The sequence below is a fragment of the Calonectris borealis genome, chromosome 2 (genome assembly GCF_964195595.1).
Source record: "Calonectris borealis chromosome 2, bCalBor7.hap1.2, whole genome shotgun sequence".
Lineage (NCBI taxonomy): Eukaryota > Metazoa > Chordata > Aves > Procellariiformes > Procellariidae > Calonectris > Calonectris borealis.
The window spans coordinates 125,938,133-127,091,565 of NC_134313.1; the positions used below are offsets into that span (position 1 = coordinate 125,938,133).

A 1,153,433-nucleotide genomic window follows, 5' to 3' on the forward strand; every position below is an offset into this window, starting at 1 on the left:
TGCGCTTTGGATGTTCAGAGAGCCCATGAGAGTGCTGGGTGCTACTAGAAAGCTTTTGGGTGGAAGGAATATATCTTACCTGGATATCCTCAGTGGAGGGGTAACTTGGTCACCAAAAGTTAACATGGAAGTTGAAATAAACCCCAATTCGGTTCACAGATTTGTCCCAGACAGGCTTATTAACAAAAGCTCACGTCCTGCCTTTTTGAGTAGTAAAGCTTCTCTGTTAGGGTCCAAATGCAGCTTAATCAGGATTTCCTGGACAACTAAAATATATAAAACTAGGCTAAGCTGGTCATTTCTTTCCATTTCCTTGTTCATAGTTCCCAGTTCCCTATTTGCAGATGGCAGTTTATTACTTACTTCTAGATTGAAACTGTGAATATTTAACCTCAGCCTGACTGAGGTAAGAAAGAGCCCCCTTCGAAGAGCCGCAGATTAAAGCTGTAAATAATTAACTCCAGCCTGACAGGGTAAGGAAGGGTCAGCTAATTTCAGTTTGCTACTCAGAAAGGCAAAATGTTGAAGCACTGAATATTGTGTTTTCTTTCTGAGCCTTAAAAAGAGATACCCAGAACACAAACAAGCTAGTACCTCTTGTATCTCAGGGCCTCCTAGTGAAGACAAACTAAGTGCTTCTTGCTGCATTTTTAGATACAGCTTTTTAAAATAGTCCATAAAAACTTTTAGTACTAATGATCTCTCTTTAGTATTCCAACCATTTCTCAGCTTGCAGTATCATATTTCTGTCAAAATCCCATGCGAACTACAGTGTTACATGAAGAACACTTTCAAGCTTCCACAAAACTTGCATTGTTACTGAAAACTGTCATTTCACTGTACGCAACATACACTTTTAACCCAAAATCATTCTACCCACAGCCAAGAACTGCTGATGTGCCCGGTAAAGCCATTATTTTGATTAGTTTATTAGCTCCAGTGTTGCTTTGTTTAAGCATCCCACAAGCTACTTCCCAGATCCCAAACGGGTCAGATTCTACTGACTCAGAATTAAATAAGGCCTAGACAGCTGCACTAACACAACGTAATGTTCATGCCTATATAAACTGCCCTATGTGGCTTAGGGTGAAGGCATCTCACCTTACTTTAGCTGTCTAAAAGTTAGCCTCAGAGTGAAGTTCCAGGAGATGGCTGAGACAACCTGGCACCTCTCCTGCCATCTAAAGGAGCCGTCTCACTTGTCTGTAGTGGGTTAGTCCCAGATCAGGTTCAAGGACCAAAGGATGGAGGACAAAGACTGGATGAACAGAACTGCCATTACGGTGGCAGCAAGCTATTAGGTCACCTACATTCCCTTAGTCATCAAAGGATGAAGACGAATCTAGGTATTTTAAAAACCTCTAGACACAGGAGCTGATGACAGAGACCATAGTTAGCCCAGACATCTACTTTTTAGGTATCTGATGTTAGATGACATGAATCCTAAAGGAAATGTTCTTTGAATTGTATACATCATATAATGTAAGCTACAAGATGCTTTACTGACTGGCAATCACAGGCCAGTGATTTTTGTTTGGAATGAAACAAGGCAATCGGGTACATCGTACACTGATATTGCCTTGACAAAACTATTAATGACATAACTGGAATAAGTAGTTTGACCAAAATAAAAACATTGATGACTCTGAATAAGTTTTGTCATAACTACTTTCAAAAGAAAAATGGGAAATCTGCTTTGAAAAGTAGCACATCCTATTTTGATGTTTTTGGTATGATACAGATGGGCTTTTGTTTTGAAGCAGCCAATTAGTTTTGAAATTTTTTTGTTCTCTCCATGTTACATATAAAAACAAAACATGGGAGCAACATACAACACTTTGATTTCACTGCAGTGAAGGAAGAGGTGTATTTTCAGGGAAATTTTGGCATTTCAGTTCAAATCAAAGTCAAATTTTGTAACCCTGTATTATTTGCAACCCAAAACTTCTGTTCCCTGCAGCGCTCTGTTCACAAAGCTGACATTTGTCTGCTAATTTTCAAATTGAGGGTGCTTAGCATGAAGTATTGGTCTTTCAGCGTCCTTGATAAAAGCTCTGCCTGTTTTGTGCATCGATCGCTGAAGAACACATAGTCCTCTTTGGAGTAGTGTTAAACTATCGTGCCTTGTATGACTGCTTGCATCATATTTCTCTCTTAATTTAGGTTATCATAGAGCACAGAATTACAGCTACTATTAAATGCAGTTTTCTTCTTTTGCATAATCACTGGTTTCAACTTGTTACTAATAATTTGCATCATTAGGAGAACACAGGCAGCCTCAAGCAAGGACATTTACAAAAGGTTACATTCATTGCAAAACGTTTTGAAAGTCTCATAAAAAGTGTTCGGACTTAACACAGCATTATGCTTATCTCACAGATATAATCAAATTAAAACATCGGTTGCATGTAATCATCCGTCAGAAGGAGGCGATCAGCTTGTTATCAACTCCTGCATATATCAGAGGCAACAAGAATAATGTTATCTTCAAGATTTATCTTAGTAATGCTTTCTGTACAAATCTCCCGAATGACACTTAGCAAAATAAAGTTTTGAAATATTATTCAAATTAGCACTAGACTCTCAGGGCACTGCTGTTCACATCATCTCTGACTTTTATCTATAATGCAAATCAACCATTTTTAAGCTTCACTGAATTGGCTTGTTCTGTGTTTACTGTGTATGTATAAATACCCCCATAGTGAAAGCAGAAGTATGTTAGTGTCAGAAGAGATATCGTTCCCTCAGGAAGCACCATTAATCTCACTACACAACCTTTTACATGAAGAATTCCATTCTATTTTTCCAAAATCAAAGGACATTTGGAGAATTTTATGCTGTTTTCTTCAGTTTCTTGTACTTCTCACAATGGGTATCTGACCTGGGGAAAAACCTTGCACATTCATAAGCATGTTCCATCTTTTGTCTTAACTCTTTTACATTTACAAAGAACTAGTAAAACTAAGTCTAGATGAAGTGGCATTTTTAAAAGACGTGGAACCGAATTATTACAGATATACTTGGGAGATAATTTATGTTGCTCAAAAATATGCTTACTCGTGGAACCTGTCTCCATTACCACATAATTTGTGGTATTTCTTATCATCAAAGCTTGTTATTTTAGGCTCTTCATTAGAAAGAATTTGAACATTGGATGCCAAGCCTCAGAAAATCTCTGAAGCTATCAAAGAACCTAAGTAGCATAACACAGAGGCCCTTCTGTTTCATTTTTTCCCACTGGAACAAAAGGGAGTTGTGAATCTATGATAAAGTATATCCCTAAATCTAATCCGAAAGAATCTTCAGCCGCAAAGCCCCAGAACCGAGGAAAGTATCCTCCCACCCCACCAAGCAGAAGATCATGTCTGTGTTAGTCAGGAATGCAGTACATTGATGATGTTAAACTGACTCATTTGACCAGGATCTTTAAGCAAATTTATTTGCGATAGCACAGCTGTTCCTCTCGGGAAGGAAATGCATGATTCCATAATTTTTATCTGCAAGGCAACTTTATGATCTGTGGTCACAGGAGGTGGCTACTGTGCTCTGACCTCTAAGGTCAGAAGCAAGCAGTACAGGAGGATCCAGAATGCCTTGGGAGTTGGATATTGTTCCAACAGAGCTGACCCTGGAACAAATGGGCTAACTATGGCTTGCAAATAACTCAGATAATATAATTCCCTTTTGCTATTTTCCTTTTCTGTGACTGAGACCATCACCAAGCAAGCCTATGAGCCCCGTTTTCAGGTTGTGCACACACGGTCTCCCACATGTTCCAGCTGGTATGACATCTCCCCAGTTGGAAGATGCTCTCCATGCAATCCTACCAGCCCTGAATGTTGGGCAGGCATTTCCCTTCACAACTCAGGCCAGACTAGCCGGGCTACCATCAATAGTTTCAATTCTTGGCTGGAGCTGTCTAATACTGGGCAGTGAAAATTACGTAGTGCTCACCTGAAGCTCTCAATAGGTGTGAAGGATACCAACTCCATCTGGTAGATTGGGTCAAACCTTGGGGACATTAAAGACGTCTGCAAGGATCAGGGAGAGGTGGTTAATCCATCGCCTCAGTGATATTCAAGGCTCTTTGCATCACTATAACAATATAGGGGCTATTAGAGAAAGCTTTAGTGCAATTTACACCCATTTTATTACTCTTTTACAAGATTAAAATGTTACAAATAGTCCTTAAGGTAACCGGGAATTAGATGCTTTGCAGTTACTAGAAGATGCATGATTGACTCCACTGTCTATGGAGACATAACACTATGCATCTTCTGTCAATTTGGCATTTCTGGAGTGTCAATTCCCCAGGTTCTACGTCCAGATATTGACTGCAGTGAGGGAACAAATGAGCATTGCTGGTTTAAAGTCAGTCTTCCCTTCTATACAAAGGTGCATAACATTTCTTGCTCATCTTTGCCCTGTCTGTAAGAACACTTTTGTGTCTCTGGTGACCTATGGCTGGAGAAAGTGATTTGGTAATTCTCCTGCCTACTACAAATCAAGGTGCAATTGAGACTGATGAGGCATGAGAGTGTGAGCGAATATTTGTTGTCTCTTCACATGCTTTGAAGTATAGATAAGGACACATCTTGTCCCGTGCTACCACAGTTTGATCTCTGAATCATGCAGCAGTTGGAGCCCTCCTGTCCTGAGGGACCGCTGCCCATCTAATATAAAAACTGCTTAGAAATTGAGGAGTTTGTAGGTTTTATGGTGAGGTAAACAAGACAGCCAGGCAATGGGAAAAGTGTAGTGATGCTCATTAGTGAGTGAGGAGATCCTGTTTAAGTCAGACTGAATTTTCTGAAGAGCTTTTATAGTACTTGCTATCTGATGCATGTATTTGCTTGCCGTAAATATTAGGCTGGTTTTCATCTCTACCTTTCTCTGATGATTTTTTACTGTGATTTAAAAATAAGAAAAGATTGAAAAATCAACTTCAGTAATCTCCATCACAAACAAAAAGTAATTTACAGCTATCCGCATGACGTTACTCTTGTAGGATTTCAATGTTTTTCCTTTAAAGGGCATGCTGTTCTGAATTGGCATGTCTGTCTTTTCTTCATTTTGTTGCCTTTTTTTTGCCTCCTTTCCTTGGGTTCCTTTCCCTTATTTCCCTTATTTCTCCTATTCTCTAATATATCTTTCTTTCTTTTCTTTCAGTTTATTTGTTCTGAGTGTTTTAATCTCTCTCCATTGACTTTTCCTCTGGGTGTCGATTACAGACTGCTATTTTAAAAATAAATAATTTTTTTAACATCTTTGCAATTACTGTTTTTTCAAACTATGGTACTGTTAGACTTAACAAGCTGCTGCTTCAAAAATGTGTCTGCTTGTGTGTTTGTGTGTGCACATTAACATTTCATTCAGAAGAAATTCCTGACTATTAGTTTCACAACTAGAAACAACCACACTGAGTTAATTTATCAGTAGTGAAACTTCTGGGTCTCATATAGTGTCTTTTAGTCAAAGCCCAGAATAAAGGGCATTGTGAAATGGGAGTGGCATAATATACTTCACGGCTCTTTTATTTGCCCTGTTAACCACAATGAAGAGTCCCAGCCCATGTTGGTCTCCATTCCATTACAGCCCTCAACAATTTCTTCTAGTTATTCTCAGATGTGTTGATAAGCCCTGGAAAAAGTCGTGGCACTGTGGTCCGCTTTTTCTACCAGTTTCTTTTTCCTTACTTAGCTGCAGTGGGCAATAGAATATAAAAGGTAAACGTGATTTTTAGCACTGGATAGCATTTAATACTGCAATTAAAATTTGCTGGTGCCACGGTCACATAATCATTGACAAGAGGCTTTTCATCACTGCCTTTCTGCACCACAAACATTGAGTAAGTGCTGTCTTGGACTCTTTAAGAACTTGGATATCTAGCTGCTGCTTATAGATTAGTTTTGATGTTGTTCATCCTCTTGGGTGTCGGTGAGAACAATAAGAATCTGGCAAAGAACGAATTTACACAGACAGCTCAAATATTGTTCCTTTCCTTCCCTATACCAAGCCAGGCATGGCTGTCAGCCCAATCATTTAGTACACAGGCTCCAAAAGTCTTCAGTCACGCAGAACATCCCCTGAAAGTCACAATTCCTTCCACGTGTCATGACAAATGGGGCCAGCTGCTGTCGCATTGCATGATACAGCTGGAGCATGGAGCCAAGCTCCGCAGCCTTCCTGTTTTCTGCTTGCTGTCCACCCACCTCATGGCAGAGGAAGCCATGCCTTTGAAGGGGCTTCACTGGCAACCAGAAGGCAGGCAGCTCATGGAGGTGATGAAGGGAGCAAGGTACCATTTTGACTGTTCTACATAGACACGTAGACCTTCATCTCACTGAACTGCGGTCGAGTAGCCATAAGTGTAACTGTCTTATAATCTTCCACCGGAGACAACGGCTGGAGGTAACCAGTAGAAAGACCTGGGTATTTTTTTCCCCCGCTATTTTTTTCAAAAAACTATTTTTTTGCATCGGAATAAAACACTCAGGCTACAAATTATCACAGTTGCACCATGCATGTCGACAGCCTGCATCTCTCTCCAGGGAGCCATATGAGCTTTCTAAGAATCAGATAAAACCCAGTGATTCTCACAGACTGAGACACACACTACTCCCTGTGAAGTGCTTGAAGATCCTCAGCTGGAATGCATGGTGAAGAAAGAGACCCCTGGGAAGCACAGGTAAGTTTCTTTTCTCATGAGTGATCACTATGACCTAACAAAAATAGTCCCTTTCCTTACAGGACTGAGCAGATTTTTAGACAAGGATGTATATCTATTCTTATTTCTGTTGCAGACTGTTGTGTGTGGCACATGAAGGGACAAGATGGGGGGTAACTCGTACCTCTGTGGGCATGTTTTCTCATGTGTGACATGGAAGTAATAATTACTACCCCACAGTGTGGATGAGACTTATATATTAGGGTATATAAGGCATACTTTACTTCCCAGGTGGAAAGCACCATAAATGATACATGTACTTCATAACTCTCGTACGTTTTCTTCTACATGGCCTTTCAGGTGCAAACATCATTCTCTTTGCAGTATTCACGTTGATGACTCTTAAGAAGACATCTGCAGCACCAAATGTGATTCATCTGGGACATGCTAACATCACCACTTACTGCTTGTAACTCGGTCATAGACCGGCGACGTGAGCTTCCAAGTGTGAAAGAAGTGGTGACAACTGAGAACTAGCAGGTGCCGATAGAGTGTGTAAGCCAATATGCAATAAGCAGGAACCAGCTTGAACTTTGGTTTCAAAGCCTAACGCATATTTTGCAAAGGCTGCATTTGCAGCCTTAGACGAATTAGAGGTTGTTTTGCAGCAGCCACAGAATAACCTTCGCTATTGTGCTACAAAGGATGCACACCACTTTCAGCTTTTGCAAACCAGTTTACCACAGAGACTTCCTTGTGGGCTTACCCCTGCCGTGTTGATTCTATTGTACACAGGCAGCTAGGCTGCTCAGAGTACACAGCTGGTGGGGGGCTTTCTGCCTCCTTTTACAGCAGGCAGCCATTTCTGGCCTTCATCTACACCATTTTAGGAGATGGGCCCCAAGTTGTAAAGTCTGAATCTGGCTCCAAACACAATTTTCTTCGGCATTCACAGGAGATCTCATCCTAGGTTTGGGCTTGCTCCATTCAGATCAATGGCCAGCTGCAAAGGTTGTCTTCCAACCAAAACTTCCTCAAAGCTTTGGGGTCTGGGGTTGTAGTTCTGGTTTAGCTCCATTTCTAGATATTTTTGAAAACTCCATGTGTAGAAAATTTAAGGCCAGACCTTTGTTACATTGAAGTCAGTAAAGTCTTGCTTTCTTGACACTGATTTAGAAAAGGGATTTAGGTCATATAGGTAAGACCAATGCCAAATGGAATTTTCAGGAATTTTCCTACATGCCTAACATTTTGTTGCCAATCAGACACCTTAGGTCTGTAGATATGTCCATTTTGTGACCATATTTTATTTCATTAGACACATGGCCTTCTCTATTTAGTATTAACTCAACAAACATGTCCAAAAAAAAGTCCTTGTTTGGTTTGACCTTGTACATTTTAGTAGTTGCTTCTGGGGTGGTAGGTTGTTTCCTCTAACAGATTTATCAATGAGATAGCATAACAGATGAGAGTGGACCACCAAGCCATTCTAAGGCATTCTCTGCCACTGCGTAAAGCCAAAGTCTGACCCAAGCAGGTGAGAGCTGAGGGTGCGCTGAATGGCTCAGAACAACATTGTACGCAGAGCACAGCACTACCCAGGCTCTCACAGGAGTTTTTAGAACAGTTTTTGCTCTTAGCTCTATGATGGAAAGGGTTTTGGAAAACATCTTGCTCTAGGAAAAAGAGTCTTTCTGAAGCGTATGTTATTAATTATCTTTGTTTGTTTGTTTGTAACAAAATTAAAATTGAATGGGTTGTGCTCACTGAGCAGCACAGAAACAGCAGTTGGCTTGGAATGAAATGAGCTCAACTTGAACATGCTCAGCTTCAGATACATGTTAAGCAATTTCCTGATAAAAGCATGATAAAGATTATTTGTATAAACAGTCTCTTCTCCAGCTGTGTAGAAAGAAACACTATCAGTAGCAGGGGGTGGCTGTGGTCACTGTTAAGCAGTCTCGGTGACCTCTGATGACTAACCTAGCACTCCTCCACAATGCCGTACGGTGCTCCTGGGCTGTTGTCAGCCTCTGAAACACACCAGCAGTTTCTGCTCAGAGTCTGTGTGAAACTTGATTGTGTTGGATGAAGGAAATCTTCATATATCTGAGTTTCATTTCAGAGGCCCGATAGTGACAGCTGGTTTTTAAGTGCTTAGAAAAGCAGGAAGAGCAAAAAGACTCTATCAGACTTCAGAGATCAGAGCAGAGCCCTGGGAAAATCTGCAGTTGCAGCAGCACCTGTCACGTCAAGCTACTATGCATGTAGGTTAGGCTGTGTAAGAAAGAAAAGAGGAAGAAATTCATGTGGTTACTTATGGTCACTTCTCAGCTCTGTTACTGCTCTTACCACCTGAGTATAGGCAAGAGATTTAAGATTTAAACACATAAAAAAAAGGTTCTGCAAGGAACAAGTTACTGAATGTCCATGTCACTGGACAATAAGACACTTGGAATACTTTCATGTTTATGAAAGGGGCAGGGAGCATTTCTGAAGGGGTCAGTCTCACAATACAACAGCACTGTGAGGCTCATATAACTACGTGGGATGCTTTCCAGCAATTGGGAAGTGGGCAGAGAAGTACCTGGATAAAGTGAAGTCCATTTTTACCAAGGTCATGTTTTTAATTCTTTCCACATATTGGCTTTTCTATAAGGAGAAGTTTCCTAGCACTGTGAAATGCTTGAGGCTTTTATCCAGAAAACAGCTTAATTACGGTACATGCACAAGTCCTTAAATAAGGGAAGAATTGAGTTCCGTAAGAAACCATGATGGTGAATTGTTCCCTCAAGAGAAACAGCCTTCCAGAGCCATCAGGACAGCTCTGTGGGCAACCTCTGCAGAACCATCCCCATCAACCACAGGGTGGAGGGAGAGGTGAGCCCCTTCCAGCCAGTGAAGCTTGTCCTTCAGTTGTACATTGCCTTTTCTAGGAGAGTTAGTGTCTACATCTTCTACCGCAAAAAGACTGTTCAAGCTGATGGCAATACTTCAGTACAGGTATGCATACAATTAATGGAAAAATCTTTCCCTCCTTTAAAATTGAAAGAAAAAAAAGCAGATTTTAAAGTTCTGTGAGCTGCTGGATATTTGGGAACAAGATGATATTTAGCTTATTTTCTCTTTCACAAACCACACCTTGTCCTGCCTTTTACATCGTATGTCTTTTCTTTCCTGTACCGTACCTTCCAAATGTGCTTTAAAACTCTTAGTATGGATCATTTCTTTCAGTAAAGTAAGTTCAGGCAAAATAATCTGCAATAGAATTGTTTTAATTAGGGGGAGAGTTGTTGGAGAGACTGCCAAGGGAAACGAGAGAAAAAGTCCCACCCCTTTTTAACTGGGTGGAAAGATGTTCTTGGAGAGTTATGTGCTGAGAATTCATTTGTAGCATAATGTCTTGGCACGGTACAATATTTTGTTTGATTGCTGTGGCAGCAGACTTACCTACAATGGTTTCACAGAGAGTTTAAAGCCAGGAAAGCAATTTTTACTGGTGAGAACTAGAAAGAAATGGCTCACCAGTGACAATAAGCAGTTCTTCAAGGACTACCAGTTCACACACGCAGATTAGCAGAATTAGTAAGAGTTTTTGCAACAGTGCCATCTGGCCTTCCTTTGGAGGAGAAGAGTGCTGTACACGTATGACTTGTTCAGATGGAGCACTGCACAAATGCATTGTTTAAAACTGACTGATATTTGTAATGAGGTTAGCGTTCAAGCTCAAGCACTTTTGCAGCTTGGTTAGCACAGTTAATTCCACAGGTGACGAGGTCTCCCTCTGAGCTGTGGCAAAGAATAAAATATGGGCAGTCAAATTCAAAGGTGTCCAGCCTTCTTCCTTGAACAAACCATGCCTTTCTTAGAGGGTCTTGAATTGTAATCAGAACCGAATAGATCAAATCAGTGTCTTAAGAGAGAGATCTGTGGATTTGTTTATCTTTGCTAATGTCAATCTACATTGGACAATCAGGATTCAGCGTGACTCTTTCTGGAAAGGGTGAAGACATTAGTGCTCCTTTAGTTCAACTAGCAAGGTGCTGCTTTTAATACTAAAGCAAAATACTAAACCTTTTCCCAGGGACTGTAATTATTTTACTGTTCTTTACTCTGGGTGATTTTATAATTTCTAATGTCAGTGATCCTAAAGTACTGAAATCTTACCGGGTAGCAAGAATTCTCATGCTGGGAGCGTCAGCAATTCATATTGCTCAGCTGATCAGGAATGTTGTTTTCCTTCAGTGCAAGTTACAGCCATCGGATCCATGCATTCATTTGCTGTGACATCCCTGAGAAATGACTCCTCTGTGTTGCTGTTCCACAAAGGAAGGAAAACAGGGAAGCAGCAAATATAGCAGGTTACCCTGATCTGAGGAAGTTGCAGAAGAAACATTCTTTATGATTTTCCTAAGAGGATCTGTTGGATCAACCAGCTTAGTCCCATATTCCCCCAGAGTTCCCCTTATCCATGGCATTAGAAAGGACTGAGATTTGGTGAAGAATTTTTAGGAAATTTAATATAAAGAAATACATATTTTGTATGCTTTGAAAGGGAATGGCATTTCATTCCCTAAGCATCTTCCATTAAAATATTTTTAAAATATTTAGAATTTTCTCAAACTTTTATTTTTCTGTTTTTACTGCCACTCCTCTCCCCCCTGCACACCCCATTTTGCCCCTAAAATGATGGAATGGAGGAATACTCAGAAAAACACTAAAATTTAATCTCAGGCTGCCCTGAAGAATCTTCTCCAGATTTGAATACAAAAAGAATATGATTTATGAAATAATGCAACTTTCTTGTTAAAGAAAACATCGAACTGATTTTTTCATTAACTTTTTAGGTTTTAGAAGCACCGGCAATAACAACGGTGACTGTTATTACTATCCTGCCATAAAGAACACAGCAGCTTTTGTAGCAGGGTTCAAAAGATTAATCGGAACAGCTGGAGATGGAAAGAATGACATAGGTAACTGTAAACAACTTGCCACATTAGCTTGTTTTCTTAAGTTATTTTTCTTGTTGATGTTTTCCACATCCAATAAAAGTGATTGTATGTAAATGAAAAGGTATGGCCAGTGGTTGGATATGAAGAGCTTACAAAACATTGGAACTGCTATATATTCCCACCTACAGAGACTGAAGAACTGTGGCATTTCCTTGTTCTCATCAGAGCTTTCTCATCAATTATTAGTGTTCACTGTTACAAAGACATACAAATGAGATCAGGACATTGGTGCTAGCTATTGTACAAAAATAAATGTAAGTACAATGAAAGTACAGCTATCATCCCAAAGGGTTATAGTCTTACAAGGCTGGATGAATGGTGAGGGACAGAATGAGGTGTCCATGGTCATACATTAGCTGTATTGTAACAATGTCCAAGGTCTCTACAGAAGGATGGTGATGGGGGATAGTCTTCTGTGCTAAGCAAAATACAAAACTAAAATGAAATATTTGACACTGTTAGATAGCTTGTTGTTATAGATTAATTCAGCGTGGGAAGTCATCTTCACAAGTAGGAGAGGGCCACCTAGAATAAGACTGAGAAGTCTCCATTAATAACCCTCATCTGGAGAAAATACCAGAAAAAATCATACATAACCAATGACCAGAAGCTTAAAAGAGATGCCTTTGAAATTAGATACTTTCTTTTAAAAATTGTCAGGATGACCGATCATTGGACAAACTGTTGCAGGCACTGGTGGATTCTGTATTTCTTGATGTCTTCAGATTGAGAAGATAGAAGTTGCAACTAAACACAAGTTATTGGAGTAAGTTAAAATAAAAAAATGTGTGTTAGACTAAATCAACTAATAGTCCTTTATGGCCATAAATTCCAGGAATCTCTGAAAGAGTGTGACATGGGCAGCAGTTCTATCTGTCTAGCTCCAGCTGCTGCTTCTCACTGGCTGTGGGCTCAGGGCAGAGCACTTCTCTAATCCATGGCTACTAGGAAAGTGAAGTTATTTAGCTTTCTTGTTTTGGACTAATCTTTCCTCCTCTCTGAGCTTCTCTGCCATTTGTACCAGGCTCTTTTTACTTGTATAAATTTGGATTTCTTGTAGAAATCCCTCCATGTATGACAGAAAGGAAAAGGCATGGCTTCAGCCTCATGGGGTCTGCCTTGGGACAAACAACTCCAGTCTGGCAGGGATGTAGAAATTTATGCTGAGGTATTTCTATGAATTTTATTAATTAACCTCATACCAAGTGCCTTGTCTAAACTCTCTGGGCTGCCTATTCTCCCCAGCAATAATCCCTATCGATGGGAAGAAGGCTCTTCCCATGAATGGCTCCCACAAGTAATGTCTGTGCCTGTCTGCCTACCTACCCATTTTTCTTCAACAATGGCAGTTTGGAATAATTACTCCTTTTTTCTCTTGCAGCTGTGACATACATGAAACAGAGCAAATCATTCACTTAATCATAGAATAGCCCAGATTGAAAGGGACCTCAAAAGATCATCTGGCCCAACCTTTAAATTTAAATTTAAATTGCTACGGTGGGTGTCCACTGTGGTAGCATGGAAATGCAGTTGGCAATTGTCATCTGATTGTATAAATCACTGAAGGCACAGCACCAAAAGACAGGCCCTACTCCCAAAACATTGACAGTCATACATAAATACCTGTTTTCTACAAGACTTTACTTGGTTTACTTTGTGAACTAATTACATGCATCAGATGTTGAGTTTAGGCTGTGAGGTTGTCCCAAAGCATAGCAAGGCTTGGTTTTGCCAATGTATGTCCCTTAGCCAGAAACGAATGCAGCCAGAATGGTGATCCAAAGGGAAACTGGGGGAGAGCTTTACAGACACACAACTGCTCTCTTGCTATACAACCAAGGCTACAACCCCTGACTGATGTGAAGGAGCTTTTAATCCTCCTCTCCATAGAAATCTGTGTTAGCCACAAATTTACAGCTGGCTTTCTGTTGTATGAATTCCGGTCAGGACTATTGCTTAGTTTAATTCAAAGCAGCTCCGTTTCCCAACTGGTGCTTCACAACTTAGGCTCAAGCACATCTCCAAAATCTGAGTCTGGTCTATACAGACAGGTAAAACTTTTGGCCACGGGCCTTATAGGTCTACAAGATATTCCACAATGAAAAAGGATGGAGGCAAGCCAGTTTGCCCATGAATTTTCCTTGTGATGGGAATACTGACTCAAAAGTGATTTATACTTGGAAGACCAAAAGCATTTTTGCTATGCAATTTACATACTCTTGCATGCATTTTGAAGTCTTGGCCTCAGTGCAGTAACAGTCTGTGTATGCACACTTCCATCTAAGCCTTCTGCGTCAACCCTTACTGTCCTGCTTTTCCAAAGAAAAATGTGTATTTTGGTGGAATATTCCTTTCAGTTTAGTTTACTTTTATTCACATTCTTTACTACCGTATGAAAACCACCCTCTCTACAGTGGTTTGACCTGTACTCACTTGGATTTAGTCACTTGTCAAAATAACCCTAAATATTAAATTATTTCACTGTTTTAGAAGCAATCTCTAAATAGTGCCTCCTTCCACCTTCCTGTGTTTTCATTCTAAATGAAACAATTGCTTTTACTTGACTAATTCCAACATTTTTGTTATCACATCAGAAACACAATATCTTAACAACTTCAAATCGAGTTTGAAGCAGCAGAGAACATCTCAGTATTTAAGCATTTTGAAATAAATTGTATTCCACAGATAGCCAAGTGAATAAACCACATTAACTGACTTTTGCCCTCAGGAGGTCTCACTCACGGAATTTAGAATTCAAATTCTTTTAAAACTCACAGTACTTGAAAACCTTTATGGCCTCCCTTGAAATAAAAGTTACAGAATCTGGAAAGAGCCTGAAGGTGAAAAAATGAGCTACTAAGACTTAAATCCTAAACAGAACAAGGTACTATCTGAGTACCTTCCAGAGGACATCAAAAGCAATAGTGATGTCCTTGGTTGCCTGGATGGGATTCATTGCATAGGCTCTGTGGGATCAACATTCATTAAGTGCTTTCTGGTGGGAGAAGGCTGGGAGAAAGGAGGAAGGGATTATGGAATAAAAACAGCTGTTGAATTGTGTCATATAAGTCTGCCCCCTTCCCTGCCCAATCACATAGGGAAAACTGCAATATTTCATGAAGATGACCAAAATCCAGCAGCAGGATTACCTTGGCGAGAAGTGCAGACATAGCAAAGCAAAACCAGATTCATATTCTGAGTAGTTCTCACACATTTTTTCCCAAACCTCCTGATGTAAAGCACATCAGAGGTATGCAGCTGTCCCTGACATTTCTTCAGTTGCTTTGAAAATGATGGCCAAGGCTGTAAACAGGTACTGAGAGAAAGTGGAAGCCTGCTGAGGGACTTGAGTTCAGACATACTGTGCTAAAAGCACCTTACACCATGGAAAGAGTCAGCAGTCACCTTCTGGATCCATTCACAGGTTTCGGATTCCACTCCCATTACAGGAGTTCAGGCTGGAGGTGACAACTGCATGAATCACTGGGGCGAGATGCCCATCTACAAGGAAATGACAGAGTTTCCTAGTGCGCTGAAGGTGAGAGAAAGCATTTCTGGAAATTGCTGCAAATTTGATCATCCAAGTCTAGCGAGGAGTAAGCCATAACTTTGATGAATAAGGACTGTATATCTTTGAGGAAGGGTGGTGACAATGTTTTGGCCAGCTCTTCAAAGTGTTTCCCCTTTCAGCCAGACACACTTCGGTCTTGCTTGGATTCAGCCTGAGCTGGCTGTTCTTCATCTAGATAGTTACTAGAAGGCATTTTGACATGGTAGAAGTGATAGTGGTTGCATTGCTCGACAGTGCGTGTACGGGAAGATAAGACGAGGTAAGCTTGTGTGGACACACTTTGCAGTAACTGTGAGGTATGAAGGCAGAATTCCCTTCTGGGTATTTCACTAACACCCTAGCAAAATCTACAGCTATGCCATGTACTCTGAACACTTAGCAAAAGGGGCCAACCCTCATCTCCTGGTAGGAGCTCACATGCAAGGCAGAGCTGAACCAGAGGAGTTGGGCTAATGGGGATTAATTGGCAGAGCCTCCTAGTGGAGACCTTCTGTATAACTCTTCATGACACAAAATACATCAGAAGACACCCTTTTCTTTGGCATAACTATGCCTACCCTGTGTTGTTGGTAGGTTTTTAACAGACTGTGCTGGCTAAGAGAAATTTTTTCCCACATTTCTGTCCTGTATGAATATGCGTGCAAAACGCTGCAGTACAAGCTTGCCTTTCAGAAGGGCTGAACATCTCAAATAAATGACCAGATTTTCAAAAGCCCTAGCACCCATGCAGGAACAAGAAAGAAGCTTTCCAAACTGAATAAAACAAAACCCACTTTGGCTCCCATGAGAGCAAGAGGAATCTTGGACAGTCTGTGACTGAAATGGCCCAAAGGAACTGGGGTCCAAGAATCTGTCCCTGCATGGGGCTGCTAAGTCCTTCCAGAATACATCCTTCATTGCTGCGGCCCCATACTTAGGTATGACAAAATCACCACTAGATGCATTTAGCTATTTATATGATATTGATGAAATCAGTGGATTCTCAGATTGTAAATCTGAGACTGCCACCTGCTCAGTGTTCCTGCTTTCTGAGTGCTTGTGTGCTGTTCTTTGATTCTGCCTAACATACACTCTTGTTGCCATTGAGGTCAAGAGGAGTTTATTGTTACAGGTGGCCACAGGGATTGTACCTACAGAAGATGGTAAGTTGAGCTGCTTCATAATGAATCAAAGAAGTAAAAGCAAGGTTCAAGAACAACAAAATATATGCTGGTCAGTATTTCTCTGTATTATACTATTGCTGAGAGGATGTATGTGAAATACATATAACAGCATTCAAGAGTGCTAAATAAACTCTTCTTTTGCTTTAGCTGAAGATTTGCAAACTGGAAATAGTGTCCCTTTTGTCTGAGGAAAAATGCTTAGGTTGCAATTGTTCAAGAAAATCTGCACAAACGCAAACTATTCCCAAAGACAGAGAGCAAGTCCCTGAAAAATTTGCCCCTAAAATCACTATCCTGATTGCACTTGCCTATTACTTTATTTTCTCTTCCTGCAGTTCATCCATATTCTTCAAACTTGCAGTCCCAGGATAATCAGCGTTTGCTGCTCAAGAAACTGCTCATTCCACAGTGCACGTAAACAGTATCCTCTGTGAGACTTAGGAGTATACCGAAAAAGGCAAGCTGTATGTTCAGTTGTTTGGTGGGCTGAAAGTTAGTCAATGGCTCCAGTTTTGGACGTTTCCTTTCTGTCTCTGTTTCACAACACAGCCTGGAATTACTGGATTCAAACGAGTATCCATACTTTACGGGTTCTTAAAGAACAATTTAATACTTAAAGCTGAGACATCCAAACCCTTGACAAAGTGCTCTATTTTTATTTATGGATAGATTTTTTTTTCAAATATCAGATAATATAAATTGGAAACCAGAACTATACCATATCAGTAATTTATTTTACTTGGTGTTTAAGACATACGTAGGCAAGAAAGGGAGAGAGATGGGGGGTTTGGACAGATGATGGGGACTTTAAAATGTCTGTTACATTTCCAGAATTCCTTTCCTGGTAAGACTTTGAAATCTCACAGCTGTTGCCCTTTTGCTTGTATGATTATTTCTCCAGCTGTGTGGAAATGCTGCAAAACCATTTTGTGACCTATCATAGAAAATATTTTGTCTCAATCATCAATGACATAGAAGTTCCTGCTGAATGGTATTGCCTAACTCTGGTGTTAGAGTGGATACAAAAATATTGTTGATTCTTAATTATTGTATTTGGAACTGAGACATTTAGGATGCTTTTTCCCAGCAAAGTTGCATTCTTTATCTTTTTAAGAGTTTTGAACCTGGTTCCTCCTATGTCCTCTATGCTCTAAAGCACTAGTTAAGGAAAGGTTTAAAAGGCAGTTGCGGGGAGTTGTTCTCCTTCAGTGGAGACTGATTTCTGGCCCTGTACTATGTGCAGGGATAAAACCCCTGCAAATCAGAAAGACTTTAGGGTGGCTACCCAAGTACCTGAGAAAATGAAAATGGAGGAGAGGGAAAAGTGATCTAGGAGAGGCAGGAAAACTCTGGGAAAGTACTACAGAGAAGTGATTCCAGTTGGTTTGTAAATGCTTCCCCTGATGGTCCTGGGTTCTTTTGTAAAATGTCTCAGGTATCAAACCCCACAAAGAGACGCAGTTCAGGCATTCCTCAGACAGGGCTGGCTGACTGCTGGCCACCTGGCAAAGTGGGGAGATGCTCAGTGATGGCAAGTGGCTGCTGAGCTGCCAAGTAAGGCCAGTGGTATGCAGCATGGCGGGGCACAGAGGCAGGCTCACTTCAGCTCCCCATGTTGCCGTGAGAGGACACCAGAAGTCTTGCTAACTCTGTTTTTGTTTAAATATTTCCTTTTTTCTTTTTTTTGCTTAAACACTTCTTTCTTCATAACCAGTAGGCTGTTGTTAAAAAAAAAATTCTACTTTCTCATGCTTGCTCTGTGTTAGCACAAGTTAAAAGAGCCCAGCTCCCAGACTCTGTAGCACAAATGTGTATCATAGGCCTTGACAATGCTTGACAAAACAGTGATTAATCCTTCAGAATTACACAAAAAAAGGAAAAAAAAAATAGAAACCTAGAAAGAAGCCTGACTACTTGTCTCCACAGCCAAGTGTTTGTTTTCTACTGTCTTGTGATACTGCCCCACAAGATCAGGCTATGACCTAAAAATGCTGCTTCTCTTCATAGTCAGTCTTCAGGGCATAAGTTAATGGTTGGAGAGATCAAGAGGGAATCCTGTCACACACACAAGTACAAGAACAACACTATATACCTGGCTAAGTGCATGGCAATGTTCATTATCTTAACTTATATCTCAAAATGTTGGTTGTGTCCGAAGGCAGGAAACCAGGCTAAAATTGATGAATTTTTTGGACAGGAAATTAGGCAAAACTACTGCTGGTAACAACTGCCCACAGATTTCCCAGCATGCCTTTACAAAGATATGGAGGAGAAGATACAAAATTTGGCAAAGGAAATGATTTTGAGACAGATGCTTTCCCACCTTGCTTAAGGCTGTCTTTGAAAAGCACCATTCAACTCTCTCACAGAAATGGTGTTGACTGGTTTTGCTTCCCATAAGAAAGGGGTCCCAAGAGTCACTTCTTTTGACTCCTTCCAGTAATACTTGCACATATAAGAAAATCCCAGGGTGACAGAGTCCAGACCGACAAGGCACATTCTATGGTTACATTGTATTAATTTCTTAGAAAAACATCACATTTTCTGTAATTTGTTTCATAATCTGGCATTTAAGGTCAACTACTTACCCTGAAAAGAAAAGAAAAAGGGCAGCCAAATTCATGGATGAATTATACTGAATTCATTGGAGTTTCTCAAGATACTCGTGGGTGCAGAATTAGGCTGTTGCCACTGTTTTCAAAGACCTATTTGTCTGAAGTAGTGCTGTGCTTCACAGTTACTCTAGAGGTTCTGTATGGAGTTAGGGTCCAGGACACTAAAAGAGGTATCAGAATCTGAGCTGGTGGTACTCTTGTTCAGTCTTTCAGACTTGCATCCAAAACTCCTGACTGGGCTGCATTTTCACTGGAACTCACATGGGAAGAGTAAAGAGAAACAGTGTTATCAGAGACTAGGAAGTGAAAATCACAAACTGGGAAATGAGGATTTAGTGCTAGAAGTGGGAGAGAATTCTGAATGCATTTTCTTCTGTCAAGCCTCCTATGAAAAAGTATGGTGAGGTAAGCCAGGATGTGGATTCAAGTATGGGTGATAATTTGCCTCTCTTTTTTCAATATCCCAATGGTAAATGTGGTTTATCAAGGGATAAACCTTGATGTGGCACAGTGACTTACTCATCTTTCTATAACTCTTAAGTATCGGAAGTTCATACTGTGCAAAAAATTCACAAGCGGAACAACAGCTGGAGCTTCCCAGGAAGCCTACGTGCCAGCGAGGAGCCATTTGACAGGCTAGCGTGTGCCTGCAGGCTGTGTATTTGTCACTGAGAGAGCAAGTTGCTTTGCCAGAGAAGAGGAAGAGGGGCTAAAAGGAAGCAATTCAGTTACCTAAACACAGTCAACAAGTTCAGTTTAGATGCCCTAGAGTATCTAAGACATCCTCATATGACACAGGCCCTATGAGAGATTTCAAGACAGACAACTGAAGGCCTTAGGGAATACCCTAAGGCATTGAAACATCTCTGGACACCTATGTTCAGATGAGTCAATCCCACCCTCACAGTCAAATGAAGCAGTGGAAGGGATCTGGTGAGCAGAGACACATCTGAGATGGAAGGACAAGCCCTATGGAAGACAGCCAGAGTATACCCACAACAGTCTCTGCTAGAAAACCCACAGGATTAAACAGCTTATTATAGGAAAGGAAAGAGAAGATAACAGTGGAGAAGATGAAGAGGGGAAAAAAGAGAACAACAACTTTGTCAGAATATGGACAATCTAGCAAAGGGCAAAAACAGGCACTAGAGAAATGTGTCCTGGAAAGAGGATATGAAGGGTGAGGAGCAAAGAGAGAGGGTGGATTTAAGTCGGAGAAACATGTACAATCCACCAAGTTCAAAATAGATGAAGTAATACACCCTGCTCCATAAAACTGGTTTCAAGTACTTTCTAAACAATTTCCCTTGAAAATGATAAATCACTACTTTCTACAGCGATGCAGAGTATGCTCTCTTAAAACTTTTCCTAATTCTTCCACAAGGTTTCAGAAACCCTCAATTTCTCTTTATTACTTCCATACCACAACTAACATGTTCCCAGACAACGAAATTAAAAGGACATGAACCTGACAGTTTTTAGCATAAAGGAAGAAACCACACAAGAGGGAAATGGGAAAAAAAAATTACAGGATTTTTATTTTTTTCCCTGAACAATACAGTGGGCAAAATTCTCCCAGGAGTTCTCTCTCTGAAGTAAGGACAATTGCAGTGCTGTAATTAGGACAGAAAGATTACCAGTTGCTTCTAATTACATTTTGATTTCTACTATTTTTTATGGTTTATTTTCCTTTGAAAGCTATTATTCACTGGAATGAGCCTGAACAGCTGTGAGCCTTTGTTGGTGATGTGGGTTAGGAAATACTATCATTTGAACTGATTAAGTGTGCACATTCCACTTGTCTTTATCTCATTAAATTGTAACACAGAATAGACTGTACACACGGGAAAACACACAGATCACACACGTACTTGTAGGAGACTAGCACTTGATGACTAGAGACACCAGGCTGGCTTAGCGGTCACCTGGGATTAATTCCCACATTGCACAATACATATCAGTTTCGTAGACCTCATAAACCTGGGATTAAGATTTCAACCCTATATTAAGGTACATGACATATTTTCAGCTGTTTTAAAAATGAAAGAGAGAGAGAGCAAAGAAAATTTTCTTAGGAGAAAATGTGGAGCACAAATTACAAAAACCTCCTTATCTAGGCAATATGCTATTTTGCCCAATGCTCTATGTCAGGAGGTAGCAACCTGTCTGAAACGGCTGTATCAGGATGTAATTTTCTTCCCCCAAAACAGAGATTAAAACTTGCCTAGTAAAAATAAACCAAAGCCCAAGACATGTTGCACCTCCACAAGAGAAAGTTTTACTGATGGCATCTCAATTCTTTATGAGACAATGGTTTCCAGCTCAATTTAGATTTAAACAGAAGGAGGAAGGTGTTGTCTTTTACAGATCTCTTTTACGATGTTGCTCTTAGCTCTAGACCACATAGCATGAAAAAATGCCTATGTGCCATTTTTGGCTTTCCTGCCTTTCTTGCTGATCTCTGTTGTGGACTATCGCAGCTTGTAGATCTATTCTTGGTAAATGCAATGACTCAGAATAAAGTTTTATTATGCACTGTATGTTTCCTACATGAATAACAGAAAAAGACGGACTCCTGATACACTCTGTATCCCCAACGCCATGCCTATGCTCGGTTTGCTGAAGCAATAGGGACTAGTCAAATATGAACAATCTTTAAAGCCTTTGCAAATGCCAAGGCTGTTTTGCCTCAGGCCAAAATTATAAAAACATTCCCTTAATGAAAAAAGAAATACTTTAAAAGCCTGATTGAGTGCCACATATATGGAGGTCAGGTTATTCTCCCGTGAACTGCGCTAAAAAGCTCAAAGCCTCCTTCAGTAATGCCCAGCCTGCCTCTCTTAGCCTGGGTCAGTTGCCACGGCATCTGCACAGCTCTTTAAAAAGAACCAAAAGACAGTGTAAGCTACATCTGAGTCAGCTCAGTGCCTGACCTAACAAGAATATTGCTGCCTAAAACTGGGCACTCCTGGTTGCTTTTACATGAAGCATACTAGTTTAAGCCAGATGATAACAGTACCAAGGCAAGATGGTACATATAAAAGTTATGAGCAATAAAATGATTCATTTAGCTACTGGACTTGTCAAAGAATTAGAAGGTGCCTCTGTGTCATAACACCAGGTGTCAGCGAAGCTGGCAACCAAAGACAAAATACTACACCAACGCTCAAATTAGCACCTATTACCCAGAGTAAAAGGACTCCACAGCTTTTTTTTATTGGGCAAGGGTTAAAACTTCAGTTTTGTATTTGCTCTGATGTTTCCAAAAATACACAGATAGGAAGCATAGGTTTGCCAGGAAGGAAGGAGGTGACAGAGACTGTGGTCACACGATTAGTGCTGATGTGGCACATTTACCTTCGGTCAAGTGATGGAGAGATGCCTGTTCAGGAGAGGACCATGTTCACCTCCAAAGGGATGTCTGGGGTTTCTTTTTATTAGCTGTTCTTTTCTCAGCATGTGTGGGATCTCACTCAATGCCCAGGCTTATTATAGATTTTGTAAGGGCAGGAAAAACAGCACAAGAAACAGAGGCCAACAGTTTTGTTTCTCAAGCCTCTGATCAGCCCCTGTCAAACTCATTTTCCTGCCAATAACAGCAAAAGAGTGTAGTGCTTGAGTGTGTAATAGTGGGAGCCAGAATTCATAAGCACATGGAGAAAATCCTCCTAAACTTTCAGGAACTACTAAAGATTTTGAACACCACTGTATACTGCCATGCAAAAAACTGGACTACTCCTATTTTAGTGCAACATACTATCTCTTCCTAAAGCAATCACTGTTAAACCTTCTTTGCTGTACATGAAAAAAGAAGGGGAGTTTTGTCTGGTAAATTGTCATTTTTTTACAGTATCATGGGTGTTTTTTTTTTAATCTACCTGAACAAACGTCTATTTCTTCAGTCATTTATAACTACTGTGAAAATAATAGAAAGTGTATGTGGTTACTACATGGAAGTAATAGGGAGTGTCTCTGGGTCCTTTGCCCATGCTCCAGACTCCAGTTTAAAAAAACAGGGACTGGCCATATCCTGCTGCTAATTCTGCTTCTGTTACCATGTGGGTCTAGAGAGCTAGAGTGACTGCATCTGATAAGGAACTCTCTTTTGCCCCCCAAGCCCTCAAAACCACAGAAAACGCTCCTAGCCTTACAGCCAGGGCTCAAGAAGGAAAAATATCTCAGATGCAATCTAACAGGTTCATAACCTAGGATGAAGACACTCACATTATGTGTGCCAAACACTGCCCATTTGGCCCTGCGACACGCAAGCCGCCTGCACGCCTGCTAATGGAAAGAGCACACAGGCAGACGCATGCAGGTTCCTTTGGAACATTCTGCCCACTGGAAGAGCAGAAATCTGCCTTTCACATGAAGTCATTTTGCCAGTGTTTTGAATAGTATTTTCCGCATGTTTTTTCTATGAGATCAGCAGTCATGCCCTACTGTTCCACATTATCAGCCTTTTTTTTCCACCCTGTGTTTTACATTAGCAAATCAGCCAGCTCTGAGATCATATTACGTAAGTTTCTTGTTTTCTTTTTTCAATTTCTGTGTTTCTCTAATTAATAGGAAGTGGCTCTCCATTATGGCCTAGAGATGATAAATGGCTTCCTTTCCTCATTTGTGCGCGGCTCAGCTACGAGCCCATTGTTCCTTGAGCCGCTCTTTCCCAGTGCTGCCAGCCCCAGGGCTGCTGTGCTTCGCAGAGCGAGAACCACTCCAGGGACAGGGCAACCATGTCACGAATGTGTTTGGCCCTCACCAGCCGGAGGCCCCTGCGACAAAGAACTGTTTGCATAATGTAAATGCATTTACTGCACGCGATAAACTTTGACCTGTAATTTTGGCTCTGACTGGAAGCTAGGCCCTCCTGTAAGTAGGAGTCGTCTCACCTAACATTAACCTACTGAAAGACAGTTGTCTGAGCTATTGAGCTGGTTACTGAGGCTTCCTCTGTAATCAGTGTGAAGGAGTATTTAACCCATACGAAGTGGATGACTTTTCTCAGGAGGTGCCTACTTGCCACTGGCTATAGAATGAACTGAGGCTGCTACTAAATTAAACATCTACTTTCCAGATGACTGAAACGATATGGTATGAATTCCATCTTACATGGTTTGCTGCACCAGCTGAAGCCTGATCTGTGTGCACAAATCTCTTCCTTACACTGTAGCCTAAGACATTCAATGCTACTTCCATGTTCGATTTTGAAGCTGTTGTACAACTTTCCTTTTCTTCTCTCTCTCTCTCTTGTTAGTGGAACTGGTAAATAATTTGCAGCAAATCACATACTTCAATGAAATAAAAATTCTGGGAAAAAATCTGTGAGCACCTTCCAATTTTCCTCCAATCCATATGCTTTTCAAAGTTCAGTGACTGCATCATTTGCAGGCAGTTGGGTAAGGATATTCAATACTTAAAATTCAAAGACTGTGGGTTAGTCTGGTTTGGATACATTGACCACAGAGTATTTTTCTTGTTCTGTGGCAGAATAACAACTAGCGGTTATTTGCAGTAACTCATTTGACTCTGCTCAGCACTGGTTTAAAAGCATGGCGATGGTCTGTTACAATGACTCACTTGCCTGGCAATGATTTTGAGCTGAGATGGAGTTATGTAAGCTGCTGAAACATGATTGCTTGGGATTATCTTGTCTAAAAATTAGGTTTCATGAGTTGAAAATTTATTTTCTGCAGGTGAACCCTAATATGCACTTAAAATTCATAGTTTCTAAGAATGCTATTAGTGAATATATTTGCTACAATATTCCTGAAAAAAAGTATGTAAAGCAGAAGGATATGTTGGAAATATATTCACTACTTTTGTTCAGCAAATTAGAAGCTGAGAATTAACAGTGAACTAATAAGAGGTTTTACAAAACAAAAGGAAATGTTGGATTGTTATTGCCTTATAATAATTAAATTTCTTTTCAAAGAAAATGTGGACAATTGTTTGGCTGTCTCTGGTATTTAAGATGTTATGAGGGAATGGTAATTTCAAGCCTAGCAATTCTTGCTTGCATCTAGAAATCTGAAGATAATTTCAGATTTTGGCTTGGGAAACAAATTCTTGGGCCCTGCAGTTATTTTTAAAACAAGGCTGGAATAGTTAGAACTAGATGGTGTCATGGAACAGAACACAATTGTAACAACTGTTAAAATGAGATGCCTTATTGACAAAGCTCAGGAGACAACAGCCTGTAAGAAAATAGTCTACATTGCACACGTGATCTTCTCTTAGTGTCTTCACTGAGAATCCTTTCCTGAGAGTCCTGGCCACAGCACCCTTCCAAATAATCTGGAATCTCTTTTGCCTTCCTAGCCTTGTCCTCATGTCTTGCTAGAAAGTGAGCTGCCTTCCAATAGGCAGGTCTAATGCACTACTTCTTTCTTGTCCTTCCTAAGTTTAAATTTTGTTATTCCATATTTCTGTCCTGCGTGGGCTGGGATTTCCAAGTCTGTGTTCATTGCAATCGAACAGACTACTCAGCCAGCTGATATTCTCTATCCCACATATTAATTGGTCACAAAATCCAAAGGTTAGAACTCTGGACATATTTTAGTTAGTGAGGTGAGTAAAGGAAATGGGATGTGTCAGAACTGATACTTGGGTCTCTGGCAGCTGAATGCTATGGCAGCACATGCTGATGAGAGGTACTAGACAGAGGATCTGTTCCACAGAGGTGTGCTGGTAAGCTGATTTAGAAGCCATGCCTAGACATAGCTCCAAACAAATAGGGATCTGAAAGCTGGCTCCAACTCAGCAATCTGGTGACCATTCAGCTAGGCTTAGAAAACATTTTGTTCTAAAGCTTTTAGTGATTTCTATTTTCTACAGGAAAATGTCCACTGAATTATTATTATGCACCTTGCACTAAACAGAGGAAGAGATGTGGTTTGAACAGTTGATTTAATACTGAATCTTTGTTGGTAATTTGGCAGTGCTACTGATAAACTCCCACAAATTTCAGAAGTGATTGTTCAAAGAGGATGACAGGCATTTGCATGCTTGGGAAAAAAAAAAACAACACACTGATTGTTCAGCACATTCCTCCCTGTTTTCCTTGTCAGGTTCTCTGCAGGAAGCATGTTGTAACCACACTCACAGAAATTCCATTTTGGTTGCAAGACCTTTGCCCACTCTAGAGAAAACTACACTAGCATTGGAGTAAAGTTACATCCAGAACCGTAAGGGAAGTAAAATATTCAGGAATATTCCTCTTTCAAAAACTATCTGTAAGAATGGCAGTCCCCTAAGGTTTGGACCTTCTTCCAAAATTTCTGTTGCAGTTGCCAAAGCTCCATCTCCAAGGCCCTGTCTGACTGATGCAAATCCGTGAGATCACATGTATTTAAAGATTTTCCTTCAGAAAAACTACACCATTAATGCACCCTCCTGAACAGGAGCACATACTAGCTAAAAGAAACTTCTTCAAAAGTAGTAGTTTTCAGGAAACCCCAGAAGTGAGAGATAAGTTGTTTGAAAATATATGCCTCGTCCAAATTATTAGGGAACCAAAAATTCCTTATTCCCTTGAGCAGGAATCTCCATCAGCCTGACCACTGGTCGGATGCAGCAGGTCCACCTTCTGGTTGAGGAATCCAGAGATTTACAGGATTAATAAAGTAATTCTGAGGCTAGGTCACTAGCCTTTATCTGGCCTACTTTGGTAATGACTAGAAAGAATTATCATCACTGAAAGTGATTGTGTTCACATTGATGTCCATGGTGGGTTTATGCAACTTGAATGGAATAAGTTTTTTTTTTATATGGAAAATAGTGATGGTCTTACTTCATTATCTGGAGAAGTCAGACAGCTCCAACATAAAGAAATCACATCAGACAAGACATATGATCATAGGTCAGAGCGGAAAAGCCCGAACGTATATGATCTGTGGCAAGACAAATAGTATTCACTAGGCTTGTCAGTCTAATATCCTTCACAAGTGTAGAAAAAGTCAAAATAGAAAGGAAAAGGAGGCCGAGAAAATTTCCATCCTTACTATTGTAAACCATGCACAACACTTGGAAATGCTTAGGATTCCAATAACAACTCAGAATATAGCTTTTTTTATGAGCAGTACTAGTACTAGTATTCTTCACTCTTATTGTTAATCTGAGCAACATAGCCTGGCAAATACCGCAAACATTTCTGGAGATACTCACTTAAATTTTGCTTCACCCAGACTTAAAGCATTTATATTTACTTTCTTGGGTTACTTTCTTCCCTGGGGACAGAGACAGCATCAGAGTGAATGCCACCCTCTGAGGATATTAAATGATTGACAACTAGGTTTTGTCTACAAAGCAAGAGAAAAGGACACTTAGCTAATGCAGCTATGATGCCCCAGTAATACGCAAGTATCTATGTGTACCACTGAGAAGTGGTTTTGTAAGTCAAACACCAAAACTGGGAATTGAATAACTGATTCCCCTGGATCTGTTGCACGTTTTCTTTTTTTCATGTTTCTTTGATTCATTCTTTAAAACAGTTATTACACAATGTAATATAAAACAATTTATGAAGGATTTATTAGAAAAAAATTACTGTAGACTCTCCCCCACAACAACAGTATTTAAGTATCTTATCTGGGCTGGGCTGAGTGATGATTCGTGCTTTGTTTTGGGCAGTTAGTTTTTCTTCTAAAGCCTGCTGAAAACTTTCGTTTGCTGCAATGCTCATAACTGCACAGTCTAATAAGAGCAGGGCTGCTCAGACCTACCATGCCACCCTGTACTGTTTGGTTGTGTCCTCCTGCTCTCCTGCTCATCCACCCCTTCCACCTGGACAAGGAGGTGTCTGATGCTGGGCTGCCTATGTTTGTGTTGTGTTCGCCCAGTGCCTGGTCCCACAGCATCCCTGTCCATACGTGTACACCTAGGCTCTCTAACCTATATAACATACAATAATAAAAACAAGCCCCCGCTTCTACTTACACATAAAAGGCAAAGAAAAGTAATGGAAATAGTCACCTATAAAAAATTCACAACAGGAGAGCTTTAAAGGTAGTTTTGAAGACAGGCGGAGTCACAACTCTCTAGAGAAGCCTAGCCCCTAGAGAAGAGCCTGCCTCTAGCTTGGGCCAAGGTGAATTTTGGGTGGGAAACATGACAGGCTCAGTGAAACGGGAAGGTTGGCAGTTACAATGCCAAGGGATAGTCCTTGCCAGTCCACACATTTTATAGCCAGGCCAGCTGGATTTGATGGCAGCCTACTCCAGCAACCTGAAAATTCCGTGCCAGACAATTTCAATAGAGAATGAAGATTTTTACAAAATGAAACAGAAGAAAGTTACCACCAGAAGAAAATTCTGCAATATTTACCACACGATATTGTCATTTGCAGTTTACGGAGTACTACAGGTTTCTGCACCTATGCCAACTTGCAGAAGTTACACATGAGAAAGGTGAAGCTATTGGTAGTTCACTATATAGCAGGTGGGGCAAGTGGGTAAGGGGGTGAGTAAAGGGGTGAGTAAGGAGGCAGTATGGAGTTGTGTCAATGCATAGTAACAGCTCAAGTGAAATAACTGGCAGTATGGATACTTACACAGTCACTTCAATGGTCAAAGGTTCTGAAGTGGTTGGAGTAGGTCACATCTGAAACTTTTGCGTTAGCCTGTCTACACACCCAGGAGAATGCAAGTGCTTTGGTTTGACCCAGGTCTTTATCTTTATAACCAAGGGCTAGAATTGGATTTGAGATGAAAACCCTTATTTTGGAAACCGGTTTTGTGCCATAGAGCACTCTCCAGAACCTGTGCCAAGGCTGCATGAGTGCAGGTCACCTGCAGCTGCAGCTCTGGTATTAGACTACTAAGTACTCGTTTAACACAAACATGCTGTGACCATGTCTTTGAACAGGGCTTATTTCAGCATAGCATTAAAGTTAAAATTTCAAAACAGCATATCCCTCAGTTAATGTTTCCTTTAGCCTTTGATGTCTGTTTACTGTTCCTCATACCTGCTCCTATTTTAGGTCAGAGAGCATTTGTATGTATCTGAGAGTATACATATCTAAGAGACTATTTCTGCATGGATAATACAGAGGGTAATTTTAGGTCTAGAACACATACTGAGGAGCGGACAGGCTGCCAGAAGGATTATAAAACCAGTCGTGTTTTTTTCAAATCTAAAGGACAGGTTTCAATTAAGCAAAGTTAGGTTCAACTGTAACAGAAATCAGTGCCAGGTAGACAAGGCTTCTCCAATCCCTCTCCTGCCTCACCCACCCTTCCCATTTTGTTCTTTTGGCCAGCTATGAAATGAACATTTGTTCTGAACTTGCAGAAACCCTTGCAGCATGACAGTCTATGGTAAGGAGTTCTAAGGTAAAGGGTTTCTATATAGCTGAAAGACTAGATCGGTGCAAGAGGCATGTCAGAGGCTGGCCCATTGCCAGGAAGATAACCTACCAGTTGGTATTCTGGAGCTCACTTGCATTAAACAGACAGGAAGATGCTGTATATTTTACCATTGTAAAGGCTCTGACTCTGTGCCAAAGTAAGCTCCTGAAATGGATGCACAGCGCAGCATCTAAAAAACTGCACTGTCCCAACAGTGGTAAAAGGAAAACACTTTTTTCCCTGTTGCTATGTACTTTGGCAGATATCCCATCCAAAGAATTGTGCTCAAAGTACTCTGGAAACACCTGCCAGGACACTACTTGGGAATGTTGTTTAAACAAGCATACCTGCCAACTTTCCAGCACTGTTGACTTTGCAGTACCAAAACGCGTCCTATTTTAAAACAGACTTGATGGATAACAGGAACTGGGCCATAAGAACGAAGCACAGAATGTGCTTAAAAACTTGCTTGTGATTTTTGAAGCTGCTCAAAGTAACTCTCTAATGTACAGACATCTCAGTATGTAGCAGTACACGTGGTTGGACTCGAGACAGGAACACATACGTAATAACGGTATGTGTTGATGTTGTGAGAGGAAGGATATGTTTTTCCTACAGCAATTTAGTCTAAAAGGGCTTCCACATTATTTTATGCTGATAAGACATCTTTTTAAGTGTGTGTGTACAATATTTTTAGTAAAGCTATAAAAATTTGCAGGGGAAAGCTTTCACATACAGTGTTTGTTCTTGGGAGAGGTCACGGAGAAGCAGAGGTAAAGGCATAACCACCTGCCAGATTTGTCCACTAAAGGGAAAGAAGGTGAAGAAAGATAGAGAAAAATGTCCTTTTTACATGCACAGACTTAGCATGCACAAATACACCAGCAGAGCCAGAGTTACCAGGCAATGATGAAAATATAGTCTGCTTCATTAACATCAGTCAATGCACAACACATGCCAGATCTTCTAAAGGGGAAACTGAATTTCCTGCCATCCCCACAATGCACGTACTTCTTCTATTCCCCCATACAGTGTGTTTATTTCCAGACGTGGGTAGCTCACTACCCATTTACTTAAATGTCATCTGGTCCCCTTGAGGATTTCAGAGGTTTGTTCGCACCTTTGTTCTTGACCCACTCCTAACATGTCCTTGTGCTGGTGCACTTGAATCCCACAGCAATTTTCTAGCTGTGAAGATCTGTGAGGTTCTCCCACCCCCCTCCACTAGTTCTAGTAACGGCCTCACTCCACGTATTTAATCTCTCCAGGAAACTTGAGCAAACACGGAAAATGGCTCTCTAAAGGATCCTCTCAGGCATAGGGAGGAGGCTCAGACTCCCTGAATCAATCATTCACACTATACAAGTCCAGTCATGCAATAACTTCAAGAAAAGCTGCATTAGAGTTCTGCTGACCCATGGATGTGCCAAAATGCTCAAATCCAAAGTTGCAGTTAACCCCAAGAACATGCAGCCATTTAGTGAATGTCCATCAAGATGGCACATGGCAAGTTCTCTCAAGCTGTTTTACTTTCCCCCTAAGTGTTTCACACTGACCCACAGTAGTAAGGAATACATCTGCCACTTGTAATGCAGTATTTTGTGAATTTTAAAACTCTACTCTAACCAGCTAAAATCCAGAAGTTGGCTGAAATGCTCTTTATGTCCGGATAAAAAGAAATTGTCTGCTGTGTCAGCACAAGTATATAACGCCATCCTGAAATATTTACAGCCTTTTTGGGCTGCTTTTCTCCAGCTGAAGCCAAAAGAGTTTTGCCCGAAGACTACTGACTTTGTAGGTTTATCTACATCCAGCTTCTCTTAAATGTCAATAGAAAGACTCTTGTTGACTTCAGTAGGAGCTGGATCAAACCCAAAGTCATAATTCATGAGAGAAAAGGCTCACAAACTTTAGCTGCAGTTATTCCTGCACTAATCAAATACTGTTTTGGGTAACATTTATTGCTGTGCCATCGGAACAGAGAGTCTCAGCTGTTATTCGAAAATGTAGAAAACATTCACAAATATTAGACATCTTTTCTTCACGTAAGGTGCTATGGCTCTATCGCTTCATCTTCCTTGTTGCACAGGCACAGATATCGCTAACGATTAGAGCAGGGTGAGTATTGTACAACCAACTCAATGGACAACACTGAAATGCAGAGCTCTAAGTTTGGCTTGAGGACATTTGGCATTTCTTTTTGCAAGCATCCATCTTTCACGTGCAGTATATTGTCAAGGAAATATCCCCAAGAAAGCAGCAGACCCATGAAAATGTAAAAACCTCCCAAATCCTTAATCAACCACTGAAATCCATAGATGTGCAGCAGGGACAAGTAAAGCCAACAGAATGCCTATGTTTAGGTTATTTTTTTTATTCTATGTAGTGGAATTGACTTAGCTTTAAATCTGTTTTCCTCTTCCTAATGTGGCATATGTGATTCCCTTCACTGCCATCACAATCTTGCCCTAGATAGCTCAGTACATCTTCTCCCATAGTGGTTTTTTGTTTGTTTGTTTACTTTTCTACAGGAACACTACAGCATTTGCTCTGTTTTCTGGCTTCTGCTTCATCAGATTTTCTTTTCTTCTTTTGAACAATATAGAAACCAAAAACACAATTGTGTTTCTTAAAAATATTTTTAGGAGGAGTAGTGCTCTAAGTAAGGTATTTATTTTTAAAAGCCTCTATGGTATTTTAAAATATTTAGTTTAGTGCACAGAAAATATATGCAGTACTTTGATATTCCTGCAAGGTTCAGATCTCTGACTTCATGGGAGGAAATTTTGTTTTAGTTATTATGAGCTCTTTTATCCATTGTCTAATTCTTGTTTCCTGTATTTTTAAGTATAGGAGATTGAAGAATTAAGTGGATTAAAATTAGAAAAATATTATTTTAAAAAGCTAAACATAATATCTGAGGTGAACTGTCCTACACTTAAAATTCTTAAGCATGAGGTTTTTGCAGCACTCTGACACTGAAATGCTTTCTATTATAAGATATTGTGCTTACAAACTCTGAAAGATGCTTGAGATACTTGGCTCAGATTTGTCTTCTATGTGTAATGAAACCATTTAGGCATGATAACAGATACTAAATTACTTCAGCAAATATGACTGAGAGGTGGAGGCTGTATTCAGTGCTGTTTGTGATGAAGATCAGAAACGCACCATTCATACTGTGCCTATCAAGAACGCAAACAGCTATTATGTTTCTCATATTAAATTTTGCATTTAAAATTCTCTTATCTATGTCTGGACCCACAGTGTAGCAGTCGTATACAAAGCCCTTCTTCCTTTGAAATGGGGCCATTTTTTTTTCCCAGGAGGAACAGTATTTTGCAAGCAGTCATTGAAGGCAGTTGTAATCTGTCTTGATAATTTAGTCAGGAAAACTTTCATCTTTCACATAACAGCACACTGAATTTTCTGAGGGGTCTTGAAGAAGCAGGAGTTTGGGAACTAAAGACATCTAACCAAAAAGCCTCTCTAACCTTACCAGAGGTTTGGTGAGACCAGTTTAAGAATTATGAAAGGTTCCTCCACTTTATTTCTGGGGTGACAGTTTTGCTCCATCACAAATGCTTTTCTTTTCCTTTCCTCTTCTTTCTCTCTCTACCTTTAATAGTTGAGATGGAGCTACTAAAGATCCAGTCACTTTATTCAAGCAGCAGTTAGACCCCAGTGTTCCTTTCAGAATTGACTGTACTTGACTTCAGCCGTAAACCCTAAGTCTGAAATACTGGCTGAGCTTGGCAACTTAAAAACCCTAATAATAGGAAAAAACAGATTCAGCTAGGAACTACAGAGCAAATTGCTGGAACTTCACCAAAAAATAATGTCAGAGCTGTCCGTGCTGTGCAGCTGTCACTGCAAGAGACTGTAGAGCCCTTTGGGGTAAATGGGTCAGAGCAGGGTTGTTGCCAGTTTAGCGAGAACTGATAGCTCTACGACAACTTGCTCAGCATGGCAAGAAGGAAAGAATACAGAAAGTAGCGTGAGGAAGTGTGACGTATTGCTGATGCACAGGCTTTTCTAATCCTAAAACAAAAACCTGTTGGGATTGCTCCAATGTACACTACTGGTTGGTGTGTAATGTTCACCCTACATCATTTGAGAAATCTTTGAAGAACAGGAAAAATCTGCACTGGACTTCATATCTCCATGGCAAAGAATTAAGATGAGTGGGAGTAAGAACCGGCTACCTTGGTCTTATGCCATCTGAGGACTTCTGGATATTATACACCATTTTGGCTGGACCGCTTGAGCCAATTCCAGCCCCTTCAGTAGTAAAAAAGAAAAAGAGCAGTGGAAAAGAAACTGTTAGTGGTTTTCACTAAATTATTAGAAATAATAATAATGAAAAAATGGTTTGTTATATAGCCCGTAGAAATACAGTGATAAACAGCAGGGAACCAACCATTCACACACAGCAAAAGTAACTCTCTCCTACACTATTACTGACACAGTGTTTTTCTACTGAGGCCAAGAAGCAAAGGAGCAAAGCATCAGGCCCAAACTCGAATGTACACCTAAGGAGCATTCTGGGCCTAGAGCAGTATCCCCAGCCAGCCAAATCAGGTGAGAGGAGCATAACACGTCAAGGGACCAGCTCTCACCCCCCACATGTACTGCGCTCCTCCCCATCACCTGCCTCTGCTACTGGCTGTGCTCAAGGCAGGGTGGCTGTGGCATCTCTAAACGGCAGGAGGAGAAAGGGAAGGAGGGAGAGGGAGAAGGGGATCGTGCGGCAGCACCAGCAGCAGATGCCTTGTGGGTCCAGGACTCCCTGGATGGCATCCAGACAGGGCACTCCTGTCTCCCTGCCTGTGCTACCGCTCTGATTGTGGCGTGTAGCGCAGGTGACATTTTGGTGACTCCTTACACGCCTGACAGTATTAGAGAGTTTTGCTGAAGTCACAACAGTTTGTTCTTCTCTTGAAAAGTGCTAATCAGGTTCTTTTCCAGCAACTAGCTCCAACAACGTTGGCAATCACCTTTTCATTTATGGCCACTAACCTGCTTTCTTAAAGTATGTTTTATTTAGCAACCTGCTGTTTTGTAATGGCATCTGTTCCACTCTGATACAGGTGCAGATGCAAAATTTAACAGTTTTATTTATTCACAAATTTTACATCTTTAGTGTTTCCTCTATTTGCTGCACTCTGACAGGCAACATTATCATAGTTTACTGGGCATAAAATACCAGTCTTGAAACAATTCTGCCTTTTTTTTAATGAAGATACTAACGAATGTGGAAAATGTCTCAAGTTAATTGGTTCTTCTCAGAGGGACTGGAATGGGAAAAGGAAATGACAAGGGAAATAGGTATAAAAATAAACCATTCTTGTGCTCTAAATTTCCTGATCTCCCGGAATTTTTCATAAGCTGAAGTAAAGGAAAAACCTCCCAGCTGGTGCATTTATGCATTTTAGACGCATATGAATAGGAATATTTATGCTTTAAAATACCGACATAATTTTAAAACACCATTTTCTAATTGCAGCTGATATATACTTCATGTGTTTCTTGGCGGCTTCATTTGGAAAAGACACAGGGACCTCAAGAAGTGTAGGATTTCATTAGAAAAAAAAGCAGAGACTGTTGTATATGTTGAGGAGCTTGCCAGGGCTATGGGAAATCAGAGGAACAGATAGGCCAGCCTCCTTCCCCCAAGCTCCACCTCTATGAACTAAAACCAGGAACTTTTGCTGCCTGGGACAGGACTACTTTATTGAAGAAAGCCGTATGTGCCTAGGTAAAAAAGAACAGTATGTGCTTAGGCTAAGCCAATTGCCCAAACCCATTTTCCATAAACAAGGCTCTGCTACGGAGACATAACTCTGTTTAATCCTGTCTGGATGACTTCATTTGCTAAGCACTCCAGAGCTTGCCATAGACCATGTGATTCACCCAGCTCCATTCACTCTGGAAAGTGGCTCTCCCTTTGACTCTGAAGCAGCAAAAAAGGTTATTTATCAAAGCAGTAGAAGAAGTACTTCTCCCACTGGATCATGAATACCCTAAAAGGTGTATCTCTCTTCCAGGACAAGTCTTTCCAAACCATTATATTTCATTGATTTTTATTCTTTTCCCTCTGTTTTAAAATAACCTCAAAACCACTTCCAACATGGATTCACAGTTATTTAGTGATTCCAGCTACTGGATACTGTAGTGAAGAGTTTCATTCTGAATATAAAAGAAATCCACATTTTGATTTCTTATCAAAGTTATATTTTAGGTGCATATTACACAACTGCTTCATGCAGCAAATAATTTTTAATTAACTTTTATGCATGTCTTTTTTTTTTCTTTGCCCCTTTTCTGCACCCCCTTACTCACAATAAAATCTTTTTTCTCTTCCTTAAAAAAATTATTTAAGCGCTTTTGGAGTGAATGTAATGCTTGCTGGCTTGGAGCAGAACTACAGACCAAAGGCCTTTTTCTGTAGCAAACGTCGAGTTCTTGGCAGCACTGCAGCAAGTTTTCCCAATACTATTCCTCAAGCTCTCTTGGAGCGCAGCGGGTTGGGGATGAAGCTAGGAAGCAGTGCTTCTCCATCCTACCTCCCCAGGTGTCTGCTCTTAGCTCCCCCACTACACGTCCAGTGGCAAAGCAGAACAAGCTGGATTTTGAGTGCCTTTATGCCTTATGTCCTAACACTCTGTGAGCAGGCTCTAGCGTGCAGACATCTCAGCTGAGAGGTCAGGACTGACTCCAGGACAGTGCAGGTTTTGGCCTTGAAGGTGAAGCTTTCAAAGCTGCCAAGGAATAAATGGTGCCACACAGGTGTCTCGGGCTGAGCTTCTTTCCACCATGTCCTTGAGCTAGAAAAGCAGGCCAGGGAATAACAATCCCTTGAGTCTAGTTAAAAGATCCCAGCTTGTAGTGTGGGAAATGCCTCAGTGCTATTCCATCGTGAATAGTGGTTCGCTGCACTGAACAATCTGTGTAGAATCTGTTTCTTAAAATACAAAATGGACGTGCTGATTGTAAATCATGGATCTGTTTCTATTTTATTTTTACTGAACTAAAAGTTCGGCTACATGATTATGAATAGGAACTGGGCAAATTGCTAGAATTATTCAAAAGTGGGCTCCAGCAGTAATCAGAGGGCAGTGACTATTAATGTGAAAAGAAATCTGACCTGGAACATAACTGATGTGAAACTCGGCAAAACCTTCAAAGTCTGAATTTTTCATATCTTTGCTGTACAACAGAATGCAGTGCAGGGGGCCCAGAGCTGGAACAGAATAAGGTAGCTCAGAAATATCCACCATGGTGCTGCACCAGGTATTGCTTTGACTGCATTTTGCTAATATAAATTCATTCATGTTCACAGTTTACACCAAGACCCCTAGAGCAAGTTTTCTGTTAGTCCTAATCCAATGTCAGGTTCTTTTAACAGATCAGGAAACCAAAACAGATACCATGCCTTAAATCTGGAAAAACCTGTGATGTCTTCCAAACAGGAGATCCTAAAACCTAGACTGAAACTATTTGTTACACTCACACTTGGACCACAAATTCCTGGAACTGAAAAACATTTTCCAATTAATATTTTGTCATAAGTAATACATTATCCTTAAAAATTTTAGTTTCAGTATTTTTTTGACAAAAGAAAAAAAAAAGAAAAGAAAATCAGTGGAAGATTTCAAACCACCTTCTGGAGCTGACTAGAGTGTGTGGATCTGGGGGCCAAGTTCCCTCAGGAAGGGACGAAGATGGAGAGCAAATACAGGCATTGACTATTAGAAATAAGTGAACACAAACAAGGCCCAGCATGTAAGTTGCTTTGCAAAATACCAAGATATGGTCAGCCAGTGCTAAGAAGGTCTTGTAACATAATGTATATTCATGTTAGATATTGAGAGGGGGAGGGGGGCAATTTTCTTATGAGGTGCAGTATACTGTAGCTTACTCAAAAGTTTTGTTGTTTCTCCTGTTAGCTTTGTATTAATACGGCTGTCAGAATGGTTTTAGGTTTTTTATGATCCCAACTATTGTAAGCTTTGTTGGTTTTGTTTGTTTGTTTGTTTATTGCTACCCAATTGAGCTGATCCCAAATTCTGGGACAGTCTCTCTCGCAGAGAGATCAGTATCTCATTTCTGCATTGCCTCCTTTTGTAGACTTGGCTTTTATTCCATTTGCTAATCTCACTGAGATTGCCTGTAAATCATTCCCATCGGGGCTGTTTTTCTAGTTTTCTTCTTTTGTTTTGCTGGCTGCCTTCCTCTAAGGAACAATTCCTGCAGCCAGGCCAAAGAGCTTCTTCAAAAGGGACTTATTTAAATGCCTCTAAAAACTGAAAGGAAGATGACAAAATATTCAAACTTGAAACTGTCTTAGTCAACATAGAAATAAGGAAAGGGAATGAGAGGGGGAGGTGCCTTAGGAACTAAGCAGCACCACCACAGGGTCCTACTCAGTCTCACAGCCCACCAGCCCTGCTGCCCTTGTACAGGTTGGCATGCAAGGAAGTACTTAGTTATTCAGCTACCACCTCTCCCTTGGTGTCACAATAGTTAACATCTTTCACTGATGACAACGCAGTCATCAGTACCTTCAGATAGCATATATAGTCTAGTAACTCCATAAAGCACCATGCTCTCACACACATTAGAATTACACGCATATACATATATGTATGCATATGTATACATGTACTGCATATATTTCTTTTGATGACAAATGCTGTGATCAAAATTACTAGAAAAGGCTACAGTTTGGAAAGAAAAATGTTACATACTAAAATGTGAATTACGTACTAAATCTATCTCCTGCCACATGAGGATTCGGAAGAGTTCCCCACGCCCAGTGTCACAGGCTGAGTGTATTCTGTGTGGAAAGATGTTTTTTAATCAGGTTCGGCAGGTGACAAAAACCCAATAAAATCTGTTTGTCTTTTTCACGCCTCAAAAATGAAATATGTTAAAAAAAAATTAGTAACAGATGGAAAAATAAAAGACCAGATTTCTGAAGCTAATAAAAAATAGTTACGATTCCCAGTTAACCCTGCATTTCAGTGGCAAAAAGTATCAGACTTGCCTAGGCATTTTGAAACTCCTAACCAAAAATACTATAAACAAAATATGGGCTACAATCAAGTCATCATCACAAAATGGGTATTAGGAAGAGAGGAGAGAGAAACAGGGCCTTTGTTGTTCAGATGAAGTGTTTAATTATAATGCGCATGAGTCAATCCCACTCCTCACTGGATACTGAGACAGGGACTCTCTGACCATGATAAACTGTTCTTCAGAACAACTTAATTAGGGCTAATAGGCTGGACTTTGAAGGGCTTGCAGGAAAAAAACTCTAATGGTTTGTCCCCCAATTAACACTCCCAAATATGTCGTCCAAAATCCAAATTTTAATAACTTGGTCTACTTTATAGATTAGCTCTTTCCTCCCATTCAGCTTGTCTTACTGCTTGAATAAGAAAAAGAAAGCAAAAGTCACTTTTTGGGCTAATGATATGTCTTTAGGGCAAAGAGGGAAAAAGAAAGACCTGCATCTTGATTAAAATTTACTTGTCACTGGCGTTTTCTCTCTGCAAGTCTCTTGTGAGTCTATCATGTATCAGCCCAGTTAAAATATCACGCTATACATCTCGCTCCTTGCTGCTGCCATGACATTTTGTTTTTAGGAAGAATAATGTCAACCCATGTCAGCTGGGTTTGCTTGGTAATTTCTTTTTTCCTTTTTGGTCTGTGTCTCTCTCACTTTCCCAGTGTCTTGCTGATGGAAACTCTTGTACTTTTGCCTTTTCCCCTAGTATTTCCTGTAAGTCTCTTTTTTTAATGACAGTTGATGTTGCAAAATAAATGAGAAAAGGATATACTGTAAATACCACATTTCGGTTAAAATCATGTGCCTGGGAAGAGCTAAGACCATTTCATATGAAAAGTGAAACTGTCCCATTCCCAGAGCTGGACTGAACATTGATGAGACACAGAGCTCTTGGCAATTGCTGGGGTAAGATGAGGTGCGGTCCCTAGACATTTTCCTAGATAACTAGAACGGACAGCATTGTAAGTCAGAGACCCCTCCTCCATCCTTACCTCTCCAGCTTGCTTCCTTCATCTAAAACTAATCTGTATTGCCCACAGCATGGGGCTTTTATCAAGGAGATTGAGCAGAGACAGGGTGGGGATCCTGTTACGGCAGGGTGTGGTTTTTCTGTAGTTGAAAAGACTCATCCCTCCATTGTATTGACAGGAAAAGAAAATCAATCTTTTGAGCATGTCCTCATCCTAACCCAGTTGCTGCACATACAGATAAGAATGAAGTCCAAACTCCCCACCTCCCCTAGGCTTCATCTAATTGACTGCAAAGCTGTAGATCTGCCATCTACTCTAACACCGAGATATTACTTGCAGTTTGGAAAGAGAATCCTCAAGGAAGCAAAATCTTTATAGAATCATGGACAAATTTGGATCAAAGTATTACAGGAGATTTTAAAACAGGCATCTGAAATAGGTAATAGTAGAAATCTGTTTAGATCCTAGGCACTACTGAAGGCCAATAAGTTAAAAAAACCAAATCAAAACCCCACAGTACGTTTTATTCTAACTCTAAACAATCCTAATTAGGAATACGGAAAGCCATACCATCTCTAAAGCTGCTCCTCTCTCTCAGTTTTGTCACAGGACTCATGCCCAGACCTTTCCGTTCCTGACTTTTGCTCGGCTTCCTGCTATAGAGGTAGAGGAAGAGACTCGAGAGCCGCACAGCGAGGCGGGGGGGAAGGAGCATGCACCGGGGCTAAGCTGCAAGGGGGCATTAAAGCTGCAGTCCAGGTTCATCCTCTGGCGAAGGGAGATGCTGAATGAATAAACTGGATGTACAAGAGTTTTGGGGGAGTCAAGCACTCCCCCCAGTCCCAGCCCCCAAGAATATTTTTCAATTTTTTAGTGCTAACCATAATTGACAAACTGATCCCAGTTTGCCCCCGGACTACACCTCCAAAGGTCCTTTCTCCAGCTCCACCAGACTTCCTCCTCCTCACGTGTCACCCCAGATGACCCAAGGGGAGGCATCACATTCTCTGTGCCAGTTGGGGCAAGGAGGTGCGGAGGAATCCTCCGCAGGCGATAGGGCTTTTTGTGCGGGCTCCACCGAAGGGTGGGTGCACACCAAGAGACCCGCGTGGCTCGGCAGCCACAGCGCCAGGGCTGCGTCCCACAGCACTCAGGTTTGAAAAGGCGGCTGGTGATTTCTGGACTCCCGTGTGGCTTGCCCCACAGAAAACCTTCTCTGTCAAGGGGGCCCAAACTGCACAGACTTAGAGAGAAACAGAAACCTGATAAATATGGAAAGAGCAGTATGATTCTCACTCTGCAGAAGCTGTAAGAATACAGTTCTCCCGGCCTGTCATACAGCCACCACAGCACAGGGGTTAACAGAGCTCCTTGCTGACAAATTTTCCTGTCTTTAGGCTTGTTATTTCAGGGCACTAGAAATGGTTTCAATGCTAAAAATAAGTTTGAAAGCGTTCTTAGCTTATTCTTAATACTTAAAAAAGTTATTTGAGCACTTTTTTTTTTTTTAAACAGACGAGGAAACCAAAGGGAGTGATACAGTTCAGGTATTTTTCTCAAAATGGTGGAAGAATTATGGGGAAAGCTCTTATGAACTATATAACCGTAGATGCATCAACACAGCTATGGAATAAAGCAGATAGATATGACCATTTTGACAGAATATTTTGAAAAAAGAAGTTGTTATCATGATTTTTCTCCCTCCCCCCCTTTTTTTTTTAAAGAAATTAAAATGATGTCTTTTTTGTATGCCCCCCTCCTTTTCCCTTTCCAAAATGAATTATTTTGACTAAAATATGCTTCTGCCATGAAAAAAATTCCTTTGGTCAAAAAGACATTTTTGCTTTTGTTGAAAAAATGTTTCACAAACACCCACAGAATAGCTCCAGTCAAGAATTTGGTTTCACTCTTACAGTTAATGCTACCGCATTATTTCCCCTCACATGTAGTGAGTACAACCATTAACAGCGTGGTTATAGCATACAGAAAATATAGTTTCATACTGTTTCATAGAGCAGCATTCCTTACCAGAACTTCATTACCCGGAATATTAAAAATTAAGGCACGATAAGGTAGAAACAGCCAGGTAAATGCTACAGAGCTGGAGAACAAAGCTGGGAGGACTTTTTTTCCTGAGGCACTGTGCAGATGGAGGACAGGCAACGTGCTTGGCAGAAATGAAGTGGTCGCATTTTTTAAAGTGTAGGAGGAAGCTTAAGCGAAGGTACACGGCCAAAAGGGGGATGAGAAGATGGAGGGAGTTGTCCTGGGGAACAAACACGCCTGAAAGCTTTTAGCAGCACTGCCTGACTTGCAAACTCAGCAGCCCACTGTATAGCCCATCTATACTGCATTTAATAGCACTGGTGTATATGTTAGTGACAGCCCCTGGAATACAACTCTTTTTCTGCTCTGCTATCATGTTAAGCCACCGGATGGACATGTTTGCATAAAAACATTAAAATACAGCATTGAAAACATGCAGTATTTACCAGGAACTGTCAGCTCTATATCTCCTACAGCCATTTTGCTTCCTCACGTATACATATATTTACATCATTTTCAAAATGCATATTATTAAGCTGACTGTTATGGCTCCTCTGGAGTGGTTACCATCTATTATGTAAACATATCACTGCTACAATTTATAACACTCCTGTTATTTACCCAATAGAACGTGTAACTGTTCCAAGTGAGCCATTACCGTCTGCCACATAAAGTAAATCCATCTTCAGCTGCTTTTGCAAGCATGAGTTATAACGACACTTAACATTTCAATAGTGCCATACACGTTGGAAGATCTCAGTGCGCCTTATAAACATTAATGAATGAATTTAGATTTAAAAGCAGTCCCATGTGGCAAGAATTAGAGCTAAGCCAGTAATTCACAACCAGGTCCCGATTCAGGAAGAGGCTTAATCATGGGCACCGGTTTCAACGTGGCTGCTTATGTGTCGGAAGCTTCACGTGTGCCCAAGTTCCCAGGTGACTACGAATCTGCGAGGTCCACAGCATTCATTTTTCATCTCTTTCTGTTTGCAGAACACGATCAGCTTACAATCTTAACACAGGAGGTCTCTCTGCAAACCAGTCTTAATTCTGTAAGACATTTGGTTTGAATTTCATGCACACGCACACACACCCCCAACCACACAGTGAGTTCATTCTTTTCAGGTTCCTTGTATTTTGTGCTAACTCTTCCCAGAAGAGCGTTTCGCCCGTTAGTCACCCCACTGCACGGTGTTCTTAGAAGCGCTGGGGGGAGGCAGACGGTAAAGTCAAGCAGAGCTTTCCCCAGCTGGGCAGCAAGGACACAGCTTTGCAGTTGGACATTCCTGTTTGCTGGAGGTTTGGAGTCTTGAAAGCTGGTAACAGAGAGAGGAGCTGCAGGTGTCCAGGCCAGAATGTTAAAAACCCACACGTGCCCACTGGAGGACATTGCGAGGACAGGGACATGGTAGGGAATAGTAAACAAAAATCACCTCTGATTAGTGATTTTTTTTTTCATTTGGAATTCAAGCTTTTGTGTTTCTTAGATATGCCATGACCAAACGGTATTGCCCTGAACTTATTTTCTTATGACAGCTCATCCGGGAATAAGGGAAATGGAAATGAAATTTCATATTTATTTCATTAGGAACATAAATACAAAAAGTCAAATTGTCCTCTGGATTACACTGGCTGCTGAAACACTAAAAGCAATGGAGTTACAGTAGCACAAATAAGAAGAAAATAATATATTTTTATTTGATTTAAGGAAAAAGTCCAAAACTCTTGATAAAATGTCTTAATAAATACAGTCTCTATAATAAATAGTGGTAAATTCATTTAAAGGGGCTCATAAGAGACATCAGTTTTTCAAGGATACTGTTGGTGTCTGCTCCTGTAGCTGTGAGCTGAGGTAGTACGACCTATGCATGATAGCATTTCTCCATGAGAGAAGGCATACTGACGTGAGTCAAGCCTTTGCACTTTAAGAAAGGGGAGAAGTATTTAAGCTCTAAAAACTATCCAGGTTGCTAGTGATGCGTTATACTGGATTATATTTTGTTCTGGCAAACTGTTTCTAATCTGCATCAAAAGCACGTAAATGTTCTCTAGAGCTGTATACGCTGCGCAACCATTCTAAGTAGCAGACACTGTACAAGCCTGCTTTTGATCACAAAATTTCGAACTGAAACTCTGGTACCAAAAGTGTTTTCAGGAGCAAATTCCTACAGAATTTGGTGCACAGATATCAGATGATTTACTGCGTTTCCAAAGGTGCCAGACCACTGAAAGTCTCCATGAACAACATTTCAGGTTCATATGCATATATACGTGCCTTCTCAGATGGTACGTGGAAGCCAGGTCGCACGTATACCGTGCATCAAGTAAACACTGGTTGGAGAATTGACAGATGTGCTAAAACAGCGTGTCTTGCAACAGCTTGAAATTCTGCGGGCTGGCAAACCAGCTGCAGGGGAAAGCAACGCGTAGCAGGAAAACAACTCACAGGAAGGTTACAGTTAACCTCCTCCCCCCACTTTATCATATCCTCTTCTGTTATTTACTGCTGCTTATAGCTTCCCATTCACCCTGCAAAGATATGGGAAAATGCAAATGGAAAATTGGTGGAAGTCACTCCCTCAGCACTTAATGAACTTGGTTCTTGTCTGGCAGCTGATCGACCTTCCTGCACCTCCATTTAAATCCATGGAGCTTAGTTTTGATTAACACTTGTGTAACTAAGGTGAACATCATTTCCATAGTCTCTCACACCTGATATTTAATTTTCTGCAGTGACAGAGCAGAGATTTCCGTGTAAGTAGCACTCCCTGCATTAAAAGCTGAATTCTGGGCTCCATGAAGTTGACGACAAAGTGGTCGCTGCTTCTGATTTTTTTCTGGTTTTTCAAGGATATCTAAGCAATTTAAAATGGACAAGACAATTGCACAGTCTTACAGTACAGAGAGACACTGACGTGACAGATGAAGATGAATGATACCCTCATAAAAATAGAGAACTTTGAATATCCCTTCTTCTGTAGATTTAATTTAAGTCAGATCCTTCAATATTGTATGGATGTGGTTTATATTAAAGAGTTTGAGAACAATCCCTAAGCAGTGAATTGAACACTTTATCATTCAAAAACGTAATACAAAAGTGAGTTAAAAAATACAGGATATGAAAGACCTGGGAAAAAAATTAATGGTCATGCTCTCATAGCTCTTAATGACAAATGATGTCTCACATGTAGATTGAAAATCGCTTGCCTTTTGCTTATGATGAGTTTTTCCATTTTAGATTACTAAAATAGAAAAAGAGGACTTGAAATATTTCTAATTACAGGGAAATTTCAACTGGAAAATATATCTCATTTCTTTATATGCCTCTTATTGGTTTTCTGAGAGATACATAAAGTGCCAATTTGAAATCCAGCAGATGTGGATGGATTCCAACTCCCTCCAGATAGCAGAGGTTTGTGTGCAGCTGGGCCCTGTGTATTGGCAAACATGGTTATTTGAAACATAAATGTATCGTCCTTTGTACTGTCTCTTTGAGTACAGCAAAAGACATGAGAAAGGTTTACATTTGATCTTTCAGCATGAAAGGTACTGTGGGACGCGGCGAAGGAGCCTCCCCCATCTGCACAGGTTGTGGGAATGACCCTATTCCAGCTCCTCTCTCAGCTCCCACTGTAATGGCACTCCTCTAAAATGGGAACAAAAGGTGGGAATGCTAAAACTGTATTTTCTTTCTCACGACCCATTAACAAAACATACTTTAGAGAGGTTTCAATTTACAGTGGGAGCCAGGCAGACCTAAGAGCACAAAAATACAGGAAAATCAAAGAGGTGGTTTAAAATCTCTTTCTCTTTCCCCAGTCTCTACACTAACCACAGCAACTGAAATCAAAGAACTGCCAGCAAAGATTTTGAAGTTAGAAATTCTGAACTTTTTCATTAGCTTTCTTTGAGCAGTAGTTTAATCAGTCCACTTCCAAGGGTCCCTTCCCAATTAGTTTTTTCTATGTTTCTACAATGATTACGTAACAACAGATCTACCAGTGAAAAGAATCAAGTGACATCAGCTTTTTGGAGCTTTTAATGCGTCTTCTATTTAGGAAACTAACTTCATGCATTTCAGGGAGTAAAGTTCAAATGAGAAGACGCATATCAGAATAACTTTCAAAGGACCAGCTTCCAGAAAACTGACCTCCTCTTACATGTGTTCCCATAATAGCGAAGAGATTTACAGAGTCTATTCTCCTTCCTTTTGCAATCGTAAAACTTCAAACTTAACGCTAAGGCATCCCTGAGTGGTGCCTTCCCATTTCATTCTTTCCCAAATGCTTTTCAGGCCACACAGCAGTTTAACGGCTTCTTTTAGCCACGTAGTTTTGCAGCCTTGATTCCCAGCACTATTCCCCTCTTCAGAAACAGATCCTGTTTCTGGATCAGAAATTTCAAGGGCATGTCACATACACTGATGATATCTCATTGTGCTTTCCACACCTATTTTGGGCACCATCAGATTTGCCTCTTGACTACACGTAATTGGCTTTTGATATCCTCCTGAAAAGACTATGGTTGGCATTATTTCCATCCAAATTCAGGGATTTAAGTGAGGGCCCAGAATTAGGAGCATATTCACCACCTGTATTCAGTGAATGGCCTTCTGGAAGTCCTTAACCACCTTCGCAGACAGAGGCATGCAGAACCTTAGTTAGGTGCAAAGTGTCAGGCAGAGAGAGAAGCTGCAAGTTTAGACTTGATTATCAATTTGAAGAAAATGCAATAGAGCTAGTAATTCCAGTGCAACTAGGTTTATTTGCATGTTTCATGGGATCAGAGCACTTGAAATTTAACAAGACTACTATTGAACATGTCTGGGGATAACATTTTTCTTCCATTTCTGTTGCTGCACAACTACTGGGTGTAACAAACATTAGTGTTTATTTACCAGAATTTGGATGTCTTATTCCTACTAATCATACTTTGCCAGTACAAGGTGCAACTGTTTGTATTGAACCGTGCACACATTAGCCTACTGGTCTTGCTCACTTAAGCACACTACTGAATTTTTCTGCCAAGACATTGGCTTTATCAGTATATATTAAATCCATGTGGATTGGTTGCCTGTAGTCTTGGCTTGAAATCATAGGTAGAGCTTCTACCAGCTCTATCTCTTTTCACATCAAATCCATTAGAGCGAATAGAGTGGCATGAGGTAATCACTGAAGATGAGATTTGGCCCAAAACTGATAAATGGTCCAATCATTCTATCGAGCTGCATAGTATTTTTACATGACAGTTTTCTTTTTGGCTGAATGGAGATGACTGTAAAGCGAAGTGGCTTCCTGGCAAAATCTAAAGCAAAGGCCAAAGTCGAATGACTTCATATTTGTAGAATTGGCTCCAGGTAAATTTATTCTTAAAAGCGCCAATTTAATTATTGCAGTTACAGCCTTTTCTAAGGAAAAGAGAAATACAAAGGTAGAGTAGAATAACCAATGAGAAATGGCACCTTTATTTTGGGGAAAAACATCTGTTTCAAAATACCCAGATTAAGGTTTACCCAGAAATTACTTCTGTGGGTTTTGAGGCTCCTAGAAAGTGGTTAGATGCCTGTGAGATGCCGAGTAGGCTCTACTATCAGTACTGAAATGAGTCACTCCCCAGTTCTCATAAAGGCTGAAGGAAAGGGTCCTTTGATGGGATCTGTAAGACTGCATTTTTCTCCGATAAAGGTTGTTACTGCGTATTGACTAGTAACATTTTTGCGGAGACCTGTGGCTAGGTAGCAATGTGATCCGCATTGGAGACAGCAACCCCATACAGGGACTCATACAGGGGGTCTCCACACAGTCTGAAGAGCCGCTGCTCCCCAGCTCGCTTTAGGATCAGGCTACACCATGGTAAATATTTCTGGGAACTTAAAGATGCCCCTCAAAGTGGACTGATCTGGTCATATTTCCCTGGCCTTGAAAAGGAAGTTTATCTCATATAATTTTCTTTATAAACTAGAACTGTCAATAAGGGCCTGATTCTGCAAAATACAAGCCTCCCTGTGCCCCACTGGTTCTGTCAGCATGGAGAACGCTCAGGGTCTTCTAGGCTTTAAATCAAATAGAAATTGCTCCAGCCATATTGCCTTTGCCACTAGGATCCCCAGGATTAAACTCTCCAAACCTCCTTGTGGAACAACAATCCTCACTTTCCCCTCTTTATCCAAGTTACCACAGACACAGGATTGTATAGCCACTGAGCCTGGCTCTGCTTTACAGCATGTCTCCTAGAATGCCACTTTGGCTGTATAAGGTGTTGATTACTGCACCTCTAGGGCCCTTTGCAATATAGGGATAAATGCTTTGCATTTTATTTCTGCCAAATGTAGAGAACTCTTTACAGATTGTACAAGGTCACTGCAGCTTTTTTTTTTTTTTTTGCTTTTTAAAAAAAAAAAAGATAGTAAGAGAGGCATCATCCTGCAGGGATCCTGCCAACTGGTTCTATATCCACCTTTTTTCCTTTAGTGCTTCTAAGAAAAACAGATCAATTAATAGGAAGGAGGGATGGGGAAAAATCTAGGGTTTCACTTTGGGAAATGGGGCTCATCTCACCTAACTTCAACTACCTTGAAGAAAGGCAATCCAAAACAGTCACACAGGACTATTCATCCTCTCTTAAGAGAGGTGGGTTGAATTACTCTCAGGAGCTGCCTGCCTCTGTTCCTCTGTCTCCAGACAGAATTGAAATAATTCATGTAGATTAAGGGGCAAGCCTTAAAATGGCTGAAGTTAAGACGTAATTAATATGACCCGTGTATTGAATCCCACTTCTTGCATGAGAGAAAACATGTAAATTCCAGTGAGTAAATGACAGGCTCTATTTTCCTTTTAATGCAGGATACAGTTTCAAACAGCTTTTTATACCCACTGTTTCTAATCGGGGATTTAAATGATGAATTCTTGCTGCTTTGCTTGCCTAATAGATTTTGCTCTTATTTACAAACTGAAAAGTCTCATGCTCGGTCCTAATATTCTGTAAACATAAAGGCATTATTATGGATATGAATAGACACCAGAGAACCAGCCTTCAGGCTAGAAGGAAAATGAAGCTCTGCAGGGCTGAGGGAATGTGGCCTGGCAACTGAAAGAAGGCAAAAGAGAAGAAGGCAATCTTAAAGATGCCTGCTGATAAATAGTTTTGTGACCCTGTTAAGTGATCATATTCACTCTGAAGTCAGATTTGTGCAAGTACAAATCTAGGAAAAATGCCAAACAAAATTATTTCTATTTGGGGAACTGTTTCTCATGCAGAATAGTAAAAATTTAAAGTACCCCTCCCCAGCTTTCTATTTTCTATTTCTCTAGCATTTTTACAGAAAGCATTACAATACAATAGTAGTGGTGTTTTTGTAGCCATGATGGCTGAGCAGCATCAGTTAGCGTGAGCCTGCCTGCTGTTTCTCCCTCAGACGAGAAGAAAGGTTTGCATGCGTGAAGACTTGCCTGTGTTTTCCAAGTGTTTCAGCTGGTCTAATGCAAACTATGGCCTCTCCCTTCAAGCTTGTAATTGCCTCAAAGAGAACATGCAGACACCTTTAGTGTCAGAGGTTACTGAACAAGACCAGGATCAATGCTTCCCTGCAACAAAGGCCTAGCAAGAATTGAATGCATGTTTCTATCTAGCAAGCAAAAAGGCAGGAGCAGTGCTGGGGGAACACAACGGCAAGCACGGAATGTGAAGAGGACTTGGGAATAACACCCGACACCTGCAGCCTCACTAGCAGGCAGATATTCAGCTCTCTGCAAAAATTACTCATACTAATTTGAAAGTGTAGAGGAAAAGCTTTGGCAGAGGAAAAAGGCAGGTCTCCTTCCATGGAACCAAAAGGCTGTTCTTTAGAAAACAGCATATTCGATGTCATTTTAATCTCACCAGGATCAGTTCCTAAGATCGAAGATGACAGATCAACATCCTCCTGCTAACAAGAGCTATTGAAGAGCTATAGCGTCACTGATAAATAGATAATTTCACATTTGTTAAAAAGCTCTAATTATTCCAAGTCATTTATGGAAGGAAAAGGTGACAACAGAATGTTGGGGAGGGGGTGGCAGAGATGACATTTCAAAAATGCTCTGCTTTTTCCCAAAATTCTTTCCTGTAATTTCTGAGAGCGATGCTATTTCTTAATAGAAGTAACAGTTGAAAAATCCCCATGCGAGAACAGCACAACATGTGGGCAAGATTTGGCAGTACAGATGACTGCACCCAAAACTCACACCTCTTATGATTTGCAGGCAAGTCAGCATCCCTACATTCATTACAGCTAGAGTTTATTGTGATTTTGGCTGTCAAGGCATTAGCACTCTGCTGTTCCCGGATAAAAATAAAATGACATCACAGAAAACAGACACTTCAGATTGCCTCCAGCTATTCTACCCACTCCCACTGTTCCTAAGGCTGTAATGCTGTGGCCTCTAGCAAGGATATTCCTGAGAACATCACATTAAAAGTTGACATTTCTTCTCTGTAGGAAATTCTAGACTTTTTTCTTCCTTCTTTGGAATAAAAAAAAAATAGAAATTTCAAGAGTTTCCAATGAAAGTTAAAAGTTTCCAAATATTTTGTTTTCAAATAGCTAAAATGACTGATTTTCCAAAAATGTTGAAGGAACTGAAACTGGAGACCATGACAAACTCTTGCTTAATGCCCAGCTCCTAGGGTAACAACAGAGAGTCAGAAACGGCAAAGCCCCAAGGGTCCATGCGGGAGGCAGCAGACTGGGAGTACAGGAATCAGCGTTCCAGCTCACTGGCAAAGGTGTCCGGAGTAGGGTTTTCACACAGAGCAGGCTTTTTAGTCGGCTTATTTAAGTCCTGCTTTCCATATGGGCCACCATCAAAAAACAGAAAACAACATCTCAACCTTTCTTTCTCCCAAATATGGAAGGAAGACCGTTCTGGGCAGAATGAAATGTTGGAGTTTGAGAATTTGTGGTGGTTTTTGGGTTTTTTTAAGCTTTAGATTTAGGTCGATTTAAGAAAGAAATGTGTTGACTCTCTTTTTCACTCAAAGTATCTGTAAATTACTTGTATGGATATAAATACATATTTTTTCAGCAAAAAAAAAGTTTGTATCTGGAAAATTTCAACAGTGTCTACGTGTAAGCCCTGAGAGAGGCCCCCAGCATGAGCTCTCAGCTGCACAACAGTGGGCCAAACTCCAAGTGGACCAAAGGCTCCTTGGGCTTCTGGCCTCCAAATGCCTGTGAGAGTTCCTGGCAGCTATAAAAACCCATAGAAGTCCCATGGCGCTGAAGAAGTGACTGTTGCTGGGGTCTACAACCTCCTGCCAGGCAAACAAGTGCGAAATGATTAAAACCACCTTACGGTTCACTGTCAGTTTGCTAAAACTGACGGAGTTCCACAAATCATTCCAGATGTGATGAGTCACCATTTTCTGACAAAAAAATTGGTTTGACTGGAGAACATCCAACCCATTCTATTCTTGGGATGGCTAGAAATTCCGTCATACTAGACTTCCTCTTGTTCTTTGACCTATGATAAAACACGTCCACAGCTAATGGAGCCCAGAGCAGCACGCTTCAGTTGGTTGGGCCTCCAAATGCATTTCCCACGAGTATCTCATTTCAAGGACTACCACTAGTTTCAAGCTAAAAGCACCTTCAGCACTGCCACGCAAATGTGCTGTCCCTTTCACTGCGACTGCCAGAAGTCTTTGCCCTCAGAAACAGAGTTAAAGAGCAGAGATAACAGAAAGACCAATTTATATTAAGAGAATTCATCCAAGTGCAGTTTACTTATCAGAATGACTGGTTTTTTTAAACATTCCTAAGTTTGTTCTGCAATTGAATTTTGGCAGATGGGGAGGCATGTATCAGAGTCTTACAGTAAACTGGAAGAAAGTTAACGATCCCCTGAAAATCAGGTATGTCCCGAAATGTGAGTTTGACTAGCCTAGCTACAAGCAACACTGTTTTCTACCCTTGTTAGTAAGGTACCTACCCTCATGTGACTTGCTAAGTGCTGCGCTTATCTGTCCATCCAGTTCCCAATAATATGGTCAAGCAAACATGGCCGAGTGATGGTAGTCTCAACGACATTAAGTTCCTAGCAGTTCCGTGAAGGCTGGGTAGAGTCAGGCTATCAATGCCTCCCGTAAGGGAAAAAGGTGCAGTGTTTATTAGATACAAGAAAGTCTGCGATACCAAAAGCCCCTCTAAATGACCCCACTGTTGGTAAGGTTTGAGCAAGACCTTGTATCTTAGGCTGTGAAGTCAATCACCAAAGAAATTCGTAGGAAAGTAAGTTTCCTTCCCTTTGATGCTTACAGAAAAACTGGATATTTCTAATGGAAGAAAGCAAGATGATGTTATTAGGAGTTTTAATTTTTTTCCCAACTTCTAGTCATTCATTGCTGCTTCGTTAGTACAAGGATTAATGCAATTAGGAGTTTGCCAGTTTGGGATAGTTACAGACTTGGAGTCAATCTGGCTGTGATAGTCTGTGTGAGACAAGGTGAAAACAGCTCGCACAGACGAAAGCTTTGCTATCTTTTAACAACTCTATCACTCAGCCTAACAAGATACCTAACACCTCCATACAGAGAATGCTTCATCAGTCATTACACTGGCATAGCTTGCAGTGATTTTGAAGAAAGCTTTGTAAAAACAATAGATGGCAGAATAACTGTAGGATTTTGCGTGGACGGCAATATCATCACCGGTGTTGACTCTGGCTTTAGTAAAAAAAAATTATATTAAAAATGAACATTTTGTCATTTTTTGAAAGACCGTTAGCACAAAGTCCCCTCCATATTTTAGATGAAGTGATGGACATACTCATACATTGCACAAAGGAGAAATAGGGAAACGTGGAACCTCCTGCAGCAAGCGAGAAGAGGCCCAGAGCAGATATTGAAAAGACTATTATGATTTAAATAATTTTATCTAATTTGGAGAGCAGAATGTTTGAATTGCTAAATGTTAAGAAAGAAAGCAAACCATTCCAAGATCCTTAAGTGAATTATTGACACACAGTGTAAAATCTGCAAGGACTCAGCAGCAGCGTAAATTTGCATTTCCGTAGTCATCCCTGCTGAGATGATCTCAGATGAAACAGTGGGAACCACACATGTAATTTAGTGCAGGAACTATTCAAGCCTGCTCTGGTGAAATGTATAGTATATTCAATTACTTTTATGCATCCTTATTTGCCAAATGCTGATGTTCCTTAAAAAAAAATTCTAACAAATTTAGCTTCATTCCTGTCAGGAAATTAGTACGAAATGACAACCGGCTTTTTTTAAGAAGTGTTGTCTTGACTCTTCTGATGTGTTTAGCTGGATGATGCAGTGCAGCTGATGTTGTTAGGGCCAAAGCAAAGAGAAAAAAGTAACAAAATGGGGACTCTGACCTTATGCTCTTGTTTAAATCCATCCTTGTTTAGCAGAACATTTAAACACCTGCCTTGCTGACTCAAGGGCCAGTGGGTGTTCACTGCATGTCTAGTACTTGCTTACACAACTTTCTTTTATAATGTCCAAGTGTCTCTGAATTATTCACTTCATAACACGCTTGATAGTGAAATATTCATTCTGTCACTGGCGAACTGAAGTACGTTTCCCCTTCTTGTGGTTGCCACCTATGGGTGGGCCCATTGCCTTGGCCAAGGGGTCCAGAGTAGCTCATATTGTCACTGTTTTTGCCTAGCCACACCCAGCATCAGCCAGTGAATTCCACACTGCACACCACTTAATGCAAACCCTGGCTCCACAACTGTCCCGTACACCTCCATTTTTCCTCTGTCAAAGGCATTTCTAGCCCATGGCTTATGCCATGCACAATACCTATCTGCCCTGTGCTCGACATGGCAGTTTCCCTCCTTGGACCTTAATATAGATCACATTTAGTTTCAATGCTGTTTTTAAACTCCTCTAGATGAAGCCACTCCACATCCCTGTAGGTGACCAATATCACAGTCATGAACTCTCATATCTCATGTGGCATAGCTTGAGGAACATTGATATAAAGATCCCATCTCTCCTCCAGGTCCCTTGTGGTCCCTGTTTTGGGTTGAGACATATTAAAAACCTTTTAAAGGTTCTCTAAGGATTAATCTCTCTATGTGATTGCAGGAAGTCATGTGCCGATATGACGCTTTCTGGAATGCCAGTGGATGACCAGACTGGTTGGAGGACCAATACCAGAGGACCCTCCTGCCCAGAGGATCTTTGTTCAAACCCTATGTAGCTGCTAATTTTGTCCAGAGACGGAGTTATTCCACTCCAGGTGAAATCTCAGGATTGGTCTAGCAAGCAGACGGTGCACACAGTCAGGGAAACAAGATGCTGAAACATAGCCAGGAGTCAATCACACTAGTAAGCGCAGTGGAATAAAAGCAGATCAAGCAGTTGGTACTGAGAATCCTGTGCAAGTCACTTGGCATGTTTTACTTCAGGCTTGAGTTAGCCTTATTCTCCAGACTGAATGTTCCCACATTTCAAGATGGCTTTCTCTAGGTAAGGTGTCCCACAAGCCCAGGTAGGCTTGGTAAGTCTGCACAAGCCAGACACCACCAGAAAAGACCTAAACATTGCAGCATTTACTGCCTTTTGTTTGCATATCGCAATAAAGGATTTGTGGCAGGTCACCAGATATAGGTCCATGGCAAAGCTGCTCATCAAATTCAAATTTCAGTCTAACCACTGGATTATCCTTTCACCTGGAGAAGGGGGCTTAAAGTTTTATCAGTGTGTAGATGGCAAATGGAACAAGTGGTTATCTACACACAGAGCAAAGGTAGAAAATATGGTTAGCAATGACATTTTAAGCCTTTCTGTGAAATGATCCATTACTAAATATATCTTTTCTTTTACATACCATATCTGATTATGATCAAAATGTCATTTTTAATTGTATTTTCTATCCTTGACTCTGTAACATTTAGAAAAAACTCCAACTCTTTTCCCCTGAAAAAAGAGAGACTGTACTCTTCCGAGGCACATAACAAAAAATGAATTATTTACAGCTCCAGGAGAGAGATTTCTTTTTAGTTAGTAGCATAATTAGTGAATCCTTAGCGTCTGTTTTTACAAGTGGTTAATAATTTGTAAATTCTTAGAAAACTGATTTTTACATGATGATTTGAATGGCAGCCATGTAAACCTGAGCAAAAATGAGCTGTTTTACAAGACAGGCAGAAAGGCAGGAGAAAACATATACAAACTTTGCCATTACTTCATTTAGGATTTGGTACATATGGTCCCACGTGGAGTTTAGTACACAAAAAAAAGCTGTTTAAGATACTACTTTTACCAATGCACATGTGAACCACAGAAAGCGTGAACAGGAAGAGATGATATGCTGTGCAGCAGACAGTGTGAACAGAAGGTGAATTCCAGAAAAACCTTTTAAAGGAAATGTGTCACTTTCTGCCATTCAAGTATGTTTATTTTGACTCTAGGAAATTTATAGCTGATGTAATTTTATCAGATTTTTTTTTTTTAAGCAACCTGAAAACCAGAATCCCTAATTTTAGCATTAATTTTACTGTAACCAAACAGAATTACACACAAAGAGTAGAATATTTTTATCTTCTGATGTAAGGACAGAAGCTGCAGCTGCTTCAAAGGCACTAAAGCTTTCGCATCTCTAATCAAGGGCAATGGTGTAAGAGAGTAAGAACTCAAAAAGTGAAGCAACGATCAGCTGCTACTTATACGAGAAAGGGATTCTGTTGTGTTCATCTGCATTTTGGACTTCTTGATTAAGAAAATTTTAGGGCAGACTCCTGGCCTCCTTGAAGCCATGGCACAGCTGCCTGGACCCATCCTGTATCAGAACTGCCAGCACAGTACAGTCTGGTAGCATCAGATTATACGTTAGGGAGTAAAAGCAGGGAAGGGAACTACGGTCATGACTTGTGCTCCTAAATACATCAGAAGTTAGGAACTTTTGCAAATATCCTTCATAATAATTTATAATGTGCAAAGCAATCAAATAATTTCCTTTAGCACTGAGACTGATTTGAGAGGGAATCGGCAATCTTGTAAAGCTTTTTATATTGAGAGGTGTGATTTTGTTTGGATTGCTGAAAAAGCCTGACTGAAAGAAGCACTAAGGTTACTGACACTGTCTTCCCTCCTTTGCCAGTGGCAGGAAGTCTGGGGCAATGAAGCATTTCAAATTTAAAATATTAACCTTTTTGTGAAGAGAGAATATGTCAAGACATTAGGGAGAAAGCAGTTTGTACAACAGCAAAAGTAGTCTTTGAGGCAGAGGAGTGACTATTATATATCGGAAGTCAACCATTTCAAGACACACAACTACCTCCTCGAAGCGCAGAGTGGCTGTCTTTGTTTTATGCCATCCTAAATGTCTGAAGAACAAGCACAGCAAAGCTAGCATGGCCTGCAACAAAGAACCGGAGGAAAAAAGGTTTGCAGGAAAGAGAGGAAGCAGCAAATTGACAAAGATCTGATAGTTTAGACTCCTAAGGCTTGAGGATGTGTTGAATTACCAATTTTTTCTAATTTACCAGACATGGACAGGTGTTTGACCCTCCAAGTCAGCAGGAGCTTTGCTATTCTCTTCCAGAGGATAAGGAACTCAGAACCTCATCACATTAATTCTTCTGGTTCTTTAGATACAAACTTCTGTTTTGATGTCTTTGCATTGCATTTCTAGGCAAATTTTGTTTCAAGTCCAGACAGTACTGTCAAGGTAGTGCAAAACCAATATTGCTACACTAAGGTTACATATTTTTAAAATTTCTAGTTAGAGCTAACAGCCGAACCTACCAATTCCAAACATGACACAAAACAAAACAGCTTTTATTTGTATTATTATTGTTAACGGTGGCTCGGGAATGCGGAGAGATGGGCACCTATAATTTTAAGTGGTGTCAAATATTATTAAGGAAATACTAATGTTTGCTGCTTTGCACCTTATTTTGAAAAAAAGACTTTTTTCCTCTGTCCTTTTACCAGCTAAAAGGTTCATTGGTAAAATTACCATTTATGTGACCATAAAATCAGAATCAGGATCCAATTCATAAATTCCTTTGAGGTAGGTAGGTATTTCTTCCATTACACAGAAAAGGTAATGAGTTGTGTAAGCTGAGCGATTTTCCCTTAAAGGCACATCATCAGAACTGGAGAATTCTTGTATTTCATTTTGTTCATTTCTCTACCATGTTGTATTTCAAACTGGAATTCTTTGAGCATTTACACTAGGTCACGTGTGGACAATATGACAATTTGAGGGTGAAGTTTTTTTTCCTTTCTTGATTTTTTTCCTGTCTCAATTCATGAATTGAGCTTTTATAGCTTTCTAATAAGAAGACCAAGCAATTGCTTGATGGCTACAAAAAAAATACAAATGAAGATATCAACATCAATTGAAATTGAATTTTCTCAAGTTATCTTGTCTTCAGTGTGTTAATTTTCTTTAGAAATATATGTGCAGGTGCCTTCTTCCTTCCCCTCCCCATCTCAGTCTATTCTTGTCCTTTCAGATTTTTGAACTTTATGTGACAGGGAGAGAAAAGAACACAGGGATGCTTAAGGTCATCTTCATAATTTTGTACTTCGACAACATCTCCACCTACTTTCTCCTTGTCTCCTCTACAGAACTGACTGAGAACAACTCACTTGGTTATGACCAACATGAACAGACATGTCATAGAATCATAGAATGGTTTGGGTTGGAAGGGACCTTAAAGATCATCTAGTTCCAACTCCCCCTGCCATGGGCAGGGACACCTTCCACTAGACCAGGTTGCTCAAAGCCCTGTCCAACCTGGCCTTATTCAGGTCACACTGACTGTCTGTGGTGAAAGCCAGTTTTCTTCCCTAGCGCATCACTGAGCCCACCTTATCTCGCTACTGACTGCAGAGCTGAGGTAACTACACAGTTTTCGTAAATCAAAGTGAATAATCAGTTCCTCAGCGCTAAATAGGTATTTTCTATTGAAATATAGACTTGCTAGGTTCTTCCAGCTAACCTTACCATCTCAACATCATCAAATGAAACTTTCTGAAGCTGGTCTATATTCATTTCAACACTCTCATTCATTTCCCCCATTCTAGTAATAAGAGCATCTAAAAAGCTTTTCCCTTATAAACTAGCCACTAACTGGAGACTGCTCTTTGCCCTAAGGTGTCTTTGTATTCCCTTGGAGACATGAATGCAGCTTTGGGTGCCTGGCCATTCACTTGTCTCTTCCATCTGAAAAACACATCTGTTCCAAGACCTCTTTTTAAGATATTTCTGCCCTTTGCTGGCCATCTTATTCCATTTGGAAATGGAGGAGTGTGGTAAATAACTTTTACATCAGTAAATTGCGCTTTGGATACTCCACAGCTGACTTCGAGTTTTATTTTCTTAATGCTTACAAAGTTTTCTCTCTGGAAGCTAGAGCCTATTTGAGCATGTTAAGCACTTGGTTATTTCCACTGACAAGATCAATTTGGTACCAAATTAGAAACTGTCTAACCTTCAGATAGTTTGAACAAAATGAGTGTTAAAGAGACAGAGCCTGTATTTGTTGAACTCAAAGTGAAAAAATTTCTAAACTCCAAGTAACATTCCTGAGCTCACTTGTACTCAGATTACCATCAAACATTACAGGTCAGATTTTGAACTTGTTCAACAATGTAAGAGAATTTCAGTAGCCTCTTAGAGAATTTTCCATAATGCAAGATTATGCTAAACTTGTATGTGAAACCTGAAGCTGCTCCCTTAGAAGACTAGCACAGGAGTGAGGCCAAAGAAGCTGTAGAACTTCAACCATTCTGGGTCTCAGGGTTGTTTCTAAACACCAAGTGAAAAATAGCAGAAGTTACTGTCCCCAGTGGGCTGCTCTAACTGCCAGTGCTGGTAACATTATCATTCATCTAGGCAAGGAACTTGGTGTGTTCCAAGTCAGAACATCATAAAAAAACAAAAGCAAAGACAAAAAGTGAATTTTTAATTAACCAGGAATGTTTGCAAATGGGGGAAGGGGGAATCTGCTTTTTGTGGAGCATGGCTCTTTTTCTTAAAAAGTTTTCTTAAAATATTTCTTCTTTTAGATAATGAACTCTCCCCTCCTTTTTTCAAGAATATTCTGGACAAGAAACTCCAATATTTTTGTGCTCAAGTCAACATTTATAAAAAAAGGAATTTTGACCAGCTGTACATACAAGTATAGCTCTGTTCCCAGGAGGTCAAGTGTGATAAGCATCTTACAGTGATTTTTAGCCAGCGCACATCCTGTATCTTTCAGCAAAATCAAGCAAGCACAACTCGTTTTCATTTATATGATTTGACTGAATGTTTCTGGAGCAATGCTGTAAGAATGTGCCCACATCCTCAAGAGCCTGGGTTTTAACATAGTCTGATTTCTGAGGAGGTATGGCTGAGAGGGATGTAAACTGCACCACTGTTCTTGCTGAGGGATTTCTGCAAAGTAGCAGAAATCTCATGCATTCTGACTTCACCCTGAGTTATTCTTCAGGAAGGGGCCCGTTCAGAGGTGCTGAGAATCCTCAGTTCCTCTGAAAGTTAGTGAGCTAGTGAGTTTTTTGCACATCGCTACGGGATGCTAACGTTTTGAATGTGCTTCAAACCATACCTATCTCAGCTGACCGTGTTTTCTGCTCTAATTTGGGATTTGGCCAGCACACAACATTCACATCAGTCCTATCTTGACATCAACAGTTACTTACATTTCTTCATTATTCCACTTTTACCAGCTGGCCTATTATATTATAACATGTCACAAGGGACTGTATCACTTACATGAGGTTATACTACATCTGTGAGCATAATGTAAAACTGGGGTTGGAAGAATGGAGTTTTCTCACCACTGTGGGTAAGCAAAATGGCAGCTTTACAAGAATGGGTGCTAAACAGTAAATTAGAAACCTAGGGATCTCCTGATTTATGAATTACTGTTACATGAATGAGTTATGTTACCACAAACATATACCAAGCAAATATGCAGTTAAACTGCTTGAGCAAATCAGGGACTCTCTTCGCTTATCTATCCAGAGGCAGCCGGGAAGCTTAGGCTTAATGTTTGAAGTTGAAAAAAAAATAATCCTTAAAAGTACTTAAAATACTTTATTGTGTAAACTGCAGTGAAGAGAAGTCTACTTCTAAATGACAGCATCCTGATGGGGTTGGGGAAAAAGCGCTCAACTTCTCTATTGACTTCCTATCACTGAAGAGGCTGTCAAATTCTCCAGGTAGATGAATCCTGAGGCAGGATAAAATGACTGTTCCAAAATGTTTCCCTTAAACCATATGGTGGCATATGACAAAAGAAAGACTTCAACAAATCTGAGTTAATTGATACCAGCTGGGAGTTTGCTCCAAAAATCACTGTTTTCCTTCTATTTTACAAATCATGAAGCGAAGGTGTATTTCATGCAGTAAGACTTTTATGTCCATGGATATTATGAAACAATATACATTTGGTGAGAGAAACCAACACCTGCATCTTCTATGTCCATGCGTGCAGAAGAAAATGGTACAACACATAGGACTGTACTGTGGCATTTAGTCTGCTACTATTCAACTACTGCTGTGAAGAGAGCTTTTGAGAAACTAAAACAATAATGTTATTATTGTCACCAAACAATACCGCTCAAAGAATCAGTGCTATATATAAACTCCTAAGAATGTTTTCATCAGGTTGGGAAGCCAAGTCTTTGTGAGGCTGAAAAGAAGTTTTAGTAACTGAACAAGTGTCCATTCTGCTCTGCATTCCCCAAGGGTTAGAAAAATGGCAGAAGGCTACATAGTTTATGGCATATCAGCATTTTTTTCATATGCAGAACTAGAAAAATGAAAATATATCTTTGTTTTATATGGATTTTCTTTAGCCCTCAGACTACTGAGCTATTCTTCAAATGCTTTTCACTAACAAAGACCTAACATTTACCAGAGGATCGGGCAAATTCCTCAGGCATTAGAAGCATGGTTGATTAAAAAAGCCTGCATTTAGTAATTAAAACAGTGCAACTAATCCACAACTTGAAATATTTTGGAAGCATATCATAGGGTGAATAACGCAGCTGTCAAGTAAAGAGGAGCTTTTCTCATAAAGGATCACTTCACAATACGAGCATCTCCAGATCCCCTCCAGCTATAGTGCACTTTTGCATAGTTGGAGATTTTTAATATTTCTTAATAGCCAATATAAATCACAAAATTTCATAACAGTGCAAGATTTCCTAGGGTTGGTTTAACACTTACAGAGAGCAGCAATTTGCTGTATTATCCAGCTAACACTTACATGCAAGTGGTTTTGATTCAAGCAATGTGATTAAGATGGGTTTTATATATTGCTGGTCATCCTTTTGTAAAAGCTTTGCCATTCCTTATACTAAGTGGCTTAAAACTTCAGATTATGTAATTAGTCATGACAGACACATCAGGAAGACTGTGTAACCCCCAAACTGATATGAAACAAGCCTCAAGGAACCAAACACTGTGAACTTAATAGTGGGAAGGCCCCCTTTCCTTTTCTGTCATCTTGCTGATGGACATGGTCTGCTCTCCTCACATCTATACTGCTTTATCAGAATATGCAAGTCTCAGAGAACATTTGTGGCAGCCTCAGTAAGAGCACCTGCTATTTTTCAAGCCTGAATGAAGTCAAGGTATTTTTCTTATGTAGATTTTCAGTCAAGAAAGTAATAAGGGAATGTTATTCACAACATTTTTTTCCCCAAATTTCTGTTACTTCAGTCAATAAATATGTTAATCTCTCTCAGTTATGTTCCTCTCTATCAGTTATGGAGGAAAAAAGCTCGTTTGCTATAGAGGAAAATAACGAGGATACTTATTCTGTGTCAGGCATTTCAGAAACCATGACTGGGGCCACAGTCACCAGGAAAGCCACTTTGCTTGTGGATCGCATCAACCATAGCTGTGTCCCTTCATACTCATTCACTCACTCTTCACCACAGGTAGCCAAACTTGCCACATTGGAGGTATTGAAACCTGAGGAGCAGACATTATTCCCAACTGCCCCAAAAGGGGAATCACAAGCGAAGGGAGTTCCTGGGTGTAACACTGATGTCTGCGACAGAGATTGCTCAGCAGTACCCTATTAAGCTACCAGCAGGTACTACTTTGCCAGTTCTTCTCTTCAAGTTGCATCAATGTTCATAGACCCTCAATCACAAGAGGAAAAGGACAAGAGGGTCTTAAGGCTCACATGGAATTCAGTCCAAGAGATAGATAACGCGTAACTAGGTAACTCGTCCAGGCCTGGCTGGGAGGAGAAAAAATGACTCAGTTGTGAACTGGAAAAAGGTAACAATGCATTTTGGGGGGATTTTACTTCCAGTATCTTTAGGCATTAAGACTAAAGAAAGAAAAATATGGGAGATTTCATTTCTGTTCTCTCTGTACGATGCATATTTATGTAATATACTACAAGTGACAGGTAGTATCTGCTAGCACTTTCCTATTTAAACTAATCGCACTGAAACTGATCCATGTAAATTATACAGCCTCTTAACAAAGGGTGCATTACTGCTTACCTTTACCTCCTACAAAAACACCTCTGCAGATATTCTCAAATCACACAAGAATACAAATGCACGTAATCAAATTGGATCACACTAAGATGATTATTCCTGCATTGATTAAAAGGCACTGCTAAATCCCTTCAACATTCCTACAACCCTCCAAAAGAGGTGAACACAGTTTCTCTGAGAAATTTTCCCTGCACTCCCAGTTGTCTTCTTGTACTCAAGATTACAAAATCGGAAATGTAAAATACAGACCTGATGGGATATGGACTATAACACAGTGGTTATTTCTAAAGGAATAATACAGATGAACCACCAGGCTCTTAATTGCTATTAAATTTAACCTGGAGTTTTAAGAATAAAAAAAAACAACAAACCTTTTCCTCAAGATTACTTTTAGCCCATTCAAAGCCTTATCTCTGTCACAGTATCACAAGAGAAACACAAATTGCATTGCAATATGTCAGTAGAAAGGTAAGCATGGGAGGTCCTCGCTAGTATCATACAGTGGAAAACCTTAACTGGTATTTATAACTGCAGTAGAAGAAGATTGTTCATCCTGGATATTACAGAGTACAAAATGAACATTTCTTTTCTCAGCATATAGTGAATTGTGCCTTTGCCTGTTTCTGCATATATTATGTTGATGACATTAGATGAGAAATCCTTGTTTCAGAAAAAAGTATGAATACATAGACACATCTGAGAGACAATCTCAAGAAGTTGGTGGTTGTGGGTCATCTTTGTGTACGTTCTCTCACAGTCAAACTGCATTATGATGTGCCTGCTTTCACTTCACTACGGAGGCTACACAGCTGAACACTGACCTCCACATTTCCTTTTCCTCAAAAGGGGTGGCATGGGAGAAAGCTCTGTTGGCTTTCACCCAGGAAAGGACTGCTTACCTCCAGGCAAACAGTTGGCTGGCTGGCCAGGGTCAGAGGTTGACTCTTTGTCCTTGGTGACTTGATTCAGGGCTCGGCTATTACACAGCCCTTATATTCTCTCCCTTATCTTTTAACGATACTTGTTTCGGAAGCTGGGACTGAATCCTCCACATATATGAAGTCACAGTAAGCTTTGTTTTTGGCTTTGGTGGGAGCAGTATCCTGTGTGAGCACACTGTGAGCTCTATCTCCCTTTAACTTGCAACGTGTCAACACATTTTTGCAGCTCTATAGAAAGTACTGTAATCTTAAAACAGATGCTTGTTGTAGATAAGCAGGGAATGGCATACTCTGTACTGATTCTAAATCAAAACAGTGCTATCTCTGCGAGCTATTAAAAACACTTCGGTCTTCTTCACCAGCCAGCAGCAGTGTAAGGGATACTCTGCTTCTAGCTTGGAAAACCATCAGCCGTTTGTTTCCTAGAGCCAATATTACCTGCAGTTCTCTTATAATAGTGTTCGCAATACACAAGAAGGAGGAATGGAAAACTGAGACTTCTCCAAAGATTTCTACTGTGTGCTCATTTTAATCCCTGGGAACCATCAAATAAAGAGAGGATTTTATATTTCACTCTGATTCCCTACTTGCTTTGTTTTTAAATCAGAAAAGAGTCACTACCCCTTCACTCTGTGTTCAAATCTAGTGACAGCTTTCAATGCATTATTTTAATTAGGCTTCCAAATTTGTTCATAAGCTGTCCAGGTCACAAGGAGAATTAAAAACAAACACTGGTAATGTATTTCTGCATTACTTCTACAGGCAGCTATATTTGACTTGTATCCAGAAGCAAAGCTAGCAGGATCCACATGACTGGAAAGAGCATCAGTGAAGTTTGACATTGTTTAAGCTTCTGGAAGCTCTGCTCTGAACTCTGCAGTGCTCTGTTACTTTGGGATTTGTATGAGAGATACAGGCTTAGTAACTCTCAAACAACACACAGGTATTAGAAATGAAATGTTCACCACTAAACTGCATAAATTATTTACGCAGTGACAATAGTTGTGTTTTCAATACACATAATAGATTCCTCATGCCTATATACTCCTGAAGACCATACATTAATAATACCTCATCTACAATTTTCATGATTACCAGTAATTTTGCCCTCATTCTAAAATTTGCCCCCCTACTCCCCCACACCCCCCAAGTCAAGTTTGAAAGCAAGGGCTAACATATAATTTCCCCTAAGCTTGTGGTTATGTAGGAAAGAGAATTTTATAATTATTACAATATTCTGTGCCTTCCAGGAATTCAAAGACAGGCAGTTTTTCAGCACTTATGAGACAAACAGAAAACCCACATTCCTTCCTCAGTTTTCGCCATCTCACAGCAAAAACATGACAAAAAAAGACAGATACATCATGATTCAATGGGTATATCAGTCAGAGCTAAATGCATAGAACCCGAGTTTACTAGTGATTAGTTCCCAGCAACCTATCCTGACATTCTAATTTTAGCTCACCAGCAGCTCAGGGACAGAGAAGAGCCAGCCAGAAATACAAACAACACACACACTTTGATCCCTTCCTGGATTTTCTGTGGAAGTACAAGTGCAATGGCTTTTTCAAATTTGCTGACTTGTTAAAGTATTTAAAAAATGTTTGATCAAAAAATACCATTTACTACAACGTAGATCAAGAATTTGGCAAGGCTGCTATCACCCATGGGAGCAGGCCAAGTGAGTTTGTGGACCTTAACTATGAATTTTCAAACTTTCAAGTGTTCGATGGCTTGTGAATTTAATCTTAACTCTGAATTCCCTGGGCTTTAAAAATCCACGTATAAATACCTTTCTGCTAACTACAACATTCTTGTAGGAGTCTTACCCTGTAATTTACTACCGTTCACACAGAAGCCAAACTGCTTTCACTTAAAAAGCAGTTTGTTAAGGCATATGCCATTTCTGGTACCTTCTGCTTTAGTGCTTTGCTCTCCTTTTATGCACACTGAAGATTTTTACACAACAGTGACTATCAATACCTTTAATCCCAGTGACGCTACAGGCAGAGAAATAAGATTCTTCCTCCTGCTCACCCAGGCAGTTCTGTAGGGTGGCGGATCCGACGTGCAGAGACCTTGCACCAGCTGCTGCAAATTTTCTGTGGACCAATTAACAGAACACTTCACTGTACAGAGCTGTCGATCTAAATCTTTTCACAAGTGCTACAATAAACTTCTGAAAATGACTATCCAAGCTAAGCTATTATAATGCCAAATATAATATGAAGTCCTGGAAATGTTAGTAGAGTAGCAGACTATGGTTCAGACACTGGCTAGGGGCTCTGAGGTGGGACTGAAGGGCAATTATTTGCCTTTTTTGTTCTCTCCATTCATCAGATGCTATTGACCTAAATACAGAAGAAACTGAACACACAACTGTACTCCACTGGAAATTACAACCATGATTTTTCTTTTCTTTTTTTTTTTTTTTTTTAGTTTACAATCAATCTGCATATCATAACCAGCAAACAAGTTGTACTACATTTGTTAATCACCTTAAAATTAATTTTGTTATTCAAGTTGCCATGATAACCCTGTATGTAACCAGGGCAAAGCCCATTCCTTGAGGAGATACATGAAAAATTTTTTTCATGTTTTCAAGCCTGCAAAGTAAGTGGTGAATGCTTGCATTTCCAAACCATATACAGATACAGTCTGTACAGTCTTTTCTGTGGTATTAACTGTGAAACAGTAACCACAACATTCAACTTAAAAAAAAAAAAATTCAAAGTGTATTCAGCCTCATCATTCCATTACAGTGAAGCATTCCTGCATTGACTTATCATTTGACTGCATGACTTCTCATTTCCTACAATGGTATTTCCTTTTGAGATGAAATAATATTGCTATTATTTTCTCAATGTAACCTAGAGATCCATTTTACATATTTACATTGAAACAACTCTAGTCTTTAAGTTCCCTTGTTAATGAACACTCAGGATCACCAAGTTCAACTAAACCATTCTCTGCATTTCTGTAATATTATCTACAAAGTAGTCTTTGTGAAGAACTTGGAAACATCTTTTTTGTGAATAATGAATTTATCAAAGAAAAATAACGACAAGGCAACTGTAAGTATTCTACCAGTCACAAAGTTTGGCAAATACTTTTAATTAAAAACCTGCAGAAGTGTCAAGAATATTTAAAAGTTTCATTTAAAACATTTAGTTAAAATATTAGAGGAAAAAAGCAAAGTAGAAGGGCTAAAAAGTGATTAAGAAACATCAAGAACACTTAAAGACTTGAAGACCTACCCTATAAGCATGGGAATATAAGAATGCATCCTGAGGAAAAGTCCATAAAAGGAAGTAGTAGTCAGAGTGTTACTTAAATACAATTGTTAAGTATAAAATAAATACCATTGTTAAATATCAAATTATTTAAATAAATTGTGATTTTTTTTAAAGTAAAAATTTGGATCTGATAACTCACAGCTGTTAAGAAATACATAGTGCAATTTGTTCTGCTGGATTACCAGAAATATTTGGTTATTCATCTTCTAAAAATGGTTTCTATTTTTTATTATTTTAGTGTGAGACAACAGAAATGACTAAGCATCACTGGAGCTGGAGAAGCTACAGGATTTTCATGTTTTATTAAACAAAGATTCATAAGAAATAACACAGATTTGGAAATTCAGAGAAGGGAATTAGAAATATAAGGTTAATAACTTTTAACTTTAGTGCTATCAGGAAGAAATAAAAATTTAATTTTCATAAAGCTACATGTTGCCTTTCAATTTTGAGATCTCATTCATCTTTTAATCTTCCCAATCTTGGAAAAAATAGTATAACAGCAAGAATAGAAACAGAACATTCTGAGCAGCAGAGGGTTTGAGAGTCATACTTTTTCAGTATATTCAGTTGCAACCGGAGTATCTTAAACGGAGATTAGCCTTTAGCAGCCAATACACCAACTGTTCCTGGGACACTCAGGGCCTGATGGTCTGATCATGCATTTAGATGTGTACTAACTTACAAGGGCCACTAAGAGTTTCACATCTGCAATAAGAAATTTCTTAAAAAATGACTCTTGCCCTTTCTACTTTCATGTTAGGTGGCATAACAATGGAAAGAATGAAATGAAAAAGGTATCTTGTAGGGCAGAAATCTATTGGGAGATAGCTGCATATATTACATCTCTCAGCAGGCAGCCAAATCATTAAGTCTGCACAGAGCTCTTTGCTGCTGGAAAGAAATTGGTGCAGAGAAATCTATCCTGTTTGCATTTTGACTCAATTCTTAGTATAAGTGAAAGTAGCCTAACGATTTGCCTGGGCTCTTGTTTCCCTGCAAGATAGCAAGTCCTCCCGTGATAGCACCTTCTGGGGCGACAGGGTGAAAGTGCTGTGGATTGTTTCGGACAGGGGCTATCCTTCAGTCAAGGCAGGTCTCAATATTGCAACAGAGCTGTGCAAGGCAGCCTAAAGAACCAGCAAACTGGGCTAAAACTTGCTCCTCTGATGCTGTGTGTTGTTGAGCAGACATGCTCAGCAACAGGAAGGAGGAAACACTATCCAGAAATAGAGGGAAAATGGCCATATACACAGAATCACCTCACCACCTGTAAACAGTCATCAAAGCTATCATTCTGCCAATATACCAAGGTAGTTAAACATGTGGGCTGCTGCTGCCTCTGGAAGCTGCTGAGAAAGGCAAAACAGGGCTTCTCTTTGCAGTAGCTGTACACAGGGTAAGTAAAGTTTAATATCAAGAACTCCAACCGACTTTCCCACAGTGCCATTATCTGCAGACTGGTTTGGAGGTGCAGCTGGATGGAGCAAGAACCTTGAACAAGAAGCAAGTACGGCTGTGGACAAGGTAGACTCCAGTCTAGAGGTCTTCTACCCTTTTCCCCCAATAGTGGCAGAAAATAGCAGCAGGCATAATTATTGCTAAGGAATCTGAATTATTTTGAGTTCACTAAGTTTCACTTCCTTGGGCTCAGTATGTTGACAAATGTCAGCAACAGTATTTAAAAAGAGATGGCAGATACAGCAAGAGTGTCAGATTACACAGAAGCAGTTAATGTTCAGTCCCAGAAAGTTTCCTTCCTCCACACCAAATTAAAGCAATGAGATTGAAAATTAATGTAAATTCATTTTCCTTATTTTAAACGAACAAATAAATCCTCACTGACCTGTGAAATGCAAAGCATAGCAGGCAAAAGTCTGGTTTAAGCACTACTATGCAATTAAAAATGAATACATAAGTCTCCCATAGATGACCACAGAAAACATGCTCTCCCAACTTTGCAATGTGCCTGGCTATATGAACAGTGACTTAAGTGCTAGCAATCATTTTCACATGCTGCTAATTAGTTTCAATTTGTATTAAAAGCAAAGCATGCACTGTGAGAACAGCTGACTTTAGAAGCATTGTTCAGGAGGAAGCACTGACTGTCTATGATATCTGAAGGGTGCAGACAGTGTGTTTTCTAGTAGGTGCTTCATATAAGAATCAACAGGTGAACAATGAAGGTACTAAGCTAATCCTAAGGCCCAAGCATTTGGGTCAAGAAGCAAGTTCTCTCTTCAAACTCTACTCATAAAAGTCCTGCAACTTACTCATATCCTAGAGCTGTTGGTGACTCAAAATCAACTTCTTCTGAATGACTGGCTCTGTGTAATATCAAAGCAGAGGTTCTAACAGTCTCAAGAATAAATAAACTAGCACTTTCACTTCTGTGAAAGTTTGAGTGCTTTGTGCCTGTTGCCAGAACTCCGTGCTGTGTAGATAAGCTTGGTTGATATGACCCTTCCTGATTTCTGTCCATGTCACGTAGCAGAGTAGCATTATTTTAACAGAAAAAAGAAAGGAAAAGGTAGGTATTCTCTGAACTATCCTTTTAGTTTTGATCACTATTATGTTTTTTTTTCTATCAAAACCTAGAATCTCTACAACCAGCCATGAAAGGCCTACTTCGAGAAATCCTATTTCCTCTAACTTCACTACTCATCCTGCTTAGTGACTTGAGGACACTTTCTGTGTAAATGCAGAAATGGTAACCCATGTGAGGATTTTACACCCTTGCTTTCAGACAGGATTCTAACCCATCCCCCTGCAGCTAAGCAAACCAATTGAGGAAAAATTGTGCAGACCTATAGGATCTCCCAAGGTTGTAGAAAACTTCACATGGCTTTTCCAGCTGACTTTGTAGTTGATTTATAGGCTGTCACCAAATCAGCGGTGTGTCAGAAGCTGACACAAAATGTCTTCTGCAAGCTTTGATTCCTTATTCATTATAATGTTTTCTTCATTTATATTCTATTGAACCAAACAACCCAGGATTTCCTCTCCCTTTGTTGGATAGCTTCCTGCCCCTGCAGCTGCCTTCTGTGATGTCAAAACATGAGAGCTAAGTGTTGCCTGAGGATTACGTTGCCCAAGTCCACCAAAATAAATCAGATTTGAGTGTTTAATCCTTGTAACACCTCTGAATATCTGAGTTTAAACAGCAAAACCTCCTGTAATGAGGCAACTCCTCCCCTTCCCCAGACAACTTCTTGACCAGTAAAGATTCGGTATGACTTGCCTTGAATCTTACACATTGCAATATGCTGAAAATTTCCTGTTATCTCTTCTCCTTTACTGTAGCAGAAAAAGACTTTTACTATATCAAAGTCCTATATGAGCAGGTTTCACTGTAGCTATAATTACATATCATTCTTGCCTTCCCATCTGAGCTAAATCAATTCTTCTGGTGGCAGAGTCTGTACTCTGACTCTGTATTTGAATAAAGCATCAGTTGTATTGAATGTGCTGGAATTGGCAGATGGTTGGTCAGTCATTCAGTTTGATATTAATTGCTTCTTTGAGATCCCTTCCAGAGAACTGAGGACAAAATGCATAGTGTCTTATTACATTAAGAAAAAAATCACATCTGAAATTACTTGATGGAAGATTCATCTGCCTGGCAGAGAATGCACTTTCTCCTTAAGAGTTAAAAAATGACTAAAAAATTCCATGATTTAAAGATTATCTTGTTTCCTTCCAGTGAGTAAAAAAAATCAGACATAATTTTGTTTGGAGGAAAAAATAATTTTTTTATTACTATTTGAACAATAGTTGTAACTGATGAACAGAGGGTGGGTTTTTTTTGCAGGAAGAAGGTCATGTAGTTTTTTCATTATTATTATTATTGTTTTTTAAATTCTTCACCACTCATTTAGGAACATGTTCAGCTGTGTTCATGTGTGCCTTGTAATGGCTCATGTTGAAGACTATAGCAGCAAGCAGTGGCAGGATCAGGTAAAATCAGGAATATTTAGCACTTGTTTTTAATGACTGGACATCTAGAACATGAACTAAACATCTGGGATGAGAGCTATAGGTCTACTCTTCATGTATTATGGTGGGTCCACTGCTGGAGCCAAATAATTTTCTTCAGGTATAGAAGGTACTCCCCGGAACTATCCGACATACTTGTAATTATATTCATACTTCACATCAAAAGCAATTTTTTCCTCAGTATATTAAATGTGTCTAGCAACTGAAAATCATTATGTATGATTTAATCTCAAATTCATTACTTCATGGATATGTAAAATGTATGTCGCATCATTTATTCATTGGCCATTAGAAATATATAAAATAGCTGTAAGCTTTTTAAAATTGTGGCACCCTTTCTTCTGATAGTTATGTATTGCTATTTCCATCATAGCAATTACAGCAGGTGCCAAATGGCACCTATTTCTTTTTGATAAATAATATCTTATGCAGTATTTAAGTAAGTAGTGTGTCTGTTCACCCTAAATATTTTTTAAGAAGAGATAATCAGTTAAAACTGGAGGCTAGCTGCTTCTGCCACTGTAACATTGTACTAGATAAGCGAGCTAAACGCCTTGTTTCAAAGGTAAGTCTCTCTCACATCAATGGACACAAAATTTCTGTGCCATTCTTATGTTCTCCCTTCTGCACTTTTCCCTGAGTCCTCTCCACAGTAATATTTTCTTTTTCCATAAGCACAGTGGACACTTCAGTTTTGTCCTCCTCCTATCCTACTTTTGAAGACACAGTGGATAATGTCTGGACCTCATGCTCAGACACTGAAAATCATGCATGTTTTAACATCTGCAGCCTATTTACAAGCAACTTGGAGGTACAACAGTAACACACCTGGTGCTTCTAATTTGAGTAAAATCCTCCATGGAGTCTCGGGGCTAGATCCTGAGCTAGCAAGAATCACATTAGCTCCATTAATTTTAAATGGACAATGTAAATTTACCCCAGTCAAGTCTTTGACTTCAGAAAGTCACAAGGCCTCTTGGCACCTCACGTGCTTCATCTGGAAAGATGGATAAACTTGGGACCAGATTTAAAAAAGAAGAGATTTTGCCTCTAAGCTGAGCTTTCTTAGGTAAACAATAAAAACAGCTTAGTTGTATATTACCGCATTTTGCTCTACAACTGCAAAAATACGCATTAACCAGATATTATTGACATTGGCTAAGGCTCTTCACTTAATATTTTACTGTAGTAAATATTAAGTCCACATGGAAGAACCACCGGAACAGCACTGACAGCAACTTGGATACCGTGGGCTCACCGGCTCACGGCTCACACGGCTGGCGGGAGACGGGCCAGTCGGGTTCAGAGCAGAGCAGGCGTCTTGGGCCCTGTCTGAATGCTGCGACCTTGAGCTACCTCTGCCCTGGTGGATATCACCATCACTGGTCCTCTTTCCTCTCATCTGCTCACCCCCAAATTAATTTTGCCTACAGCTGTTTTATCAGAAGAAAGCAGCTGATGCAAAAGAATTCAATGATAGTCTTCAAAGCACTAAAACAAAGGCAGCAATATCAGCCATCCTTGCAGCTGGCTTTTAAAAGTCGGCTGGGCACAGCCATCATTACTATGCTTGTAGACAGAGTGTGCAAGCTGAAAAACTTGTGATGACATCTTCAAATAAATCCTATGTCATTGCGATGTGATATTGCATCAAGTCTCTTTGGGAAAGGTAGTTTTGCTACTCTATGTGTAGTAGCTGTCTGTAAAAGGTGTCATACTTTTCCCATTCAGATCTACAGATAACAGAGCCGTTCTTGTTATGCTTTTGACAATGGCTTCAGTGTGTCTCCTGCTACCTCAGTACACTGACTCCAATAACAAGCCAGGTGCCAAAGGCAAAGGGGCTTTAAGAATGCGAATCTTTATAACAAAGGTCAGGAAGATGTTCCCCAATTAACGGGGATACACCGGAGCGATGCTCAAGAGTGCTGCTCAGACATCAAGCAGCCATACCACATATTTAGAGGAGGAAAAACAAGGTGTGACCTAAGATGCTGAAATGCATTAGGTAATGCGGTGAGCTTCTCAAGGGGGCTAATTAGCCTGGGCTTAGCGCTGGGCTGATGCAGCTCTGCTGCTTCCATTTCTGAAGCTAGTGTCTGCTCGGAGCCGAGTTGTGTTATGTGTACAGACCAAGTCATTCAGGGTAGCCAGGTATCTCTAACACAGCACTTTATTCCATGGTATACAAGCCCAGAAAGCTGCACTGAAGCTGACAGACACTCAAGTGGGAATAGTAGGACACAATCACAAAATTCTGCCTGAAGCTATTAAAAAAGGAAAAACTATCATATCAGCTAACCTGTTAATCACGTGGGTAAGATGGCAAATGCAAAACTATGGCGGAGTTAAGAGGAAGGATTCTTTTCTTTGCCAGCTTACCTGTCCCATGCTTTCCGCAAAATCAAGCCAACAAATGAACAAGAACATATTGTCAGAGAGAAGATCTGCAAGGAATATTCCTAAAACAGAAGAAAGCACATTCAGCCACAGCAGCAAAAGAGGAGGTTGACACACTCAGCAGAATTTCTGAGTTTATGAATAAAGACGACAACTGAGTGAGAACAGAGCCAAAACTCAGAGTAAAAACTACATAGCAATATTCACACCTCTAACGAAGCCAGGGAATTTCTGGCTCTGCATCTTTTGTGCTTTAAATATGACATTTTTGGCATTTTGCCTCTTTGTGTGTGTGTGTGTCTTTGTAGTGAAAAGAAATCCCACCTTGAAAGAATGTTTCATTTTGCTTTTTCCAATGAAATACCCTGCTAACAAACTCTGAGGTCAGGGCCACCTGAGCATCAGAGAGTTGGGCTCAAAGATAAGCAAAAATAAAATTAGACCAGCGTGAATTTTAGCTCCCTGAACAGTGTCCTGCCATGCACACAAGTTATCCTTTTCATTATTTAGGTCTCCAATTCAGTTTTGGGCATGCTGGACTCCTATATATTTGTTTCTGGAGGGACTTTGGAGCTAAACCATAACTGAAGTCTAAGTCATTTCTTACCAGCCCCATACATTCGTTAGATAGGAAAATGCTAAAATAATGTGAAAAATTACTCCATCAATTCCTGCTGCCTTACAAAATATCTTGGCAGCCCAATTTTATTTTCTTTAGACCATCTTGCAACAAGTTTGCTGGAAACGTCATGTTTGGACAGATTTACTGTTAAAATTTTTTCTAGTACAACACTTGCAACAATTTTAGCTTTTAATAAAGTACGGATGGAAAAAAGTTACACACAAATGTTTGTAAATGGTTACAAGTGGAGTTGCTCAGGGGCCCGTCCTGGGTCTGGAGAAGGAGACAGATTTACCCTCATCAAGTTTGCAATGACCTGAAATGGAGGGGAATGGGCAGGGTTGCCATTCAGAAGGACCTAGACAGGAAAAATGAGCTGACAAGAAACTCATGAAATTCAGCCAGGACAAATGCCCTGACCTGTGTCTGGGACAGACTAACACCCAACAGGAAACAGACTGGGACTGCCTGGCTGGGGAGCAGCCCTGCGGAGAAGGGCCTGGGGGTCCTGGGGGACAGCTGGGTGAGCCCAAGCCAGCAGGGCCCTGGCAGCGATGAAGGCTAACAACGCCCTGGGCTGTGTAAGCAGGAGCACAGCCAAGAGACGGAGGGAAGCAGTTTTTCCTTTTTGCTTAGCATTTGCTTGACCATATCTGGGATACTGGGTTCAGTTCTGGGCCCCCTGGTTCATGAAGGTTGTCAATAAACTGCAGTGTGTTCAGCAGAGAGCTCCCGAGGCAGCCAAGGCGGCAGCACTTGCCCTGTGAGGAGAGGCTGAAGGAGTGGGGCTGGCTCAACCTGGAGAAGGGGACCTGCTGCCCCCAGTACCTACAGAGGTTATTGAAAGCAAAGAGTCAGGCTCTTTGCTGAGGTGAATAGTGGCAGAATGAGAGACTGTGATCATAAATCGGAATGATTTTTCCTGGATGCAATGAAAGTAACTTTACTACGAGGATAATTAAGCAGTAGAGAGGGGCAGACCTGGCGGGACAAAGCCCTGAGCAACCTGGGTCTGTCAATACAGGGCTCTTGTTGGTTGCAATGTATTCTCTTCCTCTAGTGCTATTGCTTGTCCTACTACCTCAGCTGCTCCAGCTGCGCATTAATTCTTTTGGAGGGGATGTAGCTGATGAAATACGTTAGTTTAAAACAGAATTTGTAAGTAGCAAGAACAAAAAAAGCAAGTTTGGAGAGGAGGCATAAAAACTATGCTACAGTGCTGAGGCAGCAGAAAATAACTCCTGTATGCCTATCCGGTTAACAACTGAAATGATTTGTACTCTGTGATTAGATTAATGGACATCAACTTTGATGCATGTTGGGCATTTCATCTTTTAAAATGAATTTTCATGAGAGAATGTGTTTGCCTCTATATCAGCACTCTATATTCATCAGTGCTGATGATTTTGCTCATTTCTTTCAAAGGGCTTTCTTCTTTATAGACAATCCTCCCATTGACAAGTGAAGAGGAATTTGACCCACATCCTTTAGTTTGGTACTGACATCTAAACCACTGGCGTGGAGTAGGCTGTAGTAATTTCTGCTTTAGGAAGAGGTCATGAAGTTACAAATATACATGCCTCCCTACCACTGCATATCACTAAAGACTATTACCCAGATACCTTCTGGATCCTCTAAGGAGATTAGGTTTGAATGTTAAAGGAGAAGGAGGCACTGAAAGCATTTGGAAACTCGTGAATTACAGAGTGGTCAGAATGGAAAGGTAGAGATCTTGCTGTGGCAATGAAGAAGCTTTCACATTATCAGTTTAAAATTCTATTTCTTCTGCAGTCCACACCTGGAAAATGCCAGTATATATGCTTGATATTCTAAAAAAATATTGGTGTGCCATACTATCCCGTAACAGTCCATTTCATCCACTGATTTTATAGATGCTTTCCCTTTGGAACTTTAAGGCTGAACTGCTGAACTGCCAGCTCACGAGGACCTTCTCTCTCCTTAAGCTGAAGATAGCTTGGGGATTTCCCCACCTCGCGGTGCAGTGGGCGTAGGCTCCTGGGCTGCAAGTGGGATGTATGGTGTCCATAGTGAACTGCAGAGCTGTCATTGCAGCACACACTGCTGAGGAGAATTTCCTGTCTGAGTCAGCCAGAACTCTCCCCGGGGCTTTTCCTGCGGTACGGCTCCTCAGCAAGCTCAGACCTCAGAGTCGCAGCTGGGCCCTATCGGATGCTATTCTTATCACTGGTGTAGGCTAGGAGGTACGGCAGCAATATGCAAATGGAAAATCCTTGTGGTAGCTACCAATACTTTCCAGACTAAAACTTGAACCACTAACATTCAAAACATAAAGGACTGATTTCAGTCTCTGAGTAGCTCAGTTAACTTCTAGGGAATTGTATCAACCTACCCAGAGAGAAGTTTTCCCCTAATCTTGAAAGCAGTTAACACAAACAGCCACACAGAAGCTGTGTAGGTCATTGATTTTTTAGTTTATTTTGCATGTAGACTAACTTCATCTACTGAATTTAATGAGTGTTGATTCAATTTTACGGACTATTATTTCTTCAGTGGCCCCAAATCACATAAAAATCTCATAAGGAAAGAGTTCTTTGATTCTCAGTGGTAAAAATTAGCTGTATCTTCATTCTCCACCTGCTTTTCTTTTTGTTAGGATCATGTACTTTGTTGTGGTTTTGTCAAAAAAGTGAAATACAATTTGATAGTTATGATTTAAGTAATAAAGAGCTTGTGGGTTTGGATGTAGTAACCAGGACTGTCTGTAAAAAGTAGAGGTTTGTGGAAAGTTATTTAGTATATTCAGTGAGGCTAGGCATTCCAGTTCTCATAGTTATTTAGACTAACTTGGAAAATTCAAGCCTTGTTTTCCTAATTGGAGTTTCATTTTTTGGTCTAAAATGTACATAAGAAGTGGTCTGGGCTGTTGGCGGCTGTTGGCTACCAGTCTCTGCACTCTCCAAACTCTCAGATAGCAAAATATTTTTTTCTCAATTATGTTGAAATTAAACAACATTCTGAAACACTTGCACTTTTGCAAGTGTTGATTGTAAGGCAGAGAATCATAGAATCATAGAATCACACAGGTTGGAAAAGACCTCTAAGATCATCGTGTCCAACCGTCAACCCAACACACCATGCCCACTACACCATGTCCCTAAGGGCCTCATCTACACGTCTTTTAAATACCTCCAGGGATGGTGACTCCACCACTTCCCTGGGCAGCCTGTTCCAAGGCCTGATCACTCTTTCAGTAAAGAAATTTCTCCTAATGTCCAATCTAAACCTCCCTTGGGGCAACTTGAGGCCATTTCCTCTTGTCCTATCGCTAGTTACTTGGGAGAAGAGACCAGCACCCACCTTGCTACAACCTCCTTTCAGGTAGTTGTAGAGCGCGATGAGGTCTCCCCTCAGCCTCCTCTTCTCCAGGCTAAACAACCCCAGTTCCCTCAGCCGCTCCTCATAAGACTTGTGCTCCAGACCCTTCACCAGCTTCGTTGCCCTCCTCTGGACACGCTCCAGCACCTCCATGTCCTTCTTGTAGTGAGGGGCCCAAAGCTGAACACAGTATTCGAGGTGCGGCCTCACCAGTGCCAAGTACAGGGGCACGATCACCTCCTTACTCCTGCTGGCCACACTATTTCTGATACAGGTCAGGATACCGTTGGCCTTCTTGGCCATCTGGGCACACTGCCGGCTCATGTTCAGCCGGCTGTCAACCAGCACACCCCACTTTTCCTCTGGGCAGCTTTCCAGCCACTCTTCCCCAAGCCTGTAGCGTTGCCTGGGGTTGTTGTGGCCAAAGTGCAGGACCCGGCACTTGGCCTTATTGAACCTCATACAGTTGGCCTCGGCCCATCGATCCAGCCTGTCCAGGTCCCTCTGCAGAGCCTTCCTACCCTCCAGCAGATCAACACTCCCGCCCAGCTTGGTGTCATCTGCGAACAGGTAAACCTGAGAAGATCTGAGTGTTCTTCCTCAGACAGCTCTGTAATGAAGAACATAAAGTCTCTCTAGTTACTTTTCCCATTGAAAGAGAGCTGTAGAAGATAAGGCATGGATGCTCAGTTATGAAATTTGGGAGACTAAGTAAAAGGCAGGAATATGGTGTGGAAGGTAGGCATTGAATAGCCTTATGGCATGGTATGCTTTAAGTAAACAAACACTTCTGAAAGAAACCCAACCACCTTTGTGTGGTATAAAATTTCCTTTGTAATGTGGCTAGAACGTTTATGCTAAATTCAAATCAATAAAAGATGAACTCCAGCACAGAACCACTGAAATGAGCCCTGCCTCTGCTTAGTAAAAGCAATGCTGATATTTGAGAAACTGAAAAATCTTTTCTTCTCAGAGAGTTTCCAGTGCTCTACTGTTTGCTGCAAACAAGGTAGAGCAATATAGCTATACGGGATGCTGCTTGCAAATTGAAGAACCCATAAAACCTTTGTTCTTTTTTGTGCCTGAAAGTATTCCCAGAGATATAACACTGTTATGCTCTACATTTGATCCTGTCTTTATGCTATGCTATGACACTGCTCATGACATTAGTGAGACCTACTTTGCAAAAAACTTAACAGAGAAGTTGAGTTTCAATTGTGGCCCAAGTAATTAAGAAAAATGTTTTTCTCTTGCACAGAAAAGAAAACAAAATAACAAAGCTGAGCATTCCTGAGGTTATGTTAAGATGCATTTGTTTCTGTCTGTCTCTGCCTGTGGTAAGGTAACAGAACCTGTGTTTTTTGACTGTCTTGGTACTGCAACCGCTTGTGTTAGTCACCTTGCTAAACAGTGGAGGTGGACTTTCAGATATTGTGGTGATCAGCATGCTACATAGAAACACCTTATCTGCAACCATGTTATCCTAATATCTATGCCCAAGCACTGGTAGAAACAACAAGGCATTTCATATTGCTAACAGCAAGAAAGATCTGGTCTGTAAGTACCATGCAAAGTAAATCATGGTCAGAGTTCTGACACTTTAGAAAAATAAGCTGTTTTAATAATCTGTTCCTTTTCTCTGGAGTTAGGTTGTACCATTCTTGCCTTTGTTGGAGTCAAAGAAAAAGAAATATATACTATTTCCTCACTAGCTGTGAAGTATTTGCAATAAATGACAGTTTTGCTGAAAGACAATAAATAACAATTTTAAGATTTCTCCAAATACAAAAATTAAAACAGTTCTGGCCTTTACTTCTTTTCCTGAAACACTCTGCATTCCACAAATTTAACATCTACCCTCCATTTTATTGCTGATGGGAATTACGTCTTCTTTTTCTGTGAGCCATCCATCTCCTCTTTGGGTGGGCTGGCATAGGTGGCTGACCATATAAATAGACCTATCCTCAGGTAGGTCCCCAGCTAGCGTAAAAGTAATTTATGCAGCCTGTTTGTTTCCTTCTTTGGGTTTGCTAAGGAACAAGGTAAGTTATAAAAATAACTGGATGAAGTAGGTTTGAGTTTTCCTTTGAATACAAATGAAAGTTATTATTTGCACAGCATTGGTTCTTAAAGTCTGTTAAAAAGCTGAGTCATCTGATTAAGGACAAAATTCTGGTGAGGAAGATTAATTGTTTTTCAATGAATCCCCCATACTCAGTGGGACCTGTGTTCATTACAGATGGGGTGCTTGACTGTACAATCATTACCACATCAGTGGAATCACTTAAAGATACATGGGCTGAGGACTGACTGAAGAATTGGACTGGTATTTATTCTCATCCTCAGGTAGGGCCTGATTCTGGTTTACAGGAGCAGCATGACTTTTCTGATTGACCTGAGGAGGAGCAGGATGGAGCCCTAAATTGACAGTGTGATTAATATTAACATCACAGTGATGCTCCAGTCTGTTCCATTAAAATGGATCCTGAAATTATAGCTATAGAGCTGCTGCTCCTCACTTCGTCTATGTGCCTGTACAGGTATCCTGAAGATTCAGTAGCTGAAGAAAGTAGAAGCTAAAGGCCGCTAGGTCTTCTGCTGGTATACGCCATCGCAGCTTCACGGAAGGGCAACGGAGTTTCAGCAATTCACACCAGCTGAAGCTCTGCAGATGAAACATTTCTTGCAACCTGGAAGGAAAGGCGGAGCACATAGGCCACAGAGCAGCCTCAGAATCTTTCAGTTACTTTTTCTTTTGTACCTAGGGAATGTGCAGGTACTAATGGGAAAGCAGGAATGAAGCGAAAAACAGAAACCGAATCATGATGATTGTGCTGAAGGAAGAGTGAGCTGTGAAAAATTGAGTCATAATGAAATAACAAATAGGGCACAGCTGGGGTGGGGGGAAGCCCATCATGTTTGGTGCCTCAGTAAGGTTAATTAATAGGTGACAAATGTGAAACAGGATGCAAAAAGCAACACGTGGCAAATACCAATGGGGTAACCAAGGCCATTTAGTGCATTTCCTATCAAAATTCAAACACATGCAAAAGTAGAACTGCAACAATCCATTACAGAGCACATAGTTGTGGCTTATAAATTCTGTTTTATACCTACTGGAAATTACCAAAGTACTTTTTGCACAGAAGAAACTTGAAAGGTCTGTGACTCTGAATATTTTACTCAGCTTGAAAACACTCCGAAACCCGTTAGCTGAAGGGGAGGTGCAAGTTTCACATTGCTCCAAACCTCACTCACTGAGCTTTAGGACTGTGAGCTATTTTCTCACAGAGGCGAGCATCACTTCTGTAGAGAGACCCAGAGAATTTAATTGCCATCCACTCTTTGTTAAGATCTACAGTAACATCATCTGTTGGGGTTGCCCAGGATTATTGTGTGCCCTGCTTCCTTAGCTATCTTTCATATTTGCAAGCAGCTATGGTGCTTGGGAACCCTCTGCAAATGTATGCGTGAGTGTGTACTTGTGTGTGTTTGTCAATACGTTTGGCACAGACAGAATGCATCTGGTTCAAAGAAACTACAGGGTATCTACTCTGACAGCATTCCAGTACTAGTAATGACATTCAACTGAGGCAGACATATCTATGGAACAATCATGCATTTGTCTGGTCTTTTGAATCAGAGATGCTAACTTGAATTGGAAAGGGCAAGGCCCTTTCAGAGCACTCATGAAGCAGTTAGGAGTAGGAGATCCAGGAGGCTAAGTTTTTTTCCATCTTGTTCTTTGGAGCCTAAATATGCAAGAATGGAGCACAGCTGGAGGGAGGCTTTGCTCATGCCTAAGCCTCTGACCTCAAAATGGAGAGCTTGGAGTCAGCTAAGTCTCCCTGACAACAGAGAGGGGGAAAAATGGAATTGGCAGTCCACATTATTCGCTTTTTGGATTACAATTTCATTCTCAAATGGGGAATAAATTGAAACAACAAACAGTGATAAACAAGTGATCTCTTGTCCACTACAAAAAACATATATATATATATATATATATATATATCTCCAAAGAACAGAGAGACAAAGTCTGCTTGCCCCTGGGGGCATGGCAGGCAGCCATTGGGTGTGCCAGGGCAGGAAACAGCACTTATCCTGTGGCATTTTGGGGTCCTCTTTGAGCCAGGAAATGCCATCATGACCTGCAGCAGATAAGATAAAGAGCTCTAAAGAGGGCTGCAGAGTCTTTAAGAGAAATCAGTTGTTCAAATAACTGCTTATATTCTGTGTATTTAGAGAAACTCGTACCATTTTCCCCACTCAGTTCTTACATGCCAGTGACATTGCCGACATTTCCTCAGAGCCCTCTCAAGACACATCTACTTTGTGTTGTGGGGAAAAAAAAGGAACGCTTGGAAACGTGAAGAAACCATGATCAAAACACAAGCCCTCTCCACCTCCTCTAGTGCAGTTTCACTTCCTGGTAAAATGAAGAGTTAAAGTGAAAGGAAATGGAGTATGACATCAGACCTGAGGCCAAGTCCTTAATTTGTTTTTTTGCTGAGGCTGAACTCAAGGAAGTCAACTGGATGCTTGCCTGAGTAAGTACTGAGCAGAAATTAAAGAAGGGCTTGAAGACTGGGTCTTTGATGATTAGGTCAATGCCTTCCGTGTAATCCCAAGTGCTCAAAAGAGAAAAAAAGAAAACTGTACCCCTTAGCATTTCCCATTGCCGGCTCAGGCAGGAGGACTTGAGTCAGGATGGAATCAGGATTCTACAACAGAACTGATAAAACCCCACCAAAATGGGAACACGACTGGGGCTGGGCAGTTGCAGCCAGGTGACTGAGAAAGATAAATAAAACCATTTACAGTTTTGACGGATTACCCTCTCTTCAAAATCACTGTGAAGCAAAAGGCTGTATGCATACATCTCCTCTACAATGCTGAGCACACCACAGGGTTCCAAATCAGACTGTAGATACATTCTGCAAAGCAATTGCCCAAGGATGTAATCCAAATGCCTATACCATCTACTTCAGTGAATTCTTTGCCTGATTCAGTGAAGTCCAAGACTGGGTTTGCAAAGCCTTCATTGAAACTATTGCACATTATGCAAGCTATGCAATTACAATAAAACAAATGACTGCTTTTACCTACAGGTATGGAACCTTTACAAAGCAGATTGGTTCTACTAACACATAATATCATGCCAAAAGTTCCCCCAAAGAAGTAATCAAAAAGAGAATGATAATGCTCAAAAAATAAGTAACCCTGCTGAGTCTCCACAGGACTGAGGAGAGCATTTTTCTTGGATCCAAATGTTATGGCCAAATTTTGTATTGAGTCATCACCCAGACAGTCTTATTGACTCTAATGGAATTGTACCAATCCCAATCAACCCTAATTGTCCAACATCCTTCCCTTGACTCCTAATTCCTTCCCTTCCAGTCCTTTTCTTCCCACCTCATCAAGCATGCCTTGAGCTAATTCAATGGCAGGAGTACAAATGCAACACTGCAGAACTGACCAGTTTTATGCATTCATAGCCATAGGAGCCAGAGACAGTCAGTAATCCTGGAATCAACTGATTAGACTGCACATAAAGCTGAATTTAATTCCATTGTTTTGCTGCCTGCAGCAGTAGTTGGGAAAGGAAAGCTATTAGTAACCCCCTTCTGTGTTGCTCTCACTGTAAATAAGTGTTTTTAGTGGATTACCCGAGGATGTAGATTTCATATTTTAAAACTTCCTTATTGCTGTATAAACTATGAGTGTAAATTAAGCTGTAAGAGGTAACGGATATATAACCAAGAGTGCTCAGGGTGTAAGTTCTGTTTCAAAGGCCTTGATTAAAGACTCAGATTATAACATCAGTGAGCAGATTTATATTTATTCTGTCAGGTTGATCTGAAACAAACAAGATCTTTCTAAACAAGACAGCAACTTAAGCAGATTAAATCAGCTATCCTTGCTTCGTACAAATACGCAAACCGTTCTGCTTCACCCCATTTTCTCCCATGCACATCACTTGTTAAATGTAGAAAAAAAATGTTCAGTTGCTTAGGGTTAAACTCATAAGGAACAGAAAGTGCTGAGGTAGGTACTCAATGGTTTGGCTGGCTCCAATCAGGCAGCTGGAGCGCATCCTCGTTGCAGGCTGTGTAAGGAACTGCTGTGTGACTCCACTTAGCGTGAAGGGGAATCACAGCCGCACCTCCAGGTGCTGAGAGACTTTGCGTGCTGAGTGTGTCTGTCACGGAGCCGTTCTCACCTCGAGGAAGATCGGCGCCAAGTGCACTGGAATGCCTTTGCGCACCATCGGCTGACGCAGGTGAGCAAGTTGGCAGCCAAGTGGGTCCAGCCTGGGAAGTCTGCCAGCAGGAGAAGGAGGAGGCAGAGAACAGCCTGTCTCTGATAGCTGTAACTAAAGATGATGTTCCTACAGGGCTTGTAAAGGATGGCTGGCATATCACAGGGAGCTTCTAAAAGAAAGTGAAACTTTAGTCTTACGATGTTTTAAAAAAATGCTATTTATTATGCAGCTGTTTGTGTTTGAAAAAGGCAGAGTCCTCTGCAGACATTTCTGCGTTCCCCTGCTCCCCTCATGAGCATTTAAAAAACATCATCTTTTTGTTCACATAAAAATTGCCCACCAATTCTTTCGTGCCATGCTCCTAGGAGATGGCTTCGTGAATCATCTTCTCAGTGACAGTCTGCTTCTACCACATGTAGCATATATATGTACCTGGAAAAGGACATCCATCTAGAACATATGACCTCCCTTGTTGGCTGGCTGATTGGACATGAAGTCTACACCGCATAAGGCAGACAGACAGAAAGGTTTTAGGAACAGCAAAACTCACAGAGGCAAAAAAAGTATGCCCATTTGCCTTCTTGCTGTTCATGGGTTGCCAGCAATGAGGTGATAGTGTTCATACACTTACCCTTTATGTACCCAGCCATGTCATGGTTATCCAGCTTTCAAACCTGGGCCATACTGTGACTTGATGTAGAATTTAGTGTCTTTTTACAGGAAAGCAGTGTGTGTATATACGTGCACGTATGTGCAAAGCAGGACTCTGCACTGTATGGCATAATGCTCATGATTCATTTGAGAGCCATGCGAGCTCTAAGTAGTGCATTTCGCCTTAGCACAAGTACGTTCAGCTTGGGCCACATTTCATGCTAGGTTAGAATAAGAAAAAACATCTGGTGCAAACGCTTTGGGTTTAAAAGTTCAAAAGCCACTTTCTGAGACTACTCCCCCTTGCCTGTATGCAATTTGATGGCAGATATATTTGCTGTTTGCACCTATATATTCATTACCAAAGTGAGAAGAGCAGGCTGAAAGGCATATTAATACAGAAAGCGCAAAAGTATTTCTTACAAGAAAAGTGGTCTTAGGCAAGGGGAAGAAATAGATGTCTCCCAGCTCAAGCCAGGAACATGGATATAGACCAAAATATAAATGTAGCTTCTCATATCAGATTCACTACAAGTTGGACATTTATTGTGTACAAGTGAACATAATTCTGAGAAACTCTCCTAGAGACACCTTTGTAACAATGAAATTTCAAGTGCAAACAGAAAAAAAGATTTGAAAGAGGATCTTCCACCTTTTGCCACTTATCAAATTAGTTGTAATTAATTATACAATTTCAAGTGTTAAATTACTGCATATTGGGTGGCGTCTGACAGCCTCATGCAAGGAAAGCAAACGATAGTCAAGATACAATAAAACAGTACGTTAGAAACCCTTTAAAATAGTCTGTTGTTATATCTCGCTCTTTTCTGAAGCTGCCAGATGAACCACTGTAGAGTCTGCCATGACGTTACGGCAGCCCTTTTTAACCACAGTGCATATCAGCTGGGGCTCAGCAGCTCAGCCAGCTGCAAAGCCCAGAGCAGGCTGAAGTAGAGCAGGGACAAGGGTCTGGCATAGCCTGTCTGCTCCCATCTGAACACCTCATAGATAAGCAAGCGACCATTTGTGGGCCACAGTAGCTGAGCTGCCAACTTCCATAATCCTTGAGTGATAATGTGGGCTCTCAGAGAGGCAGGCAGGAGTCAAAGTACTTAGTAAAATGCTGCAATAAGATTGTGAGAGTTTAATCAGGAAGTCTGAAGCTATAGATTTTACCCCAAGAGCATATGAAAATCTCACCCAGGAGCACAGCACATAAGAGTGTCAGGTTCCCTTAAAAAAACAACCAACAACAACAACAACAACAAAAAGACAAAAACAAATCCCAGTTTATATTGAAAGAAGCAATTTTGTTTTAAAAAGCCTCCCCCAGCTATTTCAACCCTCCCTTTGGTTTCAACTGTTATTCAAATCTCAAAAGTTCTGCATCAGCCCCTTCATTTTGTGGAACCAAATTTTTGTTCTGCAGAGAAAATGGAATGTAGATTCAATAAAAAAACAGAAACTCAGTGAAGAGCAAAAAATAGTTTACGTATTTCAAAAGGACATGACCCTTTCAAAAAAAAAAAGGTATTCAATTGGAAGCGTGCAACTGATAAAGAAATCCTATAATATTTTGACTTGGAAGCATTCAAACTGTTGAACAATAACATAGCAGGGCTGAAGAAAAAATCAAAGTTCATTGGCCAAATTCTGCTCTCAGAAAGGAACAGCTAAGATCAGAATCTCTCCCAATTGCTATCTGTTCTTCTGTTTTATAATTAAATCTTGCAATCTTTCCTCAGACAAAATCATCCTCTGGGATTGCTGGCATTTTTGTGTGACTTCAAAACTTGGCCCTCAGTGTTCTCAGGAGGAAAATCTTTAAGACGTAAAAGAATACAGCTGAATTGCAAAGAAGAACGGGCCAGAAGTGGCACGACCTCATCCCCTAGCAACAGAAATCAATAACAACAAAGATAACATAATTACACCACAGAAAGGATCCAGAGGGCAGATTATGTCAAGTATTATGTTGTTAAGAAAGAATGGCATGTGAAAGAGACAGCATGTTTTAAACATGGAAGAAAATACAGAAAATGTGGAAGGTAGATAGGGAAAAGTAAAATACGAACACAGAATAAATTAGCCTGCAGACTCTTAAAAGGGAAAGAAGATTATTCCTGTTCCTGCTTTCACTGTTTTATTTATTCAGTACACAGAATTAGATTCCCAGGGGAGCAGAGGAAGGCATTTTATTTCACAAGAAGCATCATGGCACAGGGAAAATAGATAACCCTATGATGACAGCCTTGTTCTGGAGCTCTGGAGACCCAGCTCGTTTCCTGCTTAGGTACAGATGGTCCATACTTCTTAAGCAAATCGTGGGCTTTCTGTGCCTCGGTCTTCCATCTGGAAAAGAGTACCAATAGAAGTATAAGGATTCAGATCTGAGATGGACCAGATACTGCTGTAGCCTGGGAATTACACGGAATTACCTACAACAGAAAGATTCCTGTCTGCATTGGCAGGGGACATATGTTTGCCTCTCAAACAACACACTCCTCTTTTGCTATTCAGATTGCTCATATGCTTAGAAAAGGCAGGACGCTGTGGTGGGGCAGTCATCCATTTCTCTGCAATATTCGAAGTTCCTGCATCACACACCTGCCAGCACAAAGGTTATTTAGGAATGTGTTCACAGATACAACTCTCTGCTAATGCTTTCCTATGGCTTTGAAGTGCTGACATGGGGTGATTTTTCAAGGAAGATCTCATTTTAAGCAAAGCTGACCAGTACCAATAAAAACTTACATGCCTATTGCTTGACATAAGGCAGTAATGTCTTGCTGTCAGATCACCTGATCCCCCTCCCACACTTCTGCCTATTTCTTCCCTACAGCCACTCAAGTTTACTGTCACAGCACTTTTTGTCTCTCTGCTACACAGAGCAGTAAGAAGCAGATTCCGTCACTCCAGGTTTTCCTATGTATTACATGATTGAAACCACCACCAAATCATCCGGTTATTTCATTAACGGTCTTCAGACACCTTTACTTGTTCCTAGCCAGCAAAGCCTACTGCATCTCACTTTCTCACCCATCGACCACAGCAGAGGTGGCTCAGCCACCGGGACCATCCACCTGCAAGCCCCAGGCTCCCAGCCGTGTGAACATAGCTTTCTACCAGGGCCCTAGCAGGTTCTGATTAACGTCACCCTGCCCTTTTCAGCCACATGCCAGGTATTTGCTGAAATTAAACTACTTAAATTAGCAGAAAACCCAAACAAATTAACAACAGCAAAAGGAACACTGGAGATTAATACTGCTCTCTCATTATAATTTCTACGTACTGATAGGTGGGCTAAGCTACAGCTCAGTGAACTCGGTTTCCAAGTATTCAGGGAACTCAAAACCAGGATCGGGGTGAGATGTTTGTAGTGACAAATTTTTGGGGGTGAAGGTGTACACTGAAAGTATGATTTTCACTTATTTTTTTCTGGCATTTGTGAAAGCACCTTCTGAACCACAAATACATGCTCAAGAACAGTCTTAGCAGTTCAGCCAATAATAATGGAAAACCCCAAATTAGAAAGACACAGAGAGAGAGAGAGAAAAAGAGTGTATTAGGATGTACATGAGGTGTAACTGAGTAGTTAAACACTCTTTATTGTACCTGTTTTCATTATACTTGATCACTTGGTGTTGTCAGTATTTCTACCTTGACATCAAATTTTAAATTGATGGGGTTCAAATGTCACACACGAGGGACACACAAGTGGAGATATACCTGAACACAGAGACTACATCTCTAGTGGTAAATGAAGCAGTGCCAGGAACAGTCCTGGACACTGTGTCTCAGTCATCAACATTATTAAACTGGTATAATGTTTCCAGGCACAGTTTTGGCCCAAGGCTGACAGCCCATCTTGAAAACAAGTCCTGGGCCCAGTTCAGAAGTTGACACTGGCCAGGGGTCATTCCCAGTGGCAATTTGGATGCAGCCACCCTGATTTGGAGGGTCAGAAAGCTTAACAGTATGGACAGTTAAACTGTGCCATTTGGCTTCAAAGCCAATCCTGGGCGCATTTAATTTACTTGTATGTAAATTAATAATCTGTGACTGCTTATGCCTTCTTACCATGGGAACCAAACCCCAAACATGTTACTATTCTCAAAGCCTTATCCTAATTCTTTTGATTTTGAGCTAATTCTGAGAGAGCATTGCTTCTTGCCTCCAATCTATGCAGACTCCTATGGCATTTTTTGAACCTTTGCAGGCGAGAGCCACAACTGGGCACCCATCCAGGCCTGCTTTGCTGTGGTACCCATCTTCACATCTCTTTTATGAATAGCAGGAGCTGATAACACACCAATTATGGTCATTATTCCTGTCATAAGATGTAAAACTCAGCACAGATGGTATCTTATTCAACCTTAACATGATGCAAACAAAAGAACTATTTTAACACGCTGTATAAAATCAGGGGACTTTCCACACTCTTTCCCAGGAGTGCTTGAGTGCTGATGATTTAGCTGTCTTGGCACCTACCCTAGACCCACCAGCCAAACTAGAGTATTTTTCCTTCAGAACAATACGTTTTGCAGATATTACTAAATCCTGGTTTTTCCCCAGCTTCATATGGAACTATGTTAATCACCGCTCAGTGGATGGGAGAATCAGTGCAGTGGATGCAGTTTCATAAGCCCTTCTCAAAGCCTGCAAAGTCAGTCTCCTGTAATACTGGCTGTTACAGTTCCCCCATTTGAGCTGCTGTTTAACTGGACAGCTTTCCCTTTGTGGTACCCTGCTCATCTTTTCTAAATCCTAAAAAGGTTTATCTAAGACTAGTCGAGTCACTGATGGTGTCTCCATATGACAAAAATGAGCCAGACGCTTCAACCAGGGTTCCCTGTTCGTTAATTTGAAGCAAGGTCATTACTTGCATTTATTAGCAGTTTTTGAGATAACAAATGCTTTTGAGGGGTGAAGTTAAAAAAATCGGGCTGAGTTGAGTTAATACATTTTTTTCTGTCTGGTAATCTTGCAATCTGCAGGGACATTGAGATTACTTGTATTAGTTCAATTTACTGGTGTGTATTCACATGAAGTAAGATTTTCCACATGAAGTAAGAATATTTTGATTTCTTTGTGGCAAGTACTGTGTTTTCAAAAAGATCAGATGTTATTGCAATTTAACAAAGAAGAACATAGAAGTACATGGTAAACAGGTAGAAAATACAGCCAGTTGAAACAATGCATAGATTCTGTCCCAGTAATAAAGAATATACATAGAGAATCTTGTCAGTGGTAACATTCATGATTATTATCTGTTGTGTATAATATTGGCATTCCTTAAGGATATTGTAGTTATTTCATAGGTTGTTAAATGGTACGTGGCATCTGCCCGGAGAAAAATTAAATTGTGATTGGTCTAGTTGGAGCTGTGGAGAAGAACAGAAAATCTTCTCTATTTTATAATTCAAACTTAGAACATTTAGCTGTTTGTCAGTGATAATGACTCTGAGTCTGTGAATGTCAGCTGCTAAAAATGATTGATTCGATATTTTTGTTTACAACTCATTACAAAAAACAAATTTCATTAATTTTTTGGTCAACTTTTTTGGAAGGACTGCATACTTAGGTAAGCCATATATTTAATTGCCTCTAAAAAAAATTCCTGCTTTAACTCAGAATCATTTAAAAATGAACCACTTCAGTACTGAATATATGTTTATATAAATGAGCATATTATTAGTCTTGATCCAATAAATCACACATTTCAATAGCTACAGGAAATGGCACCAGCATTTGATGGATCAAATAACACACACAAACTGAACGTAAGTTATTGAAAAATTCCTCTCTAATTGGTGGAAATATTTGTCTACTTCCCCACCCCCAGGTTCCTTCATAGCTGGTACATAAGAAGTCATGTTGTTGCTATTCTTGTTTCTGAATTCCAATAACATGTTCAAGATCACATACATTTATAAAGAAATTAAGTAACTTATGATCTAGTTTGGATATAGATAACAATATTTGTGTGATGATGTGTGAGGTAGAAATGTGATAGCTTTAAGAGGTATGACTGAAAGAATGCTAAAAAATGTTTAATTATTTGAGGTACAGTAAAAAAAGAAAGGGTTCATGTCATGAGCTGACTGGAGAAGTGTTTAAGGAGAAGAACGCACTGTCAAAATCAGTGATTATAATGGTAATATTCAAGTATTTGCTGTTTTTCCTCTTGCTGGAATCTGAAGTCCAATATAAAATCTCAAGTTTCATGTTTTTTGTTTGGTTGGTTTTTTTTTTCTTTTTTTAAATTGCGAAACCATAAGAACAATGAGCTAATAAAAACCTAAAAATAATATAAATTTATCCAAAAGGTTCTGAGGGCTGAAGGCAACACACTGCTTCCCAAACTTTGTTTAAAAAAAAGAACAAACACCCTTGCAATCTTTTAGCAAATCTTATTGTTACAAGTGCTTGACCAGATTCTTCTAGAATGTGGCCGGACAATACTCCAGGGGGAAGTTACAAGGTGCTTGTATACAGCTAAAAGAAGAAGGGAGAAGCTATAAGAGAGAAATCACAAAGAGCTTAAAACAAAAAGTACCTTTAGGCTGATGTGGAAGATGAGAAGTGAAACCTTACTAGGAACCTGAAGTTAATAAGTATGTGATCTTGGAAGAGAAAAACACTGTACATTGAGGGATATAGAAATAGCATGATAATACTGCTGATTTTATTTCAAATGAGGCCTTGACTTGCTATAACTGATAACGCTGCAAGTGGTGCCAAGGGGTGATCTGATGGCCTTCCTGAGTATGTTTCCTAAAGAGCCATCAGAGCAAGGAGCTGTGAGGGAAAACCTCCTGCAATGCCATCCACCTCTGCTGCACGAGGCCCTGCAGAAAGCAAGAAGAGTCATGCAACACCGTAGCTAAATTTGCCCTCGGCATCTGTTTCTCAGCAGATCACTCCTAAGCCCAAGGTAATGCAGGGGAGTAAAGGCACTGGTATTCAAAGTGAAGGGCCTGCCCTTGACCCTGCTGACCCATCTCTGCTCCAAGATGGAGATTATTTCTTAAATGACACAAGAATATACGTATAATTTGTTACAACTGCTTCTTCCTCACTGGGAAGCCAAATAGAAAAGGCTTGCCCGGTTTTTATCCACTGGCAGAATGGGGCTGTTGAAAGAACAGTTCTTCCTTGCCCCTTAAAATATAAAGGATGTGATTCTTCTGTCTGCAAACGAATAGCAGAAATAACTGCTGAAGTTAGTGAAGCTCAACAGTAAGGAAAATGAGAACCACATCCTAAACGCCAGCACAGTCCCTCTAGATTTTTAGTACTGCTTGGCACTTCGACAACACTTTTTATCTGAGGAACTCAAAAGACAAGCAGTTCTTCATTCAACGTTGTAATACCCCTCTGAGGTTGATAAAATGCCCAGCTAAAGGAACTTGAGTACAGAAAGGTTAAATAATTTACTGACAATCACACACAGTCAGTAGCAGAAACCAAAGGCCCAAATGCCCAGACCCGTGCTGCAAATGTAACAAGCAATAAGCAAATTCTGGCCATTGTCAGTAGATTTGTGTATCTATTCTTTAATGGAATGCATCGACTATGCATCCTTTGGGGCTTAAATGCTCAGTAAATCAAACTGAGCTAAGGCTTGTTTTAAATAGATGTAGATTTCTACAACAAATAACAGCATTCACTCAGAGAAGTGGGTCATAACTCATGGACAGGCTCTTGTTTTGGAAAAAATAATCAGCAAAACGCAGGAAGAATTTTTACAGTGTTGTCTAGTAACAGTTATCACTCCCATACCATATTACATTTAATAGTGAAGTCCCTGCTGAAACTGCAATACTGCAAATCCTTAAAATGCTTCTTTGTGGAAGATAGGAATTATTACATTTAGTTTCCACACAAAGAAACTGATGGCCATTTGGAAACTGGAAAAGAACAGGATTCAGTTCAAACCAGTTTAAATTTTGAATGCTTCAAGTCATGATGTTAGAACGAAAACAGAACTAAAATGCTACCCCATTTGAGAATCTGTCATACAGGACTTTCACAAAAACTTGACGTAAAATCTGGACGTGCAGTTCAGGACTTTGGGAATTCTAGACCAATATGTGACCCACATTAAATTCTGTTTAGTAGCATTTTCATAATTAGTGAACTTTCAGCAATTAGAGAAAAAACATCAGCATTCATATGAATAGTTAAGTCAGCAATAATTTACAATTATGGAACATCTTCAGGGTTTTTTGTAACTAATATGTATTATAGGAATGTGCTTATTAAATTTGCAAGTGGCATGGAGCTAGGAAGAATTGTGAGTACCTTGGAGGACAGGATTAGAATTCAAAATGATCCTGCCAAATTGGAGAAATGACATAAAAAAATACGATGTAACTCTAAGAATAAATTTGAGGACCTACAGTTAGGTAAGAATAATTAACTGCATACCTGTATAATTGTCATAGGAAGGGCAGCTCATTAGATGGGGATTCTTTAGAAATGATTTGGGGTCTATATTGGCTCAGAAGCCATGTTAACAGTGTAATGCTGTTTAGAAGAAAAAAGGTAAATATGATACTGGGATACATATATAAACCAGTTTTCAAGATATAGGAAGCCATCCTCCAGTTTCCTTCAGCTGATGCTATGTAAGTGCTGAATGAAGTGCTATCCCTGTGTCCAAATTTGAACTCAAGAACCATGAACAATGAGAGGGGGAAAAAGGACACAGATTTTGGAAATACAATCTTGAAGGAAAGATTGAATGAACTGTGGTGGGGTGAGGGGAATTGATAAGTTTTCAAATATACAGAAGGTGGCTACTGCTGCAAAAAAAGAAAAATCCATTCCCAATGACTAGTACAGCCTAAAGTGCAGTAAGAAAGATTCAGGATGGGCACTGGGAGGAGCTTTCTAGCCTTGTGGAAAGAAAGTAAAACACTGCAGTTAGTTGCAGGAAGCTCTACAATCTCCCCATCAGTGGTGAGACATATATCTATCAGGAATAACACTGGCACAAGAAGATGGCTAGATGATTTCCATAGGACTCTCTGATTCTATTCTGCTGAAATAAGTTACATTCCTTTAATATTTCACAAAAATATCTGCAGTATTCATTTTTCCTGATGTAGTGTTAAAACTGTGCTTGATTGCATCGCTTGATCTAACTCTCCACTCAGGCAAAGATGGGGAGGATCTACCTGGACCAAATGACTCTATCAGATGCCCAATCCACAAGTCACTTCTCAACTACCACAGTGCCAAGAGGCTAAGGGAATCTGAAGCAGACATTTCTCTCGGAAGGGCTGTAAGTTTCAGTTGTGGATGTTACAATCGAAAACAGTGAGAATGATTTTGAACTTGATCAAGATGACACTTAGTTTTGCTTGAAGCTAACTAGGGTGGTAAAGAGAAAATGATAACCTAGAGCCATCTCGTGCGCAAGTAGATTCAAACACAGTAAGTTGTGTTGACAGAAACACCAAAATGCAGAGTCAAAGAGTGTTTTAACAGTTAAATCATGCCTGGCTTTGATCATGTATATGGTGCATCCAAAACATATTGATTGGAAAGAGCTGGGTGGACATACATGGTGCACCCAGGCCTATATTCCTTCAAAATTATTTTTGCTTTTCTGCTTCTTACAACTTAAGCTGACAAAAGTCTTAACACCAAAGGTTTAAACTAAGGTGAGATTTTAAAATCATCTTCCCGCTATTCTTCTTCTTGATAGCTTAAAAATATCTATATTGGCCCTGACGAAGTAGGCATGCATTAGCTAATCCTGACACCAATCACCTAGAATTATAAAAGCTTATTGGAAAGACATCCTCAACTGCAAACAAGCAACACCTTTTTTAAGGTTCTAATTGTACTTACTACTTCAGAATGGTTTCTTATTTTTGTACACGTCCACCTGTATGGACCAGAGAGAGGAGAGAAAGCGGAAAAAGAGAATAGGGGAGAGGAAGAAGAGGGGAGGGAAGGGGTGAAGAACATTCCTAATCCCAGTACCTCATCTTTGCTTTCAGGAGACTTTGCGTTTAGCGTCGCAGACCTAAGAGGTACCAATAAGCTTAAATCATACTGGAAAAAATGCTGTTCCATAATTGTATTTGCTCTGAATTCAGTAAATTTATATCACTGTTAATGACTGAAGAATTTGGCCTCTGAAGTTTTAGATGCTTACTTAAATTTTCTCCCATTAAAGCACTTGAAACAAAAACATATTTTTATTAAACTTTGTGTCATTAAAGAACAGAAGACCTCCCCCTGCATTCTTCAAAGAATTCCCGGGTTAATTGCTTGATAAAATTATATTTATTGTAGCCCAAGGGTTTCTAGAATTAAGCACCTAATAGGTGCTTAACAGTAAAACACATAGAAGCTTGTATGTATGCTGAATTAACCAAGGCCAGAGTGTATATGTCTTCCATTGTGCAAAACTGAATGCGTAGTTAAATTAAGAACAATAGGTATTCATAAATCAGCATGAGTGCCCATGAGAAACAAGTCTTCTAATTAAATAAGAGAATCAGTGTTCCTTGTTCCGGGAATTGTTTTTTGGTATTGAGGTAGAATATACTGATAGTTAGTAGAGAGACATTTTTTGTTAGAAGAATTATTGGGTTTATTTGTCAAAAACAATTCCCTTCCTACACATTATTAAAGTTAATTTACAAAAATAACTGATTTGGAGGAAAATCGCATACTTTTTAAAAAGAAACTTTAAAGTGCTCTTATAGAAAAATAAATCTTTGTGATCAGAATAAAACAAAATTTAAAGTAGTATTTGTGTGGAAACCGCTGTGGTATTTCATTTTGTTTTGTTTTTAAGCTAAAAGAAAAAAAAACAAAGAAAACGCAAACCCAACAAAAAAACAAGGCAGACATTAGTATCTTTCCTAGGAGAGAAAATTCTGCAGTGATTTCAAAAAAGAGTTGGATGATTTCTTGTCTCAACAATGCTTCAGAATTTGAGTGGAAACTATTCGAAGTATTCATTATTCAGTGAGTAAATGTGGCTTTAGGGTGGCTTCATAATTTTCTGATCCTGATGCTTGATGCCTATAGCCTCACAAGTGCAGTGAGTTACACGTTTTCCCATCATCTCATCAAGAGGAGACAGAAAGCAGCGCATTAATGTTTTCTAACTTGGGTCCTGCAAACCCAACTTCTATCCATTATAATGCCTTGCAGCTCTTAAAGTACGAAGAAAAGCCTGAGTATCTTATACTTGGTAATAAAGTCAAGAACATGTACATTTCAAATGATGGGGACATTAAACATCACATTTGCTTTAACCTCTTCAAAAATAAAGCAGAAAAATTCTGAAGAAACTTTCAGAAATTTGTCTACAAGTCTGCTGTTAAAAAAAGTCAGCAGTTATAGAAACAATTTCTAGCATGCCAGATTGGCTAATTAAATCACATTAATCACTAGGGAAGTAACTACATGTTTCCTGTACAAAGTGTAAGTATTTAGATCACCAGTCTAGGAATCAGATTCTGTTCTCACAGTTAATCTGGATTCCCTTTTAGTCTCTTATGTAGACACACTTATACAGACTTGAGTTGGCTTTGAAATTCTATCTTCAGTTTTACTCAAATTGCCTGCACAATAGTTAATATATGTAAATTCTAGTTAATTTTCCTTTATGTCCCTTGACGTACAACTTCAAAGCAGGGAAATCCCACAAAGACCTCACTTTGGATGTGGCTAAAACTCAATTTTGAGATTGTCCTCTACAGTATTTCCACATTAATGAGTATTAAGCTGCCAGGGCACCTTGCTTGCCTAACCACACAAGAAAGTACACCACACAAACTGAAATATATAATGTATCTACATGACACATTTGAAACTTTTTATCTTCGTAAAGATGACTTGAATATATTTTGTCATGAGTAGTATTTTAGGGTATAAAGGCACCTTTTTGCTATAAATGCTTTTTTAATAGACTTAATGGCTTTTGGATTAGTATTTTTCCACCCAAAGTGAGCCAGCTTCTAGACATATATTTTGTTCCTGCGAATTATAGCCCAAAAGATGACATTTGCTTAATATTTTCCTTGAGATTCCTCAATGGAAGAAAGAGTTAGTACTTGAATAGTCTGGGTTGAAAGTCCTCACACAAAGAAAAAAGTTAGGTTTTGAACACTCTGGGTTCAAGCTGTTGTCTTCTACTGAAGCCTTATCTGCCCCATTAGACACATTGCATCCCTGGGTTTTGTACCTTGTTAGTGTTCTTCAACTCCAGTGTCAGTAACTTGGAAATGAGGTAACTGGCTTTGTATCAACTCTCTCTGTCGTTTAACTCTGGTCAAACTAGAAGTATGACGGGATTTCTAAAGCAAACTATCTTCTATTGCCACCACAAGTCAATGGGCTAAGACACTTTTGAAAGTCTTATCCTAGGACTTCAGATCATGAGTCCTGCTGGAGCCCAGTTAGTGTAACAGTGGAGGGAAAGCTTTTAAAGTATTCCCCTGCTCCAGTCAGAGCTCTTGGAGCTGAAAATTTGTCTCTGTTACCAGGTTATTTGCATCATTCTGTGGCAGCTTCTAGAAGATTCAGTAATTTTAGTCATTCGTCAATGTGCTTTGTGGATTTGTGTCCACCAGAACTATCGTTACTGGCATTTTGTATCTTTTAACATGAGGCAGGCTTTTCCCACAAGGCTCCTTTTAAGAGACCACTGCAGAAAAACTACTAGGTCTCCAAGTGCTTGTATAGCTCTGCCTTCAAATTTGTTGTGGGTCACTGTTCACTTTATTCCACGCAAAAATAATAACTAAGGAAATGTTCCTGATACTTTTTTATTCCTAGTTTTGGGTGACTTTGGTGACACATCAAAAAGACAGAACCCAGAAGCACAAGGAGATAAAAGCACAGTAGTATTAGGTTCAATTCTGTAGTGTTGAGAAACTTTTATGAAGGCTGTTTGTCCAGGACATTGTGTTCCCTTTGAGCTTCCAGAAACCCAGAACAGTCACAGACCACACAGCAGTGACCATCAAGGGCATTCTTGCCTTTTAAAATTTTTGCTATTCAGCCCTATGAACTACATTATTTTAATGGCCATTGTAAGGCTGTGTTTTTTCTCTGCCTGCAGCATTTTCTATGGAGTAAACTCATAGCCCATGTGTGAGAATGTATGGAACAATTCATATAGAATTTTGCCATCATGTCACAGAGGACACACATTGTCACTGCCATTGTACCCAACTCCAAACACAGGATGCTCGTCTCCTGAGCATGCAGCAGCAACTAACAACATTTTACAAGACAGAAGAAAGTAATCCAAAGAAACTGAATTTAACATGAGGAAAAAAAAGCAACAAAAACCCACCCAACCAAGCATAGCTAAACTGAAACCCATTAAAAAGAAAAGATTAGGATGACATGACTATTTTTTCCCCCCATTGTTAAATGTAAACTAAGCTAATGGTCAAAAAGTCGTGGAGGATGAGGGAGGGAAGTTGTGGATGATTGCTGCATTCTTTATTACGTCCCCTCTCCATCCTGGCGAGCTGGAACATCAGTGCAGTTCTCATGCCAGCTTCCAAGTAAACAACACGCACTTCCTGGCTATCTCTAATCTGGGCAGCAATGTGTGTGAAGGGAGAGTGCTGAGTGATCTGTGGTTCTGACCAGGTATCCTGTTTTGACAAGGGTGTTTGTCCTTTACCCAAGATATTGCAGAAGTTATTCTTGACGTTTCTGTGCTATGTTTTTTTTGGGAAAGGCCTAATTAGGTCTTTTGGGAAAGATTTAATTTGGATTACTGAGAAGTTTAGAGGGCCAGAGGTAACAATTAAAAAACAACAAAAAAGAAGCTGCACTGATAAAATGGTTTTTGCATTCAACATTTTAAATTACTGTTAATTAAAAGATACTCTATTTCCTCTAATTAATATTTACACTATATATTACTTGACAGCCTGTGGTTCAAAAGCAAGTTTTAAATTTGCTTCTAAAATTTTTTGAGGAGCTAATGGAATTGTTTTAGCAGCTAGCTTACCTTTCTATTCAATAAGTAGAGCTGCTCAGAAATTATTTTCAGCAAAAGACTTCTACTTTGGAAAATGCCCATTAAGTAAACCTCCTGACCAATGTAAGTAATGCTTCTAGTGAAGCTTTGCTGGCAACAGCAAAATTCTGAAACAAATTTAAAAATGCACAATGTGCAGATTGGTGTAATTAATTATCTGGTGCTTGGATGAGATGTGGTTCGAGGTCCATGTTTTAAAGAAGGACCTGCTGTCTCCCAAGCGAGTAGTCTATTCTGTGGGCTAAAGAGAAATCTTTAATTTGACCCACTGAGTCCTTAGCTATACTGAGCTGAAGAGTGCCCACAAGAGAGTTTTAAAAGTGGCTGAACACTAGAGATTAGTGATTAGATTACCCAGTTGACATGTAGAAGATCTAGGTTGCTCTTCCTCTTCTGTCTAACGTAGAGCAAAGACTTGAATGTGCGGTTCCCGTATCCCACCTGGTTGCCATAGCCATCTAGATATTGGCTTATTCCATAGGGAAAAAAAAATCCTCACTCTGGTCTTAGTGAGAAATATTCATAAAATAGCACTTTTGTCTCCCAGCCAGCTTTAGTAAAATGCTTTATAATATAGATGAGGAAAAGAAAATAATAAAGTTTACATCATCTCTATTGTTTAAATGGTCTAGTCGTTCACACACTGAAGACTTGTTGTATTTTATCCCTCTATGATCCCTTTGCACTTTGGACTAATCTAACAGCTGATTTCATTGGAACCCAGTTCACTGAATAAGATGGATATAAGCATCCCAGTTGTGGCCCCAGCCCTAAACCAAAGAATGTCAAGGTAGGCTCGTCACTGACTTCCATAGGAGAGGAATGGAGGCCTGTATTGCCCCCAAAACAAATCACTTGTCATTTATGAACCTAAATTATCTGACTTAAATCTAACATAGTTATAGATTTTACTCACGATAAATAGCACTGGCATCATGTCAGAGAAAGAGGGACCAAAAGGTGTCAGGTTTACTTGCGTTAGAGGCATTTGAAGGATTTAGACAAGCTCTGGGCTGAGTGGATATTTAGGAAGCTAACAATTCTGACTATCTACTGTGTCCAGTAGTCATAGAATTTAATCCTTCTCCACCTAGCTTTCTCTATTTACTACATTTGCGGACAAAAAGTATTAATTCAAAATGGCTATCAGTTAGCTACAGAACCTGTTCAAAATGTTCAACATTCAGAAAAAGTTAATTCCTCAAAACAAACATGTCAAAACCAGCTAAAAATCTCTAAGAATTCCCATGATGTTATCTTAAAGAAAAACCAACTTGTATTTTCTTTTTTCTTTTGAAGATGAATTTTACCTCTGAATCCTTTGGAATTGTCAAACCTTTCTACTGCAGCCAAGGGAAGGAAAACTGGAGCCACATGTTCTCCTTAAAATCCATCTGATTGCACAGGGGTGACCTGGGGATGACTTTGCCCATTATTTTATCATTCTAGAGTTTTGCCAGATAACTCCCCTTGCATCCACAATCCTACAAATCCAAAGATCTGTGAAAATTATGGAAATGTTAGGGATCTGCTCTTAGATCCTACATTTCTAACTTAAATTTTTAATTTTTTTTGAGAATCCAATATCCATGCACCTATTTTCTATCTGTTTGTTTCCATATTTGAATAGAGGCAATCCAGAGACACAAATACTCATTACACAATAAGAAACAGGACATTTCATGGAGGAATATGCAGTAAATATAGGGACTGACAGTGATCTTATATATTGTTGGGAACTCAGCGAGTCAATGAACTTAGAGCACTAATTTTCTTTTTATTTAAGGCAAAATTCCAGTTCCCTGAGATGTTGTAATGGACAGTGATTCCAGGAGCCCTTCTGAGCACAATGCTCAAATAAGGACCACTGGAGGTAACTAGTTAAAAGGATTTACTTTGAAATTATCTGGTATGAACTGAATATATTAGAAATAATGAATCATTACAAGCTGATGCCTTAGAATGCTAAATCCTCATTTTAGTTAAATATACTGGAGCTGCACAGGAATGATCTTGGAGGGTAATGAAAAGCAAAATAATGACAGATTAACCAGTTCACTAACTTCACTGATTAAAATCTTTCTCCATAATGAGCAAGCCAAATTAAATGGAGGCATGAGGTAAAAATATAAAACATACTTTTCTGTTGAAGTTTTAAGTACTTCAGTAAATTTTGTGAACAGATTTCGGATCCAAAGACTAGAAATGTAACCTGAGGTCTCTCTCATACATTTCACTTAGGATATGATGATGTTCCAGTGATAAAGGCTAAATGAGTTCAACAAGTAAGACTCACAGTACGGAATTTCTCAAACTGTGACTAGAAGTCAAGACTTACAGTTAAACCCATGGCTGAAGCAAATCAATACAGAAATAGAGGGATTTTAATCAGGTAAAGCTTCCATCAGTTAACTTCACAGTGTTCTGGAAACAGTAACTTGCAAACACAGAAAGCAAAAAGTCCAGCCTTGGTACTGCCCTAAGTATTTTTTTATTTTTAATTTCTGTTTAACATACACAAATGCAGCTAATTAGCTCATTTGGAAGCACCATTAACATCCCAGTTCCCACCAGAGAAAGATATGTTTTCCAAGAAAATGCAAAGTAATCCAAGAATTGTTTGGAAAAGTCTGAGGCCCCAAACTGCCATGTTCTCTTATTGCTCATATGGTTTGCCTGCCTGCACAATCCATCTGGTAAGATTTGTAAAACTAGTGACCCCAGTGCATTCTTTATTATTCCACAGCCCCAAACCAACTTTTTATTTATACTGCTGTCAGTCTGAATAAAAACAGTGGGTAACATCCTGACATTTCTTAAGTCAAGGACAAATCTCCCACTTACTTCACTGAGATGGGGAGTTCTCTCTAAATTCAGTGGAGTTACTCCAACCCACTCAATGCTATCGGCTCAATGTCTAGTCTTTTATATCCTGGATTTACAGCATAAATAAGGCAACAATTAGAGATGCAAAACAAGTTTCAGTATCAATCTTGGAAGTAGAACATGTCACCCTAGGAAAATAGAAATGTGAATCCCAAATGATTTAAGCAGAGCTGCCAAAGGGAATATCTAGTATTTCACTAATGGAAAAAGTGTTTGTTAGATCATAGGCATAATTGGAAAAGTACAACAACACTTGAAGCCATATGACTGATTTATATACAGCATAACTTCAAATATGTTCAACTGTTATTTCCTTTTTAAGGTCTTTAGCAGGAAAGCATTGGTCATTTTTTCCAGGGGTCTCTTAAATAGTGACAGATATGTGGAGATACTTTTCTACATACTCTGTTTTTGAAAATTGTTTTGCCACCGTCTTTTGTTAAACATGAAAGTCTGGAAAAATGACACACATTTCTATTTTCCTTTACCTGTTTTAGTTGTAGTAATTATCTGGAACTATTTTAGGACTCCGAGTCAATAGAGAGCAAGTTATTTTAGAAAGGGAACTAAAGCAACCCAGTGCCTCTTTGTTAGCAAAACTGAAAAGTCTGCCTATATCAAGTCTAGCCAAAAAGAATACTAGTTCCTGCCTGTTACGAGGGCTCCAGCTTTACATGACTTGCAAAAGAGTAGCACATCCTTAATTTTCACTATCTAGGAAGACTTACGGTTGGACTCGATGATCTTAAAGGTCTATTCCAACCTAAATTATTCTATGATTCTATAAGATTTTGTTCTTTAGAAAGATTGCTTTAGGCTATTATCTAAAGGGCCAGTTTCTGATCCTGAGACATTCACAAAGAATTTTTGGATTTTTAGATGATTATTTGGACTGCTTGCACGCAAGATGGAGTAAGATTTCTTCCAGCCTTCAGCTTTCTATTGATCTACCCTGCACAGGCAGTGTAGTTGTGTTTGCCTCCTATACCATGCAGTATATGGGCAGGAGAGGCAGGAAACCTCACTAGCTGACTATCATAATTGACGTGGTCTGGAGTCTCCATTACGGTTAACTGCTATTACAGACCAACCCGGAACAAATCCGAATCAAGAAACATAGACAGAAGTGGGTATTTCTGAGACACGGTGCAATTCAGAGCCCCTTTTGCTCAGAACTGACCTTAAAGGCTACAATCTGATCCTCTTTTTCAGTTTGTTGAAGAAATCCATAAAGTCACATATGTTATAAGGAAACACGTTTTTTCCGCATTCTCGCAAACAAAAATAGATTAGAAACTAAAATCCTACTTCTAATAAAGAAACAAATATTAGAGGTGAGTGAACCATGATTTTGGCTAGGCCTTTTGGCATAAAGGTATATGACTGAAATGCACCGTGAAAGGCAGTAGTAATTAGTAGGAAAAAGAAGAGGTAAACATGTCTTTTAACTGTAAATCAAAGTATACATCACCTTCAAGATCTTAATTAAATTTCTCAGCAGGAATTAGCTCAAAAAAGAAAGAAACCTCAATTCACCTAAGACGACTTCTTCCATAACACAGAACCTGGTGGTCATAAACTACTAAAGGTAATTTGGAGAGGAAACACAATATGAGCTTTACAGGTAGATTAGCAAGAAACTAAAAATCCTCAAGTGCAGATAAAACAAAGCCTATCTCCACCTCCCTCTTTACAGCAACAGATAAATCTGTTTCATGGTTTTAATGAAAAAAACCTTAAATTTCTCTCCATCGTTTTAAGCTTCCTGTTATATTCTTAATGGTTTTAGTCTTTACTCATTTCTCTTATGCACTGGAGTCTTCCTTTTCTCCTGCATAGTTTCCTTTCTTTATGAAGCTTGGTGCACCACAGGTTTTATTTATATGCCCAGCCTGCACTCCCACAGAGCTTGGTATGTATTTTTGTCATCTACTGGATGGTATATGTGAAAACCGTTCATGTGCCCTCTAGTGACTGAAACTCACCGTAAATTTATGGGTCACTACAGGAACCGTGGGTAATTGATGGACCCAGTAATAGCAATAATATGGATGTGATGTGTTGTGGCCATCAAACTTTCCCATTTTAACTTTTGATTTCCCTGTTGTTGTGACCAACACTGGAACATCTCACAAGCAACATACTGCCTGCAAGCTGTAGGGTAAGAACCATCGACCTGATGCGGAGTAGAAGATAGATGCTACGATGTCAGGAAACCACATATATTTATTAGTTGGTCCATCCTAGGACTAACTAAGAGCTGCAAGAAATAAAAAATAATGATAACCTATAAATAGTTTATTGCATTCTTCATGAAGTAATTTCTGCTACTTTCATTATTGTATTTAAGAAAATAATGGTAGAAAAGTAATGTAGTAGTAGTAATGATAGGCAAAGTTTCCATTTGACTACTCAGTCTAGAAAATGGATTGTAAAAATTATGCTTTTTGAATCAGTTCAGATTTTGAACACTTGAATTATGTAACTAAGCCACAGGCTAACAACTTATTCACAGAAATGTACTATTTATTTATCAGTTTATAGGTTTATTAATCTAGAAGCTTAGCCATTGGCAATGGAGAACCATATAATACAATATCTGTAAGTATTAAGCCAACAGAGATTGATAAAATGAATACAAATTTTAAGCAGTAAAGTATGAAGAATAGAAGTGTAAGTTTAGTTTTAAATCTCAACAATTGAAGAGAATAAAAAAATGGCAATAATACATGGAAATACATTTTTCATTTTAGGTCATAAGTAGCCTTTCTAGTCTAAACAATCAGTCAAATAAGGGCAACAAGCTACATCACGGGGACTTTTTGGCTCACTAGAAGATATCCTGGTATGTGGGTTGGTATAATAAAAGCAATCTGATCCAGGAATGAATTATCTATTGAATATACAGGTCTTAGGGAAACAGCAAAAGATACTCAACCTGCCCATGCCAGCATGGGCAAACCAATTTTTTCTCTCCTACCTAAAGGAGGTGTATCACTCCTTTACATACTATTGTTCGAAAGAAAAAGGCATAGTGCACTGAATCAGCCAAGAAAACCATACTTATTTATGGTGCTCTGGCAGTTATTTTATACCAGGCTAAGTTTGATTATGTTTAGATATAGGTTTAGACATTAAAGCCAACTCAAATTCTGTGAAGCTTGAAGAGTGGAAAAAGTAACAAAAATTCAATGAACGGCAATTCTGGGGTTTTGGAGGCCCTGGTATTTTCACAGACTGACACTTCTAATAAGGCACAGTGCTTTAATCAAAGTATCCCACTCTGCAAATTCTTGTTGAAGCGGGATAGTTGGTGAGTAATTCGTGAGGCAGAACAATCACTTTTACAAGGTGTTTTGCAAAACATCTGCCTTCTTTACATACTTCAGTTTTCATGAGTTATAACAATAAATACCCATCCTTGTGTGGATGTCCTTGAAAATTTCTTTACTGTATGCTTCAGTAAACCCAGAAAGCTCAGCAAAAAAATGCAAACAGCCACAGCTGCATGATTAAAATTATAGTGGACAAAAAGTTTCAATGTGTGTTAGGAGAAAATTAGTCTGTTCAAAGCCAATACACAACATGAAAACAGATCCTCTCCAGGTGTGACTGTTCTCCGGCTTACTGCTAGTGCTCTGAAGTGCTGTTACTTCCCCTCCTTTTACCTCAAACTTTTTCAACCTGAAAACCATTCATCATATAACATTTTAATCCATATTGTCCTTTTTTGTTCCCCATCCTATTTCTCCCTTGTCAGCATTCCCCTTAAAACATTACCTGCAATATTATTTTCTTGGTATTCTCATTTTCCTTTTCTTGTCTTCCTTTCTCACAGTATGTAAGACAAAATGTTATATTGCAGTCCTCTTATAGAACGAACATTCCTGAAAATAAATCAAACTCAAATTTAAGGTTGAAGAATAAACTCTAAAAACACACAAAACTTCCATTGGTGTTCAAGGGTCTCTGCCTTTCAAAAAAAGCCTGCAAGAGTGGGCTTTAATAGGGATGTTTTATTGTTGTTACAATGCAGCAGGATTTTTTACTGTGGTTTTATTTTTCAAGTTTGCCTTAGAGAAACTCTCTAAAATGCTTTCTATCCCTCTTGAAGGTCTCAAAAACAATCTTTCAGCACTACCAATTTCCCTTTAGCAGCAGGACAAGTTTGCCTGCCAGCAAGCCAGTTCTTTGACAGTATGAAGAGCTTCTCATCAGTAAATGCAACATCTTCAACGCTGCCTTTCAGTCTCTGCAGTAATAACATAGCCCTACCATTGACTTGAAAATAATTAGCCAGCAGTACCATCAGTATTTTCTTCATTGCCAGCACAGCTCCTCAAAGCAGTAATTCGTCTCTCTTCAGGAGCATCAAGCTCTTCAATTGAATAATGATGGACTTGAGCAAATACCGGTCTCAGCAGCAAGATGCCTACTGTGGAAATGTGTAATCCAGTTTTCTTATGTAGTAATCTAGTGTTTTTAGAACTACAATCAAACCCTCCATAAAAGTGATATAATTGTGTGCAATTAAAGCAAAGTAGCTGAGATCTAAGCTTCTGAGGCCAGTGTTTTCCTTTCAACACACACTTCAAATCAGTCAGCAATTCCCAAACTTCCCCCATGTTACTACCAGGTTTACACATCCCAAATTCAGTGACCAGTTTGCTCTTTCAGCATTGAGAGTACAGCAGGCAACACTGTCCCATTTGTATCAGTACGGCAATCTTCTAACTGAGCCTCTCTGACCTAGACTTCGGTCTTCTGAACAACCCATCCAATCCCCTGCACACATGAAAGTCCTGAAGCATGTCTTGTGTCCCCCGTCCAGCACTTTGATTTATACTGCTTCAGAAATTCACAAAAAAAAAGCGCTGGTTCAAATGCAGGCTCTGGAAATATTTAGCTTTCATTCTCAGCAGTTGTTTTTTTTCCTGTGCACACACTATTTTTGCACATGGCATAGGTCTGATGCTGTGTGGACTTTAGTACTTTCGCAGGACTAAACAAGGTGCTGTCCAGCTTCCTCCAAACCTGCAGCAATACTCCAACAATTTAGGAATTACTGGTAAGAAATAAACCCCATTCATTAAAGCCAAGCCTGATCTGATAGAAAAATGACGGTGAAAAGCAACATCTGGAAGGGAACATCCCAGCGGCTGACCTCTTGGAGAACAGGGATTAATCCCTTGTTTCTCCAACACATTACCAGAATAATAGTGCTTCTAACAGCATTGATTCATGAACAGCATTGTTTTAGTTTGAGACAGCTACTGAGGCTACCACACTCTGTTCACTCCTCCTTACGGTGCTACATCAAAGCAGAAACTCTTGTGCGCTGATTTGCCTTAAGATGCTGTGTGGGGAACTGACGTTGCCTCGGGAATTAATTCACGAGTTGCGTTGCCATCCATTTAGGATTGGCTACTCTGTTAGCTATTCCAAACTATGCCCTCAAGAATACCTAGATAAGAAATTCCCTGTTGCATGGTGTGTGAGTAATTGCTCTTGTACTTTTGCAGTTTACGTTGTACACTGGCCCTCGCCTAATATGAAGCAGTGAGGAAAAATCTACATACTAAGAAAGGTTAACTGAAACTGTAGAGCAGTCCTTTCCTCAATCTGTCCTTGATTTCTGTCCAAGCATACAAATCCTGAAACAAAATTAAAACTTAAAAAAGCTTCTAAATGATTCTTAAACATACTAAAAATGGAGCGACTCTTTAATTCACAAACAGCTCAGAAGTTTAGAACTATGCACACTTGCTGCAAGCAAAACAGAAAATAAACAGACAAGAGTGTCATAACAACAGGAAAATATGATGAAAATGCCTCCAACCACCACAAGCTAAACATTTTGATACCATTCATTCCACCCACAACTCAGTAAAATCAATGTTAAACAAATACAGAAATGGCAGATTCACTTGGCCTGAAGTCATTTGACGATTCTGAAGTGAGTGAAGTGAGTTGTGCAGGAAAGTGCGTGGAACTCTACATTCACAAAATGCAAGTTGGCATTCATTTTCTTGCAGTAGTGACTAATGAGAATGCAGGTGGGGGATAGTCTGGGAAATATTAACAGAAAGAAAAAGTAAGGCATTGCTAAAAATATCGCAGGCTCCAATTCCAAGCCTATTATTTTATGGCAGATTACATAGCTAACATTATTAAGATTCAGACTAGGTAAAAAAAGGCAGACAAACTACAGGAAAAGCCCAGCTGCACAGAACACATAACCCATCTTTCTCATTTGCTCAATAACTCAAAGATTACTTTCCGCTTGAGCAAGCTGCTGTTTGTTCCCTTACATGCTCGCTGCCTTCCATTAACATTTTATACTAATTGCTATTTAACTTGAGGTTTTCCTTTTAAGAAATCAGAACTGGAAGCTAAGGTTTCCGAAATAAATTTGTGTCAGCTTATCTGCAGAACACTCCATTCTTCAGCAGTAAAACCATAAGCTACCATTTTGTTTGCTTATACGACTAAAGGAGCGAAGGTTTTCCTATTCTATTTAACTGAGCCTTCTATTCCTTAATTATTATCAAAACAATCTTGCTCATAACAAGTTCTTCTAACTGTTTTATACTGACTTCAGAAAATATACATAGATAATGAGAAATAATTATCTACTAACAGCCACTCTTTGATGAGCAAATGTTTATAGCCGTTACAATTTATATAACTGATACATGACTTTTGTGTCTTTGAATACCTGACCAGTTTACATCTCAACAGCCTTATAGTCTTTCTTTTTGCTACTTTTGCTACTTTTTCAGTGTGTTTGCACTACACTACACTATTTTGGTTTTCTGTGCAACTATTCAGTTTTGCCATAACTGGCACTTAATTGCATTATTTATAAATGTGTGGTAAAACAATCAAGACTATGTCGAAACCTTACATGACAGCTACAAGTCAGTTTACATGATGTTGGTGCAGATTAGGCACAATGTAGAGTTTTATTCTATCGTTCCTTACCTAAACAAAATTTGGGTTAAAGGGAGTAGAAGCTTTGCCAGTAAGATTTACACTCACATTCTGTCTCAATTCTGTGCATTAAATTCTATTCAGAGAAAACCAGCTTTTCACAGCTTAGACAGTAGAAATTAGAGAAAGAATTAAGAGATCAATGGAAAACAGATTCATTAGCCTGAAAAAATGGGAGTATTCTAGACAAAATTAGAGTATCTGAGAAGCATGAAGAATTAATCCCCCAACACACTTTCACAGAGGTATTTGGAGCACAGTGGGAAAATAAAGCAAAGCTGCAGCAAGATGTTAAGTCTAGAAGGCACTGGAGAATAGGAAAAACTAAACCATTAATATCTTTACCATGAAGACAACACAGCAGAACATTTAAACTATTCAATTTCAGATAGCCATCTTACTATTTTTTTGGTAAAACAGGGTAAAACAAAGCAAAATAACCAGAAAGAAAGCAGTAAAATTTCACTTTAACCACCTCACAAATTCCATGGAATATTCTGCAGATGTTCATTTTGCACAGACAAATCAAAGCTAATCCTCTACTGAAAGAGTAAGGTGATCATTTCTCAGATAAGGTGACTAGTTCTCAGTTGTAGGGTGTACTGCACTCATACTTTTCTGACTCACATTAAGGTGGACCCCAGAAAAGCTTATTAAATGGTTGCACTAGTGAATGACTCACTTATTCATCACTGTAAACCCTGATGCTAATCAGGAGAATAAACACGAAAGTTCTGTAAAATGCCCTGAAGTTGCAGTTAGTCAGAAGAAGGTGAAAACAAAATCTTGACAGCTTTTCCCTGGAACAGTGCTGAGGTTATCATCGGTGATGCATCACCAGCTCTTTTAAAGCTATGACTGCAGAGAAAGTGCAGTAGCCAGACTGACTTGCTACATAAAATGACAAGCAATCAAGGAGAGGCACTGAAACTGCAATGTGCTGTGCTGCATTTGCATACACTAACCAGAACAGGGACCAGCGACTTAATAATAACTGTTGGCAACAAGGAATTCCAGCTATTTCTCAGCCAACACATAATTTTTAACACTGATCACTATCCTAGAAAGTGAATTTGTTCCTCCAAAAGCAGAGTGCTTTCAGTTCCTATTAAAGAAAATTTTAAAGGCAAAACACCTGAACCCCAGCAACCTTTGTGGCCTCAGCATCTGCCTGTGGAGAATTAGCACTGCTAGTTATCATTCAAGGATAGAACTTCACTATGTATCAAGCATAAGACAAACACAGAAAAGATGGTCTCTGTCTAAACCAGCTTGCAATCCAGACTGAAAAAATTGAAATGGGAGCCAGGCATGCTAAACAGCAGGGTATCCAAGAAAACAGACGACAGGCTGAGATACTGAAAGGATTTGAGTCACACGTTCTGAAAGTCACACATGAAATCATTGGGCAAAAGTCCTATCTCCTACTTAACTGCTGTAAACATATATATCAAGTTACCTAGAACAAATAAGGGACACAGTAGCACGTAAGTAAAAAATCTGCACCATCTCATGCTTAGATGCCTGCCCCTTCAGAGTATATACCAAACTCATGCTTGAGTACCAAGACACTTATAAATGACCATCAGTCAGAATGATAACCTAGTGGCATCAAGATGCAAGGGAGCTTTCTAGAGAGAGCCAGCAGGAAACACTAAACCTAGGGTCTATCTGAAATCGTGCATCTCTTTGAGGCTTAAAGCCTTGAACCAGAGCTCAGGCAGATGCCTGAACTCCCTCAGGATTAAATCCTCTCCTGAGAGTAGATGCTTACATTTTTTTTCAAGCAGGTGAGCCAGGCTCACTTTTGAGGATGCAGCTGCTGAAAGAGATAAATAGCATCAGCTCTCTTATTTCAAATGGTAGCCTCAATTATAGCACTTACACAAAACTTTTGGGTTCCTAGAAAAGCACCTAACCAAAGTGTGTGTGAGATAGGAGGGCATACTTCACCCTTTCAGTGGCTACTGTGTCCCTGTGCAGAGTTTTATATCAATCCCAGGGCCAGGAGAGAAGCATAGGGGTCTGACAGGTGGCTGTCCTGCCTCCCAAGGCTGTATGTATGTTTGAACTGTGGGGAAAGGAAGTCCTAGAGGACGAGTCCACTGCCCACGCTCATCTGAATCCCCTAGCCATGGACACATAACCTCACACCCCGCCTTGTGCAGCTCAGTGATTCTTTTAAGGGTATTCATGTTTCAGATTGATCTACAACCACTATCATCCCTTTCCTTTCCTTTGGGAATAGCTCGTAGTTTCCTCTCCTTAAAAAAAAAAAAAAAGAAAAAAGAGATATGGAAACCAACAAAGATTCTTAAACGGTAAATTAGCATTTTCTGCTAGTTGAATTGTTGAACTGTTCCTTAGCTGCTCTGGCCCTAATGCTGATTAATGTCAATAGGACCTCCTGTGAAAACACAAAGGGGACCCAAGGCCACTACTTTGTGCTTGGAATTGTAGGGTTCCAGTTCCCTGAGATTCCTTCCTGCTGCAGGAAACAGCGTGGCTGTCTCAGTAGAAAGGTCTGAGTCAGCGTTGAATCACTGCCCAAAATTATGTGAGGGGGCAGGAGCATGCGTGTGGTTTTTGCTTTGCCTTTTTTTATGATGGTGTCTTTTGAATATAGGCATAAAATTAAGACCACAACCATTTTAAAGATCAGACACCCCAAGGCGCTTTTCACACAATTACCCATGATGGTTGCATTCCTAAGGCCATTTCAACCAGATAGAATATCCTGCCTTCCGTATAGTGTTGCCTAACAGCTAAAAAGCTCCATATCCTACTGGGGAGATAACATATTTCAACAGTGGATAGGAACAGCAGGAGAGGAAGGGTGACCGTGTGCTTCTGTATTAGTCAGAGGCTTGAAAGATCTAGATTTGAGTTCTGAAGTGAGAATACCAAACTTCTTTGGTGAAGTTGGATCAGTTGCTTAGATACACATTCAAAGGAGGTGTTTCATGCCTAAACATCAGCCACATCAAAACCGTAATCCTTAAAACCATGATCTCCATCAGGCCCATCTGCCAGGCTTCCTGTAAAGGCTAATTCTCAGAAGACCCCAAATACATACACACTGCAGAGGACACTGATTTTGATGCTGCCTGTGGAGCAGGCAGCAGAGAATTTTGGTTCTTTAGTTAATGGCTACAATAAACGAGGCAAGACAAAGTTCCAAGTGCCAGGTCTTGCTTCAAAGTCAGCGCAGGTACTTCATCCAATAGCTGTTTTATGTAAAACACAAACCCTCTCCAAAGCAGTAACTTAAACCCAGTCCTTTTCTTTTCCCTGATAAATGTCCAAAAAAATACACTAAGTATCATGTTCCCCCGCACTGGGCCAGTGAATCTGCAACAAATTCCCATTAAGTGGAACAGCTTCAACAAAAGGGAGGGGAGTGTGGCCAATAGCCATAGAGAGTGCTCACTTTTGGAAGATGTGGGTGTCTTCACCAGTCGGTGAAGACAAGAATCAACTGCTATCTCCTCCATCTTGGATCAGTGTTCTAGCCACTGAGATTGTCCTACCGCAAGAGTTGCCTTCCTACACTTGAATGAAAACAATGACTTGCTTTCTTTTTTGGCAGATATGTTGCAGGCAAGCTACCTTAAAAAGAAGGTATCGGGGGCTGCAATTCCTAGGGAGGGAGTATTTTTTCTTTGTAGAGTTGTATGGATGGAGAGGGTGGCATTTAGGATTTAACACAGTAGTGCTTTGCATTGTGCTATTAGACCAAACACGCAACTCCCTGTTGACCATTCTGGTGCCTAAATCTCTCTTGAGGCATCCAGTCTTCCCCAGGCAGTGTTTACTGAGTGCAAGAAGGAATCTAAACACCAGTTTGTAGCTCTCAGCCTGCCTTGTGCTGGAGGAAGAAACACAATGGGTTGTGCTTTGCCCAAGGCCTGTGGCAAAACCATGACTGAATTCATAGTTTGTGAAATGCTCAAGGGCTCTTTCAGGACAAAGCATTATATAAAACACAAGATACAGTTGGACTGATTTCCACACCAGAAAGGAAGCAAACTTTCTCCTATCGATGCCACTGGCAAAATTCTTTCTTGTCAGCAACAGCAGGAGGAGGTTCCAGAAAACGAGAAAGCCAGTATGAGATAGTGAGGAATACCACTCTAAGCAGCTTTGCACTGTGATTTATTACATTATTTGTACTTGACATTAAAGCTCTTTCCTGTTTTGTAGCCCATGATCTAGAGAGCTGAGGGTGTGCATTCACTGCCCTGAGCCATACATTGTCTCCACTTCTTAGTGATGCTTTTTAATTGGGTGCACCACCCTGCTGAATCCACTGGCACAGGAAGACCAGGTGCAAATAATTGAAACCCTAGAAATAGTAGGGAGTGAAACAGAAGACAGTTGCCTCAAATTTTGCAGTGGTCAAATCCAAGATCCTTTTAAAAGTGAAGAAGATAGCTCATTTATCAGTCTCATCTCTTTCAGACTTGTATGTCACATCCTTTTTTAAAATAGAGTTTCTCCTAATGCAAACAGACTGATCAAATTAGCAGTGATTAGTAAGGGGGCCCTGGACATCGCTTTGCATGCCCAGAACATAAATCACTGTATCATTCTACACGAAATGTATCCAAAGCTTTTGTATATAAGGAATCTCTAAAGCTGTAATTTCAACAGTGGTCTGTGCATTGAACTAAAAATGGCCTGGACAAGCTGTGCTGCTATCAGCTCTTCCCCCCTAGCAGTGGTATAAAAAAAGTAGGAAGCAATATTGCCAAGGCAGAAATTACTTTCTGAATCCGCTAAAAAACTAAGAGTCACTGACAGTGATACTAGGTGCTATTAAAAAGCTGGAACATACACTGAATTAGGAATTGAAAGAATGACAATGATGATTTAAATCTGAATGTGTGAAATTCCTGAGAGATCCCTAAATGATATCCTCAAATCTTAATGACTTTATGCGTTAGTACAGATAATAAAAGTTACTGTAAACTATAAATATGCACCTGTCTGCAACAAATTATTCTTGTTCTATTGTACTCTTGTACTATTCTATAAAATAACTTTAACTGTTCAGGAAAGCAGAGAGATTTCAAAACTTCAGAGAAACAAGAAGGCCCTAAATAAAATAATCCCAGAATAAAAATTCATGCAAATTCACTAACTTCAAAAGTGAGTGCATCTAGCAAAACACTAAAGCAGCTTATTAATATAAAGATCTATTTTTGACAAAATTCCTTTTTCTACCTAGGCTGAACATAGACTGTAACTCCCCAACGCCAACTGAACCTAAGAGGTTCCATGAATAAATGATGAGATCTGCAGCAGGGCAGTGCAAAGCCAAAGGCTCAGACCTATTGAGTCAAGTTTTGGACTGATGCGAGTTCTCACACAGATTAACTACAAAGCCCTGAAAGCATTCATAAGGCCCATAATAACCAAGGAGGCGCTACTCTAAAAAGAAAAAAAAAAATCCAGAGGAAAGAGAACCAAAACAGCTAAAAAAGATCTGAGTGAGTCTTGCCCATCAGTCAGAAACTAGATGAAATGTTTAGGTTTTGCGTAGGCTTTCTCAGGACAATTTCACCCTAATAGAAGGCGTTTTTCCTGTTAACACACAGCAGTATGTGTTTTGCCACAGGATAGGCTAAGCTGTGTTTTTTAAAAGCTCAGCATGTGTATTCTGGGTTTGCAATGTTTGTATGTCGAACTGAAGAAGACAGGAAAAAGCATATTAAGAGTTGGAGGGATATGTTCTTCTCCTCTCTCCAATCCAGTGTTCTTGCAGGATTCTAACTACACTTTATTTTTTGTTTGTTTTTTAACTTTGTACTTCTGAATTAGGACATTTTATTCATTTATGCAGATATGTAGAACAGAGGTCGGACACATGACTTGTAGGTGTTACTTAGGAAAAGTCTGACCCTTCTCATGGCATTTTATGTATTTACTCATTTTTTTACTCTCACTATCACTTTGTTTTGCTTAAAGATAGGCAGAGGCGCTATTTCCCACCCACTCTTGGCTCTACTTGCCTGTCCCTTTAAGTTGCAGTTTTCTCTTTTAATAAGCTCTGAAGTCATTTGTTGTGAAAGCAGTTTTGCCCACTCTGCAAAATAGGAGTTGTTGGTTTATTCGTTCCACCTAATTCACAAAGTGGTTTTGGCATTATTAAGTGCTTACAGCTATAAATCACTATTTCTGTAACAATTTTAAGTAAAGGCTCTTACTTTATACATCACAGGATGGGTAGACAACACCATCTACATTTTGTGCAGGGTCTGTTGCTTTGAAAGACACCAGGGTTGGATGCCGTGGCCCAGAACTGAGGGGGAGCTGGCTGGAGAGGCAGCAAGGCAAAAGTACCAATAAGTTATAACATCTGAACGTATCCTTTCATGACCATGGATCATCACTGTCTACACTATTCAAAGCAGCATGCCAAGGAGTCACTTAAACTAGCCCTCCAAAATCTGACCAACCCAAGCAATGTATATTGTGCCATGCAGATAGGCCCCTTTGAGTCCCTGGGTTAAAAATAGCTTCAGGAAAAACGCATCAAGGAAACTTTATTTCCCAGAGGAGAATTCCCATGTCTCCTTCTCCCTCCATCCTGAAATGAGCCACTGTAGTGGACTGTAGTTGCTACTGTAGCTGCATTACCATGTGGTCTTATCTGAGATTGTTTCCAAGCACTTCATTAAGATGTTAAACAGAAGCCAACAATCACAAGAATTGTGATGTGGATGTATGGAATACAACATGCATTCTAACCTTTAAAAAAGCTGTCGTTTGCTTCTGGAAAGCATTTAGTTCCCTGTGAATTATCAGAAACCTAACATTTATAGAGAACTGAGAATTTCTTCCCCGAAGCTGGTATTACAGTTCCAATTATCACAGATCACCATGCCATCTGTGAGCAATCATCTGTGTTGCGCTTCCTCTTTAAAACGCAGACAACATGCTAAGTCCAGCCTCAGCTCTTTCCTGAGGTTTGGATGCATGAACAAAGATATTCACAAATAAGACAAAGTTCAGCCCAAGCCTTCTCCTCCAACTTGGCTAAATCAAGAGTTGCTGCTTCAAAATTGCCCATTCTGTACTCTAAATTCTCCCTGCTTTTCTGTCTCTACTTCAGAAACCCCTTAAATCTTCATAAGAGCAGTAGTACTCTTTGGATGGTACTTCTCTCTTTTTATGAACCATATAAAAGTTTGTTCCTCTAGGGGAATGGATGCTGCAAAGCTAGAGTGATTTCTGCCCCTTTTTCCCGGACAGACTATTAACTTCTCTGTCCTTGTATGTTACCAAGTTTGTTCTTACACCACCTCATTAGTGAGAATAGTAACCCTGGGGACCAGAGTGACATCGTAGATTTGAAAAAAAAAAAGAGTATTTTACTTTTCTGTAGCAGTTGAACTACATCTTTGAAAAGGTTAAAAGTGGCTGTCAGTACATGGTCAGTGCTATCCAGGTTCTATTTTATGTAGTGTAACAAAAAAAGCACCACATCATTACGTAAGAAAGGTCTTAAAGTCTTTGACTGTTTCTTCAATGCAGCCAATCATTTTTTCCATATTTTTAATTGTTCAGAGGACTGATTATTTATTAAAGCAAGGACCAGCAGAGCTGGAAACAACTATAATATGTGATATCTACTTGTATTTCTAGAGCACCTGCACTAAATGGAGGTCCTCAAAAGATTACCAAATTTATCAGATCTGAATGTTCTGAACAGTTCAGATAAGCATTGGAAACGTATATATGTTTCTGAATTAGCATCAAAAGTTCACTCAAATACACATTTTCTGAAATTTTGCACTCCCATAATCCCTGGGAGCTGTGTTAGTACTCACTTATTTTTAACCACCAACAGCAGTACTAGCATCAGTAGACATTGTTGCCAAATGGAAGCATTCTCCTCAGGGACATTTGAGTCCTAAATGGAATTAGAAAACCTCAAAATGGAGCTGATTTATACTGGTGCAGCACTGAGAGGTAACTGATGTTCACCCCTGTTCTTGCTGCTCTATGGAGAAATTTTAATTTTAATCTTTGTAGTCTTCAGTCTACCACCAACCTCATTTAAGAAGAACAAACGCATAGCGTACAAACCAGGATGATCTTATTATGGCAGTGCTACTGTGGTCTTTGCAATGACCCTAGCTGCCAATGCAGTATTTCTAGAATGATCTCAAAAAATCTCCTGAGGGTTTTCAAATAAAATATTAGAAACACTTCTCTCCCCATTACTTATCCAGCTGTAATACTACCAGATTTCTTCATTACTTTTCTAGATCCGTACCGTATTTCTACCACTAGTGCCTACTAGAGATTAACTCTAAAGCTTAGAGTTAAGAGAATGATGAATGATTCAGGCCTCCCCGTCAAAGACAGACACTTTCCACAGACAAGGGAGAAGCAGTTACAATAACTAAATTAAGCAGATAGTGGGTGGTCTGCTTGTAATCCCACAAGCCTTGTTTAATTCAAATACATATAAGATAGCACTTCTGCTATTCACAGTAATTGTCAAAAAATTCTATTCACTGTTCAGCTATAAAGTAAGACAAAATATCTGCCTCAAGACACATAAAGGCTAATTCTTACTGCTTCAATAACACTCTAATTGAGAGACTTACAAACTCCCTTAGAAAAATATTATTACTTCAACTGTGATGATGGAGTCTCCCATAGAGCCAATGTGTGAAGTTTCAGTTTTTGGAGCGCCTTTGGTGAGAAATTAGTGTGACTTTAACTACAAAGTGATGGCTACAGATGTCCTAGTGTAACTTCTTGTGCTCACTGTACCAGCACTCCTCTAAATCCCTCAGTGTTGCGTAGTGTCCATCTAATTTTGCTCACAGGATTTGATAGTGCCAACCCAAACCATTCTATGATGCTACGAAACATCATAACAAAAGATAAGCTGTGAGTGTGACATTGTTAATGAATAGTGAAAATAAAACACACTTAAAAGATGTGACTGGCCGAAAGACACATAGGAGACTGGTATAAAAAAAACAGCAGTAGAGCCTAGTCATGCTTCCTCACAAACTCTACCACCCCCAACAACTCATGTAATGGTGAAGTATGAAGGGTGAAATGAAAGGCACAATATATTTCTTGCAAACACTTACTCTCTCACACACCCCCTTATGAACTGCCACTTCAATCCCACATTAGTTGTTCCAGCATCCTCTACCCGTGTTTCTAAGTCAAGCACTTGCACTCTCACTTCTCAACTTTTACACAGGATAGTTTCAGCTCTGTATGAAAACTATCCTCAAATCTCTCTACACTTTGCCTTTCAGTATTTCTTCTAGTTGTCTCATGAAAAAGAGATCTCATCGGAGATTTGGAAAGTAATGAGTTAATAGTTTTGGGAACTATTTAGATAAATACTGAAAAAAGTAAAATAAGACCAATTCATTTACTATATCAATTCCATCAAACAAGACTTATAAATTTCACGCTGACTGTTGAGTTTCTAACATGAGTCTTTGATTGCAGAAGCTGAGGTGCTTTGTTCTACTTCCTAAACAAACTTTCCCCCTCCCCTCTGATATTTATAATTCCCATATAGTCTTATAATTTCTGTAACACCAGCCTATTTTTTCAAGGGTTTCGTATTTAGCCTTAGGCAACAACCATGCCAGATTCCACAATAATATTGTCAGTGGTTTCTTCTTTGCAATTCCCAGTGTGATTTCACTTGTTGGTACTTGGAGTTGCACAACTCCCTTTTAAGCTGTGCATGACATTTTTCAGTACGTCTTTAGTGCTTCCTCAGAAACTTAGATGCTGCATTTTCACTTAAGTTTAATAGTTTAAAACAACTCCTGCCAAGAATGACTTCAGACACCGTGATGCCAAGAGGCAATTCTGCCAATCAGCATCAGTGCTAAGTGACGAGAAAGCTGCATTCATGGACAGGGGTTTGAAGAACCCTGAGGTGCTCCCTTACAAAAATTGACAGACTGGACATTAAAAATAATAATAAAGCAAACAAACAAAACTACAGCATGGCTATGAAATGAGGCTGCTCAGAAGTCAGGAAATGAAAAAGCAAGCAGGGTCTACGAGCTTTTTCTGTGTGCAAAGTGTACAGAGCTCACTCTAGGACAGGTACAGAAGGGCCCGGTTTGCACACTGAAGTGCAATGGTGTGTTGGAAGCTAGGTATGGTTGTGAAAGCATTTTACTCAGCACCAGTGTTTGTGTTCATCACGGGGACTGCACACCTGTGCTGCCGTAACTGAGCAAAGCACTTATGCAAGTGAAGAAAACCCCTCTCTCTCTCCAAGTCTCCTAACAGCCAAGTGTTCTTCTTCAGCAACCAGTAGTCTAACAAGGTCAAGAGAGCTGAGCCAATATATAGCCAACTAGTAACATTTAGAAGGTAATTCTACCACTTGCTCTCAATTACCCTGTGTGCCACATGCATACAGCTATACTCCTGCCTGCTTACCCCCATTCTTTAATCCAGTGTCTCCCGATTTTGAGCCTTGATCCTAGGCTTCTTGGTTCTTGACAAAACCTTCTCTTGACTTCTGAGCTTGCCTGGCCCAGACCTAATCATGGGTGTGCACTTCCCAATCCACAATACGGATACTGCATAGTATACATTTATATTACACAGGTAAAGAACTCAGATATTAACTTCTTCCAGGAAAAGCAGCAATTTCTTAGCTCTCAAGGCCAGCAGTGCACCATACAAAGGAATTGTGGTGTATAGTACCACTACATGTAAGATCCCTGGGAAAATAAGAAATATTGAAGGGCCCGACTTCCAGGACTCATGTCAGGATGGGCACTTTCAGGCATACTCAGGAACCAGGCTCATTGTACACGATTTGGGTTTGGCGAGGCGAGGCATGCAGTACAGGCTATCCTAAAAGTTCACCAGGTTAGTACTGGGCACCCACCTGTATAGAGCCTCTCTCATGTAAGAGAGAGGCTGCTCCGTAGTGTACCTGAGCTGGCTGGGCCATGCAGAGGCTGAAGGCTAGCACGAGCCATGCCTGGGCTTTCTATGCCCATAGCACCTCTTGTTGGCAGTCTGAGCTATGTATGAATGCCTGTACATCCCACCAGCCCTTTCATCAGATGATGTTGGGCTCCCTTAGGAAGGCCTTTGGCCATACTGTCTGCCTGAGGTTGCTTTTATGACATTTCTAAGGGGGCAAATTGAGTGCATCCAGCTACATGATACACAAGCTCAGGATGAAGATATGGGTGTTGTAAGACAGTTTTCGCTGGAATTCCCTGATGCCACCTTAGCCATCACCTGAGCGAAAACTTAGTATAGACAAAGCTATTGCCCTTGCATGAAACATCATTTCCCTGTGTCCCTTTGAGAGCTGTGTAGAGCTGATGGCATCTTAAAGAGGATTGTGGCATCAATGTCAAAATGCATATTAAACTTAACCTTACTTAGGAGATCTCAAAACAGTCAAATATTTCACAGTATCTAGGAAAAAAAACAAAGCCTTCTATGAACTAATTTTCCTGGCAGTTTTTTTTCCTGTCATTCTTTTACACTTTTTATCCTGATCATCACCAATGCTTTTATTAATTTCATCCAGTGTGAAGCAATTTAAAATAAGTTCACAACAACAAACACCTAAACAAAAAAAATTTTTGTGTAATTCATTTTTAAAAGCTGCACAATAAAAATAAAGCTTTCAAATAGGCTCATATGGAGTATTACTCTACTGGAAGCATAATGTCACAGAAACAATTTCCAATTTCACTCTTTCTGTGCTATGCAGCAATTTTCCACATTTAGTTTTATCACCCATGTCTTATTGTATTGCCAACATCTGTAAAAGAATTCCCTTTACCTGCCAACATAAAAAAACCAAAACAGAGCAAAACACAGACAGAAAGTGTGTTTCTTTGGAGTTTTATTTATTTATTCCAATTTACTTTTGCCCATTCAACCAATAAATTATGGATACGGATACATAACATTTCAAGCTCAACTTTTGACATGGACGAAGAGAGATACTTTAGTCCACGTCTTTCACTCTGGAAATAAATACATGAGTATTTTTAAAGTCTCATGTCAACTTCAGATTGTGTTAGAAGGAGATTTTTTGCCTTGCTATTTTATGTTTGAGTTTATAATGCTCCTTCTTCAAAGGGAGCCGAATCTTTTTGCTTAGTTCTATATATAGACTCAGCCATATGCGAAGGGCTCCCCTTGTGTGAGCTGTGGAGGGGGTGTAGGTTGCCTTGTTTATAGCATCATGCATTTACAATCCAAATCCCCTGGATCTTCTGATTTTGAGAGAGAAAGAGGTGCATATAAATCACATGAAACACTGTGGGACTAAATTATAGCTGAAGCTTTTTATCCGTGGTTATATCCCACTCTTCCCACTTCATGCAAAGATATGGTTACATCCTTCATACTGTTATCTGCTGCAGACTCTCCATGGTTTCTATCACGGAGAATATGGGATACAACAGTTTAGTTATTTTCCCGTGTAGTCTATTCAAAGGTACTTTTGGTCCAGTTGTGTACCAGTAATTGTTGCTTTGCAAGACAACAGCTTTGAAGAACTTCTCAGAAAAATTAATAACAATTTACTTAAAGCTCTGATGTTTTGTCAGGCTTTGGTAGTAATCAAAGTTCCATTTTAATCAAATAATGATACCAAAAGAACCAAAGAAAACTCTTATGCAGTGTCTTGAAAATGGTCATTAGACACAAGCTAATTAGTCTTGTTTTGAAAAGGACTGGTGGGCTAACAAGCAAAAGCAACAGTTCAAAAAGGGGAGGATTTTCTAAGTAGAAAGAAAACACACTAATGTACGCAACAAATAATAAAAAAGCTAATTATTATCATGAGTAAACATTGATCAAGGCAATCTCTCAGATTACTAGAGCCAGTGTAGTGTGAGAGAGCAAACAAAGAAGTGAACTTTCACCATATAAACTGAAATCTTGGAGGGGAGCAGTGTTGATGCACACAAGTTAACAAGGGCGACTTGACAGCTGATCCACATGACATAAGGGAAACCTAGCAGACTTTCATAAAACATTTTTTAAAAGCAAATAACCACACTTTCTTAATCAAAAGACTATTAACTGCGTGCTAAATTATCAAAATTAATTATCATCTGGCAAACACATCTACATGCCTCCTCTGTTTATGCGCAGAAGCCTATAATTCTTTGAATTACACAGAGCAGATACTTCCTGGTCTAATGTTATCAAATATTCCTAGCCCTCTCACGGATTTTTTTTCTAAGCTGTTATTAAAATGGGCTTTCTTAAACCATGCTCACCACTCTTATTTCTGTAGTATCTGTAGAGAAGAAAGATGACGATGACTGTGCATTGCAGCAACAAATTTACCTTCTGAATATAGCGTTTGTGGTTTATGAGCAAGTTATACTTTCAGTGGGGGGGACAAACCATCTTTGTGGAAAGGAGACATTTTTGCAGGTAAGACGTCATGGATGCTGAGATATGTAACTATGTCTAAAAAAGAAAGCGACGTCCTCCCTCCTTGAGGTAGAGAAAAACTTAAACGTCCACACGGAATACCTACCAGCTAGGATAAAACATTAGAGCTAGCATGCAGAGATATGCAATCATACTTTATGCCACCCCTTGAACAATAATTAGATTCAAATGATAATATTCAAACCAAATATTTCTTGGCTGGCTTCCTTCACTCCTTTCTCCTATGTGCTTTTTGGAGCAATGAATTAGAAACAAATCTGACTCACATGGAATTTGAATAGGAGGACTTTAAAATAAAATGACAGTGTGGGAATGGTAATTACTTTGCTAATAGTTATTAATCTAATTGTGCCTCTTCCCAAGACAATGAAATAAGAGGATTTGGTGTCCTCTTTGAATCACAGACAAATTTCCAATCCATCCAGTAGGACTAAAACATGAAGAACACAGAAGCCCAAAATCTCCATTTTTACTTAAAGGGGTCAAAATTGTCACCATGTATCTTACACTTATTAAATTTGACAACAAAAAAGCTATTGATATGAAGTGAAATGGTACAAGTGCAGCTGTACTTATGTACCAAAAATAATCATATAGCTATTTTTCTTTCCTCCCCACCTTTCCATTTCAGCCCTACTGTTTACTGTGATCTAATAAGAAAGGACAGTTAATGTTCTTGGCAGTAGGAGACACATCTGGATAGTAATAGATTCCTAGGGAGGAGCGATTCCCAGCTCCATCATCCCCTCACAGAATCTGTGAGGAAGCCAGTGCCCTACAAACTAGGGCAGTATATTATCTTCCCTTGTGCTTTGCTAAACAGGGAAAAGGAATATTTTAAGTAAGCCCAAAATGTCCTGAACTGGGAAAACAACACCATAAACTTACTGTCTGGTATAATTCTGTGTGACCTGCTAGAAGAATGGAGAGAAGAAAAGAGAGAGTTTGATCTCAGTGGAGCGATGACAGAAATAAATTTGGCGAACTATGTTCACAATAATGTAACAAGAAATTAGTCTCACCAAAAAACCCAAACCAAAACCTAAAAAACTGTTGCAACAGCGCTTTTTAAGTTTCTAAGAAAAATGACAGTATGCCTGGAAAGAACAACCCCTAGTTTCTGCTAAACGGTAACCAATAAAGAAATCTCTATTGATATCAGCAGATGAAAAGTTCTCAGAACAAAACTATCCTATTTCCAACTTTGCCAAATACTAGCATAAGTTTATTTTCCAATGGAGCACATCCAAGACAAGGCAATTTTCCTAGGAAAAATGATATTCTACTAACTTACGTCAAACAAGGAAAAATAACAAGCAAGTTCCTGAACCTTAAATACCAGGTCATAAAACTCAAAGGAGGAGAATACTTTCCTGAAAACCAGAAGAAACTGTGGCAGGCTTTCTAGACTCTTTTTGCAGTAGGAGCTTGTGTGTTCAAGGCATGTTTGTACAATATGGGAAAGAAGCAAGAACAAGCAAAGTGATTCCAGGGAAACCATTGTAGAAAATGTCTGCCTTCTTCATAGTTCAACAAGGGCCACTGTGCTTTAGGAAAGCTGTGACAGGGAGCTGCAGCAGTGTATCTTATGAAAAAAACTTTACATACCTGAGCATTCAGAAGTGTACTCTGCATGCTTTTCTGCATACTAATTCCTTACAGTTTACAGTTCAGGACTGAAGAAACTTCAGTATCTTATCCCAGCACATTTCAGTGCAGTATGTAAACACAAGCGATGTGTTTTAATTGGCAGTCATCAGTGACCTGTGCTATGACAGTACAGGATGCAGCTGGACGTGTCACGAATACAGAGCAACAAGTTCAACACACATGCCATTGTGCAGAGACCGCATGCCCAAACACAGAAATTTAAAATAGCCCTTGGATGTTTTGAAACCAAGCAGAGAAAAATCTGGTCTTCACTTACATGAGTGACCTGAATTAGTGGAGAATGAATAGAGTATGCTTTTCCCTCTACTCCCATCCCAGGGAATCATCAAAAAGGATTCCAGCTTGAGACTCCCTGAGTGCCAGGAAAGGGTTCTGACCTGGAAGTTAGCGTTGGAGGTCTGTCAGGCTCCTAATTTTGTCTCCAATGCCATGAATTAGCATTAGCAAATGCATGCTAGCCTACTATTTGTTGTGGAAGAGGGAGATTATTTTATTTTCCATGCTCCCTTTAGCAAGCCTGCATTGCACCATTCCACCACTCCCACACCTTCAAGCAGCAAAGAACTGCAAGCTTATAAAAATGCTTCTAAGTGTTTGTTTCCCTTTAACCATATCCACCTCCTGTGATTAATATCAATCTGCCAGGATAATTTTCCTGTAAGTACATTATTTTCAATACTAAAATAAAAATTAACTCTTAACTCAAAGCACAGACTGCTCTGTATAGGTCTACATATTTATGCATCTATGTTCAAAAACCATACTCCTGCTACTGAAAAGCATTCATGCTTTCATTATACTTAATTTACCATTCTTTACAAATGAAAGCGAAGAAAGAATGTGTGTAGTTATTTGCTTCTTCTTTATGATATATGAAGTACTGTGTTTACTGCTATTTTTGAAATAAAAGAGTTTTCTTCATTTTTTTGGTAGTGGTTTTACTTGGCAATTCTCAAGAAGGCAGGAAAACTAACTGGAAAACAAGAAATGTGGTTCTACTTGAATTAAGATAGTAAAATACAAACATGTTTTTGTACAAAATATTGGTTTTTTGCTGAGGTTTTTGTTTTCCACTTTTTAAATAAAAACATGAAGAAAATAAAGGCAATTATTTTCTTGATGAGCTAATGCTTACAAATTTTCTCTTTTATTATCAAAGCAGCCAGACTATTTCAGAAGGAATAACAAATTTAAGGTTGTTTCCATTAAAATACTTCTTTTTTTCCTGAACTAATTCAATGAAATTTTCAAAATTTGACTGAACAAGGCCATGGGCAACCTGAAGTTAGACCTGCTTTGAGCAAGACTTTGGACTCTGCAATCTTCAGAGGTCACTTACAACCCAAATTTTACTATAAGTCTAAATAGCACAGCTATTTCTGTTTCATTCTCTACCCAAATTAATTGGTTAAAAATATCCAATCAGGCCAGGTTCAGAGTAAGGCTGAAATAGCTACTTACTCCCAATATCAGTACAACTATAATAACCTCCATATGATGCTGTATCTCATGCTGTGGTCATATCCTTGTTTTCTTTCCTGCCTCACCTTTACGTTTTAAATTAACACCTATTTAATTCAAATTCCTGGCAAGTCCTGGAAGAAAAGCTTTCTTTGTGAAATATTAATTATTCATTTCTTCTCAACTAAAGACTGAAAATTGATCAATGTAAGTTTTTTGGTTCTTTCAACAAATTATGACTACCAACTACATTAACAACAACAATAGCTATTATTGATTACATTTATAAGATAACTATCTGTTTCCACATTCTGTATTGATTTATTGGGCTGAGACCTTTCTTCCTAATTTTGAAGTATCTAAGCTGTAGGAAACACTAGCATCCTAAAACTAGGAACATAGATATAACTCAAAGATAATTAAAGTACTACATTTTTGACTTACCGATCTGGCAACTAGCACGTGCTCATGCTTTTACTGGCATAAAATGGATATGTGCCAACATAGCTTGCTTTTTTTTTTTTATAAACACAGCTGTTTGCAATGAATCAGTTCTTATAATTTCCCAATTGACCCATAACGAAGGAGAGCAGCCAGCTTTAAAGCACCAGTTGTTAATATTCTTTCTTAATCTAGGTTTGTGAGGCTACCTTTGCAATAAGTGTATTTTGTGAATGTGAAACTGGAAATGCATGTGTGCGTACATACATATGTATGTGTATTCTTTCTATGGAGAAAAAGAAAAATAAAATGTCATTGGAAGCGGCTGGCAAATACATGAAAATTACCAGATGAACCACCTCAAAGAGTGAGGTCCTGTCTTGGTCACACAGCAGTCCAGTCAGTGGTATGATGAACATGTCATTAGGTTACGCTGTCCACACCATAGTCTGGATATAATTCAGATCCTAGCGATTTAAAAGTTTTTTGAAAGTTACATTCAATAATTACGCTGCTCAAAAACTTTTCAATTTATTTCCCAGTGAAGACAGCCAGGAAACTCCTGATGCTACCAGAATGGATAGCAGCAAGATTATGATGTTTGGAAGAAAAATTGCTTGGATAGTTCATAGCTATTTGACATCATATCTATATCTTCCTGACACCATGATCATAATCATGGGAACTGAAAGTCTGAGTACGAGAAAAGAGGAATACGCAAGATTAGTCTCAATTCTACCTTTCTCAGTTGGTTTAGTACAGACCATTGATATGTGGGCAGTAGTGTTCTGCTACTGTCAGATTGCTACTCGGACAGGTTTTTCTGCCTTGAGAAGTGAAGCTACTTCTGCTATATTTAACAGATAAAGCCAAAGATTGATACTCCTGAATAGATTAAGCAACAGTAACAATACAACATTTTCTGAAGAACATCGATATTTTTCCTGTGATTAAAAAAAGCTTTTCTAAGGCCATCTATAGACAAGTGTTATGTAATATATGTCACAGATTATAACAGCTTAAATAGACACCTAAGTTTATGAAATAGATACGCAGACACTACATTCTGTTTGAAGTACTAAAAAAAGGTACATCAGTCAAAAGACACACGTATGTGGTATGATCTTCATAGTAAAGCTAGAACACAAAGGAGTTGTCCAGTCTTTGCCTGATCTTTTGCCTGTGGTTTCCTTTTGATGATGACTGATCATATGTCCTAAAGAACTCATTTAAAGAAACTCCATGAATCACATGCAGCAAGTTGTAAATATTGCTGCTTTGAAGCAGCCAGAATTCCCCCGAGATTCTCTCTTCTGACAAAGTTTGGATACCTGTCAATCACTTGCCTTGGTGTTTAATGATACGAAGACGAGACAAGTGAAAGAGCTACGCGGAAAAAAGATATGCAATAAAAAGCTATCAGACTTGATCCACACTACAGGTGCAGATCACAGCGTGTAATGAATCTGTATTACAGACGGTTAATAATGTACTTTGTCCATTCTATTCAGGTAACTTTGTGGTGGAAGCAAGGACAACTAGATTTGAACTGAGCATCCAAAGAGCTCTTTTGAAAGTTTAAGTAAGAAGAGTTGATAATACCAAGAATTAAGTGCAGTACATACTCAAAGAAAAGTAATAGATTTTTAACTGCCCCAAAAATGGAAATATATTGGTAGCATTAGAGGTGCTTTAAACAGGAGTGATACTGTGGGGGTCTGAATATAGTTGGCTAATAAGCATTTTTAATATACAGGACATAGCATATTTTTGTTCAGCTCTGTGAGAATCTGGTAATGTGTTTTCCAAGGAAGGGTGATACGCCTCCAGTGGGAAGCAGTACTCTATAACAAAAAGGATTTACTGACAACACCGGTTTTGCCTCTATCTGCATGAATTGGGACATAATACTGAAACACAGCCCTGCAAAGAAAACCTATAAGTCAGGGCCCAGCATTCTTATGACACAACAAGCCCTGAAGGTGGCAAAAATATCCGAGACACTTTACACATAGAAACTAATCCGTGTTGGGTTGTGGGAATTTCTCTACGGAAAAAATGTTTTGTTCAGGGGCTCTCAAGTAAGTGAAGATGGGAAAGATCCTTTATTTGGTGTCACTTTCACAGGTGGATTGGAACAGAAAGGAAGACGTAAGAGGCACAGGCAGGTCCCTTCTCTCAAAATCATGTTGACAAAACTCAGTGGTGAGAAATTACTTTATTAACTTCACATATTTTAAGTCAAAGGTAATTTTGGCAACTGCCCATTAACAGGTGACCTGCGCTGTAACTCAGAAAAAAAAAAAAAAGGAAAAAAAAAAGAAAAAAAAAAGGAAAGTACATTTCAATGTTTCCTTTCTGACAGTATAATCCACATGAGCTATGCAAAATTCCCTCTACAACCTCAGCTATTTTCCAGGGGGCCAAGAAGGCCAGTAGCCTAGAGGTAAAAAGAGATTTTTAACAGGCAATAATATCTCATTATCTCAATGCTACAATAATGCACAGTGTGATGGGAAATAACATATTTTTTCATGTGAAAATGTAACCATGCACACCATCTTCATTCAAGGAGTTATTTGGGGAGAGACAGGTAGAAGGGATCACAGTCATAAAACAGTTATACAAAACGATAGATGTCTCCATAGATATTTGTTTACATTAGATTTGATTTCTGATATTTTAACATGGACTAACAGAAAGACTGGAGTTGGAGAGGGGAAGAAAAGATAGATAGAAAATGATGAGTGGAACTTATCCTTTATCCTGAAGGGGAATTCTGTAAAAAAGGCATATCATATTAAGAAAAGCCATTATTCCCAAATCAACAGGAATCAATTAGCTGTGGATGATATGGTTGGTTTGATCATCAGCTGCTGTATCTGCATTATTGTACATGTTTTTTCACAGCATGATTTAGTTTAGCAAAAAAGACACGACCGAAGGCAGTCTGAGTTTTATGACCTCGGAAGTACAAGGGTGAGACCTAAATTTCAGAAGGACCACCTTTCTATGAGCTGTGGAAGAACATAAGCTCAGAAGACTGGCATGACCAGAGAGACCATAAACTACTCATTTCAGTCCTGCAAGACTCGACTCAACTTCCCGTTCTGAACAGATAAATAGGTGACTGCATGAAATGATAATTTAGTTCAGCTCTCAGCAGTCACACAGTGACAAAAACAGTGGAATTCACATTTAGTATTATTTTATATAAGCCATATCGTGGGCATTTAAAGGGAATGAGTCTTTTCCATGGTGATTTGATCTACCTGACACATTCTGTGGCTTGAGAAACTGCAGGTTGCTCCTGTCAGTATGTGAGGTTTCAAGTCCTGCTTTCAAGAGCATTTCCATTGCTGGCACTCACAATCTTGCTCCAAGGGTTTCTGTAGCTCTAGGTACGCTGGCGCAGCTATGCTCTCAGAGGCTCCCGCTGGACACACGGCACTTGCTGACAAAGAGTTTTGCTGCCTGCAAAGCTATGCCACCTCTTACATGACAAACTAAGCCACCAAAAAAACTCCTCTGTAACCATAGGTGCATCCATGACTTTTCCTGCCGTTGGAGATACATGATTTTTCCCCGGTACTGGCTAAGGATACAATGCCAGAATAACTTTACTTTATGCTACCCCTTCTGAAAACTGTCCCTGTCTCCTCCACAAGCTAGTGCAATTGTTGGAAGAAGAGAGCAGGAACAACAGGCTTCTATCTTTTCTTGATCAGTTAGAGGACTTTGTCTTGCTGCGAGCATTCAATAGACTTTTATACATTACCAAAGTCAACAAACTCTCTTACATTTCTACCAGAAAGAGATGGATGCAAAGAGTAAGTCTGAAAAATTGTATGAAGCTGAATCAGATTAAAATGTTTAAGACCCGACTTCACATGTAGTATCCTGAATCTGTGTTATCCCAATACTGATCTGAAGCCTTACTCTTCCCATTTAGTGGTAGATCTTGGTGAGAATTTTTATCAGACTGGATATTACAATAATGACATGTTGGACAAGGACAGGGTTATGAAGCAGTCTTTGGGGTGGGTTATTATTGCAGTGGGAATAAGGAGTAGCAGAATTTCATTAGGGTTGACTTTAAAGTACTATGTTGTGTATCACATGCAGTGATTTGTGAGACAAACCCACATGTGAAAAACTACAGCTCTACCAAACAAGTACTTTTCTAATTCTAGTAATAATTCAAACCATATCACCAAATGTTCCAGTCCATTCTGATCTAGTTCTGTCAGACATTCCTAAGCCATACTGTAAAAAAAAAACCCAAAACCAACAAAAAACACAAAACAAAAACCCCCAAACCCCACCAAGAAACGTGAAGGTAATCACTTTGCAAGCCTTATTTATTTTGTTATAAAGTAAGGCTTTTGGAAAGCTTTCAAGACAATGCTTATTCTTGAATAAATGCCATTACAAACTTCACAAACATATAGGATAGGCAAACCAATTTCTGAAGAGAGAATGAACAAGCATCCAGCTTGAACAAACCACAGTGCCCCACTGCCCCACTCATATCCCTTGCTCCACACAAAAGCCGGAAAACAAATTTCTTCTGGATAAAATGAGTGCTGACTGATTGCCTTTTTTTAAAAAAAATTGCCACCTTGATGAAACCTGCCCATTTGCTCTACCCCTATGTGCAACCAAGATGATTGCTTTTCTGAAACACTTTGAAATTCCACTTACTGCCAGGGTAACTGAGTGTTTTATCTACTAGGCTTGAATCCCCCTGGCCTTGACATTATTCAAATACTGCTGATACAATGGTCTCCACATACAGCTGCTTCTGCTAACACATACCAGGAAGAATTTTATTGTGACAGCTTATGAAAAAATTTACATAATCAAAGGAAATGTGGTAACACTTTATTTTAAGTGTCCAGTAACTAGTACTTCATCACAGCACAACACCTACAGGAAGTGCATATGACATCCACATGGGTACTAAATGAATCCATTAGGATTAGTGGTATTAAAATGAATACCAGATGCATTAACAAGGGACTGTGTAAAACAAAGTGCTGCACAAATGTTTGCATCCCAATCCCAGCTTTCAAATAACATCAGCATATTACCCTAAAATCATTACTTTGCTATTCTAGTTCCTTTCCTAGGGAGCTCTAATGATAGTTCTTGCCCTACAGTGAATTCATATTGCATCTGGCACAGGAAATTTGGCATTTCAATTTACATAACTGTTTTCAATTGCACAAATTTGCTCTTCCCTAATTCTCAGCGTACTTTGGACAACAGTTTTCAATGCTTGACTGAGAAAGAGCAAAACTCTGAGCCAAACAACTTTTCTTCCCCTCCCTCCTCTTCTATCAGTAGGTTCTTGTGCCTTTTCAAATGAAGATAAAGGAAGGTTAAATGTCAGATTTCAAAGAACAGAAGTTGTCCATCATTTTGCCTAGTTCAATTCAGATAGCTGGGACTGACTGACAGAGACTAGATCATGTATTACAAGTGAGAACTGCGGTCTGGGTGAAAATCCAGACACCAAAAAGTATGACATTTCCCAAGAAATACCGTTCTCCTTTATGTCAGATCAAAAGAGACAAAGATAAATGATAGTATTTCTATGAGACCAAACAAAATCAGTACAGCTTTATTATTAACTAAGTTTCAGCTGCAACTATGGAAGGCAGATATATGTCTCTAGAATATGTCCAACTCCAGGCTGTACACTGCTGCATAAACTATGAGTGAACAGTGATAATACACCACACATAATCTGTGTGAAATATCAGTGTGGGATTTAGAATGAAGACAACAAGGGACAAGAGGTACAGGTGGACTGGAGAGGAGGGAATGCGACACATAGAAATAAATCAAATCAAGTTCTAAGAAGGTGCAGACCCTCTAGCTTAGTCTAGTGGTAAGTAAAGTCCTCAGAGTGAGTGCTTGTAAATTGAGGGAAATGCCATTATAGTGTGACCCAGGTTTTCAACTCACACACTGAAGCTATTTACATTTCTTGAGAGAGAAACAAAAAGCTGATATGGGGAAATTGTAGAAAACTACAGCTGTGGACAAGGAGAGGCAGGCTGAGCCTAGTGAATTTTGTTGCCAGTGTCTCTGCCATTAGGAGCAACAGTGATAAAATTATCTCTCTGCTTGCCATTGCCATCCCATGGTTTGCATGTACGTTGCTCAATTTTCTAACATTGGCTGCTGCAATATATTCGATGCCTGTCATTACCTGCCTGTAAGACACCTAGTTTTTGTAGCAGTGCATTCTCCATGACCGAGTCTGGCGTCTGAGATGTGAAAAAGAGAAAACTCTGCTTCCGAACAGGGCATGTCCTGGGTAAAGGAAGCCAGCACTATCTTCATCCAGTACAGAGGAATCTACTAATAGGAAAGATAAAGCCATAAAGAATGGTCTCTCCTAGCAGTTCCTGATAAGATATGTAGTTCTCCTTGCTGAGGCAACAACATCGAATTGATAAGCAACAGAGCTCAAGGGAATAAAGTTTGCCAGAACTACACTGTCTCAAGTGGAGCTATGTCCAGTGCCTCCTGGCCTTTTTGAAAATAGCAATGGCAGCCACAGGGTGGGCTGGGGACACAGAGACAGCAGAAATTTCCAAGTGGAGGGGAGAGAGGAGGAGCTGAGCTCAGTGAAGTGAAACACAATGCCAAATTTCTCAAGTACATCTTAGCCACAGAAAAGACAGGAACCACTGGTCTATGCAAATCCCTTCTGTCATGCTGAAACCTTCTTGGCAGCCTGGCCCTTCCTTTTTTTTTCCTGCTTGCATTAACTGCTGCCACCATTCCACCCACTACAGCTGTTCAGCCATCTCCTGCTGCCCACTGACTAGTGTGTCCCAGTTCCTTCCTTCTCCTGGCCTTTGTTGCTACTTCCCACCGCCCAGAAGGAAAATATGCCAATCTTGGGATCAGCAGGTTTGGGAAGAAGTTAAAAGAGCAGATTTGACTTCTCAGCCATACAATCTCTGTGACAGAATTAGATAGAAAGCCACAGAAACACAAACTGCAACTGTATGTAGCATAATTATGGCTTTCACAGATTCTACTGCTTGATTTTTTCCCTGCTTATTTACAAATTCTCTGCACAGAATAAATGACCACTTCCGTCTGGAAGGCCAACCAAAGTAGACAGTTTTAAGAGATCTTGAGACAGTAATTTTGAAGAAAAAAATACATTGTTTTATTTAAGCAGCCTCCAAAAGGTGGAATGTTATAAACACATACAGGTTTCTCAATGAATATTGAATAATTGAATGTAGAGAGTGCATTCTGGAACACATACATAGATGCATGTGTGTGCAGTGCTGTGGACTTACTGTACTCTTTTAAAGTAAGTACAAGTTCCAGTTTACATCAGAGGGGTCTTTCAATTATGATGCGAGAGCAAAATATTCCACCATTAAAGCAAAATACCACAGAGTGTGAAGGAATTGAAGCTATATTAGTTGTTTTATCCCTGTAGTTAAAAAAAAGAAAAATATATCCAAACCCCAGAGTCTGTGTTGAGTCTACTAATGTCACTGCCAATAAGAGTTAAAATTGCAGTTCCTATGTTTGTCTTCTTTGGATACATTTCAGACTACTTTTACGATATGTGCTCTGACAGGGAGGTCTAAAAGAGAGCTGCCAAACTCCTCTTCCCCTAGACTCAGAAAACTACAAATAATCACCTCTTTCTTACCCCTCCCACTTTTTTGATATTATTGAAGCAAAAATAAACTAACTAAGCCAATTTTTAGAAAGAAAGGAATAGGACAGAAAAACTGAAGCAGCTTAAGTGTTAGCATTTTCATAACTACTAACAAAAAATTAAAACCAATGAACACTTAAAATGGCTGCAACAGCTTAAGGTGTGGTTCTATAACTGAAATTCAGTTCCAAAGCCTTCTGTAACTTCAATGAAGTCAATAGGATTTGGATTAATTTTATGCACTACATTTACAAAACATATGAACAATCACACTACTGTCTACTGTTCAAAAGATTTTTTACAATTTTAGCTTAAAGAAGCTTTGAGCTTGTAAACCTGGAAAAATGTGATTTACAATATTTCATTAGTTTATAGATGCTTTAGCTCTTTGGGATTATGCATCTCCATGTCACTTCATATTTAGTAAACACAATTCTATACTTGATCAAATCCTGATTCAGAAATGGGACAGGGAGAATCCGCTTTGAAATACTCAGAATCCCCCCAAATTATCATTTCAGAAAGAGAGCTTGATGAAGTAACCTATATTTATACCAATATTTTGGGGTAGAAAGAGATAAGATTAAACAATCCATAATTTTGTATGCTAAAAAGCTTGTATATTTTAATTACTTACATAATGTGGTCATGAAAGTCATAGTCTGCCTTTAGACGTGAATTTAAATAGTTCATGTTAACTTCAAAGTAAGCTGTGTGCAGGCACTCACAGGCAGAATTGCAAGGGGGAATGGTCCGTTTTCCTTTTTATGTCCTCTGAAGAGCAGGTACAAATCACAAAAAAACCCCTTTTGAGTCTTTACATGAGTCTCATTCTCGGATCTAAAAGCTGAATGTCAAGGAGAGTATTTCACAAATCTCTATTGCATTGCCTGTTGCTTCCTCTGTAGAAAACAGCTGCTAATAGTTAATCCATTTTGGTGTTACCATGCTGTCTTTTCTGCAGCTGTCACAAGGGCAGCATTTTCAAGATGTTTAAATAAATTGTTGGTTTTAGTAGGAAAACCAGGGTATAGTTTGAAGGGCACTAAACAAGTACCAAGTCAGTGAGAGACTATTTTCTAGTCCAGAGCCTAAACCAGACACTATCAAATACTGTTGGTTTCTGGTTTTGTAATACTGAATAATTATGGCTCAAATTCTTCCAAATGGAAACAACATCAAACATTTAATTCTGCCTTTAGAAGGTTTCGATACTGCGTAGCAAAACCATTGCATTGTGTACACCTCACTGGAGCCTCATAAAAAGAAATGTTAAAGAAACAGAAAGAAATTCCACATTGCTCTCTAAGGTTATCCATTTTGCTTCTCATTTATCGTTCTGTCATTCTAGCTATTATTAGTTTCTCACTTCTTACATAAGCATTGTCTTCTCTACTTCCCACCTTACACAGGTTATTGTAACAAAGTGTTGGCTGACTGTTGGAGATTTCCAAAATTGACCCTAAACAGATATCAATGCATGACTCTTGAAAAACTTTTCAGCAGGCACATTCAAATGATCTTGGTGAAACAAAGGGGAAATTTTGACTAACCTTACCCAGAATGAACTGAAGTGCTTTAGTGAAAGACAAAAAATAACCTTTTACTGGAGAAGAATGGCACCCTGAAGGTCTGTGCAAGTGGGAGCTCTAGTTATAATCTACATTCTTTTCAAGCTGATCATTTCATTAAAGGGGTGCAAAAAAAGAAGGTGTTATTCTAAACAGGAGCAAAACCACCAGCCAGCTGGGGCACTGCTTGTTCTGCCATACCAGTGCTAACATTTTAGGATGCCCAATCTAAGCTATATTGAAGACAATCTGAAGTTTGAGAGAGCTCCTTGCAGAAAAGAGAGCTCTTCCACGGAAGACTTAGTGTAAGGGAGAGTTTCCTTAAAGCTCTGTTCACTTTTTGTGCTTGATTATTCCTCCAGAACTTCTCTTCCCCTAAAAGATAAATGACAGTCTTCTGCTCTAATCTGTGGTGGCTGTCATTGACCCAGCTAGAGTCTGCTATATTAACCAGCTCTCACAGTCATGCCTGACTGGGAGCATCATCCCACTGAAGCATTCAACACAACAGGAGCTGCTTCATTGCCCACTTCCTCATCATTCACCATCTATTGATTGCAGCTCCTGGACTTCTACACGTTTCTATGGACAGGGCGTCAAGAACAGGAGAAGACAGATATGAACATGACCAAGGAAGGATATGACGGTCAACCCCAAGTTTTGATCTGGAGCCAACTGCATCAACAGAGACAATGCCTTCAGTGGCAGCCTACTGATTTCAATATATTTAGTATTAGCAAATTTCATAAGCTTTTTATATTAAGCAGGCTAAATTGCTACAATAGTTCTTCCTGACATACTGTCAGTGGCTCAGCACAATGCTAGAACTTGGAGCAGCAAAAAGAACGACACAAAACTCAAGTCCCAACTGTTTTGCAAAAGGAAGATGGAAGATCTTTAGAAATTCTATCTCCCAGACTCCCTCCCAATCCCAATAGAGAATAAACCTCTTTTCCACACAAGATTATACTTACATGCCAAAATGATTCAAAACAAAAATCTTATGTCATCTCTTGAGTTGTAAAAATGATATAGCTGCCAGTAGATGAAAGAATTAAAGCAAAATGAACAAAATTATTAGCAGCAGAAAGACACTCATGTACTAGCAGAACACACCCTCATGGTCAGTAATACCGAAGTTCTAGCAGTAAAACTGCCTGGACTATAGCGATGCATCTACCAGTAGTGAATCACTGTCTAGATAGCCATTTACACTCTCAGCACAATGATCTCTTGTTTTTCCAGTCTACACCATCTTCAGCTTTCACTTCCCAAGAAATTTCAAGTGCATGGAAAAAGGGATGTAATAGCTCACCTTAGGGCAACACCAATAGTCATCAGATATCCAACAGATCAAAGTGATTTTGGCTCATTACCTTAGACACCTTCTTGATTACAGAGAGGGCTTGACTTCTCAACCTGTGCTGTTTACAACTAGTTCTAGAGGCTCATACTGGGCAACAAATAACAACAAAATCTGTGTATCAGGATTAACCTTATAATTACTTGCTGACTGATTTTATCCTGGGCAAGGAGAAGCAATGATGGAGAATTCTATTTAAGATTTGCCCGTTGTTCTTATTAAGTTCTACATTTTAAAGGATTGTCTATGTTTTTTCCAACAGTAAACCTTGATACTTACTTATTTATTTACGTTAATCCTGGGATGCTCCAGTTTACTAAAAATAGATAGGAACTCTTTCAGTTCTTTACATATTTCAGTTCTTTTTTAAATGTTAAAAAGCTTCTCTGCCATTTTCTAATTCTTTTTACCATAAACAGTCATGTTCAAATATTGAATATTCTTTTGAGATTTTTTTGTCACTTGTGGTTTTCTACTCCAGCTTGTGAGCAGTTTTGCAGATGGTATTTATTTCGAAGCTTAAGTGAGGTGATCTTTTATATTATTACTGTTCATGCTTGTTCATAACTGGCTTTCTTTCAACAAAATACAGTATTTGTGTGCTCTGTTCCACTAGTACATAATGTGCAAGAATTTTTCTTCATAAGAGTCAGGAATCCTGGCCAACTTCAATCTCTCTATATAAACATTTGTCTGCACTGTTCTGTTGTTTATCCCACTCAAAGAGAGATGAGGTGCAACTGGGGAGAGGGGCGGGGGGAAGAATGTAAATAGCAGCATAGACTATTGCATATATGTTAATTAATCAAAATAGACAGGAGTGGGTCGTAGAGAGGGTGATGGTCAAGTGAGCACTTCTCATAGAGACATTGAAAAACCTATCTATTCAAAGGACATAGCTTAGTCTAACAAATGACATCAGTGTTGTTCTTTTAAGTAAATCAGCAATTAAAAACTCAGTGAATCTATTGGTAAACACAAAGTCAGCACTAGAGATTCAACTGTATCCAAATTCAGAACAAACCCAGAAAAAACAACACTCTGACTATAAGTGTGGTCAACCTTAAACCACAGTACTCTACCTTGAATTCCTTAGCCTTGGGGTTTGTCTTTTATCAATATGAAACACACGTTAAGGAATACAATGCCCCTAAATTATTTGTCTTTTCTACACAGCACCAACTACTAGATGTGAGAATGGCGAGGAAAATGGCTTTGTTTCGCTTTCTGTAAGCAGTCACACAGCTATTTTACCTTTGAGAGCCAGAATTTCCTAAGTGTGATATCTTTGCATGAAACAGTTTGCAAGCCTAGCAGAACTAGAGTGAGAAATGCTTGTGTTTTGTCTCAACCCAGAGTAAGGTATGGTGGGGAACCAATAGAGAAGAAGAGGTGGGGCTCTAAAGATACCTGTCCAGGTCTGTGGTGTTTTCTACAGAGAAAGCAACAGGGAATGCAATAGAGATTTGTGAAATACTCTCCTTGACATTCAGCTTTTAGTGGCTGTTGATTGCTGTGGAGATGTGAATGTCATGTGGGAACTCCTAGGAGTACAGAACCTGCAAGACTTCTTTGTTGTCACTACAGTGGCCATTCAATGGGGTGTGCCCCTACTTTCCATAAGTCATCCCCGTAAACACAGTGCAAAATGAGCTGGGCACTGAGTGCTTGGGTAAGGGACACTGAATGCACAAGGACGTGATAAATATTTTAGGTTTCTACTCCTTCTGGCTCCAACCTCAGAACATTAGTAAAGTCAACATACCCAGAGACATCACTGATCTTTTTTTTTGTTCAGGACTAGGCTTCAATTCTCAAGAGACACTGAGCATGTGGAAGTGCTGTAAAACCTCTCTGCAGATCTGAACACAGAGAAGTTTAACCAAATCTTATCTATAGCCATTCTTCCACTTAATATGTCTCTATTCTTTCAGTTGGAGGAGATATTTTCTATAAGCACTTCATGTTGTAAACCACCATTGTGCTCTACCCCATACGTAGAAAGTAGGCAAACCATGCTGGAAGTCCTCGAGTGAAAGGTAAGACATCAAATACCTGACAAAGTACTATTATTCAATAGGAACGATCAACATGCCAAGAAGTACTGCATACTAAATTCTCAATTTAACAGGCATTTCAGAAGCAACTGGAGAAAAAAGGTCTCTTGGGGAAACCAATCCATTAACCTCGCACAACACAGCAAAAGCTGTCTCAATTTTTAATCCCTAACTTTCAAGAAATGTGGCGATATGAAAGCAGTAAATGATTGTGTTAGAGCTAAAACTAAACAAATCTCAATGGAGTTCAAGATGTTGCAATTTCCACTTCCTATTAGCCTGGCTGGCGAGGAGGATGCATCTGCCTGCAGTACAGTCTGACAATCACAGCCATTTTGCTGTGGTTTAAATGAACTTCTTTAAAATTTTTTTTTCTGTTTTTGATACACTAGCAGCATGCCTATGGTCCCATGTTCTATTTGAAATAAAGGAGAGAATTTCCACCCCTTTTGACTTTTTGAATCTCATTCAGAATCTAAGTCATTTATTTTTATTCATACTCCTGAACCTCTGTAGGTTTTCTTATGCAGACTTGCTTACATCACTTCCCTGTCATCAAAGCATAATTTACATAGCATCTGCACCCATCCGCCTTTGTTTTGTCCTGAGACTGCATTGGTATATGACAAGCATAAAAATAAAGCTCCAGTTAAAGTTCCAGTTTCTTGGTTGGTGAGTTACATCAACACAGATTCTTTGAGATACCATGGAAATAAGTGCCAATAGATCCTAGGAAGCATAGTGAAGTATAACATTGCGTGCCATGCATGCATCAGTTCAGTGCACTTGCAATGATGGCAGAAAATGTAAGAGCATGCTATTAAATTTTTAGATTTTTTTTTTTTTTTAAATTAATTTAAATTTTTTTAGAAGAATCAGGAGATTTTGTTTTGGATTTTTACATTTCAAGGTCATTTATTGCATGTCTTGTCAGGTACTTGATGTCTCGCATTTCATCATCTTGATCGTGACTCTCCCATAGCTAGCAGCCCCCCTCGTCACAGAGTCATACTGTGAAGGGAACTGTCGAACTTGATTACACCCAAGAGACAGGATGCAATTCATGATATTATGAACATCATTGTTGATGTCAATAGAAAGAGTCACTGCTAAGATAAAGCTGGCAGATGGAAGCCAGACAATTCAGAAATTGGAAAATACTACAGTTGGCTGCCAGTGTGAATTACTTTCAGGTGGTCAGGTTCATCCCTAATTAAGATGGCACCCTCAGCATGCACTCCTAATGAGCCCTCAGCAAAGGCATAATGAGTGCTAATTCTCAGCTTGCATAGTTACATTTCTCAAAGTGGGTTGGTTACTATGCAACAAGTGAGGCATATCAAGTATCTTGCATTTGCGACATGAAGTGGGAGTCAGATGAGATTAAAAATTTGATTAGTTCATTTGTGTGTGCCTGTTTTAAAATAGTATTGGAGAAAAAAAAGAAGGAAAGTTCACAATTTATCCTATCAGTGAGCTGGGGAAGTTTTGTTGGTTTTGTGGAGAAGTTTATCTTAATAGCATTTGAATAGGCATACACAGTACACATGATACACAAAGCTTCCTTTAAGTCTTTAGATTACTGAAAAGTAGATCTCAAAGCCTAGAGGAAAAATGGACTTCCAGCATGGTTGCCTTGTAGTTAAGTGAGCTTTATAACAAAGCTTTAATAAGGAAAGTTGGCAAGGTAGTATAAAAGTTAGGTCTTTTGTAGGGATGCATGGTCAAGAGATTTATAGGGCTAGCAGGAAGAAGACCTGGCCATTCCTGGCTGTACCATAGAATTGTTCCATCGACTTCAGAAAAGCTATTTTTTCTACTGCAAAGAGAACCAACTAAGTAAAAATACACGTGCAGTCTCAGTTACTGTTCTCCATCTATAACACCAATATAGATTCCTTATCTCATGGGCATTTTATGACAGCTGTTGTTTACAACATCCTTGAGCAAACTAGCCTTCAAAGGTGTTAGTTAACGTGATATGGTTAATTGCAGACAGTTCTAAGGCACAAATGGTTGTCCAGAACTTATTTTACATATTACTTTCAAAACAAAGAGCCATTTTGACTTCAAAACCTATTTGAGACCTGTAGATGCTACTGTATATGAATAAAGAATGAAATTAATATTTTTAAACTCTGTGGGTAAGAAGAGCAATAGAAAGTTTACTTTCCCTGACAGTATCATAGTAAGTTACATAATGATAGACATATCTAGTTTATCTTATCACATAACAGAGGTGGCTAAGTAGCACCAAGCAACAAGTCTTTTAAATGTGGTGTCCTCCAAAATGTTTGTTCATAAGGCAATAATGAATTTTAACAGACATCTAGATTACAATCTACTCAAATCAACTTATTTGGGAGTATCTGGATTATAGGTATAGTAAAAGATTTGCATGGCCTTCATGCTATATATAAGCTTGCTTACATTGCTTGCTGTGGTCATAACCTTGCTTACGTTGCATTTTGTTAAAAAGGTTTGCCTGCTTCTGGTTATGACTCATTAATATTTTCTTATAGGTACCAATACTTTGAGCATTTGGGAAAAGACAACTCAGTTTAGTGAAAAACATGAAGTACCAGATGTTCAGCTAATGTGAATCAATGTTGAAGAAAACCAGTCTGGCAAGGGAAGTTTTGTTACTGTGTTCAGGTTGGTAGGTGTAAAGGTACAGAGCTCGGCATAATGGGGCGTCAAATTCCATGGCAACATAAGCTGAAAATAAACTGGTTGATTTACAAGAAAAGGTTCCTCAAGAAGCTGCCAATGTAAGATATCAATGCCACAGAGTTCCTGGCATTCACACTATTCTGACCTAACACAGATATGCTGAATACTGATTTAAGAAACTCTCATACCCTCTTTTGCCATAGACCAGTCTGACATAACTATTTCATCCTCATCCCCCCCTATGCAACTGCATTTTCATCTTCCTTTACATTCTTTTTCCTCAGTGCTAGGCATTGCCAGATACTAGCACACACTCTTCCAGGAATTTATACAATTTTTAGAGCTGCTTGGGAATTTTCTGTGGTTTTTTTTTTTTCTTATTTATTAGGAAATATTACAAAAACTAAACAGGTCATGGGAAAGTCAATTTTGTAATGGAAGATCAAGTTTCATGTGTGTTACACAGTTGCAAAATTATCATCTTGATTTGATATTTTCAAAAAATACCAGTTTATTTCCTTGGTCAAAAAGACTCTTAGTTTTGAAATTATGTTAATGTATGCTTCAACTAAAGATTTAGTAAAAATACTGCAGGGGGAGGTTGGCTTGACAGGAGTGGGTAAGTGTTGCAGCACCAAAGAAAACCTTCCTATGATTACCAGAAAGTACTGTGACAGTGCTATGCAGACATTGTTCAGTTTACAATAAAAGCATCAGACAGGAAAAACAATGCAAAATGATTAGAAAAGTTTTGTACGGACACTGAGCCAAGAACTCAGATTCTTGTGATACTCCAACTAGAAATGGAAGGCATCTTAGAGGCTTCTTATCATATCCCAAAGGCCAATTTGCTTAACTAGGCCTGAGAAGCTTTTCCCACCCTGCTCCTAAGAGCTGTCAATGGATGGCAGTTCTCCAGGGTCCCTAGTGATTCCCTTCCAGTCTTCAAATGTCTCCAGCTCTACAGACATAGCTACCAGTAGAACCCCTTTAGCTTTACCAGACTTTGACCTTAAAAATTAGCCTCAGAAACACAGACAAAGACATGTCAGATGTTTTCTGAATCTATATGCAAACTTTGCATGGTCTGTAAGGTCTTAGAGCCACACAATAGCTGCCAGAACAGGCCATGCATTGTTTTAGCACAATTTATAAAACTAACTAGGCCAAATGGATTTTATTTGTTGTTGCTAGTAACAAACTTCCTTCTGGTGAATGACACTAATGAAAACGTCAATGGGATAAGATGGCACAAGGCCATGCTCTTCTATTACAACCAACTATTTCACAGAGGGCTTATTGCCCTAACCAAGTCATAAAGACTGCTTGTTAGGACTACTGGTTTTCCCCTTGATGAAAGCCCTCCTTTGCCTGCCCCTGGCAAAGATAGTTCTAAGCACAGACAAAATAAGTAACTATCTAAGCAACAGGCAGGTAGCCTGCTACACAGTGAGGCTAGAGAAGGGTTGAAAGGACTGCTTGGGTACAGAAGCAGCACCATGGAAAAAGCCTTGTCCCCTGCATTGCCTAGACAGGATCACAAAAAGCAGAAATAAAGCTGTTGCTTTTGCCAAAGGATTTTAGGATAAGTGGGGTAGCAGTTACTGCAGGGAGATGATATCCCACCTCAGCAGCAGCAACTGTCACTTGTGAGCCCTCTTACTTCATTTCCCTAACAACAGCTGCAACAACAAACCTAGTTTTTTCCAACCTGTATCTCAAGTTCATCCTATTCTGTGTCCCTGGCTATGACTGGAAGGACTTTGCCCTTTAAGGCAACAAAATTCAATTTTGCCTACGCCACTGAAAGGCTCTGAGAAAGACCTGCTTTGGGAATAAAGGAAAAACAGTGTCAGGGTAAATAACATTAGCCAATCTCATTTTTCTATCAGTTTCAACTAAACTTAAAAACCAAGTTGTAATAACAACACTTCTTCACAAGCAACTAAGTTATTGAATCCCATCTCATAAAATTAAAATTATGTAAATAATTAGAAGTATTTATCTAAGAAAGCTGTATAGTTTTGAATGTTAGAAATGTTGCTGAACTTTATCACGTAGGTTCCAAAGATTAGTATGTTTCTCCATGGACAGGGTTCTAGTCCAAGGTAGATCTGAATTTCACTGAATGACTAAGGATGATGCAGAAGAACCTCCAGCATTCTTGAAATTCCAAAATTTATAATAGAAAATTTTTATTAGCATCCCCCACATTGCTTTCTCCCAGCTGCATGTTATAAAACCAATTTGTGATTCACATAATTGTAATCTCAGTTATTCATAACAATTAACGGCTTCATTAAAAGGTTATTTACTGTTGGAATGCTAGGATTTATTACCAGTCAATAATATATTTATTTATAAGTAGAGAGGGGCAAAGACATAGGGGATTTCAGTTTTAGAAACTACATGGTCATTCTTACCTTCTTTTTTGCCATCTCAGATCCCAAGCTATTCAGGAATAGATGAAAATCAAAAAGTTCTACTGGTTTCAGTTTTTCCTTATTGATCTATAGTAGTCTTCCCCTTTTAAAAATGTTTTTTTCTACCTTTAGGACTACAATTGTGACAAAAACTAAAGTTCTAGCCCTTGCATCATAATAATGCAAGTTAGAGGATTCAAGGTATCGGTGCTGCAGAAATGTATATACAAAGAATGGCGTGAGGTTTTTAAGTGCATATGGCAAATGCTCTCATCAATATTTCATTAGTTCCAGACTAGGAGAAACCAAGCAAGAGATGACTCCAATACATGATAGAAATATTAATTGCACACAGGATCTAGTGTCTCACTACAACTCCTCAGTTTATATCAAATTAATTGGACCAGCTATTCACCTCATAAGGCTCAAAAGGGTTAAATCAGCTGTTAAACTTCCCTACTGAGGATCATAACCGTCCTTCTCATACCTCTACAGAACTGCTTGTTTGAGAGAGAACAAATGCAAGCTCAGGCACTAAGAGACTAAGAGCTCTTACCAATTAGCATCACTTAAACAGGATCAAGCATTGTCTCAAGCAGAATCAACAACCCAATCAGTCCTGAGCAGCAGAACACGGAGAGCAACAACCCTCTGTGCCTCCAAATCTCTGGTCCTGTGACAAACACAGTTTAACTGTGGGGAGGAGCAAAAGAACTATCCAACTGTGTCCTTAAAGCAAAGCAGACTGGTAGTGTGGTACTGGCCAGGCTGGGAGAGTGTACAATGCCCAGAATATGACAACTACATGCTGCTCTGCATTTCACTGCAGGAAAACATCCGGGGATATTTACTTCCACATAACCCTAAACAGTTTGAAACTTAATTTATGCACCTATATAAAAGAATCATCTGGAAACTGTGCCACCACTCCAACATGTTCACCTTGCAGCAGCCCTGATAGCAGTGAAGTTTCAACTGTAGCTTCTCTGCCAGATGAGCAAACTTTCAAAGCCTCAAAAGTTCTTGTTGTAATAGGAGAGATCAAAGGCCTTGTGGCAGGTGTTTCGGCAGCTGTTCCTGTCCAATTTCTGCCCAAACAATTCACAGCTGGCTATGAAAGGGCCTGCAGAAGTAGCTCTGAGAGCTACTCAGAGTTAAGGGAAGTCTTAGTTTCTCTGACTCAGGCACTTGGTTTGTTATGGAGGAAGTAGATTATTATTACATGACATTTTCTATGTAATAGCACAAGGGAGAACTTTTCTGCTCAGCACCTGGTTAGCTAAGGACTTACTTAGACTGAACAGCTGTGCGGAATCGTTCTGAAAGGTATCCTTCTTTCTGGCCAAAATGCATCGGAACACTTACCTCACAGGGAATGGAGCTAGGTGCAAAAGTAGGGAAGAGAGGGAAAGGGCCAAATCCTTTACATGGTGCAGGACATTAAAGCGCAGTTGCAATCAAGAGAGATCCACTGACCTCCTGATGTTACTGTAATGGGGTGCTATAGCAATAAGTAAACATATGCTGAGTACCAAATTTTGCCTGCTGCTTGCTAGTGTCTCTCAGCAAATTGGAAATTGTCCAGAAAACAGCCACACGGAATGGAAAAGAAACCATACAATGGAAGAATGAAACTCAGCTTTTCAGAACAAAGGGATTTATTTGTCCGTGGTTTATACTACATGGGCAAAAAAATTCTCATTATGAAGATTCACAAAATACAAAATCCAATTGAAGCCAGACAATTTGTGTTGGAAATTCTGCACACATTTTAGTGCTGACAATAACTAACAAATCCTTATTTAACAATGAGGTGAATTCTCCATTGTCTGACATCTTTAAATAAAGTTGAAAGGTCGTTTAAGTTATGTGCTCCAGCTTCAAGAAAAGCTTTGGGATGGTGGAAAGCATTGGGCTAAACTGCCTCAGGATGTGTAAATGGATGCACTGCTCACTTCCCATCTTGGAAAACTGTTTATACTGTCATAAGAAAACCACGCAATTGGAGGATATGCGCAGTGCATACCTGCTGTCACAACCATCCTTGGGAGACTTAAAGAGTGTCCCTATTCGCTGTGGCTGGCATAACAACATTGTGTTGAAGTAACTGAGTATTACCCCAATGCACAACAGACTCAATGGTGAGTACACACCGATGTGATTAACATCCAACTTTGTGCTACAGCTATAAAAAACTCTATTATGGAAACAATTTTAGTAGTTAAATATTTGCTTATATTTCCATTTCAAAAAAAAACTCACAAAAAACAGAGGATTTTTCCTAACAGGATAGAATTTTCTTGGAAAAAATGGGGTGCTGATCTAACATTGCTTTCCTATTTAAAAAGTTTCATTTTGGCATTAACTTTGAAATATTTATATTAAAACCTGAAATACTGATTTGAAACGAAATATTAAATTATTTCATTCCCAGCAATGTCAGCACCATTGAAAGTGCTAGGTAGAGATTTTCCAAAATGAAGTGTCATTGAAAGCTTTGACAGAAGGTTCTGATTTGACAAAGTTGCTTTTTCCAAGCAGGAGACAAAAAAGTGTTAGAAAAATTATTAACTCTGCTTTGAGACCTCTGGAGTCAAGTAGTGGTGTATAGTCTTTGAATGCAACTGAGGAAATTAAATACAGTCTACACACTTTAAAAGGTAACATTTTTAAAAGTGCATTTTTTTCCTGTAACTTTTATTTAAGCAAATTTAGTACACCTGCAAAGAGTCAAGAGGACCATCCTAGAAGCTGACCTCCTTTCGCTAGAGAACAGTTTGAAAGCAAGAAAAAGCAGAGTTTGCTTCCCTCCCCCCCCCCCGCCTGATTTTGAGCAAATCAACCCTCACCTGGGTAAACCATCCGCAGTTATGAAAAGACAGCTCAGTGTCCACCCCCTTTCAACTTCTTGGCCTGCTTTCTGAGACACACAGTCAGTTTTTCATTTCCTTCAAATGTAGAATGTTAAGTGGGTACTAATTCAGGCATTTTAGAGCAAACAAGACAAGTCAGCAAAAAAAGTAGTGGAACCAACAGCAAAGAGAGGTTTGCTGACCCAAACAATCCTAAATTGAGGAATGACTGTAAGGGAGCCACCAAAATCCTGCAGATGAACGCTAGGGTCAGGGATATGGATTCTATCCCAAATAGCACAATTTCCTAACCATGCTACCGTAGCATTCCACTTAACCTCTGTGACTGAAGTAATTTAACCACTTTTATAATACTGAGACCTACAGATTAAAGTAACTTTACATGCTATGCATTATTAATGAAAAATATCAGACACTAGCCTGAGGTTTGCGTGACTTCATGCAGTAGTTTTACTCGTGGGTTGCAAGGCACCTACACTGCAACTAACCAACCAACCCCAGGCAAACAATTTCAGGGAATTTCTTCTTTGTCAAAGTGTTTAAGAATGTTGCTCTCTTAATGGGTTAAAAAAGAAACTATGACACATGAAAGGATAACTATGATATCTACTTCACACAATGTAGAAAAATTACCTTTGGATTTAAGCCATGTGTCTGGAATTTATATAAGGGTATATATAAATATATAAGTTCCTGGCACATTTGTGTATTCGGAAGAGCTCAGAGGGTTTTATAGTTTTATGCATATACAGCACAGACTCTTTGAGGGGTTATTGTGTGCTTTGTAAACAAGATAAATAACCACCCTTGAATTGCTTTGTGAACCATAAACAAACATATAATTCAAATATTTCAAAAGCTAAAATACACTACATGAAATAGAGCCTGGAATATGTTCTTTCACAGGCACATGCTGATTTTCCAGAAAAATAAGGGGGACTGTAGCCTCTGCTCCCACTTTCCTAGTTACCATTGCTGGGTGTGGCATGAAGTCCATGGCAAATAACAGTGTTAAAAAAGAAAAAAAAAAGATAGAAAAGGAAAAGAAAAAAAGAAAAAAAAAAAAAAAGAAAAAGAAAACCAGCCCATTCCTGCTCTATTTTCTTCTTCCAGCTTCACCATTATAACCAGTCCTTCTCATAAAGTAGCACAGACTTCCTCCTTTTTGGATACAGAGATACATGATTGAAATAGGTCCATACTACTAACCATACCCTCATATTGAAGGTAAGACCAGAGGCAATTAGTTGAATGTAAAAGCTGAACTCCCATCTCCTTCTCCCAGTAGCTAGTGAAAGTGAGTTTACCTCTTTCATCCTTCTGTATTGCTCCAGCTGTTTGGCCATCTTATCCCCAACAAACTATTCAATGAATACTTCAGAAGCCTTTTCCCCACCACCTCCCTCAAATCAATTCACCCTGTGCTTTAAATTAATGCTGCTGAATTGGTTTCACAGTTGAACAGTAACGTCAGGAGTAAACATGGCTAAGTTATGAGGGCTGAGGCTGTTCAGCCTGTGGCTCTTCTGATCTTGGCCAACAAGTCATTACACCAATACCATCTCCCATTGGGCTGGAAAGAAGACAAATCCACGTAGTTTTGTACCAGTTACATGAGCTCAAGCATCTTCAGCATCCTGGATCTTTAAATGCATGGCTTCACAGGGTCAGGAGACTCATTACAAAATTATAAAAACCTCCGAGATCCTTGGAGGAATGATCAATAGCTATGACAGTGCCATTATTATTATGAATGTATTGCAGTTTGGCAGTGTTTTGCCTAGTAGAAGTGAGGGAGAAGAGAGTCATCTAACAGGCAACTATATTATGACCTAAGGCATAGCATGAGTTACCCAACTGTCAAATTTGAAGAAGTGCTGGCTACCTGCATCTCATGCTGAAGTCATCTCCCGGGACTTGGCTCCATTTGTAAGGAGTATGGGACTTGCAGGGTTAAGCAACAAGAACAGGGTCAAATGAGGCTGAAACAGCGAGATTAGAGTGTGCAGAGAAATGTAGAGCACGGCGGATCTGTACAGACAGCTGTAACAGTCCTTTTTCTTCTATAAACTCTGCTTAGGGCCTGCTTTGTTACAGCTCCCAAGGAGTATGTATTTACACAGCTACTATAGCTGGCACTAGCTGCCACAAAGCGAAAGAGGTTTTTTTTGTAACCAAGATATTTTGTCTCAGTCTATACAAAAGAAACATGATGATGCATAAAACAGATACTTGACATTAGCCACATCAAATCCAAAGATGAAATATTGCCAGATTTAAACCTCCGTCTTACAACTGGATCTGCCTGGCCAAAAAGGCCCCTTGCAGTATCCAACTGTAGTATCAGAGGTTTCCTTTGAAACCAACCCCTCCTCACCCCACCCCCCCACCCCCCCGCCCCCAGGACATCTGCTATCAATATTAGAAAACATGGTTTCACACTAGTCTGTCTTATTTACATGAGTTTACCTATGTGAAAGCAACCATTTAACTCTCAAGCTCAATCCCCCTGGAGTTTTATCCCAAGGGAATTGTTCCCAGACTAATCCAGCTTTGCTTCCCACCTCCCTCCAGTAAGCTAAAGGAGTTCTAGCTGATTTCACTACTCAAATAGAAGAGTAGGGGGAGAGATGAAGGCAGGGCAGTGGCTTCAGTCTCCATAAAACTGTTGCCAGTGTTCTGTAAGTGAACTACCTTGATTCCTCCAGACAAGATCATCAAGCAGCAGACTGATGGGTAAAAGATATGATGAGTTCTGTGATGGCTTGCCTCTCTTCTGCAGAGATCTTGGTGCAGCAGAAGGCTTCACTGAACCCCTTGCCACCACCCATGCTGAAACAGGAGCATGTGGTGAGTACAGTCGCATAGTCAACTCTTAACAGCATTCACGTCCATTCACACTGTCGTACTGAATCTCATCTTCTTCATATCCTTGTTCTTTACTTAATAGACAGGCCTTTATGTGATAATGTGTTATTATCAAACACTCTTGCCTGTGTGATAAAGTCTTTGGTTCAGTTCTGAAAGTCAGGATCAAGCAGTTTCCCAAGGTGATCATTATACCTCTGAGAGCCTAGAAAAACTTGTCATTTTACCAGGTCTACCAATACTGTTCCTGTCCTAAACTGAGGTATCATGCCTCTCCCTACAAGAAAATCTTCCTTGGGCATTTATTTTTTGCCTTATACTCAATACTTTAAAGTCATCCAAAGTCAGCATCTGCTGCTGCTATAGTAACTGCAGCAGCAAGGATGGGGGCAGCATTACAAGCTTCCACTTTACTGCATCTGGATTTTAAAATATCATGCACAATTATTAACTGCCTCCCCTGGCCATTTCCTTCATTTATTTTGCTCAGGCAAGCAGGCCTTGCAAACCTGAGGTTGAGTAGCCTCAGCAGCACCAAATGGTCAATGATTTATTAAGTCAAGCTGTAGGTGCAGTAATGCTCACCAGGTGGCTAATAAACAGGCTTTGTGAAATAAAACTAAGAAAAAAAAGAAAGAAAAAGAGTGGTCTTTTCTTGGGACAGTTTCAAAAACTTTAAATATGCACCAGAGCAGGCACACACTTGTTTTTTTTCTTTTTTTTTTTAAACAGTTTGACATGTGCTTTGAATGCTAAACAGACATAAACTTGGCATTTTCTAAGTCAGTATAATTCCACAGTGAAGGAGGGGGAATATATTAATGTAGAAATAGTCTCCCTTCTGTGTGGAACAGCATTTAAATCTCATAGTGAAATGGTCTTATATAATGAATTGCAAGTATAATCCAAAGGCCGAAGAGGGCTTTGATCATGCTTCAATGTGCTTCCCAAGCTGCGGTGACACAAGGTAACTGTGAGGCTGAATAATGTTGCAGCCAATACGCTGGGAGAAGTTGAAACAAAGATATGCCTTTTTTTTTCTTTGCTAAAGACAGCAGAAGCTGCCACAAGAACATGTTCCAAAAACTGTAAAACTGTGGAATAGGAGTAAAGATAAGAAAGTGTGCTCCAGAGTGAACAAAATACATATTTCAACAATAAGAAAATGGCCTTTTCAGACAGGTCATCTATCTTGGGCATATAAAAAGCTTACACAAAGTAAGCTTGATAGTTTGGAAAGACTATGGTGGATCCCAAATATTTAAATTTTGATGCTCAAAAAATTTTTATATGGAACTTAAATTTTTCCAGAACAACAAAATATTAAATCTTGCATTAACCTTTTGTTCATGTTTCTCAGCAGCTCTAAACTTGGGGGGGAAAAAAATCTTTAACTAAAAAGTACATTGATTAAAGGAATAGTAAAATAAATAAAAGGGAAAGGTAATAAAGAAGAGAGAACATACTGACAGTAAGACAATAATAGACATTAAAAACTGATAGAAATTTTGATTCCAGAAATATATCTGATTACATTGTTTCAATAAAGGAATAAGAGAATTTGTTTTTACAAATATCACTTTTTCTTTTCTTTCATCCTTCTTATTTTAGTAGTACCTTGCATTGTCACTAATGTTAGCTGGTAAAGATGTTGGCATGGATCAGCTCTTGATGAGCCATTTGAGAACAGACAGCACCCTCTTTAGATGGCATCTAGTTTTACAGACCTCTCTTTGTCCATAGGCCAGACTCTATGGCACACTGTGAACCTCAAGAGAACATTCGTATAAATAACAGGAAGAGAGGCCGTTTCAGTGTATTCAGCCACAGCTGAATTTCCATTACCAACTGCCCATCCATTTTTTATGTTACTTGCTAATCAGCACGGAGAGAAGACATAAAGACTGTCCTGTGATCATCTATGTGTTACACATTATATGACCTGCGCAAGGCGTTTCCACAGATTGGGACCCAGCAGTACTACAGCATTTCAAAGTAACATGAGCAGAAAGCGTGTTTGATTACAATCAGAGAAAGGTCTCTTACTGAATCTACAAATAGGTCACTGAATTTGCCAATCTATGAAATAGGCAAGCTCTATTTTAGAAAATTTAAACATTTGGGATCCACCATAGTCTTGCTAGGCCCCACATACATCATTACACCCCAATATACTTTTATTACCTCTTTAGCACAAAAGGTCCTGCTTTCCTTCTCCTACCACCGGGATTACTTCACTGAACTTCCTCAGGTTGTATAGTTCCTTAACAGGGAGCAAAACCTGAGCTCAAAGATAAACAAAATCTTTGGCCTATAGTCTAAGGCTCTAGTCCAGGAACATGTGGTTAGGACTACCCATGTTCAGGAAAATACTTAAGTATGTGCTGAAGCCAGACTGATCTCAATTAGATTTAAATACATTTAAAATGCCCTCCTGAATGGAAGCAAGAGGAACTCCAAGTAAGCATATCACTCAACCTGCTGGGAGACCTACACACTTCAGAGAGGACTCACAGATGTGCTGGGATCAACTCACTCGATGATCCTTCTGTGAAAAAAAATCTTAATGCAAGTAGTGTTAAAACAATATCTTATATTTTGCCATCAGCTTTTCTTCTGTCTTAAGTAATAACACTGATGCCATATTAGTCACTGTAATTATATTACTTACGAAACGTGACAGATGAACACATTTGTAGTAGGAGCAGGTCTTTAGCAAGGATTTGTGGAGATAGTGAATCTGTGCGTATGCCCAGGGTATAAACTCAGAGAGTTTAATAATGTGAGATATGCTTTTATTTATTTATAAATAAAATGTATATATAAATTTATGTATATATAAGATGTGTGTATATATGTATATATATAAATAAAAACACTGTCCGCACCAGAATAACTTTCCTACCTGGCCTCCACTGTCAGTTGTCAGAGGAATGACATCTCTCACTGATGTGCCAAGCAATGATCCCCTCCCCACCTCCCAATTTCAAATAAGGAATATTATCAAGTAACTTGTTTACCTTTTCAAATTTATGATGCACAGTAAACCAGTGCTGCCTTCTGCCCCTACTAGTCAAATTTCACAGAAATGGGTTGTCACAGCTGACAGAATTTCTTTTGAGAAATGGCCTCTTTTCTACTGAAACACCCAAATTACCAGTCCCAGTGGAGACCATAGCATCACCCTGGAGATGCAAGACCATCAGGATAAATAACCAGACAGAAGGACACTCATCTTAATTCTTAGGCAGTGCTCTGTCATCTTCTGAAACTTCCTAGTCCTGGGAGATTTAAAGTACTAACTAGATAAACTATAAAAGATGGCAAGGAATGATCTACAGTGACTTGCGCATCTTTTTCTAACCATAAATAACTTTATATTTCATTTCTGGCAGCATGACAAAGCAAGGAGGTAATGAGCCATTATGGAAAACCCATCTGTTGCTCATAAGGAGAAAGGCTTTGTGCTGGTAGATTTATAGAGGAAAATTTTCCATGCAAGTCCCGTTATTGTTAATGAGAATTGCACATCTAATTGCCCGTGCTGAAAGTGTACCCCATTATGTTCCTTCACTGTCTAGATAGCTAGTGTGGGCTTCAGCAACAAGAAAAAAATATTATGAAAAGAAAACTCAGTGTTCAAGTGACAGTGACATTCAGATGATGGGGGAAAGGAACATGAAACAGAACAGGGGAGGCTGGGAGAAGAAGAATGAGAAAGTACTAGTCAAAATTTCTGATAATACAACAAAACCACTAAAAGATTATTTTTGACATGCAAGTAGAGAAGCTCTTTAATACCACAAAACAAACCAGGGAAGTGTAGTACACTTGGTCTACTTCAAAAACCATGTGTTTTTACTCCTCTTGCCAAGTTTTGCGTATTAACCCTCAGATTCCCAGACAGAATGCCAACCTTGTATTGTTTTACTACATCACTCTTGAAAACTGCTCTAGAGAGGGTGCCCCGGGCAAAAGCATCCTGTCTACACCTACTCAACAGGGTTTTCAGGCTTCTCCAAAGCACTGGAGACTGCCTTTGGGTTTAGAACACCCTGGCAATGCCTTTATCTTTCCTTTTCCTTATGATTTATTTAGCTCATGCACACACACTGGACCCCACCTACCAGTTCTGTACCAGTTCGCCCAGCCCCAGCATCCCACGGCAACTGGAATGGGACAAGAGACCAGGGGAGAAGGAGCCTGGGCCAGTGGTTCCATCCAGACCTTTGGACTATAAGCCTTCTCCACTTTTCTTCCATGCCTGTCTCTGCCTGAACTTGCCAGTGCCACAGGGCAAAACGCTCAACCCCAGAGGCTTGGCCCTGCAGGCACCTGAATGAGCAACTCCTCTCCCCAGCTCCAAGACTCTCAGCCTTGGAGACACTGACATACCCTGTGGTTTCCTCCAACCATTTCTCTGGTATGGGATCTGGGGCCCAAAGGATCTATTCATTGAGGCAGCCAAGAAGCCTGATCTGGTATTACGAGAGTTCACCAACGCCAGGAAACATGAAACAGGCGGAAAGAGAAGCATAAGGAAGCAACGATAACAGGTTCCTTCTTGGTTTCATATTTGTGGGAAGGACTGGTAAGCACCATGGGAAAAGGAAACACATGGGAGCGATAGCTCTACCCCAATGAAGTGAATTAAAAAAACCAACCCCAAACCAGACAATATTTCTTTCACCAAGTACCACAAACCTAGTCCTAGTGACAGTGAAATAATGTTACTGTTACTCAGAACAAAATAACTTTACCCTTCTCATTTAAAGAAGAGTGTTCAAGGAACAGGCCCTGTAGCCATACTGAAACAACAGCAATACGTTACCTTAGTGACACCCAGATATAAAGACTTTATGCAAGACAAGGCAGCTTTAAGAGAAGCTTCTCCGGCTATAGCCCCCCAAAGATGCCTCTCCTCTTCCAAACTAAGTCTCTGTGTCAAAAACACTGGGCCTTAAACAACCACTACTAAATTTATCTTTCCAAAATATAGCTACAAAGGAGAATCCACCACTTAAAGGAAAACAGAGCATTGTAACTGTTCCCAAAGTTTTCTCCATTAATACGGTAAAGCTGATGACGCCCCAGGTATGTTCTGGGTATGCTTCTGATGGCTTGATGACCATCAGAAAATTTATCCTGCTGCAAGTACACGATGTGGATACAATTGAAGTTATCACTGAACTTAGCAAAGCAGATGTCTAAGTAACAAAAGCAACACGACAAATCTGACAATGCACACATTTTGAGGCACTGTTGTTCAACAGCCTTTCCTACTGGGAGGCCTCAAATACTGTACAAACATGCCTTCGCTTTGCATCAGCTCAGTGAGGTAGAGATGACATTCTATATGCTATCCCTGAAACATAGTCACATCTGGAATACACAAAATAGTCTGTGAAGAAATCCAACTGAATCCGCTGAATCTAACTGAAATTACAGAAGGACTGTAAATAATCAGAATATAGTCAAGCGTTTGGGCAGATGACTGTGTTTGACATGAAGTACCCTGTGGGTCTTTAGTTACCATTAGTTGCAACGTTATCTATATTAATTTCCTCACCAGGAACAGTTTAAGAAATAGTGGGCTCTCTAAAATAATTTCTTACTGATTCAGTGCTACTTTAGGTGGGGGATTGCAACATCATCTTTAAACATTCTCTGTCCAAGTACTAGTTCAGACTACTCCTTTGGGAGCTGGTGATAATAGTTTAGTATGGCATGCTACAACCAGTGATTTTTAGAAGGACTAGTGGCTCTTAACTGGATGAAGAGCTTACAGAATCACCAGCGGAGAAGGACTCTACATTGTTGTAAGGATTCTCCAGTTAAAGGATCATACTCCTTGTTAGCTTGTGAAGACCATATGTGCAAGCTGCGCTTTGTGAGACAGTTTTGAAAGAAATGCTATAAAGAATGAAGAGAGAGTTATTTTAGTTTTATGTCTCAGCCTGTACCTATGTATGTATACATGCAAGCATGCACAAGCCCTGAATTTATGAAAGTTGGATTTTGTCTCAGAGATCTTTCGCTGGGATATGGTTTAAAAATGAAGATAAATGCTCAGGGAAGGTCAGGACAGCATAAAGAGAGACAAAAGAAAAGTTAGACAATCAAAACCAATGCACTACAATTTAACAGAAACCACCTCACAACAATAAAAGCAGGAAAGGACACCATGTCTCCAAAGCACACGTATAATGTGACTTTAAAGAACAAAATTCCTCCAAGAGAAAAGGATAGGAATAAAAGGCCCAGGCTGAGCTGTGATGTGGTACATCTCCATGTCAGCAGATTTCAAATGGCACCAGAAGGAGATCTGGCACACACTTCACATAGCATCCTGCAGAGCTCCCGCGGACAGAGAGGGAGTACACCTTTTCCTAAAGGCATTAAGCGTGCCTTTACTTTGCTGCTGTGGAGAAAAACCGGATGGGAAAAACATATGTTTAGGTAACAATCTAGCTGCAGGGTAAGACCATGACTGGAAAGGGCAATCCTTACACTTCAGCTGGCCAGGGTGCAAAGCTCTGTGAAATTTCCCTTTCCTTCCTGAGTCTGTATTTCTGTCTAATGTCTCCCCGCTGCCTGGGCCTACAAAAGACAGCAGGAAGAAGCACTCTGCCTGCAAAAATTCAGATTTGGATGTACACATAGTACATCCATAGCACATCCATTTCCCTACTTATTTAGGCTTATGCCACATCTAAATTTATATGCCAGAACACCTATATGGCTCAGCAAATTCTTTTGAATAAATACAATTATAGGAACACAAAAGGACAGATCACTCCCTTTAAGAACTGCCTTAAGATTCCTTCTAGTATAGCCGTAATGCCCGTAGCAGGATTTGCTGTTGCAGTTCTACCAGCGTAACTACCAGCAAACCCCTGCAAATTAGACAAGACCTTATTGCACTCACAGAAGGCCTAAAATTGTTTTTCTCGGAAGACCTTCTCTCTTCCATTGCACATCTCTCTCACTAGGTTCAATTGCTGTCTCTCTGGGGACCTGCGGTGTGTACAGGTTTTTTTTTTGATCTCTACAGGCCTTGAAAGCAGCATGATCAAATGGATGACTGAGGAGACTTGACAGGTACGCAGCTGTGTGCTGCAGCTCCGCTGCCCCCTGACTTCCGAGCTCATCTGTCTCGCTTGTCTCACAGCACACAGACAGGAGGGAACAGGAGATTAAAGCCACATTACACGTTACTGAATTACACAGGAAAGAAAGCAGATATCAGCGGAGGGTAGAGATAATGCTCCCAAGTAATAAAGTAGACAACAAATTCTCTGAGTCCCTTTTCTCTGATTGAAAGGAAGCCTCCATTTCATTCTCCTCTGGATCTGCTTGGGTATTCTTGTTCAGGTTTTAGCAATTTTAGGTTCTTTAAGGCCAAACAGATTAGTTCCCTATTAAAAAACATAATAGCTAATAATCCTTCCAGAAATGACATGGTTATCTGTTTACAAATATTATAAACAACCATCTGAAAAAGATTTTTTTCCCTGAAGAGCTGCTTAAGCTAGATCTGTGCTGAAGAACACTGTAAGCTAAAGAGATTTCTCCTGGATTTAAACTGACTTACTCAATACCAGACACAATTTAACCATATCAGCATAAGCTCACTACAGGCTGGCTTACCCTACAGTGGAGCATCCATGCAGGCCTATTATAACTGCCAAATATTCAAAACCAGTTTTCCTGGAACAATTTTGAGAAGACGCTGTAGCTCTTCGGCTGCCTGAGGGAAGGCAATAAAGAATTGCACATACCTCACCAGGAAATTTATATGAAGTTAATATTCAAGACAGTTTAAAGCCTATGTCTGGGGCTCCAGAGTTCTTCTGTATGTCATATTTTGGCTTCCATTTCTGAAGGCTGTCCCTGCAGGGTTTAACGTTGCTTTGGACTTAGGAAAGCTAGACTGTATAATTGAATGTACAAAGGAGAAGATGGACAGGAATCTGTACCTTGAGAGTGATTCTAAAAGATACAGACTTCCTGAGGAAACAGAGGGATTAACAAGACTAATTCTTTTATTGATATGGTTGAGTGCAGCAGGTATGTTCTGGGTTGCATAGCACAGTTGTGCCTGCACAGGCAGCTGGAGGACTGTACGCACAGCGTTGCCTCGCATACCTAGCTAGCTGTAATGTTCACAGACTCCACAGACTGGATCAGTGTAACAAACAGGTGGGCATCCTTGAGGGTCGCTTTAGAATAGGCAGACTAGTGGTTCCAAAAGCCTTCTGTATACCTTCTCTCATGCTATCAGGAGCAGATTACTAGTTTCTTCCATACCTTTGATGCCTAGTGGAAATACACCCACATCTGGCAGGCCAGCTCATAAAAACACACTTACTGTATTTACAGCAACACCTTCAGCAGGTTGCACTTGTCTCTTTTCAAAAACAAAAGAAAAAAACCACAAAACCTGTATGTCTCCTTTTGAAAATGCATAATGAAAAGGCCCCCCATTTTAATTTCATTTTGTGGATGGCATGGCTGTGATCATAAGCTGATAGTCAGACTACTGGAAGTGTATAACACGCACAGTGGCAAGAACGGTGTGCTCAAACCAACATTCCTGGTGAAAATCTGGAAAAATAATTGATTTATAAAGTACTTTATCTCACTTTACCCAATGAAAATGAGGGGGAAAGGATATCTTTACACAACCAAATTTGAATTAGTCTTTTGATTTAAAACCCATCTACTGCAAAACATTAGAAAATACCTCATAACGCAGTTGATTATCATTTGATAGCATAAAACTCAAATTCATCAGCCAAGAAACAGATCCATAGAAAAAGCACAAAATAATTTGGACCTGACTGCACAAGTCGGGTTATTGCACTGCATACTTCAGTAACGGTGGATACATCCCCCAATATGCACTCTTTTTCTATTCATTGATTTGACTAAGCATTCTGCAGGCCAGAACCAGCCAGCATACATTATACTGGTTAATATGTCATACAATTGTATTTATCAGCTTGAAAGAAACTTCTTCATTAGACCTTTCTGCTTTTGATATCCTAAGATTTTAATTAAGCAGTGTCACAACAGGGTGTGCATTAACAGACCATTGGCACATGCCTTTGGAGCACTGTGAAGCACTGGACCAGAGACCAATTACCTTCTACCACCCAAGCAGTACAACAGAAGCCCATTAATGCACACCCTGGTGTGGCCTGTTTCAATTAAAGTATATTTGTAAAACGACGAAAGGACGGGCAGTGTTGAACCACTGAGAAAATCAGATGTTTTTAGGCTAGGAGCCCACTGATTATTCAAACTTTTAAAAATGTACACACTGAAATTCAGTAAACAAATTGCCCAGCTTACTTTGTTACACTGCATAGTAAGAAATGGGGCTATTAAGAGTTCAGAATGTTATTTCCATCTGAACGTAGAGAATGCAAGGAGGAAGCTGTGGTGTCAGCACTTCTGTGTCTCCATTCCCCCAAAGGAGGCTCAGTTTCAAGAATTTGGCAGGGACAACATTGAGGAGAAATAGGCTCTACTCACCCCATGACAGGGTTTATCCATGAGAGGAATGGATAGAGTCCATCCAATTACATAGCACAGTTAAATTCACTAGGAACTTAATATCCTTCCTGGGTTTTTTTGCTTTTACTACAAAACCAATTTTCTACTTCCATAAAAATTACATGCATGACTTAAGTAAAAGGCATATACACACTTGGCAAAATATATTTTAACTAAATATAACTAAATATCCCATGTACATCAGGCAAGTCTTGTTTCCTCACTGGCTTTCATTTCCCTCTTCTCTCCCCACTCCTTCTCCATCTATTCATTTATGGCAGAGACTGTTTAAGGTAAGCATGGTCCCTTCTGAGACGCTCATACAGCCCCAGATAGAATGCCTCCCACTTTTAATGGGGTGCTTTCAGCTACTCTAACGCAAGTCACAGATACATAAATATAAAACATAAACCTGTGGCCAACTAGCGGAGTATAGTTGCATGTTACAGGAGAAGAGCATAAAGCTGTATTTTTTGACCACTTCTCTCTAACTCAAGTGAGCAACGTCAACGAAGGCCATAACAATATGAGTTGCAGAAAGCACAAAATAAGGTGGTAAAAGTTCTTTGCTATGAGTCTCATTCAATGCCCATAGAAATCAACTTATCCTAATAGTTTAGGATCAAGCACTTTATAACTATGGTGAAACCATTGCCAAAACACAGGGCTGAATGAATCTGGCAGGAACATTAAACGTGCTGAGCCATATCCTACCTTACTACCTACCTACCAGGGTAGGCTGAGTGATGATGGACTGGATGATAGTCTATAAATATTTGGCAACTAGAAGCATCAGAAAAAGAACTAGTTAAGTAGTAAAAGGAGGTTATAGCTAGTAAACAACTAGGAATGAAGCTAAACAAAGTGATGTTCTGGCTGAGTGTGAGACAACGTTTTTAAAGAGAACAACTGTGAAGAAGTTCCCTGTAGGAAATTGTGGTTTTACTAGCCAGGGCATTGAAACTAGTCAAAACTCCAAGAAGTAATGTTCTATAGGGGGAAGCTGGCATTCATAGGAGGATGAAATGGATGGCACAGAGTTGCTTTTCCTTCTTCGTTTTCCTATGTTTCTAAATGACTCATCAGCCCAGACACGTAATGAAGTGAAGTCATATACATCAGCTACCTTCTCCCAAGTCTCAAAGGTATAGCTCAATAAATCTGCAGTACAGCTAGTTAGTTACACAGACGGCATTATAGCCTCTAGAGATTTTAACTACATTATTGCATGTAGCAATTGGATTTGCCTCCGTATTCCAGGATCTACCTGAGCCGAATTTGAAATGAAAAATGAGCAATGTGATGAAGACACATGGCAAAATGATGAGATATTGTCCCTCCTATTTTGTTTTCTTTCCTCAGGGTATGATCTAATAACTCTAAAAGCATATGTCATCTCGTGTCTAATACTCTTCTTTCTCTCTTGCTGTAATAATGGATTTTGCCAGTTCTAATTAAAAAAAAAATGTGATGTCTTCTAATCTTGAGTCACTATTTAAGTACTAAGAGAACACAAGTTTTTCTTCTGCAGTTACCTGTTGAGCTGAATGCTGTGCATACTCTCAATTCTGTATTAACAAACTCCCAATGCAGACAATATGCTGCCAGAGCGATGGACATCATCGAAATATTGACAATTAGATACCGACTTCTAATCAAAACTGCAAACATCAAATGAATTTCAAGCACATTTGAGCTGATGGCCCTGTTTCTCCAGCTACTAATTCTCCTGGCCTCTTATCTGTGTTTATGGAAATCTATTCTGGGATTGACAGACTCAATCTCCTTCCCATCTTTCACTTTCCTTCAAAGGAAAGATCAATCTTTCAATACCAATCATAAGATAGTCAGAGAAGATTGGTAAAGAAGCATCTCAACCTTTCACTAGAAGCAGTAAGACAAATTTCTTCTATTTTTTCCTCTACCACATTAAACAGGATGTCTTGCAGGACTTTCAGGATCACTTAAGAATCAAGTTCTATTCTTTCGTCTCTTTTCCAGATGAAATGATCCCATCATCTGCAATTTCTCTTTAGATAAGTATTCTATCAAATTATTCATCAAATAAAGTGTGTATATATATAAAAAGTATAAAGGTAATATATAAATACACTGAATACACCTATGTATATAAAGAGATATAAAGGCTGTATCAATAAAAATAGATATGTATACCAAATATGTATATTATTAAATGTATTAAATGTGATTCCTAATTCAATTTCTTTTTAAGAAAGAAGTCAAGAACAGCATATTCCAGTTATGGCAAACATATTTCTGAGGAAACACAATAACCCATTTCATTCTAGCTTTCTTAGAAGCTCTGGACACTGGTATCTACTGACAAAGTATTAGTGTGAGTTTGACTCTGACTAATATCTAGATAAAAAAAGGTGTAGAGCATTAAAAATTCAACTCAGAATAATATATAGTGGAGTTTAATATTTATGTTGTATATTTTCTATTTTGTTTATAATACATTGTTGTTATGGATAAGATGTAAAACTGTACAATTCTTATTCAAGGTTAGTAATATCTTACCCCTTATCTACCTTCAAAGAATCTTCGAGTAAATTTTTTTGCTCTCATAATAGCTTTCTATTCAGAATGAATCAAGGTATTAGCATCTGGCTTGCAGTAAACATATCTGATGATTGAACACTGCATATACAACTTTCCATGAAGATTCAGTTGAACATTTGAGGATAACTACTTCAATTCATATTGTTCTGTTTGCTTTCTGCAAAGTTTCATATGATTGAGAGTTGTTACCATAGGGAAAGCAAGTAAAATATTCCGCAAAAGAGAACTAAGTGTGCTTTCCATAAGCATTTGTGTGCATAACGCAAAGAAAAGATAATAAAATTTGCATCAAGTCATATCATGTTTAAAATACTACAATTATTTTAGAGATGGGGAGACTGTTGGAGTGATTCTATTTCCTAAAACTTTCAAAATTAGACAAGAGAAATAAAGTATAAGTTAATCACATAAATGGCCTTTTCCAATATGACCTAGGTTAACCCCTTAAATCTCTCCTAACAAAAGTCAGTTGCTAACAGCCAAAATGAATAGGTGTTAATCTTTGTTGTTAATAATCGTTTTTCAAGACAATGCAAGATAAAAGTTGAATTAGTTCTTCATGGTTCAAAGACTACCTGGTAGAAGTTAATAACACATAAAGTGATCTAACGGCCTTCCTGGCAGAAAGAGGGCATAAGGACTTTATTAGTATAAGGGTATTACTTTACTAGCCCTATAGAAGAAAATTATTCTTCTATTAGGAATGTCTTTTCTCACCTGCTAATAATTGATTACTTGCTTTAAGTCAGCAGGTTACTGCTGCACTGCAGCCACATGAAGTTGAAGCCATTATGCCAACAAATACGGGAAGTTTTTTAAGTTCAAATATTACCTGTTGTTAAAAGTTTATTTAAAGTATAAGGAAAAATAAAGAGTTCCTCTATTATTTTCCATGTATTGTGTTGACAGCATTGTTACAGCTCATGAAAATTTTGTAGGTTTCAACTACTAGCTCATGATTTTATTTTGTCCTGACTCTTCACTGGTTTTTTGCACATTCTACTAAAAAGGCAGGGAGCGCTAGATTTCCATGTGTGTTTTTAAACAGCAGCTCATGGGGCTGATCACTAGTTGGATTGATTTATGTTTTAATTTTATGGATGATATCACACAATTATCTCCAGATGGAATAATCAGGATGAAGCATTGCCAAAGAACATTAGACACTGAAGAACTCAGCCAATGCAATCCATTCAGTACTGTAATTATTTTTGTTTTGGCTTCAGACATTTGTACAGAGGCACAAACTCATTCTGGTAGGGCCTTGTTCAGTATCTATTTAAGGCTTCCATAGATGACATGAGACACTGGCTCAACACCCTTCAACCTTCCATTCCCTCCACACTTTCACCTATGGAATATCTCAGAGATCTCTTCATTGTATTTCCTTTCTCTTCTCCTTCTCTCTTTTAGCCTCAACCCCTGCTCTACCCCCACCCCCTTTTTTTTTTCCTTCCCAGCACTTTGCAGCTGCTATTTGGACCCATCATTTGTGGTTTATTAAGCACAGACAAATGAAATCAAAGTTGTTCAGCCTGGGTAAACCAGAAAAATATTAATTCCTATAACAATCTATATAGTACTGACTTGTATTCATTTATTGGATGAGCGAATGATAACACAACTGATCACTTCATGTTTCTTGGTGTTGAACTCAACCAAATATTTTTTCCTAGATTAAATACGACAAGTCAAAGGGATAGACAAATTTCTCTTTTTTTTCCTGGGAAAACAAACACACGCTGTCTTGCTGAACAAGCTCTGTTTTACTGAGCATCCAACATTTCAAGGCATACAATTAGTTTTCTAGGAGTGGATTTTCAAAAGGACCTGCCTCAGGTAAGAGAACAGACCCCATTCCAAACCCTCAAGCTATACTTAGAAACTTAAATAAAACCAAAAAATTGATTTTGAAATGTAAGTATACGCTTCAGGTTGTGACTGTTTTGGCTATAGTGCCTACTGCAGAACCCAAACAAGCACCATGGAGGAACACAGCAGATGGTCCTCTTAGGACATGTCTACATGGCTAAATGCACTGCCATAGAACTAATCAGCTAACTCGGGAATTGGAAGCAGTGTCATGACACCAGTGCAGCTTGCTGAAAAATAGACATAATTACTGTGCATTCAGAGCTGTACCAGTGTATTTATAATGCTTTCAGGACACACGTGTTTCATCATGGAGCTATAATTCTTCTTGTAGACCCACCTGGAAGTAAATCAAATATTTTCTACAAATAAATCTGACCTGCCAATAGATCTGAATGAGTTACTTTCTCTTCATCATTTCCTCATACTATGTTAAGTATGTTTGTTTATTATTACATATTTATATCTGGCTGAACGAGGCATGACAATCTATACAGGGTAATAATGTATAGAGTTCTACTTGCTTTTGTTCTGGAGTCAATGAGTGAATTTTTCAGGCTTCAAGAGCCTGAGCCAAAATTCCTGAGTTTCACAGCTTTCTACTAGGTTTTGGATCAGCTGCATAGGTTGAACTGACATTTATTCTTAGTTGAATAGCATGTTCTCTTTCTTCCTACAAATATAAACATATAAAGGTTTTGGGGCAGGGCAGCATGTTTGCTTATTTCAACTGATTTCTGAAAATGCAAATGGAATACTGCTTTGATGGTCTTGTGTCATGTCTTTAATATCATTTCATTAACCTCCATTGTAGATTTCTCTTCACTTTTTCTGAGAGATTCTTTGCAGAATATCATTGATCTAAATATAATTAGGAAGCATTAGGAAAACAAACAAACAGACAAACATTTGAGAGAAGCCACTATGTTCTTCTCACTAAGCGTTCAAAAAATTCAGATAGCTGTAATGATCATTTCCTTACAAAATTCCTAAGATGTTCTGTCAATAATCATACAAAAAATGCCACTTGCCCCTCATTTCATAGAAAAGTATTTTACACTTTATGGTTTTTAGCCATAACCTAAGAACCTAGGATATGAGTTTACAGCTTATGAGCTACTCCATGATAAGTGCCCCTCTGTATGATACAGTAAACAGGAGGCAATCTGTGGTGGCTTATCCTTTAACACAACAGCAGTAAGCTATCTCAGAGGGTAGAAGTATCCTCTAAAGCAGTTGTCACAGATTAGCTAATGCTGTGTAAATTCCTTGAGCTCGCACTAAACAAGCAAGAGGTAATGCAGCCTCTTGGTAACTTGCTCTATTTCACCATACCACTTGGGTGACTGGTCAATCCCTACAAGTAACTTGGCAGGATAAATCCCATTTAAAAGCCCACTGTGTCCCATTGCAACACACACACATAGCATAAAAAAAAGAAAACAGAAAGCTGGCATCTGAAGCACAGAGACACCATAGGCTAAATTGTGATACCTTTTTCACCAGAAACTTCACGCTGAGTTCAAAAAGTTCTTGCTGAGTAAGGTGCTTGCTCTAGCCACAATACAAGCAGACATGCTGACAAGACGGCGAATGAATTTATTGGACGCATATTTAACTTGAGCTAATAAATCTTCTTGGAACCTCCTGCGTGGTATAGAGATGTTCAGGTGGCACTTCATAAGCCTGGCTGGCTCTAAACTGCCTCTGTGCAGTCCCAGTCCTTGTGGGAAATAGGAATGTAGTGCTGAAGCTTCCTGATGACTCCGCAAAACGAGCCTGAGTCTTTAGGGCTATTGGTTTGTGTTCTGCAGACACAGTGCGGCTAAACTGCTCACAGACCCAAGCTGGCTGGGAAGGCAGTACAGCTGTCTCTTTCTGGCATTGGGCCTAAACTAATAAGTCTGGGCGGCCCAACGCTAGCTTGGCAAGGGGAAAGCTCAAGTATCTCTGCTGCCACGGTATGATTAAACCTCAAACTGGTTAAAGCACCCACAGATAACTGAGTGTTGATCGCACATAAGTTCAAAATCACACAGAAAACATGTGGTAGAGCCAAGGGCTATATCTATGCCTCTTGCATCTTAATCCTGTGTCTACAAGAAACAGTGTACAAGACTGTTTCCCGTTACCACAAAGAGGTATATTTTCAGCAGCGTGCCAGTAGATAAAAGGTTGCTTCTCAACCCAGATTTGTTAGTGTATGATAAAAATCATAATTAACAGAAGACATCTATGACTGTGCCTAGATTGTTAAATAAAAAAAAATATACGCAACCAAAAAAATTAAAATTAGAAATAAAATAGAAAGAGCCAGGGACTATTCCTTACACCTGATAAGTGGAGCACAGCCACCCTGCTTATATGTAGTCCCCCTGTGGCAAACTGCTTATGTGCGAACTGCATAGTATTTCTTCCCAAGTCCCCTCCAGTGCCTCCATGGCCCTAAGACATAATTACCAGTTAGTGGTTTTATTTCAGACTCTTCCGACTGACCGATGTGATTACTGACTGTGCTGTAAGCTATCAGAGTTTGTGGCATGAAGCAAAAGTTGTGTGTTGCATGAGCACATTATGAGGATGCTTGAAGGGGTAAAGTCTGCTGGGATCATGTTGACAGATCGTATCGGAAAACACAACCAGACCTATGGCAGCCTTACCCACTGAGCTTTCCGGGGGCAGTCCCTTGAGTGTGCTCTCTCACAGAGTTGTAGCCATGCAGTGACTTAGAGAGCCAAATTGTGTGGCCCTCGGGGTGGGGAGGGGTGCAGGGAGGGCACTAATAATGACAATCCAGGATCCAGGGCTTGGGCATTGTCCCCTTTTATTGAACAGTGTACATGCACCTTGATGTTCCGAAACTCAATTGGTTTCAAAAAGAGATATTTATATTTAGAAGTTATTTATGTATTCTGGGAGTGATGATGGACAGAACTTGTGCATACTGTCTACTCAGTACATATTTCTTTGCCATGTAAATAAAATAGCCTTTCATTGAAAAGCTTGCTAAAGTTGATTTCATTTTTCATCCCAGGAGTGTGCTTAGTGTTAAGAGAACTGTGCTAGGAAGAGACTATAACTATTTCTTTCTCCCTGCCCCCTCCCCCAGTTATTAAAACAAAATACAACATTGATGGTGAGGAAAATAACTTGAGGGGAAAAAAAAACCCCACAACAATCAAAACATGTATGTGAACTTTGCTGGAAAAAGGAAATATATCCACCACTGTATTGTGATAACAGACCCCAATGTATTTGTTTAACACACACAATGAGTTTGTACAGTACAACGACTGAAAATGAGAGAAGTCACCTTTGCTTCCTCTTAATTATTATCAAAGATTGTGCAATGAGTTTGAAAAATTCCATTACTGGCTTGTGACTTTATTATTTGGAGCAAAAAGAAACCGTGCTAATAAAGATAACAAAGGCCAAGGAAATGCAAAAGCATTCAGCATGCATGGGTAGCAGAAGAGAAATCAAAATGCAGCACCAACTTACAACATCCTGCCTGACCTCTCGGTGAAAGTCAGTGGCATTCTCCTCTGCATTCATGGACCTTCATTTCAGAGGAACACAACTATAGAAGGAATGCATGGGTAGTCAAAATAACATTAGGAACACAACTATAGAAGGAATGCATGTATGGTAAAAGTAAGATTACAATAAACTCAGCTAGCCCCCTTTGATTCCCCGATGAGAGCAGAACTAGCTACATTGATATATTCTAAGAAATTTGAGCTCCATCTTGTGCTGCGTTTGATGGACCATATTCTTAAGCACTAATGAAATGCTAAAACCAGTGGTACAAATAGCTGCAGCAAAAAGGTAGGGTAGACATGTCCAGTACTTGGGGGGGGCAGAGGGTACTGGTAATGGCTAAAATGGTTTCATCACCAGTAGTCTGCTCCATTACCCAAAGCAATGTGTCGCTTTTCCTACTCTATGGAGTCACGATGTAAACAATAGCTTGTGGATTATGCTAGTTCATAAAAACCAGCATGAATCTTTCGTATTCTACCTCCTCTGGTGTTATTTAGGGTTTTCAGTACCAACTTCAGACAACATGACTAAATAAAATTCATTCTGGAAAAGCACTTTGAAGTGTTCCTGGAACTCAAATATGCAACAGACCCAATGGTGCAGCCATGTAGCTACTATTGAAGGACTTACAGACCAACACAGCTAGCCTATTGGCAGCCTGCAGCTCTCTAACTGATCACTCTCAAGCCCTTAAAATAAGGCATTGCATTGTAACACTTTGCTAAATCTGGGTCCCAGAAAACAAAATATCATGAACTAGGGCAGAAACCTCATGGGTTATCTCAACCACTGGTTACAAGCTCAGATAAACTCATCTCCTGTTTTTGAGGTTGATAGTTAACTAAGATCTTCATATACATCCTATTCTTTATGCAGATCTCCTTATCAGTTTGGAAGATGTTTAAATTCCTCACATGCTTTAAATGACCATAGTATTCTTTGCATGGAATTGGCAATTATTAGAAGTCCAGTGAAACATGCTTATGAAAGAAATGTAATTTAAAAAAACTCACCAAAGACAATCTTTGATCAAGGATGAGACGTGGGCTAAAATACATAAGCTGGTCTAGAGCAAAAGAGAAGCTGGGGAATTGTAATAGGTAATAAATATATTCTGAAGCCAGAACATGGCATCACTTCTTCTAGTGCACTGTATGTAGTGCTGGTGAAATTTGTCTGGTGCACTCTGTTCGGTTTTGGGCATAACAAATTGGAGAAGGGCAGAAAATATCAACAAGAATGTTATGAGTGCTACAAAGCTAACCAGTGAAAAAAGCAGATTGATTTGGTGAAGAACTCTTCTCTGGAAAGAAGAGAATAAGAGGATGTATAGCTGAAAATACACATTACAACAGTCTTCCAGTATACAAAAGGGAAAAAAATCAAATGCTACTGTGGGTAGCCAAAGAAAAATTCTGAGCTGCTGAGTGCAATCAAGAATTAGATAGCTCCAAGTAGGGCTGCTAGGGATACTCGTCTTGCATCAGGGCAGAGGAATTTCTCATACGCACTTTCTGAAGTCCCTCCTAACCCTATACTCCTAAACTTACATCAAAAATTATTTGTACATTGACAAAGAAGGTTTTTGATACAGTGCTCATATAAATACGCTCAAAGCTGAACAGCCCTACACTGACTCTCTTCAGTGCCTTTTAGATGTTTGTGCTAGGACTCCACGGGAGTTTAGGCACACAAACGCTTCCATGCTTCAAATTATATGTTTACCAGAAAGCATGAATCTTGATCTAACTATGGTGTTTATAAAAATTGTGTTTCTGGTTTGCATTTCTGTTTTGCTTATCCTGGTAACAGCATATAAGGTACAGCATTACACTTCTGGCAGGTGGTGGGAGTTTGGTGCACTAGCAAGGATTTTGACACTCCAGCGCAAACACCAGCAAAGGTCAAAACCTGGTTTAATAAAATACATTGTTTAAGGAAGCAATGCCTCATTTTTTAATGACTTCTACTATTATTTTTTTTTTAAAGACAGGTTGCCCAATTCCTGTACATTAGGGTTACTCCTAAAAAACCTGCTAATGAGATATCCATGTGTCATAAGGCACATGCATAAACCAGTCTGCCATCATTGATGTGTGACTGGCCTCACTACTTGCTCCAATTCTAGGAAATCTCCCACTGAATAGTGAAATGAAAAGGTAGCCAAAGGGAGACGTGAAAGTGGCATTTGCGATGCACTTTAGCTTGTCTTGAGCTTTATGGACACTAAGTCATTCTTTGATGTGTAGGTATGAACTGCGTAACACAAACATGATCTCCTAGAAAATAACCTCCAATATCTATCTTTTGTAAAGCTCAATTCCAGATCGCCTTTTCACCTAGGGCTAAACCAAATCTGCATGGTCTGCACTGACTTAATCTCTGTCACCCAGCTAGGAAAGGCAGTCTTTTGACTTGCTAGTTGAAGGAATGAGAAATATCCTCTTCCTATGGCCCTCAGCTTGGCTAATTATTGAAGGGAAAGGCACCAGAAGGGGAAGGTGGAACATGAAATCTTCTGTCATAGGGTTTTTAATTAATTTACACCCCCTTCTTAAATTAAACAATTCCATCACTAATGCCAGCTTTGAGATTGCAGTAAAATACTTTGTGGGGCCCAAAGTCGGTAAGTACTTCAAAAAAAAAAAAAAAAGCCCTCAGAATAAAGAGTCTCGTGAACAGAACAATAAACTACTGTCAACTGCTGCACGGCAAGCCCTGTGGTAGTTGTTTGTTGTGAGGAGAAGTTATTTCATCTAAGAAATTAATCTCTCCTTAAAGGCAAGCCTCACTTCCAGTAAAGATAGAGGCAAAATCTGAAACAGATTCACCACAGCTAGAATTTTACACCCACCTGTTGGGAACATAAAGTCTGGCCAGCTCTGCACTGGCACTGCCCCAATTACTGTCGTAGCACAAAATATATAGTCCTCTACCCTAGTTCACCCTGACGATGAATGCAGAATAGGAAATGCTTGCAAGGGTAATTTAATCTATCTGGTCTGTGTAAGGCTCTCTTGATAATCTTGGATGCCATGCCATGTCTGAATAAATGAGAAGTATGCCTCTGTTTTTTTAATTGAAACTGATTTCGTTGCACAGACTTCCATTACCAGGCCATTCCCCTGAGATTCTGCTCAATCCAGGTGATGACAGCATTGCCAGTGTTGAAGTTTATTTCTGTGCAATCTTGCATAACATTGCCCTGTTGGGAAAGAGCCCCCACAAGGGCTTGAAAAAGTAACCAGTATGGATAAAGAAAGCAAGCAGGCTTCAAAATCTGAATTCTGACTGCCTACTGCCAGCCAGTCTGAAACACTGCCCGATTGTCCAGGGTAGCCTGCAATCATGTGGGAATATAAAGCTACACTTGTAATCTAGACAAGCGAATTGGCTGCTATTTCCCACACAATGATACGGATTTAGCTGGAATGCTCTCCACTGCAAACACAACTGAGGTAGAAACCTTTAACGCTATTAGCCAACAGCCTGGATTTTGGTTTTTTTTTTTCTCCTTTTAAATGGACAAGTACCAAAAGACTGAACTGAAAATGCAGACATTTAAAATTGGGCACGTGCCTATTAATATTCAAAGTACATCCATCTGAACCTCAATTTGAAAGGGATGACCAATAATTAGTTCCTCTCTGCAGAACCTAAGATATGGTAGTCCCTGTTCTGATCACCTACTTAAAATGCTAGCTAAGTTTCTCTTATCTCCCATCACACTTTTTGCAACAGGTCTTCCTCCAACCTAGATAAATACAACCTTGCCCTACCCTTACCCTTTCAAAGATCATTTTCTTAGCTCATCTTTCTGTTCATCTCATGTTCCATATCTTCTTTAATTCCTCCCCTGGTTTTCTTACTCCACTGAATCCAATCCAAGCTGCTTCTCTTCATTTTTTACACGCATCACAGCGTAACTTCAACCTATCTGTCACTCACAGTGGAAATGCTTTTACCTCACTGTCCATACCTGTCATCCTTGCCTTCATTTGCATTTGGTATTGGTTATCTAAGATGCAACACTAAATAAATTGGTGCAGAAACTAGATTTTAGCATCTGGAAGTATGAGATTTTATTCCATAACAAAAACTATCAGGCACTACAGTGATATAAATTATAAGAGATAGCACTGATCTAACACACTAAAACAATCTCCAATAGTCTTCTATTGGCCACTGAGTTTAATTTGTTAGTTACTAAATAAATAGGATTGAGCTTACTTAAGTCAATAATATATTTAATATTTATCATTTTCAGCCACTCCAGTTCTTCTCAGCTAACCTCACTGTTGGTATTTATATAGTCATTATCAGTGTAGCACTGAAAGCGATGTGTTACATCAGTTATTGATTATACTTAAGATTCAATCTTCATTTGCAACTTTAAGGACTGCCATCATATTCTTTAATGATTTACATTTTTGAAGAATGAGATCTTGTAGCTAAGATTCTTACTGTGTCACTGGGAGGCTCAGTTATTCTTTGTCTCTTTTGGAAGAAGCACCCAGAAGATTTGGGCCCTTTGAAACTCTCCTGCTCCCCATGCTTCCCTCTGTCCATATGTTTGTGTATAAATACATCTATATATATATATAACTTGTCCTCCAGAATCTGAATCTGGATAGTCGTGAGTGGAACATGCCTGAAATGTGGTTTTGCAGAAGTCTTCTGAGAGATACAAAGTTTAGCATGCTATTATCAACTGAATTACATTTAATAGATCTAGATCGTATTCTTCTTTGGATATTTATTTCAAATTTCTACAATTGCAGAGACTGTTTACAGACTAGTAAATTGACAGAACACCTAATATTTAGTCTAAATCATTCCCACAAAATACTTCTTTAACCTGTATTCAAAAACATATTCCCCCTAGCCTGTCACAGTGCACACTGACTTTAAAGTTAGCATTTTCCCATTGGAAAAGAAATCACTCTCACAGAAACCTAAGCCTACCACTTCTTGTCTCATCTGTCACTGAGATGGAAAGCAAAGCACACTCCTTCCTTCCTTTCTACAGCACCTCCTTATATATCTGAAGGCTGCTACACTGAATCCTCCCACTCTTCTGATCAACCAGCCTTAATCTTTCCAGATCACTTATCCTATGTGTCCAATCACTATCTCAAGACTGCTGATTTCACCATATCCCTTCGCAACATGTGTGTTTGCCTGTATAACATAGTAACTGCTGTGGGAAACTTGACATGAATCCACATAAATCTGACAGGCGTTTAGATCCCCATTGTCTTGTTTTAAAGTTTGTAGGACTCTTCATATTGCCCTCAGCGGGGGCCATATCAGATCCCACTCATGGCAGCACATGTGTTCAGCTTGCCTTTCAGGTATTCTGAAAGATATAGAAAAGTCAAGATTCTTCTCTAAAAAAGGATCACATGCATTCTGTAATTCTCTTTAGAGCTGACATAACCCATGAGGACAAAGCAGTAACCTTGGTCACGCACTGGCTTTGCTCTTTATGTTACACCAACATTCCTTTTCTTTCTGCGTAGTGTTTCAGAAGTACTGCAGTTCTTCCATCAGTGAGGCTCAGAGCAAGTCACCAACCCACAAATCAAACCTTCTGAGGGATCTGGTTAGCAGTTGGTCCAGCAGTACATATACAAACTCTTTTGTTGATGGAAAACCTAGTTTAAAGAACCCATGTATTTTCTGAATCATGAAGTCAAGAAAATTACTTATTACAATTGTAATCTACCAATGAGGCTTAACATCTAGCAGTACAGTATTTCCTGTGGTTGAAAGTGAAAAATAATTTAAGAAAAAGCTAACTTGACTTATTTTAAAGAGTTTGAACAGATTGAAATACCAGTGGTTTGTGATTTTTTTTTTCCCCTGCTTCATAAGAAAATATGTGAAAGCCAGAAAGACCACCAAAGATCAGACATGGGCAGGATATCTAAAAAGAGAAAAGTGGAACTCAGCTTTAACCTTGATCATATACATAAAAATCAAACTCATCCCTTTAACGGTACAGAGGCCAATTAAAAAAAAAAAAAAAAAAGAAATTCTCAAATACCAAACTTAATGAAAGAGTCATTTAATAGTGACCATGAACGAAAACTGAAGCTAAACAGTTTGCAGGCATCATTTGATGAGTTACATGAATGAACATCTTAGAATATGAACCTTATGGTTTTAAAAGTTTTTATCCAACTCTGTAGTAGAAGGATTTAATTAGGATTTAAATCAGCAAAAAACTGCAATGATCAATGAAGCTGACAGCATCTAAAGAGGACCTTTTCTTAGCTTGAAAGGTGTTTATAAACACAGCACTAGTTAATTTATTTTACTCTCTATATATATTTCATTATCCTAACATTGTCTTTCACCTGCAGGAATTCATCACACACTGCATGCTGCAAAATGAGTTACACAAGCTGCATCTTAGACAGGAAAATTATCTCGTTTCAACTGGAGTGCAAGATCAAAATAGACGGAAAGACTATAAATTACTTGGAAAATAGTTCTGACTGCTACTTCACTGGTCAAGGTGCATCATTCATGCATTTTCTTTAGGACCACTTCTATGCAGCATTTTACTACGTGGCACCCATTAGAAACTGATTCTAGCCAATGTTGAGTCTAGTCCAGCATCAAACTTAAGTATATCTTCATGATTTAAGGCGCAAGGTGCTGCAGCCATGATTACAGTTTAGGAAGCCAGCTGGCCACAGTTATTACTCACAGAAGCCAACACAAACCACAATGCTAGCTTGTTATGACAAAATAGGCATCAAAAGAATGGGTTGTAAGCATACAAAACATCTAAAACATACCTTTCTCTGGAGTAGATGATGCTGTAGGCAGTCAGCTCATTCCCCAAACTGGGCTGCATGACCAGGATGTGATTAGGATGGACAGGGAAGGCACAGATTTATCATGTTTTCAAAGTGGCTTTGATTGGAGAAGAATTCTGTCAATCCTCAGACACAGAAACACACTTTTGCCCAGAGGGGGATTTCAGAAAGTTCAGTGGTAGAAACAACTGCTCTTTCTTTTAACGGGTATTTATGCTGAGTAAAAGGTATACATGCTGCCCCACAGACACTTGAAATCCTTTCATAATTAGACCAAGGGAAGTCTCCATAATAAAGACAGACAAAACAGTTTTAGTAGTTTGGGGAGGCAGGCTGGGGGAATTATTAGCTTATTTGGATAATATTCATCACATACACACATATATACATACAGAGGAAAGAATGCTGCAGTGATCCCTTTTGACAAATACAAAGCAAACCATTCTGATTTCTTCAGACCTCATTTGCAATAGGATGTAGTGCCGTTATCGCCCTTCTGATATGTGCATTCATAGCCAAGACACTGAAAGACAATAGAATCAAGGTCAACTTCCACCCATGCCAGCCTGGGATAGAGCCTCACTCGGAGGCCTCTACTGACCAAACTGTGCTGAAATGAATCCCTTCCAACCTTCTCGGCAGAGACTGTTAAACTTCACGTATGTGCTCAGACGTGTGTTGAAACAATGACTCCTATCTCACCCTCAAACAGGAGGGTGCCATCACAAGCTATCTGTAGACATCCACTCTTTTTCTATCCTGATGAAGATGTGACGAGTGATCTCTCTAAGAGAAGACGCCCACCGTCTGTGTACAATCTTTTTGCAGTGGCAGCCCAACTCCTTACTCCTAGTAACACAGGCATCAGAAGCAATGATGATCAGAATTCTAGTTCAGAAGCTAGCTGTGGTATACTTGCTTTTATATTTAAGACTCATCGTCTACCATATTTTCTTAAAATTAATTCCAGCAAGGTTTCAGCTAGCCATTCTCCACTCTTCATTGCTATTTACCTTCTGAAGTACTGCAGGAAAGAAGGAACTTTTCTGCTCCAAAATATCTATGGAATTTAGGTCAGAATAGCATTATACTACAAATGCTATTAAATTACAGAAGGCTTACTTTCTCCACCTAGTGGCTAAAATACAAAGCTAATATTCGGTACTATACAAGTGCCCTAAGGAAAAAAAGCAAAATAAAAAATAAAACAATTTTTTAAAAAAGATAAAAGACAAATCCCCTGTTTCCCTAACACGTTGGGGGCTTCATTTTATCTGAAAAACTGACCAGGTTTTCCTCTTCCCTCACACTCAATAAAAGAGATTTTGCCTTTTCAGGCAAATCAAGGGACGTGGATTTTGCCCTCAATGAAAGCTGCTAAGCTAAGATCCCTGGAGGTTCAAATCATCTGTTTTCTCCTGGAAGAGGCACAGTGCAAACAAATCAGCTCACTATTATAACACTGAGACCTGCCCAGATGCATGCTGAGCAATATGAGAGGAAGAAATGCAAAGTACTATTGTTCTTACATTTGTGCTTTTAAACTCACTGTAGGTAAGTTTTCCGACTGCCATAAAGTAGAGCAGCCCAAAGCTTATTATCAGGTTGGCAAGAGCTCCCTCAGCCCAAAAGAGCAGGCTGGAGGTTATGAAGTCATAGGAAGGCCCCAGCCACGTTGTTTCTCTGTTATGTCCTGGAGATTTACAGCAATAGGAGCAAGCTCTACAGCTGCACTCAGTGAATACCTCCATCAGGATTGCCCTTCGTCTGGGTGACCCTCCTGCTCATATGGGCTTTGTAGGAACATTATATGCTTGATCCGAATTGGTTGTTTCATGATTGTAGACAAAGTTTACTGTGCATGCAATTATTTTCCAAGGCCAAATGAAATGGATATAAGCAAACAAGAATGCTGATGGGTCCCTGTCTAGAATGTAAAGCAATCAGGAAAAGTAACCAAGTCGCTCCCTGCAAAATTGGTCTTACTAACCTGCCTTTCCTTCCCCAACTCTAAGTAGCAATGAATACCAGTATCACCTGCTGGGGACAGCTTACAGAAAACAAACTCTGGAAGTTAAAATACAGATGGAACACAAACCCATTTGTGGTTCCCCATTCGGTCATTTCCTCCGAGGCACAAAAGGGAAACAGTCCCTTCTCCTACTACCTTAAGGTAGGATGTCACCTAAATCTGGGTACCTCAAGCTGGACTTCCAAATGCAGTGCAGTCTCCCAAGGCTCTCTTTGTAATCAAAGGAGATAAACAGGTGCCCCCAAAGACTGAGTTATCTGACCTTTCTCAGATGGTCCAGAATGAGCTGCACTGGCTTTTGTAAGGTCCATCTCCCTAGGAAGACTAGGTCAGAATCAAACCATCTCTAATGTGGAGTGCTAAAGTAGAGTGGATGATTTGTACCCTAGCATACTAGAACTGGAATTTTTAAATGCTACATGCTTTTTAACCTAAAGAGCCACTAGCCTCTTAGAGTGAGCAAGGCTCAGAGCGAGTGTTTTATTTTCAAGATCAAGAGTCCAGTCAGCATTTTTTTTTTTACTATTTCAGAAAAGGAGGGGGAGACAGGGAGGGAGTGGAAATTTTTCTATTCATATTTCCCCCTCCATCAGCTAATCATCTTTTCAGACGACACCAAGTTGGCCGGGAGATGACACCAGACATTTGCAGACGACACCAAGCTGGGCGGGAGTGTTGATCTTCTCGAGGGTAGGAAGGCTCTGCAGAGGGACCTGGACAGGCTGGATCGATGGGCCAAGGCCAACTGTATGAGGTTCAACAAGGCCAAGTGCCGGGTCCTGCACTTGGGCCACAACAACCCCAGGCAACGCTACAGGCTTGGGGAAGAGTGGCTGGAAAGCTGCCTGGAGGAAAAGGACCTGGGGGTGCTGGTTGACAGCCGGCTGAACATGAGCCGGCAGTGTGCTCAGGTGGCCAAGAAGGCAAATGGCATCCTGGCCTGTATTAGGAATAGTGTGGCCAGCAGGAGTAGGGAGGTGATCGTGCCCCTGTACTCGGCACTGGTGAGGCCGCACCTCGAATCCTGTGTTCAGTTTTGGGCCCCTCACTACAAGAAGGACATGGAGGTGCTGGAGCGTGTCCAGAGGAGGGCAACGAAGCTGGTGAAGGGCCTGGAGCACAAGCCTTATGAGGAGCGGCTGAGGAAACTGGGGTTGTTTAGTCTGGAGAAGAGGAGGCTGAGGGGAGACCTCATCGCGCTCTACAACTACCTGAAAGGAGGTTGTAGCGAGGTGGGTGTTGGTCTTTTCTGCCAAGTAACTAGCGATAGGACAAGAAGAAATGGCCTCAAGTTGCGCCAAGGGAGGTTTAGATTGGACATTAGGAGAAATTTCTTTACTGAAAGAGTGATCAGGCCTTGGAACAGGCTGCCCAGGGAAGTGGTGGAGTCACCATCCCTGGAAGTATTTAAAAGATGTGTAGATGAGGCCCTTAGGGACATGGTTTAGTGGACATGGTGTGTTGGGTTGACGGTTGGACACGATGATCTTAGAGGTCTTTTCCAACCTTAATGATTCTATGATTCTATGATCTAATCTAATCAGCTCTAAGTTTCATAAAATTGAGACAGGCAAGAGACTGAGGAAGAGCTGAGATAAGTTTTTCCACTTTCTAATGGCCCAGTCCAATGAATTCTGAGGCATCGTAGAAGTAGTCTGGCTCAGCAGCTATCCACTCCTTACTGGCACAAGCAGATTTGGATGGAGATCACAAACCCCTCACCCACTGTGTCATAAGGGGCATGGCTCTGGAAAAAGCATCTCCATCATCACTCTAGTCACGAGAAAGAAAAAACTTCCTTCGCTCTTAATACCCAATAAACCCAGTCCCATCCAAATGTATATGTTCACGCTTATTCTAAAAACCCAGGAAATTCAACGTGCTTATGTTTACAAAGAAGAGAACCAGAAGAGAGTCTCAAATTCTCCACGCAGAATGAACTTTGCAAAATAGCTGCAATTATTAAAAATATGTTTTCAGTTCTGGAGAATGTGTAAGGTTGGTTTGAGTTAAATGGAATTTATGTTTGCCCTTACAATTCAGCATACGGTTAAGTGCTTTCCTGAATAGAGATTGATTTAAACCTGTATTTAAATGTTTTGCAGGTCTAGATCATCTGTACATCAATGACAGTCATAAACAGAACCTAACAGAACCATTTTTATTTCAGGATTTTCAACATTATAGGAAAGTTACAAAACAAAATGTAAAAAAACCCACAACACAACATATGGGGAAAATAGGCATTATTTTGGTAGTTTCTAAAGCTATTGGGGGTGGTGGGAAAAAGGGCTTCCTGTTGTAACATTTATACTGAGGACATCCAGTTTATATACCACTGTCTTCATCAATGGGTCATCTGTCCCTTAAGGCATGAAACACTGAACTATACCATACTTAGGAAAAGATTATAATCTATATTACATAAGATGAATCTGAGATAGATCTTTTGTTAATTGGCAATGTCCTTTCAGAGTTACAATACCAAGTCTCTCTGAATGTCAGAGGAAGGTCCTTCCTTAACAATATATTTTAAGAAGAAACATTACTGACCTACTTCCACTCTTCTCTTCAAGCAGTGAAAAGTATTGAACAGACACTTGCACTGTTATGAAACGTTGCAACCGTTTGATGCAACTTAGGAAGCACCATCACCCAATGGCTTAGCGTCTAGCTTAGAATAAACAGACTTTTCTGTGTTTCTAATGTTAGTAATGCTAATTAGTAATGTATATCACTATAGTAGTGTATGATATAGTAGTACACATTAGTAATATGCCTTCTGCACTCAGAGACTGTGTGGCTTAGAAAACAAGTAACCTACTTCTAATACATTCAAAAAGGCCCAGGACTTCTGCCTCTACATCTTGCACTTTCCACCTGTGAACAAGCTTAATACTTCGAGCTAGTTGTTGCATGAACTTCATTCACCATCTTTTTTGTTTTGGATTTCAGTATGTTTTCATGCCAAATTGAAGTAAGAACAACATATCCTGCATGTTTCCATAAACCAGTACAGGGTCACAACATCCTCTTCAGCTCAAACAGGTTAAGTTATTACTTCAGGTCTTACCTGAGTGATACCCGCTGGGCAGTGCGGCACCAAGCCACAGAGCCCTGAACTAGAACAAAAGACCCAGTGAACTTAGACGGCACAGCACACTACCATGCAAATCCATCGGCTTGCTGATGTTTGGCGCAGAGATAACAGGAATAATCTGGCTGTGTTTGTGCAGCACTATACCAAGGTTAATCCACCTTTTCTTTTCACAAAGCTGATAAACAAGCACTATTGCAATTTAATAAAGGAAAATGGTATAGATAAACACCTGCTATACAGAAGCGGCCAAAGTACGTTACATCAGAATCTTTGCTACAAAAAAGCCAAAAATCTCTATTGACATAGTATGTTTTAAAAGTAACTAAAAAAGTTCTCAAGCACTGCGTTACTGACAGTACTTTTCTACAGCGTGGGTAAGATTACTGCTAAACATGATAAAATTGCTAGTCATACTGCCTTTCTCTCTAAAAATCTAGCTTAGCATCTGCCTCTTCAGTGAAGGATAACACCAACCCAACAATGTATAATAGCTGACACTGCTAGGTTTAATTTCCTTTTCTATGCTATCAAGACCCACGGTGGAAATCCTGAAGCAGCTCTTTTGTTAAATCCCTTACTAGCAATCTCCAATTTAAGTTCCCTCTATCTGACCAAAGGGACAGAAACACAGATCAATACTACAGAGAGATAGAGCAGGACAACTCTTTCAAGAAATTCATAGCATTGCAGAAAGAATTTGCAATTACATTTCAAGCAGGACCTAGGAATACCTGTGGCTACATCTGCTTTGTGAATTGTCTTAATGGCATCATCTCAGCACAAAATGGATTCTTTTGCCTATCACTCAGAACACTTGTGTTTTGGGCCAAGTCTACTTTCTTAAATCTTGGGCCGGTTCTGTCCCCACAAAAAGACACCCCAAATATAAATGAGGGCATTCACATTTTCATCCAAGAAACTACCCGAATATTTGGAATCTAATACAGGTTAACAGAAGTCTCACAGACGGGCTGCAAGAATGGAGCTGTATGCATTTCCCACTCAGACACAGGCTATTTTGGCTCACTAGCCAAGCAAGATTTACTGCTATCCTAAAGGTGAGATGGGAGGGCAGTACAACTCATCACTGATTCAGTAAAAACTAATGTTAGTGTTGCAAACATGAGAGGTTTTTGCCTTTATTTTTTGAAGATGTTACTAATACTCTCCGAGTTACTTAAAGGAGAAGAGGTGTTTTTGTTTCATTTTGCTTTTTTGCAAAATTGCTTAATATCCTACTTAGATAAGCAAGTTATACGTGTGTATATACACTACAGCCAGCAGTCAAAGGGGATCACGCATTCATATCCCACATTTCCACCAGGAAAGACAGTATGTTGGTGTTATAAATGACAGCTATTTGCACTGCTTAGTCTTCAGACTGGCAAAAGTTATTAATAGTCAGCATGCACCAGAACTTTTTTTTCCTGTGCTCTTCTGCAGTGCTTAGGGGACTGAAATAACGAAGCTGTTGGCAACATCTTTTTAAAAGGTAATTGCAGGTAAAATACAAGCAGAAATGAGAAATAAGAAAAACGCCACGGCTATAATCAGTGAATTTCTTGGGCAAGGGGAGAAGAAAAGGGAGAAAAGGCTCACCATCACAGGCTCTGATCCTCACTGGCTCTGCTCCTTCCCACACTGTCCCAAGCTATTTCACTCTGCTGAAGCAATTTCACATTGAAGTGATTGAGAATTTCAGAGGCCGATTCCCAATCACCACACACCTTGTATTTCTGCTGCAGTGCAATTTCATTGCACAATGTTTTACTTCAATTGTCTGCTTGAGCAGGCAATTAAAACATAGTACCACATTAAGCTTATACTCCACCATCTACTAGAAGGAAATCCAGAAGATGGAAGATCCACTTCAAATCAGAGCTGCTGCAAACAAGAAAGAATTTGCAAAAGCAGGACCTTGAGACAGAAAAGAATCAGTTTATCCAAACCTGTTTTTATCCCAAAAATATGTATTTCAGCTTTCTGAACCTTCACGAGATTCTGATTTAGACTGGTACTTAAGGCTGAAGCCATACTTCAGTTTAGATATGATCTTACAAAGCCATACTTCAGTTTAGATATGATCTTACAAGTCCATTTCAGATTGCCTCACTATACATATGACTTGAAGTTAGACATATTTTAAGTGCATCAATGCACTGTGTCTTAATGCAGTCCAGACAGATCATCTCCACCACATCCCAGTGGCAACTGGGGTAGTTTGAACCAGTAACTTTTTACCTATAGAAGCTATTTATCCTTCAACTCCTGCCTAGCATGATGCAACTTGTAATTTCCAGATAAATCTCAGGAGACAGACTGATAGATGAAAGAAAAAGAGAAGCCTGCAGCTACGCAGCCTGTGATACATGCCTAGCTCTCATCTACAAACTGCTCCTAAGAGCGGCTTAGAGTCATAATAGGCACTGATCTGATGGAGTGCCTTGCTGGTTGTGGGTAGGTTTTTTTGTTGGTTTTTGTTTGGTTGGTTTTAAATCATATACCCACAGAGTTAGGCTAGCTGTAATTGACTGGTGTTGTAATCAACACCGTAACATGCTTTTTGATGAGTATCACTCATTCCTCACACTTCAGTCTGACATGCTGATGCTTTTTCAGCTTGCTTCAGTGTTCACATTTTATACTTCAGGCATAGCACTGAAGCATCTCTCAAGATCTGCTTTCATGGCCCTGACACACTCCAAGGTTACTTCAAATTCCATGAGTTCCCTCCCCGTCTCCTTCCTCCCCCAGTAGATACCCAACACCTAAATTTCAAGTGTGCATAGGTTATGCCTAAGTGGCAGCCAAAGTATATTGTGGGTGCTCAACAGTCCTGCTCACCAGCGAATCTGTTGAGGGAGCAGAGAAGCATCTATTACACTCCTGTCCAACCCCTGCACTCAGGAAAGTCCAGGACACGCTCCCGTGTCTTACACTATAAACATAGTCTCAGTTACCCAAAATTAAAAGGATGTGCCAGATTCGTGACAGGTATTCCATGCTGCTTCTCTGGTATTAACTGGGTTGCTGAAACAATGACAGTAGCTTTAAGTTAAAATTTCAGATGTGGAGAGACCTGCCTCCTCCCTCGACCTGAGAGCAGTGCTGCAGCCAGTTCCCCAATGCCCCCATCTTCCCGCGCTCCTCCCACAGCAATGGCACAAGCAAGTGCGATTCGAGTACCTCCGCCTCGGAGCGATACCTTGTCCCCTCTCCTCTCAGTAGCTTCATTGTACCACTCTCTTGAAAAATCTCACTTTTCTACTAAGACAAATACATCTAGGAATACACCATGCACTTGCAGGAGCTGCTTCCTTACACTCTGGTGTAAGCAAACATTTTCAGTTTGTAAAAGAAAAAAACCAAAACCAACAACCAATCCCCCCCAGTCAAAAACCACCTCAAAACACCAAAGAAAACAAACACCAAAACCCACACACAACTAGCCCCCAAGAAAAAAAAAAAACAACCCACACACAAGAAGAGTGATTGAAAATAAATAATCTGGGTGGTTTGTTGTTTGGGTTTTTTTGTTTTGTTTTGGGTTTTTTTTTGTTGTTTTTTTAAAACTAAGGGGATTTTTACATTTTTCTATTGTTTTCTGCCTGTTTGGATTTTTTAGGTAAACAAGGTATTTCTGTTGTTTAACAGACCACAGCTAATAATTTCTGAACCTGTTGGTTAACTTTACCAAATTTGAGAGCTAGGTAGAGGTCTCAAAGTAACAGTATATTTTTTTACACACTTTTTTTGCCATTAAAGGGGCAGAAGGGAATTCCATTCAGGAAGATGGACCCCACCGATGAAGCACCAAAAGGCTAGTTAGCATAGACAGGCTTGCCATTTGGCACCCATCTGCCAGGCAGCCAGTGAGACCACGTGTAGCTCTGACCCAGCCATAGTATGATGGACTTCCAGATCTGAAGGGCTTGAGTGGGGATAGATTAGAGAGGTTTTACAAGGGGATAATAAGAGTACAACTGGGGAAACAGGAAGACATGCAAGTACCGCAACAGCAGGCTGATGGGGAGGTAGGGAAGTGAAGAGGATGCAAGATCCAAATCCGTAGGAACTCAGGCTTCATTAACTCAGCCGCAACTGATTTATTGTTCTCAGTGTTCCTGTTCAGAATTACAAAAGACAGCTTCATTTATTCTTCCCGGTTTGCTCATTATTTCTACGGGAAAGACTCTAATAAAAGTAAGTACACCACCAACAAATTGAGCTTTTCACAATCGCACACACACAAACCTAACATCCCTCTTCCATATTCTTCTATACAGTACCCTCAGAAACGCACACCGTGAAGAAGGGATGGGCAGAGAGCTAATGCTTATTACTTCACACTGGTCTGTGAAAATGAAATGTCTATATATCCTTCCAAATTCTGATGCAACAGTCTTGTATGGTTGCACCCATAAGAAAAAAAAGATGGCTGAAAATTAATCTTAGTGGGACATGTGCTAGATATTGGTTAAGAGGATGAATTTGTTAATGTGTTCCTCTTCCTTAATATCTCTAAAGTAGGCAGGCAATTGTGCACCATTTATTTTGTATAAAAATTGATTTTATACTAAAATGACAGTCCTATAAAAATATTGCTGCATCCTTGGGATTCAAAGACAGTCATATATCATAATTTCATCTCAGAATACATTCTGACCACGTTTTACCATGTGTTTTATTTCTAGGAAGCATATCCTATTGAATATGTTGACACTGCAATGCAATGCATGTATATTAAGTAAACACAGGGAATTATTTATCCTTAGACATGGGTGTACAGCTTCCACTCACTTCAGTGATTACACAAGGGCAGGCCAGAACCCCTGTTTTCAGTGTAGGTTCAAATGAAGCATTAAAAGTCTACAAGCAGGAAAGCAGATAGAAAATAACACTGCTCTGTCTGAAACAGAAAGGAAAGGCTAGGCTATACTTTTACTATATGTGTTTAGTTGTCAGTTCATTCATTAAGAAACAGTAAAGTATAACCATGCAACTACTAGTTTAGCTAATTACAGGCCAAGAATCTCAACTAATGATCTGGCATACTTTCGCTATTGTTAATGAAATGATGGTAGTTTATACCAGTTGAAGGTATGATTTCTGTTATCATGGAGTAATTATTGGCCTTGCCCTATACACTTATGGAAAAATTAATTCTCAGTTATTTCTGAGAAAGTTACATTCCAACTTGTGTCTTTTAGATCTTCAGAGAAAATTCTAAAGAATCAGTTGACAATTCAGAAGTTTCCTTCATTTGATTTTAAGTTTTTGGTTAAAAATTGGGTTGGCTTTTCTGCCAGGCTTCTGTAATGCATCAGGGAGTCACACACTGGGTTGAAATACACGGCTTTAATATTATTTCATTTCCTCATTGGAGAAAATACCATGAAAAAAAGACAAAACGACACCAGAAATGGTTGCCTCAGATACTGAAACATGTAAATACAAATCCAGTATTTTACATTTTACAGTTAGTTAACCCACTACCTCCATTTTGACTTTACCTGAAACTAAATCACCTACTGCATACCCATGTTTTAACATGTTCACCTGCCAAAACAAGCTTTCTGGTCATTAAGCCCTCCCCTGAAACTGCAATAAACAAAACAAAAAAAACCCCTGAACCAAAAAAAAAAGAAAGTAAAATCTTGTAGCATTGGCTGTCTGTGTTGAATTACATATCCAGGAGAAGAGTTTTATTTCCATAGGTTTATTTGCTTTGGTAATTGATGTCTCTTCCTCTTGTGTTTTAAAAGCTGGCTTTAACAAAACGACAACTTAAAAGCTCTCCTTATTCACAGCTTGAGGTTGAAATGGAATCAAGCCAGAGCTGGAATGGCTTTCCAAATTAGCAAGAGAACCTACTGTTGAAGTAGACTATTACCCTGCGTGTGTTTGTGCGTACAGCCTTATTTCCTCATACCCACAACTGGGCTAGCTATCATTTACTCACCTCGCCAAGCTGCCTCCTTCCTGTTCTTCTTCTCAAAGCATTTAGTTAAAACAAAAGAAAAATCAACATAAAGTCTTCGGTGCTTGAAAGCGCTATGCCACTTCAAATGGCCAAGCGGCATCTCATCATTTAGGAAATAACAATGAAAGAGTCTTGAAGCGTTCAAGGAAAACACAGTGGGCTACATTTTCAAAGGGGCTGTGCAGAAGCTCTGAACGTCTCTTGTCTAGCAAGTACTTACACGGTGTGAGCAGTTGCACACAAAAGGCCAGGGCTGCAATCACACCAAGGAAACATACAGTGCAAATTACATAGATCAGCCAGCTTGCAGGTCTGCTAAGGAAGCTCTTAATACGTATGCAAAGTCAAAGCGTTTTTTATTGAATGCACCTGATACCATACATTTTGGGGAGACCAACAGATGAAACCACTTTAGAAAAGAGAACTCTAAGTCACAGAAAGGCACAGAAACATAACAAGAAGTCCCTCAAAGAGTTAACAACAGAGACAGAATATATCCTGCCTGTTCTAAATTTCCTACCCTTGCACAGAAGAATCCTGAATTTTAACGGAGATTAACAGAAATTATCTAGTTATTGGGCTGACTTGCTTACAGGTATTAGCATTCACAAAGCAGCCTAGCATGCAAAGATGATGAGCAGTGATTTCGCAGATGTCTCTTGATCATTTTCTCCACGACTTTAGTTGGCACCAAAATCCGCACGCATCGTCAGTAAATGTGCTCCTTACAGAGACACTCCAGAGCTCAGGAACAATGAAGAAGGGCAAGAAGAACTGCAAAGTTACTCTGCAGCTCCTGGGAAATGAAGGGAAAATATCACACACTATCAACTGCGTATGTCTATGGGCTGCAGTCATGGCACAATTGCGCCTTGCAACCCGAGAGCGCCGTGCTGACAAAGTTTAAAATAAAAGAAGCTAAAAGTAGGAATTTCATAACAAAGTAAAGGGCACGTTCAGAGCCTAAAAACACCAGTAAATTTGCAGCAACAGCAAACACGAGACCACATGCCAAGAATACTAAAGAAACTGCTGACTATGATAACGAACTACCTTTGAGGAATTACAGCCTAATTCCACCTTGCCAGATGAGTCAGACACACGTTATCTCCCAAAGCAGCAGTTGTTACTTACAGTTTCCTTTCGCAGCTGCCTTGCTGCACTGCTTGGACTTGAACGATGACCCTAGGATGGAGCACCACACAGCCAAGCTGTCCTGGGGCAGCATCCAGGACCAGGTAAAGGGAATCACATATAACCTCATGTGCCTGGCGGCTCTCCTCATCAGCTGCAAGCACTTCTAATTAGCCCTCTGGAAAAGGCAGATGTAGCTAGGACTGACTCAGCTTTTCCTGCCATATGCACTAATCCCCAAAACCTGGGTAAAATTCAGCCCAGCCCTGGTGATTACCTTCTTCCAGCAAAACGAGAGGCCATCAGAAGCTGCCCTAACAGCAAGAGGTAGCTGCCCATTTCTGCACAGCCCTGCAGGGTGGAGCTGCCCGCCCTTCCCCACCTCCCTGCCCACAGCAGTGTTCACGCACAGCAGGGACTCACTACGAGGGACAGCATGCTTGTCTGCCATTTACTGTGTACACTAAGCATTTCACTGAAAGACAGAAATGGAGGCAGCTCCTGGGCTGGGGATTGCCTAGAACCTTCTGGAAAGGGCAGGGAGCGGGGCCACGGCTGAGTATGCTGGGTGCTGCTGCTGAGCGCGCACGGTGCCGTGCCCGGCAGTCGTGCTGCCAGAGAAGGTCTCAAGTGCTGGCCATTATTTTTTTCAAGCTGAGCTCATGGGGCTGCTCAGGTGACAGCCATTGCCCGGGAAAGGTGATGATGGGAGTCCATGAGCAGCCAGCGAGGCCGGCTGTTACCGACAGCATGGCATAGCTTGCAGGGCATCCAGGAGTTAGGTTTGATAGTAAATCCCAAAGTCAGGTGAATGTTATTGTGCGTATGATACCGCAGTGGGTGTTTTTCATAATTTATAGGTGGCTTTTTCAGAGGTTAATCTTGCTTCCTAACAACCCAGCTTTCCTTTCTGTAAATTATTGCAAATGACACAATTTCAAAAGATGCATAGAAGAGACATAAGCCCAGGGCTTTGGTTTTTTTTCACCCCTAAATTAAAATTTTAAAAGTTGGTTCATAAAATCTCCCCTTTTAAAGCGGTTCCCTGCTTGAAACTGATTCTCTCAGCAAAGGATCTACCTTGGGATCTACCTTGGGCCGAGACAGGGGAGCTGCTGCAGATCAATGCAGAAACAGCAAGGACCGGAGCTGCTCCTGCCCCAGCAAACTAACCTTGGCGAGGAGAGAAGGCAATGGTGTTTATGTTGTGAAAGGCCAAGGCTACTGAAACTGTGATGGAAAAGAGATGTAGGCCCCTCTGGCCCACAAGGATCACGCAGTACGAAGTGGTGCCACTCACAACTGCAGCAGTTAACCAGACATGTGCACGCAGATCATGGGTGGCACGGACTGCCTGTGCTGGTCCTTCTGCTCAGACACATGGTCTTCAGTCACTCTGATGTGAAAATGATGACTTGTAGCAACACCAAACTTTCCCTGTCTCTCCAGACTTTCTGTTCCAACTTCTATGCAGCACTCCAATGGGCTCTCTAAGTACAGTCCCCTTCTATACGTCCCAGTCGCGTGACCGATACAATCCGACTCTCCAAAATACTTTCCTGATGGGACTTAGTGGAGTGAGAAAGATGGATTGGCAAAGGAGTATTAGGCATTAATCTTAATGGCCAGGAAAACCTGGAATTTATATTTTAAAAGAGGAGTGTGGCTTAATATGCTGTAATATTATATTTGGTATGTTGTAATATTTTATAATATGGAAATTAATCAAAACAATTCTTTGGAGGTGTCGTGGTTTAACCCCAGCCAGCAAAAATAAACTCCACGCAGCCGCTCGATCACACCCCCCCCCGGTGGGATGGGGGAGAGAATCGGGAGGGCACAAGTAGGAAAGCTCCCGGGTTGAGATAAAAACAGTTTAATAATTGAAATAAAACTAAGTAGAACAGTGATAATAACAATGAGAACAACAACAATAACAGAATACACAAAGCAGGCAATGCACAACGCAACCGCTCACCGACCGCGTGTCACGAACGGGGGGCGAGCACCCCCACACACCTGGTTTTTTTACTGAGCATGATGTCACATGGTATAGAATACCCCATTGGCCAGCTGGGTCCACCACCCCGGCTGTGCTTCCCCCTCCCGGTGCAAGCATCACCCAGCAACAGCCAAAGCATCAATGGGCCATCAACGCTCCTTTCACACCGAACCCAAAACACAGCACACCCCCCAAGCTACTGGGAAGAAAGTTAACCCTGTCCCAGCTGGAACCAGGACAGGAGGGAAAGCTTCAGATCTACTATACAGTAGGGGGGAGGGAAGGCCACCTTCCTGGCGTTTTTTTTTTCAGGTATTCTATCATTCAATAGAATCAATCTTCTCTTGAAATAAAAGATATGTGCCAGTGCGATGTAGTACTGCTTTCAGGGGACCTATTTTGACAGCAGAGTGCTAGCTGGCATGAGTAAGCCCACCTGGCACGTTTTATCTGCCTGAAAGAACCTGCTATGTTTTGGGTGCTCCATCACCATACCAACAATTTTAATATTCATAGCTTGCTAGCCTTTGTTCCCTAACCTAAGTGTCTCCCCCATTTCTTCTGTTTATCTCCTCATTCTGTTTTCCAGCCTTTTCCCCTTGCACCTCCCTCCTTTTGTTCTTATTCATATATCGCAGCCCTTGAATCACACCCCTGTTGCCAGACAGTTTGTCCTCTGCGGTGCTGAACGGGCACTTCAGAAGGCAGCGTGTCTCCTCTCAGGAAGCCACTGCTTATTTCACACACGGAGAGGAGCATCAATTCAGCACAGCGGGAGAAATTACAGAACACAGCCTGGAGGGGAGGTCGATGAGACAGAACACTGTTCTGGAGCATTCTGGCTTCATTTAACCTCTTAATAAAAGTAGGTTAGAGTATCCTGATATTAAGGACCATGTGAAAGGGGAAATAAAAAAGAAAGAAAAGCATAGAGGGGGGGAAGAGGAGGAGTAGGGAGTCCTCATCTAGGAAACATGTCCTTGCAGGTCATGCACGTAGAAATCCTTCCTGATGTATGGTATATAAGATGGTATTATCATGCTCTGCTCAGCAGTTTGCAAGTGTGCATTTTTTTGTCAGAGAGTGGTAGGTCTAAGCAGTCACATCTCTCGCTGTGCTGCTTCTGCATATGGGCGGGGGGGGGGGCAGACTTCAGGGGAGAGGGTAGAAAAACCAATGTCACTTACAAGTCATATAGACAAATCTAGAAAACCATCTGTGCTGCATCCTTCCAAAAAAAAAAAAAAAAGTTGGGATTTTTTTCCCTAAAAAAAGAAGTGTCTGAAGGTCCAAAGTACTTTGCAAACATGATCAATTATGCTTTCAAATGGGTGCTGAGAAAAGACCCTTATTCCCATTTTTCTACATGGGGAAACTGAGGAAACTTTCCCAAAAGTTAGTTTGAGACAGAGCTCTGGACTGGCCAGGCACAGGTGAAGGGATGGGGACATTACTGCCAAAGCGAAATGTAAAATTGTTAATAGAAAACTCCCAGAGAACCGTGAGGAGACTACGGCTTTAATTTCATCACACTTACTTGTGTAGACTGATAGTGAGGGAAAAAAATAGACCAGAAAGCCAACACAGTTTTTACCTCTGAGTTATGATGGATAGCTGTGATCCAATAACAACATTTGAGTGGGATTTCATAACACATTATTTCTGTTTTAATCAGGCACTATAAAGCAGCAACAGGACTTATATACTTCACAGCCACTTTGTATTATTGAACGCTCACAGTAGGCTAAAAGAACACTTACAGCTCATCAAATTAAGCAAAAATGTACAAATTAAGTACCATCAAGCCCACAAGCCAATGCATTTACAGGGAGTGAAGAAGGAGAAACAGAAGAGGATTAAAGGATGAGGCATTAAAATGTATTTTACAGCACATGCTTTTAAGAAATGACATTCATGACTGAAGAAAACAATTAACAAGCATCTCCATCCCTTGTACCTATTTCCACAACTCTCCCTGGTCAACTATCTATCTTTGCCAGTCATTGATTATTGCAGTATTTCCAAAGAGCGTGATTTATTGTCTCCCACACATGTTGCAGCTTATATAGCATGCCTGCCATGTGAGGCAGGCTCAACCTGGAGCTTAACAACCGGATACCAAGCTCAGGATCTCACACCCAGAGCCCGTTTTGCAGGGTACCGTGTGGAGCAGAGACACTGGTAAGTTATGAGCCAAAATTGCGGCCTTCTGAATGCAGAGCAGCTTTCCTGTCACATAAAAGCCTTGTCCAGGTTTAATGGTTTAATGTTTCTTCTCCCTCTGTCTAGGCTGCCATTGAGGGTACCTAAATGGAGACTCTCGGCTTGCTTTTTGGCATTATGAGTTTGCCAGTAACTCAATCACCATTCGCTTCCTTTGCTGCTGGTTCCTGGACACCCATCGTAAATCAGGTTTTTTCCTGGGGGCTCCGGCGCAAGTTCTCAATGCACTCAGGATTGCTTAGGCTCCCAGCTGAGAGAGGCCGAAGATGTCTTCAGCAGGAACTGGAGGCAGCAGGTACCTGTCCGTATCGGAAAGGGTTGGAAATCAATGCTTTAAAGCTGAGGGTGAGAAAAGGGCAGTTTCACTGTTGTGACACCTAATCAGGAGGGAGGGAAGGAACAGCTGGATACGGACAGATGAAGAAAAAATACAACAAACACTATTTATTTCTTCCATGTACACTACCTAAGACTGTATCATTTCTGTTGTGCCTCTTATTGTTGTGACAGATTACAGGAATTGCCACAAAGTAGTGATAATGGCACAAGCTAAGATAGCTCTTTAAAGCATGGAGGGAAAAACATTAGGAATTACGAAAATGTCAGAAATAATTAAAATAGCTTGGAAACGAATCACAGACCAAAAAAGACTTTATGGATCTGATAAACTGTTTGCAAAGGATAGTCATATAACTTTAATCTACATTGCAGCATGAAACAGCACCTTTTGAGCAAGGACTTTATAGTAACAAATATGGTTGTCCTCAAAAATATGAATATTATTTCACATGTCTATGAAAGCAAGACCTCAGCCATTAAGCAGTCAGCTGACAAGTCCCACAGAAGACTCTTCAGATCAAGGAGAGGTTTTATTTCTAAAGCAAACTGAAACAACTGAGAATTAAGAAAAAAAATGGGAACACTAAGTAACAATCAAATTTGTCAAGTGTGTTTTAAATCTATAACCACAATATAATGAATGTTTTATGAGTGTTATTTGCCAATTTCTTTTAAAACAATTTTTCTGTGTGCATTATTCATTTCTGCTCATCTTTCAGATCTCTATAGTATTCTTACAGTGAAGGCGTTTGATCAAACTATTGAAGAGTCATATTAAGATAAAGAACCAGTTAGGATAGAAAAAGCATTCCCTTTACATTTCCTACTAAAGCATTGGGTAGACAGCCCATATTGCAATGTGGAACGATTGGATTGAAAAGATTTCAAATTTGGATTCCAGGGAATAATCCTTCAATGACTGAACTGAATTTAAGAAGGACCATGCAGCAGGTTTAGAAGAAAGTGGCTACTTTCTTGTGCTAGAAAGTAAAATTTCATCATACGCATTGTCTCTTTAATCATCTTTATTTTAAATAGTACAGAGTGCCGGTACCATGAATGTGTCAAACATAGAAGCGCTATTTCTAGCGTGGTCTCAATGCAAGATGATGGTTGGTCTTTCTCCTCCTTCTGTGGTAGGATAAGAGACAAGTGAAGTTGGTGAGGTTTGTAGGTGTCTAGCACTCGTACGTTTGCACCAACAAACACATGCCTATGCTTATGTTTATATGCACATACATTTAACAAATATATATACACACACACATATAGATCGTGGCTATGGATTACAGTCTGTGGTGCCATCTGGTGGAAAGAAGTCAGCAGCAGCTCTACTGGTATGTTAAAAAATACAAGCGCAGGTATCCTTAAAATAAGGAAGGAATAAACAAAACCCCAAAAGAACGAAGGTCTGGTCCATATGATTTATAGAAGCTGCAGTGTTCATCAAAAAACAATCCGTTCCAGTCTGTCTCAAAACCTAAAGCTTCTTACCTTGACTGTCCCAGACTGTCACACTCATTGATATGGATCAGCAGTCATTGATGAGCTTTTAAAACCACAAAAAGCTTAAATGGATTGTGGAAAAATGTAAAGACTCCCTGACATTTCTAACTGTCTCCATCCCTGATTCTGTCTGAGGTAGATGGGTTGGAGTGTTGCAGATTTACCGGAACAGCAAACATCTTCAATGTCTTCAACGTCTGCATCTCACAGTGAACCTTTTTACAGTGAGCGAATATTTACATGAATACAAGCTCAATTATTTTGTTCTGATGCCCTGTCAGCTTCATCTGACATGAGTTGTCTCCATTTCTCTGAGTAGATGGAGTTCTTGGGATAGAAACGGGCTTCTAGAAATAATAAGCAATCATTTATTTTAAAGGAAGTAATGTTTGCCATATAGGCAGAGGAAGGCAGTCTTCATTTTATTTGAAGAATTTGGGCTGGCTTTCTCAAAATTCCCTTTAGTTTTTGAAGAAAAAAAAGTATAAATGGACTAGTTACTTTCTAGGAGAAAGCTTTTATCTTCAAGGACAGCACTCACATCAGAACAGACCAAGGCCTGAGGGAGCCTGCCCAGTAAGAGTAAGGTCTAATTCTTCACCAGGTTATGCAAAATTCGATCATTTGGGAATATTCTTTTATACAGAGTTATTATATACTTGTAACTGTGTATTTACAGTTCTATTGAGGACTAAGGATCAGGCATAACATTGTTAAGGCTTCCATGGCAGAAATAACAGCAGCAAAATCAGTGTGTTGTAGAGAAACAAAAAAAAGCTGAAATGTCCATCACTAAGAGTGGCGACGTTATATCTTGTTCATATTCTTTTAAAGATAGCTTGACCTATTTCAGCCTTCTTATTTTCAGATGAAAATCCTGAAATGAGTCGGTTAATCAAATGACGATCTGGGACGTTTCAAAAAAGGCTGGAAAGTTTGTCAAAGTGTGTCACGAAGAAAATACTCTGGAAAGCAGGGACTGTAAGTACATCAGTGAACAAGCACAAATACATGTCCATATACCTGCTGATAATGAGCTTCTGCAGCTGAGGCAAATGTGCCACCTACACTTCTTCCTTCCTTTTCTTTCCCCAGGCTCTCTTTACCCGTTGCCGATTCAGGGGTTGTCTGTCACATCCCCCCTTCCTTCTCAGGCCCTCACAAGGCTCCATCCACCCCCCTGACAGCCATCAACCCTCCCCATAAAGCAGATGGAAAGGCAGTGGGGAAGAAAGGTGATATGACTAAACAATAATCCCATCCCTGCTGAGATAACATCCTAATCCAATGGCAGTTTTTCTTGATAAAGAGGGAGCAAAATCTTGGATAAGATTTTAGGACTTGAGTTGTGGTTAAACCATCTTTATAGCTGGCAAATTGAATTTATTGCTTGCCCTCCAAAACGTAGCATTGTCAAAATGTGTTCTCAAAGCTTAATCAAAACAAAAGAAAAAAAATGAGTTAAAACATATGACTTCTGTTTCTGCCATTGCCTTATTTCTGCAATCCTTGCTTTTTGCTCTTGTGTTCCTTTGTTTCTCGTTGCTTATATTACAATGTCTGAATCACAGGCTTCTCCTTGTATCCAGTGAACTCAGCAGAATAATTCTTATTGACTTTACTGGGTATAGGATTGGATTTACTGTCCATTGCTCTAATCTGTGAGATTACTTTCCCCCTGCTATTTCTTTCCTTTCTGTAAATAAATGATGAATATAGGGAAGTTGTTCTTATTGGCTAATGTAGTTGCTGGAAGAATGGAAGCTAAACAAAAGCAATGGCTATTTTGGGGAACAATTTTTGTACATTTTTAACAAAATCTTTGTCCATAGTTTTGACTGACTAGGAGTTGTTCAAAAACAAACTTTAATTTACTACAGAAATGAAAACCTTTTCCAATAGTTTGCCCTTTCTGCCTTCCTGTAACCGAGATTCTTCCCCCATCATTAAAATCCATTGGGAGAAAATTATCTATTTTCTCCCAGTTTTTCTAACCAAGCTCCTTGTGTGCAAGCCCAGAAATAATTACTGAGAGTGGGGGGATTCATTTGTAGGACAGTTCAGCAACTTCAGTGGTGAATGCCTGGAAGACCCGGTGATGTGCATTGTTACTATGATTAATGACTCTTATTATTGATGCAGAACCATAAATTTATACAGGATCTGTCAAGAATAAATAAGAGAGCAGTGTGTTCTGCTATGAAGCGTTACAGCAGGAAAATAGCAAAGATTTATAAAAAGCAAATCTTAACAGGTAAACAACCACACTACAAAACTGTGAACATGCTCATGCTCCCTTTGTAGTTCTTGGGAATGCTGTCTTTTCTCTATGATGGGAGGGGGACTGGGCTCTTAGTGGCTATAAGAAAACCAGAGCATAAAATAGAATTGGAATTTAACAAGGGAGCTGATTCCTTTCCTCATAAAACCTTGAAAAAGTCATTTGAAGACAATTTGTTTATGAACACTCACCTGAACTGATGTCTGACTGGAGAAGCTGAGAGTAAATGGGAAGGTGTCACGATTTTGGGGAGCTGGGAAGGGGGTTGCTTTTTTAGCCTCAGTGATTTCTTTGCATGTTCACAAAGGAGCATTATCACCTGCAGTTGCAGTGCGCTCTTTTCTCTGGGGTGCTGCCGCACATCCTCACTCAACAATAAACTCTGCTCATAGGTAGTGGCACAAACTTGGAGTGTGGAAAGCAGGGGCTGGTAGTGTCTGGTAATCTGGAAAGTACTTGGGCAATCAACGGCAAAGAATATACACTTTGGGATTTGGTAGTATCTGCCTTGCAAGCCCTATCTGCCTAGGGCTAACAAAGGGGAACCACTGTGATTTCGCCTGGGGCCTCAAGGACAGCCAGGGAGATATAGCAGAAAAATCCTTCAGGAATTTGGGGATTCCATATTAAAAAATATGCTTATCCTGCGGGTCAGGCTGACTTATCTTTCAGCGGTTTTTGGTTGTAAAAATGGAGGAATGTCATCTGATTTTGTGCATAATGGAATGTATGTCCAAAGTGATTATAATGTTGCAAAATATAATACGGAAAAAGTAAGACCAAAACTCTCGAGGGAACCTCCAAACCCTGTAACTGAATGTAGAAGTGAAATCTAATATCATGAAAGAGTACAAAATAAGAAAAAACCAAAACCCAAACCAAGTCACATATGGATGTTGTATTAGCCAACAGGGAGAGAAGGAATAGGATCAGAAATGTTTCAAAGCTGAGGCAGGAGGGGATATACGGTAGCATTTATTCCTCAGTACCTCAAAATCACAAGATTACCTTACACACCCACATGCATCACACTTCTTCTGAAGTCACCTCTGTCTTTCCTGTGTCCTCGCACCGTACCCAAAGGCATAATCTAGGCTCTTCCATGTGTGATTCTTCTGGGCTGCTCTTTACTTGTTCCCTCTGTGGTTGAATTCTGTAAGGTTTCCCATTACGTGTAGCGTTCAGCTGGCACCTCTCACACGTTGCTTCTGGCTTCATTCTTAACACACCTCATAGGTATTTCCATTGCTTTTTCTGAGTCTTAATTACTGAAAATGTGCCTGGGCAGTATCAACTGACACTAAAATGATTTCCTCTTTAATGTCAATTGAAAAATGAGTTCCGTTTCTTGCTCCAAACATCACTTTCATGTCAGTTATTTCATGAGCCCAGGAGAGTTTTACTAGAGCAGCCAGCTGCCATGGGTGGAATCGTGCCTTGTTGGACCAAGCTCTGCTAACACACACTCAGCTGTTACTGGCGTCCTGTGTTTTGAGTGCTCAATAGCTATAGGAGCACCAGGTATTTTGAATAGATCTGCATTTGGTGGGAAGTGGAGACAGTGCTGCAGGGGCTACTGTGCAGACAGGAGTAATGAAGTCTATTGCAAGGAAAGGAGGTTCAGAGGCTTCTTAAGTAAAGCTGTGGGAGAGGACCGAGAAGTTTTTTTGTTGCTCATTACGGTGAAAAGATTCCCCAGCCTAGGTCTTTTTCTGACCTCTGCACAGAGATCATTTTTCCTGCCTAGAGGCTTGAATTCACATAGGTTTTATTCTCCATAGACCACGTCTCTCTGCTGTGTCTGTTGCACCAAATGGCACCTGCAGCCATTAAAAATGAGGGCAACAAAAGCCCAAGTTCACATTGGCATGCAGCGAGGCAGATTAAATGTACAGGCACGTTTTACACATATGCCTTGCTACAAAGCAGTTTTTATTACCGAAAGTGTTGTGGGAAGAAAGAAACAGGTTGTCGGCTGTGCAGTTTGCTTTTTCATTCGAGTTCTGAGGATGGGTTATGGTTTAAAGAAGATTGAAGATAATGCTACATAGAGTCCCTATTGCATAAAATTATCATGGGTCTGTTTATAGACATGTGCATACATTAATATCCACAGCACACTGCCTTTCTTAAATGGCATTTTATAAATGGGCAAAGCAAGCAGAACTTTGCAGAGGACCGAAAGCAGCCATCTGGTCAGTACATTAGTCTACACACAAACTTATCACACAAGTGTGAATCTTAAAGAGTGTATAATTCTTTTTTTCTTCTTCTTTTTTAATTTAGGAAGTAAGCCAGGGTGCAGTTCTACCTTACCTCCACAGTAATTCAATTTATGGTTTCGTTTTGCTTTTTTTTTTTTTTAAAAAGATTTATTATTTTAAATTAAGTTACCTCTATGTCATCTTTCTTGGAAAAGAAAATCAGAAACCTAAAATATGAATGATACCAAGGAAGTCAGGAGAAACAAGTCTGAAATAGTCAGGGCTAGAGCACTCTCTCTCTCTGCATTTCTACTGATGTCTATAGCGGGGTGTAGCTGTGCTGATGAGATGTCTGGTTGTGTGTGCTGGGGCAGGGGCAGGCAGCGAGTAGCTGGCCGAGGAAAGGGACTGGGGCTTTATTTTGTAAATCATTTATTTTGGATCATTGTAGATATCACTACTGGGAAAAGTAATCCTGCTATAAAATTTGTCATCCCACATTTCTGAGCCCTTGTTACTGATAAAGTGAATGCTTGTCTGTGCCCCGTTGAGGAGGAGACAATTTTCTGGGCCAGGTGTTGATGCCCTGCTACCTGGCATTCAAGTTGCCGTGTTCCCTCGCAGCCTGCGTGCACCTCAGCCAGCCATTCTGCTTCAGTCCTTTCCCTTTTATCGGTGCGCAGAATTAATCAAAATTATTTGCTAATTCATTCACCGGGACAGGTCATGCTCGGTCTACCTCAACCTTCCTAAACTGTGGCTGCCTCCAAGGAGAGGCAAAACGGAGCAGAGCCTCACTAGCCTGCAAAGTCTCTTCCGAGTTAGGGAGGTTCATTTCCTGCCTCTTCTTTTTGGGAAGTTTGCCTGGTTTTGCCCCTTTTTGTCCAATTAGCTACAGCCTTTAATACTCCTACTCAGCAGATGAACTGCTTCTCTCAGGTAAACAGTCTACATTACCCCAGTGAGCTTTGATGCTCAAATCCCTATTTTTTTATGAGAATTCTTTCCAAGCCTAATAAAAAATAATATGCTTTGGGAAGAAATAACCAAAGAAGTCCCAGCAGAGAATCCAGTGTGGTTATAGCTTGGCGCTCATGCCTAGGTACTTTTTGAAGGTTTCTCCTCGGTGCTGTGTAGGCAAGTAATGGAAATCACCTCAAAAATCTCACACTCTGCATGCCAGACAGGATGCGACCTGTGGATGGGACAGATAAATGAGCTGGACGTGGATTGGGAGGAGAAAGAAGTTATAATACAATAAACTAGAATTTAGCTGAAGAGCAAAGGTTTTTGCTTTCGCAATTCCCTGATCCTGGGTCACCGCAGCTGTAGGAAGTTTCTGACACCTTTTTTTTTTTTGGTGGAGAGGGGATAGGGAGAACTTGTTCTCTTGCACTTTTTGTCTGGAGGAGCTGGCTACGAGAGCTGAAACATGTTACAGTAATAAACATATTTCATGCAGCCAGGACTGGCAAATGGAAGGACTATTGCCGCAGCCCAGGGAAGTCCTTGATGTGGAAGGAAACTTTCTTTGTCCAGGGGCCTCTCACGCCTCCGTGCGGGGGCAGGTTCCTCACTAGGAGCACAGACACTGTTGCCAGTATGCAGTGAGCACCGAAAGGGTCGTGGACAAAGGGAAAGCAAGGAGAAAATGTGATTTGCAGAAAATGCCTCCAACGCAACCCCTGCCCCCAATGCAAAAGTAAGACAAAAGAAGGGACAGTCTATGGCTAGCTCACTGCACAAGTCCTTAAAGAAAAAAGGTTCCCATCTAGGTTATGTTTAGGTGAGGCCCTCTTCTACAAAGACAATTCAGCTGTCTTGTGTAGTAGAAACAACCCTGCCATGAGCATCCTATCTCAGTCATCGCTACAGACAACATTCATCACTGCTCAGAGCAAGCTCAAAGCTTTAGCAGCATTTAAAGGTCAGTCAGGCATCCAATATGAGTTTTTTTGGATTGAAGAAATATCTCATTCAAGCCATATGGGTCTGCACAGGGGTGAATCATACACCTCAGGATGATTTTGGTGGCAGCATTTTCACCAACTGAAACTACTGGGTAACTATATTTTTCTAAACAGCAGTAGATGTTTCTTCTGAGCATGTTTTCTTCTGGAAAAAAAAGAATTGGATATTCTCCAAAAACTGTCATCTGCAAACAGCTGTTTACATCCCAAAGCCCTCACAGTACAATCAACATGTGAAAAGGGAAATGGCTTTTGGAAAGCAGTCCTCGAACTCTGTGCTATAGCCAGCTATTGGGATGAAAAGTAACCAGTAACGCTGAAGCCCACTGTACTCAGCTGTGTCTGAGGATCTAGCAGAAATATGAATCACTTAATGGATTAAGCGGATCATTTTTCCTTCACCTCATAAGCCTAGCAGGACATGTCTTTTTTTTGTGTTTGCACAATACCCAGTGGAGACTGGGGCCTCTGTGTGTTACTCTAACAAATATTTATTTGCTCATTTGGAAGCATGCACAGGACATAATACCGAAGAGACACAGTTGAGAAACAGGGAAGAGACACTGCAAAAATAGAACCTTTTTTTTTTTTTTAAAATAGTGGTAACTTTTTGGGTCTCTCGAAGACTCACCTCTACAGTAAGAAAGCCAGACTGTTGGGGTGGTTGTTAAGAAGACAACTGTTCACTGCTGGAGCTTGCAGCACAAGCTGAGAAAGGAAGCATTGGATCAGATCTCCACTTCTCCTGATGGCTTACTCAGTTCTGTTCACTGTGCAGTGGACGTTAGGGCTCAGCTGAGCGTTCGAGTGGCTATGAACAGGAAGACACGTGTGTGTTTAGCCATGCCAATGGCCGCACACTGCACCTGAGAACGCACATACACAATTTTAATTCTGTTGGCTGGCTGTGCATGCCTCCCAAGCAAGAGAAGGAGAGAGTGAGGGAAGTTTCAAAGAACTCTGATTTCTCTATTGCTTTACCTTCCTCAAACAAACAACTTCTTCCTTGCTTTTCTCCGGCTAATGACTGCTGTGTCTTGGTACCAGCTGATGAGATCTGTCTACTCATCTGCTTCTGCCTCCTCCTCTGTACTAAAAAGGGATTCAATGGTGGCTGAGCACCTCCTTCGTGTGTCACCAAGATTAGCTAGAAAATAATCAGATCATGTGTGGAAAGCTCAGAAGAGCCTGAATTCCACTACAGAGTTTTTCATATGACATGGGCACTGGGGAGAAGTTGCTCTACCTGAGGAAGAGAGCATCCTAGGGGGCTGCCGTGTGGTGTAGCACAACTGTTAATAAGGAGGAAACATTAAGTGAAAAACGTGGGATTAGATCCCACAGGAATGATGTTCAAGGAGTTTACACAATTTTCAGTTGGCCATGTATCAACGGCTGAATTCCACACAAGATAGGGAATATATTGTCTGGTAACAAATGGTGAAATAAGTCAAATAATAGGTGTAAATCATGCTTTCTATCTTTTTCTCAGACACTTCTATTTTTTAGCAGTATTTCAGTGCAGCAGAGCTTAAGGCCTCAGCTAGCCACACTATAAATCCAAGCCTTTTCAACTTTCAAAAATAGCTACAACTAGATCAACTTTCAATTCTTCCATTTAAAGTGGTGCCCATATCCACTAGATTATTTAGTTAGCATTTATGTCCCTCCAGATAAGTTCAGTGATGTACCAGTGCAAAGCAAGCTGATAAAAGGGAGCATGCCTGTGGCAGAGGTATATATGTACAAATTTTTAAAGGAAGGAAGTGGTTTGGTCACAGCATCTTTCCCCCAGAGTGGATTTCTTCAGGAACATCGTAACATCGGTAAACAAACCGTGCTGACCATGTCTGTGTTTCTCTGCACTGACAGGCTCTGGGAGGGCTCAAGTGGAGAGCTGTGCGTCTCCTGCCTGCTTCCCATCGACAGGACTGTCTTGCGTGCAGCAGTGGGCTGTTGCAGGCTGCCTGGCTGGATGTGCCGGGCAGCACGCTCCCCGCCAGGCAGGCGTAATGTTTGCCTGGCAAAGTCACCCCCTGTTGCGTGCAGCCTCAGGACCGCTTCTGCCAGCCATTAGTTATCGCTGTGGCTTGTGCTCTGCTGAGTCAAATGGAGACTTTTGCATAGGGTACAGTCTCCTCCTGAAGACTGACAACAGTGGGGCAAGGAGCCAAGGCACAGAGAAGGGCTACAGCAAGTTTACCAACAGTCAGGCAGCCACTTAGGTTTGTATCTTGGTTTGTTTGCCACTTTCAGTAACTTCTGCTGCAGTCCTGGCTGCTCCTGAACCTTTGCTTCTGTGTTTGCTGATCGTTATCAGCACATTGAGACCTTGCTCTCTATTTGCAATCTCTGCTCACCCAAAATAATACCAATGAATGAAATATATTTAAACTTGTTAGGTGTGGAATTATCCTCAGTTTATTCTACAGCAGCTGTTGTTTTGGGTTCCCCCCCCCCCGCCTGAAATCTTGGGGAGTGATAATCAGAGCATATGGCTTTCTCCACATGGAAGTCACGGACTTCCATTCCAGATGCAGATGACCAGTAAATACAACCATCTCCCTCTGGTAGCAACATACATCACACATTACAAAGGCCTATTTGTCCTTGTTATTTTAATTCTATAGTATAGACAGGGGACTTAGTGTTAAATACAATCATATCATTCACCAATTAACTTTTTTTTGGACACTGACGGTGGGACCAGGAGGATGAGAGGAGAAAGACTTCTTACCTGCACTTCTGTGGAAGATGATGCAAGACTCGCTTACCCTGGTTCCGTGTGCACACAGCCAGCCAACTGACAGACAACAAAACCAAAAGCGCCAACACCACAGTTGTTAGTAGAATTCGAAGTGGAATGATCTGGAAATGGAGCAATCCTGGAAGTGGCAAAGATGAACCTGAATGCCGGAGCATCAGCTATAAACTACCTTGGCACCACCTGTGTTGGTGGGACAAAGTGTCCCACTTTCTGCTGCGCTCCCCAGGCTCCTCAGCTACCACTCGGAGTGCCAGGCAGGCTGTAGCTTCAGCCTCCTGCCTTCCTCCTTCTCTCACCATCTTCACGACGAGCAGCAGTGGACATTTCAGCATTGGTGCAGCTGAAAAACGCCCTCTCACCCGCTTCCTCCTCCCATCCCTCCAACTTCTAAAGATTTCTTTGGGCTTTCCTGATTAGGCTGAAGGGAGTGAGAAGCTCGCCCGTGGATATTTCATTGGGCAGAAAGAATGAAAAGGAAAGTGTGCAGGCAATCCCACAAAACATGTTTAGCGCTGAAGGAGACAGCCACGTTCCTGGTAGGTAAAAAAGAGCACTCAGCGATTTCCAACCTGTGAATAAAGCTCCTGGGCTGGAGAGGAGAGTCACTGGACGCCTCCAGCCCACCCTCGCCTTCATCACAGAAACGGCCCTCGTGGGAAGAAATGCACGTGGCAACATGAGAGTCACTGACTGAAGCAGCCATGGGGAGGTGCGCCAAACAGCTTTCTCGTTCCCCATGAGATGTGGCCGAGGAGGCAATTTACTTTCCAGTTCCCATTCAGGATGAAGTATGGCTTGCACTACCACTGCCTAGGCTGTACTTATTCTGTAAATAAAGTTTTTCTGTCTTCCATGTGGCAACTTTTGCCCTGAAGTCACTCTTTAAAATAAGCCTCAAAACCAGAGGCAATGTTCTTCTAGCAGGTGAGCACAGCTGAGCGCCTGGACAGCAGATACCTGTTAGTATTAAACACTCAGCCTTGGTGTGAGGAAAACTTTCTCCTGTATTTCACCTCCTAACACATGGGTGGTTGTGCTGCTGACAGGGCAAGAGAGCCGTCCTGTCTCTCCGACTCTTTCCTTCCATTTGGTGAAGACGCGGAGGAGGCAGACTTTGCTGCAAAGCCTTTCCGCTCCCTCTGTGCTCAGCACAAGAGCCACAGCCTCGGGAAGCCTCTGCAGAAAGGTGCCATAAGAACACAGAGTCACCCAGCTCTTTTCTTTCTTTATTTTTTTATTGAAAGCTTCATCAAAGAAAACAGAAGTTTAAACCTAACATCCACTGTTCTACAGAAAGCCCCAGGACTGGGAAAATGGCAGCTATTAGGATTGTGGTACAAATGGAAAACATCAAAAAAAAAAATCATAGCAGTACAGATCTTTCAAAGACATTCTGAGACATCAGCACACAGATGCCCATATAAATAAGATTCATAATTTAATGTATCACAGAGGTTCTGTATTCTACATTTTGGCTACAGTGAGGTCTGTAAAGGCTTTAAAGAACCTCTGTCCCATTTATGTGATGCGTGTTTTCTTGATAGGAAGTTCATCTGCTTTCAAAGCTGCTTTGATTTTTCTTACAGACAGAATCTGTTCATTCTCCTTTAAAAAGGAAAACAATTAAAAATTCCTATATGAACTCTGTACGCTTCCTGGTTTTACATAAAATTGTTTTGCCTCCAAAAGATAGTAGAATTTTCTTCCACTCTGGGATACAGCATATTTAATAATACTTTAGTTACATAAACATCATGTTCTCTTCTCTAGGCTGTATTTTTGGGCTTTTAAAAATATAACTGACTGTTATATTTTTCCAATCATTTCCAATAATTCATAAAATTATTATCCAAGAGAAAGACACTTAAAGGCAGAAAATTAATGTTGGGCAGATATTCTCTTAAGGACAACAGATCCAGATCTTGGAAGGTGCTTACACCTTGCAGGCTTTGGTCCTACAAGGAAAAACGGATTTGTGAACCTGTCAAAGGCTGACATTTTTCACTTCATTACACATTTTTCTTAAGGTGAAAGAACTCAGCTGTCACTGTTGGGGAATTAACAACTGAACTGAACAACTGAAATGAACACAAGAACTTTTCTCATCATGGAAAGCTAAATCAACACCGGGAGTTTTTTTTTTTTACAACTTTTCTCTCATAATTTTCTGTTTAATTTTAACAAAGAGCATGTTAATAAAGGGGAGAAGAAAGGGTCTGCCTGCTTTGAGGCACAAAGGTGAATAGATCTCTGGGGTACATACAGCGCTCTAGCCTATTTGGGTGACAGGAGCAATATAGAAAAAGTTGGTGCTCTTTTTGAGGGGAAAATAACTCTCCTTACACTGCATCTTTGCTGCTTGCTGAGATTCTAGAAATTCTAGAAAAAAACTGAGGGAGAGGAGAAGTCTTCTGCTCACTCAGCCCTCCTTCTGAGAAAGTGTGCGTGCATGATTGTGTGTATGCGTATTAGAAATGAAAGGAATCATCGTTACTAGAGTCAATTGTCATTAAACAGAAAGACTAATACACCAAATGTCAGCGTTTTTGTTGTTTTCTGTTTTGCATTTCCATCACACCGAGACTGTTTTCTTAGTTCACGTGGGCTACTGAGAAAGACCAGGAAAATCCCTTACCCCAGGGCCCTTCTTTTATATCTGGACCAATTTCATGTTAAATAAAGTTTTGAAAGGAAATGTTGACCATGTGTGTATCAAACATTGCTATCTTCAACTACCACATTTGGTCTCATCACTAGAAATGGATTGATTCATTACTTTAAGCACATTATCACTCTTTAGCATGACTCTTGCTATAGGTGGAGTTCAGCGAGTCTGTCTAAACCTGTTTTGCTCATGTCAACCTCAGCATTTAAATGAAGTGGCATGGGGAGCACCATCAAGCTTAAAATCATGAAGCATGGCAATTTGTTAAACACGTAATATCAGTCTCATCCTTCAGTACCATAAACAACATAATATAGATCCAAATACTATGACATATTAAAAATAAACTTTATTACAATGCAGGCTTCCTCAAATTTGCTGAGTTTTGGTATACATACATACATAAATAATACCCTTCGTTTGATTTTTACTTGAGTAAAAATCCATTCAAATGCTTCAGCCCATTGCCCGTTGAAACTTTAAGCCCTCACTTCTCTAACCACCAGCCTTTATCTTCCAAGCTGGGCACGCATCCGTAGCAGAAGATGATACAATGTGATGCAATTGCTCTCAAATACGCCTCATTCTGCATTAGGGTGGATTTCTTCACCAACACGACCAAAGCAGTCTCTTGGTAAACAGAACTATACAAGTAAGCACAAGCTAAGGACATTTCAAGAGTCTCTTTCACTGAAGGCAATAAGAGGACATTCACAATTCGAGGCCTGACTGTCACAGGTGCAAAGTGCTTACAAAACCAGCAGTAGAGCCAGATAGGAAGAAGAGTCCCTCAGCAATCTCACCGGGAACAGTGAGACTTTTCAGTGCCCTGATCTACACTCGGGTCAGCACCTGCAAATATCATACTCTCTTCAGTTGCACTCTATCCATTTTTTTTTCCTCAATGCTAAGCGACGAGCCCAGGTATTCAGAATTTTCTAGCCATAATTCATATTTTTCTGACACCCCTTCTGTATTTACCTTTCAAGGTGAAAACAAAAATACCAAACCTGAACATCCAGATTTGACTATTTACAAGAATTCAGGTGTGATGGAAAGTACATACGCAGTTCAGCTTATGGATTTGATGTTACTTCTAGACCTCTGGGCCAGGCACCGTTGCCTTAGACTTCTAGAGTTGTTTCTGCAACCTTTCAGGAACCCTCCTGATATTTAAAGCTAAATTGGTAAGACAGACATAGGTACTGACTTTACAAGTTCAGGTCTTCAAAAAAGAAAAAAAAAAAAGAAAACAGAAACTCAAACAGATAATAATAATAAATCTTCCAAAAAATCTTATTAGCCAGAACATAAAGTAAACCAGTTTTAGATATCAGAGGCCACCAAGTATTCCTGTCCTATGACAACACCCATGCAGCGTGTTGCTCTTCCACTGTTCTCTTTTATCTCATCTTTAACTTTTACAAATAAGTTACCACTTTCTGAGCATCTTGTATGTTCCAAACAAGTTTTTTTTCTTACCTTATGATCTATGACTGTTTATACTCAAGGCTCGCATTGTTTGTAATTCACAGACTTTCAAGTACCAGTTCACTGGTTTTTTGGGGGATCAGTAAGATGATCAATTGTATTTAAGGGATCCATTTTCTTTCCTCTTCTTCTTCCTCTACTTCTTTGCTTTGTTTCTTTTGATTTCAAACACTATTAAACATTATAGCATGGAAAAAAAAGGGAACAATTCTAATACAGAATGCACTTGAAACACTTGAAAGTGACAGGCATCGTGATATCATGTTGCCTGTCTGGCTTAATAAAAAACACTGAGATTGTTTAACTTTGCTGAAAAAAATAAGAAAAATGTTTCTGAATGTATAAATAAAGCAGCAGAGTTCTGAATAGAAACAAGAAGGTACCTCAGCATATTCATCAGCCACATGGTAGCTACCTTGTAGCCTCATTGTTGATAGTAAATGAGACTTTTTGTGTGTCACATTAGAACTAACACAGAAACAAATGTGTTTATTTCATATTTAACTGACTTGTGCCTCGGGTTATCTCTATTTGTACAAAGAATTCAGAGAGAGACAGAAAGAGAGTACGTGTAGAAAGGAAGAAAATAAGGCTAGATCGATTTTTTTCCCTCATATGCCCTCCAAAGAAAGAGGGAACCTTTATCCAAGGACAAAATTCAAGTGCCACTCTCAAAAAGCAACAAGTAATGAGACAGCGTGTGAAACAGAAAGAGATGGTTTTTTTCTGAATTGAAAACGTTGTGGATGTTGTTGTTCTTTTACTTTGGCATCATCTGGTTTTCAGAAGTGTCGAATAACAACAACTACTCTGGAGAAAGCAGAAGTTTTGCCACTTCTGAAAATCAGACCCTCTTCCTATGGTGAAGAACCACGTGAACTCCCATTTTTCTCTTTTCTATGTTGCATATCTAGCAGCCATTTACTTGGGAACTCCCCCCCCCGCCCCCCACTATGTTAAAAAATACGATCTTGTTTTATCAATTTAAAAAAATAATCGTGTTCTTTTCCCCAAAAAAGTCAGGTTAGGGAAACACAGATCTCTTTTTAGAATTGGGCAGCTGAATCGGATTGATCCAACATATATGTTTTAATTTCATTATTTTTATTGGATACCCTGTCTCTAATGCACCACAATAAATGTGATGAAGCTTTCCCTCTCTTCTGGATGGAGGAAAGTTCAAAAACGTTTGATTTGATTTTTACATATAGATATATGTGTATGTATGTATATATTTAAATGCTGCTTCCCTTCTGCCTCCTTATGGAAAAAAATAATCTTTTGACTTGCTTCTCACGTTTTTTGTTTGTTTGTTTGGAAAAAAGTAAGGGCCATAATCAAGATTTCTCTATGGAAAATAAGTGTCATTTCTAAAACAGGTTTCAGTGGATTCAATTTAGTTCGTGTCTTTTTTTGCCTAATCATACTAATCAGTGATTGTCAGCCAACATATTAAGACAACAGAAATCACAGCAGAGAAGAATAATTTTTAACTTCCTGCCTGCATGACAATACTAAGTCATTTTCAACATTTCTGCGCATATGGGAGAGCTAAAATGAGAACAAAGATCAAGTTTGCTTTCTCTTGCATCTAACCAGCAATTCAAACGCATCACTGAAAAACAAATGCAGAATTAAGGTGGCTATGCATGCTGGACGATGACAAAGACTGAGGTGAAGAAATGAATCTGCGGTATGTCGGAATTCAGAAGGAAGACTGTTGTTTCAGTAGAAATACCAAAGATCAGGCAATTTAACAGAAAAACTCATCAAAATTAAAGCCCACCTGGACAGATTAGTTGGTAACCCACTCCCCCTTGCTTTGGGATGTTCTCCAAAGCACACCATCAACAAGCTTCTAATACCAACTATTCTGAAATTTCCACTATACACATATGCAGTATGTAAAACACCAGTGGAAGATAGTTTAAACAAACAAGAAAGTAAGAACTGGTCCGGCCATGTAGGTCAAATAAAGATAAAAAAAGAAAAAAACCTCTATCTTCTGGACTGCGTTAGGGTGTCACTTCATCTTTGGTATAAAATAGGCCATCCATAGGCTGCATTTGTTCACAACTAGGAAAGACTACAGAAATTGTCAACAATTTCTTCTATCTATTGCTTTTTTTGCACTTTTTTGACCATAAGCTCCTATCTACTTAAGTTTTTTTTTAATGCTCTTAAGCTAGGTTTTTGCAATGTGACAAGCAAAGCAGACTAAAAACTTCTTAAAGCTCATAAAAAAGACTGCAGATAAAAAGCACTAATGCTTTTGCTAGCGATCACGCTTTGTAAATAAAAAAATCTGCATTCTGCAAGAAAAAAACCCTGCATTCTCTATAATGCAGCAAGTTTTTTTCTCAATTCAATAACTTTACTGTAAAATGCTTTAGCCTTCTAGAATTTTTTCTGTCAACACTTAAGACAAAGTTCATAAAAGTCCCAGCATTTTTCCAATCCTTTCAGTTGCCACAGTTCCTTTATCATCAACTTTTCTTCAAAAGAAGAAAATCATTTTCTTTTAAACTGTACAGTTTATTTTTTGTTCACCCCAAAAACTCAGTCTATTAAACTTCTGCACCAGCACCGGTGTGAGCAGTTTCAATTCATTCTCGGGTTTTCTAACAAGACGTTGACAGCTTGCCTTGAGAGCCTTTGACGTCCTTAAAATTAAGGCAATTAAGATTCAAGATAAACCTTACCTAAACATTTCTTTAAAAAAAACAGAAAACAAAAAACCAAAAAACACTCTAGATTGAAAACAAGAAAAAAATAAAATGAGAGAAAAAGAGTAGCTTAATTTTTGAGGAAGACAATTGGTTTTCATCTCAACTTGCTCCCTCTTGACATCATCAGTTTTTCTGTTAAAAAAAAAATAATCTAGCTACACCTCCAGGTAAATTCTGAATTCAAATGTTCGTCCAGATGAAATGTCAACCCAGCATTTTTCCTCTGGGTTTTTTCTTTATTTAAAAAGAAAAAATTATAGCAAAAATAAAATTGTCAGACTACATGACGGAACCATTTGCACAGCACATAAAAACACTGTTTTGTTTTCGTTGGGAAAGGTAGGAAAAAAAAAGCATTCATTTGACGCCTGTGCAAACTGGAAGCCAACTTCTTGTTCAGCGAAGTTTCTCCATTCAAGGCAAAGATTTCAGACCGACATTCTTCAGTCCTGTTTATTGTCTGTAAAAACAATTGAATTAAAGTGGTCATTAAGTCAAAACAACTTTGAAATAGGCTCCTCTCCTTTTTTTCCACCCAATTCCCTTTAAAAGTTATCCAAGCTAAACTAACTTTGCAGCTGTTTAAATATGATACCACCGCTAAGCTGAAAATAGTCAGGCAGAAATAGGGAACTCCTGCTTTGGGGACGTTAACACATCCTAAGCAGATGAATTTACTCTTGTTAATGCCATGCTTAATGGGCAGTCTAACTACACTGAAATTAGATGAATGCGTGGCTTAACACTATGTAAATATTTCAAGAGTAATGCAATAAGAGAGTGAATATTTTCATAATAATAAGTGGCACTGTTTATTTTGGATACTAATAATAAAATGAAGGATAAAATTACAATAAAAGGATACAACCAATTTGCTAAAAAGAACACATTTTCTGATGGCAAGAACAGTTAAGACTGTGGAGCAGTCTCCTTAATGAGCTGGTTATGGCTAACTTAGTAGAAATATTAAAGATAATATTAATTAGAAAAATACAATTTTTGATCATATAGTGTCAAATCTTTCTAAATTTAGGACAGAGAATAAGCTAAACTATCAACAATTTTCTTACGGAAGATAACTCTCGTTTTGTGTTTTTGAGGTTTCATGTCATTTAAAGATATGCCACATCAAACTTATCTTAGCAAGACTATATGAGATCTTTAGGGAAACGTAGAACCTACATACAAACGCTGTTTCATGTCTAGGGGTATCAGTAATGGTTAGCTATTGCTTCTCCTACAGTCCTCAAAACTTGCGTGGAAAAAATCCTTTTCCAACCGAAGTTCAACACAAGAAAATCCAGCACCTTTCCTTTTGCAAGCATTAACGCATTTGCCTTGCTTAGTTTTAAATTAATTTTAATATTAGGAGTTAAATTGTGAAGAATGTCGATGACATAACATTTGCCACAGAACTATTTCTCTGGGATGGTAAACATAAAACTAACTTCAATTTTAAATATTAAATTTATGAAAGGACTTTTTTATCGCATGAAACCTGAAAATTAGTATTTTGAATGATTTATGTGGAAAGCAAGAATTAATTATTTTCTTAGGGTTTTATATGCATAACTTCTGGTAGGAGTACTCAAGTTGGATGCTCACCTCCTGAGGTTTTACTGCCCTTCTGGGTCGAGTGGCCACCGTATGTGTGAAAGACCAATTCCACTGAAGGGTGACAGCACATACTCTCTAATCTAACCTGGCATTGAGTTTGCCCACAAAAGGCTCCAGAAAAATGTAATTCTTTCCACATTTAAAATCAGAATACATGGTCCCGCAGAGTTTTGCTTAGAGGTAAGAGAGTACACTTTTCAGGGGGAAGGATCTCAATTTATCTCCACTTCATAGATTTCACACTTTGATGAGCAAAGATTTACAAGGAAAAAGGGAGTATGGGTCTAAAAGAAGGTGATTTCCTCACAAAGTCAAGTCCTCTGCTCAGAAACCAAGGGCTGTTTCTCCTATATTTCTACACAACAGGTAGCCAGGTTTTTGACATGAATTTATCATTTCTGAACATCTATGGGTGGGATCCTCAAGTACAGCAGCCAGCATATTAAACAAAAGAACGTGTATGCTGATTAAAAAAGTAGAACTTAAATTTTAAGTCTCGTGGTTTATTTTTACTTACAAAGAGAGTACAGAGTCCTTATACCACCCAGTTCATTCTGAGTACATTGCCTCTCCTTCGTTGCCTGCAATTTCGTGATTGTTGCAAAGAAAATAAATATAATGAAATACACTGTTATAACTTTTCTCCTGACTGATCAGCTCCTATGAAATAATTTTATAGTGTCTGCTTTTTTCTTTGCCTATATCTGACAAAATCATTGTTCAGTCATGTTAATTACTTCCTCTCATCTCGCTTTGAAAACAGCTGTTGTACATTGGGCATGATGCTTGCTATTAATAAATGTGCACTTTGAAGACCAGATTAATAAAATTATATTTTAATTGCAGAGTAACTTCATTTGGTTTTATATTAAAGGTTACTGAAATATTCTGGCAGAAGTTTTTTTTTTAAGACAGAGATTGTGTATATTTTGGTTTATTTCTGCAGCTTCCCACACTTTGCATTTCTGCCCGCAACTGGCAGATATAAATAGAGGGCACATTTCAGAAAAGACTATTGAAATAATCATAATAAAAAATCTGTAGTGGATCTGCCTGTGTGATTAAAAAAGAAAGAAATCCCTCTGAATATAAATGCCAGTGCCATTAGAAGTGTATCCATCATTGCAACAAGGCAGTAGCTGACAATGAAAGATGAGGGATCTCATTCTCAGAGAAGGTAGGAATTCACCACACTGGCAAGAAACACAGCACCCATTTCAAGAAAGAATTGCAATGTAGTTTCCTCCTATGTGGGAAAAATGCCAGAATCCGCTGCTCACAGGTACCTTATGAGGGCTTCTGAACCTAAGACCTTCTGCTTTGAGACTTAAGTGAAAGGGAACTGGAACACGGGAACTGTCAGATCCAAACTCCTACAGAACACAGTCACCAAAGCAAGCCAACAGGACAGTACAGCCACATATATTTCTCTCTTCGCCCATTATATTCTATAAATATTTTGCCATCATTTATTTACAGATACTAGAGAGACTGATGGCTAGAAGGGATACACATGCATAGACTGTGTCTCCGATTGGGTACATCAACAAAGAGCTTGCGATCAACTGCTTTTCTAATACGCACATATAGACAAATACGGGCATGACATAAGAAATATTGAGGTCTTATGTTTTATGGCGGTCAAAAAGGGACATTGTGTGATCTGAAACCATTTGTTACTCACATGTTAGACAAATAAATGCATCTTCCACTTCCAGAGGTCAAAAATGAAGTAAAGCAATTGACAGATTGGTAGAATTCTAATCTTTCCTATACCAGCTCATATCTTATGCCTCTGTAAGTACTATGTCATGATGCATTGACTGACATATCTAACATATTTCTTGTCTGACTATTTGTCTACTTCCTTCCCCAAGATAAAAAAAGCGTAATTCTCTTTTCACACTGATGCTAGTGTTCAATACACATGTATTAATCAAGGACTGGGTTTGGGCTCCTTCCTAGAATCTGTCCAACATTGATCGGTCCCGGTGAGTACCCTGTTGCTAAGTAACCTTTCCTTCGTGAGGACCAGTTTTATTGCAGCAAAGAGAAGGAGTGTTTGAGGATTATTCTGAACATGAAGGGACTCTTTAGGAGTTCTAGATCCAGCTGTCAGTGTATAAATTTTGAATTTTCCAAAGTATTCCATGGGAAGCAAACAAAGGGAGCAGAGGACAGGAGAAAGACAGAGCAGTGCTTCTCCCCATCCCTTTCTTATCCCTTCTTCGTCCATTGCCAATTCCTGCCCCCTCAGTGTCTGCATGGCACCAGTTTTGCACTATCACAAATACCAACTTGGGACAATGTATACTGCTTCACTAGCTACACTTTCAGAAAGAAGCCTTTACAGGTGTACCGTGCCAATATTTTCACCACTGCAAAATTTAAGCCCTCTTTTTAACCTCTGACGCCAGATGCTGCTTTAGCTCAGCGTGATGGTTGTTAAGGCCATTGTTGAGATCCTTCTGAGCCCAGAAAAGCAGCAGACAGTTAGAGAGCATATCATTGCAGACAGGAACTCAAGGACATTTTGCCAAGGTGAGGCCATCAGCCAAAACCTTTTGCTGATTACACTGCTATATATCCAGAATTCATCTGAACTTAACGAAGCTACTCAGAATTTATATTGCTGAAATGGGGAGCAGAATTTGGCCCACTATAATCACGAAACAAAACCTTCTGGTTACAAAGTGTATGCCTACTTACTTAGACTGTTGGTAAGAATATGCAGGCGCGTGTTCACTGGATGTTTCCACTGTCATCTGTTGCTGTTGACCACTGGCTTCCTGTGATGAAGACGCTACTGTCTGTGGAGAAGTATCAGCAACAACACCCTAGGGAATCAAATGAGAACACGAAAAACTTACTAATTTTACTCACTGCAGTGAATTACATAAAAGAGCTCAGCACCAGCTCACCACTCCTGTATTTCTCTAGAGGTCGAGAGAGTTTGAGATAGCAGAACCACATGCTAACACAACAAACTCCATCAGTTTTAGAGAGCTAATCCAGCTTCCTTAGCGTACCAGCCTCTGTAGTACTTCGCTCTCACAGGCTGCAGTGGAAAATGCCTCCACCTTCGAGGGCAGTTCCCCGCCCGCTCAAAGCCAGAGGCAAAACGTCTGACTTCAGTGGAGTCTGGATTTTACCTCTTGTCTTTTTTACAACATATGTAAGGCTCTTCCAATTTTCATCTACTTACCCCAACTTCACAGTGAGTTCACATTTATTTTTGTTTGATTTGCAATGCGATAAAAGCTGAATATAGGCCCACCGCTCTCTGCTTTACTACACATCCAACAGAATTTTAGCGGCCTTAGAAAAATACTGCACTCCTCTACACACTGCTTTTATGCACGTTCCCTTAAAAAATAAATTTACTTCACACTAAAGACTTTTATCAGTTAAATCAAAGCTCCAATGAAGTTTTGTGTTATTTATACATTTGCAAAAAATAGATAAGTAAACACACAAAAGATGATATGTATGAATTTAACATTATGCACTATTTCTTATCCTATTTAGACAGTCTGAATAATATTATTTTCAAGTATTTTTGTGCACTTTCAAAGTAAGCTATATTTTCTTTCCTTTACTCTTATGCTTGGTGTGTTGGTCACATGAATAACACTAGCAGGTCTCTTCGGGGAACATGCTTTATTACTGTATTGCACACAACAGAGCCAGAAGAGGGAGCACAAAGCACTTGCTTTGTTTTTATTTGAGTCTGGTGTAAACAACAGGTAGATTATTTTAAATTATCTGTTAAAAATATCAGTTTCATTTTTCAGAAATTCTTCTTACAGACTGTCAGTATTATCTTTTTCTGTCTATTTCCTTGTCTTTATCCTTCTCCTTTTGTCCATCTCATCTTGAGATTGTAAGCTCTCTGGGGCAGAGACTGTATATTTTGGTCTCTGCTTGTGGAGCATTCAGCATAGTAGGTCCTGGTTCATGATGCTACATGAATACAGATAAACATTAACAATAATTGTCACTGGATCAGAGCAAGACAGGCTATATATCCAGATAATATTTTTATTATTATAGTAGATAATTATGACATCACGTTACTTTAACAGGCATGAATGTACCAGTGGGTGATGGGGAGGAGGGCTCAGGAAGGATTAACTTAATTCCTCATTCGCACTGGTCAGCACAGTATGCAGCCAGTACTGCTGTATGAGCCACTCTCCATCCCACCCTCTCCTTTTAATTTGGATTTGTATCTGCCCAGTTTAATACCTAAGAATGGCAATTGAAAAGAGGCACCCATGGCCCGTTTGTAAACAAACAAGGTTTAGGGCAAAATTATCCTGAGGCAAAAAAGACTAAAACATGTCCAGCTCAGTATGACAGAACAGTAGCAGCCTTCTGTGTGGGACCTCATTTGGGAATCTCAGTAATTGCAAAAACCGGGAGAAACCAGGATGAGTCCACTTGACTGCTGGTGGAGCCATGCCAACAATACCACTAACTCAGCATCCTCAAAGCACAGAGTAGTAATAGCACAAACTCCAAAGTCCACACAGTCGAAGACAGAAGTACAGAGACCCTGGCACTCCTTGCATTACCCCAGAGTAGGGGAGAAGTTATTAATAAAAGAGGGTAGCACCGAAGAGAAGCACACAGGGAAGAGGATGCCAAGGCTCCCTCCTCTCGCTGTGCTCAGTGGCTCTTATGAAACTTCACAAAAGTGGAGGCCAAGCTGACGCTCTCCCGGCAGCTTGTGGTCTACAAGGTTGAGTAAATACTTACTCATTAGACTGTCATCAGCATGACTCAGCCCCAAGGAGGGAGGGAGCGAATCCTTCCTCAAGGATGAAAAGCACTCAGTCAGTGCAGCATCCTCCAGGTCTGTATATACAAGAGGAAGGTTTCCATTGCTCAATCACTTTTTCTGGTTGCTAAATGTTTCAGCAATTACCTATACTTGCTAAGGACCGCATCAAACCCTCTTGCAATCTTCTCTTCTTGAAATCTCTTTTGGGTTCGTGGTCTGCCTGCTGGGTTTGTTTTCCTGTCTCTTCCCATCTCCCTCCCAAGTACATGGGGAAAAAATAGTCATAATCACTGATGTTTTATTCCATGTCCTGCTGTACAACAAAACAAATGCAAAACAAGAGCCCTTGCAAATAATTAAAAAAAAAGGGGGGGAGAAAAAAGAAGGAAAAAGAAAGAAAGAAAAGAAAAAGAGAAAGAAACGTGCAGTCCTAATTTTAAAAGCTGGAAGCTTCCAGCCACCATTCCATAAAGTAACTTTAGGCCCCTTTTAAACAACAGGTGGAAGGAGGCGTAATAGGTAAGAGTTCGGCTACCCCTTCACTCTACTTTCATGGATGGAGATACACTTACTTCAATAGGGACAGCTGTTGGAGGCACAGGAGTATACTGGGGAATGTAGGTCCCTTGCATAGGTGCAGCAGCAGTCATGTACTAGAACAAATCAAAGGCAAATGAACATTAGAAAACCACAATGAAGACGCATAAAACCATATTAGAAGCATGACACTCTTTCAATTTGCTGTTCAGAGTTTGTTGGTTAGTGTATAGCCTATTATTTCTTTAAACTAAGGATTTTAGGCAATGGTAGGAATTACCTAGCTATTAAAAATCATAATCTTGAACTTCAAAGGCAGGTCATATTTGAATATAGGCAATAGCAAGCATCTTGCTGATAGATTCAGATTGTTCACATGGCTTCTAAAATTGAGAGACTCCTATTTGTACTTACGAAAAAACCAGCAGAGACATGATAGCAGTATATATATAGTGGTTACAGATACAAAACCAGTCTAAACAATCTTTTGGAATCTTATTGATCTTATCTAATGATGCCTACAAAAACTGAAGCATGAAATTTGACAGGTTTATTCCAGTCTATATTTAACCCTATCAATAACAGCAGTTGAGTTTACAGGGATACAAAGCTGCAGGGAGGTGCAATCTGAGACAGGAAAAATAAAGGAAAGGAAGATATATCTGGGGGCTTCTCCTTTTGTACACAGAATCCCTAGCTAAATTCTTATGGCTTATTCTTAATATCCAGGGATGTTTTCTATGCATTTTGAAACTTCTGCAAATTATTATTATTATAGCAACGCTTTGTATTAACTTCCCTAAAATACCGTCTCTCCCAAGCACTACAAGACAATCTTTTTTAAAATTCATGAGTGCATGTGAATTTTGCCATTGGTATAGCACTAATCTTTTTATATACAGCACTTCTTCAAAAGCTCTTGAACTGAATGCAACAGACATTGTTCAAATCTTCAAATAAACTATCAATATTAAGTTGTCAGATCTATATGTACTTTTCTGTCTACAATCCAGTCCCAACTGCATGTCTTCACTGACAAGAATCTCAGAATGTGTCCAATCCCACAACTGACTGTATGACACTTCCACTACATGTTATCTATCAAGACACACTGAAGATCTGAATCAGCCCAAAATGTATTTGATGAATTTTAAAATGAGTTAAATATAGCTCTGCTTCCTGGCAGAGCTAGGAAGTGCTTGCAAGATTTTATTCCGCTGTTTATAGTAAAATTTACATTTAAAGCACCCTCTCACCTCAATTCTAAACTAACTGGATGGTTTGATATGCCTGTCACAAACACGCATTATGAAATTGCATAGTGGGGTGCAGACTCTGCAGCAATGCCGGAGAAAGGCCTTAGGGAATGAGAACAGCATATTTATGAATCCCACAGCTAAATTCTGAAGTCTTCATTCAAGTAAAAGAAAAAAAATTACTTCAATTAAATTGTTTTCTATAGAAAAAAAAATCAGTGAGGAATATTGGTGGCATAGAATGTATACTTGCAATATGAGTAACATACTGTATTGAAAGCCATTACAATATTGTTGCTAAAATTCAATGTTTTCCTTAACTTGAGCAAAGAGATGGGAGTGTCCCCAGTGTCTCTCTGCCTGTATCAGGCCATGATTTTCTGCAGCTCCTTTTCCTTGTTCTTCAGAAAAAGAATTGAATTCAATAGTTTTTTTATGAATGCTAACCCACCAAAGACACCAGGCCAACTACCCCTATTGTACTCAGTACAGTTGGGCTATTCTCCTGCCTTACAGATTAGGAGCTAATGAGAATGTTACAGTAGGGTGTTCCAAAGCTGCTTCCGCTTCATTCATTCTGCTTTGTAATGTTGCCGTCACATGTTGGGACGACATCTGCTGTGTAGCATTGTTCTAAATGTGTCAATATTTAACATTAACCTGAAGCACTCATTCTTACAGTTCTGCAAAGAGCTACAAGGGTTTTAAGTACCTTCGCAGGCTAGCTTCACTCAGACAAAAATACACAGCTTTTAATTAAAACTATTAATTTAAAGATTAAAGTGGCCTCATTCAACTTGGACTTCCTCAGAGTTCTTCCCTGAACCCAGCAGAAGATCAACGCTCAGATTTTTATAAGATGCAGTTGTCTGCCATTCCCTTACCTTACACACAAACACATATGAGTTTTAACACACTGATATCAAATTATTCAATTATTCAATAATTCATACCACTCCACTTCTTGCAAAATCCCTTGGCATTGAGTTCTGTAGCACAGCAATTGAAACTGTCTGGGAATTAACTGGTGTCTTTGCTGTCACTGCAAGCACTGCTCTCGGTAGTCATGCAGTTTCTTACCTCTATTGTTATTGTTTTCCTCTTGAGGCAGATCCTGATCTTACTTGCCAGACTACTTCACGTTGCTTCCTTCACTGCTACACAATCTCTAGGGGAAACTGTTCTGTTGACTTGAGAGTCACTAGTGGCCCTGGCCAACCCCTGCTTGCCCTGGTCTTTCCAGACACTCACACTCTCCATACTCTCCCAGTTTAATTTTTTTGCATTAATTTTAACTGACTTCAGCCAAACAGTCGGTGATTTACAGTGATGGAGACCAAAGCTGCCTAGTTACTTGCCAGAATCCCTGAAGAACAGTAGGAATGTGACTTCTCCCCTGTATATAACATATTCTGCTTGTCTAAATGTCCACTGTAATGGTAGCTCAACCTTTTGGTTAAATCATTTAGAGCTCTACAATTAAAACAAATGATGTGGGCCAAATTAGTTCCACCAACGGCACATGACAATGAAGTCACAGTTTTTGTGGCAAAGAATTTGGTCCCAGTAAAAGTTAGCCAAGGCTCAATCCTACAGAGTACTGCTGCTTAACAACTGGCCCTTGACTACACAGCAGCAGACTGGTCTGTATTACAGGTACACACATTGTGCCCTTCAGTGGAATATCCAAACATATTTAATGTATGTATCATTATGAATGCAAAGAATCCCTCACCATTTCAGAAAAGAGTAACTGGGTCAATAATTGAACATGTTATCGGGGCTTGGAACTGATTCTCAGTCTCCAGACTTTCGTAGAATCATAGAATCATTAAGGTTGGAAAAGACCTCTAAGATCATCGAGTCCAACTGTCAACCCAACACCACCATGCCCACTACACCATGTCCCTAAGCGCCTCATCTACACGTCTTTTAAATACTTCCAGGGATGGTGACTCAACCACTTCCCTGGGCAGCCTGTTCCAAGGCCTGATCACTCTTTCAGTAAAGAAATTTTCCCTAATGCCCAATCTAAAGCTCCCCTGGCGCAACTTGAGGCCATTTCCTCTTGTCCTATTGCTAGTTACTTGGGAGAAGAGACCAACACCCACCTCGCTACAACCTCCTTTCAGGTAGTTGTAGAGCGCGATGAGGTCTCCCCTCAACCTCCTCTTCTCCAGACTAAACAACCCCAGTTCCCTCAGCCGCTTCTCATAAGACTTGTGCTCCAGGCCCTTCACCAGCTTCGTTGCCCTTCTCTGGACACGCTCCAGCACCTCAATGTCCTTCTTGTAGTGAGGGGCCCAAAACTGAAGACAGTATTCGAGATGCGGCATTCTTTCACTTAAGGATCCATTGAGGCTTCGGTAAAAAACCTTACAAAACTATAAAGGACAACTCAGGCTTAATTCTCAGAGATACACAATTGGTCTTAAGTATCTAAAGTCCCCTCAGATGCACAGGGAGTCCCAGCTAAGACCACATGAATTCAGGAGTGTCTGCCCTACTGGATCTGTTTTCTCCATGGGAAGCCTAGTGCTGAGAAGCTGCTTTAGTTTTGTTTACTAACAGTATAATGAAAAAGGAGGACAGATTAATTTTTGTCATAACTGACATGAGCTCAACCAAGTTCACATGTATTTCTTTCCTTTATGAACTACATAATCTTAATTCTCTGATCTCACAGGATAAATACATTAAAGATTACACAGTGCTAAGGCACAATGTCAGTGTCAATACTTACATCAATGGCTTTGGATAATGCAAGAGTTGAATTTCTTGTCATGAATATTCAGAGTTAATTGTTAGCAGAAACCTTCCAGAACATTGCTTTTCAGTAGCTTCCATACCCAGCACACACTGAGCCCACTAGAGTCTGTGTCTCTCCCTGGGTCCCCCTGCCACTTTACCCAGCTATTTTGTAAAACAATGTGCTCTGGATGGGTTGGAGCGAGAGCTGCCCACACTGGGAGGTGGAAAAGAGCTTCAGAAAGAATTGTGATATTTAGAAGAAAAGTTATAAATTATATCTACCCTGCTTAGGACCACCCAGGATGAAGATCCTGCTCTAAGGACATCCCTTAGCTGAGGGACTCTGTAGTGATGCGGTTCCATGGGGACCACAGGTCCTGCAGATGCACATAGTTTGCATGTGGCTTCCCATCTACCTCAAGAAACTAATGTAACTTGAAAGTAGACAGATGGCAAGCAAAGACGACATCTATGTCAGAAGACCATCACCGAGACTTATTTTCTCCATGAACCACACTCACTAAAGTTCTTTATCCACATGTACATGTGAAAGAGAGACAGCATGACTCACATGCTCAGCTTAGCAGTACCCAGCTAATTCCACTAAATATTAGTATTGTAAGCACTGAAATGAGAGAATCTGAAAAATCCAAATCGATTCTTTCTTTGTCATATGATTCCATCAGGATTAAAGAATCTTGAACTGTAATGTGATCGGTCATTCAACAAAGTATGTGCAAGGCAGAAGAAAACACTGTTCATTCTTGACAACTGTACAGGCTTTGTGGGTCTAAAAGTAGAAGCTGCCTATTTCTGACAGTAAAATGAATAGTGACTCTACTAGCCAGATGATGGATCTGCAGAGTATAAGGGAGCTTTTTTGGCACTCTGATCCTTTAAAAGCTGATAATTTCTACTACGGAAAGAAAAAAGAGACACTGCTGGTGGCACCATGCTCTTCATTTGTTAGTAAACTATTATTTTCTTCATACAGTATACAGAATGCATGTTCTCAGCACTGAGGATGTGCAGTATTATAATATAACGCATGCTTTACAGTGCCTGACTGCTTCATTCAGACTGCACTTACCAGGGCACCAAGTTAGCCTATATGCTACCTTAACAATTCTGCTCACACCTTGTCCAAAGGAATTTTTGTTTTTACCTTTTTGATGCTGCTTAAGTATGTGAAAAAATATATAGCTAGAAAATGAGAGAGTAGTAGTATACACTTACACCTCTACTCTCCTTTCAGATATCACCCTCCATGACTACAAAGAGTTAAATTAAAGGAGGTAACAAATGAATGAGGAGGTGGGTTGAGGAGACAAAATGAAACTGTGAGAAGGATCATGTTTAATTCAGAGCAACATCAGTTCTTACAGATCTGTTAACAGTGAGGTATCCCAGCCTGGCTCCAGCGAGACTCCTGTTGAGCCTGCGGCAGACACTAAACCCATCAAGGTGGCAGGTATCGGGAAGGAAAAGACAAGAAGGCAGCAGCTGCCTGCACCAGGCAGAGTGAGGGAGCACGTTGCAGTGGGATAACACGTTTCACCCATCAAAGGTGGAGCTGAGTGACCCGCAGGGAATTTGCAGGAGCTTTTACATCGAGACTATGGCACAGGTAATGTCCATTTATTCATTTGCCCTAGTAAACCTCTGGCCTGCCTTTCTTGCACCCAGCTTAATGCAGAGTCAGGCAAGTGCCTAACAGCTGAGATACAGAGCAAGCACCTCTTACACAGGCTATTAGCTACTGAATTTCAACTGAGACAGTGTCTGAAAGAGTAAGTGCCTCTTGCAAGACCCAACAATCTCATTTACATCACCAGAAGGCTTTGGCTATACACTTTGTTTAAATTCTGAAGGTCATCATTAACAGAAAGTATAAGAAACCACCCTAAAGTATAGTTCTATTTATAGGCCTAGTTGCCTATAAAATAACACAGCTGTGATTAGAAGGTGACTACTGTATATACGTTAACTTGGCTGCTATGAGCACTGAGAGATTTTACAGTGACAACAGTTGATAACCTGATCAATGCTGAATAAGTTTCCTGGTATGAAGAAAATCGGAAGGAATTTACAAAATGAGACATTAACATCTAAGTTTGCAGTAGATTTGGAAACCTTGGACAACACTTAACTCAGAATTAGTAGGCTTACTAAGGACAAGGGGCAATGAGCAAGGAATAAATGTTAAAGAAGAGGTCTTTTATAAAATCAATGTGCAAATGCTGCTTTATGGTGTTCTGCTTTGTTTTTATATAAATGTATATCTGTAGCAAGAATCAAAGATCGCTTTCCTTATTTCATCAACCTCCATGCTCCTGAGAAGGCACAGAGCCTTTTCAGTCAAGGTGAGAGCCAAATTGCAGAATCCTTGTACCAGCGTATGCTGGTAAGCATTTACACCACAGCAGCCTGCTGAAGGCTTAAATGGGATGTCTTATGTGAGTAAATGCTAACCCATGTGTCTTAAATGAGCAAGGATTCCAGACTCTGGTCTTCAGTGACTATTTGTGGTTTCATATCACTGCATGAGCTATAGCACAGTGATAATGACTTAGCTTTTTAGGATTCTCAGAATTAATGCCAGGGTTTGTTTGTGTTTTTTTAAAACCATCTGAGAAGTCTAGACACTGCATCACTAACAGAATTATGTGAAAACATTTGCATTGCTGGAAAACTGAAGGAAATGAGACTGTTGGCTGGATTTATTTTTATCATCTTTTTTTTTTTCCATGAAGGAAACCTGCCTTCCCACTTTCAAATCTCTTCCCCTGCAAAGAGCAAAAATTGCATCTCTCCTCGACCATTGTGAAGTGGTTATAACTTTAATGAAATATAGAATAAAACTGCTGCTTTTTTGTCCTTGGTTCCACCTTCTCATTTGAAAATACCCTGTTCTCCAATAGAAAAGAACATTGTCTTGCTGTGTCCTCTTATCCCATAGTCTGGCATGGACATGTAGGAACTCAGGAAGAGAAAAGGCCCATCTAGTTCATCAGCACCAGTGGCAGTTCAATGAAATACAATATCCAGTCACCACAGTTTTTACTTTAAACTTCAAATATCTTTTGCTACCCAGAAGCATTCTCATTTTCCAGCTCAATCCTGTAATTATTCAATGGCTGTTACTAATCTTAGTTTTTCCCAATTAAAGAATGTGAGAATAAAAGATATGGAGTTTTTGCATATATTACAATATTTTTGCTAATAATGATCAGCCTGGCCTAAAATATAATAATATACTGCTATTTTACCACACAATTACCATAGCCCTATCAAAAATAGCACTGTCATTCAACAGAATCCCACCACTGGGCCACTGCACTCATTGTTCAGGCAGAGAATAGAAATCTTTACAAGATTTAACCTTCCTTCCCTGCTGCTCAGTAATACAAACGTATTTAGGAACACTGGCTATCACTTCCCTTTCAACCTTCCCAATGAGATGTTACCTAATTCTCTGAGCAAGTTAAATGAAGGTAGAGAGAATAATAACTTCAAGAACTATATTTACAAACTAATCCCCTTTTCTCTTCAGGAGGTCTAAGCATCTTTCACAAATCTCTACCTTTAGAAATCAGAGAAATACGAAGGTATAGAAGAAACAGTGCAGATGAGCTAAACCCCCCACAGCTAACAGGTTTTTTCTTTATTTCAGAAATTCAGGCCTGCTACTAAAGCAGAGCGATCAGGACTAATCAGTTAAAGACTATTTAGAGTAAACAAATGTGAGAACAGTCAGATCACCACGTACAGCTGTGCACCACACTCTCACTAGCATACAAAATCCCATGTTTGTAAAAACTGTAGTAAATGCAAACAGCACTCCAGGAACGTCTCTAGAAACAGATAAATAAAAAACTGGCTCATTTTTTTTAACCACTTTTTAGCGTCTAAAGGCTGGCATTACAAAAGAACTTGGTGAAAGTCTCAAATCGCTTTCAGATATCTCACTGATGTCTGAAAAGGGCGAAAATGGAGGAAAACCCAACAGGATGTGAAAATTTTATCTTTCATTAAAGGCAAGTGAAACTTCTTATAGGAATACTTCTTTATAACAAGTTGTTCATATTATGTTTATCAGTTTATACACAGCTATGGAACTCGACCTCAGGGTGCCAATGATCCTTGTAGTCCATGTCAGTGTACCTAGGCCCATGATATTTTCAATCTTGTCTTCCTTATGACAAAGCCTCCACTGTAGGCAGGGATCCATGGAGGCTGTACAGAAACGTAGACTGGTTCTCCATGTATGACTACATGTATGAATAGTCTCAAGATGTGAAAATTATAATTCTAATAATACCATGGGTCTGATGGATACATTTGCAAGAGAGCAAGACGACTACTATGCTTAAAACAGAGACCAAGACTCTGGTGTTTTGTTTTACTTTCAATTCTTAATTCTTCAGTTCTTATCCATTTCTCTACAAAAGGGGTATTTTTTATTTTTTCTAATACCCTCTATGTACCTGTTCTGCGAATGTACATTATGAGATCTCTGGGGCAAGTTTTTGAGCCTGGGTTAGTGCATGATTTATTACAGACTGTCCCGTCTGCAGCACCCTATATAAAACCAGGGTATAGTAACTATATCATAACAAAAGAGTATACTGCATCAGTCTTGGTCAGCCAGGGTCGGTAATCACCGACATTCTGTCACATTTATATTCTTCTTTCAGATCCTGTACCCTGAAAAATAAAGAGATGATGCAGCAGAATTATAACTGCTTCTTCTGACACAAAAATTCCCTATGCACCCCCTCAATTGGAAATTCTCAGGAATTTCCATCTGAATACAGTTCTTTCAATTAGTCCCTGATGAATGGCTGGCTGCTAGTAAGATGAAGGAAGACTGATCTGTACTTTTTAATATTTTCAACATAAGTGAATAAATAAATGTGTCAGTGAAACTCTCAACACATGAGCACATTAAGCTATTATTAATAACATATCCATTTATATGAACAAGTAATTGCTTTCTAGAGGTAAACATGTCTTCTAGAGGCTATTAAATCTCCATGAATTTGAAGAGTCTAAAGAGAAGCAGACTACTGTGTGCAAATGTCTATACTGTATGGATGAAGTTGTTGTTAAAACAACAGGAGAACCGCTTAGACTTGTTAAATAACAGTTGCTCATCAATCACATATACCTTCCATTTGCTCTTTCAGACCAGACATAAGAGTGGACAGCTCATGGGCCAACTGTCCAAGAATGAAGCAGATGAAAGCAAGGACAATTACAAGCTACAAAAAAAAAAAAAAAGCACAGTAGAAACACACAAAAAGTCACCTGAATATTAGTATTTCTAATTATCCTAGAAACAGGAGGAATTTCATCACCTCCTGCATGAAAATGCAGTCATGCCTGACAGATGTAAGGCAGTAAGATAATAGCATTACACTGCCAAAGTACACCTTGGACATTCTTAAGAGCAGCTGAAGCACGGTATTGCTCAGTCCTTTGTCTCTAAAAGATCCCTAGAATCCAAAATATTTGGTAAACTGTAATGAAGGATATCACTTGCTTTAAAAAAAAAAAAAAAAAAAAAAGAAAAGAGAAAAGAAAAAAGAAAAGAAAAAATAAAATAAAATAAAATAAAAGAAAAAAGAAAAGAAAAGAAAAGAAAAGAAAAGAAAAGAGAAAAGAAAAGAAAAGAAAAGAAAAGAAAAGAAAAGAAAAGAAAAGAAAAGAAAAGAAAAGAAAAGAAAAGAAAAGAAAAGAAAAGAAAAGAAAAGAAAAGAGAAGAGACCATCTCAAAACTTCTTAAAAAACAGCTGTCCAAAAGTACCTTGAATCCAGAGATGGAGGACAACTTGCCAATTCAGTGAGCACAAACTACCTTGCAGACATCGCCTGTTGTTCCTGTTGGGGCTTTCACTGGAAGCTAACAGTGGCATTAGGGATGCCTTAAAAGCTGGCCTTCCTGTATTGATGGTGAACATGCAAATCCAGGCTTAGGCAGGGGGAAATGCATACCCTCTGGGAAATGCTGGGCCATTATGCCTAAGGATGCAAGGAAAATCAGCCTGCTTGTCAGGCGTGTGTGGCCAAATGTCCTGCAAAACACGCACGCGGGCCTTCAGACTGCTCAACACAGAGTTGGGGTGGTTGAGTTGGGAGTTTGCAAGCCCCGGGAGCTCCACTTCTATCTGGATCTTGGGTGAAGCTCTGGGACGTCCTTGCCTCTTCCTGCACACCTGGGAACCAGCAGTCCCTGTTCAGTCTTCGAGTCGGTGCCCTGCTTTTTTTCCAGGACAATCCCACCAAGTTGCCTGCCCAAAGCAACATTCCTGGGGTTTTCTGACTTGGCTCCCAGGTCTAATCTGGTCCTCAGTAAGCAAACCTGTAAGCCGACTCATCAGGAGATCTGGAAGCCTGCCCAAAGCATCAGACATGGTGGGGCTGCTCTGGAACACGAAATCCTGGGAGCGTTTTGCAGCTGCTGCCTGAAAGCTGACGTGGAGCAGGACAGCAACTGAGAGGGATGTTTAAACCAGTTGGCAGCTGTCAAGATCTTGCGGACTATATTTTCTCTTGGAAACACCATGAGACATTGTTTCCGAAAATTAATTTTTGTTTGGAATTTCTGGCTCATGGGAGAATCTTTCTGTTTTGTTTTGAGTTTTTAAAAGATGAATCAGAAAGAAACCAAATTTCATAAGACGAATTTCCCACAAACTGGAAACCATGGGTGTTGCTCAGCCAGCTCTTCTTCTATCTGTAACTTGGGAAAAAGCATCAGCCATGTTCATATTGGGAAAGGGTGGGGATAATAGAGACTACTAACCTTTAATGGCTGGTGGTAACCTCAATACATTTAAAGTACTATGTTTTAAAATAATGCAGTACAATATATTGCTTCTCATACGAAGTGGTCTGTTAGAATCTTTAAATTTATTTACATGATCATTAGCTTTGCTTACACGGCAGGGCTCTGGAAGGTGGCAATAGTAAACGTTTTTGTGAGGGTTTCCTTTTTCCTGCTTTCCGCAAACTCTTGAAATTCTTATGGGAGAAAGGTCCCCTTAAAATTAATGTCAATGCCCTACTGAGAGAGTGTGACTGAGTAAGAATATTACAGAGTCTGCCCCTAAATATGTTAATTATCAGCTGTGGGAGGATCTCTGAGACACATCAGACCGCATCAGTTCCAGGGCTGCATAACCAAAGGAGGAACCTTGCCTTTTAGCAGGGTGCTGGCTAAGTGGACTGAACTATATTGCCATGTCATGAGCTTGTCTACCATGTGAAGAGTTGCTTACAGTGTTGAAGTCCTAAACTTACTTTGTGGTAAAAATTTCTCAGAACCTCTCCCCAGTTTGTCATCCAAATGACAAGGAGAGGAGGGAGGGGAAGAGGAAAGATACCAAAAAGTAAAAAAAAAACAGCAAAAGAACAAAACAGAAAATGAAAAAAGGAAAAAAAATGCCTAATACTTCAAAAAACTAGTCATCCCTCCTTGCCTTAAGCCTTCCTGTTTTGTCATCTTATCACTAATTACACCCCTAAACTGCCCTAAGGAGGTCCCTTTAGAACGTCTCCCATTTTTTACTACTGCAGGTTTTTCAGACCATTTCATTGTACTATTTTCTTTACCTTGTACTGGGATGCTCTATTTTGTTGGGAAAGTGTGATCAGCACAGCTGATGAACCATAAGTGAAGCAGCCAAGAATGCTAGCTTAATGCTTCAGCTCTGAATCTCACTTTGTACAGGTGAGCAACTTATGACCTAGGAAACCTGAGGTGTATTTAAAAAAAAAAAAAAAGTGCAAGCACCCATTTGCCATAAGACATTATTTAATATATCTTTATGGGTGTGCTTAGTACTTATTTTCCCAGGAATCACATTAGCAATGCTTGAAGGGGCCAGTAAAACAGGTATGTTTTAGTGCTGGTGGAATAGCAGCATTCCAAGGCTGTTCTTTGTATTCCTTCAGTGCTAGCTTTCCAAAGGAGGCAGAGTCACCTCATATACATTCAAATTATATACAATTACCAATCAGTATGGATTTGTGCTTTAACACCCTCTTACAGTTTTGCACAGCATAAGCACAAATACTGGTGTATGAATTTCAATATTTTTTAGGGCTAATAAAGTCCAGGCCAAGTGAAAAGCAATTTATTTCAGTGGGGAAAAAAACCCTCTTAATCAGTCTTGTCCTCACTCTCAGTGTACCGATTGTAAATTGTTTTAGACAGGGCTAAAATAAGCATAGCAACAGTCTCAGGTAAACGCTTGATAGACGTGTATGCCATAATGGTTATTCCTGTTACATTTTTTCAGGTTAGCACATTCTGTGAAAAATTAAAAGCAAGGCAAAACATAACAAAATCTTCCCAACTTCCTCCCCTCTCTCTAATTCTGATAGGCAATGGAATATGAGGAGGATAATCCATGAAGGGAATCCACATTGGGGAAGACATTAATACATGTACAAACACCCATATTTTCTCCTTATGAATGCTCTTTATATGACAGAGCTGTCCAAACAGCACTTAAGGAGCCACAGCAAAATGCTTGACAGACAGGTGTGATAAGTTATGGCTCAAAACATTTGCTTGCCAGACAGAAGGGTGACTACTTTTTTTTTTCTTCCCCACCCCCGAAAATCCTTTAAGGTAAACTCACTCCATGCCTGCTGGCACGCAGCCATTTTTCTATAAGCTCATATTACAATGCTGTATTTCTAATGGATTGGGTATGGTGCTTTTCCATTTTGCTAATGAGAAAAGCTAAAGGCCATTACTTGTTCTGATTAAGATCCCGAGGGAAGAAATGTGATGTGTATATTACCAGGCCATACGTAAAGGAAGTATGTGGCATTTCTAATCAATCAGATGAAGGGTAGACAGAAAAAGTCTTATCCTGTGACTGCAGAGGAAGAAGATATAGGGGGGGAAGAAACCATAGAAAGTGTCTTTAAAAGGTGACTTACGGGAATCAGTTATAATGATATTAGTATGATCAATGACTACAGCTACTATCTGGGAAGGATGTAATTACCAAAATGAAAACTTTCGAATGGGAAGCCTGAGCAAGGGCAGAGGTACTGTCATATTTCTTGGAGCACTGTCAGCTCTCATCCAGGCAATGTATTACCGTGTCCCTCACAAGCATTGCCGTACCACCAGGTTGAGCTGTGCTTCCCCGGGGTGGGAGCAGACTGAGGGAGTGAGGGTTGTGAAACTTTGCATCCAGCTTAAAAAGGTGGGTAAGTCTTGGCCCAAAGGCGAATTCAAGATAAGGAGAGGCAAGGCTGGGAAAAGGAAAAGAGAAAAGTGCCAGTCATGACTGGCTTTAAGGAAAGTTTTGCAGTGGTGCACATCTAAAAACTGTTTCAACCAAAAGAAAGGAAATTATGTAGACCAGAGAGCTATTCATCGTAAAGGAGATCAAACAAAAAAATGTACTAAGAGATGCACTGCTGAATCTGCAGAAGGATACTCTGGAATATCGACTAAGATGTTTCAATATGCAATTTCTACATGTTTAATCCTGATTGCATAGAATTATACCTGGTTGAAATACAAAGTTTAGAGACATTTTTTCACTCCTTTTTAAATGGCTGCATAGTTACAGCTTGAAAATGCTACAAGATACATACTTCAAATGGCAAATGAAAAGAATAGAGCTTGGAGATGGGTGTTCTAAGAAAGGACAAGATCTTCTGAATGTGTCATAACGCACAGTCAGAGCTGTAGACATATTTTTAATAATATATTAATTTCACAGAATATTATAAATCACTGCTGAGCATTAAAACTGTCAAAAATTCTAGCATACTACATCCTCTCAAATGGAATTCCACGTGACAGATTAATGAAATATTACTGTCAATGACGGCAAAACTATAATAAGTGATAAGGCCAGCAGGAGAGACAGTCTCTTGCACCCTCCCAAATCTGTATTAGGGCATCTGGCTTTCCTCTATGGGACACCATTGCTTCTTTACAGATACTTGGGAATGCTTCAGATAGATCCACCCGAGAATATAAGAAAAGGCTGTAACACTTTCCCCCATCTGCTTCAAAAGAATAGTCACAAGAAACACTGGGACTGTGAATTTGGAAAACATCTTCAATCCTTCCTTTCACCAGAAGACAATGCTGAGAGAATATATTCTCTTAAAGGTCATTGGTGACAAGGCATGGATGCCACATACAGTGTTTGGAAAAAGCATAAGAATCACAGTTGAGAAAGCCCATCTACAGCTATCAAACTGAAATTCAATCATCTTTAGCTTTCCTTAAAGGCGCATATTTAAAAAAATTCTACACAGGCCCTAACAGGAGTTTTCAATGAACTTTTCTGATCCCTCTGCTCCACTCATGCGAAAAGGAACACATGCTGCACAAGTGCACCTCAGCCTGTACGGGCAAGTAAGCAGGACGGGGGAAAAGCCTGGCCTCTTCTAAACGCCGCAGCCCAGTCAGAGAATTGTTCTTCTCAGGAGGATCTTGCAGAGTATCTATTTCTAGGCCAGGCTGTCCTTCCTGGTTCTTTGATGCACTTCTGGCTTTGGCACACAGACTGACTGGAAAGCTCAGATATCTTCATTTTGCACTGGCGCTCACAGATCTGCAAAATGTTCCCTTTCTGCTTTCCTTTTACACTCACAAAAAAAAGATTAAGTGCTGTGCAAATATTTGCAATGGAGAAAGTCCTAACTGCACGACAGATTTTCTTCTCCAAGAATATGACAGAGATGTCAAAGTGGCCATTTTTCCATCAAATAAATTTATATCAACACCTTTAAAACCATAGGATTTGCATGATTCACCTTAGAAAGAAGGATCACTGCTGACATACGAGTGTTATACTGAACTCCCAAGCCTCATTCCTAAAACACAAATTAGCAGAGTTAACATTTAGAAAGTGTAAATCTGGCTATTCCTGAAGCTGAACAACGGCATTTGCAGGTTCCTCTCAGTTAGTGGCTGATGTCAGGGACGATGAATTTAATCTTAGGACGGGAAGGTGTGGGGGGGTGGTCTGCCAGCCTGTCCAGCCGTAATATCCCCTAATAGCCTTGAAGGAATTGTAACTGGGAACTGAAACAGCATCTGCTTAACTGTCATCCTAGCCCCAGGACTGGAACTTTTTGCTTGTTGTGAAGGATCATGAGAAAGACTACACAGAGCGTGAAGATGAAAACAGAGTGAGATTAAAACCATTAAATACAACCACCAAGAAACAGCTGTCCATACTGCTAGTGAACTCAAGGAAATATAAATGCCAAAATGTATTTGACACTCATGATGTATTTTGGCATGGGAATTTAGAACATTGAGTTGACTGCAAACTTCTAGTTTACAATATTTTTCATTATTATTAGAGAGGACAAATTATTACAGGTTATTCGGTGAGAAGCAAATACGTTTCAATGCTAGGCACACTGAAGAGGTAAGGAGTAAAGCCAAATCTAACCAGAACCGGTAAAATCTACTCTTTTCTTAATGGGAAGAAGGGGCCAATTAGTTCAGCTGCCATGACCGGAACAGTTTACGGCAGTACATCTTGCCGAGAGTCTGGGCTTTACCTCAAATGTCCTGCTTGCATTAGTGGTACAGCTGAGCCGTCCTTGGGTTTGGAACAGGAGCTGCTGTCCATGCTATAAGAAAGACTACACTGTATGGAGTTAATTTTCCTCAAAGGAAATCGAAGGTCTTGCATTAATTTGCTTATTTATTTAAGTGGCGGTATAAGGTTTAATTAATATTTTAAAAATACTTCGAGAATATAAGATGCAGTATAGGTGCTGCTGATGTTATTTGTCGGTTGTTTTCTACCCCAGGATGTCTCTCAAAAGACTGGAGTCCTGTTGTGTTTGGGAGAAATGGTAAATGCTGTAGATTCCCTCCTGTATCACTTCTACTTCAGAAAAAAAAGAAAAGTTTGGCAGAAATCTGCATGATATGTGCAGATGGAGTTAAAATGTTTCCACAGAAATTCCACAGCTACATAAACTGAACTGCCTACAAAAGAAGTGCTTCCAACTAACAGTAAGTGCTGCATTTTCTTAGTTTGCAATGGGCCTAACTCTGCCTGCAAAGATCTCTATGGAATAATTACAGGCCAGAGACACTAATCCTTTACATTTCTGTGCCAGACTTGTAATTGCCATCATACATTATCATTCCTTGGAACACATATCCAATAGTGTATGCATTAAAGTAAAAATCCTAATATTAAAAATAAACTCAAGATGATGTCGTGATGATTAAGCCGTATTTTTCTCTTTTCAAACACAAGAAAATCTAATGCTGCTCATGACATTTGTATGAAAATTAATGAAAAGGAAAAGTGGATTTATAAGCCTTGAAATGTATCATTCTTTTCTTTGCCGTCTGTTGCAGGTTAATTACTTTAAATTTTTCCATCAGTCATTTTCTGATTTCCAACTCCATTATATTCAGTTTTAAACAAAGGATAGAAATTTCGGGAAGGTCAGTGGTCTTCTACTCTCAATAGTTCAGGCACAAGCTATACAAATATAATAAAGAAAACTCCTTATTCAACCAGTCCATACACAGAATGGAATTTTTTTCTACTATTTCCCTATGTCCCATAACACATCAAGGAAATTTGAAGTTGTTGCTACTTGTATTATTTTCTACTTACTAATAAACTTTGTGTAATACAATTAATCTTCTAGAAAGTGTAAATGTAAAAAGATATCCTTTTTCTTACACCAAAGTAGAAAGCCTCAATTAAAATAAAACACAATTAATCAAATTATGGCCACATTGATGAAGCAGCCATTTATTACCAGAAAACTAAAGTTTCTGAGAAAAGTCCCTTCAGGAAATCAGCCTTACTAATAGCTAGTTAGGAGCACCTGCATGTTAAAAGAAAGGCAGGAAAATAGTTTTTGCTAGAAAATTACCTTTGGCTACTAAAATTTTGAGCACCAGTTTGGACTCTGTGGATAGACCAGGCAAGATCATCCATGGGAATACCATCATAGCCAAATACTCACTTTACCTTGTTATTATATTTTGTCACTCTGATTAGCACTGTCAAAAATGGTCATTGAGAAAAGAACAAATAGAACCCATTTTTTAGCCCAGTGCAGGTGTTTTAGGTGGGAAGGATCGGCAGCAGAGCAGAATCAGGGTAAATAGTATGGGACGAAGGGAGTAGTCAGGTGCCTTAGTAGTTGGAAAAAAAAAGTCAGTTTGGAAATTACGACATCTTTGGTCTATGCTGCAAACCCTGCATACAATAGTGGTTGACAGGCCAGAGAACACAAACAGCATGAAGTTTTTTGCATCAGCGAAATCAGTTTGTGTCATAGAAATATTATACTGATTTGAGGGAAACCCCCACAAGAGAAACACCCTCAGCATAGGAAAACAGGGACTTGAGGCTGGCGAATGTACAATAATTTGGACATCTAGATACTATACTCTTAAGAAACTGGCTGTTGCTATATTACCACTACTAAAATTAAAAAGGCAAAATTAGAAGCATAGAGGTGTGCCTATCACATTCAAAAGCCATAATGAATCCCAAAAGATAGAGCAGTCCTCCACGGGACTGGAAAAGGATGTGCCTCTTTGAGATACAATTGCTCCCCGCACCCATTCCGATGTGGTGCAGCTCTCATCTGCCACACAGTAGAAATCTGCCGTGTTCAACAGTTCATTTACCTTGCTAGAAAAACAACTCAATTCAGCAAACTCCCAAATTCACTCGATGCAGCTGCTCTCAACCCCCTTGTTACAGTTTAATGAAATGTGCTGACTGAGCTGTTTCATAGTAAATATTAGTTACAGCAGAACTCTCCTCCCAAATTGAGTCTTTTAGGAGGAAGAGGATTCTACAGCGCCGTAGCACTGACACAGAATTGCCCATAACTCACAAATAATAAAATACCATCTGAGGGCACAGAGGTTATTGCCATCAGCAGCTCCCTATGGAATTGTAAATCATTTGAACAAAGCTTACCCTTTTTTGAGAACTTCAGGCTGAAATCACTGTATATACAGGATACCAGTGTCTTACACAGTGTATGAAGACTATACCTTTAGCTCCTTCATTTAACCTTGCTTCACAAGTGAGTGAACGCTGAACAGGCTGCTCTTTCCAGATGAAAATAAGAAAGATACTGAAAAAGCACTGGCAATTTGTCTTAGAGGAAGTTTAAACCTTTGGTCTACCAGCTTGCCAACCATCTGATAAGCCATGTGGATTAACTGTGAAATGCACGGTGCACTGAAGTTCAGTGGGATACACTATGAGAAAAGGCAGTGAAACTCAATGGAATACTATTTTTGTGAGCATCTGCAGGTCCAGGCCTTTGCCCAACACACAGGTTATGTTATTTCCATCACTGTGATTAAAACATGAAAAATACGGAACATCCTTCAAATTAAATTCAATTTCAACGACATTGTATGTGTGTTCAATAATGCAGCAACGTGTCACCTTCAGAAACACTGCAGCATCTATAATCTAGTGTTTCTGTGAAGTCCCAGTGCCCCTGGAAGTGAAGTTTTCCCTATGAGAAAACACTGGGAATGTAACTCAAAGGTTGCCGCTCAGAGCAGAAATGTTTTGCTTAACAAAATGTACCCATCCCATAGAAAAATAAAAAAGGCAAAAGCAAGCAGCATACTTACTAATCCACACAACACATGTTGAAATGAGTCAATCTTAACTCTTGGCTCCAAATGTTTTTTTCTAAGTGAACACTGTCACTTGCATGCCATGGTCACTTGCAACGTATTTTTACTCTTTGACTGTGTAAACTTCAGACATTGAAAATAATACATTATTTTGATGTACAGCTCTTGTCTGAGTCTTGGTACATCATACTCAGTAAACATTTTTAAAAGTTTTTATAATTTCCTGAATTCTCAGTAGTTAAATGAATAGAAAATAAAAATTAAATTATTATTACTTGTTTTGAACGGAAATAACAATGTTTCTTTGCAATGAAAAACAGAGATTGGAGATGAAAAAAGGCTAGCTAGTATAGCTCTTAATATATTAGCAATTTCTGCAAGATATTCAAGTTATGCTTTTCCTATTTTACTTTCAGCTCCTTATTTATATTGTTAGCACCATTAACACCATCTCCTCCTTTCCATGGATGCCCTTCACATACCTACATTGTATTATAAGCTACTGTTGTCTATCACCTTCATGCCCTTTTCTTTCAGTTAAAGTTTACGACATCTGTGATTGAAGTTGATACAATTGAAGTACCTCATCTTAGACAGAACTGATATTGTGTGAAGGACTGCAACAGTGCTTAGCAGAAACTAGTCATTCTTCCATATAATTTATCATGTTCTTTTCCGTTGAGGATACAGCCCCTTCAAGGATTTCGGGACTTCTTGCTGTGCTTACACACACTTGTAGCGTGTGGAGACGTGACCAGAGGACTGTTTCCCAGCTCTTGGCAGAGAAGAGCTGTGGAAGCACCACCTCTGGGAGACACTTCTTGCTTTTCACATGATCACAGTTTAGCAAAAAACCCTCACCTCTCTAAGATCCTCAAACTTGTCTTGGATTACAGAGGCCCCACAGAGTTTGTCTGCACCACTGGTAATTCGGATTCATTACTTCTCTGGAAAGCCATATTCATCGTTTCTGTCAGAATCACCTGAGTCTACTTTAAACACAGGCAGGACAATAAAAACAAGTTTTGTTCTAATAAAGCAGAGATACAAACTTGATTACAAAATTGAAAACACATTTACAAAAGAGAAACACATCAAGAAAATACAGATGACAGACCTGACATTTAGAGTACTTTTGTTTTCCTCCTTTTATTGAGTTTGTCAGTTGCAGGTGTGGCAGGATGTTTCAAACCTAGAATTATTTTCAGGTCTTTTTAACCTGTTATTTGTTCCTCTTTTCTACTTCCCTGTCTGTTAAATAAAGAGCTTCTTTCAGCTAAATCTTATCCAAATCATTAAAACCAACCAAATGAAACTAAACCAACCTTCTCTCCCCAAAACCTGCCCTGTTATTTGTGGCATCAGCACAATTTCACATGAACATGTGTGAACATGTATTTCTTTTCCTCTTAACATTCAATGTTTTTAGGGGAATGATCTACTAGTAGCTAGGAAAATGAGTTCACAATCTTGGTTCATCTCTAGCAGACATATGAACAAAAATTTCTGGGAGTATGACTAAAGGTAAGCCTTTTTGGGGAGGATATGCTGCAGACCACTCGCTATATGCCAGACACTGTAAGTTTTATGGCTTTCGGTTTCTATTCACTATTGCAAAGTAAAAAAGTTCATTTTATACGCAGTGCATGGCTATCACTAAATAACAAATGCTTTGGAAGAGGTGGCTTTGAACTACATTCCCACTGTCCTTCAAAGTATCACCAGGTAGCACTTCTAGAAATCACAAAATAGAGCTGCAGCAGCCATATGTAAGAAAATACTGGAGAAACAAGCCTCTAAATATTCTAGTTCACAGATATGTGAAGTCAGCTGCCAATTAATTATATAAATGACCATTTGTCTGTTGCTGAAAATGAAGTTATATTCGTTATGGCTCTTTTGGCTGATACTTTTTGCTTTGCTGATCCATCACTGTTGCTTTGTGTTGATTTAACTTTTTATCACCACAATCAGGGAGTTTGAGCCCTTCTCTGAAAGGGAATCTGGGCTAATGTCGCTTTGAGTCAGTAGCTGATACCTCAAAGAGAGGCAAGGAGTCCTCAACAAAAGCACTTCTTCATTTGTGGAAGCATCATGTGAAGATAAAATTTAACACAGAATAAAAGCTACTGACACGCTGGGCTCATATGAAGGGCTGCTTGAACCGAAAATGGAATTCCCTCCATCTGTGTTTATTCTCCTTTTACATTCCCCTTCTCTGCCTATGGCATGCAGTGGCTTTGAAGGTAGGCACGCTTGCACATAAAGGCAAACAGTAAGCCACTATCAACAAATGGTAGGAAAGTGAAGCTGAGTTCAGAAGAGAAGGGGGAACACTACAGAAATGGGATTTTATAAACTCTATTCATTCAAAAATACCATTTAACCACAGCTATGGTCACGCATAGACTGCGGAACCCATGCTGAGACAGCTGATTAGAAAGAGCCTCCTCTACACGAGGGCTGATCAACCTAATTCTCACAAGAGTCAGTGGAACTTGAAGATGGTCCAAAAAGGAAAAAGATCACATCTTTCCTTGTTCACCCTGCCAGGTGTTCGGCCTATATACTGTCAAATTAAGCATTTTTCCACCCTGCTGTTGCATGTGCAAATGTTTCTAGAAACGTTGAATCTATTTTTTTAAGATTGCTAACCTATTTGTCTCAATAATATTTAGTGGCAGCAAATTCTGCAAATTGATTAAACGCTTCATCAAAAAGTTATTTGTCCTTGTTGACTGCTTGGAACCTGGTGCTTTTCAGTTGCACTGAGTGCCCCTTTTTTATCTCAAATTATGTATCAGGCAAACTGGAGCTGCCTTTCAAGAGGCTGTTTGGGAAGGAAGGTGCAGGAGGAGTTTTGGTTTTTTATAAATCTCGAGAGAGCTTATGCTGTTGTTCTCCTTTCCAACCAGAATAATTTCTCCTTAAATGGATTTCCTGCCCCAGACAGCTCTATATTGTTAATCATTTGCATTTGCCCTGGACCTTGGCTGAGTAAATGGACAAGGATGATCTTAGTTTCAGCCTGAATTAAGCTAATTTCATTTGCAATGGGTTCAGTCCTACATTTTCCAACAAACAGTAACTGAAACCGTCAGTCAATAAATAAAATAAAAGAGCTTCAAGATTAACACCCGATAATGTGAAAGGCACAAGACTGCAAAGAAACTTTGCTCCTGTAACTCTCCAGGGACCTTGCGACATACAATTAGAATAACATAGAGTGCTTTTTGTAACAAGGATCTGAACATCAGGGGAATGCGATGATGTTTCAGCTCCATGTAGCTGTAGTATGTGCAAATAGAATTGCAGATTAAACAGGAAAAAAACAACCCTATCTAACAAAGCAGTTATTCTGCTGAGGCCTTTAGGTGACACTTTAAACCACTGGTGACCATGGAGTATCCAAAGGAAATAAAAGATAAAAAACTTATAACAAGCTTGTTGTTGCATTGAAGGGTTCTGGAGATATCATCAAGCTCCGCTGGCAACAAAAAGAACTAACAAAGTGAAAGATAAGACTGATGTATCCACATAACAAGCCTGTTATTCCATTGAGAGATTTCTGGTGATGCTATAAACCAGGAAAACTGAGTTAGGGTGGTTTGCAGTTTCAACAGAATCCCACATTACGTCAATATAGTTCTTCCACCTGACTGCATTTTTAATCCGGAGGTATCCAGAACAATTGAACAATTTTTTTAGGGGTTTTTTTTGTTTGTTTAAAAAGTCCAATGGAGAGCTTATTTTGTAAGTCGCCTATTACGTTTCTAAATTATCAACCGAAAGCTGAGTGAACCGTCTGCAAGCGTGAAGAACAATTAAGCACCACAGTTGAGCTAGCAGCTTTAGTAAAAAACCTGGCTTCTACTCACTCTCCCATTGGTGTGGGCCTCAAAGGTTTAAGATGAAACAAGCTTTCGGTAAGGCAGTTCCAAAACAGAGGGGAAAAAAGCTGGAATTACCGCTCTGCCAACAAGGACTAACAAAGGCTGCCTCAATCTGTTGGATGAAACTGGAACCCAAGCAGTATCTGAAATGGATGCTAACAGCAGGGAGGGGAAAGAAACCCGGACCAAAAAAGTGCAGAGCAGAAAACTTCCTTCAGGAATGAGCAGCACAAGAGAAAGAATAGAGGAGATCTTTCCACTGATCCACTGAGTTGGATTATTGCTGCTGACGGCCAAATGCGGAAGAGCCGCAGTAAAAGGGAGGCGAGAAACAGGGACTGAAAGCAGTGATCAGAGTGCTCAGTTTTTATATTTCTGAAGGTTTTTGTATTATATCCACTCAGGCCATCAATCACAACTTTATTAAGCCACGAAACAGATGTCAGATCAATGGCTGTATCGGAAACATTTTGAATGACAGGCTGATGATGGAACAATTCCAGCCTCCATACATTATTAAACACATACTAATGCTACTCTTTCAATGCTACCCATACAGCCTCACTCACTCTGTTCTCCCTTTATGGTACCTTTTTAATAGCAGACCTAATTGTAGATGAACATTACATAAGAAAAGCAAGACTTACTGTAATAAATAATAATAAACTAGTAAACAAAAGAAAAATTTCAAGGTTAAAACCGATTGTCTGTCTTCATGTTATGCCTCCTGGCATTAAAATTTTGTTTTAATACAATTGCAGGAGCTGAGGCTGGATTGTCAGCCTTAATCAGAATATTCAGAGTCATTGCTTTTTTGCTGTAATATTGACATAATTTAAGCTTAGGTTTTCTTTACATATTTGCCCACAGCCAGCCCACCCACGTAAATGCTTTCTGCTCTTTTTGAGTGAAGAGGTATGTATGAAAAACATATATAAATAAGGCAGAAATCATCCCGCTGGCAGATTCTCTGCTTAACTCCAGATTTCAGGCAGATTTGAGGAGGTGATCAGAGCAGCACTGTTGCCTCTCAATTCATCAGTACTGTAAACTGTATTTTCACTGGCAGAAATCAACTTGATTTTCACAAAGGCAGAAAGGAACTATGCTCTTGGTGGATGAAGCACAAAGCACAGTAACTGGGAAATTCTCTCACAGCACATGAACACGGGGTTGAGTTGCCACAAACTACAGACCATTACCTCCTCTCTTCCCCCGGTTCCCTATACCATCCTTTGGGCTGGAATATTTGCTGCAGCTGTGTGTTTTCGTGAGGTGGGCAGTGAGATCAAGTAAAGATGGATTTGCAGCTTTTCACTTGGCCTGGCATCTTGATAGCCTTAGTGCATCCTCCTGATTAGAGGAGTGCTTAGTGTAGCAGAGATGTCTGATTTTGTGCCGACAATTCAAAAATAGATAAGAAATAAAAATGTTTAAAAAGAACATAAAATAAAATTAAATATGCATTCTTTGGGGGTTTTGTAGAGAAAGAAAACTTCTTGTTCCTATTCATGGCAAATGGTTTCCTAAACAAAATTATTTTGCTTTTTGGGGCCAGTAACTGAAGGCTTCCCCCAGTACAGGGGAAAGCAGTTGGCTGTGAGTGGGTGGAGCTGTAGGAAAACTGCTCTGTGTTGGTTGCTGAATTGGATGCTCCCAGCAACAAGTGAGCAGCCCCACCAGCATTTAGCCAGAAATGCCCCCTGTGGCCTGGTGACTAAATAATCAAGTGCAGGGAGGGATGGAGGCAGCTGCCCCCTGAATTCCCATGGGGTTTAATGTGTGCTTCAAGGCTGAGAGATCAAAACTCAAATTCAATTTTTGGTGTCGAGGCAGGAATTGGCAGAAGCCGCTCTTACTCAGGAAACCCACCTCTCTGAAGGGCTGAAGAGTGAAGGGTCCCCCTCTGGAACTGCTCTAGCCTGGACAGAGTATTTTAATCTTTTAGAAAGTATCAAAAGGCAGAGTAATTCCCACAAGATATGAGGCATGCAAAGGCCTTTATGCTATTTCTCTAGCTTGCTCGCTAGAGAACAGATTTTCTGTTGAACCAATATTTTAGAAACCCAGCATTCATCCTGAATCGGGCAAGTTTGGAAGTAGGTTTGAAGTCAACTCTCACTTAAGTGACCACAGAGGTCTGTTTTGGCTGAAAAATATGTTATGTTAATTAGCAAAATGGTGTATCTAAGGAAGTGAATGTATGAAAGCCTTTTAATAAAAACTGCTTTGTATACTGCAAGCTTTTAAATTAAATTGGGATAGAGTTACAGCCAAGACTGAGCAGAATTGTTTGTGACTTTTTGGCTTGTTTGCCTAAAAAAATCTGGCTGGTTTCTTGAAAGATAGCTGGTGGCTCTTTATGGCACCCTGTTGCACAGTTTTCAGGAAAAAATTAAAAAATATGTTCATAACAGGAATGTATAGTTTATGTCTTACATCTCCCATAAAACTTAGTCCTGCTGAGGTACTCACAGTAGCATGTTTTGGACTTGGTTCAATTCGTCACGGTTTTATACTCTCAATGCTCCTCTCTCTGGACTGAAATTCAGACTTCAGAATAAACGAAGTAAAAATATCTCTAAATAAATCATCTCACTAAATAGGTTGTCCATTTTCCCCACATTTTTTTCTGTAACGGAACATGTTAGGAAGATTCAATTTCAAGTGAGGACGGATACATCTAATAAAACTGCTACTGGCAGCCCAAATCCTAAAGTTCTCCCTTTAATTCCCGATGACCTCCATGATTATCCTGCTTGCATGAGGACATTAACTGAATATGGTGCTGATGGTGTTTTTACCAAAGAGAAATCCTGTATGCGATAAAATACTGTCATTTGAGATTTATGAAAAGCCTATGGATATTGTAACACCCATCAATCATTTACTCTTTCTTGCTCTTTAAGTTTTCTGTAAATGAGTTAGGAGTTTTAAAGATAGTAAACATAAACTTATATGGTATACCTCTGAATGTATTTCAAGAAGTTATCAGGGAATGCTTTGACTTTGAAAAATAAGACTGTGTAAAGAGCTAGGAAAAGGAAGGAAAGTTTTTCTTTACTTTCAGTTGAAGTAAAATAAATTCAGGATCTTATTATCACCCACTAGGTCACCCACTGCCTTTCAGACTCCTTCTCCTGCCTCCCCAAATGGATTTGTTACTATGGATTTGTTACTATAAGCACTGTAATAGTGGTCTCAAGTCAGAAGAGAACATTAGCTGGGAATTTTCTAGTTTGCATTAAGATTGCGAGAAAATGAGCACAGAAGACAATGTCTGTAAGTGTCACGGAAATGAAAATGACAGACAGAAGGAAAAATTCATAGGAGCTGCCCAGCAGCACAACCAGAATCCATTTTCCATTTCCTTGTCTTAATTTTTAAACACACTTTTGAATCACGGTAATTACACATGCAGAAACTCTCACTAGTCCCAGTATTTCCTTCAGTTTCATCTCTTCTGAGGGGAAAAATGCTGTTATTAACTTTGAGATATAATTCCTACTTCTTTTGGTTGTTGAATGAACCATTTAAAATAACAGGAATAAACAATGAACCATCATATTCAAGTTTCCTCAGAAATAAATACAGAAGTCTCAGATCTCAACAGAGTTTTTTTTTTAAAAGGGGGAAAAGATGCTAGAATTAGAATTAAATTCAACAGATAAGAAAAAAAGAGAGGAAGAGAATAGTGGAGGAAGAGGAAGAGAAGACCCAATACCGTGAGTTAAATAGCTTTGTAAGGATTCAACTTTATTCAGTACCTTATTCAATTAAAAAAAAAAAACCAAACAAAAAACAAAGTTGGAAAACTGTTCCTATAGATTAGTATCAGGTAGTACAGTGGTGAAATAGAAATTAAAAATTGTAAATGCAAAATAGATCTTTCATGTAATTATTACGTAAAGCATGTGTGTGCTAAAGACATATAAGTGTAATGTTTACTTGCATTTCCATAAAAATATACATGTACATGCAGTGTGCACACATTCACATATCAAAACACCATATATTGTGTGTAAGCTGTTGTATTTTAGGAACATTTCAGAGAGTTTTAATAATTTTTATTAACAGTATTTTTTGCCTTTCTCTGACTCTGGGAGAGTTAATTGAGTCTGACTTACACAGCTTAAAGAGAAAATAATTGAAATATGCATGTTTAAATATAATACACTGGAAACACAGCTGACCTTGACCCAAAATCACATTTCTGAGCCTGGAGCAAACTATGTATGGCTGGCTGCTATGGGTTAGAAGTGAGTACTGGATCCTACCACGAAGCCAGAACTCCCATTTCCCAGTGGTATAAAACTTTCTAGATTGACAAGCAAACAATTTTGATTAAAAACCAAATTGATAGAGGAGTACTTCCATATTTACATGAGAATTAGTACAGATAATTCCTGCTAAGTACAGAGCAGGTTTTGTTGACCTACTGTTTTACTACTTGTACTTCTTTGTCAGTTCTGTTGTATAATACCTAATGCTGACTGTATGAAGGTTTTAGAAACATATCTGTAGATACATATTTGCGTGACGTAGCAATATGAGGATATTGTTTGTGTAGTATGTCATGTTGTTTGTGTTGTGTACATCATGTTTGGGTCATGATGAAAGGCACTTTGATATGTTTGCCCGGACAGGGCCAGACATCTCTGAACATGGAGAAAAAACAAAAGTAAACCACGGCAATATTAAACTGCAAAAAGGTGAAGCACTGAAAACCCAAAAGTAATAAATTACCTTGAGAAACTCAGCAAGCAATAAATGTTTTGCAATGTAGAAAGTAAATAGTATAACCTATGATCTTACCGTTCCTGTTGTGCCCAAGGAAAGGTGGTTCATCTGTTGGGTCAGAGGGCCCATCATGCTTGCTGGCTGCATTGACATAGTGTGGTCCATTGTTGGTGTTATCACAGCACCCTACAAACATACATAATTTACACTTCAGCATTTCACTTTAAAAAAAAAAAAGAAACATTCTCTAAATGAGTGAACCTGACTGAAAACTTGACATGAATTTTAAAAGAGACTAATATTTCTGTCAGAGGAAGTATGTTTTGTTCCTATTGACAATCAAGCTACACACATATATTATTTGTACTACTAATGAGGCCATATTATGTCAGTTCCAATTAAGTGTCATTTTTTACTTCATGTGACAAACAGATGCATATATTCTTTCTATGATGAATGCTACTGTATATTGCAAAATACCTGTCATTTCTATTTTTCCATATCCTGTATAGAATAATCTTACAGACAGAACACGTCCCCCATTTTCTCTGATTTCTAAAACCTTCAGTCTCTGAGATTTTCAACCTATAACGGTAATTATCTTGGATTTTTCCAGTCTCAATTAAGAACCCTTACTCATGACATTTTATAGCTGATTAAGTAAGACTAGCTATTGACAGCGAGTTTGGTAGTGACACCCCTTTAAAACACATACACAGCATTTAAAAAGCATTTTTCTTCTCTGCATGAAAAACAAAGACATTAATAACAAACAGCATATGAACTAAAGCAAGGACAAGGCTTTGAACAAAAATGAAACAAAAGACATGCCAGAGGAGCTTTGGAGAAAGCTTCTTTGCCATTCATATTCCTTGGTTTTTTGCTCTCCCATTCCCCAAGGTCCCATGTTGGTAACCTCATGCCTTAGTGAAGTGTTGATTCTCTTCAGTTCTACGGTGTAAAATGCTACTTCCTGTGTTGGTCAGAGAAAGTCAGTCAGAAACAGGGTGGTCTGCTCTTTCTCTTGCAGATAGTTAAATAAGGAGGTATTTCCAGCTATTTCTTCACATGAAATCATAGCTCTACTTTGTGAATATGTATGTTTGTGTGCACACATTATAAATTTGCACAAATAATCACATCACATCTGCTACAAAGTGTGGAAAATGTGGATGAATGTATTTGTTTAAAAAAAAGGAAAACTGACATTTTTTCCATCGAGATTACTGAAAAAATCCACCTATAAACAGGAATTTAAAATAAACTAGTTCCAAAAACCACAGCACACCTGTTCTTAAGTGTCTGTCTCACATTTATGCAGAGCTATGTGACTGCATTGTCAAGAATCTGATTAGACGCAAAAGATTTCAAATTTTCAGTCACAAGTAAAAAATAAACAAAAATAAAAAATGTGGGGAAGCACCAATTCAATTTTTTCTCACCTTCCAGCAATATTTTGTCTATGCACATCCTATCTGAGAAGCTGCAATTCTGCAGTCTCTGCGAACTCATTACTTGCATGCAATGGTGAAGAGGAGGTAGGCTTAGCTGGGTCAGTCGTTTTTGTAATACCCTCAGCATACGAAATACATACACGCTTGTTTTATGTCACATAGTGGATTACGTTTCTTGCACTGACAAGAGTCCCTAGAGAAATCTGGCAAATTACAGAAACTAGCCTCCACAGAATATCTGTCATGATTCCAAATAAATGCTTATAAAACAAGCTGATCAGTGTGCAAGTATGAAACCTGCAACACTTGCAAACACTTTTGCCTCTTTCTTGGCTATATTAATTTGCACTGGTTTACATAGATTAACCCATTGATTAACTCATTCTAATGAACTACCACAGTGCTGACCTTCTCCTTGTTGGCACGGGTCCTTACAAATCAAGATAGTCTTTCACCACAAAATTTCTTTCAGATTTCTTTCAGCACAGTAGAGTTAATATTTTATTCAAAAAGCCCTTCTTTCTTCCTTACATGACATTCTTCTTTCATGCTGCTCCTCTCTTTTTGCTGAAAAAAAATCTACCCTTTTGCTGAAAGAGTCTGAAAGCAAATCTGCGGGGCATACACTCATTCAGCCCAGTCGGCAGTCCCTGCATAGTAGACTCAGCGCAAGAGTCTGAAGTAGCACCATGCCCAAGGAAAATGATGTTCTTGCTGTATGTTCAAAATCAGTTGCCTGGGATACCAGGGCTGCTCCTGTAGAGCAACACACATCCAGACGAGGTCTTGGGGTTTGGACATCCACCTGCACTTTTTGGTTATGGTAAGAAATCATAAGCTTTATGCTTAGAACGATCTATGCCATAAACCAGCATTTTTACTGTACCAAACCATAAACACTCAAACCAAATCTGTCAACTGATAAACAGCTCTCAGTTCCCTCTACAAGCAGTCTTCTCCTTTGGCTTAGAGATGGACAATTGCCTCAGGGCTTTCCATGACAGACAAGGTGAGCTCCCACTTGTGATGTGTGATGGGATAAGCAGAAAGTCACACCCGCACCACAGCTTCATGTAGCCTCACATTGCCGGCAGTAGTGGCTGCAATTAATTTAGGATGTCCCAAAGCCTTAAAATACCTAGCTTTCTTTGCAAAGAAGTTTATTGCAAAGGTATAGTTGGAGGAACTTGCTGTGATTACAGATGTGACAGACTGATAGCTATTCCTGTGTATAAATTCAGAAACCTGGAAATGAAGAAAGGGCAGTGGTGAAGCAAGTCTTATAATTTAGTGTAGCAAACACCAGTGCCAGACACACAGTGGAAAAATCTGATAGCAAGTGTCTTTCAGTAAATAAGTAAGCAAGACAGGTTTTGCAAATAAACTATTTAAAAAAATATGGACTTGAGAGAAAATATATCAAGGACAAAAAAATTGCTCAGAGACAGTAAATATATTATTTTTAAATAGAAAATACATATATTCTAGTCCCTAAATATATACCATTTAATACGTTAGGAAAAGAAGTTGGGAAAACAAATCAAGTATTTGCAGCTTTCCTAAGACAGCTTAACGTGTTTGAAGCTGACAGTTACCTAGAGCAGAGAATTACATGCATTTGCCAGACCATTAATTCATCAGAGTTTGCAGAATCCTCTTGTGATCACGTAGAGAAAAAATTATACTTAATTAAGGAAATGTCGTGTGGTTGTTAGGGCGACACCCAGCCTCCAGACCATAATGTGTTTCATAATACATGCTGTCAAGTCCATTCGTATTCAACTTATTTAGCTGTAGAAGACAACAATGTCTTGCATCAGATGTTGCCATCATTTAAAAGTAATTTGATTCTTTTCAGCCTGTGATGGGTATTTGCCGATAAACACCCACTTGGCGACTGGCAAAGGCTACAGCAAACATATTTTTCATCTTCATCTGTTTGAATGTCTGATTTTACTGAGTTTGTAAACTGTATAGAGAGACATCTTAGCATGCCATAATACTACTGAAGGTCCAGCTTAGTCGAAAAAACCTGTAGAAGAAACTATGATGAGGTTTTTGCCACTCTCTTTGTCAAAACAAGTAGTTGGCCAGCCAATTATTTAGGTCTGCCCTGTTGCCTCAGTATGATTAATTTTTTTATAATTCCTGCAAGAAACGGATTACTATAATGACTTTTAAATTTGGCAAGATATTCTTGGCATATGACTTATCATATGATTCTGTCGATGCTATAGTGGCTTTAAAAAAAATTAACAGGGCAAATGGTACAGAAGAAAATGCACGATTTTTGCAACACTCAACAAACCCAAGATAAGATCATTGACATACAGACTTTAATTCCTTTTCACTTTATTTGAAAGACCTTGCTGTTTTAAAATGCTCTAAGGTCTATGGACATACCTTTCGTATAAGAAAGTGAATAAATTTATTTCAGAATATTTTCTAGTCTACCACTTGCAAAGAAAGAAGCCTTTATCCACTACAAACACTGTACACTCCCTGTATGACAACAAACTGAAATCACAGGAACGACACTAAATACAGCCTGTTAATTATATTAAGTAAACTATCTTTACGTACTTGCCAATACCAAAAGGCATCGGCAGAAATAAAGTTTATGTTAGTGCAATGACACATGCCACCTTATGTGCCCTGAAGAGTGGGAAAGTGACATCAGAAATAAAAGGTTTATTAAGGGGCTTTAGGAACAGAGAGTTCACTAGTTGAGAGATGCACTTGGGGGCCGATGGGAGGAAGGATTAGTTCCAGTTTTCTAGAATAATGAACTGTATTAAAGGCTTCTGTTTCATTCCAGTGTTCTTATACTGATATTGGACTTAAGGCACAAATACCAGCTGAATAAATAGTTTTTAAAGCTTACAGTAAGCATCTGCTTATTTTACAGTTTACTTTTTCTTTATTTAGGAAGTTTTAACTAGTTAAGCATACTTACAAATTCTACTTTGTAAATACTGGCTGATGTAAATTCAATAAACATTACAGCAGCAAACTTACTTTTCAAATTTGTCTACAGACACATGGTGCAGTCATATAAGCACCAGGTCATTCCATCTGAAAAGTTATTACCATACTACCAAGTCTTTATGTTATCGAGAACATGTTGTTTCTTGAGGTTTTATTAAACTGAGTGAAAGGATGACTTTCCTTATACTTATCAGACCAGACGTGTCTATCAAGAATTAATATGAGAAAGCCCAACATGCATACCTTTTTGCAGATGAATGTACTCTCTCTGCATACTGAATAAATGACGACCATATTTCTACTGGTTTACTGTTCTGTCTAGATTGACTTGTCTCATCTCTGCCTCTTACAGGCAGCAGAAAAAACAGGGTCCCCTTGTCAGAGCAATGAGCCTGTTGAAGTGCTCTGAACTGGCTGTTAAATGGCCAACCTTTCATGACTATAGTAGGAAGACTAAAGGTGGCTGTCAAATCCTCTCTGCCCTTTGTCAGCAACTTTGCTGGGGATACTTGTTGATATTCCGTAAAAACCGATTATATTTCAAAATCAAAGAAAACCTATTTTCCCTTTCTCAATGAAAAGTTACCAATTGCCTTGGCATTTACTAGCTGATCAGAGATTAAATCATGATTTGAGTATGTTGAGGAAGATCAGCAAACATCAGCTAATAATGTATATTCTGCAAATCTTAGGATTTAGTTTCATTTCATTACATTGTTGAATTTAAGAGCTTGCTAAAAATGGGGAAAAGCAAGCAGGAAGCCCAAACCCTACACTAAAGCCGCTTTAACTTTGGAATGGGCAAACCCTGATACAGACCTTCACCAACTCTGAGTCCTGTTTCTGTGGCAAGTACTAAACAACCACCTCATATAATAATATTTCTAATTTTGGGCATAAATTCAAATTCTTATCTGACATCACTTTCATATCTTAGTTGAATCTCCTTGGAGCAATGGACACATTTGCTTTCCCTTTCTCATTTTTTTTCTGTATGCTTGTAAACTTCTTTCCTCAGCTGAAAGTATATGTCATTGGTCCAAGAGAGTTACTACCCAGAAGTAACTGGTCTTGAAGGATTAAGAATCCAAATATAGTGTGGTAAATAAAGAGCAAAGGTGACCCTTGTGTATGCACCACCTTTCCTACAACAACAGCCAAGGTTTTTGATGGTTTCTTTCCCATTGTCCTTCTTGTCTTTAACTATATATCCTGTCTCCCAGTTTAAAATACAGCTTTTGATAATATACAGATACTAGCCTACACGTAGAAATGCAGATTAAAAGGATATAGAAATGGGAACATCAAGAGATAAAAAACCCACAATTGATGCAATAGAAAGAGTTTTATATCAGTAACTGTGTGCACAAATAAAGCAATACCTGCAACTATATTGGTACTGGTTAATAAATGTATTACATCAGGGACTACCACTGTGATATTATGTCAGTAGTTCATGCTCCGAGCAGAGTTGAAGAAACAGTAAGTTTCACAGCATACCACTGTCTGTTAACCTAAAAGGACTTAAAAAAATGAAAGAGAGAGCATTTCTGCTGCAAACAAAAAGTTGCCCATGTCACTCAATGCCTAAAGTGACTTTTGCATGGTGACTTAAATCTTTCCACCCAAAATAAGATCTCAAGAGAAAGGCTATTGAGCAAAAGGACAGTATTTATGAAGGGAAAATACACCTGAATTACTACAGGGACTCTGCAGCAGAGTTTGAGAGCTCCGTGCTGTATCTTTGCCTTCACTGTCTACACATGCAGGCTGGGCCACAAGCCCATTTGCTCTCTCCGGACTCTGAGAGAAACAGTAGTTTTCATACCCTTCTCCAACTTGCCCCAGGAATAAAATAAAATTACTGGTATTATATGCCTGAATAAATGGGAGTAGTTTTGCTAGGGCCTGCTAACAGGAAGGAGCCCGCTGCAGTTAGGAAATGATCTGTCACAGTGGGGCATTCGTTCCAGCAAGTGCTGGAGCAGGCAGAGAGGCCATAGACAGCTCTTGCTCCCTCTTCTGACATATTCTAGAGGGGAACAAGAAATCACATTTCTTTTGTTTTCTTCCTACCCTTCAGTTTATCAGTGCACTTGGCTGTATGCCGGCTTTATATATCCAATCCACAAAACGGTGCTTTTGCTCTGTCAAGAACAGCCATCACTAACAAACGCATCCTCACAACGCTCACATAAGGCTTAGCATCCCCAGAAGACAAAGAGGAAACGCAGAGGTTGTGATTTGCCTGGAACATAACCACTGGAATATACAGAACAAATCTTCTCCTGCCCTTCCCACTATCAGATTTCACAAAAAATATCCAAAGGTCTTTTCATTCCATGTCAAAATAAGCACAGATTTCAAAACCTCGCACTATTAGTGAAAACAAATCTTTATTTCCTGCACAGAACTCTTGATCTATACCTAATTAGTATGTGACACACATTGAAGTGTTGTGCTTGGCAATTCCATTCTGTTTATGTTCTTACAGATATTTTCTGATGTGGACTAATTCCTTCATCACTGTCTCCCAGTAGCTGATGTGCCATCCTAATAAATGCGAATCAGGAGTCTCTTTCCTGTAGAATAGTTTTTCTTAGCATTAGAATGGAGTTTCATCTATTAAAGCTAAATCCAAATAATATTTCCTCTCCAAACAGTTCTGCTGTGTTCCCTCCCTTCATGCCTATAACCAGGCATGAAAATTTACTTGATGGCACATTCTAGTTCTAAAAAGGTGCAAAATGGAAATTATTAAACAGCACAATTAAAATATGACTCAGCACCAGCGTTTGGCCTAAATTTTCACTTCCCTGCCTTACTGCGTTCAAATGAAACTTTCAAAAAAGGATGCCATATTTGCATTTGCAAGTCTGTTTTTACATATATATATACACATACATACACAGTTATAACTGCATATGGGAAGACAAATTATGTTGTAATTTCTATTACACTCACTCAGGCCACACTATTTTTTCAGCATGCGGATATTTTTTTTTATGTTTGAAACTCTCAGGCCAGGATTTATTATGAATAAAGTAACTAAAAGCAACAGTGACAGGTTTTAAAACTTCTTATTTATGCGCAACATTTAATAAACATTGAGTAAGAGCTTCTGTTACTAACTGAGAACACTTACTTTATTTTCCTCAGGGAAACATGCTCAAAATACAAGAAAAATGCCTAAGACTTGCCTTCAGAGCTTGTGCTTGGATGTAGAGGAGCAAGAGCAGGTTGGTGGCATGAGAGCATGTATGGCGTGTTCAATGTGGTAGGACCTTGGCTTTCCCTGTGTCTTCTGGGCAAGGTGAGGCAGCCCTGCCTGTCTGTGTGTCTCCATGAAGTCATGACAACAGACATTTGATCAGACCAAATATCTGAGACACTGCGCTGTTGATTCCTGCTCTTCTGGCAAGATTTAGTACATAGGTCATTTGCCAGGCACGGAGAGTGGCTAACTGGCTTTGGGGAGGAAATGTCTGTGACATTTCTTCTACGTGCACTTCTAGCCTCGACACTACGACGGCCAGTGACAGGACAGCAGCTGTGATCTGTAACAGATGTGCTGTGTTTCATTTCCTGCCCGAAACCAGGAGGGACTCGCGCTGTGCGAGCTGCAATCTAGCGGCTGTGCTGGAAGAAAAGATTCCCTCATCAGGAGGACAAACACTGACACTGGAAGACATCAGAAATGCTGAGGAACTGGCTACCAACAAGAGAAAAAAAAACAGAAAAGCAGGCGGGTAATATAACCCTATATATCCACCAGAGGCAAGATGACAAAATGACATCCTACGTAACTGCAGCCAGAGGAGAATGGTATGGCTGTGCATGGTGTTAGCTCCACAGCGCTTAAAGGACCTAACCACAACCAGTCTTAGATGGAAATATCTGAAATATCTTCAGCTTTCAGAAAACTGCGATGGTATCACTGAATGAAGCACCAAGGAGACATACTGAGGTGCCAGGGTGGCAGACAGCAGAGTGCTCCTCTGTGAGATCCCTAATCCTTGAGAGGACAACAGGAAGAATGGTCAAGGGATGGGTAGATAACAGGATGTCTCCCTGCAACTCCAAGATCAGACAGGCTCTTGCAAGCCAGAATTTACTAGTGATGGTCAATAAAAGTGAGAATCATAGAATCATAGAATCATACAGGTTGGAAAAGACCTCTAAGATCATCGTGTCCAACCGTCAACCCAACACACCATGTCCACTAAACCATGTCCCTAAGAATGCTTCACACAGTTGCTCGTGGACTGCATGGTGGCCCTTGCAATGTCAAGCCAAAGGTAACTCTTGAGCATCAGAGCTAACTCCTAGGCTAGGCCTAAATCTAAGCTGCACCCTCAGAGCCGTGCTGATGCAGGGGCTGCCACGTAATCCAGGTATCCAGCTGGATGGGGCAGGGAGAGAGCCACCTTGAAATGCTGAGCCTGATGTTGCTGCATCACTCTCAAATTCAGCTACAAACCCAATGTCCATCCTCCATGAGAGCACACTGTGGCAGCAGTCATCTGCTGCCTATGTCTAAACTCCTTTTTGTGCAGCTCCTGCACAAAGGAAGATTAAAGGTATGGAGGGTGAGAAAATTGTCCTTTCCCTCCCCATCCCATTTTCCCAATTTAAAAGTTCTAGAAGGCTGATGAGGGGCAGTAATATCCACATAATCTCCTCAGGAATCCTTCTTATCCTACCTATTAGGAAAGATAGATAGCAGAAGATGCTAGAAATGAAACTCTGAGTGGGTAAGGATGTTTTTCTAAAGATATGCTTCCATTCAATAATAGATTTTAGATCTGAAGTTGATAGATGGGGGAAATCCTGTACTAAGCCACAGTTCATGTTATGCATCAATTCGGTTCTAGATCACAATGGTTCATTCTGATCTTGAAGTCTAGAAATGTCTCCTTATTAGAGAGGACAAATACAGAAATCTGTGTCTCTGTCATTTTCTGTTAGATTTGTAATCCGTTATGTTAAACAAACCCTTTCTCACACAGTAACGGAAAGAAAACTATTCCAGCTCTGCCTTTCCTCTCATTTAAAACCACAAGTTTTCACAGCCTAAATGCCCTGCCCCAGATCCCAAATTGCATTTCATTTTCTGGACTCATAACTCCTCAGGGGAGGCTATGGGTGAAATCCACTCCGTTCTGTACTGGATTTGTCCTTTGACTGATTAAAGTTGGCTACCTAGCAGTGCCAGCTTGGTGACAGACCTCAAAACCAAGACTGAGGCACAGATTTTCAATAGTGCCTTCTTACCTCATATTCCGTCGTTAAAAGTAATGTAAGCCTATGCCTCACTCATGCTTTTATGAATTTTAACTATGGTTTTTCTGACTCTAATCAGACCAATTGCTGCTTGGACTCGACTCTGTACAAGCCAAACTGCCACCAACACGTGGCTTTTGCTGCCTGGACAACTCCACCATCCTTGGATGATGCCCTCAGTAACACCTGTGCAGTTTTCCATTGTTTTGGACAACTGATAATATAGACACAATCTGGAGAACCTGCAGCTGCAAAAATGTCCTTACGTAAAAATTCTATCCCTGATACACGAGACCACAAGAAGCCAGTAAAGCCAACAGCAGCAAGCACACAGAGCATGTGCTTCAAAGGTAACCACATTTAAATCAGTGAAGGGACAACTGATGAAAATGGAATCAAATTCAAGCCCACAGTTTTGTGTCAATAGTCAGAAAATAGGAGTCTATAGAGGGTGAACACATTTTATAGCTAAAAATGCGGTATTTTAAGTTCTCATTTACTTTAAGGTACTTCCAGTGAAACCAGCCTGTGTATTACAATAAATGCTTGACATTTATAAGTCTTCCTTCTACCAAAGACCTCTAAGTGCTTTACAGACTGTGTGATATATAGACGATTCAGGAGCTGGTGTGTCATCAGGCTTCTGGGATGTGTCTGGATCTACATCTGAACTTTCCCAAGTCCACGAGCGTTCAGACTGGGGGTACAACCTGGGTCATCACCATTGCAGGCCCGAAGAGAACAGGTGGTTTTGATCACACATTCCAGTCCAAATTAATCAAGAAAAGGAAATGTTTTACCTCTTGATTCACGCTAAGCAGATTTGAAGTAAACAGTAGAAAATGGCTAGCTTTGTCTACTTTGCTCCACACTTTACTGTCTTTTAAAGGAAGATGAAAATATTGAGGAAAAGCACTTTAAAACTGAACCTTGTGTGTCATTGTGCAAGTGGTCCAGCTAGTCTAAAAAGTAGACGTAAGAAGTTCAAAAAGGTGTAGATTTTGGCTACTATTAAGCTAAAAAGAAGAAAAATTGAATAACTGATCTGGCAAGGTTTACTTACTTTCTTTTTAATATATATATACTGATTAAGAATATATCTGTACTGACTAAATTGATATATTTTCCCTTTTTTTGTCCAGATAAAGTCACTCTTGGGCTGAGGTCTTCCTTGTAAAGTTTCAGCCTGGAGCACATTTTTTCAGCTGAGTTATTATCCTTAAAATATGAGTTCATACTGGAAATGCTGGCAGCCCTCTTAACTATTGTATAGCAGTGAGCACAGCTGTAACATGTTAAATATGTTGAAAGTACATGGTGGGAACAGAGTGGCTCAGAGGACTGGTAATAGAATAGGGAGTCTCAATGCTGGGTCACCAGGTTCGGTCATTGCTGGGACTGAAAGTCATTATCAAGCTACAGCTGTTCAGTTATGTCCAGGCATCAGCTACCCACAGAGAAACTCTCCATCACAAAAATACATTACTGCAACTGGTGATGTCCAACAGCCTTCCCAAGGATTGCAAAAGGTGGGAGGATACATCCTCACAGCTGCATCTCCGCAGGATATCTCTAAGATGAAGAGCACTGGTGGCACAGAGGGGAGAGGCTTGCACGGTCACTGCCCCCCATGTTGCCCGGTCTACAGAGGGTGTTCATCCCCAGCCTATCACTATTGTGTCTTTTCAGGGCACTCTATTTTATCAGAAAGTTGTAAACCACCAAAGACAGATCCCGAAAGAGTCCACTTCCCACTTTAGTGAATGGACCACATCCATCCCACCATGCTACCAGTTTCAGAGGAATTCTGGTGACGCTTGTTAAATGAAGGCAGAAAGCAGATGACAAAGTACTTTTTCAGCTCCCCAGTTACAGGAATGCCTAGAATGACCAAATCTTTTATTATTACCTCTCTCTACGTTGATAGATGGCAACCTCTTGCTATTTGCATCAAATTATAATCCATTTCAACCTACCCCAAAATAGTAGTCAATTTTTGCATAAGCAGATGAATGCAGAGAGTTCTGCGTTTCTCAGAATCAGGCTGCCTGCTCGAGTGCAGCCTTTTGTCATAAACCAATGTAGCCAAAAAAGTAGCCAAAGCAACATGGCCAAATCAAGTTCAAGTTTGCTGCTTCAGTTTTCTAATGTGAATAGATTTATTGGAATAAATTAGGTAAGTCTCTCTGGTTCACATTTATCCATACACGCTGCAGTAATCTCTATAACAAGCTTTGATTTATTACAGCTTTTTGGGGCACCACCATTTCCTACCAGTCACTGTGTACAAGCCCATGTGAATGCACAGCAGTCAGATCCTGACATATAACAAAGATGTTCTTTACTCCTTTATGGCTTTGTGTCCTCCACGCACAGTCTGATTTGCAGAATTTTAGGTTGAAGTCAAAGATGTTTCTCTAGGCTGAATATCTTTCAGCTATTTGAATATTGTAGAGGAGCTCAGTTTTCTCTGGAAAAAATCTTCATGTCTGTTTTATTTTCTCTGGCATTTAGAAATCAAACTACCATTGCAGTCAACACTAATTTCAGAGGTCCTAAGGACGAGCCAAAAAAGAGCAGCTCAAGAATTGTCAAGCTCTTTTTCTAAACCCTACATGTACACTTACCCAACAGAAATTAGCCTTTCAGGCTACAAGACAGCTGACTAGGAACTGCCTACTACCAAATACTGCTGTGAAAATGTCTCAGACAACGTAGAGCACCTTCTATTCCAGAGAAGAATAAGCTGGTGGCCCACTACTGTGGTAAATGTACCAGAGTGAGTCTTTGACGCAAACTGGATGATCAGCCTTCTGGGAAGCACAGTTTGGGCAGCTGAGTCTGCCAGGAGTTCAGGGAGATGTCTTTTACGTGAAGGTAAGAAGATCTCTATGCTGTGGAGGAATAAATCATAGTATAAGCTAGAGAAAAAAAGGCCAGCTGGATGGTATACACATATTGCTGAGATGAACAGTAAATTATTTGGAAAAAATACTTTGAGGGAGAATAAAACATCCTGTGAATTCAGGTCACACTTGGCACATAATTGTGACCAAAAGAATGAAAAAATTGGAGCTGTCAAAATGCAATGTTTCCACCATATTTCAGAATGACATGTCATTTCAGAATTTATCTGAATTTGAAGGGAAAAAAAGCTTAAAATTAGTTCAATAACCCAGAAATGAAAACAGTAAGTTTATAGATATTTTGCCTTTGTTCTTCTTCTCACCCTCTCCCCACTCCCTAAGTTCTCTCCTGGAGTGGAGTCAAACAACATTTTCACAACTTTTTCCATGTCACTACCCTCTCCCTCTGCACATTTTCACTTCAAGACAAGTTTTAGAGTTATTATTTGATTCTGCCCACAAAGCCAGATTTTATTATTCACAGAGTACTATATATGTAATAGTCTTGTCAGTCCTAGCCAGAGGCAAAGGGTAGCCTCAGAGGAAAAGGAAACAAGAAACATCCAAAGGAAGATAAATAGGAACGAGATGATAGGCAAATGGGAAATACTCCCATCTTTTCTTGAGAGCTGTGTGGATAGAAAAAAGAGCGCTCTAATTAATTCCAGAGTGACGGGGACTCGAGGGCTGGACTCTGTGCACTGCATGCTTGTGAATCTTCATTCCATGTGAACCCCCTTCCTCCAAAAACCAAACAAACCCTTGTTTTGTCTTTGACATCAAAAGACACAACATAACTAGCAGCAGATGTTCCGATAAACTCCAGTAGAGACCAACCTCTTGGCAGCCATATTTCTGTTCTGCAGTGGCTTTTCCAGGCGCACAGAAAATCCATTTGTGGGACTGAAAAGTACATGAAATGGTTTTCTGGTAGTATTTCTTGTGGTATTTTCTGGTACTATTTCTACTGTCGAGGAACTGCAGTACCATGAAAGACCCTGTTTTGTGGTGTTTCAGCCCGGTATCACTGCAAATGATTATAAATGCTGGGAAGAAATGTAGAAATGCACAAGCTTGAAGCATAAAATGAGGAACTAGATGAGGACAAATTTTTAGCAGGAGCTGTTTGCAATTTCAATGGTTAAAACCTCCATAATCTAACAATCACAGTAACATACAAATCTTAGTTTAGTGAATTTGAAAAATTTGGCCTGAAGTCCTGGCCCCACTGAAATCAATTAGAGTTTTGTCACTGACTTGAATGCTACCAGGATTTCACATTGTTTTACTCCTCAGAGACAGATACCAAACTGTACATTACTATGCACGTATCCAATAGATTTTTATACCACAGACAGATTGTCATTAATTAATTATCCCAAGCAGAGACGATTTTCCTCTTGTTTTCAGATTCAGACTGTAATTCACTGATTTTTTTTTCAACAACCCAATTTTAAATTTTGTGTTATTTTTGTTTTCTGCAGTACTTCCCATACAGGCAGCCTATGGCTGCCTGCAGACTTGTTTAATCAAGAAACAAAATCTTATTTTATGGCAAGACAGTCATCTTGTCTAGAAGCTGAAGTAATTAATAAAGATAAGGACAACCAACCTGGGAACAGGAAAGTGGCAAGTCTAATAACAACTTCCAGTATGAAGCCATCTAATAAATACTTGTTATGCGCACTGAGAACAATCCTTAGGCTGAAATGTTGCCATAAATTATTCATATGAAAGTTTTGGACAGTAAACAAATTTATGAAGATAATGATCTCTTTGCAATTCATGAACAAAAGTTGGGGGAGGGGTCAATCCCCAGAATAAATTGCAACGTATAAATCCACCAGCTGTAGGCATAAAGTACTGATGTAGAGATTCGCTGCAGAAATTGTAAAATAATCCCTGTGCGTTTTCTCTTTCCAGAAAGACAGCTTTGAAGAGCAACTGCAGAGCCAAATAATTTAGCATAAACTCATTTGCTGTTCTTGACCAGAGCACTAATCACAAGTTAGGAATCAAAGCCTTTGGACTACAATGGGTGAATCAAATCAGAACTGTGCACAGCATTAGCCCTGGTCTGCTTAAAACTAACAGCAAGCAAGCGTGAAACCTTTGTCAATACAGACCGCGAGGGGTTGTTGCAAGTTTGGGAAACATTGATGTACATTTTTGTTTGATGTACCAAACTGCTTTTCCTCAATTGAGGATCCATACTGAGTGACTAGGTGGTTTAAAAAGCTGAATGAATTTCACAATGGCAAAGTTTACTTCCAGTACATTTATTTAATGGCTCAGGCAACTGATGAAAGGGAAATAAAAATCTGATGAGGAGAAAAAAAATTAGACTAGAATCTAGACTCCCCCAGGACAATTTCTTGTGCTTTGTATCTTCTGTACTGACAGACAACATATTTGCTTTCTAGCTAATTACCAACAAGACTAAAATTTTACATCTTTGATGTGTATGAGATCAAAGAATATTAGGAAATAAAAGTAAGATTAACATAATTGTCTTGTAATAAACTATGAGAATGTATACAATCAGACACCCTGCTCATCAGGAAAGCATAAACTAGAATCAATTGAACTAAACAAGAATCTTGTCTAACTTTACTTCCTCAGCAGCTTCTCACCTCTCCTGACACCCACCACTGGATCACAGACGCAAAGCCAGGAGAGATGCCCTCTCCCAATGGCCCATCTGACACCCTGAGGCCCACGGGAGCTCCTGTTTCAGTTGTTGAGCCTTTAAAAAACATGTAGCTGCCTTGGGCAGACACAGCAGGCCATCACCAGGGAAAGAACTAAAGGATCTCCAGGTCCAAAATCACATATCCCTACTACTTACTCGATCTAAAGGATTAGCTTCTATTTATTTCTTTTACTACTGTTGTCTACTTTATGTGCACACACAGACTGGGCACCAACCCTCTTTGGGAACATGCTTTGGCAGTGCAGCCTTTTCCTATTATGCATATAGGATACGGTTCTCATCTATCAAATCTGTGTGCTAGTTAGTATGCTCACTTTAGAAAAAAAGGAAGAGAGGAACTGGTGCTTTGGTATATACCTGCATCTAATTCATCCTTACCATGGCTAAAATACTGTGTTAGGAGTATTGCATTTTCTTTAAACTGTCTACAAGAACAATAGTGCCCTGTAATAACCGATAAACACCTGGCTTTGATTGATCTGTCTTCAGCCTTTATACACACAGTGTGTTTGTTTACTCCAGAAATAGCTGGCATTCCTACTTCCTCATCAGCTCAACTGCGAGAAAAAAATCAAAGGCAGCCAAAAGTAGCTGCCTCGTAAGAGTAAAATGGGGTGGGAACGTTTGGATCGCTTCTGCTCATTAAGGTGATGTGAAAGGTCTACTTCTGGCTAGGAGCTGTGAGCTGCTCCTCAGAGCAAAACCATTTTGAAGGTTTTATTTGTCATCAGGTGGCAGTGACAATGAAAAACGTCTACTGCACTTCAAGACAGCTGGTAATAAAGCAGTGCGGGGAACGATTGACAGAATAACAGTTACTGTACCAGTGTAGCTTCTAAGTTTTTACAGCCACTCAGCTGGAATTATACCATCGTATTAAAAGTGGTTTAGGGTATACAAAACATTTGGTACAGAAGGGCTCTCTCCCTCCCCATTGCCGTATCAGGAATTAGAGTAACAAAATTTGGGAAAAGCAGGTCTTTTGCTTGATTGAATTTAGATATTTTTACTGTGTAGTTTTGCTTTAGTTCACACAAGGGCAAGCCTGAAAATGTTTCCTTGCTGACAACTGCCTCATTCAGCACCCTTGCAAGCAGCTCCCAACAAATCGCAGTCTTCAAAGGCACATTGTTTTTGTTTGTTCTCGTCGTAACAGATGTTTTGTATCATGTACTTCAACGAACTAATTCATCTGCAGAGGACCGCCTACTCTGGCTGGTGTGCATCCAGCTGTGGAAATAGCTCAAGTGTCATCTGTGGCCACTTTCATTCCATTCTTCTGATCTCACAGGATCTCAGTGACCGCATCCAAGCTCATAAAAAATAAACAGACCTGAGAACATCCTTTTAAAAAATTTCCAGCGGAGGAGTAATGCTACTCCAGGCAGGAAGCCTTTCTGGAAAGAATGTAACTGATGCTGAAAGAAGATTCACTCAGCTCTGGAAGTCTCCTCCAAAACATGCTGCTTTTATCATATGAACTACCCAGTCAATATTAGGAGGCACTGGCGCAGTGTCATGTGTGATTTTGATGGAGCTGAGAGCTTCTGACTAACTCAGTGCCATATCAATTAGCCCGAGCACCAGGCAATCAATCACCAGTTCTTCTCTAAATGTACTGAGCTTCCATTAGAAGCTGCAAATACCGTGAGGCTAGTTCATCTCAACACACTGAGCACTTTTATATACTGTGGGTCTACTGTAATATATTTCTGAAGTAGAAACAAAATCAATCTGAATTGCTCTGGAGTGGAAGCATATCCCATTAATAGCTGTGCACCAAGATTAAAATGTATTAGTGGATAAAAAATAGTCTGCGTCTGTAAGAAGTCAATTACTGCTTTCTTAAAAGTGACCAAATAAAATATCCAATACTAATAAAGAATAGACTTTCTGAAAATGCCTTTAAAATCAGCTGGGATCACTTCATCACAAGTCAAAACATGCCTGGGATGGTGCAACCATTCCTTGATTAGCTTCCTTAGAAGAAGGAGCAACAAGTTGCCTTCTGAATTTGTTGAGAAGTCGACCGCAGTTTCCCACAGGAAATAAGTAGTTCCTGATAAGATGCTGATCATACACTTCAATATCAGATCCACTGGGTTTGCTAATTACTTTCAAACCACTTAGTCAAGTCACCCATTAAGAGGAAATGATTCAATTGCAGATCCACTGAACTGAGAAACTAGGTGACCAAAACTCCTTGTGGAGCTTGAATTATCCACCTGTGTAAGAGGACTCACAATATGTCAAACCAAGTAGTTAATTTCGGTTTTGAGAAGCAACTATGGCTGTATTTAATTAGACAGCTTGGCAGGATTTTTAATATTGTACAACACCAATTATTGGAACATTTCAGAAGCCTTTGAAAACCTTCAGGAAAATTAGAGCCTTATATCAATCATCAGAACTGATTCATCACTTTTAGAAAGTTGCATTCCAAGTCCCTTAACTCTGCAGAGAAAATTTTAAAACGCGCTGGCAACTGCCCTATATTTTAGAGATGATGATTCATCTTTTCACTTCTGATCAGGTGTATTTGCTATAAACTTACTATTTGGGCATACCTACGGGTCAGCTGCTTCAAGGTCGAAGCAGATCACTGCAGAAGGCCTGAACAGTTCGCTGCAGCTCATGACATTTACTGTAGTTCCTAAGTCGGAGGTCAGCAAAATGGACTCACTCACAGCGAAGCTAAAAAATTTCACATTAGTGTGCACTGACTTCACAGCAACTAATTAACTGATGATACCTAGGTAAAAATGGGTGCCTGACAGAAGACTCTTTTGGGATTTTAAGTCTTCGTCTGCCACACATTCTAACCTTCTGCTGATTCTGCTGTTGCTTGGCTTGGGCTTCCACTTTGGAGCATGTCATAATGATAGATAGCGTTCTCTGAAACAGAGAAAACACTTCTCAGAGGGAAACCACCACATTTGAGCAAAACTATTGTCCTTTAGCACATATAACATACAAAAGCAATGCCTGTGACACGGCTATGACTTATACTGAATATTGGAATTATTAACTTCAGAGAGCTCAGTCACTTGTATTTATCCACAAGAATTTTACCAGCACAAAAGAGTTAACATAGCCTTTTCTTCTGTTGGAAGAAGAATAAATACAGCATAATACTCGGTTACATATTGTCCCAGCTTGGCCAAGAAGATGAAAGGAAAGAGCAAAACACAGTCTCATACTTCACTTGACACAACAGCGCTCACGGCATGCTCCTACTTACTCCTTTACTTGTCTGTTGAACAAAATGGTGAAAAAAGGCTCAAAGCGGATTTGAATACATTGCATATTGGGGAGGCAAGCAGATATCATCACAAACAGATCATGGCTAATCACCATGGCCCACACTCTGAAAGCCGTGACCTGTATCACTGATTTTAATCTGGAAGACAGATTTGAATGGCATGTAAAACTCCAGGAAGAATGACAAACAAACGCAACTGAACAGCCAGTCCCCATGCGAGGAAGTTCTCTTAGATCATGGTACTCAAAACTCCTCAAGCTCTATTCCAAAATCTTTACAATGAGCTCACCCGGCTTATAGCACAAACACCTCCAATTTTTTTTTCTGAATGGATGGCAGTTACATATATTGATCTATTTATATTATCCCTGTGGAAACATCTGTGGTTACTATCCACTGAAGTACAAAGCCCAGAATCTCAAAGATGTGCACATCACCTATGCAGTCCCAGCAAAAGGTTTCTCAGTGTTATAGCCAAAACTGAACTTTGTCACTCAAGGATAAATGGTCTGGCTTTGCTACCTTGGAAAGTGGAGGCAAAACAAAGGAAAGGGCAAAACTAGTATGGAGGTCCTGGGAGCTACTCCAGGAAAGTCACACCTGCCTTTACCATGAACACTGGCATGGATTGAAGGTAGGTTTGCTGTTGTGAGCCCGAATCTGAGCACTGAGCCCAAACTCTCTCTTGGCAGCAGCAATAGTACCAAGACTACCTTTCAAAGACCATTTTCCCCCCATCAACCTCCCTAAGCAACTGCCCAAAATTGGCTCTATAGTCACCTCCTGTTAAAACCAATGTGCCTAAGGTGTTGAACACCTGTGAAGATTTAGGCTGAAATGCTATCAAATTGGATATCAAGTAGAGGTTGAAGACGTGAACTGGGTGTTACTGTCTGTAGAAGGCAGCATGAAACCAGGGGAATTGCACAGGTCTTTCCCTTCAAATTCTTGTTATTCCCGTGCTGTTCCTGGGGGAAAATGTGGCCTGTCACAGCTTTAGCTGTCATGATGAGTGGCTTTGCTTGCTGAACTTGGAGTGGGAGTTAGCGAGGGAGCTAATACAGCTTTGCTACTTCCACAGACACGAATCAGGGAGAAAGTGCGCTGCATCTGTCTGTCTATCAGATCAGACTGCTCCTGACAAATGTCCACCCCCTCCTCTCCCTGAAGTAAGACCTGTTACAAGCACCAGAAAACGCTCATTGCATCAAACACCTCATTCCCATTTAAAATAAGTACACCTAGAGCAATCCTCTCATTTCCAGAAATGACATGGCCTGCCAGCAGGAAGAAATGTCGGTGGCGGAGTGCATGCAACCATGCTTTCCCCAAAACACTGCTGGTGCTCCTGGCCCACGGGAACCCGGGGTCAGCCAGGAGGAGTTGCGGCAGTGTGGACGGACCAGCTTTACAACGGCAGGTCTCTCCCCCTACCTGCCAATGGAAAATATTCCTCTAGCCTCAACCCCGTCAGATGTGGGACATCTGTGAATGTGACGCCCACCCTCTTGGCTAGAGGCAGGCGACAGACTAGTAATTTCCAAAGCTGCAAGCAGGAGTTTTTTATTGATCGCGCTAAAGAGGAAGGCTATCAAGCTGGGAGCTGACACAGACTCACATCCTGTGTGGATTGGGCAAAGAGGGGGTGCGTAATGATTTACAGATTGCTGTACTGGAAAAGTACAAAGGCTGTTTGAAAGCAGGCTGTTTGCTGTGTGAATCATATGCAACCCTCTTGTCCCACCATGGAGATCAGTAGCAGGGTGTCAACCCTGTGACCCTCAGCTTGGAGCTGAAGAAATCATCCAAGTTATCCTGGACCGAGCCCCGGGTGAGGACTCTGCACGTGTCTTTTCTCTGTGAGTTATACAGCTTTTTAGGAGGCAAAAGTAGACATCTGATAAGAGGAACCCAATTGTCTTCCTGCTTTGGGATGTGTGTGTGGTTTGCGGCGCGTAGAGAAAAGGTAACTTCCACTTGATTGCTCACTCTGAAAAGCACAGTGGTGAAGGGCTACCCCTGGGATTTGGGATGGATGTTAGAGAGGGGGTCTCCTGGGCAACATGGCCTGCAGCAACATTACAAAATCTCCCAGGTAGCTTATTTAAAAGGCATGGATTGGGAAGGCTGTTCAGCAGACATCCTTTAACTAGGTACACTCAAGGCTGTACTCAGTAATAAGAAATAACAAATTGCATTTAAACCACGGTTAGAAGAAGTGAAATTTCAACCCCTAATTTCCACCTTCCTTTTAACAATAGGCCATTTGATAAGAAAACCTACCCTGATGGAAGTGCATCTCTCTTTGGCAGGTAGTCCAAAGAATAACCATTCAGTGGTTTCACTAAATAACAACTCGGCACTTCTTCAAAATTCTTCAGATTCTGTTGATCTATCACTGTGTTACACAACTCATTCTTCATCAATCCACTATGAAACAGTCAAAGAATGTTCAGTGTTTATACTATTATATTTCACTATTTGTTTTTCCAATCATGTAAGAAAGAGGCTGAAACCATGCTTTCAACAATGTTGCAGATACCACTGATTCATAACAAGAAGCTTTTTGGCACACACTGTTGAATGCATGGACTTAAGATGGATTTATTCCTAATTTACACCAGTTTGAGAGGAAAACAAGGCCACAGGACTACAACCTGAAAACTGTAATTAAGCAATCACTCCACTTCAGTGGGACTGAAATCAGTTTAGGAAAGATACATACGATTTGATCTAGACTTGCCTCTGTACTGCAAAGCTTAGGTCAATATTACATTCTTTATAAAGACATTTAAACTGAAAAAAAGCATTTTACCTAATAGAGTAAAAAATGAATGGCAAATACTGTTAGAAATGACTACATTCAATAATAAGCAGCTATTACTTATAATATCTTGGACGTTTCTAACTTGCAGGATGCCAAATCACAGTGTACATTTATACATGGATATAAAAAACTGTTAGCACTGTCTCTGCAAAAATAATTTAAATATAATTATGTTATTAAGATGCTTCAGCAGTTACAGTTGAGGAGGTGTTAATTAGTCAGCCACTTACTCTGACACCTCAATAAGTATTTCAGGAATGAACACAGAAGGGAAAAAAAAGACAAAAAAAGCTACATCTAGAGGCTAGAAGTAAGATTCACTAAAAGTCTATCATCTAAGACTTTGCAAATGTTATTCAAACACCTAACAAAAGGTTTCTCACATAGATAAATGAAAAACAAGGACAGAACCCAGAGCTGGGCTCCCCATGCAGGGAGGATGGAGTATACATTAAAGGTACTTCAGAAGTAGCCCCAACAGGATAAGGACACTGCCTCAATTTCCCACGAGCCATCAGACAGCAGAGGCAGCTTTCTGAGAATGAGAGTTTGGGCAGAGGAATTAATACAGTCAAAGGAGATGAAAAACCCAGAGAAGTCACTGAACTCAAGGAGCGGGTGCAAGTGAAATGAGAAACCAGGACTGGATCATCTCTACTGCAGAGCAATGCAAGAGCTGGCACACGTAAGCAATGGTCCAGTGGCCAGGATTAAAGGATATTAATGAAGATAAAACATAGATAAACCAAGGACTGAGCTACCTAACCTCATTTTTAAAATAAAACGACCTATTTTCTGGACGAAGGACATGCAGCAGATCTAAGTCTCTGAAGGTCAATAAAGTATTTCAGGCAGTGCTACACCAAAAATTACTAAACTTTGGAGATGATAAAGAATTAACTAAAGAGGAAATGACAACAGGTTGTGCTAAAAGACAAGCTATACTGCTTCAGTTGGAGGGTCACTAAAATCTCCATAAGGATTGTTCTCATCCAATATTTTTAATAATGTCCTTGAATAATAAGATTTGGGGAAATTACGAAGTTGTGAGGCACATTCAGTAAAGTGGCAGATTGAACTACCATACAGGAACGACTAGATTAAACAGAGCAAGGTGCAAATTCATGAAGACAATTAGGCTAATATGCGGTTTCCTTTATAACATAGGAGAATTTGCTGGAAACCTGGACAAAGGAGAAAACTTAGGTATAGCAGTGAATTACAGGATGACTGCATTACTAAGGTCATGTGCACAAGGGAAAAAAGATGTTATTTTACAATGCAGCAAAGTACTCCCAGAGAAGAGAAGGAAGTATAAATGCTATTGTACAAAAGGTTGGAATACTGTGAGCACCGGCTGTCCCAGAAAAATGAATTCAAAGTGGAACAGATCCAAAGAAAGGTCATTGTTGCAGCCAGAGGTACAAAATCCCTAAGTTACTGCAAATGCATAGTGATGTTGACATAGTTAGCCTAGAAAATGAAGATGCAAGTAAGATTTTTGTCTATAAATTAATGTGGTGGTCATCCAGAAGGGAGAAGAGTTACTGAAGGTAGGGGAGAATGTTTGACCATGAACAGGTGGATGTAAAATGAAGAGGAGTACCTTTAGGTTGGAAATTAAAAATGCAGCGCTAAGGAACACCTCAGAGCAAAGGTGTTCTGAAACAAGCCTCCTGATAGGATTATCAAGAGGCAAAAAATCAAACTATTTAATCAGGTTTTGGAAGGGATTATATAGCATGGTTCCTGGATACAGCAGGAATCCTGAGTCTTATAAACTGGTCATTAAGTCCTTAGAGTACATGATTATAATTTTTATGCAACTCCTGCACTAGATAAATCATGATGTAATCGTAAGTAATATATACATTAGCTAGTTTCCCCTACTTATGTAAATTGGTCCTTGAATACACTTGCATAACATAATGGTAATTTCTGGAAGTGCTTTTGTTCTACGGATTAGGAATGTGCCAGAGTCTCCTTCATCAACTTATTGCTGCAAGCGTGATTCTCTTCTCATTCTCACTGTTTCACCTATGCAATTCAATTTTCTTAGGCGAAGTTAACTCTTGATTTATTCTGGTAAAAATCAGATCCAGTATTTCCCTTTGTAGCTAGGACAGGCTTATTTTAATATTTAACAGGAAAACCCTAAACGTTAATAGTATTATTGTGAGGCCGTGTTTAGAGGCATCAGTCAAGATAGGCCCTTGTTCCACCAGACTTTTCACAAACATCTAGTAAAAGCTATTTAGTGGTATGACAGTTTTATAATCTAAATAGATGGGATTAAAAAAAAGACAAATGAGAAACTGAGGCTGAGAAGAAAGACGTTTTCTCCAAGGTCACGCAACAGATCAATGGCAGAAAAAAAATATATCTGTCACTAAGTGCTCTAAGCCTATATGCATCCTTTGAAACCAATGTGAGGAAAGGCAGGCTCAGGTCAAAAAAGGAGCTCCAGCAAGGACGAAAATAGCTATACATTACATTTATGGCTGAACAAGTATGCATGATTTCCATTTGGAATTTGCTTCCAATAACAGTTGAATCCTCTGGGACAAAAGCTCATATGAATATCATATTTTAAAAAACAGTAATACAATAATTAACTTTGCAGTTTACACCTTGATTCTTACATAAACCGCTTCCTACTCAGTTATATATAAAGGGACATCTTGTCAACAGTCTAAAACTTGACTTGATCCTTCACTAGCAGGAATTCACATTTACAACTTTGACACGTTATGCCAGTCTTTATAATTCTTATTTTGGAGTCATCATAGTTACAGTGCTGCCCTGGCATTACTCTCATCATATAACACAGCTGTTCCTCGGTAATGCTCTTCTGGGTTCACAGGGCTCTTCCCTTCTCCAAAGCTGCCCAGTGCCTCACCTGTAATGGAAACGTTGATTTCTGCAGTGCAGGGATGGGGTTTGGGAAGCCAAAAGGAGATCCAGGTCCCTTTCTGCTGGAGAACTCTCCTGCAGCAACATCCTCTATCCTTACTGCACTACGGAAACGAGAACCACATCTCCATCATGAGAAAGGGACCCAACACTGTGTCAGCAGGCACCCACAGTAGATCATTCCCAGCCTTGTCACCAACTAGTGTCACCAACTTATTCAAAGCTTTTTGCTGCCTGTGGCAGATGGAAATTGTTGCCTTTCCTTTCTACCCTCACAGAACTTGCACGTTCGGTAATTGCACTATATGACCATCTGTGTCGCAAGCGGACTTGTGTCCCGCTTACTACACACATACTGTCTGATTTGCTTAAGCACTGCAGAGGTTAGATAATATTAACATCAACTGCAAGACAATGAACATTACCAGGCAAAAAATATGAGATGGTCTATGATGGAGGATAAATTTGAGAGGGCCGTAATATACATGTATCACATGCCTCTCTAGTTCACAGCACACATATGCATGCATAACCATAATGCAATACACATGGTAAAATATTTGATGGTGAGCTAAACTGAGAAATCATCTGACAAATTTATATCACATGCTTACCTAATTCACCACTCTGCTGAGCCCATTACTTTCTGCACACTCATTAATCTAACTCTTGGCCTATAATTAATACCATGTGCTTACGCAGTCCTTCGCTCTCTCCTGATACTATCACATTCTGCCTACTTATTAATCTACCACCTGGACAATAACTAACTTGACCAGTACTAAACAAATGAGGGCATTTTTGCTCCAAATGGCAAACACAATATATGAACCTTACAGTTTGCGTTCAGGTTTTTGATTTGGTGTAAACTTAAAACTTGACGTAAATGCAAATCTACATGCAACCAGAGACGTTACATATATTATATGAAATAAATAAAGTATTAGTGATTTTCAGTCTTAGTTGATGTACGTGAAGTTGGAAAAGTTAAAACAGACTGCAGGCTTTGTACAAAATTAGAGATTGATTTTTTTTAAAATGCACTACATTGTTCCACAGAAGGTACTCTAATGCCTATTGATTAATAACTATCTCTTAAAAAAATAGCCCCTTTTGATAAAACCTACTGCTTTTAACAGCTGTTGTGTTAAGATTTTTCTTGACAATGAAGGCTGATGGTTAAGGTTGCATCTTTTCCGTTAAAAAGAAATCAGTATTCCATAACCTCAACCAGAATTTCCTGGCTTCAAAATCTCTGGGGTACCTTTCAAATTTAGTGTCAGCTGCCTTCTTTTCCAAATATCTTTTCCATTTACATTTATAGATTTGTTTGAAATATATATATACCTTTTTTCCACTAATGTAAATGTCTTTAAAAAATCTTAGACTGCAGGTTTATCCATTTAGTAGTCACACTATCTGTAGAGTATTTGAAAGAAGAGAAAATTTTACTAGAACTCTTAAGCCTTTTTAGGATAAAACAGCAAAGCACAAGTTCCTCAAATGCAAGGGCTTGCCTACTGGAAATGCTTGTGGTTCTCCCGTCCATGTTTTCTAAGTGAATCCATATGTGGTGTGTCTTGCTGCCATCACAAAAAATGTCCAGTTTCACTAGGGGGCTCTAGCAGAGTGTCAAAAGGGGTTGGAAATCTAACTTGGATATATATTTTTCTGCCATTCATATTAATTCGTATTAATTTCTACAACAGCAGCACAAATGACTGCAGCGATACTTTGATATGATTCCAGAAGAGCTGTATAAGCAAACGTACAAACCCCTGCACTTGAGTACGAGATGTAACCTGGGTGAATCGTTTACACCTATTTCCTTTTAGAGGCGTGAGTTGGTTGAGCTTGGGCACTGCTTTTCTGACCTGGGTACTCTCCTCAACACCACAGCACCCGGCATTGAAGAGGGTCAGTCTGAAATTACCCACTTAGTAGCACTGAGCAACTGCTACATACAGCGGGTGCTGGGTGGGAGGCAGGCAGATATGACCTCATGCGAGCCTGCCTGTCCCAAAGGAACATTGCCAATTACTGTCTTGATTATCGGAGTTATAGAATTGGCAGTCCTTGATTTTCTGCCTCAGGAAACACTGGAATTAAAATTGTTCAGCAGAACTTTGGCATTGGTATTTGGTTAGTTATTTCAACCTCTAAACTCTTCAGCCTTAAAAGTTCAAGTAAGTTCATGTTCAAAGGATCTCTTAAAAATACACAGCTAAAAGTTAAAAGACTAGCTGGAGATTCCAATTTCTAAGGATTATTTCCTGTTTACTTTTCATACCAGCTAGCCGAACTCTCACATTTCATCTTGGAGGCAGGACTCAACTGTCTGCAGAGGACATACTTTGCTCCCTTACACTCAAACAGGCAAATGCAAGATGGACTGCCAGCTCTATTTGCTAAAAAGGTAGGGCAACAACCGGGAGTTAGAGAAAGCTGTCTCGGGAGAGGGACACTGAATGCAGCACAAGGAACTTCTTTGTTCAAGAGCGTAGGAATCAAAACACTGAAACTGCTGTGGTATTTTGGGTATTATCCAAAACAACAGAGTCGCTAGTGAGAAAAGGAAAACTGATATATTTCAGTTGGACAGTTTGTACTTTTTATGCTACATTCATGCACAACAATCAAAAGGCAAGAATCTGGAGTCCTTACTCAGCCTCGCTTCTCACCAAAGCAGGGGTTTTACACTGCTTATGAAATAAGAAACGTTTTTGTTGTTGCTTTTAAAGACAGACAGATTACATTCAGCCATGGGCCAGAGGAAGGAAGACAGAAAAAAATAAGGGCGTTTGTTAAGACATTGACCTTTCTAAAAGGGCTGTAAGGGCTTGAGAAATGTCCAGAAGATAAGTTCTCCCAAATGCACTTTATCATTATCAATAGTAGGTTTTTCCATATGCTGCTCTGCTTGCACCCTTCATGCTGCCACTGGCATATTCCTTCTGCAGCTATTATGCAGAAAACTATTCCAGACTGACAAGAACATCTATCTGTGCATACACAGTGATTACTTATGGTCACACAGTTTTACTTGCAAATAAAACAGGGTAAGTGTAAAACCAGTGTGCACATACAGTATTAGGGTAGAGCATTTCTGTTGGTTCACTAAAAAAATTTGCCTTCAGAGAGGAAGAGTGCATGTATTATTTGTAGTAAAGATTTGAACCAAAAAAGTTTTACACAAATGTCATCGTTAATAAAAATGAAGATTATCTGTATGTGAATTGTCTTTAAACAACATGTTTTTCAAAGTTCTCCCTGAACCATCAGACAGCCTTCGGGGACTACAGGAAAAACACACTAATATGGCAAATGTTATAAATCCCCAGAATAACTCTTATCCCATTTATGTTTTGATTCTGTCATCGCTATCCATCTACCCTTATCCTGAGGCAGTAATGAAATACAAGATTTGTTTCAAGTAGGGATGAGTGAGCACTGTACTTCGAAAGCTATAGTTAACTAAACAGAGCCCAGACTGCCATCAGTGCATTAAACGTTATGCCAATATGAGTCCAACCCCACTCTGCCATAACTCTTCTGGAGCTTGTCTTCCTTTACAGCTAGCGATAGGGACCAGGGCATGTGGCAAAGCAACAAAACTGGCAAATTTGAGGCATTCTTAGTTGGACACAGTGCAGTCAATATGGTCAAAAAGTGGTGAAGGCTCCATTTACAAAGGGTACATTTTTCAAAAGTGTCCGAGTCACACATGAGCCTCAAGGTAAATTTTTCATCATGTTCACATGATTTGGGAATCCTGTTTTCCAAAACCTTGAATGTTGTGCAAGCACAAAGATGAGGGAGGTTTTCACATGTGACCCTACTATGCCAGCAGAAGAATATTTTTAATACTATTTATTCTGAAATAGCAATGGTACCTCAACCTATTTGATATTAATTTTTCATGGCTCTTAGTATAAGGCTAGCAAAAATCACTGATAACAAAAAATAAAAACCCTTTTAAAATTGTATTTGCAGTTGCTCATTGGCATCAACCTACGATATCAAGGTTAAAAGTTACAGGGAAAATCATGAGTAAATTATGATATACTTGCAGAGTCCTTGACTGCCCATCTGACTTTCTCCCATTAGGAAAAAAAAATTTCTGACTGTTTTTTCTCATAGAATGTCATTTTGGCTTTTAAGGAGATCACAAAAGTAAGAAAGCAAACAAGGCTGGGGAATGGAAAGCAATATATGCAAATACTTTCCAGTTAATATATATGTTATGGCTATCTGTTAGGGTCAGAGGTTTATCTGGTTGTAGTTAAAAAGCTGCGGAAGGAGTTGGAGATACAATCTTTTACTATAGTGGGTTTTTTTTTTAATCCACCAAGTAAATGGATACAGAATGCACATATGCACACATTGGGAAAATGTGGCTGAAATCGATATATGAAAGGAAATAAAGGAGCAACATCTCTGGCAGGCCAACCTACTGCAGGGGATACCACTGAAGAAAGAGCAGACAGGCAGAGCAGAGGCAGGCAGACACGGGGTGGTAGCGCCACGGCACAGCTCTTCCCTCCTGTCGGTAAGCTTGCCAGCCTGGGAGAAAACTGTCCTGTCTGTGCGCAGCACGCTGAATGAAAAACCTCCTTTGTCTCCTCTACAGCACGGTCCTGCCTATTCTTCTGTCATGAGGGACACTACATGGTGTTAAATTATACATAAATATCAAGTAGGACTTTCTGTCGGAAATGAAAAGCTAATCATCCAGTAACATGATTTAGTGGATACTTACAATCAAAACAAAGAAACAACCACCAGCGTTTGAGCAATTCAAACTGTGCTTTCTGTAAGAGTTCATCTCTACTCACAAAGAGTAATAGAGGCTTAACAAAATGTTCTCCTTCCTGAGGCAAGGGGAATGTAATATTTATCTGCACTAGTTTCCAGTGGGACATCACGCACCACTATCAATCACCTCATAAAATATTATGAGGTAAAGTGGTGGCAATTCAGATAATAACATGGCAAACTAAGTTACAAGAAGAAACAAAAAGCTAACCAAATTAGAAAGTTCCCAGTTTCATCAGCGCACAGGGTTACCAAAACTCACGTCTTAAATTCTGCCAACTTTATCCTAATCTTTTCTGCATTCTTTTTAAGCTATGGAGGTGCCTAGAATAGAGTCTATAGTTAGCATGAAACTACAGCAAACTTACAATGGACATAGACTCTTTATTTTCTTTCAAAACAGGCCATTAATTCTGATGCCTCTTGAGTCCTCTGTGTAGTAATTCTCTGACAACTTTTCAGACATTTCTAATAAAGAATTCATCTCTGAATGAAAGCTGGGGAATGGTAGTTCTGCCTTTTTGCTTTTATACTTCTTCAGCACTAAATGCCTCATGTCCATTTATTTAAGAACATAATCTTGGGAAACACACGGGAAAAATCTTTCAGTGAAGAGACTGGAATTGCTACAGACAACACATGGAGGTAACCCACAATGGCAATGACACTGGAACTGAAACGTTACACCACTTATCCACTGTCCCTCTGCTTTTCCTTCTGCAAGCACACTGCTTTTCATTGACACAACTCTCATATTGACATAACTCAGCATATTGAGGGTGTCACTCACTATAAAAGTTATTTTTCTCTTCACAGCCCTTTACCAAAGGGTAAATACATCCAATCACCACAACACCAAAATACTCACTGCTTTTAGTATTGCAGGAAAATGCTTTGCTAAATATTCTCAAACACACGTATACACAAAAACTGGGATTGGTAAAATGCTTAGGTTCTCCTTTTAGAAAGGGAGTCTTTCTGCAAGGATCAGAGATCCTTTGGCTTCCACAAGTCTGACAACTCATCATACACACACATCTAAGATTTCTTGTGGTCTGCAATTAAATCCAAATATTAGAAGAGAGGACTGATTTTAACTGTAAGTTTGTTCAATACAGCTCGTCTCCCTACAAGGAACACGGCAGTAGCTTTCCTCCACTGAGATGGGAACTTCCACCAGGGTCTGGACAGAGGAGCGGCACCACAGTGGTGGGAATTGGGCTTCCAGGAGACAGTCTGTCCCACACTATGGTCATTGCCTAGTGAGAAAAAACTGAAGAACTTGTCTCCAAAGAGTTGAGGAATGTGGAAGGGGGCTTCAAATTGGGATGAGAGTCCTGTGCTACTAAACGGGTATGTAGCGTAATTATATCCACGTTGTTGTATAGCTAACTCCCACCAGAGTTTACTCTAGTATGAAGTAAAAAAATTTGAACAGAAATGTGAATAACAAACAATCCTAAGCTATACACCTTCATTTTAATTTTACCTTCCTCATATAAATCAATGTATTGATCCTTATGTGGAGCACACATACGAATTTTTGATTAATGACACCATTAAGTGGATCCATACCTGAGAAACTGATCAAAAGTAGGAAACAAAACTAAAGCAATCTGTACGTGGTGGGATTCAGTACATTGTCTCCTTCTGGTATATCAGTAATATTTAGGCAATGTGCATCAAAACTCTTCTGTGAGGTAAACAAAAAATCACCTGCACTGCTCCTACTGAATGTTGGTAGAAGTGTAATGCAACTTTAAGTAATAGTTACAAATTGATGAAAGATGACAATTTACTCAGGGAAAAAAAAAGAGTTGACTGGTCAAATCATAAAGCAGATTCAGATTTGGCAGAGACTTTGTAAGACAGCTGTGCTTTACCCTTTTCCAGTACTTGAAATGCATTACTGAGGCATTGAGGATCCTTTAAAGTATATACAACTACAAAGGACTTTTTGATGGATAAGCATATAAGGGAGGGGTAACATGTGTCGATCCTGGCAATTCAAAGTATGCAGGAATGCAGTTATCTTGCAGTCCCTGAAGCAAAGCTTCAGAAGCAACACTTTAGAGCTTGTTATTCTCTTATAATCAATGCAATTAGATAACATATCACCCATCCTCCCCTTTTCACTAAATCAAATGGTGCTCCTTAAAGAAGCAGAATCTTTACAGCAGAGGGCTCTTGTCAAAGGGAGCAGCTGGCTGCTCTTACATGACCTAGGACTTTAATGTGGCTGACAAGCAGCGGAGGCTACAGTGTGAGCACTTTTAGCTGGATATAAGCAAGTATCCACTTACTGTTGGTTGCATAACGTATGGCGGATGAGGCATCCATGAAGTACTCTGGACCTGCATATCAAATACTTTTAATTAGCACAGAAGAGTTTAAAACAGAGCTCAAAGATTTACTTGAAAATATTCTCTCTATTACAACTACAGAGCTAATTTTGGCAAAAGATTTAAGTCATGTAACTCAACACAAAAATCATTTATGCTTCATAAAGTTCTTGACAAAGGAAAAAGCTTTCAAATTTCACTTGGTAATGTTTTCTACCAAAGTCAGAAGTCTGAGCACCATGATTGCACTGTTTCTATGATCCACACCATTTTATCTCATAAAGCAGTCTTCAATATTCCATGTTGTCCTATTTTTTCATTTGTATTGTTTGCTTTCATCCATCAATATAATCATGAACATGTCATCCAACCAACACAAAATTATAGCTGTGCTACAGCCATCAGTGGGCAACTCATGAGCTATCCCCAAGCTCAGAGAGATGGGCATGCGGCATCTCAGACTGAGCATGAGCAGGGATGACCAGGAGAAAATGACAAGGTTCCGATTCTCCAGATGCCCTGTGATTTTGTTCATGAAGCAAGTGGTGAGAATTAATTGTATAATTGTGTGCCTCAACACTTGCTGAAGTTTATCAAAGTAGATTTTTTGTTGAAAAGCAAGTTCAGTGAAACATCTTTAGAACCAAAACCAGCACACACACATGCAAACACACTTCTACTGCAAAATTTTCTATTGTGACTCCCCACTAGTTAAAATACGTTAGAGCTGCCACAGCTTGCTGCTGTTCATTGCTCCCACTCTTGCACCCTTGCAGTTCCTCCTCTGTGCCAGGGCAAATGCCTTTGGGCTTACACTGCAAACTATCTACAGAGAATTATATGGGTTAAAAAAAATAAAAATCAATGTTTTTGGTGCAAATGCATCAAATCATGCAAATGCATCAAACCATGAACCGATGCAATGGTTCAAGTCAGGATGGGAGAAGGGAGCAGTGGTGAACTGTGGAGCAGTGATGGGAGTAAGTGGCTGGGTGGCCTGAATTCAGGGGCCTGAATAAGAGGGAGGAGGTAAGACTCTTAAGCCAGCTTTGCTACTGAGCAAAGTGCATGTGAGCTGCACTTGTATGTCTCTGGCACTGACATTTCTTTGGTGTTGCCATTTACTGAAATTTACCAAATTTATCTCACCAAAACAACTTTTGTTTGGCAAGTGTTACATATCCATCTAAAATTAAATAACACAAAAGTCAAAGAAAATTACAAGAATTATTTATCTTTGAAGATCAAGTTTAAAACACAGTAAGTGTAAAAACAACCTCCCAGAATTACCTGTAAGCAGTAGCATACCATCTCAAAAAAAAAACCAAACCAACAAACCAACCCTAACATTACGAACAACCCACCATGCAGCTTTACAAGTTTGGGTAGCTTATCTCAGGTAGGGCTCAGGACTGGAAGAGCACTGATGCTTATAGGACAGAAATACCTGAAATGGGAAAATGTATAGCCAATGACCAGCTTCAGAGTGAAGTGATATGTTCCCAGAGAATGGCTAATAATAAAACTATGCAACCTGGTTTTGACTTCCATCTCAGAAAGCCAGAGCATGGCAATAATTTCCCAGTGGAGATCTGCGAGGGATATGCTGAAAAGAGAGATTCTGAACGACAAAACGTGTGGGAGACTAAAGAAGGATATGAGGACAGTTATCCTTAAGTAACTTGCTTTGTCAGGGATTATTGGATAAAAATGAGCGCTTTTAAAGGATGCTGTTACTGGAGCAAATACAGCTGAGGTCAAAAGGTCAAAATACGATGCAGTCAACACAAATTATAAAAAAAATGTATTTAAAAAAACCTTTTGGCTAATGAAGGGGAGCCAAAATGACAAAACATTTCAATAGGAATGATAAGCTTCTGCTGTTGTCAACTGGAAATGAAGCAAAATGCTGTTTACTAGAGAAGCTGACTGAAATAAGAAAAAATTACAGTGGCTTTCATTGCTGGTGTAAAGAATGCAGGAAGCACTTCAAACCCTACACCAAATGATACCTGAATACTACTAGAAAGCCTTTTGTTTAAAGTGTGACTCAAGAGCACAAGCACTCACACAATTTTCTGTGGTATACAGAAAATCATCCACATCCAAAACATAATTAACTGGGAAACATAGACAAGCGCAAATCTGACGTACCTGATATGTAGAGACAGGGGAAGCAGCAATGAATGGCGTGATTGATGTCTGTGGAATCATGCGGTTTGTTGGAATACTGTACGGTGAGGAATAAAATCTGCAAACAAAGAACAAAAGCGAGATTTTTTGCATCTTTCGACTGCTAGGCTCTGACTAACTAATTCACTGCCTCCTGGGCAAAGACAAAAAGAGTCTACACAGGTAATTATGTCCATCTATTTCCAAAACCACAATAAAGAAGATGTGATGGCTCCACTGAACAGATTTTGAAAATGGAAAGGAGGAGGAATATTTACACAAAGCATATTTTTTTCACTTCAGCTAGCACAAATATAGAACTTCACGATACGAGAAGTAATTATCTGAAATGCAAAGACAGCTGATTTTCCAGAGTGCTAGCTAGTGAAAGGAAATTTTTTACGCGATATCAAAGACAATATTACTGATTTCATTTTTACATGTGGTACTGTTTTCTTTTCAGATCTTAATGCTTCAGTGGTGAGAATAACACATTCCATATACATGCCTGAATTATTTTATTAAGGGATGGCTACAAAAACTCTGGCTGAAATTTTCATATTCATCTAGGCAGAGAGCAAAAAACCCACCTTCTGGTGAAATGTATCAGGAATTATGAGTCTAAATGCCCCAGGCAGCACTGAAAATCTCAGATTTAGTTGGTTTTAATTCCACTGTTGCATGCTATGAACAAAAGTTGCACTATATCTTGCTTGATGGTAATAAATGTTATATTTCTTCTCCTTCCCTGTGGGTTAATGATTATTGATAAAATTATCAGTTGGAAAATATCACTACTGGTGGATTGTACACACTTAATATGTGTGTACTTGTAAAGATTTTTGCATTTGACCTTTTTTCAGTTTTAACTGTAAGCCAGAAAAATAAAATTGCTTAAAAAAAAGAAGGTTTGTGGTCTTACAACTGTCAAAATGCTGATATTTTGGACTCCGAGAGTGAGAAATACTCCTGTGCAGTGTTTTCTTGTCCTATTTAAACGCCATGCAGATCCCTTTCATATAGTGTGCACCGATCTTAGGAGTAACAGAAGATTTTGCACATATGCTCTCTCTGTAACAGTGAAGTGGATTACACTCCCTGTCTTTTTATGTTTTTTTTCTCCCCACGCTGAGGCAATCAACAGTAGCTTTCCATGAGAGCCATGCAACAAAAAAATCATTACTGGTGTTTAAGCAAGTGCTCTATTTCCTGATCGCCCTGGCATCCTGGATTTAGTACTAATCAGTCTAGTTCAGACTGGATGCATTCATGCTGGATGCAGGCTCAAATAACCACCGACTTCATCCAACCAATAGCCTCGGAAAAACAGGCTGCCGTCTTTGAAGGTTGGGCGGAAACATTCAAAGTTAGGAGGGGAGAGGGAGACAGAGAAGCAATCATTTGTTCTCTCTATTCCAAATAAGATTTTAAAATGCCAAAAGCAGCAGGTGGCGTCTGAGTGATTTTTTGCTTAATAGAAATATATTGCTATTTTAGGAACATTTATCTGCCCCTACAATGCTCGCACAGAGACTATTTTAAAACTGTGACTTTGCCCAATTTTATATATATCCTATTATGAGAACTTAGAGGCATTTTTATCCCACTGCTTATACCAAACATTAAGCTCATACAACATTGGGGGGGAAAAGGATTTTTACAGCACTAGTCGGGTTCATCTATGGCATTAGCATGATGCATATGTTATCTAAGACCTGCTAAAGGGTCTTCTCGTAGACCAAGGTTAACCAGAAACCACTTTGGCTATGCTGTTGCTAAGTGAATGAACTAAGAAATGCTGTGTGCGGCAAATGAAAACAGTCAATGGCAGACTGGTAGAATTCACTCTATAGGTAAAATATATAATAGAAATACATACAAACCTTTTGAACTGAAGGACAGTATAAAAACAAAACTCTTTTGGGAAAGCAACGTATTTTTGTTCATTCTGTTCTCATTCTGTCCATCAGCCTGGCACTGATGCTGCACTCAAACTCATACTATGTATGAACTGCTCAAAGACGAGTGCAGGGGACAAACAACTTTCCATTTGGAAGTAATGCTGACTCTTTGGAATAAACTCTCCAATAAATGCCAGCAAATGCTACCAAATTTACAGAAAACGTGTGCTAAGCCAAGAACTTGACAGACAGCTAACCACTTAAGTTTCAGCTTAGAGATGCAGTTATCTGAATAGTACATAAGCTTGTAGAATACACACTCTGGTAATGTGAAAAATACAATCCTTCCAACACCTCTGCCAATACCATTTATCTGTTGCAGTTTGGAATGCTCTCAAATAAGCATCAAATAAAACATACTATCAGGACACTCAGCTATATTGTACAAATGGATGCACCAGAGCGTCAAAGGAGAAGGGAAGGAAATCTGACGCAGCAAATGACAATGTGAGAAAATCCAGTTCAAATATTTCAATTTTAATAATAATACTAAATCAAGTTTAACAATCTGAGTCACTGTGACAGGGTGTAGGTCAAACATTTTGCAATCAGGAATCCCTTACATCCAGAGACAAAGGTTTGTCTTCCTGCCACAGCATCCCTTGCACTCAAAGGGATCAAAAAAAAGAAGTTGGATATTGCCTGAGGGAATTCAACAGAGCAAGAACGAACAAGTATATTCTGAAGGCCTCTCTGCCACGTGTGAAGTACAGTGGTGTGGTGAGGACAGGGGTGTCCCTGCTGGGGACAGGCTCAAGTGGAGCCTCCCTGAGGCACGGGGTGCTCAACCTGCCAGAGCGCTACAGCCATGTACCACCCTGGCAGGGCCCGCTCACAAAAAGGGCTCAACATGCTCTCACCCATGGGACACAGAGGCATCTCCCCAAATTCCCTTTACATACAAATAGGCTAATGTCCTAATATGTAATTGGGATAAGTGACATGCTGGGGACCTAAAAAAAAGACAGGAGGAGCAAAAATGCAGGAGTGGCCCGCTCTGGTGTAAATGCTACAGCATCCCAACAAGATCTGCAGCTGCTGACCTCGCCGTATTCGATCTCAGGCTTTCCTTTTTTTTTTTTCTTTAGGCTCAGGGAGAAGTGAAATGAGGTGGAAGATGCATGTTGTAAGCAAGTCCAAGGGAATACAGAATTCTCAGTCATCAGAATATGTACCTCGGAAAGAGGAGTGGAAAGAGATATTAATTATACTGGCTTTGACTCATTTTAGATAAGATTGTTCAATTATGCCCCCAAGTTTCCTGGCATTAAAATGTACAGTATCTGGTATGGTACTTTGAGAGCTGTAGGCTTTGTGGTAGTTGACCTGTGGGCCCTAAGGAGAGCTCTCCAAAAGGTTCAGCTGCATTTTCCGCAAATGCAGTTTGGATCCTTATATTAGCCCATGCAGTTTTTTGTAGGCGTGAGTCAGTGTCCCTACTCCTCAGCTGCAATTGCAATGCTAGAAGCAAAAGTGTAGAAAGGCAGGTGGCAGGGACGAGGCAAAACAGACATTGCCCTTGTATTAAAAATAGACCTTTTCAGCATGCCCAGATTCCATAAGCACAGGGAAAACTCATCACTAGGAGGCAAAAAGATGTTCCTGGATGTTCATGGAGAGGGGTTTATAAAAGGCTCAAAAGAAAGTGTTTTTAAGAGATGTTAAGAAGAACCATGTTCCCAGTACATCATCAGGCACACACAGGCAATGCTTTAAGAACAGTTTCTGTTGCTTAACAGACAAAGCACATACTCCCTTCATACATCAACCCTCCCTCTGCCTTTGGGGACTGCATTATCTGTAGCGTCTGGTCGCTATTTCCCTGCCAAAAAATAGAAAAAAAAATCCATATGGTTCCCATCCTATGGGGGAATGTGCAAGCTTCCACACAGAATCTGCACAAGAGCAAGACCCTATTTGCACTGCAATAAACACCATTTGCTCATGCCTCATGCCTGCAGGCAGTACTGAAAAAGTTAGATTCATAAATAGTATCCTGGGGCTCACATAATGTAAGAGTATTACCAAGCGTTATCAAGGCAGCAATTTTCTGTTGCAATAAGCCACAGAGTCAGATGTTTGAGATGAAAAAGACCTATCTGAATATTGAGCCCATTGGCCAGCAAATGCGCAGTATAGTCCCCCAGATATCAGATATTAAACTGATACAGTACATCGCAATCTTAGTCAAATGGCCAGGAGGACTCAAGCCTCAGGAACATTTTAAATGAGCATCCTTACAGTGCAAGAACAAGAGCTCTATTTTGTTCTTTGTATGAGTGCATTAAACCACTAAAACAATATTAATACCACAAATTGAAAAATCAATAGCATATTACAACAGGCACACTACTCCCCAAAATAAAACCTGAGTACCTTTGTAAATGCAATTCAGAAAAGGCTGATTATAAAAAAAAAAAGGCACCGAGAGATTGGCAGGGGAAAAGAGCTTATCTACTGAAGTGTGTGGTTACCACGTCTTCAGTAGCTCATACTGCAATGCTATGGTACGCTATGGGCCGGATTCTCCACTCCATTATACCAGTTTTATGCTGATGTAACTCCACTGGATGCTTAAACAGAGTTACATGGGCATAAAAACAATATAATGAAATGGAGAATCAAGCTTTACAGCGTAATAGACTCAGAAGAAAATTATCTATTCCTTTGTGAGGAGAAAATCTTAGCTATTTTTAGTGAAAGCCTCTCACACTCTTTTGTTTTATTCCTGCTATAGATTTTCAAGGCAAATACGCAGTTATACAGCAATAATAGTACTACACCATGAGCAATGAGAACCCACCTTTTCATCTGGACAACATACAAGAGTCCAGATTCTTCCCCGAGGTTTGGTTATGCCCCAATCCAAAACCTAATATAATCCACGCCTCTTAAGGAATTGCCAATTTTAAATACCATCCCGTGACACCTGCAGAGACACGTCTCTCTAGTAGGCTTCCATCCTCCATATAATCCTGCATGGACTTAGCAACTTACATGCATCAAAATGCATCTATCAACCCTATAACGGACTCTAACAGACGTCAGCATGTGCAGTCAATCTTTAAGTTTTATTGGTAATTCATACCTCACCTGAATCTTTACCTTGGCTCGGGTATCTTTACATTTCCCATCTCCAGCTTCAGTTCACTAAGCTCCATGCTGGTGGGCACCCAAAGGACTGAGCGACTCATGCTTATCACAGCACATCAACAAGTCCTGAGCTGTGTGCAGGGTCAACACCCGCTTAACCTGACTGCACCGAACAGGCCTGCTACAAGGAAGCGGTCTTTGTTTTACAGACCTTTGGTAACATTGCTCCATGCAAACCTTAGCTGCTTGGTCCACCTTACTGTAAAGTATTATGCAGATTTTACCCACAGGGTGGGTATGGGCACACCATCAACACAAGGGCGCTGCAAGCAGCAGCTTTGTGCTCGCTTCCAGACTGTCCTCACTGTGAGGAAGAGCAATGCTTTTGCCTAACGCCTCTTCACTGACAATTAAGTTAACCTGTTTTACTTCATAGTGCTTAAGAGCCTTTAACTCTCCTTCACCGTGGCCACACACCTGCTCTGATACCCATGTGTTGTGTCTGTGAGGAACAAATCGCATTTGCACATTTTACAAGCAAAGCATCGAGGCGCTCCCAGACTTAGCTAAAATAAAACCCATGAGCTAGATTTTCATTGTACTTGCAAGTAAAAAGGGTTACGAAAAATAGTAAAAATTTATAACTACAGGATATATAGAGACTATTAAATGAATGCCTGGGGAGCTAAAAAGAAACTGTGTAACCAAAGGGTCCTGGTGATCCTCAGAGGACAGCATTTTAAAGATGCAACCAAAGGATGGAACAGCAGTTGTGTAACTTTTGGTGGACAAATCGATTTTTCTGCATAGTAAGAGCTTCTCCTCATGATACTGCATACAATCAAGGTCTCACCACAAGAGCATTTTGAATGAGATGGTTTTGTCCTGATGAAATTGAAAATATTTTCACACTCTAGAAAGAAGAGATATGTCAAAGCGGTAATTAATTGTCACTCTTGGAGAGATATCCAGTGCTGTAGTTTATTTCATGCTATACAAATAAAAGAACATTTAAAAAACTGCAGAGCTGGAATTCTCCATTGGGTATTATTTCTTTTCCCAATGATCAGTGACAGCGTGTTCAAACAATTGAGTGACCAAACCATCTGAGCAGCCTGAACACATGAGTAACACGGGTACTCTCTGATACAAATTATGTCTGATTCTGAGATAACTTTCATAATTTCAAAAAAAATTATTCTTGAAGTAAAACGATATTAATCTCAAAGGATCATTCAAATTACAGTTTCCAAAACATTCACACAACTGACATGCAGGAATTCCTTTGAAATAAAAGCCAGTTGTCCGGATGAAACACTGGTGGATTATGAACTAGTGATGGTTTTATTTATAGCCTATAAAGTGTTACCAACTGAAAAGTATGACGATGGGGGAGAAACACTCATTTGGGAGGTCAGAACAGGGAAATAGAACCAGAGGATTCTGAAATCACAACTATGCAAAAACACTCTTTTTTTCTGAGTTGCTCTGGTTTGGCTGCTTCCTTCACAACGTGAGAATATCACAGTCGTACAAAGCTACTGCTTGTAAAGGGCAATTAAGCAAAATATACTGTTATCATTGATTTTTTTTTTTTTAAAACTACTGGGAATGTCAGATTTTTCCTAAATGCTTCAACTAGCTGTCATGGTTTAACCCCAGCCGGCAACTAAGCACCATACAGTCGCTCGCTCACTCAACCCCAGTGGGATGGGGAAGAGAATTGGAAGAGTAAAAATGAGAAAACTCGTGGGTTGAGATAAAGACAGTTTAATAGGGAAAGCAAAAGCCACGTGTGCAAGCAAAGCAAAACAAGGAATTCATTCACTGCTTTCGGCAGGCAGGTGTTCAGCCATCTCCAGGAAAGCAGGGCTCCATCACGCGTAACGGTTACTTGGGAATACAAAATGCCATCACTCCGAACGTCCCCCCCTTTCTTCTTCTTCTCCCAGCTTTATATGCTGAGCATGATGCCATATGGTATGGAATGTCCCTTTGGTCAGTTGGGGTCAGCTGTCCCAGCTGTGTCCCCCCCCCCAACTTCTTGTGCACCCCCAGCCTGCTCGCTGGTGGGGTGGTGTGAGAGGCAGAAAAGGCCTTGACTCTGTGTAAGCACTGGTCAGCAATAACTAAAACGTCCCTGTGTTATCAACACCGTTTTCAGCACTATGCAAAACATAGCCCCATACTAGCTACTGTGAAGAAAATTAACTCTATCCCAGCCAAAACCAGCACACTAGCAGTGCCTTAACAAATATTTAACAAATAAACCCATTATCACCTATATCAATACATTCTCCCCTTCAGCTGGAGAATGCAGATGGGAATATGCATGGAATTTTATAATCATATCAAACATCTCTCTGATCAAAGAGTGACTGTCAAAGAGTTCAGGGCCGAATTTCCTGCTTCTCTTCAAATTGTTGTTAACCTCTCTGAAAGGATAGCTAGATTTCAAGGCTCTGTTTTTCCAGCTCATGAAGTAATTGGAAATGTATTCATGCAGGTAAATAATACGATGATGTAACTTCTCTGCTAAATTTGAAAGAAAGTTACAATTCTTCGGGTCGGCAAACCATAGTTGAGAAATGAAGAAGAGTGTTACTCAGAATTTTACCCCTAAATCCTATCTGCTTACACACTAATTTAAGGCTTTCTCCCTATTTGGCATTTCTATTCAGACAATGCTATGGAAGCCAGCCAGCCTGTATAGAGAACCCCACATGAAGTAACAGCTCTATTATCCAAAATATGCTGGAATCTTCAATGATTATTTTAACAAAAGCAAAGTCAGTAAAGGGAAACTTTACTGGTTTCCATTTCATGACAGAGAGAGCTTAAAAAAACATTCACTAGCATTTGCCAAATAGAGATGGAAACTATTAGGAAAAACAACTTCCCATTCAAATGGATATTACAAACAAGAGGGCATAAAAACAAAAGGGAAACTAAAAGAAGAACTTGACAATATAGCATTACATGCTTCAGACAAAATATGACTGAGTGAATTTGCTTCTGAATAAGTTTCACCACAGAAAGAGAAAACAGAAGATGGCATTCAAAATAATTTTTAAAAGGGCATAAGAAAACATGCATTCCTTACCCATTCTGTATAGCAGCTGTTGGATCGTAAGTCAAAGCCATGCCAGCCTGCACATAGTTAGGGAAGAAAAACAGATTTTTACTATTACTGCAGAAAAAAAAGAGACAAAAAAAAAAAAAAGACGTGAAACATATTCTAAGCCAATATGAATAAAAACTGAATGCAACATAGATGGAAATCTAAATTCTCCAGGGAACCTCAGATGGCCCAGAGCAGCATGGACAGATTGGCTACCTCCCCTGCCTGAGAGATCCCTGAGAAACAGATCTGATCATTATGTTGGTTGTCATTTCTCCATACCATTTAGGCCAAATGGTGTTTTTGTTGCACCACTAGCATTTAATAACTCCACTGAGATCAAGGCATTTACATCCGATTGCATGCTATAACAAGAGAGGGCCAAATCCTGCTGTTGCCTGTGAGACAGGTAGTTGGTAAATATTGTAAAGCCAACTTCATGAGAGCTTCTCCGGACAGAGTCTCATCTTTCCTACAAAGGCCGCACCCTGCATGACCCCGGTCTACCATTTCCCTGGGCTGTCACTCATGCTTACAGTTAATTCATTACCATGAGACAAGAAACAAAAAGCGGGCTGTGAAGCAGAAAAGACCAACTCCCCCCCCCCCCCCAAAAAAAAAAAAAAGGTGCTTGAGCTTTTAAACAGGGCTTTTAAAATACTTCAGAGGTCTGGATAGCAAAAGACTTTGTTAATGGGCTACACAGACCCTTTCAACTGCTGTTCACCACCAAGCAGATGGTGACCTGTGCGAAAGGATTTGGCAGTGTCAGAACAGCATCCAGTTAACAACCATCGCCGCTGCCACCATTCGCAGACATGTCCACAGGTATCACAGGAAAGGCAGGGAGAGAGCAGGGCTGGAAACTGAATTTCCCGCTCCACCTTATACTCCAACACGGCAGTCGGAGCCATGTGGGAAGGACCAGCTTTTTCCCCAGCATCCACTTTAAGACATGGGACTGATAATCTCTCCTCCCACACACTGCATTTGCTTTGACTTTTTGTCTTCCTTATTACTTTTTGTCCTCCCTTCATGAAATACTTTCCAGTGCAAGACACTACCAGGAGACGGGAAGACAATTCCCTTTGTACAAGGCTAGGAGGAGAGAGGAGAGGAGAGGGCCCCCATTACTCAGGGTGCTCCTCTCACTTTGGGAGCAGCTGAAAAATGGCCATGGCACCCTCCCACCCCAACGCACTGTATTTCTCTCCGCTTGTCATACAGACCACATGCTCGCTGCCTGAGACAGGAGACAGAAGCATTTGCTTCAAGGGCAGGTGCTTTACTAACTGTGCAGCAGGGTCCACGCTCCTGGTGGGAGCTTTTAATGCCCCTGGACCCATCTACCAAAGTACTTTTGAATAATGGCATCTGCCCCCTTCCAGATGGCTGCTCAGACAGGTCAGGAAAGCGTTTGGGCTTGGCTGGCTCCCATGCAGGCAGGTGAGCAGCCAGGGTAAAAGCTCTGGTGACGAGCGGGCAGAGAGCGGGCAGCACTCCTGGAAGAGCCAGGTTAGCCCGGCAGCTGCACACTGGTCTAAGAGGAGATGGTCCAAGTTTCGAGAGGCCAAAAATAATTTCTGATCTGAAAGGGTAGGCTTCACACTACCTTATGTAGCCAAAAAAAAAAAATTCATGTCATGATTAAATTTGTATATTTTTCTCATTATTCTTTTAAACAGACATTAGGGCAAATGCTTTGCTTATGGAAAATGCTGTTGTTTTAATAAAATATGTACCACCTCCCAAGCAGAGGATAATTCAGAGACTAAGGCCAAGAACACATGGCTATTTTTTTAAAATGCATTCATTTCATACAAAGAAAAATAAAAATGGCTATTTCTGCAAGTTTAAAATGTCAAAGAATCAAATGTAGGGTGACCCCAGCCACTGTCAATTTTGATGTAAAAAATAAATTAGCTTAGAAAAACATACGGGATGATCTATTTAACTTGTTTTTATATTCTTATGTCTTTTACACTCTCAGCATATTATATTGTTTGGTAAGGTTGCATTAATTACTAACGGAAATGTCTACAGATCATCCCAAAAAAGAGCCAATAAAACTTTAATATCATAAATATTTTTTGTCTGCAATACATTTTAGCCAAAAAATCCTCTCTTATTTTCCTTTCTCTTTTCAACACTTGTAAAATTTGTTATTGCTCTCTTTTTATATTCCCGCGCTGGTAAAGACAACTTAAATAGTATGTACAAGTCCTAGAGGGACAGAAAAATTAGTTCTAACAATTTTTTAAAAAACTTAAAAATAACTTAAGATATTCTCTATAAATCAAGGTGTTGACATTTTAACATCTCATCACACATCTACTCAAGACTAAGAAAAAAAACCCTTATAATCCCTTGAGAAAGGAGAAATCCAAGCTTTCTAAATAAGGGAGTTTCTAGATTTAACGGTCCTTAGAGCTGCCTGGATGAGAGCCCACTATATACCACAGCTCGCATTAGTGTGACCTGGGGACAAAGTGGCAACAAGGGAGGGAGGGCTTTTATTTTAGTTTCTCTGACATAAATAAGTATGAGGGTGCAGAAAGGATAAATTGCAGCAGCTCCTTCACTGGAGCCCTAACAACGCGCAGTGTCCAGACAAGACCTGCAAACACACGTTTACGCCGCTTTCAGTTGATATTAGAGCACGCGGTCGTGCACAGACCCTCAGCTTGCCCTCCGACCCCATCACGCCCCAGGCCTGCGTGTGGATGCATGCAGACAAACTGCACGCACTCCGTTCTCCATATATTAGCATCGCGTCCATTACATATTATTGGTACTAGGAATAAGGGACACAGCTGTGGGCCTGGCGAGTACAAGATATGAAAGGCTAGACACTCATCTCCTCATCCATGCTCCATATCCATACTGCACGGTGACAGATTACCAGAATCTGTTCAAGTACTGCAGCAGTGACCACTATAAAGATCACTATCACGGTTGCCAGGAAATGAAAGTTTCACATTAGACAAATACGACACAGCATGTGGCAATACGTGCATATGGTACACCACCTACAGTTTGCCGAGTAATATTGCTAATATCCCCCATTGCTGAATAGCTTTAAACAGCTGCTATTTCAAATAGCTGCTAACAGAGGACTATTTACTTCTTTCTCATCAAGTTGTGTAATTCCTCCCTACAAAATTATGCTGGCTGGAAGCCCAGGAGAGGCAACAGTTAGCCTGGACCAGTGAAAGATTTATGGTCTGAAGCATCCTCATTCATCAGGAATAAAAACTGATGAGCAATAATAACTTACTGGAAAATTGTCTGCACTTTCCTCCATAGCACACAAACAGGAATTCCAAAAATACCAAATACAGAATATTAGGGTTGGCCTCAGACTTCCACATGATAGAAGTCCAGCTTATTCTGTCAAAAACAGTACTGAATATAGTTGTCACCGTGCTTAATACGGTATTAACTATACCAGGGCACTGGCGGATGCCTCTATAGCAGTCCTCAATTGTGCTGAAGAGTATTTTCTTCCAGGTCTTTTCATCCACTGTTTTGCTCATGTTTCAGTGGAAGGACAGGGTCTTATTCCTTCTTCTGATAGTGACACTTCTTGATGAAATGCCACCTGAGAGAGTAGCACTGAAAATCCTGCACTTCAACATTTCAACATGCAATTCCTTAAAGCAATCAAAAAAACAAGGATATCTGCTATCAGTCCCACACATAATAATAAATAAAGACCATTCTCAATGATTACTAGACTGGTGTGTTCAGAATGTCACAAGTGACACAGAAACAAAACCAGCTCGTTCAAAATACTGATTTTTTAAAAAAGACTATTTAAACCATGTGTGTTTACTTACTGCTTATTTTTACCAAAGTGTCTGAACTTAAGACAAAGGAATGAAGATTTTTGCTATTTTGTTGCTGCAGTTTTCTAACTATTGACATAGGTGAACAAAGAGATTCTAGTAACAAGAGACCAGTCTGCACCTTTCTTTAAATTTAAGCTCTTTCCTTCAAAAAAGTGCAGGAAATATCAGAAAGCCTCTGGAAGACAAGGGTTCCCCCAGGAAGTTTGAAGGCCTTTGTTCAACATTTTACTGAGAAAAATTTTCCATGGGCAAAGACAAGGTGTTCTGTTTCTGTTTTTTTCCCTCTCTTTGTTATGATTTGAACATAAATGAGCACATTTGCCTCATTAAAAAGACTCTTAGACCATCACATTTGCATTGCTTATGTAAATTGGATTTGTAAATCTCTCAAAGAACTTATTAAGTTGTGGAGTCATTATTAAAAAAAAGATGACATATTCAATATCGTGTGAAATAAGGTGGCTTTTTTTATTTCTCTTCCAAATCTCTCTGAACTCTCACAAGAACAACCTTTTTCAGCCCAGTATCTGTCTTTCAGCAAACAGAAGTATCTACAAATGACCAAATTTTAGGTTGCATGATATCTTCTTTGCTGCCGGGAAGTAGCTTCCACAAACAGCCTCACCAACATATCATCACATACGTGCAGTGTACGCATCTTTCCCTCACTGTGTGCAAAAATTCACCATAATATTGACCTACTACAGAGATGTCCTACGCCTCTTCCTCAGAGGTGAATTTTCCACATATCTCCTCGAACCTGCTCTAGCCAGCCTACGTCTAGTGCTGGAGCACCTGCACAAAGCAAGGCTGCTGTCACCACAGCATTTCTTATTGTGCAGGAGGCCACAGTCCCACTGGAAAAAAATTGTAAAAGCCTACAAACTAAAAAGACGTGAAATCCACTGATGTGGTGGGTTTTCCAAGCAGGAGGCTCCCTGGGTTTCTCCTCCTCAAGATGAGATTTGGAAAAATAAGGTTGTACCCTAGGACTCAAGGGACTTCTGTCGTGAACCAATGTGGGAGTTAGACCAGAAGATAAGTCTCTCTTCCCCCTCTCCTCTGACTCATTCCCTCATCCTTACATGATGGAGGACTGCTGTCCCAGGGGAACGGGTGTACTCTTGGCTACTATAGTGGAAACAATTGAAATTTCAACACTGAAATTCCTGTACTTGTTTTGTTACCACCACTGATACCTGCCAGGCATCACAGCACAAGGATCTCTTGTGCCCTGACAGCAGATACTCTGACTGAAACACTTTGAAGAAGGAAGAGAGAGGAGGGGGAAGAAACCAACAACCCAAATGAAATTGGTTTAGAATACTGATTTAATAACATAAGCTCAGTCAGCAGTAAAGTTAACTTGGCAGAGTTCCTTCCTTTGATTATTTAAACAGTTCTGTCAGAAATATTCCACATTATTAGAAATATTTCTGAATTTAATTCCGAATAAAAAACACCTTTCTTTTTTAGAGAAGGAGAAATCTAGAATGTAAATGTGACCCCTCTTAAATATATAGATGCTTATGAAAGAAATGGAGCATTTCCCAATGATGTGTACTCCTTAAGCAGCTGCAAGTTCTGAGAAAAGTGGTTGTGGAGACAAAAATATATCATATTGAGGTCAAACTTGGGAAGTGATTCATGAACCTCAGAAGGTCACAGGTTGAGCTGATAAACACAATGACAAGCTCAGATATCCAAATGAATGACAAGAAACCCTTTTTGTCCTACAGAACTGGACTGGAAGTGTGATCTACACGGCTTGCGTTCTTGGTGTTGAGTCACGTTGTTCCCACTTCAATTTATCTGATGAGTCAAAAGATAAGTGCTGAAGCTTACAAAAGTTAAAAAGAAAAAAAGAGGCTAATATCCTCCTCATAGAGACATATATAATACAATATAATTATTCTGTTTCCACAGCCAACTCATATGTTTAACCTTGCCATCTTCAGGTCTACGGACCATCTGCTTTTGGATATCTGGCACACCCATTTTGCCATCAGTCTGATCCACTGTTAAATCAGCTGTGGATTACCGTCACATCTGCACACTAGATGTGTGTGTTACAGTGAGTTGGGAAGACTTCCAGGGACGGCTTGCAGCACTACTGAAAATGACAGCCCACCAAATATCTGCTGGGGATACAGCAGAGTGCAGAAAAAAGATATGTCCTTTTCCCCTGTCTCCAACATCTGTTTATTCTGTGTAAGAAAACACTGTCATAGCAGCAGAATTTGGAGGAAAACCCAACTGCAAGAAAATCTCTGGGGCAAATGGCATGGCGTTTTTCACCAGAGAAGGAAATCCAAAGCCAAAATGAAAACTAAGAAAACTAATCTCAGAGAGCCCTGATTCTACTTGAACCAAACCATGGCCCTTATTATGAATAAAAACGGTCCCTTTTAAAATCCTGATTTCAGGGACAGCGATTTCACATAGGTAATTATTTTTAAATATTTCTATGTGCTTTAGAAGCTCAAAATCCAACCATTTAAACTAGTCTTTGGTATTTGTGCCACTTAGGCACCTTTTCAAAATGTTGCCCACAATGACAGTGTCTTGTGTCATGCAGAATTTTTAACTCATTGCTCTGTTATTTGCCAGTTACCTTTTGCTCTTTTACTTTCTCCCCCTGGGTAGGCTTCTCTTCAGGTTCAATTCCTCTCTTTGCTAAACTAAGCTTTTGCTGAAAATAAGCACACAAAATACTGACCAATGTCTAACTTACACGCACGCTAAATATATAATAAGTGTCTTTGCGCGTGGCTTGCATATGAGGGTACTACTGCATATCTGACAGGCCTGGAAATCGTCTCCCACAGAAAAGGAGGTATAAAATACATCAGCCCTAGACACTGAGGATTATGGAACATAACTAAGTAGTACCTATCTCCTTTGAAGCATAAAAAGAAATCTATGTCTGAGTTATAAATGGGCCTGGCACAGATCTACTAATCATTTCTAAATGCCTGCTGCTGGTAAATAAGGGACGACTGGCACCAGGATCAACTGCTTCAGCCCTTCGCTGGTACTGACTTTACAAAAAAATCAGGAAGTCTCTCAAATTACCTATTGTATGTTTTTCTCTCTAAATTACTGTTTGCATTAGACAAAATTGCAACGAGTAGCAGATAAAAAGAGAAACTGTTAACAAAAGCAACATTCCCAAACTACTAGGTCATCTTATTTTTTTAAGAAAGAATTAAAAACATGTTTAATTCTTCAGACATTTCACCAACTGATCTTGAAAGAAAACAAAGGAGAAAGGGGGAAAGGAAGAAGTGAGAGAAGGGGAGGAAATGGAGGTTAACCCCTTGGCTATTGAGAAACAAAAATGTAACGCAGATTACAGAAGCAAGAAAGTAATCAATAGAAGAATTATTGGTGGAAATTATTAAATATCATTATAGACATCAGACCAAATTCAATGACAAGGGGGTCGCATTCACAATGGTACATGTCGCCGTTGTGATATATGCACCAATACTGTAATGGTGATATTCTCTTGCAAGAAAGACAACACAAATATTTAAATGGTCTAAATTTTACAGAAACTTGCAAATGAAGTATCAAAGGTTTCAAAATATTGTGACTGTAAAAAAAAACGTAATCAGTTTGTGCTGACCAGATATAGAAAGGCTACCATTTCTAGAGCTGTTCTTTCTAGAAGAATGTAAACAATAATAAACTTTGGTCTGATGCAAAGCATTTCATTTGTTTTCAGTTGATGTGAGATTTCTCCCTTTCTATCAGATAAATTTCAGATAAACTCTCTCTTAAATACACATATCAGAAGATTTTATTTCTGAATAACCAAAACAAAGTTTCAGTAAATCTGCAATAAAAGGTTATGTTGTAAAATTTAAGTTGCAGTTTTTAATCCAATATGATCTCAATTTGTAACTACTCTTGATTCCCCAGATGATGGAGGAGTTCATTCAGCTAATGAACATTTTTTTTGAGAAATGTCACTCACCTCTAGACTTGTCAATTGCAATTTAGAGGTAAATTAAATCAAATATTTTACAGCCAGAATTTGAATATGATTACCCTCTATCACCATCTCAATACAATCTTGTCAGGGAAAATTTCAAAACAGAATGCTGAATTAAACCGGTGTGACTCAGAAAAAAACTATCCTGAAATAAAAAAAAATAAACCAATAACTCAGTTATTAGGTCAGAATTTCACTGCAAATATTTCCAACATTTGCAGGTTTCACTGTACATTTATTGCACCTGTATGTTAGATGCCTAATTTGACAGCCTTTTACAAAGCCATCAGTGATCCTTAGTCCAGAACTGGTCAGCCATTTCAAATCCTCAGTCAAATGCCTCAGTAAATCTGCTGAGTATTTCCTGAGGCTTCAAACAAGAGTGGAAGGGTAAGGACTAGAAAGTGCTATTCAAGGTCAGGCATTCTTCCCTGGTTACAACTGGCCAAGTAACCACGTACCAAAAAAAACACCTGAAAAGCCCTAGAGAAATTCAGTGTATTCCTAAAGAGTTGACTTTAAAAGGTAAGCCAATTAAACAGCCAACTAACGTATTTCTATATGGTTATGAAGCAATCTAGAAAAATGTATGATAGGAATAAGATTTTCTATTACATTCTGCAGCATGGCCTGAAAACTTTACCAAAAAAAGTAATCCTCTCTTATAAAATTCCCCAGAAGCTCTCCATAAAAGAGAGCAAAACCTCTGAGAACAGCATGGCCAGAGAGGTAAAACCCACTCCTCCCCACTAAATCTCCTGCCGTTTCTCCCCTGCCGCAGAGTACTGGGCACAGCTGCCTCTCTCTGCTTCGCAAACTCAAATTTGAGGCCAGTGACAGAACTGTTGGTGCCATTTCTCTGGGCTCTGTCCTTCCAAGCAATAATCCTCATGCATGCTCAGTGTTAATGCTGGTTAAACCTCAGAAGTTTTAGAAATGCCCTTCACATAAGTATTCAAGAATGCAAAGGCTTATCCGAACAATAGCCAAATACATCTTGGTCTAGATACCGCAGGATTTGGCCAGGGTGGAAATACTGAGGGAGTAATCTCTTGGACACTATTTCAATGCTTTTCTTTGGGGAAGAAACCAAGAAAAAGCAGAGTTCAGGGAATATTTCCAGATCCCATTTGTAATCAGAACTATAACACTTGTCATATATCAATTATTTCTCACTACTCACTGCCTGTTCTTTTTTAAAGAAATTAAAGTTGACAGAAATAATTGTAGGAAGGTTACCCAAGTGCTGCTACACAGAGAACAACTGGATGGTACATCGTGGTTCGAGAAAGATCATTAAAGGACAAAGAGTTAGAAAAACCTTATTGCATATCAAATATAAGACTAATTACACAGAAGGATTTTACATTGGAAATAAGAAAATTAACAACGGTGGGGAAGAAATCCAATAAATGAGTGACCCTAAAAGAGACGATGCATTCTTGTCTTTGATGCTTTGAGTAGTAAATATCCAGTGTGCAGCAAGGTATTAACCAGATGTTAGTAAACAGCAAAAATCTAAGAAAATCTAAGAAAACAGAGCACATTCCTAGCCTGAAATATTTCTGAGTTTGTATCTTTACAATCTTTCCACACTTGTAGATTATACTATGATAACACCTCTGTAGTTGACTGCGAACAAGAATAAGGAATGATGTCTCCCAGCACTGAAAACTAGTTTTTAAATGTTGATACTATAAATGCACCAACCACACCCTGCCTCTAGGTCACAGGGATATCACTGTGCTTAATATGAGCCACTCCACTGGCAGCAAATGAACTAAGTACGATGTAATAAGCTGATGACCTGAGGCCATAGGCATAATGGTGGCTTGTTGGCTTTAACTTTGTATTTCTTGTTTATTGATTTGAACTGAAGGAAGTATAGAACAGTGGAGATAATAGCTATGATGGCATTTACTATTTAAACAGGGATTTAGAGGTCTTTAAAATATGGATTGTTGACCTTATTGAGGGTTTATTATTATCTCCTATACATAGACTTTTGTTTTTCAAGCTCTGTATATGATGACCTGAGTCTACCGCTTCAAGTACTTCTTGGGCACTTGTTCCTCAGTAGATCCTTAACATGACAAACCATACTGGCTCTTAAGAAGACGTCTCCATTTTTTGAGACATACGATATAAGAGACTGCAATGAACCTTTGGAGACTTCTGCAATCTCTTGTAGAAAATGTGGCTGCCACACTGGCACTTTCAGCCCGCAAAGCTAAAAATATTTTGGAGTACTGCTGTTGGAACAGTGTACAATAACCACCTTGCTGGAGGGAGAAATTTCTATGCTTTCAAGAGGCCTTTCTGTTTGTTTTAGGAGCCTACCAATTGTGCTACAGTATATATGTCATAAGGTAATGGTCCGAAAAGTATCAGCTAGCAAAATCAAGTAGTTACAAAAAAGCAGAAACCCTCTAGAAACACGTAACTTAGAAATACCAAATAGTTTTCTTGTTTATTTGCTTTGTAAAATTGAAGTAAATATAGCAAAACCCACCAAAAAAAAAAAACCCCAAAACCCAAAAAGAAAAGAAAACCCACCAACTTGTATTCTAGTGGGTCACAATTGAGCCACATACTTTTTTTTCCCTTGAAGTCTAAATCATAAACACAAAGTATAGGTGTTTAGGATAGAAATACTTGTAAGTCCTTCAGCCTTCATAGCTATAATCATGCATAAGAAGGTTCTATGACCAGATCTACTTCATTTATTCAAGTGTCTTTATCCTATAATAACATTCAAGAAGAGTAAACAAGCTCTTGAAGAGTCACATAAATTCCTTTCTTATTTCACCCACATTTGGAGTCACTTCATGTACAATTACACAGAAAGGAAACTCCAGTAACTATTTGCAGCAGAGCAGAAAGCAACCGTTAGATTTTTTTTTTTTGTTAACTTTGTACACATGATGGAGCTGAGGCTACTGTAAACTGTTTTGTCTTGGACAGAATGAAGAGCCCAGGTCAGATAAGCTTTTGGAAAGTTTTTACATGGACCATACATTTGGATGTCCAAGTGCATCTCTCCCTTTTGTAACAACTCATCCATCCCCTGATGATGTTTTAGCACCAGGAACTACATGGAGGAAATAACATTGGTGGGTTGCTTAAGTGTAAATTGATTTGGGGTTTATGAAAGGTACACCATGGGTGCTGATGGCACACCAGTTAGAGAATACTGGGCTCAGGTCCGGCTGCAGACAGAGCGCTCGCAGTGGGACAAGGCTGTGCACAGTTCCACACCAAGCTCTGAAATGCTCTTTTCCTGTAACTTTACACTCCACACATTATTATAAGCCTCCCTCTCCCCCCTGCTTATACACCTTTTTCTGTGTGAAACTATTGTATTTTGTGTGCAATCTGATTTCTTCGTAGCCGTGAAAGGTACACCTCCAGGTCTGCAGCTGACTTCTGCCGAACCCCAGGAAAATAATTGCCGTGTGGCACTTACCTCTCCTTCTCTGGGCCACGGCCTTCCATTCTGTGTGTATTTGCTTTGATTCTGGCGCTTCTTTTGCCCTCCATCAGCAAATTTGCACAGCAAAGGCTCAGTGGGGGCTGTGAAGACAAGAAACCCAGTCTATATTAGCATCCCCCCCAAAGAAAGTGATTATACCAGCAACAGTAGTGCTTTGTAATACTGATCTTTTGAAGTAAAATCTTGCCTTCTGCAGATATTTTTTGCCTCTTTTAGCCTTGACTCCACTGGCAGCTGTTCTTACCAACTAAGCTTCAAAAAATATATACTGGCAGCCCTTAAAAGAATTTAGCAAATATTGTTGAAAAAATAATCAGCCTACGCAGAATGTTAAGTTGCTGTAGTGGAATAGTAGAGTCAGGCATTAGTTCCAGCTAAGTTAGACACGTATTCATGACCAGCATTAGTGCAAGGATAAACACTGCTTTACTAAAGCAGCTTTCTGTTTTTATTGTAAAAACTTTGCAAGAATCTGTTTAAGGAATAAGTGTTCTCACTATTTCTGTGTTTCTCAGCACCCAATCCTTTAAAAATCTGAGTAAACATAACAAAATAGAGACTTTTGCCAAGCACAGTCCAATTAGCTTTCTTTTCCTCTTAACTCCTCTTTTAGGCAAGTTGGCAGCTGAGAAACCCCCCTTCCTCTCCAACTGAGATCTGGTGTGTGCGAATACAATAGTCAGGGGGGCCGGAGCCCCGGGAAGAAAGGCTATTCACAGAGCTGCACACCCCAAAAGGCAGCTCACAATAGGGCCCCCTAGTGAAGACATTACCACACATCAAATGGGTACAACAGGAAGGGAACTTTGTGTCTTGGGATCTTTTCCCATCCACCCAGCTTTTAACAGCCTCCTGAACCATTTTCAGCCAAAACTGTAATTAGCTTGCCAGCGGGAGCTTGCCTTTGCTGCCTCCTTCTTAAAAGAGGGGCCAAATTCTACCCACTTCCTTAGGTGTATGTCAAGACTGTCCTTTATTGCCTACATCAACAGATAAGTAAACCAATATTGGCTTGGTTGAAAGAAATATAAAAATGATGTGTCACATCTGAATTTTTTCAGGAATTTTTGGGTTCCCAAGCATGAAAAGTAGAGGCTCCAGTTAATTAAGCAGGGGTTTTGATGGAAAAAGGCAAGAAACCTGTTTTTTTCTCCTCGTTTCCTGTTTCTGGGAAGCTAGAAATGTTGAAAGAATAGAAGTGCAGGGACATGAAGGAAATGTTGCGGTAAGGGGGTTAGTCAAGTTGCTGACTTATTTATTTGTAATAAAAATAGTAATTTGGTTAGAGGATGAGGTAAGTTCATATAATATTAGAACAAGCTCACCTCTCCCAACCTCTTAGTTACAGCCAGCTCAAAATGGGTCAGAAAGCGTAGATTAAAACTGTGACCACTTCAAAACTGCAACCAAGGAGCAATGCACATAAAGAATCTCACATCGAAAACACAATTTCTTATTGGGACAGCATCACTTTGGCTACTTCTGAAGCTTTAACAGCTTTGTTTTTTCATTACCATTTTACCAGGCTAGTAATTTCCAAGGTCACTAGAAACTGAACTGCAGGGAGGAATCCATTATTGGCAGAAAGCTCGACTGCGTGACCCCAGAGGTCCTTCCCCACCTCTGACTTCGATTATTGTATCAGATTTTGGTAGAAGCAATGCTCAGCCAACCATTTTAAATTTAAAATAATGAAGGTTTAAAAGCATCCACGTGGCTGTGGAAATTATTTCGGCAGATGGAGAGATTTTACAGGGCTGATTGCCCTGCACTTTCACCAGTTTTACTCCACAGCGCGATGCTGCATGATTTCAGAGCGGTTACTTACAATTCACTTTGATGTGACTGTGAGGGAGGAGCAGGTGCTAAGCCAGCATTAGAGAAAGACTTATTAAACATCACATCTGAAGCTTCAAAAGCTTTTTGTTTTAAGCACTGAACAACTATCAAGCAACATACAATATCATTAGGAGGAGCATGTAAAAACAATCTGCACATTGGATATTTACACATGCCATGATCATCTGCTAATGTACACATGTGGTATTAGCCCATATACTATGATGTGGTTGAGCAAGCTAGGAAGTCGTATGGTTTACTACATATCCTCTCTATATATTAGCCAACCACAAATAGGAAGCTGTTGCTTTTCTGGACTTCCCAATATCCAGCGTTACCATCTGACAACTTCTTATTTGTTAACTTGGGGTTTCCTAAAGTTGACTGAGATTGAACAGAACTGCCAAACAACCTTACCCCGCCCCATCCAGAAAAAAAGTGAAAAACATTGTACAGACTTTTCAGGAGGTAGGGAAGAAGATGGAAAAAGACAACGGTACCATGCCCTTCACAGGCAAGTTTCTGCACAGGAGGTTATATTCCTCTACAGCAAACTGAGAGGAATTCTGGAGAAAAAGTCGATCTGTGTCATAATCATTAACATAAGTGAAAAGATCAAAAGAAAATGTTTTGACAGGAAGACAGAGTCCAGATAAGATGGTTTTGGGTTGTTTGGGGTTTTTTTTGAAAAACACAGGCACGTAGCATATAACATCCAGCAAGACTGAAAATCATCTTACTAGCTCTGAAGTGGTGTAGGTCTTAATGGTTTACACCTGGAAACAACTATGGTAACCAACCTCAAAATATAAAGAAATCAAATTAATAATCTTTCTTCTTTCAGGACATAAGGTAGAGTGTAACAGAGTCTTAGGAGTTCAAACATGTTGCTATAAGTAAACAGAAGAACTCAAATCTCTGGTTTACTTCAGCCCTCTTGAAATCCCATGTAAGAAAGATTCTCTAGGCTTTGCAAGATCAGATGCACACAAATATTTGACATTAGTACCATCATTCTTACTAATCAAATACATAACAACAGAAGACACCGGAAAGAGCATATCCTATTCCACTACATCAGCAAAACTATTTCTAAGTAAAATTGGTTTTTAATGGTTTCATGAAATGTCAGAAGTGCTTTAAAAATAATAAATTTACTTCAGACAAGAAAAAAATCACAATTAGGTACTACGGTTATCAATTCAAAAAGAACATATTTAGGAACTATTCAAACAATATCAACATTACATGCATAATATCAAAGGATTGCAGCAGAAGTGGGATGTTTTACCCCCAAATACTTCAAAAGGGGAGGAAGGAAAAAGGGGAATCTTTTAAACTTTTTCTGCTTTTGCTCTAGAATCATAGAATCATAGAATCATTAAGGTTGGAAAAGACCTTTAAGATCATCAAGTCCAACCGTCAACCCAACACCACCATGCCCACTAAACCATGTCCCTAAGCGCCTCATCTACACGTCTTTTAAATACTTCCAGGGATGGGGACTCCACCACTCCCCTGGGCAGCCTGTTCCAAGGCCTGATCACTCTTTCAGTAAAGAAATTTCTCCTAATGTCCAATCTAAACCTCCCTTGGGACAACTTGAGGCCATTTCCTCTCATCCTATCGCTAGTTACTTGGGAGAAGAGACCAACACCCACCTCACTACAGCCTCCTTTCAGGTAGTTGTAGAGCGCGATGAGGTCTCCCCTCAGCCTCCTCTTCTCCAGACTAAACAACCCCAGTTCCCTCAGCCGCTCCTCATAAGACTTGTGCTCCAGGCCCTTCACCAGCTTCGTTGCCCTTCTCTGGACACACTCCAGCACCCCAATGTCCTTCTTGTAGTGAGGGGCCCAAAACTGAACACAGGATTCAAGGTGCGGCCTCACCAGTGCAGGGGCACGATCACCTCCCTACTCCTGCTGGCCACACTATTTCTGATACAGGCCAGGATGCCGTTGGCCTTCTTGGCCACCTGGGCACACTGCCGGCTCATGTTCAGCCGGCTGTCAATCAGCACCCCCAAGTCCTTTTCCTCCGGGCAGCTTTCCAGCCACTCTTCCCCAAGCCTGTAGCGTTGCCTGGGGTTGTTGTGGCCGAAGTGCAGGACCTGGCACTTGGCCTTGTTGAACCTCATACAGTTGGCCTCAACCCATCGATCCAGCCTGTCCAGGTCCCTCTGCAGAGCCTTCCTACCTTCGAGCAGATCAACATGCCCGCCCAGCTTGGTGTCATCTGCAAACTTACTGAGGGAGCACTCGATCCCCTCATCCAGATCGTTGATAAAGATATTGAACAAGACCGGCCCCAGTACTGAGCCCTGGGGAACACCGCTCGTGACCGGCCGCCAACTGGATTTAACTCTGTTCACCACAACTCTCTGGGCTCGGCCGTCCAGCCAGTTTTTTACCCAGCGAAGAGTACACCTGTCTAAGCCGTGAGCCGCCAGCTTCTCTCTTCCATTCCAGACACTCTTCAATTTATGGACTGAATTTTTACTTTTCTGCTTTTCCTCTGTATGAACGCATTGACTGAAAATAAATGCCTGTGTCCCTGTCTCTTCTCTCACCTTTTGCACCTCTTTTTATATGGTTCTTAACATCCTCAAAGTTTTGAGCATGTGTGGTATTTTGAAGCATATCTGGAAAATCTACTGTTGGTATTTTCCTGTCAGAAAAGTGAGAATTGATTCACTTGAGACAAATTTCAGGCTATTCTATCCTGATAAATTCTTCAAGATAGAAGGCACTGCTCTTTCTTTGACTTCTACCTGACAGTAACAAATACAAATATCAAGAATAAATAACAGCTTTAACCTGAACAAGGTTCATTAAGCCATAACCCATTTTTCAAAGAGAAGATTTAAATGCTTGCTGTAGTTCCCATCCAAAGCCTGCTCTAGCTAATAAGACATAAATAGCCCTGAACTTGGCTTTCAGTCCTGAGAAGGAAGCGGGATCAAATTGATAGTGTTTCTAAACAGCATTTGCCAAGATACTCAGGGCTGCTTTAGGAGAGGGCAGTACTTGCTAGTGTTCAAATTCTGTTCCCATGGAAGTCAATGGCTAAAGCCCTATCTCTCTTCAATCAGGCCCTGAATTTACTCTAAGAGTTCAGTGGCAGTGAAAGAGAGAGACTGGTTTTATGTCAATCAAGCCTGTCGATATTGTTGGAGTTCCCTTAGGAGATCAGCTTCTCATGCTCCGCTACTTTAGATGGACAGACTGTGCAGACAGACAGCAGTGAACTGCCAAAAGGCTGTTATATCACCAAAAGCAACACTGGTATTTAAAATAGGACAAAACCTTTAGATGGAAGGAGATGGGGATAACAGTGCCACCTTCTCGAATCTGGCAGCCTCTTAGAAATGTTCCGTCTCAGGAAAGCAACTTCAATTAAATTGGAGAATTCGACAAAAAAAGCAAACTTCTAACTAGTTCTGAATACGTAATTTCCTTACTCTTTCATTCATCGGAAGGCTGATACACTTGAGCTTCTACATATGCAAAAATGTATATATTCATGAGCATGTGCTTCATAAATGAAGATGAAAGCTGTCATTTGCATTCAGTGAATCTTTTTCATTATTTCAGGTGCTTGGAAACTTTTTCTGTCTTAAGACTTACTGAGAAAAGCTTGTCCTCCACAACTTCCAATTCAGTCATATAGCATCGTCTGTCCAGCAATGGCAAGAATGACATATATAAAAAAGTAGTAACAAGAACACATTTATGTATTTTAACTGCTTTCACTATGAGTATTTTTGAAGACAGAATTTTTTTTCAGCATGTCAGGAAGAGCTTAATCTCTGCTTCTAATCTTGTGCAAAAATGAAAGTAACATTTCCAGTAGACAGCCTAGCAACAAGTGCATTGTGAACATTCATGTGGATCTTTAAACACCTTCATTTTGTTAATGTGAAGAAAAATGATGAGAAAGTCATTGGTATATCAATGAATGGTCAGTGCACAGTCAATGATCTTTTTCAAAGTATGTTTTTATGAGAAAGTTGGATTAATTTATTTTTCAGCCTTGGCAAATCCTCCTCCACAATAAAAAAGGAGCAGAGCAATAATTGAGTTCACAATTACACAAAGCATCCAAACTGATCAAGCTTTGATAACTATTCTTCTTCTTAACTCCCTTCCAAATTTGAAGTATTTTGGTAACATTTTCATGTCCAAGTCACATAGAATATCTGATTGAAACATCCATGCAAGAACCAATCCCTTTGTCTGCCACAGATCAATCATTTTTAGTCTTTAAGAAAAACTTCATCCTACAGTAACATCAAAGCCACTTTGTAAGCAGACCTGTTTACTCATACAGTATTTCAGAGGGAGACATGAGAGACACAAGAGCTCTAGAAGCAAAGCAGGACAGAGCAAGTTAAGGTTCTGATTCTATACCTGGGCTCAGATGGATGTACCCAGCAGGACTACAGTCTTTACGAAACCTGCAGAGTTTATGTACAAAATGGATTTTGCTGTTGTAAGCTTTAAAATTGTGAAAGTTGCAGGACTCCATCAATAGAGCGACTCTCTGCTCTAGTGAGCCCACTGGCTTCTAGGAAAGTTCTGTCACGCAGTACTTATTCATCCCAAAGTCATAAATAAACAAACCCCAAACTTCAAGGAAGATTAGAAAACACAACCATAGCCATTCTGCTCTTGGAAAATGAGGATGAAGAATTACAGAAGGTGGTACGTGACATGAAAGGATAAAAGGACATGTAAGGGCAACGCACTAGCTGAGTAAGGAAACCATAAGTAATGAAGCAAATAAACACACCATCCTGTCCCACATGGAGTGCTTGACTTGTTAAAGGACAGAGTTGATAGTTTTGTGGAGTAATAGATTTTGTCCCAGAAGTCCACGATACTGGATGTGATGTCACAGGACAGACCCTAACATATATACATAGAAGTATAATGAAAGCGCACTATTACATGTTCAAATGATTCCTTGCTGCTCAGTGTTTTTGCAAGTGCCAGTGCTTTTACACAGGTCAAGCAATATACAGCATATTTGTCCAGTAGGTTTACAGTTAAATTTAACTACATGATATTCAGTGGACTTGTACAGCTGATTATGAAAGCAAAACAATGAGTTAACATTGCATTTTAGTTTCTACAACATACCACTTTCACAATATAATTATAGAAATTGGGGAAACAGCTTTACAGAAAACAGAAAATTACCCCAAAGCAACAATTAAAAAGCAAACATCTGTTTGGCTAGCAAGAAAAAAAAAAGTGATTTACTTTTGATAAACTGTATTATAGCTTAAGTAATTATCTCTAGTTCACGTCTTTGTCTTAAGAAATGGGAAGCAATCCTTTCATCTTTTTGTATAGTAATTATTTCTAAAAAGCAAGAATATATTAGAAAAGGAAAATAAATCCCAGAGGAGACACAGTGTGTCAAGCATAAAGTTAGTGTTTCTGTTCTGTGAAACAGAAATTACTTAAAGCAGGTAGAACAGCTAACTGTATCCATACGTTGGAGAAACAGCATGCCAACTGTGAAGTGTGGTCCAGATCTTGTTGCTATCAATGCAAACACTCCAGCTATTACATAGAAAAGTTATACTTATTCATATCGTTGCAGAAGCCCCCATAAAGACTTGTTAGAGTGGATCAGAAGCTAGACTCTCCTTCTATGAGAAACTGCAAAATTCATTTTACAGTTTGCTTTTGTTTAAAAAAAACTATTTTCGTTTTTAAATTTTCAACAGAAGAGCAGATTGAGAGCGCCTGATTCAGGCCTATTAAAATGTTACATTCCAATGTTGCTGATAAGGAGAAACTGTGATAACAGACAGCATTAACTCAATACATTATTTTATGGAGATAACATATAGAAACAGATGCTTCAATATGGAATTGAAACTTAAATAAAATCAATCAAAATGGCAAAGCTGAAATGCAGTATTAAAACAGTGCTGAAATGCTGTAAAGTGATGACATTTTTTTATTTTAACAAACTCAATTTCTCCACCAACTCCAGCTCTGGTCTCCATAGGAGAGCATGAATGGATGAGGAGCAAATCCTGAACAGAATTAAGGAGTTAATTAATTAACTTTATTAACTAATAACTAATTAAATAATACACTACACTTTAATGTTGGATTCTGCTTTTATCTTACACCAAAGGCCTGAATCAGAGCTCACAGAAGTTAGAGAGAGATTCTCAGTGAATCCAAAGCCACTCTACTGAAGCCAAATTTAAAATTTGAGGTAACTGCGAGCAAGACCAGAGTCAGGCCCATGATTTTTGCCAGAGAAAGCAGCTTCCTCAAACTTGATGACACAGCAAAGTTCTGCCCCATTAGAGGTCCCTGGTGTAAAGCTGAAGAATATCAGCTGTAGTTCATCCTTTGTGCCCCGTGCTATGACAGCTCTTCACAACCTTAAACTACTGGATGAAAAGCAAGTGGGGTCTTTGACAAGTGATTTGTTCTGCAGATTTTAAATTTCTCCAAGAGCCTTTACAACAAAAGAGGAGGTCCTTTTATCGAATGACTGTGCAATCAAACAACTAAGTATGTGCATCAGTTTGCAGAAATAATTTCATGCATCTGTGCTTAGACCTGTATTTTCCATGACTTTCAGACGGGACCCAAAACCAACTGAAATTTCGGGCACATTGTTTTAATGTGCCAATTCTAATTGCAAACCATAGAATTTGGCTGGGTTAATGCCTCCTGCAAAAACTACTTTGATAGACTCCCTTGGATTCCTGCCTCACTGGAAGAGCGGTGTACCAAAAAATTGAAACAGTATCATATTTTGAAGAGGAGTATTGGTTACAAGTCATTCAAAGCACTTCACATATTATCTGCGAGATAGATAATAAATAAATACTGAAACAAGCAGATATACAATGTTATTTTGTTAAATAAGCAAAGCCCCACGCTTCCTCAATCAGCACCATTAAAAAGTGAATGCTTAAGAAACCAACACACCTTTCCATGCTTGAAGAATTTTTGTGTGGAACTTAGATGCCCCAGCTCCCCTGTATTCCTCTCATGCCAGAATAACTAAGCAAAAAGAAAGAAGAGCCTACATAGTCTTTCTGGAAACTATGCAAGTTATTAGTAGAATAAAGATATGATAATGCAATTGTCCCCTATCAAGAGTTTGTCCCTGTTGACAATAATTGACAAGTGTGAACAGTTTTCAAAGAACAACAAAAAATACATATTTTTATGGGTTTTTATAGAATTTGCAAATGCTAATTACTATCTGGGATTCTGACTTCTATGATTTAGTAAAAAAAAAAAAAAAGGTTGCTTTTACCATTTTTATGCCATTGGCTTCTTGTAGAATTACTGCTGCAGAGGCTTATTATACTACACGTTTGGGCAGGAGTTGATTCCTTCAAGTGAAATGAAAAAAATGCCAAACTTAAAAAAATATTCCTAAAAGCGTTTTAAAACATTTTGCTGTTTTTCTCTGTGAGTTCCTAGACTATGACTTGCCACACAGGCACATGCTTCTGCCATGTGTGACAAGGAACTAGGAGGAATCAGGTGAATAATTTCCCACCCAAGAGCCCAAGATCCAGTGAAGTTGATGAGAACACTTTCAATACCTTCAATGGGTTTTAGCACAGGCTTCTAGCCTGTGACTTGAAGTAAATGTGACAGCAGGAGTCTCTCTTACGAACTTTGTTTTATCTCCCAGAATTTTTCTTTCAGTGCCACCACTCAGAAATTACAGGTGCTAGTGTTTTATTGGGTCTTTAAACTGAAAGCTGCAATCCCATCATATTAGTAACAACATGTATAGAAAGTCAAGACAACTGCTCGCTGTCATCAGGAACCAGTTTTCAGCAAAAAACTACCGAGTGAGGATTTGGTGTCTCACTGTGTTGCCTCTCATCCCAGATAAGCATTAAAGCTGAAAGTTCCTATGTTGCAGCAGTGAACTAGAGGACAAGTCTGAGCTGGATCATGGTTTTAAACAAGTAGCACCCTGACTTCAATGCATTTACTTCATACTGCTGTACCACTTGAATGCTCCTGTACCAACGTACGCCAGCTGAGCGTGTGGTCCCAGGACTCCAATCTGCAGGTAGAAGTCGACCGAAAAACCCTCATCCTCTAAACGGGAATCCAAACCCACTCTTTAAATTCCCTCTGAGACTGCCCTATGAGCTTTTAGGAGGACTGTATTTCATATACCTTTTTGCCCCCTCCTATAATCTCAGAAGTTATTTTGTTTGGATGAAAATGGAGATCTTGTATTTCTTACTGTTCAATTATTAAGGAACAGCAACAGAGTCAGCTTCATCTGAAAGGCTCAGCGATTTTTAAATGATCTCATGTACCGTAATTTATAATGGAAAATCAGGTACAAATAGTGTGAGATGCTTTCTAGTTCCCGTCTAATGGAAATAAAATGAATCCCTAGTAATGGGTGACCCTACTTGCTTCTGTGGTCACCCATTTTACTTTTTAGTGTTCTCTTTAGTAGTCTCAGGAGAAAAAAGCAAATGCAAAGCTTTTATCCAAAGCTGCTTCTCAAAACAATAGCTCTGTGCTTCTGCTATAAAATCTATTTTTACTATTCTCATAAACTAATGTTATTGATCACAGAGACTTTGCTATTATCCCACTAAGAAAAACTTACTTGTACTGACAGTCCAGAGACAAAATGTTTGGAATTTATGCAGCACAAAGAATTAATTCTGGCTCTGCTAATACAAGGTTATTTCATGTAGCTGTTTAAGTATTTCTTTATTATTTAGTATTGAATTTATTTATTTTAAATTTAACTTCATTAAATTATTTATTACTTTTTATTTAGTACTTATTTAGGTAAACCAGACCATTACCATCACATCATTCCTAGCAGTGTGACACTGCTAGAACTAACACTACGGAGAAAAGAAAATTCTTTTCAAACATATGTTTTCACTATGAACAAGGAAACCTAGCCAAATGTCTTATGTCAATACAATGATTTCTTTCCACCAGCGTAATGATAATTGCTGTACACAGACATTTATTTTTGACTAATTAAGGTTCAGCCTTGGCATTTGCTGCTCACACTCCAACATATGTATACCATTAATGTCCAAAAGAGCTTATGCAATCCAGTGTTAAACTGCATGAGGAAAAGATGCTTCAGTGATGACCATTAGCTTATTTAATTCAGACATACATGTTTAAATACTACATTTTGTTTACTGATTATGGGGAAAGACACATCTGTTGTGTCTTTGTGAGTGGTCACTGCAATAAAAAAGTGGCCATATACATAATGCTAACATTATTTGCAGCTCTACTCATAGCCTGTTAAAAAGTAGCAGTAGAAAATTCTTACAATAGGAAAAAAGATTTGGTTTGCGTAATGATGCCCTGTGCATGGTCAAAGCAGTAACATGACCTTCTTGATATCAGAGCTGAAACAGCATATTCCTAGAAGCACTGATAAGTGTGGAAGCATGAAATATTCCTGTGTAAATGAAAAAATAAACCCAATTTTTAACGAGCTATCAATCTGTTCAACAGTTTAAAAATATTCAGAAATCTTCAGGTATTTTTTTCTCAGACTGCCTAATGAAAATCCTTTTATTTAAATCAGTTCTAATTAACACACATTCCAACAACGACTACTGGGTGCAGCAGCAAAAACTCCAATCACTTATAATCTAAAACATAGCTGAGCAATATAATTTTGCCACTACTGCGAGAAAGAAGGAAAAGCTAAAGGGAAAATTCTTTTTATTGTTATTGCCCTTCTTTCATTTTATTCTTCTGCATTCACTGGAAGACATAATGTGTGTGCCCTAAAATGAGGGAGTTTGCTAGAAGCTAACACACCGCATCGCCAGCTTCCTCACTTAAATGCAGGAACACCTTTAAAAAGTGGATTTGACCCTGACTCTGTCAGAACCATGGCCAGATATAGGTTACACAGCAGAAAGCATTTACGAGATGGTGACTGACTGATTCTTAAAGGCAGGAGTTCATTTCGCTGTGGTAGAGAATACCCAAATCACGCTAAACACCTTGGACAGGATAATTACTGTGTACCACAAAACCTCACTGCGTGCTCTACCATCTTCTCCGGTAAACAGGCCCAAAGGGAGGGAGGGAATACTTCGTAAACAACATGTAAGTAAGGACACCGATACCCCTTCCCTTTTTCTCCCCGGCAGAAGGGGCAAGCAGCAGCTCAGAAGATGGACCGCCGACTGTGCAGTGTCACAGGACATCCCCCTCAGCTCCAATTCGGTGCATCAGCTGCTCCTCACAGCAACTTCCAAGCCCCGAGTCTGCAAGACAGGCTTTTCTGGGTGCTACTGAACTGAACATCACTGCTCCCCTCTCCAAGTGCCTGCAGGTAAGAAGCAAATGTGGCACTGGCATGTATGTGCCAGGAAAGGAAGAAAGGGCCTTGGAAAAAAAATTGCTCAGTGACTCCATTTCCTTGAAGGGCAAGAAGGCAACAAACTCTTGAAGCATACCACCACCTGGAGCTCCTGCCAGGACATGGAGGCTTTGCACCAGCTTAAAGTAAGTCTCTGCCTTCAAGGCACAATTGTACCTGTGATTTCCATGACAGAAAACTGCACAGTGGTTTCACCGGGAATTTTCCAGTATGTCACCTATTTATGACAATACTTTATCCAAGGGAAAGACAAAAAAGTGAAATTATAATCTTTTCCCAAGGCAATGGAAGATCTTACTCATACTTCTTAGCTGTTTTCAAAATGTGTTGATGATAGCAACACTAAATCTAATATGCTATGACATAAGGAAAATTCTAACCCTTGCAGCTTAAAAATCCTTTATTACCATCTGAGACAATATCCTAGAATATTAAATAGATAACACTAAACCCTTCTGAAATTTTCAAGTGCAGAGCTCTCAGCTGAGGGTAGAGAAGGAAGCAAATTTGCATATTAGAGACGAAGTGATAGCCTAATCTTCTTTAACTCTGTTGTAATACACATCTCAGAGGTTGTATGAAGGTCACGCTAGACCTTGCTTTGCCATGGGTCCAAAACTTACAAAAGGAATATAATTTCAATGCTAAGCTTGGAAAAGTAAAAATCAATCCTGTATTCTTTTAGTTAAAAATACTGGAATAAGAACAGGAGCGAGCCAAGCACAACAAGGAAGAATAGGAGAAAAAGAAAAAAAACTGCTATAGAAATAGGCGAAAAAAACCACCTTAAGAAAATGAAGGGAAAACCAGGAAGAGTAGGGAGAGGAACACTTCTGAATTGCCCTTAAAAATGTTCTAGCTTCACACAAGAGCAAATGCAACTCAGGTCCTTATCCATTTTTGGATTACAACAGAGGCCTTCACAAGTACAAAGATTGCAGCAACAAAACTCTATAACTGAAAAAGCAAATGAATGGGCTAAATGTCACTGCCTATAGCAAACAGAATGACAGAAGTTTATAAAAATTGTGGTTTTATCTGAAAACAGAGACTGAAGACCTGTTCTGTTGCACTATGAGGAAGCCACTAAGACTGTAGATGGTCTCAGAGTAATTGTATGGCATCAAAACATGAATGAAACTAAGGAGACTGTGGAGTCTCCTCTACATAAAAATACCAAGGCTCTGTAAACAAAGTTGGTGTAAAAGCTTATCTCAAAACTCTACAGATGATCCAACACCTATGTGCCATGGGAGATAAAATTAGAGATGACTACACGAAAGATGAAAAAGCAAGGATCTCTCTTCCAGGTAAATCACGTTATGAGAAACAGTAACAGGCTCTGACACCAAAATCCAACCATTCTTTAAGGTTTTGTCCCCATTTGGGTGGGATCCTTCCTTGGTTTGCAGGCACGTGGACGCAGCCACGCTGACATGATGAGTCTGCGTGCAACTCTATTCAAAGCATGATTACAACCAAACAGCAGTATCAGAGTGTGGCCTGACAAAAGCTGTCTCCAGCTGATGTGAAGCAGCAATTTTCTTCAGAGCAAATGATTTCATGAATCAGCCAGCAGGGAGTGACAACATTCTGCTGCCAGTGACTAAGTGTATGACCTCTGGGTTGCAATTTCCACCAGCTTAATAAGAGTCCATTGCAAATGTGATCATATTTTTCACTCTGCTGTTAACAAAGATGCTAATCTGGTTCTCAGTTTCCTTTCTTTTTTTTTTCCTTTTTGCCAGCTTTATTGCTTACAGTGTAGTATTTCCCTGGAGACGGAGAACAAAGTCTACTCCATGTTGCTAATAAAACTTGAAGACAACACAGTAGAGTAAGAATTAAAGGGCAACAACTTTTCTACTTAGAGGAATCTGGCAGGCCTAGCAGAGACCTCACGGCTTTCTCCTCACACTATGAGAAGGCCAGCTCAGGACTGAGCTTTGCAACCTGGTGAGAGACAAACAGACTGAAATGAGAGGGAAAAAACCTTTTCTAGAACATTGTCTGGTACAGATCCAGAGAGGGAAGAAAAATCCCACAGTCCTGAGGATGGTCGGAAGAGGAACAATGAAGTTTAAATGAAGGGTAAGGTAAAGACTGAGTAACAAAAGCATGAATACTACTTAAATTTTTAAATGTTCTCCAAATACTTCAGCTAGGATCTGCACACAAATAAAATCTCCAGATAATGAACCACAACACACTGATGTCAGTATTAATGCTACACGATTAACACAACAGAATACTGTACTGCCTTATGAGACTTGATTATAACTCTAAAACACGTTAGAAAGTGGTTTATTTATAGCTTTAATAGCAATGTTGAGGAGGGGAATAACGGCAACCTAGATTTTATTCAGATTCAGGATTCTAGCTGATTGTTGGTCCTAAAAGGAGCCACAACAAATGGTTAAAAATGCTGCCATTTGTTATTCCTATGCAGTCCAGTTCCACTTCTTGGGCTATTACCAGTGGGGAGGACAGAGCCTCAGGCTCTAAAACGTAGCTCTGAATTGAGAAGGAAGAACTTCTAATATTGGAGATAAGATAACTAGTGATACTAAGACTCCATGCCAAGGGTGGAGGAAGCCTTATTGAATAGGCCAGCATGGACTTGCTGGTGGAGCCAGAGATGAAAAATGTAAGATTCTTTGACTCCACCTCTGCCTGAGGTGGCCAGAGAACTGGACTACTTGGACATTTGCCATATAATTAATGTGCATCTATCAAATTGTGCATTCAGGGGGACAGAGTCATATGAGATTTCCTGGAAACTTACTGGTCGGTATGTGCACTGGGTTTTTAACTAGCCTGGACAGAATATATTTCCTGGACAGAAATACAAGCACATGTGACATCAGGTGCAATCACGGTGATCCAGGGCTCAGCCCAGCCTGTTCGCATCAGGCTGCTTTTGCCCCTGGATAAGCAAAGATGAAAGTGCATTTGTGCAAAAGCTCTTGCCTGAGGGTGCTTTTGTGCAAAATCAGAATAATATTGCACATTTGTACCAGGAAGACTTGCCTTACAATACTAGAAGAAAAACATAGTTATTTGAAATGGTCAGCTTGGACCAACCTCGCTTTAATTATCAGTTTTCACTATGTTTACATAACATATAAAATGACAGAGTTATTCCAGGTTTAATCCCATATCTCTTACTCCTGCTTTGTAATTCCATTGTAGGAGAGTCTTCTCATACTAACTGAACTATTCATGTTTACTTTATGCAACATGTACTAGTGTTGCAGGATTAGAGTAGGAGCATGCTTATGTAGTTCTCAAGCTGTGTCATGCCATGCTCCTCCAAGCTAACTTCTGCTGCTACTTTTTGTATACTTAATAAGGTTTTTTTTTACGGTGCTTATCACAGACTTTGTTTGCAAACACCTCACAAGCACTAATGAATACATTCTCCCAGTAGGTAGTGAAGTATTTTCTTTGTTTCACAAAGAGATGAGCTGCAGCACAGGGATAATGCAAGTTGCCCAGTGTCACACAGTCACTGAGTACAGATCTCCTGAGTTCTGCTGCAGTATTTATTCACAAGATAACCCTCCTCAAAGAGCTCTGCCTAGGTGCCCTATTTTCTCAGCCTCATTTCCCACTTCACTCTATTTGAGGGAAGATCTCTTTCACCAATCCAAGTTTGCAATGCCACCATCAACTCACTAAAATGCTTCATCAGAAGACAGTTCAATCTACAGTGCCCATGAAAATTGAGCTTGTAATGATAACAAGGATTGAATGCCATTATAGGTGTACACATATACCTTCCTCTGCATGTGTTTGTGCCTCTGCACATAACATATATGCATACACATATCTATATATGTGCATGTTACCAGGTATCTGTGGAAAGTTATCAAATACGTAATATCAGAACAGTCAAAGTGCAGCTATCTAAAGCTTCAAACAAACCTGTATTATTTACTGTAATATTTAGCTATTCCAAGCACACTCCTATATCCCTAGAGGGCAATGTCATCTAATAGGTTGTGCTCACATCCCTGTCATCTTCATATAAAGCCAAAGATGATGCTATTGCAAAGACAGACAGAAATAAGTCTGTACTTAATAAAATCTAGTTTAGCTAAATATAGACTTGTCCCTGTTTACTTTCAAGAAGTTTTGCAGCCTGATTTCAAGACAGCAAAGTACAGTTGATTATCCAAAATTTACCTACCTTTGCAAACCTCTGAGATTTTCCTACCATGTCTTTATGTCGAACAGTCTTAGGCACAAGTAAAGAGGCAGTTCAAGACACCAAGGCCTTAGAGACTAGCATGCACAAATCTGAATGCCTGTACAGAGAAACTTGCAGGGAAAACAGAACAGTCATTTTCTTCCCTGCATTTATTGCCTCGCTGCTTCGCAGCCAATATTCTTTTCTTGTAAAGCCCAGTTTCCTGTTGGCAAGGCCCACGTCCATCCCCAGGTCTCACTCCACATTTACTCTCAATGTTGTTCAGCTTGCATACTACGGCTCCGACAACTCTGGTGAACTTGATTTCAACGGTTTCCTCTCCTCCGTGTGAGAAGTGAAAGCCCTCACTTCAACAACAATGTGAACAGAACCTCTGAACAGAAAATGGTATTTGGGGAGTGAAGTTTTCCAGCAAAGCCGCTGACAGTGCGACCACGATGGAAACTGTGACTGTTCAACATCTCTTAAAATCAGAACAATGCCATGTAATTGCTTTATTGATGGAATTAGCAGCCCAGATTTAGCCCCTGAAATATAAAAATGTAGGCTTCTGTTCTTTGCTTCCTGTTTGTTTTAAATGATTGATAATTATTTCACAAATGTCTTCCCCTGACATTTGATTTGCTAGATAATACATAAACATACAGTTTCTAATGGGTTTTCCGGCCTTTTAACTTAATTTCTTTTCTCATTACTTTTCATTTCATTTCCAATTCTGATATAAAATCTATTTTCCAGAAATTTTTTGCGTGATCTGAAACTCCCTCACTTTAATAATGTACAGAATGGTATTTTAAAACAACAACAAAGCCAAGATCAATGATAGCAGAGAAGCAAAATCAACCCATATTTTTAACTTTTCTCTTTCATGTTGAACTGCTTCACACACACGCTCTCCAAGATGGTTCCAAAATTATGTTGGAAACTAATAATTATTTTGTGTATGTGAAACTTAAAAAAAAATCTGCCACATGAAAACAGTTGAGTGAGGACAAAACAAGACAGTTCAGCCTAAGAATACATGTATTTTTCTGTCAAATACTGGCTGGCATTGTTACTCTATTGCAAGGATTTATTAGCTAATTAATGATTAGCCAGATCATGGAGATAATCATTAAGAAATGAAAACTACATCCTTGACATTTTTATAACACAGAGAGATGAAATAATGGCTAGAACTTGAGGGACATATATAAGCGTGCATAAAACAGCGAAAAAAATCTGAATGTTAAGGGAAGAGAAGTAGTGAGTAAGTATTCCAGTACTCTCACTAGCTTCAGTGGCAGTGACTTACAAAGTTCAGTAATTTATTTTCCATAACAGCATTTACACTCTTTGGAACAAAACAGGTTGTAATAGCAATTGTTCTGAGTGTACCTTTGGGTTTGTATTCATTTACTCAAATTTCCTCTGCATGAAGAATTAAACTGCTTTTTTTGGTCTTCCTCAGCCAGTATAAATCTGTTTAAGTCAGTGGGACCATGTGATTATTGGTCTTATGGCACTCCATGTCCATCCGCCACTCCATTCATAAATGCATGAAAATGCAGGTCAGCTTTCTAAAGAAAACTACTTAAAAGTTTAAAGGATCATTGCCCTTTTTTTTTCTTTGACAGAATCCTACACGACTAGGAGTAGACATAATTTTTTTTTCCAGTGAAGATTCTCAATATGCCATCTGTATATCATCATTCTTTACACAAAGGCCCACCAAGATTTCCTAGCACTACATTAAACAAATTAAGCACGTTTTTGTATTGCTACATTATTCAAAGCATTGCTCCCATGCTCTAAGACTCAGAACAGAAGACGACTTCTGAAAGAGAAGTCTAAAGAGAACACATCCAGTCTACTATTCAACCTATTTTTTCCGTTCTGAAGTCTCTTTTTTTTGAAGGTGTGGCTGTGGGTAGAAAGGATAACGCAATAATGATCTTCAAGCAACAATACCTGTATTGTAAAATCGCAATTTATTCAGATGTCCTTTCCAGTGTAGCCTAAAGAAATAACCTGACGTGCTAACAGACAGGTTTCTATTTAAACAAAAAAAGAAAAAAGAGAAGTCCTTAAGAAATAGCTTCTAAAAAACATGTTTTTGACTTTCCTCCTTGAATTTCCCTGACAAAAGTAATGAGTGAGGTGACAGGAAATCTGATATTAATTCTGCAAGTTCTAACTAGATATGCAGGAGATCTAAGCGCAAGGAATAGAGCTGGAATGCAGAGCAAATAGGCAATTATTCCGAGCAGAAGAATTCTGTGCCTGATGATGACTTGCCTGTTTACGTTCTCCGGTGTCGGTTCTACAGAGAGTGTAATCTTCTATGTTGATGCCCATATTCAATCTTAATGCCTGATATTGAGTGATGGGAAGCTGTAGGGAATCTTGCAAAATTTGTCATTAATGGGTTTAACTCAATTGGCATGTCTGCCCGTGATATTTCATAAACACATAACCTATGCTGCGTGATCGGAATAATTACTTAGAACCACGCAGAGCACCCATCTCAACATGGCACTTTTTGTTCTACGACTTTTGCCACCTTCTGCTTTACCTTTAGCCACTCATCTTTTAAAAAGAATAAATGTTGGTAAGAGGATATGCAATGATTTCCCCCCTTTTGCATGCACTCACACGCTCTCACACAGTTCCTGCCTATGCGATCTGAGGTTCTGAAGGAATCCAGCTCTCAAAAATCAAATTTTTGCCACATGCTGGGATGGCTACAGCTCTCCTTCTCTACTGTCTGTGTGGACCATTCTGTACTGATGCAAGGTATACTCAGAAAAAGAAAACTCCCATCAGAACGAAAACGAAAGATATTGCATGAAAATTTTTTGAGAAAAAAAAGAAAATCCTGCTGCAAATGTGCTTTTCAAATAGCTTAAAATTTATCCAGCTGTTTTTTTCCATTATTAACCTTCTGCCTCTTGGTCCTCTCTTTTCCAAATCCAACATCTGCTACCTTTGTTAGCATATGACGTGCAGGAGATTTATTTGTCCATAAGGCCTCCCCGTACATAATGCAATTGCTATGGCTTCTGACCTATCTGAAAACTATCGTTCACAGTGGACTGCATTCATTTATATGAATAGACTTTCATGACAAGGATCTTAATGACCCACCAGTAGAAACACTCCGATATTTGCCTCTCTTGCATTATTGTAATAAACAAAATCAGGAAAATAACATAGGGTCTACCCTAGGGGAGGGTGTTCCAATTTACTGTGCCAGGCGTCTAACAGATGATTCCGGCATAGTGACACTATGCATGGCTCCTTCCTCTAAACCTACCTTCTGTTTTTCTGCACTCTTCCCAGTCACTTCAAAATTAAGGAAGCATACTGAATAAAATATATGTTCAGAGGTACAGGACTATGACACGATGCAAAGTGTTCCCATTCAGTCTATACAAGAGAGTCCCATGGTTTTATTCAGTTTGCTAATAGCAATCGTGCTGTAAAATCACTACAATGCAATCTTCATTTCCAATCCCATCACAACATGTGGCTAAAAATTATTTTCTGAAAGCTGGATCTCATCAGATCTTCATATCAGAGTTTATGTGGCTTTTCTGGAGATCAATATGAACATGCGAACATTGTCCCCAGGAACTAAATAAGGCAAGGTCAACAAGCAAGAAGCCAGCAGAGCTGAACAAGGAAAATCATACGATTTCAGTTTTAAGATCAGATTGACAATGGGTTGTGTTTGTTTTTAATAGTCATGCCTAGTTAATTCCTTTCAATTAGTAATTGTTGAAACTTTAGTTTGAATTTAAAAAAATCATATTACAAAGTAATTTAACAATGGTTATTACCACTTAAGTCTTTCAGACGTGCAATTATGCAAATCCACCAAGCACAATTCTGACTATATTTTCTTTACTTGGTTGAAATCACTGTTAGAAGAATTAATTTACATAATGGCATCTGCTACTCCTCTTACAATTTGTATTTCAAAAATAAAGTGTGTGTAAGGTAACTTGTACAACAGTTTCACTATTCCTCATTTAAAATAGTTGCCATTTCAATTTTTTCCTCCTTGTTTAGTGAGGATGCAAATGCAGGACTGAGAAGCAGCAAGGAATCAAGAATTTAGTTTAGGATATTTGCCACTGCTGGTCTCATTTCCAAAGCACGTGCTCTCTGAAATGCGCATATTTCATTTTAGATATAGCTGGAACATATATGCAGAGCTAGATACAATAAAAGTTCCCATTTTTGGAGTACCATGAAAATGTGTATGTTTTCAAAACTCAAAGCATAAAACCAAAAATTAAAATATTCAGCTCAATACTCTCTGCTGACTCCCTCCTCCAGTTCTCCTGAGTGGGGTATTTGAAGATTCTGGGCTCTTCAGTACTTTATCACATGGCAAGTTAACAAAATGGTCCTTCATCCTTACAACCCTGTGCTCTAGCGCATTTCATATCAGCTCTCACTTGGTAATCTCCTTCTGATCCAATTTCCTACCAATCCAGTTTTCCCTATTGCACTGAATGACTCCATATTTGGTGACATCTTATTTTCCATTACACTTATTTCTGAACTACCTAATTGGTTGACTTGAGTCTAACAGCACTCAATAAATCAAAAGCAAAAATCTTTACTAAAAATAGCTTCATGTTTCAATAACCCTATGATTCCACTTACAGAATAACGCAAAGAAACCCCCTCCCCCCAAAAAAACCCTAAAGGCATAAATGGACCATTTTATTCTTATAATACTGTGGCGTACAGGGCTGAACATCCTATCATCACCCTCTCCATTACTATGGGTTTGAATTACTGGAACGCAAGGGAGTCTACTGTATTAGGTTCCCTACAAGCAACGAACAAAGCGTTTACTACTGAAGTACAAAACAAGAAACAACAGAAACATAAGACAATATCTGGCACTGTTCTTTATGCATAAATAATGTAATTCATGTCAATTTTCCAGTAGTGTCATCGCAGATAGAGTTTTAAAGATGGACCAGGAGAACTGTGATGGGGACTTACAGATGCTTCTGCACTCCAGATACATACAACACAGAAAAAGAAAAAGATTGCACATTTTACAGTAGAGATGGACCAAGAAAAAGGTGCTACAGCTCAAATGAAAGCTAGTTCAAACTCACGTTCAGGACCATTGAAATATCTGAGGTTTCACTGCTTGGTCATAATGCAGGAACTCTTTGCGATTTTCATTCAGGAGAGAAATGCTATGAAATCGTATCATTTTGGACAGGAAAATAAATACCTGTCCAAATAGGACGGAATAAAATAAAATACTGCACTTTTGTCTGGTTCCAAGTTTTCTGTTTGTTTTCAAATTTTCTGTCCTTGTTCTCAGTTTTCTTTGTTATTTCAACTTGAAAGTTTCCTTCTCAATTTTAAATGGGAAAAAATCAGCACTTCTTTTAGAGGTTGTCAACTCTTTCTGAGTTCTGTAACGTGTGCCCTTGTCTAGAGATATCGAACTTTTCTCCAACTTCTCCTGCTTTGAGTGACAAAATGAAAATTAGATCAAAGCAGCTGAAGTTCAGCATTGCTGTTGTTGACACTTTCTTTGCAAGTCCTTTTTCTCACCATTTTCACCTAAGATATTTCATTTAGTTATTCTCAGTGTTTTCGTTAAAACACTCATTTTTACATATCTGACATATATTGTGCTTTAGAGTTTCTTGGATATGAAAACACTGAAATTGTGTTTTAACCCCATTATGAAACAAAAACCTTAAGTTATAAAACATTTCACAGAATGGTGTTTCCATTTTTTGGCACTTTGGAACTAATTCTAACATTAAACTTGAATAAAGAACTGTCTGCCATTCCCCGTGTTTCTCTGGATACAACAAAAGCAAAGTATTGCACACATGGTCAGGGACTTAAATCCTACGTCCATATATCCTAACACCACCACACATCTGTATAGTAAGAATCACAGAAATAAGAAAAGACTCAGTAGGTGATTATTCAATTATTACTAGAAGTAGAAGTGGTGGTAGCAGTGCGTGCGTACTTGCCGTGGAAAATACCGAGATAATATCTATGCCACAAAGAGTACGCAATCTAAATTAGGGAGACAATATAATGAGAAATGCATACAGCCTTTGAATAGCACATTTGCACATAAATGAATTGAAAATAACACATATTCCATATAAACATTTCTTGCTCTTTTTTTGTTAACTCCTCTAAATTAGACACATCTTACCACACTGCAGGATGACTGCTAAATTTGCAAAGACATTAACACCAAGAAATTCTACCTGGGTGTTTATTTCTGCTTGTAGCATGCATTTGGGAACTGTGAGAGAATGGTGAGGCTGGGCTAGATCCAGATTTCTATGAAGCCCATCCACTTAATGTATTGTTTTATTTGTTAGTAGTTCAAAAATCAGTTTCTTTAAAAATTAGGCTGCTACCTGCTTGTCTTTTGCATTTTAAGCCATGCTGCTAAATACTTTTTTGGTTTTCTACTTGAATGAAGAAAACTTCCATATGTAATAATAATCCTGGATATTCCTTACTGTTTACTCTACCTTCTGTAAGTGTGCTAACCCAGTACTTATTGATTTGATACTGGTAACAGGCACTACCTACAAGGAGTCACAATGCCTGGTGAATCAATCACTATTACCATAGCACTACATTACAACTCGGTCCAAGGTTTTTTCGTTCACTGCACAAAGTAAATACTGTTTATTGCTGAAAAACTACCAACCTCAAGCCAAGCATGCTGTGTTATCGCATATTTTATTATAACTTGTGATACTAGACCATGCTCAGCGTGTTCATCTGCACACTGGCTTTCTGAGGGAGGAAACGGGGGAGTCTCATCTGTCTGCCAAAATGAACTGTAAGAGAGAGTCATTACAGCTAAGCCCATGATAAAAGATGCCATGCCATTAGCAGTTCAAGCAATTTCTCATATTCTACTGCATTCAGTATTTAGCCTTAACATTGAACAAGTTACTTTTCTCTCTCACTGACAGGTTAGCACCTTTCCAAAGCACTTTTTAAGAGACCTGTCAAAACCAGAGCTGTTCCCCTTGCTCTGTGCAATCAGAACCAAATTTTTGTTGAAGAGAAACACTCTTAGACCACCAGCCCAATACTTACTGGAGGTACAATCAATGAGTTAATTTTCTATGAAGTAGAGTGCATGGGGGAGGCTTCTCAGGATGATTTCTCTAAGCACACCTAATGCTACAGAGATGATGGCTATCTGCTTCTGCTGGAGTCTGCCTAAGTAAAACAAACAAAGCAGGTTTCACATGGGACAACTGTTATATTTTGCACCTAGTAATATCATGTTTCCTATAAAGATTATATACACACTCACTGGGTGAAAACCCAGGGTAGGTGTCCTCTCTCCAGCGGCAGGGAAAATGCAGCAGAAGGAACTGAGCATACACGGAGCAAATGGTGGAACCACACCAAGAATGAAGATGCCCTTTGACATCAGCTCTATGGTTACTAAGCAAGATCCCCTCATGGTACTGAACTTCTATTTTTGTGGAGGATTTATTTCACCTTAAAACAGATATGGGCATTATAGACCTCTACATGCAATCTGGTCCTCCTGAGATTCCTCTATAATCAGTTGAGAAATAAAAGAGCAGATTTATGACTTCAGACATATAACCGACTTCAGGACAAGATGAAACATGAATTGAAAATGCCTATTTCGTTCTGTGACTGTGAGAGCAGACCAGGTGATGTAGTGGGATGTAAGCTTCTACATTCAGCTTCTGGTGACTAAATTCAGTCTCTTGAGCCTGAAGATTAGAATTGCTACTCATAGAGGTGCTTACCAAAATGGAGTGAGATTTGATCTTTTCTAATCTTTTTGTGCAAAATAAAAAATGGAATCTAATTATAAAGAGTTTGATAAGTGTCTTTTTGATATTTGACAGTGTCTCTCTCTTTTTGACTTGCCTGTGGAAACTGTCCTCACCATATGGATGGGCGAAAGACAAAAATAATGACAGAAATCACCATTGCCCAATTTTCTCTGCCTACAAAAGACATTCACATTTGATCCACATCCTGGGCCCAGTTCTTATCTTCTTCAGAATAGTCAGTCCCTTACTTCTCTTAACCATTCACTTATTCTTATATCACATCAGTCCAGCACTGCAGATGCTTTCATTAAAAATGCTGAGAAACAGAGATGACTGTTGGTCTGGCCTGGAATTTGGAAAGAAACTCAATTTAAAACCAAAATGAATTTAAATGTCTCTGGATATGGCACTGCTGAAAGAAGCATTGCTGAAGCTCTCAATTTATTCCACCAAGAACTTTCAGGTTAATATATATTGATGTACTTTTGGTAGCTCTGCAATGCAAGTTTGATTTGTTTCTCCTAGAAGCAGTTTACTTTTAAATTCTAAAGCTGTAGGCATCTGAAGATTGCTTAGGTTGACTTCATCATGGCAAACCAACGTATACAGGGATTAAAAGAAGCCAACAGTCTACATACAGTCTATTTAGAGAGGTACTCACTTGATAGCATTAAGGTGACATAAAAAAGAAAACCAAAAAAGCCCTTTTAAAACTTCCAAACAGATTTTTAGACCCAGAAGGCCTGATCCTGGTGTCTAACCAATGCAACCAATTACCTTCGGCATAAGAGGTGAGAGAGGAACAAAAGTGAAGAAACCTGTTTGAAAGCTGTTTGAAAGCTGTCTTCACATGCTCCTGATGCATTCACAAGCCTATTCTGACCCTTCTTTGAATGAAAGGAGATGCTGGAGAGGAGATTGCAGCAAAAATTTCAGCTTCAGTGGGCAAAGGTTGTGAGCCAACAGCTCACCTCCATGGAGGACAGGGTTTTTTTCCCTATTTCCACGAAATTTGAACTAGGGGAGACAGTAGCGCCCATTGGGACTCTTCTGCCACGATGGGGATCTCTGGCATCCAGCTGTCAGAAGAGATGAGGGGAAAGTGTGACTGTGAGAGTGGAAGGAGATGCTTAACCACTACAACCACTGGTAACTATCACTGTATGCAGAACAACCAGCCAAGGAGCGCTCCTCGGGGAAAGGGGTAAGCTGGCTTTTTTGAAGTTTGACTTGGGACGCCTTTTTACAATGATGTAAGAGGAGTAGTCTACCTTCGCTGTCAACAAGGGAACTTCAAGTCCACTTATCTTATCCTGGGTTTCCTTATCTTCATGCAGCTGCCTTTCACAACACTGGCCACTGATCTCATGGTAGTTCACACATTTATGCACAACAGACAGCAAGGTGTTAATAGGGAAAAGTGGCAGGTTTCCAAGTGGTCTATTTTTGTTTCTGCAATCTTTTTTTTTGCTGGAAAAGCTAAAAATCCTATTAAAACAATTTGGCTGGCTTTCACTCTCTTTACTAATCAGACTGGCTAGCAAGTGACTTCTTGGTAGCTGAGAAATACCTGTCTTCCAGACTTTACTAGTAACACCAATTAACACAGCAGGAAATATAAATATTTCTACCGTGCAAGTGATCATTGCAAGGCAACCACACTCTGTTGATCAGGGTGAATAATGACTCCCAATACCTGTGCAAGTTTCCACTCTCCAGCACTGGAAAAGAGAATAGGAGAAATGTATTTTTAACCTTTTTCAAGAATGAACAGCTACATTCTTAATAATAAAAAAAATATGCCCAAACTGTATTTGTCAGAATGTGAAAATGCATGTGAGATGTAATGTCTATTAGCTTCTATTTAGCGTCTTCCTCACACCAGGGAATTTTATAATAAGAAGCAGCTGAGGAGAAATCAATGTTGGCCTCCATGGATGTTCTGTATTCATAGGGATGGCTCCTCTGATTGATTTGTTGGCAACATGAGATAAAAACAATTTAAATTAAAAAAAAGAGCCTAATGAGAGCTAAAGTCTGTATGAGAGAAGAGTGGGAGACTAACACCAAAACAAGGAGAAGATCCCTAACAGCTCCTCTGACCTTGCTTTATTAACTTTTTGTGTACATGGACAAGGACAATGGAAGAAGAATGGCTTCTCTCCTAAATTTGACCCCTCCAAGGTAAAACAATCAGGTCAAAACACCTCAGGCACGGCAGAGTATGAGAGGAACTCTTCGGCTGAAATAATAGCAGAGCACCATTTATTCTTCTCCAGTTTACAAACTAGACAGCCCCATTCTTATTTCTTTATGCTTATAATAATATCTCCCTACTTGCACTGCTGCAAAGCTAATCCTCCAAGCTTCCAGGCAACACTATTGGGACAATGTAAGAATACACTGGCTGCAGGCCAATCCAGCACCTGATACGCCCTTCAGAATATAGTCCCCCTAGAAAAGAAATGCTTCTCATAACTATTAGAACACATACAGAATGCCCCTTTCCTCCTCCACATCGAATTTCATACACTGTACTATACACACGTATGCTTCATAGCCACAGATACCTATCTCACCAACTGTTAAACAGGGAGCCTATACCTGAAGGAAGCAGGGGGAAACCTGAAGCATTCACAGAGGCATAGATGAAGCTTGAAAATGGTATGAAACATAAATTTCACTGTACATAAATTCAGCTCAGTGCCACTCTCCATGTAAAAAACTAACTACATGTTCTTGGTGGGCAATCTTCTGATGCATATTTTCTTTCCAATCGGTGCTGCGCATCTCTTATCTGCACCACAGGTCTCTGCTGTATATCCTGACGGTGCCTAGTGCACAGAAAATCCTGTTGAGATCAATGAAACTTCTATAGAAGGGGCAGGGAATGAGCAACATAGATCTCTGGGGTAGATGAGTCTTAAAAATCAAGTTAAAGGAAGGTGAGTTTGCCTTGTGTGACTGGTTGAAGATTTATTTCAGGCTTTATACAATTCACTGTAAGCCAAAGACAGTTCTGGGGTTTTACTTGCTGTCGTTGCTTTTTAAAGGAACACTGAATTAATTGTATTTAGAGGCAGATCATGCAGCTTTGCACATTGTCCAACAAAGAGCAAGAACTATTGTCTTCCAGCACAGATACAGAGTCAGCATATAGATGCACTGAGGTGTAAAAATTCCAAATTGAGTGGGAGTCTCAAGCCTAATGTATAGCTGTGCACTTAGTCTGAAGTGTTTTTGGCAGAAAAGAATCAAGACATAACACTTAGGCTTAACAGCAGAGTACTTACTCTTGTCTTTTGTCTCCTGGTGGTGGTTAAGTGGCAGGTTATAATGCAAAGTGCTTTCATCCATGCAGGATTACGCCTCTCTCTTCCTCACAATTTCCATTTGTGTGCTCTCCAGGATCAAGTATATTTTCCCAATACATGACAGAATTATCAGGGAAACTGAGCTCTCATAAGGGTTCATACCTTATCATCACTGAGCCCATCCTAGTATTTCATACAGACTTCCCTGGATCACAGCTGCTATAAAACACAGAAAACTCTGAAGGACACCAAGATTAGGCCATCGACTGCCAACACCACCAGAACACAGAGTAGAAAGTTTGCTTTAAAGATTATCTGTTTATGTGATTCACTTTGTCTCAAAGCTTTGTAGTTAGATAAATGCTTTTTTCCTTCATCTGGGTTAGTACATGCCAGTGTAACATCACAGTCTCTGCAGCTCATCCCCTGTAACTCACCACTATAATCAAAATGTTAACATGAATGACCCAGAAAGCAATCACTCAGCATCGACACAAAACTACCTCTGTCAGGCCACATGGGTTTACAAGGTACAAAAGAGCTTTTTGCTGTGAAGGACAGATATTCCAGCAAATACACTCTGCTAAACATCCACCTACAAAAGTTAAAGCTCTTCATCACGCAGTTCTGATCATACGAGTATTCCCAAACTAAAAAATAATATGCTTTTGTATTTTATGCTCTGCAGCATGCTTCCACATACTGTTAGTCCATTCCACTGGAATGTACATCCACTCAGCTCTATTTTTTTCTTCATTTTATGATTTAGCGCACCCCTTACATTTTTAAGTTAATAATTTTTTTTTTTTTTAAAGTAATCTTCTCCCTCCAGAATGAGGAATCACCGCCTGTTTTGTTCCTTTGATGAAGTATGCCAGCTGCCACCCACTGCAGGCCCTTCGCTGTTACCAGTTCAGTTTCACCACAGGGCACCAGTTTGCAACTGTTTCAGCAGTCCACTAAATCCTAAGAGTAATCGCGTGTTACTGCCAAACTGCTGAAACACAGAAAACATATCAACCAAACAATGCAAATAAATTTGTACAGGTACTTTCAAGAACATGTTTAGCAGAGCGTAAAAGCTATAACTCTATCCCATCCAGGTTACTAGCGCAGTAACCAGCACTTTGTCATTTGAGCATACAATGCATGGAAACGAGGAAACCTGGAAGCCGCAGCAGGGGATGGCAGGGGCCACTTCCTCATGTCACGGTCTGGAGTATTAGGAAATATTTCAGGAAAAATTACAAGCTTCAAGTCCTTTGTCAGTCATTTGCATAGCAAGACGCATCATTGTACGCAGAGCAGCGACAGCTTTCCTCACTCATGGATGCCCACCTTGGCTGATGTATGCCCACGAGCTGTTATGGAGGATACAAGAGGTGGTTGTATCTCCCATAAGTGTGAACTTCCCATCCTGCACAGAGAGTGCGGAGTCATTAGTCTTAATGATTCAGTCAACTCACCTGAGGATACATCTGGTCATGACTGCTAGGCAAACCTTGGGAGTTCAATTCCCAACTTTGGCAGAGCAATTTATTTACATATAGATGATGAAAATTCAGCTCAAAAATGTAATACAAAACAATAAATCATATATCCAGATATAGCTGTCTGCCACGAATAAAAACCACCCCAATAAAAATCAGTGAAATACATTTTAAACAAAAAGCATAGGACCCAACCACTTACACTAAAATCAGTTCTCCCTAATCCCAAGATTTATACTCTATTTTGAGGGCCAGTCAGTAGAGATTAGGAGGATTACAAACATTTGTTCTGGTCTCAAAATTAAGGCCCAGGTTTAGAAACCTGGAGATCTGGGTTCTGTTTCTGTCTAGGCCTCAGGGAGTCATGTTGGGAGGTTTTCACACTGACTGCACAGCAACTTTCTTTGCAATTCAGTGGGCAAAATATAGGGGCTTCAGTTCCCCATGCATTTCACAGAGAGAGCAGGAGTCTTTGGAAGGCCAAGTCAACTCATCTGAGCAGGACGCTGAGTACAAAGGGTATCAAGCACTCCTACCCATCACCTCACTGTATCTATGCCTCAATCTCTTTACTGGGGAAACTGGGGTATTTTCCTCATATAGAGGAACTGAAGGAAGCTAAAATAATTGGTATTTGGAAAACATTACCTTAAATACTGCTGACAGAAACCAGATTTCTTAATCTGTTGAGAGGGTCTGACAGAGAAAAGAAGATAGCATCCCTGTACTCGTCATAAACATGAACAACTTTGTATCCTCAGGCACGAGGAAAGAAAGGGGCAGCTGCAGTCGTTGTTTGCCACTCCGTGGCACCATCGGCCACTGAACTCTCTCAAGCCCTGGACCCAGTAATGGCCAGGTTTTCATACAGTTCCACCCCAAAAAATCGCCTAAATGAAGATTAGGTTTTTAGAAGTGCTCTGTCCCTTCTAACACCCTTCTAACACCAACACTTAAATGTTGACATTTAAGACTGTACACTTCAAGAATCTGAAATATGGATATTTATGTTTGGGCTCAGATGAAACTTGAACTCTGAACAAAACATGCCCCAAATCTTTAGTGAGCATCAAGGCAGCTCAAGCCATTAAAATCCACTCGCCATTGATCACCTAGAAGAAGAAGAAATCCTTTGAAGTAATGTAAAATTTTCAACTTAAAGACTGACTTCTTTTGTGCCAGCTTTGTAGATATCTAAAACATAATTTCTTTACATAGTATGAACAAGATCTTCAGGGATTTAGTGAGAGAAGCATGTGTGCGTTTTGTTTTACTCTCTCTGCCAACCTTCCCCTCTAAACACATAACCAGGTCTAAAGGATGATTAAATAGGTAATGGAATGAGGCATAATGTGACATCTTACTGAAAGATAAGAGGGCAAATACAAGTATTTAAACCTTTTTTCTAGCTTGTGATAGATAAAGCAAGCACCATTATGTAGAATAGACTTCATGTTACTTTAAATATCCTGTACATCTCCCATAAAGCTTTTGTGTAAAATTCTTCCCTGCGTATATAGAAATGAATCATATCACATTATAGCTGGCTATGCATTCTTCCCTGAGCACACTATGTTTTAAATTGCAAAATCCATTTTTATTTTCTTTTTCATTTGTCACCTCACCACTGGAAGGAAGGTTTCCTGGAGCGTATTCCATTGCATGTCTGACAATATCAAGTCTGCCTTTGATACATTAGTATAAAAAATTGAGGATAAATGATTACATTTACATGAGGTCAATGAACAAGTACAGGAGACAGAAAGCCTACGCGATTCATTGTATCTTCTGCTACAAACCTCTGAGACTTCTTGATGAGAATACAGATATAATAAATAAGCAGTTAGCAGGGAAATAACTCATTTTTTAGTACTCTGATAATTTTCAGATAATTTCATGAATATTTGGATAAATAAACCTGATATGAATATGTCGTCTTTGTTATCTGCCATCTCACAATACAGCAACATGCTGCACAGCGTTAGCCTCTCCTTGTCCTTACTGTAAGTCAGCCACTTGGAAATGAGGCACTGATGGATTTTCTCTCTGAGGCATTCTCCTCTCTAATTCTGAATTACTACCTCGTCCCAATCAATGTATACATTCACAACATGCTAATGCAATAAACCTTTAAAACTGGTGCAAGCATAGTATAATGCTTTATGTCACACGTGTGCTTGAAAAGAAGAGGAAAAAAGAAGAAAATCCTTGTAAAACACATATAAAGCAGAAAGGTTGAGCATCCTCTGCAGGGCTAAAACACTCTTCAGGATACTAAGGGAGAATCTGTAAATATTTAACATTGCTACAAGCAGAGGATTAACAGAGTAGAGCTCTTTGATCAATACTTGCAGCATCATGTATTATTTCCAACAGGCATGAACAGCAAAATGCTATTTATCGACTAAAGTATGCTACACATCATTGAAGTTTAATACATGGGGACATGAAATTTTCTCTTGATCAGGAGTAAGCCACTGACCTGACTGTAGCCTAATCAACCATTTCTTGCACTGCAGTAGCACTTGATGGTTCCCAGCCTCATTTTTGTGGGAGCTTTCCAAATCATAGACAAATCCAGTCTCTGACATCAAAAGGTTAAAGTATTAGATAATTTAAGATTAAATTAAACAAAGGTGGTGCATCAGAACAAATGGAAGCATGAGTAGTGAGAGGGTAAAAAGCACAAAATCACTTGGGTTCATAGACTAATTAGGTGTTCAATTATAGTAGTTCTGAAAAAGAAACATTTTTGTTTTATTTTTCTAGCTTATGAAAATAATAAGAAAGAGTTTTGGTAGCTTTTGTCCCAATTTCTTTTTATGCAGTGCCATGCAGGCTGAAAAGGAACAGCAAAGGGGAACATGGCAGCCAGACAGAAGTTAGTGCTTGTTGCAGCAAACCAGAAACCACCCGATCAGACCTATGGCCAGTCTGCCCCAGACAATGCTCTGTATCCGATACATAAAAAGAAAGTTCAAGAAAGCAAACTGTAGACATCTGTGAAATAAACGGCCTGTAAGAAAACATTATTTGCCTTGTCATTCTGAGTCTCTTAAGATATATTGCAGGATTCTCACTCATTAATCTTACTGGAATACGTATGAAATTACCTGGCACTACTTGGGAAAAATCAACCTGTGAACCTAACTCTGCTCTTTTAAACTTCACATTCTTTCAGTAGCTGAAATGCCTTGAAACAAATGGTATGGTGTCCACCCTTCATGCAAAACCCTGCTGCATATTTGACTGTAAAGGAAAAGCACAAACAAGGAATTTCACATCAGTCATTCCTACCGCTAAGACCTTTTGAAGGTAAATTGTTGCAGTCCACTGTCCTTAAAGTCTGCTCCCCATCTCCACCTTTTCTGTTGTTGTAACATGCAATGTTCGTTGTATTTACATAAAAGCTTGGACTAGATAATACACCAGATAAAACCCCATAATAATACAAGTGCATTACTATAAAGCCCAGCAACATACACCCGTACAGGGGCAACACAGACCACACATTCAGATGTGAATCTCTTTTTCTCTCAACGTTGAACATGGATGAATTAATCCCATGACAGTCTGCCCCTGAAAATTGTGCTTATCTGCTACTGAAGAGACCAAACACTCACTGAAGTGCGAGGGGAGGACTTCCAGTGCACGCGAGCTCAGCTGCCTCCAGACCCACAACCTCCCAGGGCTGAGCTCATCTCCCATAGTTCACAACCTATATTCAACAGTGCTGCACACTGCTGAATTCAAACCTATGCTGCTTATTTGGAGCTAGGTAATCTGAATAAAAGGAAATAACTTTTGCTCAGAAGGGAACCCTCTCAATTTTCTCTTCACAGCTGCATTTTCTGTTACTCAATTTCAAGGAAGCCAAAGTGACTGAACGCACCTGACCTAATCTTTTTAAAGGGCTCATATATGGCTTTCAATCTCTTCCTCGCTGACTGACGTTATTATCATAACCAGGAAGCAAAGAGGAGCTTCCCATGTAAACTCTGAATAAACTTTTCCAGAAAGTGTATTTAAACTCCTGTTTCTAAGAAGGAAAAAGGTTAGTCAAGTAGACAATTGTTATGTATTTCACTTTTTAATTTCATTTATCATATACTTCTCATGAGGTTTCTAAACGATACATGTCAAAAGCTAAATGTGGAAGTCCAAAGAAACCACGTAGACACAACCATATACCACCTTACATAAAATGTCATTTATTCCTCAAGAATGATTCTTGAAGATAATTCCTTAAATTACCATTTCATATTTTTTTCTTTTCAAATATGGACCTCCTTTTCCTCTCAAAGCATTTTGAGTTTTCTTCTGCAGTTATAAGCTTTTCTTATGATTCATCAAGAGTTATGATAACACTTTATGATTGCTTTTAACAATCACACATAATCTTAAACATCCATGAGGGATTTCAGAGAACAAATTTCAGCAGTCACTGAAATAACAAGTCACCAACTTTAAAATGTTGCCACCTCAAGCTACCAGACTGACTTGTTTTCTACAGCTAGTTTAAGAAATACGAACAACTCCACAATGCTAAAATAAATGAAACCAAAGCAAACATTGCATTCATTGAAAGTATTGATAGAGGAAAAGAAACCACAAACTGAATAAAATCTGAAAATCAAAACCCTTTCCAGCACTGCAGCCAGCCCACAAGAACTCTTTAGGGCATCTGAGCAAATGATGGATATTCTCTTGGCCGATAACAGGACTGATGCACAGAAGACATTGTGTATAGAAATTATGTGAAGTGAGTAAAAGAGGACGAAGAGAAGAGGATGTATGCACTTAAAGAGGAACAAAGACATCAAGAGTAAGAGAAAATATCCTGGAGGAAATTTCTAATGGCACTAAAGAGATGACTCATACTTAGAGAGACTCAGAGAGACAGATGACAGCGTATGCTGAGGTAGGTGGCTGAAGGCAGACCACAGGTATACATTCAATACATAAAAAACTAAAAAGAGAAACAGTCATGTTAATGAATCTCCTTGCCATAAAACCCTTTCCCACCTTTTATCCTTTTTAATGCAAACTGTATACATAAATGTGTGTACGGAATTTTAATGAGATGTACACTTTAAATGTATTAAAATGAATTATGCAGGAAAGCAGCAGGAGAGCAACAGATGTACAGATTCAAGGGTGACATGCTTAGTTTCACTTGATGAATGTTTGTTTTGTTGTTTTGAAAAATTAATGTAATGAAATATTTAAAGTGAACAAGAAACTTTAAAATTGACTTGGGGGATGGATTACTTCCTTACAAGGACAGGGTTTTATTAAAGAAAATATGCTGCTGGCATCTGAATCAGGACTCTATGAACAACCATTATATTACTCTAAACATTTTAGGAATGTCTTACAGACAGTGTGTTTCCGAACCATGGTACGACACCTCTTATGGCCTATGAGGCCAGCGAACAAAGTCTTCACAGCAAACTTACAGGACGATGTTTCTAATTAAAAAGGTGGTGATATGATTATCTTCAAAAACTTCTGACGGCTGACAGAAGACTAATGCTGTTCTTTGGTCTAAAAAAATTATGGACCACTGCTTTTACCTATACCAAATAGAGACAGTAATAATTCTAGAAACACCTTTAACATTTAACCACCTTCCTTCCAGGTACGTAACCAAATGAAGGAATTAGAAAATTATGAGAATTCCTCCATCTCGTATTTCTGTTCTTAAAAGTGTCTATTTTCTTATCTAGAGCATGCTTTTCTGAGGCTTCTTTTAAGCAGAGGAACTTTGGGTGGTCTTCACCTTTGAAAACTACCTTCAGGTATTTAAATTTAGGCATCTAAACCGAAAGGACATCTGAAAACCAAACAAGAGATTCTCTGCCTAGGCTCTTCAGCTTTCATTGGCAAGAGCTATGAGGGAGTCAGATACATATGCTTGATTCCCCACTGCAGCCTGTACAGCATATAGAGAAAAAGCAAGTACTAAGCCTCCGATTCTCCAGCCCGAGGTCAAATCCCAGAATTATAAATAAGAGGGAGGCTGTAATGCCCAATGGAAAGTGATTGTGAACGAAGCAACAAACAGGAATTATTAACCTTGCTCACAGCGCCTCAGGGAATCAGAAAATTTTTATTATTTTCAAAGAGCAAGAATGTTCTTGAGAATATCCAGCCTCTCCTCCATGAGAAAATTGTTCATGAAGCAAGTAAAGAAGAAAAGAGGGGGTTATGATGACATAACTTGCATGCCGAGCCTTTGAAATGATAGCCTCGTGAGAAAGAACATGAATCAGAAGGATTCTTTGATTTTTCCTTTTTTTTTTTAAAAAAAAAACAACCACAACACAAAACCCTCACATTGTCCAGTACTATGCTCTTTACCATTTAGAATGGCTGGTAGCCAAGAAATGCAAACTAACCACGTATGAATGATACAGCTGCAAGGTTGTTCTGCAAAAACAAAAGAACTTTTTGTGGCCTCATAATTTTCCCTGACTCTAATCCATCTATGAACAGATCACTACCGATAACAGCAGCAGCAATGAAAAACCTTCTGGGTAAAAACTTCTAAATTGCATAATATGTGGAAACTGTATTATTTTTATAACAATTTAACCTCAAGCCTTATCTGTGTATCTGATAGACAGCCTCCCTCACCCCAATATCTTGATCCCCTATATACAGGATCCACAAGCAGAACACATTTTCATGGTGGACTTTACCAAAGTATATTTTAGTTTCATGAAAATTCAATTAAACGACAGAGTGCAATTATCTGTTTACTGGCAAACAGGCAGTCCACATTAGTTCAGCTCTGCTTTGCTGAACTGTGTTCAACTGCTCAAAGCATTCAAATGTTTCATTATGAGATTTCATCAGACACCCCTGGCTCCAGCACCATGGCACAGAAAATGGGATGCACAATGCCCACTGCTCTCCATATTTTGGCTGCTGCTTTTTAAAAGCTATCCCTGTTCTCTACAGAAACTGTTTGCAAGTATATCAAAGGTTAGGATAGCTTCATGTATATATGGTTTGCATTATCCACATCTTATCTAGGCTGCTCCCTCCCTCCATTTTTTAGCATAGAAAATTGAAAATTAACTGTAGTGGCTTTGCTTTTGCCTCACTTCAGTCATAATGCCTAAAAAATCAATAGCGATGGTGTTTTATATTATATTAACCACATGCAGCCTTACATCCCGGTGTAACTTCCCACCAGCACACATGAAGCCACCCTGTCCCTGCACGGCTGAGCTGGCATCCACACGTCGATGGCACAAGACACATCTGATTGAATTGCCATTTAAACCTGAAACTCCTGATGGAGCCAGAAAGCGCCTTGATCCTGGGAAATGTTTCAAGTGAGCTGTCCCTCTTCCCGATGCAGACAGATCTCAGATCTGAAATGTCATGCACAATTACCCTAGAGTCCTTGACTCTGAATCTCCAAATAACTCCCAGCATTATGCAGGCTCTCCTCTTCCCTCAACAACTTTCAGGACTTGATTTTAGTGAAGTACAAGATTCACCCTTCAGAAGTATTGGCTAAAAATGAGAGCCATGACTTAAGACAGAAAAAAAATACAACATTTATTCTTACAAATGAAGCAGCAGAATGCAAACTATTAGGAAACAAATAGCAAGAATCCTTCACTACGCAGGCAATATAAAGATTTCCAGACTACTTTTTATTCAATCCATGTTTGAGACCTCTCTAATTAGGACAAAACCTCCCTCTTCATGATGGTGGAGCACAAAGACACCGGTATTGGGAATCAGATTTGTACTGTGATTCAGTATTACAATGGTGTATTACAATTGCTGTATCATGCTTGTGTTGTGATTTCCGCATACTGCTATATCACTCTTCTAAATCAAAATCCCATGTAACATCAAATATCTTCAAATACGTAAATTTGGTATTAAAACAGTAAACCCTCCTGCTGCCTCAGACATGTTGGATAGCCTGTAGGTCAGGACTGGCAGACGCCAAGTCTCCTTGGCGCTACGGGGGTGAGGAGGTCACTGAGTTGTGGGCCAGCAGCAGGGATCTATGCTTCTACGGGGCCCAGGAAGTAAGGCAGTGAGGTGGCTCGTGATATCAAAAGGCTGCTTTGATGGCCACACACATGGGCCACCATCCCAATGGCCATCGGAGCAGTCTTCTGATGCTCCATGTTTCCAAGGAGATCTGAAGCAAGCAGGATCCAGACAAGCAGAGGCTGCTGTCCTTCGGGTGGCGTGCCGAAGAGGCACTTCACTGAGTCATGGACTGGATCATTTGGCTTGGCAGGGAAAGGCAACAGATTAAGAAGAGAGACATCTGAGACGACAGCTTTGGCACAGGAGTCATCACCAGTGCTTGTGTACATGATGATGGGTTGGAGTCCACGGAGCAAAGTGACATAGTTGAACCCATGGAGGTGCACCCATCGGCATCCCCTATAGGCATATGTTCTCACCCTTACTGTGCTGAGGCAAGAGGGCTCATCATTCATGTGATGTCACTGTGCAACACCCGTGATCGCTAGTGCTGGGTTTGAGATGGGGATAGAAAATCACTGGTCAACACCTCCTCCTTGGAAGAGGGCTCAGAGAAGATGGGCCCAGGTGAGGTATGTGCTCATGAAGCTCAGGAAAAAACATAGGGGGTGACCACAGCCTTGTAAAGAAAGCTGAACTAAGCTCAACACGAAGGGCACCGTAAAGTGGCCTTTGTTTTAGATAAACAGCACTATCAGTTGAGTGGATCACCTGTTTGTGTAAACTTCCCTGAGTTAATCCAAAAGGTGTGAATGTCCTCCTGAGCTGGCCAGACCAGCATGAAGGAAGTGTCTACAAGCCTCAGGCCCACATAAAGTATAAAAACTGGACAACTAATACAACAAACTTGGAAAAGAGCAATAGGTTTGAGCTGATTTCAAGCCATGTATTCCTTTAAAGCGACTGGGGATGCTCAGCGTCATGATGGTGAAGCATATAGAGATCAGCCCTAAGAATCACGTTTCTAGTGTGATTCCACTGTATATAACAATTGCTATATCATGCTTGTGCTGTAGTTTCAGCATATTGCTGTATTGCTCTTCTAAACCACAATTCCACATAATGTCAAATATCTTTAAATAAGTAAATCTGGTGTTAAAACTCTTCTCGTGTGAAATATCTGAAGGAACCTGGTCAGGGAGTATTGGACTCTGACAATAAGAGAGTCTCAGGAAGAAAAGTTTTTTCTGTGGGTTGTTAAAATTATACTACTAACAATCCAGCACACAGAGACTCCAAACTCGCCCCTTTTTATTTTTATACAATGAAAAAAACAATAATCATAACAAAGAATATAAATAGAGTAGATTAGAATCTGCTCTCAACCAAGCAGTAGCAGCCATGGGAAAGCAGAGATGATGCCGTTAAGTGCCTATTCCCCAACATCCTCTTCCTGTGAGCTCACAAGCCCAAAGACATTCTCAGAACTGTCATCGCACTGCGCATGGAAATGAGCAACCAATTTTAAGGCAAATAGGAAAAAAAAAAAAAGTATTAGAAAAAAAAGGAGGGGAAGTCTTTTAACCAGGAAATTAAAACCAGGATGTAACAAAAGCCTTAAGCATGTTTCTAATTTTGGCAAAGGAGGAGATTCAGCGTCTTAAAGACTGTCTTTTTTTCTAGGACTAGGCAACAAGCAGTGAAAAAATTTCAACACCCAGAAAAAAGAATGAAATTGAAGACAAAATAGCAAAAGAAAAATCTATCAGGATGTCAAATGCAAGGGAATGTGCTGAGAACTGGCTGTTTTTAAGACTGACGCAACTTTTAAAAGCTAGTACGGAAGAGGAGGAACTGTTTTGAGTTGATAGATGCTTTAGAGTTCTTAACAAGAGAAAACAGGAAATACCTAAGGAATTGTTATTTTGGTTTTGGCAGATATTAGGGACAGACCTTTAAAGTGCCACAAGAGCAAAAGGATATCCTCTTTGAAAGGAACACGAGTCCTTTTCTAAGAGCTAAGCTCAATTGCAGAAGCCCATAAAAACGAACTGATGCGTGTGAATGTTAACATTCATGGCTCAATTCCTTATCCAGATCAGCTGAGATCTAATTCCAAGAGACAGGTATTTCAGCACAGAAGCACATGCCAACAAATTAAAAGCAGTATCCAGATGGAAGATGCAGGCAGCAATGGTCTCAAAAATGGGCACACAATGGTAAAGTATCAGGAAACTTAATTCCTTAAAAAGGATTACCTAGGAAAACAAATTTATAATCTCTAAAACCAAAATAAAACCCATCAAAACCATCAAAACAAACGCAATCTGACTTTAAGAAGAGTTAATGAGCTTGAACTAAGATGTAGGATTAAAAGCTAGATTTCTTTAAGATCCACTAGTGAAAAAGTATATGGAAAAGCTATGCATTAATCTTAGCACTCCAAACTTCTTACATGATATCAAGCAAATCTTCCCTTCTTTGGTCTCACCTTCCCTGCCATAAAGAATGGCCAAAGATTCCTCGGCATACTACCCTGTGAGTTAATTCATTTGTGGGATGCTCAAGTATTAGGGACATTGAATGGAATGGAAATAAATATGCATATTGAACAAACAAAAATGTCCAAAGCATTCACAGTATAAAAAGAGCAGAACTGTTTTTTAATATAACTGGACGTCAATATGCATCTATAAATTTGGTGATTCAGAGGAGTTCTTAGCTTGTTCAAACAATTCAGATAATTTGATTTTGATCTATCCAAAATTATTAACTTTCATTTGTCTTTAAGAAAAAAATCCAAACACATCCTTCAAAACCTCAGCAGATGTTAGAAAATGACCTTTGCTCTCTCACCCAGCTGCTCTTTTACTCTTTAAATAGAAGGTTCAGACTTGGGAGACCACTGCTGTTCAGGACAAAAATCAAGCATGTTCTTAAAATTTGAGTAAGGGTTATTTAAGTATGTGCTAAGAAACCTTTCGCAATCAAGGTCATCAATGACACTTCAGGGGGAAAAAACCCCCAAACATATATATATTTATACACACACACACACACGATCCTATGAGAATCAGCTTTGATGAAAAATGGGCTTGCCAACAATTCTGCCATGACAGGTGAGACCACAACTCAAATTTTCCCAGGCTGTATCTTCATCTACAAAAATCAACAATGAAAGGCATATTCAGTCAGCATCTTTCACACGTATCAGAGCTCAAAAAGCCCAAGCAAAACAGACAAAGCAAGACAAGTAGCTGTCATACGGATTTAGCTCTAATGATACAAACTTGTTATCAAACGAGGTTATCAGACAACAGAAGGTTTCTCCTGTCTAATCTGTCACAGCGTAAAACGTTAAACAATTCTGACTCTGCATTGAGAAAAGGACAGCAACGGATAGGCTCTAGGTCCAAGCCATTGGCACCCAGTCTGCCCACCACAAGTGAAGGAATCTGTGCCACGTCATCGGCCGACAAGACCCTTCCTTCAGGAGCGGATAAGTGACAAGATGCAGACGGTGCCTGATCGAGCGCTGCAGGCGCAGGACATGTAGATGCAGGACTGTACAAAAAGTTCAGTGCAGCTGAGGCTGCTCAAAACCCATGGAGGAAATTTTTGAAATGCTGGCATAAAAGAGACGGTGACAGCAAGGCAACACTAGCTGCAGGGAAGACACACTGCACTAAGCCTGCTGGGAACAGGAAAGAGTGATGGACAACCATTTTATTAATCAAGATACTCTCTCCAAGGTGCTCAGTAACAAGGAAGTGAGATGCAGTCAGTTGTTCTTCGAGTGGTTGCTTGTGCAGGTTAAGCTTGTTCTTACCAAGAAAGTAGCAGGTTAAGAAACACTAAAAAAGTAATGAAATGAGGATTAAAACAAAGAGCAAACCTATGGTATTTCTAACAGCTGCAGCTCTCTCACAGAAAGCATGCACTGTGAAGTTGCCACCTAACAAAGATCTGTCTGCTCATGGGTCTGGTGGAAGGATTGACATCCTAACTAACCTGGCGTCATCTCTTCACCTGACTGATCTTTCTCTGCCACATCCCCTTTAGATGGTGTACATAAACCGTCAATAGACCCATAGCTGGAATCTGTCAGCTGTGTTAGATAACGGAGTTATTCTGATTTCTTAACTAGTGTTTGTAAGTTCTGACAGGCACATTTAATTTTATTAAATGCACTTGTGCTGGCTAAAGCTGTTCACAATGCCTCCTTAGGGCTCTATTACTGGCTTCAGACTGAGACTGGACTGCTTGGGATTCATTGTGTTCCTGGAAAAAGGGCTAGATTACAATGGTAATTTTGCACAGCAGTTACCGCTAGTCTCTGCCTGTATTGCTCTTCCCCTGCAGAAGGTTAGAAACATGAAAATAAACAGAATTAAGTTTGTGTTTGTTATTAGAAGATGTGCAGCAATCAGGCGGAAAGGTTTTCATGTTCACTGCTAGGTACAGGATCTGATGCATGAGAAATGGTAATGAGATAACAAATTAGCCATTGATTCAGACCTGCCAGTGGTGACTGAAAACCATTATGTGGTGACTGCTCTTTTTTGGGGGTCTGTTTGAAGTATGTTGGTGGTCCTCATGTATTTGCTAGGAGAAAAACATCTGCTGAACAAAAACCACTATCAAAATCAATATAATTAGCATCTTTTTGAAACTCTCGGCTTAAAGGAAGGGTGGATCTTTTTCCTGATCCTGAGCTGATCTTTCTTGTGTGACAAATAGAAGCTTTTAGCTTCCAAGTTGTTTTGCTGGATAAAGAAACAGTTTTATTTTCCAGGTCTGACAGTCTGGCTCCCCCTATTAATTTTCATATGCTTGGTTATATTAATGTTGATTAACGGTCGCTAGTTTCAATTAAGCTTAAAAGACTTCAATACCTACGTATCCATGCAATTTAATGGGACTGATGTACCTCTTTTACCCAAAATACTTAAAAAAATGCCAATGATGTTAAATTAGGAACAGGTACTGGAGGAGTAGTATGGAAGCCACTTACAAAATAAGCCTCCTGTACATCACTACTCTGACGTCCAGAAATAACTGGCATCAAAGATCACACAAAATCGTCAGAACAGACGAATGCTCAGTCAATCCTCTCATTACGTACATTTTTAGGGGTGCTGAACAGTTTTTACTTTTCCAAAGTCAGCAAACAAGCAACATTTTGGAAAAAAAAGCTTTAAAATTAAACTTAGACACGCTCCAATATCTTTAATATTTTCCATCTTGAACTATTACTGTCCCATCTACATCTTTTATCTGCTTAGCACTGAAATTAAATCCCACTTTGGATGAAATGCCTAGTACACAATGCTAAAACCAGCGACCTGGGTCATGAGATGCACAAAAGGACTGTATTTGGTTGAAACTACAGGCAAGCAAAACATATACTTACATAATTGAAAAACTGCCTACCAACACCTCAATCGCAAAAAATTGCCTTTAGGATTTTTAATGACTATTCTTTCTTACATGTCGTGGTTTAACCTGGCAGGCAGCCAAATACCACGCAGCCGCTCACTCACTCCCCCCACCCCCAGCGGGACGAGGAGAGAATCGGAAGGGTAAGAGTGAGAAAAACTCGTGGGTTGAGATAAAGACAGTTTAATAGAACAGGGGAAAAAAGGGAAAATAATAATGATAATGATAAAATATACAAAACCAGTGATGCACAATGCAATTGCTCACCACCCGCGCTGACCGATAACCAAGTAGAGATCAGTACTTCCTGGATCACGCCTACCCTTCATATACTGAGCATGACGTCACATGGTATGGAATACCCCATTAGCCAGCTGGGCTGGCTGTCCTGATTATGTTCCCTCCCATCTTGTGTACACAGCTCAGTCAGTAGGTACGGGAGCTGTCCTTGGACTAGGAGGGCACTTAGCAACAACTGAAAACATCGGTGTGTTATCAACATTCTCCTCATACTAAATCCAAAACACAGCATTAGGAAGAAATTTAACCCTATCCCAGCCGAAACCAGGACATTACATTATACGTGGTATGCTGAAGCACAGATAACTCTCATGGAAAGGGAAAAACTGCTCAACCTAAACTTGCATCCACCACACAGCAACGCCTGTTGGAATCACAGCCTCCTAAGGCAAAAGCAAGTTTCTTGGTGCTGCTGCTCACACGCAGGGAGAATACTCTCTGCTTTTAGAGAATCCAGCTCACTTTTCCCTGGTTTCTATTAGTCACCCTTGGGGCTAGTCTGAAAAAGATAAATTAGAGATGAAAATAACCAATGACATCAAGTCCTGCATCAGTGAAAGACAGACTCTCACAATATATTTACTCCTACGCTACCAGGCTTCTTCTGAAAATCCCAAATGCTGAAGCTTTCATTACACTGTAATGTAAAACTCAGCTGATGGAGAATTTCTTGAAGGAGAGTGCTTTGGAGGGCAGGTGATCACTCGTGGTGCTATTATAGTGGGTGAGCTTGGAAGGAGAAATCCAGATAAGAATACAGTTAGTAGGCTGCTGGGTCATATTTTCTTAATTTGAATACATACTTCAAAACTTTATAGTGACAGTTCTGAACTACAAAACTTTACACTTGATCACAAAGTTATGGTATTTACTAAAGGGGGAGGAGAGAAAAGGAGAGGAAGGGGAAGGGGAGGGGAAGAGGGGAAGAGCAGAAAGGAAGAAAGGAAGAAAGGAAATGAAAAGGAAAAGGGAGAAAGGAAAAGGGAAAAGGAGGAAAGGAAAGGGAAAGGGAAAGGGAAAGGGAAAGGGAAAGGCAAAGGCAAAGGCAAAGGCAAAGGCAAAGGCAAAGGCAAAGGCAAAGGCAAAGGGAAAGGGAAGGGAAAAGCTAGAAGAAAAAAAGGCTCAGAATCAGTGAATTTACAGTGTAGTCAGTAATCTAATTGAGGAAGATGCTGATTGTATTCAGTAATGTAATACTGTAACTGAAGAGCCACCCATGACAACAGGAACATTTTTTTGTTAGGGTTTTTTTGTGGTTAAAATTTGCATTTTTTGAAATGGAAAGTCTTATGTGAAGTAAGGCTTGTAAAACTTGGCCTTTGAAAAGTATTTTCTCATACCATATCTGTGCAATCAAAAAGTTAAATTACTCCTTTCCCCCTCCTCTCTCATTTTAGGTTTCTTTTTCTTTGCTGAAGAGCAGCAATGCTGGAAATACTATATACTCAAGGATTATATACAGGGTGGTAGGGGAAATGCTACATATAAAATGCTGTTTTAATGAGCTTTAACAAAACGAATAAATGTAGAATCAGACATCCAGCACCTTTCCCTCCCTCTTGATGTCTCTTACATTGTAGAAGGTAAATTGCAGACACATCATAGACACTAAGGCACTCCTAGTAAAATGTAGGCTGCTTTGCCCCTCTTTCAAGTTCCTGTGATTGAACTTGGGAAAAAACTTTCTATGATCTTGTGATCAAATGGTGCCATTCAAACAAGAAAGACTAATAGAAATGGCCAAGAAATGGGGCTTTTACAGCTGCTAAGGACTGCTGACCAGCATAATGACATTGTTGTTGTGACCAAAAAAAAAAATCAAATAAAATGTTAGCCTCCTGCTTTCCTAGTGCTTTCAGGCTGAATTGCTTTTCTCTGTTGTGCAGTACCATTTGAGGAGGAAAAGGAGGAGAGAGAGACTTCAATTACGCAAGAGGCTCCTGGTATTCAAAACACATGGAAACTGCTGTTGTGATACTGCTCATCTTATTTTGTCTGGATGAATCACAAAGGGAAAGATCTTCACACGCTACTTCAGACACTTCATGCCACTTCACGCTCTCAACGGGGGAGCCCCACAGAAGAGTCCTCAAAGCTCCTCTGGTGGCAGGGAAAGGTTTACTTTTGGTGGGAGGGAGGGAGGGGAGCAAAAGTGGCAGAAAGGCAAGACCAGGGAGGGAGGACAGGCCCCATATACTCCTTTCTCGTTACATGTGCCTTCCCTCTCTCTTTACACTCCCTTTCTCACTACACAGTCCTCCCTAAAGTCCTCCCTCACCAGCACCAAATTTCTTCAAAACACTTAAGGACACACCAAGCACCTGCAGGCTGACTTCTCTTCACAAAAGCACTCAGAAGTTCGGATACATATCCTCTCTTCCAAGCCACCTAATTCTTCACAAGCTCTGCCAGTAAAAATGCATTTGGAGAAAGCCCTCCATACCAGACCTGATGGGGCAAACCCACCTGAGAGCCTCCGTAAGGCTGTCTGCCGCCCAAGCGTGCTCCAAGGCAGCAGCCACCATGTCCTCGTTGAGCCCTGCAGGCAGCACAGACCAGGTGCACGTCACCTGGACGCTTACTGATTTACAGTGGCATTCCAAAACGTGTGAAAAATCAATGCTCCAATTTTATTGGGATATCTGAGAAGGCCAATCCCAGAGGCCTCCACTTCTGGCCGAAATATGCATGTCCAAAGGAGTGTGTCAAAAAATATCTATTTGTATATTGTTAAGCTTCAATAAAACTTTTGTGTTCAGGTTGGCTGGAATTTACGGGGCAAAGGTTCAGACTGAAACTTCTGACTTAAACTTCTCTATACTTCGAATTTAAAAATGTTTAATGTGAAATCAAGTGGAAAAGTGTGAGGGAGGGAGGAAGGAGGAGGAAAGAAAGATTTTTTCTATGAAAGGGCTGAAAGGGAAATAATTCCCCTCGGATTAAAAAAAAAAAAAGATTATGTAAACCACTTGCTGGATATCATCGAGCATAACACACTATGAGCTTAAGCGGTTAGTCTGTGCTCAGCTAGATTGATACCCTTGCTCAAGTTAGCTTGTTAAATGAGCTTTAAACTAGCTGGCTCAGGTGTGACAACACTATACTGCAGCAGTAGGGCCTGCAAAGCAGATGTACTCCATCATTTAAAGTGTCCTGAAGGGACTAATAAAGTAACGCAGGAGAGGAAGAAACAGGAGGAATTGTGCCATTGCTGGCCACTGTTGATGCAAAAGCAGAATTCCTCCCTGAAATCTGAATCATGTACAAATGACTTTACAATGTTCCACATTGTTTCATGCTCTGATTTGCATGTTTTTATTTGTTTGTTTTGCTATGCTTTAAATTGCCAGCCCTTTAGACCTAAACAATCTGAAATTCAAGCTGTGAATCTTTCTGGCTCATAAATTTTGCCTGCCATAACACCTGCGCAACTCGTCTGTCTCGTCTTGGATTTTACAAGTGCATCCAAGGAACAGCACTGTCCCTGGACCAGAAACTTGTCGACACTTCTCCTGCTGATGTATGAGGCACCACAGAATTCAGTGCACACGCTCTCAGCTGTGCTGGTTATGCAGCAGTAACATATAGAAGAGACTTTTTTGTTCATAAGCAAATATATCTGCCTTTGCATATAAAGGGAATGGATTTGCTGAATTAGAAGATTTACATAGTCACTCTTCAAAGCAAAAATGCACTTTGAGTTAAAAGAAAAAATGTATATATTAAAATTAGTTTAGATAAACTGTGACACAGTTCATTACCACTAGATATTACGAATGAGAAAGGAATGCAATTCTCCATTTATGCTGCAGACTTCTGGAAATCTTAGGAAAGATATGACAGGTGATACTGCGACAGAAAGAAACAAGGAATGATCTTTTCTCATTTATATGCCATACTGTTTTCTAACTTCAATCTTATAAACCAAGTGAAAGATCTTAATTCAAACTGCAGTAATGCTATTTTATACATCATGACCTGAATTACTGCAATACCACAAACAAACTGATCTTATGTGTTTTTTATTACTTCCAGTTACAAAGTAATAAAAAAATCTGTGAAAGAATTTCTCATTAATTATAATACCAGATTACAAAAGTCAGGATTTCATAATATGGTTATTTAAAATACAAAAACATACGGTTCTTTTCCTAAGAACTTACCGCGCAGTACAAGCTCAAATAAAATAAACATAAATATTTAGCACATCAGATCTTTGAGACCATCCCCATCAATATCTTTATATATTTCTGGAAAAGTAGGCCTTAGACAATGTCAGCACTCTGTCTTCTCTCACACAAATTCCCTGAAGAGCCCAAACTACGTGACTTAGCAGTGATACACACCTCCTAATATCTGAAATACAAATTAACCCAACTCACGTTCCTCCAAGAAATAAGTGCGTATCGGGGTTTACTGGGTAAACATCTCATTCTGTATCCTGCTAGTTAAAGGGAGTCTTTGTTTGAGCTAAATGGAAATGAGTAGACAGGGAACTTTTTATTTTTCTATAAAGTATCCCTTATCTTTAAAGAATATACAATCTTCAGATTCCAAGAAATCTAGGAAATTTGGAATGGATCTTTGCAGCAAGAAATGGAATGTGTGCTATGAAACTAGAAGCATCTTCACAAATGTCAGCACAGCAAGTACAACTGAAGGTTACATAAACATAATTCTGGAGGAAAAAAAAAAAAGGAGCTAAAGATGGAGAAACCTGTATTGTTCAGTGATCAAAAATGACACACTTCACATTTGAAATTTTCAAGAATGCCATGAAGCAACACAAGTATTGTCTGACTTTTAAAGGCTGTCTTTGAAAGGAAGGAGACAGTCCAAGACATGCTTGATTTCAGTTGAAATCACAACCTATTGGAGATCTATGGCTGAAGAGTCGGCACAGGCTGGATTAACTACAAGCAATACTTGGCCAAGTACCAGAAGGAGGGCAAAGCCAGGAGCCTCTGCTGGTGGTGTGCGACAGCCATGGCTGTAAAAGGGAGAGCAGAACATACAGCACTGAGGAGGTTGGCCACAGCACAGAAACCTGCATGAGCCACAAAACAAAGCCACGGCGACCTAACCAGGGAACTGCTTTCGAAGCAAAAGGTTTTGTATTTTCTACTAATTCAGTACCCATGCTGTAGTTTCTTGGTTAGAAAGTCCATCTTTATGGCCTTCTCCTGCAAAGTCTATGTGATCTTAACCATTTTGTGATGTCTGAAAAATGAAACTCTATTTCCTTAGGGACACTCTCTTCTGACAGCTGCATGTACCACTGAGGCACCCCTTAACATCCAACAAGACCCAGGCAACAGGTCCACAGAGCCCATTCTGCACTGAGCAGTTTTGTCAGAGAGACCTGCGCTGAGGATTGCTGCCTGCACGTTGCTGAGGATGTGGGAAGCACCTGGGGTCCAAAGCAGGAGGAGTTACAGTGGCCTCATGGTCATCACCAGGACACAGGCAGGACAATAACAGAAGATTTTAACTGTCTGTCAAAGATGAAGATTGGGAACTGACAGAAGTTAGAAGGATGCTAAGAGGGTTCGAGATGTAAAAAAAATTTCTGCTAACAATGAGCGGAGCACATGCATTCGTGGAGCACAGAAAGCGAAAGATAACAACAATTCCATAAAAAAAATGACAGCCAGGAATTGGAAACAGGATAAAGAAATAGAAAATCTGTTAAACAGTTATTTTTTACAAAGGTCTTTACATGGATCGTATTTTCTGATACAGTAGGGAAGGGTTTATATACTGCAGTCAGCAGATAACAATGAAAATATTTACAAAACTGAATTCTTAGAAGGCAGACAATATAAAAGATGCAGATAACATTAACACCATATATGTTAAAGGAACTGAGGATACAAGTGAGGGAATTTGGGTTTTTTGAATAAAGATAATTTCTGAGGATAACAATATGTAAAAGAAAAACCCCTTTTTAAACTAGCTCCACTGAGTATTACCAGTACCAAACCTAGCAGAATGCCCTTTATTCTGTTTAAGTTCTCTGTAGCACTCAACAAATGTTTTAAGCTAACTACAAACCAATACCTAGTTTCTACCTTTGGCTGCTGTTTTGTCTTGTTTAAAATGTCAAATACATATATAGAGAGAGTGAAATAGAAAGACATGGATATTTATAGTAATGTATTACTTACCTTGATAAAGAGAGGTAAACTCCCCAAGAATATAGTTTTGGAAGAGTTTTTCAGTGTTTTATGCTTATAAATAGAGACAATGAAATAAAAAGATAAACAACCAAACTAAGAGAAAGGGGCTAAAAAGTTATCAAACAAAACATTTTAAGTTCATTCATTCAGAAAAACAATTTACAGCATCACTAATGACAAACAAGATATCATTTGTTCATCCACCAAGAGAAAAACAGTGTAAAATGTTGCTACTATCCATTGCACAGTTAACCCTCAACTGGAATACTATTTTCTCATGACCATTTTAGCCACAATCTCCTAGAAAACATGTTGCTTTAAATACATTATTCCATGTTCTAAGTCTACTTCCCTGAAGCAAAGATTAAGTATTTGAATTTACTCTCCATGGTTGGAGAACCTAAGAGATGACCTAAGAGAAATATTAACTAAGGAGAGAGGCAGAAAATATCCATTCATTCGGGTGAAATGAGTCTGTAAAAATGCAGTGGTTGGGCCCTTTTCAAGAGAAAAATGCATGGCCAATAATGATTAAGATATGAGGTATTTGCAAATACATCTGTATTGTTGCAGATAATTTCTTTCTATTTAAGAGTTTCTGCTCTAATAAAAGTCAGTCCCAAAATGCCACAGTCACTTGTTACTTGTGGGGTTCTTAACCTACACAAGAATAGTACTTCCCCCTTCTTTCTTTTTGTCAGGTATTTGTAACCTGGCATTAAAATTAGCAATAAAAGCCACACAGAGCTACTACAAAAGAGGAAGATTCTTGACTGTGCATTGTAGCATTCATGTGTCTCACTTTCTTGAAATTTTCCCTGAGATAGAAATTGGCCCAATGTCCTCTGACAACCAAAAGTATTTACAAAGCAAACGAAATTTAGGAAGTACTATAATGACTAGAAAATGCTATGAGGGAGCATAATGGACATAATAGCAGAGGATAATTACCGCAATTGAGGCATGTTCCTGTGAAATTCTAGAGAGAAAAGTAAGAACTCGTTAAGTCTTTGCATTTATTCAAAAAGAGAAAATGAAGGTTTTAAAGACATCCAGGGATACTGGGAGCTGAACAAAAACTCTTGTACCCTAAGCTTGCCCATCCAGAGAGAAATCAATTTGTTACTGACAGAAAAGCTAGGAATTTTTACTTGAATTCAGTGATTGCGAAATGTGATAGATTAGAAGGATTATACAAAAAGTCCCCTATTCACCAAGAAAAAGAGATGCAGCACTGAAAGACTGAGGGTGAGCTACCTTCATCATTAATAGTGTCCTTCACATCTTGATGGAGACGTACAGCGCTATAGTCTGATACATTCATTTGCTGACTTCTCTTTCAGGCAATACCGGACCTATACAATTAGTTTCACGTGGGGTGCGCTCTCTATAGGAAGAAAATACACCAGTAGGCCCTGGTCTATTTATCTCAGAAAAGCAGTGCTGATAAAGGGAAAACAAAAACAAACACAAAAACCCACTAAAAAAAAAATCACTCAAAGCTACTCAGAATATTTATGAAGTTCACATGGAATCTGCCAAGCACTGAGAGTTTGCAGATTTCTGGAGACAACTGTACTTTGTCAGTCGGGAAGAAATGCAAAGATATTAACTAATTATTTATGGGACAACCAATTATTTTGTACTGCATATCTAAGACTGAACATCATGAAATGCTTATTAGTTGAGCAAGCAGGACAGTGGAGCAATTCCCTTTGGAATGGAACAAAGCCAAGGAGTTGGACAGAGAACCACCCTTAACGAGAATAATTCACTAACATAGACACAGTACTGCTCACATCTGACCAGCAAAATGTTTCAAGTGCCAGAAAACAACCTTTACATTGTCACTGGGTTGAAGCAGAGTGGTCTGGAGCTGCAAGTGCTCAGCTCTACAGTTTTTAAAACAACAGACAGTAGTTGAAGTTAGAAAGTCAAACAAGGAATGATATATTTTTGCCTTGGGAACATACAGAATACAGAGCCTCCAGAGTGCCCTGCGTGCTCTCCTTTCCTTGCAGACACAACACTGCTTTACCCTTTCCTGCTGTATTGTTGGCCTGGGTCAGCTTAGATGTGTGACTCCTGGCTGGGCTCAAACATCCAGGTACACAACAGTGACTCTCCTGTAATTTCTATCTTATTTCCAACAAAAAAAATACATCCAATTAAATTTACATCTCATTTGGGAAAGAGCTCTGTATTCAAAATGAATGTTTGAGATACCTCTTTGGGAGGATATAACTCCATGGTTTATTCATTGTGAAAGACAGAGCCATGGTGCCCAGTCTTTCTGATAGGCTGTTCAGCATCACGTGAAAGCTACCTACTCCAGTCCTTCTTCCATCATGACTTGGTAACCAGGCACAACCGCCCCTACAATACGTGAACATTTTATCCTACAGACATACACACACATACATCCATCCCACTGTGTCACCAGGATCACGTCTCAGGGAACACAACTGGGGAAGACAGCATGGATGGAAGCTAGCTGACAAAACGGTTTGTCTGGTCCATAATCCCACTGCCTCAGGAACCAGGATAGTACAAAATGGCCTGCAGTCAGGCTGATTTCTTTCCTGATGGGCCTCATGCAACCTTCTATTAGCTGGCAAGCCTGAACTAGAATATCAGAGCTTGGGTGAGAGGAGATGTGGACAAAAATGTAAAACCCTCCCAGTTCATTGCTACGCCTGAAAGAAATCCAGCTGAAAATCCTAAATCAATTTAATTTAACCCTAAAAGGATTGATTAATTTTCTCTCACAGTAGGATCACGTCTTTGAGTAGTAGAGGTTAATAACAGGTAGTGTTGCATACTTCCACTAATGTTGTCCGGTTGCTCATTTTTTAACTGAAATCCATAAAGAGGTCACAGCAATAACTATAGATGATTTTCTTTCTATGCCAATTACTGAGATGCTGGGAAGATAATTTTCAGACTCTGATTGTGATTTTCCAAGTATGCTAGGAGACTTGATTTTCCTTTCTTCTCCATGCAGGAAGATAAGCAACTGCCAGGAGGAGGATAAAGCAAGATGCTTCTATCTTTGCTGAGAGGCTTAAATACAGGTTCATAGCACAGATGTATAAACTGAGTAGAAGCTCTAACAGGAAACTACATCAAGAAGAAGAAGCTAGGACTGAGTGTTTTTTGCACTGGATCAAAGGTAAATGAATATGAGTGGCCAGTATCGCTTGAATCGACCCAACTGCTCAAGTTATCCTGTTTGTCCTCTGGCTTCTTAAGAAGAAGAGGAATGAATATGAAAAATCTTTTAAATATGGATTGAAGAGTGCCCTACTCTAATAATGAGGCATAAATATTCTCTTTTATGTGGATCAAATACCCTATGGTAATTTCTAATTATCTGTGTTGGGAGCTACAAAATCTGTCCTCCAAAAATGGAGGACAAAATGGGATCTTACAGATATCTAGTGTATAGTTGAGTGAGTTCAATTACTGCTTCAGTGGCTTTGCCCCAAGCTGCATTATGTTTTATCTGCATCTGAATGGTACTCAGGTAAATGAAAACTCTTAAAACAGTCACTTCCCAGCTCATCCTTGCAACTAAATGCCATCTGATCACAACAATCATGAGAGAAACATAGTAGACAATTTTCCTACATGGACACCTTCTTCAGGAAACTAAGAGCTGATTCATGTCCTTTAATTGAGAAAGCAGCAAAAGTTATAACCATTAAAATCCAATTTCAGTGGCTCTCTCGGAACAAAAGTAAGTAATCATGCTATCTTATCAAGACTGCTATTTTGATGTCCCATATTGTTCATGTTGAATACCCAGTATATTCCTGACTAATTTAAAAATTTAAAAAAAAAAAAAGAAAAGAAAACTATTTTCAACTTCTAGCTTTCATTCTTTACCATGTAGCCTTTTTGTCTCAAGCAGGCACTGTAAGAACATTCTGCTTTATTTCTGGCTCAAATGATGTGTCCTCTCTGACACAACCGGGAATGTGACTATGGAGTACACACGGTTATAATGAAGAAGCTGCACTCACTGATTCCTTGCTATTCACACTCTTTCCATTGGGTGTTGCTATGATATTAAACAGATTACTACTGGGGATGAATGTATGCATACAGAAAGGCATGCCAGAGGTTTAAGGTCTCTGTCTATGTTGCTTTGCCCATTGTTCTACGCAGCCCGAGTCTGTTGTACTTCAAAAAGTTGGTGTTGTACTTCATTAGTTGGTGTTAAGAAAAATTGTCAATGACTACTTCTGAAAAAGAAATCCATAAAATGGAGTCTTCCAGCTTGTACTAAAAGTTTTATACTCTTTCATGAAGGTGATCTGACTAAAATTTATATGTACATTGTAGCATTCAATTACTGTACACAGTAGCTGTGCAGATGGCTCTCTTTTAATTAGAGTATTTAGTGCATCTTCTGCATAAAGAACCAGGCAATGAATAAGGAGGAATTTAATGAAAGGAACTAAAAAAGGAAATAGTTTAATGGAAGTTAAAAAGAAAAAAAAAGAGAATAACTTAGAATGCAATTCTTGCAAGGATTTCCTGCTCATTGAAGGTAGCTCTTTAGACAATCTGAGGGAGAAATCTTTGCAGATATGTGGCCTTGGGGAGGTCTTGTCAAGCACTAAGAATCAGGCAACTGATCACTAAACTTTGCACAGCTGATGACCACATAGATGACAGCTGAAGATTTCAAAAGCAAGATACTGGCTGGAACTGGGCTTCCGATGTGGCACGGACACACCTCTGAATGTATTCTATGGGTATCGTCAGAAAATGGCAGGATTACATTAAGTTACGGCAAGTACAAATAGTATAAAATCACTTCATATTTGAAACAGCCTCAGTAACACTAACTAGTAACACTATCTAGTAACTGTAAAGAATACAAAGCTATTACAACCTGAAATCCTGGCTATTTTTTAACCTATAATGCAGTTGCTGATCTAGTTCTATTCCTAGGTTGTTAGAAAAGCACCAGCATTTACTTATGTGGCCTTTGCTCTAATTGGAAAAAAATCACACACAATATATGCATTAAAAAGGAAAAAACGCAGTAAGACAACATGATTTTTATATATACTTACATTTAGTACTGTCAAACATAAATGCTTGAATAATACTAACTTAGGCAAGGAAGAAGTTGTTATGGATCATAAATGATAGGCTTCAACCAGGAAAGCTGTACGCCCTCTTAGCAGGGCCAGTAATACAAGCCCCTCTCAACAGAAATTCCAGCACTTCTGTATTCTAAACTCTTCAGTGAATTTTAAATCTCATAATTATCGCTAGACTTACCTGGTAGACCGGGTGGGGTTTTCAGATATTTGCCATTAAAATGTTGAATTACTACTTCACATTTTTCAGTAGACTCCATTCTGGAAAAGAGAAGAGGGTGGGATGGGGGAAGAGGCAATACGTGTTACTAGACTGTTATGAAAGTGCTCAGTCAGCAAAAACAAAAAGCAAAAGGAGAAAAAAAGGACAAGCACAGATGCTGACTGAAATCTTCAAAGCTGTTCTTGCTGATTTCTGCGGAGAAACTGGTTGAGCTTATTACAGTACGGTGTGGCTTGCAAGGAGGACCTGCCACCCTCAAAGCCTGCAGCTGCGCTACCGGCTGTGTGCGAGCTGCAGCAATGTCAATGAACAGTCTCCTTTTGGCTCTGGGGATCACCCTGAACAAGGACATTCTTTATACTCTCATGTGCTGCTTGGAAAGGCAAAGTACGTGTTTCTAGATTCCTTGTGCACCCAAAATAACTTCAAATGGCATGAAAAAAAAAACAGGATTTGAAGAACCCAGAGGATTAAGCAACAATTATTAAGGATTACAACGTTAAAAAAATAACCCGCAAAGACAGATTGTATAGTAAAACCAAAGACAATGCATATATGCCTATTACAACACAAAGCCAAATTTTGGGTAAAGACAGTAATTTACATGTAATACTGGTAGGTGAAATGCCTTACTGTTCATCTCATATGACTCAAGATAACTTCAAGCATTGAGACATTAAAGCATTAACAGTGAACTGGTACATATATTACTGAAGGAACTGTAAAGAATACAAAGCTACTAGTCAAATCCCAAACCATGTTTATAACACATTGGGGAATTCGCCATTCTTTCAGGTCTTGTAAATCGACTGCACACTAGTCCAGAGAACAGTTGACTTTGCTACAGGGTGGGTATAGAATCTTTGAAGAGAGGAAAGAGAGAAATGGAAAGCTAATAAACAAGCAAAAAGAAAAATCATACTGCTTCTGTTTTTCTTGTGTTTAAAAACTATGTTCAATGCTCCTTCAATACACCAGTGCTTACCTCCAGGTGCTCTCCGCAAAATAACTCCACTGACACAAATATTGCTTACTTCTCACCAGTCTAGATCTTTTTAGAATGAATTTATCTACCACCCTTCCTGTCACATGGTTTTGAGAAAGAGTAACATGCATTCTGTGTGGCTCACATAGAGTTTAGAGCAGCAGTTTGTCTCCTGGGGTACAAGTTTGCCAGAGTTTAAAGAACCACTCCACCATCACCAAAATAAAAAAGAAAAAAAAAAAAAATCCTGATTGCCTGATTAATTCTCTGTGCAAGTCAAAGTCTTTTGTCAGTTTGTTTCAGGTGGAATCATTAAAAATTGTTCCTTCCAGATTGTATCACTGTATATGATGTGTGCTGGGCCACTTCTACAAGCACAAAGACAGCAACTTAGATTGTTCACTTTGGCTTCATTCAGATTTAACTAAGTGAATGTCTGCACTGAGCCTTTAGAGACTCTTGTCCCTGAAAGAATAAATGCAATAAAAGTCTGTTTTCTGTAGCTGCAGGCGCTTAGTGTCAAACCATGTTATGTTGCACCACACAGCAGTGACAATTTCATTTTAATACACGGGGTACATTTTAACAAGCCAAAGCAGTCCCTGCAAAGAATGCAATATATAAGCTGCCAAGTGAAAGAGACTCAGTGCACTTCATGCATTTTATGTGGGAAGAGAATAAAAGTGAAACCCACAGTGTTCTGGGATAAAAAGGCCATCATTCGAATAGCACTCTAAAAAAGAATGTGCACATTCTCTTCTCAAGTTTCACAATTAACGGCTCTCAAATGCCATTGCTAGCTATCTGTAATCTGGCACACGCTTCGCTTGAAACCGACACTGGCATTATCGACTCAGTTTGAAAAGGCAGCACAATAGTCAGAGCCTTCTATACACGTTCCCTTCAGATGCGTTGCTGAGTAACAACTGCATCCATCCCTCGCCTCCCCTACCTGAGTCCCCGCGTGTTTTCTGCAACGTGTGCCTCTGGGGTCGACCTTCCTCCCGGCCCCGCCGAGGCAGCCGCTAACTCATCAGGCCTGCATCTATCCCAGGGCCACCTCAGTAGGAATTATAATTTTCACTTGTCCGCAACACCTGTTTTTTGAGAAATAACCCTTTCAAATTGTGTTCTTCAGGCTGGTTAGCTCACTGACTGACTGGGAATTAGGGGTCCAGAGCAACCAGATATATTACTAAAATTGTCTGACACTTGCCATCACAAGACCCCGGTTTTAGTTTAGTTAAAACTCTGATCAACATCAACCACTTAGGTGGCAATTCCTATGGCGGGCGCCTACCCAGAAGTTCAACCTATCTGCAGACATCGATTCAGACATTCCTCTTTCTGTACTTACTTGTTTTAGCCACAAAGACTAGCCATATCTGGGAAGAGGCCCAATAAAAATATGCTTTTCTTAGGTCCACACCAGTAAATTCTACCTACTTTTTCTTCAAAAAGCTGTGGCACTCTTCTATTGTAGAACGTGTTTGGAAACTTGAGAGAGAGAGGCAAAATATGCATTTTGTCATGAATTTATTCTTCTCGTCTGAGATAGAAATGTTTCAAAACGTTGATTGAGACTGGTATTTAATAAAAATGTCATTAACAGGAATGTTACATGTTAAAACTTAGCCTCCAGGGGACAGGTTTTCTACAAAAAAATGTCATCGGAGCACAAGTAAACTTGGGGGAAGAGCACTCTTAAATCCATTTTTTTAGTGTTGGGGTTTTTTTCATAATTGATAGAATAAAATGTGGCAAATGATAATATTATGGAGAAAAGATAAAGATCTTAGATGCTTCAAAACATTCTATTGAAAGATACAGATATTCAAATCTTCTGCTGGAAAGGGGAGAACATCAGCTTCATATGGTAATAGAGATTTGTTTCTGATCAGATGCTTCACAAAGTATCGTTTTCAAATTCCCTTCAACAGTATGTTTTTGGTGCTGATTCTAAGAGGATCTTAGATAATAATTAATGTTTAAATGCAATTTGGAGATAACTATAAAGTTATATTTGTATTATTTTGAATCAGGAAATGCACTGCAGAAAAAATGTTATCAAAGTCGTAGGCCAGATTCTTAGGATATTTTTAAAAGTACAGTATCAGAAATAGTGTGGCCAGCAGGACTAGGGATGTGATCGTCCCCCTGTACTTGGCACTGGTGAGGCCACACCTTGAATATGGTGTTCAGTTTTGGGCCCCTCACTACATTGAGGTGCTGGAGCATTTCCAAAGAAGAGCAACGAAGCTGGTAAAGGGTCTAGAGCACAGGTCTTATGAGGATGGCTGAGGGAGCTGGGGTTGCTTAGCCTGGAGAAGAGGAGGCTGAGGGGAGACCTTATCACTCTCTACAACTACCTGAGAGGAGGTTGTAGCGAGGTGGGTGTCAATCTCTTCTCCCAAGTAACTCTTCTCCCAAGCGATAGGACAAGACGAAATGGCCAGGGGAGGTTTAGCTTGGAGATTAGGAAAAATTTATTCACCGAAAGGGTTGTCAAGCACTGGAACAGGCTGCCCAGGGAAGTGGTTGAGTCACCATCCCTGGAGGTATTTAAAAGACGTGCAGATGTGGTGCTTAGGGACATGGTTTAGTGGTGGACTTGGCAGTGGTAGGTTAACGGTTGGACTTGAAGATCTTAAAGGTCTTTTCCAACCTAAACGATTCTATGATTCTATGTTTCTAGATAATGATCTAAAACAAAGAAACTAACAAAACTATGAGAATTTATTTTCACCTGTATCTATTATCTCCAGGTTCTGGAAACTAACTTGTAAAGTTCCCAAATACAATATGAGTAACCAGATTGTCTATATTCCATCCAATTGGAAAGGAAGGGAATTAAAAAAAATCTGAAAAGGAATACTGTTTTCGTGGTTTTTTTTCTAGCCATAGTTTGCATATTTAAGATATTTCAATATGATTGGTAAAAGAACAAAAAAATTGGGGGTGCTTAAGCAAGTATCACAACCAAGTAATTTGATGTTTTTATCTTGCTATTAAATATTTATTTTAGATCATTTTAAAAAAGTATATTACTCTCTCTACAGACCATAGTGGCTCCAAAGTAGTCATTATGTGTTGCTATAAGTAATAGAGAACATTTACCATCAAAAAAAAAAAGGAAAAGGAATTTTTTTTAAAATTAAAGCTCTTACACATGCTCATTATAAAGATTGATGCAGTGTCAAGAAAAAAGTTAATAAAATTTATATACATGAAATAACATGATGATTACATAATTATTACATGAGAAATATTCAGTACCATGTAATTACCAGTTAGTGGTAAAATGTGGGTTTGGTTTACGTATACCCTATAGTCACTTTGCTTAATAATAATAATGTAAATGAGAATCAGGACTATGTATTTTTCATATCCAGAGTAAATATTTAAAGATTAAATTGTTACTACCACATTTATGTTATGATCAGCATATGAATATTGTTGTTTTCTTATATTTATAAGAGCAGGAATAATAAATCTTGGGGGGCAATGTTTCTTTACTATTTAAGGCATTTTGCAAAGATGGAAGTAGGTAGGTAGTAGCAATATTATACAGCGGAGGAGTCCAAAGAACTGAGGCCATAGTTAGAATATACACAGGAGTTGTGACAGGAACCAGATAAATTTGAAAGAGAAATTAGGCAGAAACATTTAACTGCAAGGAAGATGATCCACTAGCACACATTAGATAGAAAAGAGGTGGCTTTTTTTTTTCTGGTTGATGTCTTCAAATCATTTCTGAAAGTTGTATTTTAGTAAAAGACAAGTATTATCTCAATATTAGGTAACTGGGAGTACTTCAACTGCCTGTGATATAAAAGAGGTCAGGGAAAATGATCTTCAGGTCTTAAATACTCTAAAGCTACAATATAGGTTTGATTAGTATGAGGTTTCTTAGCACCTCCTTATGTTCTACTCTTCATCCTTCTATGGCAACATGTTCACTAATTTGGTTAATTTATTTTGCTAATTTAATTCCAGGCATTCTAAGACCCTGATATGGCTGCAACCTGTGATTTTCTTCTCTCTTGTAACTGACTTAGGTATCTTATGTCCCCAACTTTTCAGCTGGTAAGAGATTGCTTCAAGATGTTTGTGCTTTTTGGTTTGAATCCATTTTATGCTGTTCCCTTTGTCATTTACAGCCCAGGAAGCGATATTAATTTTGACAAGTTCTCCTCATGGCTCATAAATTATATCTTTTCCCAACATGTCTTGCCTGTATATTCTTCATGTTTGCATGAACAGCAAGAGGTTGTTTACTATCTCAGATGAATACATAAAATCTGCAGAAACCACTCCGGTAAGGACAGGATAGGCTCCTCTTCTCTGGGAATATGGTCCATACTACACCTTGCAGCACGACCCATTATGCCAAGGTGATTGTTTTGAGCTGCCTGAGTGAGTATCTCTGCATAGAGCTACAGTGCTCTCCGTAGAGGAACCTCTTTGTTTCAGAAGAAATCCAATATAACTAAATAACACCTATGTTACCCTGAAAAACCCTGAAAGATGCACAGCTTCCTTTGAGGAAAAGAACATACACATTAAAGGCTTGGCGCTCTTCTTTTGCTTCAGTGGAAACTGGAGCACATCCATGTCTACTGAAATCCATGCAAAACTTCTATAAATAGAATAATGATCCTGTGGGGGCTCAAAATCTTGTTTCCCATTTTCTATTGCTCCCTTTCAGTTGCTGAAACAGTTGAATACTGTTTCCAAAGACCAAATTTAAGATATATAAAACACGGACAAGCAGGAGATAAGTTTCATAAAAAACACGTGCAGGCAGAGAAAAGCATCCCATTGAAAGGCCTTCCAGAAAAACAAGGTAGAGAAAAGACAAGGATGAAGCCCAAACTCCCAACAACAAAATGGCTAAATGCCCCACTACAGACCCCCCAGCTCTGTCACAAAGGGATGGAAGTATCTCCTTGCTGTATCCTTTTGCTCTGAGATGATAGAGACAGCTAATTGAGAATCTCTTGACTTTGGTCGTTTGCTGGGAACAGCATCATAACATTTTTTTATGACAGTTTGTGTTGGACAAATTTTCTCATGTTACTGGAAAAGAATAGTATGAACACACAGTCATTTCCACCTAGACCCAGGCTGATTTATGCTACTGTCTTCACAGTCTCAGGTTAAGTATTATACTGGTGCCCGCCAGCAGTGCAATACTTGACTGTCTGACTGTCAGCATTTCCATCATAAATTTCTGTTTTCAGAGGCTTATGACTTCGTTGTAAAATGTCGCTTGGGGGGTGAATCTTGCAAGGTCGTTTTAAGTTACAAGACAGCAAACAAAATTAAAAAGTTAGTGGTTTCTAACTCTTTCTTTGCACTTTATCATTTAAAAGGACCTATAAATGCTTGCTCCGCTGTTCAGCTGAGTGTGGTACACGTATGTATGGTATTATTAATATTACTATCTCTATAGGGAGGATACTTAAATAATACTTGAATGGTATTTTACTGTGGGGTTATAAAATGCAATTTTTATTTCATTGATTCAGTGGCACCAATAAGTGCCTCCCCAAGGTATATCCCAATGCTTCCTTGTCCCCTTTTCCATATCCCAAGGAGTTCTTCAATTAAACTCACAGTACCTCAGGCTTCAATTATGAAAATTGCTCAGCCAAATTATCTGATGGCTCCTAACTTTCCTTGTTCCTCCCTCTTCACCTTTAAGGACTTCATATACATTTTCATGTTATGGAGTCCCACTGATGTTTGTCCCAGGATCCTGCCCCACCTGTCCCTCTCTGGAATCTGCTTCTCCCTGAAAGCGCAGCTCCGTGCCTGGCAATTTGCTTAGGGATGTACCGAGTCTACCAAAATTTGGTCCAGGTTGCAAGGCCAGGTGGAAATGTGAGGGTCTCGGAGATACATTCTCCCACAGACCTCCCCACCACCCTGCAGTGATGCTGTGAGCCCCTTCCAGGGAGGCCTTTCAATGGAAATTTATCACCACAGGCATTGGAATATTTTACAGATATCACACAAAGTCTTTGGGACGTGTTTGGGATTTCCAGTTTCATCTGAAATATCCAATTATAAAGCGATTTCCTGTGTAAGATGTAGGATGTGACAGATCATTCTTCCAACTGAAAGTAGGAATGATCCTCATAATATCTAAGCTTGCACTACCGTCCCAGATGATGGATTTGTTCAAGCGAAATTTATAGCACCTTTTCAACTGCCTTCAATTAAACCCCTGAGTAAGGAAGAACAAAGCATTTCCCCTCTACGCAAATGCATCCTTAAACTTCCTGGCTGTTCGCTATTCCCTGGTGCTGCTGACACTTCTCTGCTTCCAAAGTAGCATCATCACTGATCCTCAGAAATCTCCCTCTAAATATTCCCCCTTGCATTTAGCAAAACAGCACCGCTGCTTTGGCTCCACTTTGATTGTGTTACTTCTTTATCTTCTCCCACCTTAACATCTGGAACGCACCCTTTATAGGTCTGTGGAAAGTCAGGTCTTCCAGCACATAGAGTTACCTCTTCATGTGACAACACATCTTCAGGATGAAGTTAAATATTTCCTCCCCTCAAAGACCTTCTCACTTACTCTGATCTGCTTTTTACTCTCACCGACAACATTGGTAATGTCCTGTTAGCAAAACTCAAATCATAAGAGATCAGCTTTAAAATTATATCTCGAAAAAAGTCTTCAAATCCAGTTTCTGTGGCTTTTTTCCCTCTGTTTTTTTTTTTGAGGATGAAGGACTATGCTTTTGTTCTAAGCTCTGAGGAATCCACTTACACTTTTTACATGAAAGATCAGTTTGCTGAAGCCATTAGATGACTCTCAGCAACAGGGATTTAAGAGAAACACCTACAATTTTAAGTCTTGTGATGAAATCCTGTGTGAGGGCAACACTGCATCATTCTCTCTTTCGACGTGCAATCTTACGACAGACTGAACTCAAAGCTTCTGATCTGCACTGCCTCCTTTTTCCAATTCCTTACTTCTGGTAAATATTTCTTCCCCCTCCTCCTCCTCCTAATTTCTCTCTCTGCTGTACGATAGGCTGTGTTTAGTCCCAGCTTCTGCTTGCTGGTGTCAGCAGAAACCCACTCTGCCAAACGACAACAGCAACACGAGCCCCGCAGAACGCCAGCTCCCACAGGGAGCCTGGAGCCAGGTAGCACCAGCTTTGAAGTACAAAGCACGGGCAAGGGGCAAGGCAGAGGCGGGTGTCCAGAGGTTACGGCAATTCCCTTTTAACTGGATGGACTTCTGTAGAGCCACAGTCGGAGTCTAAAGCTTCCCTTCTCTGGCCCCTTGCTCGTAACTCTCCTCCCCAAAATCTCCCCTGGGGCATACCTAGGCACAGTTGGGTTCAAGCCACAGTGAAATGCTCTGGAAAGTTTTGGGAAAATCTGTTCAGTTGCTTTTGAGGGACGCAAAAGAGAGGAAATACTTTCACAGCTTAAAAAAGAGAGCTAGCTTTGTAAGTGCATACTTTAAAAGAGACTGAACTCTAATGTGGCCAGACATTACCCAGTTAATTTTGATCCAAGAACATTTGAAGTTACCTGGGTTATAAATAATTAAGTAGCCACCTGCAGTACTGAGAAAGTGCTAATCATATCCATTTAGGAGAAAAATCTGACAATAGCTGTCTACCGTAAGTCTTTACTTCCGATTGCTTTTCGAATATACTTATTTTGAGATTGATATTCACATAATTGGGCAGAGTCAAAAAGTGATTTTTAATCATCATAGCGCTTCATTAATAACTTTTAAACATCAAATTTCAAAATTGCTGGATGCTGCATCATTTTAGAGTATGCGAAGTAAACTTTTTCTCCCATGTTTCTGTCACTCGGTTAAGAGCTATACTAAACAGCATGGGGCATTTCTACAAGCAGGCAAAACATATTGTGATAAAAGGCCCCAGGTCAGAAAGTATACTAGCCAGGACCACCACACGGGTTGCTGATGTGACCTTCTGAAATCTTATCTGGACAGAAATACAGCTGCCATCCCCTAGTTGGACCGTATTTATACCCATTCGGCATGTGCTCATGCTGTATGTAAACTAGAACAAAACCTTCATGAGTACAAGTAAAGCTAAACAAATTCATCTATTTGGATTGGTATGCAGGAAAAAGATACCAAATAGCACTTTATTACAAAACGAAGGTCAGGTGGTCATGTAATTAAAGCTTCTATTGGTAATTCTGCAAAGACAAGAGTCAGAATTCAACTACGGTTCTAAATTTCTGGATTAACTCTGGCCTCATTCAATTCAATGGGAGATCTGCTGTATACTTTGATGGAGCAAAGGTTTTACCCCTCTGTCATTTGCAAGGTAAATTACACAACCTTCATGTTAGATCACTAAAGGTTTTTTGAAATATGTTACATAATTAAATACACTTCCACAAACAAAGTCAATTTTTTAAAATGCGAGTTTATCTGTGAGTTACACTAATCTATATTTAGTGAGCTAGAAAAATTCATGTTATTATCTGCAAGAATGCGTAAGGAACAGTGTGTCATCTTTCAGCATAAATGTTTTGCCTTTTTCCATTTGAATTCAGACAATGTTATCTTAACATTCTTCGCGCATGATGATCTTTCACATCAAGGATAAAGGTAACACTACAATGTCACTTATCTTGCAAGCTGCCTTTTTATCATACAGTACCCCATTTCACTCAGTGGTGTTATGACACTAAGAGAACTGCCATGATATACCAAGATATGGTGTATTTCAAAGAAATTCACAAGATTCGTCATCTTGCCTCCTCTACAAAGCACAATGTTATGAATATTCTGTAGAAACAATGATTGGGACTTTTTTTTCCTTTTCTTTTGAAGCAGAAGACTGATTTACAGCACAATTGCAAATTTCTCTTCTTATTCGCCTTTCAATACCTTTCTATATATAGCTCTCTATTCATTGGCTTTTCAAAAGAAAACTATTTGATTTAAGAATGTTTCAAGCTGAAGAGAATCTATGTAAATATTCCCTGAGAGTAAACATGGAAACTTGTCTATCTGTACTGACAATGAACTACATGGTAATAATATGTTGCCCATTCTGTCTAAAATATCTGACTACTCCGACAGGGCTTGTTATATGCAAATATTTCTTCTTGAGCTCTTCTCACAGGCTTGAGTTCCCTGCAGCTTTCAAGGAAGCCACATTTCTTTAGTTATAGTTCCTCCCCTTTACTCTTCCAACTGCTAAATTTACTTTTTCCTGTTGCAAAATCTTTGCTAAACATTTAAATGGTTTCTTCACTGAGTGTGTGCTTTTGGCTGCAGGACATTTATTATTATCCAAGCTTGATACTGCATGGATAGCTCACTACTCCTAGCAATTTTTATTTACATATACACACATACAATGAACTACTTTTTAAAGCAATGAAATGAAAATCCTTCTGCATTGGTATTCTTCAGCTTGGTGGAAAGAACAGACACACAATCTGATAAAGGTGCTGCTCGGCATTTTCCGTAGCTTCAGAGTTACAGAACAGACAGCATTTGCAAAGGGCAAAAGCCAAAAAACGTGCACGAATCAAAAAAGAGTAAAGGTTTCACCTGGCAAAGCCGACTCCTCTGCTGACTCCATTAGCATCTCTTAATATTCTGGTGGAAATGACATGTCCAAAGGGTTTCAGCATATTCTCCAGTTCCTGCTCATCCATGGAAACGGGTAAATTTGAGATGTATAGATTTGTGGGATCTTGCTCTTGTTGCTATGACAAAATAAGAGAAATATCCTCAGTTAGGCTTAGCACAATAGAATAGCTTATGGCTCATACAATGAGGGCTACTCAAAATAGGACCAAGCCAAGAATTTATAGCTGCATTAGAAGCAAAGCTGGGCAATCTGTTCACAACGACAACGTATTTGCCAAATTTCTGCAAACTCTCATGCATGTGCTTAATTCTGTGCGTGACTGCTTTTACTGAACTCAGTGACACTACTCATTTATAGAAAATTACTCTCATGCACAAGTGTTCTCGGGTTTGTGTCCTAATTTAGCAAACAGATTGTGAAGAAAACATGATTTCCACAAATGTGCTCACTGTTAACATAAAGAAAGAAAGAAAACTCAACACATGTTTTAAGCAGATGTGCTTTCCAGGCTGCAGACTTCCCAGTCAACCTGTTCATCTTGAGCAAGGTTGGTTGAAAACACAGAACACTTTCCATAGTATCTTTTCTTCATTTTCCCCATCAGAAATGTCTCGGTTGATAATGTGCAACAGAGCTAATTGAGTGGGGGGAGTTCTGCAGTTCAATCTAAGGTCATGGTGAGATAGGTCACGTTTATTCTCAGAATGAATTAAAGTATCTTATAAAATAAAGCTTACAGTATGAATAATTGAGAAAACAAATTTGAAGACAGCTTTCTCGTTCTACTTCGGATTTTTAGGCTAAACTTTCCATTTTGGCAACCATTCAAATTTCTATTCTAGCTTGCCGAACTGCCGCAAAGAAACATGAAAGAGGCATAGATGCCGTATGTAAAATAAGTGTATTAAAGCAATAGATAAAAATGTTGTCTACAGACAACCAGGTCTTGATTACATTAAATCAATTTAGTTAAGCCCTTGCAAATTTTCATGGCTCTGGTTCCATTTTCATTGATACGAGCTTTACATAATATCTGATCAGTACAAGCCTGATTGGGATCAGGCATGACTACATAATTTTAGCTAATGCTTAATAACCAAAAATATAAGATACAATCTTTATGCTGTGCAGTAAGCCAGACAATACCTTACCTGACAAAGTCTTCTGAGACAGATTTTTGGATTCTTTTTCATTACACATTTTAATGGGCAGAATTAATTTGTACTTGTTCAACAGAAAGATTTATATGACAACAGTATTATCTTTTTTTGCTGTGAGGTGTCCTAAAACCAGATTAATAATCTTGCAGCAGCACACAGTCCTGCAGCCATCTGCCCTGGTTTAACTAAACTAGTTTCAAATTACATGCCATTAAAATCAGTGCAGATGTGTCTTTTCAAACACAAAGAATCACATATCTTATTTCTAGAAGATGTATGAAGACAGGGCAGAACCAAGATGTCTGCTCTATCACTGCCTTGCACATTCAAGGCCTTGAAAATGGAAGCAGAAATTGTTTCAAGCTGTGATTCATACACCCTGTCTTTACAGGGACAAGAATGACTAAACAAAGTCTAGCATAGCTAAATACCAGAATCAGAAGCCAAAGGAAGTTTTCAGCTTCCCTTATCCCAGGCTCAAGGGAAATGTTAGCCCTTTTGGATGAGAAGAAAAGCTGCAAATGGATACCCCAAAGGGTCCGAAATCAGGAGGCGTGTAATACTGTTTTACTGCGGAATTTGGATTCTGACCCAAGAGCTATGAACTCCTGCCTTTGGACATACTGCTTAATGCCCGCTGCATTCTAGCTTTGCATCTCCAGACTCATGACCCCATGAAACAACACACTACCACGCAGGTTGAATTCCCATTATTTTACAAAACAGAAATAAAAGAAGCAAGTAGGCACATTTTCAAGCTGCTGTCCATAAAAATATATCCAGTTATTACCACGCCTTATAGTAAGGGGCAGAAGAGAGGAAAACCATATACACATGAACAGTGAACTTACTGCAAATTGAACTGAAGTTACAAATCCCAAATCTAGAAAAACATTCTTTCCCTTCCCAGTCATCTTTCCCTGCAGTCATCTTCCTTTCTCTCACTTTAATTTACATTCATACAGATCCGAAAGCTAGCTCCTCTCCAATAACCAAAAGATACTAGTGAGGGGTCAGAATCGGTACAGTATTGACAATGCGAGGAAAATCATGCAAACAGTCCTGGAGGGGAGGTAGGTAAGAAAAGAGAGTAATATGAGCTTCAGATCACACTTTTAGCTTTGGGAAAAACAAACAAACAAAAACCTGAAACATTTTCTTTCTCCTTTATTTTTTGCCACATTTTTCTCCTTTTCTGTGTGAAAACTATTTAAGCTTTATTGCTTGTTACTTTTTTTCCCCCCACACAGGCCACAGAAAAAAAAGGAAAGATATAGGGGATTAGGAAGGATCTTCATTGTTACTAAGTACTTTGAAAAAGTGAGCGATGGAGGCAGTTAAAGCAGAGGCATTTTAGAAGCAAATCAAAGCAGAATGGTTTGCAATTCCAATAGGCACAGTTCTTCAGAAATAATCACATCGTTATGCAAACTTCTACCCATTGATTGGTTAAGGACTTTGATTAATCAACCAGTCGGTGCTCAAGAACTGACATCCCTTGTCAATATTTAGAAAAAAACCTAACAGTCTTATGCAGATGAGATCCCCATAGCCAAAGGACAGACTCATATGAAAATAGCAGTTATGCATCAGTAACTGCACAACAGCCTTTGCTTTCACTGAAGCAATTCAGTCCCGCAGAATATTAAAATGGGAACTTTTCTTTTGACTACTCAGTTTCCAAGCTGAGGCAAAAAAATAAAATAAGTAAGAACCACCACCAGTGTGTCTCACTTCTGGAGTAGGAACACATAAGCCTTTTAACTGTGTTAAAGATTAAATGCCGTTGTTTTAAATATCCGTGGAAAGTTTAGCTATACTCTGAGGATGAATGAAAGACTAGCAGGCCATAGTCACTCTCTCACAAGGGTTTACCAAGACTATCTTTTATCAACATGATAAACAAGAGCTGCAAGCAAGGAGAGACAGATGAGGCCACTCATGATACCTCCACAACGCAACAGTGTTTTCTAAGAAAGGAAAAAAATTCCATGTTATTCTTCCTTACTATACAAATATAACATTTAGAGAAATACCCTTCTCCGTTACAGAGAAATATCATGCCACAGAAGCCGTATCTCACACCACAAACTGAAGAAATGCCTTCCCAGCGACAAAGCCTGGAGCCCAGCAGGCTTTACAGGAGGGGTGTGGAGCAGGGCTGCCCTGCCACCGCGCAGCCAGACCCCATGGCCACCTGCCCTCACAAACCCCCGTTTCTCAGGCTCGGCCCCCGTTCCCAGCCTCTGGCACCAGGGTTCCCCATGATTTTTTTCAGTTGTGCAGAGATCCCCTCTGCAGTATGGAGGTGCTGACACATGCTCCTCGTTTGGCCCGAGCCTTTTCATCCCAGATTCCCCAAGCTCCTGGATGACGTACTCGCCTCCCTAGCCCCAGTGTAACTGCCGAGCTTTTCGGTTTGAAAGGCAGGCGTCCTACTGTTCAAAATGTGCCTATTTGTTCACAAGATGAGCCTGACCAGAACCACTAGTCCAAGCACCCCACAAACTACGAGCCTTTCATAATCCCAACTAGTTGAGAGTCAGGTGTCTGCCTTCGGTGAAGGATCCACATCCCAAGGCTCCAGGAATGGTGGCGACTGGATCCACACAGCGTGGCCCAGGCCCTCTCTGGTTCATTTAATTCTTTCTACGGCTTTTCACTAGGTGTTAAAAAATGCTACTTACCACCCTGGGATGCTAAAATCCCATTTATTATTGTGCCCGGTCCCAAACTGACCAGTCATCAGTGAGAGAGCTGAAAGTTATTCCTGTGATACTCACGGTCGCTTCAGGACTGCGTCTTCCTCTTATGTCCCCAATATTTCGGACAGAAGGGCAGCAGAAAGCCACGCACTCCCCTCAAACACCTCCAACAGCACCGCGCCTCGGATGCCCCGCAGCTGCCGACTTAGAGCCACCTCAGCGGGGTCACCAGCCAAGCCGAGCCCCCGCTGCCACCGGGGCTTTGTGGTCCCGGTTCCGCTTTCCCCCTCCAGACCACACCAGAGACACCAGGCTTGTCCCGCACTGCAGGGGAATGACACGCCTGTTGACGCAGTCTTCCCAAGGCACAGCGGCCTCTCAGGTTTAATTCCCCACGTGTGAGAAGGGCCCCGCGAGGAGACCAGGGCCGGCCGCTGCCCCCGGGGCTCGGAGGAGGAGGGGGCTGCCAGCAGCGGCGCAGGGCTAGCTGCAGTGCGGCGGCATGGCTTTCCCAGACCCTGTGTCCCAAACGCAGCTAATTAACGGGTACAAGACCAGGCCAAGTTGCTGCTTCTTGAAGGGAAGGCAGCTGTGGAGCCTGCTGTGTGTGCCAGCTGCAAAAGCATCATGCTGAAGGCATGCAAACTTGCAAGCAGTCTCAAGGCACCGTCAAAAGCCTGCTCCTGACCGTCCTTGCTGAAGTTCATTTTACCCAAGATCTCCCATTTGACAGCCCAAGGAAGGTCACATTTTCCAAGTACAGCTTGCACTCGCACTGCAGCCCCAGAGAAACAGGGGTGAACTCATCCAGTCAGCCCCAGCCCTCTGAAATCCTGACACAGCCTCACACCCTAGACTGAGCTCATTCTGGGGTCCTGGTGCGTGCCAGTCTGCGTGGGCACACTGAGGGCCACAGAATGGGCCAACAGCAAAAAAAAGAAATTAAGCTAATCGAAGCTCCTCTCCAGACGAGTGCAGGGCTTTTTGCAACTCTCTTTGCTCCCACCCCAGCCTGTTTCACCATCATTGCAGCCCAAATACCTCAGTTGCTCTGGCCTGTGGGCTCCAGGGGCATTAGCTGCATGCATATGTTGTAGTTAGGCCATTCTGGCTGTGGGGGTGTACACGACAGACACTCCCAAACTGGCCAAAACCACTAGCTAGGAGGGTTTAAAATTGCAAATACTGCAAACTAACAGTAGGTCAAAACAAGTTTTTTATTAGCTCAGAGCATTTCCAGCATTCAGCAGCAGGCGTCCTGCTGCAAGGCTCTGAGAGTTCAGCAGTCAGGAGCAGTTGTACTGGGGAAAGAGCCAGAAATTTTGTCACTGCCTTTTAGCAAGAACTGGGCCAGTCACTCGGCTCCCAAGGCCTGTGCCAAGGAGGCAGAAGTAGTTTATAATGCAGAGGATTTGAAACGCACTACACCAACAGCATTTGAAACGGATAAAACCCAGCGGAGGGCGTGCTGCAACTCAAAGTTTGCTGTTTGCTTGGCTGGACCCTCCCAGCCACTCCCGAAAGAAAGGACAACGCTCAGATGGGATTTTCCCTCCCATCTTGAGATAATCTTTGGAAGCAATGCATGAAAAGCTGAAAGAACAATTCCTGCTGGTGCGGGAAGAGGCTGAGCCTCTTTACGTAGTACATTTAGTAATGCATTCTTTAAAGACACATGTGTAGGGAGGGGCGGGCAGTTTTTGGCTATGTTATTTTTTCCCAAAAGGAACTCAAACCTCCTGTAATCTCAGTAGGGCTGGAAACTGAGTGTGTTTGGTCTATTTGGGAACCCTATGTACCAATTCTTTTTATTCAACCTAAATTATTTCTCCTTAGAGCAGCTTGCTCTAGGAAGCTAAGCGCTGATTATTAGTTCAAACAATTCCTTTATCCATCTTCCAAAGTTATTCTGGGAATATAACTTCGTATGTGGATCGATATCTGATTCTGAACTCCTCTTTTTAAAGATATAATCAATATTTATATTAATATGCTTTTCTTGTCTTTAATAACTTGAGACTTCATCATATTAACATTGACACAGGTCAATATCACAACTCACCTTTAGAAGCATGGTCTGGTCTTTCTGAATATTTTAGACCCAGGTTCAAATCACCCTCAATTAGTATTTTCCCAAAACTAGTTCATCTCTGCCTAATGCCCACTAGCCAGGTCTTCAGGCTATGTAACTTCTTCCCTCCTTTAAAGATCTGAGCTGAACTTCTGTCTCTCCTTAACATAAAAACAGTTATGCTCTTTATGGAAAAAGCCATTTATGTGCAACCATTTATATGAAACCAGATCATTTATATGAAAACATTTGTATGCCATTTCATAAATTTTCCAGTGTTTGCTCAGTATTTTGAAAACTGTAGTTGTATGGTAGCATCAGTCTGATCTTCAGTTTATTAGATTATTTCTAAACTGGATTTTATACAAGCCACTGAGCTTAAATGAAATTTAGAGAAAGCATGTAATACTTTCTCTCAGTAGATTCACATTCAATATCTTTTCTTGTTGTTTTATTATTTAATATTTACTTTTTTAATACTGCAGATCATGAGAACTTTCCAGGACATCTGAAATAGACATTCATTTGAAAGCTGATTTGATATGCATTCGATTGGATTCACACACCAAAAATCTGAATTAAAGGATTTTTTTTCCACAGTTTTCTGTTGTTTCCCCATTTATTCCTGCTGCTTTTTCACGTTAGAGTTAACGTGGCATATTTTTGCGCATATGTAAAAGACACCTGGTTTTCAAACAGAGTAAGCTACGGAATTTATAATTCAGGTGTTTAACTACAGATCTAATACCTAACGTCTGCAAGTAACATTTGGAGAGGTTCTCTCTTTGCTGACCTATCCAAGCATGGCAGGATGCTCCTAACTTAGCACAGTTAGATAGGATGAATATGAGCTGGTGGTGTGAAAGTTAAAAGAAAGTCACCCCGAACTCCACCACCTCCCGGTATCAGAGAAGTGGTGGCAGGAAACCCTTTTCCTCCTTCTCAGGGAGGGGTTGTGTGCAGTGGTTGGGGACTGGGATCTTGCCCGTGTACGTCCGCGTGGCGCCTGCAAATCAATGAAGATACACTGATTTGAATTAAGTGACAATAGCCCTGTTTTCAAAGATTTTTCACATTATGGTTTCTTTTATAAAAAGAAGGAAAAACAAACTTACAAACCCACATGAAACACTTACTATAGCAATGGTCCAGACCATATAGCTTTTCAGAATTGCTAACGACATATTTTGAGCCATCATTGCAGTAACAGGAGGTGAACAGAATGAATCAAGTGCAGCTGCCAGGGGTCCCTTTGACTTTTTACTGGCTTATTTGCTTCCCTTTGTGTGGGCACATTTTTAACAATGTAGACAGCTAAATCAATGGCCAGTTAACTATTGATCCCCGGCTGGTTTCACTCTCTCGTTGAGCAGCACACCAAAAGGCTTACAAGAAAGCCTGAACTTTACATGGATTTTATTATTGCACTAAATACCGATAATCCAACAGATACAGTGGAAGGAAACTGGTAAAAGAGATGCTGGCCACCTTGTCAAGAGTCCTTCCAAAGCTCTTTGCAGCAGGCACTGCCAGAAACACAGGCTATCTCCTCAACCAAGACTGTGTCTAAACACTGAAGGTTTCATACGGAAAGTACTGCAGAGCAGAAGACATTGGGATATTCAAAGAAGCTTAGTTTGTCTTAGGTACCTTCAAAAGAATCTGTGTGTTGTTTGATGGCCTTTCAAAGACGCTAATACGTCAAGATTCAACATCCTGAGATGTTAAATCTCTCTTTCACCCTGACACCTCTACTTCACAGTAGACACTGTACTTTTTCAGACTGAGTGCTGACTACATATTTCATAAATTATCTTTCTTCCGTACCCAACCCTACCCGACTTTTATACTACAACAGTTCGGAATTTATTAGCAACATGGTTTTTCCACAGCGCTGCAGGAGATTCAGCCTCAGCATAATTATGCAAGTGTTGTACAGCAATAATTAAGCCCAATCCATCAAACATTATAAATATATCTAAAACTAAACCTGCAGCATGGATTTTCTCTATAAGCTTGATTGTCAACAAGTCATGTCAAAAGCCTGTTAACGACGACAAGGACACTTTCTGAAAAGACACAGTGGTTCTGCACATAAAAACAGAAAACACTTATAAGTACTGTTTTGAAGAAAAGCATTTTACCAATTATTTTCAAAAGTAATTTATTGTTATTTGCATAAGTAAATTTAAGCACTTCTGAGCTTTAAAATGACCCAACAAAAGAACGCCTGCCATTAGAAATCCTTTTCCTGGGATCATCTAATCAGAAAAGAGAGATGTGACTCAGGCACCCAGCCTTAGTCTGCCATCACTGAAACACTCTTTACAGTTACTTCTTAAACAAGACAAAATTTTGTCAAAAAATTGCAAACAAGCTAATTCCTAAAAACCATGACCTATGAAGAGAAAAAGAACAAAAGTATTGTAGGAAATTATTTGTCACAAATACTTGTATCAGCTCCACAATGAAGTATTATTTATAAGTACTGTTTTAATTAAAACCATGAACTTTAAAAAGAGTTCACAGTTTACATACGCCCAGGATTTCTTCTCACTGTGCAAACTATCAGAGTGCTGTGCCGTGCTGTGTAAGCTGGACTCAGCTTTCTTTTAATTAAGTTTGTTCATGGACAGCACAGCATTTGCTAAAGCTAAATATTGCTGGAACCGAATTGTTATTCATCTGTCCAGCGCACAGCTGCTGCAAAACCTTCCATCATGCATTTCATCTGCCAATGGTGATTTGATTTGCCCTTCGTCTTGTGTGGCAAATATGGACTTGAGTTTCTATGGGCGCTGCCTTCAGAGCATTGTAAAAGATACATGGTACCTCCTTTTACTTCCACAAAATACGATCCTAAACAGAACTATCACAGAGTGATATAAACACCTATTTTTCATACTTCTGCCATTACAAAGCGAGATTTTTAGAACTTCTTACTTCTTCGTCTTCCTAGAAACAAAATTCCACAGTTTCCAACTTGCACAGTGCACTGCAGCCAAAAAGGCAGCTCAACCTCTCCAAAAATCACTGTGTCACTCTAGATTTGAAGGTGTTCAGTTGCCTCCATATTCTCTTTCATGCTGTTTCAACGACTGCTTTGCTATTTATATTGCTGTTAAGTAAGAATCAATTAATCACCTCAGATTACCTGAAGCCTGTCTATAAAAATTTCTGAAAATGCTACATAATCTCCTAGCCATGAATCCTAAACTGGAAACTCACTGATGACCTCTGGAAGCAAAAGGCTGATTTGCCAAAAGAGCTGCAATCCAAGTCGAACACCTTACCTATTTATTTTGATTTGTCACCAACTGTGTCCTAGTGAACTTAAGACACAGTGTCTTATTGCACGTTAGACAATATTGCATCGAGTATGTTTATTTGCTTTATACTATACTGGGTTAATGACATGCTGATTGATGTGTATTTTCCAGGATTTTCTTACTGATATCTAGACAGGAGTCAAGTCCTTTGCCCCTGCACAGAGCCAATGAATCTTGCTATTTAACTCCTACTATTCACATTCTCACTGCATTGTGTTTTACATGTCCCACAGAAAGGCTGCATTTGTACGTGTGCGTGTATATACTTACACAAACAGAGAAAGAAGAGGTCACAAAAGAGATTATTTGCTTTAGAGAGGACATAGCATGAAATCCGGCCACAGAATAAACTTTCCATTATCAATAATGGAGGAAGAAAACTAATCTAAGCTAAAATGCTGTACGCACTAAATCAATAAAATTAAATTAACAGCTTAACTTAAAGAGCTCTTATAAAAAGATCTTAGAAATACGCACAAAAACCACCCCGTTATCATGAATTCTTGTGATTATTTGGCATTTTGAAAAACACGATACACACAAATAGTAAGTATTTAGTAACACTGCTTACTTCAGTTCTTTAAAAAAGATCTGCAGTGTCAGTGACACTAATTAGTTGAAATGCAATTTTTCTTAATATGTAAAATGTTCAGTGCAAAAATGTCCAATTGTAATAATATCTAAAAAAGAAGATTACAATTATTTTTGCTCTACTTAAAATCATAATACTCCCAAACACCTAACATAAACACAAAGAGTTTCAAGATGGAACTCAGACAATATAACACTCTTTCAACAATTCTACAGTTCTCCTTTGCATAAGCTGAAATCTGGAAAGTTATGATAACAGATCCTGAAAAGGTGGATTTCTGTACGAAGCAATGGAGATTCTAGAGTAAATGGTTAAAATTATTACAGAATTTCTAGATCGTGCTTTTTTAGTCTACATTTGTCAAGGTGGCAACTCTCAAGCCATGGTCTGGTGACTCCTGGAGCTGACTGGGCTGTGCTACTTTCTTACCTCAAAGTTTCAAGCAGAATATCTCTGTTCTCATGATAGTAACACTGGACCAACAGGATTACAAATGGTAGTGGAAATAAATTATTTTCTCCTTAATCTATCTCAGGATACAAAAATACCACTCACTCAGTACAGACAGAATCTGGCATTGTAAAGGACAAACTTGGGTTCCTCAAACTGTAGATTTAAAGCATTTAGATCACCCTATGGACTAACCCCTCCTATGTACTTTGTGCAGACTGTGCCAGGTGTTAGAGCAGAGGTTGCAGGTTGCTCCTCAAGCTCAGAAAAGGAAGCAATGGGACTTTCTAAATGACAAGAGTGTGGCAAAGCGGAGGGCTTGGCTGTCTGATCCTCCAGTGGCCATAGGATGTCACAATGAAGCAGCAGAGGCAGAAGTTACAGATGTTTTCATGCACCTGTAACCCATACTTGGCCAGGGTGGCTTTAGGACTTCCTGTCCACTATTTCTAGCAGCTGTTCTCCCTAAGGACAGAGTATTTGCTCTGTCATGGCTTGATCCTTCTCTAACTGAATTCTACAGAAAAATTTTCATTGGCCTCATTTGGCAGCATCAGGATCTGTGCTTGGAAAATGTTTTCAAAACTATATTCACATTAATAAAGATGCAAAAAACCAAATGGATGCGTCTTTTCTGATGATGATCATGCATTTATTGTTTGCCTTTAATATTTCCTTTCAAAGCTGCCAGCAAAATGAAGACTACATAGATTTGAAATGCTACATATGCACACGGGGTTAAATTATTATCAATACTGCATCTATCTGTAGATCAATAGGAACTTAGGCGTTTCTCTTCAGAAGCTTCTCTAGGTTGGGGCTAAGTCAGAAAACCCAGACTTCTTCATGTAAAATTCAAAGCCTTAGCATTTAACTGTCTACACTTGCACTGGAAAAGACTGTAGCTATTAACGGTAGTAAATTATCAGCACTGGGAAAGTATTAGAAGCTTTAAGAGGACTTTTTGGGACAGTATAATGCTTTTTAATATTTGACCTATTGACCCAAAGGCGAATTCAAGCAGCACACAGATCCCATGTGATTGCTTGTGAAGAAAACCGAACACTTTCTTTTGTCATGTTTTACATTACTTCCTATAAACCATAAATGAAGTCAGAATTTTCTTGTCTAGGAATTCCTGTTGGGATAAAGGTTGAGGTCTGCTTAGCCTGAGTCCATACAAACTGCTAGAGAACAGTTATTCATCTTGATGCACATGCCAGAAATGGAAACCTACTAGTCCTTGAGGATGCATCAATTTTCAGAGAGTCTGGATTCTTTTAACTACTACAGAAACTTAAGAAAAAATCTACATAGATACTGCTTAAGGAAAACAAAATCCACCATAAAACACAGCCTTGACAGTTTTATTTTGAGAAATCTGTATTTAACACAGACAAAAATACCATTCCCATTTAAGATCAGGCACAACTCACAAAACATACACTGCAGAAATACTTACACTTTTCCTAAATGCATCAGATATAAAAAGGCAACCAAGTCATGTTTCAAATGTGACAAGTGATGGTTATCGCTCAGAAGCACGACAGACACAGCAATACCACATTTTCCCTGTGTGTGGAATTCCCGGTGCTGAGTCAGCAAGTCCCAGTGGAGGGTTAGCAAAAAGGCCTTGAAATACTCAATTTCCACCCTCACTAAATATTATTAGTAAGTGAAGAAACTGAAACTTTGTTTTATTTAAAAAACAGGATATTAAAATAGAACAAAAAGGCAGGGTTAAATTGCTGTGATTATAACTGCTGAACCCCCTTGCACAGAGCAGCTGAGCTGTCTGTGCTGTCCTCAGTGCCCGTCAGAGCAACTCGTGCTCTGTGTGATGAGATTGCCCCGGTAAATGAAGTTGAGATCAGGAGCCAATGGTAGGAAAGCAAGGAAAAAAAGTTAATAATGGGGCTAAAATCCCGCCTCTTTGCCAAATCAAGCAGGCACGGTCTCATGCTCTCCAGGCTGCAGTCTCAGCAGCGCTCGCACTGTGTCATGGTTTAACCCCAGCCGGCAACTAAGCCCCACGCAGCCGCTCGCTCACTCCCTCCCAGTGGGATGGGGGACAGAAGCAGAAGAGTAAAAGTGAGAAGACTTGTGGGTTGAGATAAAGACAGTTTAATAGGGAAAGCAAAAGCCACATGCACAAGCAAAGCAAAACAAGGAATTCATTCACTACTTCCCATCGGCAGGCAGATGTTCAGCCATCTCCAGGAAAGCAGGGCTCCATCACGCGTAACGGTTACTTGGGAAGACAAACACCATCACTCCGAATGTCCTCCCCTTCCTCCTTCTTCCCCCAGCTTTATAGGCTGAGCATGATGCCATATGGTATGGAATATCCCTTTGGTCAGTTGGGGTCAGCTGTCCCAGCTGTGTCCCCCCCCCAACTTCTTGTGCACCCCTAGCCTGCTCGCTGGTGGGGTGGTGTGAGAAGCAGAAAAGGCCTTGGCTCTATGTAAGCACTGCTCAGCAGTAATGAAAACATCCCTGTGTTATCAACAGTTTCCAGCACAAATGCAAAACATAGCCCCATACTAGCTACTGTGAAGAAAATTAACTCTACCCCAGCCAAAACCAGCACACTCTGTCCCACCACGTTTTTACCGACAGAGAAGTCCACTGCCCCACAGCTGCAGTCAATGTCAAAAAGCAGAGCCCAGACAGCAGGTAGCCTGCAGGGAGGACTGGGAGGTGTGTCACCACCTCCCTTCCTGCTCTGGCCTCAGCTAACCTGGGGAGCAGCAGAGGCTACAACTAATGAATGAGAAAAGCACAGCAATGACATGAGATGAGTGTGGTGGGTTGACTCTGGCTGGACACCAGGTGCTCACCAAAGCTGCTCTATCACTCCCCCTCCTCAGCTGGACAGGGGGAGAAAAATACGACGAAAGGCTCGTGGGTCGAGATAAGGACAGGGAGATCACTCAGCAATTACTGTCATGGGCAAAACAGACTCAACTCGGGGAAATTAGTTTAATTTGTTGCCAATCAAATCAGAGTAGAGTAATGAGAAATAAAACCAAATCTTAAAACACTTTCCCCCCACCCCTCCCTTCTTCCCGGGCTCAACTTCACTCCCAAATTCTCTACCTCTTCCCCCCGAGTGGCGCAGGGGGACGAGGAATGGGGGTTGTGGTCAGTTCATCACACGTCTCTGCCGCTCCTTCCCCCTTACACTCTTCCCCTGCTCCAGCATTTGGTTCCTCCCACGGGAGACAGTCCTCCATTAACTTCTCCAACATCAGTCCTTCCCACGGGCTGCAGTTCTTCCCAAACTGCTCCAGCATGGGTCCCTTCCACGGGGTGCAGTCCTTCAGGAACAGACTGCTCCAGCATGGGTCCCCCACAGGGTCACAAGTCCTGCCAGCAAACCTGCTCCAGCGTGGGCTCCTCTCTTTCCATAGGTCCACAGGTCCTGCCAGGAGCGTGATCCAGCGCGGGCTTCCCACGGGGTCACAGCCTCCTTCGGGCACATCCACCTGCTCCGGCGTGGGGTCCTCCACGGGCTGCAAGTGGATATCTGCTCCACTGTTAACCTCCATGGGCTGCAGGGGGACAGCCTGCCTCACCATGGTCTTCACCACGGGCTGCAGGGGAATCTCTGCTCCAGGAATCGCCTGGAGCACCTCCTCCCCCTCCTTCTTCACTGACCTTGGTGTCTGCAGGGCTGTTTCTCTCACATATTCTCAGTCCTCTCCTCCAGCTGCTGTTGCACAGCAGTTTTTTCCCCTTCTTAAATATGTTATCATTACAGAGGCGCTACCACCGTCGCTGATGGGCTCAGTTTTGGTCAGCGGTCGGTCCGTCTTGGAGCTGGCTGGTATTGGCTCTATCGGACATGGGGAAACATCTAACAGCTTCTCACAGAAGCCACCCCTGTAGCTCCCCCCTCCCCCGCTACCAAAACCTTGCCAGACAAACCCAGTACAGTGAGGGAAATCAATAACCCATGGCGGCCACTGGACAAGCAGCAGAAGAGGAGACACCACATCAGTCTCCAGATGGACAAGATAGGGAAGAGGGGCCAGGCATCTGTCATTCCTCACAGCCCTTTTGGGAGAGGGAGGCAAGCAAAGTGTCAAAGCTTCCATTCCCTGACACAAAAAACCCAGCACCACTGGGGAAGAAAGCATTATTTAAGGGTATATTATGCTTTGTATGGACAGAAAATCGGGAGGTGAGTGACCCAATGCACCAGCTAGAGGTTTAGGGAAGGCCAGAGGAGAGTAGTAGACACTTCTACATCTGTACAACGTTGGGGGGATAATCAAGGATAGAGAGGGCAGTTAGAGAAACATGGTTCTTCTCTTGCCAGTTGATGAAAGCAGAGATGAGAAGGAATTTTATTGTGCTTTGCCATCCACAAAGAACATAGCCTCTCCACAAGATGTGGTGCAGCAAACCAGAAAGGAGTCTATGAAGTCTCTTACTTCCCAAAACCAGGGAAAGCATGAGTTCTTCATGAGAGTTTTCTTACAAACCTTTCATTAGTTCCTTCTGCCTTTCATATCAGCTAGAAGAGTGCAGTTTTCTGAGCAGTGAATGCTGACTCAAGTTTTTCAAGCCAATGAATGTTTCCAGTTGCATATTCACATAGAAAAGACAAAGTCAACAATTTTCTGCAGAAGGAAGCAGAAAACCACTCAGAAATTAGAATAGGTTTAGCAAGGTGGACAATGTGGCCAATGCTATCCACCTACTAAGGATCAAGAGAGCTATAAAGCAAATTTTGTTGAGCCTTGAGGAGCCATAACCTGGTCCTACTGTGGAGAGAAAAAAGAATTTCCCTCTGCTCACAAAACTGATGTGCAAGGGCACACGTGCTGTTCTTGTGGCAGAAATGAAGAGCTTTGAGAAGGCCAATAAGCAAAGATGTCTGGCATTTGAAATGAAATAATGGACGCAGTTGTCTGCAGTCAGCTGGTGAGATGCAGCAGAACCGGGGTGGCCAGACAGGAGCTCTACAGCACAGGGCTGTTCACAGGACAGCGAGGACAAGCTCAGAGGCGTTGCTGCGTGAAGGGTGCCTACCTGCAAAAGCTCAGTGTTCAGCTCCTTTCTAACCAAGAGACCAGGAGGCAAACTGTACAGGAATGGCACAAGACGATACAAGAAACAATATAACAGAGATTGAAAGATACTACAAGTTGAAATTCAAGACAGAGCACAATGCTTGAACCCAAGTACATGTGACCAGTCCCTGTGAGGAGGAGGAAAGGAAGAAGGAAATGTTCCTTCTGTTTCCAGAAATCCGGACTTGGTTGCCCTGCCTAGCACACAACTGGCTGTGACTGCCTGCGTGTCAATGATTTGCTGTGTTGTACTAAAGTGGCCTGTGAGAAAATGCACTAGCATTCCAATATTGAACTCTCCGTGGCTTGTGCATATCTGTTCTTCTTACGTCTATACAGATTTTCAGCTGTGGCTGATGTATATATGTGCATGCGTGTGCCCGTGTGTGTGTACCTGCATGGGAATGATGTGTTTAGGTACGTAAGTACAGCTCTGTATTATATATGTAACAACAAATCACATTATACACATAAAAGTGCATTCCAGTTTAAGCATGCTTTCAATTTTGCAGATCTGGGTAAACAGATGTCTATGTGTAAAGATATACAAGACTATACCCAGACTTCCAATAAAGGAGGCACATTTGCAATTACGCATACATGTGTGTGAGTGACTGTATATACAAAGGAGGTATCCCCATACATAGCCACTTAATGTGCTTAGCTGGTGGTATGCTCATGTGTGATTAAATATATCTGCATGTAATCACATTTTACATTTATTTGTATATGTGTATAAACCGTTCATATAAACAGTGATGGCCATATCAATCCAACAAATGAAGGATGTTATTATACTCTTTCTCACTTATAAATCATAAGCAACTCTAAGAACTTACTGCAGTAATAAAACTGTGAGGCATGACACAAAGGCATTCCTTGAGTCCCAGACTGGAAAGGAATTACAAAGAAGGCATTTTGGATGTAGTGGATGGTTGGGAATTAAAGGCAAAATAGAATCTGCAAGCAGGGTGTAGAAGGAGTGGTGTGGGTTTCCTCCTAGGACGCTGAAAGCTGGACCCGGCTCTTGTGTTGGTCCTTAAATGATCTGAGTCATTTTGCTCTGGCTTTAGGATCTTTTTTATAACTAAAAAGACAGCGCTAAAGAAAGGAACTCGAACTACTGAACACTTTAGGCTTCTGGCTTACCTCTCCCAGGTGCTGTATTTGCAACTTGTTTTCAAACCAGTTCTAGTGAAAAGAAAAGCTGAACATCTTAAACCCTCAGCTATCTAATATTGCACCACTAGGGCAAAGCATTAAAATGAGAGCGAGCCACTTTATCATGTAAATTAGGAGTGTTTTATCAGAGGCACACTCCTTATGCCAGTGCTTATCCTTGCTGATACTGATATCAGCAGTTGATGACATAAGCAGAAAATCACCCAATACTTGGGAAACAACTTCAACCATTTTCTGAGGAGGTAAAATGCCATTGTTCCTAAAGGAGGTAGGACTGAAAGGTACCATGTACAACGCCTTTAAGTGGATGCCTATGAAATTCCAGAGTTTGCTTGTGAAGTTCCCATCATGACTGTAGCAATTCCTGGTGGCTCATGGTAAAACACATACAGCTGTGGACGTGTGTGCATTTTTCACAAGCCATGTAAACGCTTTAAACCTAAGGGACCAAACCTGATAGTTTACAGTCCTAGAAATGTGTGCTCAGCTCAACTTTGCTCAACAGACCAAGTTAATGTTATAAGTATTCTTTGGGCACAAACCCCCCAAAAAACCCAAAAAACCCCCCTATGTTCTAAATATGGAAGCCGGTCGTATCTATACAAAATCCCTTAAAAACTCTCAGGTTCCCCAAGAGAAAAATAAATATACACTGGATCCCACTGAGTAATGTCTCAGCCTGATGTTGACTCAGTTGTGGATCTGCAGATCAGTGACTCTCACAGATGGACGCACATCCAGCAGCCTCAGGATGGGATTTGACATTGAGAGGCTTCCCAGCCTTACCCCGCCAGGGAGGGGATAAGTCTGCCTCTGCCGAGAAAAGCATCAACAGCCTCTGCAGCTTGTTTGCTTTTTAAGGGAAATAGTTTCAAGTTACGTGACCCTATTTTTATAGCTCAATCAACTTAACCTGCTAGGCTGCCTTTCACAGGTTTTTGACATATTACACTGTTTCGAAAGATCAAGCAATTCCCAGAGAAAGTGAAAAGTTAAGGAGTAGAGCCATTTGCATTTACTCTGCTATTAATTTTAAGATTTAAAATAATAATATTTAAAGAGTTCAAAATAGTGAAGTGTGGGGAGAATATTTTCTGAACCAAATCAGAAGGTCATGCAGTGAAATAGGAAGAAAAAAACAAATATACAACCAGCCTCTGTCACTTGAGATACATGTAGAAAATTGTATTGCACTGTCCCAATATAAGTAAAAAATTTCCCCACTTTTCAATTCTGCTAAACCTGCCACCCATTCTATAAGCTCCAAAATTAACATGAAGAAAAAGAAATACTATTCAGAGACAAAGCACACTTGAAACCAAGGCCCTGACTACTTTGGGACAATTAAAGCGCAGCCTGGGTATATTAATCACAGTCTTCTGGCCTGATTCCAAGTTGGGCAATTACAATCTGCCTACCTCAAATTCTCCCCAGAGTTTAAAACGCAAGAGTTATTTGTGATTTCCTTCCTATAAAAAGTGTTGTTTAGTGCAGCCAGTAAAGACTGGTTTCATTCAAGTGATGGGTGAATGACCCACATTGACTATAGAAAATGTGTAAAAGCACTTTGGGATCCTTCAGGAAGAAAGACACTTATTACATGGTCATTTTACAGTGCTTTTATTATTCTAAGAGGAAGTACTCCTATCTAGATGTTTCTTCACATGCTTCTTAGTAACCGAGTAGTTCAGAGTTTGGACTTGTTTTTCTAAAAATTAAATTAGCTTAGGTTATTTTTTCTGTAAATTTAAGATGATAGATTTGAAATGCAAGCACTGTATCACAAAGACAGTTTAGGAAAACATACACAACTACTTCTACTTTGAAAACTATTCAGATAATTTTTTGAGCCAAAAAAGATTAATGCTTTATTATGGGGCTCATTAATCAAAAATTGTGTGTGCATGTTTTTTAGAGGACCAATTCCACCGTTCAAGTCAATTAGGTCCTCTAAAGCTATTACATCGGGAAGGAGACGCAATATTACCAAGACTTCCTGCAATATTGTTGAGACTTCCCCGAGTGTATTTAGAGTATAAAATAAATGCTATTATTCAGGAGATACTGAATTGCTAAGCTTCTTAAATTTGTACAATTGGGAACTTGAAGTACATTAAAATGCTGAAACTCATTAAGAGCCCTTTTCACAGCTGCAAAATCGTTGGCATTCACAGCACCGTGCAGAACAATAAAACACTCCCCACACCTTTGAACAGGGCGACTTCCGTTCCTCCAGCTCCGCTTTAATGAATCACTGAGGCAGAACTGGTATCTAACCTCTCTGTCAACCTCCTCCATTGAAAGGGAGAAACAAAAAGCCACAACAACGCTAATATTCTGAACAGAAAAGCAAAATGTATGAGCATACTGTACTAACCCTCCCCCAACACAAAACCCTCAGCTATCACTGCTACTTTGTTAGAATATAATTCAATTTTCTCCATCAACACCAAACAAAACACCTTCAGAAGCAGAAAACAATCCACGTTTTTCTCCCAAGCCACCCACCAAACTATGCCTAAGTAGACTTTGTTTCCTTGGGTGTCATTTTTCTGGACCTAAAGCACAGGACTCAGCATTTTGGTGGGTGTTTTCGCTGATGCTAGTTGCATACACTCAGTTCGCATGCTGAAAATGTCCTCCTGGCCTGTTCATCAAGGGGCTGGATTCTGTGTCTGCAAAGTGACACCATAACAAACAGCCTGAGTCCCGAGCAAACCTGTGGATGCCCCATACGTGTTTCCTACACATGCTCCAGCAGACGCATGGTGCTGGTCCTGACAGTCAGAAGACAGCACCTTTCCAAGATTCAGCAAAATTACATCTTTCTCTGACTCCATCAGGATAACCAGCGCTCAGCCCTTCTCAGCTAGAAGCCAGCCACTTTGCATACCGAGCGATTGCCAACGGCACCTAAAAACAATCCTTCCCTTTGATCTGGTAACAGCATGTTCTGCTCCTCCTCAGTCAGGAGGGTCACAACTGCGCCTCTAGTATCTACAGGTCTCACCAACCCCAGGGCAAAGAAGTCCAAGTCTTATCAACGCTAGTGTGCATCTGTCTGATTTCTCCAGCTGAAGGATTTGTTTCTAAGTAAATTTCCACTGGGCCACCTACCACGCTTCCATTGGTATTTGAAAAACAGAAGAAAAAAATCCAGTAACTGACCAAAAATTGTGAGTAAGAACTAGGGGAATAGCGACTACTCTAGAGATTTCACAAGATTCATCATCATAAGCTTGGTGCTGGACAAAACTGAAAGAAACAGCCTTGGGACTATTATTTAGCTTGTTAAATTCTAGTGCAAGCTCTATCTGTTTATTCCAAACTATTCCCCAAAGCAATGAGTGGATTGTCTCCCCGAGAGGGGGAAATTGTTCCCTTTCCTCCTCCAAACATTTTTGAGAGGAATGGAGGAAAGTGTAATGCCAAACTGGTGAAGAAGATTATGTATTTCAGAAGTGGGTTTGAAAGATTCAAAAACAGATATTCACATTAAAGATTACAGAATTAATTATGGAAAAAAAGGGGGTGGAGTTCTGCGTGGGTGTTCCCGTCTACATCAAACAAACTCAAAGAAAGCAACTTTATGAGGGAAGATTAGAGTATGACAAAAACAAGGCATGTGGTTAAAGCAAAAGATGCTTTGATAGTGTACAAACTGAGGTAGTTTTGTTACAGGCAACGAAAAATGTAGCTTCCAGAGCCTAGCTGAAGAGTACTACTCAAGCCCTATGGTTCTTGACAAAACACAATATGATTGCTCTTGAAATCCAACTATTTTGGCACCCGGTTCTGACTCCATATTTTCAGTTGGGAATACCCAACCCATGCCAAGTGAGAAGAGCAGGAAAACCCGCCGGCTGATCGACACAGGAGCGCACACACGTGCACGCCCACACCCCCCCACCGTGATCCCATTCCTCAGCTGCTTCCCAGCCCCAGAGAGAGGCTCGGGAGCAGCCACCGCTGGTGCGTGGCCATCGGCAGCACAGGCAAAGGAGGCGCCTGCCTCTGTGTCAAACACTGCAAGCGACACAGCAGTGGCAAATCCCAACTTTTCCCCTGAAAACAGGCCCAGTGAGAAAAGGGCTGTACCAGTTTCGGCTGGCCAGTTGTTTAGGGTTTGGAACTGATTGATACTCACATAGAGACAACAAAAAGAAGAAGGAAGGGAGCCCTCTAAGCTTTTCAGCACGTAACTTTGTTAGAGGATTTTGCCATCTGATCAGGAAAACAGTCCCCGGAAGAAAAAGAAACATTTTTAACAGCATTTCATCCTCTAAGTGTTTTGGGTTTCCTTCCCGAAACCATCTTACTCCTTCTACCAGATCATTTCATTACAACAAACCAGGGTGCCCAAGCTGACAGCTTTAAGATATAAATAAGAGGGGATGCGACAAGAGGTTTTCAGGGAAGGGATCACTGTTGAATTCATCCCCCTTGCTGAATCCAACAGAGCTCAACACCTTCCACCTTCAAGTCATGCTGCAAAAGCTCTCTTTTACAAACAAATCGGGGCTTTCCTCATCCTATAATTTAAAGTGAGTGAACTTCTGCCATCTTGCGTTTTGTGAACATTTTGAATTGAATGATAACTTTCTAACACAATCTTAAAAACAATCCGAATTTATTTAACCTAAGCTTTTGTTCTCTTGGAAAATAACACAACAGTGCTTATGTGCAAGCAGTGCAACTAAGCATCTCTCTTTCTGTGTGATCGAGTACACATCCAGAGGTATGGTAATCTTATTTATTCTAGAGAATGGGTCAGTATTTTCACACAATAAGTACCCTTCTGAAGAGAAGATTTGGCTTGTGGAGATTTTCTCAGGATCCTTTTAAAAATACAAATTAAAATTTTCTATTTTGCACCCCATTGCATTAAAAATTATATCAATGCAGTTGAATAATACTGGGCATTTGGAGCTGAAGGCACATGGTTGCATTTAAAGCTACTTGCTAATGGCTGAACTGAACATGGAGGCACAGATGTGTGCTCAAATATCTGCATGCCCACACCATGGAGGTTCGGATGGGTATTATGCACCTGGCTTTGTATATCCCAGTCTGGCTCTTCAAGGAAAGGGAAAAAGAGACTTCCCTGATTTTAAACACAGTGCCTTCAGGCATAAAATATTTTCTATTTTTCAAACTGACTTTTAAGAACAGTTTGAATTATTCACTTTATTCATTAATTATGCTTTGGCCATTAATGTGGACTGTGCTTTCCGAAAAGAAAAAAGAAAACCTGAATATTTTACAGGTGTTGTGCAGACTGTGCAGACTGTGGAAAGAAAAGCATTTACTAAAGTTTAAGGCTCACAAAAGAAATATGAATATTTCTGTGCAGTATTTGGGGTATCTGGCTAAACTGAATACTAGTGTAGGAGAACAAGCCCCTCTGGCCATACAGGGGATGACAGCCCTTTTGCCTTCCCTCGTTGCACTGGGACACAGTGGCAGAAAGGAGAGTTGGGAGTAGGTACCTCATCACATATAGTTTCCCTCCAGCATATGCGAGAGACATTTAAGAGCTGTTTTAGCTTAAGCTTTTGTCATAAGGGAACTCAATTATCCTAATCCAAAACTGCTCTGCATTAGCACCTGCACCTGGTGCAAAGAGGACTGTGTGGATTGCAGACCCCAGCCAGAGGATTGTGTCCAATTTTGAAAGCTGCTTCTTTGCACTGCCTATGCTTAACCTTTTAGAGATGTAAATGAGAGAAAGGAGTTGTTCTAAACGACTGGACTAAATTTAACTTTGCTATCTAAGTCAGCCCAAGAATTTTTGGCTAAGAGTTTGAGTTATGTTTGCTTTCACTCCTAAGCTTTCACTCCCAGCTTGATCCTAGAAGCCGCTTGTAGCACCTGAAAGTGGTACCGTCCCTTCAGATCTCATCCTCAGACAGGTCTCAACCCTGCAATCCCCTGTGGTTTTGAGCATCTGGCCTTTCCTTGCCAGATGACGTTAAAAGGATAAGTGCAAAGCTCAGGGTGGGGCAGATGAACAGCTCATTTTCACGAGCAACCCCTGATGTGCAGATATGGCCTGAAAAGTATATGCAACACCAGAATCTGTATTTCTAAAACAGACAGCGAGCAGAAAACAAAAAAGCAAAAGAACCCAACAAAAAAAAGAAAAAGTGAATGTATAAATGGATTTCCATTTCAGTTGTTTCAAGTATATAAATCAGTAATGTCTTAATCAGCTGGCCATTTTGCTGATCTAACTTACACTAGCTATTTGAAAACCTCTACTGCCAACAGGACCAAAATTAAGCTGTAAAGGAATACATTTCCTAATCTTTTGCTCCAAATACTGTATGCATAAGTAAATCTAGAAATGAAAGACTTTTTATATTTTTGATACAAAGTAGCTAAGCTTTGGTCCAACTTCACTGAAGCAGTTTGTCAATTACACAAATTTGAACGGACAATAAAAACCAAACGAAGAGTAAATATTAACTTGGCCGAGCAGGTTCAACACCAAATTATGCTGAATGGGATGGGTTATGTACAAGCTGAAGCACAATACTTGTTTGTCAATCCCAGGATGAAAGGCTATAGAAACAATAAAAGAGTGCACATCACTAATCTCATAAGCTCCTAAAGGATACCTAAAAGTAAGGAACATTCTTAACCAACATTGGGAAAGAATGTACCAAACGCTGCTTTGAAAATACAGTCCTCTGTTTTTGGGTTTGGGTTTTGGCTCTTTTACGCTTGTTCCCACTGTATTATAAAGAAACATTAATTTCTTTTTTTTGTCCATTTTTTAACACTGTCACTTCTAGTTATACTTGGGCTACTGGACTCCCATGTTCACATGGTTTTAAACAAATTCTTTAGTTCGCCAACACAAAGAGGACCAAACTTAGTTGAAATCTTCTTATGAAAACATTTTCAAAGCTAGGAAAGATTTCTGTTCCTAGCAAGCTGAACAGAATTCGTAAATTAGAGTTTAAGCATAGTTTAAACCCTCTGAGAACCACTACAAGACCACTTTCTTTCTGAAGATACATAAATAGTTAATAGAGGAGTTAACGGTAAATGATGCTTAAAATGCGGATCTTAATTCATGAACTTTATGAGAACAATAAAATACAGTGATGGGCTTTTCTAATGGCTTCCACAGTTCAGCCATCATCTCTTAATGGGTAGGACCTCAGGCTTTACAGGAAGCGTAAAAAGCCAGCATTTGCCATCCTGGGTGAGGCTGCTGGTCCACCTAACCTGGAGATTGCATCCCCTTAGTATCAGTTTTGTCATCGCAATGCAAGAGCAACAGCAACTTTTACTAATATAATAGTGGAGTTTACTCATATATAAGGGAAAATGAAAACATGAGAGTCATCACTGCTTAGGTAGTACATACAAAAGAGCCTAAATTAACTTACATTTCAGACCAAAAGTTTCTTCAGAACTGCTCTTTGTTTGCCATTAAAATGGAAGGCTGGCTTAGGAACCTCCAAGGCCATACATACATCGTGACACTGGGTCCTGCCTGGCCCCTGTCTTGCCCAGCATGGCAGCGGCAGTGATTTAGGAAATCCACCGTCCCCCTCTTTGGAGACCCCAGGACAACACCATGGCTTCTGCCACATGGAGGAATGGCAAAATGTTTTCAGCAAAGTGTGTCTTTTAAGTTGACATCATCCTTCCAGAACATGTCAAATACAGCCACTAAAACTGCAACCTACATATGGTCTAGATTAAAACCAACAAACAAACAAACCAGCCCTTAAATTATGAGGCCTTCCAGAAGCAAGGAGCCAAAACTACAATAATTGCTTTATACTGTACTGCAGGGACCGACAGTGGAGCCGGCCGCGAGCGCAGCGCTGCAGCATATCCAGCACCACTCAGAAAAGAGATGCCTCGCCGTTTTCCTGCGAGCAGGATGGCATAACACCCGCTCCCAGCGCAAAAGGGCTGCTGGGCTGCTCTGCCCCACGCTGCGCCCCAGCTGGCAGACCCCCCGGAGAACGTTTGCACCAACAAAGAAGAGAAAAACATAACACAAACCACAGAAAAACCCTCCGTGTAACTGTGTGCAACAGGCTTCGGACCTCAGCCCCGAGGAGCAAAGAGCTCCAGGATGGTTTGGTATTAATGACAAAAATGAAGAAATTAAATTTGTGCAGCTTCCTACATTTAGTAAAGGAAATTATGCATTTCCCACAAAGCCTAATGCCAGCTCCACAGGGATTATATTACTATTTATTGTTTTGTTTGCTCAAATAAAACACCTGTTGAGGTCAGCTATTCGAAGAATTTTTAATATACCAGCCTTACACTATGGAGAGTAAGAAATGTTTATAGAGGCACTCCTGGTAAGATCGTTGGCTTTTTTTCCCCCCAGGTAGGTGCATAATGATTTAATAACAGAAACAGCATGCCCACAAACCTCTGAACCTCAGATTTAAATAAAAACTAATATATCTGAAATCTGGGTATCAGTCTCCACAGCTCCTTCAGCTTTCCCTGTTATGAAAGGAGGCGTAACCCTAGGATACGGCATCCTTCTTTTATAAAGTCCCGTCTTAGAGTGTCAGGAGTCAAGGAATTAAAAACAAAAGCGGCATAAATCGCTGTCAATCATGAAAGTCTTTGATCTGCTCTTTGCTTCAGAAGGCATTATGCCTCCTAAATGGAGGGATCAATCACCGTACGCCGGACCTGCTGCTAGGCCCTCTCGCGCCGCGCCGCCCGCGCGGAGGGCAGCTCATCACGGCGCGTTCCAGCTCGCCTTTCAGACAAACCATCGGGCAAAAACATGCCAGCAGGAAAACAAAACGACACGACACAAACCCCTTCGTGCAGCTACACGACATGACTACTTCGTGGTTCTGGCATTTTTTTTAGGCTTTTCTATTAAATGCCAGCTCGCTTCGGCTCGTCTTTCCCGATCCGGAACGTCCTCACCAGGCGTTGCACCATCACCATTCCTCACTCGCAAACAGGATTATTGTTTTTTTAGAAAAAGGAAAAAATGTTTATGTTTTCACTCATTCATAACCATACAAAATATTACATTGGCCTGCCTTAACTTGTTTGCTGTTTTTTTACAGTGACTAAACAGGTTGCGTAAGTAAAGGGACAGAAATTTATTTACCTCTTCCTCAACTGCAAACCTCCCAAAATGCACCACATTTGTCTCACTAAGAAGAACGTACAGTTAAAAGAAAAGAAAAAAAAAAAATGAAAAAAGTGATGAACTTTCTCACCGAAAGGTGTGCCAGTTATTTTGGTATAACAGGTGCGTATGCTGACTTAGAAAGCCACGGCTCAACCCAGACGTCCCTGCTGTCCTGCGGGGACGGAAACTACAGGAAGGCTCCAGAGGAAAGCAACCGCAATGCTCCGTACCTGCGCAGCAGGAGATGCAATGTGCTCCAAGTAAATACTTGGATTTAAGGGAATTAAGGGCAGGATTAGGCCCTTAATTACAATGCTGGCTACTGATAGAGTTGCACGGATTTGGTGAAAAAAAAATGGATTGTAATGAAAGCAAATGGGATCAACTGCTGGCCAAGAGACAGTATGAACAGAATACCTGTTTAATAGGGGTGTACTTGGCCTGTTACAAGAGTTAAATAGTTTTTCATCCTAATTCAAACAGGTTTGTCACTTTAAGGCTGCTATTCCTCACGTGTCTCCCAAAGCTGAATTCTGTTGCCCTTCCTCAGTTTGAAGAGTACTCTTTTCCATAAACATTCCCTTTAATTTCAGACTATGGCAATCATGGGCACAATCTGGTCTTTATAAACAGGGAGTTGAAGAAAAAACAAATGTCAAACAGAGATAAAAGTAGCATTGTACTTTTAATTATCAAAATATATTTTATTTCATTTAAAGGAACAGATTCGCTGGTCTTTTCCAGCTGCCTTGCATCATCACAGCAATGCAAAGCATTGCAAATCCAGTTCAGTCAAATGGTTACAGTGAGTTAGCAGCTGCTTTACATCACTGGAGCAGCATAAAGCAGCAAGCATTTGAACCTAACCCATAGTCTTTTAAGGCACTTTTCTTTACCAAACAAAAGTTTTTCTTCTCCATCAGTGACTGCTGCTTAACTGAGACAGCACAGCCATCTAGCTAAGAGGAATAAAAGATACCAGAAAAAATCTCTGCAAACAATTTTGAGGTACAATTTTCTCCCTTTACTCTCCTTTGGATAGCAAGAACATTTCAGTCTCATCAGTGTCACTGATGGCAGAAAACTGTTTAAACTAATATGCCTCATTTTCAAAGCTGATTTTAGACAGTTCCCAATACAATGCTTCAACACAAGTTAAAAGGGCAGATTCACTGTTACTTAGGGCTCGGAACACAGAGAAATCAATACACAGAGATAAAGACACATAAGCATTTTCAGCAGATATGAAATAGGAAGAAAAATACCGCTCTCAAAACCCTCCTGCTTAGCTGATGCAATGTAAGTGGAAGTGTGGTATCGTCCACAAGGTGACTGCAATGCTTCTTTCACTCGCTTTCAGTCTCATGTCCGTTCAAGGCTCTCTCTGTTCATGCATTGCACTGCAGCACGATTAGCTGAGCAATTAACTATGCCCTACGTTGTTCTTTTTTCACCTAATTATTGCTTCATTTCTCAATTGGATGGAGCAATTGCTAAGCTCTTAGGAACCACAACTACTAATTTCCCAGATTTTTTTTCCAGTGGAAGACAACCTGCAGCTCAGAGCGAGCATTTTATTCTACCTGAATGCCAGAGAGAATGGGGGAATAGCTCCATGGGAATGGCCTCCCTCATCAACATGTGCTCCACTCCACGAGTGCACGCACACACACGTGCTTGTTCACTTTCAGTTGTCTTCTTTTACCCTATCACGTTTGGAAGATGACTAGAAAAACAAAAGTAGACTTCATTCCCATCTCCTATCAGTAAACAGTGTCTGTTTTATCCTAGTTCCTAGGGAAATGAGGCAAACATGCTGTTTGTCTGTGTTCATCATTTCTTAACATGATGGCAGTGAAAGCTAAGGTTTTCAAAGATAAACTAGAGTTCTACATGTCTTTTGCCATGAAGGGAGATGAGAGACCAAGCAAGTTCCCCCAGCTGTAAGAAAAAAACTAGTATGCGTTCACATTTTGTTAGACAGCAGAGTATCCACATAGGAGAAATGCCTTATAAATGCCTTCATCGTGAAAAAGATTCACTCAGATCTTGTGAGCTTCTGAAACATCCCCATCAATCAACTTTCCAACAGAAATCTGCAGGAAACTAAGCTTTGTTAGTTCTGGTGCTCAGGGAATGATGTGTTAACAATACCGTTGCAGCTAACTGTGCAGCATCCTTTCTTGGCTCCACTCTCTGATACGCCTGCACCATGGGTGGCTGGGTTACAGGAACATTCAGGTTGCCGGAGTTACCTCTGTATTTGCATCCCCATTGATCTGCACTGCCACTGCAAAGTGCTGAACTTCATTTACACACAGGGCTTCTGTATGTGAAATTGTTCGTTCTTGCATCCCTCCCTCCCATCGACTGCGGCATGTCTTAGGTGAGGTTGGGCTCGGCCCTCTAGCCTGGCTAATGCGTCACTCCTGATGGATGTCCCAGAAGCGCTGTACCGGGTTCCCCGTCCAGAAAGCAAATATGGAAACTTGAACGCAGACAATACTTTCTCCAAATGACAATTACTTGTGTGCCTTCTTGCAAGCCATTTCAACTCAATTACTCCAGTGAGCAGTAACATTTAATTTTACAGCCTGGGAGCACAGTGATTCTGTAATTTAAACATTCCTGGCAATTTCAATCATACTACGGTTTTCATGCAATTTTCTGTTCCTGACATCCAGTGGCAGAAACCGCAGAATTGATGCCACTTCCCACAGTTGCATACACTCACGAGCGTGCTGTCACAACAACCTGGCAGCCTGGTGCCTGTGCCACCGGGTCCTGGGCACGTCCATAGCTCAGTACTACCATCCAGCCGGATAAAAATGACACCAGACGACGGGGAAGAAGGCAGAGCCCTCACTAACACACCTGCTGCTACTTCAGGAAGCCAACAGCAGTAACAACAGCAATTCACCCTCCAAACGTTCCATTTTCTGGATTCCTTATAACACAGGAACACTAGCGCATTACATCCCAGAGATTTCAAACGCAGCCCACCACACCGGACCGCCCGCCTCGTTTCCTACTGCTGGCTTTACCCACCATGAATTTGCAGTAGGGACAAGCACTCTCTCTTCTCCCCCTGCACTGCAAGGAGGGGCTCAGCGTGGTGGGGCAATGTGGGGATTCAGCAGGTGACAACGCAGCTGTGCAGCTCTCACAGTTGCATCTGCTCTGTATTTCTGAAGGATGTCTGAAGCTTATGTCTCTAAGAAATTAAGACCCTGTCTTTGGAGACGAGCGGAGCTGCTGTCACTCATAGATCAGAAATCTGTGCACTCACAGTGAATGTGCATACCTTATCACCAGGAAAAAATAATAACTAAAAAAAAAAAAAGACATCCCCATTTTAGGTTTGACCTCAGGGAAAAAGCATAGCTTTTAGACCTGTCTTTCCCTTTTCTACGATTAAAAAAAAAAAAGAAAGGAAAAGTCAATTTAATTTAAAACTTCATTTTGAATACCAGTCATAAACATTTCTCATGACTTCGCAGTATCCAGTTTGGACTGTCTGGACTCCTGGTTTACCAGTACTGACACTTTCTATTTCCGTGCTTGAGCAAGGCAGGGGTGAGTGACAGACATGGACAGTGCCCATTCAATGTAGGCACCAGTCAGAAAATGAAGAGTTCATTTTCCTCCTTTCCCTGCCAAAACAAACAGGAATGAGATGCCTACCATGGTGAAACAGGGGGTAGCTGAACGTGCCAGTGGCAGCGCTACCATTTTGCACAGGCGCTCTTGCATTCCTGTAGCTGCAGGTCCCCTTGCCACCTCGCCAGCATGCAGCAAGGCGAGCTGGAAGAGAAGCAAAGGATGGCTGCCTGGCCACTGAGCACAGAAAAGTGCGGGGATGGCTCAGCACCAGGCACAATCCTCCTCCCTACACCTAGACTAGACAGGGGGTAACATTCCCCAGTCTTCCTTGCCTTCCCTCCTTCCTCCACCCAATTCTTTTCTCCCAGAGGACAAGCATTTATCACTAGGAAGGTCACTTTAGAGATGCAGAGTTTCTCTCTGACTGTGACTATCTCAGCTGAAGTTGAAGTTAGCACACACAGATAATGCTGGGTGTGAGGCAGAGCCCTGCAGACGAGCTTCTATCCAAATCCCCAGTGCTGTAATTAAATTAATTGCTATGTCCAATGAAAGAGCTTTATTTTCACAGGAATTCAGGCAAGGCCAGAATGCATCTTTCCTTCACAAAGGCTACGTAACAAACTCTAATGGCATGGGATTTTTCTTTTGTCATTTTTATTAGTTATTAATTTTGAGAAAAACACCTCAAATGTTTTCTGCAAGTATGTTCAAATATGTTATGCTGTGAAAAATGTGCTATCTGAAGCTGAAAACAATTATAGACTATGTATAAAAATGCACTACAGCAAGTCACTTCTTCCAAGAAAAAAAAATAGTCTACTCCAAATGAATATGCTTCCTATGAAGCAGTAGTTTTACCTAAAGAAAATTTTTGTCACTGGAGCAAGTATTTAGTCTTGAAAGACAACTATTCTTTGAGCTGTTGATGCAAAAATTAATAATACAAATTAAACCTAAAGAAAATTGCAAGCAAAAAAAGAGATCCAGTGCATGACATCAATGACATTAACACTACTTTTTCTACCCACGCCTTATGAACTTATCCTCCTGTGTGGATTCCAACAGTTTTTATCCAGGAATTTTTTGGAGAGAAAACTATGCCCCTACTATGCACATACTTGGTAAACTCAGTTTAGGAACATAATACTCTATATGTTCTTTACAAACAGTTGACATGTCCACATGTAAATCCCAACACAAAAAATGCTGGATTTATTGTCTTGCACAAATCATCTGGGTGACACGTTCATGGCTCAATGCTTTGGATCTACTGTGCATTGCAACACAACGTAGCATGCATGAGCAGTGACTCCAACCACACCGCACAACATCTGCACACTGTGGACATGGCTACAGCCCACGGACTTGCCCCAGGGATCCCTAAGACAGTTGGCAGTGAAAGTGGAGTTGAGTTGAGTTTAACAAAGGTCCCATATACTGCCCAAATAAAAGCCTTGAAAATCTCCCCAGAGAATTCCATTTGGAAAAGAAAGACATTAATGGGAAAAAATGGGTTACACTCCTTTTATGAAACTCTCCTCCGTACCTTGGTTATCGAGGGTTGACCATTGCACGAGCAGGAGGACTGCTTGGGTGGTTACCTGCTTCCCAGGGAGGCACGGGAGCTGTCTGCAATGTGCCAATTCCAAAAAAGTAAACTCAAAACATCTGGAGGAGCCTTTCTTTTCTTTCTTCCCAAAGAAAAAACGAGTTAAATGCTTAAGAGCCCTGGGAGAGTTGCTGTTCCACTACACATAAAACATCCACTCCCCTCAGTGTTTGAATCGGCTGCTTGATAGAGCTATGTGGAAATCGGGGGGCTGGGGGACCTGTTGAGTAAAAAGGATGAAAGTACATTTTTCCCTAAGGCTGTAGTTTCAGTCCAGCTCCAGAGAGCCAGCGCTGTTGCTGCCAGACACCATTTCAGTCATTCCCACGAAATGATGGATGGCCTCAACCCATTCCCTAATGAAGATTTCATCAGGAAGGTCGCCACTGCAATTAGCTTCTTTTTTAGGGCAGCCTTAAAGGATAGGCTAAAGAGGGAAAAAAAAAAACCCTCACCCTACTTCCCCATGCACCGAAGTGTGGGCAATTTTGTGAGGCTGGAGTTTAAGACAAGAAGTAGGCAAGAGTCCGAACTCTGGCGTCACAAGTTGTACCTGTTTTGGGGGGAGAGTACAGCCATGGCTGCTTAGATCTCCCTCTGCCTCCTCACACCACCATCACCTACGGGGACAAACCCAGGGCCCCCCAAATCTCACACCATCTCTATACACTTCTTAAAAATGAGGTGCTAAATGGCAGCAAGAACTTCTTTGAGAGGTTCCTCTATTGCGTTTACTAGTGTCTCCTTTGTTTAAAGGAAAGGAAAAGAAGAGAGGCCTCTTCTACAGGCTAACATACCTCATTTTTCCCCCCTCCCAGCAAGAAAGGCAATCTTTAGTGTAGTACTCAATGAAGACTAATAAAAGGCAGTGGCGGAGGAACCAAACCACGGATGTGGAATAGTGGCACTTAAGCTTCCCAATATAATGCTGTGAATTCAGGAGGCCAGCTAGTTATAATGACAAGGAATTTCTATTAAATTTTATAGCATCATAGCGGTCAACAGGAAATGTTTCATCGCATATTCTTGCAAGAGTTGCTGCTGAGTGCTCCACCAAAACCTCTCTCAGGTCCCTCTTCTTTTCTCCAGTGTGTTTAAAACAAACTCGGCCATGCTTTACATTTTATTTGAGAGAGAGAGAGTTAAGAACAGAGGAAGGCTATAGCCTTGTATACAAACTTACACATTATGCCAACCTGTAAACTCATTATAAAACAGAAAAATAAAATAAATGCCCTTTTTTTGGGTCTTTTTTTATGAAAACGGCTACACTAATTGGAAGTGCAAATAAAGACAGACTAGTAAAATTAGAATTGAGAGTGTTCATCTAAACAAGAAAATAGAAATTATTCATGCCTAGTAGCATGAAGGATGTATTTAAGAAATAACATCACAGAGCACATTACTGTATTTGCTGCAGTGTGCAATGTTTTTGTTCTCTACATTGACCTGGTGCTCCATTTTGACTTAAGGAAAAAAAGATCCCTCTTACTCAGTGCTTTTGGCCATAAAATATGCTTTACATGTAGAATGCATAAAACGTTTACATAAACCTCTGAATATTTTAGAATAGATCTGTCTCATTGATTCACAATCCTGCAGCCGTTGTTCACTAAACTTATACTTCCTTTTTTGACACAGTCAAATACCCCCATTCTCAGATGGAAGATGACATTCAAGTAAATCAATTTCATTACAAGTTAAACTATTCTGGCTGATTGCTTTCAATAAACAGAGTATGCACTGTCGTCTTCTCTGTCTCCTACAGATCTAACACTTGCTTTAGATGTTGTTTACTCCTATTCATGATCTTCCAATAAAGGCATATACCACTCCACCTCCTCACTCCAATTCTGGTTACGGCACTTAGGGCATGGAAAGTATGACAGGCACACATCAGAAATAACGTGATATGGATATATGAATTATATTTTTATGGCCTGTTAAACCAATATTTATCTAATTCACCACCACCACCACCAAATTGGCCACCACAGCTGAGGTCTGTCAATGACAGTTTGACCCATCACCCAGCTCTGATGTGCCTTCATCTAACAACTCCCTCTCTCCAAAAATCTTTTCAAGACTGTAGACATTCTTGAGCATCATCACAACAGTGTTCCCGACTACACTGTATTATTACTGGTGGTTACAGCTGCCTCCTCCAAATCTCCTGACGGGACAGCAGACAAAAACCCCAGAATTGCTCAGAAAGGAAGCGAGGACCCTGCTGTTGCCCAAGAAAATATAGCAAAGTACAAAATTGGAGTTGTAATTTGAATGGTTACCAGCCAAATTTCTAGCGTGTCTGTGGCTGGTTGGGTTCCAAAAGAATGAATGAGGGTTCAGAACATTTCTAATATTATCTGAAATGGGCAATGCAGACCTACTTCATATAAAAAGGATATAGCATAATGAAACACAATATTATTTTAGCTGATGAAAACAGAAAAGAGCAATTCTTACCTTAAACCATTTCTTGTATTATCCAGATAAAACAAGGACAGACCAAAACCTCAGCAAAATAAATACAACCAGCCATCTAAAAATTAATGTTTATTCTTTTAGCCATATTCTTTTTATCTCAAGTACTATAGTCACCTTTATCCATCTTTTGGGGAGGAATAGGAGACTAACTGTTCACCAGCGTTATGCTACTTTTTCAGTCATCGGCTACAATGTTAAAAAAGCTAAGTGCTAGTAGTCATCTCCTCTATAACAATGTTTTATAGGAGGATTTTCCCGTCTAAGATTAAAGACAGAATAATGCAAGTAGACATGGTACATTTTTCTGAAGAAAAGAGCACTGTCTCCCTTAAAGTAGAATAAAGCCCTAATCCTTCCACAAAGCCAGCAGCTGAGTGAGAGTGGCACCAGGCTGCCCTCATCGTCTTCTGAGAAGCCACGTAAACAACTTCTCTCAGAGCTTAAACAACATCGTTCCTTTTAACGTACTTCCAAAAAAATGCACCTGCCTTAAATTTGCCCATTCGTAAGTGGGCACAAACTGGTCATCCCACCATCAGCAGACTAGCTGAACAATTTATTTGTAATACTCCTCCAGGTGCAAATATGAAGTTGAAAAATGAGCAACATCATAGTTGAGGAAGGTGTGATTTTTAGAGTGCTCAGACCTGTAGAGTCCAATGCGCTGTCTTTACCCAGCTTCCACCGTTGTTAGCAGGGGGGAAATGCTACAAAGAATATTGATAGTCACTGCTTCCATGGCTCAAAGCCTAATGAAACATTATCGCTTCACTTCAATTCCCATAGCTATTGGTTATGAAGAAGCACTGTTTCAAACAACAGCAATATTGATAATGCTAGACTTCATAATGGTGGTGCACACGTGACGACTTCAGGGCACTGTATCTGAAAGTGCCTGATGCACTGTAGGCGCTACCATTAATGATCATAATTTCAAGTTCAATATGAAAACTTCAGGGAAAACAAACGTGTCCTCAAGATAATTACATTCAAATGCAAAACGTGATTTTACTTGATGCACATTTTGAAACAGACTGCTGGACTGCAGACTGTATTTGCTAGTATTAGCAGCCCTCTTTTGCACGCTAGTGATATACTTTCCCCTTACTCCATCACCTGCCATGGGTAAGTCAAATGCTACACTCCGTCAGATGTTTCAGGGTTAATGCAGATCGATTAGGTGAGGTTCTACAGCCAGTTTTGTGCAAAAAGCTATTGGTTGCACCAATACCTTTGAATCCTATGGATGCCCATTACTTTTAGAAAGACCTCATATGAAGAGAGGTAGCTGCTCACAAACATACACATTTTTCCACACAGCCTTTGTGGAAGGCTCCTTCTCATTTAGTGTTCCTCTCGCATTCAGAGCACATGTGAGGTTGTAGACTTTAGCATCATAAATAGAGGGTGCCTCTTTTAGGCACGTGTTAGTGTTTCCAACAATCATATTATCTGTTTTGTTATTACTCACTGGTTTCCTATGTGGATAAGCTTTCCTTGTTAAAAAGTGTCCACCAAAAGGAAAGCAGAGAACAATTAAAGACGTTTTAAAGTTTTACAGAAAATTGTTTCTCCTCAGCAATAATGTTAGGATTTAAAAGTCTAAAGTCATTCAGAGATAAAACTAAATCTTAGATCATTGAGAAGTTGGGTGTTTCTCTTCTCATTTTACAGAAATAAAATTCCCCTCCTAGCTACCAAAAGGCATATTATTATACTGTTTAGAGAAATATCCTACCGTACTTTCACAGTGCTTACTCCTCTTCACTAAGCATCTGCTAACAGCCACTCTGATGAGCCACTGCATTTGGCCAGGTTCAGCGCAACTGCTCTTACTTTGTAGTGGACTACAGCCCAGTTCAAAATTATAACTTCCATCCTTTTTGAAGTGAAAATGAGATCACAGCAGAGACTGCCCTCTCCTTTTCAGACCCCAAAGTGATGTGTGCTTTATGCTGTTCGGAAGTTTCAAATATGAAAAACAAATCCCAGGAGAGATGAACTAGAGGAATATGCAGGTCAAAATGTCCAAAATTCATCTTGTACACAAGATGGTATACTCAATACTTTATTTTTGTACATTTATTTTCCCTTATATATAAATGCAACTTCAGAAGTAGCTGTCATATTCTGCAGTCAGACATATAGAGAGACATGTATAGACACAATATTCCCTTCATTGGTAGCTGGTATTATACTCTGAAGTATACTCATATAAATGATACTTGAGTAAATAATTCTGGTTGCTGTTCTCTTCCTGTTTATATTAATCCAAATTTTTACCTAAATGCTATTTTATTCTTGCTTATCAAATCCCTTTGTCAAATAAGAAACTGGAAATGGCTGTCTTAACTAGCCCCATAATATTATAAATGCAATGTGACTAAACTCTAATAAAAGAAAAGGAACAAATTGTAAAAGATGACAAACTGGCATCGCTTTGTAGCTCACTTGGGCGTTGTGAGGAACAGGTCCAACCTCGGCAAGCGCCGCTTAGTTTCAGCACATTGTAAAGCTATCTCATGTTGGGACTTGGGGAGAAATTGAAGCTTCCATTCAATCCAATAGGCCATGTTAGAAATTTATCCTGGCTGGTCTTCATTAAACTTGTAAAACATGACTGCTAGAGTGCAGTGCGTAACACCCTCTAATAACACAGTTTAAACACCAGTCAACACAATAGAAGAGGTAGAGAAACGTGACAGAAGTATTAAAGCTAAGTCAGCCCTGAAATGTCTGGAGTTATTTAAACATCTATCCAAATCTCTTTGGACTTGGAATCAAGAAGAGAAGTCTACTGTGAACATAGAAATGTTTTTTTCCAATACCTGTTTGCAGTCAGGCTTCAAATACCAAGAGAAAAGACGAAGAATATCAAGGAAAAAAATATATTGTTTGAATAAAAAGAACCATGTTTTTTCCTTTTTACCTCTCACTGGCTGAAATCACTCTGTCACCCCACAGAATACTTATTTTCAATGAAATGCTTCACTTCAAAGAATTCCTTCATTATCTTAAAAAGGAAATATGAAGCAAGTATTCTCCCAGGGAAAGTAAACAGTAATCTAACTTGCTGCTGAATTTGCGAGTGTGGGTTGGGGGAGAGAGCATTCAGTAAACACCAAAACCAGCCCTAAATAAATGAAAACAAAATTTAAAAAAAAAAAAAAGCATAAATTACAAATCCAGTGATAAGGCAAATTGGTTTTGAAAGAAAAGAAACTTTTCTCCTTACTGTTTTCAGGACAATTTTCTCTTAAAAACACTGTATCTATTATTTGCCTCCGAGCATTTTAAAAGTGTATGTGTGGGCTTTTTCTCTAGCTAGATTACTAGCTTACGGCATTATGAACAGAAAGCTAGGTGATACTAAGGGGGTTTAGTTTCAGAGAGGTGTGTCTAGTCAAACTTTCAAGTTTTGCAGGAAAAAGCATGCTTGCCTTCAATGTTTTTAATCTTGGGAGAGTTGTCCCCTTTCAGTGCTGTTGACTTCATGGAATTTATCTAATTTCAAACTTCAATATTAATAAAATTCAGTGGAGATATCTGAAAGGAGGCTTATTGAACTTATCTCGAGCCATATTGATGGATAGGAGAGTAATGTCCAACACGTAAATAAACGTACAGAGCATTTGTAAGGATCTGAAAGAATCCCATCCAAAAGAAGATTGTTTCAGTAAGTCTTTTTCTATCTTTCTTGCTTAAGTACTACAGGCAATAAAATTATTTCCACAATGTTTCTTCATAAAGTAAGTGTTCAAGTGAATCAGTACTTGTAAACAAGCTCTACTGAGGATTCATGCTGCCAATTTAAGATAAACTATTTTGTATATTCAACTCCATTTCTCTAGTAAAATTTCCCTAATGAAATGTAGTAAAACTCACAAACCATCAGATCAACACACACCAGCAAAATTAAACCCCTGAGAATATTCACTGCTTTATTTTTATTAGTACTGCTTTAAATATACAAAATGTATGGGTCATAAAATTATGCTTAGGGCAACATTTTCTCATAAGTTCATTTGTGCATGTTTTTAAATAGATTTAAAAACTAAATAATTTCAATCTCAACCTTAACGCAGAGACAACCAGCAGAAGTAGTGATGGGGGCAAATCTTAATAACCCCCTCCTCAAATTGTTAACTTTAGGGTATTTTAGGGCTAAAGAATGCCCCAGGCAGCAAAAGGAATGTATTTAAATGCCTGAAGCAGTTTATATAACGCTTCAAATTTCTAGAGCAGCCCCCACATTCCCTTCCTTACAAACACAAGATAAAATTACTTGGAATTTCCTTATATTATTACTGAATATAGGACAAACAATAACACTGTCAAGAGTCAGACAAGGTGACCTGTGATTATTTTTCATGGAAAGATTAGAGGACAATATAAAATCTGACCAGCCGGTTAGAAAAATGGGTTTCCACATAGTTTACACACATTCCCCTCGGCATACAATTTATCATGTCATTACCCTGGTCACAAAATCCAAGAGGAAAAGTTCACGTCTTTACTTTCTTGTAAGAGATGCTCTGGCACGCCGACCGGCTCTCAGCATACCCAGAGAGAGCAAACCACTATCGGCAGCACCCAGACTCGGACCCGCAGACTTATACGCTGCATGTCTCACGGAGGTATCGATCGGCATCGCTGCAGCCCTATGCACAGAATAAGCGATGGAAAGCCACAATGTGATTTGAAGGGGAAGATTTTTTTTTTTCTCTCAAGCAAGCCAAGACAGCCTGCAATATGATGTGGATAGCTTCAGGAGATAAAAGATGCATTATCTGCAATCACTGGGAAAAGGGTGTCCTCGTGTTCACCCCAAGAATCAAAAGATGCTAGACCCCTGCCGAGTTGCAGAGGACAGCCTCGCAATCCCTCACGAGTTTTTTGCCAGGTCTGAACGTAAAAGCAAGGCTGAGGAAGAGGTGGATGGAGGCAGCAGGTTGTGCAGGGAGCCTGGCAGGCACTGAGGGAAGACAAGCTGCTGCTAGCAGGATCTGCAGGCGATGTGACATCTCATATTTATCCACAAGAGCTTGGAAGCATCAGGGACGATATTCAGTGCAAGCTACGCAGCTCCACAAAGTGGGCTCTGAATTGAGCTGCAGCCTGCCCAACTTTCAGGTTAGCATGAGATAGGCAGGTACTGAAGCCTTCTGGTGAGGTAGAGACATCATGAGAAGGCGTCAATGTATTGTCGCAGGACTGTGTGTGCCATCAGGAGAGGATGCAGAAGCTGGAAGAAAAGCTCTATACACAGCCACCTCAAGCACACGAAAAAGCTTTTCCTTCTTTCTTTCCTTCCTCCCTCCCTTCTCTCTTTCTCCTTCTTCCTTTCCCCCTCTCTCTCCCTCTCTCGCTCTTTCTTTCATGACTGTGTCCTCTAGGAACAGATATTTTCGCTTTCTTTTACCCTTTGCTTGCAGGCAGGAGCAGAAGCTTCCACAAACAGAAAGTCCCGATGCCAGTGACTCCTGGGTATAGACAGTGCAACTGCCCAGTACTGTGAAGGATTCCCTGTGTGAAGAAGTCAGTTGTGAATACCTAACTGTCTCTTGACCTTCTAAAAAATGTTGCCACCATGCAAAGTGGCTGGAGAATCCCGAGAGCAGAAGACTGCCTGGCTGGAGCCTTTCTTGGTGTTGAGACAGACATGTATCACCCACGGACAACACCAGTCGAAAGCCCTATTGGCAGCATGGCCGAGGAATCCTGGGAAGGAGCAACAGGTCAGGGGCTTGGATCCAGCAGTTATCACCAGGAGAAGCTTGGAGCAAACCCCAGACTGCTCCTTTGATCTTGAGTCAGATCCGGGTGCGGAGTTTTATCCTTCCACGTTACAGAGTTTTGCATCCAAGAAAAGTCTGCCTTGGCTCTCCCTCACAACAGGTCCTAAACGTAATTTCACAGAAAATTATTCTTGAGGACACTCTGAAAGTGTTCATCTGATTATCCCCACAGGCCCTACGGAGAAGATTGTTTTTCTAAGGAAAGGAATGAAATCCAGTGCACATCACATAGTACACTGCTTTAAGACAGACAAATGGACCTGAGATGCACAGCTTACGTAGCTTCTCTTTGGTTTCTTTTTTGGTTCAGACATCCCATGCCAGAAAATGATGGTAAGATAAGAATCCAAACTGATCGGCCGCACAAAAACCACTTTATTTGACTACACAATGAGGTAGGAAGAAATTTTTGGCTAAGAGTTTAAAAAAACTTCTTGGGGAAACCAGTCAAGTCACAGAGCAGATAGCAAGAAGGAACAACACCGGGGAGGTGCAGAATATGATAACCTTTCTCTAGAAAGTTGTCAATGTTCAAAAGTGACAGGACACAAACCTACAAGTGAACACATACAGAGACTGCCTCAGAAACACTGTGTGATGTTATAGCTGGTTGAAAAACATTTTTAACAAAATAAGACTTTCAAATGCAGGGGGGAATATAATATCCAACAAATCACCTAAATGCTTTGCATAACAGATTCTGAATAGAATATTATTTAAATATTAAGACTTATAATTGATGAAATTGCTATTATAAAATATTATGTTAGCAATAATATTTCCTGAAACCTCCTCCTTGCATTATACTGCTCTTTATTCTAATTTCAGGCAGCCTTTCTAACATGAAATGCCAACATGGTACACATCAATGGCCTCGAGGGTATAATTAACACTTGTTATTTACATTTATTTTTTAAAATAATTAACTAGGAGCATGTCTAATGAATGGTAATGGGGCTTAAATTGAGACACAATATGTCAACTACCTTGCCATTTAGAAGCGAACGCCCATGCAGCTCGGGGCTGATCAAAAGGACTGGGCTGAAGCGAGAGCCCTGCGGATAGCACTGCTGAAGGCGTTCGCCTGCCTCTGCCAGGATGAAGTCAATGGCACAACATGCATTGGCTGTCTGTCGGTTACTTTCGAGAACCCGATTTTCACATACATCGAGTATCAATGAGTTAAGGCACCGGTTTGTTTTTTGTAGGCTTCAAAGATTAAATGGAGGCTTACCCATACGTCAAGCTAAACCCGCTGTGGTCCTTTGTTACGACGCTCTCTCTGCTTTCCACTACTCAAAGGTATGTCCTCAGTTGACACAGTTTATAGGACATGGCATAAGCAGCTACTCACGCCAGAATAAGCTTCTGACTCAGAAAGAAGCTATGCATAAAGAAAATCCTCACACAGTGATGTACTTTCAAAATGCATGACCTCATTCTTCCCCAGTCAGGCTCTCAAAGGGAAACAGACCCAAACAAAACATTTTGTGGAGTGAAACATGAAACCAGTGTCTGCTAGTTCACTTTCAAGAGTGAAAAGCAAATTGCAAATGTGTAATCGATGTAACAACGTTTCTGTCCACTTAGTAACGGAGTAAATCCATTTTCCCAGCATCCTGAAAGATTTTGCCATCACAGTACACTTGGGGTAAAAGCAAAGAATTGACTTATAAACACGTAGGCATTCAAACCTGATCACTGACTGGGGGTGCTGGTACTAATCATGTCCATGACTTAAAATAAAAAATACGTGATTTGCAATGTTTCTCTAACAGGCTCATATAATCAGTTTGACTCTTATAGGTTTAGGCAAACTCCCTAGTTTTTCATGTATGGTTGCAAATGTATTTTCATAAATGATTAGCAGCTGTTTATGAGAAATACAGATATTCCATAGGATGCACAAAAAATCTCAATAGGAAGAAAAACAGGGGCTCCTTGTATCAAGAGCAGAACACCTACCACGTATCAAATGATTATATGAATGAAGCTCCAGGTTGTAAATACAGTAAGAGAAGGAAGCAGAAGGAACGTGATATTTTTCAAACACAGCACCCATAAGCAGAAGAGTACAGTTACATGTGTATATCACTAATTATCTTCCTCCCCCTGCCTTTAACTTCTTCCTCTAGATCTGTCCATTTTCAGGCTATTTTTTTTTCCCCTTCAAACTCCTTCTTGTCCCCCCTGGCCTATTATCGTGGGCTGTTCTACTAATATTTCACGCAACCTACTTAACTTAGACAAGTCTTGCACATACTGATACTCATGAGTTGGTAGTAAAGGCTGCAATACCTAACAAAGCTCACTTGACATCAGCACAACTACTTCATATAAATCTATGATGACAAATTAAAGAAATGCAAGATGAGGATTAAAGATTTATTTATCTAGATCCATATTATGCTGTATGCTATATACAGGGATACAGTAGAAACCACCCCAAGTAATGGGGCAGAAAACCATGAGTGGGTTCCTTAACACAGCTAAAGCAAAACTGCAGCCCATACAGTTATCGCTTCAGACTATAGCAAGTCTGCTCCTTTGGCCTGAATGTCTATTCATCTTGCTATAAACATAAATGTGCATATATGTGCATTAGCTCAAAGTAAAAACAGAAGAGAAACAATGCTCCTATTTCAATCCTAAGTGTTTCAAGTTCCAAAACAGCCAAATATTTTTGAATAATTGTATAAGCAAGGGCAGTTGCTCTAACTAAAAGAATGATTGTTTTAACTACCACGTATGATACACAAAAAAAGGAAGTGTATCACAAACACATATATACAAACGGGTGCATTTCTATACTGGAAGTAGGAAAACAGCAACCATAATGCATATGCTAAGAGAAACTAGAAGGTGGTATTCTAGACAGAAAATGTACTGTACCTGTAATATCTGTCAGTGTGAATAATTTCTTGGCTGCTGGCTAGAATATATTCTGCAGTTCATTTTGTTTTATCACATTATTCACACTTTTTTCTGGAACAAGCAGTTCTCTTCTTATAAGACTACAGTCTAGTGGAACAAATGAGCTCAAGCCTATGATTGATTCTCTAACATAGTTGAGATGCTATAGCTTTATTCACTTTTTTTTAAAACGGCTTTATTCATTTACTATCTCCAGCGTGACTCCAGAGTCTCAGCTGCTGAGAAACTGCATTGTGAAAGGTTCCCTCTGCGCTCAAGGAGGTGGCGGTGGGGTTTTTTTTAATAGTAAATTCCATGATAAGGAGGAGGAGAAGTGCCCGATAGACAGACTGTCTCTGCTCACCAGTTCAAAAAGTGCACTCCCAGAAATATTTTCTACAAGCTTATCAGTCTAAACATTCCTCTTCAGCTCTGTTTCCCCGATGAAATGCTGTGCGAGTCTATTTGGATCAAGGCAGAAACTCCCTGTTTTATTTCCTGCCGGGGAACTGGCAGGGATGGAAAACCAGCAGCGTCCTGACCGGGGCCCCTTAAGAAGCTAAAGCCATGCTATGGATGAGAAGGTTTCGCACAACACTGTGAAAGAGATAACTGTTCTGTTATAGCATCACCAGAAAAAAAACTTTTTTTTCAAAGCCTGTATCTTTCTATTTACCTCTATAATAACCGATGAAAATAAAGGTATCTGGGGGATACACAACTCACACAGAAGTCACCACATTCTCTTCTTGCATGACGCTCATGCTAAGAGTAGAATGACCAGGACTACCATGGAGTCCTGTTTCTCTGGACTTGCCTTCTTTTTCTGGTGGAAGTTTTGTCTAGGGAGAAAAAAAAATAAAAGGCCATTTGTCCAAGATTTTCCTCGATGTCTCAAACCCACAACACATGGGCTGAATGGCTTATACACAGATATTTCTGCTCAGGAAATCCCATGAAGAAGTATGGGACAGATTTATTCATTCTCATTTTCAAAACCAAGCATTTAGAATAATCCTGGACAAATAACTGCATTCCTGAAACCTCCTAGTAAAGCAGAGATTTCCAAAAGGCCACCAGGAATAAAAAAAATTGTATCATCTGCTAGTTTTACAACTCAAACAAGCAGTAAAAAGATTAAAGGAAAATGTGGCTGTTCTTCAGGTCTAGGTACAATCTAAAGGTGACCTAAGCTGCTTTTCTTTATGATGAAGGAAAGCAGGTAAACTGAGTTGGGCTCCATCAACTGGAAACAATGTCAACATACAGCCAGTTCTACAATATAAATGTTAAGATCTGTGTGGGTGAAATGCAATGGCAAATAAAACTGGTTTTAGAATAAATTGTGACAATAACGTTACACATGTGGGATGATAATATCCACTGATATCTCATACTATAAAGTTTTTGCTCTTATTTGTTCAAAAGAATTTGTTCTTTTAAATGCAAGAACTTTACATTGCATAGTAACCACAGTTTATAAAAATGTAAGTTTCTAAAAGGGAGACAAGAAGTAAAAACATGCATGAATTTAACTCAAATTTCATGTTACAAAATGACCTTTTTAAGTTCCACTTAAAAAAAATAGAAAAGCAGCTGCATAATTTATACCGCCACAATCTTTAAAAGGCTCAGAAGGTTGGATAAGGAACAAAATTCAAATATTTGGAACTCAACCACTGGATTTTGGACTCCTTCCTTTTCCAAAGTCTTAACTTTATCAGCAACTCTTCTGTTGTGCAAATGAAATTATAACCAGGTAACTGAACAAGCAACAGATGCCTTAAATTAAAAGCGCTCTGTGAAGGGAACAACTGTGTAAAAGCAACACGCAAACCAAAAATGACCAGGAGCAGAAGCAAGCTAAGTAAGCTTATGAGCTCAAGGATCTCAAGAGGAAAAAGTTTTCATTCTCCAAAAGCTCTACCCTCCTACTTTTCCAACGTGCAGGACACCAGTTATGAAGGGAGCAGGACTTCCCAGGGACTGCAGGGGCAGAGAGACAGATGAAGCCACAGCTGGTTCTTGCTTCTGCTCACAGAAAGGCTCCTTCCGTTTAGAAAATGTCTCATCGCGTCAGGTAGTAATCCTCTTGTGGGGACAGACTGAGCCCACCTCTGCTATAAAACTAATACTCCCTACGTGCTACAGGAGTGAAAAAAAAAGAAGAAATAGTAAACATCGCCTTCCTCTCTCTGAAGGACACAGGGGTGAGAATCACTGACTGCACACAATTCCCTTTAAACTCGACTTGTAAACGAACAGCAAATCCTTTCCCCTGCAGTAAGGGAACAGTCTTGCAGCAGTGCACCCTGCCCCTGGTGTTGCACACTTATCTGCCATTTTGGGTTATTACAGTTGGTATGATTCACCTCAGGTTTGTACTAAACATGAAGCTTTTTTCTTTCTGCCCATTTTTTAAACCACTAATGTTATTTTCGGCTTAGGGGAGAACCTGTAACTCTCCTGGGCTAGCTAGAAGCCATTCACAATTTGGCAATTTGTGGTTCACATGTTTTCTTTCTTTTGCTTCTTTTGACATCCCTGTCAGCAGTTTCAGAAGAAAGGGAGTTCACAGCTACTGAACTACCCGGTACCCTCTCACCCCTAGTTGAGGGCCATCCTGCCTGCTGCAAAGCAGCGCGCCGCTGCAGTAGCATCTTCGTTCTCTGCCTGTAAAAGAGGCTGAGCATTTGGCACTCAGCTGAATGTTTAATTCAACTACAACTAATCGGAAAGAAACGTGCGCTTGATCTCAGCCTCCTCCTCACAAGCAGGGACTTCTCATCTCTCCTCCTACCCCTTCAGCGCTGTAATTTAGAGCACAATTCTGGGTCTGTTATACACTACTTGGAAGTTATCATTGCTCCAGCTATTCATGGCTCATAAAGTATTGTTCTGTCAATTGCATTGTACGGCTCTTTGTGTGGAAGTGATGGATGAAATGGGATACATATTACTTAATGATTAGACTTCTGCAAAACATGTTCAAACAGATATGCCAGGCTTGATGATACCTTATTATCATCAATGAAACAGAGACAGCATAACGGTGCCATGTATGTATTTCTCGGCAGTAAATGCAAGTGAAATGTTTCTGTTTCAAACCCCGACAGCTCCTTAGTCTCAGTTATTTCAGTTCAGCTAAAGATGACATGCTAAAATGAGGGCATTTATTACTAAGTGGCATTAAGAAGGGGGATATTTAACCTACCATTGCAATGCTCACAGCAATGCGAGGAGAAATCATCTAATGTGTGCTGGCAGTAATTTATGACATTGGAAAAAATGCTATCATCTTTTTTTCTACCGTCTGTGGTCTGGCTTTGCAAACTGCAAGCCCTGAGGAGCAAGTTTGATATAATACGGCTAATGAGAATAAGTGAGCACACTGCAATATTCTTAAAGGGTTACACTGCTGAGTCTTTGACTCTTTATACTTTTTAATTTCCTTGTACAAACAGTGCAGTGAAAACGGCAAAATCCATTTGGCTGGTCTGTGCTACAAATTAAATCCTTGATTAAATTTTGGCAATTACTTCTCCGGGTCTTTTTCATTTAAACATTTTTAATTCATTTGAATAAGCTTCTTAATCATGATTCTGGCAATCCATTGTATAGCAAGACAAACTCTAATAAATACTATAATGCATCAATAGACAAACAGAAAGATGGATGGATGCTGAAAAGGAAGGGTTCTGTCTTCTTTTTTTATTTTGGTAAGTGTTGCCTATATCCATCTTCCATGAAAGTTGAATTCCAGTCTTCTGTGATGTTGAAATTTATCTCATTATGTGTCAACATTTCCCTTTGTGATGTCAAAAGCTAATAAAGACTCCAGGTAGGGTTTCCAACCCTCTTAATAAGAGGGTGGAAGAAAGATTAAATCATCCTTAATGCACAAATCAATACTATAGTCAACCAAAGGGTACAAATTAAGAGGGAAATGTGAAGGGCTGTCACTCTTCTAGCAGGAAAGATGCTAGATGGACGTTTTCAGTGAAGGTGCTTGAATTTAGCTACTCAGCCTTTACTGCACAGCGTTGTATTACCTATTGAAAAAGTATCCCACAACTTGAGCTATTCTCTGGAGGTTTTGGTTTCTTTTTTCCATCTGTGAAGACAGACATGAGACAGCAGGCGGCAAAATACCTCCTTAGTCAGAGAGGAAGGTCCAGAGCCCTCTGAGCGTGGAGAGCAGCACCGTACCATTTTCTGTGCAAAAAGGATGTGGGGAAAAGCAGTGGCAACTAGATGAGCAGAAAGGGGCAGGAGAGGATAGAAATGAAAATAAAACCTTGAGGACAAACAAAACTGAGTGGAACTAATTAAATGTTAACCATTTATTTTAAATTATTGTCCTACCAGTTTACTGCTGGTATAATGTGTAGAAAATATTGATAAATATAGAGGCTAAAAAATTCACACAATGTTTATCAGTGGCTCTAGAAAAGAAAGAGTTAAAATCTTACTGTAAGGCCAGCTCTCTGTCGGACATGAAATATGCTAATATATAACCTGCAGCATCCCTACTCCTGTAACCTCTGGAAATGCTTAATCTCACCAAAAGAGAAAAGACAACCTCTGTGATCCTGAGAGGATAAACAAAGGGATTGCAGATGCCCTGGTTTTTCCCCCTCCCCTTTAAGCCAGAAAACACCTGTAGATGGATTTGCTTCTTTTTCCCACTGTATTCCAGAGGCCTGGCTTTATGTAGTTCGGAAAGGAGAAAAATGTAAAAGCCGTGCATTTATTTAGGTGCACTTAAGTGCAATTTCACCTACACCTTACATTGTGAGCTCAGTCTGAGGTAAAGCGGCAAGGCAGCCAGATAAATAAAAGATTGAGAAAAGAATCCATAGATTATATTAAGATCTAAAAGAGGAGAGATGCTAACTCTCAGCAAGCTGTAGTAATGTTGTATCTGTCTCGTCTCCAAAGAAAAGGAGGCTGAGTCTTGGGAATGTAAGTTGAAAGGTGAAGGTTCTGAATACTGGTTAGTTAGCATGCGGGGGATATAAAGAGTGGGTAAGCTCACCTGTTTGGTATAAAGCAGCAGCAGATAATGATATATTACCCAAATGAGAAGTCTGTCAATGCCATATACCTGTGCTTATGCTCCATTTCACCAATACATAGACCCATTTTAAACTTCAAATGTTGGGCCACACAATTCTGTCTACAAGTTAACAAAATTGTGGTTTTCTTTTTAAAGCCTCTTCTCATGTCAGAATTTCATTCTCTAGAGTGTTCTTATCAAACACGTGTTATGATCCTGAATGAAAACATAGTGCCTGAATAATACCACAATGAAGAGAGGAAAAAAAATCCCAAATGAAGCACAAGAGAGGAAAATCCTTCCCAAGATAAAAACCTTCAGTATATCACAAGAAATCATATTAGAGCACAGGTGACAAACACTCCAGATCCATCACCAGCAAAGAAAAATAAGCTACCATGATCTATTTATACAAGTATAGTGATAGAAAAGGAACAAGGAAAGAAGAATTCACAAGGAAATTACAAGCTCTGGACTTCTAATTTTGTAGATCATTACCATTTTCTCTACAGATGTTGGCACAGAGAGGCTTCAAAAGCCATCTTTAACCCTGAATTCTCTTCTTGCATAAATGAGGGACTATGAGCCTCCTGATTCTGGATTCGATATAATCGGAAAATTAAGTTTGGCACAAGTGAAAGTAAAATGTCATGTATAAATGCTGGTGTGCCAAATGTTGGGCCTCATATGTAAGTTGAGATGATTGAAAGGGTAGGACCCAGAAGTCAAAGATAATACCTTCAGGATCAATATTCTATTGCAAATAGATTTTATTTCTGTAGAATCACTTTAATTTCATAAAGACTGGTAGAAGATGCAAAGACTTTCTCACCATGATTAGAAACTAAGGCCCAAATTATACTTTTTGATGCACAGGGGTGTCTCTAAATGAAGCGTGGTAGTGTAAGGGCGACGTGCAGCTCACCATCTTCTAGAAGTAACCAGATGGTGACAACAATGGCAACAACTCAAATTCTACTCACAGCTGGGCTCTTCACAGGTGCCTATCATTTGCTGGTAAGACACTTCTATTTTCTACACAGTCTGAACATTACCTCAGTTTTGGTGTGAAGGAAAAGGTCCTCTGTTTAGAAAGCAATGGGAAATATAACTACTGGCTGGTTAACTGGTGCATCAATAAATTTTTGACATCAATTATTATGTATTACAAGCTTGGCCGCAGGAGGGATGTATGACTTTCATAAGCAAAGGCTGGAGAAAGATGACACTACGTTCAGACAATGCCCCCTCTCAACTAGCCATCACCTGGCAAGCTTTTTTCACTGCTCAATTTGTTTTTTTTGTTATTTGAAAATAAAATCTTCCTATAAGCTTCAACTGAAGCACATCACAGCCTGCCAAATTCATCTGCATATAGCCTTAGGCTGAAACATCTTTTAAAACTCAGTTTCTATGAAGCCGGAGAAGGACAATTCCTACGCCTGTGTTGTACCCACTCCTTCCCTACCCTACCCTGCCCAGCTGGCACCTCCTGCCCAGCCGGAGGGGCACCTTCAGGATCCGGCGCTGGCAGAGAGACACCCTTTGTTAATAAATGCTGGGGGCAGGCTGCAGCCCGGCGCTCGTCAGGACATTACCATGCAAGCCAGCATGTTACTCTTCTCTATTCAGTCCCTAAAGGAATCGTGTTTGACAGAAGTGAACAGCTGCTGTGTATTTAGAGATGTGAATGTATTGCATTATTTAATGAATTGTGTCATTTTAATATAATTATTACTAAAAGTCTGAACGTAAGCCTATTTTTATTTATGCTTAGAATTTTTACCCACTAAGCATTTTCAACTCTGTTTGCAGCCAAAAGTGCTTTCTTTCCTTTCCAGATAGTACCAGGACTGTAGCTGCACTGCTTGCGCTTGAGCCAGCTCCCCTGCATGCCACTAATATTGCTACCTTGTATACAGTATTTCTGGGCTTTTAACAAATTACATCCACGCAAGGATTCCTGTTCCTCCTCCTTTTTTTGTAAAACTCTTTTATTACCCCAGTGCCTCCACCTACATATTCTCTTTTACTTAATACCATGACAGTAATATCTATGCCAAAAAGTCTTGCACATGAATTATTCCCTCAAGTGCAAAGCGAGTACCTCACGTGGAGGAAAGGATGAATTTCAACAAGCCACTTGATGCTACCAATATCTTAACACACTTGCAGCCTAAGAGGCACCACTGCAGTTCAGCAGCTCTCGCTGTCCAGCCCTCGGCAGAGCTCGGCTCCCACCACGTACAAGGACATGACAAGGCAGTTTTGATCCCGGTGCTCGCCTTCCCTTCTGAACAGCACCACTAATAAACTCGTGGGGTTTTCAGAACAAGAGGGAATAAAAAGGGAACACAGGTCATAACGCTTTGCTTCCTTATTACTGGAATCCAGAGCGTGACTCGACTCTGCCTACTTGCCACTTGAAATTACAGCGAGGTAAAAAGCTTTTAGAAGCGGCGCTGTGCCTCTAGCAAGGGACGGATACAGAACGACCGGTTGCAAGGCTCTGGTGACCACATGCATTTGCAGGCATCTCATTTTTTGCACTTATGCAATAACCTCATTTTTGAAAGTCATCTGGAATCCTTCTCTGGGGCCGGGACCCTGGGCCTGACACATGTTCTTTTTGGAAGGTGTTTCTGGTTTCCCAACTGTTCTTCTGCATTGCTCCAGGGCTTACAGACACTCTAGCGCTGGACACAGCCTCACGCCTCATCCACATACCTTTATATTGCTACATTACTGGGTGGATACTGAATTACTCATCACCATGGGTCACTGAAATATTCACCTATTACCTCATTTGCAGTAGATATTCCTGTGGATGCCAGCCAAGTTAATGCTGAATATGTTTTTCACTTGTAGCATTAGACAGAAGATGCCCTTCTTTTTTCTAAAATATCTATTGCTATCAGAAGGAAAATATATCTCTATGTATCTTTCCATACATGCCGCACACCTCTAACATCTGAAATCAATCAAAGACAGGAATGTTGCTAGCCTGCCTTATAAAATGCTTAAAGGTAAAATGCGCATACACCAAACTACCCACCCTCTGTTTTTTTTTTAAGATACCAAGTAGGTATTTAAAATAGTCAGACTGAATGACCTGCTAGCATATAAAATCCAATTCAATCTTAAACAGCATAGAGAAGATGACTACAGAAGGGCAGTGCCCTGTTTCTCTCTAAAGAAGTAGAGAACGTCATATGAAACTATTGGGCAACAGGTCTAAAACAATTACACAGAATTTAATTAAACTGTGGAACTCACTGCCACAGGACATGTTACATGTGTGCATTCACAAATTGATAAGTATGGAAAAAGGATCCAACCTATGTGGAGCAACCCAACCCAGGGACCTCGTTATGTGTATGTCTGTATTTGCATACCGTACCCTTACACACCACAGAAGAAAGACAGAAGCACATTGAAAGCCTCTCGCATCAGTGCACCCAGGCATGATGCTCTTTAATCTGTCCCTTATTACTAGTTTTCATTCGCAAATTGAAAGGGGGAGCTGTGGGCAGGAGGGATGTAGCTTGTTCCTCCCAAAGGGGTGCTTAAAATCCAACCCCCTTTCTGAGCAGCCATGAGTGCAGAAGGCAGCAGAAAAATCCTGACAGGCACTCTAATGAAAACGCAGTCTGTCGTTGTCCCTGTGATGCAGAAAAATTCAAAGAAAAAGAAGCAGCAGCCAGAGGGGCTTCACGAGGGACTACTATGAGGGTTTAAAGAAAGCGGGTGTACTGGAAATAGAGAGGATCCACACAAGACCACAGAGAATCAGTTAAGAGTTACAGGGAAAGTAAGAGTAACAGAAAAGCAAGGGGAGTTCACATTAGCCAAAGGGATTAAGAGGAGTAAGAAAGGCTTTTACAAATACTTCATGTCAGGCAGAAAAAAAGATGCAAGAGGTTCGCTAATAAATGAAGGCTGGGACAAAGAAAATGCAGTGACTCTAAAATGACTAAATCGGCTTTTAACAAGGGACATAAATAAGAGAAAGTTGGATAATAAAAGGAATGACGGGAGAAAAGGCAAGTAGAGGAAAGCCTGGAAAGCCTGACTGCCGGGGTGTGGGTGCCGGGGCTGGGGGTGCAGAGGCGCAGGAAGCACGGGGCAGCAGAGGGGCCTCTGCAGCAGGTGCCCTGCGGGCCCTGTCCCCGCCTGCGCGGGGCGGAGGGGACGGCACGGCCCAGCAAGGGCTCCCGGCTGGCGTTACGAGGCACAGCGTGTGCCTGTGGCTGGGCCATCTCCTTCTGCTGGCTGGTGAGGAGGGGGTGCAACAGCCTTCCTCCTCCTTCTGCTCCTCCTCCTCCTCACCTACCTCGGAGCCCAAGGGAAGGATGGGGAGCTCCTCCTGGGATCTTGCAGAAATAACTGACTGCATGAAGTTCAAGACAGGAGCATGTGAAGCCAATAGTTCATATCTTTGACCCTGAACCATGTTGTGAGGCCATGGGGCAGAGGACGAAGTGGGGATTCCCTGCCTGTAATTGCAACGTACATACAGGCACTTCACATACGCTGTCTCCCTGTCAAGATATGCTGGTCCCAACATCGTGGTGCACAGACCAGACCTGCTGTGATACATCTTACGGCAACTCCATCAAGAGTTTCAAATTTAACCTGCCGATCAAGCTCAGGACTTTTTCCAAGGAAACACAAAACCTCAGTGGATCGCAGAGAAAGGGTAGCGAAACTCCTCCGGTAGGCTTGGCCCCTCAGCGACCACTGGTGGACACCTATGGAGGTAGGTGATGCATAAGGGCCACCAGCTCATGTAGTGGCTTCCAGATCAAAGATAATCTCATCACAGAACATCTACAAAACAGGTAGCAACAGACCAAGATCACCCATAGGTTTTAAACTGCCCTTCAAGCTTGACCCTGAAAAATGCCTCTCTGGAAAGGATCAGACTATCAGCATTGAAGAATGCTACAAATATGATGGAAACGTATGGGCTACTTGGTTGCTGTATGCCCTTTACCATCTCTAAAACTAGGCCAAAATGGAAGCAATAGAGTAAGATGTCAGTGCCTGAAGAACCACACAGCAATTTCTGAGAAACCTTGAGAAACTTTCTTCCAGAGGTTAAGATATTAAATAATTTAAATACATTTATGGAAGTTTTCATGATAATCATCTGACCCAACAAACTAAACATTTGTTAAATATAAACTCTGTATTGTTGGACTCTCCAGCTCGGCTATATTAATTTTTCTCTGGGGATATTTTGCTCCTGGGTGTAGCCCAGACCCAGGCAGAGGAACAAGCCTGCAGTTCCCAGCCCTCTCACCCCCCTATGGCCCGTGTCTGTAAGACGGTTTGAACGGCAGCTGAGTAAAGCAATGCTCTACAGAGAGCAGCTCCCACCAAACACACGGCTGTTAACGCAAAGTCACCCAAAGGCTGTTACCCCAAGCAGTAAGCCTTGGCTTTGCCTGCAGGGGTGGTGGGATGATGCCTGCAGCCATTGGCCTCTCTCACATGGCCTCCGTCCCTCTGTGCGACCACTGCCTGCTTCTCCTTCCTTGTCAAAAAAAGGGTCTTTCAACAGTTTACTTATATTCTGCATGGAGGCTCCGGGCACAGGCAAGAAGGGTTGCTGAGCCCCACGGGGGGCACGCCCTGCTCTCAGCAGGTATGTCCCCAGGGAAGCCAAGCCTACCTCCTCCACTGCTACATTTACTGCTGCACTGCTGCATGGTTTCCTCCTAATGGTCTTCTTCAGCTCCATAACAGCAGACATGCTAAGACAATTTATGCTGGTAAATGAAAGCTCACATAACAAATGTACCAAAGAGTAGAGATACTTCGCTTGTTCCCAGTCAATTCTACTTTCAAATGCACCCGGTCTCTTTAAAATGCTGATCAGAGATGATTAACTCTGAGTACTTCCTTTCATTTTGTCCAGCTTTCTCTTGGTTTTCCCTATCACACCCCAGGCAAACCCACTGAATCTGTACAAGACTTCTACTCAGTTTAATAAATTAAAGAAGAAGCAAGAATGGATGGAGCCCTACTACAATTTGTGCCAAACCAAAAGTAGTCAGAGCTGAGCTATCATGTTGTTGGAAAATAAGCAAACCCAGCCATTTACACTGAATCATTCTCCATATATCAGTCTCTCGACAAAAGCATCTGAAACTGCTTCTCCTGTTCCAGATAAGACATAAATTAAATTCACTTTAAAGGAGAGTGAATATTTAAGTGCGGGATGGATTAAAACCTTGAAATCTGGTTTCAAGTACAAATGAGATTGTTCTAAGTAATATCCCAGTGTACGTGGAACAATATGTGTCAAAGACTCCAGAAATTTCAAGGCATTAAGACACAAGAGAAGCAAAATGCTGCTAAAGCACTGACCCAGATTAATTATTCCACTGGAAACCCAGAAGCAGTCAACATTACTCTAAGAATGGACACAACGAAATATGTCAGAGAAATAAGAAGTTACCTCAAAGGCTATCCATTATTCTTTGTTAATACCCCTAGCCTTCCCCTAGGTTTTTTGATGAGCTAATGACACAGGCTGCTGGGGGAAAAGAATCTGCCGCAGAGAGAGAATTGGGTAAAGCCAGAAATCACATCTCATGCGGGAGTCAGAAAATCAAAACCTTTTTTAGATATTTAAACAGACTAATTTATGCACTAACTTTGCTTTTCAGAATAAATTTGCTGCTGAGGCCCCAAGGATGCCTCTCACTGAACTAGAATATTATGAAACAGGAACGAATGCTTTGCTTTCTCAAAATCCCAAACAACTCTAAGAAGAAAAGCTGAAGCTTATTTACAAGCATCACTTGTGCACCCTCAGCCATGAGTAACAGATTTCCATTAACACTCTGAAAAAGAGCATTTGATTTTTACAGACAAGCTACAGGCTGTACTTAACTTTGAATGCAGTCAGTGACCAAGCTAGATTCTTCAGTGATTAATTTTTATGTGAACCACAATTATTATGAGAACGTCTGTGCTGTTTTCTTCATTTTCTGATTTTTCACTTTCATGTATTTATGTCAGAGACTTCAACAAAACAGATTTATAAACAGGGACTTGCATTATTACCCTTGACTCTTTCATCTTCTGAAATAATCTAACATCTAGTGTAAACTTGGACAAAACCAATATGATATACACAGTTTATCTGTTCACAATAAAATTACACAGAATAGAAATGACTTAAAGATTATTTCATCTTTTCTTATCTTTCATGTAAATTGAATTTTGCTACTGTGAGCCTTTTCTACCCACACAGGGGGGAAAAACAACTACTTTTTATGGCATAATGAACACTTAGATAGCTGCAGAGAGAGGCATTCAATTGCATTTACATTTGGCAATTATTTAATGTCACCTATTAATATCCAGCTACTGTCTCCGGCACTCCTACCTTGCAAGGTGGCTGAGCATGCTAAACGTGCTAAAAAGGAATTTCCTCCTCATTTCCATCTTTGTTATACTTAACCATGGCTCCCACTGTCCCTGTGCACCTTCCCCAGCAGGAAGGCAGCCCACCTTCAAGCGCTCCCTCCGTACGGCCAGCCTGCTGCCGGCACACCGCAGCAGATGCACTGCTCGGCTCTCAGCGCTGCTCCTCTTTTCTGCTCGCACATTACAGTGCCTTATTCGTTCTGGATTTTTCTATAATCTGCTCGCACATTACAGTGCCTTATTCTTTCTGTTTTTTTCTATAATCACCACCCTATTGTTGCTTGGGCAGTTGAGTTCCTTGTCTGCCTTGGGGGAAAAAAAATAAATCATAGATTTGAACGCCCCAGGTTGTGATCTTGTCTTGTCTTTCCATCTAAGCAGAGTTGGACGATGCAAGTACAATGTTGAGACTCGGAGAGCCAAGTTCACACCATGCCACTGATGTTCCAAAGATAATTTTCTGAGAATCAGGCATCTGTCTAAGCTGATCTCATGGCTAAATTCCAGTTTTCATAGTTCGGCTCCCTGCACATCTTACGTCTGAGTACTGTTTTCCACCTGCCTAAAGCACTGAGTGGTACTGCTGTGCCTTGAAAACCTTGTGGTGTACCTGTACAAAGATGGATGCATGTCACCAATGCAGAGATTCATGTAAAACTGTGCACAGAGTGATCTGCAGCATTAGAGGAAGCTCGTAGTATACTTTCAGAGCTTTGCCATATTATTGACCCTTTTCTCTCACTTAATCAGCCTTTACAGTTTTAGCTTCTTAACACACCTTCCTTCACCAAATCCACAAGTTGATGAGCCCTCATCAGCCCTCAGGAGCCCTCATCTCCCCTTAAAATGAACATACATGGAGTCAGATCAGCTGGTGATTAATCCCGCTATGGTTCTAAAGGGTCCAAATGTTGCCAACAGCATAAAGTCAGGAATTACTTGAAATCAGTGGTTAATCTTGTAACGACCTCAGCAGGACTGTGATTTCATCGGTACAAGACAGCTCACACAGAAAGCTTGCTACCACGTGGATCTACTTTGGAGCCCCAGGGTGTTACAGAGGTTGGCAGACAGAGCAAAGATGGGCAAAAATTCTCTCAGCCACATTTGCAGATAGACTCCCAGGTATGCTGCAAATAAGTCCCAAACGCCAGAAAGAAAAACAGCTTTCTTCCCGGTGTCATTTCATTGCTGATGGCTGTCAAGATCTTTCAACTCTTCTCCATTATCTGTTCTAAGTTAGGTCATTTGCTCTACAAAGACACTGCTAGCAGAATAGATGCAGCATTAGCGGCATCTTCTTTTAGCTACAAATAACTATTCTAATGCTATCTACTGCAGTCACATCTGGTTTAGTCAGACGTTTTCAACCCATTCTGCCTGGGTGGGAATTTATTTAGACACACAGGTCTGGAAAAAGAATTTAAAATCCAACCACAAAAATGACACACTGTTAGTTCCGCATTCACAATTTACATACTTTTTGGTATCTTAAATAATATTCAGAAGAGTAGTTGCTCAAATTCATTGCCAGAGACCTTATTTTCATTCTCTGCATTCTGGCTAATCCCTGTCTTTGCCCAGCATCAAAGCAATCGATATCAAGAAGCAGCTGATACCAAATGGTTCTTTTTCCAGGCTCCAACTTGCTCCACAACTTCCTCACCTGGACATTTTGAGCCTGTCTGGGCCTCACTCATTTCCTTCTTTCTCTTTACTTTCCACTCATATTCTCCTTTCCATTTTTTCTACGCACACCTCTACAGTATCCTGTTCTTCGCTAGGCACTATCATCCCCTCTGTCTTCCAATCCACCCCATGTCACAGACAACACAACCAAGGCAGAAGAAGAGAGCAGGCTTTTAATTTCAGAGTTAGTAAACCACACGTGGCAGGTAGCGGAACTGATAATAAAACCAGATTCATTATTTAAAAGCCTGAATTACTATAGAGTCCAGTGAATCAAGCTGATGCATGTGTCAACCCCAGACAATGTTTCAGTCCAGATCTCGGAATGGCTTCTGGGTGCCCTGTTTGATAAATCCCTTCTTACTGCTGGATATTGTAAAAAGCAGTGTGTGAGAGAAGCATCCAAAATTTTAACACTTTCCCAAATCTTTGTAAAACTTCTCCAGATCTTTTTGGAAAAAGATTGGAGAAATGCTGAGAAGAGACTACTTCACAAAAGTTTTCTGATACTCTAGTTTGAAGAGAGTGGGTCAGCAGCCTGCCCAGATGTAATTCTGAAGCGTTGCAGATAGGAAGATCATACAGAGCGCGTGAAACAATCTCACAGAAAAGTAAAAATGCTGAAGAAGTCACTGTGCCAGTGCAAGGGCTCTGTACCATCAGCACTGAGCCCATTCTTTCTGAACGGCATTAATTCGCAGCCATGGAAAGACAGCAAGGTTTCCAGGGATGTAGGGAAAATCTGAGATGCAGTTTGAAATGCAAAGATTTCGAGAGAGGTATGGCCAGCACTACAAAGTCTCTGTACTTGTTTTTGGGGGGGAGGGAGTTTTGCTCCTTTTGTTTCCAGTCCCAGACAAAACAAGGAAGGAAGAAAAGTTCTCAAAGATTTTCAAATTTGGGTTTTAAATAAATGTCCCACTGTCTTGCGAGAACCAGTCTTTTGTGGAACCAGCGTCCCTCCCTCATACGGGAGAAAAAAAGGAAGGTTTTAGATCTTGACTAATAAAATGAATCTATGACCAGAGCTACTCCTTCTCACAAAACTGCTACACAAAGACATCATTTTGTGTTGCTGATATCTGACCAAAGGCAAAGAGGCTGAGCAATGTGCCTTCATGTCAGGAAAAATAATGCAATGCTTAGATTGTGCCAAGAGTGTGGTAGCCCATTGGGGCCGAAGGGGAGGAAAAGCAAACAATAAGCCTTTAGTTTCTCACTCCACAGCGCTACTCCAAGGCTGAACATCCCAAACCCATTTCAAGTGCTGCCTTCAGAGCCAAAGTCTTCCTTCTGCATGGCTGAAGCAGCTCTGGCTTCCCTTGCTCAGGGCTAAATAAAACATAAAATAAAATAAACCAAACCAAAATAAAATTTAAAAAGAAAAAAAATTAAATTAAAATAAAACTGTAAATCACAGGTTACCCTTCTTCCTCTGAATCACTAGGCATTGCTATTAAATCAATCAGGCGGGGGTTTTGCCCAAGCATCTTACAGCCTGAGGCTCATCCTTGCCAGCAGTTACATTCTGGGATGCCCCCACAGATGTTAAGAAGGCTTTGCAAATTGTTAGCCCAATATTCCTCTTCTAAAACTCACAGCCAGAGTGCTACTGAGGTACTACTGATGAAAAAAACAACACCCAAATGACCCAAAGAGAACAGAACTCAGAAACACCGCTCTACCACCATGTTTCTGAGCCTTCTTGCAGATTAAGCTTTGAAAAAACTAACCTGTTCCTTTAACTTTTTTAATTAAAAAATGAATTAAAATGAATTAAAACTATTTTTGAAATTAACCTGTTTACCTCTTAACTAAACAACTACCTTGAGACAAAGGGTTTGAAACACACGTAAAAATGAATATTAAACTCTTAGTATAAAAATACCTCCTGTGGATTCAATTTTGCTTTTAGACTCCTCGTGGGAAAATTATTTTCAACACAGGTGCAGATAACAGTAGGCTTAGATAAAAAACTGGTTTTCAATAGTTCAGGGCTGGATTAAGGGCTAGTAATTCCTCTATAAAGCCACAACAGTAAAGATAGCCTGGATGGGCCCTGAAAGCATACATATGCACCTTATAAATCTTGTGCAAGATTAGATATTGCTCCTAAAGGTGTTAAGAACCTGACAAAACCCTCACAGCTATAGTGAACACAGCCAAGAAAGGCAACTAAAACTTGCAGTTTCAGGCACCTTTTCCTCCCACAAGAGGCTGAATTGTCTGAGAGAAATTCAGAACATACCATTAGCCCAAGACTTTCCAAAAAAGCACTCTGGGCCAGTTTTTTATGGAATTTCCACACTTAGGAGCTAGGAATCTATCTGCTTTTTTAAATCTCCCTACAAGCCTATTTGAATCTTTAGTTATCTAAAATAAATTTTAAATTCTGGCCAATAGTGTCCCGGTTGCTCCCACCTAGCCTCCATAACTTAATCAGCCAACTCATCACTTTGAAAGCAAGAGCAATTAAATCCTTGTATTAGAACTGGGTCCCATTAGATCTCCTCCAGCAGAACATCTTCTTAAATGAGATCTGCAGGAAAAAGACATCTGCTGGAAGAACTGGGCTGTAAATTACTATTTGAATGCTGATGGCATTTGGAAAAAAAAAAAAAAGAACTAAAAGCATTTAAATTTCTATACCTAGAGAGGTGTGCTTTTTAATTAGATGGGAGAGTTGACAAAGCTTGGAATAAAAACATTTTCATGTGCTGTGCCTGCAAATACAGATCTCTCTCTTCCGTTGTAAGAAAACTATCATTTGGATGCAACTGTGTGCTAACTCTATTTATGGTGTAGTTTAACACATTCCACTAATGTGTTCCAAGAGACGGCTCCCTGGGAAAAGTCGGCATCCATGCAAGCAATGAAAAAATTTGTCTGTGGAAGGCACGCCTTGCAGTGCAGTGGGAGCAGACGACGTGTTTGTACGTACTGCTCCTTCGTGTCTGTTTCCAGATAGCCCTGCATTCTCTGAAGGCAATTAAATATCTCCAAAAGGAGCACAACCCTAGGTCTCCACATATTAAACCAATTTGTCCTGAAGGAGGCTGTGCTAATGACGGCAGCAAAAAAAAGTCTCACTCTTTGCCTAGTCTGACTTTGGAAATAAATCTGTGGCAAAGGAAACATTTGTACCTGATCCAAGTAAATTGTTACTGAATGAGTTTGACAGATTGATAACACTTTCTCTGATGCAGTAATAAAAATTTTCAAACAGAAATCAAGATGCCTCCTTTCTGTTTTAAACAAGGATGCTGAGAGGTCCAGTATATTCAATTCAATACTCCAGACATATATTCAATTAAAAACAGCTGGGTAACAAATATTTGTATTTTTTGTCAAGTGCTACAATTAAAGAATGTTGTGGAAGGGCACCTTTTACCTCTGTACGCTGTAGCGAGCACAGAGATGCCCAGTAACGAGCCTGCATGTGAAAATGGTGGCAGGAAGAGGTACAGAAATGTCTTCCAGAGGTCTCCCACCTGCCAGCCTGGCACAAGGCTGAAGCACAGTTATTCACTGTCCTTTACGGGGCAGAAGACGGATTTCAAGTGCTGGATAAGCAACACAGATGAGTTCGAGGAGAAACCAAGATTAAGGAGATGGCTTGAGGGAGCATTATTATGCAGACTGGATCTCTACCCATTTGGCAGACTGTCTGATCAGAGACGAGGGGAACCACTTGCTCCCCGGAATCTATTTAGGGTTGCAAGGGCACCACCTTTCTTGTGATAAGCAGAGAGAGATCAAAGCAGATCTCTGAGGCTGCCCGGTGCAAGATGCCAGATGAACAGAAAAGCCTCTTACGGGCCTCCTAACCCCAGATCTTCCTTCCTTTTTTTTCTTTTTTTTTTTTTTTTTTTTGATTCACAGATGCCCAAAGACCTCTGACATTTTAGCAACCTGCTGGGGACTGCCAGATGAGTAAACGGTAGAAGAGTCACAGTAACAACCTACACCTTCCTCTCTTGCCTGGATTCACCAGGTAACGCCAGGAGTTTCATACGCCCTGGGAGCTCAAAGAGCAGCACGGGTGACTGATTGTCTTGTGAAATAAGGATGATTAAGTCAGATCAGAGTCATTGTTTGCCTTTATGACCCAGGTCTAGTCTTCTATCACATTTACAACACTTAATCCTTAATAGGAAATGCTCCATTTATTTTGACCGCTGATGTATTCAGGACAGTCTCAAGGGTCAACACCGTTTCCATCTTTCTTCCTCATCCAAGCTACATTATTATTACTGTCCCATGGGAAAATCAGGCTTCAGCTTATCACATCAGTTTCTTGCAACCTGATGAAGGAGCTCCCTGTGAGGAAAGCGAGCAGGGGGGAGAGCCGGAGCTCCTTCCAGCAAGGGCCTGAACCCTTCCCCACCTTAAGCATGTCTGCCAAAAGGGTGTGACATGAGCTTTGGTTGCTAGTTCACAGAGACTCGCCAGAAACATTTGGCTAACAATCAATACCATTTCCCCAAAAATACAGACTGTGTGATATTGTCACTCCACCTCAGATTGTATTAACAGTGGTATTTACGTAATATAGCTAACCTGAATCATTGGTATTAATAATTCTGTTAGTATTATTTAAATGTTTAGCATATTTGAATGATTCATATATAAAGAATATATTGCATTTAAGGAAAAAAAAAATACTTATTTCGGCCCTCCATATCTGTTCACTTGTTATTCACAGAAGATCAACAGATAGACATTTTTACATCATGGCATTTTTACTGAGGTCTGTTCATTTGTCAAGTTTTGACGTCAAGGATTTCGTGTCTCAGAGAGATTCAGGTTCTTTAAACTGACTTCCCAACTTCTTTTACAGAGTTTTTGACCAGGATAAAATATTTTGCCTCACAAACACATCGTGACAGCTTTGCACTCCACGTATTTTACGCATTTAAAGTAATGCAACAGTAGACAACCAATGGAAAACTGACAGACTAAAATATATAGGCTTATAAAAGAGGACTGCATAGACAGGTACATTTAGCAAAGTCATTTTCTACCAGCCTGCGAGTATCGAATATCTAAATTCTTAGCTCTTTATTCATTCACCTTTGGAAGGTTTAGTTGCCAATTCATTTTCTCAATCTCCCAACTTCATAAATTTTCATTATTTGCATTTTAATACGAGCACGACCTTCATTCTAGATTCAGAATGGGTTAAGATAGGACAATAACAAAAGAAAAAAGGATGTTTATAGGTGGAAGAAGTAGAGTGAAATGAACAGAAGGAAAAATGTTGATCACAGATATGGAAAACTTAGAATCACCAGGGAGAAAGCTATTTGTTAAAAATTGGAAAAGAAGAAGGGAGAAAAAGCAAAAATAAATGGAGTAATAGTTAACAAAACCTTATTATGAAACAGGAAGGAAAGAAAATGAAGTCCTTTTAAAAGAATGAAAAATAATACAAGTATCAGAGGAAACCGTAGGCAGGGGACAGCCTGAAGACGAGGCTGAGATGTCAAGATGGGGAACATGGAGCACAGAGGAAGCGCAGCCTTAAAAGGTCATTCTTTCCATCCATTGCATAAGTTTGACTTTGCCACATATTTCCAATACTCACAGCATTTTCTGTGGTATATGCTGACCTTTTAGGTTTGTCTACTGTAGTATTTTCTTTTACTTCAATATTTTTCTTTAAACATTTTGAATCGATGATTTACTGTCCTGTTAGGTAGAGCTCTAGTAAAAATAAACCCACATACAGAACAAAAAGAAAAACCAGGAAAAATAACCCTTCAGAACATTTCCAGCTTTGGCTCTGGGTATGGGCGTAAGACCTCCTCCTCAGAGCTAACCTCCGAGGCTTACTGGGGTAGCTTCAATGTTGTGTTGAATAGCTGCCTGGAATAAACACCTTTATATGCAGTATCTCTTAGGACTTAAGGGTTGACGTAGCAAAGGTGTAAGCCTGTGACTGGTGTGGCACCTGAGTATTACCTGGGAGCCAAAAGACTTGGGTTATAATGCCAAGCTCTGACATAATGGCCTCAACCAAGTGATTTAAATTCTTTGGGCCTCTTTCTCCTCCTCTGATCTTATAAATACTGTAAAGACCGCAAACACTTTTGTCTCTCAACGCTACCTGCTCACGCTGTACCACTTTAGGTACACACAGACAACCAAATAGCGGTCCACTGCTGATCTTGAAGAAGAAGGGAAAGTGAACATTGTCACACAGAGCAGTACTATTGGTAGCATTGGTATTTATGGTCTGGCAGTAGGATTGAGCAAGTCTGACGAAAACAAAACTAATAAATGAGGCTGGAATTCGTGGTCTGGTTAAATAGAAATGCTGTAGTTCCAACCCAAAGTGTTTCCACTTGATGGGGGAAAACAGATTGAAAGACTATAGCAACTACATGGATTAAATCAGTCAGGAATGTGACCACAGATTATTAATATGAAAAAGCAATGCGAAACAAACAAGTTAAAAATTGGATAAAAATGGAAGGCCCTATATATTACACCAAGATTTGAAACGATAACCCCATCATCATTTTCCAGAGTTCAAAGTCCACAGTTATTTCCTTGTACAGCAAGGCAGACTGATAATTCCCTTACGTCAGTTAAGGTCTTTTTTTCCCTTTACTCTTTCCACAAAGCCCTTCTTGTCACTGGGAAATTCCTTAGACAGCAGCAGGCCCTCTTGTTAAGAATGAACAAGACACAAAGCTCAACTTCTGCAAAGCACTGCTCATTCAGCAGATATTAATTTGAACACTGAAATCAAAGTGTCTGCTGACAAACAGCTCAACATCACTGGAGAAATGTAAGACGCAAGGTATAAAGCAGTGAAAGGACCTTCAGATTTGTACATACCTATGCATTGTTGCTGCACTGTTGAGCAATTTTAAAATTGATGCTCTGAGTCTCAACATTTCACTCATTAACCACAATTTAAATAACCAGTTAAAATGGACCTCAAAAGACAAGGAAGCCTTTCACTTCTGTCTCTCCTGGAGCTGAAGGTTGAGGATTCTTTTTTCTACTTAATGAGGTTGGTTCCACAGGCCCCTATCTGCAGATTGAGGTAATTTTACTTACAAAAGTTCTTTTAAGAAAAAAAGTCAAGCAAAGCATGTGTATCTTATTTATCCACGTAGGGAATACTGAAAACAAAGCACAAATCTCTGAAAGCAATAACAAGTCCTGCTTCTTTAATATGCTGGTTTCACAGTCTCGAAAAGTCAATCACATAAGTAAATTGTGCACATAGGTGCATATCCAAGAGTAGGAATTTAATTTATTTGTACTTTGTTAAAGAATAACAATAAAAGAGGGTTCCTGAAGAAGTTCAGAAGGGGAATCTCACTAATATTTCTAAAGATTACAGATGACTTGTGACCAGGAAAAAATAAACTAGAAAGGGAGGATCTGAGGCTCCTGAATATGAAATAACGTTTACAAGAACCATATTTGCATATTAAATACATTGCTATTCATGGCTAGGCACTATAAAAATATAAATACTTTGGGCATATTAACGATTGCTTACGTGATTCTGCAAGATCCCGGTACGTAATGCTAGCACCTTCAGTTCTTAGAGGTGCTGTGTAACTACTGTTTCCATGAAGTTAAAATTAAAAAAGGAAGCTTTTACATACTTCGTTTTCAATCTTTGCAAATGCATTTTTGAAGATCAGCTCAGATCTGGTACTCATTTGCAAGTGAAATGCCAAACTTGGCAGGAATTTTAGCTTGATTCATCTAGCAGGGTCATTTCTTCCCATTCTCCTTTTTGGCGCGTAATGCCTCCTTGTTGACTTCTATTTAGCCACTAGTGTTTCAAAGGAGACTTTGGTATCTCTTTTTAAGGAATTATTGTTATTTTTAATTGGAGCCATTTGCCCTTTTGAAAAAATCCGCATCACTGATGCCAGCTCCTCTGTTTCTGACCTCTACCACCTCCCTGTCAAACTGAAATGGAAAACAACCAGTTCTTCCATTTAAATCAGCTCCTGCTGTCAGTGACAACACCCAGAGTTACACAAGTAACAAGAAAGCTGAAAAAATGCACGACCAGCCTGTATGGACTGCTGCTGCAAAAACTGTCTTCACTCAGTTCAACCTCTTTAATCCGAACAAGGTGAGAAAGATGAAAGGAATTCAAATAAAGCAGAAATCAAATTGAACTGCAACATCTGGATCCAAAGCGTTCTTCTTATGTCACTGTTGGAGGGAGATACAGGGAGTTTCAGGACTGAGCTGAGACCCAATTTAAAGCATACTGCATGGGAAAACCACCAAAATTCAACTATTTTACTAATCGGGCCTTTTCTAGAGATAGGAGGAAATCCCATTCCTGGCTTTCCAGGCAGAGCTGATGTTCTGGTGTGGCTTGAGAACGAGCAGCCTTGCAGGCAGGCCAGGTGCATTAGTGCTCTTCCATTAAGCAAGGCTTAGGGAAGGGATCTGACTGTGCATTTTTCTTTTCTTTCTTTTTTTCTTTTTCTAATTGAAATCTATTTCTTTCTGCTTTATTTATGGGTATCTTGTGCATGTACTGTGATGCTGTCCAGAGGCAAACCATGGCAGTCCCACAGGGAATTAACAAAGCCACAAGGTGCTCGGTGATATCTAAACTTTCAGGGAGTTCAAACCCTCTTCTGTCACAGGGAAAGCTGAGAAGCAAGCACTTAAATATCTTCTGGCAGCACCCAAGAATCCTCTTTCAAATACCAAGTGTAGGAAAGGCACACACTTAGAACATGTCTTTCTTCTTCTAACGAAATAAGAGTAAGACATATCTTGCCCACTTAGGAGAACAGTGGGTTGGACCGCAGAAATAAATAAATATATGACAGCACCAGGTCTGCTGCCCTAGCAAAAAATGATGAAACATTCAGGGATCAGCACTTTTCCCCCCAACTACTTACAATCCAAAGTAGATATTTCAGGCTGGCAAGTTATACCTCTGAGGACAGAGTTATGAAATAATTTCTCCCCCGGCTTGACAATAAAACGTGGGGGGGGAGAAATGACAGGCAGGATAAATGTGCCTGTCACACAACTAGCAAATAGTAGAATCAAGCCTTAAGCACTGTTAAATAAAAAACAACAAAAGCAGAAAACCCAAACCTCTGAACTTTTGTCACAAACTAAATGAATTTCTCTCCCTGAATAATCCCTCCAACCCACCTTCTATACAATAGATATATCATGTTGTTTGACACCTGGCCTGAAGATAACTTGACAATCTTTGGCTAAACACTATGGTTTGGGTTTTTTTTTATTCATTATGCCCCTTAGTTTACCATATTGTGGGCATTAGGGAGAAGAAAAAAAGGATGGAGGAAGGACAATTTTTGACGGTATTATCAATGGCAAAGGACAACACCCCTTTTCCTCCATCCTGGGACTTCTCCTCCACCTTGGGACACCCAAAATTAAAAAGCGTCTTTCGTAGTTAATGTCTGATGGTGAACTGAGAAATTATCAACAGAGGGTTACCTCATAGAGCGAAACCAAATCTGAACAGAAACACATTAGCATAATTTAGAAAAAACAACCCGACAACAAACAAAACCAATGACATGATGTTCCTCTTATGTCTACCATGGGCTACACTGGGCTAAGAGCTCATCCCTAAAAGCTCTGCATGTGCAGTTGCTAATGCATGGGAAATGTGATTAACTGACTGAGAAAGGCCTAGAATTACTCCCATTCTGACTAGATTACTGGATAATTAGATTGGTGGCACTCTTCCCTTACTGGGCTGTCAGATTAAATCCTGCTGGTTTTCTTCAGATAACTGTCATGTTCCACAATAACAAACAGGGACTGACACCAAATGCTTTTCATGTTCAAAGGATGTAAATGCCTCTTCTACCTCCACTGGACCAATAAAAAAAATGCCCAGTGCACTTACTATTTCATTGAAAATGTCATTAAATTTGATTAAAACTTACCTAGTTGATAAACCTGGTCAGAAACATTTAATTTCACTTGATAAATGGGAATCACAAGGCTTTGAATACTCATCTGGCCGATTACTTAATGGAAGGGCAAAATTGAATTATGCTTTAAAGGGGGTAAGAAGGAACATTTCAAAGTTCTGCTTACCAAGAAACAAGTCTCTCATTCACATGTTTCTTCTGGGGGTCTGTTCAGTCCAAGAAAGGAGCTGGCAGGTATGTTTGGATCTTCCACATTTGCTTAATGTGAGAAGTGAAAGCTTTTCATATTCCTGAATTCCCATAACTGGTACTGCACCACATATTGTTAAAAGAGTAACAGGTAGATTTATGGTATTGGGTTGCTCTATTTTCTCCTTGAAGTGCCTGTCATTAACTCTGTTATCTGACCAGACTGGAAAGTTGAACTATGAGTTCCCAAAATACACAAATAATGTTACTATTGTGAAACCTGTACATTTGCATCTCATGAGTTTGGCTAAAAACCAAAACCAAACCAAGCCCAAACCAGGACGTGAACTGAAACTTCTTGAGTTTAAATATATGTGAAGAAGTATAAAATCCAAAATGGACTACTTTGATTCTGTGAGTTCTTACGATGACATACTTTCAATTTTTACTCAGCAACAACACGGGTTAGAAATGTACTGCCCTTTTTTCTCTTTACATAAAAGCTGAGATTTTCGCACCGAGGCTTTTCAACAAATGTCTGTAAAACACAAGATTTGTGCTAAGATTGCAAGGGCGGGCAACAATCGCTTTGTTAATTTACTGTAGTGCAAACAAAATAATATATTTGTTTATTATTTACTTACTCAGTTAAAAATATTATAATATTAAGAACTGAGTAAATTCTTAAACCTAAGATAAAACGAGTAAAACACCAGACATCTACTTAAGAGGATCAGTAAGTTCGGTGTTTCTTCCTGAAGTGATCACTGGATGGAAAAAGTCTTCTGAAAGTTAGCAACGGGTACAAACCAAACCTGAGTCAAAATCTTGATTCGGCTGAAAATAGCGGCGAGTCTCCCACTGTCCTTAACAGCAGAGAGGAACGGTCCTTGGTGGCCCTTACACAGTGGGGCTTTGCTGCCCCATTGCAACCCAGTCCCAACAGCAAAGCAGCCACCCCACTGAGGCACCCACTAGCTATCACAGCACCGCCGGGCTTTTTCCTGAGGATTTCAAGGAGGCCGCTGTTTGGAATAAGGCACAAAAGTTGACGTTTTAGACACTTCAGTATTTTTCCTTCTCACTTTGAATTATGCAGTATTGCTCTATTTGGAGTGTTTCCACAGCTAATACAGGTAAAGTTTTCTGTACATCTGGTCTCACTGGCAAATTTATGCAACGTGATGAAAAATATACCTTTTGAAGTTTGTACAAGAAAGAGAAGATCGAAGCCAAAGAAAAGGTGGAACATCTCTGATAACGCATGTCAGAATATCAAAAACATTTGAAGCTGTAAGCTATATCCGCATTTCTTTTTTTTTTTGTCTTCTAATGACTTTTTAATTTATTAATTTATTTTAAACTGTAAAAGTAGTTTACACTTGTATGAGATTATTTTCCGATGAAATGGGGAAGGGATAGAGTTATAAACAACAATGGTAAAGAAGTAGAGAGCAGATAAGCAGCTAAAACAGTGAACTATAAATGTACAGAGCAAAAGCTAATGTTAAGAAACAAATCACTGTTACATAGCTTGTATTTACAATAGTAATGTATATTTATCATATCTGATATGAATAATAGTTCCAAGGACTCGCAGCAATAGTTAGAATAACAAACTTAATCAAGTTAACAGTATGGAGATATTTATCTAGAGAATTCTTTTTTTTTTCACCCACAGGTTCTGTTTTTTATAAAACTAGATAAGAATCATTTGTCTTTTTCACTTATGGCTGAATCAGAACCACCTTGGAAGGAAAATAAACTGGCTGATTTACAGTGCCCAGCAACATCAAACAGCAAGTTTGGATAAGAAGTGAGTGACACTTTACCTAACGAAAACAGCAGAGGGATTATAACAGATTTCTTGAATTAGAATTTGACCAAAACGTTCAAATTAACTCTTTCCAATCTCGCAGAATGGGATGGACAGTAAGTATTTTGAGATCCTTTCTATCAAGGTGCAATAAAAGGGAACATATACTCAGATATTTGTATTAACTCTATTTGTGAATACATGCTAACTTGCTATCTTTATGTTATGAGTCAACCAGAAAGCAGATTAGCAACATTGCACCTTGAAGAGACCTTGCCATTTACATATGTCTTTTGAATGCTACAGAAAACTAAGTTCCCACCGAAAACTCAAGTTCCTAACAATTAGGGCCTATGTGCACATAAGAGAGAACTGGTGTAAAACCTCAGATCTCCGTTCACTTCAATGGAGCCAGGCTGATTTGTATCCATCGAGGGCATGATTTATCACATACCCTCACCCATTCTGATCCCAGAGCTATGACATTTCTTACAAAACTATGTATAAGAAAATTGCTGATGGGCCAGAGCCTTGGGTTGATAATTTTGGGCTACTGGGTATAAACGTGTTCTGATCACTACTCAGTGGGGTGGGATTAAAATCTATATAGAAGGGAGTTTGGAGTCATCTTTTAAAAAACGATTCTTCGTCTGAGGAAAGGAAGGAAAAACGTCTTTGACTACTTGACAGAAGCAAAATGGCATTTGTTTAAGGTTGCTCAGGGAATTGGAAAGGCAGAAAATGACCTGTGAGAGATGGATTAATATAAAGTTAATGCCGACATAAGTACAAATACATTATTCACCTGTCTATGCTGTTCATCTGATGGATAGATACATGTGCATGCAGTCAAGCACTCATAAAACCTTGACTAAAATTTGAAATACACTGCTTTTCCTTAATTGCAATGTAACTCTTCCCCCTTTGAGGCTGCTTTGATAATGCCATTTGAAGGAAAACTTTCCTGGCAGTGGCAGCAGGGAAAGTCCACTTCCCTGGGATTTCATCCTCGGGCTCGTTCAGGAGCACGTGTGTTTGTGCTCACTGCCATGGAGGTCTTCTCTGATGTGGACACCTGTCCAACATGAGCTGAATGGAAACCACCGACACCTTTCACAGTGCCTAACAACTATCAGATGTTAATACATTTTGGCTAATAACGAGTGGGATTATGATTAAAGCCAGTCTAGTAGGAGTAGGAGGGGTTTAATCCTGTTCTTACGTGCGCTGGGCAGTAAGCCCTCTTCAATTTGAAAGGCTATCATCCAGTCCCTTCATGAGAACTGAACGCACTAAACCAATAATGTGAATAGTATCCACCACTTCACGTACTTTGGGTGGCCTTATTTTAACAAAAGGTTATTCATGCTGTTACATTATGAGGATCCCTAAAACCTGATTAGCAGCAATGAAGCAGATCCAGTGGCAGTAATAAACTCTAGTTTAAATTAGAAACAGCTACATTTTGCACATTCACATGCATACACACGATCTGTTCGCTGATAACCCAAAATGACCAATTTGTTAAAGTTTACGTAACTTAAAGAGGAAAAATAATAATAAACAACCTCTACATCTAGAGCAATAAATCCTTTATTCATCCTACAGCTGAGTTGTTCCTCTGATCATTAAGGAAAAACTAATTAAAACAGGGCTTCATACACCTTTGCAGAAAATTGCATCCCAGGGTGAGACGTGGTAGAGCCAAAATAGGCTTGCATTTATTTGCAGTGTGTGGTCCCTACTGTGAAAAAACACACAACTTACAAGAGTCACTCACATTTTAAATATTTCCAGCTTGAATGTTCACTGCAAAACATCATTGCTAAGTTTGTATTCAAATGGCACTGTGTAGCAAAAGTTCTCTTTAAACACGAAAGGAATGCTTTTTGTTTTACAGCTAAACACCCCTCTCCCCTTATTCCACTGAGAAAAACGCTACATACTGCAAACCCAAATCAAGTCAAGTTTGCTTTCCTTTACGAAAACTTCTATTTCAACATCACAACTGCTATTAACTTCAAAGCAAGCTGACAGTTCTCCAGTTATTAAGTTAAAAGACGGCCAACTTTCAGCTGGAGTCATTGCAAATTAATTCTGCCTTACAAGGCCACATTAGGTCATTTCCTGAACTGATGGTAATAAATAGCCCTTTCCGTAATGTAAGAACAAATGAGTATAGTGAGGCTGTCCCGATGTGAAAAAAAGGAGGACTGGGCTAGGCTGGGCTCAGGGAAATGGTGTAGGGCAGCCTGACCCAGCTACACTCCAGACCCGCTTCCATCGCAACTCTACCTGCTGCTTGAATCTGCATCTCAATGTACAATGAGCTTAGGCACATGCCCAAGCTGGAGTGCCGCAGTAGGTATGATCTGCAGTACCTCTCTTACAGCCCCCTTTACTTTCTCATTTTACATTTTGTCCTGTGCACTTGCCAGCTACAGGACAGAGCTGGCAGACTGGAATCAAAACGGGCTGAGATCGGCAGGTTTTCTCTTACAAGCTTGATCTCTACCACGTCCGGGGCATTTATTTATTAATGGAAGTATAGAAAGAAACAGAGTTGGCAGGAACATGCTGTGTAAACAAACATTGAACGACTGACATTTTTGCTTCTTGCTGAGTAATTTGCCACAGTCATGTGAAAACGCTATTAACAGAGCCTAAAAATCCAGGATTTTCTCTTCCTACTAAACCATTCTAGTAGTGACCTCCAGGCAAAACATTTCCTCAAGCAGTGGGAAAAATCCTGCCTAAACCTTGCATGGGCTCAGGCTTGTGCAACCCTTTCTTTCTGCATGCAGAGACGGCAGTGAAGAGGCCACAACACCCAGGTATGAGGCCAACCTCTAATGCATGATGAGTATTATCCCGTGTCTGTCACCACCTGCTGTCTCCCACCTGAATCTCTTCAACTACTTGGGGCAAGGGTTGCTCTTTTCTTTTGATTGGTGCAGGACCTAGTGGAGTCATGGGCCTGACTCTAACACCAATAATAAAGTCTCCATGGTGTCATGTTAAGGTCACGATCAAATGACATAAGACGGTGCAGAGCCAGTTTTTCTGAAAACAGGAGCAAAATGTATGGGAGTTTTGCCATTACCTTCAGTGAAGCCACCGCTTAACCCAGAAGGTCCACAGCTTGTATTGCAAGCTGAAGAGCAAGAAGCCTGCGCTGGGTCTGCAACACCTGCCTCTCATTACGGGAACAGAGATTTCCCCTCTCTAGCACTTCTGCTTTTTATCTATTGAAACCTCCATATCTGCACTCTACACTGGTTAAGTGAATTTCAGTGAAGAAGGCACAGATTAATTCTCATTATTACCGTTATTATCATTATCACTGAGTTAGTACAGAAAAAGAAAAACCCCAAAAACTCAGACTCCCTGACCACCAAATGAGCTGATGTTTAATTATAAACAAAATGGGCTTGATGGTAGCTTTTTGCACAGTCTCAGACAATCAAAGCTACTGATAAACAACAGGCATTGTTTATGATGGGAATAAACTATTTTTTGCTTTGTATGAAAGAAGGAAGCCTGAGAGCCAGGAGTGCAACAGGGTATCTTCGTGGACTAAGTAGTCTTACAGCACACAGAATATTAGTAAGAAAACCTATACAGAGATGGCTACGCAGCCCATTGTATTGTCTCTTTGAGGGAGTGATGCGAATGCAGGTCAGTGAGAATAGCTGGCGGATTATCCTGCCTTTGCCCAAACCAGAAAAGAACATTAAAGCGTAGGGCACAATCTGACAGCACAAGGTCCCACAGGGACTCCGGGTTTCTCCAGCAGGACGCGGGAGCTCTGGGTTCAAGGCCTTACATCCCTGATACCTAGCAGGCTATAGCTTTAGTCTCTTGCACTGCCCCAATGATTATTCAATTATTCATACAAGATGGGAAAGGTCTGGGTGAGAGAGAATGAGAGAGGCTTCTTTCAAGACAGCCACTAATGTGATGGGGGGGCAATCACCTGGCATTTAAGAGACCCTCCTTAGAGCCCCTGCTTCAAATTAGACTGACACAGGACTGAAGCCAAGCCACCAAAACCTAAATGAGTTCTTTAAGCTCTGAATTATTAACTGTTCTGAAGAAGAGAGATTCTTTCACTATTAAAATTCATTTTGGAAGCTCTAGGGTTTTTTGTCTAAATACATTTCTACAGCTTTTTTTTTCGGTAAGGTCAAAAAAACCTCACCACCGTATTTATCTACCATTGTAAGTGGCAAAGCAGAGTGAGGTTAGGTGGCCCAGTGAGATCCATGATGAAGGGTCCTACACAGAAATAAGAGAGATGTAAAACAAGTTTTTAAAGTCCAGGAGGAAGAAGGTAGAAATATTGAAAACTGATAAACAGCCTACATAAATTGAAGTTTGATTGATTCCGCATTCAGAAAATTGCAGTTGGAAGGACTTCACAAGCAGTGAATTGAAGTATTAGAATGTTTAGGGTCTTGATAAATAGAATTTCTTCATGAAAAATAAATTCACCTAACATATTTCAACAAAGAATACAGCAACTAGTCAGGTGATACTGTAGATTAATATATACGATCAGGATAAAGATAATTTGTTCACACAACACATTGCAAAATAAATCAAGCAGGCTGAGTATCTTCTGTTACTCTGAAGTCAGAGATAATTGCTAATACATTGGCATATGTTATTTATCATAATACTCATATCTTTCATCTCAGAAAGTAGTCACTCATTGTCCTTTGCAAGCATTTAGTCATTTCCATTGCTTTGGGATCTTAATATTCTGGTTGTCACATAAAATGCATTATGGCTACTACACAAATCCTTTGCAATCACAGTCAAATTTTCTGAAAACGGAAAGAAAACCAGCAATATAACCAAGTGAACCTTGAGAAGCTCAAAGTCCCAAGGGAGCTGTACAGTGCAGACAATTAGTTTATGCTTACCGGTAATGTTTTGCAGGCAAACACAGGGGAATCAAACCAAAAAAATCCCCTTACAAACAAGGAGAATGGATAAGAACTCTGAAAGGGGCAAACCACAAAGCATAGGAAGAAAATAAAAAAACATAAAAAATATTTGAGATCATCAAAACTTGCCTGTGTTCCACCTCTGTAAGGTCTCTGCCTTTACTTCTACCTATCGATACATATCCTGCACTGCCGTTTTGAAAACAACACAAAACAAAGCAGGTTTATTTGGAATAGCATCTTTCATTATTTATTTACTTATAAACCACAAACTGCTATGCAATGCATTTGCTGTGATTGGAAAAAAAATACTTTTTATTGCAGTCTGAGTCATTTCCTATTTTCTTCCATTACCAAATAATAATTTAACACAGTAAACAAATATACACTCATTAAAGTTTCTTAGCAGACCAAAGCTTTGAGTCATTGTTCTGGCAAAATTTTCTTCTCTGAAAGCTCTTAGAAGTGCTTCGTGAGAGATCTTACACAGGTAATGAACATAGCACATGAGGATAAATAACATATCTTCTGTGTTTCAGCACACAGGCTGCAGAAGAGCTGTACATTCATTAGGCTATGATCGTTTTACAGTCCTCCTTTGGCAGCTCTCCGGCTGGCAATCACTAACCTCGTCACAGGCCAAGCCCGGATCGACGCTACGAAAAAAACCTGCTAATTAGCACGCAGCTCTGGGAGGCAAAGTCTTGGTCCATGGTGGGCACAGAGACACTGGGGAATAATGCTGTGAATAGCACACGTAACATGGGCAGCGATGACCGTAAAATCACATTAAATGATTCAAAGGTACCTCCTGATTGCCTTGATTTAGCTTAACACAAGCCAGGGTTCAAACCAGCCATCTCCAGATACAAGGGGGAGAGCAACCAGCTTTGAGGGGCCTGTTTCTCGTCTCCAGCGCAAGCACAAGTTTGCACGAGCACGTGCTGAAAGTGTAGAGATTGAGAAGGAGAACAGCAGTTAAAAACAACTGGTAGGAAGGGGAGAGGAAGCAGGAAGCCATTTTCAGGTGCTGTCCAAGACGACACATGTCAGAGACCACAGAGAATCCGGAGGAATTTGGCCTTCTCCTAAAACTTAAAGGAGAAGGCAAGTTCATGCACTTTCTGTTTAGATCTGTGCTTTGTTCAGTGTTTTGGTACTCAGGGAATATTACTTGGGTTTAAGCAAGGTTTTTGCCATTTATGACGGTCACCGTTCACGGTGCTCCCAGAGGGCAGAGAGCTGCACGTGCTGAGTCCAAACTAGACCTGCTGAGATAATCACCAACACGTGTTCCTGCTCGGGGTATTAAAACCCAAATATGGAAAAATTGCACAACCCTGTCCCAAGACAGCCAGTAACCAGGAGGCTGAAGGCTGAAACGGATACCGGGAAAACCGGGAAGCAACAAATGTCAACCTGTGGCACAGACTATTGAAAATCCTGATTTTAAAATTAGAGAACAAATCCTCTTGTCCTAAATACCTGTATGAACTTTCAGGTAAGGATAGGAAGATAGTGCCTACATATCCATGCAAATGAGGCTGCAGCAGACGTTGGGTGAGAGAGGCAAACATGGCCCAGCCCGTGGCGCCTGAAGCTAGTATCCCTGGCCCAGGAGGACAGGCTACAGGGTTACACTGGTAGAAATAGCTGGAGTTGCACCTAAAAAGCCCTCGGGAGCAGAGCTGGGAAGCCAGGTGGTCCCGGCAGCATGGCTCTGTACCATTGGCAGCAGCTTGCAGGAGAGCCACCGAGGACGTCCCCTACAATTTGCAGCAAAAGCATTAAAAAAAAAAAAAAAAAAAGAAAACAAACAAAACAGGACAGACAGTCAGGCACAATCCTGTTTTTCCATATGGTTCTAGTGAAGGATTTTGAAGCCACAATACGCTGCCACGAAGCAGAGCTGCTGTCCTACGGGCAGCCCCACTGGAGGCACATCTCCTTCCGCATGGTGGCTCGGGAAAGGGAGGTGCAGCTGTCCCAGCTCCTGCAGGGCACTGCAGCCCCGGGGGAAGCAAGAGATAAGAAACCACAGCAACACGTGCCCACCATGGGCTCCCTCAGCACTGCTGGAGGAGGACTAGCACCCACTGGCCTTCCCGCGACGCCCTTTGTCCTCTACCATCCGACATGTTTTCCGAAAGAGGAACCGAGAGCCTCCCTCTGAGCTATCTACCTCAAATAAATAAGGTATTAATACTAAGGCAGATACTGATCTTCTACAACTCTGATTTATTTCAGGTTTCTTGCTGCAGGGTTAACACATCTAGTAGGCTGAAAACGCACACACGCACCGGCACTGTCATTGTCATGTACAGTGAAACCGGTGGTGCTGAGGAGGTTTGGAAGCTCTCAGTTTTTTTCCATTAAGCATCTGGGACTGGTTAGTTCTCAAATCAGCCAGAAATTTAGCAGAGGGCACCCTTTCTTCTCCCCCTCAACGATTCGCAAAACGTTTCTTTTCCAAACCATAATCAAAATTTGTTCAGCAGGTATTTTAGCATCTAAAAGAGGCTGGGGAGGAAGGAACAAGCTGAGAGAGATAAGGAGGTACAGGAGAAAAAACTGGAGTTGAAAGGGAGGAGGAGGAGGAGGTTCAGACTGGTTTTGCACATTTCAAAATATTTTACATTCTAAGATAGGACTGCGAAGCTCCAGATGACACGGAGGTCTACAGCAATACTCTCCGCCACGGTAATCTACTGATATTAAATACCAGGGGAAGAACACCTGTAGCAGCCAACCATTATAAAACAAGCAAATATCTGTGTTTTTTTTTCCCCCGATTTTTTAAAATCTGGAGGACTCAGGAATTGCCAATCTTCTTCTGTCAGAAGTGGCTCCAGAGACTTCTGAGCTCTGTTTTGAAGTCCTCCTTGTTACTTTATCATCTTTTCCACTTCTTCAGCCTCCTGTCTCCCCATTTAATTATAGAGGTGTCAATGAGGTTGATTAGAGCACAGTTTTTGGGAGCCAGGGGACTGCCATGATAGCAAATCTAAGGAGAGACAGCCCAGATGAGAATCTCTTATAAATAGCTACAATTTGCAAAAGAATTTTAGTCTACTTAAGAAAGGAGGCCAGAGGAAAAAGGCATCTTAACTCTGCTTACTTCTCTGCCACTGACCAGCTCTGGCACTGCGCAGGGCACCTAACTACACTTCATGATCTAGCCTTTGAGTACCTGGACATACCCGTCTTTACAAAACTCCCCAAATCCTTAAAATGTAAGGTACAAAACCATTACAGCAATCCTCTAGTAAATGTACATTAAATCCACCTGTGTGCCTGAGTCCAGGAGCCTGCAACCCTACTCAACATGAGCACTTAGCACCTTAGCTCAGACTGTACCACCACGCTTTGAACTCTGTGGGTCCTCAGCCCAGACCCTATTCTATGAGATGCGGTGGCAGACACTATAATAAGGAAAAAAACATTATCTCCATGATAATATTAGTCACGCATAAATCACTGAGGTGACACTTTACAAGGAATTCAAAATGTAGGTTACATTTTGTCTTTTCCATGCTTTTAGATAACTGTTATTCCAGACAGTACATGCCACGGTATTCTAAGGATATATTGAGGAGGAGTTTTGTTCCAATGGGCCATCACGCATCAAGGGCTCACGTAATTAAAAAACAGAGTCTGTATTGTAATGAACAGATAACGATAGAGGAAAAAGGCAATCCAGTATTTCCTTTTAACCTTATAGAACAATCTACTTGCTCTATTAAGCTCTTTTTCCTATAATGGCTGTATGAAGTTATTTACAACATAAATTAAGGCAATTACTAGCCTTGATTCTCACTTACCCACTGTGCAATTATTCCCATAGCTTAATCTACTCTCACTTGTTTCCTTCGCCTTTTCCAAGAGGTGCAAAGTAGCCCCAGTATAAACAGGCACAAAGCTCACTGAGGTTGCATCTACATTTGCATTTTAGTGTGAACCAGGAATGTGTCTTTGACGCAAATTTCCTAATTATTCCCACTCGCCATGGGCTGGTTCACATCGCAGAATGGTTGTGGAGCACAGGAACTTAGATTAAATTTACCCAGAAGTTCCATCCAGGACTACACTTGAGGTATTTCCACCACTACCAGGCATGCAGACCTCAGGACCTGACGAGAACTAGCGTGAAATAAAACCCCACTGAAATGCACAGTGTGGATGTCAGCTCCGCAGCACTATGTCCCCGCCCAGATTTGCTCCCATTAGTCCATACTGCTTCTTACTGTAGACATAACCTGAATGCTGGACTTGGGCAAAACCCTACAGTTCTCAGCTAAGCTCAGCAAACATTGCCCAGCTGAAAAAAACAGACCCATTTTTCTCTCTGTTAATGAATTTAACAGGATTATGCTGATCTAAAGATGAAGCAAGTGAATGAGCTCAGAAATCATTTTGGTCCCCTTGCCTCAACTCCAGCATCGTTCTTAGCAGCAATGTCCAAGAAGGTAACACACAACACTTTCCAGCCCTCACTGAGTCTAATTAAGGATAGAAAGGTCGACTGCTCACTACTGCCCAGGTCTGGACAGAAACATTAAATGTTTTGGAGCATCAGTTTAAGAAAACAGCACACTGATCCGGTTGCTAAAAATTCCTTCATGATTTCTGTGGGAGTACTAGGGCTACTTCCAGAGAAAACTTACTTAAGTATTTATACTCTTCTGGTAGTGTGAAATTGGATGGGTTAATAATTTCTTTTTATTTTTTTTTAAAAAAAAAAAAAGGAACAACCAAATCTGGTTTTATTAATGAGGACATAACAGTTTTCACAATGAACATGTCCCAAAAAGTACCAAAACCATGAAAAAAAAACATTACTGTACGTCCCACTTTGAAACAGAACTTAATAGTAATGTGGTCCTAGTGATCATTAACCAAGATCTCCTTCCTTCATGGTCATGGCAAACAAGCGTGTTGCCAAGAGTAATGAAAAACACACTTACTGGACATAAAGTAGACTTAGTATGTCCTGAACTGGTTTGTAGGACATTTAGTAGCACCTGAATTTTAAAAGACAGCTTAAATTGGTAAGAGAAATAAAACATCTGTATGTAACCTTTTATAAAGATAGTAAGCAAACACCTGTAAAGTTTGCCCACATATTTGCTGTCTACAAGACACAAAGCATCATCATACCCTCCTGGAAAAAAACCTTTTTGACAGGGCTTTTTCTTGTCCAAGACTGTACAAGAACAACATAAAACACAGACCACAGAATAAAATTAAATTCTTAGAAGAAACCTCAAACTATCAAATCATCCCTCTGTCTGTATAGGAAGCGGCTTGTTTAAAGATGGCAGGAGCATATCTTGTCTAATTTGCCAGTTCCACGCCATAATTACATTAATGTTGTGTGTTTCCTGGCAGTTTTACTATAAAGGATTTGCACCTATTCAACATCCTCTTTTGCTTTTGATCTTTGTTCTCTCCCCCAACTCCTCCACAACTCTATTTGCCTTCATAGAATGGAATGAAAAATTTTCAAAAGTATATCCAAGAAAACATTTTCATTGCGGTAAATTACAGAAAAAAAAATACTAGTAAAGCACTGTTCCAGCAAAAAATTCAGGGTTTTGTTTTTTTTTTTTTCCTCTGGAAAGGCTGAGCACAAAGCAGGTGCACTGGGGAAAAACACATCTGCTGGCTTTGCACAATGGAACGGAAAGTCCACTTTGTTTTATTACCATTTCAAGCTGCTTACAAACTTCAGTGTGGAAGGGAAAAAAAAAAAGAATGAACAAAATCCAGATTTTTCTTGTATATTCTTTAGGAAATTCCCTTGTTAAAGCAGAGCAGTAGAGGTTTCTCTTCCCTCTCCTCCCTTTTGAAAGGACTGTTGTGATCTTGAAACATAATCTGGGAAGAAGCATCTGGTCTTCACTTTTTAATTACATTACCATCTCAAAGGCTTTCCTGGAGGTAGACATACCTACAAGGTCTTACTGTCAAAACTATAGGAGTTACAGGGCTGCCGTATAAATGGATCAACTGTAATGGTGGATTTGGGACCAGTCTAAATAAATAAGATCATGCCACATAAAACTTCCTCTTCAGAAGTAGGGACTGCATACAAGCAGATTGCCGAGAGAAGCATGGCTTGGGGCAGGGCAGGGCAACCTCCGGGGGCAAGACAGGGCCAGGGACAGAAGGAGCATCCAAACTGGGCAGCCGGATTATCCCAGCTGCCTGCCTCTGGCCGCTGCCCAAACCTTTTCACACAGGGAGCGAGAGTAGTCCCTTTTAAACGGCAAAAGCAATGCCCTCCCTGACCGCTTGTGTTTATCGCCAAATGAAGACAGAGGGGAGAGCAGCACAGCGGCGGCGGCAGCGGGGCCGGGAGCCAGGCGGCCGCGCAGGTGGGCTGCAGCAGCTTGCCTTGCGGCTGGTACTTGCTTCCTGAGCCTCCCCCATCCCAGGTGCTGACACTCTGGAGACCACGCGGGGGGAGCAGGAGAGCTGCCAAGTACAAGGTGTTATCCCGGACACTAAAATGCCTTGCTACAGCTCTGAAGCACGCAGTAATGTAGATATGAGAGGATAAGGAATTCACAATTTGTTCGGGCTGCGATCCAGCAAAAAGCACTTAAGCAGGTGTATTACCAGCAGAGCCACCAGCTCCATCACACACAGGAAGCTAACGTCCAGCTTCCCAACAGCAGGATCCACACCACGCCGAGGGAGCAGGGGGATCACTTTGAGAAAAGCCCTTTTTCCTTCTATCCATTTCCAAATTTCATGTCAATCTGGCCCCTAGAGTGCAATGGAAACAGTACTGAGTAACAACTGGAGAGAAGCACTTCTCTCTTTCTCTTCACCACTATTTATGCTGTGGTAACTGAAGCCAAGAATAGTGCTGCTCTGTGCCATGTTCTGCACAGACAGAAAGTAAAAAGTGTCCGAAAGCAAAAATTATCAAATGTGAAAAAAAGCTAGAAGGAGTAACAAAGATGGTGAGAAGAAATGAGTTCACTAGTGTCACGCAGCAGACCAGCAGCTATCCACGCTATCCCAAATTTGAGTCCAGTAGGCTATGTCACCTCTTAACCTAAGGGGTTGGTACTATCCACTGTGTCATCCATGCCCCAGCAGCCCAGAAGGACCAAAATCTGAAGTAGCAGACGTAGATATTGTTTCTGTACTCAACACTACCTTCCATGCTTCAAAGTATTTCTGAGGCAACATATCCTATGCCAGAGCCCTGAATCCTGGCAAGCATTTTACCATTTAACATTATTTAGTAAAAAAATGGTTAGAGAGTCCTCTGTCTTTCTAGAGCTCTGTATATATATGTATACATATATGTACGTATTTAGATATTAAATCTAAATAATATGTATTGACAAGGCAAAGTAGTTTTCCCCCATTCTTTCCTTTACCCTTACATGAACCTAATGAGATTCTGCAAGGAGGTCATGTCTCAAAGTACTATCAGTAACGGAGTGGTAAATAAATAAGTGTTTCATCAGCACCCCTTTTAAAGACCTTTGCTCACAGTGTCTCTTGCTGGTAAGGTCAACCTGACATAAACCAGTTCTCAGCAGGCATCTCCTGGCTTTCAAAGAAGAAATAGAACTTAAGCTCTGCAGATGATAAAGTACCTTGTGTCAAAACCAGTGCCTTGTGACTTTGGCCTCGCAGTTAAACCTCAAAGGTCTGTTCTGAAGTGATGTAATTCACAAATTATCTTTGTTCATTACTGCTTTTAAAACTTCATAGTGTTGAATAGAGAATATCCTCTAGATTAACAGAAAATCGTGGCAGGCCAGAAAAATACATACAGGTAACAAAATGATAGCAGGAATTACTTTTAAATTTTCATTATCCTTCTTTACTACAGATAATTAGCAAGATGGAAACAGTTGATGCAGTTCTAAGTAGCCTAAGGCACGATAAACAAAAAAGTAGTTCTATCTCCCACTTTGATTAGCAAACCAAAACAAACCCCAGCTCAGTTGTTTGGTGTTCCCAGGTGGCAAGGAATGGGTATGGCTTTTCTTGTCCAGAAGTGTGCTGACCCTGAGCTTGACTCAGCCACCTGCAGGTTTTCCTAGCTTTTACATCTTGTGTTGGCTGTCATTAGTTTATACAGCCTTTCAGTCAGATACACAAGACCCTTCAGTCCCGAGCTAGCTCCACAGTCCATTTTAAAAGTCATTTTCTAAGAAGCAGCAGCTCTCATCACATAATACCCTTGCAATGTGATCCTGCCAATATTCATATTCAGTTGCTTGACCTATAGTGGCAAAATACTTCATGAGCCTACTGCTGCTCATCCAGTAGACTTGGATTTGGCAGTGATGGATACAGCTGGCAGGCAGTGCTGTTGGCCTAGTCCAGCCATAAAAGAAGGCCAGTTGGGGTGTGTATGTGGTTTCTTCACTACACTGATTAATTTCAGCAGCTTAGATGATATGTGATATTTATGGATTAGAGGCAAAAATGGGAAACATTTACTTACATTTTAAAACCGCCAAGCCTTAAATATGGGATGAGAAAACACAGAAGGAATCCTAGCTCAGAGGGCAACTTGCTTTTGAAACCGCCGCAGCCAGAGAAAGATGTGTGTTTGGACAAGGCTTATTCTTATGTACTTGAGGAGTGATCAAGAGTAGAGCCCTGTCACACTCCTTCCAAAAAGCTTACGAAGAAGCAGTCGAGAAGCCAAATCGCTTCATTCCCTCTCCTGGTCCCCTTCAGAAACCCTGCCGCACACCGGTGACATGCTTGATGGGAGGATGTCAGGGAGACAGAGGAGCTAGTCTGGCCCCAAAGGTAGGATCATACACATATTACCTGTCTTACTAACCATTTACTTAGAGAAAGACCCCAAAAAAATTCACAAAAAAGGCCTGGGGCTGAGGTCTCCTGAACATTTCTGGGAATAAACTCTCCAGAAATAAAGGGTCCTGTATACTTCAGAGTGAAGAAATGTTAAGAAAGATAAGGAAAGAATCCTGGATATTCTGGGTGTTTCAGAAGCGCAGAGCATTGGAAGCAGGGTATTACACTGCAGGAAGTTTGGTGCATCGGTTCTGTAATATCCTTCGGATTTCCATGAAGGAAAATCCTGTGAATAGAAACATAAACATTCACAAAGGCACACAAAACATACAACTGAGAGCGAGATACAAATAGGCTAGCAATGCTGTAGTTAGGCCAGCACCAGGAACAGTGGCATATGCCTTTTTGTTACCATAACATAAAAACATATGTACAATACTTACATCCTGTGACAGGGAGCCTAAGCCCTGCAAGCTTTATCCTGGGGTAAGAAAACCAGTAGAGAATTTCTAATCTGAATGTAGTCTAAACAGGCACAGAATTTGGGATAAGCAGTAAAGAGGGCTAGTTATCTGCTAGCTGCATAACTTTTTTGGAGGGGGATGTTAGGTTACAGTACGAATGAGGGCAGCGGCTCAGAGCTACTACACCTCCTTGCCATGGCATGATCCAGACACCAGCAGCTCATTTCCACGCTGCAGTGCTGGGCCTCCGATCCCTCGTCCAACAATCAACGGCGCTCCAAATGGAAACAGAGTTATGGGAATTTGTTTCATTAGCCTTCTGCGCAAACGTTTACACATTTCCTTCGCACTCCTTTAATCTTAAAAAAGGAGCTACTGATTCTAAAGGTCGTTGGCATCTCTCCCTCCTGCACTGGCCCATCCAGCACAAGATGAGTTACCAATACCTTTATATTTCCTTCCAAAACAGTCTCTGGTTTCTGAAAAGAAAGGAAAATGAAAGAGAAGGGATTCTTCCCTAAAGTCTCCGTGGATATTTGTTTTCTCTGGATGACTGTTTTCCTACATTTCAGCAAACGGCCTGGCTGCGTGACCCTCCCCCTCGGCACCTGGGAAGCACATTGTCAACTCTGGAAGTGTTTATTCTCTGTAGATTAAACAGCATTTGCTGGACGGTGATCACAGAAAGTTGTAAAAACAGATGGACAATGATCTGTCCAGACTTCCAGAGCTCACCATGAGAAGGCTACTTACATAAAAACATTTTGCTGAAGGATCAAAGGATTTTCTTTCCCTCCCTCTATACTCAGTTACATGAGGTCTGTTATATAAACATGGGAACACAAAACAACCATCTTAAATAATGCCAAAACTCTGACTTTTGAAACTAATATTCGAAGCTAGGCTATTAGAATTAATGGATTGGTTTAAAAAAAAAAACACACAAAACCAAACCAATCCTATGCATGATTCTTTTCCCATTTCACCTGCATCTCAAAGTGTTTTTCTTTTTTTTTCAGATATACCATCACTCCTCGGTTTCAATGGAAATAGAAAAACTATTTATTCTCACTAGAGCTCCAGATCAACTGATTTAAAAGTTGACATCAGTGTGCTCTCTCATGCATCAACATAACCAAACAACGTGCTATTTAAAAAGCATACAGGCTTTCATCTAGGAATAAGAAATAAAGAGCATTTTTCTAGGCGCTGAGCTCGACCCTGAGCTGTGCCTCTGACAAAGTCTCGAGGTCAAGCTAAATGACAAGACGAACGTGAATTCCTAGGGTAACGCTGCTCCAAAAGGCTAATATGATGAAGGGGAGATACAGGATGGGTAAGGACAATGCTGTCTCCGCCTTTGGCTCTGGTGCTCGCAATACAGGAACTGTGAGGTCCCAATTCTCGCTTCCACACTAAGAAGGACTTGGAAAAACTAGAGTGGTTGCAGGGAAAAAGCGAGAAGAATGATGAAAGGATCAAAGCATTTGCTTCATAGTGTGAGATGCAAGATGATCAATTTATTTAAGTCATCAAAGAGATGGTTTAGAGGTGACTTGATCTCAGCCTATGAGTAGCCATATGGGAAACAGAAATTTAATAGAGGGCTTTCCAATCTAGGAAAAAATTATTGAGATCAAACAGATAGAACCTGAAGTTTGTTCATGTTATAAAATCATTCGCTCACTCTCTGCCACTGATCCCGATTCTATAACCATCTGGTCCTTCTTCACATACTTCATCTTGTAAACTAACCAGAAAACTAACCAAAGAACACACATGAACTGAAAAACCACCAGTGATCTGAGCTGTATGCAAATAGTATTTTCCAAGCTCTGATTTCCCTTCCATCCCATGTTCATGTTTTTCTGCTATGTTTCTATTAACATTATTTAGAATATTAACTCCTCTGTCAACAAACATTGCCTTTATACTTGTCTTCATGCAATCAGATTTCTATGCTACATAGGAACTAAAGATACCAGGAAGCTGGAGCTAATCCCTAGGCTGGAGAGCAGCAGTTTTCAAACTGGGGATGGAGGATTGCCACTTTAGTGGCCCTTGGTCACATCCTCAATATCATTATGCCCTATCCGGAAACATATAAGGAAGCAGGCAATACGCCAGCCTTTATCACAGGAGAATGCCGAATGCTTCGGTATTAAAAGCCTCTAGCGCAGTATAGCTGCATGCTGTACATATTTAATCCACAAGCACCAGCACTGTGCAAGCTCTTCTGGACAAGCATTTTGCCTTGTGTTTTTTTAAAATACATTTAAAGCACTTTGTAAGAGTAATAATCCTGGGATACATACAAAGAAAAATATTTGCCATACCAGTGTGTGAAATCCCTGAGCTGACAAGCTGTGTTATAACACAGAACAGCAGAACACCCCACACTTGACTTACCTAAAGAGCTCTTCATGAGTAGCAGTCAGACTCAGAGCCCTTAGAAGGCGGCTAATTAAGAGCTTTCTGTTATGAAAAGTTAGGAACAAACTACAGAGGTACAACAAGGGAGGACCGAGGGACACGGAAGTCCAGCCCTCAGCCTGCATGATCCTTGTAGGGCACCAGGGTGTGGGGAGCCCAGCGGTCGCTCCGTATCCACTCTGAGCCTGCAAGCAAGCAGCCTGCCCCTGAATAAGCGGGACAAGGAAGGTGGGAGTCTCCTCCTTCCCTGTCTGTACTGTCAGACTGGGAAAACTCAGCCACTCCCTCTGAATGAATAGAATAGCAGCTCTGCATCCAGACACAGGAAGGGATGAGAAGAGAGTCCTCTCTCGGAAGGTCCCTCAGCTTCCACCCCATACCATGAGCTGCACCTTGGTGACACAGTCATGCCCCTGAGAAAATAATAATTAGGTTAACATCCTCAAGGAGGAGCAGAGAGACCAACCGCCTTTTTCAGTGGTGACATTTATAGAAGATCTCCTCTGGATCAGGCCAGAGCTTCGCTCCTCGTGGTCCTCGCCCTGCCAGCCCCCGTGTGAATGCTCATCCTGTGGCGTGAGACCGGGGCCACTCACTTCCTGATTGACACCTCTGTGTGTGTGTGTGTGTGTGTGTACACACGCTCACAAGAAACAAAGCATGAGGGAAACACGGGCATTCATATCGTTACCAATGAGCAGAAGGAAAGCCATAACCATTTAACCTATGGAAGCTGGGGAGGAGTTAAGCCGGTCTTCCACCTTTCTAATGAAGTAAACAAGTTAATTCTTTTCTTCCCCATCTGTCTCTGCCCTTCCCTTCTCCACTACTGAGTAATGCATAATGTATTATATATTAATACAAGTATCAAATGGGGTCCTTGCCCCTGACAATCAGTGCTCTTCTTGCCCCTGCCGCAGGAAACACGAGATGTTTGGCTAACTCTCCTCTTCTTCTAATTTATAGGAAAGAACTACAATGCTGGCTAGCAATTATAAGCAAGATTAATGATTTGCCAAGAGACCCCTTTGTACTTTCAACTACCTATACAAAAGCTGCTCTTTGTTTACAGAAAACAAATAGTGTTTTGAGAGAAAATATGACGCAGAAAATCTGGAGATTTTCCCTAGAAAACTACAGGCTGAATATTTTAAGCCAGCACTACGGTAAGCCCTGCTTTGCACAGTGTCTGTTGTAGCAAGTATACCCTATCAGGCAGAAACTCCTCCAGCTTACTCAAACCCTAACACTGCAATGTTTTAGAGAGGGAAACCTCCATCAGAAAGTAGCAAGTATGATGCAGATACATCATGTAGCTAGTTAAAGCTGCCTTAGTGCTGCTCAACATTTTACTCAAAATACTGATACTCCAGAAATAGTTATTGGATCAATTAATTGTAAAATCAAGCAGAGATTATTTATTAAGTACCTTACCTCTGTCACTGAAAATATTTTGTGGGAAATTTAGCAATTTTTGTAGGAAATGAGGAGAAGAGTATCACTGATTGCTATTGCAATGAGGCAAAATATATTTTCTTTTCTCCAAGTCCCTAGAAAGCACCAGTATGCTTTCTAGGTGTCACTGTGTTCGCTGTGAGGCTTCCTGAATGTCCTTTCTCTGTGTTGAATTCTTCATCTTTGTGTAGCTTAAAATTTAAACAAATCCTTTACATACCACTGCTTGAAAACAAGACAGAGGCCTACAAAAATGCACCTAGCTGTTATATTTTCTCAATGTGTCTGTCCTGCTGCTTGGGTTTTTACCTAATTTCAGAAAAAAAATATGAACAAAACTGAGAAAAAGAAAGAAGAGTTATTCAAAATCGGAAGTGTGGTGCAGAAAACAGATTTATATTCAATAGAATTCTACATAAAGTGCTCAATAATGTTCATTTCTATCAAACACAGCTCTAGCCTCCCATATACACATACATATACAGAGGACAGATATTTTCGCGCTACACAGTATCTTGCAAAGAACTGAAAGCTTTGAAATTCCACTAAAATTGGTGAGAATTACTGGCAATTAATCATATCCTGGAATTATTCCGTGACTTGGAAGAATAAGCACTAGGACAAAAGAAATGCACCCAGTGACTAACATAAAAATATGAGTGATTTGCTAATAAAACCAAATAGCTTAACAGGGGATCATGCTTCCTGCCAACATCTTTTTTTTTGGTGAAATCTATGAGGGGAAATCACGTCAGGGAGTCACTGTAGGTATTCTCCTTGTGACTACTTATCATTTCCACAACAAATCTATGCATAATTTCAGTTTGCTACTGATAGAGTCAGATTACCAGCAAAATGGTGTATATATCGAACACCTGCATTTGCTTTCCAATACACACAGTCATGCCATTTGAAGACAAACAGGTCTGAGTCCTATGCCTTTAAACATTCCTACCACCTACCTGGGAAAAATTTTCAAAGAATTGCGATTTGTGCCGTTTTACTTTATGCTGAGTACTAGAAGTCCTCACCCTCTTTCTAAAATATATCTTTTCCTGTTACTCCAGGTAGTTAGACCAAATACAGTCTAATACATTTTCCCTCACCCAAGTTGTGGAGAAACCACAGTCAGTCTAAACACACAGGCAAGGCTGTGACCAGCTCTTGCTTACACGTAAAGACCTAGAAGTCGCCATCCAAAAGGGCAACTCAAGCTAACGCAGTTTATTGGAAACCTCATATCCAGCGCACTGACTAAGCTCACTGCGTATGACTCCGCGCTCCAAGGGCAGCCTCAGTCCTTTTCGTTAGCAAGGGGGCTGTGTTTATGGGGTAATTTTGTAGGGATTTCCCCAGGAACTCATTCTGTCCATGCTCCGAGTGAACTGAAAATCAGACAGCTGCAGTTAGAAGAGAGTTCAGCCAGAGATAGAAAAGCTTGCTGAGCAGTTCATATACTTCATTTTAAACACAGTTAAGCTCAACTTCTCCTGAATAAAAATACTATAATTGCAGCATATTTTAAAATATTTTGTTGAACTAGGGCTTGAGTTTCAATTTCTCATAGAGAACGTCTTAAAAAGATGGAAGGCTTTTCTTGCTAAGCCCATTCAGACATGTCTTGTAAATGACTCATAATTCAGTTGCTACCAACAATAAAGCATTTATGCAGAAGATGATACTGAAGACAGCACATGTAAAATAATGCAAATGGACAAAAAAAAGACCAAAAATTAAAATGTAGCCATAGCATTGCAAAAGCTGAGAAAATAGTGACAAAGTATATAAATAGAGAATGAGATTTAATATTCGATCACAGTGCAATGTTTTCTTCTCCTTTTTTCCCCTTCTTCTCTTCAACATTTGACCTGCGTTTCAAGTAGAGGAGCATGCAGGGAGGGAGTGATTGCCGAAATGAGTATTTACACAGCATTAACTGTTATTTTCAAAGATGAAATAATTAGCCTTAAAATCTGACATTTCAGAAATGACAGGACAAATACTGCTGGTTAGAATTGTTTGACTAAGGTAAAACAATTCATTATTATTTTTATGAGCCCCAGAGTGGAGTTTGCAGAAACCACAGGTAGTTTGTAGCTGGTTCTAGAGTAAGACTTTTGGAAAACTCTGTTTTATATGAAATAAACAACTCTAATAAATGAAGGCAAGCCGTCTATTTAAATAAATACTTTCTTTCACCATCAAATGAAACCCCTTGACTGAACATCAATCTTCCTTACAGAAATGTAAACTTTCAAAACTACTTCCTACCTCAATAATAGCTATAGGTTACCTGGCTATGGATAGTAAACACGCTGTGTTATATTTTAAGTATTTTTTTTAAGTGCTGGGCATAACACCCAGGCACTAAAGAAAGATAGTAATGCAGTATTGTTACTGATGATTAGTGGAACTGAGCATATTCCCAGCTATCCCTATTTCTGTTTTCCGCAAAAGAGAGAGAGTATTTATGAAAGAAAAGTCATAACACATGCCACATATATCTATAATCAAAGGTTCATCAGCATTCCTGTTCCACAGGACAGTGGATCATTTGCATCCTAGCATCTTCAGAAAGATTAATGTTTCTTCTATAACTGCTCTCTTTTCTATGCTACAACCCTAAGGCACTGCCCCACACTGGAAATGGGAATTTAAACAGGGAACAGGAAATGATATAGATGTATAGCAATAATGGAATAAATTTCACCTGTTGGAAAGCAAGAAGCATTTCTTTTCTGGATGAAAAGAGGCCAAATTTTCAAAGAGGAGTCATCTTAGGCTCTACATCTGGGCTATTAACAGCTTCCACTTGATGTGAAACAATTTATACACAAAGATCAGTAATTCTCTGTGGAAAAAACCCTACTGCAGAGTTCAATTGCCTATATGCATAACCATCTCCCACCATTTCTTTACGGTGGCAAACTTTTTGTGGATTACGTACACAAGGACGAATCTTACTGGGAGTGCTGTGAATTTACATAGCTTTTTATCTGTCAACTAAGGACCTGACAATTCTCTCTGCATGAAGCACTCAGTACCATTTATGCATTTGAAAGTTCTTCTGCCTATAGTAAACCAAAAAGAAAAAGTATTTATTTCTTTTTTATATCAGTTCTTCTTTTCAAAAGTTTCCTTTTCTTAAGTTTCTATTCCTCACTCTCAATCCTTTCTTAATTTCTTTTATTTTCAGTTCCGTCCTTTATCAACTTTCCAGTAAACATGTTCCGGAAACCTCTAGATAAGATAAGTGACAGATCTAGGAGAAATAAAAAATGCATAGCACCAAAGGCAAAAAAATACATGAAACAACATGAAAATTGCAGAGCAGGCAAACGCTCTCTCTTTTCAAAGTTTCCCACAATCAGCTCTAACATACTTCCCGTAAGTAATACTATCTCACAAGCTGCATAGATAAGGCAAAAAGCCTTATCATGTAATTAGACAAAATCTTGTAATGCCACAATGTGCACTAAATGTCCGATCTGACACCTAATAAATATGTGGGAGGCTTTCCATTTACTTCAAAGGTTCCTGGACTAAACCCTGAGTGTGTAGGCTCACTAATGAGCAACCTGACTTGTGCCCATGAGCCACGCAGAGGATAGCTACAAGAAAATGCAATCTCTACAGCTCATAATTGTTTAGATGCTGGAAAATGGAAAACCACAGAAATAACAAACTGGTTATGAGTTATGTTACTGTGCACAGCCCACAACATATTTGCTTTTCATGTATTCTGCTAATCAAAATTTGTGACACATGATTGGAAGAATAAAAGATTTACAACTAGAAAAAATTATGCTTAAATTTGCTACCTAGAGTAGATCAACAGCTCATTCACAACCTTAGCAGGAAAAGCCAGTCATTTACACCAGCGTGGAGATAGAGGGAGGCACACTTAGGGGCATGATTACACTGCAGTACAGGAGAAACCCAGCCATGGTCCTGGAGAGTTCTCCACAAGCTAATTTAACTTGCTAAGAAAATTAGATATAGACCTAACAGGAATTATTTTCCCCAAAGTAACTTTAACCCTCGCACAACCACTAAGTAGTATCAATCTAAAGCTTCTTAAAACCAACAGGTCTTGAAAAGATTAAGTTGAATTACAAACTTGCGATTGGTACTTTGATTTACTTTGTGCTAAAATACAGCCAGCACACAACATTGGCTTTTTACTGCTTTATGGAGTATACAATTACATGAAATACACATCAAACTCATCTAAATAGCTGGCCATTTAACTGTCTGTTTGGAGCAGTTGCGCACTCTGTCATCCCGTGTGATCTAAAGCACAGAGTCAAGTCTGGCTGCTGTTTATAATTTAAGATAGGTAGCTCTGAACAACAGGGCCTTTCCCCCTCCTCCCTCCCAAGGAAGGGAAAGCTCTTAAAAGGTCAGGCACCAATGCAGTTTACTGAATAAAACTCAAGTTTGAAGAATGGGCCTTCTAAAGTGATTTTACTACCTGAGATGTAATGAGTTTTACAGGCTCTCTTTGTTAAATTGCCCTGACAGTTTCCATTTCCACTTGCTTCAATCATATTAACAGAAGCTAAAGTTCACAAGTAGTAAAATATTTCAGTGTACTGAGTGGGGTCTCTAAAAAATAGATCACACACTTGACAAACATATAGGACATAACGTTTGGCATTCCATTTCATGTTTGGCTTGGCATGTCTCGTTTAGGGCAGGACAAGATGCCCTACCACAGTATCTCATTACTCATGGAAATAAAACATAGCTACACCAAGGACTTGACAAATCCCATTAGGTATGTCAGAAGGACAAGATTGTCCCAGTGAATTGGTGAGGGAAGGAAAAGGGAAATATTGGAGATGCTCCACCGAAGTGAAACATACTTAACGTCATAAGACTCAAAGATACAAAATCTGGGTAAATAGGTAAGAATTGAAACAGGATGTTCCTCACTGAAATGAGAAAAGGGAACAAAAAAGCAAAGAATCATAGAATCATAGAATCATTAAGGTTGGAAAAGACCTCTAAGATCATCGAGTCCAACCGTCAACCCAACACCACCATGCCTACTAAACTATGTCCCTAAGGGCCTCATCTACACGTCTTTTAAATACCTCCAGGGATGGTGACTCAACCACTTCCCTCGGCAGCCTGTTCCAAGGCCTGATCACTCTTTCAGTAAAGAAATTTCTCCTAATGTCCAACCTAAACCTCCCTTGGCGCAACTTGAGGCCATTTCCTCTCGTCCTATCGCTAGTTACTTGGCAGAAGAGACCAACACCCACCTCGCTACAACCTCCTTTCAGGTAGTTGTAGAGCGCGATGAGGTCTCCCCTCAGCCTCCTCTTCTCCAGGCTAAACAACCCCAGCTCCCTCAGCCGCTCCTCATAAGACTTGTGCTCCAGGCCCTTCACCAGCTTCGTTGCCCTTCTCTGGACACGCTCCAGCACCTCCATGTCCTTCTTGTAGTGAGGGGCCTAAAACTGAACACAGTATTCGAGGTGCGGCCTCACCAGTGCCCAGTACAGGGGCACGATCACCTCCCTACTCCTGCTGGCCACACTATTTCTGGTACAGGCCAGGATGCCGTTGGCCTTCTTGGCCACCTGCGCACACTGCCGGCTCATGTTCAGCCGGCTGTCAACCAGCACCCCCAGGTCCTTTTTCTCTGGGCAGCTTTCCAGCCACTCTTCCCCAAGCCTGTAGCGTTGCATGGGGTTGTTGTGGCCAAAGTGCAGGATCCGGGACTTGGCCTTGTTGAACCTCATACAATTGGCCTCGGCCCACCGATCCAGCCTGTCCAGGTCCCTCTGCAGAGCCTTCCTACCCTCAAGCAGATCAACACTCCCGCCCAACTTGGTTATCTCAGCAGCGATAATTCTGCTTCTCATTTTAAGAGCACACAAACAACTCTGCTACTACCTAATTGTGTATTTGCCTTTGCCTTTTTAAATCACATAGTCCTTAGGGGATGGGATGGACCTTCCTCCGTCTTTGGTAAGTGTCTAGCATTCCTTGGAAGGTACCGCAATCTAAATAGCAATGACCAAACAGGAACAAACGATAGCTTCCTCTTTTCCAATGCTGAAATAGTTCAGAAAGTTTCATATAGTTTGCAGAATATAGGAGAGAAAACTTCAGTGAATGACTATGTGAAGCAAAGGAGGATTTGAAAATGATCTTGCACTAGTTCAAAGCAAAAGCTTATAATGTGCAGCACAAGAGGCTCACCCATTTGATTTACAAATTTTGCTTCCCAAGTGTTTTTCTACATTATTTTCCTAGAGTGCTAAAGCTCTGACTACTCTTTAAGATACATCAGCACGATATCAAGATTTAAATTGATTTACTGTGACTTCAATTTAAAGTGCAACTTGGTGCAACCAAGAGAAGAGCTAGGCCGAGAAATGTTTTAGCCAAGATGACCCACACCAAGTGACACATGTAGCAAATGAAGCATCTGGACGTATGTGAAATATCCAACAGCAATCTACAAACTCCCTGAGTGAGGGAGTCTGACACAGATCTTTAGGAAGCCGGTTAATGGGCTACTGAGGCTCTTTGGAGTCAAAAAGATAAAAGGAAAATCAATGCTCTCAAAACAATTCTAAAACAAAAAATTTGGAACTATGCATTACTAGGCATTATCATTCTCATCAACATTAATAATGCTGAAGCAGGTTCAGATGCAGTCAATACTTAACATAAAAAAGAAGTAGTACTTAAATAAATGCCGTACTCATCACTCATCGCTTCTCCTGAGGCCCAGAACACAGTAACTGGCTTGACAGCACAGTAACCAGCTCTGATGTAAAAGATCTTTATTATATATACTTATCTGGCGGCACTGACTGAAGGTGGCAGACAGTGTGTGAAGGGAAGATGAGTGCATAATGGGAATACGGTTCCCCAAATCCCAGGAGGAATAAAAACCTGTAGCAATTGAGGTAAATCAAAGCTGTATGAAAAGAAACGCTCAGCTCATTTAGATGCAAATATATCCAGACACCACCATGCACCACCTCTAAACAGTATTGCACATCCAGTATTACCTCCATTGTACCGACAAATGCCTGTCTTCGCTATAATAATGTTCTCTTTCATGTACATGCTGTGGAAGAGTTAAGGCATATTTACATTCAATCAACAAAACTTCATCAGCACAGCAAGATGAACAAAGATCATATCCATAACTGGCATCTGACCTTTTCATCTCTCTCTCCCTGAATGCATGTGTGCGAGGCAGGCAAGCATGCACACACACATGAGTAGAAACAATACATAATGTCTGAAATCACCTAATGGCCAGGGCATCCCAATATTTTCTCCTACGGTAAGTATTCACTGCAAGCACTGGATTTTAATTTGTATCATCTACAGAGCTATGCACAGAGTTGGTGCTGAAGTAACGAAGAATAGAAAATACATTTCTTAAATAAATGCAATACCTTTTAACCTAAAGCACTTATTTACTAAATTACTTATTTACTAATTCAAAGTATTCAGCCAGGACATGGCCTACTCATCACAGACCACTAAAATTAAACCTGTGCGTATTGCAGGACTTTGGCCCAAGAACAGGTTATCGCACATCAGACACTTTTCAGAAACCATCTACATGCATATTTTTCTCTGAAAATACATGCAGCAATTTGAGGTAGTTTATCCTTCAGTAAAGGAAGGATAAATCACCAATTTATTTCTTTGAAATACTTTGTTGATGTGTCAGAACATTTACACCTTTTCGCAGTTGCTCCCTGATCCAATCTGTCACTCACCATCTAGAAATAAAATCTTTACACTTAAAGTAAGCGGTAGAAGTTAATAACGTTCTTGGTGCTACTGTTTCAGCTTGAACAACACAGGACTTAGCAGACAGTAATGGTCTGACAGGGCGCTACATGGCCAGCTTTGGTTAACAAGGCTTCTTTTTTAAACTCTGTAGTCTGTAAGAAGCTATTGACCTCTAATTTGCAGCAAGCAGATTAATTGAGGGTTTCTACTTTGTTAAGACTGTTTTTGGAAACTCTAAGCTGGCTTAAAACGCTGAAATATTTGCCTTAATGTACAGTGCTTAAACAAATCAGATGCAATCCTCTTTCAAAAGTAGTTCTTGAAGAAACTGCTGGAACCTTACCTAGGATTTAGGTGCCAACGTGCCTCAGTTGCACCTTCTTTCAACTCTTCAGATTTGTGAGGGAGGAGGTGGTTCGTGGATGCAGCGGGCCAAAGCGCACATCACTGACTGTGGCTGATAATTTGAGAGTTGCCCAGAAGGGCAGACTCCTAGAGTTTGGTTCCAGCTTGATGGGCCAAGCTGACCTCTGGGTACGATGCGGTTACCTCAGCTTTGCCTTTGGGCTTCAACCATCCACAGTAGGCATGCAGGGCCCCCACTGACAGACACAAGAATTTTGTGGAATGATTTAATAAGGATATTTTCCTCTAGCTGGGACTTGAGTTTTAAAGGCAACTCTGACCCCTCATTCCTAAATTCTTCCAGAATAAAATCTTGCACCACGCCACTAAGGGTGAAAAATAAGAACAAGGTCTATACAAAACCGATGTTCATTGTTTGTTTTTAAAGAAAAAAATTGTTGGGTTGGTTTTTTTTTAACCAATATGTTAAGTGAGGTGGTTACATCATTGATAACCAAGCAGAGCAATATCAAAGATTTGAGGTTTTTTGGCTAAATACATACTGTCTTGGATTTTTTTTTTTGAAACAAAAATTAAGAACAAGTGCTAATGGAATTAAAATTAAAAGATCAAGAGAGATTATTTGTCGATCAAAAAACCCCAATATATTCCATTTCTGCTGCAAAAGAAGACAATAAACATAGATGAGGCAGCAAAGTATTTTACATAGGTGGAATATCAACTAGGGAATCAGGATGCCAAAATCTTGAAACAATCCAGCACACCTTCCTAATAGAAGACTTTGTATTCCAGTATTGCACACTGAATGCATCTGTTAACTTTGGGTCCAAAATATAGGTCTGTATTCTAAACCGGCAAACTTCAGAACCACAAATCACTGCTCTGTAGCTCTGAGCAATTTTATTTTTCAACATGATTAGAAGTGTTAGTACCAACAAGGCTGAGGGTCATCTATATCATCCAAATTTCCAGATTTGAGCTCCTGCTCACAAAAATTGAGTTCTGTCTTAAAACAACTGAACTTGATTCCCTGAAAAATATTTGTATACGTATCTGTCATCTGGATATTTATATTGGGACAGTAAGATTTCATAGCTGTCTAAAACAAATATTAGACACAAATATATCTCAAGAGTGCATCTCTCAAGAGTGCCAATTTGAACAGGGTAGATCATTCTCTTAGCAAATACGTTTTGCATGTCTCAAGGTTCTTCTCTACATAATATTTATGTGAACAGTAATTCTAACAAAAAAATCCCAAACAACCAAAAACATGAAAGGAGAAGTAGTAAAATACCCATTTGCTGCTTACAGATCTGTAACTCAGGCCTGTATTTCTCACCATTCTATCTTCATGTTAAAACTTTTTAGCAGTGAAATATCTGCACAGATAATACAAAGTTGTTGGTGGGTTGTTTTTTAAATAATCTTAAAGGTAATAAAAACCTGCCAACCCCATGGAACCCAATTCTTGTTTCTTAAAGCATGTGAGTTTTTATCATGATTGAAGTAAATGTTCCTTAGAGCAAAAATACCAAGATTTACTATGTTAGAAACTCATCTACCCTCTACTGGCATTTTCTCATTTCTTCGTGAAATGCAGCATTTTAGACAGCATTTAAAGTTTAGAAACACATATATTTAACTTGCTTTCTATATCTCCTATTTAGCTTACTATATTTTTGCAATTATACATAGCTAGAAATTAAGCTCCAGGACACCAGGCAAGACTTTTCTAGCACAACTCAAGATACTGAGCTGTCACATTTATGGTGTTAAACAACAGCCAACTAGTTGATATAATCACTGAAGACAAGCCAAAGAACAGAACTTTAGCTGTGAACATTTGCAAATACTTGGAGGGTCATTTTAAAACTTGCACTTACAAAATATAACATCTGCATTTGACTCAAAACCAGTAAAGCATTCTGAGATTTAACTTTAAGAGAGCAAATGAATGTAACAGTTCAACATGCAAAATAATGCAGTTTATACACTTGCTAAAAATAAGAGTTTCTGCTGCAAAATCTAGGGTGCTCATCAATTGACTAAAAGGTAGTAAAAAATACATACTAGGCAAGGTACTGCCCAACTGAGAGATGGTACTACAGCACTGCAGAAACCCTCTCTGAAAAATAGTGTACAGCTCTGCTCAACCACGTTCAAGAAAGATGGATTGGAGGTGGAAAAGGTATAGAAAAGGGCTATTGATCAGTGGAATATCACAAGAAGAATCGGTCTCTCCCAGAAGAGAGACTTTGCCTGCCTTGTGCAACATCCAGCCAGCTCAGATCCAAAATTCATGTAACTGCAACAGGATGGTGATAAGTATGTAGGAATACCCTAAAAAGAATGTGGTGTATTTACAATAGCAATAGGAAGGATGTAAATGGGATATCATTCTGCTTTACAAATGCTTCATGTGGATCGACAGAGGTGGAAAAGACTAACGTGAAAGGACTGCATTCGCATGGGAACAAAGGGGGACGTTGCAGAAGGAAAGACATTTGTGAAGAGAAAGATCACTATGAAAAATTTCCAAAATATTAAGTGAAAGACTAACACATGAGGGGTTATCGAAGAAATACCAGCAATACAGGCAATACATAGTATTTACAGGTATCACTCAATGCCTGAGCTGATCTGTGGACCGTTAAGACCAGGTGACGTAAGAGGGCTGTGTTTTGTAAGAGGTTTTCATCACAGTATAAAGTGTTTCACGTCTCAACTACTACAAATTCAAAAGATCTCTGACCAAAGAAATGGAGAAACCTTTAGTAAAATCCAATATAAAGGATAAGGTACTAGATGATGCTCCCAGGAGGAAAGTGCCTAAGTTGCTACTTCGTCAGACCGTGTCCTTGAGGTAAGTCTGCACCACGCTTCCCAGATGTCTTGTGATCAAAGAGAGCCAGTACAGTAGTCACTTACAGGAGTGCAGACAGGTACCCTGGTAACTAACCTAATTGCTGACTGATATAGAATGTCCAGCCTCTTTAATGTACTCCTGTAAGCCAATCTGGAAATTACTTATATACTCAAGAGAAGTGAATAGCATGCAACAGCGCAATCACGCCAGATGAAACTATTTATTTGAACTTCTGCCTAAGCAAAGCAGAGTCTGTATCCGACACTCCTTTTTAACACAGAAAGCCTGAGTTCAGGAAGAATTAGAAGACTGATCATACAAAAAGTAAGCCATTACATATTTCAGCTAATGAAATTTTTATTCTGAAAGGGAAACATTTCCTTTACCGTAGGCCCAGCAGCCCCAGGAGAGAGGGCAAGGCAGCGAGACCTCTGTAACCCCGTTACAGCCAGATTTCCACCTGGTCTGGAGCAGTTCTAGGTCCTTTAGCAAACCCATGATGTTACTATTTGAAATGTGCTGTACAGTAAGAAGGCAGTCTGATGTGAATCACGCTATTAGCAATAGGTGACCTTTCACCGGTGAACAGTTTTTAAGCAAGGGAAAAGATTTTTTGGAAGTTAAGACACTGCAAAGACCATCCCTGCACTGACTCCACATGCTGCTTTATGCTGTATCGCTATAATAAAGCAACATAGCCATATAAATGATAGTCCTGGTCTTCCGTAACAAGCTATAATTGGAGTAGGTGACTAGCAAAAATTTTAGATAAATGGTGGGATCATAACCTTTTATGCAAAATGGACAAATAAGTTATGGAAATATGTGGGAAGCCCTGAGGCTGTGTAGCTCTACTTCAAACCATAGGCACAGTTAAAGCAGACAGTAAATCACTAAATCTCATCTCAGACTTTACAATTTTGTTGTTGTTTTGGTTTTTGCCAGTTTTTGCTGACAGATGGAAAAAATACTGGCTGAATGTGACCAAGATTTAATTTACCTCCAATTTCCTTCCTATTTCTACAGCACATTCCTAAAAAACACACAGCATTTTATTCCCAGTGCTTAGAAGAATTACTAGTAAATAATCACACTGCAACAGTACATACTATAAAAATACCACTGTAATACTTTTTGCTACTCATGAGAATTGCATTGCATTACAAAATTTTCTCAAGAATATTTCTAAATGATCATCTATAAATGTGTGTATACATTCATATAAATATAGTTACTTGAATACTTATCAACTATGCATGCACATACTGAAAAACCGTATGTCCATATACAGAGAGACAGAACTGTGATACTGCACTGAAACAGCATCGTGTATTAACTGAGTGGGATACTAAAGTGGCAAAGATACCTTTGAAGACGGGGAAGTCTTTCTTCAAGGCATCTTCTCTTTCTTTACCTGCCTATCAGCTGCATTTAAGAACCGAGAATGATTTAACTGCATGAAGAAATGACGTCTGAGGCACAGACTTCAGCGATGACTCCCAGAAAGATACGTCCGCTTGTTCTGAGGAATTCAAAGTCAAGCTTTCCAGCACCAAGCCTTAACTATCCCAACTCCAAAATTTTCTGACTTTAGAAATGAAACATCTCATACTCCCTTTCTTCACTATTTCTTTTCCTTTTTGAATCTTGATAAAAATATCACGATTGCAGATGACTGACAAGCGGTAATTATTGAACATATCCGCTCTGTTACTTACTGGCACCCAGAGCAGCAAACTTATATTCATTCTAAGATGGGAAAAACATACCTCCTATCAAATGTTATATCCATTCTAATTCTGTGTTCACCTAGGGGAGGTCCAACTTTTCCAACTACAAAAATGCATTTACAGCTGCTATCATCAAGGTTTTCATTGTTCTCCATAGTTTTTGAGACCGCAAAGTTATGAGGCGTAGTACAGGAAATAACTGTTGTACTTTCATTACTGCAGTGTAAGGGGTGTCTTTAGTAGACATAAATGTCCCAGAGGTCCCCAGGACATACCCTTGTATAGGTTTCTTGGGAATCAAAGAAAGATTCCTTCTGCCTACACAGCTAGAGAAACTGGCAATTTAGGGTCCCTAAGTTCTCCCATGTGTCCACCATTTTGGACTATGGCTCATAAAAGGGTCATTTTCCTCCGTGAGCACTAGGGAAAGCAGAACAGCATTAATATACATCCTTCCTAAATAAGGATTCATCTGCACAGCATAAGATCTGCTGCAGTTCTTTCCTCCTTTTGGATATGAAGGCACGTGCTGCAGCGTTGCTGGTAACATCACGCCCAAGCAGTGAGCGCAAGATAAAATGCACAGGGGTACTTACAGTAGTCCCTGGCAAAGGTAATGTCCTCAAGCCTGCTGACAGAATTGGCCAGGCATTTATCCACCGGTGACATTAGTTTCAGGTATTGTTCAGCAATATGACAGACACTAATTTGATCTAAGATTTAAGGAAAGCTGAGATCAAACAATCTCAGAATTTAAGGCAGACATTTATAATGCCTTATTTATACACAGACGTGTTTTTTTTGGCGGGGTATTCTCTTTTGACACAACATTGAAACTATGTCCTCATACTTGAGGTTGTACTTTCTTCACTTGCTGTTTTAAAGGAATAGTTATGTTGCTTTTTTTTAACACTTCAATTATTTCTGGGGTACATTTTTCTAAAGCTGACAGTTCTTATTTAAAAAATTGATCTTCCTAGGTTTAATCAGCTATGTGCATTTATCCTTGTTCAAAATGAGATACACCTTACAAAATATCCGATATCAGCCAGATGTACCCTTCTTCTGTGTGTCCGTTTTCCCATTTCCCAGGCTGCAGCACTACACAGCATTAGCAATACTGATATCCAGCATATTGATATAAAATGACCCTCTTAAGCTTCCTATTAGCTGTGCTCTCGTATTACAAAATCACTTTCCCATGCTTCATGTTCATTACTTAGCAACTGCTCCTTGCTTCTAAAAACCGCATCCTTATTTACGCATGCACATCCTGGCATATCTTTCTTAAAAGTAGAAAAAGAACAGGGATTAAGGGAAGCTATGATTGCATTTTATAAAATCGTAAGTGGCGTGAAAAAGATTCATAGGGAACAAGAGCCTTCTGTCTCTTCCAATACAAGAATTAGCAGGCAATCAATGAAATCAACATTGCAAGTCTGGAGCAAGCAGAGGAGATGGTTCTTCGAAGAACATATAGTTAAATTGAAGAATTTCTCATGGCTGGATGTTGTGCTGCCAAAATTTTAAAAGCAAAAAAGGCAGGATAAATTCTTTATTTGGGGGTGGAGAGGCAGTTCTACAGAAGGCTATTCAATACAAGATCAGGAAACCCCAAATTGCAAATTGCTGGAGGCTAGGAGAGCACTCTGGGGAAGTATCCTCAGATGCTTGCCTGGTTCTTGTACTCCTCTGTTGGCAAGTGCTATAGTGTACTATCAGAAAGAGAATCTGATGTCAGGGGACCTTTGTTCTAGCCCAATATGACCAGTTTTACATTCTTATATCACTTACATTTATTTTGATCACATCAAAGTTAGTCTAATGTGACTGCAAATAGAATTCAACCCTTCATATCATCATAACCTCCCTTACTGAGCACAAATACACAAAGGGAAAGTCCAAGGACTAAAAAATTCAATGAGCTGCCATCATGACTCAGTTTGTTGCATGTATCACGGGGAAAGCCTAATCTGATAATTTTATACAATGGAAAAATAGAGGGTTTTTTCCAGCGAGAAAAATTATCATTCATTAGTGAACAAAATTGCATCTAAACCTAAATTTATTTAGATTACAGCCGAACCACTCAGACATGTCGGTTGAATGGGAGACATTCATTAATACGGAAATAACAAGCAGAGTATTCACTAATACAGTAACATTTAGATATTCAGAGGGAGATGCATATGTACACAGGGAATATCTATGCATATTACTAGTAGATTTGTGTTTACTGGCAGAATATGCACCTGTGTATTTCCAGGCTGATGAGCTGTTACACAGGCACTCACATCAACTTTGAAGAAACGCTACTGAAGTTTGCACACCTGCTTTCCAAATCAAACAAAACAATCTGAAAGTGGCCTGATTTTCACACAAATCACATTGCTTTGTTGAATCTGTGTCTCCGGCCAGCTAAGTGGTACCCCAAAAAGCATGCACATATCCTCCCGCTGGTGGTCATGTGAATCATCTCCTCCTCCTCCTGAGGAAGCATGCTAGATACAATGATTTTTTGTTTCTCACCTTACAAAAGCATCGTCCTCATGCTGAGCTACAGAAGAACATGATTAAATGATATGTCACTGAAATAAAGGCTACGGCCATTTTCTACCACAGTAATATTTTCTAAAACCACAGGTTTTTGATCATTTCGGAGTGCACTGGGTTTCTCCTGGTGAGTAAAGATGTGCTTACTGAATTTAGAACATAGTTTCTCTCAGTCTGAGTTGCAGATTCCCAAGCTGCATAGTTGTGGTCGGACAACTCCTCCATGGGGCGTTTGGAGTTTCCTGAGTATGGAGGGAAAAAAGAATTAATCTGACTCCAGTGTTTAACTCATTTGCAGGACTCAGATTTCCTGTTCTGCAAACATAAAGGGTTTGCAAAGAGCGCGTAAGAGCTTCCAAGATGTATAGCTATGTGAGTGCTAAAGATAGGGAGCCCCATTCTTCTCTCCGGCTTAAATTGCCAAAGCTTTGTGGATTTCAGCTGTATTATTACCAATTCAAATGTGTTCCAAGTCAGAGGAAAGTCAAGAACAATGTGTATTTATGAAAAAAGGCCAATTCTTGTTTGGCTGAAGTTCATAACCCGAAAAGAACCCAGTAATTCCACTATTCTCCAGCCTAAAAGTTGGCTACATCTTTCACTTATCAGCATCTGTTCTGTGGTGCAGGGCATTAGTAGCATGGAGGTGGATATGTTTAGTGATTATTTACATTGCAATTTTCAAAGGCAGAGGAACGTTTTAATCTTAGATGAAGTTACAGTATGAAAAAAATCAGGTCAAACTGGAAACTAAAGCAGCGCTTGAAAAGGGAAGTAAAATACCATGGCAAGGTCTATTTGAGGTGATAGCTAGAGAGTAAACATGATTGTATGTGCCATAAGATTTTCTAAGCTAACTTAGTGGTTGAGAAAGGTGCTGAGCTAAGATTCTTGGGAACAAAGGAACATAGCACTGACCTAATTCGTCTCCTTTAATCAACAGTAAAGTCCCATTCACTTCTAGAGAGTAGAATTATGCTAAGTTAAGCACTTCTGAAAACCCCCAAAGAAATGTTTGTGTATAAATTTGGCAGGTGTGGTATAAGCACTGCCGATGCACACCCCCTTTCATACCGACTTACATGTTTTTAGGAGCAATACATGCGAGTGTGAAAGGACAGTCAGATTTTAATATCCCTAGGATTATTTAATGTTCTTATTTCAAGAATGACTCCAGCTAATGCATTCTATGTTGGCTTGTGAACGTGCATCTAAAAGCAGGAACAGGATCATAAGCCTATTTCACATTGGCTACCATATAGTTTTCAGGTAGAAGCATGAAATTTTCCAGGCTAGATGAGGCTACGAAGTCCTTCCATTAGGGTCATCTATCTTCACTATCACCCAAATCCACCACGTTAGCTGTTTCTTACAAAGCTGCTCACTGCTTTAGTCTTGATTGTCTAGGAAGCTCATAAGACACAATCATCTGCTATTGCAGATCTTCTGAAATTTAAAGTTAGCACTTTGCTATAGCACATCTGTGATTTGAATCCTGAATTTAAAGAGTGTTTCATCTGGCAAAAAAACTTCGGAAAGGCACATCTTCCTAAGATATTTTGTGATAACACCTGATACAAGGAAATAATTTAGCATCTCTTCAATGCCTTTACTTCGCCAATCACTATCCTTTAAGGAATGAAAAAATATCCTGTATTTACAAAACCTGCATTTAAGGGCCAGCTCCAGCTGGGAAACTATGATTCCCCATTACAAGAGTGAAAGACAGACTATGCAAAACAACACAGGTAAACAGGCAAGAGAGGATGAGGAGGGCATGGCTTTGATAAGTGGCCCTATATGAAACTGCTGGGCTTGTGGTTATTGCTTCTGCAGGACTTCTTTGGTATGGTTGAATTGGTAAAAGAAATCAAAGGAGAGAGACACTGGCACCTGTAATTTACAAATCTAAACCGAACACCTTTCACTTCCTCCCAGCTATAATTTTTCATTGTCTTTTAACCCAGGATCGTTATCGATTCAGGTCAGTATTGGTCAGTCAGTTTGTACTGTGCATAACAAATACAGGGAGAGATAATTAACATTTTAAGAAGATAAGAGGAGTGTTCACTGCAGAGTGCTCCACACACATACACGCAGTTGTGCCAAACGTCTCTGACAACTGGTGAAGCAGCAGCCCACGCCTGGCTGTGCAATTCCTTCGGAAACGACGTGGAAGGTGGCCAGCGTCAGCACAGCCCAGTTCTCAGCTTCTCCTACGTTGCTGAGCACACCGGGGTTTCCAGAGTCACCAATTCCTGCTCTAGCAGCAAACGAAGAAAATAATTTTAAAGAGCCAATACAAATATTTGACTTCATAGAACAGTTTGCTGGAGGGGGGGGGATCAGATAATTAAAGAATGGATAATTAAAAAACAGATAATTAGATAATTAAAACAAAGCCTGACAATTTCAATATTGAACTTTAAAAATCCTAGCATCCTGCTTTGGTATCAGAAGGAAAGTTAACTCAGTCAATAAGGCTGTTACCCACAAATATTGTCCAAAAATGCAAACAACAGTATCCTGAAGTTTGGTTAGCTAAAATTTGCAGACATTTCATTCATGAATTAAGAAACCACTTGTGGGATTCAGTGTATCAGACGTTCAGTGTATAGGCCATATTTCATATTTTGTAAGGGTAGCATTTTTATTAAATATCTTCATGAACTTTTAGACTGCAAAATACAGACAATGAAAATTTTCCATTAGAAATCTAGATTAAAAAATATATTAGGAAGAAGGGCTTTCACTGGAGAGTCTTTCCATTTTCTGCAGTTTCCATTTTAAGGAACAGCCCTTTAGAGTATTGGTATATGACAGAGAAAAAAGGGAAGTCATTTAAAAAGAAGAGAAAATGAAGCTGAAAAATGAGCAGGCAGAATGGACTTATTTGGTCAGCTGACTCATACCAGAGCAATTCCTGAAACCTACGCAAAAGCCTGGAAAATAAATAAGATTCTTCTGTGGGATTTCCTTTTCCTTGGTCCTTGGAGAAAAACTGTCTATTTAACTATAAAGCAACCAGCTCTTTGTTCCTCTTCAGTAGCTCTTACGCTTGGCTCTGTTCTGTGGGAAACAGCTCCCTTTTATGTTTCACCTAGACGGTGATTACTCCCTGTATTTAAGCTTCTGCATGATGGAGAGATGAGAAACATATCACACAAGAAACAAAATCAGACTCTGTCATTCCTTTGTCGAGCAAAACACATCAGAGCCTATTGGCACAGTCCTTTTTCAGAACCAGCTCCTTCAGTGCACCCTCTGGATGGCAATTACTGCAGCAGAGTAGTCGAGAAATGTTCCTTGGACTTAGACAACTGCCAACACTAATTAAATATTTCTTCAATGTCCACATTCCTCACACAGGTGCTGAGGATGTCTAAATGCATTATACATACAAAAGGAAAACCCAGAGAAGACACGCATCATCAAATACATTTTTTAATCCCTGTAAATGCACTTGGAATAACAGCAGGATTGAAAACAGCTCCTTGGTGAATGTGTTTGTTTCAACACTCTTGATGGGCTGCTAGATATTAAAGAAGCTATTACACACTCTCTGCAAGAACCTACCTTTCCCTGAACTTCCACTTTATGCAATTTTACAGCAGACTAGAGTTGGAAATAAAAGATGGTAGAGAGGACCCCAAAATGTCTGTGAAGGTATAAACTGATTGCACAGTCCACCGACTTCAGGCTGACACAAGTTCAGGCACTCAAATTTATTTAGACAACAAACTTCTACTGATTCTTCAGGTGATTTAGACTCCTCGGCATCATAAAAAGTTTACATATAAAGCAGATTAAGAAGTGTCCTCATGAATATGTAATTCTGGGTGGAGGACTATTGCAAATCCCAAGACTAGATGTGGCTACAGATTTTGTTAGAACATTGATACGTTTTTCATGTCTATTAGCTTCCTTGCCTACTTGTCTGAGCCAACTCCCACATTACTACGATTCTCCTTATTAATTTTCCATGTTCTGTCTATAACATTTTTCTAGAAAATGCAGGAAAGGAGCAGATGCAAAAACCCAAACTGATATATGAACCATGCACATAAGCATTGTCTTTTCTGTGTCATGTTTGTGTAGTCCCTAGCACAAAGAGATAAACAAATCAATAATTTCTGTGAGATTATCCAGTGGCATATCTGTTGTGCCGTTTTTAGTAGGAAAACAAAACCAAAAAACCACCTGGACTCTACGAGCCTGGACAAGCAGGCACTACATACATACAAACGAATCTGCACATCTGAGTTATTCCCAAAGGCAAGCAGGAAACACATAGAAAAATAAGCCAGGCCACTGAGAAAACATCACTCAGCAGCTCCATAGCATTAATTCTTCTCAATAAATGAAATTGTTAATAAGCACTTTTGAAAATGATGGACAACTTAGATGAACTTCATTGGACATAGGACAGTGGCAGTAGTCAAAAATTCTGCTTCAGGTACCTGTGTGAAGGAAATGCTAAAGAGGCAAGCTGACAGCACATGCATGTACAAGAGCCTCACACAGATCTCAGGTGAGTGGGAGGCTGTGAGGGTCCTTGTCCCACCAAGTGGGCAGCCGTCTGTGGGCCCATGAGACCTCATCTCCCAGCTGCCACCACTACCTCTGCATAATACTGCTGTTCCCCTCCCTCAGCCGAATCCTCTCCTGACTACTTTACACCAGGCTGAACAGCATCCAAGAGAACAAAAAGAGAGATTCAAACACGTTTAATGATGTTTTTCCCTGCGTAGGGTTATGGGGTGTATTAGCCTTGACAGAACAAGTTTTCCAACAGTGATGGGATTTGGAGCATCGATCCACCAGCGTTTAACCTTCTTCCAGAGGCAGCACTCTGAAACAAAACCAGCCAAAAAGGTGTCCAAATGCTATAAAAATGAGGGAGGTGGCTGTATTTAAGGATCAATACAATGAGTATATTTTACTCAAGTATCCACAAGATACTTCTGCTAGCCAACATGGGTGGGGGTTCATTTCTGCTTTTTGTTTTTCAAAGAAGATTCCTGGATTTCTATGAGAAAAATTATATTGTGTTAAAACTGAGAAAGAACTTCTCTTTCCGAGCAAGATTTCTCTCCAGGAAAACATCACAGACTATACCGACACTTCAGCATACTTTCTGTCGCTACTGGGGAAGGCCAGCACATAGCAAAAGCTGGCCAACGCCTTTTTCACCTTTATTTAAAAGCATCCACAACTGGACTGAGATTTTTGACATTTGCTGAACACAGGTTACAGTCTTCTCCTGGGCCTCTACATGGGGCAGTTTCGCTGCTTTGCAGTGCAGAACAAAAGATACAGGACATTGACTGTATTTTTTAAAGATATGGCATGCAAAAGGTTTAGGTAATTTCTTCACACTTACTCTTTTTTCTTTGATTTCATTTGATAGCCACCATTCACCACTAATTACAGCAGTTCTTGACACAAAACTGCTCTTGATAAACTTCCAGAAGTGGAGGCTAAATTCTTCTTATGCCTCTTTCTTCAAACCTCTTCTGAGCCCTCACTGTTAATTCACACACTGGCAGGTAACGTTGTCTTTCAGTCCTGTTATGCAACTTGGCTTCCAACATGTGCAAGAACTAACATGTTTCTCCAGATATTTGCTTTCCCAGACTCCTGCCTTCTCAGCAATGTGAGGTACTTTGTGTAGTCGTCTCAACTTCCTTTGAATCCCCGTTTTTCTAAATACTTTGATTTTTTTCAGAGATAGGAAAAGTCAGTTGTATATTTATCTTGAACTATCAAACGCACTAAAAAGAACCGATCTGGGATTCCAGGCACCATGGCTAAATAATAAAAATACAGTCAGCCTTATGCAAACAAAAGTGTACACACCAGCCACCTCAAAATCATGCAGGGCAAAAAACTATTCCCGCCACAGATCCCCCAGAAAAGAAACCTCAGTGGTTGGTACAGCCCTTCCCACTCTGAAAGCATCAGACTTTGCTTTTAGCCCCCAAAATATTGGACAATCCAAAACACAGCATTTTAAGTCACCTTCTGTTTTGGTATTTCCATGCATGCAAGTGCTGAAATTGTTCATTGTTCTGAATCATGAGAATACCAAATATAGATTTATCTTTCAATCCTATCTTTAAATCTCTAATTTTAAATCTACGACGCTACAGATTTATGTAGTTAGAGATTTACTCCTTGCTAGAAATGGCTATTTGATATCAACCAGTAGGACAAAACATATCTCCTGTCTTTGGTTTCTTTTTCACAGCTTGACTAATGCGTCAAATTGACTATATTTTAACAAGGAGATGCAGTATATCTGAGAAATAAAATAGCACAGTCCTTAGTAGGTGTTCACATTCTTCAGCTGGCCATCTTTTACGCATTTGAAGCAAATATTTTTTATCGCCACATGTCAATAAAAACTAAGAGCCAATAAAACAGCATAGCTTGCATTGTGGGGCACTGTTAAACAGAAATACATGGATGACATCCAGTTGCTTTAAGGCACAGTGAGTGTAATTCAGTAGGAGGCAAAAGAACTTCATTTACCACCATGGATTTTTTCTTTTCGTAAAAAAAAAAAATGTTTTTAGTATGATATTGTTGAAAACCAAAGATTTAAATCACCAGCATTCCTTTAAATGGGAATCTTCAAATGTGGTGATTGTTTATTAGTTGATTTACTTCTGGTTTTGTAATTACCTGTTCGTTTTTACTGTTTGAGATTCTAGGCTGGCACCATTTCTGCAGAGACTAAATCAGGCAATATTAAGGGCTTTTTGTGATTCTAGGGCAAGGCATTTTTAAAGTACAAAGCAACAGCTATTTTTGCTGGCCGACAGTCTAGAGCCTAAAGACACATGATTATGCCCTCAGAAAGGCAACAGCCAGAGCACATGATGGTCATTTACTATAACCCCCGCCTCCCTGTCAGCCCCTTTGCTTGGGGACAAAGGACCAGAGTATCTGAGCTCACTGCGCTTGCTACGAGATGTACAGCACGGCTCCTACAGTCTCTCTGAACAACAGACACCAGTCACCTCCAGACAACCTCCAGCAACTATTCTTTCAGCAACCTGCTACACTTCCATTCACGTCCTCAAAATAAAAAGACAGGAGAAGCCAAACCGAGGCAGATCAAGCAAACTTTCCTTATGTTCAGTCAATCACTCCTTCAGAGAAGCCCACCAGGCACGTCAGAAAAGAATAACGATTCCAAGGCAAAGGAACCAAATGAAGACAACTCCGAGGCGAAGAAACGGCAACTCTTTCACACTGCAGTCAGCACAAAAGCATTTCCAACTGCTCTGCCACTCCAGCGCTCTCCATCTTACAGCCCTCTCCAGAGACGGGCAGAGAGAGAATATCAGAGCAGAACCCATCGCATGAAACACAGCTCTCAAGAGCACAGACAAACCATAGGATGAATGAGGCACTGGAGCCAAAGGACAAAAAAACCCACTGGAATAAGCAATCCAAAACATTAAGAAAAACAGGAGCAAAACAAACTCTTGGAAATTTAACCCAACGGCTCAGATAATCCTGTAATAACACAGTTGCTCTTACCTTTGCCATCTGTGCCTGCACGCCATTTGCTTTGAGAGATGCTACTGCTTTCTGTGCTGCTGCTGGACTGTCAAAATCTACAAAACCATAACCTGAAAAACAAACAGATAAACAGACATTTTCATTATTATCCATGCGTATTTGCATAGATACAGATCTTATTTTTATGAATGTCCTGGTTTCGGCTGGGATAGAGTTAATTTTCTTCCCAGTAGCTGGTATAGTGTTGTGTTTTGGATTTAGTATGAGAATAACGTTGATAACACACTGATGTTTTAGTTGTTGCTAAGTGGTGCTGACACTACATAAAGGACTTTTCAGCTTCTCATGCTCTACCGACTGAGAAGGCTGGAGATGCAAAAGAGGTTGGGAGGGGGTACAGCCAGCTGACCCAAACTGGCCAAAGGGATATTCCATACCATATGACGTCATGCTCAGCATATAAACTAGGGGAAAGCTGGCCGGGGGGCTGCTGCTTGGGGACATTCTGAGTGATGGTATTTGTCTTCCCAAGTAACCGTTAAGTGTGATGGAGCCCTGCTTTCCTGGAGATGGCTGAACACCTGCCTGCCGATGGGAAGGAGTGAATAAATTCCTTGTTTTGCTTTGCTTGCGTGCACGGCTTTTGCTTTACCTATTAAACTGTCTTTATCTCAGTTTTCTCACTTTTACCCTTCTGCTTCTCTCCCCCATCCCACTGGGGGGGAGTAAGCGAGTGGCTGTGTGGTGCTTAGTTGCTGGCTGGGGTTAAAGCACGACAGTAAAGAAGGAAAACATTGTCTCATAGTCTTCCAGTAGCGCTGCCACCACCACCAGCCATCACACCTCTATTTCTCACACCTTCCCTCCCCAACCTAGTGGGGTTTAAGGAAATGCAATGATCTGAAGCTTCAAAGTGCAGGAAGGTACGCAGCAGAGGGGGAGAGAAGGCAGCTCTTTGCCTGTCCTAACAGATAAAAGGTCCCTGGCAGCAGGAGGGCACACACTCGTGGGGCTCTGGTGCTTTGGAGTCCTGCCCCATCTCTTCCATGAGAGAAGGCAGCAGTATGGCGCTCTCTGGGATACAAAGCTACAGCTTGCAATGGCTGGTTTAATGAGAAAACAACACCCTTTCCCTATCCCTTGAACCCAACGAGGATTAATCTTCAGAAGAGGAGGGTAGCGGGTCTCTGCAGCAGGCTGGGGCCATCTGTGTAGGGGCAGGGAGCACAGTCTTCCAGCAGGTGGGAGCAATTAAGGGAGAAATCGCAACCTGCGCTCTACAAGTGACGGCCAGATAGCTCTAGAAGATGGTAAGATAATGAAGTTGCAGCCTGGTTAAACCACATCCCCTTCATCTCGCCGCCCTCTCTGCTGGAACAAGGGCCAGGTCCCTACCAGGAACTGCTTCAGGGTATCATCTGAACAGCAGCTTAGTGAGGTTAGATCTTAGGGATTGGCAAGGGGTAATCATCTGCTTTTAAGTGGCTTTCCTACTCGCAGTATTTGCATTAGTTTAGCTTATTAATCAGCCAGTCACTTCCTATCTTCTCTTCTTCCCTCTCCATTTTTAATTCCTTTAACCAGCGAGACTGGTATGTTCAAGGAAGACCAGTGCTGTTAAGTCCCTACTAGATATCAACAACTCTGGAAGTATTTTTATTTTCCTAGAAATACAAAGCAGGGCAAAGAGGACAAGGAATGGACTTTTCACAACTTCTAAGCACTGAGCTATCTCTGATCTTCAACAGCATTCAAATGTCTTGCTCATAAAGATTTCAACAGAGTTAGGAAGATTTAAAAATCTCGCCAAGCACCTATTTAGGCAGCTGCATATATTTCACAATCCATCCAGGGAAAATCCCAGCCTACATCTCTTATTAAGCAATTACAGTGCAGGTAGGCACGTGCTGCTTGGACAAGCTGTGGCCAGGGGCCACCTCTTTGGCATCTCCCTGGGAAGCCATACGAACGAAACTGAACTGCCTGAAAGCTTTAATAATATTAGCACAAGCATATTTATAGCATAGCAGCTCCTTTGCAGACATCTCCATTTACTAGGTCAATATACATCATACAGGAGGCAACCACAGATATGCTTTCCTGCCGTATCCATTTTTATTTCTTTTGCCAGCCTTTCTTCCTGCTCCTGGGAGGCCTTATTGCCTTCTTCTCGGCACCAAATTTAGGTTTAAGAGTGCGTGCTTGTGATCACCTTGCCCCCCAAGTTATAAACATCTCTTCATTATTATTTTGGTATGCATGCATTACTGAATGCAGGGGTTAGTTCAATGATGAAAGAATTTTGTGCACATGGACTTTTTTGTTTTCTTGGCTTAAATCTTATTCGCAAAGTTTTAAGAAAATGAAAAAGAAATAAGAAAAAAGAAACAGCCAAAATTGTTAAAGAAACTGCTGACTGACTTGAAGAGTATGAAAAGCATTATTTTGGTAACAAAGTCAGGATCTGAACCTTTCTGTTCTTTTCTTCCCTCAGTTTTCTGGGGGTTTTTTGTTTGTTTGTTTTGGGTGAATTTTTTGGTAGGGCATTACTACAAATTGAGGGAAAGCCTAGAACAACTGTTCACTGGGACAGCAGATCTAATAAACACCACCATGAAGGAGTGCACTGGAGTTTGGTCAACTTGGGGAGGTGGGGGCTGTTTTAGCTGCTCAGATTCCCTCATTTGATTTTCCCTTTTTATTGCTACTGAGCATGCCATTTTTAAATCTACATCGCATCTTGCTTTGCAGTGTTATCCAAGCTTTCTTTTCACTGCAGAGCGGCAGTGAAGCTGATGCTGTTTTAAACCAAAAAACATGCTACAAGAGAGCAAAAGTCCTCCCTCGATTTCTCCAATGTCTTTGCCCTTTGGGAGAGCAGCTTCTGGGAGGAAGAAGAAGATACAATTAGATGTAGCTTCCATCTTGCCAGATGAGAGATCCTGACAAGAAGCCAGAGCTGCCAAGTGGGAAACCTGAAATGCCTTGGGAAGTCATGGGACGGCTTGGATCAAACACAGAGCAAATTATTTTTTAGGATAGCAAGGTGCTCTTCTCAGGAGACTAAATTTCTTTTTATTTCTCAACCTGTTCATGCCCAAAAACTAGGAGGTGAAAATGCAAAAATAAGTTTTAATATTGGCATTAAAAACAGATAATAGAGTTAGATTTTTATATTTATCATTGGTATACAGTGCAGGATTCATGGATGCAGTAATAGAAGGGAAATTATTTTTAATATGACTTTCTAGACAGCATGGTAAGTATTCACATCTAAGTTAGTATTGCTTGTAAATATAAACCAGAACGTGTAAGAATATTCCAATGTTGTATTATAGAGATCAGATAAATCACATAGTGATTTATTGAAGATTAACATCAGTCCATAATATCTAAAACCATGAATATCTTCTAAACATTTATTCAATGAGCACAAGGGGCTACATAACCATATCAGAGATCCAGTGAGAGTCTTGAGACAAAAAAAAACTTGCACCTTTAGCTGCCCATTATGCATTCTAGTATTACTACTCCCAGCCTCACTGCAAAGCTGCTCTTTTCCCCTCAAGTTCATTTTCATTCCAAGTATCTTTTTCTGGCCCTCCCCTCTCCCGACACATCTCTCCACCACACACAGAACATCAGGACAAAATCACTCCATGGCTGAAAATCCGTCCAAAGAACATCAATCTGCCGCAAGGGAAGCCAAGTTCCCAGGCTGTTTCAGCATTCAAGTATCCTTACAAGAACCCTGCAATGCTATATAACAGAAAACCAGGCATGCTGCCTTTTTGTACAGTTTACGTTCTTCCATGTGGATGTTTATAGCCTATGTTGGTGACCTACACTAACATATTTCATTTGTTTATAATCTCACTTCATTTTTTGGGTCTTGGGCATTAACAAAGTAGCGCTGGCTTTTTTGTTTGGGTTTTGGGGGTTTTTGTTTGTTTGGGGTTTTTTTGTTTTGTTTTATATACTTTTCAGGGTAGATCAAGTTTAGTCCCCACAGAAGCTAAAGCTGGGTCTTGGAACATCCCCTCCAGCTCTCCCCATAGCATAAGTGAATCCTCCCAAGTCCCTGTGCCGAGAGTCCTTCCCTCCTTCCCAGGCTGCAGCTGGAGTGGGCGCAGGCTGTGCTCCCCTCCGGCCCCGCCGGTAGATTCGGGCTGCTGTGGCTGCCCCCGTCAGGTACAGCACGGGCGGGTTCCGCTGCTCAGGCACCCATCCCTGCTCAGATAACTGTTCCCTGGCTCCTCCTGGGAAAAGGCAGCAGGCTGGCTGGAAGCACCCCCGGGGAGGGATTCAGACCAGCATCTGCCAATCGGACGCTGCTGCTCTAAGAAAACGTCTACATTTCTTTTTCCTCTTTTAAAAACAAGTGCAAGCCCCATCAGCCCCACCCTCTGCTAGCTTCAAATTCCATAGCTTTTTTTTTCTTCCTTCTTTTTTTTTCTGTGTGTGTGCACTGCCTCGTAAACATTCTGGTCCATGGATTATACTTTTTTTTCCCCCCAGTTTTTGTGCAGAACATCATGAAAAACTTGGATTCTAAACCAGGACCTTCAGACTCTGCTCACAAGAATCCATCACCACCACAGGAAACCAAACCGAAAACTATTTCCCCTTTTTTCATGAAGCATCCTGCCCTTTTCCTTTAAGAGCTCCAAATGCAAATAGGGAAAGCTGTGTTATCCCCTGCTGCTTCAAGAGACGGGAATTGAATTTATCACTAACGTGAGCCCCTCAGCTAAAGTGTACTTACACTGAGGGTGACTTCGGCACTCCAATGCTACAGCAAGTATTCCAGGATCCCGAGTTTTTTTTGTAGAAAGACGTATTATTAGTTTGTACATGCAAACACACACACGCAAAACCCCAAGACAAGACTATCTAGATCAATTGTTAAACCTTTCCTCTAAGAAATAAAATGCCTGTAATTTTGTTTTGGCCTGATGCCATTAGAGCTAAATAATTAAATTTAAGGAATAAAACCAGTGTTTTTGTACCTGTGGGGGAAAGAAAACAGCTAAGCATCGGCAAGCACAAGTTTATAGCTAGCTGCAATAAGTGCTACCCAAATACACTGGCAGACACTAAACATCTCCGTCTCCTATAACCTAAACGGCTGGGGGGCCTCCCGGTCTCAGTTTCTCAGTTCCATAATTAAGCTTGGCAGCAGGTTCAAATGAATTAAAACTGAATGTCACTATTTCCTCAACAAATCCCTCATCCTTGTTTTTTCTTACTTGTCAGGAGAAGACCAGCAGAACAGCAATTAGTGGTAAGCAGTGCAGTGAAAAAGAACCAAGTATACACTAATTAGGTCACTCGCCAAACACATTCATTTCATTGGCAGATTTAATCAATGTTTTCCTGAAATGTCTTAAATCTCCTATGCTAATTTAAAGTTTTGTTATTGTTGTTACTTTAAACACAGATGGGATGCCTGGAGATTTTCAATTGCTTTCCGCAAATCCATTTCAAAATAACAACCCCTCATACAGTATATCATCAAAATTTAGGCACAGTTTTTAGGAAATGGCCTCTAATTTTATGCCAACATTTTTGTGCCTGCAAATACCTACGGGTGCAATTTTGTGGATTTAAGTAATTGCAGGTGTGTAGAGCTCTTAGACATCAAACTCCGAATTGCCCTGACTGATCAGGTTCTTAAGGGTAATGCCAAATAATTTAAGGGACTGCCTGCGACTTGCGGTTCCCACAATTATCGCAAAGTGCTGGAGCGGTGGCACACGGCAAAGGCGAGCTCCCACTGGCGCACATGGGCTTCACAGTCCACCTCCGGGGAGCTCCACTCGTGTAGTGATGGGAGCGAGGGCCTGGCTGCCTTTTTGGAGAGTTGAGGCAGCTGCTCTGCCGCTGCTGAAAGCAGCATTAACTACTGGAAGTGAATGGGAACAGCGGTTTCAGGGTACCCTGGAAGTTTGGTCCCCCAATTAGTACTTACAGCTAGCACACCACGGCGCTTTTTCGCATGGAAGACTTTCTCTGTCGGCAGATGTCATTGCTGATGCCATCGGAAAGGGAGCTGTCATGGCTGCTGAACTAATCCGCACCCGTGCCCACCAGGCTCTGCCCACCTTCCTGCCCCGACTGCACGCCCCCAGGTCCTCGCAGTGGCTACCTCCAAGCGGCCCCCTGAGCCAGCTCGCCCATGGCCCCACGACCACTGAGGGGTGTGAAAGGGCAACCACGCTGCCAGCCACAGCTCCGCACTCATCCCAGCTCTGTTCCTGATGACCCAGGTGAAAATAAAAGAAAAGAAAAAACAAACAGCAGAAGTGTTCTTTCCCAGAAGCAAGGAGCAGAGTGCCTTGGCATGCTGCTGAGCTGGAGCTCTGCAAAGGCAGCAGCCTCCGGCGGGGGGCTGAGAAGGGAGAAGCCATGATGAACGATGGAGGATAAGCTGGGGCTGGTGAACTCTCAGCTTCACCCTGCCACAAGGCCAAACATCACATCTGACCTCTGACCAGATGCTGCTTTAAATCACTTGAATTCAAGTCAACTAGTACTCCACATTTTGCAAACCACCACCCCCCCCACACACAGAGATAGGAGCCAGGAGGCTGGCATGCAGTCTGTATGTCAATTCAACTAATGTGCCCAGGTAACTAATCTTTTATTTAAAAAAAAAAAAAAACAAAAATCTAAATATACTGATGGGAAGCTCATACATACTGGGGAGCTCTGCTGGTTCCACTGATGTCAACAAACTCACTTCATCAAAAGTTTTAATGCTTTGCTTCTGTAAGCGAACATCTTTGTATCGACAGGAGAACACATCCAGCCTGACAGACAGGAAATGCTGACTGACGGCTGTCCCACGCGACCTTCACTCCTGCAGGTCCCTCTGTACTCAGCGGCTGACACAGGAGTTTGAGGGAAGCTACAGCAAAGGAGGGACTCCAGCTCTGCCACTCCCCTACCTTGGAGTGTTTGACTTTGGCACGTAGACTTTTTTTGGCAACATAAAATCTGTGTAAATTTTGCATAAAATTACATAATTGTGGAGAATTATGTTTTTAAAGATAAACCTCAATTTGCTTATGTGTAATTACAACAATTCTGTTATACCTAAAACTGTTTTTCCAGGTCTGATATACCAGACCACTTGGAACTCTGCTTCCCACAGGGATACAACATCTTTTTAACAGAAGGAAGTTCCCAGTCCTTGTTTCTGGCCATCTAGAATTCAATATATCAGATCTGAAATCCAGAACAGACAAGACTGAGCATATCATTCATGTTGGGTCTTCAAGAGGTGTAGGCTGTTTGGACAAAAAGGAGGATACAGTCATTTTAAGACAGTGCTTGCTTTTCTTCATTAGTGTTTTTGTTAACTTTGCTCCAGTTTGGGAATTTAAAATCACTCCCAAAAGGGGCTGTGATGAAGGAGAGGAATACCAGCCTAGGGAAGAGGCAGCAGTCAAAACTACTTGTTGAATTGGGAAACCATGAAATAAAATACATTTATCACAATTTTTTTTTTAACTTTATGATGTCAATGCCATACATATCTGTATACATAGATGTACGCATTTGAAGACACCAACACAAAATTTTTACACAAACACCAATGTATATACACATTTAAGGAAATATATAATCATCAGCGGGCATTTCTCCTTCACGCTTAGATGAAACCACTTGAATTTCACGAGAACCTAAGTCAATTTTAGTTGTAAAGTTCACTTTTGCCCAGCACTTATTTAGAGTGTCTCTTAAAAGGCAATATTCATTCTGACAATCAGGTAGTCCACAAAAAAGCGATTATTCAGTAATTTACTATGCAATTTTCAGACACTGTTTTATGCTCAGATAAAGAATCAAATTAAAGTCTTATAAGCCTTGGAAATTAGAGTTAGCAAGCAAAGAGGTTGAATCACCCTTGAACACAAAATTACTGAAAACAGCTTTTTCTTTGATTGTTCAAATTGTGCTAAAATATTCCTACAGCTCCAAATGCTCAGACTAATAGTAAAATATTCTACATTATTACTACTTTTAAACCTCTACTTTATAGAAATGTTCTCAGTGGCTAGAAAGCGGTGAATCATCACCTTTTAATTAAAACAGCTAATATATAGTTAGAAAAATAATTGGAAATGGAGAGTCTTAAATGTGAGAAAGAAAAGATAGTCCCTTCATTTCAGATCACTCCCCAGAGACACACCTACATTGTTAAGTATGCATATACAGCTGATTTTTTTTTGTTTGCTTTAGCTTGATATGGAAATACGGCACAAAACTGTCACTTTGATTATGTTCCTGCAGTGATTTCTTCTGCCTCTTGCATTATTTGAATCCCCTTTATAACAACAGAACCGGAGAAAAACAGCACTGTAGGTAACTAACAAACAATTTTTAGACATCTGTTTGCAAACACATTCTTAATTTGAACATTCAATTACTTTGATTTAAAGAGAGTGTATATGAATGGAGGTTATTATTAATTGCACAACTAATTAATGATAATATTTACACGCAAAACCTAAGTATGGAACTTGTGATGATCTTTTCTTATATTTTAAAATGTTACTAAGTTGAAACATTTTTGCAGTCTCCAATAAGTAAAGGTAACAGTACAAAGAAACCTATAAAATTTTGGTATGTGGGAAAGAAGTACTTATTCAATAAATAAATAACTATATGTATATGCATATGTATGTGTATTCTTCTGGAAAGTAATCCTTCTGAAAACATAGTCTCTGAAAGAACAGAAGCAGACCTCAAAACTGACAAAAGCTCTTTGTGAAATATGGTTGCAATAAAGACAACAAAGGGAGAAGGGTGAGCAGTACAAATTTAGCAAATATATTTATCAAGAAAATGGTATTGCACTTGACTACCCTCCCTCAACATTTACACTGCATTCCTGGCAATTCAGAACCACAAAGGCTGGCAAACCAGAGAAAATTCTAGAAAAAGCACAAATATAGCCATAAAAATCCAGATTTTGGAAATGGCAGAACTTGATTTGATTAACTCTAACAATATGCCAAGTGTTTGGGCCTTAAGAGTGAACTTAGTTGTGAGTGAGTATCTAAGGGCAACCAAATTGCAGCACATGACCAGCATAAACCATGAGACGTAAGACTTCGTAAGGACCTGTCAAAGGAGGAAAGTGTTGGTGAAAATAAACCAAGAGGGAAGTTGAGAAATATTTCCTGGTATTCTACTAACAGCACAAACTTGGAGTAATCATACAAAGCCAATGATGGAAAACTCATTGCTCGAGTTACTAAATATGGACTGAATAAAGAAGAGAACATATTGTAAATCCTGCAGTGGCAGAAGGACAAGAGATAAACACACTTTTCCATCTTTAACTTTTGAAGTTACTCTCTCTGCAAGTCCCATTGATCCACTGTCAAAATCCAAACTGAAGGTTAACTCTATTTTTAAATGGGGATAGCTCACATCTACGTTTTCCATATAAACCAATGTACGATTTCATATTACAATTATTTAGCACCACAACATTTCTTATCGGTGTATTAGTTACATAATGTAATCATTAAGATTATTTTTACTAGACTTGTTTAGCATAAGACATTCATTGTGGCTCTGCAGCTGAGCTAAATTTCACACTTGAAGCAGTGATTGAAGAAAGCAGAATGTTCTCCCAAAAAAAAAGTACTCCAAGAGCAGTGCTTAGTTACATATTTACATAGAAGGGAGGGAGGGAAGGATACAATAGCAGTTTCTTCCCTTGACTGAAGGAATACTCGGTGACTCACAAGTGATAATATTTTGCAATACCAGAACAAAACAGCCAGAACTTGCAGCTTCAGATTAAGATCTCCTACTTTCAGATACAGAGTTACTATATTAATTAATACCTTCACTGAAAAACTAGAAAGGAGCCTCACATCCAACACTGAAAAAGGGTTTGCTTTTTAAACAATTATTTTTCATATTCACTTTCCTCTCTAATCACAGCGACGTCCAGATGCTGAAGTTCCAAAATACCACAAGAAAGACTATTTTCTTGGTATTTCCAGCCGGCAGGAAACACTGACACTCTCATGAGAAAGTCTGTTCTTCTGAGGTTTCATGCTCAGTTATGCAGACTCCAGAGCTTTACTTAGCTTGGATAATGTTTGGGTAAGATATGAAACCGAATCTCTTGAGATTTGTCCATCACTTATTTTAGAGCTGAGCGACTTGAGTAAAAAACCTGCTGTACAGAAACGGTTTAGAAAAAAATCATGCAGCCATTACCTCCGAAAGCTGCCAGTGCCTGTGTAGACAAGCAATTTTCTCTTCTAAATACTGGACCTCAGTTTACCCGAAGCTAAGCAAGTTATCCACCAGCTGCTCACCAAAAGAGCATATAACCTAAGAAGCTATGAGACTCACTCCAGTGCTCCCATGGACTAGTTAGAAACAAATGTTAATATTGTCATGCTAAGCACCTTTCAGGCGTGGTATCTGGCATGGCACTCCAGCAGGCATTTATGGACAGACATGGAAAAAACAGAACATCAATGGAAGCTCTGCTTTCAGTGTACAATGCCCATGGAAGAGAGCAATAAAATACTGGGGGAAAAATAATGAAGTTCTTCAGCAGTCAACTCTTCCAGAATTAGGTTTAAACAATGATACTATTCTAGGAGGCAAAGGAGGATGTTCTGTATCACCCAGTGCTCTTTGTCAGAAATGAAATATTCCATTCTCGTCCTCCCAATGCTGGATTGCTCAGCAATCATAACATTAAGTAACTGCAAATACTCGTGAGTGGGAAGAAACAATCTGACAAGAGAAGATGCACTTGGCGATCACACTGTGATTACTGTACTTTATTAAAAATAATTTTCATTTCAGTGTGTTTTGACAAGAAAATAGAAAGCAACTTGTGCAGGCTTCAGGAAATATTAAAATAACCCAAGGTGATGAACATGTTATTATCCAGCCTGTTCCAGAGGGAGGATGCTCAAGTACTGAAATGGTTTTCATTTCAAATACACATTCATTTTCAAGACACCACACTTGAAAAACTGGACTGTATATTTGTCATACAGTAAGCAGTGATAAAGGGCACAGCAATTTACGTTCTTTATGCAAACCACTTGTAATTCAGAAAACAACTATGGTTTCTAAAAGGCAGCAAAGCGATAGCACTTTCCCAAGAAGTGAAATGTTTTTTTCATGCCAGTTGGCCAATTCTGGCATGTCAACCTTTGCTATGATAAACATTTTGGATAACATGCAAAGAGCTCCTATTCCAACCCATCAACACTCATGATGTCTTGGAGCTTTTGGCAGAGATGAGCAATACCTTCTGAATATTTCATGATTCTGATACTAAGAAAAGGATCCTGATACCACCATCACCATAATGCTAAAATACCAATGACCTTTTGAGCAAGAGGGTAGTATGCTTTCGAGAAATGGTTGGTGGTCACAACCAACATTACACCTGTGCTGTGAAGGGGAAGCACAGCATGGATGGGCAGCACAGAGCAGGATAAGCCACAAGACACAGGTCAGAACAAAACCCATGTTAAAGATACCGTGTAGATTCAGTGCCCAATGATTTTGGTCTTACATGGTTATTTAAGACAATCAGAATTTAAGTATCCCTATAGTGTTATAGCTATTTCACTCATCACTTTTTATAGGGTGTTCTTTTTCTTTTGCAATAGATCCTTTTGTGATTAAATACCAGTTGCATCTTCTGACCTTCTCATCACGTATCTACCACATTTATCTGTAGCCTGAAGTTCAAAAATGCTATTATTATGGTACCCCAGAAATGGCTATTAGTTTTCCAGGCTGAGAAAGAAAAAAAAAGAATGGAGAAGAAATCACATCAGAAAATCTCTTTTCAAGATCTCCAATCCATTTTTCGGATTCGAGATAGTCCTACAATCGAGGTAAGGGGAAGATGCAGATAAAGTGGTTGAAATGGTGGCTTTTAATTTGAATTTCTGAACCTGTAGTAGTTTTCCTATCATTACAAATCACATACCTCAAATATATGAAAAAGAATCAAGTTAATAATATAATGTTTTAATCTTAAGCGAACACCTTTCTTTCTTTCTTTCTGTGATTTAAGGTAGCTATTTAGTGTTATTTTGACTGTCAGCTTGTATTTAAAATCACCTGCTGGTACAGTACATGGCAGTCACACACCACAAAGTTATGATGAAGGGTGCTATCTGGAGGCCGGACTGAAGCCACCTGGATGATGACTGTGAGGCATCAGGAGGTCAAACCAGCAGAAGGGCAATCCCCTGCGCACAAATGCCAACGTGTAGGAAGCTTCTTGCACACTGAAATTCATGTCCACAACAAGCCTTCACACAGAAGGCTCTCTCTTGTAGAGAGAGAAGGCACAAATATGGGACTGGAAGAGGCATCCTGGGTCTTTCTGGAAAGTGGATGACTATAACTCTACACTAGATGACCACATGGGGTCACACCAGTGACTCACGTAATTTCTCTAATATTACACTTTACCTACTGGAAGGATCTCACCTGATACGTCCTTGTACTATATTTGTTGCCTTCATAGTTGTGCCAATTTTTGGCTTGGACACTTACAAGATCGTCTAATACTTCTGTCACCCTTTTCCTTTATTCGCTGTAGATAAGCTTACAACTTCCCATGCAGAGTTTTTCCTATTACTTCCTAAGCAGATGATTTTACTATTGGATTCGTTCCCTGTTTCTCACAATCAGTCTTCAGGATCATCTAATTACTTTTCTGTGTAATTGCCTAATGCTTCCCAACTTTGTGTAACGAGCAGGTATCGAGGGAGTTTTGGTAGCAATATCATTAAAAATGAGATGGGAAATCTGGTATATGCCTTAAAAAGAGAGAGGTAGGTGGGTGTTGCGAATGATGCTGACTGACAAGTCCTAGCCTGCATCCAGATCATAATAATATCAGCAAGGAGCTACATCAGTGGTGACTACCCTCAGTAGCTCTTCCTAAATGTTCAGGCACCTTCTGGACGTAAAAACATTTTGTTTAGGGTCTCTGGAGAACCTTAATGGTTTAACTAAAGAGCAAACTCATTGACATATATTGCCAGTGAAAGGCCAAATATACAACGGAGAACAACTTTCACCCCATGAAGCCAGTTTAGAAAAAAGTATGCATTTCAACGCTTAATAATAGAAGATAAATGGGAGGGAGGGGGAATTTATGTGCTAAAATAATTTTTTTGAAAATGAAAGCGAGGACAATTCAGATATAATAATATTCTCTCATTTACGAGGGATATTTTATTTTTTAAAATCCCAGAATTTTAACGAAATTATACAGAAAATGACTGAGAGATGCCCAAGCCTGTAGTAGGCTCTGAGTTTGTTTGCAGAGAGTGTCCTGTATCAGCTTAGTACATCAAATAAACCAAAATGAAAGAGAAAGCAGGGAGGAGTTTTGCCAGGACACAAAAACCCAGCAAACATATTTTGTCTAGGAAGCCAAAATGCCTATAAAGAAAAAAAGACATTTTAAATACCCAGCACCATCCTCATACACCGTATCAAAGAAATAAAGAACCAGCAATCTAAAATTATTTTTAAGTCTTTCAAGAAATGGTGCTGAATCTCACATACTTGTCTGTGTGGGTTCTTGGTCAGTCACTGGGCCTACGTTTGTTATAACAGGCAAGACAGCTAATAGTCACAGGGACTGCAGCACATCTCTTACGCAGACGCCAAATACATGTTGGTGTTGTCAATGCGGAGATGTATAAATGTTTTGAGACCGAATGCCTGCTTCCTGTCAACAGCAAGAATTAGCAGATGAATATCCGGCACGCATGGTTGTGCTTTCTTAGAGTATAAATACTGTACTACAAAATTTGCAGGCTGCTTGTTTTATCCCTGGCCTGTTGCTCTCAAAGCCGTTTTTGCGACCAAACGCAAGGGAAAGCCACTTCCCATACCCCCACTAGACCCTGGAAGCAGTGAGGTGTGTGGAGAGGAAGATGATGAGGTACCAGTTGGCTGAAAAAATTAAGGGAAACACACAGAATTACTCAGAGCCCACGACCAAAAGGGTGTCCGCAAAAGGCAACCCATTTCATTTCCATCAGGCAGAGATGGCAGCCTTGGCAGCAGCTTGCTACTCCACCATTACAACTTCCTAGTACCTATTTTGTATTTCTGGGGCAGACCTGGGACTCTTTCTTCCAGAGCTTCCATCAGGTTACACAGGCAGGTGGTACATGAATCAGGAGATGGCATATCTGTGTATTTCTGTACATAATGCCATCAGAAGATCCTGTACTGGGTATTTCTATTACATAGAAGTGATATTGTGTTATATGACCCTGAGAGCAGGTATATTTTTCACTGCTAAAGGGCGGGGGTGAGGGGGACATGGGCCTGTCACTATATCTGGCTGGGAAAGGAAAAAACAGTCCTCGTGTTCTTACCCCTCAGGCTGGCAAGTGTCTAATTCAAGTAATCATTCCCCAGCGGTGCAGACTCCCTCATACACCGGGCTTGGAGCCTTTGAAAGAAATGGGGGTTGCCCCTCTCAGATCTAGTCAAGGGGAGCAACAGCCTCACCCTAGTGCTCTCTCCTGCATTTGAAGACAATATGAGGTTCCAGCAACAGACACAGGAGACATTCGGAAGGAGGAAACCTTCTAGCCTTCTAGAAATCATACCATCCTGTTCCCTCATTTTATTGGGTTTTTTCTTTTTTCTCCATGGATGGCTGGGACAAACGTTGCATGTGAAAAAGAAGTAGCCTTTCTTTGCCTTTATCTAGAAACAAGCAGATGTGGCAGATGAAGGACCTCATGCAAAACATGACGGTGTGACATGATGGGAGACAGGCTACAGTTCTAGGCAGCCTTTCCCTCCCTTGGTCTACATTGCAACTACATCTAACTTGGCACACCCGCTTCACCTTCCTATCAGGCATTTGGTCACTGAGGAAATTTGCATTTATTGCATCAAGGCATTTTTGTCCCAGATAATGAAAATGAAAATCCTTTAAAAAAAAAAAATCCCCAGCTAATGCATACATGTGGCACAAGTGTATTGCACTTGTTTAATGGGCTAACCAACAGAATCCAGCTTCCCTCAGGAAAGTCAACATTTCAGTGTACACTAGGAAAATTGAGGAAAAAGTCAGCTTCCAACCAAAAAATAAACTCCACATTTAATAGCTTAAAATGAAGCCACTGAAGACTAAACATCTGGGCTTCTTGGATATCATCCCAGATACTGCGTGTAGCACCGAAGCTCTTCATCACTGTATCCTCTTAAGAATTTGAATAAAATCATTCCCCCAGTATATGCTGTTTCTCTACAGAACATCACAAAAAAGTGCCTGTTGCAGTAAGATCTTGGGGCAAGGCCTGGTTTTTACTACATGTGTGGAGAACGTGCAGAACCACAGCGCTTTGGTTTTCTTCAGGATCTCCAGGACTTCCCATAATACAAATCACCACTTCGCAGCAGTGGCAACAGCAACAACCCGCGTGGACCACAAAAGAAGCCAATTAGAGGAGGATTATCAGAAACAGCCCAGTAAGTCAGTAGCACTTCTAGAAGTGCTACTGGAAATCAACGGGATTTTCTGCTCCTGAAACACAACACTGATCCACAGTGCATCACACCAGCATCCATTAGAGACCTCCCCACCAGCATCGAACACGGTAGTACTCCTACACGGCACAGAGCAGTGCATTAACAGTATGGTCCTTCCAGGATATTTAGGCCTGTTTCTCATGAAGTATAAAAAGACCTAGCAGAGCACCACCGGATTCAGTGCTAGCTTGGAGAGTTCTACTCACTGCGCTGTGAGTTCCTAGATGCTCAGGAGCTTTTGAAAACCCCAGCTCCTGCACAACCTGCTTTGAGATCTCCACTGTTCCCAGCTGCCACGCTTCCCAGTCAGTACCAGCCACGCTCAGATGCAACCTGGATTTACTGGGATTGCTCAGGGATGGCTGCACAAAAGTCTGTAGCCGGTTCTGTGCAGGAGGTCAGATTAAATTGGTGCATACATTTCAACTCTGTGAGCTGCTGAGAAAGAGCGTATGGAACATGGCCACTGGAAAGCAACTGAACCAGCGCAACATTTCATAAGCCAGCGGCACATGGATTATAACTACAGCCAAACTACACAGTGCAAGAGAGCCACACAAAAGACAAAAAGCATTGGATAAGACTGAAACAGAATTAGCCTTAATAGACAGTGCCTCCCTAGAGCTTTTATGCTCACGGCCAAGCAAAACGGTTCTGAGCAGGAAGACAAGAACTGCAGACTTCTGGCATGGCTCTTGAGACACAAACAGTATGAGAGACTTGTTCCCATAGTGGAACAAAGAGGTGAAGCAGACCCCCTTGAAACAAACAATTCCTGGCTATTGTACCATCCAAACAAGCACAAATAAAATTGAGTGTTTCATCTAAGTTTTCACTTTATTTTTGCATATATAAAATAAAGTAGAAAATAATAATTTTAAAAGTTGCTAGCCTTTATTTTTTTAATTGACCTTTCTCTATTTCCTCTAGCAAATCACACACAACCATATTCTCCTTTTTTTTAGATATATATTAATATTAGGAAGCTCTGTAGTAGGCTGCTCTTTTTGTTTCTTTTTTCCAGACAGCCTTGTCCATTTTCTTTCCAGCCCTGAGATGATCACTCCTATTCTTCACTTTCCAGCTCTTCCACTCCCTGCTCCTCTGAGGTGACTTAAAAAGAGAAAGACTCATGCATAGGCTAGGAAGATGGCTTGATTAATGACTTTTCCACTCCTATAAGTAATTTCAAAGGAATCATTCTATCCAGGGATGACAACAGTGAAGATGTTTCCATAAAACCCTGTAAGCTTCCAGCAAATACATAATCGTACCAACGGAGGCAAGGAGAAAGTGAAGACCTCATGCTCTGGCAATGCAATTCTTTTCCTTTTCTGTTTGTTTGCTTTTTCTCTCCACGCTTTCTGTTTTTCCCATACTTCCTGCTATGTTTCAAACAGATCTTTCCTTTACTGCGTTTTATGTATTTCTGTTGTTTTCTTCCATCATCTCCTCTCTCCTAGCCTGTTTTTCTAGCCTCTCCAGCCCCCAATTTCCCTTGTCTGCTAATTCCAGCTATTAAGATGGAAACAGTAGTTCTCAAAAAAAAACAAAACAGTTTCTAACATTGAAACAGGAAAACTACAGAGGCAACAGATGTCTTAGGAGTCCAGTGCAGAATATGAGGGCTTTGAAAAAAGGTGAAAAGTAAGCAGAAAGGTCCGTTTTGAAATGATAGTGCAACAAAGGAACCAATTAGGGAAGAAATAAAGTGAAAACTAAGCCAAATCTTTGCTTGGAATTGAAGCTTTTTTCAGCTAGGAAAAAAAAAGTTAGTATACTACATCCATTATTTTTCTTGTCCAATATATTTCTGCACCGACTGATTTTATCCAAAATTAGGAGTAGACTTGCCAAAATATCATTAGAGTCTTCCTACTAATGAGACTTTTAGACAGAGAAAATGCCAGAATTTCTAGATAAATCGGAAACAGAAAGTACTAGGTACTTACACGGAAAATTTCTTTCATGAAAGGGTCCAGCCCTATATCCCAAGCAAGATCATGCCTATGAAGTGCTGTCTTTTTAACAGACCAACACTTTAGCCAGCTTCCTAAGATTCAGTCTAGCTGCCTCAGGAGGTGCTTTGCTATCCACACCCCCCAACACAAAGGGCAGCCTGGTCCTAGCTGAAGGGCCAAGGGCACAAAACGACGAAACTGAAACCTTATCTTGATGGATGCTGCAGCATGAGAAAACCAATACTCTGCTGGTGTCACAGCCTTCAGTTGCCTGCTGCAACAGTTCCCTGCTGCAACTTGCTTCACAGGCACTTGCCTGTCCCACAAACACAGCTAGAAAAGACTCAAGATGGAATTGGGGCCTTGGAAAGTTTTTGAACACACTTAAAATAACTAATTTTTATCCAAGGAACATGTATCAGAAGGTTATTATTTTGCTTCTCAAAGTATGGTTGCTACAGGAGAAAACTTGTTCACCAGGGCATAGCTGAAGATAGCTCAGCTTCCGAACTTCAGTTCTGCCCAGCTTCAGGTAACGTTGACTCATTTAGGAGGGTGGGAACCCCAGGTTCCTCATGTGTCAGTGGAAATGGAAAGCAGCTCCTCCATAGGACATTTCAGAGCACCAAAGCTAGATTCATTTTCTGAACCACCTTCTGAAGGAGCTTTCTCTGCAGGTCATATACAGAGTCTAGAGAAACCAGCTTTTAAACTGAGACTTCTGTGTTTGTTTCTGAAACTGGGCAGGGTGAACGTTTCCCTCTGCAAGTGTCACTATTCAGCCTTTATCAAGCTTACAGTGTGGGGCAAGAGCCAGCTCATGGCATGTGCCAAAGGGAGAAGAAAGGAAGGGAAAGGAGGGCGAGACTCTCACGCTGGGATTGTACACAGAGGAAGGGACAGGGCAGCGAGGCACTCATGCAAGGCATGGCATAGGTGGATAAGGAAAGAAAAAAAAAATCAGGGATACTTGCACATTGGATTTTAGTTCTAATAAATAAAAACTAGGGCAATGCACCCATTTTTATCACAAGGCTCTGCTAATGAGAACACTGCTAATGAGAACTCAACATGGACAAAAGCTTCTCACAAAGCTTGTTCATTCAACACCAAACACTTCCCAGTCAAAATCCAGAAAGACTTCCTAATAGGGATTAGCTCATTTTCATTGTGAGCCAGGGGCCTTTGCAACAAAAATACCAAGTGTTTGGGCAGAAAAACTAATTTGGGCCAAATATTGTTCTCATTTGCTCTCGGTCTTTCTTCCCCTCCCCTCCCTGTTCTCTCCCAGTGATGATGAAGGGTACGACTGTCACCACTACTTCTTCCTGTTAGCACATAGGAAAGACTCAGTCAAACAGCTCTCGCTCTATTCCGTTCATTGCAGCTGGGTCATGCAGGCAAACCACAGCAAGCCGATACAATGAAAAGCGAGTATTAGCTGGAAAACATGAACTTTTTCGCCTCAAATTCTTCTGCTCCCTTGCATCTTTTTAAAGCAATGTGCTACTATGTATATTTTAAGAAGCTGAATTAATTAAAACCAATTAATCCTTTCTTTTTTAGGTCTTTTTTACCTTATAAAGTAGGTGGAGTATACAAGCATGCATAACAGGAGGTCAAGTTCTCAGTTGGTGTAATTTACCATATTGACTACATACCCCGCCTCTAGTATTCAGCACCCTACCAAATGTACTATCACTCAAACCCAAATGTGGATTGATACAGACCTACCAAGGAACAAACAACTCACTGCATAGATGCAGATGTAATCATTCTCCGATTATGGCTGATGATCAACAGATTAGCTAGCTAGTGGAAACAACTCTGTATCTACCAAGCTGGCTCAATTTAATGAGCATTTCACTTACCCTCAATGAGATTCTCTTTGAAATAAAAATGCAGAAACCAAGTGTTGTAGATTTTGGTGGTCTTTTACTTAACTGAGAGAAAGTGGAAGAAAGAATTACAGACTTCAGGTGCATCTGCTGAAGTTCATCATTACCATGGGAGAGCAAAGCATTTTCCTTAATCTCTTTTTAACTAAAATAATTTAAGACCATTTTCATTGTTACTTCCCTAGGCTGTATCCTTTCAAGGACTGTTCGTTCCACTGTTTTTAATCTAAAATACAATAACCTGCTTCATACACAATGCACATAAATTTCCAAATCTCTCCGTGACAGGCAAGGGCAGTAAATTGAGAAAAGGACAACAATAGTAACTTCACATGTGCAAAACCTGTTTCCTAGCAGGGAATCAATAACAGCTGACTGCATTACGGTCACACAGAAACCGGCACCAGGTTTGCTGTTTTGCTGCTGGAGGTCACTAGTGCCCTCAGTACAACCGAACCTGACAGTATATATACGTGTCACAGGGTAGAAATGTGCGGAGATCCCCAAAAGAGCTCTGAACAAGCCAGCCCGGGTGCTAGAAGCAATATAGCGGCAGGGCCCAGGGAAATTGGTCAGTGCACAACCAGGTTAGCAAAGCAAGTGCCTTGCAAGTATTTTCACTCCTCGCACAGACTAAGTAGGGCTTTTTTTTTCTTCTTTTGGCTCCAGTCATATCATAACTTTACCAGCTACATCCCTCTTCCTAGCAAAAATAATAATGCTAAAAAATCTCTAAAGTCTTTCTATCTCAGCTTCCCCTTTGGGGGAGTTAATCTTTCCTTTCAGAAAGGAAGGACTAGTTCGTCCAGCTCACAGGGCTACAAACTGAAGGGTGAAATGAAAGATACAGTTCTCAGTGATTGTCCTAGATCACCAAAGAGGGAACATTACCTTATTTTATCTCCCTTTCTATTGATGAGTCGAGCTTATCCTTTTTATTCCCTTCACTACACCAATGCTAAACAGTCTGCAGACCTTCCTATAACTTCATTTCTTGCTGCCTCAATTGCTTCTTCTGTAAAATGGGAATAATACATATATATTTACTTTTTAGCAATTAGACTAATTAATGCAATTAACCAGTTATTGTGCATTTGTAAAGCACTGTAAGCTCCTCAGATGCAAAGCATTACAGTAACACAAAGTTTTATAGTTATTGTTGTAAAAATAATCAAAATTCAGAGGGGAAGGGAATATGCCAGCTGGCAGATTGAATATCCAGTCTCACTTATTGGCAGCAGTTTCATTGTAATAAAAGCAGGACCATTGCTGATTATGCAGGCTTGTGCTTCTAGTCTTCAACTGGTTAAGGAGCTGTTGTCAGCTTATTTCACAGAAAGCTCCTTGTGGCTCAAAATACTGTCTGATCAGCTTTTTTCCATGAAGCCAGGATTCCCAAAAGCAGAAGTCCTTAAGCACATGCTTAGAGTAAAACAAGCATTTAGGTGCTTTGGTTAATAAGACTTACAATAAAAAAAACCTTCCTCAACATAAGAAAATGAAAAGGTTTTTCCCTCCCAAAAATACAGATATGTTAGAGTATTCATGGCCAAAAATCCTCTTGATTTAACTCATCTCTAAACCCCACATTTGCCTCGAGTTTGTTTCATCTAAGTATATGCATACATATACATACATACAAACATACATATACATATCATATATATTTCATTTAAATAAATGTCTCTCTTGGGGCTTGTGCCTTGATGTTGCAGAAAGATTATAAGACTCTACTAGGCTTTCACTCTTATTCACGACATCTGAATTACGCGGGGCTTAGCGGTACATTCCAATTAAAAAGGACCTTTCTGGTTGTCTAAGAAAAGTTACGCTAGCTAGAGACGCAGAAAGATAGATGCGTGGCACAGAACGTACCAAAGTAACAGACCCTATACTGGCAAGCATGGACTCTTGTTGAAAGCTGAAAAGTAACAAAATCTCTGAGGATGTACAACAACTTCTGAAAGAGATTTTTGGAACATTTGGACCATGGTTGCTTCAGCAAAAGCCAAAAAAGGTTATGAAAGAAGTCAACAAACAGAAACTCATCCTGGAGTAATTACTCTTCCTGGAATAAGCAATAGTTAATAATGAGAAGCAGACAGAAAGGCACTGAAAAATGAAAATAAAAACACAATTTACTCAAAGAGACAAGATGGTTACCACTCACAGGAAGCATCATTAATTAGGACTTCTAAAAGAAGGTTTCTCATCTTGTAGGAACTTATTAGCAACTGATTGCTCCAAGGTAGGTTTCAAAACATGTGAAAATGACAATTACATAATGTTACTAACTAAAAGACGGCTATGATGATGAGATCAAAGATTAATTCCACAATCTTTTTATTGGCAAATTCCCAAGAATTAGAATGGGAAACTTCAGTGTAATGTTGGGAATGTTGACAACCCAGTAGAGAAAAAAACAGGCAATTCAGACATAGGTAACCACTGTCTACTCAGTAAAAGGCCAAACTGACCAGCAGAGCACTGCTTCCCCACATCTGTACCCACCATATGACTTGAAATGTATCTATGTATTAGACCATCTCCTCAGGATATCAAAGGAACTAAAGTGACGAGCAATCTAATTTCTGATTAGTAAAACTATAAATCAAGCTCAGGAAAACCTGACGTTCTCACAGTGTTAGGAAAAGCAAGAGCAGAAGGCTGGAGAATCCAACAGAAGATTTGATATCAATAAAGAAATCTAAGCTGAACTGAAGAGCAGGCTTCAGTGTTCTTAGGCTTAGTTCAGATCTCAGGAAATCACTATTGCCACACCACAATTTTGTTTATATGACAAAGGAAAGGCAATGCAACAGCTATAGCGGGAAATAGTTTCCGTGGAGGCTCATCTGAAAGCCTGGATAAGCGAGGATACCAGCACAAGAAAGAAAACAAGTCAAACCAAATGTTAATTCCTCAAAAATATGTCCTCAAAAAAAAAAAAAAAAAGGCAGGAAAACATAGTGTGTAAATCAAAGGTGATCTAAATGACTCTGATTATTGGTGACAAGCAAAATAGATGACCCATATTAGCATATCTAAGGGAAAAGCAGACTGGATTTCACAGTCCAGAAGATCATGTACCTACCAGATTTCCACCTTCAGAACAGTTACTGAGAAGCACGTCAAGTGGCAAAACAAGCTCATTAACTTAACCAGTTTTTGACAGCATCTGACAGCTTCCATCACTGCTCACTCAAACACTAACAGAGGCATCTGAAGGTTGGTCAGGAGCAAAACAGACCTTTGTGTCACAGACACGAGGGACCATGGCTGGGTTTTTCCTGTCGCGGGAGGAGAACAGCATAAACTTGTTTTTACTGTCTTGAAAGACAATGTGGAAAGAGCCCCATTACTCTTCCTCCTGTCCCTATAGTGGCCACCCTCGTGCTCATCCCAACACCTTGTTGGCCACAGCACCAAAAAATGTGGGTTTCCAGGGCTCTGCCATAGGCAACATACACAGCCGGACCACTGCCGTTTTGGTCCAGGCTGCTGTTTACTTCGCCCACTTGTAGCAACTCTGCATCTTTATATGCCATGGGTTCCTATTAAAAATAACGACAAGCCTTAATACGAGCTATCAAAGTGAAGCAATGAAATAAAGGCATTGGAGCAAAATACGTTGTTTGTCTTCTGCAGGATAGACATTCTTTGATATGAAGAATGGATAAATGGATACTGTCTAAACATCGTCTTGGCCCTCTAGCAGGAGACTAAGGTTTGGCATTCAATGACAAAATAGCAAAGTTGCGGTTCAACTATCGCACAAGCATGCCTCAAAACTTCACACACAGTAATGACAACACAAACAAGATGCTGTTAATGATAAGTTAACAAAAATCAAAAATCACAAATGAATTTGGAAAGTGAAGAAACAGAAAACATGACAGAGTTCATATATGTTGGCACTGGCATAAATGTTAGGAGGGATATTCATAAAGACCTATCGGCAAACTGTGAAGCATTTACTCATTCAAACAAAAACAAAATCTGGCCATCAAAATCAACACTTAAGACTGCAATACAAGTACTCTCCACCTTAGCAAACTGGTATAGACAAATACCCTTGAAAGATGTATTTGTTGTATTTCGTCTCTGTAATTTATCTTAAAAATAGGATGAAAATACCTAGTTTGTTTGTTAAGAACAAAGCCTTACCATCTATCTTGGCAGGAGCACCACCAGGCAGCTGGGGAACATGTAAAGGAGTCTCTCCATTGGCTTTTCTTCAGAGAGGGATAATATATGAGACCTGATAGAGAGCACGCACCAAGACCAGGCCAGGGATATCAACACGTGTACAAGAGCAAGTTACTATTTGAGATTACAGAATATATTCCAGTTATAATACATCATTTATATATATTTATTGTCCTTATTCTATTATTGTCTGTACTCCACAGCATATACCACTGGACCTACAAGCACTTCTGGGTTTTTTTTCTTGCTATTAAAAAAATACTGGGTTTCTACTATTGGCAGCTCTTTTATCTGAGATTTCTTGGTATGGGTGACTTTATCTAAAAGTCAAACTCAAGAGTTTGTTTTCCTAATCATTTTTGATTTGTTGTCGTTGGGTTTTTTTTTTTTATGTTCGGGTTTGGCAAAAGATGAAGCTTGAGGAATTGGAATAAATAAACCTGACTAAACACATAACGCTACGTCTTTGAGTGCTATTTTAAAAGATGATTAAAAAAATAGGATGCTGCAATAATTATTGATTATTTGCATTACAGGGTAGAAGAAAGGCTTACACTAAGCTTGGGCTCCACAAGGAGGCAAAGCCTCGTAGAAACCAAAAAGGGAGATATATTTCATGTCTCAAAGAACTATGGATAAAATATGCGTTACAATTTAAGCTTGGGAGGCCCAGAAAGGTTATTTATTTTTCCTGTCTGGGAAAGAATTATTTGTTTGTTTAATTGTACTGTGCCTTTTAATAAGGAATGTTAAGGAATCTTCTGTTGACAGGAAAAACAATACAATCCAAACCATTTCGGCAAACAGGCCTATTATTCACTGGATAGTATTATTCATATGACATGCATTGTATTTGCTGCAAACAGGAGAAACATTTGCTGTTTTGCTCAGCTGAACAGAGAACAGCTTCTCAGCCATGCTTTATCTATTTTTTTCAAATATTAAATATTACATCACTGTGAAATAAATTAATTGACCTGTGCTGTGAACAAATAAATTACAAAATTCAATATGCTGCTTTGAATTTGCAGCTCATTTCAGCAAGCTGGTTTTGCAGTAGCTCTAACATATGATTTAAGTAAGCCTTTCTGACAGGTGTAAAAGCCTTTCATACCACTTGCAAGGTTATGCTAGCGAAATATGACAGAAAACGTGGACTAGTCACAATATCATATGTTCCATATCAGCAAGTATCATAACAGAAAGGCTCACTACACCAAATAAAATGTACTATGTGGTAGAACAACGGGTGTGCAGAAATAATGACGTAACAGATCAGGCAGGAGCTGGGGCTCTAATTTGGCGGGTTGATTTGCCATAGGATTAACCCAAATGAGACCTCATTATCTGGGAAAAATAAAATAATGATGTTATCTGTCAGGAGCATTACACTATGTTTGGCTAAGGAGGGAGGAAGCAACATTTATTTATTTGTTTGCTTTTTTAATGCTACAAAGGCTTATACAAGATTTTGGCAATTTTCACATTCCTCTGCCATCCTGTTGCGTGCACTTTCTCAATGGGACTTTACCCACCTCTCTTCCCAGATGTTTCGTATTTGAGGAAGTGTCATAAATCACTGCTGGAGCAGGAGACATTGCTGGCTCGGACCCATACAGTGCTCCAAATCCGAGGTTGATTTTGTTTTGCCTAATTAGTGGCTCACGCCCACCCCTTGGCTCACGTGCCTGCGCCCCAGCTCATCCAGGCAATACTCTGCTTACTTCGCAAAGAACATTTTAATGGTCTTGGCCAGGGGATGCTTTTGGTTGTTACCAAAGCTGAGTGACTCTGCCAGGCGCCTCCATTCAGAAGACTGGTGAATGCTGGAAGGGAGCTATTTCTCTATCATAAGACTGAACAGCTGATGAGCCAAACATCATCTAACTACACACTTATGCTCTGTGCCTTGGAAAGAGCTCTATCCTGGAAAAAATGAGTCTGTGTGGAACTGCAATCAGGGTCTCTGTGCTATGAGGCCAGCGCTGCATTTGGTATGCGATCCAGAAACTTCTGCAGAAGGTTCATGTGAATTACACATTGCCTCATGTTGAGAGTCAGGCAGCCAAAACATATTGTTCTAAACATCCTTGTTCACATGAACTTCAGCCACTATTTACTAGCATTCAAGGGAAAAAAAAAGTAAAAATGACATCAACACTGATCTAATGCTTCGATTTTTTACTAGGGGGACAGCTGTTTATACCAGTCTGCCTCATGTCTGCGAAAAAGCACAGCTTACCAGGACAGTTGAGGGCTGGCAGTGAGCAGAACTGAAAACCAGGTGGTTTACGTTCCTCAAACCTGAATTCATGCAAACAAAACAGATTTTTTCTGCCTCCCTTAAAAAAAAAAAAAAAGCCCTAATGGGTCTTCAGAGAAAGAAACAAGAACAAGTGAGGTATTAACAAACACAAAACCAAGCCACCAGGATAAATAAACTGGGGATTAATTGTTTTGCTCTATGACCATCAACAAAGTCTATCAGCTAGCATCTATTTCTAGAACTTCCAATTCAAATTACATCTAATGAGTTTACAGTACAATTTTTAAAGGGTCTCGCCTGAGCCATAAAGACTGAAGCAACCATTAAGGCCCATTTGTTAACAGCTATGATAACTACACTGTCATTACGCACACTGTAGGACACTGCGCTACACAAAGGACTAATGTTATTGCACCAGACTAGAAGCACTTTAAAGTCATCTTGTGCAACTAGTAAGACAGGCAAAACACATTTTCTAATCATAAAAAACATTCTGAAAATTGCCAAAAATCATACATTAGCATCAACAGTACACTTACAATATTATGTTACTCTACCATTTCAATAAACCGTGTTCACCTGCCAAGTTTAGCTTTGCAGTTTCTGTTAACTATGGTTATCAAAACACAACTGATGTGGTTACATTTTCGTTTGGGTTTGATGATAGTGTCGCCCTCTTACTCTCTTTAAATAATTTTCATTTGAGGCAGCAAATTCATCCCCCCTTCTTTTTTTTCTAACAACATTAATTAACGTGTTATTCTTTTTATAACTGTTCGCTGAGTCTAAACAACAATATGTTGTGTCAGCAGATATGTTAGCGAAAGTGATGAAAACCGTGGAGCTATACCTGAAGCTTGATAAGTAATCAGAGCTTATCTACTTGTAATTAATTTGTCACCACACTGAAGACTTGAAATTGAAATCTACTGACCAGACTCTGATCTTAATGTATACCTGGAGAACACTGAGAATATGAGAGATTGTTCTAATTTCATAGAATCATACCATAGAATAGTTTGGGTTGGAAGGGACCTTAAAGATCACCTAGTTCCAATCCCCTTGCCATGGGCAGGGACACCTTCCACTAGACCAGGTTGCTCAAAGCCCCATCCAACCTGGCCTTGAACACTTCCAGGGATGGGGCATCCACAGCTTCTTTGGGCAGCCTGTTCCAGTCCCTCACCACCCTCATAGTGAAGAGTTTCTTCCTTATATCTAATCTAAATCTACCCTCTTTCCATTTAAAGCCATTACCCCTTGTCCTATCACTACATGCCCTTGTAAAAAGTCCCTCTCCAGCTTTCTTGTAGGCCCCTTTTAGGTACTGGAAGGCTGCTATAAGGTCTCCTCAGAGCCTTCTCTTCTCCAGGCTGAACAACCTCAACTCTCTCAGCCTGTCTTCATAGGAGAGGTGCTCCAGCCCTTTGATCATCTTCGTGGCCCTCCTCTGGACTCGCCCCAACAGGTCCATTGTCCTTCTTATGTTGGGGGCCCCAGAGCTGAACGCAGTGCTCCAGGTGGGGTCTCACGAGAGCGGAGTAGAGGGAGAGAATCACCTCCCTCAACCTGCTGGTCACGCTTCTTTTGATGCGGCCCAGGATACAGTTGGCTTTCTGGGCTGCAAGCACACATTGCCAGTCATGTTGAGCTTCTCATCAACCAACACCCCAAAGCCCTTCTCAGTGCTGCTCTCAATCCATTCTCCGCCCAGCCTGTATTTGTGCTTGGGATTGCCCTGACCCATGTGCAGGACCTTGCACTTGGCCTTGTTGAACTTCATGAGGTTCGCATGGGCCAACTTCTCAAGCCTGTCAAGGTCCCTCTGGATGGCAACCCTTCCCTCCAGCGTGTTGACCACACCACACAGCTTGGTGTCATCAGAAAACTCGCTGAGGGTACACTGTCCGTGTCACCGACAAAGATGTTATACAGCACCAGTCCCAATACTGACCCCTGAGGAACGTCACTCATTACTGGTCTTCACTTGGACATCGAGCCGTTGACTGCAACTCTTTGAGTGTGACCATCCAGCCAATTCCTTATCCAGTAAGTGGTCCATCCGTCAAATCCATGTCTCTCCAATTTAGAGACAAGGATGTCGTGTGGGACAGTGTCAAATGCTTTGCACAAGTCCAGGTAGATGACATCAGTTCCTCTTCCCTTATCCACCAACAATTTACAGTGGCATAGCTAACTATGCTGGTTTTGGCTGGGATTTTTTCTTCACAGTAGCTAGTATGGGGCTACGGTTTGGATTTGTGCTGAAAACGGTGTTGATTACACAGGGACGTTTTAGTTATTGCTGAGCAAGGCCTTTTCTGCTTCTCGCACAACCCCACCAGCAAGTAGGCTGGCGGTGCACAAGAAGTTGGGAGGGGATACAACTGGGACAGCAGACCCCAACTGACCAAAGGGATATTCCATACTATATGGCGTCATGGTCAGCATATAAAGCTGGGGGAGGAAGAAGGAAGGGGGGACGTTTGGACTGATGGTGTTTGTCTTCCCAAGTAACCATTACGCGTGATGGAGCCCTGCTTTCCTGGAGATGGCTGAACTCCTGCCTGCCAATGGGAAGGAGTGAATGAATTCCTTGTTTTGCTTTGCTTGTGTGCACGGCTTTTGCTTTACCTATTAAACTGTCTTTATCTCAGTTTTCTCACTTTTACCTTTCTGATTCTCTCCCCCATCCCACCTCGGGGGAGTGAGCAAGTGGCTGTGTGGTGCTTAGTTGCCAGCTGAGGTTAAACCACAACACTAACATTGGATTCTGGGGTTTTGTGTCTTCAGTTCTAGAAAATCAGGGTTTTCGATAACGCACGTACATCTGAGATATTGTTAGAAAAACTAGCTTGATCTCAGTCTTAAGAAGATCTTTATCTTCTGACTTATTTAAGGAAAATTAAATGGAACAATGACACATCACAGGATCTTGTGGCCATGATACATCAGGCTAGAAATCATACAGGAGACCTTTGATAGCTCTTCTGTATCAGAAAGGAGGGGTCTCTGACAGACAGCATTGGTACAAGGTATTGTAGTAGTACTGGATCAGTGATGAGAAGAGTGGTGAAATGGATATTGATGGATAATGACTGCTACTCTACTACCTAGGTGTTTGTCCCCCAAAAATATGTTGCATTCATACAGACCACGTGCAGCTGAGAAGCATATAGTTTCCCTTCAACATTTCACCCAAGGTATTCTCAGAAAGCCTAATGACTTAGATCCAAAGAAAGCAGATGTATTATACAAGATGCACTAGTTTATAGAAGCAGATCAATCACAGCACAGCATTCTGCTTTGCACAGAAGAATGTGAAAGGAAAGACAGCTTAGAATAAAATAAAAAAAAAATCAAGTCTCTGGAATCCTCAGTTAATGATCAGTTTATATACAGCTTTAACTACGATATTGCGATGATTTCTCTAGATAAAAGGGAAGAATTAGCACACTTTTTATATAGGCTTAGCAAAACTAGAAAGAAAGAAAAACCTGGTCAGATCTTTGTGTTGAAGGTAGCCTTTGTATTCTAGAGAAGGAATCATTGCACTATTTGTTTATATGCTTCAGAATAAACAAGGCACCACTGCAGGGAATGAGTCCTTGTCCTCTCTTAACAAGTCACTTTATCATTATCATTTTCTGAAAGAATTATTTATAAAAGATTCTCTGTGGATATTCATTTGGGGGCATATGCCTAAAGTGATAATCACTTAATATAACAAGCATCTTAATTTAGAGTTAACATTTGACAGCATGTTTCTCTTAATGTTCAACTGGTAACTACCAAAATGTCTCGGCTTAAAGAGGGACTTTAATCTGAGGGAGGAGGATGGGAGGTACACAATGTCTAATGGCAGAGCAATGTTTTAATCCTCTTAACAGTCACAAACCTTCTGTCTTACAGTGTTTTTACTAGTTACTGTAGCTATATAATTTCTAAATCAAGGCTTTCTCACATCTTACTATGACGTCTCGCTAGATGCTCCCGCCTGCAAGGTTTTGACTTCTACTTCCCAGTGGAGTCAATATCTATCTTTTAACGCCCCACAATTTCAAGTGGTCAGGGTCACAACTTGCTGTGTGCTGGTGGTCAATTCATGCCTAAAAGTTGCATGCTTACTTCTTCTCATTAAATTAAACTTCTAGGCAAGACTAGTGAACTTCTTAACTGGTGTGCTCTAATTCCTTCTAGTCTTATGCTCTTACTGCCAGTGCAGACTACGCCGGCCTGTATCAGGCTTTCCTCAGACTGAGTGCAGCCTGCGAGCAGCCCTGCACCCAGGCGTGTTCAGTCTCCTGGGCTATATAATCCAATGCTCCGACTCTCCAAGGCATTCATTGTTTTGCTGCAACTTGTTCCTAAGGCAGACAGAAATATTGCAAGCTCAACAGCAGAATGGACTGGGAAGTTGCCAGACAAATAGTTTTCCTCTGAAAAATACCCCAATCCATTTAAATTAACATAAAACAATGTAGTGGTTTCCACAGACCTTTCACCTCCACATTGTAAATTCTACTCAAAGTTGCAACAGGGCTAAGGGCGGCAGAGCAGCCTGAGGGTCAGAACACCCTTGTGGGTGTGGAAGAGGTCAGGTTGGGCACTGATTCAGATCCAGAGCTTCAACCTGAGTTTTCCACCCCTCAGCCAGCTGTTTGGACGAGGTGTTTCTTTCTGGTGGTTATGACACTGTAACAGTGCCAAGCTAAGGATAGGAGAGAAGCAGGTACAAAGAAAATATTTTTTACTACATCAACAGATGGTTGGAAAAGATACTTTTACACACACAAGCTTTTCTTCATATTTGAAAAAGCAGCAGACTGGTTCCTCTGCCTCCATTTCAAAAAATCTTGGGTTCACCCCAATACAGAATAGGTGAAGAAATCCTCAAAAAAAACTTAACAGATGGGAAACCCATTTTTTGCCCTGTTTCATCCAAGAGTATTAATTCACTGCTGACTACCGCTGACAGTTGGACCTCGTAGAATAAAAACCGACTGAAACAGCACTCCAAATGGACATAGGAAAGTACGAAGCAAAAGCTTTTTTCTAACTTAAAATAATTCACGGAAATGTTGTTCCAGCTGACACTGCTTGCTTATATGCATATTCCAAAAATAAAATAACTAGTAAAAAAGAGAGAATTTAGACCCCAAAAAATTGTTCAGAGACTTTGGTGTTTGAGTCTGAGGGTCTTCTGTTTGTTTAAGATGGATATCTGTAACTACACCTACTTATAATTGAAATATTTACAGACAAGAACATTTATGTTTGGGAATGGTCTGCATTCCTGGCTTTTTAATGACAGCCAAGAAAATAGTCCTTCCGTTAGTTCAAACTCTGTATTGACACATCGGCTTTGCTATCCAACCAGTAAAAACACAACTCAGCTAAGCTGTGCAGATGTTTTGAACTGGCCCAAAAGGCCAAGCAATGTGATCAACACCCTACCACCTTGAAGTTGTTTCCCTGAGCATTCAAGCACACATCTGTACTGCATATTTCTTCTTTCACCAATGACATCCAATAAAAAGCAACTAATTTAACAAGCTTGCCAGTAGATGCTTCAATATTTCACTTATGTCAAAAAGAAAACAGATTGTTTTTAAAAAACACAGCTCTTTAATATATCATTGCTGCTTGGACCTGGAAGCCAGGCATCAGACACGCAACTTACAGAAGTCACTGAAACAAGGGGATAAAAATATATTTGTAAAACAGTATATAGATTTTGTATCTTTTTCTAAGGGCATGTGGAATTTTCCCTGGGTGTAATTCAACATGCCGTGTCAAAGAAACATCTTCTTTGTGTGTGCAAATTGAGCGTTTATCCTTTCAACCGTTTGGGAGCCAACAGCTTTGTGCTCTTGGTGTCCATCGTGCAATTGGTGTGCGTAAGCTTTCCTCATCCATTTCATACCAACCTTTCAGTATTGTGACCACCAGGAACGGACTGAAGGCTTCCTCTTAACTGCATTCACTTCTGATATCGTTGTGCTTCCTTTGTAGTCCTTCAAAATGGACAAACTTTGAAGAAGCCCTCTAATACTCAAACTTTGAAAAGACCCACTGCATTCTCAGCTTGCAGTCACCACTGGTGCCCACTGGTCTTGCCCAAAGACAAAAAAAAAATACTTCCAGCAAACACGTATATTGCCTCCTCTCGCCTTCCTTGCCACAATCCAATCCCCTCTTTTTTTTTTTAACCTCCAGGTATTTCTAGGGCAATTTGGCCCTTTCCTTTTTACTATATGTGATCTATTAGCTGCATAACTTTACAGACCAAGATTTAGGTTTCACAATGATTCTCAAGCACCTAAAACCTCGGCAGGGAAAAAATGGACTAATGGGGGCTAATTTGTCTGGCTGCCCATGCCAAAACCATAAAGATGACATGAAAATCAGAGAAATAACTGCGTGGATAGGTGGTCTGGCTCCAAAGAAGATGGTTCTTGAGTCCTAACATCTGGGGGAGCAATCATTTTCCATGTATAATAAGCTCAGCTACTTATTAATACAGAAGTATTTTACAAAGGGAAAAGTAGTGTGGAGCAAATACCAACTAAAAAACCAAGATCCAACAAAAAGGAAAAAAAAAAATCAAAGACATTTTAATTTTCCATATTTAATAATGTTTGTTTCCATAAGCATAAAGCATTAGTTCTCTCCTTTTACGATAATTTGATAGCCATGATATTAAAAATACAATTATACCAGAAACGTATAGAGGGGAAAAAAATGCAAGCAATAAATTAAATTATACTGATAAACGATAAGAACAACTAATGGCATTCTCCAATTAGAAAAGTGACCAGCATTTTTCCCCTTAATTTTTAAAAAATGTTTAGTATTAAGAACTATTAATGATTTCCTGTGCAGACTTTTTGAAAATGTTTAATTAACCCCACAATTTCCCCTTATCCTCCAGCCAATAGAAGCAGGTATCTTGGCAGTGGAAAATTATCTGCAAGTAGTGAAGTGTTTAAGATTGGGAAAAAATGTGGAAGCTAGGTTGGTTGTGGGATACTGCCCTAGCCTTTCACCTCTGCTGAGCTGGGGAAAAAAAAAAAAAAAAATCTGTCTTAGGTCATAAGTCAAATGGGCTCCGTGATATGAAGGAGTCCCTCAGGAACGCAGAGAAATGAGGAATGAGAGAGACAGACGCACTAGGACTCATAACCTACTTCTGTATCGCTGTGAGCCTGCTTCTTATTAAAACCTCACACAAGCACGCTCCTTCCTACTGAATTTTATCTGGACGTACCCTAGGAAATTCTTGAAAAATCTAAGCTTTCAATCACTGAAATCACACACGCATGTACACAAAAAATCCTTCAATAGTTCTTGACCTACATCCATCTTTATTCAGTGGGCTGAGCTCTCAGCATGGAAAACACTGGGTTAATTCCTGCCGCCCCTGCCTGTATATACAGGCATTTGTGTCCCATGCCCTGCCATCTTCAGCGAGGTGACTCCAACAGCAGGGCCCCTGCCACTGCCCTCGGCAGGCTGTGCCACAAGCCTGCTCTCAAGGAGTGGTTTTTGGATGTTCAGCCTCACCTTCCTTCTCTTCATTTAATCCTGTAAGCCTTCACTTTACTCTCCTGAATCATCCTCCAGACCGGGTATCTCCTATTCATATCAAGCGCTAGTAGCTCACGACAGCAATAAAATACCTGTGTGCCAGGAGAAAGGTGCACACGGGATTAACTGAGCAGAGAGGTTTCCACTACGGTACTTTTCCTCTCTGCCAGAAGCACTAAAAAAGCAAGGCAAAGCCTTGTTTATGGGGAGTAGCAGTGACTTTCTCTACTCCAGCTCACACAGCTGGAAGAGAAGAGAAAAGCTTTGGGGCACAAATGACTTTTTCAGGGCTCCCTGTATCATCATTGCACTGCTGCAGCTACAACTGTATTTCTACTCCTGTGATAAACAGTAAAATTGTTATGCATATTCATATGTGCACATATGTAACTATGCATATATAGATACATGCATCACACATCTACGTAGCAGAGGAAAAGACCCAGACAATGAGACTTTACAGATATTATGACGAACACATCGTACTACAGGCTTTGCATTAAAGGACATGTCCAAATAGAGCTCCTTCCTCCAGCTACTAAACGCAGTGCTTACGCTGGACACATTGCAACAGAGCTGTGGCAACTGTATTAAAATTATATTCTGACAAGTAATAGTACATTTTCACGAGGCTTTACACATGGTCAGGATTCAACCCTGCCATTAAAGAGAACAGTCAGCCAGTAAATATCTTGTGCCCTTCTTCCCTAGCAGGAGTGTAATTACACCCCAGCACACCAAACTGCTCTATCTCGTCCTTGCGACCTTTGTCCTTTAGCAAACCCACAAAGGAAAAATAAAAAAAAAAAAGCTGGCATTCTTGCTCCAAGAGCATCACATACTACTTTTAATCTGCTTCAAGATTTTGCTGCCCTTAGAAACACTGAACTCTTTTCTGTGTGAACAACCTGACAAGAAGCCAGGCAAAGGGCCACTCGTCGGTCAACAGGAAGTAAGCTGGGACAAAAGGTCCAAGTTGAGGAACGCTTCTCTGGGCTCTCTGTCGATGTGCAGCCTCGGCAGCCTGCGCCTGGGCCAGAGCCAGCATAAAAATGTACTCCGGGTAACTGTGGGCTTTGATTAAAAAGCCACAGTGCTTAATAACAAAACCTGACTGGAGAGAAAAGAGGACCAAAAAAGAAAGAGCCGAGCTTATGAAAAATAGCTCGTGCCTTCAGGCTCATTTTAAAAAATGTGTTTTATTGACTTTTTACTCGATTAAAGGATATTCTTATTCTCTCCTTAGATACTGTCCACTGCTTCATACTGCACATCAATAGATGGTGAACCAATGCAGAAGGCTTAGGTAAAGCAATCCAGAGCCACTGTGTGCACGAGTTCATGTTTCTCTCAGCATCTCGGAAAAAATGAGCTCTTGAACTATTCGGAAATCCCATTAAACCCACACATGGATAGAAAATAATTGCATTTCCAGAACGTCTGTGAGTGCACGGACACTAAATAGTAAGTACGTGTAGACCCAACTAGTTTCTAAGCACTTCTGAGTTAACTTGTTATGAGAAGCAGAAGCTTCCCGGCAGCTGAACCAAGTGGCATCGCCAGTGCCAAAAGATGTTTGTTCACCGAAAAATCTCCAAAGTGGGACTTTGGGCAGACATATGAAGGCTCTTTAGATATCACAACAGGTGTTCAAAACTAGCTGCTTAACTACAAAACCAAATCATTTACCTCACTTGCAATAGCCCTTTATACGTAGAGGGAACATGTAAACGTCTCTTGCGTAGGAAGATCTGTCTGTAGCCATCCCTGCAACTTTACTGTATGCAGCTTTGGGGGATTCAATCGGATATGCCTCTTTTTTTCCCCCCCCTTTTAAAAAAGCTTCTGAATTTCTTTTGCACATAAGGAAAAAATATCCTTAAAATGAGACTCAGAGCTCAAATACGACTTTCTAAAACAGGACTGTGGATTCCTCTCCAAGTAATTTTAACTGGATGACTAAAAATTTCAACTGAATTATTAAAAATAGAAAGATTCTTTTTCCTTACTGCCAGAAAATTTCTGAGTGCCCTGAAGTCAGTTGGCTCAAAAAGTATCACTAATAAATAGAAAGAATAAAAATAATTCACAATTTAAAATTCCTCATTACGATTTTTAATTTTGATGAGAAACCTTTTCCACTACATTATATGGTATGCTTATAAAGGCCTTTGTATTTAAAACATGGTTAACTAGTTTTCCTTCAGTTCAGGATGACACCGAAGCAGCGATACAGGAACAAATTACCATCCATCACCTGTTTGGCTACCCCCTTTGCAAGTTCTCACTCCATGAAAAATGCGAAGCAGCTTGCTGCTCCTTTGCTGAAGGTAACCTCTCTTGTAAATAACTTGCATTTACCCCAACGTCCTGGGTGGTGCATGGACCTGAACAGTCACTGAGGAGCATGCAAGAACTTGCCGCCTTACGGTAACTTGCTCATAAGAGCCTTCACTCCCTCCCTCCTTCCTTTGTTGACTTTGTCATATAAATAGCAAGAATAAAAAGTGCTAAGAAGAGGTTTTGCAACAAAAGTAATATGATGGTGAGGTCATACTGGGGACATACTCTTAACTAAGAAGGGGAATGACCGCCTGGCAACAGCTTTGAAAAACGCATGCTGGAGTTCATAGTCCTAGCAAACTGAACAATGCCCTAGGAGCACCAAAGAGCAGATTTTACTGCAATCTGTGAACAGGAAAGTGGTGCAAAAACCAACTAAAATAATCCTTCCACTGTTCAGTTTGGAAGTTTGTGCCCATTTATGAAAGCCACATTTCATGACCAACTGGTTAAGTCCAGAGTAGAACAGAAAAATAATCACAAGCTGAGATAGTATAAGCTAAGAAGAAAGACTGAAATAAACGGGGTCAGTTATTGGAGAAGGAGAGAGGAGATAAGAAGAGAGACAGGACAAGAGTCTTCTGGCAAATTAACAGTTGCTGCTATGTGTAAAGGTAAAACTATTTTACGATGTTCATTAGGAACAGTAGCCTAAAACACAGCAAGGAAAATAGATTAGACGTCAGAAAAAAACCGTGGCTAAGCATAGCATACATTGCCTGGGAATGTTCAGGAATCCCAGTCATGGAACTTTTTGGGGATAGGATGTAAGAATAACTGTAGGAAATAAATCAGATATTGTTAAGCCTGCCTTAAGGTCAGGTGGATGGACTACATAAATTCTTACCGGCCCTATCTTCTGTAAGTATTATTTTTATAGAGCCCCACTTTAATCTCACTTGAAACTGCAGAATCTACACTAATATTACACTGAATCTCTCTCACAACAACAGGTTTATACTACTTAGCTGTCATTGATAATTTGAAGTGTGTAATAAATGTGTTTTGTAACTAATGAAACATTATACGTATTAAGCTAACTACCAGCTGAAGAAAGACAGCATATTTCATTGCAGTATTTTTTCACTTCTAAGGACACCCACATTTTTCTCATGTTAAGCTCTGTAAATTAAAAGACAGATTAGTGTTCGAAAGCTTATATATGAAGTGGACATACAAATCTCAATTTTATCAAAAAAATTGCATAGATACAAATTTCAGGCTATTCAGTCAATCATTACACAGCTGGCACTTCTGTTGCTTTGTCTGTTACAATCTGTTTGAAATTATGTCCATCTCTCACTGTAAAAGCTTTCAGAAAACTTGAGAATGGTTTCTGATCCCTTTTATTTTCAATGCCCGGGAACAAGACCTGTGGAGGACACCTGCTTCTACCTTCTGGACATAACTTTCTGCAATTTTAATTTGACTGGCAGAAAATAATAAACCTCAAAACTTCATGATAGTGGTAGCCAGCTCTGTCATACTCACTTTCTGTAGTCATCCCCTCTAGAAGTCAGACCTTCAGATAGATTTATTAGGAAAATCTGAAAGATATTCTGGAGTACAGTGTCTGAAACACAGGGAACACTGATTTTTTATTTCCTTCTTTTGTGCATTTTGTGTTGTTTTCCCTCTTGTTTGTTCATGTGTACACTGTCAGGCACATCGGAATTAACCAGAAGATATGACCCAGATGTCAGTGCATTTGTAGTGGAAAAAGGCAATTTCAGAGTCTAGTGCTTAATAAAATTTTTGCATGATTTCCTACAGCTGTTATCCATGTGTTATTTCAGAATAGCTGAATCACTGCACTGTTAAAGAACTGAAACAAACACGCAAAACACGCCGAAAATGCAAATCCACAAGTTACTTTAATGTGGGATGTAAGTGTAACAGAGCATTTGGGGCTAGCACCGATAAATAACCACTACATTATCTTTGCCACCAGATTCTGGATTCCAAAACCAAAAACCTACTAAACATATGTATTTGCCGTATGTAATTATAACATCCTGATCTAGCCACTGGAGTCTCTTCTTTCCCTTAGGTTTAATCCTGTTTACTTGTGACACAATGTGGGTTCTTCTCATTGCACTCTAGAATCTAGAGACAAAATAAAAGTGTGTGGTTTAAAACAAAAGCTAAATAGAAATCCTTCCATCTGAACTCCGTGTCCGATGATGCTAAGGGCCACAAAAATGTGTAAGTTTCAGATGACAGTCCTGGAGCTTTAAAGAAAAGAATTCCTTTTCTCTTGAAATGTTAAAGAGAACAGGAATTGGTTTGCCCTATCTCATGAACAGGGATGTGACCACTCTTCATTGCCTACACCGCCTTTGAATAAGGAGCGTTTGTCCCAGTCTGTCACACAACAGCAATATGAGTTCAACAAGTGTTAAGCTTACCCTAAAAAATAGATGAAAACAACATCCATGCTTATGAATACACTGCTACTGCATTTGCGTGGCCATCTGCAAGAGAAGAGATGCTGGGACCAAAGTCTCCTCTGGTATGATTCCAACGACCTCAAAGTTACACCAAGACCTGCTTGCCCACTGCACTTACTGATACACATCAGGATTTTTAAATAAAAACATATCTTGGGTGAGAGACTTCCAGAAACAGATGCACAAAGCCTTAGCAGGGTTTTGTACACAGCATGGTGTAACCGAGTGATCCTGTCCAGCAAAACACCAGAAAAGCTCATTAATCAAGAGCCAAAAGCCCACACTCTGGATTTTTTTGTTTATCTTCGCATAATTTGTTTACATAAACTTTGCACAATATTTTTCAACGCACTGTTCCATTGGTATTTACTTATCTTCCTAGAAAAAGCTTCCTGCCAAATAAATAATTAGAAAATAGATTTTTCCCCTTCCTAATTATTAATTATTGCCACTAGTAAGAGAGGATATTTAAAGAGTTTTGATAGTCAAGAACAGCCTATTCTGATACGTTCGTCAGAAGTCCCATAATTTCAGCCCTTCACACCATTTCTGATAAAAGTCTAACATAAAATCATTAGAAAATATAAGGCTTATACAAAGGCAGATGGCTGAAAAGACCGTTCCAGGTATAAAATACTAGGCTGTGATTTAAGAAGGCCTTTCTGGAGAAAAGAGATTTTGCAGAATTTCAGCTGAAGTCAGCTGCCTTCTCTGTAAAAGCAGGCAGGGTTTACCAGAGCAGAGAGGAAGGGACAGTGAGGGAGCGAGTTAGCGAGAGGGGAACCAGTTGCATACCCTGCACCCTAGAAGGTGGCCAAGTATTCACTTCTGCAGAGCAAGGAGTAGGATCCGGATCAACGGAGAATCCCTACTGCATCTCAGAATGATCCTTCCACACCCAGAGCTCTGGCTATAATCCTAGGTAAACACTGACAAGGGTCCTCTCATTCTTCAGAGTAGAACAGAGGATCCCTGACCTCAAAATGCTCTACCACTGCCCAAAAGTTTTTTTTATAAAACTACTGGAAATCCCTGTATCAAATCCCCTTCTAGCACCTTCATTAGAAGTCATTAATGATGGAGATCTATAGGTTCGCACAGAAATGGTGACCCACAGGACGAGCCACTAGGGCTGTTCATGACAGAACTTGTTTAAAATACCTTAAGTAATCACTGAAAAGACACCTCTGAAACAGGTTTTGTTGTTAAAAAAATGGTGGCCTATCAATAACAAAATAACACACCCCCAAAAACATAACTGCTTCACATTCCATTCATCAATCTTTTGGTTGCTTATGTCAAGCATTGACAGGTTTAATGGATTGACAGATAGGAGTTCATCCTTGGCTCTAGCAGGAGGGAGGAAATGAAGGCTGACCACCAGCCCACAGCACGCACACTGAAAAGCCTTAGGAGTAAATTGAGGCCTTGAAAACACTCATCCTTCCGTGCCCTGAGATCACCCCGTGCAGACACCACAGGAGACGCAGATGTGTGTGAGCAAGGGCAAAAATAGCGATCCCTGAACTAGAGCACTTTCTTTTGGATGCACTTTGGGCAACGCAACAGTAACAGGCATAAACCCCGTAAAATCCTGGGCAATTCCAAAACCTCTCCTAGGCTTTATAAAAAACAAAATAAATCTGTCTACACAAATGCATATACCACAATGTTCTGCACTAACACAGAGCAAACAGCCCCTGCAAATGCATGCATACACTAAGCAGCCAAACAGATTTCTCTGATTTCAATTTTGTGGGCAAATCTGAAGAGTGCCGAGAAAGCACAGGTATCTTCAAAAGACACATACATCATCCCATAAGTCACAAGGGTCTTGAAACGAAAGACTAAGAGCAAGGCATAGTACCTGTTGCCTGCTGAGAGAGCTGACAGAAGGGAGAAAAAAGAAACAAGTATGGAGTGCTCTTGTCCTGAACCACCCCCACATATCAGGAAATAAAAGATGCTGGTGCTACTGAATTAGGACCAGTGCTTCCTAATGATAGTTTTGTACAGAGAGTTTGGGAAACCATCTGATCACAACTTGTACTGGGACTTTGTCCTGTCTTGCAGTGTCCCAGAAGCAAATGGGTTTACCCCTGCAATCTGCTGGTTAAAGGAAGGTTATGTTCATTCTCTGGTCTTGGTCGTCTTTAGACCAGGAAACGCAGTCCACTTCAAGAGTCCAGCAGTGGCTAGGCTCTTGTGTGAACGGCGCCTTTGGCCACCCACTCTAATCAGATTAGGAATACCTACAGCTCATTGAGAAATACCATTGGTGTGGTCAGGGTCAGGACCTATTTCCTGAAAGACTGTCCTGATTTTAATGTAAGTAGGGCCTACCTTGGCTAAGACAGGCAAGAGGTTCAGAGTTAACCAATTCAGCTACCCAACTGACACGTTCACCCAGGAGGATAAAAAAAAGCACATGTTATTTTCAAGATCCTCCAGCTTCTCTGGGTATTACGTACGGTCAACCAGCAGGAAAAATGTCTGAACGCAAACACTGACCTGGAAAATCTGCTCTACCACACACTTTCTTTAAAATTCTGTAAAATGGGATTAATGGTACTTCCCCCACATCCTGGGGTGTTGGGAGATCAAATGCATCCAAGACCGTGGGGCACTCTGGTACTTCAGTGATGCAAGCCATGGAGGAATCCAAGATACACAGATAATCCCATTCATACCAGATGGGGAAACACTGAAGCAGAGAGAAGTTAAGCAACCTGACACTCAAAAATAAAAACCCAAACCCTAAACATAGAGAGTGCCACGAAGAGAATTTCATCCCCCTTTCCCCAGTACTTCAGACATTTGGAACAAGCTTCAACGTGAAGAATATTACTGGAAATAACAGCATGGGAGACACGTGACCAGCAGATTCCCAGTTACATAGCCCAGTGAATATAAAACACCATCTCCTCTATCCCGCTACTGGTGTTATCATATATTACCGCACAACATGACTGAATGCAGCATGACTATACTCATTTTGATAGTGATTGTTTAAGTCAGCCAAGAGAAGAACCGGCTGTCACTTCTAATCCTCTACTATGAAAGGTGGCAGCACCAGCTCTTCTTGATCCTTCTGCAGGATCTTACACCTCCGAGCACCGAGGGGCTCGCTACTACCAAACAAGTTTCATGGCAATGTAGTAACTAATGACATTGGAAGAATGACTCTTGATTTCCACTGGCAATACATCTGCCTGGGTGGTTTCAAGAAAAGTTATCAGTCAAGGAATAGCAATTTAGAAGTCTTAAATGTGGGGACAGAGATGCCTGTGGGATTTGTGTGTGTTAGCTTTGCTTGCAACAATAGATCAGGAAATCAGATCGAGGGTTACAAAAAAAAAAAAAAAGAAGGAGGAAGAAGGAGGGAGAAACTAAAATAAGACTGATGGGAACTGCTGCAAACTCTGCACTTTTGAAAAGATAGGTCTGATAAGAAGATATTCGTAGGTTAAGAGAGTTTATACCTCCCACATTCAATCACAACAGTTACACAGCTATCTATAGTATTTCCCATGTACAAAACAGCCACGTGTGGTGATTTAACCTCCCAGGAAATAAACACATTACAGAATAATTGTTTTTACTACCAAATATTCAAATTAAAACTCAAGATTTTTCAAAAGTGTTTACCACTTTTGAAATGAGAAGAATGTATTGCCATATCTGTAAATGAATAAGGACCAATATTTCACCAGAATTTTTATTACAAATTTCTTCAAGCTCAGTCCTCCAGAAATGTCTGGTTCCAAACAACACATTTTTTTTAAAAAAATGAGGGGAGCTGTAAAAATCATGTATTTATAATATTAATAAATACTTTATAGCAATTTGTTATGACAACACTATTTCGAACTCAATGATATGTTTAAGCATACATATCAAGTTTTATGTACATTCTTACATCACATATACATCTATATTTAAGCTTTTCCAGGAACAACATAGGCATTCCAGTCCATCATTTAAAAAAGGAAATACAGTTGTTTGTATTTTAACTATCAAAAACCTGTCATTGTGTAACATTACATTCAGCAGTTCATCTGATTCTCTCTAGAAAAAACAAAGTGCTGAGCTCATCGAGTTTAAATTTAAAACAGCAAAGTACTGTGACCAGGATTCTGCTTTCTGATGGCAAATGCTGATGGAATACTCTGCTCTCCCCAAGACTAAAATGTGTCTCACGCTAATCTAAATGGTACTTTCCATGAACACTGACAGCAGTGAAACTCGCTGCGTACATATACTAATGGAGAATGACAAAGATGTATGGCCACAATAAACTCATTATCAATTCAAAAGCATATACGTGGGAACATATCTTCAAGTGTTTATCCAGCACTACTACTACATTTTCATTTACCTGAGTCACTGTAGCTATTATCTGCACGAGGGGGTACTGCTGCATATTTTTAAGTAGATAAATTTGGGATTTTCACAGTAGTTCTAGTAGCTTGCACGGCCAGAAATCAGTACATTTCCTACAATCGTGCAATACGAAAAACATGGAATTAAAGGGGTCATCTCCATTTTTAAACTCAGTTTTACTGCATGGGATTTTAAAATGCAGACTATATATTTATCATTCAGTAATTATATTTCACTTGCCAAGACTCCGTGTTTTGTTTTTCTTAATTACACCAATTAATGCAGTCTTCTTCTGGTCTAAATGGTTTTTATGAATTCTTTACCTCCTGGAGACACTTACAAAGAGTTTTGTGAGATGCACATGGACAGCAAAGAAAACTCAGAAGTTTAATCCTAGCTTTGCCAACACTCCCCTCTGTGACTGTGGATAAAAGACAACCTCTCCCTCTCTCCTCCTGTAGCTTCAGTTTCCATGAAAGGATCTCAAAATAGACTAATAGACCTCCTGTGAGGAGATCTTAAATTCATTAAACTATTTTAAGGAATAAAAGTTCTGACTATTAATAATTTAGTCCTATTGCTGATCCATTTAAATACAAACACCACAAAATCACTTCACATGCCTATTAACTACAACCTCTCCGGCTAACAGTAGTCCATTATTCATGACAGTTCTCCAGTTTGAGCTTACTAGTTGCTCCTGTTGCATGAATTAGGAGTCTTCTATCATCTCTAAGGTAAGGACTAAAAATGCATGACTTCAGAGTATCCTTTTGGAGTACTCCTTATTCTTAATTTTCCTGCTTAGCATTACAGCAATTTTCCTCAGGCCAAGTAGTATCATCACTGCTTTTCACACAGCTTGGCCTTCCCTCCAAATCAATCTTCCATGGGAACATGGTCCAGAGAAGATTTCCTCTTTGTCAGGTGACAGAAAACCACAGATAATATTTTGATAGAATGATTAACAGAAAAATAAAGCCCTGTGGAAATTTTAAATTATAATTTACAGGACTTTTTGCAGAAGGAGTTGGCCAACATATCCTAACAGACACAGCCGCTAATAAGTGATTTGTTTTTTCCAGGCAAAGCTCACATCATTCCTCCTTTTTGTGGTGGTATATACCATATTTGCCAGATGACAAGGATGTGCTCTTTCCAGCCTTTACTTGCTCATGGTCTGGGACTTGGGCTTGGGTTTTTTGTCTGGGTTTTTTTGTTTATTTTTAAGATGATTGGTAATACATGATGGTACTGTGCTCCCTTTGTAATTGGAGGATAGACTTTTAAATGGAAAAAATATCCTTTTTGGATAACCTTTTTGGAAGAAGGAAGAGAAGAAATGATGGTTTGGTCAAGATTCAGATGACTAATGACAGACTAAGCGTTTGTTTCATTAATGACTTGCTTAAGTTTACCTGCACTGGCATACTATGTCCAGGACACAGACGATAATAAAAGGAAGAAAAAAATGAGGCAGGGCAGATGTGATAGCTGTCTACAAATACATGAGAGAATGTCATTAAATAACAGAGAGGCTCATTATTCACATTACCAGCAAAGGGTAGAATAGGAAAGAATGGCCTTCACAATGTTTAGATATCATTCCAGAAATAGGGCTGATTGAAAAGGGGAGACATGCAAACTGAGACTTTTGAAAGGTTCACGCCAGGTCACCTACATGTATAACACATTTCAAAAATCATCAAAAAATATGATCAATCAAAAAAAAAAAAAACAAACAAACAAAAACCAACCAAAAAAAAAACCAAACCAGGAGAAAGCAAACAAAAATGGTTTAAGGGCACTGATATATAAATTCCCAGTTTATAATGTCACTTACACACTTACCTGGGGTAATGCATCTTGTTCTGATCACTTTGATACCAGCAATTTGTAAACAAACTAGAGGGTTTGTTCACTGATGAACAATAACATTGAATAGAGGTCAACAGGAACAGTTTTACAAGGAAAGCTTGCTGGAACTAAAATATATCTGTCAGGCTGAGTAAATACAAGAAAAAAGGAATGCATTTTAACATTGAACTATAATATTGAAGGGTAAAAAGCAAAAACCAAAGAGGGAGATGAATTAATTAGTGTGGTGCCCAGAGGTAGGGGAGGAGTGATAATGAAGAGTAGTGGGATTAAATTAGGAAAAGCAAAATTTAGGCTGAGTATAAAGGAAAAAACCTTACTAATAATGAGTTTTATTATTTCGGGAATTAGTCTCTCAGGTGAAATGATGGAAACACCTGCCTAATATTTAGGACTTTTAAATTTAGGTTGCGCAAAGGCATTAATGCATGATACACAAGGTATGCACAAAGGCATATACACTTTGGGGAATAAAACAGTGCTGGTGGGGACAGAAAGAGCGGATGCGGCCACATCCTGTCACATCTCTATGACTGCAGTACAATTACCAACATCCTCTTGAAGAACTGCCCAAAACACAGCCTACACCCACATCGGACAAGCTCTGCTTTGAAGCATTGCCCACATGGAAAAGAGATGGGCACGTGCACAAGGGGATGGGCACACAGGTAGGTGGCAGAAGTAGTTGGCTCAACGTAGTCCCAAGCGTGGCAGAGTAAGGACGCATCAGCACACCCGGACTTCGTTCCTGATTCCAGCACCGACTCTCTTTGCCACCCTTCCAGACCTTCCTTAGCCCTTATCTACCACAGGCAAAACAGTTTGAAGGCAACAGGAAAAGAAATCCATAAACAAAAATGTAGAATTTCATTGTTCTAATTCAAGTATTTTGTTACTTTGGAAATTAGCTAGCCCATGCCACAGCATCCAGAGGCCAGACTTGGTGCTCTAGTCACAGCACGCTGGTTTTTAGCGCTTTCTGGAGTAAATACGGCAGTTCAGAGGCGCCACTACTATTGCTGCTGCCTCTTCATTTAGTTCACGAAGGCCAAGCGAGCCAGCTAACCCCACCATAAAACAAAACAAAGCATCCCTTCAAAAAGGGCTGCAAGACGAAAATGCCGCAGTGCAGTTGGCAATCTGATTTCTTGTTTATAGCAGTTTTCCTCCTATTTTAAGTGGGAAACATCACCCAAACCTGTTCTAACATTTTTCTGGGTTTTGCTCTGCCTATCTCACATAAAAGCAAAAATCAGCAAATGCTTTGCAGGCAATTCTGAGAGCACTGCAGGGACCACAACTAGATAAACAGTTTGTGCCTAATAACGGGCAGGTCGTTCACCCAAGTGAAAAAAAATGAAGGGTTAAACGCTGCAGCTTTATCAGGAAATTTGAGGCTTTAAACTGGAAGCAATTTGTTCAATGGCTATTTCGACCATAGAACTTCCTAATCTCAGTTCCCATAAAGTTTGGCTTGGAGCCAGCCAGAATGGTTCGTTTCAGCTGCACAGATATCTTCCACAGAGGAAATAAAAGGATTTCAAACCTCGGAGTCATTTCCTTTGGTTCTCGGATCATTCAGAAAAAATGTCCTTTCGGTCAGTGATATCTCCAACTTAATTCCTGCAGCATGACTTTAAAAAAAAGAAAAAAGCCTTTGTGGGAAACTTTTTCTGAAGGTTTGGAAGTGTGCCCTGTAAGCTCTTTGCCAGTTGGTGTAAAATACCTTCTTTCCTCCCAGAAGCTCGCAAAGCAAAAGGTCCTCTCCTCTTCTGCATTAACTCTGAACTCTGAGCTTTCCCAGAAGTTCTTACTCATCTTGCAGTCCCACTTAATAATTAAAGGAGGTATTCACGCTCATACGCATAAAAGTAAGAGTTTGTAGAACTGCATATCAAAATAATCCATTAAATGTACTCGAATCACAGGGAGTGATCTGTGTGCAGCTTCAGGAGTAGTAGTGCAAGCAGAACAAGCAAGCATTTATCAAAAGGAGCAATACATTGTTTTCCCAAAAGTACCATACGTTTTGAGGCATGTAAGCATAATACATTGCACACCTCTGTGTCTCACTTTCTAGAGCAGTTGACAAATATTTGAAGATTTAGCCCCAAATCTGAAAAGTGATCCAAAGGATCCAAATAGAACATTTAAAACAAGCATGTAGGCCAGCCAACGTAAATCCCAGGAGCGTAATGTCCTCTCCAAGTGAGTGCTATACCTACTCCTTGAGGCTACCATCTTAAACACGTAGTCAGGGTTTCACTGAAATAATGGAGATAACATTTCTGACACGCAGTCTAGCCGTAACGACCAAATTCATTCCAAGCACATCAGACCTGGGAACACTACCTTCACATCATCACAAAAGAGAGAGGAAGCTTTTCAAATATATCCTCAAGCCTGTGATATTGCTAACAATACTATTAAACAAAATACTGAGGTGAAAGGCTGGGTATAAATGATAGCATTTGTGGGTCCTATAATAATGAGCTTATGCATTCTTTGTCCTAAAATGAACTTTGAAGCACAAGGTTGCATCAGATGCACGTTTTATGAAGAAGATTGATTTTAGTGAAACTCAAGGCCTTCTGCAGTACTGTGCTTCAGCACACATCTAATGCTAAGTATACACATCCTAAGGTGGCTCTTTCTATATGCAGAAAATTCAGAAGGGAGAGTAAAGGACACATGCAAAATGGAAACGTTAATGAGTTGAACCCTACTGTCAACTTCAAATGTCAACGCCGATCTTGTGATTGATAATTAAATTGCTCTTTCTAGGAAAGTTTATCACTAGACCAGGATTATATTTTTAGTTATTATTTATGAATTGCGACTTGTATAACTTACATCTAAATGCTCACAATTGTCAATTATTGCATTATAATGATGCAAGGTCTTATATGAGATGGACTGATACATCAACTTCTAATAAAGAGTTCAACACACATATACACATATTATATATCTGTATCTATATACAGATATCTCTCTCTCTCACACAAGCTCCTTGATAACACTGCTCTGCACAGGGCAACTGAGGTCTTAAAATTGAAGGCCTTCTTCACCCTAACTCAGAGATTTTCTTACAATGCCTTGAATAGCACAGACTAAATCTGCAATCCACAGTGTGGACCTCTACTAGAGAGAAGATAAGCTATAATCTTAGATCTTATTTCTGTTTTCTGAAGGAATGTAGGGAGCCATCTAATTCATAAAATAAATAAAATAAGTAAAATAAATAAAGAAGGACACTTTTCCATATGCCAATCCAAACATTTATCTATTGCAAAGTTTTCTCCATTTAAATCCTTATTTACCAGGATAAAATAACAATGCAGAGACATTGATGCAGCACATAGAATGAAAGGCGTATGGGAGGTTTACAGAACAGCTAGTGTTTCTGAGGTTAAAGTGGACCAACACTGGAATTATAATGGTATTTTTTTCCTTTTTTCTTTTTTCCTTTCTTTTTTAAAGTTATATATAAATTCAAACCAAATGTTGACTGGAAAGTTTCTCCCCTTTTACATTCCTCTTCTCTTGTCCCTTCCAGAAACGCCAAACCCAGGAGCAGAGTGTCAGTAAAGACTGTCTAAACTGAAATGAAATTTCTGGTTTCACTTAGTCCTGTGGGCAACATGTGCTTTCACTCTTCCCTAAAACACAGTGGGAACACGGGGCTTTAAAATCATAATCTGAAAATCCCATTTTCTTATAAGCCTTATTAATACGAAATGACTGAGTGATAGTCTTGACTTTCAGTTAAAATAATAGGGGACCATTTCATAGCCATTCCTCTGCCTTATCCTCACTCCCAAAACACAGCGAGCTCACCTTGCTGGGCTTTCAAAGGTTAATTTGACAAAACCCTTTTTGGAATTATTGTATTTTCTTTAATGTGCAAACCTACAGACAGTTTCTAGGCTTCACACTGGCAAACACGCACGTAATTCGCAAGCAGATGAACCGTAACGCAGCCACACTTCGCTTCTCTGCCTCCTGCTCCCCGGCATTTCAGCAAACCGTCGCAGCTCCCCCACCCACGCACCCGTGCACCCCGATGCAGTCAGTCAGCCTGGTTAAGGGCAAGAGAGATTGCTGGCCCCCTCCTCAGCCCGAGAGCCAGGACCTGCATCAGGAGGCACCCTCCAGGACAGGCGTGTTTAAAAGGGCAGCAGAGAGCGCTGGAGAGCGCCCCAACCCCAAAAGCCCTGAGCCTGCGTCCACCGGAGCCCAGCTCCCGTATCAGCTGCAATGGCCCCAAAGAGAGCAACCCTAAAGACAGTACGTCTCCCTGCTCCCTCCCCAGCACTCCTCATGGAGGTGCAGCTATTTAGATTACTGTAACAGTTGAATGAAATGCACTAAAAAGCTACATCTGACCATACTTGCCTGGCTCCGAACTCACAACATCGGGAGAACTCTACAACTTAAGTGCATGCGTTTGGACAAGAAGTTGGTCACTGAACCCTCACCCCACTCGCAAGTAGCTTCATGCCACAACTCCTATCATAAAAACTGAGCTTGCTCTACCTCCCGTACCAAAACTTTGCTGCTTTGGTGGTCAGAAACTCTCACCCATATTTCACCCGTAATTTAATCATGGCCCATTTACCCTCACTTATTCTTGCTGCCAGCATGGGTTTTTTTCCCCTGCCTAATACCAGACACTGATTTCTTCATTGTCAGTGCCTTTCCTATTTTGTTTTGGTTTTGTAAATGTTCTCTTAAATGCTATGTCTTCCACTCCCCACCAATCCCTCTCTATACTCTTTTGAATAAGAAGAGCCCCAATGTTTCCAAGAACTGAGCTGAGACCATAAGAGCATGAGTTTGACTGCATAGAAGGAGGAGACAACTCTAGCTTTTGTCCTTAGGGCAGCAACCAGAGCAGAGGTCAAACAGGTTACCTGGATAGAAAGCGGCTGAAGGAACAACTCCATCAGATACTCAGGGAGAAGAAATTAAGGTGGGAATTACCCAATTTACTCTGCCAACTATCATTTCTATGTCTTCCTTATGGGAGAGCTGCACACCTGAGTGCGCTCTGCAGACAACTTATGGTCTTCAGCAGGAGATTCTGGCTCCTGAGAGCAGGACAGCAAAATGGGAGGGACTGGATAAGACAGAGAAATTCAGCAGCTGAACCCCCAGACACCAATTCCAAGCAATCGAGCCAAATCCTGCTAAGGGAGAGGAGGGAGAGGTTCACAGAGGATATTTCAGCAGTGTCATAGAGCAGGCCCAAGTCCATTAGGGCAGCTGCCAGCTCAAGGGAGCATTCAGGTGGTGAAGCAGGATGTGAGCCAGGGCTGGATCTTCCCCACTGAGAGCTGCTGACTTTGCATCTTCTGTCATTGAAAATGTCCCTCTAGAACTGGGAGCTAACCAGAAGGAAGGAGCAGGCTGGAGCAATGACAATCTCTCTCATCAGGCAAACAGATGGGGGGGTTGGTAACCTCGGAGAAAATCAGAGGTGATCACTAGATCTATCCCTCTTGCCAACAAAACAACAGGCCAGAGAATGTAAGTGGTCATACTGGGATGGAAAGTAACCACAGAGTCACTTAAATACAGTGCTGACAACACAACTGAAACACTAGTAGCTCCCTAAATGTTTTAAGCCTAAGAAATAAGGTGGGTGAACTGGAATACATACCACAGTAATAAAACACTCATGTATTAGAAAGGCTTTGAAAGTGAGGCAATGAGTGGACCACTGTAACACTAAGATATAACATACATGGCACAGGGAGTAGGCCGTGCTGGTGGTGGAGAAATGATCAGGCTAAGCATGGCAGCAAGTAACGCGGAACTTGCAAGAACTGAAATCCCAGCCCTAAACACGAAGAATGGTAATTCTGCATTACTGGAGAGCTACCTCGGTACTCCTGACCGCCTTGCCAGGATGGCAACACTAACTGCAACGCGCAGAGGAAGATGCAGAAAAGCAGTAAGGGCAGAAAGCGAGCGGAGTGCTCATAGGTGACTTCAATTACCTCTAGACAGATTGGGCAAAATGGGATATAACGCAAAGATCAGATTTTCAGGTGCTGTTTCAGAGAGCAGCTGCTTAAGAAGTCCAGAAGAACAGATGCAACTCTTAATTTGAAATGACCACAGAGGAGGTTATGGGACAAATTGACAAAAGCGAACAGTAACAAATTGCAACAACAGATGGTATTCACACTCCCCGTTTGAAAAGAGCTCCAGGATGCAATAGCTGACTACACATGCTAATAAGTGGTGTGCAGCTTCTTTTCTAAATCCGACTTCGTACCTGAGGACCGGGAGGTGGCACACGTAGTGGCAGTATTCTGAAAAGATCCCAGGTGAAATCCGGGTGCCTACAGGTCTGTTAACCTGTGTAAAATTACCAGAAATTACAGAAGCAGAGTAAAATCAATGGAAATACAGTATGTGGAAAGAGTTAACCTGGCTTTTGTAGGTTTGCCTCACGGACCTGTTGGAGTTCTTTGAAAAGGTCAACAAGCTTGTGGATAAGGGTGATCTGGCTAATACAGTCTACTTGGATCTCCGAAAGGTATATGACAAGGCCCCCACAAAAGATTTCTTAGGAAACTAAGCAGCCACGGCTTAAGCAGGAAAGTTCTTGGATAAACAATTGGTTAAAAAGATAAAAACAGAGGGCAGAGGGCATGGTCTTTGTTACAAGAAGGGAACGGCACCAATGGACTTCCACGTGGAGCTTTGCTGGGACTCATACTGCACAACCTGTTTCTAAATGATGAGAAGAGGCTAAGCAGTGAGGTGACAAGATTATTCAGGAGAAAAAAACAGGGGGGGCAGCTGTGAAGAACTGCAGAAGGACCTTATTAAACTAAGCGACTGGGTAATAAACCAGCAGAAGAAATTAAATGCAGATAAAAGTAATGAGGCACGTGGGAGAAAACAATTCCAGTTTCACATTATAAAATTACGCCCTTTGAACTGTCCATAGAAATGTCAGCTCCGTATTTGCTCAAAAAGGCAAACTGAATTTAGGAATCGTTACAAAAGGAGTAAAAAGCAAGGCAAAGAATATACTGCAGAAATGTCTACATATGTCAGCCCCTCCTTCCCCGTAACTTTTGAACCTTCTATTCAAAGAAATTTTACAGAGGTAGCAATCTCAAATATTTCAAGTTCCAAAAACTCAATCTCATGACTAGACACTAGAGAAAACACAGCAGAGTCACAAAAACAGAGGCTTATTAATCCCAGCAGCCTCGAAGGACTTGTTGCATGGCATACACCCTCTGCTTTAAGTGTAACTATTTTAACACTTCTACAGTAACAGCCCAAGAAAGTAGAGCATGGCAAGCAGTAGCTACGCAATTCTTTCTGATGTAAGAACTCACATTCACCCAACCTGATAAATATGTATCTGCCTCCAAAACTCAAGGCATGTTTAATGTTTGTTCCATGAGTTTCTTCTCTAATAACGATCTATACTAGGAATAAAATCTGGTTTTATTAAAAAGGAAATAGGATAACTACTAGGATAATGTGCAACAAATAAACAAAAATTAAACACTAGAATTTTGAACACTGTTTTTTCTTCAGTTTTGGGGCTCTTTTTAAAGATACGTTCCATCCATTACGTGGAATTTACCCTGCAATTTACTGTGAGCTGAAGTGACTGACAAGCGCAACCAAGATACCTCAGGCAAACCGGGTCACTCACGACTTTTTCTTGCTGTTTCATGATTAAAGTTTGACCACAAAAACCTTTACTTTCTGCAGAATTACATGCTTGGTTGGTTAAATATTCAGGCAACTAACATAGAGATAACATGCATTTAAATGGTGGTCCCATTGACCCCCATCTCCTGGCGGCAACCTTTGCTCTGAAAGTAGACAGCTTAGCAAAAATATTCAATTAATAAAAAGCCATGAAGGGCAACAAGTCCATTTTAATTCATTTAAAAATAAATGGTGTTTACTGCTCCATATTTAATAAGTTAATAAACAACAACACTACGATAATACCACAAGCAACAAGGGCATGTGGCTGAAAGATCTTTATAGAGATCATATTAAAAAATAAATTAAATTTCTGGTTTTCTCCTTTGTTTAGAATAAAGCAGATTATTCTATGAGCAACGAAGTGAACAAAGCCTGTCGTCTTATACATTTGAGCCCCGTCTTTCCTGTCTCTGCCCATGTCCTATCCCAACTGTGACGCTACAACTTGCTGCAGTAACACGAATCCCCCACGCCGAGCGTTCCTTACTGCTTCCACCCTCCCCTCCAATACCTGTACCTCCCTCCCAAAGTCCTTGTGCAATTGTGCTCATTGTGCTTGTTGGGCAAAACCAGCACAAGCTCTGGCTCCGCCACAGACGAGCAAGTGGTGATTTACTGTGGTTACTTTAGGTGGAGTAAAACTTAACCCACCCTGCATTTCTTTCTGCGGGAGCACTGAGTCTCCGTTCTACGTAGCTGCCCGTTTTCCAAAAATTTTTAACTCGGTTGTATTTGAAAGTCCAAGTCCTCTGGCACACTTGCTTGAAACTGGTCAGTAAGTTGTAAAATTCTATGTGCATAAAAAAAATTGAAAGCTTGGAGACTCTGAAATTATAAACCAAACTAAGAGATGTTTTTTTAAAAGAAAGAAAAATTGAGCCATTTGTAATTTTTTAATCAAACTTGTAATTTGGGGGTCCAGAGAAACCACATATCACACCACTGCCATCTAATGGAAGAAAACATCAGCCGATCATTGGTCCTGAGGAAGACCCAGTCAGACAAAAACTATTCCACCAAGTAGGAGAGTCATTTCTACCACCCCTAGCATGGCCTCCTCCTTTTCTCATATATAAATTTAGCTCTCCTCAAAACATTCTGCGTTGAAAAAACCTCACTAAATGTTATCCAAATGTATGACTTTTCTCAGGAGAGCTGAAAGACTGGTTTGGGGTTTTCTTTTTTGGAGAATTCAGTGTTTAAAAAAAAATGTATTTAACTCTATTCAAAGTCATAAGATTACTCATCCTACCTAAAATTAATTGTGGACACTGCTCTTTTTCAAAGCCCTGGGCTGCAAAATCCATAGGACAAGGTTGGCTTTTAATTATTTTTTTTAGAGTACAATTGTTTTCTGTACCATCAATTAGCACCTAGAGCTTTACTGTTGTACAGCTACCATAACCTCAATAGATGGAGTAATACTAATAATGCCCACCAGTTCCTTCCCCAGAACTGGTGTGGGTGGGTTTTTTGTTCAGCGTTGAGGGAGCTACATCTTTATTGCCAAAGGTTATGATTTTTCTCCCGTGTTGCACATATATTCCTACTCTAGCAATCCTACGCCATCTCTAGACAGGCAGCCCTCAAATACCCAGAAAGACAGATTTAATAAAAATGATGGCACGGTCTATTAGTGTTTTACTTTCACAGTATATTATCTACCAAGAAAGAGCCCATTTACTTAATTCACTTGGGTAAGAGAGTTCTACTCTTCTAAACAAAAGCCAGGGACGTGCACTAATAGGGGAAAATGGGAACGGTGACTTCTCTGATTGCTGGCATACCGCAGAAATGAAGTCACGCTGTAATTAACAGATCTGATTCAGAATGGTTCCTGCTGAATACCCGTGTTCAATAAGAGTCTGTCGATTGGATTTATTGTCAAATTGTCACTATATCAAGTAAGAATTTGTTTTGCATATGCTGTATACTCTGAAAGGGTGTAAAGGAGTGGGCTCTAGCAAAACCATGAAGCCGGGCACTGTCCTCCTCTGCCTGGGGGCTTCCACAGGTCAGCTGTTGCACTGAAGGTCTTGAGACTTTTGAGAAACCAACTTCTCCGCGGAGTACCACCGCTTTTGGGAGAGATGAGCTGCCTTCAAGCAACCAGATGCCAAACAGATTTACTGATATATGAGATGCTGTATCATAATTCTATGATTCTAGGGCATCAGAGAAAAAACGTTTAAGCAAAGTGATTCTGCAAGACAGTTGAAAAAGCCAACACACTGCAAGTAAGCTTTCAACAAAGCTGATTATGAGCCACTGTTCAAAGAGAAAAAAATTTCTCTTCTGCTCACTTCTGTGATATGAAATAGATATTTCCAAGTCTGCTGAGACCACTAAGAGCCTACTAACATTACCCAGTCCCAAAATGCACTTCAAACGCATGCCAAGCTATTGGCAAAGTTTTATACAGACCAATGAATCAAAACATTAATCACTGTGTATAAGTGGAAATTTTACTTTTTTTATTTCTCTGGAAGGAAACAAAATTAAACCAATTATTTGCCAGCGATATGGGCCTGCAAATTTTGGAAGCAGTAAATTAAGAATAATCACAGATTAGGTATGTCACAGAATACTTGAGCATCTTGGGTCTCCTTACAGAAAATATTTGCTAGGCCATGAGTTCATTTATAAGAAGATAATGACCCAGGAAATACTTCCCTTAATTGCAAAGATGACGTTTAAGAAAGTGTCTGGGGAACTAATTAGAAAGGAGTTTCCTCTGTAGAGGACCTGGCTTTAAACTCAATAAGCAATTTTTAGAGGACTTGCTTGAGACAGAGCACTGTTTAGATACAGTCAAGAATGTTTGCTGAGGTGCAGCAACATTTTGCAGACATGGAGGCGGGTATGCCTCCGAGTCCTCACCACGGCAGGGCAGCGGCCAGTGCTGGCACACTCCAGCTATGATGACTTGCTTGGCACGACTCATCAAACCCTCTCCTATTTCACTTCTGCAGGTGTGGAAAGCATTCAAAAATATGCAAACAGGAGAATCTCTACCTCCAAGCTAAAGTGGGATTTTGCGAAATTCTCGTGCATTTGCCAAGACACGTATAATGCCTGCTGGCCAACCCAACAGGTGCCAGGAAAACAGTTCACCCAATGGCATCACACATTCCCACTGAGTGCCACTGCTTCTTTATGTTACGTAAACATCCATAAACACATCATCTGTAAGTTCAAGGGGATAGCTACATATATGTTTTTGAATACACACATGCACTTTTTTTTCCCCCCATCTAGTTTCTGGTAACTTCTTAAAATGGTCAGGTTTACAGAGCATCATAGTTCATGAGCCTGCAGATCAAACAAGCTTTCATTTGATAAGGTAGGGTGAGAACTTATAACACTTCATTGGTGAGTGAATAAGCTCATGGTTTCTTATTGGCAATTGTCTTCATTTTATTTTGATTTATGCCTGTCTTTAGGGTGTTTAGATGTCTCCTTTAAGTATTTTTCCTAAAGACTTGGCTCCTAGTCCCATGTGGTTACATAGTAATACCACTTCTTAATCTAAATGGGGAAAAAAAAAACCCTCAACCTTTACCTATAAAAAACACAGGAGTGAAACTAAAGTTTCAAAAACCAGAAAACAAACTAAAAAAACCTCCAAATATTTACAAATTTTAAGCAACTAACGTCCTGATGTGTAAATGTATCTCTTGTTATCAAAAAACTCAGCATGGCAAGTTTGCCCTTTTTTTTTTTTTTTTTTTTTTTAATTAATGTTTTGGAATGGGGACTTACTGACACTGCTGAAGACTTTGTCCTTCTAATTCAGGAGACATGCGTTTATCAGCTGGCTTGCTAACAAAAATTAGCACAGCTCAGCATAGTTTGTGCTCTCTGTTCAAGAGACCCAGGACCAGAAGGACCAGATTGGTTTGGGCTGCTACAGGTCAGTAGTGAGATGGATCAGCAGAGCCACAGACAAAACTTGCTGAGCGCCTGCCCACACTCAGCATCTATCCAGCCTTCACAAACATCTCACTGTCAGAAAACCTGCTGAATTAAAATATTCCATATTGCTACACTTTTAATAACTTGTGAACTATCATGCCACTGATTACATAAAACTTTGGAGTGGATCAAAAAAAAGAGAAAAAAAAAAAAAAGAAATGCAAACAAATACACAAAATTAATGCACAAAAAATCACCACATCTATTGTCTATCCCGGCATCGGAAATAGGATTGATTTATTTGTTACACAAGTCTAGAGTTTCAAAATTAAATAAGCCTGTTTTACAAATTATTTACTTTCTACAAGATCCATTTCCCCTTGAAGCACGCTGTGCATGCCCTCCTGGTGTGAACAGTTTGCAGTCTGATCAGGCACAGACCTATTTGGCTGGATTTTTTTTCTCTCTCAAAATGGCAATTCTGAGAATCATAAATAATACAGCACAGTTATTGCAATTTGAGCTTATTCCCAATAAATAAAATTTATTAACTAAATAGCTTTCTATGCAGCTTAGCTCTTTCTTCACTAGCTTATTATTTTACATAGACTTGCTTCATGTTGCTAGTCACAACCAAATTGTGCCATCTCAAGTATAATAGGAATAGGAATTAATAAATAAAGTGACAATGCATAATTTCATATGATCACAAATAACCTTTAGTCTTCATAGAATATGTGCAAAAAAATTACTTTCTAAAATTTAAAGTTATGAAAGTGTTTTGCCTAACAGACACACCAAGGTATATCTACTATGTACTTATAAGCTTTATCAGAACGCCAGAGCAGAAGCCTCCAGCTCATAAGATCCAATGCATTAGGGTACTTAGGGATGCTGGTGAACTTAAGCAGGTGAGTAGCACCGCTGACACAAGGCAGGACAGACTCCTTTTGGGAGATATGAAGCACCACTTCATCATGCCACTCCAATTATCTCCAACACTTACACTAAGCCTCCAGTTATCCCATTTTTGTTACACAAATAAACTCTCTATTTATAAAATAGGTCATGGTAAATTTTAAGTCCTGGTCTAAAAACAGCAAGGCAACTGGAGAAATAAAATTGTATGTGATATATGGTGGGTTAACACAGATGACCTCATGGCATTTTTTTACCATAAACCCACCGCAATCCTAATGACTGCATATCTGCATCCCCAGTTTTCGTATTTTAAAAACGAATAGATCATTGCTATCATTTCTCAACAAGAAAAATGTCATAATGAAATATTAAAATTATAAAGAGAGTCTCTATAGTTCCCCTCATCATGTTCGATACATTTCTCTCCTAAGACAAACACTGCTATTCAACAAATCAAGTCACGCATGGTTTGAAAAAATATACATAAAATGAAGAATATGCAGTTGAAGTGTTTGTCTCCTACACATTACTGTGATTCATAGGTTTTATTTATTAAAAAAAATTCCCACAGGTGGGATTTCGGACTTTTAGTCATTCTCCCGTGCTCATCTTCTAAGATCCTAGCAAAATGCTCAAAATCATATGAGCTCCTGATTAAACCAGGAAGTAAATCTGCATGCATGCTATTAAAGTGTCTGCAAGGGCAGATGCAGATGACAGTAATTCATACTCTAAGAAATGGGCTTGTGTATTTGGCAGATTAACTGTTCTGTATTCCATTGCTATGAGGTATGGAAACTGTACTGTGAAACAACCATTACTCATTCCCTCAGCTCTAAGCACGTAGGTCTATCAAAGGCAAGCCAGTCTGGAGAGGGTGGGGGGCGAGGGCTGGAACGAGAAGAGTCTACACGTTTCAGATTAACACTTCTCTTGAATGGTTTCTTTTATTTCATTTCCCCTACTTTTTAAATTAGCAAATACAGTAGACCCAGAAGGGAAATGCGCAAGAGGGAGAGGGAAAGAGGGGAGGGAAAGGGAAAAAGCAAAAGCAGCCAAAACTCTCTGACTTGTTCATTAGGGTTTTTGTGTTTGAACATTTGAATGAATCATGTGTCTGTTTTTCATTATTCTCCATATGTGATTGTTCCCTGCTTTGTTCAGTGATTTCTGGCCATTTTGTCATGACTGTGCTTATTTTGTTTTATATATCGTTCTATTACAGGGTGATTGTTACTTCTCCTCTGCCTCACTTAGCAGTTATGCCACCAACAAAGAGCAATCTGAAAATGAGAGGTTACGTCAAAAGGTTTCCCTAGTGAACTCCCTTGCAGCATATATGATTACTTTAGACCCGACTGCTTAATTCATACCAGGGAGAAATCCTCAGATAACACTATTCCTTAGCACGACAGGAATGTAGTGGGCATCCTTTTAAAAATCTGAGGAATACTGGAGAACGACTTAAAGTCCATTGCAGAGCATTTTCCTCCTTTTTCCAAGAGGAAACATAACGCTTCTTGCTAAGCAGTAACCTATTTTAACAGTTCTGCTGTTACGTGGGGTATTTGAAACACATGGGGTATTTGAAATAATTTCTTTGCTATATTAACTATTTTCCACTTTCAGCTCTACTCTATACCTTGGTCAACACACAAATGACGCTGAAATAGATTCTGAAATCTCCAACCATGTGATAACTTCTTCTATCACCTCCTTGAATTTAATCCACCCTAGTGCATTGGGTATACATCACAGAATGATGTGTTCATTTAACAAGCTATCTCATACTTTGCGGAAGGTGAGTGAGATCCAGAAGAATGGAAAGGAGCAAACAAATTGCCTGGTTTTTTGCTTTTTGTTGGTTTTTTGTTTGTTTGTTTGTTTTGTTAAAGGAATGGATGTAGGCCCCAGTGTATTAGAGAGACTTTCAACTTCTCGAAAAATCTTAGAGCAAATAGTCATACAAATCCATTCACAGACCCTCAAAGGTAACAGGTGATTAGTACCATGCAGCATGGATTTAGCAAGAATAAATAATGTCACATCATACTTCCATCTAGAAGTAGGTAACTAGTCTTATGGATAGGTAAGTACTACATATTTTAGTTAAACCTTAGTTGTCTCTCATAACTTGAGCAGATGGGAGAAATACGATCTAGCTAAAACTGCTGTGATGTAGGTGCCAAACTGATTAGCAGATCCAATTTTAAAAAGTTCTCAATGGCTCAATGTTGCACTACCTGGCATACTGAGAGAGTTTCCTCAAAAGTCTTCCCCAGGTTTGTTATTATTCAGTCTTTTCCAAATTATCTTGTCCAGTGGATGAGAGAAATCATTTATTAACTGTGAAGAGGATATTGAAGAGGTAAGTGCTACAAGCACTCTGGAGACTTCAGATTTGAGAATAATCTTAGCAAATTAAGGAGCAGCCGGGAAAAAAACAGGATAAAATTCAATGCAGGCAAATGAAAAGTACTAGCCTTAGGAAGGAATAATCAACAGCACAGAGCAGAGCACACAATAAGGAATGCCTGGCTGGCAGCAGCGCTGGAGAAAAGAGTAACAGAACTGCGGGCTGCAGTGAATCTCCTAGCATAAATCAGCACTGTTGTTCTCATGCAACACCCTGCACCTCAGAAATGTATCTATATTTTAAATACACAGTTATTTACATGGATATGTCAACAAAGAGGAGAGTCATGTGATCACAGAGAAGACAAATGAAATAACTTCTCCACACTATTTAAAATGGTAAGTTTTAGGCCATCTGATATCCTGGGCCCGGCTCTAAGGACTTCAAGTAAGAAGCGAGCTAATTAGAGAGAGACCAGCAAAGTGCAATATAATCAGAAACTTAAAACAAATTGCCTTTAAGGAAAAAGTGAAAGGACCAGTGTTTAGTCTAAGGAAAAGATATGGCAGACACATAGCAGTCTTCAAATACATATGTTTGCTGCAAAAAGGAAAGGAATAAACTGTTCTGCATGGCTACTGGGGATAGAAAGAAAAGAAGCAATAGGCTTAAATTGCATCAAGGGAGATTTGGGTTAGACATCAGGAAACGCTTCACTATAGTGAGGAGAGGGAGCGCTATCACAGATTGCCTGAGGAGCTCGAGGAATCTCCACCGCTGGAGGCCTTTGAGTGCAGGTTACAGAAACACCCCTCAGCAGTGGGTTAGAGCTGATCCTGCCCTGAGGCAGAGGAAGGGACCAGCTGACCTCTTCAGGTTCCTTCCACTGCTGATTCCAGGGAAGTTTTTGGGGGGTTTTTTGGCAGCCTTACTGAAGAGGAAGGAAGTACCCAGCATTTAAAGTAGCAAAACGTCTATTCTTTTTATGCCATAAAGCATACTGTTAATAAATCCAATTACGTTTACAATCTTTTAATGGCACCACTTATGTCATAAAGAACTATCTTTGAAAATACAAATAAATATCTTTGCCCTACAGTGTAATACAACAGTGTGAAAGCAAACTTTTACAAAATTCCAACTCAAAGCTAACTACAATATAAAGAACACCAAACCCAGATGTTTTTCTTTCTCGAAATTCTACCATTCATATTCTTTACAATCTTTTCACTTCACATTTTGTGTTTTGCAAACAGGACCATTTGTTTCCTTGTTTACTGCTGGCAATGGGAACGGAAGGAAGTTCTGATCACACGGCACCACGTTTCTGGAGTGGTTACCAGTCAAACACGCATTTAAAAACAAAACAAAAAGTTAAGAACAATCATCTCTACCAACCTTTAGGCACCCAGCTGAAGCATCTGCACTGACAACACAGTGGTCTCAGACAACCAAGATCAGCAGAGACAAATACATTTCTCTCTCGCATAGACTTCATCTCATTATTCAACATACAGCCCACTTCAAATCCAACTCCACCTGCTTGATTTGTGTTGCCATTTCAGATGGGCAAATTGCAGAAAAAAGATGAAAAAAAGGATGGAGTTGACACATGAGAGAACACAGAACACCTCAGTCTTGTATGGTAGTGGAAAAAGGGACAAGGACCTACATGTCTCCGTTCCCAAAGGAAGGTCTTAGTGGGAGTGTAAGACAGCGAAGAGTGGTCCCAGGGTAACCCCAACCTACCTGATCACAGAATTCCTGTTTCTCATCCCTCACACCAGCAGCTCAGGCCCCTCCAGCTCTTCTAGGCCTAAGCCCCAACTCCTTCCTACCCCAAAGCCCTTCTTATCCCACTGCAGCACTGCTCCTCCTTGATAAACCAGCTCAGAACCCATTCGATCCACTCAGCCCCTTCGTAGCCCCATCATGCTGCAAGTCCCCCTCTCCCTACAGCTCCCCACGCTACACCTTGCCTCTAAAACTCAAATCTCCTGGCCACACAGTAGCCAGCATCAGGCATGTCCACCACCTTTTGGCTTTGAAAGCGCAGCACTCACCTCTGTGCCCCCCTGGCCACCCTGCCAGGGCTTTCAGCACTTGGCCCAGCTCGTCCTCCCACAAGAGTATTCCCTCATAATACAATCAAAATAAAAACAAACCAAAACAAACACAAACCAAAAAACTGGACCAGGTTTTGTTCCTGGTGTAATATTCAAAGAAATACAGACAGAGCGATGTTATTAGAAGTCTGCCAGAACAGTGCTCCAAGGAAAGGAAAAGCAAGTCCAGGCAAAAGCAAATGCACGGCACTGCCACTTCTGATGATGGCCCATGACCGATTCGGTTGATGGAGTTTTCTAAGACTAGAACTGCAGTCTTCCAGCATTACTTTTATCTTGAATGGCTAATGAATGGTGTTGTGGCAGGCAATAGGTAAAGACACACATTTCTACAAACTGCAAGAACATCTTTGGTACAGATGGCAGGATTTTGCCCCGTCTCGTAATTTCCCCAAATGTCTTCCTCTGCTTCTTCTCTTCACACCCTGTCTGGCCACTTATGAGATATTCCTGTACTGCAATGCTTTTTCTTTATACTAACTCATATAGATATGCTGTCCAGAATGTGCTTCTTATCAGAAGAACCCACTCCAGTAGATCTTACTCCTCCAAAAGAATTCTGTATACCACTAGTGTAAAGTTACAGAGTCATTTTAAAGCAGAGCTTCTCCCCCACAGACTTGATGGCTCTTCAGACTGATAAATGAATAACAATCTAGTCCTGAGATACTACAACATGTTAGTCAATATTTATCTAGGCAAATATAGCTATTCACACACACACACGAAACATGCTGTTTTTCACTAAAGAAATGTTTTCGTACATTAGCAGACAACTTAAGAACATAAAACGGGAAGATAAATAATTTTTATATCTTGGTAACAGAAGTTGTGGATCTATTTGTGTCAAAGAATATATTCTTCTTCCAATAGCATAGGCCAAGACTTCACAAAAAATAGAAAAATTAAACCAGGTTTTGCTTGGGAAACTTTTCCCCAAGGTTTCTCGTTTTTATATAGGAAATCAATTTGCATCACTGATGATATCATTCAAATCAGACAGCACTATGTGGTTAGAAGGTAATTTACTTTTCTGCCGAAGCAATTTGATACTTGTTCTGATTTGTGATTTTCATTTTGTTTGTTAATGAAAAAAATTAATGAGCAATGTTACTGGAAACACAACTCAAAGCTTTGGCATTATTAAATATGTTTGTAATATACCGTACATTATGTTGATTGCACAGTTGGAGCCAAAGCCTTGGCAGTCAAGCCACCAGTCAATCATTCAAACAGACAATGAACTCACGGGGTGGACGTTTTGCACGTACCTTTGCACTGATTTGTGTTTTTGTCAAGAATTGCCTTTGTGGATACAATTTTCCCATACCTATGGAGAAAACAAAGAACAGAAATAAATGTTATTATATTTTAATAACATACATAGTTATTTTTGCACACATATAACACATGGACTAGGAAGAGATCTAGTGCTCTTGAAAAATGTTTTCCTGATGCTCCTGGAAAGGTTCCTTCTGCTACTGCAGTTCAACAAACTCCTTTCGAGTTCACCTGAAAAGCACTGGTCACTTGACACACCCTGTCCACCTCTAGTCACCGTGCTACACTGCCAGCATAAATGCCCATTATAGTAAGAATTTTAGGACATCAGCACAAGTAAAGAGGTTTCTTTGGTTAAATTAATTAGGTTTGCTTAAAAATATTTTTTTCATTTTTAGCTGCCAAACAAGGTTTGTTTTAATACAGATGGACCAGATTCCTCCAGGATTAACAAAAATACAGGAGGTATGGTCATTTTTTTACATGCATGCACACACAACTGTGCTCATGTGTGCATCCATGCCTATGCATATACACTCTAAACTTCTGGTTTAGGTAACTGAGGTTTAGGTGCATCTCCTATCTCTTTCCAAGATGAACATTAATACTTATTTGAATTTATGTTGCCTCCCATAGATAGTTCGGCACTGCACTGCAACTTGATAGACTTAGCATGATGAAGAGCAAATTCGGGCAGCTGCAACTTGGTGCATTGCGCAACTAGACCATAAAATAGGTATCTGTCTTTACCTCACAGGGGTTAAGACTAAAAATGCAGACTTAATAGTAAGTATCACAAAACCCTGGTGAAAGATCACAGAAGATGGCTGAATATAAGACTTCAAGAGAATAAGGAAAATAATTTTATTTCTCAAGTCACTGATATGTCTTGGTCTCTACTTCACTGAAGAGAACTTCCTCTAAAACGTCCTTTCCCAGATTTTTTAAAAAAAGCATTACTGGTACTCTGATAGATTGGGCTTTCATTTGGAAGACTTTTCCATGGAATGCAACTTTTGCTGTCAATGAAGGACATATTACTATAAAAGATTATAATAAAATTGTATCTTCTAAAGGCAAAGCAACACCCATGGAAAATAACCAACAGTTCATCAATTATAAACCACTGAAATGCATGGCAGACCAATTTTTGTTTGGTTAGTCTTTATTAACAGCAATATAAATCTGGTGTTAGTGACTTCTACTCGAAGCCCAGAAATCAGTATGTGGAAGACCTTGCTGCAATTCCCTTCTCTGCCTCAGGAGAAAACCCCCGTCTCCTACTGTACAGGCAAGGACTCTAAGGGCAACTAGAGCACTGTACTACATATTCAAGGCCACGCTCTTCTCTCTCCTACCAGTCTGTAAACATACCCAGTAAACCAGAAAACAAGAAACGAAAAAAGACAAAAAGACAAAAAAAAGACAGGGAGCCAAGGAGGGAATGGTACCACCACTCGTAGGGAAAAAGGGACCTTTGGGTTTCAGTCTGGGACCCAGAAAACACTTAAATACCTCATGAAGGGGGTGCAGCACCACAGGGAAGACTGGGAACAGCCGGCCTAAACATACTCTTTGGTATCAGCAAAGAAGATTTGAAGCAATTTTGTGGCTGACAAAGTTCTTAGCTGAAGTTTCACACTGTGAGTGACATGTAACCACTCAGCTTTAGATAAAGACCACTATCTCTCCATTTATCTTTACTCTGTTTTCATGACTGATGCAAAGAGACACTTTCCATTTTCACTGTTTTTCCTTTCCCTAAGAACCCGCAAAAGCACTTTCATTTTGGGGAGGAAAAACATGCTTTGCTTTGTTTTATTTCAGACTGAAACCAGTCAGAAGGAGGGCAAACTGACCTAAAGGCATTAACAGTTTGTGCAACCTAAGTTGAGACCCAATTCAGTCATCTTTTAGGAACCAAAGAAATCGCACAAGCCTTCCTCCCCTCCACACGCCTCTGTTTCTTGCTGGTTCTGTAGACAGGCAGGATTTTGTGCTCTGAGGGCACGCGTAATGCACTGTACGCTTCACCATGATGGGTACACAGGTAGGTAGTTGTGGGTCTATTTCGCCATAGCTGGCTCCACTCCAAACACATACATAACAGATTTAGGGTTAACCATGAGATCACATGCTTTCCTAACCTCAGGTGTTTCCAGAATTGGGGCCTTTATACTCACTTACGTTCTACTTAATTTTATAATTCTTCATGGTAATACCTGAAGTTGACTTTGGCCTTAAAGACATCAGAGCACATATCTTAAGAAAGCAAAGCCAAATTCTCTGCCAGTGTGATTTATGGTTGTTCAGTGGGCCAACTTACCCAGCAGGAAATTTGGCCCGTGTGGTGCATCTTCATTTATTTGATTTATTTAGGTTTAAAATCTAATACATGAAAAACATGCAAAAACATGCCTGTCTTGTACAGTAAAGGGCCTCTGACAGATATATGGAAAAAGAATCCAACAAAAATCAGCGGCTAACCCACAACAACCTCAAATAAAACACAACCCCTACCTAAACTTCCGCCAACAAAAACTAACACCCAGCCTCCATTTCAGTCCAGCCACTCCTAATGAATTGATATGTTGTTTCATCCAAGTCACGTGAGAGCTAAAAGTTAACATTTCTTGCCAGCAGAGACAGGCATTTGTGGTTCCACTGCTTTTATTACACATTTCCTAGAGTTATTTGCTACATACTGTGATCCTGCAAACACTTAGTTACACTAGAGATTTTACTCACAGAAGTAATTCTGTTCAGTTCAGAAGAGGTTTCCTCCAGCACGTAAAGTTACGTGCACACCTTCACGTTTGCAAAAACAGACATCAGAGGGGTAAGAGGCACCACAATAACAAACGATGTTATAGGCAATTAGCCATATGCAAGCGATTTAATCTACCACTACAAACCTTGAGCTCTACCACAAGTAGTAATTGGAATTAATTTGGACACTGTTTTCCTAAATATTTCAAGTAATTATTTTACAGTAATCAGAACATCAGTTCTGATGAAGAATATTAGTTTGTGTGCTGCATGAAATCAGGAGGGTATTTTGTTCCTACAAATGTAGTCATGTTTCTTGCATGTGTAGAGAGCAATATCAGGTTATGTTTCCTCTCCAAAGTTGTTTGGCTTTCTGTTTGTGTGACCTTTAATTGTGATTTGATTCACCCAAAAGTACCAAAAACATATTCTTCAGTGGAAACGCCCACAGAAATAAGGAGAAGGTATATCACAAGAGCTGGTCTCTTGTTTTCTTATATTTAAATGGAAACTACTGTAAAATTCAACAGCGTGCACACCTCTGTTCTACAAACTACTGATGTCATTAATGTAAAAAATACCAGGTATGGTTTGCTTGTTGTGAGAAAACATGAGCACTGTTTAACTTCCTCTTGAGTTACGTTGTATGGAGGTATTCTTTCTAACATTTTGAATCAAAAATTCCGGTCAGAAAAGGATAATTGTGGAATTGAGTTCATCTCAGTGTCTTATTACCAACCCTTCACATAATGACTGTATCATTAAGGATAACCTACTGCATCACAGTATCCAAGGGAATAGACGTAATGAATCTGTGAGATGGCTACCTCGAGAATGTGTCTACTGAACATCTGAACTGAAATCGCTATTCAAAAGGTTTCCAGACATACAACGTGTTGTTTTTCATTACATTCTTCTGGAAGTGTTACCTAAATGCATAGTAAGCACAAATAAAATTGTTTACATGCTTTTTTTAAAATCTTTTTAATCCCTTATATTCAATTATGCTTTTAATGTTTTTCCATGTAATAATTTTCATTTAAAACCAGGTGGTCAGATATTTGAAAGAGCTTCCATGTCAGGAGCAACTACACAGACTAGGACTTCAGCTCATTAAAGAAGGACCCGTGTGGAGAGATGGTGACAAGTTGTCTTCATTGTTTCTCATAATACACAAGGACTACTAAGAAAATTCTGCAGTTTTTAAACATTATAAGGTGGTACTCCCCCAGAACGGAGAGCTACCCGTGGAACTCATTGCCACAGCCCACGCTGATGCCCCACAGAGTGCATCTCTACAAAAAAAAAAAACAAAAACAATCAGACAACTTCTAAGATGGAAAATCTGTCACGAAATTAAAAGCAAAGTCACATACTGCCAGAAACTGGGAAAGGATACCAGAATAGTATCATCGCATGTTGTCCGTGTTTTAACATCAGGCACCTCCACAGCTGCCGAAACAAATTTCTGTCTGACCCAGCCCAGCCGTTCTTACATTCCAAGAGAACATTAATTTGGGGGTGGAAATACCTTCTTACAAACATAAACATTTTTACCTTCTCTTGGGTGTATCAGTTTGGGCTGAAACTGTTCAAGTCATCTGATATCCACTATTAAAATTACAAAGGTCGCTTAAAAACGCTTCACTTACAAACGGCGGTAACACGCACCGAGTGACACGGAGGGTGGGACTAAGGGAAGACCCCACGGTGCCATGCACAGAGAAACCACCTCCCTGCTCAGTCCCAGCTACAGAGCTATGTCAAAAAACACTCTCAAGAGCCCCATCCCACCGCACCCCACGTTTTCTGACTACTCAGCAGACTCAGGAAAGATGCAAGCAATGCAGAATAAACCCTTAACATACATCAAAGTTGCAGTATCAATAGATCATTTGAAGAGCTTGCAGGCAGGCGGTCGATCAGCACTTACACTGCAGACAAAGCTCTGCCCGGCCGTTCCCAGGAAGTTATTTGATAACTGCTGTTAAAATTGAGATAGTTCCTGAAGGAAGCACTTCAGCTGCAAGTGATACCACTTGCAAGATGTGGGAACCCTTCCCACAGCCCACGCTGATCCCAAACTGACGGGAATTTGCCATCCCATGGCACACAAAGGATTTGAGCAGTTTCTGCTCCTGCCTGAGGGAAGCCAGGGGTGCAGGGGAAGGCAAGTGGGCAACCAGGGTTAGGAGGGAAGTGAGATTCAGCCAGGGACTAGCTCAAGGCAGAGGAAGCAGGCACCACCCACCCTGCTGCTGGCAGGCAACACGCCAAGGTGGGAAGCCTGCTGAGGGACAACAAGAGCCGCTGGGTCAAAGAAGGGATTTCCTGGGAGACCAGTCTGGTCAGGGCCACTCAAACTTTTCAGCTTTTCTATGGCATTATGGAAAACAAAAACCTCTGGGATGGTTACGTCTTATTCTGTCCTTCAAGCCAGCCTTCGGGCTGGCTGTGGCTAGTCCTGTAATGCAAAACAGCCGTCGGACTGGCCAGGCCAAGTCTCTCACCGCTTGCCCGACTCAGTGCTACACGCACGCTGCTGTCCTCATTTACAAGGTGGTAAGTGCACAGACCTGTACAAAACACTGCTTTTGCCCAACTCCAGTTATTGTTTGTATGTTTTAAATACACGTGAAACTTGGGTTTTAAACCCAAGTAACCGGTGTACAGAATTCTTCCTTGCTTAGTTAAACCAATGGAGTTACCATGTAATTTCCAAGTTGAGAGCTTAATAATTATATCCCCAGCGTTAGGGTTCACTCAAGGCCTCACGCATTGCTCAGAGCACAATTCACCCAACTGAAAAAATCTGCATTTCTGAGCATTTAGGTAATATATGCTTTTATCTTGGGAACTTTTGTACTGGGATGAATTTGACCAGCAGTAATTGGATTTAGATAAGCAACTCTGAGGCTCTTTCATTCTTGTGAATTAATATATAAATAGCATAACTGAGTTTATTTTGTTTAAAGCAGGCTCTATTAGGAAAATCATGGATTTCGGGAGGAAAAAAAAGCCCGTATTATGAAAGCATAAAGTACAGAAGGAACTGCTGTTGGGTTTCTCGGAGACATGTTATTCCTATAATACACTGCCACATGAACCTAAGACATCCAAATACACACAAAAGGGAAATTCACTCAGAAAGAAAGTTCTGATTTGCAAGATCATTTCTGGGCATTTCATCTACTGCATGACATTTTCAATGCTTGTATTTTTTCTCAAAAATACAACACATTACTATTCTATCCATTAACAAAATTGAGCTGCTTTGTTGTTGTTTCTCTGTACGTTATTTTTAATTTAAAAAAGAAAAAGTTAAGACTAAACTCTTTTATTCACAGAAAAATACAACAACAAAATTCATGCCATTCAGAGCACCTTTTATTTTCACAGACCAGCGCATGGCTTGGGGAACAAACAGAAGGAGGTAGTTGCAGGGAACCTACGGTGTACTGGATTAAGAGACCGTACTTCTGTAAGAGTTCAACATTCAGCTGCTCTGTCTTCTCTACTTACTTCAGTCTGGCTGTCAAGTTTACAAAAATCATTCCTTCACTAAATATAATACACGTTAGTACAGCAATTTAGAGCAACAACTTGTCCAAGAGTTTCAAAAACACCACAGAAAAAGGGAGAGGAGCCTCTTAAATCCTTTGGTTGTACATCTAAAACAGCCCTGGACTTTCAGAAAGGCTCCTGAGTCATTAGTACTGAATTCTGTAAGGGCAGGTGTTGCTCAGCAATTTTGACACTCAGACCATGTATTTCTGTTCCTAACAACGCAGTTAGGAGCCCAGTTTTAAGCAGACAGTAATGAATATTGTAGCATCTATGAGAAGCGAATTTTCAAGAGAATGCAAGCTGATGAACCACTGAAAGAATATATGTATATTCAATTATATCTTCTGGTACGGATATTTATTACTAAGGGTGTAGTGATTTGACTTATATATGGGCCTGTTATTCACCATCACCCCATGCCCACTAAAAATATATTTTTCAGAAGTATGAGAGAAAAAAGCTACAAAAACTATAAAATAACTATATGCACATGTCTATGAACACTATTATTGCTTTAGACAAATAAAACCCAACATACCATTCTTTTGAATAACAGCCTCATGTTAGGAGGAAAGAACCTAAAAGGCTATTTCAGATTATGGATAATGCCATTTACTTTATACTGCATTTACAGATCACATTCAGAAATTCTGCTTTTCAGGAGAAGATGCAAGCACTATTTAGCTCAAATCACAGGGCTCTAATACAGCCCTGGAGCAGCCCTAGTAGATCCTTCAGTGCTCTTTTATTGAAGCATATAGAAGACTCGGTAGTTTTAGTGAAGTTTGCTTCTTGTAAAATTTCAACAACATCGGACAGAGAATACTGTAAATAAACCTCTTAAAATGCGTGTAGAAACACCTACAATCAAAAAATCCCTCCACTGTTAAAGTGCTAGCTTTCCTTTACAGTGTCCCTAAAATCTACTGCTATTAAAGCACAGGAATGCATCTCACCTTCACTAAAACCATAGAGGCGTCTCACATTCAAGTTACAAATGTATTTACAAGACAACGCAGATGTTTACCAAGAAAGAGAGAGTCATATCTCCTATTCAAACTAATCTGCATTCATACACTTAAACATTATATGCACATTCACCTCTGGAAAAACAGTCCCATATGAAAGTGTACAGGCTCTGGAGACTTATTGTAATTGTTTTCAGTACTTGGGAAATTAAGCCGGGTAAAACAGAAGTTAAAGTAAATGAAATTTCAACAGATACTAAATTTCTGGAAATAGAAAGAATTTGAACCTTCAGACCTGTAAGAAGTACATCACTTTAGTAGTTCAAAGGTAACTTTTCCTGTAGCCTTGTTTCTTTCCTTGCCAAAACAAAAAAAAAAAAAGATATTTTGTCTGCATGTAAATGAATTTAAGTGGCTTGATCCAACACTTACAGAAATCAAAGGCAGTTTTTTCATTGCCTTCAATAGGTACAAGCTCAAATCCTATTCACAGTGCTTATAATAAGGCTACAGATTTGTCACACTCTTGATACCCAAGACAGAATAAAATGCCACTTACTGAAGTGGCACTCCCCATAAAAGCCTGACATTTTACAGTGTTTTCCCCAGTTTGTTGCAAGTAAGACACTTGCCTCTTAGCTGCAGCTTTTATTCTAAACGCTGTTTATTCTGAATTAGTGCTATATATTATATTTGTATTATATCTGTATGTTTGAATATTGAAGCTATTTAAGACTATTTAAAACATGATTACATTATTGTATATCATATTTAAATTAAAATTCTGACATTTATATTTTTGCTTTGATAGAAAGCTATGTTTTTGCCTCACAGTTCTGCCATGACAAATAACCAGTGTTAATAATTAATTAGCAAAATATTCTACAGTTGCTAAATTAAGTATGGAAAACAAAATTCATGCACAAATTAATAACTATGATTTCATGCAGAACACTTCAGTCCTTTTTCTGGGCCATCATTAAATATTCAACTACTAATTATTCCATATTTGCAAGAATTCAGATGTCTTAAAAAAATAAAATGCAACTTTTGTTTGCAGACACTCAGCCGCTAAATTTTCTGTATAATGATAGGAAGCATTATTGGGAAGACAGCTTAGGGATCTGAAACCCTGCACAGAATGAGATGTGGTTTATTGTAGCCTCTCACAAATGATAATGCCACGCATACTCTAATTTTCAAAGAACAAGGGAGGGGAAAAAAAAAAAATCTAAAACCTATCTTTTCTACTATAAGACATTGCTCATTGACATTGGAAATAAAAATTAAGCAGATCTTCAAACTTGAAGAATCTCCTCTATCCAACAATTCAATTATCTCAGATATTGTGGAAATAAACTCCCCCAACATATCATTCCTGTGTGTAGAATTTATTTACTTTGTATGTTCTTGCATGCTGTGCTGTCTTGTATCCGATTTCTCATTCACAGTCTTGCTTACTTATGGAGGATTAATTGTTAAATTACAGTTGGTATGAACCAGCATGCCAGCATACCATGATATTAATCTCTAAAGTATTCAATCATTTAACAATAGCCTCATTATTCAAGGGAACTCTGAGCGTTTGGTTTGTGCAGATTTTCTGACATTTCACTAAAACAATTTACTCTTAAAAGAATTCAATGACTGCAACATATTGTAAAATATATATGTACATATATATGTCTCAATCAGATGGTTCCTCTCCAATAATAGCCAAGAAAAGAAAAGGAATTAAAAAGAAAAGGAATTAAAGAAAAAAGCAAGAACTCCAGCTACCACCAGGGACCGTGAACTCAAACTGATAATTTAAAGCTAAAGCATTTTATAGAGTTCACACAGAGGCCATTTGAATCAAATGTGTGAGTGAGACTTCTTGAGTTCACAGAGCTCCCATTTCATTATTTACAAATTAGAAAAATCCAGGTACCTGGGATGTCTTTGGAAACAACCTAGTTTTGAGAGGAACTATTTCTTAGGATTTTTACATTGCAAAATATGTATTTCAGGAACTACATCACAGAATTGCTTCTTTTTCTTCAATATATTCATTTTAATCCTTTCATTTCCAAGGCTGGAATGTCACAGTTGTATTCATTTTCCAAAGGCCAAACTTTGACAAAAGTGGTGCAGAGGAGCACATTTTTCTCTGCCTGAAATTTTCAAGGAGAACCAACAAGAGCATGGGTTTGGATTTTTATAATTACATGGGCAAAAGTTCACGCTGCTTGCCCAGGACTGGGACAGAATACCTCTGGTTTTGAGTTTCTTTGAATTTTATTTAACTCCATCAAGTATATTTTTAAAAGCAAAGGGTTTTTTAATCCATTTATCTGGGCAACTCTGTAACATAAAGACAGCCTCAGGAGAGGGTATGGAAATGGATTCGATAAGCTATTTGTCCACGATACTTTTAAATACACATGCACATGTACAACTTCAGGCATGTAAGAAGCCCAGTTGAACTTAAGCAGGACAACCCACGTTTCTCAAGGTTAAAGCATGTTTGTTGGCTCATAAATTAACATGCATGTTCGGTGTGGAAAGTCCTCCCTACAGCCCCGATAGAGCGAACAGACTTACACAGGACACGCAAGTGCACGTTTCCAGTCAGTGAGTGCTTTGCTTTCCTCAGTGCAAGGCCTGTAACTACTACAGTAATTAGTTTTAAGAGGACAAATCTGTTCTTGCTGATAACTCAGCCCAACTCCCAGGCCAGGGTCCCAAAGCAGGTATTCTCCAAAACCTTCTCTTAAGTGATAGCTTTGTCAACAATAAAATTCAAACTAGGTGAAGCTGCCCAGCATGCAATATAGGTACACAATTTATGAATCGTGTTAATTTTTTTATGTTTTCAAAATGCTTTAAAAACCTGCAAGTAAATACAACATTAAATGAAATCGCTTGTTACAAAAACACATTTACAGGTTTAAAAAGTTATTTAGTTTAGAGTCCTTTTCTATTATATAAATAATTCTCATTCTTTATTGTCCAAAGAAAGATGGACATAATTGAACTTATTAGCCTCACTGTATCAGGTTGCTAAATATCTTTGGAGCAGGAGAGCTTATTAAAAACTGTAGGTTGGATCAGGCTCTTGGTTTCCAGAAACACGGTGCCCTCCTTCTGGGTCCAACGGGCTGCCCCAATTTACACCAACGGATCAACTGCCTCATTATTTTCTGTCTTTGAGCGTTGAAGTTACACTTTAAGATAACATCAAGGGGCAGGGAATATGGCATAATTAGCAAGTCTTGTAGCTCTCTGCTCATCAGTCAGCACTTCTGAGCCTAAGACAAACAAAATCTTAGTCAACCGAAAACTCCTCACTCAGGCTTTGTGCCAGCTGCTCTCACTGGACACCTTGGCCGTGAGTCTCCTGCAGAAGAAAAGCCAACGTTGGCAATTGCTGTGCTCTGCTGTGGTTCAGCTTGCACCCAGAAACAGCCAACGTGGACCAGGAAGGGGTTAGATAAGCCATGGGATTCACTAAATAAATACTCTTTATATACTTAGTGTCTTCTGTCCTTAAAAGGACACTGGGCTGGTCCTGCCAGGCAGAACCCTGGATGGAGAGATATGAAAAAAGATGTGCTATGTAGCCCATCCTTTCTGAAATATACAGGGGAAGATCTGGAGGAAGGAGCAAGAATTTAAATATTTTTATGTTTCTGCTGAGAAATTTTACCTCAGGAACAAAAGACTCACTGAAAAACACAGTGAGCACATCTTGAAATCTGATCAGTAACACTGGATTTGGAAGCAAATTAGCTTCCGTTGCTTGGGAGCCCTCAAGAAAAGACTTTTGTATATTACTGGCTTCAGGTGCCTTCAAGTAAATTAATTAAATAACATACAATCCTCAAACCATATAAAGATATACATGGAAAAACTGAGACCTCATTCTGAATATTGGGCATACTTTGAGAGAGAGAGAACTGTGATTCACTGGGATAAACCCACAATTCTTCCTATAATGGGCCAAGGAGTACAGTACCGACAATTCCTTTTGCTCACTAATACACCAAAAAGTTATGAAATTAACTTTTGGTATTAAAAAATAACTAGGAAATAATATGTTGGAGATATCCTTTTATTCTGCTTATATATTTTGAGCCTTTGTGATACACTCGGCTTGTATTTTCATGCCTCTCTTTACAGCTATGAAGGAGAGAACCTACTTTTTTTTTTTTAAATTGAAAGCTGAGATTCCCATCTTATCACATGCCTCAGGATCTAAGGGTTTAAGAAACAAATATTGCGAACCTCACAATAAACTTCTGACGGTTGGCAACACCATGGGCAACATCTTCATCAAATATTAGTGAACATCCTCAGCTAGGGAAAAAACACTGCTTGACAGTTGCATGTTTCGGGTCTCAGAAAACAACCTTGCAAAGAAAAAAAACAAAATAAAATAACAATGAACAAATCCACCCTGTGTTCTACTCCCCACTTTATAAAAAGAGCTGGAGTTAAAGATTCACGAAAACCCCAGTACTGACACCCCTCACTTTACTACTGCTATCATACTCATAAACGGCCAGTATATCCTATACGGCTAAATTATATTCCAGCAGCCAAAAAAAAATCTGCCAAATGTGCTGGGTTTAAAAATTAGTAACACAAAATTTACAATGATCACCTCAGCAAGCAGACTGCTTTTTGAACATCCCATCAGAAGCAATGACAGCAGAAAACCAATGTAAAAAGGACACAGTCAGTCTTCATGGAGTCAAAGACATGTTCTACAAGAAACAGAGCTACAGTCTGAAAATATTTACAGCTATGAACAACTGAATTCATACTCTGGACAGTCCTGAATACACCCAATGGCCAACTTTCATAAACCAAGCACTTGCAGTATCAGGCCATGTATTTACGCATCCCTGAAACGTCTTATTCATCAACAGCATTTGCACCCTTTCTTCCCACTGACTCAGACCATGGGAGTTTCCGACCCTTTCCCTTTCTGCTGTTCAAGAAAGGAAGTTCTCAAAAGACCAACATCTTGAATAAGAAGCCAAAGCAAAAGAAAAGGTCCGCTCCAGCGATTCGTTTCCTGGATGCCTCTGCCCTTCGCTTTCTTTGGGCTTGCTCCAGAGACTACTGAGATCAAGAGAAAGACCTATGGATTTCCCCTGTTCTGCAATTTCTGAGAGCCATTACATGTTACTCTACATGCAACATTTCATTTTGTAAGACAATTTCCTAAGTTCAGACTTCAGTTTCTTTTTGATTCCCACATTCTCAGGACAATAGCTCCTTTGTTCAAGCTTCCATGTGTATGGGAATGTTATCTTATCTCTGGTTTAGCCTTTAATATTGAGCAGCGTCAGAAAAGAATCATCCTCTTGTTTGAGATTTAAAGATTTACGTCTGCTTACATTTTTAAGATACATAAACATACAAACATACTTACAAAGTCTAAGCAAATTTACTCTTATTAGAGCTGTTATCTGAATGACGGTATTTAACACCAGTTACGGTTTAGTTCCCTTATCTCCCCTATGAAATATTTTTTTCAAAATCTGTTACAAGAGTAAAATGACAGCATCCTAGGGAAAACAAGCTTTCTCCAGCCTGTCTGCAAGGGAGCAGCAAGGTTGGAGCAGCAGGAAATCAGCAAAAAAGAGAGGGAAGCAAACCATTACTGTGTGGGGGAAGTCTTTCATAGCCACTGGGCCACCCAAAGTTGAAAGAGAGACACTCAGTGCCACAGTGAAACTCTGTGATTCAGAGAAGAGACACAGATGTGTACGAGTGGAGAATAGCAGAAGAAAATTACCCTAGTCTGAATTCCCAACTACACCCGCACAGAGTGAGGAACACAAGGACCCATCCACGCCACAATCACGCCAGTTCTGCAGGAGAGCATGGAGCTACCTCAGCTAGCTTTAACCTAGTCCCAAGTTTCACTGCATGGCTCTAAAACCCAGAAGCATCCGTAATACAGATGCTCCTTCAGGAAGTTAAATGCACAGTACTGATTCAGTTCTGCATGTTTGTTCTCCACCTAAAAGAAAAAAAAAGCACTTTAAAAAAGAATTACCATTTGTCTAAACCCCAGGCAGTCTTCTCCCCAACCTCCCCATGTCCCCCATCCCAGAACATGGGATGTTCTGGCTTCTCCAGAAGGCCATTCTTCCTCCCACCTCTAAGATTAGCATGTTCAAGACCCACTCAATTTTGACAGGGGAAAAAAAAATATCCACCTTGAACAGAAAGCCTTTTAAGTCTTCACTCACTTTTGAAGTCTTTGTATTTTTTAATCCCTGCTCTGCCAATTTTGTCTCCCCTTCCCCCTCTCCCCTTCAGTGGAAATTTTCTACTCTTTACAAGCCCGGCTCTCTGCAGAAAATTGATTTCCCCTAGGATACAGCCATCCTACTGTTCTATGCATGGTCATTAATGACCATCCTGTTCACCACAGAGACAGACACGCTGGCACTCCTCCCCAGCTCCTTAGAAAGTGCACAGGGGAAAATCAGAACAACCTCAGAGCTTAACCATACCAAGAGTTCATCATCTCCAAAAAATACCGTGCAAAATCTCCAAACGAGCTATTATGAAAGTAAAATAATTCTTGCTGGTTTCTGTCACTCCTTACTTCCATTGCAGTAGATTAAATTTTTTAAATCTCCCCCAAATAACGACCATCATGTAGTTCCCTCTCTCCCAGAGCCACATGGGAATGGACCCTAAATCAGATGTGACTTGAGCTCATGTTGGTTTTACCTGAGCATTAGTATCAGGGTATCCAGGGTCAGAATGCATTTCAGCACAGCCTGCAAAATCTGCCTGAAGATGTGAGAAAATATCTGGGTGCTGCACTTTTTGCTGTTTTAACTGCTTTGCAAGCAGTGTACCTGCTGGCTTCACCATCTCTGGGACATGTGCGATCTCACATTTGATTGCAGTGAAGTCCCATTCTTGGAGTGACAGACAATTATTCCCTTAGCTCTTGCTTGGCTATCATGCCAATTGGTAAAATAAAATGATTGTACTCACAAAACAGCTTAAGCCTTCTCTATAAACATTTTGTAGATAGACTGTAAATTGACTCCCTGCTCCTCCTTGACACATGGGGTCCTTGCAAGAACTTCCCCTTGTCCCTGCTGGAGCAACGGAAGACTGGAAGCCACAAGGAAGAAGATGGGGCAGACTTTCTTCTTCCATTCCAACCAAGGATTTTTATATGATGAAGCTAATCTTGCTTACTGAGTTGCATTACTAGTTTCAGCAGGACCAAAAATGAGGAAAAATATTAATAAGGCCCAAAGATGAGTATAGGGCTTTTTTTTTTCCTCCAGTATAATTCAGCTTAGTTCCAGTGACTTTACCTCAAATCAATAGGAGCAGTGTCTTTAAATCAAAAGGTAAATTTAAAACACAACAAAATCTTTTTAGTGACTGTTGAACAGAAAAAAAACAACCCTAAAAATTAGTTCTGAAATTGGGAGAGGGGCTTAGCTACTGAACTGCAACTTGGTCTGAAAAAAGTCAACACAGCTAATGCCTGATGCAGCACTTCAGAAATGCTGGGATGGGTGAACTGCCCAAGCCAAGAAATTCATATTTAAAGCTCACATTGTCCAGCTACACTCTGTAAATTGTGCCAGGATTTCTTTATATAATTCTCACTAATGCTCGCTGATGTTAGCCAAGGAAATCCTCTGCAGACAAACAGGACAATCCACCCCCACCGTAGGTTCCATGAAATCACACGCTCTATGGAAATTTCCAAATACCTCGGCACAATATGGGTGAGTTAAGGATAAAGTTTCAAGCCTGAACTCCGTAATTTCCTGTCTTTTGCTAGTCTACACAGCTCTTTAATGTTATGTTAATATCATTTTTGTGGGTGTGATTGAATTACCCGCTGCTCTTGATGCCAGCATTAGTGGACTTCTGTGTAATAGGAGAGCATGCTTTACTGCACATACTGTTACTAAATACCATTAAGCAGACCAGCTGCAGACCTCCTGATAGCAGGACTGGAGGGCTACCTCGTTAGGAGGCGACGAGCACTTTACTGCTGGCACGCAGCCTGAATCCCGCGAGCCCTCAGCATGTTGAGCTCACCTCGACGTGCCCACCAGACAGCCTGCCGCAGCAGGTCCCCTGGCCCAAAAAAGTGCCCAGCCCCAGGAACCTGCTAACAGTGCTGAGATCCCTCTCACGAGCTCAACATCCCGAGTCCTGTGCAGTGCTGCCGTGACTTGGCAGTCTGAAAAGATAGAGATGTATTTACTTGGCGACATTTCGACTCCAGGTGCAACGGAGGGCTGCTAAATTCTCCGCTGAGAGCGTGCCTCACACACTGGTGACAGCTACTAACTAGTGGTGCAGTCCTTTAAAAATCCCTTTCAGGAGCCTTTGAGGAGAGATTAAAATGCCACGTGTACGTGAGTTGCAACAATTCTAGGGCAGCCTCCGAAGGGAGATTTAACACAAGCTTTCTCATCAATATCCTTGCACTGCTAACCAGCACCTACTAAGCAAATGATGAGCCTGACTCCTGTGCAGAAATATCCCTCTCTCGAGGAGGATTGCATTAGGGAAGAAAACAGGGGGGGAGGTGGGGAGGGGGGGCAATGGAAAAAAGAATGAAGGAGGACAGGGAATTTAAGTCTGTTTCACGTAGTTGGCTCAGTACACACTAAACGGTACTGACAGACAACATCATCCAAGGAGTTGCAATGTATTCCAGTCACTCTTCTTGCCACTCTGACCCACCTCTTCCTCACCACAAAATGCCTTGTATGCTGGCTGGTAGAGCTATACCTACCCAGCACCAGTGCTAGCAGTCACCTAACAGCAGCCCCATGTCCCCAACGTACCACGGGAACAGCATGGCAGGGAAACAGCAGCGATAAGCGATGTGGTCTTGTGATTAAGAGAAATTCTTGTTTCTCTACATCTAAGTGTAGCAAGAACCAACAAACAAATGCAGGAACCTAACAAGAACTAACAATTGCAAATCCATGTTACAACAAAGCCACATTTTTCTTACAGCTCGCTGCAAATAGAGATGAAAGTCCTAGAAGTCCTAAGAGTGCTGATAGTATTTAATAGCTGTACCATTATAGCCTGTCTCCCACGTCTGTAAGACCTGCAATCAATCACATCTTTAGTCCAATTCTTATGTTAGGCAATGAGAAAAATCACGGCATGAGTACAGTGTCCTGCTTTGATTTAAACCCCACCAATGACTTGGTCATATTCCATTTTGTTCTACTGTAGCCATCAGTTTTCCTGTCCATTTAGAAGCAATTGGTTTGAGTTCATTTTATTCTGAGAGTCAAGAGATTGCCCTATCTGAATCCTTCAGCTCCTTGAACTGGCTATATGTTTATATATGTGATAGGAATTCATTTGTTATGCAGTTCATAATGCACTTAATAAACTTTATCTTGAAATAGTTGTGCTAAATTATTGTAGAGTAATTAAAAAACTTCATAACCATACTCCATTTCATTGACAATCCTAAATTTGGTGTTGATTTAAGTAAAGCAGAAGGGACAAGAAATACTAAAGATGAGTAGAGGAATTAAGTTCTGCAAAATTAAGTTAGGTATGGCTTAGATCCAAATTGCTTACTTTTCAAAATAAAGCTTCAAGGGTGCTGCAGTTTTCTCATCATATGGGTTTTTGTTACTCAAAGCCAAGGATGGACAGACATCTGATTTACAATTAAAGGTAATCAAAACCTCAGAGGTGGAGAGATGAGCTTCTGCTTCTGACATAGTGCCAGTCCCAGAGTACTGTGATCTCCACACAGCACATATTGCACCTCCTTAGACTCGTGCTAGGACACCACAGCAGCTTTTGAGCATCATTTCTGCTGCTTAGGAACATCGATGTTCCAGTGATACATTTCATCCACTTAAAGACACATACAAACAGATATGGCTACATAAACTATACTATACATAACAACAAATCTCCATAAACGTGAAAAGGAAATTACTTCTAACCTCAAATAATTAGTTTTAAAAACATTTAAATGACCCCTGCAGTCCTTGATGAAATTATCCAAAGGCTGGAGAAAACTGTCTTATAATCAGAGGCTTAAACAGCTCCATCTATTTTGATTATTAAAGAAAAAATCAAGTGACTTGATTATAGTGTGTAAGTACATCTGGGAGGAGGACAGGGGGAGAGGGAAAGAATCTGAAAGGTCCTTAATCTGATTACACCAAGAACCAACAGGTAAAAATCAACACCAGAAAGTTGATTTGGAAGTCAGTCAGAAATTCTGACCGGGGAACGCAATTAACAGGAACAAACTGTTAGCAACAGCAGTAGGTTTGCTGTTGTTTTCATATCGTCAGATACAGAGTGTGTGCTTTTCTGGAACATAGTCTTTATATCAAAATAAATTGCTATATTCAGTCCAGGAGGAAATAAGGGAAATTTAAGGACCTGAATCAACCAGAAAATAATGGTAGACCATCCCTTGGTCTCTTCCGGATCTTAAATTCTATGAATCTGTGAATTATTTTATCCCTTTTAATTACTAGTTCCCTACTATAAAGAAGCTAAAAAGTTAATGTTCTTCTTGAATCAGTGAATTACAGAAAATAATTGAAGTTTCATAATTGGATTATAACCCCAGGAGTATATGGAAATGCTGAACTGGGAAGCTGAAGTACGGAAAGCATGTCTGTTTTCTTTTTTTTTTTTTTTTTGTTTTTTTTTTTTTTTTAATGTGATCACCAGGCAGTAATAGCAATAAGTGCTGCACTTATTACCTGTATTACACTGAAACAATAACATGGCTATGATCCTGCAATAACTGCTATTTGAACAGACTGCTGTGCTTCCATGAAGCTTATATGAGGCTGGATGTCTGTTGGCAGAGAGCTTATTTCAGAATAGGACCTATATTTCCACATTGCTGTTACCCTCATTATTTTATTTGGGGTTGCCCCCAGAGCTGTGGCTAGGTACTTTCCAAGAGAACCAGAATCCAGAGGTCTCTGCTTTCCCTAGAGCTCATGATGGGGACACAGAAAATACATGCCCAAAGAAAGAGAAAACCTTTTCAGTTCTCTGTCAGATCAACATCTTTTAAAAATTAGGCTGAAAACATTCCATCTTTCCTGTCTCTGTTTTATAGCAAGGCAGACATAAAACCTCTGACGTAGTTCAAAAATTCTAAGAAATTCCTTCTCTAGCAAACATCTTTTAAAAAAATTAAAAAGACTTTTCAGTTTTTAACACAAATCTAGCAGCAGCGCTTGTCACACAAATAATTCCGGGAAGTTGCCAAATACTTGGAGTGAAGGACATTGCATGCTGCATAGCACAGAGCTCTTGTCGATGCTTGTTTGGAACGGTATGGGAAAGTCTAGCAGCTGAACACAATGACATTTTTGTTTTCGTCCTGATAATATTCAATAGCTTTGCCATCAAAGTTGGCCTGCCGCTTCCCCTTGTATAGAAGTTACAGGCATGCTCTAAGGTTCTTGCCATCAGCTGGAAGCAGTGCCCAGGTTATTCCCGTTTCAGGGTGGGGGGTGGGGGGGGGGGAGGTATTCAGCATAGCTGGTATTGTTTCCTTCCAGCAAAACTTCAGGACAATGTATTTCTCAAACAGATCAGAACATTATCTGCGTCATACTTTCTAGAGAAAGGTTACAGAAACATTTCTGCTACACAAATGTCAGAACATGAACAGTGTGTCTCCATCCTCTCCCAAAAGTCAGTGACTCCTATGGAGTATAAACCACGTCCCAGTCAGAGAACTTCCTAGTTCCTTCTCTGCTCTCTGCGCATGTAATACAACCATCGATTCCTCTCTCCCACTGCTGCCATCAATTCTCAAAGGACAACAGATCAGAAAGACCCACTGACCTTGACACCACAGAATTTAGGAGAACAAATACCAAAAATGCAGACAAATATAAAAGACGCGGATGAGCTTCAAAACAGAAGAACCAAACATAACCAGAACTTTCATTGCCACTATTCCCATTAAAAAAAACCACAATGACTCAAAGGACAGCAGTGAAGGAATCTTTGTCAAACCACTAGCGCATCAATCAGCCTCCTCACTGGAAAGCAGAAACCAAGCATCAGAGCTTTACAGAACACCTTGAGGGGCTGGAAAATTCAGACTGTCAAGAGTCCCATGGTCATGAAGGCCCTTCCACAGGGCAACACTCACATTACAAAACCAGGCATTTGTCTGACAGACATGCAGTGTACAAAGCCTGTCTGTCCTTTGGACAGTTCTTGGCCATGAGCATTTTCAGACTTTTAAATCTTTACATCAATAAGGGGACAATATCCTCATGGACGGATGGTGATGCCGTGGTGGACCGGCTGCACACAAAATATGCTGGAGAAGTGGAGAAAGAAAGAGGACAAGGAAAGACTGGAAACATGCACACCTCGGAACAGGTCAGAAGCAACTTATTAAGTGTGTTTGCTCTCCTTCTATCTTAACACCCCTCCTGCACAGTAAGCAAAACAAGTGGCTATTACAGTCATGCCCTTCACATCACTACACAGAAGACTCAATATTTCTGTTATGAGCTCTCGGTTTTGTTGTGGTTTTTTTTTTCCCAAGGACTTTAATTAAAATTCATCAGAAGACATGTTTTCAGCAGCAGTGTCTGAGAACGCTGCCTCCTCCCCTATCTTCCATTAAATCAGGTTCATCCAACTTGAAAGGAGATGAGAAACTCTCACTGACACCCTGTCACACTCCAGTGAAAAGACGGGCACATTCAAAACACAGAAAAGTGCAGGTGCTCATTTATTACTTTACGCAGATTATTTTTCTGCCTTTCTTCCTGACAATGGGAACGTTCACATCCCAGATGGAGCTCTCTGTAGTGCTGTGGGCATTTGCTGACCTAGAGTTTTGTTTTCCCTGATGAAAGAGGCTAGGTAAGAAGAGGATCGGTTCATTGCCTACTGGGGAAGCTTTAATGCTTGTTTTTAACAATGGAAGACATTTGGAGATTATTTTAATGGGCAATTAATATACAAATAATTTTTATCAATATCAGGTAAAGGAGAAGAAAACCTGTGCACAAACATGCCGATATTTATACACTGCAAAGATATAACATTTATATAACTGAGTGCGAAACTGCAAATCAAGTGATTTCAGACACCAAGATGTCACTCAGATGAAATACAAGTTCACTGCCTTGTGCTATTTCACACCCAGAGAGCAACCCCACAATGTTCCTAACAGCATTAATAAGCGCCATCACTATGAAGATGTCTTCAATGCAAGAATTAACAAATCATGTCCGTGGCATTAGGTTCCTCTGCTTTTATGTCTAGTTTATGCATCCTTAATGTTCACCATTGGTTCCCGATCAAAGGCATTCTGACTTAAAAGTATTAACCTGAAATTAATTTCTTTTCCCCTTCCCGCCCCTCTTAAACTTTTAGGAAAGGTCTGTGATACAAAGAACTTGAGAAGAATACAGATTTCTCCAAGCTAACCCATCAGCGTGTTTTTCCCTGGTCTGAACACACACTAACAAATGAGAGGAACAAACTCATGTAGCTCCCTCATTGCTCTGAATCAGCAGGATTCAGGACAGCGGGACACCTTTGCTGTGCTTGGCCCAACAGAACACCCGTCTTGGGACTTTACTTTCCCAATTTTACTTGGAATAACAGCAAATCTGGGGTTTTTTTGGAGTTTTTTTCTTTCCCCTCAAGTGTGGGGATTTCTTTGGTTCCTATAAAGACTGATCTCCTCAGCAGATTTCAGAGCCATTCACAGTTCTCATATTTCCAGGATACACCAAACCAAAACATCCACAAAGATTTAAGCAGGAACTACTCTATATGATGCCACATGGTTCCTATATGAGCTAATCCCACTGAATGAGCACTCTCACCTTCATGCCCTTTCAGACTCTGCTATATCAGAGAGCAACGGTGTCAGCTGATATTAATTACAGGAGAGACATAGATTATGTGGTTCTGTTTTAATTAATATTGAAGCCACCGTGCACCTTGCTTTAACATACACAAGGTTACAGAACACAGTAAATTCCTTTATGTCTCCAAAGATTACTTCTTAAAAATACATGAGCAGACACAGGCTAACACTCCACTGCTACGTGTAAGTCTCAGTTTGGGTTTTGTCTTCACCAGGGCCCGGATAAGAACACCAGTTTACATTGGGTACAAATTTGGTCTGACTTCATTGTAGAACAAACAATTTACTCCAGGAATTCTTTTCGTCTTTTTGGTTTTGAGCTCACTATGGGAATTTTATTTTGGTTAACCTTTATTTTATTTACAGTTCACAGTAATTATTTGTAACTCATATTTTAATGCAGAAAAAAGGAAGGAAGGGAACTTACTTTCCCCACACCTTCACTTCATCAGTTCTCATATAATATGGACTTCTTGTTATTTTCACAAAAGAAAAGGAAAATCAAAATAGCCAGGAATGTCAAACTCTTGCTGCCTTAACACATGGCAGAAATGGCCATCATGAACTTGCTATAAAGCTTGGTCTAGTTGAAAATGTCGTACTTGTTGCAGCTATTAACGAGAGACCCTGTCCTGAAAGGCACCTTGAAGCCCTCTGAAACCTCAATGAACTCAGCAGTTTTCTGTGGGGGCAAAAGGAATGCACACAGTTCATTTCAAAAATAGTCTAGGATTTAAGTAATGCAATGTGTGTATTTTCAATTAATAACCTCAGTTACATTACCCTTGGGGCTAGCCCTTCAGTAGAATCCAAACAGTGGCAGCCTGAATATTTATTCAGACGTTCTACAGGGACAAAACCAAGGACATCCAGAGTGGAATGAGAGGCTAAAATCTCACACTTGATGACTTGTCAAGGAGACAATCAGGACACCTTCAGAAAAAAAACAAGAAAACAAACACACACACCCCCCACAAAAAAAAAAACCCTCACCTCCAAAAAAAACCCCAAACAAACCCAAACCCTTGAGTAATCTGCACAAAATATAGATCTAGAAACGATTTAGAGAAAGCAAAACTCATGACAATCATGATTCAGTAGGGATTTCCCATACCTGGAAAACCATTTATCTGGGATTCTGGCTCATCTTCCACAAAAGTCAGCCTGAGCAGCATACAGACCTGCTGCTTTTTAGGTTTAGATATTTTTACTATTGTTATTTTAATTAAGTCCTTTAGTTTTACCCTGGACCACAAAGAAGTCAGAACTTACTGAAGGGTGATGAGATAGCTAATCCAAACAAAAAGAACAAAGCAGATGGAAATAGAAGATTTCTGAAGGTACATTAGAGGCGCAAAGGGGGAGGACTAAATCAGGACAAAAACATAAGTAAGTTTAAACTATCAGACACTAGAAGTTTGAAGTAGCTTTCTTTAAGCCTATAGACTGGGCATGAAAAATTCATGACTGAATCAAGATGGACAGGGATTATCTTTTGAATACATGCCAATGTCTTAATTGTGCAATGCACAAGGCTTTTGTTTTTTTTTTTAGTCATGTTGTTTTTTTTAAGCCAACTTTTCTTTTCAAAATTATTGGGGGTGGGGAGGAAAAGATATTTTATATCTCTTTTCCCGAATTCCCTTTCTCTTCTCCAAAACTTATTTCATCTTTTAAAAAAGTTTTGGGCCTAAGTCTTCTTCAGTGCAAACACGTAAGAAAAGACAGACAGAAAGACCAAAATCCTGAAAGACAGACTGAGTTTTTTAAATGAAAAAAGTTTCAAAATAATAAAGCTCAAATGTTTAATTTGTGCGTGAGATTTCCTTTCAATCTTTCTCCACCGGGATGTAGTTAGTAAGAATGCGATATGTCCAGTATACCAACAGGGGACTAAGCCACCTCTGTATGTTTTTTAAGAGAATTTTGGAATTCTTCTGGATGAAATATATCACTATGCATGAAAATTAGAGTGACAGATTATGAATATTTCAAAGGTAATGATTTATATTTTGCTTGTACAGTGACACACCATGCACATTTTTCTGTCTATAATATGTAATTTTGCATGTTAAGGTTGATTATCTTTCCTTTTGATGAAAAGCATGTTTTGACTGGCAAGATACATGTATAATGGTGTGTGTCACTGCACCAGCAGAGACTGCGTACCTCAGAGAAATAAATGCTAATGATGTGATATTTACTATTATTTTCATGAAATATTTAAAAATTAAAATTTTAGACTAATAAGTTCTGATGATCAATACGATCACAGATGGGTATAAAGCCTCTTTTTTAAAAACCTCAAGAAAGGTTAAGGGAGGCCAAGGTCCATTTGTGGAAGTTCCTTTACTCAGTGTTTACGAAAATCCAGAAGAAGATACATACATAAAAGAACAACAGATTCTTGCTTGCTAAACATTCCTATTCACTCTTTTTCAATGTAACCTTTGAAAGAATCATTGTATAAAGTCCCAAAAGATACACTGCAACCTAACAGCTCTCTGCTGCAAAAGAGAATTTGATGCAACTTTGCTGGACACATTTTAAACCAAATAACTGAGGATCAGAACCTCACAAAAAGAAAATCTTCCAGCAGCAATTTTCTTTTTATTTACTCAGCTACTGCACAGCCTATGATGACTTGTTTTCCTTTAGTTATATGAACAGTTTGACAGATTACTCTGACAAGGTTACTCTCAAATTGATAAAAGGTTTGATAGTGTCGGAACATTTGTCAGAAACGTCTGACATCACGTGTAATGGACTCTGCACTTCAAGCATCAATGGTACTCCAGTCTGCTGTTTTCTGTTTAGTGTGCGATGCACACCACCCAAAAACACACAGCAGAAATACAGAGAAGCAGCCAGGAATCACCAAAACAGCCCCGTACTTTATCAAACAATTCTGATTAAAGGGTTTCTCTTCCATAACCCACCTGGCAAAATGCAATTAAATAAAAAATGTTACACATCACTTAGAGGGTGGCCTCCGTGCTGGAATAAACCTGGAAACGGGATGGGCTATGAGAAATGTATATAGCCATAAGCATTTCCAGCATTCCCTGTACTTCTGAGCGAGAAGTATTGTGGGTTTAGAACATTATTCCTCAGACCTGCCAAATGTCAGACACTACAAGTGACAGTTGTACTGCTGGCAGCCTTGTCACATGCTAGAGCAGAGGAAATGGGTTCAGAAGGGCTCATTTTAGGCACTAGCCTAGGGGAACCAGTGTCCTGGGCATAAGCTAGTTTTGGTGAATACCTCCCTTAAACACACCTCTCCAAGAATCTTGTACTGCGAAATAATAATATGGTTTATGGATTGGAATTCAGGTTTTCACCTCACATCTTGTAGCAAATTATGCTAATATTTCTACGCATAGAAAGAGCCAGCACCTTCTGCCGTTTTGTTTATACCTGTTCACGTGAAGTCTTTAGCATGTGATGAGACCCCAGCCATGTAAGCTGAGAGCGAGCTCTACAGAAGACAACCATTTCTGAAGAGACAAATGTATGTCTTGCTCACATAGCAGCAGATTGCTGCTATACATACTGCATGGAGCGGGGGGAAAAAAAGAAAAGGGATTTGGACCTTTATTCACCTCTACTATGTAATCGTTCGCAAAGGTAAAGAAAATGTCTTGCAATATATTACTTTAAAAATCTACATGCTGCCATGACAAATTATTGTATTTTCAGATGTTTAAGTTTCCCTATATCGTCTTTCCCTTTTGCTTTGATAAATACTTTTAATATTCTGAAAAAAGACAGAACAACTGTCTGGTTTCCCCTCACACTTCCATTCAGCCAAAGGATAGAAAATCAGCAAATTGAATGTCAGCATTTTTCTTAAAGAGCATCTGTTCACACAGGAACTCCACGATAGCAAGACAAAGCCCTCTAATCAGAGACCAGATTAAGTTTAGTGGAGCACATTAAAAATTTTGCCACAGTGCCGAAAGGAAGCTCTCAGATACTTGGATGTGCACTTCCCATACACAGACAAGGGGTAGGGACATGCTCTCCGAACTTCATGATGCAAGTAACACTGCTCGTACCACAGCCAACTTGTGCCTCACACCGTGACTGCAGCACTAAGCGCCAAAGCCGTGAGGCTCCTCTAGGAATAGTTAGTTCATTCCCGATCAGCTGCCCAGCTGAAAGCATTTGACTGAAGTTGGAAAGGGTCAGACTGCAAGAAGATGTATAGCAAAATAGCTTTTTGAACATCAGCAGACTACAGTCAATTTATACCTAATGAGGATCCGGCCCTAGAACTGGGATTATCTGTGACTGTCACAAGCGGGAAGTGTCAATGAATGTAGTTTGTACAAATGTCAGACAGGTACACTCGCAATTCAGCTTGCATGAAATATGAAAAATCACCAGCATGCTATACTCCTGTGAACACTGAGCCAGTTCTACCTGTAGCGGCTTTAGTAGAAGAAAGTCACGGGGAAGACTTTCAAGCTCATGTGATTTTGCTAAAGTTCAGATAACACTTCCGTAAGGCTGCTAGTTCCAGCCCTGGCCAGCAATGTCCACATAAAGCATACTTAGGGAAGTCTTTCAGTGCTTTTTGGTCAAAATCAGGCAACGCAGAATGACATAAAATTGTAACATCCCATTAAATTGTTGCTCCTATTGCAAGATTCAGAACAACAGCCATTTGGATTTAAGTCAGTAGATCAGCCCTAGACTGTTCCTTACTTCACCAAACTTAATTTATTGATCCCTATTTGAAAGGCTGATTTATGATGAAAAATATCAGAGACGCTGTTGTCTTCTGGAATAGACTATTCTACGGCAAAAGCACTACAGTTCTGTATAATCACAAGGGTGGATTTTTATTTTTCAAATCTCTCCATGTTCTTATTTCAACACAAAAAATGTGTTATCCTAAATTCCACCCACGTGATCTCTGGTTGGAATTTCCAACTGGATTATTCCCCTCCCACATGTTATCAATAATAATCAAGACTTTGGAAATCCAATCAGGTTCTCATTTCTACTCATATTAGCCACTACATTCAGTCGAGCGAGGAGGGGTAACAGGGTGCAACATTTTAGGAAACAGTTCTGTTGATGACGCATGAGGAGCAAAGAGCTCCCTTCTGCTGCCTCTCTATAGTTTCAACAGGAATAAAACACAATAAAACTGATATTTACCAGTACAATCTGCAAACATGACTCTCAAGATAAACAAGGTGGTAGAAGGTCCTACTTTCTACATCATCAGTTTTCAGTGGAACTGCAGTTAATTAGATGTTTGCTACAAGGCCACCTTCAGTGGGTTTCATACTTCTCAATCTCTGAGCCTGGCAACATGTGACACAGCAATCAAAAGATACGATAAATGACTGAGATGGAAACACCCATGTTTTGTTGTGTACTGGGTTATGATTCACAGATTATCGTAACTATAAAATCTGTCATTAAGGAAGTTTTCTTGCCATGCAAATTCTCCTTTTAACATAAGAAAGAAACCAGATTAAAATAAACAGAAGTCAACGTGAAGGCCCTCACCTCTCTATCCCCCAAAACTCATTACCAGGTTTTCAACCGGCATTAATTAGCTGTTCAAACCAAAGAAATAATGGTTAACCTTCAAGTGCAGGAGGCTTCTGATGTCTTTTTGTGGACATACATAAGTGTAAACTGAAAGGCTAGCTTTTGTCATTTTCCTACCCAAAGACATTGAGTATTTTAAGTCCACTTACGGTTGGCACAGCTTGATAAGGTCCTGGTCAGTGGTGCCGGGTGGAAGGCCTCGAATGTACAGGTTGGTTTTACTCAACTGCTCTCCGCTGCTGTTGTTGCTGCTGTTGTTGCTGCTGTTTGTGCTGGGGCTGGGAGGAGCCATGGGGTGGGGAGCTGGTGCATAGGACTGCTGGAAACAAAACAAAACAAAAAGGCTGTTACTGGAAAATGAAAGCATGGCAGACTCGTGTGCTTTACCCAGGTAACTCTAGAGCTATGCACTGAGGGCGTGCTTCTCCTCCCTGCCCGCCTCCAGCCGCCCGCTCCCGCAGCGCGTGCACCCGCCCCGAGCCAGCAACACCTTTCAAAACGCAAAACAAGGCCGAGATTTTGGGTTTAGCCATGGCTATGAAGTGCATTATTTTACTTTATTTTTTAATCTGGAATTAAAGTAGCTAGATTATGAGCCTATTTTATCCAGATCACAAAATAAAGCTCTGAAGTGACAGATACTCGTGAGTAACTGGTATTAAAGAAAGAAGTTAAACACAATCTGCTTTAAGAATACCCTAAGACAAAAATAAGAATATCTAGCCAAAGGTATGGGAGCTGATGCCAGAAGCCTAGTAAGTCTTTTCTAAACATGGGGAGCATCCAGTACATGCATAGTCAGGTGGCAGAGAGTTAGCTAGCCTGAGAGGGGAAAAAATCCAAAGCAGCCTGAAAAGACTCTGTCATTAGGAATGTCTTTCACAACAGAGAAACAGGGATTGGAAAAGATGATCAGGCTAGGACGTTCCGCTCTCAAAACCTTACCCACTTCTGAACAACCACAAACCACACAAAACAGCTGAGAAATATCACTTAAAAAGGGAGGCATTCTCACAGGGAAAACAACACTCTCCCCTAACTCCCTGGTAAATACATGCTATGAAAGAAGACACACGGATGCTACAAAAATTAGCTAAGCACCTCCGATCTGGGGCAACAACAGGGAATTTAAGCTGCTGCAACCACCCCCGGCTCTCTGACCATCAGCATATTTATGCGCAGCACAGAGTGCTTGTCAGGAGAAGGGAGGAGTGGTTGGAAGGAGGAGGCCATGTCCTGTCACCGCTGTGAGCTAAGCAGAAAAGCTGAGAACTAGGGGAGAAGGCTGGAGGAGCTGGGGGATGCTGCGGGCCGAGGCTCCGGCTGGGCAGCCAGGGGAACTGGAGTCAGAGCTCCAGGAACATAACCACCTGCCGAGAGGGGGGAAATCCGGTTTCTGCAAGCCGATCAGCTTATTCGGCTAGCAGTATGTGTGGTTACAACTGCAGGTAAATGTTTATCCGTGATGTGCTAATGAACTAATAAAAGCAAAACATACGCAATTTTCATTATAGTAGCAATGACACTTTAGTGACTTCTAATATGCTCATTCTGCATTCAGGCCTTGAACAGAGGAAATATTTAAGTCTGTGAGTAATTGTGATCACACTAATCAACTGCCCCTTTTATTTCAGTGGCCCTACTTTGGTGCTTATAATTACGCACACACTAAATCAGAGCCTCGGTAGATGGATATTTTTAAATTAGTAGCTCCAAACTCTTTCAAACAAGTCCCTTTACTTAGAAGAACCAAAAAACATTGGAGAACATCAGGGGAGCATCAGTGATAGGTGAAGCTCAGAGGCTTCAATGAACTACATAAAGCATCACACCTGCAGCGATGCCTTTCCTGCCGCCTTCTCCTTCCTTCTTCCCAGTTTCTCCCATTTAAAGCAAGAGAGTGGGAACACACCATCAAGTGGCAGGACATCAGAATTCCTCTGCAATCTAGCCTGGTTGTAATGTGACTCGAGTAGGACCCATTAAAAGGAAAAATCAGTTTAACAGACAGTGCAATCGCTATGCTAGCAAGTAATGACATTTGCTCTCATCTACAGTAAAAGAGAAAAGACAATGAGCTTCCTTCCCCAAGTATCTGCGTAGATACTTTTGCTGACAATCAAAAGCACTTAATGCATACGGATGATATTTCTCTGCACATATGTTTTATCACTGTGTAACCCCCACCCACCCAAGCTTCAATGTCAGTCCCAGCTGAAGCAGCAGCCCCAAGTACCAGCACAGGGAACGGCCTCGACTGAGCCCCAGCACCGTGGTCACATCCTGGAAATCAGCTCCATGCCACAGCCATGGCACAGCTGGGTAAAACTGCAGACAATGGTAACCTCCAACAAATACACAGACACATGCATCTTAAAACATGCTGGCTGAAGGCATATTGAAATCTCCGGGCACTCCAGGGCCAAGGCAGAGGTAGATGTGACTGTATAGCACATGTTTAGCTTTAGTATACCAAGAGCTCAGGAAATAACCCATGGTAATCTTGCACATTTTGAGCATTGGTAATGTAAAATTAACAAAAAAAAAAAAATTTTAAAAAGGTCAAGGTAACATTCTTACTGCTTTACCCCACACCTCCAAGTTTACCATACACACTGAATGCACATAAGTGACATAAGGCTAGGACAATGTAAGCCAATAAAGTGCTATGTACTTTAATTATTAATTGTTATTATTATATATGTCTTAGCAGGGGATAATGAGTAAATGGCCTATTCTCACACCAACCTAATAAGCAAGGAAAAAAAACCAAGTGGAAATATACCTTTGAAATACAAAGAACAATTTTCATTCTATTATAAGGTCTTTATCCTCACACAGAGGAAAGCACTGGGGGCCTAATTCTAATTTAAGCTTAAGACATTTTATCCCTCTCAGCCAGCTAAAAGGGGACCTAGAAGTGAACATGAATTACATTTACACTGATTTTTAAGGCCACAGCTATAAAAAAAAAAGTCCTCGGTATACCCAGCGAATTAGGCCATGGGATAGGTGGTCTCTCAAGCAAGAGCTGCTCAGACAATAGGCACAGACAGATGCCCAGATTCACAGCAGCATCCAGAGAGATGCTTTAAGGGTGGGCAGCGAGGCAGCCGCACTCCACTTTGGAGGATGCTGATCTTCTCAGACCGGCAAGCACTGATATACTCCAAACCCTCTTCACTAATAAATCTCAGCCACTGCAGCCCACAGTAATTTCCATGCATATCCAATACCCCAGAATACCGTCCGCAGAAAGATTACAAAATTGCCTGTACTAGGGCTGATGACATCTTCTGGCCGGTTGCCAGACTAAAAGCTCCAGGTCAGAAGAAAGCTTTGAATTCTTGTTTCCTGAGCCGATGAGTGTATGACTGATGGCAGAAGTATGCGTTTTGCCTCCAAATGAGCAAAGGGTCTGGTTCGTTAATCTCCACGTAATAACTGGAGTGAAAGAAATGAATGGCAACCTGATGATGATCCCAGATACGGACCGCTTGCTACAGGATCTCGGACGATGCTGAGGGGGGCATTGCCTGGGGAGCTGTGTGCGCACCCGACGGCAGGAAATTTGGGCATATTCTGATGGCGGCCCCCTTCGTGGCTGGGGGCAAAGCACTTAACTTCTCTGCCACGAGAGCCATGAGGAGCACCGCTTTCCAGAATGGCTCAAACCACCCTGACACCAGCTGTAGAAATCTGGGAAATATGTTTTGCCAACACAGCTGAGCACAGGACCTGCAGCGCTAGAAAAAAAGTATTAGGCAAAATCTACATGTTTTACTTCAAAAGGGAGCTGGAATTCAGGGCTGGCTTTGCCATTAATTTTTCAACTAACCAATGCAACCAACTCATTTTTCAATTCTCATGCTTCATTATTCAATGGGGAGTGTGGGGGGAATGAACTGGTTTGCAGATCATTCCAAGCAGCTTATTAATTTAGCATGGCTAGCTAATAGGATTTGTTTTCATCTTTGAAAAATGAATGAAATTTCTCCTTTTTCATTATTTAAAAGTGAGAAATTAATGTGCTTAATTCTTACCCAGTCTCGGGAATGCACCCTTGTGCTTAAACCCTACCGTTGAGCTCTCTGAAACAAAGTGTCCCATGCAAGTGCGCACAGCTAAGCATGAATAATGAGATACCTTGGTCTTTCCTACTCAATAACCCAGAAATGGTGAACCAGAAGCCTCTTGGTTACTAAATGAACACCACTCCTCCTTCCAACATCCAACCTCCTTACACAAGGACGGTATTTATCTTCCCATGGCAACCACAGTACTCTTATGTAGTTTTTCACTTGTTGCAAGTTTAGTCTAAAGCATTTTTCTTCCAAAGCAAAACACTACTTAAAAAGACAAATTTCAAATATTTTTCACATACAATTCCTTTTGGACAGGAATCACAGGCCCCAGATGCCAAGTTGTAGAGTCTGCTTTATTAGCAGCAGCTGGCTCCTTGGCAGGCTTCTGAGGCGGTTGGGCTTGTGGTTTTGGAGTGGCCTCAGAGCCTAGGATGCAGCTGGACAGCTATGCTAATGGACTAGCCAATTTGTTTGTATTCACCTTTGGCTATCCCAAATTTGTACTCTCTTATCCACTTGAAAGTAAGGTCTTGGAAAGATTCCCCATTAACACCGATAGGCTGACTTCTCCTATCGCAGTGCATATTTTATATAAAAAAAAAATGAGTACGACACACAGTCCTGCATTAAAACATTATTTAAGCAATTGTGAACATACACTATCCATTTTGCTCTGAACGGAGTGTTTTGCAGCTGCTAGATTCATCTCACTTAGAGCCCAATTGCTACACAATTCCCTTAGCTCCTGATTGAGAGGATAAAATAAGGCAAAGTAAATACAAATAAATTGTGCAAATATCAGTTTACAGCTCCCACTAGCAAAACACTGTTCTCTCTACACCCTACTGTACAAAGGAGTAATTTTTGAGAACTGGAGGGTTCTTACTGGCCAATTATAGTAATGATAAGAGGATGCCCCCAACTTACCGGCCTGTTGATGGGATTTTGGAGCTGATTGAATGGCCAATCTCATATTAAGCAAAAGACAATCATCACAGTTGAAGAGAAAACAGAGACATAGGGCAAATATCATAAAAAGAATTAGATAAAAGCTACAGCAACTCTTCTGCCTTCGGTTGGCTTCCTCAGTGAGGTAAGCTGTATTTCTCGTCCATAGCCAGGTGAAACAGAAAAGTGAATAGAAGATGAACATTGAACTGACAACACAGAAACCTTGTGTATTTTAGAAAGGCTGCAGTCAGGGCAGCTTGAGTCATAATTTTCTTCCTGAGTTTGTAGGGCATTCACTGGTCTTGCAGAATCCAGCCATGACTATTGTCTAGCTCCCATCCGGCCAAAGAAGGCCTGGAAGACAGTGCTCTTGGATGCTTCCCTACATAGGCAGACCTTTCCCTAGACATCTAACAGAAAACAAACAGACGTAATAGCGGACATATTTTCTAACCTCTCTGCACAGTGACAAAGCTTCCTGGACCATTTCTGTAGAAGCAACAACCCACTGCTTGGCAATGTTTTTCATTTGTAAAGGAATGACCTGAGAAAATGTAAGCAAACTCAAAAGATGAAGACAGACAGGAAAGTTCAAAGTCTGCTCCATCACAGTCCTTTCAATCAGGAAAACCAGAACACACCTCAAGAGGATTTTGATTTCTCTGAATCCCTTCCAAGGCCTTTAAAAGTGATTTGCTGAATACGAGATGACCGGTGAGTCAGAGCTGCTGGGTTACGCTCTCTGTACTGCCACTATATCACTGTGCTACCCCAAGCAAGTCATTTAGATTCCTTATGTCTCAGTTTACCAATCTGTAATGATTCTTCCTTACCTTTTCAAGGCTTATATAATGCTCTGCGATTACTGGATGAAAGACGCTTTTGAGGACTGCAATATTAGTTAAAGATGGGGAAAACATTATTAAAATTAAACTTAACAACCAAAGCTATTCCTAATTCTTTTGCAGATAGAAATGATTTCTGCATACAATGATTCTGCTACCCTGTATCTAAACTGAATGAACAAAATAATTTTAAAGCTTAAATAGAATGCCAATCCAATTAGCTTTCTCCTTAAAAATAATTTTTTTTTAACTTAGAATTATTCAATCACAGTGCTCTCTTGCTCATCCTTCTTGTATACATTGAATTTTTTTTTGTTTCATTCCATTCCAAACAATATCTTTAGTCCATAGCAAAAAGGTGTCATTCTGTTTTGCTTACCCATTCTTTTCACACAGCAAAAAAATCACTCGTGAAAAATTACAATTATGGGGGGAGGCAGGAAACAAAAAAACCCACAAAAAACCAAAACAACCTAGTCCTCCAATAGGCACAGTAGTCATTCAACAGTCAGATTAAAATTGGCATTTGATGGGTCAATAAGATACTTTAAGATCTTTGTTTCACATACAAAGCTTTTGAAATTAATATGCTAAATACTCCTGGGGTTTACAATTCCCTTGAACCCAGCACAAAGCGCAACAGCTCCATAAAGCATAAGCTCAGAAAGAATTTGGTTCAATTTTCTCTGTTCTAAAATACTTCTCTTCCAAATCATGACTACCTCGCTTTTAGCATTTTATAAGCACCTACAGGTAGACAATACATAGGAAGCAAAGCATCCACGGGAAGAGGAAGAAGTCCTGGACAGTATCGGCAAAGTATGTCTCATTTTATACAATCTTCTGCCTTAAAACCAACCAACCAACCAACAAAACCAGCAGCAATTCACTCTTCTCGGCTATCTTTAATAGCACTGAGAGTTTAGCAATCATTAGCCAGGGTGACATACACCAGAAGCCTGAATATTTTCTCACTGATCACAGTATCTTATATTTCCACTAAAAGTGACTGAAATATGTCAATATGTACACCACCCATTTCCCACCATTACCAATGGGAAACTTCAAAGGCAAACTGGTCAGCTGGAAAGCGGCTTATTTTGAAGTATGATGAAGTTTAAATAACAAAGTGGATTAGAGCACATATCATTAGGATAGACTGATGGTCATCTCACCTGAGGATGAGCAGGCCCCAGCAAAAACCAGTCCAAGACAAGAGAATGGCACAGAGATGAAGAGCATCTTTTGCAGACTGAGAACACCCTGGCCCTTGCTGCCCCCCTGGGTTTTGGTCTCTAAATAGACACAAGCTGCCGAGCCGCCAAATTCAGCTCTTCGCCCTCGTCTCCCTACACGTTGCTATACCAAAGATAAAACTACTCATCCCTCATAAGCGATTTTCTGTTTATCCATGGACTGCCTGTCACTCTGACTGAACTATGGTAGCTTCCCTGAATTTAGGGTTTCTCGCATCCAGGCAGGAGGGTACAATTTAGTCTTTAGCATAAAAAGCCAAAGACTAGGAATAAGAGCTATGTCTCCAAATAAATATTTTCCAGAGCGGAAAATAACCTTCACAGCCCTGTCTCCTCCCATTTATTTCATGGCAGGAGGTTCCCGTGACAGACCATTCCTGTGGCATTATTTATTTCTCAGCAAGGGAAAAGAAGAATTCTTTCTATAGATAAAGTATTTTGGCACTTTGGCAAACTCGTAAACAATAACCTATATTCTTTGACATAAATTAGTGTTATTGCTTCATTATCCAATCCACTCAATATTTTATTGATGTACTGAGACTAAATGTGAACAGAATTTAGAACTTAAAAATACTAAATCCGGGCAATCTGGACGGTAAAACATTGCAAATCCCCTAATAAGAATATTCTAAAGCACAGGTCAAAATATGACAGCAATTATTGCCTGTGATACAACAACTTCATGGTAAAAAAAAAAGGGGGGGGGAAATAACAAATTTAAGTAGAAATTATTATTTGTGTTTACATTTCCACGTAACCAATTTTTGGGCTATAATGATGAGTTGTCATCCATTTGAAGGTTAAGAATAAAAATGTGGATCAAAAGGCTGATACTTAACTTTCCAAATGTTTGCAAAAACAAACACGTTTTTGGTTCTGAGAAACTAAATTTACTCTCTGGGTATTTGTTTACATGTGGCAGACTAAAAGCGTCTTGGAAATGAGATGTAGGAGGCACATGCTTCATCGCATTGCTTTTCTGCACACAGTCCACACATACCACAGCATCAACACTAGTGCAAGAACCTGAGTGTAATAAAAGCCCATCACATAAAACCGAACTTAAAGCACAGAACAAAACTAAAACATCAATATCATCTCTTTCCTCTCCACTTGAGAATTTGGTGAGCAGAGATCAGAAACAGATGTCTTTTCATTTTGCAGAACGAAAGCCCAGCCAAAAAAGTTTTTCAAAATCCAACCCAAGTTTCCTCAGTTTGTCTTTCTTATGGAAGAATGAAGTGGGAAATCTGCCACTGTTGACACAAGCATTGGTGGGATGGAGGAGCCAGGGGTGGCAGAGCTCCTCAAGAATGGCCCCCATCATGTCCCCATGTTCCCACAACAATCTTTGGTAGATGTGTATGGGGAACCTCTGCCCCCTCCACCCAGTGCTATATAAAGATGAGCTGTGCCTCCCCTCCTGCAGCTAAAGGAATTCACGGAACACAGAGTTTGGGAAAGGTTTGTCCCAAAGATAACAGCATGACACCATCAGGACAGAATTTGGGGCATTCCACAATAGCCAGAGTTGATGTTTTCTTCGGGGCCCCTTGGGCTACAGCAACGCGCTGCTCCCAGGCCGGGAGCCAGAGGATGCCCACAGAAGATATGAGCCATCACAAACCTCACCACATTTTTTGCTTCCAGTGCAAACTCCTCTAACAAGTTCATGATAGCAAATAGCTTTTAAAAAAATTGCCCATACAAATCATTACAGTTGATACCTAATTCCTCTCCTAGGAAGGAACCAATCTCACAAGACTGATGTCTGTAATGTCGTTTAAAGGACAGCTAGAAAGGCCTCTGAAGTAAGCTGATACAGCTGGGACAAGGACCTGATGGTAGCAGCTAGGATTTAGGTGTCAGCCTATGGGGGTAGTTGGCCAAGGCGGTGCTGGGCACCCTCACGCTTGCGACAGCCCTGAATCCTGCACCACAAAAGGCCGAGGGAGGCAGGGAAGCCGGGGTGGCCACGCGTGGGGCTCACTGCGGGCAGCGCGCTGCAGGAGGCAGCTGGGTCTGCAACCCCATGCTAGGAACCTCTCTGTCCCATTCTAAGTATATTTCTCTACATCCTTAAAATGAGTTGTCTATGTGAAAGAGCGAGTTTTATATGAAGTCACCATTACACGAGCTAGGAAACTGTTTGGGTTCACATAAAGACTGCAGTGAAGAAACGGGTCTGCAAGCCTTAAAGGAGCTTGGTAATACGTTTGCATCAGGACAAGGCCAGCTTTGAGCACCCACTACCAACATCCCAGGAGCACACAAAATGTTAGGTACCTGGGAAGGTGAGCAAGATTTACCATGACACATTTGGGGATTTAAGCACTTCCCTTTTCAGCTAGGGTCACTAAGTGCTTAAATTCATATGCTAAGGAAATTCAATACACATAAACACTCTCCACTTTGTTACTGTAGACTCTGGTGTCTTATAAAAACTCCATTTTCTCTAGATTTCATGCGTCAGAGATGGGAGGTAGTGTGGGAAATGCTATTTAATTTTCGTTGATTTAACAAGCATCTACTATAATCTACGTTTAAATTTTCTTCCAGACATCAATCAAATCCACTTGAGGCAAAATTTACTAAATAAACTAAATAATTAATGCAAAAATAGAGAACCTCTTTATTCTATTTTTGGAATTTTCAGAATTACACTCAATTTATTTACACTCATTTCTACCTTTTTCCTTAAAATTCAACTTCCTATAAATAATACTGGTTTCGAGGATGAATTTACTCAAGCATGCTATGTGTAAAAAAACCCAACACTGCTGTCTTTTTGAATCTATGAAATAAAATAGTTCCATATTTTGTTTCCATTCATACTCTTCTTATTAGGAAATCATATGTACCTTAGACTGAACTGAAGCCTGAGCGCTAAATCCTCAGGATACATCCAATGTTCACACCCCATGGAGACTGAGACAAAGGTCCAAACTGACCAGCCCACCCTCAGGGGTATTGACCACCTGTGTAACTAGATGTCATAGCAGTTACTGCCTACCACGCACTTTGTTGTCATGACTGGAGGTCCTGGTAACGCCCACAGGACTACTAAATGATGAAAGTCTCCTCCTAAATTTTATGATACTTAAAGTCATTGGAAAATGACAACTTTATCTTAGCAGCTAGTGAGATTTTGACATCTGTTTTCGCTAGAATGTAAATAACATCACGAACTTCTTTGAAAAGTAAAAAAAACTTCAGAAAGTCCACTTTGCTTCAAAATCAATGAATATGAATATACATAACCCTGCCCTGCTGGTTAGATATACAAAAGACCTATCACTTCTTACACTGTAATCCAGTATTTTTCAACAAGTCCTTTCCCTTCTAATTCCGACTTCTTTCTTCAACATTTCCACCATCTCTGTTTTTTAGCACTTCTCAGAGCAGGGGAAAAAAAGAAAAAAAAAAGTCTAAATTTACTAAGGTAGAAGTTCTCAGTCTCTTCCCATTTCTTCAACAACAGATTGTGCTTCTGTGCTTGTCCGAAGTTTCAAATGTCATTTGACTCATGCACTCAGAAATGTTGACTCAATTAAAATATCCATGCAAAACTAAATTGCAGTTTGGTAAAAGTAACCTACCCTTTTCTTTCTGTGATATACTTAGAAAGGCTTATAACCAGTGCAGAAATTTAATTTCATTGTGACAGCTTCCTTTTCTCAGTTCCTTAAAATCATCATTATTTTCTGCTAAATGTTGTGGGATATATACACAGATTCAGCTGAACATGTTTTGCCCAAACCATTTTGGGCTTCGTGCCATGCACTTTTCCATACTGTGCATAACAATATGAAGAACCTTGTGTGCTCAGAGCTCAAAGGTGAAAAGCCTTGCAATGTGGGGACTCAGCTGCTTTGTTACACATCTGTGTAAAATCCAAGGGAACACTAATTGGGATAATGAGGTACTCCTGTTGCAAGCAATATTCAGAGTAACAGGATATATATGTTAAAATTCCTGAAACAAACCAGAAAGTTTAAAAAAAAAAAAAAAAAAAACAAACAAAAGAGATTCTAAAACATTCATCTGTATTTACTATGTTTTTCATCCAAATTATATATTTCTGGATAAACAAGAGCTTAAATTTCCTTCTGCACTGCAACATTGCCTCCAATCTCTTCTGTTAGCTTTCTGGCTTTTTGACCTTGTAATATTCTTATTCAAGCTGATTTATTTTTTAAGTCTGCATTTTTTCTCTGGAAAGAATATGTATTTGAAGTAATTTCAAATGTTAAATCAGGATAACTAAAATAAGAAAGAAAGTCTCCTTAATACATTTCCTTAATAAATGTTGTACCAAGCTCTAGAACAGAAGCCTGAAGAACGTTAGCATGTAACAATAAGGTCTATATTTCAAATTAGATACATAGAAATATTCTAAAAGTCTTAATAGCTCTTAATAGCACTGTCTTAAGACTCATGTGCATGAAATGTTGAGGAAAAAAAAGGAAATTTAAATCTAAAATGAAAAATAATTTACATCATAAACCACAACAGGGAAGACTGACAACTACAATCACTTCTAACAAAACAGTAATCAGATCATAACAGTAACATACCACGTTACCAGCTGGAGCAGAAATTGGTTAGGAATATCAGGGCAATAACGCTGTCTATGGGCACATTGAAAACAAAATGAAGTCTAAGGAGAACATTTGCCCACTGCTGAATAGGGCAGAGGACTAGTGACAAAGGACACGGGAGAGATGGAGGCACTTGGTGCTTTCTTTGCCTCAGCCTCCACTGGCAATGTCTCCTGCCAGGTCTCTCTGACAAGTAGTAGGGCCTGGGGTGAGAGGCGCTGCCCCAGAAGAGGAGCATTAAGTTAGAAACTGCTCCAGGAAGCCAGTTACAGGTTACTCAACACCGACCGCAGGGGACAACAACCGCAAGGGAGCCGGACGATGTCACCGTGAAGCTGCTCTCTCTCTCTCTCATCTTTGAAAGGCTGTGGCAACTGGAGGCATCAGGATATTCCTGATGACTGGAAAAAAGGCAAACGTTACACCTGTCTTCAAAAGAGGGAGGATCTGGGGAACTGCAGGCTGGCCACAGCCTGGCAAAAACTAAAGAGCAAAGCCCCCCGGGAGCTGTGTCTAAGCACCTGAGGGACAAGAAGGTGACTAAAAGCAGCCAGCATGGATGAGCAAGGGCAAATAACACTTGGTCAACTTGCTTGCCCTTCAGTGTTGAGACAACTGTTCTACAGATCAGGGGAGAGAAGTGGGTGTTATTTACCTTGCCTTTAGCAAGGCTTGCAAAAAGGTCCTTGAGGAAGGTATGAGTTTGAGTGATGACAAGGAGGATAAAAAACTGGCTGGAAGGTTGGGCTCGAAGAGGAGCTGTCAATGGTTCGAAGCCTAACCGGCAGCAAGGCACAACCAGAATATTGATACTGCAGCCAGCCATGCGGTGCCATCACCAACAAGCCGGACAATGGGAGGAAGTACACCCTCAGTGAGATTGCAGGTAACACCAAGCTGGGGGGAGCAGTTCGCTGACTGGAGAAAAGGGCTGTCTCAAAATATTATTATCAGTATGTGCAATGCTATAAGAAAGAACTGCTTAACACAAAACTCTTTCACCTCACGCATTATGTGTGTTAAAAACCTCCAAGTTTACTTACAGAACAAATGTCTACTAAGTGATTTCTGCAGGTGCAGATACATCCTATAATCAAATTCAACTGCACACAAAGGATTTACTAAAACTGAGACATCTGAACTTTATTCCTTTGCTATGCTTTGACCTCAAGTTTAGTTCATTTGCTAAAGTCATTATTAAACAACAATGTTCCACACAGATTTCAGCAGCAGTAGTATTTACATTAATGCAATATCATTGGTTAAAGGAATTAGAAATGCTGAAAATCCTGTTCCTCGGCTTCTTTGAAGATCTACCGTGTAGTCTAAGGAAACACTGTCTAAGAAAAAACAGTACCATTTTAAAGGCAGTCTGTTTCTCAGTCATTTGAAATGAAATAAACTGGCAGGTCTTTAAAGATCTCTGAGACTAAAGTTACACAATTAATGCCACCGCCAGCTGCCATCAGCTCAATTTTGGTAAGATTTTGAATTAAATGCAAGCCCAGTTATAACAAATAGATTGTACCTTCTTTTTTTTTTTTCCCCTACTTCTTGAAATAGGGAAGGCAACCTCACACCTCCCGCATCATATAAAGGAATAGCTTTCAATGAGCAGTGTACTCGGACCAGGTACTCAGTAGGCACAATCTCAGACATAAAACATCACACACAAGAGATCTAAAGTGGTAATTGCACCTTAAGACTCAATTTTTGGGAATTCAGCCCAAAAAAACTTGAAAAATAACTTCTTCGGTGATCTTACAACTGTGTACTGAACAGTGTACTGAAAGACATCAGCAGATACGCTGCAGGACTCCAAGGTGTGTCTGAGGGCAGCTGCAGGACTGAATGCTACTTACAACACAAGGAACTAAACTATCACTAAATACCTGTGGAAAGGCTGGGGTCTTGTGGAAAGCAGAACATATCTAATCAAGTATTTAAATGACCACGTGGTAATGACTGCTCACACAGGATCCAAATTCAGTCTGCACAGACTCATGAAGTCCAACATTTCCTAACTTCTGACTCCTTGACTGTATAACCTTAACTTCTTTTTACATAATTAACAGAGTCTGATAACAGAAGCTGACAATTACTTTACATAAGAAACGCCACATTTGGGGAAAACAAATAGCCCACCTAGCAGAGAGCTTTACATTTGGGAGTTGTTAATAACAGGTGTTTTGGGAAATGGCATAAGACATGCAAGCAGAGAGTAATTATTCCCAGTCCACCTTTCACTTTGGGACTTCCCAACCAGAAGCTGCATGGGGACCATCAACCTAACACACACTGAAGGTCCTACCTCTTCCATGATCTGACCCATTTAGACTTTAGTCCTCTAAAAACCTCTTTGTGGGAATCACTTTTAGAATTTAATTTGATATTAAAGAAAAAATTTTAAAATCCTTTTATTTTAAATCTGCCACCAAAAACATGTAATTGGTGCTGCTTCCCCCCATTCTTGTTTTACAAGGAAATTTTTGCAGTGGTTCTTTTTCCACCTTCTTCCCACCATTCAGAATATTTCATGTGAAACTCTATCGTACTGTATCCCATGTCTTACATGGATAATCCTCAAAAACATGAGGAGGTGGCAGCCACCCAGTCAGGGGGATTGCTATCACATCTTTTTGCAAGTAAATAGAAACATCGTTGACATAGCAATGCATGTGCCAAAATACAAAGTCAGATTATTAGAAGTGCTAGATTTTTTTAGCACACTTTGAAAAACAAATGTCTATATTCAAAAAGATTTATTCTTAGGGATTCCTCCTAAAAGGAAAATGAGAAAAAGGGAATCCTAGACTAAAAATATATAGATACTCTTTTAACTCTACTGGTGTTAAATATCTGTGTTACCCCGCATATGCCTAATACTTCGTTTGCAATGGCTTGCCGCTAGATTTCTGTTCTTGAACCTGGGCTAATGCAGTTCTTGCAGGGCAAAAAGTCCTTCCATGAAGGAAATAACCTGTTATCACGCTATTCTATATTTCACCGAGGACCATTTATCATTACAGTTCCTTCATCCTACCACCCCCAACAGATGAAACTCTGCTGCAAAGGAGGAAATACATGCAGAAACATGGCATCCCTGGAGGGACCCTGCCATGGCTTTCTGTTGCCATACAGATCCCGGCTCTCCCTGCCCCGTCTCTGGCTCCCCACACTCAACACCTCACCCCACTCCCAACACATCTGGAAGAGCCTCTGCAGCCAGCAGACCTTTGACAATCCGCTGGTCTGGCAAGGATGATCGCAATTTAAAAGTTCTTTTGTGGGCTGTATACTGAGGGTTTCTGAGCTACAAGTGGCCTCCTGGCATCCTCCCCATTTCTCCTCCTCCCCCCTTCTAAACAGCAGCTGCATAACGATGCCTGAGAACATCTGGAAGGACAGGAGTTGTTCAGGCTCTGATGGTGAAATAGGCAAGCACAGGTGAGGGTCAATATGCAGAGTGATTCCTGCACTTAGTAACATAGCTCTGAAAAATATGGCAATGAAGTTACACATACGCGTTCATTACACTTTTCTGTCTCCTTATCATACATTTCTTCAGCAAAGAAACAGCTTTTCTTCTCTCATTAATGCTTTTTACGATCTTTAGCTTCTGCAGGAAGCTAACTAGCACATTAACACAAACCAGGAAAGCAAGACTTTGAAATATTCCCCGCCCCACCCCCCCCCCAATGCCAGCAAGTACAATGACACACAGTATAGCCTGGTTTTCCTTAAAGCCCTACCCTCCTGGTTTTCCTTAAAGCACTACCCTCCAGAAGCGTTAACTGCCAGATTTCTGCAGTGACAGTCTGCAAGGCTAAAATTAGCACGCAACACCTTCCCTTGCACCTCATCACATGATAGGAAACAAACATAAATAGGGAAATACAATATGTTCCTAAAGATGGAGTCTGAATACTTTCATGCTCATAACAGTTTAGAATTAAAGGACACTTATACAAGCAGCTTCTCGTGATATGTCATCTGTTACTAGCATTATAATTCGCTTTCTGCGTAGTTAAAAAGACGACCACCTCTAAATATGCTCCTTTACAACCCAGTCTGGCCTGAATCAAATTACTTCATGTCTAAGCTACAGACAAATTGTTTTATTAGGCACCACTATGTTACCAGACACCTATTTATTCTAGCAGCCTTCTGCATAGATAACAAGAACCTTTCAGTGGATCCATCTCATTGATAACTGTTATTCTACATTTCACCCAGGAGTATCACAAACTCCTTCGCAGGCCACATCCCTCCCTCCTGCACTACCGAGGTGCAGCTGATTGCAGGCTGGATGGCAGGACTTGGAAGATAAAACACCAGGTCATATTTCTCTGGTTCCCCCCATCCCCCGCAAACAGTGCCATGCAGTCCTTAACAGCCACGCAAAGCAGCCATGGCCCTTCTTTTTCAAAACCTTGTCATAAAATCATGAAATTTTAGGCGTATTTAAATAAAATCAGGCGTATTTAAGTCAATCTGCTAATTCAAATGCAACAAAGGGTAGAATTAAATCTGCTAAAGCTGCATCACAGTCTGCACACAGAAAGAAAGTGCAGCCAAATTATCAACTCATTTAGGACCTTTATTTCTCCTGCATAAGGGAAGCAGGAATAGTCCTCTGCACATACACAAAAACCCAGACATATGTCACAGTGTTGCATAACACTACATAGCATTCAACAGGAGTGCATGTAACTAATATCATTCAACTTACACAATGCTCTGACAACCTGCTTCTAAGCTTATCGTGACCTGGCTGGCTCAGTTCTAGCTCAGCTCGACTATCTCATCCACTCTGCTTGCTGCAGCGGCATGCCTGTGGCTGAGGAAAAGGGAGAACTTCTCCCTGAAGCAAGGCTCTGGCTTGGCCACAAATTCCGAAGGCAGTGCCCTGGATGCGCTGAGGCCACAGCGATTTCAGCAGACCTGAGGTAGGGAGAGGCAGAGATTTTTCTGCAAATCCCCGGGGATCTGAGTGCTTCTATTTTAGTATCCCCAATTACAAACATCGCTATTTTTGGTCCTAAAAATGTTCTGAGCTTTTTTAAAATTAGCCACAGCATTTTACTTGAAGACGCCCTGGCAGCGGGCAACTCCACAGGCTAGCAGCCTACTTGCTAAAATAGCGTTTATCAGCTACTCACTTGAACACAATCACATTTCTGACAGTTTAAACTTGAGTCTCAATTTAAAGACATCTTTTTAAAAAAAAAAAAAAAAAGAAAAAAGAAAAGGCTTCTCTGGATTAGTAGTTCTCACCCAAAATCCCAAGTTTGTGAACTGACCTTGATGTTTAATAAGAACCATTTATGCCAACAAAAGGGAATTAAAAACAAACACACACAAAACCCCTTCCCCTGCCACAACGACTAAGGAGCAAACAAGGCCATCACCATCGATTCCTTTCAAGCCATTCATCAAACTACTGGCAACAAAAATAAGGCCCAGCTTCATTACAAACAGAACAATAAAGAAAAAGGAAGTTGAAAATTAAGGAAGAAATGCTCACAGACAATAGATGGGTTTAAGTTTTGGTTGTTTTTTTTTTTTTGGTCAACAATCCAGGCACCAGGGTTTTCTTCACTGCGCTGAAAAATTACTAACAAAAGTACTAACAAAATTACTTGGCTGTTCCTGATTAATTTCACGACTTCGAATTTCAAGTGGTTCTTGAAATATTTCATTATTTATCAGAGCTTTTTTAAATATATACAACATTCATTGATGAAATCAGGACAGGACAAACCACTTTCATCTTCATAAACAGTAGCTGATCTTACTCAAACAAACATCCAAATTAGCTTACTTTCACTCCCTGTGATCCTAGCAGATTTTTTACAGATTTTTAAAATGAGCTCAGCTTCCTTGAAAAACAAAAGCAAAAAAAACCCCTACAAAACAAAAATCCACCACCAACAAAAAACTCTCAACACTTTATCCAAACTAGGCCCACAATATTTGCCTTCAGCAGCCAAGGGCTTAAGAGTGCCTTAGCTGTAATTATTAGCTAGAGGGTGGCATCAGTTTGGAGGTGCGCACAACATCAGCTCTGTTCCCCATCCCACGCACCCTAAGAGACAGACACCCCTCCCACGAGGTTATGGTCCAAGAGCTCGGTCATGCTTCCGTCATCACCAAGGCGGGACGCGCAAGGACCAACACACTCGCCCAGGACAGGCGAGGCTGGTAAGCAGGGGTGGACTGGGCAAGAGATGCACAGAAGTGCCCCATCAAGAAGGGGATGCGGACCACCGGGATCTCAGCGCAGCACTGCTCAGCTGAAGCCCGCTGCCTTGCAACAGCGCCCAATACTTTCTTCACATCCTTCACTTTGCGCTGGAGCAGAGACTGTCAGAAATGAATGTGGATGGTGGCGTTGGCACTTTGTATCAATTAATAAATTTTACAATAAATAATACCAGTCATGTGACAAGGCTGATAAGTGATTACCAAAATGCCTCATAAATCAGTATCAACTCGCCATATTTTGAATTTAAAGCAATTAAGGACACGAAAGGAGACCCTTTCTTCAGGTAAAGTAAAGTTGGCAGGATAGAAGGTCTCTTGGCATCTAGTACCAATGTTAACACTTCTCTGTGAAGCGAGGTAGCAGGATAATTATCCTTTCTGAAGATCTGGTGGCATTGCTTATGCTAGCAGGTTAATTTTCTCTACTTTCTAAGCTCCTTGCAGTGATCCACTGATGGCTGGTCTCTCTCTCTAAGCTGACAGTTTATCCAAGTAACTGACACTATTGTTGTTATCGTTAAAATAGCTTCCATTCAAGCTGCCGTTGTTTAACAGCCATGGTCTGTGTATATGAAAAGAAAACCCTTTAAAACTCATTTCAAAGATTTCTGTTAGCCTAGGAAATATTTAACAGCAGCAGTAGCCATGCAATGAGAAGGTTAAGCTAGTTAGTGTTTGTGACAATTGCACGTAGCTATTCTATCCAATGGCAAGAACATCCTTGCATTTATCAAGGGAACAGATTTACTAAGAAACTGCACACAGCAAGAAATAAATGAGAGATGCAGGGAAAACTCGTATTATTGTGGCATCTGCTAGAGCTATTTTAGAACGGTGTCCCCCTGTGCTGCTCCACTGACGGGCTTGTGAGTATTCACTAAAATTAAAATCCATTTCTCAGGCATTTGTAAATAGGCCACAAAAACTTAGCAAGTCTCAGTTGTTTTTTTTTTTATGGTGCCATCATTTTCTCCATCCCTTTAGAAAATGTTACTGCCTATGATTTGCAGCGGCCCTTGTGCCCTGGACCTGCTGTGAGAAAGGCTCTGCACTTCCCTCCTTCTCTGCCAAAGATGATTTTCCTTGTGGCGTGTCCTCAGCCCTCTTGCATATAGGGCCGGCCTCAGGAAGAATTTGACCTGAGGGCTCTTCGTTCCTCAAATTGGACTTTAGTATTAAAACGAAAATTTTTGTAAGGACAAAGCAGGTTCTTTGTTCCAAACAGCTTTGTGCATCCAATTTCCTTAAATGCAAGTGAAAACCCCGGTTCATCTTCTGCTTTGCCTATGCACAGGTACTCCAAATATTTACGTCCTATCATTTTTAGGTTTTTTAGAAGGGCTGATTTACTGTCACATGAAGCAGAGTCCACCTCTTTTCAAAGCAAGCTGTTCAACTCACCAATGTTTAATTACGTTTTGTCTCCCATTAGGATGTGGCAGTCTGACCAGACAGCCAGAAAAACATAAATGCAGAAATGGCTTCGAGCAAGATTGCAAGCCCTCTGCTCCCCTTGGCAAATCTGAGCTACTCACACAGGCACTGAAATAATTGGGACGGTGTGAAAATATACTCAACTGTGAGAACAAAGGTTGCGTAAATCCAGCCACAACTAACTTCTAGAAAAATGTGTATAGCATCTCTTACCCTGATTTTTAATTTTTTAAGTTGGAGTTACATGCTATGGCAAGGTCTATATTACCTCAAGAGACAAAGAGAAAAAAAAGAAATATTGGGAGCATAAGACAGAGAACCAAAATGGCATGTCTGAAATTTAGACTAATATGCTAATCTAAAAGCCTCCTTATTTCATGACTGCGTTTGGAACACAAAAAGCAGAATATATCATGATTTGAATAAGTTGCACTTAGCAATATGAAGGATAACTGCTGAATTGCTGACTTCTATTTCTGGAACAATAAAGTTTATTCTGATCCCGGCTATACCAACACACTAACTCTTAATGTTATCAGTCTCCACACAGTAGTATCAAAAGGGCTTTTCTTCTTCCTCAACAGGGTGATAAAGGGAAATCCCACTCTCTTAGCTACATAAGTATTCCCATAAAAACCAAAATTGCTGACTTTTTGGTGAAAAAAAATTATATCTGTATCATCAAAATGGCCATCAGCTTAGGTAGAGAAAATTATTTGCACGCTGAAGAAGGAAAGTGCCAAATTGGAGAACAGAGCATCTGCTATGGAGGAGGCCATAATTATTCTCATGCATCTGAACACCGCTGGGCATTGAAGTTACACTAGCTATTTTGCCAGATACTCTGTGTGCAGGGCTCTTACTTGACACCAGCAGGAAACAATCAAGAGTTTGCAAGGCCTGTCAATACAGACCTTACACACTTCAAAAGGCTCTACTTTCGATGGCATATGCCTAGTCGTCTTGCTCTAATGCGATGAAAATCTGAACTATTTTGCTGTCACTGTCTTGTATTACAAAACACTGTAACATTGCTAACCATAGCACTCACAGGCTAACAGCTACTTCTGTACCATCCACCCTGACGTGCTGTGCTGGTTAAGTGTTTTAATGGGGGGTCTTGGAGATTTCCGAAAGAGAGCAAAAAACAGCAATTACCACTCTGCAGCCTTACCTCCACCCAGCAGAAAAAGCAAGTAAGCGGCTTCCCTCAACGTATGTGCAGTAAGTGCTGTTGCTGTCACGGAAACTTTTCCCCTGGGGATGTCAAGCGGAGGAGAGACTCGAGCCGGCTCCCAAACCTGCGTGCAGAAGCTGTGCTTCTCTGCCTCTGCAGGGGCAACTCTCAGTCCCAGGCCCCACATTCAAATCCTCTCAGTGAAAGCCTTTTACGGGTGCATTCTTTGATATTTTGTTAGGTTACCATGCACTTCTGGTCCACTCACAGAGAACACATCAACTACAGCTGATCCCCAGCAAGTCTTTTTTAACTACCCACCTCATGCCTGTCATCAGCAGATCACACCGGAAAATACGGAAAAGGATTATAAAGCTGTTCTTCTTTTAGGACAACAAACAATTACTGTTCTTTTTTTCCCCACAAGTAACATGCATAATTGTTCGCTTTTGGAAAAGCAACTAAAAAAAAAGTAAAACACATTTTTCCCTGTTAATTCACAGTCTATGCCTGTGCTTTTCTGAGAAGGGATCGGGGAGAGAAGGCATGATAAAAGTACAAACTGCAGCAAGAAGAAGAGTGTACAACAATTTCCTTTGATTCTGGGAACACTAGAGGCTAGAAGAAACTCAGCTGCCTGGGTATCTCAAGGACAGATTCCCACGTGAGACTCCAGCCCGGCTGTGTCACAGACACTGACAGATGGGTTTCCCCAGCCTTGAACAACCTAATGGAGCTTTTAGCCAATTTGCATACTGGCTGTCGCTGGGTGAAATGGGTAGGTGTCAAGGACATTAAGCAGGCCAAGACAAAAGTGTAATAGCCTTGTATACAGTATCACTTCTTACTGCTTGCTATTTCCCCCCTCCCCGGGGCAGGGGCGGGGGGGAGAAAAGAAGAGAAAAAGAAACAAGCAGCCTCGCTGGAAGCCAGTTCTGAGGTAGCAAGTTCCTGCTCCTGGGAATGGGCTGAAGCAACAAGACAGTTTTCTTGCAAAATGGAAAAACAAAAACACTGCCCAGATAATTACTAGCCAGTTCCTTTTCTTTTTTTAAAGCAAAACATTGTTGGAGTCTCCCAAAGCCTACCTATATTAGTGATCTAATTTGGTCCCAACACCACAAAGAGAAGCATGTGGGGCCGATTCCTGTGCCTGAACGGAGTCCAAAATAACACCACTAGAGCCCCACGCAGGTACGAGCCCAGCTGCTGCTGCTCTGTACAAGAGCTAAGCCTAAGGCTAAGCTTTCTCAGGCCCGAGTCCAGATTTTCCTTCATATCTCCTAGCACCTCACACATGGCTGCATCTTAACAAATTAACGAGAACAAAAAAAAAATTCAAATTGGACTCGCAACAAAAATTTACAGCCTGATGTGAAATAGGAGGTCAAGCCCTGAGGGTGGCTGTATTACCTGCTGAGTTGTTGCGGCTCTCACTCACTCCAGGGAAAAGCACACGTACTTCATATTTGCCCGGCAATCAGCGCAACCTCCTGGCTAGATTCTGCTCTGAGTCACATTAGAATAACTCAGCTACCAGGCAATACGGTGTGATTGAACAGTGGGGCTAAACTGCAACGTGTACAAAAAGCAGCCCCTTCAAATCACTTGAAATTTTGCTGCCGTGCCGCCTTCTCCAGACTTTTTTTTCCTCTCAGCTTGCCTGTAGTGCATGTTGGAGGGTCTGCCGTTGTTTAAACTCATTTTTTAACATTTACTAGAGATCAGATTAAAAATTAAGCATGCAAACAGAGGCTTCCCTGAGGAGAGCTTCAGCTCTGGCAACCAAACTCTGCACACAGCAGTATAAAACGTACACTGGAAAGTGTCGAACAATATCTTTGACAACAACAAAAAACACACCAAAAAGGCTCAGAATTTAATCCAGTGGAGCCATACTACTTCACCACTGAATGAATACACTCATAAGTGATGCTACTAGACACTAGAGATCCTTGGCAAAGAAGGGTTTGCAGATCTATGATCCGTTTATGACCCCCTTGCTCATGTTGAATAAACATCTATCATGAGAACATACGGAGGACCAAGAAGGCAGGTCCTGGTTTGGAGCGCAGCTACCTCGGTACTATTTCTGATTTTGTCATTAGTTTGCTGGGTGATTTTGACTAAGCTGTCACTAGGGACTTCCCTTTCTTCTAAGCAAAATAAGACTAATAATTTGATTTTAGGGACTTCTGAGATCTTTGGATAGAAAAGGTCTATAAATGAACATTATTATTGTCAGCGATACTGTTCTACCACTTCCATGGTTATTCAAAATCAGACCCAAAAGTAGTGCACAAAAGAGCTATCTAACAGCTATCTGCAAATCTAGGTCAAAGACAGAGGTCAACACTTTAAGTGTTAAAACGCTGCAGGATTTCCAGATGAGCATCTTCAGTCACCATAATATCTCAGGCCCGGTTCTGAAGTCCATTTAATTAGAAGGGCTGGAGAGGCACAAAGCCCAGAGGGTGGTTTTGCTTGGTTTATGTGTATACCTCTGTTTGTTTAGTGTTACAAAAAAACATTACGAGCTTAAGTGTAAATTATTTCAGCCTTTGGCACTATTCAATTATATATGCTAATTTTAGCTGGAGTAGATTGTACTTGAAATAAAGGGATTGCATGTGAGCAAAGGCTTCTGTGGTGAAATCCTGCTGATACTCTGTCAAATCTTCTTGCTTGCTGAGAGCCACCCTTTCTCCCAGCTGATTTTAATCTGCCAGACTTTTATCGTGAAAAGAGGATTCACACTCAGTGTGACAAATAAGCAATTCAATTTAAAATTCCTCATTCAGTTCAATTACATAGAAGTATGCACATATCTATTCAGTAGCTAACGACAGGTTTTTTTAAACACTCTTTCACATGGCTTGATTTTAAGACTTTCAAGGATATCAGAAATATATAAGGTGTAAGTCCACTCAAGGTGTAAGTCACCAAATTTCTACAAATTAGGTGAAAATTTTGTGGTCACCTTATAACAAATAAGTTGAACAACTTTTTTTTAAACGTGTTAACCAATACAATATAGCATTTCAGCCCTTCCTCGTTTCGTCTTTCTAGACACAGACTGCACAACCAGCAGCAAAAAGGCCAGTATAGCAGAACCAGAAGTAGTAAGGCTAAGGCTTAGTCATAAAAAGGTTAAGCCTAACAGTAGAGTTAAACTGTTTTTTGCACTTGAGTTGGTAGTGCAGTAGTGAGCACAGACCCAGCAGCTCATTCAAAGCGAGTTGAAGTAATTTAATTTAAGGTTGCATTATGCCAGGTAGACAGTTCCTCAGACAGTTTGAAAAAGTATACAGAGGATAAAAAAAAAAGGCATTTCATATGTAGCAAGAATATGCAGTCCAATAATATCAAATGTCTAAAATTCTAGAGCCTGTGCAGAAACCTATTTTCCTAATGCAAACATCAGAATAACAGCATAAAATAATAGCATTATTTTACAAGTGACATTTAAACAAGGGAGATTTCCTGTTTCTTGTATATCTGTCCTGGAACTAGAAAAAATTGAAGTCACATCAGAACAAAATTATTCAGGGCTTGACTTTGGTGTTTTTCGGTTTTGCTTTGGTTTTTTTGTTTGGGTGGTTTGTTTTGTTGTTGGGGTTTTTTTTTTGTTTGTTTGTTTGTTTTAACTCAGTTGCATTTACTTGATAATATGTATGTCAATCAGATAATTTTTGAATAGCAAAGTGGAAAAAATATTATTATTAACAGTACTTCCTTCACTAAAGTAGGTTTAAGAGTTTTATATACACAGCAACAGTCCAAAATGCTGACCTCCTTTAGGTCTCGGGTTCACACCTCAACACAGCAAGGCAGGTTCCAGATTTACAGCTTAGTGACAAGTCTGCCAATTCATCACCACTAAACCACCTCGAGTCCTCTTTGGAAGCGGCACAGGTCAAAAGAGGAAACCACCAGCTGCTGAAGAGATCCCTTTCCAAATAAATTCATTCCACAAGTAGCCAGCCTGGCACTAGCACGTGCACACCCACGCACACGCACGCTCTCCATCAATAGCTGCACTACAGTGGGGGCATACAAATCTTGACTTTTCCACTTACTGGAAAACTGTAAGTGTAAATTTTAAAAAGCGTTACCCAACTTCGATGAGTTAATACAAAGAGTCAAGAAGAGAATAAAATACAACCACAAAGCTCAAACCTGTCTGCCCGTTAAGTTTCCTCTAAAGACAGAAGCGGCTGTCCTGTCTATTACCTTACAGTGTGTCTAGGCACAATGGTTGGACTCCTGAAGTTGAACAGTAAACGAAAGACTTAATTTACTTCTATCAATCTTCAAAGGAAACTACAAAATAAATTAAACAGCTTGCGGAAACATCCAAATAGAGGGTTTTCTGTGGAACTAATGCTGTTCTGGCAAAGAAAACCCAGGCAGTTTAAGCAGGTCTGACCAGGAAATGCAAACCCAAACCTACGCACCTACAGTATGTCTACCTGCATTAAATTTTATCAAATATACTCACAGTTCAGTTTAAGAGTGACTTATTTTACCTTAGTTTAAACCTTTGTCCTAATTAATGTAAAACCAAACTGCCATAAAGCCAAGTGAATGTTGACTTAGGCTTATGCATAGAGTCTTTTGCATCAGTTTAGCTACATCAGTTTGAAATCACACCTTTAGTCAGACTAGTGTCATTCCGCATAAGCTTAGCCCTTGCAGCATCACACACCCAAACCCCATTGAAATGCAGTGACAGTCCTGTGCTTAATTCCCTCAAATTCCTTAGGAAATCCTAGCCTCAACTGTGAGCAGGAAGCAATGACGCCAAGACCCCTTAGAGATGAATCAGGCAGCTCACATCTCTACCAGAGTTACTGTTCCTTTCTTACTGCCCCTTGTTTAACAGAATACTTTAACCACATGCTTAATATTTTGCAGAGGAGCAGTAGGGTTACGGATGTGTTTATGGATAAGTTATGCTTAAATTCTTTGCTAGGACCTCAGAAATTACTGTCTTGTATACCTCTGCACCAGGTTGAATATCTCTGCTCCTCAAAATCTGTCATCTAAAAGCACCGAGGCAGGCTGAGGATCGATGGGTTGGGGACCAGCCTGCCAGGTCTTCTTCCCATCCAGTGCCCACTGAGAAATACGATGGGGAGGGCTGGAGTACTGCAGGTCTCATCTCCCCCAAAGCAGACTCACACCAGGAGCTACCAGAGACAACACACAAACCTGTTGAGCGCCCTGACCAAAGAGGCACTCTTCTTTTGCCTCTCCATCGCTGCAGTTACTCTAAGGCGGCTGAAAAAAAGGATCTGATGGCTCTTAGCCTGTAACTTTGCATACATCACCGCCGCTATTTCAGGAACAGTTTTCAGATGAGTAATTTGGCAAGATTCACTGTTTGCAAACTGCATACTTGGTCTAAAGAGCACTTACAATGATGTCTACAGCACCAACGTTCAGCCCGTAGGACTCTGTTTACCCTGCTTTCCAGACCACCCGTCCTGCCTGCTTCCTCGCAGTATTGATTATTACTTACTCTTACAAAAGTTCAGCTAATGACTGTTCTGATACATGGATTTTTTTTTTGGTAGAAATAAAGGCAAGAAAAAGAATAATAAAAGCAGCTCAGCCTAAACTAAAAAAGTTCATGTCCTGTCATCCTCCATCTAGGAGAGCCGCGAGGAGCAGTGGGATATAAAAAGACGAGTTCTCTCACTGGCAGCTCTCCACCAGCCTTTACAATTAACAAGCTAGCTCATTGTCTGGGTTGTTATCTAAATTACAGTCTAGGCATTTTCTGCTAACATATTTTCTGACTTTTTAAACACTATACTGTACAGTACCTAGTACAAAGGCGTCTTTCTCTAATTCTATTTAATTCTCTATTTTCCTGTTTTAAAAATTAACTACTGTAACCATAGCCTTAAGCAAAGAAAGGGAGAAGGGGGGAAAGGAAAAGAGAGAGTACTTTTAGCAAGGAGAGAAGAGAGCTGAAGTTCAGGTGCTGGGGTCTTCTTTGAGGCAGAGGCAACAAATACTCACTACTTTTAAAAAGACTTGAAATCAAATTAAAACAGATCTGAATCCTTAAGTTTCATTAACATTGAAGATTCACATCTTTCCATTTTTGGTGCCATCACTTTTGTTTTATCAGCACCCACCAACAGCATGGCAGCTGCCAGGGGGAGCAGGATCAGTCCTTTCTTACTAAGTTTCTGAACAATAGAGTATATCTTCACTTTTTCTTTTCTTCTTTTTTACGTTTTTGTATCTTGCCCCATTAGAAAAAATTCTATTTAAAAACTAAAAAGGGATCATATAGTAGGGGATCCAAAATAATAAATGCTAAGTATCATTACAAAAATATATTCCATTATATCTATTTTAGATATGGCAAATGAAGGACAAAATACACAAAATGTGGGAACAGTATAATAAGCATTTCATTAAAACACAGAAACAGGCATCTTTGGATCAGCGCCCAATAATGAGCACTTTTGATTTAACTACTTTTGTTTCTTGAGATTCCCCTCCCAAGTCATCCTTTGTGTATGCACAATCTTGTACGTATAGGCAGGTATGCTTTTCAGTAAGTTATTTTTTTATTTCAGATATTGGAACCACTTATAAAACATTTTAACCATAACTATACAGAGCCCATTATACTATTCTTTGGGCCAAGAGAAAAAGGGAATAGGTAAAAATGGCACCAGCTTCATCAGTTGTCTGTTCATTTTGCATTTGTGGAGTCACTAATGTTTCACTCCAAGTTAAAAAACATTGTTTTCTTCCATTCCTGAAACCAGAGAAGCAACAAGGCTTTTTTCACCATGTATGTCACCAATAGGAATATTACTTCTGTGACTGAAGACAAGCTAGAAAAAAAAAAGTTTGCCTTAACTTTTCATGGTGAATTTATAAGACAACCCATCAATAAATCTTTTTTTTTTTTTTTAAAAAAAGGGCAATAATTACAAACTATCGAACAACTATAAACAAGATTTCCATGACATCTTTCATGTTTGGTTTTCAGCAGAGTTTTACCAGTGCCACTTGTCAAATTTGGCTGTCATTCTTTAAACTGGAGAGAAACAGAAGTAAAGCTTTCTTTGACCCAGAAAGATTACAGATATGGGAAACTTCTCAAAATTTACTTCATCCTTTTACTTAATGGTTATCCTGACACACTAAATCATCACGCTATAGGAAACCACATTGACTTCTGAAAACCTCCTTTAGAAGATTCCCACCAGCAAGTTGGTGTTTGCCAAGGAACTTGTTTTCCCTTAAAACATATACTTCTTTCGATTCTACAGATTAATTCCGATGATTCGATATACCAGTAAAGAACATGGATTTGGTTTTGCCGAGTTCTTTACATTACGTACGGGATGTGGTGTTGTGCTGTGATAACAGTCTTCCCTCTAACAGTGCAGACATGCTTAATTTAACATGATTATGCATTGGGACATTTTTCTGATGCAAAAGCTGTGGTTTCAGACCACACTGAGACTCGATAATTTAAGATGTGAAGTTAAGACAAATCCTCTCACTACCGTACGTATTCTGGTGGTTCTTATTATTTTTGAGAATTCTTTCACCCTCGCTTTTCCCTAGCAGCGTTTATTGCTAAGACATATTACCATCCCCTTGGTTACGATTCCCCGCAGCCAGACAGCATAGGTGCCTCATAGCAAACCCGGATCATCAGCAGCAGGGTGACACCAGCGAGGTATAAATTGCAGCAACTTTTAGTCTGCTCCATCTGGCACCTGGAACCAAACCAGACCTCTGATGGAAAGCTGTCATGATGTCAAGCTAATTCTGACCCATCCTTTCAGCTCAACACAAGCGAAAGCACAGAGCCGCTTTGGGATCAATAACTTAAAAAGCTGCTCGCTCTGATTTGTAATCCAAACAAGTACGTGGGAGACAAAGAAGTGGAGGATTGAGCCCAGACTCATTTCTTCTGATTTCATACTTCCAGCAATTTCCCTTAGCCATGCATTTACCAATTAGTCGAAGAAATACCCACATTTTGGAGGTTAAACATATATAAATTGTAAACAGAGTGCAGCATATACTAACACAGAGTTTTTAACATGAAGCATTAACATTTATTCAAAGTGTAAGGCTTTTATGTGAGAAAATAATAATACCTTTTCTTAGCTGAAACATTTTTAAAGGTTCGTCTTCTCTGAGGAAAGCAGTAAAATGCAGTGTGACAGATAAAAATCCAGCACATACCATGTCCACATTCACATATAAAAAGATATTTTCAATATTTCAATTCAAAGATCAGCAATAAAAAAAGCCTTCTCATACCCTTAGGATGCCAAATAATCATTTCATCCGTGTCTCAGTATTGACTTACAAAGACATGACTTGCCTTTGCTGTGTAGTTTTCCTATACAAACGAACTGAGGATAACTCATTGTTACGGAAGTCAGTGGGATTGTCAGCTCCTTTACAAAAAAAGAAAGAGCCAGCTAGATGCAGCTGGCTCAGAACTCTGGAAAAAATATTAAAGACGACAGAAAGAGCATGATGTTTTGGCTCTTCTGCAGCCATTATGATATTGAGCAATATACTGCAAAGAGCTATTGCAGTAAAGTGCTGCAAGACCACCTCTTTGCTGAATAAAGGTCATGCAAGGACTCCATTGAATACTCTAAGCTGTATGGCTAACTCTGCATCTTCTGAGTTTTTTTTTTTATACATTTTTCCACCACGAGTTTTGGGTTCTTCACATACTGACAGAATTGCCGTGGTGGTGAATAAGATCTTCTAATTCCGAACAGCACCAAAAATCCAAATTTTTTTTTTCATCTTTACCATCAAAACCATATTAGCTGCTCTGCTCAAAATAGCCAGAAGAGCTCTCCACGATTCCCCTACAAGAGTGGAGAGACAGAGGTGTCGTTCTTGCCTCAAGGAGATACGAGGGGATACTGCTGAGAGCTCTTCTCCAGGGAGTATGCTGGTTATCAGGAGATGTCCCTACTCACCTGTCCCCACTGCAGTCGGTGGTGATGGCCAGCTGTACAGACAGCAGCACCCTGGGACACCCACCCTGCCCATCGGGCCAGTTCCGACATCCACCCAGCGCCTGCCCCGTTCACATGCCACTGCCCAGCACCCATCACTACTCAGGGACCCAGTGAGGTTTACTTGGCCTGAACGGGCTTCTCGGTTTCCCCTCTCCTCTGTTTTATTTCCATTATGCTATGTTGCAGCACATTATATAAGAATATAATGTATACATTATGTAGATACAGACATGTATTTCTGCCTACATAATGTATACAACATATATATATAGACACGGTAGGGAACACACACATCAGCAAAAGGCCTCTTTATATTACAAACAGGGATTGCATCAGTCCCATTAATAGCTGACATGGTAAAACGATTTTGCAATTTGTACTGCCTGCCATATTTTATATTTTCAGAAGGGGAAAGCAAAGAATTTGCTTTCTCCCTCCAGTTACTCAGACCATAAAGCCAATGTAATTCTGCTGTCTTCATTACATTATTTTTCCCCAGAAACAGTAATACTCCAAAAAGATTAAATTAAATAATACTTTAAAAAAATCAAGCAGTTCTTTAATTTCATTTCAATACCATCTTGCTCTTCCAACAGCCTCTCAGATGTGCAGGAAATGGCTTAATGATGTGCCTTTATTAAAGGGAAGAGCTGAGGTATCTCTGTACGTTGCTCCCATCCCCCAAAAGTTTGCACAGCCACCGCTCAGAGAACATATATCTGCCAGCAAAAATGTCTTCACCAGAGCCTCCTTTTATCACAGAAGCTGCAACAAAAACAGCACTTAAAGGACATAATCATCTCTACTCACAGTACCTCCTGAACTGTAAACACAGTTTAAAAACTGCACGCCACGGAGCTCAGGCGTGTTATCTAATCCTTTAGAAACTCTATCCTACTACAAACACGGGGAGCAGCAACGCCAGCCAGCACCATGTGCTTCCACTTACCGACCCACTCCCTCTCCGCAAGCACACACCACCACACACCTCAGCCCTCCCCGCCCTGCACGGAAACGCTAACGCGGCTCTCGCGACCGGAACGATCGGGGCCTCACCTGGGAAGCCCTGCTCTGCCTGTTGCCCTCCTAACGCCCCTAGAGCTAAGAGCAAGTGCAACTATGCATTATATAGCATTATATATGCTGTTGTCTAGTGCCCAAGGAGCTATATTCCCTCCCCCTTGCCTGCAGCCCTCCAGTACTGCAGCTGGAAAATCTAATAAAAGGAGTGCTTTTTTTAATAGAGTATCTGGGGCTGCTGTCCTTGCTCTCACTGGTGGCCTGTTTGAAACATTACTTACCTGAGCAAGTGTTGCAACGCTCTCGCAACATTTATTTTGTTAGCAAAGCGGCCGAACAACCCAGGTGACTTTGCAGCTGCCTTGCGGGCAGCACAGCAGCAGATCGGGCTTTGACAGCCAGACCTGTCATCACAAGGAGGACACAGGCTTTCTTCTTTCTTCCCCCTCCTCTCCCCCACCCATTTTGGTTTTGGGTTTTTTTTTTTTTTTAATATCTTCATTTACTCAGAACAAGGTAATTTGAGCTAACTAGAAAGCCATTCTTTCCTTTTTTTATATTTTTTTGCTAACAGTGCTGAAGACTCCTGACAACACCTGTGAGCACAAGCTTCATGCAAAGTGGCCTTGGGAGCAGCAAGAAGTGCTTGGTATCAGTTTCAGAGCTCGGAGCGGCTGGGACAGGAGCAGCCCTTCACATATCCTTCTTCCAGCCACCAGTACGGAGCCAGAATCCCGCTCGCAGCACTGATGCAGCCGCTCGCTGCAGTGATGCTATCATAACTTGCAATGGGATGTGGCTACTCCATAGTAAAAACCAACCCTGGCTGCCAGGTGAATAATTCTGGGCAAGACAAGAATACAACTGAAAGGTGTGGGTTTTTCCACCTACCCCAAATCCTGCCAGATCAAACTGTGCCTGAACAAACTCTCCCTTTGGTAGATCTTACCAGCGTGAAAAGCTGTTGCTTTTTACGAAGCCTCGGCAGAGCTGCTTTTTTCCTCCCCCCATACTTTCCATCTCGCTTACATCTGGTAGTAGGTTCACTGAGGACCGTATTGCATTTTCTAAAAGCCATTCCTGTCCCTGTTAGTCTCTGTCCCCACACTCTACATCTCATTTGAAGTGCTGAACCAGAGAGCATTTAAGTCGTAACCTGCATTGATTTTTAAAATCTGCCCATAGAGAAAGAGGAATCCTCCCCTACAGATCGATTTACAAGACCATCGTGGCAGTAAGGTCGCACACACAGGAACAACCTTCTGCCGCGATGTTATCCTGTAGGACCTGATCCGTCTCTCCCTGTGTAATCAGCTTTGTTGTTGGGAACGTAGGGGACCCTGGTTAGGGTTATGAGAGACTCAAGAACTACATTTCAAAATCACACACAGAAGAGGAGCACGCTCAGAGGTTTATCATTTACTACTATTTCTTACACAATACTAGTTTTAAAAAAATAAACACACCTTTGTTAAGGGACAGACATATTGTAGAAGATCTTCTCTTGTACTCGGGCCAAACATTGCACTGATCAGCTTCATTCAACAGCTTTCTTGCATCACGTACTCAGCAAGCACAACTTCAATACGAAATCACTTTTCCTTCAACAACTTCCATGTTCTCTATAAACTTTACAAGATCTCTGAGACACAAGTGAACATCTATCTATGCAGGAACAGGAACTAGAGCAGAAGATACTGCATTCCTTTGCCCAAAATTATATACCTTAAAAGAATTCTTATATTGTCCCCAGATGAATTACTTGCTCCAGTACAAGGTAATTTTTACAGGATTAGCATACATTGGTCTAGCAAAGGGATATGAAAATTTTTGCTTGCTTCAGGCAAAACATGATTTCCAAACACCTCTGGAAGCCACACACTAAGCTAGACCTTAGCGGTACCCACATGGAGATACAAGTCATGTTGCATTAGACCATACGAAGTGAAATCACAGGCCACATCCAACATGCAGATTGTGTCCTAGCAGGCCAGATGTTGCATGCATGATTAACTATCAGCCTTCTACGGGAATGCGATGAGCATACTTGTGTATGTCCTCTACTCAGATTGCCTCTGAAAAAAATCTATTTTTTCACCTTTTGAAACACAGTTATGCTGCATTTCAAATAGCTTATAGGTGCAGTTTGACTCCCATTGACATGACTTATGGGTAGACTGATCCACAGCAAGGAAAGGCAGTACCAGCTCACCTGCAAGTGCCCACTCTGGAGCTTTGTTGGGAGCTCTGCATTGATGTGCACCCAACACGCGCTCATATGATCAGTCAAACCACATCGTAGCCTTCAACTTAGCAAGGATTAATCGTAACAGCAAGGAATAAAGTCATCTGTCCAAAGGCACTGCTGCGTTAACCACCTAGAGACACAACGCCATTGATTTTCATGGAAGAGATGGGAATGGGGACCTAGTAACGAAACTTCCTAGTAATGAACGCAAGGGGAAAGAGTTGCCACAAAAAAATTGCATCAGAGGGATCTGGAGCATGAGGCAAACTGGACAAGGAAGAACGAGTAAATCTCTACCGGCCTTCGCACTTGAGGCACTCAAAATTAAGATTGCAAAGGTGCTAATCTGACATGCAAATTTTTGGAAACGCCTTTTGGTCTCATTCTTTTTGTGTAGAAAAAAGTTTAGACAGCACAATGTTTAAAAATGAAGCATAGATTTCTTTAAAAGGTTTCTATGACATAGGGTATGAGCAAAGGCCTTACAAATCACACTTACCTGAGAACCAAGACCTCAGAGAAAGCTAATTCATATTTTGTAAGAGAGTCTGAAGACATTGTATCCATGTTTATCTTATTAGCACCAAGCAGCTGACACTACCATGAACGCTGCAGTGCAAAAGTATCATGAATCTATACCATTCAGAAGTGTTTCTACTGTACAGCTGAGGACTTAATAGACAGAGCATAGAGGGAGGAGGAGATTTTTCTGCTTCCTAATTAGCTGTCAAGTGACACAGTGCTCCTTATTGTCTGCAACAGCACTTTGGGAAATGGCTCCTCGGTACATTAGGTCACATAACCCATGGAAAGCTAAACGCACAGTTACCGCCACTGGATGAAGCTGCTTTGGTTCTCACCACAACTACTTACTTTGTTCTGGTTTGCCAGCTACCTCGATTCTCTCCACATCTCACTCCCTGTCGATCCGTCCCCCCAACCCCATGTGCAAGTATCATTGATTTTTGAACTCTTAAACTACATTGCACGATGCATTTGTCCAACTGTTTGTCCAACAGTTCTTCGCCATCACTTTGCAGTCACTTGACGTTCCACTGAATTCACTAGAATTTGAAAGTTCGCCAGTAACACAGCAAAAATTTTTTATCAGCACATACTTCAAATGTTAGGCAGGACATCTAAGAAACTACCAGATGTACAGAATATAAGACATTAAATTTTACATCCTTGGGGAAAAAGCAAAAATGCTTTTAACTGTGTTGGTACCTCACCCCCCCCCTCCAGACATCAGGTGAATACCTGTATCTTCTTTGGTTGCCTTACTAATTTCTAAACTATTGTTTGAGACTGATGCTTCAACTTTCTTAAAAGGCATTAAACCAGTTCTGCTTGCATTTGTGCCAAGTTCTTGGACTAAAGTTATCAAACTAGCTAGCTGCACCAGTAAGTCACTGAAAAATAAGCCTCCATCTAGAAGATTTCTGCATTACACAGTAAAAGGAATACCTCAAACTGGTCTCTCATGTAGGGACCAGAGCTCACAAGACTGCAACTCAGATGCTCACCACTAGTTGAGCAGCATCATGAGCCCTTTTAGCTCATCAGCCCCTCGCATTTCATGATCATTTATACTTCTGGATGAGTTTTGATTATAGCTCAGCAAATGTTAGACAAAAAATAATTAACCATAAGTGCATTCATTACAGGCAGGCACCCATAAACTGCAATATGAACATCAACTATGCTTCCCTAAGTGACAAGGAGTCCCTCAAGGCTCAATTACTAGCCACGTTTTGCTCCATTTCAGATGTTAGCAGTCCTACTCTTTCTAAATGGGTAATAACTACCGATAACCATTTACAAGCAGCAATTAAGAGTTTTAAACTGATACCGATGACTTCTCTCAAAACTGGGACCAAGCTTTACTTATTTTTCCCAACTTCATAGGTAATTATCTCAGTGTGTTCCATTTCCCACATAATTTACTTTAGTCAATCACTATTATTCACAACATACACACAGCTAGAAGTTTACTGAAAATGCCTAGCCTGTAACAAGGATCCCGCCTGAAGCTGAGAGAGGAATATTGATACATTAGATAAATTTTTCTCTCTCCATAGCCTAGATCCAGGAATGGTGATTAATGATGGATGAGACCATGATCTAAGTGCAACGCACAAACCAGGATGAATAAGCTCTCAGAACCCCATCCTTTCTAAAAGCAACTCCTATCCTTTTTAAATAATTGAGCTTAGTCTGCCAAACATACTTCCAGCAGATACTGGAAGAAATCAGTATCACATAATGATTTCTCATGTATGTATTAATTAATTGTCTATTGCACATCCACATGACCACACTTGTGTGGCTTCCCTGCTCCTACACTCACCTGTTAGCTGCACAAACCCATTCAAGACAGCAAACAACAACAAAAATACCCCAAATCAAACACGACTTGTCCCAGCACACTCAGAAACTGATTAGCCAGACCAGAGCCTGATAACACACTCTGGATGTTGATAAAACACCCAAATGTCTGACAACCCACAAAAGGGAAAACTTCCAGAAAACTTCCAGCAGAGGCTTCTGAGCTGATCACAACAGCAAAACTGTCAGTTCACACCGCAGCGAGTGGGAGCAGAAGCAGCAAAGCTCTCGGCACCACAGGCCAGCAGAATTACTCTGAGTGATAAAATACAAAGTCAGGTATTTCAAAGTCTTCATCAATGCCCTTTAAAAATATTTCCTTTATTATCTAGAATATTATGTTTTCCTCTTTCGTTTTACCCTGAACAGCACGGCACTTTGCATTCTACTTTATTCATTTATTAATGATGGTTTGACTCTCATCATTTCCATTAGCCAGTGCCATCTATATACCAAATAGACATTTCCATGGACTCATAAAGAAGGTAGTGTGTAAGTACTGCAGAGAGTATTTTGAAGACAGTGCAAATTTTGCCTGTGTTAACAGTGAAGGATGTACCCTGCTTACATTCCTTTAATTTAGGATTCATTCTGGTAGGGAAACCTTACTCTTCAAACTTTTTTAACTGATTTTTTTTTTTAAACCCTTTTGTACCACCTGCATCTCTCTTTCCCAAGGTTACACAGCTTGTGGCAAAACATACACATAGAAATAGAACAAGAAAAGTCCTTTTACATTGTTACCCTGAAACCTAGTCAAAAGCCAGAACTACGAAAAAATAAAATGAAAGAATATTTTTTTAAATCATATGTTCAACTCAGATTTTTAGTTAAAAAAAAAAAACCAACAAGTTCTGCATTTGGGAAAAAAAAAAAAAAAAAAAAAAAACCAAACCACAATATAAAACAATAGGGAGGTTGGACACAGTGCTTGCCTGCTGGGCTTTTTTTGTGGGTTTTTTTTGGTGGTGTTTTTTTTTTTATCTATGGTACTTACATACTCTAGTCAGAGAGGGAGATAAAGAAGTAAGAGAGAATAATACTTTCATCTTTCTTCAGAGATGCATGGAGATGTGCTTGAATGGGGCTAAGGGAAAACAAGAATAAAAGTGATGCCTGTTTTACAGCACAAATTTTCAAATGCATACTACTTTAAAATGAAGTATCTAAATGTAGCATCTGTAGTAGTCGGCAAAAAACGCAGATCCAGCTAACAAGACTGTTGTTATTGCCATGATCTCTGATGCTGAGCTCATGCAGACACCGACTTGAAAACAATGAAAATTAAAACTCGTAAGCAGCAGCAGTCAAACCGCTCAAGAATGTTGATACCTCTCTCGCAGAGTGCCATCGGCTCCTGACAGCCGGATTCAGACAGGCAAGGTACAACGTTTCAATCTGTGCATCCCTCTGGTCTGTCTGCAGTGCAAGGTATGACTTCAAACAGCCCTCAGTAAACAGTCTTCTCATCACTCCAGCCTGGGCTGAATTTTAATCAGGGTCCTTTAAATGCCATTGAACAAATCCATATACTATGGATTGCTTCTTGTATGCCTCTGGCCAACCACTATTTGGAGGGTCATTTATTATTTTTAGAAAACGAAAACAATCTAAAGTAATGGTACAAATTACAGCACATCTCAAAGCAGGGTGCAGTCATTTCTGGTCATTTTGTATCGCGTGTGAATGAAGCTTTAAATTATTTCTTCAACATGACATAGTAGATGCATCCATCTGTTAGTCACACGAGAGGAGGAGCTAGATTTATCTCATGATTATGCAGCAGTTAAGTTTTCAGGCCGCTCACATGTTAAACTTGGATTCTAAAATTCACATATTGTGCACTAAAGGCAACCAAAGGACAGAAATATGGGAAGTGCTCTCAACCGTAATAGTAGCAATAAAGAGTCCACAATTCAAAAGGGATGCTACATATGATGAAAACACTAAGCCTGCTTGTAAACCATTTTTTTGCAAATCCATCCCAGGGAAGGTTAGACTCTGCGTATCAATTATCAAACCAGGAGTATGTCCCCAGCAGATCTACAGGCTCAGCAAAAACTCATTAGAAAGTGTACGTGTGCGGGGGGGGAAATGTGGTCGTCATTTGACTGCTCTGTTCTGCAAAGAACTATATTAGGGAGGTATAAGCCAGCAGACTGCTGACTGCTACAGTTCTTTCTATCTCCCACAGATAAGTCAATTAATCAAACTTTGCCTACTACCTGTCAAAAGCCTGTCTCTGTCCTCTTGTTGAAATACAGAAAGAATGCAGGGGCTCTTCCTCCGCCTGCAGGTTCTCTCTTACTTAAGGAGTGGTTCCCGTCATTTCGGGAAAACATTATTTCATGGTGTTTAACAGCTTTACAAAAATCTCCTTCTCTTCTCTGTTTTTCTCGCAAATAGAGAGGCTGACAGGCAGGGAGAGAAGACTTTCACCTGAAGAGAGGAGGGGGGCTTAGCACAGCATCTGAGTGCAGCCCCCAAAGCCACTGTAATGTTTCCGACACCTTCCTCCTGTAAACTGCTGCCCACAGGTTTGGGCCAAGCATCAACGCAGGCCACCCTGCAGCTTTTCTAATTAGTTGTGGAATGGCGTTTTGAAGCCATGTGAGGCCACGCTGGGCAGACACTTGTTTTGTGGCTTCAGTGTGTCACTTCACAGAAGAACGTTCCCTTTGAGTTTTGAATTCCTCGCAGACAGAAATCGAGATGCGCCTCCCCTGACTTCCACCCCCGACTCCAACACGGCGGCCAAAGCAACGTGCTCTAGAAACCACAGCAAAGGAGCGCGAATCAGAAAGGCTGTCTGTCTGAAGCCCTAATTCTCCTCTGGCATAGAGGGTGTAAAAGAGACAATGAATGTGATCCAGAATTTTCATTTCCCTTTCTGTAAAATACATAACGCCAACAGGACATTGCACTCTGACATCCAAAAAACAAGGGAACCACATGCAAGCAAGACACAAATTCTGTGAAAATAAGCAATACCAACAATATGCAGTATTCATTCCTGTTGCAACTTTGCCCAGGCTGATGGCGTTTGAAGGCATGGGCATCATCCCTTGACTTTGCAATTGTCCTTTAAAGTTTGAATTTCAGACTGGAAGGGCAGTCTCAGGGCTAACAATCTTTGTAGTTCTGCAGGCCCAGATGAGGATAACCAAAGCAGATCTTTCAAGAAATGTCTGGGAAAAATGCTCTCCCTGCCTCTTCATGTCAGAAGACCATGACACAAGCAACAGAGCAATGTGAGATGGGATGCTGTTCTTCTGCCTTTACAATTACAGGCATTCACATCCTTTATGGGAAACTTGTGTACATTCTTAATTGGAGACTCAAAAAGTATTCTTTGAGAAATATGTCGAGTCCTCTTCTCCGAAGGAAAGAAGCAGGAGGAGAAGGAAAGAAGAAAGTGGTAGAATTTTCCCTCACACCTTGAAAAGCCTGAGGAACTGGATTTGTACACATCTGGAACTCAGAAACCTGCTGAAAGCAGATTATGCCTTTTTGTTCAATTGCTGATGGTGCAATTAGTCAATGTGCAAGTGGCCCCTATTGTTCTTGAAGGTATCCTAAAAGAGGGATGTTTCCCAAAGACTTTGGGGAAGAAGAATGGAGTTCCACTGGGGCTGGTTTTCATCCAGACTTGAGGAAGGCATGAAAAAGGCTACATTTATAAATCCTGAAAGATCTACGTCAGGGAAAACAAATGCAGGTTAAGGCCATTAGTGCTATTGCTCACCCAGGTCAAAAGGAGTCCAGGAATCTGGGCAAACCGTCACCATGCGATGAGTTCAGAGTCCACCGAAATCGATGGAAACACTACTACTTGTTACCATTTGTTCCATCCACCTCGGGATTTTGCTCTGTGATTGACTAGGTTCTTCAGTATTTTTATAGTAGATATTTCTTTCACGCTGTAACTTGATGAAATGCTAAAAATGACCAGTTGTTGAATACAACCACTTCCCAGAATACACTTGTTTTGGATTAGTTTCTGAATTAGGTTCAGACTAAGCATTTTTAGGTCTATTTTTATTTGTGTTGAAATAGATGCTTCAGTGTTTTTAGCTGTTTGAGCAGCAGCTGTTGCCACAGAATTCTTTGGTGCAGCATGAGCAGGAGTTGGATTCAATGTTATTATTTGGAAAGTATTTATTTTTTTTTCCCAAAAAAAAAGCTCTCCTGCATATAGATTTTTTTCTAACAGTTGCTGCAATTTCTCTGAGAGAGAATCAAAATGTTCTTGATTAAGTTCCTCAACCCAAGCATAGTGAGAGGCCACACTCATATTGTGAAGATATCATTCTGGCTATGGCTGAAGCCAATCAGACACATTTGGTTTCAGTTAAAGTTGTATCCCTCTCTAATTTTTATTTGCCAGACTATTTCTGACTAAATAATTTTCTTTGGCAATCATAGCCTAAGGTATCAATGAAGAAAGAAATTCCTAATCACAAGATCCAGCATCCTCTATAATCAAAACCTCCAGACATTTAAAAAACACACAATCAAGCAAGAAATTCTAATTTTTCCACTCCCTAGCTTTTAGGCAGTGTCCTTCAACTCACAATAATCAATTTTGTGAATTGAATTCTCCCATTATGACAAAATCAAAATTTTGGAAATGGAAGAAATTGCAACTTTTGTCTAAATACAAATACCTTTTTCTCTCTAGTAAAGTCAAAGTAACTTTAGTGAAATTTATGAGGGAGCACTCCACATCAATTAGTCAAGGTATATATCAAATTCTTAACTGGAAGATAATGATTACAGCCTCCTACAAACCCCTCACCAACTCTTCTACTGTTTTCCTCATGTATTTGTCTTCCCTCACGCATACTGTGTGCCCCGTCCCCACCCCCCCCATGCATGGCATTGGTGAATATTCTGAAATGCGTTCAGTAAGTCAGAATGGCTAAAGATAAAATTTTTCAGATCCAGTAGCTAATTCTAGTGGTTCTAGAAAAATCGGTTTTTGACAGAACATGAAGTATATCCTTTGGTTCTTCCCACTTCATAAACTGGCTGATAAGTACCTTGAAACGTCTAAGCAAATACACTCATCAAATGCAGCAATTTAACATGAGCAAGATGTTTTTGGAAAATCAATACTAAAAGGCAAAGTTAGCCTTTCATCCAGAGTCAACTACAGATTCGTGCAGGCACTAGTCTCAGAGATTTTCCATGAAAGAATTGTTTCCACTGGCTCCTTGACTTTTGGATTCTTGGAGTTATTCTTCCAAGTGATGTTTCTCCAGTTGCAAAACCTGATGATTTCCATTTGTCATCCTGATTACACAATGTATGCAAAGAGTCCATTTTACAATATAATATTGACTAAAATATTAATAGAAAGTGATGACAGGAACCAATCCAAAATAGTAACATGCACTTTGTTATTAGCTGTGTAGTCTCCACCATTAAACAGTCTATTCCCCTTAATTAGATTCTAGCTGTTGCAGCGCTAGGAGTCAAGAAAGGAAAAGAACTTTTCAAAGCATTAACGTCTCAAGCTGTGGAACGTGTTTCAGGAGCCAGAGCAGCCCAGTGACTCATTAAGCATGTAAAACTTTGCAGAAGATCACCGATCAGTTCCAAAGTCTCGTTTCTTTAGCCCTTGAGTTGAAAATTAGAACATGGCATATAAGGAATTTTCACCTGAAGTTTAAAATGCCTGTATACATAGAAGTTTAATTTATTATTCTAATGACTTTCACAGCTTGAGATTCTCACTGGGAGACATGCCTGTATGCATTTAATAAGGCTGCAGAGATTGGGGCTATTCCTGAAGGACTTTCTGAATCATTTCCAAAGCATCTTTTTATAGCTAGCAAAGTATAAATTATGTAAAAAGGCATTTAGATAGATAGCATCAAATCTATTTGACTGTTAACCCCTCTTTGTTAGATTAATCTATAAACCTGAAAAGAACCCACTTTTAGCATTCCAAGACCATGCTCACGTATTTAGATGTGAAGACGTAATCATTCAAATAGCTGGGGTGGGGGTGCAGGGGGAGACAGGAAGTCTTCATGCTCTTCTCCTTTACTCTCGAGACCTAAACAGCACGTTCATGTCAAATCTTCTGTCCTATTACTGTGATGTTGGTAACTCACAAACAAAATTAATGATCCCAGCAGTAGATTTTTGGAAATCTACTAAAGAGATCTGATGCACTCACCTAGTAAATGGATGTTAATATCTGTTCTCCTTACTGATGAAATCCTAGTTCTTTGGGGAGGCAAGAATGGAGAAGAAACATTCCCACGATCCACATAAATCATCCAGTAGCAGAGAATGAAGAGAGCCAGTGGCAGAAAACAGAGTTCCAATTAAGCCACGTAATTTTTTTTTCCACAGGATCTCCCCATAGATAACAAAAGATCAGGGTTGGTGCAACAGCTCTCTGCTCCTTTTCATAAAGGACACTTCATTGCCTCCTCAGAGTTCACATATCACAGCAATGAATATTAAACAATGGCTTCACAGAGAAGACAAGAGCATGAAATTCTCTAGATCAGCTACCAGGGGCTAACTCCGAGTCAAAAATTTCTCTTCTCCTCACAAGGAAGTTATAAACAACACACCGTGCATTTCTGCCATTTGAGGCCAAAATACTCCCGAGAATTGCACGTCTCCAGCTTCAGTGCCCTTGAAGCCAGACAAGATCATTCAGCCTCAAACACGAACTGAAGCTTGCCTGTAATCCAGACTCAGATCTGAACACCTTCTTCTTCAACCATCTCTAATTATGAGTAACCTTGATTTGCTTTTTAGCTGGGTAAACAGACAAGCTGGCTAAAGCATTTCTCACACCATGGCAGAAGATTAGATAATAGGTACATCGAAAGTGCTCTCTTCCCCTTCACCATGACTTCTGTTCTGCGAGGCATGCCCAGAAGTAGAGATCATGTTAAACCATTTGACAAGAACATTCACTATTTTTCCCCCTGTAGAAACTCTAGTTACAAAGACATTTTGTCAGTTCACCGCTGTAAGTGGCCACTTTTCATACACGCCAGCTAAGCAGAAACAACCTGAGACTTATGAATACTTATCAGATTGTGTGAAAGTCACAGGCAGTACACTGCTGTCCGACTCTCAATAGCAGGGGACTTTTGGGTGTCATTTGGGAATGAAAGGATGCTGTCATTACTCCAAGAGGAGAAAGAGCCAAATGAGACTCCTTGTGAAAGCAGACCAATGATAGAACATTTTGATTAGAATAGATGACACCAAGAAATTGTCTGCTGGCAACCACACGTTTTCCTATTACAAGAAGATACAACAAAAGAAAATTTCTTTTCCAACTCTCATTCTACTGGGAAGGTTCTGAAACCTCAAGTTTCATGAGACAACAGCCTCCAGAGATGAAGAAACAGGGGAAAGTATTTGCAGCAAATATTTTTCTGGGGAACAAAAAGAAAAGTTTCCTTGCATATACATGCACTTCCCTTCCTACAACTTATCTTGTTCCTTTATAAGGTAAAATCTTGCATTTCAAAGAAAAGAGGCCATCAAGAACACTCTTTCATAAAAACATGCTGCCTGGCCTGAGACAGAGTTCATCGATATTACCAATGAGCACTGCTCGCGCATGGCCAGCACAACATATGTTCATGAGGAGCAGAAGATGGCCATGTGGGGAGCATTTGTGAGCTACTGGTACCCAACAGCATTCAAAACTGGAGCAAAGTCTGGCTCAGAGCTCTCTGCGTGCAGTGCCAGGTCTGCACCTCGGTGACTGCCCCATCGCAGGGCAGTGGCTGGGAGGTGTCTGTGCTCAGCTGCCTGCCGCTCTGCCTCCAGCTCTTCTCTCTCTCTCCCCGCAACGTTTTATAGATATCCTTTCTATTCACAATAAAAAAAGAGGCATTGCTAATCCATGTCTGTGTTTTGGGGGGAGTTTTAGCACAAAAACATAAATCATGCCCTTCCTCCACCAGATCCTTTCCCTCTCAGTCAACGACCAGACGTTCCACCCTGGAATAGAGCTATTTTCCAGACTCCTGAAATGAATAGAAGGATTCAAAAGAGGTCGTTCTGCTGCGTGTGCCATGCTAAGTGCCTGATCCATGCAGTCAGAGTGCCAGTCCCTCTCAAATGAATTTATATTTAATTCTACAAAACGGAACCAATCTAAGAGATGGAAAACACGGTGGTTTTGGGTGCGGGAAACCCAGAAACTGGGGCGCACATCCAGCTTGGAAAGCACCAGGAAACTGCACTGTGATTGTCCTCTCTGCAGATGACTACCACAAAAAAAGGTGTTAGTGGCTGGGACACGCTGAGGACTCTCTCTCAACTGAAAACTCACCATGCACCTCAGAAATGTTTACATAAAAGGTTTTGTTGAAATTCATAGGTACTTGAGTGGAAAAAGCTTAAGTTTGGAAGAAGAGGTATTCTGTAACTTCCTGCCCAGCTTTGCCTGCAACTCTCTCCAAGTGGTCAGTCACAGTGAAAATTGGTTTAAATGCCTGCTGAGAGCCCCAGCAACCCTGAAAACTGAACTGACCTTGGATTAAGTTGAGTCACGGTTTGTAGAAAGCTAATCATGTACCTGCAAGTCCAAATAAAAATAAGCACATAACACTTTCAGCTAGATCAGGGAAGGGGGAGGAAATCAATACTAAATACACTGGAAAATGTATTTCGTATTTTGAAATACAAACAGAAACTATCCATGGTTCAAATGCAGGTAGCAGTTTCAGTGAAGGAAAGGTTTCAGCTGCTGTATTAACTGAAATATTTAATGTATGAAATGGTAAGGTTTTCCTCCACATTTCTCACTAAACTTTTCAACAGTTCACTTGAAGTTGACATTGCTTAAGTATTAAAAACCCAAACAAACCCAGAAGTGAGCAACACACAGAATGTTCCAAGCAGAAGAGGTGGGGCTTTTTGATCTAAGCACCTTTACGTTAAAGGACAAAGAATCATTAACCAAGACGGAAAGCTTTAGATTTATTTGGTTCAATGCAAATCAAATTTTCAGCCAATTTTTCAATTCATCAACAGATCTGAAAGCCCTATATACATCCAGCTCCGCAGGTAATGCACCTCGCTCCTTGGCCCACTCCTCCAGTTCTCCTTTGGGTCACTTTGTACATGGCTTGGGGTGGATGTCCCCAAGTGGTGGTAGCACTCAAGTACAAATGAGCTTCTGAAAAGCCAGTGGGTAATTGTGGCAATCCTACATGGCTGTCATTTCCTCAACTTCAACTGCTCCAGTTTCTGACCGGTAACTTGCAATGGGTGAGTGCCCAGGACCAGAACGGTTTCAGTATGCCTCAACCAGGAGGCAGCCAACCCAAGTACCTCATCTAAAAGGAAAAGTGCTGTGTTGTCAGGGCAGCGCGCCAGTGCCCTTGGGAAGTCACCCAGGTGGGAACTGCAGCCCTCCCCTGAAAGCCACGCTCAAATGGTCTGAAATCCAGGTCCTGTGAGCAAGTTGAAGCTGTGGAGTTTTTCACATTTGAGACCAAGACCCCAGTCTCCACATCAGCTCCTTTCTGCCACATCCCAGAGGTGCGGTAGCGTGAAAACCTTGCAGCTGACCTGTGGAAGATGCCCCAAAGATGCCTGAACTGAGAGCAGTTTTAAGGCTTAAGTACCAAATTCGTGCCAGGCATTTACCCTATGCTGCTCTCACAACACCTCTCACGCAGTGACTAAAACCCACTTATCCAGCTTCTAACCACGCGGTCAATGCTGGAAGCGTTTACTGGAGCTCTTTACGTCGGTAAGCCTGGCAGCAAACGCAGGACAGCTTTGCACAAGTGCAGCCACAGTACGGTCTGTGGAATATAGACTCCATCTCGCCGTTTTATAAAGCATCACATACATCCTTGGGACTAAGGAATACATACCAATAGCAAGAGATGTTTAAAATAAAGAAATGGTATTTGTCCTACAGCTGTCTTTGATCACAGCGAGGCAACCTCTTAGGCAGAGAGGCCTTTTCAAGCAGAGCTCATCTCTGGCAAGCACAGTCATATTTGTAAGCTAATGCTATCATTAGAAAATAGCCATTTATGCTTTTGAAGATACACAAACAATGAAATTCTGTGACCAAACCAAGCTGCACAAAGGTTCATCTAAAAAATTAACTGCTTGTAATTTAATTTAGAGGTTGTTTTTTTGTTGTTGTGGGTCTTTTTTATTTTGGTTTTTGGTGATTTTTTTGGTTTTTTTTTTTTTTTTTTTTTGAATTAACTCCCCCAAAGGTGTGTTAAATTCCAGCCGGATACACCAGTTTTAGTACCATTCTCGCACCCTCTTTCCAAGACACTTTATAACCATACACCACAAATAAATGCTATTCTAGAGCAAATGCAGAATGAAAGCCTTCAGTGGCACAGTGCAGATATCAGACATTTGAGTAAAATAAAGGTCGCAGACCTCCTGATATAAAACATACAAACAGCAAACCGAAAAAAAGACGGAGAGGAAATGGAAAGGAAATTCTTTCTTTTACATTAAAAAGTTACTTTTGTTATGAAAAAGACCAAATCAAATAGCAAAAATTCCTGCGACTCAAACTATATTATATTAATGTGGCTCCACAACAAAGCATGTTGCTACGCTGTATAAATTAACTTTCATTTTCTGGAGACAGTAAGTGCCGAGTGTTTTGTCTAGCTATATGGACCATGAACAATGTAGCAATTTCGGAGCATTCCCTTCACGCATAAAAAAACCTGCATACTATTAATATATCCTGACTAGATTAAAAGTCTTGCAAATGATTTTGCCTGAAATGCCCTAGTATGAGATCTCCTTTAGGGAAATATCTTCAGCACCAATTAGTTTAATTGACAAGGAAGGCAAGAGAATAGCAGCGAAGAGACAGAGACAGAGTAGACCAGGAAAGGCTCCGTTTCCACATTTGCTCTCACATCCTGGAGTCTATTTGCTATTAGTATTTGCAGCCTTCCCCACCCTAACTATTTATATTACTACCACTTCATGGATACGTTGAAACTTTAAATCATGGGAGACCAGCGGAGTAAAACTTAATAGGTTATCAGCACTGCAGCCATGCCTCGCACGCTTTTTTTTTCTTTAAAGGCCCCACTTTCATCACTTGATGTCCCCAAATAGTTGGTATGCTTTTGAACAATTTTAGCATACCACGATTGTTTTTCTCCACCCTCTAGGGAGGAAACAAAGAGAGCAAATTTAACCTACACAGTGCGATAAAAACTGTGAAATCTTCTGCTTTCCCTTCCTCACTCCCCCCACCATGCCCTCCAGAAGTAACCGGAGCCTACCGTCCCATCAAATTGGTGACATTTTAGGGCCCCTGTGCAAGGCGGGGGGAAGAGAAAAAAAAAAATGCTTCAACCTTGGGAATCATGTGGAATCCAGATAATTTACTATTTCCTGTGATTCATCAAACTTCCTTCTTCCCAAGAGTAATTGGTCACCACTTATTTATACACCACAGAGAGGCTTAACTCCAAAGGTCAGTCCAAGATTAAAAAAAGCAGATCATTTGTTCAAGAAGTCTGGGTGGTTTGGGGTTGGGGTTTCTTGTTGTTGTTGGGGTTTTGCTTTTTGGTTTTTTTTTTCCTTAAATGTGTGAAGAAAAACTAACATGTTTTAAGCAGGCATTTAGCCTGTCAGAAAATACATGGGTTACCATCACTAAGGCGGTATCACACAATAGATCTAGGATGCAGAATCTTTAGCAAAGAAAACTGCTTGCATACGTAGTACATCGGGCCTCAATTCCAGGCAGAAGGACTAGGAAAACTGGGAGCATGCAACACAGCACATTCGCTTTGGCAACTTCTTCGCACATTTTAAAAGAAAAGGATGTTACACATATGGACCAGGCGTGCCTTGACACCCATGCAGATGGGACGAGCACCCGTGTCGAGAATGCTTTTGCAGAAGGCTGTGTGTGTGGCTTTCTGTTTACAAAGCAAAACATTTGGTTCCCGTACAATAAAAATGTTTTATCTTTACCATAATAAGAAGTAAGGAAAAGCAATTATAAAGCTAGAAGCCCAGAGGAGAGAAATAAAAATGACAAGCTAGTCCTCAAGCTCCAAATTTCAAACAAAACTGTCATTCTAACATTAAACATCTACTCTAAACATACAGGCACTTTTAATATACAAACACTAAGAGACTATGGAATTGAACACTTTCTCTAGCTAAACTTCTGCCCAGTTTTAATTTTCTCTCTGCACCTTACAGCCCAATAAACCCTGCCTACACAAAGGTGTGAAGGGGTATAAAAATAAATGCTTGACTAGGTTAATACCACATAAACTGCAAAACCCAGTTTGTGTGAACAATTAATATTACCCATGTTAAAGTTTTCAGCAATTAAATGCTGACCCATGTTAAAGTTTTCAGCAATTAAATGCCGAGACATAAAGCCTCCAATCAAAAGGAAAGCTTATGTATATAAACTTAAAAGCACATACATAACAGCATCCATGAGACTACAGCATGTGCCATAGTTGACAGTAACAGGGGGATAGGCTAATTCAGCCTGTTTAAGAACTAGAAAATGCAGCCCCGCTCTTATTTTAGGATATAATTAAAGCATATCAAATATATTTAATTATTATAACAGGAAAATAAAAGAAACTTATAGAAATTAAGCTAATTGTTATAGAACAACCATGTATTTTTCTAACCCTCTTAGAGATTCCAAAGATCTCCTTTATGGGGAGCAAAGGAATTCCAAACATCCTTGCAGGGCACTTTGCCCCAGGCATTAACTGAAATTCCCACCATGATCCAGGCAGAGGGAAAAAGAAAAAGAAACAGATCTTTTAAAATTTATATATATTTGTGTATGTATATAAAAATACATATATCTTAATCAAACAACATGTAGTCAATTGCATTTCAGATGAGGAAAATAGATGGAATTAAATGCAAAGAATATTTAATGCCTTAATTATGATTTTAAATATGATTCTTGTGACAAAATGGCACATGCAGAAATCCCTAGAGGTTTAGGAGAGAAATCATACGGAATTGCTTTTGTTCATATGTTCAGGTCGGGTTTTATTTCCTGTTTTGTTTTGTTTGTGTTGTGGTTTTTTTTTTTTTTTTTTGCCTTCTTCATTTTTTGTTAGGAAATATTTGATGTCTGAAAAAACAGGAATCTGAGTCAAGGTCTTCCCTTCTTCAGCTAAAACACTTCTTCAGTTTTTTTTTCCTTTTAGTATTTCTATGTACCTGCCTAACACCAGTCAGATGTATGGTCAAGATCATAACCATTTTTTCAAATTAGTTCAAAGTACTTCTTCTACTCCAAATTAATCATTTTAATTATGCTGTCAACAGCTGCATCAGGGCTTCAAATCAAATCTGTTTCGTTAATGAGATCCTGTTGCCATACATTTTTTTACCCAATACCCTTTTAAATAGCTAAACTACATGTTAGGAGATTCCATTATAGGCAGGTCTTCATATAGACAGTCACTTTAAATAATTCAAAGAACACACTCTGAATTTTCATATATACATGGGAAAAAAAAAAAAAAACACAACACCAAAAAACCCCACAAACCTCCTGGAAGTCCTGTCCCAGGAAGACAGGAGTTTTTGTCTTTCATTTGAATGCTCATAAAAGTAACGGGAAAAATTGGTTTAAATGGAAGTACAGCAGAGAAGGCAGACAACCAAAAAAACTCGCTGTAAGAATTTACTCCTTTCCTTTTTCCCCTTTCTGATGAGCTGTGCTCCTTCCTGTTTCTGCATTTGCTTCAGCGAAACCTTTCTAAATTGGCAGAATTTTGACGCCACAAAAATACGTACCGGTAAGGTCAGGATTTTGCTCAGCTTTTTTCCTCCCATCCCTGGTGTTCCTTTAAACCTTACAAAAGAGCCTGTAGACAAGACTGTCAGGTAAAATTCACAGAACAAAAGAATGCAAATTGCCACCTATTACCTCTCAGGCACATTTCAAATAACCAAAAGAAGTCTAGATAAATGATAAGATTCCAGTCAATAGCTCATTTCTGCTATAACCAACCGCACAGTCCTGAAAGGAAATACACTGCAGTTAAGCCAGTAGTGATTACTGGACAAGAAAAATATAGTTACCTTTTAACCATGGCATAATAACATTTACAGATCAAAAACATGTTATTAAACTCCCAGACTGGCCGCTCTCCACGTCTTCTCAGAAATATTTCTGAAAAGCTAACATTTCTAACAATACGGCACCTGAAAGTATGCATACCTCGCATTTTCTTTCCCACTTCAGCTTCCACAAATCCCATCCGCCCCTCTACGCGACTACATAACTATCCTTTTAAGAAAAGTATTAGCTTTTGTAAAGTCACACGCTTAAATCTGCCACTGAAGCAAGGTGCTTACAAGCACTTTGTGTTGGCCTAACCCGTACTCTTTTGAAAATACCACCCTCGGGCAACTAAATCCTTGGCCTAATTTTCAAAATTGCTGAAGATTCAGCAGTTTCTAATCATTGCACAGGAACTACTGGGGTGTTAGCAGTTTGAAAAACAGGCCACTTATTTAAGTCCCTTAGGACCAGAGCTTGGGATGCCTAATTTTACACAGCCATTTTAAAACAAAACAGCCTTAAGTCAGACTTTTTGCCTGAAGTTTGGCCAAACAGCTTGCCCCTTATGATGAGAAGCTAAAAAGGCTGAGACGTTTGAATCTGGAGAGGGGATGGCTGGCAGGCGGTGGGCAGTAATAAGAGCGAGGTTTACAAAAATTGTGCAGGCAATGGAAGAGGTGAATGCAGAACTGCTACTCCCCAAATCCCGTCATGCTACAAACCAGCAGACAATAGTTGAAACTAGCAAATAATCAGTTTAAAACATGCAAGAGAGAGAACTTCACACTACAGTGGCAAGCTCCTGGAATCTGCTGCCCCCAGAGGCCGGGGTGGCAGGTGGCATGAGCAGGTTGTAAAAGGGATAAGAAACTACAGGACAACAAATCTGTATGGAGATACTAAAAAGCAACGGGCAGAGATGTCCCCTCTCTCATGCCGAATCCAACAGCTGTGGATGCTGGGGCAATATAGGAGGAACGGGCCAGGCTCATGCTCATGCCACCATCAGAGGTGGCGTGTGGAGCTCCTGGGGCCCTTGGCCTAACCCAGGAAGGCATTTTGGCTTCCTCATGGAGAAGTGGCTGGGAGCAACACAGTGAGCTGCTAGAAACTTTTCAAACCTTTGAAGCTCTTCCCTGCAACAAGCATCATCTACTAGAAGTGTGGAGGTGAATATACTTTACTCTGTCTCTGGTACGGGGTTAGCCCATCTGTCCTTCAGCCTCAGAATGAAACAGGAGAGAGTAGAGCAGACACCTGAGAGGAGCAGGACCATCTCTCCTCTGGAGCAAACTCCTTTAGCACGAACCAGTCACGTATGATACTCAAGCCAGAGGAGGGTAGGAAAGAAGCAGAGCAGTGTATCACACATGCGTCACTCAAAGCACAAGCAAGAGGACTGCAGCTGATGCTGAGAAAAATGAAGCAGAAAGAACAACTAACAGAGAAGAAGGAAAAGGCATGACACTCCCTCCTATATTTGATGCTGTCATTGACACTGCTCCATTGCAATGCTGATGTTACTCAAGTGATGCGCTTCACCAGTACCACCCAGAACAAACCATTACTCAGTGAGACGCCATGAGACTCACTGCAAGTTACCTCATTTCCACACATGAGGGCCAAGGTGCAGTACTAGATCTTACCAATATGCCAACCTCCAGCATTTACACCAAGATCAGTTTTTTGGTCATCAAATATAAAACCAAAACAATTGGCAGTTCGCTACAGGAAAGGCTATTGTATTAGCGTTGGGTGGTGGTGTTTTATTTATTGAAATACTCCCTTGGAAGCTTTTTATCTGGGGGGGGTGGCAGGTGCCTGGAAGCAAGGAAAGGAAAGCAAGTAGAATCATCATGAATTAGCTATTTGGAAATGCAATGAATGTATCCATGCCACAGGAAGAGATAAAATAGGGCTATAGTCCTATCGGTTAGGCTCTACGCTCGATCATAAGAAAGTTGTGTTATAAAAATGCTGCTTCCCAAACGTTTTAACTATTCTCCTGGTCTAAGTATGCAATACTCCCCTGGCAGAGCATTCCTCAAGGTAATTCCTGCTGATCGGCTATCAATAACAACCAATACAGCATGCTAGCGTTCCTGATGGAGCTAGGTGCGGCGTTGCCCTGGCCTGCCTAGGCTGCCAGAGGGGCAGGTGAGGTTGGAGGTTCCCGGGGCACTGAGAAAGAAATACCGAACGTGGCATTTGCAGCCACACAAGAAGCTCCACTTCATTTGAGCTTAAAAAACAGCTTCCAGTTGCTATTGTACAGTATTTTGCTCTGTATTACAGCTGCTTAAGAATTAAAAATAACATGCACAGGAAAGGACAGCCTGCCATACAGAAAGCAGCTCTCTTGCTAAAATATCAAGCATTTGGGGTTTGTAAAGCAAGTGGCAGCTCATTTTTGTCACCAAATTTCTGATGACTTATTCAACTGTAATATCTGATGCTTGACAATGCTGGTATGTAGAATCAGCTAGTACCTGAATGGCACCGGGCAACTAAAAGGGAGAAAATAACTATACATAAGGTCAAACTCTTGGGACTTCTAGAACTTTTACACAGATCTGCAACGTCTATTTTCATTCATAGAGTAAGCAGTGAAAACAATAATCAAGGCTGGATCTAAGTCCTTTGAATATCCCAAAGGAAGGCATTTTATAACGCACTGAATCTATTTAGCAGTTTGAAAACATCAGTATCATCAGCCAGCTAATAATGAAGTCAAAGCATTACCCATGCAAAGTAACATGCAGAAAAATTCTGTCTCCTAGAAGTCTGGGCTGTATTGTAACATATTTTCTACATAAACATTACTGGTGTAATCCAACAGATTTATAAGATGTATTCTTAAAAGCTTGTTATCAAACAACATTACTTTACAAATGATGCTATGTTGTGCTTTACGGCAAGGTTCTAAGGTAAAATTTTAATTTAAATGCATACAATAAAATAGTCTAAGCATTATTTTGGCAACTTCATCTGTAAGGAATCCATCCCTACTCCAGTTTCATAATATCTTTTATAAGTTCTTGTAGACTGAAATTGTGCCTAGCAATTATTTAAGAAATATGACTCAAGAATCTATATATAGTTTACAAACATTGCTAAAATGTTTGCCAGCAAAATATTCAAGTCTTTTGACTTTCCCCATAATATAGTTAGATTTCTGGTTTGTTTTTTTCAGTGATGGAAAAGAATTTTTCCCTTAAGATTAGAGATACAAGTTCAAAGGACAGGTCCTGTCCTGGTTTAAATCAGGCAGTCTGGGTAAATCTATTTCACTCAGCTGACGATCCCCCTCAAAGAAAATGACTCTTGCTTTTTATGTCATCAAACCACTTTTGCCACCATGGATTTCCATTGCATCTTTCTTTTATGGAACATAAACTCCAGCAACAGCCTACATATCCCTTCCATTTCCATTTTTACTTCCTTTACTGCAAAGTTTCATTGGCCTCTATTCCCTTCTTCTTTTCCCCTGTAGTAATTGCCAGAATTAGTTTCTTCTTTGAAATGTCCTTCACATACAAATGCTGGAGTTAGGCTGGGCGCGGAAATAAAGAGGGTATACTTCTCTCCCCTCTCAACAACAGGAGAAAAAAGCCACCTGATATGATGAATCAGAAGAATTTTGTGCTGTTTCTAATTTTAACATCTCATATTCAAGTAATGCTGATCACACCCTTTTCTTTCCTAATTACTGTTTTGGATGAACCATATGATTTTTAGAGCTGGTGGAAGAACACCAAAAAAGTACAGTGAGCAAGCAGCATTGCTGAGAGCATAACACGGGCTAGCATAGCAAAACCAGTAAATACAAGATTGAAAAAGGGAATTAAATGTATACATCATTAAACAGTTTATTCAATGCAAGATAGTTTCAATAAATCAGGATTTTTAACAAAAAAAAAAGTTATGTTCACATGATTTCATTCGTCGTACATTACCTCTTCGTGTATTTAGGAAGAATTAAATATTTGCCTACTAAGAGAAAACTGAAATAGTTGACTATTTTACAAAGCTAGTAATTCTAAAAAATGTATTTCTAGTTAAAATTTGGGTCTCAGCAAGGCAATGTAAGATAACAAAGATCTATACACTTACATAAAGATGTTTCCCTTCCCACTTGAGAAGCACCAGATACAGAGGGCAAGTTGAAAAACTTCGTATTTCCAAGCAAAGAAATGAAAATAGAGCCAATTTCATTAGAAATGCATTTCCACCTCAGAAATCTTTCTCCAAATCTCTCTGCATGCCACAGTCTTTATGTAAATAAGAAAAAAAGATGTACAAAAACCAAATGGCCATGTACTGGCACCTGGAAGTATCTTTTAACTAAGAATAGGACCAGAGAAATCAGATCCAAAAAAATACTTCACCGGAAAAAACTTTCAGAAGTTGGTTTCTGCTCAGCCGTGGTTGTCCTGTCCTAAACCTGCGCGCGTGCAGATTCACGCTGTAGACTACTGCATTTTGTGCTTCCCATCACATCCACACATGTGCGTACACAAGCATATATGTAATAGCTTAATTGAATGAGTTACAGTTATTAGCTTTTAACAAAGCAACTATTTATGTATTTCCACAGTGCAAAATTCTACTGAGATAGATTACTTCTCAATTATCAGGCACACTTTACTTGCTCCTTAAGTTCGGGGTTTCCCCCCACCTCGTTTCCAATATCACTGGTCACTTTGCTGTAATTATTATTCTGCTCAGAGAATTTAGCATTATGAAACTTGCCCGACTGATGTCATACAAGTCACAAATTTGGAAAAAAAAAAAAAAAAAAAAAAGAAAAAAAGCAGCAGCAATCTCTGAAGTAGATATCTAGGTTATTCAGAGACAACTTATTTACAGTATACTCTACCAGGAGTAAGTCCACAGTGCACCTGGAACCCAGGTTAACCAAACTGAACATCTTCTAGATGCTCTCTAAATTAGGGGGAGCTACAGGAGTTTAGCACCGCTGGGAAGAGTCACTTCCAAGAATCAGGGTGTAAATTAGCACTATTAAACAGTCAGTTACCAACAGCGAGTGTAAATATGACCACAGGATTCACACTCATCTTAATTTTCAGCAATCCTAAGCGAAATGTTCGTTATATATTTAATACAGAAATTCATATGCAGACACTCACAGATCTTTATTGTTATCTTTATCTCCATTGTTACCTAGAGAATGTTTTGATGTGTGCGTAGTGTTGGTTGACAAACTGTGGTATAAGGAGAACCAACTATTATTACGTAGGGTAACTTCCTTCAAAAACTAAAGAGCAGTAAATCACTTCTTGCAGTTAAGCAGGTCTGCTTAAAACGACATTCAGCTCCTCTTTATGGCCATGCATCAAAAACTGAAGACTTTGTTACCTGTAAATTCTGCAAAATATGTTATTCTGTATATTTGCCTGGCTCATTCACTAACGTTTTAGGCTGACTCAAACACAGGACTACATAGCCAGGCAATGTATGATCATCCACAAAGTTTAAGTAGTCTTTTTGCCCTACTTCAACAAGCCAAGTTTAAGGTAGAGAGGTGAACGGCCATCCAGACTGGCAAAGCTTTATTTTCCCCACATTGCACTTGAGCTATTTCTAAGGAGCACTCAGTAATCATGAACCCCCATATACTCTAGTCCTAGTCTTATACCTTGACCCTGATTAAACCTTTTTTTTTCCTGCCCACTATCACTAAAAAGGATTTTCAGGACTCGCATCTCATCATGTAAGCTCTCCTTGCAGAGCTGATCTCTTCGCATCTCAGAGTCCGGAAGCATCAGGGGAAAAAATGCAGAGCAGCCTAAGCACCCTAATACATCACTTACAAAGACCAGACGAGGAGACTAGAAATCACATTCACATCAGTGACACTGCAGTTAAGATACAAAATCTGATCCAGGAGTTCCCTCCCTCCTTCCTGGTATTTTTTCCCTCCAGTCATTCCCACAGAACTGTTAAAGCAGCACATTCCTGAAAGTGAAGTGTGTGCAAGGGCAAGATGATCACTTCAAATTCTCAGAGTTGAGCACAAGCCACAGTTTAAAAATGCAGATTTCTTTTTTTTGGGCTTTCCCAACATTTCAGTATATTTCCCAGAGGAATTTTTGTAGAGACCCTTTTCTCATCAAAGTAGATCAAGAGACAGACAAATGATAAGGAAGCAGTAAGCTACTGCGGAAACACTTGGAGAAGGGAAGACGGGACCGTCGGATGTGCCCACCTGAGCTCCCACGCCCCAGCTACGAGCACCGGGCCAGAACAGCTACCTCTGCCCGTTCTCCTGCCAGGGCTGTGACTGGAGACACGAGTCAGGATCACAGCCCAGCTCTGCTATGCAGAAAGGGATCTTTCAACTCTACCCATGTCTGTAGCATAACAAAGTGAGAACACAACTCAGGTGCATTCGGGAATGAATTGCATCTGCTGAAAGTATGTTTCTCAAAGTATATAATCCTGGATTATTTTCTTGTCTTCTCCACCTTACGCAAACCCTAAATTTTGGGTGCCTCTGTTTTCATCCTTGGAAACAATGTAGCAGTACTCCAAGACCTTGGGAGCATTGAGGACTCAGGCCATGATTACACATAAGGAACTGGTATTCCCTGATAGCGCCTGACTTGCAGTTACACCAAATGGTTTGAGATGTGCTATGTAAGAGGTAGGTATTATTACTATCATTTGTCTCTGCTGTGCCAGACAAAACACTCTGAATTGCAGCTTTCCTTGTTTACATGAAAACAAGGAAATTAGCTTTCTATCAATGCTATCTAGGGAATGCACAAAGGCTTTCCGAGTTTGCCAGCATAAAGACACTTACGGGGCAGTAACCTATGAAAACACCTTTGAAGTGGGAAGTGTTGCTCAAGGGCATCCTGAACATGAAATATATTATTGTACCTATCCAATTATTGTTCTATCTACTAAATTTTACCTATATATTAGTACACAAGCACACACATGCTTACGTCTTTTTACAGTTGTTACAGAGACTGATTATATTACGTTAAATAAATATTTATATCCATACATATAGCAAAACATGCTACATATATAATTATTATACTGTATATAGTAACACATTTCCAATTAAATACACACATATACATAACAGGATGAAAATTATTTCCTTAACATTTTAGATACTGGTTTTCAGTTTAACTCATACATTTGTGTAGCTCTTCTCTGACTGCCTAGCTTTCTTTTTAAAGGACCCTATGCCAGACACATCATATGAAGAAAGAGAGAAGATCTGGACTGGCTTTTTTTTTGTTTGGTTGGTTTTTTGGTGGGTTTTGGTAGTGGTGTTGTGTTTGTTTGGATTTGGGTTTTTTTTTAAACATATAATAAGTACATTAAGGAACAGGAAACACTATTTTAATTGTGCTAGCCAACAGGAATACTTTGTAGTTAATTGCACTTGTGTTTTCTCAGGCAGCTCAAACACTGCGAAGTCAGAATCCTCACAAAGTGGGGAAATATTATCTTTTCAAATGAGAAGACAGAAATAAAGATGAAGTGACTTCCTCAAGGCCACTGACAGACAGGAGAACAGAAAGCAGGAGAGTCACTCTTGCAACCATTTGATCTTTCACTAGGGGCAAGCCTCCTTCTCAGCTGAAACAGGTCTATTTTGGGGAGAGTTAAAAAGATAGCTTCAGTTGAAAATCAGGGGGTTTTTTATTTGGCTTGCTGAGTTAGGTGGAATGGGTACGTAATGGAGAGACTCATTAACTCCTGTGCTTTTCACCACTGCTTTCAAAGCAATCACGGAATTAACTGAAAATTGTTCTCTGGCCCATCCATGTTTTCTATTGAACGATTCTCATGATGGAAGAGCCAAGATCTGTGACCTTAACTTGGCTCCAATAATGCAGAGAGCAGTCTCTCCTCTGTGGTGAACTGAGCCTTGAACAATTTCATTAAAAGGAATCATTGGAACTGATGAAATCGATGCTCTCATAACACAATAGTCTAAATCGTTAATACAGATCCTAATTTAAAGCAGGCAAGAATGTAAGTTTTCCCTATCTTGTCCTCTCACAAAACGGCATGTGTCAGGCTTTCATAGGAGGCATAAACACACCTGCAATATTGACAGTGCGAGTTCAACATTTATTCATTTCAACAACATCAAAAATAACCGGGGTGCCAGCTCCATTTCATAACATGCAACTGCTCAGACCTAAGTGCACAGCAGAAAGTAGGTGGTCTACCTTGTAAATGAGATAGATGGATGTAAAGAAATTGGCGTGTTTCTCACCAAACGATACTTCTGCTGTGAAGTAATTCCAGTCAACGCACAAAATTCCCAAGTGCTGGTCACAGTAAAGCATTCAATTCAATACCGAGAACCTTATCATATTATTTCACACAAAGAAGAATTATATAGTCAAGCAGTCTGACAGCTTTGCATACGAAGGACAATTTCTCCAAAACAAATGCCAGCAGCTTATTAAGTTACCAATAGATTGCTAAGCTATAGTGACTTAATGCCACCAGACCAAAATATTTTCAGATGATTTTTAAAGGGCAGCGCCGGGAAGCTTGCAAATCACACATTCACATTTTAACGAAAGGTGCAATTACCGAGCATTTACCTTGTATTTAATTAGAATGAAACATCAATAAGGCTCATTTAGCATCTCTCTAATATGTCAGCAACTTTTTTAAAAGGTGTAGCAAATATTAGGTTTTGATTTATACAGTTATGCTGCAGAACAGCATTGCATTTGCTGGGTTGCTACTAAATGACTGAATGACGAACAGTGCAGTTTTGTCAATTCTAAGGCAAAGATAACTCGGCTGTGATTCTCGCACAGAAGACAAATCAAAAACTAATTTAAAATCAGTATAATTTCCTTTAAAATAACAATAATGGAGAGGATTATCATATGCAATTACGATGGAGGAACGCATCTGTTTTTCTGACCTAGCTCTCACTGTTTTGACTGCTTCCTAATGCATTCAAAATTACAAATAGCTGGTGTATGTCTTCTGAAATAAAAAAAATAAAGATAACCGGGAGACACCATGAGAATACCTTTGCTGAAGACATCACATGTAACACAACTGATTCTACCTTGCCAGTCTAGTTTCAGCACAAGCCTTTTCTTATGCTGCATACCTCAAACTCCCTTCCAGCTGGTGGCACAGTTAAAAACTAGATACAAGGTCTAATAATAAATTTCCTTCTGGCTCCACAGTCTTTTGCTGACCCAAGCACACTCATAGTCACAAGACTCTAGATCTAGATCTAGGTTTCTACCAAGATCTGCTAATCAAGGAGCAATGCAATGACTCCGGCTCCCCTGGATCAACTGCTTCATGACTAAGAACTGTAGGAACCACCTGCAGCTTCTTCCCTAGAGACTAGAAAATGATGAGAGGGATAATGTAACATAAACAGAGGGAAAGACAACTCATCTGGAGCCTTAGAAAATTTACCCAAGCAAAATTTACTCCCAGACCGGAGCTGGACCTGCACCTGTCACCCAAGTACTCATTGTATAAGCTTGCCATGTAATGCTGTGGCAGGTGGGATATACAGATACTCATGAGAAAGACCATGGCTGGTTTGGCCAAAGAGAGCTCACAGCATGCTTGATTAACATCCTGCTCCAGAGAAGCCCTTAGGCCAAATGCCAATATGGGAGATGTCCCATGAAAGCCAACAGAACAATTTCTGTGCCTTTACCCTACAGTACCAGCTGCAGGTGCTGGCTGCCACTGACCAGACTCTTCAGGACCAGGCTGTTAAGAGATTCTTTTGAAATAAAAGCTTTAATGCCTGGAGTAGCCACTTAACCATGAAATTGCAATAGTAAAGTCTTACTTTCAATGAGTTCAATGCTCGTACATTACAAGATGACACCCAAGCAAGAAAACAACTTAAGAGAAACTTGTCCTTCTAATTCAATATTGAGCAGCAGCCTACCAGGTAGGAATATATATCTGCTACAGGAAAATTTAAATATTTAACATCCTATGTTATAAATATCTAATATTTACCCAAGCTCATAATGAATGCTTGTCCAGGAGGAGGATATGAAACCGCACTACAACTATGTCATTACTTAATTAAATTTCCCTTTTTTAAAAATTCTAACTTGCCAGCCAGCTTGCTAATGATTTCATGACCATGCTACATAAATATTATTTCCCTGATTTGCTTTAGATGCGTTCAAGCAGATACTAAAAGGGCATAAGGTTTGCCAACAGCCTCTCTGCTCTCACTTTCGGAGACCCGTGACAAAAGATCTGCCACAGGGGGCTCAGAAATGAGAGGAGACAGTCAGAGACATTCAGAAGGCATCCTGCACAGGTCAGAGCTTTGAAATAAAGCATAACAGAGAATCTCAAGGCTTTCTGATTATTTCCTGCTCCTCGCAGGTCACCTGTACATGGCCAAGACACATTTAAACAGGAACATCTTTGAAAACGAAGGGCTGCAAGAGACAAAAAGAACAATTCTTTGATTGAAGCGCTGGACTGAATCTCATGAGTTTTGAGTTCAAATTCAGGATTCTGCCAGGCTGATTGTGGGATTTGAGATGCTTCACCCACTCTGCCTGTAACTTCCAACGGGGATTAGTTGTACTCCCTACGCTTTTATAAGGCACCTACCTACAACAGGAATGGAGTTTAGGAGGATACACATCCCTGGGCGCATTCTCCAATTAAAAGCAGAAATCAGTAAGTTTTGAACAGATTGCAAGTATTCCTGTGTTACAGGAGAGGAACAATCTGTGAGCATGTGTGTGGTAACACTGACCCCAGCTGCCCTCGGAAGCAGGTGCCAGGTCTCCATGTACTTGCACAGGAATTAAAAGCTCTTCTGTCGAGTCAGCCTCAGCCAAGTGCTAGACATCCTTCTGCCTAAGCATACACTGAAATGTCTTCTGACCCACACTGGCAGGTTGAATTTGTTTTTTCCAACCAATGCACACAGAAAGGAAAAAAAAAAACACCACCACACAACACGAAACCACGAAGCTGGAGCTACATTCTCTGATGGAACTGATGTATTAGGCTGAAAGGGGAATGAAGCCTCTGAAGGAGACTCTAGCAAAACCACACTTGTATGTGTTTTTAGTTTACAACAATGCTAAAATCCAGGGCAATTATTAGCTTGGTTTGTTCTCAGTACATGCAGACTCTTTCCTCCCCAGAGTAATAGCTGAGTATTTCTTACCCTCACAGTTAGCATGGTCTCCTAGCCTCATCGCAGGCGAAGTTAATACGAGGAATGAAAGTACAGCTCTGCCTATCTTTCTGCAGGTAGCAATTTTGTTACATCAATCTAATACACACCTGTCTCTGAGAAAACTTCTCAGTGTCACGGGCCATCTTGTAACCATCAGATGACAACTTTTCAACACTGCTGATCTGAACTGCATGCAGGTAATGACAACATTGACAGTTCTTCTGATTTTCTCATATTTGATGTTTTATTTAAAACCCCAGCTCCTCCAAACAAATGATCATCTAAGAATGTCAGCTTTCACTTCCTAAAGCATACTTCCCGCCCTCACATTGTACATAAAAGCCTGGGAACGGGAACCAAATGTACCTTGATGTCTCAGAAATTCAAAGCAAAATGAAAGAACACGAGGTGTACTTTACATATCATCATTTTAGGGGATCAGACTTCTTTCCACTAAGATTAAGATTTTTTTTTTTTTCCTAAAAACAACGTGACTAACAAGAAAATTTACCTTGAATTTAAAACAAAAATTTGCTTATAAGAAGAACAGTTCAAAAGGCAAAGGTGTACAAGGCAAGCTTGAACAGAGAGTAGTTTGAGCTTCTTTTTTCTTTCTCTTTCTTTTTTCCCCCCTCTTGAAGAGTGCTCATTAACCCCAAGAGATGGAGGACTTCATATTGGCTCTGGCTTAGCATTTACGAGGTGCCTGCAAACTTCAGCATAAAGTGGATCTGTTAGGAGTTTGTACTTGATGCTGTGCAGGGACTTGGGGATGGACTGATTGGTTGGAAGGAATGTCCTGAGGATTTTAACAAAATCTTTGAAGTAAGAAAATACTTTAAGTTATCACAGAAAGAAAGGAGAGCACCCCATTACTTAACTGAAAGAAGGACCACGAGGAGTTAATTTCTGACAGGCTTGCACTCTTTCCTCATGTTTCACTCAAATGCTAAAGAATGAATTTATAATGCCAAGTTTCAACTTTGCAAAACATCGTTCTCCAAGCATTATGCATTTTTTAAAACTGGTTTAATAATATACATTCATGCACAAACCAATGCTATAATTGCAGATTCCTTAGAACAATGAAAGACTAAACAAATCCTTAATTTATAAGGCTCCACAGTGCTATTTAAGGACATCCTTTTATTATTGTAGAATTTCAAGCCAAACTCTCACACTCACATGTGGCGAGGACCTAGCTAATCCTACTCAGTGTGGCATTTTAGTAACCCCTTTGCAATTAGTCTGAGGCCTGAGATGAAGCAATGCAAAGCTATCACCTACCTCCACCCCATTTGCTTCGGGGTGTGACATGCTCGGACTCAATAAGGGTTAGAAAGCTCTCATCCTCCTGGCAGAGACCCGAGGAAGGCGAAGAGGACTTCTGGCTGGGCTGGATGTGGGGACAAAGTCAGTCGCTGATTATTTGTGTGGCACTGGCTGAACAGCATCGTTACTCACATGCCGACAGCTCACATCCAGACACCACTTGATGCTCCGAGGCAAGCAACCTGCACACACTCACTTTGCTTAAGTCTTTGGTAACAGACCATCCAGGAAGGAAAACATCGCCAAGGGAAACCTGAGCTTCAGTTCAGCATCCAGTATATTCATCATCAAGGGATTTTAATAAGACTAGCAGCTCAAAGAACAGAACAGTTTGCCAGGAAAGACAGAAATCACCACAAGCAAAAAGATTTCAAGTCAGACCTATCAGTCAGGGAGACTTTGGGCTTCATTGTCCTCCCCTTTACCCTGGTGCAGTCCCAGTAACGTACCTAAACTCAAAGGAGTTTCACAGGAGAGGACACACTATGTAAATGAAAAATCAAATCTGATGGGACATATTTGTTATATGTGTAGAAGGAGCAGTTATAGGAAGGTAACAGGTATTGTGGCACTTTACATTCTCAATCAAAAGGTGTTAAAGAGAGAAGGAAAAAAAAAAAAGCTTTAGGTCCCTCCAGCTTATGTATATCCACAACTGCGAAAATTAAATTCAGATTCGGAGGACAAAAGCTCCTACCCCTTCCAGTGAGTAACTATATGTACATTTTCTATGCCTATTCCACTACAAATCTAAACAATTTCAGAATCAGTTTAAGAATGCTGATTTTGTGCTGTCTGTTACAGACCAATGCTTCGAGAGTCATAAATGAAAAAGCAACACGCCATACTGAATTAATTTCTCATTCAGCTTTTATAATCTTGTAAACAAATAACGTGATTTGCACACTTATCACCCACATGCTACCTTGAAACTTTTCCCCAAACTGACTACATCAGAGAACATAATGTTCCTTTCCAATATAAATGCTTTTTACAATGAGGCTACAGGAACAGAGTTCCCTGCACCTGTTTAGTCTCATGGTTTAAAAAACACAAAACAAATTAGAAAAAAGTACCCTAATCAGGAGACATATGAATTGTTTGATATTTGGAAGAAGAAATGATGAATTTTTTTTTTCTAAGGCTATTAATGTTTCACTGAACTGCGCTGTAGACCCATCACGAGTAAGATGTTTGCAACACCGATTAGACAAATTCACAAATTACAAGAGACCACAGAAGTCTTCATTTATCCATGGTCAAACCTCGTTATAACTTCAGTTGTGTGATATATAACCGAAACCACATGTGTCCACAACATTTCCTAACAGCATCAACCTGTGTTTTAAGGCAGCCCTCACAAAATGCTCTCAAAGAACTGCACGACATCGCCACTGATGTTAGAGGTTAGAAATAAAACCTCACAGGATGAAGTATCAGTGGGAGTGAAGAGTTAAAGAAAGAGCCCTACTTTAATGTAAGGAAAATCCTTTCCCAGTGTTGTATAGATACAAAAAGAATAATTGAAGGTGATAAGAGGGGAAGTGTTACAAGAGGCAAAAGTACCCCTCCACACCCCTCCCATTCTCGTGGAGTAACCCCCATTCACTCCAAACAGAATCTCTCCTAATTATTGTTTGATGGGGCTAAAGGGGAGGAAGACATACAGTCATCTTAAAAACCTTTGGTAATGTTTCCCTTAAATTTTATTAAAAACACACGGATATTTCTTCCACTCAGCAGCAAACCTAAAGTCACTTTTTAAATACTAGCTCCATTCTCTCCATTCTCTCTGTAAAGTTCCCCTTTATTAGGACAGCAGAACAGTTCCTACAGGAGAATTAAAGCCAGATGCTGACAACTGAGCTACACACTAATGCATTTCTTAAATCCTAAACATACACACCTCCGACCTCCATGGTATCTCTGGGCAGCTGTATCTAATACACCTGTTGCACAAGGTATTACTTGTGATCAGGTACTGGCCAGTGTGAGGAATGCCACGTTCAGGCACCTCCGATTTTGAAAATCTAGCTCTTCATACTTTGAGGCACAGATAAGAACCACGTAGATACCAGATAAGCGTATTATGTAAAGACACAGCAATATATTTTTAGAATTGAGAAAGAATTTTATTGAACCATTTTAAAACCATGCACACAATGGCAAAGTCATCTTTCTCTCTTCACTTGCCTTCAAAAAGGATACATTAGCAAAAAAGAGACAGAAAAAACAACCTGGTATGAATAAGGTCAGATTCCTTCGCTTTCAGACCACAACTTCTCTATTGCCGAGGGAACACATGAAAGAAAAACGAGGCACTGATAAGGAAAGAACTCCCAAAAGTTGGAAAATGCACCTCAGTACTAACGTATTTGGTGATCCTGCGCTTTGACCCGACGAGCTTAGTCATGCCTAATATGGAGCTGGGAGCTCTGGCAGAGACAAAGTTTCAAGGATGCAGCAGTGATGGAGAGAAACATTCCTGCCATTTACAAGCACACGGGCTCCTGGTTTGGAATAGGGCATCTGGAATAGACACCGCCGTCCACAGTCGCAGAAAAGGTGTAATCAGCTTCGCTCTGGGTACCACCACTGATGCTCATGACTCTTCCTCCCCTGCCCTCTCTGATAACGAGAAGCAGACAATGACCCCCTGGTGAATGAGTTTGCCAGAAGGTATGGCTGAACATTTTCTTCAGTCAAATATCGTGAATCCTACGAATTGAATAGGAATGGAAGAAACCTGATTCTACAGCAATGCTTTCAAATAGCCTACAGAAGTGAGCAGAGATTTATGGGTCTGATCCAAATTCCTTTGAAGGTAGTGGAAAGACCGCAACAGGGTAAGGCAGGAATTCTGTTCCTGCTGCAGAAATGCACAGAAGAGATGTCATCCTCTGCTAACTATTTTTCTTCTAAAAGGAAGTCTCAGGAAAGGAAAATTTAGCCCTAAAACATGAGAAATGACATATATTACTGAACTTTCCGATTCCGGAAGAATTGATTAAAAGATTCTTTAAAAGGTATTGATTGAAAATAACATCCAAGTTTACTTTAGCAAATCAATAGGCTTTTCTCTATCTTTTTTTCAATAAGAAGAACAATCCCCTGCCTAAATTACAAGTATTTTGATATTATATCACAACTTTAATTAAATCACATAAGCACATACAGTAAAAAACTCTTGATCAAATTATACTGGTAGGTGGTTAAGAATGATACCATAATTCATACCTACGCATGGCTACTGACTACTAATGGTTGTTTAACACCAGCATTGAGAAACCCCATTTGATTATTTCTTACAAATATACTCTAAAATCTTTACTACATTATCATTGTATTTGTATCTTTATAATGTGCTTAGGAAAAGTTCATAACATTTCTTCTTAGCTGTTTTTCACTACAGTTTCCACCTACCATGTGAGCTGGATCGACCAAAGTCCAAACAGAATTTGAAATGTGGTATGTTCAAGTTCCACCTCAAATTTACATTACTTGTCACGCTTTCGGTGATTCCTCCTTCCTTCAAAAACATATTTTTGGGGTTTTTTTCATAGTAGCGCTGACAAGTCCAAGCCAAAACTCTGCTGCCTGCACAAGTTCAAAATAAGATACCTCTGCTCCAAAAAGTTTACAAACTAAAACAACAGGAATGCAAAACAAATGGATGGAACAGCATCCACTTGTTTAAATCAACATTCAGTAACAGACTGATAGTGGAATCTAATGATTTTTCTTGCACACATTTCTTATTTGTAAAACTGCATTATTCATATGCCCTGCATTTCAGAACCACTGACTTAGCAATTCCTTGGGACCAAGAAGGATAAAGATACAGAAAAGCCTTAATTAAAAAATAATTTATTGCAATACTAAAAGTTGTTTTCTTAATGAAGACTGGATTCTGCTGGCAGCTGTCTACATTGCAATATCTAGGTTTTAAGGCCACTATCACTTTATTCCTTTACTTTTATAAATGCAGGAAAGGTAACACTGCATTAAAATTGATGCAACTAAACTGAGTTCTTATAGTGAAATGTCGTTCTTCTTTATTATCTTTATTCTAATACTGCTTGCAAATCATACTCTGGCTGCACAACTATTTATTTCAGGTTCGCTTTCAGAAAGCTAAATAGGAAAAGCACTGTTTGCCTCATAAAACCACTTTTTTTTTGTTAGCTTTGCTCTACAGTACGAGAAAACAGTTATAAAAGCAGAGATTTCACAAGCAAGACATACAAATTATCATGGCTATATTTTTGTTTACTAATAGATGAAGATGCATGTAGAAAACTAAAAATTTTACATTTGTTCCTGGTTCCGTTCTTAGCAATGAAGGACAGATTTTGCTGGAGCTACTTGTGTGGCATTCCACTCCACAGGCAGTTCTGCAGAAACTGCTGGATTTCTATGTTTGGCTCAAATGCGACTTACCACCCAAAACGAGCACAGAGGCCCTTAGCAAACGATTGAGTATTTGTAACCACTGCATCTTTACTCAAAAAGGAATCAAGATTTTTCCAAACTGTTGCACTGGTTCTGCAGAGCAGTATGCAACTGCTGCCCAAACATCTCCTCTTCTGCATGTCTGAATGCTGATCCCAGTGCCAGCATCACCTCCCAGCACCAGCATCACCAAGGGCAATATCAAGCTGGTGAACCTTTGCCCCCACCTGTTCATAATACCTGGGCTCTGAAACATCTCCTAAGGAAGAAGGTATTTTGTTTAGAGCTCAGCAAATTTCTGCTTTGCTTTTGTAAGAGTTGTAGTACTTGCAGAAATGCACACACAGCTGCATATTTTAGGAGTTTTAATATTCATGATGTATTATGTTGGAATGGAAATCAGACAGCCAATTTCCACTAAGGCTTACATAGGAGCTGGATACCATACTCTTTTAGGATCCCATGGGGAAAGGGAAAAAAAAAAACCCACAACCTAGCCTTGTATCTTTTCATACGGATCACTGGCAATGGGTGAGGGGAAGGAAGTTCAGGAGATGGCTAATGGGATATGAAGGCTTTCCTCTCCAGCAAAATGAGACATTAGTAAACAAGTTGTCAGGTCAGTGATGACGATCATTTTTTACCAGGTCTACAAAGACATCGCCCTTTGAACCTCAAGGTTTTACTCTTGTGATGATTCTTAACCATCGTAATGAGATTCAACCATGCTGGGGACTGCGACTCATAACCTCCCTCATGCCATTTAGCTGTGCCTATTTATATAGTATCTTTGCACTGAAGACAGGATAAAGATTTAAGATCAGTTAAGGCTACGCTAAAATTGGAATACTACCCTAGCATGGCAAGAGGCAGCTGGGCTAATGTGCTACACTGCTTACCCAACAGCATCAAACTCTTAGAGGAAAACTAAGGTTTACACCAGGCACATCTCCAGTATCATGCAACACAGCCGCTGTTCAGACTGCAACCCCTCAAAATGTGACTAAACTTTTAAATACTGTGTTGAGCATACCCTTCTCACGCACAAATAGTTCACTGAATATCTATCACATTCTGAGCAGCAAAACCAGAGATGAAAAATAAACACTTCTGCGTAATGCAAAACAATGTATTATTATATTATTAGAACCCTGGAAAGAAACACAGTCTTGCCAAAAATCACTTCTACACGTAAGAAAACCTACAAATCAGAACTAATGTACAGACTTGCTCACATATCGAGAAAAGAAAATGGCAAACAGGAAATTTGATACCTTATTTATAACTACATCTTGGTAATAAAGAGGTTAAAGGCACATCATAGACTGTAGACATAAAGACAGCTTTCATCTCCACAAATGGACGATCTGACAAGCAATGCATGCATGCGTGCCTCTCTGTGTGTCTGCGCACATGCACGTGCAAATGAGAGAAACACTCAGTGTCTTGTATGAAACCAGAATTGAAGGATGTCAGTTATTTGTTTACAAAACATTTAAACAGGATACTCTATTTCATGGTCATTTCACACACACAGAAATACACATCGATTTCCAAGTACAAGCTGAGGAAAAACTCATAAGCAACTTCTAAAATTATTCTAACATTCATTCTGAATATAAGAAATGCAGAGGATGCATTCTCAGTAATAACGACCAAGTCATTTTCTGATTCTCTCTCCTCCTGATCTGTTTATCTCTAGTGAAGTTGTGCTTGTGGATCTTCTTGCTCAATGAAGAGGATTTTAAAGTAAATACAGACACATTTTTCCTATCAATCCTAGGGATCAAAGATCCTTTGTAAAGAGAATTTCCACCTCTTCCTCTGAGATGCATTCCTTAGAATATAAACATCCAGAATGAGACAAGTTATATATAGTTTTCTCTCAATAAGCACCAATGTACAGAGAAGACTTTTAGACACACACCCACAGAACTGGTAGCAGATTGATGACAAAGCAGCAGAATGGGTGAATTTCTGTATCACTAACCCCAAGGCCATTTGGCCTATGTCACTCCAGGCAAAGTGACTGTTTCACCTTGAAAGCCTAAAAGTTCTGCAGGACTACATTTTGAAGTTTAACAGAAGAAAGAAAATCTCTTAAATTTCCTTTGGAAAAAATTGTGAATCATTTGAGAAGAATACTACTCTGATTTCAGAGTATAAGATTAGGTTTCAAAAACTATCTGATTAGAAACAGGGCCTCTAAACATGTCTATCTTGATGGAAGAAGTAGTATAATATTTATTTTTGCAGGTATTTGACCTGGACAGTAACATATGAAGCAGACTGAAGTTTCAAAATCACATTCAATTACTCTGTAGGACAAAGGAAGAACAGATCTTTCTTGCTTGGACAGGATTCTCCGTAAAAACGCAAGCTCTCCTGGAGGAATTCATTTAACATGGTCTTTAAACAATGCATTTTGTCTAAGCCATTACTGTATGTCTACTTTTCTGCGTCTGTGAGAGTAATAATGATTTTATTCAAGTATCCATTTCAACTCATCTGGTCCTGGATTTCATTGCAACAGACCAGCTCTGCAAGCTCAACATACCATATCCAGGGATATGTTATCCAGATAGGAACTTCAGCTCAAAATCAGCACCAATAGCGTAACACTGTTCTCCGGAGTCTGAAAAAAGTAGATTAAGAGATACAGCCCACTTTTGTGATTCATGCTTCACTCTGAATGGAGAGGCCACAGGGTACATTACTGGTCTTTCAAGGTGGTCAACTACTAAACTGGCTTAGAATGAAAAGAAGGGAAGAAGGAAAAGAAGAAAAAAAAAAAAAAAAAAAAAAGAAGATAGGTTTAGGGGTCAAGTCTTCATTCTGCTGAGTTTTCCCTCTATTAGGCAATGCTGAGAGATACAATAAGTTTTGTATCATCCAGGACAGGTTTCCTCAGTAAATCAGCATCAGTTTGAGTAAGTTAGCTGCTCGCAGAAAAAGCATTGCTCTGAGATCTCAGTGAATCACTAAGTTCAGGTGGATGGATGTTTTGCTTTTTGATTTTGGACACAGATGAGCACCTCACCTCTCAGCATTTGAAATGAGGATCAAACTGACCACATCACTAGAGTCATACTCTGTATTCAATCAAGACAGCAGGTAAAGAATAAAAGATGATGATCATCATAGCCAAGGTATCTTCTAACGTGAAACGGGGAAGAGATAACAGGAATTAATGGATATCTTTTTGATTCACAGAAGATTTTTTGTGCAAGAAGGGCTTTCCCAAAGGCTTCGAAAAGGATGCATTGTTTTGATTTTGCAGCAACAGTTCTTTTTCTTCATAGCGATTTTCATCTTCAGTTAACATTCATCTGAGCTGAAACTTGTTCTTGACAGCATTCATCCCGCTGTGTCCATGGTTATCGCAAATCCAGCATAATCCAGGAACTACATTACCATGTATGTTTCCCTCAGCTCTGCCTCTGGACAAAGCTCAGACCAGGGGTGGGGGGGAAATCCAGGAAGAAGAAGTAGTGAATATGCTTCTACTTCACAACTATATTAGCTTTATCTGGGAAAACATTCAAATGGTAGCAACCAAAGGTGGAAAACAAAGCTGCAACGCATACTCAAACTAAAGAGAGATTATGAAGACGCACCTAGTTTTGGAACCTACCTCAATACACGTCAGACAGAGCTTTAGTCAGCTTGCTCCCCAGTCACATGGAGTTAGAAAGAGGATGCCAAATGGGTTGCACTGCTCCAACCTCAGGTAGCTGAAAAAAACAGCTTCATTCATGTCCATGTAAGTCCACCGGTAACAGCAAGGGAGCACATTTGCACTTCTGAGTCTTGTTCATTTTCAGAGCACAGCATCGCTGGACAAAAATTTCATTATGATAGATATTACAGGTAGCCAGTGCCTCCAAAATTAAAAGCCAGGCAGCAAAGGTAGGAAAAAAACAGCTCAACTCCATAGAAGCAAGACTTCTCACACCATCTTCATTTCTTTCCATGGAAAACAGAATTTAAAGTCACTTTCTCCCCAAGAATAACTTACGGTTTTCCCCAAAGCTCCCAAGTATATCACATTACAGACCAGAAACCTCATACTACCCACAGAACCTCCAAAGCTCCACAGCTAAGAGCTCAGTAAGGGGAGTGAAGAGGAGGGCAAGGACACTTCCTTTCATCTTTGGTATATCTCAGCTCTCTTTCCTAGAGGTCTGTAAGAGCAAAAGGTGCCACAAACTCCAAGCAGCAGCAGAATTAAGATAAGTCTCCTTGTGAGACAAAAGCTGTCCTGTGATATAACTAGGGACAAGACACAGATAGGTTTTGCACTAGCAATACTGTAAGTGTCTCTAATAATAGTTCAGAAGGACGAAGGCTGTTTTGAGCCAGACAGCAGCTCAGCACAGAGCATTCATGGTTACTGCCGTCTAAAGTTCCCCCTTACCTTAACTGATCAGGCTGAAGCATCATTTTAGACAGAGGACCTTGACATGATGAAAAAAAGAAACACATGGCTCACAGAATACTAATTATTCATGAAAAGTGAGCTTATGACTAGGATATTTGATAAGAAAGGTTTCCCTTCAACTAATACTCTGGTTTTTTTTCTTCTCCCCAAATATGTATAGTGCTATAGCATTAGCCATGTCAAGACAAATGCACACTAACATTGTGTAGCAACAGCAGCACTAATGAAGAAGATATCTGGGAAAAAAAGAAGTCACTGATAGTAGGAAAGTTACTGAGCATTAAAAGAATAGCCAATATAAAACTAAATTAGTTCGCTATCTTATTTCTGTTGGGGGAAAAAAAATAAAAATCAAAAGCTGGATTCATTTTTCACTGGATCATTATTATGCTCCTCTGGAAATTGTGTGCAGTGACTTTCATTCCAGGAAATAATATAAATCTAGTATTAGAGCTGAACTCAAGAGTCACACACACTTTAAAACCACAAATTTAATTGGGTTCTGGGATCAAAAAGTTATATCCGGGTTGCATTTGCCATTTTTTCAGCCTCCAATTGTCCTTTCCAAATCAGAATTGCTAATAGAAACTTATACAAGTTTATAATAGTGAAAACTCTCACATAGAAATAATGGGCTGGATTGTGTCTGGCTTTGTGAAGGTGTGCAAAGGGGAAAAGATCACAAAGCCTACAATACACAATATATTTTCTGCAGGGCCAGCCAGGATTCACAGCCTTCCAATTTATGGAGTGTGGGCCAGTGCTACTCTCAAAAGCACTTGAGGAAGGTTACGGCTTGTTACTCCTGTAGCAATCAACTTGCCTCGCACAAGGGAAAAGGACAGGCATGCTGCACCTTCTCAAAAGGGGCAATAATGGCCAGTCTTTTACAGAGCAACTGAAAGCTTTCCTTCTGCTCAAGCCCTAATGGTCTCCAGATCTTTCAAATTGTAGTAACGTCACCCCTACTTTTAAGAACCCTGAACATTCTTATCTTTGAGTTTGGGCCAAGCCAGGGATGCTCATGTTGGTTTTGAAGAGAAAGCAGATTGAAACTCAGTACTTATGTGCTGCTCCTGGAGAACAGCGCTCCTTAGCTCTGATTGCACCCTACAGAGCTCAAAACCACATCCCTTTCTGTGCCAAGAAGATGATAAGCTAAGCCTAGCTGTTCTCAGAGAGGATGCTAGAATGTGGAATTGGACTTGCAGTAGCTGGCTGACAGTAATAGTTTTAGAAGAAACACATGTTACAGTGACAGTAGCAATTTTAAGCTCTGGGTCATATTAGTGACACTCTACAGTGCTGATAAAATCATAATGCCAAACTATAGCTAGAAGACCAACAGCTTACGTAATAAATGTTCTTTCTCTACTATACAATAGGCACTTAACTTTTATTCCCTCAGAAAAAAAAAAAAAACGGAGAAAAATCTCTTCTTTGTCTTTGCTATCACAATCAGTCACCAGTCTTTCAAAAAAGATCAGGGGAGTTTGTTGGTGTTTGTTTTGGGAGTTTTATATTTGCAATTCAAATTATCTTCTAACAGTAAAATTTAATTTCATTTAAGATGTATATTATTTGCCATATAAATATCATTCTAAAACATACAAACATCATTGCTGAAGTTAGATACAGTCACTTGACAAAAATATGAAGGAAAGGAATGAACATCAAGAGGAAAAAAAAAAAAAAAAAGAAAGAAATCCTGCCACAAAGGTGTCCTAACATCAAGAAATGACTCATATGGAATTGCAGGTTTTGCACCCATCTCAGCAAAAGGGTGGGAAGGAATATAATTTACCTTGTTTGTGGAACAATATCTCAACATTTTTCTTTTCTGTTAACATGTACTGATAAATACGAATCCAGAACAAATCCATCAGCTGCAGGGAGTGCCTGTACTTTCAACATCCTTCACCAGCAAAGAATGTTTTCCATTCTGCTCAGGAAGTGCACCCCTTTATAAACATGTGAATCAAAGCCCTCTATTCTTTAACAAAACATGTCTCAAATTAAAGCATTAAATCTTTCCTTAATCAAAGGAGCAGCAGAGGTTGAACATCTGAGCAGAATCATTTTGCTACTCAGATTTATCATTATTATTACTAGAATAGCGAGTAGTGACATAAAATGGACTGAGAGCTCCTTTGAGCAAAGCACTGTGCAGAACATAGGGGACACACCAGCACAATGGGAAGCCAGTAAGTTAGTACACCCTGGGACGCTACCCCATCTTACCCGATACACGCGTGCTCCTGACCTATTACAATTTCAAAGTTAGTGTAAACCATTTTCGTGGCAATGCTTCAGGATAGTTTAATCTAACCTGCTTTAATTTACATCCCTAATGAAATTAAAGCATTCACAGTCAGCTACCAAATTTCAGCTGAGAGGCAGAACTTCCAGCAGTGCAGAGCTAAGTCCTTGAAATGCGCTGCCTTGCTTGCGACTGTGCAAACACGGCCTAAGAAAGTCCTCAACCGACAGAGCTGACAACTGAAATGGCAACGTGGATAAAGGGCGCGTGCCAGGAGAATGGGAGAGTCGAGTCAAACAGATGAAATAACTTGTCCCAAGTTGAACAGCACGCTAATGGTAGAGCCTAGAAAATAATGGATTTCCTTGCAGACTACCTACTCTATCAAGGTAGCTATCACAGCTACCAGTTTGCCTCGCCATAACTTTGCAAACAACTTCTGTGACCAAAACACATCAAACACTCCTATGAGGGCAGGACTCCCAGACGAGTTTATCAGAACAGCCGTCTACACCAAGCTGTCGTGCCTATGGTTGCAATACTCTACCTACTGGACTCTGCTATTTGTAACAATATTCTTCCTTCAAGTCACAAAAAAGGCTATACTGGGTCAGAGCAGAAGACCACCTAGCCCCAAATCCTGTCTTCAACAATAACCAGAAGCAGATGCCACGAAAAGAGCACAGGAACGGAGAAAACGTACAGAGATACTACCCTTGAGCACACTCCAGCCTTCAGCAACTTGAGGATTTGGCACTTCCGAGTCTTCTGGAGGCAATTCCTATGTATCCAGCATCCTCAACAGATTTCTATGCAATGAAATTACCCATTCTCATTTTGAACCAGGTGAACCTTTAGCATCCCCAACATCCTGTGGCAAAACCATACATTTTTCCTTAGACGGTGCTCAAATCCCCAACTTTTAAGATTCAGTGTAGTGCTCAACCCATGCAGCTATTCAAGCAGACCCATCTCTACAGGTCCAAACAACCTTAAGGTTCTACCTCCATTCACCCAGTCAAAAGTTGTCCTTGTCTACAATCACCACTTTCCCCTAATGTCCAGTCATCTCTGTTCTCCCCTTCCACCACATATTCAACCAGCGCAATCAAGAATGATGCCAACATAGGCTGCAAGAACAAAACTGGCAGGGAAGAAAATCGTCTTTGCAAAAATAATATTGCTCGGGGTAGGAAGCAAGCTGTCCATCTCTACACCTGTTGCCTCCCTCTGTGAAGGCTTTAGCATATGAGCAAATAGGCATCACGCCCTCACAACACACGGAGATGAGTAATAGCATTGTATCTGTATAACTCAGGTAGAGACACAGATTCATTCTACTTCTAAAATAAAACCATTCATGTCATTTTTGGTAACCATGTGGTATCACCATCACAACAGTGACAATAACATGGAACTGCTATCAAGGCTACGAGCTTGTCTCACCATAACTTTGCAAACAACTTCTGTGACCAAAACACATCAAACATTCCTATGAGGGCAGGATTCCCAGATCGGTTTATCAGAACAGCTGTCTACACTAAGCTGTCGTGCCTATGGTTACAAGAATGTGCCATGGCTAATCTGGATCTGGGTGGGATTAACTCCCTACAGCTGCTGGTGCTGAGATTTCTGGCTCTATTTAATTTGGCAAAGAACCGCACAGGAAGCTGAAAGACTCAGTCACTATAGTGAAGCTTCTGACATTTTTGTCCCTGGACCCTGGAGAACCCAAACACATCTCCTGCCAGAAATCAGTAAACTATTCAATTGACACAATCAGGCATGTAAACTCAGGTTGTAGTTTTGTTACCAATTTAAGCTGCCCAAAGTGCAAGTTGTCTCTGACAGTGGAGTCCTGCCCCCGGCATCTCCCTTGGCTGGGTGTTCCCACTCCCTCTCGGGTGCCAGCACTAGTGCTTGTTTGGCCATGGGCTGAGCTGGCTCAGGGAGACCAAGGACAAAAAGACAAAAAGGGAAAAAAAAAAAGGGAAAAAAAAAAAGGGAAAAAAAAAAAGGGAAAAAAAAAAAGGGAAAAAAAAAAAGGGAAAAAAAAAAAGGGAAAAAAAAAAAGGGAAAAAAAAAAAAGGGAAAAAAAAAAAGGGAAAAAAAAAAAGGGAAAAAAAAAAAGGGAAAAAAAAAAAGGGAAAAAAAAAAAGGGAAAAAAAAAAAGGGAAAAAAAAAAAGGGAAAAAAAAAAAGGGAAAAAAAAAAAGGGAAAAAAAAAAGGGAAAAAAAAAAGGGAAAAAAAAAAGGGAAAAAAAAAGGGAAAAAAAAAAGGGAAAAAAAAAAGGGAAAAAAAAAAGGGAAAAAAAAAAGGGAAAAAAAAAAGGGAAAAAAAAAAGGGAAAAAAAAAAAGGGAAAAAAAAAAGGGAAAAAAAAAAAGGAAAAAAAAAAAGGGAAAAAAAAAGGGAAAAAAAAAAGGAAAAAAAAAAGGGAAAAAAAAAAGGGAAAAAAAAAGGGAAAAAAAAAAGGGAAAAAAAAAGGGAAAAAAAAGGGAAAAAAAAAGGGAAAAAAAAAGGGAAAAAAAAAGGGAAAAAAAAGAGGGAAAAAAAAAGAGGGAAAAAAAAGGGAAAAAAAAAAGGGAAAAAAAAAAGGGAAAAAAAAAGGGAAAAAAAAAAGGGAAAAAAAAAAGGGAAAAAAAAAAAGGGAAAAAAAAAAGGGAAAAAAAAAAGGGAAAAAAAAAGGGAAAAAAAAAAGGGAAAAAAAAAGGGAAAAAAAAAAGGGAAAAAAAAAGGGAAAAAAAAAGGGAAAAAAAAAGGGAAAAAAAAAGGGAAAAAAAAAGGGAAAAAAAAAGGGAAAAAAAAAGGGAAAAAAAAAGGGAAAAAAAAAGGGAAAAAAAAAGAGGAAAAAAAAAGGGAAAAAAAAAGAGGGAAAAAAAAAAGGGAAAAAAAAAAGGGAAAAAAAAAAAGGGAAAAAAAAAAGGGAAAAAAAAAAGGGAAAAAAAAAAGGGAAAAAAAAAAGGGAAAAAAAAAAAGGGAAAAAAAAAAGGGAAAAAAAAAAGGGAAAAAAAAAAGGGAAAAAAAAAAGGGAAAAAAAAAAGGGAAAAAAAAAAGGGAAAAAAAAAGGGAAAAAAAAAGGGAAAAAAAAAGGGAAAAAAAGGGAAAAAAAAAAAGGAAAAAAAAAAGGAAAAAAAAAAGGAAAAAAAAAAAGGAAAAAAAAAAAGGAAAAAAAAAAAGGAAAAAAAAAAAGGAAAAAAAAAAGGAAAAAAAAAAGGAAAAAAAAAAGGAAAAAAAAAAGGAAAAAAAAAAAAGGAAAAAAAAAAAGGAAAAAAAAAAAGGAAAAAAAAAAAGGAAAAAAAAAAAAGGAAAAAAAAAAAGGAAAAAAAAAAAAAGGAAAAAAAAAGCAGAATGCCTTAGCTTTCAGCCAGATCTGCTCCTGAGCCTGATTCACCTGGTAGCCACACAAGAGCAAGTGCCTGCAGTAAGGAAGGAGCAGCTGCCAGCAAGGACAGAATTACCTCCAGCACTAGGACTGGATTAAATAACCATGAAACGGCAGCACGGTAGAACTGTGCTGGCTTTCTACAGAGCTCAGTGGTGTTGCAGCAAAGGAAGGGAACAGATCTGTTTGTCTGCAGCACTGCGTAGATCACGATCCTGCCATGACTCTGGACAGCCACTTCTTAAGATGATTTAAATATCTATAAACATTGCCTGTTCAAGTTTAAACAAATTAGTTGGTCTGACAGTGCACATTTAATAATTACTCCACCAACCTTTGGATAGTTTATCTAAGCCATTAAACCTGCCTCAGCTTTCTTAATAAAGAACATAGTTCAGCAACGATGTGCTGTTCGGATCCTGGCTTAATTTCACAGCAACAAATGTAAACTTCACAACCTACCATCTTCATCCCTGCTGGGTGGGGAAAAGGACTACCTGGCACCCCTTGCTCTCAGCCTCTGGAGAAACACATGGGTCTATGTGAACCTAGGACATAGAGTACCCTATTCTCCACAAGACCTGATCTTTCCGTATGAGCACTAAATCAGATTGTCAGGGAGGGAGGGAGGGAGGGGAGACTTGCACTGACCATGCCTGTTCTGCATTTGGGAAACGTAGGTTGCTGGGAATGCCGACCTCATGCATATCCACAGCCAATTAGTGGTAAAAGGCACCTCCTGCAGAGCCCATCAAAGCCACCCCACCCCTAACAGGGTTGCTGTACAGAGATCTGAAGCTCTGCCTTCCTCCTAGAGAGAGGCAGGGATTCCCTGCACCATACAGCGCGGTAAGAGATCACATCCAGGAATCAGACTCAGACATCTCACTCACGAGATCACTAAGGCTGGCAGAAACGTCGATTTTAATCAAAATCAAATAAAAAGTGAGCCAGTGAACCTTCAGAGAGCTGCCACAAGCAAAATATGTACAGCTTCACTTTAAAAGACAACAGCAAAAACCTCACAGTCACATCTGTACTAAAATACATTTGATATTAGCCACGTTAGCCATCCCCCTTGACTTATTCCCACTGGCATGTGGCTGCAAATTGCATTCCCTTATACACTAAAGCCTAAGAGGATTTGCCCCAAAAGAGAGCTGACATGACTGCACCAACCTTCCCCCAAGGGTTCTTCCCAATGGAAGAAAGCTTTAATTTGCAGCTAGTGCTCTACAGTACTTTCTCCATTAGAGGCTGCAGGCAAAAAAACCACTAAATCTGTGCATCTCTATGCAATCAGGACCAACTACACCTGCTCAGTCCTGCAAAGAGAAGGCATCTTCTCCTTTTTCTACCGATATAGTTATTCCTATCACCAGGATCTTTGATCCAATGTCCTCACCGACGAGGGGTCAAGTCTATAGACTTGTATATTCTCAAACATGTAGTGCCTCTAGCGTGCCTCCATTTACAGCTTTGATTTCTTAGGCAACTTCCTCACCAGGAAGCTTAACAAAGGAGTGTCTGAGATATGGCCAGAAATGTTTCCCCACCCATCCCCTTCAAACCTTCCACGATAAGAGTCATATATAATGCCTCCTATTAACTAAGGACTTTTTAGAACCAAAATCAGAGGCAATCTGGAAGATACTGCAAAGTGAACTTGTTGAAGTAGATTATAGGAGTAAACAGAGGTTTAAGAGTCCTTAGATGACAGAGAGCGAGCCGCAATGTCCATATTTAAGTATTGCAACATACTTTTTTAGGCCTGCCAAGCAGCATTTTTTTTTCCTCCTTTACCCCCACCTTTTCATCTAAAGCATCCTTCTGCATGTAAAACAATTTTCCAGCTCCTTTGCGGCCAATGGATTCTACTAAGCAAAAATAACTGAAAAAGTAGAAGAAGAAAGCATAAAGAGCCACAAGAAGATGTAGTAGCAACCCAGACTCACCTTCAAAACTGGCCTTTTCATTTTAGTTAACAAGTTTCATCCTTGTTATAAAAACAGGGACAATTATGTTCTCCAATCTTTAAGGAGGGTGGCTGAAAATCATTAGCAACACCTGCATCTGCAAATCATTTTGTAATGCTCTGAATGAAAGATGATAATAAATTGCACTGACATTTATGGAACATTTGCAATTTCATCATTCAAGAGAACAGAGGGATTCTGGAGGAGAAGCATGATAGAAAATCTTACATGATAGGAAATAATATGGGTAGTTTGCATTTATATAGCTCCCACCACCTGAGAATATTAAAAAAAAAAAACCAAAAAAAACCAAACCCAAAAAAACAACATCAACTGCATCTCTGAACGTCTTTCATGAGATTCTATAGGCTTCTTACCAAGCTCAGATCAGAAAAGGAAGACACAAACCAGTGACTTTTGCTTCAGTTCATACAGCAGGGTAAAAGGCAAAAGAAGAAACCAGTCAGGAATTCCCTGCTCTACCTACCCCATGGCTTTTTAAATGCTGAAGTGCCAACATCAGAAAAAGAAAAAATTCTCTAAAACATAATGAAGTGGCACAGAAATATTTATCAACATTGCAATCTGGGATAGAGTTTCGCCTTTTAGCAATATACTCTGAACCGAGACATGAAATAAGTTGCATAGCACGTATGTAATTTATTCCTAAAGCAAATTCTACTGTAACTTAATTACCATACAAATACAATTTTTCTTCCATTCAATAATAAAAGGAAAACTCTATTCTATTTCCTAATGAACTAGTTAAAAGTTTCCTTTGTTTCAGCTCTCCAAGAATAGAAGTATTACTAGTTTATTCCTTGACTTTTCCTTTTAACCTTATTTGTTGCAGGAATTTCGGAGAGTACAAACAAGCATAAATTGAAAAAACTTCCTAAAGCCATTTGGACTTAATTGTTTTCAACACAGCAGTTTATATTTCAGCATTATCATGGTGTCTAGCCCCCTTCTAATTCTTCCCAAGACTCAGAACGTGGTTAGCTGGGGAGAAGAAACCAGGTGGCTTATGAATAATTATCACTTTTTACAGTACTTCTCTACACGCATTTCTACTAGCACACTGTTCTAAATTTAATGGGATTCTGAATACTCTGAACATTAAGAGAAGTATTTACACGGAGCAGCTCCTTCTGACTTGGTTGATTTACTGTTGGTAGAAAGAACTCATTAGCTGTCAGGCCAGTTGTTGAAAAGACCATAATGCCAATGCACAAAGTTGACATAATGAAAATAAAGGAAAGAATCTGGGCCAAATTCAGAGCCAATCTGTAAGGTAATGTAATTTATACCCACTTATGCTCACTCAGATTCCCCTAGACCTTGTTCTACCCAATCTATTGATGCATGAGGACTCTAAATTGATGTCATTTATATGCCAAACAGTCAGAAACGCTGTAAGGCCCCAAAGTCGAAGGCACTTAAAGTCATGCTTTCCTACGTATTGTTCTCCTTGTTAATCTGTCCGGAATCCTCCCTACTTTTACGTTTCAGCCTGTGATTTATGCCATCGAGAATCCCTGAGATGCAATGGGTCAAGTGAGAGGCAGGGTGTAGGTAAGTGAGCATGACTCTAAGGAAATCCAAGTTGATGTAACACAGAAGCTAAGGAAGCCAGGTGTCTCTCACATGCACATCTACTCTCCCCATCACTTAGACTCAATTTGCGATTTGGCTCTGCATGTCCTCCATTACCACTAGCAATTGAATTTGTTACTCAAACGATAGATGCAGCCACAGCTCACAGACCCTCATTTTAGGGCCAGGAGGAACATTATGATGATCTAGTTTGACCTTCTGCATAACAGAAGCCATCAAGTATCACCCAGTAACCCCTGGATTGAACACAGAAAGTTGAGGATGAATAAGAAAGACACCCAGCGTTGATTTAAAGACTTCAAGTGACAGGGGAATCGGCTGCATCCCTCAGCAATGTGTTCCAGCAGTAAATTACCATTACCTTTCAAAACATGCACCGTGTCATCTCTTGAATTTTACTGGCTTCAACTTTCAGCCATTGGCTCTTTCTTTGTTCTACTAGGCTGGATAAATTTCTTTCTGTATTTCTTATAGAGGGTATATCAGATTGCCTTTCAGCCTTCAGTTCAGTGTCTCACATTTTCTAGATCGGCAATCAAGAGAATACAAACATTGTAATCAAAATAGTTTTAAAATGAGTTGAGCTTGCACTGAAAAATATTTATATATGCTATCCTGATAAAAGCCTTTTCATTTGGAAGAGGAAACAGGACAGCTGGAATCTGGTGACCACAGCTTCCTTCTTCAGTTTCTGAACACTCCAGGATACTATCAGTTGAAGTGTTTACTTTACCCTCTCCGCTAAGCTATCTGAACATCCTGCGAGGAAGGGAAAGAGAGCCAGGGTTGCAAGCAGCTTGATTGTTAAGCCACCACTCTTCAGTCCCTTCCAAAGGTCTCTGACTGACAGCTATTCTGCTATTCCAGTCTGAGAAGACACTCCATCACACACAAAAATGTTGCGTATATCCCACAAATTCAGATTTTGTCACTAATATACAGAGGTACGTGGTCAGCAGTAACTCTGGTGGCAATGATATACAGTCATATTTTCTGGTTTCCTGTTGAACTACAAAATACTGTGCAATAAAAAATCCTCACACCTCAAGGGGAATCTCATTTCAAACTCCGTTACAACTTGAGGAGTTGCAGGAACGCGCGAGAAACACACAAAGGGATGCTCTGGAGCAGCGTTCTGGTCTTTTACCAACCAGTAAATGGGATTATCCAGAAAGGGATGTTTTCATGTGGTTTGTGTTCTTGTTTCTAAGCCCTACAAGAAGATTCATCAGACAGCACAATATGCGACTGTTGTTTCTGATTTCAGAGGTCAGCACGCTAATCCGTTCTGCACAGGAGCGCTTGATGCTGCCTGTCCCAGCCAGAGAGATGTTAAAGTTTTACAGTCTGTATGAATGGAAGGGCTGAAGCATAGACTAGCCCGATTTCTCTTTCAGTCAGAAATCTAACTCCTGGATAGAAACAGTTGGCTCCCAGCAAAGTTAATGTTCCTCTATTATCTATCAGGATTAGTTGCCGTTCGTTTGGGAAGTCTGGTCCCCAAGAGAGGCAGAGCCTTCTCACAGGAGCAAACGGAGCCATGAGGAAGCGCATCGCTGCAGCAAACCACGAAGAGAGGCCAGCGTCAAACACGGGCTCAGTGCTTCCTATCAGTTAATGCCTTTCATCCCGTGGCCTCCTTCCCCTCCAGACTTAGCCTCTGTCTGCATTTACACCTTCCCAGAATAAAATCCTTGCTTCCCCCACCCACTTGGTAACCATCATTCAGCTAGTTTGTCTATGAGTCATCCACTTCAAAACCCTGCTGACTCACAGTCCTCAAAAAAGAAACTTGCTCAAAGAACGTACTGAGACGCGGGTATGCCATCCACGCCAGCGAGGAATTCATCCAACTTGACCCACTCTCTTCACTAGTGAAAGGCAAGAAAGATGCACTTCGTTTGTGAATCATTATCGTTTTAAAACCTAATTAGCTCACAGTTATTTATAACCAAAGTATACTTCAATGGCCTGATTTCCAAAAATATTATGCACCCAGTAGCTCCCACCAAATCTAATGGGCACTCAATAGTGAAAAATAAGATAAGGCTACACAGCTTTTGAAACAAGAATATACAGGCTGACTTCTTGAACCCACTGGTAAAAACTGTGACTTCAACATGTGATAATACATGTTTAACACCTTTGAAGAGTATGTGAAGCTAAAACAACAGCTGCAGAGAAAAAAAAAAAAGTGTATTGTAAAAAAATAATAGTTAAAGACATTTCAGACAGAGCTGTCGCTCCGAAGTTGACCATGCTCCTTCACCTCCATATATTCTATTCAGAATGAAGTGTCTTTAAAGGGGAGGGACAACAGGCCCTCCTTAAAGGACAAAAATGAAAGAACTAGACAAATTTGCCTTTTTTTTTTTTCCCCTCGCTACAAAATTATTAGCACTCTGGATGAGGTACCTGGGGAGGTAGCAGAACCTCTTTCACCAGAGGGTGAGGGCTTCAGCAGCTCTCAGCCATGCCTCTCACTACAAGGTAGGAATTCCTCGTGTCTCATTATACAAGCCACTGATTGAGAAATGTGTGGTAGAGATACTGTAAATGCACTTGATTTCACCTCTGAGAAGGGATGATGGTCTGGATGACTTCTTGAGGTCTCTTCTAATACTGTATACCTTCTAACAAAATACTGTCAAGACCATCGAGGAAATAAAACAAACTTCTCACTGCAAGATTATCCTCCCTGCTCTCCCTCTTTCTCCTGGACTCTACCAGAATTCCTCCTTCTCCACAAATTACCCATTAAATGCAGCCTAGTTCTAATCCCTGCCTTAATATTCAGTGGTTTACCTTCAACTCTTTCTAGCTACCACCAGCACCATTTCTCAGTCAAAAGTTACCAGAGACACCTATCTTCACTAGGATGCAATTAGGACGCACTCAAATTTTGGCAGCAGGACAGGTCTACAAGCTTGCGCTAATATCTGGAGCTCACAATCACGTGAGCTTAAAAAAGAAAAACAGCAACAAAGAAATGACGACAGGACCAGTCATTTTTTGAAGTAACCACAGGATTCATAGCTACAACTTGAACTTCTTCAAAAATTTCTTACTGTTCACATCCAAGGAAGGCACCCAGATAAACTAAGTATAAACTAATCAAGATATTTCTCTGATGGACTGGAAAGATAGAGAAAACAATGATGTTATTTTTATTTCTCTTTGAAATTATTTGGGAAGAGCTAAGTACCTTGTTTAAACAGACAGATTACATAGCTGGACAGATAAATTAGCTACACAGGACTAATACTGAAATGGTTCAGAACCGAATATCCAAACCAGTCTGTAAATCCTCTCACTGTAATCTTGCTAGTTTTAGAATTTATTCCTAGTTACTAATTTAAACATTTACTTTTACTTGAATCATTTTAAAAGATAAAAGACATTATCTAACAGTTCAACTGGTATGCATCACCTGTAAAAATGTAAATATTACTTGAATGTTTTTCAAACAATCTAGATAACATTGAACAAAAAAGAAAACCTCTGTAATATTAGATATTCGATAACTTGTCCCTTATCTGCTTGATGTGATATTCAGGAAAACATATTTTTAAAAGTCAGTAATAGATTCTGACTTTAACAACGGTGCTTCTTGTACCCCAGAAACTCAGTAAAATCATAAAAAGGAGAAGAAAGAAAAATGAAAAAATTTAACAACATCTCCCAAAGCAATAATTTAAAAAAACTACTTTACTATTATAGTGTAAAATTAAATAAGACTAATATTTTGTTTGAAAAATCCCACTCAATGTATTTTCTCAACCCCCTAAAGAAAGACGTGCCAAAGATTGCAGAGTTCACTGGGGACTTCAAAGTTGCTATCAATCTCTACATAGAAAACATTCAGATACTGCAGTGATGGGCAGCAGTATAAAACCCTAAGAGAGAGAGAAAAATAGATAAAATGCCCTCAGGAACAAGTTTCTTTCCAGGAAAACTTACTAAACCACGGCTTAAATTGAAACAGTATTATTTTTCTATGTAGTGGCAGTTTTTCATCTCTTAACTCTCTATTGTTTGTAATACGCTCACAAAATGAAATTTCTTTCCTAAAGGCCAAATTCTGCCAGTCCTCTTCCCATTGAATAATTCCTCATCGAGTATGCAGTGCTGCTCACAAGGTGACGTTCAGCTGCGAGCACGCTCGGCTGGCAGGATGGGGCCCAAAGGGAGAGCACCTCACAAGTTATACCTACCCAACATGGGCACCCCATTTGTCAGTAAATCAATTCTACCAACAACGACGGGAAGAAAATTAGTACAACTAAACGAATCAGGCACAGGTTTTTCCTCTAGATGTCTGCTTTGGATATTCCCACTGTTAATGCTGAGTAAGCAACAGATACAGCAGCACTCAGCAGCAACGTGAAACACAAACCCAGAATTTCAAAATACATGTCTAGTTAAAAAAAGTCAACGATCATCTGCTGAGTGTTAACCCCAAAACCTCAGTCTATAAATTCAAGAAATACTCAGGACTGCAACCTACTCCTAAACCTAGGAAGCCCTGGGGAGGCTGGCGGATACATCCCAAGCTTTTTAGAAGATGGCATTCTGGGTTTTTTGTGTGACTTTTGAGACTTTTAAGTATATCTAGGTTAGACATTCAAGCTTTTCTCTGCAATCTAGAGGGAGATAAAAATTGGTACATATACAAACACACATATTGAAACTTTAGATCCTTTCAAACTAATCTACCTTTAGGAATAATAAATTCCTGCCACTTGATATAACTATGAGACCTGGTAACAGACAACAGCAGTGAGTATTTTTCAAAATGCATGTTTCATAAAAATAAACTCCACATAACTGCTAGAGAAGCTTCTGTCACATTTCTCCTCATCTAAGCAAATAATCATTTTCAGACAGCCCTTGCATCCCAAACACGACAAGATTTTTAAAAATTAAAAGGATATAAGGGGAGAAATTATGTCCATCTTCATTACCCAATCTAAGTTGCCAAAGGCAAACGAATAATAAAGTTATTTAAATCATTAACATTATGCTGCTAACAATATGAAGTGTTACCTGTAAGAGACACGGAAGTATTTGCTTTTCGAAATACATTCTATCAGTGCTGTAAAAAAAAATTCTTCCCTTGGTCTCCCAGTCCCGCTTCCCCCCCCCCCCCCCCCCCCCAAGAAAAATACAGTAACAGCGAGAGAAGATTTCCCTGTCAGCTTGTAACTGCTATTAAAAAAAAAAAGGTAACATTTAAGCCCTAAGGAGCTCTCGGTCTTCAAAAGTGCAAAGTACATGCGGTTCTAGTTGAAGTTAATAGGAGCTGCAGGTGACCAGCACTTCTGACTCTGAGGCCCCAAGCTACTGTACATAGCACTGTCCCTTTGAAATTTCAGCCTAACATTTATCAGCAGCCAACTTGCTGAAGTGCAAGACATATGCATCCCTTTCCCCCACAGTATTTACTTTTTAAAAGCACTGAACAGTTGTGGGAAACACGGCTCTCCTGCAACATTACAGCCCTAGCGAAATGGGAAGCAAGTACGAAAAAATACCAACTCTAATCCTCACGGAGCGCGAGCCCCCAGCCATCGCAATGGTATTTCTAGAGCTCTCACCTGCTGGGAAGAGACTTGCTGTCTCACACTGACCTCGGCTGCTTTGCTCTTTTGTCCAGTTCCATTTCATTCCCCATGAAGCCAGCCAGCAAGATCAGCTCAGACTTTATTTTTGAAGTGCCAGCATACCAACACAGGCACCTCCAGAGAACCACAGCACAGCTTCCTTCGCTTTGCTGCCAACACCCGAAATCTGCCAGACAGCAACGCGTGGGACAATGGCCACCAAACAGCAAAGATGGAGAAATCAAAGCCCAGAGAAAGCCCGGGGAAGCATAAAGGTAATTGCGAACTGAATGCGTGCAACTGCAACCCTAAATATTAGGAAAGAATATGAAAAAAAATTAGCAATGCATGAACTGGGAAGGTAAAGTGACTCATTCCCAAGGTGATGGAGTAGCACACAGTATACGGGTAAACAATAGACACTAGTTACCATCTACCAGCCAGGTCCTGGCACTGCTCTGCAATGCGCCTCCCACCAGGCACTTCACTTCTCTCCGCTTCTGTTCCTACCCACCTTTGCGAGCCTGCCTTATTTACATTGCTCATAAACTCTTGCAGGCAGGGACTATCTCTTACCCTGGTTTTGTATGCAGCTCAGCACAACAGAACTGCACAGTCAGAGGCGGTCGGCAAACAGTAAAACACCATCAAAAAAAAATAAAGAGAGGAAGAGTACGACTGGCTTAGGAAATACAATTACAACATCTATATTAAAAAAAAAAAAAAAGTTGTGATGGTCAAATAGCAGAACAAGCACCTTGACATACACATAAGCATTAGGTGAAAGAAAAATGAGAAGCAGAAGAGCTCTTAAAAGGATGAGGAAAAAAAAAAAAACACAAGGGAAAAAAATCCAAAACTGAGAGAAAATGGTAAAGAGGTAGATTTGCTAAATCACAAAAGATGGACAAATCATAGAATAAAAATAAGGCTTCTGGCTTTCCTTCCATTCATTTCGTGCTAATGGTGCCCACACCTCATGCCTCAGCCTTTTCAAGGTCTGTCCTCGTCACCTAAGCATCGGATCGCCTCTTTGCCACTGGGGCTGGTTAAAAAGAAGGCACGAACTTACCTGACAATCTCTCCTGAGAGCAAATGAGAATGTGGGAAAGAGGAGGAAGGAAATAAAATTCATGTATCTCTGCCCCAGAACAGCTGACTAGCACAGAAAGGAAGTCACCCACTGAAGGTTAAGAAATAATAAACAACTAATAATTTACTCCCTTGCTAAAAGACCAGGAGAGATGAAGCATAAATGCAGTCTACTTCATCGGCTGTTGTTGGAGCATGGCAGTCATACTTCATTCCTCAACACACATTGTGAAATCACAATCTACATCTTTGTGGCCATTGGCACAGTTCCTTGTTCTGCTTTTAAAACACCAATAATCCACCCTTGTTTATAGTGTTTTCACATATTTAAAACAAAACCCTTGGGACACAAGAAGTTATCAGCATCAGGAGTATCATCCATTTCTCTCCCATCCACAGCGTACCTTGGAGTCAAACAAGTCGTAATTTTTAAAAACGCAACTACCTCCAACACAACAGTAAGGGAAGCACATATGATAATGTTACAAGCCAAGGTGAGAGGAATAAAAAAAGTAACGACAACAAAAAAATCTAAAATAAGTCCCGGCAAGACACACAACGTTGGGCATGAGAAAACCAAAGCCAGTTGGCTCTGATGAATCTGTATCTATCAACTACTATTTAGTTGACACCTACCCGTAAATAACTTCCTTGCTATCCCCTTGCTGATTAACAGGGTGCTGTAGATTGGAAAAATTACCTTGAAGGACTCGAGCACAGACCAGTCCTTACACGATGTTGATGAAATCGTGACAATCGTTTCGAATACCATTCCCATCAGCGCCTGACAGGAGGCTCCGCAAGGGTCACCGAGGCTGGGGGCTGTGTGCGGGCACTGTTTGAAAGAGTTTTTCCCTCTGTTGCTCGGAAGGACGAAGTAGTCCTTTGCATCCTTACCCAGGTGTCCACTAAGTTTTTAATGTCTTTTGGAAAAATTTGGGCCAAGAACTGTTTGAATCTCTACAACAGTGCAAGCTGGGCCCTGATCTGCCCCTCATATCACTCGTCACACACCACAAACATCCTTTTCACCTGGGCGCCTTAGTAGGACTGCAGACAACCACCTTCCCCAACACTGAAACAACGGAGAATTCCTCTCCTCTAGAAAGTGCATGCTTTTACCCTGCTCCATTTCTCCTCTTCCCCAACAGAAAGGCTCAAGAGCTGGAAGGTGTAATGTTGAACCAGCTAGGCTGGTCAGGCGCTCACTTCAGGTAAGTGATTTTTCAAAGCTCTCTGTAATACTGGATGCCCCATCTGGGAGTCATATTGGGTCTGGTTTCAAATGTTTGAGACCTCCATCTGTTGGAGCTGTGGGTACTCAGCACTTCTTGATAACCAGAGATTAACATGCCACCTTCTGCAAATGTTTTCCCTTTATTTTCCCAGCTTTGCCTCCACTCTTATACCACTCACGTACTGCATCTGCTCCTAAAGCAGCAACAACATTCCCCACCTCCAGGTTCTGCCCAAAAGAGAAGGTATGGATGGTACAAGAGTCTATCCCCAAACTCTCAATAATCCGGCATAGGCGTCTGGAGGCTGAGGCCATTATTTGCATGCAGCCATTACATGAGCAAATAAGGTGTTTAAGGCACCTCTCAGAATGGGCTCTGAAGATTAGTTAATGTTTACACAGCCCACTGAAAATTGAAATGACTGCTACATGGTAAGTATTACCATCACCAGGGATCCATTTAAGTAAAAGCAGGGCAGAAAGTGAAGGAAACAAAACTTATTTCTTCTGTCCAGCACAATTATTGCCAGACTTATGCATGCTAAAAACACCCAATAACCCATCTAACACAGTAAATTAATGTTTATGCTATTAAGTTTAGACAATCTTATGCTGAAAGCTTTTCAAACTACAGGAAATTGCACGTTGCGCAGGGACAACTGTATACAATTACAGTGATTTTGTAAAATGGCAGAGATATAAAGCAGAAATTGAGTGGCCGGCAAGGCTTCTAAATCACACAGATAACAAGTGTGTCCTGGCGGGCCAGCAGTCTACAGCTTTCTCACGGCTGTTTCTTGAGACAGGAATTACAGTCATAATCTCAAAATTCAAGATGACTCAGTGCATTGCACACCTGTATCTGCAAGGCAACGACAGACAGGTGGGATCACCATATACCATGACTGCCATCCTGGAGTCACCACACCAGCCAGATTTAGTATTATCCCGTCTTGTACTACCAGCCAGCGCCCATAGTAAAAGCGCCACTGAAAAGGACACTTTTACTGGAAATATTTGGATCAACCCCTGTGTTTCTTTAGGATGTAAAAGCTCCAAAGAGACACAAAGAGCACAAACACGAAATCCAGTGAGTGCAATGCTCTGCCAGGCAGAAAGCTCCCAGCTGCTTTGCTAAAGGCCACAGCAATACGTCTGCTTTATGCTTGTTTTCACGAAGGATTGTTTAACGGTACTTAGTGCAGCTCTACCTTGACACAGTAAACGTCGTCTTAATACAGCCTCGGTAAAGCATTCAGCTCACCAAGTCCTACCGTACGCTTTGTCAAACATCTGAAGGACTGCAGTGCCTCTGACTCTTTTCTGATGTCTTTCAGGTATAGAGCGGTATTAAAGGTAGTTTTCAGGAATGCAAAACCAGGCAGGGACTTGTTGTAAGAGCTACCAGTCCTATTCTTTACCTTATTCATTGTACCGTTCACAGCTCTTTTCATCACCAGTCTCCCTTCCGCTAAACAATTTCAGAAGTGTCATATGCACACGAAACGAGTATATATTATACCGTTCAGTTACATATGGTAGATTATCGGTTTGTGCGTATCAGCTAAGCAGAACATCGACAGCTGTGTAGACGCATCTCAGCTGATACTAAAAGAAGTCTTGTCGGCAGTTTTGATCTTAAAGTAAATACACTGAAAAACTTAGCTCTAATTAGGCTGAAAGGCAGATACGATTTTCTGGAATGAACACTACACGAATGCTGCCGATAACACCATCTTTGTTTGGTTTGTCTTAAACAGATAACATTTTCAAGATACAATATTCTGACTTACAAGTGATACGTCCCTGCTGTTTGTGTGTTCACAAAAATCTGAATTTTGTATTTTAAGCTGTGTGTTATGCTTCATTAATATGAAATCACCATCCTGCATCACAGACATATTAGCCGAGCTCCAAGTGACCTAATTCATTTTTAATATTTCATAGTTTGTTAAAAGCTGAAACGAGAGATCACTAACACAGCTCTGACACCCCCTGTCATGAACCAAAAGATGTAGGGAAAAGGTCATGTACTTACTAACTGGCACCAAACCAAATTCATCACTATAAAATGAGAGAACAGAAATGAAGACTGCATTTCCCATTATGCTCCTCTCTTCGTAAGAGCATCTATCAACTTGCACGATACCAACAAGCAGAATTTATTTATATGCATGTCCCCCAGTAAAAGGTCAGAGATGTGAGGAAGAGAAGAAGTAAGGATTGCAGCCTTTTTCTAAGCAAGAAGTAGTTCCTTCCCTTTAAAGCAAACTCAGCAGCAACAGCCTTTGAAGGCCAAAAGGAGAAACAATTCCCAACCACATAAAGAAACTAACAAGTCCCTTATATGGCTAAGAATTGCAATGCCTTTTTTTTTTTCCACAGCCAGAAAAATTAGAACAAGAGGGAAAAATAGAGCAAACTTTAAACAGGCAGTTCTCCGAGCACCAGGGAATTCACACAGGCACATCATTCCAGCTTTAAGAACTGCCAAATACTTTCTTCTTTAAAGGGAAGGAGGACATTACACCAGGTGAGTCCCTGAAATCTAGATTTTAACTCTCCTGCTGTAACTATGGATACCTAGCTTTAAAAACCTTTTGTGATGTAGCGGTACACCAGGCTCCCTCATCTCCTCCCCTGGCGAAACACCTCCGTCTCAGGTCCCCTAATCTCCCTTGATCTCGCAGGTCACCAATGCACCACCTCAAGGTTCTGCCCGCTCTGGCACCGCGCATCCAGGACAGCCCTCTGCCCTATCTACCGCACCTTCAGTCTGCCTCTCGCCCTCCGGTAACCCTGGGGTGAGGTTGTCACCCAGGAAGGCAACTAGATCGCATCGCATGTTGTTTCAAATAACCAGAGAGTTTCTCGCAAGCAAGTCAAACGGGACTCGAGGGTTGATCCAGTCCTGCTGCCTCCCGTCGGCACGAGGCCACATGCGGAAAGGTCAGGCTCCCGCGCAGCGTCGATACTGAACTTTGAATGGCTCAGCCTGGCTGGTCTCTAAATATAGCTGGGCAGAGGAAGGGCTGTGAAAGGGGGTGGGGAAGGGAACGGGACAGATGCCAAATGAGCAATCAGTTAAATAAAACAACACCATGCTGGTCCACCCGTAAGACTCTCCCGCTCCTCTCTGCCACGCTCCGCAGCGGAGTATTTAAGTGCAGCTTCAGCATTTAGTCTATTAATGAAAACTCACAGAATAAGAACAAACTGCTGCTTGATTTATACTTGGGTGAGGGGGAACACAAATCTGTTCAACAACTTTTCTTCTTGAATAAATTTGAATCACACAGGAGTGACATCACTTCCACTACATGACAGCCCATAAATCATCATCAACCACATGGTACCATCCATAAAACATGTGTCATGGAGACACCAATGAGGAACAAAGTATCAGAGAGCTTTACATCGTAAACATGCAATCTTATGCGTCTTCGGGCTTCTACTATGATCTATGTAAGTCAGGTGGTTTATTTCATTCATTTGCATCTGAATGAAGTCAATACAATTAACAGGGGAACCCTTACAGAAAATCTGTCCAAACAATTTCATCTGCATAAATTTACCACAAATGAAACACTTAAAAATGTAAATATTTATTTTTTAAATAAATGACCACATCTGATACTGAAGTTGACTCTACAACAAATAAGCAGAGAGGGAATTTATTCCCACCATGGCTGCAAGCAAGCACGCACAGAAACAAACAAGGAAGACAAGAAGAAAGAAAGAAAGAAAAAAAAGCCTTTGCATCCAAAAGTAGGGAAAATAATCTTTTTCTCTTATTTGACCGTGTCAGGCCTGAAAAGTCTTTCAGCTAATAAAAACTTCTAGGAGAAGAGATTAGACTTTGCTGTAAACCAACAAAATCAAAAAGACGGTACGGCTGAGGAAGTCAACAGCAGCCTCCAACCTGCAACTCCAGCTAGGACGAGCAACCCTTGCTTCACTTCTCCATTTAGAAACACTGTATCCTCAGAGAAGACCTACACAGAAAACTGACTTGTTTCAAATTTCAAAGAGGCTACACAGTATTTTTATCTGAAGAGTTACATGAATAAAAGCAAAACCGGCTCTCTGCTCTGTCCTTTACTTTTTGTGGATTAACCACTCTTACTCTCTCACAGAAATTGCTAATCTTCATTACAAGCACTGGGCTCCATGCAAGACGTCTCCTATGGCAATTAGACTTCCACTACATATAAATCATATCTCAACTGTGGCAGAGAAAGAAACAGACAGAAAGACAGAGCATCTGGTTTTTTGCTGCTCATTCTCTAAAATTATAAATCAGAATAGATAATGTTAAATAGAAATTATAGCCACAGAAAACCCAAAATGCTGTTAAATATCAGATAAGGTACGTCCTCACCCACTTGTACAATGTAGAATCATTTTGATAGACAGTTCTTGTTTCTTTTGTAATCTTTTTTTGTTTGTTTGTTTTAAACCTGCATTTTGTTCAGCTGCCCTGGTTTTGCCATAGAGAACAGTATGTGCTTTGTGGGCCTGATTCTGCCTTACTGAAGACAACTGAAGCTCTTTCATTGATTTTTCAAGGGAAGCAGAACAGATCCCTCTCGCTGTAACTTCTACTCAATAATATTATTGTTAATCAGCTACTTAAAATATTGGTATGTCATTCTGCATCAGTAGACACCATTCTCAGGCTGATACCCTGCATATTTAGAGTAGCGCTCTGTGTAAAAGTGTTTACTTCTAAACTTTCCTCCATCACTCAATCTTGCCCATAGGAGTGGGAAAGCAATTGCAAAACATCACTATACAAACACTCACAATATAGGCTGTGACAATATCTGAGTAAATCACTGTTCTCCGTCTCCCTTCTCTGCCCATCTGCAGGCTTTGGTATGGAACAACTATATCATAAAAGCTCTTATTCACACATGCTTTTGATATTACACTATTTAATCACATACAGCTGTAGCTGATGAGACTGTTACAAAACACAATTTTAATGCAGCACTGGAAGCAAGTTCTGGAGACACATCAACCATTTTCCTCTACATAAAATTTCTAACACTAAAAGACTTTTCTTCAAGAAAAACAAAACAGAAAGAAAAAAAAAATAAAAACAGCCCACTCATTTTTTTAAAATCTGTTTCTCTTCCTGGACACTCCGGAATGGGCTTGTTTGCAAGTGAACTCAAAGTCCCTGCCTGGAGTATAGATAGTGACAAACCCACTTCCCCCACACCAAAAAAAAAAAAAAAAATTAAAAAACCCTGCTTGTAATTATATGCAAAGGGAATACTATCCAGGCTACTTACAGCAAGACCTGAAATGAACTCAGGCATCCTACTTGGAACACATCTTTTCTTATCTGGTTTTTAATTCATGAAAATTTAAGAACTGGCAGTCTGATGATTTTTACCAAGATGCTTGAATTGAAGTGCAAATATACCATCAGGCTTACTTTGAAAGGCCCCCATGCAGTAAAAACCAAACCAGTCCAGTTCTGAAGCATTGTACTTTCCTTTTGAAGGTGCACCTTGTATACGGCATTCTAAATTATAACTATTAACACACAGCATTTGCCACAGCAGGATCTATGTAGCCTAATCTGGCAAATGCTTGCAACTTCCATCTTTTGTTATGGAAGTAAAATATATGCTTGCAAAATAAATCTCTGTAGCATACAGTAATACACAAACGTTCAAAAGAGTAACTCAAAAGAGTTTGAACTTTCCTTTCCCAGAGTTGTTTTTGTTTTTTCTTTTTTTTTAATTTAAACAGACTTGCATTGAGACAACACATGAAAGGAAGATCAACTGAGAGATTCAACATTATTTTAATATATATCATGGTGTCCCTTACAGCAGCAAAAGTATTTTTATCCACGCATGTAAGGATAAATGGCAAACAGAAATGGAAAACAAACGAGTTCATCTATTTCTGCATTTTTCAGAACAACATAACTTTTATCTTCCTTATTGTTTAAAGCAACTGGCAAAATATTAGAGTTGGATATTAATATTACTGTCAAAATTACAGCCAGGCTTAAATATTTTTAAATGGCATTTAAACGAATTCATATTTCTTTCGGGCAGCTCTCGGAGGCATTTAAAACACACTGTGACGTACTGAATCAAACAGGGGCAAAGTGCGAACGAACTTCATTCCTCGAAATGCATTTCTCTATTTGCAAGTGTTTGCCTTTACTTTGGCACGATCACATGGGCTCCAGCTAGACTTTTGAGCTCTGGCAGCAATCCAAGCTGCAGATGGTTGGAAATGCAGCCTGAAATCAGTGTGTGGTTGATGAATTACTCCTTACACCTGACCCCTGCTTCACACCAGGCACCAAACACAATCTGAACACTACCAGCCAGAGAAGCCCTGTCAGGCATCTCCGTATCTGGAACGCTTTCTTCAAGGCCTTCTGTATGGCCAGATGGCCAAAAGTGGGGAATGCGGTAAACTCGCTAAACAGAGACGTGAGTGACAAAAAAGCACGGGATTGGTAGGTAGAAGGTGAAGAGAGGCAAGAGCTCTGCGCCAATTCCAAAAATACGCTTTCTAAAAAAGGCTGATGGAGCGAGGAGGGAGGTGTGCTCGTGGCTTGCAACTGAAAGAGGTCCCCCATTCCTTCGTGCCAAAGGATGCCCTAAAAATGGCAAAAAGGAAACAAAACAAAACACATACACACACCCAGACGTGTATCCATGAAGTGACTTTTTGTAGCTTAAACTCTCCTGAACACACCTGTTTGAATTTCCCGATTGTTTTTTCCTCAGCTAGGGCACGTATCTGCCACTTCACAGACATGCTCATTAAGCCACTCTCGTCTGCAGACCAGTCTGCACAGTTTTCACATCCGTAGAGACAGGATTTTTATTCACATAGGTGTTGAGAAATCACACTTCTTCCTTTTGCATGTGTTCACATGTGCATCAGGCACACAGAGACGAAGAGGCATTGTAGGTACGGTAAACGCCGCCTCTTCGCTGAGGGTATTTCAGCCTTCTTACTGGGTAGCAGAGTCAACACCATGAGAGTTAAACTACCAAACCTGAACCATGACTAATAGGTAGGAAATATCTGGAGAATGCATGAAAGCAAACCGCACAGAAATAGCTGCTAAACTGGCACATTTACCCCAAATGCAGGTACAGCAATTGTAAACCAAACAATTCCTGTCGGCAGGTAACTGGGGTACCTCCTCCTCTCTACCCAAGTGATTCAGTTTTTTTCAGTAGACTGTTTGCAGAGAGCTTACCCCAGCGCTAGGTCTAATCATAAGCTGCAGAGGATAAAGAAAAGATAAGATCTACTAAATTAAAGAGATTCTTTCAAATATATTCAAATAGTTCGGTTAATATTTTTTCCTCCCTTTTTCATATTATTACGTGATGTTTCATGGTGCTTAGTTTTGTTTTCCTCTGTGCAAAAGGGCAAAGAGAAAAGAATTTGCTTTGGCAAGCAGGAAACTAAAGAAAGAAATTCAGACCACAATGCAAGATTTGGCATCATTATCATTTCATATGTGACAATTTACAACATACTGCTATAAACCAGTTGTTTGAGTAGTTACGCCACCAGCAAGGATGCAACTAAGGAAATTCACTTAACGTCTCAAAATAAAATAAAAAACTACTATAGTTTCTCATCAGATATACATGAGCTGAACCACCTCCGTGCAATATTCTTTGCAGCAAGAACACAAGACTATCCTTCACTTACAACAGTAACCAAAAATGTTTATTCTGAAATAAACTCCTAGGACAACTGGACTCTGCTCTCAGGATCTGCCTAAAGAAGTTCCGACACTGTACTTGCAAACTGCAGTTGTCAGACAGCATCATGCCAAAATGAGAAAAATAAGGTTATGTCTTTCCTCAAACTCAGAGCTTGTCCTTAAGAGACATGCTAAATTCCTTGCAATTGTCTCTTAAACATTGACCTTCCCCCCGCCCCTTTTCAGTTTTGGATGACAATGGGTTTGTCTAAACATGCAATTAAAGTTTTAGCTTCAGTGGCGGCGTCTGATAATAAGGAGCACAAGTAAATTGAATAATAAGAGTGCGTGCTTCATGTTCCACAAAAGGCCACGAAACACGAAAAACTTAAAGCAATCAGACAAACATATGGAATCCATTTTTTCTATTTATAATCCCATTACCCATATAGCTATTCATTTACACCATTTCTGCACAGCAACATGCTAGCTGTGTTAGAAGACACAGAGTGCAGACCGAGATCTTGCGCAGCTCCGTGCTCCCCCGTGAGAAGGACGTGTGTACAGTAACACGGTACTTCTCAAAGAAGAACCAAGACAACTTCACCAAACGAGTGAAGCAAAAGCGGCGCTTCACCCAAATATGCTGGGGAACACAAATTTCCAAACTCTGCCTGTTTAACGTGCCGCCACTCCGCGTTTCACAAGCTGTGCGCAAATGCCATAAGAAAGCCTAGAATTTCTTTCTTAATTACAAATGAATGCACCCCCCCTCCGCGTGCATGACTATGAGCATAAAAACACATTCTTTCTACGGAGCTGAATCCTACCACGCTCGGTACAAAGAGCAGTTTTGGGAAAATAAAAAGCTGGAGTTCACAGGACGGCTGGAATCATACAGGGGTTTATTAATATGTGTTGCTCCAACAGGCATGATAAAAGATACAGCTCTCCACCACAACGTTATTTGATTACCCAACTATTAGCTTTAGACATACAATGGATCTAACTGCTTTAAAATGTCCCAGAAGCTGATGGCTAGCTTTAAGGTAACAAAATCCAGATGCTGCCTGTCTGCACTACTCTAAACTCTCAAGGTCTACAGAAGAGAAATACTTGTACGCGTGTGTATATATATGCCTGTGTATATGTGTTTATTATTTAGGTTTTATGTATGCACTTAACTGTGGAGCAAGGAAAAAAAGAAAAATTAATGCCATATAAAACATATAACTAATTTGAAATTTTACCTGTCCTTACAGTAATAGTGCATGTGTGCAAAGACAGACGCACATGAATTTTCACGGGGTTGATAATTTTATATACTGGCTATAAAAATGCATTTAATTTATTTTTTAAAGCATCGGGTTAAAAAAAAGCCACGGTATGGAAAACGTATTGTTACTATTTTAAGCTCAAATACAAGGTTAATTTCCTCAAAAAGCTTATTTTACAAAGTTAAAAAAAATGAGCAAAAAAGGAGGGGAAAAAAAAAAAAAGACTGGCAAAATGTAAGCTACGTGAGTAAAAGGCATGGAATGTCCAATATTTCTCCTCCAATACTCGAGGCTATTGTTCTTTAAAAAAAACACCATCAATTGTTTCATGTCCTTGGCTTGCCAGGTTTTGAGGAATAGCATCAGTCTGCGTCCCCCAATCCCCCAAACAGTTAAAGCTATAGGCAATATTGCAGTCAAGCCAGTGACGGGCTGCTGCTGCAACAGCAACAATACACGCTAAATGGCCACAAAGGTAAAATGCAATTTGAATCGACCTTGAAAGGAAGAAAATAAAAAAAAAAATTTTAAAAAAGATAAAAATCACTCCAAAATACAAAATTAAAAAAGGCTAAATTTTATACAAAAAAAAAATCTGCACGATACAGTGAAGGAAACAGCAGAGGTAATCCTACCATGAATTACAAGGCTGTAATCATAGTGAGTGGTTCTGGTGTCATCGCAACTCCAACCAGTCTGAATCGCAGTTTTGACAATTAGTTAATTTATATAATGCAGTAGTCAGGCTATAAATGTTAACAGGAAAGTAATTTTATTAACAACGAAATATAACTTATCCTTTCAGAACTGCAGCCAGATCAATGTGCTTCAAACCAAAAGTCTGGAGAAGTCAGCCTCCCCCATGGCACTTCACCACACACAGACGCACACGTCAAATGTCCCATGTGTTAAATTTGCCACAGAAGCACGTTGTGTATATGTGTATGCAGTGCCATACGTGTGTGCGCCCTGCCTATTTTTTTTACCCCAAAGGACATTATTTTATTGACTGAAACTGTTAACCTGTGGCTGTGAGGTCACACTTCAGAACAGCATTTTTTTCCCTTTTTTTTTTCCTTTTTCTTTTTTTTTTTTTTTAAATTCAGTGTCCTAACAAGGTTTGCAAACTTTCCGTTTAGGGATTTCTTTTGTTACTGTCCCTTGGTCACACAGGAAATCTTTTCAGAGAGCAGACTATTATACAATAGCATTAGAAAAATAAAGCTTTAATTAACTAACTCATGGCCAGGTAGCACCCGACTTCACTCAGCCTCTTTAGGAGATGCAGGCCTGCTTTCCAGTCTGCTGGCATTTTAAAAATTGTTAAGAAAAGAAGAAAGAAAGAGTCCGCGCTTGGATACGCTCTCCGAAAGGAGGTACCCTCAATTTCCAGACCTTTTAAATGCAACAGAGTACAGCCGTATCATCCTCAATATTTAATGAAATATTAAAAGCAGTGCAATGCACTGAAACAAACTCCACCAGATTTACAGTCGGTTAGCTCCGAGCTCTCCTCCGAGCTCCACAGCATCTCCTCCTCAGCTGATTAAAAGTTTGAGTTGCCACAGACAGCTTTTCTAACAGCAAAATGCTTTTAACCTCCGAATAAACTGTAGAGATCACTGGAAGAGCCACCAAAACAGTGTTTCATGCCTGATGCTGTCCAGAGCAATCTTCATCCTATGTCATAATAAACGCACTACCTGCCCGGTGTTACGATAGCGTTAACCGCACCGGTCTCCCCAAACAATAAAAGGAATTAGCCGACGCCAGCAGCCCTTGGGGGGAAAAAAGAAAAAAAAAAATTAAAATAAATAAAGAAATGAAGGGGAGGGCGGACAGTAACCTTCCTGCCTCTCTCACGCCTGCTTTCTGTCTACCAACTCAGCTCTGCGTGACACCGAACCCGAGGAAGCGACGGAAAAATCGCCAAACAGAAGAGGCGAGCCCGCAGTTTGCTCCGCTCTCCATCATCCGCCAAGCGCCCGGCCCCGCCGTACCCTACCTTGGTTTGGAGATAGTGGGGGTAGTAGTAGGTGTACTGGGGGTACATTGGCTGCTGGTCCAGGCGTTTGCCCATGTAGCTGGAGTCCTTCTGGCTGGTGCAGGGAACTCGTTGGCAGGGTGTAGTGCCCCAGGGCCTTTCTTCCTCTCACGCCGCTATTCCTGACAGCGCGGGCGACGGAGGAGGCTGCCGAGACTTCTTCCTCGCCGTCTACCGCGCGCTACTTCCAGCGCAGCCAAAAACGCGCACGCACGCACATAAATGTGTGTGTGAGGAGGGGTGAGGGTGCGTGTGCGGGTGTGGGTGCGCGGGGCTGGGTAGGTGGGTGGAAGCCCCCTGCCCGGCTGCCCGCGGCGGAGCAGCCCGCCTCCCCCGCTGGCAGCAGCGTGCCTCCGGCGGTGCCCGCTACCCGGCTCGGGAGGGAAACGTCCTGCGAGAGGAGCCGGGAAGACAGTGCAACTCCAAATCTCCGCAGAGCCGCTCGCTCGCTCTCCTCGTCCTCTCCTCGGCTCGCCCCGCTCTCGAGCCCTCCCCTCTCGCTCCCCACCCACCCCCCTTCCAACAAAAAAAAAAAAAAAAAAAAAAGAAAAAAGGGAAAAATAAAGGAAAAAAAAAAGAAAAGAAAAAAAAAGGGGGGGGAGGGAAGAGCCTTCCCCAGCCTAGTTGCCGCTGCCTCCCTCACGGAGTGACATGGTGCTCGGGCTCGTCCTGTCTTTCATTCAAACCCCCTCCGCGCCGCGCCGCCGGTGGGAGGGACCTCGGCGCGCCGCTCCCCCGGGAGGCCGGCGCAGGCCGCGCGGCCGCCTCCGCGCCCCCGCCACCGCGCCCGCGGCTCCCCGCGCCTCTCCGCGCCCCGCCGCCGCCGCGGTCCCCGCCCCGCTCCGCCCCGCCCGGTCCCGCGGCCGCCCGCGCCCCGCTGTCCGCGCCCCCGCCGGAGCCGGGAGCGCCGAAAAGCGGCCGTGGGACTCGGGAAATCCTAACGGCGGGGGGGTGGGGGTGGGGAGAGAGAAGCACCACGACGCGCTTTTTTTTTTTTTTTTTTTTTTTTTTTAAGAAAGAGGCAGGGGAAGGTCACGGAGCCTGGTCGCCGAGCGGGGAAGTCGTCGTCCTCCCCCCCGAGGCCTCCTCAGAAAACTACTCCGTACCGTCATCCGGCACTTCGCGGAGAGGCGACCCGGGGCCAGACATATTAAATACATACTTTGTTAGACCGCTTATATAAGACTTGGTTTATTTAAAGTTGGAACAAAATGGAGGAAGAGGGTGAAGAGGAAACTCGCCCGGCCTGACTTATGGGTGCCTCCAGCCAGACGTGTGAAAATACCACAGTGCCACAAAAGTTACCCGCGGCTCCGTTTCCCCCCAAAACGGCCGGGCTGCCCCGGCCGCCGCCGCCGCCGCCGCCGCAGCAGCAGCAGGAGGCCCCACGGCCTCCGCCCCGCAGCCACCCGGGCCCGGGTGAGGGCCAGGTGAGGCACCCGCACCCGGGGGGCAGCCCCACACCTGCCACAAATCCCAGGCGTGCTGGACCTGTGTCAGCACAGCGGTCCCAAATATTTGTCCTCCGAAAGACTGAAAGGAAGAGTATGTCTTGCGACAGTAAGATCACTGGTAAGAAAGTGCGTGAATAACAAAATGTTTCCTCTTGTACACAAATCCCAGCGTTTCTCCTTTTTTTTAATCACTTATTCCTTTAACACGTCATCAAATTCCTGGGCCTTTCACAGTGGCTTTGCCTATTTATAAATCTGGGGGGAAAAAAATGTGGGGCAGCAGTTTCTTTTTGTTTTTATTTAAATCATCAGTAGTATTGCAGCAGGACTGTCAGCTGCTGTATTATCAACCAAATTGCTTCAGAAAAAAAAGAATTATTAAAAGAATTTCTTTAAAGGGACACTTCTCAAGGCTGGTAGAGCTAAAATTAGACTTGCCAGCTGTGTTTTGGTTTGTGGGCACGTGCTTGCACATGACAGGAACATGGAAATATCACGCTTTACTCCGGCAGTTTGCTGTTCTCGTAAGCAGAGGGTTTTGTTATGGATTCCTATAACTGCCCCATAGCTAGTTAGCTCACGAGCAAAAGAAAGCAGCTGAAACAAATGGGCAGTGCGGGAAGGCATACACGTGCTCAAAATACTGCCTATATATCTGCATATACTACACAGATACACTGTGCTTTCATCACCAGGCATTAATAATTATTAACTATTGGCATTTAGGTACCAGTCCTGTGCCACAAGGTAGGAACAAGGTACCACTCTTACACAAGTATTTGCCCCGTGTTTCAGGAGAAAAACCTTTGCAAAACGAGTGCTCTGTTCCCAGAGCACTGTACAGGCATTACCTGGGCGCTTTTGCCCATCCAGAAGAGCACTGTGGAGGGAGCACCACCACTGCCCCAGCTCCAAACCTGCCGAAACAGATTCAGAAGAACGGCCAGGTTGGGTAAACTATCGAGTATTTTCAATTCCTACTGAAGTCCAAACTGGCCAGTACCGTGTGGTCCCTCGGAAGCTCAGACTAGAGGTGAGAGAAGAAAAAAGATAGGAATGGGAGGAGAAGCCTGCAATTCCCGGCTCCCAGCCCTGTGGTTTATATTACTGCTCAGCTTTAAATACGCTGTCTCTCATGGTAGTGTGTGATACTCCAGCGATACTCTTGCTTATGCTCTTTTTTCTCCACCCCCCCTGCTTTCCCCGAGGGTGAAATAGACTGTTTGAGGGTTGGTATCTGCAGAAGTGAACTGTGATTACTTGACGGTACGTGATACTTTGAGCCTGACAACTTTCAGATTGTTCTTTCAACTGCCAGAATTAAGTTGTTGTGCTTCTCTCCCCACCTTCTCACTTTTCCCTCAGGATATTAACGCAGTTTTTCTTTCTGAGCGGTTTGCTTGTAGAAGTGGATGTAACCAGGTTTGGGGGAAGAAAGAACCTATGTATACAGGGTGAAACAAAAAAGAAATACTAAGGAAGTAGAAAACTGCGCATTCTGACCAAGAGGGCTATCTGAACACGCAAGGTTTGCTGTGGCCATTATTTTAAATCCAGGAAGGACCATTTTGGCTATGTCACCTGACTACTGCAAGTATTTCACATCATGCCATAAAATTTCAACACAAGATTTCCACACCCCCCCCATCAGACGCACTGGCCAGTAGCGCCAGCAGTTCTCGCAACTAGGAAAATGTCGGGAGCTGCAGGAGAAGCCAGACTGTTACCTGAGTGGGTAACAGCTCCACCTTCCTCCTGCTCCCTCCCAGCAAAAGTCTTAAATATGCAGATGGTTTGGATTTCCCTTTTCACCTGTAAACCTGACGAGGTGCTGAGCACTCGGAACAAACAGCAGAGACTGCTCAGCACCTTGCATGATTGAGCCTTCAGAGATGCAAGACAGAGTGGAGGCAGCAAAAATAGGAATTCAATATAAAAGAGTGGGGGGCCAAGGGGAGAAGACAGGAGGCAATATAGCATAGCAAAAATGCAAATGAACAGCCACAAAAGCAGATTTAGATAGCACACAGCCTCTGAACAAATGCTAGCGCTGGAAAATGGAAAATTTCCATTTGCAAAATACAGACATCAAAAAGATCATCTGTGACTCGGGAGCACACTGTTTAAATAGAATCCCCTTCATTTTCTGGCCTGTGCATTTGAATAACCGAATCCACTTGCAAACTGAAATAGCAGTTTGCCTCCCGAGTGTTAAGTTTAAATGTTCCTCAAAAGAAAAGACAAGCTGTTCGATCCCAGTGAGCAACAGCGAGCAAACTTCACAACTTTTTTTCCTCTTGTTGGAGGCTCATTATCAAGCCCAAGCCAGGCCCACTCGCGGGAATCCGGTGAGCCAGCCAAGTCCCAGCGCACCTGCAAAGGCGCTGCTGCCACCGGTGTCACCGACCTGGGGGGAGATTCACAAGACAGGCGACCAATAAGGATCTCTTCAATGGGAAATTTAGAAATGAAATAAAATAAATGGGAACAGATCAACTGTAAACCAGACAGCCAAATACATTCGAAGGCAGGAGCCCAAAGGATATTAACTCGGCAACAACCAAAGCCGTGGATAAGAAACCCTGGAGTTAACCGACAGGAAGAAAAAAAGAATGCTTCTCCTGGCAGCCTGAAGAACAGAAATTACGTATGTTTGGATGTATTTTTACCTTTCATAAAATGCAGACTTCTTCATTCACAAAAAGTGAGTTAAAAGAAAAAAGCGGACACTTAGTAGGAGAACGTAATTCAGGGGCTCTTCTTTGCTAAAATACAATTCTACATACACTTTTTTCCTTTTTTGTTTTTTAAATAAGCTTTTTACCTATCCTACGAAAGTCACAGGTAGCAGAATCAGGGAGCAATTCCAACATTTTCTAGCTCCTTGCTCTTGAAAAGCAGCAATATGTATTCTAGAAGTATTAACTTTTGACAAAATTATGTCGAAATGGTCTAAGTCAGGACTAGGGAAAATTTGCTCATTGGCAGCAGAAATACAGCTACCACCACCTAAAGCAATATAATAGGTTAAAGAAAAAAAAAAAGAACAACAATTATCTTGGGCTTACATTTTTGACACTGTCTTTCTGCTTTTATTCTCTCTATTTACTCATTAAAGCTATTTCAAAGGAGACCACAGTGATGCTTGACAGCTTGTTTACAATGGGTTACAAGAAGAATACTGATTTTATTTCTAGATCTGTCAGCTCCTTCAGTCCAGGTACCTTAAAACTATATTGATGAACACAGAATCTTGCTATTTAATAGTTCATTAATCAAGCTGATTTGCCTAAGGATAGCTAACTGAATTTCTAACAAGTGATACATCCTGGTGCAACCATCAGTAAAGCATGTGATAACCGTGGAGGAGGTGGGGAAAAAAAGACACAGAGGAACAAAACACTTAGCTTAACAACGACAGCATTAAGTGTCTGGGATCGACAAAATCTCTCTGAGGTGGGGGATGCCACCATGTTCTGATGTCCTCTTCTCACAAGAGACCAAATACCACCGAGGGTGGCTTTCCCCACACACGCACACCTCCCACCTGCATGAAAAATGGGCCAGGTTTGCCCTCCACACTTCAGCACAGCACCACAAAGTCTAGAATTAGGCAGAGCTGCAGATGGCCCAGAGTAAATCTGAAAGAGTTAATGTATGAGATTTTGGACAACAGCAAAGGCTTGCCATCTGTCTGTCATTAGCTTTCATTATTTTTCACTTTATCATCTTCTATCTTAATACTATGGTTCAGGTACTTCCATTGGTCTACTTTTACATAAAGGCCCAATCCTAAAGGAAATCTTCAGACAGCAGCAGAGTGAAAAATTTTGGGGAAAAGTGAACAACAGTGAATATTCACTGCTACCAATTGTTTGTGTCTTCCATCTGATACAATCTCTTACCTGCACAACCAAATGAAACTAGCAGCCAGTTGTAGAGACAGCCCAAAGTTATGCATTAAAGTCCTCTTTCTGCAGATGTTAATGGATACAACCAAAGTAAATAATATTATCTTATTCTTTTGTCTAGAGTCTCTTTCCTACGCATCTCGGAACGCTTTGCAAGCGTTAATTCATTCTGTGATGTGGAAGAGAATTAAGTAACATAACCAGTCAGCGGCGACGCCCCAGTTGTCGCAAAGAACGGTGGGTTCCACTCTCCTCACAAACCCTCATTGCATGGTAAAGGCCGAAGCACATACGACTGATGGGAAGAAGGACTGGTATTTCCTTTCAGTTCTGGTGGAGGTTCATGAGGAAAGAAAGCGGTGCAATGGCAGAGAAATGCAACATGAAGAAACGGGAGAGGACCATTGACTGTAGTGCATCACTGCTGTACCCTTAAATAGCATCCCACATCAATAATTTAGGGCTTTCAGAAAACACCAGGATTTTGCACAGGTTAGAAGACATGCCTTTCAAAGGTGATATTTTCTATAGCAGCTCCACATCACAAGTTAGTAAATACTGTGTCTGTTCTTCAGTCTAAACTCTTAGGATAAAAAGGGCAAACAAACCTCCAAACAGTAAGAGGACTAACCAAGGCCATTTCACTCTTGCAGCATATTAACTTAATACTACCAGCATTAGATGTGGTACGATTTCAGAGGGAGAAAATTCTCCACATCCCACCTTCCTCTCTCCAAAGTCCTGCTTACTAGCCACTTTCCCCACCCTCTGTTTACTTAAAATCAGATTGTAATCAGGGAAGATGAGATTTTTTTCGTAAGGAAGTTTATTTCTGAAGGTAATGGGGAGACGTAAATATGCCGCCTGTTTACTGAGACTCATAAACACGTAAGAACACAGGCAATTAATTGTCACTGAGAGAGTTCCAGCGAACATGGCAAATCCTAGCTTTTTAGGGCACATTTAACTAAATGTTCACCCATCACGTACTGAATTACTTAGTGAGATATTAATTTTGTGCTCCAGCTGAGGGTAATCACAGAACAAACTGGCATTATTCAAGTTGCTCTATGAAATTACAGCGAGGGTAAGCTTAAGAACAAAGGCCAGCAGGAGTCAAGCCTCTCAACTTGAAAGGAATTATCTTTTCCTCTAATTGAAGTGAGGGTTGTTTTGTTTTTTCTTTCCTTCCTCTTGCTAAATTTCCAACAACGTTCCTTGGCAGAAGGTCTCCTTGCAATGGGGCTATTGTGGTTAAAGCCCAGGAGCAGGAGCTCATCTGCCTGGGAAAGTTTACCGACGTAATTGCACCAGCATCCTCCACTACAGCTGGAGAGATACCCGCGTAACGCCTCCTGTGGGCATTCTTACCCGGGAGCGATTACGCTGGTAAATGCCCCTATTTACGTAAGCCCAGAAAGACTAGAGGTCTGGGTCCTGTTTTCCTGCTGGTGCTGCCCCTGACCTATGCCGTGACCTTGGACAAACCGCTTCTCCTTCTCCCTCCCTTCTGGCTCTGTCTCACGAGCTTCGACTGGAGGCTCTTTGTGGCGAGAACAACCTCCATGTTTTTACAGTACCACAGGGGAACGTCGATTTTGGTAGGGCACCAAAACAACACATCATCAGAAATCTGTAATAATGTATGTAAACAGCTTGTTCTTCCACCATCCAGACAGCTGCTGTTAGAGAACTCACAGGCTGTGGCATTTTTTTTCATGGGAAAAAGTTAACAATAGGCAAGAATAGAGGGTCATCTCAGGCTACATTCCATCACTATCAAATATAATACTTTCTGCTTTCTCCAAACTTATCCTCCCCAGCATGCCAAGACACATTTCTTCTTGTCTCTTTCATATCTGGCAGGCTTATTTGCCCACTAAATAACCCTTCATCTAATGCTGGCTGTAAGTAAGGCCTGAAGGAGCCTTTGGTAATAATTTCTATTTCATCTGCTAATAGACACCCTTCTAAAATGCAGTACAATTACGGCACTATCCTTGCAATTTAGCCCAAAACTTCATTCAAAAGTGTTTGTAAAAATAACTTTTCATTATGACTACTGCAGATTTTATGGCCTTCATGAAATCTCAAAAATATGGCCTTTTTTTTAGTTTAGTTCAAATTTTGATTTTTTATTTTATTTTTTTCATATAAATTCTGCCTTGACACAGCTGCAATTAAAATTTCGCTACTTGGTCACCCTGAAAAAGGAAAAATCAAAGTCTAAAAAAAAGTCTATAACATGTTTTCAAAAATATCTTAAGCAAAAATTCTCTTTTTTCTCTACACATGTAGGAAAATATCGTTTAGGAATTATACAGATGAAATACCACTATTTAAATCAGTCTCTAGGGAAATGTGTTCATCAGTTCTTTGTTTTTAATTGAAATTCATGACTGGGAAAAGCAATCTGCACTTTAGCTTGCACTGATAAGCCCTACAGTAATTCAGAGTCTATTCAGTCCGAAGTATTTTATAAACAAAGAAAAAACACAGGTTATGAAAAACTGTAATCTTCAACCGTAAAAAAATGCTATTCTTCTTCTTTTCACCTAAACACAATCGGGAAGTGAAGTGGAAAGCACATAAAAACACTTACTAGGACCTCTAGTGCCTTGTTATCAACGTGTAAAGCTTCCCCGTGACATTACAAGAAAAATTATAAGTGTCCACTAAATATGGAATCAAAAGATTGCGCATAACGATTCCCAACAGAGGGGGAATTTCCGGCTCTCAAATTCTGTCTCGCCCAGATAGGGAGAAAATGCATAGCAAATGGAGAAGTACAGACCTCGGAGTTGGGTAAAAAGTTCCACATGCAGGTAAGCTAGAGACTCGAACCAATTCTCCATTTTTCAAATCAGTTCACTCTTTTATAGGGATAATGGCATTTTTTGTAATGGACAGCTTCCATTTACCACAGAACCAATGCAACCTGCCGTGCAAAATCAAACCTTATGTCACGCCAGATTACTGTCCATCATAACCAAAGAAAATGTATTGAACTGAATATATTTGGTTCAGGAAATCTGTATTTTGTCAGCTGCAGTATAGCTCATTGTCCATTAAACAGTACCAAGCCCATTCTGAACAGAGCACACTGTAGAAATGCTTAACCTCCCAATCCTATACTTGTCAACTTCCCAGAACAAAAGGGAGGGTGATACCTGACATCTAACAAAAACAGAGTTAGGACTGCCACTTTCCTGTACCAGAGAAATTCTTTGGGTAAGAGATCATTTATTTCCTGCAAACAGACAAATGCTAATTATAGCTCAAATCTTCCCTCTTTTTTTCCTCCAGCATTTTTTTTTCTTTTCCTTCCTCCGTTCCCCGGTGCATCTTTTCTTCAGTCTTGTTCGTCAAATATCTTTTGCCTTCAAAAAAAATCTCATCAAATCTCTACATTCTCCTTCATCTAAAAGTTATCTGCTTTGAGAATAATTTGCCTGCCCTCTTTTATATATTCCAGCTGGAGTTTTTAATAAAGCACAGGATCTCAAGGCTACTGTATTTTTATTAGGAGATGGTGGAAACTTTATAATGATTTCTATTCACATTCAGCAAATGCTCTTCCCTATTGTTCTACCCTATTCACCTCTCCCAACATCCTATTCCCAAATCGTTTTTACTCTGAAATCCTTCATCCGTTTTGTCTCCTCTTCATTCCTGTCCCCACCTAACCCCTATCTTGCCAGCACAACTACTTTCCTTTTCTTAACCTTTTCTCCATTTTTTTTTGGTTGCCCTGATTCCTCAGTCACAGATGGTTTAGGCTCCACTGATATTTTCTTACTTATGCCACAGTTCTTTGAATGCAGAATGAAAACATTCGGGGCGGGGGGGGGGGCGAATAGATACCACTGAGCTATTCTTTTTAACTTGGAAATCCATCCTGCTAGAAGGGAGGAGAAAGCACTGCGTGCCATAAACATCTAAATTCATGTCAGCCGAGGTGCCTCAGCAGGGTTGTGGACAGAGTTAGGGAGTTTTAAACATAGTAGAAGGTGAGGGTATTAAGTTCATTAATAGGGGAAGAATTGGATCTCATAAACTGGGGATCCAATCAATCTCACCTCTTACTGACTTCTTTTCAATAAAGGGATTTAAAGAAGTTTCTGCTAGGTATAGATGTACACAGCTTCCCTTCTCCTCACAATTGCAAGTTGCACACCCCTGACATCAACACGCTTGTCTTTTCAGGATCCTACAGCAGCAAAATATATCAGCTTAAAAACATAAAAACAGTCTTTGCCAAAGATTTCTCACCTCCCATACAACAGGGTAAGAATGACAAGGAGAAAACACTAAAAGCGAGTAAGAGTGAAATACTAATCTTTTGATAGAGTTTTCCAACTGAAATACTGACACAAATTCATCTTGCAGATAATTTGTGGTTTGGCCATTTGGTACATTCCCACCACACAAAGGTAGATGTGCCTGTACTGTTGAAGAGGTTGTAGGAGCGAAAAAACCAAAACTTAGTTTCATTTAATTTGGGAGTTGTATTTTAGCAATAGATATTTCTTTGTGCTAGTCATCTTATTTGAATGTTTTACCAGAAGGGCCAGTAGTGTTTTGTCACTATGGGGGTTTGACATTTCCCATGATATCAGACATTCATTTGAGTGAACTACTGGTTTGTCAGAGCTCTACCATTTCAGCTGAGTATTTCCATCCTGTAGATCACATCCTCCCTTTGAATTCATGGTGAGAGATTTCAGCCAAACCCTTTGTCCTTTTCTTGTTTCTCAAGAAAGATATGAGGTTTTTTTCCTGTGTTGGAATAAAGTGGTGCCAAATGTAGGCAAAAATGTCCAAGCTCATCCAGCTTCTTCTCCTTGGACAGTGGCTGGAAGGAGCCCAAAGGAAGGCAAGGTTTCTTACTATATGAGGAAGAGGGACCTGAAATTTGCCCAGACGGGTGACTCTTCCTGCTAGGGATGTGCCTTTTGCCTTTCTTGTGAAAACTTTCCAGATTTGGCCACATGAGAAACATTTGAAATTGCATAGTCCCTGCATGCTCAGCAAATACCTCCCTGGAGTTTCTATACCCGCTTCCCTCCCAGCTCTGCAGACAGACAGGGAACGGCATCTACCCGCATCTTAGCTGTGGGGAAGTGTGCGCACAGAAAGAGGAGCTGCGCAGAGCAGCGCTGGTCTCACCTGAGCAGCACAGCACGAGGTGTGGATCGCAGACATGGCAGGAGATGCTGGCACCTAACTCTGGTAGTACTGTGGGGTATTGCATTATTTTTGCAATTACGATACTGCTGCAGTGTTGGGGTATTGCCCATCACTCACTGAGATGAGGAGCTGTGGAGGAGGGAGCACAAAAGGAGACTGAAGAGTAAAAGGGGGATATGCCTAGGTTATAGGGGGGGACAAGGACAATACATCAAGGCAATGGTGCTGTAAAAGGAGCCCAGGGTGAGCAAGTATTACAGTCTAGAGTGGAGAAGAATCAAATGGGGAGCTGGAAATATCTGTGCAAAATGGCACATGAGATTAAGAATCAAGTAAAATTAAAAATGAAAAAGCAGCAGCGATGGCAACTAGGTAGTTAAGAAGAGCTGAATTGATTTGAGGGGCTAGACAGGACAAGAGAGGAGCCAAAATGGGCGAGAATGGAAGGGCCAGAGATATGTATGAGGAAAGAAGAGGACAGCCCTTCTCCTCCGCATCCTGGCTGTAAACCCCAAATTCCTGACGTTGACTACTCCTCTGTTGTCAACAAAAATCATCTACGCCCAGCTGCAAAGTGATCCAGCCCCAGACTCTCTCCATGTCTCTGTGATAAATAGAAAGATTTCAACCTTGCTGACAATCCATTTGTCAATATGCCATGGGATGGCATTTTCAGGTTCTTTTTTTTAAAAGCTAAAACCTTTTTCACACATAAATTAAATTAAAAGAACAAGGGGGAAAATTCCATGTGATCCCACATTTAAGGTTAATGAGTAATGAGATAATTATAATGAATAATAAAAAGATAATGAGTGTTCACAGAGAAGCCCATTACAACTGCATAGACAACCATTACTCTGTAATTTTATACCTTTTGAACACTTGACTTTGCAACCTTAATGCTTTTTTAACATTGTTTTTGCCTGTGTAATGATATATAACAATCTCCAGACACCATCTGCAGTCTTCATATTTCCTTGATCTCTTTCAAACAAATTTTAGTACTGGGTATGAGAAGAGGCAAGTGATTACCTCACTGAGCAACAGCCAGGAGACAGAGAGGGATGCATTTGGTTGTTTCCTCTCTGCACGTTCATAATTCCTATCTCAACAGCTGGGACCACGCTACAAGCTCTTGGGCTTGGTTTGTCTGCTTTAAAGCCTCTGCATTTATGGCAGTTCTGTCAAAATTTCTTGATTCTACAGTTTGCTTCTCCTATTGGTCTAACAACCGAACCCCAGTTAATGAGGCTTCAGGACACAATTAAATATTTAATGGTTCAGTTAGGGTTGTGGCCAAGAGCTACATCAACCATCAACCATTTTCTTGATTCCTTTTCATCTGACACTGTGCTGATTACTTTAGTTGTACGTGCTGTCCTTCACTGCTGGACCCCTGCTTAGACATGGTACTAGGCACATTCTTTTAATTGGAAAGAGGCATTACACGCTTACAGACTATCATCATATTTCAAGTTTACTGCTAGGAAAAGCCAATATTAATAAGGGTTGCTTTTGCATTTCTTCAGGCGTTACATATTTTGGCTGCAAATGTCAGCTCTTAGCAAGTCCTTAGCTCTTGTTTCCGAAGTATCATAATACTAATAAATGCCCCATAGCACTGTCCCAACTCCTTGTCGTTCTAGCAACTCTGGGTCACCTTACAGCCACTGCAAGTCCCTAAACATCTGCATCATTCAGACTGGAATACTAATGTGTACCATGTAGCAACCATCACTATACTACCTGCATGCTTATATGCAGGTGGTTCTTTTGGCAGCTGAGATTTCTATTTGCAATAAAAGAAAAAAACTGTTTGCAGTAAAGAGCAGACACTTTGGGCTCAGTGACTCAACTACCTGTGGAGCACACGTTCTCATTTTCACCCGCATGACCCTAAAGCAGTCATTGCAGTCTGAGTGGAAAAGGGGAGTTAACACTAAATAATATTAGATAAGAGCCAATCTCTACTCAGCACTCTTCAAACAGCAAGAGAAACATGTCTTAGGTGTAAAGTGAGAGATCAAGTAGGAGGAAACAGTAGTGAAGAACGACAGGGCAAATGAAAGACCCTCTCTGCATGCCTCTCTGAATTGGTCTTTTCTATTATTAAGTTCTGGGCTATAAGAGAAGGGTGACAGAGATCCCGTGCTCTCACTCTGACAGCAAGTCATTCACTTGTTCTTCAACATTACAAAGAGCAGCATATGAACGTCACAGTATTTACATCTCTAATTTTATGCAATAATTTAGTTGCCTCCTCCTTACATGAAGGAAACACAATAACACCTAGTTCAAGAGCTAGCCTTGTAACAGCAATAACCAGCAAGGCAAAAAAAAATCAGGATACTTAGTTGTATAACTCCTATAAAGATGAATGAAAACAGAGACTCTAAATTCCAATGTGCTGCTTTAAAAAGGACCGTCTCCGAACCGATATGATGGACGGCTTTCTATATACAAACACTTATACACACGTAACCCATGATCCAAGTAGGCCGGTAGATGACAGGGTGCCATTGCACACTTCGGTCCCACAGGACTGTCTGGAAGCCGTTTGACCCGGTTCAGCGGAACTGTCTCTTAAAACATCGCAACTGTTTCCTGAACCAGCTATTAAAAACCACTTCCAGCAGCGGACTGTGCAAGCTGCACAGCCTGCCACTCGCTCCGTCTCCCCTAGGAGCCACAACGCCTGTGGCTCTGCTCGGTGTGTGGCTCCGGTATGCCTCCAGTGCCCAGTCCCCAGCTCTGGCCTCCTCCTTCGAGCTGGCGGTTGTTGCACATCTGCCAGCATGAATACCAGTTCCTTTTGGCCGGCAAAGAGGTGTCGTACCAAGCCCGGGATTTCTGGAATATGATACTAGGATTTCTACATTAGCCTGACGGAGCTTCTAAATTTCCACCTGAGTCGCTTTATATAACACAACAGAAAGCATATTAAAAGACAAGTTACAAAGTAAACAGCTAAAATTTCTGGAGTACCAGAATTAAGACTGCTTATTCCACCTTAACTACCCCCTTGAGACTCTTTGTTAGAATAAAATCTGCAGAATTACATCTAATTCTAATGTGAGGCACTCCTGCCTTGTTCTCAGTGTTGGATGGGCATTGCTAAACAAATGACAAAATATTTCAAATTTTATTTTCTCATCACTTCTTAATACCATACCATGTTTACTGTACAGCATTCAAACTCTGCTCTGAAGACAGAATTATTAATGTTTGCATAGACTTTCGAGCAGGTGTTTTTCACTACAGTGACAGCGTGCTTTATAATACATGTAAATTTATCTTCCTAACACCTGAGGAGATAGAGAACTATGTTAATCTCCAGTTAACAGGTAGGCAACTAAGGCAAAATCAACTAAAAAGTCAGCACTGGGTTTTGGTGCTCGTTTTGAGGAAGGGCCTACATTTTCAGAATACTGGGCATCATATGGCAGAGTCCAGCTCAAAGCCCACCAGGAGACATACGCTCATTGGTCCCAACTCGTACGTAAACTGAGGGCTTCCAGTAAGCCACCCCTGCCATGGCTCCTCCACAACATGAAAACCTGCAGCTCCTTCTCAAACAGGCCTCGGCCACCAAGCTAACAGAACAACCGGCAGCAACAAGACCTGCCTGTCCTCCCCTGTGGGGTCAGCCCACCGAACTGCAGCAGCGAGCCCCGTGGATGTCCTGGCAGCAGAGGGGCCCACTGAGCCTTGACAGGCGGGTACGGCTCCAAGCCTCGGACCCGCATGCTAATCTCAATCTTCTTGCTCAGTAAACTTAGTCCTACTCTTACAGCAACTGAAAAGAAAGATTTTTAATGGGAAAGGATGGGAAACCTTAACAATAAGCAGTTCCATCAATCCTTTTCTATATATAAAATTAATGATACTGAATTGTAAAATTATCAGAGAATGAAGCAATAATTTTACGAAATAGAGAGCTAAAATAGACTCCAAAGGATTAACATCCAGAGTAGATTATCCCCTCCATACTAAATTGGGTAATGGATTTCTCTGAATAGGGTATTTCTTTGTAGCAGAAGCATGAGATTCTCTTTTTAAAAAGATCTCGAGTATCTTACTTTACATACGCCTTTTGTTTTCTTTTGCTATTTGCTACAGTCATTTAGAAGCAGTGATCTTGACTGATGACACAGGCGCATATTCTTGTGGAGATGTCTTAATATAATGGGGAGGAACACACAAGCCACACGTCATCTTGTTCAGAAAGAGAGAGCAGAGGATTTCTGGTAGCTAATGGAGTACAGTGGGACTCAAGTAAGCAAAAATAGCATTGTGGTTAAGATATTGGACTAAACTTGGAAGATATCTTCTGGTTCCTGGCTCTGCTGCAGACATCCTGTGTGTTCTTGGATAAACGCCTCTGGTGAGGCTAATTTCATTTATGTGCTCATGTACATAGTAATGAGCCTCATAAACAGCCTATAAATATAATCACTTGAAATAATTTTTAAGGTACAATCTCTCATATTCAGTGAGGGATTTCATGTTCTCTTGGGAAATGGGAAAGTGTTTGCTAGGCTAAAGGCATGAGTTGGATTTGGATCTATCTCAATTTCAGTGGCATCTGTGTGCACATTTAAATTTGGCATGTGCAGACCATTACAATAAAAAAGAGTCTGCATTATTTGCACTATTTCTCATTTTCTTTCTTGGACTGGGATTGTTCCCAATTATAGGATGTCAGACTGTAAGAAGCAAGGCGAAACACACGTATAGATGATGATATCTTTGAAATATGCACTGGCTCTGTGTCCTTTTTGTTCAAAATTCTTGGAAACATCCTGCAAAAATCTGTGTGCATGCACAACAGTTGTAATTATTCACACAGACCCTACTGTAAATCACAGACTCATATGTACATCTGGAAGTTACACGTCTCAACACACACAATGCATGTAGCTATACAGTTCACAAGTAAACTTCTACAGGAAGGGTGGTCCTAGAGCAAATGCAGATCTGCCAAATCTGCTAGCTAGGGTGGTATTTCACCATTTGTGGTGCAAGCTACTGCTTTGCTGCTTCGGGAGCTTTGTTGGTGCTCTGGCAGCCTCTGCTACAGACATCCAGAAATCCCAAGTAAACAACTGCTGCTCGCAGCAGGTCTACATCAGGCAGGCAGCAAGTGCAATACACCATGGACCCTGGGTCCTAGCCAGCAAACACAAACTGTGTCAAGGTTAGACCACCATAATACTCCCAGTTTTGTTTCTCGATCCCTATTCAGCCTCTTCTTTTTCAACAAGAATGATCTCCTCCAACATGTATCTTTACGCAGGTGTTGACCTTCTGTGGCTTAGATAAAGCAAAAAGTAACAGGAATAAGTAAATTATACAAGTACATTTTGTAAGTCTATATCTATTGTCTGCACCTACCACCTATGTCTAACACAGATTTTGTAAAAATACGGCTACCCACTTTCCAAGGTAGACGTGCTTTACCTGGGATATGTCATTATAGAAACTTCATCTTTTTTGTTTTAACTGAATATATCCAGTTAAAAAGCTATGCACATGCCCTCATTTCTGTATGGATTATTTACAGGCAAAACGGTCTCTGTGTTTGAAAACACACCCCGCCAGGAATACAGTTGTCATAAAGCAAAGAGTTTCATAATATGAAAGCGTAGCTGAAGATACTCTAGGAACTAGTGTTCATTATTCATTTGTAAAGTAACTATTGTTTCCCTTAAATCTCTGTAGCATTCCTTGCATCATGTTACTGTTTTCAAATAACTAGAAATGCCAATATCTTAATGAATCAGACTACTACTAAATAGCTTAAGATTGTTAGAATACCAAAACATTATCCATTTCTAACATAAAAGGGAGAAGGCAAGAAGACATCCTATAATTAAGGACATATGGAAAAGATACCTGCTATCTCCAAATGAAAAGCATCTGTTTAGATGAGATGCAGTGCAGCTAGAAAACCTGTGACTGCAGCTTCTAAAAGAGCTGATAATTCAACTGTGATCACTTATATATATAAAAAAAGCAAGTACATAACGACTGCGTTAGGGTTTTTTTTTTCTTCTGGACGGAAGGCCTAGTGTATTATAGTTACTGAAGTGCATTCAAGTTCATTTAAGGGCAAACGTATGTTTCTGGAACTAACCCTGCTCCCTGGTCTGTTGGAGAATTAACAGCCTTAGCAATTAGGAACAGAGCCTTACCAAGCAGCACCCTTTTGTAAGGGAAAGGAGAGAAGACATGAAATGAAGAACCAGTGCCCTCTTCCCTTGCCTCTCAGGAATGGTCTGAGCTATTCGTTAAATGCCTCGGCACTGGGGTGTCTCAGTAACAATAAGGCCTGTAGCAAAGCAAGAATCTTGACACTCCCAAGAACTTGTTAATTTTGCCAAGTAAGTTATGTCTGGGGAGCTGAAGTGGAGAAAATGAGGATGTAATAATGTCGCAATGCAATATTATAATGTTATGAATAACATTCATAATGCCATCGGATACCTTCCAAAAGAAGACTACTGATATAGCAAAAAGAAAAAAATTGGCTCATATTTTATTAAAGCTGAGGATACAGTGACAGCTCAACAGTAAACTGTATGTAACAATTACTCAGTAACAGGTTTTACAGCAAGCTTGGATAGTTTCTTGCTTGTATCCTTTTGGCATTCACTTTTTTTTCTTTCTTTTTTTTTTTTTTTTTTGTGTACTGTAATGACAAGGGCATTGCTTATGTTCACTGAAATACCTCCAACTACATACAAGCTGTGATCAGTAGCACATTTACCACTGTCTCGCACTGCTCCTATATTGCTATTTTCTATTTTTCAGGGAAATACATTTAACATACAGGCACAGAGTAAATCCAAAACGAGCCTTAAATAATCTTGTTCAGGGCAACAGAGAATAATGACTGTGTCTTCAATGAGGGGCATAATTACAACAAGCTGTCAAAGGAAACTTTAAGAAGGTTTGGGGGCAGGGGGAATTAAAAGCTATTTACCTCTATCAAAGCAGAATGAATAAGGGTAATGAGTAATAACCCTGAGAAAATGACAACAAAGGGGAACATTCTCAGCACCATGAGTGGGAAATTAATCAAGTCCCTCTTTTGTTAAACAGGTGTTACACAATAAATTCCCTGTGTTCCACCCTGAAAAAGCATCCTTAATATTAGAAAGGAAAAAGTTCTAAGAAGAAGTAAACACGGAAAATGCTACCTTGTCCTTACAATGCATCGTTCGCAAATGTCTCAAAGCACCTTTCAGTTCAAAACAGTAAAAGAAATACCAAAGTTCAGTATCTTATGGCGTTGTGATTTAAAATCACGGAGAAGATACAATGTCGTAAATTAACCAGTAGGCAATGGATCCATGACTATGAGATCCATTTGGACAATACCAAATGATTTTCAGGAAGCTTCATGTAACAGCTAACAAAGTACGGATGTGCCTACGGGAGATACACAAACTTGGACATCTTGATTACATCTACACCACCTTGGTCCCCTAAGCCAGGGAATACTTAGTTCAAGTCAGAGCAGCGCAATGCAGTTGTGTAAACAGAAGACTGAAAATCAGGAAATCCTTAGTTCTAAAATGGGATCCAACTGTGCCCCTTTTTCCTGTCCACAAAAAAGTTAATGAAGCAACCTAAGTCACCCGCCCTCTCCTCCCTCTTGGACAGAAATAGTAGTATATAACTACCAGTCTCAGTGAAGTGTTGGATGGATTAAATAAACTAACATGGGGGGATTAAATAAGTTCACATCTTTAACACATTTTGAGGAAGAAAAAGGCTCTATAAGCATTAGATATTACTGAAATAGCGAGCAGAGGATCTTTTCAAGGGGGAATTACTACATTTCCTTTCTTTATATATCGATTACTCATTAATGCAGCAAAACAAAGAAAGATTGGATTTGACAGTTCTCAAGGAATGGTTTTCACTGTTACATATGCTCTTGATTTGACACTACAAATAAAAACGTTTTTCAGTGGACCCCTGATCATGTTCCCAAATCATTCCCGAGGGCTACAATTTTAAGACTTTCTGTGCAAATTATCTTCTCTAATGTCCAGTCCAGCTTAGTCATATATTTAAGAAATAGGCATGCATAAAGCATGTTACTGCTACTCCTTGTAAAATTATTTCAGAACAATTAGATGCTTACTCATTTCTGGGATTGCGAAATATGCCTTGCACCTCTGCACCTTCAGATTTATCTAAAAATATAAAAAATCTAAATCTATTTATTAAAATAAATCTAAAAAACCTGAAAAACAAAGGCCGCTCCTAAGCAAAAAAACAAGAGTATCAAATGTTCTGTATGAAAGAGCTAATGTGAATGCCCAAGAGATCTGTGTGTTTTAATGAAAAGCTATGAAAAAGGCAGGTAAAGGCATTATATCAGATCATAAAACTGCGAGCTGAAAAACAGTTCAGGAAACTGAAACGCAAGAAGGACACCTTGCCAAGATCATTTTGCCCTTTATATCAAATACCAAATTTGCAAATTGCAGTAAATTAAGGTTAAAAAAACCTCACCAACCAACGAAAACAAAACCCCAAACAACACCCTTTCTTCACTTTGTCCATTTAGGCAACTGCTGTAGTTGCGGCAAGGGACGTAGGTAGCTGAATTCCAGTAGCTAGTATAAATGAGACTGAATAGGAGGTTGGCGTTTGGAAAACACCCTCTAGGAAGAAATGAGCCATGTAGAGAAAACATGAGAACCCTTTTGCAGAATACAAGGCACAAAATTGCTTTTGAATTTTGCTCTTCTTTTAGAAGCTATTTGAAAATAAATAATGTTCTTCTAGTAACCATAAATAATTGTTTTAAAAGGAGAATGGTCCTGTATAAGCAATCTCGGTGTCAAAGTCCAAAGAGAAATAGAGGGCTCTAAAAGGCGCAAAATTTACTCTCAAGCCAGGCACCTTTCTCCACCATCTGCTTTGGAAAGTCTTCCCAAAAAAGCTTTCACAGCTTTTTTATTATGCAGTTTTGCTTCACGTTGAACAAATATAATTAAAAGTAATGGTACATAAATGTGAGAGTCATGGGCCTTGGATAAGTCAGTGAACCTATGCCAAGTTATCCTAGTTGCATATTTGGCCCTCAAGTGAGATTTCCCATGAACGTATACAAGCCTTACATTGCGTATTAACTTGCTCTGTTTAGAATAAGACAGGAAAGTTGATCCAGTCCCACTAAATTTTGAAGAACCAATATATGTCTTGAAGCACACGAAAAGAAATCTCCTTTACCCAGACTACATGCTTAGAATATATCTAGGCTTTCTGTGTGTCATCGGCCATGCTGAGCAGGCAGGCCTATGATTTCTAATCTAATCAACCTCAGAGTGATTGTGAAAGCAACAGCTGTGTCTGAGCAATTGGAAAAATAGATACAGAACAAAGGGGAAGACCCATCTCAACAGGGTTTCTCCCTCAAGTGCATAAACTCAGCTTCAGTGGAAAGTATAAATATTTCATTCACTATTTTGTACTGTATTTCTCCTGCGATTTGTGCTCCAACTACTTTCTTTTAAAGGTGCATTAATGTCTTCTTTTAACAGCATCCCTTCTAAACTTTTCCCCTTGCTTAATGGGCCTGAAGGGATTAAACCCTTAGCAGAAAAATGCATCTGTTGTACATAACATCACAGTATTAGACTATCATAATACCAACTCATTTATTTTCATTTTGTGGAAGTATACCTTCCCTTGAGAATGATGCTACAGGGTATATTTCCTTCCTGATGCTTCCTTTCATGTATTGTATGATATTAAGGAGAAACACTTGTATTCAGACATCAGAAGCCCAAGGCCCATTTTTTGCCTTGCATTATAAGGCCACATTATACCAGAAAGATAGCTAGGCTGACTAGCAAAGAGCTCCAGAAATCCTGCCTGTCTCAAAGAAAAGCGATGCACGTTCTTTGCGCTTGTCACAGTTCTGGACACTGACCAGACTGAACTGACTTAAATTTGCTTTTGGTTTAGGTGACTTCCTTGTGCATAAATTAGAGAAAGCTGAGCTTAACATTTCAGCAAGGTCAGCTGTGATCTCATACTGCTGGAACCCATACCACAACAGTCAACATCAGCACAAACAATACTGCCATTCATCTTGTATTGTTGGGCAAGTCTTCATCTACACGCAGTCTCAGCTACGGTAGTCCTTTGGTTTTGCAATAAATAGGATTCCCTGCAAGGAGTGCTCATAGTCTCCACCATATACAAAATCAAGACCAGGTAACCAAAATAGCCTTGAAATCAAGAAATTTGAGGGACTATAGTTATTAAAACTGGTAACTATACTTAGTTACTTTGGTAACCTAGCTTTGGTAAACTTACCAAGTTTTTATAGTTCACCTGAATGGAAAGATGTTACTGCATCTGTAAACTAACTTCACTTTAAGACTGCTAAAAGAAGCTGTGTATATTTGGTGCCAGAATCATAAGGGTCTTCAGTTTCTTAAACAGATACATGACAGTTCAGTAGGATTTTCAAAAAGCATCTGGACACCCACTCCGGGGTACATCTGTCTAGATTTTGAGCAACTGCATGTCTTCAATCACTGGTATCTAATTTGGCTGATTTAACCCCTTTCACACTTATATGCCAAAGCCTACCTGACTTCTCAACACATTTCTAATGAGTATAGTAGTGATAAAAAATATTGCACAACCATTTGGAGATCCAGGAAACTCTTTCGACGTTTTCTTTGAAGGAGCATAGGCACAGTGCAAAGCATTTCCTAGATACCCACAGAGATAAACTCTTCTGGAGCAACAGCTGCTGCAGGCAATGGTAGGAGCAACCCTCAAACTTGGGTGCCGTTCTCTTTCTTCTCAGTGAGAGGTTAAAACAGCCAGACTTTCTCTCATTGCTGCAATAAGCAGGATACAAAATAGTATTTCAGAGAGAATTGCAAGGAGGCAATCGCTTTTATTAGCTATATAACACCTTTACATATAGCACCAGATAACATTATCCACAGCGGTTGGCAGCCTTTAGGACAGAAATATGTGAAGTTAGAAACAATACAGTACCCCGCTGCTTTTAGTGTGAAAATTATCATACTGGGGGGAAAGACCTCAAGCATTTAGGTGGATTTGAAATGCATCCATTCCCTACCCAACAGCAACACGGAGTAGCTAATACACTGTACACTTCCTGCTAGGATTTGTTGGAAAAAAAGTTAACAATGCTCTAGAATACTTCAGAAAAACTGAACATTTCCAAACATGCCAGATTTTCATATTTTATCTTGTTTTTGTTAGCATACTGTGAAGAACTTATGCTTTGTGATACAATTCTACAAACAAACTATGGAGAAGGATTCTAGTTTTGTAGAGAAATTGCAGAGGTTGCATGTTGAAGGATAAAAACATACGACAGCTACTTTCCTATCAGGGCAAGAGAGGAAGGACAGCCTTAGGCAAAAATTTCCACGGGCAGTTTTGAAGAAGCAGTTTGTTGAATTGAGTGGAGAAGGGTGTTTAATTCTCCTACCTAACACGATAGTGATCAGGAAGAAATACAGAGCCAATGCTTAATGGTTCAAATGGAGATGTTGGCAAGGAGCTGTTTTGGAAAGAGACAGATCTGCAGTGGTTTTGACTCAATTTTAGTGTACGCTCAACTGAAAACCCAAAGTGCTGAAGGGTGAAAATGTACCAAATTTTCCTTATTGTTTCTTTATGCTAGCCTTTTTGCAGGGTCCTGCACTCTTCCAGAGCTAAGGGCAGTCATCAGTCTTACCTTAAGAGAAATTCAAGATGTCTGGTAAATAACACAGGCAGAAGATGGAGGGGTGAGGGAAAGAGCCATTACTTCTCTCACTCAGTTAGAAAGTAGATTATACAGCCCGCAGTAGGTTTGCAATGCGACAGACTTCCTAGAGTACACAAGTGCGTTAATCAATAGTTAGGATGGGTCTAAATGTATAACAAGCTTCATCTTTTGAGAACTCATATTATCCAAGAGGGGGGTTAATGAACATTAGTACAAAACAGAACTATGGTTGCAAAATCCTAAAATGACAGGGAGAGGAAAATAACACCGGCTTGGAATCACTGCAGGCTTAGCCACTGAATGATGCTGAGAAGGGCACAGTCCCTGTTGACTGAAACTAGAGACGAATTCAAGCCACACAAATTCCAGCTCAGTTTCAGACTTGCCATTATTTTTGCAACCCTGCACAAATCAGCAGTCTACTGTGACTGGACTGCCCTCGCTGTCCTTCTTTTTCCCAGTGCAAGCAGTGAAATAGTCTGCTCTGCCTAACGCACAGAATTACTGAGGAAGAAACCTGTGCTTCTTACCCCTTTCCATGACTTTCCTGTTTACTCTAAAGCTTTTTCCATTAGCAAGAAAAAGCAAATGCATTTGACATCCATCTTGCAGCAACGTATGGTTGCATAATCTTTCAGTCTGGTCAGGTTTCCCAGTTGTCTTTCATCTTCCCTGCATAAGGGGACAACAGATTTCAAAGACAACAGATTCTCCACTGTTGTCTTGGGACAACGCTGGGACATCTTCCCCGAGGAAGGCATTTTCTTGCTGTTTTGTTTTTGTAAATTAGCAGCAACATCTTCTGAGATTCTTGCTAAACCTTCGGGGCTGGTTTTCCTTTGTGAGGTGTCTGACTAAGGTGTCAACTGTGTTTTCGCATTGGACAGCCAACACATACTGCTTTGCTGGTGTTTTCATTATGCTGAACTATATAAAAACCAAGGGACAGTGTGAAAGGCAAAGCACACAGTATTGTATTAATGACAGCATCTGAAATATTTTCACGTTCATTTATTTCAGGATATGGATAAGATACCTGAGTCGAGGTGGCAAACGCTATTAGATGACTGTTTTCCATACCACCAATGCATGTCCAACAAAAATACACAGCCCTGTTGTGCAATTTTGTGGTCTGTTTTACTTTAGCCTCAGCTGATAGTTCTCATTTATTTCTTGACATCATGTATAATGTGGAAGCTCCTGAGACCAAGAACTTTACTAGGAAATAAAAATTGACTTGTTTTGGTTCTTCCTCCATTATGGAGAAATGTTCGATTAGAAATCCCCAGAAGAGACCAAATCTTTAATGTTTGGTATCTTGGCACTTTTAGAAAATCAGCCTATTTTGAATTGCCTCTTGTTAAGCACTGAGGATCAAATTTGCTTATCAGTTTTGAAAATATGGATACATCTATCTATCTATCTATCTATAAAATTCCTTTTACATCCATAGTGCTATCCACACATTTAATAAATCTGAGATGGGTCCAAGGCTATATTGATCTTCAGATGTTGGCTGTATATATTAATTTCTACTTCTTTTTTCAGAGTGTATTTCACTCATTGACAAGGTAATTGGACCACTGGGTAGGTATAATGCTACAACCATGACTGCTTCCACAGAAAGCCCCTTTCTGATTGCATTTTAAGTTACTTTTCCCCAAGTCTCCTTCATCAATAAGTGTTGACATTTGTGCAGCAATGGGGGATTACCTGAATGATGTAGAAAATGAATATATGAAATTACCAGGCGCTTGTGATGGCTGGCCAGAAAGGCTATAAAAGCAATAAGCACCTGAGTCAGGTAAAAAGTTTGAATATGCATGTAATATGAGAATATTGCCAATCGTAAGTACTCTGTTCTATTCAAATCGGCAATAAACATCACCATGCAGGCCGAGCTTGAACTTGTCAAACTGATCAAAACCCAAGTTGTGCATGTGAACTGAAAAGTAAGAAGAAAGAAAAAAAGCTCCATCAGGCAGTAATGTCGTTCATCTTTCAAGTAAGGAAATAACGACTCTGCATGCATTCCTTTCTGCAGGACGATGACCGCAGTTTTTGTGGAACACAGGCAAAGATAAGACCCTGAAAGTTAGATTTGCTTTCTTATCCCTTGAGTTGGCACATAACAACAGCTGTCCTAAGGATTACTAATAGGAAACAAAGCCTGGAAATTCTGCAAAGATTTCAAGGTACCATAGAAGCTAAAGTTGAAAAGACCGAATCAGTATTGGGTTAGTCAGACCAGCATCCCTCTCACTGCAGGCACACTGCTAGCCCAATTCCCTTCTCACTGAAAGTCAAGAATCTCCAGGCAGTGATGTCTGCCATGCTTCAAAAGAAGATAATTTCATTACACTGCTAGGGTCAAATTCTAAACTCAGATGTATTAATATAGAGCTACTCTGTTGAAAGCAGAAGAACTGCTTCAAACCATTATATAAAGGTAAAATTACTGTTTTTACCTGAATATAAGGAGACCATGACTTTTATTTATTTGCATGTGTACACATCTTTTTTAAGAGGGCAAGTATGACCTTGCATTCAAGGAGACCTCAACATGCTTATATCCTGTAAAGGATGTAGGCCTTCCTACATCCTCCTCCGCTCTCCCATCAGATCCCTGTCTGACTTCCCAACTCATGATCATTGCTCTCCAAATCCTCTCCCTCCCAACCCACTTTTAAGTGCTGACTGAGGTAGCAGGAGCTGGAGCTTGCACTGAAATCCTACAAGACTACCTCACGCAAGAGCAAGTTGGATGCTGAGCAGCCAGATCTTGCTGAATTCCTGCTGGCTGCCTTGCACAGCAGCGAGAAAGTGCAAACCAGCTGACTGACAGTGACTGGCTCCTGCCTCATGCATAGATAAGACATTGCTCAAATGTAAGGCCAGATATATTGTGGAAAAATTTCCTTGAAAAAAGGATTCTCTTAACACTCAGATTAATATGGCAGAATTAAGAACTCGTGTGTCCTTTTGATTTGTATTAAAAAACTTCAACTTCCTTTTTGGGGAAGCTCCATGAGGTAAATCCCCATCTCCTCATTCCACAGTCTAAACCAATAAATTCACAGAAACTTGATCAACTTCAGAAGTTATTCAGAAATTGTATTGAGGCAAATGAACATATAGTTTCCATCTTTCTTCCTAGTTAGCTAGTTAAGTAACCAATTTTTCTTAGAGGGACTCATTTCACATTCCTCAACTATTCCTATTCCTCTTGTCCCTAAGAAATTTAATAAAGAATAGGTTCCTTAGAAATCGTCATTTAAATTGACCACCAAGAGTAATGCAGGTTTCATCTTTCCTCAAGAGGAAGAGGGTAACTGATTTTATTTTAGCACAAATTTCACCCAAGCTATATTTCTGTAAAGTCAACATTCTTACTACTCTCCAAACAACTTCTTTTAAAAATGATCCTGTATCTGCCATACCTAAGGATCATACCAAAGCTTTGAAGTGATTTAATAGCAGACAGCCACTAGCCAAAAGAAATAATTTGCAAACTTCAGAAGCTATAGAAATTCATTGCTTCTTTTAGCTGATTATATAGCTAAGCTTATACAAAACAAATTTTAATTATTGTTAAAGAGCAGTAAGAGTGTAAATTCAAGCTGGGTCTCTCAGAAAAAAATTAAACAGTCTATAAATAGTATCTCAAAATAAAATGCACTAGCTACACTCTGTGCTAAAAATAAATGATCCTGCTATTATTCTAGTGAAATATTTTTTTAAATCTTCTAAAGTCTGATCCAAGGCCCTGGGATTCACCCCCAGCCAGTAAAGCTAGTTAGAGAGAGAGTAGATATAGCTCATGACTACATAATTACCACAAGAAATCCTAAGTTTTGCTTGTGGAAAAGGAGAAAATAGTTTTTTCTGCTGCGTGATACCATACCGTCTTCCCATTTTAATGGTAGTCAGACCACTGCAAGATATCCAAAATACATAATTTCCAGTTCAGGCAACAGGTTTAAACCCACCAAAATACTAATTAAATGTTTCTTCCCAGCAAGCATAAATAAACCGTGGAACTCATTGCTAGAAGATAGCAAATAGACCAAAAGCATGGAAAGGTTGAAAAATCTTAAGGCCATCAGCAGTTACAAAATTACATGTAACTGGGATAAGGCAGTCATACACTGCCAAAGGTTGAAAACCGTATTAGTGGGAAGATCACTACATAGGTCCTATTAACAGCCTGTTCTTTGACCTCTGGGCTGGCCTGAGCCTGTCTGGGTGCTCTTGCATATCCACAGGCATGGCCGAGAACTTCTCTCCACCACTCTCCAAGGCACCCGGATCGGGACATTCTGGTTGAGTTGACCTTGCTCTCTCCCAAAGCCAGGTATATGCATTTCAAACCGAGAAGAGAGCTAACTGATAGAGCAGTAAACAGTAAACGTTTTGGAATTGATGGAAATATGGAATTTGTTGGTGACCTGCTAGGAAGGAAAGATTATTATTTGCCAAGGACCAAAATTCTCATCAGAATATAGGGCCTGCTTTGCAAACTGATTTAGCCAAAATCTGGCCCATACAGAGTAACTATAGTCTATAATTAATATACACTTTGTGTATTATTTATTTTATATCTGATTTTAATTGTGCATTTTATTCCATTATTTTCCCTCAAATTTAAATTAAAAAATTAATTCTTTTCCTTTGCATACCTACCTGCATGGACAGTTGTCTACCTTACTGAATATTATATTACTCCAAAAAGAAAGAGGAGGAAGATAAGAGATGTACTGGGAAACATTTACTTAATGTGACAGTGCTCCATACATACTGATAGTCTTCATATTTTGACAACGCATTCCACCACGGGTTCTGATGACATAATTAAAATTGAACCTAACATTTTGTCCTAAAAAAAAAAAGACTTTGCTATACTTCAATTTTATTCAGAAAAATATCACAGGAATAAGCAGGTTTTTTAAAAAACTATTAAATTCTACAATTTAAAAAACAAAAATTCTCCTCAGATTTCAAGCTATTTGTTACACTTGTTCATGAAGGTGGTCATACATACACCCAAGAGTTGTTGATGACTAATGAAACACTTCACTGGGAAAAGACAGAAGTATTTTCAGTTCAAGTGTTTGCTCAGATGAGAGGTATCAAGTCAGTTGGCAGCAGCTTAAGTAAAACCTCAGAAGGCGCTCGAGTCCTTCTACCATCTTAGCTATTCAATTCCTAACCCTTCAGCCCATGGCTAGCTTGACTTCAGTTTTGGTACAACTGAAGGGCTATTACAGCCGCTACTGCTTGGGGCAGTGTCTCTTCCGCTTCAAACACTACAGGAAAGAGAGGCGTCTCAATACAGGCAAGTGAATCATTTCACCTCCACCAGAAAAAACAGCAATGTATCTTTCTAAGGAGATCCTCACTCTCACGTGCAAAAATTATGTATTTTTTCTTGTTTTGTACCAGTAAGTCAGCTCCTACTTGCAATTTTAATCTCGGTCCCCACTAACCACGTATTAAATTTTCAAAAATACATGTTTCCCTCAGGCTGTCCCTCACAGGAATTGCCTACGGGAAGAGTTGTCCATAAAGATCTTTGAAAACATCTTTCCTTAGAATTGCTGTGATGCCTCCAAAAATGTTGGTAGTTAAAAAAAGCCAACACTTCTGGCTCAGAAAGCCCCTCAGCCGCAAGGTCTCAGAGGCTGGGAGGGCAGCAGTGTCCAGCACTGCGTGTTTGCCCTGCTCCCATGCCAGGTCTTAGTCATCTGTGTTGCCACTGGTGAAAAGTGCTAACTGGGTTAGACAGACCTTTGTCTTGCTCATCTTACATTCCCACGTCACCAGTTGCCTGTAATCTCGACCAACACCATTGCATGGCTTCTTCGCACTACTTCGTCTTTCTCTATCTGCTTGCTGTCTCTCCTGCCGTCCCATAACTTGTTTGTGGCAAGGATGGCCTTTTTTGCTCTTCCCCAGTTCAGGGGCAGCCTGGCAGGGGCTTGCTGTGTGCACTGGGGCCCCAGGTGCTGAATTTATGAAAACAAAACACAACAGCAGCTACAGGGTAATTTCTCACCCGATAATCAGGCTATCTTTGAGGTATATTTGGGATACAGCCACAATCTTCTTTGCAACCCTCAAACTTTTCAAGAGAACTGGGGAGTCCAATCACAGGGAATAACGGAAGCAAAGCCACCTCATCAGCAAGCGAGTTGTTCCTGCCACTTTGCTGGCAGAAACTTCCAATCCTGTCCCGATTACCTGAGCCAAACCCGCACACCCTCAGCTCTGCCCTTTGAAGAACATCGTGGGAAAATGCCTCAAAACGGAAAGAAGAAGTCTGAAGAGTAAACTGGCAGATCCATACTACTTGCATGAAAATGAAGGCTAGAAAAATGCTAATGTACGTATTTGGGGAGTTGAACTAGAGAACAATCTTTAACGAACTGGTTAAAATTGTTACTCTGTCATGAAATTACTAGTGAACAGCAGGCAAAACTAAGGTTACTTTGCTGAAGTCTCCTTCAGCAAATAAATATTCTTCGTTTTTTCAAAGTGTCCTGTGTCTAATAGATATTCAGGCAGATAACTTGCCTTTTTTTAGGATGGTAAACTGTTGTCAAAAATATTTAGCAATACCCTAAACTTCCTGCCGCATCAGATCACGACACATCATCTAATTCTCAGGGCTATTCCCTTTATATGCTTCTTTAGATTTGAAACTACAGTTGTGCTAGTAGCTGGTTTATGTAGCTCTCTTAGCTTGCTATTTATTTACAGCAAATAGAGCTCAAATGGAAAGTGCTTCTCCTTCTGTACCCCAAAATTACTCCTGACAGATGACTATGGCTCACTATAAGTAGCTTAAGAAACAAAACCAAACCAAAAAAACCCACAACCCTCCCAAGTACAGCACCTCCTGCTTATATGACTGATGGCAGGATGTCCACATACGCAAGGAAAGGTGGCTGTTCAGCTTGAATGAACTGTCATATTAATGGAAGGTGGAAATTTGCCATTTAAATCTGTAGCTGATTTCTACATCATCTGAAACATTACAAATTACATTTCTCATTATGAAGAAAAACAAAATCACTTGGGAAATTAGTTTTACTTCTCACCTTCTTTGTGTTAAAAGCAGAATGTAAAAATCTGAAATGAAAAACAGGAATAATTGACAGTCTATTTCCCCAGTGAAGGGTTATTATGGGAACGTATAAAACTGGAGAAGTATTCTAAATTCATCCTGTAAAAAGAAAGCCAAAAACTTTTTTGTTGTTGTTTTATGCAGGTATCAGATAAAAATCTTTCTGTCCTACAGATTACAGACTTGAAAAGCCACTCTAAAATATTCTGTTAAGATCTCACTTATCATCAGTGCTGAATTCAAATGAGTTTCAAACGTAGTGAACTATCACTTTGCAACATATTACTTACCCAGGATTATTTTAATTTTCATCCAGTGCTACTAAAAATTCAGCTCTCCTCCTTTGCCACATCTTTGTGTACATAATGAACTTCATGATTTCTTACAGGCACAATCTATTGCTTTTGGTTTGACTTTCAGGTAGTTTTTCCCAAGTCATTTTTCAGTAAATGAAGAAGGCCCAAATACAACAACTTGCCTCATGAGATTTGTCATCTGATTTTATTACAAGACAAGATACTTGGGTTTTTAACAATTAATGCATTGGATAGGTCTTTGCAGAGCATATGCTTCAGAAGCGTTCACCCTCATGTCACCTCTAATATGTCCAACGGCACACTCTTTCGGAATTAAAAAACAAAAAAAACCCAACCAACCAAACAAAACCGCAAACCTATGTAACTTCTCTAAATCATAGATCCAATTTGTGGAGGCTTCTGCAAGCCTATTGAAAAAATACTTTACTTGACTGGGTCAGATTTCATTTGACTTTCTACGTCAACTTTCAAAGTGAGAGACCAAACATGTTGGGGAAAAATATCCCAAATGCTGCAGGAAGATCCATGTGGGGAGCCCACCTTCACTCCTACCTCAGGCAATCGTATTTATGCACACGGCTTTAATGCTGTCTCAGAACTGATATTAGTTTCAAAACATCAGGATGGCTAATGCAAGTATTACCGCTTCATTCTGCTATGGGGGAAAATGCTACAGAAAAGAAGGGGTGAGTAATACCTTCTGGTACATTTAGCAAGGTGGTAGCTAATAAGAAACACGAGTTCCAATCTCAGTAATGCTCCTCATCTAATTTCATCGTACATCAGTTCTCCTAAGCTATAAAGGAAATGTCCCCCCATTGAAATACTGAGGATAACTGCCAATACTTGTAGGATGATACAGAATCCTTTTATTAATTGATCTGAAAATCATTGTCAACCAAAGTGCGGGGGAACCTCACAATTCCTGGCTCTCGAGCCTCACAATTCTTTCAACAGCCTGCATTGCCTCAAAGGCGGCAAAAGCAATTTGCAAATAAAAGCAGTGGTGAAAATGTATCTTCCACAACTACCAAAATAATTTCTAAAAATTAACAAAAATAAATTCAAAAAAGTGTTAAAGTAAGCAAAAGAAAACAGCGAAGGTATTTCCATGAGACAGGGCTGGATGCTGAGAGAGGAAGAGTTGAGGGATGAATTCCAGCTTTGTAGAGCTCTGCAAGTGGGTGGTTGTGTTCAATATACTTTATTCCAGCATTTTTAAGCATTCTGAACACTTCTAACAACATAGTTGGAAATAAGAACTATCCACAATTGACAGAACAAATGTAAACAACAGCAACCATACAAGCAATTATGTAAAATGTGTCTAGGGAATTTCCCTCCATCAACTGAGAAAACAACACTGAAGAAAACCATATGGGGATGGAACATAACATGAAAATATTTTAACTGTTGCATCAATAGGAAGAGCGCGAGGATTTTCTGTGGGAGCATTCTCATAGATGCCAATCCCTAGAGACCATGCATTTGTCTCCTTTACCAATTGCAGGAATACTGTTATTTACATACTCACATTATTTAAAAGCAGATACAGAAATGAAAGGTGAATTTCCTAATCGCATTTAGAAATATTCCAAACATTACTACTTACGCATTCTGGAAGTGATGCAGCAGAGAATTATCAAGGCAGCTTATTAAAATGAACAGTGCTACTACCTCTCTCCCCACCCATCCTAGAAAGTTAGTTTATTATCATGCAGTACTCCAGGAAAATTATTCCTATGTTACAATTTTATTTACAGACTTTATTTAATAAAATACTACCAAGATAAAGAACATTTTTCTCTAAATTTTTAGGTTTAAACTGACCTATAATGAAAGCAAATCCTTTGTAGGATTTCATTTTATGAGATTTGGAGACTTTTAAGGATTCATCAAAATATACAATGGTGTTAATGTCTACTCTAATTAATCTCAGGAAGGCTTTTTTTTTTCCTCCTTGGGTTCATTTGCTGTTAGTGCTGCACAGCATTCTCCCCTCTGATGCATAAAATCCAATGGAAGCAAAGTGACTAGCCAAAAATAAGTTCATTTTCGGGCGTACGCTCCCATTTACAGGTGCTGGTCTTTGAATTTTTCATGGTTTGCTGAGCACTTCATTTGGGTTGGCAGATCTGGTGGGTCATATGGTGACAATTCTCATTTTCTGCAGCATCTGAAATGTCCACTCATTGCATCATTACAGCTAAAATTAGATATTTGGCAAAGCAGTCCTAGGAACTAAGGGCTTGATTAAGTTGCCTAATTATAGCTGCCTAGTGCCATTTGAGATGCCCTAGAGTACCCCGGGCAACCACAGAGGCCTGGCAGGTATCACACAAAGTCTACGGGAGACCTGTGGCCCTCCAGAGCAGGAGCTGTAGGCAAGGAAGGATAACCCCTACGACATTTCAAACGGCACAGGGAACTTTTGTTTAGACTCATTTAGGAACTGAACCCTACGTGTTTGCCACTGGGATATTGAAGAGATCAATTCTCCTGTCTTAGCTTGTTCTTGCATCGTATTCCCTCTCTTTGCAGGCAGGCGCGTGAGCTCTCAGTGCTGCTCTGTGCCTGCTCTCCTGCACACAGCGCAGGGAATACGGAATATGAAAATAGGTCAGAGCAAGCTTTAATTTTGTGGGGGTGAAGAGGGTGGTGGAGAACCTCTTCCAGGGAACGGAAGGGAGGGCTTGCATACTTTCTCCATATTCATCTCATCACTCTTCACTCAGAGGAAAAAGAGATCTGCTTAAGGAATTACACATGCTAGTTCCTATTGTATCATGGGTTTTCCTTGGAGGTGTCCAAAGCAGAATCCAGTCTTGCTTAATTTGTGAAATTTGACATGATTACAGACTGGGGTTGATAAGGTTTGTGTTTAGGGAGTCTTGATGGCATCTCTGAAGATTGTAATTCTTCATCTACCTCTCTTTCTTGACAAGATTGTATAAAAGTGGAATAAAAAATTGCTTTGTTCTTCTTTTCCACATTAAGCAGAAAATGGCTTTCTTGAGAGTATGCATTTGCACTGGACTCAAGAACACAGACCCCTGCGGAGCATGAAATGACACTGGGGAATATATTTTCCTTGACACACTAGGTATTTTTCATCTGTCTGAGGCAGCTCTCCACCAGCCCCCCTTTTTTTTAACAAAGTTATGCAGTACCTTATATCAGCACTCGTCCTTATATTCTCCTTAAAAAAGAAAATGAGCACCAACAGTGCAGAGGGACAAATAATGCTTATCGTAATAAAAACAATATGGTCTCAAAGAACCAAGCACTATTTGGAAAATGGTATAAAAAAATACAATGCTTATAGAGTTTCCTGATGCCCAAAATTTCACATTTACTCATGAAGGTGTAAAATATTTCCTATAAACCTGCTGAAATTACATGAAATCTAATAGTTTGATGCCCAAGGCAGGGCTAATAAACTTTCCCTGCTTCAGCCCAACAATTCTACTGCCTGAATAAGCAATACTCAACAACTACCACAGCTAAAGAGTCTCCTGAATATCAAATCCCTTTCTCCAATAAAATAACTCTCACTGAGGCCAATATTTATTCTGACTGGCATATATTTCTATTCAGATCAGCAATTTGCTTTTTTCAAATCTGAGTCGATGTATAAGTGAATGGTCTTATATTTTTACGATAGGGAAACTGCTTGCAAACCCCTTCACTTTCTGCATTAACCTGATCTGTTTCGCTGCACAATAAATTGGTTAAGATGATTATTAGTGATATGACTAAAGTTATTCTGCCCACCATCGTTATTAAATAGTGCATTCAGAACAAGAGCTAGAAATAGCATGCTTAAAGAGTGGCTAAAATGCTACAAACATTTAAAACTAGTATGTAGTTAATGAACAAGGATATTCATTGAAGTACTTCTCAGTCAAAAACCGAGATAAAAAGCTTGCTGTTGAGAAAATGTCATTTAAGATATTTCAGGAGCCAATGTAGACTGGTGGTGGCATGAGAGTCCCTGGTAGTCAGTGATTTCCCTGGGGTGAATTGTCACCAGATGGCACAACCTCATGGGCCTAAATCCCACCTCGTTCTTGCCTACTAGAGAAGGCCATGTACCCCAAATTCAGAAGGAATAAGCCTACAGGAAGCACAGTGACTAAAGCCTACTAAGTGAATACGTCCAGAAGTTAGAGTTGGTTTGGTCCCATTTTAGTACCTAAAAATTTACGCACCCTGGTTTGAACCATTTTATTTTCTTTTTAACTGTTAGTCATGTTGTTATAAAAACAGGACCCAAGAAAATGTCTTCAACTTGACTGAAAAGCACATCACAAGTTTTTGCCATCTTAATATTAAACTTTAAGGAAACTTTGTATTTGGTTCAATATTAGTAAATTAAAATGTAAAAATATAAATATATTGATACTCTACTTAATAAATATCCAACATTTAGCAGTCCCAAATGGTTTAAAGTAATTCCAGATACAAGGAATACGATTTGAAGAATTTTAGAATATAGGTTAGCCTATTAGACAAGATTTTGAACAGATTTTAACGAATTACATTTGGATTAAAAAGATCATGTATTCATTTATTTATGCCTTATGTTTCCGCTTTGGTCTTAAATCTGTCATAATGCTACAGAGAAGAAAAATATTTTAAGATGGATAGAGATCGGAGAGTAGGAGAGAAAATGAAAAAGTTTATGAACTGCTCTCCATTTCCTACACTGTAAAAGAAACACGCACTCTTCCTATTAAAACCCTGTGGCACCCTGATGCGACTATCACTTCTGTAGCATCTGGCAATGTCAGGTAGAGTTTCTTGAAGGCTCAGATCTTCTGGCTTCTAAAATAGTAACAAATAACCTAAACCAACACTTTCCTGAATCCCCGTACCAGGCTGAAGCAAGCTGTACAGGGAAGCAGATTTTTGAGGGATTTTGTATATATGACACTATAGAAATGATGTGGCATCTGAATTACTAATATACATCTGGTGAAAAGGTTCCTCCATTTGCTGTGTGTGTTGTTTAAAAGTAAAAACACAAGGAATTTGACAATTTTAATCTTCTGTTTATCTGAGAAACTGGACACCTATTCCTTATACTTAGAAAGAGATTTCCTGTCAGCATTTATGAATTTCTCTCTTGACCCTGAGCAGCGAGAGAAGCAGCCTGAGATATATTGCAAAGCCAAATGTTTAAAGTTTATATCAATATACACGTGGGACAAAGGTAATTTACTCAGTGAAGGAAGAACCCCCTGCTACATTTAATCATGCTCAAGTACATGGGAAAGTGCCCTTATGGCTGTTGTTTCTCCCTGCCTTTTTAACCCAACTATTGAGAAGCCCTTTTCTTCTCATGCAACACCTTAAACCCAAAGCCTAATTACACTAGTAAAACACCATTAAACCTAGTGAGCAGACTTATCTCCAGCCACTACAGTTTGCAATTAAATTTTGGGTGAGGGTAGAGGAAATCAATGTTATGTTCACCCCTTAATGAGAACATAAACACTTCCACATTAAAAGATTATTTTCTTAAAATCCCCACAGGTAGGTAGGGGATTCACTTCACTTGTGAAAGAACAAAACATAGGAAAGAAAATAGTGGAAAAAACCAAAAACACTCTTTGCCGCATGTGAAAAAGGTATTTTCCCTTCTCCCATGATCTCAAGAAAAGCCAGAAGGGGACAGAACAAAACAGCATATATACGTAATTAAAGCAACACGGTCAGGGCAAAACTTAGAGAGCAAATTTGCCTCTTTTCAGAACCACAGGAACCAGGCTTGTTTCAGTGTATTGATGCAATGGATAATACAGACTTAAGTACATGACAAAGAAGTCCATGTCGGAGTCAAACACACCCTTTGGCTGCTTTTGCTCATCAGACCATCAATGATTACAAACAGGAATGTCTTGGTTGAGGCCAATGGGACATCATCACCTCTGGTCATCTGAGAGCTTGGCCAATTGTATTCTTTACACAGAAAGAGCAAGTGTATACTTTGGGGTTTTTTAGAGGAAAAAGCAAAAGTGAAATATCTGCGGGAGACGTTCTGCGCAGCGATACACACCATCACCTCTTCAGACTGGAAGCTGCATTATAAATGTCCGATATCTCAGCAAGGAGTCTCATATACAGCTGCGATCTGCTGATACCACAGCCAGCACTGGACATCATTGTAGTAAGCACTTTGTTGAAGAAACCTTCTCTTCCTCACAAAACTCAGGTATTGTGCAAAGCAAGAAAAAGACTTCTCCTTCCAGCTATGTAATTTGCGCAGGATGACTCTCAAGTTTCTCCTCCGGTTCCCCGTTTGGGCCAGCAACTCATCCCTTCGTGATCACTAGCCTTATTTATATCTGCTTTTGAATTACATTTGAGTCACTTTAGTTCAAATCAGAATGAAGTATTTTTGGTTTGGATGTAGGAAATTAGATGGTTTTATTCCTCCAGACATATGACTTTTAAAAATGTGTAAGGTCAGTTTAAAAAGCATTCCTTGAGTGGGAACAACATCTCTGTTGGGTCTGGTTTTTTGTTGGGTTCTTTTGGGGAGTGGGGGTAGGGTGTTGGGTTTTTTAGGACTAACTTAAATATGGTGAAAGCAAAATTCCTTAAGAATGTTACAGGTAACAATCTAAGTTCACTTTTGCAGAAAGATATTATATTTGGGGTTTTTTCCCTCCTTCTTTATATTTGACATGTTGTTTATAGACAGTTTAACTGTTTCTCCAAAAACATAATTTAATTGCGACTTTTCCTTCTGTGTGGGTTTATCATTCCCCTTTCAGAGGAAAAAATCTTTCCTCTCCCCCTCCCTTCTTTTATCTTAAATAAGGAAAAATGTTTTTAATCATGCAAGTTACTCTACCCAGAGAGACCACCACCGACGCAAACACCCCTAATGATGTTAACAAGACTAGCAAAAGGGTTTGTTCACACGGAACATCTGAGAGTAAAATACCAAAATTAGATGTAGTCCTTCAAATCAATTAATTTCTTTTTAGTTAGTTAACAAGATTTCAATGCTGGTTGCCCTTTAAAAACAAGTTATTCATGAAGCCATGCAATTTAGCCTTCACAAAAGTGCTAACATGCCTGGCTTTCTTTTATTAATGTTATGTGATTTTTTTTTTTTCTACTTCACTAACATTTCAAGAGAAACAAAGTGATTGTCATGTGGTACACTCAGTCCTGGAACAGCAGCACAGCTGTTTATTCCCAGACTGAGCATTTTTTAGATCTACACAGCAGTCTGTATTTTCTCCGAAGGGAATTATACATCTTACCATAAGCAGATAGAGTTTCCATATTCAGTTTGCCTATTGTACGATACTTGGCTGTAAGAACAACAAATTGAATGCTTTGTCCTCTTTCTGTTGCCCTTTTTATCTCGAATTAACTCCTTTGGTGCAAGAAAAGAGGACAAAAAAGCCATGGCAGAGAATCACAAAAGTACTCCATTTTGCATTTCAGAAAAATCAAAATGACCAAACATCTGCTTCAGACACCCTCTACTGGAAAGCTTCAAGTTTATCTCTCTGCTCCTGAATTAACTGATCATGTGTAGGAGGGGAAAAAAAAACCAAACATGAATGTTTAACTGCCTGAAAAGACTGGTATCTATTCTATAAATAATTGTCTTGCATTTAGGGGGAGGGAAAGATTTGACAATTAAATTATTTATTTCAACAAAGGTGGGAAATGTGCATCTGACTTCTTTGACTATGAAGCAGCAAAAAGGACTCCATTCAAAATTCTGTGGCAGCTTGCCTTTAGAATTAGACCCCACAGGTGAGAAAAAGGGTCTTGAAACTTGAACTAAATATTTTTAAATTAAATCTGTTCACTTTGTGTAATTCTCAAGCAAAAAGTATGCTGGGACACAGCTGCTCTGCAGTTGTGAGTGACCACAGCTAGAAACTCTGTTAGTTTACCCAGTGCAAAATTTTGTTCTGTGAACAGATCTCTTCCATCATTAATCTATTAAATATCTATTGAATATATTCTCTCTGGGCTGAAACTTCTATGTAGTCAGACAGAGTATCTTAACTCAGTGGTGGACAGCGTTGTTCTTTAAGGAAAGGGTGAGAACTTCCTCTCTTCAGAAACAAATTCTGTGCTACATTTTTGATGTCTTGGCCTCCATTTTCATCATGGTAAAAGAAAAAAAAAAAGATTAAATTATCTAAATAATGACGGATCTACTACCACTGCTTTAAAATCTACATCCCAGAGAACTAGTCGGAGAACCTTCACACATCCTTTTCCTCATGTAGCAGTGCCAAGAGATTTTGTCCTTAAAAGACTGAAAAGACAATTCTATCAAGCTTCGATCTATAATTAATTCTTTTACTTCTCTACTCCCAAATAAGGTATTAAGATAAATAGCCTGATTGGGTATCAAGCATTGTTCATCATATGCTCTCCTTGACGATGCTACAGCTTTCACGATTCTGTTCGACCTGCATAATGTACTGTATGTGGGACAGTGAATTACATTCTTTTCTAAGAGACCATGCTGAATTACAATTTCTTTCCCAGGACTCAGAGGTGAATAATTGCACCTGTCCTCCTTAAGCAGACAAAAGACATTAAGTAGCGGCCAAATGGAAAGAAAGATTTAAAAAGAAAATCGCTTTATAGTTTGGTAGGAAAACAACTCAATCCAACCTTTCATCTAGCTGTATACAATATGAGGATTTCTACTAGTGCAGCTTCTGAAGAAAGGGAAGCTTTCAATGAAAGAAAGACTACCCTGATAACAAAGCAAAAATTGAGGTGCTTTCTAGAAGTTTAAAAGACCCTACTTTTAAAATAAGTCATTAACAATACAAAAAAAAATCAGCTGCACATCTAAGCGTTTGTGGGCAAACTTTTTCATTTACATGATACAAATGAAGAAATAAAGTAAGACGGGGGAACAAACAAAGCCGCATGGCTTTTCCAAGACCACACAGAGACGCAGTAGTAGAACTTGGCGTAGAACAGAAGTGAATATTCTGGAACAGACCGCAACCTAGATCTCCTGACAATCTCCACACTGTTTCATAGAATCATAGAATCATTTAGGCTGGAAAAGACCTTTAAGATCATTGAGTCCAACCGTAGAGAGTTTGTGACCATGCTGAACATAAAGGCTGAGTTTTGCTCTTACTGACTGCAAGTGCTTGGCAGAGAAATCTGCAGCGGCTCTCGTTTCATCAGAGCCGTGCTGGCAGACATCCAAGGAGAGGTCACCGTGGCAGAAGGACAGAGCCTCAACAGGGCATTTGCCTCTGGTGCCAGGAGATTCCTAGCACCTGACCATGCCAAAGGGCTAATACTTAAAAATGTAAGAAAAAAGCACAAAAAGTGAAAATACTGTAGAGAATCTCCGCAAAGATCTTTGCAATATTTCCAAGCCCTTTCAAATTTTTTCCTCTTGCATGAAAGCTGCCTGTATACCCAAGGAAGATAGGTATTTGCACATGAATGGACCAAATGGAAAATATTCTGCTCCTTGGAAGCTAAAGGTAGCCTATTTGGCAAAATCCAGGCAGTCCATCTTGCAGCTATAAAGAGGAACACCATGGAAAACTATACTAAAATATTGACAGCCCCCAAATAAATTAAAACAAAGAAACAAAGGAGTAATGCCTTGGGGGGAGGTGCCCTTGCAGGAAGCATGTCTCTTTTTCCCAAAAGCACAAATGTCAGTATTTAACATCCTCAATGAGAATCTGATACAGCACAGAAGAGAGACACTGATGAAAAGCAAAGAACATAATTAACCATACCTGCTTTCAGTTAGAAGTTTTGGTCTTCAGGAAACACCTCCATCACCTCATAATTACAGGTTTTAGAACAAAATTAAACACTGTCTCATTATATACTTGGAAAAATACAGAAAAACCGCCTGGCTTGACAGATAAGGCACCAACTTGGAATTAAAGAAAACCAAAGCCTACTGCCATTTTCTTCCTTCAACAGCTGCATGACCTTGGGTAGGATCCCTTCTATCACTGCCCCGGCTTCCCTTCCTACTTTCTGTCCCATCTAGTTACATGCTTTGGGACAGGGACCTTCTTCTACAGTATGTTGGTACAGTTCTGAGGTCAACAGAGTCCTTATCCAGAAAAAAGTCAAGAGAGCACTGTGATGAGTTCTTCCCTGAGTAGCAGAAAAAAAATAAAGCCTGGTTTCTTGTGGATTTCTATTTTCCCTTCTCAAAAACTCCAGCTCCCACCTTCATGTGTCCTGTGGGAACACCTTCCACACAATGCTTCCAGTCTCCCCAACATAGAGTAAGTCCTCCCACAATAACCTTCATCTTGAAACTGGCCAAAAGTAGAGAAATTATTGGAAAACAGGCCCAAGACAGACACACAGATCACATTATCTCCCAAGGTATTTCCTTCAAAGGAAACCCAGCTAATAAAAGCAACAGCAAACGTTTCAACAGAGGTGATAAAGATCAAAATTCAGATTGCTTAGCAGATTAATCATGGCCATGCAAGGAACTCTAGGGTTTTGGGTTTTTTTAGATCATGTGCTCTCAACAAAGTGTCTAAATCGCTGGTGGAACATACGCCAGAAAACAGCAAGGGACAAATGATCTTTGGCAGCATTTGGGTTTCCAGTAAAGCAACAACATTTGAAATTTGTTAAGGGTAAAAAACCTGAAATTTCATCAAAAGAACATTTCAATTTTGACAAAACAGCATTTCCCACAGACATGCATTTCTTCCAGCTCCCTTTGTAAACAGAAGTCGCTGTTGACAGTGCTGTTGAATATCATCCCTTTTGCAAGACTGGTGGAAATAAAACTTCAAGGCAAGGAGGTAGGTCTAAGTGCAAAAGGAAAATTTTCATCCCCTATGCCTTCACTAAATTAGGTGAGTTTATATTAAATCAATACCCCCAATTAAAATTAAGAGAGAAGATAAAGACTCCATCAGCAAAATTATTTGAAGCAGTATTTGTTCAGACTAGTCCAAAACTCTTCACCCTTGGGGACTGCAATACAACAAGGAAGTCTCCTGAGCGTGTTAATTATTTAAAATGAAAGTGTCAGGTGTCTCCAAAACATGTGACAGGTTGGCAGTTTGTAGCATCTACTCTCGAGCCCTAATACCAGGATTTTCTCTGGAGCCTGGAGGAACTCATCACCTTTGCTAACAAATCCTAAAGACAACCTGACTGGCTCACTGAAAATGAGATGGAGAAGCCAAATTAGAACCACAGACCTCCTATTTGCTAAATTAAAGCAGAAAACCAAAATGAAAATAAACATTAGAAGCACATATGTACATATATATAGACACACTCACATATATGAATGCAGACACAAATACATGTAGAGATATGTATAGTTAGATATATATCTGTAGCTGTAAATTATAGACATTTACTGAGATCTGTATTTACTGCCTCCTACAAGTCTATTTTACAGTCTAAATTTAGGGAATTTTCTTCCCTTCTTTCAAAAAAAAAAAAAAAAGAAAAAAGGCAGCATCTGGTTTGTATTTTTACAAGTCTATTCAAAAATACCTTCTTTCTGCATGTATCTGCCACTTCAGTACACAAGAATAAAAACGTAGAATCAGCAAGAAAATTCCTATAGAGTCTGTTTGTAAACAAAAAGTTCCCATCTCCAAAACAGTTGATCTTGTTAGCACTAGGAGGTGGTGAGAAACTTTTCAGCAGTACATATTTTACCAATACTGTGGATATACGTCTATATGTATTTTTTTGTCATTTCAAAGATTTCAATTGTATTTTCCATAAAGAAATCTTTCTTATTGAAAATAAGTGCACAAGAGTTACATACAGAGGATTTTTTCCAATCTTGTTAATATTAATAGTTCAGAAAAAAATATTTTGTCCTGTGTTCTTTGTGGAACAGGACAAAATACATTTTTTCTCTTAAAATACAAGCTGGAGACAAATCTATAAAAGACATCAACAAATATCAATCCACAACATTCTTTAATGAATCTGTTGGGAAAGAATAACAAGACATAATATGTGTGATGTGTAAATGAGTAGTGGATACAGGAAAAAATAACACTAAAACAACATTCACACATAAAAATCAGAATTCTGAAACCAAACATCTCCAATCTCAAATTTAGGCAGAACTTCTCCATTTCCCCAGACTTTTTGAAAAATGTTTGTTGCAAGTCAGTTGAAACATTTTGCGTTATCAGTGCTCTCCACTCCGAGAGGCCCTGCCATTTCCGACCAAGTCAATCAACTACAAACTGTAATTGCCATCCACCAAAAGTCCTCCCGAAAGGAAAACCTCACTTGGTCAACCTGAACCACCCATGGGCAGTGGCCTTCCACACACTCCACATAAGCCCTCCTGGGTCTGGCAGGCTGCACCCACAGCATTGTACCTTTGCAGGAGCCAAGCGGAGCCATAGACAGCATTTAACACAATTATCACTGCATCATATATATATTTTTAAATAAAACTACTCTTTGAGGTAAAATGCTGTAAACTACTTCAGCTAAAGTAATACATTACCGGTGACTTTTCCCTACAACCCTTCACAGAAGTTCAATTTCAAAGGTTAATACACAAAACAAATACACTGGATACCTCAAAGGCTGAATGTAAAACACATTCGTGGATTTTGCGATTTTTTTTTTAAAGGCCTGGCCAAGTTTTAATGGGCTGTCACACAGGAATGATTATGAAAGCGCTACAATGAACTGAGCTGATAAGCTGATCTGATCGGAATTAACTGCATGTGATTGCTGCTTTGAAAAGCTGGCCTAAAGAGGCAGCACTGAAAGCAATCTCACAAGTCACTGGTACCGCTTGCCTCAGCTATAAGTAAGCACAGATGGTGAGAAAAGTTAATTAAGAGACGTATTTGTTTGGGGGTTTGAAATTTCCACCTTCTCTTCCCTGAAGAAGCTGAGCCACAGTGAAAATGTGTTTTACGTTTGCGGCCTAATAAGTTCATGTTTTGGAGGCTCTGTTCCTGTAGATGGAGGTAATAGATAAACAGAATAAATAATTTATGTCAGCAGTTAGCATATGGATTTGCACTTGATCACTAAGCTACTTACTGCACCTGATAGCTACAACATCTTGTCAATTAAAAATATTCCTTTCTCCACAAGTCTTCATTTACTTTCCTCCTACCTGGCACAGCTTTTCTCTTATACCACAACTGACACCCAGCAACGGAGATGTCATCCTTTTCATTCTCACTTCAATGACTGCCTCTTTCATTTGCTCCCTCACTTCTTCTTGCAGGATTTCATAAAGAACATATCAGCAATTACAAAAAATAGCTTCTGGTGATAAACCTTTTTTTTCTCCTGGTTGGGAACTCTCTTTCCCGCCTCTCTCCAGCCCACACTTGAGCTTTTCCCCAGATCTTCTGAAGCTGGGGCTATGACAATGCTCTGTAAAGTGATCCTCATTTTTAGAGGATCAAAACACTTTATATACTGTAATACTGTGACCAATGTGTCATGTAGCAGACATTTTGTTCGATGGTCCTTCAACAGTGTATGATTCTTTGGACTCATTTCCATTTTTTATCCCTGAGGCTACTATAACGACATTGGCCTGTGGCATCAAAGAAATAGTGGCTGAAGAATGGTAGAGATCAATCTCATATGAAAGACCCTTGAAAGTAAGAAAGGGTTAATGCTAAGGACAGAGAAAATGAAGATTTCAGAACTTCAAGTGAAATTGAGAGGTTCTTAGAGAGACATTTCCAATTCATGCCTACTGTACTATTTATTTCCTTTTCCATCATTGCTGATTATAAGGATGTGCATGTGTAAAAGGAAGTTTCTTCATCTCTAATCAGACCAGCTCTATTCCATGAATCCACAATCCACTGTTCGTGATGTTACAAAATGAATCAGGCAGGAGGCTCAAGCCAGATCAGAAGGTGACAGCTTCTGTTTAAACAGGTATCTTGGAAATTAGTGATGATAGAGGACAGTATTATACTGCATAAGCATTTAACTTTTAGCACTGTCTCATTCTCTAAATAAAGGTGCAACAGAATTACTCACTGGAAAGATCTTGGTATAAAAAAAAAAAAAATTGGAGTGCTGATCTGTTCTACTTACATTTCTAGAGAAATAAAGGCCTGTTTTGAATAGGGCACCCACACACTATATGTATTCAACACTCTGCATTTAAGGTAAGTTGCTTCTTAAAACATTATCTTTGCATTATAGTGTATGGTCATATCATTTATGGTCTATCTTAAGAATTTAGCATGTATCAGTATATTGCTTCTGTCAGTCTTACATTTGTGCTTTAGAACTGATTTTGAGTAGGATATTACACTTACAAGAATGTGTTCCTTAACTAGGTTTACATTTCAGATGACAGGATTACATTACAAGATTAGAGATTGACACCCAAGACCAGCCCTGCATTGAGAGCCTTCCTATGTCATTATGCAAGGATTTTAGCCAAAAACTTGATCTGTGTACATAAATATACATACACAAACTAATAATTTAGCCATTAGATATTATATGTATACATACAAATTAATAATTGAGCCTCAGATTCCCAGGTGGTCCCTAAACATCGTATTATCTAATCACATAAAAATGGCAGGTTTTCTAATTTTATAAAGGTATACAAAATAAGTTGTTAAAAAAGTCAATCATTGAGAGCTCAGTACAGATGTTAATCCAATTTGTGTGGTAATGATCAAAACAGTCAGTTTACATAAAGCATTACAGCTGTGCAATTTTGTAGTCCTGCAGCTCTGTCATCAGCAACGAGGGTTACCTACCTGCCACTGGAAGTTTTTCTGATGGACTCTGCATAGTCACGCTGATAGTGAGTAGGACCTTCTATTAGTGTTGCCCACAGCCTTGCTCCTTTTCTGCTTTTCTGCCCAAGGATTGTCAGCGGGAAAGTGTAAAGGGAGTTATAGCTCCTTCTACTGGGTCTTAAGATTCCTAAGATTAAAGATTTGAGATCCTACGAGGGCTCAGAGATGTGAGTGAAAGAAGGCCAGTATCATCTGATAGAGCTCTGTGTCACTTTTTTTTTTAATTCTGCTTTGAACATTCCCACTAACAGCAGAATTTCAGAAGCAATCACGCATTTAAAGAAGTTAGCAGAAAGAAGTCTGGGGACAGACTGTTAGAATGGGGACAGAAGTACTGCTAAGCAAACTGACTGTCTGATCCACATATGACATCTCAGATGTAACAGCTTGTAAACATTATCTGTAGAGCTCCAAATAATAACTTTACAGATTTAACCAATCATGCTTTGAAGGCTGTCACAGATCTAGTGGAGCATGACCAAATCCCATTAGAGTGCAGAATAGATTCTAGCGGAAAGTCTTACATATGCTGAGTTGCATATCTAGATAAGGAATGCGAAGACATCACATATGCTACAGAGATGTATGCACATGAAGAAATTAATACATGCAACTAAATTCATCGTCCCATGGGCTTAGAACAAAGGTTTCAAACTCTGCAGCGTAACTCACTCTGCAACAGTACTGTGTGCTTCATCAAAGAATATCACACTGACAAAATCCTTCATAAGTATGGACTGACTTCTACATAAGTGAGTGTGGCAGTATCTGTGACTGCTACGTGAATATTCAAGAAAGGCATAAGAGACTCCCTTACAATTTCAGCTGAAATAGTCAAAAGCAGGTAAGATCTGTGTTTTGTTTGCCTACTGTACACAGGTATTTCTTTAAAATTACAGCACAATCTAAGTAGTCATTTGTTAGAGTTAATTCACTGAACAAGATTTCCTAAGATCTGCTGAAATTCTATCGTCCTTCCAGCAAAATGTGGAGAAAGGGAAACTAAGAGACTCTTTGAGACAGTGGAAAAAGCATGAGTAGGAAACCTGCACAGATGTGAAAGTGCTCAAAGGACTGCTCCTATCTTGCCCAGTGGGGATAATGAGAATTTGACTATTTTTTTATCTTCCTTGTGTGAAGAAAGTTCAAAAGAAAAGCATGTTATATGGCTAGGCGTCTCCTCCTATTCTGAGCATTACACGCTGTATTTCTCTAGCTGCAAGCCTCTGCATGTGAATGCCAGGGGAATTTCTAGCCCCTAATATCGAAAACAAATCGTCATATTCTTTGTAAGGGCCATCTACCACATTATCACTCATATTAGTATACACAGAGTCTACAGGGTATCCTGCCTCCCAGTATAGCTAGGAGAAGTTAGCATCTTCTTGTTTGCTCAAAAACTGCATTGCACTGTTGACTGTGATGATATGCAGTCTTTTTTTCCCCTTAGATAACTCCAAGAGCTGAAAAATTACTCTGTTTAAACAAACTTCCTGTTCTTTTCTTTCCTAGGGTGAAAAGACTGCTTTTAATCAACGATTGCGGCACTATGGAAGAGAGATGCAGAAGTGTGCTCTCAGACAAAATAAAATAAAACCCCCGCCTTTGGCTCAGACATATTTCTCAGGACCAGCCAGAGTCATAAGGGTCTCTTAACACTGCACTTTGTATGATATTTTTTCTTTCATTTAGAAAAAAAAATGAATTAGAGGATTTTTTTTTTGAGTTACATTTGGCCCAATTAACATGAATCTTTTTTGTCTCCTTCAGCTTTTCTCCAAACAGTAGAGAAATCCAAAGCTTTTCTCTTGGCTCTCTCTCCAGGGACTAATATCTTTAAGTACTTCAAGGCTAGATCCAACTCCCTGACATTTGTCTGCCTTGAACTTGCAAAGCGCTCGTAAGTTTGTTAGCCTCCAAAGCGTCAAGAAACTACAACGATCTTTAGACATATTCCACGTGGGAGGTTTTGCAGAAACAGCTTCATACAGCAATAAAACCTACAGCTTGTTCTGGTGAACCTGTGTCAGATGAGGGCAAATAAAATCCTCTGAAATATAGTAGATATCCAGTTGAGCATGTTACACTGGGAAGATTCACATATAAAGGAGCTCCTCCATATCCAGCTTTTATTGTTGTAATTTGCCATAAAACTGTTGGTTTGAGCCCAGATTAAAGAAATCTAAGTTAGAAACAGGAACCAGGCTAATTCTAACTTCATCATATACACTGCAACAGATATTCAAGGAAATATTACGGCATTGTTTTCTCTTGGAAAACTTGACCTTCATCTGATTCTGCAGGAGGGAGGAGCTGAGTTTGCTGGAGTGCCTTGCCCGAGCCCCGTGTATGGCCTCACCGTGAGAGCATGCAGAAGTAGGGAAGGTATGGAAAAAGTATGCGATCACAGTGGTAGGCACTGCAATGGCAGCTAACCTGTTACAGCTTCTTACCACCAGCCTAGGAAATCGGTCCAGTTATCTGCTGAGTAGCACCGCAGCAGAGCTCCTCAGATGAGCAGGAGCCAAGAAATATGCCAAGTTTTGACACTGAGGGCAGGACAAATTGAACAATTTAGTTACTTATCTTGTACTTATCTACTTGGTTTTGGCATTTCTCATCTGCAAAAAAGGTTTATGCAACTCTGGCTATTCTGAAATCTCTACTTACCAGCAATCAGCTAAATCGACTTCCAGACTGAAGTATCGTTTCCAACAACTACATACTAAGGTGCTCAACGAAAACAAATATTGTACAGGTAAAGCAGTTCTAGTTGAGGTACCATCAGCTTCAGTCTAAACAAAGGAAAGAGGAACTCCTGAATTAGCCTAAAAAAGACTCCTGTGCCTTGACTGACATTTTAATTCATATGGATACAAAGACGTCTCCATTTTCAAACCATCTTACAGAAAGTATAGCATTCTTTTTGTATGCTCTTTTGCTTAGCAGAGTCAAAGCTTGACTCACAGAGAGGCTAGGTTTTTTCTAAATGATCAAAGTTAAGGAGCAGTTAATGACTTGAATACCCACAGTTTAAGTTAAATTAAGCTGTACAGGGACTCTTTTTGAGCCATCATTCTAAACGAGGAAAATATCTGTGCCCTTCCAATGCCAAATACCTTTTTTTCCTTCACAACAGTTTTTATCATTTTCAATGACACTGTAATGGAATTGAGCAAACAGCAGAATCCATAGAGATGTTTAATTCATTCTGAGATCTCACTACCTCAGAAAAGAGATAAGATTTTACAGTTTTATTCCCCTCCTTTATTTCAATTACCATGTTAATGCTTGAGACAATTCCTAACCCAAACTTCTGGCCAAAAGTCTGTTGGCAGGTAAGATAACAGATCTAAATCAATTCACAAACATCTTACAATAAGATTGCATAGCACAATTTTCCCTCTGTAGTAAAAGCTGCACTTTCCCTTATTTTCCTACTGGAATCCACTATAGGATGGCAAAACTTCATTACACACACATGACAGGATGTTAAGATAGTACATCCTTTAAGAAGTTCTAACAATATCCAACGCTAAGTTCAAATCCAAACATTAAAACAACAAAGTATAGAGTGGGAAAAAAGGAAGATTGCTTACACTAACGAGGTCTTCCCCAGTTAACTCTCTCTGAGTCTTTCAAAATCAGAAACTAAAAGAATGAAAGGTCTCTGCTATAAGCAGTCTGCTACACCAATATGACAAAAACCACCATCAGCCTTCAGTTGTGACCCTTTCATGGTTGTCAAATTAAAACACACAGCAACTGTGAGCCCTCCTCCCCATTCTTTTTGGCCACCAGTTCATGCAAATTACAGAAGACCAGTAGTCTTTGCTTAGCAACAAGATTGCATGTTCACTACTGATCACATTAATAATAAAGTAGTGAATATTAACAAATCTAACGATGAGAAGAGATGCCCTCCTTCACTGACTCATGCATACAATTTAAAATCTCTGAAATAGAAAGAATAATTCATTCATCTAACAGACTCACTAGAAACAGAAGAGAAGCCATCAATAACACTGCTTTCCAGCCCACATCCCTGACATTGAAACCCAGGCACACAACAGTAATTTCATGTGAGGAGAAGGATTGCTAAATGTACAAAAATATATGTATTTCTACTGAGCCCTGAAACTTTCACATTTGCTTACGTCTTAGACTCATTCTAATATTTTCTAGAGTTACGGTTAAAACACATGAGCTGTCCTGACTGCCGTGGGACACAAAGAGCGCTGGCGAAGTGTGCTGAGCGCCTCCACCTCCCAGGGAATCATACAGCTCATTCAGGTAACTGCAGAAAAGGTTGTAATTACTTACAGCGGGATGTCCAGCACAGTAGGTGTAGCTAGCATGAGACTGGTAGTGCAAGCTTGCTCTTGGAAAGGTGTACGTATTCCAAGCAGGTTGGCTGCTATTCCACTGGGAGCTAAAGCCAGGGCTCATGGTCACTCTCGATTTACTGTTTTGGTATGTTCTCACTGTGGAGCTGGACTATCAAAAAAGAAAGAAATGCAACGTAAAAATAGCTTTTAGAGCAGAATACAAACAATGCAGCTACATATCATCATTGTGCATATACATACTGCCACACAGTCTGGAACAAACTTGAATGTTTCCTGTAAGGAACTGGGAAAAGCAAAACATTGATTCCTTCAAAGCTATCAGTGAAACAGCTATGTCGCTGTAATGCCCAAAAGAAAGACTGATGACTGTTAGACTTCAGCCTGGGATGCAAATCAAATGGGCAATGGATAAGTGATACAGATACGGGAATATTCTGAAAATGTGTAAAGGGTGCAATCCTGCAAGATTAATAGTTGAAACTTCCATACTTATTTATTATAATGAACTAAATATTGACATTTACTGAGCTCCTGATCAGCTATGTCCATTTTATAGTAAATGGCAGTTTGGGGCCAATGTTTAGATATATTTCTTGAAGTCTTGAAATCCCATCTAGTGGCTAGGTAAGGCCAAGCCGTCACAAAGCTACCCCTACATTTCAAATAAGTAACCTTCTAAACGGACTATGAAACTTCATGACATTTTTTATTACTTAAAATGCAGAAGAAAAAAAAAAAAGGCAAAATCTTAAATCAATTTTTTTTAAGTTAATTCAATGACTTCATCTGAAAGTAACCCAGACTATGGATGTGTAATTCACTTTCATTCTTCCTGGCTTTCTCTCATTTTACTTTATTTTAACTGCAGTTTTCTGCTTCTAGTCCTCATTTTATAAAAAATATTTCTAATAAATGCTTGCACTGATAGGGGTGGCTTCTTAGGACAGGGGAAAAAAAAATTTTCAAAAAGAGTAGAAGATGCATTAGAACTGGATGCATTTTTAGCAGATATTTAGGTTGGTCTTCAAAGACATGCAAATGTACTTTTTCCTCCATATTCTGTTCTGCATTTGGATTTTGCTTGCTTTCTTTTTATTGGCAAAGCTGTTCTAAATATCCCATGCAAATTTACACCAACTAATTGTAATTATTATGAACCTGAAACTGTTCTTTTTAAAGCATTAAATTCACAGTGACCTTAGTAATACAGTGAAAGCTTGAGAAATATGAACACAAATAAGATTTCTTAGAAATGCTTATAAATGTCCCTGTTAGTAAATTGATGCTATCAATATCAAAAGCTATATTCAAGAATGATGCTTCATTTATTTTTACCCTCTTTTCAAAGACAACTTTTATACACGATATGTGTAGCATTAACCAAATATCAATATGGGCCACCATCGAACAAGGTGTTTCACACGGTCCAAGACCATCTTTACCCCAAAGTGCTTACAAGATAAATGAGAAGGTCAGCGAAAGGATGAAAGAGCAGAGTCTGATGCAGAAGCAGAGAAAACAGCTTTGTAAACATGCCTTTCAGTTTCATTTCAATGCTTCAGCTACTTTCATTGGGAGAGGATTAGTGAAATGGGAGGACAAGGGGACAGAGAGAAGACATACAGAAAGGTTTCAAGGACACATTCTAGCTATAAAAATATATACCCTGTATAATCTTTCCAATATTTAATACTGTATTTAGATGAGCTAGTTGTAGAAACGACAGGCCACATTGGCATCAGCTGAACATGCCCTCTTTATTTCATTTAATTTTCAGAAGTTTAAGTACACAAAGTTTGCCTCGCTTATCAATTGCTGTATAAACTTTAAGTTCAAGAAAAGGCCACACGACTTCCTGCATGTGTTTATTTCCTGCGCCACCGATTAGGACGCCTGAAAAGAGCAGTTTCCGCTCGCCAGTTCTCAATATCTCGACAGATTTGCCTCCCGCCCCCACCCCTAAGCGAAGGATTCCTGCGGTGTGATTTCTAAAGATTTAACTTACGACTAGCTGAACACAAAGTGTATGAATGAACACTAAAACCCACAGTAAACTCTCATTAGTCACTGTGTGTGACAAGTGGTTACTTTGTTCTTACAAAAGGCTTTAGGGAAGAAAAAAATCTGCCCCTATAGTTAAAGGGGCTTATTTGAAATAAATCTTTTTGTATGAATTTAAATGATGACAAATCAAAGGAAAGAGGCTATGGCTACACCTAGAAAAAAAATGAAGGCTTTTAATAGTTTTTTTTTCTTTTTTTTTCCTTCCCCTTTTACCCTCTTTCCCCAAGGAGCAGAAACTGCATTTTCTTTCCTTTGACGTATTACTTATCTTTCAGATCGCTCCTCAAAGACAAATCTTTCTTTCTGGGCCCTGATAAACTTGCTTCTACATGACAGATGAAGGCTAGGTTTTGTTTTGGACAGATCAAGTAGGTTTTCAGCCATAACGTACTTCTCCATGTACATTTCTCCCCTTTATAAACATCAGGTATTCAAGTGTGGCTGCTTATTAACTCCTCTTGAGGAGTTCATCCCCGGCTGAATATTCTGTGAATATTGAGCTGCTGTATCCTAACAATAGCTTCGCTCCTTCCTATTATTTCTGGTGGGTCTGCATTGTATGGACCAGTGGAAAATATCTGTGGCTGATGGGATGTGAAGATGCATTGTCAGCTGTGATAATTGTTAACTGATTTATTTTCACTATGGCAGTGAACTCCACTACAGTAAGGAGAGACGTGCTATTAGCTCTATACAGATGTGCACAATACCTGTTCCTGTATTAGAGAACAGGAGCAAAAATAAGTCTGTTTTTTAAACAGCCTGCCTCAGGTGCTGAACAACCTTCTGCCTGTTGACTGAATTTTGTTTCGTGCTTGTGTGCCACGCAAAATGCCTCCCCGTATCTGCCACTGTGCTGGAGGCACGGTTCAGCCCTGGCGCTAAATCCAGGCACAGAGATGAGCCCCTCTGCCCCACTTCTGTTCTTCCACCCAGCTCCCACCTCATGGCATTAGAAATGGTGAGCCATTCAGACCTTCAAGGATGCAGGTCCCGTGCAGGTCACTCGGGACGCAGAGGCGGGAAGCGAGACCCCACGTACCCCGCTCCACCGCGGGGCGGCCGGGCGGCCGTAGGAGGGAGGTCCCTGTGAGGAGAGCCCTCTGCTCTGAACAGCTTCATAGGGGGACTACTATTGCTGACCCGATAAAAGCTTCTCTCTTTCTGCTGGCTTACCTCCAGAAAAAAAACAAACCAAACCAAAACAAAAGTCAATACACAAAAACACTCCCAGGATAATGGGCTTTGAAATCTTGAAGCTATCCAGGTGGTCAGCCAGAGAAGAGAGACATCTGCACCGCCAGTCACCAAGTCCCGGGACAGCCTGGTCACCTCGCGGCTCTACCCTAGGGTGGTTGGGGAGCTAAGACATGAGATCAGGGACCCCAAAAGTCAACGTGTTGAATTCAAGGTGTCCTCTGAACAACAAAACGCTGCACATCTCTGCAGCCTTCCCAGCTCAGCGCAGAGGCGCCTATGGGAAAGACACTGGGCCAACTGGTGAAGCTGGGAGGGAAAAATGGTGCACGGGGGGCAGGTGTCCAGGCGCTGGCAGCATGGGGTGGAGGGCAGCCTCTGTGAGGAGACGCCAGGGCTGCCCCATGCCAGACCCAGGTGGTTCCAGCTGGCTGCAACTAACCCATCGCAGGGTTGAGCGAGCCCCTCAGCCAAGATGGTGGTGCCTCTGGGAAAATGTATTTAAGAAAGGGCAAAACGCTCCCTGGGAATGAGGAAAAAAGTGAGAACCATCACTGCGAGCACCCAAGGGAGAGCAGGAGGAGGGTGAGGAGGCTCCCCTGCAGCCCCTGGAGAGCCCGCCTGGAGCAGGTACTCTGGGACAGGATCCGTGGAGGATCCCATGCTGGAAGATGTGGATATGTCCTGAAGGAACTGTGGCCCACGCAGGAGGAGGGGGAAAGTGTGAGGAGCAGGAGAGAGGAGCTGTTATTCCCCATCACCCTGTGCCAGAAGGGGTGGGGAGCGGGCACAGGGTCAGGAATGGAGGAGTGAAGCTGAGCGTGGGAAAAGAGGTGGGGGGAGGTATTGTCTTAATTTGTCCTTGCTTCTCACTATCCAAACTTATTTTAACTGGCAATAAATTAATTTTCCCCAAGTTGAGTCTCGTTTTGCCTGTGACAGTAATTGCTAAGTGATCTCCCTGTCTTTATCTTGACCTACAAGTTTTTCCATCTTATTTTCTGCCCCCGTTTTGTTGAGGAGGGGGAGTGAAAGAGCGGCTGGGTGGGTGTCTGGCAGCCAGCAAAGGTCAACCCACTACAAACTGGCAGATCTTGTGGCACATAGGCTTTTATTCAGGATCTGAAAGTGCTTCTATTTCCCCCTAACTCTGTTGATTACTCCAATAAAAGGTATCACCTCTCCCCATAACCCTGTCTTATTTATATCTCTTAGGTTGTCAATGGTAGACCACTGCCCTGCCACTCCTGGGACAACCTGATCAGCTTTTCTCAGAAAACTTCTGCAGAAAATTATCAGATTACAAAAAAGAACTGTTGCCCTCCTGGCTATGTTTTGCCAGAAACAACAAATACTACAAAGCTAGGGGAGAATTTTCTTTTCCTTGAGTAAGTCACTCTAGTACCTTTATACCCCAACAGTCTGATGCAATCTAAAATTGAGATCAGTAAAATTTAAATGTCTAAGCATATTTTAAAATATGACCCTTTCTTTTCCATGCCTTAATTTCTCTGGCTTGTAAGTATGGATAATCTTATTTTAAAACTTCTAGGCTAACCTTTTCCTCATGTTTGTAAAAGTTTTGAACATTTTTGGACATAAGCATGAGTGAAATGCAAAGTACTATTAGTATTATTTCTTGAGCTTAACTGCTTTCAGTTCTTAGTTCTTTTAATAGCTGATGTGTGAAGTCTAACAGTGGAAAAAATAGAACACAGTATTTATGGAGGACTTTTTATCTTCAAAGCACTGTGCAAATGTTAAATGGTGGCAAAATTTTTGACTGGTGCAACATTTCCAACTTTTAAAGCAGTTTATAGTAGATGGAAGTACGAGCAGCCACTCCTCCCTATTTGTATGTGAATAAAGCACACCATTTGATTAGGGCATTAAGCAACATAAATAGTTCTGACGTAGACTTAGTCTTCATGTAATCACACCCATGCTCTCCACTCTTTTGCAATACAGTGTCATCATGCATTAAACTAATAGGAAAAATATGTGTTAATTCTGAAATTCTACATCATGTCAAATGACTACATCTATCAGACACCCTTCTGCCAACTATTCCAAAATGTTGTGATTATTACTGGCTTTGGCACTCCAAAAGAAGAGAGAGGCTCAAGTATTCTGCTCTATGTTACCTCTCTACTTGCATTGACTTTAAAAAAAAAAAAAGACTAGTGGGATTAAAGAGGTGTAAATAACATTCTGAATTCAGCCTCCCACTACCTCATCTTTTAAAAGCAACTTCACAGAGCTATGATGTCATTTTCTTAGCCCACACAATTTGAGCTGTCTCCAGTCCCTTGGATTTTGATTACAGAATGGTTCTGTCTTCAGCTCCATCTTCTGGGGTTTTTTTTGTGAGAAGAATTGTGTTTGAAAGGGTGTCCACCTTCTTCTCCCTATCCCTTCAAGGGATGTGACATCCCTTATTTTGGATGTCAAAATGATTACAGGAGTTGGGAAAGGCCAAGTGGAGAAACTGCCATTCTGGAGATACTACTTGCAGGAACTCCACAAGCCTGTATTTGGATCAGACCATGATGCAAAGTACATTCCTATGCTCTTAGAAGTTTGGATGCTTTACAAAATACTACCGTTCCCATAGAAATCAAAGTTTTCCTATAACCTGGAAAAGTCAGAAATGAAAATAGCTGCCCTGGAACATTATTGCATGAGTTAAAATAATGCATTTGTTTTCTTGCTCAGAGAAAATATGAAACTGGCAAGCCAAATCTGAAGTTAATTCATCACAAAATCCACCTGAGAGACCTTAAAAATTGCGGTAATTGTGAAATTGCAAAGTGAGCGTGTTTTTTTCTTTTTGGGTTGTTATGAAAACTAAACAGGGAAGATATTGCAGATTATCTTTTTTAATAGCAGGAAAGAGGAATTTCGTGCTGCTATTTTTCCCAACATAATCTTTCACTACAGCTTGCAAATCTTTTACAGTCTAGAACCAGATTCCATCTGTTCCAGTAAGAACTGAGCTCGTAATATTTGGCCACTGCAGATTTCGACTTTATCAAGTTTGTCTCATAACCTTTATGAAAAAACTTCAGAGACATGACCAAATTTAAGAGAAACATTGTTTTTCCAGACATGGGATTGAAACTCAATATGCTGTACCTGGAAAAACAGGATAAACTAAGAGAAATGGCATTCCATTGAAACCGCAGAGAAATGATGAGGCTATATTTCATATCTCGGCATACATGTAAGGCTATAGCTCATCCAGTGGATCCAAGAGCACCGAGCACTAGCCCACACCATGCCAAAACCCAGGGTGTGCAGCCCATCTGCCCCCTCCCGGTAGGTGGGAGAGGAATGCTCTCCGTGGGCTACCTGTGCTCAGCAGGCTCCCCGCAAACAGGACGAAGGATACAACCAGCACAGCTGAATCGCTTCCAGTTGGGGCCCAACAGGAATGCAAAGTTGAGAGACTTTTTAGGATAGGTCCCAAATTATCTAAATAACTCTTGAGGTATGTGTTCTAGAAAAAGAGTCTGCCACTCATTGTTATTTTTCCCCAGAGTTATGCCTTGAAAACAAAGTATATATGGTTTTCACACTTTCACACAGTTAGAATTGCTGTCATTTCCAGTGACTCAATACTGTAATTCATGTTGTACTTTTAACTTTACTTGAATCCTAAGAGCATTTTTTTCCTGGGCAAAGTATGAAACATTGCTCTCGTAGTTACAGAGTGAGCAGGGGAGCTGAACAATGAAGGTTTGAGGAAGGGTGCCACGTCAGTGCCAAGGGGCAAAGAATTGGTAACAAGAGACAGGCCAGTGACAATTCAGATTAAAGCTTTAAAGTCTCTTGGCAACCTGTGCGGAAGATCTGGGTGTAATCAAAAGTTGCTATTACCTGATGGTTCTCTAGGCAAGAGACCGCTGGGTTTCAGTCAACTTCTGCACACACGCACCTCCCGAAAAGCATTACCACCACCAGTATCTCAGCAGGCAACCTCAGTGCAAAGACCAAGTAAAAGTCACACGAAATGCTCCTGTGTTTCAAGCTGTTTTCTCCAGAATAAGAAAAGGAATTTTGCATGCATAAGAGAAACTTGCATTGGTTTTGTTACCTATGTTGTACCCAACCATACAGAATGGGGATACTCGTGCTCCTGGACAGCTCATTTGTATGTCTGCCTTCCACAGAAGGAAAAGTGAAGGGAGACTTTCCAAAGGATACTTTTTTGTTTCTTTATCTTTGTTAAGTTATTTGTAAAAAGTAAACTGGGATTAAAAGGTATGTTGTTAGGTGGGATTCTTATTGGTCTAGTTTAAACCTTTAATTTAGTTTTGAACTCAGTGAATATCTTGACTCCAAGTCCCCTCCTCCTCCCTCCTCCTTCACTTTGAAAGGAGTAAGGGCATGGAAAATGTCAACGTTTCCTCTGTTCAGAATATTATTTAGTCAATCTATTGTGAGAAATTTAAGTCATAACAACTTCAGAAGGACATTGAATATGACCCTGTAATGCTAGGTCATTAAGTAATTATTTTCTGAAAATAAAACACACTGGCATCTGTTAAATTTACTCCAGCCTTTTTTACAACACCAAGGTTACAATTTGAAGTAGTGAAGCATTATGTTAACCCATGATGAGCATGATCTGAGTAGATCTGGCAAGATAGCGCTGGTTAAGACCCCGCCACAAATGACATGCGTGTGCTGATTTCTAAAGAATTCCCCCGTATGAAAAAATCACTCAATCCAATACTCCTATGAAGGCATATACAGCTCATCTGTACAGAGTGACTGGAGAAAAAGATGTTCTTCCACCAGGAACTGGAGAGCACGCAAGTCACAGAGGCAAAGAACTTGAAGGAGAGGATTTGTGCCAGATAAGAAAGTCTAATGGTGAACACTAATCTTAAGGAAAGTTGTTGATTACATACAAAATATATCATATTAAGTCTCTGATCTTGGCAGATCCCCGGAGTATTATTTTTACAAGGTCTAGGAATTCCTCTCTCATGTATGACTGTTGCCACTCTTGAAGTCTCTTCTGCAAACTTACACAGCAGTATTTGGGACTTGCAGCATTCCCTTGGTAAAATACAGGACACAAAGGGATGCTGCAAAAATTGAAAAAAAATTTAACATGTGATAAGTGCATTTCCTAGGACCACATTCCCAGGTACAGAGGGCTCTTGTACTAGTTTGGCTGTAAGTCAAAAAACCACTTTTACCTACATCTTATTTTTTTATGTGGACCTATGCACCGCTGATGGAAACACAAGTGCAGAAGCTTTAGTGACTAACGACTGATTTTAGCATTTACCTGTCTGCTAAACTGGGACTTTTTACAGACAGCTAACATCTTTTGTGAAACTCATTATTTTTTGATAGTTCGGGGAGAAAAATAATTATTTCATTAACACTTGAATTCCTTCCCTTTTTACAGTACCCAAAGGTATGTTTCACTATGTTCTGCAGTATCTTAATGTTTTTTCTGATGTATCTGTTTACTGCATGTATATTGAATTACTCCCTGAACAATAAATCAACCGCTGTCTTGGATACGAAATGATTTTCCTCACACTAGATCTGCAATGTACAACTTTTTTTAGACAATTCCAAGAGTAACAGCTGGCTGACAATTTAAGCAAGTCTGCAACATTAACCAGTGAGTGCAATCCAGACTCACATACCAGGGAAGAGGGATGCTTATGAGCAACCAAAAAACATCCGTGGCACATCATCACTTCTACAATTCTACCAAATGAGAAAAAGTCAGATTTCTTTCCTCAGCTGCAGTAGGCAAAGCGTTGATTCCAGCATACATGCATATTACAAGTCTTTGCATCCACAAAATGCTTACTTTACTGAATGCAATGCGGTTATGAAATGAATTTGGCCACTGGGAAGAATTCTATAAATCCTGCAAAGCTACCCAGTGTACCACTCTACAGCTAACTCCTGTGGATGGACCTGCATGCTTTTGTAAACCTCACTGTGGGATTAGGGCATTTATTAAAGCCATGATTTCTTTCCCACAATGTTATATCTATTGTATACCAGGAGTTCTGCAGGTGCATGATTTATCCATCCTGTCATTAGCTACAATACCCTGCAAACAGTTTTTATTTTGTGCTGGAGAAACAAATACTCCTCCCATAAATTGTTTTACTGCTGATTGGGGAACAGGCTCCTGCTCCCTTGACAATAAAACAGCTTGCTTTCTCTGACCACGGAGTTATAATTTCCAGCATAACAATCTGAAGCTCAACACCATTTCTTATGGAATTAAGTAATATAGGGAAAATTATAGCTTACTTTTTTTCAATATCACGCCTGAACTCTCATTGTCTGTTAAGTGCCAACATGTCTGATCGCTTGAGGGACATTACAGACAACACAGCCCCTAAACATCCAACTGAGGGAATACAGGAGGAGGAAGCAAATGTCAAATAAATTGAACGGATAAAATTCTCTTTTAAAAAGAAAACAAAAACTCAATATGAATTTTGTTACTGGGATCAGGATTTGTCAAAGGTTTCGGTTTGGCTTAAAATGTTCAATGAACATTTTAAAAAGCAAGGAAGCAAACTGGATATCCAGGAAATCCAGAAATGAAAAGCGATTTCTTACTCAGTGAAATCATACTCAGACAGGCCTTTCACTCAAATTAAATATTCATAGAACCACATATACTGTATATGACACATTTGAATGTGAAAAGGCTAATATCCTCTGGCTTTTCCAGTACTTAACTAATCCATTAGAAATGTAATAGTCAGTCTAACCATTCCATGACTTCAGTAGGAAGTATGAAAAATAAAAGAGAAAGCAGAATGAACTACAAAGAGAAGAAGAAAATAAGAAGTAAGACGTATCCAAGACCAGCTCTCAGGGTACTCAAAATCAATTTCAACCGCCCCAGATATCTGTTGAGTATCAAATACAGAACAGAGCAACATGCACACAGCGCTACAGAGTTGCCTAGAAAAGCTGCTTTTTCTTCCCTTATGCTTTGGGCATTCATGCTGGAGAAGAGAGAGATATCATTAATTTATTAAAAGGGATGAGCAAATTATGACTGGGAAGTTGACTATAAGCTGTTTGAATTCAGTGTAGCACAGGCTGGTTTTCCAGGATACGTCAATACAACGTTACAGATTTCCTTAAAAAATAAGTAAATCTCAATGAAAAATGACATTAAAATTCCCAATATAAAAGGTAACAGAAATACCTAAGAAATAGTGTGTTAAGGCACAAGAGCTTATGGGATTTTGTTTTGTTTTGTTTTTATTCCCCTGGGAAAAAAAAAAGCAATGAAAAGCTATTAAAATCCAAATAATTCTGCAGATTATTGACAATCCTATAGTCTAAACTAGTGGGAAGGAGACATGGGGATCAACAAACAAAAATACTATTAAGTCAATCAAAAACTTAGTGAATATCTTAAATGAAGGAATAAAGCAGCAAGAGGTAACACACGCTGAAGGCTTGACTATGCAAAGCTTCTCTGGCCTTGGTCAACACAGCATTTAAAATACTCATGACCTTAAAGTAAACCGTGAGTATAAGCAAACAGATCCCTGACAAAGCTTTGTAGAAACTACTCCTTAAGTTAAACACAGTTCTCTCCTGCATATTTGACCAGTGCACTTAAAACGCTATCACGTGGCCAGATCATAAAAGAAAACTTCCCTCTAGATAATGTCAATCAAATGTTTCTAAATATATAGAAACACTTTTACTTTCAAGTATCGATGTGAATGCAAATAAGCCACCTTCCCCTCATAGTCCCTTTCCTTCAAAATATAAACGACTCCTTTTACTCTTATCAGCTAACGATCAAGAGTTTTATGGGCTGACTTGCATTTTGGCCATGCCACAAGTGTTTCAGGTTGGCATTTTAGACTCTATGAATTGGTAAATAAACAAAATAACAACAACAAAACTCCAATAACTTACATTTTAGTAAGGTTACTGCAGAAAGGAAAACTCACACAGGTGTGAAAATAGCTTCAGTTTTCATGAAATTACACTTCTGAGAAAAAATAACCCCAACACATTACACACTGAGGGGCTCAAAGTGGAAAGCAGAGATCTTTTGAATCCTGTTGGAGGGTGCTCAAATAAGAGAAGTCATTGACCCTCAAGAGAGGAAATCCAGCTGAGGCTCCTCAGAGCCTGGCATGTGGAGCTGCACTTCTTCGCTTAGGAAATACTGACAGCTAGGGGAATAACTCAGTGCAGCTTGGCCTCAGGGATTTTTCTGCCCCAGTGCCCAATGGTATGAAGATGCAGATCCTTCCTATTGAACTTCAACATCATAAACTTGACAGGCAGAAGGAGGGGAAAAAATGAAGGAAAGCTCTGCTTTTGTGTTTCTCCCTGCTGTAACCAGAGCCCCCTTTCCTATCCCCAAACGTGTGTTAAAATGTTAAAATCTAGATTTTAAAATGTAACTACAGCAGTCATGTCCAGGCTGCAAGAACCAGATGAGAGATGAGGAACAGAGACTGAGGACAAGAGAAGATGACCAGAAACCACAGCAGGAGGCTCCGAGGATAAACAGATGCTACCCTGTCTCATCTGTGTTTTCTGTTTTGTGTTTTTGAGCCTGCTTCTCAAAAGACTAGACACGGAATGAATGCAGATGGAGATTTCTGCCACATTGTTCCCAGTTGGTTTAAAACATCCGCTTCTCGAGTCAAATCCTTTCTAGAGTTGATGACTGCATTCCAAAGCCTGAGGATGGATAGAATTTCTTACCACTCTACAAGGACACTGGTCTAAAAATGCTAGAGGATTAACAGCAAATTAAACTAATACGGTTACCATAGAAATTCCTTTAAAAGGTATATTTTGAATTTCATATTTCTATGCCAGTAGATAGTCTCTGCAGCTCTGTGCCTAGAATATACATTTCAAGAAAATTTGCCATATAGCATATTCAGTCATACATTGTATTTCCTGACACGTGTGGGTGTCATAACCTTACAGCAGAAACAGGAAAAAACAGTAGTATTAACAAGATTTGTACAGAAGCTTACAACACTAGTTACCCTATTATCTACCAAAACAGTTCAGAATGACTAGTGGGAATATCTTTGAAGTTTGCTAAAAGATATTTTTAGAGATACATTATTTGTTCAGTTTAAAATATATTTTAAAACCCCCAATCACCTATATGTAGCTTTACTATTATTTAAGTGCAACTTTTAGTATCTAGTGAACTGTTGTATAGATACTAAGACAGAAAGTTAATGGGTATAGATGTAAAAGAAAAGAATCTCGCCTTCTATACTTGGGAAAAAAGGATGGTCTTTCACCTAAAGAGGAAAACTATGATTTGGAAGATCGAAAATCACCATTAGCTCTGAATCAGGCTTCCTATGCGACTCAAACTTTCCACAACTCTTTCCTGGTCTCTATAACAGAGATTTTACTGCTTCCTCTTTTGCACCCTTTGGGAGATGGTATGACATCTTTTGTCCATTCATATAGAACAGCAATGTCCCAAATCACCAAATCAATCACCAATCACCTAATCACCAAATCAATTTTTTGGTCAATTTTCAGTTATATAATGAGGATGAAAGCTACTACAATTGGGAATAAAGACAAAAAAAGACACATAGAGGCTTCCAATCATTCATACACATATACGTAAGCATGATTAAGGGAAATAAGGAAGAACACAGGCAGAATACAGAGGATATTTCCAATGATGTTTAAATCTACTGGCAGAGTAATTTTTTAAGGAAGCTAATAGCGGAACTATGAAATAGGTGGATTTAAGAAAGCTAACGCACGTACAAAAGCAAAGACGGGGGAAAGTAGATTTCAGGAGCTGAATCATAATAACAGAGCTTTGCTCCAGCTCGTTTATCTATGTATATTTACATTTAAATATCTATGTATATATTACATGGGGGGAAAATGTCGTGAAGCTATTCTTTAATATATAGAGATTAAAAACAGACCTTGTTACAATTTTTTTACATTCTTCTTAAATTTTATATTTTAAAAGAAATATTTAGAAACATTTATTTCAGAGGAAAAGGTAATTTTTTTTTTTTTTAACTGACTACTGCTAAGATTTTATGTAACATGGATGAAAAAAGGCACAGGAAAAAAGATTATGTTCTACAGTTTAAATATGGAAGCAACAATTTATCTCGCGTTCTAAAAACTAAATATATTTATGCCCCTAACTCCTCTAATTTTAGAAATATCTGTTGTAGACTGTCATTATACCCAAATTGTTTGCAGATGCTGCTGCACAACGGAACAGTCAGAGATAAACTGCTGAAATATTTGATGGCATTGTCAACCTGTTAACAAAACAAAAATTATTAAATGGACACTGAATAGATGCTAGTAACACCAAGATTTGAGGTTACCAACTGTTTTTACAGCTCTCTTTTTTATTTTGGCCATGATACAGAAAAATGCGTATTTCCTAAGTAGACTTTACTAATAAGAATTGTTAACTTAGATAGATAGATCAAATCGATAGAATGTGCATAGATTTTTTTTTGCCATTGTCTAAAATTCTGATTTGAGTCGGAAACATTTTAATTCATAACAAACTCTCTAGGGAAATTATTAGTTAATGCAAAACAATTTAATTAGTTTATGCAAAACTTTTTATTTTAAAAACTTATTTTTAAGAAGCAGAACATTTTACTCTAAAAAATAAATATTTTATTGTATCTTCAAATTTAAGAAAAAATACATAGGAATAAAGTTGCTATAAATTCAGTTATGGTAAGACAAATTTTAAGTAATCATTTGATTTCATGGATCACATCTAGCTGATCAAAGGATAGCAAACCTGTTAGATGAAGCAGCAGATATACTGTTTATTTGATTCTTTAACATCAGAATCATACAGTTTGACAAGATTCTGCTAACCCTTCATCTCCAAAAATTTGATAACTTTAGGAAACGCCATTCAGGTGCTGGATGTCAATTTTGTTCTAGATGCTAAGGTCCCAGTGCAACAAGATCCTTATGCATATGCATAGCTGTAAGCACAGGAGGATTCGTTATAGTACTAGAATCATACACAGATTTTCATTTGAAAGGCTTAAATATCTAACGGAATTGATCCTGTGCTGAAGACAAAAGTTTTATTTCTTTGCAAGAACAAAAAGATGGAGACTTAGATAGGAAAGGGGGGATTTTGTTGTTTTAAAAGGATATAAATCTTCATGATGCAGGCTATAAAAGAAGGCTAGGAAGATTAATACTCTCTGGGCAGCATATTCCACTCTTATTATCTACAGGATATCTTGCACCTTGTTCTGAAGCATTTAGCAATGGCTCATGGAACAAGAGACGTTTAATGGTCTGATATGGCCTTGCTGCATCGATCACTGTGATACAGCAATCAAAACCAGAGGGTGCGTATGGCCCTATTTGATCTTTACAAGAGAATTCCACTATGCTAATCTCTAAAACATATCATCAGATTATTCATGTCTCTCCCTTGTGTATTTCCTTATTTAAAAATAAATAAATCAATCAATACAGCCATTATGCAAGATTTCTGAACTTAAGGGAAGTCAATAGTGTTTGTAAGTGCTTGGCAGAACACTGCCTCTGTGCATATTGGGCTTGCAAATTGTGAGGAGCCCTATTGACCTTTTTCTTTTAATAAACTCATTTTTTGGAAAAAACACACACATTCATTATGTCTCCTACTTCCTGGAGGAAATATTGGTGCAGCTGAGGTCTAGAGACAGAAGACTCAACAACAGGAACAAACAACTGAAGTATTTCACTGTCTTGCTTTTTCCTTCAATATTCTTCTATACAAGCATTCTTCTTACTTCTACTTACTTTCTATTAGAGCTAAATTGTTCAAAAGATGAATCATCCACCGTACCTTTAAAAAAATCCACATTTTTGCTTGAAAAAGGATGATCGAACAGAAAAGAAATGGCTGTGTAGTTTGTACTTGAACACTTACATTTGCCTTTAAAAATTCAAGAATTTGCAGACAAAGTAGGTGTAAGTAGGCAACTTGCATCCAGATTTGAAATTATGGCCAGCTTCAGGCTATTCCTTAAAATCTGGGTATCTATTTCAGTGTATCCATGTCTCTTCCATTCCTCTCTTCACTTATTTGCACATATTTCTTATGAAACTTTTTTCACTTCTCTTTATTTAGATATTGTTAACATTATTTAGATATTGTTAACATTATTTAGATATTGTTAGTTTAAAGTTAGATCAATATATGAAGAATCCCCACCTGAAAATTTGTACCCTTATAATTTGACTCTCAGGAAACAAGCAACTATTTAATTTACAAGATTAAATGGGTAATAAAAGAGTTTGAGCTTTATAATGGCCAACAAAGCTTCAGTACCCAAATGCCTGACATGAAGGAATCTACTTTTATTAATTGCCTCCAATAAGAAGCACAGACATCTCCACTGATTTTAAGAGCTGATACAAACTTTTCTTTTTTTCTTTTTTTTTTTTCCCTTTTTTTTTTCTTTTTTTTTTTACTCTTCAGGGTTGACTAAGTGAGTTATGTGGAGATAGATATCCATAAATTTATAACCTTCTTGAGGAGACAGACTGTGGACTTTTTTTTTCCTACTACTAAAACTTGAATGTATAGGTTGCAGAGTAGTTTCCCTAACGTTCACTTTGCATAATAATAAGAAGAAGAATAAGAATAAGAATTAGAATTAGAATTATTAGTAGTATTATTTTAAAAAGGATGGGGGAAGTTAACTGGGGAACAAGAATTCATGCTAAAGTCCCAAATTGAGCAGCAGCACTGTGAAAGGGGTTTCAAAGAGAAAGCCATCTTCAATGCACCGTTACATGCTTCATTGTCACTACAAAATTCAGACGTGCTGCTACTTACACTCAAACGTTACTGTAAGCATGCTCTATTGGCATCTTATGAGAGTTTAGTATTTCGTTAGAAAAAGACCTCTTACTGCAATTTGGCAAATAGAAACACCCAAGGGTAGCCCTGCTTCCACTTAATAATTGACAACTTTCCCGATGAATGCACAGTCTTCCTTCTTCCCAGCACAATTTAAAGTCTACAAAGAGCAACATGTGTTTGTCACCATTTTTTCAAGTATCAGTGAAGAGGTGATAATCTGAAAAAAATCCACAGATGACTAAACCTGGGTGAAATTTTGAAAATGGCAGGAAAATGGCTGGGAAAACTTCCACAGGGACTTTGTTATCAAAGATTATAAAGAGAGAAACACTATTCTTGCTTAATGGTATCTACAAATAACATTAAGCAATACTAAGAGCTATACAATCATGGGACACTCCACCTAACACTAACTGTTCAATAGATAAAAACCACTATAGGCCACTGTGAAAACCAGTAAGGTTCTTCTATTGAATGTTCCCTAAAAGTCATAAAACGGCCAAGCCACTCTGGGTGTGTTATCAACAACACACAAGTTTCTTCCTTTTAATGTTACCCCAAACTAGGGAGAAACAGGAGGAGCTAAGTAGAAGACCTACTTTTTAACTTTTTCTTCCAAGGGGGTGCCACGAAGTATCAGTCTGATGCCAGCAGATGCAAAATCAATTCTTTTTGCCTATTGTGTCCGAAAGACAAGGTTGTAGCTGGAGAACACAGTTCAATTGCTAAATTAATATTCACACTATAGTTCCACATTCCTCCCCCGGAATGAAAAAGGTCAGATCATGTGGAGAGAGATCTGGGGGAAGCCAACCACTGAAAGGAGAGCTAGGAGAGCTGTAGCCATGTTGTGTAGTGCAGAGAGTGGAAAGATCACACAATGAAGCACTTTGACTTCTTGCCAGGTATACCCTGTGAAACGAATTTCAAAATAAAGTTTTAAATTACAGACGGTTTTTCCAAGCCTTTGCTGGCATGAGCACTACTGCGGAAAAGCTGTGACACCAGCAATTAGGGATAGCAGTCTGAGATATTAAGGGAAACTTGTCGAGCAGAACTTAAAATATCTAAATATTTCTCCTAAATATTCGCTGAAAGAAGAAATAGAAATTGCTTTGGCTCTACTTGCCTTTAAGTTTGCGCCTTCTGGATTTTTTGGGAAAATATTCACAGACATTAGTTCAGAACTTCTATAAACATAATACTGATTCATGTCTAAAAGTATCAGGAACAGGAGGCTAAAGATAGAATTCTTTTAAAATATAGCATGTGGTGTGCCAGCAACCCAGTCCTACGAATTTTATGTTTGTCCTATCTGTCCAAGCAAAACACATTGTGAGCATCTAACCAAAGCTCCTTGAATCCCTCGCTTAATGTTTGCAAGGAATGCAGATGGAGAAGTATTTGCCGAAAGAATTAAGTTGATGAAAAGAAAGCATACACATTTAATGAGTTACAAATAAGGCAAAGTACTTCAGTCCTGTCTTAAATGACCCTTATCCCATATTAGTACTAACCATTCATGGAAAAAAAATCAAACTAATAATTAACATTTTAAAACGTCATGTAATGTCTGCACAAATGCTAGCAGCACCATCAGAAGTGACCACTGCAATGAAAAGTGTCATATAATTTTTCCAGAAAACATTGAAAACTGTTAAAGAAAAGATGTATTGAATAAATGAGTTCCTGGCACTAAATAGAAAATTACGTTTGTCCTAAATACGTATCATTCACCAGCTAATAAGCCTGTTTTAAAGTAGGGCAGAAACAGTTCTACAGTCTTCAACACTGGACTCCAGTGACAAAAATTATTTGGTACCCTTTAACTCCCAACAGAAGACACAGAAGGTATTAAATGTAAATGCAAACAACTGGGCTGGCTCCACGGGGTGAATGAAAAATTGTCATTGGCACAGTTTCAGGCACGATTTATTTTAAAAAATATCATCCTAATGTACAGTACCCCTCTAATGGCTCCACCAAGCTGCTTGTCAATGTCCCCACCTCCTTAGTCAGGTCTTCTAGGATAAAGAAGTGGAAAAAAAGATGTCCAAGCCATGCCCTGGCTAACGTGAGGTTAAATTCACACAGTTCCAGTTTGCTGCAGGAACTATTTCAGCTCTTAGTAAATCTCACAGCACTCAGACTTTGCCTTTTCCTTCTCCTGCTGGGCCTAGCTAAGGATTGAGCCCCATAGCTGAATTTTGAGTATCCTTAAAGTTTGTGGATCACAAATTGTAACAGATGTCCCTGCTGTGCAGGGAGTTTTGTTTAAAGGTCCATCTGCCTGCAGACTGAAATCTGGGATTCTTTGTTCGCATCCTGCAAAACCACATCTTTCAGACCAGTCACCGGAAAAATGCAGGGATTTTTCTGAGGGGTAAGGAAGATCAGTATGTTGCATACGTTCCTCCCTCTAAAAAGAGAAGTAGCTGAGACCGTCTCAAGGTTTGGCAGGACACAATCTTACTCATGTTAACGTTGCTTCCACAGAATTGGTTGCCTGCTGCAGGAAGGAAATGAATATAGGCACCTACAGCCTTTTTCTTTAAACCCCACATATCAGACTTCAGTGCCCCCCACTTCTGGGAGTGTGGGGAGGGAAGGAGTCACCTCTGCACAGCTCGATGGGCAACATGGGCCAGGCAGTGGAACACAGGGTCCAGTCTACAGTCACTTAGAGGAGAAAGGCACAGAGACTAGAGCACTGGTATATTTAGCAAAATGATTTAGATATGTTTCCAAAATCAGAGCAAAAGAAGACAGGACAATGAAATGATCGATGAAATCAGAATGGAAGAGAAGTGAGAGACTGTGAAGGAATGAAAATCAGGAGATGGGAAGAGAAAATAACAGAAAGAGGACAAGTGAAAAGAGAAGGAAAAAGTATTTACTATGCAATTAGATTTCATGCGGGGAAGCACTCAATTCCTTCCTCTGCACAGCTTACAATACCACTTTTCAGAAGAAATTCTCCACACTCCCCTCAGTGTATGAAGGGGGAGGGCGGGTGGGGGAAGGGCTTCTTCATCCCCATCAGGTTCCACTGCTCTTTTCCAGGTTCTTCCATTTAGAACACTACATTTTGGGTTTCCGATGAGAAACTTGCAGGAGTGAATGGGATACTTGTACTTGAGCAGAGCCGACCCCAGCCCTAGGGGCTTTCTGTGTAGGGGCTTTCACGATACCCTTGGGAGAAGAGGCTCCTGTTTCCTTCCTTGGGCTTCCTCACTTCCCACTTTCAGCCCAGCAGCTCTATGTTTCTTTACAGAAGTAGCACCTCAGTGTCTCTACATTCTCCAATCATCACCAGCTTCCAGCGGGCCAACTTCCCTCCTGCTCATCCTCTAGTAGTATGGGATATCTCCTCCTCAAAGTTTTAGTTATCCTATTTGCAGTTCATCTCCGTGGTGGCCGGCAGGCAGGCCCACAAGCTTGAGAAAGGACTGTACAGACAGCCAAGAAATTTTTTTAGTTTTCTAAAGAGTCTCAAGCGTTGTCTACGCTTAGGTCAGACCTTCCTAAAAAAGTCCTTATTGCCCTTCCTTTGACTTCTCTACCAAATCATGCATAACCTCTGCTTTGTAGCCAGCTTCCTTCCTCCTGGATCAGGTCCTGCATATGCAATTGTGTCCAACACAAGCATGCCTCTCTGTTTCTCTCCCCTGTCCAAGCTGAGGAATGAGATACCTCTAGATATGAAGCCATGAATGATACAGCAATTTCATAAAATTAACCAGAATTCACAGGTTATGACAATGTCCCCTTACTTGAAACTGGTTGCAAGTGTCCTTGTGTCTTCAATTCTTTACTATTTTAGAATGGTGCATTTTACCTCCACTTAAGTCAAAGGAAGTCAAAGAGTGTATCTTCCAGCTATTTCAGAAAACATTCAGCAACAGGAAATATATTTTTTCAGACACTTATGGTAAATGTTTGCCATTGTTTTATAATCTGGCATCCTGTTCGCCAGTTTAGAGGTAATCTATTAGAGAACTTGGAAAACAATCAATATTAAACACCTGGAAAGCTGGGTAATGCTATTCATCAGCAGAGGATTCTTTTTCAGATACATTTGTCTCTTGCAACCTAAGAATGAATTATTTTTATATTTACATTTTGTAAAGGCAGAAGATACTGGTCATAATAACCACAATGTGGCCACAACTAGTATTCTCCTATAGAAGTATCACGGGTGCAATATTTTCTGCATAAAGTATTGCTTTATTTTTATGGAATGCCTTTATATTTTATCGGAAATCAGATGTCCATGTTCTTTTATTACTGGCAGAATCAGAAAGAAAAACAGGTCAAGTCTTCAGCATGGCATTCATAGTTTTTCATGTACCAGTGAAATGTTCTGTACCTCCTTTCCAGGTTTATTCTGTTATTTTGTCAGTCATCTATACTGTCGTCTTGTTCACATTTGAAAGAAATGGAAGTTCTCCAAATTCTTGAATTTTTTCCCCTTTTTTCATATTAGACAATTCAGTTGTGACTCTTTACATTAGATTCACATGTATAGTGGTCAAAGTTTGTTACAAGACTTCTTACAAGGCCCCATCAGTGGCAGACATACTCTCTATTCTTCTACTTCAAGCATCTAGTTAATCTATTTGCTTTTAACTACTGCTGTTAGCCCAGCAAGATCTTTTACTGCCTATCTGTGACTGCACCTCCTAAACTGACAGTCAAACTGGGCTTGGAGAATTTTTAATGCGCATTCAGTCCTACTGATAGCTAGAGAGCGGTTCAGTCCTCTTTCCAAGGAAAGACTCCTCAGGCATAGTGCAATCTTTAATTGCTTCCATAGTCATTCAATGTGTCCAAGATCCAGAAGTTGCAATACAACTCCATTTCCCATTTATACTAGTGGGTGACAGGCGTGCTGAAAAAGGGTCAGATTTTAAAACAAGGAAATGAATTTTTTTTTTCCCCCAAAAATAGAACATGCACACAAAAGCAGACGAAGAAAATGCATGCCGAAAACAAAAATGAATTAGCTCCACTCCACTAAAAGACACCAACAAATGCTTTTACAACAACAGTGAAAAGCTGACTAGGGCCTGAACTTGCTCTCACTAATGTCAGTAACAGTTTGATTCAATGGGAGCAAAGTAAATCCCATTAGAGCCTTTTATAGAAAAATCCTAATAAAAGCAGACACTACAAAGTAAAGGTCCCGTTCAGCCCTCGCTTACACCATAGCCATTGTAAAGTCACACCATCGTAGCTGGGGTCCGCATTCAGACTTGGAGCATTTCAGTCCTACGCTCACCGCGTTGCAGAAAGCTGAACGGAGATGCTGTACCGAAACGAGAATCGCAAGTCTCTCCTGGCCGTGGATTTAATACGTTATTGTTAGGTTTACATAAGATCTGGCCAAGTCCCAAACGTGCATTCCCCGACACTCATACTGCCTGATTTATGCTGTCTTATTTGGCTGGTAAAAGAATCAAATTGGTGACTGGTTTTGAATGAAGGCAATTAGGGTGGTTGATTGGTTTTGTAATTTGGAGAACACCACTCTAGAGTATAAGTCAATTGTGTAGAACTATCCAGGTCTTTAATCACTGGTTTCCCTGTGCAAAGAGCTGATGCTTTACATCATCTGAAATTTATACCAGCTATAATCAATTCCATTCTCCCCATTACCCCCTTATTGCTTCCTCCCCTGCCCCGCACCTGGCAAAACCATGACATTTTACTGGAGAAAAAGTTAACTATAGTGTGGCCAATCATATTTCAAAGGTGTATCCAAATTTAATTTACAGGGTCAACTGAATATGTGGGGGTAATTATCTTTACAGAGCATCTGACAGCTGTTGTGATATAGTGGTCCAACAGTTCTTGCTAGAAATCTGTCAGGAAGCACTTGTTTAAATTTGAGTAAGGTTAAACAACAGACTTCTGTCTGCAAATCCTGGAAAACAACATTATCAACAAAGACGCCAATTTTATGTAAGTCTCTTGGGTCCCCCCTGAAAGACTGGAAATTCTCAATTCAAAGAGTTTTCTTTCTGAATGGATCCTAAAATAGGAAGATCTGCAGGTATAACACACAAAAATTAAGCCAAGCACAGGACAGGAAATCATACATAATTTGCCTATGTATAGTAACCATATACCTATATGAACACAGTTTCTTATTTAAACATATAGGCTCCAGAAATTCCAAAGCTGAGAAATAAAATTTCACTCAAGAGTTGCATCAAACCATTTTTTATTCTCAACAGTGGGCAGGAATTGAAGTATACATTCATGGGATAAATATGTAAAATAAAATTCTGAAGAGTTACATGATATTTAATTGGCTTCTAGGCAACATCTTCTGTTCCCTCTCCGCAATCTGCATTTCTGACATTCATTCAGAATAAGGCTGTGTTTTGCACAATGGCTTTCGGATCACTAAGTCCCAAACTTTTGGGCCAATGGTCCGCTGATGGTCTTCACCACTGATCACTGACCACCATGAAATTATACCAAACATTCAACAGAAATGTCAGTCCATCTATACAATGCTATAAGCAGATGTGAAATCCTGAATTTCACTTCTCAGCAAAGGTGTATAATAAATAATCTGTGCTTCACTGAAGGCTGCCACGAAACTTCTGGTCAGCTCAGAAGAGGCGAGGCAACTTCAGGTCTTTCCATAATATGCCATATCTTCACACTTCTCATTGAAAGTCCTCGCTATAGGTGAACCCTGAAGCCCTGTGCAAACTGACCACCACTGACAAATCACCGTTTGGAGATCCAAAAGTTATTAGTAGTTAATTAAGTAACTAATTAAGTAATATTAGTAGTTAATAACATGTAGGGTTATGTATCTTTGTACAAATTCCCTGTATACACCCTTAATTTATTATGGTCCTGATAGTCCTAAGATTTTAATAAAGTCTGCCAAATAGAAGGAAACTCTGGTTCTCACACTCAAGTAAGTAGCAAATCTCACTGATTATAAGGCAGTAATAAAACCATGTCAAAAGGTTTGTACAGCATGGAGTAGATGATGTAATTGTTAGCTGCATTCAATACTACTTACAGTAAGCAAATTCCCTAGCAATTGAAATGATCCTATTCCTTGAAATAAAACATAGAGGAAAGAAGAAAAGGCTTGGATTACTGTTTTGTTTCACCACTTCTAGGCAACAAGGAATAACTGAAAATTCATTATTATACTGGGTATATTGTTCCTCTGGTACTGTAAAGAGCTGTGACGTTGCTGTGCAATTTAAATACCCAATCTTCTCATTCCACCTCACCAGAACACTGCACGTGATATGTTCGAGAAGACTGCTAAATTTGAACTTGACTTACTTTAAAGTAGCTTCTTACCTAATAACAGTCACACGCAACACTACACATAGAAGGACTTATTTAGACAAAAATTGGTTTTACCACTGCAGCCATTCTGAAATTGCCCAGCACATATTTGTAGTAACCCCTAGGAGCATTCTGGGTAAAAAAAACACAGTCTGACCAGATGCTTTGATGGAGTTTCTTCTCCTAGGAGACCAGGCCCAATGGAGAAAGGGTGAGGAATCACATCTCTGCCAGCTCCCCAGATCACCGTTCATGTCCATGTGACGTTACTGGGTAGTGCGTGGAGTCGGCAGACCAGCATTTCAAGCACGTAACAGATTAATTTCTATCTAAAAAAATATCCCAAAACTGACTTGAGCACTCTGTTGTGCTCATCACATTGAACTTAAAGAAAAGTGCTTACAGTGCCAAGCTAGGCTTCCTGGGACCTGCTGTCAAGGACAGAAAGTGCTGCTTCCTCCAAGGACAAAGGCACAAATGGGTAAAAAACAGCTGTGACCATGCCTCAGAGACCTGGCTGCAGCGTATTAGCCCTCTATGAGAAACCCTGAGTTATTTCTCCTCTTATGTTCATGACGCAAGCCTGAAAGGACACACAGCATATTTGTGACTGAAGCTGCATGTCCACAACACAACAGTGCTTTGCTGCCTTCCTATAGCTAGAGAGTAAACTCAGGAACTCAGATCCCGGCTAGAAAAAGGAAGTGAGAACAAATACAAAAACTACTGTCCTGGGCCCGGGAATTCACATCTTCAGCAACCCATAGATGATGAAGCTACGTCAGGGTCCAACAGTGAAGCAGAGGAAGGTATAGGACATTCCAGTGATCCCCCATTTTGCAACGTGTGGTTCAGGTGTTTGTAGAAACAAAGAACCAGGAGCTCCAGATGCAGACAAACTGGTGACAGACTACAGGCCGTGCCACATGCCTTGCCAAGATAACAGAGCCAGGGCAGAACAGGGTTATTTCCAAAACTGCCTCCAGACACAAGGAAATGAAGGCACAGCTCCAAATCAAAGGCCCCAATGATACCAGCCAGAAGCACAACCCAGGGCAAACCAAGGAGCATCGAGCAACCGCCAGCAGGAAAGAGAAATTTTTCCTCATGATTAGTGGCACTTTCAGCAGTGTCTCTCTTTTGCAGTGAAGAGAGCTTATAAGAAAGATGGGGATAAACTTTTTAGCAGGGCCTGTTGCGACAGGACAAGGGGTAATGGTTTTAAATTAAAAGAGGGTAGATTTAGGAAGAAATTTCTTACAATGAGGGTGGTGAAACACTGGAACAGGTTGCCCAGAGAGGTGGTAGATGCCCCATCCCTGGAAACATTCAAGGTCAGGTTGGACGGGGCTCTGAGCAACCTGGTCTAGTTGAAGATGTCCCTGCCCACGGCAGGGGAGTTGGACTAAATGACCTTGAAAGGTCCCTTCCAACCCAAACTATTCTATGATTCTATCTGGAAGGGGTGGTGGCAGAAAAGCTTCACATCCCTCCTTCAGCAGCAGGGAGGCTGGCTTCAAATGAGTCAGGAGATCAAGGGGTCCCATCCTTTGGAGGGGACAAAGGAGGAAAAAACCTGCCAGAAGCCTCTTGGGCTAAAATCCTTTCTACAAGACTCTGGGGCAACAGCAATTCAAAAATATTAGGAGTACAAAGGGATGCTGGAGAGGAGAGTAGGAGGGTAAGAGAAGGTACAAGTCCTCCTCCTAAGGGTAGCGGCCTCCCCCGGGACCACAGGCTAAGCTGCGCGCAGAGCTCTAGGCCACTAAGCTAAAGGCTCTGAATAACATCTGGATACAGGTATAGCTATAGGAATCGTTCTTTTAAAGGACATGACATTGTGACTCACAAAAAGGTAGCAAATGGATATTTCATTCTAGCACTGCCCACTTCTCATTGAAAAATCAGACCCCTAAGAGTTGCGAAATTTAGAAAAGAGCGATCCAGCACACTTGAAGCTGACTTTCGAACTCCCCTCTGGCCCTCACGAACAAGGTGCAGAAGAGAGAAGACATTAGCTTTTCAGCCCGCAGTTATGCTCCCAAACGCTCTCCATGCCCCCTGCTGCTCAAATTTAGATTTATCTTCAGGCAAAAAAGCCATCATTTCTTAATAATATGAAGAATTTTCTTGACCGCTCTGTTAGCTGCTCCCTGCAATCCCTAAGAGCCACACATTTCTTCACAGAGCAGCGGGAAGCAGGGGGAGGCAGAGAAAAACTGCTGACGACTGATTCTAATAAGAGAACTGCTGATTAAAAAAAAAATTTTAAAAAGCAGCAATTAAAAGTGCCATAGCTGGGCCAGGCACCAGAATTTGCAGGTATTTTCCAGCTCCCAGGTACCAGGATTCTGCTCGCATATCTAACAGCAAGGGTGGATTCATGTTGTCAACTCCGAAGCCCTCACTAGAGATATTTCCCACTCTGGCCCCAAAAAGCCTCCTAACAAGTGAGCTTCGTGCACCCCTGCAAGGTGCCAAAACCACACAATGACTTCACAGGAGATGGCTAAACGGTTCCTCTTGGAATAGGAGCGTAAGGACTCCCCCTCTAAGAGACACAGGAGAAGGCTGACTTGCAAATGTTTAAAAAACTTGTCGATGCACAACTGCCTGATTCTGACTGATTTAATGAAAGTGGTCTGTAGTGCTGAGGGGGTATTTACAAAAGCAGAGTTTAATCTAGTGAGACTGTTCTCACCAGAGCCAATGAATAGACATAGGCTTGCCCTGGGCAACAGAGAGAATGAAGTCACGCTAAAGACTGTCTTTGTGAAATGTTCCACTGTTTCCCACCTTGCACTGAACAACTATTTGCTGACATGGACCATTTCATGTATCATGCACCTTTTTTGGAAGCACTTATATGATAATCTCAAGAACAATTAACAAAGAATGTTTCCAACTAATTAGAATAATGAATACACCAAAGAGGTCAACTGTAAAGGATTCTCATTTCTCCACCAGCTAATTTGCAGAGAACAAACAAGGAGGAAGGACCAGAAACCATTGTTAAAGGTGAGTTTTCTGAGCAGAAAAGACCGGTAAGCCTCCTGACCCAAACGGATTAATGGAAAGTACTGGAGATACAAAGAAGAAAAAGAATCAGAAGACTAAGCAGAATGAAAACAAGCCTTGGGGACCCTGGAAAAAACTGATCAAGACCATCTTCAAGTAAGGCCAGAAGATTTTTTGGATGCACCTCGCATCATGTAAGATGTGTGACTGTACACATAACCACATAAATGTTAAGGTCCTGTAAAAAAATACTCATCTTAGTGGCTCCTACTACAACAAACCCACTTGTTTTAGACATTCTAGATATTCTATAGATTACTGAAAAAGTTGCAATTCAAAATGAAAGCATCAAAATGCTGCTAGTAACGTGCAAATGGCATATGCCCTGTATTGGAGAGTTTTAGCACAAGATTGTCTTCTGAAGGCTGCCAAGGTCTTAAACAATTCATACACTCCATTAGTTCTTGAAATAGGGAAAATTGCCTAATTCCTTTTGAAAAACAATACAAATATACTTCTGAGAAAGAAAAAAATTTCAAAAATCTGTCAATCATACAGACTAATATTATTCTAGATAATCAAATATTGGCAGAAGTCTTGGCAAACTGACTCTACTCTTACCACTACCAGATCGCTTGGGCTAACCTGGCTTCATTCCACAGGCAGACACAATTCCAAATATTTGGTGAGCACTACACATTATTCTTCACTTAAAAATTATTAATATAATCTTTATTTGACATTAGCTGTAGAGAAAATGGCCCATAAGTATTCCTCTAGACTTTTTTTATTTTTAACATAGGAGAAATTCAATTTCAGTTAGTCTTACAATCTCTATCAAGCAAGTCTACAATTCTCACTGTGCCTTCCTCAACTGAAACTTGATTAGAGATCCTACCCTAAAAAAAGCATTATAAAGCAAGCATATCTTTGGTCACTTCGTCTGTTGATTCTACACATTCAGGTCTCTTCAACAAGTATCTTTGAGTCTCATGGGGTTTCAGTACATCGCTATCCATGCTTATATAAAGAAAAGAAAAATCCTTTCATATTAACATCCTTCTTTCTTATAATCAAGTGCAAGCCTCTATTCAGTGCCTTAAAAACCCTCAGAGTCCGTTGTACCTGGTTTTCACGTAAATGTGGCCAGTCAGAGTTCATGTTCATAAGCAGCCAGATTTGGTAATTTTCCATGCTGCATTTTCTATCCAAGAGCCTAAACAACATAACTAGCCTATCCCTGCTGCTTAATCTCTTATATTAAGACTGGCTGACACAATAAAAATTGAAAGGACCTTCTCTGTATGACTCCTCTCCAACATATAATTACAAGTCTTCTTATCTACTTGATCCATAGCAGAATTCATGCACAGTTATAACAGGAAAAGATCTTGTTTGTTTGCTCAAGTCCCAAGACAGAAAACTAACCATAACAAGGAACTAGTAGCCACGGCAGCAAAAGAAAGCATGTACTTTGATTATCCCTGATCGCAGCCTGATATCCCAGCTAACACTGCTGAAATGGGGTTTCCCTAAATCAAGGTTTACCAGGGTGGTCAAGTGGCTTGCCTTGGTATCCTGCTGCTGACCTCGCTCTGTCAAATCCTAGGGCTGCACGTTTGGGCGTTACTACTTCCAGTCTTCAACAGCCACCACCGGCTTTGTCAGAAACAACCTGCCAGGTACGGCTACTGAGCGAGAAGCTCCATGATTCAGGAAGAAATAGGTAATGGAAACATATAATGGAATAAATCAAATAAGCTCGTATTTCTGTGGTCGTCTCTTTCAGGTACAGATGCTTGTTCTACGTCGCCTGAAATTCGAATCTGAAATTGCTCTGAAGAAAACTTAGTGGGCGCGAGGCAGGTACCTCTTTCGACTCCGAAGGCAAACATTTCAGAGAGCTTATCCATTTCATTCAATTCACCTCAACAGTAGAGACGCTCAAAAAGTGGTAATTAATCAGCTCATTAGACTATGCTTGGATTACAGAGCCAGCATTATATAGCTCAATTCTGGCTATCAATTCTACATTTCATTAGGTTCCAAGCAGACTGTCATTTAAAGGAAACACACTGAAGGGACGTTACTTGTGAGAGCAACTCCCTGCCGTGGGGTCACGTCAGGGTGCAGAAGACATCCTCAAACCTTCAGACACAACAGAGGACAACCAGAGAACTCTGCAGCCAGCAAGACAGCTGAAACCCAGACTCATTTATCATTACCAAAATAAAATCTGTGTGAACTAAGGGATTCATATACAAATATCACAATAAATAAACTGGCAGATAACTTCTCTGGTTTCTAAAGCTACCAAATCAACACCAACACCAACCATCTGGCCAAAATGCTATTTGGAGCAGGAGGGACAATGAAGAAAAGGTTATTATTTTAATAAATATTATCAATATGCAAGAAGACAGACAAAACTAAGCATTCATTAATAGCAAGCAATGCCTCAGAACACACTTTTTTTTTCTTGGCAAACACCAAATGCAGAATTCTTTAATTCTCCTTTTCCTTTATGCTGAATGCAATACAAATAAAAATGAATATTTATTACTAAAATTGCTTGAGGGCCTTTCCTCCTTTAACCATCTTACACACACTTATTTTTTTATTCCTCGTCCAGCTCAACTCACCTCGTGTTTTAGCTATCAATTATCAAATAAAGAAAACACAATGAGTATAAGGAAGAGAGAGAATTTTTTTAAAAAATTAAAAAGCGAAAGAAGAAATTTCGTTGGAAGAAACAGCAAGCGGAACAGAATGAAAATAAGTTTGGACTGCAGGAATGGGAAACAAGAAAAAATGTTTTCACTTCTGAATTAGATAGTTCTTCCCCTTTCTTGCTATTTCCTTGAGTCAAGCATTTTCACTAGATAATCTACTTCACCTTGAAGTGTTTTTCAAGGCAGCAGACCTCAAAGTGGTTTTTTACTGCAGAAAACCCAACTAAAATGGACTTGCAATACTAGCATTATTAGTCCAGTTTCATTTATTTACACTCAGACAAATTCCAAGGTCATGTTTTAGAGATCACCACGTAAGACTAGAGAGGAGAACAAGACTCGATGACTTTTCCCGATGCTTGCACTGACTCATCCTGAGATTTCTAGGCAGCGAGCGGCTGGAGCCCAATGCGATGATATTACATAAGGACCTCATTGGGCAGCGATAAAACAAGTTGTTTTTAAAGCACGTTGATATCATTAAGGACTTTACTAGGGATTATGTTACTGAAGCAAAAATTGCTCAATTGTTCCGTCTTTCCCATCTGTATCAGTTCCCCTGTCCTATGAACTGTAACTGCAAAAGAAGCATCTGTAATCCTGAAGGGAAGGAATAAACACAGACTGCATTGGCTCTGATCCTTCCCAAGTTCAGATTTAGTGACCTTGCTGATCTTCCTGGGTTAGTCCTACTTCCTTCAAGGCCTGAGAAGCAAGGAAAGGAGAGATGGCAAAGGCTCGTTTCAGGCAAATGCAATATGACTTTGAAAAAGCATAACATTTTAACTGAGAGCTGGTGTAAAAAAAACTGTATACTATTAACGACATCAATATTAGCTCAAGGTGACAAATTTTCATGAAAAAATCTATTTACAAACCAGCCTTCTTTCTAAAAATGGATTTTTGCAGGAATTGTTGATAAAGAAAAAAACACACTTCTTTATTAATTATATTTATCTTTTCAATATTTTTAATAATAATAAAAATAATGTTATCAAGAGAGTCCTTGGAGTAAAAAACATGAAAAATTTTGCAAAACAGGGAAAAGAAGAGATTGCAAACTATAGAACAGAAATTATTGTAATGTTTAGCAAAATGGTATTTTTATATTAACTTGCATTAAATAATGTGATTTGATATGTGGACACAGACAATGTGAATTTATAATTTCTGCTTTATAAACTATACAGTAGCTAGTAATCTTAGTAAAAACTCTTGTTCACAGATGCTGAATTCATGAGGCTACTCTTCAACACCTCTTCTTGCCAGCTGCAGCAACTGTCCCTTAAGAGCAGAAAAACTCCTTGCTTGCAGCTGTTTGTACCATGAACACGATGGGACTAAGCATTAGATATATCAATACCTAACAATGTGACCTACATTACCTATCAATTATTATTAAATTAATTAATAAGAAATACACTAATTATCTAACAAAGCTCTTTGCAACTCACTAGTGCCATATACTCTTGTGGGTTTGACTTACAAAGACTTAAAAGCACTTGTGACACTACTTGTGCTCTTCCTTAGCTGGAAATAGCCCCATTCAATAGTGAAGGGGTTTGGGATTTGTTGTTTGTTTTTTTAAATTAGTTACTAGACCTAAGTGATGGGATCTTGTTATTGCTATTTCATTTATGTGCACAACATACAACGTCCTTTCAGGGAATTTAATGAACCATGCAGAAAGAACAAAAGAAATATATCAAAGGAGTTAGTGACCCTTGCCCCAGAAGTAAATTGTAAAGCCTTTCTAGTATTTTTTGCTGAAGCATCTTTCTGTATTTGTTCTGTAACTATGCTGGAAGTCGAGTTGTTATGACAAAAAAAAAACCTGATGTACAACTTGGGAAAGCTGATCGAGGTGTCAAATGTCCACAGGTTTAGAGGACGATGTAATCAATACAAGAGGTATAGGGCTCGCAGTTTGTATTGGCGTAGCTTGAGTCCTTTGATGCTTTCTTGTTTATTTACAGCAGACTGGAAAGCTCCTCTCCATTTGAACCAACAACTGACCCACCGAAGTTTTCACGTGAAGGTCAGATGCCAGTTGCAAGAGAACTTCAGAGGGTTCCATCATCTTTCTCCTCCTTTTGCAGGAAATAGCTTCAACACGCTTTCAACAGAAAGAAAACTACTCATCATTCCAACCCAGAGCTCTGGAGCCAAAATACTGGAATTCAGGAGAAGCCTGGATCCAGATTTTGCAAGTAGTTCTCCAATTTGTCATTCTTCACTGCAAGCAGGAATAAATCGGGCAACTATAACATCAACTATTCGATTAATTTTAGTTTTCAAGTATTTAAGCCCCACTGTTGAATGAAAAAGGTAGCTGTTTTTCTTAGGACAATCTCCCTAATACCCTAGTAGCCAGCTTGTGCAAATAGCATATTTCCGCTGATTTAGATAGAAGAGTTTTAAGTGAAAACAGATCAGAAAACAGTAGTTTTGATTTACTCAAGCTGAGAATTTGAATTTAAACAGTAATTTAGAGGCTAGTTTTCTTCATTTTTGTTACCTCTACTTATTTCCCTGCCATTATTTGTGGAACAACCCACCAATATCGAAAGGTTGTATTTTCAAATTAATTTCTGGGGTTTCCTTCAATAAAATTGCCTATACTTATTGCCAATTTCGGGGGGAAATAAATGTTTCACATATAGTAATCATTTTATAAAATGAAAACACTTCTTCAGCATTGTACTTTGTCAAGAGACCAAATGCAACAACAGAACCAGATTGGAGGAAAAACTTTCATTACAGGCAGAAAAATAGTCTGAAATTACATTAGTCAAATCTAAACTTCATAGAACCATGAGAGGACTCTTCAGGTAACAAAAACATTGCCTTAATTTATGTTAATGTGCTATAAAATGCAGAGGCATGCTGAAGAACCCAACAAGTTTGACACTCTCATTTTCACTCTGACTGATACAATGATTTGGATAAATGGAGCTGTTATCTCCCCACAGGAACATCAGATACTTTGCTGGTAACAGGAAGAGTGTAGAAGAGGAGGCAGGACACAGCCGCTCTCCTCATACCTCAGTAGTCAGGATCATCCATGTTTAAACAAAACAAAACGGGAAAAAAAACCCAAAACCTATTTTTCTAATCAAAATCTGGATTTTTATGTAGCATTAAATGGGAATTCCTTCCCTTCTTATATGTCATCAAAAGCCAGGTGCTGTTGAGAAGTGTCTGGTTTTGGGGCAGAAATAAAGAAATTGGTATCAGCAACACTTCAGAGAGGCTCAGATTATCATCAGGGTTATTAGAGTAAACGATACATAGAAAAGTGAGGAATGTGAGACAAACCTACAGTTTTTAACAAGCTCCACTATTGGAAAGTGGGTGGCTCTTTCATGCCAAACCACAATTCTGTCACTGGCAAATAGCGGCGCCTTGGGACCGTCCTTTCGGAGCTCAGTGACCCAGGGGTCCCAAGGGTGGAGGGGCTGAGCGCTGGGCTAGAAAGAGAAACGGCCTCCAGAGTGACAGAACATTACAAATTATTTAAGAAAGGATATTAAACAAACAGAAAGGGCCCTGCTCTGCTGCAACCACATCTGAAATGTGGCTGTCTGGGGCACCTCATCTCGTGATAACCATACACACAAACTAGAGAAGTTACAGGAAGAGGCAACAGAAGCAATCAGAGGTATGAAACAGCTTCCACCTTGGGAAAGAGACAACACCGGGAGAACGGGGCAATAAAGGTCTATTAAAGAAAACACAAGTGATGTGGAGAAGTGGCAAGGAATACAAAGATGAGGAGCTGCCCAAAGAAGCTACTCAGAAGACTTAAAGCCAACAGATGAAGGAGCTTTTTCAGGAAACACCCAGTTAAGCTGTGCAGCTCACAGTCACCAGGTGCTTTAGTAGCCGGACGTATAAACAGCTTCAAAATGGATCATGGAGGACAGATCCAGTGGTCACTGTGAAGGCTAATGGGCTGGATGCAACCTTGATCTCAGAGCCATTGAGCCTTTGTTGCCAGGAACTGGGGAAGTAAGCAGCACAGCAGGACTGCTCTTGACCAGTGCTTTTCATATTCAATACATATTCAAGTTTATACATGCAATTACACTGTATGTCCATGAGAAATTCTACCTGGCTCTTTCCCAGCAAACTTTCATCAAAAAAGGTACATTCCCATAAACGCTTTGGTTTTGACAAAACTGGCTCTTCCCATCTAGGGAAAATAAAAAAATAAGAAAATCCAACCAGTTCTTACACTCCATGTAACTGAAAACCCAGCGGCAATTTTCTTCTGAGCTGCTTTAAACCTGGAAATGTTCCAGTCAAACCAATGAAGATACTGCAGAGTTCATAAAAGAAGCCGCCCACTGAGTCGCTGTGTGTATGGGAGCTGTGTATAAGGTGAGCACTCAATTATGTCTGCTGCTTACCAAAATGCATTGCATTTTGAGTTGATAATTTTAAATAACGAGAAGGAATGTAGAGCCTTTATTTAAATAGATTTTTAAAACAAATTGAATCCAAATTACTAAAAACTGGAAGTAATCCTCTTTCCTTGCGTTACTTTTTCCCTCTGACACAATGGCAAAACAAACACAACAAAAGAAAGAAAATACACCATGTATGAATTCTCTTTCATCGTTTTACACAAAGTAGTTTAAGTACTATTTCCAGTGCTGTTGTCAGCCATGACAGGGATGACCTGCTTTATTAGAAACAGAGGGAGCTTGCTGATTGAAGGCAAAGGATTCTAGAAATACTAACTATATTTATGAGAAAAAAAAAGGTCCTTAAACTGCTGGTGCTTACACATGGTGATATTCCAGCAAACAGCTCTATGTATGTTTAAGTCACCATGAATAAACTTGAATATGTACTTGTTTGATCCATTAGGGAATAATAATAATAACAACAACAACAACAACAACAACAACAATAATAATAACAGCAGCAAATAAAAGAAAGTAAAGTTTTAGAAAAAGTTCTTTACAAAGGGAAAAGAAAACGGCAAAAATTCTCCTTTAAAAATTCAGATGCCACAGGGGAAAAAAAACCTCCTCTCTCCACTTGGAACAATTCTAAAATCAGAGAAGGAATGAAGGAGGTAGAATGAGGAAAGTTCACCTCAGAGCACAAATCAAGCAATCACTTCTCTGGAGCACAGTTGTTTTTGAAGTTACCATATCGTTTTTGTTAATATTAAAGGGTTCTTAAGATCAAAATCTAAGATTTTAAAAGCTTTTAAATGTTATTTTTAAAAAGTCTTATTTTCAAAAGTGACTCATCACCCCACTGAACTGAAATACAGATCTGTGTTAAAGATCAAAGAAGACACATCGCAACCCAAATATAATTTAAACTTGCAGTTTGTCGGAGTACCACCTTACAGAGATCAGCATGGTTTTTTGCAAAACTACTAGCAGTTCTTCCCTCAGTGTGTACCATGGTAGGATCAGCAAGAACGTCAACGTTAGAGAACATGCTCAACTGCATACCAAGTCCTCTTCATATTTTTCTTTCTTTGCACATAATTCTCCTATTTTTAAGGCATTAAAAACAAGACCAGAAAGCAATATTGAAGGCAAAATACCTTGCCTTGCTCTTGAAAATATCCGTGCTTTTATACAAGAAAAATGTCACAAAAATTAGGGAAACTGTAGGAAAAAATATCCCATATTTTTCAGAGAAAAATGCTAATTTCCATTCCCAGTTGTGTTGAGGCAGTGCCAATGATTGGCTCCATATGTTTCAGCAATTGGAGCCATATTAACATTCTTACAGTTCTTTTGCTTTCACATGCTTTGTCTTGGTTACATTATGCAAACCTGGGAAATCTAGCATTTCTTAACACCCTCCTCCCCAAATAAAGACCGATTCGGTTTCCTGGCTACAGTGGTTTCTCTATCCCACACGCAACAACGGTGATTTCTCCAGACAATGCAAGGAGGTGGAAGGAAACCCGTATTTGGCTTCCAAAGTATGTTCATTTTTGAGGAAATTATGGTTGACTGCATAGCAACATGCAAAGATCACTTTTAAAGGAAGAGCATCCTTGCTTCTTGTTACAGCAAAATGTTAATAGATTCTGTTTCTATTTTTCCTTGAAAAAAAGACAAGCAGAAGTATTCATCCTGATCCGGTGACAAACTGCCAGTAAAATACTAGTTGGGCTGAGACAAAGCAGACTAACTTAATAGCTGTAATTTTCATCAGTACTGGAATACGAGTGGTAGAATGGAAAAATCACTTTCCAATGCATAACGCTGGCAAATGTATTTTTCCAAGACAACCTGTTTTTCTAATGCCGTTGACCACAAAGCCATTCAAATGCATGGTTTTCTTCGGAGGAAGGTAGATCTGCTTAAGATAAGTAACGCTACCACAACATGAATTTTACACAGATGGTTCAAAAAAGTTTATTCTTCATCATAAAAAGTACGGGACAATCCCAGCTGTGAGAGAATTCAATACTTCTCTTTCAAACAATATTACTAAAAGTCAGTGAGTCAAATCACGGATCTTTTGTCCCATTACAACTCCTATTGAAGTTAGTGCGGGGAGCAGGGAAGTAAGTAAGAGCAGAGCACTGAAGAGAGGAAATACTGGTTTCTTGGATTTTACTGCGTAGCTGCTTATAGGGTGGCAGATCATATCCCTACTCCTAACTAAAAGATGAAACATCATCATAAAACAGGCTGGCATGAAACAAGTGCTTGTGGTCTTGCTGGTCTAGGGTTTTTTAATTTTAAAATCTGACAAAAAACAAATCTGATTCTGACTTCCATTAACTTAAAACAAAAATTCTTGTGTGACTTCCAACCAGCAATTTCACAAACCAGAGCTTTGAAGTGCCACCTAACCAGCAATAAAGGGGGCGTCTATGCTATGGAAACACAGGGGAATTCAGAAAATTCTTTTCAAGGACGGTGGAATTTTTAGGACTGTGCTCCACTTAGGAATATCAAGCATTTTCAAAGAAGTAAAGAGGAGAAAGGAAAATTAAAAAAATATCCTCAAACTGAAAGCAAAAACCTTCTCCTAGCCAAACCACAGATTACGGATAGGCTTTCTGACATGCATTTTATGGTATTTAAAGAACTTAACTAATGAATCTCTCAAGTCATTGGTGACTGAGATCTTGCTGCAGCAAAGCCTTTAAAGCATCTACTTATATTCAAGTCAACTGGAGCGAATGAGTTTTGAGCATGCATCAAAGATTACCCAGGTTCTAAAGTCATGAGGATATGCCAAAGGAACGAAGTAAAGCAAATGACAATTAATCAGATTATATTTATGAAACACACACTTTCAAGTCTAAAGTCATTTCTTTATAAAACAATGCAGAGAATAGCCAGACAAGGGGAAGAAAACCACCCTACAATTATGAAGGAAAATAACTGACAACTCCAGGCAGCTGTATCACTGAGGAAGAAATCATAAGAATCACTCTGATATTCGACAGATCTTCTTCCCCCCCACCTCCAAAATGTGACGACGGGAACTCAGCAGACATAACAGATTTGGATTTTAGTGCCACATTTGTCAAACACCGTTGTGAAATCTTACAAAACTATTAAAGTTCTGTTGGATGTAAATAGTGCCATGCAGACCCTTCTCAACAAAAGGCACCTGGATTAAAATCAAAATCGAGATTGTGCAGAAGCATTAAACAATGCTGGCTAACTGAATGACCACAGTCTATGCAAAATACATCATCCCCTGCATACTTGTTTCACAGACAAATATTCCTCACTGTCAGGGTATTGTACTGAACAGGTATGAAATCTCCACTACCTCTAATTTCTAAAATCCCGTATTCTATCATTTGCAATAGAAATTTCATTTGAGAGTTGTGTGCACATCTTTTTTCACGTAGAGCTCCTATCCATTTGAAATTATTTTCAAAAGATTAAGTACTGAATATGCATTAAGAAAATCCATAATATGAATACAAATGGAAATATTTACCTTCAGCAAAGACACTTTGTAGATCTGATGAGCATGAGCTATATTTTGCCCAACCATCCTCATTTTACAGTGGGGAAATGGGGGCAGAGCAAGTTTGAGCAACTTGTTATGGAGCTGCGTGACCTTGAGGGAGAACAGGACCTAATCCTCAACTCCCAAGGCCCTAAATCTAAGCTCAGACTACAGTGCTTCCCAGTGCCTTACTCTTTGGGTTATGCAGTTGGCATGAAGACAAACACACAAACTGCCACCTGGACGTTCACCCGGATGGGATCCACCCAAGGGTACTGAGGGAGCTGGCGGAGGAGCTTGCCGAGCCGCTCTCCATCATTTACCAGCAGTCCTGGTTAACAGGGGAGGTCCCGGACGACTGGAGGCTCGCCAATGTGACGCCCATCTACAAGAAGGGCTGGAAGGAGGATCCGGGGAACTACAGGCCTGTCAGCCTGACCTCGGTGCCGGGGAAGATCATGGAGCGGTTCGTTTTGAGGGCGCTCACGAGCCATGTCAGGGACAACCAGGGGATCAGGCCCAGCCAGCACGGGTTCATGGAAGGCAGGTCCTGCTTGACCAACCTGATCTCCTTCTATGACCAGGTGACCCGCCTGGTGGATGAGGGAAAGGCTGTGGATGTGGTCTGCCTGGACTTCAGTAAGGCCTTTGACACTGTCTCCCACAGCATTCTCCTAGAGAAGCTGGCGGCTCACGGCCTAGACAGGTGCACTCTTCGCTGGGTAAAAAACTGGCTGGACGGCCGAGGCCAGAGACTTGTGGTGAATGGAGTTAAATCCAGTTGGCGGCCGGTCACGAGCGGTGTTCCCCAGGGCTCAGTACTGGGGCCGGTCCTGTTCAATATCTTTATCAACGATCTGGATGAGGGGATCGAGTGCTCCCTCAGTAAGTTTGCAGACGACACCAAGCTGGGCGGGAGTGTTGATCTGCTGGAGGGTAGGAAGGCTCTGCAGAGGGACCTGGACAGGCTGGATCGATGGGCCGAGGCCAACTGTATGAGGTTCAACAAGGCCAAGTGCCGGGTCCTGCACTTGGGCCACAACAACCCCAGGCAATGCTACAGGCTTGGGGAAGAGTGGCTGGAAAGCTGCCCAGAGGAAAAGGACCTGGGGGTGCTGGTTGACAGCCGGCTGAACATGAGCCGGCAGTGTGCCCAGGTGGCCAAGAAGGCCAACGGCATCCTGGCCTGTATCAGGAATAGTGTGGTCAGCGGGAGTAAGGAGGTGATCGCGCCCCTGTACTTGGCACTAGTGAGGCCGCACCTCGAATCCTGTGTTCAGTTTTGGGCCCCTCACTACAAGAAGGACATTGAGGTGCTGGAGCATGTCCAGAGGAGGGCAACGAAGCTGGTGAAGGGCCTGGAGCACAAGTCTTATGAGGAGTGGCTGAGGGAACTGGGGTTGTTTAGTCTGGAGAAGAGGAGGCTGAGGGGAGACCTCATTGCGCTCTACACCTGAAAGGAGGTTGTAGCGAGGTGGGTGTTGGTCTCTTCTCCCAAGTAACTAGCGATAGGATGAGAGGAAATGGCCTCAAGTTGCCCCAAGGGAGGTTTAGATTGGACACTAGGAGAAATTTCTTTACTGAAAGAGTGATCAGGCCTTGGAACAGGCTGCCCAGGGAAGTAGTTGAGTCACCATCCCTGGAAGTATTTAAAAGACGTGTAGATGAGGCCCTTAGGGACATGGTGTAGTGGGTATGGTGGTGTTGGGTTGACGGTTGGACTCGATGATCTTAGAGGTCTTTTCCAACCTTAATGATTCTATGATTCTATGATTCTAGGCAACCTTTGGCCACTTACATAAAGGATGCGGTGGTGTTACCATTTGCCTCTTAGGTCTTTGGAGATCTTTGTTGAATCTCCTCATCTCTCACTTACAGTAGCCAAACAAGTTAATAGAAGTCCTGCTCTACACCAATATCTTCTCAGCAGATCCCTCAATCACTCTGGAGATGATGGAGGAGAACAGTGTCACATGATGCTATTTTAACCAGACAGTTCTATGTCACGGAGAAAGGGAGTCAGTTTTCTTCCTTTTATTTACATATTTGCCTGCAGGGGGGCTGTGAGTATCCTTGAATGCACCCAAGACAGTAAGGCAGGCCCTGAAGTATAAAGAAGCAGAAAGTAGCAACATCTCCCATAGTAGCAGAAGCATCAGCAGCACGTAAGCAGAAATGGAAGTTGGATTAGCAGTGTTCAGCAGAAAGTTTCGGCAGCAGTCACCAACTGGCTCTTCTCTCAGGGATGACATCCCAACAGGGTGTACCCATTTTTCTCCTGTGTCCAGTGGCATATTTATAAGCTGCAGAACAAGGACAAGTGACCATTATGCACAGGGATTCACACACCAGCCTTAAAAAGGTGACAAGTAGGTTTTTCCACATGATCACACCCACAGACATTACTTGGCAAAATGGATAATGAAGTAAAGCAACTGGGTGACAGTAAATAACTGGTAAGGTGAACTCAGAGTCTTCTTATTTTGCAAACAGTACTGCATGCCATTAATTATGGGCAAGGCAAAACAAGAGTGTACCTCCAAGGAGGACACTTGGAAAAGCAGAACATGACAGCGCCAGAACACTTGTCTCCAGCAAAAGGAGGATGCACAGGAGGGAGGTACAAAATGCTCAGACAGGAACCTTAATACTGCCTGGAACACTTAGCTCATCAATAAATTTGTCTGCCTAACATGTACACTTGATCAAAGGCAAATACCCTGAGAAACAGAGGGCTTTACTACTTTCAGCACAGATGTAAAAAATGTCTGTGTATTTCTGTATGAAACAAGCAAATGAACAATAAAACCCCTGCTCTGTGTTTGTAAGAGGCCAATTGTCTTTAATATGAAGGACAATAGCATGGTTTTTAGCTTTTGCAGGGTTTTTTATTTATTTTCTTATCACCGTTGTTGATAGCAGTATCAGTTTTGTTTATATTTTTAAATTAACAAATAATCACCCTGTTTCAGAAATCTGCAAGAAAGGGACTCCTACCCAGGGAGACAGCTGTGTTTACAACAATGCCATCAGTACTTTTCTGTCAGTAACTAACAGATCTCTTCAAGACTCAGCGGTCTGGTGGTCCGGACACGCTACGGCGAGAACTAAGCCATGAAGGGCCAAGCCCAGAGATGTTACTCATCTGCCTGGGCTCCGCAGAGACCTGCCAGAATAGAGCCACGCTGTATTTCCAGGGTACAGCTCAAGGGGAAGGGCTCTCATAGAAGACAAATTAAGCTATCACAGCAGGGGACCAGAGTGACGGCAGGGAGACGGCCCTTCTGTGGGAGCAGCAGCTTTGGGAGCGGGTCCAGGTTTTTGGTATCAAATGAACCTGACTTCCCTAATGGGCAACACGGAGAGTGGAGAGATTCCCCTTGCCACGACTCCCTTCTGCGTGGTTCACCCCGAGCAGAGATAATCTGGCCAGAGTTACCACGAAGAAACCAATTCAAACAGCAAATGCTATATTCTGGTCTGCATGTGTGAATATTAATGATCTCTGACCGACAATTGTCTCTTAACACCAACGTAAGAGGAGCATGTGATGTTGTTGTCAGGCTGATACAACATGCAGCTTCAATTTCCAAACTGGGGATGCTGAGCAAATGATCAATTTCATACACTCCCACAGGAAGCTAAATTATTCATTCAGAACACCTTATTTTTATACATATTTGCATGCAAAATCTGTTTTCACCTGTTTGCATGAGTGCCAAAATGAAAGCCTCCACTTGCTCTGTTTTCTATTTATACATTAAATTTTTCCACACAGCAGAATGTAGCTCTCCGCTGCTTCCACAAAAATCTTGTCAACAACCCACAATTAATGATACCATGCATTATTTCACCGAGATGAAATAATATCATACGCCTCACCAACATTTTAAATAAATGCCCACCACTCAGCACAAGATGGAAGAGTGCGTAAGGCCTGCATCTGCTGAACCACCAGATTTATTATACCATCCCTATTGGAAATAATTCCCAGTTCTGATGAGATTTAGCAGATGGCATCCCAAGAAAAAAAGAGGACAGCGGTTGCCAGAAAGGCTCCTTAAGTTCCCTACAGGAGTTTGCGCATGCTCCCGTTTGTCGGGGTCACTTCAAAGGCTTTGCTTCCCACCTTGTGGGAAAGAAGGCATACGAGAGGGACTGTGAAGGACCACTTCACTGCCTCTTTTCCTCATTTACTAATAGCTGCTACGAAGGCTACTCGGGATGAGGAGTGGAATTATGATAACCTCTTATACGCCCTTTTGTCCACCGCCAGACGCAGGGGCTGCCAAGGCTGCGCACCCAGGCTGTGCAAGGGTTACGGGACATGGCCAAGGACGTGCTAACTTCAAGCGGTGCCTTCTTTTCTGTATGACACTTCAAGAAAGTAGGGCACCTAGATCCCTCCACTCGTGAATTGTTTCCACATACCACAACAAAAGGCTCTTGAGACGATAACATTTTCAAACTAGCTACCTAATTAATTGACTTTGCTGGAGGATCTGTGTAACTTCAGTTTACATTGGGGGAGGAGGTAGGGGTAGCTGTTTGAGAAGAATTCCAGCTCTAAATGCAAAGAGGAAAACAGGCATTTTAAAGACACAGATTTCATATGAAAAAAACCGAGATGACAACCCTTGTTGTCTCCAGCAGCCCTCCAACTCCCAACAACCCCCAAAGAGAGGATTATTTTTCAGTTGAAGGGTCTCAGGACCCTAACACTCACCCTTCCAGGTCTATTACATTTCATGTGTGACATACAGGCCATTCCAGAATGGGATAATAACATTTCCTAACGTGCCTCTGTCTCATCTAATTAGACTGAGTGGTTCATGGAAGTCTCTCTTGAGGTTTGGGTAGGGAGCTTGGAACAACAGAGTTGTGATTTCTACTGACACTTCTTGTGAAGAAAGGATAATGCAAGCAATACACTCGCAAGAAATCTACAAGACTTTGTAGAAAAAAATGTAGTTTAAACATCTAGAGCATCTACATCTACTGCTTCCCGCTACAACTGAGCATGCGGGGACTCAATAGTAGTACTAATGTAGTAATGGACCTAATGTAGTACTAAAAAAATTACCATCTGTTTTTGAGGACCCCAAACGGTGCCAATGTGACCCTCACTTAGCAGTTTACTCGCAATCTTCAGAATCATTTAAGAGCGTGGAAAACCATTTGGTTTTTTCACGTTTAGGGAAAGAGAGGCAGAGGACTTGACAGCCACTTTGCACATGGTCACACAACAAATCGAACAGCCAAGGGAAGAACAGAACTCAGGTGCTTTATTCCTAATAAACTGCCTCTCTAAATCATTTTTTATATTGCCATTTCCTATGTACACTGCGGCACAGCAAACTCGTTAATTTACTAACAACTGTTAGTAAACATTTTCCTGTAACATTTCCCCAGTTACCAGCTAATGTTTCATTTGAAAACTGAAGCCTTTATTGACTAAGCCATTTAAAATCTAAAATGAATCACACAAACCTGCAAACAGGAGGGGAAGAGTAATCGGCAGAAGAATTACACGGGGATGTTTCCAAACATGAGAGAGAAGGGCTGAGGAGACGTTCCCCAGCAAGGCTAGCGGGGAAGGAGAGATTTCACCTTTAACTGGAAGCAGCTGTCGTAACCTGCTCAACCCCGCTGGAATGCGCGTGCCGGGGCCGCGTCTCGCCGGGGCTCTGGCACCGGGACCGTGGCAGCTTTCCTGTGGGCAGGCAGCTAACTCACATTTCTGTTATTTTATCCCGAAAGAAGTTACCATGGAGACTGGCATGAAAATGGCAATAGGCCAGCCTGATAGAGACGGAAAGCGCGGGAGGCACAGAGTCCGGCGCTCTTAATAATCTGGTTGGAGATCTCCAGCTCCGCAGGCCGGGCGCCGGGCTTTCCGCGCCCGCAAAGTTCAGCTCCGTCTCTCCCATAGCAGCAGCCTATCAAAGGTTTGATGGAGTAGGTAAATGCCAGCCATTAAAAGTAATCTATCACAGCTCATGAACACCTAGTTAACAGGCATCGTATTCCTTAATATGTATTTGCGTGTGCAAAAGTTGTTAAAAGCAGCGTTAAAACGACACAGTAAAGGTAGGTGTTTATTTCCCAGGACAAAGCGTAGAATGCAAACAGCTTTCCAGGAGAGTCTCTTCTTTTTTTTTTTTTTTCTGGAAACAAAATAACATTGATCAAATACTGTTCTCTAATTCCCTACATGCAAGAGTGATCTAACTTTTCAAGGGAACTAGGAAAAAGCTCTGATGTATTACGGGAGGAAGTTTCACATTTCTGGTTTTTACGGTGCACTTTGGGAAGCGCTGGTGGGAGCGGCAGATCTTCACAAGAGCTGTGCTTTCTGAGGGAAGGACCTGAAGGAACAGTCTCCTCCGAAGACTCGGGAGTAGTTTAACCAAGCCATAATACAGGCGGTGGGGAGGAGGAGGAAGGGAGGAGATGCCATTCCCACCCGGAGGTACTGGGAGCCTGCAGAGCGCTGGGTGCGGGCTCTGGCATCTGGAATACATTGAACCTGAGGGCTGAAATGCGCTCCCCATCCTGTCCTATCTGGGCACCGCTCTTTAGAAAACATTTATGTAAAATTCAAAGCTTAAGACTCTGCCCAGGACAACAATAAAACCTGTGAGAAAGTAGAAGAAAAAAGGGCTCAGGATGACAGTAACTTCCCCCATGTGTGGGGTTTTTTTTCCTGTGTGCTTTTCCCTTTTCTTTTTTTTCTAAATGAAGGCAGAGCTGATGAACCGCAGGCTCCCCGCCGCTGAGTTTAGCCAACGAGCGCGATAGGATTCCAACACACATTTCTGCTTTTCAGACCCATTGTGAACTTTATGGACCATGTTCTTCCTCCATCCACAGGGCAAATGTTCCAGGAGTGATTCACAAGCCCTGCCACTCGGTACCAAAACATGCTCCCCTGAGCTGGTTAATTTAAGGCTGGAATTAGTCTCTTTGTGCTGACAACCTTTTTATGAAGGCAGCATAATCCCACAGAGCACTTACTGCAAGCATTTCAAATCCTGATGTTTTATAGTGTTACTTTTTACAACATATGTGTATATTTGAGAGGTTTCTTTGATACATTCTTTTACCGCAGTACAAAGCATAAAATACAACCCACAGAGCTTCCAACTTATTGACATTGCTCCTTGCGTTTGCATACATAATGGCAATGTCATTTAAATTGTTTTGAAGTACAATTTACAGCATTAAATAAAATGTTGATTTTTAATACATTTCCAATTTTACTTTTGTACCACAGTGCAACTGCTGGAGTCTGTCTAGACAAAAAGGTAGTTTAATCCAGTAATCTTTCTATAAACCACTGAAATAATGCCATCTATTTCTGCATATGTGTCTCTGGAAAAACTAATAGAATTTCTGACATTTCTGGAGATACTAAAAAAACCATAAGTGACATGCAAGTATTCTCCATAGAAAGTTCTGAGGTCAGATGAGGAAACCAAAGAATTTTAACAGACTGAATAGCTTAAGTTTGCATTTTATGACACTGAGTAACCATACATACCCTACAGTTTTACGTCTCTACCTTAATTCCTCTTAAAACTCTCCTTAGCAGCATAATAAATGCTATACGTCTACAGCAGCGGGGCTGGTCCTGAGAGCCCTGACAAAAACCCATCAGTCATGGTTCCCGGGGTTGCGCCTCTTCCTTTTTTGAGGGCAACTCCACAGGTGACAGTACCTGTACAGCAGAGCAGGCAGCAAGTCACGGGGTGGGAGGTGCTGGAGCGTGCAGGAGCTACTTCTACTCCTTTTGCCCCCAAATAAAGTATGCTGAGACTATACCATAAGTTAAAAAATGCCTCGCTTCTTGTTCTCTTCCCGTGCCTAAAATCTTCAGCTTGATGTACCACAAAAGCTGCAATCTCAATTGATTGCCCACTAAACAAGACTAGACAGACAAGTCTTTCCTATGTAGCAAAGGGCATCTAGAATAATCTGGAAGCAAGTTGCAGACCTGATAATTCATTACATCCGGCTTCCAGAGCAAAAAAACCCCAAGGAAAGTGGGGAGGAGGAAGGTAAATATCCTGTACTTCAAGATAACAAAGAGTTCTTTCCATCCCAAGCAGTCCAAATCAGGACAAACTTTTGCAAACTGAAGAAAACCAAAAAATGCAATTAAAAGTATGTTTATAAACTTGTGGGAAAAAAAATATGCTTTTACTAGCGCACTTCTCTACAGCAAGATGCATTTTATACCTGATTTTCTCAAAAGGCCAAAATAAAATATGTTTGGAGCAGTCAGAAGGGGAGAAAGGCATGCACAGCCACGCAGTTAGTTCACCACGTGCTCCCATACAACAGCATTGGCTCCTTTAAAGCCATACTTAGTTGCAACTTTCTCCTGTGAAAATATCAAAGCTGACTCCTTCCTGCTTTTCCCATAGACTTCTCTGATTAACAACTCCTTGTCAAACAAAAGGAGGGAAAGAAGGAAAAAATCCCTTGACATAACAGGTCCTGAAGATCTTGGAATTAACAGCAACTGTGATAATTGATCACAAACTACCCTGAGAGAGAAATGATTCCTCACAACCTTTGGCTAAGGTCTCCCCTTAAGGTCTCACCTTAAGGTCTTTTATAACCTGTCAAGCGTATTAGCAGGGCTTTAGTTCACTACTTTCAGAATGTTACAAATTTTGAAAGCTAGGCATTATTATTACTCACTTCTTTTGCGTGTACACACATAGGAGCACCTTTTAACGCTCTCCTGTCTGGCGCTCCCACGGATGTTATTTGGGACCATTTAGGACTTCTCTAGTACACCTTGCACATTAAGTCTCTGACTGCTGAAAAGACATTTGGATGAGGAAGAAGGTGCTATTGAAACAGAAGGAGAACTATTATGTCCAAAGAATTCCTTCTACCTTTTTTATTCCTCTCCCCAAATATATTTCAGGAACTGTTCCTACCCCTCCGACTCTCAAGCATCAATGCATGTGCCGCTGTAGACAGAATCCAACACCAATCAAAAAAAGTATCACCGTGGCAGAAATGCCTCTCCATGAAAAAAAGCAGGCAGACATAGTTTTGTTCACAAGACAAATTTACATATTAAAGGCTGTATTTATCAATATTTGATTTAAACGTCTGTGCCTGCACATTTATTGAACAAAGCCAGATGGGTGCAGGCAGTTGCACATCTGTATTCATTAATAGAAAGGAAGAGAGACATTCACAGACAGCCACAGCAACAAATAAAGGAATGAAAAGTATTTGGTTGGACTGTAAGCACTTACTTCTGTTCATCAACAAAAAATGGAGCCTTCCTCAGGCCTACGTTCATTCTTAACTTTAAGGACTGACGTACTTAAGTTAGGAGATTAGCTGATGCAATCAGTGGAGAGAGAGATGCTTGCAAGGGTGCTACAGCCCACTTAAGACATGATTAGATAGACCTCTCCTCCTAGGCCACACCGGGAAGTTATGGTTCCTCAGTTAGCCAGGATAAATTTCAGCCTCAATATTTAACTGCCAAGAACAAATGTGTGTTTATAGTAACTAAAATGATAAAATGCCTTCTATGGAGCGGGCTTACATTATCACAAATGCAATTAAGTTTTCAAGGATGTTCTTAGCATTAAGGATCGAAGCAAAAATTTCTACTCGTCCTTAAAGTTAAAAACTTAAGTGCACTTTCTGACTGAAGCTGTGGCTGCAGTACTTATATCATCATGTGCAATGGAAAAAGATGTACAACCCAACTTCTCTCACATGCAATCTCTACCGATGGAATCAAGATAAAATGTCTTCTACAGGAATTCATCAGTTTATAGGATGAGGCCAACCATTTGGGACAACCTACTTTTAGATACCAGACAAATAACCTTCAAAACCAGCAAGACAGCCATCAGCCTCACAGCTACCATCAACAGGAACCGGCAACTGCTCACACCCAGATTTTCAGTAGCACCCAAAGACTCAGATCAGCAGGCCTCACAGTTTTCAAGAAACTCAGTTTTGAAACCAAAACTACACATGAAACTCCTTCTAATTGCTAAGCACGGCGGGTACACAACTTTTCAAATCAAAGATGTTTTCTTGCTTAAGTGGGAGCTGAGTGCTTCACAAAAATTAATGGTTTCATAGGTTTCATAAGCTGATCACCTGTAAAGCTTACAGTACTCTCTTAAGACTGTGGGCTGAGGAAGCCAAGTGGAGATCATCTTGCATTAAATGCAAAAATGAACAAATTAATTATTAGGAGAGAGGACTGACACAGGCAGTGCACGTTAGCTCTGACGGACCTTTCTCAAGGGAAAGACAAGGGAACTGGGGGGAAGCAGCTACTCTGTTCTGCCAGCATAATACAAATCAAAAATGAGTCTGGCATAAAACTGAGGGCATTGTGAGGAAAGGTCTTTTACATTTGCATCCTCCTTACAGTACTTGCACAGGCTTCCAAATTAAATGGGATAATGGGACCTCAGTGTGGGACTTAACAGATAACACAGCACCAGCGAGAGACATACCACCTGCCATTGCACTGAAAAACATGTCTTTTGGATAAATGTCTGACATCATAGAGCCCAAACCATGCATGGTTTACTCTGAGTGAGAAGAAAACTCCATGCCTTTCAGCCTAGGTCACTACCACTGATAGTTCTGCTTCCTAGAAGGAGAATCATACACAAAACTGTAACTCGATATATTGCTGTGTGCAACAGAACTTAAAATTAAACACTGACATAATCGAGGAGTTTAGATCATAACAGCCTCCTGCCAGTCTACAATATTATGCTTAAATCTGCCAGTAGAACGTGGAACAACATAAATATTGCATCAGTGCTTTGGAGCTTACAGCGTGTTACAACTTTGCTTCACAAGGAATATACTTCATGTACTCTCCAGTGGGAGCTAATAGTAATTCAGCAACCCATTGAAGTGCTTTATGCTGAATAAAGGCAAATACCTTAATGCCAGAAGGAAGAAGTTACTTCTTATATACAGGTTATGGAATAAAACCATCCAGCTTCCTATTTCTGATTTGCTAGGAAGGATGCAATGAAAATGGTGTCTCAGCTCCAGCACTGGGCAGCAGGGACTGAGCAGGCAGCACTGCCGTGGGAATCGCTCTGCCTTGCATCCAAGAACACCATCTCTGCAGAAAAGCCTTAGCTACTTATCTTGGTTGCTAATCACCACTTCTGGGAACACAACAATGCGACAGGAAAGGCTTCAGTTTTGCTCCAAAATCCTCAATACAAAATGGCAAAAAAAGTGCCTTTAAAGATTTTTAAAACTCCCTCTTTCCAATTATTTTTCTATGTCTCAGAAATAAAACGCAAAGACAGAAGCTCTGCTGATACCCCACGCTGCCTGAGAGCATACATCTAATTTTGGAGGGAGGGGCGTTTCCATACACAGCATAAGTTATGCACAGAGTCATGACCTGCATCAGCTTCCCAGAACCACCTAGGCAGGCTTCACACTGCAGCGCCGAGGGCTGGGCAGGCTCCTCCTGCCTCCAGAAGCTCTGCTGGTCCCTCAGGTCTCAGAGGCTGCTCTGCCCACCGAGGGTACGTGTGCGCCTGTCTGTGCTTCACACTCCTTCCCCACACGCACTCTGCGGGAACCTGCTGAAAGCTTCACCCAGCTCGTGATTACGCTGAAGTTTTAAATAGGCCGTCCTGACATCTTCTCTCATATGCACGCACACCTTGTCTCCCAAGGAGGAAATTAAGAACCAGATGAGAGGCGCCTGGGGCGGCATTTCTCAAACAAGCTTGCAGGAGCCAAGTATGAGGCTCTCCAGTAAATTGTCAAACCTCCAGCTACAGTGAAAGTATTATACTTCCAGTTCTTTGAAATGATATGTTTTCACGTGGTGACCACACATGAAGTCTCTCATGGTCACGCATAGCCACCAAGACAGTACTCAAGGATGCCTTGTTTACCAGCACAATTTTATAGGCCTCTTACTGCCAGGAAACTGGGATGAGGAGTACTGGGGGGGAGCAAAGTGTTTACGTAAGGAAAAAACATCTCTGAGCCTGCCAGGAGCACAAGCCCTTCATGCCAGTGGTCTTGGCCCTCCTATGGTTTTTGTTCATTTCCTCATGGCTCTGTTGGTACCCAACACCCGCCCATTCAGCAAGAGAGCACTTGCTTAGTAAGAGGAACCTGATGAAAACCCCAGCAAATACAGCTTCGTCGCTGAGCGGCTTCTTCAAGTCTTTTCCTAAGGGATGAGATCTGGTCTTGATTTAGCTTAAGTCACAACTGTGTTTTTACACAATAGTAAAGCCTGAAGGGTACCATAAAGATACCTTCTACGCCATGGTAGGAATCATGGCAGCTTCACTGGTCATCTTCTGCATTATTTGCTCTTCACTAGTAGCCAGCACAGTCTGGAAAAGAGGAGATGTTTCAGTCTGTTTTCATAGAATAGAATCATAGAATCTTTAAGGTTGGAAAAGACCTCTAAGATCATCGCGTCCAACCATCAACCCAACACCATCATGCCCACTAAACCATGTCCCTAAGTGCCGCATCTACACGTCTTTTAAATACTTCCAGGGATGGTGACTCAACCACTTCCCTGGACAGCCTGTTCCAAGGCCTGACCACTCTTTCAGTAAAGAAATTTCTCCTAATGTCCAGTCTAAACCTCCCTTGGCGCAACTTGAGGCCATTTCCTCTCATCCTATTGCTAGTTACTTGGGAGAAGAGACCAACACCCACCTCGCTACAACCTCCTTTCAGGTAGTTGTAGAGCGCGATGAGGTCTCCCCTCAGCCTCCTCTTCTCCAGGCTAAACAACCCCAGTGCTTAAGAACTGCAATGAAAATTGCCTTGGTTCCTACACAGGAGAGGCAGACCGTAACCAGACTGCAGCATAAGGGTGTTCCTGTCCCGACACCTTCTCTCCTCCACAGTCCAGGGCAGCCACATCTCGGGAAGAAGGGCCTGGAGGCTGCAAGCAAGCATTGCTCAGCCAAGGCACTGCCCCTCTCATGAAGTGACCTGAGGGGCAACCGGTTGTCTCCCACTGCTCTCAGAGAAGGTGGGGTTCTCCTGAAGGTGCTTCAGCGGTTCTTTAAAGATCTGACACCAGAAGACTGGCTGCTTTGACTGAAGGATCAAGACCGAAACACTGGGCTTGGCTGATTCTTAATCTCCTCAGCAGAGCTTCTCCACCTTTTCCTGCTGTAACTAAAGAGAAGTCTGTCTCTGCTTCTTCAGTGGCTCCAGCTGCTGCCAAAGCTCTTTTCCTCTTTCTCTCACCATTCACAACTGCCTTGTGGTACACAGTCTACGAGTATACGGGTAATTAAACAGAACAAAAAAAAATCAAATTTAAAATGGGAGATTCTAAAGGAGTCTTTACTACCTTTAATAGTTGAAAAACTAGTCAGGTTTTCTTCTTGAAAGTAAATCACTCCAGAGCAAAATGCTTATTTGGTTTTAAGCCAAGCACACAGATAAGCTTGGTGCAATATCCTGTGAACACCTGAGATTTCACCTGTGAACACATTAATCTCAACTCTTTTCTCCCTCCTCGCCTGCACTGGATGTAGTCAAACATCTCTGGCTTGAGGCCTGTATCGCACAAATAATTTTGCATGTAAGGAACAAAGAAACAACCGTCCCGTTGAAGACTTGTTCCCCCAAAATATCTGTATACTTGAGTGGTACAACACATCCTCAAATTAAGAGAAAAGTTACTTAATTTAATGCCAGTTAAGGAAGCTGTCCACACGAAACACTTTGCTGGTTTCCTGCACTCCAGCAAGCTGCCCACACACCAGGTCGGTGCCTCGCCACGGCACAATTCACTCCTAAGCTACTGAGGGCTTCTGCTTCAGATTTTTAAACGCTCACAAAACTGCTCATCTCCACAAAAAAAAAACCAAAAAAACCAAACACCTAGGCTAAAATTCTCCCCCTTCGGTGGGGGGGAGGGCATGAAAGGCAGACCATGGCAAAGCCCTTCATATTAGAGGACTGATCCCACCACTCTCTTGCAAGCAAAACTCCCACACTGAGACCAGCATGCGCAGAGTCCAGGGTCAAGTTTTGTTCCATTTTTTGTTATAGAAATCGCTTGGAGCGAGGTTCCCTTATCTGCGCCTTTGACAAATGTGATTTGCCGTTAAACTATACCAAGACCTGTGTGCTTCTCTCTGCTTCAACAACTTTTTAAGTCATTGTCCCCTGGAAATAAGAAATGTGCACAGTGTGTGTTGTAATCAACATCACAGGAGAATTCTGCTCCGCTTTACACAAAATTTAGCCAGTGTCATTTTAAAAAGAGACATTCGGCATAGACAGGTAGATAGATAGATAGATGTAGATATAGATCTATAATCTCTATTTATGGACACAGGGAGCCCTAGATCCAGCTCCCTCCTTCATCTCAGGAAGAGACAGCTGGGCAAATGGTTGGCAGTAGGGTGTTTTATAGTTTAAACAACACATACAATCCGTAAATGCAATTCCTACCTGAGAAAATCCCATACTGTGTCTGACTGACATGTCTCCCGAGGTCATTTTAAAAGCTACTTGTGTCCTATGGGTTTATTTTGTTGTAGAGCTGTTCTTTAATCTCCCAGTACCTATACATCAGGACCGTGTACCATCTGTCAGTTAGCTGATGGGCTGAGGCAGGGTGATGGAGAGCAGAATGCGATGAGATTTCACTGCCTCTTGTCAGTCACTGGGAGGGGATGCGTGATTTTTCCCTGGTGGAACATATAATGAAAGGTTGCCCACCGCCACATACTTAAGGCAGACAGCACGATGATGAGCTTCTCTGAATCTCAAACGATTTCAGCACACATTCAGGACTTTGGACCTCAGTGCAAGAATATATCCAGACCGCTAGAAATGTCATAGTCATTGACAAGACTCACTCAGGGACGAGGGAAGAAGCCATAGCTGAAGAAGCAAGAATTTTGGAGAAATGGCCTAGTCTCTTCTGAAGCTATATGAGACCACGTTTTCCTTTTTATTGTCGTTATTCAGTATTAACAAATAAGAGAGGAATTTAAAAATAGTTCATTGCCCGTTAAACACACAGAATAGTCTTCCATTCCAAACTCCCAAGGTTTCAGACCGCAGATGTTCTCCCCTGCTACAATGAATTCTAAAGAGCCTGACGGTGCCAGGACCCTTAGAGCTTTCTTGGCTTACCATTACTTCTATAGATTACATTTATGAAAACAAAGCAGGACAGTCTAAATGAACTGCTTTTCTAGGAGCAAACACAAGCAATGGCACTGCTTGCCATGAAAGGAAGCATTTTCAGTATCTTTTTTGCATGTGATATGGCTTCGCTTCTCAGACCTAAGCAACCTGAAGTTTCCTATGCTGGGGCAGTCTACATTCCCAGAGTCCACCAGCCAATATGTAGGATTCTGTCGTTATAAAGAAAGCTTGCGTAAAGCATATTTGGAAATGCAGTACCCTAGCAGGAGCTCTGGGAAACATTTGAGCCCAATGCCTCAGAGCTACAGGGGCAGAAAGAAGGCAACAGATGTAGAATTAAGTTGAACGCAGAGTTCTTGGTTCTGCATTTACCAAAGTGAACGGGAGGAATGTGAAAAGGTAAGGGATTTATTTCAACCACGATCTCATTCCTTCTATGTTCCTGCTAATGCGCACAAGAATTTTGCAGTTTTGCTTTTCAATGGCTGCTGTTTCCATGGGCACAGAGGTAGTTCTGGTCTGCACAAAGGCAACTCCTCTGGCTGTCCACAAAAGGCAATGGATATTTCTATCAATCAGTATTCTTACACTAATACAGTAGTATTCACTACTGTCTCCATACATAGCTACAGACCTTCCCCCCAAAAAACATTTGAAAAGGCAGCATGCTAGTTCTGTCAGGAGTGGTAAATTCATATAGACACGTGCTCAGAAAAGACCAATTTGTGCTTTATTTTTGCATGGTTGTGAGTGCGTGCTTTCTAAATGCACCCACATAGACCACAACATATGGCATACAGCTTTCGCAAATATCACATTGAGGGGGGACATTGAGGGAGTTCACTGGCGATGTGGCTGTTGTAACATCTCCAGAAACCAAGATCAATGGCCTTGTTCTTCTTCTCTCTGTGTAAGATGGTCCAATGATATGTACTGCTTTTGTAGAAGAGACATCTGTGTCGCTTTTGTTTGCTAAGTGTATACAAGCAGCTTCATGTCATCGTATGGGTGCACAGGCAATTAATCCTGGCATTCCCATTAGCTTGTGCAACACAAGTGAGACCAGGCTGCTTCTGCACTGTTACACTTGCAGGTTGAGCCAAACTTAACCTATCAGATCATAAGTATATTTGTACTTTATTTCGACGCATCCATTACCAGTGATGAAAGCATCCTAATTTCACAGCTAATTCAATTCTAAATTTATCCTCATTCACATTCCCATGTAGACCAAGTCACTTCAATATGCATCCTTTGACAGGGCTTCTTTCATAACTAAAGATCTCCAAATATTTAAATGCCCATGAGAAAACATGCCTTCTTTCAGGTGATGCCCAGTTTTGACAGTGATAACTTCTACCTACTTCTTTTACCATTTGATGTCTTTTCTTAAAAAGCCCTCATACACCAGCATCATGCAATTGCATGAAAAAACCCTCTTTTTTTTTTAGAAAAGGTAAAATTTAAGCCCTTATGAGTAGAAAACCAAATGACTCAAAGTCACAAGCAAATATAAAACATATCTATCTTAGAATTAAACAGCTTTGTGGGATTTTGAGGGGAGGGGACAGCCGCATGATTCCCGATTGCTGTGGCTGGCTTTCCTCAGAAGGGCAACCAGTTTTCACTGCCTGGGCAGAGTTGCGCATGGCTGCAGCTTCGCTGCTACAGTACCTAGGCTAATAGGGTGAGGTAAACGGGAACTCCTGCTGCCACTGCAGGGCAGGCGCGATCTAAGTCTATATTTAGAAGCCAAACCCAGAGCATTCAAAACCAGATAGAGTTTTCTGCCAACATCAGCGGGAAGGGAGTTGATGCCATGGTCTGTAATGTACATAAAGACAGTAAACTCTCCCACTTGGGATTCTGTAAACTCTGTATTGTCCAAATTAACCTTTAACCGAGAGATAATTACTCTGAAGCAGGCTTATTTTCAGAGACATTCTTCAAATTTCTCATTGACTTCATTGTTTATGAATTATGTTGAATTTAGGCTCTAAGGCGGGAAAACAAAATACCCACTACCATTTCTCTATGCATATGAACAGCACGCTTGCATATTTGCTGTAGTGGTTGTACGAGAGATGGTGGGAGCTCTCTGCCTTTGATATCGCCTTAATGAACTCAGCATAATTGCCTTTGTGAAACAATGGCAAAGAGCACCGCAGGACTTAAATACAGCTCTACTTAAGCAAGGGCTGCTCTGGTAGCATGCCAGCTTCCCATCTCCAGGTCCTTCATAACTCTGCCTCTCTCTCTTTCCAAAACACCGCTTTTTTCTCCAAAATACAAGGCCAGGATCTCAGCTGATGTAAAATGATGCAGCCTCGTGTGATATTTACTAAGTCATCAGTCCAGAGAAGAAGAGACATAAGCATATCGCAGCCTTCTCCATGCTCCATACTCAGTTGTTCCAGCTGCCCAGCTCCCTCTGACGTCCACCAGCCCCATGTACCATGCAGTGCAGTTCGTTGGGTTCAGTGTCAGTCTGCTGGGATGGGAATGGAAATCTGCAGCTCTCATGGCAACTTTCCAAAGCAAAACACTTTCTTTAATTAAATATGAAAAACTGATTAGCACAGCACTTGATTAATCTCTATGTTTATTTGATTCTGCAGTTTAAGTTTTCAGTATGTTGCAATATTACAGGTTACCAGCACACAGCTGAATCGCACACACTAATAAACTGAGCACAAGCAATATTTTGGGGTAACTACTTATTTGTGAATGCTCGGTCATTACTGTATTACAAAGTGAATGTGACAGGCAAGGTACAAAGAAATCATGCCTTTGTTGAAAGCTAAATTCATATCCGAAAACATCTCTCTGAAACTATGCACAGCGGGGTATACCTGTCATCCCTAATTTGGCAGTCATGGGCTTGCCTGATTGTGATTTAGAATTCAAATATTCACTTTGTTAAGGGAAAAAAGAAGGCCAACTCTTTTAAACCTGGCAACTGAAGTTAGATACTTAAATTTGAGTCTCATCAAAATAAAAGTGCCCTGGAATACGCTGCTCCTTTCATCTTTAATGGATTTCAAAGTGATTTCAATAGACCCCCTTACTGAGAAAGCAATGCACAACAGGTCTCATACAACATCCAGTGAAACCAGTGACCGTTTTTGTGCAGATCCGATGAGTACTCAAGAGCAGGGCTGGGAACGGTGGGTATCTCCATGCTGTGACTTTTAATCCAGCTCTGACACTGCTAACACCAACTAGAAGTCTTCCGATGAAGCTGAGACAATCTGAGATATACCATTGCATGATCAGAATGATTGTTTGTCTTTAGACTTGTCTCTAAATCACCTACGACCTTTGCATGCTATATAAATAAATTACAACCAGTATTTTAGCTTCTTTCAGACATAGCCATTATAAGAATGTCACTGACATTTTAGTCAGGATATTCTATTTAGTTTGAAATATGATAGGAGCCTAATGAGGTTTTAACCAAAGAAAGGCAAACGCTAAGAAGCCTGAATCCAAATATATCTAGGAAAATTAATGGAAAAAGCCTATAAAGGCTATATAGAGAGCAAGCTGATGGTACCTAATGTTGAGCACACCCTCCTTATCTGGAGCTCTAACAAAAAAAGCAATAGCAGGAGGACTATAGCAGTAGAGATTTTGCTCTGGCTGCAGTATATTTGCAGCAAGACTGAGTACTACAGTAAGGGCACACTGACCACAGCTGGTAGGTCCTTGGCTGCAGGAACAGGATCAGATGTGGCAAGGTAAGACAACGCATGCCGCGGTACGTTTTCCCTCAGGCGCCAGGTGAAACAAACCAGGGGATGAGCTGGACGTCCCGCATGACAGAGCACCGGTCGGCGCTTCCCCAGTGCAGAGCCCTTGCCCCACCAGGGCAGAACTAGCCGTGGAAGAAAACACTCTCCTATCTTCTCACTTGCCTTTACCTAGCACGAGACAGGGTGCAGCAACCTCCATGTCTTTCTACTGTTGTACTCTTTCATTTTTTATGGCTTACTACAGTATGGATCATAGTTCACATAACAACCAGCCACTCCTTTTGTTTCTGCTTGCGAAAGCTGAATACAGAGGTCCTTCATACCATTAAATATCCATCAGTAAAATAACAGTGTAGTTAGTGAAGGATTAACATATTCAAAATATATATATGTTCTAAAGTTAATGAATTTCTAAGTACAAGTCTCTCATATGACCATTGGTTAGAACAACCTAAGAGCCATGCTTGAGCAGTATAAATCAAATTAAATTAAATTAAAAACCAATTCTGAAGCTGTGTTTTTAAGTGGTGCCCCCATAAACATGTACAAAATTATAAAAACCAGGAATTAGGAACAAAACTCTGACTTGACATTCTTTTTCTTAATTTGAATTTAACTGGATTACACATGAATTACTAATTGGTGTTTCTAGTGACCCATGGTGATAATATGAGCTCTGTATTACAATGACCTGACATTTAATTAGTTTGTATGAGCAGATTATGCAAAGTTTTATCATAAAGTGATTTAAACTCATATTGCCCTTGGTAATGCAACATAGCAATAGTGAAGTCTACGCATTGGTACAAACATAAAATTTCAAAAAGAATCCATTAAAAGAAAAATCAATTGATTAAATGTAAAATGAAAACAAGCTCTGCAGAGTATTAGGTACTAAATTCTATTCCTCCAAGCTTCAAACTTTGTAATCATCAACTTGAACTATGTAAAACAAGTATTAGCCACACTAACTCAGCTTGTATATTACTTGCAATTCAAAAAATTTCCAGAGAGCTCCACTAGACATTTACATATGAGTTACAAAACCGACTCGTCTAGAAATGGTTTTGTGTGGGAAGCATTTGCCTGACTGGTCCTCATATGGAGTAACAGCAGCAATTTTGGCCACCTTAAAACACTCCGAAAAGGGTAGGGGAATAGGCTGGGATAGACATCACATTGCAGGAGGAAAAAAAAGAAACCACTCTGTGACAAAGTATCTTCCCAACAAGCTGAGAATGTCTCTGAAGAGCTAATAGCAAGCTCAAACAACATACAGCTACTAGAAAGAGGCACAGATGCCACTGAAGACCATGCACCACTTAATTTACCGCTACCCATCACTGTAGTATCTGATACAAATCAATAACAAAAATGTTGGCCCTTTCTGACTTCATTTACCCTTTCAGGGCATGTTCTGATGGGAGCTGAAATTTTGTTTTGAGATTTTAATTTTTTTTTTTTTTAAGTTCTTAAAGATTTATTAGGGAAGAGGGAAGTATTGATTTGGAGAAATCCCACTCCTACGTTGAAAAAATTTTCCTCCTGCTGAAGAGGAATTTACCTAGATTACAGAGTTCCTACAGGTTTCGCCTTTACCTAATAACCTCTAAAATGTGTTTCCTTGCTGAACCGTTTGATTGAGACCGTACATGGCTGCTTGTTAAAATTTTGGGCATTTCTACAGAGAAACGAGTCCAGGCTCCGGAGGAAATTCTTGCTTGTCTAGAACAGTATGGAGTAAGAAAGGGAGGCCAAATGTCAGTTTTGCAGCCAACTATTAGGGACACACTATGATATTGCCAAATAACCGAGACAGTTGTTGAGCAATAACCCAAGGCCTGCCATTGGAAAGCAGATGCTGATCTTTGGTACGGAAAGCGAGTGATCAGATAGTCAGGCTGTGCTGAGGATCAGTATCTTCATTTTTGTTGCTTCTGTGCCAGGAAGGATCATTTGATCTGCAGGTCCTTCCTGGCGAGGCTCACACAGGAACCCTCTTGCAGGGGCCAGTCTGATGTAGCCTGAAACGTTTGGCTTAGTAAGTCTCTGAGGGAATATTTCCACTTTGCATTTCTTTCTCGGGGGGGTGTGTGGAGTGGGGGGGTGTATGTATCTTTCTAGTTTCAGATTTCCATCAGTCTTCATAAATGAACATACACTCTCAAAAATTATCATTCCTGATGACCTTTTTGACCTTATATCTGTCAGGATCCATCAAGACACTTGGAAGACAGGAGCAGCCGGTCTGATTTGAAGATGACCTGAATACTTGGTAGTGTCCACTAGCTCCTCCAAACCACAGAAACCAAGTGTCTGTAAATCCAGCACATTGCCTGCAGCTAGGAAGCTTTTTCCAGGACAAAGTGTGGCACACCCTGCACTTATCACCTGTAAGTTATGTACCAGCTGCTCCCAGATCCCTGTGCCGCAGGTCATCTTTGCCACCGGTGCTGCTCGGTGCAGAGCCGGGCTCCTGCCCAAGCAGACCGTTCCTTTCATCAGTGCTGCGTATGAGCACGCTTCCACAGCCTGGGCTGCAGAAGCGCAGCTGCCACCCCACAGGATGGTACATCTCCCCCAAAACAGCTCAACATACCTTAGCAGCACCCCAGAGGCCACCTTGCCTCCAGCAGGGCTTACTATGTCTACCTTGGCGGCAGCCATGCCAACCCTGAGCTGCCCTCTTTAAATATATCCTCACTTTTCAGCACTGCAGCCACCCAGCCCCTTCCTGCCTCTGGTAAAGGAAAGCTGACCTTACAGGAATTAACTTTATTTTTGTGTTAGTCTCCTCTACAGCCCCCTGGAGAAGAGGGAACAAATAAGAACCCGCGTGTCGCAGACCACTGCGGCCATACGGTTTGCCATGCCCAGAGGAGTTTAACTTCTTCCAAGGAAAACACAAGAAACGAAAAACCTACAAGAACTTGCGCACTCACTTGCCATTACTCTTACAAGTACAAGGGTACTTCATTCATTTGCCCTTACTCTTACAAAGATGTCTGTACTTCATTGAGTCAAGGCTGATAATTTCCAAAACCATCTACTGGCAACACCGTATCAGTGTCATCCATTTCTCATTAGATATTAAGTCCTTAAAACGTACCGCTGGCTTTGAAAACTCCATGCAAAGTGTGTATCTGCAAATTGTTTGTAATATTTGAAATCTACCCTACAGCCTGAGCTTGAAAATTGCACACAGCTAAAGTCTACCTCTATTACTCATTGACTTCAATGAGACTATTCATGCGAAAGGTCCAAGGCAGTTTTAGGGCTTTTGGTAATATGTGTGTACATATATCTTTTTACTTTCAAAAATGAAGAGGGATTTCGGAATAAGTGTGAAGATCATAAAGTGGGTAAAAATTTTTTTAAACCACCACCAAAGCGCAATCATGCTGGAAGAAGCTGACAAATTTCAGCAGCTCTTTTTCATTAAAGTACATTACTTTAAACAAAACCCCCCAAGGCAAGCTCTGTGAGAAGTTTGCCATGATGGGAATATACTCATGTGAAAGAAATATAGCACAATCTAGCACATTCATAGAAATGTCATTTTTAAATATAAAGTCCATTATTCATTATTAAAAGAAATGGATACATATGTGAGAAAAACACCCATCTTGTGGCTACATGGCTGGCAGCAGCTTATATTCTTTGCAGAGTATTTTACATCCACAATAAATGTGAAAGAGACATGTATATATCTAGCTTTTAGGATGTTTCTTCAGGTTTATCGTCGTTGGGAAATAGCTGCGTCTGATTCAAGAAGAAAAGAAAGCTACATTTATCGTGTAAGTTAAAGTGCCAGGAAATTCAAAGATGTGGGAATGCTGGACAAGTTGAGACACAAATGGCAAGGGCTGTGTTACGCTGTAAGACACAGGGTACCCCCCAATAACAGAGGGGCATTGTCAAGAGCTTGACAAAACAGATTTCATAAAATAAAGTGGTGTAAGTCTGATTTCATTACAGTTACAGAAGTTTACAACGCAAGGTATTGCCTCAGCATTTTGTGGGGGATTATTTTGGTCTCCTGTTCAGAATTAGCCAGAAAGATAGATGGATATTAATAGCACTGATGCACAAGCAAGTTATCAGAGTGCATCTATGTTAATTGCTGTTGTATTTCTTAACCCATAGCAGGGCAATGCAAACATTGAAAAACAGTCACTTGTGCCAGAGAATACATATTTAACCAATACATCAGGTCAACACTCAGATTTTTCTTCTGCAGGATATTCCCACTGTTAAAATTTACAAATGACAGGTGCTCTGAAGTTTTCCATAGTAAAGACATTTTAAAGAATGTCATTAACATTTTTTAAGCCCTTTTTTCCCCTGAAATTGCACAGGTGGCAGCTCCTTAAGCCCTGGTGGTCCTCTCCAGCTGTGGAGTGAAACAGGGCTTGGAGACTGGTGGTCTTCTGGTTCCAGAAGTTTCTCAAAACACACTGCCTTGAAGTGTGACAATTTCAACACGTTGGGGCTTTTTTTCCTTCCCTCCAACAACAAAAGGAAACTCATACCTAGGGAATGAAGAGAGAGTGGAAGGAGACAGAATTCACTGTGGATTGTTTGTTCCCATCCCAGATGGAAGGAAAAGTTAAATGGAAATACTTTTTTGCTGCACCTGACAGAATGGAAGGCCTGACGATGAAGAGGTTGATTCAGCAACCATTATCTTCAGAGTTGAACTACTTGGTTAGATTCAGAGTTGAACTTTGGTTGAACTCCTTGGAGACTCACTTGCACAAGGTTTACGTATGTGAACACGTACTGGAAGTGAAGTGCACATTGTCTTGCACACAGGATAGTAACAAAGGGCTAGAGTAATCACCAGAAAACCCTGCCTCCGCAATATCATACAGCAATATGTGTGCTCAATATGTGACAGCAATATCAGGGCCTCTGTTAAAATCAGCAGCAGCTTTTGCTCAGGTAGGAGCACCAGACTAACTTAGTAGGTGATGCACAGAAGGGGCAGGCTGGCTTCTGGGGGCGCATGAGGCACCAGATGACTCAAAAGATTATTTTGAGCAGTTGCAGAGAGCCAGCACCTGTTGGGGAGAGCAGCAAGGATCCACTTGCTTCAGCAACATGGATCGGCTTCGAAACATCTAACCACCCAGCCACCTTACTCTGCTGCGTTCAGGAAATTGTTACTCAGCTTGTAAAGGTGGCCTGTCCAACATCTCCAGTGCTTGGCTTTACAACGGCCCAGTGCAGCTTGCATTCAGCCACCTTTCCGACAATACAGACACACTGTGACATCGCCTGCTATGTCACTGGACCTCTTCTTTCAGAGTGCGTGGGCTGAACACATGATGAAGTTTTGGACATTCCTGCTTGGTATGGTTTTTCCCCAAGATGAGGAACGGTTAGAGGAGCCAGGTCCTCTCACCGACATCTCAAGAAGCTCTAGCCCTCAAGTGGTACGTTGGAGGAGGATGAGCAACAGGCTGCTTGAAACCTGCTTTGGGAAAGGTTTGCCTTTGCTCCATTGCCTTTCTGGGACTCATAGTCCTTTCTCCACCTGTCCTGGTTTCGGCTGGGATAGGGTTAAATTTCTTCCTAGTGCTGTGTTTTGGATTTAGTATGAGGAGAATGTTGATAACACACTGATGTTTTCAGTTGTTGCTAAGTGCCCTCCTAGTCCAAGGACAGCTCCCGTGCCTACTGACTGAGCTGGGTACACAAGATGGGAGGGGGCATAATCAGGACAGCCAGCCCAGCTGGCCAATGGGGTATTCCATACCATGTGACGTCATGCTCAGTATATGAAGGGTAGGCGTGATCCAGGAAGTACCGATCGCTACTTGGTTATCGGTCAGCGCGGGTGGTGAGCAATTGCATTGTGCATCACTCATTTTGTATATTTTATCATTATCATTATTATTTTCCCTTTTTCTGTTCTATTAAACTGTCTTTATCGCAACCCACAAGTTTTTCTCACTCGTACCCTTCCGATTCTCTCCCCGTCCCGCTGGGGGTGGGGGGAGTGAGTGAGTGGCTGCGTGGTATTTGGCTGCCTGCCAGGTTAAACCACGACACCACCTTTGCATTTGTGGCACAAGTGAGAGCCTGGCTTTAAACTGCATTGAGATTTTGGTGGGCTGCCAGCACTTCTTGGAGCACACAAAGCAAAGTGGCCATTTTTAATATTTGATATCTCAGGACAAGCTGGATGTCATTCTATGGAACAGGAGGAAAAATAACAACAAAAAGGAGCATTTCCTTAGCCAAAGGGCATCCTTCATGCTGCATATCAATGACTCACTGCAAACAGGAGAAAGACAGGAACTTCTCAAAGAAAAGGCTGCAAGCATCTTTTGTAATGGAAAGCTTTAAGCAGCTTAAAAGTAGGCACTGCTAGCAACTCCCCCTATAAAACATGGAAAATAAATCAGTTAATCTGGAAAAAATATACAAACCCAATAAAGAAAGGAAAAGCTTCTGAACAAATCTATTAAAACTAAGCGCCGCTGATCTCGCACAGGCACTGCTCCTCATTACAACTGGAAAGCCGAGTTTGCTACAGAGTTGTTGTTTCGCTCTTGTGATTCTGAAGCGGTGCGAAGGGCAGAGAGACAGAGGCTGGGTTTTAATAGGAATTACATCTAAACTGCTCGTCACTAAAGGCGGAATGTAATCACTTAGTACAACTAAGGACACCGGCGGAAGATGGTGAAAAAATTCTTAAGTCAAAGTTTTGTCAAAGTGATAGCTCTATTGCCATGAGAACAAAGCTGCAGGAACAAATCTCTGCCACAGCTAGATCCTGACACATTAGGGACCTTGAAAAAACAAAGAGGTAGATTTAAAAGCTTCATTCATTCAGTCACTCCCATACATTTATAAAGTGCAAAAACAAGGCAGAATATGTGTCACAGATTCACAAGCCTAAGCATAAACCTGCTTGCTGTAACTATGTACTGTTTCTCATCCTAGTTAGGCCAACCAGAAGTTCTCTTGCCTAGCTGAGGAGGAGAAGCCTATTATCCCAAAGCACTGAAAAACGAAATCATTCCCTGTGGCCTGAATGAACCAGGTTCAAGAGGCGGCCAGAGATGGAGGCCAGCCAGCCAGTACAAATTTTGTAGCTAGCTGACAAGGACCTTGAAATTCGGGAAATCTGGAAATCAAGTACATGTTACGCACAGATCCTGCTGCTGACAAGCATATCCACAACAAAATGCAAGCAGATGGGCAGACAAATGCATATATGTATCCAGATATATGAAGGAAACCTTGATAAAATGGTTTCACTTTTTCAAATACCTTGAGTAGACTTACAGATTAATCAATGTAACTTCAAATCCCAGAAAGATATCGAACAAAATTAAATTAGTTGCAAGCAGGAATTAAGCAGACGAGGAAAGTTATAAACAAACATAAATTACTCACATACATAACATATCCAACAAACCAATTTTATTCCATGACAGGATGGGTCTTATGGAGAATTAAAAAGCAGTGGCTGTACTAGGCCTTGACTTTAGTAAGGGTTTTGATACTCGTTCACAAATTTATCATAAACAAGACAATCAACTAAGGTTTAGGTGAAACTGTTCAGTGTGGTTCATGACTATTTGAAAAATCACACAAGCAGTGCTTCACTGCCAAATAGGAAAGCTAAATTAAGTGCAGGAACCTGTTTTCATTCTGGGACTTTTCAATATTTTCATTAATAATTTGGTATGGTGAAAGATAAAACACCAGGTCTGAACAGAGTATTGAGCTGGGAAAGTACAACAGATCCTTTAGAGGAGAGACTTAGGGCTCAAAGCAATCTTGAGAAAGAGGAAAAAGTGTCTGAGAAAATGAGGATGCACTTCAACAAGTATGAAGTAGCAGACTATGAAATGTGCCAATTGCATATACATATATACATCTGCGCAGCTGACAAAAGACATAAGACAGGAAACAACTGGAGAGGCAGCGGCGGGTCTTCAGAAAAGGATTTGGGAATCATAATTGATGACAAACTGAATGCAAGTCAAGAATATTTTGCTTTTGAGAGAAAGCAAATATCAAAGGGGGATATATAAACAGGAGTGCTGCTCATAAGACAGCTGAAGTAAACCTTCTGCTTTGCTAAGAAGTGGTAAGGCTTCCGCAGCTGGAGTACTGCAGCCGGGTTTGGGCACAGTATCTAATGCAAGAACAACATAGGCCAACTGGAAGGAGTTCAGATGAAAAGAATTATCACCAGAGGTCTCGAAACCTATCCTCGGAGGAAAGTCGGGGAGAAGCAGAGTTGTTTAGTCTAAAAATAAAGATGTCTAAAGGGAGACACGATAACAATCTTCAAATATAGAAAAAGGCTGCTAGAAAGAGAATAGAAATAAGCCCTTTTCCATGTTTGCTAAGGGTAGGACATGTAGAAATAGGCTGAAACGGCAGCAAGGGAGATTGAGGTTAGACTTTAGAAAGCGCTTTCTAAGGATAAGGTAAGGATAGTTAAGCCCTGGAAGAGCTGGCCTGCAGAGATCCTGTGATCGTCATTATTTCAGCCTTTAAAGAACAGCTACATAGACATTTGTCTGAAATATATCGGTTGTATCTGTACTGTCTTGGGGCAGGTGGATGGGCTGAATGACCTCTCCTTCACAGCCTTCTCTTCTTTCAACTTTCACTGTAACTATGAAAAATAAGTGTGATTGGAATATTAACATGTTTGAGTTTCTGGCAGACCGGCTCTCTCTTTGAAAATATATGAGCGCTCACTAGACCAGTGTCTTCACAGCATCACCTCTGAGCTTTGGTACACAGACCAAGGCAGCAGAGGGGAGTGCGGCAGAACGCACAGGCAGACGCGAGTACAGTTTGCAACAATAATTGGCTTCTATTCTGGAATAAAGAGGAGACAACATGACAAGCTCAATCTCTCCTCCTCCCTGAGGAGCAGGTATGCAGTGTTTGCCCTCCACCATCCCAGCACAGAACCAGAGGCAGGGAGACCACAGAAGGGGTGGGAGCTGGCCTCTGTGCCACACTGCCCAAGAAACATTTTCGTCCTTCAGTTTAGCACAGTAGCTTTGAAAACAAGACTTTCTCTGTCAGTAAATGCGCAAGCAGGAAGACTTGGTCCATTTTCCACTAGGTATTTACCCAGAAGACTATAAAAGCTCTGCATATATTTTGGACCAGTATTTTGTTCTCTTGTGGGACTGCAGTAAAACACCAGCTGCTGTTAATGTACCTTGGTGAATAATCACACTCAGCTAATTTTCAGCTATGAATGATTAAGCACTTTATACAGTATGTGAACATAAAGAGCCATTTCCTTACACTTAAAATATATTTGATTTGAGAACCCAGCAGAGCGAACCCACCCCATGCCAGTATAAGGACAAGTTGCAGAATTAGGCAATTACTCTTCTGCATCCATGATCTAGTGCGACATACAAATTCCGCAGGAAAGCTGTGACACCCCTGCACAAACTGATATTCCTGCAACGCTATTCAAAAGCAGACTGCAGGCACTGCATGCTTTTACCTTTGAGTTGCCATGCATATATTACACTTTACAGTTTCCACAAATACCTCTAGAAAATTTGAGCACAGTTTACAAGGAGGAAACAGTCCGAATTTGTTAGGTGACTTAAGATCCACTTTTGTAAGCCTTACTTGTTACTAGTAACTACTCCTGCAAACGGTTATCTTCTAGTCAGTTGGACAAAAAAGAAGCATTCAGTGATCTGACACAGAAATTGCCAAGTCATACTATTAGCCTACATGAAGACAACTGCTGTTGCTTTAGCACAGACCTGGGTTTGGGTTTTCAGCCTTGAGTTAACCAAACCCACACGCTTACGAAGCTTTATTATGAAACAGACATTTAAGGTTCTCCTGAAGCTAGGAAAGTCAAATGCTCCAACGGTCTAGAGAGAGCTCAGCTCTGTACTCCTTCATTTGCTCTCGCTTCCTATGTGAATACGTGTTACTAAACAGGAGTGAGGATTGCGGGCTTGGCCACTAAAAGCGTGCTTCCACCAAGCATGGTTATGTATTGCTCTCCACTACAAAAAAGTAAGAAGGATGCTGTATTGTTTTACTGACGATAGGAATTTTGGAGGTCACACCCCCTGGAAGAGCCCTTGTAGTTATGCACGGTAGGTGGTCATCCTTTCATGAGTGGTTTTTGTTATCCTCCATCCCCAAGAAGCTCCTTTGTATGACACACGCAACACAGCTACAACAAGCACGGGCTGTCAGGAAATAGCCATTCTGATTCTGCACCGCCAAACAGAGGTCTGTACATATGGTAATAACAATTTACTTTTTATAGAATAATAATAGGCTTGGGTAATTCCTCTGCCAACAGATCAGCGGCTACTGTTTCCACTAGGAGGTTATGAAAGATTTTGCCCTCACCCCTTTCCAATGGCCTCTTGTTCCAGAACAGCTGAGCATTATTTTTAAGCCATAAAATTGTAGGAGAGTGGCCGGGTAGCTATTATTAACAATCATACAGAATTCTGCATAATGTGTGTCTCAGTCCACTTTATATTCTACTACTTAGTGGAAAAAGCGCAGACTGAAATAATTTACAGTCAAGTGACATTTTGCATATATAAAAGATACAACTATTTGAACAAGATGGGTTCAAATCCACAGTCTCTGTTCAAAGAAAAATAAAAGTCAACGAGAACAATGTCTGTGAAAACAGGCCCTGCCTGGACACCTTCAGAGCATAAGATCAAGTTTATTCTTCCAAAAATTTCTTAGTGGGCAGCTCAGGACTGGCTCTTTCATCTTCAGGTTCTCTATTCCCCTGATGGTCCAGCTGCAGTTACTGTCCTTTTCCTAAACATAACGAGTTTTTCTGCCTTTTTCTAGTTGATTGTCACCTGCCTCCCATTCACTTCCATTCTCCTTCCTGATAACAGCACCTTCCCCCCCTTGCCCATCTTTTTTATGACACAGGACTTGAAAGCAAGTAAGGAGAGGAAATTACGATGGTGGCTAAAGGAATAAACTGGCAAAGAGAAGAATTTAGGTCCTTTTGGGAGGAGCAACAGCAACTCCTATTCAGATTTTATGGGGATTTTTTCTGTTTTTCCTTTTCAGATTTGAGAGAAGAAAACCAGAATTTAATCTTTTCCTCCCTCCTTTCAGGTCCACCAGGAAATGAGCCAAACAGCTAGCCGCCCACCCCGCAACCCTCCTCCAGCACGCCGTATGAACGCCTCCGATTGCTACAGTTTGTTAATTGCCACACAGAAGTTATTGCATTAATGCAACTCGGATGCCAAGAATAGTTTAAACGAAGTTAAATGAGTAAAGCATGCTTAGTAGTTTCCATTGTTCAGCCTCATAGACAGGCAGTGAGTTGTATAATTGGGCATCCTGACACTTCCAACTCATTTGTTTCATTACACTGTGTTGCTTGCACTCAAATAAACATCTGCAAAAATTGTGAACAAACAGATCTAGGGATTCTTCTTGGGGAAAAAGCTGCTTTTTACTTGGATTCAGATTGATTATGCACTAGGAACTTGTAGGATTAGGGGGTTATTTTGTTCTAGGGATGAGGGTTTTTTCCTCCCAAATGAAACATGTCACGCAAGAGCAACACAGGCCATTGAAGTCAAAGCTCTGAGTATCACTCAGTGGACATCATATTAAAAGCAGACTCCCGTAAGATCCTGAATTTCTCCTAACATCACCTCCCATTACTATTATTGTAGGTGCCCTTCACCCTACAGGGACATACAGCACTTTGCAGAGTCAGATTCCCACAGCTGGATTATTGCAGTTCCTGGACTTCCCCCACCCCCATGGGTGCCAAGAGGTATCCTGCACTTAGAGACAGGCATTCATCCCCTGCCAAATAAAATACTCTTCAATGGATATAATTCACCGTTGGCTTTTTCTAGCTTTTTACTGGTACAGCTCCCCTGACTTCCACAAATTTTCCCAGCACAGAACCGCTCTGACAGCAATAGTTGCAGAATTGTCAAATTAGGCACCACTCATTGTTGTGGCCTAACATGATGCTAGAACCCAACGATGACTCTCTCGGTGTCTTCGTGCTGGCATTATAGGACGTGCCAAAACAGATCAAGTCCACTTGAACGTCTAGTTCAGTAACCTGCCTCCAGCAGTACCTTCATGCCTCAGGGGGAGACAAACCTTTTGTACTGTGTATAATGAGAGGAGAATTTCCCTTCTCTAGCAAGTCATACAGCAATTTGTGGATACCCTGATGGATGAGAATTGATTAGCAAGACTTAAAAGGTCAGAAGTATGCACAAACCTCATATGCGATATAAAGGACAGTTTATCCTCTATATCACAGAAAGCATATAGTGAAATTTTCATTGTTGCTGATATAATATGTAACATATTGCAACAGCAGGTTGCATTCTAACGCAGCCTTTATCATTAAAAATCCCACTACAGCTATGTTATTCTTTTAAGCAGACATTTTCAGCCTCCCCCAGTTAGACGGTTGGTTTTTTGAAGGCTAGTGAATCTCGCTTTTATTTGCTAAAATAAATTCACAAAGCTTCACCTTCTTGAGAGGTGTCAACCAGCTGGCTGACCAAACCCCCTCAAAGTCTTAGCTGATTAATTTTATTTCTACATAATCTTACTGACCTTTTCTCCTCTTGAGAAATACTATTTTCCAGAAATAAAAAGACCAAGATTTTCTGCAGAAATGCTCTCATTCTCCAAAATTTCATTTCTCCAAAAAGATTGAGCAGACACTGTATTAAATACTGAAACAAAACTGCAGTGCAGCAGTTGACAACACAAAAGCCCAAGACGTTTCCAGTCTGGAATGAAATAGTTCAGGTGTTAACATTTCTACAGAAAGGGCATTCTGTGTTTGAACCAGTTCTTTTCTAACGTTATGAACTTGTGAATCTATGGTGGGTTGGGGTTTTTTGGTTGGTTGGTTGGTTGGTTTTTTTAACTCCAGCAAGTCTCACAGCATTTGACATAAACACCATATAAGCAGGTTTAAGTTTCTAGCCCTCAAGGTTGTAAAGAACCATAGAAAATCATGAACCTAAAGGTTTGAAATCCATATGGTAAGAAAGAAGAACAGAAAAGTTGATGCTTTACAGTTGCTAGGAGTTTTGATTCTATCTCATCACTTGAGAGCTGGAACCGTTTTCTTGAATGTGAACATGAGCAAAACGCTGAGCAAGGAAATGAGGAAACGAGCAGACAGCATGCCATAACACTTACAAGTTTTGCACCATATAAATATTTTTATACAACTGCAGGTGCATGGCACAAGATTTTGCGACGAATGCAAAGAGCAATGGAGGGAGCTGGTGGAGCAAATACTTGCTCACCTAGGATTCAAAATAGTTCCTGCTTATTCTGTCTCTTATTTCATATATATACACGCTTATGCACATGAACACACACTAAATAGCATTTACAGTCATTTTTTAATATTACTTTAACATTTCAGAATTGGGATACTAAGCACCAGGTGTTGGAAAGATTTCCACGAAGTGATGCCAGTGCAGTCAGTGGGATTATGCCAGCAATATAACACTTACAGAATCAGGCCCTAAGGTCATAACAGTTGATCTCTCACAGCAAGTGACTCGAGCAGAATCCCTGGGAATGCTAAAAGTGGCAGATCATTACATATTTTTACACTTTTATTTAATGATTTTGTTAGTTGTTTCATTCTTGCATCCTTCCTCCCATATTTCCCAACTGTTCGAAATATTCCATTAATATACTTAAAATGTTTTTGTTTTTTCAACTTGCAGCCCCTGCATGAATCATCGTTTCCACAAGAAGGGAAGGAATGGCTACGCTAACCCAGGACAGTGCAGAACTCTTAGAAACCACCATACATAATTCATACATGTTCCCATCATTTTTTTCCATAGCTGCATCCTTTTTATTTCCCCCCCTGGCCAGGAAAAGTCCATAACTGCGGCACAATGAAGCCTCACAGCCTGGTAACAGGACTCGTTATTTATTTATACGTAGAAGGAGGGTGCACATCATATGACTTTTTACTGTTTTATACAAGTCCGTATTACAGAATTTTCTGATATCTCCTGAGGTTTATGTTTAGTTATATACACTGAATGCTACCCGAAGTGTGTCACTTGGATAACCGAGATAGAAAATGGAGTTTCCTTTGGACCCAGCCTCATTAGAATAGAGGCATCTCTTCATTTAAAAAGAAACCCATGGCTGATAACAAAACCTTGAGAAGTCAAGAACAAAATATGATTTGATTATGATTTGACTCCCCGACAGGGAACCAGACCCACTATGCATTAACCATTGTTTCAGCTCAGAACGCATTTCGTAGGTTTCAAAGAGCCACTACTCAAAGGGAGGAAATCAATTTAAGTTTTGTATGTGCACATAACACAGACCTAGGTTTAAAAAAAAAAAAAAAAAAGCAATAGTCTCACTCCACACAATAGTAATTTTAAAGCATTTCAGAAATATCTGGTTAAATCTGCATTTCCCCCCTCCCCCCATCAGATTTTCACACATTCTTGAGTCTTAAAATTCTCATTGGGTGGAAGTTTTTCCCATCTGAATCTCACACGGTAGTTGTAAACATAGAAAGTATTAGAGCAAGGTTCTTCAGTATTTTGAACTCAATATAAGTAAAAATCACTTGAAATTATTTTGGTCATGGTATCTTAATGTACTTAATTCAAAACTGACTAAATTGAAAAAGTGGTGTTAAAATGACTAGAAGTTTGGGGCACCGTGTTTACAATGTCTTACAGAGCTCCTTTCCAAAGATCAAGATATCTTCCCAAAACTGAAACTTCTTAAAGCATCTTGCATTTGGCACTCAAATAAGGCCCCTCAGTTAAATTTCTGAAGGTCTAAAACAGCCAATAAAGCATTTAAGCATGCTGGAAAGAAAATAAACTGGGGAAAAAAAATAAAGACCTGAAGAGAAGCAGCATATGTGGGAAGGGTAGAAGAGCAACGGGAAGAAGTAGGTGGGGTGGGAAAAACGGATAATAAATCACAGCCCTGCTCAACCAGCAAAGATCAGTAGATTTTAGCTGAAGAAAAAGTCAGGCTGAAAGCTGCATATGATTGAAAAGAGATTCTGAGCACCAGAAAGTTTAATGAAGTTACAAAACTAGGCCAAAATCAGAATTTATTTCTTTTTTAAACACATGATGCAGTTCCCATCAATGACAATAAGAGCTTTGCCAGTAAAACAAAGTAAGGGCTGAGACACTGCTTTCACTAATTCTTGGTTCCTAGTACAGGGGCATGAAGTGTCTCTCGTGAGTAAGCAAGCTTGGAGCCTGGCGTAGCCACCCAGTAAGATACCGAGCCTTTGGCCTGTGCCTGGGTTATGGATGGCATTTCAACCTGAGTACAGGGGTTGGAAGGGAAAGGAGGGGGAAAAAAAAAAAAAAACCGAGAGACACTCACTGTCACCAAGCAATATTATATTGTCATATGAATTTCACAACACATGCACATACGTATGTACATACCATTATAGACATGCACAGACATATAGACTAGAAGCAGATCAGCAACAGCTAAATAAAAATACACAGATTTCAGAGAAAAACCTCACAAGGTACAAAGTGCTTGCCTGTCTGTGGCATCAGTTTAAGAATAAATACGATAATAAAAATCATCATGAAATGGCATATGGTACATTTTTGTACACATATTATTCACTCATTTTTTATTGTATTTGACTTGACACTGACAATATATCTTACTCATTAGGGGAGCTTATATTTCAGTCTCAGCTGTATGTTAAAAATCTCCCACTGTTATGTGGCAAGAATACATAAAAAACAAATAGGCAAAAGCACGCTCGCCTGGAAAGACTTAATATTTCTCAAAATGTTCAGAAATGATTCTTCCCATTAAAAATCCAAAGTCAAAAGGGGAAAATACAATTGTTACCCTTGATTTTTCCCTGGTGTTTCATTTATTACATCAAGAGTTCCTTGATTGGATTCAAATGCAAAGTTGCTCCCATGGCTTCAAAGTCAGACTAAATTGAAAAATGCGCTTCAACAACATTGATACTGAAACAATACCCCAGAATACTGTCTTAATGGCTTTACTCTTATTAAACAAAAAAATAACAAAACTTTGGGGGTCCTTTTAAATGAAATAACAGAACGATGATAAAAAGCAACAAAAAGGACCACGTACTAAAACAAGAACCTTTTCCCCTTTTTAAACCCGCTCTGGAAATACTCCAGAAGTTCAGCTTTCTTGCGACTCTGAAGAAGCGCACACGGTCCGGTCCACAGGCGTGGGCTTCCAAACACAGTGTCCAAGCCGGCACGCCAGATACTAAAGGGAAGGCTGCCACCGTGGGCAGCACTTCGAGCAAGCAGACCAGAGCTGGGGAATCCCAGGAAGCACCGTGTCTCAGATGGAGCATTTGGACACAATTCTCCCCAGATTTCTCTCTGATATATCCAGGCATCTGCAGAAAAACAGGCTGCAAAGGAACTCCACAAATTGCTGCTGAACAAAAGCTCCAAGTTCTCAAAAATCATTTAAATAATCTACACGTACAGTTGGCCTATAGTATCTGTTAGTACCTGCTCTCTATTTTAAGTTATGCTCTGGAATTTTAGACAGCTGCCATTTCATATCATTTCTGTAGACCAGAAGAGGTTACACATTGGGGGAGGCGAGGAAACGGCCCAAGAGCTGCTGCCCTTTGTAAATAATACCAGATGATGCCGCCACTCCGATTCCAGTCTTTTGGGACTCCATACAGGTTGAAACCACGTTAATTCCAACCCTTCCTTCCTCTTAGCAAAGAAACAATGTGGGAAAGGAGCAGTGATGCCTCCACTGCTGGCAAAGCATGTATTACCTTCCCACGAGGTCACCCCTTGCCCCCCTCCCAGGTGAGCTTCCGTCCGGCATGGCTTTCTTCACAGCAAAGTCAAGGTTTGGCATTTTCTTTTTGACTGGTCCAACTCCGGCAAAAGCAGTGTGTTTGTGAAAAGTAAATGAGGGGAAAATGCTATATTCTCCTCAACCAGATCCCATCTCCGGGCAAGCAATCGGAGAGCACGGGAGGCGATTCGGCTGGAGTAACGACGTCACCCTGATCAGCTGTAATGAGTATGCCATCCCCCTAACGACAGGGGATAAAGATGGCAAACAGTCACAAACATACCAAACTGGGATTGTGTCGCTGAAATGAATCAGCTGGACAAACCCCTTTACAGCCACATGAACACACCAGGACAACGCAGCGGCTGGCGGCTCATCCGCACTGCTCATTCACAGGATGTCCCTCAGAGAGGCTGTGCCGCACAGGGACAGATGCGCAGGACGGTGTAACGTTTCCTAACTACAGCAGGAGTCCAGGCAGATGGAGATTTTCTACAAAAAGCATGTACTGTTCGGAAGAGAAGCAGCCAGAATAGCCTATTTTACCAATATTCCTTGCTGAATAAGAAATGGATATTCTCTGACTCCTTACCTTTGTTATAGAAAACATTTTTAGGTGTTTTCCAAGAGTAAGGATATGAAGTGGGTAAAGTTAAGCTAAGTCTAAGCTCTGAACTTAAACTGTGACATTTCTACATCATATAACCCTTGGAAATATGGCTTTTTACAGAAGGTGTATCACAGTCTCACCTAAACCACAGTGTGATTAAATAGGTTTTTCTGTTTTCATTTTTGCCCCTCCAGGATAACAGGCCCAGACAATCACAACTGAGATATTTCACCTTCAACAATACTGTGATGCAGCATTGCTGATTAGTTTCCATCCACAGAAATAATACTTTCAAAAGCGACAGAGAATCTTCTCCGGAAGAAGAATGCCAGGGCTAACAGACACCAGGTTTAGGCGTGCATCCATCGTCACCCAGGTGGCCCAGCACAAAAGGATGCTGCAATCTCTGGTCACTGAGACGCATGAGGGGACCGCATCTCCAAGCCAGATATGACTTTCATTACATTTATGAATTATGCCTGACATTTAATATTTGAATGTAATATTTTTTGTTTTAATAAAGAATCACTGGATCATCAGAATAATGGATAGCACTGGTGCAAATATAATGAAAATGCCAAGCTTTAAATAGCTTGTTTAATTATTAAAAATGTTACTGGAAAAAACTAACTTTGCATTGCTGTCAAGATCAAATGAACATGAATTTCAATCAAAAGAGAGGCTATTGTACAATATATTAAAACATGAGGTTCTGCCTACAGTAATTATTGTGCACAGCGCACAAAGGGGAAAAAAAGGCAACACTATCAATCACAGTCTGTCCACATTCAGTCAATACGAGCCCCTCCCCTGCTTTGTTGCACAGTTTTTCCTTTGTTAGCCATATTATACAATACACAGGGCTTTCAAGAGCTTGGCCTTGGTTGTGCATTAAGGAAGGCTCTTGAGATCCTTCTTGAAAGAAATTCAATATCTTTTCTTGTTTGAGAAAATTGCAATAAACTATACAGCATCTTCTTTTTATTTATTTATTGTTTTTTATTGCTAAATCACCAGTCATCTGCTACTTACCACATTATCCTTTCTATATGATCATGGCAATATGCTACACAGAACACAAGCTCCTCACATGTTCATCCGCATTACAGTGACAGTACATGCAGCACTCATTCAGGCTGCTGAAGAAGTTATTTCTCCATCCAAGAGAAACACAAGGATCAGGATTTCCAATTTGCACCACTGTGACATGTTTGCTGACTAAGCAGATGCTCTTAATTTCCATGCTAAGCAACTGCTGGGAACAATACAGAACACGCTATCTTGCAAGAATCCCACCACTGCATCTGTGCATGTTAAAAAACTAAAACTGCATAAGAATAACAAGTCCAGAGACTCCAGTATTTTTCTTTGGTTTTTAGAGAAGGAGGTAACACTAGGCGTATATGAGCATTTAGTTGCGTGTCCTTCTTGTCTGTTTTTCTGCTTCTATCTCCCAAAATTTTGCTGGTAAGCAATTTCTACGTCAACCAGGATGTGTAGTGTGTATCCTTGGCAGGATTCCACTGACACTTCAAAAATATTTCCTCTGCTGCTTTTGAAATTCAAGTTCCTTCCCTCCCCCCCCACCAATTTTTTCTTTTTTTAATCTGTATTGTTTTAAAAATATGCTTTAACAAAATTGGCTAAGAGGTTGAGTTGACTTTTTATTTTTCTATTTTTGCTAAAAGTTTTATTGTATTATAGCAAAGGCTCTTGTGCTGTATTGCTCATTTGGATATCATCAAAGATAAGTCCCACATTTTAAAAGGTGAGGTTCAGCTTTTACAAAGTTATAGCTATATGGTGACCTAAGTATAAATTCTGAGCTATATACAATGCATACACTGAAAACATTAAAATGCAGATACATGTTTTCCTCCACCGGGCTACAACACATCCTGTTTCTATACACCTCGCTGCATCTGTGGATCTAGTAGTAAAATATCCCCTTTCAGAGTGGACTTTCTCTTAGGGAAAGCATCTATGGAACCAGTTTATGCTGAAGTTGGTGGGAATTTTGTCTTCAGGCTTCCTACCAAAGTTAACAGCAGCCATGAAAGCTCTAACACATCTGTGTTAAAAGAGTAGGACTTGCTGCCCATTTTACTGAACACAGAGGCGTTTGTTTATTTACCCATGTCTGTGAAAATCTTTACATACTCTAAACTGAAGATTCACGGGAGTGCTTGAAATTAAACAGCAGAAACAAAATGTCCTCCTGCACATGCTTGAGGGAACGGTCACAAATTCTGTAACCAGGTCTTTATCTCAAGAGAGCTATAAAGCTGTAATAAAAGCCATTTTATTGCTACACTGTCCCATGATGGGGCTGCTGTCCTCTCATGAATATTGGAGATGTCCTGCACTTAGCCATAAATGCCCCCAGCATTACAAACCACTAAACACTTGAGTCATTCCAGCAAAACACTTTAAATCCACACAACCTGAAGTGTGTATCTATTCCTATGCAGAATATTTCCAAGTTCATTTTCAAATCAGCACAGGAGCAGGCTGTATGGTTACACCCTACACCAATGTTACAGACAAAGGGAACCAAAGGGGGGTAAGGACATGGTCTTTACATCAGTCCAGTGTATAAAGCTGCAGACTGGCTATATTTTATCAGTGGATAAAGCTGCAGACTGGCTATATTTTTTGCCTAACTTACGGGACAGAGTTCATCTCCTCCAACTTCTAATGATTTTCCTGGTAAAAGAGTAGCTATTCCTTCCTACCATGCTATCACCATGCTACCTCATCTAGGTAGCCATGAAAATTACAGCCAAAATATGTGAGATGGATTAAAGAATATGTGAAATGCATTTAACGAAAAGCTTGGCGTTGAAAGACTTGCATAAAAGCCTTAGTTTTCTATCTCTTCCTGCTATTCATACCCCATGCCCAACACACAAAGCTGGAGAGAGCAGGATCACTTGGCAGAACCTTCACAGAAGCAAGAGGCAGATTTTATAGCACAGCACCACATTTGTGCAGCTAAACTACTTCCACCCCACAACTGGCTTATCTATGGCTAGGAAGGGACCTAACAAGTTCAGCCTCGTCTACTTACAACTGCACGGACTCGCGCCTTTTAAACACCAGCATTGCCCCTATACCTGTTCAGTTCTGAGCATGGGTTTCCATCGTGAACGACAGTCGTGTTAGGACTAACAGCATAGGAGATACAGAAAAGTAATTGCAGTGCTGCTTCAGCTCTGTGTGAGTCAAGCGGAAGGAACATGTTCAAAGCAAGCTGGGAAAGTGCCAGGTATTAAATTAATAATTACTGAAAAAATCCCCCCCATCCCTCCACCCCATAGCTTTTGTGGACACAACTTCTAAGGATCAAACAAGTGTAAGTGAAACACATAAACTTAGCCAAGGCATCTACTGAAGCATCAGGCTCTCTCTGCTGTAGTTACAACCTCTAGTAAATCTGTTCTGTGAATTTTTTTAAACGTTAGTTTCAAGTTTCACAGATCTTTAATGCCAACATTTTAAATGATAATAGCATGGAGAAATTGTTTGAGGAAAGTCACATCTTGTAGCTACTTTAAGACTCTGTGTTGTCCCAGGTGAATTAGTTGAGAAGACAGGGGCAGAACACTGAATCTATTAAACACGTTGGGCTAAAAGCAGTAATTGGCTTCACCCAATATTCTGCAGACCTTGTTGCACTATGCTGTATTAACTTTTCATGGCCTCATGCAGTGTACATTTTTTGACATTGCTTTCCCCTTGTCCCCATGAGAGCAGTCTGTCTATTCATTCATCTTTGTTTACATTCTTTCAATAAATTATACGGATAACACTCTATTTTGCCAATTCTTCACTACTAGCATTTTTAGTTTTGCATTTACATAAGACATTCTAAGTTTATGAATTGAATTGGAAACGATAAAGTTAAAACTAACAAGGCTATAAAAATGAATTTGCTTTAATACTGCAAACATGCTCACAGCAAAACATTAGTTGCAGCAAGCTTTTCCTCATTTTCTCCTGCTTCCCCTTCTCATATAGCACTTGCCTCAAGCCACAGAGAAGAAGGCACCTCACCCAAGCCCTTCGTTAGCAGAGTCTATCATAGCATATAGAGGAGCATCTCCATTTATAAATTTAGTTCTGGGGCAATCCAACAAACCCATCCACAGCCAGCCACAGAAGATTCCGACCTAGCAGCATCACTGCCATTTAGTGTGGCACAGTTTGGGGGTAAAGGGGCTTTCATCATGTGGAATGAATACATAATACATGAATACATGTGGAATACAACTGGAAACGCACTAAGCTGCTGCTCAGAAATTTCCCAGTAATATCCCTACAGCTGGTCAGAAGAGAAAGAGACCTCTAAATATATTTGGGAAAAAAAAAAATTTAAATAAATCAAGATTTTGCAATTGGAGAAAGAAAAGGAAATATTTCCACAAGAAGAGCTGCTAACACCCATACCAAAACAAAGGAAATGAAAAATAGATGGGGCTGCCAGTCTGCTCCATAATTCAATCTTTACAGCATCTCTCGGGAAGGGTGGGTGCCAGTCAGTAACTGTATTTTCATATAAACGACACAGACATCAGTTAAGCCTTTTAGAAAAGAACAGACTTCTGCTCAAGAGCACGTCTTGTGCTAAACCACCCAAAAAAAAGAAAGGTGAGGCGCTGCTGAGCTCCCTTTAACTCGCACTATGTGCAGACACAGCCTGCACCACAGCTGTGCGATACGGACCCAGGGAGGAGGGGGAGGCAAGGCAGAGGGTTTGCTTGCTCTTAAACCAGAGAACTTGCATGCAAAGGTGTAAGTCTATGCTAGCTGAGGAAGTTCAGACACTTGCAAACCAAGGGCTTTCAAGATTCTAGGCCAGACACGGATATTTGAAACTGCAATGCATGCAGTTGATGCTATATAATAGAAAGTATTAAAACACTACTTAAAAACATTTTAGCTAGACATTAAAACCTCGCTAAAATTCTAATGTCACCTAAGAAACCAAATTCAAGATGACAAGAAATTCAGTGGGATTTAATCATGCATACAGGGAGAAATTTTGTGAAAATAATCTGACCAAAGAAATGAGAGCCTAATGGCAGAACTGATGATCCGATCCTCAGAAAGACTGCCTAACAATTTCATGTCATTGATATGAAACCAGTTTCTAGCTTAAACAATCAAAGATAATTTGAGTCTTTAATAGATGAGTTATTAATTACAATTAGAAACACTTGTCATATTCTAGACAGAAGATTAAGATTATTTCCTTGATTTACATGGTACGTTATCCTGATATTATCTAAACCCACAGCATAAAACAAACAACAGCAAGAAAAGCTCATTCCCAAGAGCACAACAACAAAACAACCTGTTAGACTTAGTTGAAAGGATACTTTTAGCCAAAATAAAGATAATGGATTAGTTTTCTCCTGTGATTTGCATTTAATTTTTGGCTGGCAAAGCTGGCTAATGAGTAAAACTTCCAGATTATAAAGGACTTTTGTAACACAACTTGGGGAGAAAGTCCAACTATTTAAGGCAGGGAGCAACAGTTATATGAGTTGTTGATAAATCCAGCGTTTTCCAAAATAACAGTTCCATGGGAAAGCTCTTCTTTGTTAAAAACGGCACTTATGAAAACACGATTTCATTCAGGAAAAACAAAACAAAACATTCCCGTAAAGCTGAACAACTTTGACCTTTTCAGAATACGATTTGTAGCTTCTGTGTTGTCTTACATGAAGCAAAAAAATAGACATTCAAAACCAAATGGTTTACCTCTTTCTGAAGGGGGGAGAAAAAGAAGTAGATCTTTCACATGAGATTTTGAAGTTTTGTTCCTAGTCTGTTTGGAAGAGGATTTTTTATTCGTCCCAAAACTTTGTACGGAATGGAAAAACCCAGCTCCCACAAGCTCTGATGTTTTCATAACCTCTCCTGGTGCTAGAAGGTACGGGTGTGTGCATGCACGACCATGGGAGCCGCAATCAGAAACCACAGCTGGGCACCTGCTCTTCATTTTTCAAAGGAAACAGGAAAGATTATAGTGGGTCATCAGGGGATTTAAGTCTTGCACAGTTGCTGAAAGAGCTCACTAGAAAAAACGAGGAGGCTCAAAAGGTAGGCAGTCCTCTCCACTTTTTTGAGGATCAGGGATCCTAAAGTGGATGGGAAATGCTGTGCAGATACAGCTGTGTCTCCCACACACCTCGAGCCTGGTCTGACCTGGTCAGCGCTAACAAAAAACAGCATGGACTTTCTTCTGCAGAGGGGCGGTGGGCAGGGCTGCAGGGGGAGGCCCCGTCACCCCCATGTCACAGTGCCACCACCCAGCAACGCAGCAGTCACAATGCCCCGCGGCAGGATAAAGGGGGCATCCTGCCGTGTCCCGCTGCCAGCCTGCCCGGCAGGCGGCCCAAAGACATCTGAGAAGAAGTCCTTGAGGAGCCATTGGAATTACTTGGAGGAACGAAGACTGGAGGCTGGATGAGGCTGCTGTAGGTTCTTCGCTGCAAGGCCAGCTCTTGGTGGGGTCATGTTCAAAGCTCATCTGATGGATGGAAATCCTTTTTGAGCCTTTGGGGAACAGATGCCAGCTCCTCAGGAGATGAGAAGAACCACCAACCCCAGTGGCAAGACCAAAGGAACGCATTCTCGAGGAGCACTTGAGGAGCACTGCAGAGCTCGCTGTCCTCATCCCCTGCGGAGCTAGGGGCAGCAGCCGTAAGAAATGCGATGCAGAGATGTTGCAAGAGGTCTCAGTGCTTTGTAGCACCCACTGGTGTCCTGCCAGGCACAGGAAGGATTCTTGCCCCCAAGGTCCATCAGGCCAGGGGCATTTGGCCACTCTCAGAAGCTCCAGAAATGGCTGCAGGTTGAGAGAGAGTAGGGCTTGGCCATCTTCTGGGAAGCATGACCAGCCTGTGGGATGAGGAGGCAGGTCTTGCTCACATGCTCAGGGAACAGCCGATCACCAGTTCTGGGGTCAGGAAGGAATTTTCCCCCAGGGCAGATTGGCACTGGTCCCTGGGGGTTTTTTGCCTTCCTCTGCAGCATTGAGCATGACCACTTGTCAGGGCTCCTCCGGTCCATTTTGGCTAGGTTACTGCCTGCTGCTCATGCACCGTGAAGATGACAAAGATGGCCTCTTGTGCCCCGCAGCTGGAGGGAGGAAGGCATTTTTTCCCCCAGGGTGGGCCAATAAGTGTCCCCAGGGTTTTTTTTGCCTTTCTCTGCAGCATTGAGCACAGTGCCTTGACAGGGCTCCTTTGGACCACTTTTGGCTAGGTGCCTGCTGCTCATGCTCCACAAAGGTAGCCCTCGTGCCCCGTATCCAGGGGGACGAAGCTTTCTCTGCCCCCAGGGGTTGCTTCTTTTCCTCTGTAGCATTGAGCACAGCCCCTTATCAGGGCTCCTCTGGGCCATTTTGGCTAGGTTCTTGCTTGCTGCTCTTGCACCTCCAAGGCACTACTTATACCTTGGCTCTCTCTGGCTCTCTTTCCCATTGCAAGTTTGTAGCAGGAGCAAGCTCTGGTCTTCCCTTGGCTCCATTTCCCCAGGTGTTCTTGCTTGTGCAAAACAGCCTGTGCTTGCAAGGGCTCCAGGCTTCCTGCATCATCAGAAGCTGCCACTTTGCAGCTCTCCCTGCATGCAATACAAGCGCAGGGCAGGCACGAGAGCGCTTTTCATGCATCACAGGCCAAGAAGCACAGCAGAGCAAGTTTTGGAAGGCAAAAAGTATGCTTGTCATGGATACGTGTCATACTTTTGACAATACCCCACAGTACCACACACCTCTTTTTCTTCTTCTGTGTGTGGTCAGCCCTGATCCTCATTCTTCACGTTCTCACTCTTCAGGAAACAGGGACAGCTTGGCCTGTGTTCCTGCTGCTACTTTCTGTAGCTCTGTGACTTGCCTTTGCCAGGCTGCAAAGGATGTTTTTTCAAGCTAAACTGAAGAATGCATCAGCCTGCTCCTGGCTACACATGCGCATTGTGTTAACGCTTGTGAGCATCGGCTCTGAAATGGATTCAGAAAAATAAAATAAAATCCTGTTTCCACTTGTAACCTTTGTGATATGTGTCCTTGAAAGTGTTTTTGGAGCTGAAAACCCCTGACATTTCAGACAAATAACAGTCTCATCATTATTCGACTCATGGGTAACACAAGGAATGGAATAGAATAGTTATGCTATGTCATATGTGTATGCCTAGAGTTCTGCATGACAAGCTATGACCTAGGTCTGAGGGGTCCACCCAGGAGAGCAGCTCTCTGCAGTGCAGGTCCCAGGCCCATCCAGGAGACAGGGGCAGCGACAGGCCCACCTACAACATCACTCAGACAGGGACTGAAAGCCGCAGGCTGAGCTGATACACGTACCCTGGGCAGGAGACGGGGGCGGGTAGAGGTCCCAGGGGAGGCCAGTCCCAGACAGAGGCCTATGAGCACCCCCAGGACCCTGAAAGAAGTAGACTTGCACTGCTCATATGTCCTCTTTTAGACATTGATGGTTGGCCACTTTGGAGACAGAGTATTGGGCTAGATGGACCTTCACTCTAATAGCATACTATTATTCTCAGACTCTTTTGTTTTGTTATATTTTTTTCCAAGGGAAACAGCTCAGGCATTTCTAAAAATGAGTACAAGGAGAAAAAGTCTATGGGGAAATGAACAGGTATTGCTCACACCAAAAGGATTTGCAACCATTTTAGTTCAGGAGCACGTCCTGCTTCAAACTGAGGGCTTGATCTTTGAGCCTTCCTAATGTCAGAGATACAGGTTTTTTGCCATCCTGCAGAAACCCAGCTAAACTGGATGAACATAGAAGACTTTCTAAAACTGCACTTCATACACGCTTTTTGCAGATTTGTTCAGATGGTCAAATTACCTAAAGACAATCCACAGCTCTCACCTCCATCAGAAGGTACATGCCTCCTTCCCACAAAGTGACAGAGCCAATTCCTAGGCTGGGACATGATTATCCATTCAATGCCTACTGCTAGTGCAAGGCTGGGAAGAAATGTCATGAGAGATTTCCTCAGCATGTACTGCTAGGGAAAGGAGGAGGTAGGAAGAAAAACAGAATAGAACAATTCAGCTGGAAGGGACCTACAATGATCATCTAGTCCAACTGCCTGACCACAAGTTAAAGCATGGTATTAAGGGCATTGTCTAAATGCCTCTTAAACACTGACAAACATGAGGCATCAACCACCTCTCCAGGAAGCCTGTTCCAGGGTTTGACCACCCTCTCGGTAAAGAAGAGTTTCAAAGTTTCCTCACATCAAGTCTGAATCTCCCCTGGCAGATGCAGCTTTGAGCCATTCCCACACATCCTGGCACTGGATCCCAGGGAGAAGACATCAGCATCTCCTTCTTCAGTTCCCCTTCCCCTCAGGAAGCTGTAGAGAGCCATGAGGTTGTCCCTCAGTCTCCTCCTCTCCAAACTAGACAAACCCAGTGTCCTCAGCCGCTCCCCAGAGGACATGCCTTCCAGCCCCTTCACCAGCTTTGTTGCCCTCCTCTGGAGGTGTTCAAATACCTTATCATTTTTAAATTGTGGGACACAATTTACAGGATTGCATTCCTGTACTGTGTTCCCCCAGAGTACGGGAATGCAATTAGCACAGCTATAGCTAATTGTTTCAGGATGTGCTATGTCAGCATTGCACAACCCTTTGCAGAGAGGAAAGCATGGTCTTAAAATGCACTGGCTATCAGTTCGTTTTCAAGAGCAACTCAAAGCATAGGTTTTAGCTCATAAATCCCATGTCATTTGAAATCCTTGCTACTTAGAGACTGTCTTTTTCCTAAAAGCCCTCTGGATGGGGGGCACTCAAGGCAAGGGAATTTGTCTGTAGCCTCACTCTGCCTGCTGATCTATCAGATCCATGTTTGGACACACTGAGCTTGCATCAAAATATTAAGATTATTTAACTGAACAGACATGTCTGGCAGCTTTCTGCACTCATTGCACCAGTTTTGCAAACTAATTACCATGTGTGTGCTAGAAGGTTTTTTTCATAGTTTCTTTTATTAATTAAAAGAATTTGTATCTGAATAACATCATCAGTAATTTCATCACATTGACATTCTCAGGTGGTTTCAGGTGGGAGTATAAAAAGCAAAATCTTCAGTCTTTCGCTGCAGCTATCTTACAGGCACATAGGAATTCTTAAAGAGAGGCAGTTACCTTTTAGTGTCGGATGGCCACCTGGCCAGCCAACTCCTTACCCACACCAGCATTATCAGCAGCAAGCTTCCTCTTCACTAAATGCTTGCAGAATTCCTTTAAAAACTCAGCAACCTTTATGCACACTCCTGGAGAGTAAAGTGTATCCTGACAGACAGCAGTGCCACTAACTGCATCGCACTGACCCACCGGCATTTTGTCTCTTGTAGCTTTTTCAGTGTCTGAGCTGATTTGGCACTTTCTCCAATTAAACTTCCAAAACGGAAGCTCAGTTAATGCCACCTTCTGGTGTGGCAATATCAGTTTCATAACTTCATCTACTTGGCCTCCATATCTGCTGTCAATCAAAGAAGGCTACTAAAGGCCTCACTTGTGGGACTTGAATTTTTTTTAAGCTGCATGCACTACCACTCTCTGGTTCAGATGTTTATATCCCTGTTAAGTTTTTAGCGAGTGTGCTTGAACACCTAGCACGGACATCCAAGCTTATTTTGCCCTCAACAGGATCTAATCCTTGTGCTCCAGAGTCACACTGTGAATCAAGCCAATGCCTTGTAAGCAGGGAGGTTTAGCAGACATGCTTCAGAGCTGCACTACCGCTCTGAACAAAAATGCTAACGTAGGTGCAACCTGGGATACGCTCTGCATTCAACTGCGGTTGGAACAAATCTTTTTCCAAGCAATTCAGACCCAAGAGTAATGCCAGAAGGAAAAGTAATTTCCACCAGAAATGCTTCTAGGCCCAGTCTTATGAGTTTCCCCACTCCAAAGAAGGTTAAAACTAGCCCTGAAAGAGTTAACCTGTGTATCAAGCACCAAATTAGTATGCACTTGATGTCTGCTCAGCTCAGGAGGAAAAAAAAAAGTACTCCTGGGCTGTAGGAGTGTAACAGAGCAGCATCCTACCCTCTTTCAGCAGTACCAAGGGGCATCCGTGTGCCAGAATCTCTGCTCCCTTCCTCCAGCTGGCAGGAGGACCAACAGGACCAGTTACTTGTTTTCCATGTTCAGTTCTGTTCTCTTTGGAGCACTTTGAGTTAGATTAGACTGAAGAAACTGTCATAGAAAGATATTCCATTCACACATAATGCAATGCCTTGAATGAAATGCCAATTCTTAAGTTTTGTTAATTTACTGCATGATCCTTGACTAAGTATTACCATAAAAAAAAAAATGTATAAAGTCTCTCAGGTCTCTTTTCCTATTTTCACTGCTCAGAATTAAAAAACCAGACATAATTCCAATTTCTTAAATAAAAAAAGAATAAGTGAGACTAGTTAGCAAAATAAATGTTAATCAGGTGTTCTTCCATCTTCTCAGAAGAATTTATATACTTCTTGTTTTTAAAACAAAAGTTTCAACATCTTAATAGTGAAAACTGAGCTCTTTTACCGCACTCTACCCTGAACAATGCTCTTTCTTGACTTTGGCTTTATTCTAGTACAGAAAACCTAATTGAATGAAGACAGCATTGGTCCCATTTCTTCCAGAGGCTGCCAAAGTAGACACACTGCAACCCAATGTGCCAATATCCATACCATATATTCGTTCATAGTGTGATCTCTCATTAATGGAACAACCTATATTCAACAGTGTGGCCACTATTTTACTAGAGGCTGTGAGGTGGAAGGTAGGTGAAATAGCAATGCGAGTATTTTCTTTCATCCCCAACCATACTGAGAGCATGGATTTCATCTGCTGTCTGCTGACAGATGTATCGCTGTTTACTCCATGTCCTTGCTTGTGGGTTACTCCTCTGATCTCTAACAGGATCCATCGGGGCTTGCCAAACTTCAGCTGCTTAAGTCTCATTCACGGTATCTCTTCTCAAAAGAGCCTGTAATGCTTATCACAGGAAGCCATGTAAAATTCAGCTACAAGAGCATCATATACTTACTAAAATCGAAGAGGGACAAAATCAGCCCTCAGATGGCAGTGGGCAGATCTCAGCTTCAAGAAAAACAGCAGCCACACACTTAAGTGTGAAATATAACCTAGGAATAAATCCCCAGTGCTGGGAATTACTGGGAACAATTTCTAGAGCCAAATACCTGCTTTTATCATTTTGTATTTTCATAGGTTTCATATCGAGTTTCTCTCCTTTTATTCAGCAGCAGAAAATTTATAACAGTGGGAGCATCATTATTTGTTATACTTCCTTAAAGGCTCCATTTGACTTATGCAGTGAGCAAACCAAAACAAAAAATCCCTGCTTCTAAATTTGAGTTAGAGCTATAGGCTGACAATTTTTTGCAAAAATGTATCAAAGTGGCTAAAAGAGATAATCAACTCTCTTCCAACATTAAGATATTTTAACGCTATTCCCCCTAACAACTCAGGCTGATGCTGTAGCAAGTTGTCATTCCTATACTGTACAGTACCTTCTGGGGCGCATGGACAACCAAAAAGGTCAACATTGTTTATGGGTAAGAAGCAAACATCTTCCCATGGGAGATGTAGAATATCCAACCCCGAAGAGACAGGCAGAAATGCTGGGGGCAGAAGCCCCTTGAAAATATATTCAGATCAGGATTAAGGCTTATAGGAAATTTTCTATATAAATTTGCCATGTAAGACTAGTACGATCACCCGTAGAGACAGAAAGCAGCTATGAGCAACTGAATTATGCCCTTCTGATGAATATAATTTTCACCGCTGTCATGCCCTTAAGACCCAGTTAGCTCACGCTGGATAATGACCAATATCCTGAAAATACGCTCATCGTCGAGAGTAATTTCAGATTTAGCCATCAGAACCTTAGCTAGGCTAATAGTCCAGTCCACTGCAAGGCTGATATAATTAGCAGCAGGTCTACTGCTAAGATAGCAAGTGTTAACACTTCTGAGGGAAGCTGTAAGAGGATACCGGGGTTAAAGCTTTTGTTACTGTACTGTTAGTAAACTTACACTTTAAAAAGCAGGTCGCCATAGATTTTTCAAGAGTGAAGCTCTTGCATTTCATCACCCAACGTGGCAGACTAGGAGCTTTCTACTAAAAAATGGCAAGTTTCTGATTTATTTCACATCAAATTCATTGAGGTGTCTCTAGTTTTCGCTAGTTTAAGTGAAATGTGCAAGAAGATTGATCTAAAACATGAAAGCCTAGATCTATGACAAGGTAAATGCATTAACCAAGACAACGTATGCTCTTGGTTAGCAGTTAAGACACCCCATCAGCAACCTAACCCTAACAGCAGGGGGCATTTTGCAAAACACGATAAACGGCAGATGTAGTGCAAGTCACAAAAGCAGTTGTCAACTTCAAAGTTCATAAGAAAGTAGGTAACCTTGGACGCTCTTTCTGAGCTTGTGTGCACACTTTAAGTACAGTTTGCAGTGTGATGACGAGTACTGTGGAAGAACCTGAATGAATTATAATGCACATCTTACTGTATTACTGGCCAGATTACTATCAGGTTATTAAATTCACTTTTCTGTTTATTATACTCATCAATATACTACACTTCAGGCTTACTGAATTTGAAATTTATATCCATAACTACTTTGGAGAGATTAGATAACTCTTCCTGAATCTTAAATCAAAATAAATATTTAGGGCAGGCTCCTAAATAAACAAAAGCATTTTCCAAAATATTCTACAGGAAAGTAAATAATATTTCATATGAACCTTGATTTCATTGCAAAAAGTCATAGGAATGATAGGAAAATTCAGGTCAGAATGACCACAGGAGGTTTTTAGTCCAAACCCTGCTCAAAGAAGGCCAGCTGTGAGCTCAGACCAGGCTGCACAGGGCTTTATCCAGTTGAGTCTTGAAAATATCCATGGATGCATGGGTGGACACTGACTGTACAACCTCTCTGGGCAACCTGCTCTGCTGCCATGTCCACCAGGGCCTTTTTCCCCACAGCTGCTTCCCAGCCAGGCAGCCCTAGCTGGTGTCATTTCAAGGCTCCTTCCTTCCCACTTGCAGGACTTTGCATTTGCCCTCGTTGACTTTTGTAAGGTTCCTCCCAGACCACTCCTCCAGCCCATCTAGGTCCCTCTAGATGGCAGTTCTGCCCTCAAGCATATTGATCCATTCTCCCCAGTTTGGTGTCAGCTGCAAACATGAGAGTGCCCTTCATCACGTTCTCCAAGTCACTAATAAATATGTTAAACAGGACAGGTCCCAGTACAGACCCCTGTCCTACTCCACTCGGAGTCAGCTTAGGCAGAGTATAGCCCTGCCTGGACCTACCTTCTAGGCCTGATCATGCAACTAGGGGTGGGGTGTTTTTTTTTGTTTGTTTGTTTTTGTTTTTTTGGTGTTTTTTTTTTTTTGGTTGGTTGGTTGGGTTTTTTTAAACTTATCTAGTTCACCACCCACCTCTAACTTGGATACAAGAATATTGCAGAAGACCACGTCAGAAGTGTTGCTAAAGTCAAGGTAAATGACACCCACTGTTCCTCCCTTGTCCCACAGACCTAGTCATTTTACCACAAAAGGTTGGTCAGGCATGCTTTACTCTTGGTAAATCCATGTTGTTTCCCCAGTTACCCTTTTTTTCTTTAATCTGCCCAGAAATGTGTCAATCAGTGGTAAAACAGTTGTAGAAATATATAGCTTTTTTTTTTTCTTTTATTGTATCAATTCAACACTCATAACAGTAGTCCAATGGACTAGGCCAGCAGGTACTAAGAACAGGAGTAGTAAGGCAGCATTCAAGGTATTCACACTGCTCTGTTTTTTGCATAATAATCCAAATTCAAAACACTTGTGCCACTTCATATTACCACCTATCTTCAGTAAAGAACAAAACCTGGTAAGACATTATGTCTTTCTGATGTGTGCACACAAAGCTTGGGTGGAGCCTTGCAACTAGCTTACACTCAAGATCCCTAGAAATGCACAACCGTAGAAAAATTCTGCCTCCAACTGAGCTACCAAGGGAAACATCAGTAAGAGCACATGTTTAAGTGCGCATGTTCCCATTTACTACCAGTGATTTCAAGTATAAATCAAAGTCTTTCTGCTTGAAGTCCTAAACATTCATAGCCTTTAAACCAACAGATAATCATAATATTGTTAATGTTCCTTGAAGCCAATAATACGTAAAAAGTAAATACTTAAGAGCAACTGAGAGGCTTGTGAATAAATACTAATTTGTAAGTATCTGCAGCTTACTATCATATCAAGAAAACAGTGTAGGGTACTGTGCTTACTTCTTGTTGCTATAGCTATCAACATAACCCCACTAACTTTAAGGTTACTATATGACAAATAACAAATTATGTGGCAAATATTGTCTTCCAAGTCAGCAAACTCTTATAATTAGATCATACTGAAGAGCCATGATTTCAGTCCTCAAGTTAAATCGGTCTCCTTTAAAAAGCTAGACTATTTAACTAGTGAGTGGTCTGTATCTTAGCATGTATCCTATCTTAGAAATAGCAATCAAGTCAGCAGGGGGGGGTGGGAGGGGAAGGTTGTGTTCAACAGGAACATATGCAGGGAAGAGCCCTGACTTTAATGTTTGCCAGTAATGTCAATCAAGCCCATAAGTTTGCTCAGGACACTAAGGTTAAGTATATATCTAAATACTTGCAAGATCAGACCTTCACAGCTCAGCCACAGAGAGATCAATGTAGCACATATTCACATATTGCTGGGGTACTACGCTGACATCTCACGTATTAAAATAGCCAGAATAAGTTGGGCATCAGAAATAAGCCAGAAGACAGACACATCCACTCTTTCATGTATGCAGCCCACTACCTCATATTTAAAGAGGAAAAAAGGAATAAAACAGGAAAAAAAAAGAATAATGACCTGTATTTACAATCACCCGAATCACATGAATGAAGATAAAACAGGTTTTTAACAGGGGAAACTGCACTTTTCCAGGAACTGTACTTTCAGAAGGTATTTGAAAAGGGACCACAAAACACATACGGGAAGAGATAAAAAAAGAACATTTCACTGTCTTGCCTCTAACACATGTTAAACATAAAATGGGAGGGAAAGCCAAGGCAGCTCCTACAGGCATGCTAGAAGTTAGAAATTAAGAGTTCTGAAAAGGCTGCAAACATTCAACAAAAGACAACAACTGATGTCACACGAGATCTGTGTTAGAGCAGATTGATGTATATGCAGATATGTTCATCAGTAGAATATCTTTTGATCAGAAAAGGAAAAAAAATCTCTTCAAATCTTTTAAATTTTTAAAGGAATGGATAAAAGGGACAATAAGAGTAGCCCTACTCTTAGTCATAACAGGAGTTTGTCAAAACTTGTCAAAACCATCTGCACATTTTAACAATAGAGAGGAAGACCAGTAATTCCTAGAAACCCTATGCAAGTACATCACACAACATATATGCCTTCTCAGATATTCTGGAGAATCATGTTTCCAAAGCGCGTACGATGGCAGAATCATACACAAATATTAGCCCCAAGAAAATTCATCTCCCCAGATCCAACAGAAACACAATCCTTGTCTGGAGAGCAATAGGGCCAAGAGCTGCTTTTCCTCTCTAGGAAACATCTCTAGGTACATCTTCACTTGCAGCTAGAACAAGCTTTGCCCAGGTATTCCTTGCAAAGACTTTGTCAGTACCTATGCTGAAGATATTTCCTTCTCAAAAGAATATATTTTATTTTGGACTAGAACTTCTTAGGGAAGGTGAAGGACTATAACAGTATTTTTCTACAAACATCGTACGCCATCACACAAGGAAGCCTGAAACACAAGTGTCAGTTGGTATCTGCTAACAGTACTGTTATCGCAGTGAAACTGGAAGATCCCTTCTCTCCTCCCTCCTCAGAAGACAAGCGGGTAGGTGTATTACAGCAATGTTACTTAAGGTCACACAACTTGAGATATGAAGTTGTATGAGCAGAAGAGTGTTGAATTTCTCTTCAGAGGGTATCCATATGCTCACAGTTCCCTAGCAAAAGCACTTTTTGGCCGATTCCTCCACTCTACAGTTCAAGCTACCATTAGACCATAAAGGCCCAAGAGATCAAAAGGAAAATTAGTATCACCTCAAAGAATCTCACGTTTCTTGATTGTTCCTCACAGATGGGCTGCTGCAGCCAGATTCCACCAAATGGCAGGAACACAGCTTAGCAGCAGTGCCTTAATGAGGTTGAGGCAGAAGAAAGTGCTTCTGAGTGCAGATACCAGCTCAGTTGTTTTCTCCAATGAAGACTCAGCCTCTGTTCGGGCCAGAGAGGATTTTGTACAGTTTGTTTCTGGCACATTTCAGGCTCAGCTCATACCACAAACAGGATTTGCTAGTAGTGGGCAAAGATGAACGAGGGAGAGGGGAAGAGTTCTCAGGCCCTTCTGCAAGGTCAGCAGTAGCCGGTGCCTAATGGGGAACTGAGATATGAGGAAGAAACACGAGCTTTTATAAGCATAACAATCTTGTGCATGCTGAAGAATTGTCAATGGGTAATTCCCAGTGAGGACAGAAAGGCAGGTAGGAGCTTTCAGGCCTACCGCTAGTGGAGTGAGGGAAAAGTAGGAAAAGAAAAAAAAAAAAAAAACAACGAGGAAATCATACTGTTGTTAAGACTCCAGCCCATTCAAACTTCCTCTTGTGAGCCTTTTTGATTACCAGGACCTCCCAGCAACAAATTGTTGTGGAGGAACAGTTTGCAAATTTTTCTGTAATTCCACTTTAATACAGCAGACCTGTCAGAAAAGGCCTCCAGAAAGATGACTGGTACTCCCTTTTCTTAGAAGGCCTCATTTTATCCTGTCATTTAGACTAAGAGGGTTGCTGAGTGTCAGAATTTGAGGCTTCATTTCAGCATGTCTAAAGGAGAAAATGAAGGGCTGGCAGGAGAAGAGCCTGCACATGGTCTCAAGAAAATTCCTAACCTCTCTGCCTCCATTTTAAACTTAGTCTTGTTCTAGTCACCATAAGGAGCAGGTCTGAAAAAAACAGAAACATTATAGTGCCTTCATTAGAGAACCCACGTCCTTCCATGAAGGGTACAGGAATTGGGAATTTCCACAAAGCTTTAGCACATGATTTCTCTTGCTCACTGGTCACCTTGGTCAAGCACCAAAACAGGCATCGTGGTGGTTTCATTTCTTGTTTGAAGTCATAGAATCATTTAGGTTGGAAAGGACCCTTAAGATCATCAAGTCCAACTTTTAATCTAGCACTGCCAAGTCCACCACTAAACCATGTTCCTAAGCACCACATCTACACGTCTTTTAAACACCTCCAGGCATGGTGACTCAACCACTTCCCTGGGCAGCCTGTTCCAGTGCTGACAACCCTTTCGGTGAAGAAATTTTTCCTAATGTCCAATCTAACCCCCGCCCGGCACAACTTGAGGCCATTTCCTCTGGTCCTATCGCTTATTACTTGGGAAATGAGACCGACACTCACCTCGCTACAACCTCCTTTCAGGTAGTTGTAGAGAGCGATAAGATCTCCCCAGCCTCCTTTTCTTCAGACTAAACAACCCCCAGTTCCCTCAGCTGCTCCAGTCATGATGGGATAAGTGACCTCCAAATGGTGAGTAGGAAGTAGAAGAAGAATCACCCTTTCAAGGATGACAGCCTTAAAAGAGGTTTTCCTGAAATACTCCTGGAGGCAATGCTACCAACCTTATTTAGTGCAAGATTTAAATGCCTGCCTAGAATTGCACTCTCCTCCCAAACAATATAGGCAATAAGAGCATCCATGTGACTTTAAGTAATTGCCACACATAATGCCACATTAGAGATCTGCCAGCGATACCAAAGCCATACGATGATGGCCTAGTTAAAAACCACACACATTGAGCTTTGTTTCCAGGAGTGGTAGGAGGGGACTCTGAAGAGGGAACCTCCCAGATGTCCAAATATAGGAGGTTACCAGAAGACATAGAGCTGTACCTACCCAGGGACAAAAAGGAAGCACAGCTGAATGACTTATGCCACAGGCTGAGAGGAACTGAAGAGAGAAGGGCACTGCCTACAGTACGTGTAGGAGGGGGCTTGTATACATAGTGGCTAAGGGGAGCATCTTCTGGCTTTCAGGGCTCCTGCATAGCTACAGCACAGTAAAATATATTGTAACAAACACTTCAGGAAAAATAATTTCTGACTGACAATAAGGACAAGAGATACATAGTTGCAAAGAGAGAACTCAGAAGAGGCTACAGTAACTCCACCAAGAATTATAGATATGGGAAATGTCAGCAAACAAGTTCACATTGAACTCCAGGAAGCTGGGGAAGCAGGTATACGAATAATGCACTGAGTAGAACAGAAGTGTAAAAAAGGGAAAATATGGAGTTTGCACAAGATACAAGGTAAAAAAAGTTAAACAGAAATGCAACTAATAATAAGTACAGTAGCGAAAAGCCATGACAAGGTTCATAGGAAAGACTTTGCATATGGAATCAAATCTAATAACTATGACAGGAAAATTATACCTATCCTTGCAAACCAAGGGAAAGCACATAGCAGCAATAAAACAGGCAGTCCCAGAAGATGAAATATTTTATGCATATGACAACACTAAAAAGAATGAGAGCAGTTTTAAAAGACTAGGATCACAGGCTAGGATCAACACCAAGGACGTGTTTGTGTGTAGCGGGCACAAAACAGGTAACACAAGGAAATGGCTCCAGAGGCAGCAATGGAGATTGGAATTACATCTTCACCTCTTTGCTAGAAACAGCCAGGGAAGTACAACAAAAGACAAAAGGAAAACAATATGAACCTCTGATTGAGAGCAGAACTATGTATGGGGCCATACACTTGTTTATCCACCCAAAGACTACACTGTTACCTGAAGAGGTATGAGCATTACAACACACATCTTTCCCTAAAAAGATTAAGTAAATTCAGAAATTATTTAGCTTTATAAGCTGTAAAAACATCTTCTGAAGTTTTTAACTCTGCAAACTGTGCTGCAGTTATCTAGTAGTCAGAAAGAATTGAGTCTCACTGAAACTGTGCTAGACAACCACCCCAGTCCTGAAATTCTTCAGCGAGGAAAAAGGGACCTTTCAGCACACACTCCCGCAGCTCCCAGTGTCCAGAGCTTTCGTGCCAGCTGCTGAGGGAACAAATGATCGCCCAAATGGAAAAAAAAAAAAAGAAAAAAAAGTCTGGAAAATAGTTAAACTTACACCATACCATTGTAATCATTTTCAAGAGTGGGAAGTTGTGCATAGGAAGTACCGCCCACAGAGAGGACTTCAGAGCAAAGTCACTGTTAGCACAACTACAAGGAAAAAAGAATAATCAAGGGATATATTGCTGACTTCTGCAAGACAGTCTTGTAACAGAAAAGCATAGCATCTGAACGAGAACGTGAACTGTTAAACCAAACCAGCTTCAGACCACTTCAAGGTAACAGCTAGGAAAAAATAAAAAATTAAAAAAGAAATATACAGGGCAAAATTTATATCAATTCCACTTGCATAGTCAGACACTGCAGAAAAACACTTGACACTCAAGAACATTTTAACTCTCAAGGTGATTTGAAAAATACTTCAGTGTTACACACAGCAAGACAAAACACTTTAGCTGTATACTGTAAAATACTTTTTAAAAGTTTCTCAGAAGCGTGTGGGAGTCACTCTGAAATAGAAACATTTCTCTGGAGGCTGTACAGTGCGTTCCCCAGCAGAACCACGACTGTTCAAGACCCTGTGATGCGCATTGGGATATCCAGACTAAGCAAAAGGCTACAGCCGTGCTGAAACACGCAGTAGATTTTCAAGCATAGTAGGAATTGCCTATTTCACTACAAAAAGCACACAATAACATCATTATCACAGACTATTATCTAGACACCTGGGAACTAAAAAAAACCTGTCAGACATTACCTCAGTGACCACCGTAATCAAGGCAATGGACCATTTGCTCAGCCATGATATCTGAAAATGTGAAGTATCATTACAGTAAACTGGACTCCCTTGTCTTTGTCTGATTTACCTGGAAATGGGAAGTCAGGCATATCACACATCATTTCCATAACACAGAAGTCAGTCAAATGGCAAAACTGAATAGCAGTTAAAATTGTTATGGCTATTCAAGATGAGAAAGAAAACGTGTGGCAGGTCATTCTTAACTGAAGAAGCTGATAAAATGCTGCAACACCAGAAGAAGCGAGTGTAAGGCAGCTCCTGTGTGACAGTAAGAGATGTACCCTGCCATCTGCAAACATGCACGCCAGCTTGCGCAACGTTGAGATGCACAAGAACAACCCTCCTAAATACAGCAGAAGAAAGGTCAGTTGCCAAGAAGTGATTACTTGCATTAATAGGACAACATAGATCTTATCGGTTGTAACAGGACATTAAACAGCTTATGTATATAAAGCATTTATCTTATGCTCCTCATAGTGTTTTTGACAGAGATCTCTCACAGGAGACAAGTTTACCAATATGTAAGGCCTATGGCAGAACAACACATAGCACAGATTATTTTTTTCTGGAAGCACTTGGTGAAAGCATGAGAAAGTGCAAAGCAAAGGAGAGAGCCTGGATGTTAAACTGTTTTGGCTATCTCCCTTTTAACATTTAACAATGAATAAAATGAAAATAACAATAAAAAAAACCTGCATTTAATTGGAAAAGGTGAGAAGAAGAAAAATAATTTTAGGTCAGAAACTGGACTTTATTGAAGCTATTTTACTAGAAGTGTATGATTATTTTCAATCCAAAGCTTCCATAAAGCTTGAAACAAAATAAAAAATCTACCCATTTAAAAGTAGGCATAACGACCCCTTGATATACAGTACCTAAGAAAGAATGTAAATATATTGATGCTTTATTTACTCACCACCTTGTGTACAGTCTCACTGGATATTAATTAACACATGAAAACGTCCAGTGTACTTAATAACTAATTAGAGCAGAAACTAGATGATGTGATCCCAAATTCAAGCCTTGGGCTATGTAAAGACATGCCTTCAATATGCTGCCAAAATACAAAGACAGTGCTTGTAGCATATGAAGGTTACAAGCCCCACGTAGCACAGCACACTGCATTCCACGACCTCCGCTACTCTGCTCGTGCACTGCAGCAGAAGTGGGGGAGCGCAAGCCTGCTCTCAGCAATATGCATTTGTGGTTGCATACAGGATGATGGCGAAACAATATGCTGTTTTACAGAAATGCAGATCTGCTATCAAATGCCTTTTTCCTTCCTTTTTAGTTGTAAGCCACCAAGCCACAGGAACATCATGACTGTATGTCTGATTGCTGCAAGAGTATCAGAAAGCACCTTTGAAGTGTCATAATCTGTAATTTAAACCTGTAATACATCTTTATACAATAGATTGCAACATCCCTTTACAGGCAGAAGAGGTTTTCCTTACACACACATTTTTAGTCAGGAAGAAATTTCTCTGTTAAGTGGATTTCAACACATGAACTAACTTACATTAACAGAGATTAGCGGTCTAAAGCATGCAGCAGAGGATCTGTACTTACAGCCAGCTAGATGAAGTCTGACACAGATGGTAACAGCTAGGACATCTGACATTACGGATGATACCATGTCCTTAAATTCCATTATGCCCAGGTATGTATTGAGCTGCAGTTGTTTCAGATAACCAAGTGACCTTTCTGCCATATGTGCTTTGATACTTAAGCAAAGCGGGCCAAATTAAGGACAAATACCAGCTTTCACTTTATATTTTGCCTCCCCTTTTCCATTTCTTTCACGTGCATTACCAAGTATAAAAAGCATATACAGAAAACCACCATCAAGCTTTCAATACTCTGTTCACCAGGATGCAAGTGGGATTTCATTCGCATTCAGCAGTGCTGTGCAGAGATCAGACTCAATTAAACCACTTACGCTTTTTAGAATTCTCTATAGTTTTCCTCTGAGAGAATTATCACAGTGTAATCAGACCACATCCTCACCAAGAAGGTAGTCCAAAAATAAGAATATGCCATGCTGTGTTTCTAAATTACCGCAAGCAGCTGAGTAAGCAACATATTAGCTGAACAGGAAGCTAGGCATGTTTGAAAATACAATTACTGCAATGTTAATGTGTCACCGTCACTGATCTGGACTTTCGAGTTGCCTTTACAAAGGGAAAGTGACCAAAAGTGATAACTGTGAAATGCATCGGGTGGGAAACTGTCACATGACTGGTGCCAGGGTGGGGTGGGGTGTGTCTTTGTTTTAATTGTTGCTGATATGTTTTTATAACAATTTTTTACACCTTGTCAAAACACCAAGTAAAACCCCGCTACACACAAAGTTGTTTGATGCTTCGGATTCTTCCCCTGCAAAAATTTCCTCTCCCCAATCGTCTGTATATACTAGAAGCAGCTATAGATACTCCAAAGTATGGTTTTAATAAACTGAGATACATATCAAGGACCTGGTTTAAAAGTATTTTAAGATTTAATGCTTCTGCCTCCTTGTGGCAGACACCGGAATGAGCCTCCCTCAAGAGCCAGTTCAGCTGCAAATGCATCTGTCAGCTCTGAAAAACACAGGAGTGTTGGCTCTCCTATAAAATCATTGGAAAGCAGCTTACAGTTAATTCTTTAACTGAGTGAGAAACCACAAGAAGTTGCAGGACAAAAAGAAGCGAGAAAAAACTCACTGGGAAGTTTGCGGTGTTCCTCCCCTCTTCCTGAGTTTGTGGCTGTTTAGGAAATCTCTGCAGGCACCAGCTCGAGGGAAAGCCAATCTGAGCAGCATCCCAGCACTCTTCCTGAGGCCTTAGCAAGCTGAGCCCAAAGTTCTCCAGCACTTTCTAAATGCTGACTTTACCTCACTTATCCTTCATAACTATGGTGTCAGAATTGGTGGCTTTGATGTGGAAAGCCGTAAGTTGCTTGAGACTTGGTGTGTGCGATGCTTACTTCTCTTTTTGCTATATTAACACAAATACAATATGCCAGGGTGATGGATTGCTGTCATGCTGCAGCAGAGGCTGGAAGAGCTGGCCTGCCCTACATGTGAAAGTTATTCTTTATAACCTAACACAGCCTTCACTTTTGGGGTACATCACACAACATGGATTTAAGTGACAACAGAACAGCTGTAGCAATTCAGGGTAAAGGTCCAAGTGAGTCCTATACCCCTCCAGTCCTGAAGAGTAGCAACTGCTTCAGGAAAAGGTACAAGAATCAGCACGAGCCTGGGGTGGGACTGCTCCAGAGAGGGTAATCCTGTCTTCTGAACCCTACTAACTCAGCACTTTTAGAGCCAAGAGTTAGATATGCATCATTATGTTGAAAACACCTCAATAGACTTTTTTGTCAGGTCTTGTTTAATAGTGTTGAACCTATCCATACTTTCTGCATCCACAATACCGCATGGCAGTGAGCCCTCTACGTTATTTATTCCTTTCATGCTCTGGAACAGATTGCCTGATCGCTCCCTTGCAGGCTCCTGAGAAATGACAGAGAACAGGAGGTGGATTCTCTATTAGTTTTTTCCAGATAACTGAGATTCTATACACCCTGCCATAATTCAGACCCCCTTAAACTTTCCTCAGTGCAACTGAACTTTCAGCCTACTCTGCCCAAGCACTTTTAATTTGGTAGAACTGTATCATCTCACTGTTATTCCACTTTTTCAGATCATTTAGGAATGCACTGATCATGGGCACAAGAACCAATTCAAATTGCATTCCAATGGCAACTTTCCCCTACTGTGAAAAAAGGATAATTTTCCGATGCTTTCAACATCTTATTAATCCACAGAAGAATCTTTCCTCATCTTATGAGGATTTAGTGATTCTTTTTTTATTTGTTTTAGGCACCTTCAGTGAAGGACTCCAGCCAGACTGTTTTAATGTTGAAACCCAAACACGTTGCAGGACCCGTACCACTTTTACCTAGGGGTTTACCAGTTCCTATATAGAGTTCAGGCAGATGCTCACTTTCCCTCAGAAGATGCCCTCATGTCACTTCTAAATTGTAGAAGAGTTTTTAACCAGTTTCCTTGCTGGTTGCAAGTTTGATATATATGACCCCAGCACCTCTTTAGGAGATTGGCATCATATTCAACATCTCCAACTTAAGTGACAAAGAATAAGCCGGAGTTGGAAGCTTGGTGGTTTAGTTTGCCTCTGGCTCTTAAGCAAGCCCAACCAAGCGTGCTAGTTTTATTGTATTCAGGGACCAAAATGGAGTGGTTCTTGAGAAAGGTAGTATTAAGAGCAATATGGGAGAGAGATTGAAAGACTCAAAATTCCTTCTGCAGATGCTTCTATACTGTAATGGGGCAAAGTACATAAGGAATTAAAAAAATAGTACAGCCTGTAAGTCCCTAAATAAAAGCTTTCTCACTGAAGACAAAATAAATAATCACTGCAGCTTTAAACATGAGGAACTCTGAAACAGTTCTGGCACAAGAGTAACAACTTAACTGTGACATGAGAACACTCCAGTTCATGGACACTTTCCATACCAGTCAAAACACATGGCCTTTCATGATTTATTTCTCATACTTCTTAATGCAGCTATATCAACAGTTTTACGGCCATTATTATAGGCAGGATTTCATATTAATACTTGTGCTGCAAAGGCTGGTACAGTCACTATTGCTTAGTAACTATAAAACGCCTCAGATCCTACATTTGAGAAACAACATCATAGAAGAAACAAGACTAAGGAGAAGTTAGAAGACAACTCTGGATTTTAAAAAGAACAAAGATTAAGATAAAATAAGTATCTGCTTCAGAATGCAATTTAGTTATTTGAATAACAGACTGAAATCAAAGGATGCCAGACTATTGTACTGTGATAAAAGACTTGGGCCTGGTTACTAGAACTGAGAAGAAGTAGCCAAAGGGCTTGGAAAGCCTTTCATTCTGAACTGGCTGTTTATGTTGGCCTAAATCAGAACTTAATGCTATTTTCACTTAATTTTCCATAGTAACTTTTCCAAAATAAGTGTTTTGGTACAACATTCCTAGATAAAAATCAACATGTAGAAAGTCATACAAACAAACATTAGATGACATCCAGCTCAGATAATGCTTCACAACCCACAGTTTGTCAATATGTAGTAATTTGATACTACCATTGTCCTGTTGCACAGGAGAAGAGGGAACACAAGCGATTGCAGCTCGGGGGTAATATATTTATTTTGCCAAACTGTAAACTAATCCTAGGATTCACGCTTCCCCCCCAAAGAAGTGCAAGATCTGATGAACAACTGCTGCAATGTCCTCTTCCGGCCAATTCATGCTTTGAATTTGTACTATCAGATACCATTAGTATGCTTCACTCAGTAACACAGAGAAACTCCTCCTCCAGAAGTTCACAGGGTAGTATGGGGAGGTATACTACAGAGAGATAGCTTTGTTGTAGTTTTATTTTCTAAAGGAATTCAAACAGTTTGCTGGCCTACTGCATAGGGTGTCCTACTACAAGGACTAAGTATTCTTCAATTTTCTCCTTGTATGGTCTATTTTCAGTTCAATAGCTAGATTTCCACTGAGACCATAACATCATCTGTTTATGTATTCTGTCAAGTGTTCCCAAGACCTACTTCAATTGTTTTTCTAAGTGTAGGGCCTCTGCTGTAGGTCCTCAAATAAAGTGCGTGCAATATTGATCAAAGTCCTGCTCACACTCCATGTGAGATTCAATATATTCCTATTAGATGGATACAAGCGGAGCTTGATCTTTAGCAGGATAAGCAAGCACTGTACTGCAGGAGACAATAGAGCTCAGTTGTTCTAAGTGACTTAGAGTTTTGTCTAGTCTTCGGAGACCCATCCAAAAGTCACTGGGAGGATTAACATTTTTTCCCCTCACTCCTTACAGTCAGCCATCGTTATGGAGGCACACAGCACAATTTTGCTTACTATTTTCACTGCCCACAAATGTAAACCATGAAAAGAAAGTCTGTGTGCCTTAAGTCTAAGACACATTATCATACTCTGCCAGATTATCATTTTCCTCCACATATTTTGGATGGGTATGTTAGCAACCTGCACACAATGTTCTAGTTTTCCCTTCTTAATTTTTCAACTATCCAATTAACATCTGCATTTTAACCTGTGCATGAAGATGGATTCAAATCAATCTCAGCCGTCGAGGCACTGTCACTCATTCATCACAGTTCAGATGCTTTCCCCATTTGAGCACCATTCACACTTAATAGCAAAAGAAACCAACAAAACTGCTCATTTTGTTAGAGTCAAGTTGTTCTTACATTGTAGATCACAACTTTATGTTTCCATTGAAGCCTATAGGAGTTCTGTTTTCACTACTTCAGCCTTTTCAATAGCTTATTTGTGGCTTTTCCTTCAGGTTTAATTCAAGTTTGTACTCCTGTGCAAATTTTCCCTTGCCGCATTAATAATTATCTTTCACATCCACTACAGCTGAAACAAGAAATATAGTGGATTTATGACAAAATCTAAGCCAAGCTTATACAAAATTGCATTATCCAGCTCTTTGCCTACATTATCCCTATTTCAGCTTCTTTCTCAGAAGAGCTTAGAAGAGCTGATGGCCTTCAACATCAGTGAACTTTGCGGTATTACTGTAAGTTATTTGTAGGCCCTTGGCTTTTTTAACAATCCCACCCCCCAAATGCGTGAAACATTGGTGCTTATTAAAATAATCCCAGCCAAAGTTGATAGCCCACTTCATAGATAGGGTGATGGTCACTCTACAGAATGTTCTCAGACACTGGCAGAACTTCAGGATACTAAAGATAATCATCATGGACCTTGGAAACAGAACTCTTCAGTAGGATACCAAATTACAGATAAGATAGAGTAATGCAAGCTTCGGCAAATTTGAGGAAGCTAACTAGTTTCTGCTAAGAACACATCCAGAAATTCTCAAAAAGAATTTCCCTCTAAGTCTAAAAGCTAGTCATCAGAATGACACAGGATCCCTAGATATGCTGGGAGAACCATCACCCTGAACCTCACGTTGAATTCAATTGCTGATATAAAAGTCTCATTTTCTTTCTAGCACCACATTCATGTGTTTCAGATAACTTCCACCATTGCTTAGCATTAACCAGAAACTGATTCACCATTAATACAGAATGGCATAAAAAGCTGTCATTTCCCGAGAAGTACAGTTTGATTTCGAATATCAACGTAGCTTGATTGAACAAAAAAGGAACACTCACACGATCAAGATGTTAACTCAGTAGGCAACTAATCTGTACCCTGAAACACAAGGACTAGTAAGCATCCTGATATAACTGAATTTTACCAGTGTTCCATGACTTTCAAGGTTCCGTAGAGCCACGTAGTAGACAGCAGAGCTCACAAACTCGTGAAGTAAAACTGGAATATTGAGATCTCTAATTAATGAAAGATTCTTATCCAAGACCAGCTCCAAGAGTCAAAGAGACTCTAGAAAGAGTCCACATTCAGAAAACAACCCAGGATAAATAGACTGACAGAGAATATCTCTTCTCTGACTTTGAGCTAAACTGAATTGTATCTGTTGAGGAACTAGCCCATATGTTCAAGAGGTATTTTCCATCTCCAGCTTTTATGATTCATACATAGATTGCAATTTCATTGCTACAGGGTAAATACATTTTAAATTAGACTATATAAAGAAGCTCTAAAGTTGCCATGACAGTTGCGGCAAAATGCCTTGTTGTTTCTCATTACAAAGCATAACCTATCTTTATAACCAAATTAGCTTTTTCAGCTATTCCCCCAAATGTAGCCTGCAGATCTGTTTTTCTTGATCCACCAATTGTTTCTTTCAGATTTGCATGGTTAATTATCAAACAGAATGATCATCATTTAGATTATTAAAACAATCCATCAGCCAGCTTGTTCTTTTTCACGTAAAAGATAGGAAAGGTGAAAGGTTTTAGAGAACTTTTTTCAGGACCTTGTTTAGAAAGGCAGAGAAACAGTTCTATGGCACCAGCCCTGGTCTGACCATCTTCCCTAGACATGCCCCCAACCCCAGACCTGCCCCTGGACACATCTCGATGCCAGCTGTTTCCCCTCTGAAGGTTAGCCCTCAGCTAATGTTTGCTCTGGAAAATCATCAACTCCTTTGTTAGTGCAGCTGATGGTGGATCCAGACGTGGTCTCTTGGTTGCATTTCCTTTCCAGGTTTAAGGCTTCAGGAGTATGAAAGATGAGAAGCACAGAGTCCATCTGTTACTTTTAAGTAACAGGACAGGGGGGCAAAAGTCTCCTAAAAATAACTTAAACTCTTCTGCTCCCACCTATCTTCCAATCTTTAAAAACATTGGAACACTGAAGAAAGTGGGGGGACACGGTAGTACGCATGTAGGCTGCAACTTGTCATACTAATTATCTTTTGCATCAAATTGATTGCATTAACCAGAAAGCAAAATCTAAAAAAAACCATCTCTATGAACTGTTCATTCCAAGAACAATTAAATCTAAAGTAAGAAGAATCACGACGAATTGCTGACAAGTGTTAAAACATCATCTGCTGGCAGCTTCTTTTTCTTTTAAGGAGATGTCATAGCAAAGTCAAAACCAAGAAGTCTACAATAGAAGATATCAAATGACACACTTAATAGAACATGAGGCAAGATGTTCATGTGTAAAATCCTTTGTCAATCTTTGCTATTAGCCAACATGCACACATCAGGGATACTACAGACAGTGTAATGGAAAGACCCCACTGTAAGATTATGTGCTGCTTCAAACAATACTGTCTGAAGTTTATCTGACAACATCTGATCCTTGAGAAAAGTCGGGAATAATGTTGCTAGATGCAGCAAGGAGATAGTTTCCTTAAGACTCACAGATTTAAAGAGTTTTGAATTGAATCAATCCAATATAGAATTTTGTTAGAATTCAACTGTGTAGCTGTGTGAACAACAAAACTAATTAAGCCTGATAGTGAATGTACATGTGTCTTGCAGCTGATTGACTTTAATTGAATTATTGCTTAAGCTCTGGGGTGAGCTCATCCCTTAACCAGAAAATCTGCACAGGAGAGAAAGTTTAGCCTCGCTCTTGAAAAAACACAGACACCAACAACTGAGTCTTTTGCCCCATTGTTAGGAAATCCATAACATCATTCTCCCCTGTGAATTGCCCGATGGCTCGTGACGGGTGATCTCATGCTTTCCTTTGGTGTGGCATTACCAGCCTCTCTCCTCTGCTGTGCTCTTACAACTCACAAAAAACCCTCACATCTCTGGAAGGTTCAAGAAACTTGCACCCTTCCCTTTCTTCACCAAATTCAGTCAAAATAGGCCAAGTGATAGGGAACAGTCAGCATTCACAGACAGAGTATCAATAAGCTTCATTCGCTAAGAAAAACAGGCAAAAGAGTTATGGGAGGAACATTCCAGGAAGTTCTCAAATTGACTCTCCGCAGTTTTGAGGTGAGGTTTCCGAAAGAGGTAGGGCAGCTTTCAGTGACAATACAAGATGTGACACAGGGAAAATTTTGACTTTATTGGTTTAAAATTAGTAGAACCCTATTGGTTTTAGTCTTTTTAAATCTTATAAGTTCTCCTTCTAGAAAAAAATAATTCTGAGTGGTAAAATAAGTGCAGCTGACAGACACTTTTTGGAAATGTTTCATGTCTGTGGAAGTCGTCACAAGGCTGTTACTTCCCCCTCATCCCCAGCGCACACTTCTCTATGCAAACTTGAGCACACTGAGCAGACACTTAGCATAATACACTCATTTGGTATTTGTCATCAAAAGTAATTACATAACAAGTGAATAGAGTAAGAAAAGTTAGCTGGTCTAGAAAAAAATCCTATTATGGCAGCTGTTTCGAAACGTCTTTTAAAACAAAAGCTTTTTTCCCTTCATGCTGATTTTAAGATTAGCCAGGCTATAGATGCAATCTTTTGAACCTCAACTTGAAAGTGCAACAAAATACCAATAGTATCTCTGACTTTGAGTAATGATGAGAAAGGAAACCCATTATATTCTCCTCTCACACTTGTAGAAGAGAAAACACAATACAATTGCATCTTAGAAGAGTCCTCTTATGTTTTCATAACCATTACACCTAAAGTTTCAGGTTTAAATACCATAATCAGGAGAAAGTTCTAATCTTTGAATCATCAGGTCATTGTTGATATAGCACACATACAGGAAACTGGGGGGGAGGGGGGGGGAAATCATTAAACAGACCAACTAGACAAAGAGGCACCTGATTTAAAAAAAATGTGGTAACAATACATTAGATAAAAAGGGCTTGAGAGATTTAACATAATTAGTTTACCAAGACTTGGGTCATCTTAGGTCAACTAGTTGACTTAGATCAACTTCCGCAAAGCATGCGCTCTCCAGACTTTCGAGTATTGTAATACTAGACTCATGTAGTTGTTGTGTGATGGGAACTAATTCCCAAATCCCATGTTTGATGAGGGACATATATCTCTCTCTAACTCACAGAGTGGTCTAGAGGGACCAGTCGTATAGATTGCAGAGGACAGTTAATTCACATTTTGTCATTTACACTAACCCATGAAGCATAAGCCCTGCTTTTAAATGTAAGTTTTAGTTTCTTTCTAAAGATGCACAACTGCTAACAGTACCACAAGATGAAGACTACTGATGCTAGCAGACACAAAGTGTTTCTCCACAAGCAGTAAGAGAAAGAATGGGGTTAGACTTTATCTACTGCTATTGCTTCCCTCCAGGCACAGGGTCTCATCCTGCTTGCAGCGTAGGAAACAGCTTTACATTCAGTTCAGTAGGCTGCTTGGTAGTTTTGCCAACACAACATACTTGGATGAGCAACCTTTGAATAACACTATGTATATTTACTCATATTCTGCCACTGACCAGAAGCAATCAGTTTCCTTTTTGAGTTCCCTGCTTCTTATTTTGCTTAAAAACTCCTTAGCTTTTCAAAGCTAAGTTTAAGTTGCACTTTGCTTGGCAACAGATACAATAGCTCCCGAGTCTCATTTGGCTGAGTTATCTTTGTACAATAAAAATAGCTTACACATCTTGCTGTACCTATGCATTTAACTGAGTAGCCAACCCAGTGTGCCACCGTCTCTTGTTACTTGCATAGCAGTCACCGAGATTAACAGGTCTGCTCTGCCCTTGCCAATGACCTTGGTGAAGTTGGGTTTGTCAGCTCAGGCTGCAGATTCCCACTGCACTAAACAACAGATGCCAGGTTCAATCTTCCCTTATGATGGCGTACCAAAAGCATCATGCTAGAAGCAGTCGCCCACAGATTTTACTGAGGAAGCAAACTTTGGTGTCAAGCAGAACTGAACCTTTAACACCGGGTTTCCAGTTAGAAGAAACCAGCAACCTCTATCAGAAGAAATGAGCAAGTGCTACGAGAGGCGAGACACACAAACAGTATCTATTAGGGTTGTACTTGACTTGGCTACCTACTACTTGGGTCAATCTTTATCGACAGTAGACAAAATCCCACAAAGCTACGATGTGCATAACATGGCATATACTATGGATGTAATAAGAGCAGCAAACTTGGAGTACTGACCACAGATATTTGATTTTTCCAACTCTTCAGTGAACTTAGAAGTGTAATAATTCTTTTATACATCATGCCTTGCAACAAGTATTTCACCGGCTACGCTTGCTTCTGCAAGGCACTGCCTCCACCTCAAATTCAAGTTTAATGAATTATCTACGGTAAGCCTAACAGAGGCTTGTTGAAATTCAGTGAGTCCATTTGACAAGATGTCAAAAAAACTTCAAGAATTCAGTTTTTTTTTCATTCCGTATTTGATTTTATTCCATGTGTTTATCCAAAGATGATTTAAAAACAAATGTAACTAGAATCAAAGTGCAATGAGAACCAAGTTCAAATGTTGTACAACTATGCTGTTATATGGTGGAGAGGTATATATAGTTCTGAAAAGATGTATTATGGAAAGGAGGTATTTAGGGATTTTATACTCAATTTATTGCAAAACTGACAAATTTCCCTCATTAACTCTGATTAAGCCCACTGAATTTTGCTACAGTTTTTTGGTTATACGCCAAATGCCAGGAGGCAGTAACATATTTCTGTGGCTTGGGTTGTCTCGTCTGCTTTTGGAAAGTTGCCAGATCTCATTTGACCTTTATAATAAGGTTTAACCCTTGTAGTTGGACTAAGTCACTCATTTAGATGAGCAGACTGGTGCAGCTCAAACCTAGGTCAACAATGAAGGAATGTTGTTGCCGTTTGACAGCTGTTCAGTAGCTTCTGGGAAAATTGTTGGTGTTCTCAGAACATTTTCTAGTGGACAGGCACTTAACCTAAAGTTTACTGCCACAGTTCGCAGTGCTCAGCGGAAAGGCAAATGCCTGAGTCATCAGGGAGACAGCGACTTTCTCAACACTGACTTTTTCCAAGTCAGACTTGAGGCACTGAAGGGAAAAAACCCAATGAAGATTAAAAACAGCCGAATACAGGAACCTTTATAGTATTTAGAACTAGGTATCTTCCACTAGTTTAAAAGAAAATTCACTTCACAGGAATGGATCTTCTGAGCCATTGCTAACAAGTGCTTCAATAACCTTTATGCTCAGGTAGCATGCCAGATCCCATAAAGGAAACTCACCATTACCCATCTCCCTGCTCTAACAAGTAATGAATTCCACCTGCAGGTCCCTGTTAATTTGGGTACAAGCAGGCAGCAACAATCCCAACTACTACTGGTTGAACCGTCCCAACTACTACCAGCAGCCATAGCTGGAATGGCTTCTTAAAACCATATAACCACTCGACTCTCGTACTGAATGATTGATCACAAGGTTCATTTTGACCTCATGCACTGTGAAAGAGACTACTGAACTGACAACTATGTATAATTATCTGCTTATCAACACACTACTGCTCCAACACATGTCCAGGAAGAATACAAGGGAAAAACAAGGCAAGGGGAAAGCAGGGACACACGCACGCACACACATAACAGGGAGCAAGCAAGGGAGCTAAGTTACACATACTGGAATCTCTGTCCTGGAATTCAATGAAACAGCTGCCACAGTAAAACTGGAATATCACCCTTCCTAGCTTCTGTCTTCTTGAGTGGTATTTCCATTATCTCAATCATGAAGAAGCTATATAATAAACTATCACACCGAGTGGTAGAAGAGTTGGCCTATTTAAAATTTAGATCTTACACTGAATATTTATCAACATCCACTGTCCTGATTCCCCTAAGAAAACTGCTAACCACTGGGTACTGAAATATAGTACTTATCTCTATGTTTAAAGAGCAGGATATTGAAGAAAAAACACATTCTGACCTTAATTAAGGTACTGATGCCAAGTTCAGCAATGGACAAAGCTTTGACTATCTGCAAGAAAGCAAGAAGCTTGTGTTGCCAACACCAAAAAGCCAGCAGCAGTGGAGCCAGACAGGGGAACATTATGGAAGTTTAGCTGAGAGTCCTCTTGTCCCGTGGCCCATTGGATACCGTTTCACTTTCTGCATTTTTACTTCATTAGCTCATAAGCTAATGTCTTGCTAATAGATACGGGGAGGGGAAAGATGTTGAAATGTTCCATATTATTTTTAATGGCATTTAAGACACACCAATTATTCTGCAGGCTCATTTAGCACCTAATAATAAAGATGCATTCATATATTTCTAGAAAGCAATATAACCTAAGCATCTCTAAAGATACTCCTGCTAACAATTCTTGTGCAAGAGACCTGGAATATTGTCACAAAGGTGCCAGCCAACAGGGGGGACCAAATGAATGGTCTGACTCGACCAACTCCCTAGTGTGCCAACAAGCAAGAAAAAACAGCCTATATCATAGTCATTCAGAGAGATGGTATCACTGCCTTCTGCTTGCATATAAAGTGGATTTATTTGTAAGATCTGTTTAGGTGCTACCCACTTTTTGCCTCTCTTCAACAGTAGGGACATAAGCAAGTTAGGAGGGTTGTTGTCCCATTCCTCTTTCTTTTAGGACAGTTGACCTATCATTTCTTTCAATGCCTCAACCTTAAGCTGGCATCTGAAATACTACATTTCTTCTGTTTTTCTAAGAAATAAATAAATTTATTTTCTTCTTCATTTTTACATCTACATTGGCTATAGCACCTCAATAATTCCTAGCACTTAGTTCTCAAGTCATTACCAGTAATGAGTGAATTGTTAATGTTAAAACTGCTTCTAGGGACAGCTGAGTGCCTTATGTCCCACCCTGCCTGTGCACCTATGATTCCTAATGAGAGACAGACTGTCCCACACATGGATATGCCATCACTATAAAACACTCTGCCTTGGCTGCCATCCCACTCAGCAAAAGCAGCATCATGTTAGAAATCAGCTACATCATCGTGCCTGATAAAGTGCAACTTCCTCCTTCATTTTCATCAGCAGTAAGAGCCAGTTGCACTTCAGGAAGAACACATAGTCTTCAGAGTACCACAGAAGGACTAAGTTCACTTCAGAGCTGCTCACAAAATTGCTGAAGACTTCTTCACACATCAAGTGAAGCCACTAGACAAGAACGGCAGCATAGGCAATTTCAGCTCATTAGCATCAGTTTGTATCTTCTCCTTGACTCCATCCCTCAAGCCAGTTTAGTGCATCTGAAGGCACAGCTCTGTGGATGCCAGTTCAGAAGCTGAGATTTGGTTTGGCTTCCCTGCCCACCCCCCAATCCTTTAATTAAATAGATTAATTCCTTGGCTTCAAAACAGATCAACCTTTTAGACTATTGGCTTCTTATTCTGACATTGAGAAAGTGCAGTACTTGAAAAAAGCTAGCTTGAAGCAGGTAGTAATGCTTCTTTCCCAGGGCAGTCAGAAGGAACCTCTTAATCAAGTTTTAAAGACACCTCCCCTGCAGCAAGACACTTTCCCAGGCTCAAGGGGCAGGAAAAAAAAAAATTCTCTGAACAGCTTCACATCAAAAAAAACCTGAGCACACAAATTCCACATGTCCATGAGAGCGATGAGTTAATAGGAACTTATTAAAAACCTTCCCCAGATAGCGTATGAGATAGATAAACATGCTTCAACTTACCCAATACAAAATATAAGCATGTCTGGGTAGCACAAAGCAAAATAAGTCAGTGAAAAATGTGTTATTTTCAGTGACTCATTGACCCCACCTGCAGAACCCTTTCAAATCTCTCACCCAATGGACCTTCAAACTTCACACAGATAGAGGAAATGAAAAAAGAAAACTTGGGGGAGGGAAGGAGGAAATCAATTTAACTTTTAACATTTCTTAGATGCATCAAAGGTCTCAGCCATGTAGTTCTATTAGGCTTCTGTGTGGATTCTTGTAAGATGTATGTGGAAAAGCCTTCACTGGGTTCACTGCATGAGACTGAAGAAAATGCAGACAATATGAATTTGAACTTTAATCTTTTTCTTTCCTGGAAAGCCATCTTCAAAAAAAAAAGTTTAAATAAACTATATATAGATGCTGGCAAGTTGCGAGGCTGAATACAAATCTCTGATCCAATACAAATATTTTGCCACTCTCAGCTCATGAAAGTGCACAGCAGTACTCAGGTGTCCCAAACTGAACTGTGGCATGGCTGTACGTCCTCACAGTTGGTACTGGTATTTGTAATATCTGTGAGGCAAGTTTATAAGCTTATTAAACCCAAAACACAGAAGACAAAAGCTTACAATAAACAAGGATGAAAAAGAGAAGATTAGAGTGTAAATGACAAAGGAAGATGAGATTAAAAAGTGTGGGGTGCAACATAGGCAGAGGAGAATTTCCACAGGCATGCTTTAATACACTACAACAATTTTTTTTCCTGCAGATGCTGGATGGTCTAGACATACTTTCAAACAACATTCCTCGTAGTTAATCCCTCAACTTTGCTAGCAATCTGACAGGGTTGTAACGCTACAAACAGTCTTTATTATGTACTTATCTTCCCCTCCCTCCTCAGAAAGGAAATCAAGTGTGTACAGTGTAAAGTGCATTTCATATGATTTGTTAGTATGATCTCCTCCTGACTAGGAATGCATCTCCCATTAACATTAATGGGCAACTGCAGACACGCAGAAAGAGGGAAGAGTCATTGCTGTTTCAGCCTTGTACCTATTAGTGGTACTCCACGAACTTGCTCACCATCTGATCCCCTAGGATGGGGCAAGCAATAACCACTGAAAAGAATTAACCTTCTGCCTACATATTCTTCATTTTTACCCCCCAACAGTGAAAATTCAATGTTCAGAAAGTGAAAGAAAAAAGAAAACAAGGAAACCTTAGCAAGCAAAAAGAAAACACTTTCACATGAAGAGGAGGCACAAGACTCTTACAATACTTCGTGAGAGCAGAACTATTAAGACTGGAAGGATGGTAAATAGGTAGTTAACAGCCCGTGAAGCATTTAGCCACCTTCTTTCCCATCTTAATTTGAATATAAATGAAATTCATAGTTTCTTTGGCTTTCGTTTTTGAGGCCAAATCTCAACTTATTGGAAGTTTCCTCTCTTAGTGTATACATGTCCTTCATAAAAAACAAAAATCCAGCATGTCAGATCCCAGGATTTGCTCATCAGGATAGCTTAAATTTTTCACAGTGTCAAGGCAGGGGGGGATGTTTTGGGTGCGTTGGGTTTTTGTCATCTTTCTTCTTTTTTTTTTTTTTTTTAAAGAGGAAGTGAAGGTAGAAAGAGGTCAGAAAGAAGCAAAAGTAGAGGTTGGGAGAAGGCAATGTTAATATGATCAATACTGAATAAAATCTCGTCAAGTGTTTGAAGAGGAATTTGCTTTAGTTGAAATACATTGTTCTTTGATTACAAAGCAAGCCATGTCCTTGTCTGTAGTCAAAAAAGCCTTTTGGTTTTGATAAAGTAACAGAAACCCTGAATAACATTCAAATTCATATTAAAAAATCATTAACAATAATACTGCTTCCTGGCTATCACTGAACAGCTTTCCAGCTTCAATCTGGGTTTATAACAAGTTTTCCTGAAAGTTTTGGCCATCGTAACCAACTCAGTTGTTTTAAGTAGTGCAAAAAATATTGGGGGGAGGGGACAGGGGGGGAAGGCAGCATGGGAGAACATGACTTCACGCATTGTCAAAGAGCATCAATCAAACACACTTCTAGCTTAAGTGACAAGATGCAAAGGATAGGGGGATCCAGCCATAATAACCACCCCTGACAACCCACAGAGTGGCACCACTGCATTAGGGGAGCCACAGCTGTACAAGCCCCTCCAGAAGCAGCAACTGCATCTAACAGTTTGCCACAGGATATCCCGCAACAACCTCAGAGATCAGCACGACCTAGCTAGGCTAATGCAGGTAGCTAACACTCTCAGATCCCCTCACAGATTCATTTTAAAAGGAAGCATGTGTCAACCTGAGCTTCATATCCTTTTTGACAAGGGCATATTACCTGATGGGGCTGTGAACTGGACCATCTGCTGTAGGAAGGAGCACCAGAAGTCTTGTTGGCTGTAGTTCTCTGCAAAATAAAAGATAGACATGTCAAATAGTCACCAACATCTCCATCATACACAGTCAGCTTCACCAATCTCAACCATGTAAACTCCCATAGTAAAAGAAAAACCCTGAACAAAAACCTTAAGAAACCATAAATATGATACAGTAGCATTAAAATCACAGAGATGAAAGTTTGCTGAATTTGCTACCAATGCTCTGTTCAGCCTTGGACCTCAGAACTGCAATTTTCACCTCAACTTCTCCATGTCACCTAGATTGCAAATTTAAATGCTGAGCTCTAACCTAAACTGGGGCTGCAAAGTGCTACTCTCAACCAGGTAATTCACTCAGATTAAGCAAACTTGCTCTAAATTCACATTTATTCCAGACAGGCATCATTAAAGGAGTTTGTCTGCCTGTTCTGAGAAGTTATATCTGTATTTATCCCTAACTCATAGTGATGTTTCATTCCATACTTCCATACCAGTTTTATAGAAGCTGTTCTTAACGCAGAGAAAATAAAGCAAAATTGTTCTTTCAGAATCACTTCACCTTACTCAAAATGAAACTTGGATATTTTTGGAATAGGTAATAAAAGAGATTAGTTATTTACCAACTTATTTTTGAAAAAAAACACAGTCTTTATGATTCACCCCTATATTCACCCACTTCCCTATATTTGTTTTCTGAAGCGCTAAGAAGAAAGACCATACCATGGACTTTCATATCCATATAATGTGTGTCGCATACAGACCTTATAATCAAACTGCCTTTGATATTACAGAAGAATCAATGCAATATGGTGTCTAGTAGAACACCACCAATTATTTTAATACACATTATCCCCGGTTTCAAAATTATTTTATACCATGAACTTCTACACCACTTACTCTTAGCTTAGGCTAGAGCCTAGGGTAACACAGAGCTCCTCCAAATCCACCCCTCACTTATGTGAATTTGGTGCTTCTAAAAAATCCCCAAAACACCACAGTCAGTAGCCAAATATCTTGCAAGTATATCACTACTATATTGTATAAGCTCAGGTATTACAGAAACCTTGTGACAACAAGGCTATCTGTGTCAGGAAGATCAGGTAGATTTGAGTTACCTACTCATGAGATCTGAATTCAAACAGGCTTTCCAGACATGAGATACTAATTTATCAGTACATTATGTCACCAGCAGGATGCTAATAGGGGGACAGATTCATATTTGAACCATATGGACATAAATTATACTAAAAAAATGCAAGTAAGACAATCCATGTGAGATTTATACCACAATGTAGTATACTCTTTGTAAGTAGGAAAATAAATAGCTTATGGCTTTTAACACCCAAGGATATAGTACATTTCTATGCCAATTATAACCACTAGGGCTTATACATCATTACATATTCTAAAGCTGGCATGTCATTCCCACTAATGAGAAACAGCCACTGCTGTCATTGTGCTTTTGTGTTAGTCTATCAAGCAGCAGTTACTTTACAAATTTAATTATTAGCATTACTGTATAGTGCTATTTAGCTTCTACTAGACACCCCTAGAAGGATAGGCATTTTTAATAAACAGATATGCCATACAACAGAATAACACTTTCTTTTGGATAGAAACTTCAGAAAAGACAAACTGCATATAATGTTGATTGCAGCTTTATAAAAATTTATGAAAACTATCTCCATCTGCTTCAGAAGAAACACTGGTCAATCTATGAATAACAAGTTGAATAACGAGATAGCTGGAGTTTTTCTGGAAGCATCTGGAAGTTGTTTTCCAGCAAGGTGCCTTTCCACAAGCACCACCCACCTTTCTTAATTAAGATATATATAATGTATGTCTGCCTTTAGTATTGTCCAATAAAAACATCATAGTCCTCCTATCTAAACACATAAATAGCAGTCTTTGGTTTCATTACTTACTCCAACACCTGTTACTCTAGTAGGTACATTTCCTCTACAGCAATCACTCTTTTGAACTCTTCCACCTCAGTTTCAAGGACATCCCAAAGAAAGATATCCTGCAGAGAAACAGTACCGCAATATTACAGAGAAACAAGAGAACCCCTTCCAGGCGAGGCAGCCAGCAGACAAATACCTCCAAAGCCAAAGGCAGAAGATCATTTTTTGTCTAACTTCACAAACAAGAAAGGACTAGAGCTTCAGAAGCATTTAGAAGCTGACCTCCATCTTCCAATTTGATTAAGAAGTAGGCACTTTAAAAAAAAAAATTGTAAAAATAGGAGTATAAAAGGTCTAAGATCAGCATTTATTTCCCCTATCCTCCCAGGCTTTTTTCTTTTTTTCTCCATTCATAGATCAATCAGTAGGATCACTTGCGTGTTCCAAGGCAATCAAAAGATTAGGTTATAGAGCAAAGGCTTACACTGCTCACATACAGGAGCTTCTATATCAGATCATTTGGAGTAGATTCTGAAAGATCTGGAAAACACTGCCATCTGAGCTGCTCCTCCAGTTCTAAGGGACAACAGGAAAAAACCTGAGGGCTAGACCATATCCCCTGCTTGTCTCAGCAGTTAAAATATTTGAGACAGGTGACTTAAAAAACCATGCATGAACAAACTCCAAACACACACACATACATGCACACTCTCACTCCTATTTCACTGCAATCAGTAGAAATTGGACAACCACCTACCTTTAGGAGTATGACCCTTCACACCTAGCAGCCAAGATCACAAGCTAGACCACACTCTCTGCTGGATGAATAGCTTTTGCACACAGCCTGCACCACAAAGACGACCTCAAGGTGTTGCATTTTCACTAGGTATTTTACCAGGGAGAACCTGGGCTGCATTTAGCCCCTTAAGACACATCCCTTTCTTCAGTTAAAATCACCTTCCTCATCACTCTCCCTTTTGAGAAGAAGGAGCACGTACACAGAACATTTAAGGACTCTCCCTCTGGCACAATTAGCATTTGAGCACAAGCCCTAGACATAAACCCCCTCTCTGGTCTTATAGAACTCCCTGATTTGAAACATCTAAACGAAGTAGCTCTCAACTCTCCCAGGGCCTCCAGCAAGCCCCCACTTTTAGCTAACTTTATATCCAGCCTTTCTACTTTCTCAGCTCATGTCTGCTCCCTGCAAGCTGTCTCTCAGCTATGTGTATGTACAAAAAACCCTCCCCAACTATCAAAAACTAATTAGGACTGACTGTTCTAATTACCTGCTTGCCCAAGCTGTTCCTTATGTCCTTGCCCCTCCTCCTCATTCCCCTCACCTGTGAAGAGAGGTTAAACTCACACAGCTGCAGGTGACCACCAGTCACTTTAAAAGACCAATGAACTTCTGCTGAAAACTTTAGAAAGGTAAAACAATTTTCACAGCAAACTGTACTTCTGAAGGCAATAAAACTGCCAATTGGACATGTGGTTTTTGGTATCAGAGCTGGGAGTTACGGAAGAAAAGAAGAGGGAGAGAAAAGCTGGTGGTCTGCACGCTGCTGCCCAGACAACAGTCAGTATGAGAGGAGAAAATCTGATGTAGTGCAGGTGCAACACGTGCTCCAAGCACATGGCCGGACCCAAGCCTGAACATGAGGAATGCTGATGAAACATCAGGCTGCCTCCAAATCCCAGTGAGAGCAGGAAAAAAGTACTTTCTATAGCAATAAAGTGGCACAGATAAAAGAAGAGCAAATGATGCAGTGTATGTGCAAAGCTGCTGTTTTATATGCACTTTGCAGGTAAACTGTTTTCTCAGAAGATTCCTACTACTGAACACAGTAGATAACATAGCAAGAAGCCAGAAAAAAACTTTTAGGAGAATACATGGAAATCTGAGTATGGCTCAACAGGAGAGCTCATGAAAAGATACGTTACTACTTCATTCTTGGGCTAAGGCTATCAGTGACTGTATACAATACAGGCCAAGATCGTATATAGTCCATAAATAATTTCTCCTTCAGTCAAGGAGAGCTTCAATGTAAAGCCACACTTCAAAATTAGGGAAGAAAAGCAGAGCACAGAGAAAGGGTTACAAGTGTCATTACTCTGACAATATTTCTAAAAGCAAAAAAGAGTATATATTCTGATAACAAAGCCAAAGTTTATAACTTGTTCTACAGCCAAATAAACTTATAAAGCCTTCTGATGGGCATGGCAATTCATCCCATTAGCTTGGGAAAGTATCTTAAGATGGGATGAATTACTGTCTGGAAGTACCTGTCTCTTTCCATCCGCTCACTGGAGAGAGAGGCTAAGCAGCCAGTTTAATTGAGACATCTAACTTTGGATGGCTAATGTTAGGTGAAATTAAATCTACCCACACTCCCTGTTCTCCTTCCTACCAAGGGACCTAGGCAATTTGTCCTCTTCTAGGGTTTAAAGGGTTAGTATGGTAGCAAATTTGCTATGTAATTGGGGTACTTTTGGACTGCCTTCTGAACTCCTACAAATGGTTAACCTTTCAAATGCAGCTTGCTGGTAAAGATGTGAAGTACTGTCTTAACTTTCAGGACTTAAAATTTTTTGGCTGGGCAAGAAGGGGAGAAAAGATTTTTACTTATAAATAGAGAAAATATAATATGAAAGTAAATGGAAAATAATACTAAACATTTAATCATATCAAAATTTTTTTTTTCAGAGAAAAAACTACTTAGACTTATACCTGTAGTTCTTTGAGAATACAGTTATAGTTACATGATATACATTGTATACTACGAATTCCTGGGCTCTTCAATTTCCTGGCCTAAAATCTTGCTGGCATTCAGCAGGTATGTTGCTCATCAGTTTTACTGGAGATGTTGCTCGTTTAAAGAGTATAGAGTCCAGCTGTTTATGAGAGGGCTGATATAAAACTTAGGATATATTTTGCGCTGTCCAATAATTAGATTATTTTTTTCCTATTATTTGCTATGGAATTTCCCTGATTTTTCCTTAAATTCAAAAATTAATTTGCTGAACAAAGTAATAGTGACATCTGACAACACTGTAAGATGTTAAGGCACTGAAGTTTTCTTTGAAGTTTGCTTTCTTTTTTTTCATGGAGTTTTGTATATCTGTGACTTTTGCAAAGAGGAACCAGTAATGTTATGTTAAAAAGCAACAATATGCAATGGCTGCTTATTGACAGATACAGGCTTTTGGGTTCCCTTGTTTATTTTATTTTATTTCACAGCAGGAGTTTATGAAGAGAAACACAAGTGAAAAATAAAGTTTTAACCTCTCATACTATAAAGGACTATAATGTCCTTTATGACTCTCCAGAAACAAACAGTGGGTGAAGTTCTTTTGCCATTAACCGTAGCAGACTGGGGGAGGGGGAGGAGGGCCTGTTTTTTGAAGTATTGAGTTTTATTTCTTTTTACTTATTGAGCTTATTCCACAACAATGCAGTATAGAAAATGACAAGTTATTAATTTCTATATACAAGTCATATAGAAAAGGTGATAACTTATCTGATTCTTTCTCATCAAAAATAGTGCTTAGAGGAATTACAGAGTCTGAAATTTGAACCAGTAATATCTCCTGAAACAACATAGACTTCATGCCTACATATCAATCCACCCCTGCCTCTGGTCTGGCTCCAGACACTCTTAAGCTGTGTTGATTCTCTGTGTGGGGTAAGACCTCGTACACTTAATGATATTAAATCCTTCACAGCCTCTTCCTCACAAACGTCATCTCAATGGACCAGAGGAGTCAGCTCAGCGGGAAGGGTCTCTCTGTGCTTCCAATCTGGAATCACACCTGGCTCCACGGGGAGACAAACCCCACTGAAGCCTGTTCTCTACAGATGTGCCGCTCACCCATGAAGCCATTTTCACTCCTGTGCCATAAATATACACGATTCCTTGCTCCCTTCAAAACCTCATCCTATTTTTCAACAATACCAATACTATGCTGGAAATTCATAGCTAGTGCCGCTGTGGACATAAGACAAAACAAATTGCAAATACTTTAAAGATCCATGGTTTCTTCAATACCATACAAGTAAAATTAATTTTCAGGTTCTCATTCCTCACAGTTAAAAATTGTCCAGAACTGCCTGGAAAACTACCCGCTTTCCAGTGAGACTAGCATTATGAAATTCCAGATAGATGGATTGTTATTTTTTTTAGTCAGAAAAATGAATAAAAGTTTGATAATTAGATTAATAAGAGGAACATCATTTCATTACAGCTATGCAGCAGTTTTTGTCATCCAACAGCAAACATTGCTGATCGTGGGGTTAGGACACAAAATGAAATGCAGTGGTGTTGACAGCAGTGGAACAACGGTACGTGACATGACAGTATGGTCTTCTCTTCCATGCAAAGGGCGCATGATGCATTCTTTAGCTAGCTTGGCAGCTGAGTGAATAGCGTATGTCAAAGTGACATCATTGTTTTGCAGTGATGAGATGATGCAGGAGAATCATCCAGTATGTTGTCCCATAGAAGCGTAAAATCAAGAAGAGCGCATTAAAAAAGCAGCTGATCTGGATACAGCGGTCAGGATGTAAAATGTAACAGAATTATGAGAGGTAAAGTTTGTAACTTGTAAATGAAATACATTTATAAGTTGTGCGTGAAAAAGTGCGCAGTGGGAAAACAAACTTTCCTTAAGATTGTTGCACAATGTCATCAGGGATTACTTCCTCTAGCTTACAGAAATCAATGTTATGACAGGAAGAGACAGAGCAGGAGAGATATTGACTGAGCTGTCAACCATAGGAGTACATCTCTCTGAACCTGTGGGTTTGGGCTTTGATGAAGCAAATGCATTCAGTAGATGTCTTTATAGGAACTCAGGCACTCACTCAAAGCACTCACTTGCATTTTATATCCACTGTCTACTCTTGGTCGTCAACATAGTGACTCATAATTTTTGTGGTGAAATTGCCCAAAGTAGTATAATTCATCTATTACTCACCCCAACAGTAGATTCTTGACAGTTTAGCGATTTGACATGGGCTCTGAACCATGGTGTAGGGCTTGTCACGACACTGTGATTCCCCTCTTTTTTCTCTTTGTCCACTCCTGTTCACCAACTTAATATAGATATTTTGCCACCCTGGAAGGAAAAAAATTCTGGACAAAGCCAGGGATGAAAATATCCTCTCTTCAGAAACTCTCTTTACACTTACCAACCAGGAGTTTTGTGCTAAACAAAAAAAACCCTTCACTTCATGACCTCCCATATCCTACTTGATTGTTAAAACTAATAAAGAATGTATTTGAAATTTCAAAGTATATCTTTAAATGGGGATGAAGTCCACAAGCCTTTTATATCTCACAAACCAAATAAGAACCGATATTAGAGATTGCGCTACCCATCTCACACCACATCTACCTTAGCAGAACTGGCTGCTCAAGCTCGAGCCAACAATACCGTAGCCGTTAATTCCTTCTCCATTCCCATTTGTATTGGCCAACAGAAGTGCAGCGTACTTGAATCACAAACAAGCTGAACAACTGTTACTGTTGGTGACAAGCAACAACTTCTTTCTTAGGAATTTTAATATAGTGAAAGAACTTCTCATCTCTGTGGAGATGCTACATACACCATGATTTGCTGTGCAGTCAGCACTTTCTCCCAAAGCCAGAGAGTTTGAAGATAAGCTGCAAAGAGATCGAGGAACAACCTTCAAGTCTTCCAGATGGAGTTGACGTAAAGTTGGCGTCCTTATCCCATAAAATGTACAATTAAGAAATTGAAAGAAAGTCACAAGACCAAAACTTGGAAACACGCAATAAGATAAGGAGGAGAAATCATCTCAACTTAAGTGAGAAAAAGAAAAACGAGAATATGGAAACATTTGATGCTTTGAGGTCAAGAACATTGCCAAGCACTACAGAGAAGGTAGGGAAGCACATCACAGCCATATAAGAGATAATATAGTCAGAAATGGTTTTTTAAAAGTTAGCAGCTGCTTCTTTGGAAAAAAGACTACAAGATAGGAAGTAAGTATAGTATTATGTTGAGCAATGTTATATTATCAGCAGTTAGTAACTTTAAACAATCAGTCAGGGAATGCTAGAGTACTGATATTACCAGGACATCTACTCCTATTGGAAGAATGCACAATGAAATATAAGATGCATTATCAGAAGAACTTGGAACATACGACATCTTTTATGTCCTTTGCACTCTCACTATTTTCCTGAGTAAATGAAACGCTGGGGCACAAGGCAGTGTAGGGAACTAACTATAAAAAAGAGAGTCTTGGTTATGGAAAACAGTGGAATGGGATTACTTTTGTGGGACTGAAAGATGTGGCTTTCTTTAGAAGTTTGCATAAGTCTGCAAAAATGGAATTAACAGGTACATGTTGATTTGAGACAAAGGAATAACACCAGGAACGTGAAAGAATTTCATTGTAGTGAGAGCTGTTCTCTTCTAGCAGCTATTCTGAGAAAGATACTAGTCCCATTAAAAAAGCAGACAAGAAATATGAAGTGACCCAGAATCTTTGAGTAATATCAGGTCTGAGGTGTTAAAAGATAACGACGTGACCACACAGAAGACTGACACCGTGTAGGAGACCTTCAGAGATACACTATAGAGAGTATCAAAAATCATTAGAGGAACAAATGCAAATATAAAAACAATGGATGTTTTCATAAAGGTGTGGGGGAATCTTTCCTCCTTTTATTAACGTTCACCAAAGATAATAAGAATTCAGAATTATGCTTACATTGAAGATTATAATAAAGCCAGAGAATAGCCTTGGTAAGACAATGCAAAAGACAATAGTGCAGAAATTGAAGTAAAAGATGGTATACAGTAGATGCACTAATCAGAATATTTGACATGTATTTCAGTACTGGGAGGCAAGGACATGAATCATGAAGGTTCAGGAAAGTACAAAAATAAAAATCTTTATTTGCAAACAATGCAATCATAGAAAGGTGGAGGAGGTACTCTAATAATCTCTTTAACGGTGAGACAGATAAAAGTGAACAACAAAAGGCTATTTTCTAGATAAACGAGTCATTCTCAGAAGAATCAAATTTTTTAAGTATTCAAAAGGCAGTTAGACATTCAGGAAAAGTGCTGGCAATTCCCGCTAAATTATTAAGACCAGGACGCAATAAGCTTAGTCAAATTTTTTACAACCTAATTTTGAAAACATTCCCAAGGAGTGGAAAGAGGAATTCACATTTCCAATTTCAAAATAGGGATGTATTGGAAATGTAAGAATTATTTGTACATTTCTTCTCATTACCACCTCACAAATCCATCCTCCATACCTTTTATAGACACATACTCATTAAACAGAGGAAACAGTGAGAGACAGCGAGTATTGGTATCTGGCAAAGAGCATGATGTTCCCTCCCAAGATTAGTCACAAAAAATGAAAACAAGCAATCAATTTCAGTCAGATGTTGTCTCAAGAGAAAATGCTGATACAAACACAATTAAGGTGTAATTTCTTAGAGGATTTAGGAAGAATATGCTAGTGGGTCTTTGGCCTGCAGAGAGAGGATCTGACATCTTAGAAGACCATAGCACAAGCATGCAACTGTTTGTCTGATGTGTAGAAAGTTGAGTGCTTTCTAAGTAGGGAGACAATGAAATTTCTGTTTCATAGCAATCCAACGCTAAGGTGGGAAAAGGAAGAAGCCCCGTACTTTTCAGAGCGGTCCAGTCATTGGGAGAGTCTGGGGTTGGAAGGAACTGAAGCAATCTGCCTCGACTTCTGAGCAAGTGGCTGCTATACGAAAGACAAGGCAGGAAGAAAAGGGTGTTTTCAGATCAATGAACATAGCAAAAAAAATTCAAGGAATATAAAACCATATACATAAATATAGCTGTGTAACGATAAGATTTTGAGTGAGCCTTCTGTCAGGCAATGACATGAGGTTGCAATGAGTTTGGTAGCTTAAACACCTGGCAGCATTAAATAATAGTACAAGTTTGTGGGAGGAAGAAATTCAATTATTTGCTACTTTGACCCTAGTGACAGTGGGGAAATTTGTCTTTATACTCTTATTCCCCTAAAAAACCCTAAAAAGTCACCAAAGTAAAAAAAGGGATCATTTGACTAGATTAGCACTGATACTGCCTAATCATCAGCTGAGACAAGGAGCTGACAAACTGAAGGGGTGACATTGCACTGCAGTTTGACTGTAGTCGGTGCCAGCATAATATAACTAGCATGGGTGACAGCCGCTGTGACTGTGAAGCGGTACAAGGTTTACTACCTGTCAACAACCACAGCAAACTTGCCGGGCTCCTGGGTACATAAAGTACTCTCCTTTTGTTGCAGACATTTCTACAGAGAATTACTGAGAATACAGTTAGCTGACTGTTCTGCACAGGATCCACAGCACCACTGTTATTGCCCAAGCAATGTGTTGGACGTGATTTTTATAGAGAGATTCTAGTAATCCAGGTAATACTCTTTTGCAAACAGTATGCTCCTTTATCTAAAGGCTGTGAAATCCTACACTTATTGTCTCCACCTACCTTCCTCTTCTACCAGTACGAGCCTTAGGTTCTCCTCCTTGTTCGAAACCCCTGTGCCTGCTCCCTGCGTTTGGCTCGTGCTCCTTCTCCCCAGGCCTATCAAGCAATCTAAATCCCAACACCACAGAAGGTGAGACAGGCATTCAGATTTGGCTGTCACTGCAAGAGGAGAGATGCGACAGAGTGGCTAGAGCAGCAATAACTGCGAAAATGTATCATTCCAGCTTCTTCAAATGCCCCTCCCTGCACCGTGATCGAGGCACAGCACGGCAATAAATTCTTCTAAGAGCCCTTAAATCTATCACACTAATTGCTAAACGTGGAGTAGCCATTCATCTTTCTTAGTAACATTGCAAGGCATGAATTTGCTGTAAGATTTTTTTTTTAATGTTTCCTTATGATTAAAGCATAAAATAAAAGAAAAAGTAACATCACTCTCTCTACTTTCAGGCTAATGCTTCTTTTTGAAGCCTGGAGAGGAGTTCAGGACGGAAAACATGAAAGATAAGGAGAACTGTCAACAGAAAGAGAGAGATATTTCCCTGCTCTATTCACATGCATTCTTAGCACTTAAGACACTTATTTCTAGACTGTAGAATGAATAAACAACACCCATATTTTCAGAAATTTCCTAATAACCTTCTCTTTAAATGTCTTTCTAGAAATCTCACAGCAAGTCTCCATTCATTCAGTATAAAGAGTAAGTGAAATTGGACTGTATTTTAGCAGAGAGGTCAAATATTTAAAATAATAATATTCTTTGGAGTTGGTTGATAAATATACGTGGAAGAGACTTCAAGGAAAACATAGGCAATAATGAGAGGCAAACTTGGGATCGTGAGCATGTCCTTTGTCAATTTGTTCAGCGTACAGTAACCTTGCCAAATTAAGAAAATTCCAAGTGCATTAGGAAAGGCTGCCCTCTTCAGACAAACTTAATAAAACGTACCCAGAAGAAGTTCTAAGTGTCTTGAAGTTAAAATAAAAATGTGGTGAAATGAACTGTGCAGTGCAATATCAACATAATATCAACTTCATTCTGCTTAATAACAATTTGCTACTACATAAAGAAAAGCACTTCTTGTCATTAGCTACATATTAATGTGTGTTTGTTTAGACTCACTACAGATCCATTTATACATTTTCTATAAGGCTGTTAAAACTTTCATTCATATGCTGAAACACAGAGACCTAATTAATTAAAAAAGCTATTGAGTCTGAGCTTTCCCTATACTGTCATATCGAAAAATAACCCATTTTGCAGTGCTGAATTTCTATCACACAGGAATTTTCATTAAACATGATAAACTGGCTTCTTTTCTCTAAAAAAACCTTGGGGTTTAGATATATTTTGATCTCCCTAACGATCCAAAATAGTGAGTGGAAAAATGTTTCTTTCATCATGATTGGTGTTTTATACTTGATGGCTATTTTTAATTTCTTCTCCTTACATCTTTCATGAACAACTAGGAAACTGAGCTTACTTAGCCAGAAAGTTACTTTTCTTTTCCTCACTATTGGTCATCTGAGTGCCTTCACAGATGAAATTGTGGATTTTTACCTTGCATCACACCAGGTGGCAAAACACAAGGCCACCAGGTACTTTCCTGGTGAATGTGAATGAATTTTCATAAGGAAGATGACCTTCTGTATGAAGAAAAGAACTGTATCTACGTTTACTACTGTAAATAACAGCTTCCAATTTATTGGGGAAGGTGAGGTGGACATAAATATTTTTAGTGGTGTTTTACTTTAAAAACTGAAAGGTGTATCATGGGAATCTGCTGAGGAGAACCAGAAATACAAATTATGCTCCACAATACCAAACCTGGTATTTATCTACCAAAATTTTTCCCCTTTAAGAGGATCTGGGACTGTACGAGGCAAACTTTTTAAAACAGTCATTAACTGTCAATATAGCCCCCTAAAGTTGCTCCAGATGAGAGAACAGAGACGAATGCTACTAAAAGAGGAAGTATAACTAGTGACAGAACGATACAAGGCATTTAACTGCCAGCTTGATGGAAGTCTCTCCATTCATCCTTAGACAAGGTCTTTTTTCTAGCTTTTCAGCAAAGCCTCCAATGTCATGATGTCTTGGGGGAACACGCCTAACTGCCCAGTAAGTTCGTGAGCTGACATATGGCTCTTTTTCATTGCAAAACACCTTTTTTTTGGTCTCAAAGCACTTCCCCTAAGCATGATAAATCCAGTTCATTCGATATTCTTCTGCTCCAAAATTTGAATTGAGTTTCCTGCCTCCCTCACCACATCACACAGGCTTTCTGGACAACAAGCAATATCTTCTTTAAATGTCCCTTTCCACAGAAAGTCTCTTGAGCCTGTGATACCAGGCAGCATTTCCAAGTTCACTTTAACAAAAACCCCACACTCTTAATTTTAACCATGTGGGGAAGTCCCTCTGAAGGCTTCTCTTTTTTTTTGCCTTTGTTAAATAGGATTCGGTTTAAGATGTACTTTAAGTTAAGCATTACTTAAATGCTTTGTTGAACTGGGGCCTGAAATGGGACTTTAATTTCCCTAACAACTCTCAATATACCATTACCAGAATAAATGCAGAAAAATCAGACTTTCTGCAAAAAATGTGTCTCAAGGGCACTAGTATAAGCAAATTATGGAGAAGTTAAATAATGCCAAGCTATAAATCTCCTATCTACCAACAGTTACCCACCTGTCTTACCAGTATGCTAAGGAGCAGGTCTTGTTTAAAGACTGAGATGTTAGAGCTGGAAATGAATACTTGCCTTTTAGTCCCTCCTATACCATGGTATTCAGTTTCATGTATAATTGATGGGCTGAAATTTTAAGATAGATAGAGTAAATAAATTATGAGTATTCAAAATATCGCCCTTTTGCCAGTAAAACCCTGTTATTCTTCACACTGACTCAGACACCTCTCGTGCCGCTATCTTTATTTATAGGAGCAGTATTTTCTGATTTTGTGGTATACGCTTACTAGAATGATTTCGATGGAAAACATAACCATGATTTTGTAATAATCAAAATACAGAACAGTTTTGTTTGGGTATTTTTCCTTCATTCAATTGAAACATAGTGTAAAAGAAAGGCATATTAGTTGAATACCAGCATTTTATACGCTATTGCTAGTTCTTGCACAATAGAATTCCTGAGAACTGTGCTGTAATTCTTTCCTGCAGTGAAACACAGGGGTGTCCACATTGGTATTCTTGAATTTTCTTATGCTGTTAAATTATAAGACTGCTTGTACTATGAAGAGAGATTGGGTTATGAATTTTCTGAAGTGACAGATTCCGTTATATAAACCACTGGTGAGTCTGGGAATGCCATTCAACATTTTCAGCTTTGGAATTAATTTTATTCTCCTTCTTCCCATGAGGAAATTAAAAATGTTCACAATTTTACTGGTAAGGAGTGCAGTTTCCATGACAAAGTCACATCCCTGGGAAAACCCCAAGTACTCCTTCCAGCCGTGGGAGGACAGAGCCGTGGGTGTACCGAGGTACAATTCTGCCCTGACAGCTGTGCACCTGTTGTGAGTTACCGAGAAACTCAAACAAGGGTCCTAAAATTAAAAGGCTGATCCACAAGATAGCCGCAGCATACTTCTCGTAAAAGACAAGGCTAATGGACTTGGAAAAATAATAGAAGAAATAGTTTCTGAGGAATGCATTATAAGCCTTTTTTGGGTAAAAATACTGGTCTTTTCTCCCATTACATGCAAGTTTTTCCACTTCTTTCAGGCCCAGGCTGGTGAGAGGGCTGGTCAGGTTATGTCCACTGTCCTTCAGCATTACAGATGAGGCATTAAAAGTGAACGGTGAAGTAACTGTCTGATACCCCTTATAAAAGTTAATATATTCTTATACAAATTACTTTTTGTTCCGTGACAATTCGTAATGGCAGCCTACAGAATCCATTCAGGACTTCATAAGGTAAATAACTGGAGCAGTAAGAACTCTTCTACGGACAGCAACTTTCAGTAAAAAGAATTTGAACAGGTAAATGAACAAGTGGAAATGTATTAATAGAGAAAGAACGCAAGAAATTAAAGTTTGTAAAGGGATAAAATACAAACTCATATTGAAACATTAGAGGACACCAGCGTAAATTAAGGGATGAGACAGAGATTACTGATTTTTCCCTAAATAAAAACAAGAAAGCAACCTAATTGTGTCCCAAGCACTGGCTGATAAATTCACTCAAAGAAATACAGTTTGATTTTGCCTGTCGCCTTTTTCTAGGCAAAAGCCATCAAGAATATAGCAACACCATTATTCCAAAATCTGCCAGCTTCACAGTCCTCTCGGATACTCACCTTCAGACTTCTACCCAGAAAATGAGGGCAAACAACAACACCTCTCCCTAAATACCCACACCTCTCAAATAACATGTTGATGTAACCTCATTACCTCTGTTCAGAATTACTTTAGATTTTAACCCCCAAGAATCAGAAATATATAAAACTTGATGCTTCAGAGCATATCTCCAGGTCTCTGCAATTATTCTGGGCAGAAACTCCCTAGGTGTACACTAGGTGATTTCTAACACCTTCTTGTCACATCAAAGACAAGTGACAAACCTGGGCTGACCACCAGGCTCACCCACATGCAAAAGCCAGGTCAATTTTCTCATCGCTTGACCTCTCTGCAAGCATCAGCATGGCCGTTCACAACATGTTCACAGCCTGCTTTCAACACCTGAACACTATGGAAGGCGGAGCATGAAACTCTTCACAACCTTAAATGTAAGCTTCAGTCAGCAGATGCAACTCTTGAGTACGACAAGTAGATCTAAACACCTTAGCACTGGATTTCGGGAAGTCAGGCGTGTGGAAGAGAAGAGCTCATACTCATAGACCCAAACTACAAGTTGTCTGGAATATCACAGTAAGAGCTGAAATACAGAGGAAAAACAGTTCTTTCTGGGATGTGTCACAAAAACTGTATGCTTGTGGAAAAAAACAAGAAGGAAAGTGAGCTGATATTCATCAAAAACGAAAGAAATTGCTCAACACAGTCTTACCGTACTTAAACACAGTATAAATCCATTCAAGAAGTCGGGAGTAGGGCAGGGAGAGGTTAGTTTAAAATTTAATCTGGCTGTTCAGATTGCAGGCGGAAAAGCCACAACTCAACCTACACAACCTGCTTAAGTTCAGCCAAAAAAATCATCAAACAAGGGCAGAGATCCAGTGGAGCCCCGACGAGTCCTTCACCAGGTGTACAGAAGAGTTTCAGTTGCGTAACAACACACCAGCGGTGCGTTAAGCCAAGTCCTGCATCAGGGTACTTGGCTAGTAGAAACATAACCCGCAGTTGAAGCAGGCCAGCTTTCCTCGTAACATGGAAGTTGGATCCAGTATGATGCAGCCCACACAAGGACGTTGGTCAAACAGTTCGGAGAAAAGGCCAAGCACAGGCTTAGGAGCCGTATGTTCCCCAGAGGAGACCTCCTCTGCTCTGATTTTTAAAAAACATAAAGTATCTTGCTTTTCTACATTAATCTTGAAATCTGTTCCATTTTCCACGCTTGACTAGAGAAACCATCTCTGAAGTCCCTGAAATAAAAATATTAAGCAGAACACCAAAGTGTTTTTAAAATACTGTAGCACTCAAGTCTCTGTCTGCCACTCGGTGGTACATAGCAATTTAAAATTATTGAAGCTCTTAAATTAAGTGCTTAAATTTGAAGGTGATCATCACTCTGAACATGCGAATTGTACAGCTATGTGAACTATCAAAGCGCTTCAATTTACTCTAAGCGGGTCATTTTTGGAAGTGATAAGGGAGCCTGTGATTGCCCAGCCTGCACTGATTTAAAGCTAGTGAAGTTTTCTATTCATTTTTTACAAGTACTTGAGCAATTCTGGTAGCTTGTAACAATCCTGTGCTGAACGCATCTGAGCAAGTTGGGGGGTACGTGTGTGATTTTTTGTTTGTTTGTTTGTTTGCTTTTAATTAGCAATTTTGCATCAGCATTTTCCTTCAGGAGTCAAGTCAAAGACAAAGGTGTTTTTCCCTAGTTCTTCCACAGTTGTGTGGATATAAAAATTGAACACCCATATCCATTTTCAAAGTCTTCAATTCACTTAATATACAGCGTACAATTTTCTGAGTGTACTAAAAATCTCATTGCTTTGTAGCTACAAATTGAAACCTATAATGCTCATCTCCAGGAAGCAATCATTAATGCTTTTTTTTACAATAGAATATATTTAGTCTTGCAATTTTGGCACACAGTGCCTTTTGAAAGTATTTTCTTAAATGAACTAGCAATAGCCAGTTACCCCCTGTAATACATTGCTCAGTGATGGAATAGTTATATTCCATACAAAAACCTTTTATCGCTGCGAGGACTATAGAAACACAAGAGATCCTTAAACTCCAGGATGATTCTTTCCTCTGCCATCCAAAGTAGCTTAGGGCCAGAATGAGGCCTTGCCAGGTTTTTTTGGACTTGGACAGCTTTCTACATATTCCCAGAATTGTTAAATATTGCACTATTTCCCACACTGCATAAAGTTCAATTAGAGAGATTCTTTTTGTGGGCCTTTTTCTTGTGCTCCTCCAACTGCCCCATGGCAGAGCTGTCATGGCTGATGCCCTGCCTTGATTCACAACTCCCAGAAAATATTTCCCATTTTCCTTTCTGAATAGCTTTAATGATAAAGCATAATTATTTGAAAGCTCTGATGACTTCTGCTATTTGTTATAAATTAATTCCATTTAATGCCTAGTCTTTTTAGGGTGCTTTTTTCCTCTATCACAAGTACCTTGAGTTGAAGATTTGTCAGTTAGCCTTCCAGTTGTAGACTCTTGAAAATCAAATCTCTTTTAAGTGGAAGCACATTTTGGCTATTTGACAGCATTTCCTTTTATACATCTGTACTGACCCACGATTTACTGCAAAGTATGTGCATTACTGCTTGTATGCTCTGCCTCCTAAAATAATGTGTGAGCTGGGTCCTGGGGGGTTCTCGCTGCGATAACCATTGTTTACTCACACCTGATTGATAACCAGCTCATGTTTATGATGCTGAACAGCTTTGAACTACATGGGGGGGGATTTTTGCCATTTGGAAGACTTCTGCAACCAGCAAAATCTAACTAATTCCAATGTACGGCTTCTGAGCCATACAGTGCCTGTGTTGTATCCATTCTACATTTTTCAGCATAACGGCTGGTCAAATACCACAGGTGAGATAACACAACCATGCTTGACATTCATCTATTATCAAAGCATTGATTTAGCTGTGCATGCTGCACCTTGATAAAATTATTTTTATTGGCATACCATGACACATCAAGATGTTTCAGAGTAATTTATAAAGAAATCTGTCACATGATTTCAGAAAAAGTATGAAGGTTTTTTTAAGCCATTTTATGTTCTCTTGAATGATTAACCCTTGTGTGAAAAATCAGCTGACAGGTTAATTTTCCAGGTCGAAATCCAGGCTTCAACCACTTCTTTCATTTTGTTTGGAAAGTGGAAATGTGGAAGACTTTTTGCCTGTCACTGGAAGAAGTATAACAGTCGCAGTTGCTTGATTTGCTAACTGCTACGATTGCTTACATCTCTGTTCTTTGGTATTTTGGCTATAATGCTGCATACCCCATTATTCTGCAAGATTTTCCTAGTTCCTTGCTTTGCTGAAGAGTTCAGTAATTTATCAGCCATCTCATTCGCACAAGCATTTCTCTGGTGGTTTGGCTTCACCTGAAGTTTTCTCGAGTTTATGAATGTTTGTCGTATCTTTCTACTGTACCTGTAAAGCAAGTGCCATAATAGCAATTTCAGAATGGTCAAAGTCTTACTCAAGTTCAGTAGTTGAGCTGGTAGAATACTTTACTACAATCCCCTTAACAAACTGTTGCAACTTCTTGATGAAATTATCCTTGTTGCTCCCTTCATTTCTACTCATGTTGCCTTGTACTGCTCTGTCCTTTGTTTTACAACTTTTGCTGCCTCTTTTTTCAGAGGTCTTTCTGACGAATTAATGCTTTTTTTGGCTTGTTTCTTTTCTGTCCTTCAGTTATGCAGACTTCAGAGACACTTTTCTGAAAATCAGTAACAGCTGTTGCAGCATCTACGATATGATCATTGAAAAAAGACAATGGCACATCAGTGGTGACTTGTACAGGATCTGAGCCTCGACACACGTAGACTCCTTTCATCGGTACAACTGGAAATTTGTTTTGTTGTGTCTTGATTAGCCTTTTCCTTATGCCTTTTTTAGGATCGTAAAAAAGAAGAGTTGGAAAAGAACTCCAAGGCTGTTTTGGCCCCACTCTCTGCATTAAGTTGGGATCAAGCAGTTGTACAGTATCCCTGGCAGAGTTTCCTTTAGCCACTTTTTAAAAGCCTCTAATGAGGAGCCCTGAACGACTGTCCCAGAGTTGGAACAATTGCTCACTATTCCTTCCCATCGTTCGTGTATGTTTTAGGAGATGAAGTTTCCCCTCAGGCCTCTTTTTGCTAAATTAGACAAATCAGTTCCTTCACCTTGTTTTCATAAGCACATTTTCTAATCCTCTTTTCCTGTTGCCCTCCTCTGGGCTCTATCCAGTCTGTCTACTCTTAAGCTTGGCTCTCAAAACCATATTTCAACTGCAGCTACACCAGTTCCAAGAGGAGCAGAGCACTCTTCCTGCCTCTGACAAAAAAGTTAAAACATCCCAAAGTGTCACTCTCATGTTTTGCAGCAGCATCACAAAAAGGAGCGCTTATTTTTAATGAATGTGTTCTTCAGTCCTACCGAACAAAAACTTTGGTAACTTCTAGTATCAGCTTGTCTATACCATCTCATGTCTTAAATCTCCTCTTAGGATCTAAATTTCCTTTTAGGAAAAGTTAAACCAATTAAACCAATTCTCGGTGACTCCATTTGGATGACTCCCATGACTGACATTTAACAATGGTTTCCGCTCACTCTGAACTCTGACACTGGGCACAGATTATCATTTTTGCCTCGCGCTGATCTAAAACACAGGGATTGTGCTTGCTCATTGCTGTCTCCAATATATTTTGACCACACCAACTTTTGTTATTTCCATTATCGCAAAGATACCGGCCTAGAAATGTTGTCAGTCAGAGCATGCTGGTGAGTAACTCCTCAGTCGTAACTGGCTCTTAGCCTATGAGTGATGATGCTGAATTAACGTTACGTTCACTGAATAGTAACTATCTTGCATCCTTGGATATATTACAGATTTTTTCATTTTTAAATTGCTTTTTGTCTGCACTGATGTTTGCACACTCCAAGGATTTAGGGCTTGCGTTTGTCCATTTCTTTCATTACCGCTATCAACTTTTATTATTGCAACTATTGTTCTAATGCTCTAGAAATTTACTTACATACTTAAGTTCAGAAAAGACTGTCATAGAGGTCTGGCTTTATCGATGACTTACATCAAGACTCGCAAAAACTGCAAAGTCCATTACCTTGCTAATGTGCCTATCTTAGTGTATTTTTGATGCTTGACTTTATTTTGCTAATGAGTATAAGTTACAAAACTATCAATCATCCGCCAGTCTGGCAAAACAGATGAACTTCATTTCATCTGGCCTCTTTGACCTGTTAAGCTTAAGTGGCCCTACCAGGAGTTAAAACTCCAGCCAGCAGAGATGATAGGACCATTGAAACACAGGCTTTTTCATTACCGCAAGGGGTAGCCCTCAAAGACTGAAATCTCAGTGGTGGTGCTCATAAAGATTAACATTCCTGCTAGAAACCACTGCCCAGCATTTCAAAACACTTCTACCTAAAGCTAATGCCTGAATGCATACTTAGGCAATGAAACCAAAGTAGCCCAGTTTGGGAAGGTGCTGAGTACTCACAGCTTTCAGCAAATTTTTGGGATTAAATGAAAACAGTAGGTGAAATAACAGACCTAAGAGAGACAAAAACAGTGGCATGCGGCTATAGTCTCTTCAAGATAGAAATAAATCTTTGTATAAACTTAAATAAAAAATTCTTAAAAGGTAAAGTGACTAATTGCTTCTTTTTATATAGTTTAATTGATGGTCTAAAGCCAAGAACAGATTTTAAATTAATCAAAGTTTCATAAATAATTGTGACTTCACTGTGATACAACCCTGAATAATGGACTGAATAATAGGTTAATCAATTGACTGATTCTTTCACTGAACAGAATATCAAATGAAAATATTCACCTATTATTTATATTCATTTGTATTTAGATGCAAGTACGTACAAATCTGACTCCTTGCCATATTGAAACAGGATGGAGTGTTACAGCATGAAGTGTTCGGAGAGAATTTGTCATCCATCTGAAACTGCAGGCAAGGGTGATCCTAACACCTCCTCTTAGCACATGTGGCCCAGCGCACGCCGTGTTTGATGTGCCAGGGAAAAGGTACTAACACTTGCCCAGCCCATCCATCAACATCACTTCTTCGGGAAACTCCCTCCCTCGTTCTCTGCAAAAGATTCAGGGTCATACAAGCAGCGCACTGAATCGGGATAAGATAGTCCATCTACAGAGGCTGTACACAGCACACTAACACCAGCTTGCAGCCTTGGGGTGGATGTAGGGCAACCAATGCACTAAAGAACCTCTGCCAAGCAAGGGAGTCTTTACCCCTACATGAGATCGATACCACTGCCTCTCTGAAGGTTTCAGTGCTCCCATAACTTCATATAATCAGGTTTTGAAGGTGCTTATTATGAAAGATTCAAGCCAGCTTATAGTATGCAAGAGCACAGTTAGCAGGTGTTCACAAAGGACCTGAATGTGGAGGAAGACATGGAGGTAATAATGAAATAAACATATCCATGAGTCTGCATTTAGAAAAAAAAAATGCTTTGAATGTAGGGCATCCGTAAGTCAGGTGCTAAGCTAACAGGCTGGCAGGCCAGCATGTTTTCTTTTACTCCTTTTGCTAGTTCTAGGTTGTATTTTCAAGTGTCAAGTCACATTTCAGATCAGCACTGCATATTTTCTTACCAGCAAAGCAAAGCAATACTGATCTTCTAAAATAAAAGTGCATATTTATTTAAGAGCACCCTGCAATATACCAGCAGCCAAATTAAACCGCATTTAATATTTTCTGTGTTGGCTGTATATTATTTATCAAATGCTTCAATTTAGTAAAAAATATATATATATCATATGAGTATCTTTCAAACTACATTACCATTGCTCAGAACCCTCCAACAAGGGCCTTGTTGTTCAAAGCTGCCGTAAAGACGGCTTGCGCCAAAGGGAGCTAATTGGACTGCACAAAAATGAACTTTATTGATCCTGCAAAAGCCATAAACACTGTTACATTTTTCTGAGTGCCATCTATGGGCACATTTGCCATCAGCTGATAATGGGAGTGTATGTGTGCCTATGTATTGTTGTTAAAGACAATACCACTACGCACCAAAGAACTTAGCCAACACATGCTCCAAGATTTCCAATTCTGGAGTGCAATCTTTGCAACCTTAATGTTCTCTTACTGCAATAATGTAAGTTTAATTGGCATCAACCCTGGACCCACACTGAAAGTACAGCCTTATCCAAGACTGCAAAGGTTTTTCTGGCTTTTTATTTACAGTAGGTTAAATTGTTCCTGTTGTGGCCTTGACAACTATACATGTATGCCAGTCCATTCACTCACATTAAAAAAAAAAAAAGGGCATGTGCACCTAAATAAGTGTTTTCACAAATAATATGGCAGGGTATTCAGTAAGCACCATATTTGGATAAATTCTGTGTGTATAAAAAGTACTAAGACACAAAGTAGTGTCTCTGTCAATGTATGGATTTACCAGTGGGGGTATCTTAATGTATGACTTCTATTCCTGCTCTCCTAGTCTGGCAGGGCGTCTCTTGGAGCATGTCCTTGCTCCTACCCAGCCATGTTTCCTTTCCTTAAAACCTTGGTTCTGGGAGGACAGCGTACTTGCATGGCCCAGTCTTACCCACATGGAAATAAAGCATGGCTAGTTTGTGTGCCCAGAGTGGGAAGCACAGAAAGGAGAGCTCGTGCAGTCTGGTACTATAAACGTAGCCCATGTCAACAGGGTTTATTTTACAGTGCACATTAAAGAGGAGATTTTCAAAGAAATGTAAGACAGTCATGAGCAACCAGGGATCAAACACCTTTAGGTTCCTCTGAATAGCACACGGCAAAACAAAACAACCAGTACACCAGCCCATACCAATTGCCACATTATAATGCTCCCTGAGGCTTCAGTCCAGGAAATCAGGATCTTGTTTATAGAAACATAATTAAAGCACTTTCCTTGCTTTCCTGTAATAGACACTTTAGCACCTGGTAATCAAAGGGAAATAGCTGAAAAGTCTGTCCTTGGGTTTCACTAAGCCCATGCATTAGAAGCCTGTTTGCCTTCCTGGTCCCAAATTCACATGCCAGGGCTTCTTTGACTCAGTGATAACAAACGAGACCGCACAGCTCTAAATCCTCTGCTGCTTGGTGAGCCTACCTGCAGAAGCTTCTTTCCCCTTCCCACTAACAGGAATTTAACTACTATCATGCCTTTTTAAGAGGCTCAAGTGCTTTATACTGTTTAAATGTTTGGACTCTTATACCTGCTGCGATGCTGAGAATATCAAATGGGAATCCTGCCCTTAACACCCACAAGTGATTCACATACATGTTTCCCTTGGCTCAGACTGTGCTCGGGCCCATCTGTTTGAAAGCACCAATCCTGCTTGCTGGTCCAACGCTCACACAGCGATGCCAAGGGACGAGAACACTGAGCAGGATAATGCTAGCTCACATAAGGCTTCGAGAGTTCTTTCCTTTGCTTCCACCCCTGCAGTCACACCACGTCACTTCTGCTGCAAGTCTCGCTGAAAAAGAGTTCACATCTGCTCAGTCGAAGTATGCTGCCATGGAAGTGAGATACGGTCCAAGGAAGCTCCAGCTATACATGGTGGCTGCTGCAGATGAAGCCTGTCTTCACAGGCTTGCTCAGGAGCTCATGCCCATAGCAGAAATCTGTAGCTCAAGAAATAGGGATTCTACTACGGACAAATCTCCTTATTTGATGGAATTAATGCAGTGGAGGTGCCACAGGGACCTTCACAGAGCTCCCCACACACATACCTGAGTCCTAAAATTCTAATGAAAGACACAAGTCAGAAACAAAGGAATTTGAGTAATGAAATGATTAAAGAGAAAATACAGTTGAAAACTCCTGGAACACATTATAATTTAATATCTCATTATTTACTAGGCACACTGAACATAACATGAATTTCCCTCTGCTCCACCAAGCCCACTTCATATTCCACAGAGCCTACGCTTCTGTATCTCATCCAAGTTGAGATGAAATTGTCTTGTATATCAGACAAATGTACTAGAGAGTAGCCTACACTTTGATAATGTACAATCTGAATGTTCCCGATAGTCCAACTTCCACATCATTTAGAGAATTTGCACTCACACATTTGCAATGTATAATGAGTGGCTTTAGCAGTTCATAATTATTAAGTAGTTATTTTACATGCCCTTGTGACTGGTAAATAATACCATAGAGAAAATGAATAAACGATTCTGCATAAACCTAGAAATTCTTGTTTTAAATCTGCATTATCATGTTGGTTCAGATTTGTAGGCTTAGGTCTGAACAAACATGAATTTCAGGGACATTTGAAATTCAGTTCTGAATCCTGACCTGGATTTTCTAAACGACCTTTGAAATTTGGAACTAAATCCAAATGTTGCAGTCTCTCTACCTGGAAGCCATTCGCTGATGGATTTTCATTCAGTCTAATGTAGGTGGCAAATTATGCCGGGAAGAAGTCATTTTCGAGAGATCCAAGGTCTGGCATACATACTACTACATCCAGCAGGTTTAAATGGAAAACAAAGGTTCTTCATTTACCTCTGAGGCTTCTGTCTGATTTATTTTGCTTCTCTGGTTTGCATTTATTTGATTGTTTTTGCCAGGTATAATGGAGAAAATACAGGCATTGCTAGGGAAAGCTGTAATCTGCAGCGCTCTGAGGCAGTCCCTCGACCACAACGACCTCTTGAAGACGCCTCTGAATCGGAGCAGAAAGCCGAGATGGCAACGCAGAGCTGGACAGGCCTTTGCAGCTTGCCCAGATGTCAGCAAACTAGTCTTTACTGGCCAAGACTGAGACAGCCATAACTTTTTACAAAGCAGTGAAGCACATACTTAACTTTACTCACATATTTAAACTTGAGAATGCACTTAACTGCTCTGCTGAACAGGGACAGGCACAGCCACGTGCCGTGCTGCTCTGGGGACGTTGGGTCAGTCACCCTCAGAGCACTGAAAGCTTCTCAAAAACTCCTGAAAATGGGAAATACAAGAAATACTATATATCAGGTAACTACTCCCGTGTCAAGAGATGGCAATTAGGAAAGTCTCCCTTTTACAGTCTCTGACAGCATCTGATACTACACTGTGACAACCCCAACAATCCCTTACCCCTTTCTGTGAAGGCAGACATTCAACATATATTGGTAAGCTAGCAGATCTTTCCCGAATAGAAACTGAAGAGAAACAGCATCACAGTAGTCCTCTTCTGAATTGTACTAAAACTAAAATGAATATATAAACATAATTCTGAAAAGCTGACTTGTACTTATTATTACTATCATTTGTCTTGATTACATAGGACCATGCACAATTAAAAATAATAACAAAGAAATATATTTTACAAATGCACAAATATTCAGAGGCAGAAGTCAGTCGCCTTTTCAGATGTCTATCAGTTGTTTTGGTAATGTGTTGAAGAAAATAAATGAAGATTAAAAAAATCAGTCTAGTTACTATGTGCAGGAATTGATTGTCCTTTAAAAAACTTCAGTTTTATGAAAACGTAAAACCCAGCAGCTTCAATACAGTTTGAGAAAAATCTCCAAGTTCCAGGAACAAGAAGAAAGCTACCGAAGCAAGTATTTTGTTTGCCTTTCGACCATTTCTGCATGCAGAACTCCCTGGCACTGATGTCCGGCTCTGCTTCCCGAGCAGTTACTGTTAGAAAGAAGCAATCTACCTTTCACCATGCCTTAATTTGCATTTTTCAGGACAAAAATTTCCTGGCTGCTGTGCTGATCACCCAACTAGAATTTTTAAGCACCCTCTGAAATTCTCCCATCTAAATAGCGCTATGTCCTCTGCACATTTTGCTATCTCTCTGTTCATTCTCTTTTCTTAATGAGAACTATGGACGCATTTTATTTCTGCTGTACTGGCAGAAGATTTATGTCTCTACAGATTCTTCAGCATGATTGTCTCTGCATTTTGTGTGAGCAGTGGTAATTTTTTTAATTGCACTGTTTTAATTCATATTTTGAATAGAAATTATGCGTAGATAAATAGAACTAAGTTCCCACTGAGATAAAGACCACTGGAGTCAGGATTATCATACTGTCTTTTGACTAGTATTACGTGTGGTTCAAAGATGGCGTGAACTTTCTTCCCTCATCTTAGAAAAAGAAACATGAATCAAAAGTCAGCCTCCCATTTTAATCAAATTGCCCTGATTATCTGGTATGGATCTAAAGGAGGAAGGTTTAAATAGCTCCTACAATGGAAATATTTCAGAACTAATCTGACAGTACAAGCAAAAAGAAGTAATTAATAAAAGCAAATGAAATTACATTGTACTAATAAGGGAATGGCTCAGGAAAGGGCACAAAGATTACAAGAACCAGCTGATTACTGTGGATTGTTTCTACATAAAAAAAAAAATCCATGCCCTTCAGGCTACTGAAAAGGAAGAAAGAAAAAGGAAAACATAAATTTGTCTGTCTATACAAATGCATTACTGGATTGCAGTTTGCTGGACTTTACAGAAAGACAGCAGTTTCATATTAACAAAAAAAAAAAGATTTGATGGTATAGTTTTCTTTCTGGGGAATCAGGGATAGTTTTCTGCAATGGAGTTAATGTGGGTGTTAACTGAGTGGCAAATCCTGAGCCAGACTTCTTGCTGAATGCTTAGGAAGGAAAATCAAAATCCTTCACTGAGGACAGAGCTCCCATTTCTTGCCCTTCCTATCACGGCTCTTGGGAATAATAAAGTTTTATGTTGCCCAAAGAGCCTCTTACCTGGAGGTATTGCTGATAACTCTGTCATCTTCTCACCTGGGCATAAGAGAGGAAAGATACTGGAGGAATGACATTGGGCTGTGCGGACAAACCCCAACAGCTATGGAACAGCTGAGGTTCACCTTACATCAAAATGGAGGTTTGCCTTTGAGCTCTGGCCAACGTGAAACTTGACAAACCATTAAAACCCACTGCCTGAGCCCTTCTTTAGCCAGTGAGAAGTAAAGCATCTCAGATGTTCTGCCTCTAAAATGTAAAGCAATCATGATCCTTACCATAAAGTGCCAATGAAAAGAAATTTACATATCCAAAATTATAATTCATCAAAGGTCAGACAAAATCTACCACATGCTAACAGATTAGTATCCTAAAATATTTTTAAAATATTTTTCAACCTGACAGATTAACTAGCAAACTACAAAATAAACTGGTATTTGGAAGGATGTGGTACAAGGACATGATTGGATTGCCTTTAAGAGCTGTTTTCCCTGTAAGATTCATGCCTTGGTTTTTCCAATGTTTGTTAAAGGCAGAAACTAAAGCAGAGCTGGATGCAGCTGTAACCCCCTGGAAAACCTTCTTCTGTAAGAGGGTCAGGTTAGGAGACTCTGCAAATTGCAGAGCTGTAATATGAAACTTAATGTATAGTCATCATCAAGCGAGGTAACTTAGAAACTGGAAAGCCTTGTCTTAGAGGTAATGCCTTAATCCCAACATATCATTCACACTGTGAGAAAATATGTCAGAACCCGAAAATCCATGAAACAAGGTTATAGAAAAAAAGAAGAATAAAATAAACATTGTGACTGACAATGTGCTGATATTGATTTGTTTTCATTCCTGCAACAGGTAGTTACTTTCTGGCTTGCCAAAATCTGACAGCATCTGTTATGTTCAAGTTATTCTGAGGCCTGATCTAGTATGTCTTTAACTAAATATTAATTATTAGTATCTATGCCAACCATTGCAACTAAAAATGGGGTATTTATCCCGTCCAATGCCTGAGCTCGCAGGTATTCACCTCTCAAAGTTTTGGATTGCCAGAAAATAAAACTGTGATGGTAAAGGATGTGGTTACGTGGTAAAGAGTGGGGAAATTTCCTTTTAACTAAACACAAAGAGTAAAAGAGTTTCCTGATTATTAATGATAAGCTTGTGCTCGGGGCCTAGCTAAATCAAAGCCAAGTGTTCTCAACCACAGAAACAACAAAAATTATGATTGCATGACAATCATATGTGTTTTGATTATATGCATCCTACAGGCTCCCGCAGATCCTCCTAGCACATAGCCCAGGCCCAGCGCATCTGCTGTCCTGTGGCCAATCACGCCAGCCCCAAACCCACCAAACTTCCTAATTTTGTAGTTAAAGAAATGAGGAGGAGGTGGGCAAATGTAGCCTGAGGACCACCATTTTGCCAAAGCCCTGCCTGTATCTGCCCCCCCCCGAGCAGACGAAGCAGCAGACAGCCCCTGCAAGCTCAATCACAAGTGTACCTACATGCACCAGGACTCAGCACCCTCTGTGCCGTGTCTGCCAGGCCAGGACTCTCCGGCATGCCCCATAAGATCCTTTCACCATTTGCCAAGAGGATACAGAGGGATTTGGATGCCTTCCCCTTGGAGAGAGCCTTGGTGTGGGAAAGGAAGAGAGGACAGGAAAAACTCGTTCTTGGATTTTCTATTTGTGTACACAGGTTTTGGAGGACTTTTTGAACCTTCCCAAAAGCACTGAACCAAGAGACACCATACCATGGACAAGAAATGGGGACACACGTTGAAGAGGCATCATCAAGATTCAGTGAAGGAACACAATAAAGACCAGTGCAACAGCCATGATGGTCCTAAAGTTTTCTGTTTAGTGTTCAGAGCTAGGGCTGTCTTGATACATACCAGATACAGGCCAAGATACTAGAGACAAGCAAGTTATTTGCCCTCAAGGACGACATCTATGCTGCTAAAATAACAAGGCCAGGTCACGGGCTCCAGCACTTGCATGCCATTGGCCATTCTGGGTGTTACCTTAGTCCCTGGCCTCATGTTCCCCATCGGATGTTTGAATCAGGTCACCAAGTTTTGAGGGACCAGAGAGTTTAGCAGTGTGCACACACACTGTGCCACGACCCTTGGCTTCAGGGCCGGCAAAGAATCTTTGGCACAACTTATTTCTTAGTGTAGAGACCTGGGTGCATAAAGGGAGTCCCAAAAAAGCAAAGGGAGAGGCAGCCATAGTGTTACCAATGGGGAAATACAGACAAGAATGGTACTCATCTTCAGTACGAGTATTAGTAGCAGAAAAGTTCTGCAGTGCCCTGGTTATTCCTTCCTCCATAGCAAGAATGCATCCTGGCATGAGTGCTCGTAATGCAGGAGTTCCCATACCGTGAAAAACATGCCAGTACTGATGCTTGCACCATTGCAAAATTGCAAGGAGTCAGGAACTGTTGCTGCTGATGACGGTGGTGCCTGCTGCCACTGCTATCTGTAGTACCCTTCAGAACAACCCCTCCCCTAAGAGATGGTAGAAATGACAAATTGAAGTGTTAATTTGTTAAACTGCAATAGCACTGTCAAATTAGCCTGGCTTAATGCTAAAAATAATTCCATTCATCACTACAGAGCCAAAACAAGTATCAGCTACAGAGCCAAAACAAGCATCGTTACCTTTTGATAGTAAAATTCTGTGTGCAGAGCAGTCTTACAAGTCCAAGAGAAAAAACAGGGAAACAGGCGGCCCAGAGTATTCAGCTCATACAGACGGAGCAAGTCCGCCAAGGATGTTGCCTCTGAAGACACTTCAGAGAGTGAGCATATGCATCTGCTGAACACCCCTGAGGTTCACCAAAGGAGTGTCTTGAACCCTAGCTTCTCTGACTGCTGCTCTGGTAGTATCAAAGACTCTTCACTCGTGACAAAACCAACAAGTACCAAGTAGTGAATTGCCTCCTAACACATAAAGAAAAAAATACACTGTCACAAATTTTTTTGTGGATGGAGGCCAAGCTGAGTCCGTTCCAAGCATCAGGGCCAAAATATCATCTACAATTAAAGCATTGCTGACAATGTTGTTGAGGCTACAGGAGACGGAGCAGATTACAGGTCACCCCGCAGCTTGGAGGTATATTGGCACTATGATGGAAGCAGTAATAAAAATGCGTTTGTGTCAGTAAAGTAAGCAAATTTGACTCAAAGCACACAGGCAGTAGACAGGCTGAATAAGAATTCACTTTTCTAAACATAACCACAATTTGAAGTGCCAAGGCATGGTGGCCTACAGAGCCTCACCGCTGGACAGCTGCTGCGGAAATCTAACAGGACATAATTGAAATTAATGGTAGAAGAAAGCAACACTCACGAGCCTACCACAATTACTGCTTTGCAAAAGCAAAAGTTCTTTTCTATCACTGATATATTCAGGAAGACATTAGATAAAGCGAACCTATGCCATTTGATAAAATACATTGTATAGGGGTAATTAAGAAGGGGGGGTAGGTAAACGCAAGCACGGCAGAGGCCCTGCCATATTCTCACAACAGGAAATACAGAGTTGCAGGGAAAAAAACCCAAGTACAACTGGCACGGAGAGCATAGCCTGCACCATCTGGGAACTTACTCCCCTTGTCTGGGAATGATCTCTAAGCCCATGTTAAAAGATCAATGAACTGCAAAAGATGTCTCAGTCTGCCTGGGAATCTGAAGAATGAGTGGAATTTGGTTTTGCTTTGATTTCAATTTATCCTGCCCACATTACAATTTCGTAACATACTGTCAACCTAAAAATATTTGTTTTGCTGCCAGTGTCCTATTGCTACAGAAAGGGAAACAGTGATATTTTGATCGTGATGGGTAAATGGCAAAAGCATATGAAATAAAGTGGGGGTGCAGTGGTGGTGGGAGGGGGGGATAGCTGGGGGAAGAGTCACTCCCTAAATAACCTAGTAAGCCAATGCTTTAATACTCATTGTGAAGCGTGATCACGCTGCTAATGAAGCAATAAATCCTCCCTTGCATTGGTGCTTGAGGGAGGGGGGTCAGAAGGTGGAGAGAGCTCCCTTTCCTTTCTCATTACAAGCAGCAATGCAAAATGCTTTAATAAAGCTCAGTAATGTCCTAGAAGGAATAATCAGCTAATGCTGTTCCTCACGAACCCATGCCGCAAAATGGCACGGCTCCTTGGCTCCTTTGGCTTTCCTCGTAGGACCCCTGTCCTACAGCCAGCACCAAGCCTGGCCCTGCCCTCCCCGTCCTCCCCACCAGCCTTCGTCCACTTCGGGACTTCGATACTTGACTGCCAGACCTGCACCAGCCAATTTAAGCATAAGCATCACTGATTAATGCCTAATCCCTCCCACACATACATATACTAAAATGCCCTTATTTGAAATCGTAAAGGAGTGAAACATTTACTTTCCCCAAAATTGAAACTGGCAATGAAAAATGAGCAAAGCCTCTCTCTAATTAACGCTAATCTGTCTGCCTTGTGTACGCACTAGTGAGGGAGCCACAGTATGCTGCAGATCAGAAGATAAAAGCACACTCAGGAGTTCAACTGCTTTAGAAGCACAACATCTGTTAGCCATGTTATTCTGCAGCTACCCAACAAGCAGAGCACCCTTCATAACGCTTAATAGCTTATGCATTATGTATGCAGCCGTTGATACAGAGGCGCTTGGGTTCAGGGTTTCATTCTGCGCAAGTCTCAAATTAGAAAACTACAGGCAAATCTGGGGAGTGTCTCTCTCTCCCCTCTCCCTCCTCGCATGGTAAGTGAGAGCTCAGGGCCAAATTCTGCTCCCAATTACACTAATACGGCTCCACTCAAAATCAGTCCGGTATAACACAGAATGGTATCTGACTGACTCCATCCTTAATTCACTCAGTGTGTGGAATTAGAATAAAATTGCAAGAAATCTTCTCGTTAGAAGAGAACATTTTAAGTCACCTATTGTCGTAATATCCTCGATTGATTTATCCACTACATTATTATTACAAATTAATAAAGGAAGGGCATGCATTAATGGCGTTTATAGGTTTTTCAATTACTGTTTTCCTATTATTCTTTCTATTATTCAATTCACCAGCTTCATCATATATCTATAACTCCAATGCATTATAGTGCTTCAGAATTTATGAAGTATATACAAAGCATATAAATCCTATTAACTCATCCCATCATACTTATAATTGAGTCAATTAAAACATTCTGTGTGTCTACAGTATATAAAAGGGAGGGAGAATAAAACTGAGATCAAGGGGTTAATAAATTTTTGATTATTTATATTTTCTTAAACTTCTCTGCCACAGTGGAGCCAAGATGCAGCATGGATATGCTGCATTCTGCTCCTTAGACCCTATAGCCCAGGATGCACTGTCCAGGGAACATAAGAGACTTGAGAGCAGCTAACAATAATTTTCATATTCATTTTAAGGCCAAAGGGACCATTTTGTTGTTCCAAAATGACTACTCATGTGACACAAGCCCGTAGGATTTCACTCAGGGATTCCTTTATAAAGCTCACAGTTTCTGGAGGAGTTTTTTTTTAAAGTATCCAACCTTCATTTAGGGATTTCCAGCTATTTGTTCCAATTTTTTAACATAGCCTCACTGTTAAAAATATACGTCCTGGCAGGTTTTCACACCATATATGCATGCCCATGTTAGGTATCTAGCTTAAGAATGATTCAACAGATCAAAGTGAAGGACTCGAGTTCCCTGCCTGGTCAATGAAAAGCAGCAGTCAGTCAGCTCCAGCGTATTGAGTCAGAGCGTCTAAACGAGATGCCTGAAAGAGCTAAAAGCAGACTAGGAGAATCAATACCTACCCCGACTTCTGTTCTGAACTGCTCGAGATCCTCCTCCTACTGATAGCTGTTCCTTCCAACTATTGTCTTTGGCTATATACTTCATTTGCTAGACTGAATAGGCAGCTACTTTCTCTATGGCCATACATACAACTCCATAATAATTAAAACACGTGGAATTTGCAATGTGATAGGGAGACAGATTTTCCAGAAGTCAAATCATTCATAGAGGTCTTTCCTCATCTCTTTCCTTTTTGCTGCGATCTTTATTTCAGTGCCAACATACACCGCAACTCAACACAGGGTTTAGGCAACAGAATCGTTAAGTGCCACTGAATTGAATTTGTGCTACAAAGTCATTTGAGTGCTTTTAAAAATCACTCCCTTGAACTCTCGATAGGACTGCAGCATTATCCTGGCCACAGAACCCCTGTGCAACATCAATGTATTAATTCCTATTTGTAAGGTGCTTGGAAGATGCTTATACTACTGCATTGCACCCTGCAGATTTTCACTGGTGCTAACGTGGTACCACTCTGTTTTCTCCCTCTCCTCAGCCTGAACCAGTCTATTGAGAGCAACAAGAAAGACCAGAAAATGTGTTTTTCCCATACATTTGAGAAGACAAATTTTGATGTCCCAGCATGAATTATTCCACACCACACAAAAATGCTAATTAAGCCTTTATTCTATAACCTGACAGATGTTTCTGATGCACTGTTCATTCATTTCATACTGTACAAAAGCTAAAGTTTTAAACTTTTTGTATTATGACAAAATTAGCATTATTCATGAAGACAGCCATCAAAAGTCTACTTGAAGTGCCGTCCCATTCCTCAGAGGGAAGAATATTGAAAGACATAGCTGAAGATTGCCCTCCCTTGTGCATTATGTAGACATGCCACATCCACACACGCACACAAGGAGTCCACAGGCCCCCATTCCTTCTCCCCATACACCTTCACTTGTCTTTCCTACTAGGAGCATCTTTTGTTGCACATAAATTACAATCCTGGTGTCGTACACTCATTTAACATACCCAGCCCACACAACGTAATGCTATTCAAACAGAGAAGCAGTTCAAGCAAAAGAAATGGCTGCTTTTGTGACTGTAACACCACAGGGAAAAAGGTGAATCCAAAGATTTTGGGCCTGATCACCCTATTCCTCCATCGCACGGAAGTTTGTCTCAGTGCCCTTCTGTCCCGACAGTGGCCAGTGTCCACCTCGGGAGCAATCCGCTCTGCAGTCCCCGTGCATCCCCCAGCGCAGCACTGGTTTTGGCCGACGGCCATGCTGCACCTCTCCTGCTGTCGCGCTCGCCAGGATGGACAGGCAAAGACAAACTCATTTTGGCACACGGATTGCTTTACTCCCCTGCCTCTCCTATGGGTACGGCATGTATACCCCAGGGAATGGCCCATCCTGCCCCAGCCTTGTCCTGTCCCCGTCCCCAGGGAGGAGCCCGATGCCCAGGGCTGGGGCTGCCCCTGGTGCCCCCCGGCTGCCAGGTCCTGCCCTGCCACCCCGAGGATCCCCGGCTGCTCCGGGACCCCAGCCCTCGCTCTGCCCCGATGCTCCCCCCAAGCAAGCCACCATTGGCTCCCATCGTCTACTTCCCTGCAGTGTCACTGCAAACTCGTCTTCACCCCTGTTCCTTTTGTCCTATCTTCTACACATCTACACAATTTCTTTCTGTATTTTTGACCTCTCTTCCATATCGCTATTCCCTTTTCTCCTCTGTTCCCCTAAAAAAGCACATTAATACTCCAACCTACTCAGCCTCCTGCCCTTGTCACCAAACCAACATCTGAGAAAACACTTGTCCTTTTCTCTTTGCTCTTTGGAGTAACTGTCAGGAAAAGAAATATCTCTTAAAAAATACAGATTCAGCAACTACACACTGTTACTTGGAAGGAAGGTTGTCCCTGGGGTAGTGATTATACATATAAAGACAATAATAAGACTGAAGGCTGCAAAGCTGTGTAGCAAAGGTAGAACTGTTAAAGTCCGTCTTTACAATTCTCCTGAGGTTTAATATATAGCATAAGAAAGCCTATTTTACACATATGTAAGTGCTATGAAAACAATTCATTTGCCTGTTCATCACAAATTACACTACAACACATCTCAAGAAATGCATCAGTAAGAGGATAAACAGAAATAAACATGCATGAAATAGATGCACAGAAATGAACATCTCTAATAAAGGATCGACCTATTTTTTTTCTATTTGCAAATTTTTGAAATTGCATTTATTAACAATATACACCAGAGGTATTATCTGTTACTATAAAGCTGAAGATCTAAGGGATCCCTCTATTACTTATCAAAGAAAAGCTAAGTAGTCACCTGATCACTGCTTTATGTACTTACATAGTACATCAGTAGATACATACGATGAAGATTTCTAAAAGCAGAATTTAACTGAGCAAAAATGGCCTATGCCAAATTCAGGGCCATACGGCAAAGACAGAGTTAGGTAAGCGAAACCTGAAAGCGTGGCACAGATAATTTAGCTGCAAGTTTATCGAGAATCATGATAGAACATTAGACTAAGGATGAGACCAAAACCAGGAAGACATGAGGACTTCCCTATTAGGATCTGCAAAACCTAAACCTGATGTCCCTTCCTTCTGCCAGGTTGAATCCAAAGACCAGATTTATGTACAGGATCCCTGTTCGTGGGAAGAAATACACACTTCAAAGAGGCAGTCTAAAAAATCCATACACTGAACGTATATCTAGAGCAAGCAACGAAGCAATGCTAAAAAGAAGGATGTGATGCTGACACTGTCCTTCCTGTGAAGGTATAAGAACTGGGAGAGCCAGAGACAGGCTCCCCTCCTGAGCTGGATGGATGGCAGGGGAAGCTCAAACCCATCTACTGTGTGGTTCACGATTTGTAACACCGGAGAACAAGAAAAGCAGGGATGAATTTTCAAATACCAGTTGCACAGCGAGCTTTTTTACAATAGCCTTGGGGTTAGGGCAGTCTTCTCAGATGCAGGACAGTGAGGTTTGAATGAACCCAGACTGAGGCAGGAATTGACTTCAGTTTTCCTACGGGGAAAAAAAAAAGTTTGAAAGTGTTCCTGATCAACATGCATTTGTATGGAAAACAGCTCCCTTTCTTTCTCTGGCGAGTTAAAAAGACAACAGCCGAACCTGCCTCCTAATGAAGGACCAAGTCCGACTAGCACATGTTCAGGAGGCTCAGCATACTTAAAAGGTGGTGGCCAAGAAGAGGTTTGGGAGCACTCTGATTAATTTCAGCACGGCTTAGGCAAAAACTAATAGTCAAGGAGCTGTGCCTTACCTGTGGAGATTGAATGCTCCATGGTGTTCCCCATAATCCCAGTTCCTGCTTACCCAAACAGAGGAGCTACCAGCGTGTACTCCCACATCGCCTGCTCACTCAGCTTCCCTCCGAAGGACCTGGGGCAGGCAGGCTTGGGACCTGCGCGCAGCCAGGGTGCTTCCCACACTGAAGGCTTTTCACTGTCTCAGTTTGGAAACACTCGGTCAGACGAGGGCAGCTCTGGCCGCACACGCCAGACAGAACTGCAGCATGGGGAAGTCTCAGGGCCAAAATACTTTGTAAGTTCAGACACCTCCAAGCTAAGGCAGTGACTGTTGAAGGATTCTTTATTTCACTATTTTGTGGGATACATGAGACACTGTAGGATTCATCTGATTTATATTTTGATGTCCACCATACTGACCTAGTCACTCTCGATTCCCTTTTTAGTCTATGGACCTTTTTAGTCTAGGTGTCTTTAGGACACCGTTGATTTAAGCTCTTTTAGATGTCTGTCTTAAGAGGGGAGAATCACATCCTCCCTCTTGAGAGCAGAATGGGTCCAAATGGCCAGTAAGAAGTAGGTATCTGCTGTATGCACATTGATGTACCATCAGAGGCTGGATCTGTTTTGTTTTATGTGACTATGTCCTGTGGAGCTAGCCCTAAAGATCACAATGACTCCTTCTGTCCTTAAAATCTATTAATCTTCTAATTAGAGCTAATTAAAATGAAATGCATTATTTTTTTTTTCTAGACAACTCTCTCTCTCATCATTAAAACACTGACATTTTTTAAACGAGCTCCCCTAATAACAAGAGAACATTAAGATACTTTATTAGTATTCTTTTCTAATAGTAAGACCACAGGCTTGTCCAATTATACATTTTTATACCGTTAGAAAGCAAAGTGTGAAGCTACCGTAGGAATAGGTTACATGTAATGGCACACTCTGGTTAGCACAAAGAACCCACTGTAAACAGAAACCAACCAATTAAGTGATTCTTCTAGGTATCGCGGACCAGGGGAACGCATAGTGCTGGGAAATACTCCGCTGTAGTTCATGAATTGTCTTTAAGTGTACATGCAATAATTTTGTATTAAATATTTGGGATAAAGTTGAGTGATGTAGAAGCAGGAGAACAACAGGAAGAAAGCAGGGGGCTGCATAAGTAGGACACGTCTCCTCTCAAGCTTTCTGCTCTCTCTTTATAGCTCTTACGAAAAGCTTGCAGTGGCAGAAGACAACAGGAGATGTGCCATTTAAACACAGGTAGGCCATTAATATATTGTTCAGAGTAATTGAAATGCATTGCACAGGATTAGTTGCCTGCCAATCATCCCAATTAAGCAGGCGTGTCATTGATCAGGATAGCAATTAAGAGGATTCTAGGGTATCAGCAATTTATTCTTAACAGCCTCAAAACTAATTGCTTTCAAGCCCAGAACCAGGTTCAACATTCTTTATGAAAGAGAAAAGAGAGAGTTATTGGAAAATTTCTTGTCCTTTTCCCACGAACTACCTATGGGCTAAACTAGATTAGAAGAATTTACAATACTCCAGAGCTCTAACATAGCAAATTATTCCATCATTATCTGCTGTTAGCGATGGGAAATGACAATGTAAAACGGAGCGACACTTCATGTTTTTTTTAATCTGGATTTGCAATGTCCCGATAAGTCAATGAGCAATTCAAACTCCAAAGCCAGCACGTGGTAAGGCGAAGGCTCTGCAAGACAGCCAGTGCTGTCCTGCAGGTTCTTCGGGAATGAAGAAGTGCAAACCACCGAACCCTTGGCACTTGTCCGAATACGTCCAGTTTCAAACAGGTGGGACTCTCCCCATAGTTACGTGCTCTGGTTGGTGTCCTTGGGCTCAGCACCCAGGTCTAACCTCTGAGAAGGTTGATGAGTTTGACTCTTGACTGCCTGCGTTACAAGCGTGTGGGGATGCCCGGTGGAGGGCCCGGGCAGGTCTCTGCCACGGTGACCGTGCTCCGGAAAAAAACCCTGTGCAGGCAAGTGAGACCAAAAGAGCATCGCCCTCCAGGTAGCGCAGGGGCTTTCGGGAGCCCCACAAGGTTGAGGTGGACAGAAAAAAAAGGGTAATTAGATGGGGAGACTGAGCTGTGCGGGTCCATGGGAACACTGAGGAGTCAAGTTTGGTCATAACCTCAGCCTCGACACAAATCAGAAACCCAATGAACCTTGTTAAAGGTACAGTGAGAATCCTTGTGTGTGCTGCAGTACATTGCTTTATGGTTTTGGAGGTGGTTTTTTTTTTCTTTTGTGTCATATCCTTTACGATCATATAGCTTTTATTCATGTGCATCAATAAGGAGATAAACAACAAATATCTTAACTGGAATATTTACATTTTTGCTTTTCTTATTGTTGTGTTTTAACACTGAAAACACTGTGAACTGAGAGAAGAAATTAAAAAAATACATAACACCTCCAAAAAGCACACTGATGATATTTGAATGCTTATGTAGAGCAGCGTGTATGAATATTATTTTGAAGTAAGCTTCAAATCTTTGTATAGGATTTTACCTTTCTGAAAAATCAAATATTTGATACTATAGAAATACATTCTCTATTTTAAAATATTATGCAGAGAGCATAATGTTTGCTGTTATTTATAGGATACATTAATTACCTCTATCAATATGCTATTTTACAAACTACTCTTTACATAAGGTGCATTTTACTTTAAGTGCATCTTTTCCCTCTACATGATCTGCAGTTCCTAAAGGGAGATGGCAACAGTGATGCAGACCTTCAACACACCGGAGATAGGAGGAGGAGGAGGGAACCTTCTTCTCAGTCCTTGGAAAATGCCAGGTCTCTGGCCAGTTCAGTCTAAAATGTCCAAACCCTTATGCAGAAAGTAAGGACTTTCTGGTGCAAACAGCCCACCAAGCCTGTATTCTGGCTTAGTCTCCTAAACATCACCTTTCATCTAAAACATCAACACCTAAACATCTCCTTTCTCTTTCCTACCTGAATTTAACCTCCCCAGACCTTTAGACTAGGGAATTACTAACACCCCGTTTTAGAGATGCGAGGCCCAGAATGACTCACTCACCTGAGATCACACAAGGAGCCCGGACAGATCCCTGAATAGGATTTGGAAGTCCAGAGCCCCAAGGGTCTACTGCCCTAACTCCTGAATGTTTGAACCAGGAGTGGTTTTAAGGAGCATCTCTTCTCCTTTAATGAGCCTGGGACTTCCCTTCATGGCTCTGCTTCGGGCGTTGTTTCGCAGTCTTGGACAAACTGCCACGTCTCTCCCCAATAATTCTCCCTGTAAAATTAATGTTGCCATCCTCTTAAAAGGCTTTGATATCCTGGCCTGACAGATGCAGCTCCTATTTATCCATTAAATGCTATTTGGCATAGTGGACCCTTACAACCGGAGCCGAGAAGAACACCCTATTAACCTGCTCGTAGCCTAAACAATAATAATTGCAATTAAATTTCAAATTGGCTTTTGCAGAGGTCAGTGAGGCTGCTGTGGGTAACAGGGGACAGAAAGTGCAAAACTAGCAATTAAAATAGCCTCAGTCTCTCCTAATAAAAGGTGCAGGAGGATACTGTATACATACATACTGATTTTCTAGCCAATGCAAATGTCTTCTGTAAATGCGTATTCGGCAACTCAGCAGGTAAACAAATGGATCAGTGAGTTAAGAAAAATTGTTTCTTTGCTCTGTCATTTCAGGAGGGTAAAACCTACAACAGCCTGGATTTTAAGTAAACCAGACTCTTTCTACTTGCAACAGTGGAGCTGTTGATTTACACAGCTTCACGCCTAAGCATTTGCTTAGAAAAAGAGAGCACAGCTCTAGTCCCCAAACCAGCTTTTTCCTATTAATTTCACTTTGCTTGCTCTATGCGTAATGCAGCCATTTGAAATCCTTCCATCTTGTTTGCAACTTGAATCATGTCTCTATTTTTAGAGGACTTGAAGCTATGCTATGACTTTACCAAATGGAAAATGTAATCATGTCTGTGTTATGTATAACAGAGTGTGTATTTGCCCTGAGCCAGATGAACTGCATCATCAGGATTTTGGACAGACTCAGATTTTGGGAATAGTAACAATCCTAGGAAGTAGCCCTGCCAGCAACTTTGCTTTCCTAACTTGCATTAGCTGGAGGTTTGTGACAGTTCCCCAGAGAACGGCACTGAGGCAGCACAGCAAGAAGACAGCGTCGCAGGAATGCATGAAACCAAATTACTCAATTTGTCCGTATAGCGGATCGGGATCTGGTCTATTCAGTGGGAAGGGACACAGTCAACTTGGAAAAAAACCCCACATTTCTTTAGGAAGAATGTGTACACGACATGGTTGTAACTGACTCTCAGCTTAACTAGCACCGGCAGAGATTCGGGAGGGTGAAACACTCCTCCCAGACTCCACGGGGGCTGATTTATGCCACTGGGCAGCATTTGCACATAATGGATTTCCCTCCCAGAGGGTCACATTTACTACTTCTGCCCTGCTCTGGAGGCAATTCGCATCTACCTTCCAAGCTCTGCATTTAACAGGAACGAGAACAGTGAGGCTGACAGAGAAACTGGAGAAACATATGGCAGTTTTGTGCATACGGAAAGGTGAGGTGTGACTGGGAGCACGCTGCCTGTTGTTGCTACTGGAGCCCCTCAAAAGACCTATATACATGCCGTAGGTAACAGGAAACCTAAGCTGTTTGTTTGTATGCTGGGTTTCAAAGATTCTTAAACTAACCATTATTAGATGTATTATTCAAAGCATTCGAGATCAAAAAAACCTGCCATTCTTTTAAAAAACTTAAAACATATAACTATATACCGTGCCTTTAACGATAATAGAGAGGCATAAGGTAAAAATACCTGCATGAATCTAATCTGGTTTTCCTCTCACAGCAGTTTTATACCAGTGTAATTTCATTGATCCCTAAGAAATTGCTACAGATTCAATGGCAGAGAATCCTGAGAGAGAAGAACCAGCCAGCAAACGTCACTGCCTTAAGACTGGTACATGATATTTTAAAATGCCCACAGAAGCCACAAAATCCCTTGCAAAAGGAATTCTGAATCATCCACATGTGGGACAATTGTTCCTCAGTAGAGTGGTCTTCCCTCAGTGGAGGAACTGTCAGCATACAATTATAGATCTCTGAAAAACATTAAATCTCCATGTTTACTGGAAATGCATTAGTGAGAAAACACCATTCTATTTCTCCAAATGTCTTTTGAACATAATAGCTATTTTTTTCTGAAAATGAAATTCTCAAATCTGCTAAGAAATTACCACAAACTGTCACATTTCTGTAATTAATAATTCAAGTCTTTTCCCTACCCAAACCCATAAAGAAATCAAAAATACAATTGAAATGTTGTTTGCCTGGCAATATGTATTCTACTTCACAGCAGCAGTTGTCACAAAAATACTTTTGGTGTTAAGAAAGACACTCCGGGCTTGGTTTATAAACAAATTTTTGCTGGCACAATTGACATAAATCAGGCTAACTACATGATTTACATCAATTGCATTAGATCAAATTAACTGCTATAATCGAGCAAAACCATTCAGTTCTCCTAAATGAAGAAAAGCAATTCACATCAGGCATTTTGTAAGCACTTCCTAGTTGTTTGAAAAGTTATGTTCCCACTTTTAGAAATGCTGCAAAAATATTTAGCATAACATCACTCCACCATACGGTAACTTTGCTCTATATCAATTATAATCTTTCCTTAGCACTTTGCTCTTCAGCAATTCTGATGCTCTGCAATTTAACTTTGCCTCTGCTCCCACGTGCGGGAATAAAGGAACAGAAGGAGCAGCTTGAGCCACGGACCCAGCCATTTTCCCACTTTCTAAACAAGAACCTGTGCCAACCAGCACAGCTGTGGCAGTGAAAAGACAGAAATAATTTGCACAGGTAAAGGACTATAACAAATGCTAGGGACCAGGGATCCATCAAAAACATGAGTGTCAAAACAACTTTCTACAGAAAAGTAGACCCTTTTAGAAACAAAGTTATGCGCATCTTCCGGTGCAGTGTGCATTTGGATGGGTATCTGATGGTGTGAAGTTGGCCCTCCATCTCCAAACGTTAGTCCACTCACAGACAGACACATTGTAAAAGGCTGCCTGCAACTGAAAACCTCCTCTCTTTGGAGACCGCATCGATCCACCTCCGAAGTTCCTGGCACAATTTTGTTCAACCTCACAAAGCGCCATCACCAGGCAACCACTTTTTGGTGGGCTCCAACTCATTGCTTAAGACAAGTTTTTCTGTGCTATATCCATCTCTACCACTCCTTCCCTTGGGGTGCTGAAATCTGTCAACATTCCTTAAGACAGAGGCAAAGAGTTTTATTGCTGCTTGACCCCGTGGCAAAATTGTATTGCTTTCCTTCACTGCTTTTAAATTCCTTCTCAGCATCCATTTGCTTCGTATCGAAACCAAATCGGTAGCTGCCGGGAGTCTTGCCCATTGAAATGGATTTCAATTCTAGTCCACAATTGTACCAGACTTTCTTTCAAAGATTATTTAAACTGCATTTTAAAGCCTTTGATACCTGTGCTGTGTACAACAGCAGCAGCAACAAAAAATGGCGTGGCAAGAGAGCGAGTCCTGCAGAGAGGCGCGGAGCCCTGCGGGGGCGGGGAGCCCGGCCCCCCCCCGGCGCCCTCCAGCTCCCCGTCAGAGCGAGACCTGCGCCTGGAGCACCCGCCAAGAACCCGGGGGAAGGCAAGCGGCCAGGGGAGCGCAGAGGTAATTCAGCCCCTTGGTTCCCTCAAGCTGCAGCCGGTGTGTAAGGGTGCAGCCATGTATCTCCTCTGCTTCAGAGCCCAGACATAGCAAAGGGGATCAGGAAAAGGGACATGTGTGTTACTATTCAAAGTGAAATGCGGGACGTTTCGAAGAGGATCCCTCTTCAGTCTCCTTCTTTCCTCCTGTCTTTAATACTGCTTTTCACCATTTGACTCTGACCCACCTCTCCCTGCTTTCTTACACTCTCTCACCAGCAGAAAAATATGTTTTAGAAACATATTTCATCTCTCCAGTCCTATTGTCAGATTTGCTGGAACTGTTTTGACTTCTAAAGAGCACCATGTGCTGCTGATTCTTGTTAACGCTGTGCTTACATTTTATAGACAGAACAAGACAATAGGAAACATTTTTATATCGTATATAATTAGCCTGTGGCAACTCAGCTCCTTGGATTAGGAAGTTTCCTGAAAGAACTATGCACCTATTTCACCCATTGCATAAAAAAAAAGATATTTTGCAGAAAAGATTCTTATGAGGTGAAATTTTCGTGTATGGAGGAATTTTTCTCCATGTAGGGAAATTATACCAGGTAGGAATCTTGCTGAACCTACAGTTTATAATTTTTTTTTAAGTCTAATTAATATATCTGCTTCAGGGCATATGTTGACTTCATGTTTGGAAGAGAAGAGGTTTCCATCTTTCAAAAAAGACGATTATTTTGGGAAAGTCTTCCATTCCTGTTTGAATGATCCAGTATTACCCACTGTCAGTGAAGGCAGATAGAAAATGCTGTTTAAGGATAAACACGTCTCTCTCTTTTCTCTCTGTATGCATGTATGTATGCAATCAAATTAATCCTTGAATGACTCCTTTGACGTCAATTTTGCATGATTCATGGCAAGACAACAAAGGAAAAAGTAACTTTTTGTTTGTAATTCAGCAACATGAGAAACCTGATTGTAATAAATGTATTGCCTTATGCTGAACATGCCTGTATTCCCATTTTGAAAAGCATATGCTTTTGGAGCCTCAGCATTTACCACAAGGAGGATATAGACCTCACAGAGGAAATCACTAAGACTGGAACACACCCAGCAGAACCAGAAATCCCGTATCAGTTGAGTGGAAATCCCTTGCCAGTTGAGAAGTTAAAGCCCTGATTGGTCAATGCTCCAGTATTAATCTTGCAGATTTTTGAGTTGCCTATTAAAATTATTTAAAACAGCTACCAGGAGGTTTCTTTGTGAAAAAAGGATGTATAATATTGCATCAATGCCAGCAAAGAGGTACTGCTGCCAGTTTTACACTATTCCCAATGCATCTTGTCCATGGCCTGTGCAAGGTATTTGCGTAGCGATACCACACAGAAGCTTTAATCAATGATCTGGACTCCACTGTACCAGCCATTAAATGGATACAGGAGAAAGATTATTTCTTTCCTACAGAATTTGATGAAGGGATCCAAAGCAGAAGATTGACCTAAGGGAGGAAAAAGTGTTTTAGAAATCTATCTAAACCCAAACATACATTCTTCAAAATGTAAGTTGTATTCTTCCATTCACTTTACGCTGTTCTGAATGCTTAAGTTTCTACAGTCCAAGAATCATCTGATACATCTTTCTGTTTTGCATAACTCATAAGGAGTTTGCTAGATCTAATTATGCTCTCCTCCCTTCATAAATTTAGGGTATAACTAGTTAAACTCTTGGTTTAGGCAAGTCTGAAAGTTATTCAGACTTCTATCACTTCTATCAAGAGATACTCAGTTTGAAATAGAGGTCATGTGGATGGCAATAATTCTAAACAAGAACATTTTGCAACTCTATCAAAACATTAGGAAGCCAGAAACCATATCAAATGAAGCAGGACAGATTGTTTTACAACGCAAACTCATCGGTAGAAGGAATGAATAGAAAAAATTAGTTGTGGTTGTAAAGCAATCATGGTATTATGTTATTAGCATATGGGGTTAACAGTTATGGTTAACCATTACACCAGAGGAAATAGTTCCAGTGCCAGAATCAGCATTCAAATGTGCTCTGGTCAAGATACAACTTATCAGTAAGTCTCAATCGAACAATCTCATTTGAATTACCTAACACTGAGCTGCTGATACCTAATGTTTACAAAAGATTGATAAATATTAAACTAGCAAAATAGAGGTCAGTTTTAGGGAAGTGTTCAAACTACTGACAGAGTGATCTTCCCTTTCTTTTTGCCTTCTTCGAACAGTAGCTCAATGAAAGCTCCATTTGTTTACGAAAACAGTGTTAGTAAACATAGACCAGAATCAGGTCATAAGTGGATAAAAACATAGCAGAAACTAGAGCAGTTAGGAGGCAGGGCTGACTGAAGCAATTAAGAAATACTAGGGATGTATTTCTTACTTATATCTTAAGAGTGATATTCTTGTATCACTCCTTGGAGCTCTAGGTCAGTATGGAAGGCTGTGTACCTAGCCCACCCGATCTGCAAGTTTGTGTTTGTTAGAGAAGTGAGAAACCTCTTGTGCACAGTGATAACAACTCTGAATGTCCGTTCTCACTTAAGGAGAGAGATGGCCTCAGGCAAGGCAAGAATCTTGCAGTAAAAAATCCCCGCGTCCATCAGACTTTGTGGGTGGGACCCGAAGGTGCTACGTAGTGTATGAATACGCACAGGGTGGATCACTTCTGCCCCAGGAGGCTTAATGTGAAATGTATCACCAGCTTTTGATTAGCAGCAATCGGAGCTGGTTTATTATTTTAGTCAGAAAAAGCATGAAAAATCCTATCTTGCTGTGTGTTTTATCTTCCATTGCAGAAAACTAAAACAGCAGCAGCAAATAAACCTTGTACCAATTCAATTTGGAAATCACAAGTTCAGCAAAAATGAAGAGACACAACAAATTATTGAAGTTACCAGGTTTGAAAAGACCTTTATAGGGAGACAAGGTGAACTGGAGGTGTAAATAAGTTTTTAAAATTGAATGAGTTTTCTAAGAAAGCTTTAAAACAGACAATGTACAAGGTGAGGATAAAACAAAGATTTAGAATGTCATTTAACCATGGGAATTCAAACCGGGGAACGAGGCTGTTCACCTCTGGGACAAATCCTCCAGCTCCCCAGGGAAAATGCTAGTGAGCACGAAACTGAGAACTCTTCTAGCGACAGGTGGACCACGGCCACACAAAAACCCCTCCCACAGCTGTGCCTATGAAGATGCCAGAAGGCACTGAAAGCCTGCTCCTGTAAATCAACAGGGATGCAAAAACACATGAGGACCAGGACACACACACAAGCTTCCTAAAATGTGTCAAGTGCCCTTAGTGGGAAGGAGAAACGTGTAAGAAAGGTTGCGCATTATCTCCACAGCAAGAACGCTGGTGTGACGAGGACGACAACAAAGGCCGTGTCTATGTTCTCTCGATCCACAAACAGACCCATGTAAAACAGGCCAACACCACAGAGCCATCACTTCTTCCTTTTCCTCTCATCTAGAAATTGCCCCAAAACACATGATATTTTGGTGATATCAGTGAAGATGGCAGAGCTTACGAGCTTTTGGCTCGAGACCAAGCTATTGAAAAACTTCTCAGACCTTCACAGCTCCTTCCAAGACTGCCCTAATTACCTCTACTGCAAACAGTGAGTCACCAAAGAACCACCTAAAGAACTCCGTTTTTGCAGTTTGTGAGCCTTCCTTTTCTCCCCACTCATCTGTGCTGGCAGGTTGATTTTCTCCTCAATCTGGACCAAAAAAAAAAAAAAAAGATATCAATTTATTTTTTTAAATACTAACAAAACCCAATGGGAGAATCAGGCAAGAAGAAAATTGCAGGCTTTTCAATCTCCTATTGTAGGGAAGTATGCTGGAAAGACATTCATAGAACGAAATGAATGTAAAGAGTACATCCAAGAGTGCAGATTAGTGAGGAACGCATGTGCTAGGATTTGCATAATTCCAGCTGGTTGGTGGAACATTTCATATTAACAATAATGCTAAAAATAACGTATTTTGAATATACTTGAATAGACTATGCTTAAGCACTGCTGTTTTCTTCACAGTCGATGGGTGCTCTACAAGAATCAAAGGCAAATGCAGGGCAGGAAAATTCATCCTCAAGTGAGGCAGTTGCAGACAGCGTTGCAAACAGCTACAGCTATTGCAGTGAAAAATGCCAACATATATAAACAAACAAGACAAAATTCCTCCACCTACTCATCAATAATCCTTTGTGCCTGCAAGAATCCAGATATTAAGTTCTTGTCCAAGTGAAGTTCAGACCTGTTTGATAGTGGGTCTAAATTAAGCATTGCAAGGCTAAGAGACTCCTGAAACTACATTGTCTTAAAAACTCACATGGTTTCAAGGGTCTTTACTTCAGTGCCAAGCTTTGAACTGGTAAAAAGATATTCTATCTTTTATGCTTTTAGTTTGCTCTCCATCTAAGGCTCCTCTACCTGTAGCCCATAATTTTATTTTGTGTCTTTTGATTTGGTGTTTTTCTTAAAGCCCAGCTCCTTCAATGATATGTTCATGTAAGGATTTCATTTTTTGCTTTAAAATAAAAACCCAGATGCTCCTAGCCTTCGTTATTGAAAAGAGGAGTTTTGAAAACATCACTAAGCTGAAGATAAAAGATCAAAAACCAGAAGGCAAATAAAAAGAATGCACATTTTGTTTTAAAGCCCCATTTTTTTTTCAGCCAACATCATGATGTTTTTGAAGTATAACATGATTTGTAAAGGTTGGAACTGGAGAAAAAAATACAAAGACAGTGCCCTTTCCTGCAAGCATGAGGATACCTGTTTAAGTGTACATACCAGTATTCCCAAGAAGTTAATGGAACTGTTCACATGTGTAAGTGTGAACACGTATGAATATTCACAACATGTGACAAAAATTAGTGGAAAAAGCACTTTTTGCTGACTCAGGCTGGATAGAAAGTTTTACTCATTTTTGTTTCTATGTATTAAAAGTGAATATCAGCCCTGAAGATGTAACCACAGCTCAGCCTACAGACCATCCAAAACCTATATTGGAAGCGTTGCGTGCATACATGCAGTATGAAGAAAAAAAAATAGGACATCCACCGAGCTCTGGAGTTACCAGATGCCTAAACTAATAGATAACGTGGGGGCAGTGTCCTGTGAATAGAAAATACCAGTTACGTAAGGCTAAAGTTTGGGTCATAAGGTGACAAAAAGAGGAAATTCTCAAACTGAAAATCTCCTGAAAGACTATGTCAGCAGTCTCCATTAAACTCAGAAAGACCCAGTTCGTAAGTCTGACTTACGAATGAACAGTAGATATGTGATTGACTCACTCATACCTCAGCTTTAATTTTTCAGTATGTCAGTAGCTTGATTTTCAGTCCCAGAGCACCTACAGCTGCACTGAAGTAGAAGGAGATGTGAGAATTCAGCCTCTTTGAAAATTCAGCTAAAGGCACTTGGAGTTATGAACAAAACGCAGACTCAGTTGCATGCCTATTACTGTATGATCATTATGACTACTCACAAATTAGGCACACAGTCGCACACATGGTCTTAGTCACATGGGGGAGAGTTTCAAAGACACATCATGGGATGATAGGAATCCAACTCCCTATAAAAGCACATGCCTTTGAAAAGCTCACCCTGGGCTTTGAACAGCTTTTCACAACGGATCTCTTCGAGGATTTGGTGGTAATAGAAATCGTTCCTTATATATCACTGGATAATAACTCAAGATTATTGAAAAAATGCTTAGTTTTTCACAAGAGGAGGGAAACTTCACACATTGCTCCTGGGAAATGCATGTTGCAACAAGAGGAACAACGTAGGGCAAAGATCATGCCAGAGTAAAAAGGAAATGTAACCACTACACTGCTACATGAGGGACACCTCATTTTAGACCCCTAGTAAATCCCTTGTTTGTTTACAGTGAATTCATGCCAGAGGGGGCAAAAAAATAAACTACCTTCCAGTTAAGCTCATTCACAAAATTAAGACAATTTTGAACCATCCCTTGTATGCTTTTGTTCCATTACAGTTTAAAATTAACACAATATCTAGTTTATTGGTTTTTCATACTCTTCAACGTTTGCCTTTTTATACTAGACCCAACATTTAACTATAGGGCACATAACTGGGGGGTGAAGGGGGAAGGTAAGCACCTTGATTAATCTCAGACAAGGGTTTCAGTCTCAGTCTCACTTAGGATTCAGAGTATAACCATGCAGTTAGCTTTTAAAATCACCCAAATGTATTTAAAATGTTTGATCAGTTGAATCTGTTATGCTTTGACAACATCACTCTATACCATAAGGGTATGGCAAGGAAATATATAATACGAATGATAGCATTAATAAATAATCATTATAAACTACAACTACATCTTTACATGCTCTTTTGATCTTTACTGTGTAAAATGCATTTAGGCAACAGGTAAAACAAAGTTCCCTGGACTATACCATCTTCTAAAATGTTACGAAGGAATGGAAAAATAGTGATCCATAGGGTAAAGCTGTGATTTCATGTGCAGTCTTAGCTCTGGTGAAGTCAACAGGAATTTTGCTGCTGTTTGGGGAATTTTACCCTATCCAAATACTGTTATCTACATTTTTTCTGACCTATCCAGATACTGTTATCTACATTTTTTTCTGAAGACAATAAATAACATGCAGCTAAGCAGCTAGTTCTGAAAGAGGAGGATGAGAACAGGACAAAAAGCCTTACAGCCCATATAGGGTGACGAAGTGGTACCACCCAGAGCATGTGCAGTATCTTTGCAGGAGTAATATTTATCATCTGTCCCAGAAATCTGCGTATCAGCCCACACTTCCAGCTCCATGAGTCTCTCTCGTCCTCTGTTCCTTGGCTAAAGACAACTTTGGCCTCTTACTAGGGGAATTACTGTTAAGGATAGGTGTATTATTCAAATCAGTTTCAAGGTGATTTATGGTAAGCCTAATCTCTAAGAGATAATTATGAAACTGGGAGATGGACATCTGAATATTTTGTCTCCAAATTCGTTTCTCCCAGTGGATGAATGCTTAATACCATGGTAGGCTTTGGTAACAAAAAGAATGATAGATTCTTCACCATAAACCCTATAAAGCTTGATTCACCACCTAATCCCATATTTGACAGCAACCAAGAAGGTGAGCAGAGCGTAATATTGATGGCCAACTTTTACCCAGAGATCTTAAACAGGTGGTTTGACATCCTGGAGACCAGATTTTCAATCTGAAAACAGAATATAACCTGAGCTAAAGATATGTTGGAACACTATCAAAGTATTACCTGTCCACAGAAGATCTGCAAAGAGGAGGGAGGAAACATTTTGGGATTCATCACTAACCGATTATCCATGATCGAAGGGCGGGGGGGGGGGGGGGGGGGAGTGAAGACCCCATTTGAAGACTACGTGGTATTTGGAGTAGTTTCGTGGGTAACTGATGATGTTATGTATTATCTAGTTTTCAAAATGTTAGCTTTTCCTCTCTGTTCCTTTTATTTTGCCAGAGTCTGGTTTAGCCTGAAACATTTCAGCGAAATATTTTTTTACAACTTAGTTACAGGAATAGTCAGGAGTTTTGTATTTTCTGAGTTGGATGCAAATGACAGATGCTTATACATTCTAAGGTACAGTTAATTTTCTCACAGGGCTCATACCAAGACAAGAGAGAGGCTAGCATTTTGCAGGCTTTTTTACAAAAAAGAATGCCAGGGGCAGAGTTGCAGTTCTGCATTACAGTTCAGTCACTGAAGCTGGATTGAATCCATATCATCTGCTTACATCTTTGCAAGATCTTCAAGGCGTATCAGCTGCAATGCATTATTCACAATGTCAAATATTCTAGACAGGCCAGAAATAAATCTGTCTATGAGCTATGACTAAGAAATCATCCATCAGCAACACAAAAGTAATCTCTGCTGTATTCTGGTCCAAAGTCCAATTGAGAGGGTCTAACATATTGGCCGAGATGGGTTGCTTCTGAGGTTGGCTTTTTGCCATTTTCTCAGTCATCCCAGAAAGAAACAAGAAATTAGGCAGTGTGTTAGCTTGCCAAACCAATGACATCAAAAAAACTTTTAGTGCTGATCGGATTATTGTGTTTTCAGGGAAGGTGATAAATAAAAAGAAAAAAAATTATTACCTATGTAATGGAAAGACTTTTTAGACACTCTTCATAAACTGAGGCATATCAGCTATTTTTTTCCCCAGGTTCTTCCTCTCTCATAAATCCTCTCCAAACAGCTGATATGCATCAAATTCAGAAGGCCAGAAAGTCCTTGTGAATTTATCATCTTACCTTCCTCTCAGGTTAAGGGATGAGTTTGGTGGCAGACACAGAAGAAAGCATGGTACATGTAAAAACCTTAAAATGGCGTACTATGAGATTCTGTAGATCCATCATGCGTCATGATCATAGGTAAGCATGCTATGGATACACTGCAGACCTTCATCTTAGTTGCGGAAATTAGGTGACTTGCATACAGCAACTGTCGACCAGAGGCCATTGGCACCTAACCCACCCCAGAGCAGCTCCTTGCCCTGAGCGGTGACACATTCTGCAGTTTCAGTGCAGACACCCCAGCATCTGCTGAACTGGAGGGAAGGAAAGCAACGAGCCAAGGTCCTATTTCTTTTCTCATAATATGATGTAGCAGACCTTTAAAACAGGTCTAAAATGACACAAAGGAGGGTATAGAAAAATAATTTCATTTGATACATTGCCTTTGTGCCTGTATGGATGCAGTGCATAGCAACTGTTTTAAACGAGAACTTCGTTTTTCTGTAAGCCTACTGATAACAGAGGGTTTTAAAACCTACAAGCATTTATCCCTCTATCTGAAGGACTCCTGCATGTAGGTCACTATTAGAAACAGCTAGTTTTGAACAGGGGAAAGGGCAAGGTATGCTAAATATTGCTAATTTCTGTTTGTCCAGCATACTTCAGGTTCCCTCCTCCTCCCCAAATCCTGTCTTTCTGAACACTCTGGACAAACAGAACATCCATTACTGTCGTCTCAATTTCTGTCAACAGCAAACTTCAATACAGGCCTAAATCTGCTGCCACTGAAGTCGATGAGAGTACTGCTTTAATAGGACTAGGGCCCGTCACTGCTGCTGACACAGCCTTACAGCAAAGATCACCCTGCCCTTACACCGCTTTAAGTGAAATCCTACTCCCTGCGAACCCTTGCCTTAGTGACAATCACTATGGAGAAAGGAAAGCGTAAACTCTGGGTATTTCCTTCGTCTTGTGTTTTTTTTTTTTTCAACAAAAGCAAAACAGCCAGCCCATGAACTTCCCTCTAGAACAGGGTGTACTCAACTCATATGCTTCAGTCTCGACAGCAAACAGCCCGTGTTGCTAGGCTTAATTGCTATCTGGCAGCTCTAACCGCGCAAACTTCTCCAGCAGTTTTCGGATGCTGCAATCCCATGGCTCCCTGAGAAAACATCAGAATCCATTCACCCCTCCTGTATTTTGGACACCCCTTGTCCTGAACATTTTTCTACGCAGTTTACATTGGGTAACGATTGTCAGTCGACACAAATACCGGTTTGTTTGATTACAACTCCACCTGGACGACATTGCAGGAAAGTAATATGTTTGGGACAGGATTCATCTCACCTAACTGACTTTATTTCAGAGTTAGGGCACGTATCCTAGGCTAGCCAGCTAATTCCCATTATAATCAGTGAGGGCACAAGCAGCTGAACGTTCATTTAATTCCAACACAGGCTTCTATATTAAGTGCAATGAATTTACCTCCTTAACTCCTTGACTGTAGAGGGAACCCAGAGAATTAGCTAGGGCTAGTTGCTTCCTTTTTTTAGATCTGGTTAAGCAGCGGTTACATGATCTGAGCTCCATGCAATGGTGTCATATCCCAGTGGGAATTTGATTGGCATATATATTCCAAAAGATTTCAAATATCTTCTTAGTGGCTCTCTGTTTACCCAAAACACCGTATGTTCGGTAACTTCCAGCCAACCTCTAAGAAGTCTAGCTGAGGTGTTCAAATGTCTTAATCTGTTTGTCTTAGAAACAGGAAAATATGTTTTATGAGATAATACAGCAGACACCATCTTTTCAGACAACAATCAGCAATACTTTGTTTTATGTCCAGTTTCAGATATGCATAGAAAAAGAGGTGCCTGTATTTTTCAATGTATGATATTTTCCAGTGTGATTTTTCATCAGGTTTTCAAATCTGGATATAATTTTTACTTTTTCAGCCAGCTGAACTTACAAATAATACCATAATTGGTTTTGGCATTCAACAGAGAAAATGGAGGCTCAGGTATTTGGGGGGTTCTAGTATCAAAAAACACTTCAGTTACCATTTTTTTAAACATATTAAAAATTAATATGCAAGAAACTGTAGTGGCATGCTAAATCTTCCAGACATGAGAACAAATTAATGACTTAGTGGGTGAAACTCTGGAATGCTGACAACTGCAAGCTAGACTTCTGTAATGTACTGGTAGCAAGGTTAGCAGCCTGCAACCAAAATGTCTTATAATCTTTATGTGAACCATCAATGTATGCCTTTAAACTTACACTGCTATTATACCGTTAGATTTTTTTTTTCCCCTTGCCAAAGCTTACTTTATTTTCCTGGGCAAATTCTACACTAACACAAAATGTTGGCCTGGGGTTGTTTGAAGAAACAGGCGTATATAGAAAAGAAACGAACATCAAACTTAGTAGGCATCCACGCAGGGAAAGACAGATTTATCTTGCATGTTGAGATGCTGGAAGGGGTAAGTATCAGGAAGAGTAATTAAGAATAAAATACAGTAAAAAGCCACGCATCCTTTTATCTTACACCCTCTTTAACCCCCTGCTTTTCCTTCAACCTCCTCACAGTCAGATTTTCTTGCATGTAACCTACATATTAACTGCTTTCATGCGCCACGTAAAAATAGTGCCAGGTTGTACTAATTTCCAGCAGGGTAATTGCTGAGACACAGGTGGTGTGAAAAAATGGATAAAGGAAGACTTCCTTCAGAGCCCTGTCAGAGAAAGAGAAACCAGATGTTGCTTCCCCCGCCACTGCTACTCTATTATTGTACCCTCTGGCTTAGGAAGTTCCCGAATCTAGGAAAGTGTAAGGACAAGGTATCAACATAAGCTCACCAAGACATCCGCTACTTTCTAGTGCTGGAGGCAGGCATGGACTTTCACTCTGACCTGTTTCTGGCTGTTCTTACATCTACTAATTCCCACCTGATGAAACAGACCCATCAGCCTACACAACCAGGCAGCCCGGGGGCCATCTCTGGCATGAGAGGTGCTCAAACCCAGTCTCAAGTCATTTTTTTTCCCTGCAGAAACCTATGCCAAGACCCTGTCTTGTCGAAATCTACTGTAACATCTCATGGCCATTCCAGAAGACACCACTGCTTACAGAATGTAGTTATAAAATACTGTCCCATAAACTCCGAAAACTATTCGGGGACTATAAAATCGTTACAGCAACTCCCTTTTGTATTACTCACCAAAAATAAAGGAGGGGAAGAGCAACAGAAATTCAAACTTCTTGCAGGAAGGACAGCGAATACGTATTTATTTGATGGTAATTAACTCCACCTCCTTGTTACCTTCAGATCTTTTAAGGTGCCACTCTAAGTGATAATTACTGAAAAGTAAATTTTACCATTTTTAAAAGGCAGAAAATTTACTTCTAAGTAAAATTTACTTCTTCTGAGTAAGAAAGCTAAATTGCTTTTCTTAAAACAAGATATTCAGAAAGTCTTACAATAAGTATATCCTGACAGAAATAACTGCATTTAAGACTTAGAGATTCTACTTTGTTTTTATGTTTATAGGGTGATACCCTATTCCCACAAAAGCCAATGGAAATTTTGACATCCATTTCAATGGTGGCAGAATTTCACTCACTGAGTTCAAAGAAATTTATTAGATTTTCATGTTAAATGCAGAGGAAAATCCTGTTCAGATTTCCTGCTAATCCAGACTCAGAGTTTCTGCATGGCTAAAGCAGGAGAGTTGGTAACCTCAGATCTTTTCTAAACTGTACAGAAATGACCCAATTTCCCACATTCTTTTGAATACTAAATCTTTGAAGCCTATGATGTAGGGAGGAACCGCTCTGTTGCACTTCGAGTTTCACTCAGTATTCTGACTGCAGTCTTTGTAAGTCTGCAAGGATTTACATTCATTGTCTCTCCAGAGTCACTTGCAAAATTATTTCTAAAAATTTTCTCTTTCAACCACTATTAGACACTGTCTAATACAGGAACAAGGAATTCCTGGCCCAAGGGCCAGATACAATCTGCAACTTAATTTCAGGCAGACTGCAGCCAAATGAGTTTGCACGCGTGTGTATTTATTACTGGACGAAAAACAAAGGCGCTTATTAACATATGACTTGCCAATTGTCTCTGAGAGACCTAGCTGGTCCTTCTCAAGGAAAGGGTCTCTGCCCCAGATCTAATAAATTGCAACTCAACATTACAGCTACCAGCCAAGAAAGACAGAAATACAATATTGCAGAATATTACACAATATATAAATGCAGTATTCCAATGTGATCGTCAAGTAGGTTTGCCGTGCTGGTACAAAGGGCACCATTAGCAGAGAGAGAGGTTACTCAGTACTGGCAGCTTCACTTTAGTTAACGACAAAGATGGGGAGGGAGGGAGAGAGAAGGAAGAAATGACTCTACCTTGAGCATCAGAGTCCAGAGAAGATTTGGGGACTGCCAGGAATAAAAACAAACAAACAAACAATCAAACAAACAAGTATCCTTTTGCTTTCAAACTGAGCATTTGATACAGAAACTAAAGAGGAGACAAAATGAATATAAGACTGCACAATGTCATTTCTGCAAAGTTCCTTTCTAAGCAGAACTGTACTTTGATATCAAGCAATGTTAAAAGCGAATGCAGTAGATTAAGAGGGAAAAAAATGTTCAGAACTGTAGGAAGTTGCTCACATCCTACTGTTGCCCAATCTGAACCATCTCATATCTATCCAGGTTATTGCTGTTTCCTGCTATCTGTCACCGATAAATGACTGTTGATGCAGTAAGAGCCACTGTCATGCAACAGCTGTACTCTAGTGGACACTTTAAAGCTCCTTGGGTTGGGAGATGGGGGGAAGGAAGGAAGGGAGGAAGGGAGGAAGGGCAGAAGGGAGGAAGGAAGGAAAGAAGGAAAGGAGGGAGGGAGGAAGGGAGGGAAGAAGGAAGGAAGGAAGGAAGGAAGGAAGGAAGGAAGGAAGGAAGGAAGGAAAGAAGGAAGGAAGGAAGGAAGGAAGGAAGGAAGAGGTGAAAAGAAGAGGTGGAGAGGCAAACGAGAGAGAGGAAAATGTAATGGGTTTACATCATCACCCTTCATAAATCTTGATCATGTCTTCAACAAGATCTAGAAAAATCACAATTTCACTCCAGGACAGGGATGTTCATTACCCAAGTTCAAACTGTATGAAAAATTACTGTGGGAAAATCATTCACAATTGATTTATGGCTAAATTGAGGGAAGTGGAAGTGCCATGGCCAATCCACTGCCTTCAAAATATCTTCCAATCTCGCACCCACACTAAAAGCTTTGCACAAAGCTGCTTCTATCATTTGAGTACCCAAACACAAGGCATTAACCCAGCACATCCCATTAATCATTCCAGCCACCTAGAAATGAAAATTGCAATAAAATGGAGAAAGGGGAAAAATGAATAATTTAGTAATTGATCTCTATCTGGAAAAATATACCATTCTAAAATAAACACTTCTCTCTTTACAAGCCTGAGAGAGTCCTTAACAATATTTGTATTAAAAAATCTCATCAATTTATTTATGTTTCTTTAAGAAAAAAAAGAAAAGTCTTTCTGTCAGAGGGAAGACTCAGGCTTCAGAATTTTTGTTCGTCTTATTTAAAAAAAAAAAATCTAATTTCTTGAGAGCTGTTCAGAGCAAGCTAAACAGAGGGAGGGCTCTTTATGACAGATCTTTTCTGAGATCAGCTGTTCAATGTCTCCATATACTTCAAATCAATACAAAGGGCACATGGATGTTTAGATTAATAACTGTGTTCCAAGAAGTGCAAAAATATCTAAGGCCATACATTAGCTTCTATGCTCTCCAGCAAGTTTATCATCAACAGACACGTTACTTTAGAGCTGCATCATGCCTCTGGGAAAATTTAACTCATGCACTGCCATGGCACAAGGAATGTGTGGATCCAGAGCAGCCACAGAACATTTGGGAAAGGGAAAGGAAGGGAAAAATGATGACTCTGCTTCAAGGAACCATCTCTCAAAGCAGCAGCCATCCTTCTGACACTGTGGAGGGAACTAGCACCCACTGGGGGAGGAGCCACCTGTGTACAACCCTGAAAGGAGGAGGTCATGAAAGCCACTGGGAAAAAAACCCCGTGTTATTCTGATTTGCATCCTACTGAGCAATCCCCTACCATGTTTCACTATAAATTCATTTATGCGTCACACAAACACCCATACACACACACATTTGTTCCATATACACCTCAGTAAGTGGCTTTAGGCCAGCTAATCAAGCAATTAAATGCACCATTTTTTTCCAAAGCACACAAACTAGAATCATGAGATATTACATATTGGAAAAGACATTTTAAAGTTGCACAGTAGCTGAATGACACTGTAACAACACAAGCACTAGACATCTCTATCAAAGGTTTTTTTTTTGTAAATGAGCACAGTACACTGAATTATTAACTCCCCTTACAGAACGCAAACAGGATTTCAGAAAAGGATGAATCAGGAAAGATTCAAGTAACAGTTTGAAAACTGGAGCATGAAGTATCTAAGTAACAGTCCCTCTGAAGAGGCACATTTGTCAGGAGTTAAGCTTTTGTAGGACTGCGGCCGTCTCCTACCCTTTCCCCCTCTTAAAAAATCTTGAAGTTGAGTTTACGACATGAAGCCTGAACTGTTACTATCACCTCCCCAATTAGTCATAATTAGTATCTTTTTGAACAACTGTGACGTTTCATCCCATGCCCCTGTGGGCCTATGCTACGGGAAGAGGCTAAGTTCCTGACCTCTCGTCTCCAACTTAATCAGTACCCTCCATACTTGTATCATTTCTCCTCTTCTATCTTCTAAGGTTAAGTTTTTGGTCTCTCTTCTGGCAGGAGTTTTCCCAGGCTCTTGAATGTTCTTGTCACCCTTCTCCCAATCCCCCTCTTTCAGTCACGTCCTTTTTGAGCTGGGGAGGCCAAAATTGCGCACTGCGCTCTAGCTGAGACCACAGGCACAGCTTTATACAAAAGGCTGTATAATACCCTCCCAGTTACTCAATTTCTTAATAGTCTTGAATATACGCAACCTAATATCACAGTTGGTTTTTGACTGTGGTTGTAGTTTGAGCAAGTGTCCCCACTGATCTCTCATACTCGGCTCCTCTGGATCCGGCAGGACTGACTGTCCACACTCAGTCTTACTTTCTTTATTCACCACTGATCTTTATCCAGCACTGTTCTCCCACTTGGTGGAAAACTTTACAATTCTCTGAAGGTATTCATAGTTTGTACTGCTCCCGAGCAGACTAAGTATTTCCACTCCAGATTTTGCAAATTTATGACTCCAGCCCTCTCTCAATACCAGCAACAAATGGGTTAACAACAGGAATCTTAGTTAATTTGCAGATGTCCAAAGCCCAACTTTGGTCTCTTTCTACCCCAGCAGATTAGCCTAAACCTCTGCTTTTCCTCTCCTCCCCAGCTTTCAGCCATAACAGTGTTTTGCCTCTCACTCCACAACACTGGAGTTTCTGTAACCTTTTGTCCAGAGCTTTGTCAAAGACCTGTCACTCACAGCATTTTGTTTCCAATTACTCGTGACTTCTCCAACACGTTCTCCGTGCTAGGAGATCACTGAAACATCAGCTCTCATTGTAAAAAAAAAATGCTTGTGGACTACATCATGCCATAATCTCTCTGGTACTTTACTATTGTTTTTAAATGAGGATTTCAAGTTGGTTGCCAAGTCCAGATGTAAAGTGTTACTTAAATATATCACTGAATTAACTAACTACGCCTGTAACTGATTCACAGCTGAAGCTCTGTTTTCAGCAGAATTTATAGAAGAGACTCAAGCCTCAGATCACTGCTAAACCCAGCCACAAATCAAAGTCCTCTGGCATATGGTACCAATTGGTCTAGCAGAGGTTGGCTGCTGGAAGACTGCAGTGCGTGCTCACAGCCGTTAGCCAAACCATTTCTTCTCACAGGGCTTTGCTAGCTCCAGTATTGCCCTGCTCTCCTTTGCAGATTTGCCGTGCACCCGTGCAGATTCACTGGTGTTTCTGTATTACTTCTGGGATCCAGAACGTGCCCTGCTATTCTAGAAGTCCTTCAAGAGCTCCTCTTGCCTCAAAGCCCTCCAGAATTTGAATTCACTTCTTCAAGGAAAGTAATGGCCAGGCCCAGCTGCCATGCAAGATTTCAAGATTTTGATATGGGGTGGGAACTGGGAATCCAGGAAGGACAGGAAAAATGAGCAGGACACAGCGTCTTCCATGATCTCTCCTGCACCAAGGAGGCAGCTCTGTCAAGGAGTTTTATTTAATACTTCTACTCTGAGGAGAAGGTCACCTGGATGCTGTGTACTTTTGAGGATGAACGCTAGGAAAGAACAAGCCAGAAGAATCCCACTGACTCAACCAGCATTTGGGAAGAAGGAATGAGAGGAAGAAAGAAAACTTAGCATGTATGAAATGGTCCAACTTCACTTCCATCATCTTGAAGGGAGAGTCAGAGACTACTGAAACCGTACCAGAGGCCAATACGACAGCAGGGTTATTGTAAATGATAGCCATAATAAAAAATGCAATACAACTAAAAGGATGCACTTTGTAGTGCAAGTGTAGTGGTACCACACTTTAGAAATTAAATCCCAGCACTGAAAAAATCACAGGCATAGACATACTCTGAAATCTGTCAGACAGCCCTCACAATGACAGCATTGCTTCCTCGGGGCTCAGTCCTTCCTTGCCTGAAATCAGAGTCTGCCTCCTTTCCAGTTTCAGCAGCCGCAGGACTAGCACCTTGGCATCTTCGTCCCATGCGAGCGTTCACACACGGTCAGTGGAAGGAACTGCAGCCGCTCTTCCCCGGATCCCTATTCCACACCTTGCTGTTCAGGAGTTTGCAATTGAATGTCATTCAAACATTATTGAATGTCTCATTATTGAGCCAAATACCACCACACTGATCAAAACGCAGCTCAAAAGTAAGCATTTCTTGTTTATTTACCCCAAAGTACACAGCACGCAGAGCAAAAGGACAAGACCAACAACAAACCCTATGTGTGTGCTTCCCCTTCTCCATCACAGCTGCATTTCATCATGTCATCCACCCCAGAGTCACCATCTCTGGGTTGGGAGTGTAGCTGTGCTCCCAGCATGCTCCCCATTTGCCCGTCAGTTCAGCGTGATGGGTGCTGAGTAACCTTCCTTCTTCCTTACACCAGCATCTTTAAGGCTTTAATATTCTGTTTGATCTGTTTGAGGCTGTGGGAGGAGTAAGCAATTTTCTGTCTGGCTTGTTAGATAGGTAGGGGATACTCTCTAATAAATATATTCCGTTGCATTTCCTTTAGACCTCTTATCCATGCCATTGTTCTGCCTTTTTTTTTTTTTAAGACTTTTTTGTTTAACTTTACGCATTCAGGCAAGTGGATATAATGCAAATAATCTGAGAACCAACGTTATTTATAACGTTACTGCACATAACACCCTCATTCTCCCCACCAGCCTTTTACTCTATAAAAATATACAAGAGTAAACAGGCACTCCATAAAAAGAAACCTAGGCATCCAGTGTTAAAACTGAACAGCTAAGAACTCAGCAGCAGCAAATACAACCTCACCTCCTTGTGAATAATGCCTTGCTATTTAGTCTGGTTACATGATGATGCACCGTACTGCAAATACTATGCTATGGTATCAGCTTTTCTCTACAATCTTCAATACAAGTCTAGAAGATTATGTATGTGGAGGCCAAACAACCCATTTGAAGGATTGAAAGAAAGCAAGTATGTTTGAAAATTAAGAGTGTTATAAAAAAAAATTATACAAATCAGAATGAAAATGCTGAAGCATAAGCAGTGAAATAATGTAAAAAAAGAAGACATATACTTCAAAAGGCAGGATGTCACTGCACATGAAAGGAAAGGAAAGGAAAAAGTAATTAGCTGAACAGCTTTGCCCAACTTTCTGCTCAGACCTTGTGAGCAGAGAAGGTTCACATCAGTTGTCTTTGCAGTTTCTTTGGAGGTACTGATAAAGGGGTAACAGTGTGACTTAAAATAGAAACATCTAAACTCAAGTCTCCTGCTCACCACAGATGAGGCATATCCCTGGTTAACAACATGGGCTTCATCTTTGTGGAGACTTAGAATATTTTCAGAGCGCTTGGCCAAAAGTCCCAACAACCCTGCCACCAGGCTGAGAATTGAAGAGGCACCCATCTGCTTGTTTTGTGTTGTCTCATGAAGAAAATCTTTAGAAGAATTTTACAGGGAAGCTTTTAGAGAAAATAAAAATATTTATTTTTTTCCTCTACTGAGGATTTCTGGGTTCACACTGACATTTGACTGAGCAGTTATTTAGCATGCTGTACACCATATTTCACTTACAACAACAGTGTATACAGTAAAATTCCCTTTTTCCCCAGAAGATGAAAATAGGGTATATTTTTCATAGAAAGTTACATTTTTTCAAGGGTTGTTCTTCTTTTTTTTAAAGGCTCAAATGAGAGAAAATATGTTTGGAAGGGAGGATCTATGGTGAGAGTGACACTGAGTCTGGAGGTACAAAACTTGTTTCTATGATACATTAAATATCCTACCATGGTTAAACAGACACACACAATAACATTTATATGTGCAAAGGATCCGCAACCATAGGTCTGCCACCTCCTCTAGCATTTGCTTCAGCAGCAGGTTTCATAGTCATTGCCAGGCACCTGTAAGACAAAAGAATAAGGAACAAGTGTTAGCAGAGAGACACTTCTCCCATCCACAGCTTGTTGCTCAACAGAATCTGCCAGAATCTTTAACATCTATTAACAAGGATGACTAATTCATCTTCCTGTCCTGCACCGCTCTATGATCAGTAGATGAATGAGATCTGATTTATCTGTGATCTAGGTGTACAGCCGGGGCAGCTGATACCAGGGCTATCCATGAAGACGCCCATCGGCACCCAAACCTATAGAAGATCGAGGAAGTGAAGCAGCATCACACCTGTCGCCCACATTCAGCAAGGCCACCCTCCATTCGGTGCACAAAGTGGGTGTTTCTGCCCACCTGTGCAGAGGTACCAATAGGTTACATCACATTACGTTCTGGGATTACGTTACTCGAGTTGTTAACAGCACACCGGGGAAAGGTAAGACAGCGAGCATGCATTTGTAATACACCACCTAGCTCACCGAAAGGAGCGGTAAAACCTTTTAAACAGACACAACAGCAAAAACAATTAAGGAAACTCCTTCAGTTCAGAGCTACCTGGAGCGAGCATATGAACTGGCATACAGGCTGCCTGGAGGCCCTGGAGAGCAGTTGCTGAATTAGCAAGGATTGGAACGACTAATTGGTGATTGTTTATCAAATAATACACTAGCAATTCCACTGTACTCTAAGGGGAATGGAAGAATAAAGCTATTTCAGGTGCCACCACTGTGAACTTAGCATATTTCTGAGATATGTAAGACATATTCAACTCTTTTAAGTGTCCATATGCAGACTAGACAGAGGCTGGCAGGAGGCACATTTATAAGTGCATTTATTTCAAGTGCCTCTGCTACTTCAAAGGACTCAAACATAAACATTTGTCTAAAAAAATATAGATGTGTTTTGGAGAGGACAAGGAGGAGAATTTATCACTTTTGAGGTGGGAGGAAGGGATGGCAAATATGGTGCTAATTAATATAAAGCCTTCTCCTTCCTTTCTGCCCCCTTGTCCCCAAACACACAAAATCAAGAGCCTACTCTGCTATGCTCTCTCAATACACTTGGCACGTACCTCCTTCTCTCTCCCCCTTGCATTCTCTCTCTCTCTCCATAAAGGGGCATGAAATGAGAAATTTTAGCAAGGTTTCTTTACAGAAGAGAAGCTTGGCTTCAAGCCCAGTATACAGATGTGGGAGGGAGTCTTCAAAGAGAGACTCCCTCAGCGCTGCCCAAGAAAGTGGTACTTCTCACGGTCCAGAAGCAAGGCTTTCTGGGACTCACTGTCTCAGGCCCCACCAGTACTACCTAGTCCCTCTGAGACAATAAACGCCCAAGGAGGAAGAAACAGCTGCATGATACTGTCTTGAATTTTTCTCTGTTTGAACTTTAGGCAAGAAGTCACCGTATGTTGAGAGGGATGGTTAAAAAACCCACAAAAAACCAAAAACAACCAAAAGCCCCCAGAAAACTTGTGGCATCCCTGGATTTGATATTTACTTTTTACATAACATGTCCAGTTTATGAATTAGCCGATTTATACTGAGGATTATTTGCTGTCTATAGCTTCAGATAGATTATTTCTTTTCAGCAAGTCCTTGTAGACTCTTGTAATGGTTTATTGGTATAGTTATACAAGCATAGACAATTTAGACTAGCAAAAAAGCCTTTTGCGGGTACAGTTTTACATCATTTCCATGAGCAAATTAAGTTGTCCAAGAAAAAAATCCTTTTTCTTTCCCCTGGTGTAACTTCATATATACTAGGGCTTTTGCTAGCACAGCAATGATGACAAAAATATAATAAATCCCTTCCTGACACAGCTGTGCCAGCAAGACTAAAGCCTTCATCTCAATGAGATTGAACTACTTCATATTTCAGCAACATTTATATTACAGGCTTTTCCCCTCACGGCGCAGTACATCCTCCCCAATTGCCTGGCTTTGTCTTGCTTCCTGCCCATACTCTGGTAACCGTGGGTTTGCTAGGCAACCTTTACAGTATCAAGTATGCAACTGTATGCTCACTAAGACCATTTAAAAGGTGTTTATTTTATATAGTTTAAAAAAAAATTCTCTCCATCATGCAGACAGACGTTCCACAACTTCTGCTGGGCCCTCAGCCCCAGCTTATAGCCAACTCTAACCCACTTCTTGGTATTGCGGTAGTAAACGCTGTCCCACATGGTTGCAATGTATGTTTGCTTTAGTTACGTCTTTCCCTCCTGTTTTAAAATGCACAACATAAATCAAATGCATCTAGCTTCCACAGCCATACTTCCACTTTGAACATATCAGGAGGTAAACAAAACAGACAGCTCTTAATTGACTCTTTTTCTGTAATTAAGAAGGAATTTCTTACCATGCCCAATGAAATCCAGAATGTTTCAGTGCAGATGCCTGAAAAAGAGAAAAAGAGTCTTTAAAAGACAGTCTTTTGCTCAATGAAAGTCTAACTCTGAAAAAACTATTGCCAGCATAATTCTATAGGTTGAGTTAAATAAATAAATACTTATCTGATTAATTGTTGCCTGGAATCCTTTTGTGCTTGTATCTCTTGAGTTAGAGGCCATATTAAAAAAAGTGCACAGGAGATTTGAAATCTGAGGACAACCTAAAGCTTGATTCTAAGAAGGCTCAATGCACCAGTACTTTCCCATGGCGTGGGTGAGACAGGTTTAGTCATCAGGTGTGACAGAGAGCAGTCTGTTGCAATCCAACATTACATGGAGAGCCAACTAGAAAGCAACGCATTTAGCACATACACTGCACACATTACAATACCCTCAAATAAAAGAAAATCAGGTGTTTCAATACGCAGGTTTTATTCAGGTCAGCTGCATTTCAGTCTCTCTGAAAAGCTACAGCAAGTGCCTGGATACAAAGACGTTCACAATTTGGAGATTATCGCCAGACATCAACATCACTGTTATTCACATGTGGGTGACATACTAATGTACTATGTATAGCTATTAAGACAAAAAGACCCTCCAAAAATATTAAAATATCTTTGCAAATTAGGACTTCACCCAGTACACATTTTCGTTCATCTCAGCCTCTTCCTTTTTTAAATTCTTCTGCCTCTCTCTTCTGCAAGGACACTCACTGAAATCCTTCCCCAAAAGCTCAAATTGATCTTTAAGGGCAGGAGCTTCTTTTGTCCTGTGTTTAAGCAATACCCTGGCACAAGGTGGGTCTAATTACACAGGAACAGCCAGAGAGGATCAGCTCAGAGACTGAGGAAATCAAGCGTTTTATCACGCTCACAACTTACACTTTTTCCTTCTCGGGCAAGTGCAAATGGCCGCAGAGCCCCCATCCTAGCTTCCCAACCTCTGGGCCTCCCCAGCTCCCAGCAGTCTCTGGCAAGGTGATTCCCTGGACCAGAACTGCATTTTTGCATACAATAGCCCCCAGGAGAGTTTTCTTTAAGGGGTATGTCCACCACAGTCAGCATGGGAACTTTTGGCATCTACAATATCCCAGGGCAATTTCACAGCTATAAGAAGTCCTTTTTGCTAGGTCTAAATTGTCACCTAACCATTCACTTGAGGCTGGTTGGCTCCCATGGTATGGGAGAGTGAATAGTCATTTTCTATTTGCTTTCTTCATGCCACTTGAGAGTTGACAGACCTTTGTTTTCTTCCTGCTCTGATAGGAGGTGGAAAATCCCCCAGTGTTAAGTTGTTTTCCATATGGGAGTCACTCCACATCTTTTATCAACATTTCCCGTATCTTCTCCCCTTCTCCTGCATCCTTTCTAAAATGAGGGAGCAAGGATGCAATATTCAAGTGTGCCATGCATTTATACTGTAGCACAAAGATCTTCCTTTTTGTGCACGATTCCTCTACCAATAATTCCTAGTATTCAGTTCTTTTTTTCTTTTCTTATTCCTACTGCATGTTGACAGACATTTTTATACAGTTATTATAACCCAAGGTTTCTTCCCAAGGGGTAATTTAGATTCCATCACTGTGTATTTCAATTTATGATTGTTTCTCCTCCTCTGCACTATTCTATATTCATCAACATTGAATTTCAACTGCCAGACCGCCCTTCAGTCACCCTGTATTGTAAGGCCTTTCTGTAGTCCCCTTGTACATCCTCACCTCAGCGCTCCTGCCTGACTTGGTATCATCAGGAGCCTTTTTTGTCTCATTCTCCATCTCTTTCAGGACTGTGCTGAACAGCACCAGACTCAATAGAGAGACCTCACTGGTCACTCCATCCCTTTTTTAAAAGCTGGCCACATTTTCCCTAACCATTATTTCCTAAATTGAAATTATTATTAATCCATGTAAGGACCTTGCCCCTTACCCCATGGCAGCTTGATTTCATAAAAGGTTTTTGAAGAGGTATACATAAAAAAAAAAACACCTTAGAAAATTTGTTTACTTGATTATAACAAAAGCACAAACATTCTGAAGCTCAAAGATCTCTGCTACTGTCCAATCCTTCTTTAAAGCTACTCTTATCCTTCACATACCAAGCTTTTAGCTTCTTCTTAAAATAACAGCACACGTTATCTATATCCTGGAACAACTTCTCCCCAGCCACAGAAGCTACCCCCTCTGTGGGGAATGTGTCCCTCGCCTTTGGAGGGACATGCTTTCTTTAATCACATGCTTTCTTTAATCACAGTGAACTGCTAAAAGGAGGGCCCATTCCAGTCCCTTGGGATTACCAGCAGTTAGGGGCTGCAAATGCCTCCTTCCTTCCAGGACCATTAAGCCAAGGTATGTAGCAGGAGACACCAGCTCCGCAGATCTTTTCTGCAGAGTCCATCTGGAAAGACTTTTTTCCTGTTCTCTCTTATTTTAGAAAAGCTGCAACTCTTCTCTCCCATTCTCAGCCCTCTTGTACACATGCATAGGTTGAACAATGGTGCACGTTCTTTCACTGGCAGAGCTATATTTTCAATGACATGTTTACACAAACCCTCTGGTTTTGAATGTCATTCAAACAACGCAACACCACATATGGTTTCCCAGTGTTCAAGAGTAGCTCAAAAGTCCCAATTTAGACTCTGAGGCCCACCAAATAAAAAGGAATGTGATGCATATGTTCCCAGATCTAGCTCAGCAAATGTAGGCTAGAGGAAGAGAAAAACATCAATGCTGGTTACTTGATATTACAGTAGATGAGTAAGTACAATCTTCTAAATAAAAATAATTGGCTCAAATATAATGCCAATAACCCTTAGGGAACTAGAGCTGGTGAGTACCTTTGAGAATAATAAAGGAGGCAATTCTTATTGCATGCATGCACTTTAACTACGGAAACCCAATATGAGAATTTTAATTCAAATTATTTGGATAAAGCTGGCTATCCTGAATCAGGTATGGCAAAAACAAAAGAACTGCAAGTTTCAGACAGCAATCCAACTTCAGCCAAGCACAACTCCAGGATCACTAGGACAACACATGGGGCGACGGCTGTGCTACAACATGGAGCTTCTTTAGGAACAGGACCTCTGCTACGTTAAGTAGGCCCATGGCACACACCAGCCCTGACGTGGCTGGATGGTCCTCGCAGTGCAATGCAGTGGACAGAAAGGTGTCCGCTCGGGCCCTGCATGGCCCTTTACCAAGGTACTGCACCAGAAGCAGTAAACAATTGCTCCTAAGCAATTAAGAGTCAAAAATGTAAAACTTGAAGAAAATAGATATTGGTAAGATTGTGATTCTGCCTTCTCCAGCAGAGCTCTGCCCATTGCAACCTTATAGCACAGAAGTAGCTTTACTTTCTCTTCCCAGGAGACTACTCCAGCGACTGGTTAACACCAGAGTTAAAGGATGCACTTATTCATTACACACACCCTCTAGATTTCCCCAGGGCACCCAGTGGAACCCCCAGTCTTCCCTTTTCAAGGACATAAACACTGTGGGAAGAGAGCAGTCAACCCCCTGCCAGCCTGGCCAGGACGGCACCTCCTGCGGCACACATTGCTTCCCTAGGACATAGTGCAGCAGGGAGCAGGGAGTGGATTCAGCCCAGCTCATTCACCGTTTAAAAATTAATGGCAAATGCAGCCCCTCTAGCTGCAGATAAGTCACCCCAGAGACCCCTGGAAACTAACGTCAGCCCTCCGACTCCTGTTCCTATTACAGCGTTAATCTTTGAGGTTCATCCACGCACCGGTAAATGCTTAAAGTGGCCTGTTAGCTCTACCAAAGGACTGATTTTCACTCAGATCACATACACAGAAAGGTAAATGCAACATACCAATACGCACATTCCACTATCAAAGAATGACTTAGAAGTGTCAAATTTTTAATATCACATACTTCTTTACTGATGCCTGCCTTAGTAGGCATATGTAACCTAATACTGTATTTTACTGATATTGCAGATGGTATAACCAATCTCCTAAACTCTCTACACTCTCAAAGGATTAGTATGATGTGTAGAGCAGTTTTAGCTTACAAAGCACTACTTTAGTATGTAGGGTTATTGATTTAACTTAGAAATTCTGCTATATAGTGTAGTTTTACTGATTTACCTTTTACAGTAGTGTAAGAATATCTTTTCTCCCTTAAAAACTTTGACACACTTCATTATCCAATACAAAATATTGCTCCTGGTAGGATTTCAGGGCAGGCATTCAGTAATCAAAATTATGGACTTTCTGAAAAATTTTGTGTTGCAGGGCTCCTCCCTCCTTACTCATGTCTTTTTTACTAAATAAACCAGGCATACCTGCTAAGCTTTCCAGAAATTTCTCAGAGAAGCACCCAGAGTTATATACCAGCATACCCTCTCCCCTCTTCCAGCCTCAAGCCTTTGAGTCAGATCTGTTTCGATATAGGGCAGATACTGACACAGAGGGAAGAGTTTTGCCCCCCATCTGGAATACTTCCCAAACGTGCTTATACATTTTCCTTGTTCTCAGCCATAGTCGTCATTCAAGCCTCTAGTTTCCTCTCCTCCTGAATGCTGCAGGAATCTCCTGTGTGCATCCCCAGTCCCAGCTCACACAGTTCCAGCACATATAGAAAGCTGCAGCTGAATAGTGCATACAAATGACAGCAATAAGATAATCCTGCGACATTGCTAAAAGCTTATTTTGAAAGGCATTTAAAAACCAAGACTAAACCCCAGAACCACTGCCAATGGCATTCTTTTCTAGCTTTTCTTCATGACCAACTGTCTCTGCAGCCCTGCAACTCTAACTCCTACCTTCTGCCCTGCACCACTCCTCTTTCATCACTGTTCATGCAAGTATATTCTCTTCTGTTAACTATTCTATAAGTTTAAATCCTCCTTTATTCCGCTATGTTAATCACCCCTCGCCACATCTATCTTTAATTTCTCTGCTATTAAATGTGATAGGGAAAGTGCTTCAATTTTACCTTGTGATGACTTCACATGGCGCAAACCATTATCAAAAAGAAGCCTAGAGTCTAATGTCAATAGCTATATTTTCCCCCCTTTTGTTTGCAGATGTAGAGTTACATAGATAGTTAAATCTGTCAAAAAGCTCACCTACTCTGTATCCTGAAGTATACGAACTCACCATATTTTTGTACGTTTCATGAATTATAGTCTTTAACTGTTTTAATCCAAAACCTACATGTTAGCCATTGTCAGCGGCCAGTGATATGACAACATGTGACTGTAGTAAGGGTTTAGGCTTACAAATCAGTTGCTGCACATCTGTTGATTCACATCAGCTGGCCACATGTGTATTTTTTTTTTGGCCTGTGGCAAATGCAGCATAATTCACATTAGCTTAAAAAAAGTCTTGTCTCAAGGAAAGAATGCCGTACGGTTCTAGCTGACTCACAAGGAAATAGTCAGTAACAGGTAAAAATTACACAAAGGCATTACTTTAGTCTCAGATATTTTACGTTGTTTTACAGTGTTTCCACACCTTCACACTTTAAGATAATACTATCATAATATCTGGACACTCCCAAACTCTTAGTGTACTAAAAAAAAATATATTTAAGTTTATATCTAAACCTTTATTCTGCTAAGGTAAATAAAGCACTGTGATTTCAAAAGGTACATAGATCATAGACAAACTGGTCTAGCAACCAAAACCTTCTCTCTCACGAAATGATAAATTGTGCCATTCCAGCAGCTATTTAGACCTCACTGCCTGAACTCACGCTGACCCGAAACATACCCATTCCTTCATTACCCCAAGCTTTGTGCCATGTGCGGTATCAAACAACTTATCTTCTTGCTGCTTACAACACCTCCAGCAATAGTTTTCTTTTCAAAGAAAAAAAAAAATGGCAGACTATTTAAAATGGACTGACGTTTACGAAGTTAAAACAAAACAGAACAGCACACCAAATTCTGTTCTGTATTTTTCAGCAGCACAACATCCTGCGGTGGCCTCAGCCAGCTGGGCTCTGTGACCCTCTGAGTGATCCCTTGAGTGTGCTCCCATTTTATCAAGCAATGAACTCTCCAGCCCCAAAGCCAGCAATAAGTTTGTCACTGACTTCAGCTGGGAACAGGAACTGCCTCAATCGTAAGAAACCTTGAGCTAAATAAAGCAGCAAGAAAAGGCACAGGCAGGAGGAGGGGGGTGTCAGCTGGGAGTACCATGGGGCACAGCTCTGCTTGTTACCAAGGTTACTTGATACTTCCTCACGTAAAATTTCATTTTCAGTTGCCAATAACTCTGCAAAACTTTGACCCCCTTGAGTGGGAATCTGGGGTGGAAATGCGTTGAGTATGTGCTGCAGCCTGATTTGGGGTGGAGGAAAAGGTTTCTAGACGTAATACTGTATGCAGTTTTGAGAAGGAGGTTACAGGGAAAGGTGTGGAAGGGAAAAGCTCTTTTCCAAGAAGGGCTTCCCACTACCTCCCTGCTTCGGGTCTGACAATAAATATGACACAGCAAAAATTTGCCCTTTTTGTTAGGAATGTGTCTAAACAAAAACCTACCCGAATTTGGACAAGGTGTAAGTCCTCAAACAGAACAGAAAAGAAAAACTCCAGTTCAAACTGTCAATAAAGATGGATTCGATTTTTAGCTGTTTTAGCTGATAAGCAGCTTAGGCAATTTCAGCTATTCCCTCAAGGCTCCCAATCCAGCAGGTTTGCTCCAGCCTAGGGCTGAGCAGGACTTTCCTTGGAACTGCAATTCCAGCGTGCTGAATGCTGCCAGATCCAGACCTTTAAAACAAAAGCATGGATACCCTCTTCCCCCATCAGTGTTTTCCCAGCCAACATCCCCTGTTTGGTCCAGGGAACACGGAAGAGAAAGTTTTCAAAACCAAACATAAAAGGGACAAAAGTGTTGGGCTTGCAAAGTTTAGGGAGAAATAGAGGGGGACAAAGTATATAGGTGAGGAAATGTCTCTCTAAGCTCCTAATGACTGGCCTGGAGAGGCTGAAATAGGAATGGATGAGAAATGGGATCTGAGAGTCAGGGAGGCTGAGATCATTCACAAGGCTGGCACTGAAATTTGGCAAAGAAAACCATGGCAAGGAGTCAATACGGTGTGGAAAAGTGGGCAAGAGTCACAGCTTTGATGATCTTGGATGCAGAAGAAATGCTGAGACTATGTCCAAGGGGTACCAACTGGCTGAGGTATCTTTGGAAAGGAGCTCAGGCCTGAGGTTCAGCGGGAACAAACCAACATGGCAGAAAATACCAAAGTCCAAGTAGACACAGATCAGAAGAAAATCTGTGATCAGGGACTTTGTGTGGCTGAGCCAAAAATTGATATTTCTGTCAAATATCTGTGAAGTGAATCATAAAGCAGATGATTGATGCTCCTTCATCAGCCTGTGGGGAAGATGCTTGGTGGCCACCAGTTATGCCGCTAGCCCAAGCAGCCCTGCTCAGTGTGGTGGACAGAAGAGCTGCAGTCTGTCCAACGACTCACAGAGGTGCACGTTTCACACCATATCATTAATTTGGTTTTCGTAAAACGTGTTGGCAGGGAGCAACTTCTTCCCCTGTGCCTCTCACATCCCCTGCTCCGTTCGTGTAGGTTTATTTTAAAAGATTAGATTCGGTTACCTACAACTGGACCCATCTCTATGGTACCTCACCCTGTACTCATCTACCTTCACTTGAAGGTCAAAGAGAGTTAGGAAATTCTGTTGTCTTTCACTTGCTGGGAAATGTGCATGTTGTCCTTGCATAAAGTCCTTGCGCTGTGGAGCAGATGAGAAAAGGGATATTTTACATGCTTGAGAAATAGTTACGGCCATATTTAACAGCACAGCCTCCTTCCCCTCGAAGAGATTTTTAATCCTAATATCATACAAGATGATCACTTGCGCACTAAGGTAAAAGCTGATCTGAACAGCCTCATTGACTTAGGACAGCATTCCTTCTCATGAACGAGCACAGACAGTATTGTTCTGGGATTCGTTCATGAATTTATTTAAAACATAGCGATTTCACGTATTGCATGGCACTTTTTGTCAGTTACTTTAAAAAACTTTGCTAAATAAAATCTGTAAGCATCATTACAGATGAGAAAAACAGAGCCCCAAGAGAAGAGTATTTGTCCCAGGTCCCCATGCAACCTGGGAGGTGAGTTGGAAGAGAAGAGCAGTGCAACATAACCTCCTGCAGCACAAGTCACCTGTATGGGAACAAAAACCCAGATCCAAGATTATTTAGTTCATGGTGACACTTGCCCTTCAGTAAAAGAACTGAAAAAAATCTTGATCGCTGTCATAGTTCATGAACCTGCACAAAACTTTGCAGTTCAAGGCACGCAGTAAATCTGGCATATCTGGAAACATGACCCTGCCTCACCTGCCACTCTGAGAACTACCAGGCCATTTGTTTCCTGGAAGGATCACTTCATTCAGACCCTGGCGCCGTTTCCTTCCAAGTGCTATGCTGGTTGCATGGCTGACAAAGGGAAAGACAGTTCTTGCTAAACCTGTAGTATCTCAGAAGTTTGATCGCCTCCAGGGGAGGTTCTTGCGTTTCCACTACTCCTCCTTCCCCCTTCAGATGCCGCTTCTTGATATTTGCCGTTCAGCACAGATGCGCTGTTTGTTGCACAGGGGTTGGGCCAGCACAAGCCATTTAGCCTGGCAGTTTGAAGAAAAATGTTAGAACGCCTTTTACAGAAGAACATTGACTTATGTTAGGAAATATCACTTGCGCGATGCGCTATTTTGCAAGACCACCATGGTTGCACTGCCTCACTCTGATCAGCCACATTAATATTTGAATACTGGATGACAACAGTTGAAGATTAATTCCAGTAAGTTATTCACGCCTGGAGGTTCAGATTTCCAAGCAAAAGCATGTGGGCTAGACTATGGCATTTCACCACAGCCCCAAGCAAAGTGCAGTGGGAAGTCACCCAGCCCCAAGAGGATCAGAATAGCTTGTACCTTTGTAAAATAATCCCTCTTCCTGCTTCTCTGCATCCAGGACACTTCACCGCAGGAGATGGTATGCCAGGGGCCTTTTCTTGCTCCAAGCCAGCACTGCCAGACAGAATGTTTACAAAAGGGGGTGTGGACATACTCAACCTTGTATCCCCTTTGGAGAAAGATGCATCATTTATTTACCCAGGGAAGCAAAAAAGGCCATCCTCGGAGAAGCCTTCCTTGCAAGACCAGGACATGTTTCTGTGACTGATCGAGCCAGTTCTGGTTTGGCCCTCCGCATTTATTTCAGTTCCACACTCCTTACATAAGAGTCCTGAAGCTGAGAAGGACTTGAGAACATGACAGTGTGAGAAGAGACACTGTCAAAACAAAAGCGTGAAGGGCTATGCGGTGAAGAGCCTCTCAAGAATGCTTTCTGCCACAAGGACAAACCGTTTTCCTTGGATTGGTACTGACGCACATGGAGCATGAAACTGATGCCTGGGAGCGTTACTGGAAAGCCAGGGCTGAGAGGTTGGGGGCCAGTCAGCACCTGACCCTCTGCAGAAGGAGAGCCAAGGAGTGCCTGCCTCCTACTGCTAATTCTCTCCTAGGGTTTGAGGAATATAAACAGCAGTGAGGTTGTCTGAACTATTAAATATTTTTTCCTGAAATCACCATTATACACAATTTTTTCTTCTACCGTTTTTTTTTAATAAGGAAAGAAAAGTAACCAACTTCTCGGAAGTGCCTAGCAACCCCAGCGCAACCACAGCAACATCTACGGGCGTACCTTCAGCGTGCAACAGTCCACTGAAGACAGCACCAGAAGATATTACTTGCTGATTGCCACCTTTGAAGTGGAAGTTCAGAACTACCAAAAAGAAAATCTTTCTACTATTATATTCAATACTACCAAATCACTACGCAGAAACCACCCCATCGGGTTTAAAACAGATGAATCCAGTGATTATTGCCCGGCTGTCTTGAAACTCACTGCCTGACATCTCTATATAACAAGTTACAGAGTATGAAAATGTTGGGTACGTATTAACTAAGAGATATGCAAAGGGGTACAGATTGAATTCTTTAATATGCCAAACACTAGTTTAACAACTGAACTCATGTTTATGCTAGCCAGAAGTTCATACAGAAATCACCTTGAAACATGTGGCTTTCAGTTTCTGAACAGGGACAAACTACAATAAAGCAACTATTAAAAGTAGCTGCAAGTTCTCTACTGGTTGGTACTCAAAATCAGAAAGGTTTTTAAAATAACTAATAAGAGTGTGAGAAGTTTTATTAGGCTAAATATAAATAGTACAAAACACTGATCTTTTAGGCTCTCTGGAAAAAAAAAAAATCCAAATTCAAAATCCTCTCCTTCTCCTCCCTACTATGACCTGGGCAGAGACAGAAGACATTTACAATGATGCGTAGTAAAGTCAGTTTTTTCCATTGCTTTGCAGTCACGTACGCCTCTGTAAAATGGACAGAAAAACACTGCCAGTGGGAAGACACAGAGAACTTCTGGTTGGTGCCTTTTATCCTGTGCTATTTTACAGCAGCACGGGCATGAAACAGGCTCACTCTGCTCTCATGGATCATTACAAAAGTCCAGGTCAACAAAGGTCAGGCTCCTTGTCTAAACTGTCAGTCGTGACCCTGATGCCGGGATTACTTCTTCCAGTCTTAGGCCTCCCCGTTTCCTCTCCCTTTCTGCTAAGGACGCGCTGGGCAGCAGCAGCCGAGATTCACCTTCTTCTTCTGGCTCCCTCAGGACTGAGGGGCCGGGGGCCTTGCTTATGGGATGCCGGGCTACCCAGCAGTGCCCAGCACCATGAGGATTTGTGGGGTTGCAGATACCCCCGCCTCCGAAACACAGAGTGCTATGCTGGCAAGAGACTGCTGGAAGTGATTCAGTGCTGCTGTCTGTTGAGATTACAGGAATATGTGTTTGGGCTGTGTCTGCTGGCTGCCACAACCACTCCAAAGATTTCCACTGGGTTTAAAAAGCACCCCTTTCACATCTATTAGCCAGCAGCTGAGGTTATTGCAGCAAATTATCCATGTTGTAAAGACAGTTTTACCCAGCTACAAGTTACTCAAGATCACCAACACCTCAAGGAACTGAGAAAAAAAAAAAAAAAACAAAAAAGGAAAAAAAACAAAAAAGGAAAAAAACCTTAAACCCCCAAACCAGAAAAACATCTTCACCTTTATAATGGCCATTTTAGAGGTTCCATTTTAAAAGCAGCAAGCTTAGGATTTCAGCCTATACAGATACAGACAGCGTTGAGACAACAGGTTTGCTCCAAATTCAATTTAACTAATATTTACCAGAGGAGGAAAAAGGTTCAGAATATAGAGCAGGTCATGTAAAAAGATTGTGCAAAATTGAAAACACCTGCAAGGTGGGGCACATATGGAAGATGTGCCGACTATTAAGAAGTAGACAGAAAGAAAAAGGGGCTTGGATTATGGCTGGAGTAAAGAGCTGTCTACAGCCATGAGCTGGCATCCGAGACTGTGAAACCTGCTACAGCCACGTTCCAAAGCAAACAGCATTAGACGGGGCTGGGCTTAGTCTTCACGTCTTTGCCGAGAAGGGCACGGGAACCTACTAGAGAGAGAGTCAGTCCGGTGCTTTCCTGTTTCATCTCAGTCCTTCCCAGTTTTCAACTTACACCTCCTGGTAAAGAGCAAGTTCAGGTGTGAACAGGCATTTGGGAAAGTGTTGATAGTCGTCCCGCTCAGGCTTCCTTCAGCCCTAAGGCAGGGCAGAGACATGATCACTCTGAGCAGATTGTGAATAAAATATTGAAAAAAGAAAAAAAAAAAGCAAAAAAAGATGTATCTAAACTACAAGGGGAAAGGCGGTGGACTAACATAATGAGTTGGGGGTTTTTTCCCCTAAAATTTTGCATAAGAATCAGAAGGAGCTAATGAGATAGGGAAAATTCTGGAAGAACAGCTGAAAAGATCTGGTTTTACAGCCTCTCTTCTGTAGTATTTTTGCTTAAAATAAAATATGCTTTAATAAAATATTGAATATTAGATATAATAAGCTACTGAAAAAACAATGTGTTAAACATTTGCAAAAAGCTCTGTAACAGTGTCCTTCCAGAGACGAACCCCAGGGCCAGCCGGGTGCTGGCTGTGCCAATTCTGACGCTTCCAGAGGGGGCGGGAGGGGGGCAGACAGCAGTAACTCGCTCGGGGTAGCTTTCAACATTACTCACTTTTTCTAAGTAACAATCTCAAGAAGAAAACTTGGCTCCATTCTTCTTTTACTGCTCCATATAGGGTTTCTCCCCTCTACCCCCAAATGTGGTTCCCCAGCACGTTTAGGTCCTGATCCTAGCTGCCCGAATGTGTAATCAAGTCCCCTGATAGTCAATAAAGGCATGAATTAATAAATAGATAATTAGGCCTAAGTATTTTCATGATCCAATTCTGCCCTGGCTCTTGCTGCATTAATCCATGCCCAAATGGCCTTAAAGCATAGGTGATTAACACTGCCTGAAAACAGACATACTACTTCTGTACTTCACAGCAGTCGAGCATCTGAAGATGCAGCGTATCCTTTCACATTAACTGAGGCTTCTACTAATCAGAAGCCCAATGGGGCAGTACTATTGGAAATGCCACTTGATTAGTCTGTGACTCAAGGAGAAGAGCCTTATTTATTATTAAAGTAAAAATTCTCATTAAACTGTATTTTTCAGTAAACCTGGGACAAGCCGATCTCCATGGCTTTTTAGCTTGTTCTGTTAGTCCTAAGCAGCACACCAAATACAGTATTTCCCAAAGCTGGTTGGAAAGGGCATGCAGAGCCTTTTTACCGCCTTCTCATTTTAGCTACTGTAATGAAGATGGAGATACAAACATTTAGGGGAAAAAGTGAACTAATATTTTCCCCCTTCCCCAAATTCTTACAAAACTTCACTTTGGGGGCAGTTGAGCTTCCTTTCGGAGCTGCTCTTAGAGACCTTCTTAGAACAGACGCCAATATTCAAGATTTGGAAAGTGAGAGGTCACATAATGCAATGACTTCAGATAATCAGATCTGCAGGGTTACTGAGCATGTTTGTCACTGTTTCACAGGAGCTTAAAGCACATAAACAAAATCAATTCCAAGTCCAGAATCCCAAATAAATAAATCGGTTACCTACACAGATGAGAGAGAGGGAAGCAGTTTTCCCCGAAGCCACTCAGATTTACATCAACAGAACACAGTAACCTACTGTTCCCAACCACTTTAGAGTTGTTAAACGCAGAACATAAATTGACCGTGTTATACCATAACATAGTCTTAATAAATACAACCAGCATCAGTATCACAGTCCTATCCTACCTACTACTGGTCCAGCCTACCACTTTGAATTTATTATTGAGCAGAGAAACAAAATGTGAAGGTGTTTGTTTGTTTGTCTTTGAAGTTAATTGGTGAGTCAGTACTCACCAGCAGGTAAGTCAGTACAAGAACACTTCTATGCATGGTTCTAGTCCATGACGTTCCAGCAAACTTTCTGCAGGAATCAGTAAAAGTTGTCTCTGTGTAAGAAAGGGTTCAGCCAGGTACTGCGAGAATTACGGATACAACACCTATTCTATTAGAAATAAATGAGCTAATTTACATTTTAATTCTGTGGAACAAGCCACTCTCAACAGGGCAGTTTGCTAGAGTTACTGCAGATGTACAGAAGTTATAATTTTCATCATAAATGCACATTACAACACAAATCTCATCAGAGAAACTAGAGAACCAATAGGCATATTAGAGAAACTGCCTGTCTGGGAGGTCCCTCCAGATCTTCATGAACACAGTCTCTTCCTATCTTGCAGTATGTTGTTGCATAGCTAAATACCACAAGAAGTCTCATTAGTCAGAATGGAAATAAGTACAGAAAATATTGTACTTTTCATTGACCCTTTGAAATTATTAACATCATACAGATGGAAATCACGCCAAAATATTTAAAGCCATAAGTAATTTAACTGAACAAGCTCAAATCAATATATTACAATAACTACAGAACGTACTGATTCTCCTCTCTCTTATTTAGGGTTTCATTTCTATGAATCTTATAGTCCTTAAACTAAGAACCCGCCATCCCTGACTAGAGGATGGAAAGGCAAACTCCACTGTGTAGGTGCTGCACTGCACCAAAATACCATTTCAAATTTTTTTCCCTCTTAGCAGAGACTGCAATCAGAGCTGGGTCAAAGTCTGCTTAGGGGATGAGGACATTGCATGCCTTTTAGATTCACTGTGATCTTAATATTGCTCATGAGAAATTCAGGTAATATTTGGCAAATAACTATGGCTCCATAAAACAACCCAAACCCCCCAAATATTGAAAGACCTTGGGACGTAATCTTTATAAATAATGATTTCTATAGTGACAATCACATGTTTATGGTGTGCTAGTATTTATGACAAACAGAGACAGAGAGTCCTCATTTTAAGTTGCTGCTTTTAGGTAGGGAAGGAACATTAACCCAGGGGTTTCATTTCTGAGGAGACAGACCTAATCATTAGAGGTTGAAAGCTATTCTGAGGTAGATTTTTCTTCACTATTTCTACCTGGGCTTGTATCACTTTATACAGAACAATCATGGAAGCCAAAATCAGAAAACTTCCAAGTCACTCTCACTCTTTCTGGCCCTATGACTGTTAGCATTATTGTTTTCATGATGGAAGAGCTTCAGGATAATAAGAACATCCCAGGAGAACCTATAGCTCTGTAGTGAGAGCATTCCCAAAATGGGCGAGATGGTTTTGTACAAAGTGAAGATCTGAGCTGAGGCCAAGCACAATCCAGGCCAGGTCTCCGGGATCTCCAGTGGTGGGGTGAAATGAGCACTGTTCCCTTCTTTCTTCTCTCCCCTTCCTCCCATCTGTGACTCCAATCCTTTGGTTTTCTTTAGAAAACCTCAAGATGAAGTGGGTTTCCTTAGGGCTGAATCTATTTGTTACACACAAGTGATCTCTGTAAAATGTTTTCTCCCAAGTTTCCCAGAAAAAAACAGAACAAACTCCTCCCCCAAACCCTTCTCCCTGCCACCCCAAAAGAAGCAAAGAGGGCTAAAACAGCATTATCCACTGATTCCGCATTCATTATACCTCGAAAACTGTGATGGCAGGCAGATCAGTTTCAAGAAGCAGTGAATGGTAAAAAAGGAGTGGCTTGATGAAATACTTTCCTAGATTCAAAACTTTGTATGTAAACAGAGAGTATGGATTTTGTGTTCTACCCATGCAAACCTTGTAAGTACGCTATTGTCAAAGGAAATCATCACCTCAAGTAAATATTTTTAAAATTATTTTATAGACTCTGGCTTAGAACTGGGGCACCTCAAGAAGGATACCTCGCAACTGTACACGTATGCGCAAGTACCGCTATTATCTTCTCTAACCACGCACTGAAACATGCCGTGTAGCAGAGAGGGAAAAGGAAGTCTGTAGCCTACAGAGCGAGGAAAGAGTCAAGATGATTTTGCTCATTCGCGGCCCCCCCTCCGCTTATCATCATGCAGGAGGAGGATGGCGATCTATTGATACTGGGTGTAAAGACAGCGGTTCTTCTGATCCAGCGTTGCTTTTGTTAACAGCAGCGAGCTGGAGAAAGAGAACAAACGGTCTGCCCTACGTGCATTGTTAGGGTAGGAGACAAAAGAATACCTGTTTTGAATCACTGAGGACTATTACTGTAACAAAATACAAGATAACATTTCGCCAGAGGATACAAGAGATTCTGAGAGGAGCAACAATGAAACCAGACAACCTTTCCATCATCTTATCAAACTGCTTGGGGTACTTACTGAACAGTGGGGGGAAATAATAGCAAATAGAGAGCAAACACAGTTAATCTTTATACAAAGGCTTTTTGATAAATAATAAAATAGAGCTAAGACTGGCATGCCGGCCTTTGCCAACTCACATGGCTTAGAAGACAGGATATAAGACAGGCCTAAACAATTTTAACATAAACAAATACATACGCAACAGGGAAACGTTGCATGAATGAATTTCCCCATTCTCCTTTTTCAAGCAATTCAAGAAGCAATCAAAGCACTCTGAGGTTTGGTTTGCTTTTACATACTTTTTTTGACACGTTGCTTAACAGAAGCTTCATAACAGCCCACTATCAGCAGCTTTGGTGTCACTGTATGGTATGTAAATGGAATAGGCAGATCTTTGACATAAAAATAATAATCTCTGGTAAAATTACAGTACTACAGTGTATCATAGCATCAGAACTGTGGAAATATTAATACATGGATCTTTGACAATACAATGTAAGATGTCACTTTGAGCAGTTATTATGCTAATAATGGATACTTATTATAAAACAACATGAAAGAGGTAAGCTATGTGGGTGTAGAAAGGGATATTTAGTATTCAGAAAATGTATTTAAAAGGAAGAAAAAGCAAGTGCTTCATACAGCATCTAACGCCACATTAGGCAGATGAGGAGTTCCCTGGCAGATGGGTGTCAGGGTATCCTGGGACTTGGATGAAGCAGCGCATTATCTCTCAAGGGAGCACACATGCCAATATAACTTACAGCATCCTTCGAGCTTCTTTTTGTTATGCAGTGGGACAAACTGGGACTGAAATCATGAAGGCGGAGGAAAAGTGGCACTAGAGCTTTGAGGATTATCAAGTCTACCAGGGTTTCAAGAGAACATATTCTGCTCCGTGCTCACTGACTTTAAAATAAAATTTTAAAAAAAATCTGATACTAAAGGAAGAAAATAACATACCACAATGAGGAAAAGGTCTCACACCAAATTCCCTACACAAAGCAAGCAAGTAAGCCAACATCATGACTGGTTCCATTTAAGCTACAAGAAAGCGTCCATTTACATTATAGAAAAAAAAAAAATTCTAAGACTACGAAATGTTGCATTTAAAGCCAAAGGAAATATTTACAAAGGGTTTGTAATATGAGGAGGAATCCAAGGAAAGAGAGTCTCTGTTGGCCTGATGGCTAAAGAGTAAATTTCTCTAGGGTTTGTCTACTTGGGGAAGGAGCAAGTTATACCTATTCTACATTAACTCTCACCTGGGCCCTCTTACTCCGCACTAAGGCCCCCTTTTTCCACCTAATCTGAACTACAGAGGCACTCTGGGGGCAGAATCACCCATTTGGCACAGTGCTACTAAACTCTAAATTCAAATCCTAGTTGTGTTGTACAAAAACTCCTTCCATATAACCAAGCCACATGCAGTGTGTTCATGGGCAACTGAAACCATTCTCACCCTTACAAATACACGCTTCAGCCCTGAAAGACGTGCACCACGTTTGTGAAGACAGAGCAAAAGATGCAACACTTCAGACAACAGCCATAAATAAAATTCTTACATGCACAAACGTAACCCATTTCAAACAGGAATGTTGGTACTTATGCTGTAGCGGTTGGAAATACCTGTCTTTCAACATTAAGTCTTGCGAGAATAATGCTTAGCTGCAATGTAAACCTTAGTGACTGCAGCAGAATAACTAGAAGAAGCTGTGTGATTACTTGTCACAGCTCCCAGTCTGGGAGAATGAAACCTGCCATGTAGCTTGCATGCAGGTATAAGGAATAATGCAGACCCATACCTCAAACAAATAATGCAGGGAATCATTTGAATTTTGCTTACATTGCAAGGATTTCCTCATGCATACTTCTACGTACAGATGCATTTCCAGGACATGCACTGACCGTGGACTAGATCATAGATCCCTCTTTTAATTACTTGGCAATTTTCTGGGTCAACTTTATTTAACCACCCACTCACCAACCCCCTATCCTTCCCCTCCTTTCAGATTCCTACAACTTTTTCAGGGTAAATGCAGGCTGTCTTGTACTTTGTAGCCTTTTACATGGTTTTAGTTACCTTTTGTGGTAGAGACAAGGCAATGGCCACCTGCAAAAGCTATCAACAGAAACTTGGGCGTCTGCAAACTGCATTGAAAGTTACTGCTTTAGTAGCACGACACCAGTAGACAGCTGTGACCAGCCACTGGTGTGTTCAAATTCCCGAAGCCTCACAATCTACAACTCCTGGGCACGTCCATTGCAGAAAGAAAACTTGCGTTTCCCCTACTTTCGATTCTGAATTTGATTACTGCCCAACATACTAAGAACAAGATTTGGAGACTGGCAGTTTCTTCCAGTAGAAAGCACTACTGCAGTTATCATCAGTTAGGTCTGGAGCAGGCTGGGAACACAAGAACAGAGGGCATATGTGAGAGAGCAGTAAGAGTTTTCCACTATACACGCCCTTTAGAGACATGCAGACTTGGCGGGGGAGGGAAAGGCTTAGGCACATTCCTGCTAATTCTCATGATCAAATTCCTACTTTTATAGTATTTAGGTTTTTTTCCCTAAACCTTCAGTTCTAATAATCAAGGTATTCTGTTACACTCGCAAATCTCCCTTAAAGAAAGGTGGTGGGCAGAGCATAAGAAAAAGCTTGAAAAGAAGATTCCTCCAGAAGCTAAAAAGCAGAAGTCATTCATAAATCACTCATCAGTCCTAAGCCATACTCATCATTGGGATCCTGATTCATTATTTGAACTGCAAAGTCTAGCAGAACTGCTGAATTTCCCTTCCTGACAGGTGACCATAACTCATTTTATTCTGTGTGCTAGGGAGCCCTGGAAGTTTTCTTGGCATTTTAAGATAAACTGTCCCGTCAGGCTCTAACATTCTCCTCTTCCCTTCTAATACCAAAGCCTCAATTAGACCATGATTAAAGAGGCTGTACTTACAGATACTAGCAGAAGGTACAGGCTGTCAGTTTTATTACAGGTCAGGAATTTGTTTCTGTGTGTACTCTATACTTTAATGTGGGAATAGAGTTTACTAACAGGCAAGTCAGATTTGCTAAACAACAGGATTCAGTTTTGATTATCAATTAAACAGGCATAAAATCATCTAAACAGATGGTTTCTGCCAGTCAACAGAAGTCTTAAAGGGAAGAGAACTCGCATTCATTCATAGAAATATCTTACGCAAAACTAAAACAAATCCAAGAGAAGATGTGCCTCACATGATGCTTTAAACTCTTCTTTGCTTAAAAAAATGAAAGGAAAGCCTCTATACTGCAAAATATTGGTTAAGCAATAGAATTCTGCAGCTCCATTTTCTTTGTGAACTTGTTTCTTACAATTCAGAGTGCTGACCAGTTTCTAGAGAAATATGATGCAAAATTATTAACTATTGTTGCTACTTGGGACTGCCAGATTAAGGATCTCAATCTCACTGCATTAAGTATGTCTACACAGACACACAAGCAGCTTCAGCCCCACAAGACTACCAAAAGTAAAGGCATAGAAGCCAGGTGTTGGAGTCCTCACCCCATTTTCACTGAGGCTCAGCTCCAGTTATTCTCCTTTACTTTTGACCAGTTTCCCTCTGCCTTTCTCACACTTCAGCTTCTGCGCAGGTTCAAACAGATACCTATTTTTTAATTGCCAAAGAAAACGTTACTTTCTCCTGCACAGTTCATCACGTGGTTTCCTCACAAAGATGACACTGTCCCATAGTGTTAATGGACACCATTCAGTTTTGGATCTGTAACAACTTGAAAGTCTGGTAACGCTCACTCTCCTAATTTAGAAATGGAGCTTTGTAACACTGAAATACTGCAAGAAGCTCCACTGCTTGCCCTTCCATTAATTTTGTTACTTACTGTGTTGGATTCTCATCAGCAATTCTTAATTGATGTACTATGAGCCATGCCATCAAATACTCTCTATGGATCTAGTTGGCAACAATGGTTAGTTTCTAAATTTTGGTAAGCTACTGACTATTTAGTTTGTGATTACTCCAGAGTAAAGATCTTCTTACGTTTTGGAAAGCCCCAATAAATAGTGGGCACTGCTACAGATAAATAATGTACTATAATAAGGATTCTTGTGATGGTAATGTATGATGCACAACCATTTTCCAGATGCTACAGAACTAATTGTGCTGCCAGCTGAAGGAGCCAAATCCAAAACAGATCCATAAGAGGAATTACTATTGAATCAATCTCATCAGTGAGAAATGCTTCAGTCCTACAAACCCTTGTTCACATTAGCACAGTCTTCATAAAGCTAATGAAACGCAGCCTGCCCCTAACACAGCTGTAAAACCAAAGTAACTCCCATACAGGTGACTCAAATTAAACTGAATCAGAACTGGCGTAAAGGAGAGCCAGGACTAAAAACATTTTCCACCAGAGCAAAAAGCGATCTCCTAACACAATGATATGACACCACTGCAAAGCAGCCTCTGCGTGGAAGAAGAGCTGCCTGACACAGACGCCACCCTGACCCAGGAAAACGATGTGGTGGCACAACCATGCTACTGGAGCTACATCACCACACAGACATCCTTTACATCCACAGGTCTTACAGCAGAACTGGCCCAGTTGGTTTGTCTGTGGGGTAAAATATTTCTCCGTGTAAAGAAGAACCGTGTTCCTACTCAAGTGCTAAAGAATTAGATAATTAGGGTGTATGGGCTTTAAGACCAGAAAGGATGACTAGAACATCTAGTTTGACTCTCTTGAAACAAAAGCCAAAGAACTTCACCCAGATACACAATACAAACAAAAACACCAAGAGGCAGACTTGCATCACACCCTTTCCTAGTCATCACTTAACTAATCTTTAGATTTCTAGTCCTTTTAACCCTCCCTCATAAATCAATACCTCTAGATCCCGATTATTTTAGTAGCAGGCTGTCTGAGCTGTATCGTGTAAGGAAAATTAATGACCTTTAAAATAGAAAGTTTACTTACACAGACATTAATTGCCATTGTAGCACAGATGAACTGTTAAGCAGGCCCGTGAAATGTTTTACTCAAGCACCTAATTCCAGAGAAGGTAATACTTTACTCAAATTCTTGGATAACAAAAGGTCAAACGCGATGAATTTCCTATCGGAGAAATAACCTACTCAGGTCTATTTGCCAAGTACTGCAAACAAGTTAACCGTATACATCATTAAGTTCTGAATCCCATTATGATCATATGGCATAAACTGGATTGCAATTACAGTGCCTTAGGCAGAAGATGTCATTTTAAGTAGAGAATCACTCCTCTGGACAAGTTTTATAAATGATTCTCATTGATTATCATTTCCAATTAGAGGAAATAAAAGCATTAAATGGCCACTTTGATGTTGGAAGTGACCTTTCACCCAGACTCTTTCCCTAACAGATGAGGGTTAAATTTACTGTGACAGCACGTAACCACATTTGGCATGGCCTGTGATTTGATGGTACTGGTATCACATCAGCAGCAGGCTGAGTTGGTAAAACCATTACATGCAGTGTTTGTATCAGAAGTATGCTTATTAGTATCCTAGGGAGTTGGAAAACGTAGGCATTTTCCAATTACCTACTTTACATTTCAGTAGCTAAAAAATGACACATAGCTATACTATTACCTACAAAGGGATTTTTCGCAGGAACACACATTTTTCTCTTTTATTTTTTTTTTCTGCTTAATGGATCTCAACTTTATTAATTTCAGCTTCAAAATGTTAGCGTTCCCAATAACAACCAATAACCACAAGTAAGCAAATCACAGGTAACATCCTCCTCTCCAAACAAAGAAAATATTGTATTTCTAACATAGTACTGCCTCTTTCAGTTAGTACAGCCGTGTGAAATTAAATATAAAAGCTCCAGTGAGTGATTTTTTTACTAATTCTGTGTAACACATTTTACAAAAGTGTCAAAAAGAAATATAGTTCAGTCGCTGAATACGGAAGGGAAATTATTTACTTTGCAATCCAAACTTCTCTATTTACATAAAAATAACCTTGCTACAGCAGAAATTTTAGGCTAACACACAAAATTAACGGAGTCCAATTGCATATTATTCTAAATGGGTTATTTTATAGCCATCATAACATTAGATCTAAATACAAGACATACACTCACACTTGCAGTATATTTTAGCGCACATATAATATTTCAAAAAAGTGCAATAGGTTCGCATCAGAAAAGGGCTTTTCTAAAACTACCACCCTCTCTAAAAACTGTATTTGTATACACAGACAGAAGTCTTATTTCAGTATTAATGTTACTTATCTCAGAATTACAGTTGATATTCCCATAAGAAAGACTGACAAAAACTTCCTGGCTGTAGAATGAGCCATGTATCACCTTTGTTTTATTTCTTCGCTGACATATTTTTAGTGGTCCTTTTACTGGCACGGTTTTGTTTTATATTGGTTTTACTAGCGTCCTAGCACTCATCACTGTTTGTTACGCATGCCTCTCTACAGTCCATCCACGAAGGAAATGAATCATTACAGCTTTTAGTTACAGGGCCTGACTTTTTAATGCAAGCTGTAAGGCTCATGCTTCCATCCTCAGCATCACCCAGCACAGGGGCCCTTCCATTAGACTGTGCCATTAGCCAGGAGCCCTCTGGAGAGCTTTACTTCCACCGGGAAGAGCCATAAACACGAGCTGCAGTGAATGCCATCTGGGAAGAGAAATGCACTGCCGTATCTCTTTAACAGAAGAAGTGGCTCCCCAGTGCAGCTGGCAAGCTGCTCTCAGGCTCCCCTTTGGAGCCAGCCAGAAGACAGCAGTTCACGTTCACCAGGAATTACTTTCTATTTGCTTTCATGTTCCTTTAGATCGAAGCCATATTTTAACAAACAGAATAAAATTTTAAAAGCTGCCACCACTATATAGCTGGGAGAGTCTGCAGGCTGCTGCTTTGGGAGGGAGGTGGCCCCCCACCACTTCTCTGGGGCTAAGGGAAACTGGTATTTGTGCTAGCAGTAGCCATGAGCCTGAGGAACATGTCATTTCCTCCAAGCAGCTGCAGGGCCTCCTAGGGCCAGGGCTCCAGAAGGGCCGAGAACCATCCCGCCACCACACTGACGTGGGCTGGGAAACCAGAGCTTCCAGACCTTTGGTCCGGCTGTCTCTCCAGAGCTAGCGGAGCTTTTGAAATATCTAGGCTTTTTGCTGGGGACCTAAGAGGTAAGCGCCATTTACTGCTGGGACTTCCACAGTTTTCAAAGTCTTGGCCCCACACCACCAAGTGTGGAAGTGCAAGGGTATCAAGCTTTTCTGCAAGGAATAACCACAAGTAACAGGCTCCCCTTCAGCCTGCCATGAGTCCAGATGCAACTGTGAGTACCTGTCTTTGATTTACTGAAATCAGGTCAAATCTGAAGTGTCTCCAATGAAATATTTTGAAAAAATCTTTTGACTAGCTCTCCTCCCCCATCTACCCATCAACACTACCTCCAGTTCGCCGGGTCTAATGAAGCTGTGTCCACAAAGGACTAGAAGAAATGGAGGGGAAGAGAAGAAAGTAGTAGGAAAAAAGTTAATCTTGACTCTTTCTTGCCCTATGCCTGTCTCTCACTTACATTAATGAAGAACAATAGAATAATAATAAAACAAAAAAAAAGGAAAATACATCCTGTGTACATAAAGGGTACTTCTCAGCCTTTGAATATGACTGGGTTATCGTCAACAGCCTGTAACCCTGTGGAGCACACAGTTCATGACAGACAGACAGAAGACTTGGCATGCAAACTGGGCCACAATAATGAGCAATGGCAGATTTGCATGTCAAGTCTTTCCACCATAGCGCAATTAGTCTGCTGATACTGTGGGATGACTAAGGATGGTGGGATGTGAGGGTAGATGATAGGGACAGAGTGAGTGATTAAATGGCCTTAGACTTAACTTGTGACCTCATTCCATCATAAATAGCAAACAGTGAGAGAACTTGTGTGTGGATCAAACAACCTGGCAGGGTTAGCTGAGCACGTGAGACAAAAGAAATAGCATACTGCACACATTCTTGGGCTGCCACAATGTGCAGTCTGCAGCAGCAACACAGAAGATCCAGGTAGCAGCTGGGTCCCAGAACAACCTAGCTGCCTACCTGGGGAGATGATTAGGCTTCTTCCACAGATAACAAAGCAGCAGCTGCTGACTAAAGAGAGCCAAGAGGCAGCACAGGCACCCTCAGTGTCTGCTGCAGAGCGGTAAGCAGCAAAAAGGCAAGAAACCACATGAAAAAGAAGTCATTTTCCAGACCTCTCTTACTTGTAGCACACAGCTCTCCAGGCTGAACTGAGACCAACCCAGAAATGCTGGTTAACTCTGCACTGCAGTCCTTCCCGTTGCCTCCACAAATCCAATTCAGGAGCCTGATTCCAGGCTCTCCTGCTTTGATCAGCAAAATATAGTCCCCTTTAAGCTCTAGAAATCATGTCCAAAAGGTATCTTTTTATGTCTAAGGGACTAGAGTCACCAGGGAGAGGCAGCAGGATGAGAACAGGTCGTCTTTGGTTTCCTGCTCTGTCTGCATTGCTTCTCTATGGCTATTTACAAAGGGACCCCAGGTTCATTTGATTAGCAGCTACAACCATGAACAAACCACACCTAGTCCTATGGTGCTCTTCCTTTCCCAAGAACCAAGCATTAAGCAACAGTGAAAGTTTTCCAGGCCTATCCTATTTCATGCTTCGGTAACCAGACAAAGGTACTTTCTATTATCCAAGTGTGTGGGAGAGACAGTCACCTTTACAGACAAATTTGAGGCATTTGCTCCTTAGAAACACTGAAATGCAGTGATTCAAACTCCTAATGAGACTGCAACAGAGTTTGCTGTAGCTCTTAAGACATAACCAGACATGATGAGCTTTTGGAAGGAAATGGGTACAACTGTGGTGATCCGTACAGGAACAAGAAATTGCTACTGGAGATCTACCCAACCAGAATCCTGCGACCCAAAGATTGTACAAGCAGCTGTGTATAGGAAAGACATGGGAAAAAAGTCCTTTTGACCTCATTAATAGGAGACCAGCATGAACCAAACAGTCACTTACCTTTTCCACCATTCTTTTTGTTTTCTAATCCCTACCATTGCAATTGGATACCCTTGTCATCTACGTAAACAGGTGAGTGTATACATTAGTGCTGAGTTTTCTAAGCATCAGCATGCTCTTGCACCATCAAGCTGGAGAGCTCTTTCCTTCTCCTTTACTCAAACCTCCCCCTTCAGTTAAGTCAAGAGTAAGCCTACCCTGCACCTAACTCTCTGTTCCTCTGGAGTCCTGTTAAACTCTTGTCCTCCAAGATATCTAGCAATGATGAGTTCCGTCAGCAACTAGTTCACTGCATGGCAGAGCATTACTTTTGACTTTGCCACTTTTAAGCTTCACTGAATGCTCCTTGTTCTTCCCCGATGGCAGAATAGCATTACTTGCTCTGTAGAGCCTACGCCTTCATTGTCTGTAACCTTTTATCATCTCACTTCTGATTCATCTGATTCATTTCCTCTCCAAGGTAAACAGTCCCAATCTTCTCAATCTTGCATTATATGAAAGTTTTTCCTTGTCTGTTTAAAAACTGATTTAGGTAAACAGTTAAAACTTACTCTGTTAGCTTAGCTTATACCTATAAATTACCCATGCATATTAAATTTGTATTAGCTGGGTTTAACCGTGTAAGTGTATCCACACAGGATTTTTCACCAAATTCCTAAAGTCAGTTTAAAATCATACCTTCTGTTAACGCAGAGCAAACAAAAGTGTAGTTAGGCCACAGTCAGTTTCTGATCCACAAGGACTTCCAAGAAGAATTCAAACAGTGCTTTGGGAAAGGATATATTTCAGCAGACCACTCAAAGATAGTAATCTCCATTATCCTGAAATTCATGAAGCCCCCATGCATACCAGGGAGTAATTCTTCTGGAATATTTTCCATCAGCAACACAGGGATTTGTTACAGAATTAACTTAACATGTTTTATCTTGATAGCACCTCCATTTAAGGTAGTTTATTGCCTAGGCAAGTCAAACTGCTATTAAACCACAGATTTTAATTCAGCTGCAAGTGAGCTGCCCTATTGTATCCAGAACACAACAGAGATATAATGAAATCGGCTATAAAAATTAATTCTGAAAATATCAAATACAAGCATTGTTAAGTTTAAACAAAGGATATTTGCTAGTTCATTCCAAGACTTAGCTGCATTCAAAAATCCAATGAAAACTGGCTTTTACACCCACAGACACACACACACTTTTGCTCGTGGAATAAAAGTTTTAAATTATGGCTATTAAATGCATGGTATTCCTTAATGATAGCATTCATTGTTATACTCATAATAATACATTTGATGGAGGAAAAAAAGAAGAATTTATCGAAAAGCTGCCAATGGATTTTAATAAAAAGTACTTTCCAACAGAAGGCAATGTCCTTATCTACTAGACTACAAAGTGCTTGAGTATTTCACAAGGAATTTAGAGGCAATTTTTTGCAATAGAAACTTACCGAAAGTTACAGAAGCAAATAATTCTAAAAATCAAATATACAGGCCACTGAGTTGACAGAAAGTAATTTCCCACGTTAACATTAAGATCTACTATCCATGCGTACGAATTTTCATGCAAATCAGTCTTCATTTGTTGTGTATTTTGCCTTATTTAATTAAAAATGAAAAAGACGGAAGAACACCTACCGCCCTCCATTTTGCCCATTAACTTGTTTCTGCCAACAGGACCCTCACGACGGTGTTTCCATTGAGGCTAATCACAGAGAAGAGGTGTGCACATAAACACAAGAAGACTAATGCTTAGGTTAGAGAGAGCAGCCACCCAGCCTGTCTGTCACATTCACCTCTATTCACACGGTAATTGCTGTACTCTCTGGAAAGCTGACTAGACCCATCACGATCTCAGAACACTAGTTATCCCCTACTGAATCATTTTCGAAATTGGTAAATAATACGGCTAATATAAAAGGAGAGAATGTCAGACAATTCAGCCTCAGAGGCCTCACTTTCACCGTATGCAGAGACTTGGTGAAAGCAGCTGAAATACCCACGGCCAGTCCTGCTCACCGCTACAGCTGCGGTCCTGGCAGAGATGCCCCTCGTTCAGACTTCTTTGTGTCCACCCCATGTGTGCGTCCCCTCGACACTTCCCTACAACCTTCATTCCTCCTTTCCCACAGGGAAACATGCCGGCAGCCTCCTGCCCTCGGCTGCTCCAGGCCAGCAGGACGTGCTAGCCCGACGGGCAGCGCTGCCGTGGGAAAGGCTTGCGCAGCGCCCCATTTAGCTTCCAAGCGCCTTCCTGCCAGCTCACTTCCCCTGCCTAACACCACTAGCTATAGCTTTCAAATGCCTCCCCTTCGTAATCACACCTCCTACTATTCTGAAGACTATTTTGTGGGAACGCCGAACATGTTTGCTGGCTCACTGGCCCCTAGCACACTGACTGCTCATTCAATAATATTCACACAAGACTGGAAAAGACTTGTTATCCTCTTACTATCTGGCACTCCGTTACTAGCTTACTACTGTTTTCCTCTGCAGTACAGGACCAAATTGGATGTCAGACGCAGAAAAATGCCAGCAAAAGCTCCGGTTCACAGTCAGGAACCAGTCACCGGACACAGTCCAAAACCAGACACACACTGGCACATTACCATTAACACAAGGTTTGCCATGAGTAAGCCCTTTGCCATTCATCTTTTTGTCAGCGAGGACAGGGAAAAATAGGGTTATTGCAACATTTTTAAATATTTGCAAGGTGCTAACATCCTACAATGATGGCATTAGTCAAAAACTTAGGCAGACACTGCGACAAACAGATTCTCCTGCTTCTGTGGCCAGGTCTTCTCAGGAGCAAATTCCCACAGAGATCACACAACCTACAGTGTAATTGTCTCCTTGTTGTCTAAATATGCAGGCGAGGAAGGAAGGGATTAGGTCCGTACGTCTGCCTGCTCACTAGCCAGCCTGCCACGCACATCCGCCATCCAGCCCCATTCTTCCCGCTGTCTGGTTCCGCGACTGACTGAGTTTCCCGGACTCAGCAGAGCCACATCAAATACACCTGGGGCATTCCTGCCAGTGGCTGAATTGTCAGCTAAAATGATCACCTGGCTGTCACCAAGAGCAACACAGGTAGGGCAAAGGGGAACAACCCAATACGCATGCTTTCAGTCAATATGGTAAACAGCTGACATATGGTAATTTTAAAGGGGTTGACACGCTGCAGCAATTATAAAAAGGCTGACACTCAGCTGAAAGAGCTGACAGTTGGAAGTTACGCCCTAGCGGAAAAGAGGAAAAATGAAAGCAAAATGTGACTGAACTGTTGTCTCGCATGCTCGTCTTTTGTTGACAATGTATTTGTAGGTATGAGAATTCAGTCCTTTCTTAAGAATGTCATCATCGGCTGCTGATAAAAAAGCAACCTGAGTCTATTACAGATGTGTTACTCTTCAAACTGATGCTCCTGCAGGAGCGAGAGGACAAAGCATTCTGCTCTTATAAATCTGTTGTGCAGGCTCTAGTATCAATAGCAACATTTGACATTGTTACGCATCCCTTCTACACAGAAAAAAAAAGAATAGTTGGAATTTGAAATATCGCATTATAATGAAATACCTCTTTAAACCTATCACCCTAGGAAAATGCAAGTTTGCTGACAGTTTCAAATTTTAAATGTATTTTCTTTTTAAAGTGCTTCAAACCATTGTTCAGTTATTATTCTAGCACTTTATATGGACTGTCTACTACCAAAAATAGACTCAGGTTAGATACAGTCTTTTAGGATATCACTTCCACAGCGCATTTGTTTCACTAAGCTCTAAGACTGTTTTTGATATAGTAGGAAATACAATTTTACGCTGTTGAAATATTATACTTAGTGTTACATGAACATATAAGTATATAGGTTTCATTGTAGCAGCAATGTTTAAATACATAGAGAGAGATGGTACTTCCCCCTTAAAAGCTCGAAATTGCAAGATCTGACCCTGCAAGTGTCCACACCTGACTGCAGGGAGTAATTTTATTTACAGTTGCATTCATTTTATACAATTGTCAGGTAATTCATATCAACTTTTGGAGTTTGAGTGCATCTGAAAACTCTGTGTAGATGCAGTTTTATTTTTAAAAATCATCAAAGCATTTTCCGGCACAGAATCATACAAGAACAAAGTGCAAGATCTACAGCATTCTCCTGCTCCAAGGCAGGATAATTCCTAATCCCAAACAAAATCTTATCAAGGGTGTTTCTGTCTTTTCTGTGAAATAGAGTAAGATTTGGACTATGCATGTTCAGTAAAATTGTTATTTTAACAAACTTTAAACCCCCAGGTTTATTTCAAACCGCAACCTGTCCATGTTCCCTCCTTTTTCTCCAAACGTGAAAATTATTCCCAAAATTATACTGGGCAAAACAGTTCTCTTACAACCTTGAAGAGCTTAATGCATAGAAGGGAGTTTCAATTTCCCATTCATGCTATAGCATGTCCTTCTGCTAGGTGTGTAAATATAAGAATCCTTTGAACTCCTAGCACACTGACAACGCACATCCGACTACCTCATCTGAGCCTACTAATCCACCTTCTTCTGGATTACTTTTAACAATCTGTACCTCTGCACTCCCTTCTGCACAGTTTCGACTCATAACAAGTTTTACTTGGTCATATATCAAGACAGTAAAATATAACATGCTTTCTAACCTGCGAAAAAGTGGTGAACTTCCTTTGCAAGAAGGGTACAAAAATTTGTCCCTAGCCTACTATGAAGTAAAAAATTAGATCTCAGCTTTAAAAATATTAGCATTTTCGAAGCACTTTTCCAAACTCTGTGTTTTTTAAATTTACTAACTTATTAGTCCTTTTGACCCTTGCACATCTGGACTGATGCTAAAGTGCTAAAGCTGCTGTCAGAGAGCTACAGCAATACTCATATCAAGGGTGTGGTCTCTGCCCTCTGTTCCCGAGTCCACAGGAGCATTGCCAGCACATGCTGGCACAGGTCTGGAAGGAGATCAGGAAAGGGGACAGTAAGAGACTACAGATCAGAGGTGACACTTTGTCCCCCACTATGGCCAGTATTGCACTAGCATCCAGTTCCACCTGGACAGATAGAGTACCCAAAGAGTATTTCACCTATGGTGAATGTGCCCCCCGATACTTCAGAGCAAGCAATGGCCTGCCATACAAGCAGGTCCCATTCCCTCACGCTTGCTAACAACAGAGGAAGATGGATAAACGACCTTGTTCCTCTTTTCCTTAACTTTGCACTTAAAATTTATCACTAGATCCCATTGCTGCATTTATGCATTTTCTATTGTTTGGCTGTTAAATGTGAATCTTATTATTTTTGCCTAACTGTTCCATATGTGCTTTTTCCCCAATACTTTTACCCATCATTATAATACAACAAATCTTGGTTGGAAGCAGAACTTAGTATTTTCTGCTTTACTCTGCATGATACATATGCTTCTGTTTGTGCACAAAGTAGCTTGGTGCACAGTGCGTTTCTGTACTTATCATTTGGTACCTCACCTTTTAAATTCTCTGCAGTGATCTCCACACCACCTTTCAGAGGTCCTGACCCTGACTGCTGAAGTCCTGTACTCCTCCTCACAGTCTTCTGGGTAGCTGTAACAGTCTCTGCTGCAGCATTAGAATGGAACCCACGATGTACGACAAGGCAAGGACCACACTGCATGCTGAGACTATTCATACCACAGAACTGTGTGTCAACAGGTGCAATTGCTCTGACCTGCATCTTAAAAATAGCAAAAGTTCTACCTATGACAGATTAATCTATAATTTTCCTTTGCGTAGGTGAGAAACAAGTCACCTGTATCAGCAAATAAGAGAGTAACGCTTTAGGCACCTGTAAACTGTTGAATCACTACGTCTTCCTGCTCCTAGTTCTTAATAACATGCAGTACGTAATACATAAGCACCTGTTATCTATGGTTATCTAATTTTAATGGCTCCGGTCTCTTCCAGTTATTACCATCAGATGTGGATGTATGACTAAGAGGTGTCACGATATGATCATAGGTAACATGCACAGACACTTGTGAAATGCAGACTGGCATTGCAGAATGACATCTTTCCATGGGTTTTGCTTGTACCTGCAGACAATACGGGCGTTACGGATAGTTCTGAGCCACCAGGAATAAAGCCACAGTCCATGGGGTAGTGTGATCTAACAGATACCCTGTTGTGAAGATGTAAGTCTAACTCTGAAACAATAGCAGTTAGGTATAATTGTGACTGCATTACTTGACCAGTTAGTAAGAAAGACCTTAGCAACTGTTCTGCATGCAACAGCAAGCAAAAGGATATGACTATGAAACACTGCCTAAAGAGAGAAAGTTGATGAGTCTTACCAACAGGTGGAACATGCACAGCAGAGACTAGACCAGACAGAGAAGCCAGAGCCTTGTTCTTGCCCTGAGCAACACTTCCCAGCGCTGGGTGATTCCAGTTCTAATGTAGGTCTGGCTGATTATTTCATGACAGTCCTGTGGTATGACCCTTCTTGTAAAGATTCCCTGAGCCACACTGACCTTGATCACTTCTGACTCCCCAGCATCTACATGGCTTCTCTTAGAATTGATTCATCATTTATTTATCTCCTGCACGGGGTGTGTCCTCTTGACAAGTTCAAGCAGCAGCACGTTTGGTCCCCATTTTAAGGTCTAACAAGGCTATGCTTTGCATAAGACCACAATAGCAGGCGACAGTAAGCCTCCACCGCATTAGCCACCTCCCTACTGTGGGAGGCAGGTAAAGTCAGGTTCAGGATGAATGTCTGACCCTTCGTTACTGCCTTGCTCCTCCTGGTCTCTTGAAAACCTATGCGACTTTCCTTCCCATTAAGCTTGCTGGTTTCCTCCCTTCTCCCTCTGGAAACATATTCATGGCCTCCTCCAAACTTAAGTGTTCTCTGTTTAAACAAAAATTTCCCCAAGTGCACAACAGGCACGCTTTAACTGCACATGCTTAAGTGGCTACAGAACATCTGTGGATGTTTGTCTTTGAGGTCACGCCAGCAAGCTCACCATTTCCCTGCGTCCATCTTAACAGCCATCTGATAACGGTGTGCCGTCTCCTGTGTCACACTGCGTGTGCATGGCTGTAGACGACAGTGGGATGGTGGCTGCTCTGCTTAAGGCAGAAGTCAGTTTATCACTTGGAAATTTCAGCATGTCCCCCTGACACGGTAAAGTTGAAACATGCTTCCAGTTACAAATCAGTTCAAACAGATGCACACACACACACTTCTCATTCCCTAAAACTGGACTGATCTTCCTGAGATCACTTATTAGATCAGGGAAAATTTAGTCTAAGAGCACATCATATGGGAGTCATGGGAGAAATAAGACAGGACAAAAAATGGGGACTGTTTCACTTCTAAGATCTTTGGGGATATCCTTTCTAGCCTGTCATATCTCAAACCCAACTAACCTAAATATTATCGTATCTGTTGGCTTTGGCAAGGACTCGCTGTTGCCTTTTATTAGACATGAAGCAATAGGTGGGAGAGAGCGAGCCAATTAATTATTAAAAGTGGCTTTCACATACTTTGAAAGTCTGCATGTCCTCGAAGCACACTCAATAAAGTTAACAAGGCTAACCAGGGCACTGTATAATGTCTGTGAAGCCTAGATAGGCGTTTTGCGAACTCTGTGAGATTCTGTTGTGTGCTTCCTTAACTCCACATGGACCCAATACACACTTCATAAAGTTCTTTCGTCTCAAAATACTAACCTTACAAACTCCTTCCTTCCAGTCCTACTCAAAAGTTGCTGTTTTCAATTAGCTTTCCAGCAAGGACTCCCTCTCTGCCCTCCGTGCCACTCCCTTTCACTCTTATTTCACCTTAAGAGCGGAAGTTATTTACATCCTACCCCCACAGAACATGCTCACCTGCCCCCCCGTGAGGACTTGCAGTTATCCTTCCCGTGTTATGTCTGATTCACATGGTAACTACCTCAAGGCAATAACGTACTCTTTTTGAATTCTCAGCAAAGCACAATGCATATTTATTATACTATAGCCAATATCAAATTACTACTAAATATAACAGCTCCAACAATTATCTTTGGTAGATACTAGCCCTTTAACTCCCTTTCCACAAAGACTTATCCTGAGCATGTTAGTTTGGATCCAAAAAGAGATTTTCTGCTATGGGCTCCTGGAAATGAGTATAGACTCAGTAATAACCTCAGTGAGAGAACCATCATTAGTTAACAGCGAAGAAGAGGCGTCAATGGTGCTCGAGGCACTTGCTGAAATCAATTAACACGGACCCTACGCTAACGGAACAGGCACAGGTTCCACACCACTCTATTTTCATTCTCCAGTAAATGATAACAATTCTTTGCAGATGGTCTAGAACTAAATGGGGAAATACTCATTTTAGCTCCCTGCAGTATTTTCAGTTGTTGATCACACTTTCACTTTGAACAACTTGTGGAGAATATCTTTTCAGAAAGAATAAACTCTGAAACTATAGGCCAAGGTGTTCAATGGAATGAACTCAGAAGCCAGGGAACAGTAGGTATATTAACCAAGCTTTGGGGCTTGAGTCTGTAATTTTTATTCACCCAACACTTGTTTTTCAGTTAAGGAAACTATTTCTATTCTGCTTCTGTAACAAGATTGGTCTTCACTTAATAGAATGTATAATGAAAATAACAGCTGTATTTAAACACATGGCAGAAGCCATTAGGCATGGAAGAATTACTCTTTTTCTAGTAAATCAGGGCTGTCTAACAAATTTTATACATGACTGTCCTTGTCCATACTATGAGCCAAATTGTGTCTTGTTTTATCCCAGTTAAGATGCACTGGTTACTGTAGTTCCTGGAACAATTCATAGCTCTTATAGCCCTTATAGCTCAGCATGCTATGTGGGGAAACGAAACAAAACATAAGTTTTTGTTATAGACAGGGAAGAATTCCAGAGCCATGGAGAAAGGATGAGGAGTGAGGAAGGAAAGAAACTACTGCAGAATACTTAATATCTGTTATATCTTTCATATTTGTCCTTTTTTCTTCTACATGTTTAAACATCACATTAGAAGCTGATCTGAGCACTACTTTCATGGAAATTATTATCAGTGTTCCTGTTGTAATTTTTTCCTATTTACAGCTGCATTCCCATTTTCTTTACTATTTGGGTATTTTCTGAGACAAGTTGTTAGAAACTAATAACAACTGGGAAACTACTGGGACTGTGCAACTTTTTATACCCTTACTGGATAATTACTACTGGCAGCTAGTCAGTACAGAAATCCACCTAGCACAAGCTGCTGGGAAATAATCCCAGCCACTATGCGAGCAGCATGGCTACAGCCAGGCAGAGAACAACCAAATATGGAACCAAACAAAAACTGAACCACTTCACACATCAGTAACTATACTTCCCTCTTAGCTCCGAGCAATTAAGTAAACCTTAACCTCAGTATAGTAAGAATTACTGTGCCGTAAGGGTGCAGTACGGCACCGTAGGCTTTTACCACAGATAGAGATGGGCTAAAAACACTGTGAGCATCTAGCAAAACACTGGGAATAGCATGCAACAACATGGGTATTGTTCTTTTCTAGCTTCATTGATTACCCATTGTTCGAAGCCTCAGATTCGTTACAAGCTGGCACTCAACCCTTGGACAGGAATTCCTGTGAATACTGGGCTTTTGAGAACAAGCTCTGCATTAGTGAGAAGGATATGCCATGCACTGGCCAAGCTCTGGGCTGTCATGTGCAGTCCGGAATAGGACTGCTTTCCAGTCTCAGCACATAGGCATGAACACATACACTACATCTGAGTCAAGGCAATGTCCCAAATGCTCAAGAGGAGATAACAATGCCCTTTTCAGTGCTGCATCTTCCTCCGAGTAGGAATCCTCGCAACCCTTCTGCAGCCAAGACAAATTTGCCTTTAGCCAGAGAGCCAGTTCTGTGTCTTCTGCATACAAAATTTGTGGTTGGGTTTCCGATGACTCAAGAGTGTTGTTTAGCTCCCACCCATGATGTTCATTGTTTATGTCCCTGAATTTGTTACCTAATCAACTACATATGCACTTAATTTCACTTTGTAATAACTATAAGTAGTACTTACTTTTCACAAAATCTCTGCATTACAATAAATATTTCTGTTTACCCCAGGAACCAGTCAGAGTGTGACCAGCTTTTCAAGCTTCATCCACTTATTGATCAGTTGGTTGAAAAATTTAAACAGCTGTTCGCTCTTTACCAAAACATTTCTCATGCAATTTATTTAAGGGAAGAACTATTTTAAATAGCGTATTCTTCATTCAGAAGTTTCAGTATTGGGTAAGATTTTAAAGAATCATTCATATGCACTATCGTGTATGGTGTTTTAGTATAGACACAGGCAAAGTGCAGAAGTCAGTTCCTCCCTCTCCAACTTTATGCTTTAACTCTAACATAAAACCAGTGCTAGACCTCATTCTCCACATTCCAGAGTCTCAATATGCCACCTGAAAATAAATACATTTTAAATGTGTATTTACTCTACTTAAAGTAAGATTCTTTCCCATATCAGTAAAAGGAATTCTCAGAATATTAGATAAAAAGTGATTTTGGAGCTACGAAAATTACAAGGCCTGATTCCCAATATTTCTTCTCCCTATGGATTCTCTGGTGTCTAATAAAATATGAGTTTATTAGTCTTGCCTGCAGTTGAGGTACTAACAACAGTTTCTCTCTTTCTCTCTAATTCCTTTCATCCGCTTAGTTTTGTAATAAAGGCACAATCCTAGGTTCGTCTAAGGATTCTCTCACTAGAAGGCAAGAGAAGTGTGAGAGGCAGAGTACATCAAATGCATGGAAATGCAGAAGTAGACCTGCCTGCAAAGCAAGGATCTCAGTTCACAGTGAATTTACTCTTTTTGATTTTTTTTAACCTGATTTTTTTTTTAATTCTCCTCAAAGCAGATGGCCCCTGGGCCTTGCTTATTGAAACAGATTAATGGCATGGTTAATAGCTTTGCTGCCCACAGCAGCTACAAAAAGGACCAAAACCTCCCTTCCAGAGGCACCTGCCAGGCACTGTGGCTCTGGGCCGCCATTCCAGGCAGATGCATCTGGGAGCCTCCCCACGCTGCTGTGAATTAGAGCCTGCCCCGGAGCTGTGACCCAGGAGTCTGCAGGAGAAAGACCCAAATATGAGGGACTCAGCATGTCCTGGGTCTGTGGCTTTGGGACAGACTTACTACCCAGACAGCCACCAGGCTCTGGGAACTCTGGAAGAACAGGGTGCTAGCAGAGAATAAACTTTTTTTCAGACCATTTCATGAGAAAGACACTGAACTATGCAGATCAATACCAGTATCATGATGGCCCACAGCACAGTGAGGAGCAGCTTACGAATGAAGTGAACCTGAAAAAGACAGAGTTGGTGTTGCTGGGCTGAGGAACGATTTCTGAAACATTCTTAGCAATGAGTTAGAGAAAGACCCATTATTCTCCAGCTCTGTCCATACTTTAAAGATACACTGGAATTTCTGTCTGACATCAAACTCTCAGAATAGCAACAGCCACAAGTAAAATTTTCTGCCATCTCTGGGTGGGTAAGAATTTGTCCATCCAGGCAGACAATGGCCTGACCTTGACTATTCATGCCTGCATTACATCTTGGCAAGACCACAGCCCATGATACACCTGGCACAAAGCCTTCAGTACTTGGAAACTCCAGCTAATACAAGGTGTTGCATTTTCTGCGATTATCAGGAGAAGCTGCTACCATGAGCAACTGGTAGTGTGGTCTATCTTTGCTTTCTTTGTCCCACAAGCTCCAGACTTGTTCCCCTTATCCACTACTGATTTCAGTTTCAGCTTTTGGATCTTAACTTCAAGTTGCTCAATGGGCTGGGTCCACGTTATCTGAAAAAGCACCTAAACCTCCATAAAGAAGACAGTAGTTGACAACTACTCTCCTGTGCACAGTGGAACTACTTAAGGTAAGACAAGCACATCTGACCTGAGACTGGAGTGATCCGCCCCCAAAAAGAAACTTCCCACCATCTGCTTCAAGCATAAACTACATTTCTTAGGCCTTCTCTTCTCTAAATGTAAACACATGGTAACATACGGCTTTTCAAACCAAACAAAACTAAATACATAAAAGAAATTATTAAAAAAGAATTGCCCCCCAAGAGTCTTCCACTCTTCCTGACCTACCGCTTGTGGAGGATGAGTGAACAACTACCATATTGTCGATAGCAGTAATCCTGTAAATACACTAGTGGAAGGCTTTCAGAGACTAACGATTCGATCAGACCACGTGTACTGCAGAACAGAATTCCCAAGTCAATACCAAGTGTGTTTCCCCAAAGCACTCAGCTTTTCCCCTCTAGAAGCTCACACCTGGGTACCACTCTCGCACAGCAACATCACAGGCGAGAATTCTGGGAAATGACATACAAATAAGCCCACAAAACACTTCAGCTCTCTTACATGAAACAGTGGCAAACTGTTTTTGAACCAGAGTACAACGTACCCAGCCCAGATAGGCTTGCTTTTGCTGTAACCTTGGTGTGCTTTCCATGTAAATACACAGAAGGTTCTTCACCTTGGAGCTATTTCACAGGGTTTTTTGTATCTATCTAGACTGTAGGTATAAAGTGAAAGCTCTGGGTGTGCTTGTAGATCATTTGTGCTAAATGATTTGTGCAAACCTCAGATATACAGAGGTTTTCCTCAGCGGAAAACAAAATAAAATGCTCTTATTTGGGTGGGCAACATTACATTACCAAATCCACACCTAGGACCAACTTTTGGAGGGCTACACAATACTTTGGAAAATGGAAACACTGTAACACACTGGCTGTAGCTAAGGGCTTGAAAGTCCTAACTCAGGAAACCACCCCTGGGAAAATTCTGGTCATAATGTCAGCAGTGGCAAATGTCACCCATAGTCACCAACCTGCAAAGGAATTGCAGAGTTGCCTTTAACTCTCAAAGTGCTCCCTACACCGATCCTTGCAAAGATGCTATCGCTCCAATATAAGCTGGAAAGAATCCTCGGTAAAATTTATGGGCCTGCATCCCCTTGCACCAAGTCACGGAGTGGCAAGACGGTGTGACGGCCCACCCACACAACCTGTCACAGGCTTCAGCTGCACCTCCAGCCGGCCATAAACAGCCAGGATTGCATGTTGTTCTCTCCCCCAGTCACCCACTTTGCCATACTGGAGAATGTGAACATGCTGCTGTATATAGGGTTAGACCTACATGCTTTTAGCTAAAATAACAGAAAACATTGTAGGAGTGTTGAAAAATATTTTCTGATGTCTTTTGCTTTAAGAGAAAAACTAGTATCCTTATAGAGTCAACCGCCTTCTAAATCATACACACTACTATTTCTGCTTAATTTTCTCCCACCCAAATGGCAACTGTGCTTTAAAGCACCAAGTACTGTATACTTAATAAATTATGAGGTCAATCTTCATCATTTCTCTCCTCATACATTGGTCAGAGATGGTTTCATCACAGAAAGATATATGGGAGGTAACCTAAGTCTTCCTCCAACAATGCACTTAAGCATACACTTCAGCATGTCAGCATCCCAGCTGAAGACAGTGGGATATATTTCAAGTTATGTCGTGTGTTTTATTGAAGTTCAAAGACAAATAAAAAATGAACATACAGCAGAAAAAAACTCCAATATCCATATAATTGACACTATGGTAGTACCTTCTACCGAAATTCCACAGAATTAGGAAAATACTTTCTTTGGTTAATTCAGCAATATTCCTTTTGGATGCAGTGACAAAAAATAGCTTTATTAAAGTGTAAATTTCACCCAGCTCCATTTAGATGGAAGCAAAACTCTTTTTACCTCCAGTGGAAATGGAGTTTAATGATAAAATAGAAGACTTTCTATAATTGACGCATGACCCCAAAAAGCAAGTCCTGACAGTGGAATCATGAGATGTTGTAAAATCTTAATATTTAGATATTCATAAGTATACATGTGTCAGGAAATCAGGTTCTAATGTCCTTTACAATTTCCACGTAGAGTGCTTACACTTCTAGGATGTATCAGTGTGCCTCTGACATTTGTTTAAGGGTCAAATAAACAATGGTACTGTTATTTCAATCCATTTAGAAAGTTCTTAGTTGATGTTTCCAGCAATACCTGGGTTTTGTTTTGTGGTTGGAAGGTTTTTTCCACAATAGTATTGGATTATACTGTCGCTTTATTGGGTTTTCCCCTTCTCATCACATTTCTGGTGCCACTATTTTACCAGATATCTGAAATACTTCTGCACTAATAAGAAGTACTGGTTGTCCTGGGACAGCATCCAGAAAAGATACATACATTTAGGGAGGTTTGAAATATCACAGCACTTCCCGAAAATACAAGCTAGTCATTGCAACCACCTTGGCAATGGCAAGCCTGGAAAAGCTGAGAGTGGATTAAAAAAAAGGAATATATCACAGTACTTTAGCATGGCTACAACTAGGACAGAAAAAGGCAGTATTTTTGTTTCTATGTCCAGAAATTGCTGGCAAATACAGAATAAAACAGTGCAATATCGAGTTATCTAAACACGTTAATTAGCCACGCCATAGAGAATCCGGTCTTCTCTAGTGTTCATTCACCTTCAGTCACACCTTGTCTGCCTTCCTCATGCCCATGATTGGTAAAACATTAGACAGACTGTGCGGCACATCAGAAAGTAACTATTGAGCATGGATTTCTGCTGATGGCAGCGTTTTTAAATGCTCAAGGCACTTGGCACAACCAACTCATGTAAATGGCAACCTTGGGCTCTACATTTTAATTATTTTTAAATGAAAGCATTTTAACTTCCAGTAAGTAACATGATGCAAGGAAAGGGATCCTAGAAACAATCACACACACACAAATCATTTAGCTAGGTACAGTAACATGCAGTCACGACAGAATGAAATATTCATAAAGTCCAGGAGATGAAATTCTGTGTCCCTCTATCACAATATGTAAACCACCAGTTATCATTTTAAAAATAAAGCCCTTGTATCCACCTTATTAAGCTGTACAGGCCCTGTTAAAATGATCAGTCGTTGATATTCTCTTTTAATTATAACAATAGGACAGATTTTACCAAACAGTAACAAACCTAAAAGTATCGGAGGTAAATACTACAAACTCGGTATCTCCAGTTAGGGATACCATTTTTTCAAAACACCTTGTATTTCTCATGATAATTGCAACTCTAGTCATGCAAATACATGGTGTGACATAGTTGTTGCATTAATTTATTGCATCGCTGGTTTACATTCCTTCATTGTGTTACTGTTCTCTTACACATTTCTAACAAAACCAAACTATAGTAAAACTAGTTGAAGAAACACAGCTCAAATCCAGTACACGGCAACATTTCTTCTTTTCATTTACGCTAGGATTACAATCTGTTTTGGGGTACCCGTCCATTCAGAGAATTATTCGGATTTCGATAAAATATAAACGGATGTGTTTTACAGCCTGGCACACACGGATCGCTCCTTGCAACAATCACCCTATTACGATGAAACTTACACATTTATCAGTCTCTGTCGATTACAGACCTACAAACACAGCAGAATTCGTCGGCTTCAGTTTGGTAAACCCATGCCGAGAAAAATGAATGGAAATGAAGACCGTGCCCACAGACAAAAGCACTGATCAATGCACTCCGCTTCACGGCAACCTTTTTCCACCCCATCCTCCCTACTTTCCGATTCTTCCAGCAGCAGGCATATCCGCACTAAAGGATGCGATCTGACCCATTTCTCGCTGAACTCCGTCACCCACAGGTTTTCACTCGGCAGCGAGCGGCCGTCCCCCGCTCCACAATGACACAGCAGGGCTGGAGGGACACGGCGCCCGGGCTCCTTCCCCCAGGTGACTCGCCCCTCGCCGCGGGGTGACAACCGAGGCGAGGGCAGGGGAGCGGCGGCCCTGCCGGCACCGGCCCCTCGAAGTGAGGTAAACTTTCGCGGCGGCACCTGGGCCACCGCCCGCCGCGCCGCTCCCGCAGGGCGGGCGGAACAATGCCCGGCGCCCCGGGCCCCGCGGCGGCGGCGGCCCCGCGCCTCCCCGCCCCGCCGCCCCCGTGTCCTCAGACAACCTCCGCCGCCGGCCCCCCGCCTCCCGCCGCCGCGCTGACAAAGGGCGGCGCGGGGCTGCCCGCGGCGGCGCGGCCGCGGACAGGCGGGAGCGGGCCCGCCGCCCCCGCCCGCCCGCCCCGCCGAGCGCGGCCCCGGGCAGCCGGCCCCTCCGGCGGGCGCGGCGCCGGCCGGCCGGCGGCGGAGCGGACCTACCTTTTTGTCCTCTTTCTCGCCGCCGTGCCGCCGCTCCGGGTGGCCGCTGTCGGCGGCGGGGGCCGGCTCCGCGGGCTGCCCATCGCGGTGGTGCGGGCGCTGGTGCGGGCAGCCGCCAGACCCCGCCGCCGGGGGGATGGGCTCCGGGCACGGAGAAACTCCCTTAACATCCATCTCCATCTTCCAGTTCACTGTATTGCGAGACAAAAGCAGGCAAACACTTTCCACCTCCCCGCGTCTTTCTTACGCTTTCCCTTCTCTCTCTTTTCTTTTTTCCCTTCTTTCTTTCCTTTTTTTCCCCCCTTCCTTCCTTCCTTTTCTCCCCCCTCAGGAGGCCGTGACACGCATGGCTCTGGCCGCCGCTGCTGCACCGATCCGGCGGCTGCAGTTCTCCCCTAGATCCTCCAGACTTTTGTATCCAGCGTGTGTGTGTGTGTGTGTAAGAGTGAGTGTGTGTGCGTGTGCGTGTGCGCGCGTGTCCTTGGTGCGGTGGCCTTCAATCGCCCCGAAACAGCAAACGCTAACTAAGCAGATCTCTCGCCACGAAGATCAACTCCCGGCCCCAGCCTAATTGTGGTGGTTATTTACTTTACGCTATCTATGTCCCAGGCCCGGACAAGCCCTTCTGGCTGCAGCCCTTTGAACAAAGTTAACTGGAGGGAGGCGAGCCCGGGGAGGGGGTGGGGGCGAGGGGAAACCACCGGGGTTTAACACGGGGGAACTGACAATAACCCGGTAATGTCAAGTAAAAGTTAAACCTCCCCCTTCCTCCCCTCCCCCTCCCCTCTCCACATCCCAGGCAAGCGCAATACAGCAAAGCAAAACAAGCGATTTCAGACCTGTGCAAGGTGCTGGTGGCGAGAAGAGACGAGCATTTACCCGATTGTTGCTTTTATTTTATTTCCCCCCGGCCTCCCCCCCAGCACCACCCGCTATTGCAAATGTGGGCTCCTTGATGTTAATCTCCTCTCCGTGGTCTGAGTGTATGCGTGTGACTGGAGCTCCCTCTCTCTCAGGCTGCCAGCGCCACGCAGCATTGCACAAGGAGAACTGGAGTAAGGAGAAAAACAAGAGCAAATCCAGGCTGGAAATCTAAATCAGTACCAGCCACCGGCTCTCCGATTTTATCAACACAAATACAAGACGAGAAAGGGAAAAAAATCGTGTGTAAGTTGCTGAATCAGTCGTGTCTGCAGTGCACACGCGATTATTTTACTCCTCACGTTAGCTTCCTTCTCAGATTGAAGTTAGATATGGTAGGGGAAAATGCAATCTCATTAGGAGTGTTTTATACCAGAAGAATTTCCTTAGTTGCGCTGGAGCCAAGCCAACTCTTCAGCTATTCCCCTTTTCATTTTCAAGAGATGAATGGCGAACGTAGACCCGATCGTTCTTAAATCAGGACACCATCAGGTGACCAGTCTGTACTTCTAAATATAACACCACATTGTCCTGAGGAGCAGCTGCTTTGAAAGTTAACTGGGAACATCTCCTGAGAGCCTGCAGTGTCAAGAGACATATCTGATCTATACCTGATCTGTCTGAGGCATATACTGACCTCGCCAATAGCAACTACCCACTCCACAGATATACAGGGCCACATCCTCAGGAGCTGGTCTACTTTACACCAGGAGAGAACCTGTCCCAGGGTATTTTGGGAAGCGGGTGACTATCAGGTATTACACGATGCCCTTTTATTGCTCGCCTTGGGTTCCGTTATTCCCCAACAGGATTGTTACTGTGGGAACCTGAACAGACCTTATTGCAACCATATATTTGGACAAAGGGCAAGGGCTAATCTTGCAATAGACAAAAAAAAAGTCTTCGTCACACACCAAAGCTGTATTTTTAAAATACACATCTCTAAAGATCCTTTAGTATTATTCTCAAAGCATGTCAAGTTTTGCGGGCCCTGCCGTCTTCCCAGATTGGTGCAAATAAGGAGCATTTCTACTGAAACTATCAGCATCGAGGTAAATAATAAGACAATCAAGCCCTGAATATTAAAGTTTATCATCAAATACTTTAGACTACTTACAATCATTTACTTATAATCATTTAAATACAGTCTACATTTTGGGGTGGAAGGATTTAAACATTCCAGATACTCACATAGTTTTAGCCTCATTAGCAAAAAGCAGTACTAACTGCAGGCAGGCACTTTTGGGGGGATCTGTTTGCATAGCCACTATGGCCGCAGAACACATACAGAGGTGGACTTTGCTGCAGAATTGCCCAGAGCGAAGCAATAAGCCCACGTAGATGACAAGCCACCCCCCTATCAGTCTGCCTGTGCAGTCACCACCTCCCTCCACACAAACAAAGCAGACAGGGAACAAAATTCTGTGCTCAAGAGCTTTTCCAGTTTGGGTCAAAGTACTTCCAGTATCACAGGTTGGAAAATGCAAGATAAAAGTGAAAACAAAAATATTGTTCATTCAGGTGCTGGAGCGCACACTTGCAAAATTACACAGAAACCTTCCCGTGGTGGGTAATATTAAACAATGCTGTTAGAAAATAACAATTCCCAATCTATCATCTCCAGATCTGTAAAGTAAAATTCAAAGCAAAACCAAACCATCTAAAAATAGAGAAAAGCTAACCCAAATACAAACATTTCACCACATGCTCTGAAGCTTACTGGAGCTGGACGTTGGCAGAGAACCAAGGAAAACTAATTCCAGAGGTGGGGGCCCTTGACTCAGAAAGCTCTGCTCCTAATCCTAGAGAGTTTAACCCCCAAACCCAATAGAAACTTCTTAGGTGGTTTGAGTGAATATGATCATACACAAGAAGAGAAGGGCAGGCCCTAGACTATATGAAAGTCAGTACAAAGATTTGTACTTGGCTGCTGAATTTCAAATTTCCCTTTCTTTCTTTTCTCTCCTTTTCCCCATCTTTCCTTTTGTGCAAAAGATTTATAATACTATTGCAAAAATAAAATTATTACAAATAATTCATCACAATAGTGTGCTCCCAGTTGTTCTTTGCGCAAACCAGGTTTCTGCCCGGCTGCTGTTACTCAATGGATTTCAAGAGAATCCTAAGTAGAACACACTTTGTTAGGCTAAAGTAAAAGTCTGAATAATCATCGCAAATTTCTGTGAGAGAAATAATGGTCTTCAGGCCAAACATACTTTGAGATACAAACAGTAACCACAAATCTTGGAGCACTAACAAGTTGGACAGGAAAACGAAATCTGAACCAGCAGGCTGAGGAGGTAAGAAATATGACCTTCCAGTCTCCTAAGTGGTCCTTCTGACAAGTATTGGGTTCCTCAGGTCCAAGCAGAAACATGTGAGCTTTTACCCCAAATTATTTTGGTAAGCACTGAGAGAAGAGTGGGACTACAGTCTGTAATAATGCAACAAGCCACAGAGCTGAACAGTTGATCAGTATTGCGTAATGATAAGTTTTCGGTACCTTCAACTAACTTGGTACATACGTCGAACTCAAAACATAAGTCCACAGAATAGTATTTGCAGCTGAGGTGGAAGAATGGCGAGCCAGAATCCTGTATCACCTGGCAACTGTCTTGGAAGACAATGCATTGAGAAGCAGAAACCACGGAGTCTCACTGGAGGGCAAGTCAATCCACACAAGGAAGGCCGTGTTCGTAAGAAAACAACATTGTGTTGAATGCTTTCCAGATGTGCTGACAGATCGAAAAAAATTAGCATGGATCCTTCACTCATGTTCACTGTGGTAAAACAGCATATGATTTAGCTTCTATATAGAGTAATAAAGTACATTAGTGAATACGGACTGTCTATTACCATACACAACATGGGTTAAGAATTTCTGAGCCCAGATCTATTGTTCATTTTCCAAGAGAAATGGCATTAAAATATTGCTGGTGAAATCAATGCTACAACTCATTAACACATGCTCCCTGCTCTTGCATATTTTGCATTTGTGGATTGTGCTGTAAAACAGGTGTAGGTGACTAAATAGGTTCCAGAGGCACTGACATTCTAAAATGCAAAAGGAAAACCTTTCAGGACCAACAGCATTCTTCATGTCTCAAAAAATTAAAATTAGGGAGTGATGAGACTATGAATTTAATTACAGGCCAAGTATGGGAACAATTTGATGGAAAGGGTCAAAGATTTCTTCTTGTAGAAAACAGTGTCATTTTTGCATTCTTATTCTTGGTTATGATCAGATAATAGTACAACATACTGTGCAAGCCACATAGCGGGGAAATCCTCTGTAGTTCTAATTAATAAGGCTAGAAATAGTGGGAGGACATACACAAATTGAATGATTTGCCTAAGATCCTAAAGTAGTTCAGTGGCAGATTAAACAGAACATTTATGCCCTTTCCATGGTCTCTTCTTTCGGTCATTTGTTTCATTTAGCAATTTGTCACTTTTTCTTATGAATAGTTTTAAGATAACTGCTCAGAAACTGAGTCATTTATTGATGTTTACTTACATAGCAATTCTTGTTCAAAGCTATTTTCAGGTCTTTCTCAAGCACATTTATATTTTTGTTAATGTGGATAAACTGAAGATGTTGCATGTCAAATGTACAAAAATGGCAATTACAAGTTAGCAGGATATATGCGATCTTTATAAAAACACAGCTATCATTGTATGAGAGACGCAGCATTCGGCTTTCTGCTGCCTCACGTTATCTGTTGGTCCCGGATTCACCTACCCGCTGCATTCAACATTTGAATAATTTTGACCTTTTACCACCCTTAGACAATTCAAATCAAAGGTTTCCTGTTGTCAGCGCAAGCTCCTTGGGGCCTCACTCAACACTATATCTGTCAACTTGCATTCTAGGCTATTTCATTTCTTGCTTGAGAGTTGCAAACAGAGTTGCTTTCTCATGAAGACTCTGACCTTATCGATAATTCCCTCTGTACTACACATTTCAAAGTGGCTGACACAGATGTTCATTGAGTCATTTTCCCACCCATTGATGTCTGCTTCTGTTCTCTAAGGTGCTTTACTGCAAGTATGCAAACATCCAGTAACCTGGGGGCTCCTGTAACTTTGGAGATCTATCTATGCAGGTATTTTCTGTCTGAGAAAGTCTATAATTGTATATGCACAATAAATGCTATCCTAGAAGAATTATGTTGGGATATAAAGACATGCTGTGGATATTCTTCGAGAGTAAAAGCTATTTGAATTCCACCATTCTCTACAGTCTGACATGAAAATGGATACATTACAAGCTGCATTTTCAAAAGCATTTTGTCTTCTAGCTTTCCACCCACAATTTTGATAATATCAGTTCTCCCCTGCATTATAACATTTTTGCTCACAAGTACTGAAACCACAAAGAATGGCTGCACAACTCAAGCCTTGAGTGACATTTTTTGAGCCTTTTAAAGACTTATCTCCGTTCCTCTTTTGGAAAAAAAAAAATCCTGTAACCCTTGAGAGGTCTCCTGAGCCCCTACAGCTCCTTTTCTAGAAAGCCATCAAAATAGAATTGATCGACTTCATGACTTTTAAACATGAACATAGCTCCTCGCAGTTTATATTCTACATAACTGACAAACAGAACTACTCTGGCCATAGCCAGAGCTTCATCCTTCCTTGCTCAAGATATTGCAAAGACAGCAATGGCCACGCAGACCCTACACTCACTTTCCAAAGCAGTGTCATGATTTGAGCACTATCTATTCTGCAGGGTGTATGGAAGGCTTTATTCTCCTCAAAATTGCTGTGCGAGGTGGAAGAAGAAGCAGCTATTTCTGCTGACTTTTCTGAGAGTTGGCCTGGGCTCATAGTTAGTCAAGACATCACTGGGTGGGACAGAAGGCCTACCCTACCAGACTCAAAGAAAGGAAACGCAGCTCTGAGGCAAATGGGCGGGCAGCACAGCCACATAGACATTTGTTTCACACGATCTGAAAACATCTGAATTTCACTGGGTGATGCTGCAGTCTTCTCAGTTCCTGTGGTAAGCCTGGATCTGTGCCAAATTGAAAAATTTGACCTAGTTTTCATTTTTTTGGAAAGAAAAACTGAGTTCCACTGAGTTCACTTAACTTAGAAAATAGGGAAAAAAGTAATTTGTCATAATAATCATTTGTTAGAAACAAACAAACAAAAGCGAGATGCATTAAAATAAGGGAAAAATAATTGGTCTATATTATTTCTTAATGGATGCCAAATCTTCATTGCCAGAGATTAAACTTTCCGGAGCAGACAAAGGCATGAGAATGCTCTACAAGGGGTACAACATCTCCAGTGGCAGCCAAGGGTCAGCGTGCAAGGACTGGTCCACTGAAGTTCAGAGTCCCACTAACAGGGAGAGACAGAGACGACAAGAATATGCAGGGGTTTAGCCCTCAGGCATTTCTGCTTCACCAGCTGACCTGAAGCCCACACAGAGCACACAGCTCTGCTGTATGAAGTACAGAGGAGATCTGTGTAGGAACTAGTGCAGGTCTTAGGAACACTAACTCCTGTCCGATTTTCCATGCTATGGAGTGTTCCTACATGCCTTTATTTCTGATATGCCCAGTGGGCTCCTAGAGAAACATCCTCAGAGCTGGAACGTGCCATGGGGTAAGGAGAATGCCCAGAACAGTTAGGTGTCTAGCTCCACTGATCCCTTTCTTCCTTGCTTTTTTTTTTTTCTTTTGCTCTCCCAATCTCTTCTCACTGCTTCTGTCCCTTGTAGTAGAGAGAAGCATAAGGGCTCCATGTGTTAACAGCATCTTCTTTTCTTCGTAGCAGAGTGCATATATACATATGCAAATATAGTTTTGAGCTGGGATGATGGGTTTTGTTTAAAACTGTCAAAACTGAAGTCTGGAGAATTTTCTTGATGATGAAAATAGACAAGTAATCCATTTGGTGGTATCTGTGTAAACAATATGCACAAAACCACTTTCTTAAAACGTTTCTGCTTTTAATTTTTAAATTAATGCATACTGCTCAATTTGACTACTTCTTCCAACTTCTGCTAACTCTGCGCCTGCTGATATACGCCCCATTCTCTCCTTGTTCCTTCTGCAAATTGGAAATACATTTAAATTCACCAAATTTCTTAGAGTTAAAAAAAAAAGTGTTAAGCATATATTAAAGAAACAAAGTATGTTTAAGCATAAATAAGACCAAACACAATTCATCACATCTTAAAACTAAAAATTGATAACAAGTATGTACATTACCTATTACTCTTCTATTCAACTGCTGGGACTTGAGTTTAGGATTTTAGTTTTGTCCACTATATTCAGGTCTTAATCTGCAACTGGCTGAATCCAGTGAGTCAGAGTGTGTGTATATAAACAGTATAGTTTTCACCACTTCAATTAATCTTTAGGAAAGAGTCTGACTTTGCTGTCTTTGCCTAGGATAAACCTGTTTTAAGGTCAATACTACAACTACAAGGTGGAATGAAGGATGGGGCTTCGAAGGAGGAACACAAAATCCTGAACTTTCCCTTTCCAAAATAATTTTAAATTCCAGAAATAATTTCAAGCGCACCTTGGAACTAGCAATGTCTCCTTAATTGTAAAGGCTACATTTTCACTATTTCTGCTTTTGCAGGATGCTATAGGAGAAAAAACTAGTAAAAATTTTAAATAAACATTTGCTGAGTAGGATATCATACATTTTCCAAAAGCAACATAAGAAACTTGTTTTTGTTTAATTTTTCTACCCACAATCATAGAGTTAAAAACAGACATTTGAACAACTGAGTATGAAGCAAATTAATGAGGATATATGAGAAGACTGTAAGATGCAAAAACCTAGGAAACTGATGAAAGTGGAAAAACCTGCAAACAGTTTTCTGACTTTGCATGGCAAACTCAAGAGAGATGAAACATGAATGCATCAAAAAGAACATCCTTTTGTTCCTTGAAAGAATAGGTTATTGTCTACTTGTATTTCTTGGACACCATCACTGGTACTGCACTTACAAAAAACAATGGAAAACACGTCCCTGCCCCAAGGAGCGTACAATCGAAAAGCCAATGGAAAGATGTCCAGTAATTTCAAAATGAGTAAGATTAGACCCAAAATTAGGCAAACGTACTTTAATGGCAATGCCTGCCAGCATATTAGCAATAGTTCAGCAAAAGACAACAGTCAGCCTAACCATTCAAAGATAGATCTTTTGAAGACAGATTAAAAATAAGTAGACATGGTAATGGATATAAAGAAAATAAACTGAAGTTGCAAGGAAACGTTTTGATTAAAAAGCTGATGTTCTCAGGTCAAATATGCTGTCAACAGGGTATGACGCTTAAGGTCTCAAAAAGCACTCGGGGCTAAACTTCAACTTTGTGCATGCAAATCACTGGTGTGTGTGGTTGTTTATCACTGTCACTTGTACAAGCAAATGATAGAATTTACATCTGTAAAAGCCCATTTGTGCTTAGTTTGTATTCAGTTAGCACATACAGCTGAGGTTTGTATGCATATCTGTATATTTTATCATTTGCTTGCAGAAAAAGCAGTGCTCAAAATTGTACCTGAAAAATAGATGTCATATTTGGAAAATCTGGTTCTGAGTAGTACTCAGCAAAAGGAAAAAACCCTAATACAATGCTGCAGATAACAATCTAATCTATTGCCAGCAGTGACACCAAAATAAAATAACACAATTTAAGATCAAACAAACAAGATGCCAGACATCATGTAGATGTTAGAGTGTGTTTGTCTGTTTCCTTTCTTGTGCTCTTTAATTGACAGTGAAGTAGTTCATAATTTTGACAGTCGATAGGGGTCAGTTAACTTCAGAAAAGTAACTACTCCTTTGCTACAAGTAGGCACAATTCATAACTCTTAGTACCCTTGTTTGATCCTGCCGTGAAGACTCATGGCACGTCTGTACTTTACAATGATGCCAGTCATGTAACCAGAAGTAAAATTCCTGGATCAGGACAGGTGTGAGGCTGAGTTAGTCAGCTAATGCCTCCCTATGCCATCTTCAGCATTGAGCTAGGTCCTTCAATGAATTCTGCATCAGCACAGTCCCAGCTATCCCAGCCTAATGGATCCCAATGCGCTGGGATCCACTGGGCTCTGCCTTTTTGCCTTTAAAATAGATTATTTCATTATTTATTTGTGTTTGACAATATATTGTAGCAAGACCTAGAGAAAATCTATTTAGAGTGAATGCTTAGATTCTGAAACACAAGACTCAACTGCCAGGGAAAAGAACTGGACTGCTAAGCTGTTCACTGTCCAGTTTAACTCTTGCACTTGCCTCTAAGAGACAATGTTATCCCTCATAAAATAAATCACATTCACTCATAGTCTGTGAGCTTATCTGTTCAGCTATTCGTCTCATTTCATATGAACACCAGGAGAACTCTCAGCTGCAGAAAATAGTTGAAGTCAGAGTCCAATAGCAATCTGAGAGATTGTATTTTTACTTCTTCATCAGCCACTTAATCTATTCTCAACCTCCAAAGGTACTTTCCTTTGATCTACATGTACCTACCTCGACTGAAATTTGGTTTCCAGAGCTTAAGCTCTGGCCCTCTGGGAACACTGTGCCAGCATGTGAAACCTGAGTCCTCACATCATTCTATATACATGTAAAAGTAGTCAGGATTCAAGCCCTGAGCAGTAATAGCTCTTAAATTACCTTGTGTTCTCATGAAAGTGAGTACACAGCTGACCATAAGATAAACAGTATTCCACCAAAGCAGAATTTAGTGTACTTAAAAATGGAATTCAAGTTTGAGAGCTAGAGGGTATGTCCGTGAAGACAGAGCCTACGTGAAGTAGATATAGTGAATGTTTTCTGGTTTAATGCAAGAGCTTTGTCTGGAAGATAGCCAAAGAGCTAAACAGCTATTACTAGAAGTAATAGAGCTGTACATTAATCTGAGCAGGTCTGGTACTGGGAAAACCCCTATCTTCTTAGAACTAAGCAACAGCAAGATGCTTGCTGTTTCTCGTGGCATTATCACACTGATGTCTCAAAATAACAAAACAATTTTGCAAGAAAAAACTATTTAGTGTGCCTTCCATGAAATCAATTTGCATTTCTATTACTTTCTAATGAGAAACATTACAGTTTACATACTTGGCTATATTTGTACAGATTTTATAAGCATGTCAAGTTATCTGTTTTGCTAACCCTACAATAACTGCTCTGGAATAATTATTTGTGTGTTTACTATATTAGGCACTTCTGTCTTTTCTAAAGCAAATTAGAAGAAAATTAGGAATTGACATCCTACATAAGACCAACAGGCTTCCTGCTCCAATACCCTGACAGTGCCCAGTGCCAAATGCTCTTCAAAGGAAACTAAGTAGGCAAAAGTATTGAATAAGTATGCAATAACTAGTCTGTACTAGACATTTCCTCTTAATTCCCACATCATTAATTTGTGCCAAAAATAACAAATTTTATCTACAGTGTAAAAAACATTTCTTACTGTAATTCCTGTAACTGTTGATGTTCTCTTTACCCATATAAAGGTCTAATACTCAAAGAATCTTATAAGGCTTTTTAAAAATACAAAATAAGGTACAGCAAAGCAAATGCAAATCAGGAGACATTACTTTTTCAAACAACATGGCTAATGACTCAGTGTTGTTTAGATATGCATTTTGATTTCTACAGCTGCATCTTCCAGTGCAGTGCTATCAGTCAGACTAAAGTTCTAAACAATCTGGTGATTCTACAGTCCTCTGACATCTAATAGCTGATTTATTTTTTTTTACCTATCATAACAACATAACAATCTATTTAAGGAGAACATTCAAGCTCTTATTTAAGATTTGCCTCCTGCTAAAGAAACCTGTATTCTGGGACATGATTCAGAGGGATGGGAGGGTTAAATAGGTACAAGCAGATAATATTGCCTTTCTGTCATTCTTTCTCAACAAACTAACTTCAAGAATGCCATGTTGAGAACTTTCTTATTGTCTGTTTAGAAAACATTTAATATATCTCAAGTACATCTGCAGCGTACAAGAAAATATTAACGCTAATCTCTACGTTTCATTAAAAATCCACTCAGATGACCCTGTGTATTTGTGCATTTAAACATACGGCTATATATCAGTGTATAAAGCACAAACATATATAAAGTATATATTTCCGTATTACACAGACACACCTACATCCCCATAGGTGAAAAGGAATAGAGGGTAGATGGCAAACAAAAACATCCCTCAGCTTCTTAGCTGAGTCCCATCTACCATGTTTCAGGATGAACTGGAAAAGCATTTACAAGCAAGAACCGCTATAGCATTGGGGAAAAGTGATATTCTCAAGGTAAAAAAAGAGTATTTATCAATAGAAATTGGAAAATTCCCTTCAAACACAAAGGAGAATTGAAAGCAGTCTCCAGGGGAAAAAAACAGAATAAAATCTTGATTGCTGAAACAATTCTAAAATGTTGGAAAAAGAAATTAATCTGAGCAGAAACTCACTAATTGGTATAGCTGATTATGGACAGGTATTAAATGAATAGCAGTCTGATTCAGAGAGCCAAGACTAAGTTTAAATGAAATGGATGCAGCAGACTGGCTGAAGAACAAGTCTATGATTCATGAGTAGCAGACAGAAGAGATATAAATTGAAAGGATGTAGGACCATATTGGCCATACATGCCCTCAGGTGGAAATTCAGAAAATCTGGGAAGTTAAAATCACAGGTATTGATTTCACTAAAAAGATTAAAAGATACCATTATATTGGAAGATCTCATTTGGCCAGTTCTGGGTAACAAGTTTAGTATGTATTACTTGTCATAGTACAAAGAATTCTTAATTTCTTGAGCTGAAATTTCACAGCTCAGGTCTCCAAGTGAGTCCATGAAAGGGTGCTAATTTAGTGCTGGTGTATATTTTAAGAGTTGTGGAGAAAAAAATTCTCTGGAGTAATTTCTTTTTCAAAAATGAAAACTTGAATTTTTGGCACAGCAACCAAGTTATCTGTACTAGTTAAAATACAACTCCTTGTTACCTCACTAATACTTGAATAAAGAGATTTTGGCTTCAGGAGGCAACTGAAAGGAATGTGATATAGGGACAAAGTAAAGAAGGACAGCCTTTACAACTAATGGTGGTGGTTCGATGAGTGAAATCTCTGTTCTTCTTCAGAAGGAATTATCAATAAACATTTTCTCTACACTGAAAAATAGAGATTTCAAAACAAAATAGTTCAAAGAGGAGAGAAGTTTTTAAAATTTCTCGTGAAATCCATCATTTGGAAAAAACAGTTTCCTCTTAATGTTCAGGTGCTCATTGGTAATCAGATTTTGGTTTTACTTCTCATTGTTTAACATCTCTAATAACCAGGACACACTCAACATTGTTTATTATCTAGAAAACTTTTCAGTTGTCTGATAGCTCTAAGTTTTAGGAAAAAATATTCGTCCTAACTGCAAAAGATAATTAACCTGTTCAGTGAAGTACAATTAAAGGCTAAAGGAAATGCAGCTACATTACACCACTTAAACTGGATTACAATTAAACCATCTTAAAAAAATCCTCACAGAGATATTTCAAGATTTTCACACAGTCTGAGAAAAGTTGTACCTAATACGATATCCAAAGGGATTAAGGTGGATTCAATTTTTATAGACATAAGATAGTCAAAGGGAAACCTTTTAGAAGCTTTAGTGGAAGGCTTCAGAAAGAGGTAAATACAATCTAGGTTCACAGATTTCCAGCTACCAGAGGATGATATAGCCTATTTGTAAACAAACGGTTATTCATTAGCTATGATGTCCGAGAAATGAAGATTGCTAGGGATTTATGAGTAAGTCATCTCATTTCTCTTAGTCATGGCAATGACTCAATTTTCCTAGCTAGAGCGGAGCTTCAGTATGTTCCACTGATTTTGCAACAGACTTTATCACTTGGATGTTTGGGTTTTTTCTTAATTCTAAGCAGCAGTGGTCATAAGAGATGATATTTGTGGGGAGCATTTACCATGACAAAGCACTGTGTAGTCAAAATATTCTTTTCTATTTCATTACAAAACTTGATTTGTAATTTTATGTGGAAGTAAATATGAGTGCTATTTAGAATGACAGCAAGCAAGAAATGGTAAATAGTAAAAAAAGAAAAGTATTAAGGTTGCATAATAGCCCAGTTAGTGCTACAATACAAAGATAAAGGAAACTCTCAATGCTTACCGACACAATCAAAGTTTGTAAATACAGAGCACCACGCGGTGTGTGGGAATGGATTGATTCTCATCTCCAGAACTCCAGTAAATTGGGCAGCATAGCTGAATGACCAGAGAGAAATTTACTGAGTTTCTGTCCTTAGTCCTTGCAAATTTCCCATCACTGAACATTTTCCAGGCAGCTGCATTTTGAGCTTATATCCCTCTCTTTTAAGCTCTATGACCTTGAATACCTGTCAAATATTCTCTTTCCTTAGATATTCTGATTTAGAGTTTCCCTCCTCAGAGTCATGTGACAACAGAAACATAAAGCATGTAGACTCTAAGGGTATTCTAAGAATGACCGATTCGTATCGGGTTTCAGTGAAAAATTTGCCATTATGAATTTTCGATGAAGTAAGTGTATGTGAAGCATAAAAGCCTAAAGAACAGTAAGACTATGTTTGGAAAGTCAGTACAACTTCCCATCTTTTAAAAAGCAAAAATTTTAAACCGAAGTTACATCACATGCACGAACTCTCAACTGGTTTGAGTTTTTAGGTGCAGCACAGACCTCTGACATGCAATCTAGGAAAGCATTTGAGTAGTGAAAAGCTGTCACTCTTCTGTGAATCAGCCACAAGAGGCAGGCGAGACATCCATTTCATCCGGCCTACAGAATTATCACCTGGCAGGAGCAAAAGACTAGTTCTAGAGAACAGACAAAGGTATATACCTATCTATCATTTTCCAAACAAATCCTCCACTGGTGCTATTTCCAGTACATCCATATTACAGTCATAGATTCCCTGCTGGCCTTCCCAGTCAAGTAATTCCTTTCTGAGATCCAGACTGTTCCCACTCCTCTCTATTATTTTTACATATTAACTCCACTTTTCTCTGTCTTCACATCTTTTGGCTAATAATTTCAGGTACTCTCTTTTCTCCTGTGCTCCATCGTTGTCCCCATCCTTGTAACACTCAGATCCAACTCCTAATGCTCCACTTAGGCAGTTTTCCTTTTATTGCTGTGGCATCAGCAGGGGTTCTTTGACACTAAAAGAGAGATAATCTCCTGCTACAAGCTCTGTTCTCCAAACCACAATACCTGTCAAAGAGAGAAGGAATTGCACAAAGTCCCACTCAGCCCCTTCAGTCCAGGCAAGGAGCAGACCCAGTGCAGATGAAGCTTTGGAGAAGATAGCTGCCAAACCCTAATGGCTAAAAACATGGAAGCTTTTTCTTTTTTTTTTCCTCCCTGCAGGTTACAAATGCAAGCCAAATGTAGGCAGATTTTCACAGGATAGCTTGTGCCAAATTTTAGGCCACTGCTCCAGAACATGAAGATAATACAGTTTCCTTGGTAATTGTAAACATCTTTCATAGGGGCAAAAATATTTTCCTGTGAAACCTATCGTGAGGCACAGATGCGCTCTGCTTGCTTAAGCCTTCCAAAACAAGTCAAGAACGAGTTGCATTTCAGCCTGAGGCAGACACCTGCCATGGAAAACTTCAGCTTGAGTATTTAAAATTTAGCAAAATTGTATTAAATCTTAAGACACTTAATAATGGGGAAAGACAATGGCTTAAATATAGGGATTTCTTATTCTGCCAATTGTATGTGTTTATTTGAGATTTTGACTGTACCAGTATTTCCTCTGAAACCCAGCATTGTGGGGATCGAGTTATTTCCTCTCAAGGGGATGAGAGTCATTTTGCAGACAATCTTAAAAACAGAATTTAACTAGAGTTGGCTTCTTTGTTCTTCAAGGGCATGGGAGATACTTCAAAAAGGCTAAACTGTGAACTGAACAAAGCTTGTTTTAATAATTTTTTTGTATGCATTTGCAAGGCATCTGACAAAAATACCCATGTGATTTCTCCAGTTGCAGTGATACTGGATGTGTTTCCCAGGATGAGATTAGGCAGATTGCCTTGGTTTTGCTCCACAGGGGACAGGTCAACTACCTTTATTGCATGCCATCAGCAATGTGCCACTGAGGCATTTCCAAAAGATTAAATACTTCTCAGGATTAAGAGGCCTGGTTAAAATGGAAAATTTCCTTTTTTGTTTTTGCTGCATGTAATACCTATTAGGGGGCTATAAAGGGGATTATGGAATCTTAAATCATCAACAGTATCGTTTGCTGAGGTCTTTTTGTTCTTTTTGCTTATATGTATGAAAGTATGTGCATTTACAAATTGTATATGCATGTAAATACCTATTAAAATAAATGCAGAATAATATGTTGTTTAGCCTCCCTAAACAACTGCTGCATTTCTCAAGTCACTGGGCCAGTTAAGCTTTACTTTGTGGCTGAGGGTAGCAGTTGGTGGAATTATTAAAGAAAAGAGATTTTCAAAAATTCAAAGGATTGCCTATCAGCAAATACTTTATGCCACTACCTAATACTCCCCTGTTCTTTAATAAATGAGGTTCCTTAAGAATTCCTTTTACAATCAAGAAAAATGAAATTTTAAAAGTATGTTAATAATGGTAAACTCTATTTCTTGTTAATTATTTCTCAGTCTCACATAGTCACTCTTTCAGTTTATATTATCTGACAGAATAATACACGATTCACATATTTTGGATTTTACAGTTTTTGACTGAAATGTTGAGTACATGATACGGTATCTCAGTCAATCAAATAATTATTTAAGCGATTATCAAAGCTTCACATGACACTTCCATATTTTTAGTATTAAACTTTTTTTGGTGGAAACAGTTGTAACCTTCTGTCCTTGTATTTTCTCATCACACAAATGAAGGCTGGCACAAGGTACATGATTTCACAACATGACAGGTCAGTCTCAGAGACTGCAGGACTATAGATGAAGGATCTTATTTTTGGCAGAAGTCTCACGTAGCCCCCCCCCTCTTTATCTTTCCAACTATTTTACTCCTGAATCTGACCCTGTCTTTAAAATGGGAGTCATACAGTGAAGCCCAGAAGCTCAGATGGCATAGATCTATTTTGAAACTTTCACTCCCAATACATCTCCTCTAAAACTTCTTTGCTTAAGAAAATCAGTCTCAGATCAGGGCCCCAGGAGCTGTACCAAAAAAGAGAACACAGATGACTCCTACTCCAAAGAACAAATATAAAAAAGAAGACTGGGGGGAATGTAATAATGCTAGCAGATTTTAATAGGCAGTTAGGCATTAGTGTAAGCATTAGTAGGCATTAATGCTTTATAGGAAGATAAATTTTGACATTAGAGACAATGCTGTATAAATTAAGGCTTTTAATCTAGGTAGGACAAAAAGAAATGTCTAAGGAAGTGCCAATGGAAATAGTCAGAGACCAGTAGCACTGTACTTTCCACTTCTGCCAGAATTAATCTCAGAGCAACTGAATTAGTCTAAGGTTTGACTTACTCTAGCTGGAGGAAGGCTGACAAAAATAGGTACATCCACTTGCCCATTTGTACTAACACTGTTTCAGGTTAGTGCTTAGGCGATAAAAGGGGGCCCTGCCCTGAGAGAACGTTCCATTGGCACTGATTTCACGTTCATGCTCAGCTTCCCAGCTGCAGATACATGAAGATCCTTGCTTCTTTGCAGCTTAGTGTTTAGAACTTGGATAAGGTTTTTCCCTAACAGCTGGCCAACTGTTAACATTTTTCTACTCTTTTAGAACTCTTCTTTTTTTTGTGATAGGATTGCTTTCTGTCTGCCAAGCTTATCAGTAGTGCACTGCATTATGTATTTCTTCTAAATAATATTTATATTGCACTGGTTTTTAAATTATTTGTTGTGTCTCATGTCTCCTGTTTTCAAAATTTTTTTTAAGACTCAGTCCTTTGAAATATTTTGTTTCTTTGGGGCAGGAACACTGAACTCTTCGTGATGCCCAACTCAAGTGTGGAAATCAACACGATGTATCACATATACTAAGTTTTGGATATTGAAATGTCAAGTGCAATTCTGCGGAAGGTATGACGGACACACAGTGCCTAAGGAGACAGACTGAACCGCCGTCTCCTAAGATACCTGCAGCCAGAAAGGATGAATGCAATCATGGCATAAAATAAAGCTGTTCAAACCTGGCAGCACCCTTGGAAGATGATAGCTGGGCAAACTTTCTATGTTTGGGTATATGTGCACAACAAAATGACATGCAACTGTAGAATATTCTAGTGACAATAGCAATGGAGATTTGCAGTACATTCAGCATGCTTTGGCATGCAGGGTACATATCCAAGGTCTCTTGAGAGTTAGCACATACTAACATCCTAACATTGTCTTCTAATTTACTACTACTTATGTTATACTGTCCTCTTTCATATGCCAATTTCCATTTTATTGTACAGTATATATTTTGTTAGAGAATGCTTATTAAGTTCTCTTCAGTTATCTGTTAGACATATTATATAGGCTTCATCTCTGGTTTTGTGGAGTGTATGTTTAAAGCCCATTTTTTAAAGCCCATAGTTGTTGTCTCAGGCCCACATTGTTTGGATATGAATGATATGTTTATTGTGAACTTTAACTGAGATAGATTTGGGGCATACTGCAGACTGAAAACTTAGATCAAGCCCTAGCAAGTTTGAATATGCTTCTCTCTGAATTATACATTGGCCAAGCATCAGCTGCCTTGCAGTGACATAACATGGCCAATGACAAAGTCAGCTATGTGAATCTTCCTAGGAGGGTCCCAATGTTGTGAAATACAAAGGCAGATGGATTTGTAGGTTGTTTGAGCTTCAGAAGCCTTTCTAAGCCTGTAGGGTATGCTACAGGTGTCCTATATTTGACCATGCAAAGCACTGAGACACATCGAGGGGCACAGCAGCTTTAGTGAGCTCCGTGGTCGAGCCCCTAAGGTGCAATGTAGACATAATCATATTCATGAACATATGTCTAGTTCTTTTACTCTTTTCCACAAGCCAACCCTTCCAGTATCAAAAAGTTTTTTCATTTCAACTCTTCCTTGCAGAGAAAAGAAAGCTCTGAGATGCTTAGAGTTAATAATGATATTAAGTACTGACAGTATTATTATTACAATGTGCCACCTCCTCTCTCATTTTCCACCATTGCACCAACAACTCACTTGTTCAGTCTTGACTTGAGCGGAGCACTGCAATTTCTTTCTAGCTCCTCCAGTGCTGGAAAGAAACTGCAGTGCTGTGCAGCACCTGAAAATATGAATGCGAAAAATATGCTTTGCAGCTCTTAGGTTGGCAGCATGCCCCACTGTATGACCCAGTCTGCAAGGAATGACCTGAAACAACGAAAATGGGACGCAGCCTCCCCCTCTGCCATTAACAGCTGTACTGCATCTACCTCTGGCCTCAAAGATACAGTGAGGGATTATCATTTCTCTGCTTATAGCAATGTAGCTCACATCATTAGCATTAGCTTTGCATTAGCTTTGCACATGATAAAAATGCTGCATTGTGATGAAACATCCTCTTTTGCAACCAGCTCACAAAATTGGCGCGGTAAACTTGAGAGAACAAAATGCACTATCCTGAAAGATGATACAGTTTATTTATGTGCTCTGCAGATCAGAGAGCTGAAGAAGGGAGTTTGCCTCACAAATCAAATTGCTTGTTTTCTTCCATGTTCCAGTTCACATTCATATACCATTTGCAGTTCAATTATTGTCCCTGTAGCTTAAGTGTTACTACTTTCCATATTTCTAATACTGAACTTTTTTCAAATTATTTTTCTCTATATAATTAGCTTTGAATTTTCTAAGCAAAACTTTCCTTGTTTTACTTATTTCCTTCCTGTATTTGTAACCTCCTTTCGCTCTTCTGTATTATGTCTGTTTTCACTAATATTTGCAACACTTCCTAATTTAGCATCATCTGTGAAACTTGCTGTCTTCTTTTTAACACGCTCCCCCTTTCAGATTATTAATAATGGTGTTAAATAAGACATGTTTAAGAGATTGCGCAGCTTCCTTTCTTGCATTCTCAATTACTATTTGCAACCCGAAGAAATCTGTTTCCCTAAAGATCAATCTGAATAAATGGCGGCACAGATTGCCTGGGGAGCGTACTGTGTTCTGAGGAACTGGCACTTCTCTGATCTTCCATCAACAAAAACGACTCCTATCTTATTCTCAAAAAGTTTACAAACTCAAGTTTTACTAAATTTAAGTAGAAGATTCATAGATTGTAGATGTAGCTAGAGACTGAAGAAAGTGTGCCCTTTCCAGCCACAATCAATTAACTCTAACCTAGACCACTTCCATGCATGCTAGAGTAACTGCTATGCATGCTACTTTTGTCCGACACCGAAGGCCAGCTGAAACAAGATGATGTACTGTGTATCTTCTTGCAAGGGAGCCAGAAAGGGTACCACACCCATACTGCTCATAATGCTTTGGCTGTCAATCACCTGCTATTAGCACCTGAATAGTGAAAAACTCAGAGGTGACTTCTCTCCAATATCCATTACTAACTATCTTTGGTCAAAATGTTCAGGTGTAATCAAGATACCAAAGAACGAGGGAATTTTCTGTTACATCTTTCTCACCCCTACATTTCTTTTGGCAAAAATTTAAGTAAGTTAGTTAAGCTATCTATTCACTTATTTATTTGAACGGTGAAAGATTTACTGCTTTGTTGAGGCCTCTGTGTGACAGATAACTCTCAGACTAGCATTTAACCTAACTAATCAGCTTTTCCTGTCTCTATTAGTAATAACCAGTTGAAAAAAAGACTGAAGATTGATTTTTGTAATACATGTGAAATATTATATTAATATGCATGTTTAACAAAGTACGCCATGCATGCTTATATTTTGTTTTGTAAACTTTCAAGCATTCTATAAAGTTCGGTTAAATTTTTCAGTATTTCTAATCACAATGCAGATAAAACTCTGCTAGCTCAAATAATTTTTAGTATTTTTTTTAATGATCACCAATTTGAGTGTTTGTTAAGCTTAAGTAAAGTGAAATGGATCCCAGTGTAACAGCCTGAGCTATACACTGTTTTTCACAAAAGGCAATCATACTTTATTACGGCACTTTTAGAATATCTATCATTGCATTTATCACAAATCTCTCACCATTTGCATTTACATCTGTGCTAGCAATTAGTAGAGTTCAAGTTTGAACTGGATATAATTGATTTCACTACCTGTTCTATTCAGAGTTAGCCATGGCTTCAAAAATAACGTGAAACAAGCATAAACAGGAACTGTCATCAAAAGAAGGAACCCCTTGCAGGGATTATTCCTGCCCTTGCTCTATTCCCTCTCTTATGTCATCAGATGTATTTATGTGGCTACATGGTGAACTGGATCAGCAAAGCAACCTGACAAAACACTAACTCTTTGCTGGAAGGGATACGGGATTAATTTTGACTGAGGTTGCTTTTCTGATCTAATTTACTAAACACCCACACAAATACTTGAGCTGCATCAAGTGACACTGACAAAAACAAAGCACCAAAGTCAGAAGGACTGGACTACAGCAACGTCAATTTGATGCTTTGAAGCTACAATATTAGAAAACAGTGTGGTTAAAATCAAATGGTACTTAAAACACATTGGTGGTCCTACCATAGCAAATTGTGATGAAAAGGCAATCCTGAGATATTTCCTGGAAATCACCAATCTAGGTAGCATAATTACTAGAACAGGGTAAACTATTAGCTATTGGGTAAAACCATAAAACCTTATTTTTTCTTAAGTGTTTCATATTGCCTGCTAAGAATTCCTCCCTAGTCTGTGAAGAAGCTATTTATTAAAACCTTGTTTATTTTGGCTTACTCACTTTTAATCCTTCTCAGAATTGTGGCCTTACCTCATGGCCACTTTATTTTTCTTACTAGCTTCTTGTGAGAGATTTTATCAGAAATCCTATTGAAAAATCAAAGTAAATTACTTCCTCAAGATGCCCTTTATACACTGTACTGTTGACTCAAAGAATTTAGCAGGTCAAGAATGCGTGATTTACTCTTGTGGCAACAGGCTGGTTTGATCTTATCAGCATATATTTATCCAAGCGTTTCATTACTTTGTCCTTAATTATACTCTGTCAGTTTTTCTAATACTGAAGTTTGCCAGACTGTGATACCTGTAGTCATTGTCAAATCCTTTTAAAAGATGGGAACAGTGCTAGAGACTTTTCAAACATGGAATTTTTTCTCTTTAAAGAATGTATAGATTTTAAAGTTTCACGTTTTATGTTACTGTTTTGCTCTTAGAGTCCTTTTGTCTTTCAGTCACAAGCAAAATGTAGCAAAGAAGAAGTATTTTCAAAGATAACTTATGTTTGCTTGAGGCCATAAAAATTACTATAAGATGACTGGCCTAAACGAGGTGATGTATTACTTAAAATATTTCTTAACATTAATATGTAATTATCTGAAACTTAAAAGAAGCTGCGTAACAACAGTTGTCAGAAATATAAATGTTTTGAGAATCATTTCAGTAATAATTTTATTTTTAAAAATAATTATTTTTAATTATTGCAAAAATAGCATAAAATAATTTTAAAAGGCTTTCCATTGAAAAATTCGTGTGGGGGTGATGTCCATTTATCCTGTAGAATAACAAAGCAAAAGCCTTCACATTTAATATTAATATTTTATCTGTCTCTTTCTGCCTCTTTCTTAATTCCATTTTTATCCACTTTGTTCTGTTTCTCTTTTCCTTCCCTACTCCGGAGGGTGGGAAGAAAGAGATGTGCTTTGATCTTTATTATATTTCATAGGTTTTTCTTTTTTAAGTATAATTTTAGTTGTAGGACAGTGAAATGAGCATACTTTAGATGTTCTCTAACATATTTAAAAGCTGTGTAGCAGCTCATACTACTCTGGACAAGCAAACTATTTTGGAAGTGAAAAACTCGTAGAGACAACTTGGAGTTCGCAAAGCTGAATTTTCCGGTACTGAATTTAAACCTAATTCAAACCAAAAGGGATTATATATGAGGATCAAAGGACAATGAAACCCCATTATTGTTTAATATTGAAAAAAGGAATGTAGTCAAGATTATACAGTTGAAATGTAGTTTCTAACTGCTGAAAGATTTGCGTAAATCAATTCCAAACATATAAAGGTCCAGCATTTTGCTAGAATGCATTGAGAACTGAAGAGTAGAATCAGAGAAGCTTGTCTGTTTTTATTTTAACAGTTATCTAAACAGTCATATTTCAGTTATCTAAAATTTCGTAAAATCTCAATAAAAATATTCTCTGTGACAAAAACAAATACAAATTCAGTTTTCAACCTTAAACTTGAACATACAGCAATCTTGTTAGCAATGGCATTATGTCATGTAATGTTCAGTTAAAATAATTATTCCTTTGAATAGTTCAGTCTACTTAATTAAGAACCAGTGAGTATGTGAGAAAGTGGACAATATGTGAGTACTTCAGCAGGGGAGAAGTGATAGCAGTAGTGATACAGGTTGCCGGATTCTTTGATCTTGGGCTGAATCCCAAGATATGCTATAAAGTAGATACAGAGGATCTGGCTTTGAGCAACCTGATCTAGTGAAAGATGCTCCTGCCCAAGGCGGGGCGGGGGGAGGGGACTAGATGATCTTTAAAGGTTCCTTCCAACCCAAACCATTATATGATTCTATGAAAAAATAAACCTAATAAAGCAACATTTCTTATATTCTGTCATCATTTTGGTACCGTCTTAGCACACGAAAAATTATATGCAACACCCCCCCCAACATTTACCAAGAATCCTGTGAATCCTTATGTATCCCATAAAGGGCCACAACGTTATTTTACACTGTGCAAAATAATAGATTTTTAAAACATGGTTAATTATATCTCATATGACTGTGTGGCTCTACAGTATTTTTCCCATTACCAGGTTCCAGAGTACTCTTCAAAACTGAGGTACCATGGTTCTGAGGATGGTACCGAGAAAATAGAGTAAAAAAAGCAGCTGCTTATACAGCATATGCTTCTAAAGAGAACTGTGGTAGAAGACAGCATTCAGTGCATCTCCAGCTTCAAAACATTCTCCCATTAGTGACAGCGAGCCAGCAATGTGCCCTTGTCACAAAGAAGGCTAATGGTATCCTGGGCTGCGTTAGGCAAAGCACTGCCATCAGGTCAAGGGAAGAGATCCTTCCCCTCTGCTCAGCACTGGTGAGGCCACACCTGGAGTACTGTGTCCAGTTCTGGGCTCCCAGTACAAGAGAGATACAGACGTACTGGAGAGAGTCCAATGAAGGGCCACAAAGATGGTTAAGGGGCTGGAGCATCTCTCCTATGAGGAAAAGCTGAGAGAGCTGGGACTGTTCAGCCTAGAGAAGAGAAGGCTCAGCGGGGATCTTATCAATGTATATAAATACCTGAAAGGAAGGTGCAAAGAGGACAGAGCCAGGCTCTTTCCAGTGGTACCCAGTGACAGGACAAGAGGCAATGGGCACAAACTGAAACATAAGAGGTTCCCTCTGAACACCAGCACAGGTTGCCCAGGGAGGTTGTGAAGTCTCCATCCTTGGAGCTATTCAAAAGCCATCTGGACATGGTTCTGGGCAACCAGCTCTAGGTGGCCCTGCTTGATCAGGGGAATTAGACAAGATGAACTCTAGAGGTCCCTTGCAACCTCAACCATTCTGCAATAATCCTATCATGATGCAGTAATTTTGCCACTAGCAAAGGCAAAACAATGCAATAGTACAAAAGCACAGTTTCTGCCCAGATTTTCCTGCATCTCAGATGTGTCCTGAAATATAAAAGCCCTTCAAAGCATTTGTAGTTATAAGGATCTGATACTGAAGAACTGCAAGAATATGTTAAAATAAAATACTCTTGGATATTGAAAACTGCGTAGAAATAAGAGAGGTAACACCCTGTGAATGCAGCACTTTCATGACACTGGACAGAATTCTATGCCTTATGAAGGTCACTAAACTATACTGATAATTACATAGATCATTTTTCATTTGAAGGATTATTTGACCGTGGTCAACAGGGTACCAAATATAAGAGTACGGTTCTTTCTGGTACTGCTGCTCCTCCTATTTTCTCCTCCTATTTTCTTTAAAAGGGTTTGTGGGAAGAGGTCAATTTTCTAAACAAATTTCAGATAATTTATCCCTAATTTTTTGCATATACATGTCACTTTCATGAAATATGATCAAAGTCTGATATATGAATCTTTGAATAACAAATTACAGTGCAATTATTCTTTCCAGAATTGTTTTAAAAATTTGAGAGATAAAATAATCAGGAGATTATGTTCTAAAGAATGTAACACCATAGCAAAATCATCAAAAGACAAAGATAACAATGAAAATTTTGTCATTGTTAGAAGGCCTTTCAGGAAACACTGGAAGAAACCAACTTTTTCATAGGAGATAATGTGAGTAGTACGTAACAAAGTTAGTATTTTATCCCATTTTGCTTTTAATGTTTGGAGAGAGTTTATTTATACTGAGAAATAATGAAGGAACAAAAAAATTTCTTCCTTAATAACATAGGATACACCACTACCATCATTTTAGTTTACTACCACTCAATCACTCTTACAGTTTTCCTCTGTCACAAATTCAGAATCCTAACATAAACTCTGTACCTAATGTATGAGTAGGTAAAGCCAAAAGACAATCACTTCTGGACTTTCTTTTCTGAGTTCCATCCCTATGTGCTGGATGATGCCTTGGGTCAAATGCCTTCAGAACAACTGACTTCAACTATGTGAAAATATACTTACTGCGTTCAACTTAGTCAAATACATGCTATTTGATACCTCAAAAGAGAACTTTTGGTTTTGCGCATTTTGGAAAAGATTTATAATAAATTTCAGTTGAAGAAATGCCTTAGGCCAATATGGTTGTCCTCAAAGCATGCTGCACTAATAGACAATGCACAAGTCTAATGTTTCTCTTAAAGCAAAGATTATGACCCATTGCCTTATAAATGGTATTCATTTCAATCTGATCTCCCGCTGCACATAAATACAAAACCACCCTGTCAAAAGAATCAACAAAGCTTTCAGATCATGCAGAATACTTAAACACTGTACAGCGCTCCCCAGTCGCTTTTTTAAGTAGATGTACATCTGCAGAAAAAAAAGCACATGAATTCATGACCCCTTTCCAGGGGGCAGGGAGGGGGCGGGAGGCACCTATCCCTTTCACACCATAGTATACTTTGACTCAAAACTGGCCCCTACAACACAGGTAAAACAAATAACTTCCAAAACATGCCCAAGAGGCTCTACAAGCAGTGCGCACGAGGATGCTTTTCAATGCTAATACATGTAGATTATATAAATGTAGCCTTACTGTGTCTGACCTAAAGAATCATAATAAGAAAATAAAGACAAGAAACAGAAGAGAGCTGAGAGCGCCCAAGTATGTCAAAAGCACTTCTCTTACAAGGCTTCCTATAATAAATAGTATAATGGGAACCAAACAGGCTAGCGTAAGAAACCCTGGGCTTCCCTGGGATACTGCTCCCAGGAGGGAACAGCAAAAGAAAGGTACTTTCATGTCCAAAGACAGTGCAGACCAGTAATGTTTCAAGGACTGTGAAAGGAACAGAGCCCAAGTCACAAGCATCATTTTTCTGAAAAAAGTTAATTTGACATTTGAATATTATCCAAAATACTTCTTTTTCAAATAGAAGAAAGTATATATGGAATAACAAATAATAACAAATACTGAGTTATAATGCTGTATTTTAAAATCTGCTGCAACAGGCTGAGACATCTTCATGAGGTATGGAAATTACTTTCTTCAAAATCAATTAGAAATAAATTGCATAAAAAAGGCAGCCAAATATACATCCCTATAGACTCCTAACATTTAATAGCGAACTTCCATGGCAATCAAAGGGTTAAAGCACACACACAAAGTGGGGACTTACTCGGGCATTATCTTTTCCATTTCAAATATTGTACTTGTGTTCAAACTCCCATGTGTGCTACTCATTGTTAAGTTTCTAACTACCATTGGAACACCAGGTCTGTGTAATCAAAAAAGTTTGCTCTGATATTGTCAGTCTCATTTGACTCTTACAGTTCATGATTTCCACATACCATCATATATAGTAAGACTATGTAAGTTATCATTATTCTCTACAGTTCTTTAAATTAATTTCCTATTCACAAGACAGAGCTTGTATTGAATCCAGTTGAGACTTAGAAAGGCAGATCTCGGGTGTAATATTTGGGCAGACAATGAGGCAGAAGGGAGTAGCTCCGACTTTTTTTCTAAAGGTCTGAGCTTAGAAGTACATCCAAGACCTTCATTAAGAATATGATGGCCCACTTGAAGGCTTACAGAAAACAAACACAGTAGCATTCCAATCCGTGCATCCTGCTTTGTCTGAGAAGAGCGGCAGAAACGTCAATACAATGTGAGAATGAGTTTCCATATCTGACTCTCCTTGATACACTGGATGCAAAAAGAAAAAAAAAAAAGGTCTTTCTCAAAAAAGAACACAGACAGGATGCAGCCCTTTTGAATTGCAACACTCTGGACTTCATCCATGTCCAAGTGATCAAAGTAATCAATTCTCACTGATCAAATGAGTTACCATAAAATATAACTACTTAACTGGACATGTGGACAGAGTAGTAGTTCTGGCTAATATAGTATATATAAAAGAACTAAACTGGATCAAGAGTTGTCTTCCTTTTTACAGATGGGTCAAGTAAGTTACTTCAGAATGAGTAGAACTGCACCCCTGAACAGACCTGGAATTTCTGTAGGCCAACAAGAAAAGATTCAAATTGAAAATACATGGAGTTCCTCATAGGAGGAATTATTTATCATATATGTAATGCTTGCAGTTCTCAGCAACATAACTTGTTTTTAGAAATAGTTTTTATTAATTGCAAAGGAATTTTAAAATTGCATTTTATAATTATAAATAAATATACTTCCAAAATGCAAAAATGCCTCTAGTCATCAGTTATCAGCAAAAATATGTATACTTTGTAACTTTTTTCTTTGTACCTCTTCCTTCTCTCTCTACATGACTCACAAACTGTTTTAAAACAGCTCTGCAACATGCCTCAGAATTAGTTCCAGATCTTTTTAAATAATTGCTGTCTCAGAGATAACTAAAAAGCAAAATTTAGCTAGCATATACATTATTCTTTTATGGAATATTATTTCTATTATTTGATCATTTAAAATAGTGGTTCAGAAGGACAGTATTTGTAGAAAAATGATTATTTTAACCATAAAAAAAGGGTTTCACATTGTCAAAGCATATAGAACTAAAAAAAAAAAAAATCAGCTCTCATTGATACTGATGTGAGCACAGATTAACTATCTTTGCTTTAGGTTAGGACATAACTTATCCTAGAGGTTTCACTTGTTTGAAATAAGTGAATAATATTCAAATAATTGTATCTGAATATGAAATTATTGGGTAAATAGTGTAACTGACATTAGTAGAAACATCATTAAAAGCAAATACTTAAGACAAACATTTTATTTATACACACAAATCAAAACAGACATCTTTACCTTTTGGGGCAGAACACTCTGGAAGAATGATTACAAAACAACACATGAGAAAGTAAAGTTCCTGAGGTTGAACTCTCTGGAAAGGGCTATGGATCTTTTGTTTGGTTGGTTTTTCCTCATCTTTCTCTCAGATATAGTATTAGGGTAGCTGCGGGAGTTCTACCTGGAGACAACAGGATTCTGGGGACAAAGGACCATACATGGCCATCTTCCATATTTCCACACATAGGTATAAGACAAGTATAAGAGGAAAATACATTATTTATATATAGGTATATATGTAAAAAAAAAAATTGGGTTTATTTCATGTTTACCACAAATACTTCTTCATTGTGCCCACTGAAAATAAGATAAACCGGTCATACTAAGCATGGTTAATATGTTTCTTCACAACTAAAAATTACTTCTGTGGCCAAGGATCACATTGGCATACAGGAAATCATTAAGGAGTATTTTACTGCTGTCCAATATGTTTACATGAACTAATTTTATAACATACCTGCAATGATGGAAGAAGCCAAAGAATTATTGCTATTAGCTATTTTTAATACAATCTAGTCAGCAGATAATTGTGTTTGCCTTAATGTTAACTAATGCCCCTCCTACTGTGTTTTAAAAGGAAGTGGATCAGCAGGAAACATTTAATTTACAGCAGCTTCTTGCTGTTTATGTGAAAATCAGCTATCAGAATACCAAATGGTTATTTTATGTATGATTTCTTTCTTCCTTATTGATAAAAATTCCTCTTTTAGAAGAAAACTTACATACCAAGTAACAGGGAGAAATATTTTAAAAATACATGAAATGTCAAAAGTTCACTTTTCTATACTCAGGCTGTTTCAGAGTATTAAGAATATTTGTGAAATTGTGTCTCTCAAAGCTGTAGCTAAGGAAACGCAGTTGTACACAAAAATTATATATCCTAAAACTTAATACTATTAATCACTTTCAGTGTTATTACTGAGAGTGCTCAGCAAGAAATCTGAAAAGCAGAAGGGGAAGCATTTTTGATTTCTGTTTTTATTATTTTAGGATGTTTTGTCTTGTTTTCTTTTGGGTGACCTGACTTCATTTTCTTTTTGTCTGATTGACTGCAGTCCATATATTCATAAATACAAGCTGTGGATGTGCTTACACAAAATTCTATACAGTATTTTCAAGGGCTTTTCAAACTGGACCACAGCTAGCCTGTTTGGAATGCCAGACAAGAATTAATAGCAAAATAAAACAAATAGTTGCCATTTAGCCTCTAGTATATTGGTAGTATTACACTGCAGGGTTATTTCACTTAGTCTTTTTTCTCCTCCAAGAGAAATGATTAAATATTTCATATGGATTGTATGCTAGTTGTGTATAAATAATTTCTGATAAGATGACCCTCATAAATAAACAAAAGACTTAGAATCATAGAACAGTTTGGGTTGGAAGGGACCTTTAAAGGTCATCTAGTCCAACGCCCCTGCTATGGGCAGGGACATCTTCAACTAGATCAGGTTGCTCAGGGTCCCGTCCAACCTGACCTTGAATGTTGCCAGGGATGGGGCACCTACCACCTATATGGGCAACCTCTGCCAGTGTTTCACCACCCTCATTGTAAAAAATTTCTTCCTTATATCTAGTCTAAATGTACCCTCTTTTAGTTTAAAACCATTCCCCTTGTCCTGTTGCAATAGGCCCTGCTAAAAAGTTTGTTGCTCTCTTTCTTATAAGCCCCCTTTAAGTACTGAAAGGCCGCAATAAGGTCTCCCCAAAGCCTTCTCTTCTCCAGGCTGAACAACCCCAACTCTCTCAGCCTTTCTTCAGAGGAGAGGTGTTCCATCCCCCTGATCATCTTCCATCCCCCTGATCATCTCGACCCTCTCCAACAGGTCCATGTCTTTCCTGTGCTAAGGACTCCAGAGCTGGATGCAGCACTCCAGGTGAGGTCTCACCAGAGCAGAGTAGAGGGGCAGAATCACCTCCCTCAACCTGCTGGCCACACTTCTTTTGATGCAGCCCAGGATACGGTTGGCCTTCTGGGCTGTGAGCGTATGTTTTCAGCTCATGTCCAGCTTTTTGTCCACCGGTACCCCCAAGTCCTTCTCGGCAGGTCTGCTCTCAATCCCTTCATCCGCCAGCTCTTATTGATACCAGGGGTTGCCCTGACCCAGGTGCAGGACCTTGCACTTGGCTTTGTTGAACCTTATGAGGTTCACACGGGCCCACTTCTCGAGCTTGTCCAGGTCCCTCTGGATGGCATCCTGTCCCTCAGGCATGTCGACTGCACCACTCAGCTTGGTGTTGTCTGCAAACTTGCTGAGGGTGCACTCGATCCCACTGTCTATGTCATTGATAAACAGTACCGGTCCCAAAACGGACCCCTGTGGGACACCACTCATCACCGATCTCCATCTGGACATTGAGCTGTTGACCACTACCCTCCAGATGCAACCATCCAACCAATTCCTCACCCACCGGACAGTCCACCCATCAAATCCATCTCCAGTTTAGAGAGAAGGGTGTTGTGGGGGACCGCGTCAAAGCCCTTACAGAGGTCCAGAGAGACGACATCTGTAGCCCCATCTGACTTCTATGTATTTTACATAACCACAACAACTGTTTCAACAGAGCATCCTAGCACACCTTTCCTTTAAAAAGATTTTATCATTTTGTGAAATGTCATTAAATATCCATAAGACTCACAATTTCAAAAAGCTGAAATATGATCTCCAGCCATATAATTTCATAAAAGAGTGGCTGGACATCAACTGTGAAAAAAGACTCTTTCTTTTCACCATTTAGCAATAATTGTAGTACTTAATAAATTGCAGCAGAATAAGCTAATAGGGCAATGATTCCACAGATCTACATTCTGAAAAACAGCTTTTCTGTCTATGAGCAATGAGGCAAAACTCTGTTGCCTAAATATCTCACAAACTAATCTAAGTTATATAGATCTTTAAGTACTTAATTTCACTGATAAATGAGACATTTCAAGGTATAAATGGTCTATGCTGTTACCCAACAAGAACTGCATCTGCTGTTGTTTTCATTGACATAGTTTGGACCAAAAATTAAAGCCTGATAAAAATCACAGTGAAAATCTAACTCATTAGAAGCAGCAGTAAGCTGTTTAGCAAGATGATCAGATATGAATTTGGGAAAAGGAATTCTTACTTAAGAGTATTTCTAACTTCTGAATAAAATAATTTTACATTTACTCTTTAGTGATCCTTAAAATATTTAACTATTACCTTACCCGTGTCTTCTCTTTCAAAATTCTTTGTTATAGGGATCTTGCAACCACAGGGAGCTTCTGCCTTTCAACACCATTGTGAATATACTACTTAGAAATAGTGGTTATATCCCAGAACAGGGTTTCTATTTGTCCTTACTCACTCCTCGCTGAAACACACTAAAAGCACACTTTATCCACATGAACCACAGATACATAATGACTAGCTGAAGAATGCAGAAATAACTTAGTAAATTATTCTGCATGTTAGTCATAGTGTTATCAAGTAATGAAGAGTTATTAGTTTATACAGTTTATTAGATTACATAAAAACATTTTAAAAAGCCTACTCCAAAACTTTCTCTTTTGTCCAAGTCCATATCTATTTTCATTAGTTTGTTGTCCCTAAGAGAGAAAAAATAAATTCTGGTATTTGAGCAACAATTAGCTGTAATGCTTTATTTAATTATACTGTATGCTAATAAATTTGGCTACAAAATGAACTTCAATATATATTTAAATTTATCATTATAGAAGTTTTTCCAATTAAAAAGTAAATTAAATGCTACACCAAGCTTGTATGTGCGAAAAGTCAAAATTTGAGAATTTTGCTAGTACAGCTAAGACCCTAGCCTTGACGCATTGGCTGAAACATAGTGGGGGTTTTTTGTATATAAGTACCAAAAAGGAAAGGTAAAGAAAACTATGTCAATGGACTCTTGACCAAAAGATTAGACTTATCGCCAAAGGAAACAAAAGCTATTTAAGATAATAAACTGCTCTTCATCACCAGTTTTCCTTAGAATTGCTTATTAAAATTTCATGGTATTATAAGGAAAGTAACCTCTGGTCACTTGGTTAGGACAGTCTGGTGATGGGGCTCTCACCCCTGACTCTGCCACTGACCTGTTCTGAAATACTGGGTAAGATGGTTCATTTCTTTGAGTCTCCATCTTCCTTCTGATAATCTGTCAGCTCTACTTATACACATTTGGAAGTATTTGGAAGGGGTTACCTTTCAGTCTGTTTCTACAGTGTCCCATGGAGTACACTTTTTGATGCACTTAATATATATAATAAAAATTTACTATTATTTATTAAGATTTTCTAAATTAGTATACACTGAGGAAAACCAGGTAAATTTATTGTGGTATTTCCAATAAATGGTAGATAGGTAATCATTAAAAAATACTAATGGTTCACAATCAGTTCAGAAGCACAAATCAACCAAACAATAAATAGCTTTCTTTTCAAGTGCTGCTTGTGCTAACACTTAAAATCTAAAGCTACTTCTTAATTTGTCAGCCTGTGTGCTGAAGCCAGCTTAAGGAGTTCCTGCTCACATCAAATCTTGAACCACTCTACACAGCTAAGATTTCTCTTTGTAACTCTTTCTGGGACCATAACGTAAGCCCTGTAACTACTTCTGTGCAAACAAATAAAAACCTATGGTCTCTGACTTTTACCTGTATTTACATAAATATTATATGTAGTTCTCAGAAAGTGTCTGTTTTAAGAAAACTTATAATTTAATTGTGTCTCATCCCTTTTTCTTATACATAAGACAGTAATGTTCCTTCCTCAAGCCTTTCTCTCTCATTCCCCGAATCTCATGAATTTCAGATCCTATCGACCTTGTCAAAAATGTCTTTGGGCATTTGTAGTCACTCACAAGAGAAAATCAGTAGTCACCCATACCTGTTTTTCAAATGCCTAGAAGGACAAGAAGTCCTGAAGTCGCTACTTAGAAATGTGATCAAATGAAAATGCAGGTCTGTTTATTTCAAGTCTTCAGTCACACCAATGTTACTGGTTATAACAATAATTATTACTTTCCCTCCTTATAATACTAACAATTATATAGTTAGAAGAGTGTGAATTACATCTCATTATCATTTATCTGATTCTCCATACTCTCAGTCCTACAATATTGTTCTATCAGGTTTTATTGTGAGCACAGCCTATCTGCAAACCTCTTACTTACTGGTAATAATGTATTCAACAACCTCAACTTTTGTGTTCACATGTAGTTTGAAGAAATAGCAATTTAAATGTTTTCAATGTGTAAATTTAACTTATTTTTAAGGTGATACTAATTTTATGCCTTTTTAACACTCTTTTTTCACAGTAGATTTGAACTCTTTGTAAGTTCAAGCAAACAAGGACTGACTGCCTAAACAGTAGTATATAAAGTCCTGCACTTCTGTTTAATAAGGGATTTTTATAAAATTATGCTGTACGAAGAACAAGCATTTTTAATTAAGAGCAGCAGAAACTGCTATAGTAAATTCCATGTTTGGGTTGAGGTTTGTTCTAATAAATTGTGTATTTTTTAACAAGAAAGCTTATCTAAGAAGTATGATACCAATATGCCAATTATTTTTAAAACATCTCTACTGAGAATATACTTCAGATCAATTAACATGATGCTTTAGTCCTAGCTGCTGTAGATTTTCCCTAAACTTTTTTCTATAGGTCAAAATGGTGCACTGAAAACCTGCTGAAGCAATATGCTACTATTTAACAAGTTCAACATTTAAAAATAGAATAGATAGTATCCCTGTATCCTCTAGTGGATCTTTGTAAAAAAGAACAATTTGGCATGATTTAACATGACACATAAAAACTGCTGTGAATGGAATAGCAACAATATTACAACTTTAAAAGAATATTATATAACGTAAATTATACAGAAGAGCTCACTTACATTATCTTCAGCATTAAAATCAATTGCTTTCTTCTAGCTCTTTCCAGTGCAACTCAAAACATGAAGCTTTCTAAATCTCCTGTTTAATGACTAAAATAATCCAGTATTCATCCTGGACTTCTCCTCTAATTGACAAATCCCAATGAACTTTGTATTTTCTGCTTCAAATTTTGCCCTTACAGAATGAAATTATGTAATGGTATACTATTATGTTTAGTCTCACCACATTTCTAAAATAAGCGTTTCCTAAACCCCATTTACGTTCAAATAAATGATCACAAGTATTCTGGACCAAAAATACTCAAATATATCACAGAATTCCAGGCAAAAATTAAGTACCATAGTGCCCACTTACGCTTTCATACTTCATCACTTAGAATGCAAAGGTAGGCTTCTCCAGTAAGATTCTATAACATATTTTTCATGTTCTTGAATCAGGTGTCAAGCAAAAAATAAGTACAATTGTTGTTGAACACCTAAGAATACTGTATTCTCTTTATGCAGTTCTATAAGAAACAGTTGATCTCCTGTCCTTAGATCCTTAAGATTTTTTATTAGATTCATGACACTGCATCAATTTCAACTTTCTGCTAGTGACATTGTCAATTTATTTGTCTCAAAAGAAAGCACTAACTAAACAATTTTGGTATTAAAAGTGTACTAGATGACAATCCATTAATCCATCTGTCAAAGACTGCTCATCCATTTTTAATTCTCTCATCTAGGTTAAAATTTCTCTTAAAAGGTCACAGTTAATTCAGTCCTCTGACTTTTATGTTTTGCACAATGTCAAGGAATGTTACCACAATAATCAGTAGTTCTGTGCTTTTAAAGTGAAGATGTTCCTAAATTAAAAAAAACTATGTTTATCTCTCTGTTCATGCTTCTTTTTCCTCAGGTGATGATAACTTTTAAATTGTTCAAGTAAAACACAAACAACTGATATGACATGGGAAAACAGAAGAAGAAAGTGATAGAATGAAATATTTTAAGATGCAATATTTTTAAGCTTACTCATTTTTATTTCCTATTCCTTCTAATAGTTTAACAAAAATTTCTTCCTTAATTATTCACTAATGAAGTCTGGAGAGATACAGAAGGTTAAATAATTTTCCTTTTTTACACTGAATGGTAAGTATAAGGCATAGAACTTCTAATATTAAGAAAACCCCAGAGATTCCCATGCCAGAATAACTTCAAGCACTGGCCCATCTACTCCTACACTTTGTATGGCTGACAAAATCAGCACCACTGCTATTCTCTATGTCTGCCCATATTTCTCCGTGAATTTTTGTCCGTCTCCATAAAACTTGGCTCCAAAAAAACCCCAATACTTCCCTGTATAGTCTACAACTGGGTTCCCACACATAACAGAAGTGCAACATTTTGCCTTTTTACGTGGCTACTGACATTTTTACAAATGCTATTGTATTTTTGTAGTTCTCGCAGCACAAAGAAAGCAATGCTCATTTGAAAAAGACTGACTAGGAATTAATTCAAGCTCAAATAATCTTGACTAAATGACAAACTTTGCTGTATTATAAAAATAAGATAGCATTTCCAACAGTTTATGATTATAAAATACCATCTTTTGCAGATTATCAAGACAGGAGGGCAAGCAGATTTCATTCTGTAAGGTCTCTTCCTCCTGAGTATAGAAAACGAAAATACGTGCATTGTACGTGGCAAACAGAAAATAGAGGTTAATGTTATTTCCTTTCTTTTGCTTTTTGGAGGGACTTGTTTTATATTTCAGAATTTTTAACAAAGAGGTAGAAAAATATCAAGGCCAAAAGGGACTATAACTAAATTAGCATAAGCAGACTTCCTATACGGGCCAAAGAATCTCCTGCTATTAAATCAAAACTAAATGTCTTTGTAAAGATTCCAAGTAATGACAACCTAAATCATGTGTTCCAAAGATTAGTTACCCTCATCGTTCAAAGATATGCACCTTATTTATTAGTCGGAATTTGTCCACCTTCAGTTTCGAGCTTTTGGACCTTATTATATTCTTTACTTTTTTAAGGCCATCAAATACTTGAAATCTCATTTTCATGCACCTATTTGTGGACTCTGATCAAATTACATCTGAATCCTCACTCAAACATATTGAATAGATTGAGCTTTCTAAGCCTCTCATTATAACTCACATTACAAGAAGCCCACAAACATTCTTATAGCTATTTCTGAACACTTTTTCAATAATTTTTCCTTTTTGAAATAAAACAACCATAACTGAAAATAATATTACAGGAATAGTCTAACTTACGCATTAGCTAATGTTGTCCTACTTCTCTATTGCTATACCATTTCTATGTCAGCAAACACTACAGACAAAAGTGATCTACACACCTAAACACATTACTCTGATCTTAGAGTACAAAAGATCTAAAACAACTTCTGAAGAAAATAAATCATTAAATATATGAGGGTAAATGGAAAATGAGATAAAATGAAATGACTACCAAACTAATCCTGTTTGAATGACTAGATGTCTTTGATAAAAGAGCAAATTTTATGGACAAAGAAAAAGCAGGATAGGATTTATTCAGACCTCTGTAATAGACTACAAAGAAATTTTACATAAAATGGCGATTAATGCTACAACTGTAAGAAGCAAGGAAGTGGCTATAGAGGAGATGTCAACTCCTGTGTGCTAGACCTCTGCCCTAGAGTGAGGTTAGTAGCGGAGTTCCTCAAAGATCATCTTTGGGAACAATCTTATTAAATATTTTTAAAACTGCCTGGCATAAAAAGTAGGAGTGATGTCAATGCCTCCTAACCATGTGTCAATACAAAGAACTGAACTATGATAAAGGAAAAACTGGGTGACTTGGGGACTGGAGTAATAGAAGTGTCATGACATTTAATAATACAAAGTATGAGGTTGGGACACAGGCTCCGCGCTCAAGGCTTCTTAGCAGTGTATACCAAATTGGATTTTGATGCCCTCAAGGAGAGGATAAAATTACTTATTTTCTCAGCATGAACAGGCATCAAAACTATATTTCATGGTGATGACGGAGGAACCAAGACAGGAACATCTTCCCTGAGAAGTCTGTGTGTTGCTGAGCTAAGCAACATCCCTACCACCAATAACAGATGGCCACAATCCCACTGCCTTTTGCACAAACCCCGCTCTGACTCGGGGCTGGGTCCGTGCACCCTGCCCGAGGAGGACAACGGAACGCTGCTGGCCACGGCAGAGAAGTGAGACAGGCACATCCCAGGTCAAAAGAACTTACAGTTCCAGCATCAGATAGCCAAGATCCCACAGTCTGCTCTGTGCTCGCCTATGTCAATGGCCAAATCTTCCTAGAACACTATGTTGTCTCCTACCTGGAGAAATGAAGAGGAGGGGAGAAAAGCCCCAACTGAGTAAAACTCCCTAGTCCCAGTAATATGTGACTATATGTGCTGGTTTTGGCTGGGATAGAGTTAATTTTCTTCACAGTAGCTAGTATGGGGCTATGTTTTGCATTTGTGCTGAATACAGGGACGTTTTAGTTATTGCTGACCAGTGCTTACACAGAGTCAAGGCCTTTTCTGCTTCTTGCACCACCCCACCAGCGAGTAGGCTGGGGGTGCACAAGAAGTTGGGAGGGGACACAGCTGGGACAGCTGACCCCAACTGACCAAAGGGGTATTCCATACCATATGACGTCATGCTCAGCATATAAAGCTGGGAGAAGAAGAAGGAAGGGGGGGACATTCGGAGTGATGGTGTTTGTCTTCCCAAGTAACCGTTACACGTGATGGAGCCCTGCTTTCCTGGAGATGGCTGGACACCTGCCGGCCGATGGGAAACAGTGAATGAATTCCTTGTTTTGCTTTGCTTGTGTGCACAGCTTTTGCTTTCCCTATTAAACTGTCTTTATCTCAACCCACAAGTTTTCTCACTTTTACTCTTCCAATTCTCTCCCCCATCCCACAGGGGGGGAGTGAGCGAGTGGCTGTGTGGTGCTTAGTTGCAGGCTGGGGTTAAACCACAACACTATGAAACCTAAGAACGCCCAGCCCTGCTAGAAGTAGGGGCCAGCTTTAAGCCCGTAAATCCTTCTTCTACTCCCCCATGCTGAAATGAACTGCTTTCTATTTTGTTATTCCCTCTAGCAGCTGAGTTGACAGGGCTGGGGAAAAGGTGTGGGCAGAAGCGGCTGAGTACATGGCCAGCATAGCAGCAGCCACATGAAATTAATGCTTGCATGATCTTGGCACCCTGAGCTGCTAAGAGAGGATGAGCTATGGGAGCAATTCTGTACCACGATGATTTTGCAGACACATCAGTCTGTCACCATACACAACTATTTATGCCTAAATCTAGTTCTGTGACAGTTCCTCAGAAACTAATACACTGAAAACCTATTAGGGAAATGAAGATCATAACATATTAGTCAATCTCAGGACAACTGAGCCACCAATGTGATGCAACCCTACAAGGCAAACATGACCTTAAATCAGAAAAGATCATTTCAGTAGAGTAAGAGAAGTCTTTATGCTACTTTACATTGCACTAATGAGCCCCTGTGTATAAGGCTATGCAGAATTCTGGCAACTTATATTAAAGAAAAATGGATTTAAACTGGGACACGTGCAGAGGAATGCTTCTGTGATGATCAGAGAATGGAAAGTCCTCTGTTTTATACGAACCAAGTAAAAGAATTTATGCCTGCATAAAGTGATGTCACACTACATTTTTTCCTTACCCCCAATTCCACAGTTGTTTCTGCGTCAGCATCACCTGCACCTTTCTACCAACCCAAATGCGCATGTAGCTATGCAGTAAACTGGGTCAAGTAACTATTTAGTCATTAAAAAAGCTTTCAATCATCAGTTTCCTGATGGGATTTATTTTCTGAGCATGTAACTCTATGCTGGCACACAGAAAATAAGGCGTCAAGCTGAGGTAAGAGTTGCAATGCCAATTTATGGTGCAAGTGGAGATCATTGTTTGCTAATAAACACATGTTGAATGGCAACACCAAGAAGGAACGTAACTGTTTAAACATAAGGACAACACAAGCTCGAAGAAAATGGTTATAAATCTATCACAAATCACTTCAGGCTGGAAATCAGAAGGCTTTTAACTATCACAAAAGTACAGTTGTAGTTCCAGTTAAAGGGACAAAAGCATAACCAGTTCTTACAGCAGAGCAAGTGGCTATCTACTAGTACTTAGAAGTTCTTTTTCAATCCCATATTTAACAATTGTTCCATATTTTTTATAATAGATATACATTGTATTGTGTTGGATTTTCCAGGAAGTCCAGATTGGTAAATTAATAAATAAAAAAATTGCATCACTTGTACAAACTAATATTATGATATCTGGAAAAGCTACTAATAGTAGTATTTACTAGTAAAGTTAAAAGAAACTACAGGCCGAGTGTCATTTCTCTAAAATTCCAAAACTACTCAGACAGCTTTTTTGAAAGAATTAATCCCTTATATGTGGTATGAGACTTTCAGACATGCCTCGTACGCCTGGGACCCATTACCATACTTATGACCTGATTTTTAAGACAGCTTGGTACTCAGGATTTTGATTTTTGGGAATTTGTCCACCTGTTTAGGTGTCTAAAGCCATTGATTTGACTACAAAAAGGAAAAGTATGCAAAAATAAATATATAGAGAGAGTTAAAAAAAAATCACAAAACAACAAAAAGCCACAATGTAGGCAATCTGTTTTAATATACGTTAAATGGGAGTTTAATGTTGGGGGGGGGGGGGGGGGAAGCAGCACCCTCCAAAATCTTTGATGCAAGTTTTGAACATGGTTAGAGCTCACTATTTTGCATAAGAAACTTGACAAACTATGGAGTCTTGAAGCATACCAACCTACAGAAAATTGTTTATATTTAACCATAGATGGTAAGTTCTTACTTTTCATACCATTGTACCATAGCAGCTCCTTTGGAGGTCCACATTGAGAGCAATGAATGTGCATGCTTTGTTTGTTTGTTTTCACATTCTTTGCAATGAAATGGTGACTTAGGGATTTATTTTTCTAACAACTTGGTGGAAATTGATTATTAGATAGTAGAAAAATGTTACCATTTTAAAGAAATTCTAAAAAATTTAATTAAATTGAGACATATAGTTTAAGGGTTAGCTGAATTATCCTGTTGGGCATAATCACACAAACGAAATATTTTACGTGCCACTTGTTAAACAACATTCATATGTGACCATATAAGCCTGAACTATGTCTAACACACCAAAAAACACTAACCAAGTTTTCAAATTTTAGACTTGATATTGCTTTCTTTCCCCTCAAAGGATGCCCCCTTTGTGCCTCACATTTCTACAGTGGTATACTTGAAATATCTACTTTTAAAATACAGAAAATACACACAAAAGAGCATGTGAAAAATTTTAAAAACATGCAAATAATAATAATATGAAAGAAATGCAAAACTTCTATAATATTTACAAATACAATTGCTTTTATCATATCTTAAAACACATTATTAGAGTCTTCTAGATATGCTTTAAATAAAAAAAAAGCTGAAGTCTATTCTGGCATAAAGAACACCAGAATTGGGGTTTTTTCCCAGTTGTTTTTTCAAAGTATCTTACGAGCTCAAAGTCTAAAAGTGGTTGACCGCAAAAAACACGGATATGGCAATTAAAAAATATCAACCTAATACCATGATTATCATCAGTTTTAATCAGAACATTAGAAATTCATATTTTACAACAAATTTTATAAAAGGTCTCACTCTTCTCTTGAGCAATACTGCAACATTATCACCTGCTTGATCCTCTAGTACCGCCAAAAAACATTTCAAAACCAATATAAGCAGAAGCCAAATACTTCTGACAAACAAAATAAACTATGTTATACTGGTTATTCATGATAGAAATGTATTCCTTACCTGTTGAAATATTAATACAGCTGTTGTAATTGTTGTATTATGTCACATTAAAGAATAGTATCAAAAAATTTCAGCTTGATTTTCAAATGTCTATCTTTTTAGATGTGTAGATCAGTGGTCTCTGTTACTATTAATATTATGTTTAATAAATAATAAATAATATAGAGTTAATACATAATGCAAAATAAAAAATATTTTTGTGGTTTTCTTTCTCATCCTTTTTTAATTTCTGTGTATGTTTTATAAAGTACATTAGTACAGTAGCACATATGTATATTTATAAATTAATATATATAAAAATAATATTTTTAGTGAGACAGATGTGATTGAATATGCTTTTTTTTTTTTAAATCTTTGTTTAATACTTTGTGATATAGCAATTCAAAGGTCTGGTTCTAAGTTCAGTTTATTTTGATACTTGGTTTTAATGGGTGTCATAACTGAAAAAGATACCTCACAAAGATGCGTAGATCCCAATGGAAGAAATGCATCATTGCCTGCACTTGCTAAAATAATTATATTCATTTTTCAATCCCATCCACCAGTTATGCAACAGTTTTTCTTGAAATTGGGCTAGTAAATGATCATATTCCCTGATGTCAATCAGTTCTTCCAAACTAATTGGAAGGTGTTGCACTTTTTTTTTTTTTTTTAAATAGGCTCAAAAACCACTGAAACTCTCATTTGGATGATTTTTAAATACGATAGAAAATTCTGTTTCTATCCTTTTAAAGTGTACAGATACGAGAGGTTTTATAGATGACACATTCGAATTGTGTTCAGCAACAACCAAAAAAAACCAAAAACAAGCAAACAAACAAAAATCACATAACAAGGGGAACATATCCGAACATCCGTTTTCAAAATGCTCTCTCCATAGCACAAGTTTCGTTTGAAAAGCAGTTTTTCTCACTCATTGTTAAAACATTACCTTCACCTTGAAGGGACACGTTAAGTGTGTTTATTTTTTGGAAATACCTGCTAGGTAGCAAACTACTCACAGCCACCTGTCATTGCTGAAAAGGTCAGCAAATTTGGAACACTTGCCTTTTTGTAAAAGAAAAGTGTGTAAAGTTTGACCACTCTTTTAAGCACTTTGCCACAAGATAACCAGCCAACTTCCGTGTGGTGCAAGAGATTTTCACCATCTCATTACAAAGTCTGGTAAAGATGCTACTATTTGAAGGGATTGTTTTTATAAAGTTAACCACATCGATGTCATCCTCTAGCACTTTGTGCACTCCTGGCTCCAGCTTCTTTGCTGCAATAGCTCGCCTATGAGTAATGCAGTGAAGGAGTTCCACGTGCGGTGCTATCTCTGTAACCTTACCCTGGAATCCCTTTTTTATTCCAGTCAAAGCAGCCGGTGGTTACACTTGCACAGTTTTTCCATAAAACATTGGTTTTTCTTAAAGAAGCCATTTCCCATTGAGAATATATCTTCTACGGCACATCTCTCCTTTAGCAGCTCCCCCCAAAAAAAAAGTTCTTTGTGCATTTCATTATTGAAATGCAAACACCATAAGCTGAGAGAAGTTAGAAACATCTGTACTTTGATCCAGCTGTATAGCAAACCTCCCACACCGTGTAACTTGTTCTAATACTTGTTTCTTCAAATCTTCAGCAGTGTCTTCTATGCACCTTCCAACAGTATTTGCTGACAAAGGAGTGCATTTTAGTTTGCTGCCATATTGTTTTGCATATACTATTTCAGCTACTTTTACTGTGGCAGGAAGAAAAATTGTTGGTATGTGGTCTTTTGCTATTACCTAAGAAACTTCTAGATATTATCAAGTTCTGCAAAGTACTGGATTGAGCATCAGGACTTGAAACATCACTTAAAAAAATTGTGAAGGTTTGTCTTCATGTTCTGAATGCTGAGTTTCTAAACATCCTGCTAATGATAATGGCTTCATACTATCATTAGCTAATTATCTCAAGACACAATACAAACTTAGAGCGAAGTTCATCATTAACAACAGTGAATGTCAATCCATATTTCAAACAGTCTTGATAATTTTTAATGTTTTTGATCAACTTATTGTCAGATCCGATCAGATCACCATTGTTTTTGATCTCATGTGGCTGACAAAGACCTCGTAGTAGGAACAGAAGTGTCAGCTCTGCCATTTTCCTGCTGATTGCTTGTGCTCAGTATTATCTTCAACCATGATTTCTTTGCAGGAATCTTTTTAAGCCACTTGTCCATTTTATGAGGGTTAATGTAGTTAAAACTAGACAGTATAATCTGTAAAGCCACTTAAGCAGGCACATGTAAACTGCAATACATAGCAATACAATGAAAACAAGCGAGTGAGGGCACCACAGTCAACCCCTCTGCGTTGTGGAACACCCACTCCTCCCCCAGGATACCTTGTGTACCATACCTGATGTGAGCATCACACAGAACGAGTGAGGGCACAGCATCGATTTGTATATTAAATATTAGTAAAACTTAATTTCTTTTTTTTTTGATAGAAAATAACTACAAGTTATAATATTGTTTTCCTCACATGCCAGTGGATCATCTTGTGTACCTCCTGGTCTAGATGATCACTAACTAAATTATTATATTAATATAAAATTCAAATTCTTCACATTGTTTTCTTACAGCTACTGTTAAAAAAGAAAATGTTTCTATCACTATCCTGCAGGCCCTGCTTCAAGTAAAAGAGCTTTCCAGTAGTACCAGTTTCTCGACAAAGCTATCAGGTGTAGTGTCAAAGGGGTATTGATACATGTTTTTATTTTGTTTTATTTTATTTTTTAAATAGCGGGACCAGGAATTGCTGGAACAAAGGCAGAGAGGGAGGCAACTGAATTATCTTGCTCTACAAAGAGGTTGAAACTTCCACTTTTGTTTTGGGTTTTTTCCCTCCTTTAAAGGCAGACGTGTTGGAGAAGCTACCGCTGAAGCAAGTATGAGCAAAGCAACCACAAGGAGAATAAACAGCAACAAAGAGGTCATGCTGCTGGTGGCACCTTTTAATCTGGAGTTCTACTGAAGGGAGAGGAATTTTCCCAGCAAGTCCTACTAAGTCTGAACAGTTTGAACAGTTAAGGACCAGCTTGTGTGTGTCTGAACGTTGGCTTCGTCAAACCCTGAGATGCCATCCAAGTGAGCTCTCAGTCATTTATGATCAGTTACAACTACATTCCGATGGCTTGTTTCTCAGACCCAGTTAATACGTGCTTAATTCTGCTTCTCACTCCTGACTAGTCTGCCTGCCAGCTTCTGCTTCTTGAAATAAACTCTTACTCTGTCCTGCAATTTAGTATACATTTTGATTCTGCGGCTTTCTCATTCCAAATCTGATTCCTGAGTACACTTTTTTTTTTTTTTTTAAGATTCTCTGTGCTACTCCTAATTTCTATTTCAGCTTTGGCTAACCTTAACTTTTTTCCCAGCCTTGATTCTAGACTAGCAGCAATCACTGAGCACAGCTGCCTATTTATAGTATCTACCTGACAGTTGTTCGATGTTGTCTGGAAGTTGACAGTATAAATCAAGAAGTGAAACTTTCACAAATACTGAACATGTTTAGAAGCTGTTACTTGAAAACATCATCAAAATAAATTGAATAGAACACTGCTGTAATTTTCTATATAGCTACTGAAACGTGAATACTCTCTGGGCATCTGTAGGAAATCCAGTGTAGTTCGCTATCTTCCACTATCAATGCTGTTCAACTCACATAATGTAATCATTTGGGGAGCATTAGGCCTCTGACTAACTACAAAGTTTCAGCAGGTAGGGTGACTTGCATGCTATGACATTACTTAAGCTAAAATGCAGATTATTTTCCTACAATTTCTGAATTAATAAGGTGTTACTTATGAAAACTGGTGATTTTGAATCTGAAAAATTTTAAGTGCTAAACAGAATTTAATTAAAAATTAACCTATTTAATAACTATTTCTAATTTGATACAAGTCCCAATATTATTGTTTATTAAGCAAAAAGTCTTTGATATAACATGTTATGTTAATAAAACAATAATAAAATCTATACCTGTAATCTGCTTGAACAGACATACAAAAATAAAAGACCTATAGTTTCAAAATCTACTTTATGGCTTCTGTTCAAATCTCATGTCCTTTTGAGATTTCTAGTTTAGCAGCTTTAAAGAAGCCTATCTGAAATTCTCTGTAGTGATAGAAGAGCACTGAACTGAATCTTAGTTACTTGATCAAAAAAGCTTCCATGAAGGATCAGAGCAGATGGTTTTTGGGATCATGTTTTCCACCTTTTGACAAGAAAAGAAAGTGAATGCCTGTAAAACTTTTTGGCTTCAAACAAGGCTCCTAAAAAGAAAAAAAGAAAACAACAACAACAAACCAAAAAAAACCCCACCACCAACAACAAAAACTCCACCTAACTATCCATCTACAAAACAAAGAACTTCCTTTTTTACTCGGATTATTTTCTGATTGCAGATTTTCCACTGTGCGGAAGCCTGAAATTTTAAGACCGCAGGGTGGCAGCATGCAGCGTAACATCACAGTGTAAGTAGTGCCATTTTTCCTCTCAAAAGAACTTGCACCAAAGAATAATCTTCCTATTCTCTTGCTTTTTCTTAACAGTGAAGTTGTGTAACTGGGATAATGCCATAGCTGAGGAGTTTTAGGATAGAGTGCTGGAACGAATGGTGCTAGTATGGAGAAAACAAATGTATGAAGTGCTGCTGAATCGCTGCTTTGAAGAACCACTGTTCTTCAAAGAAACCACTGTGCTTCAAAGATCCTTCAGCTGATGGGAATACTGAATCACAGCTTACTGTAGAGAATGAATATAGACAGAAAGATCATTACTTCCACTTGAACTCCCTGAAGAAGTCTGCAAGTACCTGGACAAAGAAATCAGGTTAATACAATCTTCTTGGATTTCCAAAAGGCACTTAGTTCCTTACCATAAGCTCTTAAAATAAGTAAGAATGCCATGGAATATGGGTCCCCAAATGACTAAGCCAATGACAAAAAAAAGAAAATGGGTAAAAGGATATTTGGCCTCTTTTCTCAGTAATGGCATTTCAGTAATGGAATCCCAAAATGGTCTGTACTTGGCCTTTCTTGCACAACATGTTCATAAATTATCTGGAAAAGGGAGTAAACACTGAGACAAATCTCTAAGTATCCTCTGATGATGACACTAACTTGTTCCAGAAAGATGAAAGGCATAGAGACAAGGAACTGAAACAAACAAACTAAAACCGAAACAAAAGAACCCCACACAACTTTCTAGTCCTGACTGGGCAATAAAATGGCAGATGAAATCCAGCGTAAATTAAAACCAAGAAGTGATGAATATGTAAAAGAAATCTTAATTTTACAAACATGACAGGCTCTGAATTGAAAATTGACACTTAAATGTGACCTTGAAGTTATGACAGCTCTATGAAAACATTGGTTCAATGCTCAGTAGCAATCAAAAAAGTATATCAAGTATTAGGAATTATTACAGATGGAACAGAGGAAAACATGCCACTGTGTGATTCCACAATGCTCCCAAATCTTACAAGGCTGCATGCATTTTGGTTCCACAATCACAAGAACAATATAGAACAAAAAAAGACAGTGAGAGGCAACAAGGAATCGAGGTATAGAATGACTTTCAAGTACCACTACGTAAGGTAAAATTCTTCAGCTTAGAAAAGGGATGGCTGACAAGGTGGTAAAATGGAGATCATCTAAATCTTGACTAGCATAGAGATAATGAATAGGGAATGATTTCCACTGTCTTTTTGAGCATGAGAACTAAGTGGCATCAAACAACTTTTGTGCACTGTAGGCTCTAACCTAACAAAAGAAGATACTTCACACAATATGTAGTTACACCAAAGAACTCCTTGCCACATCACATAAAAGTTTATATGGGTCCAAAAGCAATTGAACAATTTCTGGAAAAGAAAAGAACAAACCACCAAGACCTTTGTTTGTAAAGGAAGGAGGCCCTACAGCTATAAACTGTTGGAGGCTGGGAGAGCATCTCAGAGAAGTACTATTACATCTTGGCATTGTTCATATACTCTTTGCTGGACATTCTGTATTGACTGATCAGAGAAGGGATGGTGGGCTAGGTGGACCAACACTCTGACTTGCTAGAGCTATTCTTGTGTTATAATTTTGTGTTATGTTCGTTCATTTTCACCACTTCCCCAAATCCATACTTTCTGGTAGTTTTGTACGCATAGCCTAGTTTTCTTTCAGAAAGAGAACATGTCAAGTTATTTGGAGGAAGACTATGAAGACAGGAAAAAGGAAGATTTTGGAATAAGGAAATAAAAAGTTCATATATTATGCAAGATGAGAAGGAAAAAAAAAACACCACAGAAGAGTAATATATTAGAGTACCTTTCAAGAGGTGACAAAGTAAATTGACAGTAGAAAAGAACCACTGGGGGAGGTGGATCAGATTTTTTTACAACAGTAAAGGTTTAGAAATAGAATTCTGTGTCCAGGAAGAGAATTCTGTCCTGAAGACTAGTGAAAGGCCTCTGAAGAACTCAGTTTCTGGCAGGAATATTAGTAAGGTGACAGCACTTTCAGAGACTTGCCACACCCAAAAGAGAATCAACAGACTTCCAGAATTCCTATGGTTTTTTTAAATTTATATTTCCTATTTTACTATGTCCTCACAAAAATAAACATCTGCAACCACAACAAAAGGGAAAAGCCATTACTTAAAAGAGAAAGCAAAATAGTAAAGCTTTGAAGAAAGTCCGAATGAATGTTTGTCACAAAACAGAAATATTTTGACTACCAAGTTAGCAAATGGAGAGCAAATGATAAAGGCAGCTGAAGACAGAAATATTTGCCATTAAGAAACAAACACTTCTCCAAAGACAATATTAGAGTTCGGGGGGGAGGTGGGGGGGGAAGAGAAAAAAAAAATCTTTACAAATAGGTTATTAAAAAAAGCAATCAATGGTATTAAGCTATGTTACACATTCACAGATAGGTGTATGACATCTAGTGGTCAGACTAGTGTAAATGCATTAAAAAAAAATAATGCTGTAGAGCGCCTTTAGTTTTGCTTTCGATATTAAAAGCAGAGACCCTGAAGTCATGATCAGTGATTGGGGGGGGCGGAGCGGAATAAAATCGGGAATATACACTACTTATATTATATATATATATGGTTATTCTTCTAAAACTTAAGAAGAGGGTTTATTAGGAGGGCCTGTTAGATCTCAAGTCTTAAAAGTGTTCTAGAGTGATACATGAAAGAAAAATATGGTTGACTTAAATGCTGTTCTACTGTTAAAACACATGTGCTTTCATTAACACTGTTAAATACAACTTCAATTATTGAGGATAATAGACTAAATTTTGAGCCGAATCTGAACCCAAAAAACATACACCACCTGAATAATGCTCCCTCAGCTGTGAATGGAACTGGATTTGAGTTACAGCACATACATACGGTATGGTTTGAGCAGACTCGAGGACACATGGAATCTTCAAGATCCATGCGTGGGAAACAAAACATTTCTGTTCATTTGAAAACCCTTCTGGAATACAACTTCCTCCTATCCCTTGTTTTGGCTCTGTGCACCTTTTATGAGGCATTCAGCTCAACACAGCAAAAGCAATACTAATAATTTTAATTTGAGATCCTTAAAAGAAAGGGGTATATAGAACTTGTCACAACTATAATACAAGCTTTCAACTATTACAGATATTTTCATTTACCTACTTTTAGGTTTGTGAAGTGATTGAGTATTTCATTTCAAAAGTAAATATTATCATATAGTTAATGCTGAAGTGTAAATATATTGGGTAACACATTCACTGAGATACCTATTCAAGTGCAAATTTCCAATTAATCTAAAAAAAAAAAAATCACTCCAGTTGATAGAAATATTAAATCAGAAAAACAATCTTTCTTGAATAAAATATGGATAAAGTCACAGGAAAATGTGGTTTTAAAAACCATTTTATCTACTTACAATCATTTAAATAATATTTCTACATGGACATTGATTTAACAGACATTTTTTATTTAACTTGCATATTGATACAGTTATCTTCTGTAGTGAGAGTTCTGTATAGCAGAACAAGAAAGTTTTGTAGTAAAATAAGCTGTTTCAATTCTTCAGCTCTAATTCATTCTCTGCATTTCCAACACTTCTAGTTAAAAATAAACTACTTAATTGTCTTTCCTTACAGCTTAATAGTTTATTTAAAACAAGTAATGCAAGTATAAATTAATGGAAGTAATGACAGAACTTTATTGCTCATAGTCTAAAGAATAAATTAAATATATAAATGTACCTAATGCATACTCGTATCTGAGACGTCTCTGTCTAAAGATGTCAGAAGAAAGGCATATTTGTTTATCCAAAGATTTATTTTTAAGTGAGGAATTTAGTGAAACATGCAAATGGAAGAATAGCTGGATTTTTGCAATCACCCTCATTCGTCCATATTTTAAGCGGTGAATGCTCCTTTGAGAAAAGCAGAAGCTTGCCTTTTAGGGACAGCCAATACAATATGAGCTGTGCTCGTGACAATCATTCTTGGGATGTGCTTTCTCCTAAAGCTACTGTATTATCTGTCTTTGCTGAATCTCTGCTGTCTTATTCACTTAAAATAACACAAAATAGTTCACACCTTTAAACAGTCCTGCAAAACTTTTCTATTATTTGTTCAAGGGGATTTTCTTCTCCCAAAGTCTCAATTAGTATTTGGTCTGTGTTGTGGTTTAACCCCAGCCTGCAACTAAGCACCACACAGCCGCTCGCTCACTCCGCCCCGCCCCCCCCCCAGTGGGATGGGGAAGAGAATCAGAAAAGTAAAAGTGAGAAAACTCATGGGTTGAGATAAAGACAGTTTAATAGGGAAAGCAAAAGCTGTGCGCACAAGCAAAGCAAAACAAGGAATTCCTTCACTACTTCCCATCGGCAGGCAGGTGTCCAGCCATCTCCAGGAAAGCAGGGCTCCATCACACGTAACGGTTACTTGGGAAGACAAAGGCCGTAAGTCAGAACATCCCCCCCTTCCTTCTTCTTCCCCCACTTTATATGCTGAGCGTGATGTTGGGGCAGGGTTCTTGCTATGTTAAACCTTATGGTCTGGCCCAAAGGAACCAGGGGTGGAGACTGTAATGGAAATACCTTTAAATTGTGGTAACCCATGATTTGAGATGCATGTTACAGGAATTACTATAGCAGGAACCACCTGCAGCAGTGGAGGACAAGCCTTACAAGAAGCAGTGCAAGTACAGCAATGACCCGACCTGAGCTGGCTTTGCTGCCCAGTAATTCCACGCAACACACCACCTCTCCTGTCCTGAGTGACCACCGTAAGACATGCCTGCCGATGGGAAGCAGTGAATAAATTCCTTGTTTTGCTTTGCTTGCATGCACGGCTTTTGCTTTCCCTATTAAACTGTCTTTATCTCAATCCACGAGTTTTCTCACTTTCACTCTTCTGATTCTCTTCCCCATCCCACAGGGGGGGAGTGAGCGAGCAGCTGTGTGGTGCTTAGTTGCCAGCTGGGGTTAAAACACAACATCTGACAGTTTAAAAAATGTTTATATATGAAAAGAGCTCAGTAGTGTTGCAAATCACATTAACCAACTTTCTCTTTTTCAACAACTTATAATCTTGACAAAAATTTAATATTAACTAAATAAAATGAGCATATGTATTTAAGTTGGCATTTAAGTTGCAAGTCTGCTTTTCCTAGATGAGAATGAAATATATTCTTGTGGAATACAGCAACGTGAGGATTAAAGTCTTCCATTCCTTTTTTTAATACAAGTAATAAAAATGCTGTCTTCAGCAACATAAGCAAAGCGCATTCTGAACATTTCAGAAGGAAAAATCTAATTCTCAGCAATAGGATGAGGTCATGTAATAGAATGACTTTTATGACAAGGATTGAAGTATTACTACGACCTTTCAGAAGACTCCTAGTCAAGGCATAAGGAAAGTTCAGAGGGAAGGCAGAAGTACCCAAATAAGAAGCCCAGAGAAACTAGAAATATCTAACACAATAAATAATGTGACTAGATAGATCAAAATGAGGGAGACTACACTGCTCTGCTACAAATAAGTATTTTCTCTCAAGCATAATGTTGTATAGCATACACATTTCCAGATAGCCTCTTAACTTACATACAAAATCAGTTATATTCAGTGTTATATGAACTAAGCCATGACGTAAAGATAAGGATCAGACAAGCTTTTCTGAATTAGCCATATCGAAAGGAGATATTGGTAAAGAGGTGAGAAAACATCTGTACCACTACTGTCAGATCTGTATAGAAGGAGTCATTATGATACAATGCGATTCATAGTGTATCTCTCTGATTACTACTGGAATTCATAGAAACTCACAAAAATAAATCCAACACAAAACCATTCATGATCAAATTTCCATCCACTCATATCTGACAGCAAAATCTGTACTTCCTATCCATTAGGTCACAATTTACCTGTAGGTAGATCATTACACCTCCTGAATAGCAAGCCTAGTGCAATACCACAATCCAACCAGCACTCGTGAAATCTTGAAACTTGCAGTTGAGTCTTGCTGGTAGAGTTTTACACCCGCTTGGCAAAGCTAGCATCAGGTATACGTGGAAAGTTAGATACCAGCCTCAAAGCACTACTAGAATGAAAATAAGTATCCTCCTGTTCATTAAAATACAGCTTTCTTATTTGTGTTAGCTGCTGAAAGATGCACCTCTTGCTCAGTTTTGAGGGAGGACAGAAGGAGAGGGGTCAGAATTCTGGAACACTTACATAAAGCTGCATCGTCCACCCCGCCCCTCTCTCGGTCAGAGACAGCCTCTCCAACAGGGAGATCAGATGTGTCTAATGATCAGAACAGATGGATATGAAAATTGAAATAAAGTCCTGAAGCATATTATCTTGGAGTTCTCACTAGCAGATGGTTCTAAGGACTTTTGGAGGAATGCTCCATAGACCTCATATATAGTACCCATTTGGAGTTAATTTTGCTGCCAATCAGTGCTGTAGGTAATCACCTTCTCAGACAGGTATTAGGAAAAAGTCTATGAAAGAAGTCAACAGGACTATTAATCTCAGGTCCAATCTTGCTTCTCTTTCAGTGTGGCATAGCAAGCTTCCTCACAATCTTAGCTGAGAGATACGTTTCAGCCAAAGGCAAGAACGCCGTAATTCCTTTAAGAAAGATTTTTTTCTTTAGAAGAATGGGCTTGTCTTTATTGAGAACAAGAACTGAAGTATCTGAAAATAACAGAAATGGGTGTATTAAGAAATACATGAATGAGTTGGATGAATTATGCAGAAAGTCGTATCAAGTGCCTGGCAAATACTTTTGGTCCAGCATAAAGGCCAAAGGTTCAGCTTGTCTCCATATACATTAAAAAATTCTTTCAGCCAATCTAAGACAAACTGGAAACCATTTAAATTGTCAACTCTGCTTGAGGGCATATCTGTCCACATTCTATACACCTTAACTCTTTAATAATCTGTTGGAGGTTCTAAAGATCAGTGACAACATGCTATCTTTCCTAAAGAAACCACTCAAACACTTCTCAGAGACAAAAAAAGGACAGATGGCCTTTTGTGATGGGTTGACCCTGGCTGGACACCAGGTGCCCACCTAAGCCGCTCTATCACTCCCCCTTCTCAGCTGGACAGGGGGAGAAAAATACGACGAAAGGCTCATGAGTCGAGATAAGGACAGGGAGATCACTCAGCAATTACCATCACGGGCAAAGCAGACTCAACTCGGGGAAATTAGTTTAATTTATTGCCAATCAAATCACAGTAGGATAATGAGAAATAAAAACTAAATCTTAAAAACACCTTCCTACCACCCCTCCCTTCTTCCTGGGCTCAACTTCACTCCCGAATTCTCTATCTCCTCCCCCCTGAGTGGCGCAGGGGGACAGGGAATGGGGGTTGCGGTCAGTTCATCACACGTTGCCTCTGCCGCTCCTTCCTCCTCAGGGGCAGGACACCTCACACTCTTCCCCTGCTCCAGCATGGGGTCCCTCCCACGGGAGACAGTCCTCCACAAACTTCTCCATCGTGAGTCCTTCCCACAGGCTGAAGTTCTTCATGAACTGCTCCAGCGTGGGTCCTTTCCACGGGGTGCAGTCCTTTAGGAACAGACTGCTCCAGCGTGGGTCCCCCACGGGGTCACAAGTCCTGCCAGCAAACCTGCCCCAGTGTAGGCTCCTCTCTCCACGGGTCCACAGGTCCTGCCAGGAGCCTGCTCCAGTGTGGGCTTCCCCCGTGGTTACAGCTTCTTTTGGGCGCAGCATGGGGTCCTCCACGGGCTGCAGGTGGATATCTGCTCCACTGTTAACCTCCATGGGCTGCAGGGGGACAGCCTGCCTCACCATGGTCTTCACCACGGGCTGCAGGGGAATCTCTGCTCTGGTGCCTGGAGCACCTCCTCCCCCTCCTCTTCACTGACCTTGGTGTCTGCAGGGCTGTTTCTCTCTCAGATTCTCACTCCTCTCTCCAGCTGCTTTTTTGCAGCCGTTTTTCCCCCTTCTTAAATGTGTTATCCCAGAGGCGCTACCACCGTCGCTGATGGGCTCGGCCTTGGCCAGCGGCAGGTCCGTCTTGGAGCCGGCTGGCATTGGCTCTATCCGACATAGGGGAAGCTTCCAGCAGCTTCTCACAGAAGCTACCCGTGTAGCCCCCTCCCCCGCTACCAAAACCTTGCCACGCAAACCCAATACACCTTTACGGATTTTTCCTCTTAGAATAGTAGTCTAAAAACTAAATAAAAACAATTTTAAAAGGACATTTATACTTAGGCTAGCGAAGTTACACATAAATAAGAAAAGTTCATGGTAATGTTACAGAATGTTTTTTAAAAAAGATCCAAGACTCCTTTCTGCATAAAATATTACATCTCTATTTATTTAAAAGCAATTTCTTTTTAATTTCAACATTCAAAATTCCAATTAATTGGTATGCATGTATGCACGGGTATATATCCACAGATACAAAGCTGTGCAGTGCCTGAACGCTCAAAAATAACAGTACTTCAAGAGTTTCTGGCCCAGATAAGTTAATATTGAGAGTTACAGACTTCTGTGTAAATATATTAGCATTCTACTATTTCTATCAGTATAAAATAAGCCCTGGCTATGGGTAATACAGCAAGTAGCATGTAATGCATTATTGATTTATTAAATATTAAGGACATCTGAAAAATGGTTCAGATAATATTAAACAAAAAAGACGGCACTTTTGAGCTATCTGTTTTGTGTTTCTGTAAGTGGGATGTCAGTAGTAACATCTTCCCGTAAAACATGCATGCCACTGAGGAACAAGTGCTAATACACTGAATAACTGGAGGAAGAGAGGATTATAGTTGATGACAGCACACAGAACATACTCTCTTAAAATATCTATAAGCTATTTTACATTCAGTATTCCAAAATAAATAAGACACATATTTCATATTTCATTTGTTCTGGCACAAATCTGGGTAGAGTGCAGGGCTACCCAACATGAAGTTATTAAAAGAAAATTATACCCACAGTCTAATCTCTGGCAAGCACTCAAAAGCAACAGTCATGAGATAGTTTTACTTTATGGTAAATATCTGACATTTTCATTAGTATACATTGGCAAGAAATGATCACTGATGTTCCGAATGCCTATAAAAAGCAAAGATGAACACACGCACACCAAAAAATTACAAGTAATTTAGAAAGAAAGTGCTCATTCTTTTTCGTATCAACTGTAAGCTCCTATGAGGTTGCCAGTAAGTGCTAGTAGAAAAATACTTTTGGGAGAAAAATGGAAGGTTTTATACATAAAAACGTCGTCCTGCTAAGTCAGACAAAATGTCCACCCAGCACAGTACTTCAGAGTAGCAAAAGGAAATGCTATTTAGGGAGAACACACACGTTCAGCCAGTTTCTCCCAGCACACTCCCACAGCACCTATGAATGTTGGGTTAGGGATGCTAGAGGAATTGACTTGCCTACTCCTTTTCTTACTAAGTTGTCATTTTATGACAACAATTCCTTTTTGAACCTACTTACACTACCCGACTCTACAATCTCCAGTAAATTCCAAAAGTTCAACGCCCACTGCATAAAGCAGCACTTCGCTTCATCTGTTTTAAATTCATCTCTTACTACCTTAATTGAGTGCCATCTAGTTTTAGCACTGTGCTATTTGGCAAGTTACAGTTCCACGTTCCTTTTATCCATGGCCTTTGTGATCATAGAAACTTTAATCGTATTTCTGCACCTTCTTTCTTCCAAATCGGAAAGCTTTGGTTACACTACTTGTTTTTCATACAACTGCTGTAGATACACACATGATCTATCTGAAAGTACACATAACTTTCATTTTTAAATTTACTTTGTATTTAAATTTTACTTTTGAAGAGAATCTTTTAATTCACTTCTAAAATACAGTTTAACTTTTCAACTTTTCAACTGGCAGTCAAAAAACCTATAAATTCTCTAAATAATTAGCACATTTCATATCCGAAAATATTCTATCAGTCATTTGTGTATAATGCAATTTTCTTCCCAACCTTAAAGGAGTTTGGAATAACCGTTAATATGTTTTGCTGCAACCCAAGCTCTGGAACAATGACTAACCAGGAATTCAACATGATAGCTTTAAACAAAGCCATCTAAACCACACATCATGCACTGTCTGTTAACAGGATTGGAATAAAGTGTGTCAGGCCACTCTAAATAGTAACTGAAAGAAAATACACCTTCACAGGTAGTCTATTTGGGAGATGTATCCACATCTCTGTTACCATCAACTACTGCATGGAATGCATTAGGAGGAAGAAATAAAGTACTCATCTTACTTTGAAAGCTCTTTAAAGATGAACAATTATAACATCCATATTGATTTCATCTGAATTTTGTGATAAACCTCTATATCAACAGAGAGCAAGTCCAATCTGATACATTTAACAAATTTAGTTTCCCATTTCATTGATATTCCCGCAGTGGCAGGACACACTAACTGTTCTTTTTTTGATTTTATGGATTTGCTTATTATAATTTAAAAACACAGAAAACACCAACATAAAGCTTAGAAGATCCTTCAATGACCAAATTTCCAATTGTGATTGTTTTTATAGAGATTCAGAAATTCTTACCATGGATTTGAAAGACCTGTTGATACTAAAATCCAATAGTACTATGATACAAATATCACAGTTGTGCAATTTTGCTCAATTAGGAATCATCTTAGTATCATCTGACCCCAAAATAAATAATGGTTGTAAAACTTCAATGGAAAGAACTTCCACTGGAATGGCATGCAAGATGCAAGTTTTGTAATTTCTACATTCTTAACATTGTTATAAAAGCAAAATTCACAAAAGGAATTAGAAAGCTTTCCTGTTCCACAGCAAAGGTCTATGCATTCTGTCAATGCTACAATTGGCAAGCAAGAGCTAACCTTTGCTCCAAGAAGTGCCGCAGCTGTTTGGAATCAATGCAAACAGGCTTGGAAACTGTAAGCCAGGGCATATGACTGTCTGTGAGCACTATAAAAAGCAGTGCTGTAAGCACTGCTTAAGAGAGGGTAGTACTTGGTGTGAGGTTCTCCAGAGAAGTGGACAGAAGAACAGTTGTCTGTTAACATCAGACAAAGGTTTGGAAGAGTTCAATATATTCATTTGTGGGCAAGATAATGGTATGGCTTCTAAGAGAGTAAAATGAATAGAAAGGAATAGAAAGCTTTGAAAAATGCAGGGGTGGGGTGGGGTGGGGTGGGGAGGTCAGGTCAGATTTTGGTCTGTTGAAAGGATAAGATTGGCTTGCATGTTTCTGTTGTTTCTGTATACCTAAAAACAAGTCTAAGATCACTAGAAAAGTCATCTTTGCTCAAAGGCAACTGGTACTAGAAACTGGAAATTTTTAGCAAAGACTTCTTACAAAACATTAGTCAGTAAAGTTAAATAGGTATCAATGGAGACAACATGAAGTATAATCTAATAAAAAAAAAATCACTGATGCTGAAAATTAGATATAAATCATCTTACCCCAATAACCGAACACAGATTCAACAGTGATTGAGATAATATTACGTGGTTTTTTACAACTCATTTTTATTGTTCATGCTAAAGCACACTTGAGAAAAAGAGCACATCTAAAATATTTCTGCACATAACACAAAGTAAGTATGTGCATGTCTCAAGAAAAAAGAAGACGACCAAAAAATTAAGTTTATAACACCTGTAATGTTATCTTGGACATTTGCACACTTTTCCCAGAACTACTTCCTAGAGGAAACTCTGCACAGATGTACATACTTCCACTTTTATGGAGCTCAGACTCTTCAGGAAAATACTTGTTAGAAATCAAACACTTATTAAATAATGGATGAGTATCCACATCGCAATACCATGGCTAATTTGTACAAACTTATATAGCATTATCACTTGAAAACAGGCCCTGTTTTAAACATTTTCCATTTTTACTCTGAACCCACACTTTATCTAGATAAAATTTTCATTTCTTTCAGCCATAGGAAAGTCAAATTTTTGCTAATCCAAAAAAAGAAGTGTCAAACTGTATTTATTCTAAATTTTAAAAACCCCAAAGTTGTAACAACTAGTACAACAGATTTTTTTTCAAGGATGATTTACTTATCAGTAAACTTATTTTTAATTCTTTTTATGATCTAAAAGTAACATCTTGTAAAAAAGCATTTTATGTTAACACTCAACAAGGATAACAAGGATACCAACAAACTGTCAATCAGTGGATATGTAACAGATTACTTCAGCTACTTACTTCTCTATCAACTAATGAAGAAGGTAGAAGGAAAAAAAAAGGCAAAGAAATGTTGTGGAGAAAAAGTGGGTCATGTCAAATATATTTGTCAATACAGTCTCTCGAGATCGCCATTTCTCTATAATTCTTATATCCAAAAGAGTCTCAGATATTTAAGATGCATAATTAATTATATGCACATTAATGACATTTCAACAATGAAAGCATAACATAACCTCCTATTTTCACTCATTTTGTAATTTAAAAACCAGCTCTGTTTGTTTATCACAGAAACATGACTATGCCTTAACACATTTTTTGTTTTTAATTTTGTTAAATCAGAATATTGCACAAAGGGAGGAAGGGAGTCCTCTTAAAAATTAATTGCTTTGATGCTTGAAAATGAGATCAAGTATGACAGCAAAGACCCTTGCCCACATTACTACATCAGTGCAGTGAATAGGGAGCATGTTAGGTAGAACTTAAACCTAGGACTGTTTTAAGTGGCTTATCTGCAGAATATGACAATGTTAGTACATGTATGCAAAAAAAAGAAAAAAAAATTTTAAAAAAATCAACAATGTGTATTGATACTAGGATGAAGTGCCTGGTCCAGACTCTATTCTTCTTCTGTCAGATACATTCAAGACTATCCAAAATGCATTCTCATATGAGAGCCCAGTAGAAGAAAAGAGAGGAAGAAGATGAGAAGCACAAAGAACATGGAGCCTACCTTCACTACAGTATACCTATCTATACCTTTCTCTCTTCTCATGGTTCAAAAAAGATGGAAGAAGGACCCCCTCCCAGGAAAATGCTGCTTTTCTGTGGAGTACATTAATCTATCCTGAACTGTGATTACTCCTCCAAAATGAACAAAATTAATTCTCTTTCTTGGCCTTCTGGAACATGCTGCAGAACCACCAAGGAGCAGACCGGGACATCTCTATAAATTCCTTCTCATGCTTACCAACTTATGGCTTTGAAACTGTCATCTTAGATCTTGAGTGGTTCAGCAGTATTTAATGGTATAAAACAGAGGTGGAAAATTATTCCAAAGGACCTTCCTAGTTTGTGAGAGAGATCTACCCCTTAGCAGCAGGATGATGATAATGTTATCAACAGAAGGCCCCGCAAAAGTAATTCAGTTTTTCTGAGCTGAGAAGTCACAGTTTTCTTGAACCAGCTAAGATACTTAAAATATTGAAGCCATTGAAAAAGAGTTCCATTGGTTCAGGAAGACTTGAGAATACAAAACATTTACATTGTGTATCACTGACCTGGAGACTTATTAAGCCAGTCTGTAACTAACATAACTATCTCAGCAGAAAATGACTCATTCTTCTCATAGTACCAAATCAGATATTTATCACAGTACCACTTAATAACTTCTGGGAATAAGGAGTACAAACATTTCCTTCCTATAGTCTTCCGTCCTTCTTCCCTACACGAAAAAAATCCCACAAATCCTTCTCCTTTCCCTATGCTTTCTTGATGTATTTCACTAAATTTTGTACAAGAAATCAAAAAAGAAACAGTCAAACAGTGGGAAAGCCTATATTTGAGCAAGTTCTGAAGACCTTTAGCTACAGAAGTAGTTAAATTTCCAACTCTTAAATACTCCTAAGTAAAAGATGAGCAGTTTGAGACTAACACTGAAGTAAAACTAAAAAGCTTAGTCAGAAAAGGGTAATGGAACTTTAGCTGCTTTTATCATATCAGCATATGGAAGTTCAAACTTGTTGCAACTAATGAGAATGAGTTAGCATGCTCAGGACCAGACCCTGCTCTCTTCCCTTAGCTGGAAGGCTACCAGAACACATTGTCCTGACAGTCAACAGATCTATCTAGCTCATATACCTTGATTATATACTGCTAAAGAATAATAAAATATTAGACAACTAGTTCAGAGCATTCCACAAGTGAAGACAGTGCTTATGGCTCAGGATATGGTAGTTTTTGAATTGAGATAATTTAACGTTTTCAGAGAGCTACAAGTTATGAACATTTCTACAGTGTATTTTTACATCTTAACAGAATAACAGTTTGTTACTGGACATAACAATAATACTTATACAACATAAAGACTTACTATAAGAAGGCTTATAAGATGACAGAACATGCGAGGCTACTTATCCGTAAGTCATTAACCTATACGGTAATTTAAATGAAGAGTTATATAAGACAGTGAAAGTATTTCACAAGGAAAGAAAACATAATTAGCCATAAGAATTCTGTCTGTGGAGTCAAGCGAACACGAAGAACAATTTGCCGTCATAGCACATTGCAATTTTCTGAGGGTATTGCTAGCTCTTACCATCTTCTTCTGCTGTAATCCTTGAAGTTAACAGTAGACAGACCATCATTTTAATTTAGGAGACATTTGACAGACAAATTAAGCCAGATAATAAAAATATTTCTTACTCAGCTTATGAATTTTGTAATACTAATAATTACATGTGTTTCTTTATCATACTGAAAATATCTGACTGTGTTTCCTCTGGCCCATTTGCACCATAACCTAATTGTACTGCAGAAGAAAACTGAATGCATACATGAAACAGGTAAGAAAAAAGTAAAAATAAATGTCAATTAAAAGAAGAAATGCTTAATTAGCTTGATTCCATACTTACTAAGCCAGTGGCAAAACTCAGGTGATACTCTAAGGTTCCTCCCCCCGTCCTCGATTCTTTTATAATCCAAAACCTGTTTCTCTACAAACTGTAATAGAAGTTTGTAAATTGCCGTATTTGGAATGGCAATGCTGTGGTGCCTTGAAGTTTATGCATTTTGCTGACTACATTCTCCTTCAGAACAGTGTTTCCTTCAGTCATAAAAATGACTGACCATTCTAAAGCAAAAAGTGTTTACCACCAAATTAGTTCTGGACAGACCTCTTCCCATTTCCTTTCTCTTCTCATTCACACGCATATTTACCTCCTGGCAACATCAAACAAAAGTAAAAATATGACTTCTAAGAACCTTTTCAAGTCATTTGTAAAACTGTACAAAGCTTCAGACAGACAGTTCTTTCTAGCCTACTTTGATACATAGAACAAGCCTGATGGACGTAAGTATTTTAGCTACGTAGAAAGAAAAGTTAGTGAAATTTCCTGAACGCAAATAGGGGCTAATTTTTGTTTTAAATCTCAAAACAGAGAAGGGACAAAGTAGATATATCTACAAATAATAGTCATCTAAGCACAAACAATAAATGTTTAATTTTACCATATAAAACAATTTAGCATTTCAAAATCTATAGGCATTAAGGGGACAACAAAAGAAATTTAGCTGAACTGAATTCAGTAGGTTTGCCATTGGTTTTTCAACAAAAAAACCCAACTACTTAAACTATAGATGATGAAAGTTTGAACTTCAATATTTTATATTTTTAGCCCCTTTAAAGTACTTTCTTTCTAACAGGAATTAAGTTTTTCATCTGCCAAAGCATCTATCCTCTGCAAGGATTCACCATTTCCACTAACATGAGTTCCAAGGCAGCAGCATTAGAACTGAGCAAGATACATGGATCTACTGTGATTAAAAATATTCTTCAGCTCTGAAATCCTCCAAGGAGCTTGCTATCACGGCTAATACACTGCCAGAAGGGCTTTTTAGGCAGAAGAAAGTGGAAAACAAAACACAACAAAACCAAACCAGACACTAAGTTCCTACCTACAACCACTTCTTCCTTCAACCTGTTACGGTTCTGGATGAGGGAAAAGATGGGGGGTTTTCGCGACGAAACCAGCGCCCTTCTGAACTGCGGGCGCGCCCTCTCCCCTCAGGGCTGGGAGGGAGCCCGCGCTGGGGCTGCGCCCGCAGGCTGACCCGGCCCCTCTCCGCCTGCCCGGCCAGGGGCTGCCCCGCATAGGGGCGAGCTGCTCGTTTCAGAGGGGAACCGAAGCGGGCGCGGTACCTGCGGTATTCCAGCAGCACCCATCGCCTCGAGGAAAACCGCACCCGAGCAGCAGAGAGGTGCGGACGTGGCCGCAGCCGTTTCCACTGAAGGTAGGTGGGTGAGTTCGCGGCGTTGCGACCCTCCCTTCCCGCCGCCGAACGCCCTCGAGCCGCCTAGCTCACAGACAAACCGGGCACCGCTAACCTGCATCGCCAACTCTCCCCCCCACCCCCGTAGCCGACCATCGGAACCTTTGAACAAGCCGGTCCGCCGCCGCCTCAGCGAACCGCCCTTCGCAAGCGCCTCAGCTGAGCGCCGCCCAGGCTGAGGGAAAAGGGCGCAGCGCCCGCGCCTCGCGCCTCCTGACGGAATTTCCCGCCAAATGCCGCGGCAGGCGCGTGGTCGGCTGGGCGGCCACTTTGCTCGCCCGCTCGCCCTCTCCGCCCCCCCGACTCGCGGTCTCAAGCTTTCCCCCGGGCTCTGGGGGATTTCTTAAGCTGTTAAGGGGCTCGCTGCTCCCGTCAGACAGCGCCCGTCCTTCGGTGGCGGCGGCTGGGGCCGGCGGGTTGTGAGGGAAAAGGCGGCGCCTCGGCCGGGCTGTTGATCCGGTCGGCAGCCTTAGCTTGTCAGATTCTTAACTTCCAGCTTTATCTTCGCTGGCAGCTGAGTAAGACAGTTATTAGACAGAAACACGTCTTCATAATCTTTTCTACTCCAGGACCCGCTGGCGCCCAAGGCAGCAAGCCCTGCCTTAGTAAAAACTAGTTTTACATCTCTTTCTCAAATCCTTTTTTCCTAAACCTTTAGAAATTATTCTCCCTGGTTTTTTGCTACTGCAATAGGAAGCAAATTACTAATGCATACCGTAAGGTTCAAAAGAAAGATGTTCTCTTTTGCTATAGTGTCTATAAAGTGTTTGTTTGTTTTTATTCACAGCTTGGTTCGTTAATAGCATCGCCCACATCTGTCCCTCATGCAGTACTGAACTTGTATGGGGTTTTTTTTCAGTCATGGTTTTCTTAAGGGACTGAAAATACCTCAGAATTAACTGTGGGAAATGTACCACCTTTGATAAGAAAATAAAGGCGGGCTTTGCTTTTCTTTCGTTCTTGGTCTTCACTTACTGTTTGCCAGTCATAAAATTACCCAGTTTTGCTTCTGCATTTTAATTCTTAACAAAAATCCTAATAAAGTAATGAAGTATAAACATATTCTAAATTATTTCCCCAAGAGAGACCTATTTTTTATATATATATGTATGTATGTATGTATGTTTGTCGTATCAAATCCTTCCTTTCATAACCTTCATAAAGAGGCCCTGTAACAATAGCCAGGACAGAACAAGCTCCACCTGCCTGACTGAGTCATCAAAAACACGGAGATTTACCTTCCAGCATGTTCTGCTGTCTACCAAGATAGCCAGGTAAAAAAGTATCAGCCTAGTCATCTTGCAAAGTTTAGCAATTTTGGCAAGGGGTGCGTTGTACTTATGTTTTTGCATAGCCCCGAGTTTTCCAGAGGGTGTTACTGCTTGGACTTTTTTTTTCCCACATCTAATAAAGGCCTTGGCTTTGTTAGAAATCCATAAACAATGGACATCAAAAATCATGTTGTAAAGTGTTGTGGGTTGGGGTTTTTTTTTCCACTTTTTTCTACCTCTAAACTAGCTACTGACCTCGAACAAACCCATACTGGTTGAAGTCCTGATTCTGCTTACCACACTTCATGGGTGTAGAGCTATATTCCCACCTCTCTCTCCATAAGACATACTCTGCAGACAGGAGAATTCTGCACGTCCACTCTTAAGGTGTTTGAAGGATTAGTGGAGCGGTCTCTTGTTTTGCATAGGTCTGTGTTATATGCTATTTCTCTCTGAAGGACTTTAGCTCATTTGGTAGGAATTTTTATTGTGAGTAGCCTGGAGATCCTTGATGAGTTGATGAAACTTAATATTGTAAAAATAGCGTCAATCTAATAGGTATCTGAAGAAGCAGTATGCTGTAACTTTGAAAACTATATTCAGTGCTTCAGTTTGAGTGATGTATCTTGAAAAATAAAATGACTGACTCTTGTAGAGTAATTTATGCTTAATATAATATGGAAGGGTTAACCTATAACTAAAATTCAGCAAATGCCCTTTGTATTTAAATGTTACTTGTGCTTTATCAACAGTCTAGAGAAATTCATGGCAAGGATTTTAATTGCATATATTAGCATTTAGTACTTCCAAGTTGTTACTGTAATGCAACTTTGTGTCCTACCTTGACTGGTACAGAAGGATTGCAAAGAGAGTGTAAAGACTACTAAGGCATTACCTTTGTGCAGAACATGCTTTGTGATCTTCGTGCTGCTTCTGTACAATGTCAAGTACAGGAAAGCATCTGAGGGGAGCAATTATGACTTATTTTTGTATTTGCAAGGATTTGCACTGTGTGAGGAGAGAGGAAAACTTATGATTACTCATATTTATTTTGGAGGCTAAACTAATCTGAATGAATAGATGGGAGTGTTTAAAACAGCTTTTGCATCTGCCAAAGTGAGTCTAACTTAATATGTTTTATAGCATGCTGATTTTTATATCATGTTCATTTTCTTCTAATTATATACAATAAAATTTTTGTATCCTGCTAATTACACATTATTTAAATCACACGTAATAGGAATAGTCAAGAGAATTCTACAGAGTACAGGGAGTAAGCTGTTCTAGGCGCATACTTCTAATGCATCAGAGTTATTTAGTTGTCGTCTGGAGCCTTAACATTTCTGAATCTTTTATCTTCTATTTACAATTTTCTAGAGGAAAATCTGATGTGGTTTGGTTTAATATACCTTATACTAAACAACTATATTTTATTGCTGATCAGTGTTTTTTTCCAGTGTTTCTTCCACAAAGTTTAACTTTTCTGTTTTGTAATAAAACACACAGTCTTTCTGTAAATCTGAAACACAAGCTATGGACTCAGTTTCTTTAAGGGACATACCTCGCTGGTGGGACATCAAACTGGAATGTATTTAGTACTGAAAAGTTACTAGTCTCAGTTAAGAGACACCTTTTGACACCAGATGTTCAGCCCACATCCCTGTGGCCATTTGTTGTGTTGAATTATTTGCAAGAGTTTGAAAAGATTTGGGATTTGGTTTTAGTGGGGTTTTCTTGTTTCGTTTTAAAAGTCCAGTATTCTGGTTCTGCGGGCTTATGCTTGTGCCTGGCAATATATTGCAGTATATGTGCTTAACATGTGCTGGAATTAGAATGTCAAACTGAAATGAGACTTATACTGAGAAATGTCTTGCTAGTTAAGTAATAATGCTTGGTAGCTTGCAAGATCTAGGCTGGACACCTTACAAAGAGCTATGTAACAACATGATGGTGCTTTAAGAAAAATCTGTCAATCTAATGGTACATTTCATTCTCTTTTTTTTTTTTTAGATTGCATAGTTGTTCAACAGAAACATTGTATGCCCACGTGTAGCTGAACTACGTATGTTTTTACACTTTATAATTAGCTTTTTAATCCATACCCTGTACTAGTACTTTCTGTATAAATGGGGTAATAATAAATTAGTTTTTCTCTCTTAAGAAATTAAAGTATCTGTTTTTTCAGAAAAGGTAACTGACACCATGAACTGTTGTCCACTTAAATATTCAACATTTCAAAGGAAAAAAACAGGCTCTGTACTGTGGGATAAATTATGACATTAATTCTAATATTACTGTCTTTAAGCTGGTTTTAGATGTGTACCACCAGGTTTTACAATATTGGCCATTGTTTGGGGCTGTTTTTTTTTAACTGCTCTGCATATATGATCCCAACTGTAATTTTTAATGGGAAAAATACTATGAATTAAATGCATGGATAAAAATAAATGTGATAATTAATCTATTAATGCTATTCACAAAAATAGTGTACATATTTGATAGCCCAAATCCTTACATGCTTTTGTTCTGGATTTCGTAATGGCACTACTTCAAATCAATGCTAATTTATCTAATAAAACCTCTGTTCTGTAACTTAATGACATACAAACACATTTGTATCCATGCCATATCAATTATTACAGAGAGGTGTTAACTTGGAAATAGTATTTTTTGGACTTTAAAAGGAGGACACTGCTTTTGATAAGAAGGATTTCAAATACAGCTGAAAACAGAGCACTGTACTACTTTGGCTCATAAAAAAGCAAAGTTGATATCTAACCTAAACTTCTGGTGAAAATCTTAATAACGGTAGTATGCTGAAAACTTTAAAAAGTTGTTTTGAGTCGTATAAACATGATTAATGGAGATCTTGGTTTTGGGTTTTTTTTGTGGTTTTTTTTTTTTATGACATTCTTGTCCAAACAACAATTCCCTACCCACAGCAGAGTGTGAGGTCCTCTTTCCACTTGGTCTTTAGGTATTTAAGGAGTACACAATATTGCAATACTGTTCTATATGTGGATCAATTTGACATGCTAATACACTTCCCTTGCTCCAGCTGATTTTGTGGCACAGTTGCAAAAGGCCCTTTGGGGCTCGGATGGAGAGCTCTCGTAACATGAAAGCAAACTGCTTGTTTTTTTAGCGCGAAAGGAAACTCCTGTTAGTTTTAAATTAGTCTTGAGGAGTACAGCTGCTCTCCCCTGTAGATCTACATTGGACTTGTTGAATCAGCTTGTTTTTATCCCTAAAACAGACGTCCTGAACTGCGATTTGGATTTATTCTTGCTTCACTTTGAACTTGGCTGAGGAAAAAAACCCAGCTGCGTTTTCGTCGGATGAGGTGACACAGGGTGATGGGGTCGCCCGGCTGCAGCGGGAGACCGTCTGCTGCCCTTCGCCTCTGCCCTTACCTTCGCTTGTTGCAAAAAAAGGAGTAAGGATGTAAAATGTTACACTGTTGCTCGCTAGCCCTTCAATTATGCGCAGGTGTAAACTTCTCAAGAAGCTGGAAATAGTTTAAAAAACGTAAAGGGGGGGGGGAGAAAAAAAAAAGAAGCCATTCTGCTGGGGCGCGCTCGGAGCGAGCTGTGCGCTCCGTCTGCCGGGAAGCGCTTCCCCCGCCCTCCGTGCTTGTCGGCGGGGGGCAGCTCCCAGTAGAAGGCGCTGATCTTTGTTGCTTTATTACGGTCCGACTTTGTATCGGGGTGGGGAATTGGGGAATTGCACCTCTGAAAGGGGAGAAGGTTTTTCACGCCGCTGTCTGCTGGCGGCGGCGCCCGGCCGCGCAGGTGCCCGTGGAGAGGGGGCGCTGACGGGCCGCAGACCCGTACCCTTGTCAGAGGCTGGAAGACCTCCAGCACCGCTCCTATCTGCTCACGCCTCCCGCAGAACCCCGGCCGCCGCCGCCCTGCCGGCCGTGGCTTCGCCTCCCGGGAAGGAGGCAGGCGGGGGGCGCTCGGGGGCGGCGGCGGCAGCAATCACCCCCGGGCTCACCCGCTGGGAGCCGGCCCGCCGGCATGCCGGGATTTGTAGTCCGCCCTCCCTGCCCGGTCAGGCGGCGGAGCCGCCTCTCTCCTTCCGGGAGCAGCGGGCGCCCGTTGGAGGGAGAGAGGGACGGAAGGACGGAGGTCCGCGTCACGTGAGGCGTTTGTTGACTTCCTCGAGCGGCGGGGGGCGGGGCTGGCGCCCCGGGAATTTCCCGCGGTGGCGGAGGCCGATACCGCGGCGGGGCCGGCGGGGCGAAGGCGATGGGAGCCCGAGGGGGCCCGAGCGGGGACCGCGACGGCCGGCGCTGCCTCTCCGCCGGGGTGACCGCTCCTTACTGACCCGCCTGGCCCGAGCAAGGCCCGGAGAGGTTGGTCTGGCGCGGGAGAAGGGGGCTGCCGGGGGCACGTCGCTGTGGGCGGCTCCGGCCCCGCGGCCTGCCCCTCGCGAGGGGTAGCCGGGGGTGCTGGGGAGCTTCGTGCCCCGTTGCCCGGTGGAGCGGGAGCGGTTCCCCCTGGGGACAGAGGCGGTTCTCGCCGATCTTTAGTTTTTCTTCTTAAAATAGAGCCGTTCTCGTGGGAGGAGCAGGTTGGCAGAGCCGTGCGCGGTGTCCCTGCCGGCTCTGCCTGTACAGGCCAAGTGTCATGGGGGAGAGTGGGGCATCCCCCGCTGGGGGACGGTGGGCATAGCTTAAAGGTACTGCTAACGAGTCGGGAGTGGGTCTCAGGTCGGCAATAAAATAGCCAAAAAGCTGCACCTAATTGAGCTGAAAAACTCGGTGAGTTCTTAAAGCAGCAATTTGTGCGTTAGTACAGGGGAGCCTGGCAAAGGAAATGAACAAAGTAGGATTATTGGCACGGGATGTGGAAACAGAAACACGGCAAAATGCTGGAGCAGACTGGAATACAGGTGTTGCAGGCCCTGTTGGTTCGGAAGAAGGGAGTACACAAGAGTGTTGAGATAGTCTTATACGCTGGTGATGGTTTCAACTTTTAAGAAATTACAGCTTTAAATCCTGGTGTTTCACCCGGTAGGGAAATTACTCTGATCTCCTTAAATAAACCTGTCCCCCAGCAACTTACAAGTGAGAGTGGGTTGGGCTGTAAACTGTTCCAGTAAGTGGTTTTAGGAGCTTTTGCATTTCTCGAGGAATCCCTTAATTCCCCTGCTGTCTTACACTGTGTGTGTGTGTGTGCAGCAGAATCGGCATACTGGAAGCCAGCTCTGGAACAAGGGGGCTGAGGGGAGGATTGCTGTCATAACAGTCAAGTCTGCTCCAAACGTCAGGTGCTCTTCTGAGACAGCGTTTTCTGAGAAGTGTTATTGTGGACTACGGGAAGCGTTTAATTTCCTGTATATTGGTGTGTGATCAAATGCTGCTACTGCTAATAATACCGGTTATCTGTTAGCACATGTATCCTGGAATTTTTATCATAGGAACCAAAACAAATCTAAGATTAGTACTACATTTTGTTCTTTGAATAATTGGTATTTTATAGAAGAACTTGTGTCAGAAGTAAGTGTTGATCAGATGATTGCACTATAACAAGTAGGAGACTATTACCCCAAATTCTAAGCACAATTTTTGAGCCAAGAACTCTGAGTGAAGTCAGAAGGCAGAAAACACTGGTTGAGTGAACTCTAGATCAGATTATACAAGGGTTTTAGTCATCTCCCCCCCCAAAAACCACATTTTTTTCTAAAATTACTTCTCCCTCCCCCCCCCGCTCCAGTCCTTGTATGCTACAGTTTACAGTTCAGAAAAGTATAAAGTGACAATTGCCAGGATACAAGCTAGATTATGTTTTACAATGAAAATTAAATAGTAAAAGGTTCTTTAAAAGACCAAGGGGGATGAAGTGACATCTTTGTGCAGCAAAAATGGGTAATAAATTAGAGATAATTTTAAGATTGCCTAAATTTCAGCAAATATTCTGATTTGTTTTTCAGTATGTCTGTTTTCTATGTGATAGTTAAACAGTGGAGAGAGTGTGAAATTATGAGGTCAAATACGTGAACAAACTGTATTTAGTATGCTCAGTGTGGACAAATAGAACAAGTTCATCTCACAATGTTGGAAAAACTGTACATGAAGTTGTAAATCCAGTAACATTTGTTCTTATGATATCGATAGAAGCATTGAATTGAGGATTGTGCGTTATGACTGGAAAATGTTAAATGAGGGATGTCTACTTAGGAAATTGAAAACTGCCCTGGAAAAAGTGCAGACCCGTTACTGCACATGCTATCAATATCTGATTTCTTTAGAATAGATTTTGAAGAAAATAGTGAAAAGGTAGAAATAAATGGGATAAAATACAGTGTGGACTTGCCTTTTGATACATGTTTTCATTCTTTCACAGGTATTTTCTAAACAGAGGAAGTCTAGATAGAGAGTCCATATTCAATAAAATGGGTACAGTGGCAGAGATCCAGTTTGTTAAACTGTTTGTTAAAATGGCGATGATGGGATTAATACAAGAGTCAGGCTGGTAACTAGCTTGGTAGCAATGGTGGGTTCTGCTGAGGGGGAGTTTTAGAGACTCCATACGTGTGTGATTTATCCACAATCAACTTTGCAATCAGTCTTATGTTTTTGTTATATGTTTATACTATAATTGCATTAATTAACTATTATTTACATGATTATATAATATTTTTATCTGGAGTTCTTAGTGTATAAAATGGTAGATGCTACTAAAATTTGACAATATATTTGGGGAGAAGTAGTGAAGTTTGAGAAGGGAAGTGAAGCGTAACTAACTTGAATATTCAAAGTCATCCACTTACAAGCTGCTATCGGGAACTTGTGTTCAAATGAACAGGTTTGTCAGAATCATAGAACAGCCCAGGGTGGAAAGGACCTGGAAAAGATCATCTGGTCCAATCTTTTGTGGAAAAGGGAACCTAGACAAGATTATCTAGCACCCTGTCCTTGCACCCTTGTGGCTTGCAAACCTCCAGGTGTTATGTTAGTGAATTGCAGGGTGACCAAGGGGCCATCAGTGCCACTCAGTTTAACTTGCCTTTTAATAGCTGTGACAGGTGAGGTGTGTTTCCAATTGAATTAAAAGTTAATGCAATTATACAAGGCTTTCTTAATACCTTATCACTGAACTTTTGAACTTAGTGAGCATGAATTAATCTGACAGTTGAATTGAGTGGGAGGAAACTTACAACTGGGAGGTAGGACCTACTGTTTGTTTTACTAAAGAAGATTTTAAAAACCCCAAAACAAACCCTCTTAGCTTTCGTAAATAGTTGTTCTTTATAAACATTTTGAAGTGGGAAGGAATGAACACCAAAAAAGTGTCTATTAAAATAATATTCAGTGTTAGCATGAGAACGTATGGGTTTTTCAGTAACCTTTGAATATACTTATATTTGGTGCTAGAAAGGTTTAACAACCAGAAGCATCTTGCTCCTACTTGTGTTTTTTTGGAAGTATTGCTTCTAATTATTTTCGAGATTAAATTTAATAGTTTAATAAACAGGATTATATGATGTTGAAAGGACAATATTTAATTGACTGCAACTTTGGGTTTTTTTTTTCCCCCCTCTCCTTTTCTGATGATAGTTGTCAGGGAAAGTGGTTGTTGTGACAGCATCCACAGAAAGGCAAATTGAATACATTATGATGAGGATGCAGAGGGTTTGCAAATTAGTGGTGAAGATACTGAAGTATGAAACTGTTCAGAGAAAGTAAAGTTTACCAAGCACCGTTGTCATAAAATGAGCTTTTTAGTACTTCTCTGGTTCTTGTGAGAGTAGATTACTTATTGTAAAAAGCTTGAGATTGAAAAATTGCCTGTTGTACCTGAGGAGATTTTGCTTGGCTTCTCTAGCTTAACCCCCGCTAGATGAACTACAGCGATCTGGTTTGTGAGCTTAGAGACAGTGACTTTCCATTTCCTGGAGGCCGCAAGGCGGAAGCGATTTGGAAGTCTGATTTAGCTGATGTGCTGACGTGTTTCTGAAAGAGCACCAAGTGTGCTGGGGCTGCAGGGCTGTGCCCTTGTACACATGGACTCTTGGGGAGTGCTGTGGGGCTGTGGACTTTGCCCATACGGAAGGATAAGCAGTGGTCAAAGCTAGCAGCTACTGAGATGCATGTATGCAGATTTTTTTCTCTAAAAATGGAGCAAGTATCTGTAAAAAGTGATGTCTCTGTGGAACAGACTGTTTACGACTAGAATCAAAGAGAACCTAAGATTTCTGAGGGAGAGATGCAAAATGATAGATATTTAAAGAGACTGTGTCTTATACTCCATACACTGTGTGGAGTTTTTGATGCTGACTGCAGGAATTCTTTATTTTTCATTGCTGTGCTGGTGTGTCTTTTAAAAAAAGAAAAAAAAAGCAGTACAACTTTTCTGAAATTAAGGTGAGGGCTGCAACACACTCATTCAGGATTCCTGTGGATCAAAGGCATTTCTTGAATTTAGTATTTTATTTTTATGTCTACATGCATATATACACCCTTCTATGTAAGGCAAGGTAAACCAGTACAAAAATTATACTGTTATTATTAACAGCTGGAGACTGTTCATACTACCATTATGAAGTCAAACCCCTCAAGTCTGGAAGGTAAGCAAAATAAAATGGTTCAGACTCTCAGTAGCCTTGAAAAAAATCAGGAAAATACCATCTTGAAATTATTTGCATTTGACATTTGGAAATATTTTGAAAACCGTTCTATTCTCTTTCAAATCAAAAGATGGGGCAAAATGGGAATCTGTGTGATACTGGGAAAAATTTAATGTAATCCTGCTTTTATTCTCTCTCCTCCTGATCCTAGAATAAGATTAGCATTTCAAACTACAGAAATTTGTTTGTGCGGTGGTCTGTTTGCTATTAGAGCCTCTGCATCCTGTGTTCCATCCTATGTAAAATGTGTGTTATATTTAACTACATCCCATGGTGTTAATGACTAGTATTTGTAAAGCTCTATGAAAAGAAAAGCTATATTTCTGCCCAGCATTAGTAAGAAATGGGAAAACATTCTTACTCTCAAGATATTTAATATATTAAATCAAAGCTGTTCTATAACCTACATTAAGCATCAATGAACAACAGAAGTGGTTTCTGGAAACCATTCTTTTCTACAGTATGTGAAAGAAAACTTAAGTGGTGCCTCTCTTCAAACTTGTGTGCTTATAAACGGTGGACATAATTACTCCTGCTAGAACTTAATATTATGTCCTGTCAACAGTGTATTCGGGTTGTTTTTGTTTTTTTTTTTAAACATTAATTATTTAATACAAACAATTATACTATTCATTTAATGCATTTATTTTTGGAAGTAAAGATTAAAGTCCTTTTAAATAGGCTGTTTCATGTGCAGATCATTGTAAAAAAAATACATAAATGTAAAATGTTTCTTTGTCACAGGCAAAAGTATTAGGGAGACCTTTCTTGGGATGGGATGTGCGGTAAGTGGGATTGTAAAGCTTACTTTAAGTAGGCCGAGATGGACATCAATTGTCTTCATAGACATTAACTTGTCTGTATATTACTTTAAATATTTTAGTGGGGAATCTTTCATTTTAACTGGTTACTCTAGTACAGATTATCTCATGATTTGCAACTCCAGAGAGATCAAAATGCACTCAGGTGCTTTAGAGTGACAGCTCTGGGGCGTTTGCAGCAGCGCATACAATATGAATTGGAGAAGCCAAACGGAATAAAAGGCGGACAGAGGTCTGTGGTTGGACTCAGTAATTACAGCCATCCTGCAAGCCCTTCTGGGACTGCCAGATTTGAGGAGTCATAACTTGTGGGATAATCTAATGCATGTATTGTGTCAGAAAGCACTTCTTTGATTGTTGCTTACAGTTCATATTTTAAAACGATGTAATATAATACTGGAGAAACTAAATTTTGATTCCTGTCCTTAAAGAGTAAAATTAAAGGCTACAGCTGTAGTTGGGGATTTCTTACAGATATAGCCCCATTTTGTAAGGTTTTGTCTTCTAAGAGTTTCTGTCTGTCGCTTTAATATCATGAGAGAGCTTCTTACGGAAAAGGTAGTATTTGTGAGCGTGCTTTCTCTTCTTTTTTTTTTCTTTTTCCTGACAGCACAACAAAGAGCTGGGTGAACTGTGCATTTCGCCATGACCTTTATAGAACTGCTGATCTTACACTGTTTAACTGCCAGGTTTTATTCTTCTATGAGCTTATATCTTTTATTGGCCTTTTCATGCGGGCTTAGCAGATGCTGGAGAAGTAACTTTGCTTTTTTTTTTTTCCTTTGAAAATACTTCAGAAAATTTTTTGCAGCATAGAGATAAACTGTTCGGAGTTTTTTGTTTTCTTTTGATTTTTAGGCTGTGTTGATTTGTTTGCTTATATTTAGCACTGCTGCTCTAATTTTTCTAATGTGACTTTTTCCTCATGCTCATCTAATATTACTGCAGTTAGTCGTGCATATATTATAACTCACTTTTGCGTCATCATGCACCTATCCAATACAGAAGTCATAGCACTTTTTTTTTCTTAAGAAATGTCTTATCATATAGTTCTGTAGACCGTGATATTTGAAACTTTTTGAAATATGCAATGAAAAGAATATTCAGTAAGCACAGGTAACAGACTGATGTTTACCGATAGTTAACTGCTAAAATTATTTGTATCGACTCATACCTGAGATTTGATAAATGCATTTTTTCTTCATTTTTTTCCTCTTCTAGGAATTTTTTACAATTTTTGCAGTTCGTTAAAAATTTAACTGTGGGTTTGTAGAGTAACCGTTATGGGAGAAAATGGGGAGCTGTTTAGAATAAAATATGTAAAGAGTTTTCCTTTCAGATTGACTGACAATAACATCATGAAATCTCTTAGATATCACAGTGGCTTGTTTATTCTGTGAAGAAAAGGTGCATTCGTTTTCAAGAGTTGTGCTCCTTTCCAAAAGCAGAAATGTCCTTTAAGAGTTAGCGGAAAAGCTCAAATTACCAACAGCTTTCTGTTTTCTGAGGGTGTACGCTATGGCTTTTTGAAGTGATCTTATGCTAAACTTAGAGTAATGTAAATATTTTATTACTATATTTCCTTCCTGTGATGCTCTAAAATTCTGGGTAAATGGGTGTTCAGTGGCATTCAAATTTCAATTTATGTAAATCTGTCCATTTATTTGAAAGTGGTGTCTGTCTGAAGTCTCGGTTTTGTTTCCATGTTGTTGGGCATGATGACAATGGTGATTTGAATCATGTTTCTTGTAAAGCTGAAACAACTACCTTTTTGTAGTCGTAGCAGTGTAATATGGTATGTGGATATTATTAATACTTTATGTTAATAGAGATAATGAAAGATAAAAATAAAGTATATACAATGTGAATATTGTGGTGATTTTCCCTTCTTGACAAGCTGTTGAGCTTCCAGTACAGAGAAGCATAACTTTATTTATTTTTAATAATTGAAGCAAAAAATTTTGAAATTACACAATTCCTTCTGAATATCCCACTTACTTCATTTAAGCCTGCGTAAGGTGAGTGGCCACTTTCCCCTCCAAAGTGTTACATCATCAGATCTGTTCTTTAAAGGGATGAGCCGAGAGGAAGGTGTCTTATTTGGGTACCTGTCCCTCAGGAGAAGCAGACTTTTATTTTGTGGGCAGTTTGTCGTCACTTGGTTGCAATAAGATTAGTCAAAAATGTGTACATCAGGTCTTTCTGAAACAGTTATCTTATGTGCAGGAATTTAGAAACAAGCCCCTTTGCATTATGTGGAATTACATGCTTGTCTTCTAAATAGCATCCAGTGCTGGCTTAGACAGCAGCATTGGAAATCCGGAGTTGAATAATCCTGTAAACTACATGAGATCTTTCAAATAAAAAAATGTTAGTGTAACTAGTCCTCTTAGTAGGTGTGGGTTAAGTGTGTACCTGGATTTATAAAATAGTATTTGTGTATGCTGAGTCTTATTTGGAAGGTCTTGCTCTTTTGGAAGCTCATCAAGGCAGTAAGTTTTATTTAGCAAAATACAGAATAAATATGGTCTCATCTTCTGATGTCTCCTGTTTTCCCTTATTACCATCTCCTGGTGGAACTGATGTGTGCAAGAAATAGGGAATGTATGATGCTCAAGTTTAGGAGCTATAGGAAAGGGTGGGGATAAAGATGTATTTTATGTACAAGGTCACACAATCTGCTGCTTTCTTCAAGAGGTAATGATAAGCTGTAACACTTCTTTAATGACATGTGAGTCTAGTGTTCAGAGAAAAAAAGATGTGTTGCCTTGAGAAGGCAAGCTCTTGGAATTTGATGAGATGGGTGAGAAGACTTGCAGGGCCCTTTGTAAAACGGGGGAGAAAAAGCTAGTATGTTATGCTCATCTTAGAAGGCAAAATGAGCAATTCCTTCAGTCAGTTAATGCAGTTTGAATAATGTGCTTTTGGTCAAGGTCACCTTGTGCATGGACTGTGATAGAGAGCAGTATCATAAGTCTCAAATTGATGTAGGGGATATGGTTTGTTAAGATTTGTTGTTTAAAGTTAGGTAACTAACAGGTGTTGTGTTTGTAGGTGTGTAGATAAATTGTGTATCTTGAAAGTATTGTTAGGCTCCAGTAAGCAGTAACCACGGAAACGGAACAACCTTATAAGGAAGGAAAGGAACAGTGAAGAGACATGAGATTCCTTGGTTCGAATGATGTAGATGGGTTAGGAATGCTTCATGAGTAGATAGGCCGGACATTCAATAGATAAAAGAACCTTGAAACTTTGTACTTTACGTTAATTAATTGGAGAAGCTAACCTTGTAGGGTTGATAGGGAAGGTATACTGGAATAAGCTAGCTTGTTACAAGTGAAAAACATGTAAACTAAGCCAAGGGACTAATGGAGCATGCGTGAAGACTGAGTTCAACCAGAGGGCACCGTGATGAAGACTATCGACGACCACCAGAGGACCCCGAAAGACCACCAAAGAACACAAGGGCGCATGCGTCAGGGACATTTGCATATGTTAATGAATTCTGGGAAATAACATGAATATTTAGATTCTTTCTCGGAAATGTAATGAATATGTATACTCTAATTGCATTTAACCCCTATGGTTACGTGATTTGGCACGCACACTAGGTGGAGCGATCCCCGGTGCGTCCAGCGCTGCAATAAAGAATACCTGCTTTCTAAAACTCTAAATTGAGTCTTAGAGAGTTTTTCGGAGACTACTTTGTTTCAAGTGATATTATTCTTGCAATGAAAAGAAAAGCCTTTTTTTGCAAGGCTCTTTCTACTTAAGTGTGAGGCAGAGCAACAAGCAAGGGAAGCTTAGGCTACCTGTTTTGTTAGAATACATCAAACAGTATGCAAAGCATCTGTTTGCCTCCTGAAGATAACCGTTAAAAGGACTTCAGTTTTGGTTTGTATTTTTTTTGTCTTTTTTCACTGTTGCAACTCCATTGCTGTCTATTTAGTATAAACGAACTGTCACAGTTTTTTATCATGTTGTCTAACTGGCTTGGAGCAAATTGAGACAAATATGGTAACAGCACTGTTGTTCAGCTATAGCTGTACTACAGCTCTTCATAATGCTGCTTTTCCATTGCTAGCACGGTGAGAGAAATTTAACCACGTAGATAAGCTCCAGGGTGTTGATCCCTTTACCTCTTAGTATCGCTAAACAAATGTAAGTCTAGTTTGAATTTAAATAGCAAATACATATTGGAGGCAGTGATGATTGTGGCTGTGGGTTTTTCCCCCACTGATGCCTGTCTTTCCTGCTAAGTTCTGCTGATCAGGTCAGTTTTCTGTTGAAATAACTTTTTCCTGCAATACTAACTGTCTTCATTATGCTCATTTCTTTCATTCCAGCATTTCTGTTGGTTCATTAGCTAATCATCAGGAACCTAAGGATTTGTTCAAGGGGAAAAAGTAAAAATAAAAATCTGCTTTTGGTAGAAGTAGCATCAGTCGTTTTTTTAGGGGGGAGGAAGAAATGTAATCAGGTACTGAATAGCATTTGTTAATATTGCATATAAATGCAAGGAATCTTGATCTTCATAACTAAACAAGAATGAGCTGTGTCCTTTTTTGTTTGCTCAGGTTTGGTTTTGGTTTTTTTTGGGGGGGGGGGGGTTCATTTGTTTGTTTTTAAATCAAACCCCTGAACTTGTTCCTGGTATCTAGTAACATTAAGGAAAATGCTGTTGGAGCTTTTCCCTTAAGACCTGGAGTTCAAGTAAGTAATGGGAGTTTTTTAAAGGTGCTGTTTTCTTATTGGATGTTTTGCTGTGCCTAAATGATGTGTGTTGTAACAAAAACCCAATCTAATGGTTACTTTGCATTTGTCATTCAGGTGGATTTGCCTAGTATTTTAGGGTGATACTTTTCTTACGGTGAGATTATTGTCAGTCTTCTCCATGCACGTTGAGGCAGATCATGTTACTGAGTATGTTTTCATTCTCACCATATTTGCAGTCAAGAATTACTGTAGTTGTTGTTCAGCAGGATGTTTTCTACTGTGACCAAGTAAAAAATAGCTACTCATGCAGCCTCTTTAAGGACTAATGCAAGTGTACCTTAAGATTCCATTTTAAAGTTTGGGAAAAGTATAAATATTTGCATTCAAGAATGAAGGGAATTTGGCACTTATGCTCAGGAACCACAGTAGTTAGTCAATTTCTTGCAACTATAATCTCTTTTACTGCTCAGTGCTGACTTGCAAAAACTCTAATACAATATTCCTTTGGAGTTCAGATATTTGGTACCAGCCAAATTCTAGCATGGTGTTAAGCCTTAATAAAAATTAATTCGGGGGTTCATAAATCTGATGTGTATTCAAAATGTTTTTATCAAGTGACAGTGAAAGATGATTCTTTTCTAACCAGCATATTTTCAATGTAAAATGAATCTCAGGATTTTTCTGCAAGATTAAGATATTTCCTGGTTATTCAGTCTTGTCATACTTAGACAGAAACACCCTGCAGTATTATTTTGGAAGGCTTTCAGACCCGAGACTCATGATGAATTTGTCTTTGTGAAAATTTTGCACTCCTATCTGTCTTTTTAACAGCTGTCATGGAGGAGTTGGTAGAGGATGACATCTGTATTTTGAACCATGAAAAAGCAGACAACGCTCATAAGAGAGACGGGGAGATTCCTGTTTCATCTTACAGTGGAGATGAGTCTGTTGCCTCACACTTCGCACTTGTCACTGCATATGAAGATATCAAGAAACGACTAAAGGAGACAGAGAAGGAGAACTCCTTCTTAAAAAAAAGAGTGAGAATTCTAGAAGAGAAGGTAAGAAAAAAGTCAATTTACCAGCTTCTGGTAGCAGCTACTTTTTTGCTCCTGGCTGGATGGCAGAGCAGATGGATAAGTATTTAAAATAGATACTTAAAATAATTTCCAAGTTAAAAAGTTTTGATAAATTGTTTTACTTGTTTAAGTGAAATACAGTTTGTTCCTCTGGTAGTCTAGTTAAGTCATACTGGGATTTTTGATTCTTACTGGACACGTATGTGAAGCAATGCAGTAGTGCCCTGCAAAGACACTAGCTTTGATTCCGAAAGACATGTAGTTTCATTGGATCGTTACTGTATTTCATCTACCCCTTTATGGTGTTTATTAACCTGGGCACATGTGACTTAGTATTGTTGAATAATGAGGTGCCAAGTCTATAAATTGCCGGAATCCAGGAACTGTCTATCAAAAGAATCTCTTGGGCTCAGCAAACCGAAATGATAAGGAATAATTGGTTGATAAGAGTATCCGGCTAGGTCTAGCTAATAGCAGTCTCAAACATGAAATACAAAGTTGCAATGCTTAACATAGGGGTGTTGCCCAGCTATTTTTTGATGCAGTAATTCTGAAACATAAAGGAATGTAGGAATTTGTTTTATATGCAGTTTCTCATGGCCTTGGTCTAGTGAAGTTCATTAAAGCTAAAAATTGACCATGACAGGCTTTTCTCCCCTAGTAAGGAATGCTATTGTGAAACGTATATCCATTGTTCAGTAGTGAGTGTCTTTGTACTGCAGAAGGTGTTGACTTTGATAGATTGCTTTCTTATTAATAGAAGAGAGATTCTAGAGTTAGAGCTGAGACATTTATTAGGACTTAGTCCTAAGTATGTGTTACTGACTCTTAAAAGCTTACAAAGTGTGTATTATTTTGTGGCATTGGAATGAAGAGGTTGAGTCACACTCGGTACAATTTTGAAACGCTTATTCAGGAATGCTTGATGACTATTTTGACAGGATTGACTTTCTGTCAAAAGGCAAAACTTCCTCAGCACTTTCTTTATATAAGGTCCTGGGGGTAATGGGGATAGGAGTAGAGCTCTAGACTGAATATTCTCTGAACCATGCTGAGCGTAACATCTTTTACGTGGTTACTCAAAATGAACAGGACTTGATGATCTTGACAGTCCCTTCTAGTCTTGTGTCTTCTGGTTTGGCCTGGTTCAGCTTAATTGTCTTGAAGATGATACTTTTGTTTTTCATAGAGAAAACTTTTGTTTTAGTGCGTGAATACCATAAAAATGTTTCTATGAGAGAGGGGCATTGAGAAGGCCTACACTGTTAAGTAACAGAACTGACTTTCCGTCTTTGTTAATGCCTAGTAAAGCTGCATGATAAAAAATAAATGGGGAGTTACCCGTGTTGAGTTTTAAATTTCAAAGTGTATGGAAACTTCCAGAAAGTTTGGAAAGGCTTATGTTCTATCTGAATGGCTTTACTTGGGGGAGGAAAATGTAAAGGACAAGACTTAAAATGAGTAGTACACATACTTTCAGGGTCAATACAAAAAGCAAAGGGCAGAAACTTCCTATTTTTCTGGCTTGCTTTCCCATACTTTCTTTCAAGCAAACACCTAAAAGAGGAGATATTTAAGGTAGATACATAACGGTCATGTCTTTGATTTTTTTTGTTGTTGTTGTGTAGCTCTTAATTTTTAAGAAAATGTATATAAATCTGTTGCAAATATCTACATTAGGTACAGTGAATGTGTTTAAATGCCTCAATAATTTAAAGCAAGTGTGCAGGATAAACAGAATGAAAAGGATAATGCAGTACTTAGTCAAAACAAGAACTTTCTATACGGACAGATCTAATTTGATGTAAGACTTCTCTTCTTGCTGTCTTATTAAAAATACTGAATATGTTTTAACTGTGCTCCCCTCTTTCTGACAATCTAGTTGGTGGTGTTTATTCCCCCTTGCTTGTCTCTTGCCTTAGCAGGCAATGAGATAGTGGTGACCTGGAAGTTAACAGTTATTTGTAAAATAATTCTGCTTTGCCTTTTCTCACATAAACACTCTGAAAAAAATCTTTGTTTAAATTACGAGTCATTAAAAAAAATGATGTTCATTTTCCTCTTAATTTTCTATATTTTGTGTCAGAGCCTGGAAAAAATACAATTAAAAGGTTGTCAGTGTGAGTAATCAAGACTTATGGTTTTTAAATACTCATAGCAGTAAACTAGCAAGCATTAAGTATGGTTAGAGATTGCAGAATTTGTAAATGGCCTTTGTTGCTCTTTTGTAAAAAATTTTGGTCCATATCAATGTATTTCATTAATTTATTTTCTAAACTAAAAACCAAAACAAACTGTTATTTTAATGTTGCAGACTGTACTATTGCACTTTTTAAATTTTGCAGTTCTCAATATAACATATGAAACTTCTTATTTCTCTTGTTTGTTAAACTTTTAGCTGCTTGGCTCCCGACTGGAAGAGGAATGCAGTTCAGTTGGACGTGAACAAGTAAATAAGGCATACCAAGCCTATCGAGAGGCCTGCATTGACCGAGATAATCTGAAAAGCAAACTGGATAAAATGGTATGCCTTTTTAAGTAATGACTTAAATGCATGTTATATAAGTACTGCATAGTTAGTAAATGTTTACTGTTGCTGAAGGTCTGTGGTGTTTGTTTTATCACATCACTTTTTAAAGTACATGATGATACTTTATGTAGGAATAACAAAAGTATCTCAATGTTATTACCAGGCTAGGCTAATGCTAAAAAAAATCAAAGCAATAGTCTTCTTGTTTTGTTTTGCTTTTTTTAAAAAAAAAAAAGTTGAATTGTCAGATATGATAGAAAAAAGCTTCACAAATGGTTTCTCCCCCCCACACCTTCTGAAAATAGGTGAAAGAAAGTGCGGAATCCTTGAAAGCCTTGAATGAACAGTTGCAGTCTAAAGAAGTAGAGCTGTTACAACTAAGAACTGAAGTGGAAACTCAACAAGGTATGCATTTGGTTGCTTCCTCTTAAGGTATGTTGACTAGTCTTAGTGGTTATATTATGATCTCAGGGCATGAAGAGGTTTAACCCTATACAGTGGCTAGGTAAGAGAGGAGTATACTGCAGTGAGATACCTTGAGCTTGTATATGTGTTCATTCCTGTAAATGGTGACATGTTTTATTATCATAGATGAGGAGCTCCATGGTAAAGATCTGAGGCTGTCGTGTTCTTCCACTGTAGGTTATTTAATAATTTGAGAAATGTTCACAACCTGACAGTTTAATAGGCTCGTCATGTACATCTCTGGACCCCACCACCTTTTCCTCAGAGTGGGGCAGGGGCATACTTGTTCAAGTATCAAACGCTATCCAGTTGATACCACTTTCTCTGGTACCTGCAGATGATCTGGTATATTGCTTTATTTCACTGTTGGGATATGACAGATACAAGAGGATCTTGTATAGCAACAGCTGCAGTCGACAACAGCTTTTTAAAGGGCTGGGGAGTGAGGAAAGGTAGGAAGATGCTGGTTGTAGAGAGCCTGGTGGAAGGAGGGAAGAGAAACGGTGTACCCTGGCAATTCCAAAAGCCCGAATCCAGCTTCTGTTACTGCCATTGTAAAGAGTGCTGTGTAGATGATAGGTATGTAAAATAAAACACTATGGAAGAAAAAATAATCTTTATTAATGTACTGTTACAAAAAAAGAGAAGAAGAAAATGCCATCTATGTAAAGTTAGAGATATGGACTGGACTTCAGATTCTGTACAAATGCAGTCATTTGAAGGGTGCTTGTAAGTGTTGCTGTGCTTGATTGGATTACTTTGCGAGAGGACCTCAAGCATGTAATGCACTCCTTCAACTGCAGAAGTTTTTAAACCTAGAAGAACAAACTACATGTAGTAGTAGTAGTATCATTGTTGACGACATCATGGTTTAAGGAGGTAAGAAGTGCAGAGTTTATAAAGAGAGCTCTGAAAATGTAGTGATTTCAAGCCTTATTTAGTAATCAATTTTACTCATAAATGGGCTCCGAGTACCTTGTTTAGGAAAAATCAGTGTAGCTTAAGGTTGTTTAAATTGTTAGATCCGGAAGTGAGCATACCATGTAGTTGAAGACTTGGGGGTTTTCTTCCTGTCATGTTCTTTCTTTTCTTGCTGTCTAACCAGCGTCCTACTACTGATTTGATGCTAGGATCATCTTAGGTTGCTGCTTAATAGCGACCGTGTGAATTTGTTCTGTCTAATAAGACTTATGTAACTTCTAGGCTTTATCCTTTTGTTTTGATTGTATCTTTTGTAGTTCTGTTTGGAACTTCTTTATATAAAACTCGGGAAAAACTTAGGGTAAATTACCTAACGATATAAATCTGAGGGGGGGAAAAGGCTCGTGTTTTCAAAGCATGTAAGAAGTATGCAAGTTGGTGTATATATCATGCGTATTTGCCATTAACAGATCTTTGTATTTCCAGTGCCTTTTTATGCTGTTACTTCCTTTTTCTTTATGTAAAACCTCCAGTGCATTCTTGGAAAGTAGGGCTCCGTACTTTAAACTCAGAAAATAGACTACTACTTTGCCAGCAACTTTACCAGCGTTACTATTTCTGTGTTGTCATAGACAGCAGTTTCTTCAGAATGTACAGGTTAATGTTTTTGTAGGGCATGGGCTGGTTGAGGTGAAACCTTACATATTGAGTTATATTTCTTGAACTGAGACTGAAATCTGATTGTCTTGCTTGTCTTCTTACAGTGATGAAAAATCTGAATAGTACTCAGTCCAGCTGGGAAATAGAGAAGCTGAGCAGTGACCTGAAAGTGCATAGTCTGGAACAGGATCTAGAAAAGCTCAAGCAAGAGTGCAGCAGTCTCAGAAAGGAGTTGCAAAAATCCAAGCAGAAGGTGCCTTTATTTTTAAGGAATTTTTGTATTACTAGATTTGACTGTGTTATAGCATTATTTTAAATCCCTTGTTCAAGCAAAATAAAGAATAAACAAAGAGATATAAAGTATACAATTGAGTGAAAGATTAACATCCCAGTAAAATTAACCTTAAATATTCTGATAGACTGGTTTGTTTCTTGGAAATAGTACACTTACATAGGTGAGATTTCCCAGCCGTTGCTCACGTAACAACAGAAAATAAAGCTTTACAATTTCTTGTAAGTAGCCAATCAGATCGAAGTGTTCTATCCTGGTATTTGTCTTGGGCTGGACTTCTTAGAAAGTTTGGGCAAAACCTGGTTTGTTTTTTGGTTTGGAGTGTTTTTTGTTTGGTTGTGTTTTTTTTCTTTTCTTTTAAAACAATAGAATGCTTATGTTAAAAGATACCATGAACTTTGTTTAAGGAGCTCTAGCACTTTTCTTTAGGGTAGTTGCATGAAGCTTGTCAGGAAAGTGGATTTTTGTAACAAGGTTTCCAGAATCTTGCTATGCCTCTTTTAGCCTGGGGCAAGTGTCTGTTGTGAGGGTCTCATTGTGTAACGTAGGTGTGGTTAGGATCTCAAAAAGGAAATTAAGATAGCTTAACAGTAATAAAATACATTAAGTTTAAAAAAAAAAAAGTCTAGTGCATGCTTACTGCTTTACATAATAAAAGGTACAGTCTCTAGGACTCTACAGTCACATTGGAGTTACACAATAAATTTAAAAGATTTAAATGTGATTGTTTGAAGAGGCAGACTATTTTAGGTTCCTTATGGTCATTAATCATTATGAGTATGTGATCTTGAGTCACATGATATTTGAATGAGCCAAGATTGAGGGTATGTAAGCCTCGCAGATAGAATCCTTGCATGGCCATCATCTGCCTTCAAACAGGATTTGGTTTAATTGGAATTAAATTAATTCGGTTAAACATTTGGAAATGTTTCTTTGGCTCTTTTTCCTTTGGGCACATTTACATTACTACAGAAATGTACTTTTGAAGCACATCTCCTAATCACCACTGCCTACTGTGCCTTGCATTTCGGAGCAGTCAGGAGCATGGGAACTGGATTCCTTTTGGGTGAAACTAAGAAGATGCACTCCAATCTCTCCTGGGCATTCAGGGACCAGACTAGAGCTAGCCTGGAGTGGAGTCCTTCCCCCTGCTGCCCTCAAAGCACATATAGTTGGGGTGTTGGGTTCTCAGCACTGAAAGCGTCTCTACAGACCTGCTGCTGTCATGCCACGCTCCTAGCTTACACAGACAGGCTTACGTGCGTCGATTGTCTTGTCTCAGGTTTAGTCTGTGTTTTTTCCACTAGGTGGGGATAAAGCACGGTACCTGGAAGGCATGTGAGGTGTTTTGTTAACTTCCATTACTGTTGGTTGTTGTTTTCACTTGTATCTGGAATTCTTTTAGGTGTTTTCAATAACTTGTAAATTCTGAAGGCATGCTGTAACTTGTATGCAGTTCTGGTGCCTTCAGGTAGCTCTGTAGAATAGAGTAACAGCTATATAAATAATTGAAGATTGCAGATTGTATTGAGAGAGTGAATGTTGCTAGAAAGAACAGACTAAAATAGCAGTTGTAAGGAATACTAGACATGGCACTGTTTAAATAATGCTTCTGCCAGCAGCTTTTGTTGCAAAGAACAAATATAAGAACAGCTTTTTTCTTTTTTTTTTTTATATAATTTCTTCTTGATACTGGTAACTGCTTAATATAGGAAATAAAAAGGTACAAGTTTTCAAATGTGGGGTAATATAGCGCGACTCTTTTTTTAATTATGAAGTTGAATCTCTGATGGGTTGTGGTGGGAAAGTCTTCAGCAGGGGGAAAAATTGTCAGGTGAAGTACAGGGAAATGTGATCAATGGGCAAGTCAGCAGTGTTTCAAACCCAACTGGTATTTCCGTTATTACTGTTTTTAATTACATTAGTTAGCATTTTCAGATGTTTCCCACCTTAGGCAAGTATACTTTCAATTTTTTTCTAGTTTTAGATATTCTTATTTGGGTTTTGCATTGTAGTTGATGCAGTGTATACATTATATTGACAAGTTGCTTGAAATGTATATAGGCTATCATGAAGCCGCAGTAACAAGTATAAAATTCATAACAGCTTTGGCTAGAGGGAATGATAGTAGGAAAGGAATATGAAGAGAAGGTGTATGGATGGGAACTCATCACAGGTGAGGGTCTAATAGGGACATGACTAACGAAGGGAGCACAATGTTCGATCTGTTAAACAGTCCTGTTAACTTCAGTGAGGCTGCTTGTATGCATAATTTTAAAGCAGTCTTTCACACTCAAGGGGTCATTTATGTGCTGTCATAAAAGTAACTTGTGGAAGTAAATGTATACTGAAACAGTTTGCTTTAAGTTAAAGGTCTTCATATACTGGGACAGGGAAAGAACAAGAGAAGACTGATTACTTTTTTCTGAATGGAAGTCAAAGGCCTTTCTCAATTTTTGCTTTTCAAAGAATCACAAATTCCGAGAGCTCAGCTGTTTTTAAAAAAAAAAAAAAGAAAGAGAAAGAGAGAGTATGGTGGTGGCTGAGCAATGCTTTCATATAAGTAGGTAGTTTAAGCATTTTTAAGTGGAAATTCTAGTAGAAGTCTTTATGTCCATTTTGAAAACCACTGCAGCCAATAGAAATGAAGACTACTTTACTTCTGAATTTCAGTATTAGCAAAGTTGTAGTTTTACTGCAGTATTTTCAGATGGAAGATCTGAAATCGTATGTTCATTCCTTCTCTATCTTCCCCTTGCTCTGTTGTGCAGGACCAGGTTCAAGACAAAAATCCATTAAATGGAGACCTCCTTCAAAGGCAAGACATCCAGAGGTATGAAAATCAAGTGGCTTTCATGTTTTATTTTTAGTTTACTGAGGGACAGTTATATGAACAAGTAAATATTCTTGCGGCCTGTTCAAATGTGTTATTTCAAATTACATAATCTAATTTCAAGTCTAGGTATACTGATTTAGCAGATCATTGTAATTTTTTTTTCTTTGTTACGTTGGTAGTCCAGGATGATGATGATAAGAAAACATTTACATCTTCAGATTGTTGAACAGAAAATGAAAGTTAAATTATCTTTTCTTAGTGCGGTGCAGTAATATTTCTACTAGAAGACATTTTAAAGGATTTTTTTTTAATATTGAGGAGCCATTGTGTGACCTATTCAAAAAGAAATAGCAATTTTCCAGAAAAATGCTAAAATATTAGAAAGCATTTGTTCTCATTTTGCAGCCATTCAAATAATAATTGTGCTTATGATATAAACTCCTATATTATCCTGTGTTGAGTATGGGTGCTGTATTAGAATGTGTGCGTATCCTTTAATTCTTTATGCAAAAGAACAATTCATGAATGCATGAAAGTTCCCAAGTGCTCTGTCTTGCAGAAGTGAAATACTAACTGCATCTCTTATAGCCGGTTATGCCTGTTCATGTACTTACACGATTTTCCACAAGAGGGAAGAGTGGTCCTTCACAATGACAGATTGTTTAGTGTAATACCTTGTTGCTTACTTGAGTATTGAAGGGATGGGAAAGGAAATCGGTCACTAAAAGAAAACAGCACAGATATTTCTTTTCATATGTTCTCTGGTGTAATGGTGATAATATTGTACGCACTATATGCAAATTACACTTTCACCCTTCACCTTGACCGGATAGCTAGCTAGCTAACACTTTTTCATGTCGTTTCTGCTGGAGCTTCATAGTCAGTCTTACACACCTGAAAAAAGGTGTTATCTCAAGGTACAGCAGTTATCTCTTTGATCTTCCAGAGCAAATTTATTCCACAAAGTGACGTTCAGGTGGCAACCATCTGAATTAGCATATGTACAGTATTGTGTTTATTGTAATATGACATAAATAATGAATGTGTAATGTGTACTGAATATGTAAGCCCATCCAAAAATCTGTGGAAAAACACTTGGAAGACCTCCTATGCGAAACATTTGTTGTAGCAAGCAATTCTGCTGTTTATGGGAGATGGAGGCATTTGCAGTTAGTTAACTTTTTGGAAAGTAATTATTTCACATTTGTCAGCAGCCTGCAAATCTGACTTTAAATTCTTGGTTTGCAAATCTATTTTACTGTAGATTTAGATAGGCTATCATATTCAAGGTTTATATTACAGGTTAGAAGGCAGTATAGGATAAACTTCCACGCACATGGAATGCTTGCTTTTCAATTGCAAATTCCTTGAAAATTAGGCTTTGCAATGGGATTCTAGGTCAGTATCCACAAAAAAAATTAAATGGAATTCTGGTACCTGCATCCCTTTGCAAGATCCTTTTAAAAGCACTAAATGCACGTTACAAAGTTTATCTAAGCACTTTCCTTCTGGTTGGTGGCAGACACTGAGCTGTTCTTGGATTTACCACTTCTATATTAAATATTGGACAGTTTTGTTTTCATATAACTAAAGTTTGTTTGATCTTATTTTTGAGACCAAAACACATGAATAAATGAAGTGTGGTTGCCACATCAACTTAATTTTAAAACTGTCATCTTTTAAAAGTTCAAAGAGCCAAATGGATTCTGCAGTAAAAAGGCCACGGGTTTAGCTGAACTTCTTGAAATATCAGTTCTGAATATTTTAACTTTCTATCTATCAGAATTGCTGATACCTAATATATTACCGATTAAACTATCAGCTTCCTCTGTTCTTTACACAGTTTTTGAATCCGCATGTTTGTATTCTGGGGAAATATTTCTGTGCATAGAAGGAAGCTTAATTTCTTTGTTTTAAGGGAACTCTTTTAGCAATAACTTGCAGAACAGAATGATAGCTGTTTCTCAGAGTGCTTTTGAACACATTCATGTCTGATAAATTTCATGCAGGAGTGATCCTAAATTACTATTTTAGAGGGATAGAAATCTGTGTATATGCATGTTTGAAAATACAGTTGTTATATAGCTTAGTAGTTCTTAGTCATCTCAACAATAGTTGGAGGCACTCAACTGTTTTCAAATAAATGTCTTTTAGGTGAATATAGTGAGGAGGAAAGAAATATTCTGAGAACTCTCATCCATGACATTTGTCCTCAATAAATGTGTTTTGGTAGAATGTCAAGCATTAAAAAGAAATTAAATCATTGGTTTCATGTTTAAGTTGAAGTTACTGCATCCTTATGTCTTTGAACACTAAGTTAATTATTAATCGACATAAATGTGGTGTTCAGTGAGCCTTTTCTCGAAATTTTACCAAGAAACATATGGTGATGCTGATTCTTCGGATTTTTTTTTGTTCTTGATTTTCTTACCAGCTAATAACCTGAAACTTCAGTGTTGGAACAGTGCTGCTGCTGCTAAATATGTTTCTCATATTACGCTGTCTTATCAGAGAATAAATTGGGTTGCTATTTTTTACATTGTCTGATAAGGCAGTGTATTAACATAAATTAGATGACTGGAATATGAAGCAGTATGTTTTATATTTTAGTTTGGTCAGTTTGAATCTCAGGTATCTAGTCTGAATTCATTGTAGCAAAGTGAATGGTGTAAAGGCGCAAATACTGGTTTTGATTGAATATTTAAAATTATGATCAATTAACATTACTGGGATCATAACACATGATGGTGTGTGTGGTCATTTATCAGAAGCCATTCAAAGTTAATACTCTACCTTGTTTGCCGTCTAGTGTCCATTTGATATCTTTTTTTTAAAAGTGTTCCTTTGAGATTGCAAATTTTATGGGAAGACGGTTAGTTTCAAATAATGAAATTGGAGAATATGCTTCATATTGTTTTCCATTTAGGGAACTTGAAATTATTAGTATCATCTAGTATGTTAATATATAATACATTATATCTTGTAATATGCAAGAGTCAAATAAAAATATACAAAGATCCATCAGTTTAAGATAATTATCAGTACTGCTCAATTCATTTTCAATTACGGTACTCTAGCAAAATTTGCAGTGTATGTCAGGCAAAAATGATTTATTAACAGTTAACGCTTGATAAGCATGTTAATAGGCATGAGGGTGCTTTAGAGGTGGCAATTATTTAACTTTTTAAAAATTTTTGTTTTGAAAGCGTGCAACAAGCATATTGGGAACTGAAGAGAGAAATGTCTAATTTGCATCTAGTGACTGACATGCAAGCTGAGGTTCTACGAAAACTGAAAACAAACCCAACAGCAACCAAGAAAGGCAAGTCAGTGTTTGCAGTAACAGACCTTACAAACACAAACCGTTGATTCAAGCTGTACCATTTTAAAAAGAAACCAGCTATCATATCTTATCAGAATCTCATCAATTGAAGTTGATAAGCTAGACTATATTATGGTTCCAGCCTACCCATTTTTGGCTTTTGCTTCTGTCTCATACTGGTCAACTTCACACATAAAGGTGTTGCTGATGTGTTTTTTCTTCAGTACTGTATTCTGTTCCCCTTGTGGCTTTTTTCTCAGTCAAGTGTTGCTTATGTGCACAAGGCTGAGGTGTTAAGTTTACTCGTATTTGACCTTTTACCACAACTACTTCATATTAGAGGGGGAAAAATCTTTTTGCAAACGCAGTCTTATTTTCCCAGTATAGCATATATTAAAGTATTAATTTGGCAACATTTTTAAATCAGACTTTAATAGACTGAAATTCCCTTACGGTTGCATATTTCTTTATGTTGGCGTTCAGAAAAGTTGTCTTTATAGCAAAGTGCTATGCAAGATGACATTTTCTGAATGTCAAAATACTGGGATTGCAAAACTGCCTTATTTCCGCTGCTACATTGCAAATAATTAAGGGGAAAATAATTTCCATGTAAAGTATGTATAATTTCTGTGAGCAGTTCATCAGACGGTTCTTCTATTTCATACCTGTGTTTCTCTCAAGCCAAATGCTTTACGAGAGAGCGTTCTTACTCTGGTGGGACCAGACTATCAGTCTGTCTGTTTATTGCAGTGTTTGTTTCCTTTGTTTTCTGCTCACTTCAATTGTGGTATTCACTGGGTTCAAAATACAGAAGATGCCGGTGAAAGACGGTGAACTTGGTTACAATATATTGGTGACAGTCTCCAATGTCCCTGTCCACTGGAAGATTAAGACATTTTGTTTCCTAAAGGGCAAAGGGGTCCAGGAAGGCTGGACGTTCTTCAAGAAGGAAGTCTTAAAGGCGCAGAAGCGGGCTGTCCCCATGTGCCACAAGAAGAACGGGCGGGGAAGACGACCAGCCTGGCTGAACGGGGAGCTCTGGCTGGGACTCAGGAAAAAAAGGAGAGTTTATCACCTTTGGAAGAAGGGGCAGGCAACTCAGGAAGAGTACAGGGATCTCGTTAGGTCGTGCAGAGAGGAAATTAGAAAGGCAAAAGCCCAGCTAGAACTCAACCTGGCCACTGTCGTGAGAGACAACAAAAAATGCTTTTACAAGTATGTTAATGACAAAAGGAGAGCCAAGGAGAATCTTCATCCTCTATTGGATGCGGGGGGAACATTGCCACCAGGGATGAGGAAAAGGCTGAGGTACTCAACGCCTTCTTTGCCTCAGACTTTAATAGTCAGAGCAGTTATCCTCAGGGTACTCAGCCCCCTGAGCTGGAAGACAGGGATGACGAACAGGATTAAACCCCCCATAATTCAAGAGGAAGCAGTTAATGACCTGCTGCGCACCTGGACGTTCACAAGTCTATGGGGCCGGATGGGATCCACCCGAGGGTACTGAGGGAGCTGGCGGAGGAGCTTGCTGAGCCGCTCTCCATCATTTACCAGCAGTCCTGGTTAACTGGGGAGGTCCTGGACGACTGGAGGCTCGTCAATGTGACGCCCATCTATAAGAAGGGCCATAAGGAGGATCCGGGGAACTACAGGCTGGTCAGCCTGACCTCGGTGCTGGGGAAGATCATGGAGCGGTTCGTTTTGAGGGCGCTCACGAGCCATGTCTGGGACAACCAGGGGATCAGGCCCAGCCAGCACGGGTTCATGGAAGGCAGGTCCTGCTTGACCAACCTGATCTCCTTCTATGACCAGGTGACCCGCCTCGTGGATGAGGGAAAGGCTGTGGATGTGGTCTACCTGGACTTCAGTAAAGCCTCTGACACTGTCTCCCACAGCATTCTCCTAGAGAAGCTGGCGGCTCACGGCCTAGACAGGTGCACTCTTCGCTGGGTAAAAAACTGGCTGGACGGCCGAGCCCAGAGACTTGTGGTCAACGGAGTTAAATCCAGTTGGTGGCCGGTCACGAGCGGTGTTCCCCAGGGCTCAGTACTGGGGCCGGTCCTGTTCAATATCTTTATCAATGATCTGGACGAGGGGATCGAGTGCTCCCTCAGTAAGTTTGCAGACGACACCAAGCTGGGCGGGAGTGTTGATCTGCTGGAGGGTAGGAAGGCTCTGCAGAGGGACCTGGACAGGCTGGATCGATGGGCCGAGGCCAACTGTATGAGGTTCAACAAGGCCAAGTGCCGGGTCCTGCACTTCGGCCACAACAACCCCAGGCAACGCTACAGGCTTGGGGAAGAGTGGCTGGAAAGCTGCCCAGAGGAAAAGGACCTGGGGGTGCTGGTTGACAGCCGGCTGAACATGAGCAGCAGTGTGCTCAGGTGGCCAAGAAGGCCAACGGAATCCTGGCCTGTATTAGGAATAGTGTGGCCAGCAGGAGTAGGGAGGTGATCGTGCCCCTGTACTCGGCACTGGTGAGGCCGCACCTCGAATCCTGTGTTCAGCTTTGGGCCCCTCACTACAAGAAGGACATGGAGGTGCTGGAGCGTGTCCAGAGAAGGGCAACGAAGCTGGTGAAGGGCTTGGAGCACAAGTCTTATGAGGAGCGGCTGAGGGAACTGGGGTTGTTTAGCCTGGAGAAGAGGAGGCTGAGGGGAGACCTCATCGCGCTCTACAACTACCTGAAAGGAGGTTGTAGCGAGGTGGGGGTTGGTCTCTTCTGCCAAGTAACTAGCGATAGGACGAGAGGAAATGGCCTCAAGTTGCGCCAAGGGAGGTTTAGACTGGACATTAGGAGAAATTTCTTTACTGAAAGAGTGGTCAGGCCTTGGAACAGGCTGCCCAGGGAAGTGGTGGAGTCCCCATCCCTGGAAGTATTTAAAAGACGTGTAGATGAGGCCCTTAGGGACATGGTGTAGTGGGCATGGTGGTGTTGGGTTGACGGTTGGACTCGATGATCTTAGAGGACTTTTCCAACCTTAATGATTCTATGATAAACAGCTTTGATTGGCTTGGTGAGGTAATGATAGGATTCACCTCCAGGTCAATCACTGCCTCTCTCTGTGGCCAGCAGTGATTAATGATCACTCTCTGGTACTTGGTTGATAAACTATCAATGCATTTTGTAGACTTGGTCATGTTGTTACCAGGTGAGTCCGTGTTCCTGCAATTCTGAGACACATTTGTCACATAACTTCAGCAGAGAAAGTGGGAACTGAATGAACTGGGAACTTTAATCCTTAAGTCTGTCGAGGTTTGATGTGATCATGGAGTATCCTTCTGTCCTTATTTTTAATTTGGAGTTATCTGCCTTGCCACTACACAAGTACTGATTTTTCTCTTCGCCTACTTGGTGAACAGTCTGATTTTATGCAGTTGCTAATGCAGTTGTACATCCACAGCTATAAAAGGCATTATTGATTAATTCGGAAGGAATGGATTTTTGCTTTTTGCTCTGTAGGCTTTTTTCAGTAATTTTTTCAGAAGCATGTAAGAGTGGACAGGTTCGGTAGAAATGAAAACTGGTTTTATTTTTTGTTTACCTTGCTTGTCAGCCACACTTATGAATGCAATGCAGATATATCTGTGCTTGTATTTGTAGAAAAATCTTGGCTTATGCAAAACATGAGTAGAATTAACTTAAAACTTCTACTTCCTATACCTGCAGTACTAGCTATTTTACCATATACAAACTAGTTGCTGCTGTAAGAGGTGCATGAAGTCTGCAGAACACAATGTATTCATTGCTCTGTGTGTGATGTTAACGGTATCAGTTAACATGGATTCTACTTAGCTGTCATTTACGTATGGAGGCATTTTCAACAAATGTGTGTCCACTTATGGGTTTTTTTTACATTTTCAGTCCATTTTCAGTGTATTCCATTTTTTTTGAACTTCTAAAGGTCTGTAGACCTCAAATTGCTTTTTACACCCGTCAGCAGAAAGAGGCCAAATCCCGTTCCTTAGCAGGTCTTTCAGTTATGATGCCTGTGCTATTGGAAAATGCTTTCAGCTGACTCTTGCAGATTGGGTACCGCCTTTTAATTTTTAGTGACAAATGGTAGTTGTATTCTTTGACCAAGATACTGGCTCCTTTTTCTGTCACTTAAGAACTAACGTTACAAATCACAGTTCGTACTCAAGTTTCATAGCTGTTCCAGAAAACTACCCATAAGACGTCAGTTTCTTTAACTGCAGGAGTCATTACATGTTCATGTAAACTATTGGCCATCTGTTCAGATGTGTGTTGAAGGTGCAGCTCTTTCGTTTCAGGTAGATGCTGTTCTGTTTCAAAATTCTCCCCTTCCTAGCATGGTTTAAAACTTCCCTGGAATTTCAGAAGGCTGAACATTGCGGTCTGTCCCTTTACTTTCAGAAGTCAGACGACCGCGGAGCACAGAGAACCTGTGAACGCCATGCGTTTCCCCCTTACTGCTTCATGGACAGGGAGGATTCAGGTTCTTGGCAGCCTGAGAACACAACTTGTTAAAAGAACCAGTAGAGTAGGAAGAAGCATGCTGTGTGTAAGCAGTGTTCTGAATCTGGTTGATTTCTCCGAGTGCATGAAAATCCTCTCTGTTTCAGCATTCATTCCCGTCTTGTCAAAAAGATCATCAGTTCATTTGTGTTCAGGTGGGAACTGGGAGGTTTCCTTGGTGTTGGGTATGCTTTAGACATTGCAATTTCAGGATCTGTGGTTCATCTTGCAAACTCAGACTGAGGAGGTTAGTATGTTTGGTTCGTAACTTCTAAGTAGTTACTGAAGTAAAATATGGTCTGAAAATTCGTAGCTTGAAAACACTGGGTTTAACATACCTGCTATACTGTAGTACATTTGGAGTATATGAACAATGCGTTAGATAATGTCATTTTAAAATCTTTTTTTATCTTTTTTCTTCAGCTGCCTCTGCTGTACCAGTACAATGTGTTGACTTGAACATTTCAAAGCTGAATTTGACATCCGGGGTAGTCTATAAAAAACTCTCACAAAATGATAAAGTACTCTGCAATGCTGTGTCTCCCCCTCTGCCGAGAGATTTAAAAATCCCATCTGAAAGGGGGACTCTACAAGCATGGACAGATGAGAGACCTGTTCCAGCTGACGGCAAAACGTTTCAGGAACACCACTGTTGTGGAAAGAGCTCTCTGGAAGATAATTCCTGGGTATTTCCAAGTCCTCCAAAGCCTAATGAGAATGTGTTTTGGGAAATAAATAAAACAACTTTGCTAAACTGTCCAGCAGATTACCTGGATCAGTGTAATCAAAACTGTCTGCACAAGAGTTAAGCAACTTTTAGAATGAACTGAGGCATTTTTAGAATGGTTCTGAATAGGCACCTTAACGTTTGAACTTTGAAAGGGGGAAAACAAATTGCCTGAAATGTTGTTTATTTTTCATTCTAGTTCCAAAACAGAAAGACTGGTCTTCCTCTGCTGTAAATCAGGAGCAAGTTCCTTGAAGTTAAAGCTGTGCTGGTATAATGTAAATATAAAGAGATCTAGCATGGGGCCTAGATAGTCTTGTACTGCAAATGGCATACATTTGCAAAAGATGACACTGAAAAGTGAGTTCTTGGAATAAAACAAAGTAATCCAGTTCTATAGTTGTTTGCTATTTGTATGTTATCAAGAAAATACTTGGTATCCTGTGTTGAAAGTTATACCAGCTCTGAGCTTATTTTTTGACAGTGTTTTTTTTCAAAGACATAAAATGAAGAATTGGGTTATCTCTCCCTTCCTCCTTTCAATTAACTTTCTGATTCCTCTGGTTTAGAAATGCATTTTTATGTAATTTTTAACCAAGAAAGTGAGGATTTTTTTTTTTTTTGGTCAAAATCTTGATTTATATTGGATAGTGGCAAGAGAAAAATCACTCCTAGGCTATCCTGTTTAGATTGCACCATTTTGGGCCTTATTGTGAATTACAAAGGATCATAAGTAACGCTGCTGAACAGAGAGTCCTGGATGTTCAGCTTGTTTCCCTCAGTTCATGCTGTAGGAAACCGACTTAATTCTGCACACAGTGGTGCCTGCCACAGCATCATCCTGCCCACAGTGCAGTTATTCTTATTGTGCCTCCTTCGCACAGCACCAGAACCTTGACTTTGTATTTGTGTGGTGGTGAAGCCTACTAACCTTTCTTTTATTAAAGAAACAAAGCCTTAATTTAATCAGACTAGGTGTTGTAGCATTGTTGATATGCATAAGAAGTATTTTTGTGGTATCTTTGGTATGCCACTAACAACTAGAGTTATTTGAATTGCAACTGCCTGCTTTATAGATTATGGGTGTCTAAGTACTATTTTTTTTTTTCCTCTTAAGGCCAAGAACTGTTTTTAGACAAATACAATTTATGCCTTTTTTTTAAAAAAAAAAACTGCTCTGCTTCATATCTGGCTTAATACAAAGGGTTTTGCCTGCTCAATACATTGAAGAAAAATGCTGTGTATTTTAGATCCCTGATACCTAACTTGTAATGGGTGGGAAGACACTTAATACTAAATATGTTATTTGCAGGTGGGTGGGTGAAGTATTCAACTTCACAGGTCGAGCTTAAGATCAGTGTAATAAAAATTAATTTCTTAGCTTTTTAGTGGCAAATTATCTTAAAATTGCTTGCAAATACATGAGGAAGCTATGACTTTAGCATAGCCGTAGTAATGATGGGCTGCAAAAGTGTTACCAAGGTGCTACATGACCTGTGTGGTTTCAGACGCTTTCTTCCCTGTGGAGTAAGTACTTTGTATGAGGCCCATCTTCTTCTCCTCTTTCAGTTTGTCTATCAAAGTCGAAAAAATGCCTTCCAGATACCTCCTACTGTATTAGTGAACAGCATACATAAATAATGTTTCCCATTCACCAGATCTTGTTTTTATTTTTCGATTATCTTGCTCACGTACACTGGCTTGTCTCTGATTAATGGAAATGGTGTCAGATGCTGGAATTTATTCTGACCAATGAACACAGCTGACTCAGGGGAGTACAATCTCTTGGAAAGTAATAGAACAAAACCCAATATGCATAAAACAAATCCAAGTCACTAGGCTTTAGCTGATAGAACCAACTACCTGTGTAATAACAGCAGCAGAAAACATTTCTCATGTGGCTGCATAAGCTATATGCTATGTAGTTCTAATGTAGCTTACTTTTTGGGGTTCCCCACCTCAACATTACAGAGGTTTTTTATTAAGTAAGTAATGTATTATCCAACAGACATCAACATGATTAATACTTTGATTTGTGCAATGAAGGAATTCTACTGTGTAAGATTTTAAATAAATTTATTTTTCTTTGAAATTGGTTTCACCTACAAATTTCAGTATTTGGCATAAAATTTTTTACTCTGTTTTAATTTCTTGATTGTGTATAAAGGTCATTCCAAATACAAACAATTAATTTGAGGTTCATCCTCCTCCATTCAGGAAATACCCAAAAATCCTCTGTAGACTGCTTCGATGTTATTCTGGGAAAGCCATTCTCTTAGACGTTGAAACCAGAAGGACTTCGTTACCTTAAGCTACGGCCTGTTCCTGTGGTTTGACTACTTGTGTCAAAAGGTTCCTGGCCAGCCTGTCCTGCGTAACAGGGAAACTTAAAATTAAGCTTCTCCCTGCAGTGCCTGAGAATTTCCAGGCTTTGCCTTTGACTCTTGATCTATCTGCTGTGCTGCCTCCCGCGCAGAAGGGAGAAGGGAGCAGTGGTGTCTGCTGAGAGGGACTTCAGAAGAACTGCCGATGCCCGGGAGGGGAGGGCAGGATGCCCGAGAGCTTGCTGTAGGCAGCATTTCCAACCCACTTGCTCATTGCTGTGGCCAAACCGTAACCTTTGAAAAGGAAGTCCCCAGATTTGAAGCCACTTGGGAGCCAGCTGGCTTGTGAAGCATCTGTTGGTCTGGAGCATACAATCATTGACTCAGGATGGAAAAGTCATTTAAATCCATGCCACTAGTGGCTTACAGTGCTTTTTCCATTTTCAGAAGTGAAAGCTTTTCATCACAGTGACAGCAAATTACATGCAGAAGTAGCTGTAGTAAAGAGGTTCTGGTGTTTTGTGCACACATGTGCATTTGTTAAATAAAACCGTAAAATTGCATAAAGTAAGGACCAAAGTCCTCGAATAAGTATGTTAAATGACACCGGAAAAACATTCACTTGAATGCAAACTTTGAACATTTTAAAACTTCACCCAACCCACTCATTTGACAATTTTTAATTTAAGAAAGCACTAATTCCGTTTTTAACAGAAATGGAAAACAGCTTTTGGGGTTGGAGGAGGTTGTTGCTTTGCACATTTAAGTGAGCATATGGCAAGCTGATGAAATATGTATTTGGATATTCGGGAAGTTGGACTAACCTTCTAATAACTCATATGTAAACTTCCACTGTTTGGTTCATTTTAAATATTTTTAAAATCTGATCATTTTAAGTCTCCCTGCCAGTTTTGTGGGTTTACAACTGATTAGTTTTCCTCTTTTATGAACCAGCCATATTGAGGAAAGCAAACTCCCAAATTAGCCGTGATGCACTGTCAAATGTTTACAGCTGGAAAAAGACGAGCAGTACTAGACATATGGTGGAGTTACAGTAAGACAATACCCATTCCAAATAATTTAACACAGGCCCCTGTAAGTATACAATGATGAACTATACTGGTGTGATGCAAAGCAGATTTAATTTTATTTCAAAAACGGCTTGCAGTAGACTTTGAGACGCCTACGCACAGATACCTGTGTTTTTCATGATGCTGTGGCCTGGTAAAGGAAGAGTGAAAAGCGCCGGTACCTGACTGACTCGCCTGCATTTTCTTCTGATCTTCAGACAGGCCCTGTGAAGAACAGTGGTCGCAGAGCGGTAAGGTGTTTCCTTGTTGCTTTGTGTAGTTTGAATACAAAAAGGCATGTGGTTTTTCGGGGGTTTGTTCTATTGCTTTGGGTTTTTAAGGGTCAGGCTTTTGTCCCTTTCTGTAGGGGGGTGGTGTGCTACTTATAATTGTATAAACATAGGACAGTGGCCAAAAGTATTTCATTTTTTTATTATCAGCACTAAAGGTAAACCCTAATTTTAATCGAGTTGCAAATTCCCAAGTCTGATAAGCAGCTGAACCATTTTTTTAAAAAAAATCTGTTCTCTGTAGTAAATGTGTTGTGATGTGAACTGAGATCAGTGTCCAGCAGAATTCATTGCATTATATTTTTAGATGGAAGAGACAAAGTGGTTCAAACATCAAGACAATTCAGGATACAGTAATTAAGTGGTAAGATGATGGTGTTTGCGTACGGATGTTTGATCTAGGGGAGAAGCATGAAAGAAATAACCAGGTGCTTATCGTTACTGATTTTTAACTAGATGGAACACTTAACATTTCAACTGTATTTGACCTTTTTTGGACCAGCAGAATAAACAGAGAACACAAGCTTGCAGGAACTACTTGCGGAGGAGTATGGCTGTACTAAGTATGAGGCAGAATGGGTTTCTGGTTTGCAGATTAGTTGCTGGGTCAGGACTCGGAGACTGCAATGGTAGGTAGGTAGGTCCACTCCTCTTTGAAAACCCTGTGCATTACAGAATGCCACTCATCTTTCCTCAGAGTTTTCGTCTTACTCTGTGAAGGCAAAGTTTTTAAGCAAGTGTATGACACCCTCTTCCTCCTTCCTTTTAGATTTCACATTTGTAGGGGGCTTCTCTCAGGGGGTTGAAGAGAGCTTTAATACACTGAAAGAGTGCAGCCTGAAGTGAAAAATGTGGGTGTCCGGGGCGCTTGCCACGTTCTCCCAAGTGCTACAAAGGGGCCCCTTTGCTGCAGAAACTCTGGCAGACGCCTTGCTGCGCTGTGTGAGGGCGCTAGGTGACAAATCAGTCTTCTAGCTTTAAGACTTTATTCCGTCAATCACTAGTGCCCATAGCAGATGTTTTAAACGGGCTGAGGGGCATGGTTCCCATTAAAGGAGGTAAGCACGGGGTGCAGGCGGGTTGTGCGGCTACAGTGAAAGCCATGCAACTTTGTGAAAGGTTCTAGTTGTAACAGGCAGTCTTAGAATTGGAACGGCAAACACTTGGTAATGCCACCTTAATTTTTAAGAAGGTCACCTGTTAGAAAACATCAGATGCTTCTGCAAATACTAGCTCTGATGGGCTAGCGGCATTGCCACGCTTCAGACTTTGGCTGACCTACTTGAGTTAGTCCCTTTTTATATTAATAGGCTAATGTGAAAACATGGGAGATGATACACCTAGACTAATTCCACCAATTGTCTACTCCTGCAAAGAATAATAAGAATCCTGCATAATTGGTTTCAAAATGAGAAAACATGAAGAAACATCCAGGGACCATTACTTAGAGTTGCAATCCCCGGTTTAGACGGAGATGGCTAGGTGAAGTGCTGCATCTCTGCACGAATGGCAACTCCCTCATTGCCTACAGCTGGCTACTCTCAGTAAGTGCAGGCAGCTACATCTTCTGGTTTTTTGGGAGGTGGAGGGGCTGAGGGCGGAAGACAGCCAGGCTTCCCGAGCTATACCCTCTTGTCATTCATGAGTAACTTCTGACAAAATAGAAGTGCTTTTTTAAAAATACTCAAGGTGTAACAAAAAAGCTTCCAGTTCACTGCTGAAGCACAGCTGAAGGCTTTGTCAATACTACTGACGTTTTCTTACATTGATTAGAATCTAGGGCTGCTTCCTGTTAACCTGAGTAGGAAGGAGAGGTTGCAGCTGAGACAAAAACAAAACCAAAGCAATTTACTAGTATGAGTTTGTCACTTCATAGTACTCATTCTTTCATTTAAACTTTAAATAAAAGATGTAAATGCAATCAAAATACAGGATACTGCAGAAGACATTAAGAAAGTGAAAGGTGTGAAATCAAGAATTCAAAACTAGGAAACATCACATTAAGGCCATGGGTGTATTACAGAGGCAGCTGATGCCAGAGCCAAGGGCAAAGCCCAGCTCCAGGTGCCCCAGTAAACAAAGGAGGAGCTGCAATAACGCAGTTCTCCCTTGCACACACAACGGTGTAGGTGGAGAGAAAGGAATGCTGACAGCGTAATTCAGTACATGCAATTTCAGGCTTGACAGCAGAGCCTGGTTATCAGTGCAGAAGTGAGTTGTTACAGTCCTTCACATAAAGCACATATAGAATGGTGGGGGAGTAACACCTGCAGGTTAAACCAGGCTTTGTTCCTCTGCAGGCATTAATTCCTTCCCAGCAGCGAGGTTCCCCTCACCTGCTGAACATACTTTTAGCTGAGCCAGGAAAGGAGAAACCCATTGCTGGTGCTGTTGCCTGTGTTCACCAGCTGTGGTGCCAACCTGCGGTGAGCCCTCGGTGCAGGCACATACCACTGGACGCACACAGCACTGCCTCTACGAGAATGCTCACCCCAGCCCAAATCCTCTTTGGAAGTGCTTTTGACAAAAATTACAAACACCCAGGCTCGCTTTCCAGAGGTTGAAAATGTAGCAGATTTTCATAGTGCGATAACAGAACAGTCGCCGTCCTTAAAAAAACACTTCACCATCTACCTTATGTTTCCTTTTTTCTAAATACATACAGGGAAACAACTAATTTTCCACTAACTGATTTGGAACATTTTTATTTTCCAAAGTGCTTGGACTGAGGAGCCAAGAGCAAGTACAGGTGTAGGAAACTTTATTCCACAAAAGTTCTTTTAAGGTGGTTAGTTTTAGAGCTGAGTGCCACTTGAATTTGCCTAACAAGGCAGAATGCTACACATCTTTTCAGTTTTTCATTCACAAGCACTCCCCAGTCCTCCAGCCAATCTGCTGTGTAATAGCAGAAGCAATATAATTATTACTCTAGTAGAAGGCATAAAGGGCAAGGACTCACCTGCAATGTTAACGTAAGTACTTCACATACATGTGTCTCAAAGTCTGATTTGAATTTCCCACTTGAATAGCTTTAGAGCAGTACTGGTTTTGTGGTGAAACGGTACTAAAATAAACAAGTCATATTTTGCATGTTCTGATGGAAAATCCTACTACTTGCTCAGGCAAAAATCTTTTTTTGTGAAATCAGGACATTAAAGTTACCATGTGAGTAAGTCTTCTAAGTGCAGCCTTTCCTTGTAAAGGAATTTTTTCTTTCAAAATGCTTCAAAAGATACTCCAAAATAGTAATACAAAGTTTTACAGACTGTCTCTCGTGAAGCCATTTATGCATTTGGGAGTTCTACAATTAAGCAGCTTCAAGTATCAGTATACAAAAGATCCTTTGTATGCCCCTTTTTAAATAGGGTCTTGCTTACACTTAGTTTCTGCAATAAGTGACCTGCATCTTACACACCTAGTTTAGTTGTTTACTCACCTCTACCCGTAATACCTTTGCAAGTGTGGTCACTCGCTTACTCCTGAAGTGTGGAAGCTTATACAATCATCTCCATTCTGGAAGAGTAAAGCAGGGGAGGATACTGCTCTCGGTGATTTTGCCTTCAGTGTGCCTTCTCCCATTCTCAGGGAAGGTCTCAATCAGATGACTTTTTCCTCTAGAGCCGAAACGGTCAGTCTGGGCCACACACGGGCGTGGGGCATCCATCTCTTCTGACAATGTAGACTTAAAAATGAGTCACAGTGTAGGCAAAAAGTACTATCAGGCTCTCATATGACTCAACATTTTCATGAAAAAGATAAATCAAATTGGTCCAAGAAGCTCTGCTCTTCTGCATTTGCCACCCTTCTCTTCTAGTAAGAGCATCAAGCGCATCGCCATGCACCCTTCAGCTTCAGATGACAAATAAACCAATTTTAATGTATACCCGATTTGTGATCAGTCAATACAACTTCAATTATTCACCCTTAAGTTTTTATGTAGCTTGCCACACATACTTAGACACAAGCTTTAAATTCCAAAAGGCCATTTGTAAATTGGTTTCAAAATCTCAAGTCCAAACAGAGGAACAGACCTTTTGCAAGTTCTCTTGCAAACTGCGACAGCATGTTTTATATCTTTAAATCACAGAAAAGAAAAAAATTGACTTTTAAGTTCAGAGATTATTTTATTCTCCATTCATCTCATTTTGTGTATTTCAGTTAAATTCTACACAGAGGGGTACAGATGATTTAAGTCTGTTTAAATCAAGTCAGATCAAAGTTGGATATAAAATTTGAAAAGTTCATTTTAAGATTTAACTACACATTTGAAGTAAGCTTCTGTCTTTTTTTCTTAATTCCAGTTGCTCTGTATTCTTCTCTTTGCTTCAAATATTCTGTTTTGCATTCCTCATAGAATAATGGATCAGAATAGCTACAAGAGAGACAAATACATAATTCTGTTTTTCATCTTGGAATATGGAACAGATATTGCATGAATAACACTCATAACTGATCTTCCTTTCACACCCAAAGAAAATTTGCCTGCCTTCAATAATAAAATACCTTTTTTTATAAAGTACATAAGCGGCTTAAGGTATCTTCGTAAACTCTAAATACTGAGTTGGTCTGCATTCTCTCACGATATTGCTCTCTCTTGAGGCATAGTCCTTTTCAAGCCTCTTTGAAATGGTTTCAGTGAAGCCATTTAGAGGAAAGGTAGAAAAAGGGAAAGACATTTGGTATTTCTGTTCAGCTGAATAACTTGTTATTATTTGCAGTAGGGAATCTGCTGGAGTACACTTATATTTATGCACTCAAGCAACTACTGGGAACAGGTTCAAGTGTATGTCCTGAACAGTAAACATGTAGGTCCTTGATTATTATTAAATTAAATTCATTTTTCTCATAATTTTGATTTTAAGTATAATTATTCAAGCACTAAATATTTTTTTTCAGTAGTGTGTATTTGGTTTGGGTGTTGCTTTTCTTTTTCTTTTCTTTTTTTTTTTAAAGGCAAAATTTAATGCATGGAGGTATAGACAAATAAAACTGAGTAACTCCATCAAGTTCTCACTGCAGTTAGGCTTGAACTTTTGCCTGGGTGCACATGTGTTTTCATCAATTCCCAAATACCTGAGAAGAACTGTCACTAGTTTAAAGGCATTTAGTCTTAATCTGTGGTTTAACAGGGCAGGACACACATTCCACCAAAAACCAAACCAACCTTCTTCTCCCCCTAGTCAAACTCAAAAAATCCCTAACCCTCACCCTGGGAAATTCAAGAATCTAACACTTGAGCCTGATGGCACTGTGGATAAATTAGATCTTCCAAAAGAGACGTTTCAATTCACCATGGCATCAAGTTGACCTCTTAAGTATCTAACAACTTCCCATTGCTGCTGCTATTGCTGCTCAGAACAGCAGGACACTTTCAGGACAAAGACTACATCTTAAAAAACAGTTCAAGAAGCGAAATCAAAACAAACTTATCCTGTCTCACTAACAGAGTATGAAGGTGCTTCTGCTGCTAACCCCCGTTCCCCCCATATGTAATTCAGGGCTACATCTCGTCTGGGCTGAAAATCTGGATGTGTCACCATTTAAATCAAGTAGAGAGTCTTCATAGCCATAGGACAGCTTTATTAAGGAAGCAAAATTTTGTCAGGTAGGGCCCTGACCAGCACATTTTTTTTCTAAAGCAAAGATGCAATTTTCAGAAAATACATCAAAGTCAATAACCTTGCAAAACCCTTTTGAGAAGATTTGAGATTTCTACTCATTTCTAGATTCGTATAGGCCATACAACAAAAAAACAACAAAAACTCATGAGGGACTTACTAGCCAACCAGACAATCTTTCAGTGCTGTGTTCTCTTGCCGACACTTCACCACCATAAGAAGACCAGTTTCTTGACAGCATTTAGTAAATGCTGGAGGGAAGAAAAAACAACACAAACTAAATTAAAGTTACAAGAATGACAATTGGTAAAAAAATCCTCCTATGTATACTATTCCATATAAAAAAAACTCACAGACCAGATCTGATTTATTATTACTAATATAACCATAGTTGGCCTGGAGTCTTACTCTTTGTAAGGTCTTTGTCACTTGTTTAGCAACAAGATTTGAATTGGGATTCTCCCCTCATATCATATAACACGTTCACATACATACTGCTGTTGCTAATACTAACAAATTTCTGAAGTTATTCTTGCAGCAAATCCATAATTCTTGCACCTGCTTTTCATAGTGACTACTCAGAGCTACCACAGCAAAACAAAAGGAAGCACAAAAAATTAGGTAAGCCAGGGTTGTTAGCGTTTCCTCTACAATGAAAGCTTTTGAAATTACTGGAGCACATTTGTATCTACAAATTAAGAGGGCAGTAATGTTGACCACAACTACTGTCTCAAAGAAATGCCACTGGCAATCACCTCCTGTGAAGGTTCCCTTGGGACAGGAGATAAGAAACTGAGGTCACGGTTCTTTCCTGGCGTTTCCAAAAATCCCTCCTGGGTGTGCAAGAAGAACGCCAGCAGTTTATCAGCCGGGAGTGCCAGGTTGCACACCATGGCACTACAGTGGTCCAAAAAGGACTGCTATATTCTCTGTATCTTCTTTGCGTTGTGTAGTGGCCTGTAGCTGTTCTTCAATATGGAGTTTCTTCAAAGTCCAAATGGCTAGTAAAGAGCACTGTCCACAAAAATATTGATGACCATCTACATTTCTGGCATTGAAGAACAAGAGAATATAAAAGAGAGGAGAGACAATGATCTGCCTCTTCCCAAGATAAACAATCTTGCATCGGTTTGGTCAATGAAGTGAAAGTACCTGGTCAGTCTTACAGGTCTCGAGACTTAAAAACAAGTCAGTGAGATACTGAAAAAGAAATAGCTTTGGGGGCTGGAGGGGAAGCAAAGTAATGGCTAAGGGTGTGGTTTTTATCTGGAATTAGCTAAAATGATGTCTTATTGTCACCACCACCCCGTACAGGTGTTTCACTAAGAATTGGCTATTATTCCTATCAGGAGATTTCAAACTGTTTTGTTATAAGGGGTCTGAGTTAGTAATCATCTGCATTTAACAGGTGGAAAAGAGAGAGAAAGAGAAAGCCAAATGTCCGAGATCAACCAGTAGCCAGGTCAAGTACAAAGTCAAATCTACTGTGTCCCCTTCTACAGTTCCATCCATTTCTCCTCTTCTGAGCTTTTTCTGGAAGTGATTTAATATCCAACAAATTTAGGGCATACATAAATTGTTATATGCTTGAACATCTTTAGCAAAACCTACAGTTAATCCAGTAACATCAAAACTTATGATGCTACATCATACAAAGGGTAAATCACATTAGCTATAATGTTTATGTACATTCAGTATATGCACATTGAATATCATATGTCTATATATATATGCTCAACGCATTGCTCTTCTTCTGTTTTGTCCAAAAACTTGTACTTCATGTACTCACACCAGAATCTTCCACTTTTTGTACACAGTGATCAGATATGTAATATTTACGGAAGTAGCAATTTTTGCATTCTTTAAGCTTACTGTATAGATATACCTTCCGAAGTCATGCTGAGAATCAAAAAGGCACCTCAAATACCTGCAAGTTATTGACCACATGAAAATATGGGCACGGGTGTTAAACATACCAACTGTAGCATAGTCCTGTACCTCTCCTTGTATGTTTTCAAGACATTTAGCTGAAGTTTCAAATTTGCCTACTAAGTAACTGTTGATCCCGTATGATGATGTAACTTCCATTACATCAAAACTTAAATAAACAAGAAAAGAGAGATTTGTGCCTATAAAAGCAGCAAGATGGAAGCCTATCCTTTGCTCACAGCAGATGCCCACTGAAATGGCCACAAAGCAGTTGCGGACTTTAGTGGAACAAAATCCACCTTCTAGTATCCTAGACACTACCAACAAGACTTTAAGGAGAAAGTGATCCAACAGCTGCGAGCAACCCCTAGGTGAGGCTAATCTGCTTGCCCATGGCTATATTAATTAGGCTTTTGATATAACAACTTACCAAAAAAAATTATTGTTTGTTGAAAGTGTCCATGACAGTCTTAAGTGTCCTTACACTGCCAAACTTACATGTATTTTTGCAAAACTTTGCAAAGAATGGACGTCTTATCTACTTTGAAGATATTATTGATGAACACTTAAAACTGCTTCAGCACAGCACCTAATGTTATACACTGGTGACATCACCATACGCCACTTGAAAATGTACCAGATGAAAGTATGCAAAAAATGGGTTTAAATTAACCAGTTAATTCCTAGTTGGGAAGACACTGTAACCTGTGCTCAAAGGTATCTATTAACAACCATACTCAAGTTCTAAGATCTTGTTTGGGATGTGTTTTAGATTAAACCTAAAATCATCCAAATACACAACTGCAGCTTTGAGGATACTTCTGAATAGCTGAAGTTTACGAAGCAGTGTAAGCTCAGAACAATACGAGAAGTGTGCTATCAGATTATCAAAATGTTTCTTTGGCTTTCAAAGGTGAATCTGATGTTTCTTCTCGTGTTTCCTGGACTGTTTACTTTGAATGTCCCTACATCAGCATCTCGGAAAAATCATACCTATTATCACATTTCTAAAAATGTCCTTTGTTTTTTCTGGGAAAAACGTCAGAAGCCTGTGAAAGCTAATGGTTTGTCTAGTGACCAGTTTGATTTCTACTCTCTACAGGCACTTCCTTAAGTGCTGCGCTGGGTTTTTTTGTAGCAATCATTCCTTCTGGAAACTGTGAAGTAAAAAAACCACTGAAGACAACAGGAGGTCCCTCTCACTTGTTAGCTCACCAATCTTGATTGGTTCAAGGCGTGATGTCCCAGTGAACAAAACCTGAACTGCAATTGCAAGCATCCCCTGGCTTCAGAAGGCCCTGCTTGCGGTACACGGCCAGGCATTCTTGCAAAGTGATAAAACTGCTTCCAGCTATCTAGCTTTAACATTGCTGATGCTTAACAACAGAGGGGAAAAAAGGAGCAGGTTAAAGCATATTGAGCATCCTCACCTAAGCACACAAAATCTGATTATCTCTCCTCTGACTTCCAGCACTTTAAAATCTCATGGGCAGTCACCTAAGGAGTGTGGTGCACAATAGGTTTAGTTATAAACGTTTACCAGAAACCTTACAGGAGTCTGGAGAATGTTGGTTTATTTTTAATTATGCACTGTCTTACTCTTTCGTGAAACAAAACATCTCAATGTTGAGCCACACAAAGAGTGTTAAAACTACTGGTTTGGAGAATACTCTCACAAATAATGCACAACAGTTCCAGATATGATCTCAAGCCAAGAATTAATCTCCATCTCTGTAATCTTGACAATCACCACTCATTCCTCACTCAAGCAATACCTGCATCGTAGACCAAAGCTTCAGAGTGCATAGCAAGATACCACAAAAGGAGCGGAGACGCAGGATCTGATTACAAACCCATTGTAGTGTAACATGTTAACAGCTACAAGCGGTAATCAGAACGCTAGGGAACCCGGTCTCACACTCAAACGAATCTGCTTCCTGATACTGCACGTGATACAAAGAACAATTGCTCTTTCAGAGCAGAATTGATCTTTTAGAAATCTTGCGCATCATCCCATCTTTACGACCTTAGCAAATGGCTATCTATGACTTTACAAGCTCATATAATGTTTTCTTTCTCCCTGTAAGCAGCAAGCTACCAAAACAGAACCTCAGGCAGGAGTGAAACTAGATGCAAGTAATTCAGTGCAGATTGTAACAGAACAGAAAGAAATGTTTCAAACAAGCAATAAAGGTTATCCCCAATATTTACAAACACAAGCTAAATAAAATGAGGGACGGAGCTCAACACGACAGGAGGGAAAATGCCTTGTTACAAAGGGGAAAAAAGCTTGCTCTCCACAAAATGAATGCTGATGAGGCTTTGCCAGGACAGCTACATATGTCCGCCACTGAATGCTCTATGCACAGATAAGGACAGATCCAGTACTGCGTCAAAGAGCTGCAGGTGCCTACCAGTTACCACGGAAACTGGCTTCGGGCCTCTCTTTCACCTGCAGCAGTTATGGTTCATGACATCATATCTGACATAGGTTAGCCCCACAGGCTCTTCTCCGTGCCATAGGCTGTGTCTGAGGGGATGCACACTGAGCAAAGAACTCTTCTTGAGGACACAGTTCACAGATTCAAGGCCAGATTTCATCTTCTTCCTCTCTCTCACAAAGAAAGCTCTGCACTTCTGTTGTAAGGCAAATCCAAAATAAGTTTTGGGCACAGTTCTGAGAATTTTAAGTCTCATTATTCTTTGGCCATTACAGCCACGTAGAGAGATTTTAACTGCTAAAGCAAGCTTACAATTTAGTACCTTCCCTAAATCAACCCAGTATGTACGGCCAAACGGTACCTTTGCCAAGACGAAGGTCTGCTTTCAACTGAACAAAAGCTGAACAACCATATTTGCATACAGAGCAATTCAGTTTTGCCAGTTCTCACCTGCTAACTATGGCATGCTCGCATACAGAGGTGATCTACCTATGATGGGAAGACCACTTAGCTCCTACGATTTTCAGGGAGACATGAGGGCTTTGTGGCCGAGGTCAGTGACGAGCCCTTCCACAGACTGACTCTTCAGCAGGGAGCATCTTGGGCTTTGGGAGTACCTCGGGGGAAGCTGCTGAGTTTGGTCCCCGGCACCTCCAGATCTCCCACTGCCCAGGATCCAAGAGCAGTATTTCACTGGATCTCCCTATCTCAACTTATCTAGTTGAGAACGCAGAACACAGAGAACAAGGGGAAAACCAGCTACTTTTGTAGATCCTGGCACGTGTAAGGTCGCAGAACAATGCAAGAAAGAACCTTTAAAAGCCTTCTAAAATTATTTCTAAAGCTGTCGGGACATGCATGTATTTATTTCTTTTAAAAATCCTATTCCGAGTCTTTGTAGAATTCTGTTCAGATACAGAATTCTACAAATAATGTTGGAAGTATCAAGAATTATTTTTGAATGTCTGACTACCATTTAGAATACTTGATGGTTGATTAAGAACTGCTTTCAGAGCACTCTTTTTATTAAGGTTTCTTTGATAATTAGCTAGAACATTGACATAGTAAAGAACTTTGTTTACAAAGATCTTTACAGGCCACATAATCTTTGCTGAAAAATAGTCAGTATCTAAGAAGAATGTTTGTCTTTAGTGTTTTTAATAGTTTTTTCCTCCAACTCTGTTTTATAACTTTACTACAAGATAATACGGGAAGCAGATGGAAACCAAAGTGAAACTGGGTAACAGTTCACTTATCTCAGAATAAAGACTGGATAAATGATTTCTCTGTCTATCCAAAGAGTCAGAGAAGCATATGCAATAATCAGCACGTTAAAGTGTTGATTGTCAAACTTTAAAAGATAAGATACAGTACCAGAAAGTTAGTTATAGCAAAGCTGGTGGGGGTCCACCAAGAGATGTCCTGATACCTATACTTCTTAATTAAAAAAAAAAGAAATAAAAAGCCAGGGTACTGCCCATTTTTATCTTAGAACATATTCATAGGTTAAAGAAATATTTGCTCCTCTGTGATGAAAATAAAAACTTGTCGGATTTTGACTCGAAGGGACAAACCACAATCTGGCATAACACAGAGCCACAGCTCTGCTCCATAAAGATAACAATTTTCTTCCACACCATTAAACCAGACAAGGTTAAATTTAACATTGTTAATCTCAGTGTCTGCAGACCTACAAACAGTGGACAACAAAACCAAAACACCATATTTAAGATACAATTGTTCTTTAAGTAGGCTAGAACACCCCTCCTCCCCCAAGTAGAGGTAGGCTGGTCTCTTCACTGTGCTGCATTCAAAATGAAATGGCAGAATCTGTGTGTCAGACTGCAAAAGTTTCAGTTACATATATATAAAGGAAAGACTTTATGGAAAAACCTGCAACACCCTGCCCCAAGCATTAAAAATAATCAGAAAGTTTGGTTTGGTTTTTTTTTGGTGATTTAATAAAGGGGAACAACCAGCAAGCAGATTATATTTGTAGGGGACTTTTAAAAGTTTTTTTTTTTTACTTTAAATATTTAAAAATATTAGATACGTAATTATTTCTTTCAGCAAACATGAAAGTCTTTCCATGTGCAAAGCAAGAGAAGAACAAAAAGTGTTTGGGATTTATCTCCAGACAACCAGCTGCACGGAACCTGTGTTGGTATAACAATGCCAAGGGATCATCATTATTAATTTCAGTGTATGAACTGTATGTAGCATGAAGGCTATTTCTGAAAGTTCATTTTTTGCAGATTCAGACTATAACAATACTTGGTACTTTCCTATTGACTCACATTGCAAAGTATTGTGCAATTAATGTAATATTAGAACTGTAGTTTTATCAATCATAATTATGTATCTATTTTGCAGATGTTCTTGTACACAAAATAAATGAAATATTCCCCATTATCAAGACAAATTGGTCCTCTCAGGTCTGGCTCTAGTTTATTTAAAGACTTTACAATTTTACTACTTAAGAGAAAGTCCTACAGAGGTGTTATCTCACCATTTATATTTTCTCAACACTTATGATACTGCTATCACACTCTTAAAATAAAAAAAAGCTTGTATCATGATCCAGACCAGGCTTACATTCTATTCCTGGGGTAGGTTTTTTTCTTTACACAAAAAAGGAAATGGTTTTGTTCAACGTTTGGGTCATTCCTTGAACTCTACCACTGGGTGGAGAAAAGATGCCCAAGTAACAATGTGGATTTGGGGGGTGATGGTGGAAGGAGTAGGAAACAGTTCCCTTTATAATGTAATCAAGGACAAGATTTTAAAATCTATGTTTGTAAAATGTGTACAAAAACATTAAAATTATACAAAACACTATCAGCAACATTTTATGGCGAAGTTATTATGCTTTTAATTTTGTATTAAATTGTGATTTATTAGCTTGTTACTTTGAAGATTACTCAGTATGCACAGAACAGATTACTGGTGCATTTAATGAGCCAGAGGAAGTAGTAGGATGAACATGAAAAGATTGTTTTACATTGTAGAGTAGGAGCTATTTGATATTTCCAACACAGTACAAAAGAAAGCTTCTCTGTAGATTGATCATGGTTCAGTTAACATCACTGAATATCTAATACCTCCAACTCAATTAATTCTCACCTGATTAAGATCAGTCTGATATTCAAACTAAATCATCTCTCCAGTCAAGTAGAAATCAATATTTCTGATTTTACTTTTAAATTACAATAACAAATAAAATACATGCATCGTCAGTATGCCACGAGTAGCTTTCCTATTCTAGTCTACTATGGCATGCATAACACAGCTGATTAAAGAATTATTCTAATTTGAGCAACAATATGTATAAGACAGATTAATTTGAATAGAGGGAGATAGCATGAAATAATTAAATGCATCTTATATAGGGCAAAGAGAAACTTGACATAAAATAACCTTGATTCTTTCAAGTGAACCTCTGTTATCAGATCAAATACTTTGTCTCCACCAATATTCATTTGCTGTAACATAAAAATAATCATATACTTTCCATTTTCCTGCCCATCACCACCCCCCCAAAAAGCTGCTCCATTTCAGCTTTTGTAGCTTCAGTATACTGCTGGGGCATCTGTCCTGGGGCAGATGATCAATATGTAGTAGCACACAATGCAGGACTGGGGAGGAGACGATTCCAGGAATCCAGGAATTTTAGGAAAGGGATATTCACCGTGTTAAACATCTTTCCTCCTGCCCCATCTTTTCCAGGGCACTCTCAGCATGGAAAACCAGCTTTGTCTTAAAGCATACAATGCAAACACGGGATCCTCCAGTAGGCTACAGCATCTCTTGCACACCAGTATGAAATGCTGAAAAGTTGTTCGTCTCGTGATTGAGAGGTGAACGTACAGCAGAAGAGAATTGTCAGGAAGGCAGATAGCACAACTGTGATCTGCAGAGGAAGAGTATTTCCCAAAAAACTAGAAACTGTTTCTCTAAACACGTTGCCTTGGGGCAAAGAATATGTGTTATCGATATCCTAGAAACAAACCTCAAGACTTTGCTTTAGGGGACATTTACAATTAGAGATGAGAAAATAACATACTGCGTTAGACAAAGAGCCCATTTGTCCTGTATACAGTCTTTCTCAGAAGCCAGTAATAGCTGCTTCAAAAAAAAGGTGCCAGAAACTCTACATTATGGAAAAACATTTTCTCAAGTTAAGTTTCTTCCTAACCCCTATCAACTGTAAGCTTGGCTTATACCTTGAAGCATGAAGTTTTCACATGTCTTTCAAAACCCTTAAAATCACTTGCACAGTGGGTCTAAACTGGCAAGCCTCCAAGAGAAGAGCAGGAAGAAAGAGGAAAAAACCACCCCAATACCAAAAAGGCATATGCTAGCCTGAATTCCTTCAACATCTATCTGCCCCGGTGTCGTGGTTTAACCCGGCAGGCAGCCAAACACCACGTAGCCACTCGCTCACTCCCCTCACCTCCCAGTGGGATAGGGAGAGAATCGGAAGGGTAAGAGTGAGAAAACTCATGAGTTGAAATAAAGACAGTTTAATAGAACAGAAAAGGAAGGGAAAATAATAATAATAATAATAATAATAATAATAATGATAATGATAATAATAATAGAATATACAAAATGAGCGATGCACAATACAATTGCTCACCACCCGCGCTGACTGATAACCAAGTAGCGATCGCTACTTCCTGGAACACACCTACCATTCATACACTGAGCATGATGTCACATGATATGGAATACCCCGTTGGCCAGCTTGGCCAGCTGTCCTGGCTATGCTCCCTCCCAGCCTCTTGTACACTTGGCAGAGCATGGAAGCTGAAAGTCCTTGACCATACGGTACTTAGCAACAACTAAAAACATCAGTGTGTTATCAACATTCTTCTCATACTAAATCCAAAACACAGCACTAGGAAGAAATTTAACTATCCCAGCTGAAACCAGGATATCTGGCTTGCTTAAGTTCTGTTGAAATCCCAACTATTGCAATTGCAGTTATTTGTGCCATACCATGGATGCCTTTTTCATTAGCAAGATTTCAAAATCCTGCTGCAAAAATTAATTGGCCTCAAAGTATCCCTCGGCTAGATGTAGAATAGGCGAAAGCAGTAGGGAGGAAAGGCACTATGAGCAGATCAAAAATGTTTGGGGGTTGTTTTCTGTTGGGTTTGTTGTTTTGGTTTTTTTTCCCCAGAACAATCCAGTTACTTTCTCTGTAAATGCCATCTACCTTCACTTAGAAGCAAGAGTCCTCAAAGTTTTCATCTCTTAAATGCATAGATATTACAAGTTTCTGGTTTTGGTCAACTGCTCACACCAGACAAGAGCATTTCTTTTCTGAAATTAAGGCTTGGAAGGGGCTTTTTAAACGAATATAGGAAATCAATGGCTTATTTAAACTTTCTGTTTCAAAAGTTATCAAAAAATTATTGGGTTTTTTTGTGTTTTGTTTGTTGGGTTTTTTTAGAAACCACAATACCACACCAATTCTGCAAACACATGTAAGGCATGTAGAGATTCTCCAATATCACTTAATTCAAAACAGAAGTGATTGCTTAGCTGTTGATTTGCTTTTTATTACAGAAACATTAACAGGGTTTCTGTGTTTTCAAACCCAACAATCATTAAAGACCGAATTTCTGGAAAAAAAAAGAGAATTTTAAGAAACTAGCATCAAGGAATGACAAATAAATCCAAGAAAGCCATGAACGATGAAGACACAGTCCCATTCCCATACGATGCAGAGGCTCACGCTGGGGGAACCTCTCTCACCAGACTCACTATAAATGCTCTGTATCTAAAATTTGCTCCCATACGGACTGAGAATTGCGGATGTTTGTCAGAGGTGTATCCAGAAACCCCGAAGCAAGGCACAGCCCCAAGCAACAGCAGGGAAGTACTTCTGTCTGTCCCAATTAACCCACACTTGTCCACAGCAGATTGTTGGGACTTTTTCTTCCTAATTTCATAATGCGCACTAGGAGACAGTGAATGAAACTGAAAAGCAGCAAGTTTAAGGAAGAGGAAAATTTTTTTGTTTTTTTAAAAAAAAAAACAAACTGAGGAACACAGCCAAACACAGTAATTCAAGCCAACCCCATCAGTACAACTAAAAAAAATAGCCAAATACTTAAAACAGGTAACAAATATATGCCAGATTAAAGTAATTAGACTTAAAAAACAGCATTCTGAAAAAAATATACACATGCAACCTCATGGTATTTTCAGCAGCTCTTAGTTCCACTGCTTGGACAAGGACAGGACAGCTCTCCTCATTCTACCTCTCTGTATCAGTACTACACACATGAGATCTGATCAAAATTACTTTTGGGGTACGAGGGGTGGAAAGATGAAAGTTACTTTTCAGTTTGATAAGAATTCTGAATGCACACATAAACTTGACTAGGGAAAATGTTTTCCTAAGTAATCACAGAGCCAGAAAAGAAGATTTTTTTAATCTTAAAATGTCAGATAGTACTTTCCTGACTATTGATGAATGCTGACAAAATGCTGTGGTAGACACCATTTATTAGTAATATGCCTTTAGTCACTAGAACTTGTTCAACAGAACTTGGACTTAAACAGCAATGGAGCTTTGGCACAGATGATGCAGAGAAATATCTACTTGTTAGCTTTAGTGTAGTGGGCACAAGCTTGACCTGATCTGATCTCCCATCCTGGATTTCCAGATTTGTCAGCATTTTTTGTATGCGTGTGTATACACACCTATCTATACATGTGTGTACACACACACGTGTGTGTGTGTATTTTACCCCAAACACACAGAAATATAGTACACTGTCACATTTATGAAGTTCCAGCAACCCAGCTCTTTAAGAGCTAAGAGACAAGTCATCCTGCCCGACTAAGCAGGACACCCAGAGCACAGCAGTACGTCCTCAGAAGACAAGGGAGAAATAGCAAGGTCACAACTATTATGTATAAGGCTTTGCAGTGACAGGCAAGGCAGATTTAAGTGCTCAATGATGACAATCTGCTGGGCTATTCAGGCAGATTTGTCAAGAAAAGCAGATCTCCTTTTCTTCCCATTGAAACTACAAAAAAAGAAAAATTCCTTTTAAGCAAAGTAAACAGAGTTGTTAAACAGTTTACTTGGGTAAATCATGATTTGTCTACTAAAGACACTTGCTTTAGGAATGTTCTTGTCAAGTACAAGCTCTGCCTTCTATATAAGGTTCCAGGTAAAGCACGCCCAACAAGCACCTAGTTAAACTGCACCGCTTTTAAACAATTGCTTCCTTTAAGACTGACTTGATCTAATTTTCCTCCCACCCTGCAGTAAGTATCCCTGACATCAAGCATTACCATACCAGGCGCTGGAAGAGGCAGAACTGGAACAAATGCAAGTTCCCCCATGGCTACTGTCTGTCACTGCCTGCTTCTATATAAACAAGTGCATCCAACTTGAGCTGCGCAGAGTAGCCTCGCTGCTGCTTATCCTCCCACCTCCTTCGGGAGCTGCTGAGCCACTCAGGGACAGCTGAGAAGTTAGCATAACAGATGATTAAAAGAAACAACATACTCCTCCCTCTGTCCCATAGTGACTGACTCCTTAGCTAACTCCAAAGTTAAAAAAAAAAAATCTATAAAAGACAGAGATTTACCGAGTGGCAGAAATAGCAGTAATGTCCTTCTACCACACGGTGGAGATAGAGCAGGTCATTTATGTAACTCTTGAGGAAGCAATTACACAGCTATTCCACCATGACACCAGCTCTAATTTACAGCATGTTGCTTCGGGGATATTTTTCTTCCCTCTCAGTTCAATTTACTGTATTTCCAAAAGTATGATTTTAATTCAAAGTTCCAATACCGAAGGTGGTGGTGGTGGTTGGTGGTGGTAGTAGTAGTAGTAGTAGTATTTCTCCCTCCTCTGAACGAAACAAAATATCCTCTAAGCAAAAGTGGAACTAATTTCAGGGTTCCAGCTGGAGGGTGGGGGTAGGATGGGGCATACAGAATAGGGTCAAAATTTCAGGCCGCCTGGGCACTCCAACAAGGATACAATATTAAAGATTAACTTATGCTCTTTTAAAAGAGGAAGTGACTTTCCCTCACAGGTCACAATTCATCCTATATTCCTTCCCAACCATCATTCCAACGTTTCCAAAACAGGCTGCCATGTACTTACCTTGGTTTGCAGTCTATGTTTAGTCTCTCTCTTTTTTCAAAAGTTACTAGCCTTCCATATATGCCAGTGTGGAGGTGCGGGAAGAATTCCTGCTGAATGAGGTACTACTCAGCGTTTGTAAGGATGACAGAACCAGAAGCGCAAAACCAGAAAAAAAAAAATTGTGTTGTGTCTAGATTCTGAACTGTATACTGAAGAGTAACTTGACATTTTGCAATGGTGGCCACAGTGTGATAAAATATGTATAATTACTTTTTCAAAAGAAAGTTCATCACTGTCCATGTAGGCAAATCAGAATTTCAGACTTCCCTATTTATTTCATGCTTTTGAAGAGATGAGTTTTAATGATGTGACAAGAAAGCACACTACCAAAGCTTAGAAAGATCTGGAAATTTGGTAATAACTGTATAATATTTATCTTCCCTCTTCTGTAAATCAGTATTTGTTTTAAACAAATGACTGTGATAACCAGATAACTAAAAAGGCCTGAATACTAGGCAGCAAATAATCCAGCCACCATACTCTTCCTGTATTTTTGAAACTGTTGCACAAAAGCTTTTTCAAATGACAAAGCCCTACAACTCAGTATGTTGTTCAGGTCCTGGAAAACTCTCCATGAGCTGGGAGCACTGCATGCTGCCCTGCAGGACCAGGGCGATTACGATTCTCCCCTTGATCAGGAACTCCCCCATGCCACACACCCTCCCCGAGCTAGTAATACACACTTTCCTCAAACTCTTCAGAGACATTAAACTGAACAGATGAGGCCAGTGCTATTCAGAACAATGCACGACTGGCAGCTTACTACAACCATATTTAGAGCCATTCCATTCTGGACCAAAAGCTTGCATAAAGATAGGAACCAGCTCAGGTGCTTCTACTCACAGAGTGAAACTGATCACAGAAGGGAGGAAAAAAAATCCTCAAAACAACCAACCCACCCTCCCCTCTGAAACTACTATGTCTTTTGGCCCGATGCACAGCTTCCAGGAATCATTTACTGCCCAGGCAGACTGGGCATGGACATCAAGCATCAGAGAGCAGGAGAAGGCAGAACCGATGATGTAAGAGCTCTGCTGATAAAGTCATTTGTTTTGACAAGGAAGCGCCAGGCTGAAGATGTGATGTCATGCCCAAGCATACAGCAGATACAACCAAGCAGATGCTTCTGTGATGCTGCTGGCTGTCGGAACCAAACAGTACCAGGCCAAAGAATTCTACGTATACAAGGGGTTCTACTAATAAACCTGATTATACAGAGAAACTAAGATATGTGGCCATTTCTCCATAGCAAAGGATATAATTTTGGAGACAGTCAAATGAAATACTTGTAGACAGAGGATTTACAAACAAGCCTTTGACAAATCCACAGAGCAAAACAAAATGCACGAGGAACTCTTTGTCAGCTATGAAAGTCCCTCAAAAAAAAAGGAACTGTTCTTCAGTGTAAGGCTTAATGGGCAAATGGCATAAAAATCTGTATAACACCATAGACATTGGCACTAATCCAGAGTTAGTTTGGTATAATGAAGTCTCGGGAACAGTGCTCTAACTTCTGACAGTCGACTACACTGTGTTCCTCAAGCTGTATGCACACATGTACTCGCAGGAGGTGCTTGTTTAACTGCATCTATTCTGCCTGCTCCAAATATCTTGTTTCTGATGCAAAAAGAATTTAGAGTAATACAGTCTCAACACTGTTATGAAAGAAACAGCAAAAATAATCACGTAAACGTGGTTTCCCTATTTAGAAAAACAACTGCACTTTGAAGAATTTATTTAGCAATTCTTTAAACAAATATTAGCAATGCAGCTGCTACAAAACCATTGGCAAAGAAGGCATTAGAAGTTTAGATGGGGAGAAATATATATGTGGCTTTCTTTTAGAAGCCATTTTAGTCACACTTTTTCCCATGGCATGAGGATACTTCTTATGAAATATCATATGCTGCCCAAATAAACAAGAACTACTCAGTTTTTGTCAACTGCTTTCTAAACAAGTTCAGTCATAGGATCCATAAACAGGGCTCAAGCTGCTGTAAGGGAAGATGTGACAGAAGACCCCTGTGCATTTGCCAGTGGCAGCTGAGGATGCTAAGAATTCAAAGCAGCATTCAGTGCCTAGGACATAAGCAGAAACTGACTGAGGGTCTCAAAAGCTGCCATTACCAGGGCCTTCTCGGCAGCACCATTACATCCCTGTGTAACCTTTTGTCTTCCACGTCTACTTAGGACTGAAAGGTCTTGGGGTGTATCCCAACTTCTACGTAAGGACCATTCCTGGTTGGGACCTCTCAGTGCTATGACTGGATGACCATAAGTACCTTTTCCACTGGTAGACTGAAATTACAAGAACACAACCTGGCTAAAAATTTTTCCTCCATTTTCTGAGTTCTGAACTAAATGAGCTTTACCCACTGAATGCAGATGTACACATGCCTCCACCACCACAGATTTGTCAGTATGTAAGTTTTTCCAAAGACTTCTCTCACCTTTATTCTGAAAGAAAAAAAACCCACCCAAAAGCTAGCATATGCTGTATTAACGTAAAACCCCTAGAGGGCAACTAAGCTTCAATTTCAACCTGCATTAATATTCAGCTCCTTAACTAGTTTACAGATTATGTAAACTATTTCCTTCAACCTTGGGTTTTTTCCCCTCATTTAAAAGAAATGAATCCTTTTCATTCTCAAATCACATTACTGCTGCCTATTTAGTGTAAGTTAATCACTACTGCCCAACCAGAGACTGAGTTCTCAACTCAACAAAGCTCAAATGTGTGCAAAAGAGAACAATAAAGAAAACACATGCAAGGGCCTCATTTAAACAAAGACAGAAAACAAGCATATGAAAGTCTGAAATCACTTTCTTTGCATTGAAGACCTTTAACAATACATCTTGTTTATTATTCAGCTTAGTATTAATTTATTGCATAGCATCTGTTTTCTTGTACAGCAGGCTGGTTGCAAGTCTCAGATTTATGAATTTAAGTTTATACTGTTGGGATTATTGCCTGTTTTCCCCTACATACTATGATTTCAGCCTTATATATCGTAAGTATTTGGGGACAAAAAAAAAAGTGATGAAACAGGAAGTAAGATGTCAAATTAGTTATGGAAAATAGTTTCATTTATCCTTCAGTCTTCAACTAGAGTCCGGGCCTGCTGCTAGCGGTGAAAGAAAAAAAAATGGGAAGTAATTGGGGCCATAAAAGTAAAAAATCTTCACTCGATTCCAAGTGTTCTCCCCAAATATTGGTAACTCCACTGTCCAGCTGCGATTTGTTTATAATGAAGTAGCAGGCATCAAGTGCCTTTCCCCTACTTTCCACCAAATCTTGGTGGGAGCTGAAAGGCACTTACTATCCGGCCAGTCCACATCTGCACAGACCCTGCAGACACACTTATGTTTAACATTAGAGGAGGCACAAACAAATCAATGGGACTCCCAAGCAATGTGGAAGCAACCTGAGACAGGGAGGAAAAAACCAGCTCAAAGGAATCCTTAGCAAATGCTCACAAAGCCCAAGGGTTTCTATATGGCTTTTGTAGGAGATCAAATACCCTAACAAAAATTTATAGCATAGCCATCCTTGCTTTATACATACCAATGCAATGCCATATTTGCATTGACCGTGATAGTTCTCCTTCATATATGGTCTAATCCTCATTTACATGTGTAAACAGAGAATAAAAATGACTACCAGTGGAATTCACTTTACCTAATTTTAGGCACCTAAAATTTACATGTCTCACCTAAAGCTGATTCTGGAAGTACCTTGCTTTCCTTCTTCTTGCCTTGACACAAAACAGAGAGAGAGACAGAGTGAGCGCAAGGTACTTCCAGAATGCAGTTTAGTCCCACCTAAGAGATTTAAACAGGATGACTGGTTTAGACTAGACATAACTTTCAGATGACTAGAACTGGGATGAAATGTCTCCCATCCTACGTGACTTAACAAGCTTTGAAAGACTGCAGAAGGGAGAAGATGAGGGCTAGACACTGTTTCTTATTCAGATTCATCCCCTTTGATTGCTTGAAATAGAACAAGCTTTAGGTGATCATTCTGACTTTTTGCCACAAGTTCAGCCAAGGCTTAGAGACTTGACCACTGAAGAATTGTTAGTACAAAACCTGCCCTAGTAAAAAGTTATTGTGCAATCAGATAGGGTTTGGACACACACTACCCTATCTCCTTACATGGATGCCTATAGCACATGGTAGAACCTAAACTTTAGTATACCAACCTTGTAATCAAACTTGAGACATTGACTATATTGCATTAGAAACTAGGGAATTCTACCTGCTTCACATAAAGCAATTATAGTTACTGTTACAATTTACCCTTTATGTGAAATGCATCTAGGAGGACCTGAAATACAGTAAAGCAAACACTAAATTACCTTTAAGTACTTTTAACATACTCACAGAGGTGATTTTTTTCTCCTCCTTATCAGAGTGGCTGAATTAGCTTTCAGGCAAGTCTGATCATTGCAACTCAAACATTAGGGCAATGAAGATAAGTAAAGTCAGGTCTGGAACAAACAGCACTGCACTGAGACCACTGCTTACGCCTCAGAGCGAAAATACTTTTCTGAAATACAAGCCTTGGGTAAGACCACGGGATCAGAATTAGGTTGCCTGTGAAATGTTGCATCGGTTTCCTAAGCAAAACTAGTTATCATCTAGAAAAGAACTTCATTCTGTAGTCATGCCAGTCCAGCAGTTTTCCATAGAGACGGTAATATATTTTTGCATTTAAACATCCAACATGGAATCCTACCTTTCATTAACAATAGCAGTAATGAGACACTAAATAAATTCAGGTACAGAAATGCGTATTTGAATATGTAAGTAGTTATCTAGAAGAGAACGGAACTAGCATATTTAACTTAGGGGAAAAAAAAAAAATTAATTACATGCCATGTTTTCCTGAATTGATATTTAAACAGCAAGACCAGAAGAGAAAGAGATGAGACCAGAGCTAGTCATCTGAATTACTAGTCTGTTGGGAGAATCCAGCTAAAGCAAAAGTTGCCAAGTCTGTTAAATATTTTCCTTCGCAGAAGTGCAAAAATTATTTTTTGGGGTTGTAATTTACGTAAGTATTCTCTGCCCAACAATGGATGTTTCTCAAAAGTTTATGCACAGTCAGTAACTAGTATTTACATTAATTTCATGGCAGAGTGAAAAGGACGGATTCCCCAAACAATATTCTGTTTTAAAACTGCTGAAGTTTCATAGTTAATCAACAGATGAAGCATATCGAAGTGAACTTACACAATAGCCTTGCTGAAGCAAGAAGATTCTTTTCCACACCATTCCCACTCCCCACAAAGGACTTAAAACTTTCGCAAGCTGTTTTAAATATATAAAATTAAAAAATCCCATCACATACACATGTATATGCTTTTTATTTTCCAACTAGTTAAATCAGGAATAGTTTTCAAAAGTACAAGATAAGGACACCTCTATTACAAAGAGAAAGCTGAAGAACCATTAGTTCTATTACTCAACAGCAATGAAGCATCATTAGATGTAGATAATACAAAATATTTTAAACATGGGATATTGGATAGAAGTCATTGAAGACCCCACAGAAGCTTTGAGCTCTGTTAGTACCCTGTTAAAGACTAATCAGTTAGTTAATTACTAATTAATTAGTAATTAAATCTTTGGTTATATAACCCCAAACAGTATATATTCTTTTATATTCTTCTTTTCCATATTCTATGGAAAGCAATGGTAAGTTTCTGTTCATGAACTAGATACATGCTGAAGCCTACATTAAGGTAATAATGCAGAACAGTGCCTTAAAGTAATATAAGAATGTAAACATTATGGCCTGGCAGAATTTTATCCTGAACTTCCCATTAGGCAGAACGAATATGCCCATTTGAATCCATGACAGTCTATGTGCTTGCCCTGCTGTATTGCATCTCAGTCAGCAGGCCATGTTTCTTCAACCGTGTTGACTTTTGTTTTCAAATATCTCCCTCACTGAGGTGCTCTGCAATCTGGGAAGAAATGGAAGGGACGTTTCCTGCATACCCGAACTTTGTGCAAGCTGCATTGTTGGGGTAGGAAATGGGACGGCACACAAGCCAGGCACCATCTTCTCCAGATTACTATTCTATAGCCATACCTAGGATGGGTATCATGGACAAATTAATGCTTGTGCAAAACCTGTAACACAGGGGTTTTCCATATTTAGAAGCTCAATTTCTTCAGCAATGTTTAGACTATACTTTTGTTATGCTTCTTAAACAATGAACAGAAAGCACACTGTAAGTTGGTGAGTTTATATATATATACATTAAGAAGGAGCATTAAAAAAAACACTCAGAAAACACAAAGCAAAGAAACAAGAGGAAGACAAAGATTATTTACACCAGCAAAAATAAAGAGTACTTTTCATCATTGGCCTTATGAATTATTTTGACTGGGCTGTCAGATTCACTGTAGAAAATTAGCATCCCAAAGACAGAAAAAAAAGTAATGGGCAACAAAGTATGATATTAGAATTTGCAGACTGTGGTCACTCGTTTAGTAGGTATCATTTTCTTCAACCTGAAAGCACTAGCTCTCCCTATAAATTTAAAAGTCATTTCTTTACGTCATGACAAGGTTTTTTGGGTTTTTTTGTTTTAAGTTAACCATGCTCCTGAAAACGACTCTGGAATCTCAGGGTCCAACACCTTCCCCAAGCAATCTCAAGGACTCAGTAACCATCCTGGTAGTTTTCGAGGATGGTTACTGAACAAGCCTTTTATTTTTCCTTTTCTTTTTCCCTTTTTTGCCTCTTTTAGATAAAACGGATTGTCCTATTTTTTCCATTCGAAGTACTGCTTTTATTCAGACCACTACCAGGAATCTGCCCAATGTCTGAGAATATAAATGGCTTGATATACAAAGAAAAGTTAGTTTAGACATTAAAAAAACCCCAAAACTTAGAGAACCAAAACACATTCTTTGAACAGTAAAAAATAACTAAGCGTTGGAACAGCCTGTCTATAGAAGCTGCAATACTAACCAGATATTAACTAGATATGGCCACAAGAGAAGATGATGGCCCAACGTGTCTTCTGAAAGTGCTTTCCAGCCCTGCATTCCTCTTACGCTCGATAAATATGCCCTCCGATGCAGAGGTAATTTTCTAGAGCACTCAGGCTTGACAATCTCTTTATAGAATTGAAGTTAATGCTATTGAAGCACGGTTAGACCAGTCTAGATTGCATCAAGAAGCCCTGCTTTCAGCTCTCTCCTATATGCTTCCACATTATACAGAAGTCCTTTTTGCCAACATAAGCTGTGTCTCCATAAAATGATTTTTAAAAGGTTAGACAGATAGTCTGCAGCCACGGGTGAGATTACACCTCAAGCCATACCTTTGCAGTGCTTTTTCACCAACTTCATGAGCATCCCATAACAGCAAAGTCTATAGGATATTTCTGTCACCAAGAAATAAAGCAAGACCTTTATCAAGCCTGGTATGCAAGTGTAATGATGAATTTACACACATAAGCAGACTGTATGGTTTAGTGTTTCAAAAAGGACTATTTAAGTATCTTTAAAATATGTTGTTGATCTGGAGACTTGGAGGGCATATTTAGTTTATATTGAAGAGGGGGAAAAAGAAGAATGACTAGATACTTCCTTGAGAGATTCTGGATCACAGACAGGAAGAAAGAAGGCTATAAAGTGTAAGACATTATATGTGATAAAATGCATACAAGGAGATCCTGAACTTGACTATTGGCAGTGAAAAAAAGGCATTTCAGATTTAAAGAAACCTTTCTTTAAACTCATTTTAGGAAAAAGGTACGAAGGCAGATCCCTTAATACCATAATTAAAGTCCAAAATTCCCTACAACTATTTCAACTCCTTCCCAATAGAGTGGATATCAAGAGAAGAATCTGTTCACTCTACCCAAGGGAACTTTTCATGCACTGCTCTTCTACACTATCTTCTTCAAAATTCCTAATGTAAGTTCCTTTCCTACTCATTATCCCATGAGAATGACTACCTCCCATCCCTTACATGATTCCCTTCAAATCCTTTACTAGTATCCCTCTCAAATCTACAATACAGCAGCTAAATTGTTTTTCTTGCTCCCTGATCATAAATTTAAAGCCTCATCCATATTTCAAATGCTCTGTACGGCTCTAGTATTCCTTGTCCATCCCCTTTCACATCCTCTGACCAGCTCTGCAGCTCTTGATTCCTCATGCAAAATATTTCTCACGTTCTGTCATATGCTTACACTTCATGTAAAGGTATCTATCCTGACCTTAGGCAGCACACGTTCCAGGCGCTCTTTTCTGCAAAGTTCCTTTATTCTTATTTTTGAGGGTGATAAACTGTTAAAAATAAAATTCAAAGGGATGACAATAGAGCACAAGTATTTTATGACCTTTTATTACTGCAGCCTTTGCTCCCTTCTCAAGCATCAAACCTGTAAGTAGAACACTTCAGAGCACAGATCTCCCTACTCTTTTTCTATGCACCACCACAGAGACAACTATGGGAAACAATTACAGTAGAAACAAAACTAAATTTGGGAGTTGGAAAGAGGGGGATTATATTTTGTCACCGTTATTAAAAGGACCTGAACAATAATGTACACAAATGTGGTTTTACTCAGCAACAGACAACATTCTTTCTACTTTAAAAAAAAGTTGTGCATTGTCAGTGTTTTTACCACAGGATCCATTAACTTCTCTATCACAGAATAAGTGTTGGAGGGACAACTCACTCAATTTAAGCTAAGTGATCTTTAGAACTACTGTTCCACATGGAAAAAGAAGTTTAAAACGTTTTCATCCCAAAACAGGATAAAAATTTGAGATTAAACACACTCTGATGTTTCCAGAACACCAAAAAGCATGAAAAATACTTAGGCCACCACATCTTGTTGAAAGTGTGTTTGTTTGCCAAACTGTCTTTCAACTTTAACTTGCATTGCCTGATAAGGCCTGTGTTTCCAGCCCTTTTTTTTGACTGGCTCTGCTGACTCATAATATTCCACGCAAAGATATGTACAACAGGTATAGCTCTCCAGTCTACAGGAAATGATGGAGATCAAAACTACAACTCTCATAATGCACTGCCTCATAAAATCAAACCATATTAGATGAACCTGTAACTATTATTCTAATCCCTATTTAGCTCAACTGGAATTAATACTTCATTTCAATTTTTGTGATTTGGATGAGCAATTTTCTTTGGCAAATACACGTGCCAGCTTCGTGAGTTTTCTAAAGAAGAATGATGGACAGAATTTTTCCCGGAATATCATACATTCTTTACAAAGTCAATACACTGCTTGTAGGCTATCTGAAAGCTCACTATTTATTGTATTTCTGAATACACAGTAGCTACTTTTTGACCAAACTAAGTTCTGTTTTCCGCTACTGAACCTAATGGTATCTACACAATACATTCTCACTTCAATAGTTGAAAAATAACCTATTTTCTGTGTGAAAGTAACCCCAGGATAATATTCATAATTCATATACAATATAAATATTTATACACATGCAAAGGGAATATAGCATGACCTTTTAAAAGTATTAGATTTATTTACACAAAGTGCTAACTGTGTTACTGTTGAATGTAGTATCTAAGAGGGGTTTATAATCCAAAACTGCAAAGCCATTACTTAATACATCTTTAAGGACATGCAGTTAAAATAACAGTTACCATAAGTCCCATCCACTGCCATTAACAATGCATTGCTATGTGCAACTATAATATGTGTCATGTAATACCACAATACTCTAATACATAAGCTACGGTATCTGTAGGTTATCATCACCACCAATGAATGGATACCAAAAAACCCTACAGAATCCCAAGTATGCCCTCACTTGCCGGCAGTAAGAATGACTGACTGACACTGAAGAATCAAAACATGTCAACTGGGAAAGAAAACTATAAGAATCAGCAAATACTGTATATAACATCTAGGAAAAGATACAACCTGGTCTTGGTAAGAGGCTGCAACAATAACTACCCTAGCCTCCCCTTTTTGTTGGGAGGAGAACTTGACTATGTCTCCCCTATCCACTGGCTGCTGCCCTATGGACACTCACCTCACAGTCAGTCAGCAAAAGCAGTTCTCTAAAGACTGATCTAAATACCACAAAATACGTCAAGATCAGTAGCTACAGTCAAGTTTGTATTTCTCTATTTTTACCGCTTGCACCAAACCGACCTCACCTTAGGACCCTAAGACATGGAACCAGCTATTCAACCTAACAGTACAGAGTTTACCAGTGGAGAACTGGAAATAATTAGAGCACATAAAAGGCAATCTTAGCTTCCAAAGAGCTAAACACCAGACATAAGCCAGGCAGATTTAATTCTTCAAAAGTCACAGGATATAGTTAATGCTAGCAATCTTCCTGAAAGAAACAAGTTTTAAGAAAGGATGTCAAAGAAAGAGACTTGACACTTTTCTCATCACCGGGCAAGGAATTCCCAGGTACAGAACTCGCATGACGAGAGAAGCAATGATCCAGATTTGATGGGGAGTTTGTCAGGGAGTAGTGATATGACTGAAGGGTAGAAACAATTGATGAAGAGGATTTGGATCTTAATTCCAAGTCCAACACTTCCAGTGATCCAGGAAATGGTACAAAAAGACAGACACAATTGTCTTCCTCCTTTCTTTATACACAGTTAAAAGTACTTCCATTTTGCAGATACTAAAACACTATCAATCCACAGTCTGAAAGAACAGTTTTCCTCCTAAAACTGGATCACCAACTTAACACCACAATACTTGTATCTCATCATAAAAGCTGCAAAAGAAGCAATTCTATTGTTCAATCTTCAGCAGTTAGCCTGGTCAGTACTCTTGTCAAGGATATTACTGTCGTGTACTACAATAATCCAAAACCATGCAAGTCTCTTCTATTTAAACCAGCATTTGTTAACATCATGTAATTAATTTATGCTATCTTAATATATTTATGCCGGACAGGGAAAACAATTAGAAATTCAGGATCTTAACCAGAAACCAATAAAACCTCTTATCGTGAGAAAACCAAATTGAAAGACTGGACAAAACATAAGTAACCTATCAAGGTCGTAATCTATGAGCTCTGAACTACCATATCACTTTAATATCTATACATAAAAATCTCTACCAGGTAAGAGAATCAAAATTAAGACAGTGCTTATAGGATATGGCAACCTGGCTGAAATTGATATTCATTAGAGTACTCTTTGCATGAATAGGAGCATTTGGACTCTGTGGTCTTTATCAGAGCCCCAGCTGGTAATGGTTGAAGGTTAATGCCTTACCCCATTCTGTTCAATTTTCTGTCCTAATTAGTCCTCCAAATCTATAGCTGTGAGCACCAAGTGTCTGTGCTCAAAAGAAACTAATTAATGCGAGCAAATTAGATCAAGCCCAAAGATCCAACAGCCAAACTCTTAAATGCTCCTTGTTAATAGGAAGTGTAGCTGTCAATAACTGCTGTTGGTGGCTATAATGAGGCCTCTTTCTTTCATTGAAAGTGATTTCATTTCTCTTTGTCCCTGTAAAAGCTGTTCCATTCCCTAATAAAAAAATAAAAAACCCCACACAAGTAAGTTGCAGTGGTAAAGCTAGCAGTCTGACCCATTTCTTGTCATCAGCTGGGTTGAAATGACATGGAGGGGAGAAGAAAAAAATGGTAAGTTCCCTCCCCGAACATTTTCTTCAAAGTTAGACTATTTAAATTTCCATCACCAAGCAACACAATATGCTCTCATATTTCTTTTCTATAAAATCCCCTAAATTAGCTGAGAGTAGTTAATGCTGTAAGTATCATTAAAAAAAGACCACGACATCTAGGATCTCATTTCTTCAAACTGTAATTTACATATAGCTGTTCTCTTTGCCCAGTTTGTTGGAGCAAAGCTCAATATACCATAATCCCTCTAGAGATTGTATTAATTCACATAGTTAAATGTGATGAGAGAAAATTTTCACTGGAAATACATACAGCTGAATCATTTTTCCAAAATAAAAGCTATTGTGCACAAACAAGATCATCATATAAAAATTCAGCATCTTACTCTTCAGAAATCCTAAGCAGGGAAAAACACCTAGTAATTTATTACCAGTACTAAACTATCAAAACATCTAAAATAATTTAAGTAACTGACAACTGCACAACATGTACAACAGTAATCTCAATAGCTTCATGTAGGGTCATGGAGTCACACACAATATGACTATAACGTACTTTAATATTCAGCTAATAAATACAGCAACAGAGGATAACACTCTTCTCCCCTTCTGCACCTGCAGTTTTGTCGCCGGATTGAACCTATGTTCTCAATTTATATTAACCGTCCTCTCATGAAAATGAAGTTGCAGGTAATAAGGCAGCGTTCTTTTTTCACTCTCATAAAAGAGGGCTATTACAGTCATAAAATCTATGATTCCTTCCATGTAACCTTTCAGGCTTTCCATCAAACTCCGAACAACATGTACACAAGCACGTTTAAGCAATTTCTGGTCACAGCAGCTCAATTTAAAAAAAGTTACCAAGAGTTGTCATGTTAACTCATTGATTTTTAGCAGTTACTTGATCTTTTTGCTTTGATCAATTACAAGATCACTGTATTCCCAGATACTCCTAAAATACATAAAAAAATTGTAAGGACTATATTTTCACAATGAGGCAAAGCAGATGAGCAAAGTTCAGTTATAAATGGTGATTTTAGTTTTAATTTGCTTCAAGAAAATAAAAAACTTGAAAATTTTTAGATGCGACCTGTCATGTAATTTCCCACTACTATCAGTCTTAGCATCTGCCAGTGTCAACCTCAGAACCATGACTGTAGGTACCAACAGGTTAATCCTCCCCCTGCATTCAGCAAGGGTTTGCATCAATTAACAGAACTTGGCCTGCAATACAAAGGAAAGTGAGCAATACCACTGAGTAACATCAAGCTGAAATTTGTTAAGTATTTCACACATTTCATTATCTGCATTTCTGGTAAGAAAGTATATATAAAAAGACCTTTTTTTGAAGAAGGAATATCTAACGGTGTGCTTGGGCATTTAAATGTGCAGCGTCACATGCAGTTCAATCAGAAATCTCTTTGGTTTTACGGGCCTTGATGTGTCAGGTGTAAGGGTCATGGTCTAGAGCAGGTGGCCCCTACGGGGACAGAGATAATGTCAGTGACAGGACTGTTGAGTAACTGCACATTATCCAAACTCTGGTTGACACTGGTCATGCTCTACTGTAGAGAAGCCTGCAGTAGTGTTGCATCCCATCATTTTCACTAAGTATCAACATGAGCCCTGAGGAGGAGAGGGCTAGTGGGGAAACTGGAGAATAGGAGGAAGGTGGCTGCTTGGAAATGTCCTTTTCCAGCCACACTTTCCAAACCATTTTTTGAAGTCCTGCCAAGTATCCTAAGAGTTTTTTCAGCAATGTAAATCCAGTTGCCCTAATTACACACTTCCTACGGACAACAGAACCAACATAACAGTTTGCTCCAAGGAAGGTCCTCAACTCAGCACAGGTGGAAACATCCCCCTTTTGTCTCCCTCCTATTAAAAAAAAAGACAATAGAACAACTTGTCGTCCTGGCCAAATGGATATCTCCCACAACAAGCTTCAAATGAGAATTGGGCACATTCTTATTTGCAGAGTCACAGGTAGGATCAGGTCTTCAATCATCCAAATTGTTCCCTTACTTCCGCGCCTTCCCAATGGCAGAACCGGGCTGATTTGAACTATCTATCCCTGTATTCACCCTGAAAAGTGTGTAGCTCAGTTTCCTACATGAACCCAGGAGCCTTACAAATGAGTCACAATTACAGAAGACATCTGCAACTCACTCTTGGTGACTTTTAAAGGGTCACCAAACCCAGATCATGTATCAGTAGTAGACAACAAACTTTAGAAGAAAAAAGTTTAGAACTAAAACCCTTGTCTCTGGAGCAAGATTGCTCTTCTCCCAGTAAAAAAAGATTGTGGGGTTTTGGAGAGTAGGGAGAATTGTTTTATAATACAACAAATAGACAAAACATATACAATAAATATAATACAAAATTACGGTCTCATGACTGACTCAATGATCCAGTACTTTCTTTTTGGGATCTCAACTTAAGACAACTTCTTCAGAGTCCAAACCCACAACCTGTCAAAGTTAGTCAGCTGTTTCTGTTTTTATTTTCGAAGCCAAATAACCCAAAATCAAACTGAACTGAGTGTACAATCCTTAAAGTACTACTGTTTGTGTATTTCTGTCCTCAATGGTTCTTCTCTACCTAAATCCATCAAGTTAAAAATTTCAGAATCGGTAACTCTGAACAGCAGAATAAGTGCCCTTAAGAAATGGAACAAACATTTCTGTAAATATGATCAAGATCAACAAATGCTCTTGCAGGTTTTTTGGTGCATGTCCCTTGCTTAAGAGCACAGAGGAGTCATGGAAAGCACAGCATGACCAGATGAAACTACAGAAGTTTTGATAAGCTAAAGATAACCCTTCTGATGAAAAATGCTAACTTCAGGTTACTGAAATTTGCTATGATTTTGCTTTAAAGAAGTTTACTCAAGTGTAAATTTTATAACTGGAAATTAAAGCCAAAAACTTGACAATTTTAAAGGAAAACAGTTCGCTTATGAAATAATTCCATAAAAGCAATGGATGAGGAAATGGCAAATAAATGCTCCTTCTAGCTACTTCAGTTTGAAAGCACATATTTTTATATGCTAAGGACACATTGATACAGAAATACACAGATTTAGTATTATTTCAGACAAACTCATGCTACAGTTTGTACCAATACAGTGAAAAGTTCCCATATGATAATGTTGTTGGCTTTTTTTGTTTGCTTGGTTTTTACGACACTTTTGATACTCCTATAATAGCCCACAATTTCACATACATACAGTGCATGGATATTAACACAGTAAAGCATATTTACATAATGGTCGTGGAAAATTGACAGGTGTTTTGCAGAAAGCATGTTTACCCTCTTAACAAAATTACAAATATATCCATTTTCACTGAAAAAGTGCTTGAAAATCCTAAACACACAGAAATTATTCTGCAACTAAGATGTACTAAATTCTTGAGAAAGAAACAGCACACACAAGAACTATACTGGAACAATCTGAAAAAAGTTCAAAGTAAATTTAAATAATCTAAGTAAAATGAAATATGACCAGACACAATACTTAATTGTTCTTAAAAAATATAAGATGGACACATTTTCATGGTTATTTCATCCCTAAGCTACTCTGGTACGCTAACACCCGAGCACAGCAATGGATCACCTACTTAACCATTCTAGGGTAGCAGGATCACCTCTCGAGTTAACAAAACCTTTATTTTTTATTTATTTTTTAACCCTTAGGGTTTCTTTTCCCTGGGTGGCTCTTGAACACGTGCTGGACAGGCTGTCACTACTTGCATTATTAGCTCTGATAAGCACACAGCTCTAGGTGGTATAGCTGCAGGCTAAGGTAACGGACTGTATACAGATGGACCCCCGTGCTCATGCAGAGCACTATTGAATGTATAGGGGCTCCCCATAGGGACAGATAGGAACCTAGCATGATCAAGTAAATTGTAAAAGGCCCATACTTTTAGAATAGCTTTGTTTCCTACATTACTAATGCATTTACCACAATTTCCTCAAGACAAAATGAAACAAAGGTGTATTAATAGGAGTTGTTCAAACAAAATTAACATAAAGCAGAAAAATTCTACACTGAGATCAAGTTAAATGAGTAGCTGTGTAAACAGCGCAATTTCATGCACATGTGTGCACTCTGTAGCACACAAACCGGATCACAGGAGTTTTGATTACTTAATTACACAGCTTATGTTCATAGCTTATAATTGTTTACAGCATAAAAACCATAGCCTATTTACTCTGATTAACACCTATCCCTGTGTACTAATAAGACAAATTTATTCCAGGAATAATTTCACAATGGGTTTAAGTGATGATAAATTCTGCTGTTCACAAAACTGCTTAGGCTTCATTTCCCATGGTTTGGCCTCTCCCCGCCCATCCAGATTAAAAGGTGGGCAACAAAATAGCTGAACTGATGCTACCATCTCTTTTTTAATAGGGATATGAATGTGGGGTTTGCTTGTCTATTTGAACATAAAACCTGCATCGGAAATGTTCAGTTTCCACCTCTAATTTCCACACAATTTGATCAAAGCTGGTTTACAGGTGGCAGAGGAATGAAGGGGAGACAGATGCATCCATAAACCTAATTTTCCTAAAGATATGCAACTGAACGCTATTCAGAAGAAAGAAGAAAAAAATTACAGCTTTGCCTAACACCAAAAAAAAAAAAGATAGCATTTTGCTTTAAAATTTATGGAAGCAAAACCATGGAGAAGCTGCAAGGTAATGGTCCACAACTTGGCTCAAGAATCTCCAATATTGGTTGCTGCCACAGAAAATTAAGATGCTGAAACCAAAATCCTCATCTTACACAGAGAAAGTTCAGAAGAGAAAAAAACACACGCACACACACCCCCTCTCTCCTTTGGTCTACCCCCAAAGAAAATGATACAAATAGCATGCTCTCAAAATACTTTTAACTGACACCCTCTTTCAATGACACACAATTGCTTTTCCTCTTCATTTTTTTTCCCCAAGAGGTATGGGGTTCAAAGTAAAAATGATTCAACTATCATTCAAATGAAAAAAAAAGTGCATTAAATCCTTCTGGCAGCACTTAAAGTTACCTGTCATGTAATGTCACTTTCCTTTGGCAGATATTCCCAACTCTTTTCCCACTTACTCATCCCAAAATTGTTATAACACTACTCCTTTATGTCTTTTGGGGAACCCCTAAAAGCATCTGCCTGAAAATATGCTGGTCCACTTTAACTAGACTTGACTCTAAACCTAGTGATAAATGTCTAGAAGCCTCCTTTGAAGTTTCTTAGGTAATAGTGAAAGACAAAAAGCCACATACCATTGGGGAAACAATTGTTCTTCCTGCCATGGTAAAAATCACTGAAATAATACAAGCAAAGCAATATGGCAGCAAACTAAAATGCACTCCTTTGTCAGCAAATACTGTTGGAAGGTGCATAGAAGACACTGCTGAAGATTTGAAGAAACAAGTATTAGAACAAGTTACACGGTGTGGGAGGTTTGCTATACAGCTGGATCAAAGTACAGATGTTTCTAACTTCTCTCAGCTTATGGTGTTTGCATTTCAATAATGAAATGCACAAAGAACTTTTTTTTTGGGGGGAGCTGCTAAAGGAGAGATGTGCCGTAGAAGATATATTCTCAATGGGAAATGGCTTCTTTAAGAAAAACCAATGTTTTATGGAAAAACTGTGCAAGTGTAACCACCGGCTGCTTTGACTGGAATAAAAAAGGGATTCCAGGGTAAGGTTACAGAGACAGCACCGCACGTGGAACTCCTTCACTGCATTACTCATAGGCGAGCTATTGCAGCAAAGAAGCTGGAGCCAGGAGTGCACAAAGTGCTAGAGGATGACATCGATGTGGTTAACTTTATAAATCAATCCCTTCAAATAGTAGCATCTTTACCAGACTTTGTAATGAGATGGGGAGGGACCATGAAAATCTCTTTGCACCACACAGAGGTTCGCTGGTTATCTTGTGGCAAAGTGCTTATGAGAGTGGTCAAACTGTACACATTTTTTTTTTTTACAAAAAGACAAGTGTTCCAAATTTGCTGACCTTTTCAGCAATGACAGGTGGCTGTGAGTAGTTTGCTACCTAGCAGGTATTTCCAAAAAATAAACACACTTAATGTGTCCTTTCAAGGTGAAGGTGACGTTTTAACAGTGAGTGAGAAGTAAGTGCTTTTCAAAAGAAACTTGTGCTATAGAGAGAGCATTTTGAAAACGGATGTTCAGAAATGTTTCCATCGTTATGTGATTTTTGGTTTGGTTTGTTTTTGTTGCTGAACACAATGTGAGTGTGCCACCTATAAAAACCTCTCATATCTGTACACTTTAAAAGGATAGAAACAGAATTTTCTAACAGCACAATCTTCCAAATGAGAGTTTCAGTGGGTTTTGAACCTATTTGTTAAAAATATAAACATGCAACACCTTCCGATTAGTTTGGAAGAACAACTGATTGACATCAGGGAAGATGGTCGCTTACTAGCCCAATTTCAAGCAAAACCTTTGCAAAACTTGTGGATGGGATTGAAAAATGAGTACCATGATTTTACAGGCAACGATGCACTTCTTCCATTGGGATCTACGCATCTTTGTGAGGTATTTTTTTAGCTATGACACCCATTAAAACCAAGTATTGAAATAAACTGAACGTAGAACCAGACCTTCAAATTGCTGTATCACAAAGTGTTAAACAGAGATTTTTAAAAATAATGAAGCATATTCAATCATATAGCTCTCAATAAAAATATTGTTAGTAATATTTTCAGAGAAAAAAGGTTTTTGTACTATTGATAACTAATATAAAAATTATTTTAAAGTACTGTTTATTTCATCTTTATCTCATCCTTCTTAATCTCTTTTAAATATACATACATTGGGATTGCGTGCTCAGAAATTTTTTATGATGGGGTGAGCGATCAAAAAAGTTTAGAGAGCACAGATCTAGACGACATGAGGCAAATGCCCTCTACTGAAAGCATGCCACTTGTATAGAATAATTCTGTGGACTAATTTTTTTTTTCCATTCTTACATCCCTCTTACAGCAACATTCTCGGCTAACCTGTGCGTAAGTAGTTCTATCTTTCTGGTACTTCAAAAAGTTCCAGATTTCTTCCAGGAATACATGAACAGTTGGGTGTCAGAAAAAGTGGTGATACCCAACTTTAAATAGTTACTGTCCAGCACTCTTCAAAAGAAAATGAAAACAGCAAAGGTGGACTGCATCATCCTATTTCAACATCTATCTAATGACACATGTTTGTTTATGTGCATGTATCATTAAAATATTGGGACAGGGAAAGGATGCAGTTAGTTGGGAATATTTAAATACATTTATCATAATGAAGGAGGCCCTAACTGAAGGCTCATAGGAGGCAACTCCATTTATGTAAGTATCAAATATTACATACAGGAATATAGTAACTCTTGTATTGCTCTGGCATCATATAGTCTAGACCGAGATGTAGAAAGTTTTATATCAATCACACTGAATTCCACAGCCCTCGAGAACAAGTCGTTTTGGAAAATAGTCCACATCACCAACCAGTCAAAGCCAACGTGGCAGATTTATACACTTTACTTCTGGTTTCACAGTGAACAGATAAGATGCAGATCATACATATTAATTCTCTGACTACTTGACTTCAAAAACAAGGATTATATTCAGGGCACAAAAGGGAATACATCTGATCTCCCAATGAATATTTGACTCTTACCTTGCACTTTATCTGAACACAGCTCCTTGGCTCGCTCTCTCATTATTTGTGGAATCAAAACATCTTTTTCTACATGTCTCAGCTTAGAATCTTCTGCAAGAGAGGAATAAAAAAAAAAGGGAAAAAAAAAGATTTTTAAATCTATACATCAGAGAAAGTCAATCTACAGAAATAACACAGCACTGTTTATATAACACACACTAGTATACTAAAACTTTCAAAAACTAGCAGCAGAAAGTACCATAGAACGACCACACAGACCAAAAGGCAAGAAAATCCAAGATTTAGAACTGCTCAGACACAAACATGAACATTATTCTGAATATTTCTGTTCTGCTCAGTGTGCACAATGAACCAAAAATAATGGAGAAAATTCTGGCAGCACATTCTAATCTCTGCCTTACTAAACAGAAGTCTGCATACAGAGTGCACAAAGGTTGAGAATTACTTTTATTTCAGGATACTAGTATTTTTCTATGAATGCACAAACTGGCTTTTTTTACTGTTTTTTACTAAAGCTGAGAAATATAGCACATACTACAGCACAACCTGAAATTTGTATTGCTACTTGGAAGACTTCAGTTCTTTAAAAAAACCTAAGCAGCCTCTTAAATGGAGGATCTAGGAGTTTTTTCATTGAGAAATTCAACTTAACAAGAACAAACGCTGCTGTCTGAATTCTGCGCTTAAAAGTACAGTTGCAGTTTGCTTTCAGTTGTCTCAAAACAGAATTCAGTACTCTGAGCACCGGTAGTCATTTTGAATAGTTAAACAACACAGACCATTTAGAAAAAGAACACTGCATTTCCAAATCCACTTTCTTCAAAACAAAAGGATCAGAATTTATCAAGCACAGCTTTTTACTTCTTAGCTTCAGAGTTAAAAACCCTTTAAAAGATATTTGTTCAGAACATTGTATAGTCCAACACAGTTATACCAAATACCTGTTTTCCTCCTCACACTATTTATTCACCCTTTTACGTTGATATTACACTTCAGAATAGCATCAGCTGTGATGCTCACATTATGAAAACTCCACTGTCAGATACACTGTTATTTTGAGTGACAACCATTTAATTTAAAAATTGCTTATAAAAAAATTTAGATGAAATGAAAGAAATTAAAAGTGCGACAGGAAAGAAGCAGAATTTAAGTTACCTACCGCTTTCACACGCTATCTATTTTTCAGAGCATCTGCAGTTACTTCTAGATCAAAAGGCAACAGAGACTAACACTTCTCTAGTCATTTCTAACTCATCATGTTTTAAAGTTTACCAATGCTATGAGGTTACATTATGAGGTTACAGGGTATTGAATCTGTGATATTACTAGGGGAATCAGGTAACGAAACAGAGGTTTACAATGAGCTATATACAGAATCTGAACTAAAGACTTATCTTTCTCCTCAAAAATTTCTTACTTGGAATGTCTACAGCAAAAGAAAGAAAACAAAGTGTCTTCTGAAAATATAACAAAAATGCCGACCACAAATAGCTCATGACTTAGATTTGCTTCTATGCTCTGATTTCATGACTGAGATAAAATAATCACAATTAAATATCCTTCATTTTAACTTTCTGCAAAATAGCAGTACAATTACTGTACCGAGCATTTATTATGTTACAGACAACACAAAGCTGTCATAAAATTTTACGCATGTTTTTTAAAAAGCAGGACAAATCAGTTCAGCTGAATGACATGGCAGGAAACAGCACCACCAAGCTACGTGCCTCAGCTCTACTTTGAACAACTTCAGTCAAAGCAAGCTGGCACTACTGCAGTCCTGCCTCCTGATCATACGACACTGTTTCCCCTCTGCCCACACAGATGTGCTCTGCAGCCCTGTGGTGAAAGGAGAAGTTAACTTGGTTTAAAGGTAAATAAATTTTTTGTCAGGCAATTTTTCAGCTAGATAAATACTCCGATCCAGTTCACTATATAACTGCGTAAGTGGCCCATGAGAGGGAACTGTGTGAGACTAGGACAAGAAGGAAGACTGAACTGTCATAAGCACCACTGGCTCAAATTATAGCCTAAGCTTCCCCCCCTTTTTTTTTTAAATTGACTATACTGGTGCTTAGAGTAGGCAGAAACTAAGCTTATCTATGAATGTGGATACAGATAAGCAAGTGGGTTGCTAGCTGCCACCAAAAAGGAAGTTTTAATAGTCCCCCATTGCCTTCATTCACCCCCATCACATGAGCAGTATTACGCACTTAACCACACAGTGAGTGACCAGTTCAATACAGAAAGCTAACTTTGTGTGTACAGAAATACACACAAAAAAATGCTTCTCAGCTGGTTTACACTTTGGAGTAACTACATCTGCTTATCAGAGTTCTAATAATTACTTCATTTAACTTTTATACATCAGTATCTACCCCAGCATACATGGAAATGTGGTGGATAGCTCTGAAGTCTTTAGGGCCTGGGAAGGGTGGCTGGGCTTCCCCCGCTGGCAGAGGTGGCTAGAAGCATCCACAGTCCCCACAACAACAAGCACGGGGCTCCAATGCAAGGATCAGCCACCCACTACTGACCAAGAGGAGACACGGATAGGAATGCAACTGAAGGCTAGAAGGGAAACGGGACAGGGGCATCCTCAAAAGGAAAAAAAAAAAAAAAAAAGAGAAGGCGTCCCTGTTAGCACAGAACAGTCAAAAAGGATTTTCGGGTTTTATCTTAGCTTAAGCACCCAATTTTCTGTTTGATTTTTCAGAAGGAAAGGGGCATAAGACTGATAGCAAGAAGTAGCTGTACTGGTGTTAACACCAGCTCAACCAGAACCATGACAGAGCTGTGCTCCAGGCAAACTGCCTCATCTTAGTCCCACGTTGTCAGACCTGCAGAGGCTGAAAATGCAGGAAGGAGAGGGCACATCAGGACACAGGGCAGCATCCAGTACAAAGAATCAGAAGAGAGCTATAACGGTAATGCAAAAGTAATTATTCAAGAGTATAAATGAAACATCTACAGTTCTTAAAAGAAAGTTAGTTCGTAAGTATCAGTTTTTAAACCATGAAAAGAAAAGCACAAGCAATTCAAATCATCTTATAATGTCTAAGAGGTAGTTTTATGCATCTGGGTGCAACCACCTCTCCAAATAGCTCAAATGCAGATGTTTAGTTTGGGCAGTACTGTATCTACTCATGAGTTTCAACTGTAACATCTCAAATATTTTAATATTCTTCCTTGATTCTAAACTATCCATGGCATTACAATTACAGTTATTTTTCTTCAAGGATCTTAAAACATTTTAATGAAGTTGGTATCCCTAACATTTATACAAAATTTAAAGAGAAATAAGGCACAAACATTAACAATACTGGATACCAGCTAGAAAAATATGTTTATGTGCAGAGTAACTGCATTTCTGAGACCAATGTATAAGCACTTGCAAGGAGATCATCACCAATCCAACCTAATCAGCTCTGCAGTAACATACATGGCAAGAACTTTCAAAGAAACAACACCTCAGAAGCAAGACTTCATCAAAAAACATGAGACAGCCATGATGTGAAACCATCAATTCCTTTTGCTTTTTTTCAACTATATTACAGTTTCTAGAATAATAAGTACTTTTTTCCCCTTTTCAAAGTTCACTATTCTGCACTAAGAAAGATAATTCTTATTCTAATACCAGATTTGCTGCAGACTCGTCCCTACAGAAGAATCTGCATTACAACAGACCTACTACTGGTTTATTTTATTTTCAAAACATCAATAAAATTACCCCCAGACAAGCAAGAAGTGTATTTTCCTACAGTTTGCCTTCTGCATTTGAAAGCTGATACCTTTGGTTCCCACTCACATCCTCCACACACTTTGCCTGGTCTTCTAGGTAGGCTGGCTGAGATGATCACGGCCTTTGGCTGCAAAGAGAACCAACAAGAATACGCTACCTTTCAGCTTCCAGAGGGCCAGACAAATGTTAGCAGCAGCTTTTCCTTCTCTCCTTGCCAGCCAAAACTCAGGCATGTTTGTTAGAGTAACTTAATATTCTGAGATCCTATCTTTACCTTAACCTTATATTCTGTTGAAATTTGCTAGTACCATCAAACATCACAAGGGACAGATGGATGAACACAAGCTAATTCAGCAAAGGTTACAAAAAGCAGACTAAACACAATAACAGTAAAAACTAAGTATTTTGTAAAAATATACAAAGAAGTTAAGCCAGAATTAAAATCAAATGCAGGCTTGCAGGTGTCACAGCATCTAAGTCACTAGCTCCTTGAAAATGTGAATAACGCTACAGCCAAGGAATCTGTGTGGTGAAACTACTAAATGTTTCCTAAAGAAAGAGATCAGCACATTCCAGAATACTGCTGCTCCTCGTGGGGACGAGGAACAGAGAAGAGGACAAAGAATGGGTATAGAGGTTATAAGCTTGCAGTTGCCAGAAAAAAAAAGACAGAAGGGCAGAAAACTACAGAAAATGCAATATCTCTGCGGAAGAGATACTGTTTTCCGTACCACCTCAGCCTAGTGTAAAGAATTAAAGAAAGGAGAGAGAGATTACTAAACTGGGACATATCCCCATTCAGCAAAACACCAAGAATACATTTAAGACTTTTTTTTTTTTTTTACAAATAAAATCTGTGGGTTTTGGCAAATCTCAATGCTTGAAACGGTTCTCTGGTTGCATACAATATGTAGGGCACAAGACTACAATTGTAATAGTTTTCTGTGGTTGATCAAAACCCTCAGCTGCAAAAGCTATTTATTGCCATGGAAGGCCAAGGACCACAGCCATTCCGTTTAACGGTTTTCATTATTTTTGCAAAAATGACCAAAAAAAAAAAATCAGGAAATAAATGCATCAATAGGAACGAGAGCGTCACAACCACTAGAACAGCACAGAATACACATCAAATTCACTCCGTATGCAAGCTGGGAAAACGGATTGTGAATACTCTCCTGGCTTCCTAGCCTCTGACCACAGGATCCAGGAAGGCCTTGAGAGAAAGAGCACCACAGTGTAGACCTGTGCTGTAGGCAGCAGACCTTTAAGAGGACAAGAGGAGAATGAAACACAAAGCTGCTTTACAGTCCTAGTAACAAAAGTGACTGCAGCAGCTTGTCATATTCATTAGAAGACTATTACACAAAAAGGGGATAGCAAGACAAAAGCTTTCCTAGAAAAGTGTCCTGAGAAAAGTCGTATCATCTCCCCTGTTCATTCAACACAGCTGGTAACTGACTTATTCACCCTTTTGTCACTAACTGACAAAACTGCTGGATGTTTACAGCTCTGCTTTCATCTCTCTCATGACTTCAGGTAGCAGGGAAACTGATTACTCAGAAAAAGTTGAGAAAAAGTTGAAAACTTGTCTATCCAGATATTTATAGAAGCCTCATACCTTCTGCATCCAAGAGGAAGCGAGTCAAACCATTCCAGTAAGTGTTTCTGAAACATGCATTTCTCATTATACAACCTGTAATTTGGATTTTCTTGGTTCAGTTTATGTATGCACATTTTAAAAAAACAGCTCAAAGTAGTACTTTAAATATTATAGCTATTTCAGAAAGACTCACAATACATATGAAGACTAGAGAAAGTTTTTGTAAGTTTTTAACATTTTCATTAGCAACTGTTATACCTCATGTTTTTCTTGAAGTCAGTTACATTAACTTTTAGACATCAGTTATGTTATTTACTAGCAAAAATGTTGTAGAAAGTTCAGTCAAGGTTCAAGAATCCAAGTTAAAAAACATAACACTCTTCAAAATATAAACATTTTAAAATAATCGCTTTCATTATTTTGGGGCCTTGGTTCAGAAATGTGGAGCCATAAAAGGGACTTTTTTTTTAAATACACCTTACTATTTTTTTTCCTACCAGCTGCTATCAAAGATAAGCAGTTGTCAGTGGATAGATTTCTAAGATGCCTTTCTTTTTTAAGCTAAGAAATAGAACTTGAAAAAGTATCAACGAAAACTTCAGTAGCAGAAATAATAGTTATTTCAGTGAAGAAAAACAAGAACATACATGCAGAATTCCCATTATTTAACTTACACCACATTTAAAGAAAATCTCCACTCTAAAGAAGTGTAACACAGTTCTTTTCCTGGAAGGGAAGGTCTTGTCTTCATCTGTGATGAGCCTACTCAACTTGAGTTTACCAGCCATTCTCTCATTTTTTCCATATGCAGATCTATAGTATAAATAACACTTAAGATGGGCTGGAGAATGAATAACAAGTTTATAGCGAAGTTACGTAACTGCATTAATTTTGGGGATTCAGCTATTTTTCATATCACGGTAAAAATTATTTCTGTGCTGTAAATACTCTGTTTCATTCCAAAATTTTGTTTTAAAACACTTGCCTATGAGCTAATTATAAAACTACACTGAAAAAGTACACTGTTATTAATAACAGAAGTAGCAGCACTGTGTTAATTGCATGCTTATTGGCAAACATTCCTTTCATCAATCAGACTATTGGCTCTAGAGGTTCAGTTTTTTCAAAAACCATTTCAGATTTATTTTAGTGTACTCGTAACAGTATTTTGAATGGGCAAAGATAATTATAGCTTACTACTTCTCCAGGAAAAGAATGGATTCAACTCAAAATTTTCATCTCCTTTATTCTGCCTGGCTTACCCATTTTGTATTAAATAAAAGTTACCAATCTTACGTTAATTCTTGCGAATTCATTCGTGCATGTGTATCATAAAAACAGTTATCAAAGAAGTCTGTATAATTGAATGTATTATCAACTACTTAAAACCTCTATTCTAAAACACTAAGTCACACATCAGAACAAATTAATTTAAAGGTAGACCCATTAAAGTCATAGGAGGAAAAAACCATATGTTTCTAAAATCTAAGTTTTTTTCTTACAATTGTAATTTTATGTATCAATGTAATTAATACTTTAAGTACCCAATCCTGTAGCCTGTGAGGGGGCTCCTGTGCCCTTACTGCCAAGAGTTTCATGGGGCCAAAGTGACAAATCATTTCAGCATACTGCTTTGTAACCTCGGTCCCACAAAAACATTCAGGATCCTGTTAAAGGTAATGGATTTTATCAAAAACATCCAGTGTGAACTGATTGATGATGGATCAGGACCAAACATCTTTATGCAGAAGTGAAATGCTACTGAGTTTGGTAATTTCATTTGCACATAGGTGTTTGCATAAGAACTAGAGTCTTAAGTACTTTTCTCTCTCCTAAGGTTTTAAAGTATAGAAGGACAACATGAAGTGACAGAAGTGTTATAATCCAAGGGAAATAACATACGTGATATCCTGAAACCTTGATTTAAAAGCAAAAGAGGCTGATCAGTGCAGCTTCTCTCCGCAGCAACCTTTTTTTTTTTCTTTAAATGTGTATGAATAAATTTCTTTGTATTTAAAAAGTTACAGATTTTGAGATCTTTCTATCTAATACTGACATCATTTTAAATTAAGATGGAGTGCAGGGATGACAACACTAGGGAAAATTTCCAAAGCTTTAACTTCTCACCATTCTATCATCACCTCAAAGTCAATTTTCACCTTTTTCACTGGCTGAATTTGTTATCTTACATTTTGCTTTGGGGCTCGTATTCTTGCAATATGGCAGTACTGGATTACGAGAATACTGACAAGCCTGTTTGCTAAAAATGAACAATGGCTATATTACAGCAAGTCTGTAATATCTAGAAAGAAAAGGAAAAACAGACCTGACAAAGCACACTTATTTGTTAATTACATGCAGATTGCAAATGCTCATACATCTACTGAGTAAGAAGTAAAGCCAAGCCTGAAGTTGCTTGTGAAGACTTTTGACACAAGATTTTTTTACACTCTTGATCACACAGCAGAGCCAGTTAGAGGGCCCGAAGAATTAATTACAGACCAGGGCTTAGTATTTACTACTGAAAATAATGCAGGTTCATTAACATCGAGCCTGAACTATTGTTCAAGTATGACAGACCTGCCAGTTAGGAAAACCTAGGGTGTGAGCTACCTATAAGGGGAACACCCCACCCCACCTCAAATCCCTTCTGACAACTGTAGATGAGGATTCCAGCAAAATGCACAAAACACAAAGTCAGTACCAACTTGGCCATGGACTGGCCAAGGAGTAAAGTAGCACAGACAGCCTTAATTCCGCCATCGTAAAGCTTCTGAATGCCTCGCTTGGTAACTGATTTAAAATGCTCAACACAACTTTCTGTCACTTAAACAAAGACACCATGCAGCAGTATTTCAGCAACCAAATACACATTTTGGGTTTTTTCTGGGACAGCAAAAATATAGTAACAACACAGATACAACTGCATTCCTACACACAGGGTTCCACACTTTTTAAGCGAAGCCCAAACTTTCGAGCACCTCTTGTCTGAAGTCTACAATCCCTATTTCTTCTACCCCTTTTTAACTGACAGTGGATGTTGCCCAAGAATTTACTGCTTACTTCCACCTGGAGCAAGAAATAGAGAAATGTCCTGCAAAAATCACAAACTATCTGAAGTATATAAACCAAACAGACCACATAAAATAGAGCTAAGCCATGACCTCAAGAATTGCGGAATAATTTGCATCAGAAACAAGAGATGAGTAACAGGTAAAACCTACATAAAAAGAGCAAAGTATCCAGCATCTGGATGAAGGGATGCAGAAAAATTTAACAACCAATGAAACCCCCCAATTATTATTATGCTAACCACCTAAGATTTCCCACCATGTCAAATAACACTAATCGGTGGCTACAGCACTACATACTCCTCTTTGCTAATTTTCAGAATTGTGTGATAAGGTGTAAAGAAAAACAACGTAAATCACAAATGAAAGTTCCATTAAAAAAAAATCTGCCCAAACTCCTTGAGGACTTGAGCTCTTTAACCACTCCTTTCAAGATACAATTGACAACTTTAATTTCAAATAAGGAACACCACACACAAATTAAGAGCAAGGCTTTTGAATAACAGGACCAAATACCATTCTTCCTGCTATTTTTTTTTAACTGGAAGTAAGGATTAAGAAAAAACATTGCCTACCTTTGATTTCTGTACCTATGTATTTAATGAACAATCAGTATGTATAATACAAACAAATGAAGACTTTAGAAACTAACATCATGGCTATGATCAAAACACACCAGTGTTTTCAAAAGTTGCAGAGCATGAGGTGTTCTGACACGAAGGCTGAAAGCCTTTTGGTTACCTTAACACAAGGACTGCAGATGTTATTCTGGATTTTAAACTCTAAAGAATCCTTTCAAACCACTTACTATTATAAAACTCATTGGAGCGTCCCAATACATCTTTCATTTTTTAGTTCTCTTCCCAGAACAGTTCTCTAAAATGTGCTGTCAAACAACTTCAGGAAATCACAATTATCTTTTCCCTTCATGTTCCCAACATAGGTCAAAGACACTAAGAGTATCAAAAAGGTCATTCTCATTCAACTTGCTTCTTGATGGTGGCAACTTATGTTCTTAATCACAAATATTATCTAAAAGAAGTTTAATTAAAACTGAAACTGTTGTTCCTTTTACTTATATATTTTTGCCCTTTAAATTCAACATTGCTTTATCCTCCATTATTTTTTCCTTTCTATCTTTTGAAGCTGTAATTTCATTCCTTTCAGTACATTCTTCTAGCTCTGTCTTACTGTCCATGCCACTTTGAAACAAGTCACCACCATTCTGCAAGCCCAATTCTCTCCTTCCACTGATATACTACTGCTATATTTAACAACCTAGATTTCCACATGACAGTAAGAAACAGACATTTTAAGTAGCTTAGGAAAATTATTAAATCCGTCTTCAACCTGTTTTTAAGACCCCAAAAAATGTTCAGGGTAGATACCAAAACCTGTATTGTATATCTAAGCTACTTATCTATAACCTTACTTTTCTCTTTCCACATTTGTGAATCTTCGACTAGGGATCCAGACCATCACCATCCAAAAATGACAGCTATAACCAAGTGCACATGAAAAAAAAAGACCTTTCTACTGAAAACAGCATCCTACAGAGTTTTGGAAGTGCTGCATACAAAAATCAACTTCAATGCTGAGCTCATTCTGAAGAAAGATAAAACAAAATAGTGTAACAAAATTTTGTCAACAGATTTATCTACCGGTTTATTTACTGGATGCAACCACCTACTGACACAGTCACGGTTCCTTCCCAAACTGTGGCTGTCAAAAAACTCTTCCCATACAAATCACGACATAATTCACAGGTTCTACATTCTGAGCTTCAGAGGACTCCTTGATATTCACTCCCTACTGCCTGGCAAAGCCACGAGAATATTTGTGTCTTTTGTGACCATAAAACGAAGCATCAGTCACGGTTAGCAATTTACTAAACTGTGATTCTCCCTCTTTTTTCTCATATGTGAGCCAAGAAGCAGTTAACAATGATGACATTCAAAACTACCCCACGGAGGTCTCTGAGTTAACACCTTACTGATATGAACAGGGCAGCTCACACCTCTTGCAGCTATTGTTCCAGTTTCTCTACAACCTCACTTAGACATCTCTGCTTTTAGTTCCCATTCTGAAGTTTTCAACAGAGCCGTAACAGGCAGGGACTGATGGTGGGGGGCAGGTAAGCAAAAGATACTGGATAACAAGGCAGCAGATTTAGAGAGGCATCAGTAAGCAATGCCACTGCTCAGCAGATGAATCTCAGTATTGGTGTCATGCAACACGTACCCAAAGTACCTCCTCAGTAGTCCTACCACAGTTAACATACAACTACAACATGGATTAGGAGGGACATATAATGTCATTATAGACATAATAAGGGAAGCAGAACACTGATGAACTTTAGTATTTGGAGATATCCTTTTTGCTATACACTGAACGTGCAACAGCTTGAATTGAGCTAGTGTAATAACTAGACTTTTTCCAAAGGACAACTGGGAGCAAAATTACACTGTAGATGAACAACCACCACCTGAAATGCAGCGGTAATTTTTATAACACATGAATAATTTAATAACACATGAATGCTTAGATGATATAATCAACAGAACTTGATGACTCTATGAAAGCCTTGTTTGGAGGGCCTGGAGAGCCAGGCCCAGGACAGGTTTCCATCAGAAATCAAGAGCTTGGCCTTTGCTGGCATCCTTCAGCTCTTGAAGAAGGCAGCCGCAGACCACACAGACCGCGGTGCACAGTCACAACTGCTGCAGTTCATCACCAACTACAGGTGCCTCAAATCCTTGCATTAGCTGACACATACCAATGCCTTGCTGGGTTTGTTCTGCTGGGGGATTGGCCTTTTAATACCAACGTACCCAGCTGAAGGCAGCTGCCTCAGGAACAGGGCGGATGAGTGAATATTACGTGGGTGTAAGGACACGGGCTTAAACTCATTTCTGAGGATACGTGGTGGCAACTCTTCGGACAAGATCTTGGTCACACGGAGCCGAGGACCACATAACCTTGGTATTTTGCCTTTACATTTGTTTCCCAGGCAGGGAGACTACAGCAGGCCAGGTGGCGGCAAGGCCCCGCGGGCACCTCGACGCCCCGGAGCAGCCTGCGCCGCCGCTGAGGCGAGGCCGGGCGCCGCGCCCCGCGTCTTGCCGTCGGAGGTCACGGCCGCGGCTGGAGGCAAGGCGGGAGGACGCGGCGGGGAAAGCGCTGCCCGGAGGGCGCCAGGAGCCCGCTGCGGCGGCGGGGCAGCCCCCGCCCGCCCAGGCTCGCGGAGCGCGGGCCAAGCCCCTCAGGGTAGCCCTCCCCAGCACCCGCCGGCGGCACAGCTCGACCCGCTCTCCTCGCCGGCGTGTGTGAGGAGGCAGCGGTGGGGATTTCCCACAGGAAGCCCTGGCGAGGCGGGCGGCGGCGGGCCGAGGCGGCAGCGGAGGGGAGGGGGAAGGGAAGGGGGGGGGGGGGGGGGGGGGGGCGCTCCGCCGCCGCCCGCCAGCGCGTGCGGCGGCCGCCCCTACCTGCGGCGCCAGGGGGAGGCTCCATCTGTGGCTCCACGCTACGGCGGCAGCTGCGCACATTGCGCAACCAGCCCCTGCCGCGCAGGCGCGGCGCAGCCGAGCCCCACCCTCCTCTTCCCCGCACCGGGCAGAGAGCGGGGGTAGGCGCGCGCAAGGCGAAGGGCGTTGAAAGCAGGCGGGGGCGCGCGCCGAGGAGGGCAAGGCGCATGCGCCAGCTGCGCCGGGGGAGGGGTGTGGGAGTCTGGGCGCATGCGCCGTGCCGGGGGGGGGGGGGGGGGGGGGCGCGGCCGTGAGGTACCGTGAGGGAGCCAGCAACCGCCGCTCTCCCGCCCTTGCGCACCGTGCTCCGGTGAACGGGTCTGAGGGAGCGTGGGTGGGCTCGGTCTCTGGGAGTCACTGAGGGGTCTCCGCAGGTCCGGGTACAGCGAACACCAGCTTTCGCGGGAGCCCCGCTGTGTTGTGGGTGCAGTCCCTGAGAGGACTGCAGGCCAGGGTGTCGCAGCCTTTGGCCGAGGGAGCCCTTGAGGTGTCCGAGGCTTGCGGAGCAAGGGCTTGAAGTGGAAGATGAGCATTACAATGGTGGCACTTCTATCGATGAGTTTGTTTGTGCTCTTTAAAAAGGGCCTCCCGATGAATGGGCAAGAGACCCTCTGTCCTGTCTCTGTAAACAGTCTCTGGGACCACGTTCCTCCGACAGGCGTTCAGGTGATGGAGGAATCAGGAAATTTAGTGTCCCACCAGAAACTGGGGCAAAATACTATTACGGAAATTCCTGTTGGCATCGTGGTCAGCCTAGCAAAATGCAGCAGTTGGGTTACTCCATACCTCACTTACAGCTTACATTTTTTTAGCTCTATTTGTGCAGTTCAGCAAAAAGGACTTCAAGTATCTCCATTTTATGTTGTGTCAACGTCCTGTCATTTTTTTCAAGCATTGTATACATAAGAAAAGGACCTTGCCATGTAAAACATTGCCTAATAAACGCTAGCATCAAAAGGTTAAACAGATGCTTTTGATATGCTAGAGAGGAATGAATATGGACTACCAACTGCCTGGTTATTAAAAAGATTCAGGTGTTAAGACAAAATTTGAAGAGCAGTGAGGTTGCTCATGAAAAACTTTTATACAAATTAGGAGGTCTATAGAAAGAATACAAAATGCTTTTTTTGGTTAGTGTCACTAAAAGTTTGATACTGTTAAAAATGACTAATTTATCTGTGTGTCCTTTTGGTCTGCCTGAGTAAGTAAGCATTGAGACATAGGTGAAGTATACTTTGACAGCAGAGGAGTAATTCTGGTATCTTTCACTTATGAGTCTCTAGCATATTTAACTGACCAGCCTTTCTTTAGTTATTAGTGGCCTGAGGCCACTTCCGGAAAGAAAACATGGAATAAAAAAAGCTTGTGAGAAAGTACCATACATTCAAAAACCTGAGAACATGATTACCTAGAAATTAAGAGAAATGAAGAACAAGGAGATATAGTAAGAGCTGAAAGTCAGGACTTGTTTTAACAAATACAATCCAGAGTTTTCAAAGAGCCTACTCTCTTTCCCTACCAGCCTCTTCAACATTTTAGACTGACGGGTGATATGGAAAATTAGTTGGTTTATGCAGTAGCCTCTTAGATGAGACTGCAAAAATTCTTCTAAATATAGCATTTCCTCTGTTATCCTGCATTGTTACATCCTGTTCAGTGGAAAGGAATTGAGCTTTAAATATTACGTTCTCAGGGAATTGAGAAGTCCAGGAGTCTTCCCCAAACACCATATAGACCTTATATGCCTCTGGAAGATAACAATAGCAGTCTAGAAAAAAATCAGTAGGAAGCATTTTGATAACAATTACCGTGCTATTTATTCTTAAAATGAATTTTCATTAAAGGTATGAGTTTCAAGTCCACATTTTTTTCCCAGATTTACGTTATTTTCCCCATCTGAAAATTCAGTCCCTTTATTTGAAAATGGATTGTTTCAACTTGAGGCCACACTAAGAGCCAAGTTCTTCATGCCGATACGTTCACAGAATTAGTAGAGCGTGATGTAGGTAAAATCTTCCACACGAATGCTTTTGGCCTTACTGATCTAGAGCATTTCTGTTATAGAGCATTAAGTATCTCTATGCTTTTTCTTTTTTAATCCACAAGTTTGATCTCATTCCTTAGGGTAAAATGTGGATATTACTGTTGTTTTCTGTATCTTTAAACTATACCACTTCAGTAAATGTTTATACACTGATTTGAGAATTTCAGTTGAACAGGGCTGTGAAAATGCAACATACCAATTTATTTGTATTTGTTTTATTAAAGGGTTTTGGAGTATGCCACTTCTGCAATGAATGTAAGAGAGAGTTAAAAAAAAAAGATACCAGCCAATCTGTGAAGAGTTATTATGTATATGCAATGAGAAAATACAACAAAACACGTGATGCAAAAAGGAGCTTTCAGCATGAGAACCAGAAAGGAGAATGTACATTTACAACAGTAAGTTGAACTAAAAAAAAAAAAAAATTAGGTTAGTAATTTTTGCTGCTCTTAAATTCTTGGCTATTGGTATTTATATATGCCCTGCAGAATCAGAACTGTGAAGATTTCTTTTATTTAAGATGAAGATCTTTGAACTTAAATGTCAGCTCTGTGTATTGTGATGTGAATTTGACCATTTTCAGGGACTAGGCTAGGCAGAACTTTGCTTTGAAGTAGTATTTCTACTGAGGATGAGGACAATAAATACAAAAAGAAAAGTCCAACAACTTTGTAACTCGGGGAAGTTGTCCTCTCCTGCTGCTTCTTCCAGTAACAGGCCTGGAAAGCAGAAACAGGATTTTTCTGCAAGTCTTATTTTCATGTGTGACAGACAAGAATGAAGAATGCTAAGAACTGCAAGGGAGTAAAAGACATATTGGGGAAATAAATACAAAGGAAAAAATGGATAGAACAAGTTTGTTCTGGAGATTTGAGGGGCAGAAATAGTTTTTGAGTGAGAGAATATGCAGATGTGGGTCGGATAATAGTCTTATGCTATTTGGGGCTATTAGAAAGTATTGGAAATGAGAAAGCATCATAGATAGCGTTATCTTGACAGATAAGTAAATGAGACTGGAATTATGTGGAACAGAAATGGCATAAGTAAGACTGTTAAGACAGAAATTGTCCACAAAGGGCTTTCAATTAAGATAAATAGCTTGTGTCTGACTTGGGAGTCAGTGCAGTGATCCCAGGAGGTGGTACAGTGGCTGACTCAGTGACGCAAGAAAATTTTTTTCTTATAGCAGTTTCAATGAATATAAGCAGAACAATTTTCACGACCAGAAAAGAGGAGGCTACTGTGTTAGAGATGTGAAGTGTTAAGAGCTGTATCAAGAATTTTAGTAGCTTAGATAAAAAAGCTGAACATTTTGTAAATACACGCTCTGCATGCTTTTATTTGCAGTCTAGATGTAAATTAGATCATCAGCCTATAGAGGGAGGAGAGAGAGATTTACTTCCTTCATTGATGTGGAAGTGCCTGTTATGTGAACTCCACCTATAGGAGCATCCAAGGGTATAAAGGGATGGTTTCATTAAAAAAAGAAAAAAAGGTGCAAAGTGGGTCTCCCTTAAACATGAGGTCTAACTTGCATCTTATCGCAGGAGAGAATTTTGAATTGACATCTGGAGTATGTAATTTGTGTTTAGTCAAATCTTTTTTCATACAAATCTTGCACAAGTTCTGCAGCCCTGTGAAGTTATGCTGAAACGTGTGGGCTTTTGCAATGTAGCACTTCAATACAAGTTAGTACCATATGCTTCATTTAACTGACGTACTTATCCAGAAAACTTGCTTAATTGGGACATCTCCTGGGGCATTGATGTAAGACCAGTAGTACTTAATACACACAACTGTTACTTAACAGGGCCTTAATGGTACAGTGGCTACTGCTTAATACTGCTTCCCCTGGTTATTCAGCACTGCTTATGTCATCCGTCTGTTACAGTCTCTTGGAACTTGTCTATACAAGGAAAATTTTTCCGGCAATTAATTCCCTGAGGGTAAAATCTTGGGTGCTCTAGTGAAAATAGACTGGTGATGGTGGTCACAATTTCTGCACTGATTATTAACAGTGGGGAAAATCTGGTAACTTCCCTTACAGTGTTGAAGGATGCTTGAGATAATGTTTTTCTTGTAAAATTAAAAATAAAAATACAGTCATAAGTCATGTTGGATTGCAGTCATTTCTGTGTTTCTAAAATTCATATTGTCATTTGATTAGTTAATCGCCCATTTTCAAAAGTGTGAACATATTTTCACACTTCAACCAAGACAGTGTTAACAATGAAACTATAGATAGCAATAGAGATTAATTATCTATCGCGCAAGTCTCCTCACCTTGTTCTTATCAGATAAAGACAGCCTATCTATCTGCACACAGGTGTGATTTTTTTTTTTTTTTTCAAACTCCAAACAATAGCCTTGGTCAAATGAGTTCAAAGGAATATTTTCAAGTGGCACCTTCAACATGTTCGCTGTTGACATTTTTGATCTTGTTTCATGAAATATAACTTCCAGTAAAAGGCTGTGATTCTTTGCTAAGCTTACCCATGTGAAATATATTCACTCATAGGTGAGAGATGCGGGGGAGCTTTAAATGAGAATTAACATTTAGAATCAAATAAACATTTCCTTCTCTTCTTAAGGGAGCATACTTTTACTGAAGTCACTATAAAGTTGTTCAGGGCCTTATTTGCAATTGGCATCTGAGATTTTCATTGACTGGACACATATCTTCCAGAAGAGAAAAAAAAAAAGATGAAGGAGGAGTTTGTAGTGTCTTTTTGTTGTGCAAGTTGCAACATTCTATAGTTATTCCCCCATATAAAATTAAACCCACCCATACGTCTGTTTTCTAAAGGTTTAAGGATCGGAGGTCTTTACAGCAGAATCTGCTATTGTAGGAAGAGGAAGCGCTAGGCATGTTGAACTATTTCTGTCCTGTCTTATTACTCTATAATTCTGTTTGTTCTAACGAGTGCATACTGGGAGCTTGCAGACGTCCGAACCTGTAGCCTGTCAAGTCTCACATAACTAACGTGAGACTTTTGCAGTATCTTCACAGTGCAAGCACTAGCACTGTGTTGCCTTGGCCTCCCTGTTGCTCTAGAAGAACTGAAGCTGGTGTGTCGCTAGGTGGCACGCTCTGTGGTGGCAGTGCCTATGTCGAGTGCTGTGGCCTGTCTCTTACCTCTTCACCAAGAATGAAACCTTTCCCTTTGTGGGCCAGGCCTTTCCACTCATATTTCAGGGGAGTTGGAAGCATCCGATCATGGTGACTACCATAATTTGTTTGTTGTCTTTCTAGCAAGAAGTACTGAAGTAGTATCTAGGGAGCTGGCCATCTGGTCAAATAGAAAAATTGCATCAAATAATAATTACATTTGCCAGTTACTACTAGATCTGATTGGCAGAGTGAAAAACACTTCGGTTCCCTTCCTTTTCCAAAGTCCGCATACAGCAGCACAATCTTTCACTGGCCTTTGTTTCCTTAAAACTTCCTCTTTTGTCTCAATGGATTCAGATGTACCCCGAAGTTATAAACTATATACCAGACGTAGATGACTTGACCAGCATCAAGATTTTCAAGTCATAGTGGTTCAGTAATGTAAAAGGAGAGGAAGGTCCACCACCAAAACAAACCAGTCTATAAACTTTCATTGTTTGATTTACCCTACTTACAAGAACTTTTCAGGCTAAGGTCAGAATGTTTTTTTGTCTGAATATATTCACAGCGATTATAGGGTGACTGTCACTTGCATTGGAGGTTTTATTTGGAAACTTATTTCAGCCATTACCAAATCTTTGGATTTTCATTTTCCCTCCTTCTGGCTCTGCACGCAGTCACAAGTTTTCTTTCTGTTTATGATTTTCTTTAAAAAAGCTACTTAGCCATTCTCCTGCTTTATCTTTCCCATTTTTTTAAATGCCATACAGAGAAGAACTAGTCCCGGATCATAAATGTTTAAAAGGAAATGGTTCAGTATTCAGTGTGGCTTCTAAGCTACAGCAACCACTGTGTGGTGCAGTCCTCTGGACATGTGAACTGGCACTAGAGCCATCCCAGCCAGTCTTTCCATTAGTACTAGCCTGGACATTTCCTAATCACTCTTTGGTCTGGTTTTAATTTGTTCGGGTTTTTTGTGCCACAGTAGAAACGACTCTATGGAGGCAAGCTCTGAAGTTCTAAGGTACTTTCCAATCCATTCCTTAATGTAGAAAGGTGTTACAGCTTCATCCTTTGTGTCAGGAGTTATTACAAGTATAGGAAAAGAAGCGGAGTTAGGCCATTAATAACTGAAACATGCTATGTAGTCAGTCCTGTTTGAGCACTAGTCTTGTTTGTACATACTCTTTTTATGTAGTAAATCCCTGCCTAGAGACACAAATCCTCTGAACTGCTGGTTGATTCTCTTAAGAATCATTGTCTGTTTCTTTAGTTCTGGAAATGTTTGCTTCTTATAGGACATGTCACCCTGTGATGTAGGATCACTATTCTGCCTTGAACTTCAACTGTAGTAGTTGCTTTTTCATCTCTAAACATCAAAAAGCCTTATAGATAGGGAAACAATAGTACAAAGTGCTTAAGCAGTTTGCCTGACTGCGGAAGAATAGCAGCAGTAGATTAGAGATTTGAAGATCAAGCTCCTCAATTTATAGTCCATTGAGATGACATAAGATTGTAACACTACTCATAGTTCAGGTAATTAGGCCTAAGTACAATCCATACTTTTGCATTTGGAGTGGTATCATGGGAAATGGTAAGATCTGAGTCATCGGGGCAGAAGACAAAGCTGATGAAACAAAAGCTATTTATTAATGTATGTAAAGAAGGATGCAGAAATGTATGAGAAAAAAAGGTCATTGCTGAATGTGATCCTGATACTGTCTGAAAAAATCTTCGTGTCAGCAGATGGCTGCTTTTTTCATGCATCAAACTCTCAATATTTAGCTTGTAGTAAACCCTTATATCTATCTATACCCAAATTTACAGTAGCGTAGTGTTATGTAATTATCCATGATGTTATATTTGCATATCTCTTTAGTTTATATTGTTGAGAAGTCTGTGGTTGTTTGTCTTCTTCTCTATAAAATATAAAAAACAATCATCTGAGATACTGGGATTTATGTTCCTTAAAACTTACAATAATTAAATATATTCACTACACTTTCACTTGTTTCAAATTCAGACTTGACACTTAAAGACTGATAAACAGGATGTGAGTAGAGGAAGATGCTTTTCCTACCATGACAAAATATGTTTTTTATAAAAGCTTTCCCCCCCCCTTTAGTTTTTAGGTGGGTAAGAGTGATGCAACAATAATAATGCTGAACACTTAGCTTCTCCATATTCACCAGTCTGGAAAATTCAATCTGACTTTAAATTTAGCACTACTCTGCTAAGGAGCCTCAGCTGAGCAGCACTGATTCTGTGGTTTTACTTACTGAGATATGGATATTATCAAGAGATAGTATTGGCAGTCATAAAACTCCATAACGTGAAGTTCAGTAAGGGGAAGAAAGTCTTACATGCTTATTTGTGTTCATCCATTGCTTTGGAAGTCAACTTCTTAGATCCTGGTATCTTATCTATGTTGTGCAGTTAAGTGCTTTCCTATTTGTAAGTACAGGAGTCTTATTGTTGAAGGCAGTGAAATTGTTATGTCACATATTTTTGAGCTGAGAAATAAATTCTCATTGTAGCTGCAAACAAATGGGATTTCTATACCTGTCTCCCTTTCTCATCTTTTTTATATGCTGAGTATGGTTTTATAGCTGTTGTACTTTTATCTGCTGGCATTCATTGCAGTGTTAAGGGAGCATGGAGTGCAGGGAAGGGCGATCTGATTTGAAAACTCAGCTCTCGACATGTATTTCCTGGCAATATGATTCTGGTACGTTCCTAATTATCTACCTTACTGGAATATTTATATCCTTAAAGTAACACAGGTTTTGTGCAACTCCAGTTCCGATGGCTGGTTGGTGGGGGTGCGGCAAAGGTTAGTTGCTGTTGATGTGGCAAACCATAGTATCATCTGTAGAATCCCAAGATATTTTTCAGACTGATTAATGTGACATGTTGTAATACATAGAATCCAAATGAAAACTCAAAGGATTTATCCCATTGATTCCAGATGTGTTTAGAAGGTCATAGGAGCCTGACAACTTCTACATTCAAATTCTTTGCTGCAAAGCATTTAATTAACCATCTCCTTTGCTTTACAACCAATGTTCACCCTTTATTCACAACTGAAAAGTATATGAGCATATGTAATATAATGAAGCTGGATACAAAAATGGATACTCAGTGGAAACCCTTGTGTCCTGGTTTTGGCTGGGGTAGAGTAAATTTTCTTCCTAGTAGCTGGTATAGTACTGTGTTTTGGATTTAGGATGAGAATAATGTTGATAATACACTGATGTTTTAGTTGTTGCTGAGCAGTGCTTACACTAAGTCAAGGACTTTTCAGCTTCTCATACTGCCCTGCCAGTGAGGAGGCTGGAGGTGCACAAGAAGCTGGGAGCGGACACAGCCAGGACAGCTGACCCAGACTGGCCAAAGGGATATTCCATACCATATGACGTCATGCTGAACAAAAAACTGAGGGGAGTTGGCCACTGGGGCGTGGCCGCTGCTTGGGAACTGGCTGGGCATTGGTCAGTGGGTGGTGAGCAACTGCATAGTGCATCACTTGTTTTGTATATTCTTTTATCATTATTGTTCCCCCCCCCCTTCCTTTTCTGTCCTATTGAATTGTCTTTATCTCAACCCACGAGTTTTACTGTTTTTTTCCGATTCTCTCCCCCATCCCACTGGGGAGGAGTGAGTGAACAGCTGTGTGGTGTTTAGCTGCCTGCCTGGTTAAACCACAACACCTTGGCAAAGTTTGTAAAACAGATCTTGGAAGTGCTAGACAGTTCTGAAATTTCAGTGACAATGGTAACAATTTTAAGTTAGGGCAAACTGAAACTGGGAGCTGAATACAGATACTATGCTTCAGGATTTCATAGTCAATCTCTTTGCTCTCCAATTAAATAAGTGTTTAAGGCATGGCCTATATTTCTCAACTTTTCCTAACAAGCCACAATTTGGGATTATACATTTTACATAAATACTTATATTATTTACCTATCTCCAGCATTTGTCTGATCGTTGTGCATTATTAACATCAGCATCAGGGATTGGGGTCTGTTTCTTCAGGCGTTATCTGCATATCTGTTCCAAAAATCTCATAATACAAACACTAAAACGACATAACAGGCAGAATTGAATAAGGGCAAAGAGCAAGAAGACATTAAAAATGTCATATTTGATATTAACACATCTACTGCATATCTCTTATCGTTACACATATGTGATATATGTAGAATGTAGTATATGTATTATATTTAGGTATTTAATTTTCTTTCCTACCTATCCTATAGAATTAGGAAGGAGCATAGCACCAAAGAAGATATGATTGAATAGTGATGTGTAAAAGAAAGTGTAACTAAGGTTTAACTTTCTGTCATGTTTTTTGTATGACTAGGGCTAAGTGTTAATCAACTCAGAAAAGCAGGGATTTTTGGTCAGGCTATTTCGAATTCATTGTTTCTTGGAGTTTTGTTACCCCACTTTTTGTAACACCTTTTATTTAATTTCAGTGACTAATTCACATTTTAGAGAAAAGAATAGTCAGTGCTCTAAACTTTAAGTAAGGTTTATAACATCTCTGAGGTTTCCCAGAACTTCTATAACAAAATTATGGGAGAGCAAATTGATACTTCTGGTAAGTCAAAGGCTTGAAACAAACAGAAAATTATTCTTTTAGAAATTAACAATTACATAAACTAGCATAGAGAAGTAGAAGAGCATAGAAAACAACTAAAACACCCATCCTCCCAATCTTTCTGTGCTTTACTTTGGATGGGAATTTGGAAATGTAACTAAATCCACTGCAGAGGATAAATCAACATTTTTTCCTGAGCATTGTGTTCTACGACACAAAGTAAATCTCCCTCAGTATCATAATTTATATTCAGTTAAGTACCAAAAAGTTGATTGCAGAGTGTGATGAATCAATTCCCATGCTGGGATAAGCCATAGAAAGGGGAAGCTGAAGTCTGAGTTTCATCCTTGTCTGAAATGGAACAGCAGATTATGAGTAACAGCAAGATTTTAACCCCTGTGTTCTAAAAAAACATGCATTTGGAATTTCAGAATAGCTCTTTTTCACTTGGCTATGGTATATACTGTTGCTAGCATCTATAGAAATAAAAGCTCTGTTTGTTCTGAGGGTCCTTTCTCCCCGTTCAGAAAAGAAGGTTTTAAGATGTGGAGATTTGCATAGCTTGGTATTTATTTCCTCAGCTGGGAAATCTTAGCAAAATGGACACAGCCAAGTTAGCTGGAGAAATCAAGGCACCTTTAGGGAATTTTTTAGTATGTTTTTTTGGATTCTTAACAAGTACTTCTTACACCTTCTTGTTATGCTTCTTGATTTTTCATTCCAGAAATACATACTGTTAAGTATAGTGTCTTAATGTTACATCTTTTCTTCCATTGCTATTTCATGCATAAAAAAATATTTGTCATTCTTTTGCTCTCTATTACAAGTATGACAGCTTGACCTTGCATAAGGATCACTTTTTGTCCATTTTAGCGGCAGAAGAAGCAGTATGTTGCAAAACTTTATCTACCATCTCTGGCAAATGGTATTCTTGTTAGGGTTTCAATTTCAAACCCATCGATATGCCAGTTATGCTGTCATCCAGTATTCTCCAGTTCATTAATATAATTCAGTTTTTACCACAGTTCATCTCTAAATTTGTCATATTAATTGTCTTTCTTGCCATCCTTTGTTGTCCGTGAAAGTTTTTGTTTACTTTTTTAAATATAAAGGTTTGGTTGGTGAGTGGCACCTGATCTGTACCAGCATTGACAGATGTACTAGTGCAAATCAGATCAGGTGTGTGGCTGGAGTTTCTGCAGGTGCACTTTTACAGATTCCCTTCATAATCATCTGCTTCTTGCTTAGCCATTTACATGTTAACTTGCTTTTTACCATAAAAAGCAATCCCTGACCTGGAATGTCAATCACTAAAAATACTGCATATGCATGGATGCTACCATTTTGAAGTTTTGAAATGCATTTGCACTTTTACAACAGTCATGGTAGCTATTAATACTGTAGCTGAAAGTAGATAAATACCTTTGTAATTCAGCTCTCATATTTTTTGAATTGACTTGAAATTAAGTCTTGTTAGTCAAAAAATCAGGGGAAATTTTGAATTTAATTTTTTTTTAAGCTCGTATGGTTTACACAAGCAGGAATGTATGTTAATTAAAAAAATTGAAGCAGTTTGCTATATCTTTAAGCTTTTAGAATAGTATGATGTTTAAGAATGTCGCACATTGATTTCAGTCATAGTTTTCATTGTGGAAGACAGAGCTACTTACATGTACAAGATTTAGAATATAATCCTAACTAGGACCATCCAGCATAAGTGCAAGCAAAGGATCACTAGGAAGGTGTAACCAGTTGTGGTGGCAGCTCCATTCGTGTTCTTATTGCATCTTCAACAAAGATAAAGGAGTGTTCCAAAGAAAATATTACGGTACCTGGCTTTATATAATTAAAAGATCGTTTTGAACAATTTAGCATTAAACTAAAATGACTGTCCAGATGATGATTAGGACATCCATCTATTGAACACAATTTGTATTGTATTCTGTCTTACATAGCCCAAGTTCTGTCTGAAGTTAAGCTCAGCTAGAGCATGACAACTGCACAGACATAATTCTTTTAGTATCAGGTGAACATATGTTGGCCATTTTATTGACTTTCTATGCAGCAAGCCATGTTCTGCTTTGAACCTAAATGTCCACTTCAGTGTAATTTTTTCCTCATAATTTCATTCCATTGGTATAGCAAAAACCCCACAGTGTACCACCATCTGCAAATTCTGAGTACCAACCAGGTTAGGCCCCTGCAGGCTTCCAGCTGAGGAGCTCTGGTTCCTTGACAGGGGTGACACTCAGTCTCCAGGGTCGAGGCCATAGAAGGCACCTTAGGGAGACCTCCTGATAATGGTGAATCAACACTAGGAGGGTGAGAAGCAGCTGCAGCGAGAGCGGCTCGACAGCCTGCCTGCTGGAGGTACGGGGCTATGGCAGCACGGAGCCAGGGTGGGGGAAAGCGGCAGAATCTTACCAGCGCGGTTCTTGCCAGGTTGGGGAATGTGTAACGGAGCAGCTGTTGGATATGCAGTGACAGTTACCACGACCACCATGGCTTTGCTGGCTGACAGCATGTCTCCCAAAGGGGGGTAAAGCATGGGCTACTCTAATCAGATGTTCATTCGGAGAAAAATGAACTTTCTGTCATTCAAGTCCTTGTGGGTACTGCAAAGAGAACAAAAGAATACAGTCATTAAAAAAAAGTCACTGGCTACTGACCTACCTGTCAATAAGCATTAAAGAAACGTGATGCTACTGCTGAGAAACTATCAAATTTGCTTTAAAGAGCAATGCTAATGTCAAATATGAAGTCAGAATCGGTGTTAATTTGTAACAGTCATGCTGGAAACCAAAAGATGCTTTTGGTTTTATTGTGAAGGAAAAATCCTCCACAACAGATACTTGCATTAACAAGGGAGAAAATCTGCTGCTGAAATAGGGAGAGAACAGAGCGGGGGGAAAAAGGTAGTTTTTCATTCCAGGCACAGTTTGCATGTACTATATTCCTCACAGTTCACCACAGCAATTAGGCTCTGGAAATTGGCAAAAGAACCTGAGAAAGGCTGAGCATATTGTCAGAATAGTTGTTTTTTTAAAAAGGTGCATTCAGTCTGACTTAGGGAGGAGCTGGAGTCTGCAGTGAAGGGAGAGTAGCAAGCACTAACATACTTCTAACTCATTGGAGTTAGAAGCTGTGCTGCTGTAAAACAACATGCACACGCTAGTTCCATTTCTGCAGACTTAAATTCATATCCTGTTTCAGAAAAGAGAAAGAGCTTTGCGGTCTCACTTCAGCTTTTACTGTGTTTGGTGTAAATCAGAAATACCCTCCTAGCTTTTCACACACGATCAGTCAGAAGACTGCTGTAATTCTGTAAGTGCTGCGCTGTTCTGGCAAGGTGGTTTTGCCATAAACTCTTCTTAGCACTTTTTCATTCAGATTCTCTTCCTCTGTCCTTTACTTCAGACCACTTCTGACTTCTGCAGTAAAAAAAAAAACACAACAACTTGTAGTGTATATAAACATGAATGATATTTGCTTAAAACAAGTGGTTTTTTTACTTCTGTCCATTCTGTAGTCATGTATGAAGCTCCTATGTTTTTCTTGTATTTTGGTGGTTAGTCGAAAGGCCATATAGACCTTTAGGAGATATAGGCCTTTGGGAGAGATTCTTCCTGCTTTTCATTTGAAAGCAGGTCACTGCTCTTACTGATTTCTGGACTACCAGATATTGTATGTGTCAATGTCAAGTTTTAGATCTCCTCTTGTGTTGGTATTGGTGATGAAGAATCCAGTATTTGGGTTGTATGGTGGCACACCTAGGTCATTTTACCATTAAAATTACCAGAGAACCAGAAATGCTCTCCTGTTTTCAACGAACAAATCTCAATATTGTTCAAATATATTTAGAAAGTTCATTTGTATAATTGTTTTGGTTTGTTTTGTTTTTTTCTTTTGGCATTTCCAGCAAAAACTCAACAAAGGAATTCTCTTTTTTCTTTTACTATTTTACAAGAAATAGGTTCATTCCTGGAATGTTAATATTAGTGTTACCCATCTTAGAGAAAAAAGTTGAGATTAAGAGAGGGTGAGTCATTTTCTTGCAAAAATGATGATGAATGATGACAAAAATGTCCATGGGGAAATATGTAAAACTATTAAGGTATGTAGGAATTAAATGGTGTTTTATTTAATATTTGTATAATCTGTCTGAAATACAGAAGACTTTAAAGAATGTTGCCAAACTTTTAGCTAGAAATGTGTGAATTTCTACCCAGATCTTATTGTAAATGTTAAAATTAATTCTGACCCACATTTGAAAGGAAAGATCTTACATTTTTCATATTAAAATTGTTGCTATTTTAATATTACCAGGAAAATTTATTGATAAAGCTTATAAAACTGAATGCCATTTTGGCTGGAAGACGATCTTCTCCCTGTCAAGTAGCGCTGGATATTTTGCAGCATCCAGAAGTGCAGACCAACAGCAGCCTCTTTGAGGAGAGGATCTCAGAAGATTCAGATCCCTTAAAACTGCTCAAACCTTCCCATGAAACTTAGGAATACAAACCACAGAATAAAGTGGGCATGTTTATTAATGACACTCTTTTTTTTTCCCCCCTCTTCACTTCCACTGTCTGGGGACTGCAGCAGAAACTCTGTGACCAGATAATTGCCTTTCAAATAAGTAAAATCAGTAAATTAACCTCCTGTCCTTGAAAACATAAGCAAAACTAAGAATACCTTAAGCAACCCCAAGCATTTCTAAATGTGTGAATGCATTTGATGGGACAGGCACATACTATTTCTTCTAAGCATAAATTAGTGTATTGCAAAAGAAAAAAGTAAACCTAATGCTTGTATGTATAAATTAGAAAAGAAATCCTTGTAAGCAATCTAGGAACTGGTCATTCAGCTGGCAAGGTTTTTGTCTGAAGTCTGCATATAAGGTGCTCTGTGTTGAATTTCCAGTCTGAAGTTCAGGCAGAAGAGAAACTACTTCAACAGTTACATTCACGTTTGGAGAGAGAAATGGACACATTCTTACTGACTTACTGAGCTTGGCTTTGAATTGGCTGGTTTTGGACTATAGGAGCAAACTTTCTCCACTTATGCCGTATCAGTTTACCTTGGCCCAGAGTTCCCTTTTTCCAGTAGAAATGGCTAAAATTACCAATCAGGTACTCTGTAAACCATCTTTATGTGGTTGAATTGATTCTTTTGTTATGTTAAGGCACCTCTCTGGACTGCTTGGGAAGGAGCTCTGACAACATTGTTGCTTTAAAATGTCCAACAGCAGAGTAAACTCTGCCTACCTTTAGCAGCTATCGTCTTTAGGTTCTTTCATTCCTTCTTAAGCAGGGTCAGACTTCATTTGCCTCATGCCTGTGACCTACAGTACCCAGTGGTCTACTCTTCACAGTCACAGGCTTTGAAAAATGTGCCTAAATACTCAGTGTGCTTGATCTGTGCAGCTGAGGCAAGTGGCTTAAGGGCAGATATGATTATTTCAGAGTTTTCTGAAAATCTGAATTGGAACATTCCGGGCAGTTTTTTAACATAGTTTGCTTTTATGCTATATTATCTTTTAACAATAGCTGTCCATTTTTTTTAATGTAATCTTTCTAATGCACCCTTTCCATGTTTGCCTAGGGATTGTCCTTCTTCAGCAGGAAATAAAAATGGCCCTATGAAGATGGGTTCTGTAATCTTCTTAAAATTGTGAGTCTAGAGGACAAGAAAGAGAGGAATAGAAGAGGCATGTTCAGAAGGAATGAAGAAGAGAAAGAAATGACTTGTAAGTTCACCAGGATATCACACAGCTCTTGAGATAACTAAAAGGGCTACTACCAATCACTTTGAAGAAATCATGCGGAACCTATACCCCAGAAGTAATTATAGTGGGTTTTGGTGTGGGAGCACCGATTTTTCAACCCATTTCACTCCAGCAAGGCAGTGTATTAGGTCTTCTACTCAGCTGGAGCGGAGAACAAAGACCGTTGCTGTGCTGATCCAAGCATTAACATTCAGTTGTTTTCGTAAGCTGTTAAGTGTCTCCTGGAAGTGTTCCTGTTTATTGCTGAAGTGTCTTATTTTGTGAAAGCAATGATATATTTAGTTTGTTTTGCAAAAAAACCCTCTGAAACTCAAAATCTAGTATTCCCCACTAAGTTTGCTCTAAACCCAGCATGCATCAAGAACAACAGGAATATTTTTTCTAACTGCTATGTCAGTCCACCAAACAAATACGCAATATGAAGTTACAGAATGGAGAGAAGTGATTTTAGGACTTTCTGCTTCCCTGAGAGGAGGGCTAGTAACCCGCAGTGCTTTGGAAAACATTCCAGGAGACAGTGGACTGGCCTGAGGGATAAGGAACACTTGAGGTAAGTACTCAGATAAAGGTTCTGGTTTTTGCTCTCAAGCCTCTTAATGTAAATAAGAACATGCTGTATTGATAAGGAGAGTGAACATTCATGCATTCTAGTGAGTTATGACCGTGGCTGCCTGTCAGCATAAATGCACTGATAATATCACCTATTTTGGTGATAGTTTCAGTTTGACTCATTATTACTCACTGAAAGGCTTAAAGTGATTAAAACCTTCAGAGTTATGAGAGATGGTATGTGATCTCGTCAGTAATTTTGTGTTTACAATGTATACTATAACTTTAATTTTCAGTAATTTGAATTCTTTATAGTTAAATGGCCAAAGTATCTAGGCTTCCTGTCAAAGTTTAATTATAAATTGTTACAAAAATGAGTAAGTTACATGAAGCTGATTAGCAAAGCTTGTGGAAAAAGCTTTTGGCAAGAGGGTAGCTTAGGACATATTTTATGGGCTTGTCCAGAGGTAGCATGTTTTTGGAAAAAAGATAATTAGGGTAATTAGGAGAATTGTAAGTAAGACAGGCTATTTGTGTTGAGTAGCAGCACAGGAAACAACAGTGTTTGATGAAAGGTGGCACAGTTTTTCTTCTTACTAAGTTTCCTTTTAATTGTATGAAACATTTTGGGTTTGTGTTGCCTCAAGATAAAAATGTAGGAGGCTGCAAGATTTTTCTTTGGAACAGGAGGAGAGAGGCAGAGAAAGAGGAAGAAAAGAATAGTGAAGACATTGGCAGAAAATAATATTTGGCATCATAAAATCAGTCATATATGAACCTCCTAGTTTGAATAAGCACACAATAATATCATACGTTTACCATTTCAAATGTTTGCATTTGAATGAGAGTGACTTTTTATCTGGTTATGTCTGGTCTTATTTTTTGACATGAAATATTTGTGTTGTATGTGCTATCTGAACTTTGGAAAGTCTACCAAAAATACAGTGACAATGGTGGTTCTGTGGGGCTTGCTGAAATTACAGAAGCTCTGTGCCCATTGGATAAAATAATTTCTCATCTCATTTTTTGAATATTTGCCTGTTTTCATAAAATACTGAATAGCCTGTGTCAAATTCCGGTCTTCAGAATTTGCAACACTGCAACAATAGCGCCCTGCTTTGGGACCACCAATTAGTCATCCAGTAGAGAGCAGAATTTGTTGCTGTGTGTTTGCTCTTCTGTTGCTGTTCCTTCAAATTCTTCATGATTTGTTTGGCAGCATGTTAGGAAGAAGTCTTATCTAGTGGTTCATTTAAAAGAATAATGTACTTGAGTTTGTTAAGGAAATAACTACTAATTTGAAGATCCTTACTGTCCCAAGATAAGTCCTCATCAGTTGGTTGCCTTACACACTAATGCCCAGCAGAAGAAGAATCTGTGCTACAGATAGTTACCACAGCAGAAATAATTCAAAACTGCAAGAAAGAGAAAAATAAAAGTAACTGGAGCTCCAGACAAATTGGCAGGCTGGGTTGTGTAAATAAAATGGCCAGCTAATTGTATTCCCTGATGAATCCAGTCCAAATGGACCAGACGGGTTGAGTGCATAATAGAACACATGCACCACAGTTTGAAAATCTCTGGGAATACTGAGCTGTCTTGTGCCACCCCTGATGGAGCTGAAATTGTAGTGAACAGAATGCTGGAACCATGTTGTATTATCAGAGGACGTGGAACCACTTATTTGAACTAAACACTTAGTGCTGTCATGCTGGTGTGACAGAAAATGGCACTAAAGCACAGCTGAGTGGCTATTTTTGTCTGGATAAATACTTCAGTTTGTCAAGCTCTGTCTTCAGATCTGCTAAGGCACAAAGGTAGAGTTCAAAATTAGACGTTAACAACTTTACGTTAGCTCAGGAAGAAGTATGCCTCCTTTTTTTTCTTTTCTTTTCTTTTTTTCTGTGTGCAATTCCAAATGCCTAATAAATTAAAGTAACAGGTCTCAGGTTATTCAAAGAGGATATTTAAGACCATGTTTCATATTGTATTCCATAAAAGCAAATTTTCTATTAATTTACTTGTTACTTTATTTCAGTTCATCAGTTTCTGGCCTTGCTGGTGGTGGATGTAGTCTCCAGTTAAAAAGCATCCCTTGTAAGAGATGGTCTTCACTATATAAGTATGACCATAGTTCCCGCTGATACAATCCGTACTGTGCTGGAGCACTTACGGTATTTGCTTTTGTATCCCAAAACTAACAGCAAAATATAAAAAAGATAAAGGTTACAGATCTGAAGATTAGAGTCTTACTGGCTGAGCAGCCAGGCTTAGGATATAAGTGGGAGTTCAGAGTTTCCGTTCTTGAACTAAAAGTCTAAATTTAATACTTGCTTAATAATTCTTTGGGGGCTTTTTGTCATTAAACTTGGCTAAAGTTGGGATTCAGGTAGATCAGGGGAAAATCATAAATTTAGGGTTCATGATTTCTCTGAAGCATTTTCTGCAAGTGTGTAAAGATGGACCATTATCCCAAGACCTGTTCATGGCATCTTGCAGCTGGGGAATGCTCTGAGGCAAGCTGAAGAGGATCAGTGTGAGACTGTTGTCTAGTGTTGGGGTGAAGAGTCAACAAAGAGTAGATAGATGGTAGAGAAGTACTTCAGATCTCAAGACACCCCAGGGACATAGCTGTCAGGATACAAAACTGAACAGGGAGCCTCAGTATATGGGCTACCCATACAGAAGGACTGTGCTTCTGTGCAGGAAAAATCCTGGCTTTCTGGCAGGATTGCTCGAGTGGAAATTTTTTGTTTGATCAATTTGTTGTTGCTAGACTTGCGATTGAATGCTGCTGATGTTGCCTTGAAGCCAGGAGCACTATGCCCTGGGAGAGCAATGGGAAAAAATGAAAACAGCATTTTGCCTCTCTGGTCCCCTAAAGACAGCACTCTCGAATTTTCACTACCCTCTTCCTCCAAATGAAGAGAAAGTGGTTTGGTCAGTGAAAAGTAGTTATCTTTTCCTCTTTGTTTTCTTTCTTTTCATTTGAACTTTTCTTTATCTGAAACTGATCTGTGTCATGTAAATAGTGGTATCCAAGATACCAAAGTTGAGAGTTGAATATTGCTTTAAAAACATGGCTTATTCAAAACCTTTTACCTTTACAATTTTAAGAATTTTTATAACCCATTTTTAAACTCTTCATAATACTCATACCGATTCACAAGTGTTGTTTCTGAATTTTGAGGTCAAAGCATGTTAAGAGGTAGAATATCTTCTAAAAAGTTTTGTTTCTGAATGAGGCATACATTGTACAGCCAGATTGTACATGAATATCTGTGGGGAAATTTTGACCTCTAATCAAACTTGAACTGACTTCTGGGAAATCTCCTCCTGCTCATTGTCTGGTAAAAGTATTGCCAGGCAGAAATTAAATAAAAGTTTGAAATCAATAGATTTAATATATTAACATATTATCAGGGATCTAGGATGGAAGGATTTTCTTTAGTTGTATTTCCCTAGTTTCACTGAAAATAGGATTAGTAGCTAAAGCCAAGATCTGCCAAGTATTTTTAAGTGCATTTGGTTAAATCCTCTAGTCCTAATTATGAATTTTAAAATATATTAGCTGGATATATACCACAATTCTTGAATATAACAATATAACTATTCAATGCAACACTGTTGGTCATTCTAGTAGCTAGATAATAGTACATACACAGAGAAATACTGAGTTATTACAGGGGTAGCATCATTTTTGTTCATGGCATTGCTCGTGGCGTTGCTGAAGAAAACCCAGGAAGCCAGGTCTAAGATAGGAGGGGAGCAAAGAGGAAGCGTGATGGAGAATCAAAATAGTTTGTGTCCATTTTAGTTGTCAGTATTTTTTAATACTGAGAATTGGAAAGGAATTTTAAGTCACATGCATATTTGACATTAACAATGCCTGTTTTGTAGTGATAGTTAAAAATACCTTGATATAATTAGCTTATCAGAAAAAGAAGACTAAGACAAAGATCAGTCCTCACCAGCATGCAGTAGAATATTGGGAGAAAATATATGATGATTCATGTTGTATGCATCCATTAGAGAAATACATTACAAGATTCAGAGACTAGAAATGAAAGCAAGACAAATGAAAATGAGCAGCATGGTCCAGTTTTTAACAAGCTAAGTAATGGATTCAGTATCAGTCACTTTTCCAATGAAAATGTTTATTTCCTTGCTGCATATCCTGTAATTCAAACAGAAAGTGTAGTCGTCTTTGCTCAGAAAGTCAGCCACAGTAGTCGGAATGATTCCTTCAAAATATGTATCTAAATACATGAAACTAGTGGAATCTGTGTATAATCTGTAATAGATTCATTACCCATCTAAATCAAGAGACCTTGACGATACCGGTGGAAGCAGCAGTGGATCTGCAAGAACGCCTAACCCTTGAGAATATCTAATTGTACTTCTATCTCAAATATGTATTTTTTCACTTTCCTACATTGTATTTAGGCAAAATATTCTTTCTTTAGTCTTTAACATTTATCCAGGTTAATAAAGAAATTATTTATATTACAGTCATAGCAGAAGTTCCATTGTGCTGTGTGCACTGTTCTTGTCACAGTGTAAATATGCTCACAGTTAGGATGGTGTCCTGGTTTCGGCCTTTAGCCTTTAGCTTTGAAATACAGAAAGCCATACAGTTTGAAATTCTTCCTGGTTGGAGTCTGCTTTGAGGCTAACTTTTTTAAAAAAGCAGCAAAACAAATAAAATCCATCTGTCTTCTGGGAAAAAAACTAGAGAAAAATATGTTGTTTTCACTGTGTATTTGTTTGCTTATGATCAGGTCCACAGGGAGTGGTCTGGGACTATAGCATATGCATACCTAAAAAAGCAGATTGAAAAACAATTATTTCATTATGGATTTTTTTGTCCTGACCTGTAATTTGAATATCTACAGAATAACTTTGTTTTTTAATTTATTCTGATAATGCAGTTACTTACTTATTTTTAGGAAGAACCAAATGCTAATATTTTGAGGCAATTGACTTGTAAATATTTATTTAAGTTTTTGTTTTTGCCTTTGAACAGGAAATAGACTCCTCTGCTACTAGGCTGCATCTTGTAACTAGTAACGCTGACAGATACCATGTCAGAATTGCTGTATGTTCCTCAGGACAAACCCAAAGCAAGTGTGAACTTCATTATGTATTGTGCTCTGTACACAGTTTTACATAGCTTTTCCACAGTCTAGACAGACATTTCCAAATGGATTTGTTGAGATGGTTCACTCTTGAATTACATGGTGCCAACCTAGAAAATTGACAGGAAGCAATTATTCACGTTCTTCTAAATTTTTAATTTTTAAAGCACATTGTTATGTATTTCTCTACTAGGTAGGGTAAAGCGTCTTCCTGGCAATACTGGAATGCCCTGAGGATCCCCAAAAGCCTTTTAAAGAATATTTTATTTACTGTGAGGAGGACTTGAGATAACCCTTTTAGGTGTCTGCAAGATTTGTAAAGTATGGTGAGAACAGATTGGCAGTGGATGCCTTCATCTCAGACTTTACTGCATAAGGTTTACTGTGTGTGGTTTCAGGGTACTGGCAATACTCTGAACATCAAGAGTGCTTTTGTAACGTTAGTGTTGATGACGTGGGAGCTAGTATGCATGGCTGAGGCCGAGTCCTGTAGATGCTGATCCACTCAAAACTCGGAAGTAGGTTTCTTTCTTTCCTGCTGCTCTGTGGTTTCCAACAATCTTGTTTTACATACTAAATCCAAAGAAAGAGGTGCTGGGCAAAGCCTTACTGTGGTGCTACTGGTTTGAAGAGGTGCCATGAATATAGTTTGGTTTTGTCTTTTTGATATTTGACGGGCCAGACAGAACTTGTGGCAAAGCTCTTCTTGTTTATTGTTTATTTGCAAACAAAAGTAACCTTGCTTTCATTTTATATCAAGAAGCAAATTGTCTTACCCAGTGTCCAACTCTGGGTAGCAGGTGGAAGATCTCTGTGACGAAGAGTGGCAAAAGAGCTAACTGAGTTGGCACAAGAAATGGGATTGAATCTGGGCATGCATACCATTGGAAATTAAAAAGTTTTTAGCTTTAAAAGGAGTGAGCTCTGGAACAACCTCTTTAAAATATTAATGGAGAGAGCAAACTGTGTTGATTTAAAGATGACATTTCATCAATTCATGAACAGGCTTACAGGGCCCAGCTGCCTTCAACAGCAGGAGTCTGACATGAGTCATGAGTAACATAGGAAGACACTTTTGAGATCTGTGTGTTACCAGTTATTATAGTTCTGATTCTGCCCCATCAGTTTGCTTCCAAATCTTCTGTTTTGGAATCCCATTTCAGCTGAGCTAACTCAATGGTAGACCCACAACATTTGTGATCCTTATATAAATACATTTTTACAAAGGAACAAGTTGTGCACAGCAGGATCGGAGCAATTCTACTGTCCTCAGGTCCTCAGCACAGAGCAGGTTTCTTTCTCTGGTTAATATGAAAACCCATAACCAAGGGGGTAGGCTGCTGATTAAGGATATTTGGCCAGGCAACAAAAACATAGTCATTCTGTCTAAACAGCATTCAGAACCATCAGACATGCTTTTGCTTCTGGTATTGAAGAAAGCTCTGGTATTTGAAGAAAGATTTTATGAAAAATACAGGTTTTAAGTAACAATTTAATATTGATTTCTCTTTTGTGAATGAGTAAGGAAGTCAGAAGTTGATTGTGCCTTTTGAAAGTATGGATTCATTCAGTTTAATCACAGGGTGATAGAAATGTTGTTTGGAAGGAACCTATGGAGGTCACCTAGACCAGCATCCTGCTCAAAGTGGGATGATTGTCAATGCTAGAGCAGGTCAGCTGCGGTGTTGTCAAGTCTTGAAGATGCACAGCTTCTCTGAGTAACCTGTTCTAGAGCTACACTGCCTTGCTAGTAAAGAAGTCTTTCCTAAAGTCTGTCATTAGCATTGTAAATAATACATGCATAGATACAAGTTAAGATTGAGAAAACTGCCTCTCAGGCTTTTTGTCTCTGTCTGATTACTTTAAAAAGTAGGAAGGAGTCATTTCCTGTGTGAAAGTGATCACTTGCCCTTAAAATGCCTACTGCCAGACAAAGTAAGTTACCACTAAAAGGTAGGTAAGTTACCTATCAATGGAAAGGAAAAAATTAAAAATACTTTGTATTCAACATATTTAATCTATGCAACATACTGCTAAATGAAATTTAATTGTGCAATGTAACTGAATAGATTTTGAAAAAATTAGTTGCATCCAATTATGTTTATTCTGTCAGGATGTAGTTAAAATAACTTCGTTCATGATATGTTCTTCTCAGCACATTAGGTTGAGATTATTAAGGAAAGAAGGAGATATAAATCCCTTCTACAAATCTCTTCACTTGCCCTTAGCCTGAGCAAGAATCAGTTTCTAATTTTCCCACAGATATTTTCTGGGCCAAACTTCATGCAGGTGAAGCACCACAGGTATTTGCACATTTATAGATTTTGGAAAGTTTGTGATCCTTGTCTGCCTTTCCTGTGCATATCGAGGCTATAGCTGGGTTCAACTAGAGGATCAATTGAAAATGTCAAATTGTAACTGGAAATATAAAAGGAAGCATACAAAATATGAAATAAAAAGTAGAAGTACGCTTCCCTTCACAAAAAAGAAAGTGCTTTACTTGATAAAACATAGTGCATCTAGATGTCTTAAGCATGCGGTGTGGTAAATTACTAACAGAAACAGACGTAATTCTTTAAACGAGGCAGGCCACAAACTCTAAATCAGGTAGTTCCATTGTGAGCATGGATTACATAATGCATTTGCATTCACTGAGACAATTTTGTAAATGAGCAGAGACCACAGGAAGTTATCTGACTAGGTACAGAGATAAAATAATGTGAGATTTAACCACTTCAGACTTGCAGTTTGTGGCAGTATGCAAACTGATGAATTGTCCCCCATTTTGCAGGTGTGAACCTACACATCTTGATATATAGAATGTCAGTAGATTGATTGGGTTCATGATACGCAAAATGAGGAAGAGTGATCCTATTTAGATAACAAATGCCTGAACTTTTTGTCCAAAATTCAAACTAAACTTAAATAATTTTTTAAGGTTCAAAAGCATATAGTGATCATTCTCAAATGATGCATACTGCTTTATTTTCACTAGAATTCTGTCTAGAACTGAAAAGAATAAGTGGCAAAAAAGATGGTTGTTCTGGCGTAAGCAGCAGAACAAATGACCTATCGTCTTGCTGGAATGTCTCTTTCTGTTCAGTTTTGCAGATTCAAAAGGTCTTGTAGTGTGAGTAAAATTCACAGAAGTATGCCAATTGTATAAATGTTTAGCTGAACTGTGTACCCATCAAAATTAGTTTAACTTGGATAACTCTAAAATTACTAAAAGTTAGACATATAAACAAAAATTAAATAATCAAGGCTTTACATGTATGTTGCTTCTTTTATAGTAAATATTAGATAATCTTATAACATCTGTGGAAATTACTACTAGCTTTAGCTGAACTTATTTTAGGGTGAACATAAAATCAAGACAGTCAACACCAGACACAAATTTAATCATCTTCAAGTATGTAAAAGTTAGCTAATTTACTTTTTGGTGGCAGTCAAAGTAAATTTCATGTATGTATTCAGAGTGATATTAATAATAAAAATACTTAGGTAATTCACAAATACATAAAAAAAAGAATAAGGATTTTACAGCTGTAGACTTCCGATAGTAGAAGATGTTCTATACATCTTCTTAATTGAAATGCTTGGAAGGTTTTTTGGAGGAGAGTTCTATCTTTTAAAGTTTCAAATATCCTTTTGTTCCAGGTGGTAAATGTTCCTTCATTCACATATCTAGTCTTTCAAGAACTGTATACCAAGAAGGGAAAAAGACAAAAAGAGCAAACAAAACCTAGGATGTTAAGACCTGGTATTCAAGGTACAAATGTTCTTTGGTTTTTAAAGAAGAGTTTGAAAAAAGTTAGAATACAAATCCATTCACTTTCTTTGTAAGTAAAGGCACCCTTTTTTTTTTTCTTGTTCATAGCTCTTCTGAACCATTCACAAGTGAGTTTCAGAACCACTACAAATGCAGATTTCTGTATTTCCACGGGTGTTGTGTATGCTGAAATACTTTCTAGAGTTTTAAGATTTATCAGGACTGCCAATACATATTGGGTATTTCAGTTTGAAAGAGAATACCAAAGAAATTCTTCTCCCCAATTTTTTGAATAAAGACTGACACCAGATTTAGCTATGATATGAGTAGTTCTAGACTTTATTCTACAGTAATTCATATTTAAGTTCCATTTTAGTTGAGATATATTATTTCACTGCTTATTTTTCAAATATGCATATTTGCCCATTAACATCATAAATATATTCTTTCTTATTCACACACTGGTGTATTAATACTATCAATAAATTCCTTCTCAGCAGATGATGGCAAACATATCTTTCCAAATTACTGTCTGCAAAAGATTTCTTTAATTATAACTTTTAAATAAGTTCTTGTTACTAACAATAACCAGCTGAATAAAACATTCCTCCTCTTTAGCTTTGAAATCTTCTCTCAGGTGGCTTACATGTACCATGAGTCAGATGTAAAAAAAAAAAAAAAAAAAAGATAGATGTGCAAGTTCTTTGACTCAGGCTATACAGCATATGATTGAAGTAAAGAACATCATCTCCTTTGTTCACCAGGGATTTTTATTATTATTATTTCTCTCTGGTCTTCTACTTTTCTGCTCCTCAAATAAGGCTAATTACAAAGGAAAAAAGTTGAAACTGGTGGAGAGAGATCCTTTAAAGCCATTCCTTTTGCAGAATGGAACAAAAGAAAGTACCAAGGGCATGGATAGGCCTTGAAAAAAAGAAAAGAGAAAAACCATCTAATGAGGATGTTGAGATAAGTGCTTGTGAAGAAAACTGGCAAAAAAGGGCTTTTAGTCTAAAATCCATAAATAAGTGGGCATTAGATGGGTACTAGAACATTTTTAACAAGAGAGGCCACCAAACTCTATCATCCTATGCAAGAGCTACAACCCTAAAAACTCTTCTTCTTAACAAGATAAGGGTTTTTCTCTGAAATATTAATTTGAAAAAGAAATACTTGAAAATTAAGGAGTATTATTCATGTCTGTGAATCCATTATAGAGGAAGACACCATCAAAGCTGCTTTAGATATAATTATGAATGCTGTAGACTTTCTAAAGGTCAAAGATCCTAAACAGTATGAAGAAATTGTTCACAGTATATGATGGTTCAGACAGGATTTGACCTCCAATCTCTCTTTGGGTCTTCTAGGCTGTGCTAAAGAAGAAGCATGTACAGCGTCAACTAGAGAAGAGTTTAAGAATCAAATCATTTGCCCATCCTCCAAACCTATTTCTTAATACTCCTGGGTAATTGGGCACTCAGACGTGCTTGATATCCATAGATGTGCAGGTCAGGTGTTTGAGACTCAGTCTAATTACCAGAAAATGACTGCCAGCTAAGCATTGTCCGTTTCAGCTCTCAGTACTGCTCTTGTAACACATAAAGGAGAAAAACAAATCTGAAAGGGAGAGAAGATAAAAGGACAGAGAAAAATAAACTATAGGACCTGATCCAAAGACTGTAGAAGTTAATGGAAAGTCCCATTAGCTTCAGTGAGGTTTAGATTAATCCCCGTTTTTAACAAGACTGGCAGTTCTTTATCCCATCATGCATTAGATCTCCTTTCATCCATGTGTACCAGGAAGTTTGCATTTAGTACCAGTGATCTGATTTTTGAACATGTTCTGACAGATTTGGTATTTATGAATCAGTCAAGGAATTATTTACTATAACTTTGGTTTTTTCAGAAGTTTCTCTTAATATGAAATTTTAACGGGTTTGAGAAAAGATTACAGTACAACAACAGTAGTCCCCAAAATATGATAATAATAGCTTGTAAATCCCTCTGGCCATAACTGAAAATCTGATGTTTTCACTGCCTATGGTGCATTTTGATTGTGAATATGAAAAGCAATAAAATACTTAGTGCAGATTTATGAACAAAGTGTTTCCTAAACATATGATACAATTTACACTGCTCCTTTCTTATTCACCTTTAGTGAAACTTCTGGCACATGTTCTGTGCCACAGATGGGCCAGCAAAATACACATGTATCTAGTGATCAGGTGTTTGAACTTGATTGCCAGCTAGCAGCTTTTGGTGTGATAGAGGATTCACCCACAGGTGTCCTACACACAGGAGAGTAATCTTTTGGCACTAACTTTTCACAGCAGGCTACCTGTGTGGCTGATAGCCATTGGCCCTTTTATGTGACTCGCTGCAGCATTTCCCAAATTCTGGGTCAATACCAAATGGTTTGATATATCTCCTGCAATAATTCAGGTTTATTTATTATAGTTTACAATTTGATTTACCAAATACTGAAGCTGAATTAATATGAATGTTCAGTGGTTTTCTTTGTATCAATGATTTTCCTTGTATCAGGGTTTTTCCTGAACCATCACTTCTAAAACTTATGTTTTATGTTTTATGTTTTATAGAACATAAGTTTTGTGAGTTTTTGAGAGCACAGATATTATGATAGATAATATCTTGTGCATAAAGATTAATAAACCAGCAACAGCTGCATAAGAAATGGTAAGAGTATTTTTGTTCTAGATACAAACTAGAGAGATTAATAATGTTCTTTACTTGTGAGACAGTCTTTTATTTTGCTTTATATGGCACACTCGTATCACTGAAGCATCAGAAGTAATTCCATAATTAAATTCTGTTGATACTTGCTTTTAAAGCAAAATTATAATCCTTCTGTTTCACACATTAAAGATTGAGTTCAGTCTCTGAATAACCGCAGTAAGTCTTCAGTAAGTCTTGAATTTTCTTTATTACATTTTAAGAAAAATATTTACCAACTGTAGCAGAGGAAATATGTACAAATGCTCTCTTAGTGACATTTTGCACATTTTTCTCACATATCTTTGAGTTCAGCTAGCTAAATAACCACAATTCTCACAAACTGCAGACTTCATAGACTCAAATAGTGTCTTAAACATAGATGCTTTCCAACTATGAAAATTGTATATGCAGAGCTATTTCTCTTATTCCTTGTAACCTACATGAGTTTGACCAAGCCTAGTCAATGGAGCTACTGAGAAATAAGATTTATGTTTTCCATGGGGGAAAAAAAAACCCTCTCTTGGCTTTTTTTCATCGTGGTGTTATGGAAGTTTTGTAGTGAGATTGAAATCCCACCTCAACAATCTGTATGCATGTTGAGTTGTAGATAGATAGTAGAAGCCCTAGGTGAATGTTGGTTGGCTGAGACAAAAGGGAAAAACGTGGATTGAGTGGATGATGCTGAATGATGTTGAGGAATAATTAAATGGAGAGACTGTTAAATGTTGTACCTCTATTAAATGTAATTAAATTAAGAAAGGGACAAAAAGGCATGGTGATAATAAACTAACTAATTTAGTTGTTTATTTCTTTTCCTTTTATAATTTCTGTGGGCCTGATTTGGTTTTTTGTGCAAATTGTGTTAAATTCCTCTTTGGTTGAAATACTGTGTTTGTTGCTGTATTTCTTGACAAAAAGGATTACTGACTAAGAGCAGTTACTATTTTGGACCCTTTCTTTCTAAGGTAATGGAAGTTAAAAAAAAATTATTGCTATCTCTCTGCCAGTGCATATTGTTTTTCGTCAGTAAGAGGAAAACTACTAATATTTTAGAATATTAGTAATGTGACTTTTCTTAAGTGTGGAAATGGAACTGTGAGTTGTGCAATAAAGACATTCTGAAATACATATGTAGTCAATTACCTGAGCATTTCTCAGTCAACTTTAAATGGGCTTTTTCAGAAGTTGCGCCTGCTGATAATTGTGATCTATCCACTGTGGTGTATGTTGTCTTACATGTTTACATGTATTGCATCTTATCATGTTTCCTTCACTTCCTTCGTATGAATAAATTACTAGTACCTAGCATAAATCAGGATAACAGCACATGTCAAATAGATAAAAAGACATTGCATTTTTGCTTAGATGGCTGCTGTCATTAAAGGAGAAGTGGCAACTGGAATTGTATTATCTACTTAATATTCAAAACTATTCAGTTTATATGGAAAACTACTCAAATTACTTTCTGATGGTTCCAATGTAAGTTAAAAAGGAAAAAAATAATCTGTTAATTTTTTTATCTTATTTTCCTAGCCGCGATCACTTGGTTGTCTAAAAATAAACAAAAATGACTCGTTGTGACAGCAATAGTAGTTTTCTTTCAATTTAGGTGTTATATAAACTTTGGCTGGAAAAATTGCATGTAATGAATTACTACTCTCTGATTTTGAAATGCGGGGCTTCTTCCTCATATTCATATTTATTTTCTTAAAAGTGCCAAACATAGCTATAGACATCTCTACTCACCTCAGCAAAACCCTTCCCAAGTTCACCTTAAGAGACTGTACTCTCAGCAGCCCTCCTACCTCAGTAAAGCAGTGTCATCCCTGTTTGAATTACTACAACTCATTTGTAGTATATTGTGCCTATATTTTTTTGAAAGGACTTCTCCCTTGGGTTTCCATTGTGTGCTCATTTGGAATTTCACCCAAACAAGGAAAAAAAAAGGACATTTTTTATTATTATTTCTGTTTCTCTGTACAGAAGAAAATGTAGGAGGAGATGGGATTTCATTTCATATGCTTTTGTTTATTAATCTTTGTGATTTTGATAATGCTGCCTTATTTTGGCCTCTTGAAATAGCTCTATTTAGGGTCTGTTGGTGTGATTTTGTGCAAAATAATGAAGCCGTTCTGGATTCTGTATTAGGCTTTACCTTTCCTTGAATATATTTTGGAACACTAAACTTTTACTTTGGTATTCTGGGAAGCTAACACTTCCCCATCTCAGCTATGTTGCTTTCATTACATTTCAAATCTTTGGCACTCTGAGTAATTTTCTTCACCTGCACAAATTACACAATTTTTTTTGTATGCACAGGTGAAACAATCTTTTAGTCTCTAGTTGAGGAAAAACAATGCCAAATCATCTCAGACTTTAAGACTCTAAGATTAGTAGGAGCAATTTCCTCAGAAATACTGACAAGCTTATCCACATTTGACTTCATTTTCTTAGATAAAGGCCAAGTTCAGTAAAATACATCACTTAATTGGAAACTGTATATGGCAGATACGAACACAGTGAATGCACTGGATATCATAATTTAGTGAGCTGAAGGGTGCATTGGGGATATCTGAGAAAAAGAAACACTGACAAATTACTTTCAATAAACAACATACAAATATTAAATGAATTATTCTTAGCTCTGACCTTTTTGTAAGCGAAAAGATCTGCTTGTGTTTCCAGTTGAATTATGAATAAATCTTAGTGACAGTGTGATCCTACCCATTGCATGTGATTTTTAGAAAATAGATTTGTGCTTCTAGTGTGCCCAAGATCCATTTTTTTGCCATAGTATGCACTTTGCTTTATCTTACTGCTTGCTGAAGACAAACACTTCTGTGATGGTTGGAAAGCTTTCTGTTGATTCTTGTTTTCACACCATTTAATACTGAAAAGGTGAAAACCAGAAAAACTAATGAAAAGATATATTGAATTGTCTTTAAAGAAATATTGGCTAGATGCAATAATAATATCTATATTGAACATGTTGGCAACAATCAGTGTATTTGGATGCTTGTCACACAGACAAATTTCAAAACTTGTGATATAGACCTCCGTTCTCCCCTATACCTAAATGTCAGCTGGAGTTGGTGTAGAATGGTAGTACCTAGCATAAGCAGCCTTTTTGTTCTAGTTTCTACCAGGAGGGAAAGCGAGGTCTGTAAAAGCTCCTGCTCTGTAAAGGAGCCTGGTTACTGTGCTGCCTTATTATCACACCTGCCCACGTCACGAGTGCTGGACCCTCTCTGACATCTTTTTCTGCCTAGAGTAAATACGGGGCAGCTGATTCAGGAGGCATATGCTGATTATGTAACACAAAGTGGCCTTCTGTGATTAGACAATCAGACAGAAGATAAATTATTAAGAGAGTAAACATTTTATTATAAGAAGGGGAGGGACAATTTTCATTTTATTAACCATTGTCCTGGTTTTGGCTGGGATAGAGTTAAATTTCTTCCTAGTGTTGTGTTTTGGATTTAATATGAGAAGAATGTTGATAACACACTGATGTTTTTAGTTGTTGCTAAGTACCCTGCTAGTCAAGGACATTCAGCTTCCATGCTCTGACAAGAGCACAAGGGGATGGGAGGGAGCATAGCCAGGACAGCTGGCCTAGCTGGCCAATGCAGTATTCCATACCATGTGATGTCACGCTCAGTGTATGAATGGTAGGTGTTCCCGAAGGTAGCGATCGCTACTTGGTATCGGTCAGTGCAGGTGGTGAGCAATTGCATTGTGCATCACTCATTTTGTATATTCTATCATTATTACTATTGTTGTTGTTGTTATTATTTTCCCTTCCTTTTCTGTTCTATTAAACTGTCTTTATCTCAACCCACAAGTTTTTTTCACTCTTACCCTTCCGATTCTCTCCCTGTCCTACTGGGGGTATAGGGGGAGTGAGCGAGCGGCTGTGTGGTGTTTGGCTGCTTGCCAGGTTAAACCACGACACCATTCATATAAGCAAGCTAGACTATCAATTATCATCTTTACCCAGGACAAAACCAGGGCAAATTTATCTAGTTCAAACCAGAAAATTGTCTCTTTTAATTACAATGTCAAGTGGCTCTGTAATTGGACCTCTAAAAACATAGCAGAACTTGTCAGATGTGTGTCTGCAGTGAAAAAATTGGTCACATAAAATGAATAATTTCCCCAAATAATTCACTTCCAGAAACAAATATCAGACATTAGTAGAATGGTGCAATTATCTCCTGTTTCACCCTAGAAAAATAAAAAAAAAAGTTTTTTTAAAGTGCAGTTGTAAAAACCTTATTATGTTAATTCTGTTAAAAACCTTCTCCTGGAAAAGAATACGTGCTGGGCTTGGACTATCCGGAGGCTTTAAGCATCTAGTTGATGATGCTACCTGAAAGTCTCAAATACCACTCTCAAAAACAATGTGAAAAAGAAACACTTTGACTTACTCCATTCAATAATTAATACACAGATAGTCAACAGTGAAATACTGAGACTCAAAACATTGAGCATCATGATACATTGTCACTGGATGTTTAGAGTATTGCTAGTCAAATGATTTAGGAATTACTATAAAGCATTAAGATACAATATTTTAATAGGGGAGTCATTTGGGTAAAACAGTACTTGTATAAGAAAATAAATGCTAGTTTGTGGTAGGTTTAATATTATCTAATATTATGAATTTGTATTAATTGAATGAACATAGTCTCCTTAAGTGCAAGTTTGATGACAGATAAAATGAATTAAGATTCTTTTAGTTGCTACTTTAAATTGCTGCTTCCGCCCTCTGCGCCTCTCGCCCAGTTAGCCACTAGCTGTGTCTTGGCTTTTACAATTCATGTATGAACTGTAGAAAAATTACATGGACTATAATGCATTTTTAGTGGTGATTCTTGTGGAAAATGTGTAGGATATATGACATTAAAATGTATGCTGAAGCTGTTGTTTAAACCAGGATGCCTAACTATTTCTTGAATGTGTTCACAAGGAAAAATGATGATAATACAGTTGAATGGATGAGTGACAAAAGTGGCCTTGCTGAAGGCTTGGTTTGATTCTTGGCTGTAACCCAGTTAATGGAACCCAGTCATGGAAACAAACAGAAGTTCTCTGAGAGTAAGGACTAGACTACGCTTAGCACTGCACTTTGCGCTCTCACGGTAACTCAGGTTGCAAGCTCACATATTTGATTCCAGATCCCGTAAGTACCCACTGTTGGTTCACTTTCAGTCTCTTCTTTGGTGCAAAACAACTGGCTCCCAGACAAGAAAGCTTCAACTGGAAATGCGGAGCGTATGTGATAGTTGCTCAGACCTTTGTGGTTCACTTAAAACTTAAAGAGGCAGTTCAGTAAATCTGTCATAGGCCCTCTGAGGCCTACCATGCAAGTCTCAGGAGTCTATCTAGATCTAAACAAATATGCAAGTGTCCTCCTTGCTGGGACTGTACCTAGACCTAGCATGATTAGAGTAAAGAGCAAAGGAATGCTGGGTCCTGTAATTCCAGGGATGTCGGCTTCAAAGGAGGGGAACCAAATCGCTCTGAAGCCTCTTATTCACATCCCAGACTTCATCAGCTCTGTCGTGCAGTTCGCTTGTGCAGCGAGTTCAGTCCTGACTGAGCCAATCAAGAACTGACGTGCCAGGGAGATTTTCACAGAGTGTGCTGGGAGATCATAAGACGTGCGAAATGCACAAGAATTGCTTCATGTTTAATCCTGGCAAAGCCAGTGCAAAAGCAGATGCGTCCAACAAGCCTGTTAAAGTGAGTTGAATGCAACAGGCATCAGTTTTGAATGAATGTGGGATGACAATGTGGACACAATTGGCTTTAGCCATTTGGCTTTGGGACCTTGAACTCCCAAAATGCCCATAAAATGCACCAAAAAGATGTGAGATTACTAGCCACCTTTTTCTTGGTGGTGCAACAGATTTACAATGATACGCTGGAACAGATTCATTGTGTCCAGCCATAAAGAAAATCTAAACATATTGTGTATTAACATTGTATTTGGAGATGAGTCTGCTTCATTCCATTTTTTCTTACTAAAATGATCTAAATTGTATAGCGTATATAATATCATTAGCATCTATCTGATAAGACACCTGCAGGTTTGATAACCATCCTTATCTAATGTAAGCAGAACTTTTAGACCTGTTTCACATTTTAGTTGGTGTTAAAGGACTGCAATAAATACTAGGAAGTAATAGGAAAGCAAAAATGAAGGAACAAAGCTAAAACTGAGGGTGGCAAAGCGAAATGAAGAGGAGGGCTGTGCAGCTCTCTTTCCACCGGTACTGCAAGGTTTTAGTCATCATTGTGGTTGAGTCTCTGCTTCTGAAAAAAGTTGGATGGGATGAGGTATACAGAGCTAGGACTGCTTTACTTCTTTTAACTGACTGTGCTGCTAAATCTGCAAATAATTGTGTGAGTAAACATCATTTGTGGAAACAAACTGTACCCATATAAACATGCTGTTGGACCAACGGTATCACCATATGGATAGCTACACAACATTTGTAGCAAGTGAAGCAGAAACAAGGGGAACAGAAACTTTTTTCTGAATGGCATTTGGCTTGAAGACTCCAGGAGGCATAGATCCTAGGTATAGCACTACATAATGAAAATGTATCTTCCAAGTATATAGTGCTGCATTTGTCTACAGATACTAAAAATATTTACAAAATGTATAGGATAGATTTTTTTTTTTAATTGTTTAGTGCACGAGTTTACAAACATTATAGGGCCAAAAGTATGCGTACATTTATGTACTACGTAAGTTGCGCTTGCGGTCAGTGAATCACCATGTAAATTAGGCCAACATATTTAGCTGAACTTTTATGCTTATGTTTATACAACCAAAGGTTTGAAAATATCATCATCTTGGCATAGGCGATTTTCACTGACCATCCAAATATGGCTACTTTGAAAATAGAATGATTTGCATCAACATTACACAATACTGTAGGACAGAAAGTGAAAGAAATGCCCTGTTCAATGGGTCTGAAGAACTTTCTCCTTTAAAATTTACCATGTATTAATTATGTATGACATTTCAGGGAGTGAGAATTGTTTGTAGCCTATGGCAATGAGTTACTGAAAAGAGACATTACTGAGACAGAAAATAAAAATGTGTCAGCATATCAAATTGCACAGATATGGGTAGCCTAGATGTATTTGCTAGTTTGGAAAGCTATGTTTGATACTGTGAAATTAAAGCTCTGCACACTAGTTTTAGATAGCAGTACCACATTTCTTTAAAAATAACAATACTAAAGTAGTTAGGTGAAAAGAAATGGAATTCTCATCTTGCAGCATCACTGCAAAGAGAAACAATAAATAAAATATCTTCTCTTAACCTATTCTGCAGCTAATAAAAATGATGATAGAACTAGTGAAATGCATTTCAAAACCAAAAAAAGCTTAGCAACCTCCTTCTCATTCAAGAAAATAAGGAAAAAGCTTATTGAGGGTTTATATGCTGTGTGTAAATATTTTATTTGATTTTCCCCTTCTTTGGAAGAATATCTTTCTCTAGTAGTGCACTTAGCTACAAAATTCAAAAGGAATTTCTTCCTTCACATAGGGGAAGGAAGGATCCCCAACTTTCTGGGGATTGGTTATTGCTTTAATTTAAGAATGCTGTATTTTACAGCATGTTGGTTGTTACACACTGCATTAACTGTATTTTTACAGTATGTTTGGTTGTTCTGTTTATATCTTTTGATCCCATGGAAAGAGGAGCTGTCTTTCTCACAGCCAAAGACAAGCTGTTGAAATGGCTTCCAGCAGAACTGTGGTGTTAAAAAAAAAAAAAAAAACGAAAACAAAAACCATCTTGCAAACTGGAAATGGTTGAACCAGTGGGACGTCTTTTAACATTCCTCCTACCCTACCCACTTGGGTGTCTGTCTCCCTCCTCCTGAAGTGTGAGCTTTGTGAGTATTAAAACAGCCTCTTACCAATAGTATCTGAAGAAGATTTCCTTCTAGCACCTCTGATATTTTAAGGACGTAATATTTCCCCTTCTCTTTTATGTTGCTACAATCTCCATTGTCTTCTTTTGTGTAGAGGAATTTGGATGGGAATTCCTCAAAGTCTCAGGACTCACTGCTCCACAGTGCAAGATGATCCATCCTAAGTCTGTGTAAACCTCCTCATCTGTGCTGATACGCATTGTTGTTAAGGATTTTGCAGTCCTGCAGCCCATCTCAAGGTTAAATCAGTTAGGTACATATGATGCTCAATGGACTTAACATTCTGGTTTATCAAAATGTAAAAGAAACAGCCTTCATCTTAGGAAGCAAAAATTTAAGGTGAGAATAGTAGTTCCTACAATAAGTGCAAACTGTGGCTATCAGCTAGTGTCCATCTGCATGCCTTACAGTGTTTTGTTTTCACTGCTGCCCCTGTTTGGAGTTCCTGGGTTTTGTGCTGTCCATATTCAGTATTGCCAGAGCTTCCATATTCACTATTCTTATAGGAGGCTTTGAAATTTGTAGAAAAAAACTAATAAATTTCATCCTTACTGACTTATTTTTTAGATTTTGTAGCACCTTCTAGCTCATAGTTCTAATTTGTTTTTAAATGTAAATTTTTAAAAAATGTGTTTGCTGCAGATTTTAATTATTTTAAGAGTTTCCAAAGTACTTCACATTTGTTTTGCAAAAGTAGTGTCTATTACTGTGGTATTTATAATGATTCAGTACTGAGACCACATGCTTTATGGGAACTATGAGTGCTTTTAATTTCAATGACTGATAGTACTTTACACTCAGCTAACATTTACAGGGTTTTTACTTTCTTACATTCTACAATGCTAATGCACTCCCAGCCAACTATATCCATACTGAAGTATTCTGTTCTCTTCTTCATAGTTTTTACCATTGTATCCATGTCTCTTCCATCAGTGTGTTAAGCAGTGTGCAGATGACTAATATCTGCCGTGTTTGTTCTTGGACTCCAGAGAGGCAGCAGTGTGTTCGGTAAAGTGGCTTTATTTTGAAAAGGTTGTATTAGGAAGCTGAAAAGTATATACTCTAGCTTGAATGGGCAGACATGAGGTTTGTGATGATCTGTAGTTCCTCAAAAAGTGGTGAAATGAACAAGCACTCCAAAATCTGCATCATCTGTGCAGACAAGATTTTCCTGATTGTTGAAAGTTCCACTGAGCCAAGCAGAAAATTGTTGTCAATCATCATCTTCATCTGTGTGCATTAGGCCATCTTTCATATTGATACTCTCTGTGTCAGCAAATGAATGCCCTAATTTTTGATACTCAGTGGCAAACCAGGACAAGGAATGGAGGATAGGTTTGATGCACCTGAGACACAGTTGCTGAGAAGACACACCGTTTTATATTGGTTATGTCATGCATGTTTTATAGCATTGCTATAGCAGTCTAACAACCACATGAAAAATGCAATTTTGGAGAGCAGATCAAGGTTTAGAAGGATGGAGAAGTCACCTAGCTGACTGAAGATATTGTTCGAAGAACTGCTATGCAAAAAGTTAGTGTTAGCTTGCTAACTACATACCAAGCTTGTCAATTGTAGAATGCAAGTCATGAATTGTGTGGTTGTACAGATAGTGGTTTCTTTATAAAATGTTTCTCTAAAAAATGGATTAACTATAGAAGTATTCCACTTCGTCCTTAACTGAATGCCCCAGCTGAATGAGAGGAACTGTGATAATGGAGGAAGTAATAGTAAGAGCAGCAAACTGTGCAATAGCTATAAGATCTTAACAAAAGGATATTTTTTGAGAGAATTTGGGCACATGCTGAAATGAACTGACAGCAAATGGAATTTAGTAAAGTTATTACTGTTAAAAGTGAAAATCATGGTAAAACATGCTGTTGGTTCTTTAAAACAACAGCAAAAATCTCTCTTCCATCTTTAGCCGATCTAAAACAAAAGAAAATTTGAATAAAATATGGAAGGAAAAGTGACTACACTTTAGGCATTTATACTGCATTCATCTCTGTCTATTATTGTGTTCTGTATTACATGTAATAAATAAAAAAATGGAGCCTAGTTTTGTCAAAAGCTAGGAAAATATCTGTGAGGATTGTTTCTTGACAGTGAAAAAGGAAAAAAGGCTCTTGCTTACTTAATCTTCCTAGTCCTTTATGTCTACAAGGACATGCTTTATTTCACTCTTGTTATCATGTCATCTTCCTCTTCAGTCCCTGTTAATGTCTTCTTCTGGTCTTATCCTGCTGTGACTAAGCATTACGCCTCCATGCGTAAGTCCATCAACCAATTAGTTTTCAGAGCACATGATACATATAGATGGCATGGTACTGGGTTCAGACCTAGGTCAGCATACTCCGAGCTTTCAGTCAATATGAAAAAAGTGTAGGTCTACATTGTTAGTTGTATCGATTTAGAGAGTGAATTTTTCATTGCTGTTTCTTTTTCAAACTTACTTCCAGCTGTGATCGCCGCTGTTATTCCGATTTTTGTCTCGACATTCACCACAGAATTTCTCACCATGACAAACACTGATTTTAAACAAGCACCTGAAATGTATCAAAGTATGGGTCTCAAATTGACTCTTTATAGGTTTTGTTGCACATCTTGCATACCTGTCTTCTAGAACATTCCAGTAAGGTATCCAATTTTTACATCTAATCAGCTTCTGTTCTCTTCTGAAAAAGTTTGGAGGCCTTGTTGGTGAGGACTTCTGTGGTAAGTCTGCCTCAAAAATGTGACTTGCTTGTAAACTTGTAATGTAGAACACAATGGGTAATGTATTTTAATTGAACTAAAGTGTCAGGTTTTCAAAGTGCAAACTAAAATAATCAGGGATCAATTATTATTGATTGTGTTTAATGTAGATTGAAACAAATGTGAGTAAAACAGTGAGACATCCTGGATTAGAATGAACCCACCTTGGCATTTTGATGGAGGCAATGAATCATTGTACAGATATACTGAGGATTTGGTATCAAGTGTTTCTCAGCGAAAAAAAAGGAAAATGCTTTTCTGAAAAATATGGTGTCTATTTTTTTCCTCCATTGCCTCTGCAACTTCAGGAGTTAGGAAAAATCTTTTCTGTTGGTTGCTTTGTCTTTTATTTTATAGTAAAAAGGGAGATTATGCCTGCATAATCTCTTTAATTTTATTTAGTATCCTGATGCATAAATCTGTTTGGCTGTGATCTACCTTTGTCTTGTATTAACTTGATTTTTTTTTTTTGTATAATTTCTGTTTTGTCATTATAACTAAAATGAGAAGTAGGCCTAAGAGTTTAAAACAAAAACAGCTTTATATTATTGTAAAGTTTTGAGATTAGAAAATGAGATGGTGCTAACTATTGTTAAAGCAACATAAAACTGGAAGCAGCTCCATTCAGCTGCAGTCTGAATGGAGATGAGGAGGGATGTCTGCAATTAGAAGGTACTGCTTAGGTGGCAACTACTGCCACTTTGTTCTCTTTTCCTACATTTCTGCTTTCTCCATTCTTCTTCTGCTCTGAGGTAAATGAGATTACAAGCTCCCCTGTAATCAAAAAAATTGCGATGATTTATATTAATTCTGGAAAAAAAAAATCCAGTAATTGGAATATACTGATATCAAAGCCACCCAGGATAGGTAAAAAATATTATATTTATTTATGTTGTTGCTCTATTTTTATCCATATAATAATGAAGCTCTAATGATGAAATCTGTGTCCCACTATTATTTATTTCAGTGGGGCCAGAAGTTTAGCTTAGATTGACCCTCAGTACATACCAGGTACATACCATGAGTTAAAAGAGGAGGTTTACCAGGAATATTGAATAAAAATCATCCCACAAATTTTCACATCCCAAAATCAAACTGTCAAAATCAACAGATTTCCATCTTTTCTAGACAAATAGCCTCTGCTGGTTCTACTCTCTTCAACAGAGGTTGAACTATTATAACTCCATATAATACACTGAATGAGTGCACTGTAATACAATACACGTTTTAAAATAGTTCTGATATTACTAAAAAAAAAGTTTTACATTATCTTTTTCTACGGGAATGTTGATTGTCAGTGACTGTGATAGAATGATGTTGGTAAAATATATTTTTTCTGCAAGTTAAAAAAATTGGCTACCCAAGATAAAAATCTCAATCCATATTTAGGCATCCAAAAATTATTTGATATTTTAGAAGTAATGATTACTGTGGGCAAGGTAAGTGGAAGCCGCTGGGTAACCAGCAGTGTTGATTATGAGTCTGCCAGACTGAGTAGTTCAGTATAAAATATAGGTGTTTAACTTTAGACATCAATCAAGACTAAAAATAAAAGGCCTCGCGTTTCCTCCTTTATCGCCAACTCTGTCCTGCTTTGCATTAATTCCCAAATCCACTGAACTGGATAGTTGTTACCTGTCATCTCCAGTCTGTATGAACATAGACAATTTGTTCTTTTTTGACAAAAAGAGGTGAATTTTGCCCAGGTATCTACAAAAGAAAGTATGGAATTCTGAGCTAGATAGGGTACCGTTGTGGGAAAGATGGTCTTGAGACAGTTCACTACAGCCTTTTTTTTTCTTTTTCTGTTTACTTTGTTTGAACTATTGACCTTGCAAAAATATTCAGCTTTCTATGAGGGTTGTTTTTGGAGTGGCTTTTGGTGCCTGAGCTTTGAAACATGTATGATCAGACTCAGCTTATCTCTGGTTTTCTAACTCGCCGTGCTGGAAAACACACCAATCTTGGGAAATCAAGCTAATGTCTCTCAGCTGTGCAGAAAAAGTGTGAACAGCTCTGTCAAATGAGCTACCCCCATCTCCTTTTTTTCAGGCAGCATCTTATACTCGAGCAGTCACTTCACATTTGCCATTTGAGCAGTTGTGATATAACTGCTGTTTTATTGCCTATAGGAGGGTTTCTGTGAGGAATCAGAAGCTGGTCTTTCAGCTACCATGGCCAAAAAAGGTTTTAGTTGCAGGACTCTGTTGCTGGTGAATGAGTAAGGAGTCCTGACAGGATAACAAGAGGATATGAACACATAGTTCTGGCCTAAAGGTTGCTAACTGACCAAGTGGTAATACGAGGGGAAGTATTTTCCAGCCTTGAACCTCTTTACCCCCAGATAAGTATGTTAAATGCCATCAGTTAACCCCTTGAGTGCAGTGACCCAGTGCTGCCAGGGACATGCCTGGTATGATAGACCCTCACGCTTCCTAATCAGCAGTGATGTATAAAGTACAGTCATAGGTCCAGATGAGTCATAGGTCCGTTCCTTTGTTGGATGGAAAGATGTCTCTGGGCATTTAAAAGGTTAAACACAAAATTTTAAGTGTACAGCTACAATGGCTTAAAAACGCATAAAAAATATAAAGCAAAATATCCGTCAGGAAAGAAATTTGAAAAATGTAAAGTGAAAAAAAAATCTCAGGAATTTTGCTTTGGAATTGAGTTGATGCTTTTTTTTTTTTCCATTTGTTTTATTGGATTTTTACTATTTTTTCCAGATAGTTTCCTGAGAGTGAATGTGCTGAGTTACCTCCAGCTTAGTTCCTTCCCGAACTTATTCTCACATCATGGACATTACTAAATTTCACTGAAAAATTTCAAAGCTGTTATGTCAAGTGGAGATAAATTTATGAATAATAAGTTAAACTTCGTAAAAAATTTCCAGTCCTATAAGATGTATTTTCTTTATTTTTTTTTTCTGTGGCATCTTCAATTTAATTTCCAGGCAGAATATTTCTGTTGTCAAGATGTTGTCTTCTAAATCAGTGTTTTTCCTGTGGTAAAAATATGTAAAGATCTGTATCAATTTTTGTGTACAGAAAAAGACATTCAAGACTTCTCTCTTGTTGTCTTAGAAGATGTTTAAAGTCAAAATTGTCCATTCTGGGAGGTGAGTACTGCCCTCCCAGTTTAGTAAAGATTAGACTCTTCTTTGTACTTACATTAAGCAGGACTTTACCTCTTGTCTAATTTCACTGAAATTACTGGGGTTACTCATGTAATATGGTACCAGTCAGAAGATATATCAATGGCAGACTCAGCCATGTGGAAACTGTAGTTATTTACAAAAGGTTTTGTCTTCACTGACAGAGAAGTATTTATCTATATTTTACAGTGTGATGACTAATTCTCTTGTTTATGGTGGGTGTCTTACAAATAATGTATATTTGGCCACCAGAAACCATCTCAGTTGCCTTCAGGTACCTCACATTGTTGCATTAATGGATGAAAAATTACATTTCCCATTTCATAATTTGTTTCAGTTTCTTTCATGGTTTAGCATCAAATCTGATAAACTTAGAAAGCAGTAACTCATAAGCTATGTTGTTGATTCTTGGATGTGAGATGTGTTACACAGGCTTAGTCAAAACCAACACTCCCCATCGGAACTATTAAGAGAGCCACATGCTGGTTCTTCAGGCCAGGCCAGAGAGCAGAGCTAGAAGGCAAGAGTTCTCCTGAGATACGCAGTCATGAGACATTGTAGGCTTTGCATGTTGCCTTTGAGCATGAGCTGGTACAGTAAAGGATATGGCATTGTCTTTTAAAGAGGAACACTGAAAATTGTAGGGAGGAGAGAGACTTGAGCTGTGCATTACACAGCAGTGCACATCAGCAGTTCTATAGTGTGGGAAGCTTTTTAACTTTTCATTTAAAAATTCCTTCTTTCAAAGCACTAATCAGTCCTCCTTTGATCACATGGCACTATATTAACTCAGGCTAGAACAGGCTGGTTTTCAACCTGATTCTATGCACCTACATTGTTTCCAGCATCCACACTGTATGACTGCAACCTGATCTGAGGCTTCCTACAAATACTAGTTGTCAATCTAGCAGGTGATATTCTAGGAGAGGTCCCTCTGTCATGTGCCACCTGTGTACACTCCAGGCTTATATGTGCTTGCATCCAAACTAAAAGGCAGCATGAACCTGAAGTTTTCTCCTGTGTGGACAGTTGACAAGACTGGACTTTGAGAGCTTACCCAAACCTTGGAGGAGCTATACTACCCTGCTTCCTGCCTGTGATCTTTTTGGTGTCTTATAGCTCCATATACACACTCATAAGAAGTTTTGGCCTGCCTGGAAACAGCTGAGGAGCATGGCAGCTGGGAATCCTCACGAGTACTCACCAGCTGCAGGTCAGTTGCCACATTGTGTAGATGTGTGCCCATCCCCTACAAAATGCAGCGCAGGTACTAAATAAAAACTGAGTATCCCACCTACAAGGGAATAATTGTGCTTGAGTTTCACTGCCTGTTTTGCTTACAAGATCTTGCTTTACAAGGGCAGGTTGATGAGATACAATGGTTCCCTGCTATACGGCTGTTTGCAGTGAGTGGCTTGGAGACATACTAATGATGCAAATGAATGATATCATGATATTAACATCCATGTTAACTGTAACCTCTTAAAAAGTCTTTAAAGTGCTAATGATATGCATATTAATCCTGTCTTTAAATTGTCATTTTTTCCGATTAGGAAGAAATCACCACTTTAAATGTAACTGGTGCAAACTGGTAGGGTGGGTATTTTCTAGGAGGAATAAAATTATTCTCCTTTTGAAATGTCAAGCTTTAAACAGAACCAATCCTAGGTTTGTCTTGCATACTCTGGACTCCAGAGCTGCCCAAGAGGTGTGTTCTGCCTTCCCCAGCGTACATGCACTACCAAGGTCCTTTTCTTCCATGAGGCATCAGAGCAGGCCAGTCGGAAGTCATACTTTTTATATTTGTTTTAATTGGTTTTGGTTTCTGCATTATATTAAATTTAATCAGATTATGGTCATTTGACCCCCAAGGGCTCAACTCAATTTGCTTTTACTGCCTGATCATTGGTTAACTAGATCTAGACATGAACCATTCCTGGCAGGGTTCTCTACACATTAGTTCAAGAAGCCATCATTTTTGTATCCATCACCCTTGCCTTCATTCAATCACACCTCTAAGGTTTCCCAATTATACAAGAGGTAGAATTCCCCGTATCAAATTGCCCTTTGCCATATATGCCATCTTTATCCCATCACATAGTACGCATCATTCTGAACTCCCTCGTTTCTCCTGGGGGTAGTGAGGTTTGTGCCATTCCATGGTTTGTGTGCATGTACTGTACCTTGCTCCAACTATAGAGCTCTTTGTCCATCACTCCTTTGAAATTTATTAACACAAACTCACAGCTGTACATCAAGAAATGGGGTAATGTCGTGATTTAACCCCAGCCAGCAAAAATAAACTCCACGCAGCCGCTCGATCACCCCCCTCCCCGGTGGGATGGGGGAGAGAATCGGGAGGGCACAAGTAGGAAAGCTCCCGGGTTGAGATAAAAACAGTTTAATAATTGAAATAAAACTAAGTAGAACAGTAATAATAACAATGAGAACAACAACAATAACAGAATACACAAAGCAGGCGATGCACAACGCAACCGCTCACCAACCGCCGACCGCGTGTCATGAACGGGGGGCGAGCGCCCCCACACACCTGGTTTTTATACTGAGCATGATGTCACATGGTATAGAATACCCCACTGGCCAGCTGGGTCCACCACCCCGGCTGTGCTCCCCCCTCCCGGTGCAAGCATCACCCAGCAACAGCCAAAGCATCAATGGGCCATCAACGCTCCTTTCACACCGAACCCAAAACACAGCACACACCCCAAGCTACTGGGAAGAAAGTTAACCCTGTCCCAGCTGGAACCAGGACAGGTAAATAGACAATCTATAAATATTCGCATTTGGTTTCTACATATCTCTTTTAGCCTCATTTTCTGAAGAAACAAGAATTCCGCAATTTCCCAGGGAATATGTATATATGCTTGTCTCCCTTCCCTGAACCTACTGACTAGCATCAACCAAATCTGACAGAGAGGTCTCAAACTGTAAAGTTCATCAAGTTGCCTGAAACAAGGCATCTGAGCAGTGTGATAGACCATGATCCACAAGACAAAGATTGCAGTGTAAATTCAACTAAGATTAGATCCCAGAGAATCCACACAGGGAAAGCTATTTAGAAAGACCTATCACAGAAGAAGCTTTAATTACTGATAAAACACAAAACCAAGACAAACCGGGAGACATCAGTTCTACTTTCCATGGAATTACCCATTTTTTTTTTGTATAAGTAACATATCTTATTATTCCAAATAAAGCTGTGTGGGTGATCAATAAAGAGTATTATCCCCAGCTTTACCATAGACTTCATTCTATAGAAAGTAGCTTAAAAGATGACCTAAAATGTGAAAGAATATTTCATCTGCTTTTTTATCCTTCCTTGTTAAGAACATTGTACTAGAAGGAAATATTTGACTACTGGGTCCAGTCCCTGCTAACCGTGGAGATCATACTGTGTAATCCTTTTAAGTAACTGGCCAAGCTCCACATACAGAATAACAGTGTTTCTTGCCATGCATCTTGCTCTACACTGGGCACACTTGATGCATTACAAGGTCTAGTTGATACAGTGAAAAAACACCATTTAGTAAGGCGTAAAACTGTTTGGTTCATGTTTACTGTTAATGCCTATTTTACCCAAACAATTAAGAGGGAAGTTTGCTGTGTAATGCTTTCCACAATTCACCTCTTCATTTCAGAGCTAAAGCTCAGTCACAGGAAATTATTAGCAAAGCTGGAGTTGCAGGAATACTTACAAGGCACAAAACAAACACTCAAAAACTGTACACATAATCTGGAAAAAAATGGAAAATACAGTGAAGATTGCAAGAATAAGGGGGAAGAAAGGATTCACAGTCACTTGAGACATAATATGATGAAACTGTCATTGCTTAATTCTTCACTTGGTCCTAAATCCCTATATCCTTAAAAAAGAAGTCCAAACTTTTAAAAACTATTTCTTACTTCTATCACTTCTATTTTATGCTTTTTGTGTCACACAAGACAAGTTTAATTTTTGTGATATATTTTATTGCTTCCTACATCAAATGTAACTAGCAAGCATGAAGTGCTTTGTTCTTTTATTTTCTTTTCTCATTGAGTGAACAGTTGAAGAAAAAAAACATTCCTGTTTCTCCTAGAACAGTCTGATTCTATTGACTTAATTAGTGTTATTCCTAATTTATGAGAGTGTTAATGTATTTATTTTCTGACAGAGTTTATAATAGATCTTAACACAGTAATTGCCATCCGCTGTAATTAATATGTCTGATTATGTAGTAAGAAGATAACTGTGCTACCCTACCACTTCAGTCACTGGGAAACCTTTCTTACTGTTGTCTCTTTCTCTTTCCTTTTCAGATGTCTCCCCTCACTAATTATAAATCTACTAGACTCTTAGATTTCATTAACTCTCCCATCCAGCTGTTCTCCATTTCTCTCATTACTTTGCCCAATTTGTTCCTGATATTCCAGGTTTCAGTAAACACATTTCCAGGCATACAGAACTGAAAACTATATGAAGCATTATATTCTGGTTAGCTTGTATAGTCATGAGATCGCAGTAGTTACCTGTTCCCTTGAACTCATCATAAAATAAATCAAATTCTCACAGCAAAAATCAAGTGATTCCAGAATCACTAGTTGTAGGTAGAAGGTGAAATAGCCCACAAGAGGAAATATAAAATGGAGTTAAACACTAAAATCTTGCCCAGAAGCTTTCAAAAGCCTTGTTAGTGAGTTTCATAACATATAATAGAAGCCAAAAGGCTCCTGGACTTTTTTTTCCTCTTCCTGTACAGAATGCAAAAGGGACTTCAAAGCAATAAGTTCTCTTAAGATTGGACAGTTTCAAGCATGAAACATGATTGTTATAACCACCATGCCCCTCTAGATTATGAGTCTAAAATCCAGAACTCAAGAAGATGGGAATAAGTTTCAGAGACACATCTTAGTCCTATCACTGGTACCTTTCCAGTTCATTGTGAGTTTGTTCAGATCTAAACAATGGACATAAAGGCGGGGGGGGGCGGGGGAGGGGAGGGGATCACAGAGAGAGCTAGTTTAAGTTTCTTGCGTATTAAAATAATATAAATAATAATACTCATATATATAATTCCCATTCAATGACCAACACGTGGGGAAATGTTTAGAAGATACCAATATCCTACCAAGCTTGAGGAACTCTACAGTTGCTTTGGGCTGCCATTGAAGAATATTTTATAAAGTTATGAATGCTATTCCAAAACTCTAATTCAACCTTTACTTTCATTTTCAGATAAAGACTCTTAATTTGTGCAGTGAAATCAGTCTTAGCTCTACAAAGAAGTACTGACAATCTAACACACTTACACCTACTCATTCATTCATTACTCCATTCAAAGTCAAACAAGAACAAAAAATAAAGAAACTCCAGGGAAAGTCCTGAGGAGATGAGGGACTATTTATATCACAAGGCCCAATCTCATAACTCCTTGCACATGTTTTGATTCTTAAACATGCAGGTAGACCTACAGGGCTATCATTTGCAGGATTCACCAAATAACAGTATTTGCCAAATACATCTTTTCTGACTCTCAATTATTTGAGAAATGAATAAAAGTACATCGGCTGTAATAGCAAGGTATTTCTTTCTCTTCCTTGAGCTTTATGAAGAGTTGTCGCACATTATAGTTTGGTGACAGTGCTAGAAAAAAGCGAAGACAGAACTGACCTCTCATAGCATTTTTGTGACCATGGGGCTCACACAAGCAGCTTGGCATCTGCCGGCACATCTTTAGCGAGTTGGCAGCCCCAGCGCCCTTTGCAGGTTGCAATCAAACCTGCCTTCTACAGCAGCCTCTTTCTGGCTGATTAAGTTTAATGTAATTTTAATTAAAAACCACAGTGTCAAAGGGTTTAGCTGCTCGAGAAATGAGCACAGATTGTGGCACAGTGGCAGCAGTCACTTGGAAAATGGAAATGCATCCTGACAATATTGTGTAGGGGCCAGATAAACAAAGCTGCAGCTACTGTACCTTGCAAAAAGCTGGGAGAGACCATCATTGCAAGGAACCTTATTCGAAAATAAACTATAGAGCAGTTCTGGTTCTTGTCTTTTAGCAATTTTAAAGTGCATCTCAGCAACTGAGCAGAGTAATAATTGCCAAGAATTAATTTCAGCCTTTCCTCCCCATTTTTACATTTGTTCAGTGGGATGTATAAATGTAAATTTCAGATTTCAGTCCTTACTTATTTTGAACAGCAAAAGATTTGCTTAACGCAATACACTAATACAACTTTTCTCCTTAGGCTATAAAAAAAAAAAATCACTAGAAATTTTACCAGTGCTGAATGCAGGTTCCATGTTAGGGAGTTTTTTGCTTTTATCTGCTTCCAGCTTTTCTTGTCCCTTGAAGCAAATCACAAGGAGATTTTAATACTTTACGTACTGCAGGTATTGAGCAACATTTGGAGAATGACCAAAAAAATCACTTCACTGACAAAAGGTTGCATCATATCTACAAGATTTAATTTCACTAGGTCCCAGTATACATAGAGATATTGTTAATAATGGTTTCCCAAAGAAGTGTCTATGTAATACTTTATTTTCTTAGTTGCCATATTTTTTTGAGTAAAGAGAATTGTTTTGGAGTTATTAAACACCCTTGTCTTGGCAGAAGTTCCTATTTTTTTAAACCTGTCCTTTGAACGCATGTATTTGTGAAACGAAGGCTTGATCCAAAGTCCACTGAGATCAGTGGAAAATCCCCAGTGACTTAGGCTTTGGATCAGGTCCTGAGAAGTATACACGCAAATAGGTAGGTATTGTGGTAACATTGTTCGCAGGAATTCCTTTCAGCAAGAAGCCTTCTTATTGTTCATAAATGCTACTGATGCTCCGGGGCCAGAACCCCAGGAGAATTCCACCTAGTGACGTCAATTCTGTAGAGGAGAACTTCCTCCGTCCCCTTTTAGGTTTGTGGGACATTTTCGAACAGATGGAGCCTATATAGGTGGGACGGGTTCCATCTGAACAGAAGGGTCACAAATGCACCGACTGAGAGGATAGACAGAGCTATGGGGGAGAGTTTAAAGGAGTGGACAGGGGGATGGGAAGTCTGTACAGAATCCAGCAGAGAGGAAGAAGCAGCTAAAATAAGCAGATGGGTAGACAAGGGGAAATAATATTAAGGATTGAAATGTGTAACACACCTACAGAAAAGGTTGAGAGAGAAAATCAGAAGACAGAACTTCTGTCGCAATACAGTTAGGAGTCATAGAAAAGACATGATTAAATGACACACATAAGAGGTCTGACAGAGAAAGTCCATTTTTAAAAGTAGTCATATTCCAAGAGAAGGGTTGTCCTGAGCATCACGTGGTGGATGCAAGTACTAGAATGTATTTACAGGCATTGAAATTGCTTTGCTACGTAGGGGGCAACATGATAGAAAGCTCAATGAAGACCTGAATTAGGCCTCTAAACTAGAATTTACTGACAGGTAAAGCACCTTGGACTTGAATATATGGAAGTATGATCGATTCTCCGCCTCTGAAGAGAATAGAAGCAGTGAGGGAGAAAAAGGAAACAGAAGTAAACCAAAATAATATCCCATCACAAAATCTGAAATGCAGACCACCCTGGAGGTAACAAGCCAGGGGATGGACAGAAAAAGATGACTGGGTATAACCAAATTATATAGGAGAGACACCCTGCAAAGTTACCAAAAAAAAAAAAAATTAACTTCAGCAATACAAATAAAGAAATGTTTCCCTTCCAGTTACACTGACCCTGGATCTAGATGGATAAAGATATGTGAATGCAGCTCCATTTACCAATGGTTTTAGATACTGGTTTAAAAAGGACTTTCTCCCACCATTAACCTACCATCACTACTATCTAAATGAAAACTTAGATAAACATAATCAGCTTTTATTTAGTAGTGGTTATGATGTGATGATAAGATTAACTTGTTAGTATAATTTCACCAAATGCAGCATTTCTCCCATAAAGCAGCTATGAAATCACAAGCTGTTTCAAATTAAGAAGTGCTACCATCCATTACACCCACTACTACTACTATTACTTTATGAATAAATATGCAGTATTTTGTCTGTTTCTAAATAAACACATTTAGTCCAAAGCATTTATAACTTGTAATTACAAATGATTCTGAATTATGGAAACATCAGTCAAGTCCAAAATTAATATCTGGCTTTATAATAGACCAGAGTGAAGGCCCAGAGCAAAGCACTGCCAAGCGCTTAAGAATAGTAAGATATCTTCCATTATTTGTAACACATTGCTATGTACACAAGAACCTTCTCCTCATGGTTATTATCTCAGAAATCCTTAGGGTGCCAGAACCACTCAGCTTTGCTTCTCAGTTCTCTCTGTGTATGTGAACAAGGTTCTAAGGATATTCCATATGGAAACACGCAAGTGGTGCTTTTATGATCACCAAGGGAAGATGTTTCCCTGAAGCTTTTATATGTTTTCAGGAAAAATCTGAGCATCTGCCTGGAGCCCATTTGAATCATATATGCAGTTCACTTCTACAACAAAATCTGATGGTGAATATAAAGGAAAATGCCCAAAGGGTTACACTACACAATGCAGGATACAGACAGCATTTCACTGGCATGCATATAATCCTTTTATTTATGAATCAAGACTTAGATGTTTATCTATAATTGTACAAATAGCTGGTTATATGTGATGAAGCAATGAACTAATTAATACCTTAGTATTAATAGGTATTTTAGAACTTCTGAAGTGTCAAAATATTTGACTTTCAAAGCATGCTGAAGAAAAATGCTACTATTGCCTTGTTAAGAATGCTAGGATAAAAATAGAGAGTAATCAATATTCTTCTCTGTCTGGTTATGATGGTGAAACAAATATAAAATGTAACTATTAATATAGATTCCAAAGGATTAACTGGATACACTGGTAAATCTGTGTATTCTATGAAGTCCCTCAAATTTTATTAAAAGGTTGTGCATAGTTTTGTGTATCTCCAAAATGCTGTAGAAGTTATATTGCACAATATCATTTGGGGTATGTCCAGAACTTCCAGTTCTGTTGCATGAGTAAAGCAAATACAGGTTAAGTGGGTGACCAGCCATTATTTATTGACTGTATTTAACAACATATAAATTACACAGAATAAGCCTCAGTGAAACCAATAAGTAGTGGTGATGCAGTTCAGCTATTAAGATTGGCTGTAGACATGCATGGCAGAATGCAAAGTGGTACACTCTTCTCAGAGTTGCACTTTTTCAATATTCCCAGCAAATGACTTGATCTGCCTCCTGTGTTTGTACAAGCGTAACATTTTTAGATTTGTGGAAGATGTGATTGTATAAGCAATAACCTACAGAGTATAAATAAGGCACTTTTTTTTTTGGTGCTGATTCTTGCAGAAAGTATTTGCTAAATTGTTTCCAGCTTTCTATAGGTTATGAGGTTTTTTTAAATATTCCACTGACATGGAGATAACATTACAACATCAGTACCAAGTTTAAGCACCAGACCACTAAAAATGACAAACTTTGACCAAAACATGTGACTTCTACAAAGCTTCTTCATTGAGGGGTTTTGGTTTGTTTGTTTTGGGGTTTTTTTGTCTGTCTGTTTTAAGTCTGGAGTTCTACATTCTGACTGTTCATTTCCAGTATAGCAGAGTATTTAAAATTTGTTTACAATGTTAAATGAAAAGTTATTTTAATATTATTTGTTTCACAGGCTAGTAAGAGCAGGCTTGATGATAATGATATCTTCTCTCTTGTGTAAGTAAAAAAATTTGTGTGAGTGAATTCCCTTCTACTGCCAGTGTAGCAGTTTTCTCTGCTGTACTGTTTGCAAGGTGGACATTGTATAACTCTGCTCCTATTTAAATGATTTTAGAGGTTTTTGAGATTAGTTATGCAGCTTCCTTTCTCCCTTTCTACAACAATAACAAAAAGTTGGTAGATTGGAAAAGTGTGTACTGTATACTATTTTTTCAGCCTTTCTAAATTAAATTAAATCCACTCAACATAGCAAGAGAGCCCTCAGGCATAATTCTACATACTACTTATTTGCAGTATTAAATATTCAGTATTTTTCCTTTTAAAAGCATATTTTTTACAATTGTAATAAACCTCCATGCTAAATCATATTCAGGTTTGCATTTAACCTTGTTTTTTTCCAGGTTGTCAAAACTAAGCCTTACATACTCATCAGTCTTTCTGGTACATAAAAAACTGAGTCGATATGGAAGGAAATTTTAAAGTAGCATTTTCCTCCTATATTAAGCTTACATGCAAGTTCTTCTTACATATTGTAGAAGAGTGAATGAATGGGTACATTAGTCCAAGCAGTTGCATTAGTCCAATATACTCATGAACGTTCATGATTCTAAGCCATTGGCTTTCTGTTTGGGTCAGTCTGATCTATACATTTCATATATTCTGTTGACTGACAGTCACTCCAGTATTCATACTGGAATCATAGACATTTAGAAGTATAAAAAAATTCAGTCATAACACTAAGACACTACAGTGGCAACATAATATTGATTCCTAAGTTTGAGGCATACTTGACCTTTATTTATGTGTACTGTGGCTATTTTCAGTGAGGATGTTATGCATCAGCTTGAAAATTTGCCTGCTGATTTCCTCTAATTATCTCTCAGATATCATACTAGTGGGACTTTTAGGATCAGTCAGTAGTGTGCTAATTATCATCTTTGAAACAAGAGACTGCTAAACAAGGATATGCCTTGGTTATAATTCCACCTACATTTATTGCAGAACTCACGTACACTGTCCAGTTAGAATGAGCAACTCTGTTATCTTTTGCAAGGATATAAGTGATGAATTTTGAAGGCTTAATGTATATCAGAGTAGTTTGATAGTACAGCATAAAGTACCTGGTGAACTCCCACATTACCTCATTGCCAAATTTCATTTTCCAAATTCAAAGTATGTGAACAGAAGTCTTCAATAAAGCTTTTTTAACACTAATGTGGCTACTCTTTTCCCCTCTTAGAATTTATTAAGAAATCCTGCCACTGGTCCACTGAATCAGAAATTAAGTTTTCTCATTAACTAATTATTCATTCATTTGATTGTGGTTTTAAAACTTTATGATACCTAGTCAGGGTACAGCAGTGGCCAAGACACTGCAGGTCAGCAAAGCAAGGGCCTCATCAGCCGGGGCCTATCCCACTGCTCCCTGCAATGCTGCAGGGCAGGCCCAGAGATGATGGCCAGGTCCGACCAAGAGTTGAGATTGCCAGACAAGTTCATGCTGAGAAGGCAGGTCTGAAGTCAAGCTTAAGCAATGAGCGAAGGCCCCAAACTGAGCTTAGATAGAGCTCCTGGACCACGGTTTAGGGTGGAGGCCCCAGCTGAGGGAGGTTAGGGACATTAAGTCCTACTAGTACCCTGAGGGCCCTGACATGTTGAAGTGCACCTATACAGAAGTAACTATGAAGCTTTCAGATTCAGGTGAGCTGAAATTTAGCCAGATACAGGAGGTGGGTTCCTCTAAGCCCCTGGTCAGCCATATCTTCCTCTTGAGCAAGACTGCATTTCCTACTCGGGTCTCTCACCTGTTTATCTTGGTGCATCTACCATGAGCATTACTCCATCAGGGTAGAGGAGTACTTGACTCTTCTCGTTTGCTGTTGCTATTACTTACAAAGCTGGAGATTTATCAGGCAACAGAGGCTGTTGAAGACCATAAGGTGTTGAAGATAGCTGGAGAGCAACACTGGAGGCCTGTATTGAGCAAGGGTGGTGTGATGCATTGTGGGAGTCTGGAGTCTGTAAAGGACAGGCATGATGCACAGTGAATGGAGAAGTTTCAGGATACAAAGGAATAGATGTTCCTGATCAAACATCAGCCTGAAAAGGAAAATAACAGCTGCTGCAAGGGATTGAAGTAGACTAAGGGCAGGGGAATCACCTATAGATCGTAACAAGAAATGAGAAAGCAGTGCTGCTTACTAAAACACTGGCACAGAGATGCAAACCTGCATGATGTTTTAATAGCTTAGGTATTAATAACTTGCAATGATAATCACCTCACTTCTGGCTGCTGAGTACAGAATTGCTGTATTTTCATATATAACTATATTGATACATTTTTATATATAACTATTGATTGGCTTGTAAAATTCACTTTGAATGCTGTTGAGTAGTACACTTTTTTTTTTCAAAAAACAAAAGACACTGGCATACCGTCCTCAAAAGATTGTTGACCTGTGGCCTTCTGTCCATCTGCAGCAAGGAGTGGAAAATAGTAAGTGTCATCCTACTAGAAAATTAATATGGAGATTTGAATCTTTCTTAGTATTGGCTTACTTTGAGATTATAATAAATTTATTTTCATAATGTAAAATTATGAAGATAAACAGAGACATTAACACCTTTGTAAATATATAAAGCCGAGCTCTCATTCGCAAGTTCATACCCATTTTAACTTCCTGACCACAAAGGAAGTTGTAGAGAGAATAAATTAGTACATTGTTTTTATCTGGTGAATGTCTTTTTGTTAAATTCTCCTTTTAGAGTAAAATAGCAACATTTGGAAGTGGAATCCTCTTTATGGATATAATTTTATTATAGTAGCAAGCATTGAACAATATCAATGCTGTATAAAATAAAGATGAACCTCTCCCCAAGGATCTTATATCAGAATTTCAGTCTGCAGTGTTGGCTCTTACACTATCCAGTTCAATTCATCCATCTCCTGCCATGATCTTGATGTGCTCTGAAATTGCACCAAAGTATAGCTGGTCGCAAATTTCACACTTACCACTTTAGACAAGTGAAAGGTCAAGGGCTTACAACAGTTGAGCAGCTCCTTATCAGTACCACAAAGCAGAGATAGCATGGAAGTGACTGCAGGTCAGATCAGCTGTAATTTATACTAACTATATAAGTCCATACAGATCCATCCCACTACCGCCAGACAGCAGAATATGTACGTTTGAACATTGCTCACTTGTCTGACTTCTCATCTGCTTTGTGCAACATGGGAATCAAATTTATATGCACACTTTCACTTAGTGCCATCCTTTTGTTTTCAGAATAAACAAACATTAAGTAGCTCTTTCAATCAAAAGCCTTTCCATATATGGAGAGACCAGCTTAACTCCTAAGACAGAATTAAGACTTTAAAATAGCCAACTAACCAAAGGAAAAACAGGAGATGGAACTAGAAGTGGTCTAATATCTTACTGAGAACACTACTAGAGGGAAAACATATAATGACATATTCAGTACATTCTAAAATCTGAAAAAAAGGCATTGCTTCTAGTCTATGATGAGCAATGATACTCAGCGTTGGTTTGAGTATTATGATATGGAGTAAAGAAAACCTAAAAAGTGCTAATTGAATTCCCTTCAATCATATTACCAGGCCCCATTACAGCTGCCAACACTGGATTTATATATTTTCATTTACAGGAATCTAACAGTATAGGACTACTGTTGGATTATTTTAATGTTCATGAGTCACAGGGGTGAGTTATGGATGTCTCCCAGATAGGGAGAAAAAGCAAACCTAACATTGATTACTTAGCTTTCATTCCTGAATAAAATAAAAACCGTGACTGAACCTAAAAAAAATCGAAATATGTAACTTCTGATGTAGCTACTTTATATTTTGGATTTGTCCTACAAAGGCCTCAGTTACAGATTCAGAACTAGTCTTGGCCAAGAAGAAATGAAGACCCCTTTGTCCTGCAAAAAAATCCCATTAATCTTTTTTTTTTATTTTTAGAACTGGGGTTGTTAATGTTCCAATTTTGAAGTAATTTCTTTTCTGAATTAATTATCATGTTTTAACAGGAATTTAAATATATGATGATCACAGAATGGTAAAAAAATAAAAATCCCTTTTTGGGTATACCCATGCTTTGTTTTCTAAATTTGACACTCAAGTCAAACAACTGGTGTTCTTCCTCGCATTGTTTACCCAACAGTGCCGTTCAGCACATCAGTTTATTCCTGATTAACAGAATCTGTTTTGTGGATATAAAATATTTGACTTTGATTATCCTGTTTTCACTATTAGTGGCCTACTATAATTTTATTATACACTATTATTCTAGCATAGATTATTCTTTTTGTGCAAGCAGTTCTGTAGTTATTATTATCAGACACTATAAAATATAAAATACTGGACTTCAGTAAAGCCTTTGACACTGTCTCCCACAGCATTCTCCTAGAGAAGCTGGCGGCTCACGGCCTAGACAGGTGCACTCTTCGCTGGGTAAAAAACTGGCTGGACGGCCGGGCCCAGAGAGTTGTGGTGAACGGAGTTAAATCCAGTTGGCGGCCGGTCACGAGCGGTGTTCCCCAGGGCTCAGTACTGGGGCTGGTCCTGTTCAATATCTTTATCAACGATCTGGATGAGGGGATTGAGTGCTCCCTCAGTAAGTTTGCAGATGACACCAAGCTGGGCGGGAGTGTTGATCTGCTGGAGGGTAGGAAGGCTCTGCAGAGGGACCTAGACAGGCTGGATCGATGGGCCGAGGCCAACTGTATGAGGTTCAACAAGGCCAAGTGCTGGGTCCTGCACTTGGGTCACAACAACCCCAGGCAACGCTACAGGCTTGGGGAAGAGTGGCTGGAAAGCTGCCCAGAGGAAAAGGACCTGGGGGTGCTGGTTGACAGCCGGCTGAACATGAGCAGCAGTGTGCCCCCATGGCCAAGAAGGCCAACGGCATCCTGGCCTGTATCAGGAATAGTGTGGCCAGCAGGAGTAGGGAGGTGATCGTGCCCCTGTACTCGGCACTGGTGAGGCCGCACCTCTAATCCTGTGTTCAGTTTTGGGCCCCTCACTACAAGAAGGACATGGAGGTGCTGGAGCGTGTCCAGAGGAGGGCAACGAAGCTGGTGAAGGGCCTGGAGCACAAGTGTTATGAGGAGCGGCTGAGGGAACTGGGGTTGTTTAGTCTGGAGAAGAGGAGGCTGAGGGGAGACCTCATCGCGCTCTACAACTACCTAAAGGGAGGTTGTAGTGAGGTGGGTGTTGGTCTCTTCTGCCAAGTAACTAGCGATAGGATGAGAGGAAATGGCCTCAAGTTGCCCCAAGGGAGGTTTAGACTGGACATTAGGAGAAATTTCTTTACTGAAAGAGTGGTCAGGCCTTGGAACAGGCTGCCTGGGGAAGTGGTGGAGTCCCCATCCCTGGAAGTATTTAAAAGACGTGTAGATGAGGCGCTTAAGGACATGGTGTAGTGGGCATGGTGGTGTTGGGTTGATGGTTGGACTCGATGATCTTAGAGGTCTTTTCCAACCTTAATGATTCTATGATTCTAATATATGAAAATTTCTTTGGAATAGCTTTTAATCGTATGATATACCAAGAAGCTGATTTTTACAGAAGCCATGCAAAAAGCACTTCAATTATTTGTTAAATAAGGATGAATTAGTCCCCCATATCCAAACTAGCTCTGAGTACAGATAACAATGATACCGTAAACTTTCAATGCCGAGGTCTGCTAAAAAAGGGGTTTTGGAGTCAGTTGGAATTACTGGCTTAGTATGCACCACATCCAGTCTGTCCACTGCATACTACTTCAAAATTCTGTTCAAGCAGAATATATATATTTTCTCTTGGACAAGAAAATAATTTTGGGATTTCCTCAAGTATGATGTTGGCATAGGCTATACCATTGTATCTTTGGACTACTGCAATACAAATCAATAATAATGAATCCTGGCCTTTTATGTCTGCAGACATATCTAATGGCATATGAAAGATCAGTTACAATGTATTGCATGCATAACTGGAACAGTTGCTGGAAATAGTTATCAACAGAAGAAAAGCAGAAGCCATCACCAAAAGTAAATCACAATCAGCTACTCATCTGACATTGATCTTTAGAATTCAAGGAGAACTGGATCTTTTCAGCATAACTGCCCATCTTTCACATCAAAATGGTGGCATAAGTACGTGTAGGAAAATATCTCGTAAGAGAAAAGGGCAAGGATTTGTCTCACGTTGTTGCTCAACTCAATGTGAACTTAACTAAAATTCAAATTGTGAAATAATAAATCTGACAGAAATTAAAAGTTCATTCTTTACCTCCCAGTGCGTGCAGTAACTTAAAGCCAAACACCAACAAACAAATTGGCAGCTGGCATTTTAGCCTGTGAGGTGTTAGCCATCTGGTCCCGCAAAATAAAACATTTATTTGATTTGTCTTAAGTATCTAAGTTAAGAGATTACCAAGATGCAAAGGCATTAAGATTTTGCTTTCAGATTGTTGGAACACCTTTTCCTTGGAATTTTATCAAGAGTATACATACTCATTACTATGTATTTGTCTCTGCTAAGTCAAATGAGGAAGTTCAGAATAAAAGTTGTCTTCAGAAATTCCCATATGGTTTTGAATAACAGCTGCTATAGCATGAGCCAAGTGGCACACTCAGCTTTATATAACACTATCTACACTGTACTTTCTGTTACAGGGTTCCTTTCACTCATTCCCTTCTCTACAACAACTACACTGGTCCCATCAGTTAGAATATCCAAAGGAATTTCTTTTTTCTTGAAACTGCATTGCTAATGGTTTCTGCAGTACTCCTGATGTCTCATAATATTAAAAGCTTATTTGAGACGTTTACTGTTGCTAATTTTGGCTTCAGCAACAAAATAATTTGAAGATACTACTGCTGTATCTAACCTTCATGTGACACTGAAGTGGTTGAAACCAACCTAATATTGACAAGATATCTGAAATCTACCAAGAGCATTTAATATTGCTCTGCCCTGAACACACCACTAGACAATAGGTGATAAAACCAAACCACCCAAATTGAGACTTAAAATAACAGCAGTTTCTTCTTTGGTAAGATTTGGCAGTGCTCTGTTTCTGTTCATCTTGCTCAGGGTTTTGGTTATGCACAGGAGGACATCAGTGGTACTCTTGCCTTCTAACACCAGAGGCTTTACCACAAAGCAAAGCAAGGGCTTCTTACAGTGCCTTTTCACCGAGATTCTGTTGAAATTAAAGGCTTAGCCACTCAGGTTCATGCAAGTTATACCCACAGGCCCTGAAAAGTATTCTGGGACACTGCTGTTCTCTAATGCTTATTTGCATTAAGTCATCCAATCCTAGCCAGGAATTTTTCTGCTGGTGTGGATTATCAATCAATAAAAACTTCCCATGGATTTTACACGTGCTGAATAACATGGTAGTTTAAGCTCACTTACTAGTGAGCAACAGAAGTGTGTATATTTCAAAATGTCAATGGGGGAAAAAAAAAATCTAAGAGTAAATCCCAACTCCAGCATCTTTACAAATAAATTCCATGTAATTTACAACTACAGATATCCTAAGAACTTAAATTTAATGGTTATCCCAAAACATACTGCAGGGCAGAGTTAAGGTTGTTGGTTTCATAAGCTGGTTGGGTTTTTTTTTACCTTATGCTAAACCTGTAATCCTTTCAGATGAACTGCAGGTATGGAAGGGGTATGCACCATGTTTGGTTGGACACCATGCATGTCCTCAGCTCCCCATTGTGCTCGCTGGCGTGACAGGATGCAGAGCAAATCAAACTACTTTCAGTTCTGTTGCCAGCACAGAAGTGCCACAAAACTGAGGAATGATGATGGGTTGTAATTTACTATACAAAATTTTTTCTCCGGGTTAAGTGAACTATTAACATTTTCCACAAAAGCCACAAGGTGTCCCTTTCCAAGGGGGAAACCATCAAGACTGCCAATACTAAATTAAAGTTCTTCAATTAGGGGACTAGCACTTATCACAACAACATGGCAAAATATAATAAAGCACTGCAGAAAGGGTATGGGGCAAGAAAACTAGTAGTTAAATAGAGACTTCCAAAGGTAATAGAGAGATCAATACATATTAAGGCTAGTCAGCAGTCTAGAACAGTAGGGAAAAAACTTGAAAGGGAAACCGGTGATGTTTTTGAAACTCTCTTTTGCAGTAAAATTCAAAGTGCTGCCGCAGCTGTATTCACAGTAATGCTTTAACTACATGCTTAGCTCTCAGTACTGTGCATTAACCATTTTTACAGTTTTCATCAGGGAGCAGCAAGAGCCAGAGGGTCCCTAAAGGGGGCACAGAGCCAAGGGGAATAACCTGGCCAGCAGGGCAGGGGTCTCATCGGCCAGGGGCCTCCCCACAGTACCTGAGCAGGGCAGGCCAGAGACAGTAGCCAGGTCCAACTAAGAGTTGAAATCACCAGGCAAGTTCATGGTGATGAAGCAAGTCTGAGGTCAAGCCAAGAAGTCAGTCTAGAGATCAGAGTCAGTCCGACAATTGCCAGGCAGACGCCAGGTCAAGCTGGGAAGTCAGTCCACAGAGTCCACATTGCCAGGAAGGGGCATAGCTGTAGCTGAGCTGAAAACCAATGCTCCTCTAGAGTAGCTTAGGAAAGAAATGAAGGGCTGAGCTTAAGTAGAGCTCCTGGACCCGTGGGTGTGGATGGAGGCCCCAGCTGAGGCAGGTCAGGGCCATTAAGGCCTATTAGTGCACCCTAAGTGCTGTGTGCTACCTAAAATTTTGCTACCTGCTGTGTTTATTACATCTGCCAAATATTGTTGACCCTTGTGCTAGGGTAGGAATATTTTAGCTGGTTTTGCTACGTTTGTGCTGTAGCTCAAGCACTTCTTAGCTAGACTCTGTTGGATCATGCTTAAAAGAAGTTAATTTCTTTCACACAGGAAGGCTTTTCCTCAAAAAACTCCCTAAGATCTGCATCTAAAATACTTTTTCTGTGCATTTATAAAGAACACCTAGGAATATACTGGTCTATTCCTCTGTTTGAATGATCGATAAAATAGTACAGACTGGAAGGATGGGATGAGAAATGACATGACCAGACAGAAGCAGTTGTAAGTCTTGGACTCAGACACTAAAGGCGGGATTTAACTGTCTAAATGCAAGTGCTTTCTGTTTGAGGTGCCCTAGAGTATCCAAGATATCCACACATATGATCTTTGCCAACAGGCTTTAAACCAGGTACATCAGGGGATGGTGATGACAACTTGCAGATAAGTGAGGGAACAGAAGTCGGGGCAGTAAATACATGGGACAGGGTGACAGGAGCAAGAGAGCCCTCAGGAATGATAAGACAGGTTAAAAGAAGGTTTGCCTCAAGTGTTTGTGCACAAATGCACACAGTCTGGGAAGCAAACAGGAGGAGCTAGAGCTCTGTGTGTGGGCGCAGAACTAAGACATCATGAGAATAACTGAGATGTGGCAGGAGCCCTGCATTGTAAAGAGCATACAGGCTCTTTAGGAACGACAGGCAGGGAAGACAAGGAAGGGGGGGGCTATCTATGTGAGGGAGCAGCCTGGATGTATGGAGCTCTTTTGTGGAACAGAAGATAGGGTGACTGAGGGCTTGTGGGTCATGATCAGAGGAGAGGCTGCTAAGAGCAACATTGTAGTGGGAATCTGTTACAATCATACCGTCAATATTAAGAAATGGATGAAGTCTTCTTTAAGCAATCAAGGAAGTCACCAGATCACCGACCCTGGTTCTTATGGATTGCCACCCTAGCATTGGAAGATTCTGCTGAAAAGGACCTGGGGGTCCTGGTGGGCAGTAGACTAAGCATACTGGAGGTATCAACAGGAGTGTAGCCAGTAGATCTGACAGTAGACTAGCGCGTACTGGGAGGTATCAACAGGATTGTAGCCAGCAGATCCAAGAGTGATTATTCCCCTCTGTTTGCCACTTATGAGACTGGATCTGGAATCAGTTTTGGGCTCCCCAGTACAAGGAAGATGCTGGTAAACTTGAGTAAGTCTAGCAGAGATCTGCCAAGATGGTCAAGAGGCTAGAGAACATGCCCTGTCAGGAGAACCTGAAGGAACTGTACTTCTTTAGAGAGCAAGATTGTTTAGGGAAGGTGTGGGGCACCTAGTAGCAGATTTCCGATACCTAAGAGGAGGTTTCTAGGAAGACAGAGCCCATTTCTTTGCTAAGGAGCACAGTGGGAGAACAAGAGCCATAAATTGAAACAGGGAAGGTTATAGCTGGAAATAAGGAAAAAGATGTTCCACTGTGAGGATAATTAAGCATTGGAACAGGGGCCCAAAGAAATTATGGAATCTCCATCCTTGGAGGTTTTCAAGACTCAACTGGACAAAGCTCAAAGCAATCTCATCTGAATGCAGTGTTGACCCTCCTTTGAGCAGGGTGTTGGACTGGAGACATCTTGAGTTTCCTTCCAGCTGGAAGGATATGCAATTCTATTGTATGTGGGACATACATGGTGCAGAAACCACAGGAGACTCTAGCTCTTCTGGAATGATGGATATAGGCTACATGGAAAACCCAAGGGCATGTCACATGGCTTTAAGGGCTTGTGTTTAGGCAAATGAAAACCTGCTTGACTTTGCGAAGTTGCCAGGTGGCACATTGATCTTCCCATCACAAGTGAAGTATATGCAGAGGAGTATATGCCTACCTCTTCTTTTTCCATCTCTTTTTAGCTGTTTTATCATTTAGAATTCATTTCAGGGGAGTTTATCATTACGGTCTTTTGACCACATGGAAAGACTTTTCTGGCCATTCCTAACAAGTAAAATTCTCTTTCCAAAATGCCATTCAAACTAGGGACCATGTTTCAAGGTTGGATCAGCACATTCTTGATGAATTTCAAGTCCATACTGTAATAGACACCACTGAAGCTAAAAATAGGGACAGGAGTAAAATAGACTTTAAAATGTTCAATCAAATAAGAAACAATCCAATGAAAACCAGTCTGACTTATAATATTATTGTGGACAACTCACAACAAAATCTTTTTTCTGCTTTAATTTAAATGCTGATGGGCTTGTGTCGTATGTCGCTATATTAAGGATGTGTCTGATACAGCTTCCCTGCCACAGGTCTTGTCAAGGTTGAGATTTCATGTTCACATACCAGTGTATACCAGTGAGATGGGTTATTACTTCCAACTGATTTTTGTAATTTATGAAAATATAAGGGAAATAAAATGCAGAGCAGGGATTTTCTAACTTCAACAACTTAATGCAGCTCAGAGCAGATTCAAGTTTTGTTTTCGCTATCTATATATTATGCTGTAGTGTTGCCTATTAAATTCAAGCCGAGCAGAAGAAAAGGACGAATTTGCATATCCATTTCTATTCAAGTTATGGACTTTTAAATCCATGTTGCTTGTGTCTATAGACTAATGAGTGCACCATTATGGAAGGGGCTTAGTATGTCACTGCACTTGGCATGTCCAGGTTTTTGCTCGGCATATAATATTTTGAGAGCCATTTTTTTCAAGCATAGCGTAATAGGCTTTAACTTTGCTAAGCTTTTCTGCCAGGCCTCCAGTGCCCTGCTGTTCTATTATATTGAACTTGTAAGCAGGACGCTCTGCCAGGCTCACCCAGATTACTGCTGCAATAAGGGCCCTGCTGAGTGACTAGTGTCATGATAAGTGCTAGGGAGGGAGTTCACCATCTTGGCATACTGTTCTCATCTTATTAAATTCAGCTTTGTGGAAGCAGGGAGTCTGCCTCTCGGCCTCACTGGCTCTGGCTCAGTCCAACTGCTACTGTCAGACAATATGAAAATAGGAACCACCACAGCTAATGGCAGGTGCTGCACCACCACAGCTGAGGAAAAAAGAGAGCTTTTCCTTTTTTTCTTTTTTTCTTTTTTTCTTTTAATAGGCACTTGACTGGATTGATTTGAAAACATTTAGCTTTTTAATATTATTATAGTCCTCATACCCACAGATACTTGCTGAGCCACTGTTCTTTTTGAACATGTTTATTCTGTCCACTTTATACTCCTTTGTTCTTGTTTACTTACATTCAGGAAATATAATGTAGCAAACAAGCCCTTGGAACATGTCTGATACATTCAGATTTGGTAAAGGATGGTATTGTAAAGGTCCAGTCCTGACATCCGTATTCAGGCAAAACCCCCTACTGATGTTGCCCAAGGAAAATTTCCTGAATTCCAGTCTTTGGTTTCTACTGGGGGTGAAGCGAGTTAGCTGTTCAAGCTCCCCTGAACTCAGTGACACCTGGTTACCTAATGCTTATATTTCTTTTAAAAATCTAACCTTTAATTTTGGGTGGAGGATTCAGAATTTTCCCAGAGCCCTAAAATGACCAGCTGTGATCCGAGAGTAAGCTATGCTGCTGAATGCAGCAGGAAAAGTGCAATATTCATAGGAGAGAGAGAACAGGGGAATATGTGTTTGCGAGCCATCCCTAAGGAGAGGAAGAAAATAAAAATCACTCATTTTGTAGTATGAATTTCCACAGTTGTAAAGCATGGCTTAGTTCTGAATATCAGTTTCCAAAAGAGTATTTGCCCTTTATTTTTGAGCCTAACGCTCTTTTGAGCTAAGAATGAAAAAGCCCTTCCCAAGGGCTCGTGGAAGGATAGATGAATTACTTCTGCACTTGCTGGTGTCTGAGCATGTATAGAGTCTTCGTTGACATCAGCAAATACATTGTTTCTCACTGTTCAACAATAAATGTTCAAATAACCCCATTATTGTCACTTCAACGTTTTGTAAATTTGACACAATCAAAACATGCAGTGTAACCTTTCTGAGAGAAATATCGATGTGGTCCAGCTACAGAAGTCATTGTATAGCAAAACCAAGTTGAGATCAATAGAAAATCCAGATTTTCAAATGCATTTATGGCAGGAGTTGCTAAGTCTGGCAGGTTGCAGTTCAGCAGCACACTTGTTGGCCACGTCAGTCTTCATAAGAGTGACAGGTTTGATTAGACTCTTTGAGAGAGGCTGTTTCAAAAATTCAGACGAAATAAGATCTTTCTGCCAATTTGCAATATCACATTCACAATCCATTCCAGACTCATTGAAGGTAAGGAATAAAGGACTTAACATTTTAATCCCGCCTGAGAAAACGAATAAGGAAATTATGTCTCCAAAAAGTGTGATTTTATTTTTCTTGAAAAATGAGAGTGGTGAACTATTAGTGAAGCTGACTACCATGAATATTGTGTGTCAGACCTTTTAAATCCCAGGCAATTGGCATGCAAGGGAATTCTTGTCAAAATTCAAGGGCAAATGAAAGGATAAAACAAATCTATCTGGTCAAGTTCATTTGTTAGACAAGTCCAATTTTTTTATACCTGTTCTTCATTTCTATATCGCATTCTTAAAGTTGTCACTTGTAAAGGTTTTTAAATGTTCCTTCTAAGTCACACTTTTTCTTCTTCTTTTTTTTTTTTTTTATTCCTTAAGTCTGTCTTGTTATCCTGATTCACTCTGATGGTATTGGGCATGGGGGGTGTTGGGGTTTTTTTTACTCTGGTCCACACAGACCAAATTGCCAAGAAAAACATGATTAATTTAGAAGAGGTTTTAACCTTAACTTTTCTCTTTTTATCTACCTCTTTCACTATAGACTTAAAAAGTTTACTTGAAATTCAGAACACTGCAGCTAATGAGTGGATTACAGTGGAATGGTTGCTGGAAATTGTCCAGGAGAAGTGTAACCAAGAGGTAAGTAGAGAAAGCTAACAATCTCAAGTGAAGTTTTGGGATTATATGAAATTGGTTTTATTTTGTTTTACTTTGAGAAAACACAAAGATCTCAGGCTTCGATTTTTGCCACTGAATCCAGGTTTGGAATCAATAAATGTGGAGTGATTGTGGCATGATTTGGAAAATATTTTGTGAGGAATGCATGGAATCTACTCCAACTTAGAGATGACACTGATCTCTAGCCATTGTGCCTGCGAACATGGAACAAAGAAGGTGTCTATTAATGCTAACCAAACAGATTTACCTTTTGTTTTCATGGTGTAATTTAAATGATTCAATGGGGAGTTGCTCCTCTGTCAGATTCCAAGGGATTAAATGGCCTTGGGATGTGACCTCTTTTTGTGAGTAGGAACATCAGCTTAGGATTCAGTTGTTTCAGATTTTTCTCTTTTCTGTGATAAGTCTGGATCTTGAAACTTGATTCCATTTTCAGTGATTTTGCAGCTGAAGAGTCTGGTGCTTTTAAATTGCAACAGTGAGTGGGCAAGACATTCTGAATGAAGGTGGGCCTATAAAAAAGTATTCACACTTGTCTTCCATTCATCACATAAAAATAACCGAGTGCATTACCAAAGACAAGTGCACCTTACCATCACACTTCAGACATCCTTTGTCCTGGTTAGCTGGCAACCTCTTTTTGCAAAAGAGTTTTGTCCAGTACAACGGATAGATATACACTAGCTGTGTAAGCCCAGGTATGCCCGCAGTGTGTTGGGAAAAGTAATCAACATAAAAAACTGAAACAATGGACCAAACGTAGTCATTTTAATAAAGTCAAGTTATTTGTGTTTGGTTTTATATATATGTATATCTTTCTCTAACTACGTGAAAACAGCATTTTTGGATATGACAGTTTGGAGATAAATATACCCTTGCAGTGTTTGTAGCAGAAACACTGAGTCATTATGCTAGCGCACGAGAGTGAAAGAGAAAAACAAACGAATCTATTTTCACTGTCCAAGTTGAATGAAATGTGAAAAATAAACAAACAGCACAGATGGTGAAACAGTTTAAATTTTTAATACTCTTCCAGTGTTAATCATTTCCGATACTTATAATAGCATGATAGTAACATATATTAAAATATGTTGTTTTATTCTAAAAAGAAAAAAAAAAAAGCAGATGAGCAATTCACAATTTACAGCAAAGTCATATTTTAAAAAATATTTTTGGAACATAATCAGTTTAAATTTTCCTGCATGAATATTAAACAATCTGTTCAAATGCTAAATCTTTGGCAGGATCTTATTTCTGCCTACTGTGGATAACGTATCTGAAAACTTACAGTTCCGTATGCTCATTTCTTTTTCTTTACTAATTTGCTAAGTCCAGAAATGTAAGTGTAGACAGGCAGAACTAGAATTCTCAGTAACTCTATTCATTGTTTTTCAGTATTCTCACAAACAGAACACAAATTTTGGAGAGAATCCCAAATGGCAGGTGCTGACACTAAGTAGAGACAGGAACAGCCTTCTTGTTAACATATTATCTACTCCTCACCTACCACTGCTCTGTTACAAAACTCATTGACAATGAAAGCTAAATGAACTAACTGAAAACTAATTCAGTACTGTTACAAATATTTCAGACAGCTGCATAAACCTTTCTGCAGCTTAAATGCAAATGAAGCAAAGAACCTCTGAAATCTTCTCTATGCCTAGCCACGTTGGATAACATCCAAGCAACTATATTTTCTTTCCAGAGCAAATTTAAAGCATTCTTTGCAAAAGGTGGTGTCCTGGAGAGATGAACTGGGAAAACAGAAAGACAGATGGAGGAAATCAAATGAATCAGGTACTGCTGCTTGCACAAGGAAGTGAATGAGGAGGACAAGTAGTTGATATGTCCTTAGTAGATCCATATTGCTGTGTTACAGACCCATTAATAAATTATATGTGTTAGAGTATTCTATACATTAACAGTTGATCTAAATAGTCTCATCCCAAGTCGCAAAAGACTCCATTTCCTTAACCATCATCTCTAATTTCTTCCTTTCCTCTCCCTGAGGGATACTATGACTCCTAACTTGTTAAAGGGAGAGAAGATTAGAAGGAATATGTTAGTTTATACAGTGTTGCAAGTAGTGAATATAATGATATTTATAATACTTCTTCAAATTACTTTTTCTTTTGATACCAAAATGGCAAATACTGAGAAGCTAACGTTTAGGTCCCCACATTAAAAGAAAAATACAGTTCTCGCAGGCCTTGTTCTTGTGTTCAGTAGTTTCCTTCAAATTTGGAGAAGCAAGCACACTTTCAGGTCTGTTACTGTCCTATTGCCCTCCCATTCTAAAGATGACTGTGGCTGCTTGGTGGCTATTGACAGGTTTATCAGGAATATCATGGGGCCAGTTCTGTGGAGGTGAAGTTTTCTTGTCGGAAGCAATTAAATGGTTGACTGTGTCCCCATTAAGTGAATATAACATTTATCAAGAGAACAGCCAATCTAAACTGTTCAAAGGATTGGGGGGGGAGGGGAGAGGGAATTTTTAGACATTTCTCACAAAAATGTTAATTTTTTCATTTTTTACCCCCAAAAAATTAAATGTAGAAATTTTTTTTTAAGTGAAATTTTTGATTTATCATTTCCTCATTCATATTCCTTTTTTCTTCCTTTCTTGCCCACTGGAAACAAAGAGAAGGAAGAAAAAAAGGGAAAATGGAAACCAGAAGCTCTTTGAACCGAATTCATACCAATGACATGTAATAGGAAAGAAATGAGAAAAGAGAAAAGCTCTGTCAGCTTCCTACAACTACATAAACCTTCTTTTCATTGTTCTTCCCTTTCTTCCATCGAAGCCCAGAGTGTGCCTCTTGTTCTCCTACTCTGAAGAGCCAAAGAGCTCTTTTGCATAAGATCAGAGGCAGGTATGTGGGCAGTGACTATGAAGGATATCTTTTTATTTAGAGATCCCCATGAAGGATCATTCTGTTAAAGTTACTGACTGTGCTGTCAGTTCATAGAGCTTTCTTTTTTATTTTCTCCTTTAACTTGAGGATTGAACATCCGCATTACCTAGCTGGATAGTGATACTAAACTCATCCTAATTTTGTAGCATTCTGCCATTATGGAGGTGCTATGCCTCACCTTTCTTCTGAGGGAGCTAACATCCTAGTTTTCCATACTCCTTTTGGAAACTGTAACCCTGTGGTAGATGCTGTCAGCCTTGTAAGTTTTGCTGGGTAAATATGAAACTGTAGTCTTAGCTTGCTTTTAGGCCACTGATACAGGGAGGAGAGGATGCTTAGCGTGTACCCCCTTAACGGGTAGGTACATATTGCACTGCCAAGATTTTCCAAAATGGTTAGTGGCTGAAGGTGTTTTGGCTGGTGAGTGCCCCAGCTGAGATACCTTATAATGAGCCTGATTTTTGGAAAATAGCCTTTGAAACCAGGCCTTTAACAACAAGCACCAGTCACTCTCAGATGCTTGGCAATATGCTGCCTTGTTTTCCTCCTTGATTTTTGCAGCCCTCACTGTGGACCATCTCTGGTGACTATCACAAAACCCGTCTATATTAAAAGATAATTTAGCTGGTACCTGTGATAGATTCACATCCTTTACATATCAGCCACAAGAGGGGGATGTGGAATACTCACTGAACAGTAGGTTTTAGTCCACTGTTTCTGACAGTTGTCAGTGTTTTTGATAGCTTCTATGATTTTTACCATCCAGCCACTTTTACCACCAGGCTTATTTTCCTGAAGATCATGACTTGCAACAGTCTATTTTTAGTTAGGAGCAACCTTTAGAGGGGGGTTCAGATGGAAATATTCTGTCACCTAAATTTGACCCCGTTTTGCTCTTTAATAGAACAGTTTCAGTTGTTTAACACTTTCAGAGAACTATGCAGCTATCCCAACACAGCAAAAGGGATTAATGGTACAACATGATTTTTTTCCAATAAATAAATTCTAATTGATACATAGATTCTAATCACAGGAAACCTGTTTTACAGCAACTGTGCTGTGATGGGCTATTTTAGGGGCAGAGTGGTTCATACTGTAGAAAATTTGTACATGAGGGCAAAAGGAATAGACAATTGCTTTTGGGGACTGTGTAGATTAGTACATCATTGCATACTAACAAAGTGCTAATTGCTCCTTTTGACCACGGGCCCAGTTTACAGAGCTTTAGCACAAATGTGCCCTGTGCACTAAATTACAAAACTAACACTGCATTATTTCTCAGTACAGCTTGCAAATTCTTGTAGGGCAGTATGCATTAGCCTTAATTGGATGCAAAGAAAAAGGATGGCATAGAGATACTCACTTGCAATTTAGAAAGAACAGCCCTGGTGCTAATTACCCAGGTTGCAAATGTTGCATTTGCTTTGTGACGATAGTAGTAAAACCAAACAGTATACATATATTTATATAATTTTAGAATTATGATTTAATATTGTATATAATAACTACACAAGCAACAATTTATCTCTGCTTGGTATGTTAGCTAAAAAACAGGTGTGAACTACTTTGAACAGGTTGTTGGTACTGATTTGAGAGAAATTTTAAAATAGCAGATGTTCAGAAGATTTGCCGATTAGTTAATGACCATTTCACAATATCTGGGAAGGTAGAACAAAGCCATGTAGAATAATCTCTCTTCTTTATCTTCATTAGAACCGTACTCAGAAAGGTAGATGGTTTAGTTTGGCAAAATAGCATCTCATCTTTCTGCTCCTTTTCTAAAAGTTCAGAATTATTTGCTCACAGACTCTTTCCACCCTTGAAAGAGGATAGAAAGAAGCATCATGACTGGATACACAAAGAGTCAATAAAAGACTTCACTTGTTTGGAAAGGCATAAATCTACAGGTGTCACTCCATTCTGCTGCACATCACTCAAACCTTTCCTGCACTGGACTCTTGATTTTGTTGTTCTGCTAACAGGGAAATTTGAAGATTGGGCTTCTTTCACGTATTTGTTTGGTCCCTTTTTTCTTTTCATACAGGAGTTCTTACAGGTCTGACGCTTTCTTTAGATAGGCAGCCTGGCACTAACTGAATTTAATTTCTACTGTAATTTAGTTCTAGCTCTTAAAATTCTTCATTTGGGATTTGAGGACTCTAGTACTAGAGGCCCAACCTGAGACTTCAGGAATGCATTGTAGTATTTGAGGGTAGGGCATGTATTACGGTATTTTAGTAAGGAAAAGGTATTTGGAAAGGGGAAAAAAAAGATGCTATAGGGAATAATCCAGTGTTGTGAAAAGAATAGACTAAAATATTTTGTGGGCTTTCCTTTCACACATTGTTAAAACAATATGAATACTGAATAACACAAATTCCACTCTCTAGTCTGTCTTTTATAATAAACAAGTTTATAAAAAAAAGTATAAAATGCAACTGAAAAGGACAGGTATGTGTCACCATAAGGGCACTCTGTGTCACAAAGCAAGTATGCCTTAGCGCCAGCCAAAACAACCACCCACTCAGGGTACTGAAGGGTAGGCATGCTGTTATGACCCAGATTCAAATGGTGAGAGTAGGAGTGAGAAAGTGAAAGTGTTAATAATACTTCAAGCACAGAGCTAATGGGAGGGGAATTTCTGGGATTCCCCTTTCATTCCTATTCTCTCTCAAAAGAAAGCTACAGAGTTCCCTCTGGAAAAAAAAAAAAAGTCTCTTTGGCTTATCACCAAATGCTGAATTTTTAGACTGAATGATGTGCAGCAGAACTGTGTACCTGTCCTGGCTGGAAATACATGTGCGAGTACTGAAGAGGGATAGATTAATTGAGAGGTATAAAAAATCTCAGATGACTTGAAACTTTGACTAGTGCTGAAACACTTATTGAGAATGGAAAAAGATGGGTAATTTAAAATACTGACATACTTCTTTGTTTTGCTGCAGCTGACATAAATTTGAAAGACAATAAATCTGTTGCATCCATCAACACCAAATCCAGCAGCCTGCCCCACCAAATAGCTTGCACAATGGCTTTTTGGAGAGGATGGAGCATATGCTTACCATACTGCTGCAAAAACTCCTTTTTCTTAATCCTTCTTGTGCCTAACTCAGTTAATTCTTATTAGAACGAGCATTGTTATGTTGCAGAAGTGTTTAATATTTTATATTTTACAGAAATACTAGGAAGCCTTCCAACTCAGATAGGCTTGGTATCATACTAACACTGAATGTGGTTAAAAAAGAATTAACATTAGCAAATTCAACCATTTTACAGTGGTTGCTTTTTTAGTTTTTAAATAAGTTTAATTATTAAGAAATTAAAGCTTGATCAGGCTCTAGCAGCACCTATGTTGAACAACACTCAGATACAAATTACTTGATCCATTGCAAGTAGGTGACTCATGTAGGTCGATTCTCTGTAACAGACATAAGGATTGTAGCATCAAGATCTCTGAAAACCTTTATGCCTCAGGAAGTCCTGTATTCAATGCATTTTCACATAAGTGTAGGGCAGTAAAGATAATCATGCGGTAGTTCTCTCTTTAACTTGTTAAAACTAAAGTGGGTTACAGGGCTACTACTCTCTCTTTCTGCTAATGTTTTCTTCCTTTGATGTTGGCAGCTTTTCGGTCAGAAAGAATGAGAAATGTCAGTATGTGGTTGCTTGCTTAGAATGACTCCAATAAATATGACTTTTTTGCAAAATAGGAATTAGTTATTTACACTATCAGTTGTGGAAAGACTCCCCTAAGGTAGAGCATAAATAAATTAAAAGTGGGGCTCAGGGGTGGGTCACTCGCCTGCCTTCCTCTGAAGCTTTCCGGTGTTTGCAAGAGAGGGTGATGGAAGGTGGAGGAGGAGAAGCAGGAAATTATCTCCTTTTGTGATGGCTCTTGTCAAGGCTTTTTCTCCCAGTGACTGAGCTCAGATATTGAAAGTCTGTTCTATCTCCCCAATGTCCAGTGTCAACATCAGATGTCATCCTTAGCAGCAGCAGCAGCCGCCGTTGTGACAGTAAAAGACAAACAGTGGAAGACATAGCCAAAATGTTGAAGTCCCTGCTTCCCTCCTCAGGGCTAACAAAGCATGTAGAGACCTACATTCTGAACTTGGGACGCAGCTGTTAAAAGCACTTTAGTTTTCCAACCTGTGTATCTGGAAAACTTCGTGATTGCAAGTGATTTGGACAAGTCTGGCTTTTGAAGCAAAGCAAAACCTGGATTCTGAAAGTTTGAAAGTGTAACAACTGAGTAAGAATGGCAGAATTTCACACCTCTTATTTCAGATTTTCAAAAGAGGCAAAATAATGTGCCTGGTGTTTTAACTCAGCTTTGTTTTTAATAAAATAAAATATAGACAATATAAAACTATATGGATGGAATTAAATGAGGCATACAATATACCCCAGAAACCATAACAAATTGCAAGTGCATAGAAATCTTCATTCTAAGGGGTAGTTTGAAAAGTATTCACTTCACATAAAAGCTGTTTATTAGTCTCGTCACACTTCCTGGTACAGTGGAACTGTTAGTAATATATAGCAGTATTGGAAAATACTTTAAGATGACTGTATCCAAGGTCTGGAGTGAGTTGCCTTACAGTAGGTCATCATGCTGTTTCTTTTTCTTCTTTTTTTTTCAACTGCCATCTGTGCTCCAGAACTTAGGTTTTCATTAAAGCAAAAATCAGCTGTAAGGATTTCTGTCTCATTCTCATTAAAACCCCTTGGAATAACTGAGAACCTGATCGTATAGTTACAAAGAAAAACTCTGAAATTCCATCCTCTTCTTTTCCAGTTTGTGTGTGATCCTCATCAGTTTAAAATCTGGGCAGTTCTAGACCTGTATGGAGTCATCTGGAGACACAAACAGAAATCAAATACCAAGTGTTGTAATGAAGCTCCTTTACCCTTCTGCAAGCTTGCAATTGCATCTCTGAGAGGTCAGAAATATCCCATTAATCTCAATGCAGTATCAGCTTGGAGATCTAATGACAGTGACTTAACTGTCCACTTTATTAGCCGTTTCATTTTTGATCAAAGCGTATGACATTAGGTGTATGGAGATTGGCACAGGTTGCTCTATGCAGTAAACATGAGTAACTGGAGAGATAAATTACCATCAGTCTGAATTGCAAATTAAGACAAAATCTGAAATTTCCTGTGATAACTTTAAAAATATGTTTATTTTAAATCCACTGGGTTGTTTTTTTGGTTGGTTTTTAAGAGCAGCACTGCATTTTTCCCATCCTTGTGTTTGTATCATTTTGAATTGTAGAGGAACTCGGGTGGAATACAAAACTTACTAGTAATTAATATTACTATTTCCATTGATGCCACTATCCAAAATGTTGAGGGAACTCAGTAGTGGTTCAGATGTTGGTTTTGTACTTCACATGAAAGAGACCTGGTGGTGCTGGTATCAGTGTATCTATCTCCAACCTGTCAATGGTGCTCAGCAAGTGATGCCATCATGAATTGTTACAAGAATAACTGTAGATTGAAAAACAAAATAATCAGTGAAATAAATTACCTTCCCTCCCCCCACCCTAAAATTGTTTGTATTATGTTTGTTAATGTTTGTTGTTCGTTTCCTATATGAAAACGAAATATGGTTTTCTTACTGTTTCAAGAAGCTTTTAAAAATGGCATTGACAAAAACAGGCTCAGTATAACTCTGTGAAAATGAGAGCCTTTTTAATGTTCTGGAAGTTTGCATTCTGTAACTGTTCCCTCTTTTTCTGGTTAGCATCATCCATTGGATCTCTCAAATAATTCCCTTCTGAACTTCTGGGATTTGAGGGGGCAGGGGGGACTGTCTCCATTCAGAGTACTAACCAGGCATGACCTGATTTAAGTTGTAAAAACTGAGATTCATGAACTCTAAATTAATATTTGCACAGCTCTTGTAAAGTATATGGTGCAGTATAATTGCTGGGTCCAACGTAACAGTTAATTATTTTGATGTGGCTTTAAGCAACATAAAAACAGCAGTGTGCTCACACTCTTCATCTGCAGGAGACATCAGAAATCACAGGATTAAAAAAAAAAAACTATATTGTTTAGGCCAGTTAACAGGGAAAAAACGGTGTGGGGGAGAAATCCTGGCATTCTGAAACACGAGTCTGCTAAAACACAGTATTTCATGGGAGATCTGTGTGATACTTTAAGGTAAAATGTTTATCAGTAAACTTCATATTACCTTGCAAATGGTAAATACCAGTTCTGCTGGCATTAGTTAAAGTGAAAGGATGTAAGGCAGGTTCACGGTTAGAAAACTGTTCAGAAGATTGTTTTTCTTTTACTAATGCATCACAGAATGAGGCAACACTGATAAAGGGAAAAAGAGAGCTTTGTGAGCGGAAGAGTCGGTGGCTTGACCAAGTTGTGGTGCAGTTCGTGCATTTTCCAAGTAAATTCGTTAGAAACTGGTGTAATTGGTGAGTAAGGTTTTACTGAATTGGTCTCTCTAGATTGTCAGTGGAACAGAGTGAGAAATTGCAATGTGTGAGTGCCAGCTGCATGCTGCAGTCGCAGTTCTTCATGAGGCTGGGTCTAACTTCTTGCCAATGAAGTCTGGAGAGATGACAGAGGCTTAAAGCTCCCAATCCTCCTTGCTAACCTGCAACAGAGAAGATGTCCTAGGGTGAAATGCTGATTTTGTTAAGTCAGTGCCAAAGATCCAGCTTCGGAGCTGGGTTTCACCCTGTTTTTTGCCCTTAGAAGAGTAGACACCGTGAAGCACTTAGGCATCTTTGTGAGAATTGTGCTTTGTTGTGGCTGTGGCTGGGGAACATTTAATCAGCACGGAACTGTGCTTTTTACCTGGAATCAAGACCCATCTTGTGTCAGCTCTATGTGTGTCTCTCAGTTTCCCTGCTATGTGGCTGTAACAGAGCTCATGTGCTGTGAGAAAGTCAGAGTTTGCTCTCCCGTGGGTCTCCTGTGTGGATTCTGATCCGTGGAAGTGGAAGGGGTTTGCAGACCATACTCACCGCTGTGCCACGGGAAGGAGTTGCATGCTCTGTGCACTGTGCACATGGACAGACATGGAGTTTTGTTACCGTAGTTGCTCTGGTCTCCAAAGCTTTTTTCAAGTTTCAGCTGACGAGGATGTGCAAGGCAGAAAGAGGTGATATGAAATGATACTCAGAAAAGATTTGGTTCCTCATCCACACACACCCATGCAAAATTGAATAGTAAAGAAAAGCTATTTTCATGTAGCTGGTATAACTTAGAGTATAATTTCACGGTACAAAATCACTATGAAATTGCCAGGCCTTGTATTAATTTAGTTTCTATCACACAGAGTAGTGTGCACCAGTAAAAAATTAACAACTGGGTATTTTGAAAGGAATGGTACATATTACTTATTTGTGGGTTTCATGTTGGAGACATTTTTTCTGATATTGGAGGTACTTTCATATGCAAAACTTCACCCACAACAAATGACTCAGACCTAAGAAAGCAACCCCAGTGAGAAGGCTGCTTGGTAAATGATGAGCTGGCAGGGACATACTGATTTTATGGAGAAAGGAGTTTGACTACATCTCATGTGACTAATGGGATACGCTATAACTCACAGTCTCTCTACTGAGTACAGCATGTGTACAATACAAAAACATGTTATTTTGCACAGTTTTTATGTAGCTGGGAGATATTTAGCAGCACATTTACAAAGCTGGTGGAAATCTCTTCAGCTATGTTACCTTTGTTATCTTGTAGCTTGTCCCACTTGAAAGATTAACACAAATAGAACGCAACGGTACAAGGATACGTGTATTCAGCTGTTAATATGTAAGTTTACATTAGATCTGCTTGTCCTTATACCATTTGTGGAAGCTTTCTGGGGATCTTTTTCTTAGCCACAGTAATTATAGCTCCCAACTGTTTTGTGTCATGGTAATACCCTTGCAGATTACTGCATTTATCGGAGGAACCAAAGGGGAAAGTAGCTAGAACACTAGATTTCTGATGGGTTTAACAAAGTGTGATACTCAAGGGAGTTTTAGATCATCTTCTCTAGTTTTTAATGTGCAGTGGAGTTTAGAATATTCAAGTGTTACTGTAGGGTTAATTATGTTAAAAAAAAAACCTTAAATGTAGTTGTATTTAATATGCAAAATGTTTAAATGTAGGTGGACTCACAAATGATTCAGATCAAATAGCTATAGAGCTTTAAATAGTGCTGAAGTCAAATATGACCTATATGCCACCTAATAGTCAAGATAGATCAGAAGATACAGAACAAAAATGACTGATTGACCAATCCCATGTTAAAGAAATTGGAATTTAAGTGATGATTTAGCAAGAAAACAAACAAAAATAAACTGACCTTTAATTATGCTGATAAAGAAAGACTATGGAGAATTATTTGAGAGAAAGAAAAGTAAGTACTACAAGAATAGACGTTCTTTGACATTCCTTTGAGAAATATAAAAAGCAGAGATAATCAAACTCATATCACAGAATTGGAACATACATGTCAACTCCAGAAGATATTCTGCATTTCCAGAGACAAGGGTTTTTAATGTAGTGATTAGAAAAATCTTTGGTTTCAGCCTAGGCTTAAGTGGATGGTATTACTTATCATTTATATAAAATTTCCTCAGATATTTTAGAAATATGATGAAAAGAACTAAATCTCCATGTGGAGAAATACGCCAGCCATATCAATATAGCAATCACAATGGCTCCTTTAAATCAAAATAGAAAAAAACTGCCTATTTGTATGAAAGGCAAAATGTGTTAAAATGCTTAAAAATAGCAGAATAGTTAAAAAGTCTTATTTAAACCATAAAATATAAGTACTTTTCTATATAACCAAATATATAGCTGCATTTAAGAGAAGTAGAGTCCATTGGGTATGTCAGTTCAGTTATTGCTTAAAACATGAAGTTGGAGTTCTTGTGGAAAAAACAGAAGTCCTACTTCTATGTTGGCTCTTTTTGCTTCTTTCCTACTGGATTCCCTTGGGATGTGATTGATACAATCCCAGTGACAGGGAAGCAATACCAGAAAAAGCACAGTTCTAAGACAGTTGAATTATAAGCCAAGAAAAAAGAAATGCCAGTTGGCCAAACACAGGAAGTATAACTCTGTCAGTTTGTTAGTCATTCTGTCTCTGTCACAAATGAAAGTAGTATAAAGAAGTCTGTTGTTTCTAGCTCCCGACTATATTGAAATATTGCTCCCATATGATAATGTTCAAATGGTTATCCCTCCTATGTTGATGGTGGTATTTTCATTTGACTTTGTTCATATTTCACATGTAGATTCATCATTTTATGTTCCAGCTTCGATCATGGAGAACTAACATCTAAGCATGCCCGCCTAGCAGTTAGTTGTCCAGGCCATGTTACCCTACCTGACTTACAAGATTGTCACAGAAAATAGTGGCAGAATGTAAGTGACGTTTAATTATAGCACGGGTGCTACTTCTATCCTTGCTAAGAGGCCTGTTACTTGTCATAGCTGGAAATGAGGTTGGCCTGACCTGATTTAATCTTAACAAATGTATCCTAGCTGTTGCTTTTCTCTTTATTAGATCCTGGGCTTATAAATATCTTATGTGATTATTTGTTGAGCTGAGTTAGGCTGGCCAGCTGCTGGGTATGATCGTGTAGTTATGTTACCAAAATAAGCTTGGGCTAGGCTGTTTTCCTCCTTCACATCATTTGCTTGTTTCTTTTTCCTTGTGTGGCATTGGTGCCCACATAGCCACACACCAAGTAAAATTAAGGATTTGATCCAGCAGATCTATCCCAGCTGGTAGAGAGGGAGGTGGGAAGAGTTTTCAAACAAATTGGTTCCTTGACCTGGCTTACCACACAGCTGCAGAAATGCCAGTGCTAACACTAGGGAGATGGCCAGATGTGTGGGACAAAGCGTGACTGCCTTGCCCATACACCCTACCTACACATATGTTGGGTTAAAATGTTTATCAGCTCCTCTTTCTCCCTGTGCAAACCAGCATGTTGGTTACCTATTTCCAGTCTTTTAGAATCTCTTGTATCCTTGAGCTTATAAAAAATAATTGCTAATGGCTTTACATTACTCGATCGTTCCCTATGAGTTCTAGGCCATAGCAAATTTCATCAGGTGTATACAATTTAGAAACCTCTAACTTATCAAAGTAACCTCTAACTTGTTCTCTCCCTTTCCTAGCTTGAGTTTTTGCTTTATATCAGTGTGTTAGTTCTCAGATCATGGGTAACCTCCCGAGGCTGCAGTTTCACGTTTGTTGACTAAATAGTATTCCTGTCCCAGTTGCTCTGGTGTTTGTCATGGGACATCACCCTCCAAGTTGTGCTGGTGCAAGTGGTTGGGAGTCAGTTTTGTGGATTAAATCAGGGAATTGATCCAAGTTGAAAAAGTCATGTTTTATTAATTGTTTTATTTTAACCCGAATCCCCGAGGGGACAGCATGCCAATGAAAACAAGCCAGGGACTGGGAATACCTTAAGCCACTGACCACTTTCTATTGTGAAAACAAGCCCCTGCAAAGACTTCAGCAAAACAACTTCAGACTTACATGATTGCAGCTGAGATTAAAATCTGGCCTTGATGCATCAACCATCTGTTTCTATCCCAAGAAAAGAGACTCAGCAGGAATATTTGTAATTCCGAGGACAGGATTCTGGTTTCATTCCTGTAGTTATGTATCACAAATAACTCTACTGATTTTACTGGAGTTATTTTCTTGTTTATTCCATTGTTTGAGAACCTACTCTCCAGAAAATTACAGGATGAAAGGCATGCTGTGGGATAGACCTGGATATCAGTCTCTCCAGGTTTACACCAGCATAACTCCAGTGGAGTGCTCTGGATTCATACCAATGTAGCTCAGAATATAGCCTTTTTTAAGGAATATGAAATGCATATAATTTTGTCTCAACAACTTCGGAGGAGTGTACCTCACCACTGCTATCTTGGTGGTCCTAATTAAATATGACATTTTTTCACTCCTTGAATTTTGCCCATATTTGAAGTGACCTGCACAGGGAGTGTATTAAATCTGTGAAGCAAAAAACACACGGATGCTTGTATTTTTATTTTCTGCAAATCCGATTAAAAACATATAAAATAGAAATTAAAATAAATATAATGAGACTAATTTCAATTAAAATGATCCTCACTCGGGGATGTCATCTTGCGGACCATTGCATGTGCTAGCAGTTATAGAAAAAGTTTTACTCTTAAAAATATGGATAAGCATTTTGACTAGGTTGCTGGATTTTCTACTGTTCTTTTTTTAATCTGTTTCTATTACTTATGTCTGGTGCACAGTGGCACCCACTGATTAACGTCACCACCGGTATGATGAAGTTAGGTTTCTTGGTAAGAACTAAAAGAACTGGGAACCAGTATTTATAACAAATGCTGGAAGAAGATATTACATATCTGTTGACTTAATAGCTAAAAGAATATAGCAAAAGATCAAAGAGATGAAATGCCCTATTCTTTTGTGTACATCTATGGGCTCTTGTTTACAGAAAACATGACACACAATTTGGAATACCTTAAAAAAAGTTTTGTCTTCTTGCCTGATTTGCATACCTCTCCAAACTTGCACATAGCATATGACATATTTGTTCAGTATATATTCGTTTTAATAGTGTTGTCTTTTTTTTGTCACACCATTCCCCCTTCCCTCCTGTCAGAATCCTGACTTTGCCTCCATTTTCATCTTGTACCTTCCTCCCTCCTGCTGTGGAATAGATTTGCATATAAGGCCAATTAATAAATACATCACAGAAAGAAGATCAGATTTTTGGTGGTCTCTGCTCTGGAACCCAAATATTGGGGATATTTACAGATGTTCCTCTCCTTACATCTTCTGCAGCATCGACAAGTCTTGCTACCTTCTCCTTCTGCATGACCACACAGGAACCATCTGTCTCCCTTGCAGGCTTAGCTTCAGTCTCTGCTTCTGCAACTTCAGCAAGGATATCCTTCTTCAGCTTGCAAATTTACAGGCCTGATTCTCCTCTGTAGAGGATTTCGTAAAAGGCACCATCAGCAGAGCTGGCTTCTTCCTTCTTTATGCACCAAGGCAGATGCTTCACTAAATCCCTGCATGTCAAGGACTGATACTGCCCGGATCTCATTCTGAAGGAGGAAACTTCACATGGAAGCACATGTGACATCACACAGTGCTGAAAGAAGATACCACTGGTTAGTCTGTTAATCCACAGCCAATTTGGGGGGTTTTTTCTCAAATACATCCTAGTACATTGTAAAGCACTACTGTTTTCAGGATTTTTTTTTTTCAGAATTTGTTGTGAGTCATGATTGTCATCCACTGCAATCTACATGGGGGTACCTGTGAGATCACTTCTGGAAGTCTACGTCCAGTGTGAGGCACTGTGGTACAAGAAAAATATTGACATATGGGGGGTCTATACTTCAGTAAGATACACATCTTAGCAGTGTATGTGGGGGATTTTACCAATGTATACAAATACCTGAAGGGAAGGTGCAACAAGGACAGAGCCAGGCTCTTTCCAGTAGTGCCCAGTGACAGGACAAGAGGCAATGGGCACCTACTGAAAAACATGAGGGTCTCTCTGAACATAAGGAATCATTTTTTTTGCTGTGAGAGTGACTGAGCACTGACACGGATTGCACAGAGGGGTTGTGGTGTCTCCATCCTTGGAGATATTTAAAAGCTGTCTAGACATAGTCCTAGGCAATCAGCTCTAGGTGGCCCTGCTTAAGCAGGAGTGTTGGACCAGATGACCTTCAGAAGTCACTTCGAACCTCTGTCATTCTGTGATTCTGTAACATGCAGAGGCAAATCCAGTGGAAGGTCAGAAAGATGATTAGAGAAGCATATGTTGTAGAAGGCTGTCGAGAAGATCATAGTGAGGGTGGGCAAACACTGGAATAGGGGCTCAGACCGATCATGGAATCTCCATCCTTGGTGATATTCAGAACATGACTGGTCAAAGCCCTGAGCAACCTAATATAACTTACAAGTCAGGTCTGATTTAAGTGTTGATCCTTTAGGCAACCTTCAGGTTGGTCCTTAGGCAACCTAAATTATTCCATGATTTTATGTAAAATTTAACCAAGACTTTCCCCTCTTTGCAGGTCTCAATGAATGCAGTGATATTTAAAGCAGGGCACAGCATAAACCCCACGCTTTTGGCAAAGATTAGTAGTATGAATATATTTTGATATCTCTGTTATTATTTTGCACTGCATTTGTGAAGCAAGGACCAGAACTGCTGAATGTGCTGCATGGGCCTATGTGGTATGACCAATATCGACTTATATGTAATTTCACAGAAGAGTGCCCTGAAGGTGTGACTACAGGAAGCTGGGGTATAGGATATGCTGTACAACAGGCTGTTTTGGTTAAGTGTTAATACCACAGACTTTAAAGATATGATATGAACACAACCTTCCAGAGAAAACTTGGACACGTCTCCTGCAAAAAAAGCTTATGAAAGATCCATCCCCTCCTGCCATTTCAGCTGATCCTTTTGTACTGTGGCTTATATCCACATTTCAGTAATGCATGTAGGGAGAGCAAGTTCCCCTGCACAGGAACAAGAAGTTGGTGAACAGAAGTGTCTTTGCACTGCCTCTACTCATAAGCCTCCGCACAAAATTCAAGGCAGGATTGATTGAATCAATACCTTCTCATAAACCTGTGTTAACTCTAGATACTAACTATCTGCAAACCAAGGAGGGGAAAAGTGAGTGCTGAGAAGGTAGTTTGTGAAAGTTTCCGTAGGATAAGATCTGGAGACAAGTAGTTGTGTTGAATTTGCAAGAACTAATAAACTCAGGGCACCTAGAGTCTGCTGAATTGATGCAAGTCTAGTAGTACACTCTGGCATCAACAGTGGGTTGTGTAACTCCCACATCCTGGGAGGCAGTGGCTGCTGTATGAAAAGACTACAGGATTATGCACACCTCATGAAAGAAGGAACTCCCTGAAGGACTTTCTGAACAACTACCTAGAAGCTGTTGGTGCTTCAGCATAATCCTCTGCTTCCGAGTACACAGTGGGGTTGGTCTCCCAACTATTGCTCTGACCGGTAACTATGAGTGCATGTGTGAGTGAGTAAGGGTATGTGTTACATAAATAGCTATCTGCTATCAATAATAACAACTTAATAGTCAAAGAACTATTTGTTATGATCTGCATCTCCCCCACTCAAACCCCTATCAGGGAAAAGGGAATTTACAACACCATTTCTACAACAAATCAGAAATATAACGAGGCAGAAAAGGGTTCTGTGCTGCTGGTTTCCTTGCTTTTTATTTCCAGTTAAAAATAGGTGGAAACAAATCAAGCAGCAAAGTTTTAAAATAAAATCATTCAACAGATAACTTCAATGACAATATGCACTCTGTACAGTACTAACCATTTTTATTCCAATAATTATCCATAGAAGTGTCCAGAGTAAATCAGATCCAAGGCATATTGTCCTACCTTGAACAGTAACTAGTACTAGGTATGTCAAAGAAAGTGCAAGAAGCCTGGCAGTATATTGCTAGGGAGTTGGTTGTCTGTGTAGAAGAGTGTGCTTCCAAAAGCTCTAATTGCTGGTTGATATATGTCCCTGAAAAAATTATCTGTTGTTTAATATTTAACATTGTAATTATAATAGTATATAATTTTGCTTTGTGTGAAAAAGAGTGTCCTATTGCCACTTTGAAATTGCAACTAAATTGCAGTTTCAGTGAATGCTCCCTTGTTCTTGTACTGAGAGCACGTTAGTTGTTATTGTGATTCTTTTTTTGTGTCCCCACTTACTTGCCTTCTGTCTAAGGCAAACACAGGAGAGTCTTTCAGTGTGTTTCTACTAATTTTTATCTCAGTTAATTCTTCTGACCCCTTTTTGAGGGTATTTAAAATTGTGCACAGTGTACCAACTGACAAGTGATTTATTTAGTTAACTAAATTACAATACATAGACACACATTATTATATTTCTGTTCTATTACCATTATATTTTGTGCATAGCCCAGTAACTGCTTACTTTTCCACCACCGCTTCTTCATGAGTAATGGTCTTTTTTGATCTATATACAGTATTTGTTGAGTCTTTTTCTGAGATACAGTCAGTTTAGAACCCAGGAAAGTGAGCAGTTCCAGTGATTTCGTTTAAAGTGTGCTAAAGAGATTTGCCAGCATTTGGTTTCATCTGCCATCATATTTTCTATTCACTCAGCTTGCTTAAGGCCTCCAAAGTTTTTTCACAGTTTCTCTGGTCTTGATCAACTTAAATAATTTTGGAATGTCAGCAAAACACTTTCCAGATAGTTGATAAACAACAGATGCCCGAGGATGGAACCTTGTGGCACACCACGGATAACCTCATGCCATAGCAACCATTTTTCTTTCTTTTTGTTTCTTATTACTTCGCCATTTTTGATCTGTGCAACTACTTTGTATCCTCCTCATTCTACTCTTTGCCTACTTAGCTTCTTTAGTTGCTCTTTATGAAGGGTTTGGACAAAGGCATTTTGAGATCTTCATAAATTATGTCAGCCTTCTCTTTTACCTACTATACTACTGACTCAGAGAAGTTTAACAGATTATCTCCTTTGCAGAGCTCATAGTGTATAGATCCCATTATATTCTAAGTATTTTATAGTCACCAATGTAAATAATTTACCAGCTATTGAAAGTAAACTATTGGTCTGCAATTCACTGGATGACTGCATACACTTTCACCTAACTACATGTGCAACACTGACCGTC

The 1,153,433-nt window shown here is 39.9% G+C and overlaps 3 protein-coding genes and 1 long non-coding RNA gene across 8 annotated transcripts; 2 read left to right on the top strand and 2 right to left on the bottom strand.

Moving 5' to 3' along the window:
* Positions 1-211,112: 211,112 nt before the first annotated feature.
* On the bottom strand, positions 211,113-923,079 carry RBMS3 (RNA binding motif single stranded interacting protein 3). Of its 2 annotated transcripts, XM_075143380.1 has the most exons (15): positions 922,767-923,079; positions 817,995-818,063; positions 705,974-706,147; positions 558,195-558,364; positions 531,237-531,295; positions 468,345-468,436; positions 359,104-359,261; positions 348,497-348,576; positions 294,191-294,297; positions 282,856-282,902; positions 274,681-274,777; positions 272,488-272,538; positions 241,099-241,209; positions 213,766-213,846; positions 211,113-211,244 (listed from the first exon to the last, which is right to left on the bottom strand). In XM_075143380.1, exons 1-15 carry the CDS (start codon positions 922,944-922,946, stop codon positions 211,113-211,115), a joined length of 1,608 nt encoding a protein of 535 aa, XP_074999481.1. In that variant the 5' UTR covers positions 922,947-923,079. The 2 variants fall into 2 exon arrangements, with proteins under 2 accessions (XP_074999481.1, XP_074999480.1); XM_075143379.1 differs by lacking the exons at positions 705,974-706,147; positions 817,995-818,063; positions 922,767-923,079 and adding an exon at positions 657,022-657,528.
* A 66,173-nt stretch (positions 923,080-989,252) lies between these two features.
* On the top strand, positions 989,253-1,016,973 carry AZI2 (5-azacytidine induced 2). Of its 2 annotated transcripts, XM_075143382.1 has the most exons (9): positions 989,253-989,450; positions 1,000,096-1,000,325; positions 1,002,742-1,002,867; positions 1,003,179-1,003,278; positions 1,005,024-1,005,172; positions 1,007,983-1,008,044; positions 1,011,254-1,011,373; positions 1,015,748-1,015,895; positions 1,016,273-1,016,973. In XM_075143382.1, exons 2-9 carry the CDS (start codon positions 1,000,101-1,000,103, stop codon positions 1,016,306-1,016,308), a joined length of 966 nt encoding a protein of 321 aa, XP_074999483.1. In that variant the 5' UTR covers positions 989,253-989,450; positions 1,000,096-1,000,100; the 3' UTR covers positions 1,016,309-1,016,973. The 2 variants fall into 2 exon arrangements, with proteins under 2 accessions (XP_074999483.1, XP_074999482.1); XM_075143381.1 differs by lacking the exon at positions 1,015,748-1,015,895 and having other exon boundaries at positions 1,011,254-1,011,369.
* A 768-nt stretch (positions 1,016,974-1,017,741) lies between these two features.
* Positions 1,017,742-1,069,872, bottom strand: CMC1 (C-X9-C motif containing 1). Of its 3 annotated transcripts, none has more exons than XR_012672625.1 (5): positions 1,069,671-1,069,872; positions 1,057,770-1,057,862; positions 1,026,039-1,026,129; positions 1,023,697-1,024,632; positions 1,017,742-1,020,195 (listed from the first exon to the last, which is right to left on the bottom strand). XR_012672625.1 is itself a non-coding variant. In XM_075143383.1 (4 exons), exons 1-4 carry the CDS (start codon positions 1,069,693-1,069,695, stop codon positions 1,024,518-1,024,520), a joined length of 324 nt encoding a protein of 107 aa, XP_074999484.1. In that variant the 5' UTR covers positions 1,069,696-1,069,846; the 3' UTR covers positions 1,023,005-1,024,517. The 3 variants fall into 3 exon arrangements, 1 of the variants encoding a protein (XP_074999484.1); XR_012672626.1 differs by having other exon boundaries at positions 1,017,742-1,019,262; positions 1,069,671-1,069,846; XM_075143383.1 differs by lacking the exon at positions 1,017,742-1,020,195 and having other exon boundaries at positions 1,023,005-1,024,632; positions 1,069,671-1,069,846.
* Positions 1,069,873-1,069,933: 61 nt separating this feature from the next.
* On the top strand, positions 1,069,934-1,085,806 carry LOC142079344 (uncharacterized). Its single transcript, XR_012672627.1, has 3 exons — positions 1,069,934-1,070,019; positions 1,071,978-1,072,151; positions 1,085,073-1,085,806. It is a non-coding gene; the product is annotated as an uncharacterized LOC142079344 (long non-coding RNA).
* The last annotated feature ends 67,627 nt before the right edge of the window (positions 1,085,807-1,153,433 follow it).

Coding starts and splice junctions, on each gene's coding strand:
- RBMS3 (XM_075143380.1), bottom strand. CDS start 922,946: ATGGAGATGGATGTTAAGGGAGTTTCTCCGTGCCCGGAGCCCATCCCC. Junction 294,298..348,496: donor AACCCCACCCGGTCTACCAG/GTAAGTCTAGCG, acceptor TTGTCTTCACAG/CCCCCACTGAGCCTTTGCTG. Junction 274,778..282,855: donor ACAGCTGCTATACAGAATGG/GTAAGGAATGCA, acceptor CTTTGTTTGCAG/ATTTTATTCCTCACCGTACA.
- AZI2 (XM_075143381.1), top strand. CDS start 1,000,101: ATGGAGGAGTTGGTAGAGGATGACATCTGTATTTTGAACCATGAAAAA. Junction 1,005,173..1,007,982: donor TGCAAAAATCCAAGCAGAAG/GTGCCTTTATTT, acceptor TCTGTTGTGCAG/GACCAGGTTCAAGACAAAAA. Junction 1,008,045..1,011,253: donor CAAAGGCAAGACATCCAGAG/GTATGAAAATCA, acceptor TTGTTTTGAAAG/CGTGCAACAAGCATATTGGG.
- CMC1 (XM_075143383.1), bottom strand. CDS start 1,069,695: ATGGAGCCTCCCCCTGGCGCCGCAG. Junction 1,026,130..1,057,769: donor GTGTTCAGATAAAGTGCAAG/GTAAGAGTCAAA, acceptor TCTTCCCTCCAG/CATTTACTAAATGCTGTCAA. Junction 1,024,633..1,026,038: donor AAAGATTGTCTGGTTGGCTA/GTAAGTCCCTCA, acceptor TCTCTCTTGTAG/CTATTCTGATCCATTATTCT.